A 1,064,456-nucleotide genomic window follows, 5' to 3' on the forward strand; every position below is an offset into this window, starting at 1 on the left:
GCGTGATGGTATGGGTTGCCATTGGTTACACGTCTCGGTCACCTCTTGTTCGCACTGACGGCACTTTGTACAGTGGACGTCACATTTCACATGTGTTACGACCCGTGGCTCTACCCTTCATTCGATCCCTGCGAAACCCTACATCAGAAAATGTTCGACTGCAGCCCTGGCCAGCACATTCTCCAGATCTCTCACCAATTGAAAACGTTTGGTCAATGGTGGCCGAGCAACTGGCTCGTCACAATACGCCAGTCACTACTCTTGATGGACTGTGGTATCGTATTAATGCTGCATGGCCAGCTGTACCTGTACGCGCCATCCAAGCTCTGTTTGACTCAATGCCCAGGCGTATCAAGGCCGTTATTACGGCCAGAGGTGGTTGTTCTGGGTATTGATTTCTCAGGATCCATTCACCCAAATTGCGTGAAAAATTAATCACATGTCAGTTCTAGTATAATATATTTGTCCAACGAATACCCTTTTATCATCTGCATTTCTTCTTGGTGTAGCAATTTTAATGGCCAGTAGTGTACTAGCGTGAGATGTACTCAAAGTTGCGAATATGGCAAGCATCAGCTGTATTATGAAAATCCGTGCCGAACTGGAACTCGAAAAAGTGAACTTTTCTCTTTCCAGGAACGTTGGAATTGTGTTTCTATCTTTTTTAGTTTGGAATCAATAAATATTTGAAATCTGTTCCTTCTTATTGAATAGCCCTGTACATGAAAGTGTTCCCAGCTGCTAATATGGACATCCATCGGCTGTATAATGGAATAACGACAGTGAAAATTTGTGCCGCTGTGCATTGTCATCATTCCTTTATACAGCTGCTTGCTGTCCATATTCGCAGCTGCGTATACATTTCATGTATTTCATAATGGTTGTAGTAACTGCTGTGCCTGTTCCTTCGGACGTGGATGCATTTCCGAAGGAACTTTGCATCGTGCCACTGAACAACACAGGCTCTGCAATATCGTAATATAGTAGCAGCAGAAATGATTACAGTTCAATATGGAAAAGCGAAGTTGATTCCAATACCTGTATAATTAATACAACTATGAAAAGGGACTAAAAATCATTTAGTGATACTCGTTCACAATTACATTTGGTGAATATAAAATTAAGATCTGAAACTTCCTGAGAGATCAAAACTGTGTGCGGGCCTTAGACTCGAAATCGGACGTTTGCCTTTCACGGACAAGTTCTCGCGACATGCAAAGGTCCCGAGTCTGAGTCTCGGTGTAGCATACAGTTTTAATCCGCCAGGAAGATTCATATCAGGGCACATTCCGCTTGCAGAGCGAACATTTCAGTCTGAAAATTAGGCTCTCTTAAACGGTTCAGAAAACAGCCAGGTGACTAGCTTACCTAAATCATCCTGAAAATATGTATGTATTTCTCTTGTAAGAGTGATCAAGTAAGTTTTCTCAAGTGTCAGCACCAGTAGAAAACGTCTGATTTTTCTTGTTACAAACTAGAGGCTTCTTACAATGTGGTTTTACGTACTCTGTCGTCAGCGTGGTTCAAAATTAGTCGATATTAGATTTAACAGTGTGTGAAACACAAAGCATTTACCAAAACTCCGTTTGGCCGGGAGTGGCACCCGAGTTCCCACAAGAGCCTGCCGTGGGGAAAGTTAGCAGCAGCGGCGCAGATGCCACGGAAACGCCCGCAGCGGAGCGTCGCGGTTTGTACACACGTCGAATTGCTGCCGCTGCCACGCGCCGTGCCGTAGGTTCTAGCCGTCAATCACACAACCCACTGGGCATGACGTCAGGTGTGGCCCTCTCGGTGAAGCGCTAGAGTGGACATGCTCACTACTACGAAAAACATATCATCCTGTTGTAAGAAAACTACACTCTACAACAAAAAATAATGACACACCAGGAAGGAATTATCCGAATGGGAGTCAGATCGGTAAATGAGATCTACATGTACGGACAAACAAATTTCAATGTCAAAAAATTGGATGATTTATTCAGAGCAAGTCAAAAACACGTTGGTCCACCGCTGGTCAGAATGAGATTTTCGCTCTGCAGTGGAGTGTGCGCCGATATTAAACTTCCTGGTAGATTAAAACCGTGTGCCATAGCGAGACTCGAACTCGGGACCTTTGCCTTTCGCGGGCAAGTGATCTACCAACTGAGCTACCCAAGCACGACACACGATCCGTCCTTGCCCGTCCTCACTTTCCAAACTTTGGAAAGTAGGAGACGATGTACTGGAAGAATTAAAGCTGTGAGGACGAATTCGTGAGTCGTGCTTGGGTAGCTCAGTTGGTAGAGCACTTGCCCGCGAAAGGCAAAGGTCCCGAGTTCGAGTCTCGGTCCGGCACACAATTTTGATCTTCCAGGAAGTTTCCACCGTTGGTCGTTTTACAAGCCGCTACTCGGCTTGGCGTTGATTAGTAAATATAGATGTCTTCCTGAGGGATTTTGTGCCAAATTCTGTCCAACTGGCGCGTTAGATCCCGAATTGCTCCAAACGTTCTCAATTGGGGAGAGATCCGGCGACCTTGTTGGCCAAGCAAGCACGAAGACAACCAGTAGAAACACTCTTCGTGTGCAGGCGCCCAGTATCTTGCTGAAATGTAAGCCCACGATTGCTTGCCATGAACGAAACAGGGCGTAGAATATCCTTCACATAACGCTGTGCTGTAAGGGTGCAGCGGAGGACAGCTAAAGGGGTCCTATTACGAAGAGAAGTGGCACCCCAGACCATCATTCCCGGCTGTTGGGCCGTACGGCAGGTGACAGTCGGGATGCTAACCCACCCCGGTCCGAGGCATCTCCAGACACGTCTTCAGCCTGGAATCTAATTGAGTGGAGTATAATCGTCTTCGGTGATGAGTCCCGCTTCGAACTGGGTTCCGATGACCACCGGAGACGCATCTGGAGACAGCCTGGACAGCATTGAGGTACCAACCTGGCTGTCGCTTGCCATACAGCCCAACAACCAGGAGTCATGGTCTGGGATGGCATTTCATCTCTTGGCAGGACCCTTTCGGTTGTCATCATTGACACCTTTACAGGACAGCAGTATGTAGACGATATTCTATGCCCCAGATGTTGCCCTTCGTAGCAAACCATCTTCGGCTTACATTTCAGCATGATAATGCCCACTCAAATATGGAGAGAGTTTCTGCTGTTTGTCTTAGTGCTTGCCAAACGCTACCTTAGCCACAAAGGTCGCTGGATCTCTCCCCAATTGAAAACGTTTGGAGCATTATGGGCAGGACCCTCCAACCATCTGGGTATTTTGACGCTCTAAAGTGTCAATTAGACAGAATTTGGCACGATATCTCTCAGGAAGACATCCAACATATCTGTCAATCAGTGCCAATCCGAATAACTGCTTGCATAAGGGCCAGAGGTGGACCAACGCGTTATTGACTTGATCAATTCGTCAAGCAGTTTCCCTTAGATAAATAATCAAATTCTAACCATTTCTTTGTCTCTACGTGTACAGGGTGATTATAATTAAAGTTAAACTTTCAAACCGCTGTAGAAATAACACCACTGGTCAGAACGATGTCAGATTGCAACGGAATATTATCGGAGAATCGGGAAAACGTATGCCAGAAGAAAATGTAGCAATAGATGGCGCTGTAAGCGTCATAATTTAATAGTGGTCGACTACAAGTGACAAATGAATCATACCACAATGCCTAAGGTGTGCGTTTGAAAAGTGGCTCTGAGCACTATGGGACTTAACATCTATGGTCATCAGTCACCTAGAACTTAGAAATACTTAAACCTAACTAACCTAAGGACATCACACAACACCCAGTCATCACGAGGCAGAGAAAATCCCTGACCCCACCAGGAGTCGAACCCGGGAACCCGGGCGCGGGAAGCGAGAACGCTACCGCACGACCACGAGCTGAGGACTGTACGTTTGACGTTAAACAAACTGTACTACTCAGTGTGCATGGGTGTACATGTGTCATACTGTTAGTTACGTAAGCCGATTCACCATGGCAAGGTCATATCACATCGGATGGAAAAAACTGGTATTTAATTGCCCTGAGGCCAAAATACGTATGCAAAGCATAAATCAGAATCAAATAGGATTATTAATTTCCGTGTGACTGTGACTGACTGGCGCAAAACATGTTCAATATGCTGTCCACCGTTTTCTGCAACAATCTGAAATCGAGAAACAGCATGTTCCATAACTGAACGATGTGTTTCCGGTGTCACGTTCAGAATGGTTTGCGCAATTCATGCCTTCAATGCAAACGGAACACTAAACACAACATCTTTGAGATAAACCCACAGCCAGAAGTCACACGGTGTAAGATCAGGCGATCGGGACGGCCAGGCTGTAGGGAAATGGCGGCTGATAATTCTAGCATTTCCGAAATGGCGCTTCAGCAGCTGCTTAACTGGATTTATAATGTGCGAAGGTGCGCCATCTTGCATAAAAATGATCCCATCCACACATCCACGCTGTTTAAGATCTGGAATGAGGTGGTTGCGCAAAAGACACTCATAGCTCATACCAGTGACGGTACAGGTAACAGGACCGGAAGCAGCTGTCTCTTCGAAAAAATATGGCCCTAAGATAAATGATGCCGTAAACCCGCACCACGCAGGATGACGTGGTACTGGTTGATTTGTGTATGGATTTTCCGTTGCCCATATTCGACAGTACTGTGTACTGACATATCCTGTCAGATGGAAATGGGCTTCGTCTGTCCATAAAATCTTCCACGGCTTATGATTATCCACTTCCATGCGAGCAAGAAATTCTAAATCAAAGGTCCCTCTTTCTGACAGGTCAACAGGAAGCAACTCGTGGACATGGGTAATTTTGAATGGATAGCAAAGAAGGATGTATCGTAGGATTTTACGTACCGTGCTCACGGGTATGTCCACTGTTCCGGCAATTTTCCGTTTACTACACGTTTGCACAACTCCCCTCGTCTCCTCCTGCATTACTGTGGCCACTGCCCCCACTGATGTCGAACCAATTTGTTTCCTCCCTCTACCAGATTGCACACCAAAAGAACCCGTCTTTTCGAATTTCCGAATCATTTTCTCCAGACCCACTGCAGTTATCGGACCAACGCCTTTTCTCAAACAGTCATTATTCTTGTAATAAAGCTTTACAAGCAGAGCGCGATCCTGCATTGACACAGTCATGGCGAACATCGCAGACGCGAAAGGAGGAAAAGCTGCGTACCCGGCGTTTTTACACCGACTTCAATGGGTCGTGCGCGTGACAGGTATTTTCATTTACTTATTCTGACATACAGCGCCATCTATTGCTACATTTTGTAACTATTTATTTTTCTTCTGCCATACGTTTTCCCCTTTCTCCGATAACATTCCGCTGCAATTTTACATCATTCTGACCAGTGGTGTTATTTCAACATCGTTTTGAAAGATTAATTACACTGCTGACCACTAAAATTGCTACACCAAGAAGAAATGCAGATGATAAACGGTTATTCATTGGACAAATATATTATACTAGAACTGACGTGTGATTACATTTTTACGCATTTTGGGTGCATAGATCATGAGAAATCAGTACCCAGAACAACCACCTCTGGCTGTAATAACGGCCTTGATACGCCTGGGCATTGAGTCCAACAGAGCTTGGATGGCGTGTACAGGTACAGCTGCCCATGCAGCTTCAACACGAAACCACAGTTCATCAAGAGTAGTGACTGGCGTATTGTGACGAGCCAGTTGCTCGGCCACCATTGACAAGGCATTTTCAATTGGTGAGAGATCTGGAGAATGTGCTGGCCAGAGCTGCAGTCGAACATTTTCTGTATCCAGAAAGGCCCGTACAGGACCTGCAACATGCGGTCGTGCATTATCCTGTTGAAAAGTAGAGTTTCGCAGCGATCGAATGAAGGCTAGAGCGACGGGTCGTAACACATATGAAATGTAACGTCAACTGTTCAAAGTGCAGTCATTGCGAACAAAAGGTGACTGAGACGTGTAACCAATGGCACGCCATACCATCACGCCGGTTGATACGCCAGTATGGCTATGACGAATACGCGCTTCCAATGTGCGTTCACTGCGATGTTGCCAAACATGTATGCAACCACCATGATGATGACGGCCGGTGTGGCCGTGCGGTTCTAGGCGCTTCAGTTTGGAACCGCGTGACCGCTACGGTCGCAGGTTCGAATCCTGCCTCGGGCATGGATGTGTGTGATGTCCTTAGGTTAGTTAGGTTTAAGTAGTTCTAAGTTCTAGGGGACTGATGACCTCAGATGTTGAGTCCCATAGTGCTCAGAGCCATTTGAACCACCATGATGCTGTAAACAGAACCTGGATTCATCCGAACAAATGACGTTTTGCCATTCGTGAACCAAGGTTCGTCGTTGAGCACACCATCGCAGGCGCTCCTGTCTGTGATGCAGTGTCAAGGGTAACTGCAACCATGGTCTCTGAGCTTATAGTCCATGCTGCTGCAAACGTCGTCGAACTGTTCGTGCAGATGGTTGTTGTCTTGCAAACGTCCCCATCTGTTGACTCAGGGATCGAGACGTGGCTGCACGATCCGTTACAGCCATGCGGATAAGATGCCTGTCATCTCGACTGCTAGTGATACGAGGCCGTTGGGATCCAGCATGGCGTTCCGTATTATGCTCCTGAACCCATCGACTCCATATTCTGCCAACAGTCATTGTATCTCGACCAACGCGAGCAGCATTGTCGCGATACGATAAACCGCAGTCGCGATAGGCTACAATCCGACCTTTATCAAAGTCGGAAACGTGATGGTACGCATTTCTCCTCCTTACACGAGGCATCATAACAACGTTTCACCAGGCAACGCCGGTCAACTGCTGTTTGTGTATGAGAAATCGGTTGGAAACTTTCCTCATGTCAGCACGTCGTAGGTGTCGCCACCGGCGCCAACCTTGTGTGAATGCTCTGAAAAGCTAATCATTTGCATATCACAGCTTCTTCTTCCAGTCGGTTAAATTTCGCGTCTTTAGCACGTCATCTTCATGGTGTAGCAATGGCCATTAGTGTATAATCAGCCTGTACATCACAACTACCGATTTCCGTCCTATTCAAGTAAGTCCCAACCTTTCGATTCACGATGACAAAAAAATAGACTTGAAATTCTACTGAGTGCATACGTTTTTGATACAAAAATTAGAAGGAATCGTAGAGAAGAAAGCGATAAATTTGCCACATTCTGGGAATTTTGAAATTTCTTCAATCAAAATGATTCGGAATACTACAGCCCTACAGAACACGTCACTGCTGATGAGGCCCTTTTGAGCTTTAGTGGCATATGTCCTTTTCGTGTATATATATATATATATATATATATATATATATATATATATATATATATATATACCGCCAAAGCCAGATAAATACGGTCTCAAGATGATTGCGATGTGTGATACGACAACATTTTACTTTGTGGTGAGATTCCTTATGTTGTCAGAGAGAATAGTCCCGAAACTACCATACTCCTGCCAACACAGTATGTTCCGAACCTTACTGAGCTACTGAAACGAACCAACGGAAGTGTGACGTCTGACAAGTAGTTTTCCTCTTGGGAATCAGTTGTATTGTATTGTATTAAGCTGGGGACCTAGAAACGATGGAGAGGCTTCGTCCCGCCATTGCCCTCAGTGGTTCACAACCCCACAACAAGCCACAGCAGTCCACCTACCCCACCGCCCCACACCGAACCCAGGGTAATTGTGCGGTTCAGCCCCCGTGGACGCAACCCCCCCCCCCCCCTCCCGGGAACGTCTCACACTAGACGAGTGTAACCCCAAATGTTTGCGTGGTAGAATAATTATGGTGTACACGTACGTGGAAACGGTGTTTGCGCAGCTATCGCCGACGAAGTGTAACTGAGGCGGAATAAAGGGAACCAGCCCGCATTCACCGAAGCAGATGGAAAACCGCCTTAAAAACCATCCACAGGCTGGCCGGTACACCGGACCTCGACACGAATCCGCCGGGTGGATTCGTACCGGGGACTGGCACGCCTTCCCGCTAGGGCAGCAGCGCACTAGACCGCGCTGCTATGCGGGCGGGCTTTGGGAATTAGTAGAATTAAATAAAAGGAAACTCACTTTAGTCAATCCGCTCCGGAAGACCAGAAAAGCTCTTTTTCATTCATGGTAAATCCCAAAGATCATAATAAAAATTCTTAAAAAATCCTATATTATGATGTGAAGATCATTGTTTCTTTTTGTCGAAAGAAAAATAAAAGTGTAGTCCTGATGTCATCCATGCATTCCACCGGCGAAATTGACCAAATCAGTCAAAAACCTACCGTAGTAGAAATCTATAATTTGATTAAATGGGGCTTAGATGATTTTGATAAGTTATTTCATGCCAAATCCGTCGAAAAAATGATATCGTGGGCCATGCGATATTTGTATGGCATTCTACATTCAGCGGCGGTAAATGTTACGTAAACTTCAAGCTAAATACACTCCTGGAAATTGAAATAAGAACACCGTGAATTCATTGTCCCAGGAAGGGGAAACTTTATTGACACATTCCTGGGGTCAGATACATCACATGATCACACTGACAGAACCACAGGCACATAGACACAGGCAACAGAGCATGCACAATGTCGGCACTAGTACAGTGTATATCCACCTTTCGCAGCAATGCAGGCTGCTATTCTCCCATGGAGACGATCGTACAGATGCTGGATGTAGTCCTGTGGAACGGCTTGCCATGCCATTTCCACCTGGCGCCTCAGTTGGACCAGCGTTCGTGCTGGACATGCAGACCGCGTGGGACGACGCTTCATCCAGTCCCAAACATGCTCAATGGGGGACAGATCCGGAGATCTTGCTGGCCAGGGTAGTTGACTTACACCTTCTAGAGCACGTTGGGTGGCACGGGATACATGCGGACGTGCATTGTCCTGTTGGAACAGCAAGTTCCCTTGCCGGTCTAGGAATGGTAGAACGATGGGTTCGATGACGGTTTGGATGTACCGTGCACTATTCAGTGTCCCCTCGACGATCACCAGTGGTGTACGGCCAGTGTAGGAGATCGCTCCCCACACCATGATGCCGGGTGTTGGCCCTGTGTGCCTCGGTCGTATGCAGTCCTGATTGTGGCGCTCACCTGCACGGAACCAAACACGCATACGACCATCATTGGCACCAAGGCAGAAGCGACTCTCATCGCTGAAGACGACACGTCTCCATTCGTCCCTCCATTCACGCCTGTCGCGACACCACTGGAGGCGGGCTGCACGATGTTGGGGCGTGAGCGGAAGACGGCCTAACGGTGTGCGGGACCGTAGCCCAGCTTCATGGAGACGGTTGCGAATGGTCCTCGCCGATACCCCAGGAGCAACAGTGTCCCTAATTTGCTAGGAAGTGGCGGTGCGGTCCCCTACGGCACTGCGCAGGATCCTACGGTCTTGGCGTGCATCCGTGCGTCGCTGCGGTCCGGTCCCAGGTCGACGGGCACGTGCACCTTCCGCCGACCACTGGCGACAACATCGATGTACTGTGGAGACCTCACGCCCCACGTGTTGAGCAATTCGGCGGTACGTCCACCCGGCCTCCCGCATGCCCACTATACGCCCTCGCTCAAAGTCCGTCAACTGCACATACGGTTCACGTCCACGCTGTCGCGGCATGCTACCAGTGTTAAAGACTGCGATGGAGCTCCGTATGCCACGGCAAACTGGCTGACACTGACGGCGGCGGTGCACAAATGCTGTGCAGCTAGCGCCATTCGACGGCCAACACCGCGGTTCCTGGTGTGTCCGCTGTGCCGTGCGTGTGATCATTGCTTGTACAGCCCTCTCGCAGTGTCCGGAGCAAGTATGGTGGGTCTGACAGACCGGTGTCAATGTGTTCTTTTTTCCATTTCCAGGAGTGTATACCACAAGAACATAAAAGCAACCCATGTTTGACCGAGTTTTTGAAGAAACATTCTTTTGCACTGGTTACGCCACACATGAAGAACTGGATGACAAATCCCCACATTAGCAAAACATTGAGAGAAGAAATAGGCAACATCCTAGGAATGGAAATGCTCGAAAATGCCTCCTTCAAAATTGACAAACCCAGGAAAATGTTTATTTTTCTATCCACAAAATGTATCTAAGAGGGAGTCAGCTATGTACCAAGTGCAAGAAAAGTATTTGAGGGGAACACGGGATAGTGATTTGTCCGTCATGTATATGATTCTTTATAGTCATCTGTCTTCTGACTGGTTTGATGCAGTCCACCACGATTTCCTCTCCTGTGCCAACCTTTCTTTCTCAGAGTAGCACTTCTAACTTAACTCCTCCATTATTTGTTGGATGTATTTCAAAATCAGTCTTCCTCTATAGTTCTTACCCTCTACATTTCCCTCTAATACCACGGAAGATATTTCCTGATGTCTTAACAGATGTCCTATCATCCTGACCCTTTTTCTTGTCAGTATTTCCCATACACTCCTTTCCTCGCCGATTTTGCGGAGAACATCCTCATTCCTCACCTTATCAGTCCACCTAATTTGTAACATTCTTCTGTAGCACAACATCTCAAATGCTTCGATTCTCTTCCGTTCCGGTTTACCCAAAGTCTGTGTTTCACTACAACACAATGCTGTGCTCCAGACGTACGTTCTCAGAAATTTATTCCGCAAATTAAGGCCTGGTTGGGTTGGGTTAGGTTAGGTTTGATACTAGTAGCCTTCTCTTGGCCAGGAATGCCCTTTTGGTCTGTGCTAGTTTGCTTTTTATGTCATCTTTGCTCCGTCCATCATGGGTTATTTTGCTGTCTGGGTAACAGAATTCTTTAACTTCATTTACTTCATGATCACCAATTTTGATAAGTTTCTCGCTGTTCTCATTTCTACTACTTCTCATTACTTTACTGTCAGTCCATATTCTGTCTCATCAGACTGTTCATTCCATTCGACAGATCCTGTAATTCATCTTCACTTTCGCCTTCACCGAGGACAGCAATGGCATCAACTACTCTTATCATTGATATCCTTTCGGCCTGAATCTTAATCCCACTCCTGAACCTTTATTTTATTTCCATCGTTGCTTATTGGTTGTAAAGTTTGAACAGTAGGGGAGAAAGACTACATCCCTGTCTTATACCCTTTGTAATGCGAGCACTTCGTTCTCGGTCTTCCACTCCTATTGTTCCTTCTCGGTTCTTGCACATGTCGTATATCACCCGTCTTTCCCTACAGCTTACTCATATTTCTCTCAGAATTTCGAACATCCACCACAATTTTACATATGATTAAATAATCAAATAAAAACAGAAATTTTGTCCCGAATAAAAAAATGTAATTTTGTAAATAAAATAGTTTCTTCCTAACTAAACAAAATTTTGTACCTTTCGTAAACATAAATATTTTATTTGACGTTGATTTATTTACTTGCGTGAACCAAATGACTTTGCTTTATAAGGGGAAAAACAGTTCTTTAGCCAAGTGTCGAATACGCACGGCCTTGTGACGTGTGTCCTGATATTCCACCTTGTGCCAGGAACCTTAATTACATGTGCCGCGCGTTGCAGTGGTTCCCCATCCCTTCCTCAGTGCCGGTCCGTCACTGGCTAGCGCTGGCGTCTGCCGCTTAGTTCCGCAAGCCGCCGCATAACCTCTGAAAACGGCTGCAGCTGCCGCCGCCGCCGCCGCCGCCGCTTCCGCCCCCGCCTCCGCCACCGCGCTTTCGCTGTCTAGTGGCATCGGGGCTCTAAGCGGATGTTCCGAGCCCCGCATACCGTGCCCGCTTGGCGAACCCTCGTCGATGCTTTACAGAGTCGGGCGGGTGTGCAGAGCCCTGTGCAGTCGAGCGAATGCAGAGTTCTGTGCTCTAGCACATCGTGCCGTTTCGTAACAAATATAGCAAATGGATGAGCTCTCTCCAGTTAAGTCACTTCAGAGTATCTGATATACAAAAAGAAAAATTCCACACAAGACAGAATATTTCAGGAGGAGCAAAGATTTCCGAAAAGATTGTTCGTCACATTGTATTCCAAACTGCGTAACGACACAGAGAAGATTTTATAATTATTTTCGTATGTCTCTTCGTTCTTTTGACGAGCTTGTCGGTAAAATACGGGACAATCTGACGCTTCAAAATCTCAAAAGGATACCTGCTACTCTGACAGAACGAGTAGCACTAACCTTACGGTAAGAATATGAATAAATTTACGAAACACGATTAATTTCAATAATATTTTTAATCTTCCAAGGCTTTCTTAGGAATTTATATTTAATTGTTTGGCTATTAGACAATTTTACGTTCATTTGTATTATGAGTATAACATCTTAATTCCTGTAATTATTGCAACGTCTGAAAAGACGATATCGACAATGATTGGGCTGGGGAGGTGTGGGGAGTAGTAATTTGCGTTTGAAATGGCAGATCTTCGTGAAATATTTTGTTGGTCTAGGAATATGTCCTAGCCGAAGTCAAAATTCACTGAACATAGGCCAACTCTCTCAAAGACAGAAACTTTTAGTTGCTTGAAGTAGTTATGCATATTTATTCATTTTCCTGTGTAGAAACGGAACTTCTAAATTTCTGTAATTTTAATGTTGTATTTCTTATGCAGGAGGTCGTAGGAGGAATGGTCAGTATTCTGTGATATGACGGGGACGGTCTTTCGAACTAAAGTCAAGTAATCGTGAGCTGTGAAATGTAGACCTTCCGAGCTGTGAGCACTTGTTCATCTTCAATACTGAGAAACACGTCTTTTCTACAAAAAAAGTGCTCACAGCTCTTACGGTATACGCTTCAGAGCCCATGTTTACTAGATAGTTTTGTTTCGAATGATCGTTCCTATCATACCACTGAGTATTGACCATTCCTCCTAGGACATGCTGTATAAAGAAAATAAAAATACAAAGAACATACGAGTTTAATTAACACATTTGTTCTGATATGCCTCGTTCAAACCTTCAAATCTGTGTATTATATCTGATCTGATCTCTTGCGGTGCCTTCAAAGGTATTTTTCGGTTCTTATGATCTTAATACGATGTGTCCTATATGTGTGTGTGCGCTTTCTTCTCTTAACTTTACTAATTAAAACGTCAGTGTAGAACCGCGGCAGCGCGATACGAAACGCGTGTGGGAGCCGGCAGATCGTCGGCGGCGGCCACAGAGACCACGACCGTCGACCAGCAGGGGGATCTTCCAGTATGATGACCACAGTTACGGACACGGTTTTCGAGCGGCCGCGACAGACAGACAAGGTGATGTTGGAAACCGTGGCTAGGTTGACCTCGGACCAAATCGAAGAGACATTCCACCAAATAAAGGAACGACAGACGCCCAGTGCAGAGCGATGACGAGTCAGAAGCAATTACATCGGCTGGGCAATATCTTGAACCATCAACACTGAAGGAGAAGACCTTACCTCTAATTCCAAATAAAGTGGAAACATACGTCAACAAAGAGGATGACGAATTCGCAGCGGAAACCCCACAAGGTTACACCGACGCCGTGGACTCCAGGAAGATTCCGAAGACAACACTGCACAAGACGACAGTTTCATTCTTGTTCCTCAGAAATGTCAACAAGAATGCAGCCAAACTATGGAAGAACACCTTCCTAAACGTAGAGACGGTGGAAAAATGTGTTTGAAATCTTATGGGACTTAACTGCTAAGGTCATCAGTCCCTAAGCTTACACGCTACTTACCCTAAACTATCCTAAGGACAAACACACACACACACACACACACACACACACACACACACACACACACACACACACACGAGGGAGGACCCGAACCTCCACCGTGACCAACCGCACAGTCCATGACTGCAGCGCCTGAGACCGCTCGGCTAATCCCGCGCGGCGACGGTGGAAAAAAAGAAACCGTTTCACTCTGCTCACACCTCCGACCATTCACAGGCACTGTCGGTCCAACAACATTAAGTCGCTCAACCAATCGTGGCTAAGCATCAGAAAGTGAAGTCAGTCACAGTTAATAGTACGGATAAATACAGAGAGCTTAACAGGGCTGCGGAACAACAAATCAGCGGAAATTTGAAAGCCCTTATCCATTGAGATAGGATTAAATATCACTTCGACACCTTTTAAGACCAGCATATTGCTATAAAATTCTTCGAAACGTATCAACTTCTCTCACCGGCCACTGAAACAAAAAGACCTACAATCTAACATTAAATTACTTCCTGCGTCGGTTCCAGAACAACAACGCACGCATTGACTGAGAGAAAAACGTTTTGCAAAATCAAAAGTATATCAATACAAGAGTTAAACCAACACCGAAAAATCTAAGACGTTTACCATTTTATGGTGTCACTATGCCGCATTTTATGGTGTCACTATGCCGCCTACGAAGGACGACGACACAATCTGGGCCGGCCGGTGTGGCCGTGCGGTTCTAGGCGCTTCAGTCTGGAACCGCGTGACCGCTATGGTCGCAGGTTCGAATCCTGCCTCGGGCATGGATGTGTGTGATGTCTTAGGTTAGTTAGGTTTAAGTAGTTCTAAGTTCTAGGGGACTGATGACCACAGATGTTAAGTCCCATAGTGCTCAGAGCCATTTGACACAATCTGGGATGTAAAATACTTACTTCACACCAGAGTCCGAATCGAGCTGTATGAACCGAAATATTGGCCAAACCAATGCCGCAAATGCCAGTGTTTCGAACATACTGTTGACTACTGTCACATGCCGGCACGCTGTGTTAAATACAATGGCAAGCACCTTTCCAATGATTGCCCCCAGTCCAACACGTCGAAGCCAGATTGCCCCAACTGTGTCGGTGAACATGTCCCCGTCTTCCGTGAGTGCAAAGTGTACCAATCACTACTGCACAAGTACAGAGTCAAAACAGCGCTCAACCATCTACAGGGAGAAAGATTTCGAATTCAAGACAGGAATCACCGCCACCTCTACCGTGACAAAAGTAATGGGATATGCCGTAATATCGTGCGGACCACCTCCTGCCGGCGCAGTGCAGCAACTCGACGTGGCATGGACTCAACAAATCGTTGGAAGTCCATTGCAGAAATACTGAGCTAGGTTGCCTCTATAGCCGTACATAATTGAGTTTTGCCGGTGCAGGATTTTTTGCACGAACTGACCTCTCGATTATCTCCCATAAATGTTCGATGGGATTCATGTCTGACGATTTGTGTGGCCAGATCATTCGCTCTAGAATGTTCAACAAAGCAACTGTTCCCCCTTGATTTGAAACATGAAGTGCATGAATGGCTGCAAATGGTCTCCACGTAGCCGAACATTACCATTTCAAGTCAATTATCAGTTCAGTTGGACCAGAGAACCCAGTCCATTAGCTGTAAACACAGCTCACACCATTATGGAGCCACACCACCTTGCACAGTGCCCGGTTGACAGCTTGGGCCCATGGCTCCATGCTGTCTGCGTCACACTCGAACCCCACCGTCACCTCTTACCAGCTGAAATCGGGACTCATCTGACCATGCCGCGGTTTTCCAGTCGTCTAGGGTCCAACCAAAATGATCAAGACCCCAGAAAAGGCGCTGCAGACAGATGCATGATCCGCGAGTACTTTCCTCGAGGGTGGAAGACTGACTAGACTATATTCGTATTTAAGAGGGGAAGAGACTCGATACTGCCCACAAATTGTAGGCCGATTAGCCTATTTCCGACGATTTGGCAAAACTGCGGAAAGAGTGTTGCTGAAGAGGTTAAAATTACAACTGGTGGACCGTAACTAAATACGCCCCTAGCAGTTTGGGTTTCAGTCCAAACTGTCTGAGGAAGTTCAGTTGCTAAAGACGACTGCACACATTCAGGTCAGTCTCAACCACAACTACCCACCATTGGAGTTTTCCTAAATGTTGGAAAAGCCTATGACAAGGAGTGGATGCATAACCTAATAATCGAACTATGGGACCAAACATCAACACAAGACTGCTACGTGAAACTCATCGACATCTTTCTGCAAAGCAGAAGATTTTACGTTCAAACAGGCGACAAAAATTAGATCTGAGAATCACGACAGCTGGAATATCTCGGGATCAGTGATCTCCCCGTTGCTTTTTAACATTTATATTAACCATGTACCAATAGTCCAACTCGCCAGTGCCAGCTTAGACGCTGATGACAGTACATTGCTCTCTCCTGGCCTCGATAACCCTCAGTAGGATGAAAGTCCAACTCGACGTGACAGAAAACTGGGTCAAACATAATAAAATCACAATGAATGCGATGATTATCGCAGAGGTCCTTATCACGAAGCAAACGCCGATTTTACGCACTCACTTGTCGGTTTTAAATCAGCCGAAATGAAATGCCTGGAAATTACTCTGGAGAAAGGACTCCCCTTAACAAGGCACGATATAGAACACAGGGTCCACAACAAAAATGATACGAGCGCTCATTCCTTTTTTCACTAGCAGGAATTTAAGAAGGTTCAAATGGCTCTGAGCACTATGGGACTTAACATCTATGGTCATCAGTCCCCTAGAACTTAGAACTACTTAAACCTAACTAACCTAAGGACATCACACAGCAGGAATTTAAACCGAGCCACAAAGTTAAGAATGTACAAAGCGATAATTCAACCTACAATATTATATGGTGCAGTATTACTGGGAACAACATGGGCATCCAATACCCAAAACCTCAACCGCTGTAGAATAAGTACCTGGTGGCCGAGCGGTTCTGGCGCTACAGTCTGGAACCGCGCGACCGCTACGGTCGCAGGTTCGAATCCTGCCTCGGGCATGGATGTGTGTGCTGTCCTTAAGTTAGTTAGGTTTAAGTAGTTCTAAGTTCTAGGGGACTTATGACCTCAGCAGTTGAGTCCCATAGTGCTCAGAGCCATTTGAACCATTTTTGAATAAGTACCTGAAGAGGACAGTTGGCGCTAATACATGGTCGCGGACCAGAGAGATCCACGAAGAATGACGAGAAACACTCCTTGCAGAGAAAATGAAGGAACGTGTGAACGACTCTTCGCCAGGATCGAGGCGAACAGATGACTCGTCCAACAACTGAGCAACGTCCGCAGGGCCGAAACCTAGCGATGGTAGCGACACCGGATACCGAGCTCCGTAATAGAAGAACCTAACAATTAGACGTTCTTCACATCCAAAGAGATCTCCTTAAAATATAAAAGAAATTAGCAAAATAATACTATCACCAATACATCGGTCTGAAGGGTCCACTGTTCGAATAAAAGTGAATAATAAAGTGAAAACACAGCCCTATAGCCATTACACCACAAAAGCAACACAAAAAAGTATCGAACTCTCTAGACACTAGAAAATTTACAAAATACTCTGCTGAACAATCTTATTACCAAGCTAGTGAAATTCTTCTGCTGAAATCAAGTTTTTTCGTCTTCGTCTACGCGCTATGCGGCTGACTGTGCACGAACTTGTTTCTGTGTATTTAGCTGACGTGGGCGATCGGCGGCGTAGTGGGGCCTACGCGGTCGCCTTCACTGCGTGGCCAGACGCTTAGAGACTCAAACAGCATCACGAGAATCCTCAACCTTTTCTGAACTCTCACAATCAAAAATCGTGTACAGTTCCCTATTTATAATTGGTGTAGAGCCAAGTACGTAATAAGTGGCATGAAATGAATTCACTTCCATTTATCCCTCTTGGTACGGTAATTTCTCACTAGCTTTAGTGTAGTGTAGGTATTGAATCGTTCTGTGTAGAAAGAGGAAATTACTCGTAAATTTTATACGCAGATCCAGAATGAAAATTGTCTTAGAGATGCCAAAATGTCTATGGGTTGTAGTTAAAATACATTCATAAGTAAACACGTTCGTTTTTTTGTAATTAAGATCTTACCACGATGAGCTTATTATAAATACTTTTTGTATATGCTACTCTTAGTTTTTGTCAATAAAAAATCTAAAATTTCTGTATGATTGATAGTTACCTTTCTTCAGTATCGTTCAGTAACACACATCACCACCGTAACACATTTATTACATATTTTAACATTCGTCACAATCTTATAGTAACTGTATGAAGACAGCATATGTAGAACCAGACCTATGTCCTTACGGGAAAAACTGCACCTGTTCCTACTGCTAACTTGTTGTAAATTACATTTGGAGTTCTTTGGATAATGGTTATTTTTGCATCCAAAATGACTGTTGCTCATCACATGCTCTGAGGTGTAGATGAGAAAACATCTTTAAATACTAAATCATATTCCAAAATTTCCGAATACATAGATTCGACACGTGCCTGTAAATGGGCACCATATGTCAGATTAATTATGCTATCCCAATGACACAAGAGTTGTTTGGGAGAGATAGGTAAGTATTACAACTTACTCTTGTGCGTGGTTTAAAAAGCCAAGGAGAGACGAGATCACGAATTTGAAACAGTTTAAAAAGATAAGTCGATTTACATAAAATGTTGCTATAGACGAATACGTAGTACATTCAGAATCATATAAATCGAGCTCGAATTTATAGAACACAAAATTCCATAGAGAATGATACCTAAAATGACCGCCCAAACCCAAACCAATGTACAATACTGTCGTGAATATGGGCAACATATAAGTGCGCTCGGACAATTTAGGGGGCCGCTTAACAATCTCTTTCAGTTATGGATGTGCATTTAGTTGCTCTTGCCAAAGGCCTTGTCAAAGGATGTGGCTACCACTTGGATGGGTGACCGTCCGATCTGACGACCGCTGTTGGTAAGCGGAGTGCACTCAGCCCTCGGCAGGCAAATTGAGGAGCTACTTGACTGAGAAGAAGCGGATCCGCTTACGAAAACTGACAACGGTCGTGGGAGCGACGTGCTGACCACATGCCCCTCCATATTCCCTCCCAGTGACGCCTATGGGCCGAGGACGACGGCAGCGGTCGGTCGGTACCGTTGGGCCTTCCGACGGAGTTTAGTTCTTATTTAGTTGCTCTTGAAATCTAGAGTTCAATCGAAATGAAACCATACCCATCGAACTCAACGAGACGCCAAATTGGACTTGCAATGCGGCCGAAACTACTACTACTACTACTACTTCATTTCATTGTACTTGGCTGTATTATATGTGCGACTGATGATTTTACGAAAATAGTATCTACCACTACGTACAATTATTTTTTAACGATTGAGCGCTATACTCTTTTTAATCTGTGTTTTCCGTTGCATATTGACGTTTCTTCTTAACCGAGCGAGATGGCGCCGTGGTCAGAAGACTTGATTCGCATTCGGGCGGATGATGGTTCAAATCCGCGTCCGACCGTACCGATTTAGGTTTTCTGTGATTTCCCTAAATTGCTTAAGGCAAATGCCGGTATGGTTCCTTTCAAACGGAATAGCCGATTTCCTTCCCCCTCCTTAACCAATCCGAGCTTGTGCTCCGTCTCTAATGACCTCGTTGCCGAAAGGAGTTTAAACCTCAATCTTCATTTCCTTCCTTTTGTTGAATTTTATTCTGAAAAATGCGAACTGTAATTTTGAACTACCACCACAGTATTCCCAACTGCGATTTGATTAAGTAGTTAGTTATTAACAAAAACTGTATGTGTAAGCAGATAGCGTCATGACTTTAACAGTTAAGAAACAGTATCGCACTTTTAAGTATCGTTCTCAGTTAAGATGTTTAAAACAATAAATAAAAGATATATCACTGCTCAAGAAATCTTTGTATATTGGATATGCAATCACAATCTTAATGTTTGTTACCCTTCTGACATACAGCGTTATACACTTCTCCGTGGTGCCTATGACGCACATAGTATATCAACTGAGTGCGTTTTACATTCTAACAAGTGGACAGCAGTAAATTTAAGCAAGTCTCAGACTTCTAGCTTAGCTGATAAGTCGACGGCGTGGTGCATACTTAAAAATTTTACTTTTTTGTTAACTATAGCGGAAGTTATCAGTTGAATATCCTATATGACCATAGCAACACATTGTTTAATTGTTATTTCAGTTTATTGATAGGTTTGTATTGCCTTAATGGAACACAGTGAACATGGCTTGTTAAAAATGGAAAACTTCCCTCATGCAGCTTACGGTGTATGGAACCCTCCGAACATAAAACTTCCTTGTTCGTTCGCTTGGATAAAACAGATGTGTAGAATTGCTTTTTAGACCATTCGGTAGTAGACTTACATCTTGAAAAAGGCATTTAGAGGAGCAATGTACGCTATGAAAGGAATATATTCTAACCGGCGGCTAGCTCGGGAGACCAGAAAGTAGAAAAAATGCTTGCAGCTTGGGATGTTTTCTCTTCTGTAAATCTGTGTGAATATTGAAAACTTGTATCGCTTCTCTTTATTTCAAAGTTAATTTGTTCAATGGGTCGATGAGAATAAGCTCTCAGTTCGTAAATTTGCATGATTCCGTTACTGTTTTGTGTTCTTTGTTTATTATGTTGAAAAAGGGATTCATGTAGACTTGGTGTGCCTCTACCAGTTATTCTTCAAAACTGTCAGTGCCATATTTCATTTGCAAACTCCAGTGCTTCTAGTCTCTCATTCATATACCACGCAACTCACGATTTATAGAGGTAATTACTGTACCTGCTACATCGCAGTAGTGCCACACAACATTAGGAACACCATTTCTTGTCGTCCGTAGTGTAGTAGACGACGGGAATGCTTTCAGGCATACACCGTGGAAACTTTTTAACTAGCGCTGGCTGGTATTTATGGGAAATTTCCTTTATCCTCCGTCGGTCGCTTAGGGTGCGGAACGTAGGCAAAATGCGCTGTAAGTGCGGGACGGTGACAGCAAAGCGGCTTTTAGGGCAGAGGCGACGAGCGAAAGCGCTTGCTGTGTGCGCGTGTCAGCGAGCACTCCGCACGCCCAGAGGAATATCGGCCGTTGCAGCGCACCAGGCTTCCCGTGGCAATAAGCCAGTCGTCTCTAAACCAGTGTCACGGCAAAGGTCTCTCTCAGCCTCTGCGAAGGCAGGAGAACAAGGAAAAAAAGACAAGCAGTAGCACTACGCATGCATCTATCGGAAAGTTTTTGCGAGATAGATGGAGCAGTGGTCCAGGCTGCCGAACAGCGACGTTGAGATCCATTTCCGGCCAACCTGACGTAGGGTTTCCGTCCATTATCTAAATAAATTCAGACGAATGACAGGGCTTCTTCAGAGCTATAGGTAATTTCCTCTGCTGTCGTTGTAGAAATGACATGTTGCTCTGCTTCTAATGGAGAGACGTGAAATGCACCATTAAACTTGCAACACCGTGAAGATAGCAACCAACAGACGGAAAATTTGCATGAAGTTTGGTACATATTTGGATAAGTAAAAGATTAGCATTTCAGAACAACAGCACATACTAATTGGAAATTCGTGGTGAGGTCTTATGGGACCAAACTATTGAGATCATCGGTCCCTAAGCCTACACCCTACTTAATCTAACTTAAACTAACTTACGCTAAGGACGACACACACCCATGCCCGAGGGAGGACTCGAACCTCCGACGGGGAGAGAGCACATAGTAGGTGCGAGTAATACCACCTGTGTTTTGTACATAAATTAGGATTACACAGCGGATTTACTCAATCATAAATTGCATTTGGACGTTGGTTGATTGTGGGATCGAAGTGTTATATTTCGTATATAGAGAGGAGGAGGAGGAGGAGGAGGAGGAGGAGGAGGAGGAGGAGAAGAAGAAGGAGTCGAAGTCGCTTTCTGACGACGTTATGCCCTCAGTCTGCTGAACGCTGAATGCTTTATTGAGAGCGAAGCCACCACCTTCATTTATCAGGCCGTCGGCCACTCCTATTTCGACAGCTTCCTTTAGAACACAATGCCAAAACGACGAGGTCATCCTTCTGTTCGTACTTTTTACGCATGGTTCCATGATGGTTCCTCTCGAATGTCTGAACTGACTCAACCATGTCATAAGAGGACCACCAGTTTACCGCGGAATCCAGACCATTGCGTAACAACACGGAAGCGCCAAAGAAACTGGTATAGGCATGCGTATTCGTATTCAGAGATACGTAAACAGGCAGAATACGGCGCTGCGGTCGGCAGCTCGTATATAAGTCAACAAGTGTCTGGCGCAGTTGTTAAATCTTGATAATCTGCCATTGTATGAGCAGTAACCGATCTAAGTCAGTTTGAACGTGGTGTTATAGTCGGCGCACGAGCCATGGGACACAGCATCTCCGAGGTAGCGATGAAGTGGGTATTTTCCCGTACGACTATTTCACGAGTTTGCCGTGAGTATCAGGAATCCGGTAAAACATCAAATCTCCGACATCGCTGCGACCGGGAAAAGATCCTGCAAGAAAGGGACCAACGACGACTGAAGAGAATCGTTCAACATGGCAGAAGTGCAACCCTTCCCCAAACTGCTGCAGATTTCAATGCTGGGCCGTCAACAAGTGTCAGCATGAGAAACATTCAACGAAACATCATCCATATGGCCGTTCGGAGCTGAAGGCCCACTGGTGTACCCTCGATGACTGCACGACGCAAAGCTTTACACGTCGACTGGGCCTGTCAACGACGACATTGGACTGTTGATGACTAGAAACATGCTGCCTGGTCGGATGAGTCTCGTTTCAAATTGTATCGAGCAGATGGACGTTTACGGGTGTGGAGACCACCTCATGAATCCATGGACCCTGCGTGTCAACAGGGGACTGTTCAAGCTGGTGGAGGGTCTGTAATGGTATGGGGCGTGTGTAGTTGAAGTCATATTATGGGACCCCTGACACGTCCAGATACGACTGTGGCAGATGGCACATACGGAAGCACCCTGTCTGGTCATCTGCATCCATGTATAATGGATCAACGAAGATTGCATCCATTCATCTCCACTTTGCATTCCGACGGACTAGGGCAATTTCAGCAGGACGATGCGACACCACACACGTCCAGAATTGCTACAGAGTGGCTCCAACTATATTCTTCCGAGTTTAAACACTTCCTCGCCGGCCGCTGGTGGCCGAGCGGTTCTGGCGCTACAGTCTGGAACCGCGCGACCGCTACGGTCGCAGGTTCGAATCCTGCCTCGGGCATGGATGTGTGTGTTGTCCTTAGGTTAGTTAGGTTTAAGTAGTTCTAAGTTCTAGGGGACTTATGACCTCAGCAGTTGAGTCCCATAGTGCTCAGAGCCTTTTGAACCATTTTAAACACTTCCTCTGGCCACCAAACGCCCTAGACATGAACACTATTGAGCATATCTGGAATGCCTTGCAACGTGATGTTCATAAGAGATCTCGACCCCCGTCGTATCCTTACGGATTTATGGACAGCCCTGCAGGATTCATGGTGTCATTTCTCTCCAGCACTTCATCAGAAATTAGTCGAGTCCATGCCGCGTCGTGTTGCGGCACTTCTGCGTGCTGGCGGGGGCACTACACGATATTAATCAGTTGTACCAGTTTCTTTGGCTTTTCAGTGTATATTCTCCTTCGTACTCACAACGAACTGCGGGGCATGAACGTTACTTTAACTGCCTTAACTGCCAGAAAACAGCCTAGTAACAGCTGGGAACTGAATTATGAGTCCTTTGTTCATATTTCGTTGAGTAGCTATGCTGTGTTCGGCAACAACAGATTGCTCGAGTTAAGTGTGTCGTCTGTGCTCCTGGCAACTTTCTGCGATTGTCAGCACTCTCTGCCCGAAGCGTCCTTACCGCATTTGCATGTAATACGGTAGACACCCGGTTTTGGAGCCCCAAGTCATCTTTCTCCGTACCAAGACCAGTACAAACAGTTGATTCACCGGAAAATCTGAAGATCACACGAATAGAACTGCCGAACATCAGCACATCCTACCATTGCATGAGAGACTATGGAGATCTAAGGGTTCACTAACGACATCTGGATAGATTGATGATCATGAACAGTTCATGACTATCTCTCCTATCCTTGCCGGCCGCGGTGGTCTTGCGGTTCTAGGCGCTGCAGTCCGGAACCGTGGGACTGCTACGGTCGCAGGTTCGAATCCTGCCTCGGGCATGGATGTGTGTGATGTCCTTAGGTTAGTTAGGTTTAAGTAGTTCTAAGTTCTAGGGGACTGATGACCTAAGATGTTAAGTCCCATAGTGCTCAGAGCCATTTTTTTCTCCTATCCTTCCAGTCAAGTACTGGTGACGAGATTTTCAGTACCCCATGAATACATGATCTCTTCAAGAATATGAAAAGAGTCCCTATTTTTTACGGAGACTGGGATGTTGTGGCATATGAAAGTACTACTTTGTCTGTCAGTCGTTTGACGGTCTCGTCTCCTAGTACACGCCGAGAAGTACCATTGGTTCCGCATGACTGCAAACGAAGGTTGCAACGGACCACTTACAGCTACGATTTCCGAAGTCACCGTTGCGCCGTAGACGGGTGTAGATATGACAACATTTTTTACACGTACATGTGTCGAAAGGTAGATAAGTGACTGACCGTATTCGTGTCTGCTGTCAATCGAAAGGCCCAGACTTCAATTCTCAATTATTCTTAGACTGTTTCTGGCATTAAACGTAACAGTCGTGGCCCACAGTGCCTTGTGAGTGCAAAGGAAAAGATAACCTTGGCATTGGTCTGGGTTCGGCGCTAAATTTTAGGATTCCTCATGACTTGGTTGAGTCACTTAGGAGGTTCGAGAGGAACAACCACGGAACCATGTGTAGTAAAGCACTGTAGTGATCATAACGATGTTTGGGATTATGACTGCTTTGCTTTACGCGTTTTTGATAAGACGACTCCACGTTAATACACGTTGTAGTAGATAAGTGTTTGAAGACGAATACTCGCTCCAATGCTCAGGGAAATAATTTGCCATCGATTTTCAAAATCAGCGTAATGATAACTCTAGACGAAAAGTGTTAACATGACGTCAATGACTAGTTGGTTTCAGTAAACGATCCATTGTGTAATCTACCCTTAATAATAGTAAAAAGACGCTTTTTCGATCTGGAGAGAGGGACAGATATCCCACAGAATAGTCTCTATTTGTAACTGAGAAAACAATTTTACTTGAATTATCTACGAGAGAGATCCTGCAGTGTGGATGCACACTTCGGATTTTCGTTTGGTCTACAGCAAACACACACCTTCCTGTAATTATGGCAGAGTTTAAATACAAGTGAATTTGGTTACTAATTTCTTACAATGAGTGAGACGTGGATCCTTCGCTTCCTGCTAGGAAGGAAATAGAATTCAAGGAGGTGAATGAAAGTCTTTGTCCCTGCACAAAAGCGCACACAAAAAAACGAAGTCTATTTTATCTTCCGGCAAGATTGTGGCCAGTAGTTTATTGGGTATAAAAGGAATTTTTCTTATCGATAACCTTACATGAAGATTCAAACATTAATTGAAGAACACTGCGCGAGTCTTCTCGACCAACTGTCGATAACTTACGTAGCGGGAGACCTGAATGCCAAAAGAGGAATATCTTTTTAGAATACATTTCACCATAGCACATACGAGGAGTGATCATATAGTTATCATTATCACCATGCATAAAATTAAGCGTGAATAATTTTTTCTTTCCTTGCAGATGCTTGTTGCAATCCTACTAAACATTGAAATCCTGACGCCACAGTACCGTAACACCCTGCTAAAGGATCCACAACAAACACGCACAGCGCAGTAATTCATTTTCCGTATTTGAAGGGGAACAATGCTGCAACAGTTCTCGCCGAGTTAGTGCAAGAATAAGGCAACAATTCTCCGTCGTATAACTCAACGTAGGTGGCGCAGAAGGTTCCAATGTGCTTAAACAAGTCTGAATGGCGAAAAACTAAGGGGCCGACTATCTATCTGTGAATAACCGAGAATCCCGAAAGAAGCGGTGATCTTGATGCTCGAAGACCGAAACCCTAATATTGGGCGGTGTGATGCTGGATTTTTTTGGGATATCAGTAGTGTGGTGCTGATAGATTACTAAGGGACAGGTCCTCACAGGATGCAGCTTCTTTGTACTATTCAGTTTTGCCTCCCCTCCATCCGATTCTCTCTCCCTCTTCCTACCCTTCCCTCCCTACTTCCCACCATTTTTCATTAAATGACAATGCCGTCTTCCTCTTTCCTCGGATGAAGAAACAATTTTCCTGGTAGACGTTTCCGGAATGACGACAGTGTATTCTTCGAGGTGGAACATTTTCTGAACATTCACTTAAAACTTCCGGGCTGATGGACCGTGCTCGATGTATAAAAATCTCCCCTGACGTTTCGTCTCCGACTGCGGGAGACACCCTCCGAGGTAAGCAGTTCGCCGCTTAACCTCGGAGTATGTCTCCGCAGTCGCCGACGAAACGTCAGGGGAGAGAGTTTTATACATCGACTACGGTCTATCAGCCCGGAAGTTTTAAGTGAAGACAATATCGGCCATGAAAGCCTACATTGTATGATTTTCTGAACAGCTCAAGTTCAGACCTCCATAACCGAGGCCTCCAGTAAGGCAGCTATTTTATACTTGTAAAGCTATTATACATCATACTGGAAGATGGAAATTATAAAAAAAAAAACAAAGGATTTAAGAAGAGCGATAAAAGAGGATAGGATGTATTGAGTAGTAGGGGTCACTTCACGTGCGCTGCCCAGGGAAGAGGTCTCGGAATGTGACCTGTAGTGCGACATCCCTATGCAGTGCCAACCAAGATTACTTACTATGGTGTGTTGATACGCTAGTCTACTTCCTTCTAGATTAGTGTTTTACAGGTTTACCGTGGCAACTCGTACAGTAACCGGCCACACTCCACTGAGGTTGCAAAAGTCGTGGCGTGACGACATGCCCATATACTTGTAGTGGTAGCACTACCAACACAAGGTATAAACGGGCAGTGCGTTGGCGGAGCTGTCATTTGTAGTGAGATGATTCGTGCAGAAAGCTGTCCGACGTGATCATGGCCGCACGACGGGAATTAACAGACTCTGAACGCGGAATGGTAGCTGGAGCTAGACGCATGGCACATTCCATTTCGGAAATTGTTAGGAAATTTAATATTCAATCCACGATGTCAAGAATATTCTGAGAATATCAAATTTGAGGCATTATCTCTCACCATAGACAACGCAGTGGCCGAAGGCCTACAATTACCAACTAAGAATAGTGCCTTTTCCATAGATTTGTCAGTGCTAACTGAAAAGCAACATTGTGTGAAATAACCGCAGAAAATTTGTCGTTAATGGGCTGTGGCAGCAGACGAGCGACGCCAGTGCCTTTGCTGACAGCACGACATCGCCTACGGCGCATCGGCTAGGCTCGTGGCCATATCGGTTGCCGCGCGGTGCAGCGTCTTACCACGGTCCGCGCGGCTTCCCCTGTCGGAGGTTCGAATCCTCCCTCGGGCATGGGTGTGTGCGTCGTCCTTAGCGTAATTTAGTTTAAGTAAGCTTAAGTAGTGTGTAAGCTTAGGGACCGATGACCGCAGCAGTTTGGTCCCGTAAGACCTTACCACAAATTAAAAAAAAAAAATCTACCACATCGGTTGGACCCTAGACGATTTGAAAACAGTGACCTGGTCAGATCCCTCCTGATTTCTCCATCTACATAGATACTTCGCAACACATGGCACAGTGCATGACGGAGACTACCGTGTACCATTACTTGTCATTCCCTCCCCTGTTCCACTCTCAAATACAACGAGAAGAAAACGAATGTCTATATGCCTCAGTATGAGCCCTAATTTATCGTATCTTTTCTTCGCGATCCCTACGCGCAATGTACAGGGTGTTTCAAAATTGATCGGTATATTTGAAACGGCAATAAAAACTAAACGAGCAGTGAAAGAAATACACCGTTTGTTGCAATATGCTTGGGACAACAGTACATTTTCAGGCGGACAAACTTTCGAAATTACAGTAGTTACAATTTTCAACAACAGATGGCGCTGCAAGTGATGTGAAAGATATAGAAGACAACGCAGTCTGTGGGTGCGCCATTCTGTACGTCGTCTTTCTGCTGTAAGCGTGTGCTGTTCACAACGTGCAAGTGTGCTGTGGACAACATGGTTTATTCCTTAGAACAGAGGATTTTTCTGGTGTTGGAATTCCACCGCCTAGAACACAGTGTTGTTGCAACAAGACGAAGTTTTCAACGGAGGTTTAATGTAACCAAAGGACCGAAAAGCGATACAATAAAGGATCTGTTTGAAAAATTTCAACGGACTGGGAACGTGACGGATGAACGTGCTGGAAAGGTAGGGCGACCGCGTACGGCAACCACAGAGGGCAACGCGCAGGTGATCCAACAGCGGCCTCGGGTTTCCGTTCGCCGTGTTGCAGCTGCGGTCCAAATGACGCCAACGTCCACGTATCGTCTCATGCGCCAGAGTTTACACCTCTATCCATACAAAATTCAAACGCGGCAACCCCTCAGCGCCGCTACCATTGCTGCTCGAGAGACATTCGCTAACGATATAGTGCACAGGATTGGCTCAAATGGCTCTGAGCACTATGGGATTCAACTGCTGAGGTCATTAGTCCCCTAGAACTTAGAACTAGTTAAACCTAACTAACCTAAGGACATCACAAACATCCATGCCCGAGGCAGGATTCGAACCTGCGACCGTAGCGGTCTTGCGGTTCCAGACTGCAGCGCCTTTAACCGCACGGCCACTTCGGCCGGCAGTGCACAGGATTGATGACGGCGATATGCATGTGGGCAGCATTTGGTTTACTGACGAAGCTTATTTTTACCTGGACGGCTTCGTCAATAAACAGAACTGGCGCATATGGGGAACCGAAAAGCCCCATGTTGCAGTCCCATCGTCCCTGCATCCTCAAAAAGTACTGGTCTGGGCCGCCATTTCTTCCAAAGCAATCATTGGCCCATTTTTCAGATCCGAAACGATTACTGCATCACGCTATCTGGACATTCTTCGTGAATTTGTGGCGGTACAAACTGCCTTAGACGACACTGCGAACACCTCGTGGTTTATGCAAGATGGTGCCCGGCCACATCGCACGGCCGACGTCTTTAATTTCCTGAATGAATATTTCGATGATCGTGTGATTGCTTTGGGCTATCCGAAACATACAGGAGGCGGCGTGGATTGGCCTCCCTATTCGCCAGACATGAACCCCTGTGACTTCTTTCTGTGGGGACACTTGAAAGACCAGGTGTACCGCCAGAATCCAGAAACAATTGAACAGCTGAAGCAGTACATCTCATCTGCATGTGAAGCCATTCCGCCAGACACGTTGTCAAAGGTTTCGGGTAATTTCATTGAGAGACTACGCCATATTATTGCTACGCATGGTGGATATGTGGAAAATATCGTACTATAGAGTTTCCCAGACCGCAGCGCCATCTGTTGTTGACATTTGTAACTACTGTAATTTCGAAAGTTTGTCTGCCTGAAAATGTACTGTTGTCCCAAGCATATTGCAACAAACTGTGTATTTCTATCGCTGCTCGTTTAGTTTTTATTACCGTTTCAAATATACCGGTCATTTTTGAAACACCCTGTATGTTGGCGACAGTAGAATCGTTCGGTAGTCATCTCCAAATGCCGGTTCTCTAAATTTTCTCAGTAGTGTTTCTCGAATAGAAAGTCGCCTTGCCTCCAGGGATTCCCATTTGAATTTCTGAAGCATTTTCGCAACACTTACGTGCTGTTCAAATCTACCGGTCATATATCTAGGAGCCCATCTTTGAATTTCTTCGTTGTCCTCCTTCAATCCGACCTGGTAAGGATCTCAAACACTCGAGCAGTACTGAAGAATACGTCGCACCAGCGTCGTATATTCGGTCTCTTTTGTACGTGAACTACACTTTCCTAAAATGCTCCCAATAAACCGAAGTCGACCATTCGCCTTTCCTACCACAATTTTCGCATGTTCATTCCATTTCACATAACTTTGGAACGCTACGCCCAGATATTTAAAGGACTTGACTGTGTCAAGCAGGACACTACTAATACTGCATCCGGACATTACAAGTTTGATCTTCCTACACATCTGTATTACCTTACAGTTTTTCACCAATCATCAAACCAGCTATAAATTTTATGTAAGTCGCCTTGTGTCTTCCTACAGTTACTCAACTTGAAACGTCCCCTTTTGAACAATATACACGACTGTCCTTAACCTGACACACAATATTTATAGCGCAACGCAATCTGACTTTCCACACACAATATTTTGTTAACGCAACGCAATCTGACTTTCAAAATTCTCTACAAGAGAATGGCCCTGACTAACATTAACCTGTACTTTTCAGAAATCACTTACCTCACAAAAATCTTGGTTACTCCCACTACTGCAATACAGCAAGCGCCACTACTGCCAGCTAAATAAAAGATTCAAACTATGGAAGGCACTAACTACTGATAGGGATAGTTAGCAAATGAAAGATATTAATAGAGAACAAACAATGTATTTACCTTGATATCATGACAAATTACAAAACTCCGCCATCTCTCTCCCCACATCCACCACTGCTGGCGGCTCACCTCCAACTGCCCAGCGCTACGCGCTGTTCACAGCCAGCTGCCTAACACTACAATGGTTGAGTATTACAACAATGCAAAGCAGCCACAGACTGCACACGGCACAGCCGGTGATTTTCATACTGAGGTGGCGTTATCAATAAAAAAAACTTAAACAGCCTTCTTACATAGTGGTTACTCCCACTACTGCAATACAGCAAGCGCCACTACTGCCAGCTAAATAAAAGATTCAAACTATGGAAGGCACTAACTACTGATAGGGATAGTTAGCAAATGAAAGATATTAATAGAGAACAAACAATGTATTTACCTTGATATCATGACAAATTACAAAACTCCGCCATCTCTCTCCCCACATCCACCACTGCTGGCGGCTCACCTCCAACTGCCCAGCGCTACGCGCTGTTCACAGCCAGCTGCCTAACACTACAATGGTTGAGTATTACAACAATGCAAAGCAGCCACAGACTGCACACGGCACAGCCGGTGATTTTCATACTGAGGTGGCGTTATCAAAAAAAAAAACTTAAACAGCCTACTTATATAGCCCCCATGCTCCCCACAAAAAATTTTACAAATTTTGTTGGGCACTGGCCAATGCATATTTGTTAAAATTTTTCATAATCGTAATTACAATAACAAAGAAATCAAATGCACACACTTATTGATACAATGTTGGTCAAAAGCTAAAATTTTCTCACAGTCCATAAAGACAGTCCTGATCATTCATCACATTGCAGTGTTTTTCTCAAAGTCTGAGCAGTAAAAGAAAATGCACACGGAAGTAGTGGATTTCCATGCAGTCTTGAAGAAGTATCGTTGTCCTTCCAACGGAAAGACAGTGCTGACTCTTGACATGCAGGCAGGTAATGGGCCACAACAGAGCAAACCCACAGCGGAGTCAATCGAAGTTTTGAAGAGTATTGGTGGGTAGGTCATCACAGAGCAGACCCACTGTAGTCCTGGTAGAAATGACGGTACTGGTGGGCCACCAGAGGTGCAGACCCACTGTAGTCCTTGTAGAGATGGCCAGCAGCCATCTGTTGTGACTGTGCAGGTGCACAATCACCATTGAAGAGTCTTGCGGATAATTTAGCAAGTCCATAACCACCACCTGTGCACTCACAAAGTTTTTGGAATAGTCCTCAGAACCAGCAATGCTGTTATCCAGTCCCTTGCTGAATCATTAAAACATGTGCAAACACTATCACTCCCTACTTCTCACATATTGTGCATATGCTATGACCAACAGAAACGAGTGCAGTCAAAATATACTTAATTTGAAGACCTGGTGTCAATTACAATATTATAACATGAGAATACAATTACAAAGGTACAAAATACATTAGTAAAGAACATAACAATACAGATAACATTTGTAGTAAAACAGGCTTTACAAAAGAATAGAAATAAACATATACATTAGTGTTACAAAAATAATGACATAAGTACATACATAAAAGATCAGAATAGCTTTTGAAACATCAACTTTACACATGAGCATTAAAATAGAACAGAATTACTAATGACTAACATTTTTACAAAGTAAATAACATATTATCAATGCAAATTATATTTGAGGATAACAGTATTCCTCATCATAGTGAATGTAGCTTAGTATTAGAAAAATTATACAACATAAGTCTTATCAGATATACATATAAATACAGGAAAAACATAAATACACAAGGGAACACAAACACATAGGGGGATAACACAATGGAAAGGACAGGGTTCGTTTTCAGTGTAACTTTTGGTACTGCAGTATTTTGCGAACAAAACCTTTTGTTTGTTCTTGGAGATCTCCCTTCGTTCGTCATTATTCCCAAAAAGTCCTATCTGTACCTCTTTTCTGTATTTTTTTCGTATAACTTCTAAATGCATTTCTTCCAATTCATCACAACGCAGTCTCTTATATAGTCTACCCCCTCTTAAGCTAACTTAAATCTACTGAGCTCAGATATATATACCAAGGGACGAGGCAATGCAGCATCACATAAAACAATAAACATCAATGACAAATATTTCAAACTGGCAAAGCAAGCTACAGTAAATCTAAATTACCAAGCAATTCAACATTACAACTAATATGAGGCAATGCGCAGCAAACAATAAAATAATCATTAGTAAAACTGGCTTAACAGCGTAATACAAAATCAAATTCAGTAACATTATGCCTGGCAAACAGCAGAAGCAAAAGCAATAAATTATATCTAAACATGACAACGCTCAAGCAGAAAAATATTACAGTAAAGACAACAATGCAGATAAGGGAAATGTATAATCACATCTTAATGTCTATGTAATTAAAGTGGTGCACCACAAAAACTAATTCTACAAAAGATTACTAAGTACTAGAAAAGAAAATTATGTATGCAGTTCCTGTGAAGGTAAATGATTTTTTTTTCTCCCTCATTTTTTTTTAAATTATTATTTACTCGATCTGTAGACAGAAAATATTTATATTAGTACATCTATAAAATTTTATTTGAACCAATGCTGCAGTGCAGCTAGAAACTAGATATCAAATGAAATAAGCAACTATGTACAAAGCAAAGTATAAAAATATCATCCAGTAGTCATGAGGTATTTCATAAGTTAGTAGAAAAATCTCTCAACTAGAGAGACAGTAGTCATAATCAGGTGTATAGACATAAAAATATTTCTCGTCATTTCATTAGGCATCCAGTGTAATCATATGTTTTCAAGTTCGACCGTGTCGTTTTTGCGATGCTTTCTACAAAAGAATGTCAATAGCGATTATAATGGCCTCCCCCTTTTTTTTTTTTTTTTTCTTCTACCTGTGCCGCTGGAAGGCTAATGGCTTTTTTTTTTTTGTTCGGGCGGCTGTCGCCCAGGTGGGTGCCCGCACGCATTACGTGCAGGTGGTCTCTTAACTTTCGTACGGAAATATTTACGACAGCAGTTTCCACTACAATGGCAGTCTTATATAAAAATGTTTCACAGGTCAAGAATTAGCGTTGCAAATCTGTAAAAACAAAATCCTATGAATATAACAGTGTCCAAAAAATTTTCGTCGGCATTGTGATACATTCACGCATTTACACACATTTCATAATTCTAAAATACGATTCTTAGTTTCCAACATCCTTTTCCACAAAGCAGAGTTCCTATCCACTATTCATTACTCCTTACCTTATTATACATATACATATTCGTCGACACTTCAATATTTCATCGTAACATATGTATCATAATCAGATTCCTCATATAGCATCATCTCATTGATAATAAACATACCTCAACAACATAATACACATCGTCGCCGTAAAAATATCATAACACCTCAGTCAACTCTCAAAATCGTCGTAGCTTTCTAATTTCAAAACCTAAAAAAATTCTCTGCTCATGTCAAAAGTGTCATCTGCCTCAAACGTACTTTAAAAATCATAATCCCATACCAAACACATCATTCAAAGCTCTCATAGTATCACAATGGTTCCGAAAAAATATGAACAGTTCACAAAGTACAGACAAAATACAATTTCATAAGTGTGAAGGTATCCAACTGTGAAATTACGTAAACGTCTGTCACTAATGTAGTAAAAAAAATGTTTGTATCTCTCAGGTAAATAATCAGATAGCTGTGTAATTTATGTGTTGGAGAAATATGGTACCGATGTGTAAAGTTGTATAAGCAAATACCATATTAGCTAGGGCTCCTTGTGCGTGCCAAACACATGGTACACAAAGTAAGCGTGTACCCCCCTGAGGATAAATGTAATTATACCCTCAGCTGTTACAGATTACAGCAATGGAATGAAATGTATCACGGAAAATCTTTGTATCATTGTACTTCAAATATTTTTAAAAAATAAATGATTTAAGTACAAAATTAATCATTCAAATACGTGTACTGTAGCGCTAAATGTTCGTCTTGCTGTAAGATAATCTCTGTGGAAGTGTCGTAGTTATTTTCCTCCGAAAGCTAAGTTCTGCAAAAGCCAATGTACTTACCTCATGATAAACAAAAGTGAAATGCTTTGCGTATAGATATCGTAGTTATTACGCTTATTGTTGTGATGAAGAAAGTACTGTACTGTAACGTATCGTTGTGCCACGAAAAAGGCTGTCTCATTGTTGCCATACCACAAAAGTTACTACTAAAACATGTTTTAATTTCTTGAATAATGCCGAAAAACTGTGCAGATATAAAACAGATACACCGCAAAAGCAACATTGTAAATTGTCACTCATTAGTAACGTCGTGATAAAATCCTGTAGCTGTCACATAAACTAACCACTGTGTCATCTAGTATCTCTCAGAAAGCACTTTAAATCCAGAATGTATTTTCAAATAAACCAAAATGTTGCATTAAAATCTCAAGTTAAAAAAGCACATTATCTCTCAATAAACGGTGTTACATGTGAAATGTGGTGTAAACCTTTGCTCTTCCTAGTACGCAGAGTTTCAACTTTAACGCAATTATCAAGTGGTATACGTCGGTAAAGAATACTGGAATTTTTCTCAAGGTTAGCGTCTGTGTTATTTTTCTCGGAGCCAGCGGGCGCACGCGGCTGCCTGCTGTGCGAGTCATTGTCTGTTTCTTTGCTGGCGCGCGTCGTTATTCGGATTAGGAGACCGAACTTCTACAAATTCGCCTTGCCGAGAGGGCCCAGCTCTGTTTGAATCCCGCCAGTTCTGATGCAATTCAGGTCTGTCGTTACGAATATATCGTCTGTCGTCATGTCGGTAGATGCCATAGTTTCTTTCTTGTCGGTCATGTGGTGGAGAATTTCTCCCTGAATCGTAACTGCGCGCTGAACTGTTGCGTCTAAAGTTATTCTGTCTCTCGTAATAATAATTGTTTTGGTTCCCATATTGCCTGTTTCTCTGATTGTCTCTGTGATAGTCATTACCACGGAGAGGTGATCTTTCCCTGTAATTACTACTACTCTGCCAACGGTTGTTATACGGGTGGTGTCTGTTTTGGCCACGATTTACGTTGAAAGAATAGCCTTGTCGCGTCCAGTTATTGTTTCTGTCGTCACGGAATTGTGACGTATGTGACCTGTAGCGATTGTTTTCCTGTTTTCGCACCCGGCGACTGTCTGTGTCAATTTCTAATTCTTGTAGGAGTCCCTGAAAAGCTTCAATGTCGTCTTTGCAACGTCCTGCTAAAATAATATGTCTTAAATGTTCAGGCAGTTTGATTAAGCAAATTCGGATGAGTTCTGAGGGGCTGTATGGGTTTGACAGGTACTGATTCTTGTGCAACATGTCTTCAAAATATTTCACAAGACTGGAGAATTCAGATTGTTCGAAATGTTTCATCATTATGATGCCATGTTTTACTCGGTCTTGTGTGGCTTGAGACCAATATGCTGAGAGGAAGGCATGGTAAAATTCTCCTTCACTATGACAATCGTGAATGACCGAACGCATTCTTACAGCTGGTTCATTCTCCAAGTAGCCACACATAAATTCTAATCTGTGTTCTAATGACCAGTTGGGGGGAAAACAATGAGAGAATTGATGGAGCCACGCTTGTGGATGAATGTCGTTGCCAGAATTCTTAAACGTTTTGAATTTACGTGTAGTAATGAACAGCTTATAGTCAAAGTCATCATGTCGGCGAGTCGCATATCGGTCATTGTTACGTCGTGTCGGCGGTTCCATCTCAAAATTCGGTGTGCCTTGCCAATTTCTTTCATAATTTCCGAAGTGTCCTGTGTTATTATTTTGTGGTTGTTCCGTATTTCTATGTCCCTCTTCCCGTACTGGAGCGCGACCGTCCTCTGAAATATGTAATTCTTGTATTACTTGTGTCAGCTGATCTTGTACTTCGCGGATTTCTCTTTGGTGTTGCGTATTAATTTGATTTTGATTTTGTTTGAATTTTCTAATTTGTTCATACTCTTCTGTGTCAGTGAAGGCTACAGGTCTTGTGTCATTCAGATCATCATCTACCTTTGTAGATAAGTTAGTGACCTGATCCGAAAGTTCGCCTACTTTCTCCGATAGTGAACACATTTCCTCAGTGTGTTTTTCTGAACCAAGTTTCAGAGTGTCCATTTGTGTTGAAATCAAATCTACTGTGTCCTTCAAGTTTTCCTGAGCTTTTGCAAGTTGCATAACCGAATCGGTAGATGCAACTGAGTCAAATTTAACTTGCAAGGTCTCATGATTTTCATAAACAATAGTTTGCAGTTCTTTTATGGCTGCTTCGTGATTCTGTAGTGCATTTTCATGACGCGAAAAAATAGGTTGGAAATGCTCACAAATTTGTGTTTTTACGTCGTTACAGACTTTTTGACATTTCGATTCAATGTGATGTAACTCATTAGTTAAATCCTCACGTGTTTGTTCAAGAGTTTGCTCCAATGAGTCTAACTTTTGAAGCTGTTGCTGTGTTTGACTCTGATTTTGTTCCATTTGTTTCTGATTTTGTTCCATTTGTTTCTGATTTTGTTCGATTGTGTCTAATTTTTGAAGATTTTGTCCCATTTGTTTCTGATTTTGTTCGAGCGTTGTGTCTAACTTTTGAAGCTTTTGTTGTGTTTGTCCCATTTGTTGTATTAATTGTAATAACAATGCACTGGTGTCTGGAACATGTTCCTCAGTGCTTTTCGGCAGTGAATTTGCACCGGAAACATTCACATTTTGACAAGCAGAAAATGTGTCTTGACTCATTTGAGAAAACGGTGAGGACCCAAATCCTGAATTCACAGCATTTGCGAGATTGTTTCCTGTCGTTTCGGATTCCTGAGGCGAGCTGTCGCCGACCGATCGATCGATAATGCTTCCCTGTTCTCTAATTGTTTCGCTGTCTACACCATTGTTTGCAACCCGCTCCATTTCCCTATGCACAATTACCAAATTACTACTTTGAACGTCTGTTAATTCATTACACAGTGGTGCTGGCAAACTACGCTCGTCGTCACTATTATTTCTCAGTTTGCTTTGGAGCCTAGTGTTACGTTTTTCACACGCCATTATTGTCACAGTATTTCACACGACAACACAGAAAAACACAATTTCAAGAGCAAAAATAAGAGAACACATTAACATAACACTGAAAATAATATCTAGTTAATTGCAAGCGCAGCTGCGAAATACTTGCTGCAAATCTACATGCATGCCACAACTGTTTTACTGTACAACAATGAAAAACTACAACTACAAAGGAAATTCTCTCTATAATTACGCGCTAGCAATAAACAAAATCTACACTAATTACACAAACTACAAGGAAAAAATCAGAAGATTCCAGTGAGGTATCCTCGGCTAAGGGTCGACATATGAAACGTCCCCTTTTGAACAATATACACGACTGTCCTTAACCTGACACACAATATTTATAGCGCAACGCAATCTGACTTTCCACACACAATATTTTGTTAACGCAACGCAATCTGACTTTCAAAATTCTCTACAAGAGAATGGCCCTGACTAACATTAACCTGTACTTTTCAGAAATCACTTACCTCACAAAAATCTTGGTTACTCCCACTACTGCAATACAGCCAGCGCCACTACTGCCAGCTAAATAAAAGATTCAAACTATGGAAGGCACTAACTACTGATAGGGATAGTTAGCAAATGAAAGATATTAATAGAGAACAAACAATGTATTTACCTTGATATCATGACAAATTACAAAACTCCGCCATCTCTCTCCCCACATCCACCACTGCTGGCGGCTCACCTCCAACTGCCCAGCGCTACGCGCTGTTCACAGCCAGCTGCCTAACACTACAATGGTTGAGTATTACAACAATGCAAAGTAGCCACAGACTGCACACGGCACAGCCGGTGATTTTCATACTGAGGTGGCGTTATCAATAAAAAAAACTTAAACAGCCTACTTACATATACCTTGATATAAAATGGTGATTGTGTACCTGCACAGTCATAACAGATGGCTGCTAGCCATCTCTACAAGGACTACAGTGGGTCTGCACCTCTGGTGGCCCACCAATACCGTAATCTCTACCAGGACTACAGTGGGTCTGCTCTGTGATGACCTACACACCAATACTCTTCAAAACTTCGACTGACTCTGTTGTGGGTTTGCTCTGTTGTGGCCCATTACCTGTCAGCATGTCAAGAGTCAGCACTGTCTTTCCGTTGGAAGGACAACACTACTTCTTCAAGACTGCATGGAAATCCACTACGTCTGTGTGCATTGTCTTTTACTGCTCAGACTTTGAGAAAAACACTGCAATGTGATGAATGATCAGGACTGTCTTTAGGGACTGTGAGAAAATTTTAGCTTTTGACCAACATTGTATCAATAAGTGTGTGCATTTGATTTATTTGTTATTGTAATTACGATTATGGAAAATTTTAACAAATATGTATTGCCCACTGCCCAACCCAATTTGTAAAATTTTTTGTGGGGAGCATGGGGGCTATGTAAGTAGGCTGTTTAGGTTTTTTTATTGGTAACGCCACCTCAGTATGAAAATCACCGGCTGTGCCGTGTGCAGTCTGTGGCTGCTTTGCATTGTTGTAATACTCAACCATTGTAGTGTTAGGCAGCTGGCTGTGAACAGCGCGTAGCGCTGGGCAGTTGGAGGTGAGCCGCCAGCAGTGATGGATGTGGGGAGAGAGATGGCGGAGTTTTGTAATTTGTCATGATATCAAGGTAAATACATTGTTTGTTCTCTATTAATATCTTTCATTTGCTAACTATCCCTATCAGTAGTTAGTGCCTTCCATAGTTTGAATCTTTTATTTAGCTGGCAGTAGTGGCGCTTGCTGTATTGCAGTAGTGGGAGTAACCAAGATTTTTGTGAGGTAAGTGATTTCTGAAAAGTACAGGTTAATGTTAGTCAGGGCCATTCTCTTGTAGAGAATTTTGAAAGTCAGATTGCGTTGCGTTAACAAAATATTGTGTGTGGAAAGTCAGATTGCGTTGCGCTATAAATATTGTGTGTCAGGTTAAGGACAGTCGTGTATATTGTTCAAAAGGGGACGTTTCAAACTTCGGCGCCTTACCGTGTACCACAGCATCAGTGAATAACCGCAGATTGCTGCCCAACCTGTCCACCAAATCATTTATGTATATAGAGAACAACATTGGTCCTATCACACTTCACTGGGGCACTTCTGACGATACCCTTGTCTGTAATGAACACTCGCCGTCGAGGACAACATACTGGGCCCTATCATTTAAGAAGTCTTCGAGCCACTCACATATCTGTGAACTTACTCCGTATGCTTAACAGCCTGCAATGGAGCGCTGTCTCAAATGCTTTCCGGAAATCTAGAAATAAATAGCCTGTTGCCCTTCATCCATAGTTTGCAGCACATCATGTGAGAAAAGAGCTGATGTGTCGGCAGCTGGGCCAACACCTTGTAGATAGAGGTGGCTTAGAAAGCACGCTAGACTAACGCAGACGGGCGTGAAGTACTGGAAGAGGATACGTAATTAATGCTATGAAGAAAAGAACGGAGTTTCTCATATACTTATCTTTAATTTCTTCTTGTACATCTCTATGGTGAACACAAGTGAGACTCTAATTACAATCACTGTAAGGCTAATGGCGCCTTGCTAGTTCGTAGCCATTAGCTTAGCTGAAGGCTATTCTGTCTCTCGGCTAATGAGAGGGAAAGGCTTAGTACGTCTAGTCGCTAGCTCTGTCGTCCTTACAACTGGGGTGAGTTCGAGTCAGTCTCTCGAGACCCGCCTTGTGGTGGCGCTAGGTTTGCGATCACACAGTGGCGACACGCGGGACCGACATGTACTACAGGACCGCGGCCGATTTAAGCTACCATCTAGCACGTGTGGTGTCTGGCTGTGACACCACAAGAGCAATCTGAGTTTCGCACGAGAGATGCTTTCGAAAACCGTGCTGATTCGTGGACATTAGCTTCTCAGTTTCTGGTAAGTTTATTATATTCGAACTGGGAATATACCGGATCATCAAAAAGTCAGTATAAATTTGAAAACTCAATAAACCACGGAATAATATAAATAGAGAGGTAAAAATTGACACACCTGCTTGGAATGACATGGGGTTTTATTTGAACCAAAAAGAAACACCGCATATTGCTAGACGCATGAAAGATCTCTTGTGCGCGTCGTTTGGTGGAGATCGTGTGCTCAGCCGCCACTTTCGTCATGCTTTGCCTCCCAGGTCCCCAGACCTCTGTCCGTGCGATTATTGGCTTTGGGGTTTACCTGAAGTCGCAAGTGTATCGTGACCGACCGACATCTCTAGGGATGCTGAAAGACAACATCCGACGCCAATGCCTCACCATAACTCCGGACATTATTCCTCGACTACAGCTATTGTTGAGGAATGATGGTGGACATATTGAGCATTTCCTGTAAAGAATATCATCTTTGCTTTGTCTTACTTTGTTATGCTAATTATTGCTATTCTGATCAGATGAAGCGCCAGCTGTCGGACATTTTTGAACGTTTGTATTTTTTTGGTTCTAATAAAACCCCATGTCATTCCAAGCATGTGTGTCAATTTGTACATCTCTATCTACATTATTCCGTGATTTATTCAGTTTTCAAATTTATTCTGACTTTTTGATCACACGGTATTCAAAGATTCTGCAGCAAACCGAAGTTAGGGATATTGGTCTGTAATTTTGGGGGTCCTTTCTTTACCCTTTTTATACAAAGGAGTGACCTCCTCCTTTTTCCAGTCAGTTGATAAGAGCTGACGGTAGGGTTCGAGTGTGGTGCAGACCGCACGAAGCCGTTCAACTGAACCGATTATTGACCATTTGCAGCCATTCGTGGACTTCACGTTCTCAAAAAACGATGGTATTTTTATGGATGACAAATGATCCACGTCACCGGCTCGAACATTCTGGAGAGTTCGAGCGAATGATTTTGCCACCCAGATAGCCCGACACGAATCCTATCGAACATTTATGGGAGATAACTAACTGAGAGGTCAGTTCGTGCACAATGTCCTGCACCGGAAAGACTCGCGCAGTTACGGACGGCTATAGAGGCAGCACCGATATATATTTCTGCAGAGGACTTTGACTCGTTGGAGTCCACGCAATGTCGAGTTGCTGGGCAGGAGGTGGTCCTACACAATATCCCACAATTTTTGTCTCCTCGGTATAGGTTCTAAGTACTACATCGTGTCCGTATACAAGTTACGAAGGATTGCTCTTGATATGGTTAGGGATGCTATGCATTACGTCTTTCGTCAATGGGGAAAAAAAGAACTCGGAGATGTTGATCTAAAAGGTGACTACTTAGTAAAACACGTTTGTGAGGCGCGGGCCGAGATATTGGGAGTTCGCCCTCGTACTAGCTGTCTACTCTGACTCCGGAAGTGTCCCGTACCTCGGCTCCGGAGCAGAGGCGCAGGAGATCGACGATTCCCGCGGGAGCGCCTCCATTGCCCTCGCATTAGGGGGTCAGCTTATCGATCGGGGGGCCATTCGGAGCATTGGCTATCCTGTGGGATCCCGGTAGGATCCGTGTGGCGGGTGGCGAGCGTGTCGATATAGGAGGCCGGCGGCCGCGGAGGAGCAGCGGCAGCGGCGGCCTGGCGGACCCGGTGCCGCACCACGCGCCTCCCGTCTGCGCGGCCGGCGGCTGCGCGCGCACGGTGGGTGTGGCCGTCCGCCGGCCGGCGACCGGCGCGCTCCGCCACCGCCGAAGAACACCAGTCATGCACGAACATGAGACGAGGTAGTAGCGGACTTGTGCTACCGCCATGGACGCCGCCTTCCATTCCCCAGGTGAGTCCTCCGGCCTCTGCCGGCACGCTCCCCGCTGCCCCGCTGCCTGCGCGCCCCTTCCGACGGCGCCGACTGGAGGGTAGGAAGGTGTCCCGCGCGCACCCGCCGCTCGGGCGCTGCGCCGGCGTGACCTGCGCGCCGCTACCCGCTGGCCGTTGCTGTCGGGTCGCTGTCTTCCCGCCACCGCCGTCGACCACCGGCTCCGAGAAAAGCCACACTTCCGTTCTCTATCGAAGAAGCGGAACGAAATTCTAGATCCGATTCAAATTTCGTGAAATGAACGTTCGATTTAGCCGTAAGTAATTTCGAGCCCAAGTCCATTGTCAGATAGGACCGTAAATTTCTCATCCAACTCTTACGCTCTTTTTTCCTGTGCTGTGAAATTTACCCATACAAAATACGAAACACGAGGGAGACTTGGATGCTTTAATAGGCATGCAACTCCTTTTTCCTCATATTTTAATTGCAACGGGGCGCCCAACGCAAATAATTTTTTTGAATTATCGTATTTTTTTTTTAATATGCTAATCCAATCTACGATAGTCAGTGCGAAAATTGTCATTCAAGAAGCTCACTCTTCCGTCGCCCCATACGTCAATGGAATAGGCAGGGCGACTAATATTGAAGCAAAGTATATATTCTCTTATGTTAATATGGACCTAGGCCCGCAAATAATTACAACAAAACGAGTCATTCGTACGAGGAAATTTAACAGATTGCTATGTTTCTTTTGCTAAGTTTTTATTTTCTTTGTTACGATTCGATGCGGACACCTAGTTCTTCAGCCAATATGAATAAAATTCTCGTGTTCGCTGCCTCTCTGTAACGAGAATCTGTTAATTCGTCGCAGCACCTGTAAAACTTCGCTATGCGTCTTGGAAAAGCATTGTATTAGTTTTCTTTTGAGTCTTCCAACATACATAATAACCAGCATGCCACCTGAGATTGCTTTCCCGCTTATTTACATCTTTTTATATGACTCGTGCTTGACGTCGCTTAAAATTATTGTGCTCGCATAAACTCCGATTAGAGACGTCTTTGGAATACAATGTTCGATTTCAAAGGGATATATTGCTGTAACTAATCCTGCTATTCGTACTTGGCGCGTTTTAGTTTGAGAATACAATTCAAATTTTCGTTAAAAGTAGGAACTTTTTTTATATATTACTAACTCTTCAGCAACTAAGGCTCTTGTATTGCGAAACGTGGAAGAACTCGCCACATATTGCACATTTACAAACTGTGCTTTGGTACGAAGTTAGTAATATTACAAGACATGTCAAAGAAACACGTGATATACGATGCACACTCGCCAAAGACTAGCAAAATGAAAAACTTACGCCGTTTCCAATAATGCCATGTTTTTGGGAGTGATTATTAGCTCTTTCTGGACATCCTGTTTCGTAATGCAGTTTCACGCAAAACATACGTACATGGAATATTGCTATAATAGCTTAAGAATGTAGAGTCGGGTTAACATCTGTAAGTTGTCGTGCATCAACGTAATGGAAAATATATTATGAGTAACATTTTAAATATATGAGCCTCGATTTTTTGGCGTTCGTCAATCCTTGTTATGGAACCGCATGATGTAAAAGTTCGCAGTTGTAGCCACGTTATAATAACGGTACAGGAAAACGTTTTCTTTATTTCACATTCGTTATTTTTACGCATCTGAGATTCTGTTGGTGATAGTTATTTACTTTCTAATCGCTCGAACGCACATTAGGGGCAGTCTTGGTTACATCAAAGCAGGTTTGTTTGCCGTTACAGTTAGAATTCCCCAATAAATTAAAATACCATTGAAGTGAGTGGCGTTGTGAAGTCTGGCTGCTCATATTCTTGGCTGGGAGAGCACCGGATACACTTGCCTGAAAACTTCAGTACTTATCATGTTTCCCAACGCTCACCTGTGTGAATGCAGTCCTTACTTTCAAGTTACTTTGCATCTGATCCGTCATATACTACACAACAAACATGTGTAAACGTTGCTGAAATACTCTTCGCCGAATACTGTTCACTCTCACTGAATCCAAACGTTTTGGCTCTCCATTAGCGACCTCAGTTCAACCGGAAATACAGCTTTGAGGGAAAAACTGACATTAACCAGGATGCTGACCAAACAATAAGAAACGCAGCTGGGCAACTGGAGCAGTCGCACCGACACTTCAGTCCAGCCACAGTTCTGTGCCATCAGAATGTTGTAGGCTGCAATCCAAGCAGGTTTCAGGTCATAGATGTGGGTAATGCTGGTAAGACTTTCGTTAGAAATTTTATGTAAACGCAAACAATTGCGCGTATCGCGTGTTAATGAAAGTAGCTAAAAAGTTGTTAATTGCAAATTTGATGCATGACACCGATATGCTGAACTCTGAAAGAGTAAGCGGGATTTAGTCTCATTTTATCTGCATCTTACGTTTTCTAACTGCGCAAATATAAGGTGGTAAATCCACAGTTAGGTAACTCCCGCACCTCTCGTCGCTTTCAAACCAAGAACTAGAATTCATTCCCGTGTACACATATCAGTTAATATTTTGGGAAGTGTATTCCTCCCTTATGAGCCAACGTCATGAAAGTAACGCGAATCGTTCAGCAATTTTGTGACGCTGGCGAAAATAAATTTTACGACTGGCGGTGACTACTACGAAATTCTCGTAATATTGAGACTGGTAAGTAATCGTTTAGGTTAAGTTGATGGACAGGTGTATTTAATTTGTACTGCCGCACGTCATCCCACCCAGAAAAAGATTTTTCACAAGTTGTATTCCACATGTTTCTTCTCAGGCTCTTGCAAGTTGTGTTGTTCAAAATATTAAGGATCGATAGCATTAACGTTATCCAGTCACAACCGTTTCCTGTCGCAATATGGTTGGCGACACACAGTGTTCCCTAATCCTTCCCAGATACTTAACAGGACAAGGGAAGCACGAATTATTCGAATGATACTTATAGATAATCAAGAAGTATTTAAAGCATTTAATATGCGTAAGCAATAACCATTATGACATGCAAATAAAGTGCTAAAGCTATCTTGTGTAAAAAAGAATTCTTGGAAAGATACTGACAGACATCTTCGATGTTAAACAAACTACCACTCCCTGTATTGATTTAAAAAACTGATTTTTTTCTTTGTAGTGGAGTTTTGTACTTTTGGGGGAAATTTCTCGATGTTTATTGTGTCGTACACCGCACTCAGATCAACAAAGGCAGCACCTATGACGAGACCTTTCTCGAAGCCTTCCTCAGTATGCTGCGTGAGATTCAAAACGCTCTACGCAAGATAGCCCAGGTCAGGAACGGCTTACTCTCTAATGGGCTTATCTTCGGTGAGTTGAGTAGGCTGGCTCACTAGAGCAGCTTCAAGAAAGGGCAGAGCAAAAATATTGGCTGAAAATTTTTCGGATCGTCTGGTGACTTTCCGGGCTTTATTATAAAGCTTATATAAGCTAGTCTGGAGAGCTTCGGAGTGTTAAACGTTTCTAGGTAATTGTTGAACGTTTGGCGCAGCCAGTCGATGTCTCTTTCACCAAGCCCCTTTAGCAGTTCTACACGTGCGTCGTCTACCCCGACAGCTTTGCTGTCTTTCAGACCTCCGGTTCCGCGATTTCTTCAGTTGTGATAGGATGGCTGATGCTGCCAGTTTGTGTGTCTTGTTCTATCTTATCAACAACCTTCAGTCGTTTCTCGCTGCACTCCCAATGAGCAGAAATTAATGGGCGATTTTATTTTCAGTGACGTTACTAAATAATGCACTATCGCATAGGTCGTTATGGATTACTGTTGAGCTATTCAGGTTTTTCAAGGAAGAAACTCAAATTATAACAAGGTTTTAATACGCGATTATTGTTTGCGTGGACTTTCAACAAAGGCTAGAGAAAGAGGTGCAGTCTCCATCCTTCATCGCGCGCGAAGCAACTCGTAAAATTCCAAGAACCTGTCTTATCAGACACATTATATCCACACTTAGAGCTTTATTATATCTTCCACGTAAGTTATGTGACGTTGTGGTAAGAAGAAATAATGAACAAGTAGAGGCATACAGAGTGTCATGTTATAATTCCAAATGAAAGTGTTAGGGGCTCGCAGTTTCTTCACGTGGTAGGTCCTGCGTCTTCTTAACGTGGTCGGAGGTGCAAATTACTGCTTAAAATTTCATGTGCTGCTGTGATAGACTTCAGTCAGTCTGCAGGATAATGTGCAGAGACTGTCAGACTCCTAACCCATGTAACAACAACAAAAATAACAATAACAACAACAATAATAATAATAATAATAGAACCATGTTTAAATACAACGGCTCATCTACTCAGGATATAACCGAATGAAAATATTTGGTTATAGTACTCCAACGTGTACTCTAAACACAACTCTTGCGCAGAATAGTACGAGAAGTAGGAGAAAGTCGTGCTACTTTGTATCATTTACAGACAGTGTCGATCTATCGTAACAGCTAACTTGTATATATAACATTAGTTTCTGGCAACAAAAGTGGTTGTGCTTGCAGCTGTCAGATCGATACAAGTTTGTCTATAGCTTTTTCTAGTAACATCTTACAACCACCAAGAAATTTTCTTCTTTGCGTAAATGAAAAAATCTCTGTAATCATCGAACTTTATAACTGTAAGTAGGCTGTTTAGCTTTTCTTACTGGTAACGCCACGTAGCGCTCTGTATGAAAATCACTGGCTGTGCTGTGTGCAGTCTGTGGCTAGTTTGCATTGTTGTCTGCCATTGTACTGTTGGGCAGCTGGATGTTAACAGCGCGTAGCGTTGCGCAGTTGGAAGTGAGCCGCCAGCAGTGGTGGATGTGGGGAAGTGAGATGCGTATTTTTGAGAGCGGATGATCTGATTGAAAGAAAGATTGCGTTGCGCTAAAAAAAATATTGTGTGGCAGTTTAGTGTTGATCAGAATAAGTAACGAGAGTAATGTCTGAGTACGTTCAGTTTTGCTCAGCTGTTTGAAAATCAAATAATGTAAGAGGTTTATCAGCACAGTAATTCATTAATTTTTCTAAGGGGACGTTTCATAACAAAGCAACAATATTCTTACAGTATTCTAACCGCAGAACAGGACAACATTTATTTAGAGAAACAGTAGAAGGCTTCAATCCTGCATAATTTGCTTGTTTTATCATCCATCCGTAAGTTTACTTGCCAGCGGCTGTATATATTAGTTTTACAACATTGCGTTTACAACCCCTAATGTCCTTGAACGAAACTTTAATTTCCTAGATTAATAATAATTCCAACGAGAACAGCTTTCCAGCGGCCCACATAATGAATCGATTCCAGCAAGCTCTCCTCTCTTTCCACTTTCACTACAGTGGTTAGCATACTGGACTCGCATTCGGGAGGACGGCGGTTCAGATCCCTGTCCGACCATGCTAATTTTGGTTTCCCGTGATTACACTAAATTTCTCCAAGCACATGCGGGGATGGTTCCCTTGAAAGGGCACGGCCGATTTCATTCTCCATCCGTGAAACATTCAGTAGTCGGTGTGTAAATGAAGAATTACCATCGTTCTGAAGGGGAAGAGTAATGACTATTTTAACAGAATACCTAACATCATTTCGTATTTTTACTGTCCGTACCGTACATGCTAAAATCTATAGAGCAGTTTCTTTTTTATGAAATCAGTCTTTGTGGCTAATTCAAACACTTGAATATTATCCTCATGATTCTTTAATTATGTTCTAAGCATCCTCAATGACCCGTAACACGTTTAGCCTCTTTGAGTGCAATACAAATATAAGCAGAATATAATGTCAAAGAGAAGATAACTTTCTTCATATGTATTGTCTGCATTATTTCTAGTCATATATTATAACCCACATAGAAGGATACGAAAACAAACGAAACGAAATCCGTGTGGACGACAAACTGTATTGAAGCAGTAGCATCTAGTCTTTGTGTTGTGTTAACTTTATTTCTTTAAGCCATAACTCGTTTCAGTGTGTCTTTTGGTAGTTTAAATCCTATGAGAATGTTTCATGTGAATGATGTACACTTGGACTCCAAAATAGTGTTAATTAGCGTGGTTAGCTACTAGTTTCGACTAAAAATGGCCAAGTGACGTTCTGTATAAATCACATTGGTGTAAGAATTCCTACTATTCATTATACTGTAGTGATGAACAAGTGGCACAAAGTTTTGTTCCTTCTGAGGTAAAAATTATTCGTCGATCAGCGTTGTAGGCTATACTGCAACATTTACAAAGTAGTACGTTGTACAGCTCATTTATAAAATTATAAAACTCTCCATCAGTCTAGTATACTGTAGCTCCTGCACTTCTATAGAAATGTGGAGCTTGTGTTTAAATGCGCCACCTATAACTAAGTCTAACAGCTTACCAAGACAAACGAGCGTGTACAGTAATCAAATTGTGCATTATTCAAATGAAACTTTCACGCAGAATATAAATTATCAAAATTTGAAGGGAAAGTGCCCAAATATTGTCACGATTTAAACAAATGAAGTTAATTAAAAAAATTTTGTTGCTTGTAGTGATTTGGCCAGCCGAAGTGGCCGAGCGATTCTCCGCGCTTCAGTCAGGAACCACGTGACCGCTACGGTCGCAGGTTCGAGTCCTGCCTCGGGCATGGATGTGTGTGATGTCCTTAGGTTAGTTAGGTTTAAGTAGTTCTAAGTTCTAGGGGACTGATGACCACAGATGTTAAGTCCCTAGTGCTCAGAGCCATTGGAACCATTTGTGGTGATTTCAGTACAACCTACATTCCTATACAGTCACCCAATCCTTTCGTTTACAATGGACAAAACTCGGTTATTCGTGTGACAAATGTTTGCTCTCTACTTGGCTGCAAATATACAGTATATCATCTACAGGGCGAGTCCGAAACCCACTAATAAAATTTAGGAGTGTGTCAGGGAAATTTTCTCATTGAGAATAAGTGTCTATTACCTGAATTACCCTTCTCTCTATAAGAATTCCGTCACAAGAGTGGTTCAAATGGTTCAAATGGCTCTGAGCACTATGGGACTCAACATCTTAGGTCATAAGTCCCCTAGAACTTAGAACTACTTAAACCTAACTAACCTAAGGACATCACACACACCCATGTCCGAGGCAGGATTCGAACCTGCGACCGTAGCAGTCCCGCGGTTCCGGACTGCAGCGCCAGAACCGCACGGCCACCGCGGCCGGCCACAAGAGTGAAGAAGCCTGTAATGTGCAATCACCAAAACGCACAACATAAAACTCTTTGTCACAGGCGCCTATCTGACGCCGCAAAGATACTGTAATGTAGTTTCTGTCGCCGCCGGAACAGCAAAATCGCTTTTCCACGGCATTGAATGTATTCGCAATTGCGAATATGGACAGCCATCAGCTGTATAATGGAATGACACCAGTGGAAACTCGTGCCGGCCCGGGACTCCAACTCGAATTTTCGGCTTATCGCGAGCGGTCTTTCTACCATTGGGCTATCCGTGAACGACACACAGTCAGACATGTCGTCAACCATCCGTCTACATCCTGTACTCGTACATCCATTATGTATACTCCCGTACAGGTCAGGCATTATACTTACTCCATTCGACACACACGCATGTCCAAAGGAATTTTGCATCGTAATTCACAATAACACAGCCAACGGCCTTGCCGCAGTGGCAACACCGATTCCCGTCAGATCACCGAAGTTAAACTCTTGGGCTAGCACTGGGATGGGTGACCATCCGGGCTGCCGAGCGCTGTGGGCAAGCTGGGTGCACTCAGCCTTTGTGAAGCAAACTGAGGAGCTACTCGATTGAGAAGTAGCGGCTCCGGTCTCGGAAACTGACCTACGGCCGGGAGAGCGGTGTGCTGACCACATCCGCATCCAGTGATGCTTGTGGGCTGAGAATGACACGGCGGCCAGTCGGTACCTTTGGGCCTTCATGGCATGTGCGGGAGGAGTTTTTAATTCACAATAACACAGGCACTGCATTATCGTACTTTTCCACTGCCCTTCGTGAACTCGAGATATTCACATCGGCCGACGCTTCATCAAATGAACCTATTGATACTGTTGCGTATTACTGTTAACGTTGAACTAACACTACCGGAAAAACGAATACGAAACGGAACCAAGTCGTACCGAAGGCAAGCAATATGTCGAAGAGTAAAAAGTGGGCATGACAGTTCAAGTGGTTCAAATGGCTCTGAGCACTATGGAACTTAACATCTGTGGTCATCAGTCCCCTAGAACTTAGAACTACTTAAACCTAACTAACCTAAGGACATCACACACATCCATGCCCGAGGCAGGATTCGAACCTGCGACCGGAGCGGTCACGCGGTTCCAGACTGAAGCGCCTAGACCGCACGGCCACACCGGCCGGCGGCATGACAGTTGTCGACAGTAAATATTAGTCGACCACAATATTATTGCACCTGGGAGGAAACGGCTCTTCAGGCGGCTTATCGTGATCACTTCACGAAGACACGCTGAACCACCTGCTGGTATTAGCACAGCTGTCTTGCAATCATTCACAATGCGTTATGTTTTACTTAGTAGCCGCTATACTTCATTGCTGTAACGTGCCCACGTGTTAACGACAACGGGCACGGGAGGCCAAGTACAATAACATTCTGGTCGGGTGATACTGCGAGTGAAACGAACAAGTTTGTTTCCAAACAAGACGCCCAACACATACCGTCGATATCTGCACTATTGTACAGATATTTTCATTGTACTACAGATTCAAAGATAAAATAGGGGTAATAAAACGAATTAACAGCACAATATTTAGCAGACTTCCATCGATATAACATCATCTCTAAGGTAATTCGTCTGACGCAGTTATCACATTCGTTTTCAGCCCGTCATAAAACTATACCCTATCTTATTAAGGATTTCCTACCCTTACGATAATTATTTAAAAAAAAAGAGAAAAGAAAATGTCTAGCACGAAACTCAAAAATGCTTTATACGAACTTTCACATAATTACATCACTTTTAAAAGTCTAAGCTAACGAATTTGTCTACAGTACAGAGTCCAGGCTCGGACGGGGTTCGAGCAGAATGACATAAGGGGAAATAATAATCACGAAGTGGTGGAGATTTGTTCCCGCAATAAAATCTAATGAACACGCTGTTACTTTTATGGAATGGACATTAAGCTTCATTACATTTGCGAATTGGGGAGCACTTTGTATATAGTTCGTTGTTGTTGATATAACCGGGTCATGAATAACCTAAAATTACGGCAATTTACACTCGAATTCCAGAAAAGTAAACAAAAACGTGAGTATTTATTAATGGTGCCGGTAATAATGTCAAGGCTTTAAAGCATTCAGTAATCGTAACGAGCCACCAGAGACCAAGAGGCATTTATCCCAAAATACTCTGAAAATATCACTAAATGCAGCCGTGGTACGCACGGCTCTTGTAGTCATGGAGGGGGAGGAGATTAGCGTTATCGTCCGTCTGCAATGGGTCATTAGAGACGGAGCACAAGCTCGGATTAGGAAAGGATGGGGAAGGAAATCGGCAGTGCCCTTTCACAGGAACCATCCCGGCATTTGCCTGAAACGATTGAGGAAAATCACGGAAAACCTAAATCAGGATGGTCGGACGTGGGTTTGAACCGTCGTCCTCCCGAATGCGAGTCCAGTATGCTAACCACTGCGCCACCTCGCTCGGTTTGATTCTTATTAACGTTTAAAAAGTCCCGAAATGAGGTAGATGATGCTGAGACAAGTGATTTTATATGACACATGAGGCCGCAAATGTCGGGAAATACCTATAAAGTGCATGACAAATGTCGAACGTGTGACGTCACCAGCTGACGTACATCGCCATACGTGCAGCGGTTGGGCTTGTCGGTGCTACCCTCGCCGATAGGGGGCAGGACTGCGCATCGCTCCCCTAGGCTTCTTTATTGTAAACGTGTTCTGCCGTCGATATATCAGTTACAATATGATTGTCCTCGGTGTAACCGAGCAAAACCTATTCTAATTTTGTTTCTTTTCTTTTGTCCCTTCATTTTTTGTTTGCAGACTTTATTCAGTAAAAAAGCGTAGGTCATGTACAGGTAGCGACACAGGTCGGAAGTGTATACTTATTAGTTACTTACGACGCAATACCCAAGGTTTTCGGTGTACTGTACTTCGCAATAAAAAAGTGGAGGCAGCGAGATCGGTAAATAGTAAATCTTACCTCAGTGTCAATACACTGCAAAAAAATACTGCCTGCCACATGTAAGACTCGAATCCAAAGCACAATGTGCTTAATTCGCGCGCGTAGGGACGTGCGGCGAGGTAAATAACCTGGAGACATCACATGTTCAACAATTGTCATCCACCTTTGGGGTATTTCCCGACATTCGCGGCCCCGTAATTCTTATACAGAATTTCTGTTGATTTCGTCCGTCTGCTTAGCTGGATGGTAAAGTGCTTGCCTCCCATGCAGCGGGCCCGGGTTCGATTCCCGGCCGCGTTGGAGATTTTCTCCGCTCGTGGAGTGGATGTTGTGTTGTCCTCATCCTCATCACCGGCCAGTCGCCCAGTGTTGCGTTGACTGCAATAAGACTCGCACTCGGCGGCCGAACTTCACCGGATGGGGCCTCCTGGACAGCAATGCCATACGATCATTTCATTTCATTCTGTTGATTTCGTTTATCAGGATACTCGAGAATGGTACAAGACTGAAACTGTACAATAATACGTCAGATAAAGAAAAACCGGACAATGCGAGAGGGTTTCTCGCTGTGAGGGTTCCGTACAAAGGTAATTACGTAAATAGATAATAACAGTTTGGTGTGGCACAATGGCCTAGAGCGCGTCTTTCACCTCGTCGACCGCGGTCACAATTATGCAGATGGGGGAAAAAACGTATTGTTTGATGTGGAATCCGGAACCACATGTTGTTTCTGGCGACTCCTCATATCGTCGAGAGAAGAAGGCTAGGTTAAAAATAAGACTGAAAGATGCATGCTGTAATGAACGCTTAAACAAATTAAAATATACTGACTCGCTGAAATGCTGATACAATTGATTGAGAGTTCAGTGTGCCTCGTTAGCTGTTCCTTAGTAGTAGCTCAGAGACTGGCCCAACCGGTTTCGTACTATTCACGTACATTCTCAAGTGTATTTAAGGTCTAATTCCCATTTTATCTAAATGGGTTAATGCGTATTCTAAAGTGCCATGAGGAGCACTAACTGATGGAACTACCAACGGTATTCAAACTGGCTTTATTAATTTTAAATAGCGTTGGTGGCTGCAGCAGTTGGTCCTCCTCATTCCACCTTGGAACATGCATTAAGCCGTTTAGATAAAATGAGACATTAGATCTTAAATCGCTTAGATAAAATGGGACATTAGACCTGAAATATACCTGAGGATGTACATGCAAGGTACGAAACTTTACCAGTCTATGAGAGACTACGTAAAAGAGTTAACACGGCAAATTGGACTCTGTCAGCTGTACCAGTATTTCAGCGCATCAATACGTTTTAACTTGTTCGCGTGTTCCTTTCATTATGTCTAATTGTTTTAGCTGTGGATGCCCTGCCTATAAAATTGTTCGCGAAGACTGAAAAATTTGTCGTCCGACTGAGATTCGATCCTAAGACATCTCGGCTTCCAAGCACGCGCTTCAAAGCCAAACCACCAAGCCGAACGTGTATATTGATTGTTTATTTGTAGGTTTTGATGAGTTTCCGATTATCAAAATGTGTGACAGATGTGGTCATATCTTCCGATCGCATTGACTATGAAGCTTAAATTATTTACACCGCCAAGGGACAGTAGACCTTACAAGGGAACCTCCCCATCGCACCCCCCTCAGATTTAGTTATAAGTTGGCACAGTGGATAGGCCTTGAAAAACTGAACACAGATCAATCGAGAAAACAGGAATAAGTTGTGTGGAACCGTGTAAAAAATTAGTAAAATATACAAACAGAGTAGTCCATACGTAAGATAAGCAACATCAAGGAGGAGGGGCAGCTCAGCAGCGCCGTGGTCCCGTGGTTAGCGTGAGTAGCTGCGGAACGAGAGGTCCTTGGTTCAAGTCTTCCCTCTTCTGAAAATTTTACTTTCTTAATTTTCGCAAAGTTATGATCTGTCCGTTCGTTCACTGACGTTTCTTTTCACTGCAATAAGTTTAGTGTCTGTGTTTTGCGACCGCACCGCAAAAACCGTGCGATTAGTAGACGAAAGGACGTGCCTCTCCAATGGGAACCGAAAACATTTGATCGCAAGGTCATAAGTCAACCGATTCCTCCACAGGAAAGCACGTCTGATATATTCTATACGACACTGGTAACGGCATGTGCGTCACATGACAGGAGTATGTTGTCGACCCACCTAACTTGTACACTTAGCGAATGGGTAAAAAGATTCTTCTACCTTGCCCGATTTAGGTTTTCTTGTAGATGTGATAATCACTCCCATAATAGTGATGAAAACATAAGAGTTTGTCACATAAACTGAAAATAAAAAAATTAAACATTTCACTCGAAGGAAGACTTGAACGGACCTCTCGTTCCGTAGCTGCTCTCGCTAACCACGGGACCACGGCGCACCTTGACTCCCAGTGTCCTTGATGTTGCCTATCTTCGCTTGGACTACTCAGTTTGTATATTTTACTAATTTTTTTCATAGTTCCACACAACTTCTTCCTGTTTTCTCGATTGATCTGTGTTCAGTTTTTCAAGGTCTATCCACTGTGCCAACTTATAACTAAATCTGAGGGGGGTGCGACGGGGAGGTTCCCTTGTTAGTAGGATACAGCAGGCATATTCCGTTTTCGGGGCTAATCCGCCTGGAATAAGTATGTTGCAACAGAGCGCTAGTTACTCACAGAGTCGAGATCGTTTCAGTGCGAGCCAGTTTCTCTGGGTCGCCGCATGTCGTTGTAGTAAGTGTGTTTCCTGTTACATTATTAACAGGACAGAAGAACAAACACTAGAGGTAAGCGAATTGTGATGGATTATTGCCATAGTTAAGGAATACAACCTAACAAATTAAGGTGTACCGTGCACAATGGCGTGAGATTTTAAACTCTTATTGTTACTTGTATAAGAACAGAGGTTGTGCAGTGCTTGTACAAACAAATATTGCTGGCTTTTTCCACAAAGGTCTGATCTGCCGAGTCTTTCGAAATGCCTGCACATGGCGCTATTTCTCACCGTACACATGGGGCTCAGTCAGATTATTAGTTTAACAGTTTCACTGAGAAATTCTACAGAACGCGTTTTCCTGGTCTCTTCTGAAACGATCTGTACTTACAAAAGGAAAAATCCAAGTGCTTCGTGGTCCGAGGAAGATATGAAACAAGCAGTAACAAGTGTTACAGGCAGCTGCTCTCGATCATGCGTGAACAATGTGCTACATAGTTTCACGAAGCGTGTGTGGCTCAAAAGGACGCGAAATGTTTACTAGAGGTAAATGCTTGTGATTTTGACACTGAAATACACTGGATGGAATGGCCTCTTGACTGAGCGGAACAGCCCCACCATTTTTATTAATTATCATTTCTACCTTCTTCAGATGTTTGTTTTTATCCATTGGCTTGTACAGACGGCTCACGACCGGCCGCAGGTTTCAAGCCCTTCGTTACATTGCCGGCTGTGAGACAGGCCGAGCAGCTGTAGCTTCTTCTTAGTGTTTCTTCTTCTCCGTTAATAGGTGGCATGACATGTTACATACCATTGGTGAACTGAGAAATAGAGATATTGTGGATAACAAACTAGATTTCTTTCGAAATTTTTCGAGTTACAAGCAATCCTTCTGAGGTTCTGTTGGGTTTAGCCCCCCGTAGTCCCATCAAAGGCCATCTATTAAGACATAAAGGACACCTGAACACAATCATAGAGGGCTATGTCGAGGGAAAAAGACCAAGAGGAAGACCACGACTGAGGTACATGGATCAAATCGTGAAAGATGTGGGATGTAACACCTACAAAGAAATGAAGAGAAAAGCTGAAAGACGCACAGAACGGAAACAAGCTGCCATTGTAGCTGTTGCAAACAAATCCTTGGATTGACCACCACAGAAGAAGAAGAAGAAGAAGAAGAAGAAGAAGTCCCATCAAGAAAATACCCTACATAAATTGTGTAGTGTGCAAAATAAGGAAGAATAAAATTGGCGTTGCACATGTCTGTATTTTTTCGGATACAGTACAGCAATAAAGACTTTTAAAACAGTATTACCTTCATTCGTCATCACTTCAAAAAATAGTGCGATAGGTTTTTAAAGAATTCGTATCAGAAAAATTATGTAATATTCACAAAAGTGTGTAACACAAAATATGCCGACTTTGGTAAATTTAAATAATAAGTATAGGGTCGATTATGGAGAAAAATACTAGTAAGTCAGTAAGTTAATACTTCGTTCATGTAAACGAATTTCGACATTTTATACACTCAAATGCATTCACAATTAACGTACCGTAACTGTATCACATTAACAATTTTTTTTGAAGTTTCGTGTCATATTTTATAGGGCTTACAGTTGAAACGAGTGGAATAGTATCGCTGTACCTTATGTGACACAAATTTGAACTCGATACCTCTACCCGTTCCCGAGAAAAAGGGGTTAGACGAACGACAAAATTATCCTATAACGTTGACGTGTTAATCGGTAGAGATACAGAACGTTAAAATAGCGTGTGCAGATTCGAGAGGTATTGGCATTCGCGCCGCGACGAGAAGCTACAGTCCGGCGTCGAGTTGCGCGAACGCGAGAGCGCGTGAACCATCCGCCTGTGGGCGCTCTCTTTGAAGGCCGGAGAGCGGCGGGCACGCTCGTAGCAAAGGGCGCGCGCGTCGTGCGTGGGGTCAGGAACGCGCGACGGCGCACTGCCGGCCCAGATCATTACGGTGTTGCGCTGACCGACTTCCCGCGGAGACGCGGCGGCCACGGCGCGCTGATCGTTATCGTCGGCGCCGGTTCGAGTCTCGGTCCGTAAAACGAGGTCGTTAACCCTGCGCACGTGGTGGTGTTTATAGCGCCCTCTGGCTGCATCCCCGGCCGCTTCGATTTTGCGCGGTGGCGGCGGTGCTGCCGGCGGAGGCTGCGGCTGCGGCGGCAGCGCAGCGGGCGCGGGCCGCCGGTTAGGTGTGGCCATGTAATTTTAGTGCTCCTCTCGGCCGTCGTCGTCGCTGCTATTTCCGGACCGTTTTGATGGGACAGACAAGTCGTCCGACGGCGTCACTCTCCTGACTATTCCGAGCCGGCGTCACTCACCCCTGATGGATCCTGGCTGGCTCTTGACGTTGCCCACGGTTTCGGCGCAGTTCACCAAGACGCTCCCGGGTAAGTGGAGTAGGCCTACCTGTTCTGAGGCCACCTACTTCGCTAGTACCCGTCGCCCTCCACCAGTAGACTGGCAGCCACTTCAGCTTCGAAAGAATACATAGTGGTCACTATCGAACCAATAGCTCGTATATTTTTCGTATACTATAATAAGCCAAATCTATTCAGTTTCCGCCTGCCTCCGTATAAATCGTCCCCTTTTATATCTGACTGCAACTGCCGATGCTTCGTATCGCTACAGTTACTGATCGAAGAATTGTAAGTTCTGTGCCGGTTTCAGTTTTTAGTGCATCGCTCCTGGCGTTTACATTTCTTGTGCACTACGTACCAGACAGATAATGATTCTAATTTTTAAATTAGCTTTTGCTCGGAACCTATTAGTAACGAGTTCAGTAACAATTGCACACTCCTGGTAAAAAGATAAGAAACTTTCGGTGGCAGTTTGCTTAGACGAAGTATTGCGGTCCTTCATTTTCAGCATTTTGTTGATAGGGGACCAGCAACATTTTTAAATTCCTTAAAGCGTTTATTAATATTTCTGTCAACAGTTGCAGTATTTATGTAAGGCGACTAGCTTCGAACCTTACAGGTTCATTGCCGGCCGCTGTGCCCGAGCGGTTCTAGGCGCTTCAGTCCGGAACCGCGCTGCTGCTACGGTCGCAGGTTCGAATCCTGCCTCGAGCATGGCTGTGTGTGATGTCCTTAGATTAGTCAGGTTTAAATAGTTTTAGGTTTAGGGAGCTGATAACCTCAGTGCTTAGAACCATTTGAACCATTTTACAGGTTCATTTACAAGCCTGGCCTACTGAGGCTGCACTCACAATGGCTCGATAAGAGGCATGTGTGGATAGTAGTAATCGTTCTGCAAACATTTATTAAGCATGTGTTGCCAATTTGATGTTTATTATTAAGAACGGGTACTGTCTGTACAGCCTCAGTAGGCCAGGCTTGAAAATGAACCTATAAGGTTTGAAACTAGTCTCCTAAGGTAAATACTGCAACTGTTGATAGAATCATAAATAAACGCTTTAAGGAAGTATTGCAGTATTTTAACAGTGTTTCGCAAAATTATACTTAATACTGTTGACCACTGTGACGTTTCGTAATTGTACCGAAAGGATGAAATCTTCCAGCTAATGTCACAAATTTCGTGTTTCGTAAATACACTTATTTAGTCAATAGTAGTCCCAGACAATGTTTCCATTCACAGATGGCTGTGATTGCTTACGGATTCATTTCCTTCAATGTCACCTACAAGTGGTATGATGGTGAGGTGTAAATCATTCTGTTTGCCGCCTATAAATGAAAACCGTTAACAAACACTAACTATATCACTTGTCCGTTCCGTGCGGTACTAACACATGATAAGAATGTCGTGCTGTCGACGAAACTCTCCCTTTGTAAGAGCTAAGTGTACTAAGTATCTATTCTAAATTTAAAACGCGTTTTTGGAAAACACCTTCACGTTAAAAGGAATACCTTTAATATGAAGATTTTGCTCAACTAATAAAATGACAGGAAGTTCTATGTGTTTACTGTTAAGGTGGCTTCGGGATGCGATCAAGATTGTCGGTTAATGCTGGGCATTTCAGTCACTGACAAGCCGATAAGTATCTTCAGAAAACTTCAGTTACATCTGTGATATGCTGCATATTCGCAGTGGATTATGTGCTTCACGGAAAACCGAGGTGGAACTGCATGTGTAGCAAACGGGATATGACATTGCAGCTTCTAGCTATAAATCATATCTGTTACCATGTTTTGCCTAAAGAATTGCAGAATAATCATTAATTTTTTATCTTGTAGCACACGATATAAAAATATCTCTATTTCGTTTTAAGTCTCTCATAAAAGCATAACCTTCATTTTAAAAAAATGTTACCGTTAACACAGCTCAAGAATGAACCGTTTACAGCAGGGTGGACAATAGTTCTGGCTCGGATGCCACTTCGTGAAAGCAGAGGTTAGCGGAGCGCAGCACCTTTTAAAATGACTGCACGCATTAGTTAACTTTTCATTACAGAAAAGCTATAAACTGTTACAAAAAAAAATTTATCTGAGCGGGCTGCACAAAACCATTAGCGGGCCGTATGCCCATCCATGGTTTACAAGTACAGATTCTTGTCATGGACTGGAATCAGACCAGAATAACGCAAGCAGAAATAACATTCGTAAACTGAAGAAAACATGTTCCAGATTTGTGAAATAAAGATTTTCCCCCGGGAGTTAGTGTCACTGCAAAGCAACAGCGTTTATTAATACCAACATTAACTACAAACAAGCAGTACAACGAGTTGAATAAGGGGTATTGGCATTTATAAGCATTATAAAATCAGGCTTTTCAACTCTCGTCAGTTGCGATGGTATCCGAATATCAGCGTTTTGTTATTACGTGGAAGCTTCTTTTCTGGATCAACAGTAAATTAAATACAATTAGAACTAACTACTCTAAACGTACTTACTTAATACAGAAATAATCATTCGTTCAGTTACTTATAAGATAAAGATTGCACTCGTAAATACTAACATTTCTGTTCTTCGTCTTTTTTCCTTTCTTTTATTTATTTATTGATCTCTGGCTTCAGGCATCAAAGGCCATACAGCTAATAGTAGTTAATAAAGTGCCATGTTAACATAATTGCTGTTCCCACAGTATAACAGTGAAAAGAGTTAAAGATACATACGTAAGTTCTAAATGTAAAATAAAAACACTAAGAGACGAACACCGTGAGGTCACCAGAAGTTACAACAGTGCGAAGTTAAAATCAATGCAATTTTCATAACAGAAGAATGGTAAGACTGTGAATTACAAAGATAAGTTCGTTATATAAATTTTTAAAAAAACACACAAAATTACGACCCACAGTTCCACCCGGGCTGGTTCCAGAAGCAACTTATAACTGAAAGCTCGACAACGTCAACGAAGAGGAGTTCTTAATGCAAAGTAAAAACACAAACGGAAGTTATACTTTTCGAAACGGGCTGGTTCTATGGAAGGACAAGATCCACACAACGTATCTGTCAGAGCTGGATACCAGCGTCTTTTAAGCAGTTCGCAAGCAAATAATACTTATTTACGGAGTTTCTCAAACTTTTCGGGCCAAATTGAAACGGGTGATAGTGGGCCCCCAATCTATCATGTTGAGATAGGAAACCGTGTTGTGACTCACAAAGCGTACACGTCATAACAACGACGTTGCTCATAGTAACTGTTCAAACCGAAACGGCCATTCTCAGTTGATGTATTGCAGCGGCGCATGCAGTTGTGCCGCTCTGTCGCCAAGATCCCGGACATCTGTTGTACACTGGAGAAGGCAGCAGGAGATAAACAGCGTTCACTGTTGACTACCAGACAGACATACTGTACACAACGTAACTAACAGCACATTTGTCATGTGACCGCGCATTAACCTGTGCCACACGTTCACCACATCACTGGTGTCAGTTGTCCGTGACATCAGACAGCTCGTGAGGCGCCCACGGTCAAATGTGTTACAGTGTACAGTGCATGCCACGCAGTCAAACATGGAACTTCACTCGGCACGAGAATTGGCAGATACGCATTTAATGTACGGTGCGGCAGGATGTAGTGCCCATAAAGCAGCATGAATGCGAGAGAGAACGCTTTCCCCAACAGGCGTCATCCTAATTGGAAGAAGTTTATCTTCACGGATACCAACTTACGAGAGACGGGGTGGTTCACACCACATAGAGCCATCCAAGATTCCCACCAAAGACACGTCCGAACACCAGACTTTGAGGCGATGGCGTTCGATCGTGTGGCCGACCACCCAGCAATAAGCACTCGTCAATTTGCCCGTGAAACGCACACTTCCAAGTATACAGTGTGCAGAGTACTGGTGGAACAAGTATTACACCCCTATCAGAAATTACGTGTGCAAGCACTGCTACCAACGGATTTTGACCCACGTATTCACTTCTGTCAGTGGATTATCCACCATAGTGCTGTTGTGCTGAACTTCATACAGTTTGTATTCTTCACGAATGAGGCCTAATTCACACGCGATGGTGTTTTATACAGCCATGGCTGGAGAGGGGACAGTGATCACGCCACTCACATCCGTGACCACAAGCAACGATTTTCTGTCAACGTATGGGCGGGCATTGTCCAAGATCACCTAATGGGTCCTCTCTTTGCTGCCTCCCTGTTCGATTGGTCTGCGTTTGCTGGTCTTCCTGCGAGATGTGCTGCCACAGTTCAAATGGTTCAAATGGCTCTGAGCACTACGGGACTTAAATGCTGAGGTCATCAGTCCCCTAGAACTTAGAACCACTTAAACCTAACTAACCTAAGGACATCACACATATCCATGCCCGAGGCAGGATTCGAACCTGCGACCGTAGCGGTCGCGCGGTTCCAGACTGAAGCGTCTAGAACCGCTCGGCCACTCCGGCCGGCTGCTGCCACAGTTATTGTCGGCAAAGGGATATGGTTGCGACACAACATTGCACCAGCCCACTTCGCGTTAATGTCCGAGAGCAGCTAAACAACACGTACCTTCGTCGTCGGATTCGAAGAGGAGTTCCTGTCCCGTGGCCAGCGCGATTTACCGATCTCACACCTCTTGCCTTTTTGTTCAGCGATTACGTCAAAATGTTGGTGTATGAAAGCGGAACTGTCCTTCCACAATGCTTAGCGAGGCGGTTGACAGTTTCATTACGGGGAATCCCTCGATGCACTTTTATCCAGACTAAGCGAACGTCAGTGACCAATGGCCGCGAGTCTACTATGGTCTCAGAGAGATATCTGTTAGTCTGTTTATCAAACAGTTTCTGCAACACACTTTGGGAGCCAGTGACGATCAATGCGAGCCGAAAGGTCTGCGTGTCATAATAAATAGCCTCCCTGATGGCCAGTGGTTCCGCCGTGTAGAAAGACGATTCTGGAGGCAGTGCAGACATTTGGTATGTATCACTAGAGCGACTGAAGACGTATCCCAAACCCGCCTCACTTTTGTAGCCATCCGTATAGGTTCAAGCATACTGTGGCCAATGTCGGGTAAGGAAGTGCTCCAGGTCGTGATTAATGATCGTTCGCGCTCTGAAATCGAATGGCACCGGGGCTGGGGTGACAGAAGTACCAAACAGAGAGCGAAAACAAAGGAGCTTCGAGTCTTGTAGGACCAACGGTAAAAGATTTCGCCATTTCTCACAGCTTCGAATTATCGAGGGAGTTTGGTTCGTCCTTCATCTTTGAGGTGCCTGCGTGAGCCCCCAGTACTGAACCACCGCCTTGAGGCAGGCGCAATCAAATACGGAAGACCGAATAAAGAGAAAATTATCGAACAGCATCTGCCGATGTATGGTGAGCGCCAATTGCAGAAGATCCCACTAACAGTGCGCTGGTGAGCGTTGATTTCGTGGCTCTAAGAAAAAGATGAAGCGCCCAGTAATGGAGAACTTAGAATTTACGCAAAGTCGATTTCGTCGCGTTGCCATGCATTGTGCTGCCGTAATTGAAGACAAAGCGGATCAAGACCTTATACAGAGTTAAGAGGACTGTCGCTTCCGCTTCCCACCAATATCTGAATATATATTCAGTTTATTTCACGTTGTCTACGAAAAATGCAGCACGATGTGTCCACGTCACTTTGCAATCAAAGAGACATGAAGCAGCTTAGCAGCAAGTTTGTGCGGGCCAAGCTGACGTTCAGACCAGATGTAATTATGTCGTTTTCTGGTGAAAATCAATCATCACTGCAGATTTTTCGGACGACACAGTGAGTCCGTACTTGAACTTTCACGTTAGGGCAAACTAGAGTCTCCAGGTCGGCGACATAAAGAGTGTATAGTAAGAGACGCAGTAGCGTCCCCCGTGGAAAGCCACGGGACACTATGCGAGTCCAGTATAGCTCGTTATCCTGGTCACTGTCACATACTGTACGGGAGCCGAGCAAACCATAGATAATTCATAAAAGCGATACCGGGAGATGTAGCAGTTTCCCTGTACTCCTTTGAGTACTGACTATGATCAGGAGTATTGGTCATGGAGAGGTCAGTGGGTGCTGACAGTGCAGAGGGTGGTGCCATAATATCGGGATCTCGTCTGTCCAACTCTGCAACCACTTCGGAGGCACCGGTCTCCGTTTGAGCGAGGAAACCATTGCGCAGATCCACCCAACGGAGGTTTTCGTCGAGAGACATTCACAAAATTTCCTCCAATGTTCTTTTTTGTAGGCCCTGATAAGGTGCTTATTAGCTGCATCCGTCCGTTTGTAAGCAAAATAGTTTTCCCACGTGCTATGCTGTTTGAGTAGACTGCAAACTACTCCTTTGAGCCACCCGACGATAACATTCTTTGTACCACCAGGGAACCGACTGTATGCTGGTGCTCCCCTTCTGTGGGACAGAAAGTGATGCTGCTAGATTGTGATTATTTATAAAAATAAGGTACCTTGTTTTCGGGTTGGGACCGTTGAAAGTCGTTTATCCATTGTTGCGCCATACTGGGACCAAGCCGCCTTCATGAAGTTCCGTTTGTGAGGTGGCATACAGGAGTCTGAGTGAACGTTGATATAAGAAGAGGGTAGTGATTAGACCCCATACGATAACGAACAGTAGTCCTTGCAAGGATCACGGAAATAGACGCCCAGACAATGGCAAGTCGTTGGCTGACGATCGCTGACCCAGTAACGGAAGTAATTTAGGGGAACGGTCCTTCACGACGATGACATTGTACTCTTCGAGAATCTCCAGAATCCGCCGGCCGAAGTGACCGAGCGGTTCTAGGCGCTTCAGTCTAGAATCGCGTGACCACTACGGTCGCAGGTTCGAATCCTGCCTCGGGCATGGATGTGTCCGATGTCCTTAGGTTAGTTAGGTTTAAGTAGTTCTAAGTTCTAGGGGACTGAGATGTTAAGTCCCATAGTGCTCAGAGCCATTTGAACCAATCTACAGAATCCCGGCACACAATATATATTTAAATGCGCAGCCCCATAGTCTGTTGAGCGCGTTAAAATCAAATCCCCACAGAATAAGAAGGGAGATACCAACTGCTGTACCAAAGCATACCACTCTTCGAGGTAAATATACGAACGTGGCCGGCAGTAGATGGCCACAATGGTCATTCGACCGACTGGGGACGAGAGCTGTAGTAGCGCAATATACGTGCGTCTTTTGGGGCTGGGAGGCTGTCGTAGGGCAGCTGAGCAGTGTGCTGGAGCTATCAGTTACCCTTCCCGACGTGGCGTAGGACCTTGCACGTTGTAGCTCTTCTTGATGGAGAAACCGTGCATGACCTAACTGTAACTGGGTGCTGGCCACAGTAGTTTAATCAAGTTGAAACCGTCGCTGTACATGAATTCCTTGGTGTAGACCCCAGCACCTGCTGCAACGAGTGTGGCTTCTACACTGTTTGGGCCACTGTTGAAACCGCCAGCAGTTTCTGCATTGGATGACTGGAGCGACGCACAGTTCCACAAGATAGCAACATGTGAAGGTAAAGTTTGTGAATGAAAAACTACCGTGCAGACAGAAATTGACACCGTTAGTTCGGGGTCTGAAATATTTTTCCTGGAATAGCGTTTGATACTTGCGACAGGGTACGTTCTCTCCTTGTCGTGGACTATCTCCATATCTTTCAGACTAACGTCAACATCGCGAATAATGCCATACGTATGGAGCACGAAGTTGGGGATATACACATCCAACTTATGGTCTTTGATAACGGAGCCACTATTAAACTGTTGGCAACCGCAGCAGACCTCAGTTCTATCTTAACATAAGAAACCTTAATGAGTGTGGTGAAGGTCAGAATACGAACAAGTACCTTTTCCAAGTCTGTCTGTTCCATTCGCGGATAGCAGGCAGTGCGCGAGAAGAGCGACCCTGTCAACACCACAATTCCTCTAACTTTACGCAAATGGTTATTACGTCAGCCAGAAGTAAATTTTTTCCTGACTTATTTTTCTCTTTAGCTTCTCGCAGTCGACTCTCTGGAGTATTCTGTCACGTAAGTTATCTCATGTTGGCTAAACAAACACCTTACAAATGGCATATTTTTTTCTTTTGCCTTCTCTATCTTTCTCATTGATCAAGTTTGTAAGGGCTCCAGACTAACGAACAGAACTGAAAAATCGGTCAGACAAGTCGCGTTAAGGATGTCTGTCGTACATGAATTACATTTCCTTGGAATTATGCCAACAAATCTGTTTGATACCTAACATCCTCTCAGCTAATATATGTAATATTTCTCTATGATAATACACTCTAAGACAAAGAAAGGCCCACCACGAAGGAATTATCCAAATGGGGAGAAAATCTCTAGATGTGTTGTACATGTACAGATAAACAAATGATTACAGTTTCAGAAAAACTAGATGATGTATCAAATGGCTCAAATGGCTCTGAGCACTATGGGACTCAACATCTTAGGTCATAAGTCCCCTAGAACTTAGAACTACTTAAACCTAACTAACCTAAGGACATCACACACACCCATGCCCGAGGCAGGATTCGAACCTGCGACCGTAGCAGTCCCGCGGTTCCGGACTGCAGCGCCAGAACCGCTAGACCACCGCGGCCGGCTAGATGATGTATCCAAGAGAAAGATCTTCACAAATTGAGCAAGTCAATAACGCGTTGGTCCCCCTATGGCCCTTATGCACGCAGTTATTCGGCTTGGCATTGGTTGATGGAGTTGTTGGATGTCATTCTGATGGTTTCGTGCCAAACACTGTCCAATTGGTGTGTTAGATCGTCAAAATCACGACCTGGTTGGATGTCCTTGCCATAATACATTCTCAGTTGGGGAGAGATCCTGAGATCCTGCGACCTTGCTGGCCAAGGGAGGGTTCGGCAAACAGGAAGACAAACACTAGTAACTTTCGCCGTATGTGGACAGGCATTATCTCGCTGCATTGTGAGCTCAGGATGGCTTTCCATGAAGGGCAACAAAACGGGACGTAGAATATCGTCGACGTAGCGCTGTGCTGTAAATGTGCCGCGGATCATCTCCGCTGGTCACCAGTCACCAGATTTAAATATTACTGAGCGTTTGTGGTTCCCTTGAAAACCATACAGGATCTGTACTTATCCATTCCGAGACGACTGTAAGCTGTTTTGAATGTCAATGGATTTGCAACACCGTATTAGGCATGGTAATGTGTTGTGTGTCTGGTGTGCAGCCTCTAATGTCCACCCTCAGACTAATACCACCCGTTCTGGTGTCTCTGTTCTCCCAAACTAGCCTGAGACCAGGGGAGTCAATGAAAGCTTCCTTGCAACAGCGTGCCCTGTATACAGAGTGACAGACGAGCAAGCTCATTTCTCAGTTAAGTCTCGTGATCGTCGACTCAGTACGTGTTGCCACGTAGCAGAATATTAGTTTCCATTTACCGCATTCTTTGCCTGGAACGGCTGTCTCCCAATAAACCAATAGCATGTTTGAGATCGGGCAGATCTCTGCATAGGGAGAGTTATGCAAAACCATTACTACCAATTTGGGCTTCCCAGAATTGGACGTTTGCGACCTGAAATTGACAATGAGGGAGTAAAGAGCTGAACAGCTCCTTGGGGGGACAGCGCAAACAGATGCAGGACGTGTACTACTTTCCGCTGACTGATCTACTGACATACAGTTCTTATTCTGCGATACAACTCAACGTGAGCTTTTTATCTCTCACTTTGGCCTGTGTCGACCAAATGTTAGTAATGTTTACCATTTTATTTAAATAAAATGTGTGTTCTGTATACATCCACGTGGTCTTCTAATTCGCTCTTACCCATGTTAACAAATGGAAATTCGGATCCTGGGCGCAGTGGCTACAGTATACTTTTCCTGACTGGGACAAGTAAACAGTCTAAGGAGGACTTTGGTTACCTACATACTTTCCATACAAGCTTTGGGGGCTCGTTTGGTTATCGTAATACAATTATGTTTGTTCGTAGAATATTTTGTATCAGCTGACATGATTTATTATTAAAAAAACGGTTCCAATAGCATTTATCTAATGGTAATGTTGTTAGCCTTTTCGATCCGTAGGCGATCATCAGAAAACCTTTAAAAATAAAAAGAGGTCATAAGACATTAAATAACAGCATAACAATGGCATATTACAATAAGAAATGAAAAAGGAAGTTGAATACATCTTACATTCGAGGCAGCGGCGATGTGGCCTTCGAAGTAATCATTCATATGCCAAACAGAGGCCTACTGGGTAAACGCAAAGGTCTGACAGTTATAAAGGCTAACACACCCACTCCTTCGCCCTTTTGCCTCAGGTGGTACGTAATTTAATTTAGTGATACGTATCCTCTACAAATCAGAGTAAAGAAGCATCCAAAAATGTTTTACGATTTTAAAAGTTAAAAATAAGTGACCTTGAGGTGTTACTGTTGTAACATCCAAAAAAAATATGAAAACGTCACCAACATTGCTTACATGGCGTGCATCATATGTGCTTAGCCACAAATACACGTGGTGTCCCGAGAGGAATGGTCAGCATTCAGGAATTTGACAGGAAGGGTCATTTAAAGCAAAAAAACGTCATATGGTTCTTATGAACATATGCCCAATTCTGAACAGTTTACGAGATTGAACACATTTAATGCTCATTTGTTTTTGGGCTAGTGGCGTGTTCGTATGTCTTATACCACCAACCTCTATGACGTTTTATTCTAGCTCAACCCTCTTCGTTGCTTTCAACTTCTTTGCTCGGGATGTCTTTCTGACATTAAACTAGACCGCTGAATGCACAGTTGGTCCTTGGTGCGTTGTGAGTGAAGTAGTGCAACGGACTGTAAGCAAATAAGACAAATCATCGATTAACTGTGTTTGTGTGTAGCTAAACTACACACCAATAAAAACTACGCAGATACGGTGTATGTTTACGGCTTCTGCGATGTTAGTGTTCGGATTGCTGTCGAACAATACCGTCAGCGCTTTCCAGCCCACCGAATTCTGACCTTGGACTGTCTACAAGAGATTTCAGTACATTGCGTGAAACAGATATTCTTCCCAGTTCCTATTTTTCTTCTGAACTTGTATCTCAGCAATCCTTGCAGGAACAGTAACGCACCTGTTGAAATGGTGCAGTGCAGTCCTGATACCAGCACACGGCGACTTTTCACACGTATCAATGTCCACGAACACGTTCTGGCAAACGTTACATGTGTATAACTTGTACCCATTTCACATACAGCGTGTCTACAGTCTTCGCATTGGCAACAATCCACGCAACCTGAGGTGTGTCACTGGTTAAATGACAATAGTCATTTGCTTCCACGCCGGCCGTGGTGGACGAGCGGTTCTAGGCGCTACAGTCTGGAACCGCGCGACCGCTACGGTCGCAGGTTCGAATCCTGCGTCGGGCATGGATGTGTGTGATGTCCTTAGGTTACTTAGGTTTAAGTAGTTCTAAGTTCTAGGGGACTGATGACCGTAGAAGTTAAGTCCCATAGTGCTCAGAGCCATTTGAACCATTTGCTTCCAATAGTACTATTCACATATGAAGCCACATTTACAGGGAGTGGAATCAACACACGTGATAATGACGAAATTGAAATTCCAGCCTTAGCCGCAATCTGGCAATGAAATAAATTCAGCAGCGACAAGTGAATATTTGTGCCGGACGGGGACTGGAACACTGATTTTTTACTTTACGTGAGTGTTCGTCTTAACCGTTCGGCTGTTCGAGCACACCTAACGTCCAACGCAGATTCTGACCTTGTCGCACCCTATTGGCGTAGCGTCCCCTGTCCGTTACCCTCTTTGCTTGCACCCTCACGCTTATTCCCGCACGAGGTCGGACGAATTGTTCATTTGCACTGAATGATCATTGACTGCTGCACCGTGCTTATATTTTATATGTGTAGTATCCGTTCTTTCGTCCACGTCCGACCACACATATAAAACAAGTGATAATCATCGATGGTCGCAGAAAAATCCACACTCCATAGTGGAAACCATTTTCCAAGCGCGTTTTTAGATCAGAGTTTGGTGAGGCGGTAACATGTTGATACGCCCAATCATTTTAGAAGAGAGACTGACTGGACAGAATTACCTGCCTCTTTTGAAGTTCGTTTGTTGAATACCTTGAGGCCGTTCCTATCGGCAGGCGGACTGTACTGTAGTTCCAGCATGACGGAGCCCTTTCACATTTTACCAAATGTGCATGGGAACATTTGTGACGCACTTACCCCAACCGCTGGATTTGTCGTGGTAGTACAGTTAACTAGCTCCCGAGGTCATCAGGTGTTAGGCCATTAGATTTTAGTTTGTGGAGTTGGATGAAGTCTGAGTTGTACAAACGAAAACAGAATACGCGAGGTAAACTGCTTGGTCGCATCACGGATCCTGCTGCCATCGTTAGAGAACTTGCAGAGGCAATCCCCCCTGACAAGCAGCACAACATGTTCTCCCAAGAATGCACAAATACAGTGAAGTTGAAGGTAGAAAATTCGAACATTTGTAGAGAACTTTACAACAGCTGTAATATGACGTGTATGATAACTGTCAGAAGTGATTGTGATAAAAATACGTGAATTCCTCTTGATACTTTGTGAAAAGCATGTTCTAATGTTTACCAACTGTTATACATGTGTAAATCTGACAATGTGTTGAAAAACACAGAAAATAGATAACAATGTACATTAAATGTGTTATGTCTCGGAAACCACACGAAACAGAGCATATGTCCATATGAGGTTTTTTGCTTCAAATGATCGTTCTTGTCATCTCCCTGAATATTGACCAATCCACCTGGGACAGCCTGTATAAAATGTTGTCTTAGTGGCCGTCATGGCGTAGCCAGTGGGTACTGGCAAGAGCAAAAGACCTTTGTTTTATTGGCTATGATGAGGATGGACGCCACGGTCTCCACGGCGATGCACATTGATTATGTTTTTATTTTATGTATTATGACCCCTTTTTATCTATGAGGGTAATCTGATGATAGTCCACTCGTTAAAATCACTAACAACAGTAAATAAATGCAAGTTAGTGTTTTTTTATAATAAAGTCATAGCAGTCGCTCTAGTTCCATAGGAGGTCAGAAAACTCACGGAATGCGTCTAACATCATGTCGGACCTGCTTTTGCCCAGCGTAGTGCAGCAATTCGACGTAGGATGGACTCAAAATGTTGTTGAATTTACCCTACAGAAATACTGAACCATGCTGGCTCTGTAGCCATCCATAATTTCGAAACCGTTGCCGGTGCAGGATTTTGTGCAAGAACTGTCCCCTCGATTATGTCCCATACATATGAGATGGGATTCGTGTCTGGCGATCAGGGTGGCCAGCTCATTCAGTCGAATTGTGCGGAAAGTTCTCAAACCAATCGCGAACAACTGTGGCCCAGCGAATTGACCCATTGTCATCAATAAAATTTCCATCTTTTTTTGGGAACGCGAAGTCAATGAATGGTTGCAAATATTCTCCAAGTAGGCGAACATAACAGTTTCCAATCATTGATCACGTAAGCATGACCCACACCGTTTTGGAGCCACCACCAGCGTGCATAGTGACTTGTTGACAGCTTGGCTCGTGGATTCTTAGGCTCTGCACCCCACTCGAATCCCACCATCAGCTCTTACCTACTGAAATCGAGACGCACCTGACCTGGCCGCTGTTTACCAGTCGCATAGGGGTCCGACCGATACGGTCACGAGCTCAGCAGAGGAGCTACAGGCGATGTCGTGCTGTTAGCAAAGGCATTCGCATCGGTCGTCTGCTGCCATAGCCCATTAACGCCAAATTTCGCTGTACTGTCCTAACGGATACGTTCTTCGTCCGTACCACATCGACTTCTGTGATTATTTCACACAGTGTTGCTTGTTCGTTAGCACTGTCAACTCTACACAGACGCCAATACTCTCGATGCCTTCGGCCACTGCGTAGTCCGTAATGAGAGGTAATGCCTGAAATTTAGTATTCTCGGCAAACTCTTTACACTGTGGATCTCGGAATGCTCAATTTCCTAACGATTTCAGAAATATCCAACTACCATTCCGCGTTCAAAGTCTGTTAACGTGCATATCGCTATCCCATAACGTTTGTCGGCGCAGTGTATGTCTAAAATTATTAACGTGATTTACGTCTTAGGCAATTCATTCTGTATGTGGAAATAGGCGAAGCTGGACCATGATTCGCATTCGACGTTCACCAAAATTATCTCCACCTTTCCGGTAATAAGCTATGCTACTAAATTCAAATCTGAGGAGAACAACGGCACAGTGTCTCCTCGAAGATGGTGTATTCACACAGTTTGTCGTAGAAACGTAGGTTAGCGCTTTCAGTTATTTAGTTCTCAATAAGTACAGCTCGAATATATGAGAACTGCACGACCCTGTACGATTTTGCGTGAGGTTTAGAAAAGAGTTTGCAGGCGGCCAGCGTTGCTGGGTCTGCCGCGGCCGGCCGCTGCTGGGTTATCGGAGCAGCTGGCGAGCGTCTGGACCACTGCGCAGCAGATGTAATCACTGCATTATAAATGGAACCAAACCACTTACAGGGCAGGAATTCAGAGCAGTACAAAATACTGGAGCTTAGCAGCTGGTACCACGAAGTGTCATCTGTGATGGACACGTTGCGAGCGCGTTGGCGGATAATGTCGCAGCGAAAAGTGAACAGCATCTCTGCGCGCGGCAAACGACACGAGTAAAGTGAATCAAGTATATCTTAAGCGCAATTAAATCCATACGTACTTTAGAAATTTGAAAAATTCTGAAAAGATTTCGCCCATCCTAATAAAGCAACACGGTTGCCAGCATTTTATCAAATTAAATCCGTTACGATTTCCGAGGCTGAGAAACCAACACGATACCTTTTTTAATCCATTAATATTTATTTTGAACCGGTTTTCGGCTTATTGGACCATCGTCAACAAACAAGATACTAGCGTTCACACTAGTGTGCAGGAAACCTAGCATTAGAAAGAAAGATACTATTAACACACACAGAATGTTTGGTCGTGGGATTAGGTGAAGAATATCGAATCGAGCGTCATCACTCTTGTCATGCACCAAAATCTGAAATTATTATGTTAAATTACAAGATATATAGTATCCAACACAGTACATAAGGAAGACACACAATATTAAAATATATAGGTTTGATGAATGTAATGCTAAAGGCTGTGGGGGGAAAAGCAGTGTGATTACATGAAAATTCTTTCGTGGCGCAAGTTTCTGGAGATGGATGCGATCACTGCGATTGAGGTCTGTGACTGTGTGATAGCTGGTTGCTTGGATGATGAGAAGCTTTTAAAAATAAGTAATATATAAAAATTACGGATCCGTACGTTGATAGTTTGAGTGGACCGAATTCTACATTGTCAAATAACAATTTTCTTCAGGTACGTTCATTTATGGATTTCAGTTCTTGTAAAAAAACATGCTGCGGAGATTTTGTGTCGAAAAGTGACATGCTGTGAACATGGCTGAGTGGAAATGAGGTTCTATTCTTACAATAAAGAAAGAGTGGCAACCAACCCTTTTCTAATAATGAGGATGGTTATTTCGAACAAATAGTGCCGTTACAGGTTTATAACAGTCAGTTTCACTGTCAAACGGCTGTTCACATTTCCTGAAGAATCAGGTTTCCCAAGATCGCTAGTAATTTTTTTTATTATTGCTATCGGTTTAAACAGATATACGCTGCCATCATCGGATCTTGTAACATTGTTAGCTGTACATGCTTTTTTCGTCACTGAAGCCAAATAGTGATGCTGTGTCAAATCGTAATAAAAAGTGACAGGGAACACCAGCGCGTCACAAAATACCGCACACTTAAAACATACAACATTTTGAGCTGATGTCCCAGCACAACATGACGTTTCTTTTAGTTGCGTGGTATTTTATTTCTGACATGTTGATGTTCCCCACCACTTTTTATTACAATTTGACGCAACATCACTATGTGACTTCAGAGTTGTAAAAAACATGTACATCTAATAATGTTACAAGACCCGATGATAACAACGTAGATCTGTCGTTGACGCAAAATCAAACATATATTTTATCTTCGGAAAATTTTGAAATTTATTGTTAGGTCCAAGCAGAATAAAATAGTTTTCTTTTTTATCCACGGCACCACCGCCCCAAGAAAGTTTCGTCATAACGAACATGAGCGGACAACACTCGTACAGCATAAGGTTTATAGAATCTTAAATATGAATAGCAATCTGTTTGTGAACCTGTCGCTTCTAAATTGGTAACGCCGCTATTTGTTGCAAATAAACAGTATTATTAGCAGGGTTTGTTGGCTGGTTTTATTTTAGCTGAAGACTGCGGAGCTATTGGCATAAAATCGCAGATAAGTTCAGTCTTGGATATCTCATTATCATTCACAATTGTTTAGAAAACGAGGAGATTTTACATCATCACGCCACGGTATGCGCTTCTTACTTCTAGTGATGTGGCTGAACAGTGAAAACCTTTTTTTTAAAAATCTCGTATTAAGAGAGATGGTGCTCTGGTTAAGGCACTACACACGCTTTTTGAAGTATTGTGGTTCAGTAAGGTACTAGTCCTGTAATCCTGATTTAGGTTTTCCGTAGTTTAGCGGTAATCACATCAGGTAAATGCTAGGGTAGTCACTCTGATGAGGCCAGGGTCGGATTTTTCGCCCAACCTTCTCCAACTGAGTTCGTCCTCCCCTCGTCTCTGCTGGTCATCGGGGTTCAGTCCGAAGCGGAACTCATCACTGAAAACAGTGTCACTCCAGTCAATAAGATTGAGGACCGACAGCGGTGGGACAGCAACGTGACGTCGCCCCCCACACAGCTGACAGCTAGGAATTTCTTTTCATAGCAGGATCGCTTTAGTTGTCATCAGGGGCACCCTTACAGCACGGCGGTGCCTCGACAATGTTCTACGCTCCATTATGTTACCATTCGTGGCAAGCCATCCTGGGCCTACATTTCAGCAAGATAATGCCCGCCCGCACACGACGGGAGTTTCTACTGCTTGTCTCTGTGCTTGCCAAACCTTATCTTGGCCAGCAAGGTCACCTGATATCTCTCCAACTGGTAACGTTCAGAGCATTATGGGCAGGGCCTTTCAACGTGCTCAGGGATTTTGACGATCTGAGGCGTCAGTTGGTCAGAATTCGGCACTATATCCCTCAGGAGGACATCCAGCAAGTCTGTCAATCAGCGCCAAGCCGAATAACCGCTTGTATACGGGCCAGAGATGGACCAACGCATTACTCACTTGCTCTATTTGTAAATCCCTTTCTGCTGAAAAAAACATCCAATATTCTTATTTTTTATTTTATTTTTCCTTAACTTCAGTGATTTGTCTGTCTGTACATGTACATAACAGCTACAGATTTCCGACCCATTCGGATAATTCCTTCGTGGTGCGTTTTTTCTTTTTTACTGTAGCTTCGAACACATTGAATTATTTTACATAGGTATACGCTAAAAATTAGTTACGTGCTATCAGAAGTATTAACATCCCTCTGACGCAGATGTATGTCGCGTTTACTCTTGTTTCACAACAGTGCAGCTCGCTAAATGTAGTCGACCTAATCAATCTTGACGAATATCGATACTGCGTAATGCCATAGATGGCTCGGTTGTCCGATTCTAAACGAGTTTGAACATAACGAGATAGCACAGCGGGAAGACACTTGACCAGTACTCCAGAAGACTGCTCTTAAAATCGTAATCCGGCCATCCAGCTTTAGGTTTTCCGTCGCTTATCAAACTCACTTGAGATTGAAATTCCGAGGTCGTTCCTATAAAAAAGAACATGGCCCATTTCCTTAGCCTGACGTTGCGCTTCGTCTTTAATGACCTCGTCGCCGAAAGAAGGTTAAATCTGAAATTTCCTCTCAAATATTTTTGCACCCCCCCCCTCTCTCTCTCTCTCTCTCTCTCTCTCTCTCTCTCTCTCTCTCTCTCTCTCTCTTTCATCAGCCCATGAAAGGGGGAACTGAGGCTAGAGATTGCTACCTAATATGAATGTCTAAAGCTGATTAAACGAAATATTTGGCCTTCAAGGTAAGGGAGAAATTGGGACAGTTGCTAAAATGTTGACTAAAGTTTGTTTGCCTCACTCAGTTATCTTCTCCACACCATAAATTTAGAAGAAAATTTATCTCTTTTTCGAAAGTCTATTTGCTAACAGAAAACAGACTAGCTGTTTCGCATAGGAAAGACTGCCGATAGATAAGGAACCCAGTGCAACTACGTCAAACGTAGTTTTGCACTAAAACAAGCTAGTAGAAAGAGTGACAAACACAAAGTATTTCTTGCTGTTGGCACCGCTGGGCCTAAAACGTTGCGCATGCCAGTGACCCACAAACGCACACGTAAGTAGTCGTGCCAGACGAGCAGTTGCAGTTGATCCCAGTGCGACTGTAGCGTGTGGTATCTGTTAGGACCATTAACAACCTTCGGCTAGAAACTAGCTGCAAATCAAGAAACTGCTCGCCTGGCTTCCTGTCTCACCTTATCAGTGTATAACCTGCCTTAGATCGTCTAACGAAAAGCACAACTGAGGTATGACTAGTCTAAAGTCATGTTTAGTGATGAGAGGATGTTTTGAATGACCTCACTGATAGCCACTTTTGAATGCGGGGTCGAACAGGAAGCCGAAAAATACTGCAGTATCTCGGACGTACGACGCTAACTTACCAGATTCATAGTGTGGGTTGGCACATAGCCCAATGATGGTGTACCGCTGGTAAGAGTTGCGGCAGTCTGTTTTTCATCAGAGTTCACGAAGTCAGTAAGGTTTTTAATATATCCAGTAGTGTGATGAAAATTAACACAATTTTCACTCTACCAAACGAGCTCTCTAAAATTTGCATGTACACTTGGCCAGTATGATCGCAAGACGCATAACCCAGCAAAGCATGTGGGTACGTGTTGAGCCGACGTATGGTCTGGTCCGCATTAGCGACATTACTTGACAAGCTGTAGCAACATGTTTCAAAATTTCTAAAATGACATGTGAGATATTTTTTAGACTGTACTGTACTTGGAATTGGTTGCACAAGACTGTTATGAAAGACTCTCAGTTCAAGTGTAATCATAAAAATCTGTTATGACGATAAGCAGTGATCAATCCGTAATACTATTCCTGCGGAATAATTGCTTAAGGCTATCAGTTTCTCACTTTCCAGTAATGTATTATACCCAATAGGGTTACAGACGTGTAGCTTGTTCACCTTGACGTAAAACTACAGTTTGCGAGACGGAGAATCGAATTAAACTCGGGAAGGATTCACGTGTCCGATCTAGGCCATTGATTTATAGGATCGATCTGGTTGTGCTTTGTTATTTGGCTATTTACATCAGTTTCAGTAAACGGGAAGCAGATTGGCTAGAGTCCCATCTCCACCTCAGAATCGCAGGACACAGACAATTAACTACTAAGAAATACACCATGCAGTTAACGATAATCGCAGTTCCCACACTTGACATTCTTCCCCCTTGATTAAGGTTACCTTGTCACAATCAAGGTGGTCATCAGACCACTGAAATAAGTGCCAGATCACGATAAGAAAAGACTTAACATCTGTAGTTGCAACACGTGCAAATTAAAGCCTGCTTAAATTATCGTACACTTGGGCAGTTGTCAGACGTTGTGAAAACCAGAAATTAAGTATTCTGGTAACTAACAGCTTGGCATTGATGCTGTTAACTACGGTGACGGAAGAAAATGGCAACAACAAAAAATAGCTAATATAGAGTAATGGAATTTCTGGAAAACGTTTGTCTAGGTAACATATTCAAGGGATTAACATGGCAAGATTACAGGTTAATGTAAGCGCGAGATAATCCATAGCAAATGTGAACGTTTAATGCGTTACTAACCGGTGTGACAGCCAGAATGTTGAATGCAAGCATGCAAACGTGCATGCATTGTGTTGTACAGGTGCCGGTTGCCAGTTTATGGGATGGAGTTCTATGCGTAGTGCACTTGGGCGGTCAATACAGGAACGGTTAATGCTGTTTATGGGTGAAGCGGAGAAAACATTATTTCTCAGCCGCATATTATTTGAAATTTTTGTGGACAATTTTGAGTAAGTAATGGCAAATAAATTATCACTCGGTAGAGTAACTGAATGCGTGTGGGATTGTACAACTATAAAATAACGTTCATTCAACATTTCAACTTCTAATGTAATGAAATGAAATCCACAATGGATCTGGGATGCTCTACTACAATTTTTTGTGCATTAATCGCACACGTACACACCACACGACACCACACTCTGCGAGTTCCTAATGGTGAGTTTGAATGAACCGTGTTTTATAGCAGTATTCGGCGGCAATAGCGTTGCCGTCGACAAGTGTTGCTACGATAAACAGCAGTTTTTCGGTACGGCTGGGCAATATTGCTTAGGTTGCAGTCTGATGTAGTTAGCTGTAGGTTGCTTGTCGGCGCTGTCTACCGAACAGGAGAATATTTCGTATTTCAGGGCAGTATCTATCCCTGTCCTTGTCTGTCTTCGCTACATCTATGTTTCCTAGTTCTCTCAACGTGCCTGAACGACTACATTAGCGCCCTGCTCTTGTGCGATAGTTGGGTGCAGATATAGGAAGCAGATGAACGCACGACGGAACAGCCTACGTACGTGGGCAGCCGAGGCAGCTGCCTCGTAAGCTTGCCACGCCGGCGGCCGTATCACCTGTTCTACGGGAGACGAACTTGGCAACGGCAGAAGGCGTTTCGAATACGACGACTCGGTGCAACATCTCGGACTTCGAGAACGACTGCTACTCAGATGCAGCTGAAGAAACCGAGGAATTAGAGGTTTGTGCTACGACCTCCAGACGGAGACGGAGTGACGCATTTACCACCAGCCACACACTTCAGACTTCAACAGCAAGCGGCGGAGCATTTACGAAACAGCTGCTGAAGAAGCAAGCAAAACCGAAAAGAATTGAGCGAACATCGTCGATAGAGACGAAAAGCAACTTCATCGCCTCGCAAGACGGCAACTCTGGAGGAGCTAGCGACGTAGCAGCAGCAGCAAGAACAACAGTACCATCAGGAGATACCGCGCATAGTTCTCCAGTACTCAGAAAATTACGGAACTTTTACGATTGGCTTAATCGGAATCTTCGACAACCTTTAACTGCCAAAGAAGCAGGTGGTGATAGACTGAACTTGCTCTTCACTAGTACCAGCGACTGTGTAGCAGTGAGGAACATGGTGGAAACGAAAGGCATCCCGTGTTACACATTACCTGCCACGAAACCGAAGATCATTAAAGCTGTTATAAGGGGCTTTCCAAATGCAGTGCCTCGGGTCGAGGCATGAAGATACTGGCTTTGCCACGTCATCTGTCGACTATCGTATGATTCCCTGACACTGAAGACCACAAGAAAATCTTGGACGTGACGCGCCTCTGCACACTCACCGTCGGCGCTGAGAAGTTACGAGCACGCAGAGGACAACCGCAATGCTTCAGGTGCCAGGGGCTGTGTCGTGTCGCCATGCCACCGGGGTGTGTGAAATGTAGCGGCGACCACGGCGGTCGGGAATGGACGTAGTCAAAGAAAACTGCCCAGAACCCAGCTAGCTACGACGGCTGCATCGGGCGTAGAAACGCACCGCGCCACCAGAGGGGCCTTCCACCTCTCGATCCGATGACCGTGCAGCCCCACAAACAGGCGCGCCAGGCAGCGACTTCATAGCGGGAAGTACAGCAGGATCGTCCACTTCTCGCGGGACGTCGTTCGGCTAGAATTCGGTAGGGTGACGTCGCCACAGGCCTCAGCGAGGACCTGCACCCGAAAGTACGGTCGCAAACTTACAGCCTCGGGCTGTGGAACAGATTATTACGGACACTAAAAAATGGCTCTGAGCACTATGGGACTTAACTTCTGAGGTCATCGTTTCCCTAAAACTTACAACTACTTAAACCTAACTAACCTAAGGACATCTCACACATCCATGCCCGAGGCAGGATTCGAACCTGCGACCGTAGAGGTGACGCGGTTCCGGACTGTAGCGCCTACAACCGCTCGGCCACCCCGGCCGGCTATTACGGACACTACCGTGGATCTCTCCGACAGTGGAGCTAATACGCTCTTCGACACTCTCCTCCATCCCTACTCTCGTGATTTAGCAGTCATCGCAGCAATCAGAAGCATCGTGCCAGCTGTTGCTATTGCAACGTGGAATTTCGTTAATTCCTACATGATGAGAGTGTTGACATTCGACTTGTGTTTGAAATACATCTTAAGCTTGGTTTGCGGGCCAGTGTCGCTAACTACCCTTTTTATCGGAATGATTGCCTCAGCGCTGGGAAAGCTACAGCTATTTACCTCCGGAACATTCTGCACCACTACCAATCGCCGTTTCCGCCTCTCACTAACAAATAAACGACGTCAGTCACTGTGGAGACCCCACAAAGACCTTTAATATTCTTCGCCGTCTACAGGCTACCTCGTAAACATCTCACACACGAAGATTCTGAACGCCTGCTTAAACCGAGAGGCGAATGCTTTATCGCTGGTGACGTAAACGTGAAACATGCGATGTGGAACTCTAGGAGGACCACGCGCAGTGGCACCGTCCTCCTAGGAGCTGTCGTAAGAGCCAATGCTCAAGTGTGTGGTCTACTTGAACCCATAACCTACCAGCAGATGTCCTGGACAATGGCATCTTGAAAGTGATCCCAGGATTCATCTCGGCAGGGATTATTCATGCGCTCTCATCGGATCACGTGCCAGTGGTCCTTTCAGCCACATTTCAGCCCAACGCCACCACACGCAAATTCAACATTGTCATGACCAGCTCGGCAGATACCGACAGCACGTTCGCAGTAAATTTCAATTACGTTAACACGAACGTCAGTAAAGCACTAACTCGCGTTACCGACAGTCAGGGAATCAGTTCACAACGCCACTCCACCGCAGCAACACGGGTCAGGGAAAAGACAGCAAACACTCCCTCCAGAAATTTTACAAATCATCCGACGGAAAAAGCAGCTACTCAAGCAATGGCGCTTCGACGGACAGCGAGAGACGAACTTTCGCTTTAATCTCCTCCAGCGCCAGATTAAAGTGGTCCTAACCAACCACCACCACAACAGCTGCTGCTCCGATAAACTTGCGACACTTAGAGGGACGCCGCTCGCATCTTCAACACGAGAATGCCACGATTGCCAATGACAGCTGGTCGGGTTGTCTCATTTGGGAGTCATCGGTCCCATCGTATTAGGGAAAGAAGTCAGCCGTGCTCTTCCAAAGGAATCATCCAAGCATTTGCTGAAGCGATTTAGGGAAATCACGGAAAACCTAAATGAGGATAGCCGCACGCGGGATTGAAATGTCGTCCTCCCAGTGTGCTAACCACTGCGCCACCTCGCTCGATCAGCTGGTCAGATGTAGACACCTAGAGACAAGGCGAATGCCCTGGCTGTCGCATTTGAGGCGAACTTCCGACCTATGCAGGACCCGATCAACCACCCTCGCGTCCAAATGGTCGAAGAACGAGTTTTTCTTTCTGCCGTTGGAGAAGACGCACAACAAGAAGCAGCCATCACAGTCCCCGAAGTACAGCAATGCATGAAAGCTCTACCCGTCGAGAAATCGACACTAAGATGCTTAAAGAATTTCCCCCCGGAAGTCATCGATTGTTTCGCCAACACCTTCTGTAACAAACTGCGGCAAAGTGTCTATCCCACGGCGTGGAAGCGAGCTGTCCTTGTCGCAGTTCCCAAACCCGTCAAAAATAGGGCAGACCAGAACATCTATCGGCCAGTAAGCTTACTGCCAACAGTAGGCAAGGCCTTCGAGCGCATTGTCCTTAACCGACTGAATCGGTACCTTAACCAAGAAGGTGTCCTATCTGCAGAACAATTTCGTTTGAGGCCTGGACATTCTACATAGCAGCAGCTTCTTTGGATTGTAAAAGAAGGTTCAAATGGTTCTGAGCACTATGCGACTTAACGTCTGAGGTCATCAGTCGCCTAGAACTTAGAACTAATTAAACCTAACTAACCTAAGGACATCACACACATCCCTGCCCGAGGCAGAATTCGAACCTGCGACCGTAGCGGTCACGCGGTTCCAGACTGAAGCGCCTTTAACCGCACGGCCACACCGGCCGTATGTAAAAGAAGCCGCACAAACTTTTAATAACAAGGAATACTGTGGCATGATATTCTTAGATGTCATGTTCGCTTTTGACAGTGTCCGGAATCGTGGACTATTATACGAAGTGTACACACAAGGAATGAAATGCTCACTGGTAAAGTTACTCCTTGATAGCTCGAAGGCAGGACCTTCCTCGTCAGGACACATCACAGTGACTCAAAGGCTCGAGAAGTATGTGGAGGTGTACCACAGGGGTCGGTAATAGGCCCTGTCTTGTATAATGCCTATGTCGCCGACCTCCCTATCTCGCCACGTGTCACCAGACATGTCTGCGCAGAGGACACCGCTCTCATCTGCCTTAGCCTGTGGCCGGTAGTCATTCAGAGAAGACTACAAACTGCCTGCACTGACATCGAACGATGAACAACAAACTGACGCATGGATTTTAATTCTGCAAAAAGTTAAGACCTACAACTGACTAGGAAGCGTCCACCGAACATCCCACACATTGCGCTCTTCAACTTGCCGATCCCATGGAGAGCAACTGTAAAGCATCTCTGTTTGACTTTGGACCACCAACTCTAATGGAAGCAATGTTTCGATGAAGTCCACAAGAAGACAACCAACAACCTGGGCGCCATTCATACTGTCTCAATGAGCGTTCAGCTCTCTCCACTACATGTGGCCTCCATATTTATGGGTCTACATCCGGCCGACAGTGGACTGCACCAAAACAGTACCCCAAAAAACAGGGCAGGGCCGACCACATGTGACATCGGAAAGAGAAGACCGTTATTCGGACGTAAGCCCACGATGGTACCGCCTTAGGACTGCACGGCAACTGGCATCTGACCTCGCAACATTCACTGGGCGTTTTGTATTGAGACAAACGTTATCCAAAGGCTTCGACAGAGTGGCCTTTATTGTTGGAGACCTGCTGTGTGCGTGCCTCTGATGTATCTTCACAGAAGAGAACGTCTAGAGTGGAGTAGTCAACATGCCACCTGCGCTCATGTGCGGTTGTTAAGAGGTGGTCGGGCCCAGACTTCGTATTGATGGACGATAATGCTCGAACTCTTAGAGCACAGGTTGTCGATGTTGTCTTGGAAACGGAAAATACTGCACGCACGGCGTGGTTTGCTCGCTCTCCCGATTAGATTCCCATAGAGCATGTCTAGGGTGCACTACGGAGACAGGTTCCATCACGTCAGCTTCCACCAACCGCTCTCCAAGACTTGCGAGCAACTCTGCAGGAAGAATGGACGTTATTTCCTCAAAATAAGATTGATGCTATTAAAAATGGTTCAAATGGCTCTGAGCACTATGGCACTTAACATCTGAGGTCATCAGTACCCTAGAACTTAGAACTACTTAAACCTAACTAACCTAAGGACATCACACACATCAATGCCCGAGGCAGGATTCGAACCTGCGACCGTAGCGGTCGCGCGGTTCCAGACTGAAGCGCCTAGAGCCGCTCGGCCACACCGGCCGGCATTGATGCTATCGTTCAGAGCATGCCCCGTCGTTGCCAGGCCTGTATTGTTGTGTCAGCCGTTTATCACGTTATAGTGGCAGCGCTCTGTGAGCAGCATGTGTACTTTGTTGGGATGGTCCTAAGAAACTACAGCTATTTTTATTTGTGGAGAGGAATAAATGTCTGTTTTGTCGTCACCCCATACAGGGCACATTAAAAAGGGGTCGGAATATGTGTGCAAACCCGTTAAGTTAGAAAAAACGAGGAATATTTTTGTCTACAGTTATGCATATTGCAGTTGTTTACGTTGTGTGTTCTTTATATTATTTACACTTTACTAGCACTTAATTGTACTATTTTGTGGCAAAATAAGTACAACCTTGCAAAATTTCCGTTTGTTGCTTTAATTTTGGACACCAGTGTATTTGCATTCTCCGTGCGACTGAAATCTCCACTGAAGCTATTGCGATAATGTGACATAACCATTACAAATGTCTTACGTCAGCTATATCTTTTCTGAATAATTCAAAGTTCCTGACACGTATTCAGTGCGAAACTTTTCATCACGTTATACCGGCAGCGCTCTGTGAGCAGCACGTGTACTTTGTTGGGGTGGTCCCAAGAAACTACAGCTATTTTTATTTGTGGAGAGGAACAAATGTCTGTTTTTGTCGTCACTCGTAGAGTTCACCAGTGTGTGAAAATGGAATTACGCGACACAGCCGTATTCGGTTTCATTTATGACGAGAAAGTGTATGTACATATGACGTCCAATGCGCTGCTGATAACTCACCCTGCAGGCTGTTGAATTAAGGTAATGGACTGACATTGACATAAAAGACTGCAGGAAGCATTAGTGAAATTATTCCCCGAAACAAATGAAACAACCCGGTTGTCATCCCCCACTCACGCACTGATATTTTCTGTGAATCCAGAGGAACATTAATATCTTGCTACCTGTCACGTTGTTGACATCTACGGTTGCCCCAGAGAACTCCCGAAAGAACGGGAAAGGCAACTATGCATGGATTCTTGCGTCAAGGAACAGGCGACGCGAAAACCGCTTCTGCAGATGGGCATCTCCGAAATTGACATGCGTTCTGTCTTACGCCGCAGAGTTTTCAGGCTTTGTTAGCCGGTATGGCATAACAGTACGCACAACAAGCTGCGTATCATTAAGGAGCGGTCATCTCGCCTCTGCGGTCATCTCGCCTCTGCCGGATCCGCATTGGCCGTACATGGCTACCGCATGGTCACCTACTCCGTCGCGAGGACCCACCTCAGTGTCGCTGTATCTCCCAAATGACAGTCGTCCACCTCTTGCTGGACTGCCCACTTTTTGCCGCTCTTCGGCGGACTTTTAACTTTCCCAGCACCCTATCTTCGGTGTTGGGCAACGATGCCACAGCAACAGCTTTAGCTTTAAGTTTTATCCGTGAGAGTGGGTTTTATACTTCTATTTAGATTTTAGCGCATGTGCTTCGTCCCTATGCGTCCTCCATCCTTATGCTTTTAGGGTGGAAGTTTTAATACGTTACTGAGTGGCTGGTTTCTCTTTTTTATTCTCGTGGTCGGCGAGCCACTGTAATCTGCTTTCTTGTTTGACTCATTTCTAGCGACTCTGTTGTTTTCTGGTCCTCTTTTGTTCCTTTTAGTGTTCGTTGCGTTTCCTTCGTTCTTGTGGTTTTTCCTTTCTTCCCGTTTTCAAAAAATGGTACAAATGGCTCGGTGCACCGTGGGACTTAACATCTGAGGTCAACAGTCCGCTAGAACTTAGAACTACTTAAACCTAACTAACCTAAGGACATCATACACATCCATGCCCGAGGCAGGATTCGAACCTGCGACCGTAGCGGTCGCGCGGTTCCAGACTGTAGCGGCTAGAACCGCTCGGCCACTCCGGCCGGCTCTTCCCATTTTGTGTTATATGTCCCGTCCGTTTTATTCTCACACTTGTGGTATTGTTTTATTAGGAACAAGTGACCGATGACCTCGTAATTTGGTCCCTTCCACCCACTTTTAAACCAACCAACCAACCAACCAACCAACCAACCTACCTACCTTGCGTCAAGAGAAACTTACGTTGTAATCGGCGCAGATTTTAACAGTGGTTTATTATGTTGTTGAGAACATAGTCGACTCGAGAGTCAGGGTTTTGTGTGTGTGTGTGTGTGTGTGTGTGTGTGTGTGTGTGTGTGTGTGTGTGTGTGTGTGTGTGTGTGTGTATAACACATCTGCAATCAACTATTGATTGCAGAATGAGATTTTCACTGTGCAGCGGAGTGTGCGCTGATATGAAACTTCCTGGCAGATAAAAAGTGTGTGCCCGACCGAGACTCGAAGTCGGGACCTTTGCTTTTCGCGGGCAAATGCTCTACCATCTGAGCTACCGACGCACGACTCACGCCCGGTACTCACAGCTTTACTTCTGCCAGAGCACTTGCCCGCGAAAGGCAAAAGTCCCGAGTTCGAGTCTCGGTCGGGCACACAGTTTTAATCTGCCAGGAAGTTTCATAACTATTGATTGCATGGAATGTCCACAAAGCAATTAAAGCACTTGTATGCTGCATTCACTACTGTTACTTAGTCTCTTTGCTGATATAAGTAGTTGTTCCTTCGTGTAACCACTACGTTTCTTGCTTGCCCTATTATGACATTTCGTTTCACTGTTACTTATGATTACAGCTGCTTCTCAGTCTACGTTGCTGTGTAGGATCTATATGCGTAACACACACGGCTAATTCCGTAACGTTTAGAAGATATCTTCATCTAGAATGCTTCCTGTGTCAAACGAATGTTCAAGTTCATAAATACCTGTACTTTACTAAGGAAACGCCACTGAAATACAAGTGCTATATTATCATTTGTCCAAAGGAATGTTATCAAACATCATGTCGTGTAGTGTAATTTAGTAATGTTATTAGTGAGCTGCTTCGGTCCATAAGAGCGATGAATAATGCTAAGTTCAAGCAGCGCTGTTGTGAATCACTTCACTTAATCGTTCACTGCACCATAACTTTAGGATCAATAATCCCCTGCAGCCAGTCAAATGGTAAATCAGGATTTACCACATCACGTGCCGTAGTAAATAGCAGCAAAATGTTGGTTGTGTAATGTTCTTGTCCGGACAGCAGCTGGCGGGTGACGCCAGTGCCCGATATAGAATCCCTCGAGGAATGTTTCGGCGCTTATCGGCGTTCTCGACTGTAAACAACCCACAGCCACAAGACCCACCTGTTACCTGGCCACACTCTGCCCGAGCGTAACCAGTAGGCTGCAGTTCCAGCAGCTGCAGTTAGGAACAGCACTTCAAACAAAGACTGCGTTTGTCATACAGTCGCCGGCCGGTGTGACCGAGCGGTTCTAGGCGCTTCAGTCTGGAACCGCGCGACCGCGACGGTCGCAGGTTCGAAGCCTGCCTCGGGCATGTATGTGTGTGATGACCTTAGGTTAGTTAGGTTTAAGTAGTTCTAAGTTCTAGGGGACTGATGACCTCAGAAGTTAAGTCCCATAGTGCTCAGAGCCATTTGTCATATAGTCGCAGATTGTTGCACATGGAGATCATTTCGTCGCTATAAAGTGAACCCTCCACCTGCGTAAAGTAGACAGTTAAAACTATAGTCTGTCATTGGCAAACATAACAATTGCAGTTACAAGATGTAAACTCGAGTATCCGTGGGTGCTTATGATTCCCCGCCTAGCTCGAGTATCGACAGAGAGGAAACGCGGCTCGAGGTGACGGCCGCGGGTTGCGCCCACGCAAGGCACGTGAGGTGACGCCCCCCTCTGACTGCTTAAATCCGTAGCCCGGCTGTTGCTAGCATGTCTCCCGCTAGTCACTGAATAGTACTGTTTTGACCTTCCCTGATTTACGTCAGTCATCTGGATTGCTGTGTACGCTTAAGATGACTTCACTACTGTCTAGACTTATGCTTAGTCGTTCACGACGCGACCTCTGCCGTTATTTACCTCCCGCAGGTCTCTGCGTTACCATCAGTGCGAGTTATAAACTGTGTTCTACTCACGCGGAGCAGAGAAGACAAACGGTGTTAGTACTACACTCCTGGCCATTAAAATTGCTACACCAAGAAGAAATGCAGATACTAAACGGGTATTCATTGGGCAAATATATTATACTAGAACTGACATGTGATTACATTTACACGCAATTTGGGTGCATAGATCCTGATAAATCAGTACCCAGAACAACCACCTCTGGCCGTAATAACGGCCTTGATACGCCTGGGCATTTAGTCAAACAGAGCTTGGATAGTGTGTACAGGTACAGCTGCCCATGCAGATTCAACACGATACCACAGTTCATCAAGAGTAGTGACTGGAGTATTGTGACGAGCCAGTTGCTCGGCCACCATTGACCAGACGTTTCCAGTTGGTGAGAGACTTGGAAAATGTGTTGGCCAGGGCAACAGTCGAACATTTTCTGTATCCAGTAAGGCCCGTACAGGACCTGCAGCATGCGGTCGTGTATTATCCTGCTGAAATGTACGGCTTCGCAGGGATCGAATGAGGGGTAGACCCACGGGTCGTAACACATCTGAAATGTAACGTCCACTGTTCAAAGTGCCGTCAATGCGAAAAAAAGGTGACAGAGAAGTGTAATCTATGGCACCCCATACCATCACGCCGGGTGATACGCCAGTATGGCGATGACGAATACACCCTTCCAATGTGCGTTCAACGCGATGTCGCCAAAGACGGATGCGACCATAATGATGCCGGCCAGTGTGGCCGAGCGGTTCTAGGCGCTTCAGTGGCAGCTTCGAATCCTGCCTCGGGCATGGATGTGTGTGATGTCCTTAGGTTAGTTAGATTGAAGTAGTTCTAAGTTCTAGGGGACTGATGACCTCAGAACTTAAATCCCATAGCGCTCAGAGCCATTTGAACCATTTTACTATAGCATATGAAACCTCGTGTGAAGCGACGTGGCCATCCTACCACTGTAAAAAGTCTTTTTGGACACCTTCCATTTTGTTAATAATTAACAGGACCAAATATGTATGACAGAAACCTACCACCGATTTAAAGAAATAGTAACTGTTATAACCAACCAACAGCAATGACTGATGTACATAAAAACTAGGAAATTCGAAAGAAATGTTATTTTTGTTTGTTTGTTTATTCTCGTATCTGTAACATACATGTTATACACAATTGTGAGTACATTACTTTTGCCAAAAACTTGGCCACTTCCAAAGCATTTCCTGTTCGTTGATGTTCAGCTTCTGCGTAGGAGGGTGGACACAGTCGGGATTGAAAGCATATGATGAACAGTCTGGTCTTCTCGACGATCACAGTGAATATCATTTTGATCAGTGTAGCCCCATCTTGCCAAAGTAACCTTTGATCCACCAATTCTAGATCTCAGTCTATTCAGGGACTTCCAAGTCATCCATTCCTCATCACCATCATAGCCAGGAGGGGGAGTTTCCAAAACTCTCTTCCCACTAGCGCGAAGGTAGGTCGTTGCCCTCCGTACTTGTAACCTAGCTTTTTCAGCAGGGGCTCTTAAGTGCTGTTGACTTTCTAAGGAAATTCCTCTTTGACTTAACTCGTTACGCGTGCTGTTCATGCCCACACATAGAAAGTGTTCTCTCCTGCTCCACTTTCCTTCTGTCCTCATTCACAGCTATTTCTCTTCGAACAGTAGGTGGTGCTATTCTTGCGATGTGGTAAAGCCACACCTGGAGTGGTTTCCAAGCAATGTGTTATGATTCTGCAGGTTATGGAAAAGGTGTATAGTATGATTAATGTTAACTAATAACACACAACATGCATCCCTTATGGAACGCAAAGTATATGAGTGTAGTATGCCTCGCTGTAACTATGAATTTCCTAGTTACAGTAACTGGAAGCCATCAGTGTCAGGACCAAGCCAATTTTCAAAAGTCTTCTTCACTTACACGATTAACACACAGTGTTTGTTTTAACCGTTATGGACCCTATCCATTAGAACATGTCCTTTCTGGGTGCTGTTGGCTTTCTGTAACTCTTAGGCACATGCAGACAAATGGTCGACACCGCACTAATTCTATCCAGATGCGCCGAGGTACGCAAGATATTTCACTCATTACATACCTTAATCCATGGACAATGGTCTACTAGACATATGCTGCGGCCCTTCAACTGCCTTTGAATCATTGAACTCCCGGTATCATATTAGTGCAGAGTTAGAGCAGTCGGTACTATGCGAAAATGATTACAGAATGTTACGACACCCAGTGAGGTTTCAAAAACCAAGAAAGACATGTTACGACACCCAGTGAGTTTTCAAAAACCAAGAAAGGCATGAACACCGAAACCGGAGATATCATCAGTTTTACTTTCTTTTATAAATTTCCTGACCTTCAGCTTGGACATTACGCGAAACAGGATTTCTCTTTTATCTTGGCCACCCCAAATAACTTCTTCTCGAGAAGCAAAACAAAAGAAATTTATCAAGAAAATGTTGTTTATCTATCAGGTGGACATTAATCAGCATGACTGCAAATCTCGTAACGTCGTTACGAAGATATGAGCAGTGATACGTCTTTCTAAAATAGTGCACCATACTTTATATATGGTAACCCACTTCCTTTCGTTAAGACCGGATCGAAAACGTATCACAGCTGTAGAAGCACACATGGTTATGGGAAAGACATATAAATATGTAAAGCAATAAATAAGCTATTATGTACACTGATCATCCAAAACATTATGACCATCTACCTAATAGCCGGTATATCAATCTTAGGCACAGATAACAGCGGCCACGCGTCGTGGCATGGAGGAAATGAGGCCTTGATGGGTCGCCGGAGGGGATTGTGAACACATCTGCACACTCAAATCACGTAATTCCCGTGAATTCCAGGCAGGAGGCAATGAAATCTGGCGCCACGTTCAATCACATCCCAGATGTGTTCGATCGCGTTCAGATCTGGTGAGCTAGAGGGGGGGGGGGGGGGCGGTAGCACATCAACTGGAACTTGCCACAGTGTTCCTCGAACCACTCCATCATGGAGTGGCCCTTTGAGACGGTGCATTATGTTGCTGAAAAATGCCACTTCCGTCGGGAAACATGATTCTCACGAAGGGCGTATGTGGTCTGCAACCAGCGTACGTTACTGGATCCATGGATGCCCACGCGAATGTTCCCCACAGCATAATGGCGCCGCCGCGAGCTTGCCTCCGTTCCGCAGAACAGGTGTGAAGGAGCTATTCCCATGTAAGACGACGGATTCACGCACTCCCATCGCTATGATGGAAAAGGTAGCGGGAGTCAATAGACCATGCGCGCTCTGACACTGAGCCAAGCTCAGTGCCGATGATGCACGTGGTTTCACCTTGGATTCACCACAGCACTGCTCGAAAACCCGACAAGTTGTGCAGTTTCCGAAATGCTTGTGCCGATCCTCCGGATTATCACAAGCTGCCCTCGGACAAACTGAGAGAGATCACGCGCCTTCCCCATTCTACGCACGGACAGCGCGCTCACTGATGCTACGCCGGCCGCGGTGGTCTCGCGGTTCTAGGCGCGCAGTCCGGAACCGTGCGACTGCTACGGTCGCAGGTTCGAATCCTGCCTCGGGCATGGATGTGTGTGATGTCCTTGACCACAGCAGTTGAGTCCCAAAGTGCTCAGAGCCATTTGAACCATTTTTGAACTGATGCTACATTCACCGTGCATGTGTCTGACTAGCAGTCATTCCTAGCCAGATGAAGCTGCTATCGCCTGGGGTCGGTTTATATCGATAGTAGGTCGCTGGTCATAACGTTCTGGCTGATCAGTGTAAACAAACAAATACAACTGCCGTATAAAATTAAGCCCAATCAGGAACAGAGGAAAATTTAGGAATAACTGCAACTGACTGTCAAGTTTTCGACACGAAGTGGAATTGTGCTGCTCGTATAGGGAAGAAATTTTAGGTGTTTATAATAAGCACGTAATTCAGAGGCAGTGCATCAGAACCGTTAATTCTCAGCTATATTTGCTTTTTTGGGTATGAGCAGAGTCTAGTCTCTTTGTGAAGTTTAGAACTTACTTAACGCTAAAAATCTACAGTCGCGCCCTGTGAACTAAGTCCACGCCTTGTAACAAATGAGACACGAATCACAGACTCAGTGTCACTGCATATGCCAGAACGTATCATTGAAAGGTTCTGCAGACAGTAGCCAGACGTAAGTCAAACTCTTAGTACATTTTATTCCACTGTCATCAAAGTAACACTTATATTTAAAAGTGACAGAAAAGTGCAGTGTTAGGTGTTAACATACACGACCTTCATGTGTTCCTAGTCATTCGAAACTATAGCCTCCATTTAACTATTCATGCGGGAATCAAATAGAGAAACGGCGATATTTATGGACACGAAGGGGTAACATACACGTTTCAAATAATTTATTATTTCAGGGATAACCACATAAGCTTTACCATATGCAATGAATTATTCTTCCAGCTATCCTGATCTACGGTAATCAAACGAGTACACTGAATCTAGTAGATTAACTTGGAGCGTTACTGCTGGTTTCACAAAATATCGTGTAACTTCTGCCACTTTTTTGAGGATCTCAGTTACTCATTTTTTTTCCTTCAGCAACGGCTCTTTAATCACTGAGTCGCATCATTTAGTTAGATGTTCCTTCTGAGCTTAAACAATAGTCGTGTGAGGAAATGTATCCGCGAACGAGCTATGCGTGTGGCTGGCGTCAAGCGTGTTTGCAGCTCACGGAGATGGGCTCGAAAGTTAAGCGCCATGAAAGGCACATACAGCTGCAGCCCCACAACTTTTATGTCAGACTTCCCGCCACTTGACGCAGCAGGTTTTCGGCAGCGTGGGAAACACTAGCCACTGGGAAACTCTACATAATACTTCCAGACTGCTTTGATGGTAGGGAAATTTATAACTTTACAGCTATCTGACGTCCCTAAACGAAACGAATAAAACAGAATAAAGTAAGTCTAAAGTAGGGTGTCCCATTTAGCTTGACCTCCAAAAGAACTTTTTGTACAGAAACAGAACGTAAATTTATCAGTCAAATCTTACTTAGCTACAAGGGGCACCTGAACAAGCATGACTGCCATTCTTGTAACTTCGTGAAGAAGCTTCGAACGGCAGCACACCTTCTTTAAGTAGCCCCCCGGTGTTTTTCGTTCCACAACCCATCGTTCTCTCCTGAAGATATTTTCAGAAACCTATCACAGAATATCATTCACGTTAACATTGATGTTATTAAAAACGTAACACAAAATTTACTTTGACACTCTGTAGTAGCACATAGTTCAAGTACTATAGGTAGACATAACGCGTCCACTTGCAGGAGTTGACTATGAAGAAATGAAAATATAAGGAAAAGGCACACTGATGTAGTTGCTGTGTACCAAAACTAACGTTCGGTAGTTTTGGTACACTACGTAAATGACATAGTAAATGGTAGGATATCGGTAGTATTGGAAGAATTGGTAAGGAAAGAAACATAAGTGCATGTGTAAGAGAGAAAATGGGAGGCGGCGGCTTCGCTTTGTTTTTTGTTTGTTTGGTTCTTTGTTATGCACATAATGAGAACCGCACATCACTCAGTGTCAATACACTGTGTGTTTTATATCCTTACAGAGTATAAATCTTGTTTTATGATCAATAATAATTAGTTGATCTCGTAACTTCTGCACTTTCCTGTAACGAAAGCAAGTACTTTAGATGCACGTGCAGTTTACATGCACAAACATAAAAAATGTACAATTATTGTTGTTATTTTGAACTCAATAGAATGTTCATCAACATGATAAAAGGCAAGAGTTTTCTGTTTTTATTGATTGTGAAAGATCTTTGTGAATAACAGAAACTTGTTTTATACATATTCGATGAACTATTGAAGCAATGTTTGACACATTTTTGTTTTGTATTTTTTATATTTTACCTTTTCGTTGTAGAAATTGCGTTTTCCAGCGCTACGTGATATATCTGTATTATTTTTCTTTATTTTTATTACAACATCCCTTTGTTTCGCATTAAAAATCAACAATTTTTGAATAAAACTTGAATTAATCATTGACAGTTTAAGTTTTGCTATAAATACTGTTTATTTTTAAGTAACAGACAGGGGGATAACTATGTAGAACGAGAATGTTCCGTAGGTTACCCTCCTCTTTATATATCCTCACTCACTTTCTAGTGGGGGAACGTAGTAAGGCACTGATCGCATATGCAAAGAAATCGATCGTCACGAGGTAACACCTGATAGGCACGCAGTACACCAAACATACAGGTAATACCACTACGACCTTAACTGACGAAAGCCACTAGGAAAATTACCATAATCTACGCTTATTTATGGAACTCTACTGTAGTTTCCGTAGTTTTACAACTCTACACTCCGTTTATTCAGTCAAACGTCTTCATCTGACTGTGTGAGTACAATGTACACCAACGAAGAGAAGCTAGACATGCAGTTCAACTATACAGAATGTAAGTTACTAGGACAGTAATTGCAATAATGTTTTCTTATTCACATATCCATCTATTTACTGTAAACTCCAGCAAGTGGACACGTTAGGTTATCCCAGGCACCTGCACCATGTCCTAGAACAGGAGAATGAATCATTTCTGAGTTACGTTTTTAATGACATCATGTTTACGTCAGTGGTACACTGTGATAATTTTGTGAACAAGTCTTGAGGAGTTGAACTGGATTACCCCTTTAAAAATGTAGGGTCCTATTTAAAAAAGACCTACTACTGTTCATATCTTCGTAACTAACAAAATTTCATGAATGATAATCACGCTAGTTAATTTCTCCTTGGTAGCTGAATAAAATTTGATTTATACCTACTTTATTTTGCCTCTGGACAAAAATTATTCGAACGTGACATTAGCTTGAGTTTTACGATGATATGTCTGCTGTTTCTCTGCAGCCTAAGGAAATATTGCGGTATTTACCCGGACTTCAGGGAAAACACAGAAGTATAACATAAAAAAAACACCAGCTTTTGAATGTTGCTCTTAGAGAAGTGTCTATTCTAGTTTATTTAAACTACACCTCTTCAGCGCGAGTATAAAATAGCGATGTGATAAGTTTAGTTTGTCTGTGGCTGCTGTCGGATTTCACAACCAGTTTTGTGCTAAGCGGTAATTGTCGAAAGGCGTATAAAAAAATCACGAAAAGCATCAGACAGAGTGGTGCACAAATTTTCGGAACTGACTGTACCGGACGAGTGTCGGCGCGACCGCGTAGCCCTCGCACTCACCCTCTCCTCGCCTCTCCCTCCCTAACCCCCCACCCCCTCTCCCCACCCTCAGCCGTCTTTCCTCTCACCGACCTCGGCGGGCTTTAATCTCCAACCTCTGCGCCAATTACTCACTCCGTATTTCCATACGCAGTCTGCTCTTCTTCGGCCTAGAATCACTGGAAAGCTTCGGATGTAATTTTATTAAAAAAATTCACCCAGAAGGGTCGTATGAGAAAATTGTTTTCAACATAACGACTGAGTGTTCTCTGCTAGCTAACTGCTTAATAACGAGTCGGATAAGAAAAGGATAACGATTAGTTAACTGGACGCAGCATGCGAGACTTACGCTAGGGTCCTGAACTGCGAATTAAAAGTATTTCAGAGGGCTACTAGGTGAAGAACAAATAAGCTTAAATCGGCAACAAAATTTGCGGTGGAACGGATCACTGAAAAATGTGTACTATTTAATCCAGAGATCCACTTCGCATTTCTTGATTTGGAAAATGCTTTCGATAAAGTTAAGAGAGAGAACCTGTGGAGCATAACGGAGAAAAGAGGACACTCACTACATGTAATAAACAAGTTAAGAAGTTTATACGAAAGCACAAAAATCACATTACATGTGATGGAGAACTGGTGGCACAGTTCATCACTAAAAAGGAGACTTTGACAAGTCCGGAGACGGTAGTCTTACATCGTCGGCGTGTTTTTCGTGGTTAGGGTGTGGTCGTCTTATTGCGCTTAGGAAAATGCTAAATGTGGAAGGACACGAATATATTTTAGAGCATTGTATACTGCGTGAAATAGGTGAACATTTCGGAGACGATGATTGTTTCTGTCTGCACAACAATGGACCCTGTCATAAAGCAGCATGTGTGCGTGTGAGCACGCACGCCCCCACCCTAACCGCGAAAAACACCCCAATGATGTAAATCCACCGTCTCCGAACTTCACCGTCGGCGCTACACATGATGGCAGGTAACGTTCCCCAAACCCAGATCCTATCATAGGATTACCACTGACTATAAGTTGATTCGTCACCGCAAATCGTTCGTTTCCAGTCATCCACTGCCCAGTGATGTCGCTCTTTACACCACCTCAAGCTGCTCGACCGCTGCACCCCATTCTTTTTAATCCCTACGAACAGTTATTACGCTGGATGGATTGCTAGCAGCACTTCGGAACTCGTGAGTCATTCCTTCATCCGATTTCAAACAGTTAATCACCCTCCAAAATTCTCGACGGTCCTGTAAGTATGTGAAGTCAGCCTGGTTTGTGTTTATCTGTGATTGTTTCTTCGCGTTTCCACAGTACAGTCACATAACCAACAGTCGACTCGGACAACATTAAAAGGGCTGAAATGTGCCCGATGCATTTGTTACTCAAGTGAAAGCCAATGTCTAATCCACATTCCAAGCCCGACAGAAGCATTCTGCTGTTACTACTTGTCTTCTTGCAATAAAATAATCAACGCCTCCTTTTTTGTTCGTGGGTGTGCCTCTCGTGATTAGGTACGGGGTGGTCAGAAACAGTCTGTAAAGCTCGTAAGTGTGTTCACAGGTAGACTGTGCTGAGAAATAATTGTTACGAAAAAAATTTGATACGGTGCGCCATTTGCAAGTTAATTAGCGTCGAAGTTAGCCAGTCACTCCGTTGCGAGCGTAATTAGAGCGGCCCGTCAGATACAATTAGTGTCAGTTGTTGTCATAGTGTAGATGACAGCGCACGAGTCTGTTCAGCCTTTGGTTCGGGTTCAAACCTTACCACCCTCTCACGTACAATTTTTGCATCGCTCTCTTGTTCGGTTTTAGAAAACCAAATGAATAACACGTTTGGCGGCACCGTGTCTGGCGGACCTCTCGAATTTTCGCGCGCAACGGCCTGATTGACCAATTTTAGTGCTTATTAACTTGGAAACGGCGTAATCCACAGAATTATTTTCTGAACAGTTACTTCTCAGCACAACGTACCCTGTAACACACCTACAAGCTTTTCGTGTAGTTTCCACCCATCCCGTATAAACGCATTCTATCTCTAAACTGCGCCTCCCTGAGAAACATTACAGCTTGTGCCTGACCACCCTGAAGGCACCTGAATACTCCTCGATGTGGTAACCTCGTTTGCGACACACCACGAGCCGTCATCCCGCGGGACAAGACTGTGGGAATGCTTGCTGGACACGGGTACGTGAACGTCAGTGCACTTCAGAGGGAAGTTAACACACTGTAACGAGGAATCACGAGGAGGCGAACTGCCCACGAGGAATCACCTATAGGCCGGCACTTTTTTTCTTTTAGGAAGAGTGAGACTTCATGATGATTCAATGGAATTTCGAGATGAAGTCTCTCGAAACGAAGACTAGGTAGTCTGGACTTGGTCTGCATATACCCTCGGTGCTGATTCGATCCTGTGATGACTTTGTTCTACTGCATGTTGCTCTGAAGATGTCGGTCGTGGGTCATTTACAAATGACAAAAAAGTAACGCCTTGGCAGCTGAAACGATATTTATTATGGTTTTGAAAGGCTGTGCGAGAGTAGAGAAATTTATTCCTTCCTAATTTCGCTCCTTCTTAAACATATTCGACGTAAGAAACATAAATGAAAACGACGCAAGGAAATGAAGCGAGCATCTCGACAGAATGAACAATGGCAAACTACTTTACAAAGTCAGAAATTATAATCTGATAGGCCGAAGAAATCTGAAAAGGCCAAGAAAAATATAGGTACCGTAACAGGCAATGACCTGATACTTTAAGTACAGAAGGAAAAAGAATATTCACAGGATATGTACATTAGTACGTTCTGCAGAAATGATTAGCGTTTGAATCATGTCGGCCCGCAGGTTAAAGGCTAACATCGATATTGCGGCGCAACATCACCTACCGGTAAAACGTGACATGTCTCTCGTTGTCACTATAAACCGACGGTAATGGATCAGTGCAACTTGAGCACGCGTGTAGCATACCTCGCAGACGTACGTGCGAACCGTACCGTCATACCGGTGAGTTTGAAAGAGGGCCCATTATTGGCATGAGAGAATATGATGCATCCATTCAGGAAATTGCTGCTCGTGTGGGACGAAGTGTTTAGACAGTGCAGAATGGTTCACGGAAGGCCGTAGAACATGAAGAGATAGATCAGGTCGCACCACCCGGACCACCTCCTGAGAAGACTGACACCTCGGCCGAATGGCATTGCAGGACACATCCGGCGTCCTCCTCGGCCCTGACGCAACAGTTTAACACACAGTACACTATCGGGGGTGACAGTCCGTCGTCGTTTATTACGGCATGGGTTACGTTCGCGTCGTCTACGTCTCCGCCTAGCTTTGACGAATGTGCAGAAACTCGTTAGACGGCAATGGTGTGTGGAACACGTCACTGAGGACAGGAATGGCATCAGACAGTGTTTTCGGACGAATCCAGGTTCTGTTTGTTTGAAAACTAAGAACGATTTTGGTTCGCCGCAGGTAGGGGTAATCGCATCACTGTGACTATGACATACAGCACCAACTCGAGGCCTTACGGTGTGGGGTGCTATTGGGTACACCAATAAATCACAGCTGATGCGTGTCCAGGGCCCGTGTGACCTGCGTGAATGACATCCTGTGATCCGTAGCCGCACCTTTTCTGCAAGACAATACACGACCACATATTGCTGCAAGAACCCGTGCGTTATTGGTGACACAGGATGTCAGCCTTGTTCCCTGGCCCACCAGATCACCAGACTTGCGCCAATGGAAAAAGTGTGAGATATGGTGAAACGACGGGTTCAGCACTGCGACCCACAGTGAAAAAATACTGCAGCATTACGAGTAAAATAAATAAATGAACGTAGTGAAGAAAACTGTGAACGAAAAACTTTTAACGGCGTATTTTGGGCTCTAAGCGGAAGTTAAATCTCTTTTATTCGCATTTGACACGAGCCTATACTGCAGAACAACGCGTTGATTTGAAACGCTGCAAGGCTGTACTCTCATTCGGGACGACGGGGGCTCGCATTCCGGCCTTCGAGGTTTCGATGGTATGCTGTTCCTCTACATCGCTTAAGCGACTGCTTCCTTTAAAAATGATACGGCCCATTTCTTTCCTGTACGTCCCCCATCGGTGACTGTGCTCCGTTTCTAATGGCCTCATCGTCAACACTGCGGTAAAGCCAAATCTAAGATTCTTTCCTAAGTTAAAAAGCACGGAATGAAAGCAGCCAGTAGATGACTTTGAGTTGACATGCATCCTGCGAGAAAATTATCAATGCACGAGCATTCTCTTTTTATTTCTTTATTTTGGCTTTGGGTTATAAGGACCACACATTCAACAACGGTTATAAAGTGACATAGACACATAATCACAAGAAGCAGAATAACACAAAATTACGAAGTTTGCATTCAAACACAGTTTTACAGTAACGCAAAAGCGCAATTAGACAAACACTACACAGTTGGCGGCAGTGATGACAATGACGTTAGAGCATAATTACAAACAGCACTACACAGCAACATTATCACAAAAGTGGATATGCTCTCATAGTAAAAGACAAAACATGAAAAGGCAAACACCATAGATCATACAATAAGTACAACAATAGCCGAAAAACAAAATTGCAAATAACATCTTATAACAGCGTGAGAAGTGTAACAGACAGAAAAACGTACTTAAAAGAAAAACACAAAATATCAAACACAAACCAACCAACGGCATGTACAACAGTGCCAGTAGAACAGTCACACAAAATGCACAAGAGAGCAATAATGAAAATTTAAAGTACGAATAGAGGTTTGTACACAAATTAAAACACAAATTTACGTACCCGATTACGGACCGGGCTAATGCCATGTGGAAATTAGGAACTCGGCAGCTGATCAATTAAATTTGGATGCTGTTGGCTTTCAAATAGTTTGTGAGCAAGTTAAATTTATCAAAACGGTGGAGTAAAACAGGAACACTGGTGAGGAGGGGCTAGCCTCTCGCAACCAATTTCGTATACTGATTGTGCAGTCGTGTACTTGGAACATGCCAGTATGATACGGTTAAGATCCGTTACTGCCGTTGTGTCCTTATACACTCCTGGAAATGGAAAAAAGAACACATTGACACCGGTGTGTCAGACCCACCATACTTGCTCCGGACACTGCGAGAGGGCTGTACAAGCAATGATCACACGCACGGCACAGCGGACACACCAGGAACCGCGGTGTTGGCCGTCGAATGGCGCTAGCTGCGCAGCATTTGTGCACCGCCGCCGTCAGTGTCAGCCAGTTTGCCGTGGCATACGGAGCTCCATCGCAGTCTTTAACACTGGTAGCATGCCGCGACAGCGTGGACGTGAACCGTATGTGCAGTTGACGGACTTTGAGCGAGGGCGTATAGTGGGCATGCGGGAGGCCGGGTGGACGTACCGCCGAATTGCTCAACACGTGGGGCGTGAGGTCTCCACAGTACATCGATGTTGTCGCCAGTGGTCGGCGGAAGGTGCACGTGCCCGTCGACCTGGGACCGGACCGCAGCGACGCACGGATGCACGCCAAGACCGTAGGATCCTACGCAGTGCCGTAGGGGACCGCACCGCCACTTCCCAGCAAATTAGGGACACTGTTGCTCCTGGGGTATCGGCGAGGACCATTCGCAACCGTCTCCATGAAGCTGGGCTACGGTCCCGCACACCGTTAGGCCGTCTTCCGCTCACGCCCCAACATCGTGCAGCCTGCCTCCAGTGGTGTCGCGACAGGCGTGAATGGAGAGATGAATGGAGACGTGTCGTCTTCAGCGATGAGAGTCGCTTCTGCCTTGGTGCCAATGATGGTCGTATGCCTGTTTGGCGCCGTGCAGGTGAGCGCCACAATCAGGACTGCATACGACCGAGGCACACAGGGCCAACACCCGGCATCATGGTGTGGGGAGCGATCTCCTACACTGGCCGTACACCACTGGTGATCGTCGAGGGGACACTGAATAGTGCACGGTACATCCAAACCGTCATCGAACCCATCGTTCGACCATTCCTAGACCGGCAAGGGAACTTGCTGTTCCAACAGGACAATGCACGTCCGCATGTATCCCGTGCCGCCCAACGTGCTCTAGAAGGTGTAAGTCAACTACCCTGGCCAGCAAGATCTCCGGATCTGTCCCCCATTGGGCATGTTTGGGACTGGATGAAGTGTCGTCTCACGCGGTCTGCACGTCCAGCACGAACGCTGGTCCAACTGAGGCGCCAGGTGGAAATGGCATGGCAAGCCGTTCCACAGGACTACATCCAGCATCTCTACGATCGTCTCCATGGGAGAATAGCAGCCTGCATTGCTGCGAAAGGTGGATATACACTGTACTAGTGCCGACATTGTGCATGCTCTGTTGCCTGTGTCTATGTGCCTGTGGTTCTGTCAGTGTGATCATGTGATGTATCTGACCCCAGGAATGTGTCAATAAAGTTTCCCCTTCCTGAGACAATGAATTCACGGTGTTCTTATTTCAATTTCCAGGAGTGTAGCTGTGTCCGGACGTGATAATCTTCAACCGATATAGGTGCGCCGGGTAACACCCCTGTCCCAGCCTTGTGCAAATGACAGAAGTTACATGACGTCTACGAAGCTGCACCGACGCGAACCATGGTAGAGAAGAGATGTTCGGTTGTATGGCTGCCCAGTGGCCTCCCTTACAGCTCTGAGAGAGATGCCATTCACAGCTCCAAGCGTGATAAGCAGCCTTCCGTATTGTCGATGTGAGATCCGTATAAGAGATGGGCGTTGGGCGTAACTGGCCTTCTGTAGTACTCCTCTTGCCAAGGCGGTCAACAGTTTCATTATGTAGAATGCCATGATGTCCTTTAATCCAGAGTAATTGAACAATACCCAAGGTCTGCGTGTCCCTTAGGGCCGGACCGAGAATCAATAGTATCTGCATCATTCATCCGTCGTTCCTTCTGAACTAAAACAAAAAAGATGTTCCAATGGAGGAGGTATCCCGATAACAAGTGTGTGCACTATCTCATAAAAGTATCCGGACGCCTTCTGGTGGATATTAATACTGCGCCATCTACGCTTCGACTTAATGTGGACGGCCAAAGTGAGGTGTCGAATGTGTGTGGATTAATGGCAGCCATTCGTCCTCAAGAGCAGCAGGCAGAGAAGATAGTGGTGTAGGGGGGAGAGGGAAAGAGTGATGGACAGAGTAGGGGGAGGAGGGAGGAGGTGAGCAGAGACGGGAGGAAGGAGAAGATGGAATAAATACATACGTGGGAAACGGCGGGTGCCCAGCTAGTAATGAAATTATGCTGAATGCTGAAAAAATTGACCCTTACTGGATGGGACAAACTCCAGGGAAAAGGAGTAATAAATATATAGTCTGGGAACACGTTTCGAACATCAGTTAAATTACTTGCTATTCATTTTGTTGATGTGAAAAATGCCGAACAGCTGGGCCGTTCGGAATCCACGTTAATCTTTAAGTCCCCCCCCCCCCCCCCCCCCGTAACTGGTTGGGGAAGTTAGCTTAAAGGTCGGCATACCACTTCCAACAAGATAAGCCTAGTAACGCAGTGTAGTCTTCAAGACAATGTTCCGACTCAAGACAGCTCCTCTTTTACATGTTATTTTATGTGCACGAGCAGTTCCGTAAGGCTTTCGACAGTCACAATTTACTTTTAAGGGAGCTTAGGGCGCTTACAGAGGAACCTAGTCATTTCCGCTCTCCTCAGTACACAAATGGAATAGTACGGAAAACCGATAATGTTGCCAAGAAACACACTGTACAGTGGCTTGCTGAGTACGAGAGCGTGCTAAAAAGTAATAAGTGTGACTTTTGTAAGTGAAAACTCTTAAAGCTTTTAAAATAAAACAAGCGTTATCAACATTCGACATCTTTATTCTTCATGTCTACATATTTATTTATCAATATAGTCACCCGACGAGAGAGCAGTTTTTGCTACCATCACTATAGAATGTTCGAATTTCTTGACGGAGCCACAACCTCACCTCTAATTCCACCTCTTCATTACCTCCAAAGTGAAGTCTTGGAATGTGTTCTTTAAGTTTTGGAAACAGATGATAATCGGATGGCGCCAGGTCGGGGGTTGAATGGATCCCGACCGTGACAGCGAACCCGAGGCGTCGGTTTGTTGAAGGTGTCGTGTGTGGTGCTATGTCTGTGTTACCTGATGATTTTCTCTGATGATTGCATCTGGCCGATTCTGATGATTCTCGTCGGTTGCTGTATGTGGTCGTCCACTCCGAGCTCTGCCACACACGTTGAGGTTAGCACCACGTTCCCTCATTACGAGCACGAACAACCCAATGTCGCACATTACTGACGTCAATATAATCATCGTACACCGTTTTAATTATTCTTTGGATTTCAATTGGAGACACGTTTACTATGGTTGGAAACTCAATTACAGCACGCTGTTTCTCATGCGCCGACATAGTTACGTCACACACCGCCATGTTACACGCTAAAATTCTGAGCCCTCTAGCGGCAGAAGAATGCAACTTGCGTAATGAAAGCGGGAAATTCGAACGAGTAATATGCGTGCCGCGTAATACCTCAATCGATGCTAAATACAGAATTAAAAAATCGAAGGCATTACTATTCTGCACGCCCTCACGTGTGTGTAGTACTTATGCTGGCGTACAAATATCTCTTGACTCTCGGATTACGTCAGTGTGTAATCCCTACAAACGATGTTACTGTCAGAGCAAAGGTATCGCACGAAATTGTGTTGAAACCCTCAGAAATTCAGTAATGCCACCTAAATACTTTTTATCTCTACGGCCGTTTTATAATAATGAAGTTCCCATTTCTCGTCTAGTCGACAAGTGTACGAGGCGACACGGCATAACATGTAGTCTGTTCAAAATTTCTTTGCCATTGATAGCTACGATAGAAGCAGTGGGGGTAGGAGCCCTCGCGCGAGGCGCTACCGCTACCGCATTCCGCCATTCCCACGATACCTGCGGCCTCACGCAGCAAATACCCGAAGTGCCAAACCTTCACTCCGACACCGCAGCAATTCCCGCTTGCACAGGGTTTGAGTTCGAGACAGCTTGTTGTCCTGTGCGATCGTTCTCCTTATCGTTCTGCTTGTTACTGCTTTTACTGCTGCAGCAGTTATTATTTAATTTATTGTTACTGTTACTTGCTGTACGATACGAAACAATGCCGGCCGCGGTGGTCTAGCGGTTCTAGGCGCTCAATCCGGAACCGCGCGACTGCTACGGTCGTAGGTTCAAATCCTGCCTCGGGCATGGATGTGTGTGTTGTCCTTAGGTTAGTTAGGTTTAAGTAGTTCTACGTTCTAGGGGACTGATGACCACAGATGTTAAGTCCCATAGTGCTCAGAGCCACGAAACAATGTCAGAAGTACAGCGAAAGTTAAGAGTGGAAAAGTACCGCGTCATTCTCTTGGTCAGGGAATTGCCGTATGAGGTCAATAGAGAGAAATGGTTTGTGCGTTACGTGAATACTTTGAGACCGAAAAACTTAATGGTGGCCCTCTGCTCTCCATTAACAATGAAATCGATAGACCTCCTGTGGCTCTGAACATAAACAAAAACACTGTTCTGAAGACTGGCAAGGAAATGTTCGAGAAATAAAAGGAGGCTGGAAAAAAACAGCTGGACACATTTGAGGAAGAAAGTTGTACGAATAAGCAGATTACCAATATATATTCATTTTCCGAGGACGCGATTCGTCGTCATCTTTGTGATTATTATTGCAGAAAAGAAAATCCGGCACTCGGAAAGCTAAAGGTCACCCTTAAGGAATCAGGTCCTTAAGACAGTTGCAAAGATTCTTTTTTTCTTTTTTTCTTTTCATTAAATAACAACAGTGACAGTTCCAGCGATACTTCAAGCATCTGTGATAGCAACGAGAGCGATATCAGTGAAGTGAAGTTTTTCCGTTATCACCACAGAAATGAAGTATTGGCTTTTTCGTATGTTTTGACGTTCTAATGAGAAGGCCTTCAGGAACTAACTCTAAATGAATCTCGTCTCAGAAATTCATTGTAAACCAGACAAAATAAGTATTACTGTTTCCAATATAAGTGAAGTAAGGTTTTCTGTATCGCTTTTGTTCATTCTCCCAGTACTATCCGGCCTATTTAAGAAACGTTTTTTCACCGCTGTAAACACGCAAAAATTGGATATTTTGTAACATTAGGATTAAATAGGTGGATGAGAAAAATTAATTGCAGGTTATTTATAAACCTAGCGCTAAGTTTCTCGTAAAAAAAATTTAAAAAAAGTAATGCGGGTGACCGATAAGCGCTTAACGGGCGAGCGGACCGCAGTGCGTCATATTTAGTCGAAATTATCTCGTGTGAGAAAACGCTAACAGAGTTCCAGTTTGGAGTAGATGAAAACTTAGTGTATTCTTGAGATTTCATTCCTGAATGTATTCACCTAACTTCAATAGCAAATAAGCGTCCCGCGTGTCGAAAATGCGGTAACGTCGTCAGAAAAAACATTTTCGTAAATTGTCGGTATATCTTCTTAATAATTTGTTCCCGCAAATAAAACTAAAATTAAAATACAGTGTAGCTCCTCCAGAACACATTGATGCAAGTTGCATGTTTAAAAAGTGAGTAGTTTGCAAGTTAGAGCGAGCGGAATGAACTGAATGATATGTAATGTAAGATTACGCGTGTGCTGCAAACGGGTCTTGGCAACTCTTGTTGGCCGCCTTCGCGCGGTCCTGTGCGATCCTGAAGTAATTTTGAACAGACTACAGTTTATCTTACTGGAAAGAGAGCAGCCGAAACCTCCTAGAATATGGAAACATGGTCGCTAGCTGTTAAACCGCTTTACGCCCGAACCGGTTTATTAAACGAATTATTTCGGACAAAAACTTAGTTACCCACAGAATACATGACGCTAATGCTCTTTAACGCCGTCCTAAGCGTCGATAATGGCATCAATTGAGCAACGAAGAGTGTTCGTCGGCCGCTGTGGCCGAGCGGTTCTAGGCGCTTCAGTCCGGAACCGCGCTACGGCTACGGTCGCAGCTTCGAATCCTGCCTCGGGCATGGATGTGTGGGATGTCCTTAGCTTAGTTAGGTTTAAGTAGTTTTAAGTTATAGGGGACTGATGACCTCAGATGTTAAGTCCCATAGTGCTCAGAGCCATTTGAACCATTTTTTAAGAGTCTTCACAAGTTTCTTAAAGTACGCCACATGCATCTGAAGCCATTTATTTACGATTAGATCCCGTAGGGCTGCCAAACTGTGGAATGTTAATTACTACGTTTCATCCGCTGTTCCAGAAAGTCACACACATTTTCTATGAGACTGACGCACGGCGATCCGGCGGGCCAGTCGAGGCGGGATAGGATGCCTAAGAGTTAGTCAAATCACGAATATAAAGTAAGGTGTGAGAAGTCATGGGATACCTCTTAATGTCGTGTTGGATCACCATATTTTCCAGGCGTAGTGCAGCAGTTCGACGTGGCGTCGACTCGACAAGTCGTTGGAAGTCCCCTGAAGAAATATTGAGCCATGCTGCCTATGTAGCTGTCCATAATTGCAGAAGTGTTGCCGGTGCAGAGTTTTGTGCACTAACTGACCTCCAGATTATGTCCCATAAATATTCGGTGGGATTTGGGTGGCCAAATCATTGGCTCGAATTGTCCAGAATGTTCTTCAAACCAGTTGCAAACGATTGTGGGCCGCTGAAATGCCGTATTGTCATAGGAACATGAAGTCCATATGGCTACAAAGGGTCTCCAGAGGACCCAGTCCATTCCATGTAAACACAGCCCACACCATTATCGAACCACCACGATCTTGCACAGAGCCTTGTTGACAACTTGCGTGCATGGCTTCTTGGTGTCAGCACTACACTCGAGCCCTACCATCAGCTCTTACCAACTGAAATTGGGACTCATCCGACCAGGCCACGGTTTCCCAGTCGTCGAGGATCCAACCGATATGGTCACGAGCCCAGGAGAGGCGCTGCAGAAGATGTCGTGCTGTTAGCAAAGGCACTCTCGTCGGTCCCTTCCGCCATAGCCCATTAACGCCAAATTTCGCTGTACTCTCCTGAGGGATACGTTCGTCGTACGTCCCACTTTGATTTCTGCCGTTATTTCTAGCAGTGTTGCTTGTCTGTTAGCACTGACAACTCTACGCAAACGCGGCTCTCCTCGATCGTTAAGTGAAGCCGGTCGGCCACTGCGTTGCCCGTGGTGAGAGGTAATGCCTGAAATTTAGTATTCTCGGCACACTCTTGACACTGTGGATCTCGGAATACTGAATTCCCCATCGATTACCAAAACGGAATGTCCCATGCTTCTAGCTCCAACTCCAATTCCGCGTTCAAAGTCTGTTAATTCCGGCCATAATCACATAGGAAACCTTTTTTACTGGAATCGCTTGAGACCAAATGCCAGCTCCGCCAATACACTGCCCTTATATGCCTTGTGTACGCGACACTACCGACACCTGTATACGTGCTTATCGCTATACCATGATTTTTGTCATCTTAGTGTATGCCTACAACACTGTGAACTCGGCTGTCGCCATCTTGGAAGATGGGAGTGTCCACGGCCCTACCACAATAATGGAGAAGAAATGATAAGATTTGTTCACCGACAATGCTGAAACAGCACCCTGGTTCACGTTAATCGTAATATGAAGGAGTGGGCCCAAAGCATGGTACGAGAAACGCCCCCAAAACGCAGATGCGCCTCCAGTGTAAACTGCACACTGCACATTACACACGCAGCCTGTTAAAAATGCCATTGGATCGTCAGTGCACTGGACGCCTCGAATCATTGGTAAAGAGGAAATTGAGGATCATCGTTCCTTAGTGCATGCCTCAGTCGACTATGCCAGTAGAGATAAGAAACGGAACGAGTATGAGTCTAATTTGAGTGCTGCGTACCTTATAAATGAAGGCGACGCTCGTATGTCAGTGCTATATTGGCTTCCTCCCTTCTATCTGCAGTTCCGCGAGTATGAGGAGTCTGAGAATGTTGGCGTTCCGATGGCTTCCTATTCGCGGACTCGTTCTCTCTTACTGAAGCAGGCAGGAGTGTAAGGCAAATCCTGAATTAGTACGGAAGTTGAGTGCACAATCTTGCTGTTGTAAGGTAGCACGAAAAGGGTGAAATGACAAATTGTAAGCATCAGATTGCCTCCGACAAATCTGTTTTACCTGAGGCCGTGGAGGGTGCAAGATGAAACGTAAATGATATAATGTTTATAATTGCAAATGCACTCCATAATAGGAAGAGTGATGCATGGAAAACGTTCTATGCTGTAGTCCACCCTTCACACGAACAACATACAAAGTTCGTCCGATGCAAACAATGTGACTGTAGTCTTATATATTCTATCTCCATCATAAGTAATCATACGTGCTCTGTCAGACGAAAAGAGGATACGAAGCAACGTCACTGTTACGTCCCACTGAACAAACAGCGCTTTATTTCTGTATTCTTTTAGTCACGGCAAATTGGGCTTATTGGCCAACAACGAGTTGCATAGCTTATCATTCATTTCGGTAACTCTTTCGAAGACTGCCATAAATTTATTTTAATGATTAATCACCATTTGGAGAACATAATTCATCCTCGTGTCCTGATTTCTTTTACAGTCGTCACAGACTCGTTAACGTGTTGGAACTGTATGTAGGTCAGTGTAATTTTCAGATGAACTCTGAATAGAGATTTAACATTAAAATAAACCCACAGAATCATTTTTCAAAAAAGTTTCATGCGTGTATTTACCGGTGTACATATATACTGAAGCGCCGAAGAAACTGGTATAGGCATGAGTATTCAAATACAGAGACATGTGAACAGGCAGAATACGGCGCATATGCCGGCAACGCCTATATAAGACATCAAGTGTCTGCCGCAATTGTTAGATCGGTTACTGCTGCTACAATGGCAACTTATCAAGATTGAAGTGAGCTTGAACGTGGTTTTATAGTTGGCGCACGAGCGATGGGACAGAGCATCTCCGAGATAGCGATGAAGTGGGGATTTTCCCGTACGACCATATCACGAGTGTGCCGTGAATACCAGGAATCCGATAAAACGTCAAATCTCCGACATCGCTGCGGTCGGAAAAATATCGTGCAAGAACGGAACCAGCGACGAATGAAGAGAATCGTTCAACGTGACAGAAGTGCAATCCTTCTGCAAATTGCTGCAGATTTCAATGCCGGGCCATCAACAAGTATCAGCGTGCAACCATTCAACGAAACATCATCGATACGGGCATTCGGAGCCGAAGACCCATTCCTGTACCCTTGATGACTCCACGACAGAAATATTTACGTCTCACCTGGTCCCGTCAACACCGACATTGGACTATTGGTGACTAGAAACATGTCACCTGGTCGGACGAGTCTCGTTTCAAATTTTTTCGAGTGGATGGATGTGTAAGAGTATGGCGACAACCTCATGAATCCATGTCCCCTCCATGTCAGCAGGGGACTGTACAATCTGGTGGAGGCTCTGTAATGGTGTGGGGCGTGTGCAGTTGGAGTGATATGGAACACCTAATACGTCTAAGTACGACTCTCACAGGCGGCAGTTACGTAAGCATCCTGTCTGCGGCCTGCTTCCATTCATATCCATTGCGCATTCCGACGGACTTAGGCAATTCCGGCAGTACAATGCGACACCCCACACGTCCAGAATTGCTACAGAGTGGCTCCAGAAACACACTTCTGAGTTTAAACGCTTCCGCTGGACACCAGACTCCCCAGACATGAACATTATTCAGCATATCTGGGACGCCTTGCAACGTGCTGTTCAGAAGAGATCTACACCCCTTCGTACTCTTATACACAGCCCTGCAGGATTCGTGGTGTAAATTCCCTCCCGCACTACTTCAGACATTAGTCGAGTCCATGCAGCGTCGTCTGCTCTTTTAAGAGGGTTGATTAATTTTTTGTCAGATGGAAGTAGCTTTCTCTCGGTCTGTATACTTCAGTCACAGTTGAACTTTCTTCGCCCTGACATATTTTGCTATACTACGATATCTTACGTACCATTAATTTCATAATGATAGTCATCATTGCACTTACTTCTTCCAGACGTTATAGAATTAGTACGAAAACGACAAATGAAAGGAAATTTCACTGCTACAGTTCGTGACACTGTATTAAACTGCTCCAACACTTTATTTACAATCTCATTGGCAAATTGTTCACTGTCTCCGAAACATCCGTAATAGCATTACGCGTTGTGAAATGTCTGTCAACGATACTTTCCTGCTGGTATCCGTTGCATGTAGTAGCAAATACCTTCAGTTCGTGCCAGTTAATTGTGCTCTTACAGCCACGGCAGTCTAACTTTTCGATGAGTGAAATCCTTGAAATGTAGACTCTAATTTTGCTATAAATTGTTTATTACAAACATGTCGGAGCAATAAGAAATAGTGCAGTATTACAAACGCACCATGTCGGTCTCATAGCGAAAAGACAGTTGGAATTCTGTTTGGTAATTATTATAAGATTCCTGTCAGGAGGTACTCTGAACTTGACGGAGGCTACATCCATCCATATACACTGTTGACTGCGAAATGAATTTTTATTACTTTGTTCTTTGTGATCAAGCTACACTACGTCTAGAAAAGTCTCAAAATGACCCGAGAAGACATATCTGTATATGGAAATTAATATCGGAAAATATTTACTGTTCATCTACTTCTCACACTATCCTGTGATTATTTCATTAAATGATCTCTCCACTTTTCTGGAATTGTCCTGAATTATTCAAATCAAAAGTTTCATAAATAAGTCTGTGAGCATTTCTGCGTATCACCCGTCGTTGAACGTAAGTTCTCAGCTCTAATGACTTTAATGTTACCACTGAGAATAATACATGAAGACACTCGTGAACATAAGAGAAAGGAAACAAATCACATCTTGAGAATGTGTTTACTAACAAGTACCGTGATCCGTAAGTACGAGCAACGAATACAATAAGACGCACAAGATGCCGTAGTGTCGTTCAGGCAGTAGACGGAAGACTTTATCCTCGGAGCTCTTAGGCTTATACATTGCTCATATATAGTTAAACGTAAGTGTTTATGATGCTAATGTTATTCTTTTCTTTCTAGGTAAGTGCTTCTGGTCTAAAGTAAAGACGTAGCGCACAGAGAAAAAGGGTAAGTCTCTTTACCAAATTAGCTAATGAATATAGTACCGATATATTACGTAATACGTTGCTACTCCATTTCTATGTAGTAAGTGATTCGGTTTGCCTAGCAGAGTCTATATTTTTATATCGTTGAGTGACCTAAACTAATATCAACATTCTCTCCATCTCCCTCAATCATCTGAATCCTTTTGTGTTAGTTCATCTACATCCATGCTCCGCAAGCCACCTGACGGTGTGTACAGTACTAACGTTTAACTTCTTAGAATTAATTTATATTTTAATTTTCATACACTAGTTTTGAAAAAAAATTTCCCTCGAATATACGTCGAAATCTTGTTGTAAAATGACGCAAATTTATTTCAACAAATGATTTCAAGTGACTTACTATGCGTATTAAACAGGACGGTCAGAAACAGTCTGAAGTGACTGTAAGGGTGCTGGAGGGTAGGTTGTGCTGAGAAATAATTGTTAATAAATAATTCGATACGTTGCGCCGTATCTGAGTTAATGAACACTGAAGACAGCTAATCAGGCCGTTGCGGACCCAAATTGAAGCTGCCCGCCAGATACAATTAATGTCGGTTGTTCTCATAGCGTAGACGATGACATGCGAGACTGCTCAGGCTTTGGCTCGGGTTAGAGACCTACTACCGTCCCATGTCCAATTTTTGTATCGCGCTCTTCTTCGGTTTTAGGACAACAAATGAAAAACACGTTTGGCGAGACCATCTATGGTTGGCCACTTGAATTTGCGCGTCCAACAGCCTGAATGCTAATCAACTCGGAAACGGTGCAACGTATCGAATTTGTTTTTAATAATCATTTCTCAGCACAACCTACCCTGCAGTACCCTTACTTCTGACCACACTGTATGTGGTGTTGCAGAACCAAATTGTATGCAAAGATAACCTAATTGTAGGTATATTTCCCGCTCCTACCCTCAGTTATAACATTTGAAGCATCATATGTAAATCTAATGCCACTAGATGATATTAGTTTCAGATATCCTCAATTTTCGTGGACAACTTTCGTATCTCACGTATGAATATTAGTTTTCCCTTAAGAGAGGAAATTAAATCTCCGTCAAAGGCCAGTCCGATTTCGCCTTTCTGCAGTTGTCTTACGACTTAACGGGAATGGCGGGACGTTCGGTTAGAAAATTCCACTAGGCCGTTTTCTTTTCCCAATCCTTATACTAACAAGGGAACCTCCCCATTGCATCCCCCTCAGATTTAGTTATAAGTTGGCACAGTGGATAGGCCTTGAAAAACTGAACACAGATCAATCGAGGAAACAGGAAGAGGTTGTGTGGAACTATGAAAAAAATAACCAAAATATACAAACTGAGTAGTCCATGTGGAAGATAGGCAACATCAAGGATAGTATGAGCTCAGGAGCGCCGTGGTCCCGTGGTTAGCGTGAGCAGCTGCAGAAGGAGAGGTCCTTGGTTCAAGGCTTCCCCTCGAGTGAAAAGTTTATTATTTTATACAGCCCATAGAGGACAGAAGGATCACGCATTATACAATTTTAGTGTGGGATTAGACGTGATTACCATTCCTCCAGGTTGTACACCTCTTGTGCAACCGTTAGATGCGTTTGGTATTCGGCAAGTGAAATACTTTGTGAAAAGATTCTATGATTTTGCGAAGCTGCACAGGTACACAGAGCAGTATTGTTTACGTGATCGTGTGTCAATTATCGAAGTTCAGGCACTCACACATAATCAACTTCGCTCTCCAAAATTGCAGGACATGTTCAGATTTGCTTGGACATATGCAGGATTTGACGGTCTACACACGGAAAAATTTGAAAACGTTAAAAACATATGTTTTGACAGAGCACAGGGAAAACTGTGCGACTGTGAAACTGTTGCATTCATTTGTTGCAGTTTATGTGACAAACTCTTATGTTTTCATCACTTTTTTGGGAGTGATTATCACATCCACAAGAAAACTCAAATCGGGCAAGGTAGAAGAATCTTTTTACCCATTCGCCATGTGTACAAGTTAGGTGGGTCGACAACATATTCCTGTTATGTGACGCACATGCCGTCACCAGTGTCGTATAGAATATATCAGACGTGTTTTCCTGTGGAGGAATCGGTTGACCTATGACCTTGCCTCAAATGTTTTCGGTTCCCATTGGAGAGGCGCGTCCTTTAGTCTACTAATCGCACGGTTTTGCGGTGCGGTCGCAAAACACAGACACTAAACTTATTACAGTGAACAGAGACGTCAATGAACGAACAGACAGATCATAACTTTGCAAGAATAAAGAAAGTGAACTTTCCACTCGAGGGAAGACTTGAACCAACGCCCTCTCGTTCCGCAGCTGCTCACGCTAAACCACGGGACCACGGCGCTCCTGAGCTCCACTATCCTTGATGTTGCCTATCTTGCGCATGGACTACTCAGTTTGTATATTTTGCTTATTTTTTTCATAGCTCCACAGAACTTCTTCCTGTTTTCTCGATTGATCTGTGTTCAGTTTTTCAAGGCTTATCCACTGTGCCAGCTTATAACTAAATCTGAAGGTGGTGCGATGGGGAGGTTCCCTTGTAAGCTAGTACTTCGTCACCATCGAACTCGACACTGTAAAGTTTGATAATCCTAACTTTTATCCAATTTTCAACACCATCTTTAACTATTTCAAATTTCAAATAAGATGCCATTGAAGAAGGCACGTCGGCCGTTGTGGCCAAGCGGTTCTAGGCCCTTCAGTCCGGAACCGCGTGACTGCTACGGTCGCAGGTTCGAATCCTGCCTCGGGCATGGATGTGTGTGATGTCCTTGGGTTAGTTAGTTTTAAGTAGTTCTAAGTCTAGGGGACTGATGACCTCAGATGTTAAGGCCCATAGTGCTCAGAGCCATTTGAATCATTTTTTGAAGAAGGCACTACTATTTACATTTTACGATGGAAAGAGGAATGGAATAATGCACCACTATCTCCCGAAAGTAACTAACTCGTCGATGGGCCGAATGTTACGGCTAAATACAAGCACAGTCGAAAAGTTGGTGATTCAAACCACTGCTCATTCCAAGAAGAGTCCTGTGCACCTCCATTCAGCTGTCTTACCCGTCTGTCAATTCCGCACCCACACCGCGGTACCCTTCGAGTATCAGCGAAAGTAGATTAGATAACGCGTTTTCCGATGACACGCTGTGTGCAAATTCTGCTACGGCCACAGTCCCACGTATCGTACAAAAGGCACACGGTGGAAGCGACGAACTTCAGAAAGAAGTGGTATGAAACGTCAGGAAAATTATAAGGAATGCCAAAATGCTTATTGTTCTCCCTTTCAGATGGTAACGAACTGCATAGCGGCTGATACCTAAATTAGTGTATTCGCAGACCGAATCGCTTTTTAGTGATGGCTGTCTATACTACTAAGCTGCTATACCGGAACCCACTACCAAGTATAGGTTGTCTATGTAACAGCGTCCAGGGGCAACAAAAATTGATTTTAAGTATTTCGCGTAATTAGTGACCACAATTAAAAATTTGAAATTCTGTACTAACCTCCTCATTAAGGGGTGTAATCTAAAGTCAAACTGCCGGCGCGAAATCCTGTGATTATATTCATCAAGTATTTGAGAACGAGAGAGCACTTAGTGACTGCCAGCTGACCGAGGTGGCGCACTGCATTGCACTCGTATTCGGGAGGACCACGGTTCAAACCCGCGTCCGGACATCCAGATTTAGGTTTTTCACGTGATTTTCATAATCTGCTCCAGACAAATGCCGGGGTAGTTCCTTTGAAAGGGCGCGGTCGATTTCCTCCCCATCCTTGGCACAATTCGAGCTTGTGCTCCGTCTGTAATGACCTCGATGTTGTCGGTACTTTAAACCCAGTCTTCCTTCCTTCCTTGCGACTTCCAGCAACCTTTACAATTAATTTCAAACCTTCCACGAAACGAAACTTTTCCTCTCCGCCAACAAACTTTAGGTTTAATTTTAAACCTTCCCCGAACTCTTTCTCACTTACATGCTTAAAGTCAAATATTTAACACACTAACTCATTTGTAAAGCGATCAGACATTTGTAAGTGCTTTTATACATAGTAGATGCATTCTTCAAAGAATCGGAGGTTTCACTGCTTGCTTACTATTTTGAAACCGTTATTGCCGCCGACAGGCGTAGTATGCCAATTGGAATGCTTCTTCTTGCGTAATCGCTGACTAGAGCCTACTTTTGCAAGAGAGCGCTCGAACGTACACCAGTGTGGTGCAAATGACGATATAGAACCCGACTTCGACTCTCCTCTACTAGGAAATAGAGCAGGTATTACCCAGCCACTGTATGACTGCACTTGGCCTCCAGCGTCCGTTATCGGTGACGGGCGATGTCGTTGCAGTAAGCATGTACATTGGTGACTAAGAAAGAGCATCGCACTGTGAATGATTTCAAGACAGATACGCGTATAGCGTGTCCTCGTGAAGTACCACGATAAAAACTCATGATAAGCCGACTGAAGTGCCCTCGCTCCCACGGGCAGTAATGTTGTGGTCGACTAATACCCGGTGCAACTTGCTGGAGCTGACACTTTCAGGTTGACAGTAAACAAATGGAAACACGAGAAAAATACACACCGGTCATTCAGTCAGCTGTCTTCTCCACAGTGAGTAGCATTTCTGCCTTCGCTTCGTTGGGGTATATATTACTCAACTGAAGACTGACTGGCCGGTTTGTATTTTGCGTGCTTTTACACCTGGTTACTGTTAACTGCAGAAAGTAGACGAGTTACGTTGGCCGGGTATTATACGGACATTATATCTTGGCAGCCTTAGGCGGGGAGTGTTTTGAACTATGGTTGCGTAAGATACCGGTAGAGGTCGGGCCTGAACTACCACTGCCAGCCGCTGCAGACAACTGCGCTGCAGCCAATACCAAATGCTTTGTTACACTGATTGCCTTGTGTTGCAGATTGATTTTCTTCTTATTTTGAAATGAGTGAAGAGACTAATGTAGGTGCACAAAGGGAGTCGATTGTGACTCTCACCACAACAAAAGGAACACGGTGATCCCTATGACCGTTATGTCACTTCTGCTTTCGTGGAAGCACAGATCGCGGACGTAGTGTGGCAGCCCTTCGAGAGGGAGGCGGGGCTTATTTGCCCTACTGTTCTCTCCCCTCGGGCAGTATAGTTCTCGTTTGCTTACCGTCGCGGCCGACTGCCTAGGTATGCTGTCCGCATAATACCTGCACTGTGTGCTGGGAGGCAACATCAGGTTTCTTTTACGTTTCCTGTACGTGATAGGTATGCTGTGACGCGATTTTTGAACAGGTCTTTGGAGGGGAAGTTGATTACCGAATAAAAAATATAGGGTGTTATTTGAAAAGGCACACTGCTGTTCACATCTTCGAAACGAACAAAGTTGCAACAATGCAGTTATGCTGGTTAATGTCCCCTGATAGCCAAACAATATTTACTTTATACATTTTAATTTTTCTTCTGGGCAACAAGTTATTTTGGGTGGTCAAGACAAATGGGACATCCTGCATAAAAAAAAAGAAAAAACGATGCGCCATTGGCAGGAATCGAACACAGATTTTAGTTGCTTCAACACTGCACGAATCATTCACATTAGGCAGTGTCTAACCCTTTCAGAACATCTGAATCTTATACACTACCTTATTTTATTTCGTTTCAAGCCAACTAAGGACCACTTCAAGATTACTATTTATTTATCTGTTCCTTCATCCATCTTCAAAACTCTCTTATTTTATCACAATGAGTTCTTTCCCTCTAATCTATCTGATAGCAGTTATTTTTTCTGTTTGTTTTATATGCCTGGAAACATTCGAATTTCTTGACTTCGAGTCTGAATTTGTCTGTTGAGTAAGGTCTATTTTTTTTTTTTCATTTCTTCTAGGTCCTTTTTTTTGTTTTGTCCCCACCCATTTCTTTCGTTTGTTTTCCTGTTCTCTTCTTTGTTAATCTGTCTTCCATTATGCTCTCTGATGGCCATAGACTGTAACACGTCTCTTCGTGATCTCATCTGTTATTTTATGGCAGAATGAGTGTATTTACTTATCTGGTCTCAAAAGCTAACTGCCACCTTTATTCTTGTTTTGAACTAAAATTTTTCACAATATTCCTTTTCCAAATTTGCTAATGCCAGTTTACATGCAGATAAGAATTAGGGTGTTTCAAAAAGTACTTTGCAACTTTAAAAATTCATATCAATTTATAGAGAGAAGACATAGTGCTGGATTTAGTGTTATTTTGTAGGGAAACACGTCACGGTTTTTTGTATGTGACTTCCGTTGGTTATCCTGCACACATCCCATCGGAGGTCAATTTCTTCCCAAACCCCCTGTAACATTGCAGGAGTAACTTGCTCAGTGGTGGCGTTAATTCTTGCTCTTAGCTTAGGCAGAGAAGCTGGTTCAAATGGCTCTGAGCACTATGGGACTTAACTGCTGAGGTCATCAGTCCCCTAGAACTTTGAACTACCTAAACCTAACTAAGCTAAGGACATCACACACATCCATGCCCGAGGCAGGATTCGCACCAGCAACCGTAGCGGTCGCGCGGTTCCAGAGTGTAGCTCCTAGAACCGCTCGGCCACCCCAGCCGGCAGAGAAGATGGCACAGGAGGCACAAACACGATATCCTTGGTGAATCCCCATTAAAAAAAATCGAGTGGTGTCAGGTCTGGTGAACGTGGGGGCCATGCAATTGGCGTATCACGGCCAATCCATTGACCTGGAAAGCGGTCACTTAGAAAATCCCTGACGTCAAGACAGATATTGAGGTGATGCACCATCTTGCATGAAGTAAACATTTCGTTCTTGGACATCCTCAACGATGTGGTATCAAAAATTGTTGTAATATATCTAGGTACACTATCCCGTTGATGGTTCTCTCACGGAAAGAATAGGGGCCGTACACTTTGTTCTAGGTCAGTGCATGAAAACCGTTGAGTTTAGGGCTATCACGAACTTGTTGCAATGATTGATGTGGATACTGACCCAAAGCCTACAGTTACATGTGTTAACCTTGCCGCTAAAGTAAAAAGTCGACTCTTCAGAAAAGATGATTTTGTCCAAGAAATGTTCATCCTCATGTAATCGATTTAACATATTCACACAGAAGTTCTTGCGATAGGCCTACTAGGACGATCTGTAGCGTACTTGATACGGAAATTACGGTGAACAGTTGTCGCCGATTTCGATTCTTCAAACCGAAAACGCACAGCTAGCACGCTCGGGTCCAGTGAAGGAAGCCATCTTCAACGCAACTGCCGCTAGCGCTCCTTACGGTGCGATTCGGCACTAGCGAACTACACGAGACAAAATTTTATCTGTTTCCCTACAAGTTGACACTACAATCACCCCTGTAGGTGCTTTGAATTAATTTATATGAATTTCTGAAACACCTGTAGTTATTCTGACCCATAGGGGGCTTATGGCTTTACAACTATACTATAATTATGCTTAATTTAACACGATCAGAAAAATATTTTTTATTGTACAGATTTCTCACTTTCATGTTGTGTGCTATACATGTTTTTCTGTTTGGATTTTAATTGCTTCTTTTCCATTTTTTTGTGCTTATATTTTCACCCAGGTAATTAAAGTAACCTGTTTTCTCATTTTTTGTTAATTTTTGAGTTACTTTCGTTGGTACTGTACTTTATCTTTCCAAATGAGATTTGTAGACCTGCCTTTTCGGCAGTTTCGTTCAGCAGTACTTGTTTTTCACTTCCATTCTTTTAGGTCCCTCTATTATTAGGAGGTCGTTTCTGCAAGGGCCAAATAATTTATTGCTTCTATCTACCCATCTTCACCTAGTTCTTATCCTCCTGTTTTTATTCCTCTATTTTTCATCCTCTTAAAACTTTTTCCATCACACAGTTGAATAATAGTAGTCACAAACCGACACAGACTACTTTTGATGTGTTTAAGACTGTGAAATTTCATATATTACGATACTATGTAGTAAAATTATTGGCCAGGCTATTTATGACCTCAGGAGCGTTTTTCGTAGATTTAAAATTTTTAAATCTTAACGGCGTTGGGACAGACGCGTAAGACGAGCGGGCAGACTTGCACCCGTCGGAAATGGGCAGGACGGTAGGCTCTTACTGTGTGCAGGCTCAACGATCTCACACGGAACCTGCAAGTGTTCCCACTAGGTGATAGCCCTCTCGCGACCGCTACGGTAGCAGGTGCGAATCCTGCCTCGGGCATGGATGTGTGTGATGTCCTTAGCTTAGTTAGGTTTAGGTAGTTCTAAGTTCTAGGGGACTGATGACCTCAGCAGTTAAGTCCCATAGTGCTGAGAGCCATTTGAACCAGCTTCTCTGCCTAAGCTAAGAGCAAGAATTAACGCCACCATTGAGCAAGTTACACCTGCAAAGCTACAGGGCGTTTGGGAAGAAATGGTCAAGTTAGAACAGGCGATTAAGGCGCAAGTGCGCAACACGGAGCTGTGGCAGTTGTGGGAGAAGTTCACACCACGAAACTTAACGTATAAGTTGGGTCACGTGAAGAGAGACTGAAATAAACGTGAAATTTACACATGTTTCTGTTGTAAACTCATCAAAATATTTTAAATCGTTGGAAAAATTTCACACGCACAAGACAAAAAGCAGAAAATAATTATTTAAGTAAATATGAATTTTTATTATATTACGTTTTCAAATCGAACTAAAAAGTATAAAACAATTTCACATAGCCCCACAGAGATTCCTAATCTTACGCAGACAGTCCTCAAAATATGTGATTGTAACTTTTTAATAGCTGCGAAAATTCTTTTAAGATGGAAATGGAAAAAGTAGGGTACGTGCAGTACGCAATTGATGCAGCAATAGTTGACCTCCGCACTATTATCTGTTGCATTCGTCCCAAGTTTTTCATTTTAAATATTAAAAATATTTTCGTAATTATTAAATTCCCAATCACAAATTTTCAGGACTAGCTGTATAGGGGTTATGAATATGTATGGGGCTAGGATAAATTATTTTATACTTTTCAGTCCGATTCAAGAAAGTGGTATACGATTTTTTTAAAAAAAGATAATTATTTATTTTGTATTTTTTTTCTGTGGATAAAGCCTTAGAGCTTCGAAATCGATCACAAATACGAAAAAAACACAACTGAGTAAAGACAAAATTATAACGTAATGAACAGGCTTAATTCTCGATAGTAAAAAGCCGACAAACTCTCCTTGCATAAATTGTTCTTATCTAGCCACGTGTCTAATTCCACGTGGGACCGCCATTTGCTATTATTACAGTGTTTAATCTTCAATTAAACCTACGTTCTGGTACACCTGCGTGTAGTGGAAGTGAGGGTACCTTTAAGTTCGTCTCCGTCACACCAATATATCACCGTCAACAGCGCTTCCATATATTCTCTCCACGGTTCGCCGTACGTCACGCAAGTTTTATGTCTGTCTCATCCTGCAATCCGACTACATTCCTTCAAGAGAATATATAAAAAAATATTTTGGAACCTTCCACTCTCAACGGACGTCTCTGGCAGCACACGTGCGCAGACCTCACGGGCAAGCAGAGATGTATTCATATTGCAGGAGTTGGTGGAAGTATATGATTCACTGTCTCGTTGACGAGGCGGAGCTTAATCTCGTATTGCGAAAAGATCAACTATGTCTTTCCCCCATGCTGTTTGCGAGGGGCTTTCAATAAGTAATGCAACACTTTTTTTTCTAAAAGCAGGTTGGTTTTATTCAACATTCCAATACAATACATTGTTCCCCAATCTTTTGGCAACAAAACTCTATTTTTCAACACAATCTCCGTTCAGTACGACAGCCTTACGGCACCTTACTGGGACGGCCCATATGCCTGCGTGGTACCCCTCTACACTTGACCTAGGAGCCAACGTCTCGCTGCATCAATAATCTCCCTGTAACCCGTAATCCACGTAATGCTTCCCGCGGATTGCATCCTTCATTGGGCCAACCAGCTGGAAGTCGTAAGATGCGAGATCCAGGCTGTACGGTGGATGAGGAAGTACACTCGAATGAAGCTGATCTCGGGTGCACAACCTTGTGTGAGGCCTCGTGTTGTCATGTAGAAGTTGGTTTGCATTTTTTGACGACGAATGCACTGAAGTGTTCCAACACTGTAGCTGTGTGCGGTCGGCCGGCACGTGGGAGATAACAAACGCCTCGCTCAAAGACTCACCGTGCTTTTGTTCACTGCCAGGTCTTCGAAGACATTCTGCAAGCGCTTATGAACGTCTGCGATACTCTTGTTTTCCGTCAAAAGAAACTCAATGACAGCTCTCTGCTTGGAACGTATCTGCGTTACAGACGTCATTTTGAAAGCTACGTACAGCACCGCAGCCCATCGGAACTTCATCAAACTATAGGCGCTGAAGCCAGAATATTTCACAATGTCCACTACAAATTCAGCATTTTTGCAACCGAAACTGAGCTAGAAAAAATGTCTTGCGCTACTTATTAAACTCCTGTCGTAGTAATATCACGAAAAACGAAAATCTGATTGGCTAAAAGGACAGAAGAACCCTAGTGCTTCAGAATTTGACCCAAGTGCCGTAACCACTGCTCCACGTCGATCGGTCAGTGAAACTGTTTGAAGCCTGTGACTTTTTATAAAATCAATAAAACTTCACAAGTTCCCTGTTTCAGTTTTTTTTCCGAACGTAGTACGATGCGACTATTTTCGCAGCCCCATCCATTGACGGGTACGAAAATGTAGCTGATAACGCAGTGATACATTATTCAGTTTGAAATGAAATGTATTTGCAGTTGCGAATATGGACAACCACCAGCTGTCTGATGGAATGACGACAGTGAAAATTAGTGCCGGACCGGCACTCGAACCGATTTCCTGCTAATCCGGCTTACCATTAGGCAATCCGAGCACGCTCTACAGCCACATACTGTCAACCATGCGCCTACAGCCTGCACTCTTACATTTCTTATGTATATTCGAGTACAAGGGTGGCATTTTTACTTTAAAGTTTCTTGACCGGTGTCGAATAAATAAGATATTGCGGTGCTTGTGTTATTCAGAATTACGATACAACGTTCCTTCGGACATGTATGCATGTCGGAAATAATATTGCATCGTGATTCTCAACAATACGGGCATTGCAATATCGTAATTATCCTGTGTCACACTTTTTTTGCAGTGCGACATTTTTGCTGGGGTGCCTATTACGTTGTGTGGCGAAAAACTGAAAAGCATTTAGTGAGGATACGTAATCTATTTCCGGCACAATTAGCACAAATATAAGTCCGCAGCTCGTGGTCTCGCGGTAGCGTTCTCGCTTCCCGAGCACGGGGTCCCGGGTTCGATTCCCGGCGGGGTCAGGGATTTTCTCTGCCTCGTGATGAGTGGGTGTTGTGTGATGTCCTTAGGTTAGTTAGGTTTAAGTAGTTCTAAGTTCTAGGGGACTGATGACCATAGATGTTAAGTCCCATAGTGCTCAGAGCCATTTGAACCATTTAGCACAAATATAAACACATAGCTTCATATTTCTTTCTCACAGAGATGTTTATATTGATGCGGCAAAATATTCCAAGGATCCCATGCTGCCATGCGCAAGAAGTAAACAACGGTCGTTATGTTTTTTTTTTCTCCTGCACTTATTGTTTCCATAACAAAGAAAAAAAGTGGCTGACGAATCTCAGCATCTGGTCATTTATTCTCTCAAAAATAAATCACATGACATGCCAAAACCAGTGTGGCCGAGCGGTTCTAGGCGCTTCAGTCTGGAACCGCGAGACCGCTACGGTCGCAGGTTCGAATCCTGCCTCGGGCATGGATGTATGTGTTGTTCTTAGGTTAGTTAGGTGTAAGTAGTTCTAAGTTCTAGGGGACTGATGACCTCAGATGTTAAGTCCCATAGTGCTCAGAGCCATTTGAACCAAAACCAGTTTTGTATCAATATTAGGTTAGGGGAAAAAACTCGTCTCGTTGTAGAGTACGACCAGTCGTGTACAGAAATGTAAACCACAAGTTTCTAACAGTGAGAAAGTTTACAATCCACCGGAACCTCAAAATCAGCTGCAAACTGATAGAGCGCCGTATGGTTCAAAGCAGAACGCTGGCCGCAACAACATTGAGCTGTCAGTTCTCGGTGACGCGGACAGTGCCAACAATTACTAACGGACACATCACAGTGTTCTGCAATGGAAACTTTCACTAAAGAAAAAGACGATGACATGCACTACATCTATAGGCTCACAGGTGTAAGAGCAGAAGATAAAGGATAACTGTACCAATAAAAATTTCCCAACAGGCGCATCCCATAAAAAAAAAAAAAAAACCATGCTACTCGGTGGGCACACGCTTGACGAACGGAACATTTGCGGCATCTCCTTGGATTTACTGGCAAGTGGTCGAACGTCGACGTAAAGCGCGAATGAGGAACAGAATTCGATGCAAACTGTTCCGCAGAGCCGAAGAAGCAGCACCAGACCTCTCACTTCCGCTTTAGGAATGTCACAAAGAGACCCTTGTTAGTGTACTGTACAGAATGCATTTCTATCCTTGCCGCATACAATTGTCGCTAGACTACCAGCAAAGTCCGAACGACATCATCATCATAATAATCATCATCATCATAAGTCGCCAGAGAGGAGACCAGCTTATCTCAAGAATAATCCCATTCATCAATCAAATCCGTTTCTAACGAATTTTCATAATACGCACGAGTGTGTAAAGGAAAATCCTGTCAGCACGCTAGTCCGAGGTTGATAAGTATAGTACGGTGTCAGTATGTGATGTGATTTGATGTTATCATGTCATGGGACTCTTAAGTCCTTCGACCAAGATAAGAGAGCGATATTTATGGTTCCTTGGATTCCTTGGCAAGTATTATTGGTAGAAGTAAATCACACCTATTGTAAGAGAACATAGTTCATGCATGATGGAGCTTCCGCTGCCGGCCGCTGGTGGCCGAGCGGTTCTGGCGCTACAGTCTGGAACCGCGCTACCGCTACGGTCGCAGGTTCGAATCCTGCCTCGGGCATGGATGTGTGTGTTGTCCTTAGGTTCGTTAGGTTTAAGTAGTTCTACGGTCTAGGGGACTTATGACCTCAGCAGTTGAGTCCCATAGTGCTCAGAGCCATTTTTTTGAGCTTCCGCTCACTTCCGCGCCACATAGCGACGCAACCAAAATAATTGCTTTCCTTCAGAATAGATTCAGCGTGGAGGCTCTGTAGCATGGCCAATTAAATTGCCTCGTCTTGATCCAGATGATTTATTTTATGCACTCACCTGAAACCCGTAATTTGTGACGGTGAAATTCCTGAAATCATCAATCTGCGACGGAAAATACGACACGAAGAGAGATAGATATGATGGATAGTGTTCGACAACCATTGTGCAACGAGTCGAAAGCTGCTGTCATTTCGAACAATAATTATGAAACGCCAAGCAGCTTAAAGTCTTCTATGCTATTTCCGATTTTTGCTGTTGTGTTACATTCGTCTGCCTTAAACGAGACACAACTGAATAGTCATGTGTAGTATTGTATACATTGGTTCCGTTTTCCTGTATTTTAAAACTAACGCTAGCAGAATGGAAATATTTAAAAAAGCTTACAAACTGATACAGTTCCTTCTTTATTTCTTTATTTTCTTTCCATATGCCGACTAGCTATGAGAGAGAGAGAGAGAGAGAGAGAGAGAGAGAGAGAGAGAGAGAGAGAGACTGAACGTTGTCTTTGTTTGCGTGGTTGTGTGGACGGTCACAACCACCATACCTTATGTAGACAGATGAAGCGCGCGAAAGTTGTTCAGTCCCGTTCGCCGCTCTTTCTTCCTGGCTTATGTAGGCGCACAAGAACACTAGAAAGCACTTGAAATTTCTTGTTTTAATGAAACTCAGTGGCACGGTCATATCTTGAGATGAACAGGGGAAATTCAGTGTGTGACACGATGCACGAAATATTTTTCGTCATGTATGACTCACTCTGAAAACCAATTCCTTAACACGTATTTTCTTCGGATTATCCTACACTCAGGCCATGACAATTAAATTACGAAACTTTTCAATTTGTTGTTATCATAATGCATCCACTCAATGTAGATACTCGCAGACAAACTATGAGTTTAACGATTTAAGAATCATTATTTCTCCCTACGAGAAATGTTCGTAACGTAACACGAAAGAAACGTCCCCACTTTGTTCTTCAAAAGAACTGTCTCTTTGACTAAGCTTGCCTCCTAACATTTTGGGTATGTCTCTTCGAAATAGAATGAAGCAGTGTGATTCTGGTCGAAGTATTGGTTGAAATCTAGACAAGCGCGAAGTCTCCCGGTATTCGCTGTGTCAAATTGCCAAGTGAAGTTTTCCGAGAATACCCCGCTGATATTTCTGGAGCGTTTCACGCGACGCGACTCCGCAAGTGTTTTTAACCCGATGAATCATATTAACTGGAGGTTTTGGGCAGAGGTGCTTGGAAAAGCTGTGGCGATCCGCACACAGATTGTTTCAGTCACGTAATTATTTCACGATACTTACGTTCTGTCAGTTCAGGGAATTATTTTTCCAGTCAGCATATGGGTTCTTACTTGCGATGATACACAGAGGACAAATTAAACAGGCCTGCAAATTGCATGCCAAATACCAGTCTTAACATTTGCAGCGGCTTTTCAGCGTGCTAATGAAGATTTTATTGTGCGTTATAGCGCACGTTCTGTGACTCATACATTCGGACATACTGATCCAGTGTTCATCTGAAGATATGGAAAACTGAGACTTCAGGCGCCCCGATTCTACTTCATTCAGAAATTAACACTCGAAAGTTGGTTTCAAAGCTTTAACCTGTGCCAACAGAAAGTTTTTAAGGCTAAAGATACAGGCATCTTACAATGATTTGACGCGAAGATCTCTTAATTCTCACTTATACAGATCAGTGAGATTACCATTTTGTCAGATTTTCCTGCAGGTCATCTTTCATTTGAGCAAGGTTTTGTGATGACGAAACTTGTTCCGGAAAGTTCTCTATCGATTTCCCTCTCGTTTAGATTAGGTTAATGCCTAAAATGCGAGGACGTGCGGAAGAGTAAAGCCTCCGAATTTTTTATGTGAAAAGTCTTAAAGCCTATTAAAGAAATCAAAACATTATTAACATTCTACATCTTTAGTCTTCTTATTTACATCTTTATTTCTCAGCACAGTCACCGTGGTGACCAACACATTTCTCTCAATGAGAGACCAGTTGGTTGATACTGCCACTGTAGAATGTTTTACTTCGTTGACGGAGCCATAGCCTCACCTCTGCTTGCACCGTTTCAGCACTAACAAAGTGAAGTCCTCGGAGGTGTTATTTAAGTTTCGAAAACAGATGAAAATCGTTTGGGTCGAATCGTAGCTGTATGATCGATGACGTGTGGTTGTTGCGGATGTCGCAACACACTCAAGTGCTCTCGCATTTGTCATGCTGAATTAGAGGGTGCTCGATGTGTTGATCAACTCTTTGAATTCGTGCTTTCAGTTTTCTAAGGCTCTCGCAGTACCATGCAGAGTTTGTGGTGGTGCTTTTAGGCACGAATTCCAAATACACCACTCTTTGAACATCCCAGGACACTGTGAACATGACTTTGACTGCTAACGGCATAGTCTTGAACCTTTTTGGCGTCGGTGATCCTTTGTGGTGGAGCTCCGTTGGTGCTCTCTTGTTTTCAGGGTCAAAATGGTCGATCCAGCTTTCGCCACCTGTCACAATGTTGTAAGGGAACCCGTCATCCTCAAACTCAAAACGCAAAAGTAACTGTTGGTGGATGTCCATTCTCCTGTGTTTCACATCAGATGTGAGTATTCGAGGCACCCACCGTGCACACAGTTTTCTGTACCACAGTTCTGCAGTGGTGGCCTGTACACACTCTCTATAAATGCCTCACTTACCTGAAAGTCTGCAGCTCCTTGTCTAGTGGCTAGGGTTGCTACCTATGGATCACGGGGTCCTGGGTTCGATTCCTGGCCGGGCTGGGGAATTTTCTCTGCCCTGGAACTGGGTGTTTGTGTTGTCCTCATCATTTCATCATCATCGTCATTCGTGACATTGGCTAGACTGTACTGCGAAAATATTGGAGTGTGTAAAAATTGGGACTTTTTACGGGCACTGATGACCGGCTAGTTGAGCGTCCTACAAATCAAATATCATCATCATCATCAGCCGGCCGGGGTGGCAGAGCGGTTCTAGGCGCTACTGCCTGGAACCGCGCGACCGCTACGGTCACAGGTTCGAATCCTGCCTCGGGCATGGATGTGTGTGATTGCTTTAGGTTAGTTAGGTGTAAGTAGTTCTAAGTTCTAGGGGACTGATGACCTCAGCAGTTAAGTCCCATAGTGCTCAGAGCCATTTGAACCATCATCATCACTTACCTGAAGACTGTGTCTCTGTTACCCGGTGATTTTTCATCTGATGAGTTCATCAACTCGATTCCGATGAGTTTCGTCGATTGCCGATCGCTGTCGTCCACTCCGAGCTCTGTCACGCACGTCAAGATTAGCACTATCGTTTTTTTTTTTTTCATCATTACGAGCTTGAACAATCCACGTCATACATTTCTGACGGCGATACAATTATCATTCTTCTATGGATTTAATTTTTTCTGCCGTTAGAAACTCTATTTTAGCACGCTGTTTCTCACGCACTGGGACAGTGACGTTACATACTGTCGCGTTACACTCCTCAATTCGGAGCCCTCTACCGGCGGAGGGTTGCAGCTTGCATCAGCGAAGTGAGAAAATCGAGCGAGTAATATGCGTGACGTGCAATTTCTCAACCGATATTGAGAACAGAATAAAAAATTCGGAGGCAATACTTTTCAGCACGCCCTCGTACTTTTCGGCCTCTTTTTTTTATTGTGGATATTCTGCACACTTGCCTCACAAACCAGTACATATGTATTCACAGACTAATATATCAGTTTTTATATAGTTGCTGTTAAAAACCTGAGGAGACCTGTGCACTTTCTACATTTATTCTACCAAATTCGCTTACCGAACGAGGTGATGTAATTGTCTGTTAAAGGGAGAGGAACTGCACGAAAATATCCCTCAGAAAGGAGTGAAACAGGTGTTACGGAATATAGCCGGAAATACGATCCAAGACAGGTAACCCACATGCAGATAGAGATAAAAGATTTTTGACAGTGTACGTCCTAGTGAATGAAAGCGCACATGCCAACACTCGAGACAAGTGGGAACCTTCTGTCTGAACAAGAGTTTTAGCTCTACACTGAAGACAGCGGTGTTCCGGAGCACCGCCAGATAGTAGTCACATTACCCTTCTCACCCAACACAGGAGGCAGGGTCACCCAGTCGAAATAGAGATATGCCTCGCCTGGGAGGCATTGTGAAACCATTTATCGAAAGTGGACGTGATTGTTACAGGGAGTTATCCGCGATCCTTAGTTATACAAAATTTTCTGGCTGTCGATCTCTCTCTCTTTGTTTCAAAATGACCGGTTTCACGTATTGTCGCCCATCTTCAGATGATGTCTCTTTTTTATAGAGTAGTCAGTCTTACCAGTTTACTGTCATATACTCAGAGGAAGGAAGACAGGTTCCACGAGGCATGATTCTCCGCCACACACTGAGGCTGTCTCCACACAATGGTGGGTCACCGCAGTCCGCAGGTGACTGTTCTGAAGGTTGGCGGTACCATCTCTCGTAAAGGTAACCTCGTCTGTGAATAAGACAGACGGCAGGAATCAAATCATAGTGGTGGCCTGTACGACGAACCAGCGACAAAACCATTACCGCAGAGGTTACTTCGTAGGTAATAGGGCTTGCGCACGTTGTAAATGATACCGACAGTGTTAGTTGTGGGGAATGTCCTACACGGTCGTCTGGTAGCTGACACCGGGGTCACGATCAAGTGTTCAGCGCTTTTTATCTCCACCTTCAAATGTGTGTAACTCCCTTGTACCGCATTTCCGGCCATATTTCCATACCAGATTTTTTGCTCCTTATCCTCTTAGGGATTGTCTCCTGTAGATTGTCTTGATTTAGCAAAATCACCCTGTATACGAATACATTAGGACAGTTAAGATAGCCGGCTGAAGTGGCCGTGCGGCTAAAGGCGCTGCAGTCTGGAACCGCAAGACCGCTACGGTCGCAGGTTCGAATCCTGCCTCGGGCATGGATGTTTGTGATGTCCTTACGTTAGTTAGGTTTAACTAGTTCTAAGTTCTAGGGGACTAATGACCTCAGCAGTTGAGTCCCATAGTGCTCAGAGCCATTTGAACCAGCCACAGTTAAGATAGACGAATGATGGGATGGCTCGTTCAGTAAGACAACGTTTAAATTCCTTCCATTATGCTTCTTTTATTCGTTTCCGTGTTACATCGTCGAGTTGTTATTTTATAGCCTCTCAGCAAGGAACGGATAATCTGCAAATACCATATGTCTCCTTATTGTTAAACGCTTGTTGAAGATGTCGCTAATAGTCCCCGTCTCCAGATTCAGTATTTCCATGAGTTTACTAAATAGCTTAACGCGATACCGTGACGAGGAATCCAGAACCCAAACTAATTTCTTTTTGTATTCTTTGAGTCCGTGATGGATTTCCTTTTCAGTGAGTCGTCGTTACTGACAACATACTCAATAAGGTAGTCCCTTGGACTAGAATTCTGAGACACGTGGTACTTGAAATACCGATCATATGAACTTAGACACTGGCAATCACACCATAAAGAAAAATAAAGATGGCAAATTGATACTGCCGATTGCCGTAGCAAACTTTTTACGTGAGAGAGTACTCTGTGAATGCTTATAGTTCTTCTAGAGCGACACACAGTAGAGTGAAACAGAGTGAATGTAAGAAAACTAAAGAGATTGAAACTGGAAAGCTTGTTATAATGTCACAACTGTTTGATAGGGCACTCAACCTAGAAGCAGATAGTCTAATAACAAGTTCTGAATAATTCAGGAAAATTTAATTTAAAAGGGACAATAATCAAATTTAGCTACATATCGCCGAGAAAACACGTGAACTGGAAAGAAAATCACGTGACGTCAGAGGACAACTCTTCAGTTAACTAGGATAACTGGTCTGCCAGAGCCTTGAAAGGAAGTTTGATCTAATCAACTGAGTTTATTTGTGGAACTGGAAATAAAGGGATGATGATTGTTAAATAATATATTCGAATGAACAAAAAATTAACACGAACTTAATGTCAAGGTCTATGCCTCCATAGGTGAGTGATCAGCATAGATGGCTGCCATGCAGATGTCCTGGAGTAGATTCCTGGTTCTCCCAAGGATTTTTCCTTTGTGGGACGACTGATACGGAGATCGCTCAACCTCGTGATGCCAATTGAGGAGCTACTTGACCAACCAGTAGAAGATCCACGGTCTAGGAAGTCTGCAAAACGGCAGGGACAGCAGTGTGCTAGACCATATGGCCCTCCATACCACATACGTATGACGCCGCGAGGTAGAGGATGACACGGCGGCCGGCAGAAATCGCTTCCACCTTCACAGACTGGAAGGGGAGCTCGTTTAATGTCAAAATGCACCCTGAAACTGCAAAATGACAACAACGGCAACAAAAGGAAATCACAAAAACTTTCTTAAAATTCTATTTATGTCCTCACGTGTTCGAAATGCCTGCCATCACTGCAATAAACGTTGCAGTCGCTGGTGCAAGGGCTTCTGTGCAGACTGGAGAGATTCCTTCGATTTCGTTGCACATGCTGCTACAAAGTGATGTTTTAAACCCTGTTGGGTCTTCGGAGCTTGAGCATTGACTTCGTTTCAGCTTACCTTAGAGAGAAAGTTCAGTTCAAAAATTGTTCAAATGGCTCTGAGCACTATGGGACATAACATCTGAGGTCATTAGTCCCCTAGAACTTAGAATTACTTAAACCTAACTAAGGACACCACACACATCCATGCCCGAGGCAGGATTCGAACCTGCGACCGTAGCGGTCGCGCGGTTCCAGACTGACGCGCCTAGAACCGCTCGGCTACTCCGGCCGGCGAAAGTTCAGTACCGTTGAACCAGTATTGACTAACTTATAAATAACTGATATTCTGTTCTGTGACCAGGAAACCTGAGTGAGGGCTTTCATACCGCATTCACATACATTTACATATTTCAATTGTTACTTTCTGTAGATGAGCCAGCAGCACTACGACAAGAAAGCGTGTGAATCTATTACCATTTAAGAGTTCTTAAAAAATAGTAAGGACCAATCACATGGTCTCCAATGATCCCACACTGTGTGTGGTGTTCAATCTGACTCCGCTAGTGTTGATTCTCAGCTGTTCAGTAACGCATATGTGTTCAGCAATCCATGATTTGTAAAGGTTGTCGCATCAGAACCGGTAGACAGGATTCCATTCCTGCTCTGCAATCCCCGTCGCGTCTGCTGTTGAAATGACACAGGATGCAGATGGAAGTTGTCTGCTCGCAAAACGCGTACTACGCTGGTCTTAATTATTCGAAAGGCACTCGCAATTTCGTTGGAGCTAAATTATGTGCTTTCAAAATATCTATTTCCTTCGTTCGTTGCAGGCTTCTCCATACCCCCGTGTAGCATTCGATTACTCTTTAAGTAACAATTTTTGGCCGTTGGCTAGATTGTCATTTTTGTTTGACGCCGTCTATTGGGATGCCTTTGAGCGTGCAACTCATCTAGTCTCTCCATATTCGTTCAGCATCCTCTGCAAAGCAGTAGAGTTTATCATTTCTCTTGATTTATTAGAGACCATTTTCTTTTCCTTTCAAAATCCGGCTGTCGATACACGTGAACTACATGTGCACAAACAGAATAAAAGAGCTACATATCCTCGTTGCCTCTTTTACACCAATATCGCCGGGGTGCAGCAATGCTTCTTCCTTATGCGACGTACTTTCTTACTTGGGCATGAAATTCCGAACGTCCCTGTAAGTCATGAATCGGTTTCACATTAGAAACACACATATCTCAAACTTTCAATATTATCAATTTTCTAAACTACTAATCGGATTTCAAAGAGTGAAACTTGGTGAATTTGTCCAATCTTAACAATACTCCAACCAGCAGCTCTGAGTACATGATGATTTAATTGTATATTATTAAGTGTTCTATCGGTGTCTGATTGTCTAATCTATGTAAGCAACAAAAAGTAATCTATCCACAACACAGAATGTTATGTGTCTGTTTTATTTCGTTTCAATACTGCGTTCTGGTTATGGCTCAACTCTTTATTCTTAGTTGTCTTGAAAGTGCTCTGTAAGTAACCAAATAACATGCAACCGCGAGATTCTTCGTCTTAATCTCTAAAAACGGTACCCGTGGTTCACCTCGTTATATTAAATATTTGTGCATATAGTCGCTTTGCTGGAGTAATTTCAAATGAACGCTGCAGGAGTACTTCACCCACAGAAAATATTTTCCAGATGCCTTGTAAACATGTTAGATATAGAAGGAATAAAATGACGCTTTTAATCAAAGGTCGTGCAAAGCTATCAAAGGTCTGACTTACAGAGAGTTGTTATTGTAAAGAGGTATTATCGTGCCCGCCGAACTTACATCTCGGCGGAAAGTAAGCAAACAAACAAGCTAGGAAGAAAAAGTAATATCCTCTTGACTGAAGTGGAGCGTAAAGGAATTAGGGATAAATCGTGCAAACATTTCCTTTCGTTTATAGAAAGTACGAAATATAAAGCTATTTTCTATTTTCAACATGCAAAAAAAATGGAGTACTGCTGGGATATGATAGAGAGGAATATGACAGAGTGATATGTGCTCCCTCGCTGTTGGTTGTACTGTATAAAACTCGTGATTCAGCTACGCTCTTCTCGAATATTTCCGGAACGGTAAATTTGTTATCACTAAGATGAACAGTATGAAAGTTTTCAATGTATGGCGTAGGACCTTCTGTCATAGGCACATTAATTATCGAGATATCGGTATCAACTTCGTTTTTCAAAATAGAACTATAGTAATTTTTGCTCTTGGTATCGTAGAGATTAAAAATACGACAAAAAACTGACTCCTATTCCCTGTTTGTCAGTGTGCAGAGTATGACTCATTTGTCTGATATCTTTAGCAAAGAGATCGAGTCAACATGTACAAAGGATCAAAAGGTGATGTCCTTGGCTGAGCACATCTTCATTGAGTTTTTGTGATACGCCTGCATTATGACTAAACAAAATCCCACATCAGGAGGGTAAGGTAATGCATTAACACGTCGTCATGTAAGTCACAAAGTACGGAGGACATACTACGGATGGATAAATTGCCGGCCGGAGTGGCCGTGCGGTTCTAGGCGCTACAGTCTGGAGCCGAGCGACCGCTACGGTCGCAGGTTCGAATCCTGCCTCGGGCATGTATGTGTGTGATGTCCTTAGGTTAGTTAGGTTTAATTAGTTCTAAGTTCTAGGGGACTGATGACCTCAGAAGTCGCATAGTGCTCAGAGCCATTTGATGGACAAATTTCTAAAAATATCGAGATGTGTCGTATCGATATTCACAAACGATATGCATACCGCGACACAAAAATATCGATATTTAATATATATCTCTCGATATTTTCTATATTTACAGGAATTTAAAAAAAAATTGATCAAGTCACAGAAATGATTGACAGACATATAAAAATTGACAAATACTCTATTGTATCAAACATTAGCCAATAAAAGACACACCGTGTACTATAAAATTACTGATTTACAAAAAACTAACTAATGAAACCAATAATCATCACCGACGGACACTAATAAACTGTTTAATGTGTTACCCTGTCAGTCAGCTTCTGCTATCTAGCACAACCAAGTTTGCTAAAGAAGCTACTCTTTTGCACGAAACAGAAGGGGCTTGGCATATAAAGTATTTCTGGCAAAACAGGTGTGAAAAGATGACTGAACGTTTTAGACAACAAATTCCGTTTTCCATTAAATACGAATGCAGTAATGTGTGTGATTTTTGTCCCAGTCTACGTTACTTTTACAGTGCGTTTATCTTTTCTTGATACAGGCAATCAGGGGTAAGAAAAGTGCACATTCTGCATCACAGTTGGGAGTAGAGAGTAGAGAGTAATAATTTCCACCATTCTCATACAGTGCTGGCACCAAATGTGTGCATTTTGCACCTGATCATATGCAACAGTAGAAATAACATATAGAATTAACAAACTTTCGTGAATACGCGGTATAGATGCAGTCATGTTCATATCTGGTGCTTATTTATAGTACTGAATATGCAACACAAATTAACTCATTGTAAGACATTTACTGTCAGATTGCAAGTATTGGTAGCAATTGGAATGGGCAAGAAATCTGCTGATAAGAACTATACTGGCTATGAATCAGAAGACAAAATAAAAATATCGCTTCCGATATTTAGTATCAAATACACTCCTGGAAATGGAAAAAAGAACACATTGACACCGGTGTGTCAGACCCACCATACTTGCTCCGGACACTGCGAGAGGGCTGTATAAGCAATGATCACACGCACGGCACAGCGGACACACCAGGAACCGCGGTGTTGGCCGTCGAATGGCGCTAGCTGCGCAGCATTTGTGCACCGCCGCCGTCAGTGTCAGCCAGTTTGCCGTGGCATACGGAGCTCCATCGCAGTCTTTAACACTGGTAGCATGCCGCGACAGCGTGGACGTGAACCGTATGTGCAGTTGACGGACTTTGAGCGAGGGCGTATAGTGGGCATGCGGGAGGCCGGGTGGACGTACCGCCGAATTGCTCAACACGTGGGGCGTGAGGTCTCCACAGTACATCGATGTTGTCGCCAGTGGTCGGCGGAAGGTGCACGTGCCCGTCGACCTGGGACCGGACCGCAGCGACGCACGGATGCACGCCAAGACCGTAGGATCCTACGCAGTGCCGTAGGGGACCGCACCGCCACTTCCCAGCAAATTAGGGACACTGTTGCTCCTGGGGTATCGGCGAGGACCATTCGCAACCGTCTCCATGAAGCTGGGCTACGGTCCCGCACACCGTTAGGCCGTCTTCCGCTCACGCCCCAACATCGTGCAGCCCGCCTCCAGTGGTGTCGCGACAGGCGTGAATGGAGGGACGAATGGAGACGTGTCGTCTTCAGCGATGAGAGTCGCTTCTGCCTTGGTGCCAATGATGGTCGTATGCGTGTTTGGCGCCGTGCAGGTGAGCGCCACAATCAGGACTGCATACGACCGAGGCACACAGGGCCAACACCCGGCATCATGGTGTGGGGAGCGATCTCCTACACTGGCCGTACACCACTGGTGATCGTCGAGGGGACACTGAATAGTGCACGGTACATCCAAACCGTCATCGAACCCATCGTTCTACCATTCCTAGACCGGCAGGGGAACTTGCTGTTCCAACAGGACAATGCACGTCCGCATGTATCCCGTGCCACCCAACGTGCTCTAGAAGGTGTAAGTCAACTACCCTGGCCAGCAAGATCTCCGGATCTGTCCCCCCATTGAGCATGTTTGGGACTGGATGAAGCGTCGCCTCACGCGGTCTGCACGTCCAGCACGAACGCTGGTCCAACTGAGGCGCCAGGTGGAAATGGCATGGCAAGCCGTTCCACAGGACTACATCCAGCATCTCTACGATCGTCTCCATGGGAGAATAGCAGCCTGCATTGCTGCGAAAGGTGGATATACACTGTACTAGTGCCGACATTGTGCATGCTCTGTTGCCTGTGTCTATGTGCCTGTGGTTCTGTCAGTGTGATCTTGTGATGTATCTGACCCCAGGAATGTGTCAATAAAGTTTCCCCTTCCTGGGACAATGAATTCACGGTGTTCTGATTTCAATTTCCAGGAGTGTATATGGGGGTTGGAACTTAAATAGTAGCAACTATTTATTCACACCCGATACAAAAGAGTTACATGTTTGCACCTGTTACTGTCCTTCAAGGTAGTCACCAGCGTTGTGTAGAACCCGTTGCTAGCGATGTGGAAGGCGTAGTACACTGTTAGCAGAGCCTGTTCTGTTGATGGTGCGAATGGAGCGGTCTACTACCTGTCGAATCTCTGGAGCAGCTCTGAAGCGAATGCCACGAAGTGGTTCCTTCATATTCGGAATCAAATCAAAGTCACTTAAGTCCGGAGAGTATGGTGGATGGTACAGTACTTCCCAGTCCCATCGACCGAACAGAGCAGCCACAGCTTGCGCTGTATGCGCCCGCCCATTGTCGTGCAAAATGATGGGTGGGTTGCGCAGAAAGTGTCGCCGCTTCTTTCGCAAAGCTGGTCGCAGGTGATGCTCCAAAAACGAACAGTAATACTGTGCATTGACGGTCTGCCGTGGAGGAACGTAATGCGTTAGGATAACACCATCACAGTCGTACACGAGAATCACCATAGCTTTACACCTCTCAATTCGCACCATCAACAGGACAGGCTCTGCTACCGGCATACTACGCCTTCCATATCGCTGGAAACGGGTTCTACACAACGCTAGTGACTACTTTGAAGGACAGTAACAGGTACAAACATGTAACTCTTTTGTATCGGTTGGCCGGCCGGGGTGGCAGAGCGGTTCTAGGCGCTACACTCTGGAACCGCGTCCGAGGAGTGGAGTATCTAAACTGAAACCGCGACCATGCCTCGGGCATGGATGTGTGTGTTGTCCTTAGGTTAGTTAGGTTTAAGTAGTTCTAAGTTCTAGGGGACTGATGACCTCAGAAGTTAAGTCCCATAGTGCTCAGAGCCATTTTTTTTTCTATCGGTTGTGAATAAATAATTGCCACTATTTAAATTACAACCAACGTAGATTAATCGATGTAACGATATTTTAAATTTCGCCTATGTAAATCGATATTATTTTGAAGAAATATCGATATTTTGATACATCGATATCGTTTTTCCCATCCTCAGGGACAAGGAGGGAAGAGGAAACCACCCATGTCCTTTAGTGGAAGACCATTCGCTTTTCAATTTACGTTTGTGCTCCGAAAGTCAGCATACGAGTTTGGACAAAGAAGTACAACTGCGAGGCTTTGGTTGAGAGCTATCTGAATAACGTACAGTATCTTAACTGCTGTACCATCTAATTTCGTCCAATAATAGGCACAGGGAAAAATGACTCAGGTACGCCGCAAACTCAGTTCCAAACGAAGTTAAATGAATTACAGAGCAAGTCTGAGGGTAGCGGGCGCTTTCCAATGTACGTTCCCCAAAATTTCGTCGTAACGGCGATTCACTCTCGTCGATATAGATTACCGCACAGATTTTGGTCTAATTTTTAGAAACAAAAAGTCGTCGGAAGTACTTTGTGATCGCTAACAGAAACAACCGATCTTTGAAGTATCCGCATTTTACGCCAGATGCAAAAGCCAATGAAGCTGTTCCTGGAGAGCTGGAACGCGGCCAGGCCTGGACTGCCGCCAGCAACACGCTGGGAAGCCCTCTGCAGCCACGCACAACTCCATAGTTTTCGGCACTCAGCAAGGAAAAGATCTTATAGCCTATCCTCTCCCTCGTAGAAATAAACTAGACCAAAATGATGATGCTTTGTTGTTGTTGTTGTTGTGTTTGTCGTGGTGGTGGTAGGTTTGGGTAAACGCATTTGTTTACGTTATTTTTAACTGTGGCATAAAGACAGTTCCAGTCAGTATACGATACGGGACTGCACCGCACTACGGCCCTGACTGATTATACGAGACGCGTCGGTTCTTTGCGTCCGTGGAGTGGAGTATCTAAACTGAAACGTCTCATAAAACTCCAGTAAAATGAGGGGCTACGATGATACGAAATTCGTTGCTGTATCGAACAACATATGTCCAAGAAAATCTCTCATCATAAACACAAATTTGATCCCTGCTTAGTAGCGTGATATTTATCCAACACCGCAGCTCACTGTGTGTACTTCCGCGCCGCTTTGTCCCTGATTGCACGCTGCTGTGCCGCCGTGTTATAGTCCAACCGTGAGAGCGTGCGACTGCGTCAGGCTGCAGTCAACGCGTGCACACGATCGATCTCTACAGCAACTCAGAAATTTTGCATGCACTTGCCGCAGCCGCAAGTGAAACGTTGCTGCTTCCAAAGCAGACAGTAAGACTCAGAGCACGCAATGCTGCGTATCTCTTCGTAATGCACCACCTGATACCTGACAAGTGAAAGAAACTCTCCGTGTTCACTCGCTATCCACGTACACTCTACATTTCATAAGTTACGTAGGAATAAAAAAACGTCAAATTGGGTAAAATATACTGCTGTTGATATGAAAAATGGGTATGTTTTTGTCACAGCAGTGCTGCAAATACAGTAGACAGACAGTGGATGCTGTAAGATGAAACATCTCCGGGAGCCGTCCTTGTGTTAGGCGTAGACATCCCCTACTATTTATAACCGCAGGTCCTGCAAAGGTTCTGTGTGCGTACAGCTGGATGCAACTAGACGGAGCACGTGCACAATTTTATATGCAAGTGCGTGAGGTACTCAGTGCAACATATCCCAGGCGCTGGATCCGAAGAAAGGTCCAACTGCATGTCCACCTCGCTCCCCTGATTTGATGCCTCTTGATCTTTTTCTTAATTTGATTATGGAGTCATACCAATAGCATCGTGTACGTGGCGCCAGCTCCCGACGAAGAAACAATTCTCGCAATGGTACCTGCAGGGTCTGATGAGGTGTGTGCGATGTCTGGTGGTGTTGGTCGAGTGCGCCACAGTTTGCTATGAAGGTTGTATTCTATTGAATGTGGTGATCGCTATTTTGAATATCCCTGCAATGTAAAACATTGTTGAATCAAAAGTACGTTATCTTTGCTTAGTCTGATCGTCCCTTGATCCTGGTATTCCAAAACTTTCACTCGCTTAGATTACTTCCAACACCATATATTCATATCCTAAAATTCTTGTACTTCGACTCCTCTATCAGTTCCCTCATTTTGTGCATATCGTTTTGAATTAAGGTGTAAATTCTTTGCTCGAAAGCCCTTTCCATATTTCATTTCATTTGCCATGTGTTCTGTGTTAAGTACAAGTTTAATCACATTCGACACAATTTTTGTGTTACATTTATTTTTGTAATGTAGTGGAAATTAGGATCTGTATTTTCCATTTATTCAATTATTACCCCCAGTGGGTGGTGTATATCTCTTTTAGACGCTAGTTGTAATTAACGTAAGTCCGTAAATAGTTTATCTAATTATTTTTTGAGCATTCTTACAACATGCCTTTCTTCACGTAGGAAATATTGGAATTTTCGATACTTGCGACGATAGAGCCTGGCATAGATGCAGATGAGAATGAACCAGGCATTGATGGTTATTCTCTACATTTTCATAGTCACACAATCACGGACTTTCTCGAACTATTCCAAGATGGATACTATAGTTAACACTTTGTATTGTAAATATACAAAAGTATAAAAAAGTGTAATTTCGTTAATACTGCGTACCAACTCCTACAGAACACTCTAAATACGGTCTCGGGTCCTCTTGGATGAGGATCCACCGGTTTCTCGGCCTCTATAATTCTTCAGCGTCTTACCTTGCAGTCGAAGTTTTTAATACGACTTAAGCTTGTAGACATCAGAAATCGAAGCCGAACGTGAACATCTTTTACGCTCCAACAGGCTATTTTACTTAGCTGTTGATCCAAAAGCAGCTCAAGCGGATGAAATTGCATCTAATGGCCTGATCCCCCGATAGTGCGTAGTTCGTAGATACCGAAACGACCACATCCAACACTGTACGTCGGAATCCGCTAACAGCCACCCCTGCCAAGTCAAAGCTCTGCTCATATCGAGTTTCGTCATTGTTGAGTCACCAAAATAGAAGAGTAACACAAATAGAAGAAAATGTATGAAACGAACAGTACTAAGACGTAGCAAATGTGACACATGGCCAAGAACAGAGTAAGGCTTATAACTGTCATCAAAGGCAAATGAACTGCATATTATACGCTCAGGTGACAAAAGTCATGAGATGCCTCCCAGTATCCTGTCGGACCACCTTTTGCCCGGCCGGCTTACTGCAGCAGCTAGATGTGTCATGGATTCAACAAGTCGTTAGAAGTCCCCTGCAGAAATACTGAGCCACGCTTCCTCTACAGCCGTCCATAATTGCGAAACTGTTGCCGGTGCAGGATTTTGTGCACGAAATGACTTCTAGATTATGTCCCATAAATAATGGATGGGATTCATGTCGGGTGAAGTGGGTGGCCAAATTATTCGCTCGAACTGTCCAGAATGTTCTTCAGACCAATTGCGAACAACTGTGGCCCAGTGACATGGCGCATCATCATCCATAAAAATCCCATATTTGTTTGAAACATCAGGTCCATGAATGGCTGCAAGTGGTCTCAAAATTGCCGAACAGAGCTATTTCGAGTCGATGGCTCAGTCCATTCCATGCAAATACAGCCCACACCATTATGGAGGCACCACCAGCTTGCACTGTGCCTTGTTGACAACTTGGGTCCATGGCCGTGTGGGGTCTGAGCCACACTCGAACCCTGCCATCAGCTCTTACCAGCTGAAATCTGAGCTCATTTGACCAGGCCAAGGCTGAGCCACACTCGAACCCTGCCATCAGCTCTTACCAGCTGAAATCTGAGCTCATTTGACCAGGTCAAGGCTGAGCCACACTCGAACCTTGCCATCAGCTCTTACCAGCTGAAATCTGAGCTCATTTGACCAGGCCAAGGCTGAGCCACACTCGAACCCTGCCATCAGCTCTTACCAGCTGAAATCTGAGCTCATTTGACCAGGCCAAGGCTGAGCCACACTCGAACCCTGCCATCAGCTCTTACCAGCTGAAATCTGAGCTCATTTGACCAGGCCAAGGTTTTCGAGTCTAAGATCGAACCGATATGGTCACAAGCCCAGGGGAGGCACTGTAGGCATTGCCATACTGTTAGTAAAGGCACTCGTGTCTGTCTTCTGATGCCATAGCCCATTAACGCCAAACAGATCCAAACAGATACGTTCGTCGTACGTCCCACATTGATTTTTACGGTTATTTCACGCAGCGTTGCTTGTCTGTTAGCACTGACAACTCTACGCAAACACAGCTGCTCTTCCGCGCGGGATTAGCCGAGCGGTTTAAGGCGCTGTAGTCACGGACTGTGCGGCTGGTCCCGGCGGAGGTTCGAGTCCTCCCTCGGGCATGGGCATGGGTGTGCGTGTTTGTCCTTAGGATAATTTAGGTTAAGTAGTGTGTAAGCTTAGGGACTGATGACCTTAGCCCGCATCTCGTGGTCGTGCGGTAGCGTTCTCGCTTCCCACGCCCGGGTTCCCGGGTTCGATTCCCGGCGGGGTCAGGGATTTTCTCTGCCTCGTGATGGCTGGGTGTTGTGTGATGTCCTTAGGTTAGTTAGGTTTAAGTAGTTCTAAGTTCTAGGGGACTGATGACCATAGATGTTAAGTCCCATAGTGCTCAGAGCCATTTGAACCATTTTTTTGATGACCTTAGCAGTTAGGTCCCATAAGATTTCACACACATTTTATTTCAACAGCTGCTCTAGGTCGTTAAGTGAAGGGCGTCAGTGACTGTGTTGTCAGTGATCAGAGGTAATGCCTGAAATTTGGTATTCTCGGCATACTATTGACACTGTGGACCTCGGAATATTGAATTCCCTAACGATTTCCGAAATGGAATGGGCCATGCCTCTAGCCCCAACTACTACTCCGCCTTCAGAGTCTGTTAATTCCCGTCGTTTGACCATAATCACGTCGGACACCTTTCCACACGAATTATCTGAGTAAAAATGATAGCTCCTCCATGCACTACCATCTTATACCTTGTGTAGTCGGCACTGCCACCATCTGTACATGTACATATCACATCGTCACCTCATTGCATAGGCCAACGACAGTTGAATATAAACATTCTTAACCAGGCAATATATGTTGCATTTGCATAACGCAGGTAGATACATTTTTAATATCACGTCAATAACGCGGACCGAGCGAGATGTCACAGTCGAAAGATTCTCGATTTTTATTCGAGAGGACGACAGTTCAAATCTTCGTCCGATCGCACAGATACATGGTTTTTGTGGTTCCCCTAAGTCACGCCTGGATGGTTCCCTTGAGAAGAACACGGGCCACTTCCTGCATTATCCTTCCCCCAATCCGAGCTTGTGCTCTGTATCTCATCACCTTGACGTCGACAGGATGTAATACCCTAAACTTTCTTTCAGCAGCACGGGCCGCAGTGTAGTGTTGAAAAGGACAGCACAACTATTGCACCGTTTCCATCGCACATCGCCTTTAGTGAGAATGAAAATAAGGTGATGGGGGTGAGGGTAGGCACGGAGACATTACATTGTTTTTTTTTTGAAGTCCAAGCAGTGAACACATCCATGATTAATGTTCATAGCATAGTTCGCGAGAGAATGGAATGAAAGTCCAACTAATCGCTCTGAAATGAACCTGCTACCAGTTACGCCGGGGAAATCGAAAAATTACTTTACTCCTCTAAACGAAGAATTTCAGTTTTTCAAGATCATCCTATCATCATTATTGCGATATTTTACCAATGACACGCATTCCGTTTGTCGTCTTAAGAACAGGGAAGAAGCTACGTTTTAAACTGATTTGGTTTATCGGTAACGTAAGTGAACCGAATGAGAAATTCCATCAAATATATTTAATTTGCCGTTGTTATTATCTATTTCCAGAATGAGATTTTCACTCTGCAGCGGAGTGTGCGCTGATATGAAACTTCCTGGCAGATTAAAACTGTGTGCCCGACCGAGACTCGAACTCGGGACCTTTGCCTTTCGCGGGCAAGGTAGGAGACGAGATACTGGCAGAAGTAAAGCTGCGAGTACCGGGCGTGAGTCGTGCTTCGGTAGCTCAGTTGGCCAACGAGCCTCACTGCTCTCCTCCTGTCGGCTTACTCGCCGGTCTCACTGTCAGCCCCAGTGATGATCTCGGATGTTCCGGCCCAGTTCCATTATATACAGTACTTCTTTCTGGAACTCAGTTATCTACGCCTCACCTTACCAAGACAGCTTTTACTCAAGACAAAGGCAGTATACAATGTCCTCCAATTAGGTCGTCCACCTAACCCGATTGAACAAAAATTCCCCCAGGTTGACTGGCGTCATGTATGGCGCGCGGTGTTCGCCTGTTACCTTGACACGAATGTTCAATCTGTCTGGTACCTAACTGTCAGTGGTAAGCAAATCAACCAATTTCGCCTTCATCGTATCCACCTCGCCCAATCACCTCTATGCTCCACGTGTGGAGTGCCAGACAATGATGAACATCGGTTTGTTTGCGGACCGGCGGCGGAGGCTTGGCACTTGGTTCGACGTATTGTGGCTTTTCTAACGCGGGACATTCCGGATCGGATTACTCCCCTTTCATTATTATTTCCGGAACGTGACTATTTTCCTCGGACAAAGACCAATGCTGTGAATTGGATTCGCGGACATGCCATTCACTACTTATTTGGACAAACTGTAGACTCTGTACTCGATTTTTGGACATACCTCAATGACCGTCATTATGTCGTTGTCCGTCAACCTAAATACAGACAATTTTTCTCTAACTTCCTTGGGAGTGCTTTCCACGAGCCGCCTCGCAGCTGGAATGTGTTAAGCCAAGAGAGAAGAAGGTTTCCTGTTTGAACCAATGAACATTTCTGAACAATTGAACGGAACACATCAATTTCGAGAAGACGTGACTCAACATGTTACCAGCGGGGCGCAGAAGGCCTCTGATCAATTACACAAAAAAAAAGTTGGTAGTGCGCTTGCCCGCGAAAGGCAAAGGTCCCGAGTTCGAGTCTCGGTCGGGCACACAGTTTTAATCTGCCAGGAAGTTTTATTATCTATTTAGTGTACATTTCGAAACAGAATCTTCACGGCTTCAGCTTGTTACCGAAGGGACTAAATTTTGATGTCAAAGCAAGATGCATTTCTGTGAGGTTAAAGTTAGTTTACATTGCTTGACCGACAGAAGTGAAACACTCAGAAGTGGAGGAGGAAACAAAATGAAACATCACGGACTGAGAGGGAGTGTGATGTTATTTCAGTGATTACAAAATTTAGTCAATTAGGCAAAGAACTAGACAGTATAAGCCCAGTTTGACGATGCACCCATCTGACCTGGATGCACACACCTATTCGGATGAGAAGGGTGTCGTAAAGCCGTTATATCCTCTCCTGAGGAAAGATGGGCCACAATCGTTGTAACTGGGCGTTGACCTTACGAATGCTGACACTGGGCCAGAGATGACGTCTCAGTTGGTCTCACACATGTTCCGTTGGGGACAAATCTGGGGCTCTAGAAGGCCACGGGAGTAACTCAACATCTAGCAGTCAGTTCGTAGACAGACGTGCCGTCTGTTGGCGGGCATTATCCTGTTGAAAAATGATAACACGATACTGTCACATGATAGGAAACACATGAGGACGCAGGATGTCGGTGACGTACAATTGTGCCATCAGTGTTCCACTAATCACTACCAGATTGTTACCTAGTCATACCTGATGGTTCCCCACAAAATGACGCCAGGAGTAACTCCGCTATGCCTCCTCAAAACATAGGACATACTCGCCTACGATGGTCATCTGGGGTCGTGAGAACTGAAATTCATCACCGTCCACAATACGATGCCATTCTTCAACAGTTCATGCTTCCCAGTCATGGGACCCCTCGAAACACACACAGTGTTGTGCTATTAAATGCAGCCTACGCATGGGACGGTAATTCCCTAGCCCAAATGCTGCTTGTCTCCAACCAGTGACAAACAGTGTTGCAGGGAGTCCATTACTTGTTCTCGGATGACAGGTCGCTTGGTGTACAGTACAGCTATTCTCCCTTGTGGTAGTCACATCTGGTTGACCGGAACCTTGATGAGGAGCAAGCCTGTCCTCATGTTGCCACGCAGTCCAATATCGGGGCACTGCCACATTTGAATACTTCAAAAAACTGCATATTGCACGATTATACTGGCCAGCCGAATGGAGTCCCACAATGGAGCCATTTCTGTGTCAGGTGGTGATAACGCTGTCTCTCAGCAGCACCCGGTATTTCCGTGTCGTCCAGTGATCACTCGATATCTGACGCTGTTCACGCCCCGTGTATACCCTACCACGCCTGGTAACAACACTAAACGTGAACAACGTTAATGCATTCTTATATGGATATGGTGTCTGTTCTTTCGGACATGTCCGAAAGAACAGACACCATATCCATATAAGTATATAGTTCTGGCAATACCGGCCATGACCTTCTTCTTCTGTGCGGATGCACACATATTACCCGAACGGGACTTGGTAAGAATGACTTCCACGAGTAATGAGTGTGTTGGGTAGGGACACTATGAATGTAGAGTGTAGACATATAAGGTGAGAATGTGGGTCTCGGTGGAGGCGTGCGCGAGATAGTCCCTGGAGTCGCACTATCCTCTGTGCCCTTGGTGGCACGCCGGCACGGTAGCTCAGCGTTTTCGGTCAGAGGGTTAGCTGCCCTCTGTAATAAAAAAACTGAGTTAATCGATCAACAACGAAATTAAACGGGTCTTTTACGACGTCCGCCCCGAGCAGATCAACGAACGAAAACGAACAAAATGAGATTAAAAAAAAAAAAAAAAGAGGGGTAAAGCGTCTGCCATGTAAGCAGGAGATACCGGGTTCGAGTCCCGGTCGGGGCACACATTTTCACCTGTCCCCGTTGATATATATCAACGCCCGTCAGCAGCTGAAGGTATTAATATATAATTCTAATTTCGTTAATGCATACTAGTCTAGAAAACTGCAATTCTAACCATTTATATACCCGCCGATGGTGCTTACATGTGGGAAGTTAGATTCGCATCTGACAAAGTATTCTGTGTGCTTCAAGTTCTTTGTCAGGAAGTGTATTTTGAAGAAATCATCGACAAAGGTAGTGAACGTGTACGAATACGCTAAATTTCAGTTTACGTGCGAATAGTGGGATGTTTTGGTGCAAGCATAATTACAATCCTTTTTCGCTCATATAGTGAAAAGTACAGTGTGGCCAATATATGTTATTATTTATTTGCATTTTCCGCTACCATTCACTTTTTGCCAAAAATACAAATAAATAATTATTCCACAGAGTCAACGGTTCCCAAACGTAGCCGGTATGGCCATAATTAATAAATATAATTAATTTTAGAATGAGTCGTTAATACTTGTAGTTGACGAAATTTCCTGCGAGGTTAAAACTGTCTGCTGGACCAGGTCTCGAATCCCTTCAAACGCACGCAGATTAGATAAGCAGCTGAACTAGATTCAATCGAGCACGGTTATATATCGCCAGTACACAATATGTTGGTGCACGTGTGCATAATGTTTGGTTGTTATCGTAATCACTATCACGTTGGACCTACGAGGCTGTGCGCCACGCAGACGGCGTTGTCCTCGCGAGGCTGCTGCTCCAGTTAGCCGCGGACCTAAGTCCAGTGTCAACCCTTTCCCTTCTCTGCTCCCCTCCGCCGCGCTCTTATTGATCGTCCCACGCAAGCGGGCTAAAGGAATGCGGCAGGATCTTGGCAGAAGGCTTTCCGCGTCCTCCGTCGCGCTGTCCCGACACTGCGCGCGGGCCCTGCCGCCACCCCACACCCTCGCCAAACAATCCAGCGCCGGGCTTCCCCTTTCTGCTCAGAAATGCGCGGCGCAATTACCCGACGGGTCTAAAACTGCAGTAAAGGGTTAAGAGACAACGCTGGAACCCACTGGGGCAAGCTGCTGATGGTGTTTCTCCACTCACGAAAGCTATACTTACGGAGAAACAATCTACAACTGCGGACACACAAACTGCATTCCCCTTACTACCATCACGCCGCTTTTCCAATTTAACTTGGGTGTGCCATGGTGCAGTTTATACACTTAGGCAACAAAAAAATCGTGGGGTATCCTCCACTTTGGTGTCGGACCTCCTTTCGCCAGGCGCAGCGCAACAACTGGACGTGGCCTGGACTCAAGTCGTCGGAAGTCCTCTGCACAAATATTGAGCCGTGCTGCCTCTGTAGCAGTCCAAAGTACTACCGCTGCAGAATTTTGTGCAAGAACTTACTTCTCGATTGTATGCCGTAAATGTTCTGTAGGATTCGTGTAGGGCGATCTCGGTGGCCAAATAATTCGCTCGAATTGTCCAGAATGTTCTTGAAAGCGAGATAGCGTCAAAAATACCATCGTTGTTTGCGACTGTGAAGTCCGTGAACGGCTGCAACTGGTCTCCAATTAGCCGAACATGACCGTATACAGTCAGTGATCGGTTCAATTGGACCACAGGACCCAGTCCATTCCACGTAAACACAGCCCACGCCATTATGGAGGCACCACCAGCTTGGACAGTGCCTTGTTGACAACTTGGGTCAATAGCTTCGTGGGGCCTGCGTCACACTAGAATTCTACCGTCAGATTTTAACTGAAATCGGTTTCTCAGTCGTCTAGGGTCCAACCGATATGGTCACGAGCCCAGGAGAGGTGCTGCAGGCGATGCTGTGCTGTCATCACAAGCACTCGTGTCGGCCGTCTGCTGCCATAGCCTATTGGCGCCATGTTTCGTCACAAGGACACATCAGTTGTACGTCCCACATTGAATTCTGCGGTTGTTTCACGAAGTGTTGCTGGTCTGTTAGCACTGACGACTCTACTTAAACGCCACTGGTCTCGGTCGTTAAGTGAAGGCCGTCGGTCACTGCATTGTCCACGGTAAGAGGTAATGCCTCAAATTTAGTATTCTCCGCACATTCTTGACACTATAGGTCTCGGAACATTGAATTCCATAACGATTTCCCAAACGGAACGTCCCATGCGTCTATCTCCAACTACCATTCCGCGTTGAAAATCTGTTAGTTCCCGCCGTGCGGCCATAATCGCATCGGAAACCTTTTCATATGAATCACCTGAGTACAAACCGAGCGAGGTGGCGCAGTGGTAGCACTGGACTCGCATTCGGGAGGACGACGGTTCAAATCCGCGTCCGGCCATCCAGATTTAGGTTTTCCGTGACTTCCCTAAATCGCTTCAGGCAGATTCCGGGATGGTTCCTTTCAAAGGGCACGGCCGATTTCCTTCTCCATCGTTCCCTAACCCGAGCTTGTGCTCCGTCTCTGATAACCTCGTTGTCGACGGGACGTTAAACACTAATCTCCTCCTCCTCCACCTGAATACAAATGACAGCTCCACCAATGCACTACCCCTTTTATACCTTCTGTACGCGACACTACCGCCATCTGTTTATGTGCATATCTCTATGCCATGACTCTCATCACCTCAGTGTACTAGCTTTCCGCCGTTATACCATCAGTTGTTTAACTATGCTGGTGAATCTAAAACGTGGGATAATGGAACAGTGTCATAGGGTAGTAACATGTGACAAAAAATGTATGCATGCATATAGACATATCAAGAAGCATCGAAATGCGACGAATTCGCTAAACTAAAACTAATTTTTTGCTGTGTCAGCCTCATCTAGTACAATGTTTAAACATCAGGTCACTTTATAAATTGCCAGTAACGACAATGGACAGTCGCTCGGTGTCGGTGAAAGTGCTCAGAAAGAAGCCGTCCGCAGAAAATCTGTTTACTAAGTATCCAGATGATTTTGGAAGGAAAGAAAACTTTCCATGTATTACGTTGTTAACAGGCAATGCGATAAATACCAGTAATAACTGCAACAGGCGACTGTCTCCAAGAATAATATTGGAGCAAATGCATGTCATCAAGGAGACTGTTAATGCAATCACCAATAGAAATACACACACGAATGAAACAAGTATATGCTTCTGTTTAATGACACAACTAGTGCTTGACGAGTGGAGGCCAGTCTGGTTGAAAACAACTGGACGCTGCATTGACTAAGGTAAACGTGATCAAGCTGTGGTGCCACCACATGATAACTGATGCAAGTAGTTTGTTTTGGACATGTACATTTATATTCCGCTAGCCGGCATAGAGTGTGTGGCGCAGGGTCCCTCTGGCACCACGATCATTTTCGCCTTCCCTATTCCATTCGCGAATGGTTTGTGGGAATAACGAATGTATTTAAACCTCTATATCAGCTCTGATTTTCTGGTAGTGGTCATTTAGAGATACATATGTGAGAAGAAGTAATTTGTTGTCATACTTTCCTTCAAACGTACGCTCTCGGAATTTCTACAGTAACTTTCTACATAATACACAATGCTTTTCTTGTAGCGTCTGCAACTGGAAGTTGTTGAGTATCTCCGTAACGCTCACGCGCCCGTGACGAAATATGCCATCCGGATCTTCTCTACCTCTTCTGCTTATCCTACTTGGTAAGGATTCTATTCTGATAAACACCACTCAAGAAAATATTATAGCTGCGGCCATCACTACTACATTGCAAAGCTGTCTGCATCACATTCATAGGCATCCAAATACGTGTAATGTAAATCTTTTGCTTGATTCCAACAAACTCTTGGCCCCCTTCAGTTGTTAATGCAGTGAACTACACTCCCTGCTGAACAGATGCTGTGTATTCACTGCAGAACTGGTGGCCATCGCTCGAGCCCACAGTCTCGTTCGTTCTTGCATCGGCGAGGGTTCTTAATCGGCAGTCATTCCCTGAGTAGTCTTCGGGCTATTGACCAGTGTACCCTCGACACCCATTGGTTGTGAATGGCCAGGATCTCATTTATGACCTCCATCAAGCTGGACGACCAGTCGTCTTTGTCTGGACCCTAAGTCTCGCTGGGATCCCAGGTAACGAACTCGCTGCCTCGTTGGTTAAGTTGCCTACCAGGATGGCGAATTTGGAACCGGACCTATGGCCGGCTCTGCGCTGTCAATTGTTGGAGACTTGGAACGAGGGTTGGTGCGGCCCGGTTTCTCCGACCAAACTGTGAGCAGTGAAGGGGACCACGACCATGTGGCAGACTTTTCTTCGTGCTTCTCCCACGGAAGCTTCGAACTGTTCGGCGTGGTGCCCGCCTGACAGTGGCCCACATTCTACTGGACTGCCCAGTTTGGTCATCTTAAGGCGAAACATTAAACTTGCTGACACGCTGGATTTGGTGACAGCGGACGACGCCATAGTGGCTGATGTGGTTTTAGGTTTCACCCATGAAGGTGATTTCTACTCCACTCTTAAGGTAGGACACATTGACGTCGTGGGGCGCTTGAGGAATTCAAAGGGAGTCCATGGCTGCCCGTGCTTGGTGGTGTGGTCTGACTTCTACCCTTCCCACCTTTTTAATTCTTCTTATACTTTTACAACTGTCGTTGGTTTACTGTTTCATCGTCGTCGTTCTCCTTCCTGAAATTTTATAAACTTGTCCACGTTGTTAGTTTTCTGTTGATAATAGAGAGTAAAGAAACACCAGTCGGATGCCAAGTGTGCATCCATACGTACTCTTCAAGCCACCGTACGGTGCGTGGCGAAGGGTACTCTGCACCACTAGTAGTCATATCATTCCCTGTTTCACTCGCAGATAGAACGAGGGAACAATAACTGCCTGTATGCCTACGCAAGAGCGCTAATTTCTCGTACCTCATTTTCTTGGTCCTTCCGCGCAACGTATGTCGACGGTAGTAGAAGACAGTTTCAAATGCCGGTTCTCTAAATTTTCTCAATATTTCTCGAAAGGAACGTCGCCTTCCCTATGGGGAATTCCCATTTGAGTCTCCGAAGCATATCCATAACACTTGCATGTTGTTTGAACCTACTGGTAACAAATCTAGCAGCACTCGAGCAGTACACAAGAATAGGTCGCACCAGCGCCCTAAATGCGTTCTCCTTTACATGTGAAGCACACTTTGCTAAAGTTCTCCCAATAAACTGAAGCCGACTATTCGCCTTCCCTACCACAGCTCCACATGCTCATTCCATTTCATATCGCTCTGCGATATTACGGCCAGGTATTTAAACGACGTGGCTGTGCCAAGGAGAACACTAGTAATACTGTATCCGAATATTACAGGTTTGCTCTTCCTACTAATCGGCATCAATTTACGTTTTTTCTCATTTAGGACTAGCTGCCATTCATCACACCAACCAGAAATTCTATGTAAGTCATCTTGTAGCCTCCTGCCGTCACTCATTTATGTATACAGAGAACAACAGCGGTCCCGTCACACGTCCCTCGTCAATGATGAACACTCGCCGTCGAAGACAACATACTGGGTTCTATTATTTAAAAAGTCTTGGAACCACTCACATATTATCAACTTCTTCCATATGGTCTTACCTTAGTTAACATCATGCAGGGGGGCACCATGTCATATGCTTTCCGGCAGTCTAGAAATATGAAATCTGCCTTTTGCCCTTCATCCATAGTTCGCAGTATGTCGTGTGAGAAAAGGGTAAGCTGAGTTTCGTGCGAGCAATGCTTGCTGAAACCACTCTGATTCGTGCACATAAGCTTCTCAGCGTCAAGAAAGTTTAATATATTCGAACTGAGAATATGTTCAAGGATACTGCAGCAAGCCGAAGTTATGGATATTGGTCTTTTATCCTCCTCGTATACAGGAGGCACGTGCGCTTTTTTTCCAGTCATTTGGGACTTTGTGCTGGGCGAGGGATTCATGATAAATGCAGACTAGGAAAGGGGACGATGCCGTAGAGTACTCCTTGTAAAGCCGAAATGGGATTCCATCCGGACCTGGTGATTTGTTTTCTTTCTCTCTGAGGGCTCTTCGTCGTAGTTTGGTCCCTTTAACCCTATCAATGCAATCCAGTCAATTAATAAGAGGACAAATGATGATATTTTACTTACATCGTTTATCTTCTTTTCCGTATGATTCCAAACACCGAATCTTTCGAAGCAATTTCTGGTATGAAAATGGTACATTTCTTGCGAAGAATTCTTATCCGAAGCCACTTTAGCCATTTGCAGACGTGATTTTTTTCTGCGCCATTGAAAGGAAATTAGCAACTACTCTGTCAATTTCTTAGACGTTGATGAAAGGAGTAACATTTTTTGAAAATTCACGCTAGACTGCCACTGCTTCTCTACCTTATGACATTCTACGGCTATCCTAGTATCAGTTCACTCTTGTAAGAAATGCAGATGCTAATACTGGGTCTGAATTTTGCTTTGAATCTCTTCCTATATCATCTAAATCTAATGGAATTTGTGTGTGTGTGTGTGTTGGGAGGGGGTGGGGTGGATGTGTTTATGAGACAAATATGGGAAATCAACGTGACATTCGCCAACTGCCTGTGCGTAGGTTGAGAGAGAGAGAGAAAGAGAGAGAGAGAGAGAGAGAGAGAGAAAGCTTACTACGTCGTCAGTGAACTATGGGAGTCTAGCGCTTGAACTTTGCTCTCATTGTTGTTTAGGGTTGGTACGCCGTTTGTATATTTTTTATAATTATTTGCCTTACATTAGACCTGGCCTTTAAACGGTTGCATGATGTTTCGTTGCCCATTATTCTTTCAAAATACTGATGTGAATATATCAAGACAGAAAGTTAACATCGTTTCCCACCTGTTAAGGTCAACAGGAAAACAATTACCCGTTGCTCATCTTCGTCCCATACCCTCTATGTTCATAAACCCTTAAGACTGCAGGTAATTTTACACAAATTTACAAACGTCAAAGCCTTAAAGCCTCTGTATTGCTCACCAAGATTCGTTATTTTGTTCCCTTTAAGAAGATGGACTAAATGTACAGCATAATGTACCAAATTCTCAGATTCAGGTCAAGCATATCATAAAATTGGTTCACTCCTGTAGCGCTTTCTGAGGATTGGCAAAAATTCCTCTGTGTCTGAAATCAGATGATACTCCTGTGGCTAGCAGGGAAGAGCTATACGTGGAAGTGGTACGTGTTGTTTCCAGCTGGTCATCGTAACTTCAATAGAAAAAAGGGAAACCGTGACTACTGTTTGTATAATGAAAATAACACCATCTGCGTGATTCGTAACATTTTTATCACCGGTTTCGATCTGTTGTATAAATCATGTTTAGATCCAATACTTACGCTGCATAGCGCATTCTGCCTAAAAGGTTGAGTAAACTCACGTTTTCTTGACTGTTACATCCTCACCCTTTCGGGCAAATTGCGCTCTGCAGCACTAGATTCTAACCTGAAGATATTCTGTGCAGAATATGGAAACCGTTAATAAAAATAAGAAAAATGCAGTAAATGATCCAGGCGGTGTTTTTTTCATTGGATCGGAGATCGAGTTTGATTTTCTTGCCCTATTTTAAGTAATTAGTATTAAATTTATAATTAGAACTATTACACTTCAGATGTGTCACACTCTTTTGTTCATCAGAAAACTCCAATGAAGAGACTTATTTTTCCACTCATGCACAAAGAGTATAATGAATGTGAAACTTTATAGGATCAGGAACCTATGATATCTTTCATTCTGCGTGCCACCAATGCACTCCCCTTGCTAATTACACGTGTCTAGAAAACAGCTAAAAAGGTGTTATTTTTCTCTCTTTCTTAGATCGTACCAACAGTGAAAGCGGTGTGAGAGGTAAAGGGGAGCTCAGCTGATCAAATTCTAAAACAAGTACTTCAGCACATGACCTGTGACAATGTGTAACCCGAGATTTTTTAATAACTGAACACAAACCGAAAAGATTAAATAACCCGCAAAGAGGCTGGGTTAAAGCCGAAATGCCCAACTGCAGACCAAATGATACACGTTGACAACGTTGTGCGTCGGAAACACTTGGTAGACCTTCAGAAATCTTCGTGGCGTAGGTTCAGAGTAAAAGTTGCTTGTTGCGGAAAGTTACCGTCAGAAGCCTGCGCCACTCGTAAAGGAGAACAAATGGCCAGGAGGTAGCGAAGCTGTTACGCATAAAAAGGAGTTGCTCCAGTACTACGCTTCCTACAAACATCCGGGCTTGTCGTGACATTTTCTTACGGGGGTCAAAGCGGTGAGGGAATTTATTGCAACTATACTGACGCTCTGACTACGAAAGTCTGTATCATTCTTAATGGCATTAAGCTGCAATCTGATTGTTATTTACGAAAAGTCAGGTAAGTTCATTTACATTTCGGTTATTCGTCGTAAAACGTGGTCCTAAATACACTACTTTTCTCCTAATAGACGTTTGTTTCGAAAGGCGTGGTGGTTTTTGCTAGGTTCGAAAAATTATGATGTACAAGTAACTAACCAACGATTCCGATTTAGTATTTCTGCGCCTTCCATACCTCACTTCAGTCGCTTTCTGGAAGCGTACCATCAGGCAAGTAGGATCTCGTTGTCAATAACTTCAGTGGCTACGAGTTGTTACAACGTAGTCTGCTTTTACGTTACGGGAAGGTCAGATGAAAACGAATTCTCTCTTTTCCCGGAAAATAGTTGATTTGCTTCCCCGTTGCTCCACAATTCTCAGCGATACTTTCCGATTGTACTGAAGAATTCCTGTGCGAAAAATTCTTCTGGACAGAATACACAAAAATTAATTCTTCAAGATTCGTTAAATAACTTCCATCGGAATTTGGTTGGAGTTAAATGCACGTTGCACCTAATCCCCGAAGAATTGATGTAAAGGGCTTTTATTGGAAGCCGTGTCGAGGTAACAGGGACATCGCGTGAGTAACATGATTCGGGTGATCATCAACTTGTGGATGAGAGACGTTGCTATCTAACTCTTTCTACAATAGCGGACAGGTAAAACAGGTTTCATCAACAATCCAGATTTATGCGTATTCTGGAAAACTTGTGAGTAGCTTACCATCCAGACCATGTTCTCGCTATGTAACATAGATGCCATAATACAACACGAGTAGCTCTATTAAACCTAACCTCACATTTCATGGCACTGCAATTAAACGAGCACTGAAACTTCCCGTTGGTCAGTCTAAGCATGTAAAATTTTCGTCTCGACTAACACTTGCTGGGAATCACCGATGTCAGTATACAGATTCGTCAAAATTGCGCTAAGGTTCAGGTCTGCGGTTGTAACCCCCAATGGAGTATGACGCCAGGCTTCCAGTAATTCTACCATCGTCCCCCAAAGTCAAACAGTTTATGGACGCACTGTCTGATTTGTAAGCCTTCGGTGGCACTGTAGATATGCGCACATTCTGCAAGACAGTGTACTACTTAATCACTCCAGAATCGACTGGAGTATGTCAATGATCACTCCAGCACGATGGTGTAGCATGGCGCCTGTATCACGAGACCTCAGTCTTCTCGAGAATTTTTGGGATCCTATCTAGAACGAATGTGCTTTGGGTACTTCCTAAACCTCTTAGCTTATGAACTTCTGTTGAGTAGGCTTTGATACATATAGCTCAGCAATGCTACTGGCGTCATGTGAAGTCCAGTCCAGAAGTAGTCGATCGTGTAACAGAAAAATTATCTGTAATGGAAAGCTTCGGTGGAAATGGAGACAGGAAAGTGTTAGACATGTCCTAGACTCTGAGGAGTGGATTGAACTTGCGGACCAACCCTAATTTAATGAAGCGTCTGAGAGATTCTGATGGAAAGATGTCTGGTTATTTGTAGTTATTAGTGTTGTGGCGGTAGACGATGTGACAATTAAGTACAAGGTGACATCTACAAAATTGTAACACATTAATAAGTTCATTTACACTATGTACACTTAATAACATATATGAGTTTGAATGCTGTAGGTTCTTCTGTGGTGCATGAGATATACACAGATGATGATGATGATGATAATTGTGTGATAGGAGTCACATATCGCTATGCGACGTTTAATTGTTTTCTGATTTTGGTTATATTTGAGGAAATCACAGGGCTGGCTAGCTCTGGAGAAAGGTTTCAGTTTGTTCTGATGAGAAGCGAGCGGGCCGAGAGGCTGCGTATCAGTTTTGGCGTGGCCACGGTCCGCCCGTCACAGAGCTTCTAGTTGAAGGTAGTAGGTCTCGTAGGCACTACTTTTCACACAAGCGTTTGCTTTAAGCCCTAAGCCCTTGGCCGTCCGTTTCGGCTGCGAATGCGATTTACTCCTTTCAAAGGATCTGCCGAAAAGCCCGCTGAGGATAGCTGTACGTGACGATTCACCCGCCTGTACGCAGATCACAGAAGAGATCGACATGGTGTTATTAGCCCAGCGTGGGAAATTTGTTGCTTTTGTTCCAAAATCCTGTTATACAATGATATGAAACTGGTCAGACTCCTTGCTTTGGCTCGAAAAGCTCGACCAATGAGAGGAACTCGGCTAGGAGCTAATTGCTCCGGCGTGGCGACAAGCGCCAGCACGAAGATCAAGAAGGATGCAGCAGAGAGGGCCGTGAGACGTTGACTAGGAAGATACCGCGACTGGAGCGGCACCCACACGAAGAGCACAAAAGCAACACGCCGCCTATCCGCGGCCGCACTGGAAGAGCGGGCTAGAAGACGAGCACCAAAAGAGTCGTGATTTGTGATCCATATCACTTACTTGCATCTAAATTATATATTTCGAAGGACACTGATTATTTGCATGTCGCCAATTTCTTGCGACACCACCTCGTTCATACGAAACTTACGTATTGTCAATTCAATTACTGAATTAATATGATTTGCTCGTATGTTGTCTAGCTATCCGAGATAACAGCTTCCTAGGCACCCTATATTACACGAGTGGGCAGGATTCCACATTATTACCAGCCTTCTGCGTGTTAAAATGCGCTGAGTCAGCCAAGAGTGGGGAATTTGTACAGAATTCCACTGTATTCTGGAAATCTGATGTGACGCTATCATATAACTGTTTTTCAAGCAATATTGAGGGTATTCAACCCAGGTATCAATCGTGGGATTATTCTGGAAAATAAATCGAAATCCTCGCTGGTCACCGTGGTAGTGGGTGAAGGTCTTTCCTTCCATGTTGAATTTTTCCGAGAAATAGTGAGTTAGGTGCAGAGAGAATTCTGTTGCTAGATTTCATGCGGGAAAGCCGTCTGGATTTCTGCCGATCCAGGAGAAGACGGTGGCTGCCTTTCTGCCGTTTTCATTCGATGCCGACTTGCGTGTTGTAACGCTCGTACGATGAGTTCTAAGTAAGTTTCACATTTCGCTATTAGCGCTGTCCATTAGCTGAATAGCTCACAGTCTTCAGGATCTTCTGCACAACTTGGGTCGCTGGATTAATTGTCTTAATTTATGATTCTTGCACCCGTTTACTTTGCATTTGCAAGCTGCACAGATTATGAAAGCTTGTACCGCTTCCCAGGCAGTCTTCCAGTTGAAATAGAGATATCCTCCAATGTATTAGCGATACTTTCCGGTGCAGTTAAGCTTCTAGTGAGCCACTGCTTACTGTTAATGTCCAGACAACTGATGTTTCCACGATAGTAACTGATTAAGTCATTTTCATCGATTCATGCAGAATTTTGATCGAAATAAATCGATATGATCCAGTGCACACTTGCTTTGCTATTCAAATCTCGGTTTTCCTATAGCCGGCCGGAGTGGTCTTGCGGTTCTAGGCGCTACAGTCTGGAACCGCGAGACCGCTACGGTCGCAGGTTCGAATCCTGCCTCGGGCATGGATGTGTGTGATGTCCTCAGGTTAGTTAGGTTTAAGTAATTCTAAGTTCTAGGGGACTGATGACCTCAGAAGTTGAGTCCCATAGTGCTCAGAGCCATTTCGCTTTTCCTATAGCTAATCCTAACTAGGCGATCCTTATATAATAAATATAGTCAGTAATTTGCGTATCTAATATGCTATCGCCAGGTGCCTACACTTCGGAGATTAATGTTAATTTGTTTAATTGATGTATAACGAGCATTACACTCGCTGGTATTGCAATCTGATGTTGAAGTCGCAAGCCGAAAGACAGCACACACACATTTGCCGAGCCCCAGCACGGCATTGAGAGGTTGATCTCAACCACAATAACAGCGGTCAATTTCATAATTCGCTTGATTGTAATAAATATACTTGAATGCAGATAATTTTATATCTGACACTGAACATTAACAACACTTATGAGCAGAATAAGGCAAATACCGTAACCCGGTTTCCCAGATACTTCTCTCAGTGGAAGAGAGGTCAAAATAAGAGCACACGTGTCTGGACTTACCCGTAGATACTCGACCGTTTCTCAGGAAACGACAGTTAAATTTTACGACGTGATTTAGACGCCTTTCGGCGGGCGATGAATTCAGTCCATCTGGTGGTTACGTGGCTAGCGCCGTGGCCTCTCACTATTGCGTCCCGTCTTCAAAACCCGGTTATTGTTTTTATTTTACTTTTTCATTTATCTACTGATGTCCGCAGAAGGTTACGACACGAATTTTTCTTATCAAGGGCCCTATATTAACAGTAAAATTATAACTGCGTTTCACAATAAGTGTCACACATTTATTATACAGCGTGTAGGGAAATTCCCATTACAGACTTCTAGGGCCCCCCAGGGGGTCCACAACTCTTTTGTGGATACGTGCGTAGCGAGCACAGGACCCCGAGCTAATGTGGCCCTCCTTCCCTTCTGGGCTGCATACCTTCCTTTTCCGCATCCTTCCTTCTCCCCCATCTTCGCCCCTCCTCCTCTCACCTCTGGCTCTTTCCTTCCCTTTCTCCCCCTCTGGGAGTATGGTTTGTGCCTACGTCCGGAGACGGACGCTCGTAAATGTACCGCATTCTTCGCCTTCTCTGCTTGTATGTCTTCATCCTTCCTTTGTCCTTCTCTTTTCCTTACCTCTTCTCTTTACCCTTTTCTCCGCTGCGGCGTTTGAGACCTCTCCTCTTTCCTTTCCCCTTCTTTGTTTTTCCCTTTCTCTTTCTTCCTCCCTGTGCGTGTCTGAAGGCCGACCCACGCATTTTTGTGCGTAGCCGGTGACGGGGTAACACGTAATTCCCGGCCCCGGGTAGACAGGTAGGACACGTACGTACCCCCTGGTAACGGCCAGGCCCAGGAAGGGGTGATTACCCAAGCTGATACCTTCCGAAAGTGCCGATTGGTCCCTCCGTCCGTTTGTCGGGAGGTGTGACCTGAGGTGTGAACAATCACCTAAGGTGGGAGTGCCCTCAGAGAGGGCCCCCACAAGGGAGGAGCGCGCCATCGGAGACGCCGGTATTCATGGGGGATTCTTCCGCAATGATTTCCTCACCTTCCACTATGTCTGCTCACAAGCGTAAGTTCACTGAGTCTCAACCACAGACACCCCCCTGCGGGTCCGGGGATTAGAATAGGCCCGAGGTATTCCTGCCTGTCGTAAGAGGCGACTAAAAGGAGTCCATCCCCCTCACAGGGGTAGTTAGCGCCTGCGTCCGGAGACGGACGGTTTCACGACCTCTAATCGTGGTCTTTTTGGTTTTTCACTTCTCGTTTCTTCCTTCCTTTTGTTGGTTCCTTTCTTTGCTCTTCTCCACTTCACTGTCTTCCTTACTCTTTCCCTTGACTCCTCCTTGCCTTCTCATTGCCTTTTTCTCCTTGCCTTCCCATTGCCTTCTTCTCCTTGCCTTCTCCTTGCCTCCTTCTCCTTGCTTTCTCATTGCCTTCTTCTCCTTGCCTTCTCTGGTCTCCGCCTCGGCGTTTGAGACAGTCTGTCCTCTTTCTCCCTCTCTCTTCTTTTTCCTCCTCTTCCTTCCTCCCTGTGCGTGTCTGAAGGCCGACCCACGCGTTCGCACGCGTAGCCGGTGACGGGGTAACGCGTAAGTCCCCGCCCTGGGTAGACATGTAAGGCACGCGCGTACCCCCTGGTAAAGGCCAGGCCCGGGGAGGGGTGATTGCCTGAGCTGATACCTTCTGACCATGCCGATTGGTCCCTCCGTCTGTTTCTCGGGAGGTGTGACCTGAGGTGTAAACATTCACCTAAGGCGGGAGTGCCCTCTGAGAGGGTCCCCACAAGGAAGGAGCGCGCCATCGGAGACGCTGGCAATCATGGGGGATTCCTCCGCAATGGATTCTACTCCATCGCTTTCGACTTCGACCCATAAACGGAAACGTGACCAGCCAACAGTGACAAAAATACTACCGCCTGCCCCACAGTTCCTCGTAGTTTCTCGATCTGAGGACGGAAAGGATTTTTCCTCTGTCAACCGTTATCCAGAAGGGCGTAGATGCCATAGCCGGATCTGTCAAATCTTGTACCAGGTTGCGTAACGGTACCTTATTACTAGAAACTGAGAGCGCCTTTCAGGCACAAAAACTGCTTCGGGCCACACTCCTGTACACATTCCCTGTCCGGGTGGAGGCTCACCGAACTTTGAATTCGTCTCGTGGTGTGGTCTACACTAGATCCCTCGACGGTTTGACTGACGAGGAGATTCAATCTTTCCTCGCTGAGCAGGGCGTGACGGCTGTCCATCGGGTCATGAAAAAGGTCAACAATGACCTTGTACCGACCCGGACACTTTTCTTAACCTTCGATAGTGTTAAGCTGCCATCGCGCATCAAGGCGGGCTACGAGGTTATTTCTGTTCGCCCCTATGTCCCGACACCTACGCGCTGCTACCAGTGTCAGCGTTTCAATCACACTCGACAGTCTTGTTCCAATGCGGCTAAATGTGTCACTTGTGGCAGGGATGCCCATGAGGGTGACTGTCCACCTCCGTCTCCTCGTTGTGTGAACTGTCAGGGTGACCATGCCGCATCCTCCCGCGACTGTCCTGTCTATAAGGAAGAACGCTGTATCCAGGAAATTAGAGTCAAAGAGAAAGTGTCCACCTCGGCTGCTCGCAAGCTATTGGCTAGTAGGAAGCCCACGCTGCTCCCAGCGGGGAAATACAGCACTGTCCTCGCCTCTCCTCGGACTACCCGGGAGGTCGCAACCCAGACATGCGATCTGACCTTCAGCACCACGGTCGTCCGTTCGGCCAGTGCTAAGATCGCGCGGTCGACGTCTCCTCTTCGTCCCATCACCCCACAGACACCGGCCCCTTCATCAGCTTCTGCTAAGACGAAGACCCAGAAGTCAGATGCACGGGCCTTCAAGAAGGAACCGTCCCGTGCAGACTTCCTACGTACCTCGACCTCCCAGCCTTCGTCCGGTACTTCCACCAAACGACCATCCAAGAAGGCTAATAGGAAGCACAGTTCTCCTTCTCCGCCACGGCGCATTTCTTCTCCTGCGCCACCCAGCGGTTGCCGCCCCAGGCCGTCATCCCTTTCGCCTGGCCGCACCGCTGGTAGCCGAGTATCTGGCCGTTCACCGGCGGAGGAAGCTCCCCCTCCCGGCCATCTTCCCAAGATGGCCGATGAACCTATAGAACCAATGGACGATGACTGTCCGCCTACTGATAGCGGCGGCAGTGCTCGCTCGAAGCCAGGCCCTCAGCGGCCTTCGAGGTGACCCCTTCTCTCATCTTCCTTTTCTTCCGATGGCACTTATTAACTGGAATATTCGCAGCGTTCGCTCCAACCGAGAGGACTTGAAGTTGCTGCTCCGCTCGCATCGTCCGCTCGTCGTAGCCCTCCAGGAAACGAAGCTACGCCCATGCGATCAAATTGCCTTGGCACACTACACCTCTGTGCGTTTTGACCTACCCCCTGTGGTAGGTATCCCAGCTCATGGAGGGGTTATGTTGCTGGTCCGGGATGATATTTACTACGATCCCATCACGTTGCACACCGGCCTGCAGGCAGTTGCCATCCGCATTACTCTTCCCACTTTTACGTTTTCCTTTTGTACCGTTTACGCTCCATCGTCATCTACCGTTACCAGGGCAGACATGACGCAACTTGTTGCTCAGCTACCTGCACCGTTTTTGTTAACTGGAGACTTCAATGCCCACCATCCTCTTTGGGGCTCTCCAGCATCCTGCCCGAGGGGCTCCTTGTTAGCAGACCTTTTCAACCTGCTCAATCTTGTCTGCCTCAATACTGGCGCCCCTACTTTTCTTTCGGACACATCTCATACCTATTCCCATTTAGACCTCTCTATATGTACTCCCCAACTTGCACGCCGGTTTGAGTGGTATGCCCTTGCTGATACATATTCGAGCGACCACTTCCCGTGTATTATCCATCTCTTGCAGCATACTCCCTCTCCGTGCTCCTCTCGTTGGACCATCTCCAAGGCCGACTGGGGGCTCTTCTCTTCCAGGGCGACCTTTCAGGATCAAACCTTCACAAGCTGCGATCGTCAGGTCGCACACCTCACGGAAGTCATTCTCGCTGCTGCTGAATATTCCATCCCTCACCCTACCTCTTCTCCACGTCGCGTACCGGTCCCCTGGTGGACCGCAGCATGTAGGGACGCTATACGTGCTCGTCGACGTGCTTTACGCACCTTTCAACGCCACCCTACAGTGGCGAATTGTATTAATTATAAACGATTACGTGCTCAGTGTCGTCGTATTATTAAAGAAAGCAAGAAAGCCAGCTGGGCTGCTTTCACCAGCACCTTCAACAGTTCTACTCCTTCTTCTGTTGTCTGGGGTAGCCTGCGCCGGCTATCTGGCACTAAGGTCCACTCCCCAATTTCTGGCTTGAAGGTCGCGAATGAAGTCCTTGTGGCCCCTGAGGCTGTCTCCAATGCCTTCGGCCGCTTTTTCGCCGAGGTTTCGAGCTCCGCTCCTTACCACCCTGCCTTCCTCCCCCGCAAACAGGCCGAGGAGGCTAGGCCACGTGACTTCCGCTCCTCGAATTGTGAAAGTTATAATGCCCCATTCACCATGCGGGAACTCGAAACCGCACTTGGCCGATCACGGTCCTCCGCTCCAGGGCCTGATTCTATTCATATTCAGATGCTGAAGAACCTTTCTCCTGCGGGTAAAGGTTTTCTTCTTCGTACATACAATCGCATCTGGATTGAGGGACATGTTCCCGCATGCTGGCGCGAGTCTATTGTTGTCCCGATTCCTAAGCCGGGGAAGGACAGGCACTTGCCTTCCAGTTATCGACCTATCTCGCTTACCAGCTGTGTCTGTAAAGTGATGGAGCGAATGGTTAACTCTCGATTGGTTTGGCTGCTCGAGTCTCGCCGCCTACTTACCAATGTACAATGTGGATTTCGAAGGCGCCGCTCTGCTGTCGACCATCTGGTTACCTTGTCGACCTTCATCATGAATAACTTCTTGCGGAAGCGCCCGACCGCGGCTGTGTTCTTTGATTTGGAGAAGGCTTACGACACCTGTTGGAGGGCGGGCATTCTCCGCACCATGCATACGTGGGGCTTTCGCGGTCGCCTCCCTCTTTTTATTCGTTCCTTTTTAATGGATCGACAGTTTCGGGTACGTGTGGGTTCTGTCCTGTCCGACACCTTTCGCCAGGAGAATGGGGTGCCACAGGGCTCAGTTTTGAGCGTCGCTCTCTTCGCCATCGCGATCAATCCAATAATGGATTGCCTCCCAGCTGATGTATCAGGCTCCCTTTTCGTGGACGATTTTACCATCTATTGCAGCGCGCAGTGTCCACGTGTCTTGGAGCGCTGTCTTCAGCGTTCTCTTGACCGTCTTTACTCCTGGAGTGTCGCCAATGGCTTCCGTTTTTCTGCCGAGAAGACGGTCTGTATTAACTTCTGGCGCTACAAAGAGTTTCTCCCACCGTCCTTACGACTCGGTCCCGTTGCTCTCCCACTCGTGGAGACAATCAAATTTTTAGGCCTTACCTTTGACAGGAAACTTAGCTGGTCTCCACATGTGTCATATTTGGCCGCCCGTTGTACCCGTTCTTTAGATGTCCTCCGTGTTCTCAGTGGTATGTCGTGGGGAGCGGATCGAACCGTCCTACTTCGTCTATATCGGTCGATCGTCCGCTCCAAGCTGGATTATGGGAGCTTCGTATACTCCTCTGCACGGCCATCCATCTTACGCCGCCTCAACTCCATACAACATCGGGGTTTACGACTTGCGATCGGAGCATTTTATACCAGTCCCGTAGAGAGTCTTCATGCTGACGCTGGCGAATTGCCACTCACCTACCGGCGCGATATACTGCTTTGTCGGTATGCCTGTCGGCTACTGTCAATGCCCGACCATCCTTCTTATCGTTCCTTTTTTGACGACTCTCTTGACCTTCAATACGGGTTGTATGTCTCTGCCTTGCTACCCCCTGGAGTTCGCTTTCGTCGCCTCCTTCAACACCTTCATTTTTCACTTCCTGCAACCTTTCGAGTGGGCGAGAGCCGCACGCCACCTTGGCTCCAGGCTCAGGTCCGCGTTCACCTCGACCTCAGCTCGCTCCCAAAAGAGGACACCCCCGGTTCGGTCTACCACTCCCGTTTTTTGGAACTTCGTTCGAAGTTCAACAACATGACTTTCATTTATACGGATGGCTCTAAGACCAATGACGGGGTCGGGTGTTCCTTTATTGTCGGGGCACAAAGTTTCCAATACCGGCTCCATGGCCATTGTTCGGTCTTCACAGCTGAGCTCTTTGCCCTCTACCAGGCTGTTCTGTACATCTGCCGCCACCGACATTCTGCTTATGTCATCTGCTCAGATTCCCTGAGCGCCATCCAGAGCCTCAGTGATCCGTACCCGGTTCACCCTTTCGTACACCGGATCCAACGCTCTCTTCAGCAGCTGGTGGACGTCGGTACGCCGGTTAGCTTTATGTGGGTTCCTGGCCATGTCGGTATCCCTGGGAACGAAGCTGCAGATGCCGCGGCCAAGGCTGCGGTCCTCCAGCCTCGGACAGCTTCTTGTTGTGTCCCTTCGTCCGATTTTAGCAGGGTCATTTGTCGGCGCGTTGTGTCGCTGTGGCATGTCGATTGGGCTGCACTTACCGACAACAAGCTTCGGGCCTTAAAACCTCTTCCCGTGGCTTGGACGTCCTCCTCACGCCTTTCTCGGCGGGAGGAGGTCGTTTTAGCAAGGTTAAGAATTGGACACTGCCGGTTCAGCCATCGCCATCTGCTGACGGCTGCGCCGGCGCCGTTCTGCCCATGTGGGCACTTGCTGACGGTTCGTCACATTTTAATGTCCTGTCCCGATCTTAAAACACTGCGCCTCGATCTTAACCTGCCTACTACTTTAGATGCCATTTTAGCGGATGACCCACGAGCAGCTGCTCGTGTTCTTTGTTTTATCAATTTGACAAACCTCGCTAAGGACATTTGATGATGTTTTTTAATCCTATGCCTGTCAGTCTGTCTTTTATTGTGTTTTCCCTTTTAGTTGTTGTTGTCAACTTGTGCCTCGCGGTGCATTCTTAGAGTAGTCAGGGCGCTAATGACCATTGAAGTTGTGCGCCCGAAAACCACAAAAAAAAAAAAAAAAAAAAAAAAACCACAGACAGTTCTTCCATCGTTGCCACAGTTCCTTGTTGTTTCTCGGTCTGACGAAGGTCACGACTTCTCCACGGTCAACCCTTTCATTATTCAGAAAGGTGTCGACGCAATTGCAGGTCCTGTAAAGTCTTGTTCCAGATTACGGAATGGCACCCTGTTGTTAGAAACAGTCAGTGCCATCCAGGCACAAAAATTGCTGCGTACTTCACTGCTCAACACCTTCCGTGTCCGGGTTGAAGCGCACTGCACTTTAAATTCCTCGCGTGGAGTCGTTTATACACGCTCCCTCGATGGATTGTCTGACGAAGAAATTCAGCACTACCTGTCTGACCTGGGTGTAACGGCTGTTCATAGTCATGAAAAGGGTTGACACGAATATCATTCCAACCCACACTGTCTTCTTAACATTTGACAGAGTTCAACTCCCATCGAAAATCAAAGCAGGCTATGAGATTATTTCCGTTCGCCCTTACGTCCCAAACCCTACGCGTTGCTATCGGTGTCAGCGGTTCAATCACACCAGCCTGTCCTTTTCCAATCCGGCCAAATGTGTTAAGTGTGGCAAGGATGCCCATGAGGGTGCTTGTCCACCTCCATCCCCTCGCTGCATCAACTGTATGGGTGACCACGCTGCTTCCTCTCGAGATTGCCCCGTTTTTAAGGACGAAAAGCTCATCCGGGAAATCAGAGTGAAGGAAAAGGTGTCTACCTTTGCTGCTCGAAAATTATTCGCCAGTCGACAGCCCACCGTGCCTCAGACAGGAAAATGCAGCACTGTCCTTGCTTCTCCTCGGCCAACAAAGGAGGCGGCCACGCAGACTTGCGACCTCACCTTTAGTGCCACAGTCATCAGATCGGCCAGCGCAAAGATCGCCCGTTCAACCTCAGCACTTTCGCCTGCCCACTCTCTGGCTCACCCTTCGTCGGGTTCTGCTACATCTCGAGCCCAAAAGTCAGACACTAAAACTTTGAAAAAAGGGCATACTCGTGAAGATTTTTTACGTACCCCAACTTCACAACCATCGGTTCCTCCTTCATCTAAAGATCATACTTCCAGGAAGGCTACAAAGAAACCCAGTTCATCTCCTTCTCCGCCAAGGCGTGGCTCAAATGGTTCAAATGTCTCTGAGCACTATGCGACTCAACTGCTGAGGTCATCAGTCGCCTAGAACTTAGAACTAATTAAACCTAACTAACCTAAGGACATCACACACATCCATGCCCGAGGCAGGATTCGAACCTGCGACCGTAGCGGTCACGCGGTTCCAGACTGAAGCGCCTTTAACCGCACGGCCACACCGGCTGGCGCCAAGGCGTGTCCCATCTACAGCACCACCTGGCGGAAATCGCCCTCGGCCATCTTCTGTGTCGCCGAGGCGCACTGCTGGCGGCCGATCAACCGGCCGATCGCTGGTGGCAGGAGCTGCTCCTGAACAACCTATGGATCAGGATCTTCTGCCTTCGGCTGAATGCCATTCCATGCTGTCGGTCGCAAGCTCTGAGCAGTCGTTGAGTTGACAGCAACCGTGGTCACATTCCTCCATTTTCTGTTCACCCTATGTCCATTATCCACTGGAATATCCGCGGCATTCGAGCCAATCGGGATGAATTGTCGATCCTCTTACGATCCTACTCGCCGGTCATCTTCTGTCTTCAGGAAACAAAGCTGCGTCCCCATGACCGCTTTGTTCTCCCTCATTTTCAGTCCGTCCGATATGATCTCCCCCTGTTGAAGGCACTCCAGCCCATGGAGGACTCCTGATTCTTCTCCATGATACTCTCCATTATCACCCAATCCACTTAAACACTTCCTTCCAAGCTGTCGCCGTCCGTCTTTCCCTTTCTGGATACATGTTCTCTCTTTGTACTGTATACATTCCATCGTCCACACCAATGGCAAGAGCTGATCTCCTTCATCTTCTTGGTCAGCTTCCACCCCCATATTTGCTGGTTGGGGACTTCAATGCCCACCACCCGCTTTGGGGATCTCCACATTCTTGTCCACATGGCTCACTATTGCTAGACGTCTTCCACCAAGCGGATCTAGTTTGCCTCAACACTGGGGTCCCTACATTTTTGTCTGCCTCCACGACAAATTTATCTCATTTGGACCTTGCGGTCGGTACTGTTCCGCTAGCTCGGCGCTTCGAATGGTTCGCCCTTGATGATACACACTCGAGTGACCACTTTACATGTGTCCTTAGACTGCAGCCTCAACTGCCATATATGCGCCCGCGACGCTGGAAGTTTGCCCAAGCCGATTGGACACTTTTTTCGTCTCTAGCGACATTCGATGAGCGTCACTTTCCCAGCGTCGACGATGAGGTCACACATATTACCGACGTTATTCTTACAGCTGCGGAACGTTCAATACCACGCACCTCCGAATTGCCCCGGCGCCCCCCAGTTCCTTGGCGGAACGAGGCATGCCGTGATGCAATACGTGAGCGGCGACGTGCTCTCCACGTTTTCCGCCACCATCCTACTTTGGCCAACTGTATCCGCTATAAGCAGTTCCGTGCGCGATGCCGTCGTGTCATCCGCGATAGCAGGAAGGCAAGCTGAAAATCTTTATTAGCTCATTTAACACCTTCACTCCCTCCTCGGAAGTTTGGAGTCGGCTTCGACGGTTCTCAGGCGCGCCTAGTTTCTCCCCGGTCTCTGGGCTCACTGTCGCGCATGATACATTAGTGGACCCCGCCGCAATTTCTAACTCATTGGGTCAGCACTTTGCTGAGATTTCGAGCTCTTCAAATTACCCGCCAGCGTTTCTCCCGAAGAAACGTGCAGCGGAAGTGCGACCTCTTGCTTTCTCCTCTCAAAATCGCGAAAGCTACAATACTGTTTTCTCCATGCGGCGACTCCAACATGCACGCTCTTCTTCTCGCTCCTCCGCCCCAAGACCGGATGGTATCCACGTCCAAATGTTGCTGCATTTATCAACCCATAGTCTGCGTTACCTCCTTCGCCTTTATAATCGAATTTGGACCGACAGTACTTTTCCCAGACGATGGCGGGAAGCTATCGTCGTTCCTGTTCCGAAACCTGGAAAGGACAAACATCTCCCCTCTGGCTATCACCCCATTTCTCTCACGAGTAGCGTCTGTAAGGTTTTGGAGCGTATGGTGAATTACCGTTTAGCTTGGTGGCTGGAATCCCGCAGTCTTTTAACACCTGCCCAATGCGGATTCCGAAAGCATCGTTCTGCAGTTGACCATCTTGTTGCTCTCTCCACTTATATCATGAACAACGTTCTCCGGAAACGCCAAACAGTAGCAATATTTTTTCATCTGGAGAGAGCATACGATACCTGTTGGAGGACAGGCATCCTCCGCACACTGTTCTCTTGGGGCTTTCGAGGTCGGCTGCCCCTTTTTCTTCGCGAATTTATGGCAGAGCGCACATTTATGGTGCGGGTGAACACTACTCTCTCCCGTACTTTCTCCCAAGAAAACGGGGTACCCCAGGGCTCCGTGCTGAGTGTTGTACTGTTTGCCATTGCCTTAAATCCAATTATGGATTGTCTCCTTCCTGATGTCTCGGGCTCCCTCTTTGTGGACGATTTTGCGATCTACTACAGCTCTCAACGGACCAGCCTTCTTGAACGACGTCTTCAAGGATGTCTCGATGGCCTCCACTCTTGGAGCATCGAAACCGGCTTCCATTTTTCTCCCAGTAAGACCGTTTGTGTTAATTTTTGGCGACGTAAGAAGTTTCTTCCGCCCTCCTTACATCTAGGTCCTGTCAACCTTCCGTTTTCAGACGTCGCTAAATTCTTGGGTCTTATGTTTGACAGAAAACTGTGCTGGTCCTCCCACGTTTCCTATCTTCCGGCTCGCTGTCTGCGATCCCTCAGCACCCTCCGTGTCCTGAATGGTACCTCCTGGGGAGCGGACCGAGTGGTCCTTCTCCGCCTCTATCGCGCCTTAGTGCGCTCGAAATTGGACTATGGAAGCATAGTCTACTCCTCTGCTCGGCCGTCTATTCTTCGGCGTCTCGACTCTATCCAGCACCGTTGATTACGTTTAGTGTCTGGAGCTTTTTACACCAGCGCTGTGGAAAGCCTTTATGCTGAGACTGCTGAACCTCCGCTGTCCAATCGGCGAGCAGTCCTTCTGAGCCGTTATGCTAGCCATCTGTCTTCCATGCCTGCTAATCCAGCCCATGACAGTTTTTTCGACGCCTCCTTTGATGCAGGGTATGCAGGCCGCCCCTCCTCCCTACTACCACCGGGAGTCCGCTTCCGTCAACTGCTCAATTCTCTTTCCTTCCGCTTTCCTAAAACCTTCTTGACAACTTGGGGTACAGCACCGCCTTGGCTCCGTCCTCGGATCTGCCTGCTCCGTGACCTTTGTCGATTTCCCAAGGATGGTACCCCTTCACTTGTTTATCATCGGGCATTTGCTGCTCTATGTGCACAAATGACGGACGCCACATTTATTTACACCGACGGCTCGAAAACATCGTTAGGTGTAGGGAGTGCCTATATTGTTGGCGATACCCCAAATCACTTTCGGCTTCCCGACCAGTGTTCGGTTTATACTGCGGAGCTTTACGCTGTTCTCCAGGCTGTCCACTACATCCGCCGCCATCAGCGGATACTGTACGTTATCTGTTCAGATTCTCTCAGCTCTCTCCTCAGTCTCCAAGCTCTTTACCCTGTCCACCCTCTGGTCCACCGGATTCAGGACTGTCTGCGCTTGCTCCACCTGGGGGGCGTCTCGGTGGCGTTCCTCTGGCTCCCGGGACACGTTGGTATCTGTGGAAATGAGGCGGACGATATTGCAGCCCGCCGGCCGCGGTGGTCTCGCGGTTCTAGGCGCGCAGTCCGGAACCGTGCGACTGCTACGGTCGCAGGTTCGAAACCTGCCTCGGGCATGGATGTGTGTGATGTCCTTAGGTTAGTTAGGTTTAAGTAGTTCTAAGTTCTATGGGACTGATGACCACAGCAGTTGAGTCCCATAGTGCTCAGAGCCATTTTTATGATATTGCAGCCAAGGCTGCAGTCTCTCTTCTTCGGCCAGCTATTCAATCGATTCCCTTCGCCGATCTATGGAGCGTTTTATGTCGTCGTGTTGTTCATTTATGGCACGCACATTGGTCGACACTTCCCCATAATAAATTGCGGGACGTGAAAGCTCTTCCTTGTGCTTGGACCTCTTCCTCCCGAACGTGTCGTCGGGAGGATGTAATTTTAACTAGACTCCGGATAGGGCACTGTCTTTTTAGCCATCGACATCTTTTAAGCGGCGATCCTCCCCCACTCTGTCCTCACTGCTCTCAGCTGTGGACGGTAAGACACCTTTTAATTGAGTGCCCCTATTTTAATCCGTTACGCTCCCGTGTACAGCTGTCGCCTGATATATCGTCGATTTTAGCAGATGACACGCGCTCAGCCGATCGCGTTCTCGAGTTTCTTAGTGCCAGTGAAATGACGTCAGTCATTTGAAGCCTTTTTTGGGGACAACCAAGCCCTTTCTGTAGTGGATTTTTAAGCCTTCCTTCTGCTTTTAGTTTTTCCAATTTTATGACTTTCGTTCCCATTGCTGCTGGTTTCCATTTTCGGTGTTTTACTCTTTCCTAAGTCACGAACCGGGCGCTAATGACCATAGCAGTTTTGCGCCCTAAAACCAAAAAAAAAAAAAAAAAAAAAAAGACTTCTAGGGATGTGAGGTCATAATATTCTGAATGGGAACCCATGTCCGGAAACGTACAGTTTCTGTTCTACGACGGTTTCAATTCAGCTGTTTAACTCGTCCACTTCTGCTTGAGGAATTGAATTAGGTGTGACGCAGTAGGATTATTAGTTAACAATTCGAAAGGAAACATAAGGGAACATCCATTTGTCACTTGAACACATTTATGTGTATTAATACTTAAACATTAAATGTTTACATTATTCCAAAATAAAGAAGATCCCAACGTACTGTGCGTACAGAACATAATGTTTAAGTGTTAATACAAACAAATGTGCTTAAGTGAGAAATGGCCGTTTCCTTATGTTTCCTTTCTGTTTGTTATCTGATAATTCCACTGCGTCACGCCTGATTCAAGGCCTGAAGAAGAAGTGGATGAGTTAAACATCTGAATTGAAACCGTCGGAGAACGGAAACGCCCCGTATAATATATGTGTGTGATATCTCCAGGAGTTACAATCTTTTCAAATCCTCACATCCTTAGATTTTAGTTTTATATCAATGCTTAATTCTTATATTTTATTCTTACATTTATTTTTCAGGAAATTTTGGTGCATTTTCTTGTATGATACCGATTGTAGAAACATTCGAAACACAGAAATCCTGAACACCACGAGCATCGAATGAAGGATTTTCTCCGTATGAATCTCAGTCGAGATAGAAACGTCGTTAACATTGCTGAACATTACACGCGTTGGCAGTAATTTAGAGGCAAAACACGCATAACGGATCACTTCTCGGAAAACCGGGGCTTGCAGTTGATTATGAATCAAGATACACTAAAGGAAGTTCACCGAAAACAATTTCAAATAATTTTTTCAGTGATGGTTTCTTCTTATTTTAAATTCATTCACAAGACAGACAAGTGGCAGACGAATAAGTAAAACGTTACACCTGTACTAGAAAACTTTCATGTATTAATCTTCTACGGACATGAGTAGATAAATGAAAAGCGAAAATAAAAAAAAATCGGGTTTCGAAAACGAGGCGCTGAAGTGTGAAGCCGCAACACTAGCCACTGTGCCACCGCTTCGATTGTACTATTTACTCGCTAAAAGGCACGTAAAGTACCTCGAAAACTTTGACCATCGTTTTCTCAGAAACGGTCCACTACCTACATATAAGCTGACACACATGTTCTCTTATTTTGGCCCTTCTTCCACTGGGCGTAGTTTCTGGGAAATCAGTTTATAGCACTTGCTGTGTTCTTCTTGTTAGTAGCGTCGTGTTACTTCGATATCTTGTTCCTCGTTGCATTCGTCCACTCTATACTTGGTTCATTATAAGAATAAACCTGATGTAAACAAACACAAACGCGATGACTAGTCAGCAGTCGTGGCACACGTACACTGGTGTGGTTACGTTCTTGGAAGTAGGTCATACTTATGTATTAGATATCTTTCGACTACATTGTGGTAAATGGAACTTGAAGATATTTTAATGTGTTAGCAGCCATCAACGTTTTCCATAATCATACTTTAGCTGTTAAGTTTTTATTTCAAAAATAGTGTACAGTCACATCTCTGTACTGTTGTAATCTGATTGTCGCGCTGTTAATACGTAGTGTGAAAATGGCTGACGCTGCTTCCTGCTCTGTAGTGAAAAACACGCTCGGAACACTTAAAAAGTGACGAGATTTTTCTCAATGTTTTTCGCAATTTTACGGAAAAAATCTACTTTGAAGTTCCCGAGAAGAATCATATTCTAACGTCCGTGGATCGCTGGTTCAAATCTCACTAGGGTCTTCTTTTTCCTTTCGTTCAATTTGGAATACATATGTCTTTTAAATATAAAACTCATCAAATATATGCTAATTAACACATATATAATCACAATTTTTTATGAATAATGCACTTCCTGTTTCTAATCAAGCACTGCACACAATATTGCAGTTATCATTGCAAATATAAATTCTTAACTATCGATATTTTATTAAAGACTGTTAATAAAGGTTGATTAAATTAATAAATAATGTCAATTACATATTTAGGACAAAAATAAAAGATCAAATAGTCTTTGACTGCGTCCATTGTTTTATAGTACAGATGCGGTCTCACACGAGCCAGAGTGACAAGTGTCGTAGAAGCACGGAAAACAATAATATTCACAACATAGAGACCCTGCATCTTTACAGCTACCGCCGTACCACTACAATATGAACTGATCTGGAGGGATTTATCGTGAGGAATAACAAGACATTTAAGCTGGAACTAATGCACGAAGCTTTGTCACACGTCCCTGCCTCGCAGGATACAGACTGGCACGTCACAAGAGAAGAGGAGCATATGTGGCGCTTGGACGGCTTCGTGGATTCGCTTGTTTTATTTATTTTTTATTTACAAGTAAAGTTCCGTAGGACCAAATTGAGGAGCAAATCTCCAAGGTCATGGAACGTGTCAGTACATGATATTACAACATAAAAGTTATAACAGATAAAAATACAATGTTTATAACCCGAAAAAAGTCAGTCCATAAGTTTAAATAAACATAATCAACAATACAATAAGAAACAGCTTAATTTTTCAAGGAACTCCTCGACAGAATAGAAGGAGTGAACCATGAGGAAACTCTTCAGTTTCGATTTGAAAGCGCGTGGATTACTGCTAAGATTTTTGAATTCGAGTGTTAGCTTATTGAGAATGGATGATCGCCTCGTTATCAACACAGCAGATGACAGTTCCAGAACGGAAATATTTTCCTGGAATTCGGATATAAAAGACTTCAGAGATTACCAGACAACTTACTAATTAATACCTTCAGTGGCTTCAACATTTAACTATAGGGTGAAATCCATGCGATACGCTTTTAATTCATTCACACCTCAGGCAGAAAAAATTACCCTGTGTTTAAGATAGGAATTTTCATCACTATTGTTTTTAGTTACGACACTACATCAGCTAGGAACGGGAGCATGTTATGTTTCCCGTCTGGTTTCCTAAGAAGCGTGCGTTTTGCCGAATTCAGTTAAAAATTAAATGACATTCCAAGCTATATTGTTTCTCTATCCGTCCCGTTTTACGTCTTAACCGCAATTGCAGACATCACTGCATGGTAGTTAGACCAGCTGGCAGGCATTTGTCGTCGAAATTAAATGCGCCGGTTGTCCCGTATCTCTCGGACGGTGTGCGCGTAACACTCAGCATAAAACGTATTCCTATTTTTCGTACTTGATTACTCAAGACAGCTTGGCTTCAGCTCCACGCGAAACGATATCCAATTACATTCCGGCAAACCCGGAAAAATACGTGGTGAAACGTTTACATCGGGTTTATTCTTACGAGGGACGCAGTATAATGCTGGTAAGTGTATAGACTCACCTGATATGGCGCCGAGCTGGAGCTGTGAACTGCGGCTACTTAAAAGGCTGCGGGGGCGAATAACAGCTGCTTGCAGTGAGGTCGTGTGACTTCAGTTTCCTTTGGTGGCGTGTATGCTTGGCGCCACCCGATGGAGAACGTCGAGCGAAGTAAAGCAATGTTGCCTGGAGGCGCGCTGGAGGGAGGTTCCGTTTCTAGCGCAGCGCGCATGCTGCCATCGACAGAGAGGCTGTCTATGCTGAACTATAATCATATTTATAGTTTCTTGGCTTTAACAGGTACATTAAAACTAATCGAAACTTTGCCTCCGTGTTAGCTGGTGTAGTATTAAACCGGAATTTCGATACAGATGGTGCTGGCCGTCAGTGTAGGGCCCGTGAGACCGCGTCCGCAGCGCCATCTGCTTCCTGCAACGGCTGACGATGAATGTCAACACACAGTAACCCAAGTTCCGTACATCGGTATCTGTTTCAAACACGTAAACATGTCGAGTTTTGTGCCTACGAACTACAATTTGCGTACAGCATTGGTTTTCTGTTATCGTTTGAAAAAAAACTGCTGCAGAATCGCATCGAATGTTTGTCGAAGCTTCCGTCGAATATGCTCTCGGGCTGCGAGGGGTAGCCGTGTGGTCTTGGGCACCTTGCCACAGTTCGCGCGGCTCCTCCCGGCGGAGGTTAGAGTCCTCCTCTCGGGCATGGGTGTGTGTGTTGTCCTTAGCGTAAGTTAGTTTAAGAAAGACTAGGGACCGATGACCTCAGCAGTTTGGGCCCATAGGAACTTACCACAAATTTCCATTTCCAGCTCTTGGGAAAACAGTGTTTGGAGTAATTGAAAAAATGCGTGAGTGGTGATTCTGACGTGAGAAACGACGAGCGCGGGAAACCATCGAAAAAGTTCGAAGGCAACGAATTGCAGGCCTTATCGGATGAAGATGATACTCAGACTCAACAGGAACTCGCAGAACAATTGAATGTGTCTCAGAAAGCCGTTTCTCCTCGGTTGAAAGCTATGGGAAAGGTACAGAAAGTGGGAAAATGGGTTCCTCATGAACTGAATGAAAGACAGCGAGCTGCTCGCCAGGTTCAAAAGAAGGTCGTTTGTCCATAGAATAGTGATAGGTGATGAGAAAAGGATATATTTCGAGAATCCTAAGCGTCGTGAATGATGGGTGAATGCAAGCAAACCATCGATACCCACTGTAAGAGCAAATGGCTTTGGAAAGAAGACAATGCTCCGTGTTTGTTGGGATCAGAAGAGTGTCATCTATCATGAGCAGCTAAAACCTGGTGAAACCATCAACAGTGATCGGAACCATCAGCAAATGATAGATTTGAATCGAGCATTACGTGAACAACGACTGTAATATGGAAAAAGGCAACACAGTCATATTTCTCCATGATAACGCCCCCTCGCACACCGCAAAACGGATCAGGAAAACGACGGAGGCCTTCAGTAGGGAAATACTAGGGCATGCGGCTTATTCTCCAGAATTGCTTCCGTCTGATTACTATGTATTTGCATCACTGGGACACGCTTTCGCTTAACGCCGCTTCAATTTGTAAGAAAATTTGCGAAAATGGCTCGCTGACTGTTCGCTTCAAAAGACGAACCGTTTCTTTGGCGTAACATTCATGGTCTGCCAGAGACTTGGGAGAAATTTATAAACAGCAATGGAGATTAAATTGAATAAAATATTGTTTATCAGTTTCAAACAACAGACGTGTAATTATTGCAACCAAATTCCGGTTCAAATGGCTCTAAGCACTTTGGGACTTAACAGCTGAGGTCATCAATCCCCTAGAACTTAGAACTACTTAAACCTAACTAACCTAAGGACGTCACACACATCCATGCCCGAGGCAGTATTCGAATCTGCGACCGTAGCAGCAGCGCGGTTCCAGACTGAAGCGCGTAGAACCGCTCCGTCCCAGCGGCCGGCCCAAATTCCGGTTTCATACTTCTGCACCTGGTAGTCCCGATTACCAATCTTTAATAAATGTCATTTATGTCCACAAGTGAGCACGGACTTAGAAATCATGGCTAGTGCGAAACTCAGCTTACCCTTTCCGAACACGATATCCTGCGTACCACGGATGAAGACAACAGACAGATTCCATATTCCTAGACTGTAGACAGTTAACGAAGGTCGTTGAATACGGAATAGGTTCTTAGATGTGTGAGTGAGTCTAAGACTTTTTGACTCAAGAGAGACGAACGTACGTCTAGAAGCGTCCCAGGAAAGTGTGATAGGGGCGTCCTTGTTATCTGTGTCTGATGAACAGCGGTCTGCGGCTGTTTACATCTACATCTACATCTATACTCCGCGAGCCACCTTACGGTGTGTGGCGGAGGGTACTTATTGTACCACTATCTGATCCCCCCTTCCCTGTTCCATTCACGAATTGTGCGTGGGAAGAACGACTGCTTGTAAGTCTCCGTATTTGCTCTAATTTCTCGGATCTTTTCGTTGTGATCATTACGCGAGATATATGTGGGCGGCAGTAATATGTTGCCCATCTCTTCCCGGAATGTGCTCTCTCGTAATTTCGATAATAAACCTCTCCGTATTGCGTAACGCCTTTCTTGAAGTGTCCGTCACTGGAGCTTGTTCAGCATCTCCGTAACGCTCTCGCGCTGACTAAATGTCCCCATGACGAATCGCGCTGCTTTTCGCTGGATCATGTCTATCTCTTCTATTAATCCAACCTGGTAAGGGTCCCATACTGATGAGCAATACTCAAGAATCGGACGAACAAGCGTTTTGTAAGCTACTTCTTTCGTCGATGAGTCACATTTTCTTAGAATTCTTCCTATGAATCTCAACCTGGCGCCTGCTTTTCCCACTATTTGTTTTATGTGATCATTCCACTTCAGATCGCTCCGGATAGTAACTCCTAAGTATTTTACGGTCGTTACCGCTTCCAATGATTTACCACCTATGGCATAATCGTACTGGAATGGATTTCTGCCCCTATGTATGCGCATTATATTACATTTATCTACGTTTAGGGAAAGCTGCCAGCTGTCGCACCATTCATTAATCCTCTGCAGGTCTTCCTGGAGTACGTACGAGTCTTCTGATGTTGCTACTTTCTTGTAGACAACCGTGTCATCTGCAAATAGCCTCACGGAGCTACCGATGTTGTCAACTAAGTCATTTATGTATATTGTAAACAATAAAGGTCCTATCACGCTTCCTTGCGGTACTCCCGAAATTACCTCTACATCTGCAGATTTTGAACCGTTAAGAATGACATGTTGTGTTCTTTCTTCTAGGAAATCCTGAATCCAATCACAAACCTGGTCCGATATTCCGTAAGCTCGTATTTTTTTCACTAAACGTAAGTGCGGAACCGTATCAAATGCCTTCCTGAAGTCCAGGAATACGGCATCAATCTGCTCGCCAGTGTCTACGGCACTGTGAATTTCTTGGACAAATAGGGCGAGCTGAGTTTCACATGATCTCTGTTTGCGGAATCCATGTTGGTTATGATGAAGGAGATTTGTATTATCTAAGAACGTCATAATACGAGAACATAAAACATGTTCCATTATTCTACAACAGATTGACGTAAGCGAAATAGGCCTATAATTATTCGCATCTGATTTATGAACCTTCTTGAAAATGGGAACGACCTGCGCTTTCTTCCAGTCGCTAGGTACTTTACGTTCTTCCAGAGATCTACGATAAATTGCTGATAGAAAGGGGGCAAGTTCTTTAGCATAATCACTGTAGAATCTTACGGGTATCTCGTCTGGTCCGGATGCTTTTCCGCTACTAAGTGATAGCAGTTGTATTTCAATTCCGATATCGTTTATTTCAATATTTTCCATTTTGGCGTCCGTGCGACGGCTGAAGTCAGGGACCGTGTTACGATTTTCCGCAGTGAAACAGTTTCGGAACACTGAATTCAGTATTTCTGCCTTTCTTCGGTCGTCCTCTGTTTCGGTGCCATCGTGGTCAACGAGTGACTGAATAGGGGATTTAGATCCGCTTACCGATTTTACATATGACCAAAACTTTTTAGGGTTCTTGTTTAGATTGTTTGCCAATGTTTTATGTTCGAATTCGTTGAATGCTTCAGTCATTGCTCTCTTTACGCTCTTTTTCGCTTCGTTCAGCTTTTCCTTATCAGCTATGATTCGACTACTCTTAAACCTATGATGAAGCTTTCTTTGTTTCCGTAGTACCTTTCGTACATGATTGTTATACCACGGTGGATCTTTCCCCTCGCTTTGGACCTTTACTGATGATGCTCTAGTGTACAGGAAACTGCCGTCGTTGAGTGACTATACGAAGATGCAGAATGACTTGGACAGAATTTCTATTTGGTGTGATCAATGGTAGCTTACTCTAAATGTGGAAAAATGTAAGTTAATGCAGATAAGTATGAAAAGTAATCCTGTAATGTTCCAATTCAGTATTGTTGGTGTGCTACTTGGCACAGTAACGTCGATTAAATATCTAAGCGTAACGACGTGAAATCAAACCAGCAGGCAAAGTCGGCAGTAGGGAAGCAGAATAGTAGAATTCTAGAAAAATGTATCTTAACTATAAGAGATATTGCGTATAGAACACTAGTTGACACATTGTTGAGTACTGCTCGAGTATTTGGGATTCCCACCGGGTGGGATTAAAGGAAGATATCGAACACATTCAGAGGCGTGCTGCTAGATTTGTTACCGTTAGGTTCGAAGAATACACGAGTGTTACGGAAATGCTCCATGGACTGAAATGGCAATACCTAGAGGAAAGACGATGTTCTTTTGTCGAAGCACTATTGAGAAAATTTAGAGAACCGGAAAATGTGGATGACTGAAGAATGGTTTTACTGGCGGCAGTGAACATTTCGAGTAAGGACCGCGAAGTCAAATAAGAGAAACCAGAGGTCGTGCGGAAGAATGTAGACAGATGTGTTTTTTTTTTTTTTCCCTCGCTCTATCTGTGAATCGAACAGGAAAGGGAACGAATAGTGGTGCTACAAGTTACCCTTCGCCATGCACCGTATAGTGCCTTGCTGAGTAAAAATGTAGATGTGCAGTAGTTTCTAGATCATACACGGTCCAGTCACATTCACGTAACCACCGTCTATGTTTGACGTCAATGTTCAATAAGTACTCGTAGACGCCAGGTGGCAACACTGGCGATGGAGGGTATATAAAGCGTGTGGCAATGCGGAAACGGACCGGTTTATCCGACGTCCAGAAGAGCATGACAGCACTGGCTTTTGGGCCAAGGGCGGAATCATTTCCGAATAGGCTAAGTGTGTAAACTGTTTGCGTGCCGCGGTGGTTAAAGTATACAGTGCATGGAAAAATGGCGCTATCCAATACCGGCGCTGATGCATCTGTGGTGCTCCGTGAGCCACAGATGACAGGAGCGAACGGTGGCTGCGGAGAAGTGTGCGACGGATAATCGTGCAGCTGTTGAGCAAGTGACCACCCAGGTGAATCGAGGGGCTACCATCAGTGTCTCCTCAACCGTCGCTCAGCGAACAGTGCAGCGTATGGGCAACCGCAGCAGCCGCCTGTTTCGTGGACCCGTACTGACTGCTGTTGGTGGGCGACGGAGGCTGGGATTTGCTCCCCAATACCGCAGCTGGACGTGCTGAATCACGATAGGTGGCCTTTTCAGTTGGCAGATGGCCGTTGGGGTGTATAGCGTGAAACGTCTGAAAGTAAACATCCTGCATCAATGTCCAGAAGGGTCGAGGCCGGAGAAGGGGGCGTTATGGTCTGGGAATGTTTCCACGGCGTTTCCTGGGTTATCTCGTCATTCGGGAAGGCACACTGGATCAATGCATGCATCCTTCTTTGAGGACTATGTCCACCCCTACATTCAATTCGTTTTTTGTCTTCGCAGTGGCATCTACCAGCAGGACAATGCAACGTGTCACACAGCTAGTGCACAGCTGTATGTGAGCACCAGGATGAGTTTGCTGTACTCCCACAGCCACCAAACTCGCCAGATTTAAACACAATCCAGAATCTCTGGGCCACCTCGATCGGGCTGTTCGCGCCACCGAGATATCTAGCGCAGCAGTGAAGTTGGCATGGCTCCACATCCCTGCTGGTACCTTCCAGGACCTCACTAACACTCCTCCTGCACGTTTCGCAGTGGTCCGCGCTGTAAAAGGTGGTTATTCAGACTTTGACAAGTAGTCACAATAGTGTGACTGAATAGTGTAGCTTCATTGTGCGCTGGCTGAATTATTTACTAAAAAATTCATTTAATAGCTGATTAATCGAAATAGCTGGATGTATAATTAAGTTCATACGGTAGTAACATTCTGCAATAGGACAAAATGTACCAATTAGATACATTCAGTTACAGAAATAGGGGTGGTTTATTGCTTTTGTGCGACGCGTTTTAGGGAGTGCATGTCAGTCTAGATGGTGGCAGTGGCCTGGCATCGAGCCTAGCGCGTGGATAGCACTTAGCGCCCACGCACACAGTGAGAACTGCAGCCGCAGTGGTATTTGAGGCTCTCCGGACTGACCTTTAACGAAGGTGTCACGTCAGTGGTTAACATGTACGTTACGGGTGAATGCTCTATTCGTTGTGCATGGCATGTCAGTAAGTAAATGTCCTGCATTGCCTCCTCCTGTGAAGTTCCTCACAAAAAATTCTGCCATTCCTTCACGCATTAATACAAACGACAAATTCAGTTTTGCTTTTCTTATAAATTTTGACGTCAAGAAAACAACCTCTCGTGACGCTCCAGCTTCAGTAGAGGAAATATACTTTAATCACTGTAACAACTGCAGAAAACTTGCTTTCGTGCAGAGTACATGGAATAAAACTGTCTCCAACGGTAAAACAGAGAATACATTCCTCTGCACTTGTGATGGTGCTACGTGAACGCAAACGGAACACCTCAGTTACGACAACCGATTTGCTTATTTGGACGAATGGAGAGACAGAATATCTGAATATCGTGTAATGTTTAAGAAAAATTCTGATAAACCTAGTGCAGTTCTATTGATTAACCTCAGATGTGTTATCCGTGTGATATGAAATGTACTCAGTCTTATTTTTAAAGCTGTAATACCACTGTTGTTTGAGTCATTACTGCCTATGCGTCCTTATGCTGCAGGCGCAAATCATACTGTAAATAATTAAACACTGTAGAATTGCTCTATCTAGTTCATACTGTGTGCACAAAATTCCGGGGATAAGGATTGTGAGCTGAAAGTCTACCACGTCCATCCAGTTAACTACAGCATGTAACGTGGTCCCATTCGAGGAGCTTTCAGTCTCAGATCGGTAACGCACCGGTTTTCTACTCTACGCCTTGGTGAGGAATCTGCACCTTTGTGACGTGCTCACAGCAAGATAGAGGACCATATTTGTCTCCAATCGTACTACTCAGTGTACTCGAAATTTCATCTTTAGCGACTTGTTCTGCGTTCGTGTTGTTTGACCAATTAAGTAATTATGGACACAGTAGCAAAATCATAGGTCGTAGTTTCAAAACACATTTCTGTTCAAAATGGTTCAAATGGCTCTGAGCACTATGGGACTTAGCATCCATGGTCATCAGTCCCCCAGAACTTAGAACTACTTAAACCTAACTAACCTAAGGACATCACACAACACCCAGTCATCACAAGGCAGAGAAAATCCCTGACCCCGCCGGGAATCGAACCCGGGAACCCGGGCGTGGGAAGCGAGAACGCTACCGCACGACCACGAGCTGCGGACCACATTTCTGTAACATGCTTTTTTTTCCCCTACTTACATTACACCAAGATAGCTTTCTAGCAAAGTCTGTGCGATTAAACGCCTTTCAACAATGTGGTTCCATAAGGCTTTCTAAGGAGGTAGACCGTCTAATATTATCCACCGTGTCTGACATTTCGGGGCAACACGAGAGTTGTTGCGCACTGCATCTCGCTGTGGACGTTAAGGACTACCGCGTGAAATAATCAAATATACCCCATATAGTTCCAGAAAACGTAAATCTGTTTTATATATCATTGGAAATGTCCAGCTACGAGGTAGCGTAGTCGTAAGCACACTGGACTTGCATTGGGAGGCTGACAGTTTAGTAATCCAAATTTGGGTTACCGTGGTATTCCTATATTCCTTTGAAAGGACACGCCGCTTTCCATCCCCTCCATAGCTCAATTCGACATCGTGCTCCGCCTCCAGTGGTCTTGTCCTCAACCGCACATCAAACTTTTATATCAAAAGCTTTTATATATAAAGATTTTATATCTAAATCATCGATTCTGTTTTCCAACGGTCATGAGAGACTTCGTTTGTTCAAAATCTTTCTACACTGTCATACTGCTTTCGTATTTTTCACACCATTTTTTTCTCTTCCAGTAAGACGTGTACAGTGCAAATGACTATTTTTAGAATGATGCAGTTGTGAGAAAGTACTGTAAAGACACAATTTCAGTACGATGTGTATTTTAAAGGGATGGAATCTGTGTAGATTTTACGCTTTTTCTGTGTACTGTCTTGTTTTCGTATCTCTTTAAATTTTTAAATGTTGAAAATATTGATAGCTTTTGGATTTGCCCTTTCTCTGTCATAAGTTGGATCACTTTCAGCGTTATCCTTGAAGGCTTAGTCACCGGACACCAGATACGCCTTCTTCTCTAACGAAATAGCTGTGGCTCTTTCTCAATATTCCTTTGGGCACAGGAAATTTCTACGTGCAGACTCGTGCGTAATGGGGTTAAAAATAAATCTGTATTCTCAGGGCGGTTCAGTGGAGCGCTGTCTCTCCAGGCGTAAACACGCCCTGTGTACGCGGCTCAGTCTGTCGACATGCCTCGGAGGGTCATTCTAGCTTAGATCGCGCCCACATTACTGATTTACGACAGAAAGAAGAAGCTGCCCTCCTAATAGGCGTACACCGCAGTGGCTTTATTAGAACATTCGATAGCTGTTATGAGTCATACAACACTGAAGTTTTGCATCTCAACTGCCTGCGGCAAAAACACCAGTTGTTGATTGCTACCTACAGATTGTGGCTCGTAGATAACCCAAAACCACCTCTACAGTCGAATGGTGAAGGTGGCTGCCTTCGCCGTGTCAGGACGCGCATCTTATTCCCGGTTACTCCGGTTTTTTCCCTGAGGTAGGGAGGTCTAGAACGGGGTCAACTCTGCCTAATGTGGTCAAATAAGGAATTGCTCGAATAAAGAAGCATAGGTGTCATCAGTGTTCATCTACTGGCACTTAAGACTGGAGAGACTGGCCCATTCTGATAGTTCCTCTTACCACCATTTAACACCAGTCGGCCAGTTGGAACAGGCCTAAGGCCTAACCCTAGAGCGGTGTTTACATTTTACGTGTATATGCCTTCTGTCCTTTTGGAGGCAACAGGAAGGTCTCTGTCCATTCAGTCTCTGTGCCCGTCTCTACACGATCGTTTCGGCCTCTAGGAATCCATTACGAACAACAGCATTATACATGAAATGTATTCGCAGTTGCGAATATGGACAACCGTGAGCCGTATAATGGAATGACGACAGTGAAAATTTGTAGCAGACCTAGAGAAGAACAAGGATTTCCCGCTTATCGCGAACAATCGCCATACGATTAGGCTATCCGAGCACGACTCATGGACAGACAAACACATCTCTGTGTCGTCAACCATGTGTCTACAACCTGCACTCATACGTTCATTATATTTATTACCGTACAATTTTAATTGAAAGTAGCTTGCCTGCTATTGGCGGAGGAATACGATATTGCAGTGCCTGTGTTGTTCAGAAGTACGATGCAATGTTCCTTCGGGCATGCGTGCATGCATATGAAGGACGATCAGCTAGTTAATGGAATGACGACAGTGAAAATTCGTGCCAGACCGAACAACACACAGGCAATGCAGTATCGTATTTATCCGCCAACAACGGGCCAGCGACTTTCAATTAAAATGTACGGTAATATTCATAATGAATGTGTGTGTGTGTGTGTGTGTGTGTGTGTGTGTGTGTGTGTGTAGGTTGCAGACTCATAGTTGACGACATGTGGAAGTTTTGGCCTGACGTGAGTCGTGCTCGGATAGCCTATTTGTAAGTCGACAGCTCGCGATAAGCGGGAAATACGAATTCGTGTGCCGGTCCAGCCCAAAGTTTCACTGTCGTCGTTCAGTTATAAAGCTGATGGTTTTCCATATTTGCAACTACGAATACGTTTCATGTATTTCATAACAGCTATAGTCCCCGCCGTGCCCGTTCCTTTGGATGTGCATACATGTCCGAAGGAACATTACATCGTACTTCTGTACAACATAGGTACTGCAATATCGTAATCCAGCATTATGGAGCTCAAAGGATGCAAGAAAGGGAACACCGGTTGGCTCGTCTTCAGCGGCGAGTCTAGGATTTGTCTGACGTCTGATGATCACCGTAGAAGAGCGTACCGATGCACGCCACAAACATGCGGTCCCACGATTTCAGCAGGCACTTGGATCGGTGAGGTTTTGGGCCAGTATCCCTTACGGATGCTGGACGTCTCTCACGGCTATAGAGAGCAATTTGAGGTCAATACAGTAACATCACGTGATTCTCCTATCTATCGTCCAGCTCTACAGTCCCCGTTTCGGTGATGGGTTTCATCTTTCTAGACACTAACGCACAAGCACACGGTGCACACCCTCCTTCAGGGTCAACTGGAAGAAATGGCCTGAAGCATCTGTTGTCACGAACTCGACTTAGCACGATTGGGACCAGTTGAAAGTTGCAGTAAGTCTCCTAACTAATCGGATAACCTCAGCAAGGCCGACGTCAAGAGTGGAACAGGCTTAGCAGTAACGTCTCGGTCACCTTACCCACGGAATACCCAGACGGATCGAAGTATTTTACAGCAACATGTTACTTAATACGACCCAGTAGCAGATTTTTTTTTCGCGTTTGTGCACTTTCGAACAGTCAGCCTTTATTTTGGTTATCGTTTGTTTCTGTATCACATTAAAGTTACTTTTTTATTTTTATAAGGCTTACGCTTTTATTTCCTTCCTCCCCTTGAATCTAAGCGCACGCGTGTTCTCTGATGCGCAGATGGTGCAAGAAAACCTTCCTCGAATAATTTATTTATTTGCAGTACACTAGTCACGTCTGGACGAGCAAAGCATAAGAATGTAATGACATGGGAGCGTTTTGGAATTGTGTGAGGTGCACTGTGTCTAGACGCCTTCGTTCGTAATTAAATAATATTATTCTCTGGAGACGGGGAAAAGCTTATAATTAGTGTTCCGTTTCTAATTTTCTCAGATTACACAACATATTCGGGAGGGCTGGGACTCAAACTCTTGTACAACTATCCAATTTTCGCTTACATCGAGTCACTCGACGGGGTTCCGCAAAATACACGGTCTCGCATGGACGGACGCTCGCAAGCGACTGCCACTTGGCGAGGATTGAAGGTCACAGCCCCCACCACCGGCCGTGCGCCACCGCGCCTGCTCCATGTTTGCGGGGGTGTGACCTTCATCGCGTACAGTCACGCCGTCAAAACAGTTGCTCCCTATACTTTTTACACAGACTGTGTATTTTTAAGGATGCACTTCAAAAATCCTTCTTTAGTATTCCAGATGAAATAAACTGTCCAAACTGTGATTCTGTAATGCGGCTGTTGGCTGTTCGCTATAGGACTTAGTTCACAATAATTAAAACAATTTTCTATTCTAGTTACATCAGGTTAGCGTCACAGTATAAGTACTGAAAAATTTGATTAAAGCTTACGTCTACTTTATCTAAGTTCTGTCCAACTGCAATATCCAACTAATCGTCCTATGTCCAATCAATAATTTGCAATGCGATGGAAACAACTGTTACTCGTTCCCAATAGCCAAATATATACAGTGTCGAAGTTATCTGTCCTTCGTGCAGAAATACGTATGTGCGCATAAAATTTTCAGTTTGGTTACTCTTCTGCGTTAAATAACAAATTTGTACTGGGTTTAAATAATTTAGAGGAATGCAGTCGGGAAATTTCCTCGGCCGTGGAGTTCGCTACCCGACTGCATTCCCGTTAGGTATCTGAACATTCGATACGCCGACAATAGCTCAAGTTTCGCATTGTATTGGTTTTTTCCTCGCATTCACAATTACAGAATATTTTCACAAGAGCTGGTATTTTTAAGTAATATTCCTCTTTTTCTATTACGTACAATCACAGACCAGTTACACTATTCTCTTTACAGATGTCCGTCGGCGAAATATTTCGTTGCAAACGAAAAAGTTATTCCATCTGTTTCCCAACACGGCCTTTGAAATATTTATAGATACACCGACTCGGAGGTGGTGTTTTCTCTAGTTCAGACGATAGTTCTATTCATCTCGTTGATGTCGGTTACATTGAAATGTAATTTTTCAGAGGCTCTCAGTCATATATTGTTATATAAGCAAAAAAATCTGTTTCTTTTTAAACACTTTCTTCTACTTATTTTAAATAAAATTACACTGTTTTCGCTATATAATTTCATTTGTAATGTTTCAGTTGTACATTCATAGCTTATTCGCAAAATGCAATCGAAAATTAACATTACAACTACTGAAAATAAGAACTGTAAGATTTCAGGACAAAATGGTCTCTGGCAGTTAGTCACAGGCTTCGTGCATAACTCCTTTTAATCAGCTAACCTAACGCGGTTTTGTTCCTCTGATTTCTCTCAAGCTCATCGGGTATAACAAAATTAAGCTCACCACAATCTTTATTTAAGCATTCAGTGCCCGACCGCCGTTTCTCAGCCACGATTCCGATGGCCAGTTAAGTAAACCTGTGCTTGAGGCTGTCACAAAAAAAATGGTTCAAATGGCTCTGAGCACTATGGGACTAAACATCTGAGGTCATCAGTCCCCTAGGGTATCACAATGAGTACAGTTTAAGAGCCAGCCGAGTTAGTAAGGATCATATGTCGATGAACAGCACACCGTCCATGGTGAAACGTAATGTTGTGACTCCTTCTGATGACAGATTTTTCATATAAAATTCACGGACAAGATAAGCCGTTTCTACCAGGCTTACTGCATTCACAATTCCTTATCTGTGACCAGCCAAATAGTACACTGTGTGTCGCTACCTACTTCTGTGTTGCGCCTTTGGAATGATCCTCGATCAGAATATTGCTGTTCAATCCTGCACGTAGAATCGAGCCAATTCCCTTGATTCAGAGCACAACTACAAGTAACGTATTGATTAACGTCAGTGCTACACTTGCTGAGGAGGACGCGTCGAGTAGCATTAACCTTACTTTCTGTCTCATATTTATTTTAGTGAGCTACACGGACGCAGTAGGTCGAATTTTTAATGAGGAAAATACAGATCTTCAGCCGAAACCGACAGAAGGGTGTTAACATTACAGCCTTTTGTAACCATACAGCATGTTAAAATCAAAAGGTGATACACTCGCGCAGGATTTTTTTGGCGGTTTATCTATACCATATAGCATGGGCATGTCACACGTACAGTATTTGCTGCAGGAAATGTTTTGTGCTTTATTAGTAATGGGACCTGCATTTTTTGCGCTCTAGGTAGGTCTTTGGAAAGCTTCCGGAATTTCCTAATATAATTTTTAATTTGTTGGCTTTCTGGACGTGCCCATACAGTCATCTCAATAGTATAATGTCATTTATGACGATAGACAGTAAGGACAACACATCACCCGAGCGGAGAAAATCTCCGACCCGACCGGGCACCGAACCCGATCCCTTCGGTTAGCAATCCGCCGCACTGAGTGTGCAGCTACCAAGGCGGGTGTTCGCGTAAGTTACTGAGTGGGTTTAATCAACTTAAATTCGTTGGCGATCAGGTTTTTGTGTTGTACAAAGTTTGTTATTCGTCTGGACAGATTGTGACGTTTGCGTTTGTGTCTAAATTGCAACGATCGACTTGAAAATCAGTCGCAGGCATATTGGGTAGGAAATTATGCAGTCATTACAGAAACGTACTGCCTCCGCGCACGTTCACGTAAAGGACTCCGAATAACTCTCTGTAGTTAGTCTTGAGCGATAATGACGTATTCTTCAGCGCATTGGTTGATACTGCTGACACGTTCTTCTTAATAAAACGTGGCATCTAACACAAAGTAATCAGTAACAGACTCGAGGGGCATGAAAGGGAGACAGGGTTGTAGCGTATCCCCGATGTTATTCAATCTGTACGTTGAGCAAGCAATCAAGCAAACCAAAGAAAATTTGGAGAAGAAATTGAAGTTTAGGCAGAGTAAACATAAACTTTGAGGTTTGCCGATGACATTGTAATTCTGTAAGAGGTATTGAAGTTGGGAATGCCTACCGTCTAGTAGGCCGTCGCCGGGTGCAAGTCTTTCGATTTGACGCCACTTCGGCGACTTGCGCGTCGATGGGGATGAAATGATGATGATTAGGACAACACAACACCCAGTCTCTGAGCGGAGAAAATCTCCGACCCAGCCAGGAATCGAACCCGGACCCTTAAGATTGACATTCTGTCGCGCTAACCATTTTTCCATTTTTGTTCGTCGTTGATCGTTGGGTTTGGTCGTTGCGGACGTCACATGACATCCGTTAAAGTTCGTTTGTTGATCCTTCCACTCCGTTTTTATTACAGAATTGCAGTGACACCCACCCAACTGCTGCCTACTACCTCTGCGTCTGAGGATAAGGTTCTGGTGTCTGCTGAGGACCTAGATCTCCCCAGACCCACGGACACAATGGATATAGCCTGTTCAGGAAATAAGTCTGTGGCAGCAGGTGACCCTGAGGCATAGGCTACATCATTGAGTGTGCCTTCCCAGTCTCACGATTACGTCATTCTCCAGTGGAATTGCAGCGGCTTTTTTCACCACCTGGCTGAGTTACGGCAACTGTTAAGCTTTACATCTGCTTTCTGCATTGCCCTCAAGGAAACCTGGTTCCCGGAAATGCGGACCGCTGCCCTTCGCCGCTACAGGACATATTACAAGAATCGTAGAGAGTATAATAGTGTGTCAGGTGGAGTTTGCGTTTATGTCCTGAACTCGGTATGTGGTGGACCTGTGCCCCTTCAAATTCCTCTTGAAACTGTGGCTCTCAGGATACGGAAATAACTGTCTGCAACGTACGTCTCCCTGCAGGTGGTGCGGTACCCCTGAATGTATTGGCTGCACTAATTGATCAACTCCCTAAACCTTTCCTACTTTTGGGAGATTTTAACGCCCATAACCCCTTGTGGGGTAGCACTATGCTTACTGGCTGTGGCAGAGATGCTAAACATTTACTTTCCCTACTCGACCTCTGCCTCTTAAATACTGGGGACACCATACATTTCATTGTGGCTCGTGGTAGCTACTCGGCCATTGATTTATCAATTTGCAGCCCAGGACTTCTCCCATCTACCCACTGGAGAGCACATGACGGTCTGTGTGGTAGTGACCACTTCCCACATCTTCCTGTCACTCCCCCAGCGTCATGACCATGGACGCCTACTTAGATGGGCTTTAAACACGGCAGACTGGGTAGCCTTCACCTCTGCTGTCACCGCTGAATCTCCCTCACGTGGTGCCATCGATGTTGTGATTGAGCAGGTCACTAGAACGGTAATTTCTGTGGCTGAGAACAGATACCTCGTTCTCTAGTGTGCCCCCAGCGAAATACAGTCCCTTGGTGGTCGCCGGAAGTCGCTGAGGCAATTAAAGAGCGTCGGCGAACTCTACAGTGACATAAGCGGCACACTTCCCTAGAGCACCTAATAGCCTTTAAGCGGTTCCGTGCCCGCGTTCGCCTGCTTATAAAACGACGGAGACAGGAGTGTTGGCAGAGGTATGTGTCGACCATTGGGTGCCATACGTCACCTTCCCAAGTCTGGACGAAGATCAGACGCCTTTTTCGGTACCAGACCTCAACAGATGTCCCTGGCGTTAACATTAGTGGCTTATTACCTACCGACGCAAACGCGATTTCTGAGCATTTTGCTGGAGCACCTGCATTGGAGAACTACCCACAGCCTTTTGCACCCTCAAACAGCGGATGGAAAGGAAAGTCCTCTCGTTCCCTACACACCACAGTGAACCCTATCCGCTGGCTGCACTGTATTCACTGCAGAGCTTGTGGCAATATCTCATGCACTTCTAACATGCGTTCCTGTTCTGGTGAGTTGTTCCCTCTCTGTCTGATTCCCTGAGCAGCTTACAAGCTATCGACCAGTGCTACCCTTGCCATCCTTTGGTAGCGAACATCCAGGAGTCTATATCTGCTCTGGAACAGTTGAGTCGTTCAGTGGTGTTTCTGTGTACCCCAGGACACGTCGGAATTCCAGGCAACGAACTTGCTGACAGGCTGGCCAAACAGGTTACGAGGAAACTGCTCTTGGACATGGGCATCTCTGAAACTGACCTGCGTTCTGTCTTACGCCGCAAGGTTTTTCGGCTTTGGGAGACGGAGTGGCATAGTAGTATGCACAACACACTGTGTGTCATTAAGGAGGCTGCGAATGTGTGGAAGTCTTGCCTGCAGGCTTCTGGCAGGGAATCAGTTGTGCTTTGTCGGCTCCGCATTGTCCATACGTGGCTCACACATAGTTACCTTCTCCGTCACGAGGACCCACCTCTTTGTCGCTGTGGCTCCCAAATGACAGTCGTCCACCTCTTGCTGGACTGCCCACTTTTAGTCGCTCTGTGGCGGACTTTTAACTTTCCCAGCACCCTACCTTCGGTGTTGGCCGACAATGCGTCAGCAAGAGCTTTAGTTTTATATTTTATTGGTGATGGTGGGTTTCATCATTTGATCCGAGTTTTAGCGCGTGTGCTTTGTCCCTCTGTGTCCTTCACCCAAGGGCTTTTAGGGTGGAGGTTTTAATGTGTTCCAGAGTGGCTTTTCCTTCTTTATTCTCATGGTCAGTCAGCTATGGTAATCTGCTTTCGTGTTTTTAATCTCCTCTCCGTGTTTCTTGCATCTCTTTGTGGTTTTCTAGTCCTGTTTTGTCCATTGTAGTGTTTGTTATCCTTGTGTCGTTCTTCCTTTCTCCTGTTATTATGCCGTACGTCTTCTTTGTTTTCTTCTTTCCCTCGGGTAATTGTTTTACTGGGAACAAGGGACCGATGACCTCGCAGTTTGGTCCCTTCCCCCCCCCCCTCCCCCTTTTAAATGAACCAACCATCTTCTCGGCCTCAAACGTGGCAGCTCGGTTTGCTGATGTGTCGACCATGTGACATTTGGCTCGACAACTTTCGTGCATCAATAACATGAGTAAAAAGAACGCAAAAAAGGGAAAAAATGTCGACGTAAACCGCTATGTCTCAAGCTTCTTTTCATTCGCAGCGTATTTCCTATTACACCACAGTTTTTAACATCAATAATCATTGCCAGGAGTCGCGCCCTCATACGTCTCTGGATTTGTTAACTTTTTAAAATGAAGTAGCATGAGTAGACCAGAGTATACTTGTAAAATCATAACAGACTGCTACGTGGTCTGTTCTTTCAGTCATTGACTTTTTGATACTGATTTCTTTGACGCACTCTCAACAGAAAGGCCGGTAAAGTGAGCACACTCTGGTAAATGAGGATGATTCTGTGATTCGACCACGGTTCCGCTGAGAGAAACATTCAACAACTGGGGAGAATTTTTAAAGTAAGATGCTGAAACTCCATAAGAATGCAAAGAGTTTTTGAATCCGAGTTGTCTGCATTGCGTGTCCTGCGTTTCGCCACTCTACTTTGTTATATCCGGGGTTCTTTTGTCGTTTCTTTTCATAGATCTGGGAGTTGATTCTTTACATTCCAAACTTCTCGCGCAACTACGTCTGGCGCACATACTGGATAGATCAAAGTTCTGTAGAGAAAGAGAGAGAGAGAGAGAGAGAGAGAGAGAGAGAGAGAGAATATGCATCTATCCTGGCAGGAACAAGGCAGATCGAAACACCCTGCGAAGCCAAAGCGCTTATCAAGGCCGCTTGCACCACACGACTACTCAAGTGAGATACAGATCCATCGACGCTCTCATTGCGGCAACGATAACCAGTAATCGTTTGGATTGGAAAATGCTAATTTAGTTTCCGTATAAGTTTATCTAGAAGAGCAAATGAGAATTTCACGCTCATACAGCCTCAGATCGTGGACTTACCTATGGACGACCTATGTATTTCAAATAGAAAAATAGAAGTATTTCCACTTCTCATCTAGAAGGGTTCAAATCCCTGTGCATATACTAGGGTGGGAACTGTAATAGCGGCAACTATTTATTTGCAACTTATACAATGTAGACACATCTTTTTAGTCTCCCTTAAACATCCCAACAACCACCACCACCACCACCACCAGACACATCTTTCTAAGTTTTACTGTCCTTCAGAGTAGTCACCAGAATTGTGTACAGCACGTTGCCAGCGATGTGGAAGTCTTAGAATACCATTAGCAATGCCAGTTGTGTTGCCCGACAAATCTCTGAAGCGAATGCCATGAAGTGCTTCCTTCAATTTAGGAATCAAGCTGAAGTCACAAGGTCTTAAGTCTAAGGCGTTTTGTGGGCGAAAAAATCAGTCACAACTTGCATCCGAGCATTGTCCTGGAAACTGAGGAGAGGGTTTTGCGGAAAGGTTCGTCGCTTCTTTCTCTAAACTAGTCACAGGTTGTGAACAGCTTAGAGAAGGTAGCGGTGACAGCTTCTGCAAGACCCTGTCGTCATTTTGCACAACAATGCTCTGTGCAACCCTTGTACGATGGTATGTCTCTAGTTTACCGAAATACCCTCGGGCGAATATTTTCTGCCTTTGCTATCAGACCCCCTCCCCCATGCCTCTACCCCAACCCAACCCTTATTTTGTAAGGGATTGTGCTCCGTCTGTAATAACACCAACGTCGATAAGACAAACTCAGATCGCAGTGGCTTTATAATCAAAATAGATAGCAGCATAAGGAAATTAAATTCGGATAACGTATGCAAATTACACTGCATTGATGGGAAATATCGAAAATAAGGATAAGTCAAACAGAAATTCGTTAATTGTACCGAAAGGTAGCCAAAGTGAAGATCTTGACACGATAGAAACAAAAAAAATTAATTCTAGACAGTAGTGCAAATAATTTTGACATGGAATGCCATTATGGTGCGCTTATTTAAGAAACACTGTAAAATGAACTTCTTCGGACTAATTGTAAGCTAACTATTAATGGGACGAGAGCACGGTCTACCGCATGACTAGAAAGAAAGGCATCCTGTCGACGACTGCCGACTACGGAGCACAATCTCTAACTTGAGCGTACAATTGGTAAAGTTTGTGTAAGATCATTCATCTTCGGTTATGCCAAAATTATTCATTTGTTTATTAATGTCAATGTTTCGTGGCACTGTAAAATTACTGAACGATAGTATATATAATCCGTAGAGTACTCCTAACGTCTGAGTGGCAAAAGGCAACTTTTGTTAGCAAATATTTATTAATAACAATTATTTGAATCGCACTAGAATAAATGTACTTTCCCTGCGTATCTCTTTGCTGACGTCTCGAGCGATATCCTCATTGGCATCTTATCGCTCTGGCTCTGAAAGCGCCAGATGGCCAACCGCCTGTGGCAGCCAGCGTAGAAACCTACCGCTCGCTCCTTACTCCTTACGTACTGCAGCGCTCATACACTCACTTCACGTATCTTAAATAGCAAAACTGCAAATAAAGTAAAATGCACTATTATATGCAAATAAGGTGTGCCTTACAACGTATAACGGTTCTCGCATAGTTCTGCAATTCAGACGTTGTAATTCTAAATTTTCAGAGTAATTTTCATAACACTTGATGCCTCGTCTAATTCTTCATACTGATTCGTAGGGCATTTGCCTACTAGTGTCTCCTGGTAGGTGGACACATTCGCTCTGCTACGCCTGCCGTCCGGCCAGCTAAATTTTCAGTTCACATCTGCGCAAATCTAAATGAGGTAAGGCCATAGCTATAGGGACTGTTCTCGAGAACAATTATTCCTGCTGTAAATAAAAAAAATATTCGGGAAAAAATATTTCAAATAGTGGTTGAAGGCTTATAATGACGATATAACGAACAGTCAGATCTCGATCGTAGATTGCAGAAGCACTTACAAATATCTGAGACAGACGTCGTTTCTATAACTCTTTTCTGAGCATCGTACCTCACAAGTAGTAACGCAAGTCTTACAGCGAAGAGAATTCCCGTTATTCTCCGCTCGACAGACCTAAAAAGTGTTTGACGTCCACGCCTCATCACAGAATATGGAACGTTGGAGGTTTGCCTGCTCTACAAAGCAGAAAAGGGGCGTTCTGTAAGAGTACAGATCTTCTGCAAGCACAAATGTTTCAGAGCACACCTTCCGTTGCATGTTTCTGAAATACACTGCAGCAGACGACCCCAACGTGTTGACAAGCTGATCCGACGACGTCAGCAGTTACGACTGCAGTGGCCGCAGGATCGTAGAGAGTGGACCGTGCCGCCTGGTCCAATCACTCAGGTTTCTTGTTGCACCAGGCCGATGGTCGTGTTCGTAGGAACAGTCAACCAGCCGAACGGCTGCTCCAAACATGCACCCTGGGCCGGGCAGGGACACTGTTTTGTACTGAACAACAATCCCTTGGGCCTGTGATAGTAATCGAAGGTACCGAGGCACCTGTAGCCTACGTGAACGTCATTACAGACTGTCTGTATCGCTTCATGCTTTGTCTTCCTCGACCGCAGTGGCATTTCCTTGTAAACCCGACGGAACACTTGTTACCGGGAAATAGCTACGCACCCACCAACCACAAGCCAGTAATTTACGTGAATTCCACCATCAGCACGCGGACATCTGGTGCCGTATACGTCCAGAAACGTATCGAGGGTTTGTCAAATTCATATCACCCGATTTCACTGCTGTATTGCGTTCCACCTTAAGCAGATGGTCATAACGTTTGGGCTCATCAATGTACTCTGGCTATTCGTCAGTGGTGACAATGTCAGCTGAAGCTCCTTCGAGCCTGAAATGAACCGTCTGCATCTCTGCAGAACACCAGAATCAAATTGAGCGATGTGAAAAGTCTTCTTACTCAAACCATAACCCGTTGCACTGCCAAATTAATTAACAGTCTGCTATCATCTGCTATTAAGCCTCTTCTTTGCTACCTGATGAACAAATATAACAACATTAATAGTGTCAACTCGACCCCGTATTCTATCTTATGCATGGAAAGATCTAAAAATTTAAAGCAAAGGACTCAAACGAAGTCTCCTGGAGCCCTCCTACTATTGTTCGTATCTGTGAATATTGGAACTGCTTCAATTGACTACTGGATTACAGAGAGAGCTGGTCATGGATTAGTATCAGTCGTTTATTTCCTTTAATAACGTATCAGACCGAAACAGCCTCCCTCTTGAAAATCAACTTCTTGCAGTACCGTGAAGTGCGGGAAGTACTAATAGATAACATAGTATCGAATGGAAGAAGCTTCAGTTAATGTTCTTGAGACAGCAACTGCCAGACTACTGCTGTTAGTATTCACAGACAGAAGGAACTGATGTACTGAATAACTATAGCGTCGCATACATTCTAGCCTGCAGTTTTGGTAAGCGGACAAGCAAGAGAGAGGCGTTATTTTACCGGAGTACTATGCTAGGTTTTGCTAAAGAAAAGCTGAACTTGAATTCTAAAACTTTATTTGCCATATCGTCTACAGTTGATAATATCAGCAGCTTAGCCCACCATTGGTACCTACATGTGTTTTTCTCTGTTGAATACACTCATCTTTTGGATACACAGATCTTGTATTTTTTTCCATGTTTGCAGTTAAAATTATTACGTATAAGTTACACCTTTCACGCAAAACCTTTTTTTTACCTTTTTTTGCCAAGATCAATGTGTTTTTTTTGTGTGTTAAGGAAGGGATTCATCATTTATGATAATATACAGTTGGTCATTTGTCTGTATATTATCACAAATCAAGAATCCCTTTCTTATAAAAAAAATTGATCTCGGCAAAGCCGAGAAGCGGTTCTGCCTGGTGCTGTAGTTATCAGAGGCGCTCGGGTATGCTCTCTGTGTGAGGCACCTCAGGGCACTTCTGTGAGCATGACTCGATTGCGTGATTGAACAATACTCATGAATCAGTTGAAGAAGGCACCTCTGTGTCATCATCAGTGGGTTTTGTTTATTGAAAAATATGTTCACTTTTTACAGTTTTTCAATTAAAAACCCAGTGATGATGGCACAAGTGCCGAAACATGTTTGGGTAACAAGAAAAAACGGTATTTTGCATAAAAGGCGGAACCCATATGCAATAATTTCTGTTGTGTCGTTTAATAAAACTCCTCCATTCCTTGTTCCAGACATGAATGCCGCATGGGAACAATGATCGTCGGTAAACTTCCGTATTAGCTCTAAGTTATCCGATTTTCTCGTTGTGGGCATTTCGCGAGACGTACGTATGTGGGAGGAAGTAATACCTGGCCCAACGCTTCCCGGAACGTAAACCCTCTGAATTTCGATAGTAAACCTCTCCGTGATGCACAACGCTTGTCTTGTAGCGTCTTCCACTACAGTTTGTTGAACAAGTCCGTAATGATCTCGCGCCGACTATTCGATCCCTTGGCGAAACGTGCACCTCTTCGTTTGCAGCTCCTCTATCTCCATCTACATCTACATGGATACTCTGCAAGACACACTCAAGTGCCTGGCAGTGTGTTCATCGAACCGCATTCGCAGTAATTCTCTATTGTTCCACTCTCGAACAGCGTGCGGGAAAAACTAAAACCTATATCTTTTCGCGCGAGCTCTGATTTTCCTTACTTTATTATGCTAATCTTTTCTCACTATGTACAGTCGAGGACAAAACGAGCGAGACCCCTCACCTTTTCGTTATGCTGATCCGCACAGCTTTAAAGTCTGCAACACAGCATAACAGGCAAGGCGACGAAGTGTTACCAACATACTATGCACAGGCGTGAAATTGACAAACTATCCAAAATCTGTCAGACTGTTTTCAATCATGTGTAAGACTATATTAATGCTGATTATTGTGTTAAACGCAACACGTAAATATTAGATATAAATGAAAGAAGAAACACGTGATAATTCACATCCCAGTATTAATGCCACCGCGATTTAGTAGTGCGAGCATTCCCATTGCTAACTAGCTTAAGAAACACTTCGGCTAATGAACATTTTCTGGCTGTGGCGAGTCTAATGGAGAATTCGAAATATTGTAGAATACGTTTGGCAGCTATGTAGCCATTTATTTTCTGGGATAATGCAAATTATCATACTAAATTTAATCGCCAATAACAGTATTTTGTTATTTCGATAAACATCCTGAATGATTGTCACATAAGCGGTGACATAAAGGTAGAAAATTCATGTTTTTGAGTCCATGAAGCTCTATGCAACAGAAACTGCAGATCATTTTGCCATTTTCATTGGGAAATTGCCGGCTTATTCATGTCATGGGTAATAATAGAGGTAATACTAGCGTAGTGAGAGGTGTTTGCTACTGCAAGGGAGTTCCGGTTTGTTTTCCGTTCTAATCTCGATGGAGGCACATAGACTATCAATAAAGCAATTTTAAGAAATCCTCGCGCCCTCAATACGGTTTCTTGCTATCTTTATTCTGTACCGGCGCCCTGTTAATGTCAATATGAAACTCTTGTAGAATTTCATACTTGTTACTGCCTACTTTTTCCGCTTCTGTCAATAACTGAATTGGCTGAAGTGTGTCACTGAATGATTTTTAACTGAATTTCGTTATGAATCACAAACCGTTTAGCGACCGAATCCGCATAATATTTTGCTAATTTGTAACGATCAGGGGTACTTTGTCTTACTAAAACAGTTATGTTACCTCGATAAGCTGAAATTCATTTTTATTGGTACAGTTCATACTAATTAGCGTTTCTTCTTTCATTTATTTCTTATATTTACATGTTGCGTTTAACACACTAATAAGCATTAATGTAGTCTTACACATTACTGAAAACAGTCTGACAAAGTTAGGATAGTTTGTCAATTTCACGCCTGTACACAGTACGTTCGTAGCACTTCGTCGCCTTACGTGTTATACTGTATAGCAGACTTTAAAGCTGTGCGGATCAGCATAACAAAAAGGCGAGGGGTCTCGCTCGTTTTGTCCACGACTGTACGTCGGCATCAACAAAATATTTTCGCATTCGAAGGAGAAACTTCGTGATTTAAAAATCGTGAGAAGTGTCCGCCGTAACGGAAAACGCCTTTGTTTTAATGGTTTCCACCCCAAATCCTGTATCATGTCAGTGACACTCCCTCTCCCTACTTCGCGATAATCTCTTCTATTAATGCAACCTGGTACGGGCTCGCGGGAAAGGCGCCTGTATGTTGCGCGCTCACGCAACCGGCCAGTGCGCTCGCAGCGATGCCCTGAGGTGTCCACCATACCCGAGTGCCTCTGAGAACTACAACACCAAGAACAATCGCAAGATCAATGTGTCTTCTTGTGTTAAGGGAGGATTCATCATTTGATAATATACAGTTGGTCATTTGACTGTATATTATCACAAATCAAGAATCCCTTCCTTATAAAAAAAATTGATCTCGGCAAATTCGAGAAGCGATTCTTCCTGGTGATGTAGTTCTCAGAGGCACTCGGGTATGCTCTCTGTATGCATGAGTCGATTGCGTGATTGAATAATACTCATGAATCAGTTGAAGGGTTTTGTTAGCTAACGTCTTTCGTGGATGAATTGTTTCTCATTAACATTCTTGTAGTATACACTGTTCAGCCAGAAAATTATGACCACCTACCTAATATCCGGCATGTCCAGCTTTGGCACGGATAAGAGTGGCGACGCTTCGTGGCTTGCCATCGGGAAACGTGATGGTCACGAATTGAAGTACGTGGTCTGCGACCAGTGTACGATACTGCTTGGCCATCCAGGTTCCTTGCACGAGCTCCACAAGACCCACGGATGACTATGTGAATGTTCCCCAGATCATAATGGATCCGCCACCAGCTTGTCCCCGTCCCGCAGTAGAGGTGTCAAGGAACTCTTCCCCTGGAAGACGACGGATTCGCGTCCTCCCATCGGTATGAAGAAAACGGGTATCGGAGTACATCAGACCGTGCCACGCTCTGCCACTGCACTAACGTCCGGTGCCGATGGTCACGTGCCCATTTCAGCTGTAGTTGCTGATGTCACGGTGTTAAAATTTTTTTGGCCCATGCGTTGGTCGTCGGCTGCGGAGGCCCATCTTAGGAGTGTTCGGTCAACTGTGTGTTCAGACACATTTGTACTCGGTCCAAAATAAAGTCTGATGTTAGTTCCGGCACAGTGCGCCACCTGTCCTGTTGTACCAGTCTGCCCAGCCTACGGCGTCCGACATCTGTGATGAAGAGTGGTCGCCCAACTCCACGACGTCTGGACGTGGTTTCACCTTGGTGTCGCCACGTTTTGAGGAGACACTCACCACAGCACTCTTCTAACACCTGACAAGTCGTGCAGTTCCCGAAATTCTTGTGCCGAGATTCAGGGCCATCGCAATCTGCGCTCGGTCAAACTTAGATTGCGCATCTTCCCCTTTCTATGCACGGACAGCATGCTCACTGATAGATACTACATTCATCGTCCGTGTGTCTGGCTAGCTGGAGTTCCTCGCCAGATGACGCTGCTATCGCCTGGACAGGTTTATAGCGATAGGTCGGTGGTCGTAATGGTTTGGCTCATCAGTGTTTATCAGCCTGGCATTTGCCTTTTCTACAATTTGTGTTATGTGGTAATTTTACTTTAGGTCGACATGGATGGCTACTCCTAAGTACAGGGTGGCGCATGAAATGTGTTACCAACTGTTTCTTTCACAATTTAAGACGCACATTAGATATCCCGCTAGGATCTCTACAGCAGTACCAGCAGAGCTTGGAAAAACAAATGAGTTACGAAATGACGTGTAATTCACGATACTGCCGCTACGAGACTAGTAAGCAGCAATGGCTGACAATGGAAGACTGACGACACAGCAACGATCGGCGATTGTGTTACTTTTTCATGAAACGAAAAGCCTTGTTGTGACTCAGAGGCGTTTTCGACACAGTTTAACTCACGATGGGTTCCTTGCAAGAAGACCATCCACAGGTTGACCGATAAATTTGTACAGGATGGAGCAGTATTGGAAGCGAAGCGACCTCGGCCTAAACCTGTTTGTTCGCCGGAGAATATTGAAGCTGTACGAGTTGTTGTACAGAGAAGTCCCGGGACATCGTGTAGAAAGGCAGCAGTGCAACTGGGAATATCCAGACGCTCCGTTCAACGCATTCTTAAAAGTGACTTCCGTATTTACCCACACAAGATGACCTGTGCACAGAAGCTCACTGAAGAACACAAGCAGCAGTGGGCGGAGGATAGGGAAGAAATTCTCAACGTTTGGTTTTAAGATGATGCGAATTTTCATTTAGACGGTGTGCCTAACAAACAAAATATACGCTTTTGGGGCACTGAAAACAAACAAGTGCTTCATGAACGACAACATTATGCTCCGAGGATTACAGCGTGGGCAGCAGTTTCCAGTCACGGACTTACTGGACACATTTTCTTTGAAGAAACTGTGAACAGCGAGCGTTATTTGAGCACGCTTCGCAATAGCTTCATTCCACAGCTTCTTGCTACTGCCTAGCCCTTCAACACCCAGTGGTTCATGCAAGATGGAGCAAGGCCACATACTGCAAACATTGAGTTGGAATTTATACACGAGCATTTCGACATGCGGATCATTTCACTCGGGTTTCCATATCTCTGTCATCTTCCGGTTCGTTGTCCGTAATTTTACCGATCGACTGGCTGGATGACTTGGAGCACTTGACTGTTGTGTTAGCACTCCAGGCTAGACTTACTATAGAATCTAATTCCCATGAGTATAGATATACATTCCTGTGGCGTTATCTATAAGAAGTGTTCAAATAAAAAGGTACGAAATGTCGTAACCACCAGACGGCTGGAAATATCATATGCCGCTGTGGGCTAACGTAGTGAGACATCTATACAATGGAAGAATGCGTCGTCACCTTCCCCTAAAACATTCAAAGCTATGCCCTCAGCAGGCAAGTTCATACTTCCCGTCTTTTTCGACGTCCGAGATCCGATACTCAACGATTCCTAGAGCACGGAAAAATCATCAACAGTGACGCGTACTATGAGATATTCTGTAGCCTACGCAAATCCACCAAGTGCAAACGGTCTGAACTGTTCACGGATGGAGTGATTCTGCCCCACGCTAATGCACGTCTCCAAGGTCACACAAAGTGTAATGACCAAGTTCAAGCGGGAGCACCTTGTCCCGTGCGTTTGGTCCGCTATATATATATATATATATATATAACTCTCAAAGGGAAAAGGTAGGAAAGACACAACTACTACCGGTGCAGAAAGAAGTTACTGAAAGAAATGGATTGTAAATGCAAGTACACAAATAAGGTGTTTACGACTCAGGGGCGGCTAGTGTATCCTGTGAATTGTCATTATAATGTTCCTGACTTGACAATGTATCTTTCGAGATCTTGAGGAAACTATCGAGTGGTTATGGGCTGTAATTATTGTATGACAGCGAAACTCTGCAGCTATACCAATGCGTTAATGCAGAACCGATTGACGGCAAAAAAGTTAGTTCCAATTTTGGCCATTAGGTGAAAATCTGGCATTGTGAATGCAAGGGAGGCGTATAAAAATGTTACCATATGTAAAGGTTTAGGAACTGGACGTGGGCAGAAGAGGTCAAGCAAGTAAGAAAGGCATAATGTTGATGTTATTATTTTATTTATTTGTATGGCTTACATGGTCATTTTACAGTCTTGGGTAAGGACTTCATACATAAAAGTTTAAATATACACAAAAATATACGTAATACAAACAAGCAAACAAAAATCCATAGGAAATATTATAACTGAATATCTCGGTCTCTTAACCACTCTGCAGCTGTTTGTGTCAGCAAATGCAGCTCGCTGAGTCCGCCAGAAAATTTTCGTAGTATACATTCTTCAATCAGGTGCTGCACAGTTTGCACAGGTCCACCACAGTCACACGCCGGGGCACCTTTGAACCCCCTTTCATACAAACAGATACCACATCTTCCAAGCCCTGTACGGAATCGATAGGGGTGCTTAGTTTTTCGGGAAGACCAAATTCATTCATACGTTTGTAGGGTCTGTTATAAGATGAGAATTAATCAGAGAAAACTTCTACCAAACCTCTTTCCCGTCTTGACAAACACCATGTACAAGAGGGCGCATCTTGCATTGCCCAGGGTGATTTTCTAGATTTGAGTCTGTTGGTATGTATATATTTTATTACTAACCACCAATTATACAATTCATTCCACATGGCCACCGGAGATGTCGACGAGATGCTGTAGAGCGCTAGGTCTGCACTTATTGGCCAAATTTGGAACAATTTTTTTCCCATCGTAGAGGATTCCTGTGGTTCCTCCATGTAGAATATTTTCTACAGCCATTGAGTACAACTGTAGCGGTTCAGTAGTTGCAATGCCTTTTACTGGTTCGTCCTTTAAATAGTCCAAGTCCTTATAGCGAACACCCCACCCCTTTTTTACTTCACATATGATCATGGTATTGTTTTACATATGATTTGTCGGTTCCTCTTACCCGTCTTTCACATTTTGACAACCAAGCGTTGTCACGTATAGTCATACGTTTTGAAGACAGTAGATATGCTGGACTGAGGGTTACGTTACTATAACACTTCTGTTTTATTAATACGTCTATGACGATACTGAAGATTTTACAATATGTGTGAATAACTAATTAAATCTGATGGTGTATATTGCGGTGTATTACGGAGTTTTATTAAGACTAAGTTCTTGAAATTAAGTAAATTTACATGCAACACTTGCAGCTTTTAAGCAATACTCTCTGTATTTTAATGTGATCTATTGCTCTGATATAACATTCACTGTATAATTCTCATTACGTAAAGTAATATGCAACACTTGGTTCTTTTAGTCAATATGCTCTGTATTTCAATACGTAATTATTGCTGTGTTATATCCTCCACAGTTTTGGCCTGAAGATGACGTAGGGTAACGTCGAAACTGCTTGCCTAGATATAAACCTATATAACGGCTATTGGTATTGTTATTTTTTAAAGATTACAACACTGTCTCCGTATTTTTCTGTATACGAAGTTGGTTAACGTCAATCTATTGCTGGTCATCTGACATAAAACGACAATGAAGCTGTCCATACGAAATTCCAACTGCATACGCACCGAATTATGGTGGTAAAGGTTTCCTTCTCTAATGCCATCCTTCTTTAATGACAAATGCGTGCACACCGAACTGTTATCGTACAGGTTTCCTGTATACGGGTGACTGGTGACAGCGGATGTTTGACTCTTCTGTGAAAGACAAAACTTGTCAAACACGTAATTACCAAAATCCAGAGACTGCTATGAATGGTAAGCTGAGATATTAGCTGTGTTGAAAAGCAGGTACTGCTGTCGCTCCATTGGGTCACTGGCATATTACAGATGCTATTTCACTGATGAATAATTCTCATACTAATGTGTCCGATATCGATATGTTCATATGATTACCTGGAGATCACACGCTATGGGTTATACCTGTCATACATACTCCAAAGTAGAGTAATTCGATGGAAGACTCGTCAAGTGCCTCTAAATAATTAACAATGAATCTTGTCAACAACACACAGTTTGCAATATCAGAAGACAGTGACAGGCATTATCTATGAAACACCTAATTAGAGAAGGTCTCGCGCAACATAGTAACCTTTCTGCCATTCATTAACCTCGATACAAATTCATTTCCAGCATAAAAACCAGGTTCAACGAAGAGAACGTAGGAGAGGGAAAAGACCATCATGCAATTCGTGATCAGATAGAAGTGCAACAAAATGCAAGAAGCTCAAGTAAAGTGTATAATTTATCTAATAATGAGTTTCGTATGTATTTCTATAAATAACCTTTTCAAATAAATTCACACACGCGACTGTGGTGGACTGACTGTATCTCCGAAGAGAAAGTAGAACCGTCTTTGTAACCAGAGGAGAGCTTTTGATGTTGACAGAAAATATAGTAATCTAGTATGTCTTCAGAGCGGAGAGTAATGCAGTTCTAATGGGTCTCAGCGCACTAACCTTTGGGTCTCTGTGCATTAGTATAAACTGTGAGCACGAGTGATTTGCGCAGAAACTCGAAGCACCGCAGGTTCTTCGACATATTGTGAGTATTCATTGTCTATGCTCTGTAGAATCCATGCAAAAGGTTAGTGCCGTTGTGTTGCTATTTATAATAATTATTTTTTCGTTGAATCTACAAAAATATGTATACAAATGTTAAGGATCATTATTATTCTGGTTACTTGCACGTCATTCCTTTCACGTCATAAGATGAGAGTTGTAAGATTGTACACAGGTAATATGAAGGAACCTGCTCACCTCCTAGCAACAGTCTTATCATAGGTCACTGGAACATAGCGACCGTTTCAAGAACGGTCGTCGAACATCACTATAGATGTACATCGCTGAAGTCATTTCATTGTAGAATTATAGAACACGTTTTGTGCTCGAGCACTATGACCTTTTCGAAGAACGAAAATTTCCCTCATAACAATCAACAAGATTCCACAAAAAGGGATCTTGGGGAAACTCGGTTCAAATGATAATTAAATCAGGACCCTAAGCCGCCGACAGCCGTTGATATACATTAACGGGGACAGTAGAAAATGTGTGCCCCGACCGGGACTCGAACCTGGGATCTCCTGCTTACATGGCATACGCTCTATCCGCACTTTTTTCTTTTTATTCATTTTGTTCGGTATTGTTCGTTGCGTTTGGACTGGGCGGACGTCACAAGACATCCCTTCAAGATGATTGTTGATACCTTTACTCAGTTTTTTTATTACAGAGGGCGAGCAGCCCTCTCACCGAACACCCTGAGCTACCGTGCCGGCGCATATGGTTATATAAGAATCATCTCTGCAAGCCAATTAACCATGAGTCGCTAAAACGCGGGCGTACAAATGACATTCGGCTGAAATCGGTTAATTTGGTTATGGTAACATCTGAGCCACCGCGGGCGCACAGGATAGTGCAACTGCAGGGATTCATCCCTTGCACACTCGCCGTGATGTATATCAACGCCTATCGGCAGCTTAGGGTCCTGATTTAATTATCATTTCATTCCATAGAGCTGCACGGTCACCGATGGTATCTGTTCTTTCGGACATGTCCGAAAGAACAAATACCATCTTCATAAACTCGGTTCACTTTATTCGTTCATGAGATCCAGATAGCAGTAAACAATACTGCACAGCTTTATAATACCGCCTCTTAAAACTACCTAAAACGAGTCGTGTGCTGTTATTTCAGTTGATCTGACTTTATTGCGTTAATAATAGTTTGTTTAGGCAAGAGAACTCAATGTTTTTAACTCGCGTCCGAAAGAGTATTGATCACGCTAAGGTGGTGTTACGGATTGTAACAAGGTAAGATTACAGTCGCCAGTCCAGATACATTTTAGTGAGCGAGGAAATATATTAATGAAACTCAAAATTTCAATAAGTAAGTAATATTCTTCATTGACTGTTTCGTGAAAAAATTATAGAATCAATTTTTTAACTACAGTGTTGATTAAGCACTTTACTGTGAGACACCCAATAAACCAAAAAGTCATGCCTTCTCATTAACGGGTACGAAAAGAAGACACGAATAGATTCTTCCGAGTAAAGCAACATCATAAGTAATCACGTAATTTGATGGGCTGTCTTACTTTCTTCATGGAGATGTCCCATAATCACAAAAATGACCTTAGACTTAGAACTACTTAAACCTAACTAACTTAAGGACAGCATACACATCCATGCCCGAGGCAGGATTCGAATCTGCGACCGTAGCAGCAGCGCGGTTCCGGACTGAAGCACCTAGAACCGCTCGGTCACAGAGGCCGGCCCCATAATCACAAATACACGTAAAGAAAGGTACACCATCACACTCAGCAAACGACGAGATACTAAACACAATTTAATCATTCATCATGACTGTTTGCTGACTATTACAGTCAGAATAAAGTTATTTCTAGATTAATGACTAACTTGTTAAGAGACTCAAATTCTATTCGAACTTTGTGGAACAGATAAATCTGAAACCTTTTTAATTAGAATCAACTGATAAATTGTTTTTCAAGGTAATACACAATTCTGACAGTCTGTTTCAAGAAAACATGGCAGTTTGCTTTATAATTGCTACGTTAAGGTACATTTTAGGAATTGGAACACCATCATGTCACAGGTAACATGATTTGCGTCACTGTCTGGATGTACACGTAAATTAAACTTTTCTTGACAAAAGAACATACAATAAAAACTGGCCGATGCGTTTTTACAAAATTAAAGAAAACAGTACCTTGTGTGGAAGCGACATTGCGAAGCGATGCGCATCGTCGTCAATTATTTCACAGATTCAGCATTAGCATTTACGTAGCTAACACTTTACGTAGCACTAACAAATACCGTGGAGCACTGTATAGTATCTCCATATTTCTTTTTCCACTGGCGCACTTTTACCTCCTAAATACAGAAAGACTTTCCTCCAGATTTTCCTAACCTATTGTTACAATTTTAACTATTGACTTTATACACGGTCCAGTCACATTAATGTGACCACCTATCGAAAGCCTGCCTTTGCAGTTGGGTCGTGCATGAAGAGTGTCAGTGAGTTTCTGGAAGGTACCGTGTGGAATGTAGAGCCATGTCGTGGCCAGCTGCGCTAGGTTCCGCATTGAGGCTCCATGATGGAACAGCCTAAGTAATGAGGTCCCACAAAATCTCTATTGGGATCTAATCCGGAGGCTCTGGTGCTTCACGAAGCACGCACGTACACTGCGAGTAACGTGATAAGTCGCATTGTCCTGCTGGTAGATGTCATCGTGCCGAGCAATGACAAACTGCATCTAGGGGTGGACACGGTCCCCAAGGATAGATGCATACTTGAATTGATCCATTGTGGCTACCAGAACGATGAGGTAACCCAGGGAACGCCACGAAAACGTTCTGCATACCCTAACGCTCCCTCCAGCCTCGATCATTCCGACGATTTTGTAGGGCCGTAAACACCAAAGAGCCATCTGTCCGATGGAACATAAAACGTAATTCATCTGAAAAGGGCCACCTGGCGCCACTCAGTGGCAAATTCCAACCTTCGTCGCCGACGAGCAGCAGTCAGCATGGGTGCATGAACCAGGCGTGTGCTGCAGAGGCCCCCTTATGCCGCAGCATTCGGTGAACGGTCACTGAGGAGACATCGTAGGCAGCCCCTTGATTGATCTGGGTAGTCACTCTGTCAGCAACTACTCGTCTGTTAGCCTGTATACATTCCCGAAGCCTTCGTTCGCCCTCCCCCCGTGTCACCTATGACCCAAGTAACAACACGGTTGCCTCGGCGCAGGTTGGCCACTTTGCCAATCAAAGTATACTTTAACCACAGCGGAACGCGGACAGGTCACAGACTTAGCCGCTTCAAAAATGCTTCCATCCTTGGCCCGAAAGCCAGTGATGATGGCCGGCCGGAGTGTCCGAGCGGTTCTAGGCGCTACAGTCTGTAACCGCGTGACCGCAACGGTCACAGGTTCGAATCCTGCCTCAGGCATGGATGTGTGTGATGTCCTTAGGTTAGTTAGGTTTAAGTAGTTCTAAGTTCTAGGGGACTGGTGACTTCAGCAGTTACGTCCCATAGTGCTCAGAGCCATTTGAACCAGTGATCATGCTCTTTTGGACGTCAGATACATCGTTCCGTTTCCGCGTTACGACGACTGCACTGTGTTTTCCTCGTCCACTCTTTCTCCCCCCCCCCCCCCCGGCCCCTCCCCCCACGCCACACGCTTTACTCGTATATACACTCCACTGATAGGTGCTCCTCCCTTCTGTCTGTGAGTGGTTATTGCACGTTGACGTCGAACAAAGGTGGTAGTCACATTAAAGTCACTGGACTGTGTACATGGCCCAGTGAACAACATAATATTTTTACAGATTATATCCGTTTACAGAAATTGTTCAGCCGGGGCCTGTGTGGCAGTGCGGTTCTAGGCGCTACAGTCTGGAACCGCGCTACCGTTATGGTCGGAGTTTCGAATCCTGCCTCGGGCATGGACGTGTGTGATGTCCTTAGGTTAGTTAGGTTTAAGTAGTTCTAAGTTCTAGGGGACTGATGACCTCAGAAGTCCCATAGTGCTCAGAGCCATTTGAACCATTTTTGAAATTGTTCACATTCAGTAAAAATTATAAACAAACATAGTGGCAAAGTATAAACAAAATACGGTAAATCTTTTTTAATTTATAAACAATTATAAATTACGAATGATGTGGAGTGTTGGTGTTAGTGGTTGATGCGTTCATTAACTTCAGGAAGGCATTGTGTACGCTTTCGCACTGTCGTTTAAGGAACAAGACACTAGCTCCTGGAGCCCGTTGTGTCGCTTGACTTAGTAGCAGATACGACTCAGTACGTAATTTTCAACGGTGGCTTGAGAAACAAGGTTGTGGCGCTTGCCCTGTTCTCGTCGTTAGGATGTTGCAGCTCGAGTGCTTAGCTGCGAGCATCCGGACGGCCAAGGGCACACTTGGACAGGGGTAGGCCAACAGCTGAGATGGGATCAGTTTCGCAGCTGGGTCGCAGCGCACGGCGATCCTACTGCTCTGGCCGAGCACACGAGAGCACGGATGGCCGAACAGGTAGCGCATACGCAGAACGCGTGCAGTATGGCTGTCTAACATGTAGCGAACAATACCTGCGACTGTCTGGCAGTGCAATGAGGTGCGCCGAAAGGAACTTACCCTGATGGGGCAGCGTTGCAACCACGGAACATGGAAGTACTTACGTCGCCGGTCATCTGGGCTCAGTTGAAGCAGGACTCATCACTAAAGACAATTTTACTCCAGTCAATGAGATTCCAAGCTGGAGATGTCTCCAAACGCCTCGGACAGTGGTGGGATACCAACCTGACTGTCGCCCGCCAGTCGGGAGTGATTATCTGGGGTGCTGCTTCGTTTTATAGCACGCCTCTTCGCTTGTCATCCGAGGCACCCTTATTGCACAGCGGTACGTCCTGGGCTTAGAGTTCAGCAAGAAATGGCCGCCCGCATATGGCCAATTCACAACGTGTGGAGCATTATGTGCAGGGACCTCCAGCAACATCGGTATTTTGACGATCTAACGCGCCAGTTGGACAGAATTCGGCACGACATCCCTCAGGAGGAAATCCAACAAGTTATCAGTCCACAAAAAACCGAATAACTGCCTGCGTAAGGGCCAGAGGTGGATCAACATATTACTGACTTTCTCAAATTGTAAACCTCCTTGTCTTGAATAAATTATCAATTTTTCTGAAATTGCAATCGTTTGCTTGTCTGTACATGACCAAAACAATACAGATTTCCACCCCAATCGGGTAATTCCTTCGTGGTGCGCTTCTTTTTTGTCTTAGAAGGTATTTCTGTGATTTATCATCAATACAGCAGTCGAACAGAATGGGATTGCTTCGCCTATTTGTGAGCAACAAATTTCAATTACTTATGTTCGGGGTGAACACATCGTCGGTCCTGTACAGGTCTTCCGCATTTCGCCTTCCAACCTTTCGTCATTCTCAGTGGAGGAAGAATCAAAATACGCAAACATGTGTCTCGGCTAATCCGCAGATTCTCGGCCGTCTGTAAGAAAACGACGGTCAAAGTTTTCGACGTACTTTAGACACCTTTTAGCGCGCGGTAACTTCAACCGAAATGCTGGCATATTGGCTAGCATCGCAACCTCTCATTTTGCGCCCCGTGTTCGAAACCCGATTATTATTGATTTTTTTATTCGTTTGTCTAACCACGTCCTTAGGAGGTTACTACACAAATGTTTCTAATCAAGGGCGTTATGTTAATTGTATAATTACAACTGGGTTTCATAATAAGTGCCAATTATATATATATATATATATATATATATGGTATTTTCAAGAGTAAGAATCTGCTTAAATTTTCGTATTCTTATATTTCATTCTTACACCAATTCTCATATTTTACTCTTTTGTTAGTTCATCAGGTAGATTTGGTGCATTCCCTTCTATGGTGCCAATCGTAGAATCACTTGAAACATTGAAATTCAGAACACGACGACCATTGCGTGAATGGGGGTTTGCGACAGTTACATTTCTTCGTATGAATCTCTCTCGGGAAAGAAACTTATCATTGTTGAAGATTTCCCGCGTGGGCAATAATTCTGCAGGAAACCACTTTACCAAAAACTGGCTTTTGTAATTGATCATAATTTTCTCATTCATTTAATTTCTTTAATTTCATTCACTAGATATACAGTTATTAAACTAATAAGGAAAACGTTATTTTAATGCGCATTGGAAAAATTCGGACATGGGTAGATACATGGAAAAACAAGTAAAAATAATAATCAGGTTTCGAACACGGGGCGCTAGCCACTGTGCCGCCGCTTCGGTACAACTATTCACTCACTAAAAGGCACGTAGAGTACCTCTAAAACATTGCTCGTCGTTTTCTGAGAAACGTCGAGTATCCACATTTAAACCGAGAGACGTGTTCGATTATTTTGACCCCACCGCAACTGAGCGAAGTTTCTGGGAAATGGAGTTGTGGCATTTGCCGTGTTCTCCTTGTAGGTTAGGCAGTGGCAGTGCTGCTATTGTTACACTATTTCACGACTCCCAATAATTTTACACCTTATCTGTCCCTTTTTCTTATATTTTTTTTAGTATAGGGAGGCTAATACATAGCATCAAATACGTTACAAGCAACTACCTTTGTCGTTCAACGTCATATTGCCTCCTAACGGACACAGAAAATCTGACGGGCTCAAAGGAAACTCGTTGGGTTGCACTCTTATGGCAACTCCTTGGCGGACAGCACGGTCCATTTTACTTTTAGCAGGGACGAGTCGAGTGCCTGTCCGTAGCATCATCTAGCATGAAGGTAGCATATTGCAGTCCGCTAGAAATAGTTCCAAATGCCCCGTTAGGTAGCATTACTCTACGGTGGACAAAAAAATTCAAATGGCTCTGAGCACTATGGGACTTAACTTCTGAGGTCATCCGTCCCATAGAACTTAGAACTACTTAAACCTAACTAACCTAAGGACATCACACACAGCCATGCCCGAGGCAGGATTCGAACCTGCGACCGTAGCGGTCGCGCGGTTCGGGACTGTAGCGCCCAGAACCGCTCGGCCACTCCTGCCGGCCTACGGTGTACACTTCTCACAGCTTTTTTTCCTCTCGCAACGTTAATTTGACATGATCGAGGGTCCCTTCGTGGAGTGATCGTCCACAGCTGCCGAATTTTAGTTCCGCCATGCAATGGATAATATATACTGAAGTGTCAAAGGAAATAGTATAGGCATGCGCACTCAAATACAGAGGTATGTAAACAGGTAGAATACGACGCTTCGGTCGGCAACGCCTATATAAATCAACAAGTGTTTGGAACAGTTGTTAGATCGGTTACTGCTACTACAATGGCAGGTTATCAAGATTTAAGTGTTTCAACGTTGTGTTACAGTCGGCACATGAGCAATGGGACACTGTATCTCCGAGGTAGCGATGAAGTGGGAATTTCCCCATACGACCATTTCACGAGTGTACGGTAAATATTAGGAATTCGGTAAAACATCAAATCTCCGACATCGCTGCGGCCGGAAAAAGATCCTGCCAGAACGGGACCAACGACGACTGAAGAGAATATTTCAACGTGACGGAAGTGCAACCCTTCCGCAAATTGCTGCAAATTTTAATGATGGGCCATAAACAAGTGTCAGCGTGCGAACCATTCAACGAAACATCACCGATATGGGCTTTCTGAGCCGAAGGCCCAATCGTGTACCCTTGATGACTGCACGACACAAAGCTTTACGCCTCTGCTGGGCCCGTCAACACCGACTAGATGACTGGAAACATATTGCTTGGTCGGACGAGTCCCGTTTCAAATTGTATCGAGCGAATGGACGTGTACGGGTATGGAAAAAACCTCATGAATGAGGAACCCCTGATACGTCTAGATACGACTCTGACAGGTGGCACATACATAAGCATCCTGTCTGATCACCGGCACCCATTCATGTCCATTTTGCGTTCCGACGGACTTGAGAAATTCCAGCAGGACAATTGCTACAGAGTGGCTCCAGGAACACTATTCTGAGTTTAAACTCTTCCTCTGGCCACTAAACTCCCCAGGGATAAACGTTATTCAGCATATCTGGGATGCCTTCAACGTGCTGTTCAGAAGAGATCTCCACCCCCTCGTACCCTTACGAGTTTATGGACAGCCCTGCAGGATTCACGATGTCAGTTCCCTCCAGCACTACTTCAGACATTAGTCGAGTCCATGCCACGTCGTGTTGCGGAACTTCTGCGTGCTCGCGGGAGCCCTACACGACATTTGGCAGGTGTACCAGTTTCTTTGGCTCTTCAGTGTAGCTCATTTCGCTGTGGTAATAGTTTTTCAAGGTAGTCAATAAATCGTAGTTTTTTGCCACGGATATTTTTGCTGTCATAGACATAACTGTAAATTTATGCACAATCGTAAATTGCATTTAAGAAATCGAATTTTGTGACGTTCGTACACAGTGAATTCTAGGTGTGTTCACATCATGTCGAATGACTGGAAGCCTCCCGCCTCTGGTAGCTGAGTGGTCAGCGCGACGGAATGTCATACCTTAACAGCCGGGGTTCCATTTCCGGCTGGGTCGGAGATTTTCCCCGCTCAAGGACTGGGTATTTTGTTGTCCTTATCATCATCACTTCATCCCCATCGACACGCAAGTCACCGAAGTGGTGTCAACTCGAAAGGCTTGCACCAAGCGAACGGTCTACCCGACGGGAGGCCCTAGCCACACGGAATTTCCATTTCCACTGGAAGCCAGGCCAGGAGGTAACGAATTTTTTTCACCTGTAAGTGTCTCTGATAAAAACTCAACATTGAAACTTCAGTGCTACATACCAAATTCAGATTCTACCGGCCGCCACAGCGCGCTGGTAGCTCCGGTGTGTGGGTGGGTGCTAGTATGTCGAGAATCGTACGAGACGATACAGCCCGCTTGCCACCAGGCATCGTTCACGCAGGTGGTGCAAGTATTCTGGTTTAATGGATTTTTGTATGTGATATACAATATGGGGCCCCAATATACATGCGCCATTATCTCTCAACGGCGATGATAAAAGATCTGTCTGTTCACCTACATCACCCTGAACGTCGTCTCTGCCTACAGCAAGACAATGCACCTCATCATTGTTCATAAATAAGGTCTGAATGATTTTAGGGACACTCCACGAATATGAGGGTGCTTCTCTTGTCCCTAATCACCTGACGTCAATCCTGTTGACTGTATCTGGGACGCCACTGAGTGGCACACGTGCGCCTTAGACTCGCCTCCGTCGAATGTCCACGAGCTGTAGGCATCGGATAAACTGACTTAGACCAGGATACCCCCGCAATGAATTTGTTGTCTCGAGATATCACGTGACGACGCGTCGCCGTCGCCATATTGTCGACAATGGGGCTGGTCCACCAGTGTATCAGCTGACTGCACTTTGCATGCTGCTCACGGTGTTCCACCCGAAACAAGTACTGCTCACGACGTCTTTCGTGCAACGCCCAGCACTGTGAAAAGAAAGCGTCGGTTTGTTTCCCAATATAAACAAAATTATTTTTGAAGCGGAATTTTACGTGCTCCTTCTCAGAGCGGTCCGAAATTACTGTAGTCCGATATCTGATTTATCGATGTGTGTTAACACGAAGAATATCCAGTACTGCAGCAGCGACTGAGCAGTGCCCTGGTCGCGCCGACTGCTGCCGCCATGTAGCAGAGCTGCTCAGTCGCGGCTGGAGTACTCGTTTTCTTCACGTTTTAATGTCCTTGTTAATACATACCGAAAATCAGGTATCTCACTAGACCGATTTGGGACCATTCTATCGAGCAGGCATGTAAAATTCCCATTTAAAATTGTTTTGTTTGTAACGGGAAACAAACCGATGCTCTTCGCAGACACTGGGCTGTCACATGAATTACGTGATTTCAGGTAGTTGTGTAGGGTGACTCTAGTTCGTGGTGGTGGTGATGGTGGTGATGGTAGTGATGGTGCAAGGGACCAGATGAAACCTTACGTCAGTACTGATGCCACGCCTCTCGAATAACTGAAGGAAGTCCTTCCAAGTTAACGTCACCATCCAACGGACAGATCGCTATCAATAGTGTCATATGACGTTAATCCTTGGAAAACTGCAGTGAGCACAATGGCTGGTGACCAGGATTTTCTCGCCACCATCTATCCTGTTGCCTGCCATCTACTGGCGTTGTGAGTTTTTTCAACCAGCAGGATTCGGCCTGGCCATTGCCAAGTGGAGCACACCGTATCTGCCTATGTCAGCGTCATTGGCTGCGGGGACAGCGATTTTGTGGTACGCGCACAGCCAAAATGTGCGATATTTGTATAGGTGCTGCTTAGAAGTATTGGTCTCGGTCGACTGTCGGCTCTCTCGCATTTCCTTCACACAAGTATCATAGACAAAATGAATAAACACCCGGACATGGATGTTGGAAAATACTTCCAGCCCGGAACGAAATGAATTATACGTTTCCTTATATGTAAAAAAAAATATTAAAAAAAGGCTCTGTATTTGCCATCTTGGAGTAGTACAGCTATTGAGGCCAGAGGCTGGGAAACCTTATTGGTTGACGAATCACCTAGTACTGTATGTATAATCCGCTGTAGATGAAGGCAGTGTTCTTATTATTTTTCTGTCAGAGTAACCTTTTTTTTCTCCGCGAGGCATCGGTGATTGAGTGTAATAGTAGGCTCTTCTCTATGGGAATGAAAACAATGATATACGAGTAATCAAAAGTGATCCATTCGCATTTCCCAATGGGCCAATTGCCATTTTAAAATGATGCTGGAAACATTATCTAACTTTCTGAGTGAGCAATGTAAAGTTTGCCTATACAATACAAGATTATTCGTAAGTAACTACGGGGCTTCAGAGGGCGTCTGCGCAAAAACAGCAAGGCACATCGAAAACAGAGACATGTCGGTGGATAGGGCATCTCTTGACGTTTTTAACTCGTATTACTGGTGTTCAGTACGGACATCGCTTGTAACGTGGCAAACGTCAATACATGTATGCAATTCACGGAAATCGCTGCCACGAATTGCCTGGGGAACCACGATAGCAGTCCGCTTTGCAAATCTGTTGATTGTGTTGCCTATCTGCAGCAGCGAACTAATTCATTGTGACAATACAGAGTGGGTAGTTTGTCCACAAGTTCTGACACCCCTCCTCCATAGTGCAACTATGCACGTATTACGATTCGAAACTTAGAGAGGTCCCCTGTCCACTGAAATGTATCCAATTCCTGTATGTCCTGTAGTTTTCGTGCGGTTGTTTTTTGAAACCCTGGAGGTACTTACTATTCACCGTGTTCACGGGAAAGATGGATGAACAGCTTTAGATACTGAACTGCTCTTAGTGTTCTTAAAAGCAAGCCTTACTATTACTTCTTCAAAACCCATTCTGATGGTAAACAAGTTACAATAGTAACCTATCTCGCTTGAAACGGTGGTGCACGGTCAGTCCCGTAAAAAAGTACATCCTAAGACACCGTTGCGAGACGTTTCCGCGATTCATATCAATATAAGCGTGTCCGACCACTCTGGAGATAATGGAACTGATGTCCGAATGTCCTGGATTACTAGACAATCACTTAGCTTTTTATTTCTTTTTTTTTCAGTAATCTCGTAATGCTGATTCTGTAAGCTCACTCCCTGAATGACGGAAACACCCCTGCGTAGTTAACTGAGATGACCTGTGCGGGTTTACTGGAATCAAGCGTCCATAGGGGCAAGCAGCTCAATAGTGTATAATAAACCTTCATTATGTCCTGTGTTCTGTGATTCGCCGGCGACGCTCTAGTAATTTGGACTTGATACGTTGGCGGTGCAGTTGCAGTTGCAGTAATTAAGAATAATATGCCTTAACGAGCTTCGTGCCCTACGTGCTTAGAACAGGCAGAGGGGATAATTCCCTGCTTTCTACACCGCAGCCGGTCGAAGTGGCCGTGCGGTTCTAGGCGCTGCAGTCTGGAACCGTGAGACCGCTACGGTCGCAGGTTCGACTCCTGCCTCGGGCATGAATGTGTGTGTTGTCCTTAGGTTAGTTACGTTTAACTAGTTCTAAGTTCTAGGGGACTAATGACCTCAGAAGTTGAGTCCCATAGTGCTCAGAGCCATTTGAACCATTTTCTACACCGCATGAAAAATCTGCACACAACAGTAGCAACACTGATTACAATATCGTTGACGTTTTTACCTTATACAAAAAAAGACAAAACTATAACCTCACGAATCAGCTCGAAGGAGCTCCTAGACCTCTGCCTACGTAATGCATTAGAGCAGTTGCACATATGTGAATGTTAACAAGGCTATAAAATATCATAACGTTAATAGCTCTTGGAGGTACACTGCGCATTCTACGACGCTGAATGACAGCTACCTCAGTCTATGTGTTATCAAGACATACTCGCTAAAGTGCGGGAATAGTTTGACTGACGTCTGAATGTTTGACACGTGGCCTGTGGAGGTACAGTAAACATTTGTAAGAAGAACCCCAAGGTCGTATTTGCATTTATGTAAAGATAAATTCTCGTAAAATTCAATGGCTGTTTGTAAATGTAAAGTTCGTTGTCTTGTGGAATCAGAAGATTCTTTTTGAAACTCCCCATATAATGGAATGAAAACCACAGTTGTAATGTGTCTTGGACATGGACAACGTTAGGGAAACGATGCTTTCTCAGCCGGGTCAGAATTAGTAAGAATATCTGCCTTGATTTTGATAAAGCAGATGTCTCGACCTTCTCTGTTAGCTATTTATAGAAGCAATCTACAGGGTGGTCCATTCATCGTGACCGAGCCAAATATCTCACGAAATAAGTGTCAAACGAAAAAAGTACAAAGAACGAAACTCGTCTAGCTTGAAGGGGGAAACCAGATATAGACCTTTTCCGCAATTGGTAAACGGTCCATTTTAACACGGGTGATGTATCACGAAGCAAATACCGTCCGCACTGGTGGAATGTTACGTGATACCCCGTACTTATACGTTTGTGACTATTACAGCGCCATCTATCACAAAGCGAAAAAAGTGGTCCAACTAAAACATTCATATTTCTTTACGTACCCCACGAGTATGTAATAAAAAATGGGGGTTCCTATTTAAAAAAAACGCAGTTGATATCCGTTTGACCTATGGCAACGCCAACAAGCAGACCAACCATAGCGCCATCTGGTCTCCCCCTTCAAGCTAGACAAGTTTCATTCTTTGTAGTTTTTTCGTTTAATGCTTATTTCGTGAGATATTTGGCCCGGACACTGTCAATAGACCACCCTGTATACTCTAATCTGGACGTCTAGTTAGGAGTTGATTTCATTAAATAAATCGCTATTTCAGTCACAGGCATTAGCCTTTGCCGAAATTTTTATTAGATTGTACATCGGTTACGATGCGGAATTAGCAATTTTCCTAGCTCATATTTATCGAGAGTATCTCGCTCAGGGACAAGTTACAAGTGACCAGAAAATTGTGGAGATCACTACTATTTATAAAAAGGGTAAAAGGCTCAGTAGCTGCGACGTCAGCGCGGCGGATTGCTAAACGAAGGGCCCCGGGTTCGATTGCCGTCCGGATCGGAGATTTTATCCGCTCAGGTACTGGTTGATGAGTCGTCCTTACGTTTGTATCGCCGTTATTGACATACCACTATTGAGATGACTGTATGGGCACATCCCGAAGGCCAATTAATTAAAACAAAAAAGGGTTCAATAACAAATGCGCACAAATGCAAATCTAAACCACGGAAGTCAGCCTTTTACATAACAGAGCCTCCACCAGCTTGAACGGTCCCCTGCTGACATGCAGGGTCCATGGATTCATGAGGTTGTCTCCATACCTGTACACGTCCATCCGCTCCATACAATTTGAAACAAGGTTCGTCAGACCAGGCAACATGCTTCCAGTCATCAACAGTCCAACGTCGCTATTGACGAGTCCAGGCGACGCGTAAAGCTTTGTGTCGTGCAGCCATCAAGGGTACACGATTGGGCCTTTGGCTCAAAAAGCCCATATCGATGATGTTTCGTTGAATGGTTCGCACGCTGACACTAGTTGGTGGCCCAGCATTGAAATCTGCAGCAATTCTCTTCAGTCGTCGTTGGTTCCGTTCTTGCAGGATCTTTTCCCGGCCGCAGCGATGTCGGAGATTTGATGTTTTACCGAATTCCTGATATTTACGGTACACTCTTGAAATGGTCGTACGGGGAAATTTCCACTTCATCGTTACCTCGGAGATTGTGTCCCATCGCTCGTGCGCCGACTATAACATAACGTTCGAACTCAGTTAAATCTTGATAACCTGCCATTGTAGCAGCAGTAACCGATCTAACAACTGTTCCAGACACGTGTTGTCTCATATAAGCGTTGCCGACCGCAGCGCCGTATTCTGCCTGTTTACACATCTCTGTATTTGAATACGCATGCCTATACCAGTTTCTTTGGCGCTTCATTGTATATCCAGATGAACAAATGAATTGCGTCTTCATAGATTTCCGAAAGGCGTTACACACTTTACAGAATTGTCAGCTGGCCTCAAAGATGTGATCATGACAATCAGAAAAATGTGACTGACTCGAAGAATGTTCGACTAATAGAACGCAGTACATTACATTTTACGGGGAATCTTCAGTAGAATTTAATAGATTCCAGAATGCTCGATGGCACAGGTACAGCCTTTGGACGTATACGGCTTTAGACGTTGGAAGAACGTTGTGAGAAAATTTTCAGAACTAGTCCTGTTGGATGATTATGATGTCAATCTCCACTTGGGAAACAATACAATTAATCTTCAGGAACGCAAGAAAATTTATTATATTTAAATTCAGAATATGTTCAGGAATTCTGCAGCTAATCGATGTTAAGGATATTGGTCCTTAATCATACGCGTCCGTTCTTTCATCCTTCTTACATGAAGAATTCACCTGGGCTTTTTTCCAGTCGCTTGCGACTTTGTGCTGGGCGAGAGATTCGCGATGAATGCAAGCTAAGTAACAGATCAAAGCCGCAGAGTACTCTCCGAAATAGGATTCCATCTGGAATTGGCCACTTATTTCTTTCAGTTGCATCTCTACGCCAAGGATGTATATTTCTGTATTCTCCATGTTGGAATCTCCGACAGACAAATGGCGGTATGTCTTGTACGATCCTTCTGCGTGAATGATTCCTTAAAAGCGAAATTTGAGATTCAACTTTCCTTTCGCCGTCTTCTGTTGCCACACCAGAATGGTCGACGCGTAACTGGATAGAAGCCTTCGACACGCACAGTGAGTTTACGTAGGAACAGATTTCCTCGGGTTCTCGGCAAGATGTTTGGCCAAAGTTGGAGGTGGATTTTGTTGCATGCTTTGCACATCGATCTCTCTACATACGCACGAATTTATGCTAATATTTGCCTGTAGACATTTCCGCGTTCTTTTTTGAACCGAGAGTGCGACATTCTCTGCTTCATCAGCATTTTCGGAAGTTTGTTATTAAACCACTGTGGGTCTTTTCCGTCAATCCCTTCGTTTGAAATTGTCCCCAAACATGCTCGTACATTTCGAATTTAGCTCTTCCCCAGGATGTGGTTGTCGACCGACGTTAAGGTTTAAGCTTCCTTGCTTCCCTGTGTCCATAACAGAGGTCACGAACATAATGTAGTGTAATGGTGCCCCACCCGAAACTAGTCCGCTCTGAATCTGATGGTAGAAACATGGATCACCAATATTTGGCCTGCAAGGTTAGACGTGATGTCGCGACTGTCTTACTCACGTGAATGTCAATGTACCTTCCCCCCACGTAGTGATTTCTGAGCCTTATAGGCAATAGTTCACGTCCTGGATCAATGCTCCTCCTTCTGGCTCTCCATGCTAAGCACTATCTCATTCTTTGCCTCTGATATTGGCAGACGACTCGAGGACAGTTGAGCTCGTTGTCCACTTCTCAGATATAACGTTTCAAACTACTACAGGGGCGGTGTGGTTGGGGTTGGGGCATTTACTGCCGCATGCTGGACAGGGGGAACCTCGACCCTGCCTACGTTGCCAGCGACCCCGGTCACCCCCCTCTTTTATTCTGTTTTAATTGTTTTTCGATGCGGTGAGCGACTGTTTCTTGCCGCACCCTATTTTCCGTTTTAGGGGTGGCACCCCGATGAATAGTGGATGCTGTTCCCCTCTTTAACACTTTGTCTGTAACGGACAGGGGAGAGACGGCAGTGGGAGGGATGCCTCACGTCGCGTGCAGAGCTCTGGGGGACACACTCCTGGCCGCATCCGCCTACTGACCTCGCAAGTCTTCTGGTCCACACTATATACCAGTTGGGTTCCTTTCAGAGTATGCTGATGCATTAGCATCATATACAACCGTTCGCTCGACGAAAGACCCGTACCCAAAGACTGCAAAGCTGCACAGGTCACAGCAATATTCAAGAAAGGTAGTAGGAGTAATCCACTTAATTACAGGCCCATATCATTAACGTCGGTATGCAGCAGGATTTTGAAAAAATATTGTGTTCGAAAATTATGCATTATGTTGAAGAAAATGGTATATTGACACGCAGTCAACATGGGTTTAGAAAACATCGTTCCTGTGAAACACAACTAGCTCTTTATTCGCATGAAGTGATGAGTGGGTGCAATTGACAAGGGATTTCAGATCGAGTACGTATTTCTGGATTTCCAGAAGGCTTTTGACACTGTACCATACAAGCGGCTTATAGTGAAATTGCGTGCTTATGGAATATCGTCTCAGTTGTGTGCCTGGATTTGTGACTTCCTGCCACAGAGGTCACAGTTCGTAGTAATTGATGGAAAGTCATCGAGTAAAACAAAAGTGATTTCTGGCGTTCCCCAAGGTAGTGTTACAGGCCCTTTGCTGTTCCTTATCTATATCAACGATTTGGGAGACAATCTGAGCAGCCGTCTTAGGTTGTTTGCAGATGACGCTGTCGTTTATCGACTAATAAAGACATCAGAAGATCAAAACAAACTGCAAAGCGATTTAGAAAATATATCTGAATGGTGCGAAAATTGGCAATCGACCCTAAATAACAAAACGTGTGAGGTCATCCACATGAGTGCTAAAAGGAATCCGTTAAACTTCGGTTACACGATAAATTAGTCAAATATAAAGGCCGTAAATACAGTTAAATACCTAAGAATTACAATTACGAACAACTTAAATCGAAAATGTTATGGGGAAGACTAACCAAAGACAGCGTTTTTTGGCAGGACACTTGGAAAATGTAACAGACCTACTAAGGAGACTGCCTACACCACGCTTGTCCGTCCTATTTTAGAATACTGCTGCGCGGTGTGGGATCCTTACCAACAGGATTGACGGAGTACATCGAAAAAGTTCAAAGAAGGGCAGCACGTTTTGTGTTATCGTGAAATATGGGAGAGAATGTCACTGAAATTATCCAGGATTTGGGCTGGACATCATTAAAACAAAGGCGTTTTTCGTTGCAGAGGAATCTTCTCACAAAATTTCAATCACCAACTTTCTCCTCCGAATTTTTGTTGACACCGACGTACATAGGTAGAAACGATCACCACGATAAAATAAGGGAAATCTGAGCTCGTACGGAAAGATATAGGTGTTCGTTATTTCTGTGCGCTATACAACATTGGAATAATAGAGAACTGTGAAGATGGTTTGATGAACCCTCTGCCAGGCACTTAAATGTGATTTGCAGAGTATCTATGTAGATGTAGAATTTCTCTCATATTCTTTTGTTTTTGTCGGCCCAGCTGATGTTCGTTACGCTTTTAGCCTTCTCAGTTTTACTGCTACGAATCTCTTGGCTAGAAGGCATTCTTTACTCTGCAGCTGTCTTCGCACTTAATCGGCTTGGTGGGGGTTGGATGTGGGTGAGGTTTTTCTCGCCACAGATGAACCCTTCATCTGCTCAGACCTAGGTATTGGCCTGACCCACATACTTTTACTTTTACTTTCATTATTTCTCAGCTCTGCCATCAATACCAATTTCAAGTCCTCAATTTTGTCACTCCCAAACACTTCCATAATTCGATCAAATTTCTGCCAGGCTTCAGTAACTCCACATGAACTACCTTTTGACCGAGGGACGGATGACCTCACTGTGCAGTCCCTTAACCTCCAGCCAGCCAGCCAGCCAGCCAGCCAGCCAGCCAGCCAGCCAGCCAACCAACCAACCAACCAACCAACCAACGAGTATGTGTGCTATTTACACACACATCACTACACTGCAGTTCACACTTAGGTGTTTGGTAAAGGTTTCATAGAACGACTTCGAATATTTCTCGACCGTACCACGCTCGAACAACATCCGGTAAAAATGAACACCTAACGCTGTCCGTGTGAACTTTGATTTGTTTAACCTTATTATGATGGCCATTTCTCCCAACGTAGGTGGGAGTCAGTAAAATACGAGGATCGTGCAATAAGTAATACCCCACACTTTTTCTCAGAACATATTTATTGTTAAGAGTGAGAATTTGGTGACAATATACATCAACATGTCTTGTCCACTTCCTATTTTTCTACGTAGTCTTCATCACGTTCTATGAACGTACGCCAACGTTGTGGGAGAGCATGTATTCCCTGCTGGTACAGGCCGCGGTGGTCTCGCGGTTCTAGGCGCTCAGTCCGGAACCACGCGCCTGCTACGGTCGCAGGTTCGAATTCTGCCTCGGGCATGGATGTGTGTGATGTCCTTAGGTTAGTTAGGTTTAATTAGTTCTAAGTTCTAGGGGACTGATGACCACAGCAGTTGAGTCCCATAGTGCTCAGAGCCATTTTTGAACCTGGTGGTAAAAGCGCTTGTCCTGTAGGCGTAGCCTTGTTCTCACTGCATGACTGACACTGTCATCATGTTCAAAGTATGTTCTCCGTAGAGGATCTTTAAGCGGTCCAAAGAGTTGGAAGTCAGAGGGTATCATGTCTGGACTGTAGGGTGGATGAGGCAATGATGATAAACCCAATTTGGTGATTTCTTTCAGGGTTCTCAGATCTGTGTGTGGTCATGCATTATCGTGTTGGAGTAAGATTTGAATCAATGGTTGACCCTCTTGGCATCACATGACGCCATCACAATCCTAGAAGACTGTCACCATGACTTTTCTGGCAGAGGGCGTTGTGTCGAATTTCTTATTTTGTGGTGAATGGGGATGATGCCACTCCATGGACTGCCTTTTCGTTTCCGACGCAAAGTTGTGCACCCAGCTTTCGTCTCCCGTAACGAACCGTGACAGAAAGGACTCTCCGTCGGTCTCGAAACGCTCCAACAATTCAGATGTAATTGCCTTTCGTTGAATCTTGTGGTCCGCTGTGAGCATTCGTGGAACCTATCGTGAGCACCTCTTTGAATATCCGAGTCTCGATCATTGCAAACGCACTTCCGATGCTGAGCGACAGCTGTAGAGCCAATTGCAGAGTTGTGATGCGCCGGTCGGCACGAATAATGGCATCCGCACGATTCAGCATATCTGGAGCAGTGGCTGTGACAGGACGTCCCGAGCATGGCTGATCATGGAGCTCTGTTTCTGCATTTCCTGTGGCTGTAGCTTCCTTTACGTATCGCCCAACTGTTCTCCTATCAACTGCAGCATCGCCATACATTGCACACAAACGTCTATGGCTGTTCACCACGGTTTCTTTTTCTTCACACAAGAATTCAGTAACATCACGTTGCTTGTAACGTGAGTCGTGTGTAGAGGCCATTTTGACGCTGTACTATGGTACTGCCATCGGCCAGAACGCTACGAAACTGCACCGGCGCACAGAACAAACATCAAATGCGAAGCACCAACAATATGTATAATAATAGTTTTTTTTTAATGTGGGGCAGTACTTATTGAACGATTTTCGTATTCCGACGAGAAAGGTTGTGATTGAAATTTCGTAAAATTATCGCCGCAACGAAAAATGCTTTGTATTAAGGACTTCCACCTCAGCGTGTATCATATCCGTCATACTCTCCCTCTCCTATTTCGCAATAATATAAAACGAGATAACCTTCTTTGAATTTTTTCTATGTCCCACAATCCAACGCGTAAGGACCCATTACAGCGGAGCAATACTCTAGAAGAGGACAGACGTGCATAGTGTAGACATTATTCTGCTATGGTTTGGGGGGGGGGGGGGGGAGAGAGAGAGGGAGAGGGAGAGGGAGAGGGAGAGGGAGAGGGAGAGGGAGAGGGAGAGGGAGAGGGAGAGGGAGAGGGAGAGGGAGGGGGGAGGGGGGAGGGGGGAGGATTTTCACCTTCCCACAACATTATGTGACATCCATAGACATGTAGATGAACCAATTGTCTTAAATTTCGATTACACAATACAACACACAAACTTAAACGGTTGCGTTTAGTATTTCAGGGAGGAAGATTAGGGTTTAACATGCCGTCGACGACTACACCATTAGAGACAGAGCAGGAGCTCAGCTAGAAGAAGGATGGGGACCAAGTCTGGAAGTATTACTGCCACAATGTACAGAAACTAAGGAAAAACTATATATGGATGGCCGATTTGAAATCTGAAACCCCTCCCCCCCTCTTTCTTAAAGTGTGAGTCCATTGTCTCAACCAGTGCGACATTTCTGTGGTATTTCAGGCTCATCAAACCTAGCTACGCGTACATTTTTATAGAAATAATATAATATCATATACTGAAGTAGGTATTCCAATACATGCTACCTAGTGTCTGTATTTTAGTAACTTAGATGAAATACAGTCTACTTATCTGTGTTCTCGTTGGTATCTGACGCAGGCAGCGCGTTTTGTGTGTGTGTGTGTGTGTGTGTGTGTGTGTTAGGGGGGGGGGAGGGTGTTCTTCTAAGCCTCTCTCTTGTAGATTATCGTCCTTATTAATTTTCTAGTGTCAGTCCCTGTATTTGTGTGCAAACGCTAGGTTTAACCTCGTGCTCTTTAAAATATAAATTGGATTTTTTACCAAGATTAAGACTTAATGTGAATATTTATCTTCTTTGGACATCTCTAATGAATGAATGAGAATAGGCTAAGGAAACAAATGTTCTTGTATTTCTCGAAAAAGAAATCGACAATAACATACGTTACAGACATAAGGAAACAACTAGAAAAAAACAATATCAGATACTGTGAAATGAAGAAAGAAATCATTTTATCAATAAAATACTTAATTTAGAACGCTTTCAAGGTAGAGGAAATAAGAGATCAGGAACAACACTAACAGAAGAAAGAAAAAGACAACTCAACGAGAAAAATGGAGAAGTACTGGAAACAACAAAGAACAGGAATTTAAGTTGTTACGCAGTCCTGATTGGTCAATGCAAACGTAAAAAAGAGTTGTGCAGTTCAGATAACACTGTAATAAATCAGCTTGATAAAATATCACGACAATCTGTGGATTAAGTGTATTCAGGAAATACGGAAATTGTGGCAGTGTGAATTGGTGATCAGCCCACGGATTGAATTCGTAATAAATATTTGTCCACTTAATGTAAAAATTTGATGGAGTGATGCAGACAATGTCGTCAAAATACCCAGTGAAGAAAACTATTCGAGTTAAAATAATACCTCTTGCGTATCGTGCATGTAGAATACGAAATAAGAAATCTTCAAAATCAAGTCTTTTGTCGGAATCTCAGTAGCTTCTCGCTCAAAATCCTAACAAAATTTCGAAGTTCAGTTTTTGTAAGACATCTTGCCACCGAATTTCGCTGAGCCCAGTTTATCACTGTTGTATTTGCAGAGACGCGTGGGTGTTGACTGACTGCGGTCAGTGGGTCGATAGAGATTAAGCTGTCCAACGACCTAATTAGCTGTGATTGGAAACCGTGGCCGGAATGGTTGCTACGACAACGCTTCGTGGCTGCACTGACGGAAGCAGTTCACACTGATGGCCGATATCGGTTCTGCTGCGTGTTTAATTATAGACAGCGTGAGAAAGTAGTGCTCCAGCTTCCAGCTAAGCCCACGCAGCTGAAATGTCACGTTTTAATTTGAGGTTATAATAACTTTTATGAAGATTGCATTGCCCCATTTATGGAATAGTGTACAATATGTACGTATGTGGTCTCAACAGTATGACCGGTATAGTCAGTGTTATGTCAACTTCGGAGAAGGCTCAGGAAACGAAATGGAAACGTGAGATCAAGAGCCCTCATGCACTTCAAATGGCGCAGTATGAGCGTGTGCAACTTCAAATGCAGCAGAGAAATGTGTTTGTCATGCGGTGACATTTGGGCAAACAGAGCTGCCTACGTCAATGTTGTTTATTTCGAATAAGTGAATAGAAGGGTCTTAAGGTGTAGTTCCTATGACGCAGCTGGCGACTGCAGTCATCGCAGTGGGAGTGATGTTCGTGACAGACTCAACAAAAGTTAAGTAATCCATCGCATAAAATTTGAAGAGTTTGCAGTGAAAAGTTTGGTAGCTGACTAATTTACGTTTGATCCACTTTAGGTAGTACATTTCTGCGTACGAAATGTAGCTGTTTTTAAAGCCGGATCGAGACCTGCGTCTCTCAACAGTATGGGAAAAATAGAAGTTGAAATGTTTCATTTGAGGGCACTGACTGCCTTAACGTACCATGCACAAATAGCCGGCAGCTCACTGTTTTTCTTAGCTTCAGTCGTGAACCGTTTGTGGAAGTAGACGCATGTTTTTCAAAATGAGTGAGCGCTATTTATTGTTGTACTTACTGCTGGATGATGGTGGTGGTGGTGGTGATGATGACATTCTTCACCAACAGTTACATAGTGGGAAGCCTGACACACATACCATCTTTAGAACAAGGCTTACCTCAATCATCATTTATTAAGGGACGACAAAAATTTTGCCAAGCTTTTCAAGTTGATCATCCCAGTTTGATGACGTCCGAGATCTGATCAAAGAAGAGCTTTCAAAGGGTTCAACATGTAGATATCTCTGTTCAGTAACACCTGAAGAAAAATTAGCCGTAACAGATAAGAACACTCAAAATGCGCCAACGTAAAAAAATATTGCAACACCAAGAAGGAGCGACATAAACGAAAGTTGGTAGCCGTGTTTCCACATCCGAAAAATGATGCCTATTCAAATTTCGTGCCAGTCGCATAAGAATGGTGCTAGTTGGACCACTATGAGGATGCAAATCTGTTTTGCTTTAAATACACGCTGTAACGGTCGTGGGCTTTAGTTACCATTTAGATTACCCGTGGTGAGTTGATGTTAGTCAAGAATGCCTTTCAGGCGAGAAAGACGTCATTAGTCTGCAGCTCGTGATCTAGTGTTTAGCGTTGCTGCCTCTGGATCACAGGGTCCCGGGTTTGATTCCTGGCCGGGTTGGGGATTTTCTCCGTTCGGGGACTGGGTATGTTGGCCTCATCATTTCATTATCATTTAAGAGCGTGACTAGATTAGATTGTAAAAAGAAAATTGACTGTGTAAAAATTGTAACTTTGTACAGGCGTTGATGACCATGCAGTTGAGCGCCCCACAAACCAAACATTATCATCATCACCATCATCATATTCTTTCGTGACAGTGGCTAGATTGGATTGTGTAAAAAATTGGACTCTGTACAAATTGGGACTTTGTACGGGCGCTGATGACCGTGCAGTTGAGCGCCCCACAAACCAAACATCAAGACGCCATTATCCACAGTGACCGAGTTTGAAAGAGGTCGTGTTATAGGGCTACAGGAAGCTGGAAGTTCCTTCTGCGCTACTGCAGAAAGAATTGGCAGAAATGAAGCCACTGTACATTATTACTGGCAGCGGTGGTCACGAGAATGTACAGTCGCAAGAACACCTGGCTCCGGACGGCCACGTGGCACAACCGAAATGGAAGACTATCGTGTCCACCGTGTGGCTTTGGCGCATCGTACTGCATCTGTAGCAGCAATTTGAGCAGCAGTTGGCACACAACTAACTGTTACAAGTCGATTACTTCAAGGACAGCTCAGAGCCAGGCCCCCTGTAGCGTGCATTCCACTGACCCTAAACCATCGCCGTTTGCGACTTCAGTGGTGTCAAGCGAGAGCTCATTGGAGGGAAGAGTGGAGGTCTGTTGTATTTTCTGAAGAAAGCTGGTTGTGCCTCGGTGCCATTGGGTAGGAGGCGGCCAGTTCAGACCCTGCAACCAACCTGTCTGCTTGGTCGACGCACTGGACCTACAGGTGGAGTTACGGTTCAAATGGCTCTGAGCACTATGGGACTCAACTGCTGTGGTCATAAGTCCCCTAGAACTTAGAACTACTTAAACCTAACTAACCTAAGGACAGCACACAACACCCAGCCATCACGAGGCAGAGAAAATCCCTGACCCCGCCGGGAATCGAACCCGGGAACCCGGGCGTGGGAAACGAGAACGCTACCGCACGACCACGAGATGCGGGCAGTTACGGTCTGGGGTGCGATTTCGTATGGTACTAGGAGCACTCGTATCCTAACTGTAAATTTGTACCTCAGTTTGGCGATTTGCTTGTTGTGCTGCCATTCGCGAGCAGCTTTACGGTGAAGGTTTCCAACAGGATAAAGCACACATACATACCGCTGTTGTAGCTCAATGTGATATGCTCTACAGAGTGTCGACATGTTGCCTCGGCCTGCTCGATCACCAGATCTGTCTCCGGCGAGCCCATATAGGATACCATCGTACTCCAACCCCAACTTCATCCGTAAACAGCGTTAACCGTCTCTTTATTGACCGACCAAATGCATCAGGCATTCAACTCCATCCCACCGATTGACGTCTGGCACCTGTAGAACACAATGCATGCGCGTTTGCGTTCAACTTTCTGGCGGTTACAGTGGCTATTAATGTACCAACATTTCACGTTTTCAGTGGCTTATCTCGCGTTTACATTAACCTGTGACCTTGCAGTGTTAATCACTCCAATATGTTACCTAGATAACTGTATTCGCGATATTTCATTATTATATATTAATTATTTTTTGATGATACGATGTTTTTCCGTCAGTGTACTTCACAGACTGCAGTGGTTTACTTAACATTTGTTTCCTGAAAACCTAGAATCAACTAAAATTTGATACCCTGTCAGGTCATACACAATCAGATACATTCAGTTGCAACGCTATATGTAAAATTCACATTTGGTCGTGATAAAGATATGTCGGTGTTAATACATGGGAATGCTGAACATGCAGATCGAAAATTCTGAAGAAGTTCCTTACGATTTTCCAGATAGAAAACAATCTGCCGCGGCATAATTTTCACCTATTGATCGAGTCTGGCATCAGTTGTTTAAACAGAGTGAACACAACAGCATTATTAATCTCTTGACAAATTCTCCAGTCTCCTTCCAAGCACGGTCTTTCACATTTTGGTTTTTATACACATTCGACTCGAGGCAGCCGCACGATACACACAGCCATGCCGTACAGGAGGAGGATTTATAGAAGAAGGAGCAGAATGCCCTTGTACAAGAGTGTTGATAGCTTTTCAATAACTCCTAATGAAACGGGACAACAAGAGTTACTTGAAGGACCTATTACCTTTGTAAACGTGATCAAAGAAGATCTTTCAAAGGGTTCAACATATAGATATCTCTGTTCAGTAAATTGAACGCCATTAGAACTAGTCTCTCGTCATCTGCCGCTGTATGTAAACGACAGGTTTGCAGCAGACATTGTCAGTAACTGGTGCTATACTGCAAGCTGCTGCTGCAGCCGCGGTGCTCTCTGGGCACGGCTGATGCCGCCCACCTGAGACTACTGGAGATGGGCAGAATCATTCTTTCCAGCTTCTCAGAGGGCTCACAACTCTTTCTTGAGTACGTTCGTGACGAGCATGAGGGACTAAGCTATTACGGCACTTACTTCCTTCCTTGCGCTGCCATCTTCCATCTACAACTATCCTTACTTCTCTTACTTTCTCATGTTGGCAGCCTTTGATGTTGACCTGGCTATTCCCAAGGTTCTGCCCAGCTGACGTGGTGGGGTCGTTATGTATCCTTTCGGGTGAGCCACCCGATAAAACAGGGATCATATTGCTGATGCCTGAGCTGCTAGCTCCCCAAGCGTTCAAGGAGTAGATGCCCTTCTTCCTGGGGCATCAGGACTCCTGCCAACTGCCCCTGTGCCTAATGGCCTTTCTGCAGCAGGGTGACACCTGTGGAAACAGCCCTTGATCAGGACAGGCGTTTCGCACATGAAAAAGAACAAATTACACACAAACAATGGTCATTCTGATCTGGCCACATCATCAGATAGGTCTAGACATTTCGGTGCTTTCCCTACCCTGGCTATACATTGATAGGAGGGTAAGCCAGATGCCTAAAAGCGGAAAAATTTATCCAGTTCTTAGTGCATACTTGAACTGACGGGGAGACTTTTGCTGTGGTAAAGCTGCAATTTTTTTTCGGAACATATTGAAGGTGTGGTGTCACCGCCAGACACCACACTTGCTAGGTGGTAGCCTTTAAATCGGCCGCGGTCCGGTACTATACGTCGGACCCGCGTGTCGCCACAGTCAGTGATCGCAGACCGAGCGCCACCACACGGCAGGTCTACAGAGACGTACTGGCACTCGCCCCAGTTGTACAGCCGACTTTGCAAGGAAAGGTTCACTGACAAATACGCTCTCATTTGCCGAGACGATAGTTAGCATAGCCTTCAGCTACATTTGCTACGACCTAGCAAGGCGCCGTATTCAATTGATATTGAGATTCTATTAATGTATCATCAAGAGCGATGTTCTAAAAATGTGGATTAAAGTTAAGTATTCCAGAAGCTACGTACTTTTCTTTATAGCATTCATTACGTATCCTGTTTCAGACCTCACGCCAGCCTGCGTGAGTTTAAGCGCGTGCCTTTCGGCTTCCTCTCATTGTGTCTAGGCTGTCTTGTCTAGACACAACAGAAGGTAAATTTGAAAAAGTTTGAGTCTTTGGGGAAAATGAACAGTGTATCATTATTGATTAAAGCCTTTTTTGCAGCACAGTCTACTGTTCTTCAGGTATGTGATAGACTGGGTGACATATCAGTGACCATTACCCAAGACAAAACTTTGAATTTCGTCCAAGCAATCCTCTTCCACAGAGACCTTATGCTCCAAACAGATAACCTATGGGCCAACCGCAACCAGCGACGCATACGTTTTCTCAGACGCGTCCAAAAGGGGCAAGGATAATCAGACAGACACAGGTAGCCTTTGAAGAGACTGTCCTCCAGGAACAAATTAAAATCACGGTCTACAGGTGTGAAGTAAGCCCTTAAATCCAATCACACATGAGCTGTTTCCAATGCTTACGCTTAGGTCAAACACTGAAGAGCCAAAGAAACTGGTACACCTGCTTAAACCGTGTAGGGCCCCCACGAGCACGCAGAAGAGCGGCAACACGACGTGACCTAAACTCGACCAATGTCTGAATTGGTGCTGGCGGGAATAGACACCATCAATCCTGCATAAATCCATAAGAGTACGAGGGGGTGGAGATCTCTTCTGAATAGCACCTTGCAAGGCATCCCAGATATGCTCTATAATGTTCATGTCCTGGGAGTTTGGCGGCCAGCGGAACTGTTTAAATTCAGAAGAGCGTTAATGCAGCCACTCTGTAGCAATTCTGAACGTGTGGAGTGTCGCATTGTCCTGCAAGAATTGCCCAAGTCCGTCGGAATGCACAATGGACATGAATGGATGCAGGTGATCAAACAGGATGCTTACGTACATTTCACCTGTCAGAGTCATGTCTAGCCGTATCAGGCATCCCATATCACTCCGACTGCTCACGCTCCATACAATTACAGAGCCTCCACCAGCTTGAATAGTTCCCTGCTGACATGCAGGGTCCATGTCTCTATGCCCGTACACGTCTATCCACTCGATACAGTTTGAAACGAGACTCGTCCAACCGCGCAACACGTTTCTAGTCATCAACAGTCCAATGTCGGTGTCGACGGGCCCAAGCGAGGCATAAAGCTTTGTGTCGTGAGTCATCAAAGGTACGCGACTGGGCCTTCGGCTTCGAAAGCCCATATCGATGATATTTCGTTGAATGGTTCGCACGCTCACACTTGTTGATGGCCCAGTATTGAAATCTGCAGCAATTTGCGAAAGGGTCGCACTTCTATCACGTTGAACAATTATCTTCAGTCGCCGTTGGTCCCGTTCTTGTAGGATCTTTCTCCGGCTGCAGCGATGTCGGAGATCTGATGTTTTACCGGATTCCTGATATTCACGGTACACTCGTGAAATGGTCGTACGAGAAAATCCCCATTTCCTCGCTACCTCGGAGATGGTGTGTCCCATAGCTCGTGCACCGAATATAATATCACGTTCAAACTAACTTAAATGTTGATAACCTGCCATTGTAGTAGCAGTAACCGATCTAACAACTGCGCAGACCATTTGTTGACTTACATAGGCGTTGCCGACTGCTGAACACCGTATTCTGCCTCTTCACATATTTCTGTATTTGAATACGCATGCCTATACCAGTTTCTTTGCCGCTTCACTGTACATCATCCACTGCATGGCGGGCCCAAAACGCGGCAGCTGTGAACGATCACTCCACGAAGGTAATCCTTGTGAACAACCACCGTTGTATGTCAATTTCACTGAACACGATCCTCCGTTGTCAGCAGTTTCCCCAGGCTTCAAGAGAGAAAGGAAAATATAGGAGTATAATGCTGTTGACCACCTCTTGTATACGGAGACACCAATAAAATATGAACGTCTATATCCTATTGATATTGTGACCAATTACGCGGAAGTCCCAGGCATCACTCGCACAACCTCAGGTTTTTTTTTCAAACCGGTATTCCTCCACACTCCTCTCTTGTGGTTCCCGCAGCACCATATCTGGAAACCACTTCCCCACTATACTGGAGGAGCAGCTACCTCTCGGAATCCCTCTCCCAGAAATCTGCAGATCATGGGCCCAACGCCACCTAATGGCTGAAGGAACCTGTAGATCCCAGGGTGACACACTCCTCATCCATCCCTCCGCTCACTGCAGCTAGGCACTCTCAACAATGCTGGCCACCAAAGGGTCTAAAGAAAGAGGAGGGGGACGAGGAGGAGGATAATCCAGACAAGGCTATTCGGGTTACCCCGGAGACTGCAGATCCCCCCCCCCCCCGCCCTCCATGTGATCGGTATCCTTGACCCCTTCACACTTAACATGCATATTCATAACACAATCATTTAGTTGTACTGTAATATACACTACTAGCCATTAAAATTGCTACACCAAGAAGAAATGCAGATGATAAACGGGTATTCATTGGACAAATATATTATACTAGAACTGACATATGATTACATTTTCACGCAGTTTGGGTGCATAGATCCTGAGAAATAGGTACCCAGAACAACCACCTCTGGCCGTAATAACGGCCTTGATACGCCAGGGCATTGAGTCAAACAGAGCTTGGATGACGTGTACAGGTACAGCTGCCCATACAGTTACAACACGATACCACATTTCATCAAGAGTAGTGACTGGCGTATTGTGACGAGCCAGTTGCTCGGCCACCATTGACCAGACGTTTTCAATTGGCGAGAGATCTGGAGAATGTGCTGGCCAGGGCAGCAGTCGAACATTTTCTGTATCCAGAAAGGCCCGTACAGGACCTGAAACATGCGGTCGTGCATTATCCTGCTGAAATGTAGGGTTTCGCAGGGACGGAATGAAGGGTAGAGCCACGGGTCCTAACACATCTGAAATGTAACGTCCACTGTTCAAAGTACTGCCAATGCGATCAAGAGGTGACCGAGACGTGTAACCAATGGCACCCCATACCATCACGCCGGGTGATACGCCAGTATGGCGATGACGAATACACGCTTCCAATGTGCGTTGACCGCGATGTCGCTAAACACGGATGCGACCATCAAGATGCTGTAAACAGAACCTGGAGTCATCCGAAAAAATGACGTTTTGCCTTTCGTGCACCCAGGTTCGTCGTTGAGTACACCATCGCAGGCGCTCTTGTTTATAATGCAGTGTCAAGGGTAACCGCAGCCATGGTCTCCGAACTGATAGTCCATGCTGCTGCAAACGTCGTCAAACTGTTCATGCAGATGGTTGTTGTCTTGCAAACGACTGCATCTGTTGACTCAGGGATCGAGACGTGGCTGCACGATCCGTTACAGCCATGCGGCTAAGATGCCGGTCATCTCGACTGCTAGTGATACGAGACCGTTGGGATCCAGCACGGTGTTCAGTATTACCCTCCTGAACCCACCGATTCCATATTCTGCTAACAGTCATTGGATCTCGACCAACGCTAGCAGCAATGTCGCGATACGATAAACCGCGATGGGCTACAATCCGACCTTTATCAAAGTCGGAACCGTGATGGTACGTATTTCTCCTCCTTACACGAGGCATCACAACAACGTTTCACCAGGCAACGCCGGTCAACTGCTGTTTGTGTATGAGAAATCGGTTGGAAACTTTCCTCATGTCAGCACGTTGTAGGTGTCGCCACCGGCGCCAACCGTTTGTGAATGCTCTGAAAATGGCTCTGAGCACTATGGGACTCAACTGCAGTGGTCATCAGTCCCCTAGAACTTAGAACTACTTAAACCTAACTAACCTAAGGACATCACACACATCCATGCCCGAGGCAGGATTCGAACCTGCGACCGTAGCGGTCGCTCGGTTCCAGACAGTAGCGCCTAGAACCGCTCGGCCACCACGGCCGGCGAATGCTCTGAAAAGTTAATCATTTTCATATCACAGTATCTTCTTCCTGTCGGTTTAATTTCGCGTTTGTAGCATGTCATCTTCGTGGTGTAGCAATTTTAATGGCCAGTAAGTGTATGTTAGTGTGATCTGCCGGATCTAAACTTAACCATTACAGGTACGGCATTTTTGTAGTAAGAAGGCCAGACAAACGAAGCAATTTAATTGTTAATTTTTTGTAGATCTAATTCACTAAACTAGGGGGTAAAATTTGTGCGGACACCACAGACAGTAAACATTTTTAAGAAACCGCTCTCCATACTTACCAGTTAGGCAGTAAGCTGTATTGATTGCTGCAGCCCGTGATAGTCTAAATGTAGTGTGTACTGACTAGTTACGCTTCAGCTTGTTGCACACTAATGGCTGCAAACGTGTGAAGAATACTGAATATTTCGCTTCCTGTTGTGACGAGTAGCTTCTTGTCTACCTCAGAAATTATTGTGCAAGATGTTTTTCCTTATGATTTTGATCCTCTATATCAACAATACAACGACAAATTTAAAGAAGCGATGAATACTTAGATTTTGCTATTTGGTTGCTACAGAACGACTTATAAATAAATGCAAAAAAATGTATTTGGAAATGGATATATTTTTTTGATGTTTCAGCCTACTGTTTTGCTCGTTGTTCATACCACACGTTATCTAAGAGATGCTCTATATGAGCATAAAACAATAACAAACACACACTCCTGAAAATTCTATGGCTCAACTTGACGTGTCAGCTCTTTTATCATTTTCAGACACTTTGGCGTCTGAACACACACACACACACACACACACACACACACACACACACACACACACCAGTACGTGCTGTTGTAGCAGCAATCTTGCTGTGAAACACAATTTTGGAAAAATTCAATGCCGGCTGATGTGGCCGAGCGGTTCTAGGCGCTTCTACGGACGCAGGTTCGAATCCTGCTTCGGGCATGGATGTGTGTGATGTCCTTAGGTTAGTTAGGTTTAAGTAGTCCTAAGTTCTAGGGGACTGATGACCTCAGAAGTCCCATAGTGCTCAGAGCCATTTGAACCATTTGAAAAATTTAATTTCTGAAAGTGAAATCGTTTTGCGGAACAATAAATGAGGGCTTCAGTTTCGTGAGACGATAATAAAGATTGGAACTTCAGAAAGAAAGGTAATCCCTAGCAACCAATAATAATGAGTAACAAGTATTTGAGTAAACATTGACTTTCACCAAAATAGTCGTACGGATAGAATGTTTTTGTGTCGATTTTATGAAACCCCGACGCTCCTTCGCATTACTTGTCTTTGGACTTTATATCCAAAGTTGTTTTCTGCCAATGTTGTTTCTAATTTGAGAATATTTTTTTCTGAGAAACGCCGCGAGCAGCTCCTAATTGCTAATTTGAAGATTGAGAAAAATATTTGTTTCTTTTAAGAAGTGCTCATAGTTCTTCAGTTACCTCCACGTTACACACACAGTATGTAACATTCACATACAGAGAGACGAACAGCCGTCCGTGAAAATTTCAGCAACGTGAAGGAAGGAAGCAAATGATGTGAAATTTACGGGACATAAAAAGCAATTTATGGAATTTAAGCAGAATATCTGAGAATTAATGAATGCGTGGAGTGAGTGTGGTTCGTGTACAAAGAGCCGTAGACGTACATTCAGCATCATGTGTAGCATACCAATGGTTCCCTTTAGAGAACAGTATGTCTCATTGAGTTCATATTCTTCAATAATGTAATTTCACCGCCTTCATAAATGTGGTTCGTCGTACCGTGGAAGCGCAGTCCGCATACAGCGTCAAACTACTACAGTGATGCGTTTACGGAAGAGATGAACGAAATCAATCTGCAAATATTACAGGGGTAGAGATTTTGATGCGTGCACTGCACGAGAGACATCTCACCCTCGTAGTTGTGTTCGACTTTGGGAATTTTAACGAGTTACGGTATCAAATTGGACCATAATGACAAGAGTACAATTTTCTGTACGTCACCCTCGCTTACGGCTACTGTCTTCGGGCGTCACTGGGTTTCACTAAGCGTGATGGCCCAGGGCTTATTGTACTTGACTGATATTCGGCATAAGCGAGGTTCAAAGCCGCGTCCAATCATTCTGTTTCAGGTTTTCTTTGATTTACCTAAATCGTTTACCGGGCGAGGTGGCGCAGTGGATAGCACACTGGACTCGGACTCGGGAGGGCGACGGTTCAATCCCGCGTCCGGCCATCCTGATTTTGGTTTTCCGTGATTTACCTAAATCGCTCCAGGCCTTTGAAAGGGCACGGCCCACTACCATCCCCGTCCTTCCCTAATCCGATGATACCGATGACCTCGCTGTCTGGTCTCCTCCCCCAAAACAACCCCACCCCCTAAATCTTTCAAGGCAAATGCGTTGCTATGTTGCAGTGCTTGTGTTTTTACGATGTACTCTGCAGTATCCTTCTGAAATGCATGCATCTATGAAATACAAGAAATGTATTCGCAATTGAGAATACAGCTGAACAATGTATTGGTGATAATGAAAATTTGTGCCGGGCCTGGATTCGAACCCGGATTTCCCGCTTCAGCGACCCATACTTGTTTAGGTCACCTTATGTCTACGTCCTGTGATCGCACAACTGCTGTGATCACTGCTCAGGGAGAGAGACTTGCGAATATTGTCGTGGCCTTGTCTTGCCATGAAATTGTATCTTGCAGTGTCTGTGTTTTTACCATATACTCTGCAATGTCCTTCAGGCATGCATGTGTGAAATAGACTGTCCTCATTGATTCCCACTACTTCCGTGGAGAAGGTCTCTTAGATAAGTTCCAGACAGTAGAAGCTTCTCCTCCTGAAATGTGCTGTCCGAATTAATCCTGTGTAGGATTATAGATCTTTACGTGGGCATCCAGGGTGGTTACGTTACTGAGTAAGAAACACAGACATAACTCGTTGATGTTTATTAAATCTTAAAGGAAATCAGATGGCGCACCTAGGGAGCCGCCATCAGTTTGGAGGGGGCCGTTACGGGCAAGTCCCGAATGGAGCACAGCAGAGCAGGAGAGGGACGTGTGAGCGGATCGGAGCCCAAGCACCCGGCTACAGGCGTCCGAGACCGCACGTCATCTTTTCCTACATTTCTGTTGGTGAAGGACTGCGACGGCGTTCGTCCCTCAGCGAGCCATGCTGAGCCCAGCATCCAGTGCTGGGAATTATCTTCACAGTAGCAGACTCCAAGCACACAAGTTAATCCTTGAACAACAAATTTTAAGTTTTTCATACCCTCCCCTCCAATAGGGTGGCCCTTGCACAACACTCTAGTTCTGAAGCGTCGAATTATGAGCCTGTAAGCTGTATACACGCTCTGATCTTGTTGCCAGTATTGCAGAACTCAGTAATATCAGCGTGTCTTTTGGCCTCTCGTTACATGCTAGACTGGCTTCTCTGAATGCAAGCACTTATTATTCCTTGTAAAACATAATACTTGCTTCCTATTAAGTTTAAAATAAATATAATGATATTTCGGTACCAATTATTTTTTTAATTTTATTTATTTTATGTTTTTGTGTTATTGCCGTCACAGAGGCATCAAACTTTTAATGGGAAAAAGAGTCTAGTACAGAAAGATGTTTATTTAGCGTGACCTGTAATCCTAATTAATAGTACATGCGCCAAAATACTTACAAATTGTACCGAGACTGTGAACTATATATTAAAGAGGATTGTACTGTCATTAAAACTGTTTCACAGAATATAAAATTTAAAGAACGACATCACGAAACCTTCAGCAGCTACTATAGGATGTGTTTATTTTTCGTGAACCACTTGCGGTCTTAAAGACCCCTACATATACATAATGTTTAAGAAACAGTACGTATCAAAGTAACTAAGGTGAACTATTGTGTATAGCAGATACTTACGAATACCATTACAACGTGTCGAAGGAAGAGGCCTTGGCGTCAAGTGCATAATTACTACCAATTACAGCATCAAATGTAGTTAAAAAAATTAAATGCGTGTAGACATTAAAAGTGTTAAACATTATACATACAAATGTAAAATTAGTACCTGTCATATATATATGCGTCCATTGTCTTATACATTTTTCTGTTAGTCATTAAGCGCATAAATTGACAATCCTTTGCCGTGTTCTGCGTGTTGTCTCATCAAAGTTGTAACATAAAGTGACGACAGTTTCAACGGATGTTTGTTCTCATACGAGTACAGCGTTATTGCTTACAAGTTAGGATAATCGATTGTAGCGTCATCAAAGATTCGTACTTCACAAAAGTTATGTCATTAGCGGTGGACGATGTATAGGACAGAGGAAGAATGTATAAGTGAAGTGCCAAGTACTGCAGTTAAATCTGTGTATCTACACTGAAGAACGAAAGAAACTGGTACACCTGCTAATATCGTGTAGAACCCCCACGATATCGCAGAAGTGCCACAACACAACGTGACATGGATTCGACCAATGTCTGAAGTAGCACTGGAGGGAACTGACACCATGAACCCCGCAGGGCTATCCGTGAATCTGTAAGAATAAGAGGGGGTGGACATCCCTTCTGAACAGCACGTTGAAAGGCATACCAGGTATGCTCAATAATGTTCATGTCTGGGGAGTATGGTGGCCAGCGGAAGTGTTTAAACTCAGAAGAGTATTCATGTAGCCACTTTGTAGCAGTTCAGGAACTGTGGGGTGTCGCATTGTCCTGCTGGAATTGCCCAAGTCCGTCGGAATGCACAATGGACATGAATGGATGCAGGTGATCAGACATACTTATGTACGTGCCATCTGTCAGAGTCGTATCTAGACGTATCAGGGGTCCCATATCACTCCAACTGTACACTCCCCACACCATTACAGTGCCTCCACCAGCTTCACCAGTCCCCTGCTGACATGAAGGGTCCATCGATTCATGAGGTTGTCTCAATGCCCGTACACGTCCATCCGCTCGATACAATTTGGAACGAGACTCGCCCAAACATGTAGCATGTTTCCAGTTATCAACAGCCCAATGCCGGTGTTGACGGGCCCAGGCGAGGTGTATAGCTTTGTGCCACGCAGTCGTCAAGGGTACACGACTAGCCTTCGGCTCCTAAAGCCCATATCGATGTTGGTTCGTTGAATGGTTCGCACGCTGACACCTGTTGATGGCCTAGCATTGAAATCTGCAGCAATCTGCGGAACGGTTGCACTGTTATTACGTTGAACAATTCTCTTCACTTGTCGTTGGTCCCTTTCTTGCAGGTTTTCTCCTGGCCGCAGCGATGTCGGAGACTTGATGTTTTACCGGAATGACTATATTCACGGTACACTCGTGAAATGGTCATACGGAAAATCCTCTCTTCATCGCTACCTCGGAGATGCTGTGCGCCGACTATAACACGACTTTCAGACTCACTTAAATGTTGATCGCCTGCCATTGTAGCAGCAGTAACCGATGTAACAAGTGTGCCGGACACTTGTGTTATATAGGCGTTGCCGATCGCAGCGCCGTATTCTGTTTACATTTGAATACGGATGCTTATACCAGTTGGCGCTTCAGTATATACACACATCAAAAAAAGTTTTGCATCACCTCGGTTCCGAGAGTTCCGGGACCTGTAGGGAAAATTGGAATAGAGATCAACATAAACATCAATAAAACTGAACCGTGAATTTACTTTCAAAACCTTTTCTTAAGAATTTATTTACTAGCGATTCATCAAGACCATTAACACAGTTAATCACACTATGTGAGCGTGGAAGTAGTTGCCAATGGTAACTGAAGAAACAAATTAAAATTTTTTTTCAATAAATGGAAATTTTATTCCTAAAAGCCTTTTCTTTTTTTCTTTCTCTTTTTCTTTTTTTGAAACATTTAAAATTATAATCAGAAAGCACCTTATAAATATCAAGTTACATTTTATTCAGAGGCAGAAATAACAATTTTTTTTAATAATATGAGCTTTCGAGCTGAGAACCTTGCCACTCCCTTTTAACACGGCCGTAGTCACGACCGCTCACAACCACCTCTGAAAGACAATACTGGTACAAATCTGCACCAGATTACTTTAAACTAAAAATTTTAACAACTCGCACAACACATAAACTATGCACCCCGTAAGAGGGATGGAAATGGTACAAAACACTCACATTAAAAATTATTTGCCACAGAAAGTGCAACTTGTTCTTAAAAGAACTCTTACGGTGGAAGGGTGGCAACTTTATGTACTACAATGACCATATAAATAAAATCCATGAAATGCAGTTTTACATAAAATGTACCAACATGCTCTACATTACACATAAACCACCTCGCAAGATGACAGGCAAGATAAAAACATATTTCAGGAATTCGGCCTTTACACCTTAAGCAATAAATTCGTTCACGCCGAATCCGACAAAGATGACAGAGGCAGCTATTAACGTATGGCAGATTAACAGGGGGATTACTGAACAACCCGAACCGCAGATTACTTTAACCCGCCCCAATTCCACAAGGGAAAACAGACCACCCAATTCACAAACAACCACCTTACCGCGGGTGGGCAAACGGAGAAGAATGGTGGGACGACCCCAAAACAAAGCGGCTTGTGACCTCACCAAGAAAACAAGTAGAATTTAACAAGTAAATGAAACAACATATCTCCAATGACTTAACTTCTAATAAACTACGATTTCTGGCTAAGACCTGGCGCAGCACCCCCAACGCTCTCCCGAACCATCCGCTGCCAGCCGCTTCAACGGACGCAGGAAGGCGCGCCGATCTCCCGTCTCACGGCGTCGCAGCTCGCCCCGGCCAGCCCGATGTCGAGGTTTGATTCCTGTTGCTCTCGTGTTGACCGCGAAGCCACTATCCCTTTCTGCACGGTGCGGCCCACTGGACTCACGTGGGGACCTCACATGCGCCGACGCTCAAGGCGGACCAGTCAATTTGTGTCTCAGTACGCGACCGACCAACCGACCGATCCAACAGCCAATGACCGTTGCCCAAGCAACTCGAGCAGACTGGCGGCCTAACGCGCAGACTCAGATGCAGGAACGCAGCCCCGACCGGGCGACCGCTAGCTGAGTTCTGTTACTGATGGAGAGGGAAGACTCTCATTTTATGTCTTTAAAGTTTGATCCAAACGACAGCCATACTAGCACTCCGATGGCAGATAGACACTCACTGCCGCATAAATGCGAACGAGAGAAAGACCAGCGACTGGTGACGTGAGACTGACCCAGCCTCACTCGGACTGACCAACTGCCGAGTTTTTTTTCCTTTATTGTGATTTTATTCCCTCTCCCATACGGGCAGGGGAGGACTGTCAGCGGCATAATACGCCGCTCTTCAGCCGAGTGACATGACAACTAAAATAAGAATAAAACGGTACATACATAAGGCGATAAAAAAGGGGAACATAAAACAGAGTAATGGGAGAAAATGGTGGTAAAAATAGACTGACATGGAGACGTTCATGGGGGACAGTAAAAAAAGTCTGTTGGCGATGTTGGCGATTCTTAAAACACAGAGAAGACACTGAATGGACATGCACAGGTTAAAAGTCGGCCACAGTATTAAAAACACTCCAGAACAACACACTTAAAACCCACTTTTAGCACACACGACGAAGAATAAAACTGCTAGGTGGGACCTGCCGAGGAAAAGGTCAGAGAGGATGGAAAAGGAGGGGAGAGCAAGGCCAAACTGCTGAGCTCATAGCGCCCCTTAAATGCACGTGAACAGGCAACCTTTCCCCTTTCCCAGCAGAGGGAGACACCAAAGCTGCTATTGCCACAGCGGCGCCACCGCCAGAAACGGAGGGCGACTGCTTCACAGAACGCGCTGCGGCGCGCTGTTCATTACAGCAATTTTTACCACGGCTCAAAAACGGTTCTCCGTTTTCCAGCCGCGTCCATTCGAATAAAATCCTCGAGCTTTCGATGGCCATCTCCGCCATCGTCGTCAGGAGTTCACTGACTGCCGGTACTGTTACGGTCTCTCACTTATTTAGGCATGATGACATCATCAGCAGCCAATCAGAATCTTATGTATAGTGTTATAAAACAAAGGGAGCTTGACAAGTCAGCCATAGCGGAGCATTGCCTAGAAAACGGACATAAAATACAGTTCGAAAATACAAAAGTGTTGGCTCATGCGTCTACTTATTGGGACTCCGTTATAAAGGAAGCGGCCGAGATTCGCTTAAACAACAATAATTTCAACAGAGACCAGGGATACACACTGAGCAGGGAATGGAGACGGCCGTTGGACATCGAAAGCAGAGACAGATTAGCGACGCGGGAGCGGGAGTTTCCAACGTGGCGCCTGCCCCTGGCGCCACCTGACGTCATCGGTGCTGCCACGGGCAATAGCTCCGGTAGCTTCCCGGGTCGACTTACCCGCGCGCGCCACATTGGATCGATCTGATTCGCTGCTGATGATGTCATCATGCCTCTACAAGCGAGAGACCGTAACAGCCCCGGCAGTCAGTGAACTCCTGACGACGATGGCGGAGATGGCCATCGAAGGCTCGAGGACTTTATTCGAATTGACGCGGCTGGAAAACCGAGAATGTTTTACTCGTGTATGCCGTCGCGAAAGACTCAGAGGACAACATAAACATCACTTCGACCCTTTTTTATTGCTCATGAAAACCACACATTGCATGTTGTACCACCATACAGCGAGACCATCAGAGGTGGTGGTCCAGATTGCTGTACACACTATTAACTCTAATACCCAGTATCACGCCCTCTTGGATTGATGAATTACTGTATTCGTCGTGGCATACTATCCACAAGTTCATCAAGGCACTGTTGGTCCAGATTGTTCCACCCCTCAACTGCGAATCGGCGTAGATCCCTCAGAGTGGTTGATGGATCACGTCGTCCATAGGCAGCCCTCTTCAATCTATCCCAGGCATGTTCGGTAGGGTTCATGTTTGGAGAACATACTGACCACCCTAGTCGAGCGATGTCGCTATCCTGAAGGAAGCCATTCACAAGATGTGCACGATGGGGGCGCTAATTGTCGTCCATGAAGACGAATGTCTCGCCAATATGCTGCCGATATTGTTGCACTATGGGTCTGAGAATGGCATTCACGTATCACACAACTGTTACTGCGCCTTCCGTGACCACCAGCGGCGTACGTCGGCCCCACATAATGCCACCCCAAAACAGCAGGGAACGTCCACCTTGCTACACTCGCTGGACAGTGTGTCTAAGGCGTTCAGTCTGACCGGGTTGCCTCCAAACACGTCTCCGACGATTGTCTAGTTGAAGGCATATGTGATACTCATCGGTGAAGAGTTCGTGATGTCAATCTTGAGCGGTCCTTTCGGCATGTTGTTGGGCCCATGTGTACCGCGCTACAAGGTGTCGTGGTTGCAAAGATGGACCTCGCCATGGACGTCGGGAGTGAAGTTACGCATCATGCAGCCTATTGTGCACAGTTTGAGTCGAGACACGTCGTCCTGTGGCAGCATGAAAAGCATTATTCAACATGGTGGCATTGCCGTCAGGGTTCCTCCGAGCCACAAGCGGTAGGTAGCGGGTATCCACTGCAGTAGTAGCCCTTGGGCGGCCTGAGCGAGGCATGTCATCGACAGCTCCTGTCTCTCTGTATCTCCTCCATGTCTGAACAACATCGCTTTGGTTCACTCAGAGACGCCTGGACACTTCCCTTGTTGAGAGCCCTTCCTGGCACAAAGTAACAATGCGGACACGATCAAACCGCAGTATTGACCATCTAGGCATGGTTTAACTACAGACAACACGAGCCGTGTACCTCATTCCCAGTGGAATGACTGGAACTGATCGGCTGTCGGACCCCCTCCGTCTAATAGGCGCTGCTCATGCATGGTTGTTTACATCTTTGGGCGGGTTTTGTGACATCTCTGAACAGTCAAAGGGACTGTATCTGTGATACAATATCCACAGTCAACGTCTATCTTCAGGAGTTCTGGGAACCGGGGTGGTGCAAAACTTTTTTTGATGTGTGTATATCTCGATTGCAGTTTTAATGGATTTACGCATACCATTTAATTTAATTGCTGCATCTGATAATTTATTATGTACTAGACGCCAAGGAACCTTCCTTTAACCTGATGTAATGGTATCTTCTATAAATAATATCGTGGTAAGGTACACACGCTATGCTATGGAGCGATGTCTTGATGAAAATCCAGTTGATAAAATGCACACAGTTGATAAAATCCTCGTATAGTCCATGCGTGTTAGTGGCGAACATGATTTTCACAGGTGTGATATGAGGATTTTATCAACGGTGTGTATTTTATCGTTTGTGTGTTTTTCAAGACAAGAATACGTAGGGAGTGCCTTTTATGCTTTGGCTTCATGTACTGTAACATGGCAGTTGCATAACAAGTTCCATAAGATCAGATGATGGCAACATAAGACTGTTGGAACCGCTCATCGTGGAACAATAAAAGTGTCTACACTGCGATCGCAGCCTACGAAGTGTTTCCATTTTCAAACAATAGTTTACGTTAATTGTTTTGATATGTACTGTTTCTTGTACGTTTCGATTACTATGTAGGTGACTTGAAGACGGCCGGCGGGTGTGGCCGAGCGGTTCTAGGCGCTTCAGTCTGGAACCGCGCGACCTGCTTCGGGCATGGATGTGTGTGACGTCCTTAGGTTAGTTAGGTTTAAGTAGTTCTCAGTTCTAGGGGACTGATGACCTCAGATGTTAAGTTCCATAGTGCTCAGAGCCATTTGAACCATTTGACTTGAAGACGGTCTTTTGATAGAAACTGATTATCGATTAATAAATACACATTACAGTAGCTTCTGGTGGTTTTGTAATGCTGTTATTTAAAAACATTAAAGCTGCACAGCACTGTTCACAGAAAATTTAAAACTTATTTTAGTTCTAAATATTTTAAAGAATGAGGCAGAACAGTTTTGTTGAAAGGATCAAAAGTGAACCACAAAAATGAGAGGGAAAAATAGAGATAAAAACAAAGCAGCTACTAAAATTTGTCAGGTCCGGTCCAGACGTTTTACTAGAAGTTGGTTCCGATAGTGTACAGGGTGTTTCCATAAAAGCGTGCAAATATTTAACAGGGCATAGAGCGTGGTCCAATGAACAATTTGAGTTAGGGAACCTGGGGTCAGAGAAACCAGTTTAAGGAGATGATAAGAATAAAATCACATTAGTGTGTACTTGTTCATTACATTAGTTACACTTAACTGCAGATACCATTACTGACACAATGAAAGTGTCATTTGTACTGTATCATAGAAAAATTGCTGTAACTGACGGCTATCGACCTCAATGCAAGCATGACATCCACGAACAAGACTCTGACGAACCCTGACAAATATCCGTGGCGTGTTTCGAATAACATCACAAGCAGTTACAATTCTGGCAACTAATTCCATCTCCATGTCCACTGGGGTCTCATACTCAAGTCAGTTTAGACAACCCCATAGGAAATAATCGAGGGGATTCAGGTCAGGTGACCTCGCAGGCTGTGGAATAGGACCTCCCCGTCCAATCCAGAGACCAGAGCATTGAGATGGTTGCGGACATCCCCACAGAAGTGAGGCGGTGCACCACCATGCTGTATACATATCCTCTCACGAGCGCCCAAGGGTACGTTCTCCAACAATTCAGGTAGAACTCTTTGCGCGAACCTCAAGTACAGGTGACCATTCAGATGATCAGGTTGACTTCCTAGTAATCAGGCTCGTCCTCCTCGTCGTCCTCGTTTCCTCGCAGGAAATAAAGAATATACATTAAATAAATAGCACAGTACTTGTAAATTTGTACTCATGTTAGTTGTAAATAAGCTGGAAAACAGTAAACTAGACAAAGCAGTAGACGAGTTTACTTCCAATCTCCTTAAGCTGGCTTCTCCGACCGAAGGTCCGCTATCTCAAACTGTTTAGTGGAGCATTCTCTGTGTCCTGTTCCATTTTTGCACGTTCGTACGGAAAGACCCTGTAGATGCGGCCAACACTGTTCCAAGTTCCGTAGACAGAGGGCTTTTGGCCGACTGTGGCTGCGGTACCACGCGACAGCTATCGACCCACGCTGCACGCAGCAACGCTACACCGCTCCTGCTGACACTTGGGCCTGCATATGGAGGGACGCTAGTTCAAAGCCTGCCACGCGTTCCTTTCGGCGCCTATTTCTCAATTTCTGTGCACTGATTAGCGTTGTCTTCATTCAATATTATGTCTTAGAGGTTGTGGTGCCAATGTTATTAAACGAAGCAAAAGTTGTAAAATTTAATTAAACATTCCTTCGGGTGGCGCATGGAATTTACCGACCTCCTGTAGATGCTTCATCAGTCTCAGAGATCTTTATCATTATTATTCTCCTTCTGATGGTCATTAGGTGCTTTAAAAAGTACAACAGAAAGTGGTTCAACACAACACTATCGAATATACACTGGTGTCTTAAATTAAAATGACAAAAGGAAATTTTACAAGGTTGCGTTTATTTTGCCACAAGACAGTATACACAGTTGATAGTAAAGAAGAAACAATGTGAAGAATACAGAACGTAAACCACTGCAACATACATTAAGGTAGACAAAAATGTTATTCGTTTTTCCAACTTAAAGGATTTGCACACACATTCCGACAATTGGTAAATGTGATCAGTGCGGATTGTGACCACCTCTGGCAGCAGTACAGGGCTGACAACGACGGGACATGCCGTGAATGATGTTATCAGTGTCATGTTGAGGCAATAACGCCAATTCTTCCCGTAAACCCGCTCGCAGGTGGAGAGTGGTGCCATGCGTATAATATGTTCCGTTTGCAAGAAAACATCGACCACCCGCGCTCTATGAGGTCGAGCATTATCGTCTATCAGTACGAAGTCGGGCTCACAGCAGATCGCAACGACCACACTGATGTCCCAAGATCACTGCACTGGCAGCAGTTAAACCGTACCGACTCACACGTACAGTTTCATGAAGGTGTTAGTGTTCACCATAATTCCTCCCCACCCCATTAGGGATCCTCCTCGATGTCTGTCTCTTTCCACAATGTTTGGGCCGCCAAATCATGTTCCACGTTCGCTCCAGAGTCGAATCCGTCGAGAATCACTCTCCAGACCAAATCGGGACTCATTTGTGAAAGAACATTTGTCCACTGTTTGACCGTCGTGGTGGCATGTTGACGACTCCACTCTAGACGTTTCCTTCTGTGAAGACGCATCAGATGTACACATACAGCAGATCTTCGTCATTAAAGGCCATTCTGCCGAAGCCTTCTGTAAACCGTTTGCCTCTATACAACATGTCCAGTGGATCCTACCAGGTCAGATTCCAGCTGCCGTGCAGTACTAAGGCGGTACCGTCGTGCCCTTACAGCCAAATAACAACGATCCTCTTTCTGATGTCACACGTGGCAGGCCCTGCTCTGGTCTTTGGGATACAGTTTCTGTCCCTACAAACTGTCGCCACATCCGAGAAACAACAGAAAGATTCGCATTGAGCCATCGGGCCACATCAGTTTGCGACTGTGCTGCTTCCATTCTTCCTATAGCCCACACCGCAGAGAGTCCGGTAGGCGTCTGCTCTGTGCCATACTGCACCGTCTGTCACTGTGTACACAGCGATTGAGAATATAAGACTACCCGGCAAACACTAACCCCTTTGATAGGTGACCTGACGTCATCTGTGGCATTGTTTTCCGTTGACCGGATGCCAACTTCCGTGCAGAACACGATAGTACGAACATCTGTTGACAGTTTGTATCATTATATCGTGAATCAGACACAGGTCGGGGGAACTGTGGTTTGTTGATTTAGTTTTGGACAACAGTGTATTGCAGTTCATTTACATATATGGCTTTGATAATCAGCTTTCATGTAGTGATCACGCCAGCAGTTCATAGGCTCTAAGTAGCCTGGCAAGATTTGGCAAATGTTCGTTCGTAAATAAACAAGTGACTGAATAGTATACTTTCGACTGTAATTGTCATTGTAACTAAACATTTCGGAGGATTACACAGTGGCCATTGGAAACAGACTGACAGAATAACATACTGTTAGGGGGTGTCCTATTTGAGCGAACTGTTGCGAAAGCGGCGAGGTGACCGCGAGAAAACATCAAACAATGGTGAGCGGTTTAATTGTCCTACGTAAGCACACACACGATGGGCATCAAGGGACGCGCGATACGGCGAAGCGGACGCGACCAGTTGCTCTGATATTTGCATGCCAAATGGACGCCGTTTGCGGTTTGACTTACAGCGTCTGAAATTTTGATCAGTGCTGTTCAAGACTTTCATGTATTCTGGGATAAGAGAAACAAAAATTATAATAACCGTTTAATATCGTACCGTGAATGGGAGGAAGTTGTGAAATTAATTGGTACTACAAATGAATACATACAACACAGTTACTAAGCAGCATATGTTACGTTCTTTGTATAGGATTTTGTTCAAAATAAAATTTAAAATTTTCCGTCTTTTGCACAGCTGCTCGCAATGAATTAATAAATTGACATGTACGGTTTTTGGTATATTTCGGTACTCATCCTGGAAAAATGCAACTTCCACATCATTCATTCATTTGACGCTGGAGATGACGGTGTGCAATAAAGTTACAACTTATTAAATGTATATAACATTTTGTACACTGGTTTCGATAAGTTTAGGCATAATTTTAAACTTTGATGTTATACACTGAAGCACCAAAGAAAGTGGTATAGACATGTGTATTCAAATACAGAGATATATAAACAGGCAGAATACGGCACTTCGGTCGGCAACGCCTTTGTAAGCCAACAAGTTTCTCGCGCAGTTGTTAGATCGGTTACTGCTGCTTCAATGACAGGTTGTTAAGATTTAAATGAGTTAACGTGGTGTTGTAGTCGGCGCAGAGTGATGGGACACACCATCTCCGAGGTAGCGATGAAGTGGGGATTTTCCCGTACAACCATTTCACGAGTGTACCGTGAATATCAGGAATCCAGTAAAACATCAGATCTCCGACAACGCTGCTGCTGGAAAAGATACTGCAAGAACGGGACCAACGACAACTGAAGAGAATCGTTCAGCGTGACAGAAGTGCAGCCCTTCCGCTTTTGCTGCAAATTTCAGCGCTGGAACAACAGCAAGTGTCAGCGTGCGAACCATTCAACGAAATGTCATCGATATGGGCTTTCGGAGCCGAAGGCCCACTCGTGTACTCTTGATGACTGCACGACACAAAGCTTTACGCCTCGTTTTGGGCCCGTCAACACCGACATTGGATGTTGATGACTGAAAACATGTTTCGTGGTGGGACAAGTTCAAATGGCTCTGAGCACTATGGGACTCAACTGCTGTGGTCATAAGTCCCCTAGAACTTAGAACTACTTAAACCTAACTAACCTAAGGACAGCACACAACACCCAGCCATCACGAGGCAGAGAAAATTCCTGACCCCGCCGGGAATCGAACCCGGGAACCCGGGCATGAGAAGCGAGAACGCTACCGCACGACCACGAGATGCGGGCAGGTGGGACAAGTCTCGTTTGAAACCGTATCGAGCGGATGGACGTGTACAGGTATGGAGACAACCTCATGAATCAATGGACCCTCCATCTCAGAAGAGGAATGTTCAGGCTGGTAGGGACACTGTAATGGTGTGGGGCGTGTACAATTGGAGTGATATGGGATCCCTGATACGTCTCGATACGACTTTGACAGGCAACATGTACGTAAGCATCTCGTCTGACAATCTGCATCCATTCATGTCCATTATGCATTCCGACGGACTTGGGCAATTCCAGCACGACAATGAGACACCCCACACGTCCAGAACTGCTACAGAGTGGCTCCAGGAACACTCTTCTGAGTCTAACTTCCGCTGGCCACCAAACTTCCCAGACAAGAATATTATTGAGCATATCTGGTATGCCTTTCAACGTGCTGTTCAGAAGAGATCTCCACCCACTCTTACTGATTTATGGACTGACCTGTGGGACTCATGGTGTCAGTTCCCTCCGACACTACTTCCGACATTAGTTGAGTCCATGCTACGTCGTGTTGTGACAATTCTGCGTGCTCCCGGATGCCTTACACGATATTAGGCAGGTGAACCAGTTTCTTTGGGTCTTCGGTGTAGAACCAAACTAACATTCTATGAACACTCTTGCCCAAGATAACCGATAGTTTTATCCATGTTTAGCGTCACCTTCAGTTCTTATTCTTTTCTAGAAAAGGCCACATTAAAAATTCCTATTCTGAATCCCATAGGAAAACATATTGATACTTCATAGCGGAACTTCTAGTCTTCCCATTTGTATTGTATGTCAAAAACATCTGCATCGTTCTCTTTGCTGTAGAAGCGTACTTTCACCATAACAAACCTAATATTTGCATCAGTGACAGCTAAAATCAAAACGAGAAGAAGGATGTGTAGCAATAATACGTGGAACGGGATTTACAGGTTTTTTTTTAATGTGAATGTTTTATCCGTCAATACTTTCAAGACAGTTTGGGAACTGCCATCAGTCCTTCAAACACTGTGCTGGTTTTTTTTTTTTAAGTAGGTTTCTGTTTCGAATATGTGCTTTGTCAACATTGTTGTCCATCTGCCGTAACAAACTTCCACAAAGACCGTGAAATTAATCGTTTTGGAATTCTGAAAGAAAAAGTGAGTTGGCGGCACTGTATTAATTTCGTTCAATTGCAGAATAGGTTTTACAGCGTCCACGATACGATGAAACGTTGTACTTTACATTCGACCAAACTCATTGAACGGCAAAGGCTGACATTTCAAATCTTAATACAAATTGTGTAATTCTCCGTGAATAGGTCTTTCCAGATACATACTATTAATTTCACTCGTTTGTTGTAGACTGTTTCTAGACGTGCTGAAGTTGGAAGAACAGTTTTTTTTCCATGAACTGTTCACCACTGATTGTGAGCTGCAGGGAGGGGTGCCCAGGCCTTTTTATTGTCAAATTTAGATACAATTTCGATATGTTAGCTACACATAATACGCAATAATGTAGAACCCAAAATAAACCAAATGTAAAATAGCCAGCGACCACAGTTTTCACCGTAAACCCATCAAATTTTACGCGACAGACTACTTAGAAAATAAGTATACAATAAATGTGACCAATATGGAAAAAATCAAGCTCTGATGTCAAACTATAAGATACGCAAAAAAAACATTTTTTGTGCCAGTTAGATTACACAGAATTGAATGTGAAGTATTTCATAGTGAAGGACGTGCAAAAAACCAAAATAAGTTATATCTAATTTTTTAGAAGGAAGGAGAATACCCATCGAAAAAAAAACTCCAGTAGTTGATGTATCATTGCTTCATTAATACAAAATATACAGGGTGATTTTTCCACCGTGTGCAAACTGTAGGGATTGATCGATGAGAGGATACGGGACAAAAAAGGTCTAATGATCTTACATCTGGAGCCGGCCGCGGTGGCCGAGCGGTTCTAAGCGCTTCAGTCCGGAACCACGCGACTGCTACGGTCGCAGATTCGAATCTGTATTGGCGGGCCAACTGCCTAGTACTGACTCGGCGGTCGCCTTACACTGTGTTAATCACATTTTCCTCCAAGTCTGGTGTCCCAACATTACGGGTACTTCATTCATGATTTCCTGCTTCCTGAAAGGCCCCTGTCTCAGACAAACGGCGAAACACTATTGCAAACATTGAATGCTGCGGTTGCTGTCGGCGGGGATAGGTCTCCTGATTGTCCTGTTGTCATTTGTCAAACCATAAGTAAACGCCATGTCGCCAAGCTCTCGATTCGAATAGGGAACCATTGTATACAACGCTGTATCACATCCTCTACAATGTGAGTCGGCAAGAGAATGAATGGGCCACAATATTACCAATGACTATGGCAGGAAAGGGCGCTAGGGCATGACGTATGAGAAACTGTACCACCCTCTAGGAGGAAACCATGCATACTGTAACTGTGGCTGCGTGGTACAGCGAGTATTAGACCGCAGCCTCTGTAACGAAGTGTGATAGAATAAATAGTGTCTAGCATGGAACCATCCATTTCCGGACATAAGTTCTTTGGACCTTTTTTGTTCCTTATCCTCTCATCGATCAACCCCTAGAGTGGAGAACTTCACCCTGTATTTTACACAGAGAAAATCAGAAAACTAATTTTTCTCATGTGCTGTTATCTGCCGCCCCGCCGTTGGGCTACGCATGTAGGACAGAGTAGTCGCGTCACCTTGGATCGTTAGCCTATCCGCGCGGTCCTGCGTCGCGCCGCTTTCGTATCAGACTGCTCACTTAGGACGAGGTGTTAGTACTGGTTGACCCCGGCTTTGTGGGCGACTTCTGTTTTAAGATACGTGTAGGACATACACTGACGATCTAAAACATTTTGACCACCTGCTTAACAGCGTATTGGGCAATCTTTGCAACGCAATATATCACTGATTCTATGTATCATCGATTCTACAGTTCGCTGGTAGATTTGTGGAGCTATGTGGCACCAGGTGTCTACACAAAGGCGATGTAATTCCCGTAAATAGCTGGCCCCTGATTTGTGTAGGCGGAGATGGCGCTCGATAGCGACCCCGATCGGAACTATCGGAATCACGTCAGGGGAATTTGGTGGCCAATATTTCACTATCGTGCTTCTCGAACCACTGTAGCACGATTCTGGCTTCGAGATACGGACAGTTACACTGCTGGAAGATGACATCGTGGTTAGGGAAGACCTCGAGCGTGAAGGGATGCAGGTGGTCCGCAGCTGACCTGGTGTCTTCGATTACACTGTTCTACAAAAAAAACCTTTTTTTCTATTTCTGATAAAAAATATTGTGATCCTAGTTGTATTTTGAATGCTGAATTGAAAACTGTTTTTGGTTTCTTTCTGTCAGGGATAGTTTACGAGTAATCGCAATTTTATTTCTCTTTTCAGTTTCTGATGTAGGGCAGCAAACGTGAGGTGAAATTCGATAAACAAATGCACATCTTTATGATGTTATAAGTTCATCACATTAATGGAGGGTGGGATCTAACATATAACACAGTAACCTTTGTGTATACACTTTGAAGCATTTATTTGACATGAGAAATTACAGAAAATTGACAAACAATGAGCCACTGCCTTGTAATGCACATCAATTTTTCTCTTGTATTGTGAATCTTTCTTCTCTCGAATGATAGTCCAGCAATAATCTGCTAACATAGAAGGTACCTACTTCCCTTCATAGCGCCTTTCTATGGTAGAAATATCTTTATGGAATCTTTCCCCATGTTCATCTGATACGTCACTACAACTATCTGTGAAGTAGTCCAGATGAGAGTCCATCATATGTACCTTCAAAGATATATTGCACCCCAAATCCTGATATGATTTGATCATATCCTTCACCATTGCTTTGTAGTTAGTAGCTCTTCTTCTTCCGAGGAAGTTTTCCGACACCATCTTGAAACAGTCCCATGCGGTTTTTACTTTATCAGTTAAACATGCTTCGAAATTTGCACCTTTCTGCAGCTCCCTGATTTGTGGGCCCACAAATACATCTTCCTTTATTTTTGCAGCTGAAAGACGGGGGAATTTGGTAGCTAGATATGCAAACCTACAGCCTGTTGGATCCATGGCCTTCACGAATTGTTTCATCAGGCCAAGTTTGATGTGAAGCGGCGGAAGTAGTATATATTCAGGAGCTACCAGACTTTCACGTTGTACATTTTTTTCGCCAACTTTCCGTCTTCGCCTAGACCATTTCTTTTTCATGTAGTGTGAATTTCGGTCTCGACTATCCCACTCGCAAAGAAAACAGACGTACTTTGTGTAGTCTTGTTGCATTCCAAGTGCCATAGCAATTACCTTGAAATCTGCACATATTTTCCATTTGTGTTCATTGTATTTTAATGAATTTAGCATCCTTTGTACGAATTCGTAATTCTCTTTTGTCAAACTAGCGTAAGCTACTGGAACAGAGGGTATTTTATTTCTGTTATGGAGCAAAACACCCTTCAGACTTGTTTTCGATGCATCTATGAAAAGTCTCCACTCCTGTGAAATATAAGTGAAGTTCAGCACTTTCATCAGGCCAGCAATGTCATTGCAAAATTTCAGTGCTTCATCAGTTGAAAAATAAGAAATAAAGGAATGTTCTCTGTGCCTGAACACACTGATTTTAGTACTTTGGTGCAGTAGATTATACTCTTGTAATCTTGAACCAAGCAGCTGTGCCTTTTGTTTACTTAGTCCTAGATCACATACTAAATCATTTAAATCTGCCTGTGTTAATAAATGTGGTGATGACTCACTTGTGCAGTGATATAAAGAATCATCTGTGATTTCTTCAGTACTACTTATTTTACTGTCACTCGGAATTTGACCTCGAGCTCTTGAAGGTACTGGAAGGTTGTCGGAATGCTGCACTGGCATTATCGCTGAAGGCACATCTGGGTAAACAATGTGCCTCTTCGACTTTTTGTTTGTAAAACCCTGAATTTTTGTTAGACAGAAATAATCAGTAACATGGTCCTTAGGCTCCCTCCACACCATGGGAACAGCAAACAATGCCACATTCTCTTTACCTTTCCACCACTGAATTAGTTTGCAGTAACATGTAGCACAACAGAAATGTGGTGCCCATTCTTTATCTTTGTCTCCTACCGCTACTCCAAAGTAATGTTTGTCTGCTTTCTTTATGACTGAAGAAATTTTCTTTCTATTTCTGGCAAAAGTGAACTTCCCACAGATGTAGCAGAAGTTGTCTGGCTCATATCGACATCCACGACGATGTGGCATTTCTACAAATTTAAAAATACCACTTTGGTAATACACCTGTATTAAATTAATAGTAGGGAACTAGAGGAACGCTGCTGTGTAAAAACAAGCAGTCGTTTTACCTTCAGCACCAGGCTCAATCAGTTTACACACAGGAACTAAGAAATTCAACCGTGCTCAGAAATATGACAGACAGTTACTTGTCAGCCAAAACACCCACTCGTTAAGACTGACACAAATTGCGGCTAACACCACTGTTGTAAACTCGATGCACCTGCCCCTAGGAGGCGTGAAGCTTTACTGCCGAGGCAGCGACCGGCTGTCGCCGTTCGAGTTAATGAGATGTTTCAGGTGGTCTTAATGACATAGGTGTGGCGGGGGATAACCTAATGATGTCTGATTCTTCCCACCTGCTGCTGCACAAGAAATTATCACGTCCTATCACTACTGGATGCGGCAACATACCCGTATTTCTCTATAACGTCTCTGTGTTTGCCATGAATTGTGAATATACATATATATATATATATATATATATATATACATATTACATAAAAAGTATCCCTGACAACGATATTTTCTTTACATATTTGAATTTCCCACGGTAATATGGTCTAGAAGCACATACTTTAATATCAGAGATAGAACCCATGTCGAACAGTGTTATTACCACAGGTCCCATGCAAGCGTAGAATGCCTATCATAGCATAATACAGCTCCCACCAGCTTGCGTACGTGGCGCGGCACACGCTTCTAGCAGCCGTTCGCCTGGATGACGGAGTTTGTGGAGACGACCATCGACCTGGTGCAGCAAAAACGTGATTCATCCGACGAGCCGACCCGGTTCCAGTGATACACGGTCCAATCTCGACGATCCCGAGCTCACTACAATCGTAACTGACGACGTCGTTGGACCAACATGTGAACACGCAGGGGTCGGCTGCTGCGAAGTCCCTTGTTCAACAATGCGCGCTGAATGGTGTGCACCGAAACACATGTGCGGCCACCGACCGCCAGAGGTGCCACAGATCGCCATCTGTCCTGCTCTATAGACCAGACGAGCCTCGAAACCCCACGTTCTGTGAAGAGTCGCGGACGTCCAACTACTTAGTGCCTAGTGTAGTTTTACTGCCCTTCTACTACTTTCCGTAGATGCTCACTATAGTAGGACGTGAACATTCGACCAGCTTCTCCTTTTACGAGATACTCGTTCACAGAACCTGTGTAACTGTAATCTGGCCCTTGGCAAAGTCACTTATCTCAGTGGATTTCGCAACTTGTAGCGCTAATCTGCCCTAGGGTAATCCCCCATCCGTGTCGGCACGGCTTACATACTTTTCTTACTGAATCACGTGCCCGTAACGCCACCAGGAGGCATCCAACGTCGCTGTGGGCAGTGCTCGTAATGCTTTGGCTTATCGGTGTAAATTACAAAAGATCGAAATATTACGTTTTCAATAAAACACAAGGTATGAAAAGTCAATAATACATACCGGTATACAAATTAGGTAGTAAAGTACAGTTTTAACCATAATCTGCATCCTTTTAAACTGGTGCAAATAATGGCTCTATTTTATGAGGCAGAAGCTTTGGCGCGCACCTGGATCTACGAAAGCCCGACAAGGATTTTCTGAAAGTTAAATGTTCTAATTCCAATATTTCTTTAACTAAGACGCTATTTTTGTTAACGTACTCATTTTTCGGAACTTACAATATGGGGCTACAAAACTATAACACTGGATCTGGGAAAGTATTACACTTCAAGTAACTATCATTCTGGAATACAGTTCTGTTAAATATAAGAAACTTTTGAAATAATGACTTGTCGTAAAAGATAACCTGTTCATTAGAAAGACTCGGTTATTACTTTCAAATAACGTATCCCAACACTGAATTAGTCAGTTTTAGTGGGCTCGAACTTTGAAGTGCGTGTGGCATACATGACTCTGAAACTGTGAATATATCTTTAAATAAAATGTTTTATCTCAAAAAATAATTATGGTGTTATCACCAGCGGTCTGAAAATTATGCATTCAATACAAGGCTTAACAAAATGCAGCGTGAATAAGAATTTAACCGTTCTGTGTAATCTTGGTATGCGCCTTACGGTTAGAAAAAGATACCACAAAAGGGAAAAAAATAGGAATTGAGATTATAGAAGTTGCAGCTATTCCACCTTCATACGTTTCCACTTATCTTGTAAAAAGCCTGCATGTGTCGTTTTCAGATAATGTATTCTTACAAGGCCTTCAATGTTGCCTTAATTACCGAAGTGGCCGCGCGGTTCTGGCGCTGCAGTCTGGAGCCGCGAGACCGCTACGGTCGCAGGTTCGAATCCTGCCTCGGGCATGGATGTGTGTGATGTCCTTAGGTTAGTTAGGTTTAACTAGTTCTAAGTTCTAGGGGACTAATGATCTCAGCAGTTGAGTCCCATAGTGCTCAGAGCCATTTTTTTGTTGCCTTAATTAAGGTCATTTTTGGTTCTAAGAATATAGGCCAATGCATTTTAGTGAAATAAAGCGCGTCGTTACTGAAAATATTTCCAAGCATTTTGGCATCAACGTGTGCTATAATAAATACATTCGTCACGGGTTACCCCCCAAGACAGAGACAACCTTAGCGCACTAGAGAAAAATCAGAATGGAGTTTACAAAACAAAAGGAAAGAGAAATCAGATCACCCCATTTGTTTCCCGTTCAAAAATGGATGAAAGGGCAGAAGGTTAGGTTAGTGTTGTTTAACGTCCCGTCGACAACGAGGTCATTAGAGACGGAGCGCAAGCTCGGGTTAGGGAAGGATGGGGAAGGAAATCGGCCGTGCCCTTTCAAAGGAACCATCCCGGCATTTGCCTGATACGATTTAGGGAAATCACGGAAAACCTAAATCAGGATGGCTGGAGACGGGATTGAACCGTCGTCCTCCAGAATGCGAGTCCAGTGTGCTAACCACTGCGCCACCTCGCTCGAAAGGGCAGAAGGTATTGCGTCATATCCAGCTAGATGCAATGCAGAAGGAAAAATTGATAAACCGCAGTGTGGCGAGTTTTTCCAAGATATTTACACGTACAATCTAGTGAAAGAACGGCGTCGGTAAGTAATCAATGACAGTTTATTTATTGAAATAGGATTCAGATAAGTTGTACCTTATTAAGGACCAGTCCAGGAGTACAGATTACTGCGCACAGAGTGCATGAGGTGAGCGCAACTAGTCCATAGTACTCTGGTGCTACTGCGTAGCCATGTCTCGCTGAAGCTTATCCTGACTCTTTACTAGAGGAAATTTATGACCGAGAGACTCGGGAATAGTTTCATACATTTACTGCTTATTTACAGAATATTTTATTTATTTATTTCATAAACCGTAGGTCAGTTAAGTCGGCAAGTAATAACGAACACCAATCACGAGGCAGATAGGTGCGCCGCGGTAGTTCTTTGGCCTACAGTCGAAGAATTGGAACTGTACCTTAATAGGCCTAAAATACTCTGTCAGTTATAGTTATGACTTCAGTAACAGTACCCAGTAGATTTTTGAGGCCTACAACGTTAACTTACTGTTATCTGGCATTAAAATTTCTCTTGTTCAGTCAGCCCTATGTGATCTATCCACGTAAATACATTTTGTGACACCATCTTCTTCCAGACTACATTTTCTCCACAATATCCTTCTTTCTTCAGGCGAAGAAAGCACCACAACCACGCACTAAACATTGTTCCACTTACAGGCTTTTAACTTCTTCCAACTTGTTGGCTAATTATTTCATTCCAGTTCACCGCACACCTAAAACGTGTGTTGTCAGCCAGCTAAGACTCAGAATTCGCTGTACGTTTTTAGACATTCAATACACTTAGTATTATGTACAGCTAAAACTACAGAGTGAGTTTCAAGAACTGGATAAATGCAGGGTGGTTATAATTAAACCTTCGCCACTTGAGATGGTCGTAGGACAATGAAATTTAGTGTTAACATTTGTAAGGACATGCAGAAGTGAAATAACGAATAAACCATTGAAATAAGCGCATTTTAGTTTCCACACGAGAGGGTAACATTTGTTAACTGCGTACCGTTTTTACGTTCCATGTTACAAACGTTCCTCAGTGTGACGACCATCTGCACCCACGACAGCCTGAAACCGCTCTGGAGATACCATTTCTCAGTTTTTCAGCACTTCTTGAACGGTGGACCGTGGAATGCTCAGCCATCATGACACCACAGCTCGTGTACGGTTTGAAGATCATACATTGCGTCCAGCATTCTCAGACATGGCAACATCAACTTCTTCAATTTCTGACGCAGTTGGCTGTCGGCCTTCTCCAGGATCAATTCCCAAATCGCCGGTTAATTCGAACTTTTGAATCATGTTCCTCAAAGCTCAGCCCCAGTGTGGAAAGAGGACCCCTCCGTACTCTCTCCCTATTCTTTTAATGCATCGATACTCGTACTAAAGAACGAGACAGAACGTTAAACAGTCCTTCCTTCCTTCCAATTCTTTTTTTATGGGGAATAGTAACGGAGTGAGAGGTTTTATTTCGTATATATGTATCTTACAGATCTGACGGACAGATTCATTAAAATTTTGGTACTGAAAGGCGACATGGTTCTTTCCTACTGCACCTCTAGCTTTCATATCGCTACGTTATCTGTAATAAGTGTTATTGAACTGTTCAAATTAGCCGATTTTCCTCGGTTACGACCGTACGAGTGAACCCTCGATTCTTAAAAGAAACGAACTCCCATTTATGAAACGATTTCAAACGTCTGCTTACTCTACAAAGTAGTTAATGTGATAAATATCTGACTTTATGCATGTAAGTGAGAAAAGGGTTAGAAAAGGTTTCAAATTATGTGTAGAGGTTTTCGGAAGTCGTTAAATGCTCTCATTATGAAATACTGGATAAATGAAGTCTGGCTATTTGTGTGCCGTCAGTTAATCTGCCCGAACGACTAACACACAGTTTCTGACTGTAATACTTGGCTTATTGTGTTCATATTTTAACATACACTGCTGGCCACCGTAAATGCAACACCAAGAAAGACAAGAGGTAGCACAACAAAATTTATTGTGTAGATAACATGTTGACCAAGTATCAAATGATTACATTTACAGACGTCTGTGACATGTGGTTCCTGCCAGAATCAGTAGCCAGAGTAGCCGCCATTGTTGGAGATCACCGCCGCCACACGTCTCGGCATTGAGTCAAAGAGACGTTGGATGTGTTCCTGGGGAACAGCAGCCCAAGCAGCTTCCACACGTTGCCAAAGATCATCTGGTGTGGCAGCTGGGGATGTAATCTGGGTCACTCGTTGAGCAACCATGGACTCCATGTTTTCTATCGGCGAAAGATCCGGAGAGCGAGCCGGCCAGGGAAGCAATTCAATCTGGTTATTGACGAAGAACCTTCGGACAATGCGTGCCACGTGTGGTCGCGCATTATCCTGTTGAAATATGGCTGTGGCCGAGCCCTGAAGGTAAGGAAGGACAACTGGCTCCAGCACCTCGGATATGTAGCGTCGGCTATTTAAAGTACCGGCAATGCGTACTAGAGGCGTGCGAGAGTAATATCCAATACCGCCCCATACCATAATACCCGGTGCAAGACCAGTGTGGCGGTGCATAATGCAGCTGTCCAGCATCCTCTCTCCACGGTGTCTCCACACTCGAATCCGACCATCGTGGTGCTGCAGACAGAAGCGTGCCTCGTCAGTAAAGACAACGTCATTCCATTCTGCCGTCCACATCCGTCTGTCATCACACCATTGGCGACGGAGACGTCTGTGGTTCTGCGTCAATGGTAGACGAAGCAATGGACGTCTTACGGACAGACCACTGCTGTAAACGGCGTCGAATGGTACGCGCAGACACTGGATGATGCGTTACAGACGCAATGTGCTGTGCTACGGTTCGGGATGTCACTGAACGATCCGTCACTGCCATGCGCACAATTTGCCTATCAGCACGTGCAGTGGTGCACCGAGGTGAATGCGATCGACCACGTCGGTCCGTCGTACCCTCCTGCATCCAACGGTCACATATCCGCATTACAGTTGTTTGGTTTCGTCCAACACGACTAGCGATTTCTCTGTATGATAATCCACAATCTCGGTAAGCCACTATCCTTCCTCTGTCGAACTCGGATACTTGATCAAACGATGTTCGCTGTTGTCTACGAGGCATAACTGATCGTCTTGTGAAACAACCACAAGGTAAACACACGTGCCGAACGTACACTCGTCGAAATCGCCAAGCCTTAAATGGCGCTATGAGGTGGCGCCACAGGCGCGCGTGATATACGTCTGCGCTGAAATTCTAATCAGTTGCATATCTCATCGCTGCAAACCCATGGTGTAAATTTCACTTGATTCGGATGTTTCCTTTAGGGTGTTGCATTTACGGTGGCCAGCAGTGTAGTATCATACCTATTTATGATTAGATTATCACATCATTTTAAATTTTTAAATTTGGGGAATAATTATGCGAAATACAGAAAATTAAGTTTTTGTTGCCCCTGTAAGCAGTTAATTAGGCAACCTGCAACTCGTTCCGGGTTCCCGATTAGTTGCTTCGTAATATACTGTAGATACAGAAACTTATTCCCAGTTGCAAATATGGACAACAGTCAGCTGTATAATGGAATGACGACAATGACAATTTGTGTTGGACCGAGACTCAAAGCCGATTTTTTCGCTTCTCACGTGCCCAGGTGCCTACGTCGTTAAGGCGGCCGCTCGCGGCAAGCGGAAAATGCTGGGTCGAGTCACGGTCCGGCACAGATTTTCGTTTGTTCTGAAATATTCTGCAGCTGATGCAGAACCGTAGTAACCATAATAATTTGCGAGTTCATTCTTAGAAAAAAAAAGGTTGTAATTTTAATGAAGTTTATTAAAAAATTTACTATAATGATAGGATTTCGATTTGCACGTATTACAAAAGGCAACCACCTGTTAAGTTAATTTGCTAGTTGCATTGCGCCCGAAAGTTTTTGTCCGCAGCTCGTGGTCGTGCGGTAGCGTTCTCGCTTCCCACGCCCGGGTTCCCGGGTTCGATTCCCGGCGGGGTCAGGGATTTTCTCTGCCTCGTGATGACTGGGTGTTGTGTTATGTCCTTAGGTTAGTTAGGTTTAAGTAGTTCAAAGTTCTAGGGGACTGATGACCATAGATGCTAAGTCCCATAGTGCTCAGAGCCATTTGAACCATTTGAACCGAAAGTTTTTGCGTGTGCCCGTAACATTCAAAACGATGTAGACGCACTTTACGCAACTTTCCTTCCTTTGTGTCCAGCCAGTGTTTGCTTCTTCATATATCGGTACTGACTGCAGTCCCTTCATGTGAATACCCTGTGAACGCATCTGCCAACAGTTTCCGAAATATTATGATTGACACTTTGTGTCCCGTCATGTCTTGGAATACATACACTGATCAGTCACAACATTACCCTGTCTGTTCATCTTTGCCACCGATAACAGCAGCGTGAATGAGGTCTTGGTAGGTCTCTGGAGGGAGTTGACACCCCATCTGCACACACACACAAATCAGCTAATTCGCATGAATTCTGGGGAGATGGGCGATAAACTCTGACACCACGTTCAATCAAATCCCAAGTGTGTTGGGTCAGGTTCAGATCTGGCGAGTTGGGGGACCAGCACATCAACTGGAACTTGCCACACTCCTGGCCTTATGACATGGCGCATTATCTTGCTGAAAAGTGTCACTGCCGTGTACGTGGTCTGCAACCAGTTTGCGATACTCCTTGGCCGTCATGGTGCTTCGCACTAGCTTCACTTGACACACGGATGCCCACGTGTATGTTCCTTGCAGGATAATGGCATCCCCGCCAGCTTGTCTCAGCCAAGCCGTACACGTGTCAAGGAGCTGTTCCCCTGGAAGACGACGGATTCGCGCCCTCCTATCGGGACTCATCAGAACTTGCAACGCTCTGCCACTGCGTCCAACGTCCAGTGCCGATGATCGCGTGCCCATTTCAGTGTTAGTTGCCGATGTCGTGGAGTTAACATTGGCGCGTGCATAGGCCATCGGCTGCGGAGGCCCATCGTTAGGAGTGTTCGGTGCACTGTGTGTTCAGACACACTTGTACTCTATACAGCAATAAAGTGTGATGTTACCTCCGTCACAGTCCGCCACCTGTCCTGTTTTACCAGTCTGCCCATCCTACGACGTCCGACATCTGTAATGAGGGTGGCTGCCCAAGGCCACGACATCTGGACGTGGTTTCACCTCGTGTTGAAGGCAACGACCACAGCACTCCTCCAATACCCTGACAAGTCGTGAAGTTTCCGAAATGCTCGCTCTGAGTCTCCGGGCCACCACACTCTGCCCTCAGTCAAACTCACAAAGGGAGGCCACAACGTTGGGATCACCGATTTACTTCAAATTTTGTACGCCTTTAGTAGGCCATTAAAACAATGCAGTGTGCAAATAGTAAGGAGCACTACTCTAGCAATTCCGAGCAAATCGCAAGAGAAGTTTTACGCGTCTATTATATGGCTTATGCATCTGTGCGTAGGTGCTGGGCGTTAGTTCGTGGTGGCTGAGTGATTAGCGTTCGAGCTTCGTAAGACGATCTTGTATTAAGCGACAGTTCGACTCCTGCTCAGATTTAACTATTTATCCATTTTTTCATCACTGATCATATTATTTACTTTATATGTCATTTTAGAGGCAACATAATGAATAAAACACATGTATTTGCATGAAGTCACAATTTATGTTTTCAATGTCAGTATGACAAATACCATCCTGCAACGTGTGATGTCGAGAGCACATCCGACGAGTAGTTGTGCATTACTCTTCTGTTCTGACACGCTGTGACTTAATATATTACTTGTTTGTGAATAACGTCATTCGCGTCATTAGTTGTCGAGGTTTGAGTTGGGCTTTCCAAGCCTGTCCCTCGTCCTTGAAAATTTAATTACAAATACTAAATAGTCAAGTAATATAGCCGGCCGTTGTAGCCGGGTGGTTCTTGGCGCGCCGGCCGATGTGGCCGAGCGGTTCTAGGCGCTTCAGTCTGGAACCGCGCGACCGCTACGGTCGCAGGTTCGAATCCTACCTCGGGCATGGATGTGTGTGATGTCCTTAGTTTAGTTAGGTTTAAGTAGTTCTAAGTTCTAGGGGGCGGATGACCACAGATGTTAAGTCCCATAGTGCTCAGAACCATTTTTCAAGTAACATATGAAATTCACTACAATTTCATGAAAATTTACGTGTTTTTTTCCATTATATTACCCCTCAAATGTCATATAAATTAAATATTGTGACCAGTGATGAAAATAATGTAGATTAAAAAGTGAGTGGTAACGGGATACGAACCGTTGCCTCGTCCACGATCCACTTGCTAAGCGCAAACGATACTTACGCACAGATACATCACTCACATAATAGACGCGTAAGACAACTCTTGCGATTTTCTCTGAATTGCCAGAGTAGGTCACCTTAGTACATGCACATTATGTTGTTTTAATGGCCCCGTAAAGGTGTACAACGTTTGAAGTAAACCCGTAATGCCGGCCGCGGTGGTCTAGCGGTTCTAGGCGCTCAGTCCGGAACCGCGCGACCGCTACGGCCGCAGGTTCGAATCCTGCCTCGGGCATGGATGTGTGTGATGTCCTTAGTTTAGTTAGGTTTAAGTAGTTCTAAGTTCTAGGGGGCGGATGACCACAGATGTTAAGTCCCATAGTGCTCAGAGCCATTTGAACCATTTAAACCCGTAATCACAACGTCGTGGCCTCCCCTTGTCAGATAGATCGTGCGTCTTCCCAATTCTGCACACGGACAGCACGCTCGCTAATACTGCATGCACCGTGCGTGTGTCTGCCTATCACCTGGACGGGTTTATGTCGACAGGAGGTCGGTGGTCATAATGTTCTGGCTGAAAGTGTATAACGCATTTCCAACAGCTTTTTAATCAGGCAAGAATCCGGCCTTAGATACTTGGTGCTACCCGTGCGAAGCCTGGACAGGACACTAGTTGAATAAACAGGGAACGTGTCGTGGTTGTAAAACAAAGGAGTCGTATTCAGAGAGCAGAGCGGTTAGGGTGCAATGCTCAAATTCCTTACCAGCAATATTTGCTTAAATTAAACACCACCAGTTGAAAACCAGACACTTTCCTGGTAAATTTCTACCCGACCTAGGTCTAGGTGACATGTCTTGTGAGCTCGCTGTCCATGGGACTTCAAAATAAAAAAGAGCAGCAATATAACCATAAAAATTGTATTTTGCAACTTTTTTAAATACGAAGGCGGTTGTAAATAAAACTTCTTCCGAAGTGTTTGTTAGAATACATATTCATGGTGGGCTCTCAGAAAATCGTTGAAAGACTGTTTCAGTTATCCAATACAGGCCAAGAGACGTAGTTCCAGAGGCACTGATAACCACAAATATCTATGCTCCCCGTATTGTCGATATGTAATACTGGCTTCGCTAGAAAACCAGTGCGGTCTTAAATAATAGCGGTTCAGTGGGTACGCTCGCTGACTTCCGCAACTTGAAACAAATATGAGAGGGCTTACTTGACTTACGGGTAATGAAGATTGAAGATTACGAGAACACTTGACGGAAAAAGGGGACCGGTGCTGAAATTAGAAATACACGCAATTTTATGGAGTCGTCAGTCATATCACTTGGCGTTAAAATGTCCAGTAAAGTCTGCATCGTTTGGTTTTTGGGATTATGGACTTTCTCCGCAAGCCACCTGACGGTGTGTGGCGGAGGGTATTCTTGTACCACTAAATGATTCCCCCCCCCTCCCCCCCCCTCTTTTCCTGACCCAGTCCCGAATGGCGCGTGAGAAGAATGATTGTCGGTAAGCCTCTGTATTAGCTCTAATTTTTCTAATTTTCTCGTCGTGGTCATTCTGGGTGGAAGTAAAATGTTTCCGACTCTTCCCGGAGACCACTTTCTCGAAATTTCAATGATAAACCTCTCCGTGATGCACAACTCCTCTCTTGTGGCGTCTGCCACCTCTGTTTTAGCGCTGGCTAAACGATCACACTGCGAAAGGTGCCGCTCTTAGTTGGATCTAGCCTCTCCCTGCTATCAGTCCTACTTGGTAAGGGTCCTACACTGATGGACAATACACAAGATTCTGTCGAACAGGCGCCTTGTAAGCCACTTCTTTAGTGGATAAATTACCTTTCCTTAAGATTCTTCCAAGGAATCTGTCTCGCATTTGCTTTTCCTACTATATGTTTTATGTGGTCATTCAATTTAAGGTCGCTCCGGGTACATGCTCCTAGATATTTTACGGTGGTTACGGTTTCCAGCAATTTGTCATCAACAGTGTAGTTGTACAATAGTCGATTTCTTGTTCTATGTATCTGCAGTATATTATATTTCTCTATGTTCAGGTTCAACTGGCTGTTCTTGAACAATTCATCAATCCTCTGTTGGTCCTTCAGCAGAACATTGCTGTCTCATGGTGTTGCTACCGTCTTATAAAAAACCGCATCACCTACGAACAACCTTAAAGAGGTTCCGACGCATTCCATTAGATAATTTCTAAAGGGTGTCCCAAAAAACACCGACAACGCTCAGTATGTTGTGCAGGAAGGCACCCTGATCGGTTTACAAAATGGAATATTCGAAAACGCACGACTTGGGCGCTGGGAGCTTCGTAGTCTGAGATGGGTGTGCGTTCCCCATTACGTCAGTAAATACACACGAGTAGCACATCGCACAATTTTCGTTACAAACGGGCTTCGAACAGCGTACCTCCTTCGTGAGTGTGGAGCCTACATCTGCGGCGCTGAGGTTCACGCACATGAACCAATACGAGCGGTTGTCTTTGAAGTATTTTAGTCGCTCCGTGAACTCGAGCAATAAGGTCCTCAGCTGATGTCACATGTGTGCCATGCACCATACTCCTTATAGCTACTCCACAGAAAATAGTAGAGAGGTGTCAGATCTGGTGACCGTGCTGGCCATGGAACTGGTCCACCCCTAACAATCCATCGATTGGGATACGCAAAGTTGAGATGATTCCGCACATCGACATCAAAGTATACTGGAACCCCGTCGTGTTGCAGCCGGATGTGCAACCGAATATTTAGTGGCACATTATCCAATAGGATAGGCAAAACCTCTTTAATAAATGTAAGATATATCGGTACTGTTAGTCTGTTTGGCAGTAGAGGTGGCTCAATGATATGGCCACCTATTAACCTGGCCAAATGTTCACTTGCGCACACGGATTTTCATCCGCCCAAACGTGCATGTTGTGTAGGTTTAACGTGTCGTCTCTAGTAAACATCCACGAATAGCACCAGGCTCAGGAATTTTGGCTGGAGTACGCATTTTTGTAAATACCACTGCGCAAACTGTACCTGTCGTGGGTAGTCCTTCTCCCGTGATGCCTGGGCTTTCTGTAGATGTTTTGGATGGAGTTGGAGTTCATGGAAACACGCAACACGTTACTTTTACCCGTGTGTAGCGCCTGTGCCGCCGTAACGAGTGCTGGTGGCTGGGTCCTCCTCGAACGTTGTGAGAACATCCTCCTAGTGCCCGAGCCGAAAGTGGACGACCCGTATCACGTTTCGGCACCTACCATAGAACGAACTGTAGACTGGGGATGGTGTTGATAAGTACCAAGAACAAAGCGCTACTACTTTACAGTATAATGGACACACTTCAGGCAGAAGATACCTCCGTGCTACTTTCCAGCTTCTCCGAGGCGCCTATCGATGTCTGCGAACGTGGAATGATGCGTGGTACGTCTGTTTGGAATGACTTACAGCGGCTCTCCCCTTGTAATCCGCTTTGCTGTACGCAAGCACCATGTTGGTCATTTCTGGAACTGTACATGTTCCACAGCTGTCAACAACATTACTGCACTGGCAGACCATCCAAGGTCCGCACAAAGGCTGTGGAGGAACGTAGCGCATGCGCAGGAATTTTACTAGGATCGGGTCGTTCATCCCTAGTACCAACACAAGGGATACACTTAGATTTCGATCGGCTATGAATATGGCGTACAGCAAAATAAGACACATACATTTTCCATGTGTGCCCATACGGCTGTCAACGGGGTAAAAAACACCATTGCAAAAAACTGAGTTTAATATTTCTGAATGAATATCGTTGAAACGGTAACAGATATATATATATATATATATATATATATATATATATATATATATATATATATGGTTTACATTAGAACGATGCACCCAGATTTGTCGACAGTCATATTTTTTCGAGATCCCCTCCCACCGTTATTTTGGTTTTCATTTCGACATTCGACTAACAGCTAAACGTATAGCATTGCTAGTACCAAATTCAATCATATACGATGAAGTGGTTTTCAAAAGACGCATTTGTCAGAAATAAGCTAGAAATATCTCTGTATAGGTTTACGTGCGTCTGTTGTGTGTCAGCTTCAATGCTAATTGTTTTTTTTTTTTTTTTTTTTTTTTTTTTTTTTGTCATCAGTCTACTGACTGGTTTCATGCGGCTCGCCACGAATTCCTTTCCTGTGCTAACCACTTCATCTCAGAGTAGCACTTGCAACCTATGTCCTCTATTATTTGCTTGACGTATTCCAATCTCTGTCTTCCTCTACAGTTTTTGCCCTCTACAGCTCCCTCTAGTACCATGGAAGTCATTCCCTCATGTCTTAGCAGATGTCCTATCATCCTGTCCCTTCTCCTTATCAGTGTTTTCCACATATTCCTTTCCTCTCCGATTCTGCGTAGAACCTCCTCATTCCTTACCTTATCAGTCCACCTACTTTTCAACATTCGTCTATAGCACCACATCTCAAATGCTTCGATTCTCTTCTGTTCCGGTTTTCCCACAGTCCATGTTTCACTACCATACAATGCTGTACTCCAGACGTACATCCTCAGAAATTTCTTCCTCAAATTAAGGTCGGTATTTGATATTAGTAGACTTCTCTTGGCCAGAAATGCCTTTTTTGCCATAGCGAGTCTGCTTTTGATGTCCTCCTTGCTCCGTCCGTCATTGGTTATTTTACTGCCTAGGTAGCAGAATTCCTTAACTTCATTGACTTCGTGACCATCAATCCTGATGTTAAGTTTCTCGCTGTTCTCATTTCTACTACTTCTCATTACCTTCGTCTTTCTCCGATTTACTCTCAAACCATACTGTGTACTCATTAGACTGTTCATTCCGTTCAGCAGATCATTTAATTCTTCTTCACTTTCACTCAGGATAGCAATATCATCAGCGAATCGTATCATTGATATCCTTTCACCTTGTATTTTAATTCCACTCCTGAACCTTTCTTTTATTTCCATCATTGCTTCCTCGATGTACAGATTAAAGAGTAGGGGGCGAAAGGCTACAGCCTTGTCTTACACCCTTCTTAATACGAGCACTTCGTTCTTGATCGTCCACTCTTATTATTCCCTCTTGGTTGTTGTACATATTGTATATGACCCGTCTCTCCCTATAGCTTACCCCTACTTTTTTCAGAATCTCGAACAGCTTGCACCATTTTATACTGTCGAACGCTTTTTCCAGGTCGACAAATCCTATGAAAGTGTATTGATTTTTCTTTAGCCTTGCTTCCATTATTAGCCGTAACGTCAGAATTGCCTCTCTCGTCCCTTTACTTTTCCTAAAGCCAAACAGATCGTCACCTAGCGCATTCTCAATTTTCTTTTCCATTCTTCTGTATATTATTCTTGTAAGCAGCTTCGATGCATGAGCTGTGAAGCTGATTGTGCGATAATTCTCGCACTTGTCAGCTCTTGCCGTCTTCGGAATTGTGTGGATGATGCTTTTCCGAAAGTCAGATGGTATGTCGCCAGACTCATATATTCTACACACCATTTTGTTGCCACTTCCCCCAATGATTTTAGAAATTCTGATGGAATATTATCTATCCCTTCTGCCTTATTTGACCGTAAGTCCTCCAAAGCTCTTTTAAATTCCGATTCTAAACTGGATCCCCTATCTCTTCTAAATCGACTCCTGTTTCTTCTTCTATCACATCAGACAAATCTTCACCCTCATAGAGGCTTTCAATGTATTCTTTCCACCTATCTGCTCTCTCCTCTGCATTTAACAGTGGAATTCCCGTTGCACTCTTAATGTTACCACCGTTGCTTTTAATGTCACCAAAGGTTGTTTTGACTTTCCTGTATGCTGAGTCTGTCCTTCCGACTATCATATCTTTTTCGATGTCTTCACATTTTTCCTGCAGCCATTTCGTCTTAGCTTCCCTGCACTTCCTGTTTATTTCATTCCTCAGCGACTTGTATTTCTGTATTCCTGATCTTCCCGGAAAATGTTTGTACTTCCTCCTTTCATCAATCAACTGAAGTATTTCTTCTGTTACCCATGGTTTCTTCGCAGCTACCTTCTTTGTACCTATGTTTTCCTTCCCAACTTCTGTGATGGCCCTTTTTAGAGATGTCCATTCCTCTTCAACTATACTGCCTACTGCGCTATTCCTTATTGCTGTATCTATAGCGTTAGAGAACTGCCGGCCGCGGTGGTCTAGCGGTTCTGGCGCTGCAGTCCGGAACCGCGGGACTGCTACGGTCGCAGGTTCGAATCCTGCGTCGGGCATGGGTGTGTGTGATGTCCTTAGGTTAGTTAGGTTTAAGTAGTTCTAAGTTCTAGGGGACTTATGACCTAAGATGTTGAGTCCGATAGTGCTCAGAGCCATTTGAACCGTTAGAGAACTTCAAACGTATCTCATCATTCCTTAGTACTTTTGTATCCCACTTCTTTGCGTATTGATTCTTCCTGACTAATGTCTTGAACTTCAGCCTACTCTTCATCACTACTATATTGTGATCTGAGTCTATATCTGCTCCTGGGTACGCCTTACAATCCAGTATCTGATTTCGGAATCTCTGTCTGACCATGATGTAATCTAATTGAAATCTTCCCGTATCTCCCGGCCTTTTCCAAGTATACCTCCTCCTCTTGTGATTCTTGAACAGGGTATTCGCTATTACTAGCTGAAACTTATTACAGAACTCAGCTAATTGTTATGTTGGTTTGTTAAATAAGTCTTTCCAATTGGCATTGTAGCGGACACACATCGGACGCGCGTGCAGCGATGTACAGATATTTCTAGCTTATAAATGATATTTAGAATATTTTATCGTATATGATTGAATCTAGTATTAACGATGCTATAGTATTGCTGTTATTCAAATGTCAAATGAAACATAAAATAACGGGGAGGACGGGATCAGGAAAAAATCGACTTCGTCAACAAATCTGAGTGCACAATTGTAATATACATTAAAAACCATAGAATTATTATTTGAAGCTATTTTGTATCTGTTGCGGTTTCAACGTTATTCATTCAGAAATATTAAACTCAGGTTTTTCTTTCAAGGGGGTGTTTCAACCCCTTAACCGCCGAATGGGCACCTATAAAAAATGCGTGTCACTTATTTTGCTGTCCCCTACAACATATTCAAAGCCAGTCAAAATCGAAATGAAGGTTTACTTGTCAGACACACTGCAATTCGTATCCTGTTACTCTTCCTAAGCAAAAATATTATCCTACCTTTCTTGACATTCCTTGTATTACCTGTAGTCACAGATGATATCACAGCCTAATGATCACTAATACGATCCTCCACGTTAACTGATTCGGTAAGCCCATGTCAGTTTGTTGCTAGGTGGTCTAAGACGTTACCTTCGTCAGTTGGTACTCTGTCTGCTCGAAATCACACGGATCACTGTCTATGGTACAACTTTTGATGACATGGCTCTCGCAATCTATACCTGGTAAGTTGAGGTCACTCGGTATTACGACAGCATAATCAGAAAATTTATTAACGATACTCTGCAAGTTCTCTCTGAAGCTCCTGATGCAGGTAGTCTATGAAAGCATCCGATCATCATTTCTGACCCATCCTCGATGCTTAACTTCACCCATATTAATTCACATTCTTATTACAATAAATACGCTGCCATCATCGGCGACTAATCTATGCTTACGACAAAACCTATCTTAATTGAGTATTTCGTTGCTATTCACTTCCGGTTTCAACCAGCTTTCTGTTCCTAATACTATCTCGGCATTAAAATCTTCAGTAGTCGATACTAATTCTGGGACCTTAACAAGGACGCTCCTGCAATTTACTGGTATCTTATTAACTGTTCTATCGTACTCTGCATAGGCAGAAACATGGTTTATAACAACTCACACTTGCCGTAACGAGGAGACCACAGGAACGATTAAGCTGTTCCGATGATGACTGACAGCGGAGATCAAAAGATGCATTAATAACCAACAAAGTCCAGAGCATAGCCGAGTCGTCTAAGCAAATACCCCACTCAAGGAAAAAAGTTAAAATCACAAAACGTTAATCAGGCAGGGTCAATACTGTGCTATCCAAAAGCGCCTACGCCAGGGTTCAGTGAGTAGCCGCGAGACTGCCCGCAATCACCGGGATACGGAATGTGCTTGCAGCGCGGGATTTGCCTCGAGCCCGACTATCTCTGACGATACTCGGACAAGGCCGGGAATCTGAATCACCTTCGGATACTAAATTAACCTTTTCTGTCTCCAATCTGCGGGGAGGAGCATTCTCAGGGAATACTGTGGGTGATGTGCCTACGATTTCGGCAAGCAATTCATCTTACTCCGCTACCCTAGTAGCCGGTTCTTAGGTGTACTGCACGCCTCACCTTCTCAGGGGAACCCTTCAGCTCTGCAGCCGACAGCAGAGGTCGAGGAATTCGCATCCGATAGCGTCCCGAACTCGTCTGAGCCTCTGCTTAGTCCTTCCATTCTGCTCCAAACCAGAGGACCGCGATCTACCCCGTATTGTTGTTGTTGTTGTTGTTGTTGTTGTTGTTGTTGTTTTCAGTCAAGAGACTGGTTTGATGCAGCTCTCCATGCTACTCTATCCTGTGCAAGATTTTTCATCTCCGAGTAACTACTGCAACCGACATCCTTCTGAATCCGTATAGTATATTCATGCCTTGGCCTCCCTCTACGATTTTTTCCCCTCTGCGCTTCCCTCCAATACTAAACTGATGATCCCTTGTTGCCTCAGAACGTGCCCTATCAACCGATCCCTTCTTCTAGCCAAGTACTCACAAATTCCTCTTTTCCCCAATTCTATTCAATGCCTCCTCATTAGTTACGTGATCTACCCATCTAATATTCAGCATTCTTCTGTAGCGCCACATTTCGTAAGTTTCTGTTCTCTTCCTGTCTAAACTACACTCCTGGAAATGGAAAAAAGAACACATTGACACCGGTGTGTCAGACCCACCATACTTGCTCCGGACACTGCGAGAGGGCTGCACAAGCAGTGATCACACGCACGGCACAGCGGACACACCAGGAACCGCGGTGTTGGCCGTCGAATGGCGCTAGCTGCGCAGCATTTGTGCACCGCCGCCGTCAGTGTCAGCCAGTTTGCCGTGGCATACGGAGCTCCATCGCAGTCTTTAACACTGGTAGCATGCCGCGACAGCGTGGACGTGAACCGTATGTGCAGTTGACGGACTTTGAGCGAGGGCGTATAGTGGGCATGCGGGAGGCCGGGTGGACGTACCGCCGAATTGCTCAACACGTGGGGCGTGAGGTCTCCACAGTACATCGATGTTGTCGCCAGTGGTCGGCGGAAGGTGCACGTGCCCGTCGACCTGGGACCGGACCGCAGCGACGCACGGATGCACGCCAAGACCGTAGGATCCTACGCAGTGCCGTAGGGGACCGCACCGCCACTTCCCAGCAAATTAGGGACACTGTTGCTCCTGGGGTATCGGCGAGGACCATTCGCAACCGTCTCCATGAAGCTGGGCTACGGTCCCGCACACCGTTAGGCCGTCTTCCGCTCACGCCCCAACATCGTGCAGCCCGCCTCCAGTGGTGTCGCGACAGGCGTGAATGGAGGGACGATGGTGGTGGTGGTTAGTGTTTAACGTCCCGTCGACAACGAGGTCATTAGAGACGGAGCGTAAGCTCGGGTTAACGAGGGATTGGGAAGGAAATCGGCCGTGCCCTTTCAAAGGAACCATCCCGGCATTTGCCTGAAACGATTTAGGGAAATCACGGAAAACCTAAATCAGGAAGGCCGGAGACGGGATTGAACCGTCGTCCTCCCGAATGCGAGTCCAGTGTGCTAACCACTGCGCTGGAGGGACGAATGGAGACGTGTCGTCTTCAGCGATGAGAGTCGCTTCTGCCTTGGTGCCAATGATGGTCGTTTGCGTGTTTGGCGCCGTGCAGGTGAGCGCCACAATCAGGACTGCATACGACCGAGGCACACAGGGCCAACACCCGGCATCATGGTGTGGGGAGCGATCTCCTACACTGGCCGTACACCACTGGTGATCGTCGAGGGGACACTGAATAGTGCACGGTACATCCAAACCGTCATCGAACCCATCGTTCTACCATTCCTAGACCGGCAAGGGAACTTGCTGTTCCAACAGGACAATGCACGTCCGCATGTATCCCGTGCCACCCAACGTGCTCTAGAAGGTGTAAGTCAACTACCCTGGCCAGCAAGATCTCCGGATCTGTCCCCATTGAGCATGTTTGGGACTGGATGAAGCGTCGTCTCACGCGGTCTGCACGTCCAGCACGAACGCTGGTCCAACTGAGGCGCCAGGTGGAAATGGCATTGGAAGCCGTTCCACAGGACTACATCCAGCATCTCTACGATCGTCTCCATGGGAGAATAGCAGCCTGCATTGCTGCGAAAGGTGGATATACACTGTACTAGTGCCGACATTGTGCATGCTCTGTTGCCTGTGTCTATGTGCCTGTGGTTCTGTCAGTGTGATCATGTGATGTATCTGACCCCAGGAATGTGTCAATAAAGTTTCCCCTTCCTGGGACAATTAATTCACGGTGTTCTTATTTCAATTTCCAGGAGTGTATTTATTGTTCATGTTTTATTTCCATACATGGCTACACTTCATACAAATAGTTTCAGAAAAGACTTCCTGACATTTAAATCTGTGCTCGATGTTAACAAATTTCTCTTGTACAGAAACGCTTTCCATGCCAATAGCAAAACTCATCTACTACTTTAAGTATCTCATCAGCATCACCTGATTTAATTCGACTACATTCCATTATCCTCGTTTTGCTTTTGTTAATGTTCCTCTTATATCATCCTTTCAACACACTGTCCATTCCGTTCAACTGCTCTTCCAGGTTCAAATGGCTGTGAGCACTATGGGACTTAACTTCTGAGGTCATCAGCCCCTTAGAACTACTTAAACCTAACTAACCTAAGGACATCACACACATCCATGCCCGAGGTAGGATTCGAACCTGCGAGCGTAGCGGTCGCGCGGGACCAGACTGTAGCGCCTAGAACCGCTCGGCCACCCCGGTCGGCGCTCTTCCAGGTCCTTTGCTGTCTCTGACAGAATTAAAATATCGTCAGCATGGATTTTAATTCCTACTCCAAATTTTTCTTTTGTTTTCGTTACTGCTTGCTCATTATACAGATTGCGTAACACCGAAGATAGGCTACCACCCTGTCTCACACCCTTCTCAACCACTGCTTCCCTTTCGTGCCCCCCTACTCTTATAACTGTCATCTGGTTTCTGTACAAATTGTAAATAGCCTTTCGCTCCCGGTATTTGACCTCTGCCACCTTCAGAATTTGAAAGAGAGTATTCCAGCCAACATCGTCAAAAGCTTTATCTACAAACGCTAGAAACGCGGGTTTGGCTTTCCTTAACCAATCTTCTAAGAACAGTTGTAGGATCAGTATTGCCTCAGGTATTCCAACATTTCTACGGAGTCCAAACTGATCTTCACCGAGGCCGGCTTATGCCAAATTTTCCACTCGTCTGTAAAGAATTCGTGTTAGTATTTTGTAGCCGTGACATATTCAACTGTTAGGTCGGTAATTTTCACACCTATCAACACTTGCTTTCTTTGAGATTGGAATTAATATATTCTTCTTGAAGTCTGAGGATATTTTACCTGTCTCATACATATTGCTCACTAGATGGTAAAGTTTTGTCGTGACTGGCTCTCCCAAGGCTATCGGTAATTCTAATGGAATGTTGTCTACTCCCATGGCCTTGTTTCGTCTTCGGTCTTTCAGTACTCTATCAAATTCTTCACGCAGTATCGTATCTCCCATCTCATCTTCATCTACGTTCTCTTCCCTTTAAATAATATTGCCCTCAAGCTCATCGCCCTTGTATAGACTCACTATATACTCCTCCTACTTTTCTGCCTTCCCTTCTTTGCTTACAACTAGTTTTCAGTCTGAGCTCTTGATATTCATACAAGTAGTTCTCTTTTCTCCATAGGTCTCTTTAATTTTCCTGTAGGCAGTATCTATCTTACCCCTAGTGATATATGCCTCTATATCCCTACATTTGTCCTCTAGCCATACCTGCTTAGCCATTTTGCGCTTCCTGTCGATCTCCTTTTTGCCTGCTTCATTTACTGCATTTTTATATTTTGTCCTTTCATCAGTTAAATACAATATCTCTTCTGTTACCCAAGGATTTCCACTAGCCCTCGTCTATTTACCTCCTCCAACCTCTCAAAGCTATCCGTTCTTGTCAGTTGTTCCCTAATGCACTCTCTGAAACTCTCTACAACCTCTGTTTCTTTCAGTTTATCCAGGTCCCATAACCTTAAATTTCCACCTTCCTTGCAGTTGCTTCAGTTTTAATCTGCAGTTCATAACAAATAAATTGTGATCAGAGTCCACATCTGCCCCTCGAGTGTCTTACAATTTAAAAACTGGTTCCTAAATCTCTGTATTACCATTATATTACCTACCTGAAATCTTACAATGTCTCCAGGCCTCTTCCACGTATACAACCTTCTTTCATGATTCATAAACCAAGTGTTAACTGATAACGACATCCTCCTGAGTAGGTCTCGCCCTGAGGTCAATGGGGGATTATTTTACCTCCGTAATATTTTATCCGAGAGGAGGCCATCATCATTTAACCACACAGTAAAGCTGCATGCCCTCGGGAAAAATCCTCGCTGTAGTTTCCCCTTGCTCTCAGCCGTTCGCAGTACGAGCACAGTAAGGCCCTTTTGGTTAATGTTACAAGGCCAGATCAGTCAATTATCCAGACTGTTGCCCCTGCAACTACTGAAAAGGCTGCTGCCCTCTTCAGGTACCACACGTTTGTCTGGCCTCTCAACAGACACCCCTCCGTTGTGGTTGCACCTAAAGTACAGCTATCTCTATCGCTGAGGCACGCAAGCCTCCCAACCAACGGCAAGGCTCGACCCCCTGCACGAGCTTCCTGCACCCCACGTGCGATGCTAGTTGCCTTCACCAAATCAACCATCCACCGAAAGGAACCAAGAATGGCCCCATAACCCAATCGTCAGACAGCTGGTTGCAACCAGCGTGCACGTTAGCCGCTGGCAGGACCTTCTCCAAGTCTCGGACGGGACCTCCCAGCAAACACACCGAGTGCGATTTGGCATTTTTTCACGTCTATTTTCTTAAGTGGCCCAATTACCCGCCCAACGGTGGAACTCCCAGTGACTAGCTTACCAGCCTTCTGCACTCGTCCGGACTGAGCAGGAAAACTGGGCACTGGCCCAACAAGAGAGGCATCTGGTGCTGGCTCAGAAGTGTTATCAACACCGGGCAGCACCTCTCGTACCTGTTGCGAAGTGTAAGGAGTCATCCGTGCAGCCAATTCCGCCTTCCGCTCAGAGACGCGCAAACTCACCATTGTGCGCCACACATCTTGAATGAAGGCTGACAGGTTATATGTTGCTTATCGGAGATCGCAACAACAGCCGCGTTACCAGGGGTTTCCAACAGGTTTCACAGGTCTCGTTTTTGGTGCCCTGATGTCACAGCATCTTTGAGCAGTAGCCTGAAGCCTGTTGACCGTGGCTAACGCAGCTTCCATCTGTTTACGGACAGCGAAAAAATCCCCTTGCGTCCGCATATAACAAGCACAGTCCCTATCCATACCGGTAATGAGTATAAAAACTGTATGAGATCTGAAAAAACACAACAAAGCAATCTGGACAAACTGAGAAGAAAAGCCACACCACCGCAGAAGAGAAAATGATCAGCCTATGGGGCTACTGAAGTTATGTATGCAACATGTGAACCAGAAGAATAAACAACCACCAAAATCTGCTTTGAAGAAATTTATGAATCTAAATTAAAATGTCTCCAGTAAACGAGAATAAGTCGCTCTTTGTCAAAAACTCGTTGCAACTCACAAATTAGACGCTCTACTGTCATGTCCTGCTGCAGAGACAGGAACTACCTCCAGACTGTCAAGTTGTACGACTAACTGCTTGTACACACGAAAACAAACGGCTGTCACGATACAAACGGCGAAAATGTGCGGTACATGCTAATTAAAACGGTGCGCGGGATTAGCCGAGCGGTCTTAGGCGCTGCAGTCATGAACTGTGCGGCTGGTCCCGGCGGAGGTTCGAGTCCTCCATCGGGCATGGGTGTGTGTGTGTGTGTGTGTGTGTTTGTCCTTACAAGGGAACCTCCCCATCGCACCCCCCTCAGATTTAGTTATAAGTTGGCACAGTCGATAGGCCTCGAAAATCTGAACACAGATCAATCTAGAAAACAGGAAGAAATTGTGTGGAACTATGAAAAAATAAGCAAAATATACAAACTAAGCAGTCCATAGGAAACATAGGCAACATCAAGGACGATGTGAGCACAAGAGCGCCGTGGTCCCGTGGTTAGCGTCAGCATCTGCGGAACGAGAGGTCCTCGGTTCAAGTCTTCCCTCAGGTGAAAATTTTTTATTTTCAGACAATTATCAGAGTTCAGGCACTCACACATAATTAACTTCGCTGAGCAAAATTCCAGGACATGTTCAGATTTGCTTGGACATATGCAGGATTTGACGGTCTACACACGGAAAAATTTGAAAACCTTAAAAACATATGTTTTGACAGAGCACAGAGAAAACTGTGTGTCTGTGAAACTGTTGCATTCATTTGTTGCAGTTTATGCGACAAACTCTTATGTTTTCATCACTTTTTTGGGAGTGATTATCACATCCACAAGAAAACCTAAATCGGGCAAGGTAGAAGAATCTTTTTACCCATTCGCCAAGTGTGGAAGTTAGGTGTGTCGACAACATATTCCTGTCATGTGACGCACATGCCGTCACCAGTGTCGTGTAGAATATATCAGACACGTTTTCCTGTGGAGGAATCGGTTGACCTATGACCTTGCGATCAAATGTTTTCGGTTCCGATTGGAGAGGCACGTCCTTTCGTCTGCTAATCGCACGGTTTTGCGGTGCGGTCGCAAAACACAGACACTAAACTTATTACAGTGAACAGAGACGTCAATGAACGAACGGACAGATCATAACTTTGCGAAAGTAAGGAAAGTAAAATATTCAGTCGAGGGAAGACTTGAACCAAGGACCTCTCGTTTCGCAGCCGTTCACGCTAACCACGGGACCAGGGCGCCTGTGCTCATATCATCCTTGATGTTGCATATATTACCCATGGACTACTCAGTATATTTTGCTTATTTTTTCATAGTTCCCCACAACTTCTTCCTGTTTTCTCGATTGATCTGTGTTCAGTTTTTCAAGGTCTATCCACTGTGCCAAATTATAACTAAATCTGAGGGGGGTGCGATGGGGAGGTTCCCTTGTTAGGATAATTTACGTTAAGTAGTGTGTAAGCTTAGGGACTGATGACCTTAGCAGTTACGTCCCATAAGATTTCACACATATTTGAACATTTAATTAAAACTCGGAACGGTAGGTACTACATACACAAACACCAAGAAAGTTAAGACTTTGAACTCAAGTGCACACAGTAAGTGAAAATGTAGATACTGTACGTGTGGTGTTTTTTTCCAGACATGTCCGCAAGGGCAGAGACCGCACAAATATAAATAGACTGAGATGACGTAAGTCATGGGATAGCAATATACACGGATAAATATGTCGGTAGTATCGTGGACGGAAGGTATAAAAGGGTAGTGCATTGGCGGAACTGTCATTTGTATTCAGGTGATTCGCGTGAAAAGATTTGCGACGTGACACTGGCCGCACAACTGGAATTAGCAAACTTCGAATGCGAAATAGTGATTGGAGCTAGACGCGTGGGAGATTCCATTACGGAAATCGTTAGGGATTTCAGTATTCTGAGATCCACAGTGTCAAGAGTGTGCCAAGAATACCGAATCTCAGGCATTGCCTCTCACCAAGGACAAATGCAGTGGCCGATGGCCTTCACTCGACGACCGAGAGCAGCCGCATTTGCGTAGAGTTATCTGTGCTAACAGACAAGCAACACTGCGTGAAATAACCACAGTAATCAATGTGGGACGTAAGATGAGTGCATCCGTTTGCACAGTGCGACGGATCGTGGCAGCAGACAATCGACGCGAGAGCCTTTGCCAACAGCACGCCATCGCCTGCAGCACCTCTTCTGGGCTAGTGACCATATTGGTTGGACCCTACACGACTGGAAAGCCATGACCTGATCAGAAGAGCCCCGATTTCGGTTGGTAAGAACTGTTTGTAGGGTTTGAACATGAGGCACACCCACGAAGCCATGGATCAAAGTTGTCAACAAGGCACTGTGCGAGTTGGTGGTGGCTCCATAATAGTGTGGGCTGAGTCTACATGGCATAGACTGGGTCCTCTGGTCGAACTGAACCGATCATTGACTGGAAGTGGTGGTGTTCGGCTACGTGTTCCCAAACAACCATGGGATTGTTATGGCTGACAAGCGTCATGTTACGGGGCCAAAATTGTTCGCGATTGATTCGAACAACATTATGGACAATTCTAGAGAATGATTTGGCCACGCATCGAACATTTATGGGACATAATAGAGAGGTTAGTTGGTGCACAACATCGTGCACCAGCAACGCTGTATGGCTCAGTATTTCTGCACGGCACTTCCAACGACTTGTTGAGGCCATGCCACGTCGAGTTGCTCCACTACGCAGATAAAAAAGGATGCCCGACATGATATTAGGTCGTTTCCCGTAAATTTTGTCATCTAAGTGTATATTCGGCTTGACAGCCATTCAGGTCATTTCAGTGCGGATGCACTCTCTCCTGCACTCTTCCGGGAATGCTGCGAGCAATGAGCGTGGTGGATACGGGGTGCAACGTAAATGGTGTGCTGCGATAGCATGGGAATTTGGATCGAACGGTAAGGGTGCTAGGTTAGCGGAAGCTGTTAGTGTAGCTGTCAGATGGAGACGTTAAGCTCAGCGGCGTCCTTGGAGCTAGTCGAGAGGAGTAAGTCGTGTACTGGTACCAACTTTTACCTTCTCTTCTCTCTTTAGCCTCATCCAACACAAACATCACATCGTATTACGCACATTCATTACAGTCACCTTCACTTATCAGGAACACTTAAAAATGGTTCAAATGGCTCTGAGCACTATGGGACTGAACTGCTGAGGTCATCAGTCCCCTAGAACTTAGAACTACTTAAACTTAACCAACCTAAGGACATAACACACATCCATGCCCGAGGCAGGATTCGAACCTGCGACCGTAGCGGTTGCGCGGTTCCAGACTGTGGCGCCTAGAACCGCTCGGCCACCCCGACCGGTGGAACACTTAAATACCCAACTGTGAGGCTGGTCGCGGTGGAGGTTCGAGTCCTCCCTCGGGCATGGGTTTGTGTGTTTGTAGTTAGGATAATTTAGGTTAAGTAGTGTGTAAGCTTAGGGACTGATGACCTCAGCAGTTAAGTCCCATAAGATTTCACACATATTTGAACATTTTTTAAATACCCAACTCCGACACTTTGCGAAGGAAAGGTGCCGTTGTGCGCAACAGACAGAAAAACCTTCTCTATTAGGCGGGTAAACCTACCTTTGGCAGTCTCCCAGCCAGCAATGCCATACGATTTCACTTTTTTACTGTCATTTTTCGTAGCAGAACAGTGCCACCATGTGTGGTATAACGTCTGACTTAGCTTATACTATTAGAAAAGTAAACCAATATAACACGATGGCCCAATTCGCACTTGATAGTGCTTTTTGAGTAAGAAGTTATTTCATGTTCTATTAGGTCACTAACCTGATTGTAATACATAATCTTTTTTTACATGTGGAAACGTATTGTACATATCTGCATGGAAAACCTGTGGATCAAATAAACAAATAATTATCCTTCCCCTACCTCTCATAAGTCAGCAGTTTTGGACCACTCACGTCCAGCATCGTTGGACTAGGACGTAATTTCAGTTTTTAATGTCACTTTTTCAGGGTTGCTGTAATTAAATAGTATCTGCCAGTAGAAGCGACTATCTGCGAGAGACGTTCAATAAGGAATGCAACACTTTTTTGTCTGGGCCAGTTTCGGTTGAAAAATGCGGATTTTTTTGTGGGACATCGTGGAATATTCCCACTTCAGCCACTATAGTTTCACGAACTTCCGATTGGTGGTGGCGCTATACGTAGCCTTCAAAATGTCGTCTGTAACGGAGGTGTGTTCTAAACAGAGAGCTGTGACTGAGTTTCTTTTGACGGAAAACCAGAGCATCGCCGATGTTCGTTGGCGCTTGCGGAATGTCTACGGTGATCTAGCAGTGCATAAAAACACGGTGATTTGTTGGACGAGGCGTCTGTTACGGCAACAAGGTCGTCAAACCTGTCCGATCTCCCGCTGCGCCTCCTGCAATGTTGGAACGTGCGGACATTCCCATTCGAGGTAAACGACAGATCACAGTCAAACACCTCGCTGCTCAACGGGACGTCTCTGTTGGTAGTGCTGACACACTTCGCAACCAGTTGGGGTTCTCAAAGCTGTGTGCTCAGTGGCCCCGCACAGATGACCCTAAACAGCAACGAAGGACCATCTGCGCTGATTTGATTGTGCGTGACGAGGCTGATTGCGAAAGTTTTTTGTCAAACAACGTCACTTGTAATGAAATATGGGTTCATCACTTCGAACCGGAAGCAAAACGGCAATCCGTCGAATGCCACCATACCACCTCTCACCCGAAGAAAAAGTTCGAAGTCCCACCTTCAGCCGGTAAAGTCATGGCGACGCTCTTCAGGAACTCTGAAGGGCTATTCTGTTTGATGTCCTCCCTCACGGTGCAACGATCAATTTTGCAATGTATTGTGTTACCCTCAGGAAATTGAAGAAACGACTTCAACGTGTTCATCACCACAAAAATGCAATGGAACTTATCCTCCTCGGTGACAACGTAAAGCCTGAAACAAGTCTGCGCATGCCAGAGGGGCTCTCAAAAGTCGATTGGACTGTTTTCGTTATGCATCTTACAGCCCGGTGTCGCACCTGCCGACTTCCGTCTGCAGTATGTGATGATGGGGAGGTTGTTGACGTGGCTCCTACGTCGAACAGTGCACCTCCTAGTAACGTGACGTAAGGCCGTCGCATTGAAAGCAGGTTATGTTGAATGACACGGTTTTGATTGCAAAATAGTGGGGCGTATTGGAATCCTGAATAAAATCGACCTGCTTTCAGAAAAAGGAGTGTTGCATTACTTACTGAACGCTGCTCGTAGTACAAAGATCGCCGCATCTACTTCGGAAATTAGCTGCGCACTGCCATAATTGAGGGGTGGGTTTAGTTCCGTTTAGTGCACGAATGTCTGTAAGGAGAGGAAAAAAAGGAAGATCTGAACTCGGCATCGACTGCACATTAAGAGAACACCGTTATAAGGAAGGGACATGACTAACACCCCGCTGACCTCATCATCAGTGGTTAAGCACAGGCTCGGTTTCGGGGAGAATAAAGAAGGAAATATGCCGTGTCTTTTCAAGGAAACCGTCCTGGTAGTCACCATCACCGATTTAGGGAAACCACGGAAAACCTAAATTCTGCTGACAGGACGGGTATTTAAACCGCCGTCCTGCTACTGTGTTACCACTGCGCTAGACTGTTCGCTGAAAGGCAACCAGTGAAAGTTCACATCATTCCGTTTCAACTTTCTTAATAACTAACGTTCGAGATCATGTCGATTACCGGCCATTAAGTTTGGGTTGTAGCATTAGGTGTATAACACTGAAAGGACCATTTTCTCGTACAATATTTGGGAAGATTGGTACAGCTGAAGAGGATCTCCCTAAATTATTTATCATTTGCTCGTAAATTTGAACTATTAATTCTTTTTCCGTGTGCCTTCAACATAAACTGAAAAACTAACAAGTTACTGTCTCTTCTGTGATGTACACTCCTGGACATTGAAATAAGAACACCGTGAATTCATTGTCCCAGGAAGGGGAAACTTTATTGACACATTCCTGGGGTCAGATACATCACATGATCACACTGACAGAACCACAGGCACATAGACACAGGCAACAGAGCATGCACAATGTCGGCACTAGTACAGTGTATATCCACCTTTCGCAGCAATGCAGGCTGCTATTCTCCCATGGAGACGATCGTAGAGATGCTGGATGTAGTCCTGTGGAACGGCTTGCCATGCCATTTCCACCTGGCGCCTCAGTTGGACCAGCGTTCGTGCTGGACGTGCAGACCGCGTGAGACGACGCTTCATCCAGTCCCAAACATGCTCAATGGGGGACGGATCCGGAGATCTTGCTGGCCAGGGTAGTTGACTTACACCTTCTAGAGCACGTTGGATGGCACGGGATACATGCGGACGTGCATTGTCCTGTTGGAACAGCAAGTTCCCTTGCCAGTCTAGGAATGGTAGAACGATGGGTTCGATGACGGTTTGGATGTACCGTGCACTATTCAGTGTCCCCTCGACGATCACCAGTGGTGTACGGCCAGTGTAGGAGATCGCTCCCCACACCATGATGCCGGGTGTTGGCCCTGTGTGCCTCGGTCGTATGCAGTCCTGATTGTGGCGCTCACCTGCACGGCGCCAAACACGCATACGACCATCATTGGCACCAAGGCAGAAGCGACTCTCATCGCTGAAGACGACACGTCTCCATTCGTCCCTCCATTCACGCCCGTCGCGACACCACTGGAGGCGGGCTGCACGATGTTGGGGCGTGAGCGGAAGACGGCCTAACGGTGTGCGGGACCGTAGCCCAGCTTCATGGAGACGGTTGCGAATGGTCCTCGCCGATACCCCAGGAGCAACAGTGTGCCTAATTTGCTGGGAAGTGGCGGTGCGGTCCCCTACGGCACTGCGTAGGATCCTACGGTCTTGGCGTGCATCCGTGCGTCGCTGCGGTCCGGTCCCAGGTCGACGGGCACGTGCACCTTCCGCCGACCACTGGCGACAACATCGATGTACTGTGGAGACCTCACGCCCCACGTGTTGAGCAATTCGGCGGTACGTCCACCCGGCCTCCCGCATGCCCACTATACGCCCTCGCTCAAAGTCCGTCAACTGCACATACGGTTCACGTCCACGCTGTCGCGGCATGCTACCAGTGTTAAAGACTGCGATGGAGCTCCGTATGCCACGGCAAACTGGCTGACACTGACGGCGGCGGTGCACAAATGCTGCGCAGCTAGCGCCATTCGACGGCCAACACCGCGGGTCCTGGTGTGTCCGCTGTGCCGTGCGTGTGATCATTGCTTGTACAGCCCTCTCGCAGTGTCCGGAGCAAGTATGGTTGGTCTGACACACCGGTGTCAATGTGTTCTTTTTTCCATTTCCAGGAGTGTATTTCAGTTACATTAAATGGTTTAGGCAGCCAATTAGGCCAGACGTGGGCAAATAGAGGCCCGCGGGCCTCATGGCGGCCGCCGATGGTGTTTGTTCGGTCCGCCAAGACTTCCAGAAAAAATCCACCTCGAACCGAAATTTCCTTCCCGTGCGCGGCCGAGGATTCCCTCTAGGGCGGCCACGTCAATACGCACATGCATTGCTTTTCCCGTCGATCTGGTTTATTTACATTTTGCCTATGCAAAAGTAAATGTATAAATTTCCAACATCACAGGAACTATGAATTCCTTGAAAAATTTAAAACTTTCGATGAATATTCTGTGTTTATGGAAGAATGGGCGAACACACATTTCTTTGTTGATACACGTAATAAAGCAATGTGTGTATTCTCTCATGAACCGATAACGTTGTTTCAGGAGTACAATCTGAAACGATATTAGGAAACAAAACATAGCGAATTTGGCTTCAAATTTTCCAAGTGAGAACGTAAAATAAAAGTTGCAGAATGTATTAAAAGGCTGAAGAAGCAAAAAACATTATTTGCAAAGCAATCGACACTTCAAAATAACGGTACAGACTGAAGTTTCAGGGTAGCGCATAATCTCGGTAAGCGCAACAAACCTTTTACGAATGGCGAGTTTATTAAGCAGTGTACGGTAGTGTCTGCAAGCATAGTGTTCCAATGTTACGAGAAAATTTGAAAGAGTATCGTTATCAAGAAAGCCTATTATGCTGCGCACTGACTTAGTGACGAACTCGCAGAACAGCTGAAGACTGCGAGCAAAGATTTTGTTTGGTTTTTCTTGGCAATGGATGAGAGCACAGCTAACGAAGACAGTGCGCAACTACTAATTCTTATCCGTGGAATCAATGAAAATTTCGCCATCACAGAGGAATTACTTGGCCTAGAATCAATTAAAGAGAGAACCACTGGTCAAAACTTGCTTGAGTGTACTATGAACTATGTGGAGAAAAGTGACTTTTCCTCGGACAGAATAATAATCATTACATCAAATGTGGCTAGAGCTTTCAGTGAGAAAAATGTAGGTATGGTAAAGCTTTTAAAAAAGAAGTTACAAGTACAAGACATGTATAGTGACGCCTTTTCATTTCATTTTCTATCGGGAGAGGCTTTGTAAACCTGCACGGTACTTAAAGCATGTGGTAGATCTTGTTGTTGGTGGTGTGAACACAATCAGAGCAGAGGCACTACACCAACGACAGATCAAATCTCTTCTACACGATGTGGTGGCGGAGTATGAAAACGTAATTTACGAAAACTTTGTGACATGGTTGAGTCTAGGCGAAGTGTTAAAAATAGTCTGGGCATTGCAGGATGAAATTTTCTTATTTCTGGACACGAAGGAGATATCTGATGATTTTGTTACAAAAACAGGATTTGAGGTGTGGAGGTATGGGATGATGTTTGCGCCTGATGTATTTGAAAAATTGAATGAACTGACTGTGATACTGCAGGGAAAGAGGTTGTTTGGACATGAAATCTGGAGTCATGTCAAATCATTCAAAGCAAAACCAGGTGTGTTTGTAAGGCAAGAAAATGAAGATAATTTCTGTCATTTCCCTTTATTAGGTAAATCAAGTGTCTGAAAGTGTTTCTGCGAAGATTAGGGATCATCCGAATGGTTTAGAGAACAAGTTCGCAAGATGATTTCAGGATTTGTAAGAAAATCAAGACTCACTTCAATTTGCTATATTATCTCATCACCGCTGGTATTGACACAGCACGTGAGGAGCTTCAGCCTGAAGTTATTGACAAGCAGTCACATCACACTGTCGAAGGAATATTTAATGTTGTAGCATTACTTGACTTTTTCAAATCTTCGTCAGCTGAAAAATTTACATGGTTGAAGATATTTGCAGAGAAAATGTTGTCCATATTTGAGCCTGCATATATTTGTGAGTTCTTTATGAACTTGCAGCATGCTGCAGGTGAAAAATAGGTGCGCAACTTGTTTTATAATCTAAATAAATGGTTCCATCTCCGTCATAAGTTGCATTGAGAAGTATCTTTTTTTTATTTCTTGACGGTGACTAGTTTCGGATACCTGTGTCCATTTTCAAACCATCCTACATAGAAAATTACAGTTGACATGAGAATTTTATTCAAACGAGGCACTTATTTGCAATGCAACTATAGTAAACTAATATAAATGTAAGGTATACAAATTTGTCACGGTTTTAGGAGTTGCCTTATTAGTTACATACCGTATCGCAAGTGTGGCAATACAGGCGATAGACCATGTACAGAAACTGCCCCTGTAGCGATGATCAGAGACTCAAGAACAGTAAACAGACCACATAGGACGGACATCGCAGAAGTATGACCTCGATATCGATGGAACGTTAAATCCAATCTTCCTTCCTTCCTAGAGGGCGCTGATAGCGGCGCGCGTCGAAGATAAAGTGTCTACTGTATTCTTTATTCAATAAAAGTTTGAACTCCGATGCGCGTCGCTGTCAGCGGGCTCTAGGTCCTTACCTGGTAACAACTAGCGTCTCCGCATACCATTCTCTTAACACCTGTCCTATGTGATCTGTTTACCGTTATTGAGTCAGTCATAGTGCCGCTTTGATCATCACTGAAGGGGGCAGTTTTCGTACATACGGTGTCGCCTGTGTTGTCACACGATACGGTACGTAACTAGCAAGGCAACTCGTGAAACCAAATAACCGTGACAAATTTGTAATCCTTACATGTTTATTAGTGTTCTATAATTTTACTGCAAATATGTGCTGTGCCTCGTTTCTATAAAATTGGCACGTGAATTGTAATTTTCTTTGTAGGATGGTTTGAAAATGGACACAGGTATCCGAAATTAGTCTCCATTAAGAGACTTCCCAATGTAACTTACGACGGAGCTACAGCCTTTTATTTCAAAGTTTTTCTTGTTTGAAGATCAACTCGAATCTCTCTTTGACAGACATTATCTTGCAGACTGTGAGGAGAATGTCATCAAGAAATGATATTAAAAAAAACTGTAAAAGAATACATTTGACTAATTAAACTGGTTCCAAAAATTAAATGTTCTTGTAGACGTAGATGATGTTAAATTAGCAAAATTAATAAATGAATAATACTAAGACTATTTTATTGATATTTATTGATTTTTATGGAACAGCTTATACCATTTCTGAAAAGCAAAATTAACTAATGAATGTAGTAATTTTAAAGGTGAGAAACTCCGAGAAACTCCGCTTCCACAAAGGGGCACTCGAGCCGAAACAACTGGCCAGCGCTGAGCTAAGCTTTTGTTATACTACGCTGCGCCACTGATGACGCCGCTTGTACTTCACTAAGCATGCGAGCGGCGCAGCCAACTACGCAGCAGTCGCTCGTTGCTCGCGCTACGTAGTTTTTTTTTTTTTTATCGTTGTGTTTGGTCGTTGCGGACGTCACATGACATCCGTTCAAGTTCGTTGTTGATCGTTTCACTCACTTTTTTTTATTACAGAGGCCAACCGGCTCTCTGACCGAACACGCTGAGCTACCCTGCCGGCTGCATATACAGGGTGTGCGTGAATTCCCGTTAAAAACTTATAGAGCTTGTAGATGGAGTGAGTAAATAATATTCTAAATAGTAGCCCATATCCGGAAACGACATCCACCGACGCTACAGAGCGTCAAAGTTAAAGATGCCAGTGCCTGCAAATGAATTTTTAAACAGGGTGATTCAGTGATGATGTTACAAACTTTCAAGGATGATGGAGAAGGATAAATATATGAATTTGAGGTAAGGGACTGCACCATAAACGAACGAGTCTTGAAGTTATAAGCATAAATCAAGGTTCGCAGAAGAGCTTCTGTAAAGTTTGGAAGGTAGGAGACGAGATACTGGCAGAAGTAAAGCTGTGAGTACCGGACGTGAGTCGTGCTTCGGTAGCTCAGATGGTAGAGCACTTGCCCGCGAAAGGCAAAGGTCCCGAGTTCGAGTCTCGGTCGGGCACACAGTTTTAATCTGCCAGGAAGTTTCATATCAGCGCACACTCCGCTGCAGAGTGAAAATTTCATTCTGGAAACATCCCCCAGGCTGTGGCTAAGCCATGTCTCCGCAGTATCCTTTCTTTCAGGAGTGCTAGTTCTGCAAGGTTCGCAGAAGAGCTTCTGTAAAGTTTGGAAGGTAGGAGACGAGATACTGGCAGAAGTAAAGCTGTGAGTACCGGACGTGAGTCGTGCTTCGGTAGCTCAGATGGTAGAGCACTTGCCCGCGAAAGGCAAAGGTCCCGAGTTCGAGTCTCGGTCGGGCACACAGTTTTAATCTGCCAGGAAGTTTCATATCAGCGCACACTCCGCTGCAGAGTGAAAATTTCATTCTGGAAACATCCCCCAGGCTGTGGCTAAGCCATGTCTCCGCAGTATCCTTTCTTTCAGGAGTGCTAGTTCTGCAAGGTTCGCAGAAGAGCTTCTGTAAAGTTTGGAAGGTAGGAGACGAGATACTGGCAGAAGTAAAGCTGTGAGTACCGGACGTGAGTCGTGCTTCGGTAGCTCAGATGGTAGAGCACTTGCCCGCGAAAGGCAAAGGTCCCGAGTTCGAGTCTCGGTCGGGCACACAGTTTTAATCTGCCAGGAAGTTTCATATCAGCGCACACTCCGCTGCAGAGTGAAAATTTCATTCTGGAAACATCCCCCAGGCTGTGGCTAAGCCATGTCTCCGCAGTATCCTTTCTTTCAGGAGTGCTAGTTCTGCAAGGTTCGCAGAAGAGCTTCTGTAAAGTTTGGAAGGTAGGAGACGAGATACTGGCAGAAGTAAAGCTGTGAGTACCGGACGTGAGTCGTGCTTCGGTAGCTCAGATGGTAGAGCACTTGCCCGCGAAAGGCAAAGGTCCCGAGTTCGAGTCTCGGTCGGGCACACAGTTTTAATCTGCCAGGAAGTTTCATATCAGCGCACACTCCGCTGCAGAGTGAAAATTTCATTCTGGAAACATCCCCCAGGCTGTGGCTAAGCCATGTCTCCGCAGTATCCTTTCTTTCAGGAGTGCTAGTTCTGCAAGGTTCGCAGAAGAGCTTCTGTAAAGTTTGGAAGGTAGGAGACGAGATACTGGCAGAAGTAAAGCTGTGAGTACCGGACGTGAGTCGTGCTTCGGTAGCTCAGATGGTAGAGCACTTGCCCGCGAAAGGCAAAGGTCCCGAGTTCGAGTCTCGGTCGGGCACACAGTTTTAATCTGCCAGGAAGTTTCATATCAGCGCACACTCCGCTGCAGAGTGAAAATTTCATTCTGGAAACATCCCCCAGGCTGTGGCTAAGCCATGTCTCCGCAGTATCCTTTCTTTCAGGAGTGCTAGTTCTGCAAGGTTCGCAGAAGAGCTTCTGTAAAGTTTGGAAGGTAGGAGACGAGATACTGGCAGAAGTAAAGCTGTGAGTACCGGACGTGAGTCGTGCTTCGGTAGCTCAGATGGTAGAGCACTTGCCCGCGAAAGGCAAAGGTCCCGAGTTCGAGTCTCGGTCGGGCACACAGTTTTAATCTGCCAGGAAGTTTCATATCAGCACACACTCCGCTGCAGAGTGAAAATTTCATTCTGGACCCTATATGTATACTTGTTAAACGACGTGGTCCCTCATCACGAATGCACAGTAGACTGATTACGTGGTGGCCAAACCGAATGTTGATGGCGGAATTGGCTCAGAATTTTTCCTTTACTTCATTTCGTGTTGCTAATAAACGAAATCATCATCAGTATGCAGAGAAGCGCAGGCCGTTGTGGCCGATCGGTTCTAGGCGCTTCAGTCTGGAACCGCGAGACCGCTACGGTCGCAGGTTCGAAACCTGCATCGGGCATGGATGTGTGTGATGTCTTTAGGTTAGTTAGGTTTAAGTAGTTCTAAGTTCTAGGGGACTGATGACCTCAGAAGTTAAGTCCCATATTGCTCAGAGCCATTTTGCATAGAAGCGGCCGGCCGAAGTGGCCGCGCGGTTCTGGCGCTGCAGTCTGGAACCGCGAGACCGCTACGGTCGCAGGTTCGAATCCTGCTTCGGGCATGGATGTGTGTGATGTCCTTAGGTTAGTTAGGTTTAACTAGTTCTAAGTTCTAGGGGACTAATGACCTCAGCAGTTGAGTCCCATAGTGCTCAGAGCCATTTGAACCATTTTTTTTTGCATAGAAGCGTTAGATGTAGCCGCGGCAGCATCCCACACACGCATAATAAAAATGATTAAAAAAATCATACGAAGTAGGCTGATACTTTGTTGATACGTTTAGTATGTTGTAAGCAAACGGAAAAAAGTCGTCAGCTGACTTTGTTGTGAGGTATTACACGTTAGCTTCACGCGTAAACATGGAAAAAATAAGCAATGAGTATGGTGACACTAAGGAACCTGAAATTTGTCTAAGTGACAGTTAATTATAACAGTTTAAAGAAAAAAACAGTTCGCTGAGTTTTTCGAGGTTGTAAAGTGCTCAGCTCACGACTGTTTTAATATAATGAATGATATAATTTCGTCGGAGAGGGGAAACACCTGATGCAGTGACACCGATGCAACGCGTCCGCGCGCATAGACGCACGTCTCGTTAATCAAAATGAATAGATATCGGAAACCAAGAAAACTGAAACTTCGTACAAAACAGTAGTTATCTCTAACACTTTCGCGAAAAACTCAGCGAACGATTGTTTTCATTAAACTGTTGAAGGTAACAATCATTTAACCAAATTTCAGCTTTCTTAGTATAATTTTACTCGGTACATATTTTTCGTTATTCACGCTGGATACCCTGAAACAAAGTCAGCTGACTACTTTTTTCCGTTTATGTACAACGTAATAATCGTATCGACAAAATCTCAGCTCTCTTCATATCAGTTCTAATATCATTATTATGCGTGTGTGGGAGGCTTCCGCGGCTACACACACCGCATACGCGTAAACTGAGGTTCGCTTCCTTTACTAACAATACTAAATAAACTATAGCAAAGATTCTTAGCTTTCTTATTTTTATATGAATGTAAGATGAGTGTTCTCTCGCACCATGCATTCATATAATTGTTTCGCCTCGACGGGCAATGAATCGACCAGCTCCGATACGTACGCAGAATTACGCACGACATTCTGCGGGAATCGCAAAGTAGCGAGCACGAGAAACACGGACGGGGCCTGCGGAAAGGTGGAAACGTGAGTCGGCCAAGAGGCGCGCAATGCGACAGCACTGCGTACGGGTGGCCAGTAAGTAGGAGATCCCGGGCACGAATCTCGGTTCCGCACACATTGTCACTTGTCGCCGCTGACTCCGCGATCCAGCTGACATCAGTAGTCCCTTTCCCTTCTTTTTCTTTCTTCCCCCTCAACCTTCAATTTAAATAATATTTCTTAATGCAATTTTGTCAAATAGAGTCACGGTTGGAGACGGCGGCTGCTATATGAAACAAATTGTTGATGTTGTGTAGCATCCAGCAAGAAATTAGTTTTAGGTTACTTCATTTTAAAAGTTTCGTTGCCGGTTTCGAATGTTTCACAATTCATCATCAGACGGTTTTTTTATGCTTTCATCAAAACAAATTATACGTTGGTTTCCTGTGGGTTGCTCTAGGATAATCAATAATTCACAGCTACAAACGTGTAACAAAATGCTTACACGTTATTTGTTATAATATTTCTTACTTTTGGTCTTCAAAAATGGCAACGCGCGCGAACGCTAGCAGGCTCCATATGATTCAATGTCCCGGGGCGACTCTCCACTAGCAGCCGTTGCCAGTCCACAGCCAGCTTGTGGGCGCCACTGGCTGCCCTAATCTAATCCGCTCCTTAACAATCAATTCCCAATGACGCCGGGGGCGCAGCTTGCTTCGCCCGCTCGTGGCCTAGTGTAATAGAGGCTTTAACTGTACTATAAGCTTCGCCTCCCCTGACTCTCAGCGAGAACACCTACAGCTTCTGGTTGTGGGCAACTGTGTCACGCGACGATCTGCGAAGTACATTTTGTCTATTACGCAACTTTGTGCCTTACTTTCATCGACGAGAAAAATATTTTGCTCACATTTGTTGTTCGCCTGAGGAATTTTACGCAAAGAAGACTCTTCCACTGTTTATGTATCACTACACATTTTTACAGACTTACACTGCAGTAACCTATTATTTCCTCTCGCCCATTAAAATTGCTACACCACGAAGATGACGTGCTACAGACGCGAAATTTAACCAAAAGGAAAAAGATGCTGTGATATGCAAATGATTAGCTTTTCAGAGCATTCACACAAGGTTGGCGCCGTTGGCGACACCTACAACGTGCTGACATGAGGAAAGTTTCCAACCGATTTCTCATAAACAAACAGCAGTTGATTGGCGTTGCCTGGTGAAACGTTGTTGTGATGCCTCGTGCAAGGAGGAGAAATGCGTACCATCACGTTTCCGACTTTGATAAAGATCGTATTGTAGCGTATTGCGATTGTTGTTCATCGTATCGCGACATTGCTGCTCGCGTTGGTCGAGATCCAATGGCTGTTAGCAGAATATGGAATCTGTGGGTTCAGGAGGGTAATACGGAACGCCGTACTGGATCCCAAAGGCCTCGTATCACTAGCAGTCGAGATGACAGGCATCTTATCCGCATGGCTGTAACGGATCGTGCAGCCACATCTCAATCCCTGAGTCAACAGATGGGGACGTTTGCAAGACAACAACCATCTGCACGAACAGTTCGACGACGTTTGAAGTAGTAGGGACTATCAGCTCGGAGACCATGGCTGCGGTTACCCTCGACGCTGCATCAGACAGGAGCGCCTGCGATGGTGTACTCGACGACGAACCTGGGTGCACGAATGGCAAAACGTCATTTTTTCGGATGAATCCAGGTTCTGTTTACAGCATCATGATGGTCGCATCCGTTTTTAGAGACATCGCGGTCAATGCACATTGGAAGCGTGTATTCGTCATCGCCCTACTGGCGTATCACCCGGCGTGTTGGTATGGGTTGCCATTGGTTACACGTCTCGGTCACCTCTTGTTCGCATTGACGGCACTTTGAACAGTGGACGTTACATTTCAGACGTGTTACGACCCGTGACTCTACCCTTCATTCGATCCCTTCTAAACCTTAAATTTCAGCAGGATAATGCACGACCGCATGTTGCAGGTCCTGTACGGGCCTTTCTGGATACAGAAAGTTTTCGATTGTTGCCCTGGCCAGCACATTCTCCAGATCTCTCACCAATTGAAAATGTCTGGTCAATGGTGGCCGAGCAACTGGCTCGTCACAATACGCCAGTCACTACTCTTGATGAACTGTGGTATCGTGTTGAAGCTGCATGGGCAGCCATCCAAGCTCTGTTTGGCTCAATGCCCAGGCGTATCAAGACCGTTATTACGGCCAGAGGTGCTTGTTCTGGGTACTGATTTCTCAGGATTTATGCACCCAAATTTCGTGAAAATGTAATCACATGTCAGTTCTCGTATAGTATATTTGTCCAATGAATACCCGTTTATCATCTGCATTTCTTCTTGGTGTAGCAATTTTGCCGGCCGTGGTGGCCGTGCCGTTCTAGGCGCTTCAGTTTGGAACCGCGTGACCGCTACGGTCGCAGGTTCGAATCCTGCCTCGGGCATGGATGTGTGTGGTGTCCTTAGGTTAGTTAGGTTTAAGTACACTCCTGGAAATGGAAAAAAGAACACATTGACACCGGTGTGTCAGACCCACCATACTTGCTCCGGACACTGCGAGAGGGCTGTACAAGCAATGATCACACGCACGGCACAGCGGACACACCAGGAACCGCGGTGTTGGCCGTTGAATGGCGCTAGCTGCGCAGCATTTGTGCACCGCCGCCGTCAGTGTCAGCCAGTTTGCCGTGGCATACGGAGCTCCATCGCAGTCTTTAACACTGGTAGCATGCCGCGACAGCGTGGACGTGAACCGTATGTGCAGTTGACGGACTTTGAGCGAGGGCGTATAGTGGGCATGCGGGAGGCCGGGTGGACGTACCGCCGAATTGCTCAACACGTGGGGCGTGAGGTCTCCACAGTACATCGATGTTGTCGCCAGTGGTCGGCGGAAGGTGCACGTGCCCGTCGACCTGGGACCGGACCGCAGCGACGCACGGATGCACGCCAAGACCGTAGGATCCTACGCAGTGCCGTAGGGGACCGCACCGCCACTTCCCAGCAAATTAGGGACACTGTTGCTCCTGGGGTATCGGCGAGGACCATTCGCAACCGTCTCCATGAAGCTGGGCTACGGTCCCGCACACCGTTAGGCCGTCTTCCGCTCACGCCCCAACATCGTGCAGCCCGCCTCCAGTGGTGTCGCGACAGGCGTGAATGGAGGGACGAATGGAGACGTGTCGTCTTCAGCGATGAGAGTCGCTTCTGCCTTGGTGCCAATGATGGTCGTATGCGTGTTTGGCGCCGTGCAGGTGAGCGCCACAATCAGGACTGCATACGACCGAGGCACACAGGGCCAACACCCGGCATCATGGTGTGGGGAGCGATCTCCTACACTGGCCGTACACCACTGGTGATCGTCGAGGGGACACTGAATAGTGCACGGTACATCCAAACCGTCATCGAACCCATCGTTCTACCATTCCTAGACCGGCAAGGGAACTTGCTGTTCCAACAGGACAATGCACGTCCGCATGTATCCCGTGCCACCCAACGTGCTCTAGAAGGTGTAAGTCAACTACCCTGGCCAGCAAGATCTCCGGATCTGTCCCCCATTGAGCATGTTTGGGACTGGATGAAGCGTCGTCTCACGCGGTCTGCACGTCCAGCACGAACGCTGGTCCAACTGAGGCGCCAGGAGGAAATGGCATGGCAAGCCGTTCCACAGGACTACATCCAGAATCTCTACGATCGTCTCCATGGGAGAATAGCAGCCTGCATTGCTGCGAAAGGTGGATATACACTGTACTAGTGCCGACATTGTGCATGCTCTGTTGCCTGTGTCTATGTGCCTGTGGTTCTGTCAGTGTGATCATGTGATGTATCTGACCCCAGGAATGTGTCAATAAAGTTTCCCCTTCCCGGGACAATGAATTCACGGTGTTCTTATTTCAATTTCCAGGAGTGTAGTTCTAAGTTCTAGGGGACTGATGACCACAGCAGTTAAGTCCCATAGTGCTCCTCAGAGCCATTTGAACCATTTTTTGTAGCAATTTTAATGGCCAGTAGTGTACTACGGTGTACACGGAGGTGGCACATATACAGATGCCGGCATTATCGCATACACAAGGTATAAAAGGGCAGTGCATTGGCGGAGTTGTCATTTGCACTCAGGTGATTCATGTGAAAGGGTTTCCGACGTGATTACGGAAGCACGACTGGAATTAACAGACTGAACGCTGAATGTTACTTGGGACTAGAGGCAAGGGACATTTAATTTCGGGAATCGTTTGAGAATTCAATATTCCAACATCCACAGTGTCAAGACGGTGCCGAGAATACCAAATTTCAGGTATTACCTCTCATCACGGACAACGCAGTGGCCGACGGCCTTCACTTAACGATCGAGAGCAGCAACGTTTGCGAAGAGTTATCAGTGCTAATAGGCAAGCAGCACTGCGTGAAATAACCGCAGGAATCAATGTCGGAAGTATGACCAACGTATCGGTTAGGAAAGTGCGGCGAAATTTGGCGTTAATGGACTGTGGCAGCAGACGACCGACGCGAATGCCCTTGCTAACAGCACGACATCGCATACAGCGCCTCCCCTCGGCTCGTGACCACATCGGTTGGACTCTACACGACTGAAAACAGTGGTTTGGTCAGATGAGTCCCGATTTCAGTTGGTAAGAGCTGATAATAGCGTTCGAGTGTGGCACAGACCCTCCGAAGCCCTGGACCCAAGTTGTCAACAAGGCACTGTGCAAGCTGATGGTGGCTCCATAATTGTGTTTACATGGAACGGACTGGGTCGTCTGGTCCAACTGAAACGATCATTGCCTGGAAATGATTATGTTCGGCTACCTGAAGACCATTTAAGACCATTCGTGGAATTCATGTCCCCAAATAACGGTGGAATTTTTATGGATGAGAATGTGCCATGTCACTGGGCCACAATTTTTCGCGATTGGTTTGAAGAACATTGTGATCAATTCGAGCGAATGATCTGGCCACCCATCGAACATTTATGGGACATAATCGATTACTTATTGTTATACAAACTTGATTCTTCAGAATTCTCAAAGAATGGACATCCTCATCCTGGAGGAGACTGTGTCTGGGGTTTGTCAGTTTGCTGTGTGCCGATTAGCAGCGGTAGCGGGCAGCATGCTGGCTAGGCCTGTTACTAGACTTCGGGTCAAGTATCTTTACGTTTCTCCTCTCCAATACGCTGCTTCAGGCTCACACATATGGATCTACTGGCTTGGGTCTTGGTAATGTGGATTTATTCCTGATTTACCAGAAATACTATTCATATTGGAAATTCTGTTCGTGCTTGCTTTTTTACAGTGTTCGAGAAACGTTCGCTGATGACTGAACTGGATCAAAATTATTACGATTTATGTACTTAAAAAAAATCAAACAGATATATTGCTCCATAGGATGAAGGTACTGGCAATATTTTTGACCTGGAGAAGAAAAGCTGAAGTAACGCGGAACTGAAAGAAATATAGAATCACAAAAACACTTGTATTTGGTACGACGAGATGGCCTACACTACTGATCGAGAATTTAACTTATGGTTTTAAGTAGCAACAATTGTGGCATGGTACTAAGTGCTATTTCACCGAAAGACTAACAAGTGAATCAGCTGACGGTTCAGCTGTAGCTGCAGAGAAGAGAGACTTGTCATTAAAAAAAATTTAGTAACTAATTAAATGTAGAAAAATACTGACCTAGTGACAGTGCTCAGCATTATGTAAGCTGCGAACGCGTTCACATCACTTCAGTGTACTCCTCCCGAATAGGTAATGAAGGCCCAAAGATACCGACCTGCCGCCGTGTCATCCTCAGCCCACAGGCATCACTGGACGCGGATATGGAGGGGCATGTGGTCAGCACACCGCTCTCCCGGCCCTAAGTCAGTTTCCGAGACCGGACCCGCTACTTCTAAATCGAGAAGCTCCTCAGTTTGCCTCACAAGGGCTGAGTGCACCCCGCTCGCCAACAGCGCTCGGCAGACCGGATGGTCACCCATCCAAGTGCTAGTTCAGCCCCACAGCGCTTAACTTCGGTGATCTGACAGGAACCGGTGTTACCACTGTGGCAATGCCGTTGGCACTTCAGTAAACAATAATAACGATGATACCGAGCAGCATACATAGCACACGCCCGTTGGGCATTTTGATCACAATAGCCATACATCAACACGATATCAACCTTTTCCGCAATTGGTAAACGGTCCATTTTAACACTGGTAATTTATCACGAATCAAATACCGTCCGCACTGGCGGAATGTTACGTGATACCAAGTACTTACACGTTACAGACTATTACAGCGCCATCTATCACAAAGCGGAAAAGTGGTCCAACTAAAACATTCATATTTCTTTACGTACTACATGAATATGTAATAAAAAAATGGGGGGGGTTCTATTTTTAAAAAAACGTAGTTGATATCCGTTTGACCTATGGCAGCGCCATCTAGCGGGTCAACCATAGCGCCATCTGGTTTCCCCCTTCAAGCTAAATAAGTTTCGTTCCTTGTAGTTTTTTCGTTTGATGCTTATTTCGTGAGATATTTGGCCCGGTCGCGATGAAAAAAAAAAATGGTTCCAATGGCTCTGAGCACTATGGGACTTAACATCTGAGGTCATCAGTCCCCTAGAACTTAGAACTACATAAACCTAACTAACCTAAGGACATCACACACATCCATGCCCGAGGCAGGATTCGAACCTACGACCGTAGCGGTCACGCAGTTCCAAACTGAAGCGCCTAGAACCGCACGGCCACACTCGCCGGCGGTCACGATCAATGGACCACCCTGTATATATGGGGGTGATTCAATACGAAATGAATATATACATATAATCGTGATGAAGGGAAAAATCGGATGGGAATCTGTCTGAAAAATCGCGAGAAATTTAAAAGTCTACGCTTAAGAGTCTCTCTTAAAATTCCCTCTTCCAATCAATTCTTCAGTATAGTTCATCTGTCACAGACCCTTATCAGTTTCTATTAAGGCAAGGAATCGAAAATTCAGAGCAGAGCTCGTCCATACGAAACTTCGCTTAGTCTGCTTGATAACACCGCGAAATTTTTCATCTTACTTCTGAGTTGCTGCCTTTGGATCACGGGGTCCCAGGTTCGATTCCTGACCGGGTTGGGGATTTTCTCTGCCCGGGGACTGGCTGTTTGTGTTGTCCTCATCATTTCGTCATCATCATCATCATCATCATCATCATCATCATCATCATCCGTGACAGTGACTAGATTGGACTATGTAAAAAAAATGGACTGTGAAAAAATTGGGACTTTGTACGGGAGCTGATGACAGCGCAGTTGTGCACCCCACAAAGCAAACATCATCATCATCATCACCACCATCATACCTCCCTTATAAGCAGCACTCTGTCCGTAAGTGGAAAGAGAAGACAGTAAAATGATACTAGTTTATTGTTAACTATACAGCAATTTGCAAAGCACAGATGTAAATGTGGATATATTCAAGAAAGTAAAACTAGGGACAAAAAGGGACTGAACATCGTTAGAAACTTTTTGCTCGTTATTCAGTAATAGATGTCGAAAATTCGAAAACTAATGTTTATTTTATATTTTCTTCAGAGAGATGAAATAAGTAGTTACTATTTTCATAAACACCTTAGAAACCTATTTGCCAGCAGTAATAAAAAAAAGGCGGGAAAGCGGTATTATTGATGGCACCGAAGGTTTTTGTGTGAGAGCTGTAAGTGTAATAATCTGTGATCACTGGATTGCTCGCGGTCTCACATCGGCAGAAGTTCATCTAGTTGCTGTAAACTGACGAATTCTCAAATAATGTACTCAGTATAGCGTTTGATTGCTTTAGCTGCTTTGCACGTTTATTAACATTCGTAGCAACGCGATGACCGGTATCTGTTCCCACACTGGATGTTAATTATAGATAGGCAAATACGATAACTTACAAATCATCTGACTGCGGCTAACGGTTTACAGGGCACTTTCACATATGGATGCTGACAGACGAACATAACAAAGTTCGTGTCGAATTACACAGTCGATTGATTCATTAGGTTTTGCGATAGCTAATAACGTTGCACAGTAATGTTTGTAGCTGACACGGAGAAATTAACACCATAACATACGCAGACCTCGAAGTAATGAGCAGTTGACGAACAGGCACGAACTGAACTTTCACCAAAAAGTTTCACAGAGGTACAACTTAAGAGACTAAACGATGTTATCGAAGTGAATAACTCCCGCAAAAGTTCACGGTGATATTAACCATTAGCTTTCCGGTAGCAGACTTTGATACATCTTACAATATGACTGACCAGAACTTTTATCAAGATGCTACTCGCGTGCTATCTGGCTGCGGATTGTAGTTTGTAGGGGTAGGGGCGGTTGGCGTAATGGTATTTTAGGACTTTGGAAATTATTTACTTTTTTATAAAAATGTACTAGTGAACGTACACTAAACAAGAACTTGCTTTAACTAAAATATGGTTAGTCAAAAAAAAAAGAAAAAAAAAATTATGGAACTATTTTGTATACCTCCGCTGTGACTTACCGATTTACGAGAAAAGTTGCTATATTTAAAATTACATTAATTTATACAAGTTCTCAACTATTGACTTAATGGAGTAATGAAGGGTCTCATTTGTATGTATTAAACCGGGGACCTAGAAACGACGGAGAGGCTTCGTCCCGCCGTAGCCCTCAGTGGTTCACAACCCCACAACAGGCCACAGCAGTCCACCCACCCCACCGCCGCCCCACACAGAATCCAGGGCTATTGTGTGGTTCGACCCCAGTGCCCCCCCTCCCCTCCCCCAGTGAACGTCTCATACCAGGCGAGTGTAACCCCAAATGTTTGTAAATGTGTGTGTGTGTGTGTGTGTGGTAGAGTAAATATGGTGTACGCGTACATGGAAACGGTGTTTGCGCAGCACAGTGTAACTGAGGCGATATAAGGGGAACGAGCCCGTATCCGCTGAGGTACATGGAGAACAGCCTTAAAAACCATCCACAGGCAGCGCGTTGACTTAAACAAGTACCTTCGGTCACTTGGTAAAAGTAAATTTGGTGTGACTGAGCTATTTTCCTTTATCTTCAGGAATGTTTTAGACATCAGAAAGTGTTAGAATTGACGAGGTATTGCAAGAAAGAAACGTAATGAAGTTTTCATTGAAATTGTAAATTTGTGGTAAGTTACTATGGAACCAAACTGCTGAGGTCATCGGTTCCTAGGCTTACACGCTGCTTAATCTAACTTAAAATAACTTACGCTAAGGACAACACACACACACACACACACACACACACACACACACACACATGCCCGTGGGAGGACTCGAACCTCCGTCGGGGGGAGCCGCGCGAACCGTGGTAAGGCGCCCCATATCACGAGGCTACCCCACGCGGCGAAGTGGTTATTGACTTTAGATATCTCGTCAGACTATCACAGTGAATAGCGGAAGTTATCTCTCAGAGGTGACAACTGTAACAACTAATTTCACTAGACCATAAAACACGGAGAATTTTGAGAGTTAATTTTTGCAGCGACGCTAAGAACACGGTTAATAAAAACCACCTGCCTCATACTGAATCACTCGCGTTTTGCTATACAGCAGTACGCGTTTCGCTTTTATGACGATTGGAAAATTGACACATGTGGTGATGATGGTATAGTGACCGAGCAAACGGCACATAATTTTTCAACGCGCTCTGTAAACATAATCATATTTTGCTGGTAAATAGTACAAACCACTGGCGCCATAAGTGCAAAACGATAATTAAAATGACGAGTTCAGAGACGACATAAATGTGATAAATGTTTCTTATCTCTTTCAAGACATGACAAGTCCCGGATTATAGAGGAGCGGCGCAACACAGCAGACAGAGCAGCTGCATTTCCGCTGCTTCGCGTCGAGGTCTAATTGGGACACGCAGTGGCGCGGCAACAGGAAAGCGCGCTACACCGCCTGGACGCCAAACGCACGAGCCTGCAGAGCTGCAGTCTTTCTCAAACGATTTTATAGAAACTACTCTGTAGAAAAAAAAAAAAATTCTCTAGCATCTCGTAGCTTTATTCGTCAGCTTAAGAAAGAACTACTCTTAATTTCGTTAATTGTCACAGATATTATATTATTTCAAACTTAAGCAAGCTAATGCAAGAGAACCGAATAGTTTGCAATGAAAAATAGAGGACGCCATGAATTTGCGTTTGATGCACATTAGGTCATAATTTTGATGCTGCGTATCATATGTAGTTACCATATTGAACTACTTTTTAAACTTTTTATGCGACCTATACCTCACTCCATTCTCGAGAAAATGTATCGTATCGAACTCATTCCGTTCCGCTTGCGTGCCCATACGATAACACCTTTGTATATCATAAACGATTTGAGGTATGTAAACAAGATTTTGGCAAATGATAACACACAAAGAGGAGAAAAGGTTCCTATGTGGTTACTATGCGTAACTCCTTTATCTAGCTCTATATACAAATAACTACAGGTATTTTCAATCTAATAATGTAATTTTTTAAGCGTCGTCGTCAGATGGTGAACGAGAATTGTTACAGTTTCCTAGAAACCAGAAGTAGTTCTCGAGTAATGGCTCTGACATTCATAATACGATTCATAACCATTGTAAGAATTTTGAAGTCAACTATCAAAGCGTTTTGGGATTGCATCCAGCCACAACACACAAACGCCTTCTGAAGAAGATTTTCTAGCTACTGCAAATATTTATACAACATACAGAATTTTCTAAATGCAGTTGGTGATGCTGACAGGAAACACATTCGACTAAAACGCTCAGAAAATTCCGGTACAATGTTTATAACTATAAAACATTTTCATTCAATCATCTTACAAGCAGTTGCAGAACCTCTCAGAAAATTCATAACAACTGATGTTGGGTAATAGGGGAAGGAAAGAGAAGGTGTTAGATTTCATTCTGCTAGTGTATTCCATTTGATGCAGGAAGGGGAGCTTAATATATCGCCAGACTCTCTGCTACCAAAGACGTCATGTGTGTTGCATTTTGTGTTCATTCGTGATGAGGCATATCTATAGTTGAGGCATTTTGTCAACTCTTACAGTCGAGGGGATTTAGATCCAAGGAAAGAATATTTCGACAAACGCTTTGCCAGACCACGACGATTATATATGTGCTTGTGGAAAATCGGCATATTTTGGAAATTCACCAGGGTTTGCTGACGGTATTGTGAAATGTAATTGTTCTCCACAACAGTCATTTACCTAGGAGGATTCCTGAGTGTCGATGAGCTAAATACAGTAAAAAAGTCAGGCTTTCTATTACAAGGCATTTATGAGACAGGACGAAACTTCAACAGAGCTTCAGATGAAACTCACTCTCCAAAAGAGACGGTTCTGAAAACTTTTTTTTCACATAGTAAAACATGTGTGTATCAGCTATGCTGCTTCAACTTAATGATCGCCTGTCGTTTTAAGACAATGAAATAAATAAGAGAGTAAGGAAATGTACTCTGTGCTTGTAGTTTGTAATACTGGTGCCACCTCATCAGATAACTTGTCCAAAATGAAGCAGTTGTGATGAGACCTGTTTTGATAGTTCCATAAGGACGCCGAGTAAATAAAACTGCATTTTCTCAACTGTACGGCAAAAGAATGCTTTGGGCGTTCCACGAACGCAGCCGGAGTCACTCGAACGTTCTGGTCGCCGCTCTCAGGATCAAAAGTGTTTGATTCGCCTCTCAGCTGAGCGCCTCCCTGCTTGGAGCACGCGCATTGAGCAGCACTGGTTTGTTCCGCTTTGATCGTCCCACGCCGCTCCAGTATCACCGCAGACTTACAGTTCTACGTGCACAGTTTTACCTGCGTGGTATCTTCTAATGAAACTCGTTATAGTCAAGGACTTCGTTGAATACTTGCTGTCTCTCTATGCATGTAGAACGCAATTTGTTTCTACTAGGGTTTTTGTAAATGCTCAACATAAATTCTCCTGACAGACAGTAATTTGGCTGATTTTCCGGCGTAGTGGAACAATGCCATACCTCCTATGCTTTTCATTCGTATATGTGACAAATGCATTTCTGTACCTGTGCTAATGACATTCAAAGTCGAACTTAAATGTACGCACCGAATGAAAGATAATACTTTGTAGTCTTACTTGTGAGCAGGGGTTTATGATCCCTGTCCGGACATTCTGATTTAGGTATTTAGTGTTTCGTTAACTATTTTTATGCGTATGCCATGTGAGTCCTTCAACCCCAGGAGCCACATATCGTTACTTTTCCCACCTCACATGTGATCGCAGTCGACGAAACATTAGAATGTACCCTTCTTTGTTTCATAATAAGCAGCGAAGGTAATCTGAGCACTGTGCTTTAATTTCCTATAAGCTTTACACCTACAGGGTGTATACGACCCGGGACATCCGGGAGATCCGGGAAAAACCCGGGAATTTTTTCATCCGGGAGAAAACCGGGAAAAACCCGGGACATTTTTAGAATTCCGGGAATTTTTCATTGTTTTAGTTTTCAGTTAAATTTTTGTAATTTTGACTGGTAAGAACCGATACTCTAACAAAGGATATTACTGTATCCCGCTACTGCAGAATAGTACTTCAACAATAAAACATAAACGAGAGAAAAAAACGAAAATAACTTAAATTGCAAACGAAATGCGCCATATACAACGACACACAGTGATCATCCAAGCTTCTGCCAACTGAAAATGTGTCAAAGGCTTTAGGAAGGCTGGAGTGCTTCATAACAACAAATTGCCTCCAATGAGCGTGAAGTCGCAACTGTTTACATTCAATTTGTTTTAGCAGTTACACGCGGGCTCAAGCACATGCGCAGTTGAGTTACGTTTGAGTAGTAGATTCTCCCGCTTCTGGCTACAGGAATGTGGCTGTTGGCTGTGCAAGCAGTCGCAGCAAGCAGCTAGTTGCTACCGGGAAAAGGGGGCGCCAAATTCATATTCTTGAGGAAAAAAAACTTGTTTCACAAAGCGCCTAGCATCCAGCGCACGTTTGTCTAGCGATTATTCATATGATTTTGAAACGCTTCCCTGTCGGTTTTTGAACATTTTTAACACATTTTAAGTTGATTTCTGAATGAATCATAAGTTGACTTTTGAATGCATACATGGTGTACGTGATGTCTCTGTCAGGAGAATCCTCGTCGCATCTAGAAATAAACTTTCCGCAGACAAAAGGGGACGGGGCAATACGAGCTGAGGGAGTAAAGCCAAGCGGATGAATGCCAATCGCTATCTGATTATGTGGTTGATTGGGTTTGCGAATGATCAGCGTTGTTATAATTACTAGCGAAACCCATAAATTCAGACTACTAGAATGGAAATAAACGACTGACAGGAATAACAGGTGCGAAAGATTACGTATTATCTTCTCGGTGTATCCAAGAAAATGAAATTTTGACAGAACATTTTTGGCCAGAGCGCTGCTACACTAGTAAGGACCGGTAGTACAGCACCGGCTAGCAGCCGCGTAAATTCTATTCTGGAAGTAACGCGGAAAACGTGTTGTTCGAGCACGTAATACGCATAACCGGAAAATAATCGCGGGATAACTAAACCTGTGATTCTGGCAGGGTTAGTGAAGTTAATCGGCGAACAAATTTTGACAGTGGCAGCAATAGCTTGTGATGACAAGATTGTTTGTTAAAACGAGGAAAAATAAGAAACGGGGACATCACACAAATTATGGAAGAATAAGACGATTCCAAATTTATATAAAAATTTCGTAATACCACTTTTCGATCTCATGCTTGAGAAGCTGGTGCGTATGAATGAAATGTAAAACTATTTCCTAACATAAAGATTTTTGCTTGTAGTAGGCCTAATAGGCATTTGATATTCGTAATTCGTGGATTATATTCTGTCGTGTTATAAAAATGGCCATTTGTGCCAAAACAGTCTCGTTTATTTAGTGTGTTACAAAATTGCTGCAATATTAGAAAGGCCTATTTTGTTTTATCTAGAAGACAGTGACAAAATAGACGTAATCAGATCGAGAAACCACACCAGTCTTGGGTATTATTCGTATTAACAGCTTTTTCAGTATTAGATAACGACATTTCGATTTTTCATGTAGCAAAACGTTTCACGAACTTTGATGAAGTAATAGATTCTTTCGCAGAAAGGAAAGCACGCCATGTAAAGCTGTAGCAAGATTAGAGAGAAAAAAATGCTAAGAGCTAAGGTTTGAAGAAATGTGTAATTTCTTGCTTATCTCTTGACAGTATTGGTTTTATATATTCCATATTTAATTTTATGTCACACAAAACAGCATGTTATTAACTAATGAGCCATAAAGAGTTCAGATTTTCTGAAGAGTTGTTGTTCTCTCGATTACAAATAATCCCATCCGCTATTAATTGCGAGATGTTTTTAAAAGAGGGGCAGGCTGTCAAACCGGCCGACTGGGAGCAGGAGAGGCACCACAGGACATTTCAATTTCCACTCTCCTGAATATAGTTTGGACGTGCGGTAGAAAAATGCTTTATGAAGAGGCGTGGCACTGCACTTTGGCATACTTAAGACCAAATAATATGTCTTACGTTTCCTGTTTATGTTTGACTTTTCAGAAAGATGTGCGCTAAAAGATGAACATATTTTGAAAATTAGATTTTTTTAGTATTGACCCTGTTCGCAAATGTCGTAGATCCGGGGCTGATGCGCAGAGCAGTCTGAGCTATAGTGGGTAGTCTCCATGTGATCCGTGTTTACATTTAGTGATTTTGCTGTTTCCCCTTTTTACTTTCACGTTAAATGAAAACAAAACTGGTACCTGTGGCCGGGAGCCATCAGGTGAATTAAAACACATTCACATAATTACGGAAGGTTGAAATATGTCATTAGTTTCAGATTTTATTTTATTTCCACCTTTCTGACAGTCAAGCATTAATCGCCTTGCGGAACAATGAAGTTATTTTTGTCTGTTTGCTAAAGAAATTTGACTTTTGTTAACCCTTTCCGCAGAGGCAGTCAATGTATTTGAAACGAAATGTTTAATTCCACAGCAGTGGCTAGTTTCAACTGTTCGCTGCATTTCAAGTGCACGTTTTCATTTTCTAGCACGTATGGCATTATGCCACAATGAAGAACCAAACATTATATAATACATTACTGGTGCTCCAAGAAAATTTACATCTCGAAAACCACACTGAAAAGCTTAATATCAGGTCGAGGTCTACTTCATTGGGAATCTGGACATTCGAATATGCCCTTTAGGTATGCACTTTAAATGTGCACATTTTAATATGGTTCACGAAATTCCGATGCTCTTGCAGTATCCTCTGATGTCTTGTTTCTTTTATGATCTTTCAACGTTTTACACGTACGTACATACGGGCTTCCTACGTCATGATAGCTACCCAAGCGCGGTGTCGCCTGTTACCTGCGCTCTCTGGCAACTACTGAAACGAACCTATTTCTAAGAGGTCGCGGGAAAATATTGCGAATAGTGGTTTGAAAAGCGTTACTTTCAAAGTAAATATCCTTTTACGTAAGTTGAACTATGTATGAGAATGTACCACGAAATTCTTAAATCACAGAGCGTTTGACCCTCATTTAAAAATCAACTCTTTGATGACGAGCCATTTAGAAGAATTTCGAACCCTGAAGATCAGACATTTATGTCATTATTAAAAATTTTACTGGCACATTTGTGTGATATATCTTAAAGCGTAACACGCGCAAAAAAGGTCAACAGTATATGCGAAAGCTTAGCTTCTCTTGCAGCTTCAGACCACTATTATATGTGAAAGCTTTGCTTTTCTCATAGCAGCACTATGTATATTAATTTAAACTATTAACTTTCCCTGTTTGTGTGTTCGTGCTACTTAGCAGTGATGTTGCTGTTGGCTGACTACATCACGTGTCCTATGCTCTCAATATCCGCTGTCATCGGCTCGGAAGATCACGTGACATGAGCTACGAACGGCTTACAAAAGAGCATCGAAATCTCGATTTCAATGATTCAGAAAGTAACATGGGGTGTTTGGTGGAATTCCAATGTATACTTTCGTAATACGAAAATACGCAACGTACATGTTGCTGCACATCAAAGATATATCCAAAACGTGTCTTTTTCCCTGAGTTTCGTTTTCTAAAGTACCGGGAAATTGTACTCCCTGAAATTGTCACCCGGGAAAAAGTGTATTTTTAACCGGGAAATCCGGGAAAAATCCGGGACTTTTTTTTACTTGTCCACGTATACATCCTGACCTAACAGCACAACAAATGGCTACTGACTGTCGCAGCCAGTACAGGGTTGTTATAATTAAACTTTTACTACTTGAGCCAGCGTAAACCGAAAACTGTTTACCGTATGGATACGCAACATCATAGGAATGATGCTGGGACTTTGCACTGCAGGATAAGCGTTGTTAGTGGTGTTAGACTAGTCGCAAATTGAGGCGCGTGTGGCTCGGAGCAGCCGTCATGTAACTAACAGGTTCAAGGGTGAGCGCGCGAATTGAGACGCGATGCGATGGCAACGCGACACGTGGCTGCGCGGCATTGTGGTTGTGGCACAGTTTCTCGCGTCGAGCACGGAAAGCAGTCCTCCCAATCCTACCTTCGGCATCGCGCATTCAGTATGGACAGTGATAGTGTTGACCGTCCGAAAACTATTGCCTTACCACTGAACTTTGTCACGTAGTAGTGTTTCGTTTTTCGCCATTTAAGTTTTTCGTTGCTGCGTTATATTTTTCAGTTATTTGTATCTGTATTGTTTTGCTGTGCTGTTTCGTTATTGTTTTTGTTTTACCAAGAACAATGCACCATTAAATGACTGGTGAGCAGTTAGCCACTGGGGTCATACCTTCTGCCTCCACAATGTCTTCAGATCGCAAGAAGACGATTGATCGTTAAGGTAGTGAAAAAGGAAGTAATATTATAAAATCGGTTGATCGAAAAGCAAGACAGGAAATTTTAAACATTATACAGTGAAACAAGTTTGTCTACGTGCTGCCTATTATTCTGACGTATCTGTACGGTCTGTTACAAAAATTCGAAAATTGGGGATTTCCACAGATGTATCACCTATGTGTTCCTGCTTAAAAAGGTGCAAGAACTGAAGTATATAAATTCCACTGTGAGTACTGGAATATGCATGTAATAATAGACATTATACTACATGAATGTGAACATCGCATTTTCACTGTAAGCTAAAAACAGTCGAAAAACCCCCATAAATGACAATGTTTATCACTGATCCGCCAGAACAGTATGACCACTGACACACTGGACTCGCATTCGGGAGGACGACGGTTCAATCCCGTCTCCAGCCATCCTGATTTAGGTTTTCCGTGATTTCCCTAAATCGCTTCAGGCAAATGCCGGGATGGTTCCTTTGAAAGGGCACGGCCGATTTCCTTCCCAATCCTTCCCTAACCCGGGCATGAGCTCCGTCTCTAATGACCTCGTTGTCGACGGGACGTTAAACACTAACCACCACCACCACCACTGACCTACTATCGATATAAACCCGTCCAGACGAAAGCAGCATTAGCTGGAGAGGAATGGCCGCTAGTCACACACGCGCGGTGCACGTAGTACCAGTAAGCGTGCTGTCCGTGTCTAGAATAGGGAAGGCGTGCGATCTATCCGAGTTTGACGGAGGGCAGATAGTGATGGCCCAAAGGCATTCCGGAGGCATTTCAGAAAAGGCACGACTTGTCGCGTGGTCGAGAAGTGCTGTGGTGAGTGTCTTCATGAAGCGACGAAACCGAGGTGAAACCACATCCAGATGTCGTGGGGTTGGGCGGCCACCCCTCATTACAGATGTCGGACGTCGTAGGCTGGGCAGACTGGTAAAACAGGACAGGCAGCGAACTGTGGCGGAACTAACATTAGACTTTAATGCTAGGCAGAGTAAAAGTGTGTACTGCAGGACGGAGACAAGTTGGCGGAACATTCGCATGGGCATACATTGGTCCAGTGGAGCTCGTGCAAGGCACCACGACGACCATAGAATATCATAAACTTGTTACAGACTACATGCAACTCTTCATGACGTTCATGTTTCCCGACAGCACTGGCATTCTTCAACAAGACAATGCGCCACGTCACAAGGCCAGGATTGTGGTGGAATGGTTCAAGGTACACACGATTCCAGTTGATGTCCTGTCCCTCCCTCCCCCCAACACGCCAGATCTGAACCCGATCGAGTACATCTGGGAACATGGCGTCATATCTCATCGTCCCCCTCCCGGAATTTACGGGATGGTGACTTGTGTGTGCAGATGTGCCAATTCTCTCCAGCAACCCACCAGGGTCTCATTGCTCCCATGCCACGAAGCATCGCTGCTGTTATCTGTGCCAAATGTTCTGGATGATCAGTGTAATTGGCACGTAGTGACGAGAAAAAGCATTTCAGTGGTTGCGTTTAGGGTCTCAGCATCAATAAACTAATTACACAACATGCTATGCAAATGAAGAATGCGGTCGGTATTATTCCGAAACCATAAGAATCCTGAAGGAGTGGGGTGGTTTGACATATTTTATATGCTGAAATGTATTGCTGACAAAGGCAGGCCTACAATCGTGAAAATGTTTTTCGAACGACGTAAACTCTTTCCCTCACAACACACGCTGGCTATCTTCCGCATTCCTGTCACGCGCATTATTCTCATCTGCTGACCATCGTGTTGTGCGGTGGATCAATTGTTTACTTTATCTGTATAAAACCTCATTTAATTCTCGAATCACACATTGTCAGTGTGGCAAGCCGTGGGTGAGTAGCCAGCGTTTGGCATACGCTCGTCATTGTTTTCATATTGCTCGGATGAAAAACAGGAAGAAAATTCATTGGTAAGTTTCCATTCCACTCGATTACTATTAAAAAGACGATGGGGTACGGGGATTCCGCCAGAACTGCAACAGAATTTGTGATTTATTTTTATGTGAATTGTTAACTTTTTCTCATTCGAAGAACCGTCATAATTTATGAGCAACAGCTACATTTCTGTTGATGACAGATTTAATTGTGATTGTTTTACTAAAACATAGTATTATTTACACAAAGTCACCTTGCAGTAGCTATTGCGACAGAATTCTGAAATAGTGTGTCTCACTAAACAAGCAATTGTCGCCCAAAGAGGTCAATAGCTTACGGAAAACCCACTAATTCGGTCTGCAGCAACATAAGACAAAAAATTTCGTTTTTATTTTCGTACTAGGAAATTCTCTTTTCATTAGCCGTCGATGACTCTTAAAAATTACAGTACTGGATTGGAAAAGAAAACTATAACTTCCACTGTACCGCCGTTGTTAAAAAGTTTCGTGTGTTAAAGAATTAGCAAAATACTCTCCTCCTTGTGTGCTCTCAATCGCCAAAATCTCGTTTCGATATACCATTCGGTTTAGGAAATAAGAGGCATATTACGAATATTTGATTTGGGCGCCGGTATTGATACAGCGATGTATGTTGTAACAAAAACATCAATACGCACTACAGTTGCTGACAGTCAACATGGGTCTGGAAAATGATAACAGGGCTTTAGTAGTAAAGTTGTGTTATGCTGCTGCTCATCTCGAGTACCGAAATATAGAGGGGTCGTCTTTCCGGAGATCGTGATTCGGAAGTTCGAATTAACTGACGATTTGGCAATCGCTCCTGGGAGCGTTGTTGCCATACCTGAGAATGGTGGACACATTGCGCGATATTCGAACAGTGCTCGCGCTGTGTCACGATAGCTAAGCATTTCGCGGTCCGCCGTTCGAATAGTACTCCGAACAATTGTGAAATGGGATCTCTAGAGCGGTTCCAGGCTGTCGTGAACAAAGTTTGTAATCTGGAACGGAAGCATGGTACGCAGTCAAGAAATGTTACCATTCATCTGGAAATTGAAATGTGTTTCTTTCATTTGTGTATTTGTTATTTCTCTTCAGCGTGTCCTTACAATTGTTTCCAAAAGGTTTCATTGTCCTACGATCACTCGTTTGTCATGGGGACCCTCTCAAGTAACGAAATTTTAATTATAACCACCATACGCAGCACTGACGCGGATTAAATGCTTCACGACAGTTTTTCTGTTTACATTAAGAGCATGTGGAAGGGGGAATATGGATTTAAAAATTACTCGAAAATGGGCCTGTTTACATCCCAAACATGCTCCAAGACGACACCAACACTTCTCTGCAAACTGATATTGTTGTTACTATTTACAGCTATTCTGTAAAATAACAATAGAAAAGGTTCGCCGGCCGGGGTGGCCGAGCGGTTCTAGGCGCTACAGTCTGGAACCGCGCAACCGCTACGGTCGCAGGTTCGAATCCTGCCTCGGGCATGGATGTGTGTGATGTCCTTAGGTTAGTTAGGTTTAACTAGTTCTAAGTTCTAGGGGACTAATGACCTCAGCAGTTGAGTCCCATAGTGCTCAGAGCCATGCTGTTCGACAATAGGATATCTCTGACAAACATGCACTATATTACATGGAATTCATGTGCAGTCACTTTTCCATAGTAGATGCAACAGTGTTTTGGCTGTAAATCAGAGAGAGTCGCTTCTGGTGACAGCTACGAAAAAAACTGTCGCCAGCTTTTGGTCTTACTTCACCCATACGAGGTAGCTCCGACTACTGCAAAATAATAATAATAATAAATCCCGGACGTCTGGAAGATTGCTCTGATTCATCCACTACATAAAAAGGTAACAAATGAGATGTAACCAACTACAGAGGCATCTCTCTCCTACCAGTTACCTACAAAATTCTATCAGCTTGTCTCTTGAATAGAACACAACAGCAATTAGAACCCAAAGTAGCAGAATATCAAGCAGGATTCAGACCGAACAGATCATGTCCAGAGCAAAGTTTCAGCCTCAAAACCATACTCAAAATGCGAGCTCTCAGACAAAAACCTGTAGTCTGCACAATTGTAGATTTCAAAAAAGCGTACAGTTCAATAGACTGGCCCTCACCATTCCAAATTTTAGAAGAGAGGGGATTAGATACTAAAACACGAGAAATCATAAGACAAACACTAATTGGCATGAAATCTAAAGTAAAATTTATGGGGCAATCTCAGAATCCTTCAACATTCAAACAGATGTGAGACAAGGTGATGGACTCTCTCCTGTTCCCTTCAATGTAGTTCTAGACAAAGAATAGGAGAAAGAACTCAAGAAATGTAGGGTTTGGAAGACAATCCGACTGGGCGTTGCCAAAAACAACATCTACGTACGATATCTTGCATTCGCGGACGACCTGGCGATGCTAACAGAGGATGAGCAGAATGCAGTCAAACAGCTGGAAGTACTCACAGAATGTGCGAAAAAGTAGGTTTACTAATTTAATTTGAGAAAACTGAATTCTTTTGTTCAAAAACAGAAATTACAAGCTAGAAAAAATAGTATGGTAAAATCAACAGGGTCTCATACTTTAAATACCTCCGAGAATTCATCGAACCGACAAGTATTGAAAAAATCTCACAGCAACAACGCCTCCAAAAAATTAAGGAAGGATAAGGGTTAACACAAAACCTCTCAACCAAAGAAATCAGTGTCAAGAGGGGAAAAAATTCGACACTACAATACGGTCATAAAAACCAACAATCCTCTACGCAAGTGAAACACTAACCTTAACAGAAATTAACAACTTGAAGGAATCAAAGGAAAAGAGAGAAAGATCATCAGGAAAATTCTAGGAGGAAAACATATCCAAGACTGTTACAGGCTACAATCAAAATAACAAATGGTTCAAATGGCTCTGAGCAGTATGGGACTTAACATCTCAGGTCATCAGTCCCCTATAACTTAGAACTACTTAAACCTAACTAACCTATGGAAATCACACACATCCATGCCCGAGGCAGGTTCGAACCTGCGACCGTAGCGGTCGCGCGGTTCCAGACTGAAGCGCCTAGAACCGCTCTGCCACCTGCTGCCGGCTCAAAATAACAGAAAAGTTTTCAAACATCGAAACTGATATGAGGAAAAGGCGAATGAAAATCTTTGGTCATCTCAGCCGACTACCAGAAAATCGATTCACACCTTGGCCAGATGAAATTCGAAAGGACTTCAGTAATGGAAACATAAGACCAGCAGATAATTTAGACACAAAGTAGATAAATGGGAAGTTATATCAGAGCAACCAAAAGAAAAACAGTACAGACCAAAGTAGTCGGAAGAGCTTAAACAAGACTTTTCGGAAAGAATGAAAACCTATTATATCGTATGTTACCTTTCATCAACTTTAAATTATTTGCAAACGGCCAGAACGAAATTCAGTAATGTAAGCTTCTGAGCTGATATATAGCGCATCTTAAGCGTGACGTGACGATGGTGGTTGGTTTGTGCGGCACTCAACTGTGGGGTCATCAGCGCCCATACAAAGTCCCAATTTTTACACAGCCCAATTTTTGTACACAGTCCGGTCTACCCACAGTCACTAATGATGATGACGATGACGATGATGATGATGATGATAACACAAACACCCATTCCCCGTGCAGAGAAAATCACCAACCCGGCCAGAAATCGAACCCGGGACCCCGTGTTCCAGAGGCAGCAACACTAGCCACTATACCAGGAGCTGCGGACACGTGACGTGATGAAGGAGCCTAAACCACTGAAACACTGATGCCTGGAAAACTGTCTCATTCGTACAGTGCTGACTAAAGCATAACATTCACAAAATCTCCCTCGCGTGCGAGTTCGGGGGTAGAGTAGGCCCGCGGTATTCCTGCCTGTCGTAAGACGCGACTAAAAGGAGTCTCACACGTTTTGCTTTTATGTGATGGTCCCCTCTCGGATTTGACCTCCATCTTTCAAAATTCTTCAGAAGAGCGAGCCAACTGGGGAAGGGCGCCTTACATGGTGCATTGTGTCCATCGTGCATTGAGACCTTTAGCCAGCTTTCTCGTCGTCGCATTGCAGTCCCCCTCGTTCTCCATCTGTTGGGCGAGTATACATTCCTGGGTGCGATTTCCACCATGCACTGTGCAGTGTTGCTTTCTGCGGAGACGACGACCATGGACTTCCTTGCACCTAATATCTAGCATGGTAGCCAAGTCGGTTGTGGTGGGGCTGCCATGTACCCTGTTGATTGTAGTCCCCTGACAACACAGGGATCGCTCTGCTCATGCCTGCGCCGTTACCTCCCCACGTATGCCTAGAAGTAGATCCCTATCTCCCTGGGGCGTTGAAACTCCTAGCAATGGCCGTCCTACCTGGTGGCCCTTGCTGAGACTGGGTGGCGCCCGTGGTGACGGCCCTTGGTCAGAGTGGGTGGTATCAGTGCGGATGACCCGCAGTGAAGCTAGGTACATCATCTCTTGCTGGTGGCCAACCGCCAGCAGTCTCTAAGTGTTCTCGAGCTCAATTCAACGCTCAGAAATACGATCCCAAATCGTTCCCCTCCCTGGCCACACCACGGGAGGAGCAAAAGGCTCAGGATGGCAGCGACACTTATTTGCCCCGGTTCCTAGTTTGTACAAGAGCTGATGGGGAGTCTTTCATGTCAATGAAGCCTCCATTCTTTGTAGAGTATTTAGAGGATAAGTTTGGGGAGGTGGAGGGCTTGTCCAAAATGCGCTCTGGGTCAGTATTGATAAAAACTGCATCCTCTACCCGTCACAAAGGTTACTTGCTTGTGACAAGTTGGGGGATATTTCAGTTATCATCACACCCCATAAGAATTTAAATATGGTCCAGGGCATTATTTTCCTTAGGGACCTTCTTTTGCAGCCTGATGACGGGCTGCGCGCCAATTTGTGGCGTCGAGGTGTTCATTTCGTCCGGAGTGTTCATCAGGGTCCAAAGGATAATCATATTGCTACTGGTGCCTTCATCTTGGCCTTCAAGGGTGATACATTACCAGAGGAGGTCAAGGTGATGGTCTACCGCTGTGATGTCAAGTCCTATATCCCTCCCCTAATGCGGTGCTTTAAGTGCTGGAAGTTCGGCCATATGTCTTCTCCCAGTACTTCCAGTCTCACATGTTGAGGTTGCGGATGCCCATCACATCCCAATACTCCATGTGCCCCGCCTCCCATCTGTGTCAACTGCAGAGATCATCATTCACCTTGCTCGCTAGACTGCAGGATCTTACAAAAGAGCGGAAAATCATGGAATATAAGACCCTGGACCGACTAACCTATATTGAGGCTAAGAGGAAATATGAATGACTCCATCCTGTGTGAATTACTTCCTCATATTCTGCCGCTACAACAACCGTGATAGCCCCAACAGTTCAGCAAATTCCAGTCAGCTCCCCGAGCCGTATGACTCCACATGCACCCTTGACTGTGGGGGTGCACTACCCACCCTGTTGCTCCTGCGCCACCTACCTCGGGAGCAACACCCCCTCCCTCCCCCGTGATTGGGGACGTCCCTCCCTGCTTCTAAGCTGGAGAAGCGTCCAACTGCTTCGGCTCCTCTCGCTCGCAAGGGGTCCCATGTTTCCACAAGTGGGAAGGATGACACCCGGCAGTGGCACAAGTGCCCACAAGCAGCTGGTCGTAGGGCTTCGCGATCCTCCTCCGTCCTGGAGACTGAATCAGTGAAGCCCACCCACACAGTGAAACCCAACGAGCAGTGAGACAAGTCCAAGAAGACCTCTAAGACCAAGGAACTTGCAGTGGCACCCACCCCACTGCAACCTATAAGCTCTGCATCTGAAGATGAGGTAGATATTCTGGCGTCCGCTGAGGACCTAGATCTCGCCGGACCCTCACACACATTGGATGGCACTTGCACAGGTATTCAATTGGAGGCAGCAGGTGACCCAGCAGCGTAATCTGCCTCCTTGGACCCTTCACGCCTTTCTCGCACATGGACAATGTAATCTTCCAGTGGAACTGCAGCGGTTTTTTCCACCATCATGCCGAGCTCTGACAACTTCTCAGCCTTCACCCTTTCCTCTGAATTGCTCTTAAGGAAACTTGGTTTCCGGCAATGTGAACCCCCACCCTCCATCACTATCGAGGTTATTATAAGAACCGAGCGCTTATGAGAGGGTATCTGGTAGCATCTGCAACTACATCCTTCACTCTCTTTACAGCGAGTGTGTCCCTCTACAAACACCTTTAGAGGCTGTCGCCTGTCCTGGCTGCGCTGATAGCCCAATTTCCGCCACCTTTTCTGTTACTGCGCGACTTCAACGCCCGCAACCCTCTCCGGGATGGATCAGTGGCAACAGGACAAGGCAGTGTCATTGAGCAAGTGTTGGCACAGCTCGATCTTTCTCTTTTAAATAATGGGGCCTTCACACTTTTCAGTGTGGCGCATTGCATGTACTCAGCCATCGACCTTTCGATCTGCAGCCCTTGCCTATTACCGAATGTCCAATGGAGTGTGCATGACGACTTGTGCGGTAGTGACCACTTTCCAATCTTTCTGTCACTGCCATAGTGTCACTCTTCTAGGCGCCCCTCCAGATGGGCTATGAATAAGGCTGACTGGAACTTGCTCATCTCCATTGCCGCTATTGAGCCTCTTTGCAATGACGCCATTGATGTGGTGGTTCACTGGGTCACCACCGGCATCGTTACTGCCACAGAATCTGCCATTCCCTGTTCTTCTGGAATGTACCTTGGTGGTCGCCAGAGATCGCTGAGACGATTAAAGATCGCAGGTGGGCCCTCCAGCATCACAAGCGGCATCCCTCATTGGGACAGCTCCGTGCACAAGCCCGCCGCCTCATTCACCGATGCAAACAGGAGTGCTGGGAAAGGTATGTCTCCACCATCGGCCTCCGTACCTCTCCATCGCATGTTTGGTCCAAGACTAGGCGACTCTATGGATATCGGACCCCCATCAGCGTCCCTACACTTTCGCTGAATGGAGCAGTCTGTACTGACTCTGACACAATTGCAAACCACTTAGTCCACTAAGACTGCATTTTGCTCAGAGTTCCGCTTCTACAAATTACTCGCAGGCCTTCTGCTCCCTGAACGAGTGGTTGGAACATCGGAGGCTTTCATTTCCCACATGCCACCCTGACTCGTACAATGCTCCGTTCAGTGAGTGGGAATTCCGAAGTGTCCTAGCTGCTTGCCCTGATACAGCACCTGGGCCAGATCGCATCCACTGTCAGATGCTCAGACACCTCTTGGTTGACTGCCAGCAACGCCTCCTAGACCTTTTCAACCATATCTGGGTTGAGGGTGAGTTCCCGTCGCAATGGCGGGAAAGCATCGTAATCCCTGTGTTGAAACCTGGCAAGAACCCACTGGAGGTGGACAGCTACCACCCCATTAGCCTGACCAACGTCCTTTACAATTTGCTCGAACGCATAGTGAGCCAGAGGTTGAGTTGGCTGCTTGAGTCTCCGGGCCTTCTGACTCCGTCTCAGGGTGGGTTTCGTAAGGGCCACTCTGCCACCGATAATCTGGTGAGCCTGGAGTCTGTCATCCGTACGGCCTTTGCCTGACATCAGCATCTGGCTGCCATCATTTTTGACATGCGGAATGCATATTATATAACATGGCGACATCATATCCTCACCATGCTCCAGGGGTGGGGTCTTCGGGGTTCGATCCCAATTTTCATACAAAATTTTCTGTCATTTCATTCCTTCCACGTGGAAGTTGCGGCCTCCCATAGTTCCTGCTGAGCTCAGGATAATGGGGTCCCGCAAGGATCCGTCCTGAGAGTCTGCCTCTTTTTTGTTGCAATTAATTGGCTCGCTGTGGTGGTGGGAACGTCTGTTTCAGCTTCCTTGTACGCTGATGACTTCTGTCCATACTATAGCTCCACCAGCATTGCAGCTAATGAACGGCAGCTGCAGAGCGCTATCCGCAAGTCGCAGTCTTGGGCTGTAGTGCACGGCTTCCAGTTTTCAGCTGCCAAGACCTGCATTATGCATTTCTGCTGGCGTCGCACTGTTCACCCTGAGCCACGGATTTATCTTGACGGCGAACCTCTTTCAGTGGTGGAGACGCATCAGTTTTTGGGATTGGTTCTTAATACCCAGTTGACTTGGCTTCTTCATATTCGGCAGCTTAAACAAATGTGCTGGCGGCGTCTTAACGCTCTTCATTGCTTGGGTCACACCAGCTCGGGTGCTGATCGGTCTACCCTTTTATGGCAGTACCAGGCGTTAATCCAGTCCCGTCTAGATTATGGGAGCCTGGCTTAAAGTTCAGCATCCCCTTCCGCGTTGCAGTTTCTTGACCCCATCCTTCACAGTGGAATCCGACTCGCCACTGGAGCTTTCTGCACAAGCCCTGTCACTAGCATACTTGTGGAGGCTGGTGTCCCTCCATTGCGGATCCGGCGCCAACGATTACTGGCCGCTTAGGCTGCCCACGTTTGTAGCTCGCCCGGGCATCCCAATTACCATCTGCTGTTCCCCAACTCGGTCGTCCATCGGGCAGAGCGGTGGCCCTGATCAGGGTGTACGATCTCAGTTCGTGTCCTGGCTCTTCTCTCTGGATCTGAGTGTTTCCCTCTCCCACCTGTTTTCCGGACCCATATACGTCTACCCCCGTGGTGTGCGCCCCACCCATACCTTCGGCTCGATTTGGCACAGGGCCCAAAGGACTCAGTCGCTCCTGAGGCCGCTTTCTTTCAATCCTTGCCACGTTTCAATCCTTGCCACGTTTCAATCCTTGCCACGTTTCAATCCTTGCCACGTTTCAATCCTTGCCACGTTTCAAGACTCTGACGTTGTCTATACTGACGGTTCGATGGTTGCTGGTCGTGTCGGTTATGCTCTTACTCTTAGGGGATCATTATGAACAACACTCATTGCTGGCTGGCTCCAGTGTTTTCACTGCCGAGCTGGTCGCCGTCTCTCGCACCCTAGAGTATATCCTCACCTGCTCAGGTGAGTCCTTTGTAATCTGCAGTGACTCCGTATGCGTTTTACGAGCTGTCGCCCAGTGTTTCCCTCGCTCTCGTCTGGTGATGGCTATCCAGGAGGCCCTCCATACTCTTGCCCGTTGGGCACTGAGTGCTGGGTCTCAACCACCAGGTCCATGAACGACTGTGTGGCTTTCCAAGTAGGCTGTATACGCGGTGGATCGAAATCATCAATTATTTGACATCTCAGACACAGTTAGTGTGTACATTCAGATATAAACAATTTCTGACTTGAATATTCTGTTCACTTCTACTGCAAAAGTACTGACAAGCACTACTTTAAGGACACAGAGATATTTCACTAATAAAAAAAAGCTATGCATGATAAACAGCGAGGGGACTGTCAATGAACAAAAACTGGGTTCTATTCGTCATTTAGAAACCAAATAATGAGGTAATATTTATGCGAGCAATGAGCGCACGGGTAGGTATCATATCTCGTTGATAGATATGCAGATAAAAAATCTTGAACGTGCAATATTAGACAACTGCTTGTGGGCCTGTCTGTATCGGTCTAACAGGTTATCTGTTGGTTTTTGTGAACGTACAATTTGACTCTTTACTGCACAACATCAAGTGATTTGTCAGTTGCGTTTCTTTGTACATCTGCTCTCATTACCCAATTTCCAAATTTTCGCAACAGTCTGTAAATTGTACTTCTATGCGGGTGGTCTTTCTTATTATTTTTATTTATTTTATTTTTAGGTCAAAGGTGTATAACATATACCTGCTATGAGACCTTTTCGACAAGCAAATTTAGCAATTACTTTTCTATTGATAAAATAATAATTTGTCATAAGCTGTTGTGGATAAGGGTGTAATTCATCTTTTATGTAAATAGGGTATAATCACGATGGCGTATTATATACTTCAATATTTTTCGCTCCGTAACTGGCATGATAAATCGTGACATAGCTAAATTTTCTATATATGTGTAGGAATTTTCTGATTCCGATATTAGCAGCTATAAAGTTCTCACAACCATCTGCATTAGCTAGTTTCAGATATCAGGAAATCTGGATAAAATCTTATTAATTACCTATTATATCACATTCAGTCGACATAAGCTTTTGCTAGGCTTGACGAGTTACTCCAGAATATGATCCAATATGACATAATAGAATGAAAGTCATCCAGGTAAGCAAGTTTTTTATATTTATATCTCCTACATCTGACATCGTTCGTATTGCAGATACAGACCTGTTTAGGCGCTTGAGCAGTTCTGTGGCATTCCCTCCCCAACTGAATTTGTTATCGAGTTGTAATCCCAGAAATGTAACATTGTCAACTTCTTGTATCAGCATGTCTTCATATGTTGTATACATGCTGGGAGGAAATCCCTAATTATTAAAGATGCTCATTTACGCCTACAACTGCCAACAATTGTTAATTTGTTTTTTATTTATTGCGTTTGCAATTTCGAGTAACACCATTCAGGCAAAAATATGCACACAAACACAAATACAGGCCCTAGTCCGAGCACCACGTTAGCACGAACAATGTCAAAGTCATGGAGAATACAAATAAACACAAAACCATAGTAACTACTGTGGCATCGAGGTATTTCTTACCGTCCTAGATTCCAGCTCATATCAACTGCGTTTCCTAAGTCTGTATTACTACGTGGTACAGTTTCCTTGTGTGTTTATAGGGTACGTCTTCATGCCGATTCAACATGTTAATCCTCATATTACATTCAGAAATTACAAGCGTTTCTTTCCTTTTGCTGCACACACTCTAAGGCTAAGCACACATTGACACACGTATAGCTCCTGTGAAGAGGCACAACACTACAGCGCGATGCGCACCTTGCACACAGATCCTGCACATATTGAGGCACGATGACATTCTTTGATGCTGATTTTGTGTATGCAAAAACAAAAATGGTTTCTCGCGCCACTACATACCAATCAGAACATTGTCACTCACTGGCGTTTCTCGACTGTTTCTAGCTTGCAATAAAAATGTGATGTCCACGTTAGTGTAGTATAACGTCCCTTATTACATTCATATCCAAGTAATCACAGTGAAACTTACAAACTTCACATCTTTGACCCTTTTTAGCCGGAACACATCGGCGAAACGTCTGTGGAAATTTCAACTTTTCGAAGTTTTATAAGAGGTCGTACAGATACGCCAGAATAATAGGCAGCACGTAAACGACCTTGTTTCACTGTATAGTATTTAAAATTTCCCGTCTTGCTTCTTGATCAAACGATTTTATAATATTGCTTCCTTTTTCACTACCTTAACGATGAATCGTCTGTCCCTTCTTGCGATCTCAAGGCATTGTGGCGGCAGAAGATATTACCGCAGTGGCTAACGGCTAATCCGTCATTGAATTGTGCGTTGCTCTTGATAAAAGAAAAACAATAACGAAACGAAACAGCAAAACTATGCAGATAACGTATAATGTACTAATGAAAAAAGATCGAGAATTTAAATCACGAAAAACGAAACACTACTCATTGACAATAAAGTTCAGTGGTAAGGCAATATTTTTGGGATGGTCAACAGTACCACTGCCCATATACGCGGTGCCTAAGGGGACATATGGGGGAATAGCTTTCCCGCGCCCCGCCACACGCCTCCGATAATGCCAGCGAGACGCGCGGCGCCAGAAACTGTGCCCATCACAAAGCCGCACGACCTGGTGCAGCCAGTTAGAGAAATGCGCGCTACGCGCGATTCAATTTGCGCAGCGTTCACAGCGAGACCTGCTGGACCTGGCCGTGACGCGCCGGCTATTAAACGCGTTGTTCTGCACTATGGCGTTCACACTGACGGCTGTATTGAGAATGTTTAAGTCCAGATTCTCATTCAAATGAGCAAAAAATAGACAAAGTTTGGAAATTTTTCTGAGACCGTGAAAAGACGAACAAAGGATGTGTTTGGGGATTATGGTTAATCATACTATAAACTTCATTTTAAGATTTCAATACAAAAAATAAACAAAATGACGACCGTAATTATGGTTTGGAAAGGGGCCTGCTAGAAGTACCCAGACTACGTGCAGTTTAGCTGCTCAGGAGTTACCTGAAACTGAAAATGGATAACATCAGTCGATACTAAATTAAATTTATGGCAGCTTATACCTAAGCACAATGAAATAACATAAAATTTAACGATACGATGCTAACTCAAACTTTGAGTTCGATTTTAAGGGATTCTTGCAATCTTTACGCCTTTTCAAAAAATAGGTAATATTAACAAAATTCCTATACTGTAAGTATAAACTCCCAAGAAAAGTGTTTACTTCTCGAAGGTCAAAGGTAGGAGTTAATAGGATAAACTGCTTTTATTTTACTGTGTACGCAGTTTTGATAAATCGTTTCTAGAGAAAAACCTGTTTAAGGAAAACTTTTGTATTTATTATTACTTCAGTTTGCATAAAAACCTACATGTTGTTACATGTTTTTGATGTCGCTGAGTCCGCAGCTCGTGGTCGTGCGGTAGCGTTCTCGCTTCCCGTGCCCGAGTTCCCGGGTTCGATTCCCGGCGGGGTCAGGGATTTTCTCTGCCTCGTGATGACTGGGTGTTGTGTGATGTCCTTAGGTTAGTTAGGTTTAAGTAGTTCTAAGTTCTAGGGGACTGATGACCATAGATGTTAAGTCCCATAGTGCTCAGAGCCATTTGAACCATTTGATGTTACTGAACACGAATCTGAAGTTGGATGTTCAAAGTTCAAAATAGCTTATCCAATATGACGGAGCAAAAATTATGTTTTGACCAATATTGACCAAAATTTGTCCAAAAAAGAAGGGTTTTCGTTACTTTAAATTTAGTCTGTAATTCCAGGACCGTATATGAACCCGTCTTCTAACTCGAATTTGTCCTGGAGAGCTACTCCCTCGTTCTTCTTGGCGAGAAAAGCCGATCTGGCTGAGCTGGATACGCTGCACACGTTGTTCGGCACCTTTTTTTCGGCGAATATGTTTGAATATAAATCATTTTGTTAACGTGCGTCATGGCACGAAAAGTTTCCCACCTGAGCCAGGCGTCTGCGGCTGAGAGCGTCCCACTGCCTCCACCAATGGGCTGCAGAAACTTTGTAACGCGCGGATAAAAAAAAAAAAAAAAAAAAACACTTTTCGTCCCATCGTTCAACGAACATATACTTTTCAAAAAATGCAATAAAAAAATTGAATTTTCGATTATTTTGAATGATAATTTGGTCTTAATATTTCCGTTGTGAGCCGGTGGACGGCTCAAGCAGGTGGAGATAAGCTTCAGGCTCTGCATTAAACGTATCAGATGTCTCCTGTACGTTTTTATCAAAAGTGTCACTGCACATTCCTAAGACAGTATTTCACAATCAGTGAGGAAAAATTACAAGTATTGTAATGACACATGCAAAGTTAATTAGTTGATCTACAGTTACTTAGTCTATTTTAATACATCAGTAACAATGGGGAACTAAAGAGCCGTGTTTTCGTACAACCTTTTTATTATTCTTCGACTTAAAATGGTGAAATCGAAGTGGAACTCCTTAGAGACAGCTGCAGAGAAGAATTTAAGAAACTTGACAAAAATGAGGTGAGCTGATCCAGGGAAAAGTCCATCGAAATGCAGTTCCACTTGGTCTTGGTTTCTTCATATGAATTTTTAACAGATATTTTAATTCCAAGAGCTGTGCACAGTTCGTTATCTGTGGATGCAGAACAGTGAGCCAAATGGCATTATCTCAAGAATTTTCGCCTATGAATCCGTCTTTCTCAGAAGGTGATCTTTCTGAGAGGTCCAGTCGATGAACCTTCTCCACTGCGAAGCACCGCATCATTAAGGAAAGGGAAAAAGGAAACTTGGGGGAGAAATATTGAAGATTTTTTTTCTACTCGAAAATGTCGGAATACCGTTGATGAAGGCACAGCAAGACCTTAACAAAGATGATGCTAATTACTTCGTGGAGTGTCTCAGGAGTCCAATAAATTCCCTTCCTCTTCAGAGGCAAACGTTTGTAAAACTTAAAATATAAGAGCTTGACTCTAATGAATTGGAGTTGAGTTTTGTTCAAAGTTGTACTTCAAAACATTGATTGTGCAGCAATTTATCTTATCGTATACAAAGTTTGTTCTGCTGTTATACTCCTGCGAAAACCTCTATTCACTTTCGAAATTTTGTGTTAAACGTTCTGCAGCGAATACTGAAATTTATTACCATTCATTCTGCAATAAGAATAAAATTTTTCAAGGAATGTTTTAGTTCGTCAAGTAAAGAAAGAACTCTCCTACATGTTTGTCGCTATTTATGGGATGAGCCCATATCCTCCTACTTCTTTTGTGCTTCGGAGCTCGATGAGTCAGTACACTGCCAAAACAATACTAATAAAATAAGGAATACTATACGATAGGCCAAGACTGGTTGGCGGTAAACAACTTGATGGCTGCACCTGTGTTATCTATGTAGCTGTCGAAGAGTGGGGATCGCTTTGCAGGTGCAGTTCCGACAGCCAAGGAGAAAAAGTAAAAAGAAAAGAAAAAAGAAAATAAACAATGACACATATGCATCGATTGACAGTAATTCGTTTACATGCGGTGGAGTGTTTAAGGGTACGCTGAACCTGTTCACTATTATTTCGGTTTACCGTCTCTAATGACCTCGATGTCTATGGGACGTTGAACCCTAATCTTCATTAATTCTTTGTGTTAAAGTAGAAAAATCGAAATGGAAACTCGTTAGAGGCCGGGTTGACAATTTAAAAATTTAGCAAGTTAAGATGAAGCAATTCACGGAAAAGTCTATAGAAATGCAGCTCCACTTGCCCGTGGTTTCACCATATGAATTTCCTAAAAGAAATATTCTTAAGAGCTACCCACCGTTCTTTGAAAGTGGAGATATATTCGATCTAAAGCACGTAGTTATTTACAACCTGTGGTACTACACTCTCACAGAAATACGAAAGGGGAAATTTCAAAAAAGAGCGTCTTACATATAAGTCAACTTAGACTTTGAAGCATCTATAAATGCACTTCTGTTTCTTGCCATCTACTATTTTTTTATCCCCAATTAAGTAGTGTGTCGCAAACTTCATTATAGTCTATCCACAGCTAAAGTATCACCTTAGCTTAATTGACTCTTCTCGTGTAGTTCCAAACGCGAACTGTACGTTCTGATAATTGCAGGATTTGGACGACAAATAATTGTTTGCCTTTTATAATGTAAAGTGTGGCCCATTTTAAAGAGATAGCAGATGACTGTCCAGTGTAATCGGTCGTCGCCGACTGAGAGATTTGTATATATTTGTAGTTTACTGAACATGGATGATTAAAATCACACGAGGATCCAATTTTAGGCCTGCAGTGATCGCTAGTAATTCGTTTGTCTATCCTGCGGTGTTTGACACTATGCTGAACCCGTACAAACTCCGTACGTTTGTGATCATAGCACTGACGCAACTCAATAACTCGCGTTTACAGGGATATGCTGAAAAGAAATGCCTCCGAATTTTTTGTGTCAAACGTCTTAAAGCTTTTAAAATAGTACAACCGTTATTAAAATTCTACATCTGTATTCGTAGTGTCTACATATTTATTTCTCAACAATCATTCTGTTGACGAACACATTTCTACCAACGAAAGACCAATTTATTTATGTCGTCACTGTATAATGTTTGATTTTGTTGACGGAGCTACAACCTCACGTCTGCTTGCGCCGTTTAAGCACTATCAAAGTGAAGTCCTGGAAGGTGTTATTTAAGTTTTGGAAACAGACGAAAATCGGCTGGGGCCAAGTCGGGACTGTATTTAGGATGATCGATGAGAGTGAACCCAGGGCGTCGGATTGTTGCAGGTGTCGCAAATCTCGTTTGTGGTCTGGAAATGACATACTGAAGGACAGGATGCTTCGAACCTCGACTACAGCGCACAGCTTCTCCCACACTGACATAGTTACGTTTCAAGCAGCCATGTTATACGCAACATTTCAGAGTTGCAAACATGTAGACATGAAGAATAAAGGTGTAATTTATTACTAACGTTTGTTTTAATAGTTTTCACATAAAAAAATCCGATGCATTACTTTCCACCGCACTGTCATACTTTGAAAGAAGACAGCTATCAGCCTCACTGCCGTTTCAAAATTTCTTTTGTACGTTTAGCCACGTTTCACCCGCAATAATGTATATCCTAAAACGTATCGAACAGTAAGCTGCCCACTATCAGACTTAAATAAGCGATTTGTAAATCAAGTACGTGTGCTTAACAAATAGCGCCATTTCACAGTGACTGTTACGAATTATGAAAAGCTAAAGGATTTATTAAGAAGCTAAGAAGCTACACTACTACGTGAAAAAAAGAGATATTTTAAAGCATACTTTCTCCAAAATCGACTGAGAAACGTTACGGAACGAAAAAATTCATGGGAAATAAAAATGAGACTTTTTCTTTTTTCACAAGGAAAGTAAAACTTTTAAGGAAGAAAAATTCAAAAACCGATGTGGTGTAGTCTTATATACCGTCAAGAGTTTTTACGACTTTAAAATCTGTGAAGATGATTTCCCCCCTTTCCTCTACACCGGTCCGTCGCGCCGTGGGCGTACACTCTCCAGTACATCCCATCCCGGCACGCAGTGTGAAACCAGCCTAATGGAATTCGTTGCCGCGCTAACTCGGCAGCCTTGACCATTATTAGTAAAGTCAAGTGTAAACTTGTATCCTGCATCTTCTTGTGAGACACATGACAAAAGTTACGACGTATCAACTGTTCGTTGCATTTCGCTAATTTATGGAGCGATGGAATAGCTACAGCTTATGTGATTTCTATAACAGATACAGTGATCAAAGTTCTTTCAGGAGTGGTATGCAGATGGTTGGTTGTAATTTCTACATCTGCGGTTGAAAAAAGAATTTTTAAACTACATTTTTTCAGAAATAGACGCTCATGTTGGGTTCATCCGCAAGATTATAGTTTTAAAGCTACTTCACTTTACGTAAGACTGAATCTGTACAGGGTGGTCAGAAACAGTCCAAAAAGTTTGTAAGGGTGTTGCATGGTAGGTAGAGCTGAGAAATAATTGTTAAGAAAAAGTTCGATCGTGGCCCCGTTTCCGAGTTAATTAGCATTGAAGTTAGCCAATCAGGCCGTTACGCGCGCAAATTACAGATGGCTCTGAGCACTATGGGACTAAACATCTGTGGTCATCAGTCCCCTAGAACTTAGAACTACTTAAATCTAACTAACCTAAGGACATCACACACATCCATGCCCGAGGCAGGATTCGAACCTGCGACCGTAGCAGTCGCGCGGTTCCAGACTGAGCGCCTAGAATCGCTAGACCACCGCGGCCGGCCGCGCGCGCAAATTCAAGTGACCCTCCAGTGTGAGTTGCTCAGCCTTTGGCTCGGGTTCGATCGTTATTACCGTGTCATGTTCAATAATTGTATCACTCTCTTGTTAGGTTTTAGGAAATAAAACGAATAACACGTTTGGCGACACCGTATCTGACGGACCGCTTGAGTTTGGGCGAGCAACGGCCTGATCTTGAATGCTAATTAATTTGGAAACGGCGCAACGCATCGATTTTGATTCTTAACAGTTATTTCTCATTTCTCATTTCAACAAACCCTGCAACTCCCTTACAAGCTTTCCAGATCGTTTCTGACCACTCTGTACAACCTCATTCATTTTATTTCTCCTCTTGTTGTCACCCTCCGCCCGCCCCCTTCCCCCAAAACACACACACACACACACACACACACACACACACACACACACACACACACACACACACACACACACACACACGCGCACGCACACACTTACCTATTTCAACTGTGACTCATTAATCCAGAAGTCAATGACTGTTATATTATGAAGCTTCGTAAAGTGCGTAAATCTGCGTCTTCGTACATTTCTAACCTGTTGTCAGTATCTGCAGAAAACTAAAATCTTGCAGAGATATGTCAATAAGTTTGTAGTTTTCTTCTAAATCCACCTCATAGGTAACTGAGTGCTTTTGAAATTACATCTAATTTGATAATTCTAATATCTGTGTTGAACCAGAAAAAGCCTTTCAATCTGCTACGAACCGTGCGCGGTTTTGGAACTCCCTGGCAGATTCCAGCTCCCCCCCCCCCCCCCAGGGGATCCACAACTCTTTTGTGGATACGTGCGTAGCGAGCACGGGACCCCGAGCTGATGTGGCCTTCCTTCCTTTCCGGGCTGCATACCTTCCCTTTCCGCATCCTTCCCCATCCCCCACCTTCGCCCCCCCCCCTCACCTCTGGCTCTTTCCTTCCTTTTCTCCCCCTCTGGGGGAATGGTTTGTGCCTACGTCCGGAGACGGACGCTTGTAAATGTACCACATTCTTCGCCTTCCTTACTTGTAAGTCTTCGTTCTTCCTTTGTCCTTCTCTTTTCCTTACCTCTTCTCTCTACCCTTTTCTCCGCTGCGGCGTTTGAGACCTCTTTTTTCCTTTCCCTTTCCCTTTCTCTTTCTCTTTCTTCCTCCCTGTGCGTGTCTGAAGGCCGACCCACGCACTTCCATGCGTAGCCGGTGACGGGGTAACGCGTAATTCCCCGCCCCGGGTAGACAGGTAGGACACGTACGTACCCCCTGGTAACGGCCAGGCCCAGGGAGGGGTGATTACCCGAGCTGATACCTTCCGAAAGTGCCGATTGGTCCCTCCGTCCGTTTGTCGGGAGGTGTGACCTGAGGTGTGAACAATCACCTAAGGCGGGAGTGCCCTCAGAGAGGGCCCCCACAAGGGAGGAGCGCGCCATCGGAGACGCCGGTAATCATGGGGGATTCTTCCGCAATGGTTTCCTCACCTTCCACTATGTCTGCTCACAAACGTAAGTTCACTGAGTCTCAACCACAGTCAGTTCTTCCATCGTTGCCACAGTTCCTTGTTGTTTCTCGGTCTGACGAAGGTCACGACTTCTCCACAGTCAACCCTTTCATTATTCAGAAAGGTGTCGACGCAATTGCTGGTCCTGTAAAGTCTTGTTCCAGATTACGGAATGGCACCCTGTTGTTAGAAACACACAGTGCCCTCCAGGCACAAAAATTGCTGCGTACCTCACTACTACACACTTTCCCTGTCCGGGTGGAACCGCACCGTACCTTAAATTCCTCGCGTGGAGTTGTTTATACACGCTCCCTCGATGGACTGTCTGACGAAGACATTCAGCACTACCTGTCAGACCAGGGCGTAATGGCTGTTCATAGGGTTATGAAAAGGGTTGACACGAAGATCATTCCAACCCGCACTGTCTTTTTGACATTTGACAAAGTACAACTCCCATCGAAAATCAAAGCAGGCTATGAGATAATTTCCGTTCGTCCTTACGTCCCAAACCCTACGCGTTTCTATCGGTGCCAGCGATTCAATCACACCAGCCAGTCCTGTTCTAATCCGGACAAATGTGTTACGTGTGGCAGGGATGCCCATGAGGGTGCTTGTCCACCTCCATCCCCTCGCTGCATCAACTGTATGGGTGACCACGCTGCTTCCTCTAGAGATTGCCCAGTTTTTAAAGACGAAAAGCTCATCCAGGAAATAAGAGTGAAGGAAAAGGTGTCGACGTTTGCTGCTCGGAAATTATTCGCCAGTCGACAGCCCACCGTGCCTCAGACAGGCAAATACAGCACTGTCCTTGCTTCTCCTCGGCCAACAAAGGAGGCGGCCACGCAGACTTGCGACCTCACCTTTAGTGCCACGGTCGTCCGATCGGCCAGCGCAAAGATCGCCCGTTCAACTTCACCACTTTCGCCTGCCCACTCTTTGGCTCACCCTTCGTCGGGTTCTGCTAAATCTCGAGCCCAAAAGTCAGACACCAAGTCTTCGAAGAAAGAGCATACTCGTGAAGAGTTTTTACGTACGGCAACTTCACCACCATCGGTTCCTCCTTCCTCTAAACCTCATACTTCCAAGAAGGCTACAAAGAAACCCAGTTCCTCTCCTTCTCCGCCAAGGCGTGTCCCATCCACAGCGCCACCTGACGGAAATCGCCCGCGGCCGTCTTCTGTGTCGCCAAGGCGCACTGCTGGTGGCCGGTCAACCGGCCGATCGCTGGTGGCAGGAGCTGCTCCTGACCAACCTATGGATCAGGATCTTCTGCCTTCGGCTGAATGCCATTCCATGCTGTCGGTCGCAAGCTCTGAGCAGTCGTTGAGTTGACAGCACCCTTGGTCACATTCCTCCATTTTCTGTTCACCATATGTCCATTATCCACTGGAATATCCGCGGCATTCGAGCCAATCGGGATGAATTGTCGATCCTCTTACGATCCTACATGCCGGTCATCTTCTGTCTTCAGGAAACAAAGCTGCATCCTAATGACCGCTTTGTTCTCCCTCATTTTCAGTCCGTCCGATACGACCTCCCCTCTGTGGAAGGCACTCCAGCCCATGGAGGACTCATGATTCTTCTCCATGATACTCTCCATTATCATCCAATCCCCTTAGACAGTTCCTTCCAAGCTGTCGCCGTCCGTCTTTCCCTTTCTGGATACACGTTCTCTCTTTGTACTGTATACATTCCATCATCCACACCGATGGCACGAGCTGATCTCCTTCATCTTCTTGGTCAGCTTCCACCCCCCTATTTGCTGGTTGGGGACTTCAATGCCCACCACCCGCTTTGGGGATCTCCACATCCTTGTCCACGTGGCTCCCTATTGCTAGACGTCTTCCACCAAGCGGATCTAGTTTGCCTCAACACTGGGGTCCCCACGTTTTTGTCTGCCTCCACGACAAATTTATCTCATTTGGACCTTGCGATCGGTACTGTTCCGCTTGCTCGGCGCTTCGAATGGTTCGCCCTTGATGATACACACTCGAGTGACCACTTTCCATGTGTCCTTAGGCTGAAGCCTCAACTGCCATATATGCGCCCGCGACGCTGGAAGTTTGCCCAAGCCGATTGGACACTTTTTTCGTCTCTAGCGACATTCGATGACTGTCGCTTTCCCAGCGTCGACGATGAGGTCACACATTTTACCGACGTTATTCTTACAGCTGCGGAACGTTCAATACCACGCACCTCCGAATTGCCCCGGCGCCCCCCAGTTCCTTGGTGGACCGAGGCATGCCGTGACGCAATCCGTGAGCGGCGACGTGCTCTTCGCATTTTCCGTCACCATCCTACTTTGGCAAACTGTATCCGCTATAAGCAACTCCGTGCGCGATGCCGTCGCGTCATCCGCGATAGCAAGAAGGCAAGCTGGCAATTCTTTATTAGCTCCTTTAACACCTTCACTCCCTCCTCGGAAGTTTGGAGTCGGCTTCGACGGTTATCAGGCGCGCCTAGTTTCTCCCCGGTCTCTGGGCTCACTGTCGCGCATGATACCTTAGTGGACCCCGTCGCAATTTCTAACTCATTGGGTCAGCACTTTGCTGAGATTTCGAGCTCTTCACATTACCCGCCAGCGTTTCTCCCGAAGAAACGTGCAGCGGAAGTGCGACCTCTTGCTTTCTCCTCTCAAAATCGCGAAAGCTACAATACTGTTTTCTCCATGCGGGAACTCCAACATGCCCTCTCTTCTTCTCGCTCCTCCGCCCCTGGATCGGATGGTATCCATGTCCAAATGTTGCTGCATTTATCAACCCATAGTCTGCGTTACCTCCTTCGCCTTTATAATCGAATTTGGACCGACAGTACCTTTCCCAGACGATGGCGGGAAGCTATCGTCGTTCCCATTCCGAAACCTGGAAAGGACAAACATCTCCCCTCTAGCTATCGCCCCATTTCTCTCACGAGTAGTGTCTGTAAGATTTTGGAGCGTATGGTGAATTACCGTTTAGCTTGGTGGCTGGAATCACGCAGTCTTTTAACACCTGCCCAATGCGGATTCCGAAAGCATCGCTCTGCAGTTGACCATCTTGTTGCTCTCTCCACTTATATCATGAACAATTTTCTCCGGAAACGCCAAACGGTAGCAATATTTTTTGATCTGGAGAGAGCATACGATACCTGTTGGAGGACAGGCATCCTCCGCACACTGTTCTCTTGGGGCTTTCGAGGCCGGCTGCCCCTTTTTCTTCGCGAATTTATGGCAGAGCGAACATTTAGGGTGCGGGTGAACACTACTCTCTCCCGTACTTTCTCTCAAGAAAACGGGGTACCCCAGGGCTCCGTGCTGAGTGTTGTACTGTTTGCCATCGCTATAAATCCAATTATGGATTGTCTCCTTCCTGACGTCTCGGGCTCCCTCTTTGTGGACGATTTTGCGATCTACTACAGCTCTCAACGGACCAGCCTTCTTGAACGCCGTCTTCAAGGATGTCTCGATCGCCTCCACTCTTGGAGCCTCGAAACCGGCTTCCGTTTTTCTCCCAGTAAGACCGTTTGTATTAATTTTTGGCGACGTAAGGAGTTTCTTCCGCCCTCCTTACATCTAGGTCCTGTCAACCTTCCGTTTTCAGACGTCACTAAATTCTTGGGTCTTATGTTTGACAGAAAACTGTGCTGGTCCTCCCACGTTTCCTATCTTTCGGCTCGCTGTCTGCGAACGCTCAACACCCTCCGTGTCCTGAATGGTACCTCCTGGGGAGCGGACCGAGTGGTCCTTCTCCGCCTCTATCGCGCCTTAGTGCGCTCGAAATTGGACTATGGAAGCATAGTCTACTCCTCTGCTTGGCCGTCTATTCTTCGGCGTCTCGACTCTATCCACCACCGTGGATTACGTTTAGCGTCTGGAGCTTTTTACACTAGCCCTGTGGAAAGCCTTTATGCTGAGACTGCTGAACCTCCGCTGTCCAATCGGCGAGCGGTCCTTCTGAGCCGTTATGCTAGCCATCTGTCTTCCATGCCTGCTAATCCAGCCCATGACCCTTTTTTCGACGCCTCCTTTGATGTAGGGTATGCAGGCCGCTCCTCCTCCCTACTACCCCCGGGAGTCCGCTTCCGTCAACTGCTCCATTCTCTTTCCTTCCACTTTCCTAAAACCTTCTTGACAACTTGGGGTACAGCACCGCCTTGGCTCCGTCCCCGGATCTGTCTGCTCCGTGATCTTTGTCAATTTCCCAAGGAAGGTACACCTTCACTTGTTTATCGTCGGGCATTTGCTGCTCTATGTGCACAAATGACGGACGCCACCTTTATTTACACCGACGGCTCGAAAACATCGTTGGGTGTAGGGAGTGCCTATATTGTTGGCGACGCCCCAAATCACTTTCGGCTTCCCGACCAGTGTTCGGTTTATACTGCGGAGCTTTTCGCTGTTCTCCAGGCTGTCCACTACATCCGCCGCCATCAGTGTATACAGTACGTAATCTGCTCGGATTCTCTCAGCTCTCTCCTCAGTCTCCAAGCTCTTTATCCTGTGCACCTTCTGGTCCACCGGATTCAGGACTGTCTGCGCTCGCTCCACCTGGGGGGCGTCTCGGTGGCGTTCCTCTGGCTCCCGGGACACGCTGGTATCTGTGGGAATGAGGCGGCCGATATAGCGGCCAAGGCTGCAGTCTCTCTTCCTCGGCCAGCTATTCAGTCGCTTCCCTTCACCGATCTACAGAGCGGTTTATGTCGCAAAGTTGCTCACTTATGGCTTGAAAATTGGTCAACACTTCCCCGAAATAAATTGCGGGAAGTGAAAGCCCTTCCTTGCGCTTGGACCTCTTCCTCCCGAACGCGTCGTCGGGAGGAGGTGATTTTAGCTAGACTCCGGATAGGGCACTGTCTTTTTAGCCATCGACATCTTTTAAGCGGCGATCCTCCCCCACTCTGTCCCCACTGCTCTCAGCTGTGGACGGTAAGACACCTTTTAATTGAATGCCCCTATTTTAATCCGTTACACTCCCGTCTCCAGCTATCGCCTGATCTATCGTCGATTTTAGCAGATGACACGCGCTCAGCCGACCGCATTCTCCAGTTTATTTTATTAGTGACAGTGAAATGACGTCAGTCATTTGAAGTTTTATCGGGGACCATCAACCCCTCTCTGTAGTGGACTTTTAAGCCTTGTTTCTGCTTTTAGTGTCTCCAATTATTTGAGTTTCGTTCCCATTTTTGCTGTTTTCCATTTTGAGTTTTTATTATTTCCTCAGTCACGGACCGGGCGCTAATGACCATAGCAGTTTTGCGCCCTAAAACCACAAAAAAAAAAAAAAAAGATTCCAGCTCCGTACCGGACCACAATCTTGTCTTTTGCGAAATGCTCTTAGAGAGTGAGATATCTAGGCACGATTCGTGACCCGCTCTCATACCTACCTTCGTCTTCAGATCCCCCGTCCACCACACAGGTTTGATCGTATAGAGTGTAGTACGTGATCCGATCTGGACACTCCTGTTTGGCAAACGATTCACTATATCGAAGCAAAGTTTGTATTGATTCATGAGACACTAATATGTTCTTTCGAGCCACTATTACTTTAAAATGGATCGATATACATTATTAACTGCAGTCGAAAGCAAAATGGTCAATACAGTGACATGACGCTTTTTAATTTCTGCAGTGAACCTAAAAATAAAAAGAAACTGTCACTATATAGCAACATTACATCCGTGTAAACTTAGCACGATGTATCATTTATCCGTAGGCACGAGTTTCACTTTAAACTCGGGGAAGCACATAGCTCTGTGTCCCCTCAATCCTGTTACTTGAGAATTCCGTTAAAACAAAAGTAAAAAAATTTTATTTGAAAATGAAAGCGTAGTCGTTTCACTTCCTCTGAACATAAAAGAATTTGTGATTATCGAAACAGGAAAGTATTTTCCCGGTAGTGTGATACGAAAACTGGCTTTCGAAATCCCGAATTTGTATTAATACTACGAGTAATAGCGTAATATGGCGATCGTAATCTCAGTGGAATGGACAATAACGAACATAATACGTCTCTTTGGGAAACTTACGAAATTTCCTCTGAATTTGTTGTTGAGACTCTTTTCAAGGGAAAATATTGCCTTTTACCTCTTGAAGGTTTCTCACTCTGCATTTTGTATCTAATCAAAAGTATCCGGGTAAACGGTAAATGCGGAATCACCTTTATGACGGCTTGAATTCTGCTATGGACTCTTTCAATGACGTGTGTGAATGTCTCTGGAGGAGCAGAAACCAAAGAAGTTAGTGATGCAGGACGCTGGGACTTGGATCGAGGTCGACGTTCTAAGTTATTCCAAAGGCGTTTCATTGGGTTGAGGTGAGGACTCAGGGCAAACCAGTCCTTTTCAGGAATATTACTGTCCACAAACCATTGCCTCACGGATGCTACATTATGACAGGGTCCGCTGTCAAGCTGATGGAAATGATAATCGTCTCCGCACTATTCCTCTACCGTAAACCGCTCGTAATGATGTAAAATGTGTTCTTATCCTTCCGCATTTACCGTTTTCCTAATCGCAGTAAGGGAATCACACCCTAATCACGAAAAACACCCCATAACATAACATCGCCTCCTCCGTATTACCCTGTTAGCACTACATATGATGGCAGGTAACGTTCTCCACCCATTCGCCAGAAAACCCAGACCCTTCCATAGGATTGCCGCAAAGTATAGCGTGATTCAGCATTCCAAATCATTTGTTTCCAGTCATCCTTTGTCCAGGGAATTCGCTGTTTGTACCGCCTCGAGCATCGCTTAACATTCACGACAGAATGTGGCTTATGAGGAGGGGCTCAACCACTGTAGCCCATTTTTTGTCTCCCTACTCAATGTCACTGCGCTACCTGGACTGCTGGTAGCATTCTGTAACTCACTAGTGATTCCTGCTACTGATTTTACAGCCACCCTCCGCAGTGTTGGACAGTCCCTGTCCATCACTACATGAAGTGTGCCAGCACTCGGTGTAGCTGTGCTTGTTCTTTCGCGTTTCCACTTCACAGCCACACCATCAGCAGTCGTCCTCGGCAGCTTTAGAAGGGTTTAAAAGTCACTGATGCATTTGTTGCTCACGTAACAGCCAATGATTAGTCCACGACTGACCCATTCTGCTGTTACTGGTTCTCTACTGACAACCTTGTTACATTGGGGTGTTCGGAAACTTCTGATGAAGTAATGTATGCCATATGAGGTTATTTTGTGTAGGTTGCGACGATGTCACATAGAATCGCATGTTTTCATAAACAGAAAAAAAGGAAACCTGTCTGGTTAGCTTGACTCAGGGTTTTAATATAAAAGATTTGAAGAGCGCCAGTTGGGTTTCACATGGTCAAATATTATGGTTTCCCCTAAATCACTTATGGCAAATGCCGGGACGGTTCCGTTGGATCCTTCACCCAATGCCAGATTCTGCTCCGTTTGTAATAACGTCATCGTCTACGGGACGTAAAACCCTAACCTTCGTTTCTTGAGAATTGCTAGTTACGAAGGACAAGAAAATCTATTTCTTTCGTCCGAGATGAATAATTTTGTTTAATATTCGACTAAATTAAAGAATTGTTCTGTAGATAGATTTAAATAGATTTCAGGGTCTTATTTTAGATCAGTAATTAATTGTGATTGTATCGACCGATTTCAGTTCCGCTGTTTTCCGTACAAAAACGGTGCGATTTGGCGCAGTGGCTAAGGGCACCTAGAACGAATTTTTCCGTCGTTTCCTTCCACCTTTTAAAGTAAATATTCGGTAGTTTCTTCAAAACGCCAAGACCGATTTTCCGTCCCGCCCTCAGGTAATCTGAGCTTGGGCTCCGTCTGTAATGTCCTAATATTGGTGTCCTTTTTTCGTTTATTTAGAAAGTTTTCGTATCGAATGTTCTTCTATGAATTCTGGTGGAACAGGCAGTTAATTAAGCTACCTAACAAAATGGACGCGCTTCCGGCGTAACGATTACGGATGTCTTTATCACACCTCTTTCTGTGAAAAACGATTAAACGGGATCGCTTTGTCTTTGCGTTATGAGAAAGATCTCCTGGCAGGCGGGCTACGTTACTCGTTAAAGCCATTATGTCGTCTAACATAAAACAGCTAATAAACACCTTCTTTGCTTCTTAGAACCTCGTAATTACCACTGCGTCTCGTTATTTCATTAAGAGATTTGTTAACTAATTAGTTGACGAAATTTTCAGAAAAGCATTTTTTTGGACTGTAAATTACCAGTTATTAGAGACCGACAGGGAAAACAGTCAAATATCTGAAATATGTAACATGACGTAACTCAAATACTAAATTAGCTATTACCTTTCCTAAATAATAATTTACGAAAAATAGGACATGTTTGATCGTACGGAAATTCTATGTTTCTGTGCCCATATTTTATTTTTCAAGAACATTCCGAACAAATAAATTTTGCATTGCATTTGAGTTATTAATAATCGTGTGATATATTTGAATAGACATCCAGAAAACACCACCACGTGAACAAGGACTCGTATATTACCTTTCTCAAAGTTATCTTTTCTAATTATTATCATACGTCGTAAAATTGTTCGGATAGGGAAGCAACGTTGAAGCTGGCAATGATTTGGAAAGACCGAGCCGTAACCATGCTTACTAAATTGAGAGTGATTAAATCTCTTTTATTTCCAGTTTTCCTTTATGGGGCTGGGCATGGACAGTAACTGAAGGGGACGGTAAAAGAACGAATGTTTTTGAGTTATGGACATACAGGAGGTTTTTGAGAACATCGTAAATCTGTTTCCACCGAATGTTGCAGTATGTTGGTCACATAGATCGACGACAGGAGGGTAAGTTGCAAAAGATGACCATCTGAGCCAAAGTTAAAGGGAAAAAGACTGCTGAGACGATAGATGGACCAGATAAAGAAGAAGACAAACCAAAGATGCTGGCCAGCTACTCCGAGATGTGGAAGACTGGGAAAAATGGAGACAGGCGTTTAAGAGGATCGTGTGACGAGTCACCAACTTTCAACTATGACAGACCGGGTGCTGATGATATCCTGTGCTGTTATTCAGTGGTCGAATGTGTTTACTTGATAAGCCCAAAGTTTCGCCCCTCCCCTCCCCCCCGATCTATGTTGACACAGAGCGAGCGGGGGTGGCGGCTGGGTGGGGGGGGGGGGGCTGCGTTGTCATGGGAGTCACAAGTTTTTGAAATTCGAGAGCAATTCGGCGTTGTCGGTTGCTGTCGCGCATTGCCGCCACCTTCACAGAAGATGGGAAATTTAACGTACTTTTTCTCTTCAGTGCCAAAAGCCAAATGTCACGAACCGTAGAGACTACTTGTTTCTGATGTTGCGTTTGACACTTTCTACCGCTTTTCTGTGCAGCCTGTTGTAGTACCTGCTAGCGTTTACCGGATATGGGTCTTATCAAATCGAATCCCGTCGTTTCCTGACTACAAAGTTTGTTTCGCTGCAGCCGATCTATCTGTTTTTCAACGAAAAATATCTTTCATGCTCCTCTGTTTCATTATTGTTCTCTTCACAATACTCACATACACCTGTCTGCAACTATACAGCATTTTGCACACTTCTATTTTTTGGCGGGAATCCTTGGCAGACAACATTTTTGTATTTGCTAGTAGGTATGTGTACTACAGTGATACGCCGCTTTTCCAAAATCTTATTCAGTTGTTCCTGGTCAAGTTTTTCGTGTACAAATATGCCTGAAAACAACATTGAAGCGAACGTGGTGAGGTTGACTGTCATTTAAAGAAGACACGCAGTTTCACTTACGAATTTGAACAGATACAGCAGTTGCATTATCTCTCGGAACGTTTACTATTCATAACTTCATGAATTACCTTCGATCAGAAAACTCTTCAAATAGGGAGCGTTAGCATTATAGCTGGCGCTGTGTTTAATGCGGTCCTTCATTTTCTCCTATTGATGGCAACCTCGTCATGTGTGCTGGTTACTGATGAATGGCGTTATCTTTAGTAACTGCTTTCCCAACGTTTCACTTTATCATTAAATTATCTCTTCCATTGTCTCATTAATTAACCACGAACGTAGTTATGGGCCCGATCTCCCTCTCCCCGCCCCCCCCCCCCCCCTCTCTCTCTCTCTCTCTCTCTCTCTCTCTCTCTCTCTCTCTGCAGCCGCAAATTTACGCTTTTAGCTTCTTTCCTGGTCATATAAAGGTCATTATTTCGCTTTTATGTTTTTGCTCGCAGTACAATCTCGCGCGATGGCATAAGGAAATATTACTGCTCGTTTGCGATACTTTATTTTTCGAGTCTCTTGCTTACAAAGTAACATTTCTTAGTACTTGTACATAATCTTTTAAATTTCTTCCTGTAGCGTGTTGTAATTCCCATTTTCCCGCATCTTTTTTTCACTTGCCTAAATGTCTCACTGCGTACACGCTCTGAGAGCGCCTATGAATAATATGTGCGATGCTCTGGTTTTCCACCATAAGAAACTCTGTGACAGATCTCTGCTTGGAATGCACTTCTGTTACAGACGCCATTTTGGTCACCTAAAGCGCCGCCACCTCCCAGAAATTCATGAAACAATAGTGGCTGAGGCGAGAATATTCCACGATGCCCCACAACAAAATCCGAATTTTTTAAACCGCAATTGGCCGAGAAAAAATGTGTTGTATTATTTACTGACAGCCCCTCGTAGAACGCTGTTCTCAAAGTTGAAAGACGACAGAGGCGCGACAAACAAAATTTTCCTATTAACCGTTACTGTAATAATCGCTGAAGAGATAGGTAACTCACGTGGAGTACGTGGATAGGGAACATTCTTTAAAATCACATGATGTCATGAATCTCGTAGAAAATTTCCTTTGGGTAATGTTGTTAAATCTCTATCTACACTGAAGAACCAAATTAACTGGTACACCTGCCTAATATCATGTAGGGCCGCAACACGACGTGGCATGGACTCGACAATGTCTGAAGTAGTGCTGGAGGTAACTGACACCATGATTCCTGCAGGGATGTCCATAAATCTGTAAGAGTAAGAGGGGGCGGAGATCTCTTCTCAATAGCACGTTGAAATTCAACCTAGACATATTCTAAATAATGTTCATATTTGGGGAGTTTGGTGGCCGGGGAAGTGTTTAAACTCAGAAGAGTATACCTGGAACCACTCCGTAGCTATTCGGGACGTGTGGGCTGTCGCATTGCCCTGCTGGAATTGTCGAGGTCCGTCGAAATGCACAATGGACATGAATGGAAGCAGGTGAGCAGACAGGATGCTTACGTACGTGTCACCTCCCAGAGCAGTATCTAGACGTATCAGGGGTCCCATATCACTCCAATTTCACACGCCCCGCACCATTACAGAGCCTCCAACAGCTTGAACAGTGCCGTGCTGACATGCAGGGTTCATGGATTCAGGAGGTTGTCTCCATACCTGTACACGTCCATCCACTCGATACAATTTGAAACGAGACTCGTCCGACCAGGCAACATGTTTCCAGTCATCAACAGTCCAATGCCGGTATTAACGGGCCCAGGCGAGGCGTGAAGCTTAGCGTCATCCAGACATCAAGGGTATAAGAGTAGGGCTTTCGCTCCGAAAGCCCATATCGATGATGTTTCGTTGAATGGTTCGCAGGCTGACACTTGCTGATGGCCCAGCATTGAAATCTGCAGCAATTTGCGGAAGAATTGCACTTCTGTAACTGAACGATTCTCTTCAGTCGTCGTCCGTCCCGTTCTTGCAGGATCTTTTTTCGGACGCAGTGATGTTGGAGATTTGGTGTTTTACCGGATTGCTGATAGTTACCGTACACTAGTAAAATGATCGTACGGGAAAATTCCCACTTCATCGCTACCTCGAATATGCCGTGTCCCATTGCTCGTGCGCCGACTATAACACCACGTTCAAACTCACATAAATCTTGATAACCTGCCATTGCAGCAGTAGTAACCGATCTGACAACTGCGCCAGACACTTGTCGTCTTATATAGGCTTTGCCGACGACAGTGCTGTATTCTGTCTGTTTACGTATCTCTAAATGCGCACGCCTATACCAGCTCCTTTGGCGCTTCAGTGTATGAACTACGTTATAATTTCTATTCTACACGCAGAGGAATGCAACTAATTATCCATCGCGAAACAAGTCCTCGTAGGTACGAATGGCTCTGAGCACTATGGGACTTAACATCTATGGTCATCAGTCCCCTAGAACTTAGAACTACTTGAACCTAAGTAACCTAAGGACATCACACAACACCCAGTCATCACGAGGTAGAGAAAATTCCTGACCCCGCCGGGAATCGAACCCGGGAATCCGGGCGCGGGAAGCGAGAACGCTACCGCACGACCACGAGCTGCGGACCTCGTAGGTACTAGTTGTAGGTTGAGTGATTCGGAAGAATAAAGGTTGTCAAATGAGAGAATAATTTCTAGCTACTGATAATATTTTCGTGTTTTAACGAGGTGAACTGCTCATTGGTGATCGTGTATGCACTATACAGAACTGATATTATATGTGGTTGAGAGATGGTATCACACAGATGACAATGTCTTTACTGTCACACATGCATAACAAACGTTTTGTGTTACACAACGGTATTTCAGTAATGAAACTCAAAGGTAATTAGGAATGAGTTTTTTCATAATTTCTTCATGCGTGAAGAACTGTAATATGCTATCTTGCACTCGGTAAAAATAATGATTCAGCGTACATAAATTTGAAACAGGTGCAGCTTACTGCATTGCCCAGTCACACTTATGACTACCTGTTAAAAACCTGAATAACAACCTTTTGCAGCACGGACAGTGTCAGTGAGGTTCTGGAAGGGATCTGGAGGCATGCCGACGTGGCCAGTTGCGCTAGGCTTCTCGGTTGAGGATCCATTGGGCGTACAGCACGACTGAGGAGGTCCCACAGATTCTTGATTGGGTTTTAATTCGGGGAGTCTGGTGGCCAGGTAAACACATCCTGTTTCCCTTCTAACCACACACGTACATTGCGAACTGTGCGGCACGTTCCGAGGAAAAGCAAACTGGATATAGGGGTGGACACGGTTCCCAAGGGCAGATGCGTACCTGCGTTGGTCCGTTGTGTCTTCCAGAATGACGAGATACCCAGGGAACGCCACGTAAACATTCCCGGACGGTAACGCTCCCTCCTCCTGCCTGGACCCTTCCGACGATCGCTGCAGCGTGTTTGTTTCCAGACGTTTCATGCCGACTGGGTAAAAAACGTAATCCATCAGAGAAGGCCAGCTTCGCCACTCAGTGGACGTCCAGTTGCGGTACTGACGTACAAATTCCAGCCTTCGTCGCCGATGAAGGGCAGTCAGCACGAGTGCACTAAACAGGGGCCTGCTGCAAGGGCCCATAGGCAGCAACGTTCGGTGAACGGTCATTGAGGAGACACTGTCGGTAGCCCCATTGTTCATCTGGGCGGTCAATCGTCGTTCACCCCCTCCCCCTCTCTCTCATCTATGGTCCGTGGTGCACTACAGTTGTCTCGGCGCCGGTTTTGGATAGCACTATTTTGCGATGGTCTGTATACTTTAACCACGGCGGCAAGCAAACAGTTGACAGACTTAGCTGTTTCGGAAATACTTACACACTTGTCCCGAAAGCCAATGATAATGGCCTTTTGTACATCATCTAAATCGCTCCGTTTCTACATTACGACAACGACTGCATTGTTTCCCGCGTCCTCCCGCCCCCCCCCCCCCCCACCCTCAGAGACGTATCATATACCATCCACTAATCCTTTACTAGTGCTGCCACCTGCTGTCTGTGAGTGGTTATTACATGTTGAAAAAGCAGAACATAAATATTTCTCACACCATCCCAAATACACGAACAAAATTTCGCTAACACAGATCTATCAGATATCAATTTGGATGCGTAAAAAGCATATAAAAACCTATCTTGAAAGACAGGCAAACTGATTATGAACCAACGAATTAATCTGGATAGCATCCGCCCTATTTTACAAATACTGTGCTCTACTGCAATGTGGCACGGTTTTGAATTCGTGTAATGAAATTATTTACCTGTTGGAAAAAGTAAACGTACGCGGTAGACAAAGAGATAATCAGAATATCATCAGACACACCGAAAAAATGTCGAATGGAAAAAAGGAATGTCTAAAAATCGAACACGGATCAGCGGACTTGGGGTCTAAGGCCTCGACCGCCGACCGCGCTCTACTAGACGCGTAGAACGACGGGTACCCAAACTACAGTATGGGAACAAAAAACCGTTAACAGCGCGAACATTATTAACTTTAGGCCCTATATTATATGAACAAAAATGTATGTTTTTAGACGATCTTTCGATGTAAACTGAAGTAGATGTACACTAATCAATGTTCATTGAGGTGACAAAGCTCGTGGAATCGCGATATGTATTTGGCGGTAGTATCGCGCACACAAGGCATTGGAGGGGGGAGACTGTTATTTGTACATTTGTACTCAGGTGGTTCATGTGAAAAGGCTTCCGACGCACGACGGGAATTGCACGACGGGAATTGCCAGATTTTGAACGCGGAATGGTGGTTGGAGCTAGACCCATGGGACATTCCATTTCGGAGATAGATTAAGAAAATTGTTTGGTTTTTTATTTCCGATAAGATTTGCAGACTGCAGGAATTCCGTCCTCATTTTGGACAGAGCAACTTCAACTCCTAGGATTGTGGCTTAATGTTGACTGAATTTATTTAAAAAATCGGAAAAAATTTGTCTAAGAATCAAAAAATAATGTGCAAAACGATTTACGTTGATTGCTTCATAGTTTTTCAAAAAAAAAGAAAAAATCGTGAGAAACGTTTATATTATAGGAAACTGGGGAGAATACACACCTAACTAATCGTCATGTTAGATGTTGCGAAGTGCATTTCCTACTACTGTTACATGTACCCAATAGGCCAATTGTACATGGTGGAGGGTACATCGTAACAAAATGTCACAGATTTTTTATCGTATTCAACTCGTACAAATGGGGAGGTAGGGGGAGGGGGGAGAATAACAGTCCATATGGCCCTGTACGTGCCGTAATCTCTCTTTTCTTTATCTCATGATCCCTACGCGAGATATTCGATGGTGCAGCATAATGACGGTACAGGAAAAAAGGCAACGCCGCGTTCTGGCCCTGAAGACCACCCGAAAGTCGACCGACCGCCGAGCTTCCTCAATCATTTATCATCGGCTGTGGTATGGAGCGGCATGGGGTTAACACATCTTACTCCTGGCTGTTGTCTACGTTTCGACGTTGGAACTGCTACCTCCTAATCGCGTAGCTCTTCGGTTGGTATCACGAGGCTGAGTGCACCCTGGCCCAGTCCTCCCACTAAGGAAAAATCCCTGACAAAACCACAAATCGCATTCGGGTCCACCGAATGAATGTCCGTCGTGTTGACCACTCGGCTGATGCGGACAACGACCGTGCAATCTCCTTCGAATACCGGCTCTCTGACTTTACCCAGCAGGGTCTCACGATAATTGTGGCGCCTTTCTTCTAATTATTCGCATTTAACTTCCTCGAGCATTTCCATTAGTTACACTTTCGTATGGATCATACCTTCTTGTCACGAGCCTCTGCATTCGTTCAATATCTGTTGCCTGACCTACTTCATAAGGACTCCGAACAGTGGAACAATACTCTAGATCTGGTGGCACTAGCGTCTTGGCTTTGCCTTACAGATACATTACACTTTCCCAGGGCTCTTCCAACAAATCTAACTCTTCCATTTACTTTCCTGTTGGTTACCATCCGACTACAGGCGCATTTTCAATCTAGCAGCAGTATCTAAGGCTTTAGAATACATGATTCACGGGCAGCTTACTAATTACTAAGTCTCAAATAACCTTTTAGATGAACATAAGTCAGATTTCCGCAAAAATCACAGAGAGACGACTATTCTGTAACCTTCCCGTATAGATAAAAAAAATGTAAAATAATGACGTGTAACCTTCCGGAACAAAAAATAATTAAATTTGGATGATTAAATTCTGGCGTATGAAGACTGATAAATATTAACTCACGAAAAACTGATAAATTTTGACGTAAGCAGCGTTACTCCATGGCCCTGTGAAATCAATTCGAATCTCTCCGTGAGTAACTGAAAAATTCTTACCTCGTGATGGTGTCGCCGGATAACGCTGTCTATATGTCTGCTCGTAAATGGCACAGCTTAGTGCAATACTGGCCTATCTACTAATACTGGATAACATTTTTCTGTGATCTGAATTACGAGAAAAACTGACATTACTTAGTGACACAGCTGCACAGCTGGTCGTCTGGTTGCTAAAGAGCACATGACTATGATCTGACAAAAATTCTGGAATATTTTAATTTAGATAAATGACTGGATCGGGACTGGCAATGACTTAAGGGGAAATTATAATTTTATAGCTGACTAGTAAAAACAATATATTCTAAATATTTTTTACGTTATTGATAAAGATCTACAATCCATTACACAGGAACACTGAATATATTACAAATCTGGGTCAACTGGTGCTGACGAATCAAAAAAGGAAAGATTGAAACTAATTCATATTAACATCTCAGACAAGTGACTTAACTACGCGCATACCAATAAAAATAATAAAATTTATCTTACGATAGATGTTTGACTTAATTACACTGTTGATTTTTCGTTATATTAACAATTATTCATTTGTTCATCATCATCGTCTCATTCCATGGTATCATTTAGCTCCACGGCTAATCACAATTATTATTCAGTTCCATACAACAAAATTTTACAATTTGTTCTGCACTGTGACTTTAACAACTACTAACTATAAACTGCGCTGTACCGGCGACAGACTACAACTACACTGTAGCAGCGAGCGACTGCAACTGCGGCAGACGCTGCTCTGACCTGCGACTCTATTGCAGCTCTCTTTTAGCAGGGGCAAAGATATTTTATGTCTCAGGCAGCGCCTGTGAATTGTGGTTCTAGCAAGTGAAGAATACATCGAGACTACATCTGCTCCAGCAGGGTGGTGAACCCCTTACAATTCATATAAGAGCAACTGACGAACTGAAACACGCCATGAACAAATAAGAGGCGACCATTCTGCGCGTTTTGGACTTCAGCAAAGCTTTCGACATTGTCAATTTTGACATTCCACTTGCTTACCCCACAAGTCAAAATTTTTCTTCAGGTACTGTATAGTGGTCCCTTGCAGACCGCAAACAGTGTGTGACAATAGTAACAAAAATGTCGCAGTAAAGGGATGTAGTACCAGGGCTCGCACACTTTTCTCATTATTCGGCATGTTAGTGATGTGCCGACTTGTCTCCCCTACTGCAAATACCACTTATACGCTAACAACCTACAGTTACACCTAACCGCATACAATATACCGGTGCACGACCATTTAGCATGTAAATTCAGACTTACTGGCCTTATCAGAGAGGGCGCAGCACATAGGTTTGAAACTTAATGGATCTAAAACCATTTGCTCATAAAAGACTTCTTTCCGTCAGTTCAAAGAATCTCTTCTTCCCAGAAAGAACTTTTTCTTCCCCTGCATAGAACTTCGGTATAATTCTGGACAATCACTCAGAGTGAAGTGAATACACAACTGGAATCTGTAAGAAGGTGTTGACGTTACATCATTCACTACAGAAATATAAAACGGTATTTCCTCTCGAGCTTAAGAAGAAACTCGTAGAATCACAAATATTCTCCGTACTTGATTTTGGTGGTACTGTTCTCCAAGGACTTTCTCATGGGAGCTCACTCTGGCTGGAACTGTCGATGAATGCTTGTGTGCGATACATTTGTGGCGTTCGCCGTTTCCACCATATGACTCCTGCCTGCGTGCATTTATCACTGGTACATGCCGATAAGCGTAGACACAATCTTACCCTGTGTCCAGCTTTGGAACTATGTTCCTCAAAATATCAACGTACTTAAATACCTTTCAAACTGCAAAAGACATAACGGCCCACCTTCTATCAAAATAGATTTCTTCCATATGATTGGCTGTTAACTTATTCTTATCAACCTCCTTCGGCACCACATTTCTCTTCCCCTTGTCTACAGAGTCCTGTATTGGAAGTCTGTTCTTTCTTTGCAGCTGTAATCACTATCGTTTCATTCTGCTCCTCTTTCACTATCCCTTTCATTTCTGATGACACAAATGCGCTAAACTAATAAATATTATTCATGAATCATATTATAATTATTCTAGGTTTCAAAATTTATTTGCATTTTCTGGTAACCTAAGATTATACATCAGATTTAATTTTCGTTCTCCGTTTGTGCCTAGCTGTACATAAATGTGCTTCAGTAATTCCTCTTCTAATTAATGTTGGCATTCCTTGTATCCATGTCGCCGGTGGTCTCCCTCTTGTCTCCCTTCCTGGTGGTTCGCATTCGGTGATCCGCCGTGGAAATCTCTCATCTGACATCAATTATGTACCCTCATACCATATGAGTTGTTTTCCTTCCATAAAATCAATTACTGAATTTTCGATACCCTTTCTCGCCTGGATATCGTTGCAGACCGTCTTCAAAAGTCCATCTCAGCTAGTATCAGTGTTTTCATGAAGGCTTTTCTTTAGTTTCCTTTGTAATCTGACGATCCCATGAAACACCATCTGTGAACTCTCCAGCATATATTCTTGAATTAATTTTATTTTGTTTATCGTTGTGTGACGTTTTTACTCGTATATACACTCGTGGAAATTGAAATAAGAACACCGTGAATTCATTGTCCCAGGAAGGGGAAACTTTATTGACACATTCCTGGGGTCAGATACATCACATGATCACACTGACAGAACCACAGGCACATAGACACAGGCAACAGAGCATGCACAATGTCGGCACTAGTACAGTGTATATCCACCTTTCGCAGCAATGCAGGCTGCTGTTCTCCCATGGAGACGATCGTAGAGATGCTGGATGTAGTCCTGTGGAACGGCTTGCCATGCCATTTCCACCTGGCGCCTCAGTTGGACCAGCGTTCGTGCTGGACGTGCAGACCGCGTGAGACGACGCTTCATACAGTCCCAAACATGCTCAATGGGGGACAGATCCGGAGATCTTGCTGGCCAGGGTAGTTGACTTACACCTTCTAGAGCACGTTGGGTGGCATGGGATACATGCGGACGTGCATTGTCCTGTTGGAACAGCAAGTTCCCTTGCCGGTCTAGGAATGGTAGAACGATGGGTTCGATGACGGTTTGGATGTACCGTGCACTATTCAGTGTCCCCTCGACGATCACCAGTGGTGTACGGCCAGTGTAGGAGATCGCTCCCCACACCATGATGCCGGGTGTTGGCCCTGTGTGCCTCGGTCGTATGCAGTCCTGATTGTGGCGCTCACCTGCACGGCGCCAAACACGCATACGACCATCATTGGCACCAAGGCAGAAGCGACTCTCATCGCTGAAGACGACACGTCTCCATTCGTCCCTCCATTCACGCCTGTCGCGACACCACTGGAGGCGGGCTGCACGATGTTGGGGCGTGAGCGGAAGACGGCCTAACGGTATGCGGGACCGTAGCCCAGCTTCATGGAGACGGTTGCGAATGGTCCTCGCCGATACCCCAGGAGCAACAGTGTCCACAATTTGCTGGGAAGTGGCGGTGCGGTCCCCTACGGCACTGCGTAGGATCCTACGGTCTTGGCGTGCATCCGTGCGTCGCTGCGGTCCGGTCCCAGGTCGACGGGCACGTGCACCTTCCGCCGACCACTGGCGACAACATCGATGTACTGTGGAGACCTCACGCCCCACGTGTTGAGCAATTCGGCGGTACGTCCACCCGGCCTCTCGCATGCCCACTATACGCCCTCGCTCAAAGTCCGTCAACTGCACATACGGTTCACGTCCACGCTGTCGCGGCATGCTACCAGTGTTAAAGACTGCGATGGAGCTCCGTATGCCACGGCAAACTGGCTGACACTGACGGCGGCGGTGCACAAATGCTGCGCAGCTAGCGCCATTCGACGGCCAACACCGCGGGTCCTGGTGTGTCCGCTGTGCCGTGCGTGTTATCATTGCTTGTACAGCCCTCTCGCAGTGTCTGGAGCAAGTATGGTGGGTCTGACACACCGGTGTCAATGTGTTCTTTTTTCCATTTCCAGGAGTGTATTTCCACCCTTCAGTAGGTGCAATCGTTCCCTTCCCTTCTTAAAGCGGCACATCTTGATTTGTTCCTGCTACTACCTTGCATTTTGTTTCATTCATGTTGACCTGAGGGCCTCATTTTTATACTTACTTTACTTTACATGTGGCAAGGGCCTTATTGACCATACGCCTGCTCTATGAGCCTCTTCCACTTCTGCCTGTCCAATTCGCTGTTTGCCCAGTTGCTGTTCATCCTAGTTGTGTCCTCCCGAATGTTATCCCGCCATCTGATTCTGGGTCTCCCTCTTCTTCTCGTTCCTTCTATTGCTCTGCTGAATGCCATTCTAGATAGTCTATTCTCTGTCATTCTTGCTATATGGCCTGCCCAATTCAACCTTCTCCTCTTGAGCACTTCGACGATGTTACGGTGTTTGTACAGCCCTCTTAATTCTTCACTTGTTCTTATTCCCCATTCAATGTTATTTTCGTCGTACGCGGTACCAAAAATTTTCCTTAGTACTTTTCTTTCGAATATTAAAAGTTTTTCAAATCTTTCTTTCTAAATATTTATGTTTCACATCCATATAACATCACAGGTATAATGGTCGATTGATATAAGCGGACTTTTTCTTAGAATTTTGATGAAACTAAAAAGTGTCTTGTTTGCTGTTGATAAACGGGCATCTATTTCTATATCTGTTCTGTTCTTATTACTAAAAATACTTCCTAGGTACTTGAAGTGGTCAACAGTCTTGAAATTGAATCCATCTAGAGTCAGAGGTGCATCTTTTATGCTTTTCTTACTTATGGGCAGGTACTCCTCTATTAATTTCCCGGTGATACACTCATTGCCTTCATCTTGTGCCAAAATTAGCTGGTCAGCAGCAAATTTTAGTAGAATGTATTGGGATTCCTATGTTCTTACATTTTTCTTCCATTTTTTCCAAATGTGTTTTGTATTTATTTTGTAAAGTGTCGATGACAGACTGCATCTCTGTTGCAGTTCCATTGCAGCTTTAAATCCAGGAATGAGAACGTTTTGGATGTATATTCATGCTGTAGAGTTTCATGTAGGTTCTGAATTGCTTCAGCTATGATAGGATTAATCGGTATGCATGCAACAGCATTCTTACCAATATATCCCAGCACGAAAATGGTTCAAATGGCTCTGAGCACTATGGAACTTAACATCTGAGGTCAGCAGTCCCCTAAACTTAGAAGTACTTAAACCTAACTGACCTAAGGACATCACACACATCCATGCTCGAGGCAGGATTCGAACCTGCGACCGTAGTAGCAGCGCGGTTCCGGACTGAAGCACCTAGAACCGGTCGGCCACAACGTATCCCAGTACGCCGCGCATAAAAATGTGATTTTCCGATACTCATACTTCGAGTTCTGTTGGTGGTAGAAATGTAGGTTTAAGCGTTTTGGATATCGCTTGGTCTAGGGGCCTTATGTGTGCCCAGAAGAAGAATCGTCTTAGTGTCAATACCCTACAGTATAGGGTCATAATGTGAATATTACACACTTCCTCGTGCTTAGGCAAATAGAGCAAATTGGTTGGTTCTTTTTGCATTTGATGTGGCCTATGGAGGGATTGATGGGACTTTTGGAGGCACCATTATTTCGGGGGCAGTTCCTCGGAAAACGGCAATTTTTTTTACCGTATTTTCGTCATTAGCAGACGAAACCCCACCCGAGTCACTAGATGGCTATTCACAGCAAGTGACTGAAACATTTACGGTATATTCCTAAGATCCCGATCTCGAACAGACTTAAAAATTTTCATGATAACTTTATCCCTTTCCCAGATACAGAGGTTCAAAGTTACCCTACTCGTACACGTGAAATATGCAAGTGAAAATTAGATAGCTCGATTGATGACGAGTATGCCCGTGAATGAATGAATGATTAATACATTTGCGTAAATTCATGGACGGTTCCTGAGAAAACCCCAAAAAAGCGTTTTTCACCATTTTTTCGCTGTCAGCAACGGACCAAACCCCAGCGGCGGATTCCAAGAAGGCTATGCACAGCAAATGATTGAAATTTTGACGATATATACCCAAGATCCCGGTCTCAAACTGCTTTGTAAATTTTCTAATTACCCTGCTTGTGCACCTAAAGTGTGGTGTGAGGAGAAAACGTAGGTTATTAAGTGATTTAGCAGCGAGAAATATGATGTAAAGTGTCTGAATTACCATCAGAAGGGTTCTGGAAACTCCACGTTGTAGTTTTTTGTGCACGTAAAATCCGATTTGAGGTGTAAAATTAGTTTCGCATCATTTCAGTTTCACATAAATAAACTGTCTAAATTTTACTACCCACCAAACAACGGAAAAGAAGGAAAGCTGCTAATCACCATATAGCGGAGATGCTGAGTTGCACATAGGCACAACAAAAGGACTCTCACAATTATAGCTTTCGGCCATCAAGGCCTTCGTCAACACACACACACACACACACACACACACACACACACACACACACACACACACGACTGCAGTCTAAGTTATAATTGTGAGAGTCTTTTTGTTGTGCCTATCTGCGACTCAGCATCTCCGCTATATGATGAGTAGCAACTTTCCTTCTCATAATATTGTTACTACCCATCAAGTTCTTTTCATATGAGTGACATGGCCTGCTGTGGCAGGGAACAGAAGGGAATCAGAGGGAAAATGCTCCTATCAGAGCACAAATAAGGCAAATATGCTCCTGTTTATTGAAATACTCTGACTGACGAATGGGGTACAAGCTTCCTCGTTCTACCTTCCTCGACACCTTTAAAATTTTTGCAAAAATATTGGCGTACGATCATATTCGCCCTTTTTATGCTGAGAGAGGCGGAGATAATGGCAGCGGAAAAGAGATGGAGAAATGGAGAAGTAATAAATGCTGGAAGATAGTAGATAGTGGTTGTGGTGCAGAAAGAGCGAGAGAGACAGAGGCAGTGTGAGAGATAGAAAAGGACACAGAGGCAGTGGAGCATAGTAGATAGTCAGAGAACAGTGCTAGGAAAAGGGCAAAAGAGACAAAGCCAGGAGGACAGAAATAAAGAGGAGAAGGAGTGGAAGTGGCTGAGAGACAGTGTTAATGAGAGACAGTCCATGACAATGACAATGAGGAAGAGAGAGAGAGAGAGAGAGAGAGAGAGAGAGAGGGGGGGGGGAGGGGGGGGGGCAGGGGGCAAGAATGAATGAGATAGTAGCAGCAAGAAAGAACAAGAGAGAAACAGTGACAACAAGAGTCGACAGTAGTAGTAGGACAGAACGAAGGCGACTGTGGCTGAGACAGAAAACAGTGACAGCTAGTGAGGCACAAAGACATAATGACAATGAGTTGGGCAGAGTGAGTGAGTGAGATTGGGCAATTGCGAGTGGATGGGTGTGGGAGGCTTAAAGCAATGGATGAGTGGGTGTCAGTGATGAACAGTTACGGCAGCTTTAGAGAGTGAAAGGAGAGTTTTATCTTAAAAAGAGCGCGAATATATTCACATGCCAATATTTTTAAAGGTGCTGGGGAAGGTAGAACGAAGTAACTGGTATCTCAACTTTCAGGCAGAGCCTTATTAAAGAGGAGCATATTCGCCTTTTTTGTGCTCTAGTAGGAGCATTTTTCCACTGGTATTCGATGATTCTAAGGCTTTCCACAAACTGCATAAAACTATATTGGCATAGGCTTTTTCTATGTCTACAGATATTAACTGAAGGGGCTGATTTTCAAGATCTTTCTTTTCACGTATTTGTTGCAAACAAAATATACAGTCCGTAATTCTTTTCCTCTTCTGGAGTCAGTTTGCTCTTGGGCTCAATTTCTTTGCATTTTGTCTCTAAAAATGTTTAACGACTATTTGTCACAGTTAATCCTTTATAATACTTATATTAATTTTTCCCCTTCGTATGAATTGTTGATATAACTTCTACTTACCAAACTTTGGGGATGCTTTCGCTATTTAAACATTTTTCAAACGGGTTTCTCAATAGCTCACGTAATTTTATCATATCCTATTTCAAAACTTCAGTTGGGGATTCGTCCAATTCCTGTAGTTCTTCCATTCTTTAAAATTTTGATTGAATTTTTTATCGTTTCTATGTTCAAAGAAAAGTCTGCATTGTCCTCTATTATCTCTCTTTTGTTATTAATCTATCCAAAAAAAATTCCCTAATTCTGTCAGCAATTGTTCAAATCATTCTTCTCAAGTCTGGACATTAATACTTATAATTTATTGTGTTTCTTTAGAAATTGCCTCCATATTTTCAGTGGCGTCCATGCTCCCAAGCTTCTTTTTCCTCCAATAAAATTATCATCAGCTTTATTATTTATCTTTCCCCAATTTTCATTTTTTAAGTCTGTTGGAATTTCTCTAATTTTTACTTCTTGCAGTCTTCATAGTGCCTTGTACCGAATATTTTGCGTATTTAACCATTTTAAATATTACTGTTTATTTGTAACTCTTTCTGTATGTCTGAATAAAAATAAAACAATGGTTTTTTCCTTGCACAATTTATTACTCCGACTAGAGCTTCTTTTGCTGCCTCATGTAAAGTATTAATGATGTATTTATACTTTATTTTTGTATTATCATATTTGATCAATTATGTTTCATCTAACTTATTTCTGTATAGATACACTATACTTCCATTTTCTAGCCTATTTACGTCATACTTTGGTACCCTAAGCTAAGTTTTGAAGTCACTCCTTTTTATGCTCTGATGTCTTGTGCTTTTAATGCTGTTTTCGCCTAATTATTATGTAATCAATTATTGATTTTTATTAAAGTTTATACTGATGCCATGCATATCTATGAATTTCTTTAGGCAGATGAAAACCATTTAGAATTTGTACTGAATTTTGTTCACATACATTAATTACTCTCGTGCTATTATTATTCACTACATTTTCTCCATGTGCTCCTACTATTTTATTTCTTACTTATCTCCCGGTTCTGCTATCGAAAATTCGGCTAATGAATTCCTTTCTATTTCCTACCGCTTCATCTATGTCGTTCAATTCGTCGAAGAAGGTAACTTCGATACGATCTCGTACAGCTTCGCTTATTACATAGGCTCCTATTACGATAGTTTTGCGTCTGTATAAAGTTATATTTACTTTAATCAAAATTTCATTAATATGTTCCCAATTTGTAACATGCTTCTGTAACTCTTCGTTATTTATACTCCTCAATTTGCTCTTAGATGTTCCTGCACCCCACTACGTTAATGTACATACTATTCTTTAGTTTTTGTGCTGTTCCCCTTCTTTTCTCATTTCTTAAAACAAAATGATGTCTGGTTTTTTGTTTTCTAGTTATCTAATGACTTTCCAGAATGAAATTTTCACTCTTCAGGGGAGTGTGCGCTGATATGAAACTTCCTGGCAGATTAAAACTCTGTGCCAGACCGAGATTCGAACTCGGGAGCTTTGCCTTTCGCGGGCAAGTGTTCTACCAACTTTTTTTTTTTTTTTTTTCGTTCGTTCTATTTGTTCGGGGCGGACGTCCCATAACACCTGTTCCTAGTTCATCGTTGATCCATTAACTCAGTTTTTTTTATTATTATTACAGAGGGCAGCTAACCCTCTGACCGAACACGCTTAGCTACCGTGCCGGCGAAACACAGTTTTAATCTGCCAGGAAGTTTCATCTAATGACTTTATTCCTCAATCTTTCAAAAATGGTTCAAATGGCTCTGAGCACTATGGGACTCAACATCTTAGGTCATAAGTCACCTAGAACTTAGAACTACTTAAACCTAACTAACCTAAGGACATCACACACACCCATGCCCGAGGCAGGATTCGAACCTGCGACCGTAGCAGTCCCGCGGTTCCGGACTGCAGCGCCAGAACCGCTAGACCACCGCGGCCGGCTCCCTCAATCTTTGACTATCCAATGTTTGAATTGTGATACCCTGTTTGACAGCTTTTTACGTTGACCATTTAATCTGTCCAGCAGGGCCTGTGGCAGGCGTGCAGCATGATCTGGGGCGAGCGACCAGTACTGCAGGCAGCAGCGTCGCAGCGGACCGGCCGTTGTCCACGGCGTGGCAGACGGCACTCAACGCCACAGCCATGAGCGCAACCAAGAAGAGGCAAGTGCGCCGCGGGGGCAAGCCACCGCCCGACAGGCCCCAGAGAGCACTCTTCTGCCTCACCCTCACCAACCCCATTCGGAAACTGTGTATAGACGTCGTCGAATGGAAGTATCCTTTCAAATAAATATCTCTACCGCCAACCTCACGGCCTGGAGCCGATACGTGTGGTTGCACTTCTCGATACGCTGCCTTTGTTAACCTGTGGGCAGTTTCATTGTGTGTTTTCCTCTCTCGCTTACAGCAGCACGTGTGAACTTACTGTGACAGCCACGCAACTATCGTCTCAGTTAACTGTAAATTCAGAATTAGTTCTTATCGATTATAACATTGAGACTAAAACATTTCATAAAGTAATTCATTTTCGTAAATTTTAACTTGAAATGTAACATACTCTGTATAAAATTATGCCAAAATTTTCAAAAAAGCAGCTGAGAGAATATTGAGCTGTCCAAAATTCGAAAAATAACACTGGTGTCCACAATTACTGTTGAGGAAAAGCAATGCTTGTGAAGGATGTACCGTTACAGGACCCATGTCCGGAAAAGTGATCCGACGGCGCTACAGAGCGCCAAAGTTATAGGCGCCGGCGCTTGTAAATGAACGTATATACAGGGTGATACCGTAATGATATTACAAACTTTCTAGGATGATGCAGAAGGATAAACGTACCAATGTGAAGTAACGGTACCTTTATCGGAAACGAACGAGTCGAAAGTTATAAGAGAAAACCGTTCTGACAGTGGAATACGTCTACTGATACCGTTGTTGATAAGGTTGTAGTGTGGGCAATTTTCAGGGGTGGTAGGATGGACCAAAACAAGGAAAAAATGTGCAGTAAACATGAACTCTAAAATGTATACCTTCAGAGCTATGAGCACTTGTTCATCCTCACTACAGTGAAACATATTTCCTCTTGTGAACAAGTGCTCATAGCTCTGAAGGTATGCATTTTAGATCCCATGTTTACTACACATTTTTTCCTTGTTTTGGTTAATATTACCACCTCTAAAAGTGGCCTAACCTACAATCTTAGCAGCAGCAGTACCAGTACTTGTACTCCACTGTCAGAGGTATCAGAAAGGCTTTCGCTTATAATTTTCGACTCGTTCGTTTCCGGTACAGAGACCCTTACTTCAGATTGATGCATTTATCCTTCTCCATCGTCCTAGGAAGTTTGTAAGATCGTCACGGAATCACCATGTATAAACATACATTTACAGGCTCCGGCGCCTTTAACTTTGACGGTCTGTAGCGTCCTTGGATGACGTTTCCGGACGTGTTCCTGCGTACGACTCGATCTACTAAGTCCCCTCCACAGCCTCTAGAAGTGTGTAACAATAATTTGAGACACCCTGTATATCCATTTTGGGTCATTGTAGGCCAAATAATGGTGGATTTTATTTGTCTTTATTTCCTTTTTGGCGTATTTCGGGCTTGCTTATTTATTTAGATATGACTGTTTTCTCTGCAACTTCACCCTCTTTCTATACTCAAGTCAAACCATCATCGGGTCACACGTTTTCTGTAGTAAGCACAATCATGTCTGAAGGTAGACGTCCTTTGCACCTGAGAACCGGAAGATGTCCATTATACTGCAACGCTAATTAAAGTTAGATTTTGGAAGTCTAGTTCGGGTTAACTGAAATCATTCTAAGTGGCAAAAATAGTTCAATCAAATTTCATGAAATGCATTTTTAACAAACACGAAGTTCGCTAGCCACATTATGTTAATCTAAAAATTGCATGGCTGAATGGTGAAACTTTTCTTTCATTCTAAGCTTTCTTCACATAACGTTGCGTACCACCGGAACGGGGTTTTTAATATCCACTGAGCAAAATTTTTTTTACTACTTCAATGTTTTCCCTACATTTAGAACCCCTCTACACGGCTAAATGGCCTCAAGTCCTTAGCATACATTTCCACGCACTTGTCAGCCGGTTTGTCCTCTTTCAGAATATTTATGTGGTGAGGAAACTGCTGGTCAATTTTACAAACATGTCGTAAGATACTCAAAGTTCCCAAATGAGTGCATAATAAGTTCTTACTAAATTTGCATTGCAAGACACCTACTGATTTATTTGAAGCTGCTTCATAAACACAGGACAACTTTTCTCCAGCTGCACATGGGCTCTGTTTCGTGACTGGTATATATTCGCCAATTCTTAATTTCTCCTCAGTTTCCTTTAACTTAATTCGTTCATTTTGCTGCTCCCGCCGTTATGTTAAATGAGCTGCAGTGAAACAAGCAACCCAAACATATTCTGGCTAATCACGTCGGATTGGTAGCGCAACCTGTTGTGTGGTGCAGCAGGCTGAAGAGGTCCTGTGAAGCTTTCCGGGCTTGCGGAAACCCAAGTTAGCCTGCTTTAACAACTGGGCTTAATTACACATGCACTCTTTATGTCACCGTTGCGACAGCTTGGGCTGCTTCAATGGTTGCGGCAGACATGGGCAGGCAGGCCGGAAGAAGAATTTGTATACCTCTGGTTAACAGTGATGTGGACGCCTGTAAAGACAATGATCCGAACTTGAACGTATTGGACATGGTGAATCTCAAGTAGTCCATTTTTTTCTTCTTAATGTTTTGTACTCCTTCATCGAAGAGGAGAATAATGCCAACTGGAAAAGTTTGTAGTCTTTGTTACATTTTTGATTATCTACGGGTACATCTGCTTGCTTCCGCGACACATTGCGGCCCACATCATGGAGCACACACACGGCTTGTTTAAGCTACCCATATAGTACTGTTTGCAAGTATTCAGATTGTTACTAAAAATGTTTTTGTATTTCTTACTTAATTCTTTGTTTCTAAAATACCTTTTATGTGTAATACGCTGAGCTAACTGTGTGTTTTAAACATAACTTCTTTAGACAATAAAGTCGAAGCTATAGTGACGTGTGTCTTGTTTCACACGAATGTATAACTGCTCCTACAAAAATTGTTTGGGGTATTCGAAACGTATGTGCCGCAGTTGCGCATACCGTTTGCCGACAGCAAGTAAAAATAAGAAAAACTGGCTTTTATTCTCGGTTACTCTAATTTACCTCACATCAGAAATCAGTTCATTCCTACTTAGACAAAATACCTGTTTTATTCTCAAAATATAATACATGCTTTATACGAGCATTTAGACATTATCCTAGCTTTGGATGAGAGCAGGTATGTTCTGTGTAATAAGTCAAATGAATGGAAGCATTATATTAAAATGACTGTCACCTACAGCTGAATTTGGACTAAAATCTCGTCAAACATTCCATGAAAAATGAAGAACATGATGCGAATTTAATGAAGATGAATCTTTCAGAAAAACTGAGGTTCAAATAGGATAGTGGAAACTAAAAATGTTGCCGTATGAAACACTTCTTTACAGATAATCAAGCATCACATAAATGTAATGTAACAAGGTTTGTAAACATTTTCACAAACGTTATGAGCGTTCATGATTTACAAGAAGCAAGTCATACAGGCTTAAGTTTGTTAAAGAAACGTTGTTGTTCATTGGCCTAAACTGCGTTCATTTGGCATTGTGATTAGGACGTAATGATAGAACTGCTCATTTCCTGTGCAGTGTCTGTCTAAGTGTTCACTACAGATTACTCTCTTTTTAATGTCTAAAGATTTCATTCTTTATTTGCGCCTAACTGTGATTAAAAATAATTACATAAATATTCAAAAATCTGTACTGTATTTGGAAATTATGACATGTGTAGGTCCTATAAATGGATCAATGTGGTGTAGACAGTAAAGTACTAGTCAATGGGAGAGTGAGCGATCTATAATACTGGACTGTGTGCTTATTTATAATTTTCATAGTTCGTTAAAATGCACAACACGCACAACCTTGAGCGGATAAACTGCATAATATCATGAAAGCTGGATTTCTTACTACTGCACTCTCTCTTGCTGGTGAATATTTTCTGTTGGTCTCCAGTAAGAAAGCCTCATGGACATAAATAAATGTGGCCTGTAAGGCAAAAAAGAGGAGTAAATTATTTAATACTCGGCAAACCAAATCACTGAATCATAAAGAAATTTCTATATCTTTAAAACAACTTTTCTCACTTTGAACTTCCATAAACACACTGTTTCAGATACAGGTAGTGCTCCATAATTGTTTCACATCTATAGTGATACAGTTTGCTTAAATAAGAGTATTATATTATTAATTCTTCTAGTGTTCCTACGTTACTAATTCCTATTTAGTCTCTGCAATTATTCTTAATCTAGTGAAGCTATGCTTTGAATTTCCTAACAAGAAATTTAATCTGAATTTCTTACTGGTAATAGACACCTAGTAATGGAGCAACATACACAGCTTAGAATTATTATTAACCATCTTGTATCAAGAAATTGTTTATCTGAATTAATCAATAGTAAATGTGTTCACAATGTCTAAGTTCATTTGAATGTTGTCATCAAGTAAAAATGTTTAGACTCAAGAAATTTCTATCTAGAATTACTTGTCTTGTCTGCAGTAAGTTACTTTCTTTAACTTCGTACACAGACCTTTTGAGTACCTGATATTACTGACCATCTTTGCAAACTGTGTTGCCTTGGCTGTGTACACTCCTTATCCCAATGGTGATTCCAATAATACAAACCTTTATTTGGTAAGTACATTAATATATTACATTATTACTGCTATTTTAAAGAGCACTTTATTTATGTAAACAAAGTACACGACTTTTTTCGATAAATGGTTGTCATAGGATCCTAAATGAAATTGGATAAACTGTTTAGCAATATTTCATATAAGTTGGAAGTATACAGTCTCGTATGCACCGTCCATTTAATGATGACAGACGAGTTTTGACTGACACTTGCTATGTTGACATTTAATAGTGTCCACTAAATTATTTTTACGCTCTTTATTCCTCCTCCTTTTGAGTATATGGATTATCAAAAGAGCAGCTACGTAACATATTACTCAGTGTGATATTTGTAGTGAAATATTGGTGTTTCTGAATGCAGTTTGCTGAACATCTACATCGATATGCATAATCTGTAAATCACATTCGAGTGCCTGGCAGAGGGTTCATCGAACCACCTTCACAATTCTGTATTATTCCAGTCTCGTACAGCTTGCGGAAAGAATGAACACCTATATATTTCCGTACGAGCTCAGAATTCACTTATTTTCGCATGGTGATCGTTTCTCCCTATGTAGGTCGGTGTCAACAAAATATTTTCGCATTCGGAGGAGAAAGTTGGTGATCGTAATTTCGTGAGAACATTGCTCTGCAACGAAAAACGCCTTTGTTTTAATTATGTCTATCCCAAATCCTGTATCATTTCAGACACACTCTCCCCTATTTCGCGATAATACATAACGTGCTGCCCTTCTTTGAACTTTTTCGATGTACTCTGTCAATCCTATCCGATAAGGATCCCACACGGCGCAGCAGTATTCTGAAAGAGGGCGGACAAGCGTGGTGTAGACAGTCCCCTTAGTTGATCTGTTAGGTTTTGTAAGTGTTCTACCAATGAAACGCAATCTTTGGTTAGCCTTCCCCACAACGTTTTTTATTTGTTTCTTCCCATTTAAGTTGTTCGTAATTGTAATTTCTACGTATTTAGTTGAATTTATGGCCTTTAGATTTGACTGATTTATCGTGTAACTCAAGTTTAACGGATTCCTTTTAGCACTCATATGGATCTCACACTTTCCGTTATTTAGGGTCAATTGCCAATTTTCACACCTAATAGATATCTTTTCTAAATCTTTTTGCGATTTGTTTTGATTTTCTGATGAATTTACAAGTTGATAAATGACAGTGTAATTTGCAGACAACCTGAAACGGCTACTCAGATTGTCTTCCTAATCGTTTGTATAGATAAGGAACAGCAAAGAACCTATAACACTACCTTGGGGAACACCAGAAATCACTTCTATTTTACTCGATGTTTTTCCGAGAGTTACTACGAACTGTGACCTCTCTGACAGGAAATCACGAATCCAGTCACATAACTGAGGCGTTATTCCATAAGCATGTAGTTTCGTTACAAACCGTTTGTGTGGTACCGTGTCAAAAGCCTTCCAGAAATACGGAATCAATTTGAAATCCCTTGTCAATAGCAATCAACACTTCTTGAGAGTAAAGAGCTAGTTGCATTTCACAAGAACGATGTTTTTAAAAACCGTGTTGACTGTGTGTCAGTAGACAGTTTTCTTCGAGGTAATTGGTTCAAATGGCTCTGAGCACTATGTGACTCAACTGCTGAGGTCATTAGTCCCCTAGAACTTAGAACTAGTTAAACCTAACTAACCTAAGTACATCACAAACATCCATGCCCGAGGCAGGATTCGAACCTGCGACCGTAGCGGTCTTGCGGTTCCAGACTGCAGCGCCTTTAACCGCACGGCCACTTCGGCCGGCTTCGAGGTAATTCATAATGTTCGAACACAATATATATTCCAAAATGCTTATGCATACTGACGTTAATGATAAGGGCCTATAATTCAGTGGATTACTCCTTCTACCTTTCCTGAATACTAGTGTGACCTGTGCAACTTCCCAGTCTTTGGGTACGGATCTTTCATCGAGCGAACGGTTGTATATAAGTGTAAAGTATACAGCTACTGCATCAGCATACTCTGAAAGGAACGTAACTGGTATTAATTAAATTTTCTGTATCTTACCTGTTGTATAGGGAAACATAGAGGGAAGTTTCGTATCAGCCCACACACCGCTGCAGAGTGAAAATCTCATTCTGAAAACATCCCCCAGTCTGTGGCTAAGCCATGTCTCCGCAGTATACTTTCTCCCAGGAGTGCTAGTTCTGCACGGTTCGCAGGAGAGCTTCTGTGAAGTTTGGAAGGTAGGAGACTAGGTTAGGTAGTGGTAGAAGTATAGCTGCGAGGACGGCGCGTGAGTCGTGCTTGGGTAGCTCAGTCGGTTTAGCCGGCACGGTAGCTCAGCGTGTTCGGTCAGAGGGTTAACTACCCTCTGCAAAAAAAAAAAAACTGAGCGAATGAGCGAATGGATCAAGGAGAAACCAAAACGGATGTCGTCGGATGACCGCTTCAAATACAACTAACAATACAGAACAAAATCAGAAAAAAGACGGTAGAGTTTTGTGTATGTGAACAAGGCGCGTTTTCAGTAAGTAATGCAACACATTTTTCCTCGGCCAATTTCGGTTGAAGAAATGCGGAATTTATGGTGGGACATCGTAGAATAACCACGCTTCAGACCCCATAGCTTCATGAAGTTCCGACAGATGGCGGCGCTATACGCGGCCTTCAAAATGGAGTCTGTAACTGAGATGTGTTCGAACCAAAGAGCTGCCACTGAGTTTCTTTCGGCGGAAAACCAGAACGTCACAGATACTCATAGGCGTTTGCAGAATGTCTACGGAGACCTGGTGGCGAACAAAAGCACGGTAAGTCGTTGGGCGAGACACGTGTCTTCGTCATTGCGTAAACCTGTCAGATCGGCGTGCATGCCAGCCGCATACAGCTGTGAAATCGAAGAAATTACTTCAGCATTTTCGTCGCCACAAAAACGAACGTCTCCTCCTCCATGACAACATAAGACCTCACACAAGTTTGCGCATCCGAGAAGAGCTCACAAAACTTCATTTGACTGTTCTTCCTCATCCACCGTACGGCCTGGATCTCGTACCTTCCTACTTCCATCTGTTTGGCCCAATAAAGGACGCACTCCGCGGGGAGCAGTACGTGGATGGCGGGGAGTTTATTGACGCAGCGAGACGTTGGCTCCGTCGTCGACCAGTAGATTGGTGCCATGCAGGCGTTCAGGCCCTCTATCTGATTTGTCCGAACACTTCACGTCGACTTCCCTGTTTTTAAATTTCTGCCAACGTCAGTGACGTAGCAGTTGTAGTGCCAAAATTGCGTGGTGAAGCTAAACGTTACAGTTTGTGTTGGTAGCGCGGAGCGCCGATTACGTCAATATTTACCCTCACACGTCTCCGCCCAACGCAAAAACCAAACCAAACCAAACCAATGTTCTCTTTTAGATTTCTTTCCATCATTTTCAACAAATATTTTTGAAGTATACTGATACGGAAGAATAGCACACTAATTTCTTTAAATATGGCTTTTTAACGCAACTGTTGTGTATTTCTTCACATCGGGAGTCTTGTTATTCCATTCACACCGCCATCCCCCACCACATACACTTGCTTCACACAGTCAGAGAGGAGGACTGGACGTGATGAAAGCTCATAAAGCAATAAGACTGCTTCACATAGTGAAAGTAAAATTATGTTCTTCAACAATTGCAAAAGAACAACTCAAAATATTTACCGAAAATTGAGAAGAAAATGTAATATAAAATAAAAATATCGGCACTCGATATTGCCATTCTTTAATCGATATATCTGGTGAAAAATATCGACTAAATATGTCTATATACTTGGAAAAACTATTGATACGTCGATATATCGATATTTTAACAACTGTCCTCGCGCACACACTCGTGGCGACAGAGCGAGTAGGTGGACTCGTCGACCGTTTACTGCACTCAGTAGTGCTGAAAACAGAGAAATGTAGGCTCCATAAGAGGAGCATAGGCGTGAAGTGCGTTTCTTCGCAGCGAAAGGAGTAATGAAAATTCGTCAAAGAATGACACAAGTGTAAGGAGAGCACTGCATGTCGATTGCAGGGGTCAAAGTGTTGACCGATGGCCGACGATCTGGAGCGCCACAGCACATTACCAAACCATTGTCTACATGTAGATGCCCTCATTATTCAAGATCGGCCAGTTACGGTAGCGGCCATTGCTGCAGAGGTAGGGTTGAGCGCCGGCCGGTATGGCCGAGCGGTTCTAGGCGCGTCAGTCTGGACCCGCGTGACCGCTACGGTCGCAGGTTCGAATCCTGCCTCGGGCATGGATGTGTGTGATGTCCTTAGGTTAGTTAGGTTTAAGTATTTCTAAGTTCTAGGGGACTGATGACCTCAGAAGTTAAGTCCCATAGTGCTCAGAGCCATTTCAGCCAAACGCTAAAAAAAAAAAAAAAAAAAGGTATCTTCCGCTTATCCAGAACTTAGTGTATATTGCAGCGGTCTTAATGAAATTCACAACGTCCTCCACAGCCCAGTTGTGCCAGCGCTCTTCCTGTGAATGTAGGGCTGTTGTCCTAAGTATACCGGGCAGTTCAGAAAGTGTTTCATGAGTAGTATAGTAAGGACAGTTTAATAACAGCGAGTGTCGTCGATGACGACATCAATGAGTCATGGGGTATCACCACTCCTCATCCTTCTGGCCGAGGCCAATTGTCCCATGCATAAAATGTCGGGAGATTCAAATTATGGCGGGAAATTCAAAATTTGGCAGGGAACTCAAAAATAGCCCAATTGTGTTCTTCCTGTGGATGTAGCGCTGTTGTCCTAAGTATAAATTGGCGAGAAATTTAAAAGCGCAAGATGGCGACCAGGGAATAATGGGACAAGCTGTATGACGTCAGAATCCGAGACATCGAATACTGAGACAGGCTATGCGGCGTCACAATAAAGCTTAGACCCATTGGGCTGTTTATAACCCTGTAGAATTCTGGTATGCTGCCCCAGAGCTGGGATACTGTCACTGGCTCTATGATGCCAGAATCCAGCTCAGATCTGTCGGCCAATTTATAACGTTGCGGGATTCTAGGACAGGTTCTACAACGACAGGATCAAAGTTCTGGAATACGGGCACTTTGACGTCAGAGACAAAGAACGTTTGTGCGTTTCCAGGCCTGACTGCTGGCCTATTTGACATTTTTTCCCTCCAAGCTACTATTCACTGTGCTTCTCGTAACCCTACACTCAATAACTTTCCATTATTGTTCCTGTTATTAATCCAACAAGAAAAGTTTGAAGAATAATGAAAAGTATTATTGATATTGGATGTCTTAATTTAATCAAATTAATATTTATTACATTTGATAGTGATGTAATTATTATTTTGATCATTTCAGGGGTTAGTTTATTAAAGTTTGCATGCGTCTTTATTCAATCAAACACTGGGGAGGGTACTCCGCCCCCGCCACCTGTGCCGCAGGGAGCACGGCTGCTGCGTGTGCGTGCATCGCGCCGGCCGCCGCTATCGCCTCAGCGCACCGGGGCAGCCGAAATCTCACTAAGAGCTGTCGGCTAGTCCACTACTCTCTACCTGTCTGCCGTTTAGCGATAGGTGCTCATATCTTAACAGTTTTCGTACGTCCTTCTTTATAGACAGGACGTATGCAGTGCAGACGTCCCTTCAAATTTTAACAAAAAAAAATGGTGCAAATGGCTCTGAGCACTATGGGACTTAACTGCTAAGGTCATCAGTCCCCTAGAACATAGAACTACTTAAACCTAACCCGACCGTAGCGGTCGCGCGGTTCCAGACTGTAGCGCCTAGAACCGCCCGGCCACTCCGGCTGGCCGTAACAAAATTTGAACACTTTATGCAGTTGTCTCTTCTTGAACTGAAGGCTGCGTGGGGTAGCCGCGCGGTCTAGGCGCCTTGCCGCGGTTCGCGCAGCTCCCCCCGTCGGAGGTTCGAGTCCTCCCTCTGGCATGGCTGTGTGTGTTGTCCTTAGCGTAAGTTAGCTTCAGTTAGATTACGTAGTGTGTAAGGCAAGAGACCGATGACTCCAGCAATGTGATCCCATAGGAACTTATCACAAATTTCCCAAATTAAATTGAAGTGTAAATTGCACCCATTGTTATAGAAAGGACACGTGCAGTGCATATTTAACGGCACGTTACAAACAATTATATACACATATGACAGGGTAGAATGACTGAAAAAGATTGACTACAGTTTAACAAAACATTTATTTACTCGTCAAAACCAGATGGCAGATAAGATTTTTTCTTACAAAAAAAGGCCCACATGTTGGACTATTTCATTTGTTTCACATAATAATACACATGCACAGATGACAGACTTACACATTTTAGTCACACTTGGTAAGGACTATTTATTTACGCCTCCCGTCCTAGTGAACAGCAAAATAAATGCAATGTGTTTTGATATGGCCAGTAACCTACTTCACAGATAATAGACGCACGGTGAGCAGGAAACAAGATATCTCGCACAGTTGGTGTGCAGAAAACAATATATTTCTCACAAATGGCGTGCAGAAACACACACACACGTCAGCACAAATAACTCGCGTGTTTTCATGCCGAGACAGACCGATTGTCAGTTGCGATACTGTGTGTGCGCCTAATGTCTTCGCAGTTGGATACTGAAGTGCCGTACCATGTGCGCACCAGGGGGCAGAGCACCGTCAACACCGCCGCGAAGGCACTTCAAGTAGTCATCAACCGAGAGGACTACTGAAGCAGCCCGCCACACACACGTAGCGCGTCTAACGGTTGTACAGTATGCGTGGGAGACTACAAGCTACACAGTCGGTGACCCATTCGCCTCGTCTTTCATGAGACAGATAATTACTGTTTGCAGGTTTACGCCGTAAGGATTGTCGGGCTCATAACCAGATGCGTTGAATGCGTCGGAGTGGCACCTTGTTATTTCATACAGATTCCAAACCTTCACCCAATAGATGAAGCTGTCGGTATCCATATAAAGCAACTTTGGATTTGCGAAGTGCGTTTTCGCAACCTCATCATGGAACGTGTACATGTGGAATTTAGATTGGTCCAACACACTCATCTCAACATAAACAGGTTTCGTAAAATCTACCGAAACCTCAGCCACCTCCAGAGCAACGAAATCTTTGTTGTAGATTGTGAACCGTTTAACATTTGCCCTGTCGACATAATTTGCTGCGGCAAAGCGCCCCTTCCAACAGGTACCTAAGTGAATTCCGCGATGGTCTCTGACACAGTTTGTACCTTGTTTTTTTCCTCCAGCATTGTCATCTGCTTGGGGTTGCAATTGGATAGACACATCCGCTATGTTCCCTTCAAGCAGCTTCGCTGTTGGAAGGACTAAATTTGTTTAAACACCGAAAAAGGGTTCTCGCATCTTGTACATTTGATAAAGATTTTTACAAACTTATGAATAAAGCAGTTTTTGGCAAAACTATGCAAACCGTCAGAGAACATAGCAAAATTCACTTTAGTTGCCCGTTGGAAGGGGAGTTTTGGCGCACAGATTATATGGCCAGACCAAATTTTGAACGGGACACAATCTTCAACAAAGATTTCGTCGTTATTGAGCTGGGTAAGGTTTTCGTAGAGTTTACAAAACCTGTTTATGTCGGTATGTGTATACTTAACCTATCCAAACTCCTCATGTACCAGTTCCATTATGACATTGCGAAAACCCACTTTGCTAATCCAAAGTTAGTTTATATGGATACCGACAGCTTCATCTACTGTTTGAACGGTTGTGATCCCTATGAAGTAATAAGGTGTCGACCCAACGTATTCGACGTGTCTGGTTATCTACCCGATAATGCTTAAGGCGTAACACCTATCAACAACAAAGTAATCGAACTCATGAAAGACAAGGCAGATGTGTTGTGCGTAAGTTAATCGTTTTTTTTTTTTTGTACGCCATTTGTGCGAAGTATATTGTTTTCTGCATACTACGTGTGTATCACTTTTCCTTTAGATTTATGTTTCTAAGGAGGGGGTGGGGGGAGAGGAGGAGAGCTGTAAATAAATATTTCTTACCAATTGTATCTAAAAGTCTGTCAGTGGACCACGAGTATTCCAATTCTATCAAATGTGATTCAAATGTCGAGTCTGTCAACTGTGCCATGTGTATTCCAAACTGTCGGAACAATTTAAAAAGTCCATCAGCTATTTGTAAACTGTGAAAGCTGTTTGAAAACGTAACGTGTGACATAAATATTTTTTGTTTATATGTTCCTGGAAATCGTGAAGTTACTTTTTTGAAATACTGTGTACATGTTTTGTACCATGTTTTCAGTGTATTATGTAAAAATGTGCGGCATGTCGTTTATCTATGTTGAAAAGTTATGTGATAAATTGCCATACTTTTATAACTATCTGCAATTTATTTTCATTGTATTGTTTTGTTTTTCTGTGTTAGAACAAACCTATTACGTATTACGTGAAACAAATGAAATAGCCCAATATGTGAGACACCTTTTTTTGTAGGAAAAATATTACTTGCTATCTATTTTGACGATCAAATAATCTATTTGTTAAACACTAGTCATTCGTTTTCAGTCGACCTACCCTGTCATATGTATATACAGGGTGTTACAAAAAGGTACGGCCAAACTTTGAGGAAACATTCCTCACACACAAATGTGTGTGCTGCGGCAAAGCGCCCCTTCCAACAGGTAACTAAGTGAATTTCGCGATGGTCTCTGACATAGTTTGTACCTTGTTTTTTCCTCCAGCATTGTCATCTGCTTGGGGTTGCAATTGAATAGACATATCGGCTCTGTTCCCTTCAAGCAGCTTCGCTGTTGGAAGGACTATATTTGTTTAAACACCGAAAAAGGGTTCTCGCATCATGTACATTTGATAAAGATTTTTACAAACTTATGAATAAAGCAGTTTATGGCAAAACTACGTAAAACGTCAGAGAACATAGCGAAATTCACTTTAGTTGCCCGTTGGAAGGGGAGGCATTGTTGGTGATGTCTTGATTGGGCAGGCGTTGTTGGTGATGTCTTGATTGGGCCCCATGTTCTTCCACCTACGCTCAATGGAGCACGTTATCATGATTTCATACGGGACACTCTACCTGTGCTGCTACAACATGTGCCTTTACAAGTACGTCACATGTGGTTCATGCACGATGGAGCTCCTGCACATTTCAGTCGAAGTGTTCGTACGCTTCTCAACAACAGATTCGGTGACCGATGGATTGGTAGAGGCGGACCAATTCCATGGGCTCCACGCTCTCCTGACCTCAACCCTCTTGACTTTCATTTATGGGGGCATTTGAAAGCTCTTGTCTACACAAACCCGGTACCAAATGTAGAGCCCGCATCTCGTGGTCGTGCGGTAGCGTTCTCGCTTCCCACGCCCGGGTTCCCGGGTTCGATTCCCGGCGGGGTCAGGGATTTTCTCTGCCTCGTGATGGCTGGGTGTTGTGTGCTGTCCTTAGGTTAGTTAGGTTTAAGTAGTTCTAAGTTCTAGGGGACTGATGACCATTGCTGTTAAGTCCCATAGTGCTCAGAGCCATTTGAACCAAATGTAGAGACTCTTCGTGCTCGTATTGTGGACGGCTGTGATACCATACGCCTTTCTACAGGGCTGCATCAGCGCATCAGGGATTCCATGCGACGGTGGGTGGATGCATGTATCCTCGCTAACGGAGGACATTTTGAACATTTCCTGTAACAAAGTGTTTGAAGTCACGCTGGTACGTTCTGTTGCTGTGTAATTGTTTACAACGTGTAGTTACATCTGTGTTACACGTATCCTTTCTATAAGAATGGATGCGTTTACACTTCAGTTTAAGCAGAGACAGCTGCATAAAGTGTTCAAATTTTGTTTCAATGGGCAGAGACGGCTGCATCGCACGCGTCCTTTCTATGAAGAGAGATGCGTTACAACGGTTGAAATATGACACCTATACAAAATTTTGGTTCTTTCGGGCCCGCAATGGAATATTTGTATTCTAATGACACGATTATTACAAATATCAGCCAACTAGACTGTTCTTTTAGTATTTTCATTTTATAAAAACCGTGAGTAATTTATAAAATAAAGTGCAGTGTAGCTGGCTGCTATTCGTAATAACTATATATGAACTTAACGATAACGCTGCGGAGCGAGTCACAGGTGAGATGTCGGCGCTAGTGGCCCGGTGGCCGACGCGATACCCGCACGTTACACAGAGGTGCGGGTGGCGGGGGTGGAGGACCCTCTCCCAGTGTCCGATTAAATAGAGACGCACGCAAATTTACAGTTACGAAGAAATAATCGTACACCTCTGAGTGAATAGTAACCTGGAGGCAAAACCGTGTCAAGTAGACCAACAGACTGACCTCGACCTGACGTCATAGTGCCAGTGGATGCTGTCGTCATAGAACCTGTTCCAGAATTCCATACTGTTATAAACTGCCCGACAGGTCTGAACTGAATTGTGACGCGAAAGAGCCAGTTCCAGCATTCAAAAAGTCTCATATTAGGACGTCATAGAGCTTGTTCCAGTATCCCCTGATTGCCATCTTGCATTTTTTAATTTCTCGCCAACTTTTACTTCGGACAGCAGCCTCTATTTCCACAGGAAACACAGCAGCGCGTTTGGGCTATTTTTAAATTCCCACCAAAAATTTTGAATTTCCTGCCAAAATTTGAATATCTCGCCATTTTATACACAGGGTATACTAAAAATCAAATAGGAAACACCTGCACGTTACTTTGTAATGTGCGTTGAAGAGTACTTCCACCATGTAACACACATCCACGTTCCATTTGTGTGGAAAGAATGGTTGGCAGTAAAAGTCCATAGTCCATAGCAGCTGTAATTCCTCACTGTGGTCATTCCGCGTACGCAACACCTCTGTTGCAGCGACCGCCGCTGGTGTCGGTTTACATCAAGTGTCGACTATACGTCTCTCTCTCTCTCTCTCTCTCTCTCTCTCTCTCTGTCTGTCTGTCTGTCTGTCTGTCTGTGTGTGTGTGTGTGTGTGTGTGTGTGTGTGTGTGTGTGTGTGTGAGAGAGAGAGAGAGAGAGAGAGAGAGAGAGAGAGAGAGAGAGAGAGAGATATTATATGGTAATTACTGTTTCCATCAATAGCGTAATCATACAGTACCGGATTTCTTCACCAATTTATGTGCAGTGGCTACAGTTACATATGTCCACCCTGTGTACCAGTCGTCGATCCTCTGCAGCTCTCCGTTTGCGTAGTATAATTGATTTTTTCTCCTATTCTAGGCACGCACTGATCGAGTAAAACAATGTCTATATGTCTTTGTACGTGCCTCAATTTCTTTGCTCTTATTTTTTATTATAGTTACATCAGGATTACAATAGGGGTGCCATAATGGTATCACAATCTTCGCTGAGTTCAGTTTCTCGAAATTTGCCCAATAGCATTGCGCGAGAAGTATTTCGTCTTTTTCCGAGATTTTCTGTTACATTTTCTGAATGGGTTATACCAACGCAAAGAAATACGAATGTTTTAGTTGGACCACTTTTTTCGCTTTGTGACAGACGGCGCTGTAATAGTCACAAACATATGGCTCACAATTTTAGACGAACAGTTGGTACAGGCAGGTTTTTAAATTACAGTACAGTACGTAGGTACGTTTGAACATTTTATTTCGGTTGTTCCAATGTGATACACGTACCTTTCTGAACTTATCATTTCTAAGAACGCATGCTGTTACAGCGTGATTACCTGTAAATAACACACAATGCAATAAATGCTCAAAATGATGATGTCCGTCAACCTCAATGCATTTGGCAATACGTGTAACGACATTCCTCTCTCGTGGTCGTGCGGTAGCGTTCTCGCTTCCCGCGCCCGGGTTCCCGGGTTCGATTCCCGGCGGGGTCAGGGATTTTCTCTGCCTCGTGATGGCTGGGTGTTGTGTGATGTCCTTAGGTTAGTTAGGTTTAAGTAGTTCTAAGTTCTAGGGGACTGATGACCATAGATGTTAAGTCCCATAGTGCTCAGAGCCATTTGAACCATTTGACATTCCTCTCAACAGCGAGTAGTTCGCATTCCGTTACGTTCGCACATGCATTGACAATGTGCTGACGCATGTTGTCAGGCGTTGTCGGTGGATCACGATAGCAAATATCTTTCAACTTGTCCCCGAATTTCTTTCTGTGGGGAGTCAGATCCGGTGAACGTGCGGGCCATGGTATGGTGCTTCGACGACCAGTCCACCTGTCATGAAATACGCTATTCAATAGCGCTTCAACCACACGCGAGCTACGTGCCGGACATTCATCATGTTGGAAGTACATCGCCAATCTGTCATGCAGTGAAACATCTTGTAGTACCATCGTAGAACATTACGTAGGAAATCAGCATACATTGCACCATTTAGATTACCATCGATAAAATGGGGGCCAATTTATCCTTCCTCCCATAATGCCGCACCATACATTAACCCGCCAAGGTCGCTAATGTTCCACTTCTGGCAGCCAACGTGGATTTTCCGTTGCCGAGTAGTGCATATTATGCCGGTTTACGTTACCGCTGTTGGTGAATGACGCCTCGTCGCTAAATAGAACGCGTGCAAAAATCTGTCATCTGCCCGTAATTGCTCTTGTGCCCAGTGGCAGAACTGTACACGACGTTCAAAGTCGTCGCCATGCAATTCCTGGTGCATAGAAATATGGTACGGGTGCAATCGATGTAGATGTAGGATTCTCAACACCGACGTTATTGAGATTCCCGATCCTCGCGCAATTTGTCTGCTACTGATGTGCGCATTAGCCGCGACAGCAGCTAAAACACCTACTTGGGCATCATCATTTGTTGCAGGTCGTGGTTGACGTTTCACATGTGTCTGAACACTTCCTGTTTCCTTAAATAACGTAACTATCCTGCGAACGGTGCGGACACTTGGATGATGTCGTCCAGGGTACCGAGCAGCATACATAGCACACGCCCGTTGGGCATTTTGATCACAATAGCCATACATCAACACGATATCGACCTTTTCCGCAATTGGTAAACGGTCCATTTTAACACGGGTAATGTATCACGAAGCAAATACAGTCCGCACTGGCGGAATGTTACGTGATACCACGTACTTACCCGTTTGTAACTATTACAGCGCCATCTATCACAAAACGAAAAAAATTGGTCCAACTAAAACATTCATATTTCTTTACGTACTACACGAATATGTAATAAAAAATGGGGGTTCCTATTTTAAAAACGCAGTTGATATCCGTTTGATCTATGGCAGCGCCATCTAGCGGGCCAACCATAGCGCCATCTGGTTTGCCCCTTCAAGCTAGACGAGTTTCGCACTTCGTAGTTTTTTCGTTTGATGCTTATTTCGTGAGATATTTGGCCCGGTCACTATCACTGTATACAGGATGTTGCAAAAAGGTACGGCCAAACTTTCAGGAAACATTCCTCACACACAAAGAAAGAAAATATGTTATGTGGACATGTGTCGGGAAACGCTTACTTTCCATGTTAGAGCTCATTTTATTACTTCTCTTCAAATCACATTAATCATGGAATGGAAACACACAGCAACAGAACGTACCAGCGTGACTTCAAACACTTTGTTACAGGAAATGTTCAAAAATGTCCTCCGTTAGTGAGGATACATGCACCCACCCTCCGTCGCATGGAATCCCTGATGCGCTGATGCAGCCCTGTAGAAAGGCGTATTGTATCACAGCCGTCCACAATACGAGCACGAAGAGCCTCTACATTTGGTACCGGGTTTGTGTAGACAAGAGCTTTCAAATGCCCCCATAAATGAAAGTCAAGAGGGTTGAGGTCAGGAGAGCGTGGAGCCCATGGAATTGGTCCGCCTCTACCAATCCATCGGTCACCGAATCTGTTGTTGAGAAGCGTACGAACACTTCGACTGAAATGTGCAGGAGCTCCATCGTGCATGAACCACATGTTGTGTCGTACTTGTAAAGGCTCATGTTCTAGCAGCACAGCATTCTGTCCCGTATGAAACCGTGCTCCATTGAGCGTAGGTGGAAGAACAAACTAAAATGAGCTCTAACATGGAAATTAAGCGTTTCCGGACACAAGTCCATGTAACATCTTTTTTTATTTGTGTGTGAGGAATGTTTCCTGAAATATTGGCCGTACCTTTTTGTAACACCCTGTATATAGTTGTTGCAGTTCGGCAACGACGAACGGTTGGGGCGTGACGTTGAGCACTCTGATTGCAGGAAACCAGCTACAATGCGTGAAGTGTCAACTATCAAGTAATTTTAATCGAACGATAGGTACAATGACATAAAAACAATATGGCATCGACAAGCACAAAACAGTATTGACACACTTCACAACAAAAAATACACTCCTGGAAATGGAAAAAAGAACACATTGACACCGGTGTGTCAGACCCACCATACTTGCTCCGGACACTGCGAGAGGGCTGTACAAGCAATGATAACACGCACGGCACAGCGGACACACCAGGAACCGCGGTGTTGGCCGTCGAATGGCGCTAGCTGCGCAGCATTTGTGCACCGCCGCCGTCAGTGTCAGCCAGTTTGCCGTGGCATACGGAGCTCCATCGCAGTCTTTAACACTGGTAGCATGCCGAGACAGCGTGGACGTGAACCGTATGTGCAGTTGACGGACTTTGAGCGAGGGCGTATAGTGGGCATGCGGGAGGCCGGGTGGACGTACCGCCGAATTGCTCAACACGTGGGGCGTGAGGTCTCCACAGTACATCGATGTTGTCGCCAGTGGTCGGCGGAAGGTGCACGTGCCCGTCGACCTGGGACCGGACCGCAGCGACGCACGGATGCACGCCAAGACCGTAGGATCCTACGCAGTGCCGTAGGGGACCGCACCGCCACTTCCCAGCAAATTGTGGACACTGTTGCTCCTGGGGTATCGGCGAGGACCATTCGCAACCGTCTCCATGAAGCTGGGCTACGGTCCCGCATACCGTTAGGCCGTCTTCCGCTCACGCCCCAACATCGTGCAGCCCGCCTCCAGTGGTGTCGCGACAGGCGTGAATGGAGGGACGAATGGAGACGTGTCGTCTTCAGCGATGAGAGTCGCTTCTGCCTTGGTGCCAATGATGGTCGTATGCGTGTTTGGCGCCGTGCAGGTGAGCGCCACAATCAGGACTGCATACGACCGAGGCACACAGGGCCAACACCCGGCATCATGGTGTGGGGAGCGATCTCCTACACTGGCCGTACACCACTGGTGATCGTCGAGGGGACACTGAATAGTGCACGGTACATCCAAACCGTCATCGAACCCATCGTTCTACCATTCCTAGACCGGCAAGGGAACTTGCTGTTCCAACAGGACAATGCACGTCCGCATGTATACCGTGCCACCCAACGTGCTCTAGAAGGTGTAAGTCAACTACCCTGGCCAGCAAGATCTCCGGATCTGTCCCCCATTGAGCATGTTTGGGACTGGATGAAGCGTCGTTTCACGCGGTCTGCACGTCCAGCACGAACGCTGGTCCAACTGAGGCGCCAGGTGGAAATGGCATGGCAAGCCGTTCCACAGGACTACATCCAGCATCTCTACGATCGTCTCCATGGGAGAATAGCAGCCTGCATTGCTGCGAAAGGTGGATATACACTGTACTAGTGCCGACATTGTGCATGCTCTGTTGCCTGTGTCTATGTGCCTGTGGTTCTGTCAGTGTGATCATGTGATGTGTCTGACCCCAGGAATGTGTCAATAAAGTTTCCCCTTCCTGGGACAATGAATTCACGGTGTTCTTATTTCAATTTCCAGGAGTGTATATAGGAACACAAAAGTAAGTTTACAGGCAAGCAGAGCAGAAAGCAAGGAATAAATGGTCAAGGGATGGTCTCCACAGGTACACTTAACGGTTAAGATAAGGGGTGACATAATAATGAATTGAAATGATAAACATAGCACAAGGAAGCTAAACAAGTGGTAGAGCTCGGCATTCTGCCCTTTAAGACGCGCCGAAGAAACTGAATACTCCCTTACATACGTAACCTAAACACAGTTATTTGATTGCACAATCACTTCACTTATAGGTGTGATGAAAGATGAGACGAGGGAAACTGAAGCAGGTCTCGTACCTGGGAATGAACGTAAGCGCGATCCACGTAGTACATCCCAGTTTTAAGTTGGACTTGAATCTCGAAGTTCCTCCTTAGATGCTACCTCGCATAGTTCGCCCACAGCACCCCTTAACAGTGCGGTCTCTTGCCCACTGGCCTCGTGTAGTGTTCCTACGGGATGCTGCGTTCTCGGAATGCTATACAACAATTCAAGGTTTATTTCTATAAAGCAGATTGACAATACTTAACTTTGAATTTAGAACAAGTGTCGCAAGCGATGGCCGACAGGCAATATAAATCAGAGTCCTGTGATATACGCATTGGCCAGGCAAGTTGTGGATCACCACTAACTGTTCTTGTAGCACTCTCTGCGAGGCCGTGCTAATACTCCGCGAATACTTTCCACTGATGTCCGCTCTGAGCCACTAAAGCCTGCTCGAGGCTGGCAGGAGCGGCGCTTGTATCCACTTCTTGCAGAGATCTCTACTGCCGTGGCGCGGGATGTTGGCTGACGCCGCCTCACCGCCTTCTCTGGTCTTGCGTTCTTCCTCTTCGTTCCGGCGCTTGTGGTTAAGCCAGAACGAATGGCACATCCACTAAGCATCACCCTCTGTTCACAACCCACAAATCCCTTGCCTTATGGCGGTGTCACTCATATGTATTGTCATATTTCTTACTGCCGTACATAGTGTGACTCATCTGTACCAATCGCAAACACCAAAATCGCCAGTCGTCTCCGATAGTAGGCCTTAATGGTAAGCATAAGTGTACTCATGCCAACGCTGCAGCAAGTGATTGCTACTTCTACACGGCAAAAATGTCGTTGCTCTACGCGGAAACAGCAAAATTTCTAGAGACTGACTTATTCATTCTTGTAAATCGTCCATAAACTTGATTCAGAATCACCTGATAGCATAACACAAATTCAGAGACAGACTTTTTGCATTGTTCAGAAGACGTAAGTCACTAATGGTCTTCAGCTGTCTCAGTACATACCACAAATGGTGTAAAGATCTACTTACGAGGAGAACACGGCAAGTGCCATAACCCGACTTTCCAGAAACTTCGCTCTGTTCAAGGGAACCAAAATAAGCGGACACGTGTATCGGCTTATCCGTAGATACTTGACCGTTACTGAGAAAACGACCGTCAAAATTTTCGACGTCATTTAGATGCCTTTTTGCGCACGATAAGCTCAGTCAAACTGGTCACATACTGGGTAACGTTATGGTCTCTCACTTTTGCGTCCCATGTTCAAAATCAATTTTTTTTCTTTTTTTGCTTAATTTACTTTTCTTTGTTTTTCATTTATCTAGCCATGAGAGTAGAAGGTTGCTACAGAAATGTTTCTTACGAAATTAGAGGATACAAGGGCGTTATATTAATTGTGAAATTATAACTGTATTTCACAATAAGTGTAATACACTTATTATATATGTGTGTATGATATTTTTGGGTACCAATTTTTCTGAATTCTCGTATTATTATATTTCATTTTTATGTCAGTACTTAACTGTTATATTTTATTCTTACGCTTATTCTTCAGGAAGATTTGTTGCATTCCCTCGGATGATACCGATCCTAGAAATATTCGAAACACAGACATTCCTAACACCAAAAGCATCGCGCGAAGGTGAAATGACCAATCGTGGCAGTTTGGCAACGGCCAACGGTTCGGGCGTGACTTTGGGCGCTCCGACTGGAGGGAAAGAGCACCAAGGCGTGAAGTGTGAACTGTCAAGTAATTTTATTCAAACTGTAGTCAGATCTACATCTAAATCTACATCGATATTGTGCAAATCACATTTAAGTGCCTGGCAGAGGGTTCATCGAACCACCTTCACAATTCTCTGTTATTCCAATCTCGTATTGCGCGCGGAAAGAGCGAACACCTATATCTTTCCGTACGTGCTCTGATTTCCCTCATTTTATCGTGGTGATCGTTTCTCCCTAAGTAGATCCGTATCAACAAAATATTTTTGCATTCTGAGAAGAAAGTTGGTGATTGGAATTTCGTGAGAAGATTCCGCCACAACAAAAAACGCCTTTGTTTTAATGATGTCCATCCCAAATCTTGTATCATTTCTATGACACTCTCTACCCTATTTCCCAATAATACAAAACGTGCTGCAATTCTTCGAACTTTTCAGATGTACTCCGTCAATCCTATCTGGTAAGGATCCCACACGGCGCAGCCGTATTCTGAAAGATGACGGACAGGCGTAGTGCAGGCAGTTTCCTTAGTATATCGTTTCGCATTTGACCCTCGTTCACGGGGCACATTGCGTTGTGGACTTAAATTAGCCCACAGCCCCTTAGATCATGAGGACGATTGCATCGATCAGCCGTGCGCTCACTACGTGGCCAGTGATTACGACGGTCCAGCCGGTTCCAACCGTTGCTATCGTCTCAACTGGAACGCCTTTGTCGCCATGCGATTCCGTCGCTGCTATTACGCACCGGCGAGTTCGGTTGTCAACGTCGTTACTGCGTCCTGCGGTCCACTTTCGTAGGAAAGTTTCCGTAAAGCAATAGGAAAGAACGGCTGTCCGCCTCTCTATGACGATGTTACGCTGCAGTCTTTGCGGCAGTTTGGTTAAGCACACCCCGTTTCGTCTCCGGTTGGTCGTATGGGGCATCAAGGACTTGGTTCCTCTGCTCTAAATCTTTGAAGAACTCAGAAGGACTCTCAAACGACGTTTCATGGAAGGGCTTCGTAACGAGTATCACTAACTTTACCCTGTCTCGCGTCCGCCTAGACAAACATTCCTCTATGAGAAGCCGTCTAAATTCAGTGTATGTTTTGCACTGACGCATGTCTATTTGCATTATTACGGCCATTTCTTTTCGGCGGTACCCATATACAAAAGCACAGGACGACAAGAGAAGGAAAAAGCACCTTCACACTGATTTAGCCACTGTACTTGATGTACCTGCAGCGAGAGGTGGGTATAGATGCCTTAGCTTTCCACAGAGAGAAAATATTTCCTGTTCTCGTCCTCCCGTACATCGACCACGGCTCTATCACTACTCACCTGTCCTTCTTAATTCTACAGACTCTTTCCTGCAGATATCTCAGCTCTTCTTCCTCCTCTCTCCTATTCCTGCGTCTGTCACTAACGTCCGGTTCACTAGCACGCGACAAAGTTCTCGGAGCATTATCCGAGTTGAGCACTGTCGTTAAGCAGTGCGTAAGCGCACGGTTGTGCCTCTTATTAATTTCTGATTGGTTCTACAGAAAGCGCAGTAGGGCCGGAAACTCTTCGTTCTCCTCTACATTAACCGGCTGTGTACGGTCGAACCTCGCGCACTGTTTCGCAGACAGCTGGTCGACAGTCGAGGTCATTGCACCTCTGTCGAGCAGCCTCGCAAAATTCGGTCTCTTGCCGTGTGACTCTGCTGGCAGACCTTTGTACGATCTCTGCCTGTTCGTTATTGTCCTCCAATACGACCACCTCCATCCTCTCCAGATCAGCATTCGCAGCAATCGTGCAGAGACGCGTACCTCAAAGTCTCAATTCACCGTAATTTGTGCTTCTATGTGTTCGTTAATCTGTGTGCAGACGCCTACCTTCCACATCTATACCTCCCTAGATCAGTTTTTACTGTCTCGAGGTCGCACCAGACTTCGACCGCGGCGCCCCTTGTTTCTAAGATAAAAGTACGAGGATCGTTCGATAGGTAATGCCCCACATTTTTTAAGAAGCCAATAATATACGAGGCTAATGCCAAAAGTAAGGTCTCCTATTTTTTTATAAGTACATAGACCTGTTTATTTCTACAATGGCTTACATTAGTTTACAGCTTGAACATTTAGCTACTTTTCGACATAATCACCATTTCTGAAGATGCATTTTTATAGACGCTGTGGCAGTTTTTGTATGCCCATGTCATACCAGCTCGCCGCCATGCTGTTCAGAAAGTAATGAACCTCTTCTTTCACCTCGTCGTCGGAGCCGAATCGCTCTCTGGCCAAATGTTCTTTTAACCTATGGAACAGGTGATAGTCACTGCGCGCCAAGTCAGGACTATAGGTTGGGTGGGTGATTGTGTTCCACTGAAATTTTTGCAGGAGAGCAACGATTTGCCGAGCGATGTGTGGGCGAGCGTTGTCATGGAAAATGTGTACGCCCTTGCTCAACATTCCTCTTCTCCGGTACTGAATTGCCCGTTTGAGTTTTTTCAGAGTCTCACAGTACCTGTGGGCCCAGTGGGCATAAAGTAGACCAACAATACCCCTTTCCGATCCCAAAAATTGGTTGTCATGACTTTACCGGCAGACTGTTTGTTTCAATTTCCGCGGCTTTGGCGAAGAAGGGTGCCGTCACTGGCGTGATTGTCGCTTGGTCTCAGGTGTAAAGTGGTATGTCCAGGTTTCGTCAACCGTGACAATTGAGTCCAGAAAGTTGTCCTGTTCGGTTGCAAGGCGGTGAAGAAATGCGCGGGGACCATCAACTCGTTGCCGCATGTGGCCCTCAGTCAGCATGCGTGGCACCCATCTTGCTCACACCTTCCGGTAGTTCAATGTTTCCGTTAAAATTCTATGAGCGGGAAACCTCAGGAACCAACGTGCAGAGATCATCCAGGGTGATTCGCCGATCTTCACGCATGCTTTGCTCAGCCTTTAACAGCTCAGAAGTTGACGGTCTCCCACTCCTTTTTTCGTCGTGAATCTCGGTCCGACTCTCTTCACCATTTACGAACATTTTTAACATCCATGCACGACTCACCATACACTTCCGTCAATTGGCGATGGATTTCAATCGGCGCAGGACCCTTTGCGCTCAGAAACCCAATAACGGTGCGCAATTCGCACTTGGCGGTAACATCCATCGGGAGCTCCATTCTCAACGGCTACCAAGCCAACACTGAGCGCCTCAGCGCGGCGTGCGCATGTTTACACACAGCGCGTGAAGCACTCTTCATGACAATGTGACCAACTGCCACACAAACAGAGTTCTGTACTTGTAAAAAAATGGGAGACCTTACTTTTGGGATTACCCTCGTACATAGACAAACGTCGTAGTTGGTGCTTCATATCTGATGATTGTTCTGTGTGCCGGTGAAGTTTCTAACCGTTCCGGCAGATGGCAGAGACGTAGTACAGCGTCAAAATGGCCTCTCCATACGACTCACGTTACAAGTAGCGTGCTGTTATTTAATTCTTGTGTGCAGAAAAAAAACCGTGGTGAACATCCATAAACGTTTGTGTGCAGTGTATGGCGATGCTGCAATTGATGGGAGTAAAGTTGAGTGATGGGTAAAGAAAGTTACAGCCACAGGAAATGCAGAAACACAGTTCTATGATCAGCCACGCTCGGGACGTCCTGTCACAGCCACTGCTCCAGAATGCTGAATGGTGCGGATGCCAGCCATTATTCGCGCCGACCGGCGCATCACAACTCTACAATTGGCTCTTCAGCTGTAGCTCAGCACTGGAAGTGCGTCTGTAGCCTCACGGTCTAAGGCGCAATTCCACGGTTCTCACGGCTGCCCCCGTCCCCCCGTCGGAGGTTCTAGTCCTCCCTCGGGCATGGGTGTGTGTGTGTGTGTGTGTGTGTGTTATCCATAACGTAAGTTAGTTTAAGTTAGTGTAAGCCTAGCGACCGAAGACTTCAACAGTTTGGTCCCATAGGAACTTACCACCTCCTTCTGCAATGATCGAACCTCTCGGATATTTTACGTGGTGCTCACGATGGGTTCCATGAATGCTTATAGCGGACCACAAGATTCACAGAAACGCCATTTCATCTGAATTGTTGGACCGTTTTGAGACCGACGGAGAGGCCCATCCGTCACAGATCGTTACGGGGGACGAAAGCTGGGTGAACCATTTTGCGCCGGAAACAAAAAGGCAGTCCATGGAGTGGCATCATCCTCATTCACCACAAAAGAAGAAATTCGAGGCAACCCCTCTGCCAGAAAGTCGTGGTGACAGTCTTCTGCGATTCTGATGCCGACATTCTCTGGGGGTGACCTTTGGCTCGCTGCTAGAAACGACAGGTCACAGAGGGAGGAAGTGGTTTGCGGGGAGGGAGGCAGCGACACAACCCTGGCGGCTTTCGCGAAATCGTTGGGGCCGGATGTGTGGTCGCGGGTGGCGGGCGTTCTGTGACGGCCCACTCTAAAACTGGTAAAAAATAAAAGTCGCTAAGTTACTTTAAAATCCTTTCAAACGTATTAATCTTCAACGTTTATAACCTGCCCGACATTCAGCAGGCACTCACGCCATCTGTTGCATAGTCAGTCGCAAACTAGACATATTGGGAGATGTTCTCGTCAATACGCCCTTGTTAGTGACATTTGCTTCTCTCGCTTTTCTGCTTAACTTGAGATAATAACACGCATTGAATATCGAATGAAAAGTGAGTACTTCATCTTACATCATACCTTAATTGTTTTATTGTTTCAACTGTATGTTTACGCAATGAAGCGCCGAAGAAACTGGTATAGGCATGCGTATTAAAGTACAGAAACGTTCAAATGTATGTTAATTCCTAAGGGACCAAACTGCGGAGGTCATCGGTCCCTAGACTTACACACTACTTAAACTAACTCTAACTTATGCTAAGAACAACACACACACACACACACACACACACACACACACACACACACACACACACACACACACATATTCCTGAGGGAGGACTCTACCTCCTTCGGGAGGGGTCGGGTAATCCGTGACATGGGGCCTCAAACCGCGCGTCAGATACAGACATACGTAAACAGGCAGAATTAGGTGCTGCAGTCGGCAACGCCTATATAAGACAACAAGTGTCTGGCACAGATGTTAGATCGGTTACTGCTGCTACAATGACAGGTTAGCAAGATTAAAGCGAGTTTGAACGTGATATTATAGTCGGTGGACGAGCGATGGGACACAGAATCTCCGAATTAGCGATGAAGTGGGGATTTTCCCGTACCACCATTTCACGAATGCACCGTGAATATCGGGAATCCAGTAAAACATCAAATCTTTGACGTCACTGCGGCTGGAAATAGATCCTGCAAAAACGGGACTAATGACAACTGAAGAGAATTGTTCACTGTGACAGAAGTGCAACCCTTTGCAAATTGCTGCAGATATCCGTGCTGGGCCATCAGCAAGTGTCAGCGTGCGAACCATTCAACGAAACATCATCGATATGGGCTTTCGGAGCCAAAGACCCACTCGTGTACCCTTGATGACTGCACGATACAAAGCTTTACGCCTCGACTGGGCCCGTCAACACAGACATTGGACTGTTGATGCTTGCAAACGTGTTTCCTGCTCGGACTAGTCTCATTTCAAATTGTATCGAACTAATGGACGAGTACGGGAATGGAGACAACCTCATGAATCCATGAACCCTGCATGTCAGCAGGGGACTTTTCACGTTGGTGGAGGCTCTGTAATGATGTGGAGCGTGTGCAGTTGAAGTGATATGGGACCCCTGATACGTCTGGATACGGCTCTAAGAGGTGACACGTACTTAAGCATCCTGTGTGATCACCTGCATCCATTCATGTCCACTTGGGAAATTCCAGCACGAGAATGCGACACCCCACACCTCCAGAGTTGCTACAGACTGGTTCTAGGAACACTCTTCTGAGTTTAAACACTTCCGCTGGCCACCAGACTCCCCAGACATGAACATTATTGAGCATATCTGAGATGCCTTGCAACATGCTGTTCAGAAGAGATCTCCACCTTCTCGTACTCTCACGGATTTATGGACAGCCCTGCAGGATTCATGGTGTCATTTCCCTCCAGCACTACTTCAGACATGAGTCGAGTCCACGCCACGTCGTGCTGCGGCACTTTCGCGTACACGCGGGGGCTCTATACGATATTAGGCAGGTGTGTAAGTTTCTTTGGTATTTCAGTGTATATAGTATTTCTATGGGTGCTTTTGTTACCTCAAAATCTAGAGATTTCAATTTTATTTTTTAGTTACCTTTTTTGGTCTTGTAGAATCATATTTCTTTTAGAGGCACGAAATTTAGAAAGGTGACAATTGTTTCACACAATAACATTGTCTGCCCTCATCCACCATATTGCTTTTTATTGATTCAAAATTAAATGTTAAATTAGTTAAACTATTGCAGCATAGAAATTCTTTGATTATTCTGTTGCAGATCCTTTGCGAACGGTAAAGATATTTATCAGAAGAACTTCGTGCGATATTTTGAAGCAGTTTAAAGCATATAAAATGGAGGAGATGTTTTCGTTTATAGAAAACAAACTTGCAGAAATGTTAAAATGTCCAGCTGATCAAACAGGTGTTTTAAGTCGTGCTTTGAGATAGTTCTGAAGTGACTTCGTGTATGTGTGAATATAAATGACGGCAGCACATCTAGAAGATTGTGACTCAGAATTCCCTTCTCAAGTCACTGGCCTCAATGTGGATTTGATGAAAAGATTCAGAGTAATTCTGGAAATGATTTCGAGTGGGAACAGCACTCATACCTAGAAATTTTGATGCCATTGTACCTAGAAATTTTGATGCCATTGCTCGTCAAATTGCAAAAATGTACACAGACTCGTTTGTCTGGTATCTTAAGTCACCAATCCTTCACAAAGTTTTTATGGAGACACAAAGGAATTAATGATATTTGGCTGCTAGTGGACACTGATTTACATCAATGGGGAAAGCTCAAAATGTTTGCCGGACTGGGAATCGAACCCTGGTCTCTTGCCTATTAGGCAGATACCCCTGACCGCTTTTTTTTTTATCTCGTTTTGTTCGTTTCATCTGCTCAGGGCGGACGTCGCAAGACACCCGTTTCAGTTCGTCGTTGATCCATTAACTCAGTTTTTAATTACAGAGGGCAGCTAAGCCTCTGACCTAACACGCTGGGCTACCGTGCCGGCTACCGCTAATCCATCAGGATACAGCAGTCCTCGCAACTGCACGGACTACCAGCACACCTCCCGTCAGACCTAAATTCTCAACTTATCCAAATATTACTGCCCTATTAACCCTGCCCTTTATCCTCAGTACTCGCGGCGTTTCGCCGATTCCACTAAGAGTTCTAGTGTGGTGTGCACCTGCACTGAAGAGATCACTGGCCAGTCTCGCCTTAATTATGTATGTCCGAAAGAACAGACGCCACATATATAATTAAGGCCAAAATAGGCAATGATCTGTTCAGTACAGATGCACTCCACGCTCGAATCTTTGGGGAATTAGAGGTACGCTGCGAGTTATGAAGATAATAGGCAAGGACGTAGTCCAGTAGCGTGTGGATAAGCTGAGAATTTGGGTCTGACAGGTAGCTTGCTAAGATAATCTGTGCAGTTGCGATAACCACCGTGTTGGGATGACTTAGTTGTCAGGGTGTCTGATTAGTGAGCAGGGGCCCCGGGTTCGAATCCCGGTCCTGCACAAATTTTCAGCTTTCTCCCTTGGGTGTTTTTTCATAATTGCTGCAGGATCAAAATGGTGTCTGCTGTTTCGGACATGTCCGAAAGAATGAACACCACAGATATAAAGCTTTAATGCAAGCTGCTAAAGTCATTTAACGTAAAAGGGGAGTCGAAACAAGACACAAAAAAATCCAACGACACAACTGTGATTTCATGCAGCAATGACTTGATTGCATACAGAATTGCAACCCCTGTCAAAATAAAGTACAGGTTAGTTAGTACATAATAAAGTAACTTAGACTGCCGGTTCGCGTAGAGTCAGAAGAAGCCACTGAAACCCTTACGGGGTCTGATCATTTTGTGTGTGAGGTATTATCGGCAACCTGACTACTGGGGTATCAGAAGACTACGCAGGGAAGAAACCTGCACCGCGGGCCGCCATTATTATAGAGAGGTGCACTTGTCTCCGGGAATTTGATTGGGACACATGACATCTGTCGTAGCCGCTATCCTCCGCGTAATTGATTAAACGGAATCAGGTTCGCGTGACGTGTGATAGATGCGCCCGCACTCCACACATGGGGAAGGAAAGATAAAGTATGAGTCATTCTCTCGCACGTGCAATGGACAATGGAGAATCGGACCCTATTCGAGACTAAATTTTCATTCACAAAACTTGCACGAAGGAAACGCGTCTCCGTTTGCCCCACCGAGGAGTTTATTCAAGTAAGGGAAATTATCTTGTGGGGCTTCACCAGCGTCAGACGTTCAAAAATGGTTCAAATGGCTCTGAGCACTATGGGACTTAACTTCTGAGGTCACCAGTCCCCTAGAACTTAGAACTACTTAAACCTAACTAACCTAAGGACATCACACACATCCATGCCCGAGGCAGGATTCGAACCTGCGACCGTAGCAGTCGCGCGGTTCCAGACTGAAGCGCCTAGAACCGCTCGGCCACACCGGCCGGCCGAGTGTTTTACATCAGCGTAATAAATAAATTAGGTGAAATCCGTAGCTAAATAAATTGTTCAAAGAAATTAATAAAGTATACTCTCTCCTCTCTCCTTTCTCCAGCAGCTCAGAACTGGCTGATTCCTTTCTTCACACCAATTTTACTCCCTCCAGACCGCAGGCAGAGTGAGTGTTCTGTATCAGCGCAATAAATAAACTAGTTAGCATACGTCCCTCTATGTATGTAGGAAATGTGGACGTGAGTGGTCGGATGACCTTGAAATTGTTGAAACTAGGTAGCTGAAAGCGTAGCGAACACCTTTTCTCACCTATATAAAGCTTTGTGGGACTTTAGCCACGCGTAGTGCTGGCATAGGCGGTTCTGAGTGAGTGTTCTCAGAGATAAGAGGATGTTTGTGTGTCCGGCAGACGTCGGCGGGTCTGAAAGTAGGTTAGTCGGATGTCGTTCGTATTATGAATGCGCGACACACACATGCAGCCGGACGACAACATGACATATCGCGAAGCGTTGTAGTAGCGGTGAAGTAGGTCAGCTCTTCGGACGGATGCATTTTGCCTCTTGTGTAAGGCATTTATTTCCAGGACTGCCTTCTTCCTCTTCAAATGTTGGGGCATAAATGCTCGGTTGAATGAGTGTACGTAATAGAGGTATCGATATCTCAGTCTCTTGTGACCGTGACTCGAAACTAATGATGTATATAGTAAGTTTAAACAAATTATATTTCAATTGAATGAGCAGCGTCTAGTGGGAGCAACACCATACTAACACCCGTCAGCTGCAGGCGTAAACTCTTAGAGTAAAATTAGTGAACGTTTTTCCCAGATGATGGTGAACACACTTGATGGTGGTAAAGCCTCTAATTGTTTAAATGAAGACTTATGTCCAGAGCTGAATGAGAACATGTAATACAGCTCAGCGTCTTGTGGCGTTAACACGACACTTACGCTGTAGGTAGATAATAAATTTAAACAAATTTAATCAAATTTAAAGAAATTTAAGCGAATTAACAAACTTATAAAAATTATATTCGAACTGAACGACAGTACAATACTAAGTCGCCTCAGCTGCAGGAATAGAGCAAAAGTAACATCCATTTTGCAAGAGGATGGCGAACACACTTGATGGTGGTACTGCCTGTAATTGTTTAAATAAAGACTTATGTCCAGTTCCTAGGATGAGATAAGTTAGGTCAGTGGAGGTAGCCCTTTTCTTTCCCGCCATTTTCTTAGCCCTCACAGCTTTACTTCCGCCAGTACCTCGTCTCCTACCTTACAAACTTCACAGAAGCTCTCCTGCGAAGCTTGCTGAACTGCAAACAATCCTCTTGGAAGAACATCCGCAACTGAGCATTATAGCAGAGGTTGAAAATACTGCTTCAGTTGTAAATTACTTTATTTTCACACGACCTGTTTCGGATTGTTATAAGCCCATCCTCATGTGTCGTAGCTGTGCTGTGGTCCCCGAGCGCCTGGTACACGCGGGGCTCGGAGACGACAGCACAGCTACGACACCTGATGACGGGCTTGTAACAGTCCGAAACCGGTCCTGTGAAAATAAAGTAATTTACATATGAAGCGGTATTTTCAATCTCTACTTGCAGAACTGGTTTGGGGGGTTTGCAATATGTATCACATTCCTGTGTAAAGATGTAAATATCTGTCAGACTATTATATAAGCGTCACTTTAATACATAAACATCGCTAAATTTCCTCCTTTTATTAATATTTTATAAATATTGTGGGATGGAGAGTAAAGCATGTGTATGTTTTTATCACAAGAAGCAAGTACCAGGTGGTTATAATTAAAGTGCAGCTACTCACGGAGGCTGTAGTTATCATGTAGCAGTGAAACTTGGCAGATTAGCTGATGAGTTAATGTGGAACCAATTTCTGCTAGAAAAAAAAATCATTTCCAACTTTGGCCAATAGGTGCAAATGTGGCGCTGTGCATCATCTCGTCGTCGTCTCCTGTGCTCATATTGAACAAATTTTGTAAGCGGAGGTTTATGATAAAATCAACATTGTACATTCTCACTTGTTTGACCTTACCTGTCCACGTCCCGTTTCTAATCCATTAGATATGGAAACATTTCTATACGTCTTTCTTGCATTCACAACTCCACATTAGTACCTGGTTGCCAAAACTGGAATTTTTGTTTTCATTGTAAATCGGTTCTGCATTAAGAGATTACCCCGTAATAAGCGAGTGGATCAGTTTCACAAGTAAGAACTTCTGACCCGCCGGCCGCAGTGGTCGAGCGGTTCTAGGCGCTACAGTCTGGAGCTGTGCGACCGCTATGGCCGCAGGTTCGAATCCTGCCTCGGGCATGGATGTGTGTGATGTCCTTAGGTTAGTTAGGTTTAAGTAGTTCTAAGTTCTAGGGGACTGATGACCTCAGAAGTTAAGTCCCATAGTGCTCAGAGCCATTTGAATCAAAACACTCACCCTAACGTGCTTAGAGTCACAATATACAGTTTACAGAACTCGAAACTACTCCTAAATAATAATAATAATAATAATAATAATACGTTACACTGACATACGAAGACGCAGACAACTTGTAAATTACGAAGTCGCGCAGTGGCTAGCACACTGGACTCACATTCGGGAGAACGACTGTTCAATCCCGCGTTCGACCCCATCATGATTTAGGTTTTCCGTGATTTCCCTAAATCGCTCCAGGCAAATGCCGGGATGGTTCCTTTGAAAGGGCACCGGTGACTTCCTTCCCCAACCGTCTCTAATCCGATGAGAGCGATGACCTCTCTGTCTGTTCTCCTCCCTCAAATAACCCAACTCCTAAATTACCGAAATAATCCACTACATACCATGAAGACGTGCAAATTACTCGTAGATCACCGAAGTAATTCATTCAAACACACTCACAGCGCTTAATCACCCGAAAATAATTCAATGCAACCGGCCGGAGTGGCCGAGCGGTTCTAGCCGTTACAGTCTGGATCCGCGCGACCGCTACGGTCGCAGGTTCGAATCCTGCCTCGGGCATGGATATGTGTGATGTCCTTAGGTTAGTTAGGTTTAAGTAGTTCTAAGTTCTAGAGGACTGATGACCTCAGAAGTTAAGTCCCATAGTGCTCAGAGCCATTTGAACCATTTTTACTTCATAACAACATTGCCATTTATTTTCTGGGATATTTGTAAAATATTCAGTCTCATGATTTATTCTTGTTCGCAATCAGTATACAACTAAAGTATTATGTTCAAGATTAATAAATGTCCATTTGGCGTAACTTCAGCTCCTTGGATTTCAGTTTCACGAAGATGGGTTCCCCTTACTCCAGTAATTCCGATAGCATAAAAATTTGAGCTTAGCAGCAACCGATCCGGAGACTTTCGACGTGCCTCCAGTAGCGTTCTACGTTTTTCTGCTGCAGGTGAAATAATCCGTGGCCAACACAGCTGACGAAAACGGCCGCAACGTGTCCCAGTCGAGGTGCTCAAACAATAATACCACTAAAGAGTTAATGAAATAATATCGCGAATGATTTATGATAAGTAATGTACGTGTACGCATGTAGATTTCCTTTTAACTGGGACCGATGATGGTGGTGGTGGTTAGTGTTTAACGTCCCGTCGACAACGAGGTCATTAGAGACGGAGCGCAAGCTCGGGTTAGGGAAGGATTGGGAAGGAAATCGGCCGTGCCCTTTCAAAGGAACCATCCCGGCATTTGCCTGAAACGATTTAGGGAAATTACGGAAAACCTAAATCAGGATGGCCGGAGACGGGATTGAACCGTCGTCCTCCCGAATGCGAGTCCAGTGTGCTAACCACTGCGCCACCTCGCTCGGTGGGACCTATGACCTAGCAGTTTGGTCCCTCCCCCCTCCCCCCTTTTGAACCAACCAACCTTTTAACTAATTCAGCGTTACTACTGAAGTTATTGAATATGCTCAAATTATTACTTGTATGGCCAAGCATAAAGGGGAAGGCCTCAAGTTTTCACACATTGAGAGAGAGAAATCGAAGTGCCCTTTAAACGCACCATGTCAGCTGTTAAATCGCAAGTGAAGCCTAATCGAAGTCATACTCGACTGTCACAATCCCCATCGCCAGAACCAGCTACGAGTATATCAACTTCATTGCAAAGTTCAAACATCAACATTATGTATCCTAATATCGTACAAATTTCAAACCACAAAATCGAAATAAGTATCCAAGCTCGCCAAAATTTGACAGAGTCCCGGCGTGTGTTCTGTGTCACATACTCCATGTTTTGATTATGGTAAACTGACCACCAGGAACTGCTTACAAGTTATTCGACTGAACACTGCTTTGAAAATTTCAAATTCGACCGAATTCGCCGCACATACTGACACAAGGTCACATCGCCATACAGCTACACACTCTTACCGTCGCACGTCGGGCTCCTTAAATATTATCACACGCTTCCCATCTTAATTTTCTCTTTAGTGATCATTCAGCTAGTTGCAGTACTGTATTAATTTGTAACAATTCGACCATAGCATTGGTGAAGATGATTATTTATACACCATTCTATGCATCGAAAAAAAAAACAAAGAAAAACAACAAAAAATCTAATCGACCTCAGAATTAATATATTATTCCTAGCGAGTAAACCGTTGTTATTACAGGGCGCATATAGATTTCATTTGATTCAGCTCCTCAGTGGCTGATAACTAGTGTACTGGACTCCTTTCTAACTTATTGCATTTGGGAGTAATGAATTTTCCAGTTATATCTCTACGCCGAGGTGACGAAAGTCTCGGGATGCTTCCTAATATCGTGTCGTACCTCCTTTTGCCATGCGTAATTCAGCAACTCGACATGACATGGACTCAACAAGTCGTTGGAACCCCCAGTAGAAATATTAAGCCATGGTGTCTCTATAGCCATCCATAATTGTGAAAGTGTTACCGGTCCAGGATTTTGTGCACGAAGTGACCGCTCGATTATGTCCATAAATGTTCGATGGGATTCGTGTCGGGCGATCTGGCTGACCAAAAAAATGATTCAAATGGCTCTGAGGACTATGGGCCTTAACTTCTGAGGTCATCAGTCCCCTAGAACTTAGAACTACTTAAACCTAGCTAGCCTAAGGCCATCACACACATCCATGCCCGAGGCAGGATTCGAACCTGCGACCGTAGCGGTCGCGCGGTGCCAGACTGTAGCGCCTAGAGCCGCTCGGCCACCTCGGCCGGCTGGCTGACCAAACCATATGCTCGAATTATCCAGAATGTTCTTAAAACCAATCGTGAAGAAATGTGGCCCGGTGACATGACACATTCTATCGTTGTTTGGGAACATGACGTCCATGAATGCCTGTAAATGGTCACCAAGTAGCGGAACGTCGAGAGGACCCAGTCGATTCTATGTAAATACAACTCCACACCATTATGGAGCCACCACCAGCTTGCACAGTGCCTTGTTGACAACTTGGATCCGTGGCTTCGTGGGGTCTGTGCCACACTCGAACCCTTCTATCAGCTCTTACCAACTGAAGTCGGGACTAATTTGATCAGGCAACGGTTTCCCAGTCGTCTAGACTCCTGCCGATATAGTCACGGCCTCGGGAAAGGTGCTGCAGGCGATGTGCTGTTAACAAAAGCACTCGCATCGGTGGTCTGACGCCATAGCCCATTAACGCCAAATTTCGCCGCACTGTCCTAACCCATACGTTGGTCATACGTTCCACATTGATTTCTGCTGTGCTGCTTGTCTGTTAGCACTGGCAACTCCACACAAACGCTGCTGCTACCGATCGTTGAGTGAAGGCTGTCGGCCACTGCATTGTCCGTGGTGAGGGGTAATGTCTGAAATCTGGTGTTCTCTCCGCACTCTTGACACTGCGCAACTCGGAATATTGAATTCTCTAACGATTTTCGAAACTGAATTTCCCATGTTTATAGCTCCAACTACGATTCTGCGTGCAAAGTCTGTTAATTGACTCCGTGCGGCCATAAGCACGTCGGAAACCTTTCCACATGAATCCCATCACAGCTCCGCCAATGCACTGCCCTTTTATACCTCGTGTACGCGATATTACCGGCATCTGCATATAAGCGTATTGCTATCCCATGACTTTCGTCACCTAAGTCTGTTTGTTGCCCTTCGCTTGTGAAATAAATGAAGGAGAAAGTACGCTTTATTTGCGTCACACTGGCCAAGAATTTAACTTCAAACGATGATCTAATTCTATTGTAGCGTTTCTCTATCCGTCTGAAACATCGCGGTGCGACACATACGTATTCATAATTCACTATTTGACCGTCCATTCTGGTAGAAATTCAGCCTCCTCTAGTTCGTCTTCTGCGCTAGAATATCCGCCACTTGTCCATCTTACACCAGTTTTTTCCACCGGCAGTTTCAGGTGGTTCAAATGGGTCTGAGCACTATGGGACTCAACTGCTGTGGTCATCAGTCCCCTAGAACTTAGAACTACTTAATCCTAACTAACCTAAGGACATCACACACACTCACGCCCGAGGCAGGATTCGAACCTGCGACCGTAGCAGCAGTTTCAGGTAGTTCCGTCGCTTTGATCCGCTACGGAAATTACTGCTCTCGACATGCCCCCTTCTGCGCGGCTAACGCCCGACACCAAATTTGGCGCTCAGAATAACGGCTACAGAGCACTTGTTCCGCTGCCAGACTTGTAATCAGGCTACCGAGCGAGACATTGGACCCGTATTAAGTAGAACGGCGGTCTCAATCACGCAGACTTGAGTTTCCGTGCTGTCTTTAAATCGCTGAAGACGAATTCCCAAACAAATCTTTTGGAACGACGCGGCCGATTTGCTTCGACGTTCTAAGCTTGTTCCCGGTCTCTAATGACCTCGTCGTCGACGGATGTCAAACCCTAATCTTTCTTCAATATTATGAAAAAGATACGTTGCTGCTAACTCTAATGATGAGATTTTTAGTTGAAGACAGGCACAACGAAAATACTGATACAAATTGAACTTTCGGCCAAAGCCCTTTTCAAAAAGAAAACACACACATACACACAAGAAATCACACCTGACGCACACATGACCGCCATCTCCGACAGAATACATTCTTGCCGGAGCGGCCGGTAATGTGGGTGTGAGGTTTGCTTGTGTGTGTGTGTGTGTGTGTGTGTGTGTGTGTGGGAAGAAGACTTTGGCTGAAAGCTCAATGTGTAACAGTCTTTTCTTTTGTGCCTATCTGCAATTCAACGTGTCATCTTTAAGGTGAGCAGCAGTCTATGCTTCTCATAATGCAGACAACCTGGTTGCCGTAATATACGCATATGATGATCCTCTTTTACGTCATTACGCGCTCAAGGTTTAGCATACTTACGGGTGTTACTGATATATCAACTGACGCTATCATATTCTACAGATTGTTTTTCAAAAAAGGTTTTGTACTTTTTGTCCCAATATTCCTTGTTCTTATTCACCATTCGTGTATCCCTCATCATTCGATCGGGCCCAAGAATTGTCAGCGCATGCGCGAGCAGTCTGTTTACTTTCTCGCCGCCAGTATGACACACGCCGCCGCGTCCCCTGTTCGCGATTGCGTACAGAAAGGCGGGAAGTTCGGTTTCCAGGTGCTACTTTTCCGTCAATTGCTGTTTGCTTGACGGGTTTGATCCCGGTAGAAAATTCCTCCGTTTTGTGGTAACCACTTCTTGGTTTTTCATTCTGGCCCAGAATTAGGTCTTAATAGTTTTTCATTTATTTTCACTTTACAAATGAATCACTATATGGTATGATTTGTTTAGGACCCATTCACCATTGTGGACTCCGGCTGTTTTATTTTATGACATATCATCTTTTAGTGGTGTTTCGTGCAGACGAAAAACAAATGTTGGGTACGAAGTTTCGAGCTTTTCAGCTTTAATGTTTTAGTTATGTGAGTACTAATATTTTAATATTCTCATGTAAAGGCTTTAGTTTTTAAATGTTATAGAATCAATGTAATTTACCTTATCAGTGTATAGCGCAGGGTTGTTATTCCTTCTGGATCTATTTTTATGTAGATGTTCACCTGAAAATATAGCTTTTAGTGCCACAAAACCGGAAGTGATCCAATAATAAAGGACTAACTACAACTCAAGCGGTTTATTAATACCCAAGATGCCCTCTGATAATATTGATGGTACTCCAGCCTGGACTTCCGAATCTTTCTTCAATTTTTAGTGATACAGCACAAAACAAAACAAAAAAAATCTCGTAATATATTTAATGTGTTGCAGCTGTTGTACCAATTTCATCGCATCGTGTGCACTGCAAACAAGGCAGACGTTCGTTTCTAACGTCTCGGCAATCTGGCAATAGGCTAAGCATCTTGTCGCTCTGTCTGCCTTATAACCATGATCTAAGAAGTGCTGTTATACTGTCTAAATATTCAAGGTGCATTTGTTATGAGTAAAGCATCGAGCAGTTCTCGCTCTCATTTAATTTGCTTAATTTGTTTACCCTTCTTCTTAGTCCACTTAGAAATGCTGCGTGATTACACAACGAGCTACAGGCATGTTTGTTTACTAATCTCTCTAGTTTTATCGCTGTTGTCCTTACACTGTATTCATTTATCGAGGAGTATAAAGTTTCCAGATTCCTAAGACCCAAGTTCTCAGGATATGCCTATCTTCTAAAATTGTCAACTACATTTTGTTGAGCATCTTTGCAGCATTATTGTACCGACTAAGGAGACAAATTTCCTAGCTGTTCATTCAAACTTGTATTTTTTTAAGTAACTCAGACTTCACATAGATACCACAAATACTTACGGGCAGGTGAGACGTAAGTATTATAACACGCTTCTTCTTAAAAAAATTTCACCTCCCTAGAATTTTCCAGGCTGCCCTATCTGGCATTTTACCTCCCACTAGATTAAGCACCTGGTGGCATGAATGATTAAACAGTGTAAGACGGCGGTCGCAGGTTCGAATCCTGCCTCGGGCATGGGTGTGTGTGCTGTCCTTAGGTTAGTTAGGTTTAAGTAGTTCTAAGTTCTAGGAGACTGATGACCTCAGGAGTTAAGTCCCATAGTGCCATTTGAACCATTTTGAACGAACCCGTCATTTCTTCCAGTTGGTGAGGTTAGCACAGTACACTTCAGGGTTCAAAAATGTTCAAATGTATGTGAATTCCTAAGTGACCAAACTGCTGAGGTCATAGGTCCCTAGAATTACTAACTAATGCTAAGAACAACACACACATAAACATGCCCGACCGAGAACTCGAACCTCCGGCGGGCCACCCGCTCCGTGACATGGCGCCCTAAACCGAGCGGCCACTCCGCACGCGCTTCAGAGTTGATCGTTGCACCGTGTGGGAGGACATCACACAGAACAACCCCTTCATTTTCCCACAAGACCATCACAATTACTTCACCGGCTGAGAGCGTGGCTTTGAACTTTTTCTTCGGAGGACAGGTGGCGTGGCGCCATTTCACGGATTACCGATTTGTTTCCGATTCGAAGTGCTGAATTCAAATTTCAGCTTCTGTGACGATGTTCGACGAGAATTTGTCACCTTCAGCCTCGTAACGCACAAGCAGTTCAGTGCAAATGGTCCGTCGTTGCTGTTTACGGTCTCCTGCTAGGCGGCGAGAAACCCAGCGGGTACGTGGACGAGTGTGTCAGCACTAGCAAGAGAGACGTCCAGTTGAGCAGCGAGGTGTTCGACTGGTATCCTTCGATCACCTCGAATGAGAGTGTCCGCACGTTCCAACATTAAGAGGAGTCGCAGCTGCGGCCGGTCGGGCGGCACGCTTGAGATCGACAAGGTTTGCGCAACCTTGTTGCCTCGACCAGCAACTTGCTGTGCTTTCGTTCATTGCCAGTTCTCCGGAGACATTCTGCAAGCGCCTGTGAATATCTGCGATGCTCTAGTTTTCCGCCAAAAGAAGCTCTCTGCTCGAAAGGCACCTCCGTTACAGACTCCATTTTGAAGGCTACGAGTAGCGCCGCCACCAACCGGAACTTCAACAAACTATAGGGGTTTACGTGGGAATATTCCACGATGTCCCACAGCAAATGCTGCATTTTTTCAATCGAAACTGTTCGAGAAAAAAATGTTTTGTATCACTTATTGAACGCCCCTCTAATATACTGAGACACATTGCGTGCAAATGCCTCTACCAGTACCTTCATACAGGAACTGAGCAAAAAAAAAGTAAAAATCTCGTTATAAAATAGTTCAAAGTGTTTCAAACTGCTTCCATTAGTACGCTCGTGATCCTGGCCCCGTTGTATACCACTTGATAGCAATTCTATCGATTTTGTGTGCTCGTATCACACAGGGCCATTGCTTTATGGAAGTAGTTTTCTCGTTCTACTGTTCGATAACATAGTTTATCGTAGAGAAACCAGCCTGAAATATATTTCTTACATTGCAATATTAACAGTACTACATTCCATATGAGTGATAGGGCACAGACTTGAGCGATCTAACATTATAGCCCATTTTAAGTGCGGAACATTGTAGCCTTAGGAGTGCGTGTTTTTATGTTCTCTCTTACCAATACCTTCCAGGTACTGATCCCAGACTCTGGTATAATTCTTTAAAATTGATAGCTTGGTTGATTTACGTAAAAATGCTTCGAACTCCATCCGTCTGGAGCTCCATCGCACATAAAAATCACCCGTTTCTTGTTCTTCTTCAACGTCTGCTATTACATCATAATTCTTTCAAATCTGTTACTATACATCGATAAGGAGTGATAACCTCCTCGACATCGGCGCATCTCGAGAAATCTTGTTCACTTGGATGGGGCAGGACTCCCCCCCCCCCCCCCCCCCCATTTCCCATATTGTCTTTTATACTACATCGTGATGCAGAAGCAGGCTTCATTTTCGTCGAATGGTCATCTGTCGCAGTAACTAAGTTTCGCCTGTTTCTACATGGGTTGCAGAAGGTGGTAGATACAGTTTTCCTCCAACCCCTACTCAGTTCCGACCTACATTGGAATGATTACGTTCGTAAAGCTCCAGGGATGGTAGCGCAGAGTCTGAGGGGGCAGTTGCAGAAATTTAACTGTAGCAGATATGTTCGAGAAAGGTGACTCGTTTCGAGGTATGAGAGTGCTTGAAATATGATTCACTTGTGGCTGTAATCATTAAAAGACTTCTCCATAGGATCCATCACATGTATGTGGTTGAATGGAGAGACTTGATTCCAAATCATAGACATCATTTCTAGCAGATACCGTAGCAGTAGAGGTCTGAAAAGCTAGTGTACATTTCTTACGGCCTCAATCAGCACACCATCTACTACTGTTTGTGATCCTTCTCAATCGCCTGTAACTCAGTGGCCATATCCCAGAGCCTCTGACGTGGTATCGAGACAGAATACGTTACAAATACTGGAGAAATATCTAGTGGCGGCGGCATGAGGTGGTTGCAAATAGCGTTCGTCAGCCGAATCACTTTCAAAATTCAGCGATTTTATGACGAGGTTGCATCGTGGGCTGCGTGTAACTGGATTGCTGGTCTGATAATGTACACTCCGGCAATCGTCGTCTGGGTATTTGTCTGTAAGAACCACGTGATTCATAGGTAATATACAATACGTGGATTTATAAAGCCGATATAGCTTTTAACATGGATACTTGTGTGCACATGTAGAACCAAGACCGCTTATGACAGTAACATGTAGTAGTTGTTGGGATTGGGTTTTAAGCATCTGGCGGTTTTTAAGACGATTAAACCCCTCTTTCTAAGACATGGTGGTAGCACTCGCAAGAAAAACTTACGAGACATGTCCACCCATCGTTGATTTTCGGTCAGTATTATTTTGTATCGCCTGCGATCAGTTATTGACGAAGTATTATACTTACTAGTACGGGGTGTGTGATAGGTTCGCCTTGAGCATCAGGCTTATAAAGTATGTGTTTGTGTTCTGACATGTGCAAAGGAAATGACTACGTCAATTCGTAAGGAAGTTATGGATTTGACGTCGAGTACTGTGATAGCAAAGGAAAGAGTATGTCAAGTCATAAGGATGGTACTGATATTTCTATTTCCAGAGCCTCAGCCGTCAACAGGGTGTATTTCTGATATTTCGCTCATTGTCGAATGTCGTTCAACTGAGACAGCAATCGTAACATTTAGTTGTAAGTACGGGGATAAAATATGTATGTGACAGATTTCTTAGGACAATGATTCTACCTGTGCGTGCTTGGCGTGCAGCGTCGATGACCTGTGCGGGGATGATTCACGTTTCCCATTAACAGTAGGAGCTGTCCGAATGAAGAGGCCTGTTGGAGTGTAGGAATGTAGATGACGTAACCTCTAGACGACCGAATAGCGAACTAGTACTTACTAGGTGTTGGATAGCTTTCGTGATCACGTGGAAATCTGAAAAGATTGAATATGGTGGTGCGTTTGCGCTGGTCCGTTATTCCCTCCCATGTAAATTGTTTGGTTGACTGCTTATGCACATTTCGCGCTTTTATTTAGTTGAGAGAAGATCGATTGTGGTGTGTGCATCTAGCATGTGGAAGACGCGTTTGCTGGTTCTCTAGACATCAGAAACACCTTAGTTGGCCGGCCGCTGGTGGCCGAGCGGTTCTGGTGCTACAGTCTGGAACCGCGCGACCGCTACGGTCGCAGGTTCGAATCCTGCCTCGGGCATGGATGTGTGTGTTGTCCTTAGGTTAGTTAGGTTTAAGTAGTTCTAAGTTCTAGGGGACTGGTGACCTCAGAAATTAAGTCCCATAGTGCTCAGAGCCATTTGAACACCTTAGTTGACCTTGTAAATTATGAGGATGATTTGGAATCTGCTTCGTCACAGACATCAGTATTCACGAGTGGGAATATCAGTTATCTCTATTATTTTCGAGTCTTTGCATAAACGTCTTCGCAGAAATGACAAGTTTCTAGTTAGTCAGTGGTTTACAGCACGCCCCACCTAGCTAAAGTTTCGGGTTTGTAGAGAAATAGTTTCCAGTCTATATCTTTGGAATTATGTTGTGTTATCCATCAGTAGGATACTGCTGTGTGCTTGATATAGAGAGGTACCGAGAAAATGGTATAATATTATGGCAAACCATGCGAAAATACATGTGTTCTTGTAATCCCAGAGTCTGGAGATGGGTGTAGTAAGGAAGCAGGTCCGGAGCAGAAACAGTAACGCTTTTGTTCCGGGTGTGGAGGGGGAGGTGGGGGGGGGGACGAGTCTGAATCTAAAGAACAGTTCTGAGAGTGACTTTGATCCGCTGAGGGCACTCTGGTCACCCTTCGGGGGAGGATGACTGCCAACCTCGCAGGGAAATATGTACTGCTGCGAGTAGTGTGTACGGTGCTGTCTGTCTTTGCGGTATATGTACAAATGATGTAAATGGGCTGATTTTGTATGGCGCAGGTTACGAATTGTATGTTTACTACATCGACACGGTACGCGATAATATATTGCTGGGTTGCAGATCTGTTTTGTGCTCTAATATTCGAGCTCCTGTCCTCAGTGGGAGAGCAGTATAATAGAGTGAGAGTCTTTCTGTATTTAACTATCTGTAGGCCACTTTTCAGGGTTTAATTGTCAGTGCAATATGATCATCTGTACAAAATACAATCATAATGCTCTATTCATTCACAAGACATCCTTTGTGCCAGGACATAGGAGTGTCTACAAACTGATTCGAACAAGATGGAGGCAAGGTATGTATGGAAAGTTCTGAGAAAGCACGTGTTCAAAGACAAGTTGAAGCAGACCAGCTATCTCTGGCAGGGAGGCCGTCACTCATCCGCCACTGTGACCTGTATCTGTAGGATACCAAAAATTCCGGCCATTTTTTTCTCTTCTGTAAGACAGTGCTTCGAATTCTGATTGTGTAATTGTTCTAATTCCTCTCCCCCCCCTCCCTAACAAAAAGAACGCTGTTATGATTAAGGGTGTTTTTGTGAGCATGCACAGGCTTTTAGTGATGAACGTTTAACGATTCTGAGATGAGATGTATATTGATAGCAGGACAAACATTTTGCCTGCTGTTTCAGCCATGCTGGATATGCGTGCACAGCTTTATGCAGCTCGCATGTCCCGTAAGGATCGCTAGGAACAATGCACCCTGTGCTATTCTGTGACGTCAGTATCTGCAGGTATTGCGTCAGCAATGGTAAACACATGTGCTGCCCAGAGGCATCTTGCGTATGGGACGGGCGTGAGGGCACCTTTGAGTTCTGTGATGTCAGTATAACACTCAAAGAACTCTAACTGTATACCCGAAAATAGACCCAACTTTCACCTGCTCGCTGTAGGCAGCAGCGGTGTGAGAGCGATAGCTCGCACTGACCTGCGTCCAGCGGTGGCTCGCGGCATCTTCGACATGTGTGCGACCTAGGAGCGTCTGTGCTCTCCAAATAGATCTACATTCCAATCTGGTCTCATCAGCAATGATGCCTTGGTGATAGCGTATTTTGAGAGAAATTTCTCAGGCATCAAGTATGAAAGGGATGCCGCCGTCTCATGCTTGAGGGACCAAAACTGGCACCTGTGCATGGTTTGGCAGCTGCCAGTGCATCCCGTCTTCTGGGAGTGTGTGTGGTAGCCTCCTGTGCGGTCCAGTGGACAGGGGGCAGCGGGCGGTGCCTGCACACGTTGTTTGTATGTCTGGTACATTATTTTGCGAGCAGGTCTGTAGGCTGTGCTATGCATTATTTGGACAGTTTACAAGTTGATTTTGTGTCTGCACATAAGTGTAGTGCATTATTTAGGAGGAGTTTGCATGTCTGTAGTGCATTATTTCGGTAATTTAGGGACTGTTTGCGTGTCTGCAGAGGGTTATTTCAGTAATTTACGAGTAGTTTCCAGGTCTGTAGGCTGTGTAATGTGACCCCAAGCACGTCAGGGCGAGTGTTTTGTATCAGTGTGATAAATATAGTATCTAAAATCTGTCCCTAAATAAACTGTACCAAAATTAATAAATAAAGTACACTCCTTCCTCTCTCCAGCTGCCCAGTGCAGGCTGAGTCATTTTCCCCTCCAGACAGCCATCTTGGGTTACACCAAAAAACGGACGACAGTGCTCTCTGGTGGTGGTACTGTGTACTAGGTCAGGTGCACCCTGGACCCCATGGCGACCACACTGTTTCCCTCCATTTCCCCCCGCCATCTTGGATTATGTCACGGAATGGAAGACAGTGGCCTCTGGTGGCAGTACTGTATACTAGGACAGTTGGACTCCGGACCCCATGGTGACCACACTTGATGGTGGTACTACCTCTAATTGTTTAAATAAAGACTGGATTCAAAATAAAGACTTATGTCCAGCACAGGCCGAGTCCTTTTCCTTCCAATTCCTAGTAAGAGGTGGTGCCCAGATGACTTAAGTTAGTGAAGGTTGCCCAAGTGACCTATTTTCACATCATTTTCTTAGGTTAGAAGTGGTAACCATGGTGTGTAGCGTTCTCCTGATGGGATTTGAACTTCCTGCCATTTTCTGGGGAGGAGAGCTGAGGGGGGGGGGGAGGGCAGGGGGTTTACCAGTGGGTGAGAGCTTAATTAATTGATCAGTTTAATGAAGTAGTCAATCAAATTGATAAGAGTGATAGGAGCTATTAAAATAACTCAGACCTGTTAAAGTGTACCTGTAGCAGTGAGGGGGAGGGGGGGTTGGGGTAAGGGGGAGGGGGTGGGGGAACAGTAGGTTAAGTGCCTGTCAATCAAAAGGAGGGGTCCTTTTAGCAGAACAAAAGGTTAAGGGACTGTCAATCAAAGGAGAACAATAGGTTTGCCCCTGATGTAGGCAACCCGCACTAACATAATCCTCTGATGCCCCTGTAGCCCCCCTGCATATGTTAACTCCTGTCATGTGGCCATAATCATGTCGGAAACCTTTTTGTATGAATCATATGACTTTTGTCACCTCAATATACTCTAAAGAGACAAAGAAACTGGTACACTAACCTATTATCATGTAGGGCCCTCACGAGCATGCAGAAGTGCCACAACACAATGTGACATGGAACCAATTAATGTCTGAAGTAGTGCTGGAGGGAACTGACACCATAAATCCTCCAGGCCTGTCCATAAATCCGTAAGAGTAGGAGGGAGTGGAGATCTCTTTTGAACAGCAAGTTGCAAGGCATCCCAGATATGCTCAGTAATGTTCATGTCTGGGGAGTCTGGTGGCCAGTGGAAGTGTTTAAACTCAGAAGAGTTTTCCTGGAGTCACTCTGTAGCAATTCTGGATGTGTGGGGTGTCGCATTGTTCTGTCCGAGTTGCCCAAGTCCGTCGGAATGCACAATGGACATGAATAGATGAATGTGATCAGACAGGATGCTTACGTACATGTCACCACCTGTCAGAGTCATACCTAGACATATCAGGGGTCCCATATCACTCCAACTGCACATGCCCCACACCATTAAAGAGCCTCCACCAGCTTGAACAGTACCCTACTTACATGCAGGGTCCATGGATTCATGAGGTTGTCTCCATACCCTTACACATCCATCCACTCAATACAATTAGAAACGAAACCCTTCCGAACAGGCAACACGGTTCCAATCACGAACAGTCCAATTCAGTGTTGACGGGCCCAGTCGAGGCATAAAGCTTTGTATCGTGCAGTCATCGAGGGTATATGAGTGGGCCTTCGGATCTGAAAGCCCATATCTTTGATGTTTCACTGAATGGTTCGCACGCTGACACCTGTTGAAGGCCCAGCATTGAAATCTGCAGCAATTTGTGGAAGGGTTGCACTTCTGTCACATTGAACGATTCTCTTCAGTTGTCGTTGGTCCCGTTTTTGCAGGATATTTTTCAAGCCGCAGCGATGTCACAGATTTGATGTTTTACCGGATTCCTTATATTCACGGCACACTCGTGAAATGGTCGTACGGGAAAATCCCCATTTCGTTGCTGCCTCGGAGATTCTGTGTCCCATCGCTCGTGCGTTGACTATAAAGACACGTTCAAACTCAGTTAAATCTTGATAACCCGTCATTGTAGCAGCAGTAACCGATCTAACAACTGCGCCAGACACTTTTTGTCTTATATAGGCGTTGCCGACTGCAGCACCTTATTCTGCCTGTTTACGTGTGTCTGTATTTGAATATGCATGCCTTTACCAATTTCTTTGACGCTTCAGTGTACATAGATTAGTGTAAAACTACCCAGCGGCGGGACACATCATCATCATTTGTGTGAGTAGGATCGTTTGTTATACAACCCAATGGAACACTGATGTAAATTATCCGAGAATATGTTATGCACACTGACAGAATCAGTCAGTTTACATACGTGGACACGGCAGTGAAACGCCACATCACGTTGTTCTAAAGTAACGTCAGAAGCGGTGACTGTTATGAACTCTGTAGAACGAGATGCCTGTTGCTTACTAGAAACTAGGATTATGTAACCTCCAATGTGAATACAAGAATAGGTGGAGAAGGAAGTGCCTGTGGTGCGGTAGGCAGACGTCTCTGGCGCCCCAAGCGGCTGCTACCAAAAGCTGGCCACACATGAGCGGCGGGCCACGGATGTTTCCAACGGATTAGCTGGCCACACACGAGCTGATTTCCGCGACGAGCCAGAACGACAGGTCGACTGTGCTTTTCTCTCTGAGGCCTGGTCCACACCGGAAAAATGTTGCTGGTCTATATAACGAGGCTGCCCCGATTCAATGCCTCGCATATGTTGAGGCAAAGCCCCGCAACAAAGAACCTTGTCCACATTACAGGGGACAGTTCAGCTCGAAAAGTCTCAGGAACTATCCTGTACACGTCTGTAGGTCCATCTGTCTTCGCTTTTACTATAGATTTAAAAAATAAAAATATAAATTGTGCCTCCAGAACACAGTGGAAGCATTTTTTTTTCTTAATTGTAAGGAATTCTTCAGCCTTATTCTGCTTGCTGTAGCTGACAGAAACTACAACTTCATATGTTTGGATGTGGGGTGTCAATGAAGAATTTCTGACGATTGAGTGTTTAAATATCCAAGCTTCTTGAGAAAATAAATAATGGTACATCGGGTTTGCCTCAGCCCATCCCATTGCCAGGGTGAGGAAACAGCGTCCCATTCTTGTCTGTAGCAGATGACATGTTTCTTCTGTTACGAGATACGCTGAAGTTATACCCAAGCTACAACAGCCGATCATTATATTCAGTTATGGTCTAAGTCGTGCACGCTGTATTATTGAAAACGTTTTTGGGATATATGCCGCGAAATTTCCGGCTTTACTGAAGCCTAAGGTCTACATCCTAGTGAAGTGGAAACAGTGGTTCTTGAAAGTGTGTATCTTGCATAATTTTTTATGATGACATGCAAAAACAAGTTACATTCCACCTGACATTTTTGCCAAGGAAGAGTATGATAGGAACTTAGAACTACAAGAATCAGAACTTCAGGAGCTACAAACTCTACTGAGGAGGTCCCCAAATCAAGTTCAGGAAATCAGAAATAAATTTAGTGATTAATTTGTCATCTGGTGGCTCAGTACCTTGGCGGGATTAAATGATTTGAAAAGATATACATATAAGCTAGCTTTTCCTAATCCTTGTTCTGTATTTCTAAAAAAATGAATGTTATTTGAAGTTCATAACAGTTATTAATTTTGTATTATTTACCTTATATTCTTCTACATCAGTACTACGACTTCCTCTAACTGATTGGCAGGCATGAGAAACATGAGAGATACATATCCAAACCATGAAAATTTTTAAGAGAAATCCCACTCGTCCTACTTTCCTCTAATTTCTTGTGTTCCCACCGAAACTGGCTTTCCAAAGCGTGATTTTTTTTCCAATTTCTTCTATGAAGACGCCGAACTTTTCTAACTCTCTTAGGAGTTAGATTGAATGTATCAACATTCTTGTAAACAGGTAATCTGCTTCTTCTTGCATATCTTCTCCTCCGGAACGGCATGGCTGTCTGTACTGTGCGGCTGCCTCGAATGGAATGAGCGTACAGCTGCCTCAGTAGCAGTGACGTAATCACTGATAAGACGGCGCGGCAGGAAGTGGCGCGCTGATAAACCGCAATGGCGGCGCCGGAAGTCAAGCAATTCTGCGGATCGCGCTTAGAACTATAGCGCGATCCCGCTGGCGGCTCGTGCAGCGGCTAAGTCCCGTTCAAGGTCACCCGCCTTACGTAGCTGCAGCAGCTAATAAAACACAGCCATGCATGAATAATGTGCGACCTCATTTGTCGCGGTTTCTGCATTCGATATGTGTGACGTCCCACAAGCAGTTGTTCATTTGAAGATCAGCAATTAGTTACAAAGTAGTTTCAGTCGTCCACATATTGGAAAATATAAAATACAACCAAGCTAGACGACAACGATAACACTGACGACTACGTGACTGACTGAGCCAACTTCCCCTGAACATGTTGCGCAATATCGTTCCATAGATTCCCGTTTAGACGGGAGTCCAATCCTGTATCACTTTAGACCGGTAGTACACTCCGTGGACATGGTAACATTTTGAGAGTCTGAATCGTAGCAGTACTGATTCAGACTGGATGCAGCCGCGTAACAAACATCTCCAGCATCGAGTCACGGCGTAGACTAGGCTGCGGCCGCCGATCTGAGGACCATCGCTTCCCACTAGCGCACAGGCTCGGTCCGTTCGTAGGTAAGTCGCCGGATTTTCGTGATTTATCCGCGGATACAGGACTGCGGTGCATACTCGTCAGGCCAGAGGTTACGGGCGACGGATCTATATCTATATCCGCATCTGCACTCTGGAAACCATGGCAGAGTGTACATCCCGTTGTACCAGTGATTAAGGTTTCTTCCTGTTCCAGTCATGTATGGAGCTCGGGAAGAATGATTAATTGAATGCCTCTCTGTGTACAGTAATTATTCTAATCTTATCCTCACGATCCCTATGTGAGCGATACGTGGGGAGTTGTACTACACTCCTGGAAATGGAAAAAAGAACACATTGACACCGGTGTGTCAGACCCACCATACTTGCTCCGGACACTGCGAGAGGGCTGTACAAGCAATGATCACACGCACGACACAGCGGACACACCAGGAACCGCGGTGTTGGCCGTCGAATGGCGCTAGCTGCGCAGCATTTGTGCACCGCCGCCGTCAGTGTCAGCCAGTTTGCCGTGGCATACGGAGCTCCATCGCAGTCTTTAACACTGGTAGCATGCCGCGACAGCGTGGACGTGAACCGTATGTGCAGTTGACGGACTTTGAGCGAGGGCGTATAGTGGGCATGCGGGAGGCCGGGTGGACGTACCGCCGAATTGCTCAACACGTGGGGCGTGAGGTCTCCACAGGACATCGATGTTGTCGCCAGTGGTCGGCGGAAGGTGCACGTGCCCGTCGACCTGGGAACGGACCGCAGCGACGCACGGATGCACGCCAAGACCGTAGGATCCTACGCAGTGCCGTAGGGGACCGCACCGCCACTTCCCAGCAAATTAGGGACACTGTTGCTCCTGGGGTATCGGCGAGGACCATTCGCAACCGTCTCCATGAAGCTGGGCTACGGTCCCGCACACCGTTAGGCCGTCTTCCGCTCACGCCCCAACATCGTGCAGCCCGCCTCCAGTGGTGTCGCGACAGGCGTGAATGGAGGGACGAATGGAGACGTGTCGTCTTCAGCGATGAGAGTCGCTTCTGCCTTGGTGCCAATGATGGTCGTATGCGTGTTTGGCGCCGTGCAGGTGTGCGCCACAATCAGGACTGCATACGACCGAGGCACAAAGGGCCAACACCCGGCATCATGGTGTGGGGAGCGATCTCCTACACTGGCCGTACACCACTGGTGATCGTCGAGGGGACACTGAATAGTGCACGGTACATCCAAACCGTCATCGAACCCATCGTTCTACCATTCCTAGACCGGCAAGGGAACTTGCTGTTCCAACAGGACAATGCACGTCCGCATGTATCCCGTGCCACCCAACGTGCTCTAGAAGGTGTAAGTCAACTACCCTGGCCAGCAAGATCTCCGGATCTGTCCCCCATTGAGCATGTTTGGGACTGGATGAAGCGTCGTCTCACGCGGTCTGCACGTCCAGCACGAACGCTGGTCCAACTGAGGCGCCAGGTGGAAATGGCATGGCAAGCCGTTCCACAGGACTACATCCAGCATCTCTACGATCGTCTCCATGGGCGAATAGCAGCCTGCATTGCTGCGAAAGGTGGATATACACTGTACTAGTGCCGACATTGTGCATGCTCTGTTGCCTGTGTCTATGTGCCTGTGGTTCTGTCAGTGTGATCATGTGATGTATCTGACCCCAGGAATGTGTCAATAAAGTTTCCCCTTCCTTGGACAATGAATTCACGGTGTTCTTATTTCAATTTCCAGGAGTGTATATCCCTAGAGTAATCATTTGAAGCCCGTTCTTGAAACTTTGTTACTAGACTTTCTCGGAATAATTTATGTTTTTCTTCAAGAGTCTGCCTGGTCTGTTCCTTCAGTATCTCTGTGACATTCTCCCACACATTAAACAAACATGTGACCATTCGTGCTACCCTTCTCTGTATACGTTCAATATCCCCTGTAGTCCTATATGGTGTGGGTCCCAGAGACTTAAGCACTATTCTAGGACCGGTTGCACGAGTGATTTGTAAGCAATCTCTTTTGTAGACTGATTGCACTTCCCCAGTATTTTACCAATAAACCGAAGTCTTCCACATGCTTTATCCACGACTTGAACCTATATGAGCATTCCATTTCATACCCCTACAAAGTGTAACACCCAAGTATTTGTATGAGTAGGCCGATTCCAACAATGACTCATCGATATTACAGCCATACAATACTACGTTTTTTCGTTTTATGAAGTTCAGAACGGAAGAATTACCACTGTGTCTCGCCACAAGTATGTTGTAAACTTTGTCTTATTTATTGTAGTACTTTTCGCAGTTTGAAAGTAGTTCATGTCTTCGAGAGAAAATATGGTCGATGTACGCTATGTACTAATATATTTCTCTAAAGAAAACTGGCACAAAATTTGTCAAAAATATGTGGCCAGAAAGCAACATTCTATGTACATAGAATCGCGGCCATTCTTCTGAGAATCATGAAGATTCAGTACGCCAGGAAGACGACGTTCTTGACTCATTGAAAAGTACAGTAATTCGTAATAGCTGGGGTTCCGCGAGGTAGTGTTATAGGCCCTGTGCTGTTCCTTATCAACATAAACTATTTAGGAGACAATCTGAGCAGCCGTCTTAAGTTTTTTGCAGATAATGCTATCGTTTATCTTCTACTAGTCATCAGAAGATCAAAACAAATTACAAAACGATTTAGGAAAGATATCTGTACGGTGCGAAAATTGGCAACTGATTATAAGTAATGAAAAGTGTGAGGTCATCCTCATGAGTGCTAAAACGAATCCATTAAACTTCGGTTACACGATAAATCAGTCAAATCTAAAGGCTGTAAATTCAACTAAATACCTAGGTATTACAATTAAGAACAACCTAAATTGGAAAGAACACAGAGAAAATGCTGTAGGGAAGGCAAACCAAAAACAGCGTTTTAGTGACACGTAGACGATGCAACAGATCTACTAAAAAGACTGGGTCCATTATGATCGTCCATCCTCTTTTTGGAGTACTGCTGCGCGGTGTGGTGGGATCCTTACCAGATACGATTAGCGGAGTATATCGAGAAAGTTCAAAGAAGGTAGCACATTTTGTATTATCAAGGAATAGGGGAGAGTGTGTCATGGACATGATACAGGATTTGGGGTGGACATCATTAAAAAAAAAAAAAAAAAAAAGGCGTTTCTCGATGTGACGGGACCTTCTCACGAAATTTCAATCACCAATTTTCTGCTCCGAATGGGAAAATATCTTTTTGACGCCGATCTACATACGGAGAAACAATCGTCATAATACAATAAGGGAAATCAGAGCCCACAAGGAAAAATATAGATGTTCGTTTTTCTTCCGCGCACTGTCCGAGAGTGGAACAACAGAGAATTTTTGTTAAGGTGGTACGATTAACCATCTGCCATGCACTTAAGTGCGATTTGCAGAGTAGCGGTGTAGATGTAGACATAACACAGTTGTGGGTAATAGCTTGCAATAGCACTAGCAACATTTTATTGGCGATCACAATACAAATTTTACGCTTCTTTCAAGAGACCTACATCTTTCTGAGCTCTTTTCTGGAATTACTGAAGGTATTTTAAATCTGTCTTTACAACTATAAGAAAATGCGTATTTTTGTCACCAAATGCGTTTAGTTTTATTGAAATAAAACATCAGTGGTCTGTAATGAAACACATTTACAATCTGGCTTGCATTCTAGCTCTAAAAACAGTTCGTTGGGAAAGATGTTAATTTGACTTACGATATTTTATGTCCGATTTCTATCCCATCAGGAAACGACGTTTGCTTACACGCTTTTGAGGTGTTACTCGTTTGGCACTTTTGTTTGTTGCCCCGGTTGCAAAAACGGATTTAAAATACGTTTAGTAATTACAAAACATCTACGGCCAGTATTACCCACACAAATGATGCATTTCTTTTCTGAAACTTTAGTTCAAATTTTGTAGCTTAGATTTTATAACACTTTGACCCACTAGTGGAATTCGGTATACAAATGTCAGCCATCTCTTTGTACACACTAATTATTACGCTTTTGCTTGTGTGAGATTCATGTGTCAACTTTCACAAGCAAGGTATTTCACGGTACAGTTGTGTAAGTTTCTCGATGTGGCTATTGGTCCACCCCTTTACTATACTTGCAGCAATTAAAATATATTGTCCCCCGAGAACCACAGGAAAACACTTGTACTTCCTAAGGAGGCCCATCGCAGAAATCCACACGAGTGTGGACAACTAATGAGGCTGGATCGCCGCTTCCGAGAGTTGCGTGTCTGAATGTCGTCTACTCTCTAAGGCACAGGCGGTGACTGCACGTGTTTCAAGGCTCAGTCGGAAATATTCGTGGCCCGTCGCTAGCTCGTTTGTGATACGTACTGTAAAGAATGTGCCAACTATGGCGCCCCAATCGGCGGCTGTGAGTCGCTAGTGCCTTAAACCGGCCATAAAACCCCCCCTCCTGATTCATCACCGCCTACTGTTTTAAAATTATCAAACAGATCGACTGATATCTTAAAAAAAAAGAAACCGTACCATTGGATCTTAATTCCTTTTTAACGATGTTCCTTCTAGTACTGCGAAGTACCATTGATGACTTCATCCCACTTGACGGCATTCAGCAATTCTGGGCTCCCTTTGTGTTCAGTAGCGATGAGAATCAATACAGTCATAATTGGGATCCGATCTTAAGTGGGGTGCGGCTACAAATCGGGGTTTTCGAACTGCGCGTCGCGACCATATAGTGCTTTCATAAAAATAATAATTTGGTTTATTTGCGTTTTGAGCAAAGAAACAATGTATGCGCTAGTTCAGACAGCCAGCAGGCCGGCAAGTAAGTGGTGTTACTATAACGGCGTGGTAGATGGCAGTCGAATCGTACTATGTAGCTCATTTGTCTTTATTCAGTAACAATCCGTTCGAAGGTTGGTTTGTAAGATGCAGATCGTCTGTGATTGTGGTCTGCCAGCATGGACAAATTTTTAAATGTGAGTACAAAACGTAGTATTTCAAATGTATCATGCTGTTCTAAAGACATGAATAGACGAAAATGCAGGATATGACGACAGTAAATTTACGTGGATTGCTGTTGGAAATGAACTACCACAATGTGTCCTTTGTTTCAAAGGCCTAGCTAAGCGTGATTACTTTCTGAAGTACTTTACAGAACAACTTGATGAGCACAATTGGATCAAAGATAATTTCAGTACAGAACTTCCATCAACACTTACCACTGAACCACGGGGGAAATTTATTGATATTTGCTTCAGACTTCACATTGAAATCGAAGTTTGTTTCCTTATCACGGCTTGAGTTTTGGAGCTTGGTGAAAGATGAGTCTCTGCAATAGGTACTGGCCCTTAAGAGTTTTGATTCCTCTTGCAGCATCCTACTTATTATCAACCCAAAATACATCGCGAATTAATGTGGGAAAGAGATGAGAGTCGCAATTTTCAGTTTTGTGCCGAGATGTGAAGAACTGATGATGAAGCATACAATCTCATTCTTCCGATTGATTTCGTTGAAAGAATAAGGTGGAATTTCGATTAAAATGAGTTATGTCAACAGTTAACAAAGAAATAACCACTGTTATTAATGTTTCTTTCAAAACATGAATTCAATGACCCAACATTTTGAGTCGGATGCCATGTGTGGAAGTACACACAGGTGTTCATGTTCAGTTTTAGGGAACTATGGGCCCAAAAAACACTGATCCTATGCGTTACTCAAATTCGTATCAGCGTTCTACCTTTTTTTTCGTTTGTGTACAACATTGTGACAAAATAGGCACACTCTTGAAGCCTTAGTTCCCATTTTGCAAGTTGTGCTAATGGGCCTTTCAGGATTGGCAAACAAAATAGAGAATGACAGTTTGGTGCAGTAGTGAATGGCATGCCAAACAGCTTTTAAGACACTGGTTATAGGTAGGCCCTACTCGGGGAGCAGAAGCCCACATTTTCAGCAGCTTCCTCGATTTTACATGAAATTATACTGCCAATGTTACTGTGCTATTCCTACACTACACATACATTGCACAATGCTACCATGGAAGATATCAGCGCATGCTCAAGTATAGAGGCAGATATGTATTGCTCAATCGCTCCGAGAAAATTTCGTGTCTCACTACAACTGTATTCCTCAAGACAACTGAAGGTGTGTGAAAGAGGGCACTTTTTGTACCTCTGTCACTTCCCACTTCTCCTGTTCTGGTCATGAATGGTCAATGCAAAGAGGAGGATTGTTGGGAAGCCTACGTGTGTGATCTATATGTCTGATTTTACCTCCATGGTCGTGATCGGTGGAAGTCGGATGACTTCGTGCCACTCTGGAATGTTTACGGTTGCTGCCAATATTAGCTACTTAACAGTATTGTGCGCTGTAACAATAAGGTGCCGTTGGGAATCTAGTGTTAATTTGTATGCTGTGTTGTGTGTGGTCACTGCTAATATTGTGAACAAATGTGAGCGAAGAGCCCATACAATAATGGGTCATTCTGCCAATTTATGCACAATACATTACACCTGTTTATATTGCGGGCTCAACTGGCAGTCCACGCAGCAAGTTCGATCCTCTGCAGGTCTTTCTGCAGTTTGGTAACATTTTTTGGTGTCGTGACTTCTCCCTATACCGTACATCATTATGATTCGCGAAAAGCGTCATGGGACTTTCTACATAATCCGTAATCTACCTATATTGTGAAAAGTAATGCCCCTATAACACTCCCTTGTGGTATTCCCAAAGTGACTTTATGTCTGAAAATCTCTCTCCATTGAGAATCCCATGCTATATTGTATTTCCTAACAACTGCTCTGGCGAATCACACAGCTGGTTTAATATTCCGTGTTGTCTTACATTGTTCATGAGGCAGCTGTGTGAAACTGTTTCGCGTACTTTGTGGCCGTTAAGGTACAACGGCATCAACCTAGGCTCCAGTATCTACTGCTGCCAGGGTCTCGTAGGCTAACGGAGTGAGCCGTGTTTCACAAAATCGTTGTTTGCGAAACACAGTTCTCTCTCTCTCTCTCTCTCTCTCTCTCTCTCTCTCTCTCTCCTCTTTTTATTGAGGAATTGATGACAATGAAGTGCCCTTGTGGCACCTGTAAGTAAATCGCTTGGGGATGAGATGTGGCTGTTCACAGTATCTCTTGGATTGTTTGTGATGCGTCTTATTTTCGCTGGCATGTAACTTTCCTTACAAGCTTGATTACAGCCCACCGCTTCCAGACTGACTGAGCTTCTTTGTTCGAATGAGAGTCTGGATCGTTGACTGGAACTCGTCCGATCTGTCATGATACAACATCATCTGCAGTGGTTCACAACCAGCAGAGTAATTGTTATGGGAACTGTTTGAAGCAGTAGAGTCAATCTACTGTTCCTAAATTTCCCAGCCTGTGATCACCTTTGATATTTGCAAGAAGTTTCATCTGAGGATAACACTATGGCTGCGTTCTGGAAGTATGTCAAACACAAATCGTTGTTACACTACTGGCCATTAAAATTGCTACACCAAGAAGAAATGCAGATGATAAACGGGTATTCATTGGACAAATATATTATACTAGAACTGACATGTGATTACATTTTCACGCAATTTGGATGCATAGATCCTGAGAAATCATTACCCAGAATAACCACCTCTGGTCGTAATAACGGCCTTCATACGCCTGGGCATTGACTCAATCAGAGTTTGGATGGCGTGCACAGGTACAGCTGCCCATGCATCTTGCTCGGCCACCATTGACCAGACGTTTTCAGTTGGTGAGAGATCTGGAGAATGTGGTGGCCAGGGCAGCAGTCGAACATTTTCTGTATCCAGAGAGGCCCGTACAGGACCTGCAACATGTGGGGTCGTGCATTATCTAGCTGAAATGTAGGGTTTCGCAGGGATCGAATGAAGGGTAGAGCCACATCTGAAATGTAGTGTCCACTGTTCAAAGTATCATCAATGCGAACAAGAGGTGACCGAGACGTGTGACCATTGGCGCCCCATACCATCACGCCGGATCATACGCCAGTATGGCGATGACGAATACATGCTTCCAATGTGTGTTCACTGCGATGTCGCCAAACACGGATACGACCATCATGATGCTGTACACAGAATCTGGATTCATCCGGAAAAATGACGTTTTGTCATTCGTGCACCCAGATCTTTTGTTGAGTACACCATCGCAGGCCCTCCTGTCTATGATGCAGCGTCAAGGGTAACCGCAGCCATGGTCTCTGAGCTGATAGTCCATGCTGCTGCAAACGTCGTCGAACTGTTCGTGCAGATGGTTGTTGTCTTGCAAACGACTGCATCCAGCACGGTGTTCAGTATTACCCTCCTGAACCCACCGATTCCATATTCAGCTAACAGTCATTGGATCACGACCAACGCAAGCAGCAATGTCGCGATACGATAAACTGCAATCGCGATAGGCTACAAAGTGACCTTTATCAAATTTGGAAACATGATGGTATGCGCTTCTCCTCCTTACATGAGGCATCACAACAACGTTTCACCAGCCAATGCCGGTCAACTGCTGTTTGTGTATGAGAAATCGGTTGGAAACGTTCCCCATATCAGCACACTGTAGGTGTGCCACCGGCGCCAGCTTTGTGTGAATGCTCTGAAAAGCTAATCATTTGCATGTCACAGCATCTTCTTCCTGTCGGTTAAATTTCGCATCTGTAGCACATGATCTTCGTGATGTAGCAATTTTAATGGCCAGTAGTGTATTTGTTAGGTGAGTGTTACCTTCTCAACACTGGTTTTAAGAGGTTGGGCATGTTTTTGATTCATAATATTCAGCACAATGCCCCAAATACCACAAAACATAATTATCTTTGGCTAACAGTAAGACATCTGATATGATGTAAATGGAAGATTCAGTCAACGAGGACCAACAAATTTACACAAAAATGAAATCATATAATTTCATGACATATTGGCAACTTCCCCCCACAAACTCCTAACCGTGGCTGCCTCATCTGCACATGGTGCTAGAGAATCACTGTAATGTATTGGAGAGTGAATTTGACCAGGATACAGCAGTTCATTTCATCCTGCAATTCAGCTGTAATTTTAGCAGTTCCTAGGGTGGAGGGGGACTGCTGTATATTATTGTAGAATACTCATTGAACACTCCTCATCTTGACAGTAGTGAATGATTTACACAAGGTGTACTCATTGGAGCCGTTCTAGTGTGTTGTCCCCTATATGTCAGATATTGCAGCATATAACTTGGCAACATGGCCATTCACACATTGTTTTCTGGGAAGCATCACTGTTTGTGTTGCATACTGAGGCAGTCATTAAAGATGTGAAGCTACAAACATTGTGGGATTCACCAGTGTCAAAGAGTGCTTTCAGGCCATGATTTGATAATAATAATAATAATAATAATAATAATAATAATAATAATACATCACATACATTCAGCAACAGAAAGATTCACATTAAGCAGAAAGGAAGGAGGAAGGGGATTTATCGACATAAAAAACCTACATTATGGACAGGTAGACAATTTAAGAAAATTCTTTCTAGAACGAGCAGAAACTAGCAAAATACACAAGGCAATAACTCATATAAATACATCGGCTGCACCACTGCAATTTCATAACCACTTCTACAACCCTTTAGATCACATAACATCAACAGATACGAAGAAAGTAAATTGGAAAAAGAAAACACTTCATGGCAAGCACCCGTATCATCTAACACAGCCACACATCGATCAAGACGCATCCAACACATGGCTAAGAAAAGGCAATATATACAGTGAGACAGAAGGATTCATGATTGCAATACAGGATCAAACAATAAACACCAGGTATTACAACAAGCATATTATTAAAGATCCCAATACCACAACAGATAAATGCAGACTTTGTAAACAACAAATAGAAACAGTAGATCACATCACAAGTGGGTGTACAATACTAGCAAATACAGAATACCCCAGAAGACATGACAATGTCGCAAAAATAATACATCAACAGCTTGCCTTACAACATAAACTTTTAAAACAACAAGTTCCTACATACAAGTATGCACCACAAAATGTACTGGAGAATGATGAATACAAATTATACTGGAACAGAACCATTATAACAGATAAAACAACGCCACATAACAAACCTGACATCATACTCACCAATAAAAAGAAGAAATTAACTCAACTAATCGAATTATCCATACCCAATACGACAAATATACAAAAGAAAACAGGAGAAAAAATTGAAAAATACATCCAACTGGCTGAGGAAGTCAAAGACATGTGGCATCAGGATAAAGTTGACATCATACCAATTATACTATCAACTACAGGAGTCATACCACACAATACCCACCAGTACATCAATGCAATACAGCTACATCCAACCATATATATACAACTACAGAAATCCGTAATTATTGATACATGTTCAATTACCCGAAAGTTCCTAAATGCAATATAACACATACCGTACAGTTAATAGGAAGTGACGCTTGATCAAGGTCCGCGTCACTTTCCATTCTTAACCAGACTTAACGTCTGAGAAAGTAAAGAAATAATAATAATAATAATAATAATGATAATGATAATGATAATGATGATGATTACATGTGATTCAACAGCCTGATGCAAGTCTTTCAGTTGGATGCCACTTTGGGGACTTGCATGTCCCTAACGTACTACAGTAATTCTGATGGGGAAAGCTGATGTAATAGTTTAGCATGGAGTCTGAACCACATGTCATTTCGGGTGATTCTTCACATCCTTGAGAGGTGAGATTAAAAGCAGACTGAAATATTCCATTCTGAAACCAGGATTTAGTTCTGTGACCATTTGGTTTTCAGGCGTGCGCTTTACCACCAATCCGCCATACCTGACTGGACAGTGATGAAATCCCTGAGTGGATCACACATTGTTCACCCATAAAACTATCTTTTGAATAAAATATCCTACATGTGTCTGGAATGGGCATTCAGTTATGGCAGATATGTGTGGCAGTGGTAATGTGCAAATGTTTTTAGCAGTGATTCATCAGATTTGGAGAGGATAGTCTTGCCAATATGATGATAAGTCTCTGAGTAAATGACGGGGTAGTTGTTTGAGGTGACAGCATTTGCTAGTATCTGCGGCCCCAGTCTGACTATGGTGAAATCCCTGAGCAGACTACACAGAATTTATGGTGAGAATTGTCTGTTGATTACCAAATACACTGTACGAGACTTATGCAGGCAGATTGGTAGCATAGAGGTGTTGTAGAGTTGCCAGTAGTGCATCAGCATTCTTGGCAGGGAATTGTCAAACAAAGAAGGACTAATTTTAGCAACATGATTACTCTAATACAACTAGATTCCTGGATTTGATGGTATTTTATAATTTCAATCTACACTTAGCTGGCGTATTGCCTCAGCGTGATGGCACGACTTGGCAGATGTGCGCTGCTGTGTAGTCGTCATTCAGACTGTTTTAAACTGATTTACTCCTGCAGCTTTCAATATAATCACAATAATATCAATGAGTCACAGTTGGAATCAGCTAACTCAAACAAATCCCTGAGTGTATCAATTTGTAGTGATATGAAATGGAACAATTACATAGTCTCAGTTGTAGGTAAAGCAGTCTAGTGGTAGAATATGAGGAAACACAATATGTCTACAAAGGAGACTGCGTACAAAACACTTGTGCAACCCATCCTAGAATATTGCTCAGGGGTGTGGGATCTGTACCAAATAGGACTAAAGGGGGACATTGAATGGATATAAAGAAGGGCAGCACGAATGTTCACAGGTTTGTCCAACTCATGGGAGTGTGTCATGAGGATACTGAAAGAACTGAATTAGCAGACATTTAAAGATAGATGTGAATTATCCCATGAAAACCTGTTTACAAAGTTTCTGGAACCAACTCTAAGTGACAAATCTGGGAATATATTGCAGCCCCCTACGTATTACTCCTGTAGGGATATGAAGACACGATTAGACCTAGTACAGCACATTCGGAAGCATTTAAGCAGTTGTGCTTCCTGCAATTTGTACATGAATGAAATGGGGGATAGCCCTAATAACTGCACCTCACATTGATATGCAGATTATAGTTGTATGTGTAGATTTTATGTAAAGCTTTATTGGCTTAGTCTCATTTGGATTCATTGTGTGGAACAGTGCCAGTACACTGTATGTAATTATGTTATTGCATATTCTTCCATTGCTTAGACTCTAGTCCATTGCCTGTACTAGAGTCCATGCTTCATTTTGTTCTCCTAGCAAGTGAAGTTACTGCTGGTTCTTGTCAAGGTGTACAGGACATCGACGCAGCTTTTGAACCTGTCGTCTTTGTTGTTCTTGAACTAGTGCTGGGCTGTACTGTACAAGTGAAAATAGATTGTAGTGATGCGCACAGTATCACACTACCTTTCGTATTGGGTGTCTGTCAATTCCCTTTAGTAATTTAGCCAAATCTTGCTGGTGTCTCCCAAAGTCACTGGTGGAGGCTTGATGTATAAATGGCTCACTGGCATTTGTGTATCCATCAGTCTCTTCCTAGGTTGATATAAGTAACAATGTACAGCGCGTATGTGGGTGATTTAGGCTATGGCTATTTTATAGCCCCACTGGAGTGATAATGGCATCAGTGTACCAAATTACCAGGTGCCTCGTGTCACGTTTTTCCCAGAAATCTGTACCAAATGCACCATGAAGTTATCAGTTGACACTGATTTATCATAATTCTGAAAATTCTCAGTTGACAAAATAAGTGGAGTGTATATTATTTGCTGATTTACTCATCACCTACAAATATACTACACTTTAAATTCATTATATAAACAGTTTTAGCAGAAATTTGTCTCCAATTTTCAGTGGGTTCAGAGATGTTGACATATGTTCTGTTGAGTATATATGACTGACATAGATGACAAACACTCATAAGTATGATGTTTGAATCAAATAAGATTGTATGCCAAGCTGGATGACTGTTATTAGCAAGTGTTTAAAATGGTGCTATTAATGTCTATATGTGTTACAAATTTATGCATGTTGTAATTTAATTTTACGTGTATTTTTGAAGAAAAACATAGATTTCTACTTAAAAACAGAGTACTGCAATAGAATCCAAACTTCAATAATATCTAATGCTTGGAATAATTCCAACAGTCACCTTTGTTATAGAAATTTGGCTATAATACTAACAGAAATATGTAACACAAAAGATAAATAATTTAAGGAGTTACCAATAACAACTATCCAAATAGTAAATACCAGACAGACACATATGGAAATATAACAAAATGCATAGATTGGAATCACCAGTTCATGAAAACAAAAGAGGAGGTACTGATTCTTGAATTTTAACACTATATGTAACTCATTAGCTCTATTCCAACTTCAAAATTTAGTTTGTATTGCATTCAGCATAGCAACCCATATCTGTAGCACAAAGTTCAAGATGTTGCGGAAGTATGATACTCTGAAGTTGAGCCTTTTCATTTTATAAAAGAATTCAGTGATTGCATTTGTTCACAGTTAGCCATAGCACTGAAATTTTCTCAACACCTCTTTATAAAATAGACTTCTTCGACTTCTTATGTATGTAACTATTGACACTGTAACATTGTATCATTTCTTATGTTTTGTCAGTTATTCCAACTTGTCTGTCATGGATGGACACTGTAATTCCCTAGTACTCAGATATTATACAGTGGTATTTATGACCTACTAACCTGAAATAGTACTGTAGTGGAAATATCACAATTCTAATTTACTTTTCTTAACACAGTATTTCCATGTTAAGTTACCTACATTTCTGTTAACATGTGTTACCATTATTGTTTTTAATACTGTATGTTTTTCCATTTCAGGAAAAAATTGAAAATGTCTTTTTAGGTATATTTACAGTTGAATGTGTGATGAAGGTTGTAGCGTATGGTTTAGTGGCACACCCTGGAGCATACTTGCGGAATGGCTGGAATTTATTAGATTTTACTATTGTTGTTATAGGGTGAGTTGTAATATTAAAAATATTCCATTTTAAAAATGTTCATTTTGTGACTTTTTGGTACACATTTGACAAGGTGTTTATACCAACAGCATGTTTTGTTGGACAATTATCTCTAATTAGCACTAGCTATAAAACAATTTTTTACACATTCAAGACTGGCCTCATTCCCATGGATGGGTGCTGTTTTTAACACATTTTTCAAAAATTGCAACTTCTTGACTGTAAGGTAAAGGTAAGATAAGTTTTGCACTCTGGCTCTATACAGTCCAGTCAGGCCTGACCAACCATTGTGTCATCCTCTACCACTCATGTTATTGGATGTAGTATGGAGGGACAATGGTCAGCACGAGTTTTTTTGACCTTGTAAACGCTACCAATCAGTTAAATAGCTCCTTTGTTAGCCTCACGAGGCTGAGTGCTCCCTATACCAGTCCTCCAACAAAGCAAAAATCCCTCGCAGAAATGAGAATCAAACCTTGGCATGGCAGTTAGCTGCACTGACCACTCAGCTACAGAGGCAGACTTTGCAACTGTGAATACAATAAATTTGTATGATGTTTCATTTGAAAAGGTGAAACCTGGTTTATCTATTCTTAAATATCTTACTATGAAATGCTAAAATTAGCAGATATACGACATGTTTTACTAAATCATGTTTTTCTTCTGGAAAAGAAAGATCTACAGATCATTTTTATAAATAATTTTTCTGGGTATAGTATGTCATGAATAAACAGTCATAAAAAAATCTACATTGCAATTATGATGCCACAAAAACATTTCTTTCTGGCACATTTTTACCTTCTGGCTCTTACTGACATTAGAATACACTTTGCAGACACATGTTTGAGGCAGATTTTTTTTGGTAGGCAGAATCATTTTGGCAAAATGTCGCTGACTAAGTCTGCTCTGCCCAAAAGACTTAGGTGCCGTCCACTTGAGTAACTTTCACTACCCGAGTCCTAAGCAGGTGCCATCCACAATGTGTTAAATTAAAGCAATGAAACTCACATTTCAAGAGCCTCAATGAACCCTCTGTGATGCATGACAGATTATGGCACAGATGCTATTTTAGTGTTTATTTCAGTGGTTTATCACAGGAAAGTCATGGTAGAATATCTGTTTATATTTTTATGTTTGTGTAATGCAGTTTTGTTGTGTGCACTGTCCATCACTAGTAATCAGTATCATAAGTGTTCATATCTATCATTATTGTGCATGTTCATAAGGAATTGAAAAAAAAAAAAAAATTCAAGATCCTTTTGATGGTAAAAGCTTGTGGAATTTACAGGGAATATAACATTTATTTTGTTGCCCTACTGTGCTTGATTTGTTGTTCTGTCTTACATGCATATCACCCCTTGTTCTGTTAGTTAATTTCTAATTAGTTTTCATTGTCTCATCAACTAATACATTTTTGTTACTGATTTTATAGACTGCTGGCATGGGAAGAGTGTTAATAATGAATGTACTAATGTATAGCATATTGCAGAAAATGAAGAGTGTGATGTATCAATAAAGTTGTGGAAAGTGCATGGCCTCACTGGGCAATTCCAATAAGAAAGAGAAATTAAGAGAAGACACTGAAATTTTAAAATGATATTTCAGCTTGATCTGTAACGATAGTTCTAAACTTACTTCATACTCATGACTAAAATTAACAGCAGGACACATCAGGTATGATTATAAAAAGTATATCTGAATCAACTAAATTCACAGCTGCTTCTTCTTGTCCACTGGGAATGTCAAAGTGAGAACTAAATAATGGCAGCTCATTTAACAGTGTTTGCCTGTGAAATAAAAACTGAAAGCAATAAATCATTGAAACACATCAGCCACTCCCTTCACCCCCTTCCCATTCTTGCCCCCTAATACTTTTTCCTTTCTTCCCATGTCCTGTTACTCATGTATCACACACATTCAAAGAAATTCTTTTCAAATGAATGCTGCAGGAATAATAAAATAGTCTTGTTCCTCAGAAAGAACCATATTAAATGAACCACATGAACAACAACTATCAAACACCTCATTAATCACATAAATCAAAAAATAGAAGTGATTGAGAAACAGATTATTGAAGAAAAGCTAATTTAACATGTTTACAGTCTTACAAAATTAGACCCATTGGGGTAGCGTAGAGTGCTAATGCACTGCTTCCTGGACTCTGGTAGGCGCACCAGCCCCGGATCATATCCACCTGGCAGATTAACGACAAGGGCCGGTATGCCGGCCAGCCTAGATGTGGTTTTTAGGCAGTTTTCCTCATCTCGCCAGGTGAATACTGGACTGGTCCCCATGTTCTGCCAGTTACATGATTCACAGACATTTGCAGATGTTCGCACTATTTCATGGCTTACACTAGACGCAGACAGCTGGGGTACATTACTTACGTCCCAGGGGGTTCGGAGTGGTGGCAAGAAGGGCATCCAGCCATCCTCTGCAACTAACATTGCCAAATTCGATAACAAGGCCAGCCCCATGTTGAAGCGGGAGAAAGGCCTAAAGAAAGAAAGAAAGAAAGAAAGAAAGAAAGAAAGAAAGTCTCACAAAATTTGCTATCGTATATGTTGTGTTACGATTATGAAAACAGCAGTCACTACTTGAGTACAACACACGTTACATTTACAAACTCCTTTCTAATATGTAATGTGTGTTTATTATTAAGAAATATTATATATGTAAGTTACATAACTGAGACCAGATATTCTGATAAATTGTGGAAGGAATGCCTAATAAGATATTCTTTTACTTAGTTTTTGAGTGTCAAGGTATTTTCAGTACTACATTTGATGTCACCTAGTGACATGTTAGCTAATTTATGTAGCATAGCGCTTTACTACTCATTGTCCTATTGGACATAGTATTCACTTGTTTCCCTTCTCCATTTGAAATGACTCATTATACTTGAACCTATGGTTTAATGTCAATTCCAAAGCACAGTGTCACTATCAAGGTTATCCAGAGCATGCATAAACTTCTTTCTTATTTATTTACTTCAATGATGACCATACTGCATGCATTGAAGACAAACAATGAGATCATTCCAATGACAGAAAACTTTAGTCCCACGACTGTTTGTATTTTGTAGCTTCATTTAATCCAGTAATAATAATAATAAATAGATAATTACAGACATCTAGTACATTAGTTACATTCATATATGCAAAAGTAAAGTGGACCAGTCACTGAAATTACATTATATTACAATTCATCGATTCCTTCATATAATTTAATTTAATACAGGGCATCTAACCAGTAATGTATTGGTTGTTTAATTGCATGTTCAGGAGAATCTTGTAAAACTAGCTGAAGTGTATTAAATAATGTTTATCCTCTGAGTTCGCAGCTGTTAATTGATCTTGACAATCTATGGTACAATGTATAAACTTAACGCCCAGAATCATGTAATTAACTCTGCACAAAAATACATTTAGCACTAAGGAAGAAACTATATTATACAGCTTAATGAAACAAAATATTTCTCATTTGCCATTGTTTGAATTGTCCACCTCCACAGTTGAGTGGTCAGCACAGCTGACTGGTGTGTGTGTGTGTGTGTGTGTGTGTGTGTGTGTGTGTGTGTGTGTGTGTGTGTGTGTGGAGGACCCGGGTTCTTTTCCCAGTTCTGCCAGGGATTTTTCCTCAGTAGAAGGACTGGAATGAGGTTCATTCAGCCTCATCATGCTAATTGAGGAGCTTCTTGACCAAGTAGTATAGGCTCCAGGTCAGGGTACCTAACGTTGGCTGGGAGAGTGGCATGCTGACCTCGTGCCGCTCATGTTGAATCCAGTTACAGAATTGACGAAGGATGACACAGTGGTCAGTTGGTACTGAGGGACTACCAGGGCATGTAGACAGAGTTTAGTCTTTAATTGTTTGCACTGGTGTTCAAATAAAACTAATACTTTCAAATAATTTATAAAGTTACTGTTAAAATCTGTCCTTGGATGAAGAACAGTTTCAGTTGCAGCCTATTGTTAGTGAACTCGGAATCAGTTCCCTATTGTTGTTTCACTTCTGTATGTATATAAAAAAAATTGGCACACACGATCAATAAAGACTTATTATAAATGTGCAAGGGTCCTATTTGGGTATATATAGCTTTTAGCACATTAGCTCATATACACAGTATTTATTTATTGCTGATATTATTCTGCATGTAAATTTCAAGCTGTCTGGTCAGAACAAATATTTATTATAATAATTCAGCGCTACAACCATGTCAACATTTTTTTTAAAACACACACACACACACACACACACACACACACACACACACACACACACACAGTGGTATGTGGTGTGCAAAACTTAGGGACAAAAGTAAGTTTCATATGATGTGTCACTGCCCAATAATGTAAATTGATGAAACTTGGACCATACATAGAAATAACTGCTACACTGTAGTGCAGAAGGTTACTGAAAGAAATTCTATGAGATGAACAGCAATGGCATTTTTATTCAAAGACAATACTTACACTGAAATTGCACCAATACCTGATGGTTCCCTGGACCTTACAAAAGGTGGTACACCGTTCTCGATAGGGTATGGTCATCATGAATGGCACTGCATGCTCTTAAAGTGCCAGTTTCATTCTGCCAGTATCTACCAGTATCTACATTACCACTAGTATGAGATTACATAAACTGTTTTCTGATTACTTAGAGTAAGACAGAAAAATTGCTATGTGTTGACAAGCACCAGCAATGATCTGGCAGTTGTCTACCTTGCTGGTGGAGGAATGAATCACCCTACCATAAGAAGTCCCTACCAACCTTTTGGTCAGCATGGAAACATGTTGCAGAGACTGCACTGCGTCCATGGTAATCACACACCCAATTAAGAACCATGTCCTGTCTTTTGTAATGTCCAGGGGACAATCATGAATCGCAGTGATTTTATTGTAATTATTATTGTGGAATAAAAGTATAATTTCTATTCATCTGAGTGTGTATTTCTTTCACTGCCTTCTTTGTGTGATCGGGGTTTAACTTTTATGATGCTGTGTTACTAAGCAGGGACACATCATGTGAAAAATGCTTTATTCTTACATTTTGCACATCAATGTACAGTGCAACATTTGCACGTACATCAGGTGGAAGAAATTGTAAGTGACAGAAAAATCTTAGGACTGACTGAGAATTCAACCAAAGAACCACAAATCAAAGATGTAGTACAGGATGAGAGCTGTGTTCAGAGTATGATGATGTACCCAGTTGTTGTAATTCTGAACATCACTCCACAGATCAAATTACAACCTGTTACTTATTGTTGCTCTAATTTCCCAACTTTGTATAATGATTTAAATTTTCAAGGGACTACATTGTGGGAGCAACATCCCCCCCTCCCACCAACCCCCTCTCCCCCACACACGCAGAGGCACAAAAAATTGTGCCTAAATTGTAGGAAAAAGTGTTTATTTTATACGAACAATAATAATTTCACCATCACCACGAAGTACTACTAAAGAAAGAAATAATTAAAGTTTTAATTCTCTGTAATCTTGTCTATATGATTCAAGGCTGAAAACAGTAATTTTCGTTTAAGTGTAATATCCTGGAAAAAGATAAGGAAATCATAAATTCTGTCCCCAACCTTGTTATATGGTCACTTAAATGTCCAGTACTGCTTTGTACCTGCATGTATGGATTTCGTGAGATTAGTAATTAGTCTCTGATGGGTATTTTGCTACTCTTCAAGAGGAGTACTTTTCTGCTTTGGAATAATCACAAAAATAGGCTTGCCTACTTCAAATACATATTTCAAGAAAAATTGTGACAATCATGAATCATCAAAGAATTGTGTCAGATGAAGTTGAGGTCAATACAACTGCAGTGTGAGTGCATCTTTGTGATATTGTAACACAGAGCTGTAAGATGGTTTGATATTTCCCACTGTCATGGAATGCAAATTATTTCTTTGTCAAGCAAAATTTGCTTTCGTTTGGTGTGCTTTTGTCTAGCGAAGTTTTCTGTGCAGTGTCACTAAGTGCTTTGGTGTCATGTTAATGGAACATACACCAGAAGCATACATGCATAGGTGACATTTTCAGGATAGTTGACAAGAGTATCTGGGTTGATCGGACAAAAAAAACCTGGTCATCCCCAGTGGGGATATTGCACTCCACCTCTGGCCTCGATTATAGCCTCAATTTAGCAAGAAGAGTGTCCACAAATTTCTTCAGGTACACTATGTCCCACAGAGATCCCAACTTGCAGGGATGTTGACTGTTATGTTTCACTTTTTGTTCCAAATACCACAGCCCTAGACATTTTATGTGGAATTTAGGTGATTTAGTGGTCCAGTCAAGGTGCTATAGGGTACTTAAGTGTTTGTCTAGTATAAAGGGAGGGGGGGGATTGTGTGTGTGTGTGTGTGTGTGTGTGTGTGTGTGTGTGTGTGTGTGTGTGTGTGTGTGTGTGTGTGTGTTTGTTTTGAAATAAACATTCTGGTTAACATTCCAGTCAACTACTGCTTAGTTGCCATGTTGTCTGTCTCATTCAGGGCGTGTGTGTGCAGCCTTCTGTGCTGAAACAAGGAATAGCCTTTTTGAAGGTACCTGAGTGGCAACTATTCTTGTTTGTATTGAAACCAATAGTCACTGATGAAGCACTACACTTGCAGCCAACCCCTGTTAGTTATCATATTTTTATTACTACTGTTCTTACACCATGTTACATGGCTGCTAGTAGCCCACCATTCCTTATGGACATGTCAGACGATCCTCATTGATGCACTAATAAATCAGACAGTTTCGTGCACTGTGTGGTCGTGGCTATAGCCAAGCATAATAGCTCATTTCTGCTGTTAATTTACAACTCCACATTGATGTCTCCTAATGTTCTCATTCCATACAGCTGGCGGGCATACACAAACAACTTAAATGGTATGACTTACATCAAAGGTGGAGGATGACATGATCCCCTGGAACCGGTTTTTCACCATCTACAGTACTCCAAAGTGATGTGTGTAATCTGTAATAGGAGTGACTAATATTTTGTCCAGTGAGCACATTACCCATGATGTGGCTGTTGGCAAGACTTGTTGCTGATGCAGTCTTCTGGGTGTTCTCAAGAACTTTTGTAAGCGATAAATGTTAACTATATTTTCTTGCTCCAGTAGTGCTGAGACATGAGGTCATCAGTACTGCTTCTCAATTCTGTTATATGTTTATTTTTCATTTAATTTTTGTAGTGAATTAATGTGGAAGGAGCTGATGTGTATCTTCATGCCTATGGTACATTTTCGTAGGTAGGCACTCACAAGATGGAGAAATCTCAACTTCCTGAACAGCAGTGTACATTACCTTAACGTGTTTCCCACCTCTCACCAAGGCCAGATTAATTTACAATTGCTGTCTTCAATTAATAAACTATTGCTGTATTGAAACTTCCTGGCAGATGAAAACTGTGTGCCCGACCGAGACTCGAACTGCATTGAGATCTCATTCTGGTATTGCTGTATTGTTGACTAGATTACATTAGTAAAAGGTTTAGTCACAACTTAAGTGCTATTTTTAGCATGAATATGACATTCTTCAATGGAGTATACAATATAATACAGTTCTCTGACAAGTTTACTGAGTGTTTCATCATGACTCTAACTCAGACTTTCCATTTCTCAAGTATCACGATTCTTTGTCTCGATCATTTGTGCATACCTTCAGCTCACTCAAGGCCTCCAGTCTTTCGGTATCTCTCACATTCTCTTCTACATTTCACAGAATCCCCCCTGTGGGTGCGGGGGTTAGAATAGGTTCGAGGTATTCCCACCTGTCATAAGAGGCAACTAAAAGGAGTCTCTCACATTTTGGCCTTTATGTGATGGTCCCCTGCAGGGTTTGACCTCCATTTTTCAAAATTTTCCCAAAGAGCGAGCCAATTGGGGAAGGGCGCCTTACAAGGTGCATCATGTCCATCGTGCATTCAGATCTTTAGCCCACTTTCTCGTCGTTGCATTGCAGTCATGCCCAGTCTCCATCTCTTGGGTGGGGGCACCTTCCTGGGTGTGTTTTCCATCATGCACTATGCAGTGTCACTATCTGCATCGACCATGACTGTAGTAACACGGTTCACATTTTCCGTCGCACTTCAGAGTAGACCGAAAACTGTCTCATAGGCATGCCCGTTGTGAACTGACTGGGCACGGCCCGTGCTGCCTGAGTTGTTGTTGTTGTTGTTGTTGTTGTTGTTGTTGTTGTTGTTGTTCTGCTGGCAGAGGTCGCGGCCGAATTCTCGCGTGCCCTCTGGTGGATGGGACTCTATTTGCGGCAACTACCGTCCGTGATGCGCCGTGCCGATGTGCGCCTCCCGCGATCTTTCTGGTAGCTACTGCACTCCTCCTCCTTTGGGGGGTGAAGCCACTGTGATCCACTGCGTCGTAAGGTGGAGCGTCGTGCAGGAGTGACGACCTCCACGTCCATCGGAAGGCTGGAGTCGAGGGGATCCGCCAACCCTCGAGCCGGAACCTTCGAATACGGCTGGAAGTGACCCACACGAAGAGGCTCCTGTCGTTCCACCACCAGAACCCGGGACAGAACGGGAGACAGGCCGTTGCACTCTGGATCCTGGTCCACCCCGGGAGTGGCAAGACCCAGTGGCGGGGACAATGGGGAAGGGATGACCACAGGTGAACCAGCCTGCTGAGAAACCGGGCCAGTACACATGTCTGCGAGCCAAGGTTTTAGTACGGGAAACACCCCAGTGCCCCTCATGTAATAACGTGAGGACTTCCCTTCGCAAACTTGCAGGAACAACCACGCGAGGAGCTGTATCATCGGTAGCCAGAAGGAGAACTCCTTCCAAGATGTAGAGGCGGTCTCGTAGAACAAAATAATTACGAAGAGGGTCCGAGGCCCGGCCTGGAGGTCGGGATGACCACCCTTGCCGAATGAGGCAAACCACTTGCCGGAGAACCGGGTCAGCTGCCGTTTCCCTGGCGACTCTAGAACTAGTGATTGGGAAGCCATCAACTGCTTCGCGGGACGCCACATCCAAATGAAAACACATAATCTCCCCTCGATTGAACTTAGGATCCGCGCCCACCGGAAGACGGGAAAGAGTGTCTGCATTGGCATGCTGTCCGGTAGGGCGAAAATGAATGTCATAATGGTACTTAGAGAGGAACAAGGCCCAGCGCTGTAGTCTGTGGGCCGCCATATCCAGAATCTGAGAGGCGGGGCCAAATAACGATATTAATGGCTTATGGTCAGTGATTAACTGAAACTTCGTGCCATACAAGAAAGGGTGAAACTTGGTAACAGCGTAGACAATGGCCAAAGCCTCTTTTTCAACCTGGGAGTAATGGGCCTGTGCGGGACTAAGAGTTTTAGACGCAAACGCCAGTGGCTGCTCGGAACCATCTGAGTTGCGATGGGCCAGGACCGCCCCCACCCCATACTGTGAAGCATCTGTAGCCAGGACCAACGGCTTATGGGGGTCAAAAGTAGCCAAACAAGGCGCTGACGTGAGGAGGCCCTTCAACGAGTTGAACGCTCGCTCGCATGGAGGCGACCAATCAAAAGGAACACCCTTGCGCAGAAGGCAGTACAGGGGGCGGGCGATGGTGGAAGCCCTGGGAATTAACCGGTGGTAATAGGCAATCTTGCCTAAAAAAGCTTGTAACTCCTCCAGCGAAGCGGGCCGCGGAAGGTCGACGATACCTTGGACCAAACTTCCTAGCGGCTGGACGCCATGTCGAGAGATTGTGTAGCCCACATACTCAATGGACGGTTGGAAGAAGTTTGACTTACGCAGGTTGCAATGCAAGCCCACGGACCTGAATTTGAGAAAGAGGGTGTGAAGGTTGTGCAAGTGTTCCTTCGTGCTGCGGCCTGTGACAATTATGTCGTCCAGGTAATTAATACAATGAGGGATTGTCGACGTGACGTGCTCAAGATAACGCTGGAATATCGCCGGGGCACTGGATATTCCGAAGGCCAACTGCTGGTATTGGTAAAGGCCAAACGGGGTGTTGACAACCGCCAGCCGTTTGGAGTCCTCATCAAGAGGTATCTGATGATAAGCCTCCGAAAGATCGATTTTCGAAAAATACTGGCCTCCCGCTACGGCGGAGAACAATTCATCAGCACGAGGCAAAGGATAGGTGTCCACCACCAATTGGGAATTAATGGTGGCCTTGAAATCGCCACAAAGACGTGATTTTCCCGAGGGTTTCCTGACAATAACGAGGGGCGAAGCCCACTCACTAGAAGAAATGGGAAGAACGACCCCTAGGGCTGTCAGCCGGTCTAGCTCTTCTTTTACCTGAGGGCGGAGAGCCAAGGGGATCTGCCTCGCGCGTAGAAAACGCGGGCGAGCCGACGCCTTCAACGTTAAGTGAGCTTCAAAGTCTGAAACACGCCCCAGGCCCTCCTCAAAGATATCCGGAAAGTCAGAGATCAAAGATTCTAATGATTGATAGGGAACGTCTTCGGAGACCAACTGTACGGTGATAGAAAACCCGAAAGCTTGAAAGGCATCCAAGCCAAAAAGGTTAGCGGAGCTCGCATCACTGACAACAATAAAAGTAATAGGCCGAGTGACTGATTTGTAAGTCACGTCGGTAGTGAATTGACCCAGTAGGGGAATGAACTGTTTATCATAACCGCGTAGACGCCGGTAAACTGGCGCCAACGGGGGCGACCCAAGGTCGGAGTAAGTTTCTGCATTCAACAAAGAAACCGCCGCGCCCGTATCTACTTGCAGTTGTAATCGGCGCGACCGGACCGACACCTCGATAAAGAGTTTGTGGGCCGATGCGTCGGGAGCCTGGCCCGATGAAACTTCCTGAATGTCAACGTCCATGTCCTCTGTAACTGCTTCCTTCGAGTCTTTCGAGGCTGAGCGGCAAACTTTAGCAATGTATCCTTTTTTATTACATTTGCGACAAACGGCCCAACGCTGGGGGCACTCTGACCGATCGTGATTTATATAGCACGACGCACAAGACGGTAACAGGGGCCGGCGGCCGGAACTCTGTTTACGCGCCGTGCGGGAGCGGCCGTAACGGCCAGATTGTACCGCTCGCACGTCGTCCACCCCGGACGCAGTGGACGCGGCCGCGCCGCCCTGAACCGCCGCGACGTCGCACCACGCTTCCAGCTGTTGACCGGCAGCGTGAGAGACTTCATACGATTGAGCAATGGACAGGACTTCCTCGAGGGAAGGGTCTTCTAACTGCAGGGCCCGTTGCCGGACCTCCCTATCAGGGGCCGAACGAACAATGACGTCGCGCACCATAACGTGGGCATACGACTCTCGCGACTGCTCCGCGACAAAATGACACTTGCGACTAAGACCGTGCAGGGTAGCGGCCCACGCCCGGTAAGACTGATGGGGCTGTTTCTTGCATTGATAGAACTCGACCCTAGCCGCCACAACATGCGTGCGGCGGTGATAATATGAAGACAGTAAGGAGCACAATGCGTCAAAAGACAAGGACGAGGGTTCCTGCAACGGCGCTAGCTGCCGCAAAACTTGATACAGCGAGGGAGATATCCAAGGCAAGAAAAGAGCACGACATATCTCCGCATCGGCATCATGAAACGCCTGGAAATGCTGCCGAAGGCGATGTTCATACGCGTCCCAATCCTCCGCCGTCTCGTCATACGGGGGAAAGGGAGGAGGGAACTGCGCCGGAGCAGACGGCGTGGAGAGCAACGCCGGAAGCACTTGTTTCATGGTGGCCATGAGCTCCGTCTGCTGCTCAACCAAAACCCGCACTAAATCCTCCATGCCGCGGATAAGCCGCGAAACCGGAACAACGACGCAACACGCGAAAGAACGACCCTACTCGTCGCCAATTGTGTAGTAACACGGTTCACGTTTTCCGTCGCACTTCAGAGTAGACCGAGAACTGTCTCATAGGGTGGCCGGTGTGAACTGAATGGGCACGGCCCGTGCTGCCTGAGTTGTTGTTGTCGTTGTTGTTCCGCTGGCAGAGGTCGCGGCCGAATTCTCGCGTGCCCTCTGGTGGACGGGACTCTACTTGCGGCAACTACCGCCCGTGACGCGCCGTGCCGATGTGCGCCTCCCGCGATCTTTCTGGTGGCTACTACAATGACCATGGACTTCTTTGCACCTGATATCCGCCGGCCGCGGTGGTCTAGCGGTTCTAGGCGCGCTGTCCGGAACCGCGCGACTGCTACGGTCGCAGGTTCGAATCCCGCCTCGGGCATGGGTGTGTGTGATGTCCGTAGATTAGTCAGGTTTAAGTAGTTCTAAGTTCTAGGGGACTGATGACCAAAGATGTTAAGTCCCATAGTGCTCAGAGCCCTTTGAACCTGATATCCACCACAGTAGCCAGTCCGTTGTGGTGGGGCTGCCATGTACCCTATTGGTTGTAGCCCCCTGACCACACAGGAATCCCTCTGCTGATGCCTGCGCCGTTAACTCCCCACGTATGCCAAGGGGTAGATGCCCATCCCCCTTGGGCATCGGGACTCCTGGCAATGGCCATCTAGCAGGGTGGCCTTTGCTGCGGCTGGGTGGTGCCCATGAGGAGGGCCCCTGGTTGGAGTGTGTGGCATCATGGCAGTTGACACGTGATGAAGCATGGTCTATTATCTCTTGCTGGTGGTGAAGCACCAGCAGTCTCTAAGCGTTCATGAGCTCAATTCAGTGCACAGAAGTATGTCCCAAAATTGTTCCCCTCCCTGGCCGCACCATGGGAGGAACGTCAGGCTAAGGATGGCAGCAGATCTTATTCGCCCCCGTACCTTATATGTTCGAGAGCTGATGGGGAATCTTTCATGACAATGAAGCCTCAGTTTTTTGTTGAACATTTAGAGGACAAGTTTTGGGAGGTGGAGAGATTGTCCAAAATGAGATCTGGTTTGGTCTTGATCAAAACAGCATCCTCTGCCCTGTTACGGATGTTACTCCCTTGTGACAAGCTGGAGGATGTTTCTGTAATCATCACACCCCATAAGAGCTTAAATATGGTCCTGGGTATCATATTTCATAGGGACCTTCTTTTTCAGTCTGACGATTAACTGCCTGCCAGTTTAGAGCGGCGCGGTGTACATTTCATCCCGCGTGTCCATTGGGGTCCAAGGGATAATCAGGTTGCCACCGGTGCTCTTATCTTGGCCTTCAAGGGTGATACAGTGCCAGAGAAGGTCAAGGTGATGGTCTGCTGCTGTGATGTAAAGCCCTATATCCTTCCCCTGTTGCGGTGCTTTAAGTGCTGGAGGTTCCGCCATATGTCTTCCACTGTACTTCCAGTGTCACATGTCTTGGTCGCGGATGCCCATCACATCCCCATACTCCATGTGCCCCACCTCCCATCTGTGTCAACTGCAAAGAGCACCATTCACCTTGCTTGCCAGACTGCAGGATTCTCCAGAAAGAAAGGAAAATCATGGAGTACAAGACTCTGGACCGACTGACCTACACTGAGGCTAAGAGAAAATTTGAACGCCTTCATCCTGTACATATGATATGGTCTTACGCCACCGCGACAACAGTTCTGGCAGTATCACCTCTGTCAGCCCCAGTCACCTCTCAGAGCCGGAAGACTACTTTTGCCCCCTTGTTGGTAGGGGGCACTTCCGTCCCTGTTGCTCCTGCACCACCTACTTTGGGAACAACACCCTCAACCATCGAGCATGTCCGTCCCCACTTCTAAGGCAGAGAAGCGTAAGTCTTCTTCAGTGTCTCTCTCTAGGAAGGGTCACTCCCTTCCCAGCTTTCTGCTAGTGGGAAAGATGACACCCAACAGTGGCTGAAGAGCTCAAAAGCAGCTGGTCATAGGGCTTCACACTCAACCTCGGTCCCGGAGACAGAGCCAGTGAAGTCCTCCCAGCCACGGAAACCCAAGGAGCAGCGAGAGAAATCCAAAAAGAAGACCCCTAAGACCAAGGAAATTGAGGTGGCACCCACACCACCGCTACCTACAAACTCTGCGTCTGAAAATGGGGTGGAGATTCTGGCATCCACTGAGGACCTAGATCTCACCAGACCTTCAGACACAATGGATATAAACTGCTTGGGCAATAAGTCAGTGGCAGCAGGTGACTCTGAGGCGTTAACTGCCTCATTGAATGTTCCATGCCTTCCTAGTCTCGTGATGACTTCATCCTCCAGTGGAATTGCAGCGATGTTTTACACTGCCTGGCTGAGCTACAGCAACTGTTAAGCTTTACACCTGCCATCTGCATTGCCCTCCAGGAAACATAGTTCCTGGCAATGCAGACCCCTGCCCTCTGCAGCTATAAGGGATATTACAGGAACCATAGTGACTATAATCGAGTGTCAGGTGGGGTTTGCATTTATGTCCTAAACTCAGTCTGTAGTGACACTGTGCCCCTTCAAACCCCTCTTGAAGCTGTGGCTGTCAGAATAAGGACGACGCAGGAAATAACTGTCTCCAATGTATTTCTTCCTCCAGATGGTGCAGTACCCCTGAATGTATTAGCTGCACTGATTGATTAACTCCCTAAACCTTTCCTACATTTTGGATATTTTAACACCCATAACACCTTGTGGGGTGGCACCGTGCTTACTGGCCGAGGCAGAGATGTCGAAACTTTGCTGTTTGAGTTCGACCTCTGCCTCTTAAATACTGGGGCCGCCACACATTTCGGTGTGGCTTGAGGTAGTTACTCGGCCATTGATTTATCAATCTGCAGCCCAGAACTTCTCCCACTGGAGAGCACATGACGACCTGTGTGGAAGTGACCACTTCCCATCTTCTGCCCCGGCGTCAAGCCCACAGACGCCTTCCCATATGGGCTTTAAACAAGGTGGACAGGGAGACTTTCACCTCTACTGTCACCGTTGAACCTCCCACACACGGTAACATCGATGTGATGGTTGAGCAGGGGACTGCAACAATTGTTTCTGCTGCAGAAAGCTCAATCCCTCGCTCTTTAGGATGCTCCTGGCATAAGGCAGTCCCTTGGTGGTCGCCAGAAGTCGCTGAAGCAATAAATGAGTGTCGTCGAGCTCTACAGGGGCATAAGCGGCACCCTTCCCTGGAGCACCTCATAGCCTTTAAATTGCTCCGTGTCTGCGTTCGCCAACTTTTCGAACGATGGAAGCAGGAGTGTTGGGAGAGATGCGTCTCCGGGGCCTGCTCCTGATTTTTATCCAAGACTTCCTGTCACTCCATACTTTCAGTGTCCAACTTGGTGCCTCCCATAGTTCCATCCATATCCAGGAGAATGGAGTCCCACAGGGCTCTGTATTGAGTGTCTCTCTATTTTTAGTGTCTGGCAGCAGCTGCCAGGCCCTCTGTCTCACCTGCTCTGTATGCAGACGACTTCTGCATTTTGTACTGCTCCACCAGTACGGGTTTTGCTGAGCGTCACCTACAGGGAGCCATCCACAAGGCGCAGTCATGGGCTCTAACCCATTGCTTCCAGTTTTCTGCCATGAAGACGTGTGTTGTGCATTTCTGTCGGCATCGTAATGTTCATCCGGAACCAGCACTTCACCTTAATGATGATCCACTCACTGTAGTGGAGACATATCGATTCTTAGGTCTGGTTTTCGACACTCGTTTGACTTGGACGAAAGTGTTGGCAGCAGGTCAGAGCCTTCCGCTTCCTGAGCAACACCAACTGGGGTGCAGATCGCTCCTCTCTGTTGCAGCTCTAGAGAGCCCTTGTTCAATACCGCCTTGACTATGGGAGTGTGATTTATGATTCAGTGGCGCCCTCAGCATTGCGTTTGCTCTACCCATTGCACCACTGCAGAGTTCGACTAACAACCGAGCTTTTAGGACAAGTCCAGTGACAAGTGTACTGGTGGAGGCTGGAGTTCCTCCATTGAAGATCAGACGTGCACAACTGCTCGCCAGTTAAGTTGCACACATTCATAGCTCTCTTGAACATCCTAATTACCGTCTTCTTTTCCCAACCACATTGGTTCACCTCCCATATAGGCGGCCCAGGTCAGGGCTAATGATTGCAGTTCACGTTCGATCACTTCTGTCTGAACTGGAGTCCTTCTCTTCACCACCTCTCCTCGAGGCCCATTCATGTACACCTCTGTGGTGTAGCTGCAGGCCAAAGCTTCGCCTGGGTCATTCACATGGCCCTAAGGACTCCGTTAACCCAGCAGCTCTCTGCTGTCTGTTCCTCTGGATTCTTGAAGTGTTCCAGGGCTCTGCAGAGCTGGTGGCCATGTCTCGTGCACTTCAGTATATCCGTTCATGCCCCGAGTAATCATTTCTTCCGTTTGACTCCTTGAACAGCCGACAAGCTATCGACCAGTGCTACCCTTGCCATCCTTTGGTAGCATCCATCCAGGAGTCCATCTATGCCCTGGACTGGTCCTGCCATTCTGTGGTGTTTGTGTGCACCCCAGGACTCGTTGGCATCCCAGCCAACAAACTTGCTGACACACAGGCTAAGCGGAAACCACTTCTGGAGATGGGCATCTCTGAACCTGACCTGTGTTCTGACTTATGCCGCAGGGTTTTTCGGCTTTGGGAGACAGAATAGTGTAACAGTACGCACAACAAGCTGTGTGTCATTAAGGAAACTACGAATGTGTGGAACTCTTCCATGCGGGCCACTCACGGGGTATCAGTTGTCCTCTGCTGGCTCCACATTGGCCACGCTTTGGTGACCCACGGTTACCTCTTGCGCCATGAAGACCCGCCTCAGTGTTGGTGCGGCGCCAGATTGATGGTGGCCCATATCCTGCTGCACTGCCCCACTTTGACTGCCCAGTGACGAAATCATGGGTTGCTGGACTCATTGCCACTCATTTTATCTGACAACACCTCATTGGCTGATTTAGTTTTACGTTATATTCATTTGGGTGGGATTTATCATTTGATCTAAGTTTTAGCGCATGTCCTTTGTCCCTCTGTGTCCTCCACCCTAGTGCTTTCAGGGTGGAGGTATGATTCCATTATGATTCTTAGCAAACTCTTGATATGGAGGAGAAAGAGGAGGAGGAGGAGGAGGAGGAGGAGCATGAGGATGTGGTGTAGGTTTTGTTATTTTACTACAAAGTAATAAGTGGTCAGATGTTACTACACACAAATTATTAGGAGGCTTAAAATGATTAGAACACTTTGTAATGAGTGAAGACGCATTTTTAGCTCTCTGTGTAGAATTACCAAATATTTTATACCAGAGCCTTTGCCTGTAAAACTAAGAGTGCATAGAGCAATTTAAAAATTAGCCTACTATGCAAGATATGACATGGTTGACAAGTAGTTCTGTTACTCTAGTTCAATAAACATATCAGCATAGCTGTGTGTCTTTCCATTTCAAAGAGATAAAAGTGTGTTACACTAGATATAGGAAATTAATAGCTTCCAGGTCAGCACAGCATTTACTTCCCTTCACTCCACTCAAAAGCGGTTCATACACATTATCAAAACTTCTTAAAAGCAAGTAAGTACCTGACAATCCAGTCATGTTTCAGATGTTTACATGGAACCAAAAACTAATCTGACAGTTTGAACTACATTTACAATTGATATTGCATTATATACAGGACCAAACAGAAGTCAAGCAAAATTGGGAAATCAGTTAACAGAAAATCAGATTGTGTAGATCATATAAATGTAGTTAATGATTTGTTCTGCAGGTCATGAACTTTTCCTTCCTCCAGCTTTTTTCTCAAACTGAGTTACTGCTAAATCTCGAATGATTTTAATGTTAAAAAGATGTTAAACTTTTCTTTTCTCCTTCCTTCTGTCAACAAATATGAACAATTTACAGTATAAAAATGAGATATAATTTTCATAGAATGACAGTTTTTTGTTTTACTTGTGAAACCACATATTATAACCGTTTTATTTTTTTTCCATCTTAGTTCCTTCATGCTGTATTTTAAAATATTTGTAATAATTTTTAATGTTAGTAAAACTCTTGCAAGAGAAAATGCAACATTGTAATTTCAATCTGAGCAATACGAATGTTGTCTAACTTATAGTATTACATTAACTCTTGACTTTTATTCAGTTATTTAACTATTATTGGTATATGAAATAATTTTAGACATGCTTTTTTATTTTACAGTTTAATAAGCACTGCATTGTCAAACTTAATGAAGGAAGGGTTTGATGTGAAAGCATTGCGTGCATTCCGTGTTCTACGACCACTGCGTTTAGTATCAGGAGTACCAAGTGAGTAAGAAATGACAGGAGTAAGTGTCTCTGAGGTAGAAATAAGACAGTGAGATGATGCATATGTGACGTGGTCTCATTATGACTAAGAAAGGTTTTTATTATGTTGTATGCCAAAACCGCTATTAACTTATAGGTCCTTTCATATAACAGAACTATTTAAGTAAGTTCAGGCACATGTGTGTTGGGATGCATGTGAAGGTCTTTGGATCTTAGCTAATACGAAAATTTTGCTTAGAGTGCAAATTTTCAACTTCTAATTATAAAATTAGTCATGTTTTACAACACTATTTTGTCTAAAAATTACTGTAGTATTCGTAGTTTAACCACTACCTTCAAATATTTATTGTGTATTGCTTATAACAGAAAATTCTTGAGAAATTTTTTGTTGTAACTAGACTCCATGGTATTATGGGAATCGTGAAACTCAAGTTGTGTCCTGAGCGTTACAGAGAAAATATAGCCAGCCACCTCTCACATGTTTATTCCAAATGTATACGAATCAGATCCATGATTTCTTTCCCATTTTAGTGTACTGTGATGCCTGAATTTCTTTCTATTTGTATGCCTATGTTGCGGTTACTCATTTGCAATTACATATTCAAAAGTTCACTTACAACTGACATACTTTAAGCTGAATCCATAAATATTTCCAACTGCTTAAAATATAGTATAGTTCATGAAAGTAATAATTAAGCTTAAATTCAGTGTAAGTTATTTGTTCTTCAATAAAAATGACTATTTTAGAACATTTGCAGTGTCTTTTGGACTTTTTTGGCAAAAATATTGGCATTTTCATTTCAGGAAATATATCTTTCAACAAAGTGTTGATATTTAACAGTGTTACAGTTATAAACAACTATCTGAAACATTTTTTTCTGTTTTTTCACTTTTTCTAGGAAATGAAAATTTGCCATGTCTTACATTTAACAACACAGCAATGTTAAACTACTTTTATTCCATTATGCTGCCTAACATAAAACATTTGTTTTATTTTTTGACATAGCAGTTTTTGCTTTCAAGGGCACAGTCTTAAGAAATAAAATTAGGATATTTCAGCATTGTCTAAAATAGTAAGAGTTTTAAAAGTTAAATAAAATAAATTGAAACTACAGTAAAACAATTACATATTCTCTCATAATCAACAATAAGATACATGAATAGTATCTATAAGAGACCTTAGTGTACATTTTAATACACTCATGCACAGTTCAAGTACACACATCCATGTAGCAGTGCGTAAGCACATCGTTTCACCCTGATAACAGTGGCAATGCCTCATGTCACTGCGGGAATTGTGTTTCTCACTGAACACAACAGGTTGATACCATGGGTTTGCTAGGTGTGGAGGGTAAAATGAATGGGTAAAGCATGGGAACAAAGTGTGAAAAGAATTCTGATTAGCAAACAGTTCATATATTGGAATGGTAACAGGTACATTTAATTCCCGAATGCATTTACAAAGGAAAGTTACTAGAAAAATTAACAAAAGCTCTCAATCAAGTCAGTCTAGTAATCCCACCACTCATGAAGACATCATGAATACACGTGAGGGGTGCCCACTGTACATGTGTGGGGAATCAGTTTACACAGGTTTTGTTTAAGACAACAAGAGAAACAATCATTAATGTACTTCAAGTACAGTAAGTGGCACTGTGTGCCCTGTGTTAAAACACAGTGATCAAGGAAATAGACAAATTGAAATAAATGAACTTGAATGTAACATAAGTGTATGTAATCTAACACAGTGATGGAAGCAAAATACAATACACAAAGAAATGAAATTTAGGTACCTTACGTGAAGCTAATCTAATACAGTTGGGGATTTCAGTTTTTAATGGCTGCAGTGGTTTGCATATAGATAACAAGAAGTGGTCCGATCTTGCTACACTCACTGTAATTTAAGGGGCTCTGGGAAGTGGATACTCGGTGCTCAGAACATGAGACTGTGAGGCAAATGCCAAATGTTTCTCTGAATTATGGTATCAGTTTTGTGTACTAGTTCTCCGTTGTTGCCGTGCGAGCCTACAACGCTTCGTAGACATACAAAACCAACTCACCATCAACACAGTCATGAGTTGCGCGCCTATCTGCTAACACTATGACTAGCTGTTATGTTCTGAAAATGAGGTAACTTAAACATAAACTTAACATCAGAAGAACATTAAATTGCTGCACTTGTGTCTAAATTGCTGTACTCATGTCAACAGCTTAGCTTTGGCATGGGGAGAGTGCTGGGAGTTGGAATGCTCCCTCTAGCATGCTTTAGGGAAGTACCCCACATGCTGCAGCAAATGGCACATGGCAGAGAAAATTCTTGTCCTTGGATGCATATATTTCCTGATGTGGTTTTTTGCCAGGCAACACATCATAAGTGTGAGATCTTCTGCTAGAGCAAATTGGTGTTGGGCACAAATGTGTAGTAGTGCATTGCCACACAGTTTCCCCCCTCCCCCCTCCCCTTTCCCCTGTGAGGAGGAGAGGGCAGGTTGCACGATGCAGTAGCCACTCTCAGCATTCATCAGAGGACTGCCGTGGATGGTGGCACGGTGTCGACGGAGTCAGGGCCACTGATGATGGTGAAGTCGGTGGCCTCTGGGGTGTCGTGTTGCAAGCTCAGCATGTGGGTAACACCCTGCCACACTGCCAGCTGGTGTCAGGAGTGACGATCCTCTCTTGTTGACAATTGTATTCTGATGCACTGCAGTGCAAGGGCGGGACATGGCAGAGGATGCTGTGGTGTGGTGGTGCTGGGGCACATTGAACGGTGTACCCCACGTGGGTGGCATAACGACCAGTCATCTGTCGGCAATGCGACAGAGCATGTCTTGGCACAATGGCAGAGGTGTCTCTGCTTAGTGGCAGAGGTGTCTCGGCATAGTGACAGAGGGGTGTGGCAGTGTTTTGGTGAAGGCATGTGCCTGTGTTGTGAGGCTGATGACAGGTGCCTCATTGTTGAACAAGTGGTGTTGGTACCTCGCAATTTAGGTTAGGTACCAAAGGATGGGTCCTCATGAGCAGCTCTGCTGGGCCAGGTAGTGGAGTGAATGGCAAGGTGGGCTCTGCTCTTGTGTTCCAAGAACTGCCCGCCAATTGGCAATGTTGGAATGGGTATCATTTTTGTTGATTGGTGCCAGCTCAGTTTCAATGATTGGCGGTGCACAAGGGCTGGAGAGGTTGAGCATATATCAATTGTTGGATAGTGTGGTGGCAGCACTGCGGAGATGTACAGAAAAAATTTTCTCCCGTTGCGTGGAATGTTGGGTAGCTGGTTTCCAGCCAGAGCATGACGTGTGTGCTAGCAGCAGGATGGCAGACCATGTTTTGAATTGACAGGTAATAGCAGCTTTTAGGGTCCTATGGAATGCACACGAAGGCCTGCTTTGGAACACTGACATGGGAAGGAGGCATGGGCCCAGCTGTTATAGTCCTGCTGGACACCGTGCCAGCCAAAACACTCTTGCATAAGGACTGTGGATGCACGCACGCCAGTTTGGGACAGGCCGTCGAGGGGTTCAAATGTCACTTCATGGAAGCTTGGGAGAAGGTAGGGGTGGATACACTCCACGGAGTCACTTGGGTGGTTGGAAATCGTGCGAAAGTCACACCAGGCATGTCGGTCCATACCAGGAAATGCGTGTGGTTTGAGATTGAACCTGGTGTTTGGGTTGCTGTGCAGTCTTAGCATCTCAGGATCAGCTGCCTGGGTGGTGTCCCGGATGGTGTAATTTAGGGGGAGTAGTGAGGGTGCAGGAGCAGCTGAGTCAGTTGGCGATAATATTGTCAATACCTGTCAGGTGCCATATGTCAATTGTGAACTACACTATGTATTCCTGCGTACAGAACTGCCTACAGAAAATCTGTGTTCCTCCCTTTCAACAAAACTCTGTCATAAGTGGGCGGTGGTCAGTGAAGGCTGTGGAGTGGTGTCCTTCCACCAAGGGATGGAAGTAGTTCCAAGCCTCTTACACAGTGAGGAGCTCACGGTCATATGCAGCCCAGCTCCACTGTGGCCCTAAGGAACTTCATGGAAAAAGGCACCAGCAGCTGCCAGGAAGCTTCAACACATTGTTGAAGGATGACACTTTTGGTGCTGTCAAAGAAATGTACCCACTATCTTTAGTGTGGTCACCCTGGAGTGCAGCAGTGAGCGGTTCTTGCAGCATTCTTCAAATGGTGCCAGAAAAAATATACCATCCTGAGAAACCTGCAGACTTATTTGAAATTTGTGGGGAGTGGGAGTTTGGCAATTGCCTGGTCCTTTTCATTTAGTGGGCAGAAGCCTGCAGATGATATCCTATGTCCAAGGAAGTAGAACTCCAGAACACCAAAGACACACTTTGCCAGGTTGATGATAACTCCTGCCTCTTGGAGGGGGAAAATACCTCCTGGAGGCACTGGTGGTGCTCCATGGGGTCATATGAATGTACAAAGGTATCATCCAGGTAAACAAAACAACCCAAGATTCCACACAGGACATTTTTGAGAAATCTTTGCCAGTTCTCTGTGGCACTGCAGAGCCTGAGGGGCATAACTATTCTTTGAAAAGACAGAAGGGGCTGATTATTGCCATCTTCTTGACACACTTTACCAGTCTGGGTACTGGTCAGGTATCTTCCTGGCATTGATGGCCTGGAAGTTGCTGCATGGATGCCAAGTGCCATCTTATTTTTGATAAGGTGTAGGGCTGAGGTCCATTGTCTCATCGAGGGATGGAGAACACTTGCAGCAGTTGCTGCCTCCATTTCAGTCAACATGGCTCTTCGTTTATGCAGCAGAAAGTGGTGAGGGCAGCCAGGGTCACCAATATGGGAATTGTGTTCCTCACTCAACATGACAGGTAGATACAGTGGGGTATACTGCACATGGAGGGTAAAACGGATGGGTAAAGCATGGGAACAGTGTAACAAAAGACATTCCTATATTGGAACATTAACATGTGCAATTAATTGCAGGAAGCATTTACGAAGTTAAGTTGCCACAATGTGTACACACAAGTAGTGCCCACTGCCCACATGTTGGAAATCAGTTTGCATTTTTCTCATTTTTTTAAAGACAACATGAGAATGTCATTAATTGTCCTGAAGTGTGGTAAATGGAGATAATCTAACACAGTATTCAATGGAATGTGAAATGAATGAAGTTGGAGGTACTGTAAGTGTATTTAAACTCATACAGCAATTACAAATAAACAAACTTCAGGTACTGTGAGTGAAGGTAATCTAACACAGTTGAGGATTTCAGTCTTTAATGCTCTTTGATGGCCACACATGATACACTGCAGTGGTTTGCGAATAGTTCTCAAAAAGAGGTCTGATCTTGTCACACTTGCTATAATTTAATGTGCTCCGTTAAATGGATATGCCACGCTTAGGATATGAGATTACAAGACAGGTGCTGAATAATGTTTTCTAGAAGTATGGTATCAATTTGGCCAGCCAGTTGTCCATAGGTGTCATGGGAGCCTGAAACACTGTCTGCTTTATAGACACACAAAACCGACTCACCATTGATGTCTACAAGGGTCGTGTGCCTATCTGGTAGCGCCACAGCAAGCCATTAAGTTCTGATAATGAAATAAATTTAACATAAATTTAACACTAAAGGAATCAGTTTACTTTAGGGAGAAACCCCATGAGCTTCAGCAAAGATGCACATGGCAGAGAAAACTCTTGTCATCTGCTATAGTGCAAGATCGTCTGCTAGAGCAGACAGATGGCAGGCAGGAATGTTAATAGTGTATCACCAAAATTTAAGTAGTCATATTTCAAAATCTTCACTCTTCCCATTGTGAAAACACCTTCATGAGCAGGTGGATTGCCCTGATGAAAGATGCTGTTTTCCCCTTTTGCAATCAAGGTCTCTTCTTGTTTATTGTATAATTGACATGACTCAGAAGACTTGTATAATATTTTCCTTTTATTGTTTTATCCATTACAAGGTAGTCAACAGAAGGATTTATTTCTGCATTCCAGAAAACATTAGTCATATCCCAGAAAATTAAGTAATTCCATATTTTTTGAAGTAAAGCCATTGGCTTATACTTATTGCTTTGATTGTTGTGTGAAACAATCTGAACTTTGTTGAGAAGTTATTTTGTATATTCTCTTTAGGTCAGTATTCAACAAATGCAGCACGTATCTTCTCACAGTTAATTCTACATTAAAAAATTACAGTGCTCCGTCTCAGATATACATATAGTACTGCCTACTTCATAGAGTTGTGATTGCCATCTGTCCAATGCCACAGTATATACTCATATATTATTTTCATCTGTGGGTGCAGTTTTCATCAAATAAAATTGGACACCCTTCATTTGGATCACCTTTAAGAGTAGTAAGGCCACATTTTAATTCAGTGTCCCATTTCTTGACTATAGGAAATGAAGGAGAGCACTTGTTCCAAATATTTTACCAACTTTATGTGAATATACATTGGTGATAAATTACCAGAACAAAGATTTTCATGACATTATAGTATTCCTGGTAATCTATCTGAACAAACCACTCATATCATGAATACTTGTAAGAGCAATAAAAATCTGTTCCACAATTGAAGTTGATACTTAGCTTATATAATTGTTTAATATGTGCTAACACAACAAAAATAAAATTTTATTGATATCAATGCTGTTTCCATGCCAGGTTGAGAATTTCACTTTGCACTCATACACTGCCCTCTGTTCCTATGTTTTAACCAAATGATATGGTATAATATCGTAGAGTGATTGACAAGATGTTAAACCACAATATTTCTTATTTTCCACATCCTTGAGCCATCTTCATTAGTCACATAGATATTCTGTACAGAAGTATCTGATCAGTAGGACTTAAAATGTCAGAAAGTGTTGCCAAAATACATAAAAAAGATGATATACCACAAAGGAATTATCTGAATGTGACAGAAATCGGTAGATGTGATGTACATGTACAGACAAACAAACGGTTGCAGTTTCAGAGAAGATTGAATGATTTATTCAAGAGAAAGAGCTTTACAAATTGAGCAAGTTAGCAATGTGTTGGTCCACCTCTGGCCTTATTTGGCATCGCATTGATTGATAACATTATTGGATGTTCTCCTTAGAGAATGGTGCTAAACTCTGTCCACTTGACACATTAGATCATCAAAATCCTGAGCTGGTTGGGAGGATCTGCCCATAATGCTCCAAGCATTCTTAATTGGGGAGTGATGTGGCAACCTTACTGGCCAAGGTAGGGTTTGACAAGCATTAGAAGCTCTTGCAATTTGCAGAAGGGTATTATCTTGCTGAAATGTAAGCGCAGGATGGCTTTCCATGAAGGGTAACAAAATGGGGCATAGAATATTGTTGACATACCACTGTGTTGTAAGGATGCCACAAATGACAACCAAAGGGGTCCTACTATGAAATAAAATGGCACTCCAGACCTTCACTCCTGGTTGTCATGCCATATAGTGGGTGACAGTCAGGTTAGTATGTTACTGCTGTCTGGAATGTCTACAGGTAAGTCTTTACTGGTCATTGGGTTTCAATTCAAAACAGGACTCATAACAGAAGACAGTTCTACTCCAGTCAATGAGATTCCAGGCCCTGATAACTAGTGAAGATGTGTCTCGTGACACCCTAGGTAGCGATGGGAGACAAACCTGACTGCCACCCACTATACGGGGCAAAAACAAGGACTGATGGTCTGTGGTGCAATTTCATTTCACAGCAGGACCCATTTGGTTGTCATCCATGGTGCCCTTACAGCACAGTGGTACATCGGTGGTATTCTACAACCTGTCTTGTTCCCTTAATGTGACAGTTGGACATAATTTGACACAGTACCCCTCAGGAGGACATCCAGCAATTATTTCAATCAGTGCCAAGCCAAGTAAATGCTTGCATAAGGGGCAATGGTGGAACAACATGTTCTTGATTTGCTCAGACTTGTGAAGCTCTTTCTCTTGAATAAATCATCCAATTTTTGTGAAATAGTAATCATTTGATAATCTGTATGTGTACATCACAGCTACTGATTTCTGTCCAATTCAGATAATTCCTTTGTGCTTATCTTAGCGTGTATTTCAACAGATACACACAGTTTTTGCATAAACATAAGAATCTACAGCTACAAATAAAGTGTTAAATTTGGCAGTAACAAACATCGCTATAAGATGAGACTGAAACGCAAAATTGAGGGTCACATATCTTCTGTATGATAGCACATTGTTGAACTCATTTCCCAGTAAACACGGTTTCTAACTTTGTTGTTCAGTTACCCTTATGTGTAGGTTTTACATGGTTATAAATCCCAAATTTTGTATGAAACTTGCAGCTACAAACAAACACTACAGTCAACATTGGGAAGCGTATGCGAGTTTGCCAGATCTATGTTTTTCATTTGCCATCTTCGCTTATGCGATATTACTCTTTGTATAAACAAATAGCAGCATCGACAGTGTGATGCTAGCAACAGTACTATTTGAAAATTTCTTCTATTTATCTGGAATGATACCAATCAACTTTATTACATGTTTAGGAAAAATCAGGTGACTAACACAGAAATATAGTCTCTATTCCAAATTTTGCCTACAGATTTAATTAAAAATTGTGAAGTACAATATGAAAAATGTGACTTAACTGCACCTGTTTTACATACATTTCCAGTGTAACATGTTTTAAAAATGACAGACTATATGCACAGTCAAAAAGAATTAGAAGTACATCAATGTCTCTCACACGTAACAAAACAGAAAAAATCTGTAGTTTCCAAATTGACTACAGGAATACTCAGTTGACTAGTTAAATAGTTAAATTAATAATAATAATAATAATAATAATAATAATAATAATAATAATAATAATAATAATAATAAATCATTGTTGTACAGTTCCAATTTCCTGGGTACTGTTAATGAGCCTCTTCCATTTTCTTCTGTCTGTGTGTCAGTCGCAGAGAACGTCTTCCATTGTCCTTCCTCTGTCAGTGTGATCTTCCTTGATCATGTCCAACAGTGGGTTCTAAGTCTCCCTACTGACCATTTTCATGCCACCTCTCTTTCCAAATTTACTCATGCTGTTCCTGTAGTCAACAGCCTCATTACGGTCCCATTCCACTGTAGTCTGGATGTGCTGATTCTGTTTAAAAGGGATGCCATGATTCCAGATTTCTTCTCACCTCCTCATTCCTTATCTTATCCACCTCAGTCTTCTGGATGGTGGATCCAAGGAATTTCATTTCTGATGCCTTTAACTTTGAGGACCCTCCATTTGTGAGGACGCACACTTAGATACTGTACATCAATGTTGGTATGAGGTAGCTGTTGAACATCACTAATTTTGCTTTTCTGGCACCTTTGCATCCCATAAAAGGGTCCTAAATCATTGATAGTATACAGCTCATCTTACACACTGTTGGTAATCTCCTGTCTAATCAAATTATTCCTGGAGGTTATACTGTACAGAAAACTGTCTACACACTGGTCTCATAGTTTCACACTTGTGGGATGCCCGTCTCCATTGACTGCCATCATAGTGCCTTGGTCTCACTGATGTGAAGGTTGTGCTCCTGGAACTTGGCTTTCCATATGTCTAATCTGATATGAACTTCCTCCTCTATTTCACCCCAGATAATGAAGTAACAAGGAAAAGCAACTGCATGAAGTTCACCAAAACTTTTTTTGGTGTTCTTTGTTACATCTTCCATAACAGTGATGACCAGTAGTGGGGACAGTGCACTGCTGTGCTGAACTCTACTCTCGGTCTGAAATAGTGAAGATCATCCCTGTCCAACTTGCACACAGCTAGTATAGTACTGTTATAGGATCTGAATTTTCCTTATCAGTCCTTCAAGTACATTATTCTTCTTCATGCACGCCCAGATCTGCTCCCTTGCAGCACTATTGTATGCCATTTTTACATCTAAGAACACAGTTAACAGGTTCTTGCATTTCTCCCAGTATTTTTCCATCTGTATGCAGGGACTGAAAGTTAGATCCACTGTTGATCTGTTCTTTCTGAATCCATACTGCTCCTCTTCCAGGTGCAGTTCTATGATCTCTCTCAATCTTTTCTAGAATTTTTAGCTCATGCAGCAGCAGAGTTATTCTTCTGTAATTAGTAGGCTTCCATCTACTGCCTTTCTTAAGCAGTCTGCTGGCATCCTTTTGTATTTCCACAATTTCCACACTGCAGTGGGTGTTCTCAGTGTAGCCATTGTAGGCCCTGGGCACCTACTGCCTTATGTCCACATTCATTTCATCTGCACATAGAGATTTTCTTTAGCTGTCTCTGTTCCATTCAGTTGTTGGTGAGAATGGTCCTTCAGGTCTTCTCTGATGCCATTTTCTTTTCTAACGAGAATTCCATTATCATCTTTGAGTGCCTTTATGACATTCAATGATTTACTTGTACCTCTGTTAATGCTAAACAGAAGTTTCTTATTGCCTCTGCTACCCTTTTTGAGTTTCTGGGTAATACCTGTCATATCTCGGTCTTCTCTTCAGCAACTGTTCTTTTAAATTCTAGTTTTTTGTTTCAGTGTATTTGTTCCAGATCTCTGATATTTTCTTCAGTTATAGCAACTTATGATTAAATTAACAAACTGTGAGTAATTGTCGTCAGTACTTAAGTTCGGGATTCTAATGTTGAGCACTGCCAGTATACACACTTTTATGCATGTGTAGTGGTAGTACTAAACTTCTGGATTCTGGAAAGTAAGTACTGACCATAATTATGTCTCATAATTTATTACTTGTCTCAACAGCAGTTCGTGAACAGTTGAAGGTGTTTTTCACTATGGTCAGTTTCCTTCAGTGTGTGTGTTGTGGTGGCGGAGAATCTGGTGCATCGCATGAGACACCTCAGGTGTCACTTGTTTTGCCCACAGGCTCTGCTTCTGAGGCATCTCCCAGTGTATCCGATGTGGTGGACCTGCCCTCACAGCAGGATGAGTGGCAGGTGGTAACACATTCACGTTACTCAAGGCGGAGGGCCAATATAGAGACTGGTCACCTGGTTTCACCCATTCACCATGTGAGTGGAGGTGGCCGCTTCTTCGACAGGGTCTGAGCAGGCACACAGTGGGAGGGGTTTACTAGTTATTGGGAGCTCCAATGTTAGGCATGTTATGGAGCCCCTTAGGTAGATAGCATTCATGGTGGGAAAGAAAGCCAGTGTGCACATGATATGCCTGCCGGGGGAACCTTGCCTGAGATGTGGAGGTAGCCTCACCTGTGGCTATCAAATATGCAGGGTGCAGTTGTCTGCATGTTGTGGCTCACGTTGGCACCAAAGATGCCTGTTGCACGGGTCCAGAGGTGATGCTCAGTGCGTACAGGCAACTGGTGCAGGTGGTCAGGACTGCTGGCCTCGTGGGCAGGGTGCAAGTGAAGTTTACAATTTGGAACATCATTCCCAGAGTTGATCAGGGTCCTTTGGTATGGAACCAAGTGGAGGGTCTCAACCAAAGGCTTGGCTACAGGATTCTAGACCTGCGTTATTGTGTGGGGATTTGCAGTGCTACCCTTAATAGGTCAGCGGTGCACTATACAAAAGAAGCAGCTACTCTCGTAGCAGAGTACTTGTGGAATGCACGTGATGGTTTTTTAGACTAGGCAGTAGCTTGAGGTGTTGTGATGAATGCTCATCAGTCAATATGCAACAAGGAAAGTCAAACAGTATTCAGAATAAAGAAACTTCAACTGTCACAATTTTATCAGTAAACTGTCAAAGTATTCATAATAAAGTTCCCAAATTTATTGCCCTCCAGGAAAGTTCTTGTGCTCAAATCATGCTTGGGACTGAGAGCTGGCAGAAACCCAAAGTGGAAAGCTCTGAGATATTTAACAATTAAGGAAATGTATATCTGAAAGGCAGATTAGCGCCCATAGGAGGAGGAGTGTTTATTGCAGTTGACAAAAATATTGTCTCTATTGAGGTTGAAGTTGAGTGTGATAGTGATGCCATCTAGTTGTGTATAACAGGTGTTGGTGAAACCAAGTTAATTGTAGGATGTTTTTAGTGGCCACCTGATTCTGCTGTGACTGTTCTAGAGTCATTCAAAGGAAGTCTACAGTCAATAGTATGTAGATACTGAGACCATGCAGTACTGGTTGGAGGTGACTTCAATCTGCTGAGTATAGACTAGGGTATGTATGGATTCATTGCGGGGGTACAGACAGACAGTCATGCAAAATACTTTGAACATGTTTTCTGAAAATTGTCTTGAGCAGCAAGCTTGGGAGCCCACACACACTATCTTAGACCTTGTAGCTACAAACAGAGTGGACCTTATCGACAGTGTTAGTACAGAAACTGGGATTAGCAATCATGATGATTTCATTCTAGAAACTGTGATAATGAAAGTTAATAAATCAGTCAAGAAGGCTAGGAGAGTGTTTCTGCTAGACAGAGCAGATAAGCAGTGAACTGACATCACTTAGTTCCAGTGAGGTGGATGTAGAGAAATTATGGACAAAGTTTAAGCAGATTGTAAAATGTGGTGTGGAGAGTTACATGCCTAGTAAGTGGATAAAGATGGAAAAGACCCACCATCATTTAATAACGAAATTCAGAGGATGCTGAGGAAGCAGAAGCTGTTGCACTCTCGGTTCAAAAGGGAAACATAAATGACAACAAGCAAAGGTTAGTAGAGATTCGTGCATCTGTGAAAAGATCTTTGCACAAACAACAACTACCACCATCACATTTTAGCTAAAGATCTGGCAGGGAACCTGAGAAATTTCTGCTTGTACGCAAAATAGCTAAGTGTGTCAAAGGCTTCCATTCAGTCCCTTGTTGCCCAGTTTGGTGTGGCAATTGAAGATAGCAAAACATAAGATGAAATTTTAAATTTCACGTTCAAGAAATAGTTCCTACAGGAGAATTGTAGAAACATACTGTCATTTGACCATTAGACTGACTCCCGTATGGTTGACATAGTAATAAACATACCTGGTGCATAGACACAACTGAAGAATTTGAAAGCAAATAAATCACCAGATCTGGATGGAATCCCAGTTCGATTTTACAAAGAGTACTCTAGAGCATTGGCCCCTTACCTAGCTTGCATTTATCATGACTTTCTTACCCAGTACAAAGTCACAAGTGACTGGAAAAAAGCACTGGTGATTCCAGTATATAAGAGGGGTAAAAGAACAAACCCACAAAATTACAGACCCATATCCCTGCTTCAGTTTGCTGCAGAACCCTTGAACATATTCTCAGTTCGAATATAATAAACTTTCTTGAGAGTGAGAAGCTTATGTGCATGGACCAGCATGATTTTAGAAAGCATCACTCATGCGAAACTCAGCTTGTCCTTTTCTCATATGATATAATGAGAAATATGGACGAAGGGCAACAGACAGATTCCATATTTCTAGATTTCTGGAAAGCATTTGACAAGGTGCCCCATTGCAGGCTGTTAATGAAGATACAAGCATATAGAATAAGTTCACAGATATGCGAGTGACTCAAAGACTTCTTAAATAATGGTACCCAGTATGCTGTCCTTGATGTGTGTGTGTTCATAAGAGGAGTGCCCCAGGGAAGTGTGATAGGACTGCTGCTGTTCTCTATATACATAAATGATTTGGCAGACAGGGAGAACAGCAATCAGCAGTTGTTTGCTGATGATGCCATGGTGTATGGTAAGGTGTCGAAGTTGAGTGACTGTAGGAAGATACAAGAGGTCTTAGACAAAATTTCCTGTTGGTGTGATGAATGGCAGCTAGCCCTGAATGTGGAAGAATGTAAGTTAATGCAAATGGGTAGGAAGAACAAACCTGTAATGTTTGGATATTGTATTACTAGTGTTCTGCTTGATATAGTCAAGTTGTTTAAATATCTGGGCATAACGTTGCAAAGCGATATGAGATGGCACAAGCATGTGATAACTGTAGTAGGGAAGGCAAATGGTTGACTTCAGTTTATTGGGAGAATTTTAGGAAAGAGTGGTTCACGTGTAAAGGAGACCGCATTTAGGACACTGGTGTGACCTGTTCTTGTGTACTACTCGAGTGTTTGGGATCTATACCAGGTTGGATTGAAGGAAGACGTTGAAGCAGTTCAGAGGCAGGTTGCTATCTTTATTACTGGTAGGTTCAGACAATATGTAAGTGTTGCAGAGATGTTTTGGGAACTTAAATGGGAATCCCTGGAGGGAAGGCAAAGCTCTTTTTGAGAAACACTATTGAGAAAATTTAGAGAACTGGCATTTGAAGCTGATTGCCGAACGATTCTACTGCCTCCAACACATTGTGTGTAAGGACCATGAAGATAAGATACGAGAAATTAGGGTTCATATGGATGCATACAGACAGTAGTTTTTCCCTCACTCAATTTGCGAGTGTAACAGGAAAGGAAATGACAAGTAGTGGTACAAGCTACCCTCCACCATGCACCATATGGTGGCTTTCAGAGTATCTATATACAGGGTGCGTCAAAAAAGTGTCATAGAAAATCTATTTCCCTTTCTACAACGTTAAATTTCTGGAAATGGAAAGCTTAAAGTTCAATTGGAAAAATAAATGTACTTTGCAAATGTGATTAATGTTCAAACTGGTGGCCTTCAGCATCAATACATTTCTGAGTATGAGTCACCACTGATTTCTGTGCACACTGCCTGAAACTCATTCCAAAATGTGTCCAGGTTACGTGGTTTACATTTGTAAACCTCATCTTTTACTGTGCCCCATAAGAAGAAATCTAGCGACGTGAGGTCTGGAGAGCATGCAAGAAACTCGATTGGTCCCCTGCTTCCTATCCACTGGTGTGGCACATTGTGATCCAGGTATGCTCGTACATCCCTATGATAGTGCGGTGGGGCGCCATCTTGTTGGAAATAAAACTCATCAGTACCGTATAATGCACAAATGGCAAGGTTAGGTATGTTTCTCCAGTAACATTACCTTCAAAGTGGAAAGGCCCAATGAGTCCCCTTGCAGACAAACCACACCACACATTTACACCAGGCGAATTCACAGCCTTTTCAACTGTAATGTGAGGATTATCTTCAGCCCCATATACACAATTGTGCCTATTGAAAGTTCCATTGAATTTGAATTGGGCTTCATCCGAGCAAATTATGCCACCCATAAATCCCGGTTCACGTCCCACCATCTCGTGAACCCATTCACAAAATTCTAACCTCCAATCTGGATCGTTGTCACTTAGCTGTTGCACCAGCCTTGGAATGTACACATGAAACTTGCTTTTCTTTAGAATGCATAGCACACTACTAGCACTTACATTACTCTCACGTGCCACTTGCCTTGAAGATTTTTGAGGCGAACAATGAAACAGTTACAAGACTGCAGGTGTGGAATCATCACTTGTAGCTGTGCGAGATCACCCTGATCGACCTTTATGCACATCACACACTGTTCCATGAATTTCGAATTTGTCTCACAGACATGTAATTGTTAACCTTGAAGGTGGTTCTGTATCATACTCACTTCTCCACTGTCTTCAAACTGCAGCTACATTCTCAAACTTCCAGTACCACTTAATTATCTGATTCCGCACTTCAAAGCTCAAATGCACGTCCGCCATGTTGCAGTTACTTCCTTGCCACTGCTGGCACCTGTTGAAGAAACATAACATTACTTTCTCACAGATATTTAACCTTGTAGAACGGGAAATAAATTGTCTATGACAGTTCAAAGTGTGTGTACATTTTTTTGACGCACCCTGTAGATGCAGATGTAGACTGACTTTTCCTTTCATACAACTGATAGATAGTAACATACTTGTCACATACAGCACTAGAATGTTTGAAAGATTGCATATGTCTACAGCTACATGATTACTCTGCAGTTTAAACTTACATGCCTGCAAAGGATGCAAGACAATTTGAAACTACTTCTCTTCCATTTTACTCTCTGACAGAATGTGGAAAAATGAACACTTTTTTGTGAACTCTGATTTAGCTTCTTTTATCATGATGGTCATTTCTCTCTATGTAAGTCAGAAGCAACAAAATATTTTGTTATTATTGGGTACCCGGAATGTGTCGCAGTAATTCTCAAACAAAGGAAGAGTTTGTATTTAAAATCTGTTTATTAGAGTGCTTTTGGAGAGAACAATTGTTTTTTAGTCTGATGCATACACAAATAAATAAGAAGGTTTTCCAATGTGTGAGCAGGCCACATGCAGTTGTCCATATGAGAAGCACAGATTTGCTAAATTTAGTACACACACTTGTATGAGTTCTCCCTGTGCTTTGTTGATGGCCACTGAAAATGCGAGTCGCACCAGAGACTGCAAATATTTGAATTTGAATGGCATATCTGTCAAAATTGTTGGAATGTGTGGCAATATTCTCATGCAAAATTTCCATTCAAACTGTAGCTTTGATGATACTGTTCATCGTTTCCACTGAAATAGTGGTACTGCTGCAGACTTGCAGTATATTTGTGCTTTGGAGAAGAATGATAGACATGCCAATTTTCAATGTTGAAACATGCAGTGGCCTACCTGACATATCAAATGAATTCAAGAATTCAGTTGGATAATTTTATTGACACCTTCATTTAGATTCATTACAGTATTGATCGACTGATAAGTTGTTGCTCTGTCTCCTATTTTGTTTTGAATGCTGAAACTGATGGCACTGACATCATTGTTTTTGGCTGCTAATATAGCACATGCAATGAGCCATTGACAGCTTTTATAATTCTGTGCAATATTTAGGAAAACTTTGTGAATCAATTCATCTATGGTTGCTGTGATTGTATAGAAGTTGGCAGTGTGCTACAGTTTGTAGGTTCAACAATTACCATTTTCCCATTCTCAGTATCCAACAATTGTATAGCGAAACATTTGGCGGATGCTTTGTGTTGTAGTTAAACATGCATATTGATCAACAAAGTGAGCATCTGTACATGTCGCCATTATACTGAGTAGTTGAGACATGCGCTAAGTTCATCAGTGGCTACTGAGCGTAGTATAATTTGTAGAGTTTGTTGAAAATCACAAAACAGTACAGTGAGTGAAGAGCTGTTCCTTTCCTCTCAAATCTTTGACTGTATGATGAACCACTTCTGATGCTTTTTGTGTGCCTTAGTAAATTTGTCTCATATTATTAGTTGACATGACTGGAGCACTTTACCCATTCCTGAATTTTTGTTGATATTTCAAGTTGGTATCTGAGTGATTTGTATTACCAGTGGCAGTTTCAGTGGTGAATGTGCTGTTTGGCCACCATCCAAAAGAGTTGGCACAGTTCCAGATGATGCAATTGCCAGTGCAATATTTTGTAATGATTGTATGGTTACCAAAATAAGTAAGGTGAGAAAACTTTTTCCCATGCCTCCGGGTGCATCTAAGAAACAAAATCCACTGCTTTTGCTTGTAATTACATGCAGAATTGTTATACAGTATGTGTTGTTCTGGAACCAATTTCAAAAGATTCACTTGAATGAATATACCCAATTCATTGACATCAAAATGTCTTTTTCATTGCAAATCATGATCAAAGATGTCATTTGCAGATCAATATGGATTTAGCCATTCCCAACCAACCAGTGCCTGTTTGAAATTGCCAAATGTATGTTGTCAGTTTAAAATCAGTGTCTCATTATACGTGTCTGGCGTGAAATGAATGTTTCAATTTTGATTTTTAGTAGTCAAGTGATTCAGGGTATCTTCACTCATGTAGTCTTCGTATTTTTCTCAAAGATCTTTTGGATTGTATGGGAAGCACATTATCAGTATGATTGCAAATAACATCAACATTTGCTGTGGTTGACCAGTATTCAATGCATCAGTGAGTGTAATGTCCCAGTGTGCATAATTATGGAGATTTAATTCTTGGCCAGCTTCATGGTAGGTGGCACATACTTGACCAGTCACTGTTCTCAGTTCTTGGTAGGATGTTGGTCCACATATGTTGTTAAGAATAACTGTAAGTAAAAGTATTCTGCATTGTTTGGGTGAGTCAAGTACAGACAGCCCAAGGTATTGGTTGAATATAAATTGGGATATCCTGCAACTACTTTTCATTGTTTACAACATCGATATTTGTTAGCTGATGCAGTCCACGTGCAGTATGTTGGCACTTTAGAGTAAAATAGCACCTTATCATGCATATCACCACACAGTGATAAACATGCAGTTAATGTTGTTGGTGTCAGTGTCAGTGCTCTTGTATATACATTTTCAGTCGTCAAGTACAGGTGCTATCCATTTTCAAGTTGCACTGCCAAATGAAAAACTGCTGGATTTCATTCACGGATCAAAAGTGATAAAATGCACCATACTGCTTCATCCTACTAATATAGGGTCCTAGTTGATATTGACGGATTTCATTTATAGATGTTGTCACATTCCCAACCACAAAAACTGCCATATCACTTCCTGTGTTGACGTATTTGCAAATGTACTTGAACGATTTCATGAAATTGCAGCATTCAAAATTGGTGTGTGCTTTGTACATTTCCAATAGTAACATTGAATATGGTGCAACCTAACAATTATCAACTTGAATATCATTGTTTTAAAGTGATGGATTTACTGCCATCTCCAGTTGAACATCAACAATATAGCATATATCCATCATTGCCATTGATAGTCTCAGCAAGTATCGTTTCATGCATTTCCCTTCAGATATGCATGGTGAATTGTTGTTGAGAAAACCATATGGACCATAAATCATGTTAGGTGACAGCTTCAAATAAGTATGAATAGTACTGACATCAGGTATTTCTCCTTAGATGACTTGATCAATTTGATATGGTGTGACTTTTTTGTTCAAAGAAATCAAAATGTCCGCATGTGGCAATCTTCTCTCTTGCCATTCAATAGGATACATCCATCTGTGTGTTTATCTATAAACATGATGCTTAACAGTGAAACCCATCAAACATTTCAATTCTTTTTAAGACCAGCACTAAAATATGACAGTCCGATGATGATTGTTTAGTTAACAAATGTTCTTTTATTTCATCCCATTTAGGATTGTATGTGAATGTATAAAAAATCTAAGTGGCTATATGCACAAATGTATTTCATTGCATCATGTGGATATTCATGCATATCCCACTGACTCCCTGTCAACGTGGCCGATATTGTGACCATTTTCTCCTAATTCACTCATATTCACATTACTGCCATTAACAACTGCATCACATATGTGAATGTACTCTTCAGAACACAACTTCATCTGATTTAATTACATGTAGAAGAGTCATTTGTTTTTCATTTTCACATACATATTGATGATTTATTGATGGAACAATTGTCAAAATTTTCATGATAGGATTACCAGCATTTTCAGAAATTATCAATCAATGTATAGTAATTCATGACACTGACTTTATTATTTGTTTCCTCATTTGTTTATGAATTTCTCAATTTGTTGTTACTGAGATTCATCTTTTCCGTGCCAAAATAAAATCTGATATTGAAATCCATCATATGTGTGGTGAGCTTCTGAGACTCGCTGAACATCATGATTGATGCAATGAAGAACTGTATTACATAAGTTAAATTCTTTATGAACTATAACGATCAAACTTCATCAGTTGTCAGTGCATTTTATTGTCTTTTGTGTTGGTCACCAAGTGTTTTGTCTACTCAAACTACAACTTTGTACTCATATCCTGGCCTTTATTAAAAGACAGTTCTGAACAATAGAATTAATTTGTTGTGATGACTGAATAAAGTTTGTAATTCAGTGACAATTTCTCATTGAGTGCCCATATTGACTCAACAATGTTGATCATCTTGTTCATCAGTGTTTCCCATGGAATAAATTTGAAAAATTCCATGATGTTTATTGGCAGTGACAGTAATGATCCTGCGTGGTGATAAATTTGCCTATGAACTTTGAATGTTAGCATGTAATTCTCAAACACAATATTTGTTGCACCAAATGATGTCATTTGAAACCAAATTGTATATGTTTGCCAAGAAATGTTTAGATTGGCTAGTCACACCTAATACCAGTGTTGATAATGATGTTAATGGTGAATGTAATTCTGGCAGTGTCACATTCCTGGTGTTTCATTCTTAAATTTTTGGGTGCATAATTTAACAATTTCTTCGGTAACCACAATTGGATGAAGACTATTCATAATTAGCATTTTAATGGAATGCACTAAGATAGAAGACAGCATGCAGTGTTTGTCTGGATCAAGCAGTATTAATCTTGCATCACTTTGCTCAGTTGTTTCAGACAAACAGGCATGAGCATGGAATACTTGTGCCATTTTCAGTCTTGCTTCCCATTGCTTGCCTTTAAATCATTTGTGCTACAGACTGTATATCTTGATCAAACTTTTGTTGTTTGGGTGGCGTAATTTACTTGCCAATGAAAGTAAAGATTTTTGACAACTATTACAAATTTGCTTGGAAAAACAAAAGAGAATGACTGTGATCCATATCTAATGTCAACAGGCAACTGGAGTTTCTCAGTAAACACCACTGTTCATACCACATGTGAACTGAAAAGTCACTGCTTGTATTTCATTCAGTTGGTTGTGCAAATTCAGAAACCTTCACAGTTGTGCACACAACAACTCATACCAATTTCATTGCCCTCAGGTGAATGATATAGGAATACACATGGGACAAACAAAGAAATATGCATTTTATGCATATAAATTATTATATGTATTTGGAGGAGAAAAGTTGCATTTCAGTTCTTCCAATTGTAATAGATGTAGTAGTTCTAAATAATAATTCCCTAAAGTGCAGTTAGTTGTGCATGATAAAAAATATTTCATGTAGTGAAAATGCACACAAATTGATTGGACATAATTTTATTGCACATTTTTCTTACCTGAAACCACTTTCCAAAGAATTGAAAGCTAAAGGTATCAGAAAATCTTCTGAAACTCCGATAACTCAGCTGCATTAAAAACAACTGAAACATGCTTACAGATTCGTAAGTAGTACAAACTTGTAAAAGGTAAAGCTGTAATTAACCAGAAGGTTGGCTCGAACACCACTGTGCTGTACTAGCATGGTTTTATTGGAGATGGCATGCTGTTGCCTCGCTCCAACTGTAGAACTGACTTACACGGCCAGTTGTAACCTGCCCAGATAACTACATATGAGTGTGACTTCCAGGTTGTGGGGAGGTGCACCAGCCACAGATTTAATGTACTTGGCAGATAAACAATGAGGGTCAGTGTGCTGGCCAGCCTAGGTGTTGTTTTTAGGCAATTTCCCATGACCGTCTAGGTGAATACCAGGCTGGTACCCCCTCCCACTTCAGCTATGTGATTTTCAAACATTCAAAACATATTTGCACACTTTCACAAGGGATTGCGCTAGACACGGATGGAAAGGGTACCAAAATTCAGTCCTGGCAAGGAAGGGGTGGTGACAGGAAAGGTATTTGGCTCCCTCTACAGCTAACATTCCCAAATCCAAAAAATTAACGTGTCGATCCCATGAAGATATAGGATAAAGGCCGTGAGAAACAAGACAACCCAGCCAGTTGTAAGGGGACCTTCAAGTTAATGTAGATTCTTAACCATGATGTAGCTCAGCATTTTTTACATCAACAAACTTTGCCAAAGATCAAAGAAGTAATAAATGATAGATAAAAATGCTGGGAATAACCAGGGATCAAACTTGAGACCTTGGGATCCATAGTCTGGCACTGAAGCACTTAGCCAAACAGTCACTTCATGAAACTCTTTAAACATGATAGTGCTTGATGCAAGGAAGTTCCAAAATACAGAAATTACAAAATAAAGGCAAAGGAAGTGCACTGTTCTTATCCACGAGGACATAACCAGATTGCAAAGTAGACAAACATGAAGGAAAGAAATACGTTTCTTAATATATATTCCAAAAACGCTGCAGAATAGATTGCAAAGTAAACAAACATGAAGGAAAGAAATGCGTTTATGAATATATGTTCCAAAAACACTGCAGACTATTAGTGTGTCCATAGTAGCACTAGAATGCAACAACTCTCTCCAAAGTACATAGCATAAAAGCACAGAACTATATTCAAAACCCAATGCTATTGCTGCCTGGTCTGATCAGGAGATCAGTAGTAAGGTGAACAAAGAAAGAGTAAAAACACTGTAGACCTTTACAAGGTAGCAGTGTGTTTGCTAATATAAGGCTAATATAAGCATTATAAATGGGTCATTGATGCCTGGTGACATCCTTGAGAAGGAAGATCATGGTCCTTCCACAATGGTGCATAGACTTACCTTAATTTTAAGAATATAATCTGTTTTTCTTTTTTATGTCACTCATTATGGACTTTTCTTTAATTTGCAGGTCTACAGGTTGTGCTAAACTCAATTCTTCGTGCCATGGTGCCTTTATTACATATTGCTCTCCTGGTATTGTTTGTTATTATAATCTATGCAATAATAGGCCTGGAACTATTCTCAGGAAAGATGCATAACACGTGTTATGATAATACAACAGGTAGGTAATGCTACAAAATGTATGTTAACCATAAAACTGATACATGCAACAATGCAAATATACTGAAGAATAAATTTCCTTGAGACTGAGAACCGTATGTCCACAAATCAGCACGGTTTTAAAAAGCATCACTTGTCCAGAACTCAGTTTTCCCCTTTCTCACATGATATGCTGCAAGCTATGGATGAAGGGTACAGGCAGATCCCATATTTACAGAACAGCAATTGACACGGTGCCCCACTGCAGACTGTTAACAAAGGTATGAGCATACGGTATATGTTCCAGGATACGTAAGCGGCTTAAAGGTATCTTAAGTAATAGAACCCAGAGTGTTGTCTTCAATGGCTAGTCTTCATCAGAGACAAGGGTATCATAAGGAGTGCCCCTGGGAAGTGTGATAGGACTACTATTATTTTTTATATACGTAAATGATCTGGCAGGTAGGGTGGGCAGCAATGTGTGGTTGTTTGCTGATGATGCTGTGGTGTGTGGGAAAGTGTTTGAAGTTGAACAACTGTAGAAGGATGCAAGATAATGAGTTAGACAAAATTTCTAATTGGTGTGATGAATAGCAGTTAGCTTTAAATATACAAAAATGTAACTTAATGTGGATGAGTGTGTGAAACAAACTCATAATTTGTGGATACAGCATTAGTGGCGTCCTGCTTGACACAGTCAAGTTGTTTAAATATCTGGGTGTTACATTTGAAAGTGACTCAATATGGGATGAGCATGTGACTATTGTGAAAGGGAAGGTGAATAGTCATCTTTGATTTAGTGGTAGAATCGTAGAAAAATGTGATTCATCTGTAAAGGAGACCACATGTAGGATGCTAGTGTGATCTATTCTTGTGTGCTGCTCGTGTGTTTGGGATCCATACCAGGTCGGATTAAAGGAAGACAATGAAGAAATTCAGAGGCAGGCTGCTAGATTTGTTACCGGTAGGTTCAAATAACATCCAAGTGTTATGGAGGTGCTTTGGAAACTCAAATGGGAATCTATGGAGGGAAGGTGATTTTCTTTTCAAGAAACACTTGTAACACTTACGGTTCTGGTCTCATAGGTCACTACCATTGCCTTTGGCTTGGTTAAAATATCTTTTTTAAGCTATAAGTTGAGTGTACAAATATGTAGTTAGAACTTCAAAACATTTTCAGCTTTAACAGACATACCCCTTTGCAGACACATATTCTGGAATTGCTAGTGTTATACCTTGAATACGCATACGAAGCTTCAATTTAACGTAATTATTACAGAAAAAAATGGTGAAGGAATTCTGCTATTCAGATATGTAAGCAAACATGTTATCTTTCTGTTTATATTGCTTTGACAGCTAGGTTACATCTAAACAAACACACAAAATGTAAGATCAAAACAAAATTTTGCATACAGACACATGTCCAACATGAAATTCAGTGGACTCTAATTCTTGCATTCATTTTCTGATGTACCAGAAGGAGAATCTGCAATAACAACACAATCTGTGAAAATAACACTATAAGCATATGCAGCAACCCATGTTCAAAAAAGCTTAAAGTTACTACAATTTTCAGATGATATGTAATCTGAATCACCATCACAAACTTCATTTTCATCATCTACAGACTCATCAAGGGCTTCGTAAATCATTTATCATTTTCTCCAAACATTTCTCTTCTTCACTGCATGTTTTGAGCACAAAATCAATGTAGAAGCAAAAAAAAAAAAAAAAAAAAAAAAAAAAAATGCACAAAACAGAGTACTTGAATGTCACCTAAAGCCTACCACACAAGAGACAATAATTGTTCAAGTCATACAGCTACTCGTCTATGAAGCCTCCCGATCTCACAGATAATTCTGGGAGCCATAAAAATATGTTTGACACCATGGAAAATCATCGTAATTGATATGATGTAATATTACGTCCACCGCACAATTTGATTTCCTGTAAGCGCCGTAATACTATGTCGACCGCACGCTAAGTGTTAAGAAAATTTAGAGAACCAGCATTTGAAGCTTGTTGCAGAAAGATTCTACTGCTGCCAAAATACATTTCGCATAAGGACCACAAAGACAAGGTTAGAGAAATTAGGGCTTGTACAGAAGCATTTAGACAGTAATTTTCCCTTCACTCTGTTTGTAAATGGAACAGAAAAGGAAATGATTAGGAGTGGTACAAGGTACCCTCCATCACTGCCCATATGGTGTCTTGCAGAGTGTGAATGTGGATTTGGATGTAGATGTAGATGTAGAAGAGCAGTTTGTACAGTTATTTGAACTTCATCAACAACAAGGAAGTACAGAGTTTCTGATCCTTGGTGATATCTGTAGAAAAATTACAGCCGGTCTTGGATCAGACATGAGTGGAGGCAATATATAAATCAGAATGTTCAAGCTGTCTGAGGGTTCACATTGATAAGAACTGTAATTTTTACAGCTCATCTTGGACACTTTTGTCAAAAAAATTCTCCAGAGTATCTGATTATGCCTGCAGGAGTGCAAAGAATGCTGTTTTCCTTGTGTTAGATGTGTCATTATCAGGTATAATGGTAGCCTTCAGTGATGGATAGAATTAGTTTGAGCCAAGTAATTGCACACATAAAGAAATCTATGAATGATTAGAGGACACATTATTTATGAATCTGCATACTATATTTCTCCTTTGTTAGACAGACATAGCTGACTGCCAAAATAATGCTAACAAAATTATTCTTCTTGGGAAATAAGTTGAGTATCATCTTCATTTTGGAGTGACATTTTTACAAGCTTCTCCTCTGGCAAAGTGTGTGGGTCCTGTTGGATGCTGCTGTTCATCCGATTCAAGTCTAATCAAAGAACACTCCTGGCAAAGTTTTTGCGATATATCATCCCAAGCAAGCTGAGATAGAAGCTACTGTCTCTCTTCATTAGATTTTCGTGTCTTTTCCATTATTTCCTTGATTATAGAATCCTAGAAATGCCTAGTGCAATAGAGCATCTTTGTTTCTTTGAAGTTCAATGCGTTATCTTCGATGATCCTATGCTCCAGTACTGCTGACTTGTTTTTGTAGCCAACTTGGACATGCTTATCATGCTCTACACATTTCTGTGAGATGCAGTATTGCATTTGGCTGATGTATTGGTAATCTAACTCACACATGATGCTGTCTGTGTCAGTTGTCCTTTGTTGTAATGGATTTCTTGAGGTGCCTAGCATTTCCCTAATTTTGCATGCAGACAGAAAACTTTTGTTCATATTATGCTTTTCCAGGACCCAGCCAGTCTCACTGGTGTGGAGTCCAGCATGTGGTTGGAATGTCAGGCCCTAGCTGTTATCTTCTGTCTTTTCCTTTTCCTTGTGGTAATCTGTCCTTAGAGAACATTTTATGTGTGGCCCTGAGTCGCCACTCCTTCGGAATGTTTCACGTAGCTGTGCACTAGTGTTAGTGTGAACATATGAGTCTTTGTGTGTCTTCTTGGAGTATACCATGTGCCTGAGTGTAGTATACAGTTTCTTCTGTATTACGGTGTTCAAGAAAAGTAGAAAATTACTATTCTCTACTTCCATGGTGAACTCATGCTTTTGTGTATGCTGTTTTCTTTCACGTGACTACACCGCAGAAGTTCTATCCATGTATTATGGAAGGACTTCGGCTTGAATGAAGAAGTTTCAAGTGCTGTTTCCTTGCAGTGCTTCACGTATGAGTTGGCAGTGAGTGGAGCCAGTGAAGAGCCTATTCTTACCCTCTCTTCGGATTCATGTAACTTATCCCCCCATTGAAAATAAGTGGTAGTGAGTGTGTTTTGCGGCAGTTGTAGTGTGTCCATGTCACAGTGCTTCTCTATCACTTGTAGGGAGTCTTGGTTTGGCACCCATGTGAAGAGTGATGTGATGTCAAAGTTGAGCAACAGATCACCAATGTCCAGGTACATGTCTCAGAGCATTGACACAAACGGTCTTGAATTCTTGATGTGGAGACATTGTCCTGCCAATGGCTGCAGCAGTTGTGGTAAATGTTTTGCCAAACTGTAATTTAGAGAATTTGTCATAGCCGCTATTGATTGTAGAGGGATTCCCTCTTTTTTATTTTTGGAAGACCACAGAGACAAGATTGTGCTGGTAGTCTGGGATACAGTGCATTACCAATCGTGTCATATAACCCCAAATATTCTCAAGTACTGGGTGTGTGTTTTACTAAAACCATGCCAAGAAGTTGTAAAACTTCATTTGTTGTTGAAATAATACAAAAGAAACACCATGTAGTATTATCAGCTATGTAAGAAAAGGTAGATTGCTATTTACCGTAAATAAGACACATTAAGTTGCAGAAAGGCACAACTAAAAGAGAGAGAGAGAGAGAGAGAGAGAGAGAGAGAGAGCGGGATGTGTGTGTGTGTGTGTGGGGGGGGGGGGGGGCAGTAGCAGCTTCAAACTTTGTGTAGTCTATTCCCTATAGAGGTGAACTATGTGTAAATTAAGGCTTTCTTAGCAAACTACACTGGTGAATGATTTTCAGGAAATAAGCTAAGTGATGACTTTGTTTTGGAGTAACATTTCAACAAGTTTCTTTCTTGTTATCTTGTGGCAGAATGTTTGGATTCTATCAGATTCTGCTATTACCAATATGCTTGGCTCTGTAAGATTCCTTAGGACTAATGAGAATTGACATGTACAGCATCACATTAGTGTTTGGCCACCAATACATCAACCATACAAAGTGCTGCATCACACAGAGATGTCTGTAACATATGAAGTAAGTCAACCTGTGCCACAGCAAGTTGGTAATAGTGAAGCATAGTATCTTTGAGAGGTACACATTCTGCTGTGAAGAAACCAATGTGCTGTGTCATGCCATGGGTTTTGGGATTCTATGATAAGAGAAATCATAGAATACAGATGGCATGAAAATCTCTGTGACATAGGCAGTGCCTTCCATCTCAGGTCCACCAGGGACAACAGATTAGCAAAAATTCACAAGGACTGTTCCCTGATTGGGTTTAATGCCCCATCAACATTGAGGTTATTAGAGCTTTTCCTGATTAGAACACTAGCAATGTGCAGGACAGATAGGTGGTCTCAGGACATTATGTGTGGCCAGTACCTCACCACCTGAGACTCCCATGTCCAAAAGCTTGCTACTGGCCTGACTGATCTGAGTCCAAGAGATGAAAGAAATGACCTGAAATGAATAAACATCAGTGTCCAGAAAGACCCAGACACTTCAACAGCAAATTACAAGTTAGAAATTTGTTAAAATGTCACTCTTAAATGAAGGTATTACACAGCTGATTTATTGAGAAGAATTAATCCTTACAATTTGCTGAGAAATCCTGTATTTGCATAATAAAATTTATGTCACAAATAGATAAAACGTTTTTCTATTGCCTTTAATACCTTATTCAGTAGAGATAACTAGGTCTGAAGGAGGGTTGTGCTGTTGTTTTACAAATTCCCTGTTTTATCTTTTAGAGTTTCGTTAAAAAGAATTATGCAGAGCTCAACATCAGTTAAATTAATGTTGTCATTTGAACATCAAATTGTTATTGCACTAACTGCTTGTAATGACACTTAAGTACCGCTGTGACATTTTTTATTGCTATCTTAAGTTTTTTGCTAACTTAGAAATTTATTTCCTGTTGGGGCTTGTTGGCACTACTAGTCTGAATTTTATCTTCAGCTCCACTATCACAGTACAGTATTCAAAATCATTCCCATTCCCTTTTTGTCTCCATTAAACAGTCTTGATTCTATTTTTGTACATATAACTATTCACACTTATTTTACAAATCTATTCAAAGTGTGTCCATTAAATTTTTAAAATGTTAAAGTGATGCTCAGAAAACTGTAACACAGTGCTGATACTATATTTAACATTTAATTTTCTTGTGTAGATATTCATTTATTAAAATGTCATAAATTTGGATGGCATGTGTCCTTGAGTATGGTTGTGTGAATAAAACTACAACAGCTAAACTGATTTTTGCTGGCAACTGGAGCATTTGATTTCAGTGAACTTGTAGTCAACAATTATGTAAGAACTCCAGCACTTTGAGTTGTGGTAACTCAACCACTGCCTCATGAGCAAGTACATTACTCAAATTTCTTCATAATCAAAATACACTTTTCAGTATTTGTTTGGGTGATAATAGGAGCTTCTCATTGTGGTTGTTGCTGATTTTTATGATGATGACTGAGTATTTTGGCGGGGGAATCAAAAGATGGGAGTGATATTTGTTAGTTTTCAATAGTTTTTTACAATATTATTTTTTATTATTTTTAAAATATCCACAAGCAAGCAAAGATACACAAAATTCCCTTGCCACATAGCAAGAGACACTGAACAGAATTTGTTTTCCTCCATACTATTTATATCTTTTCAAATGAAAGAACCTTATATTATGAAAGACAACATTTATCACGTTTTTATACATATCTATGTCTGCTGTTGCCTGGCAGGTTGGAGTTTTTTCTATCTACATTTGAGTCTACTTTAACTTTGAAAACCTTTGTCAAATTAATTTAGTGATTCTTCGAAAAGACATGGCTGGCTTAAAAATAGACAATACTTTTACAGATAAAATGATGCGTGATCCACATCCATGTGGGAAAAATGGAGAAGGTGGTTTCCAGTGTTCTGAACTAGGTCCAAATATGACATGCAAAGAAGACAGCTGGGATGGTCCAAATTTTGGAATAACTAATTTTGATAATTTTGGCCTTGCTATGCTAACAGTTTTTCAATGTATAACTCTGGAGGGTTGGACTGATGTTTTGTATGATGTAAGTAAATCATTATTAAGGTAACTGTAGATATTGAATATATTTTAAAATTTTTTCAAGAGACTAGCCACTTAATCTGTCTATAAAGAATGCTATTGACTTGGGAATTTCTATTTATCCCTATCATAACAGAATGATTTAGTTACAGCTGTCAGTTTTGTTTTAGTATTATTAAGTGTATGACTCTGATATGAAGCAGTCCTCTGACTGTTTGTCTTTATCCATGTAAAAAACCAGGATGGCTTATGGGATACATTACAAACTTCTTGCATATTTAGTTACAGACATGAAAACTTTTTTTTAACACAGATTGAAGATGCGATGGGAAATACGTGGCAGTGGATATACTTCATCTCAATGGTTATTCTCGGAGCATTTTTTGTCATGAACCTAATCCTTGGTGTCCTCAGTGGGTAAGTCTGTTGCAGAAGTAGTAAGGTATGCTGACATCTGCAGATATTGTGATCAATCACTAAAATTATGATTCCATTGCCGTAGATGTGTAGGTATGAGAACATTGAACTTTTGCAATAGTATGCAGTTAAAAGATTAGATTTCACGTAAAATTTAGTGCATATTATTTCTTGTGATTTTGTTTAGCTGTTTCCTTTTCTCTTTTTCATTTCATGAGAGGTCACTTAAATTAGGCCAAACAGCATTACATGAAAAACTAAATAGAGAATCAATTCTGCTGGAGACTGGATATTCTTTGACAAAGATTACAGCAATTAATGTGAATGTATAAGTGTTAGTTACAACCAGAGCCCTTAAGTGCATCATATTGCTCACTGCATTTACATACCTAAATATGTAATGACATTAATGAGATGATATATTATCAAAATGTAAAGTATAAATGCAAACAGAAAAGAACCAGTAACATAAGACTGTACTGAGTGCCAAAATCATGGCCGATTTCATCATATATTAGTACTATACCCAAAATAAATCTCAGAGGTTAGTTGAAAAGCCTCATAGAATTACTTGGACAAGAGCAGAACAGTTCATAGTGGTCTGAATTGTGCATTTGGTGTAACAGACATGCAACTGAAGCTGAATACATTTTGTTAAGGAGCAGAGGAGGCTTTAAAATGGAATGTTCTTTGTTTAAAGTGTTTAAAAACCCAAAATCTAGGTGGGAAGCAGGAACCACATTATTCACTTCTCTCTCTCTCTCTCTCTCTCTCTCTCTCTCTCTCTCTCTATGACGTTACTAAAATAGGAAAAACTGAACATGACTAAGAGTAAAAATTACTTTATGTTTAAAAAAGATAAGAAATTTACATAAAGTGAAATTTATGTAGAACGGTTGTTAGAAATATGTTCATATTTCACTGCATTGAAAACAATTGTTTTTGAAAATACAATTCCATTATATATATGTATCCTTACGGATTTGTGTATAGGCATCAGCAGATCTCTGCTTGAGTCATTGAACTGTCCCTGGTATCTACCCAAGAGCTGGGAGAAAATCCAGGGAATATTTACCAGTGGTGGAGCAAGTTACTGAGCCTAGCCACAGCATACAATCCATTGTTGATGGACATTCATGTCCAACAAATTTGCACTGTGGCAATGTGTTTGTGGTGTCACCGCCAGACACCACACTTGCTAGGTGGTAGCTTAAATCGGCCGCGGTCCATTAGTACATGTCGGACCCGCGTGTCGCCACTGTCAGGATCGCAAACAGAGCGCCACCACAAGGCAGGTCTCGAGAGACTGACTAGCACTCGCCCCAGTTGTACGGACAACATTGCTAGCGACTACACGTACGAAGCCTTTCTCTCATTTGCCGAGAGACCGTTAGAATAGCCTTCAGCTAAGTCCATGGCTACGACCTAGCAAGGTGCCATTAACCATATCTGAAGAGAGTCTCACTTGTATCATCAAGAATGCTGTATACCAAAGGACGATATAAAAGTTAAGTGTTCTAGTAGCTACGTTCTTTTCTTTATCACATTCATTACGAATCCTGTTCCAGACTTCGCGCCAGTCGGCGTGTGTGTACGTGTGCCCTTTCGGCTACCCATCACTGTGGACTGGCTGCCTTTGTCAGTCCACCACAGTGTTGGTGTCATATCTTCCTGGTAGAACATTTCACTAATATTCAGGCACTTAAACACAGTTGTTGAAAGCAAATTGTTCACCATAGACCAAAAAATTGTGTCACTGAAAAACCAGACATGTACAACAGTCACTATACTTGTCACAAGAAATGATGGTGATAACTGATAATCATGTCTTTCAGAATATCAAAGTCAGTACAGGTATATAAATTGTAATTTTCCAGTTGACATGCTGTTTTTAATATACTTTCCACATGAGAATTGCTATTGGCTAGTTACTCATAAATGTTCATCAAATGTACGGCATTATGTTGAACTATAAAACGACACTGGAAAATTGTGTTAAATACACTGCTGGCCACCGTAAATGCAACACCCTGAAGGAAGCATCCGAATCAAGTGAAATTTACACCATGGGTTTGCAGCGATGAGATATGCAACTGATTAGAATTTCAGCATAGACGCACATCACGCACGCCTGTGGCGCCACCTCGTAGCACCATTAAAGGCTTGGTGATTTCGATGAGTGTACGTTCGGCACGTGTGTTTACCTTGTGGTTGTTTCACAAGACGATCAGTTATGCCTCATAGACAACAGCAAACATCGTTTGATCAAGTATCCGAGTTCGACAGAGGAAGGATAGTGGCTTACATAGATTGTGGATTATCATACAGAGAAATCGCTAGTCGTGTTGGACGAAACCAAACAACTGTAATGTGGATATGTGACCGTTGGATGCAGGAGGGTACGACGGACCGACGTGGTCGATCGCATTCACCTCGGTGCACCACTGCACGTGCTGATAGGCACGAACCATAGCACAGCACATTGCATCTGTAACGCATCATCCAGTGTCTGCGCGTACCATTCGACGCCGTTTACAGCAGAGTGGTCTGTCCGCAAGACGTCCATTGCTTCGTCTACCATTGACGCAGAACCACAGACGTCTCTGTCGCCAATGGTGTGATGACAGACGGATGTGGACGGCAGAATGGAATGACGTTGTCTTTACTGACGAGGCACGCTTCTGTCTGCAGCACCACAATGGTCGGATTCGAGTGTGGAGACACCATGGAGATAGGATGTTGGACAGCTGCATTATGCACCGCCACACTGGTCTTGCACCAGGTATTATGGTATGGGGCGGTATTGGATATTACTCTCGCACGCCTCTAGTACGCATTGCTGGTACTTTAAATAGCCGGCGCTACATATCCGAGGTGCTGGAGCCAGTTGTCCTTCCTTACCTTCAGGGCTCGGCCACAGCCATATTTCAACAGGATAATGCGCGACCACACGTGGCACGCATTGTCCAAAGGTTCTTCGTCAATAACCAGATTGAATTGCTTCCCTGGCCGGCTCGCTCTCCGGATCTTTCGCCGATAGAAAACATGTGGTCCATGGTTGCTCAACGAGTGACCCAGATTACATCCCCAGCTGCCACACCAGATGATCTTTGGCAACGTGTGGAAGCTGCTTGGGCTGCTGTACCCCAGGAACACATCCAACGTCTCTCTGACTCAATGCCGAGACGTGTGGCAGCGGTGATCTCCAACAATGGCGGCTACTCTGGCTACTGATTCTGGCAGGAACCACATGTCACAGACGTCTGTAAACATAATCATTTGATACTTGGTCAACATGTTATCTACAAAACAAATTTTGTTGTGCTACCTCTTGTCTTTCTTGGTGTTGCATTTACGGTGGCCAGCAGTGTATGTAAATGTAAACTAGACTTTGGATCATCTTTACTTGTTAATTATGAATCTAAATAATATAAATAAATTGATTCCCCCATTACATGTTTAAAAAAATCACTTTCCTGGACCTGTCTGTGACCCCTGTTGTCTTTAAAATTTATTAAAAGATGACATATCTCTATTTTTCCTTGAAATCATTCACATAAAACTATATATTTCTAGCTAACCCATTCATAAATTGTGTAATTTACCAATAAATAGTATACAAACAAATAGTTTTGAGAAAGACTTTTACTAAATTCTACTTTATCGTAGACACACAAGTTTTACGGTTTATTTTCATCTTTGAAATCTCTCACTCATGAATCTCTCACCCACAAATGGACAAATATTATGTCACAAGAACATTTATTGACTGAAAATTCTTTCTTTTGATTGAAGTTCTTTAATTTTACCACACATATAACATACCTGAAATAAAATATTAATAATGAAAATTACAAAATGTGTGTCTTTTAAACATCAGTTTCTAGGTCTGTGTCACAGTCAAAATGCTTAACAAGAACCTAAACAAAACTGAAAGCTTCACTAGCTTTACGACAAATTGTTTTTAATTCTTTTTTGAGCTAAGAGTACACATACTGACACCCCCCTCCCCCCACCCCCACCCTCCAGACCCACACACACACACACACACAAAATATATATTATCCACAACCTGTATAGATAAACTGACATTGTGCCAGCTGAGTAAACAGTGTTGGGGCTGCAGTTCTGCAGATTTATGAGGGTTGTGTCAGAGGGAGTAGGCAAGGGGAGAAAGGAGGCATGAGGTGGGAGGGATGTTTGGGGAAGGGTAGCTGAAAACTCCAAGGGAGCCAGTAGGAGTATGAGACAGGGATGGCAGCATGTGCAGGGGATAGGAATGTGACACATGGGCAACAGCAATGACGAGTTTGTGCAGTGTGTGATGATGTAGGAGGGGTGACAGAAGATAGGAAGGGGATATGGTGGGGAAGTGTGTGTGGGTACACAGTGAAGTGGATGTGGGCAGGTATTAGTGGAGATTGAGGCCTGGAGAATTATGGGATGAAAGAGGTATTGCAAGGGCATCTCCCATCTGTATAATCCAAAAAAGCTGGTGCTGGGATGGGGGTTTCCAGATGGCTCAGGTCATGAAGCAGCAATTGAAATTGAGCGTGTTGTGCTCAGCAACATGTTCCACCACGTGAATGTGTATTTGTACCCCTCTTGAGCTATTTGTGATTTGCATATTTTATTTTTATTTTTTAAGTTGTGTTGATATAATCCATAAGTAACCTCTGCCCTCTTATGCTCCAAGTATATTTATAGATATCTTTTCACTGGAACAATATATTAATTAGTATTAATTTATTGCATACTCTCTGAGTTCTTCACCACAGTCATTCATTCATTTTTGCCAAGGGTATAGGCATATTTCTAATACGGGTACTCAAATCTCCACAAATTAATGCTACTTGGTCTGTTATTATTAACTTTAGTAATTGTTTCATGCAATTTGTCAAAGATGTCTTTCTTATCTCTTCTGGTTCATATACATCTATGGTATTTATATGATCCTTGTCAGTTTGAAATATTCTTTAATGTATGCATAGCTCATTATTTTGTTTTTTCATTTTTTGTTTATTAGTACAGTGACTATACAATATTGTCTTCTATTTTGTTGAACTCCACTGTCAATAATTGTATAGTAGCCTAGATCTTCAGTCACTTTTAACTTTTTCTTTGTTTCAGTTATGACCTCGACATCTGTCTTTCATTTCATCAAAGTCCTATTGAGATCTAATGCCGTATTTCTTAAGCCTCTTACATTCCATTTAAATCTACATAATTACTCTGTAGTTCACACTTAAGTGCTTGGCAGATGCTTCATCGAACCACATCAGACTATTCTGATACCATTCCATTCTTGAATAACATATTGGAGAAATGAACATCTAAATCTTTCCATGATGCTCTGATTTGTTTCATTTTATTACAGTGGTCATTTCACCTTTTGTAAGGAGGAGCCACAAAATGCTTTTGCATTCAGAGGAGAAAGTCTACTACAGAAATTTCATGGGAAAACCTTGCCACAGTGAAAAATGTCTTTAGTTTAATGATTTCCATCCAACTCTTGTATCATGACTCTCTCTCTCTTCTATTTCATAATAATATAAAATGAAGTGCATTCTTTGAACTTTTTCAAATCCTCTGTGTATCATATGGTGTAAAGATCCTGTACCGTGCAGCAGTACCCCAGAAGAGGATGGACAAGCATAGTGTAGGGAGTTGCATCTTGTAAGTGTTCTGCCAATAAAACACAATCTTTGGTTCACCTTCCCCACAACATTTTCTGTGTGATGCTTTGAGTTTGTTTGTTTGTAATTGTAATCTCTGGATATTTAGTAGAAGTGATAATCTTTAAATTTTGTCATTTATTGTGCAACGAAAATTTAACAGATTCATTTAGATATTCATGTGGAGGACCTCACATTTTATATTTTTTAGAGTCATTTGTCACTTTACACCCCACAGACATCTTGACTAAATCATTCTGCTATTGGTTTTGATCTTCTAATGCCTTCACTAGATGTTAAACAACAGCACCATCTGCAGACAATCAAAAAGGGCTATTCAGATTGTTTCGTAAAAAATTTATGTAGATCAGTAACAGTAGAGGGCTTGTAGCACTTACTTGGGGAATGCCAGATATCACTTATGTTTCACTTGATAACTTTCTCTCAATTACTACAAACTGTGACCTTTCTGACAGGAAATCAAATATCTAGTTGAACGACTGTGATGGTACTCCATAGGCACACAGTTTGATTAGACAGCACTTCTGGAAATCTAGAAATATGGAATCAATGTGAGATCCCCTATCAATAGCACTCATTACTTCATGTGAATAGAGAACTATTTGTGTTTCACAAGAATGATATTTTATGAATTTATGCTGACTGTATGTCGGTAGATCATTTTCTTGTAGGTATTTCATAATGTTAGAATACAGTACGTGTTTGATAAACCTACTGTAAATTGATGTCAGTGATACGGGTCTAAAGGGTCTAAAATTCAGCAGATTACTTCTGTTTCCTTCCTTTAATATTGATGTGACCTTTGCAACTTTTCAGTCATTAGGTATAGATCTTTCATTGAACAAGTTTTTGTAAATGATTACAAAATATGGAGCTATTACAGATGCATACTCTGAAAGGAACTTAACTGATATACAGTCTGTACCAGAAGACATGCCTTTATTGAGTGACTTAAGTTGCTTCACTAGAATGAGTGAAGCTATCTGCTTCTACATTACTCCTGTTGGCAGCTGTTCTTTTTGTTTAATTGTGGAATATTTAGTGCACCTTCTTTGATTAAGAAAGTTTGCCAAACCACGTTCAGTAACCCTGCTTTAGTGGTGCTGTCATTAGTAACATTACCATAGCTATTGCACAATGATGGTATTGATTGTGTCTTACTGCTGGTGTACTTCAGATATATCCAGAATCTCCTTGGGTTTTCTGCCAGATTTTGAGAGAGTTTGGTTGAGGAAGTTATTAAAGCATCTCACGTTGAAGTCCACACAAAATTTTGAGCTTGTGTTAAACATTGCCAATATTGGATATTTTGCACTATTTTAAATCTAGCATGTTTCTTTTTGTTGCTTCTGCTACAGTTTACTGGACTGTTTTGTGTACTGTCCTGTCAGCATCTATTACAAATCCACAAGTATTTTCAACAGTATCAATGCAGTCTGTTCTGTCTCTTATTAATTTACTTGGTATGAATCTCTCTGCTACCATCAATACTGTTTCTTTGAATTTAAACCTCATCTGGTCTATGCTTGCATAGTTAGTGTGCTTTTTAAGATAAATATATGTAGGTACTTTAATTTAATCTCTTATACCAAGTCATTTTTCCTTGTCACATCTAGTTTGTCTTTGTATACATCCATCCATTGCTCCCTCCCTCCAGTTATGACATAGCTGGAGTTGTTAATTAGTGGGGATTGTATGTACCCTAGCACAGCTCCTCAAATCTTCAAAAATTCGTCTTGTACAATGGTCGCTTTACGATATCTGTCACTTTTGGGGGGGGGGGGGGGGGTTGGGTTGTTTGGGGGAAGAGACCAAACAGCGAGGTCATCGGTCTCATGGAGTTAGGGAAGGATGGGGAAGGAAGTCGGCCGTGCCCTTTCAAAGGAACCATCCCGGCATTTGCCTGGAGCGATTTAGGGAAATTTGTACAATGGTAGCTCAATTACTGTCTACTTTTTATTTTGATTAACAACACACAGATCTCTGTAAATTATTAATTGTTAGTGTTTAGCACCTTCAAGAATCAAGGATAAGGTATGGCTTTTAATAGACACTAATTCATCTCCTTTTGAAGCAGAAGGCTGTGGCCACATAAATCATTGCACTGATACTGTTGAAAGTGCTTGTAGATCTGCAATAGATGCTGATAGAAAATAAATTACAAGTGAGTTGTGAATATGGCATGCTGTAAATCCATAATTATAACTGAGGTGTCACAGTCAAATTCTTGCTGAAGGAGAAAATTTTTCATAGTAGTTTATGCTTTTTGCAGATGTAATTTATATTTCATTACTTGTAGTTCAATATATTGTGCTAAGTCGCAAACTTTACAAGTGTACTATGTTGATGGCAATGTCAGTCCAGTACTGTCCTCTGTACAGTATTAAATTTGTTTCAAACAATATATTTTGTGAAGAACAACTATGTTCCTTCACAGGATTCACAACTTCAGCCATACACTTACGTATATGTAATTCGTACATCTCTGCCAGTGAGTGAACATTAGTTGTGTAAAATATATTTGGATTAGCTCTTCTGTTGTAATCTGACATAGTCTGGGAAACCATTCATTTATTTCCCCTTACAAGTTGTTTTCACTTATTGGTCAAGTCTATAACTCATGTCCCATATGTTATCTAAAATTATGTGAAGACCTAAAATATTTTTTACAACTAACTCATTATAATGTTAACTGTTGTAAAGAATATTGTAAAATACAAATTTTAGTAGAACATAACTCACCTGTGAGAGATGTCAAGTGTTTTTTAACAATATTGTGATCTGAAAAAAATCACTCCTGTAAGGAATGTGAAGTTAAGATCAGGCTAACTCCAGCACACAGTTACATTTAAGCAGTCATTCTTCCTGTGCTCCACATGCGATTGGAAGAAGAGAGAATCTAACATGTTCCTGGTACAGATAGCCACATCAAATATCTCTTTGCCCAAAAGTGGAATGACATCTGGTGTGCTATTGCTCTCAGTAATAAACCCCGCACAGTCAAGGAGACTACTGAAGTTTGGCACTCTTCCTTCAGCTCCTCTCAGAACGAGTCCACTGTCTTTTGCTGTCTACACATTGGTCATACCAGGCTCTCCTGTTGTTTTCTCTTTGTAAGAAACCACCCCTCAATGAGACTGTGGAGCCAGACTGACGGCATCCTATGTATTAGTGGAATGTCCCTATCTTTTCACCCTTTGCCTCCCAGATTCTTTGTCTTTAATATTAGCAGATGATTCTCGGATGGTTGAACTGGTCCTCGTTTTGCTCTGTGAAAGTGGTTTTTATGTTCAGTTCTAGGGTTTTGATTTTCTCCTGGAGCAGGGGCAGGGTGGTTGTGGTTGGGGCCTGTCTTCATGTTTTCTCAGTCTGGGACCCATGATCATTCCCACGTGGTAGAGACCGCTCTTTTATCCCTCTGTTTTTATGGTTTTTATATTAGATCTACCTTTCTATGCTTTCTACTGTGTGTGTTTTAACTTCTTTGTTTTATACTTTGAGCCCTCTGACTGGATCCATCTACTTTTAGCAGACCCTCTCTCTTCTATAAGTAACTTTGGAATTGCGGTACTGATGGCTTCACTGTTTAGTCCCATAACCCCATTCAATCAATCAATCAATCAAGAATCTAACATGTAGTTCCATGCTAAGTACCCTCTGCCATGCAGTTCATACTCGTTTGCAGAGTATGTATCTATGAGTGGGCTTCAAAAAGTGAATTACACATGATTATGATACATCAAGAAACTTTGATTGAATGCTACACTGCACTTCAAAGTGCTACAGATACATGACATTAGATGACATTAGTTTTTGGCATAGTTACTTTGTCTGTGTAAACAAAGGTCATCATGTTCTACTGGTCACTCAGTTCCTTGACAATAGAGCTTCATTCCTTGATCATGGAGCCATTCAAGAACTGCTGTGTGAATATCCTTATTATCAGAAAATATCTTTCCTTCTCAGATGTTCTTACTCAATTGCCCTGGACACTGTCATATGTGGTCAATGTTGACAGCCTTCCTTCCCAATCAGCATCATCAGATCGGCATCCATTTTACTATGGTTGGATACATCATTGCATTTGGTCCATATGCCACCAAAATTTTACAGTGAATCTGTCTGCAATTTAGACCTTTCGCCCACAAGAATCATACTGTCTCACATACTCCAACTTTGGAGTATATTTACAGTTGCCCCATCATTTCACTTACACACTGTGAAACTCAGAATATGTACTCCATTTATGGATAGTATGCCATGCTTTTAATGGTCTCAGCATGAGGTGACATCTGTAACTTACTTTGTAGTGCCTACATAGATGTAGAAAAGAAGTCTGCAGCTTCTTTCTAGCTCCTTAATTATATAATGTGTAGCTTCAAGCTAGACTGTATATTTCTTGCATGCATTTTTACATCTATAGCACTTAGCAACACAATGTATGTATATATTGTGAACATAATTTGTAAATTTCTTGAAAAATAGTTGCCTTTGTCTCTATCTGTTATTTTCAATAAATTCATCTTACAACATTGAACAATGCAACTAAGCTGCTTCACAAGGGGCAGAAATATATTCTTTTCCACTGTTGTCCAAAACTTTATTCTTAAGTTTGTTCAGCTCATAAACACAGCAATTTATTTCCACTCCTAACATCACCAATTACAATAAAATCTTCTCAGTTCACAAGCTGTATCACTTCAAATGAAACAAGTGAGCTTTCAGTATCTGCCCCAACCATCATCATCAGGAGTTAAAATCACTGACTACTGGGGCTGGCAAGGTGTTCCACTTATACACTGAAGAGCCAAAGAATCTGGTACACCTGTGTGTAATATCATTTAGGGCTTCTGCGAGCACATAGAAGTGCTACAACATGACATGGCATGGGCTCGACTAATGTCTGAAGTAGTGCTGGAGGGGACTGACATAAAGAATCCTGCAGAGCTGTCCATAAATCTGTAAGAGTATGAGGGGGTGGAGATTTCTTCTGAACAGCATGTTGCAAGGCATCCCAGATATGCTCAATAATGTTCGTGTCTGGGGAGCTTGGTGGCCATTGAAAGTATTTAAACTCAGAAGAGTGTTCCTGAGCCACTCTTTAGCAATTCTGGACATGTGGGTGTTGCATTGTCCTGCTGTTATTGCCCAAGTCTGTCAGAATGCACAGTGGACATGAATGGATGTAGGTGATCAGACAGGGTGCTTACAAATTTGTCACCTGTCAGAGTCGTATCTAGATGTGTCAGGGGTCCTATATCAATCCAACTGCACATGCCCCACACCATTATAGAGTCTCCACCAGTTTGAACAGTCCCCTGCTGACACGCAGGGTCCACGGATTCATGAGGTTGTCTCCATACCCGTACACATCCATCTGCTCAATACAATTTGAAACGAGACTTGTTCGACCAGGCAATATGTTTCCAGTCATCAACAGTCCAATGTCAGTTTTAATGGGCCCAGGTGAGGTGTAAAACTTTGTGTCGTGCAGTCATCAAGGGTACATTAGTGGGTCTTAGGCTCTGAAAGCCCATATTGATGACATTTTGTTTAATGGTTTTCACGCTGACACTTGCTGATGGCCTAACACAGAAATCTGCAGCAGTTTTTGGAATGGTTGCACTTCTGTCATATTGTACAATTCTCTTCAGTTGTCATTGGTCCTGTTCATGCAGGATCTTTTTCCGGCTGCAGCAATGTTGGAGATTAGATGCTTTGCTGGATTACTGATATTCACGGTACACACGTGAAATGGTCGCACGGGAAAATCACCACTTCATTGCTACCTCAGAGATGATGTATCCCATTGCTCATGTGCCAACTATAACTCCATGTTGAAACTCATTTAAATCTTGATAATCTGCCATTGTAGCAACCGTAACCGATCTAACAACTGCACCAGACACTTGTTGTCTTATATAGCTGTTGCTGACTTTAGTGCCTTATTCTCTGTACTTGAATATGCATTCCTATACCAGTTTCTTTGCCACTTCAGTATGTCAGTATGATAGCAGCATCTGGATCATTTCAGAGAGGGCTAAAGTGATACGTGCAAAGAAGGTGAGTTGGGCAGCTCTGGCCTGCTGTGAGACCAGGTGATGTCAGTTGGTATGATGGACCAGGGCCACATTTGAAACTCTCATTCTCATCTTGCCACAAGCATCAGGCACCCATCTTTGCTTATGCTCAATATCCAAGGCCCACCCCCATGTCCTACTAAGCATGTACCCTTTGGATATCGAGCAGAAACAGAAATTGATGCTTGATGCTTGATGCTTGTAGCGAGGTGGGAGTAACAGTTTTAAGTGTGGCACCAGCCCCTCATGCCATCTGGCCTCACTTGGTCCCACAGTGGGCCCAAGCTGCCATGAGGTGACCAACTTCCCTTCCATGTGTGCATTACTTTGTCCCTCCTTGGAAGGTTCCAGACATTGTTATTCCACTTATATAAGCAGCACACCTTGACAGCCCCACCAGTCAGTGATTTTAACGCTTGATGATGACAGAGACAGCTGCTGAAGACTTAAGTGTTTTATTTGAAGTGACATGGCTTGTAAACAGATAATGAAGCCTGCCACTGTGAAAGACTGTGAGGGCATCACCAGTTACATTACATCAGACGCTTCATAAACTGGCCATACTGCATCCACTACCAAACGGTTACAGGCTGCCTTTCACTGCTGCAACAATGTGGATGTGTGATCTGAATTAGAATGGGTTCTTCTTCCATTTAATCACATGTTGTTGTTGTTGTTGTTGTGGTCTTCAGTCCTGAGACTGGTTTGATGCAGCTCTCCATGCTACTCTATCCTGTGCAAGCTTCTTCATCTCCCATTACCTACTGCAACCTACATCCTTCTGAATCTGCTTAGTGTATTCATCTCTTGGTCTCCCCCTACGATTTTTACCCTCCATGCTGCCCTCCAATACTAAATTGGTGATCCCTTGATGCCTCAGAACATGTCCTACCAACCGATCCCTTCTTCTCGTCAAGTTGTGCCACAAACTCCTCTTCTCCCCAATCCTATTCAGTACCTCCTCATTAGTTAGTGATCTACCCATCTAATCTTCAGCATTCTTCTGTAGCACCACATTTCGAAAGCTTCTATTCTCTTCTTGTCCAAACTATTTACCGTCCATGTTTCACTTCCATACATGGCTACACTCCATACAAATACTTTCAGAAATGACTTCCTGACACTTAAATCTATACTCGATGTTAACAAATTTCTCTTCTTCAGAAACGCTTTCCTAGCCATTGCCAGTCTACATTTTATATCCTCTCTACTTCAACCATCATCAGTTATTTTGCTCCCCAAATAGCAAAACTCCTTTACTACTTTAAGTGTCTCATTTCCTAATCTAATACCCTCAACATCACCTGAATTAATTCGACTACATTCCATTATCCTCGTTTTGCTTTTGTTGACGCTCATCTTATATCCTCCCTTCAAGACACCATCCATTCCGTTCAACTGCTCTTCCAAGTCCTTTGCTGTCTCTGACAGAATTACAATGTCATCGGTGAACCTCAGAGTTTTTATTTCTTCTCCATGGATTTTAATACCTACTCCGAATTTTTCTTTTGTTTCCTTTACTGCTTGCTCAATATACAGATTGAATAACATCGGGGAGAGACTACAACCCTGTCACACTCCCTTCCCAACCACTGCTCCCCTTTCATGTCCCTTGACTCTTATAACTGCCATCTGGTTTCTGTACAAATTGTAAATAGCCTTTCGCTCCCTGTATTTTAGCCCTGCCACCTTTAGAATTTGAAAGAGAGTATTCCAGTCAACATTGTCAAAAGCTTTCTCTAAGTCTACAAATGCTAGAAATGTAGGTTTGCCTTTCCTTAATCTTTCTTCTAAGATAAGTCGTAAGGTCAGTATTGCCTCACGTGTTCCAGTATTTCTACGGAATCCAAACTGATCTTCCCCGAGGTCAGCTTCTACTAGTTTTTCCATTCGTCTGTAAAGAATTCATGTTAGTATTTTGCAGCTGTGGCTTATTAAACTGATTGTTCGGTAATTCTCACATCTGTCAACACCTGCTTTCTTTGGGATTGGAATTATTATATTCTTCTTGAAGTCTGAGGGTACTTCGCCTGTTTCATATATCTTGCTCACCAGATGGTAGAGTTTTGTCAGGACTGGCTCTCCCAAGGCCGTCAGTAGTTCCAATGGAATGTTGCCTACTCCGGGGGCCTTGTTTCGACTCAGGTCTTTCAGTGCTCTGTCAAACTCTTCACGCAGTATCGTATCTCCCATTTCATCTTCATCTACATCCTCTTCCATTTCCATAATATTGTCCTCAAGTACATCGCCCTTGTATAGACCCTCTATATACTCCTTCCACCTTTCTGCTTTCCCTTCTTTGCTTAGAACTGGGTTTCCATCTGAGCTCTTGATGTTCATACAAGTGGTTCTCTTATCTCCAAAGGTCTCTTTAATTTTCCTGTAGGCAGTATCTATCTTACCCCTAGTGAGATAAGCCTCTACATCCTTACATTTGTCCTCTAGCCATCCCTGCTTAGCCATTTTGCACTTCCTGTCGATCTCATTTTTGAGATGTTTGTATTCATTTTTGCCTGCTTCATTTACTGCATTTTTATATTTTCTCCTTTCATCAATTAAATTCAATATTTCTTCTGTTACCCAAGGATTTCTATTAGCCCTCGTCTTTTTACCTACTTGATCCTCTGCTGCCTTCACTACTTCATCCCTCAGAGCCACCCATTCTTCTTCTACTGTATTTCTTTCCCTCATTCCTGTCAATTGTTCCCTTATGCTCTCCCTGAAACTCTGTACAACCTCTGGTTCTTTCAGTTTATCCAGGTCCCATCTCCTTAAATTCCCACCTTTTTGCAGTTTCTTCAGTTTTAATCTACAGGTCATAACCAATAGATTGTGGTCAGAGTCCACATCTGCCCCTGTAAATGTCTTACAATTTAAAACCTGGTTCCTAAATCTCTGTCTTACCATTATGTAATCTATCTGATACCTTTTAGTATCTCCAGGGTTCTTCCATGTATACAACCTTCTATCATGATTCTTAAACCAAGTGTTAGCTATGATTAAATTGTGCTCTGTGCAAAATTCTACCAGGCGGCTTCCTGTTTCATTTCTTAGCCCCAATCCATATTCACCAACTACGTTTCCTTCTCTCCCTTTTCCTACACTCGAATTCCAGTCACCCATGACTATTAAATTTTCGTCTCCCTTCACTATCTGAATAATTTCTTTTATTTCATCATACATTTCTTCAATTTCTTCATCATCTGCAGAGCTAGTTGGCATATAAACTTGTACTACTGTAGTAGGTGTGGGCTTCGTATCTATCTTGGCGACAATAATGCGTTCACTAAGCTGTTTGTAGTAGCTTACCCGCGTTCCTATTTTCCTATTCATTATTAAACCTACTCCTGCATTACCCCTATTTGACTTTGTGTTTATAACCCTGTAGTCACCTGACCAGAAGTCTTGTTCCTCCCGCCACCAAACTTCACTAATTCCCACTATATCTAACTTTAACCTATCCATTTCCCTTTTCATATTTTCTAACCTACCTGCCCGATTAAGGGACCTGACATTCCACGCTCCGATCCGTAGAACGCCAGTTTTCTTTCTCCTGATAACGACATCCTCTTGAGTAGTCCCTGCCCAGAGATCCGAATGGGGGACTATTTTACCTCCGGAATATTTTACCCAAGAGGACGCCATCATCATTTAATCATACAGTAAAGCTGCATACCCTCGGGAAAAATTACGGCCGTAGTTTCCCCTTGCTTTCAGCCGTTCGCAGTACCAGCACAGCAAGGCCGTTTTGGTTATTGTTACAAGGCCAGATCAGTCAATCATCCAGACTGTTGCCTTTGCAACTACTGAAAAGGCTGCTGCCCCTCTTCAGGAACCACACGTTTGTCTGGCCTCTCAACAGATACCCCTCCGTTGTGGTTGTACCTACGGTACGGCTATCTGTATCGCTGAGGCACGCAAACCTCCCCACCAACAGCAAGGTCCATGGTTCATGGGGCGGATTTAATCACATAGACATTGTAATTATTCATTTCTAAGCTTACTTCAGTTGCAACCCAGTAGGGAAAGAGATAAGTGTGGTATTCTATAAATTGATCACAGATGGAGCTGGGTGCACACTGTTTGCACACTAATTTTTGTTCATCTGTTGAAATGGGACCCTTCTACAGTGAGCAACTCGGTTGTGAAAAGTAGTATCTTAATCTTCCTACATCTATAGTCATCTCATGTACAGGATGAAGCAGTTTAGTTGATATGATGAGCATGTAAACTTAAAGCTACGCAAGTTTTTGCTCATTGCAGCTGGATTCTCAAAATTCTCTCTTAACTGATGCAAGTTATTGTTTGAAGATGAAGAGAAACTTATTAAATTTGTGTGATGATGGCAAATTACAGCATGTGTTATGTCAGATGATATCAAAATTTGATAATCATTGCGATCAATGAAACAGAAGTAGATGGATAAAAACAATCTACCTGAAGAGACAGTGATCACTCAACATGGAAGTTATGAAATGACAGCTTAGGATGCATGCTTGTAGCATACGAGAAAGTAAAATTTTAAGTTTTTTTTTTTTTTTTTTAGTGTTAGTTTTAATTTACAACTTTGTAGTTTCTGTGTAGGATTTTGCTCGTGTAAGATCAGAATTGTTTATGAAACGACATCTTCACCTGATTTTCAAGTTTTGGCCCATCCCCTTCACATAGGTTGTAATTATATACAAGTAAGTAATTTACACAATTTGTCTAGTTCCATTAGCCACCATAAAAATATCAAGTTATTAATCTCAGAGGAGAAATAAATTTTTGTAGAGTAATCTCTTCAGAAGTAAATATGATAACAGGGAGCCATCAGTGGAATATAAATAATGGAAGGAGTGAAAGTATCAATTTGCCACATAGTTGAGGTTTTGAGTGGCCATTACATAATTCAGAGAGGAAGGAGGGGCAGTGGGAGAAAAATCGGGTGACATTGGTTGTGAAGCAGCTGAAATTGTTCCATTCTGATTTGATACTGAATAATTGGGAATGGTGCTCCTTTCCAACTGGTTCAGGGACTCGTTTGGAGGATTGTGGGCATGTGTGGATATGATGTGGGGGATATGTTTTTCTACAGATGATTTAATTTTTTCTGCAGCAGACTGCCATATCATTGTAGATGTGATAAATAAGAGTATCAGAACATCATATAATCATGCACCCTTACTGCACCTCCCACATCCACACTGTAGATTTGCTTGTGTGATGGTATAAAATTTCAAGTGTTGATTGTATTGTACTTGTGTGTGTGGACTCTGCAAGAAGTGGAAACCAGAGAACCAAGATCTGTTTTGTGCCATTTAGACACTATTGACCCTCTTGTATACTGCCACCTCTGAGCCCTGCTGCCCCACATACAGCATGTGAAATATGTGTTTTTGCTATGTTGACAACAATGTTAGGCCTAGGTGTGATGATTTTTGTGTGCTGTTGGAAATGGAGCACCATTTTATCCTCTCTTGCAAGATAAATATAAGCAGTTTTAGTAAGACAGCAAGTGGCAGAAGTAATGGGATGAGATTAAAATGCAGGGTGTTCATAAAAGAATGTACTTATTGGAATGATATAACTGTTTAATTTAGATTATTTACAGAAAATCATACATCAAATAGAAGGTAAGCTAAACTAGTTTTTCTTACAAATGTTCAGTATGTGCACCTTTAGTTATATGGAACCCATGCAACCTAAAATCCAATTCTTTCAACACTTTGGTTAACAAGTCTGGAATAATGGAAGCAATAGCCTCTTCAATTCAGTGCGTCAACTGTGGCAAATCATTAGGTACAGGTGGAACCTAGACACAGCCTTATATAAAATCTTAAAGGAAAAAATCGCATAGTATGAAGTCAGGTGAACTTGGAGGCCCGTGGAAAAGAACTCTTGTCATATTGACCATTATAACCAGTGCAATGGTAAATGTTCAACTACTCTCATACAGAGAGATACCAATGGGGAGGGGCTCCAACTTGTTGCCAAATAAAGTTTTCAGGTTTACCATCTAACTGTGGAATGAGCCAGTCTTGCAAAATATTTAGGTAAGCCACCCTTTTATGGTAGCTTAAGCAGAAAAAAATTGTCTGTACACTTCATGTTGGGACACAGTGCAGAAAACAACTAATTTTGAGGTATCTCTTCGATAATGTAGAGGTTCATGAGGTTGTTCTGACCCACAGATATGAACATTATGGGTATTTACATTCCCACTTTAAGATAAAGTCATCTCATCACTACACTCCACATGATAAAGGAAGTAATCTTCCCACTACAAAACTTCACTTGCAAAGTTATAATGTGCACCATAATCATCTGGCTTTAAAGTAAGTACCAATTGTAACTGGTATGGACGCATGTGAAAACTTTTCTTAAAACCTTCCACACTTTGTCTGTGGCAAGTAAAGCTCAAGACTTGCTTACTGAACAGACTTCTTAGGATGTGAAGGTAAGATGCTCTACTTGAGACACTTTTGGTCATTCCATGCCTTTTCCTTCACACACACAACTGGTCATTAATAAATTGACTGTACCATTGGTGGATGTTTTTGCACATGGGTGATCATCACAATTAAACTATAAATGAAATTCACATTGAACTGAAATTACAGATTCAGTCTTGATAAACTGCTGGACACAAAACACTTTATGCTCAGGAGTCACCATTTTGTGTATGTGGTGCTGCAAGTGGAAGAACAACAAAGCAGTACTTGCACATGCACTTGTCTAAAACTGTTTGAATTGCTGTTTAATTGTGACCTTGAACCAACACACTATAATGCTTACAGTTGATGCTATTGAAATTTGTGGCTGGGATATCCTTTTATGGATACCATAGTAAAATATTTATGTAATCAATTTACACAGACCTTCACTTATAGACAAAATTTATAGCTGTATTATTATTGTTATTATTATTATTATTATTATTATTATTACTGTTATTACTATTATTATAATCAAATTAATGACAATTTGCCATGTACTTCACCCTCTCAGCGACATAAGAGGCAGTACTTATCCATAAAGACAGGCAGTAGAAGACTACTGAAAGTGAGCAAACGGTAGCAGAAGAGAAGTATGCATTGGTGGTCTATGTAAAATATAGCCATGAATTTGCTCTGATTGAAGTCAACAACAGAAATTTTCTCAGAGCACAGCAAACCAAGAATAACTATTGGAAACTTGCAGTCCAGTGCCAGAGTGACAGCTTGCATAATAAAGCATTGCATGGGCAGTTTTTGAAGAAGATCAAAGGTAGAACGGATAAGGGAAAGACATGGTCATGGGCGACAATGAAACTGAAAGACTGATTTTAGCTGTGCAGAAAAAACTCTTCATAACTGTTACCATCAAAGCTGGAATCAAGAGATCAGAAGACCCAAAGTGCAGACTCAGAAGAATCTCAGGAAACAGTTGGCTACAGCTTGAGCTGTTGCAAAAATATTGCTTACCCTGATTATAAGCAGAGGCACAATTTTATGGCACAGGTGAACCACAGGTACTTATGCCAAAATCATCATCTGCCAATGCTGTATAACTGGTGAAACCACAAGCCAGAAGAAAATTTTTTAAGACAGGCATGCCAAATTACTGTGGATTTCATACTTCAGGCACATAGAATCCTGGGATACAATACATCATACATCACAGTTGTGAAAAAAAGGAAAGTGTGGATCATTGACACTGCTATCCAAGATGCTAGAAAAACTTACCAGACACAGGAACTTGAAAATTAGACTACTGCGACTTCTGGTGCAAACTAATGAAAGTGATTCCAGAAGCAATGACAAAAGAGTTTAGTGGGCACTTGTAAACCATTGACATTGATAAAATATCCATTTGCAACTACAAAAAGCCAATTTACTGTGATCTGCACAAATTACCCATGATATGTCACATAGTCCTAGATGCTTGGAAGGTGTCAGACTAGTGATAAAATAAGAAATACAGTTTAGTAATCTGATTTTTTCTGTGATTATTGTGGTGATGATGATGATGATGATGATACAGATAGCCAAGAATCTGTATTGGTGGCATACTAGATTTTCTAGTGTTAATATATAGTACTTCAGAAAAAAAATCTCATGCTGTAATTTAAAATTCACAGCCTTCCTCACTAAGTCCAAGCATTAGCTGTTGCATCACACACCTAATAGGAATATGGAATAAATATAGTTGAGTTTAACATCCTATGTACATGTATTATAAACTGTCTCTGTGGACAACATGACTGGTTGCTGCTTGTAATTAATGTTCTCAAGTCTTAGAGAATATATGACTTGTGGAATGAAATAACAAAACCTCTAGCCAGGCTATCAAGGAATGTTGATGCCTGCATGATTTTTGTGAAGTATGTTTTTCTCCTTTGCTATCATATAGTAAAATAAATCCTCAATTTGTTAAATTACAGACTGAAGATGTGGTTATTTTGGAATCATATTTGCCACAGCTTGATGAAAGGGAAGAACTGTGTTTGGAAAGATTATTTTCTCACTGAAGCTCTGCTAAGCCTGTGACATGTTACTTAGCTGTAAGCAGACTGTTGTACTCTCTTTTCCAATTTACTTACAAGGGAACCTCCCCATCGCACCCCCCTCAGATTTAGTTATAAGTTGGCACAGTGCATAGGCCTTGAGAAACTGAACACTGATCAATTGAGAAAACAGGAAGAAGATGTGTGGAACTATGAAAAAAATAATCAAAATATACAAACTGAGTAGTCCATGTGCAAGATAAGCAAGAACAAGGATAATGCCAGCTCAGGAGCGCGGTGGTCCCGTGGTTAGCGTGAGAAGCTACGGAAGAAGAGGTCCTTGGTTCAAGTCTACCCCTGAGTGAAAAAGTTTAATTTTTTTATTTTCAGACAATTATTATCTGTCCGTCCGTCCGTCCGTCCGTCCGTCCGTCCGTCCGTCAGTCCGATGCGAGATAACTGCGCCGTAGTATGGGGACGATACACCTAAACAAACATCGAAACACATGACGTCAGTCGACTACAGTGCACGGAAGAGAGAGTATTCCTGCTAATGAGGCTCCCTGGCTGGCAGGTGACTGTTCGCTACTTTGGACGAGAGTGCATTAAATACGTGAGATGTATTTTGTGGGCAATATGTTTTCGGTTCCCATTGGAGAGGCATGTCCTTTCATCTACTAATCATACGGTTTTGCATTGTGGTCACAAAACACAGACACTAAACTTATTACAGTGAACAGAGACATCAATGAACGAACGGACAGATCATAACTTTGCGAAAATAAAGAAAGTAAACTTTTCGCTCGCGGGAAGACTTGAACCAAGGCCCTCTTGTTCTGCAGCTGCTCACGCTAACCATGGGACCACAGCGCTCCTGACATGAGGTTGTCCTTGATGTTACCTATCTTGCGCATGGACTACTCAGTTTGTATATTTTGCTTATTTTTTTCATAGTTCCACACAACTTCTTCCTGTTTTCTCGATTGATGTGTGTTCAGTTTTTCAAGGCCTATCCACTGTGCCAACTTATAACTAAATCTGATGGGGGTGCGATGGGGAGGTTCCCTTGTTAGTAACTGTGTTTCGTTGGAAAACAGTGTTAATTCTTTTCAGTTATGATATCAAAGAAGCTAGAGCACATTCAGCCTGTGTTTAAAGATAATGGATAGTCTCCATGTAAGATTAACACAGCTTTAGCACGTAAGAAACATGACCATTTACAAGACCAAGAAGAACAGTTGTTAAAGTTCAGGGCATTCCTCCCATATGTGGGCAATAATTCAACCAAAATTAGGCAGAATCCTATAGAAACATCACATTAAAGTAAGTTTGTGGCCACCTACTGAGCTGTTTGCCCTTCCCAGTTTGGTAAAGGATGATCTAGGTTTTGCGGAAGACTAGTCTACAGAATACAATGTCAGTGTGAGAGATCCTATATTGGTCAGAACACATGCACAATACATGGAAACGGTATGGAACATGGAACCATTCTGGGCTTCAGTTATGAAGATACCTGTGGAAATGAGATTGGCTAAAGATCTTACTAATAATGCTGACAGCTTTCAGTTTGGAGAGGCATGGGACCAAAGGATTTCTTTAACATCTTGAGAAAGAAAAATATTTATGCTTAATTACATGTCTAGTGACAGTTTTAATATTTTGTCCACAGAATGTTAACCACGTTGGCCTGCAATTTGACAGAGGGCATGCAGACAATATCACTGTTCCACAAGCACTTGCACATCTCAGATGAAGCAATATTCAACACAGGGCAAAATATTTAATAATCATTTTTTGTCAATAGTCGGCAAGTCAAATCAAAATTTCATTCATTTAGGTAAATATGTAGAACTCTTGAAAACTGATGTTCTGAGACAACTAAATCACATGCAGGTATAGAAAGCAAGCAAATATGTAGTTGAGTCAATTATTACATCATGTAAGAGTAAAGACTTCCAAGGGTATCATGAAATTTCAAGTAAGATTAAGAAGACCAGTGCTCCATACATTAGTTCTGTAAATAGTCACCTGTGCAGTACATCACCAGGTGTGATCAATTTCTTTACAGACTGAATTACTCATTTGTGAGATTACTGTATAAAACTGGTGAAAGAGATAATGTAGACAGTTACTAGTGAATTTCCTTGGTACCAATGTTTTAAAAATTTATTGAAAAATCTGTGTATAGGAGAATAGCGTCTCATCTCAGTACACGCAAAAAACTTTCTGAAAAAGGGCAAATGTTTTGTGAAATGATTTATCCAAAACTAAGAAACAGAGCAGATTAAAGAAACATTTGGTGTACAACTGATTGATGCTTCAAATCATGTATAGCAGCTAAGACACTCATATGTTAGTGATGTAAGGAGACCACTGAGTGAAATTCCACCAGAGAAATGTCCTCTAGTACTCTTTAACATCATAATATTGTAAGTCAAACAGTGAAATTTAAACGTTGAGCTAGCACTTCATTTACTGAACTTGATTTCAAGCATCAATCAAAGATGTATTAAATGTTTTTAATCTATTTTCTATGTCACTTTTAGACTTTTTTTCTCTTTTGAAGTTTTGCTCAGAAAACATGAAATACAATATATTTAAACGTTGATCAGTATTTTATTATTATCAGCAGTATATAGATCAAGAGAAAGCAGAGAAGTTTAAATTTATGCCATAATTGGATATTTTTTGACACTTCATTTACATTGCTAGGAGCAGCTGTTCATGAAATATTTCATTTTCCTCTCAAATAACTAATTGACTTGTTCTAAATTATCCTAATTACTTTCAAACAATTACACCTTTGTTGCAAAACTGTACCTCATGGTGGGTCAGCTTGGTACCATAATTCCACTCTTTGTTTGACAATGAAAATCTGGACAAAAATCCATAGTGTAATTTCAAGGGAGTCTTGTTTTCAGAGCACAGAAGATGCTGTTCACTCTTATGTGTGAGTGACACTTAATATACTAAAAATGGTTTGATGATAGTAGGTAATTTCTTTGATTTAACAAAAGCATTTGATTATCTGGATCATGCATAAGTTGGAACATTATGGGATTAAGGGAAAAGCTCAGCAGTTGTTCACTTCACATTTGGATAGTAGGAAGCAGAAAGTTGTCCTCTAGTGTCAGTGGCACATAAAGTGCCCTCCGCCACACACTGTTGGGTGGCTTGCGGAGTATAAATGTAGAATGTAGATGTAGAAACAGAGATGTTGAGTCCCACTGAGGTCATCTAAAAGGGGGGGGGGGAGGAGGACCACAGGGCTCTGTTCTGAGTACATTGCTTTTGCTGATTATCTCAATGATCTGCCACTAAACATGACAGATGGTGCAAATATTGTAGTCTTTGCAGGTGACACAGGTGTTATTATGAAAGACATGGAATGCATTATAAATGATGTAGCTAACAGGATATTCAGTAACATCACCACATGAATTTCAGAGAACAGATTTATGCTTGACTGTGACAAAATTTTATGCATACAGTTTCTGACACAGAACTCTGGTAAAAACAAAATTTTACTGTCCATATGTGGTCAGTCAGTCAGTCAATAAATGAGGTCAACCACTTTAAATTCTTAGGACTGAAAGTAGGTGGAAGACTTTCTTGGAAATATCATGTTCAAGATTTTGTGCAGAAGCTTAATACTGCTATCTTTACCAAAAGAATAATCTTCACTATCTTTGACACTGCAACCTGAAGGCATGCTTAATTTGAGTACTGTGACTTTGTTATCTCAGATGATGTTACACTTTAGGAGTAACTCTATGCACTAACCAAGAATATTCTTAGTCCAGAAATGATAGGTCAAACTGATTTGTGGTATCGGTTTGTGGACTTCATGTAGGTCATGGTTCAGGTTTCTCAGAATTATAGCTGCCATAGCAATACATACATTCCATCTTGTAATTTGTTATTGACAGCACTGACTCATTGAGAAGAAACTTCAACTTTGATTCAGGGAATACTAGATGGATAAACAATTTCGCTTGGAAAATATTTTCTTAAGCATAGTACAGAATGATGTGCACTGTTAAACAATTTCATTTTCTGTGGTTTATAGTAAAACTGAAAGAAATAGTTATAAATCCAAGCCTTCAAATATAATTTGAAATTTTTCCTTGTGGCACACTCTTCCCATTCTTTACAGAAACTCCTTGCATTTATTGAAAACATTTCTCTGTAATTTTTTTGTTATTTATACGCACTCTCTTCTTTGTGTTTTTATGTCTTAAATTTTTTAGAAAATCAGGATTCTGTAAAGTATGAGCTGACTTATTCCATGACCTAGTAGCTTTGTTTGCATGGTCCCATGGAAACTATAAATAAATAGAGCACTGAGGTCACAAGAGGATGTTCATGCATCAGTAACTTGTGTGCATGCACTTCCACACCAAATTTTGAAATAAATGTAGCTATACACATCCACAATCTCCAGTGTAAAAAAATGCACTTGAAGATGGTAGAATGGTTGTCAGCTGAGATGATATGGCAAGATGTTGATGTCATCTGGCTTTAATCCCAAAACCACAAGAAATACTCATCACACCAAGAAGACTTCAACAATACAATTTGAAAGGTTTCTTAATTCAGTTACTCATTTGTAGAGCCCAGATTTTATGTAATTACATATTCTTTTCCTTTATATATAGTTATTAGAAAAACTAAAACGTTAACAAATTACACTGAAGAGACCCTTATTTAAGAATATTAAATTACATATTTTGAGGCATAATACAGATTTCAACTATACTACACAATTTTACATGTTTTAGTATTAATGTGGAATTATTATACATTTTTGTAAGTCACAGACATTTTCATTGCAGGGCAAGAAAGGAAAAAGAAATTAAGTTTTGTTATTGTGTTTCTCATACTATCGTCGGTCCCGTTACACTCAAAGCCAATTTTCACAACTTTGTTGTGAACAACAATGACTCATTTTAAACACTTTCTTTTCTTATTTTCAAAGACTTCACAGTGTGTGACAGTCAGTTACATGTAAGTTAACTATGGCACTGGTTGCACCTCCATTGTCACCAATGGTGAAAATGGTGCAAATGGCTCTGAGCACTATGGGACTTAACTTCTGAGGTCATCAGTCCCCTAGAACTTAGAACTACTTAAAACCTAACGAACCTAAGGACATCACACACATCCATGCCCAATGAAGGATTCGAACCTGCGACCATAGCGGTCGCTCGGTTCCAGACTGTAGCGCCTAGAACCACTCTGCCACTCTGGCTGGCACCAATGGTGAAAACATGGATTTCTGTCGTCTGTTGGTAAAAGAATCCCCTGCCAAACTTGTGACAAACTTGTAGGATTTACGATGAACTCTCAAACTGAAGATCATTTACAAAGTAATTTGCATATTAGAAATAAACAATGGATTTCTTCAAAGAAACAGGTTCTAATTCCATAGTTATAGGGACACCCTGCATCATATAATTGTGAATTTTACAAATAATTGTGTTTTGCATTGGTTGCAGGGAACATACCCATGAACAAACTTCAGGTACCTGAATTTAAACATTTTTTACAAAAATACTGCAACTGCAACATTCACAACAAGTCCACTCTCAGGAAGAATTACTTGGATTCTTGCTATGTTGTTGTATTAGAAAAAAATCAGGGCCAATTTTGGCAAATCACGTATATGAATATCTCCTGATGAGATAACTGGTGCTGTAGACCTTTCCATCTCTAATCTAATTGTGGGCAAGTTGGACTGTGGGGCTACATGTAAACCCTATTTAATTTATTGTGAACCTTTGTAGGCAACAAATGCTTCAACTATTGCTGCATTAATTAATGATGGACTAAAGGTATTATGGCCAGATGGCATAAAAGAAGAGAGAGTCCTATTGATGTACACCAGTGTAGCTCCCTACATGTTAAAAGTCAGACATCACTTAATGTATTTTATCCAAACTTAGTGCATGTTAAATGTATGGATCATGCATTGCAACAAGAAGCAAAGACTGTTAGACTAAATTCCCAGAAGTAAATAAAGTGATATCAGCAACCAAAAAGGTTTTGTTCCAATGTCCTTATTGTGCACAATGCTGCAAGCAGCATCTGATGTACCTCTGCATCCAGAGCAAGTGATAACAAGTTGGGCAACATGGATTGAAGCTGTGATTTTCTATGTCAAGCTCTTTGAAGCTGTGAAGCCAGTGAGGGAGAACTTTTGATCCTGCAGTGTCTGTACATGAATCCTTGTCAGTATTCAACAGTTCTTAAGTGCTCAGTTAAGTTTCATACATTGTAAGTCACTTCAGCTCACTTCCTGAAAGTATCAAAAAACTGGAGATTTCAAGTGTGCCTCTTTGAGAGGTTAGGTTAGGTTAGTGTTGTTTAACGTCCCGTCGACAACGAGGTCATTAGAGACGGAGCGCAAGCTCGGGTTAGGGAAGGATGGGGAAGGAAATCGGCCGTGCCCTTTCAAAGGAACCATCCCGGCATTCGCCTGAAACGATTTAGGGAAATCACGGAAAACCTAAATCAGGATGGCTGGAGACGGGATTGAACCGTCGTCCTCCCGAATCCGAGTCCAGTGTGCTAACCACTGCGCCACCTCGCTCGGTTCTTTGAGAGACTGTGGGGGTAATGGAAGATGCAGGTCAAAATGTCAGCATTGCACCATGTGAACTAGATGGTGCTGTTTCCAGTTAACTGCGATCTGTGCTGAATAAGAATCCTGGATACTCAAATATTGTTATTGTGTCTCACTTATTTAATGGTGAAATTGTAGAACTCCCTGAGAATATTACTCCTAGCACACTCACTCTGCATAAATATGCACTGTTCACTTCTTGTGAAGCTGAACGATCTTTCTCTATTAGTAAAAACATATTGTCAGATATTGTCAGACAGAAGACTGGGCATGGCAGCAGAACATTTGGAAAAGTATATTATAATTAACTGTGCAGCCAAGTCCAGTGTGACTTAAATACTTGGAAAGGAGACACTTGTACCTCAGTACTTTTACAGTGGAAGTGAACTGATTAAAAATTAACAGTGATATTTGACTAGCCTACCTGTGAACTTATATTTTCTAGCAAAACAATAAAATTTTGGATTTTACATATAACTGCTCCATTACGTATTTAAGACGGCATGCTGAAAAGTAATGCATCTGAATTTTTTATTTGAAAGCATTTAAAGCTTTCTAAATAACACATATGTTGTTAACATTCTTTATCTTTATTTTATATGTCTACATGTTTAAATAAAACCAATGTTATTAACATTCTACCTCTTTATTCTACATGTCTACATATATACATCCCTCTGTAACTAGAGGGCTCCAAATTGTAGCGAGTAACTTGGTAGTGTATAACGTAGCTGTGTCAGCACATGAGGAACAGCGTGCTGTAATTGAGTTTCAAATTCAGAGAGTTCATTGGAGCACCTTCAGCACGATAATGCCAGACCACACATGAGTGTTGTGACATCTGCAACAATCTGACACCTTGGGTGTTCACTGTCGTCTATCTTCCCCCATACAGTAGCGGCTTGGCCCCATCATCTGGTCTTCCTCTCTTTCCAAAGCTCAAAGAACACCTTTGAGGACTTTGCTTTGGTAGTGATTAGGTGATGCAAGCAGAGGTGAGCTTGTGATTACATCAACAAAATCAAAATTTCTACAGTGATGGTATCAACAAACTGGTGTCTTATTGGGAGAAATGTGTTTGTCACCAGGGTCACTATGTTGAGAAATAAATATGTATACATAAATATAAAAGAGGTAGAAAGTTAATAAAGTTGATTTTATTTAAAAATCTTTGAGAGTTTTCACATAAAAAAATTTGGAGGCATTACTTTTCAGCATGCCTTCGTATTTACATATTTCAGAAATTTTGGTTACATATTTTGGTATATTTTTTCAGTCTGATATTACATAAAATATAGGCTCTAATCATTAGTGTATACGTAGTTCCCACACTGATATTGTTAATTATGAGATACAGTAGGAGAAAGCTGAAGTTGTAAATCACTGGACTTTGACCTGAACCAACCAAGTGAGTTCTTTTTGTCAATCTGCATAATCTGTACCACATAACTTCAGGACTAGCAACATCAGCACTTGTTTTATACCAGATTTCTCTAAGTCTGTCTTGTGTTTTCTTGGATGGTGTAAGGTATAATGCTGCAATCATTACTTTTCTTGGACCTCAACTGATCTCATTATTTTCTGACCTTGTTAGTAACAGAAAATAAAGATGCATCAAAATATGTTCTTTGAATGCATTCAGTGTTGATTGAACGTTATTTTTCTATTATTCTTGTGTACAGCTCTTCATTTATTCATTATTATCAGATAGGTAGCAATTTCTGTTCCTAAAACTGCCACTTCATTTGTTTTATTTGAACAAATGTTACTTTTAGCATATCAATATTTCCACCTATGGACAGTAAAATGCCTCACTCAGAACGTCGTCGTTAGTTTTCAGGATACTTTGTAAACAATATTCAAAATCCATATCTATTATAAAAATTGATGTATTTATGTTTGTATGTGTGTTTTCCATCTTGTCCTAAACAACTGGACCAATTTCAACCAAACTCGGTAGACATATCACTCACTGTCTGGAAAGAATTGCTGTTGGGGTAAGAACAATGTACCAATCAAAGCAGTGGGGCTGGGAGTTAGAAAATAGTGTAAATGACTGTTGTATCTGCCTGGTTTGGCAGACAAGAAATGTTTACATAGATTTGGTAGCACAAAGTCTGTTTAACAAGAGAGAATACACGTGTTACGATATGTGTTTCAGTACAGTATATTAATTAATCACTTGACAATGACAGTTACTTCTTGAATAAGGAATAAGCGCTTTTAAAAAGAAAGTATCTTCTCAATTAGTGAAATAACAGTAGTGTTAATTGGTAGGTCAAAGGCCTGATGAAAACAGATACTTCTTGGAAGAACAAATAAACATCAGTGTAGTGTGAAGGCTGAAGACCTTTAGAAAGAAAACAAACACTGCTAGAAAATATCACTAATTAATGAATACACAATGCACTATGCTAGCTGAAGTTAAAGCTCTGACGGGACAGTCTGAAGTTAGTTTTGTGCACTTGGACACAGTATGAGTTAAAGTTCCAGAACGACAGTTTAGTTTAAAAGTTCCAGTATGATGAAACAGTCAAGTTCAGGGTAGAAACAAAGATAAGAAATCTTACAACTCCACTACTGATCATTGCAGTGGTTCCAAAGAATGCAACTGCATTTAACACATGGCCCAGGAATCCCACCCAGAGTGAGCTGTTCATTGTGGCTCAAGCACAGATCTAAATACAGCCTGGGCACCAGTATGCAAAAGGAACTACTTCCAGTCCCATGGCCTGTGGTACCAGCGACCTCTCTCAGTGCCTGGTATGCCATCTGGTGACTGGGCAGATCATGGTCGAGTGGCACCTGTCTGCAGGAAGGCTGGGCACTATTAGTTACATGCCATTTCCCTCGGGTGCCTTATTGATTGTGGGCTGGATAGGTACAAGGCCTGCTCATAGCACCCATGAGATACAAATACCCAAAATTTATTTGTCCAGTGTTTGTGAACAAGAAGTGCTTAGTAACTTGCAACAGACTTTACACATAGATTCAAACATTTTTGAAACTTCTCAATGACAACCCCCCACAAAATCATGAAAGGAAAAAAGAACAAGGAAAAAATCACTTAATACATTTTGACTGTTCATGTAGTAAAACGGTCATTGTATTTTAATTTATTACTTCTTTACCACCAACTCACAGACAGTTTCTACATGTCCCACTGACTGTACCTACAAAATTATGTCATTGTACCACACACAGTTCAGCAGATACAACATCACAAACATTGAGTTGTATGAAAATAAAACTGCAGAGTGAAATTCATTAGAGATATAGGTGAACTGCATGTACAAATATGTGTGAAATATGATAAATATATTTCAAATATGTGTGACATATGCAACATGGTCAAAGCTGTGGGTAAAAAGCTTCTCATAAACTCCTGGATCAATTTCAGCCAAACAGGGTACACATATTACTTAAACCACTTATTACCTGAAAAGTAATACGAGGGTGGTTTGATAAATCTGGTAAATTTCTATGGAAGAGTGGAACATTTTTGTTGTGCCTTTAGGTTGGTAAGCTCGATTATTCCAATGCTTGTATAAAAAATTTCAACTATGTACAGAATACAGCGTCTCAACTGAGATTGAAAATGGAGAAAACTGAGCTTCATGCTGTTATTAATCATTTTTGTTTGAATGGTTGGACTGCCACACAAATGAAAACAGAGTTGGATGAAGTTCACATGGATTGTGCATGATCATTGAAGACCATTTACTTCTGAATTAATGAATTTAAATGTTGTCAGACAAGCACTGAAGATGAAATGGGTTTGAGCTGTCCAGTTGAGGTCATCATCAAGGAAACCATTCACAAAATCCATGACATGTTAGTTCAAGATTGCCGTATAAAAATTTGTGAGATTTCTGAGACTGTAGGCATCTCAGTGAACCGATGCATAGTATCTGGAATAAAGAACCGACTGTGAACAAGCCGTGTGGGAAGTGGGTGACACAATTGGTCACAGCCGACCAAAAGAGGCTTCCAGCACATTTCAACAAAATGTCTGGTGATGTGTAATTATAATCCACAAGACTTTTTGCACTGACTTATGACTGATGATGAAACCTGGATCCATTATTAAATACCAGAGTCAATGCAATGGACAAAGGCTGCTGAAAATGCACCAAAGAAGGGAGACTATTTTGTCAGCTGGTAAGGTGATGGCCACTGTTGTTTGAAATTCCCTAGAAATAACCCTCACAGATTGAAACTTGTGTCGGCTGAAAAATGATGAAGGTTGGCATGTAGAAATGTGCTCTTTCATCAGGATAATGCACCATCCAACACATCAGTGAAGATAATGGTGAAAATGCGTGAATTGTGCTTTGAATTGGTCTCGTCGAAATTGTTCGACAGACTTAGCCCCAAGTGACTTTTTCATGTTCCCTCACTTGAAACTTTGGCTTGCTGGGAAGACATTTTCATCAAATGAGGAATTGATAGTCACAGTCAACGAGTATTTTGCAGAGTTTGACAGAATGTATTTTTTCAGTGAGGTGAAAAAGTTATAGGATCACTGGACCAAGTGTATATCCCTCAAAAGAGACTTTGTCACTAAGTAAGCTGAGTTGTTTATGGAAACAACATTTTTCCTTGCTTTTTTTTAGCCAGATTTATCAAACCACCCTCATACTATGCAAATAATAACCAACAGCCTCCTATTGGGGTACGGTTGGTGATGTCAAGAGAGAGGGGTTAGAAGGAGATGGACACAGATTGGCCAGTAAGATATGGACAGAGGGAGGGGGAGGTGGAAGTGGATAGAGGAAGGAAGAAGGATGAGATGGACAGAGAGAAGAGGCTGGAGGAGATGAACAGTGAGATGGAGGAGAAGGAGGTGGACATAAGGGGTTGGTAGAAGGAGGTTGACTTGGAGGGAGTGAGGTGGAGATAGAGGGGAAGGAGGAGCATCACAGAAAGTAATTCTTTAATGAATTTTGTTTTTGCTCTTACTATCACTTTGACATCAACCTACCAAAGGGCAGTGATGGTGCTGTATCCCTTAGAACTTAAAACAGTAAATTATGAGAAATTGCAATACTTTATGATATTAATACAACTGCCAGAAACATTGTATTGCATAATTGTCAGACAAATGGCTACATGTAGAGTTTTCAATGTTATAAGAATGAAACATCTGGATCTCAGGAATACTGTAACTAATGTATATTTTATAATTAACTTTCTGAATGAATTAATATTTCACATTTATCATTCTTTCTCTTTCCAAATCAGTCCTCAGTTATGGATATAAAGCATGACTTCACACTGGCACTCGTATATATTCTTTAGATTATTGTAAATCAGGCCTCTTCAAATGACAGTTGAAATGCTACACACTATTGAATCATTCTTAATCGTTCATCCTCACCATGTGGCTTCAGTCACTTATACACTATACAGCACCTAAAATTCTACATCCATTGAGGTGCAGTGCTCATGACCATTAGAAATGCATTCTCTTATATTGTGCAGTGATAAGGCACCAGACTTACAGTTGATAAGACAAGAGATAAAATTTTTGCCTGGTCATTGAGATGTTGGCTTTATTGTTTCAGGTATATTCTGGATGATTCCTTTGAAAAGGTTTTCTTTTTTTGTTCTTCCTGAATAAGAGCTCATATTCAGCATGTAATGACCTCATTGATGGGGAACCAAATAAAAATAATTTTCCATTTTCTAAAATATAGTTGTAGTATCTACTTGTATAAAACACTGAGTTTTGTGTAAATACACAGTCTCACTGGTCAGTTATTTTTATTTTTTTCATTTTAGTGAACTGTAATGTTGTGGAATTATCTAGATCACTTATTGTTAGAATGGTCAAGTGTTGTTCCATTGCAGGAAATTGCAGGCCACCAGTTACTTGTTATAAATAGTTAAATATTAAGTGTTGTGAAACCACCTTCAATAGTATTGCCAAAGTGAGACATACAAATAATCAGTTATGTCACTATCAGAGTCTAAATCTCTCTACATATGTAATTCATTTATTTGAATACTTTTCTCATATTAACACTTCTTTTCAGGATTGGATTATGTGTTTTTCTATATCTTTTGCCCCCCCCCCTTTTTTTTTCGTACTTTCTCATTTCTCACACCTGGTATTTTTTAAATCTATATATTGCCTTTCATATAAACATTCATCTTTTGGACCTTTTGTTACACCCATCCCTTCTCATTTCTCACACCTGGTATTTTTTAAATATATATTGCCTTTCAGATAAACATTAAGTGTACTGGGAACTCTTTGCCTTAAATATTATTGCATATTCTAGAACAGATACCACTGAATCTGTCACTGATCTCTCTACAATACAATGAGTTCTGTCTTAGAAATGTGCTAGTTGTCTGTGCTATGTTCAGTAAAGATTTATGTTGTCTTCTTGAACATATTGCTGTATAATCCACAGCATTCAGAATTTACTACAAGAACTGTGGCAGTAATCTTTATTATGTGGCCAATTGCATGTCGTATTAATGACAAATGTGTTCAGTAAATGTGTAATTGTGTAAGTCATTCTAAAATAGGACTTTTTCAGTAAGGCTTCATTGACTTCGGTTTTTTTCTGTGCATCTGCTGAATGATAATTCACCTGTTAAAATTAACTTCTGGAATGTCTGCAAAATACCAAACTGCAGCTGTTACCTATGAACTCAAAAAATTTCACAGTCTAAAATTTATTGGGGTGTCCTCATTCATCCCTTTCATTTTAATTGAATATGATTGCAGTTGAAAATTTCCCAAAGCTGCAGCTAAACTGACCACTGTTACTGACCCAATAATGCGCTACACTAATTTATGTCCTGTATGGCTCACACCCTGTCCCATGAGCAAGTGATTAGTGCATTATGTTGTATGAGCAAGTGAGTGAGAACACTGTATATTACCTAACAATTTCATCAATATATTTATTCATTTTTCACCATGTTGTTCATGAATACCTTCAATCATTGTAGTGTGACTTTTTTAAATTTTGTAATCTTGTTTCGGACTGGTATTTACCTGCGAATATTCCTTTATTTTTATCCTCACTTATGATCATCACTACTGGAATTAGTTATAATGTCCTACACCACAAGAACATACAGGAATTACAGTTTAACCATTTTTAAAGTGTATGAAATGTAATTGAGCAAATCAGATTTCTTTTTGTGTATAAATCCATTAATTTCTAACAGAGAATATGCATATCCTTGAATTTACTCAACATACTTGATTCTGTCAACCTCTAAAAATGAGATTGAAGTTTCATTTGATTGTCTTAATTGAAAAATTGAAAGTTAATAAAGTTAGAGATTTTTTCATGATATTCAGTTTGTAATGATTACTGCAGTCAGTTTAATAAATTGGAGTTCTGTTTGTAAAGGATAATTGGTGTTCTGAAAATACAGACATATAGATACTGCTCAAAATTTAAGAGCAATAATTGCAAAAAGAATTTTTTAGCATTTCATATGCAATTCTGTGCACCTGTAATCAATTTTTATAGTAAGTGTAATTGTAATTTTAAAGATTTCCTTTATGTCACATGAAAGTCCACTAGTATTGGTGGTAGTAGTAGTAGTAGTAGTAGTAGTAGTAGTAGTAGTAGTAGTAGTAGTACTAGTAGTTTTTTTAATTGGGCTGCTTGGAACTGACTAATAAGGGCAGGCCACGATGTTGGGATCACAGATTTACTTCAAGCTTTGTACACCTTTAGCAGGCCATTAATAAATCATAATGTGCAAGTAGGAAGGTGCACTATCCTGGCAATACTGAGAAAATAACAAGAGAAGTTTTATGCATTTACATTAGTCCTTGATGATTTGAGCTGCAGACACAGAGGCAGGCTGCATTTGGCAGTTAACCTGCAGTGGTGAGATGTTGCTAATGTAGCAAGAATGAATAGTGTGGGTGCAAATTTTTTTAATATCACAGAATTTACTCTCGTACTACAAAAATAAAGATTCAAGTGGGAGGTGAACTGTTGCCTCATACACATTCATCTTATTAGGCTCAAATGCTAACCACTTAGACACCATGAACTCAAATGTCCAGCACTTACGCACAGGTACATCAGTTACGTAACAGACATGTGAAACTTCTCTTGTGATTTTCTTAGAATTGCCAGAGTAATGTACCTTACTACTTGCACATCATGTTGTTTTAATGGCCTACTAAAGGTGCACTAAGTTTGAAGTAAAACCGTGATACCAACATTGCTGCCTCCCCTTATAAGTAAAACATACAGTTTAATGACCGTCTTTCAGTGATTCCCTATCTTCTTTTTCAGTGCTGTAACAATGTTTCTAAAGTAGTACAGGTTGCAAAAATTAAAGGGAAGGGAGAATTAAATTATATATTACAGCTTTGATGTTAGTATCAGGGAAAAAACAATAAACTTAAATGTTGAAAGATATTACCAGTTTAAGAGTAGACAAAATCAAAATTTGATAATGATGCCTGTCACTGGATAGAAATTTTATCTGGTCTTTTTTTTTTAATGTTTTGTGAGTCATAATTGAGAAACTAATTTAACATCATTTTTAGTGTAGACTTCAGAGAAAGTGGAAAGCAAATGCGATGTTCCCATTAATAGTTACATGGAGGAGGAGGATATATAGGGTTATTCATATACTACATTCAGGGTTTAAGAAGATGACTGCATAAAAACTACAAGACATGCAGAAAATAGATGCTTATCTGTGTATGGAGCATCTATCAAAGCCTTTAACTCACATTATAGGTGCTCATTATGGGCCCTGTTTGTGACGCAGCAAACTTTAATAAATGTGTTTAACTCACTGAAGACACCACTGTCTCCTCACAAGGAGGAGATACGACAGCAGTCTGCTTTGGAAATCTGTTCATAGGGTTGCCTGTCTGCAGATGTGGACTAATTCAGTGCAAGAACACAGAACAGATTTTTTGTCATCGTGTTCTGACATGCCTGTCCCATAGTGGTGTGCTCTGCAACTATGCCACAGTGAGTGCACTACTGGCCATTAAAATTGCTACACCAAGAAGATATGCAGATGAAAAACGGGTATTCATTGGACAAATATATTATACTAGAACTGACATGTGATCACATTTTCATGCAATTTGGGTGCATAGATCCTGTGAAATCCGTACCACCTCGGGCCATAATAATGGCCTTGATACGCCTGGGCATTGAGTCAAACAGAGATTGGATGATGTGTACAGGTACAGCTGCCCATGCAGCTTCAACACGATACCACAGTTCATCAAGAGTAGTGACTGGTGTATTGTGACGAGCCAGTTGCTTGGCCACCATTGACCAGACATTTTCAATTGGTGAGATATCTGGAGAATGTGCTGGCCAGGGCAGCAGTTGAACATTTTCTGTATCCAGAAAGGCCCATAAAGGACCTGCAACATGCGGTTGTGCATTATCCTGCAGAAATGTAGAGTTTCGCAGGGATCGAATGAAGGGTAGAGCCGTGGGTCGTAACACATCTGAAATGTAATGTCCACTGTTCAAAGTGCCGTCAATGCGAACAAGAGGTGACCGAGACGTATAACCAGTTGCACCCCATACCATCACACTGGGTGATATGCCAGTATGGCGATGAAGAATACATGCTTCCAATGTGTGTTAACCGCGATGGCACCAAACACGGTTGCGACCATCTTGATGCTGTAAACAGAACCTGGATTCATCCGAAAAAATTACGTTTTGTCATTCGTGCACCCAGGTTCGTCGTTGAGTGCACCATCGCAGGCACTCCTGTCTGTGATGGAGCATCAGGGGTAACCGCAGCCATGGTCTCCGAGCTGATAGTCCCTGCTGCTGCAAACATCGTCGAACTGTTCGTGCAGATGGTTGTTGTCTTGCAAACATCCCCATCTGTTGACTTAGGGATCAAGACGATGCTGCACGATCCGTTACAGCCGTGTGGATAAGATGCCTGTCATCTCGACTGCTAGTGATAAGAGGCCATTGGGATCCAGCATGGCGTTCCATATTACCCTCCTCAACCCACTGATTCCCTATTCTGCTAACAGTCATTGGATCTCGACCAACGCGAGCAGCAATGTCGCAATACGATAAACCACAGTCATGATAGGCTACAATACGACCTTTATCAAAGTCAGAAATGTGATGGTACACATTTTTCCTCCTTACACAAGGCATCACAACAACGTTTCACCAGGAAACGCCGGTCAACTGCTGTTTGTGTATGAGAAATCGGTTTGAAACTTTCCTCATGTCAGCACGTTTTAGGTGTTGCCACTGGCACCAACCTTGTGTGAATGCTCTGAAAAGCTAATCATTTGCATATCACAGCATCTTCTTCCTGTCGGTCAAATTTCGCATCTGTAGCATGTCATCTTCATGGTGTAGCAATTTTTATGGCCAGTAGTGTTTTATGACTCAAAACTGGGAGACATGCTCTATCCATTGATACGAGTCATTTTCCTGTTCATCTTGTAGTTTTCATATAATTGTCTTCTCTAAACCCAGAAGCACTTGTGTATTAACCCTTTGGTAATGGTAGTGCAAGAGCAGTATGCTAAGTACCGCTGGTAGAACAAGATGTTTTGACCACTCAAGAATACATTCTGCAACAGAGTTCAGAACAGTTGAACCTTTTTGTGTCCATTCATTATTACTGATATATTTTTGTCAGTTTTGTTAATGCATAGCTTGTATAGTTTCATATGTTACCTGACAGAAAATACGCTAATACTACATATTGTACTTCCTAATAATGAATATTGTCTGGGATCAATTAGTCCGAGTTAAAATATCAGTTTTTTCTGGAACCTCTTTGTCATTCAGAAACACAAGGCTTAGTATTCCAACTTTATTATAGTGTCACATAAGAGAAATTATATAAGGTAGAGCAATTAAATGAAATGACTTAAGGTATACCATCGTGGTATGATGAAATAATTTCCAAATTATTTAACTGCATGAATGTTTTGAAATTTGAGCAAGGTGCATATTATTTAGCAAAGAAAATCAATTTAGAAACAAGATCATTTCTATTATAGAGGGAGTACAGCAGGACCTGAATATCATAGTTACCCCCCCCCCCCCCCTCCCACACACACACACAATCACTCAGCATTAGAAGTTAGAACATTAAAGAGGAAATCCCTAGCTTTGATGAATAGAATGTGTCTGATCATAGTTGATGCCATTTCCAGTTGTGCATTAACACTTGTTTCCATATTTGGTTAACCAGGTAAGCTTAATAACAATAACAGCCAATTTTTTAGGTGTTTTGAAACTGGTGAACACAAGCCTCAGGTTATTACTCATTTGCATCTTTAAAAATGTCACAATAAAAGCAAAATTTTAATAAAATTAAAGCAATAACAGCCCTCGGTCACAAAAAAGACTTCTTTCTTTTCTTTTTCTTCTTCTTTTTTGCGACCAAGGGCGGTTATTGCTTTAATTTTACTTCTTAAATGGTCACTGACCTGACAGACCTGTTCAGAACTCCAAAATTGAAATATTTTCAAAGGAGAGCATTTAAATAGAAAGGAACATAATGCATTCTCTAATTTATATTTGGGTTACCCAGACAACCACATATCTCCCATCAGAACAAGTGTGAAGTTTGCAAATGAAATACTTTATTTTACATAATATATTAATAGTTTTATTAATTCTTAGACAACTCAGTAATAATATAACAGATATAGTCATATATATCTTCAAAATATATCACTTTTTACTATATATCTGAGAGAGACCATGAGGATAAAATCAGAGATTAGAGCCCACACAGAGGCATACCGGCAATACTTCTTTTCACGAACAATACGAGACGGGAATAGAAGGGAGAACCAATAGAGGTACTCAAGGTGCCCTCCGCCACACACCATGAGGTGGCTTGTGGAGTATGGATGTAGATGTAGACGCAGATGTTGATGTAGATGTAAAGCACGTAATATTATATAGCTGCTCAATTTTGCTGCTCGTCATAGTGGATAGATAAACTTGGAATTATTATTTATTAAGAAGTCCACACACTTGTTGTAATGCAATGCTCACCACTTATTGGCTTCTTATATTTCTTGAAATTTTTTTTTTTTTTTTTTTTGATTGAGAATTGCATACAAAACAGTCATCAACATCTAGAAGCATTTCATTTTGGCTGAGACTCCACTTGTTCAGGAACCAGAATTAGAGGTCCTATCGTGCACACAATACCCGATTTCACAAAAAATTTTCTCAAGCGATTAGGATTCTATGATATAGAGAAAATGCAGCAGTCTGTGTCTAAGAGTTAAATTTTTTGCTTGAGGATTGTTTTCTGTGTAATGTATGTCGCTAAGCAAGCAATATCCAGAATGTAAAAATGCTAGCAGCCATCTCTGTGTCCTTTTTACACTGTAATGAGAACACAACATGTCCATATTATCAATGCTCCCATTTGTTTTGTTACAGTAACGTATAACTTCTGGCTTTGAAAGAGGGCCAGAAGTGGTTGCATCATAATGTGCTGTGGATAACATCAGAACTGCTTTCTTTTTCTTTGGAACATATGAACACACAGAAACATTATCTTCACTGAATGAAAATATAGATGATAGTTCTTGGTGTGAGGAGGAAGGTGGCATTTCTGGCGGTATATAGGGATCATCTCTTTTTCACAGTACCAGATATGGACAAATCCCATGTCATCAACAGCCTTGCTAATGGTAGAGTTTTGAAAAAATTGCCAGTGACTATATTTCTGCCTGTACCTTTGAAATGGTAACAAATCTTTTACTAACCTCTTCCCTTGATTAGTTTCTCTGCCCAAAGCAGAGTTGCCTGTATAAATTTCGTGTTACTGGATAAGAATTACGCAAAATTCAAGCCGTATTTGGAATTCCTTAAGGGCATGTGTTGAGTAAGTCTTGTCTTTCCTTCATAAGGAAAAATCTGCTCATCAACAGCGAGGCAATCAGAAGGCATATAGTTCTTACAGAAAATCGGATTTTAGCATTTAAAATTTGTATGATATTGCAGCAGCTTTGTCAGTTTTCAAATGCTCGACCCTAGTGTTCATACTGTCAGATCTTATAAATCTGATTGTCTGCCAAAACTTGTTGTGGGATAAGCTTGCATGGTACAATGGGAATGCATTTTTTTCCACATTTTCTTTGTGTGTTCAGTGTTAGAGAGTCTTACACAAGCTGTAATCAGTATACCAAGATATGCATCAAATTCTTCATTTGTCAATGGCTTCCACACTTTTGGTGCTCCTTCAGATTCGATGTTATAGTTTGTGAATACCTGATTTACCTTCCTGCTAGTTTCATGTACTATTATATCACATATTTCTTCTATAAATATACTCTTGAAGGTGTCTTTTATAGAAAGAAGTTTTATTGTTCATGTTAGACCAGCCCTTTCCCACAGAATATAGTGCTTCAGCAGCTTTCTTGTCCCAATAGGTTCCTTAATCCATTTGGTTCCATCTTTGCACATATAGAATTCCTGCAGAAGACACAGTCACTTTATGGTTTTCATCAGTTCTGTCATTTCATTAGTACTATTATCATTTGTGTCTCTCTTAACTTCTATATCAGTACAAGCACCAACAGCATCTTTAGTATCTAAAGTAGCAACATCTTCCTTACTCAGAATCCACTTGTCTATAGAATCTTAGTCACTGAAATTTGTAGCATCATTCTCTTCTGTATCAACAACAGACAATAAGTTCCTGATATACTCTTCTTTTGCTTCATAGCTTAATCTGCCATATTCAGATTTAGGGAGCCCCAGTTTATTATCCATGAGAATCCAGAGTTGAGGTTCATAGTAACAAAACTTACACAGTAATGAACAGTTTATAATGTTGTGCAACAGTAGCCAGCAACAATTATAATGCCTCAGTGCAACAATTTTGTATACAGGGTGACCAGGCCAAATATCTCACGAAATAAGCATCAAACAAAGAAACTGCAAAGAACAAAACTCGTCTAGCTTTAAGGGGGAACCAGATTGCGCTATGGTTGGCCCACTAGATGGCACTGCCATAGATCAAATGGGTATCAACTGTGTTTTTTTTAAATAGGAACCCCCATTTTTATTACATATTCGTGTAGTACGTAAAGAAATATGAATGTTTTAGTTGGACTACTTTTTTCGCTTTGTGATAGATGGTGTTTTAATAGTCGCAAACGTATAAGTACATGGTATCATGTAACATTCCACCAGTGCAGACGGTATTTGCTTCATAATACATTACCCGTGTTAAAATGGACCATTTACCAATTGCAGAAAAGGTCGATATCATGTTGATGTATGGCTATTGTGATCAAAATGCCCAACGGGCTTGTGCTATGTATGCTGCTCGGTATCCTGGACCACATCATCCAAGTGTCCGGACTGTTCGCCGGATAGTTATGTTATTTAAGGAAACAGGAAGTGTTCAGCCACATCTGAAAGGTCAACCACGACCTGCAACAAATGATGATGCCCAAGTGGGTGTTTATCTGCTGTCGCTGCTAATCCGCTCATCAGTAGCAGACAAATTGCGTGAGAATCGGGAGCCTCAAAAAGTCAGTGTTGAGAATCCTACATCAACATCGATTGCACACATACCATATTTCTATGCACCAGGAATTGCATGACGATGACTTTGAACATCGTATACAGTTCTGCCACTGGGCACAAGAGAAATTACGGGACAATGACAGATTTTTTGCACTCATTCTATTTAGCGAAGAAGCGTCATCCACCATCAGTCGTAACGTAAACCGGCATAATATGCACTATTGGGCACGAAAAATCCACGATGGCTGCGACGGGTGGAACATCCGCGACGCTGGCGGATTAATGTATGGTGCGGTATTATGGGAGTAAGGATAATTGGCCCCCATTTTATCGATGGCAATCTAAATAGTGCAATGTATGCTGATTTCCTACATAATGTTGTACTGATATTACTGCAAGATGTTTCACTGCATGGCAGAAGGGTGATGTACTTCCAACATGATCAATCTCCGGCACATAGCTCGCATGCGGTTGAAGCGGTATTGAATAGCACATTTCATGACAGGTGGATTGGTCGTCGAAGCACCATACCATGGCCCACAAGTTCACCGGATCTGACGTCCTCGGATTGCTTTCTGTGGGGAAAGTTGAAGGATATTTGCTATCGTCATCCACCAACAACGCCTAACAACATGCGTCAGCACATTATCAAAGCATGAACTACTCGCTGTTTAGAGGAATGTCGTTACACGTTTTGGCAAATGCATTGAGATTGACGGACATAATTTTAAGCATTTATTGCATTAATGTGGTATTTACAGGTAATCACGCTATAACAGCATGCGTTCTCAGAAATGATAAGTTCACAAAGGTACATGTATCACATTGGAACAACCGAAATAAAATGTTCAAATGTACCTACGTTCTGTATTTTAATTTATAAAACCTACCTGTTACCAACTGTTTGTCTAAAATTGTGAGCCGACTATTACAGTGCCATCTATCACAAAGTGAAAAAAGTGGTCCAACTAAAACATTCATATTTCTTTACGTACTCCACGAATATGTATTAAAAAATGGGGGTTCCTATTTTTAAAAAGTGCATTTGATATCCGTTTGACCTATGGCAGCGACATCTAGCGGGCCAACCATTGCACCATCTGGTTTCCCCCTTCAAGCTATACAATTTTTGTTTTTTGTAGTTTTTTTTGTTTGATGCTTATTTTGTGAGATATTTGGCCCAGTCACAATCAATGGACCACCATGTATACCCCGAGATAACTGTTGCCAACCATGATTGTACAGAAATGAATTGATTGTGTTACCCTGGTAACCTGGTTATAGAACAAAGTATAATTTGTTGAGTGTGGACAGAAAGGTTAGAATAGGAATTCTGCACAACTTCTCGTTCATAGTCAGTAACTGTGTAATATGAATATTCTCTGCACCAGTTAGTGGTTTTTCAGGGCATAATGTGTTCCTTGTATTAGGTCCTCTCCAGTTTGAAGTCAACTTATTAAATTTATGTACTGGAGATTTATAATTACTCTTTGAAATATTTATCAAAAGTTTTTCCATTCTCTGTTTCTTAATAAAAATGCAAGAATTTGATTTATTGTCTTTTAAAATTGTATAATTTTGATTAGGAGCAAGACAGCTGCATTAAATTATTGTTAATTGTTCTGATACTTTAAAATAATTACCTAAAAAATTGCCCATAAAAAGGGAGAATGTGTTGAACATTTTATTTCAATAGAAATATTTGAAGTCCTGTTTTTATGGGTCTGGTTTTCAGATGATAAGGCTTTTCCTATTTTAATCAGACAACGTTTAACACACATGTATCTGAAGAATTGTTTGAAGCCTATAATACATTAAAAATGAATATATAAATTTGAAAATGTTGTGAGAACCAGTTTTCACTATGTAGATTACAAACAGCTTTTAATGAAAAACTTTTCATTTCAGTGACCCAGTTGTGATTTGTTAAATAGATTTCTGACTGTAAATGATACACTTCACTGTGTGTAGTAGATACTACAAGGAAGACACGTGCAAAAAACAATTTACAAGTTAAATAGTAGCGAACAACATACACAAATTTTGAAAATTGCTTCTAATCATGTTGCAACCATCATTAACTGAAATGCTCTTTGTATTACAAGAAAGATGTCATTTTTGTCCTGACAGAGAGTTTTCCAAGGAAAGAGAGAAGGCCAAAGCTCGTGGTGATTTTCATAAGCTCAGAGAGAAACAGCAAATTGAGGAGGATTTGAGAGGTTATTTGGACTGGATAACACAGGCAGAAGATATTGAACCTGAAGGAGAGGATCACCCTCGGAATCAAGATGGTAAATGTGTGTTCATTTGCTTGAATGTGGGAGCCTTAACTTGAATTGCATAAATGGATGAACTGCTTTTTATGTCTATTGCATGAAAAGAATTAATTCATTGTGGAAAAAGGGACTATTTACTTTTTAACATATTAGGCTAAAGTTTTTTCATTATGTGCAGAATATTTTAAAACATGATGCTGCACACAAAGTAATTCAACATCCTATGCATCATGTGCTCTATACTTGTGTAGAGCTTTCTTTGTACATACCATCTGCCTCCATCTCAGCCATTAACTACAAGGCTTGCCACATCATGTAGATTAATTGGGTGGCCTACTGGTGATGCTTGAGCTCAGAAAATTATAGCTTTCAAGACATAATGCATGCTGTCATGTGTGCTTAATGTACAGAGCATAAAGACTAAGACACACATCCTCTACTAAATGCTGAAAAAACTTTTACCAATATTAGGTTGTTGAGGCTAAAGGTCACTGCTAAGCTAGGTTACTAGAGTTGTTACCAGTAGGTTCAAACAACACATAAGTGTTATGGAGATGTTTTGGGAAATCAAATGGGAATCCCTGGAGGGAAGGCGACATTCTTTTCGAGAAACACTATTGAAAAAAATTAAAGAACTGGCATTTGAAGCTGACTGCTGATTGATTCTACTGCTACCAACATATATTGCACTTAAGTACCACAAAGATAAGATACAAGAAATTGAGGCTCATATACACAGTCATTTTTCCCTCACTCTATTTGCGAGTGAAACAGGAAAGGAAATGACTAGTAGTGGCACAGGATACCCTTCGCCATGCACTTTACGGTGGCTTGTGGAGTATCTATGTAGATGTAGATGTAGATGTAGAAGCAGTGTACCTGTGTGGTAGCAGGCTCTCATGGTACTGCTGCACAATTCTTGGGTTATGTACACAGCATGTAATACATCCATGGAAATAGCTCACAAATTAATATTTACAGAGTTGTGTCTGTGTGTCATAACCATGAAGTAACTGTGGCTCTCTTTTCAAGAACACTATAAGCTTTTTCCTTTCAACTATAAAAAATAAATTATATACATTCACAGCAGATTTCACATAAATTAATGTAAGTATTGAATATATTTTTTGGTAGAACTGTAGAAATACTAAATTCATATTCAAGAAACATGAAGACAAAATATCAAATTTAGATTTCTATTATTTCCCTCTACATTGATAGGAAAATGCTGGGATCATTCACTTAACAAAGTTGCATCAGATTTCATACTCAGCCACCTGATGTAGTGGTCCATCTCTAACAAACTGCTTGTTGCGCAACATGCTACACAATTGATTGTACTTTGAAGAGTTTTCTGTTTGTAGTACACAAGAGATCATGGAATATGTAATCACCAAAGTGAATAAAGCTGTAGCAGAGGATGAAAGCTCTCTTCATTCGGTAGACTGCCATAGATTGCTTTGTCAGGTAATTCCCCCTTTGTGACTTAATTGCAGAGCACCCTTGCAAAAGGGTATATGTGCAGGAACTGAGGGAAAAATGGGAAGACATTGACATAACAGAAGTTGAAAGCATAATGGAGTGAGTAATTCACTGTAATACAAAAGACAAAATGTGTCACTCAGAACAATGTAAGTTGTGATATAAATTTGCAGACTTGTATCCTCACTTTTGACTCTCAAATGCTTCCAGAGTATGGGCATATTCATAACTGTGAAGTTACTCCACATGTACGAGCAGTGAAACAATGTTTCCATTGTTTATATTATGGGCATATAGCCAGACAATGTCGGAGTCACTATCGCTGCTGTCAGTGTGGTGGTCAGCATAATATAGAACAATGTCACAACACCAGTCTATCTTGTGTGAGAGGCATCAAGCTATAGACAAATAATGTAGGGTGTTCCTATTTAGAAAACAAGTTAATGAAATAGCAGTTCAAAATAACTGGAGTTTTAAAAGGCTGAGAATTACCTATGCAATGCAACATATACTCAGGCTATTCAGTCTTTCCATGTGTTTGCAAACATTAATGTACCTCAAACTCAGCTATATGTACTTGCAAAAACTACAAAAGAATTGGATTCTTCCTCCCCTTTCCTCCACAAAGAGCTGCACTGGAAAAAAATAGATTTGTAACGGCTCCCAGAGTTATACAGTATAACGTGTAGGACTTGGGTCAACAAACTGCTAATCTAAGCAGTGATAGAGCAGAATTACAGTCATGAAACACATGTATGTCCAGCAAACAAAGGAATCATGGAGGCTGTAATTATCCACACCACTTGTTAATAGACCCAAGAGGAAGTTAATGGAATTTGATCCAAAGTAACACACACTTTCTGACATTAGACCCACACAGTGATATTCTGGTTGGAAAAACTCTGCAACTTAGTACAGGGTGGAGCAAATAAAAGTGGTCTGAAGAACTGAGTTCCGGGATACAAAGAAACACAGCAGAGGAAAGGAAATATGGTACTAAGCTGACTATAGCAGATGTTGAAAGTGACCACCATTCATCTCTTGGCACTTTTGGGCCCTGGTCAGCAACTTGTAGTTTTTGAAGACTATGAAGGTTGTCATGATGCACTTTAGACCTAAGGGCTCCCTCCACAAACTAATTGCACACTGACAAATCAGGCGACTTGAGTGGTCAGCTACAGCCGCAGCCAGACTGAACTGTGCTAAGATCTCTGTCAGGTGTAAAGATTGTGTAAATGTGCTCCAAGGTTCAGCCAGCTGTTTGGGTAGTTGCTCCATCCTGTTGGAAGTAACTGTAGTTCTTTTACTTCTCTGTTAATGCTGCCACAAATGGTTTCAAAATGTTGGCAGTGAAACACACCAAAGTCAATGGTGAAAGAAGATGGGGGACCAATAGTGCAGAGTGCAGATGCTGCACACCACACCACACCCAACCCAACCCCAACCATCTGATCATTCAGTGATGTTTTACAGAAGTTATGTGGATTCTCTGCTGCCAAGAACCTGTGATTCTGTGAGTTGACATTACCACTCAGGTGAAACCAGGCTTCATCAGACATAAAGAACAGATCCAGGCCCTAGCCATTCATTGTTTTCTCTGTGAACAGCCACTCACAAAACTGGAGGCACTGAGGAGCATCTACTGCTTTTAATGCATGAGCAATAAACACTCAGTAGGGGTGCATATGCAGGCCGAGGTGAAGTATTCGTCCACATGATCGATGTGATTTCTGGTCTCTTGCCACTGGCACCAGATTGGTTTGGTAGGACTCTGAAGCATTTTCTGGTGTACTGGCACATTTCAGATTGTTTCTTGACTTGGTCAAAACAGATCCTGCCTGATGCCATTTTCAGACTAGGTGTTGCATGGCACCCTTTACTGGCAGTTTGTTTCCTTTAAACTTCTTGGCAAACAACTGACCATACTATTTCCATGACATTGTTGTCAGGTAACTTTCCACATCAAACACTGCTTCACTGTGAGTACCATCATCCCCTTTGCACTACTCCACTCACATTGACACTTCCCACACTATGCCCAGAACTGGTTGGATCATGTGGTGGGCGTATACATGGTGTGTGCATAACGGGGTGAGTGTAATATGCATACAGTCACATTCAGTCAAATCCACTCGTCCAGGCCGCTTTTATTTGCCCCACCCTGTACTTAATTGGATAGAACAAATACAAAATGAAGGAAAGTTACAGTCATCATTAGTAAAATCATTGATTGATAACCTGCTAATATCATGTTATGGGGTTTAACTTTTTGCAGTGGAACAGTTGCTCCTTTATTTCAAATAAAGAAAGTTTAGTCAGACAACTACAGCACAGCTGCATAGTGGCTGCAGTAATATTGGAAACATGGCTCCAGCTGAATAAACAGTTTTTAGTCAAAGGCTCTACTTCATATAGAGCTGACCAAGATTATGGAAGAGGAGGAAGAGTAGCAATTCTGATCAGAGACCGTAAACCCACTAACCAGTAGCCTTAAACCTGTATAATTTTCGATTCCAAGCTGGATCTAATAGGGCTGAATTAGGCAGTATGAAAATATCTTTTGAATTGTGCATTCCACCAAAAACTCTAGTAAATGAAGTTCAGTGGGAGGCTTTGTTTCAACAGATACAACCTCTGTATATTTTATGCACTAAGCTCCATAGTTACTGACAGTTGAAGTAATTGAAGCATGGGCTATAGGACAGAAATTTCTGATGGATATGATGCTCTGATAGATGTGTTGTGGAAGCAGACGTTAGTCGTGTATGAGTACCATCTGGAACTGATTGCTGAGAACTGTTAGGTGCCTGGCAAGCAGTGTGTCTATGTGGCAGTTGGGTCTGCATGTTTAATTATTGGAGGGGAAAGTCTATTCTGACATTGTTGGATAATAAATCACTGACTGTTATAAATGAAAGCTCTCCAATAATGATTTTGGCCCCTGAGAGAGGAAATTCTGCATTAGACCCATCACTGTGCTCCCCTTGCATTGCAATAATGTCTATGCAGCAAGTACTCCAGGATTCTCTAGGATCAGATCATTATTGTATGCTTACAAAGATCATTGTGAATGTAGTTGCTATCAGTATATAACCTCACTGCTATATGGAATATTAGAAAAACAAACTGGGAACATTATCAAGAAATTGTAATCCAAGAAATACAAGACAATTTCAATATTCGCAAGAGAGTTGGTGAGTATGGAAAGCTCGTCTCACTAACTAAATGAGCGGCTACTAGAAGTATCACCCCCCTAAGAAGCAGCAATAAAGACAAATGACTGGTAGTTGTTTGGTGGAACATACACTGCTGTAGGGCAGTAGCAAGGAGAAGATTATCTTTATCACAATACAAACTATGGAAAATCCAGGATGGAATGTACAATATTATGAAAAGGTTAGTTGCTGCTCACCATATAGTGGAGATGCTGACTCGCATATAGGTACAACAAAAAGACTGTTGGAAAGTGAGCTTTTGGCCAACAAGGCTTTTGTGAACAAAGGACTAATTGGCCAAAAGCTCACTTTCTGACGATCTTTTTGATATGCCTGTCTGCAACTCAGCATCTCCGTTGTGTGGTGAGTAGCAACTATCCTTTGTGTAACATTCCATCACAATACAGAAAGGCACAAATGTTGGATTCTTTTACATTAAAAGTGAATGAGAGCAACAACAAAAAACGTTTTTAAGGGGGCCAAAAAGAATTTTTGATTCAGTACTGTGAGTTGATATGAGTAGTTACTAGCATGACAGAAGTCTGGCAAAAGATCAGATGTTTTAGAAGTGGGAAATCAAATACTGAATTGTTTGAGAAACAAATGCTTTGGTAGAGCTGTTCTTGGGCAGAATTTTACCAGCTTCAACCCACAACAAAGATTTTTACGTGTGTGACGATGAAACAGAACATGAATTGTGTACCCCTTTGCAAGAACAAGGATTGATTAATGCTTTACAAAATTCACTCAGTGCAGCACCTGGTATCAATGAAATACATTATAGCATGATCCAAAACTTGCCATCTGAAGCACTTTTTCTATTATGAAGGTTATACAATGAAATAGGGTGTGTGGTCCATTTATTTCCCATTCTTAAACCAAACAAAGATAGTCTAAACCTGTTTTCTTACAGACCAATAGTACTATCTTCATGTTTATCAAAGACACTTGAAAGAATGGTTAAAAACAGCTTAGAATGATGGATGAAGAGGAATTATGTTTTTCCCAATACCCAATTTAGATTTCGGAAGGGAAAGAGTGCTCTTGACAACATAGGGTTTTTGACAACTGACATTCAGTGGGCCTCCATGAACAAATGTTTCTTGTTTATAATATTCTGTGATGTAACAGGGGCTTGTGACAATGTGAAAATCGTGATACTGGAAAGAAAACTTGTTTCAACCAGTTTACCTGTGAAACTAATCTCTGGCATTAAATCTTCACTCTCAGAAAAAAAATCTATGTTAAGTACTGTAGTAAAGACATCAGGCCTTGGATAGTCAACAATGATATCCCTCAGGGAGCCATACTGAGCCCTCTCCTGTACATAGTGTACACGCAAGACCTTGAAAAATGTTGCTCAACAAGAGTATCTGCATTATAGTTCACTGATGATCTTTGGCTGTATTTGACAGCATATTCCATACAAATGGCAAAAGAAATTATGGATCATGTTGTATCAAACCTTAGAATCAGATTGAAAGAGAATGCCCTTGTGATAATACAGGAAAAATCAGCAATAGCTATTTTTATGCAAAGAGAGTTCCAAATTGCCCAGACAGTTTGAGGGTTGGTGGAGTAAATATCCCATTCAGGGGTTAAGCTAAGTTTCTAGGCATGAGAATTGACTAAAGACTAGTGTGGAGACCTCACAAAAATGGTACCACTTCTAAGATGGAAACAAGGATGAATGCACTAAGATATGTGGCTGCCACATGGTGGGGATAATACTTGAAAATTCTGCTCAATTTTTATAGGGCTTGTGAGGTGCAAATCCTTAGGCTCACCTATCATTCACTTTAATTACTCAGAGCATGTGGACGTACATAAATAAGGCACTTATGTCAAGTTAGGATGACACTGTGACTGATATGGTGGGTGTTAAAGAGAGTTGACAATTGTTGGGTACTGAGTTAAAAAAAAATGTTCAAATGTGTGTGAAGTCTTATGGGACTTAACTGCTAAGGTCATCAGTCCCTAAGCTTACACACTACTTAACCTAAATTATCCTAAGGACAAACACACACACCCATGCCCGAGGGAGGACTCGAACCTCCACTGGGACCAGCCGCACAATCCATGACTGCAGCGCCTTAGACCGCTCGGCTAATCCCGTGTGGCACTGAGTTTGTTGGTACCTAATTGTATGGAGTAATTTTAGGTGACAGCACTAAGTTTATGTGTGGTAGAATATTTTGTACTGATCTCTCGTGCACAGTGCCAGCAAAATCGGGCTTTTGACTAACCAAGAGAAAACCGAATATATGGAAATAGGTAGAGTCATAAATCCAAATCCTTACTTTGAAATTGACCAACATTCTAAATTCAGAAATGTTCTCCAGTTTAAATACCTTGGACCACGTTTCAGCAGTAAAAATATCATAACAATGGATATAAATGAAAGAATAGCCTCAGGGTCAAGATGTCTGTACTCACTAAGCAACCCACTTAAAAGTAAAGCTTTGTCAATCACCACAAAGATGAAGATATACAACATTATTATCTGCCCCATAGTACTGTGCGGTTCAGAAAGCTGGACGCTTACAAAGTATGAAAGAGAAAAATTGAATGCTTTTGAAAGAAAAGTAATGGGAAAAACCTGGGTACCTGTGTTGGAGAATGGCGTATGGAGAATTCAAAAGAACAATGAAATTTATCAGTTAATGAAGCAACCCACTATCATCCAGAAATTAAAAAGTAGGAGACTGCAATGGGCTGGACATGTGGCCAGAATGGGAAACAATAGAATCACCAAGAAAGCATTTGAAGGAACTCTCCAGGCAACAAGACCATTGGGCTGACCTCGTACAAGGTGGAAAGATGACGTAGAGAAGGACATCACAGCATTAGGAATTTCCGTAGGCTGGAGAGAGGCTGCGAGAGGTAGAAGGGGGTGGAAGCAGATCGTTGATGCAGCACGTGGTCTACAGAGTCTGTGATTGCTTGCTGAGGAGGGAGAGAGAGAGAGAGAGAGAGAGAGAGAGAGAGAGAGAGAAAGAGAGAGAATATTTTGTTGGCCAGTTAGAGCTGCAGCTGGGTGAAGGGAAGCTCACTGGGCATAGATGGCGAAATAGTCACTTTATTGGTGTCAGGTCAGATAGCAAGGGAGGGACACAGGCACAGGTATTTCAGTGTGGCCTGGGAGACTTTGTCACTGCTTCCATGCAGAGGGAGGCATGCTGGTGAACATTGCCTGAACAGCAGGGGACCACTCCAGCCATGTTCAGAGGAAGTCTCTTGGTGGGTCACAGAACTTTGTCCCAAAGGTTTGCAGAGAGATATCCACCCAGTGTTTTTTATGGACCTTCCCATGCGAGCAGAGAAAAGGTGCTTTGATTGGAAATCTGACTGTTACATCAGATGGTGTACCGGAAAGTGTCTGTTCTCTGTCATAGCAAGTAATAATGAAAGGAATTTGCCCATCTTCTGGAGGAGGCTGTACTGAGAAAGGAGAATTATGTGATTGGCATAAAGAAGTGCTGCTGCATTTTGATTGGTAGGTAGTTTGTTTTCCATGAAGTGAGGGAGATGAAGATCTGGGCTCTGGCCAGGAGTCATGTTAGATTGTGGTTGTGGGTTTTGATCTGCAGAAAGCTTAATAGTCCTGGGTCAGGACGAGGAGGAGGAGGAGGAGGAGATCCACAGTTCAAGTCAATGTAGAAGCACACTGGTGGCTGCATTGCAGACTCTTCCAGGTGTAAGGTAAGCATATTGCAAGGCCGGCATATGATGAACCGTAGAGGTGAATTTTCACCATCCACATAATGCTTGTTTAAACAGTTGTAGTCACTGTTTAATGTGTGCATGTCACAGTAGCTTGCAGCTTTGTGGTTTACAATCACTGTCAACTGAAGTATATTCAGTCAGCTCATGTTATCCACATTTAAAGTCAGAGGTATAATTGATTTTCCATCTACTCCCCCACTTTTTCAACCATACATCGGTGCATACTTTATGCCATTAGACAGGTGCTGGAGTGTGATCAATGTTGTTTATTTTTGTTTATGTCTGATGTCATTCTTGTTCTTTTGTAATAGCTATATAGTTATCTTGAATATTGTGTCTTATTCCAGAAGATTCCATTCCTTGATCATTTATTAGTTTTGTTAATTAATGTGGGAGACAATAGTAGTATTTTGGGGTGTAATGCATTGTATCAGCTTCACTGCTCAGGGCCCAAAATCAGTCATTTAGATATAAATCTTCCATTGAATTTAATTTCACAGTGGTGTAGCTGAAGGAAGGGTCAGTGCCATAGAATACTCTGGAGCAGAAGTTCTGTTTAGGTATTACCAAATTGCATACCGATGCTGTACACCTCCACTCATGAGAGCAGACACTACTGCTGTGGGCTGTCTTCTGCAATAAGAATCTTGGTGGATTTCCATGCCAACTGGCTTATGCTGCCTTGAGCTGCAGAGCCATGCCAAAACGGTACATATCCTGCCATGGACTCAACCTGTCAGCATTCCTGCCCAGCTGCTGGCATGAAACAGGCTACTGGATGCTTGCTGCATCATCACAGCCATATTTGCATCACTACAAGAGTTGTAGTTAATTCTCCAATAAAATGTATGTCTAATAAAGATGTTTCCTTGAGAACCATTGTTTATCATCCTGATGACAACCCATCATCTTAACTCAACCCAGCCACCATAGAGGTCAACCACTCTGTGCCACTAAACCACAGTGTTGTAGCCACCACCATCTCCATTGAAAAATGAAGGCATTGTGATGATTTTGAGAATGACAAAAGACAGCCCAAAGCCATCAGACTGTGCTGCACTTGCCTTGTGTAGTGAGTCTGATGAATATGAAAGTACATTCCCAAGTCTTTACCACCCTGTAATACTAATCATTCAAAACTACTAGAGAATTTTCCAAGTTCAAAGGTCTCCTTATGAATATGAAGGTATCTTAACAGTCAGCCAGATTGTAGCACAGAAGTTGTTAAAATTGTACTAAGTCTTACCAAAAATTAAAATAATCCCCACACATTGCTGACTCATTACCCAGAATATTGCTTGAAAATCGTCACTGCCAACTGACACAGATTCCTTCTGAACTGGCATCCAAACATACAATAGAGGGTGTGCAGAATAATGTGGCCAATAGATACACAATTGACTGGACAAGTATGGAGAGAGCAGCAGTGATGGGGGATTGCTGGTGGGCTGCCAGTGCGCTATAGAAGAAATTCCGAGTTCTGGAGGGCGAGTGCCATTCTAAACCAAACCCTACACTCATATTTTTTTGTAAATATTAAGTACAGCACTTCCATGCCCATCATCCAAAAAAATCTACTGTCACCTTTGCTTTGCTTAGTATTAGAGTTGCACTGTACCAAAACTACAATTTAGTAGAGTGTGATGTAGTGAATGTTAGGATTACAAGCAGTATCGGTAGTGTAGGTAGGGAAAGGAACATAAATTAATGTGTTAGAAAGAAACTGAGAACCAACAACTTCTCTCTCTCTCTCTCTCTCTCTCTCTCTCTCTCTCTCTCTCACTCACTCACTCACTCACTCACTCACTTTTTCACATAATTAGAACCACAAATCATTCAACGTTAGTCCATAGTGTATATTATATCCGTATAATTGCATTTTATAAGTAATAGAAGTTAGGATTTTATGCAACCAAATCAATTACTTTTGATGCAAGTACAGTTTACGTGCACAAAAATAAAAAACTATGTATTATTGTTGTTGTTATTTTATACTCAATAGAACATTTTTCATTATGATCAAAGGTAAGAGTTCTCTGCTGATAAATGAAAAAGTTGTTCTGAATAACAGAAACGTGTTTTATATAAGTCTGACGAGGTACTGAAATTATGTTGATATATTTTTTATTATTATTTTACCTTTTTCTTTGGGAAACTGCATTTTATAGTGGTCTAAGATACGTTTCCATTGTTTTCTTACCGAGCAAGCTGGCGCAGTGGTTAGCACACTGGACTCGCATTCGGGAGGACGACGGTTCAATCCCGTCTCCGGCCATCCTGATTTAGGTTTTCCGTGATTTCCCTAAATCATTTCAGGCAAATGCCGGGATGGTTCCTTTGAAAGGGCACGGCCGATTTCCTTCCCAATCCTTCCCTAACCCGAGCTTGCGCTCCGTCTCTAATGACCTCGTTGTCGACGGGACGTTAAACACTAACCACCACCACCACCATTGTTTTCTTCATTTTTATAACAACATTCCTCTGTTTTACATGATGAATCAGCAATTTTTTGAATTAACCTGTATAAACATTCACAATTTGTTTTGCAATTCATACTGTTTACTTTTAAGTAACAGACAGGTGGATAGCTATGTAGGACAAAAATATTTTGTAGGTTACCCAGCCCTTTATATATATCCTCACTCAGTTTTTAGATGGTGCACTGCTTCCAGTTTTTAGGGAAGTCTAGTAAGACACTAATTGTATATGTAAAGAAAGCAATCCTTATGAGGTAACTCCTGGCACATATGCATCACACCTAATGTACAGGTAATGTGGGTACAGCCTAACTGACCAGAGCTATTAGGAAAATTACCAATGTGGGTACAGCCTAACTGACCGGAGCTATTAGGAAAATTACCGAAGTCCACACTTACGAAAATCTACAGCAGCTTATAGTAGTTTTTAATATCTAAAGAGAATTCCACTGATAATGCAACAAAAATAGAGATTTATTTTCACCTGACTTGTTAACCATTTGTAACTTTCATATAAACATCGAGTGGTGAATTTTGAAGAAAACCTACATTTCTTCTGTTGCCATGTTAAAATTTGGTTCTTTCGCCAAAACTCAGTGCAATTTACACAGTACCACCTCACCAATGAGTTGTGCAGGCAAAGTTGCAACAGAATCCTGAAACAGTGGTTTATTAAGTGAGGAACTGAAGTCAAGTAAGGTCAATAGCTTATGTAAAAGCACATCCTTAGCACAAAAATAAAGATGTTATGTCCTCATTTATATTGTTCCAAAACCCACAGCAGTTCTCGTTTCATCAGCAATTGATAACCTTTAAAAATTACATTGTTTCATCCAAAGTCTGTAGTTAGTGAAATAACACAGTAGGTAATGAAGTTTTGCATATTACCCATATGGCAAAATACTCTCCTCTTTGTGTGCTATCATTTGCCAAAATCTTTTTTGGTATCTTAAACCATTTATGAAATATGAGAAATGTTATGGATATTTCATTCTGGCTTTATCCCTTGTGAACATGATTGCAAATGAGTATGCTGCTTAAAATCAGTTTTCTCGAGATGGGTGACAATAGAGATCTCCACCCATGTCTAAAGAAAAATTCAATGTTTTAGCCACATTTCATATGCAGTAACATATGATGTAATATGCATCAAACACAAAATCATACCAACCCCTATTTTTGACTGCAAATTATTTCGAATTTTGCATAGTATCTTACTGAAATGCAAACATCACAATAACTAGACCATTAACAAATAACTTCAATATGAAGGTGGCATATAAACCTATAAGTAATGCAAAAATGAGATTTTTTTACCAGTAGTTTATGTAAAATCATTTGATAAAGATTGCAGGCCATGAACCTCGATTCTTTCAGTGAATTGTGTTGCCAGCTAGCCGAAAGTGAGAAAGCAATGGTGACTGTGCCTTCCAAACAACTGAATGTACTAGCACAGTGCTTTGGATGAAAATTCATTACTATTCACCGGTCACTGTATCCTGTGTGGACTCTGAAAAAAATTCGTCATTAGTGCTGTTCTCCCACATTTTCATTTAAAACACAAATTTAATAACATGGAACGCCATTCAAATTTAAACAAACTTGTAGCACACTTGCAGATGCTAAAAGGAGTACTTCTTTTGGCTGTACCTTTTGAGACCTGACTTGGTGATATATGTTAAACAATACATGAATAATTAATTAAATTAAGAAACACAGGCACATACACTCATTAATAAATATGCAGAAACACATTAAAATACATTCGACACATTAACACTGCTGTATTCATATAAAGCATTTTTCTGCACTCATTATTGTTGTGCTATCAGATTATACAGTAGAGGCACCAAGTTCTAATGACTTTGTGTCTTTATTAATTACCATTGTAACTGGTTACCCAAGTTACTACTGAATCAAACATAAGACTGTATATTTTACATAAGGAAAAGTGAAAGTTTCTAGTTTTCATGTACTGGTTCATATTCTGTGCAACAGTGGAAGGCTCAGAGTTCTGGCATGAGTTTGTATACTTAGTATTAACTGATGAGGCTCTAACTGTAGTGCTATAACTGTAGTTGTGTGATGGCCAACAGTGAAAGATTTTCAGTGGCGTTACTTGACCCCTTCAGCTATTGTTTGGTATACTATTTGTGTAGATATCTCATAGACTCAATAGTGGCAAGAACAAGATTTTGGCCAGGTTGATAAGTAGCCAGGCACAGGACCTTTTTCAGCATGGTCTTCAATTTCTGGAAAGCCGCATCGCATGGAGGAGGATATTGGTGTTTAACGTCCCGTCGACAACGAGGTCATTAGAGACGGAGCGCGTGTTTGGATTACGGAAGGATGGGGAAGGAATGCGGCCATGCCCTTTCAAAGGAACCACCCCGGCATTTGCCCGGAGTGATCTAGGAAAATCACGGAAAACCTAAATCAGGATGGCCGGACGCGGGATTGAACCGTCGTCCTCCCGAATGTGAGTCCAGTGTGCTAACCACTGCGCCACCTCGCTCGATCCGTATCACATGACGCGGACCAGTGAAGAGGCACGTTTTTATGCAACAGGTGATGCAACGGCTGAGCCACCGAAGCAGCAGATGGTAAAAACTTGTGATACAATGCTATTTTCCCCAAGAAGGCCTGCAGTTACTTAACAGATGTAGGGCGAGGAAGGGCATCGACCACAGCGACAGTTTGCTGAAGCGGACGAATACCATCCCGAGAGAGTTGAAACCCCAAGTACGTGATAGATGCCCAAAAAAATTTTGATTTCTGAAGATTACACTTAAGACCGGCAGTCTGTAAGACATGAAAAAGTGTGCAGAGATTTTTAAAATGGTCGTCAGTGGTGGAGCCAGTGACAACAATGTCGTCCTGGTAATTTATACACCCAGGGACAGTGAGCAATAATTGTTCCAAGAATCGCTGAAAGAGAGCAGGGGCGCTGGCAACCCTGAATGGCAATCGTTGGTATTGATAGAGGCCGAAAGGCATGTTAAGGACCAGAAACTGCCGGGAAGCAGCGTCATGAGTTAGTTGATGATAAGCTTCTGACAGGTCAAGTTTAGAAAAATACTGGCCTCCAGCAAGTTTAGTGAACAATTCTTCAGGTCGAGGCATAGGGTAAGTGTCGATAAGGCATTGAGCATTTACAGTGGCTTTGAAATCGCCACAGAGGTGAATATCACCATTTGGCTTAGTAACAACAACGACAGGAGAAGACCACTCACTGGAAGTGACAGGAAGCAAGACCCCTGAAGCAGTGAGATGATCCAGCTCCCATTTGACCTGATCACGAAGGGCCACAGGAATGGGCCAAGCCCAAAAATACTTAGGCCGAACAGTGGGTTTAAGCGTGATATGAGCTTCAAAGTCATTTGCATGGCCTAACCCAGGAGAAAAAAGGGACAAAAATGTTGTCAACAAAGAATCCAACTGAGCATAAGGAATAGCATCAGAGACGATATTGACAGAGTCATCTATGGAGAACCCAAAAACGCGAAAGGCATCGAAACCAAAATGATTCTCCGTGTTACTATGGTCGACCACAAATATGGTAACAGTGCGAATGACAGATTTGTAAGATACTTCACCATCAAATTGTCCAGAGAGAGAAATCTTCTGTTTATTGTAAGTCCGTAATTGCCTAGTGACAGGTGACAGGATTGGAGAACCCAACTGAAGATACGTCTGAGAATTGATTATAGTGGCAGCAGAACCAGTATCCACCTGCATGCGAACATCTCGACCAAGTACTTGGACAGTGAGGAATAACTTCTCTGAAAGGGAAGAAGTACAATTGACAGACAACACAGAATCAGAATCAGCGTCATGTTCAGGAACATCATGTATGTGGTCGGATTTGCAAATGGATGACACATGTCCCTTTTTTTTTTTTTTTTTTTTTTTTTTTTGCATTTGTGACACACGGCCCAATGTTGTGGACAATCTTCTTATGAATGTTTCATAAAACACCGCGGACATGAAGGAAGTTGCTGTGGGTTTTGCTGCAGTTTCTTAGAGGTTTGTTTACAGTTAGGCTGAGGCAGTGCTTGGGAGCGTACTGCAGCCATGTCGGCCGGCGGGGACACACCACACACTTTGTCAACATCGCACAGAGGTTGTATTTCCCTGACGTCACCCCATGCCTCTATTTGTGCTCCAGCGGCGCGAGAAATTTCAAAAGACTGAGCAATGGATAGGACTTCATCTAGAGTTGGATTTGCCTAACTTCTTTGTCACGCGCCGATCGGATAATAGCATCCCGTACCATGGAATTGGCCTAGGATTCTTTGTGAACTTCAGTAACAAATTGAAACTTTCTACTGAGGCCGTGAAGTTCAGCAGACCAAGCGTGATACGATTGATTCAGTTGTTTTTGACAATGATAAAAGGCAACACGAGAGGCTACCACATGCGTTTGCTTTTGAAAATAGACGGAAAGAAGTGAGCACATTTCAGCAAAGGACAAAGACGCAGGATCTTTCAAAGGAGCCAATTGTGACAACAACCGATACATTTGAGGTGAAATCCATGAAAGGAATAGAAACTTACATGTTTGTTCGTCCGCGACATGAAATGCCAAGAATTGCTGTCGAAGACTTTTTTCGTAATCAGACCAGTCTTCTGCCATCTCGTCGTAAGGAGGAAAAGTAGGTAGAGACGACAACAAGAGATGCCCCGCATTTGATGCCATGACGAAATCATGAATTTCATTTGTGAGAAGCGATTGCTGTTTTATGAGACCTTGCAATAGTTGCTCTAAAATAGCCATGGAAACATGTGGGTCAATGATGGAAAAGAAAAGTCCCATCCTCTTCGCCAGTTGTAATAACTTCAAGTTGAACAAATATGTTTCAAGGAAGATGCAATACATAAAAGTCAAAAATCAAGTAAACAGAGTAAGACGTGTGTACACTTCAACAGTCAAATCATAACTGAGTCCAAGTCTAGCGGCCGCTGGCTGGCTGGCCGCTTAGGTGGCGCTGCTGCTGCATGGCTGGCAGACAGCGTCGAATGTAGAGGACGCGCGTAACTGTGCGGCGGCACTTTGAAAGATTGGCGAGTCACAACACTACCATTACAGGCCATGTTCACAAAAGAAGCATTGTGCTAGAGTTTTCCCCTCTTTCCAGACTTGTGGACAACTGCAGTATGGGTCTTCTCCTAACTGTGGTATGTTCCTTCCTGCCTGGGTGTCTCATTTAGTCTGCTTTTGATATGTTTATGTTTACCTTGCATCTGCATTGTGCTACACCAGTCTTATGTCTACAGAGCCTGCCTTCACAGCTGCCAGACTTACAGCAGTGGGCGTAATCTTACAAACTTCATATGACAAAACAAAACAAAAATGGAATACAGGCAAATGTTCATGTGTTAATCAGAATTTGTACTCCGAAATTCCACATAACTTTAAAATTTAGGACCCATAGTAAGTTTTTTAAAAATCATTTTAGGAAAAAAAGGATCCAGAAAGCAATAAAAAAATCATATTTGTAGAAAGGACTAATCCTTATTGTATGTATGGGAATCATACTTGTGGGTGGAAAGCATACAGCTAGTTGCCTAAGAACTAAGTAGCCCATTCTACTGTTTTGAATATTGTGTAAACTGTTATACTGTGGTGATGTTATTCATCAATAGTAATAAAGCAACATTTGCTTTAACTGTTCTTATAGCTTGTGAAGACATTTCCTGTATATTGTTGCTAAACTGGCATCTGTCCAGTGCAAGTAATACCCTTTCGTCTCTTTGAGCCATTTCTTCCAGATTTGTTCCCTTAATGTAAATTTTTATTTGTGTTACTTCTGTATATCATCACGGAGATCATTACGTCAGAAAAATAGTAGGCCTGGGACACTTTTTTCTGTGTGAATTTCTAGGAAGTGTATATTGGACTTTGCAGCTGATATTTCTACTTTACAGTACCTTTTTGATAATTATAGGTTGGTTCAGAAAAATTGACCCAGTTTCAAATGTTTATAAATGTGTAACCATAAGTCACATTTCAGTGAACTATATATCATTTTAAAATAGTAAAATAAGTTTTCAAATGGGACCACAAGAGCATTCATAAAGCTGCAGCCACTAGAACAGTCTTAGCTTTCATTAACTTTAATTGGGAAGAAAGTGGTTATTATGAAGTATATAGTTTGACTTCAGTAAAACCAAACTTGTGTTCCTTTGGTCATGATTCCAGCATTTCCCTATCAAAAGAAAAAAAATGCTATTAGAATAAAACAGAGCTGATGTAAATGTTTCTTATTGGATGTGAACATCACACAAATTAGGGAGTATTTTGATTTCAAGTCATGGAAGTCAACAAACAGGGTGAACAGAAAACTTAGACTATTGCATGCATCACTCTGGTGTGATTTGAGAAGCAGTTTACTATTCAAATCATTTGCACAAACACTTCATAAAAAATGACAAAGTAAAGTAAGCAGAATTTTTTGAATGTATGCTATGAAAGCATGGAATGTGTTAATAACTCCCTACCATATGTTAAGGATGAAGCATGTTTTACAATGTCTGCATTTCAAGACACCAAAATTTTCACAAAACAATTGGACATGAAATGGGTTTCCCAAAATATAATGTGATTTGCAAAGTACCAGTACTGAAAGTTTATGGATATTTCTTTTTCAATGAATATGGCTTAATATATCTGTGACTGTTAATGACTGCTGATAAAGAAAATGGATGCAGTTCGCAGTGCAAATATAATCATGGCAATGCAGTTAGTAACTCCTTCAATGAACTCTGTAATTCTTCCACGAAACATACACTAAAGTGCTATGTGATTTTACTCACAAACAGCCATAGAAGAAAGCTAGGTGAAATCCTAAGTAACTCAAACAATCATCTTCAAGTGAGCAATGTTGTGAAACCCAGCATGAAAACAAAAAACATTGTACAAGGCGCTGACTTGAAAGGTAAAATGCTGCATAGCAATGATTTCTTACTTTGTGTAAGTGGTGCAAACGATGTGGGAAGCAATGAAGGTGGTGTCTCCATTGAAGCTCTGAAGAATTTCCTTGAAGAAAATAAGTAGAAAAACATGATTGTTGCTACTGTCCTGCATCGGTACGATCTGATCGACAACTCATGTGTGAACAAGGAAATAAAAAATAAAAACAAATGTTAGAATTAGGGCACTATGTTTAAACTATGGAAATTGTTCAATTCTATGGTGTCTAGTGTGAAAAAATTGATTGGGTAGATAAACTTGTATATGATTTTTGAAATAGCTGTAATAAGAATAAAGCTTAAAAATAGCAGTTGAATAATAGCAAGCATGTACAGATCCCCTAACAGTAACATGGAAGAATTTTTCTTTCATTTAAAGGAACTTGTTGACAAGCTCTCACCTCGTAAAAGACAGACTATAGTAGTAGGGTTGTGAACATAGATTCCTTAACTAATAGTATGAATTATCTTAGATATATTGATATTTTAGTCCTATAATTACACCCATGTGAATTCAACACCAACAAGAATTACATGTGACTCTCGGACATGTATTGACCATGTTATTATGAACTTAAGAAAGGAAGATCTTGTAGTTAGAACTGTTGAGAATCACATTTCAGATCATAGTGCATTAGTCCTGAGCTTCATAAGAAAAAGAAATAGTATCTGATGGAGACCTATTTACCTACAAAAGAAAACTTGAATATTGTATGTTAAAGGAAACTCTGGCACAGATAAATTGGTATCAGGTAGGTCTATATGAAACAGAAGATTTTAATGAAAAGTGACAAATTTTATACAACATTAACCCATTGTCTTAATCAAGTGTGCCCAGTGGTCAAAATACTAAAGAAAACTGACAATTCGAGGAATCATAAACTTCCCTCTAACATGATAAAATTAAAGGAAGATATGAAGGATTTATACATTCTTTTTAGAGACACCAAACTGCAGTACTCTCAATATAAATACAAAGCCTGTAGGAAAACCTACAGGGAAGCACTTAAGATATTAAAAGCACAGATGCATGCTGAACAGATGAGGCAATCTAGTAATGTTAACAAAATAGTGTGGAGTGTAGTAAATATGGAAAATGGAGGGAGTGACAATGTAGTGTGCAATAACATAATAAGTGAATGAAAAATTGCTGACTGACCCAAAGGAAGTATGTGAGAGATTCATAGACCAGTTTAGTAAGATGAGTAAGGAGGATGTGATAAACCCACCACAGGCGCTAAATCCCAATAATGCTAGCAATTCATTCTTCCTGGGGTGTGTTACAAAATTGGGAATTCTGAAAACCATTTCCAACTTAAAATTAAATACATCCAGTAGCTGGGATGACATCTCAGCGATATTTCTGAAAGAATGCTGTAATGAATTAATAAAGCTACTACAACATTTAATAAACAGTGCTTTCAGTCAGGGGTCATTTCCTGACCTGTTAAAAGTCACTGAAATAATACTGGTGCCTAAAAAGGGGATAACTACAGATATACAAAATTATAGACCTATTTCATTGACATCACTACTTAGTAAGCTGTTGGAAAGGCTACATCTAGATGAACTTGAATCATTTTTCTGTATGTACAATTGATTAAAAAACTGTCAGCATGTTTTAAGAAGGTCTGGCCCACAATAACAGCTATAGCTACATTTTTGCAAGTGGTATTGAATAAACTTGATGATGGAAACAAAGTTATTGGCACCTTTTTAGACCTATCCAAAGCTTCTGACTCTGTAAATCATTCTGTTCTTCTACATAAATTAGAAACTTATGGAGTCAGAGGAGTTGCTTTAGATTTTTTAAGATTGTACCTTGCTGACAGGAGACAATGTGTAAAGCTGTATAATGCAACTGGGAGACACACACAAACAGTAAAATCATCTTATAAAATTCTTAACTCTGGAGTCCCTCAGGGAAGCATTATCGGGCCTTTTTTGTTTATTGTGTACATCAATGATATAATAATTCCACAAAATTCAAACCTAGTAAATTATGCTGATGATACCTCCTTCATAAGTTGGGGCTCTGAAAACAGTTATCAGTGCAAAATAATGCAGAGAACATAGGCCTCACCTCAGAATATCTCACCAAAAACAAATTGGCACTAAATAAGGACAAGACAATTCTTATGGAGTTTCTGCTAAATTATAGGTCAAGGCAAGTGGATACAGAACAAGAACTATCAGATGAAACAATTGATAAACATAAATTCCTGGGTATTATAGTAGACAAACATCTTACATGTAAAACCTACCTGCTAAAATGTCTTTGTAGCGTCATAGCGCAACCTGCTTTAAGACAAATCTATTTTGGAATTATACACTCCCACCTGCAATATGGTATCAAGATTTGTGGTGGGACACCAACAGTATGTATGGATAGGGCTTTTAGAGCCCAGAAAAGAGCAATTAGAATAATGGCTAATATTAGTAAGTGTCAGTCCTGTAGAGAATATTTCATTTAGTATAACATCCTAACAGTGTTCATCATATGTTCTCAGAACTATACTGTTTGTAAAAGAAAATATGGAGCGTAGTGTGATCAGTTGTGAAATCCATAATTCTAATACAAGAAAAAAATTACTGCATAAAATTCAGTAATAAAAGAGCAACAGATCATAGTGCATTTTCTACTGGAACACATTTTTGTAACAGATTGCCAAATAATACAAAATTGTTAAAAGGAAACGTATTTAAGACAAAATTAAAGCAACTGTTAATTGATAAATGTTTGTAATCCACCAGGGATTTTTAATGTTTATTGTGTATAATTTATCTTTACTTCTAAACTTCTTTTAATGTTCTTGTGTTTGTAAACTGACTATACTCATGACTATTAAGTTATTATGCAAAAATAAACCATTTATTTATTTATCTAGTACTTTTACAGGACAGGCTTCTTTCTAAAACCGATAAATTTGTGAAGAATTTCATTTTCCAACTCCATGAGGCTTCAACCAGTTGTCTCAGAGATGCCTGCCACTTTCTAAGTGAATGTCTAGTTTAATGATGGATAGATTGCATAAGGAAAGCAAATTTTCTATTAATGTCTACTGATATCACACACACACACACACACACACACACACACACACACACACACACACACACACACACACACACACAGACCAAGATAAGTTTAAGGACATAAATGTTTATCCTGTTAAGAATGGTCTTTCAGATCATGGTGCACAGCTAGTTACTGTACATGACATAGCTCCATACAGTATATCAAATTAGACTTTCAAAGCAGTGCGTTGAATTAACAATATAAATATTGCAAACTTTAGGGAAAGCTTACAGCAGTTAGACTGGGATGAAGTGTATAAGGAACCCGATACAAACTTGAAATATAACTTATTTCACGATACATTTTTAAGGGTATTTGAAAATTGTTTTCCCAAGAAAATAGTGAAACACAATTCCAAGAAAACATATAAAAAACCTTGGCTAACTAAAGAAATAAGAATATCTTGCAACTGTAAAAGAGAACTGTATCTAACAGCAAGAGGGAGTACTGACCCAGAAATTGTTCAATATTACAAAAACTATTGTACGGTACTAAGAAAAGTTATTGAAAAGTCCAGAAGCATGTGTATCATGTCTGAGATCAGTAACTCTGATAATAAAATTAAAGCAATTTGGAATATTATTGAAAGGGAAACAGGGCAACCAAGAGCACAGGAAGACTTTAGTGCCATAAAACTGAATGACAAGTGTACTAACAAACAATCAGAAATTGAAAATATTTTCAGTAATCATTTTTTTAAGTGTTGTGGAGAAAAGAGGATCTAGATCTTCACTAGAAGAGGCAAGGCTACTAATAGAAGAGGCCATACCTGTGCAGTTTGAAACAACTGTAATTCCACCAACCTCTCCCTCTGAAATCAGTAAAATAATAAACTCACTGAAAAGTAAAAGCTCTTACGGAATTGATGGCATTCCCAGCAAGGTACTTAAAGCTTGTTCCCCACAGATAAATAGGATTCTCAGCCTCGTATGTAATAGCTCTTTGGAGCAGGGTGTTTTCCCCGATAGACTGAAATATGTCATTGTAAAACCATTGCATAAAAAGGGGGATACGTCAGATGTCAACAACTACCACCCAATCTCTCTTCTTACAGCTCTATCAAAAATCTTTGAGAAAGTAATGTATTCAAGAGTAGCCTCCCTTATTTGTAAAAATAAAGTACTAACAAAATGTCAGTTTGGTTTTCAGAAAGGCTTTTCAACAAAAAATGTTATATACGCTTTCACTGACCAAATATTAAATGCTCTGAATAACCGGACATCACCCATTGGTATTTTTTGTGATCTCTCAAAGGCCTTTGATTGTGTAAATCATGAAATTCCGTTAGATAAGCTAAATCATTATGGTTTGAGGGGGGCAGTGCACAAATGGTTTAATTCATACTTAAGTGGAAGAATGCAGAAAGTTGAAATAAGTGTTTCATGTAATGTTAAAACAACAGCTGATTCCTCAAACTGGGGGGCTATCAAGTACGGGGTCCCACAGGGTTCGGTCTTAGGTCCTTTACTGTTCTTGATATACATTAATGACTTACCATTCCACATGGATGAAGATGCAAAGTTAGTTCTTTTTGCTGATGATACAAGTATAGTAATAACATCCAAAAACCAAGAACTAAGTGATGTAATTGTAAATGATGTTTTTCACAAAATTATTAAGTGGTTCTCAGCAAACGAACATTCTTTAAATTTTGATAAAACACAGTATATACAGTTCCGTACAGTAAATGGCACAACTCCAGTAATAAATATAGACTTTGAACAGAAGTCTGTAGCTAAGGTAGAATTTTTCAAATTTTTAGGTGTGCCCATTGATGAGAGGTTAAACTGGAAGCAACACACTGATGGTCTGCTGAAACGTCTGAGTTCAGCTATGTATGCTATTAGGGTTATTGCAAAGTTTGGTGATAAGAATCTCAGTAAATTTGCTTACTATGCCTACTTTCATTCACTGCTTTCATATGGCATCATATTCTGGGGTAATTCATCGTTGAGTAGAAAAGTATTCATTGCTCAAAAATGTGTAATCAGAATAATTGGTGGAGCCCACCCACGGTCATCCTGCAGTCATCTATTTAAGGATATAGGTATCCTCACAGTATATATATTCACTTATGAAATTTGTTGTTAATAATCCAACCCAGTTCAAAAGTAATAGCTATAACACCAGGAGAAAGGATGATCTTCATTATGCAGGGTTAAATCTGACTTCGGCACAGAAAGGGGTAAATCATGCTGCATTATGCTGCCACAAAAGTCTTTGGTCACCTACCAAACAGCATCAAAAGCTTGACAGATAGCCAACTAACATTTAAAAATAAATGAAAAGGATTTCTAGATGACAACTCCTACTCATTGGCTGAATTTTTAGATATAAATTACTGGTGGGGGGGGGGAGGGGGGGGGGGGGCGGGAACAACTTAAACATTAGTGTCATGCAATATTTTGTGTAATGTAATATCTTGTACAGACATCTTTTATTAACCTGACACGTTCCACATCATTATGAAGTGTCGTCTAATCTAATCTAATCTGATCTAAAGAGACTCTGTGTGTGTGTGTGTGTGTGTGTGTGTGTGTGTGTGTGTGTGTGTGTGTGTTCAAATTACCATACATAGATATTTCAATGCCTTTAAGCAAATAAGTTATTTGCAATTTTCTCTTTATTGCTTTTAAATGCTGTGTCCTTCTATTTTAGTAAAAACACAGAATGAAATGGAAACCGCAGACAGAGCTGAAGGTGATGAACTGGAAGTAGAGCAAGAATCTTGGTGGAGAAAAAAGAAAAAGGACTTCGACAGGTGAGCTGTACATTATGTACTCACATTATTTGTATCTTTGAGCAAAGATAAATAATTTTATCAGTCCTTCCATTTTCATTGATTTTTTAATTTGTCATGTACTGTGATCCTTTAGAAAAGGGATGTAAAATTCCCATACAGCCAGCAGCATAGTCGATCATATTTTAACTTGTTTCTTAAGTTAAAAAAAAAAGAACATGTTAACTACCTCTAAAATACCTTATAAAGTTACAGTTGAAAAATGAGTCAAAACAGAACACACTATTTTCAATATATATGAATACTCGAGAATTTTATCAGTATTTCCAATACATATCCCCCTAGGGGGCTCGCCACTCTTTGGCGGGTTCGTGCTTCACTACCACAGGGCCCCAGCCTTTGTAGGACTTTTTCCCTTCCGTGCTGTATGTCTATCCTCTTGCTATTCTTTTTCCCCTCCCTTGGGGAACATGTCTGGGGTATTATTGGGAATGTTTTGCATTCTGTCACTGACCTGCAAACAGTCTCAACTTTCTTTTTGGCTCCCTTTTCCTTTCTTTGTTTTCCTTCTCCTCTTGTTCCTCCGCTTTGGTATTTGAGGATTCTCTTTTTTCTTCTTCCTCCCTGTGCGCCCCTGAAGGCCAGCCCATGTGTATGATGTGTAAAAGGTAAATGGGTAACGCATAATTCCCAGCCCCGGATCGACAGATAGGGTTCGCATGTACCCCCTGGTACAGGTCAGGGCCAGGGAGGGGGAACTGCCTGAGCTGTAACCTTCCCAGACTGCCCATTGGTCCCTCTGTCAGGTGTTTGGGAGGTGCGAACAATCACCTATGGCAGGTGCGCCGCCTTGTAAAAAGGGCCCCTAGTTGGAAGGAGTGTGCCATTGGAGATGCTGGCAATCATGGGGGATTTCCTCACAATGAGTCAATCATCCTCTCCATCGACTTTGATGAAACATAAACATAATGAGGCTACTGATTTGTAGACCCTTCCCGCTGCACACGGTTCCTTGTGGTATCTTGTACTGAAGACGGCCAGTCCTTCACCACAGTCGATCCATTTATTATTCAGAAATGTGTCGATGCCATTGTTGGTCCTGTGAAATCCTGTTCTTGTTTACGGAATGGCACTTTGCTTTTGGAGACAGCTTCTGATTCTCAAGCACAACAACTACTTGCTGCCTCACTTTTCCATGGCTACCCTGTTCGTGTCGAGTCACATAGAACTTTGAATTCTTCCTGTGGTGTAATTTACACCAGGCTTCTTGATGGTCAAACCGAGGCTGAAATACAATCTTACCTCCCTGATCAGGGTGTCATTGCTGTCCATTGTGTAATGAAAAAGGTTGATTCCTCCTTGGTGCCCACCCGCACTCTTTTCCTCACCTTTGATAGGGTGGTGCTGCTGTACAAGATTAAAGCAGGCTATGAAATCATCACAGTCCGGCAGTACATTCTGAATCCAATGTGCTGCTACCAGTGTCATCAGTTCAGTCACACTAGAACATCTTGTCGACACCCAGCGACCATGCCACCTCCTTCCAGGATTGTCCTGTGTGTCTAGATGAGCGGGCTGTTCAAGAGATTTGGGTAAAGGAAAAAGTGCCTTATTGAGCAGCTCGCAAGTTATTGGCGATTTGCAAACCCTGTGTTCTCCTGTTTGGCAGCTAATGCGACCTCTAATTTGGTTGTGAGGTTGTGAAATCACCAAGTGTCAAGGTAGCATTGCCATTCTCCATTCCCGCTGTGCAAACAACTGTCAAACTCTCGCCTAAAGGGGCTAAGCTACCCACTACACAACTGGCATTCAGTAAAGGAAAGAAGGAGTACTCCCGAGAAGACTTCCTCCATCCCTCCAGCCAAACAACACTCAAGTCTTCCTCTAACCAGAAGGGCTTGAAGAAGTCTGGTAAAGACAAACAGTCTTCTCCTTTACAGACTCAAAGATCCTGCTTGATGGCGTCACCACATGGTCACTTAGCCTGGCTGGCCTCTGTCTCACTGGTGTGCACCACCAACCGTTTTTCAGCATTGGACTCCACAAACCAACCGCACAGGCACGCCGATGCTCCTGTGGACCCCATGGAGCAGGATTCTCCTGCTTCTGTGCCCTGTAGTAGTGACTCTCCACCGGCTGTCCCTCGGCAGCCACCGAGTTGAAAGCCCTACATCTCTTCCTCCTCATGACTGTCCTCCAGTGGAACATTCACGGCCTTTGGTCCCACAAAGAGGATTTAGAAATGATTCTAGCATTGCATCATCCCCATGTACTCTGCCTTCAGGAAATGAAATTGCACCCTCAAGACCGCGTTGAGCTTTCACATTACTTACCAGTTCATTTTGACCTTCCCCCTGAGGTCGGCACTCCATCTCGTGGGGGCATTATGCTGCTCATGCAGGATGACCTTCATAGTCAACCCACCTCCCTGACTACCCATCTTCAAGCTGTTGCCGTTCGCCTTTTCCTTCGCCACCTGACTTTCTCCTTCTGTACCATTTATGTACCTCCATCTTTCGATGTCACCAGAGCAGACTTCCTTCAGCTTATTGGGCTGCTACCTCCCCCATTTTTGCTACTCAGTGACTTTAATGCGCATCATCCCCTTTGAAGTTCTCCCAGGACCTGTCAGAGAGGTGCCCTCTTGGCTGACCTTCTTAACCAACTCAACTTCCTCTGCCTCAACACTGGAGCACCCACTTTCCTTTCTGACTCCTTGCACCCCTATTCCCATTTGGACCTATTCTTTTGCTCTCCCCAGCTTGCCCATAGTCTTGAGTGGTTCGTTCTTTCTGATGTATACTCAAGCGACAATTTCCCTTGTGCTCTCCATCTGCTGACTCTTACCCCATCCACATGCATGCCCAAATGGCGGCTCACTAAGGCTGACTGGCAGCTTTAGTCCTCCTTGGCGACCTTCACAGAACAAGATTTCCTCAGTTGTGATGACCAGGTGGACTATCTCACCAACGTTATCCGTACTGCTGCAGAATGTTCCATTCCTTGCACTTCCTCTTTATCACATTGTGTCCAAGTCCCTTAGTGGACTGAGGCATGCTGCAATGCAGTTCGCACACAGAGACATGCTCTCCACATTTTTAACTGCCACCCTACACTTGAAAACTGCATTCATTATAAACAGATGCATGCAAAGTGTCGTCGAGCTCTTCGGGATAGCAAAAGAGCTATTTGGATTTCATTCACTAGTTCTTTTAACAATTTCACACCTTCCTCTGTTGTGTGGGCCAACCTCTGATGGCTCTCGGGAACTGAGATCCATTCTCCCATATCCGGCCTGACAGTAGGTGCCAATGTCATTGTGGATCCCGTTTCTATCTCCAACACCCTGGGCCCCCATTTTGTGGAAGTTTCAAGCTCTTCCCACTATCACCCTGCCTTCATCCACGGGAAACGAGTGGAGGAGGCTCGGGCGATAAACTTCTCTTCTCCGAATCACGAGTGCTACAATGCCACCTTCACTATGAGGGAGCTAGATCATGCTCTCAGTTCATCCCGGTCTTCTGCCCCAGGGCCAGACGCAATTCACATTCAGATATTGCAGCACCTCTCTCTTGCAGGCAAGCACTTTCTGCTTAACACACACAACTGCATCTGGGCTGAGGGCACATTTCCTGGACGCTGGCATGAAGGGACCATACCTAAGCCCAGTAAGGACAAAAACCTTCCTTCTAGCTACCACTCCATCTCTCTTACTAGTTGCATCTGCAAGGTGATGGAATGTGTGATTCATGCCCAGTTGGTGTGGTGGCTCGAGTCTCGCCATTTACTCACGAATGCACTGTGTGGATTTTGAGCGCGTTGTTCGGCAGTTGACCATCGCATTACTTTGTCCACCCATGTCGTGAATGGTTTTTGGTGGAAATCCCAGACTGTGGCCATGTTTTTTGATTTGGAGAAGGCCTACAACATCTGCTGGAGAACTGATATTCTTCGTACTCTTTACATGTGGGGTTTCCGTGGGTGCCTGCCCTGTTTTCTTTGGGCATTTTTACAAGACTAAGTTTTCAAGGTGTGTGTGGGTTCTGCCTCTTAGGGCACCTTTATTCAAGAAAATGGTGTGCCTCAGGGTTCCGTCCTGAACGTTATCCTCTTTGCTATTGCCATTAACCCTATAGTGGCCTGTCTCTCACCAGGCGTCTCCGGCCCCCTTTTTATCAATGATTTTGCCGTCTATTGCAGTTCTCCACAGACCAGTCTCTCTGAGTGGCGTCTTCAGTGCTGTCTTCATCATCTTCATTCCTGGAGCATCATCAATGGCTTTCGCTTTTCCAGTGACAAAACCATCTGTATGAATTTCTGGTGGCGCAAATGGTTTTTCCCACCATCTCTACATCTTGGGCCTGTTGCCCTTCTGTTCATTGACACTATGAAATTCCTGGGGTTCATGCTTAATAGGAAACACTCTTGGTCATCCCATGTCTCTTACCTGGCAGCCCACTGTATGCAGTCCCTCTGTGTCGTGTGTGTCCTCAATGGTACTTCTTTGGGTGCCAATCTAACCACCCTCCTCCGTTTGCACTGGTCCCTGTAATGGCCTGTCTCCTGCCGGGCATCTCCGGCTCCCTTTTTGTCGATGATTTTGCCATCTATTGCAACTCTCCATGGACCTGTCTCACTGAGCGGCATCTTCAGCAATGTCTCAACCATCTTTACTCATTGAGCATCAACAACAGCTTTCGCTTTTTCACTGACAAAACCGTTTATATGCATTTCTGGTGGTGCAACTGGTTTCTTCTACCATCTATACATCTTGGGCCTTTGCTCTTCTGTTCGTTGATATTATGAAATTCCTGGGGCTCATGCTAGATGGGAAACTTTCTTGGTCCTCCCACGTGTCTTACCTGGCTGCCTGCTGTATGCGGTCTCTCAATGTCCAGTGTGTCCTGAGTGATACTTCCTGGGGAGTGGATTGGACCACCTTCCTCCATTTGTACCAGTCCCTTGTCCGTTTGAAACTCGACTATGGGTGCCTTATTTATGCATCTGCACGCCCATCCCTTTTACACTGTCTCAACACTATCCATCATCGTGGCACCTGTTTGGCTATGGTCGCCTTTTACACCAGCCCAGTTGAGAGCCTGTATGCTGAATCTTCTGAACTACCAATGTCCTACTGCTGTTACTTTCACCTCAGCAGGTATGCATGCCCTTTGTCTGCCATGCATGGCCACCCCTCCTATGCCTCCTTCTTTGATGATTCCTTAGATCGTTAGTATAAGGCTCGTCCCTCTTCTCTGTTACCTCCTGGAGTCCACTTTCGCCACTTGCTACGGCAGCTTAACTTCACGCTACCTGCAACTTTCCCAGTGGGTGTGAGCCCTTCACTACCTTGGGTTCATGAAGTGGGACAATGTTGACGTTGGCCTTCATTCACTTTGTAAGGACACTGCTCCAGCCTCGGTCTATCGCCTTCAGTTTCATGACCTTCGCATGGAACTTATCGATAGTACCTTTGTATACACTGCTGGCTCTCGGACTGACCGTGGGGTCAAGTGTGCGTTCGTCATTGGCACCCGTGTCTTTTGATATCAGCTTCTGGCACACTCCTCAGTATTTGCAGCTGAGCTTTTTACCTTGTATCAGGCCACGGAGTACATCCAGCGACACAGCCTTCCCAATTGTGTCCTCTGCACAGACTCACTCAGTGCCCTCCAAAGTTTCTGTGCGCTGTACACTGCTCATCCCTTAGTGCAGCAGGTCCAGGAAAACTGTCACTTGCTCACTCTTGGTGGAGCCAATGTCATGTTTCTGTGGGTCCCCGGTCATGTTGGTATGCCAGGAAACGAGGCTGCTGACACTGCTGCCGAGGCTGCAGTCCTTGTACCTCAGCCCACGAGTACCTCTATTCCCTCCAATGATCTCCGCATTGCCGTCTGTCAGGAGGTGGTTTCCCTTTGGCATCACCAATGGTTCTCCCTTCATGGGAAAAAGCTTCAACTTATTAAGCCTCTCCCGGCATCTTGGATGATCTCCTCTCGATCCTCCCACCACGAGGCTGTATATTGGGCACTGCCTTTTTAGCCATCATCATTTGCTGATTTGCTTAGTGGCACTGCCCCACCACTTTGTAGACATTGCGCCCAAATTTTTACTGTTCACCACTTCCTGCTGGAATGCCTTTTTTTTACCAATTTATATTCAAGCTTGGGTTTGTCATCTGATTTATTAGCCATTTCAGCAAATGACACACGTTTTACTTTTTATCTGCCGGAGTGCCCTGAAACAAAACAAGGCAATACATATATTTTTTTCCAGTAGTGGAAGAATCAAAGTGTTGAACAGAAACTAGTTCACAGCAAGCAGCTTAACTGTTAATATTATAAAGTCTTATATTATGGAACTGCAAACAAATAGAAATGATTTAAGGATACCAAAAGTAGAGATCACTGTCCAAGAACTACATAAGGGTCATTGGTTGAAATTCCTAGGCATGTAGAGATGGGGCAAGTAAAGGAAAAACTATGACAATTGTTAGTACAGAAATGTTATTATTCCTTACAAGAATTTCTTAATGATAATATGACAGTCTGAACAAGAAAGTAAGTGGCCGAAATGTTTTGTTATTCAAGATTAGAAGTTTTATATCTAATAAATGACTGTAAAAATTATTCTCTCTGGACTGATGACCTCAGAAGTTAAGTCCCATAGTGATCAGAGCCATTTATTCTCTCTTTTTACAGTAATACTGTTGTTAGGCTACACACAGTCTCTGTAAGTTATAGGTTGATAATTATTGTTTGTGTAATCCACCATGAATGAGCCTCTGATCAATCAAAATGTTCACTGGAAGCTGTTCAGACATGTTTCCCATGTTCTGCATAATTTTTGCTAGTATTTTGCAAGGCAAGACGCTAAATCACAATGCATGAGAGGTCCATATGATCAGGCACCACCATGTTCGCTGTAAATGCAGAGTTATAACTGTTGCTTCCTGGTCATAATGATAGAGTAATATTTTTATGCCATTCCTAGCCTCATGCTTCCACACAATATTTGATGCAATATTATTGTGTCAATAATATTAAGCAGGTGAGGGATGCCTGGTGGTATTTGGGGTTGACTGAATGTAGAATGAACTGTACAGTTCACAGCCATAATATTACACTGTCCAGTTACATTAATGTGACCATCTGTCAGAAGCCTGAATAACTACCTTTTGCAGCACAGAGCACTGCAAGACATGGAGGAAGAGAGTCTGTGAAGTTATGGAAGGTACAGACAGGGATGTGGAGCCATGCCAACTCCTGTGCTTTGGCCAGCTATGTTACATTTCTCGACAGAGGATCCATGTTGCGAATAGTCCAATCAATGTTGTCCCAGAGATTTTCAATTGGTTTTGTGTCTTGGGAAGTTGGTGGCAAGGGGGGAGTATGGTAAACTCATCCTGGTGCTCTTCAAACCATGCCTATACACTGTGAGCTGTGTGATACGTTGCATTTTCCTGCTAGTAGATTCCATTGTGCCAAGAAGAAACAGACTGCATATAGGGCTTAACTTGGTCTCGAAGGACAGGTGAATATTTGCATTGATCCATTGTCTTTTTCAGAATGATGAGATCACTCAGGGAATGCCAAAAGAACACTTCCCAGACCATAGTGCTCCCTTCTCTGGTTTGAACCATTCTGACGATTGTTGCAGGACCATCACACCAGTGGTCATCTGTCCGATGGAGCATAAAACATGATTCATCTGAAAAGACCACCTCTTGCCACTCAGTAGGCATCCAATTGTGGTACTGGCATGCAAATTCAAGCATTCATCACTGATGGACAGCAGTCACCATGGGTGCGTGGACCAGGTGTAGAGGCCCATATGCAGCAACATTTGCAGAACGGTCATTGAGGAGACACTGTTGGTAGCTCCTATGTCCATCTGGGCAATCATTTGCTAAGCAGTGGCACATTTATTTTCCTGTACACGTCTCCACAGCTATTGTTGAGTCCTTTCATCTATGGACTATGGTGCAGGACAGTTGCCTCACTGCCAGTTTTGGAAACCACCATTTTGCCATACATTGTATACGTTAATCATGGTGGCATGCAAACAGTTTACAAACTTAGCAATTAAGGAATGCTTCCTTCTTTGGCCTAAAGCCAGTGATTGTTTTATTTTGGAGGTCTGCATTACAACAATGTATGCACCGTTTCCTGCATCCCCCAAACACACTACATATGCCCTCCACAGCTAGTGCTTACGCCTACCGTCTGTAAGTGGTTATTGCACTTTGATGTCAGACATAGGCAGTGGTCACATTAATGTGATTAGACAGTGTAGGTACAAAAATAATATACAAATTATGCATAACTCTCTTAGGATTAACATTGCTGTTTTATAAGCTGGTCCAGTAGTCTATAAGTTACATGCTGGTAGCAGACATCAGGAAGGAAATTGATAATCCACTGATATTCAAAAACTAAGTAAATAAGCAGCTAATTAGCCATTCCTTCCATATTTCATGAGAGTATCTTGTCTCAGATGTGTAAATTCTGCATCAATCTAATGTTGTTTGAAATACGAACAGCTGCTAGCATGAGTTTCTTAGAAGTAGATACCTTAGGGGTTGCAAAGCAACTCAAATCGCTTGATACGGGCAAGTCTTCAGGTCCAGATTGTATACTGATTATGTTCCTCTCAGATTACGCTCATACAATAGCTCCCTACATAGCAATCATATACAACCACTCACTCACCGATAGATCTGTACCTACAGATTGGAAAATTGCGCAGATCCCACCAGTGTTTAAGAAGAGTAGTAGGAGTAACCCATCGAACTACAGACCTATATCATTGACGTCGGTTTGCAGTAGGGTTTTGGAGCATATACTGTATTCAAATATTATGAATCACCTCAAAGGGAACGATCTATTGATACGCAATCAGCATGGTTTCACAAAACATCGTTCTTGTGCACTGCAGCTAGCTCTTTATCCACACGAAGTAATGGCCGCTATCGACAGGGGATCTCAAGTTGATTCCGTATTTCTGGATTTCCGGAAAGCTTTTGACACCGTTCCTCACAAGCAACTTCTAATCAAGCTGTGGGCCTATGGGGTATCATCTCAGTTGTGCGACTGGATTCGTGATTTCCTGTCAGGAAGGTCGCAGTTCGTAGTAATAGACAGCAAATCATCGAGTAAAACTGAATTGATATCAGATGTTCCCCAGGGAAGCATCCTGGGACCTCTGCTGTTCCTGATCTATATAAATGACCTGGGTGACAATCTGAACAGTTCTCTTAGGTTGTTCGCAGATGATGCTGTAATTTACCATCTAGTAAGGTCATCCAAAGACCAGTATCAGTTGCAAAGCAATTTAGAAAAGATTGCTGTATGGTGTGGCAGGTGGCAGTTGACGCTAAATAACGAAAAGTGTGAGGTGATCCACATGAGTTCCAAAAGAAATCCGTTGGAATTCGATTACTCGATAAATAGTACAATTCTCAAGGCTGTCAATTCAACTAAGTACCTGGGTGTTAAAATAACGAACAACTTCAGTTGGAAAGACCACATTGATAATATTGTGGGGAAGGCGAGCCAAAGATTGCATTTCATTGGCAGGACACTTAGAAGATGCAAGTCCACTAAAGAGACAGCTTACACTACACTCGTTTGTCCTCTGTTAGAATATTGCTGCGCGGCGTGGGATCCTTACCAGGTGGGATTGACGGAGGACATCGAAAGGGTGCAAAAAAGGGCAGCTCGTTTTGTATTATCACGTAAAAGGGGAGAGAGTGTGGCAGATATGATACGCGAGTTTCGCTGCGGCGAGATCTACTTACGAAATTTCAGTCACCAACTTTCTCTTCCAAATGCAAAAATATTTTGTTGAGCCCAACCTACATAGGTAGGAATGATCATCAAAATAAAATAAGAGAAATCAGAGCTCGAACAGAAAGGTTTTGGTGTTCTTTTTTCCCGTGCGCTGTTCGGCAGTGGAATGGTAGAGAGATAGTATGACTGTGGTTCAATGAACCCTCTGCCAAGCACTTAAATGTGAATTGCAGAGTAATCATGTAGATGTAGATGTAGACCTAAACTTTGCCATCATATAGGCAGCTGATAGTGTTCTATGTAAAGTGATGAAAATGCTTTGGTTAAAATGTTTGAGAATGCAATGGCTTCTCTTCTTCCACTATTCAGCTGTTATTTTTATCTGAGTAGCTATCTTTATGCTAATATACATATATAAAGCAATCTAGAAGTAATTCCCACAGTTGCAGGTTGGGGTGAATTAGCACAAGTCACAATTGATGTTTAGCACACTTTAGAGAAGTTGAGAAGTTGCCTTCAGTGGATGCTTCTGCCTCGTAGTTTATAGCTTAACTTGTTTCACACCCTGAAAAGCTCTCTTTCTTGCTGTAATTTACAGAACACAGTGTATGAATGTGTAAATGAATGAGTTAACACATTCACCACCACTGTCTGTCCTCTTCGAATGCATAGGTGAATTGTCAATTTTCTGGCAAATTTAAAGACTAATTACACAGTAGTCAAGCATCTTAGAGGTACACATGTAGCATCATTTTAAAAACCATACTTCATAGAGTAGGAAATATGCTTGCTTATAAATATGTATGCATCAATACTGATATATTAGTATTAAAAGAACATAAAAAATCTCTCCCCCAGAAAAAGTTTTGCATTTGCTCACAAAGATTTCAAGTGGAAATAAAAACAAAAAATCACAAGTGCATATGTATTTCATATTTTATGAAAAAATAATTATATCTAATTTATACATAATTTACTTCCAAATGGTAATCATGAAACATTGTAGTACCCAATGTCCAACATTGCAGTTTTTGCAACACAATCTGCTTTCTTTCTTTATATGCTTGTCAGTCTCTTTCTTTCTATTTCACAGCAAACTGTACAGTAGCATGTGGTGTTTACTTTGTTTTCAGTGGGTGGCACCTTTTCTAAAAACCTGTGACCAAAATTTCTATATAGGCTAGAGGCTGGTGTTAGTTCTGATGATTGAATGTCTCCTCCTGAAGCTACCAAATCTGTGCCAACTTTTCTTATAAATTTCCCTAGAGGTATCTAGCTGATATGTAGCTGAAGCTGTAGAAAGGGCACAACAATCTTTCAAGGACTTGAAAAAGGTAGGGAAATTTGTAAAGAAAAAGAAAGTTCTGTTGTTAGGTAGTTCCCATGGTAGAGGTGTTGGCCAACTACTGAAGAAAAATCTAGGTCCAGAGTACCAGGTCATAAACTTTTTCAAGCCTAGTGCAGATCTGGGTCAGGTAACAGAGGATGTAGGTTGCTTATGCAAGGATTTCACAAAGGAGGATGCCATGGTTATAGTGGGTGGTCCGGGAAATAGCAATGACAGAGACTCTGAATACTCCATAGAGAGTGACCTGGTGAAGATAGCATCAGCAATGAAGCATACAAGTGTGGGATTTGTGTCTGTGTTGAGGCGCCATTTGAACTCTTCCGTTGGGAGGGTGAACTTGGAGTTGGAGTGGCTGGTTTGATTCCTGTGGATGCTATCAATAGGTGGGACTACACTAGGCATGGCCTTCATCTCAATAGGAAAGGGAAGGGAAAACTGTCTGGGTTGATTGCAAAAAACGTAAGGGGGGACACTGTCACAAGTGGTAAAATACCAGTGGTCACAGGTGTCAGAGGGATGCCTTTTTTAGGATATGGAAGGGGGAAAGATAACGAGTTTTAAGAGAGATTGGCAGGCACACTCAGTTTGAGAAAACAGATGGACAGGAGTCAGATTTTAGCATACAGCCTCCATTTAAACAATGTTTAACAGAAAGTAAACAGAAACTGCCATTTCATCTTCGCCAAAGCAGTTATAATCCCATTAGTATTCAATATCAGTTATCCTTATTACACCAGAACATTCTGGGACTCAGAAATAGTTGATGAACTACTCATTTGTATTGATGAAATGAATTCATCCATCCAAATTGACATAATCTGCCTCTCTGAACATCAAGTGACCACTGGTATAGATATCTTAGACATTTCAGGATTTAAGCTAGCTTCCTACTTCTGCAGAGTAGATATGGATGGAGGAGGAGTTGCCCCATTTATTAAAAACTATCATAAATTCAAGAACATTGACATTAATAAATTCTGTTTAGAGCAGCATCTAAAAGCATGTGCAACAGAAGTAGAGTTTCATAACATATCCTATACAATAGTAACTATTTACCGAGCACCTGCAGGAAATTATAATCTATTCATAAATCATCTAGAAACTCTTTTGGGTTATTTAACAGAAAGAAACAAAGAAATTTTGATTGCTGGTGACTTTAATACAGATTTTCTAATTCAATCTTCCAGTAAACATTTACTGCAGGTAGTAATGTTGTCTTTGAATCTAACTCACACTGTAAACTTTCCAACTAGAATCACTAAATCCTCAAGGACAGCCATTGATAACATTTTTATAGATAAATCAAAGGAACAAAATCATATCATAAAACCTGTAATAAATGGACTATCAGATCATGACATGCAGCTCCTTGTTTTAGATGTAAATTCTAAGCAGATTATCAAGACTGCTAAATCTGAGTACAGGAGAGTAGTCAATCAACTAAAAATTGAGTGTTTTAGAAAACGGCTAAAAGATATGAACTGGAAAGATGTTTATAGTGCTCATGACAGAAATGAAAAATATAAGACATTCATGAACAATGTCAGTAACATGTTTGAAAACTGTTTTCCTCTAAAGGTTACTCAAATTAAACAGAAGTCTATAATAAAACCATGGATTACATAAGGAATAAAGATTTCCTGTAAGACAAAAAGGAAAATGTATCTGTCAACCAAGACTAGCTCCAATGCTGATGATTTAGCTAAATACAAGGACTACTGTAAAATATTTAAAAAAGTAATTCAGACATCTATACAAATGCACTACGAGAAGAAGATAGCAATGTCAGGGAACAAAATAAAAACAATATGGGATATAGTGAAAGAGGAGACTGGTAGAACCAGAAAGGAACAGGAGTAAATAGCATTAAGGGTAGATGACACATTAGTAACTGATGGGCATAGTGTGGCAAATCTATTTAACAAGTACATTATATCCGTTACTGATAGAATGGAATTGTCAGGATAGGTAAATAATGCCCTTGAATATCTGAAACTAGCCTTTACAAATAGCTTCAGGTACATGAATATGTCACTCACTTCACCAAAAGAAATAACTTCCATAATAAAATCTTTAAAAACAAAGCATTCTAGTGGTTACGATTAAATATCAACAAAGTTAATTATGACATGTTCTTGTGAGTTTAGTACAATTCTAAGTTACTTGTGTAACCAGTCAATTATAACTGGGACATTTCCTGACTGGCTAAAATATGCAGATGTTAAGCCTCTATTCAAGAAAGGGGATAAAGAGATACCATCAAACTACAGACTGATTTCACTTTTGCCAGCTTTCTCAAAAATTTTAGAAAAAGTAATGTACAGGCAGCTTCTCAACCATCTGACCACAAATAACGTATTATCCAGAACACAGTTTGGATTTCTGAAGGGTTCTGATATCGAGAAGGCTATTTACACCTACAGTGAAAATGTACTTAATTCATTAAATAACAAATTACAAGCAGCAGTTATTTTCTGTGATTTGTCAAAGGCATTTGATTGTGTGAACCACAACATCCTTTTAAATAAATTAGAATTCTATGGTGTCATGGACAGTGCTGCAAAATGGTTCAAGTCGTACCTCGCTAACAGGAAACAAATTAAGTCATCAGTCATCATCAGAATGGGAAGAATTTACATGTGGTGTCCCATATGGATCCATCTTAGGGCCATTGCTTTTTCTTGTGTACATTAATGATCTCTCATCAGTTACACTGCCAGAAGCAGAGTTCATTTTGTTTACAGATGATACAAGTATTGCAATAAATAGTATGCCGAGTGTAGTTCTAGAAAGATCTGCTAATGGTATTTTCTTGGATATTAATAAATGGTTTAAAGCCAACTCACTGATATTAATCTTCGAAAGGACTCACTATATGCAATTCAGAACCTGCAAGAGGTTTCCACCCAGCATATGCATAAAGTATGAAGAAGAGCAGATAGAAGAGGTTGACAGTCTTAAATTCCTGGGATTACAACTTGATACTGATTTCAGTTGAGAGGAGCACACCACAGAACTGCAGAAACACCTTAACAAATCTGTATTTGCAATTTGAGTGTTAGCAGACATAGGTGACATAAAGATGAAAAAGCTTGCATACTTTGCCTACTTTCATTCCATAATGTCATATGGTACAATATTTTGGGCTAACTGTTAAAGTCAAACAAAAGTTTTCAGAGTCCAAAAGCGTGTAATACGTATTATTTGTGGAGTAAATTCACGGACGTCCTGTAGAAACCTCTTCAAAGAACTGGGTATACTAACTAATGCCTCTCAGTATATTTACTCCTTAATGAAATTTGTCCTAAATAATATATCTTTTTTTCCAACAAACAGCTCAGTTCATACATACAATACCAGGAACAAAAATGATCTGCACAAGGACTTAAAAGCACTTACTTTAGTTCAAAAAGGGGTCCACTACTCAGGAACACTCATCTTCAATAATTTGCCAGCAAACATAAAAAATTTAGTTACAAATAAAGATCAGTTTAAAAGGAGCCTGAAAGACTTACTAGTGGCCAACTCCTTCAACTCCATTGACGATTTTTTTAATAGAAACAAATGATGTATTATATATATTCATACTATTAGTATTGTTATTTCAGCTTAAAAAAAAATGAAACCTTTCACAGTTGAAAGTAGAAATACGTGAAAGAAAAGTTTTTTCTACCACTTCATCATTTTGCTTGCTAATGGGTAGTAGCTGTAAGGCTGATGGACACAGTCTACACCAGTCTTTTTCATATTATAATCTGTGATAATGTTTGGTTTTATTGTTCTTGTAAAACCTTCTTTTGAATGTACAGAGATCTGTTTGGTGGTTGCCTGAAGTTTTGTGGATATGAAATATACATTAAAAAATTTAATTTTGCTTCAGCGTCCTTGTTTTGAAGCCTGTTGGTAGGCTCTTTCTGTCCTTTATGAGAGTTTCCATACCTAGTTTCTTATGTTTGTACACCATGTTCAGTAAATGCATACTTGTAAGTTGACTCCTGCTGCATCTAGTGGACATAATATGAACTACTGCAGCAGCGGGCAGTTGTATAACATGGGGGAAAACACATTTCAGTGAGTGGAAAAGCGGGGTCCTTATGGGATATGAGTGCCATCCACATGGATATTATGTGCGTGACTGTATATCATATGGGCATAGTGCTGAATGTGTTAAAGAATGAATGAATATATGAATATAATTATTGTACTTGGAACAAAATACACACATCACTGAGACAATAAGATAATCTGTGTCGTCGTCGTCACTAACAGGTATACAGGAGTGGCATAAAATTGGAACACTATTATGAGATCAATCGGTTGGTTGTCATTAGCAAATTCCAGCTCTCAAGAATAGCATATTAGAATATGCGACTGTTGCTGGTGAAGAATATCACAGTGCAGTTTATTTTTCCAAGCCACAAATTATATTTTATAGTGAATTTACATCTGGAGACCCCAGTGCTTGAACTTTCCTGCATTTCTGATAAGTTAATACTATATACTGCCCTATTCCTTGCAATTTGGTGTGTTAATAGCCTTTACAGTGAAAGCATGTAACAGAATATTTGCAGTGAATCTTAAGCTCAGATTATCTCTCCCTTTGTCATTATCAGAATTAAAATGGGCTCACAGCATTTATATGAGGCATGTGTCAATGATGATACAAATGCTGACCAGTTATGTTATGTGTAATTACTTTGTTATTGATGTTCCTTGTTGGACACAGGAAATAAATTACTATAAACTTTCATCAGATCCTTGCCTGCCTCCTCCATTTAAGTTTCCACTGGTTCCCCTAAATCGTGTTACGTGAATACCAGGAAGGTTGCTACAATGAAGTTATGGTCATTTTTACTAGTGATCCTAATATAACTGAGTTAGTACTGATACTCAAATAACTTTATTGGTGGAATGTTAAATACTGATCTTCCATTTCTTGCTTTCACCAACAACTTAGTGGCTGTTCTGAATGTTTCATTATTCAGTAAAAAGGGGATGTAGTAATAAAAATCACATTTCACTCTAGCATTCAATCTACAACCTTTTCAGTATATTGTCTGTGACCCTCCAGTCACTAAAATGCTGTTTTGTACTGGTATAATGTATTTACCTATGGCAACTGCTTGTTCGCTGCCAGGTCATTCCGCATACCAATATGAAAAGCATTTTTAACGTAAAATGCTCCCAATGATGGTGGAGAAGCTCACATGAATTGTGTGTTTCACAGTTTTCATTGCTTTCTGTCTTTGACAGACAGATCATGAAGGTAACTAAGAAAATTTGTATAACTACAAAACCTGAAAGTACTGTGTTTATTGCTTGCTGTCAAAATAGATTAATTGCATAACAATGGCATGGCTCTTAAAGTGTAAGTTTCACATCAGCAATTTATGAAGACGTTTTGGTAAAACAAACAACTAAGCTTGAAATTTAACATGCAATAAAATATGTTGACACAAAGTACTGGCAATTAATTTTAAGTAAACAATTTCATTTGTGGACTTGTCTTAAATCATGAATTTCATTGATAAGTTAACTGTAATTTTATAACAATGCCATAATAATGGGTGCCTCATTGTGACATACCTTATAAAATTAATTTCAGGCAGAATCGTCGTTTGAGACGAGCTTGCAGAAAAGCTGTGAAGTCACAAGCATTCTACTGGTTAATTATAATGCTGGTGTTCTTAAATACGGTTGTTCTTGCTACAGAACATTATCATCAACCTAAATGGCTTGATGATTTTCAAGGTAATACTTATAAATGTATTCTTACATAACCAAAGGTTTGGTATTGATAGCTGTTGTTTGTTGTTGTGTCGAATGTGTTGGTACTAGTATTTGTGGTAATAGTAATAATAATAATAATAATAATAATAATAATAATAATAATAATAATAATAAAACTTCCTGGCAGATTAAAACTGTGTGCCCGACCAAGACTCGAACTCGGGACCTTTGCCTTTCACGGGCATGTGCTTCGGTAGCTCAGTTGGTAGAGCACTTGCCCGCGAAAGGCAAAGGTCCCGAGTTCGAGTCTCGGTCGGGCACACAGTTTTAATCTGCCAGGAAGTTTCATATCAGCGCACACTCCGCTGCAGAGTGAAAATCTCATTCTGGAATAATAATAATAGTGTGACAACTCTGGTAAAGATAATAATATTTCTTGATAATAAAGATAGTTGCAATTGAAATAAGTGTACAACTTGTTCTCTTCAGTGCCACAATGAAGGAAATTTGTAATACATGGGATAACTGGTCAGTCAGGCTCATGTTTATAGCACTGCCTGGAGAATATATACTGATGTGCCAAAGAAACTGGTATAGACACGCGTATTCAAACACAGAGATGTGTAAAACAGGCAGAATACGGTGCTGCAGTTGGCAACACCTATATAAGATAACAAGTGTCTGGCCCAGTTGTTAGATCAGTTACTACTGCTACAATGGCTGGTTATCAAGATTTAAGTGATTTTGAACATGGTGTTATTGTCAGCGCATGAGCAATGGGACACAGTATTTCCGAGGTAGCAGTGAAGTGGGGATTTTATCATCTGACCATTTGATGAGTCTACCATGAATATCAGGATTCAAGTAAAACACCAAATCTCTGACATAACTGTGGCCGGAAAAAGATCCTGCAAGAATGGGACCAACAACAACTGAAGAGAATTGTTCAACAATGGCAGAAGTGCAACCCTTCCACAAATTGCTGCAGCTTTCAGTGCTGGGCCATTAACAAGTGTCAGCATGTGAACCATTCAACAAAACATCATTGATATGGGCTTTCAGAGTTGATGGCCCACTTGTGTACCATTGATGACTGCACAACACAAAGCTATTTGCCTCACCTGGGCCCTTCAACACCGACATTGGACTGTTGATGACTGGAACGTTTTGCCTGGCTGGACAAGTCTCATTTCAAATTGTATTGAGCGGATGGACATTTATGGGTACAACCTCATGAGTCCGTGGACCCTGCATGTCAGCAGGGGACTGTTCAAGCTGGTGGAGGCTCTGTAATGGTGTGAGGTGCATTCCGTTGGATTGATATTGTACCCCTGATACATTTAGATATGACTTTGGCAGTTGAAATGTACGTATGCATCCTGTCTGATCACCTGTATCCACTCATGTCCATTGTGCATTTCGACAGACTTAGGTAATTCCAGCGGGACAATGCGACACCCCTCACATCCAGAATTGCTAGAGAGTGGTTCCAGGAACACTCTTCTGAGTTTAAACACCTCTGCTAGCCACCAAACTCCCCAGAAATGAACATTATTGAGCATATCTGGAAGTTCTCGCAATCTGCTGTTCAGAAGAAATCTCCACCCCTCATACTCTTATGGATTTATGGACAGCCCTGCAGGATTCATGGTGTCAGTTCCCTCCAGCACTACTTCAGACATTAGACGACGGCATGCGACATCGTGTTGTGGCACTTCTGCGTGCATACGGGGGCCCTACACGATATTAGGCAGCTGTACCAGTTTCTTTGGCTCTTCAGTGTATGTTGAGGTGGCAAAAGTGATACAATAACGAAATGCAAATATACAGATGGTGGCAGTACCCAGTAAACACAACTGCAAAGTGAAACTAGACTGAGATACTGATTTAGAGAAAAAGTTCAGCAGTCATAGCTTTATTTGCTACACTTTAGAGACATCAGTTAATCATTAATAACAGCAAACAATTACAATTTGCATGGTAATATTATTTATGACTTTAAAATGTTCTATTCAAGTCTGACTGAAGTAATGATGTTATGTTTATATTATTTTAGCATGTAAAGTCAAAGAAAATAAAGATAAATATAACATAGTGCCATAAAAATGAAGGAAAAATGTATTTCACCCAAAAAAAAAAAAAAAAAAAAAAAAAAAAAAAAAAAAAAAAAAAACACATATTACTCTTTCACAAAATATGCTGTAGACAACAGTACCATATTGCTCCCTCAGTAATGCTACACATAATGTAATATGCCTCAGACAGTAGTATGTTAACCAATCAATTTGACAAAGTGTTACAGAAATTTGATTTTCTTTGGGAAATATGAGGCTTAAACTCTCATCTGCCCTTTCTATGCGGTACCTTTAAATCACAAAAGAAAAGTAACATTTGCTTTGTAACAACATGTGTAAAGTCCTGGTAACCTGTTAATAAAGGGAGAAACACACTGAAATTTTGTGATCATGGATAAATAAAATTATATAGTATTTTATATCTGATTCACACATGTACATATCTGATAATCAGATTATGGAGATGATATTTGGTTAGTATAACATTTTTCATTTGTTTTTCTTACCTTGAATAAAATCCTTTTGTTCAACCCCACATCTTTTGTGGTTTCAGAGCTAATATATCAATTTCAAACAATTCAACAGATCATTGACAGTGCATAATTGTAAAAGTTACAGATTGATTCTTACGAAACTTTGTGTTTCTTCCCTTTGCTATAGTGTCTCCTTCATATAAATTACAAAGCTTTCTGGATGAATAGGTTAGTAAGATTAATAAAGCTGTTAACTTTATAATAGCTTCCACCTCATCATTGTTGGCTGTATATGTTGTGGGAGGGTCTATTGTTGTATATCAATCCAGATATGTTAGTATTAATATTAAAATACCAATATTTTGGCATGGATGCTAGAATTTGGTAATATAATGTCAGTTAATTAAGGTATGTAGACTTGAGGAATTTGTGGATAAACAAAGAGAGGGAACTAACATGTCTTACTAATCACATGTAAATGTCTTCTCATAAAGACGACAGTTCAATCCCGTGTCCGGCCATACTCCAGAAAAAAGCCGGGATGGTTCCTTTGAAAGGACAAGGCCAATTTCCTACTCCGTCCTTCCCTAATCCGATGAGACCGATGACCTCGCTGTTTGGTCTCTTCCCCCAAACAATCCGATCCAATCTTCTCTTAAAACATGGGAGCTCCACCTTGGCCAGGCATGATACTTCTCACAAATACTTTTACTTGGTATCATTATGCTAAAAAAAATTCCTAAGGCTGTAATCATCTTTTAATCTCTACTTTTACTAACATTTGTCATTTTTTACTTTCAGACTGGACCAATCTCTTCTTTGTTGCTCTCTTCTCAATGGAAATGTTAGTCAAGATGTATAGCTTAGGATTTCAGGTAATATAAAGGGAAAGTGAAGGTAATATTAGAAATTTGACAGTGAATGTGTATTGGATGTAACTGAATGTGTCATCTTTTCATATGTTTATCATTTTACACAATATACCTTTTTACCACAAAACTTGTGGGAAGACTTACTTGCAAACCCTTATTCTGCCCTCAGAGCCTCATTGAAGAAAGTTTATTGACTTGCTGTAGGACTGTTGTTATGGAAAGTATCCTAATAATGTACACAACAAAAATTTTTAATTAATGTGGTTTTTCCCTTATTTATCATCACTATATGTGACACAATGACCAGTTCCAGTTTTCGGATATAGTCATTGTTTACAGGCAGGAATCTCCACAATCCTATGAAATAGTATGAAACTGACACATATAGTGAACTTTCATGCCTGAAGTCTGACATTATATCACCACAACAGTTCTAGTGTGCACAGTTTGTTAGCATTCAAGCTTCCAGATACGTAACACAAATGCACAGATGTTCATGATGATCACAAAATTATGTGACTAGAATAAACGTTATCTACAGAATGGCTGAAAGAAGTTACAGACACTACATGTTTCTACAAAGGTGTTTACTGTAAGAATGCAAGTGGCATATTCTCAAAGATATAATCATATACAAGCTCATCCAGGTCTTTTGACATAGATCCTACTTGCATGATTACCAGCTGTGGACTGAAAATTTTGGGGTGGGCTTAGCATTGTTAATGATAGCTTATGAACATTTTAGTATTTTCGACACTACATAATCATTTGGAAAACTGCTACATTGGATTTTTCTAATTTGCATGCACTGTGTGTTAAGACAGTAATTTGGTTGTGGTGGGTTAATAAAGTGTAATGTTCATGGAATCATTTTGTATGCCTATGTTTGGGATAATCCATTTATGAGCAGAGGCACCATCTTTAGACTTTTAATCATTTATGATAAGTATGCAAATTATTAATTAATAACTTTTTTAATTAATAAAGGGTGTCACTTAGTCCAGGAAAATGAAGACAACAAAAATATTATGGCAGAATCAGGTAGCTAACAAGCACACTGGCTAAATTGGCTGTGGAAATTTTGGATGGGTGTGAACTTTGACCACAATTATATCTTAATGAAATTGTTTTTAGGAGAATTAAAGTATGTTGCTATAAAGTCTGGATTCTTAGCTCTCTTTTGGTAGGTGTCAATATGTCTAATATGACTGATTAGCTCATTGAAAATCTTTCCATGCATGTCTTTATATGTTCAATTATTAATATTTTTTTAAAATTATTCCTCAAAATTAAATATATCATTGCAGTTAGTGTATCAACAATTATCATAGAAATATTGACTTAGCAGGAAATGTAATGTTAATGATGGTTGGACATATTTGGGCACATACTGCTCATTCTCAGGTATGTATAACTAACTTAAAAATAAAAAGAATAATAATTATTAGTAGAAGTGTAATAAGAGCAGAAGAAAGAATTCAATCATTTCTGCTATTTGAACATTATAAATGCATATATTATTGGAACTTTCACTGGTCATTGTTTTCACACACATATAAAAAATAATATGAACAAATGAGTCCTTTTTCCTAAACTTTATTTCATAACAGCAAAATGTTATCTCATTTTCTTTTCTTTTTAACTCAGTGTCTCAGTACAATGCTCTTCCTTTGAAATCCAGTACATACAGTCCACCCTCTCTCATAGTCCAAAAGGTGGTTCTGTCTCCCAGGCACTTTTGTCAGTGTTCATGGTTACACAAACACCCGGTGTTTGTAAACATGAGAAATATACAAAAATATCTGAAATTAATAACACAATAATGTTCATATTTAAACCTGAAAGAAAGTGAGTTACCCCCTATTCTGGAAGAAATACAGATTATATGCTGGCCAGTCACATTTATGTAGCCACCTGTCAAAAGCCTGAATAACCACATTTGCTGTGCAGACTGCTTTGAGACATGCAGAAAGAGTCAAAGGATTCTGGAGGGCACTGACAGGGCTGTGAAGTCATGCTGACTCCAGTTCCATAGCCAGCGGTGCTAGGTTTCTCAGTTGAGGATCTAGGGTGTGAACAGCCCGATCAAGGTGGTCCCACAGACTCTCAATTGGGTTTAAATCCAGTGAGTTAGGTGGCCAGGGGACTACAGTAGACTCATTCTGGTGCTCTTCAAACTGTGCATGTACACTATGTAATCAAAAGTATCTGGACACCTGGCTGAAAATGACTTACAAGTTCGTGGTGCCCTACATTGGTAATACTGGAATTTAATATGACGTTGGTCCACCCTTAGTCTTGATGACAATTTCCACTCTCAGAGGCATATTTTCAATCAGGTGCTGGAAAGTTTCTTGGGGAATGGCAGCCCATTCTTTATGGAGTGCTGCACTGAGGAGAGGTCTTGATGTCAGTCAGTGAGGCCTGGCACGAAGTTGACATTCCAAAACATCCCAAAGGTGTTCTATAGAATTCAGGTCAGGACTCTGTGCAGGCCAGTCCATTACAGGGATGCTATTATCATGTAACCACTCCACCACAGGCTGTGCATTATGAACAGGTGCTTGATTGTGTAGATGGATGCAGTTGCCATCCCCGAATTGCTCTTCTATAGTGGGAGACAAGAAGGTGCTTAACACATCAATGTAGGCCTGTGCTGTGATGCTGCCATGCAAAACTACAAGGGGCACAATCTGTCTCCATGAGCACCCCATAACACCACCGCCCCTAAATTTTACTGTTAGCACTACACATGGTGGCAGATGATGTTCATCGGGCATTCGCCATACGCACACTGTGTACTGTGATTCGTCACTTCACACAACATTTCTTCACTGTTCAGTTGTCCAATGCTCCTTACACCAAAGATGCATCATTTGGCATTTACCTGTGTGATGTGTGGCTTATGAGCAGCTGCTCGACCATGAAATCCAAGTTTTCTCACCTCCTGCCTACCTGTCATAGTACTTGCAGTGGATCCTGATGCAGAGTGGGATTCCTGTGTGATGGTCTGGATAGATGTCAGCCTGTACGGTTTTGTGCTGTATGTGTCCCTTCATGTTTCCACTTCACTATCACATTGGAAACAGTGGACCAAGGGATGTTTAGGAGTGTAGAAATCTCGCATACAGACGTATGACACAAGTGACGCCCAATCATCTGACCACATTCGAAGTCCATGAGTTCTGCAGAGCACCCCATTCTGATTTCTCATGGTGTCTAATGACTACTGAGGTCACTGATATGGAGTACCTGGCTGTAGGTGGCAGCACAACGCATGTAATATGAACAATGTATGTTTTTGGGGGTGTCTGGATACTTTTGATCAGATAGTGTATACTGGGAGCTATGTGGCTTGTTGCATTTTTCTGCTGGTGAGCGTCATTGTGCCTATGAAAAATAAACTCCATGTAGGGTTGGATATGGTCATTCTCCACACCATAATGTTCCCTCTTCCAGCCTGGACCTTTCTGACAATTGTCACAAGGTGTTTGCCATGTGTCTGATGAAGCATAAAACGTGATTCATCTGAAAGGGCCACCTTTCCCCTCTCAGTGTCCGTCCAGTTATGGTAATGGCATGCAAATTTCAGCCTTTGTTACCTATGAACAGCAGTCATTATGGGTGCATGAACCAGGTGCTTGCTGCAGAGGCCCATATACAGCAATGTTCGCAAAATTGTTATTGAGGAGACACTGTTGGTAAGGGTGGGTGAACATCATATTGAATTCCAGCATTACCTATGGTGGGTGCCATGAACTTGTAAGTCATTTTCAGCCAGGTGTCCAGATGATTTTGATCATATAGTGTATAGATGTAACATACTCTGTTAATGTTAGAAACTATCAAATTTTGTAAAAAGTAAGTCAACAGTGTTAATTAAAGTACAAACATAAGCACATCAATATGTCCAAAAACCAGATACAAAAATGTAGGAAGAAAATGACAAGAGGATACACTTGCGTATAAAGGCATAAATTTAAAAAAAAAACGACATACACAATGTTGTACACACATCAGGTCATATGAAATTTAATAAAACAAAAATTTCAATTAAAATATAAAACAGTGAGAGAAGAAAGGGCAGAGATGTGGAAAACATGGCCATCTATTGAGGGCTCAGGAAAATGACTATATGTGAAAAAGAATTTATTCTCAGAAATTAACAGACTGAACTTAGACAAACCACCATAAAAAATTAAAATATAAAACTTTACACAAAGCAGTTACAAGCAAAAATGTTTACAACTCCACCTTGACATAAATCTAATAAGAAAAACATGGTCATATAGAGCATATAAGAAATGCATTTCAACTGACATGCAAAAATGTTTATCATAAATTAGGGAGAATCTGCTCAAATATCACATATACTACAGATTGTGAGGCCCACTTACTCATTAAGCTGGTGAATGCCAGATGATCCGTGGTGGTAGAAAATCTCCATCTCGTATTGTGTGGATTGTGATGATTGCTACATTGGACAGTAAGGGTGAAAAGTGGCGGTCTGCTCCAGTGAACGTGTTGCCATTGATAGAAAGGATGTGGTAGAGAAGTCCAACATTGTCACTCCCCTGATTGTGAGTAGACATTGTGTTCCAGCTGTTGACTTGCATATGTGACTATTGCACCATGGTCAGAAGGGTAAGTTTATGGATCTCCTTAACTGTTCGGCCACATAGAAGGTGCTCTTCCTTTACGCAATCTGTTTATATGTGTGACTATGTATTCAAATTTGAAAGATGTATGTATTTAAGCACAAGTTATATGTAACCTCATAGGGTGATGTATAACACGTACTTTTTGTAGTGGACTGACAAGGCAGCCAGTCCACAGAGACGGGTAGCCGAAAGGGCACATGTACACACATGCCGACTGGCGCGAAGTCTGGAACAGGATACGTGATGAATGTGATAAAGAAAAGAACGTAGCTACTAGAACACTTAACTTTTATATCGTCGTTTGGTATACAGCATTCTTGATGATACAAGTGAGACTCTTTAGATTCATGAAGTAACTAATGGCGCCTTGCTAGGTCGTAGCCATGGACTTAGCTGAAGGCTATTCTAACTGTCTCTCGGCAAATGAGAGAAAGGCTTCGTCAGTGTAGTCGCAAGCAAAGTTGTCGTACAACTGGGGCGAGTGCTAGTCAGTCTCTCGAGACCTGCCGTGTGGTGGCGCTCGATCTGCGATCCTGACAGTGGCGACACACGGGTCCGACATGTACTAATGGACCGCGGTCGATTTAAGCTACCACCTAGCAAGTGTGGTGTCTGGCGGTGACACCACATTCCTCCCCCGCAAATCGGCGAACGGTCGTGTGATAAGGCTTCCGTCCGCCGTGGGGAGGACCCCGTGTTGACGTAGGCGATGAGGTGGGGAGCCTAACAACAGGCGAGGCTGTGCCACCCGCACCCTGCCATTCGGTCCAAGGGGAGCTAGGAAACGCCTGAAAACCTAGTCCAGGGTGCACGTCAACATGCGGTGTATGCGCCCGTAATGAGACAGGAGGGGCCGAAGGGTCGACCTCCATTGCGTCAGGGAATCTGACGCGCGATGACGACATCTGGTCCGGATCGGGCAAGAGTTCCGTGGCGGAGGACAGCTAGTCACGGGAAGCGAGCGGCGGCGCGTGACCCAGGGAGGCGCTGTGCGGCTGCAGCGAAGCGTCCACTGCGGGCGGCGCCGGCGGCGGCTGCGGTGGCGGCGCGACGCCACGCCATGAGGCAAAATGGAAGGCATTGTCGGTAACACCTGGGGATGAGGCGAGCCAGTAGATGGGTCCCCAGGGCGCTGACCGGACAGCACCGTCGCTGAAAGCAGACGGGGAGCGGCAGAACCCAGGCGACGACAGAGGCGCAGCTGATTGAGATGCCGTCGCACCTCACCAGAGGCCCCCAAAACCAAATACATCGCACGGCCGAGGGAGCGAAGAATGCGCCCTGCGAGCCAATGCCGGGAACCGCGATAGTTGCGATAATAGACAACGTCGCCTGAGCAAAAGCAGGCGTCTGCCGCTGCACAGGAACCGGATGCGGCGGATGCAGCAAAGACATCAAGGTTCGATGAGGACGACCATGGAGCAACTCAGCCGGCGAGTGACCATCGCGGGGCTGAGAGCGATACGAGGACAAAAAGAGCAACAACGCGTCCTCCCGAGAATGCGACTCGTTCAATGTCAACATCTGTGACTTGAAAGTCCGGACCAATCGTTCAGCGGCACCGTTTGACTGAGGCGAAAACGGCGCGGATGTCAGATGTTGAATACCATTGGCCTTGCAGAATGACTGAAATTCAGCGGACATGAATTGTGGGCCATTGTCGGAAACAATAGTCTGCGGAAGACCTTCAACGCAAAAAATAGCGGATAACGCTTGTATGGTGGCAGATGACGTCGTGGAAGACATCCGGACAACAAAAGGAAAATTACTGAAAGAATCGACCACAACCAACCATCGAGCATTCCAGAATGGACCAGCAAAATCGATGTGCAAGCGTTGCCATGGGGAAGTGGCGTTCGGCCATGCAAAGAATTTCTGCGGCGGTGCGGATTGTTGTTCGGCACACGCCATGCAAGAAGAGCACATATTCGTTATCGCAGCATCGATTCCGAACCAAGTACAGTGCTGACGAGCAAATTGTTTCGTACGCACGATACCCCAATGTCCTTGGTGGAGAAGCTTTAAGACAGAGGACTGTAACGATCGTGGGACCACGACCCTAGACTGATCATTATCAGAACGCAACAACAAAACACCATGTTGTACAAAAAGTCTCTCCTTGTGAGCAAAAAATCGGCGAACCAACGGATCCTCGATCCGTGACTTTGACAAGGGCCACTGCGTAGCAACAAAACGCAAAACAGTAGCAAGGACAGGGTCAGCAGCTGTGGCTGTAGCTACACGACGAAAATCAACCGGAAACGAGTCGACCACATCATCGGTTTCCGAATCAATGAACATGCAAGCAAGTTCGGAAGAATCGAATGCTTTATCCGCAGCAACAGGCAAACGGGACAACGCATCAGCATTTCTGTGCTGAGCAGTGGACCGATACAAGATATCGTAGCGGTTGGGGACCTCATCACGCAATGCGTGGGGAACATTGCGCGCTCTGAAAAATTTCGGTTGCGCGTTTACTTTCAGTTCCATATGTGCTTCATAGTTCTTAGCACAACCAAGACCCGGTGCAAAAATGTCTGAACATTCCACACATAGACGAGAAACATTGTCTGAAGGCACAGTCTCGTTTACTGATAGGACCTGATTTACGATAGACAAGTTAAACAACTGAAATAAATCCAAACCAAACAAGTTCACTGCCGAAGAAGAACGAAGAACATAAAAAGACACAAGTTTTGTTTGTCCCTTGTATGTGGCAAGAAGAGTGCACTGTCCTAATACAGGGATAGCTTGTCAGGAATAACTATTTAACTGAACATTTGTGGCACGCAACGGAGGTGCGCCCAGTTGTTTGCACGTGGCGTGATTGAGCAATGGAACTGCAGCTCCGGTATCGAGCCGGCACGGTAACTCAGCGTGTTTGGTCAGAGGGTTAGCTCCCCTCTGTAATAAAAAAAACTGAGTTAATGGATCAACGACGGAAGTCCCGTCACGTCGCACGTGACCCCATCCTCGTCGCCAATGTAGTGGACTGACAAGGCAGCCAGTCCACAGAGACAGGTAGCCGAAAGGGCACACGTACACACACGCCAACTGGCGCGAAGTCTGGAACAGGATACGTGATGAATGTGATAAAGAAAAGAACGTAGCTACTAGAACACTTAACTTTTATATCATCGTTTGGTATACAGTATTCTTGATGATACAAGTGAGACTCTTTAGATTCATGAAGTAACTAATGGCGCCTTGCTAGGTCGTAGCCATGGACTTAGCTGAAGGCTATTCTAACTGTCTCTCGGCAAATGAGAGAAAGGCTTCGTCAGTGTAGTCGCAAGCAAAGTCGTCGTACAACTGGGGCGAGTGCTAGTCAGTCTCTCGAGACCTGCCGTGTGGTGGCACTCGATCTGCGATCCTGACAGTGGCGACACGCGGGTCCAACATGTACTAATGGACCGCGGTCGATTTAAGCTACCACCTAGCAAGTGTGGTGTCTGGCGGTGACACCACATTTTTCTCATTTGTATTATTACTGCATTACGCTGTCTTGTATATGTTTGTATTGTACTTGTTTCTTTTAGCTCTGGCGATAGCTTTTCTATAGTCAGAATTGATCTACAATAAATTCAGATTATCCAGGACTAATTGCTGCATTTTTCCATTTGAGCTTTGGAATGAGTAAAGATAACCACTCACAGTGTACTGAAAGTTTCTGAACAGTAGGTACGCATGAGAGAGAGAGAGAGAGAGAGAGAGCGAGCGAGAGAGAGAGAGAGAGAGAGAGAGAGAGAGAGAGAGAGAGAGAGAGATGGGTGTTACAAGGACTGTTATGGAAGGTAGGAAAATACTTTAATACTTTTCTTAACAAGAGTGGCAGGATACAAATTACAGAGTATCTAAGCAGTCAACATTATGTATTCAATGCTGAGGATGAAAATTTGGTGCACAAATAGACAAAATTCAAAAGCATCATTCAGTATGCCATAGAATAGTATGTTCTATGCAATGTTTTAAGGAATGGGAAAGACCCAACATGGTTTTATAGTCATTTTAGAAAGTTGTCATATAAACAGAGATTCATGATTTAAGAGAAGTCAAAATATAGCTGAGAAACTAAAGCTGAACAAAGGAAAAATGAGCGCAAAAAAGTGTATCATACTGTAGAAAACAGACATCAGCATGGCCATAATGAACCAAAGTTTATTCTTTTTCAACATACAAGTGAACGACTGTTGAGAACACTCAGACAAACACAGAAACAATTGAGATACTGATACAAGCATTTCCTCACAGTAAGTATGAACACAACAGGCTGGTGAGTGCCTGCTGCACTACGCTAATAAAGAGGAGGACTCCAGTATACGGCATGGTGGCTGCCAAGCTGTGTGCACAGGTCATATGGCCCACTGTAAGTGGCCTCTGTTGGCCTGCTCGTGCAGATGCCATTGGAAGAATATTTGAAGTGTAGCCTGCCAACAACCTGGTGCTGCAGCATGTATCCGAGTGTTACGGACAGGGTTATAGTGTCCCTCTCCACTTGGAGAAGGGATGCACCAGCGATGCAAGCATCAGAGTGACTGTTGAAACATCTGTGGCCCCTGCAACTGACACAACAGGTGTGTCAATGATGGTGAAAGGAGATACTGGGCTGAAACCGTTGAAAAAGAGCAGGAGGGTGCGACCGTGGACACCTGCTTCAGCCTCTCTGCTGTAATGTACCTTAAGAGAAGACAATTTACAAGGGTGCTGGTAGGACCTCAATGTCTGATCCCTTGATGTAGTGAAGCTGCATTGACAATGAAGGCACCAACCACTTGATCAGGGACGCAAGGAATGCCAGTGTTGAAGGACCTGAAGGCTCCAACCTTGCTGGCTGTGAAATCGCTGGTGGCAGTAAAGCGTCGTGGAAAGGCCCAGCAGTAGGTGCCGTGGATCCTGGACTGTGGAGGAGAGCAGGAGCAGGTGACATCTACAAAGAGGGGTGGTCTGCACTGCAGGAGGGACACCCAACAAGGTTGGGACAGGTGCTGAGGGGGGTGGCAGAGACAGAGCCAGAGGCACTGGTGGTGGACCCACAGCCCTTGCCAAGGCACGAGGATGCAACTGGTCATAGTGGCGAACCACCAGCCCATCACTGGTGAGCACCGTACAGAGTCCATGGCCTCAGTAGCTGTGGACCTTGGCTGTAATCCACTTTGATCAGCAGAGCCAGGAGCAAACCACGATGGGGGCTGTGCCAGCATATGTTAGAGGCTAACATGAGCAGATGCAGTAGGATGTGTAGCTGACGGCCATGATCCATCTCAGCTGGAGTATGATCTCCCACCAGCATAAACCTGTAGAAACTCAAGATGCATGTCAAGGTGGCATCTGAGGAGGAGTGTGTGACACAGTTCTTAATTTCAATCTTTAACTTATAGATGAGATGTTCTGTCTCGCCATTATTTTGGGTGTGAAAAGGAGGAGCAGTCATGTGATGAAGGCATTGATGGGCATAGAAGTCACGGAAGGCCTGAGACACAAACTGTGGACCATTATCTGTCACAATCGTATAAGGCAATCCTTAAATAGAAAAACATTTGGAGATGGTGTGAATCAGAGCCATGGCGGCTGTTGAACCACCAGGAAGAATTTAGGAAGGGTCCCACAAAACCAACATGGATGTGTTCCCATGGACGCTGTGGTGCAGGCCACGGAGAGAGCACCCCCATCGTGCTGCCTGTTGTGTAGCACACACTTAGAGCAGACCATGAATAAATGTACAGTGTTGCTGTTGTTGCTGGGCCAGAACATGTGCTGACAGGTCAGTAACTTGGTATGCGAGACCCCCTCCCCCAATGTCCATTATATAGGAATTAGCACATCCTGCCATAGGGCGGTTGGGATAACAACCCTAGGTGATGGGCCATCTGTTGCTTAGAGAATGGTACTACCCAATACCAAAAGGTGATGACACAGGGCAAAAGATGTATGTGAAGGATCAGAAGCACTGCCTGGCGGCTTGTCCGGCCAACCATGCTGAATGCGATGAACAAATTGATGCAAAACCAGATCGGCAGTGACAGCAGCTGCAATCTTAAAGCCCATAATAGGCAACCTTTCCAGTGTATGTTGCACTTCAACATCTGAGTGAAAACAAAGGAATTCATCCTGATTAAAAGTAGGATCTGTCCTCATCGGAAGCCAGGACAGCACATCGGCATTGGCATGATGCGCAGTAGGCTGAAAGTGTATTTCACAGTTGTAGCAAGACAGAAACAGGGCCCAATGCTGGAGGCACTGTGCTGCTTTGTCAGGAATGAAGCAGATGGATTAAATTATGAAACCAAGAGCTTCTGGTCAGTAATGAGCTGGAATCCATACAACAATGTGTGAAACTTTTTGTGGGTATAGGCAATAGCAAGAACTTCCTTTTGAACTTGTGAGTTGTGCTGCTGAGCATTTCTGATGGAATGGCCAATATGGCTGAAATAAATTTGGGATAGTAAGCAACTTTACCTGAAAATGCTTGGAGTTCTTTGACATTTGTAGGGTGAGGTAGTGTTGTGACTGCAGCAACATGACCACCTAAGAGCGTAACCCTGTCCTGAGAAGCTTGAAACACCTAATAGACATAGATACTTCAAAAATGTGTGACTTGGTCAAGTTGCATTTCAACCCTGCAATATGTAAAACTGTGAACAAGGTGCACAAGTTATGTAAATGCATTTCCATGGATGCACCCATCACAACAATGTCATCAAGATAGTTGATGCATCCCAGAATGGATACAAGTCAGTTGTTCCAAAAGAATGCTGAAAAACTGCTGGGGCAGTATCCACATCTAATAGGAGGCACTGATATAGGTAAAACCCCAAGGACATGTTAACCACAAGGAGCTTTTTAGACTTCTCATTCAAGAGAACCCGTAAATAAGCTTCAGATAAATGAATTTTGGAGAAAATTGTCCCTCAGTGAGTTTAGCCAATAACTCATTTGGATGGGGCAAAGGGTAGGTATCAGTGATAGGCTGAGCATTGACTGAAACTTTTAAAGTCACCTCAGAGGTGACCAGTAGGTTTTTTTAACAGTCACAACTGGGGCAGAACACTCACTTGCTATAATAGGCTGTATGACCCACAAAGATGTGAGCCTGTTCAATCCTGTTCTCACTTGATCACACAAAGCCACTGGAATAGCGGACACATGGAAAAAGTGCATCCACCCTGTAGGTTTCAGGATTATATGGGCCACAACATTAGTGTTACAAAGTAACCCACCTGAGAAAAGAGACAAGAACTCATAACACAGAATCTAACTGCTGGTAAGGGACCAGGTCAGAAATGTTGTGGTGCACCATATCCAAAATGGAAAAACAAAAAGCACTGAGAGCATCCTGACTGAACAAATTTGCGGTTCCAACATCATCCACTACCAAAAGAGTCAAGGAATGAATCACAAATTTATACATGTTGGGAGCTGTAAACACCCCAAAAAAACTGGAATATGCTGCTTGTTGTAACTCGCCAATTGTTGATTAATGGGAGACAACACCAGAGATCCGAAATATGCATAAGTTTGTGAGTTCGGTCAAGTCACAGCTGTACCCATGTCCACTTTTAATCTGAGTACTTTGTCCATTACTCGCACTTCGATAAACAGTTTATTATGATTCATGAGCACTGGAGACACACAATTAACATCCACATCCATGTCTCGAGCAGGGAGCTGGAAACAATACAAAGATGTTATATGTGCTCCTTTTCAACAGTTGTTGCAAGTTTCTCAATGATTATGTTGCTGTCTTGTCATGGTGTGTGAAATAGTATGGGCAAGTTGAGAGTACAGAGTGCTGCTGTAGCTATGGTTCCTGTGGTTTATAACATTGGTGTCCAGTGCAGTGTAGAGGCCGTGTTTGCACGGCTGCCATATTGTCCCCTCCCCATCATCCCCCTGAACTGACTAATGCTCAACGACCAGGAATAGGAGCTCTCACAGGCATGTCACACCAAGCCTCAATCTGATCACCAGGTGTACGAGATACCTTGAAAGATTGATCAGTATTCAACACTTCACTCAAAAATGGGTTCTCACCCTGTAGTGTGTGTTGACATAACTCCTTGGCGGGAGCCAACTGACTAATGGTGTCACAGACCATAAAATCAGCATGGGAATCATGATGAGCATTGGTAACAAACTGACATTTGTGATTGAAGCCATGGAATTGGGCTGCCTAAGCCTGGCAGGACTGGTGAGACTGTTTATGATAGTCATAGAACTTCACACGGGCTGCTGTGACATGTATGTATTTATGGTGATAAATTGACAGCAACTTATACATTTCATCAAGCAAAAATGAAGCAGGTTCCTGGAGCAGAGGTAACTGGCACAATGACTGGTAGGTCCGAGGAGAAACCAAAGGCTTACACGTGTACGACAGTGACACCAAAAGTGAGGAAGTCTCATAAACCTCCCAGTCTTTGCCCAGATCACTGTAAGGGGGAAGGGTGGTTGGTATGCCAACAGCATAGAACCCTGCATAGTCAACGTGGCAGGTAAGCCCCCTCCTCAAGACATGGACATGGATGTTAATTGTGTGTCTCCAGTGCTCACTAATCTTTTTTTATTTTTTATTTATTTATTTATTTTTTTTATATATTTATTGTTCCGTGGGACCAAATTAAGGAGAAGTCTCCGTGGTCATGGAACGAGTCAATACATGAAATTATAACACGATATTAGAAACAGATAAAATGAAATATAAAAAAAACATTTTCAGGTGACAAGTCGTAAGTTTAAATAAAGAAAAGCAACAATGTAACACTGGAATTTGCTTAATTTTTTAGCTCTTCCAGGAGCTCCTCGACAGAATAGAAGGAGTGAGCCATGAGGAAACTCTTCAGTTTAGACTTAAAAGAGTTTGGGCTACTGCTAAGATTTTTGAGTTCTTGTGGTAGCTTATTGAAAATGGATGCAGCAGAATACTGCACTCCTTTCTGCACAAGAGTGAAGGAAGTGCATTCCACATGCAGATTGGATTTCTGCCTAGTATTAACTGAGTGAAAGCTGCTAACTCTTGGGAATAAGCTAATATTGCAAACAACAAATGACATTAAAGAAAATATATACTGTGAGGGCAATGTCAGAATTCCCAGACTATTGAATAGGGGTCAACAAGAGGTTCTCGAACTTACACCACATATAGCTCGAACAGCCCGTTTTTGAGCCAAAAATACCCTTTTTGAATCAGAAGAATTACCCCAAAAAATAACACCATACGACATAAGTGAATGAAAATATGCGAAGTAGACTACTTTTCGTGTTGAACTGTCACTTATTTCAGATACTGTTCTAATGGTAAATAAAGCAGCATTTAGTTTCTGAACAAGATCCTGGACATGGGCTTTCCACAACAGCTTACTATCTATCCGAACGCCTAGGAACTTGAACTGTTCCGTCTCGCTTATAATATGCCCATTCTGTCTGATCAAAATATCGGTTCTTGTTGAATTGTGAGTTAGAAACTGTAAAAACTGAGTCTTACTGTGATTTAGCATCAAATTATTTTCCACAAGCCATGAACTTATTTCATGAACTACATTATTTGATACTGTTTCAATATTACACAAAAGATCCTTCACTACCAAGCTGGTGTCATCAGCAAACAGAAATATTTTTGAATCACCTGTAATACTAGAAGGCATATCATTTATATAAATAAGAAACAGCAGTGGCCCCAGCACCGAACCTTGGGGAACGCCCCACTTAACGGTGCCTCATTGGGACTGAACATCACTACCACTCTCAATATTGCGGAGAATTACCTTCTGCTTTCTGTTCTTAAAGTAAGAGGCGAACCAATTGTAAGCTACTCCCCTTACTCCATAATGGTCCAACTTCTGCAGTAATATTTTGTGGTCAACACAGTCAAAAGCCTTCGTTAAATCAAAGAAAACACCTAGCGTTCACAATCTTTTATTTAATCCATCCAAAACCTCACTGAGAAAAGAGAATATAGCATTTTCAGTTGTTAAACCATTTCTAAAACCAAACTGAACATTTGACAGCAAATTATGTGAATTTAAGTGCTCCAGTAACCTTGTAGATACAGCCATCTCGATAACTTTAGCAAACACCGATGGCATAGAAATAGGTCTATAATTGTCAATATTATCCCTGTCTCCATTTTTATAAAGTGGCTTCACTACCGAGTACTTTAATCGGTCAGGAAACCGACCACTCCTAAAGGAAAAGTTACAGATATGGCTAAGTATTAGGCTAACATACACAGAACAATACTTCAGCATTCTGCTAGATACCCCATCGTATCCATGAGAGTTCTTGGTCTTTAGTGATTTAATTATTAACTCAATCTCCCTCTTGTCAGTATCATGGAGGAGCATTTCAGGTAACAGTCTCGGAACACTTTTTTCTAAGAGCGCTATATGATTCCCTGTTGGGACTAGGTTTCTTAATAAACTGTTTATTGAATTACGAGTGATGGACAAAGTACTCAGATTAAAGACATGGGTGCAGCTGTGACTTGACGGAACTCACAAACTTATGTGTATTTTGGATCTCTGGTGTTGTCTCCCATAAATCGACATTTGGTGAGTTACAACAAGCAGCATATTCCAGTTTTTTCAGGGCGTTTACAGCATGCTGCTGCTCCAGGAGAGATTGGAGCACTGCCTGTGCCTGGACAAAAGAACCACAGGAACAACTAGATAGACTGAGCATGTGAAAGTTAACACAACAATCATTGCCAGTTGTATGTTACTGTAAGACTTATAAACAACAGCATGGCCACAATGAACCAAAGTTTATTCTCCTTCTGCATACAAGTGAACATCAGTTGAGAACATAGATACAAACATACAATCCATGTTATGATACAAGGAGTTGCTGGCAATAAGTATGTTCACAATATGAGAGTGATTGCTTGCAGCATTGTGCTTATAAATAGGGGGGTTCCAGTAGACGGCACGGTGGATGCTATACACCAGTCATGTGGTCCACAACAGGCAGCCTCTGGTGGTCAGCCTGCACAGATGCCATTGGTAGAATATTCAAAATGTAGTGCGCCAGTGATCTGGTGCTGTGGTGTGTATTCAAGCATTATGTATAGGGCTATAGCAAGGAGAGCAATAAGAGAAACTTTTAGTGATCTTGAAAGTAAAATTTTGCCAAGTGACCTGACTAGCAACCCTAAGAAGTTCTGGATTTATGTAAAATCAGTAAGTGGATGAAAATCATCTATTCAGTCACTCAATTGCCATAGTGGCAGTGAAACAGAAGATGACAGAGGAAAGGGCAAAATACAGGATTTGGTCTTCCGAACCCGTTTCCAATGAAATATCACAATAGAGCACATCCTTTCAGTCATGGCATGAATGTCAAAATGGCAGATATTGAGATAAGTGATCATGAAATAGAAGAGCAAATACAATTGCTTTGTAGTAGAAAGACATCTGGACTGGATGATATAGCTGTAAGATTCCTCAGAGATTATTTGAAAGACATTGCTCCCCTTCTAGGAACTGTTTATCATAGGTTGCTGGAAAAGGCAGGGTTCCTATTGACTAGAAAAAACCACAGGTAATGCCCATTTCCAAGAAAAATTGTAGGACAGTTGCACATAATTGTAGTCCTTTATTGCTAATGTTGATCTGTTGTAGAATTAAGGAGAATGTTTTCGCTCACATATTATACGGATATCTTGGGAAATGCGGCTCACTCTGGTCCTCCATTAGATCCCCAGTGCTATAGACATTGGTGCCAGGTTGATGCCCTGTTCCTTGACTTCAGGAAGTCATTTAATACAGTCCCACACTGTCATTTAGTAAAAAAAAAATTGAGCTTACCAAGTATTGAACCAGATTTGTGGCTGGATTCAAGACTTCCTTGCAGATAGAACTTAACACTGCTCTTAATGGAACAAAATCAACAGATTTAAAGGTAATGTCAGCAATATTCTAAGGCAGTCTGATAGAACTGTTGTTGTTTATAAATATAAATGATATAATGGATAATGTTGCAGGCTCTGTGAGGCTGTTTGGAGGCGATGCAGTTGTCTATAAGAAGGTAGCAAGATAGGACTGTAGTGAGCTACAGGAAGACCTGCAGAACACTGAAAAATGGTATAGGGACTATCAGATGATCCTGAACTTAAAGAAATGTAACATATTGTGCATACATAAGCAGAAGAAATCCACTACCGTACAATTTACACTGTTGGTGATAAATTGTTGGAAACAGTAACTACCAGAAAATATCTAAGAGTAACTATGAAATAACCAGATAAAACAAATAGTAGGAAAAGCAAATGCTAGATTGAGTTTCATTGGAAGACTCTCAAGGAAACATAATTCATCCACTAAAGAACTGGCTTACAAAACACTTGTTTCACTGATTCTTAATTATTGCTCATTAGTTGGGGACCGTCACCAGCATGGATTAATAGAAGAGAGAGACAGGATCCAACAGTGTGTGTTATGTTTCTTCATTGGATCACTTAGCCAGAGTGAGTTACAGGGATGCTTTACTAACTCTTGTGGAAGGCACTACAAGAGAGGTGTTGTGCATCACAGAAAGGTTTACTATTGAAATTCTGAGATAGTACATTCTGGGAAGAGTCAGAGAAAATATTACTTCCCCCTCACATATGTCTGACGAAATGATCATGAGAAAATTTGAGATATTGAAGCTAATATGCAGGTCTACCAACAGTCATTACTCCCACACACCATTTGTGAATGGAACAGGAGAGGTGGGAGGGGGGGGGGGAAGCAGATAGTGGTACCAGAAGTACCCTTCACCACCCAGTATCAAGTGGCTTGTGGAGTACAGATGTAGCTGCAGTGGAGTCATAAAGTCAAGGGAGGGAGCAAAGCCTGAGAGAAAGAGTAACAGAAAGGAGAAAGGAAAGCAGGATGTAACCTGAGAGAAGACATCCTAGCTCAGGCAAGATAGTGGCATGAACAAAATATAGACAGAGGGAGACCAGTGAGAGAAGAATGTGGATAAACATTAAAGGTATATCTCCAAAGTGAAGAAGGGAGGGATAAGTACCTTGAAAGGAGGATGGAGTATTTGGAATAGGAGGTAGTGAAGGACAGAGACTATTGAAGTACACAACATTGTGTTCAGCAGCATGTTCTGAAACCTATCATTTAACAATGGCATCGGCCATAGTTTCACAATGTCTACGCATCCAGATACACTGCTGCTTGGTGATCAGTCTCACACAAAATCCTATGAAATTTGCCTAAATTTCATCAAGTCATGATATCATATGGTGCTCTCATGAGTGGCCCACTCTCTAAAAAGGGTGCAATATGCCTGTGATAATACTGGAACACAAAGTACTAGCTTATTGCCTGCGACAGTTCTTGTATTGAAGTCTTTCATGGATATGACCCATGCAGTAAACAATTGAATATACACATGACATAAGGTTGGATCAAAGAACAAATGTTTGTAAGCTAAGTTACCATGCTCCTTTTCTTGTTTACGTGCATGTCTCCTGCTCATTGCCTCCACTATATGGTGTGTCGCTATATTCACTAATTCAGATGTCCATATTCCGTGGAGAATTTTCCAGTGTAGTATTATTGTAAACAAAATTGTACATTTTCTTATATTTCAGCATAAATAATGTAATATTCTTACTTCAATAAATAATGGGTTAGTGGTTATCATCTATTCTTGTAAAACCAAGTAAAAGTCATTTAGAGTTTATAATACTTTTTTCTCCAAATCAGGCCCATCAGTTCATAATATAAAGTATCTTCCATAGTACTTATAATAAGACAAAAATCTAAGTCCTTTGCAATGCATTTCTAACTTTATTTAAACTTGTATTTGAAAACTAAGATCTGATTTGTGACATTCAAAATCTGTTGCAACCTTTTCATGTTACATTATAGCACAGTTCAGTTTTAAAATACAATAACATTAGCCTGCAACAACATTAGTGTGTAACTTAGTAAACAAGATTTATCAATGTAAACATAGTGTGACAAAGCTTTTTATGTTTTTCAGGGCTACTTTGTGTCACTGTTCAACCGCTTTGACTGTTTTGTCGTCATAGGTAGTATAGGTGAAATTGTTTTAACGCACACAAAAGTTATGCCACCTCTGGGAGTATCTGTCTTGCGGTGTGTTCGTCTGTTACGAGTGTTCAAGGTGACCAAGTGAGTTTACACTAAATTTCTCTTCTTTCTTTCCATTACTGAATTTTTTCACTACTTAATTTTAGCTTGCGGTCGTCCTTGAATCATCAGATAAATTATAAGTCAACTGCTGCATTATAACAGAGACCGTGATCTTTACATTAGTCTTGATTAACTTCACATTTTTTACTTAACTTCTTTATAAATGTAAGTGTTTATTGTAGGCCATAGTCTGTGTCATGTTGTTCATATTCTTGCAGATATTGGAGATCTCTGTCAAATTTGGTTGCCTCTCTGCTTAATTCCATACAATCAATTGCATCTTTGTTGCTGCTGTTATTTCTGTTTATTGTTATATTTGCCTTACTTGGAATGCAAGTATTTGGTGGAAAGTTTGATTTTGAAGACACGCAAGACAAAGATCGAAGTAATTTTGATAGCTTTTGGCAGAGTTTACTGACTGTCTTCCAGGTAAAGTAACTGTTAAATACTAAGATTACCTTTTGTTTTCCATTGGCACTAAAACCTAATTTTTAAGCATTAAAAAAGTAGTTCAGTAGAGACAAGGATAAGCTTTACCAAATAGTTATGCATCTAACTTTAGAAATTATGTTTTCTACCAATATGAATGATTAATATGTCTTTGTTTATTGTTTTCAAAATTTCGAAAAATAGTGAGACATATCAGTTGTAGACATTATCTTTTGTCCAGATATTGTACAAGATTCAGTCAACTACAGAACATTCCAAATCCTCTTATCTTTTTTTATGGGCACTTAATGTCCGTCATGTGACATAAGTAAACTGACACAAAATACCACAACTGTAATGTTTCTTTCTCCTTTTTTTCTGCATGAAAGTAAAACAAAACAGTAAGAAATATGCTATATTTTAAGTGGATGACAACTACTTAAGATAAAAGAGCAGTGTAATATTGCTCAAATGAGATGGTTGTTTAAATGAAGTATCTTCAACAACTGTACTGTTCACTATTTAGCACTTTGTATTACTGTTGCATTTTTTGGAAAGACAGCATTATTTATCCTGTATGATTTAGTATACAGGGTGTCCCATCATTTATCTTGACCATGCTAAATAACTGTTTGTCCAGATGCAAGTTACAAATGTTCATAGTCGTCAGGGGGACATCAATCAGCATGATTGCCTTTGTTGTAGCTTTGTTTTTTACAAAAATATGAACAGCGGTATGACTTTTTTAAATGGCACCCTGTATTTTTTATTCAGTAATTCATTTCCTCTCCTAAAGTCCTATTCAAAAATGTGTCACAGTGTACCATTCACTCAAACACAACATTATTAATTACATTACATAACACAACACTGACGTTGACTCTCTGAGCACTTAGGGCAGGTACTCAGGGTAATGGAACACATCCACATGCTGCCGTTGACAGAGGACAAATGTAAACATAAACAGAATGCACACCAGTCATTCCATCAACCATCGTCAGTTGAAGAGTTGTGTGAGTAGAATGTACACCAACAAAGAGAAGGTAGAAATGCTACTCATTTATGGGAAATGTAAGTTAGCAGAACAGTAATTGCAAAACTGTTTCTTTATGTACAGGTACATTTAGTACAGTAATCTAGTCCTTTTAAATACTGCTGTGTAGAATATCCATACAGTAAAGGCTGTCCTTCCTACAAACTGCATCGACATAACATTTCTTTAATTGTTGATGTTGAAGGTAAGTGAAATGCTACACAGGCAGAGTAACTGTACAGAGAGTGATATCCGGACAAGAACACACCTTCCCAATGAGTGTTTTCTCATCTTGTTGCGATGTTTCAGAAACGGCAAGTTTCAACCCACAACAATGCAGTTGTTGTAGCACTCACACAGACAAAGCTACCGAAGTTACTGTTCTCGTTTCCGTTGCTATAAATCCACATGTGAGCACACAACAGCTTGAACATGAGGTTGGAATTCCTAAAACAAGTGTACATTGTATTCTTACATGTTACCGGTTCCATCCTTACCATGTACATCTTCATCAAGAATTGCATGGGAATGATTTCCACAATCGTGTACAGTTCTGTCAGTGGGCACAGCAGCAAATCCTTGACAACCCGAACTTCTCTTCCAATGATCTATTTACTGATGAATGTTCCTTCTCAAACAAAGGACAGGTAAATACAAGAAACATGCATTATTGGTCCAGCAACAACCTACAATGGCTTAGACAGGTAGAACATCAGTGTCAATGGAGGGTTAACATCTGTTGTGGGATGCTTAATACTACAATTATTGGCCCTTATTTCATCAATAGTAGTCTAAACGACACAGCATATGCCAAATTCCTCAGACGAATTCTTTGTCCTCTTCTGGATGAAGTGCCACTAAGAACCAGAAAGCTTATGTGGTACCAACACCATGGATGTCCAGCACATAATGCCTTGCGTGCATGTTGTGTTCCGAACCGAAGCTATCTTGCCAGATGGATTGGTTGAGGAGGAACAGTTACCTGGCCAGCCAGGTCTCCTGATTTAAATCCAATGGATTTTTTTCTTTGGGAATGCATTAAAGACATTGTCTATCACATATTCCAACAACTCCAGAGGACATGCAGGTACGCTGTGCTTGCTTGTAATTCTCTTCAACAGGCAACACTGGAAGCAGTAAATAATTCTTTCATTCAATGAGTGCACCAGTGTATTTGTGTCAATGGTCACCACTTTGAATGTTCTACTCCTGGGCAATGGTTCAGGAGAGTCAAAGTCAATTTTGTGTTATGTTTTTATTCAGTTTTCATTTGTGTTGTGACAACTACAGCAAGTGAACGAGTTTGTGATCCTGGTCTCAAAGTCAGTGTTGTGTTATATAATTTGTTTATTGTGTTTCAGTGAATGGTACACTGTGATACATTTTTGAATAGGTCTTCAGGAGAGGAAATGAATTACTGAATAAAAAATACAGGGTGCCATTTAAAAAAGTCATACTGCTGTTCATATCTTTGTAAAAAACAAAGCTACAATGAAGGCAATCATGCTGATTGATGTCCCGCTGACAGCTAAAGAACATGTGATTGAAACATTTTGTAATTTGCATCTGGACTAACTGCTCTTTAGGGTGGTCAAGGTAAATGGGACACCCTGGGTATGCATACTCATAAAAGGCTGTGCAACTAATGTCTAAATAAAAGCTTTGAAAATCTCAGGCACCCTGTGCTGGTGGCTACCTGTTGCCACCAGTCAACAAAGATTTACCTAGTGATATAAAATATCTGACACACAGCAAAGCAAAATCTGAAAACAAACTGAAAAAGTTTCTCATTGACAACTCCTTCTATTCCATAGAATAATTCCTATTGTAATATGTGAAAGATACTGGGTAAGAATTACAAACTCACATCTGTATATTAAAAAAAATAACCTTATAAATGTTCAGCATGTAGCCATGTTTACAAATTATTTTGTGATGTGAATGTACAATGATTCAATCCACATCATTGTGATATATCACACAAAATGATCCAAGGAACACGAAACTAAGTAACTAACTTTACATTGTATTCATGCTTGAATGATCATTCTTGGGCACATTTTTGGAATTTGGCAAATAATAGGGAACAAGAAGCTTGCATTTACAGACTGCATAATGAGTAAGGTACATCTTTTTGTCAAAATTCCTTAGTTTAAGATTATCACTGAATAGTATAGATGAATGACTGTTGTGACAAAAGATACATTAAAGTATTTGTCACATCCAAGTTATGTTACCCTTGGCTTAACCATGAAAAACATCTTACAACATAGGCTCTTACAGTGCTGTCACATTGGGCACAGCACTGCTGAGTGCCCTTCAGCTTAGTTGCTGTCAGGTGCCAGTTGGGTAGACTATTGGCCCTTTGTATGCATTCTGCACATGCACTAGCAAACTGGCCACCCCTGGTTATGGGCTCCCATCCAGTGTAGTATGATCACATATGCTACTGCCTGGCTGCCTGACTGTCCACATGTCAGCTGTTTACTCAGCTGTCTGCTAGTGAGCATGTGAACTGGAAGACTCTATTATACCTTTCCATGGATCATTAAATTACTTGACTCTGTTCATTATCAGCAACACTGACTTATTTCTCAATAAGATCTCAGCCTTGTGAGACCTTAGTTTCTCCCGGTGTATACAATGTTCAAATAACTTATGGGAATGCAGCTGGGCAATGTCGTTGACAACCTCTGATATTTTGACAGGAGCACACCCTGCCATTTTCAAGGCAAAACTGCATCACGTATGCACTGTGCAATGGAAACTCCCTGTTGCAGATAAGTATCTGATTCCATGTTAAATAAAGCATTTAGTTAGACTCATTACGTCTAATTTTAATATCATTTATTATATGACAACTGCTACAAATTATTGCCATTTAATAAACAACACAAAATGTATTTTGCGATCATGAATCCTCCATTTTTATGGTTATGCCATTCTTTACTATATGTCTATTGTGTTTGTACTTCTGAGGTGAGAAATGTGCAGTCTTTAATGATATTTCCCGCGTAATGCCAAACAGGCATTATTGGACCTCTGTTTTACGAGATATAATTCTTAGACACATGGAAACAGGTCAGACACATACCATAATCTCAGCACTGTTATTAAACCTTCCACAAGGTGTGGTTCCAATGCTCTGACAATACTTCTGAGAACATGAACTGTTTGTTAAACACCAGTAAAATGTTGACCTTGAGTAAGGAATACACAATAGTGTCAAAATCTGACAGCTTGACAAAGAACTCCAACAAGTTCAGTAAGTCTTTAGAGTTTACAATTACTTCAAGACTTTTGGTTCTCACGTAGTGTGTGCCCCATTCAGGGCAGTATAGAGACTGGCTAATTGAGTATGGTATCGGCAGCACCAGAATAGAATGATTCATGAGTTTTGAAGTGCTTTTAATGAAAAAATCTATTTTCAGTTTTCAAAATGATTTGTGTTTCCCACATTTTGGCCAGAAATCGAGAAAATTTCTGCAAGTGGGGTTTGTAGGTTATGATGCTAATAGTTTAGCCAACTGGCCAGTATAATATAAAATTATTTTTTCAGCATTATGCAAGCTCAAGCCCGTTGCAGCCCAAAGAAGTGGCCTACAAGTATATTTCCATTAGAACATCAAAAATGCCTTGCAGACATTAAAAGTGTTATGTACGTCCTATTTCTGATGAGAAGTCATGATTTCCTTCAAGCTTAATTTTTAATCATGTGATCATTGTTGTTATTATTGTTGTTATTATTGCCACTGCTAATGGATGAGTGGTTAGTATTTTGCAGGCCAGTAAAAATTTCTCATTGACATTCACAGGTTCAGATGTGGATGTTAAAACCCCTTTTCATGCAAAATTTGTCACTAAATTGGTCCTGGAGTATCTTTATTTCACTATTAATAAAATTTAAACCTCAGGTTTCACTCAAATTTCATGACATGTGGAAAAAAAAAAAAAATCGAGAAACTGACTACTGTACTTCCACACAGAGTCAGCAACTGAAAGTGTAAGATCACTAGTGCACTGCTAATACCAATTGAGCACTATTTGACCAGTCCACTTAAGTCTGCCAATGCTTCTACAATCATTACACTCTGAGGATGTAGCATAGCAGCAGTAGCAGCAGCTGGGTTCTCAGTTGCAGTCAAAATGTGAAGTTGTACCAAATTTCAAAGCAAAAATCCAGTGATTTGCACTGTGGTGTAGGCATTGAGAGAAGATTTTAATTACAAATGCGTGAGTGGCATTTTTAACCTGTGTTCACCTTAGCGGATTAATCAACGTGACTGACTGCCATGCAGCAGGCCTGGGTTTCATTCCCAGACAGGTCAGAGTTTTCTCTGCTCAGAAACTGGGTGTCGTGTTGTCCTCACCATCATTTCATCATCATCAATATGCAATTTTCCCAGCATGGTGTCAGCTGAAAGGACTTGCAAATTGGCAGCCAAATTTCCTCAGGTAGGGTCCCCCACTCACCTGCGGCATATAATCGTTTCATTTTATAACTTGTGTCGATCCCCTTTAGTATCGCTGTAGCCAGCAGCACACCCCACTGTCATGTGGTGTTAATCGAGCGAGATGGAGCAGACCACATGAATTTCAATAGGTTCACTAGCAATACTAAACACTGTGGCACGTCATCTGTTGCATCATTTGAGCCAGATCTCACAGGCAGATATACCAAATATATTTCATGCCTTGATCTCAAAGTACTTAGAGCTGGAACTGCCTAAGTATCATGAATTATGACAGTCTGATGAAACTATAAGAACATGCAGGCTCACCCCCAGCCAAAGATATGTATTTGTGTTAGACAAAACTGAGATAACATAATAAGTGGACAAATTGAATACTTTAAAACTTCGATAGGCAATTACTTCAAGAAAATAACTGAAACTTCACACACAAAGTTGATTGATACCTGGACAGGCAGTCAACTCAAATGATAAAAGTGTATTGATCAATTTCTCAAAAACAAAACTGCATTTAGCATCATCTATTTTAAGAGCTGTTTTCTATTATGTACATAAAATTCTCAAAGTTGAAATATTTACCATGTTCACTGCCAAATGAAAGAATGATGAAGTTTTTATTCCGCAGAAGTGATCAGTTAGTTTTCGTTGGTGTTAATAACTGTATCTGGCACTGAGGCATCTTGAAAGCATTTTCTTCACAGTACATAGCACGGCATGAAATTTATTAAATTTGTTGAATGAAGATGGCATTTTACCACCTCTGCTGTATTTATTTTATTGGTTCATGACTAGTTCCTTCCCATTTAGGCCAAAAGTCCTTAATTTTATGTTTTTTGTTTGTTTTGGTTATATATGCAAACCAAAGAAAAAGACCATGTAAAATTGAAGATGCTGCCATTTTAATGTTTATGGCATATTTTTCTGCTACAGAATATCAATTGAAAAGGGCATAGATGGCAGAAAGTAGTCATGAATGAATAAATACAGCTGGAATGGAAATGTTTCACATTCTTTTAATCTTGAAAGCACTCAAGACATTCTTGAACAAATCTACATCAGTGACACAACACTCAAACATGATTGTTAGTTTCATTCTATGTCAATCACGAGAGGGATAAATGAAGGATATACATTCAACAGTGGAAACTTTTAGCAGTGTGTATTCTAAAGCAGTAGAGAAAAAGATGATGATAACTTCTAAGCACCAAGAATATATTGAAAATATGGATCAATTCAATGCCTTCTGTAAGTTAATTAATACTAATTAATTGGAGCAGAAAGAATTCGCCTCAGTTCAAGCATAAATTAATGATTGTCTCACTGGATTCTTTCAGAACAACATGCCTGAGTGAAAACCCATGCTATATGACTACACCATGCCAATTTAAAAGAAAAAAAATCAATCAATTTGATGTGGATTTAAAATCGAGGGGATTTTATTCAAAACTCAGACCTAATGTAACAACAATGAAAATCAAAGATAATCTATTGAGAACTATACAAGGAATGTGGATATTATACACATGTGCTTGTCTATGCATATGTATTGCACCAAAAATATCTGCACAAGAATACAAATGTTATCAGTGTGTGTTGGGTCATGATCCATCCCACGGTATTTGAGGTTGATGACAGTAATGATCATTTAACACTTATCTCTCTTGTCTGCATTCAGTGCTGTTAAGTTCTGTCCAAGGTTTGTTTTTCTGACAGTGTTAGTTGTATGTTAACAGCTGCTGTATACTCCTCTGTGATCATGGTTGCTGACATTTTGAACAATAACTGTAAGAGAACAATTGTGCGCATTCTTCTGTACTATACTGCGCACTGGCAGTGTAGTTCAAATACGCTGTGATAAAAGTATGTGGCTTGGTCTTAAGGTGGTTGCGTTACTCTGTGTTTTGTGTTTTACAATGGAATGATGGCATACTGCAACCTTTTTTGGAGATGTGAAAATATTTTCACAAAATCAAATATAATTGGGGTAAAAAACTAAATAAATGATAATTACGTTAGTGATGTGTAATGAGCTGCCAGAGACGATGGATCACTTATACTAAAATACTCAGAGAACATTCATGAACAACCTCCGAAATTTCATCTCTGGAATTTGGATTCATACAATGAAGGCTTTCACGACTGGATGGTACTGTTGTTGGATCATTCTTCCGGGTTATATGGTCGTGGTCCATGGAATTCTTCTATTCCTAACATTTCGTCCAATACTATGTTGGACATCCTCAGAGGTATGGCGGTCCTGCTGAGTCTTGCCGACTGTCGGCAAGACTCAGCAGGACCAGCCATACCTCTGAGGATGTCCAATGTAGTATTGGACGAAACGTTAGGAATAGAAGAATTCCATTACCACGGCCATATAACCCGGAAGAATTATCAACAACAATTGGGATTCACCCTGAAGACATCTAATGTGCAGGTAAAAATGACAGGTTGTATAATAGTAAAATCTTTGATTGCAAAAAAAAAAAAAAAATAATCTTTAGGGAATGTGAAAAAATGTTTTGCCACTTATTAAGAGACTAAACAAATATGCATGCTGTGGGTGCACCAGTGTATTATAGTACGATACATTGCAGTGGCATGCGCATTTCAGTGTGCTGTGTCAGTAGTGGAGGTGGCCAATAAACACAATCGGACTTCTACAAAAGGTAACACATTAATAATTTTATTTACACCACATACGCTTAATAACTGAGTTACACATAACTTTGAATGCTGTAGGTTCTTCTGTAATGCTGATATATGAATATATGAATGTCCCAATGTGCCACCGAAAAAATTTCCATATTTTTCAGACAGGTGATGAATACTGGCCTATGCAAGTTGTGTATCAGTAGCGTACACAGTGACCTGTATATCCAAGCAAAATAAATTGAATGCATCCATGCCAAAAATATTGGGACTAGAACATAACCAAACTACTGTGAAAGGCATTGATGTTATCATCTGTCTATATTTTGTTTGTAAAGTGGACATTCCAAGAATAGAAATACTTTCACCATTTTAGGCCATGAGGTGCAGATATAATTTTCATAGTTGAGGGTGTCACAATTGCTCATAAGTATTTCAATTAACTGCAGCACCAGTCTCTAACTGAAATGGTACAGATCGATTGCAAATCTGCAGAGAGATGAACAGTTTGCACTTAGTCATCAGAGTGTGACTATCTGTTGTGTGTGAGCATTTAGCTGTGCATTTATTAGGGTAGAGCTGGTTAGAATGAAGCAAGTGTTACAATGTGTGATGCTGTCACTTTTGTCTATTGTTCCTGTGTTTACTAGAGGAGACCTGGTTAGAATGAGGCAAGTGTTACACTATGTAATACTGTCACTTTGGTTCATGGGTCCTGTGTGGATTGCAAGGAGGAGTGTGTACAAGGAAGGAAGGAAGACAGGGTTTAATATCTCATTGACATCAAGGTCATTAGAGATGGAGCACAAGCTCAGATTGTGTCAAGCATGGTGAAAGAAATTGGCCATGCCCTTTCAAAGGAACCATCCTGTTGCCTCGAGTGATTTAGGAAAATCACAGAAAACCTAAATCTGGAGGGCCAGATGTTGATTTAAGATGTCATCCTCCCAAATGTGAATCCAGTATGCTAACTATTTTGCCACATTACTCAGTAGGAGTGGGTATAGATTTAGAATGAGAGATCATATGTGTTTCCAGATTCTCAAGTCAAGATTTATGTTGCTTTTGCATGCACACTTTCTGTGTGCATCATGATTTATAGTAGTGCTGGAATTTTGCATGACAGAGAAAGCAGTTTTTGCAGTCATGAATTACAAAACATTTTGCACAGGACTTCAGAAGGTGTGAACAAGCCAAGGAAGCAGCTGAGTGTGCCATGCTTTGTTTTTGTTGTTGTCTACATTGGCAGGTTCTCTGGGAAACTAGGACCACTTTGTGCTATATGGAGTCAGTGTTGCAACAACAGGCACATTACAGTCTGGTTCCACAAAGTACAGAACTTTCTGGGCTTTTATTACTTTAATCATATCATTGAGACCAAGGTTTAAATGCTTCAGAATCTCAACCCTATCCTGTTACCAGTAATGTTTTTAATAATGGCATTGTGAAGCATTGCATCTTGAAATGAGGCTCCACAAGAGCAGTTAAATTTACAGCTCCTACTTATGCACTTGGGCTCAGCAATCCATTTCTTGTAAGACTAATTATAATGATTATGCATGCAAAAGAATTTGAATCAAGCAGCGGCTACATGAATCTGTGCTTCAATGAAGTTGTGTAATGCTCAAATAATGTCTTCATAGGGTAGGGTTTGGGCCTCTGAGGGAATAACATGCTGCACAGTTGGAAAATATGCACTCTTACTCATGAAAAATGGAAGAGCATTGCTATTCATGTGATATGTCATATTCAGTGAAGTGTTGCCCTATCTGCAAACAGTACTCAGTCCATTCCTCTTGTTGTGCATCGAAAGAGTGGAAGGGTGGAGGAGGTGGCACCTGGCCACTGACATTCTGTGCTTCAGTCACTGTTGTTTTCTGGGTTTGCTGTGCATCCATCAACCTGCCAATAGCAGTTAACAACAATGTGATTTGTTAGTTCTGAAACTGAATAAGTGCAGTGGGGGATTGCTCTCCAGAAGGTGCCATTGCTTGCACAAATTAAAGACACATGAAACAGAGAAAAGTTCCACATACAAAAAAATTTGGAAAAAAATTTTAAGATTAGCCAACCACTGCCTTCTCTAGCATCAGACACCTTGCCAATAGGCAAAAAATATCAGACTTGTCACCAGTTGACATCTGTTGTGCAACTAGTGGAGTTGGTAAACAAACACAGTAAGACATCTACAAATGGGTAACATATTAATAAGTTTATTTACACTATGCACACTTAATAACTGAGTTATACATAAGATATGCTGTGGGTGCTTCTGTGATGCTGAGATTTATACAAAGAAGATAAAGTTTCCTGATTGTAGCAGATAGTCTTGAATGCTGATATGCTTGTATAAGTCACTGAATATTAGAAATGTTCAGTAGCGCTGTGCTACATTGATGGAATGTCCTCACTGCAGTCTTCTTTACTTGTGTCGGTAACACTATCGATGCACTGAATCTTGGCCTGAAACTCTGAGTGAGGCCACTTAAACAGATGCAACAGCCAATCAGAGTCACAACAGTGAGGCCATGCCATTTCTGCATCCTCTGGTGGTGTGTATGCATGGTGCCTCTCATTGGAGTTTGCAAGCAATAGAGGAGCAAAGTTGCCCAGACCAGTCTTTGTGTGACATGCGGCCACCAGGTGTGATCAATGAAGATACTGTCGATACTGCACACTGAATCAAAAAAATCTTGTGTATCAGATATTTCATTATTTAAGATGGCAAATGTTAAATTTGACTGCTCTTTTAAAATTGCAAAAAATACTATAAATGTTGAAAACATTAGACAAACAGAAAAACTCCATTTAATACTTTATTTGATATATTAACTTAGGAAGTTCACATCAGTTAACAAGTGATGAAATGATGATAAAGGATATATGTAAGAAACAAAAACATAAGAATACCTACAAGAGCCATAAATATATCATGAAAGTGCTATCCACATACTGTGTTAAATATCTAATACAAACAATTTGTCAACAGTCTCCTGTGATGGTCTTACATACTTGGTAACCACATCAGCCACAGATTTTCATTACACTTTTCATCATTGATGTATTGAAGTATAAATCATGGTCTGGAGAACTGTGTGTCTTGTAAGTGGGTTAAAGATGGAAAAGGCCCACCATGGTTTAACAATGAAATTCAGAAAATACTGAGGAAACAAATTCTGTTGCACTCCCTGTTCAAGAGGGAATGTGCAAATTACTCTTGAAGTAGAACTACATTCATTATCAACAGACTGAAAATGTGTGGTCTGTCACTGTCTCATTTGATGAAAAAACATTAGCATTTTCCTGAACACACAACTATTTTGATTTTATGATGAGGTTCAAGAATTCATAACACATCTAGCTGTTTGTGAGAAAGGTACTGGTTAACCATGTAAAACTCAGTATTGAAAGCTTCCTCCTGAAGAACTGTAGGATTTGGTGGGTAATAATTTTGACTGGTCTTCTGAATAATGATTTATGTATTTGAGGTCTATCGAAAAAAATAATTTTTAAGAGCAGTTACCCATTCTTGATTCTGTAATCATGTATTTCTTATTCAGCTGTATTTTGATCAAATTTTTTAAAAAATCTTCATCATGTAATAACATCAACTCATTAAGCCTCTGTTAAAATCCACAGGTACTGACTGGTGAAGACTGGAATATGGTGATGTACAATGGAATACAGGCTTATAATGGAGTTGGCTCATTTGGTGTACTGGCCTGTGTTTATTTCATTATTCTTTTCATTTGTGGTAACTGTATCCTTTAAATCCAAATTTTCATTTTTTATTTTGTTAAAATAGGAAAATCTAAATATAATACTTTTAGATTATGCGGCCTGGTAAATGTACTTGAAATGTTATGTTACTGATACTGTTGATAAACTGCAGCTAGGCCTCTTCCATGTATTAAAAATACATGTAATCAATGGTCGCTGAGTCAGTGATGTACAGTTCTTTATGTTAAATGTAAATGCTGATTAGGGCACAAAATCTACTAATTTTAAGTTCAGAAGGGAAGCCAGTAGGTCAAACTGGAGTAATGTATTTAGTGTGCAAGACAGCAAACAAAAAACTTTATTAATATTTCCTTACATTCTTTAGAATCTGTTTTCCCCAAAAATTAATCCAGATTAGAGCAAGATGGGCGCAGATGGAATTATGGGCAAAGTTTAAACAGGCTATAAATCATGGTCTGGAGAACTATGTGTCTTGTAAGTGGGTTAAGGGTGGAAAAGGCCCACCATGGTTTAACAATGAAATTCAGAAAATACCGAGGAAACAAATTCTGTTGCGTACTCTGTTCAAAAGGGAATGCGCAAATTACAACAGGCAAAGGTTAGCAGAGATTAAGACATGTGTGAAAAGATTTATGTGTGAAGCTTACAACTATTACCACCATGATATCTTAACAAAAGATCTGTGTGACAGCCCAAGAACACCCTGCTCCTATGTAAAATCACTGAGCTGGTCTAAGACTTCCATCCAGTCATTTGTTGACCGGTCTGGTGGGGCAGTGGAGCAAAACAAAAGCCAAAATTTTAAATTTTGTACATAAGAAATTATTCATGCAGGAATCATACAAATATACCGTCATTTGACCATTAAACAGACTCCTGTATGGACAACATAGTAATAAGCATCCCTGGCATAGAGAAACAACTGAAAGAGTTAAAAACAAATAAGTCACCAGTTCCAAATGTAATTCCAATTCAGTTTTACAAAGAGTATTCTACAGCATTAGCTCCTTACTTAGTTTGTATTTATTGTGACTCTCTCTCACCCATTGCAAAGTCCTAAGTGACTAGGAAAAACACAGGTGACTCCTGTACAGAGGTAGGGTAAAAGGACGGACCTGCAAAATTGCAGACTTTACCTAACATCGGGTTGCTGCAGAACATATACTCAGTTTCAATACAATAAATTTTCTTGAAACTGAGAAGCTTATGTCCTCAAATCAGCACGGTTTTAGAAAATGGTGCTCATGTGTGAAACTCAGCTTGCCACCTTCATATGTGGTATACTGTGAACTATGGATCAAGGGCAAGAGGCCAATTCCATATTTCTAGATTTCCAGAAGGCATTTGACATTGTGCCCCACTGCAGACTGTTAATGAATGTGCAAGCATACAGAATATATTCCCAGATATGTGAGTGGCTCAAAGACTTCTTAAGTAATAGAACCCAGTATGTTGTACTTGGTCAAGTATTAATCAGAGACTAGGGTATTGTCAGGGATGCCCCAGCGAAGCGTGATTAGGAGCATTATATTTTTTATATTTACTAGTGATCTGGTGGACAGGGTGGGCAGCATTGTGTGGTTGTTTGCTGATGATGGTGTTTTGTATGGGAAGGTGTCAATTTTGAGTGACTGTAGGAAGATAAAAGATGACTTAGATAAAATTTCTAGTTTGTGAGATGAATGGCAGCTAACTGTAAATGCAGAAAAATGTAAATTAATGTGGATGCTCCAGAAAAACAAACCTATAATGTTCAGATACAGCATTAATAGTATGCTGCTTGACATAGCCATGTTGTTTAAATATCTAGGCGTAATGTTACAGAGCAATATGAAGTGGAAAAAGCACGTGGAGTTGAGGTAGGAAAGATGAATTGTCAACTTTGGTTTATTGGGGGAATTTTGGGAAACTGTGGTTCATCTGTAAAGGAGACCACATATAGATGACACTAGTGTGACCTATTCGTGAGTACTGCTAAAGTATTAGGGATTTGTACCAGGCCAGATTAAAGGAACACATCAAAGCAATGCAGAGATGGACAACTAGAATTGTTTCCAGTATGTCCGAACAATGAAAATGTGTTACAGAGGTGCTTCCGGAAGTCAAATGGAAATCCGTGGAGGGAAGCCAACATTCTTTTTGAGGAGAACTATTGTGAAAGTTTAAAGAACTGCATTTGAAGCTGACTGCACAATGATTCTACTGCCACCAACATAAAATTTGCATAAGGACCATGAAGGGATATAGATTGTTGTTTTTCCCTTGCTCTGTTTGAGTGGAACAGGAAAGGAAATGATTGGTAGTGGTACAGGGTACCCTCCACCATACACTATATGGTGGCTAGTGGAGTATGTTTCTAGAAAGACCAAAAAAGCTATGGATTACTCAAAGGGAAGATGTCTTTTGAAACAGGGCGAAAACTCTACATAAAATAAGGGAACGGCAGCCACTCACCTATAGCATATGACTGCATGGAGCACAGTAACACATAACAGAAAACAGCATTCGTTTTGAGCATTCGCTCATTTTCCAGAAATAGTACACACATTCACACACATAACAACAAAGTGTAACATTCTGTACAACAAAAGAGAATTGTAGAAAAAGTAACATACAAGCAGTTTCTTAAGCACATGACTACAAATAATACATTGTCATTGAAACAGTTTGGATTTATTAACAGTTTCAATACTGAGAAGACTATTTACGCTTACAGTTAATACATAAGACAATAAAGTACTGGCTACTGGTATAGTGTGTGATCTGGCAAAGGTAACTGACAGTGTAAAGCACAATCTCCTCTTAAATAAATTAAAATATTATGTGGTAAACGGAAATGTAGCACAGTGGTTCAGATCATGTCTTTCTGATGAAACAAAAGGTGTCAATAGGAAAAAGTCCTGAATTAAGCTATCACACATCATCATACTAGTAATCATGTGATGTGTTCCTTAAGATTTTCTTGTGTATATTAATGACCTTTCATCAGTAACATTTCCAGATGTCAAGTTTGTTTTCATTGCAGACAGTAAAACATGGCAGTAAATAGCAAATTGTGTATAGTTTTAGAAAAAACAGTTAATGCAGTTTTCAAGGATTGTAATAAATGGTTCTACCCAATTCTCTCTCATTAAACTTCAAAAAGTCACACTATGTGCTGTCCAGAACATGGAAGAAGTTTCTTCGTAGTATTTATCTAAAATTTGCCAACAAGCAGATAGAAGAGGTCAACAGTATTAGATTCTTGGGATTACAACCTGTTAATAAATTCAGTTGGGAGGGGCGCACCACAGAGGAAAAAAATCTAGCATACTTAGCTCGCTTTCATTCCTTAATGTCATACAGGATCATTTTAGGGTTACGTAACTCCTCAAGCCAAGCTAAGTTTTCTGAGTCAAAAAGCTTGTATTATGAATTATGTGTGAGATGAGTTTCAGAATATCATGCATAGAACTGAAGATGTTAACTGCTAATTCACAATGTATTTATTACTTAATGAGATATGTCATAAATAGTACACCTCTTTCTCAAACTGTCTGCTCAGTTCATGAAAACAGTTCTAGAAATAAGAATAATCTGCATAAAGATATAAAGTCATTTCCTTTGGTGTACAAAAGTGTCTGTTATTGAGGAAGACACATTTTCAATAACTTACCAGAAGCCATCAAAAGTTGAACTACTAATACAGTTCAGTTTAGGAGGAGCCTAAGGGACTTGTTGGTGACCAGTTCCTCACACACCACTGACAAATTCTTAATCAAAACAACTGATGTAAAATTATTCACCATATAAAATAACATTAGTTGTATATAAAATCTGACTTGTGGACTTCTTCAGTGCAGTAATGTCATCACTATAAATAAGTGTTGTAAATTGGTTATCTGATGATGCAAGGCCACAGTATTCTAGGAATTATCTCACAATTCTCAGTGTATTGTACATTTACACATATAGTGACAGATTTACAATGAGTGACAAAAGTTATGAGATACCTCCTAATATTGTGTTGGACCTCCTTTTGCCTGGCGTAGTGCAGCAACCCAAATTTGCATGAACTGAACAAGTTGTTGAAAGTCCCTTGCAAAAATATTGAGCCAATTGATTTTAGCAGTTATTTCACATGTTGTCAATTGTCTGTTAGCACTGACAACTCTTTGCAAATTCCACTGCTCTCGGTCATTAAGTGAAGGTTGTCCGTCACTGCATTGTCTGTGGTAAGAGGTTATGCATGAAATTTGATATTCTGGGCACACTCTGGACACTGTGGATCTCAGAATATTGAATTCTCTAATGATTTCCAAAATAGTGTGTGCCATGCATCTAGCTCTAACTACTAGTCCACGTTCAAAGTCTGTTAATTTCCATCGTGCAGCAATAATCGCATCAGAAACCTTTTCACACGAATCACCTGAGTACAAATGACAGTTTCACCTATGCACTGCTCTTTTATACCTTGTGTACATGATACTACCACCTTCTGTGTATCCGTGCATATCGCTGTTCCATTACTTCTGTCGCCTCAGTCTATTATTGCCTCTTAAATGGAAATATACACTACTGGCCATTAAAATTGCTACACCACGAAGATGTCATGCTACAGATATGAAATTTAACCGACAGGAAGAAGATGCTGTGATATGCAAATGATATGCTTTTCAGAGCATTCACACAAGGTTGGCTCCGGTGGTGACACCTACAACGTGCTGACATGAGGAAAGTTTCCAACCAATTTCTCATACACAAACAGCAGTTGACCGGCGTTGCCTGGTGAAATGTTGTTGTGATGCCTCGTGTAAGGAGAAGAAATGCGTACCATCACGTTTCCATCTTTTATGAAGGTCGGATTGTATCCTATAGCGATTGCGGTTTATCGTATCGCGACATTGCTGCTCGTGTTGGTCGAGATCCAATGACTGTTAGCAGAATATGGAAACGGTGGTTTCCGGAGGGTAATACGGAACACCGCGCTGGATCCCAACGGCCTCGTATCATTAGCAGTCGAGATGACAGGCATCTTATCCGTATGGCTGTAACGGATCGTGCAGCATCGTCTTGATCCCTAAGTCAACAGATGGGGATGTTTGCAAGACAACAACCATCTGCACGAACAGTTCGACGACGTTTGCAGCAGCAGGGACTATCAGCTTGGAGACCATGGCTGCGGTTAGCCTTGATGCTCCATCACAGACAGGAGTGCCTGCGATGGTGTACTCAACGACGAACCTGGGTGCACGAATGGCAAAACATCATTTTTTCGGATGAATCCAGGTTCTGTTTACAGCATCATGATGGTTGCAACCGTGTTTGGTGACATCACAGTGAACACACATTGGAAGCATGTATTCTTCATCGCCATACTGGCATATCACCCAGTGTGATGGTATGGGGTGCCACTGGTTATACGTCTCAGTCACCTCTTGTTCACATTGACGGCACTTTGAACAGTGGACATTACATTTCAGATGTGTTACGACCCATGGCTCTACCCTTCATTCAATCCCTGCGAAACTCTACATTTCTGCAGGATAATGCACAACCGCATGTTGCAGGTCCTTTATGGGCCTTTCTGGATACAGAAAATGTTCAACTGCTGCCCTGGCCAGCACATTCTCCAGATATCTCACCAATTGAAAACGTCTGGTCAATGATGGCCGAGCAACTGGCTCGTCACAATACGCCAGTCACTACTCTTGATGAACTGTGGTATCATGTTGCAGCTGCATGGGCAGCTGTACCTGTACACGCCATCCAAGCTCTGTTTGACTCAATGCCCAGGCGTATCAAGGCCGTTATTACGGCCAGAGGTGGTTGTTCTGGTTCCTGATTTCTCAGAATCTATGCACCCAAATTGCGTGAAAATGTAATCACACGTCAGTTCTAGTATAATATATTTGTCCAATGAATACTCATTTATCATATGCTTTTCTTCTTGGTGTAGCAATTTTAATGGCCAGTAGTGTATTTTAGATTTTTTGTGTTATTGCACATTCGTCAGGACCATTTCTAGTTCTTTTTTCAAAATATTGCCTTCAAATTTGTTTCCTTTCTATAGTCCTTTCTAACATTCCCACCACTTGTAAGACTTCCCTTCTTTGTTTAGTACAGGCTTGTCATCCGAGCTGTTTTTTCTTTTCTTTTTCATCAATCAAATTGAAGGTCTCATTTGTTAACCAGGAATTTCTACTGGGCTGCATCTGTTTGCTTATTTGATACTCTGCTAACATCACTATTTCATCTCTTAATGCTGTCTATCCACCTACAATTTTATTTATTTCCTCTGTTTGTGTAAACCATTGTGTAATATTCCATATAAATCTCTCTACAACCTCCGGTTCTTTCACTTTATCAAGGTCCCATATCCTTAATTTCCTACCTTTCTGCAGTTTCTTTAGTTTTAATCTACTGTTAATAACTAATAACTTATGATTAGAGTTTGTATTTGTCCCTAGAAATGTTTTTTTCGGTTTAAAATCTAGTTTTCAAATCTGTGTGTCAAGGTTACGTAATCTATCTGAATCTTTCCAGTGTCTCCATGTATAAAATTTTCTTTTGTAATCCTTAAACAGTCTGCAATGATTAAATTATACTCTCTTCTAAATTCTACCCTGTGAATTATAGTTTCATTTCTTTCATCCAGTCCATGTTCTCCAACCATTTTTAATTCTCTTCCTGCTATCGAATTCCTGTCTTCCATCACAATTAAATTTTCATCTCCTTTAACTATCTGAAATAATTTCTTTTGTCTCATCATACATGGTTTCAGTCTCTTCATCATCAGCTGAATTGTTTAATGTGCTTTTTAATACTGTTGTTATTAATATTGTAGTAGTCAGTTTTATTTATTTTGCGTGTTGTACTAGGTAAAACCGGCTTTAGGTGAAAATTTGTGTAGTACACTATGTCATGTTCCTGTTCGTCTTCTTAAAACATCAATACTTTTGTCCTGCTCAGTTGTTCAGTATGTCTCTGTATTGCATTATTGCTTTTATGTCATATTAAAAAGTAGTGTCATTAGTGAAAAATGTGTGTTTTACTGTACGAGGTCTGTTCAAAAAATTCCATAACATTCATAATTTCGTGTCAGTGATGTTTTGGAGCGAAATGCAGTTGGCATCCCTGCACATGCCTGTGTTTAATGTGTAGCTGCCAGAAGTTTCATTGTTGTGTGTCTGTTAGTTACTGTTCAGTGCTCTATTGAGTAGAACATTGTGTCACACAGTTTACGAATTTCGAGATGGAAGAGTCAGAGGAGCAATGCATCTGCATTAAATACATCTGCATTAAATTTTTCTGAAACTCAAGAGTCACCAAATGACGCAGGAAGCCTACTTGAGCCATACTTGGTGTTACAAATGGTTCACTTGATTTAAAAATGGCTGGACGGAAGTTAAAGACAACCCTCATTCAGGATGCCATTCAACGTCTGCCAATGACACTTATGTCAGGAATGACAATGAAACTGTACATGCCACTTGAAGACTGACTATCCCAGAGATTGCAGAATAATGTAACATTTCAGTCTGATCATGTCATGAAATCTTGACACGGCTTCTTGGAAAGCATTGTGTTGTCATCAAGTTCATCCCACGGCTCATGAGTAAAGACCAGAAATACCATCGCCTCACAGTCTGTGAAGATCTTGTGGATCATGCAAATGAGAACAAGATGTTCCTTAACAGAATAATAACTAGCTCAAAGATGTGGGCTACAGTTATGATATTGAGACCAAGGTTCAGTTTTCACAATGGGTCAGGAGAGGTTCTCCAAGACTGGATAACAAAGCCATGCTGATACTTTTCTTTGAAGGACTAGTTCATCATGAATTCATGCCACAGGGACAAACTGTTGATCGATGGTACAATCAGGACATGTTGCGATGCCCGTGAGAAAATGTGAGAAGGAAATGGCTTGAAATGTGGCGAGATAATTCATGGCTCTTGCATCATGATAACACAACCACGAATTCATCCCTGTTGGTGCGTGACTATTGCACAAAAAACAAAATCTCTGTGCTGCCTCATCCTCCATACTTGGCCCGTGTGGACTTTTTTTTTTTTATCTCAGAAGTTGGAAATCCCATTGAAAGGATGAAGATTTGCAATGATAGATGAGATAAAAGAAATTCGCAGATGGTGCTTCATGCAATTCAGCAAGAGTTGTACCAAGGCTGCTTCCAGAAGGGGAAACAGTGTTGGAAACAGTGCATCAGTTGTGGAGGAGAGTAATACAGAGGAGACCATACACAGTGAGTAAAAGGTAAGCGTAGAAAAATTTTGAGGACAAAGTTCGACAATTTTTTGAACAGACCTCGTAGATTAGCCACTCATAGTGTAATAAGTGAGGTTTATGGCCTGGACTTTTGCTGGTGTTACTGTAGTGAGGACATTTAATAAAATGCTTTGTAAGGTTTTCCCATAAAGTCATTGTAGGCAAGGTAACATAATAGTGATTCCGGGAAGAATGATTTGTGTGTGTCCTTCAGGCAGAGGTGAAAGTAGTTTATGTTGCACTGGATGGAATGAAGTGGGAAATGAACTATGAGAACTGGGAAATGGTAACAAGCAAAATTAAAAAGAGACAAAAAAACAACAATTTGGAGTTGCAACTAGTAAATAGTTTAAGTTGCAACCCGATACGATGGTGAAGAGAAATAGGGAGGACGTACTATACAAAGGATGACTGTTGCACTCTATATGGAGCAATGCTAGATGGTAAAAAAGAGGTGTTTGTGTTTATGCTTTACCAAAACATCATCTATGGCAGAATGCAAATTGGAAGTGGGCAACAAATTGCATTCAGTGAGACATCTGTCATTATGGAGATTAACAGTTTCTAGAATAGCATAAGAAAATAAACTATTCATTTAACATTTTGAACATGGCTGCATGGTCAGTGACTGTATACAAATTAAAGTTAAAACAATTACAGCCCTTGGTTGCAAAAATGAAGACTATTGACCTGGTTTCAACACTTCTATGAGTGCCTTCATCAGAAGTTAAATATTGAAATTTGCCTATAACGTAAGTACAAAATTATGGGATACATTTTTTATATAAAAGTGTAGGTACTGACTAACAGTACAAGAAAGAAACAATACTTACATGTCACATATAAAATAAATATCAAGTGATAAAACTTTAGTCACAAATTTAAAAAAAAAGAGAATATATGGAAGGCGAGCCACTATGGGCTGCTCATACGTGTCAAGTCACAGGTAGCAACAGACTGAGGTGCCCACATTAGCAACTGCGGGCAGTTGAACATTGCACCAAGAGTGCCATCCAGTAACCACAAATATAAGTAGGCTACTTAACATTTAAAATATAGAGAGATGAATGTTAAGATGAACATTACGTAGTACATGAACTAACAGGCAGTGTTTTATTTGACAGCAGCAGACATGGTAACTTTTGGTCTATGTAAAAGCTTATAAGTACAGTTTTAAGACTGAAAACTGATTAACAGTACAAGAAAGAAACAGTACTTACATGTCACATATAAAATAAATATCAAGCGATAAAGCTAAAGTCAGAAAATTTTTAAAGTCGAATGAGTGGAAAGCAAGCCACTACGGGCTGCTCACATATATGCTCACAGGATATGCTAGCAGCCCATAGTGGCCTACTTTTCACTCATTCTACTTTAAAAATTTTCTGACTTTAGCTTTATCGTGTGATATTTATTTTATATGTGACATGTAAGTACTGTTTCTTTCTTGTACTGATAGTCAGTACTTACACTTTTATATAAAAAAAATTATCCCACAATTTTGTACTTATGCTATAGGCCAATTTGAATATTTAATTTCTGATGAAGGCACTCATGTGTTGAAACCAGGTTAAAAGACTTAATTTTTGCAACTGAGGGCTGTAGTTGCTTGAACTTTAGTTTATTTAACTATGGACTGAGCAGCAGTGACATCATAGGTGGTAGTGCTACTACATAAGGATGAAGTCATTGCAGACACAGACATCAGTTACCTTTTGACAATGGCCAAGGAGAACTGTGCTGGAAGTTCATAGTGTTTTAACCACTTAGTGGCTGGAAACCTGAGAATATTTTGTTATAAAAATCTGTGTCCATAAGCTTAAGCTTAAAAAGACTTTGGCATGATTCATAAGTATATTATCATGCACTCTGTGATCTCATTATCATCTGCAAATTTCAGGTCTCGTAATGTTCTGTGAAAGAGCCAAACAAGTAAACGTCTGATGGTGCCAATCCTAGTCTGTTTGGTGGGATTTTCAACAATACAAATTTCAGATTATGAACTCTTCTTTTTCCTAGCTTTAGCTTTAATCTTTACGGGGACAGTTAGTCTGGATTTGGCAATGTTAGTGGTAGAAGGTGGCCTTGTGACATCATTAGGGTAATATTTGAAGAAGAAAAAATGTTTATCTTCAGATATTCTGTTTTTCTTACTGCTTATGTAATGAAAAATTAAATGACTAACATTGAAATTATTAACTGTTGCATCCATCAAAGTTTAACACGTAAGCCCCCATGTGCTTCAACACAAACAAAAAATTAAATAAAGCAAGAAAAGCACAATTCATAGGGCTTACCATTGTGTGGCTAGATTTCAAAATATTGCCTTAATTAATGTCCAGGAGCCAACCAATGTATGCACTGTATTTAACCATTAATGAAGACAGTCACAAGCTTATTGAAGTTGCATGCAGGAATTTGCAGTGAAACAGGGTTCACTTCTTGCTTTTCACAGACTGAATTTATTCCAGAAAAAACAAATGAAATATCCTTTCACACTATTCACAACAGATGATTATTAAAATAATATTTACAGTATTGCAGTTCCTGTGTTAGTCTGAATTACAGTGCTATGTTCCTTCGGACCTCCATACATGCATGTCCAAAGGAACAGGCACTGTGGTGACTACAGCTATTATGAAATACGTGAAATGTATCTGCAGTTGTGAATATGGACAAATGTCCCGCTCTGACACAAATTTTCATAGTTGTCATTCCATTTTACAGCTGATGGTTATCCATATTCGCATTTGCAAATACAGTGCATGCTTTCAAATAATATTTGTTAGTGTCGGAACCTAAGTGGGTCAACCAGCACAATGTGATCACTCATCCTTTAACAAAGTCACGAAAATGATTCAAAGTGCTTCAGCACACTTCTAAGTTGAAGCAATGTAACTGCAAACTAACGATATTTTTAATAGTTCATAAGTGTTTACACACAGTCACCTGACACAAAATTATTCATAGTCCAAATACAGAACAATGTTTTAAACTCTTTTTTGATCAACAATCTTGAAATATTTATAAGCCCCGCCCCATCCATTCAGGCAGCCTGAATTTCTTCTAAGTATGGAAAAGCTAAAATTATTTCAGAGTTGGAACCTCCTGGCAGATTAAAACTGTGTGACAGATCAAGACTTGTACTTGGGACCTTTACCTTTTGCAGGTGAGTGCTTAACCAACTGAGCTACCCAAGCATGACTCACAACCCATCCTCACAGCTTCAATTCCGCCAGTACCTTTTCTCCTACCTTCCAAACTTTTAATCTGCCATGAAGTTTCATATCAGTGCACACTCCACTGCAGAGTGAAAAATCTCATTCTATTTCAGGGTTCCTCATGATGGTCACAGGTGAAATTCTTGTAAGGCCCAACCAACTACTTAGAAAATATTTTGTCTACCCACAAGATGACTTCAAGGTGCACATATGTGAGCTCCACTCCAACTGAGTACCAAAATCTGAGTGTAGTCATGCAAAAATGGTAGCTGATACTTAAAGCTTCATCCTGAAAATGAGTCAGTGTTTCCCACTCTCAAAAGTATTTCAATGCCACTCATAGTTTTTGTGTATCGTTAATGGTTTTCACACAAATAGTGTTTTTGTTTATATGGGTACTAGTTTGCGTCATTATATCACTTGCAGCGAGTTGGGTTTTGTGACACTAGATATTGAGCATCAGTGATATACAGGAACAAAGGTCATTATATTGTCATGGATGGCAGGAGGGAAAGCGACACTTTGGGTTCTTCCCTTGCCCCAGTGAATGAAACATTGATTGTTCCACTATCAGTCATTTATTGACACATAAGACCCTTTAAACAAACAGACTAATGTGTTTTAACTCACTCAGTTCCTCGTGGCAGTGATGCAACTCGGAGTTGTAGCATGCAGATTCCAGTGACCACTCATGCAGGGACAGCTTATGTTGCAGTGGAGCACCAGGCAGCATATTCTTCTATCCAGTACTGTACCTGTGACCCACTGCATCAGCAGTGTGGTCTTCTCCTTGCAAATTCACTCATTGTGTTGTTAACAAACAGCTACAGCATGGCATGGAGTGGTCAGTCCTGGAATCGAACCAATGACCCTGAGGTTTGGTGTCTTCTGCTGGAGTTCATCAACCTCTAAGTTCACAAGTGACCCATTTGGTGATGTTGTAGTCTCTTCATCCTCACCAGTCACCTGGGTAAGTACCACATGAACTTCTTTCCGGTAACATCTGGGATGACATCTTATGCTTTGACCTATTGGGGTGGTACTGACATCTTCTTCTGTCAAGCAGCATAGCAGCTAAGTAATTGCAGCGAAGTATAATGCCCTCTGACTAACCATCTGTTCGTCCATCCAGGCAGCATTTCTTCATCTCTTCCTTCCCCCCCTCTCAAAGGACCACCTCATGCCCGTTTGTCGCAGGTGTTTATAAGGTGTTTTCACTAATGTCGCCAAGTTTATAGGGTGGTGACTGACTCCTTGGTCATTGATCAGTACTTGTCATGTTGGGCAGAAATGTGACCATTATGATGGCATTGTCGGGCATTACCCTGTCATCCTCTGCTGCATCACCAGATATGTCACGCATGTGAATTCTGTACCCTGACAGTTCCTGTGGCGTTGACCACTGACATGCAAACTTCACTGGTTGTTGTTCTCATTTGGAGCATTGCCCATCTGCTCAGTTGTTGATCTGTCAAAGTGTTGACTGCTGCTGCACAAACTCCGCTGGTTATTGGCCTCTGCCACTTCCAAACATTGTGGTTTAACATGTCAAAGTCTCTGAAATGTCCAGTTGACCTATAATAAGTTTTTACATATTTCTCTGCACACAAACATAAATAACACATAATTATTGTACATCCTACATTCCTCCTCCACCCAGAAAAATTCATTCTTTAATTTTCTCATATGTTCATCTAGAAATGACTAACAAACAAGAAACAAAAACAAAGTGTGTCTTTAGTCTGTCAGGAAAATTACATAATACATTCATTCTGTTATAGTTTGAAATACATCATCACTATGAAAACTTCTGAAAATAATGTTAGAAGTGTTGTATAATGATGATCAGTAACAATAAAATGAAGTAGCAAGCAACAATTATCTCTACACACATTTTAGCAGAACATGTGTATGCTTAGCATTATTGTAGCCATTCAACTGGAATTTGATGCAGTCGTATGTTATTGTTTGTCTTCAGTTTTCATCTGATACTGAGGAAAGCAGTAAAACACATAATTATGAACAAGAAGATTCCAAAAATACCTGTGCCCAGTATCATAATGCACGTTTCATGTTCGTCATTCAACTGTACAGTATGTTGCTTCATAGCATTGGCATCAATCTTGCCTTGTTGTATTGTGATAAGAACATCTAATGACTGCAGGATGGAGGAATCAAAGGAGCTGTTTAGGTAAGACAGATTTTAAGGAGCCAATAGTTGCATAGGATTTTCTGGCCAGTAAATTAGTGGGTACGATGAGGTGACAATGGTCGAACCAGCTTTGCTTGTGCGCAAGTGAAATTTCACACCTGAGGGAGAATATAATGTACCATTAACTATCAGTCCACTGCCATGGAGTTTAACATGTTTGGTTGTAGTAGTGGCACCATGGTTGAAATAATGGCCAAAGATATCAGTCGGTTGGTTAACTGCGTAAAGCCATTCAGTGTTCTCCTATGTGCTCGAAAAAATATGGTGTATCAGTTAGTATGTATCATGGGGTATTTGAGGCTTTGTTTTGCTCAAAAAATATCTGGGGTTCACAATTATTGGTGTTCACGTCAGTGGCACGTGATAGACATATCATAAACCGCTCAGGCATCAGTTACGTAATTCAGCAGCTGTCATTACTGCAGTAGCATTCAATGTTTTGGAGATTAGGAATACCTAACTTGTTCGAAATTATACAAATCTGTTAAGCTGGCCCCATTTCACTCGGAAGTAGTGCACTGTACAACAGTCATAATATCTGATTTTCCGGTCACCGGGAAATGAATTCGTAACTTTATGCCATTTGTGTCCACTAGTATCTTAGCTAAGTGGTGGTAGTGCAGCAAGTGTTCATTATCTGGAGGGAAACTTCCTGGCAGATTAAAACTGTGTGCTGGACCAAGACTCGAACTTGGGACCTTTGCCTTTCGTGGGCAAGTGCTCTACCAACTGAGCTACCCAAGCACGACTCAGTTGGTAGAGCACTTGCCGCAAAAGGCAAAGGTCCCGAGTTTGAGTCTCGGTCCGGCACACAGTTTTAGTCTGCCAGGAAGTTTCATATCAGCGCACACTCTGCTTTAGAGTGAAAAAGTTTCAATCTGGAGGGAAGATTAATTGTAGTGACTCTGGTAACTGTTTATGGATTTGAATCAATGCAAATATAAAGTTTGTTTGTGATAGTAAAATTGACGATAAATAAACCTGGCAATAGTGGTCTTGTTGAGACCTGCTGTAACTGTAACACCCTGTAATGTATTATTGAACTGCATGATATCATGTCGCCTGCCATGCCAAAAATAGTTCTTAATAATTTATCACCTGCCTTCATCCTTCCTTGTTTAAACCATTTGACTGTGTGGGGCACTAATCCTTCTATTTGATGCAGTTGGCCTCATAACTGGTCAAATGAGTACTGCAGAGTTTTATATTCGCTTGCTGTTTCATCAGATGTCTCCACTTTCCTTGCTGCTGAGTTTAAGGTACTAAATTCTAGCTCTAACCACCCAAGTTCATTATGTATCTGCCACAGATTATATTCCAATACTATTGTCCACTGATGATTAGTTAGTACCATCATGTCTTGTCCAACAAAAATGGTGCCACTCCTGAACTGGTGCACCTGAAATCCATTGTTGTTGTTGTGGTCTTCTGTCCTGAGTCTGGTTTGATGCAGCTCTCCAGGCTACTCTATCCTGTGCAAGCTTCTTCATCTCCCAGTACCTACTGCAGCCTACATCCTTCTGAATCTGCTTAGTATATTCATCTCTTGGTCTCCCTCTACGATTTTTACCCTCCACACTGCCTTCCAGTAGCCTTGGTGATCCTTTGATGCCTCAGAACATGTCTTACCAACCAATCCCTTCTTCTAGTCAAGTTGTGCCACAAACTTCTCTTCTCCCCAATCCTATTCAATACCTCCTCAATAGTTATGTGATCTACCCATCTAATCTTCAGCATTCTTCTGTAGCACCACATTTCGAAAGCTTCTATTCTATTCTTGTCTAAACTATTTATCGTCCATGTTTCACTTCCATACATGGCTACACTCCACACAAATACTTTCAGAAATGACTTCCTGACACTTAAATCTATACTCGATGTTAACAAAGTTCTCTTCTTCAGAAACGATTTCCTTGCCATTGCCAGTCTACATTTTATATCCTCTCTACTTCGACCATCATCAGTTATTTTGCTCCCTAAATAGCAAAGCTCCTTTACTACTTTAAGTGTCTCATTTCCTAATCTAATACCCTCAACATCACCCGACTTAATTCGACTACATTCCATTATCCTCGTTTTGCTTTTGTTGATGCTCATCTTATATCCTCCCTTCAAGACACCATCCATTCCGTTCAACTGCTCTTCCAAGTCCTTTGCTGTCTCTGACAGAATTACAATGTCATCGGCGAACCTCAGAGTTTTTATTTCTTCTCAATGGATTTTAATACCTACTCCGAACTTTTCTTTTGTTTCCTTTACTGCATGCTCAATATACAGATTGAATAGAATTGGGGAGAGGCTACAACCCTGTCTCACTCCCTTCCCAACCACTGCCTCCCTTTCATGTACCTCGACTCTTATAACTGGTTTCTGTACAAATTGTAAATAGCCTTTCACTCCCTGTATTTGCCCCTGCCACCTAAAGAATTTGAAAGAGAGTATTCCAGTCAACATTGTCAAAAGCTTTCTCTAAGTCTACAAATACTAGAAATGTAGGTTTGCCTTTCCTTAATCTTTCTTCTAAGATAAGTCGTAGGGTTAGTATTGCCTCAGGTGTTCCAACATTTCTACAGCTGGAATCCATAGCTTATGTTATTCATACCCGCAAACAAGAAAAGTAGTTCTGCCATGATGTAGGACCCCGTTGTGGTAAGGTGATACCTGTAATATGGAAAGTAGTATTGCTAAGCGCATCTTTCATAATTGTGATTTTATGGCAAAAGAAAAATTATTGTGAACTTTGTATGACCTAGATACCCTTATCTATACATTATAATGAATGACTTACACTTATTTAAGCACATGGTACCTAATTACATGTCAGTACTTCCTATTACTTAGAACCAGAATTCCCCTTTGTGTATTTTCCTAATTCCCTTTTCTGTGCCGGCCGAAGTGGCCGTGCGGTTAAAGGCGCTGCAGTCTGTAACCGCAAGACCGCTACGGTCGCAGGTTCGAATCCTGCCTCGGGCATGGATGTTTGTGATGTCCTTAGGTTACTTAGGTTTAACTAGTTCTAAGTTCTAGGGGACTAATGACCTCAGCAGTTGAGTCCCACAGTGCTCAGAGCCAGCCAACCCTTTTCTGTACCTTATTTCCTGTTAGTACATTATTGCTAGAATCTGCAGCATACAAAGCTTATTTGTATTTGCATTAGAATGGTAGATTTTGTATTGTAGATGTGTAATTGACTGCACGCAGCCCAAGGTTATATGTGGCTGAGTGTGTGTTCTATGTTGGTGGATCAGTGGTCTTCTGTATTTGCTATTGTTGGTGCCATTACATCTGTTACTCCCTTAAAAGGTTTCAACCAGCTTGCATGAACAATAGTTGCCTTTGTGTATAACTGTAACTTGACATTAATTGATGATGTGATTTTGACAAGTTGGCAGGGACCCTGGTAATTTGTCACAATTTTTTTTTGTCTTTCTTAATTCATTTCTTCTGCTTCAATCATTATTGTAGATTTTTGTCTGTCCTTCAGCAAAATAGGGAGCGGATAGAAAAACCCATTGTCAAATTTTGAAATCTGGATACTTAGCGTGTACATTGACTAATTTCTCTTGTCATTCTAATGCTCTGCTATTCTGTACTTTTTTTCACATGTTCTTAATGATTAGAGCAAATTTCCTAACTGCTTTTCCATTTTTCCCTTCTTTGGGCTTAAAATTTCTTAAGGTGACATAACCGTTCCTTCATATGTTTTGGCGTTTTAAGTGCTTACATGGTATTGAATGATGATATACCAATTGTTGTGTTGGTTGTTGATAAAATAACTAAGCATCTGCCCAGTAGTGTGGGGAACCCTTTCTGTTCGTTCGTTTGACTGTAGATGAAATGGGGTTCTGCATAATTTATGTACTTTCAGCAAACGGCAAAGTTGTTTCATGAGGTCAGACATGAAGTAACTACCTTGGTCAGCTATAAGTGCTCTGGTGCACCGAATTTTAAAATCCAATTGTTGACCATAGCCTGTGCAATGGTGTTTGCCTGTTGATCAGGGAGACTTACCACAGTTAGATATCTTGAGAAATGATCTGAAATTTTTTGTACACACCTATTCCTGGCTGGTGTTTTACTAAAGGGACTATAAATGTCCATTCCTACTATTTGAAATAGGTGTGATTTTTGCAGGAGTCTTTGTAACAGTATACGTTGATGGCAGTAGTCTGCTTGCTAGGTGCATGGTATGCAATTGTGCACTTATTGTGCTACATCGTGCTTTCTTGCCTCCCACCATAAACGTTTAGCTCAAAATGGTTCAAATGGCTCTGAGCACTATGGGACTTAACATCTATGGTCATCAGTCCCCTCCCAAACATTTAGCAATGTGTCTATCAGTAGTTACTAGTCTGAATGTGTAGGCTACTGGATGTTCTGCACCATGAATGTTTTGACCCAAAACTGCTCCGATAGCACATCCAGATACATCACAGGACAGGATGAAGTCTTTGCTGAAATCTGGATAGATTAATACAGGACTATGTGTTAATTTTTATTTCAGTTTTTCAAATGCTGTGTCACATTCCATTGTCCAGTGAAATGTAGTACCTTTTTTCAATAACTTCATGAGAGGTCATACAACTTCTGCATAGTCTTTAAAAAAATGTCGATAATAATTTGAGAGGCCTAGACCTTGATAGATGGTGGTGTTGGAAAATCTTTAACTGTGGTTATTAGCCATGGATCAGTTTTGATTCCATGTTTGCTGATAATATGGCCTAAATATTTTATTCCTGTTAATGCGAAGTGACACTTTTCCAAATTTAATTAGCATCCCTGAGATGTTGGAAAACTTCATGTAAGCAAATCACATGCTGCTTGATATCTTTTGAAAATATGATTGTCATCAAGGTATATCATGCATTGTTGAGGTGTTAACGCACATAACACACCATCTGGCAATCTTTGGAATGTTGCAGGGGCATTTTTTTAGTCCAGAAAGCACCCTTAAGAATTGCCAATGACATGAAAAGGTAGAGACAGCAGTATTATGTCTGTACTCTGGTGCAACTTCTATTTGATGGTACCTGTTCCTCAAGTCAAATGTAGTGAAATATTTACTGTTGCTGAGATGATCAATGATATCTACAATATTTGGTAATGGATGCATGTCCAGAATTGTATTGCTATTTAAATGCCTGTAATCACTACAGAATCTACAATGTTTTTCACTGTCAGCAGATTTCTTTGGCACAATTACTGCATTTGCGCTGTGTGGCAAATCTGAATACTCTGTTATACCATCATCTAATTGCTGATCTATGAATTCATCAAGTAATGGTTGTAACTGGTGAGGAACTCTGTATGGTCTCCTATAAATTGGAGTGTTATCTCTTGTTGGAATCCTGTGTTGTGTGATGTTCATTACTGGTAGTGGTCCCTGTGGACTAAACAGATCCTGAAACTCCTCCAACACTGCTATTGTATCCCGTTTGTTTGCTTTTAAGTGTGATATCTTCTGGCACAATGCAGTTTTCTATGTGACTAGTTTGTCCCTATTGTCTAGGTCTGACCAACCAAAATCATCTTCCTCTAAGGCACTTATGTTAGGTATTAACATTTCCTTTCAGCTATCTAAATGCAGCGGTACCTTCTGTACTCCATCAGTTGCTATGGCACGAACTATGCTCCTGCACACAAAACAATGTGCTGTGTTTAATTCACCATTTTCCTCTAACAGCTCCACTATGCATTTTGTGTTTATGTGCTGCATTAATGTGCACTCAAAGTAGCTTTCCTGTACTGAATGGTATTTTATCCCGCAAATCTACCTTCAAGGACAGTGCTCGCAGTTTAGTTGAGTCCTCTTTCCAGGGAGAGGGATCTTGTAGCTGAGCGTCCTTGGCAGCTGGATCACCTAATCGAAACAATGTACCTCTCAGCTCCACTGTTTGCTGTTGGTTTATTCAGGAAATCTTACCCTTGATATGACTTACACAACCTCCTGGAATTGTACACCCTCAATGTGAAAGGTCAGTGATGTGCAGCTTACTGAACATATGTCACCTCCACCTATAACACTTAAATTATTTCTTGGAGGGTCATATCTCCTGACCCCAGTGCACTGTTTACTTATGACTGACCCATGAGCCCCAGTATCAACTAATAGTCCAAGTGTTTTGCCCTTGATAGTGCCTGCTAACCAGCACTCCACCTTTGCATGCGCTCTAATAGCATAGAAATTTAATGGGAATATATTGCGGTAGAGTGGGGTTCCCATTCCTGTTTAACAGACCACTGTTTGCAAATTTCCCTCTACGGCTACAGTCATGATATGTATGGTCCACCCTTTGACAATTTGTACACCTCATCATGCCATCTATTTCCTCTAATGCTGTAGCATTGTTGACTGCATCAGTTAAATTCTTCAGAAATTCTGCCCTAACAGCATGCTGTTTCGGGTGGCAATCCTCACAAAAAGTATCTAAGGCCCTGTTCTCCTCTTCTTGTATAATATACTTATCGGCTTCATCAATGGCTGACAATTGGGAAATATTACTATTAACTTTTCATATTCTGTCCACAAAGCTTTCTATTGTTTCATTGTGTATATGGGACATGTTGTTCAATTGCTCCCTATAAAAATGGCAACTGTTATGCTTTTTAAAACTTTTGAGCAAACCTTGTTTCAATTCTTCAAAAGTTAATGCATTTCATAACTTCTTGTGATATATTACATGCGACTTAGCTTCCCTGGTTATTTGTAATCTTGTCATTTGCAGCACCTGCTCATCCGACCAGCAGTCCAGTTTAGCAGCTGCTAAAAAATCAGCAAAAAAATGCTTCCATGTCCTTGCTTGGCTTGCCAGAGAAGGGAGTCACAGTAGTGGCTGCCAATGAATCGAGTATGGGAGGAGTTGCACTAGATATTGAGGTGTACTCAGATAATTGATTCAACAATTCATTATTGTCAGACCTCAATTGGGCTACCTGATTAAGTAGGCTCTGTATAGCCTCATGGGTGGAATCTCCTTGTGTCCTACTGTCTGTCATTATAATGCTTTCCTGTTTAACAAATGGTTATTCCCACAAATATATTTCCTATCACCACAAGAACATAGACTCAGATATATAACAAGAAACATTAGAAACCCAATTAGAGTTCCGATCAAAATAACAAGAACATCTAACACCGTTCGAAAAAAAAATTTTGTAGTGTCAAATTTATCTGAAAGAAAGAGAGCTTTACATTGTTAGTTTTTTACTCCGTGGAAGTGTTACTTTAAAAGGAAAAACACCTGGCACCAATTTGCACTCACCAATGTACTGAAATACTATCCATTGGCTGCAGGTTGTCATCTGCTGTCTGTGTGTGCATTACTTTGTCCCTCCTTGGAAGTCTTGCTGCCCTCCAATACTAAATTGGTGATCCCTTGATGCCTCAGAACATGTCCTACCAACCGATCCCTTCTTCTCGTCAAGTTTTGCCACAAACTTCTCTTCTCCCCAATCCTATTCAGTACCTCCTCATTAGTTATGTGATCTACCCATCTAATCTTCAGCATTCTTCTGTAGCACCACATTTCGAAAGCTTCTATTCTATTCTTGTCTAAACTATTTATCGTCCATGTTTCACTTCCATACATGGCTACACTCCACACAAATACTTTCAGAAATGACTTCCTGACACTTAAATCTATACTCGATGTTAACAAATTTCTCTTCTTCAGAAAAGATTTCCTTGCCATTGCCAGTCTACATTTTATATCCTCTCTACTTCGACCATCAGTTATTTTACTCCCTAAATAGCAAAACTCCTTTACTACTTTAAGTGTCTCATTTCCTAATCTAATTCCCTCAGCATCCCCCGATTTAATTTGACTACATTCCATTATCCTCATTTTGCTTTTGTTGATGTTCACCTTATATCCTCCTTTCAAGACGCTGTCCATTCCGTTCAACTGCTCTTCCAAGTCCTTTGCTGTCTCTGACAGAATTACAATGTCATCGGCGAACCTCAAAGTTTTTCTTTCTTCTCCATGGATTTTAATTCCTACTCCAAATTTTTCTTTTGTTTCCTTTACTGCTTGCTCAATATACAGATTGAATAACATTGGGGAGAGGCTACAACCCTGTCTCACTCCTTTCCCAACCACTGCTTCCCTTTCATGCCCCTCGACTCTTATAACTGCCATCTGCTTTCTGTACAAATTGTAAATAGCCTTTCGCTCCTTATATTTTACCCCTGCCACCTTCAGAATTTGAAAGAGAGTATTCCAGTTAACGTTGTCAAAAGCTTTCTCTAAGTCTACAAATGCTAGAAACATAGGTTTGCCTTTTCTTAATCTTTCTTCTAAGATAAGTCGTAAGGTTAGTATTGCCTCACGTGTTCCAACATTTCTACGGAATCCAAACTGATCTTCCCCGAGGTCCGCTTCTACCAGTTTTTCCATTCGTCTGTAAAGAATTCGCGTTAGTATTTTGCAGCTGTGACTTATTAAACTGATAGTTCGGTAATTTTCACATCTGTCAAAACCTGCTTTCTTTTGGATTGGAATTATTATATTCTTCTTGAAGTCTGTGGGTATTTCGCCTGTCTCATACATCTTGCTCACCAGATGGTAGAGTTTTGTCATGACTGGCTCTCCCAAGGCCATCAGTAGTTCTAATGGAATGTTGTCTACTCCCGGGGCCTTGTTTCGACTCAGGTCTTTCAGTGCTCTGTCAAACTCTTCACACAGTATCTTATCTCCCATTTCATCTTCATCTACATCCTCTTCCATTTGCATAATATTGTCCTCAAGTACATCGCCCTTGTATAAACCCTCTATATACTCCTTCCACCTTTCTGCCTTCCCTTCTTTGCTTAGAACTGGGTTGCCATCTGAGCTCTTGATATTCATACATGTGGTTCTCTTCTCTCCAAAGGTCTCTTTAATTTTCCTGTAGGCAGTATCTATCTTACCCCTAGTGAGACAAGCCTCTACATCCTTACATTTGTCCTCTAGCCATCCCTGCTTAGCCATTTTGCACTTCCTGTCAATCTCATTTTTGAGACATTTGTATTCCTTTTTGCCTGCTTCATTTACTGCATTTTTATATTTTCTCCTTTCATCAATTAAATTCAATATTTCTTCTGTTACCCAAGGATTTCTATTAGCCCTCGTCTTTTTACCTACTTGATCCTCTGCTGCCTTCACTACTTCATCCCTCAGAGCCACCCATTCTTCTTCTACTGTATTTCTTTCCCCCATTCCTGTCAATTGTTCCCTTATGCTCTCCCTGAAACACTCTACAACATCTGGTTCTTTCAGTTTATCCAGGTCCCATCTCCTTAAATTCCCACCTTTTTGCAGTCTCTTCAGTTTCAATCTACAGGTCATAACCAATAGATTGTGGTCAGAATCCACATCTGCCCCCTGGAAATGTCTTACAATTTAAAACCTGGTTCCTAAATCTCTGTCTTACCATTATATAATCTATCTGATACCTTTTAGTATCTCCAGGATTCTTCCAGGTATACAACCTTCTTTTATGATTCTTGAACCAAGTGTTAGCTATGATTAAGTTATGCTCTGTGCAAAATTCTACAAGGCGGCTTCCTCTTTCATTTCTTCCCCCCAATCCATATTCACCTACTATGTTTCCTTCTCTCCCTTTTCCTACTGACAAATTCCAGTCACCCATGACTATTAAATTTTCGTCTCCCTTCACTACCTGAATAATTTCTTTTATCTCGTCATACATTTCATCAATTTCTTCATCATCTGCAGAGCTAGTTGGCATATAAACTTGTACTACTGTAGTAGGCATGGGCTTTGTGTCTATCTTGGCCACAATAATGCGTTCACTATGCTGTTTGTAGTAGCTAACCTGCACTCCTATTTTTTTATTCATTATTAAACCTACTCCTGCATTACCCCTATTTGATATTGTATTTATAAATCTGTAATCACCTGACCAAAAGTCTTGTTCCTCCTGCCACCGAACTTCACTAATTCCCACTATATCTAACTTTAACCTATCCATTTCCCTTTTTAAATTTTCTAACCTACCTGCCCGATTAAGGGATCTGACATTCCACGCTCCGATCCGTAGAATGCCAGTTTTCTTTCTCCTGATAACGACGTCCTCTTGAGTAGTCCCTGCCCGGAGATCCGAATGGGGGACTATTTTACCTCCGGAATATTTTACCCAAGAGGACGCCATCATCATTTAATCATACAGTAAAGCTGCATGTCCTCGGGAAAAATTACGGCTGTAGTTTCCCCTTGCTTTCAGCCGTTCGCAGTACCAGCACAGCAAGGCCGTTTTGGTTAATGTTACAAGGCCAGATCAGTCAATCATCCAGACTGTTGCCCCTGCAACTACTGAAAAGGCTGCTGCCCCTCTTCAGGAACCACATGTTTGTCTGGTCTCTCAACAGATACCCCTCCATTGTGGTTGCACCTACGGTACGGCCATCTGTATCGCTGAGGCACGCAAGCCTCCCCACCAACGGCAAGGTCCATGGTTCATGCGGGAAGAGACAGGAGTAAAGGTCATTGTTTTGTCAGTGATGGTGGGAGGGGAAGCAACTCTTTGTGGGCAGTGGAATGAGTTCTTCCCTTGACTCAGTGAGTGAAACATTGGTGGTTCCAATATCAGCCATTTACTGACACATAAGACCTTTTAAACAAACAGAGTAATACATTGTGTTTAAACTCACTCAATTCCTCATGGCATCAGTGCGGTGCGGAGTTGTAGCGTGCAGATTCCAGTGACCGTTCATGTGGTAGCAGCTTGTGTTGAAGCGGAGCGTCAGATAGCGTACTCTTCCATTCAGTACTGTACCCTTGACCCACTGTGGAAGTGGCACAGTCTTCCCTTGTGAATTTGCTCATTGCATTATTAACAAGCAGTTATGGTATGGCATAGAGTTCATCCTGGAATCGAACCAGCGACTCTCAGGTTTGGTGTCTTCTGGTGGAGTTCATCAACCTCTATGTTCATAAGTGACCCATCTGGTGAGGATGCAGTCCCTTCATCCTCCCCAGCCACCTGGATAAGTACCACATTAATTTGTTTCTGGTAACATCTGGGATGGCATCTTCTGCGTTGACCTATTGGTGCGGCACCGACGTCATCTTCTGTCAAGTAGCATCACAGCTAAGTCATTGCAGCAAAGTATGATGTCCACTGCCTAACCATCGGTCCATCCATCCAGGCAACATTTCTTCGTCTCTTCTTTCTCTCCTCAAAGGACCGTCTCGTGCCCACATGTCGGAGGTATTTATTTGGTGTTTTCACTAGTGTCATGAAGTTTATAGGACAGTGACTGACTGTTCGGTCATTGATCTATGCTTCTCACATTGGGCAGAAACATGACCAATATTGACACATGTGCCGGCTTTCCTTGTTTTACCTCTATGCTGGCATTTTCAGGCATTGCCCTGTCATTCTCCTCTGCATCACCAGATACATCTCACATGTGAATTCAGTATGCTGACTGTTCCTGGCACATTGACCGCTGATTTGTGAACTGCGCTAGTTGTTTTTCTCCTTGGGAGCATTGTCCATCTGCTAGATCATTGATCAGTCGAATCTGCTGCACAAACACCTCTGGTCATCGGTCTCCTTGTTCAACTGCAGCCACTTCCAAATATTGTGGCTTAATGTGTCAAATTCTCTAATATATCCACTTAACCTGTAATAAGTCTTTACATATTTTTCTGCCTGATGTCTGCTTTGAACAACCATAAATAACACTTAATTATTATACGCAACTATAAATAACACATAATTTTATACATAATTTTTATACGTGCTACACATTAATAAATATTAAATAATTGAACTAATTAATAATCATACATTTCTAACTGCCTCTATTAATTGCCAGTCCTTTCGCTGTTGCATGTTTTATTTTTCAGAAAATTCACTCTGCCATTCATAGAGTATACATTCTGGTCTGTAATTCAAAATACAAAATACTCAAAGGAAGTCTATCGGAACTGTTTGATAGTGCTCAGGAGCCCTATCTATTGAAACTATGTTTATGTGAACCACTTAAGGTATTAGTGAGTTACTAATTTTAAAGATCATTCTATATGCAAAACATTTAACTATTAATAACGTTTAAAGGCTTTTAAATAAAATCTTGTAGAGAAGGTGTATCTTCAGTTGTGTCATTGCCTAATTTTTGTTTTTAAAAGCATGTGACTGGTTTCTCTGTTACTGACTTGGTTTACTTTTTATTTAACATTTCCCTTATTTATCTATTCAATTTGTTCATTCATGGTAGTGCCCCTGTGTAGTTTGTTCAGATGGTCAGGATCTGCCCACCATGTGTTCAGTGTGTCTGACTAGCCGACCTGCAGGTCAGGATTTCACATACTTCGAGCTTTACCAGTCAGCTCACTGACCATGCCATGAAGCTCATCCAGCCTAGCATGGCCCCACAACTGTCAAAACATGCTCACCTGGCTGTCACAATGCACATGCATGGCTGCGTCTTTTGTTAAACGTTTTCATAGACATTTTTGACATCTGCTGCGTCAGCTTGTTTCCTGCCCTTCACTCTCTGGATGGAATTATGTGTAACCCATCTGTCTATCCTAATTGAAAGTGTGAGAACATGTTTTGAAATATTTTTTAGTCATGTAACTGAGGTGGGACTTGGGTAGAAGCCAAGTGTTCATCTAGTTAGATGTGGGTACCAACTAAAAACCATGTCCCGGCTCATTGTCACACAAGCCCTTGTAATTAACTCGCCAAGCAGATCATCAGCTGTTGGCATGCCTTATTGCCAATGTACACCTGTCCGGGTACCAAGTTATGTTGTAACCATAATGGTGGACATCTTGAGGGCTTTCAGTCACTTATGGTGGGCAGCACTTTTTGCCCATCTGAGGTACCTGGACTGCCCATCAGCTCTATCAAACTGTTTAAAGAAGAAACTTCCTGGCAGATTAAAACTGTGTGCCCAACTGAGACTCGAACTCGGGACCTTTGCCTTTTGTGGGCAAGTGCTCTACCATCTGAGCTACCAAAACACGACTCATGCCCGGTCCTCACAACTTTACTTCTGCCAGTATCTCGTCTCCTAACTTCCAAACTTTACAGAAGCTCTCATGCGAACCTTGCAGAACTAGCACTCCTGAAAGAAAGGATACTGTGGAGACATGGCTTAGCCACAGCCTGGGGGATGTTTCCAGAATGAGATTTTCACTCTGCAGCAGAGTGTGTGCTGATATGAAACTTCCTGGCAGATTAAAAGGAAGGTAGGAGACGAGATACTGGCAGAAGTAAAGCTGTGAGGACCAGGCATGAGTTGTGCTTTGGTAGCTCAGATGGTAGAGCACTTGCCCGCGAAAGGCAAAGGTCCCGAGTTCAAGTCTCGGTTGGGCACACAGTTTTAATCTGCCAGGAAGTTTCATATCAGTGCACACTCTGCTGCAGAGTGAAAATCTTATTCTGTTTAAAGAAGTATTGTCAAATCAGAGAAGGAATGCTATCATGACCAGGTGAGATCTGAGCAAAATTAATTTAATAGGCTGCCCACAGGGGTCAATAAGTGGCCCTGTCTCTGGGATATGGTGCTTGACCCTTTGTTATGAAAGCAGCATGATAGTGATGCAGTCGAGAGAGCTGTGGCACATTCTGATAACCTGATAATCCTTGTGAAGGGGAGCTTCAGAAATAACCTTGAAGAAGGAAGTGACATAGTCCTTCCACAATTACATCAGTGGTGCCAAGGAGTTAAACTGTCTACTGTGCCTGAAAAGACTTCATACTTGTTGGTAAAAGGGAACATTTTAAGATACCTAATCATAAAATTAATCAACAGTACCACAAAGGGAAATTCGGTCAAAAGATATCTATGCATCTTCTTAGACAATCAAATAATTATAGTGCACATATTGAAGAAATGAGGAACAGATGCAGGAGCATAATGAACAGAATTATTAGTCTAGCCAGTAGTGATTATAAACTACCATTTAAAGAATAACACCTTCTTATAATCCCATTTTGATTCTAGTTACAGGATACTTTGAGAGTGATTGAGTGCATGGACTTTAGCTTATAACACAAGCATGGGTAGTTAACAGGGTGTAACTTCTTTGGTTGGCAGAAGCTTTCAGTACTGTGTCAGCTGAGGCATTGGAGTACTCCAGATACAGAAAAAATGGTGATGTATTGGCTGAAGAAAGCATATCATCATGAAGTGCTGGTTCAATAGGAATATTCATCGTGAGCAAGTAGCAAATTCAGAATTTGGTCCTTCACTTGTAGCAGAGACAATGCAATGATGCCCAAATACAGAGGTGCACATATGGGTTTCCCCAAAATATAAAACAGAGACTGGGAATGAGGCATTTCAATTCCTCAAGAGGATTGACACACTTCTTCATAGACATGGCCCTTATGCCACCTACTGGCACTCGATTGGTCAAAGACAGACCTCTGAATGTGCCTGTGCTGTTGAAGTCTCTATCGAGGGATGTGGGCTATATGCTGATGTTGTTGACAGTGGTTGGCAGCAACTGAATCAGCATGGAAGATTTGATGTTAAGGAGATACTGCATTTGGAGGTAGTGCAACAGAACTTTGACAATATTTCAAGAAAGGATTGGGTAACACATTTCATTAAAAATCAATCCCTGTCCACTGCACTACAGAAGCTTGTGACAGAAGATCGAGAAGCAATGCATTGTAGACTATCACTGCTCATACACTATGTGATCAAAAGTATCCAGACACCCCCAAAAAACATACATTTTTCATATTAGATGCATTGTGCTGCCACCTACAGCCAGGTACTCCATATCAACAACCTCAGTAGTAGACTTGAGAGAGCAGAATGGGGTGCTCCGCGGAACTCATGGACTTCGAACGTTGTCAGATGATTAGGTGTCACTTGTGTCACACGTCTGTATGTGACATTTCCACACTCCTCAACATCCCTTGGTCCACTGTTTCCAATGTGATAGTGAAGTGGAAACATGAAGGGACACATACAGTGCAAAACCGTACAGGCTGACCTCGTTTGATGACTGAAAAGAGACTGCCAACAGTTGAAGAGGGTCGTAATGTGTAATAGGCAGACACCTATCCAGACCATCATACAGGAATTCCAAACTGCATCACCATCCACTGCAAGTACTGTGACAGGCAGGAGGTGGGCAAACTTGGATTTCATTGGCGAGTGGCTGCTCATAATCCACACATCACACCACTAAATGCCAAGCGATGCCTCGTTTGGTGTAAGGAGCATAAACATCAGACGATTGAACAGTGTAAAAACGTTGTGTGGAGTGATGTATCATGGTTCGCAATGTGGCAATCCGATGGCAGTGTGTGGGTATGGCGAATGCCAGTGACCGTCATTTGCCAGTGTGTGTAGTGCCAACAGTAAAATTCGGAGGCAGTGGTCTTCGGGTGTGGTCACCTTTTTCATGTAGGGGGCTTGCTTCCCACTATTGAAGAACAATTCGGGGTTGGCGATTGCATCTTTCATCATGATTGAACACCTGTTCATAATGCACGGCCTGTGGCAGAGTGGTTTCACAACAATAACATCCGTGTAATGGACTGGCCTGCACAGAGTCCTGACCTGCATCCAATAGAACACCTTTGGGATGTTTTGGGATGCCGACTTCATGTCAGGCCTCACTGACCGACATCAATACCTCTCCTCAGTGCAGCACTTCGTGAACAATGGGTTGCCTTTCCCCAAGAAACCTTCCAGCTCCTGATTGAACATATGCCTGCGAGAGTGGAAGCCATCACCAAGGCTAAGGGTGGGCCAGCACCATACTGAATTCAAGCATTACTGAAGGAGGGCACCACGAACTTGTAATTAATTTTCAGCCAGGTGTCCAAATACTTTTGATCACATTGTGTAGTTAAATCAAACTCCTGCTCAGAATCATTCACCAACAGATCAGTGACTTCTCTAGGCTCTGATACAACCAGACCATCGCAGATTTGAATAGCTAGAATGGTCAGGAATCCACTCCTGCCAACAATGTGTCCAACAACGCCACCAGGTTGGAAGTAAAGCCATGTTTTGCCACCCAAGGAACTTGAATTGGGGTGATGTGACCTGGTATGCTGCTGCATTTCTCAGTGTAAGCAACAATGCATCCTTGGAAGCTGTCCGGCCAGTGTGGCTGAGCGTTTCTAGGCGCTTCAGTCTGGAACCATGCGACCGCTACAGTCGCAGGTTCGAATCCTGCATTGGGCATGGATGTGTGTGATGTCCTTAGGTTAGTTAGGTTTAAGTATTCCTTAGTTATAGGGGACTGATGACCTCAGATGTTAAGAAGTCCCATACTGGTCAGAGCCATTTGAATCTTGGAAGCTGACAGTCTTTGGAAGAGGCAGATGTGACCACAGTGCCATCCACAGCACCCAAGGAACTGGCAGCGTGTACCTACGAGGAGTGGTGGTGTGCATTCTGAAATATGGCAGACAAGAACTGGGGTTATTACTGTTTGTAACTTGTTTCAATTATTTATGGTGTATACTAGTGACAGATAGGAGGTAAACAAGGTTTAGAGCAGTAATAATGGTAGACATAGCTAAAATTGGAAGTAGGCATAGTTTTATTAATATTGGGAATAGTTAAGGTGATGGGAAGTAGTGTCGTGTAGGGAGAGGGTAAGGAGTCATTCCAACCCCGGGAGCGGAAAGACTTACCTTGGGGGAAAAAAGGACAGGTATACACTCTCTCTCTCGCGCGCGCGCGCGCGCACACACACACACACACACACACACACACACACACACACACACACACACACACACACACACACGAGCAGACATTTGTAAAGGCAGATGTGACCACAGTGCCATCCACAGCACCCAAGGAACTGGCAGCGTGTACCTACGAGGAGTGGTGGTGTGCATTCTGAAAGATAACTTCATTACTATTCATTACAGTGTCCTGTAGCAAAGGTTATCATGCATGATTTGTCTCCCATATGTATCAATGATTTCAAAAACAGTGACACATTTTCGCATGAATCCATTGGTTGACATGCTGTTTCAGTCTTAGTTCAAATTCATTTTGGCCTTCAACTTCCTTGTTCATTGCAAAGGTTGTTTTGTGCTTATGAGTCGTTCTTTCCATCTTCTTCTTCTTCTTCTTCTGCTTTTACGGCCTCATTGGACCACTTCAGTCAATCATTTCTGGTCCTCTTCTTTGGTATTTTCCCCTTCCGAGTGGCCCAGTATCTCTTCATTCGTTCCGATGCTTTTCGTCGTTCCTTATCTGTAAATACCCTTTTCATTGTATGTCGTTTGTCAATTTTTGGTTTAAATCTTATTTCTGTGTCCCTCAACTTCTTTAAATTTGGCGTTTTGTTCTGCAAATCATCCAGAGTTATTTCCAGTTCTTCCATATCCTCTCTTATTTCCTTAAGCCATCCTCCTTGTTGTTTCAATTTCCAGAGTTTCTCAATAATTTTTCTTGATAATCTGGTTTCTGGTGTCCTCAGAATGTGACCACAAAAAGAGATCCTTTTCTTTCGTATAGTATCAGTGATGGGCTCCAGTTCTCTGTATACCACTTCATTTGGAACTATCCGCCATTCCCCAGCTTTTTGATATTTCTTATTTATGCATGTTCTAGCAATTCTTCTCTGTACTTTTAAAATTTTGTCAATTCTGTTTTTCTGGGTGACTTTAAAAAGAGTTTCACTTCCGTATGTAACCTCTGGTTGAACCACCGTCTTGTAATGTTTTAATTTTGTTTTAATTGATAGACATTTTTATTGTACATAGACCATGTTAGTTTTTGTGCTTTTATCATTTTATTAGTTCTTGCTCGCCATGCAGGTTTCTCGTCCAATTTATGTGTTATAATTTCACCCAGGTATTTAAATTGTTTCACTATTTTAATTTCCCTATTATTCACTGTGATGTGATCTATTACAAGTGGATCCGTTACCATTATTTCAGTCTTTTCAAATGATATCTGGAGTCTTAATTTTTGTGCTATATTTTGTAAGCTTGTTATTTGTTTCGTGGCTTCCTGAATATTATTAGCTAGTAATGCTAGGTCATCAGCAAATCCCAAGCAATTTAGGTTTATTTTATCTTTCTTAGTTCCAATTTTAATATTCATAGGATTTTCCTTGTACCATTCTCTCATTACATATTCAAGAGCACAATTGAATAGCAATGGTGATAAACAATCTCCCTGTCTCAATCCTGTTTTAATCGTAAATGGTTCAGATATTTCTCCTCTAAATTTTACTTTGGATTTGGTGTTTGTTAAGGTTAACTGTATCATTTTTATTAATTTAGGATGAAGTCCAAAATTCCTTAATATTTTCATCATTGAAGATCTATGGATGCAATCATATGCCTTTTTGAAATCTACAAAGGTTATGACTAGTTGTTTTTGCCTTCTTTTGTAGACATCCATAACTAACTTCAAGGTGATTATCTGTTCTGGGCAGCTTCTCCAGGATCTAAATCCTCCTTGGTATTCTCCCAGTTCCAGTTCTAGTTGATCTTTACAGCGGTTGTATAGTATTCTTGACATGATCTTATACGTGCAGTCCAAAAGGGAAATTCCTCTATAGTTGTCTGGATTTGATTTTTCCCCTTTCTTATGTAATGGATGTATTATAGCAGTAGTCCAATTTTCTGGTAATTTCTCTTCATTCCAGATTTTTAATATGCATTGGTGTAATGCTATCTTTACTGGTTCTGCTGCATATTTCCAAAGTTCAGCAAATGTTTGATCTTCTCCACTTGCTTTGTAGTTTTTGAGTTATTTCAAAGCTCTGTAGACCTCATTAATTGTAGGTGGATTTATATTTTCTGCTGGTGTTTTAATTGGGGTTTCTGTGTTTATCTGAAGAAGTTCTGGGGGATCTTCACAATTTAGTAACTTGTTAAATGTTTCTGCTAGAATTTCTGTATTTTTACTATTGCTATGGGCTAGGTTATTATCTTTATCTTTTAACATTAATGTTGGAGGATCATATCTTTGTAAATGTCTGCCAAATATTTTGTAATAGTCTCTTGAGTTTGTTTTTTCACTATTTGTTTCTATCATTAGAAGTATATCTTTTTGGTACTGACGTTTAACTCTCCTTATTATTTTTTGTGTTGTCTTCCTTTGCTTTGTGAGTTCCAAATATGATTTTTCTGTTTTTTCATTTTGATGCCTTAACCAGGCTTGGTGTCGATCCAACACTGCTTCATCACATTCATCGTTCCACCACTGGTGTTTTTTCCTTGGATTTATAGGGGCAACTTGTTCAGCTATTTGTTTCAATTTGGGAATTATTTCTTCCAGATCATCTGTTATTTTTATATCCATGGTTTGTGCTTCATAATCCTCATTTTGTATCAGTTTATGAGGGTCATAGGTTCTCTTCTTCTTCTGGTGGGATTTTTTCTTTGCTAATGGGGTTAATTTAATTTTAATTTTTATCATGTAATGATCTGATCCGGTATCTGTCCCTCTCAGTACTTTCACATTGTAAATTTCCTTGTGGTAATTCTTATCCATGCAGACATGGTCCAGTTGCCATTCTCCTTTTTTCCAGTCTGGATGTTTCCAAGTTTTTAGTTTACTTGGTCTTCTCTTAAAATACGTCGACTTTGAGATCATGTCATGGTTTCTGCAAAATTCCACTAGTCTTATGCCATTTTTGTTTGTTCTTCTTTGTGCTGTCCATTTCCCTATTATGTCTCTATATCTCTTTTCCCTTCCTAACTGGGCATTGAAGTCTCCAATTAAAATTTTGATGTGATTTTTATTAATGTTATTCGTCGTTTGATCTAAGAGCTCCCAAAATTTTTCTACCTCTTCTCTGTGTTCTTTTTTATTATTTTTCTCATTTGTCGGGGCATGGGCATTTATTATTGTGTACATTTTATTTGCAGCTTTTAGAGTTAATGTTGAGAGCCTGGGAGATTGTGCTTTAAATTCTATTATGGACTCTATTATTTTCAGACTCACCACGAATCCTGTTCCAAATTGTGGACACTGTTTCATGACTCTTTTCCCTGGTATTCCCTTATAAATCCTATATCCTTGTGATTTTATCGGCTCCTGATCAGTATTTCTCATTTCTTTCCATCTATAAATTCTTCCTTTATTTAAACATTTGCCACCTTCATTAATGTTCATTGCGATGTTGATTTAAGACAGTTTCACTCATTATGACCACAAAAAGTATTACATTGTTAATCCTCCATGACGACAGTGGCATGGCCATGTTGTGTGTGCTAATGTGAAAGTGAATGTTGCTTCGTGACTATGAGAAATCTATGATGTAATGTTAAGGGAGTAAGTTTAGTTCCATTAAACAATATTTTATTGTACTTATATGTGGACAAAAGTTGTAATAAAACACATTCACTTAATAACTGTCCTTTGTGTGTAATAGTGTTCTCCATAGTGTGCATTACGTAGAGATAGGTGAACTCATGAGCACATTTCTTGAGAGAATTACAAAGATTTTGTTGATTGGCATTCTATTCTATGTCTGTTTCTTATATATGGCTCTTCAGGATTGGTGTGTTATTACATGAGTCTTCCTTAATACAAACAACAAGATATTTTGTTAAATGTATTCTTGGCTATCGCTGTTGACAACCTGGCAGATGCAGAATCGCTGACAGCCATAGAAAAGGAAGCAGAAGAAGAAGTAAGTAAGGTTTTGTGTGTGTGTGTGTGTGTGTGTGTGTGTGTGTGTGTGTGTGTGTGTGTGTTGGGGTGGGGTGGGGGGGAGACCAGTCTCTTTCATACAGACTGTTAATGTAACATGATGTTCATATCAATAGTTCTTAACTGCAGCAATTTCTTAAAACTAACAATCTAAAGATGAAATGGTTTTAATACATATGGTCAATAGCATAACAACTTCAGAAACAGTGCAAACATGAACTGAAAGAACAAATGCTTATATCACCACATAATAAGTAATCCTTTCATGAGAGGTAATAAAACAAAGAAAAAATTAAGGTATTGGAAGCTGGCAGAGATGGTAGATAATTCTGAATGATTCTCATGAGAAACAACCAGAAACCACATAATAAAAACTAGCTAAGGTGAATCAATATTTGTGCAGTGAAATATCTACTGGAAAGAGGTGCTAAATAATAATCAAGACCCAGGTACGGTATAAAAATACCTTTGCTTTGCAATGGTACAAATGCCCATGAGCCCAAAATTTGATGCTATTTATTTTAATGGATGAAAGATCAAATCATACAAGAGTGGAAAGTCTTGTGAAACCATGTAAGTGTTTCTTAATTATCATATTCTCTGAAGTTTCATGGCTTGGGAAGCTGATATATTATTATAACACCCTTATGTGATCACAGCTAGCTTGCGGATAGGTCATGGATGCGCTACTGTTGCTAATAACTGAAGCACAGTTAATGATATTTGCTAATGATATAAAACTTAACCCCAATATTCATAACTTTATATGATGTGTTAGTTGCTAGAACTACAGTGAAATAGCTTGAGAGTCTAGTTAGCAGTGCCTTATGAGCATCAGTAATAAATCTATATACAGGGAATATTTGAAATGCATCTGTTGTTAACAAGGTCACCACCTTGTGCCTCTGCAAGTTCCAAGCTCTGGTTGCTAGACCAAGTTTAAGTACAAAACCTTTAGTTAATTTTTGAGGAAGAACATCCCATGCGTATCTTGAGTCACTAAACACAGACAAACAACTATCCCCACTCCTTAATGATGTAAGCTGTAAGAAACTATTCGCTTTAGGTACTTGAAAATTCTCTTCACTCCTTTCCAATGTGTGTCTCCAGGTTTTTTGAGTTGCTGACTAGTATTTTCCACTGCAAAATTGATGTCAGTTCTGGTTGCCCCTGATAGATAGTGCAGGCTTCCAACAGCTTGATGGAATAGAGCACTGATAATTTTTTAACTGAGTCCCAACTCAGATTGATGTGTTGGCAGAAGAGCCAACACCGTGTTGCTAGAGAAGGCCGAAATGCACGCGTTTAAGCTCACGCAGACTGGCATGAGGTCTGGAACAAGGTAAAGTAGTTATAGTAGCCAAAAATAGTACATAGCTTCTGGAATACTTAACTTTAATCCATTATTGGAGAACATCGCTCTTGATGATACATAATTACAATGTCAATATAAACTGGTAATGGCGCCTTGCTAGGTCGTAGCAAATGACGTAGCTGAAGGCTATGCTAACTGTTGTCTCGGCAATTGAGAGCGTAGTTTGTCAGTATAGCATCGCTAGCAAAGTCTGCTGTACAACTGGGGCGAGTGCTAGGACGTCTCTCTAGACCTGCCGTGTGGCGGCGCTCGGTCTGCAATCACTGACAGTGGCGACACGCGGGTCCGACGTATACTAACGGACCGCGGCCGATTTAAAGGCTACCACCTACCACGTGTGGTGTCTGGCGGTGACACCACAAATACATTGTTTGTTCTGTATACTCTGGTACAACCAGACCATCATTGATGGGAATAGCTAGGATGGTGAAGAGTCCACTCCTCTCATTTACAGAAACACAGGGATCTGCATCGGTTGCTGTCAGGATGGATTTGTTTCGCATGCTGTTGAATTGTTGACTCCATAGTAAAGATGCTTGTTTCAGTCTATAGATATTTTTCTTCTCTTTTGGTGCCATCCTCAAAGCCCTCTGGTTGTTGCATATGTATCTTGGTATGGGTTTCACTCTATACAAATTTAGTGTTAACATCAGACTGACTCAGGCCCATCTCTTTGGATGCTGCAGTAAATAATATTATTCTTATGCAGATAAATCTTACAACTTGACTAAAGGTTTCAGTACAGTCCATGCAATGCCTTTGTTGGAATCCTCTTGCAACAAGTCAGCCCTTAAATCAATGCGTATTTCCCTCTGTTTTCCTCTTCACTTTGAGTACCCACCTGTTGTTGAGAATGTCTTGGTTTTCTGGTGGTTCAGTGATGGTTCAAGTGTAATTAAGATTAAGTGCATGCATTTCTTCTTGCATGGCCTCTTTGGAATTTTCTGAGCTGTGACATTGTATAGCATCTTGCTATGAGATGTGTTCATAAAACTTGGCACATATGCAGATTTTACATTAAGGTTGGCATATCTAATAAGCTTTTTGATTTTTGCCATGTCTTATAGGCTGCTTCTTATTTGATTCACTGATTCTGTGCAATCTCCATTGACTTTATGTTTAGCACAGTTGATTTCAGAGTATGGTTCTTCTTCAGATGATTTAATTTCCCCTTCTTCTGCTTGATATGCTTCCTTTGGAGTAGGCAGATCACCCTTAATGATGTTTTACTCTTCTTCAACAGACAGTTCTTCCTTAAAAAAAGCTTTTATTTTCTTCCTCAAATAGAATTTGTCTGTCCTTCAAATACTTTTCTGCCTGGAGAAAGTTTTGATATGCAAGTCTTTTGGGCTACATTTTAAGGTCTACCTTAGTACCCAAGTTTGCCCAAAAATGTCATTTTCACTCAATGAAATCTTAAACTTCATGTTATACAACTTTTCTTCATGAAATCCTACTGCAATAATGTTTTCCCTCTTGAAGATTCTGCATGTTTTCTTACCAGGTTTAAATTTTATTCACTTGTCTAGAGCTGCTCCAAGTGAGAATAAACTGAACTGAATACATGGCACACACAAAACATTTTATAGATGTTTCTTAATCCATCTTTCTCCATCATAGGCTAAAATGTTTGTCACCTTTTCCTTCTGAAGAGTGAAGAGACCATCCCCAATACAGACTGGGCATTACTCTCAGATGAACCACACATCTGTAAATGTTCAGTTTTGTTACATATGTGATCAGTAGCACCTGAATCTAAAAACCACACATTTTCATCTGTATGCTTGTCTGTTACTGAAGAAAAAAAATTGTTATCATGGCACCCTCTCTCAATTTCTGATCTTTATCCTTTGATGTAGAGTTTCAACACACTTTTGTTATTCTTAGAGTGTTTGTTTCTCTGTTTGCGACCTGCAAGAAAAACCTCCCCCTCCATATAGTTCTGGAGACTTGGACAGTTTTCTTCTCTCAACTATCTTGAGGTCAAATCTGCTAGTGTTTGTTGATCAGGATCTGTCAATTCCCACACACTCAGAAAATGATTATTTCCCACAGCCTCAGAAAATGGTATTACTCATTGATAACATCATTAACAGTTTTGTAATTACCATAGAATTTGAAATACTTTCACCTTCATTCCTCTAGTGATGTACCATGTCTTCTAACTGTGAAATATATGTAGCCATATTGCTTGAAATATACTTTCTGAAGTTGTACCATTCCTGCTTCAATTAATGAATGCTTACATTGTTTTTCTGTTTGTAAACTCAGAGTAGTTTGGTCCACATGGCAGTTGAATAATATGTAGAAGGTTGTCTCCTGAATTGAAGTTCTGTTCTGATGATAATTTTTTGATCTGCATTGGCTGTTTTTTCCCACACTGTAAGATCTTTTTCATATGTCTGTATTGCTGCAGTGTTCGTCATCTTTACACACTGTTTTAAGTGTCTGATCTGTGACAATATCCCAAGCTCCCCTGACACTTCAAACTTGTAGGCCAGCCAGCTGTCAATGCATTAGAGCTTTTTAATTCTTGTAATGTGGCTTTCTATTATTTTACAGTTACATTTTCATTTGTACTTGGCAGAATAACCTCAAAATGTCTTTCTCACACGCATTTTTGGTACAGTACCTGGTATATTATGTTATTTATGTCACTCCTCACTTGGTGATTGCTGGGCCCATAAACTGATAGAGGAGTCACAGTAAAACAGCACTGGTTGTCACTGTCGGATAATGACAATGTTTTATTTCCTAAACTGGTACAAAAATGTGATACATAATGCACACACATACATTACAAAAAAATTGGTCTTGTACCACTGAGACTACTGTATAATTCCCATATGACAGCACAGATTAATCATTGGGAAAGTGTGCCAAACATGAATGTGAAATTATAACATTGTGTTTATGAACATCAGAGAAACAAACAAAATAAAATAAAACATCTTTAATTGATTGTCATAAGAGTTTGGATGGCTTTAATTAAAACTAAAGCATGTTTTGCTGTGGCGAGATCTTTCATGAAATTTCAATTACTAACTTTCTCCTCCAAATATGATAATATTTTGTTGACTGCCCCCTACATAGTGAGAAATAACCATCATAATAAAATAAGAGAAATCAAAGCTCGCATGGAAAAACTTGTGTATTCATTTTTCCTATACACTATTCAATGAGGTGTACAGTTGAGAAATAGTCTGAAAGCAGTTCTGTGAACTCACTACAAGGCATTTGGTTCTGTGAACTCACTACATGGCACTTAATTGTGAATTGCAGAGCTATCCTGTAGATGTATGTTTAGATGTAGGAAATAAGGACAAATTCTGTATAAACATTTGTCAAGTACTTTTCATTCTTGAGCTATTAATGAAAGTTTATATTCAACATGTTTTGATGTAAAATCCAACAACAGGAATTTGTCACCAATAAATATATAATTTTTTTAGATAATTTCATAAATTTCCTGATGCCTTTGCGAGAAATATTTATGTTTGACACTTGTGTGCATTTGAAGTTAGACTGTCTCGAATATTTCATACGTATAGTAATAGTTACCACTTCACTGTTCCATTTAACAGTGGCAGAATATTCATTTCATGGGCAGGCTGATAGGATCTATTTGTATAGCCATGTGAAACAATGGACACAAGGGTGCACCTTTTACAACTCATTAATGTTGTATGGATTTAAAAGAATAAAATTCACAAATGGGGGATACATAATGCACACACACACATTACAAAAAAATTGGTCTTGTACCACTGAGACTACTGTATAATTCCCATATGACAGCACAGATTAATCATTGGGAAAGTGTGCCAAACATGAATGTGAAATTATAACATTGTGTTTATGAACATCAGAGAAACAAACAAAATAAAATAAAACATCTTTAATTGATTGTCATAAGAGTTTGGATGGCTTTAATTAAAACTAAAGCATGTTTTGCTGTGGCGAGATCTTTCATGAAATTTCAATTACTAACTTTCTCCTCCAAATATGATAATATTTTGTTGACTGCCCCCTACATAGTGAGAAATAAGCAGGCCATAGCAAGTTTTCAATAGTGAGTGTTCAAAAGTTCAAAGAATGGAACCAGTCAAAACTGCACACAAGCCACCAGAATTATCAACAACACCCATAATATGCCGAGAGAGAGAGAGAGAGAGAGAGAGAGAGAGAGAGAGAGAGAGAGAGAGACTAGAAGCGTACGGTTCCATTGGGATGTTAGCATCCAGAGGTGTGGCCACCAGCGCCAAGGGCAACGCAAAATATGACAACTCTTCTTCACTGTGTTCAGTGAGCAGCTGAGCTGGTGTCTAATGGAGTGGCTCAACCTCCATTGGTTGCTGTCCCCACACTGTAGTAGAGGAATGCTGTTGTGACCTTAAGTAACAGTCTTGGTGAATCCCATTACCTTATATGCTGGGGGAAATACTGCCATCGTACTTACAGGTATATGCCCTGGCATTGGCTCCTTAAGTGGCAGCTGGCTTTGCTCATGTTGTGGTCATAACTGTGGTTTCTGTGTCTCCTACCACAACCTCAAAAAGTTGTCGACCATTGTGTTGGACTATCGTCGTATCTGTTGACACCCAGATGTGTGCGCCCAAACCAACACACTGTTGCAGAAATGGGGTGTAAAATGAGACTGCTGGAGGCCCTGCCAGGCTACTGAGGGGGGGAATGTTCATAGCTAAGAAATGTGAAACAGCATCTTCTGTCAGCAGGGTTTGCCTCCCCACTCCCCCCCTTCTCTCCTCCTTACTCTTATGGGTTTTAAATGCGCTGGCCATCTGCTCTACATCTAAGTTGGATGGAAACAAGAGGTCATCAGCTACTGGATACCATTGTGGCAACATAACACATGAAATTCTGATGCTTTATTGCAGATATGGTTGTGAGCCCCCTGACTGTGGATCTTGCTCTTGTGATGGACATCATTGCTGTAAAGTAGAAGTTGAACATGGTGTCCACCAATGTTGACCACATTTCCCCAAGAAAGGGACCTGCAAAATGCACATGTATCCTATCCCATAGCAGAGTCAGTTGAGGCCACAATGAGGGGCCACTTGGTTCTAGGAACAGGCCTGACTCTGCTGCACTGCATTTTCGATATGTGTGCTTAGCACAGGCCAATGTACATGCAAACAAGCTAATGCTTTTTATGGGAGACACCCCCCCCCCCTTTCTGCAATGAGAAGAATGCAGCAACTGGAGTATGTGTAGACAGAGTTAAGGTGGAAATAAAATACAGTACTTGTTATCCTACATTTCAAGCAACAGCATTCCCTGACTTACAGTGAGACACTCTTATGAGGACAAAAATTGGGATGCGCATCCTTAGGAAGGTGCATGGACCATCCTGTTTGAACCACTGCATCAACACTGCACAACACCGGGTTGTGACTTGTGGCCAATGCGTCTTCTTTGATGGTAATGGGAAATTCTTGCAGTGTTGTTTGTAAAGGATCATCAATCGCTAAACAAACTGTTTCTTTCCAATCACACTCCATATTGAGACCCATAGGCAACCTGGACAACACATCAACATTAGCATGCTGTGCAGTGGGCCAAAAATGGATATCATAAAAATAATTTCTGAGAAATAATATCCAATGCTGTATTCTGTAAGGTGTCTCATCAGGGAGTCTGGCCATAGGATTAAACACCACCACCAATGGTTTATTGTCTGTGACCAAGTGAAATTTGGGGCCACACAGGAAAATGTGAAGCTTTTTAACACCATAGATGATTGCCAGCACTTCTTGCTCTATTTGGGAGTAACTATTTTGAGAGAGTCTTAGACCAAAAACAGTAAGTTGTTCTAATATGTCTGGATTTCTGTGGGGATGTATGGTACCAGTCCCATACCACAATGCATCAGTGGCCAATATTAAGCTTTTCTTTGGATCAGAGGTAGCAAGACAAGGGGAAGAGCATAAGTGATGTTTTAGCCACAAAAAAGCTTGCTAACAAGTGCCTCATAAAACAAATTTCATAACTTTCTTATCAAGTTGATTTAGAGGGGGGCGAGACCTCCAGTGCATTTGGTATGAATTTATTATAGTAGTTCACACTGCCAAGGGACAACTGCACCTCTTTCAAGTTCAGAGGGATGGGAAACTTGTCAATTTCTGTGACATGGTCATTGTGTGGTTTATTGCCCTCCTTATTTAGGTTGTGTCCTAAATACTTGACACTGGGTGCTAAAAATGTAGACTGTTCTTACTTACAATGCAGACCACTGTCCTCCACTGCCTGTAAAACTGCCTGTAAGGTTTGCAAATGTTCTTCCCTGGTGGTGCTTGTCACAATTAAATCATCCATATAAGTTGCACACTTTAGGATATGGTGGACTTTCTGCTCTGTAAAACTATGAAAAATTCCTGGGGCTGATGCAACAGCAAAAGGCGATATGGTTAACTTCTAGAGCTCAAATGGTATAATAATACTGAGCAACTGATGCCACTCAGCACTGAGGAGAAACTGCAGATAAGTGTCTCTCAAAGCAATCTTTGAAAAATAGTGTCAACCTGCCAACCTTGCCAAGAGCTCCGTGGGGTGAAGGATCGGATAAACTTTTACCTCACTCTAGGCATTAACTGTGGCTTTAAAATTGCCACACAACTGAATTGTCCCATTGTGTTTTTTAACCATAACTAACAGTGTTGCCTACCAACTCAGTGCAGCATGTGGCATGATCTCTAATTCCTGTAGTCTGTCTAATTCAGCTACAATTACATCTCTCATATCAAATGGCAAAGGGCAAGCATGACAAAACTTATGTGTTCCAGACAGCTTCAGCTCAATGTGGCCCAAAAAATCCGTTGCTTTATTGGCTCAAATAACTGTTTATGGGACTGCAAAAGGGAGTCTAGGTCATGAAAAGGAGTGGCTGGTGACACCTAATCAAAATGATCATCAATTTTGAAATCAAATGTAAAAGCGTCCAACCCAAAAATATTTGACACTGGTGGGGAATCAACCATTAATAATGTTACTTGGTGCTCCAAATTCTTATATTGTGTCAGTAAGTCACTGGCGAGAGTGGGAACCACTGCCTTGTTAACTATTTGTGACAGTGGGCTACTCAGTTCATGATACGTAGCCAAATTGATCAACAAGGTCGCAGCTCCATTATCAAGCTGAAATTCAACTGAGTGTCCAAAAATAGATGATCCAGTGCAAGCTTATGAGCCATTTGCCATGTTGTGAGCTTGGCATGGGAAGTGCCTTAATAGACTACTTATCATATTGCAAACCATATGCTGAATAGCAGACACACCGGTGGTGTGGCCCTTTGGTTGCACTTGAAACAAACGTTATTTAAATGTGGAAATTTGCACCACTTATGATGGGATGCTCCTTGGATTAGAAGGTTTTCGCTGACTGCCACACCCAATGCAGGGCAAAGATGACTGCTGTGTGCCATACTGGACCAGAAATTTGACCACCACTGCCCAATTGTGTGAAGGCTAGTCCAAAAGCAGGAAAGTTTATTCTTAGTATCTACCTTATTAAGTTGCTCAACAGAGCCATGATGAGACCACTTTTTGACAACCACGTTTGACCTGGACACATGTGTCCTTAGTAAATGAGACCCTGCTGTGTTGTCTGATGACATACTATGGGAAGAACTGCTATGTGGCACTCATCGACAAAGGCTTCCTGGGCCATTGCAAACAACCCATGTGACTGTGCTAACTGTGCCATGTCAGCTAGAGATGGGTCAGATAACTCTAAAGCCTTCGCTTGGAACAACTCGTCTGGGGCTAATTGAATAATTACATTGCAAATAATGGAATCCACATAAGATACACCACACTGGCTACAGTCTAACTTGCAATCACTCAATAAACCATGTGGCTCAACCATCCGTTCCACATATGACTTGTTAACCTGCTTTTGTTGCTGATTTAACTTAAGGCACACTGCTGTGGCATGCAATTTATGCTCAGGATGTGCAGTTGACAATGTAGACAACTCATCAGATTTCAACAAAGTGAGCTCCACGTGTGGACAAAGCTTTTGCACCAAACTGTAAGAAAGAAACTGGGAGGAAGGAGGAGTGAGTACTCATGTCTACATGGTCACTAACTTTTCTTACACTGCAGTAGAGCAAGAAACATTTCAGGTAGATGTCCAACCTCTCTGTCTATGTCAGAAAACCCTAAAGCTGGAGGAGGAGGGGGGGGGGGGTTGCTGTTTGCTGCTGCTGTTATATATGCAGCTGCTGCTGCCATAATTCCATAATTTGGTCCTCCATGATGATGCTACAAGACTGATGCACGTGTGAGTCAGACTCATCACCACCTGTACGACTCGTTCCCTGTGTACAGGTTTAACATGCATAAACACACAGACAGGTGGAATACACAACACCCTGCCTGGGCTGTACCAACTTGTCAACAGTGAGTGTTCTAACACCTGAAGAACTAAACCAATTAAAACTTTGCAAAAGCCAGGAATGTTAACAGCACACATAATATGTCAAGAGAGCAAACAGAGAGAGCGAGAGAGAGAGAGAGAGAGAGAGAGAGAGAGAGAGAGAGAGAGAGAGAGAGAGAGAGATCCCTAAACAACCAACTGTCTATGTATCACAGAATATTAGCAGGTCTGGCTCCTAAACTAGCAAACACACAAGTGAACTGACTTGGTGGCCACGTTATTTTCTCTCCTTGGTCATCAGAGGCTCTTTCAGACATGCTCTGTCAGCAGCTGTTGTGACCAGTTTGCTGGCTGCCCGCATCGTTGGTTCTGCACCCTTTATTGCCATGGCATTATCAGCAGGTGCATATACCAAAGCATCAACATGTTTTACCAGATAGAATACAGTTCATTCATCAAATCTTTTCTACTATTTATCATCTCATTTCTAAGATGGGATCCATAACACCACAAATGGTTGTTGAGGTAGATTGAGATTCATGCAAAAATCTGCTATAGAAAAGGTGTTTTTGACTGTGCTACTGAAATTTGTCAGAACTAAGCAGTGAAAGTGAGATTTAACATTAATGTTATTAGTACAGCTGCAGTAATACCCCCATAACATAAAACAGACAATTATATGAATAGACTTTACTGGAATAAAAGAAAGTTTAGAATAGTGGTTCATTGAATTTGGCATTTCTCTAAGTTCTGTTCTTGGCTTTCACATGTTTTTCACTGATATCTACAGCTACATCTATGTATATACTCTGCAGTACACCATGAAATGCATGGCAAAGGGTATGTCCCATTCTACCAATTATTAGGGTTTCTTCCCATTTCATTCACTTATGGGGTGTTGGAAGAATGATTGTTTAAATGCCTCTCTGTATGCTGTAATAAATCTAATCCCTTTGTGAGCAGTAAGTATGTAGTTGAAGTGCATTCCTAGAGTCATCATGTACAGGTGGTTCTTGAAACTTTTTAAGTAGGCTTTCTCGGGATAGTTTACAACTGTCTTCAAGAGTCTCCCAATTCAGTTTCTTCAGCAACTCTGGGACACTCTCCCACAGGTCAAACAAACCTATGATCATTTGTGCTGCCCTTCTGTGTGTACATTCAATATCCCCTGTCAGTCCTATGTGATACAGGACCCACACACTTAAGAAATATTCCAGAATAGGTCGCATGAGTGATCTGCAAGCCATCTCCTTTTTATACTGATCCCAGTATTCTATCAATAAATCGAAGCCTGCCATCTGCTTTATCCATGACTGAGCCTGTGCCAACATTCCACTTAATATCGCTACAAAGTGTTACATCCAGGTATTTGTAGAAGTTGGCATATTCTAGCTGTGAGTCATTGACATTATAGTCATAGGATAATTTTTTTTTTTTTTTCACTTTGAGAAGCATACAGTTTTACATTTTTGACCATTTGAAGCAAGTTGCCAATCTTTGCACCAGTTGGAAATCTTATCATGATCTAACTGAATACTTATGCAACTTCTTTCAGATGGTGCTGCACTATAGATAACTGCTTCATCTGCAAACATTCTGAGATTACTATTAATGTTGTCTGCAAGGCCATTATATAAAATGTAAACAGCAAGAGTCTTTATGCACTGTCCTGCGATCCATCCGAAGTTACTTCTCCATCTGACAATGACTCTCCAACCAAGATATATTTCATCCTCTGTACCAAAGAATCCTCAATCCAGTCAAAAATTTCACTTGATACCCCATATGATCATACTCCTGACAATAAATGTAGATGTGGTACTGAATCAAATGCTTTTTGGGGATCAAGAAGTATTGCATCTACCTGCCTGCCTTGATCCAAAGCATTCAGTATGTCATTTGAGGAAAGTGCAAGTTGGGTTTCACATGATCATTGTTTCTGAAATCCATGCTGATTGGCATGGAGGAAGTCATTCTGTTTGAGATACCTCATTATGTGTGAACTCAGAATATGTTCTAAGATTCTACAGCAAGTTAGGGATATTTGACAGTAGTTTTATGGAACATTTTGACTACCCATCTTGTAAACGTATGTGACATGTGCTTCTTCCAAATACTGGGCATGGTTTTTTGTTTGAGGGATCCGCAATAGATTACAGTTAGAAGAGGAGCTAACTCAGCCTCAAATTCAGTGTCGAATCTGAGAGGGATTCTGTCAGGCCTTGGAGCTTTGCTCAGTTTGATTTTAGCTGTTTCTCAACACAACTGACACAAACACTTTTTTCACTCATCTTTTCAGTGGTACGAGGAATAAATATGGGCAAGTCTCCTGAGTTTTCCTTTGTAAAGGAACATTTGAAAATGGAGTTAAGCATTTCAGCTTTTGATTTGCTACCCTCGGTTTAAATTCCTGTCTCATTTGTGACTGGACACTAATCTTGGTGCCAGTAACAACCTTTACATATGACCAGAATTTCTTTGGGTTTTGTAAAAGATCATTTGACAGTGTTCTGCTATGGTAGTCACTGAAGGCTTCATGCACTGCTCTTTTGACAGCCAAACATGTTTCATATGGCATATTGGTATCTGGAGCCCTGTGCTTTGTTTTGCACCTATTATGCAGTAGTCTCTGTTTCTTCATAAGTTTCTTCATAGTGACTGTACACCAAGGAAAGCTCTTCCGTTATGAACTGTTCTACTGGGTATATATCTATCAAGTGATGGTCAACTATTCTTTTAAACTTGAGCGATAGTTTGTCTATGAGGGTTGGAACTTAAATAGTGGCAACTATTTATTCAGAACTGATACAAAAGAGTTACATGTTTACACCTGTTACTGTCCTTCAAGGTAGTCACCAGCATTGTGTAGAACCCATTGCCAGTGATATGGAAGGTGTAGTATACAGTTAGCAGAGCCTGTTCTGTTGATGGTGCGAATGGAGCGGTCTAAAGTTATGGTGACTCTCGTGTACAACTGTGATGGTGTTATTCTAATGCATTATGTTCCTCCATGGCAGACCGTCAAAGCACAGTATTACTGTTTGTTTTTGGAGCATCATCTGTGACCTGCTTTGCGAAAGAAGTGGCGACACTTTCTGCACAACCCATCCATTATTTTGCACAACAATGCGCGGGTGCATGCAACGCAAGCTATGGCTGCTCTGTTCGGTTGATGGGGCTGGGAAGTACTGTACCATCCACCATACTCCACGGACTTAAGTCATTGTGACTTGTATTTGATTTCGAAGATGAAGGAACCACTTCATGGCGTTCACTTCACAACTGTTCCAGAGATTCAACAGGCAGTAGACTGCTCCTTTCGTACCATCAACAGAACAGGCTCTGCTAATGGTATACTACACCTTCCACATCGCTGGCAACAGGTTCTACTCAATGCTAGTGACTACTTTGAAGGACAGTAACAGCTGCAAGCAAGTAACTCTTTTGTATTGGTTGTGAATAAATAGTTGCCACTATTTAAGTTCCAACCCTCATACATGCTTCTGTTCATTGCTGTAAGTGTCAAATTTCTCACTGAGATAGAATATTACTGATTTTTTTAATCCAGTTTGCTGAACACATATATCTTTCTACTTGCTTTAGTTGTCCTTTATACTTTGGTAATCATTGTTGGCAAAACCGTGTCATGGTCACTGATACCAGTTTTGGTGTGGGCATCCTCAAATAGGTCAGGTTCATTTGTTGCCCTTAGATTCAATGTATTTCCGTCATGAGTGGGGTTCCAGGCTTTCTTTTCAAAATTGTTTTCAGAGAAGTTATTCAATAATGTCTTATCATGCCCACCACTAACAAAACTGTAATTTTCCCAATTCACTGTCAGATGATTAAAGCCTCCACCAGTGATTATAATATGATTGGGGAATTTACGTACAAGCAGCCTGAGGTTTTCACTAAAGTTTTCTGTTATATCAGGAGGTGAGTCTAGCTGGCAATAGAAGAATCCAATTACCTTTTTATGCCCACCCTCATACTGAGTCTTACCCAGACAGTCTCGCATGCAGCTTCAATTTCTCTCTTGGTGGACTCAAGTTTCTTGTCTACTGCAACAAAGACACCGTCTCCATTTCCATTAGCCTGTCCTTTTGATAAACCCTTAAATTTTCCCCCAAAATTTCACTGCTATCAATTTCAGGTTTCAACCAGCTTTCTGTACCTAGCAGTATGTGAGATTCACTGCATTTCTGGACCACTTCAAACTCTTGAACTTTGTTGTGAATGTTTCAGCAGTTAAGTACTAGGATTTTAATATTCTCACCTGTAGGGGACATTATTTTTATTTTATAGTTATACTTCTTAGTCTCCTGCAGCTGTCATTATCTGGACTGGATGGATAGTTGCTTCATCTTAAAATAAAATTAAAAAAAAAAAAAAGATCTTGTATGCACCCCATGAACAGTGAGCTACCTGGGTAGCAGCCTCTAATCTGTAGCACACATGTGACCCACTTAGGGTGATTCTACAGTTCTCAACCTTATGGTGCAAGTCCAGGAAGTCACAGCCTAGCTTGTCACAGGACCTCTAAAGTCTTTGGTTCAGCATTTTGCACTTGACTCAGAATCAGAGGACCTTGATCAGTTCTGGTGACAATGCTGCAAATTGTGTCACTGGAGCTTTATGAGCAAGGCTGGTCTTCTCAGTGTGGAATGATTGAAGTATGTCCTCAGAGCCCAGACAACAGGCACCGTTTGCTCCAACATGCACCACAATCTGCAGTTGGTTCAACCATGTTCCATCAATAGCTGCTGGAATAGCCTCTTCATCATGTTGAATGAGGCTTCCAGACATGCACAATAAGTTTAATAAGGGACAAAGATGGTTTCCCCAAAACAGCCAGAGTGATTCCCATTGGCTCAGTTTCAGTGAAGACAGTGTCTTGAACTTGTTGGTTAGGGGTGTTGGTATAACATACTGAGTCCTCCCTGATCCCTGACTAACATGTACAGGATGCCTAGATCTACCATTGACATGCCACTCATAGTCAAGTGGATGAGTAATGACAGATCCCACATTTGCAGAGGAGACAGGACCCACAGGAGATGTTAGTACTGTATGTACCTCTGGTACCACAGGTGTATGACTGTTGCGAGCTCTTCCAACCCACTGATTCACAGTAGCTGCCAATCATTTGACAATAGTCAGGCGATTTCCAGCTATTTATGAACATCAACTAACTCATCTTGCATTTGAGACCAGCAGTCACCATAAGGGTGCATATTGGTTGGTGCAATGTTTTACAGGACAATGAACAACTAACTTTAAACTAAGGCTGCTGATTATCTTTTAGCCTGCTGATTATCTTTTAGCCTGCTGATTATCTTTTAGCCTGCTGATTATCTTTTAGCCTGCTGATTATCTTTTAGCCTGCTGATTATCTTTTAGCCTGCAGATTATCTTTTAGCCTGCAGATTATCTTTTAATCTGTTGAACTAAATTTTTTAACTAATGCCCTATAAGAGTTGAAGCAAATACACAAAACAAGATTTCTATTAAGGCAACAGAAAATCTGTGGTAAAATTGCTATTTTTCTTTAAAAAATTGAGGCTAATAATAGTCTGACAAACTTGAAAATAGATCTAATTCACAATAAATGTAGGTAATATATACTCCTCTAGAAATGGAAAATTAAAAGTAATGCAATTTGTTAGTTACAATATCCACTAGAGTAACTAAATCACAAATACTGATTTAATACAGTGAATTAGTTTATGCACAGGACAATGGTAACTTCTGAAAATTCTCAAAAATGTACTTTTATTTGCACTTATCTACAATGAAATTCATGGTGATGTATTCATTGGCAGTTATTGTGTATCATAAGTGCTGACTTGTGATGAAATAAGTTAGCGTCGACTCTTGTAACTTACAAATTTTCAGAAATATAGTTTTGTAATCGTCCAAAGATTCTAAAAAATAACCTATTTTTCTCATAATTTTTACAGTGGGATTAGAGAACAGTTGTTTTGAACAAGGATACACCTACTGGTCTCAAGAAGTTTAATAAATCACAGAAACGTTTAAGCCTACTATTGACAATAACCGTATGAGTTGAATGCGGTACTTGCAAATGTTGAAAATTTCACAATATAGAACAACACAAATGAGTATTGATACAATCAATGAAAGATTATGTAAGAGTGATTCAAACAGTAAAATTGTGAAATTCTAGAATTTCAAATCAGCACACAAATCTGACACATGTGGTCTGGCACTGATATACATGATCTCTCAAAATCAGTGAAAGACTTTTCAGATACTGTAATTTTTACTGGTGGTGATAAAGGGATCTAACTTGGTCAAACTACAAGCAGACAGTATAATAGCTGAATTGACTTACCATTAGCTCACTGAAAATAATGTAAGTCCTAAGTTTAAGAAAATCCATAATACCCACCTTTAAAGAAATAACATAGCACTTGAAATAGGTGTTAATTGTCACATGCTAGATATATATCTGTGTGAAAATTTCATTTATGTACAACTCAATACTGTAATACAATGATATAATAAAACTGAATAACAAAATTATGGAAAGGATAGATTGCTTCTCACCACATAGAGGAGGCATTGAGTCGCAGACAGGCACAATGAAAAAGACTACTAAAATATTAAGTGTTCTGATGAACTCCTCTTTCTGAATTATAAATATAGTTTACATGTTAGCATCAAAAAAATGAGTCAAAATTTCCCAACAAGTTTTACATTCTTATTCATGTTATTAATAACATGCTCAATAACAGACACTAGGGAATTCAAATTCTCCATAAATTTAAAAATAAATAACAACCAAGTGTACTTGAGTTTGATACTAAAAATTGCTTTAAATATTATATGCAGTAACTTTCTGAGTTAAATAAAAATCCATTTGTAGAATATGTAGATAATTCTTTTCCTTTAATGGTATTAATGCACACTGCAGCATGTAGAGAAAGCTTCAGTTCTGCAATTGGCAATAATGATGTATCATACAAAAGTGTGTTGCAACTGTTCTTTCTATTTACTAATGTATTCCTGGAATTTTTACAGTTCCTTGAAGACTTTGCTTTGTGTTATGATAAACAGATCATGGAGTCTAAATGGTAATTTGCATTTGTGCTTTGTGTAGGCAATAAATTCATTTGTAAATCTTCGTGCATATAGAGTGGTTATTTTTAAGATAGTGTAGTACCAGGAGATCATTATGAAATGTTGTTAGAGCGGTAGCTTATCTTTTCCACTGTTTAAATGTCCTGTTGTATCCTGCATGATGTGTCAACCATTAATCCAGGTGCCATCATCATTATCCCTTAACTCTCTGCTCTCTGTCTCATATTTTCCCATTCTTATCAAATATATTGATGGTACTTCTTTTGCTGCTGTAGAAAGTTGTCATTTTTGTTGTTCATATTGTTCCTGTGCATTGAAAATGTGTTCTGGCAAGAAATTATCACAAATGTATATTTATTTGGAAATAAAAGTAGATAATGACTGTCAGTGTTGTGAGAATCTAGTGATTTTCAAATTTGGGTATTTTCAATATATTTCAGGCTGAGAAACAGCAGAAATCTCACAGTGGATCCCCTTCTCGAGGAGATGAAAATGTAGACAGCAGAACAAGTGAAGAGGATCAGGATAGAGACAGAGATGGTACAGAAATGTAAGATAATCTAATGCTTATGCGAGAATAGCGTAGAGTATTTTGCAAGACGTAGCTGTTCAGGTCTGTGAATACAGCTGAACAGTGTTTAGTGGTCATAAATCTTTTTATGCAGAAATAACTATTTGTGACAGTTTTGTCTGTTATGTCTGCTACTTATTAATAATTAGTTGTGTGTTTCACTTTAATTTTCTTATTGTCACATAGTAGTTTAACTTAAAAATTTTCAAGTTCGTGGGAGTCTGTTCATTGTCCAATTGTAATCCATTTGACATTCATTGTGGTGTAAAGGTGAATGCCTCATAAGCCTACTTGAGAAGTTATTGTCACACAAGTTTAAACTGAGATGTTTCCTAATCTAAATAAGATCAAGGTACAGTAACCGCTTGGGTAGTTACATGTTCCATGGTTTTGTTATTACTTAATAAATTTGCTGAAATGAGATTTAAGTGAACTATTTTTGTTTACTATACCTTTTAATAATAGTTCACTTAATATGATACTTCATAAATGTTCATGTACGAAAAATAACTTTAAAATTAATTAACATGGTGGTTATTGATTATCTTGGATAAGCCAATGGTGATTATCCATACTCAATGTGCAGTATGATTTTTGTGGCTACAAAGTGCAAACATTTATTTTTGAAAAATGAAATAGTTGTAACTATTTTATTATTTGTGAGTGGCATGTGACATAATGAGAAATAAGTACAGTAGAGTCCCGTTAATCCGAAATAATTGGGAGCAGGCCTTGTTTGGAGTACCGATTTGTTTGGATTAGCTGGAATTACGGTGACAAGTTTCTAGAATAAAGTATACCAAGCAGATAAGTAGCTACACCATGGTAACAAATGGGAACAAGCGGGGGAACAATGGCTTACTCTCACTCCCTGCCCTTGTTGTTGTGCATTGTTGAGACCTTTGTAGTGTCTGAGGTCAGTGCACTGCCAGTTGGCTGGCAAAGTGCTTGATTATGTTAGTTATCGATCGCTGGCATGCGTAACAGTTTTATTGTATTCGTTCAGGTGCAGTGGTGTACTTTTTTTTCATCATGAGTAAACGGAAACATACAATGTTAACTCTCAAAGAAAAACTGAATGCTTTGAAGTGAATAGACAATGATGAGAATGTATCTAAACAAGCAACAGAACAGGGTGTTGGTAAAGCAATCATTTGCCATTGCAAGAAGAACCGAGTGAAGTGTGAACAGTTCTGTGCAATGTCTTCAGGAAAAACACTAAATTCGGCAGCCATTGAAACAGTCTAAGTGCAATAAAGTAGATGAAGCTGTTTTCCTTTGGTTTACACAGGAAAGAGAAAGGGGAACTCACTCCTTTGAGTGGAGCAATGGTTCAGGAGAAGGCTGTTTACCTGAACAAGTTAATGAATGGTGATGAGTCTTTTAGTGCGAGTACGGGTTGGTTGGGCAGATTCAAAAAAAGTGAAGGAACCCGTCAGCTAACAATTACTGGAGAGAAGCTTTCTTCTGACTGTGATACAACAAAGGAATACTTGGGTGAGTTTGAAAAAATGATAAGAGAGGGAAACTTTTCTCCCCAACAAATTTATAACGTTGACGAGACTGGCCTTAATTTTAGAGCATTGCCAACATAAAGCCTAACATCAAAAGCAGAAGACCACGTTCTAGACCTTAAAATATGCAAAGATCATGTGACTTTATTAGCATGCAACAACACTGCTGGTAATCACAAGCTGCCTTTAATTCTGATCGGCTAATTTGTTAGGCCCAGAGCTTTTAAAAACTGCAACATGAAGTCTCTGCCTGTTTATTATCACAACCAGAAAAAAGCATGGAGGGATGGCAAGATGTTCAAAGAATGGTTTCATATCCAGGTTGTTCCCTATGTTTGATAGTTTTCTAAGGAAACTCATTTGTCTCCCCATGCAATCCTTTTGATTGATAACATGCCGCCAGCCAGTGAGGCCGAGCGGTTCTAGGTGCTTCAGTCTGGAACCGCGTGGCCACTACGGTCCCAGGTTTGAATCTTGCCTCAGGCATGGATGTGTGTGATGTCCTTAGGTTAGTTAGGTTTAAGTAGTTCTAAGTTCTAGGGGACTGATGACCTCAGATGTTAAGTCCCATAGTGCTCAGAGCTATTTGAACCGTTTTATAATGCACCATCTCACCCCAGCACTGAGGAATTATGTGATGGTGAAATTGTGGCAAAGTTATTGCTGCCAAATGTTACACCACTTCTACAGCCAGTGGACCAGGGCATACTGCAAACATTAGAACTGATTTACAGAAAATATTTTTAAGATTGCTGATCCAAGATGATAACATTCCTTTACTGGACAAAATAAAAAAGACCAATGTGAATGATGTTGTTTATTGAGCCACTGAGGCATGGCAGAACATTTCAGAAAATACGCTGAGAAAATCATGGAGAAAACTGTGGACATCTCTTGAATTTCAAGACAACCTAGTTGAAAATGAAGAGGAAAATGTACTGCCAGACAATCCCTGTATGTGAAGAAGCTAGTGAAGAAGATGGGGCATGTGTTGAGAACCTTACTGACACTGAATTAGTTGCTGCTGTGACTCAACACCAGGAAGAAGTGGACTGCTATGACGGAAGTGATAATGAGCCTAAAAGCGGCAAAGGAGAGCTGGTGCCACACAATGATGTAGCAAAAGCCCTTCACCTCATGGTATGTTATTTGGAACAACAGTCCACTGCTACACCTGCTGATTTGATATTTATGAGGTGATGGCGCAACTATGTGTCATATAACAGACTGTCTTCATTACACCAAAAAACAATGATTGAGTTTTTGTCATCCAAAAAGGAGAGATAAAATGTCCACTGTATTTTAGCAAGTTTGACAGCTTTTCTTTGATTTTTATGCATTACTTAAACCTAATGTTTTCATGCCAATTTTTCTAATACATGTTTGCTGAACTGTGTAAATTAAAATAGTGTCTATGTACAGCAGTTTACCACACAGTTTTCCATACTTAGACTAACATTTCTGATGTTCAGATTAACCGAATGTTCAGATTACCACAGTTCAGATTAGCGGGACTGTGCTGTACTTGCAAGTTACAGACTTCAGGACAGCACATACAGTGTTTAAATATTTCACAAGTGACTGAGTTAATCATAAGAAAATCATCTCTTCTCAGACTTTCAGTTTTAATTTTATATAATAATATTTCGAAGAAAATTAAACTTTTGTTTCTTCTAAAAATATTTGTATTAGAACAGATGAAGAAATGCTCTTCTTAGGAATAATTTATATGATAAAAAATAGCTTTACACTACGCCTTTCCATCTCTCTGTACTATCACTGCACATGCATGGACACCGCTGGTGGCTCCATGTCCATGAATGTGCTGCTATGCCTCGTATACATCCTTCAGTGGTTTGAAAAACTGACTTCAGGTCCATAAACATATTACTATGTCTCATTCATTTCCCCCTCTCATACATTCAGTATAGTGCCATTTGTATACTGGTGCATGTTTTAATGCTGCCAACGATATTTTGCATTAGTCTTCACCACATCTATACAATTATGATGACAATGGAGGACTATACAAAGATGCAGCTCATGTGCAGGAAGGCCATTTGGAGCTCCGTTTTTATGCACTGAAAGTGAAACTGTAATTTTACAACTATGAGAGGTAAAATGTGTATTCATGTTTCTTTTTGTTATTAAATATGGTGACATTCTGATCTAGTTCGATATGCACTTTATGATAACTTCATAGTTTCTTAATCTATACCTATATTGCTACACTAACATGATAAAAGTGATGGGATACCTGCTAATATTACGTCAGACCTCGTTTGGCCCGGCATGGTGCAGCAAGTCAACATGGCATGGACCCAACAAGTCGTTGGAAGTCCACTACAGTAATATTTGGCCATGCTGCCTCTGTAGCCATCCATAATTGTGAAAGTGTTGTCGGTGCAGAATTTTGTGCATGAATTGATCTCTCAACCTGGGTGGCCAAATCGATATCTCAAATTGTCCAGAATGCTCTTTAAACCAATTGTGGCCCAGTGGCATGGTGCATTGTCAGCCATAAAAATTCCGTCATTGTTTGGGAACATTGCATCCATGAATGGCTGCAAATGGTCTCCAAGTAGCCAAACATTACCAATGATTTGTTTGGTAGGACCAGAGGACCCAGTCTATTATATGTAAACACAGCCCACACCATTTTGGAGCTACCACCAGCTTGCATAGTGCCTTGTTGACAACTTGGGTGCATGGCTTCATGGGGTCTGTGCCACACTGAAACCCTGCCATCAGCTCTTACCAACTGAAATCAGGACTCATCTTACCAGGCCACATTTTCCAGTCATCTAGGATCCAACCAATACGGCCACAAGCCCAGGAGAGGTGCTGCAGGCCATATAATGCTATTAGAAAAGGCACTCACATTGGTCATCTGCTACCATTGCCCATTAATGCCAAATTTCACCACACTCATGTAACAGATACATTTGTGGTACATCCCACATGGATTTCTGTAGTTATTTAACACAGTGTTGATTGCCTGTTAGCACTGAAAACTCTGCACATGTGCTGCTGCTCTTGGTTGTTAAGTGAAGGTCGTCAGCCACTTCATTGTCTGTGATGAGAGGTATTGCCTGAAATTTGGTATTCTTAACACACTCGTGATACTGTGGATCTCAGAACATTGAACTCCCTAACAATTTCTGAAATGGAATGTCCTATGCGTCTAGCTCCAACTACTGTTCCATGTTCAAAGTCTGGTAATTCATGGTGTTTGGCCTTAATATTGTTGAAAACCTGTTCACATGCATCACATTTGGATATACATATTTAGCATCAGCAAAGCATCGCTGGGTTTGCTAGTAGTCTTATATCTACAGATTCTTAATTTATGTATAGTCCTTTGTGCACAAAGTCTTAATTTACCTATACTTTAATTAATATCACCTGTTCTGATTTTTGTTCATATTCACTATTTAATTTATATATTAGTTACTGTTGATTTTCCCCCTTCTTTGTCTTCCTCTTCTTCTACCACTACAACTTCCGCTGTTGCTTCTGCTGCTGCCATTGTTTTCTTATTCTAGAAAGAATGTTTGTATAATCACAGAAATGCCATGCTAAACATTTAGTTTCAATCTGCTAAATACACACTCAGTAAGAATATCTGATTATTTGCATCTGTAAACCTGAACATCACATCTGTTTGAAGCACATCATAAATAAAAAAATAACCTGTGTTAGGAAATTGCTGTATCTGTTGATTCCTTGCAGTGTATGGAGAGAGACCTGGCACTGGTAGATTCCTGCAGTATGTACACACCGTATCCCCAAGTATCTCGCTACTTCAGGAATACATTCAGTAAAACTGCAGAAATTTTCTGCAGGCACACAGAGGTCCCACAAGTGAATTTGACTAGAATTCAGAAGATCAGTTTCCAGTGCCCACGCCATGCTTCTAGTGGACAACCATCATTCCTTTTTGTTCCCCAGTACCCCCCCCCCCCCCCATCCTCTTCACACCCCTCACCCTCTTTGCACCCCCCATCTTCCTCTTCGTAGCCCGCCTTTGTCTTCCTCTTTGCGGCCCCACCTATGCCTTCCTCTTTGCAGCCCTACTTTTGTGGCTCTGTTTTTGTTTTGTTTATCTCATGTGCTCCTAGACCCCACATATCTCCTCATTATCCGTCTATTATAGGGTAAACAGCGTACATGTTCTAATATAAAACATGTACTAATTTGTCCTCTTTGTTTGAAAGAACACGTATGCCATGTTAGATTAAAATATATAGGGCTCAGTTCTAAAGAAGAAATGGAAATTTTATGGCAAAATCTGTTGTACCTTTTTATTTTCATAATAGTGACCTTCATTTGTGTATTGTAGAGATCAGAAATACAGCAATTATGAGCCTAATTGTTGAGGTTTGCAGACATTAGAAACATTACTGTTATGTCAGTCTTATACTGATTACCTTCCTTTTCACTACAATTCTGCAAGTTTGATGAGTCTGGAATGGCAGCACTGCAGTTGCTTCTTACTTGTTGAATCATTCCTCCTTCCTGAAGCATGTAGGGAAGTCAAGGCTAATCATGACTTAATACTGATGTTTAATGTATGATCTTTCTGTTATTGAGCAGCACTGACAGGGTGAAAATGACTGACTGTCAGATTCAGATGGTCTCTAATAGTGAGAGTTTTGTGGGACTTGGGGAGGGTCTAAAACAAAATTGTGCTGCATTGTGTACAATTCCAACATGTTCCATGAGGGAAAGAGTGATGTATGGAAAGAGTTCCTTGCTATAGTCCGTGCCACAGATGAAAAATGTACAAAGTTCATCCCGTGCAAACAAAGTGGTTGCATTCTTGTTTATTCCACCTCCACTATCAGAAAACATATGTGCTCCAGCGAACAAAAATGGGATACAGAGCGACTTCACTCGTATGTTACTGCAACTAAAATGTATGCAGCTTTATTTTAGTAATTAACCACAATTTGGAGAATACCCTTCATCATCATGTCCTGTTCTCTTGTACTGCCATCACAGACTTAATAATGTGTTTAAAGTGTGTGTTTGTGTAATCATAATTATTGGACATTCTTTGCATAGAGATTAAAAATTAAAATGAATTTACAGCAGTCTTCAAAATGGTTTTATCCATAGACATACATAAAGAGAGTGCAAAATGTAATAGGACATAGAGAATGCTTCACTGAACAATTTTGAGGTAGAGTACCTGGGGTCAAACAAGCCAGCTTAAGGAGATATGGAAGTAAACTTGTGTACCGCTTTGTCTAGCATTACTATTTTTCACCTTATTTACAACTAACATGCATACAAGTTTATGCATAGTGTGCTGTTTATTTATATATACATTCTTTATTTCCTGCAAGGAAATAAGGACAATGAGTCTGATTACTAGGAAGTCATGATGCAATTTTGTTTACTTTACTTGTCCATAAGGTGGCTCTGTTGCATTGTATTTACATTGACTCATGGCAGAATGTGCTATGAATCAACGACTGACCCATTTATTACTCAATGTTATTCAGACATGTACACTAAAATATGATGGGGAAGTACCAGTATAGCTTTGCAGAAATCACTGACATGCACTTTGTGTATGGGGAAATATGTTGAATGCTCTCTCTGCTGAGAGGCTATACAGGGAACAATTTACTAACAGGCATCATCTGTCATGACAAGTGTTTATTTCTCTTGATTGATGAATGCAGGAGACTGGTTCATTGGAAATAAGAAACAGGTACCTGGTAACATGAGGACCACTCGCCCACCTGATTTTGAAGAGGTGGTGCTGGAATGTGTTGCAGTGGACCCCACTACAAGTACTAAAAATGGGCACTGTACGCACTAGTATGTGGCGAGTACTTGACAAACAACAATTGCAACCACATCACCCCCAACAATTCCGTGCAATACGTGTGACACTTTGAACCAAGGATCACATTGTGTCAGTGGTTGCTACAATGATCAATTGATCAACCAGATTTTATCCAAATCATGCTATTTACTGATGGGGCCTCATCTGATCCTGATGTATTTCACATAGAAGGAATAGCTATGCGTAGGATGAGGAAAAGTCTCATGCTGTAGTTGAGTCACACCATCAAGTACATTTTGCTGTGAATATCTGGGCTGACACTGTAGGTAACATTTTCATTGTGCCATACCTTTCTACCTGGTCATCTAAATGGTGATGTGTACTTGACGTTCATGCAAAGGTTCATGTTGTTGGAGAATGTACACTTGGCTGTTAGTGAGAGGATATGGATTCAACATGATGGTTCACTGCTTCACTTTAGTGTGGATGTTGGCAATTTTTTCAGTGCTGTATTTCCTGGTTGCTGGATTGGAAGGGGAGGTAGTACTCCATGGCCTGCAAGGTCACCTGACCTGAATGCCCTTGATTATTTACTATGGGCATGTCTAAAGTCACTTGTGAATGGGATCCCAGTGGATACGCAGATGGAGTTAGTTGGCAGAATTTTAGCTGCCTGTGATGTGACTCAAAACACACCAGGGATATTTGTCAGAGTGCATCAGAATCTTGTTCACTGATGTCATGCTCGCATTGAGGTTGATAGCCATCAGTTCAGCACATTTTGTAATATATAGTTCAAATGGTATGTTCACTGTGTCAGTAATGGTCTTTGCAGTTAGCTGTAAGTAATGTAAATAAAAAATATACAGTTATGTGATTTTATTCCCATTATCTCATTAAGCTGGCTTCTCTGTCCCCAGGTTCCCTACCTGAAATCGTTCAGTGGAGTGTCCTCTATGTCCTGTTAAATTTTTGCATGCTCTTACAGAAAAATCCTTTATACGACACAAGCGCATGCATGCACGTGTGCGCCACCCCCCCCCCCCCCCCCCCCCCCACACACACACACGCTTGTGTGCATACATATACACATATGTACATAAATGTACCTGTCACTGCTGACTGGTCAGTCATTGTATCGGTATATAGGGTGTTCATTTTAATTGAACACATTGAAATATTTTGAAAATTACACATCAGATCAAAGAAAGTTATAATTCCAATTTGTTTGTCTTAGAGGGGGACATCCAGTGATTACCACACTCGACACCCTACCCCATCCCATGCATAGGCAGTGGGGGGCAGCTTTGAAATCTTCAATGGCAACCCTCATTTTTTTGTTGCAGACTATGATTCTATGCCAGAATCTAGATACATTTTATGTGAAGCATTTTCTTTGTTTTACCACAGGTTGCACTGTAATCGGAGGAATAGAAATGGGTACACAATCATAATTTATGACAGGCTGCTCAGTGGCCCTTGAATATCCAATGGTTTGTGGGATTGCACCTCCATGCTGCAAGGGTAGGACAGGCTAGTACTTCATAATTTCTAATTGGAAACCCCATTCACAATGTTGTATTTCTCTGACATATTGAACAGGGATCTACCGGATGCACCACAGTGGCAGTGGCTCGAGACAAATGCTACTCTACTCTCCCAATTAGAGTAAGTGTTCAAACATCATACGGCCAACTTCAGTACACTTAGTAATCAAGTTTTCAAATGACTGTACAGAGGACAGAAGAATATCTGTGGGAATGTCAGCACAGGCATTTCTGATGTGATCAACCATATCTTCATAGCCTGTTGGCACTTGCTGGTACACCTTATCTTTTAAATATCCCCACAGAAAGAAATCTGGTGATATCAAACTTGGTGACCTTGTGAGCCAATTAATAGTGCCACATCTGCCAATCCACCAACCAGTGTAAACACATTTCAATACCTCACGTGCTTCAATTGTACACACGTCAAAAAAACGTTTTGCATCATCCCGGTTCCTGGAACTCCTGAAGATATACGTTGACTGTGGATATTGTATCACAGACACAGTCCCTTTGACTGTTCAGAGATGTCACTAAACCCGCCCAAAGATGTAAACTACCATGTATGAGCAGGGTGTATTAGACAAGAGGGGATCCGACAGCCGATCAGTTCCAGTCATTCCACCAGGAAGGAGGTACACAGCTCGTATTGTCTGTAATTCAACCATGCCTAGATGGTCAATGCTGCGGTTTGATCATGTCTGCAGCAAGGGCTCTCAACAAGGGAAGTGTCCAGGCGTCTTGAAGTGAACCAAAGCATTGTTGTTCAGACATGGAGGAGATACACAGAGACAAGAACTGTTGTGCCATGCCTCACTCAGGCCGCCCAAGGGCTACTAATGCAGTGGATGACCACTACCGGACAACAATGCCATCATGTTGAATAACGCTTTTCGTGCAGCTGCAGGACATCGTGTTACAACTCAAACTGTGCACAATAGGCTGCATGATGCGCAACTTCACTCCTGATATCCATGGCGATGTCCATCTTTACAACCACATCATGCAGCACAGTACAGATGGATCCAACAACATGTTGATGGACCTCTCAGGATTGGCATCATGTTCTCTTCACCAATGAGTGTCGCATATGCCTTCAACCAAAAAATTGTGGGAGACGTGTGGAGGCAGTCCAGTCTGGCTGAGTGACTTGACACATTGTCCAGCAAGTGCAGCAAGGTGGAGGTTCTCCACTGTTTTGGGGTGGCATTATGTGGGCCCGACGTATGCCGCTGGTGGTCATGGAAGGTGCTGTAACGGCTGTAAGATATGTGAATGTCATCCTCCAACTGATAGTGCAACCATATTGTCAGCATATTCACGAGGCATTATTCTTCATGGATGTCAATTTGTACCCCCATCATGCACATCTTGTGAATGACTTTCTTCAGGATAACAACATCACTCGACTAGAGTGGCCAGCATGTTCTCCAGACATGAACCCTGTCGAACATGCCTGGGATAGATTGAATAGGGCTGTTTATGGATGCCTAACCCACCAATCACTCTGAGTGATCTATGCTGAATTGCCGTTGAGGAGTGGGACAATCTGGACCAACAGTGGCATGATGAGCTTGTGGATAGTATACCATGATGAATATAGGCTTGCATCAATGCAAGAGGACATACTACTGGGTATTAGAGGTATCGGCGTGTACAGCAATCTGGACCACCACTTCTGATGGTCTCGCTGTATGGTGGTTTTCATGAGCAATAAAAAGGGCGGAAATGATGATGATGTTGATCTCTATTCCAATTTTCTGTACAGGTTCCAGTACTCTCGGAACTGAGGTGATGCAAAACTTTCTTTGACGTGTGTATAATGCACAGGGCAGCCATCATGCTGAAACCATATATGTTGTTGAATGTCCAGGGCAACATCCTGCACTAATACCAATAGTTCCTGTTCCAAAAATGTTTAATATTTGCATCCATTCAATGTGCTGTTGATAAAATGAGGACGGATGAGTTTGTTCCTCATGATGCCACACCATACATTAACCGACCAAGGACATTGATGGTTAGTTAGCCATAACCAGTGGGGATTGACTGCACTCCAGTAATGCATGTTATGCTGATTAATGCTACTATGGTTTGTGAATGTAAACTTATTGGAAAATAGTACCTTGGCAAATAATGTGAGGGTCATTTGCATTTGTTGACATGCCCATTCACAAAACACTATCTGGCTGTAGAGATCAGGGCCATGAAGTTGGTGATGCAGTGACACATGGTATGGATGATACTTATGATGTCACAGTTATTGTGACAGTACTACCCACAGACGTGACAGAATCATGGTGTAACTGCCAGGTACTTTTTCATGAGGTGTGGTGCACTGCTGCTAGTACAGCAATTCCATTAGCTTCTCCTGTGGCATGTTTGCTTCATTTCCTTTTCCCAGTCTGCACACTGCCATAAGACATAAAGACATTCACAACCTTGTAAAATAACAAATGTGAGTGAGCGTTCTCTCAAAAATGATCAGTATAGAAGGCAACAGCAGCCTCAACATTTCTGCTACAGTCTCTGTAAATCAGGATCATTTCAGATTTTGCTTCTGTGGTTGCAATATTCTTCATCCACTTGCACATCTTTTCTCCAAATGATAGGTAGATGTGCAGGCAATAAATACTGTGCAAATATGCTAATGTTTAGAGCTGATATCTGTTCTATATCCGCTTGATACATGAGCTCTGGTTGCATTGTACTGCCTGTCATGATACATCGTAGTTCAATACATGGCCATAGTGGTGCATTGAATAGTCCTCTGTTCGATATGTTGGAGGAATACAACATTGTGAATGGGGTTTCCAATTAGAAGCTATGAAATACTGGCCAGTCCTACCCTACAGCATGAAGGTGGATTCCCATGTAGCATTGGCTATTCAAGGTCCATTGAGTGGCATGTCGTAAATTACCCATTTCTATTCCTCTGATTTCAGCACCATCTGTGACAAAATGAAGAAAATGCTTCAGACAAAACATTCATAGATTTTTCCATAGAATTATAATCTGCAATAAAAAGTATGTGTTCCCATTGAAGATTTCAAAGTTGTCCCTCGCCACCCATGCACGAGTGGGGTGGCGAGTTGAGTGTGGTAATGGAGGATGTCCCCCTTTGAGACAAACAAATTGAAATAATGAATTTTTTGATCTGGTGTGTAGTTTTTGAAATATTTCAATGTCTTCAGGTAAAACGAACACTTTGTGTAATAATCGTCATGCCTAAGATTTGCTTATATAGTGGCAATACTGTGAGTGCTCGGTTTGACTTATGTACTGGTGTACTTGTTTTCCTTTCTACAGTGGCTCAATACACTTGTACTGGACAACAAATTCAAGTGATGAGTTTTCATTTGAATGGGTAATGTCATAGACTGGGGAACTGAGTCTGTGATTATATGTAGACAATGAGTTGAGAGGCACCATAATAGGACCTATTATCAAGTTTGAAGCGACTTTATGGAGCTTATTTCTGATCTCTAGTATACTCCTATGTATTACTTCCTGTTATGATTTTTTAAATTACTGTAGTGCATTGTAAAGCTATGTATTTATTAAGATTTTAAAAAATCTTCGGTTTCAGATCAGAAAAAGATGAAGAATTAGGAAGTCATAGTAGAGTTCAGTTAGAAATAGGTGATACAGAAGATTATGGTTATGACGGGCAGAATGACAATCAAGGTAAGGATACCTTCAATAGAAACTGCTTTGTAATTAGAATATATGATATTGAAATAGTTGGAAGTATTATGATATTCGTAACTTGTAGGTCAGAAATTTTGTACTATCTCTGGCACACATTGTAGATGGAACAGCAGACGTTTTACAAGTAACACAGAACAGATTTAATGACTGTAACTTCCAATTTTCCTCCATCTTCACTTTGATGCCTGTGAATTAATACACAAGAGCAACAAATTCTTCATTCTGCGTTACAATTAAGCCATAGTAAAACTGTATCGATACCACACACTTTAGTTGACTTGTACTATTTAAATCAGTATTTTGCTGATGGTGTTCATGTCAATGAAATTTTATTTTTGGGCATGCCAGTACGTAGTGTAATAACATAACTCAAGAGGTAACTTAAAGTGGAGAATAGATTTGTTTATTCATTTATTAAAGTAATGGAGCTGTATGTTTCACTCAAATGGTTAAAAAAATCCATGTTTTGAATGACATTTTCTCATGAAAATTCATCCAAAGTAGGCGATGAAAATGAAGGAACTAGCTCCTTAAAAACCAGAAGTTGAGAATGGGTGGTTGACATTAGAGAGGGTCATAATTCACTTTAAGGTGATGCATGTGTCAGATGATCCAAAACTGCAACCACCAAAGAAACTAACATGAAGTACACAAAGAGGTGTTGGCTGATTGGAGATTAAATTATTTAACATGGATAACTGACTGACATACCAATTATTGTCAAATGTGTTCTGCATTTTTGAGATTCTGAGCAATAACAAATACAATAAATTTTTAATTTGTTAGATGTAATTGTACTAGAAATGAAAGAGCATCAAAATGTGATGGAAGATACTAGGCCCACACCAACAAAGATGAAGCCAATTTCAGCCACAGGAAGGTTATAGCCAATGTTTCTAGGTGCAAAAGGAATTGTTATTACTGATTACTATGGAAAATGTACAAGTGCAGGAATTGATATTGGACAGTCAGTGATTGAAAGGGTTTGAAATATCTGATGCTCTAGTCATAACATAATGAAGGGAATGGTACACTATACATGCATATTTGACTGAGAAATGTTTGCACAAAATAAGTGCTAAATTTGTAAAAAGTTTGACCAAAATCAAATTTAGCAGCAACTTTTGGCTCTTTTTCTTAAATAATTTAATTAATGTTGTAAGGTGATTTGTTATGGTGAATGAGATATGAGTCCTGTACCTCGTACCATAAATAAAATAACTCTCTAAACAGTGGATGGAAGCTGACAGCCCTGCACTAAAAAAATTTATAGTGCTGAAAATGTTATATTTTTTTTTTTAATTTCAAAAGGGATTATTTACATTGATTGCCTCAGAAGGGGTAAAATAATATTTGGTGCATATTACAGAGTAAATTTGAATCATATTCTTGACAAATATGTAATATGGGGCCTAGGTGTCGATTAAAAAATCATGCATGATCAGGAAAATGCACACGAAGCTACTTTGACAAACTGATGGCTGTATTAAATGTTGGAACATCACATCATCACCATTCACCAATTTTATCTTAAATTTGTAGAACCACCATTTAATTTATGTATATATGAGAGAGAGAGAGAGAGAGAGAGAGAGAGAGAGAGAGAGAGAGGAGGAGGGGGGGGGGGGGGGAGGAGCCAGATATAATGTAATTTCATATGACTTCGATTGTATTACCATTAAAGTAATTTAAAATTTGTTTCCATTATATACAGATTGATTTGTGTTAATATTTTTAAAAACCCCAAAGCCATGTACATGCAAAAAATGGTTCAAATGGCTCTGAGCACTATGGGACTTAACTTCTGAGGTCATCAGTCCCCTAGAACTTAGAACTACTTAAACCTAACTAACCTAAGGACATCACACACATCCATGCCTGAGGCAGGATTCGAACCTGCGACCGTAGCGGTCGCGCGGTTCCAAACTGAAGCGCCGAGAAATGCATGGCTACACCGGCCGGCTCATGTACATGCAACTGAGACAAATAATTAATACACATTTTATGCCTATAGCTCATTTACTGGTCATGGCACAGTGTAGATGCTTATACTTATTTACTTGTGAAGCAATATGGTAGGTTTTCGTTGTACTGTACTTTGCAATTAACCAGCGGAGACCACAAGACAGGTAAATATCGCCACAATTGTCTAATGAAATGCAAAAAAACACTACCTGCCAGACACAAGACTCAAACCCTAAGTCTGACACGCTAAAGTGATGCACATAAGCCTTTAGCCATATCAATGTGACTACCTGACTCAGGTTTCAATGATCAGGTACAACCAACCAGTAGGCTCCACCATTGCATGTGCTGTGAGGTACATCATCTGGTGATGTTCCATGTTCAACATTTGCCATACACTTTTGGGGTTTTTCCAGACATTTATGACCATGTGTGTCATATATTAAATTACTTGTCTCAGCATCATCTACATCACTTCAAGAGGTTTTAAAATATTAGTAAGTATCACCCTGTATAATATGAACTACTCAGTTGTAATTTTTTGTTGTTGGGATATCCCGTAGAGAATGACAGAGCTGCTGTTACAGGCTGTTGACAATGGTCAATGAGGAAAGGGTCAGGCTGATAACACAATTGATTGTATTTCAGTTGACAACTGAAGCGTTACACCTGCTACCTTCATTTGAGTTGCCTCCTAGTTCTCTAAAATATTTGAGGAGATAGTCATTCCATTGTTACTTATCCAAATAACGGTGAGATATGTAGGCAGTTACAGTTTTCATTTCAGATGTTCACATAACAATATCTTGCTCATTTGTTTTTTCTTTGCTGTTGTATTTGTTTTTTACATAATACTCTTTCAGTGAGGTTGCATTTTTATGACATAATGGCATAATTTATGCACTATTTATTCAAGGTAACTGTAGCTTATTACTTCATCTTAAAGCTTATCACTGATCTGTCCTCCATTAAGAAATCAAACTGAACAACTAAAAAAACTATAATAAAAATTGTGCCAGAACAAAATACAGTATATGCTAGACATTAAAAGTACTTTTTAATCAAATTAATGTAGTTTCTACTATGCATATTCTCCCACAACATATTAATTTGATTATTTGTTAATGATGTCATAATATACCTTATAAGATAGTATATTTTCTTGCCAGTGGATGTGATGTCAGGTAGAAATTCTCATTGCTCGTCTACATTCAATCACTTGAGCATATTGTCCTCTCTGAAAACATCATTGCTCAGAACACCTTACATTTCGCTCTGTCAGTCTATATTAATAAGCAACTATCCTGGAACCTAGTCCAAGGTTGCATATCTAATGGCTCCCAGAGGCAACACAAATTTGATTCTCAGTATTTTGTGTAATTGTTGACTGATAAAATGCTCTCATAATCTACTCATTAAGAGGTTGCATATCTAATGGCTCCCAGAGGCAACAAAAATTTGATTTTCAGTATTTTGTGTAATTGTTGACTGATAAAATGCTCTCATAATCTACTCATTAAGAGGTATAGTATTATGTTAAAGGTTTGACACAGTGAGACAAATATTACTGTTAGAAACTGTGTGTTTATCTTGAGGAAGTGTAACTGACAGTGTGCAAATACACAGACTTTATTTATCCAGTATTTGAGAATGAGAACACTCAGTGACTTCCAACAACCGTTACACATAATTTCAAACCCCTACAAAACTTTTTGTCACTGACAGCCCACACCCCCACAGAATGAGGAATGGAAAAATGTTTTACTACTTACTACATTTTTGCTTTGCAGTACAACTTCAGCATCTGATGTGACATCTTAATTTATTACTTCTTTACTACCAATTCTATTCACGACACAGTTTGCAAACAGTATCGACATGTACCATTGTATGTACCTGCAAAATTATTTCATTTTATATCACGTAGCCGGCCTGGGTGGCAGAGTGGTTCTAGGCACTACAGTCTGGAAACGCGCAACCACTACGGTTGCAGGTTTGAATCCTGCCTCAGGCATGGATGTGTGTGATCTCCTTAGGTTAGTTAGGTTTATGTAGTTCTAAGTTCTAGGGGACTGATGACTTCAGAAGTTAAGTCCCATAGTGCTCAGAGCCATTTGAACCATTTTATATCACGTAGTTCAGGAGATAAGATCACATAGAAATTTAGATGCGTGAGAAACAAGGTTTTGCTTAATATGGTATAGTAAAACTTCAGAATTAGGCATGATGTTTTAATGTACTACTACTTTACTACCAACTCCATCTGCAACACACTTTGCAGACGGTGTCTGCATACGTCACTGAACCTACCAGCAATTGTTATATCCTTGTACACACACAGTTCAGAAGATATGATGCCATAAACATTGAGATGCTTGAAAATCTAGCTTCTAATTAAAATGGAGTGCAAGTTACCCACCTTATATACTGTGTTTCATAATGAGAGCACTTAGCAGCTTCCAACAAATTTTAAGCAAAATTTCAAACTTTTTCTCACTTTCATGATTAATGTCAAATATTTAACACATTAACTCATTTGTACACTAATCAGATGTTTGGGACTGTTTTATGCATGGCTGTTTGATTCTTTAAAGTATCGTGGTTTACTGGTAAGTTGAAAAAAAATCTTAGATTCTTCTTAAGAATGAACACTCGTTCTACTGGTAAACTATTTCTATCAATACTGAAATGGATCTGCAGTACCAGAATCCATGAAGGGAGGCAGAATGATCAGAGTTTAGTATAATGTCACTGATGTGACCACTATAAAGGGATGACCAACTCAGATGGGGCAGGGGTGGGGAAGAAAATTAAATCTGTCCTTTTCAAAGACCCATCCAACATGAGCCTTAATTAACTACAGGAAATTACACAGTTGTAGCATTCATTGAGCAGTAACTTGCAGTGTACCTATTCACCAGACTACAGATCTCCATTCCAAAGTACAGATAAGAAGGCAAATATTTTGTGGGACATTAATATTTGTTGATCTGCTTCTATGCAATATCAATCACATTCCCATTATGTGGCATAAATATTCCAAAAAGACAAATATACAATGTTTAGGTATTGGCTATAATCAAAAATTCTCATGGTTAGCTTTTGTTGAATCAGTATTTTGCTTCTCTTTCTTTCATCACTTTTGTATATTATCCTGAAAGAAACAGGGAGTCTTAATGGGAAATATAAGGCAGTATATCAGATAGGTCTAAATAGAAAGATGGCTGGACTCAATTTCATATTGATCTTATCAATGTGCTGATTTCATTATACTTGTAACCCAGGTGGATGCCAAAGATTATTATGTTTGTAGATTCCTGTATTGTATGACCATTAATCTCATATTACTATATTTCTTTGTAATGACAGGAAATATTCATTGTTATGATTATTAATGTATATTTTTGCAGTGAATCAGATATAAATAAGTTCAGCTATTAGCTTATGGTATTTCCAAGCTGGACTCTCTCTGTGACAAAAAAAATTAAATAAATAAATAAATGGAGGAAAAGCCTCTTATTGCTATTGGCACATCACTTATACAGAGTGCAGAGTGGGTTGTGCTGAGAAATAATTGTTAAGAAAAAAATTTGATACATTGCACAGCTTCTGAGTTAATTAGCATTGACTCAGATTATTGTGCACCCAAATTCAAGTGGCCCACCAGATACAATTAGTGTCAGCTATTCTCGTACTGTAGATGATAGTAAACAAGACTGGCTCAGTCTTTGGCTGAGGTTCAATCCCTACTATCATCCCACATACAATTTTTGTATCACTCTCTTGTTCAATTCTAGGAAACCAAATAAAGAACATGTTTGGTGACCATCTCTTGTAGGTTGTTTGAATTTTTGCTCAAAACAGCCTTATTGGCTAATGTCAGCACTAATTTTCTTATGAATGGTGCAACATTTTGAATGTTTTTCTTAACAATTGTTTCTCAGCGCAAACCTACCATCTGACATCCTTATTAGCTTTTCAGACTCATTCTGATCATCCTGTATAGATCATGAAAAGAAGGGAACCAAGAATGAAAAATTGAGGATGCCATATAGTATGCCACAGAGACATACTGTTGTGCAAGGGACAGTATTGGGATTCTCCATCATTATAATTTACATTTCGTAATGTAAGTTGGTTATGTCAACATTGTGATGTCATTGTGGAAAAAGTTTTGAACAATAGTTAACATTTAGGTGAAATTTGAATTGCATCTCATAACCTTTGAATCTTGATTAACATCATCTTATTTCTGATTTAATTATACTCTGGGTGTTGATTTCCAACATACAAACTATTGGATCTACATTAAAATGAAAACCGCACAGTGTAGTTCAAAACTTGCCTATATATAATAATGCCCCAACAATGAGAATGCTATGGTATTACTGGCAGTTCTGCAATATGGTTCAAATCACATCTCACAAAAAGGAAACAAAATGAGGAACAAAGGGTGTCAGTATCAGAGGTCAGTGAGTTAAACTGTCAGTCATCTACAGATTGGGAAGTAATTACATGGGGGTCCAATAAGTCTTCATCTTAGGGTTATTGTTTTCGTTGTGTACATTAATAATAAATTCTTATGTTAGTAATACCAGGATGAGTAGGATGTGTCCATGCTGTGAGCACACTGAAGGAACTTGCTGCAGTTAGTGAACAGGTGAATGTGCTTTTGGCTATGGTCAGTTATCTTCTGACTGCTGCTGCAAAATGTGAAAGAGAATCTGGTGTGTCGTATGGGACACATCAGGTATCACTTGTTTTGCCCACTGCTGTTGAGACACCTCCTAGTGTACTCAAATGGTGGATCTGTGCTCACAGCAGGATTACTGGCTGATGTTAACACACTCACATTGCTTGACACAGGGAGCCAATGTGTGCAGGGTGCAGTCATCTGCAAGTCGTGGCTCACTGTCAGCACCAACAATGCCTGTCACTTGGGTTCTAAGGCCATCCTCAGTTCATATAGGTGGCTCGCAAAAGTGGTGAAGGCTTTTGGCCTTATGCAAGGGGTGTAAGCAGAGTTTGCAATTTGCAGCATTGTTCCCAGAGTTGATCTAGGTCCGTTGGTTTGGAGCCTAGTGGAGGGTCTTGACCAAAGGCCTCATCAACTCTGTGACAGTCTTGGCTGCAGATTTCTGGAGCTGCGTTATTGGTTGGGGAATTCTGGGACTGGTCAGGTATTCATTATACAAAGAAAGCAGCTACTCAGTTAGCAGAGTTAGGCAGCAGTTTGAGGTCCTCTGATGGACACTCACCAGATGACATACAGCTGGCAGAATCGGACTGCATTCAAATTAATGATTCTTCAGCCATCAATATTTTACTTGTTGATATCATTAAACTTTTTTTGATTAATAATGCACATTTTACACCCTTTACACTACTCAAGATTCTTTCCTACATTAATCTATTTTGTAGTATGTGGACAATAACTGCTCTACCACAGCTGTTTTGTTTATGTAATTCCTATCTCAGGGGTATAACTGACACTATGTTTTGTAACTGTATATTAAGCTTTGCAGTCAATTTTATAGCACCAATCTTTTCAGCAGTACTGTACTCTCTCTAAGCAATATTGTGCTCAGAGGAAATGTGTCATGAAATCTACATGTCGTCATGACACTAGATGCCCAGAGCTGAATTGACAGTTTTAATTTTTGCAGTTACTAAATAGTTGCCAAAAATTTTATCCAGTTGGGCAACTGTAAATTTTGAAGTGATAGTAGATAAAGAAGACATCTCAATTATAATGTACACTATTAGTTCAAAACACTTACTGACGTATTATAGGACAAGAGATACACAAAATAAATGTCACTGCTTTACACATATATAGGAAACAAGATTCGTAAATGAGATATTTACATTAATCAAACAATCAAAAATCCAGGATGGAATGTAACAATATTGTGAAAAGGAAAGTTGCAACTGACTATATAGCGGAGATGCTGAGTCACAGATACACGCAACAAAAAGACTGTAACAATATTGTGAAAAGGAAAGTTGCAACTGACTATATAGCGGAGATGCTGAGTCACAGATACACGCAACAAAAAGACTGTCAGAAGTAAAGCTTTCGGCCAGTAAGGCCTTCATCAACAATTTCGTCAACAATAGACCACACACACACACACACACACACACACACACACACACACACACACGACTGCAGTCTCAGGCAACTGCCATGGCAGTGTGGTTCAGTTGCCTGAGAGTGGAGTGTGAGAGTTGCATTTAGGCATGTCGTATGTGTGTGGCCACCCCAAAGAAAGCCACCCACAATACAAGAAACAGGTTCTTAAAGAATTACAAATAAGACAAAAATTTATTTCATGGAATTACAAAGATGAATGTGAAATGAACACCTTGTAACAATGGTTGCAATAATTAAAACATTTCACAGTTATTTTGCTCTGAAGTGTGTAGTTAAGGCAAACTTGTAGTATTATTCAGTCAAATGAAAGTGAATTGCCTATGAAGTTACTGTTAGGAAAAAACATTAACATCATTTGACAATGGAAATGGAAATGCCGTGTGGCTAGGGCCTCCCGGTGGGTAGACCATTCGCCCGGTGCAAGTCTTTTGAGCTGATGCCACTTCAGCAACTTGTGTGTCGATGGGGATGAAATTATTATGATAAGGACAACACAACACACAGTTCCTGAGTGGAGAAAATCTCCAACCCAGCCGGGAATCAAACCCGGGCCATTAGGTATGACATTCCATTGCGCTGACCACTCAGCTACCAGGGGCAGACATCGTTTGACAATGAATGAAATACTGAATGCCATTTCTTGAATATGTCTTCTCTTATAGACAACTTTTTTCTATTTTATTACAGTTAGTACTTTTAAAGACTCTCTACAATTAATATAATCTATGAAGGATATAAACAAACACAGTATTCTTCAAATATGAAACTGGGACAGGGAAACCAAAAAAGTATGGCAATTAATGTCATTAAGTGTATTTAGTCCACTGGAAAAATTTTAAAGGAACTTGACAAAATATTAAGGTGCATTCAAAAAGAAAAGAGCTGGAGGCTGCAAAAGGAAAACTGCTAAAAGGTTTGTAATTTCATTGCCTGTGGAAGAAGGTGTGGTCCCTATAAGAGCACCGAGGTCACTAACTTGCCACTACAGGCACATGGGTGCATACCCACATGATGACAGAATGTGCATGCAAATGCTTTGACTGTTAACTGTTTTTAGTAATGCTGAATACTGAGAAATGGAGGTTTCAAAGGAAGAGGAAAGTGGGGTAGTACATTTTTTCCTACAGCGACCCTGCATGCTATCACTGAAGACTGTCATTTTGACTTGGCTTCAAAGTGATGTCAACATGTTCAGTAGAGTCCCATTCAGTGTGCTTCCTTTGCTGGTTGAAGACTCAACCCTTCATCTGCAGCAATGGCTGCTACTATGACTCACCAGTCTCAAATAATGCGGACATCCACCTGCTGTACAATGATATCACTAATGCACTGTGGCATTCTAGACCATGCATCATCAGCCAACATTTGCCCTTCCCTCAATCACTTGTTCATGCTTTGACTTTTACAAAAGACATATAGTGCTTCCTGTAACTTGTGCCATTCTTTGATGAATTTCCATTCCCCGCACACCTTCTGTTGCCAGGAAACACACTACACACTTTGTTCTTCTTTTGAAGCCCCCATTTCATGGTTTCCAGCACAACTGAGTGCAGTAGACAGTGCTTGCATGTGGCACACTCTGTCATTACACAGATGTGCCAACATGTCCCTCTGGAAGCAAGTTTGGGAGCTCAGTGCTCATACAGGCACTGTGCCATATTCTGCAGGCAGTGAAATTATCATCCTTTTATGGTTTCCATTTTACAGTCTCCAACTTGCTTCTCTTTTAATGCACTTTATACAAGGAAGCACCTCAAATTATTTTTACTATTTGAGAATCATGGGTTGGGGAAGCATTCATTTGTGAAGAAAGAGTGCTCTGGGAGAAGTTTTAATGCTACTGTATAGAAGTAACATCCAAATTTGCCTTGTGTAGATACTTACAGGATTAAGTGAGTATCTGGACTGAACTATAAATGATGAGTCATAGATATCAAATATATTTAATAATAATTTCTTAAATACAGTAGGAATTTTAGGGACAAACAGTTCAAGTGAAAAATCACAGCCACTTGTTGAAAAAGTAACTCACATAAAATTCAGTCATATGGGTGAATCACCAATGTCTTCTTCTGAAATTAAGAAAATTATATATTCCCTCAAAATAGTAGCTCATGTGCTTTTGACAGTGTTTATAACAGAGCAATGAAGATTTGTTACCATACATTAAGCCAAGTCTTATCTGAAATATGTAATGCATCACTAACTTAACATAGTTTTCCAGAGAGACTGAAATATGCCATTGTTAAACCCCTCTTTAAGAATGGTGATAATGAGATGTCAATAACTACTAAGCTGTTTCACTGTTGACATCACTTTCAAAAATTTTTTAGAAGGTGATTTGTTCTAGAACATTATCTCACCTTAGCAACTACAATATCCTCAGTGTCTGTGTTTCAGAAGAGTTGCCTTACTGAGAATGCCATTTAGATGTTCACTCACCAAATTTTACAAGCATTAAGTAAAAAAAATAGCGTCAGTTGGTATATTTTGTGACCTGCCTAAGACATTTAACTGTATGAATTACAGTATTCTCCTAGATAAATTGAAGTTTCATGGGATTGATGGTATATCCAACCAATGGATAATATCATATCTAACCAAGAGAATGCAGAAAGTTGTACTTGGTACTTCAGCAAACGTAGCCCAGGGAGTGATTCTGAATGGAGAGAGATTGTGTTTGGGGTTCCCCAAGGCTCAATCTTAAGTCCACTATCGTTCTTCAGATATGAAAACAATCTTCCATCTAATATACAACAAGCAGAACTAGTTCTTTTTGCAGATGACATGAGTGCTCTAATCATTCCAAGCATATACACAGAGACAGACGAAATGGTAAATAATGCTCTTAAAAGAATCATTGACTGGTTTTCTACTGATGATGTTGCCCTTTTTTTAAAAAGACACAACACAACATATTCAGTTCTGCATGTCTGGGGGTACTACACCAATCATAAGTGTAACACATGCTGAGGAAATAATAAATAGGGTGAAAACTTCATAAGTCTTAGGTGTTCATATCACTGAGAACTTTAACTGGAAAAAGCTCATTTTGGAGCTCCTAAAACAATTTAGTTCAGCCACAGTTGCACTTAGAATCATTGCAAATCATGGGGAGAGACAAATCAGTAAGTTTACATATGTTTCATATCTTCTTTCATTAATGTCATATGGGATAATGTTCAGGGTAACTCATCTTTAAAAAAATAAAGTCTTCATTGCTCAAAAATGTGCTGTAAGAATAATATGTGTGGCTCACCCATGATAATCTTATAGACTATCTTTAAGGAGTTGGGCATTCTGGTTACTGCTTCACAGTATATTTATTCCCTCATTGTTGTAAATACTCCACAGCAGTTAAAAAGGAATAATGATGCATATAATTACTTTGCCAGAAGAAAAAATGATATTCATTACACCTCATTAAGGTTGGCTTTAGCACAGAAAGGGCTGCACAATGCTACAACAAAAATTTTTGATCACATCACCCAGTGATATAAAGTGTCTGACAGACAGAAGAGTAAAATTAGAAAACAAGGTGCAAAAGTTTCTCCTTAACAATGCCTTCTATTCTGTAGAAGTTTTTGTGTTATTGTAAAGTGTAAAAGATGGTGGGTAGGAATTGCTAGTTCACATCCATATATTTAAAAAAATAACTTAGAAATGTTCAGCATGTAACCATATTTACAAATTAGTGATGTGAATGTAAATTAACTCAATTCACATCATTATGATTTATTGTGTAAACATGGATCATAAAAGTAACTAACATAACTGAGTATGATGATTTAGGTTAATAATAGTTTAACAGGTATGACATACAAAAATTACACTCATGCAAATTTAAAGATAATACTATCATCTTAAACACATTTATAGGTAAATTTGTGAAATTCTGTTGGTTACAGTACAATGTATATGGATCACATATTGTGCTTATCTAATTTTAAAATAGCAACATTCAGAGGAAAATAATTACATTTGCGTCAGTTGTTTAATATCCTACTAATTTGTACTAATTTTAGGTAGTTAGTTTCTCCTCCATACTAAATAACACTTGTACAGCAGCAGTTAAATCCAGTTAAATTAGAAATAATTCTATATTTTCTAAAACTATCAAACTACAACAAATGAATAAATTAATAGATAAATGACATATTCTTAGGAAATACATTTCCCACACATATTTAACACATACTTTCATGAAATACCGTTCAATACCTTTCTACAGCATACGTATAGTAATCGAGATTAGTATGTACACTGCAAATGCAAAGAAAGAATTAACTATGAGTCCTATGCAACTGAGCTGTATACATAGAGGGGACCAGTTTATAATGAAAAGAAATCTGTGCAATTTCCTGTTATCTTCTTCATATACAATTATTTATTCATGATGTTGTGAAAACATTAAATACTTCATAGAACTTGAAAGCAGAATTTGAATGACATTGAAGGTGATAGCCAACTGGTGTATTAAGAAAACAAAATAAATTTGCTAACTTAATGATCTGAAGTCCTAATTTGTGAAGAACCAATATGCCTTGCAAATTCCACGGTATAATGTTACCGAGAAACCTCTGTTTCTGTCGTCATCATATACTCATTATATAAAAATAAAAAAATAGAGTAAAACGGCCTGAAAATGCAATTAAAACTATTTTCTTCAAGCATTAACTACCATTCTGTTGACCATAGGTGTATGTGTGACTCAGGATTTTTTAAATATTCTCATAACAGTACTGTTGCTTTCCATTCACATCTGATTCAAAATCTGAATTAAAAGCTGTAGGAACTTCAGTTAACATGGGATCAAACTCCACTCTGCTGTGATGTTTAGTTCTGAAATAGCCCTACCTTACTACAGGGGAAGATATTCATTTTCATACCTTCATACTGTAGGTCCCATAGTGAGGACAACTAGTGACAGTTACTCTATTACTTACTACTGATTATCAAGTTTTTTGTAACATGCCTACAATTTCAGTCTGAAGTGTCATGTTAAATCCATCAAGTTTTATAATATAATTTCAGATCAAAAAACAATCTGGGTAGTCATATCTGTGTGATCACTAAACAGACCTGTTGTGCCATGCTCAGCTGATACCGCATTTATACTGATGTAAGGGTGGTCTTATTCTGTGCTGCTGTAGTGAACTTTGCTGGTGTGATTAAGGTCCACCTATCACTCTGTATGCCATCTGTGAGGGATGAATTTTATATCCAGTTACAATCTGATTATGCTCCAAAATGGTGAAATGCATTATTGAAATAAATAACTTTTCAACCCAGAATGTTTTTCAATCCAAACTAATTCCAAATGGTTGCTGTACCAGCCTGCTAGAATGGAATGGAATAAATTCTTGACAATATAATCTTCATTGGTGTTTATACAGCATACTTGAATGTAATTTTCCATTGCCTACAATCTTTCGTTATTGTTCTTGTGGCATAACTGAATATGAATGACAAGTTTCATTGTGTTTTGCTCACATTTAAGTTACAAAATATGTGACTCAACTGTGTATATCCTTCCATTGCCTGACGACTGTCATCCCCAACACTGGTGACCATGTCTTTGATATGATCATATATCTCATATATCTGGACAGTTGATAAAGTTGTGTCATGGACCATGTTTGAGATAAACTGACTGCACAAATAATATGAATTTATTCTATCTCAAGAAATTAGAATTGCACCTCACTTATAGGCAGCAGAATATCTAAGAATTTTTTTTTTTCAATCCAGCTCCTGTTCACTTGAAACAAATACCTCATTCTGCTTTGGATGTTTTGTCATTCTATGTCTTTGACAGAGTTGATGTATATGTCAGTTTGCTTAATGAGTAAACATTTTTATTTGGTCAATGTTTTCCTATTTTTTTTTTCTTTGCTACATAATTTGAAAATTTAGTATAAGTGTCAAAAGCAAACTATTTTGAATGGCAGTTTTTAAAATTTACCATTTCAGATTTAATTTTATAAAATCATTGCCTTCACACAAAAGACAAGGAAATAAGAACCATATTACTAATTTACTGCACAGTTACATAAAAGCAAAAACAGACACATAAATATCAATATCAGAGCATTTTGTCATTAGTCTGTGCCAAGGAGTGCGCTTTGCAATCAAAATTTTCAGATGAAGTAGATGGAGATGGTATGCCAACCGTATCTGCAAGGCCCCGAAGAATGTCAGAGATCAGCATCAAAACAACCATTCGACCACTCCCCACAGGAAGTGCCTTCTTTATACTTTCCCACACTAACAGGTAAGACTAAGACATTGAGCACGACCGCTATGCCACAGTGGAACCCCATTTCTTTCCTGTATTCCATTTTGTATAAAAAAATTCATCTTCCTTTGTAACAGGTGCAATGATACTTGCTTATACAATTTTTTGGTATCACAAGGTGAGTGTAAACCGTTTCTGCAATGTATTCTCATTCATAGTTTTTATTCTATGACATGTAGGAATTGTGGTTTTTGGTTGCACTACTTTTCAGTACTTCATTATGGTTTTAAATAGTAGCACATCATCCAAATTTCTCATTAAACCAATGTGCCCTTATCCTGTTGACTTATTTCAGAAGCAGAAAGGATATTTATTTGTTCGATGCAATATGATATAAGTTTTAAGGAAAATAAAAGTGTGTCTTTCATGGTGTTATCCGTTTTTGTATCCCATCTACCTTTATCAAGGGAACATGCCCTGTTTGCAGTCTCTGTTTAAGTGTTGAAAACAGTGAAGCCACAGAATACAGGTTATCACATGTGCTGCCAGTCTTCTGAGAAACTCAGCATTTGAAAGAACAGTATTGGTGCTGAATTCAGTTTTTGTGCCATGGCTGTTTGGTAAATAATTTAACTGTAACACATTCACTTTCTACATTGTACAGTTCTTATTTTTGATACATTTTCGGTCTTAGAAAAAAATTTCAGGAGTCCTTACCTGCCAAGTGGTAGCGGTCGTGCCTTAACTTTGATCAAGTGTCTGATACGTTTATCTTGTGTTATGTGACGCAGACATGGAAATGGAAGACGGTGTGTCAGCTCGGCCACGTCGTCTCTCAGAGTTCAACATCGCCACAAAGAAGCAGCCTATTCCTCAAGCATCGTCCTTCTTCATTTTCTCTGAGTCCAACAGGTGATAGATAGACTCATCTGTTAGTTCCAGACAAACCATCATTGCAACTTTAGTAATCAAGAGCTTTCTCCCCACAGCCGTTCACTCTGCATTTAATGACAGCTTCTGCAACTGAACTCCAAGCTTATTGTACAGTAGTTATAATCATTGTTAAACCTGTATTTTTTCTATGGAATGGAATTGCATCTAGTGAGCGTTTTCATAGGTACAATTAGTAGTAACAGCACAGCTTTGCAGGATGGAATATACATCACATATTCAAACTGTGTTAATATTTAGTACAAAAATGGCCTTAGTAATGTGTTGTATCTTGTAGTTTATATTATAACAAAATATAGTTCAGTGTCAAAAGCAAAGTGAAAAATACGCTTGAAGCATAGTCTAATAAAATCCATTTTTTAGATTTGGCATTCTAGCATGATGAAGAGATTTACTGCATGTCATTGTTTATTGAATAAAGATGTTACTGAGTAGTGGTGATGGGAATAAAACCATTGCTGCTTTGTGTGTCATTAATGTTCAGAGCTAGTATATTTGAGTTTTTCCTCATTATAGAATCATTAAAGTAATCACATTTATCGTTCCATCACTAAAACTTCCTAATAATGTTGTACCAATGTATGAAATGATGTGTCTTAGATCTTGTTCAATCTGTTTCAAAGGTGTTTATGGTTGATATGTCTTATATAACCTTTGTCTGGTCTAATAAATTTAATAACTGTTACTGTAAAAAATATGAAGTGTTAAAATAAGTTGCCTTTCAATTCCAAAGAGTTTTCAAGGGAATTTATTTACAAGAATATCTCATCTTTCTCTACTTTTACAGGTTCAGAGTATTCTGTCACTGGTTTTGTAACCACAGTTACTTTGGAAATGTTATACTTGCATGCATCATGATTTCCTCTGCCATGCTTGCTGCTGAAGAACCTCTACAGCAGAAGACTCCAAGAAATGATGTAAGAATAAAATCATAATATCAAAAACTGATGTTTTATTCGTTGTATTGCTCAAACATTTTACATTTAAAAAATATGTTGGTATTTAGGGAAAAGTAATTCAAATTTATATGAACACTGTGGTGTATATGAATAAAATATTACACACATACTCACACACAAAACGGGCATATGTAATTTTTTTTTAAATTACAGATTCTTGGACATTTTGACATATTCTTCACAACAGTTTTCACTGTTGAGATATGTTTAAAAATGGTTTCCTATGGTTTTATACTCCACGATGGTGCCTTTTGCAGATCAGCATTTAATCTTCTCGACCTTTTAGTAGTCTGTGTCTCACTTGTGGCCATGTTTGTCAAGTAAGTATAGGTTACTAATATTATGTTATTTTAGTAACTAGTAAATGTTAAACATTCTTAAATTTCATAAAAACCATAGAGCAGATGACACCCAATTCATTGTGTATTTGTTCTGCATATGTTCATTGTGTTGCCTTGAATGTATTAAGAAAATTAATCTGGCAGTAGCACGAGGCTATGATTTTGAATTTAAATCTGAGGCAGAATCGTTGCCCATGTTTTACCTTCAGGAGGTAAACCGCATAGTATTGCCAATACACACATATAAAATTAAAAACAACACACTGCATAGCTTTCAGAATTAATAGTAACCTCCTCAAGAAGGTGAGAGGGGCTGGAGGAAAAGGATAAGTAGGTCACTCAGACCCCAGAAGGAGAGGGACCCAGCTGTAGTGAAGACGTGATTAGACAATGGTGTCAAGATCTAAAGGAAGTTAGACATTCTGTGAATGTTGTTTATTGATACCATGTGGTTATAATTAAACAGATGGTGTTCAGAGTGCTGCAGTGGGGACTGTATGCATGACATGATGCTGAAACATCATAGGTATGTTCAGTAATTGGTGCACTCGCGGAGTATGTGGAAAAATAATAGTTCCACTTTGTGCCACCAGGTGAAAATATGGTGCTGTCAGCAGTTATAAAATGGGAGGAATGACCAAACACATGATAACAGTGGTTCTGGCATGTTTATTAGGTTGTGGTCACAGGTTACATGTGTTCACTATGATCTCCCAACTTGGCAACATGCTGCACCTGTAACACATGGCATGGTCAACTGTTGGTCCCAGCATATCCGTAGCAATCTGAGTTGTATGTCATCATATGCTATCCTTCATATCAGGAAGAGCTTGGATACATCACTGATAGACACGATCTTTCAGATCTCCCCACAACCACAAGTCACATGAATTTAGGCCAGGTGTATGGAAGGCCACCCATCTTGAGATTGCCTAAAGATAATGCAGTCATTACTGAAGGTTTCTCAAAGCAAATCTTTCAAGTGACATGTGGTGTTGTTGCCCCATCTTTCATGAAAATAGTAATATGTACACAGTTGTATTCTTGCAAAGCTGGAATCAAGTGTTGCAAAAGGAGGTCCTTATAATGTGCAGATGTCACTGTACACCTAACGGGCCCACCAGGTGTCACTACTCAAAGATAAATGGCTTGAGAATTAAGAAGCTTGTGAAACCAAACCACTGAGTCACATAAGCTGATTGCAGTGGATGTTCATGCCCAACGTGCAATAGAGTAGAACCACATACATGACAGTTCTGTGCATTCATTTCACTGTGCAGAGTAAAATGTGCCTCATCCATTCAAAGAATATTCCTCGGCCAAATGTCACCCTTTTCTATGCATGCCAGAAATTGGAGGGCAAAGCCACTCCATTGTAGCCTATCTTGGGGCTTAATGTGGTGCACATTCTGAATCTTGTGGGGATACGAGTGTAGAATGCACTGCAAAATCATGTTAACTGTTGACCAGGTGGAGACAATTCCCATGACACAGCTCAAGCACTGGCTGCAGAATTTGAGATTTGAGCAGTGGTGCTATCACTGCCATTCTGATTAAACAACATTATCAGCAGTGCACAGACTTTCTTCTTAGCAGCCATCGTGTTTCATGCAGAAAACGTCAACTATCTTAACCATTCACACTAACAGTCACTTCACAGTATAAATCAACATGTGTCGTCAAGTGACAAAAAGTGTACTGACATCAAAACAGGAAACATTTTGCATTCTGAATGCTTATAGCACGATATTTTCACCTGGTGGCAAAAAGTGGAACTATTAACTTTTCCCCATAGTCTGTGAACAAACCAGTTAATGAACATATCTACAATGTTTCAGTGTCCTGCGATATATACAGCCTTCAATGCAGCATGTGGAACACCATCAGTTCAATTATAACCACCTGGTACATTAGTTTTACACCTACCATCATGATGGGGGAATTCTGGTGGTAGGACACCACGTCAGAGACATGCTGCCTGTGATCTATCTGCCTCATGAAGATGTACTCTAATGGCCAGCAGAAACTTTTTTTTTTTTTTTGTAGCCAACAGAATATCAGTGATATTAGCTGGAAATCATACCCAACTTGGTGTCATTTCAAAGCATACTGAGTACCATCGAGTCAGGCTGTAGGTATTCTGTGTTGAGAGGGAATAAATATTTTAATTACTTGATGCCAGACAGCATCGGTATGTATCTGAGTGACTGAAACATTCTATTAAAAGGGATGAAGTGTGACTAATGTTCTGTCAGGTCCCACTGTCCATTAGATGTGATAGCAAAATTCTTTATGTATGTTACAAAACATATCATTGAGTATTATTTCACTTCTATGACCCTTTTTATGTTCTCAACATTTTTCTTAGTTGATTTTCTAGCAGATATAATTCAGCGTGTAATTTTTATGAGAAAACGCTAAGCCACTTCACACATTTTCTTTCTATAATGGATGCATAATAATATTTTGGGGAAATTTTACTTTTTTAAGTGAGATAATCATTACAACAAATGTTAAAAAGTCAAAATTATATCCATAAACACCTCATAAACAACATTTCAACAATTTACATGCTCAAGGTATAGTCTATGACACAAAACCTGGCCACTGGCCAGCTGCTACCATATAGACTATGTCAGAGTTGTTCACTTAAGGTGCTAAAATAACTTACAGCACCTCAGAGTTCTAAGTCAATCCATGGTGATCTGGTGACATAGTAGGATGTGAAAGCTTCTGAAGGCAGTGTTATCTTCCACTTGAGATGCTATGCTTTAGCTGCCCATGTTGTAGTGGTAATCATTGCACACTGTACATGCAAAGTTCAAGTCCACTCGAATTTTTTAATCTTTATTTCTTTGTGTGCTTAAAGTACCAGTCCAATGCAAAAGATTATTTGTTGGTGGAATGATGAGTGCCATTCTTCATTTGGGGCCAGGAGGGTGATTGGTTGGTTGGTTTTGGGGAAGGAGACCAGACAGCGTGGTCATCGGTCTCATCGGATTAGGGAAGGATGGGGAAGGAAGTCGGCCGTGCCCTTTCAGAGGAACCATCCCGGCATTTGCCTGGAGTGATTTAGGGAAATCACGGAAAACCTAAATCAGGATGGCCGGACGCGGGATTGAACCGTCGTCCTCCCGAATGCGAGTCCAGTGTCTAACCACTGCGCCACCTCGCTCGGTCCAGGAGGGTGACTGTGTGGTGGTTCAGTTGGTGCCGTGTGGGTGAGAATCTTGCAACATTTTTGGTGGTTGGGGCAATGGTGAAGAGGATGATTGGAGCAAGTAAGAAGAAGTCTAAATAAGGGTTCCTGGACTCCATTAATACATCTACACTCACAAATAAAGTACGGGAAGCCATTTGGTGGATTTTCAAGTGGAACTCAAAACCACAAATAACAGCTGTATGAGACAGGGATACCTCCTAATATCGCCAGGATACATAGCTCAGACAAAGGTGGACTCTTGTAAGAACTTTGTGGCTGAGTATAGCCAGGGTCCAACTTTCTGTCACTATCAGGTAATACAGGAGAGGGTTTATTGGATTTCCGTTATACCAACATGGAGTATTACAATCATCCTCTCTCTCCTTGGGAGTTGGATTCAGTGTTCCAGTAGCTCATGATTCTGTGTGTACCCACAACCTGATAACATTCAGCGTGGACAATCAATTGACTAGCATTCAAAGGACATCCTCCTGCAGGTTCTTAATGAAATTTGAGTGACAGGAGTATTTTCAGACTAGTTGAAAGAAGCCTTTTAATCCCAAATTTATGACCAGTAAAGGATCATACATACCCCAGTAGATATCATAGCATCAATATCACTAGATGCATAGGAAATACACTGGAGCATATGGTCAGGGAGGTGCCTAGTGTGAGTTCTGAAAACAAATTCATTACTAAGTCACTCCCAATGTGGCTTCAGGAGGTATCACTCCACACTCAAAGACCTGACCATGTTAGGAGCAGCATTTAACCAGGTTTCCTACATAAGCACCACCTGGTCAGTGTATTCTTCAATTTGGAAAAGGCCTACAATACTACCTGCAGGCATAACAATTTGCTGCAGCTGTACAAGTGGACATCTCCCCACTTTCATATAGTCCTCCCTCTCAGAAAAGTACTTTAGATACAGGGTCACATGGTTATTAATGTCCTGTTTGACTATTTTAAGCAGGGGAATGGCATCCCTCAAAGGAGTGTTTTGAGTGTAACAGCATTCACCTTTGCAATAAACAGTATTACGTTCATGGTGCGAAGTCCTGTACAGTGCTCCTTGTTTGCCCATTAATAAGTGGCTTTTTCTTACAGTGCAAGAGGCCACCAGTTTGTTAAAGATGTGGAATTTAGCTGTTGATATGACATTTTTATTTGAGTGTGTTTTGTGTGATGACCTGACACCTGATTTCCCACAGATCTCCCCTCTATTTTAACTGATAAAGAGGTGTGTGTGATTTGTGTTTTAAAATTTTGTGTAATGGCAGAACTACTTTCCAAAATATTAGGTGTATGAGTTAAGTATATTGCAGAGTTACTTGGCCACCCATTATTTCTAATTAAGTCACTCTGTCCCCTTTTAAATGTGTCTGTACTATTATTTTAATACTTGATTTTGTCTAATTATTCTGCTGTGTTCTATCTGAATTTTATGAATGGTCTTGTATGAATCTCTTGATGCCAGTTTAGTATTTTAAATACCTATTTGTTGATATGACACACACACACACACACACACACACACACACACACACACACACACACACACACACACACACACACGGGAATTATGGTAGTGGATATGTTAGGTTCAGAACCATAGCTTCTCTTATAGTTACTGGAAGCCGAAAAGTTGGCTCCAAAATGTCACATGTCATACAATTTATTAATACTCCACTGCCCTGCAGCTCAAAGCACTCCCTCAGATAATCCTTGCTTGTAGCAGTTTGCAAAAACTACCACTGGATTATATGCTGAGTATACATACCCTCTACCTACTTTCTGGAAATAAGCTTGCAGTACAAGGATGCCCCATGGGCATCCTTCCACTACCTCCCTTCTAAAAACAATTCTACTTCACACATCCTGGTGGCTGTCAGGATCATCCTAGATCAATATTAAACAAAAACCATTTGCCGTGTGTTACTTCCTCTCTCATTATTCTATGCCCTTCCTAAGCCTACACACAAATAATTACAACAAAATTTCCTTCCATTTCATTCACTTCTCCATAAACTTTATAAGGAATTCTCTTTCCCCTGCTTATTCTACTTTCAGAAATAAAAATACTGTGTGCCACAGCTGTGATCACAGTGATGCAACCTGAAAATACTAATTAATATACTTCCTGCAGACTATATACACACAGACAAACAACAGTCTCTGTCATCTGACATTCATTGATAAACATAATAAAATAAATACCTGAAAGCACTCAACTAAGAAGATACATGACTTTGTGCGTGATGCCTTGACTGCAGTAGATCGTAAGGAACATATGTTGGAAATATTTCTGGACCTCACAAAAGCCTTTGATGTAAAGCCATGCATCTCACCAGCTTTACCCACACAAGCCGATTTGCAGATGAACACTCCATCCTGTTGACCGTAGTGTGGTTAGTCCAGCTCAAGTGCACCGGTGATGAAGTATGTGAGCCATGATGCACTGTCAGTGGCTGCAGCTCGTTTGAGTACCTGGCCAAGCGCATGTAACAACAGGGCTCGGTTCAACAGGGAAAGGGACAGCACTGGGGAGGGGGGGATTGACTGATCACATGCTAGTCGAGTTGCTTTCTGAATCATCTGCACTCCCATGAGAATCATGAAGGTTTGATATGCTTTCTTTTACAAAGAAAAATAATGCATAATGTCAAAAAAGTACGTACAGTAACATAGAAGTAATTGAATTCAAAGAAAATAGTTTAATAGTCCTAATGTTTCTACAACAATTTACATTTCACCAGTATGATATCAAAAGGACTGATGAAGCTTTTGCACAATGAGTAGTATGCAATATTAAAGTATTTTACACTTTTCTATTAATCTATAAGTTTTAATTATAGAATTAACTGGCTCAGCCTTCCTTGGAATTCATTGAGTGGGATTCACTTGCTTTGCATATAACACAACTTTGAAATCAGGAACCACAGAAGGTAAAGACAGACTCAAATTACTTTCGCTGTGAAGTTTGTTTCTGGATTTATTTTTTATATATGTGTAAGAAGGAAAAGCCTTTTCACACAGATATGTGGATGAGATAGGCAATAAACTTGTTACCATTTTATTTGATAGCTCTGGAAACTGCATCTAAGCTTAACCAGAAACCTATCGGGGGCAAAGACTTATTTTCTGTAACTTAGTCACTGGAAGTTTTGAGTAGCTGTTGTTTCCATTTACCCTTCATGTTGATTTCCAAGTGACTGCGAATCCTGTTGTTATTACTGGATATAGGAGGAAAATAGTCCTTGAAATTTTTCCAAATCCCATCAAATGTTCCTTAATTTTATTCTTGACATTTTCGTGTGAAGCAAGATCAATTTGTACTAGGAAATCGTAAAGGGTATTGAAGTACATAGTTTGATTGGTATTTGGACAGATTTCCCAAACTGCAAGGCTTTTAATGAAAAATTTGATATGATCTTGTACATTACACAGATTTCTGTTTGGCCCATGAAGTAATAAATTTAAACTGTAGATTTTTAATGAAATGTTTGTCTAGTAAGCCACAGTGGGAAGCCAGACTTTGCCTAGGGAAAAGTGTACCTCTTGAGAGAAAGATGAACTTCATACAACATGGGAATGATTCTGCTGTGGTATAAGCATCTTACATCTGTATGAGTCAATCAAAATTGTTAAATACTTTGGTTAGTATTACAAAAAGTCACTAATTAGTAAGGTACAGAGATTTTTCACACGTACATTAACCGTAACTTGCCTTAACAATTGCGGGCAATGATGGATATTTAAGTAAACATATTGTTTCTGATGTTACAGCCGTAAGTTATTTTAATGTGAGACCAGAGGTGAAGTACTGTGTCAGTAAATACTGTGTGAATTAAGGAATTGCATGTTAACGGGCCACAGATATTTTGTTTCATGCTCACAAATTTTTAGCGTCCGGCAGATGCGACTTGTTGAACAGCCGAGTCACACGTGTGTCCAAGCAGACTCAGGTTCCGGCAGGGCACCTCTTGGCCCGGCAGACCTCCCATACAGCTTGACCAGCTGACCATGCAGTGCGATTTGAGGCTCACCCAGCAGTCAAGACTACGGTCCTGCACAGGCCACTAGGCTTGGTACATGCCTCCGCTTAAATTTGATAGACCACAAGTTACGGCTTAAAAAATTGGAGTACATAGGAATTACTGGACTGACTTATGAATGGGCAGTACCATACTGTAGAAGCAGAGAGAAGATAGCAGAAAACACTCTTCAAGAAGAGAACATTATGTATACCCACTGTGGTGTGTGTACTGTATGACCTTCGGTACACACACCATCAGATTATTTGACTTGTCGCTCTAGCGAAGTAGGCGAGTGTCAGCAATATGTCTCGTGGTCTTATCGTGGCACGTTTATCTTCTGCCATTAGATCAGGTGATAGAAATGCCACTTGCACGCTTAGAGTAGCAGATTGACGGTGACCAGCTTTAAACAGAACTTGATTAATTTTCACACACATTTATTAAAATAATAATAATAATAATCATCATAAACCTTCCTTAACTTGATTCTGGATGCTATTTACAATTGACAATCTGAAGTTCCTTTGGTCTTGGTACGTTAATCTTATTCTCACATATCTCATACTTGACAAAGTGTCTATACATTTCTCTTCATGGGTATGTACAGGAATATGATAATCTTATTAGGCGCAGACTGAAACTTGACTATAGACTGGTACAGACAAATGCAGACTGACTAATCGGAGGTCTGTACACTCGTTGTAATACCTCGTGTGTTCAGGTATCATTGTGCGAGTGTGATCCGCGAGGAGAAAAGGTTCTATGTTAGCAGCAATCTCATTGGCTGCGTTACATATTAATACGCGGATCGGCAGAAGCAGAATTTGGTCCGTCTCTAAGACAGCGCCATCTCGTAGTGTAGAGATGGATGTGCTCTGCGCCTGCGCTGTTGTGCTTAGCGGGGCGTGCTCTAGTGGGAAAGTTGTGTACGCACTGACTACGTGGAACTATGTACACAACACCTACCATTCTAAAAGAAAATAAACTATGTACACTGTGCCCCAAGGTTCTCTTTTGGACCCAGTGGTTCTCTTGATATTTATCATTAACCTAAAGTCATCCAGCAACTCTCTGAAATATATAAAATTTTTGGATGACACAAATGTACTGATAAAAGGCAAAATTGTTGCAGAACTGCCATATGAAACACAAAATTTTGCCTCACACACTGCTGAATGCTTCATCACTAACAGTCTTGTTGTTAACAGAGAGAAAACTGTTGCATGCACCTTCATAACGTACACAGTAAACATCCCTTAACGTCCACTATATGCCATGGCAACAAAAAGGCTTGCTAGGTGCACAACAAAAGAAACATTAAAAATCTGTATTATGCCCAAACAGAATCACTGTTTTGTTATGGAATAATTTTTTGGAGCATGTCACCAATAAGCAAAAGCTGTTCCATAGCACAAAAGGGGGTCACAAGGGTGACTGAAAATGCAGCACTCAGACATGTTTGTACATTTTTGAGGTGTTTACTTACATAAAGAAAATTTCAGAAGCTAAAAACATCATAGTATGTACAAGTCACACAGTCCAGACAAAAACTGGATCTTCACAGTGTGCAAGAAAACACAACTCTCAGACAAAATGGACCACTGCAAACTGGAAAAAAGCTTCACAGAAAATTTCAAGACAGTAAAAGAAATACAAAAATTAAAAATTGCTCTAAAAACACATTGTCATAAATTAAAATTATTTCCCTCTCTCTTATGTATCTAAAATTGTTTTGGTGTCTACTGTATAAGGTGACATCAAATGAAAATGAGAGAGATGGCAACAAGTAAGTATACTGTTTATTTTAAAATGTAATTTCCATAAATGTTAATACATTTATCTCACGGTGAGACAAGACTGTCAATGCCTTCATGGAAAAATATTTGCAGTCATCTAAGAACCTCGATAGTGGCGGCCCACATATTGCTGCGATTATTTTGAGTATGTTGCAGTAATTTCACTGGGAAGTCCTGAAATATCCACCATCCAGTCCTGATCTCTCCCCATGTGACTTCCATATTTTTGGAGTCTTGAAGAAAGACATTTGTGGCCATAAATTTGTTTCGGATGAAGAGGTGCACATCAGGCTACAATCATGGTTCTGTAGGTGACTGCAATCATTTTTCTGTGAGGGTGTTGACCATCTTGTCTCACAAGGAAATAAATGTATTAGCAGTTATGGTGAGTACTTTTGAAGTAGTAAACAGACTTACTTTTTTCCATCTGTCACTTTTTCATTTGACTGCCTCTTCTATGATAATTACATCAAACTATTATTTTCCTGTATTATACTTATCTGTTTTATTGTAACATATTACATGCTAAAAATTACTTATCAACCTTGTAGGGAAAGATAGAATGCTACTTACCATAAAGATAACACCCTAAGTTGCAGAAAAGCACAATTAAAAGACACATACACATAAGCTTTCGGTCACAGCCTTTGCCAGAAAAAGAGAAACACACACCATTCATTCATTCATACATACAAGCAAGCACACCTCACCCACACAAGACTGCCAACTCTGGCATCTTGGGCCAGGATACATTTGGTATTGCAGCCCGAGCTGCCAGAGTTGGCAGTCATTTGTGTGAGAGGTATGCTTGCTTGTGTGGATGTATGGTGTGTGTTTCTCTTTTTTTGACAAATGTTGTGGCAAAATGCTTATGTGTAAGTGTCTTTTAATTGTCCGTGTCTGCAACTTAGCATATTATCTTTATGGTAAGTAGCAATCAATCTTTCCCTACATTGTCAATATTTCTACCTGGAGTTTTCATTGTTTAAAATTGTTTATGGTATTGAATAAATTTTACTGTAATATACCATGTGTTTGAAACTGCGTATTAATGTACAAAATAGGTTGTATCCTATGTAAAAGATTTGATGCAATTTGATGCTTACTAGATAGATAGACAGACAGATATATAGATACCCCCAAAACTGTTAACTTACCAGAACAAAACTCATTCTCACATTGTAACACCTAATTAAACATTGTACTTATCAAACCACACTTTTCTGTCCATCTGTAAACACACAGGGGTGTAACCACTCCCACTCTAAGAGACTCCTGTAGTTTCTCAAGCAAAATACATGCACATACATAAAAACAAAACTTCTTACAGAAGAATACAATTAAATACTCAAAAACCATTCATCATTTGTACATTGTCTCCTTCACATGCTCTCATTACCATGGTGTGTGGAATGGGATACAAAAAAAAAAAAAAAAAAAAAAAAAAAAAAAAAATGCGCATAATAACTCCGAAATTCTAATACACTATAACTTTTACAGCCGTAAACTATAGGGCAATTTGCACATAGCTTGTGCAGGTGCTATCTGCTCTACTTTCCTCATACTGTCTCCTCCCCACTTTTTCAAGGGTGGCACAGGTAATGATAAAAGTAATGTAGAGCAACCTGAAAAGTGTGGATACATCCAGCGTGTATAACCATTGTACACATCAGAACAGCTATAGTTCAACATTCACCAGTGAGATCATTTTAATTAATTGATGCAGACTTTTATTCTGGATGATGAATGTCTTTGTTTTATCCTTTGGGGTGTACAGGCTTGTTAACATCACCCACTGCTCTAGACTATACTTGGGTAGCTTTGCATTGTGCAGTCCCATTTGCTCTTGACATTCAAGGACCTTCCTATTGCCTTTCTTTACCTGATTCCACTTTCCTCATAACATCCTAGAGAAATTTTTCACTGGGTCACCTTCCTTTCCTACCCTAGGTTTAAAAATCTTAAACAGTGACCATATTTTTTGCCATACATAACTTCATACAGTGATAGGCCTCTAGTTTCACAGATAGAGTGACAAGCAGCGACAGCATATGGCATTACAGTATCCCAATCATGTGATGGCTATTTTCATGGTGCCTTAGTATTTTCACTATTGTCTGATGCACCCTCTCTGTTCTTACATTCTCCAGCAGATGTAATCCACTTGTCTTAAATTATGAAATAGTCATTGTTGTAACCTTTAAGCACTAATAATTTGCATGGATATGCAAAAGTAGAAACACTAGCGGGTTACATACTACTGACTCCGCATCTGTCATTCGACTGCCGTGCCGTGACATGCGGCCGGCGCCGTTCATAGCCAGGTGGCGCTCCCGCGTTCGGCCGAGCTGCGGAGCGCCTCTATCGCCGTGTTCGCGTACTAACGTAGCGGCACTTTTGAATGTCGTGGCACTGTCACAACACTCATAAATGACACAACTGTTTCATTAGTTCTGACATAAAATTGGTTCCTTGATCTGTAATTATCATTTCTAGAAAACCAAACTTTAGCAATGAGTTATTCACCATTGCCTGCACCACTTTCTTGGCTTCCTGATTCAGGATAGCTACCATCCCACATATTGCAAAAAAGGGACTTTTATCATGAGAATATAGTAGTACTCTGTAGGTGTTTGTAGAAAAGCCACCAGGATATCCATCCCAACCATTTCAAAAGGCTTACTAGCTTCCAGTGAGCTTGTTTTGTACATGAAACACAGTTTTTCACATACTGTTGTTAGTTGTCACGCCAATCATGGTGGACGATCACACTCTCCAAGCATTCTGACATTAGCACCAGCAGCTGTGGAATGCTACATGTCATTTTGAATACAACCTAGTGATAATTTGCGGATAGTGTATGATTAATATTGCTGTTAAAAATAACATGGTTCCTTAATTTCATTTGTGTTGTGTAATCTGTGATTTAAAACTTAGGTTCATTGAGTCTCTGTGGATGTTTATGTTCTGGTGTTAACATCCAAAAGCTGTACAGTTGTTATTTGAGTACAGTACAGTACAGTACTTTTCATAGTTTTCTGGTAGTGCCAGTTTAAGATTGTTGTTAAAAATACTGTGCTTTTTAGTTATCATTCATTTTGTCTCTTCTGCTACCTAAAACTCACGTTCAACAAATATCTGTGTAGTGTTTACATTCTCATGTTTTACGTCCACATGCCACATACAAGCTAGCTGTGCAGCTCATCAAAAGATAAGTTTTCTCTAATTATTACTGTATTACAGTTTAAAGCTGTTGTGCTTTTTTAGCCTACTGTAAAACCAGCATCATATGTTAAAAATTTGAACGTTGCTGTAGGTTGGTTAGTATGTGAGAAACATGTCAGCACTGTAGGTTGATGTTTGATGGGGTGAATGTAGCGAGCCATAGGGGCACATATTTTTAGGTTAGAGTCAGGATGTAGATGGACAGTCTTGAAAGAAATTCGAACAGAACAGGACAATAATACATGTACCATTTTCCAGAAAAATAAAATTAATTTGTTTCATCAGCAAATTAGGGAGCTAAAAACAAGATAGATGGGCTTCTATATCTCTAGAAGGTCTGGAAAATTTGGAAGTGATAGATTTCTGTGTCACTGTGAGCACCATGTACCCACAGGATTGGAGAAGTTAAATGTCAGGATTATAGACTAGCATAATTTTCATGTGGACTTAGATAGGACCTAATGTAAATCAGAAACTAGAAGCAAGTGCTTGTGAGTTGTTGATGCAGAATACCTCTCTGGTAATTGTAACAGTCTAAAAATCCCATCTAGAAAACTTTCAACTATTTATGAGAAATCTAGATGTGTTACTGACCTGCCAGTCAAACAAGAAGACACATTTAGTAGTTTGTGGAGATTTTGATGTAGATTTCTTGAAAGATATAGATAGAAAAAAATGAACTAGGATCATCATTTGGGTGTTTCAACCTAATTTCAGTAAAATAATAATATCAGAACTGAGTCCACCTTGATGCGAAACACCTTGTTATTTGTTTACTTATTAATTTCCCAAATTAGTTTCTGTGACAGATATCACCATCATCAGTGGGTTTTTAAAAATCTAGAACATGCAGAAAATAGCACAGTTATACCAACACAGCAACACATTATTTCATTTTTACTGTTTTTTTTTTTTAAATATAGTTTTCTAATGAAACTTTCATACTACCTTATTTATTGTATGTTACAGTATGTTTTTAAGAATTATGGTCACTGTTTGCAGCATATTTTCTGTGCTCTCTTTTGTTGCTGTTTTTTCTTGGTATACATCATGTCATCTGCAACTGTGTGAGCAGCTGTTAGTAAACAAATACTAAAAGGTGAACTTAGTATGTCAGCATTATAATACACTTAGGGTTGCGGTAGTGTTTTGGAATATAGTTTTGGTGTGTACTGGGCTGTTACTTAGTTATTCATGTACTCACATCCATTGGACATCATGTAGCTGATTCTATACACAGAAAAACAAAACTTTCACACTTTCTTTATGATCAAGAACGTTACACCATCTTGCTGTTCCCGCATGTCACGAGAGGTGTATCGCGTGTTGCAAGAAGGCTGTGAAAACTTAAGCGGAAGTTACAACTACCTCTGTTCCTTATTTATGTCTCTGTGTGTAATTGGGAATTGGTTCTTTTGCATGTGTGTGCTTTCTGTTCTGTGCCCTTGGTCAGTTCTCTCAGAGCGGTAAAGAGTGTGTTGTTGCAAAGTGTTGTGTTTTCATTTATTACATTTTTCCCTTCCATTATAGCCTTTTGCATGTAGTAATTTTCTTCTATTGTTAGTTGTCAGTATAGACTGTTGCTGTGTTTCAGAATGTGTAGATCGTTTTCCATATTAGTGGGGTTATGGATTTTGTTCATTAGGTGTTCTTTGAAAGTTGAATGTGTGTAGTCACTCTTTGGAGCTCTCATGTGCTCTGTGTACCTCATTCGGAAGTTTCTGCTTGTTTATCCTATGTATTGGGCCTGACAGGAGTTGCATGTGAGTTCATATATTCCAGTGTTGCTGAATTTGTTTGACATTTTTGTCTGGTCTTAGCCTTTTCCGAACAGTGTTGTTTGTTCCGAATGTTATTGGGACCCCTTGCTTTTTTAAGATGTTTACTATTCTATGTCATATTTAGTTATTGTATGTTAGTGTGTACCATCTGTCTCTCTTTTCCTGATGTGTTGTGGTCTCCTGTGTTGTCTGTGTGTACTGCCTCTGGGTTTTCAGATCCTTTGGTTGTGCTCTTGCGTGGCTGGCCACTATTTTTATGTTTTGTTTTTACCTTGTTGTTGAGTTTCTTTATGATATCTGTTTTGTAGTCAATTTCAACAGCAATTTGTTTGATTATATTCAGTTCCTGTGTGTTTGTGTAACTATGCTATTTTCTGCATGTTATAGATTTTAAAAAAGCCACTGATGATGGTAATATTTTTCACCGAAACTGGTTTTGGAAATAAATAAATAAACAAATAACAAGGTGTTTTGCATCAAAGGGGACTCAATTCCAATATTGTTGTTTTTCAATGCAAACATGGTCCAAATGGAAGAGTTACAACATAAAGTTATTACTAATTTCAGTAGATAATATTCCAACTTATAGTAGGCTTCCGCAGCTGGTGTCATAGTGATTAAAATTCTTCTGAGTATTTTGCCGTGTCATTGCTAAACACTAACAACAATAATAAACTAAAACCGACGTTTTGGCCAAAGTTCAGCAGCCTTCCTCAGGGCACAACTGGTTTTGCATGGGGATAGGTGCTTCTATTTATTACTGACTATCGATGTCTGATGTCACTGTTGCAAAACTTATAATTGGCCCTCTAATATGACTGGCTAGTCATGACGTAAGGGAAGATGGAAAGAAAGAGGCTATTCGTGGATGTCCATGTCGTCAATGATTCGTAACTGTCCGCCAATCAGTGTTTAGCTTCTGGTTGGCAAGTTTTCCTCCTGGTGTGCTCGGAAGTGAACTGACAGTTGCTCTACAGCTGTTTGTGCAGATACGTCCGTGTCCCGTGTAGCTGCTGCCCCACGACCACTCGTGGACCATTGGACTGGCATGGCTGGCAGCCAGGATGCTGGGAGTTTGTAGCCATCTTCTCTGTTGATGTTGTCAGGCTGCTTAATAATTTCGATCGCCTCCCGTATTTTGCGTTCTCGCATTCACGATTCTTTTGCCAGTACTTGGGTTTTCTGGAACCTGATAGGTTGTCCACAGTCATGGCAGTGTTCCACTATCACTGATTTATGTTGTTGTTGTAATCATACATAGCGTTCATGTTCTCATACTCGTAAGCTGACAGGGCTCCCTGTTTGTCCTATGTAGGCAGCTCTGCACTCACACCATAGTTCGTAAACACCTGCAGTGTTAAGATTGTTGACTACATCCTTTGTGGAACCTATCATTTCATGGATCCTGTGACTGCTTCAAAAAATCGGTTTGAAACCTCGTCGGCCGAGGACATTGCCTAGCCATTCACTGACGCCTTTTACATATGGTTAGTGTACCAGTGGAAGCTTCTCTTCTTTGCCTTCTTCTCGTGTTCTGCTCCCTTTGGTTTTAGCTACCTTTCTTATGATGTTGTCATCATAGCTGTTGGCATGAGACGTGTGTTGTAGCTCCTTTAATTCTTCTTTGATGCTATTTTCATCACTTATTCAGTAGGTTCGGGCAGTTAACATATGCAGAACAGAATACTTTTGAGCTGGGTGGTGGTGGCTCTCCCTGTGCAGGTACAAATTAGTGTGCATTGGTTTCAGGTACACTTTGTGTCCCAGTTTACCTTTGGCAACTCTGTATACTTCCACATTCAGAAATGGCAAGATACCAATTGTGGACAACATAGACGTCCACAAATAGCCTCTTTCTTTCCATCTTCCCTTATGTCATGACTAGCCAATCATATTAGAGGGCCAATTAAAAGTTTTACAACAGTGACATCAGACATCAATAATCTGTAATAAATAGAAGCACCTATCCCCATGCAAAACCAGTTGTGCCGTGAGGAAGGCAGTTGCAATATGGCTGAAACATCGGTTTTAGTTTATTATTGTTGTTAGTTTTTAGCAATGATGCAGCATAATACACAGAAGAATTTTAATCAACATTCCAACTTGTTTGCAGCAAGACACCAGGACTCTTGGTGATAATACACACACCTCAAGAAAAGTTTTGCATCACCTCAATTCCGAGAGTTCCAGAACCTGTACAGAAAATTGAAATAGAGATCAACATAAACATCATTTCTGCCCTTTTTATTGCTCATAAAAACCACACACTGCATGTTGTACCACCATACAGTGAGGCCTTCAGAATTGGTTGACCAGATTGCTGTTCACACTAATACCTCTAATACCCAGTAGCACATACTCTTGCATTGATGCATGCCTGTATGCATCGTGGCATACTATCCACAAGTTCATCACGGCACTGTTGGTCCAGATTGTCCCATGCCTCAATGGCGATTCGACATAGAACCTTCAGAGTGGTTGATAGGTCACATCGTTTATAAACAGCCCTTTTCAATCTATCCCAGGCATGTTCAATAGGGATCATGTGTTGAGAACATGCTGGTCACTCTAGTCGAGCAATGTCATTATCCTGAAGGAAGTCATTCACAACATGTGAATGATGGGGTTGCGAATTGTCATCCATGAAGATGAATGCCTTGCCAATATGCTGCCGATATGGTTGCACTATTGGTCAGAGGATGGCAGTCATGTATTATACAACCATTATGGTGCTTTCCATGACCACCAGTGGTGTACATTGGCCCCACATAATGCCACCCCAAAACAGCAGGGAATCTCCACCTTGCTGCACTCGCTGGACACCATGTCTAAGGTGTTCAGCCTGACCGGGTTGCCCACAAACATGTCTCCGATGATTGCCTGGTTGAAGGCATATGCGACACTCATCAGTGAAGATAACGTTATGCCAATTCTGAGTGGTCCATTCGCCATCTTGTTGGGCCCATCTGTTCCACACTGCATGGTGTAGTGGTTGTAAAGATGGACACTTCCCTTGTTGAGAGCCCTTCCTGCCACAGAGTAACAATGCAGACACGATCGAACCACGGTATTGACCGTCTAGGCATGGTTGAACTACAGACAACACGAGCTGTGTAACTCCTTCCTGGTGGAATGACTGGAACTGATTGGCCGTTGGATCCCCTCTGTCTAATTGGCGTTGCTCATGCGTGGTTTCTTACATCTTTCGGCAGGTTTAGTGACATCTCTGAACAGTCAAAGGGACTGTGTCTGTGATACAATATCCACAGTCAACATCTGTCTTCAGGAGTCCTGGGAACCGGGGTGATGCAAAACTTCTTTCTATGTGTGTAATTGTTGGCAGTTCTCAGGACAATTAATGGAAATAAACAATATAGCACCTTACAGCACTGAGGCAGGCTCAAACAAAGCAAGTTAATGAGAACAGGATACAATGTTTTAAGAGTAAGTTAAAAGAAGTGGTATGGGATGAGGTATATATAGATAGAGATGCTAATGTCAGATATAATTTATTCTACAGTAAATCTGTGTCCATATTTTAAAGTTATTTCCTAAAAAAGTTATTCAGGAAATTCATCAAAAAAAGAAGTAAGTCATGGATAACTAAGGAAAAGTCAAGATCCAACATTACTTGCGTGCTACAAAAAATATTGTAATATTTTAAGGAAAGACATTAAAATCTCAAGAAGTATGCACATCCTGACAGAAATTAATAATGCAGAAAATAACATTACAACTGAATGGGGTACTGTCAAACAGGAAACAAGACACCCAATCAGTGTACATGATACCATAAAAATTAACTAAATGGCCATGTTGTGACTAATAATTCACAAGTTGTGAGAACTTTCAGTAATCACATTCTATATGTAGCAGCAAAAATAGTATTAAATGGTTCAGTTGAAGAAGTAAGAGGACATACTAAAAATGTTGCTCCCCAACATTTAAAGCAACTTGAAGTAGCACCAACATTCTTACTGAAATTAATACAATCATAAAAATTCTAAAAAAACAAGCAGCTCATATAGTGTTGATGGAATTTCAAACAGAATTATGAAAAGTTGTTTTAAATAAATAAGTAATGCACTTGGTGATGTATGTAATGCATCACTGGCATGTTCCACACAGTTTAAAATAAGCAATTGTTCATCCTCCTCAAAAGGAAGGTGACAAGAAAGACTTAAATAATTATTGTACAATTTCCTTAATTTTTCCAAAATATTCATGAAATAATGTACTCGATAGTAATCTTACATTTAAGTAGAAACAATTTGCATAGTACATCACAATTTGGATTCCAGAAGTGTTGCTTGACTGAGAATGATATTTATGCCTTCACTTTTCAAGTATTACAACCCTTAAATTATAAAGTACCCCTAGCTGGAATTTTGTGAGATCTATCTAAGTCCTTTGAGGGTGCAGATCATGTTACATGCTTACAAAAACTCAAGTTTTATGGAACTGATGGCTTTAGATGCAAGTGGCTTGAATCATACTTAAGCAGAATGCAAAAAGTTGTGCTGAATAATTCAAACACTGATGAAAGGGTAGACAATTTTACTGACTGGGAAGAAATTGCAAAAGAGTCCCACAGGGTTCAATTTTGGGTCCTCTCCTATTCCTTATGTATGTGATTGGCCTTCCATGTAACATTCATAAAGAAGAATTGGTACTGCTTGGAGATGATACTAGCATTATATTAAATCCCAGTATTTTAGTATTTGATTTGTTGTTAACCAACATATGTTGATATAGACAGTATTACATTTCAAGTTCTACATCATATTTAATAGCTTACCACCTTATTGCTAGAAATTTGCTGTATAACTGTGAAATTGATGTGGTTCACTTGGAACTGGTAAGTAACCTTGTTCACACTCTGTGTTATACGAATCTGAATCTTTTGCATACAGTTTAACAGTTTGAGGAATACACAATATTGAATTTTTATTTCCTTCAAATAGCGTAATTTTTACAGGAAGTGATGGGTTTGGACAATACATGGGGATGAGGAGATTTACTATATTCATTGAAATTCCTTAACACTATAAACACACTTATCAACTAACAATTTATGAAGGTGCTTCTCAAAAATGCCATTAGGTAAGTCTCTCATTGATGTTGGTAGCTTGTTTTATAGCTTGATTCCTGTGTGTTAAAAACTACTTTGGATCTTGCACAGCCTTGTAACTTCTGTGTCTAGGTTATTTCTGTTTCTAGTTTCCTGGGTTTGTATGGTTTTCTGCAATGTAATGTATTATTATTACTTTTTTTTATTTATTTCTGTTCTTATTTTATGGAAAAATATATGTTTTAATAAAGGGATGGTACTCTCAAGTTGTTTCAATCTTTTGAGTGCTTTCGACATGGTTCTCAGCTTGTAATTCCTGTAATTGCTCTTATAGTATTCTTCTGCTACATGAACACTGTTTAAGCACCAGGAGAGTTGCCCCAAAGTTTTATTGCATATTGCAGATGGAACTGAAAGAAGTTGTTGTTTGCTAACAAATGTTTTTACTTTGCTTACCAGAAAGACTACTCTAGACAGTTCGGTACATAACTGTTTGATGTGGCTGTTCCAGGTCAGTTTGGGATCCAGGTATAACAGAGCTAGAATCATTACTTTTTCATTTAGCTTTTGCAGGAAGAAATTGATAGTTTCAGTTCTGCTATGCAGCATATATTCCGCTTAGTGTGGTAAGAAAGTAGTCCAGTCATTCTTGTACACCAGGAAAAGGCAGAGTCTAAGTACTGAGCCTTGTGGTGCACCTCTAACAACTGGTAGGGCATTTGATTGACAGGTATTTACCATACCTACCTGTGTTATCCTAGCGAAAAAGTGGCAAAAGAGATAGTTAATAATTCTTTGAAAAAAAACAAAAAAATCTTTAAGTGGTTGTCTGAACGTAGATTAGCTAAATTTTTAGAAAACACACTATATTCAGTTGTGTACAACAGATGGTCATATGAACAATTGATGTAGCACATGAAAAGGAGTCAGTAAATATGGTAGAATGTTCCAAATTTTTGGGTTGTGTGTTGATGAAAACTTTAACTGGGAGAACCATATTACTGAGCTTCTGAAACAGTTAAGTTCAGCTACTTTTCCATAATTCCTAGGCAGGCCGTTGTGGCTGAGCAGTTCTAGGCGCTACAGTCTGGAACCGCGTGACCGCTATGGTCGCAGGTTCAAATTCTGCCTCGGGCATGGATGTTTGTGATGTCCTTAGGTTAGTTAGGTTTAAGTAGTTCTAAGTTCTAGGAGACTGATGACCTCAGAAGTTAAGTCCCATAGTGCTCAGAGCCATTTGAACCATAATTCCTAGTCTTGTAAACAAATCAACCAACATCCAGATTTATTTTGCATATTTCCACCCAATCCTGTCTTGAACAATTTTCTGGGGTTATTTGCCACTTAGAAAGAAAATATTGATCGCACAAAAGTTAGCATTAAGGGTAATATGTGGTGCTCACCTAAGGGTGTTGTGTACGTACCTCTTCAAGGAGTTACACACTTTAACTGCACCTTCACAGTAGATATATTCAGTAATGAAATTTGCCATAACTATTCCCCCACAATTTGAGAACAACAACTGAGCTTCAATACTCATTATCAAAACTGTTAGTAGCTCAGAATGGAGTTCAATTTGCAGCAACAGAAATTTTTGATGAGTTGCCCATTAACATAAAACGTATGTCAGGTAGCAAAGCAAGTTTTAAATCTAAGCTAAAATAATTTCTTCAGGACAACTGCTTCTATTCAATGGATGAATTTTTGTTTAAAAATGGAGGCCTGAATAAAACCTTGTTTTTAAGTGTAGTTACATGAGTAGCGCTAAAAATAAATGTGTTCACTGATATTAACACAAAACATGTACATATAGCGTGCAAACTGACTTGTCCACATCACTGCAATAAAAGAATCATTTGAATGATCTGTAGAACATGTAACTAACTATACTAACTAACAAATATCATTTCTGTTCAGCACTAATATCCTCAGCTACATGCCATTCTATATGTTCCAGTCTCCATGACCGGACAACATATGATCATGTGCCTGTTTTAAAACTTCCTCCCGCAACATGACTGGAAGTATAATATATGAATCAAGATTTGTTGACTTGACTAACACATTGTCATGCGTAATGGTCTGTGGCTGTGATGTGAATCATTTGTAGTCATCATCAGAAGTTTGCATTTTTTACCACTCAACATGGGAACACACTATTCTCTGTAATATACATCCCTTCCCACAAAGGCATTCTGAATTCTTGTCTTTTGCCAGGTTAATAGATTACTTCAAAATCAAATTCACTTAGGTTAAGTGCCCATTAAGTTAATCTATTAGATGGATCCATTAACTGTAAAACCATTTCAACACCATGCGATCTATTACTACCTTAACCTCCCCACCATACAGCAGAACTATTTCACTCCATAAAAGAGGCTACGCATTTCCTTGTCCATGGTACAACTTTACTTCCACCATATTTTCCCAAACAATTGAGGCTTTAATGAAACAAAGTAGTTGCACATGTATCATTCAAAGTATTTTCCAAAATTGGCCACTACTTTCTCCCATCTTTTGCTCAGTGTACAAATCCCGCGTGGAAAAAATTGCTCATCTTTTGAAGCAATCCATGAATTGATCCAATTTGTGACTTTTTCATGAGATTGGAAGTGTTAGTCAGCCAGGTGATGCACCATTGATCTAAACAGGTGATATCTGGAGAATACGGCAGGTTGGGTAGAACTTACCATTTTAATGTTTCCAAGTATGTTTTGATCTCTTTTGCAATTTGGGATCGAACATTGTCATGCTGCAAAATCACTTTTTTGTGCCTCTCGCTGTATTGCAGCCATTTGTCTTTTAATGCACTGCTCAAACGCATTAATTGTGTCCGATAATGAGCACCTGTGATTGTTTCACTTGGTTTTAACACCTCATTGTACATGAGGCCAAGCTGGTCCCACCAAATGCAGAGCATGATGTTTAAGCCGTGAATATTTGGTTTGGATGTCGCCGTGGAAACATGTCTGGGATATCCCCATGATTTTTTGTGTTTAGGGTCATCGTAATGAACAGATTATTCATCCCCGGTCACAATGCGGTGCAGAAATCCCTTTTTGCCTATGAAGCAAACTGTTCACAAACACACAAATGCCATTCAACGTCTCCTGGTTTCAGCTCACACGGCACTCAAGTTCCTTCTTTCTGAATCATGCCCATAGCCTTTAGACATTTGCTATGTCACTACAACTAATTGTTCCAATTCTTCTCGAGTTTGATGCGAGTCTTCTGCATCTTCGAAAACATTCTCTCCTCCACCACTATGTTGGTCTATAATATTAAAATCACTTTTCTTGAAGTGTTGAAATCACTCACGACTCATTCTTTCACCAATAGCATCCTTACCATATGTACTTGAGAGCATCTGATGAGACTCAGCCACTGTTTTCTTCATATTGAAACAAAACAGTAACACCTCCCGCAAATGATGAGAATTAGGCTCGTAAACTGACATTTTCAATCAAGGACAACTTTATGATGCAGACACAAATCAACTAATGTTTGAATGAGGTTATGTTGACCAAGGTCCAAGCTAACTTCCTGATGTCTTCAATCTGTTTCTTTCGACCACTACTTACCGTTGTCACCACCTATCAGCAAACGACAAAAGCAAAGTTGTACACCTTGCAGAATAGTTCCTCTCAACTTTATTTTATTTAACGGATGTGATGCACAGAGCCCAATATTCCGGAACTTAACATACAACCCAGCAGCATGATTAGTTGGATCAGAAGATAGTGTGAATACCTTTTTGTAATTTGGAAAGACTACTGGTAATATGATGAAATTAGTTGTCAAGAAATCTTTCAGTTTTTCAAATGCACCTTCACATTCTGATGTCCAATGGAATTTTACAAAAAATGGTTCAAATGGCTCTGAGCACTATGGGGCTTAACATCTGAGGTCATCAGTCCCCTAGAACTTAGAACTACTTAAACCTAACTAACCTAAGGACATCACACACCTGCGACCGTAGCGGTCTCGCGGTTCCAGACTGACGCGCCTAGAACCGCTTGGCCACAACGGCCGGCATGGAATTTTACACCTCTTTCAATAAATGCATCAGTTGTTATCCTATTTCTGCAAATGCTGGGACAAATTTCCCATAATAATTATCTCTAAAAAATGACTGTCATTCTTTTCCGGTCTGGAGTATTGGGAAACTTTACCAGTGCAGGATCTGTGTGTACCCCTTCTTGATTAATTATATGTCCTAAATATTTTACCTCCTGTAACATGGAGTGGCACTGAGAGTAAGGGCTACTGCAAATAACTTCATAAAAACATCCCTTAATCTTTTGCAAACACAACTATATTGTCTGAATACACTATAGATTGTTTTGGGTATAGTTGCCTCAGTATTCCATATAACAAATACTGAAAAGTGGCTGGCACATTCTTAAAACCAAGCAATATATGTCAATATTGGTAGTTTCCTCAAGGAACAATAAATTCGGGGGACTGTTGACCATAGCTGTTAAGTCCCATAGTGCTCAGAGCCATTTGAACAATAAATTCCATTGTGGGTTGGTCCTTCAGTGCTACTTCTGGCTGGTGACAACTGATTCATAGATCTATGGTGCAAAAATATCTACACTGCCCCAAAATGTCTGAAGTTTCTGTTATATTTGAGACTGAATATGTGTCTGGAATTACGCGGTTATTGAGATACCTGCAGTCACAGTAAAACTGATATGCCTTTGTTCCCTCTTCTTCACTAGATCACCAATGGTTAATAATGCCATCCCATAATTGCAGATGATTAAGAAACTCATCTCCAGCTGAAAGTTCCTGGCAGATTAAAACTCTGTGCTACACCAGGACTCAGGCAAGTGCTCTACCCATTGAGCTATGCAAGCACAACTCACAGCCCATCCTCACAGCTTTACTTCTGCTAGTACCTCATCCCCTACTTTCCAAATGTAACAGAACTTCTGCAGAAGAACTTCTGTAAAGTTTGGAAGGTAGGAGATGAGGTACTTATTAAGTCCCTACTGATGATTGAGAAAGTTCTTGTGGTATTGCATTTCAGCAAAATATCACGTATGTTGCTTATGTCAAAGGTTCACACTCATCCTGTCTAGATCGTCTTCATCTAAGATATCCAAATTCTGACCATCAACGCTTTAGATAAATCCATGTTTCCAGTCCCAAAATTATGTATTCCAACCGGCAGTATCTGCTGACTGTCTGTTTCCTGTATACATACAATATTCCTGTGCATAAAACACCATGCATTATGTAATTCATTTTCTCTCAGTGGCTCAACCTCACACAAGACATTTACTGGCAGATCCAATCCCATGCTCACCCAAAATAATTTCCCTGTGCATTGTGGTGCTTTCATTGTGCAAAATTGATCCTTACTGCTGCTGTGCACAGTTCATCCTTGTGGAAAGATTAACCCTGTGGCAGTGTGTCACTATGAACAGATTCCTGCAGTTGAAATGATGTTCCACTGAGTTCTTCTGTACGTTGCCCAAGGTCAATTTTAGCATGATGGTTATTAGGAAATCTAATCTTACTGTCATGCAGGAACCACTGTCTATAAGAAGCTGGGAAATGCTTTACCCCCACCTGAAAAATTAAGATTGCCAAGCCTAGCGAATGCATATTATTACTCCCTATGTTGCCTAAGTTACACTGTGGAAGGCTTTAACTGCCTCTTTCTCATGAGACCCAAATGTGCCACAGGCACCTTTGCACTTGTGTCTAATGGAAACTTGTGGTCCCTTCAGTGCACTATGCCACATTTTTCATACTGTGGCTCATGGCAGTCTCACCGTATTTGATCTAACACACAAAACAGTAACATTTAATGTCAGTGGAAAAATATGTCTCTTATGTCCTAGACTTGGGATACTGTGTCTATTTTTTCTAAAGCCATTGCTGTGACTGTGGCTCCACCTAAGAGCTTAGAAAAATCTGAACATAACTTTCTTGATACATCAGGTGGTAATACCCGTAAAAATGCATCTTGTCCTTTGCACTGCTTCCTTTGGAGGGACTCTACTCACATTATCTTTCTCTGTTAACTTGTGAATTCTAAAACTGATTTTTCTTCTCTTCTCCAAGAAAGTATAGATGGATTTGCCCTGTCTTTCTGACACACTGACTAAGTGATCCCAATAATACTGACAACTATTTTGCCTTATACACCTCAGTGCCTCTATACTGCTATATGCCTTCCTCAGAATGTAAAATGTTTGAGCATTTCTCAGGTCTGCATGGAACATCACTTACTTTTCAACATCAACTATTAAACTTCGTTTGGTCATTTGTAGCAGTTGCTCATCTGCTCTGCAACCCGGCTTTGTTGCTGTTAACAAATGATCTACAAATGTTAAAACATCCTCCTGTGACTTACCCAAAAAAGGAGAAACCCAGGTAATGCTGGATATGTACCAATAAACTGGATGTCTGACTAACTATGCATGTCTGTATTATCTTCCCTCCTTTGAGCTACTTGATATAATAAAGACTGAAATGCTTCTAGAGTGGTAACCATCTGTTCCCCTGATTTACTCATCATAAATATTGTATCTAACAACAGGATGAAATGGGTTAGAATGAACACCAGAAAAAACATTAGCAAAACTGTAACTATTTTCACAACATTTAATCTTCATGTCAAAGTGCTAATCACGTGCAATTGTTGCATTCTGTGCTGTAATGCCCATATCTTCTACATGTAATAAAAACTACAGGTGACAACTGGGGGAGGTACTAGGCCCCAGAAAATTATGTTGTGTACATCTGTCGGGGCACATATCTATGTATCTCTCTTTAGTGTACCCTCCAAACTACCTCAAATCTGTACCAGACCCTGTTTTCACAAGCTGTGCTTTGACCACATTGGCCAGTGAAACATCTTGACCAACTTGAATGGGAAACAGTCAAAACAATTTGTCGACACTCACCGTGATAATATGATGATGCCATATGCTGACCCATGTGACTGCTCAACATCATTGGCTCTACTGACAACAGTTGTTACGGGTGTGGAACAGTGAAGTCACTTCTGTCAACAGTTGTTACCAGCAGACAACCCCATTAAGCATTAGGATGGTCCAATAGTCACTGACACTATAAACTGCCAGGGTGAAAAACAACTCAGGATGGTGAGCAGAGTGATGGGTGTGAAGCACCCCTTTCCAGCAAACTGTAGACTCAGAAATGCAGTGATATAAAAATCATGCTTTGTTTAGCTAGAGCTCACACAGTAGTGTATGGCAGCATCACAGTGGCAGAGCCTGTGTCACCATAACACAAGGCTGTGTGTTAGCACCACGTGGTCACTAGCAAGTAGCAGGGCAGCCATGGCGGAATCACTGTGTCAACAGCTTTGTGAACATGTTGTTGTGTTAGGCATTCCACTGATGGTGAGGTGAGGAAGTGCTGAGAAGTTAGCAGCACCTACTGATGGTATGTTAGGTGCAGGTTGCTCCAAGGCACAGGTTGGTCAGTGATGGCCAGGAGGAGACTCCAGCCAGATGGCATATATAGAAGCATGAACCACTTCAGGCCTAGGAGAGGTCCATAGATCAACATCTGGTGGAGACAAGATAGATGACCCACATCTGGTTGCAAGCTGGGATGGAGTACTCCTCAATGTAGGCAGCAGACAAGGACAGATACTGCTAGGGCAGAATGGGCAGAATTTATACTCTCTCAGCCTTGTTCTGTTATGATGAGGTGCCACTCCTGGCACATTAATGTAAATGTCATGTGACTAGGGCCTCCCGTCAGGTAGACCGTTCGCCGGGTGCCAGTCTTTCGATCTGATGCTACTTTGGTGACTTGTGCATTAATGGGGATGAAATGATGATGATTAGAACAACACAACACCTAGTCCCTGTTCTGTCGCACTGACCACTCAGCTACTGGGAGGGAGGGGGGGGGGGACTCCTGGCACATTGAAGGGCCTGAGACAGCACAGCATGAGATAACTCAGTGCTCCACTGCACCAGGCTGAAGGCTTGCATCTTTCTGTTTGCCACACTTCAGAATTTCACACGCAGCAAGCTGACCTGTCTGGCCACAGATTGTGGAGTTCACAAGGAAGGGTGGTGGTGCAACATTGTATTCAGTCTGTTGGAGTCAATGAAGACATGTTTCAGTTCAGCAGAAACAAAAAGTGTAAAATAATATGTAAAGTTATATGTGAGGGTAGATCTCAAAGCTTAACAATTTTGTGTTCATTTTACATTACAGCCCTGTACTCAGCAACACTTCTATTTGTGGAGTGTTGATCCCTCCTCTTAAATATTGTTATACAGCATCTTGATTTTCTTTCATTGGTACATTTACTTCAGGAAGGTTTAGATGAATGCAAATGTGGCAAGAGAAAGCTGTTTCTGTACAACTCAGGAATGTTGTAAGTCCACTGTCTTGACTGAAAGGGTGTCTCATAAGTCGTCATCTGCTCTCATTGTCCAGTTAATGATAAATTTGATATAGCTTTTTACTGCCCTTTATGACAATAGCAGCATTTATATTCTAAGCTTCACATTTGCAATGATACAAATCAACAAACTCACATGTGGCAGTAATGCACTGTCAACATTTAATAACTGGTCATTCCAAGTGTCTGTATACTATGGTAGCTCCTAGCAGACTGACTTTACACTAATGACTGTACACAGTACTGAGTTTAACTTCATGTGATTCAAGTTTAGCTGTGACTCACTATGTTAACATTACTGTATGAAAGCACAGTCGGGACCATAAGTGACTATGTTTACATAGTTCTGACTGATTTTGGACACACACTGACTACATAAGCACAGTTCGATAATTGATTAGCAGAGACAGTAAACACTACTTAATGAAAGCTATATGCAGACTGACTGCGGCTGTATTCATAGCATCTGTTTAAACATATGTGTAGGACTGTTTTTAAAAAATGATAAAAATGGTTACTACATTTTTAATAGTAGTAAAAAAGACAGGAAAAGTAGAGAAAACATATTACATTCAGCAGTGAACCTATTTTGTCTAACAATAGATTAAATAATCTCAAAATAGCACAATTAGTGGAATCTATTTTTATTAATGGGATTTTTACATACACTTTTATGTCTTTTTGCATACGTTTTTATGCTTTCTAGCAAAGCCAATTAAGAAAATTCTGGAAACTCAAATTTTCTGATTGAAATATTTCATTAACTAAATTGTTATTTTAAGTTGGTCAGAGGATTCCAACTTCCTCTGTTCAATCACATTGCATTTTAACCTGGCCACCCCAGTATCCAAAAGATCAGTTGTGCCAGTAATACTGGTGGTGGATTGACCACCTGGAGTAATATTGTGATTATCAGAATGCCCCATGGTGATTGTACCTGGAAGCAGGTGGGGTTGAGTAGATTCATTGAGTGAACTCAGAGTGTTAAGACTGGAAGGATTAGTTCCAGAATATAAATTTCAGCCGCATCACTGGTGAACGGACGCTGACCACTTCGCCGCTTGCTACAAGACAGATGCAAAGTTGATTTGGTTTTGTTTTGCTACCTGGGGGAAATAATACAAGAAAATAGTCTGGGAAAAGCTGCAAATGAAGCTCGCTGTCAAAAAAATGGCAACTGCATTCAGATTAACACAAAATTTTATAGCAAAAAATCACTTTCTAAATTCAGTAAACTTAGGCATTACAACACTGTAATCACTGTCTTTATGGAGCAGAAACTTGAATTTGAAATAGAATGAAGGATATTGTGGAAATTCAAAAGAAATAAAGAAAAAGTATTACGAAAATATTAGGCCCCAAAAGTACTGATGCAGAAACTTACGGATTGAGAAGTAATAAGGAAATAGAAGAATACACAGACATACATGCTGACATAAGAAAATGAAAGCTTAAGTTTTATGGGTACATTAAACGAATGGCACCCAGTAGGTTGACAAAACAAACAGTAGAATTCTACAGAAGCAGAAGTAAGGCCAGAAATGAGCAATTAAATGGATCACTGTGATTAAGGAGGATCTTAAAGTAGGTGGTGTAACTTGGGCAGAAGTTACAGATAGAAAATCATTCAGACAGAAGATACATGATTGGAAAGTTGGAAGATACGTGATTGAAAAGTTGGTCAGAGGGAAATCAGAAAGCAGACTGGAACACTGTGGTCTGGTGAAAGAAGGAGATCTCATTCTGAAAGAATAAAACAAATTTGGACACAATGGAAGGCCAACCATAAAAAATGACATTGATTGATTGTGCCTTGCATGGTCCTATTGGTCCTATATATGAATAATAATAATAATAATAATAATAATAATAATAATAATAAGTAAATTGGAAAAAGAAAACACTACATGGCAAGCACCCGTATCATCTAACACAGCCGCACATCAGTCAAGACGCATCCAACACATGGCTAAGAAAAGGCAATATATACAGTGAGACAGAAGGATTCATGATTGCAATACAGGATCAAACAATAAACACCAGGTATTACAGCAAGCATATTATTAAAGATCCCAATACCACAACAGATAAATGCAGACTTTGTAAACAACAAATAGAAACAGTAGATCACATCACAAGCGGATGTACAATACTAGCAAATACAGAATACCCCAGAAGACATGACAATGTCGCAAAAATAATACATCAACAGCTTGCCTTACAACATAAACTTATAAAACAACACGTTCCTACATACAAGTATGCACCACAAAATGTACTGGAGAATGATGAATACAAATTATACTGGAACAGAACCATTATAACAGATAAAACAACGCCACATAACAAACCTGACATCATACTCACCAATAAAAAGAAGAAATTAACACAATTAATCGAAATATCCATACCCAATACAACAAATATACAAAAGAAAACAGGAGAAAAAATTGAAAAATACATCCAACTGGCTGAGGAAGTCAAAGACATGTGGCATCAGGATAAAGTTGACATCATACCAATTATACTATCAACTACAGGAGTCATACCACACAATATCCACCAATACATCAATGCAATACAGCTACATCCAAACATATATATACAATTACAGAAATCCGTAATTATTGATACATGTTCAATTACCCGAAAGTTCCTAAATGCAATATAACATGTACCGTACAGCAAAAAGGAAGTGACGCTTGATAAAGGTCCGCGTCACTCCATTCTTAACCAGACTTCTAAAAAGTCTGAGAAAGTAATCAAATAATAATAATAATAGTAATTAATTTTTATTTTTGAAAAAATTACATTTCAAGGTTCAAACATTCACAAATACAGTAATTTAGAGTAGTGATAAATTTTTAAATACAAAATATCAAGAGAGATAAGATGTTCTTTAAAAAGAAAAGAATGGGTGCTTTAAAATAAGGCATGGCAATTGTGTAACAAAGAATTATTATCAGGATAAAATTGTTTTAAAGTGCAAGAGGTTTTCACAAATTGCAAATTTGGAATGTTTCCTTACGTAAAAATACCTTGCATGTACCATTTACACCCTTGTTATCTAATACAGATTGTTTATGTACTGGATAATGAGGATTCAAAATATGTAACTCTGATAAGAAAGTGGAGATTTTGTATTTGCATAGTACGAGTATATGTGTAGCATGTGCACAAGAGAGCAGACAAGAAAAATAATAATTCTGTTAGGAATGGAGTTATACCAAATGGAACTATTCCTCATTGCTACCTTTTTGAAGTCTTCATTAATACTCAATAAAAATAACAAATAAGCAATCTTAGTTATGTTATTTATTTTATTTTTACAATCTGGATCTCTTACTAGAAGTGAACAGTCCACAAGATGAAAGCTGTACTCCAAGTCGGAGGTAAAACTCATTTTAGATTTTGTTCACAGAAATATTGTGCAGTGTGGGTATATATTAGCACCACAGGAATACCTGTAGCACAGATGGAAGCTGTGATAAATCTGTTGATAGTATTATATCTGAGCTTTAAATTCAGACTCCTTCTGCAACCACTGCCACTACCTTTTTCACTAACACTACTGCAAAAATATCTTATAAGTGTAATATTTAATGATCTAATCATGAAACATCTCAACAAATGCAGCAAGTAATTCATTCTTATATCTGCTGTGTTTCTTGAGTTATACACACCTGCATTATGTGAAATAATGTACTGTGCACTGAGTGAAACACAAAATAATCTCATCCAGGGTCTGTAGCAGAGCACTTCAGTCTTTAGATCTAATGTAACTTGTCTCAGGAAAAAAAAAGTTAATCTTTTGCAAAAGGTAGCATTACCCAGATGAAAGGAGTTCCCCTTAGGTAGATGTTCTCAACAAATATTTTCAGACACTTATAATATATATTTGGAATCAAATTATTAATTTCAGTAGACTCCTGACAATTACAAGTAAATACTGAACCAAGACATATCAGGAGGTAAAATTCACAAAATATGCAGCTAACTCTAACTGTACTGCATCATCTCGAAAATCTTTTTCTTCAGTTATCGAAATGGAAGGGAGGAATGGGAAGTTGTTGCTTTAGACATCCAGAACACCTAAGAGCCCTTATAAGACACAGAAATCTATGAAAGGCTTGTTTGAGTGACTCTCTCCTCAACAGTATGAAATAGGATATATTGCTACACACCACAATGATGAGATGTTGAATGACAGATGGTCTGTACTGTTACATGTTGTTATTTGACATGGGATTTTCTATTGTTTGACATTCTTCAGAAGTTGATTACAACACTGTTGTATCTTCTAATTGTGGTAGAACTGCAAAGCATCTTTAACATTAGAAAAAAAACATTACAACATAACAGAATAGAGCACACAATTTCCTTGTCAAGTTGCTAAGAGAGAGGTCTCAATACTAAGGAATATCACGCTAAGAACGATGGATACTGTGTGGCTACAACAGCTGCATCATACTGTAATTACAGTTGTGACATGAATTAAATTAAATTAGAACACTTTTTGATATCTTTTCATCCAGACTAAGTAAAGATTATAATTTAAATCAATGTTATTTGCTTTTTAATGGGGATGGAGTCTCAGTGATAATTTTATTGCATTTGTAGGGGCTGCCCACTCATGTGTAGGAACTCTACTAATTTGTCAGGATATGTGGCCTGCGGACATGTGGGCTGTTGTTAGATGCCAAAAAAACTAGATTAATTAATACTGCATTTGCTGATCAATATACATCTCATAGCTGTGGCCTGAGTGATGGCCGATTGCTATGTAGGTCATTGTGGAATCTGCTGTCAGCAGTGGCTGCCACAGGTCACTGCATCAGCGAAAGTATCAGCTGGTGACTCATGGTCTGGCAGGTTGTCCACATGCCAATCCATAGATGCTTCCCATGCAGTAGATCACCTTGAAGAAGGCATGACCCTGGCATGTGTGTAATTGTTTCATACACTGCCCTGAGAGAGCTTGGATCCCCTCTCATCACTGCCCGTGTTGTCCCATCAGGTGGACTGCAGTGTCAGATGCTGTGAACTCGGATGTCATGATGTACGCTGATCCTGGTCCACTGGTTAGGTAGGCCCCTTTGTCTGTTTGAAATTATCACAGCAGCTCATGCCCTGAACTGTAGTGGAGGTGGTGAACCCATGGATGACCCGTCAGTGGCAGCTGCACTCCCGGACTGTTGCATCAGTTATCCATGGTTACGGAACTTCTGTCATTATGCCAGGCTGCAAGTGTAAGACTGGCACATTGTGGCAACAATGGAACTATCTTACACAAGAGTTACAGTATAATAATCAGAGAATCAAGTTTGAACAGTCCTATTGATCAACTGCCTCAAAGCTAGCTGGTCAGGGTATTTATATTGAACTGAGGAGAACTTTGCTGTGAGATGCCATTTGTAATGACTGAATCAGTCCCATTTATTTTGAGTGTTCAGCAGTCTCTGGGTTTGCTTAATGGGTTTTTTTCAGCACTGCAAGTGCTCCATGTGGTCCCTGATAGTGTTATTGTTTACTGTTTAGTGCATCTTACTCAATGTTATGAGGACAATGAAGGCAGTTTGATGTGCACTTGTCTTACTTTTACACTGAGCTCACTTGCACTTGCCCACAGGAGTGCTGATGTTGCACTCTTGGTGACTGACTAACCTTGTCGAAATGTTTACACCTTGTGGCAGGTTTCTGTTGACACATCCCTGTGCTGAAGCAATCTTGAGCTGTGGGACTAAAAAAATTTCTACTCTTCCATTTACCTACTATCTTAGTACATAAGACCTCGAAAGACCTACTGATGTTCTCTTATCTGCTATTTTGATGTTTTCATTTGGACATTTTTGACAAAAAACAAAGGAGGATTATTATAGTGTTATGTCCTATGTTCATCTTGGTAATTATAAAGGATACACTGCCTTAGTTGACAAAAATATGTTGGGGGAACTGGCCATTGTCTTTCTGAAAGAAGCACAATGCCATTTGCTTAATACCGGACAACCTAAATTGGAATGCTCAGATGGTGATTCAGTTCCAGTTTTTCCATAAGTGCTAGTCAAATTTTTTTAACCACTGGGACAGCTCATTTTGTGATAGCAAAAAACTGAAAAGCATAATAATCTCCAGTGATTAATAACATGTCATATGAACAGTAATTTTAAATATCGTATTTCATTTTGGTTTGAATTGCAGGTCAGTTAGTGGATAAGTTGAATATTTCTATGAAGATGACCTTATCACAATATGAACTAACAGTTTACCTAGCAATCTAAGGTCATTACATTTCTTTTTTGGTGACAGTTAACAACAACAATAATATTCCTAAGGTAACTTTTCCGTCCGCAAAATGATGCAAAATTCCTCATTTAAATTTAAAATAATCAAAAATACTTTGATTTTACTTTCCTTATTTTCTTTACTTGAACATCCTAGGTTGATTCATGGGACTCACTGTACCATCTCACATACTGATGACAGTAACACTGTTGATAGTAAACTGTATGGTGGATGTGTATATGAGTTTAGTTTATTCTGTTTATTTAAAAATAGCATTTTGCAAGTTACATATACAATATTAGACCACCGTAGTTCTGTATTCTTGCTCTGTAAGACAATTAAGTACTTGAAGGTAAACATCTTCACTCACTTCACTTCAGCAGTTGTTGCTTTTCCAGCCTCACCTCAGCTAGTGGTTATTTACCTAATTGTATAGAAACAATCAAAACATAAAACAACTTCATGACAGTTACAGTGATATGGTTTCTAAAGAAGGGATTAAAATTTGTCAGATCAGAGGCTTGAAACCGATATCAGTTTAATTCATGATGACCTACATAATATGGACATCCTTTTGAAAATAAAGGACCATTACTTCAATTAATTTGTTCTTCCTAGAACCATTTTGAATATCACTAAGCCTTAAACTTAATCCAGTATTTCTCACTTGCTGTTAGAGAGGTGTGAACTGTGTAACAGCACTGTGCAGTGTCCCTTTCTGCTTTCCATTCATCATAAACATACAGACAATAAAAGTACACACTAGATACTCTATAACTGGCCACAAGGGTCAGTGACAGAACATTATCATTGGATCCTAGGATATGACTGCAATATATGTCAAGGAGTCCTACTCTGCATCATTTATCCAGAAAGTGATCACCAGTTTTAGTCACATAACGATTGGCTTGAATTTTAAGTGGCAGTAATTTTCAGATATAGAATAACAAAAACCAAACTTAGCAATTATACGACTTAAAAACTAGTTTTGTTTAGGTGACCAAAATAATAATACATTTTATCAATTACAACATTCTGCAAAGCAACAATTACGTTATATTGTATAAAATATTCTTAGCGTGTAGAAATCATTACCTGGTAGACCCTAAGTGACAACAATTATTAAGCCAAACCACAATTCAGTTTTGAAACGGAGTAATGAAAAGTGGATGTGCTCATGATAGGCAATTACAGCTTGGCTAGTATGTTAGTATTTTAACAACATGTTATATAGATCATTTGAACAATTATTTTATCAAAATAATCTGAAACTATTCAGTTTACAGGATATGTATACATGATTAGTGTTATCATTAATGAAAACACTACTTTTTTTAGTCCTGCTCATGCAACTACACTTCAAAACAAGGCTTTTTTCAGGCTACCATTTTTTAAATACGAGGGCGGTTCAGAAAGTAACCTCCGATTGGTCACAGTGCGGGTTGTGGGGGGAGTAGCGACGCCATCTGTGCGTTCACGCACTCAACAGGTCAGTCGGCATCAAGCCGTGGTCGAGTGAACGTCGTAACTGCGCTAGTTTAGTTTTTGTGGCAGTTTGAAATGTGTGCTGCAATAGAAAACCCCGCCAAATGTGAAGTACGTGCTGTCATAAGGTTTTTTACAGCCAAAGGATATTCTGCAGCAGCTATTCATTGTGAGCTTTGTGCCGTGTACGGACCAAGAGTTATGAGTGAAGGAGTTGTCCGTGAATGGGTACGTTTATTTAAATGTGGACGAGAAAACGTTCATGATGAAGAGAGGAGTGGTAGACCATCATTGGTGACTGACGAACTCGTTCAGACAGTTGATGCAAAAGTTCGTGAAAATCGACGTTTCTCAATGTCGGAGTTGTCTAGTGGTTTTCCACAGATTTCTAAGACTCTCTTTTACGAGATAGTGACAGCAAGATTGGGTTACCGTAAGTTCTGTGCACGATGGGTGCCCAAAATTCTTACCGACCACCACAAAACTCAAAGAATGGCCTCTGCATTAGACTTTCTGTCACGTTATGAGGACGAAGGAGAACCATTGATAAACAGAATCGTGACCGGTGACGAAACCTGGATTAAGTACGTGAACCCTGAGACAAAAGAACAATCAAAGATGTGGGCACATTCAAATTCGCCTACCAAACCAAGAAAAGCCTCGCAAGATTTTTCTGCCAGAAAACTGATGGCAACGGTGTTTTGGGATGCCAAAGGGGTGTTGTTGGTTGAATTCATGGAACGTGGTACGACCATTAATCAAGACGTGTACTGTGAAACAATAAAAAAGTTACGACGGGCTATACAGAACAAACGCCGTGGTATGCTGACTTCCGGTATCGTTTTTTTGCACGATAACGCCCGTCCTCACTCTGCTCGCAGAACAACGGCCCTTCTTGAGTCCTTCAAGTGGGACGTTATCAACCATCCACCTTACAGCCCAGACCTGGCGCCAAGTTATTATCACCTCTTCATGCATTTGAAGAAATGGCTCGGGTCACAGCGGTTTGATGACGACGAAGAGCTCAAAGATGCGGTCACAGGCTGGCTCCAGGCACAAGCGGGTGATTTTTATGCAGAAGGAATTTCAAAGCTTGTGAAGAGATACGATAAGTGCCTCAATCGCTATGGAGACTATGTAGAAAAATAGTGCAAAGATGTAGTTGTAAGATGTATATATTAAAATATTTTTATTTAACTTGGTGTATTTTTTTAAATCAACCGGAGGTTACTTTCTGAACGGCCCTCGTAGAAAGTCATCCATGGAATCGAAGGAGTTGTCCAGGAGTAATTACTTTAGGTTACATTTAAAACTTGCTTTGTTACCTGTCATGTTATTAGACAAATAATTAAAAACTTTGGTTGCTGCAAATTGAACTCCTTTCCAAGCCACTAACAGATTTAATAATAGGCGGTAAAGGTCAGTGTTTCCACTAGTGTTTGCAGGTATGGGCACCACTGTTCTTAAACTGTGATGATATAGTTATGCTGAATTTCTTTAGTGGATGTACTTATTGTGGCAGTGTAGTTCAAACGCCTAATTTCTTGAAGAGGTACCTGTATGTTGACCATGGGAGAATACCACATATTCTTACTGCTCACCTTTGTGCAATCAATACTTTCTTTCTAAGTGTTGAGTTACCCCAGAAAAATTATTCAGTAAGGCATTATTGAGTGAAAATATGTAAAATAAGTCTGAAGCTTGTTTCCAAGATGAGCAATTATATAAGGAGCAACAGTAGCTAAACTTAACTGTTTGAGAATCTCAGTAACGTGCATCTTCCAGTTCAAATTTTCATCAATATGTACACTGAAAAAATTGGAGCATTCTACCCTACATAGTGACTCCTGTTCATTGCCTGAGTTTTTCATATAACTATTTGTTGTACAGAACTGAATGTAGTGTGTTTTCTCGAAATTTACAGAGAGTTCATTTTCAGAGAACCACTTAATAATTCTTTGAAAAACCAATAACAATCTCTTCTGTGGCTTTCTCTTTAATGGGATTTGTTATAACACTAGTACTGTCTGCAAAAAGATCAGTTCCACTTATTGAATGTTAAGTGGAAGGTTATACATATATATAAGGAATATAAGTGGACCGAAAATTGAACCCTGTGGGACTCTTTTGTGGTTTCTCCACAGTCACTAAATTTGTCTACGCTTACATCTTTGTTTAAATTATTTGGCACAACATTTTCCATTCTGTTTAAGTATATTGAAACCACTTGTGTGTAAAAACATTAGTTCCATAAAACCTGTGTTTTTCTAAGAGTTCTATATGATCTACACACTCAAATGCCTTGAAAATATTACCAAAAATTCCAGCTGCGGATATTATTATTTAAGGCTGGTAATCTTTGAAGAGTGAATGTATAAATATCATTCTCAGTTGAGCAAACTTTCTGGAATCCAAACTTTGATCTGCAAAGTAAATTGTTTCAAATGTTTATAACTGTATTAATTTCAGTGAAGGGCATTGGTGCTACTTCAGGTTGCTTAAAATGTTGGGTAATGACATTTTTAATATATTCTCTTGCTGCTTCAACTATTTTTGCTGCTACATTTAGAATGTGATTAATAAAAGTGCTCACAACTTCTGAATTATGTCACAACATGACCACTTAGTTTACTTGTTATGCTATCTTGTGCACTGGTGGGGTGTCCTGTCTCATGTTTGACAGTATTTCATATAGTTGTAATCTTATTTTCTGCATTATTAATTTCTGTCAGGACCTACTTCTTGACATTTTAATGACTTTTCTTAAAATATCACAATATTTTTTGTGGCACAGAAGTAATATTTGATCCTGACTTATTCTGGCCTTTACATGTTAGAGGACAGATCAGGAACAGGATGTCAGGGTAACAAATCAAGCACTAGCCTTAGCCAGGTAACAGAGGACATAAGGCACTTCCGCAGAAATTTTGGCAAAGAGGATCTGGTTATTGAAGTAAAGGGGGATGGAAACAGACTGATTAAGGACAAATATTACAGCTTTAGGGGTGACCTGTATGAAATAGGAGTAGCAATTACACAACAGATATGAGTTTATGGACATCCTGCAGTGTCATGACCAGTTCTGGGTTAACATTGCTGTGAGCCATCTGAATGCTGAGTTGAGTAGGCTGCTGCTGACTGAAATGAAATCTCATATGACTGCAGTACCTGTTGCTGTGATAGGGAGATGGGGATATACTAGAAGTGGACTACACCTGAATAGTAGAGAGGAAAGATAGGTTGGCTGAGCTTCTTGCAGAAAATGCTTGTGGGGGCTACCATCATACAAAGCAAGATCCTTGTGGTTACTGGTGTCAGAGATGTAAGTTTTTTAGGTGAGAATTGAAGTTCAGGTAGAAAAGAAGTCAAAATAAAAGAACAGCCCCACAGAACTATTAAGAATGTGCAGGAAGTAAGGGTAGCTTATTTTATGAAAATATTAGAGAATTGAGTAATAATGTAGAAGAGCTCCTTGTATATTTTGAAAATTTAGAGAGCTCTGTAAAGATAGACATCATGTGACTGCCTGAGAACTACATAGCTACAGGATTAGAGAATTACATGTAAAAGATTACACTCTATTTGCTTATTTATGCAAAGCTAATACAGGAAAAGGAGGAGTTGTTGCATATATTGAGACAGAAAACAAGTTCAAAAAAATTGAGACACGTAGATTTGTAGCAATCACCACTTAGAAGTGTATGCTTGTGAATTAATACTGAAAAATAGTTCACTTTAATTGTAACTGTATATAGATCCCAACTGGGAAATTTTGAATTTTTTATGGTGAACCTGAATTCCTTGTTACGCTATTTGTTAGGCAGCATCAAACAGTTAATAGTCTGTAGTGATTTAAAAGTAGATTTTCTGAAGGATTCTGATAGGAAAAATGACCTGGAAACCTTATTTGGATCCTACAATTTGGTCTCAGTAGTTAATTCTCCAACACCGGTGGATAACACAGTAAGACCCTTATTAATAATGTTTTCTTTGGTGAAGCTTTAAGAAAGAAAATAATTGTTTACCCCTGACAAATGCTCTATCTGATCATGATGCATAGTTAGTTAGGCTATTCCTCAGTGGAAATCAGTTATAATAATTAATGACTCCAGAACAAACATTTTTAAGAATAGTTTACGAAAGGTGACATGGGATGAAATTTATAATGAACCAAATGCTAACATAGGACTTAATCTGTTCCATGATAAATACATATCATTAGTCGAAAATGGCTTTCTGCAAAAGCTAATCAGAACGGACATTAAACAGCCATGTAAGAAAGACATGGATCACTAAAGGGATTAAAGTATCTTGTGATAGGAAAAGAGAAATGTATCTGTTGACAAGAACAAGTAGAGATCCCGCAGTAGTTGTACAGGACAAAAACCAGTCAAAGTTATTAAAAAAATTAAGGAACATGCACATTTGAAGGATCAGCAATTCCAACAGTGGACTTAAGGCTTTAAGGAATGTAGTGAAACAAGAGACAAGACAACTAGCCACAGAACAGGATAACATCAGTACTGAACTGAATGGAAGGGCTATAAATCACAGGGCACAGGTACCAAATATAGTGTACAATTATTTCTTAACTTAGTAGAAAGTATAAGGAAAAACAGCTCAAGAGAAAAGTCATAACCATGTGTGTTGAAAGAGTAACTCATGTAAAATTCAATCATGTGGATGTATCAACAACTTATCCTTCTTAAATTAAGACAATTGTACATTATCTCAAAACTAATAGCTTATCTGGTTTATTTACAATAGAGTACTAAAGATTTGTTCTCATATAATAAGCCCAGTCTTATCTGAGATGTGTAATGCATTACTAACACAAAGAATTTTTCCAAAGAGACTGAAATATGCCATTGATAAACCCCTCTTTAAGAAAGGCGATAAGAGACTTTCGGTAACTACCTACCTGTTGCACTGCTGACACCATTTTCCAAAATTTTTGAGAAGGTGCTGTATTCTACAATAGTATCTCACCATAGCAACAATATCACCCTCAGCAAATCACATTTTGAGTTTTAGAAGATTATCTCTACTGAGGAAGCCATTCACATGTTCACTCGCCAAATTTACAAGCATTTAATAATAAAATAGCACCAGTTAGTATTTGCTGTGAGCTATCTAAGACATTTTACAGTTATCCTAGATAAATTGAGGTTTCATGGGAGTGAAGGTATATCCAACCAAAGGATAATGTCATATCTACTCAAGAGAAGGTAGAAAGTTGTATTTAGTAATCTAACCAAAATAATGTGGGAATGTAATTCCGACTGGGAAGAAATCATGAAAGAATGTCTTGCTCATAAATGTGCTGAAAGAATAACATGTGATGCTCAGGCATGATTATGTTATAGACATCTGTTTAAGGAACTGGGCATTTTGACTACCACTTCACAGTATATTTATTCCCTCCTGAAGTTTGTTGTAAATAATCCTCAGCAGTTACAGAGGAACAATGGTGTATATAATTACACTGCCAGAAGAAAAATGGCATTCATTACACCACATTAATGTTGTCTTTAGCACAAAAAGGGGTCCCCATAGTGCTTCAAACAAAAAGTTTTGATCACGTAACCAGTGATATAAAATGGCTGACAGACAGTGAGGGAAAATTTGAAAACAAACTGAAAAAGTTTCTCCTTGATAACTAGCTCTATTCTGTATAAGATTTCTGTTACTGTAAAGTGTAAAATGTTGGGGGTAGGAATTACTAACTCACATCCATATATTTAATAATAATAATAATAATAATAATAATAATAATAATAACACAAAAAGCTTTTAAATGTTCAGCATGTAGCCATATTTACAAATTAATTTGCAATGTGAATGTAGAAGGACTATTTCCCACATCATTATGATTTATCATGCAAATGATCCATGGAACATGAAACTAAGTTTTATCTCTCACACTTAACTTCTCCATCCCTGTGGTTACAGGATGATCAGAGAGACACAGAACGTCTTTCACTTCAGAAGTTTCCACACATTATAGACATAGAAGAAGCTCATTTTTCTTGTTTTTTAGTCCTTTAATGTTCTGGTATATCAAATTAATTTTACTCAAACAGTCCACAGTTGTACTGCCAGTCCATAGTGTGCAACGTTCACAATATTTTGGCAATCAGACATGTCGCCATCATCAGGTGCGCTGACGAACTGAGCTCCTGAGGTCAGGCTGCCGTCTGAAATCCCCTCACATCACGATGCGTTCTCTCCATGGTCTGCGCCTGCGCATTAGTGGTCAGTGAGATGCTGGTGTCGGTGTCTGTGGTGGCGTTGGTGTAATTGCCTCATCTGCCCTAGTCACCCATTCATTTCCTTTGCTGAGCGTCTTTTTAATTAGACTCAATGTTGGTTCCCATGCCCTGCTGAGGTTGTAGCAGCAATCTCGGTTGATGAGTCCACCCGTGGTACGAATTTCGATAGCCTCTCTAAAGACACTGTCCAAGTATTTAGATTTCAGAGCCAGGACCCTGGTATGTTGGTAGTCCATTTCGTGATTTTCAGACAAACAGTGCTCTGCGACCGCCGACTTTTTGGGGTACCCAAGTCGAGTGTGCCTCTGATGTTCTCGGCAACAATCTTTGATGGTGCAAACTGTCTGATTAATATAAGTCTTCCCACATTGACATGGAATCTGGTATATGTCGGCCTTCGCCAAACTGAGTTCATCTTTGACACTTCCCAATAATGCTAGCATTTTATTTGGTAGGCAAAAGACAGTTCCTACTTGGTGTTTCCTCAATATTCATCCGATTTTCCCCAATAATGTGCCAGTATACGATATATAGGCAGTGGCTATCTCTTTTTCTATGGCTTCTTCCATCTCCACATGCTGTACTGTAGAGGTGGGGCGGAGCGCACATCTGATCTGCCATTACAAGTACCCGTTTTTCTGGGATACAGTTTTGAGGTGTTCCAGTCCTTGGGGCAGACTCTTGTGTGTCAATGATGGTGCGCACCCTGTGCACCAGTGTTTTTAGCACCCCATTCCTCTGCACAGGGTGGTGGCAGCTATCTGCTTGCAAATACAGGTCAGTGTGTGTTTTCTTCCTGTATACCCCTTGGCCCAAGGTGTCATTCATTCTTCTTTTGACCATGACATCCAGGAATGGTAATCTTCCTTCTGCTTTGGTCTCCATAGTGAATTTGATGTTCGGATGTATGGAGTTCAGGTGTGTAAGGAAGTCTAGGATCTTGTTCCTTCCATGGGGCCAGATCACGATCATGTCATCCACATAACGTAGAAAAAAAGTAGGTTTCCTTTTGGATGACGCCAAAGTTTCCTCCTCGAAGTACTCCATATATAAATTCACGACCACAGGCAAGAGTGGGCTCCCCATTTCGGCTCCTTCTGTTTGTTCATAGTATTCTCCATTAAAGAGAAAATACATGGAGGTCAGAATGTGCTTGAAAAGGTTGGTCATCTTCTTGTCAAATTTCTGTGCAATAAGCTCAACTGATTCTTGAAGAGGCACCCTGGTGAATAATGAAACAATGTCAAAACTGACCAGGATATCTGAGTCTTTCAGCTTGAAGATGTCGAGACGTTTTACAAAATCCACAGAATTACAAATGTGATGAGGCATTTACCCACTTAAGGGCTTAGTAATTCTGCCAGGTATTTGGCCAGCAAATATGTAGGTGGCCTAATATTGCTGACAGTTGGGGGTAATGGCGCCCCTTTTTTGTGGACTTTAGGGAGTCCATAAAGTTTTGGCAGTACAGGTCCTTGAGGTGTCAATTTCTTGTCGACACCCTCTGCTAAATCTGCATCCTTGAGAAGAGCTGCTCTGGTCTTGTTCTCCACCTTCATTGTGGGGTCAGCATTGATCTTCCTGTAAGATTTGTCATTTAGCATGCTCTTTATCTTCACAGTATAGTTGTTAAGGGAAGGAACAAACATAGCATTGCCTTTGTCAGCCGGTAAGACAACAGTCTCAGTGCTCTGCCTCAGGTCTTGAAAGGTCTTGAATGGCTGCCCTCTCCCTGCTGGTAATATTCGACTTGATCGGTTTAGTTCTCGTCAGAGCACAGCAGGCATCCAGGCATACTTCCTCAGCTGCTTCAGGTGGTAGTCATGCAGCAGCCTGTTCAACTGCACTGACAATGTCTGCTACCGGCGTGAACCTAGGTGTGGGAGCAAAATTAAGTCCCTTCTCCAGAACAGAAACTGCATCCCCAGTCAGATCAATGTCCGTGAGATTGATAACCATCTTGCGTGGAGCCTTCTGCGATGGTTTGTCAGAGGGAGAAGAAAATTTATATAATTGACATCCCAAGGTCTTCTTATGTGCAGAATTGGCAGTCACCCAGGTAACATCATCAACCCAGTCCCAGGTCCCAGAATTAAAATGATTGGCTAGTTGTAGGTATAGTTTAAGTTGTCCCTGGTAGTTGTACTGAAGGCTGCGTCTGGTAAAGTGTACCCTCTCATGAACCAAGGCAAGGCTAGCACGCTTCATAATTCTTTTAGCTGCTGCAGAATTGATGTGATGCATGACCTTAGCAAAGTTTGGCACAACGAAACGACATCTCTTCAGAAAAGCAAGAGCACTCAGCAAACGGATCCTTCAGTGGCGCAGTTTGTGAAATTGCTTCATGCTGCGATACATCTCCTCCACGTAGAGGTAAATGATGTAATTCTTCAGAATACTATGAACAAACAAAAGGAGTTGCAATGGGGAGCCCACTCTTGCCTGTGGTCGCGAATTTCTATATGGAGTACTTCGAGGAGGAAACTTTGATATCATCCAAATCCAAACTTACTTGTTTTCTACGTTATGTGGATGACACGTTCGTGATCTGGCCCCATGGAAGGGACAAGCTCCTAGACTTCCTTAAAAACCTGAACTCCATACATCCAAACATCAAATTCACTATGGAAGTGAAAGCAGAAGTAAGATTACCATTCGTGGACATCGTGGTCGAAAGAAGAGCAGGTGGAACCCTGGTCCACAGGATATACAGAAAGAAAACACACACTGACCTGTATTTGCAAGCAGATAGCTGCCACCATCCTGCACAGAGGAATGGGGTGCTAAAAACACTGGTGCACAGGATGTGCATCATCTCTAATGCAGAGAGTCTGCCCGAAGAGCTGGAACACCTCAAAACTGTATTCCGGAAAAACGCTGTACTCGGAATGGCAGATCAGACACGCTCTCTGCCCCACCTCTACAGTACAGCGTGTGGTATGGGGGAAAATAGGATGAATATTGAGGAAACACCAAGTAGAAACTGTCTTTTGCTCACCAAATAAAATGCGAACATTATTGCGAAGTGTCAAAGATGAACTCAGTTTGCCGAAGGCTGGCATTTACCAGATTCTGTGTCAATGTGGTAAGACTTGTATTGGACAGACAGTGCGCACCATCGAAGATCGTTGCCGAGAACATCAGAGGCACACTTGACTTGGGCACCCCTACAATGTGGTGGATGCAGAGCACTTTTCATCATAAAATCACGAAATAGACTACCAGCATACCAGGGTCCTGGCACAGACATCTAAATACTGGGACAGTGTCTTTAGAGAGGCTATCAAAATTCATACCACAGACGGACTCATGATCCGAGATTGTGGCTACAATCTTAGCAGGGCATGGGAACCAACATTGAGTCTAATTAAAAAGATACTCAGCAAAGGATCGAATAGGTGACTAGGGCGGACAAGGCAATTACACCGATGCCACCACAGTTGGCGACACAAGCATCTCACCGACTGCTGACATGCAGACACGGACCGTGGAGAGGACTCCTCGTGAGGGGAGGGGATTTAAGATGGCAGCCCGCCCTCAGGAGCTCAGTTCGTAAGCGCACCTGACGATGGCGACATGTATAATCGCCGACATATTGTCCCCATTGGGCACTAAGGACCAGCATCACACCCGTGGACTGTTTGAGCAAGAAATACGCTGGAAGAAACTGGAGAATCAAAAATTAATTTTACTTTTCTGGAAACTGTTACATATAATATTGTTCTGTTCAGTTCGAATTTCTTTCAAGACTGTCCCGCTATAGCCTGACTCTAATCCAAAAAAATGTGTCCCCTCTGGTTTCATTAATCACAGAAATATTATCTCGTATGTCTGTGGCCCTCTTATACTTTCCCCAAGCTCCTCAGCTAACCTGTCCTTCCCGTTCTTATTCAGGTGCAGGCCTCGATTTGTATATCCCCATCTCCCAATTGCAGCAACAAGTATGCACAGATATGAGATCTTATTTTTACGTGGCTGACAGCTGTGTTAACCCAAGTCTGGTCATGGCACTGTCAAACTTTCACATGTGTGGTGTTGTTGCTCCTATTTTCTCCAAGTGACATATGAATGTACAGTCTAAGCTACTATCTAAGCCTTTTCCAGTCATGCCTTCTATAAATACCTGATGATTTTCATCAAAATTTCTGCACAAGGACTGGCCGTGGTGGCCGTGCGGTTCTAGGCGCTGCAGACCGGAGCCGCACTGTTGCTACGGTCGCAGGTTCGAATCCTGCCTCGGGCATGGGTGTGTGTGATGTCCTTAGGTTAGTTAGGTTTAAGTAGTTCTAAGTTCTAGGGGATTGATGACCACAGCAGTTGAGTCCCATAGTGCTCAGAGCCATTTGAACCATTTTTTTCTGCACAAGGGCCCTATGTTCTCTGTCACTAGGCTAAACTTAACAATATGTTTTATGATCCTTGTGATATGATGTCCTAGGCTTTGCTGTCCCTGTATCATTTATCACACATCCCTCCCACAACTCTCTTCTTTTTACTTGACTTTTCTACTGACCTAGCCTTAAAGTTGTTCCTACAAGTCTACTGCACTCTACTTTGCTCAGAAAGTACTTCAGGCTCTTCTCCTATTTCTGGTAGCAAGTGAAACTGATTCCTAACTGCAATTTGAAATGTGATTTCTGAGGTTCTCTCTTTTTGTCTATTACTTGTCACATTTCCACAGCTCCCATTGTCTCTGCCCCCCCCCTCCCCCCAAACCTATCTAATTCAAAATATGCCATTTCTTATTATGCCTGAATGACACAAATCTTTCATTATTGTTTCACAACTCTCCTGCCTCAACTACATAATCTAGAACTTTACAGGAGAGCCTGATCTGACACTTAACTGTCTTTCCCATTACAGTCACCGCAGTGAAACATCAACCATCAATCCTGACACATTTCTTCCATACTAACCAAACTATGGCAACATCCACATTTTTCACACATGATGCTAGTATTACAGTAAACTAAAAAAGCACTAAGACACCTTAAACTGTACTAAAGTGACAATTAGTTAAAAAAGTATCTTCGGATGAATTATGCAGCTAAATTCTAGGCAACAGGCAGACAGAAAAACACAAGAATGTTAACAATGCACAGATGCTCTCTGTACGTAAGCTTTAAATCATGCAAGACATGCAACGAATTAAAAATTATGAAAAACATGGCAGTGTATTCAAACAACACTTTGCACTCCTCAGCTGCTGATGTTTTACATTTCTCAACCTGTTTTACATTTTTTGACCTGTTTTGGAAACAGACTTTCACTGCTTTTCCTGTGCCTAAATTTCACTTAGTGCCTTGAGTGCCTTTCATTTCATTTTCATTAAAAATTTAAAATGTTTTGAATTATTAATGATGGTTTTAACAATTTTTCTTCTAAAAAATCATGAATCACATTTTAAATGTGTGCTCCATTTAAAAAATGTGTGTCAGTGTCCAGATAGTAAAGGATTGTATACAGCTTTGATCCAAGAAAGCAAATGGTATGCTCCATAGTGTTTGAAATGAAATAATTTTATCATTCTCACCTTTTGCTTTGAGTGCACATAACCAGTCTGATGAGAGGCTTCTCATATTATAAATAATGTGGGTTACATAAAATAATTCATATAGGATTCCAATTCATAAATTTAATAAATTATACAATTGTTTACAAAGTGCATTATCAGCCACCAGTTAATTGTCAGCTGTGCCTGTGCCTGGTAGCACATTTAATGAACAATCATGAAATATACACTCTGCAGCAACTATTTATGTATTTAGTCAGTATGCCTGACCACTGAAGTATTTGTTGTTGCAATTTCACAAGTAATCTGAAGATATTTTGGAAAATAATTATTATGTGCACATACACCAGAGATATATCAGACAAAGAAATAACACTGTAACACATTTATGATTCAGAAACTGGAAATGTGTGTAAGAATGATTAAATAATGTGTAAAGTGTACAATTAAAAAATTCATTCCATTGTGAAATACAGCTCAGTGAAATTCAGGCTTAGAATATTGTAATGTTACATAAAAGCAATTGAGAAACAAAAGATTTTTGTAAAGGTTGTTTTAAATTACCACTACCAGTCACAAACTTTGTCAACTATTGTATTACTTATTTATTAACAATATGTTTTGAGGGCATACCTCATCTTCAGGCTAAATGGCATTACAAAAACAACTTTACAATAAGGTCATGCTGATTGTAAAGTTGTTTTTGTAATGCCATTTAGTCTGAAGATGAGGTATTGCCTCAAAACATGTCACTAATAAATAAGTAATACAATAGTTGACAAAGTTTGTGACTGGTAGCAGTAATTTAAAAAAACCTTTACATATTTCTTGAGACAGTCACGGTCGAAAAATAATCAAAATGCCTTCAAACAAAAGATTTTGTTATCACTTTTCACAAAATTATCATTTCTCCCTTTAAAAATTACTCAAGTCCATTGAAGAGATAATAGGAATATCGCTCTGTAGAGTTGGGCATGCTACTCTTCAGTTGTTGAAGGACTAATTAACCTCCATTAATCCTGCAGCTCTACATCCTGTAGGTAAATTTGAGATTGGTAACCCATTTCTGTTTCATATCACAAATATCATAAACCACTAATACATGGAAGCATCCAGACATGGATCATGCAATCCAGATTACTCTTTCCTTACAATATTAGTCAGCTGTCAGACAACATCTGGCTGCTTAAACCAATCATTGTCTCTGTGATGAAATAAGTAATCACCACCTCACAAAAGATGATAGTACACAGAGTAGGAAGTGAGTCAGTTCTTGTTAACTACTTTAAATCTATCGTAATGCTAGGAAAGGCTAGATAACTACACACCATATAGTGGAAATGTTGACTTGCAGACAGGCACAACAAATCAATTCTGGATTTTCCATTATTTGATATAGGGAAAAGAATTTCCACAGCAGCTACTATCATTAACAAAATATTGATGTGAATATTTAACTGCTTTTGAAAAGACATATTATTTATTGCAGATCCTATGTATAAAATATCGCCAGTGGCAAGGAATACTTTCATTCTTTAAGTCCTATATTTTTCTAATCCCTCTACTCCAGTGGTTCTCAAACTTTCTATCTTTGCTCCCCTTCATAAGGGAAAGTAATATCAACCCCAACCTTTTTTATTAATAAAAAATAGTCACTTTTTATATTTTCTTTGCCTTATTCTCAGGTTTAGCAAATCCAGTTTAGAAGGATTTTACACAACAGAAACCAAAACTGCTATAAGTGTTGTAACAAAAATATGGGAACAAATTCTTTATCTTTATCATATTTTCAATTATTCAAAAACTGTGAAATAAAAAAAAATATTTACAATTTCAGCAAAGAGGGATTACAAGAGCATCAAAATTTTAAATTACAAAGTTCATAGCTGCCAAAGCTGAAAAGCCAGTCTTCTACAAGTGTGTTGTTGCAAACTGAGTCAGGATCTTCATTGCATTATGGCTCAGTGTTGGGATTTCCTTGCTAATATGTATGTAAAACTCCAACAAAGACACTACATTAAATTTACAGCTCAGTGAAGTATCACAATTGAGATAAATAAGTTGTTACTGCTCTTTTTTGTGATATGATGCTCCAGGAGTACTGTTGAGTGAATTTTTGACCCAATTATATTTATCAAAATTATTGCTGAAATACTTGTTGAAATGTGCTTTTAGTGTTACTAGGTGGTGGAAGCAGGCTTTTATCTCAGTTGGAAGCATTGTATTATTTGTGTCCTCTAACAATGACTCCAGTGTAAGGAACATATCTAGCATGCCACATTGCATTCAAGTTTGCCACAGCTCTGATTTCTGTATGAACACCTTCACTTTTTCATTCCGAGAATTGTACAGTTGTCTGATAACTTTGAAGTGATGTGTTAAGAATATTTAGTTCCTCAAAAGTGTCAGTGAGCTAAGCCATATTCAATAGAAAATCTACATTGCTGAAACAGTGTGCCAGAGAGTGACTTTTCTGCTTTAAGAAACGGAAAACATCATTCTTCAGTTCAGACATTCTTTTTACTACTTTACGCTTGAAAACCATTAAGGATTACTAAAAAAAAAAAAAAAAAAAAAAGAGCAGTTGAGTGTGTTCAGCACCCATCTCCTCACATAGCACTTTAAAAAGCCATGAATTTATACAGTATGCCTTAATAGTAACTGCCCCTATAACCGTTTCCTGCACTTAATGAAGGGGTGGGCTATGTTTTTGAGTCGCCAGAGCCTCCCGTGTATCATGCAGTGAGTCTATACTGCATCAACTTTAACTTTTGCATGGAATCCACCATAAATTGCAGACTTTGAGTGAGCTCCATCTGCGCATACTCCAGTGCAACTGTGCCATGGTATCCCATTTTGATTAAAAAAAAGTATTTATCAATAAAAAGACTTTGAGCTGTAGCTGTTTCCAGTATTCACTTATGGAAAAGCAGTTCCTCTTGAATATTAAACTTGTCAACAAAATGAACATCAGTATCAAATGAATATCTTTATGACTATCGGTTGCTTCATCTACTTGAAGTGCGGATTAGTTGTTACGCAGCTCATTAATTAACTGCTCAAATAAATCATCAAAAAACTGTGACTGATGCCCGAACAACAGGGAACTGACATGCATCAAGATAAGAAAATAGTGCATTGATAGTGGCTAGGCAGTAATGGAAATCTGGATTTGGGTAATAAAACCTGCAAAACAAAACAAAACAAAAAAACAAAAAACAAAAAAAAGACTGATTGCTGCACTCTATAAATTATAAATCTTACACATATAAGGATAATCACAAGCAATACATTCTGTAACATTTGTGAACTGTCATCCAGTTCCATAACATGAAGGAGTAGAAAAAGATCTGTTAAATGCTACTTGGATACTAATCACTTACTCTTTCTAAGATATTTTTCTTATTTTAAACTTTACCTGTAATTGTTTGTTCATCATTCTTAGGTCAAACGCAATTTCTGTGGTGAAAATACTAAGAGTTTTGAGAGTACTTCGTCCATTGAGAGCAATAAATCGAGCCAAAGGATTAAAGGTAATTATTTTAAATTGCATTTGTAGTGTGTAAAAATAATTTCTTCATAAACTGTGCCTTGTAGTGAAAATGGGAGGTATTTTAATGCACTGAATTGATGATTATGATAAGGGTGATAAATTGTGTTATTAACTGGAGGAGTTCCATATCATTGACATGAGATTATATAAAAATAGTTAGAGAGATCTGTTATGATATGGAATGAAAAATAAGTGTAAGTAACTAGTGCTGCTGAAAGTATCAGTTTCTCCTTCTCAGAGAAAGCTTACATTAGAAATTAGGCTTACGATACATGCTACTACCTAGCTTCATATCACATTCACCACACACACACACACACACACACACACACACACACACACATACACACACACACACACACACCCCTAAGCACCTGCAGCTACCTGTGTTGTTTATCGTACCTGAATGTCCACTGGCCACTGTTCGTAAGGACTTCGTGAAGCAGTTTACCGGACCCTGAAAATGAATAGCTCACATCTTATCATCTTAACAAACTGTGTATATGAACCCTATCAAACTGTGTCTTACATTCTTACTGATGCACCGCTTAGTCTTTGTGTATTAATCTCTTTGTTGAATTTGATACAGTTACATTTAAGAAGTTGTTTGAGCCACTATGCTCTTGGATTGTAGTGTCAATAGATATTGTACAGATGTTATTTCACATGACATTTATTGTGTTTGTCAAAACTAATTTTTCAGTGTGACTTCTGTACTGTGCAGTGATTGAAACAATGTGTGCAATCTACCTGCCAAACATCAAGTTCTCAGCCAAATTCTGCAATCTTCCAAAGTCATCTTTTCAGTGTTTCAGATATTCGGTGTATTAATCTCTTTGTTGAATTTGATACAGTTACATTTAAGAAGTTGTTTGAGCCACTATGCTCTTGGATTGTAGTGTCAATAGATATTGTACAGATGTTATTTCACATGACATTTATTGTGTTTGTCAAAACTAATTTTTCAGTGTGACTTCTGTACTGTGCAGTGATTGAAACAATGTGTGCAATCTACCTGCCAAACATCAAGTTCTCAGCCAAATTCTGCAATCTTCCAAAGTCATCTTTTCAGTGTTTCAGATATTCGGTGGTATAGTCACACTCAACAGTCATGTGTACCACTTGAAGTTATTTTTGTGTTCCATGCCACCTCTCTCATATACCCTGACCAAGTGACATTGCACAGTTGTTAATTCTCTACATTTGCATTCAAGTGACTGGAACTCATATCACTGTCTGGTTACCTATATTCATACTTCCATTGTTTCCTTAAATCTCTTAAATAACTGCCAGAATTGTTCATTTGAAAAGGCATGGACTGTTTCCTGTATCTATCCTTCTTTATGCCAATATTACAATGCATGTTTGATCACATCATAATAAATATTACTTCAAACTCTCATCTAACTTCCTTCTTTCCAATTTGACACCAGATATTTAGGAAACTTGTCTACTACCTCACAGCTTCCTAGGCCATTTTTATCTGCCTTTATGTATTTACATTACCTTGAATTAAGTATCACTGGTGTGGTGGTTGTTTTCAGCCCAAAGACTTGTTTGATGCAGTTGTCCATGCTACACTACAATGTGCAAGCCTCTCTATCATCAAATAAACACTGCAACATACATCCTTTGGAACCAGCTTACTGTATTCATCAATGTTTTCCCTCTACAACTTTTACCCCCTACACTTCCCTCCAATTATAAATTGGTGATCTGTTGATGTCTGAGAATGTGTCCTGTCCTTAATCATAGCTAACACTTGGTTCAAGAATCATAAAAGAAGGTTGTATACCTGGAAGAATCCTGGAGATACTAAAAGGTATCAGATAGATTATATAATGGTAAGACAGAGATTTAGGAACCAGGTTTTAAATTGTAAGACATTTCCAGGGACAGATGTGGATTCTAACTACAATATATTGGTTATGAACTGCAGATTGAAACTGAAGAAACTGCAAAAAGGTGGGAATTTAAGGAGATGGGACCTGGATAAACTGAAAGAACCAGAGGTTGTAGAGTGTTTCAGGGAGAGCATAAGGGAACAATTGACAGGAATGGGGGAAATAAATACAGTAGAAGAAGAATGGGTAGCTCTGAGGGATGAAGTAGTGAAGGCAGCAGACGATCAAGTAGGTAAAAAGACGAGGGCTAATAGAAATCCTTGGGTAACAGAAGAAATATTGAATTTAATTGATGAAAGGAGAAAATATAAAAATGCAGTAAATGAAGCAGGCAAAAAGGAATACAAACGTCTCAAAAATGAGATCGACAGGAAGTGCAAAATGGCTAAGCAGGGATGGCTAGATGACAAATGCAAGGATGTAGAGGCTTGTCTCACTAGGGGTAAGATAGATACTGCCTACAGGAAAATTAAAGAGATCTTTGGAGAGAAGAGAACCACTTGTATGAATATCAAGAGCTCAGATGGCAACCCAGTTCTAAGCAAAGAAGGGAAGGCAGAAAGATGGAAGGAGTATATAGAGGGTTTATACAAGGGCGATGTACTTGAGGACAATATTATGGAAATGGAAGAGGAGGTAGATGAAGATGAAATGGGAGATAAGATACTGCGTGAAGAGTTTGACAGAGCACTGAAAGACCTGAGTCAAAACAAGGCCCCGGGAGTAGACAACATTCCATTAGAACTACTGATGGTCTTGGGAGAGCCAGTCATGACAAAACTCTACCATCTGGTGAGCAAGATGTATGAGACAGGCGAAATACCCACACGCTTCAAGAAGAATATAATAATTCCAATCCCAAAGAAAGCAGGTGTTGACAGATGTGAAAATTACCAAACTATCAGTTTAATAAGTCACAGCTGCAAAATACTATTGCGAATTCTTTACAGACGAATGGAAAAACTAGTAGAAGCGGACCTCGGGGAATATCAGTTTGCATTCCGTAGAAATGTTGGAACACATGAGGCAATACTAACCTTATGACTTACCTCAGAAGAAAGATTAAGAAAAGGCAAACCTATGTTTCTAGCATTTGTAGACTTAGAGGAAGCTTTTGACAACGTTAACTGGAATACTCTCTTTCAAATTCTGAACATTGCAGGGGTAAAATACAGGGAGCGAAAGGCTATTTACAATTTGTACAGAAACCAGATGGCAGTTATAAGAGTCGAGGGACATGAAAGGGAAGCAGTGGTTGGGAAAGGAGTGAGACAGTGTTGTAGCCTCTCCCCGATGTTATTCAATCTGTATATTGAGCAAGCAGTAAAGGAAACAAAAGAAAAATTTGGAGTAGGTATTAAAATTCATGGAGAAGAAATAAAAACTTTGAGGTTCGCCGATGACATTGTAATTCTGTCAGAGACAGCAAAGGACTTGGAAGAGCAGTTGAACGGAATGGACAGTGTCTTGAAAGGGTAATATAAGAAGAACATCAACAAAATCAAAATGAGGATATTGGAATGTAGTCAAATTAAATCGGGTGATGCTGAGGGGATTAGATTAGGAAATGAGACACTTAAAGTAGTAAAGGAGTTTTGCTATTTAGGGAGTAAAATAACTGATGATGGTCGAAGTAGAGAGGATATAAAATGTAGACTGGCAATGGCAAGGAAATTGTTTCTGAAGAAGAGAAATTTGTTAACATCGAGTATAGATTTAAGTGTCAGGAAGTCGTTTCTGAAAGTATTTGTATGGAGTGGAGCCATGTATGGAAGTGAAACATGGACGATAACTAGTATGGACAAGAATAGAATAGAAGCTTTCGAAATGTGGTACTACAGAAGAATGCTGAAGATAAGGTGGGTAGATCACGTAACTAATGAGGAGGTATTGAATAGGATTGGGGAGAAGAGAAGTTTGTGGCACAACTTGACTAGAAGAAGGGATCGGTTGGTAGGACATGTTTTGAGGCATCAAGGGATCACAAATTTAGCATTGGAGGGCAGCGTGGAGGGTAAAAATCGTAGAGGGAAACCAAGAGATCAATACACTAAGCAGATTCAGAAGGATGTAGGTTGCAGTAGGTACTGGGAGATGAAGAAGCTTGCACAGGATAGAGTAGCATGGAGAGCTGCATCAAACCAGTCTCAGGACTGAAGACCCCAACAACAACAACAACAACAACAACAACAACAACAACAATATCCTCCTTTCAGACCATTGTCGATTCCATTCAACTGCAATTCCAACTCCTTTATTGTCTCTTACAGAATTATAATGTTATCAGCAAACCTCCAAGTTTTTATTTCTTCTACCTGTATTTTAAGTTGTCCTCCAAATTTTTCTTTGGTTCCCATTAATTCTTGCTGTATGTACAGATTGAATATCATTAGTGATAGTCTACAACCCTGTCTCACTTCCTTGACAACCACTGCTTCCTTTTCATGCACCTTGACTCTTATAACAGCCATCTGGTTTCTGTGGATGTTAGAAATAATCTGTTGCTCCCTGCATATTTTCCCTGCTACCTTCAGAATCTCAAACAGTGTATTCCAGTAAAAATTATCAAAAGCTGTCTGTAATTACAGAAATGCAATAAATGTAGGTTTTCCTTCCTTTAACCTATCCTTCTAAGATAAGTCATAGGGTCAGTATTGCCTTGCGTGTTCCTAAATGTCTCGGGAATCCAAACTGATCTTCCCAGAAATTGGCTTCCACCAGTTTTTCCATGTTTCTGTAGAGAATTTGTGTTAGTATTTTGCAACCATGAGTTATTCAACTCGTAGTTCAGTAGTATTCACACGTGTCAGCAACTACTCTCTTTGGAAATGGAATTATTACATTCTTCTTGAAGTCTGGAGTGTACTCCCCTGTCTCACATATCTTGCACACCAGGTGGAATAGTTCTCTCATGGCTGGCTATCTCAAGGATATCAGCAATTTTGAGAGATCATTATCTACTCCAAGGGCCATATTTCAACTTAGATCTTTCAGTGGTCTGTCAAATTCTTCTAACAATATCATATCTCCCATCTCATCTTCATCTACATCCTATTCCCTTTCTAAAATACTGCCTTCAAGTTCATTTCCATGTCATTTCCCTAGCCAACATATGCTTCTACATTCTCGCATTTGTCCTCTAGCTGTTCCGATCAGTCTTGTTTTTTAGACGTTTGTATTCCCTTTCACCTGCTTCATTTGCTGCATTTTTATATTTTTTCCTTTTCATTGATTAAATTCAATATCTCTCATGTTATCCAGGGATTTCTACTAGGCTTTGTCTTTTTACCTATTTGATCCTCTGCTGCCTTCACTATTCATGTCTCAAAGCTACTCATTCATCTCTATTGTATTCCTTTCCTCCAGTTCAGTCAGTTGTTGCCTAATTCTTCCTCTGAAACTCTCAACAACCTCTGGTTCTTTCAATGTATCCAGGTCCCATCACCTTCATTTCCAACCATTTTGCAATTTCTTCAGTTTTAATCGATATTTCATAACCAGTAAATTGTGGCCAGAGTCCATATCTGCCCCAGGAAATGTCTTAAAGTTTAAAATCTTATTCCGCAATTTTTGTCTTACCATTATATAATCAATCTGAAACATTCTGTTGTCTCATGGTCTCTTTCACATATACAACTTTCTTTCATGATTCTTAAATCTAGTGTTAGTGGTGATTAAATTATGCTCTTTGCAAAATTCTACCAGGTAGCTTCCTCTTTCAATGCTTTCCCTCAGTCAATATTAACCTACACATTTTCCTTTTCTTCCATTTCCTACTATCAAAGTCCGTTCCACCATTGCAATTAAATGTTTATCTCCCTTAATTATCTGAATAATTTATTGTATCTCATTATAAATTTCATCAACCTCTTCATCATCTGTGGAGTTAGTTGGCATGTGAACTTGTATTACTGTGGTGGGTCTTGGCTTCATGCCTATCTTGGCTGTGACAATGCGTTCACTGTGCTGATCATCATAACTTACCCACATTCCTATTTTCTAATTCATTATTAGATCTGTTCTTACATTACTCATATTTGATTTTGTTTTTAAAACCCAGTATTCACCTGACCAGAAGTCCTGTTCCTCCTGCCTCTGAACTTTGCTAATTCCCATTATATTGAACTTCATACTATTCATTTTCCCTTTTTAAATTTTGTAACTTACCTTGTCAATTTTGGCAAGCAAGCCACTGCATCATGGCAGGGTCTGTGGTTCATTGATGTTGGTAATATATCACCAGTAACTGAATTCACAGTGAGCAAGACATAACTTTTTCTTTGGGTTACTCCTATTTATTATAGTAGATGTATTCACCTTTATTCTCTTCTCTTCTTCAGTCTGTATTTTTATTTGAATTCATACTGAAATGCAGCCTCTACTTATTTAGCTCTACAAAATACACTAACTGACCAAAAGTAACAATACACCTGCTAGTGGACATTAATATGGGGATCTGTCCATCCTTCATCTTCATGATAACTTGCAATCTACTGGGGATACTTTCAACAATCTCTCTGAATATTTGTGGATTAATGGCAGTCTATTCTTCCTCAAGATTCAAAACCAGAGAAAGCAGTGATGTTGGTAACAGGGGTTGGGAGGGATGCTAACTCATCCCAAAGGTATTCCAATGGGTTCAGGATGGGACTCTGGTCAGGATAGTCCATTTCAGGACATAGCAAAGTGCATTGTCATACTGATGCAGTCAGTCATCATCTGTGAACTGTTCCTCTACTGTACACTATACACAAAGCTGTAAAATGTGTTCACATCCTTCTGTATTTAGTGTTTTCTTAAGCACAATAAGGAGACTGCAACATAACAACAAAAAAACGGCTCTTACCTTAACACCACCTCCTCTGTTCTTCACTGTTGGCACTGTGTGTGATGGCAGGTAATGTTATTCTGGTATTTATCATGTCCAAACCCTTCCATTGGTTTTCCATGGGGTATAGCATGATTCATCACTCCAAATCACTTATTTCCAGTCACCCACTGTTCATTGGTGCTGCTTATTACATCACCTCAAATGTCACTTAGCACTGTCTGCAAAAATGTTTGGTTTATGAAGAGCTGCTTGACCAATCTACCCCATTCTTTTTAACTCAATATGCACAGCCATTATTCTAGACAGACTGCTGGTAGCATTTTGGAATTCACAAGTCACACCTTTCACTGATTTCATCTGATTTATTTTTTACAACCACTGTCCACAATGCTCAACGGTCCCTGTTTGTCAGTACGTGAGGTCTGCCTGGCCTTGATTTATCTATGGTTGTTCCTTCATGATTCCACTTCATAACAACATCATCAGAAGCTGTGTGCAGCCTAAGAAGGATTGAAATGTACCTGCTGGATTTGTTACTCAGATGACATCCAGTGACTAGTCAAAGTTCAAAATACTGAGTTCATGTGACTGACCCATTCTGCTGTTACTGCTTCTCTACTGACACCGTAATAATCGCCACCTCATTTTATACTGGTGGGTCCACCTCTCGTGACATCCAGTGGTCAATTCTGCAATACGTGGGGGTGTCCAGATACTTTTGATTAGATAGTGTATACAAGGGCGATGTACTTGAGGACAATATTATGGAAATGGAAGAGGATGTAGATGAAGATGAAATGGGAGATAAGATACTACGTGAAGAGTTTGACAGAGCACTGAAAGACCTGAGTCGAAACAAGGCCCCGGGAGTAGACAACATTCCATTAGAACTACTGATGGCCTTGGGAGAACCAGTCATGACAAAACTCTACCATCTGGTGAGCAAGATGTATGAGACAGGCGAAATACCCACACACTTCAAGAAGAATATAATAATTCCAATCCCAAAGAAAGCAGGTGTTGACAGATGTGAAAATTACCGAACTATCGGTTTAATAAGTCACAGCTGCAAAATACTATTGCGAATTCTTTACAGACGAATGGAAAAACTGGTAGAAGCAGACCTATGGAAAGATCAGTTTGCATTCCGTAGAAATGTTGGAACACGTGAGGCAATACTAACCTTACAACTTATCTTAGAAGAAAGATTAAGAAAGGGCAAACCTACGTTTCTAGCATTTGTAGACTTAGAGAAAGCTTTTGACAACGTTAACTGGAATACTCTCTTTCAAATTCTGAAGGTGGCAGGGGTAAAATACAAGGGGCGAAAGGCTATTTACAATTTGTACAGAAACCAGATGGCAGTTATAAGAGTCGAGGGGCATGAAAGGGAAGCAGTGGTTGGGAAAGGAGTGAGACAGGGTTGTAGCCTCTCCCCGATGTTATTCAATCTGTATATTGAGCAAACAGTAAAGGAAACAAAAGAAAAATTCAGAGTAGGTATTAAAATTCATGGAGAAGAAGTAAAAACTTTGAGGTTCGCCGATGACATTGTAATTCTGTCAGAGACAGCAAAGGACTTGGAAGAGCAGTTGAACGGAATGGACAGTGTCTTGAAAGGAGGATATAAGATGAACATCAACAAAAGCAAAACGAGGATAATGGAATGTAGTCAAATTAAATCGGGTGATGCTGAGGGGATTAGATTAGGAAATGAGACACTTAAAGTAGTAAAGGAGTTTTGCTATTTAGGGAGTAAAATAACTGATGATGGTCGAAGTAGAGAGGATATAAAATGTAGACTGGCAATGGCATGGAAATTGTTTCTGAAGAAGAGAAATTTGTTAACATCGAGTATAGATTTAAGTGTCAGGAAGTCGTTTCTGAAAGTATTTGTATGGAGTGGAGCCATGCATGGAAGTGAAACATGGACGATAACCAGATTGGACAAGAAGAGAATAGAAGCTTTCGAAACATGGTGCTACAGAAGAATGCTGAAGATAAGGTGGGTAGATCACGTAACTAATGAGGAGGTATTGAATAGGATTGGGGAGAAGAGAAGTTTGTGGCACAACTTGACTAGAAGAAGGGATCGGTTGGTAGGACATGTTTTGAGGCATCAAGGGATCACAAATTTAGCATTGGAGGGCAGCGTGGAGGGTAAAATTCGTAGAGGGAGACCAAGAGATGAATACACTAAGCAGATTCAGAAGGATGTAGGTTGCAGTAGGTACTGGGAGATGAAGAAGCTTGCACAGGATAGAGTACCATGGAGAGCTGCATCAAACCAGTCTCAGGACTGAAGACCACAACAACAACAACAACAACAACAACAACAACAACGTGGGTAGAGCAATTGGAACCTTAGCTGCACATTGCTGAAACCTCTCAGTCAGGTGGTGGAGTTGTAAGGTACTAAACTCCGATTTGAGTGTAAGTCAGATAAAATCCCAATAAGGGCCTCCAGATATAGGTATTCCATAGTTTCCCTGAATTTCTTAAGGGAAATGCTGTGATGATTCCTTTGAAAACAATGTGGCCAATTTCCTTGCCCATACTTCTCCAGCCTGAGTTTCAGCTCAGCCCCTAATAATCTCATAATCAATAGAATGTTAAGTTCTAATCTCTCTTCATTTTCCTTCATTGTTAAAACATGAGACCATCTGCATCAGCCATTTTGCATGGTTATTTTTAATACCACATTAAACTGCTCAAAAAAAACTTTCACACTGCTATCACATCTGCTAACTTTTGTGGTGTTAGTTTCAAGGGCAGCAGATAATGAAAGAATGAACTTTATGAAACTAAAAAACTAACTTTCAAATTGCACGTCTGTGAAACTTAAGTCCTCTACTGGTTAACATTCAGTACTGTTGTTCCACCCTATTCATTGTACATGCTAGTCTTCTACTAGTGTGTTGTCTACAGTGCTATTCAGGCGTGTCCCGCTGTTTAACGGTGACACTCCTGAGGTCACCCAGTGTGGATGGAGGGCTGCTGAATGTTGAACAGCAGGTTTCAATTGGTCCCAAGCATGCTCAACTTGTTTCACATTAGCATGTAGTGGAGGCCATTCCATTCAGTTGATTACTGTGTCGCAGAGAAAGATTTTGATGAGATGGTTGTGCGTTGATATAATGAAAGATAGACCTGTCACGAAAATGTTGATTGTATGACTGAACAGTAGGCTAGAGGATGCTGTAAGTGGTACTACACAACCCTCACATAACCATCAATAGCAATGAAAGACATCCAACACGATACCAAATCAAATCGTACTGACCCGCCTCCCTGTTGAATCAGTTACAAGACATGCTTAAAAAATTCATTAATACCAAGCCTCCTCCTTATTCTTGTATGATGATCATTGAGTGTCAGACAAATCCAGCACTAGTCAATGAAGAGAATCTGAAGTCATTGATCTAGGTGCCACTTTAGGTATTCCCTTGCCCACATCTTTTGCACACCCTGCTGCTGTGGAGTTCCTTATGTTGTTTCTGATGAGTTTTTAGGGGTCAAATTGATCAAATGGAGATAATTTCATATTACCTGTGTCAAGACAGATGTCCGTAGTTGCCAAAAAAATCACAGCATTCAGTTTTGTCAGATTCTCCCAATCTGTAATTTGTAAGTAGTGGTCATCTGCTAGTGGTGGTGATTGTGAAAAACCACTATGAGGCATATCTTCAGTGTTTTGTCTCTCATTAGTTGGCATTCAAATTATCTTGCTGTCATGTATGCTAATTCAGCTGGCATCTTCACATTCTGACACTCGTTGCCTCAACGTAAAAATGTGCATATGATATAAAATTGAAAGCATTTTTAAAGACTGCTCAGTGTTCATAAGACACAAATTCCCATTAATGATTGGAGGCATATATTCTACTGAACTTCATTGTGTGCTCAGGGTTACTTTTAAGTCAAGTACACATAGTTATTTCCTGTGGTCAGAAGAGTAGTATTAAAGGGGTGTCTGTTGAAAAGAAAAACACAAACTTTGAAAGTTACAATGGTGTTGCCAAATGTTTCTTTAGCAGTATAGAATTTATTAGGTACCAGAGAAGGTATTTCTCTAAGTCACATCAGAAAGAACTGCAATGTACTGTGCAATATTTTATTTACTATACTAGAAAAAATAATAAAAATATATTTAGAAGAAAACAATGTTCTTAACTTTATTATTGTAAATACATTAAGCAAGTTTTTTGCTGTTCCCACTTTTGTGCTAACATCTTTGTACATGTCAGGGGTGGTGTCATGATGATGAATATACTGGATTTTCATTTGGGAAGAGTGTGTTTCTGATACCCATCTGATTAAGGCTTTTTGTTGCAACAGGAAAATGCTAGACTGATTCCTTCAATGAATCAATGGTCCATTACATCTCTCTATTTTCATAAATTTGTACTGTTCATTCCATAATGACCTGCTGTTGATGCAAGTTAATAATTAACCTCCCAAGTCTTTTCCTGTCAGTGTCCTTCCTTACAACTTCTCACTCCTTGGGGGTTACACTTACTGTATCTATATCATCCATAAGCTACATCTACCTCCTGAGTGCCCCTACATTCTGACCACGTTGGGAAGCCCAGTCAGCAGTGACATTGTTAAAGCTTGGCAAATCCCTGTTTATGAAGCTGAGGGCTGCTCCGTGCCAGTAGTTCTCTATAAATACACTATGTGATCAAAAGTATCCGGACACCTGGCTGAAAATGACTTACAAGTTCATGGCACCCTCCATCAGTAATGCTGGAATTCAATATGGTGTTGGCCCACCCACAGCCTTGTTGTCAGCTTCCACTCTCACAGGCATACATTTAATGACGTGCTGGAAAGTTTCTTGGGGAATGGCAAGCCCATTCTGCATGGAGTCCTACGCTGAGGACAGGTATCGATGTTGGTTGGTGAGGCCTGGCATGAAGTCAGCGTTCCAAAACACTCCAAAGGTGTTCTATAGGATTCAGGTTGGGATTCTGTGCAGGTCAGTCCATTACAGGGATGTTATTGTCATGTAACCACTCCACCAGAGGCAGTGCATTATGAACAGGTGCTCAATCATGTTCAAAGATTGAATTGCCATTCCCAAATTGCTCTTCAACACTGGGAAGCAAGGAGGTGCTTAAAACATGAATGTAGGCCTGTGCTGTGATAGTGCCACATGAAACAACAAGGAGTGCAAGCCCCCTCCATGAAAAACACAATCACACCATAACACCAGAACCTCCGAATTTTATTGTTTTCACTACACACCCTGGCAGATGACATTCACTGGGCATTCGCCATACCCACACCCTGCCATCAGATTGCCACATCGTGTACCGTGATTCGCCACTCCACACGTTTTTCCACTGTTCAAGTACCCAATGTTTATGCTCCTTACACCAAGTGAGGCATCGTTTGGCATTTACCAGTGTTATGTGGGGCTTATGAGCAGCTGTTCGTCCATGAAATTCAAGTTTTTCTCACCTCCCACTGAACTGTCATAGTACTTGCAGTTGATCCTGATATAGTTTGGAATTACTGTCTGATGGTCTGAATAAATGTCTGCCTATTACACGTTACGACCCTCTTCAACTGTTGGCAGTATGTCTCACTCAACAGACAAGGTCGGCCCGTATGCTTTTGTGCTGTATGTATTCTTTCATGTTTCCACTTCACCATCACATTGGAAGCAGTGGATTTAGCGATGTTTAGGAGTGTGGAAATCTTGCGTACAGACGTATGACCCAAGTGAAACCCAATCACCTTACCACGTCCAAAGTCCGTAAGTTCTGCGGATTGACCCATTCTGCTCTCTCACAATGTCTAATGACTACTGAGGCCGCTGGTATGGAGTACCTGGCAGTAGGTGGCAGCACAATGCACCTAATATGAAAAAGATATGTTTTTGGGGGTGTCTGGTTACTTTTGATCACATAGTGTATGTTACCTGTAAATGCTTCACTGTCCACTGTTGGATACTCAGATGAAATATCTTGCATTATGAAGTGGGGACTTTGGCTCAAAGACTGGGTAGCAATGAAGGTGTATGTAAATACATTTCAACTTCAGTGTGTACTGTGCACAGATAGATTGGGTGGCTACTTAAGCAAAGAATTCAGTAGGGGCACTCACTTTTTTATCTGCCATGTCTGAGTTATATTAGGCTTGCTTGGGTATGTGAGGGTCTGCCTAGAATGACTAAATTCCATAGTAACTAATGGGAACAAAATAGTTCCATATTCTGCCTCATAGTATTATTTCCAAAATGAAGAGTTTGATGTTGGTAGCAAGTATACTCAAACAACAAAGAGTGCAAGCCACCTGAGTTCTGTGTCTTTCATAGCCTGTGAATTGTAAAACACTGTGGGAGTGGAAGATAGCTCTTTCAAAAACTATCACTAAGCATATCATGCCAATATAACTGCACATTCTAAGTAGAACTGCCATGTGAGATTTCTATGGACACCTCACAGTGTGTTAAAAAGGATTGTGTGTGACATGCTGACACATATCCTTTGATGACTCTTCGTCATGGGAGTTTTAATGCACATAATGTGCTTACTGTGCCACAAGGCTCAGCAACCACCTGCCCCATGGATCAAGCTGTAGTGAGCTCCTTATTATAATCATGATATCCACATCTCCTGAAAACTGTCCAGAGGGTTCACTTCAGCACTGCTATTTGGTCACTAGTGACCAATTTTTCTCTATGCTTTCCAGTTCTCATATACAGTTCTCAGTGGGAAGTGGTAAATGACCTGCAGTGTAGTAACCATTTTCCTATTTGAATTCACTGACTAGAGAGAGCAGTTCCTCCCAAAATAAGAGTTACTAGGTGTATGTTCAGTTAGGCAAACTGTTTGGTCAACAGGCAGCTTGCCATATTGTGGTAGTGTCCAGGACTGGATGGGTCACATTACTGACATGATCAGTGCTGTAAGGAAATCATTAGAAGTGGCAGTGCTCAGTTGCTGCTGTAATGTAAAACTGAAGCCTCCACAGCAACTGGGCAATGTAGATCACACAATTTTGAAACCTTTCACCATGCTGAGGTCGTAAGAGACAGAGCACAAGCTTGGAACAAAAACGGATGTCAAGAGAAATCAAGTGTGTGTGATTTTCAAAGAAACCATCCTGACATTTAGCTTAATCAGTTTAATGTAACAAGAAACTTAATTAAGAAGGGCTAAATGAGGATTTGAACATGTTCCTTTAAAACTGAGAGTCCAATCTGCTAACAGTTGTATTATTTCACTCACTCCAAAACCTACTGCTATTGCTACTGCTTTCTGACATCACAGAATGTTAACTGAGAGCAGACAGCCAGGACTTCAGTTCCACTAACAATTGTGGCTTACAGTCTCTCCTCCTTCAGATGGCAGTTGTGACATGTATTATCTACAGCTTGTAATTAAACATGATTATGAAAGGTTCTCTTCCATAATTTTGTAGCTTCTCATAGAAAGGGTCAGTTAAATTTGCCTTGCACTCTTAAATTTTATTTTATTATGAGGCATTTTTCTGTTTTTTGGTGAGATGTGAAAGATTTGTACATGTTCAATTAAAAATCGTAGTGTTTCTGTGACTAGCTGTTTATGAAAGTCAGATTGAATGATCAGTCACCACATTGTTTGCATATTTACACTCCAAACAGCTTAATAGTTGCTTTTAATATGGGTTTGGAGATTTCACTCCACCACATATAACCTGACCCTGCAGTAAGCAAAAATACAGCAGGCTTTCCCAAATAAGCATCATGTAGTATGTGCATCTTCCAAACTTCACAAGGATTAAGATACTATTTGGATGCATTAAATAAGGATATTATCCTGCCTCAAATACGCTTGTATGGTGTATGTGTCTGTGATATGGTCATATTTGAAGCATGCAGTTAACCATCAGTGTACTAAGAGTATTTAGGATCGTATTTGCATTCAGCTGTATTTTATATCATCGCTCAAAGATCTTTAAAACAACTGTAATAACTGTTAATGAGCAGTTAAGTGTTATGAGATTCATTCTAAGAGTTGTTTCTTCTTTTTTAATTAATCTGCAAATATTGATGTTTTACATCATTGTTAGCTAAAAGTCTTTCTTTGTTTCTTATTAAGATGCCAAACATTGTATTAGCCTTGATTATGCCAAAGAAAAATGGTACTTAAAATGATTTTTTTTTAGTTTGTATTTCACAACATTAGGTAATCACCACGATTTTATCATAGTGTCTAATGCAAATGGCTCCCCTTCTTTGCTCAGCAGTGTTTCTGAACCGTCTGCAGGTTTTGACTTTCAGTCAAATTTACAAATTTTTTGTGTTACCCTGAGGCAGGTGCAGAAATAGGATTTAGCTCCGGGAGTGGGAAGTCACAGTTTCTTACAATCTCCTTCCTTCCTTCTTCCTTCCTCCCCCCATCCCCCATCCCCATCAACCACCCCCACCCCCCTTTCCTAAGGAGGCTCACGACTTTCATGAGTACATCCATGGTGAGCATGGGGCCCCAAGCTATTACAGCACCTGCTTCCTTTCTTGTGCTGCTGTCTCCCACTGTCAATTATCCTTACTTCTCTTACTTACTGTGTTGTGATGGCAGCCTTTGAGTGTGACCTGGCTATCCACAATGTTCTGCCTTCCTTTGTCAACATATTCATTCATTTACTTTACATCACCTTTTGGCTGATGTAAATTTTTGGTCCCATTTAGGTTTGATCTTCTTTTCTGTAGTGTGAACCAAATGGGGAAGAATGCCTTAAATAGTACCTACTGCATGCAGTGTTCAAGATAACTTTCACACAATACCTGCATAGTCTCACAAATGCACTTAAAAGCCAATGTGGTACCCAGTCTGATGTGGCAGGATAATTATGTACGCTTTCTGTAGAGCCCCCTGACAACACAAGGATCACATGTCTGATGCTTGAGCTGCTTGCTCTTTTTGTCCCATGCATACAAAAAGGTCCCTAGGATAATTTAACAAATATAGGAAACTTTATCTTAGCCTTTGAAGGGAATGTCCTCCCAGAAAGATTTAGTCATGGAGCACACGTGGGGCGTGAAACCTTACATCCCACCACCCATGAAATGCTTACGATGCATCCACTTTGGTCAGATATCATCCCACTGTACAGGTACTCAAATTGTGGTATCTGTGGGTAATCACTAAATGAAGGTAGTCCTTGTGTGCAACCACCTTTGTGTGTTAATTGCACAGAACACTGTCCTCCATATTCTCCAGTTTGCCCAGTCTTCAAGAAAGAAAATAAAACACAGAAATATAACTCTGTTGACCACCTTTTGTATACTAAGGCAAGAAAAACATATGAACAACTGGGTGTTGTCAACATGGTGACCAGTTACGCAATAGTCACTGCCCCTTTCCCTCTCCCCCTCCCCCACCCCCACCACAGTATTTTCCAAACCAGATCTATCACCATCCTCCACTCTCATGGTTCATGTGACACCATCTTCAGGAACTCTTTCCCACACCCTGCCAGAAATGCAGCCTCTTCCTTTGGCATCTACCAATGATAAGGGGTCCCTCTCGGAACCCCTCTCCCTGGAGTCGGAATCCCTGAGATCGGATTTGACCTTAGCCAGTGGCTGAATGAACTGTGGCATGTGGGTCCCAAGTCTGACCACTCTTCATCCATCCCTACGTCTACTGCAGAGAAGCACTTGCAAGAATCTTAACCAACAAAAATTGTGAAAGACAAGATGAGGGTGAGGGTGAGGGTGAGGGTGGGGGTGGGGGTGGGGGTGGGGGTGGGGGTGGGGGTGGGGGTGGGGGTGGGGGTTCACACATGCTATCAGTTTCTGAGCCAACATTCATTAGTGTTCTCCTGCCATGCCAGTGACAGTCATTCATCCTGGGATGTCTCCTCACCCTTTCAGGCCTAACCAGAATGCCCTTACCGTGATGATCCAATGGATGGTCAGATGCTACTGTCACCTGGTGGAACTGCAACAACTAATTTTCTCTTACTCTACAATCCTGTATCACCTTCCAAGAAACTCATTTCATTGATGACAATTCCCCAGCACTTCAATGATACCGTGCGTTCTGTTTGAATCATATTGTCTCCAGAATGGCAACTTCAGGGGTCTGAATGTAGGTTCACATAGAAATTATCAGTGAGTGGATTTCTTTCCATACAAGGTTAGAAGCAGTAGCAGTGTGAGTGTAAAGTATCCCAGCAGGGCTCTTACTTCCCTTGAGATAACTTCAATAATCCAACAGCTCTCCCCCTTTTCTCCTATAGATATTATCAGTGAGTGGATTTCTTTCCATACAAGGTTAGAAGCAGTAGCAGTGTGAGTGTAAAGAATCCCAGCAGGGCTCTTACTTCCCTTCAGATAACTTCAATAATCCAACAGCTCTCTCCCCTTTTCTCCTATTTGGGGATCTCTGTGTGCATCAACCCCTGTGTGGAAGTAACATTTCATCTGGTAGGGAACTTCTGATTGACGAGCTTCTGTGCCATTCGTGGCACCTTTTTGGTTATTGATCTTATAATCTCATCACCCAATGTTGTGACTTCACCTCAGTGGTCACTTTACAATGGTCCTTGCAACAGTGACCACTTCCCGGTGATCCCATCACTTTCTTGTCACTGCCCAATGGACCACTTACCACAATGGACTTGCCAACTTGCAGTTATATACTTCTGCTATCTCCTTCACCTCTTTTCTATCAGACTGCATTGGTGAGGTTATGGGAGATGTCCTCGACACAATCACTCGTACTGCTGGATCTGTTATTCCTGTTTATACATGTATGCTTCACCACTGGTCAGTCCTGTGGTGGACCAGAGACATTGCAACAGCTTTTCAAGATTGTTGTATGGCCCTGCAACATCTCAAGTGGTATCCTTCACATGTCACCCTTCTCACTTTTGAGTGACTGTGCACTAAATCCCTCTATCTAATTAAGCACAGTAAGAAGAAATGTGGTGAACACTGTGTCTCCTACATGAGAAGATATGCCTCTTGCTCCCAGGTGTACACCAAGCTCCATAGTGTTCTGGGTTTCATCCTTCTTGGTGACCTACATACTGATGATGTTTCAGTTCAGGCTGAACACTGTGCAACAACTTCAGCTCACCCTTCTTCCCCAGCTACCTTTCCAAACTCAGAAACAGCTAGTTGAAGATATCTCCCTATGTTTCAATCCCCTGCCAACTTGAATTATATAATGAACCTTTCACTGACTGGGAAATGCTTCATCTCCCATTATGCTGCAGACCGTGGTTCAGTTCATGATCAGATGATCTAACATCTGAATGTTACTCAAAGGCTGCATCTACTTCAACCATATTTGGTTTGAAGGTATAAACCCAATATCTTTCAACAGCTACAGGTCAGTTAGCATCACCAGTGTGATCTGAAAACTATGTGAAAGGATGGTTGCCTGTATATTATGCTGGGGTCTGGAATCTGAGGGTCTTTTGTTCCCCTATTGATGTGGTTTCCAGGAGGTGCAATCCACAACCCATCTGATAATGTTCAAAATGTCAATCTGACTGTCTTTTTGCTAAATGCCAACATCCCATCACAATTCTTTTTACCTGCATAAGGTGTATGAGACTGCTTGGTGCCATTACATTTTACTTGCCCTTCATGACTGGGTCTTTCAAGGTTCCCCAACGATTTTTATTTGTTAGTTTTTATCCCATGGGTTGTTCCAGGTTAGAGTTGATGCTTCACTCAACTCTCCGAAGGTCTGAGACAACAGCATCCCTCAGGGCTCCATGCTAATTGTCACCCTTTTCGCCAATGGCATCAATGGGATAGAGGCCATTTTTTGGTCTACTGGTCATCCCTTTACTTTTGTATCTGGTACAACTCCTACTCCATAGCCTTGGCCTAATGCCTGCTCCAAGGCACCTTGCAAATGTATTTCTGTCATCGTACCAAGGTCCATCCTGACCCAGAACTCTACTTGGGTACCCAGCACTTAAACATTGTTGCACAGTCCCATTTTTGGGCATCCTCTTAGATAAACAGCTGACTGCCCCCCACTCCCCCCTCCATATTCATGAACTAAAGACTAGCAGCATGCGGAAGCTTCAAGCTCTCTGCTTCCTTGCCCTCTCTTGCGGTGCTGATCGTACTACTCTTCTCCATTTTTACCAAGCCCTGGTCTCATCCTGACTGGTCTATAGTTACCAGGTTTATGGTTCAGTGGGTTTGCAAATGTTAGAACCATCCCCTCGTTGTACCATTCAACTGGACACTTGTCACCTTCCAAATTAGTCCCATAGACAATCTCCTTGATGAAGCATGAACCCTCCCCATTCAGCTCTGACAGTATCAACTCTTTCTCACTTATGCAATCGGCATCCAACAATTTCATCATTGTCCAACTTATTTATTGCATTCTTTTTGCCTGTGAGGGGCATCAACCCCCTGAGACCACCATTAGGTGGGATAACCGGCTGGAAGCACCTCGTACCCTTCTGCTGAGACATCCGCATTACCTCCTTGGAATGTACTCCTTGGGTTTTACCACACCCCCAGTCCCCCTCCTTGGTCAGTACACAGGTCACAAATTAGCAATGATCTTTCCCATGGTCCTAAAGTTTCATTCACCTTTGCAATCTTGGATATGCTTTTACATGCCCCACTGGTGTAAAGCACCATTCATTTTATGGCAAAGCTGATAGCCATTGACAGAACTCTACATTTTCTAAACAACACTCCCTTGACCATGTTTCAATCTCCAGTGACTCAATGAACAATGTCCAGGCCATTGATCACTGGTACTCTTGTCACCCTGTGATATATGATATTCATGACCTTCTTTCTGACCTGATGCATTTTGCCTGCTCTGTTGTCTTTCTCTGGGTCCTCGGTCATGTGGGTATCACAGGGAATGAACTAGATGCAAATAAGACGTCCACTCACTCAGAGATTGAACAACATCTGATGGGTTACTGCCCCCTTCATAAACTGCACACTGCTGAGGCTACTGCTGTGTGGTGCTTTTCCTTCCATTCCTCCCAGAAGGAATTCGCCTTCCTATGTCACTTCCATGTCAGCCATACCACACTAAATCCATAGTTTTATTCTTTGTAATGAGGCACATCAAATTGTGGTTGTGGAGCCTTACAAGCAGTAACTCATATCCTGGTGGAATGTCCCGTAATCATAGACATCTTTGCTAAGCATGATCTTTTGGATTCTTTGCCTCTGATTGGTGGACTATTCATGAACAGTTGAAATGGTACTCCATTTTCTCCATGAAAGAAGTTTTTATTGTGAGATATAAAGTTTTAAACTACTGGACCAGAGTGTGTGGTGTTTGGGGTTGAGGCACTTCCCACTATATTTTGCCAGATGCCTCTTTCATCCCTCTTTTACTCTTGTGTAATTTTTTAAAATGTGGTTTATGTCTTTTTCTGCTGCACTCTATCTTCCATTTTAGGGGTGTGTTGACTACAGTTGATCAGAGGTGAGACTGCTGTCAGTGGGATGGCTTCTATCACATGCAAAGCCCTGGGGACACCTACAGGCTACTGTACCTATTTCTCTCACCTTATTGTTGCTGTTTACAGTCCATTATGTTTCTAACTTTCTCAGTTGTTCTGAATCTCCCGACTACAAGGCATCCTTTGCTCTGTTCCTGTCTTCACCCTTAATTGGGATGGCAGGAGTCGGATATGGAGGGATTTCTCTCACCACAGATGAACCCTGGTAGATCCCTCATCTGTTGCGACTTACATACTGGCCCAGTCCATATATTTCTCTGTAAATTATTTCTCCGCTCTGACATCAGTATTGCCTACAGTGTATTGATTTTATGGCTGCTACATACTTTCATCGTCAGCATGAATTCCTGGTGGATGACACTAACTACAAATGAACTACCTCTGGAATGAAGGAGTGATGACATCACTGTTTGGTCACTTAATGCTCAACTGACCAACCATCCCTCCCCCATCTTGCACCCAAATTCTAACTTGCCATCACCTGCAGTTTTAATGTACTACATATGTCTTTGATAATAATAATAATAAATATAAAATATATAAAACATTGTAATAAAATAATAATTTGGTTACAGCTGTGCTTAGTACATTGCTTTAACATAACTTTGCCAGCCAGTGTAGCCAAGTGCTTCTAGAAGCTTCAGTCTGGAACCGCGCGACTGCTATGGTCGCAGGTCCAAATCCTCCCTCGGACATGTGTGTGTGTGACATCCCTAGGTTAGTTAGGTTTAAGTAGTTCTAAGTTCTAATGGACTGATGACCTCAGATGTTAAGTCCCATAGTGCTCAGAGCCATTTGAACCATTTTTAACATAGCTTCAAAGAAATTTCAGTTCATAGAAATACACTATTTGAAAGGCGTTTATCCTAAAATTTGAGGTGTACATGTCTCATGCAATTGATGTAAAAATTATAATAGCAACAAACTCTCTATTCACTTGGCACTCAACTGCATGCACAGGTCTTCGAAATATGACAATTCGAGTGAGTAAGTGAGAAGAATGCTGTTTCTTTTACTCATTTCTGCCTGTTCTGAAAATCAGATGTTCTTAGTGTTCAGCATGGAGAGGGTGTCTTACACTTCCTGTTCTGGGTTACCCAGTTTCCCGTGGTTTACTGGTCCTATCTGTGGACTCTTGGACTGTGATGGATAAGTTTTTAGCTGCACGTAAGGGCAACCTGTGACTAGAACCCATGTTCTCCACAGGCATTCAGGTTGCAAGGCCATCCATGTGCGCAAGAAGCTTTAATTCCTTGCCATTTTTTGAGACTTCTAGTTTTCGTTTGTAACCTCATATATCAAAAAATGTAAATGCTTTTACTAAGATTGCCTGCCCTGGGAGCAATGGAGCAGATAAGGTGCCACTGAGGGAATAAATTTTTTCCGTGATGTGGTAATTACAGGGTGTGGGCAAAAGTATGGAAACACCAAAAACACAACACATTACCATGCCTGGTATGGTGGAGGAAAATGTTTGGTACTCAAAACAGCTCCCAGTCATCTCAGAATGGATAATTACTGAACCCATATGATTTTCAATGGGTTCTTACACCATTCTTCCTGCAAAATTGTGACAAGTTCAGCTAAAGATGATGGAGGTTGATAGTGATCACACAGTGTTCTGTCCAAAATAGACCACGAAGGCTCAGTATATTGAGATAAACCAGTTGTGGAAGATGTGAGCTGTGTGGGCAGTTTCTGTCATCTTGGAACACATGTCACCACTTGGAAACAAATATTATACCATGGGATGGACCTGATCAGCCAGAATGGTAGCTTTGGCATCATGTATTCCTGTTACAGGCACGTTGGTGATAGGGTGCATGAGTGCAATATTCATCTCAGCAGTGACTCTTGCAGATGTTGTCTTCTTATTTTTCGTCACACTCCTCTTCAGTGACCAGTTGCCATGATCACTCAACACACACTGTGATCCATGTTGTGACCTGGCAGATGATATTTTTCCATTTTCCCTATATGTGGTGTAAATCCTTGATTGGTGCCTCTTAAAACACCGAACATGTTGACACCATATGAGCACCAACAATTTGTCCATGCCTGAATTCACTTAGCTCCAATATAATGCACTCACAACTACATAGAACACTGTTCTGGTCATCAGCATACTGAGGACATTTGACAGGTGCCGTTTGTGGTCACATACAACAAGAACACTGTTCTGACCATCAGCATACTGAGGACATTTGACAGGTGCCGTTTGTGGTCACATACAACAGTGCCACATGCAGACTTGCATTTATGTTGTCATGTTTTTCTTGTGATGTTTTCACATTTTTCTCCAGCCCCTGTATATGGCCTTTGACTATGAAGTTATGTTAGCAATGAAAGGCAGCAGAATTTTCTGTTCATGGTATTTATTTACTGTTGAAGCTTTCATGTATAAATAACACTAAGAAAACTAACAGATGTATAAGAAAAAAGACATAAAAACTATAAATCTTCAGAGACTGTGTATAAATTACATGTAGATTGCTTTGTATGTGCAGTGTTCTGACTCCTCATTTATATAATCTCTCTCTCTCTCTCTCTCTCTCTCTCTCTCTCTCTCTCTCTCACACACACACACATACACACACACACACACACACACACACACACACACACACATTTTCATTTTTGTTGTTGCTGTAATTTTTTTTTTTTGTACATTTAGTAAAGTATTTCTTTTGTTGATACATTTTCTGTAATTATATAATAATGATTTTATAGAATTGAAAATAAGTTTTATTTAATTTAAGATAAAACTTAATTATGAGAAATACATCAAAGAAATGGTTACACTTGAAGATTAATAATTGTAGTAGATCAACTTGTTGGCAAATATACAGTGATAACTGCAGGAATGTGTGGTATGTTGGGCAGTTGGGTATCATATAATATTTCTGTCACTTGTTCACAGGGTAGTTTAAGGCATTAGGCCTTACATGGCAGGATGAGTACGAGAATTGAGTGGGTGAATGAGTGATTGTGTGTGAGTTGGTGGCAGAGTATTTAAAGATGTAATTATGCACATATATGGAACAGGGAGCATATGCAGATCAGTGAAGTGTGGAACAGGTGTATTCTCATAAAACAATTTCTGGTACATTTTCATAATATATCTATTCCATAGCATGTAGTCCAGTGCGTGATAGTTGCTGTAAAGACTATCGGCAACATTGTGCTGGTCACCTGCCTTCTACAGTTCATGTTTGCAGTTATTGGAGTCCAATTGTTTAAGGTAGGCAGCAGTTAAAAGAATGTTTTATTGACAAATGCACCTTTGGGAAAGGATTAATCTTAATGAGTTAACTTTTGTGATAATTTGTAAAAAAATATCAATATTAATTTCAGCACTTCAATTTGTGGTGTATCTCAGATCAGTTTGATTCTTAATTATCATTATGACACCATGCTCCACATGAGTCAGGGAGTCAGCCAGCAAGTTTTTCTGTGACACTGTCTCAGAAAGCTTCCCATACTCATTTATGCATGTGTGTGTGAATTAGACATTGTGGCCACACCTTTCCCTTTATTTTTGATACGGATTTCATTTAGGAAGCTCATTAACTATGGAGTAGCTTGTTAACATATTAGTGTCTTAATAACTAGATCAGAATTCCCAGTGTCACCCTTGTATGAGACATTAGTCATACCTACTCCTTATGTGTGTACATGTCCATTAGCAGGGAAATAGGCTGATTTCAAACCAAAAGAAAAATTTGTTTCATGAAAGTATGTATGAGCTCACACACACACACACACACACATATAGGATGAGGAAGAGCTAATGAGTAAAGTTACAGCTGCACAGAGGGAGCCATCAGGCATGCAGCTATCTAACAAGTTAGTCAGTATACCATCACATATAACTGCTTACTTCTATCAATTATATGCTTCATAAAGGTTATTTGCTGCACCTTGAATGACTGAATTTACATAAGATACTGCCAGAATGAAGGACTTATGTGTGAGCTCCATCAAACACAGCAGTATTTAGTTATGGGGCAGCATATATTTCAGTGGAGAAATGGAAAAACCAAGTGCATTTAATAACTTGGAGAAGCTCTTTCTCTTCTGTATTTCAATAAATACCATCAACATGTGTTCAAAAAACAGCTTATTAATTGTGTGATATAATGTTATTTGTATACATTGCTTGCTGGCTCCCTACACTCTGAAGTAATTTTCAGCTTGCGAGTGTTATTTATTCATTTATACTCCTTATTCCCAATAAAAAAAGTCATCATGGCCAATTGTCTTTTCCCTGTTTCTTATACCCTCCCCCTTTAAGGGAGAAATTTTTTTATTACCAGAGTGAAGAAAAAAAGCTAGGCCTATCAAAGATTCTGCTGAGCATTTGTAGCAACACAGAAACAGCAGTGAATTTTTTGTCTGTAGAGGTTTCTCTTACTTTGAAAAGAGTTAGCATACAGATTGGTGTTCAGTTTCTCACAGTTGTTACTGCAATAAAATACTTTCACTTTTCGTGGATTAAAATCTTTGATGATCAAAAATTTTGAATTCTAGTTTTATTTCCATCACTCTGTCAGTTCTGGCACGGAGTTGTCATTCCAGCTCTCCTGCCCATCTCCCCTTAGGTGCATTTGACTGTATTCCTGCCTGCCTACCTGCCTAGCTTTGGGCTAGAATAACCATCACATCAATGCCCATACTGACACTTGCCTCTCTCTCTCTCCTCCCCTAGTACGTAGTGAAATGCGTGATAGTAGCCATTAAGACGATCGGCAATATCATGCTGGTAACCTACCTTCTGCAGTTCATGTTCGCTGTCATTGGAGTGCAGCTATTCAAGGTAACTCCCTCCAGAGCCTCTGTATATGTAGCACCTTGACGCTTCAGTATTGTTTTTACAGTTTTCTTGCATTTTGTATCCACTGGTATAGAATGTTTGAAAATTAACTTCATGCTTGCGAAGACTTTCACCATTAGTGTCTCTTGTGTGCAGATTCATGTTAAATGCACGAATGACTCATATCCAAAAAACTGCACTGCATGTTTGCTGCCCATGCACAGCTTAGCTCTGTTATATCCATAGAATAAGTTCTTTTAGTAAAATTTGATATATGTTTGAGATACATGTCCATCTTTAACTACTGTTTCATATCATGCCAGTTATTCACTTAGCCTGGAAGACAAAGAAACTACAGAGAAAATTAAAAAAACCTAATATATTTCTTGTGCCATACAAAACTTGCTTTTTGTGCTTAATGTGAATTTGAAAGAATGGAATTAGAACTTAAGTAGTGTCTTGTTTGTTCTTTTTCTGTATGTCATTGTCATATATGTGGTGCATACTTTAAATAAATAAAGAATTAATTCTTTTTTTTAATTGATGTAATATGAATTATTTTAATAGATTTTTCATAAAGTTTCCTGTTGCATTTGTATATATAATCCTTAATGGTTACCAGTTTTGTACAAGTCTCTTCATTTTCCAACCATTGACTGCGTCTTTATCATGTGACTGTAAAATAATTCCAGTATACTCTATAAAAGTTTTGTTCTCATCTTAGAGTATTCATTTGAACTGTCTGTCCTTGAGACAACTGAGTTCCATACAGTAGGTCAACATAGCAAAAGTGATTGAATGTTGCTAAGTGGACCTAGTGTATGGAAGACAATTGCCCCAAGAGAAGATAATTCAGAAGTACTCGGTAAGAACAGAACAAAACTTTCATATATTGCACTGAAATTATTGTACAGTCACATAATAAATATGCCACCAGTGGCTGGAAAATAAACAGGCTCTTTTATAACTAACCACTATTAAAGAATATGCAGCTATGACAGGAAACTAAATAAATAATAAAATATAGTTGATAGTCCTTTGTGCCAACGCAATGTTGGACTTACACAAATTAATTTTTTATTTGTATGTTGCTGTTCATTAAATTGAATTTTTCCTTAAATATTTTTTGAGGCATTTCAACTGTATTGCATTTCAGGATTGTAACTTATTTCACTTTTTTTATTAGTTAAATAATATTTTTATGTTTGTTAATACCAGAATATAGTATATGAACAATGCACATGTTATTTAATAAGTCTTGCTACTTTGTTTATGCTATTGGACATAACACTTTTCTGTCTTTGGTATTCATTTTAATACTGTGCACATTAGCATAGAATTTGTGATTGATAGATGGAATTGTACAATAAATCTTTATTAAGTGCTATAAACTGCCATTTTATGGTCCATATAATGCGTTCTCCATTAAAATGGCAAAAAAGTGTAACTCATAAAGCCAATCCACCACAGTCATGATTTCCAATTTAATTGTATGGTGTCAACGAGGGAAGTAAGGGCTTTTTTCTTGTTACAATGTTTAAGGATAAAATTTTAAATGCCTGCAGCTGTAACTTATCTGTAAGCAGTGTGTGCAGCATGAAGTGTAAAGTATCTAAATAAACTAGCTCTCCTGTGCTGAAATGCATGTCTATAGTATCATCAGGACATGCAACACATGTCAGAGTTAGCCAACAGCTCACTGCTAAAAGCATGAAGGTTCTTCACTGCAGACGCAAGCATAGTATATATAGATGGCATGCAAGTTGAATGTTCAGACATAGTATTTTATCTGGGCATAAAAACAAATTATTTGATTATCATATTCATGCTTAATATTTCAGATGGTAATGTCCAAAATATTTTTATTTTTAACTGCTACAGAAGTGTAAATGACAGTTACTTAAAATGTACCAAATGATAGGGGTTCCCATTACTAAGTGTTAAAGGACATATGAACTGCATTTACTCATATCATTAATTGAGGAGAGGACATGCAATTTTGAAAGATATTCCCCATTCCAGTAACATATTCCCTATGTTTTGTACTACAGTCCCTCTAGCTCTCTGTCTGTATTTTCCAGTTTGGGTAGTTCTGATTGCTCATAGATTGTATGTACTTGAACAGCAAGCAAAAGCCTTAATATTATTATTAAGTGGATCTTTGGTATAATTTTAAGGACTACCACAGAAAGAAGGATCTAATTTTATAATAAAATTGCCGCTCTCTTCCAAACGCCTATACATACATCTCTGTAGTACTGGTCATCACTAAAAGAAATATCATTTTGAGTCTCACCTTACATTTCATGTTAGTTCAGCAATATTTGAATATGTGAATTATTATCTTGTGACCTTATAATTTATGTGCATAAATAATTGCACATACTTTTGGGGTGTACAGAAGGTACTTTCATTTCTAAAAGTAGAAAATATAATGACATTAGACTGAAGCAAACTTAAACTCCAAAGTGTGATATATATATGCTGGTTGCTGCAATGAAGGAAAATTTGTACCAAACCAGGATTCAAACATGGATCTACTGCTTGCTAGTAAGATGCACTAACTACTACACCACCCTGGAACAGTGGCTTTGCACAACTGCACCGACAACTCTAGCATTCCTCCGTCCTGTATCCAAATTGTCATTCACACCTCAACTCACTTGGTATTCCCCCATAACTCAAACAGCATCGAAGAGATTCTCCAGCTGTATTGAAACAGCACCTCAGCATTAAATGAAATGGGGGATCTTGAGTGAAACCCAGGTATATGTGGTTTCATCAATGAAACTAAATGGTTGCAGAGACCTTTTAATGTCTCAAACATCTATGATGTATATATGTAGACTGAATCAATGAATGGAGGGAGAGAGGTATGCTAGAGTAGTCCATGCTGTTGTGCACAGCCACTGTGCCAGGGTGGCATAATGGTTAGTGGATCTGCCTAGCGAGCAGGAGATCCAGGTTCAAATCCCATCCTTCATACAAATTTTCATTCATTGCTTCCATCTGCATATATATATATATATATATATATATATATATATATATATATATATATATATATATATATATATTATAGACCTATGAGATTTGAAAAGGTCTCTGGAACAATTTAGTTTCATTTGATTAAATTTTAAAGCATCAAAACTTTTATAACACGGCAAAGATAACAACACCAAAACTTGTTGGAGTGTTCATCTGTACCACCTGCTACTCTTATGATGCGCAAGTACACAAAAACGTACCATTGCCACAATATTAAGTGTCAAATTTAAAATTTAATAAGGCTGTGGCAGCTATATAACTTCACCTATTCGTTAACTTATTTGCAGAAGGTAATGACAGGAATGCAACATACTTTGATTAGTCTGTTCCTAATTGTGCAGGCTGGCCTGACCCAGCGTATATAATTATAATATGAAGGGACAAATCAGTGATATTAGCCAGCTTGTGTGTAACTTCTGTTATGTGAATTAAAAATGGACGTTTCACTGTTGTTGTGCAATGCATATGCACCACATCAGATATGGTGAACTGAAATAGGAAAGAGGATTGGGGAGGATTTTTCATTGTTACATCAAATACTTGTGAATTAACAGTTACGTATTCATAAGGCATACCGTACTTCAGACATTTGATTAATTTCATTGTGAGTGAAACAGTATTAAGCCATTGCTTTGATCTGAAATTTTGTCATCAGGACGCATACTTGCACACATAATTTTTTTTTTCCTTTTCCTTTAATATATTAAAACTGGCCTCTGTTTCTTATGAAAAAATCTAAACTTCAGTGCAGTACTACTTTTGGGAAAAAAAAAACCAGGTGCAACATAAGTGTAAAAGATTTTAATCACAAAGATATCAGTGCCAATTGGGATACCACTCTTTTTTTAATGTTTGCACATACTCTGAGTTTTAATGTTTGTACTACCCAGACAGTGAAACACTCCCATCCATTGATGCAGAGATGCTAAAGTGTCTGTGCAGTTACCTGTGTCAATGTATCATGTGTAAATCAGCTGCATTTGAGTTGATGCTTTTCCTCATTTTTATTTGCGGTTTCCAGTCTGGAAGTTCTGTAATTGTGACCAGTTGCTATACAGGAGTGTTTTTCAACCTGGGGGTCATAACCCCAAGGGGGTTGAAAAGTTGTTTTGGGGGGGGGGGGGTTGCAATCACGAAAGGAACTAGTTGCAACATGGCCAGTAACAAATGTTTTGTGACAATCATCTGTTATGCTAGAAATGTCACATGGAAGTGACGAGGTTTTGTGAGAGAACTTTATACAGTTGCTCACTTTCAGTTGTGAACCTTATTTTTAGTAATGAATATGAATTTAATTTAAATCTGTTGAACACTTGAAATGTGCAATGACTTGCAGCAATGAGAAGTGACACAGTGTCTGTTGAAATCCTCCGTCATCTGCAGAATAGAACTAAGGCAATGAGTGTCACTAAGTCCTGTATAGATTGTATTCATGAATTCACCTCAGAGATATTTGTGTAGAAATGGTGGTGCAGAGCAGCATCTTGTAAAGTACTGACAACTTAGTTTTCATGCTTAAACTCTTCACCGTGTGGTTAGAGGTGCCACGTCACTGACTGCATGGCTCCTCCCACCCCTCCCACCGGAGGTTTGAGACCTCCCTCGTGTGTGTGTGTGTGTGTGTGTGTGTGTGTGTGTGTGTGTGTTGTTCTTAGCATAGGATAGTTTATGTAGTGTGTAAGCCTAGGGACTGATGACCTCTGTAGTTTGGTCCCTTAAGAACTCACACATATTTCAACATTTGAAATCTGCTGTGGTAAAATTCCATTGAACTAGAACTCTAGAACAGTTCATGAAAGCACATTTAAAACATACATTGAAATGTGATACAAAATGGCAGCAACCCCCCCCCCCCCCACACACACACACACACACAGCTCACATGCAAGACTTCACGACATGGTTACTAGAATGTAGCGTCCTTTGAACCAAACAATAGATGACCAGGAAGAGAAGGCATGAAGTACAGTATTTTCTACTGAATGAATCAAGGACACTTGAGCTCATCTCAGATTTTAATTGACACAGTGTGCTTACACTGTTTCTATTTTTGTAGATCTGTGGCTTGGTTGGAATTCCCACAAATGGTTCAATTCTCACTTCTTTTGTGTTGTTAATTGTGTGTTTGCTGTGAAGTGAGACATTTTTAATTTTGATAGACCAATGGTCGGCAGCTGGTGGATGGCGGTCCAGATCTGGACGGTGGAAGGTCAAAAACTGGACCGCCAGCAAGAAAGTATATTCAAGAAAATTATTTTAAAAATGGTTTTGTTTGTAGGTAACAATATGTTTGACTGGCACCCTTATCACTTTTAATAGTATTTTACAGGTAATTGCATGACCCATTTGTTTTGAGTTCTTAATGGTTAGTAGGTAGATTAAAAACACAGTTGCTATGCTGTGTAGCTCAGAAGGGTGCACTGCAGAGCAGAGGCAGAGGGGAGAGCAAGCTGTCTGGCTGGCACAGCATGTTGTGTTGATCCACATGAAAGCTCTGCACATTTGAAGGCAACACAAGAATTTTATTTAATGAAATAGGAAATTTTATAAATCAACCTCTGACTCTGGAAACTTGTGAAGCCTCTTTTAATCAGAGCAGGCATATTCATTTTAACACAACTCTAACAAAAGTTTAACGCTGCTTTATGAAACTTTGATGTGAAATGACAGTTTTATCTTTCGGGCAAGTGAACACAGTGACCTGTGACATGGAAGCAGCTCATTTATGGTGCCTTGGCACATGATTTGTGCCCAGCAGTATCTTTTAAAGGATGAATAGAAATAAAATAGACAAATTTTAACTGTCACTTTGTCAAGAGTAGTTGCGACCTCATACAGAGCTGTCATTCATTGGTCTTGTAGTAACAAGAAGCTTATAATGTTTGTTTGCATCAATATGGAACCTAAAATTCACAAAGATAATTCTGAAAACAGGAAGTATTTAACTGACTGGACTGAAGAACAATTGTTTTTCTTTTTTTTACACTGCATTATAGGCCTGGAGCTGTTTCAGTTTGCCTCATATGTAACAAAACTGTTACTTATGTGAGACATATCAATTTAAAGTGACACTAGTAAACAGCTCATCAACATTCCATAAAAATTTTCCTCTGGATAGTGAAGCTCATAAAAAAGTCTGTAGGCATATCTACCTTCTTTCAAAAAATGCATGCCCTTACAAAATCACTCTATGAGCAGGCAAGTAAAAATCTCCAGAAAAAGTGTTGTGCATATGTTGGGTGCTTAATAAACTGTAGAAGCCATTTTTGGACACTGAGATAGAAAAAAAAAATGTTGGAAGTGTCCACCGCACTTTCTGAAGAAAGAAAAGATGTTGTTGCCACAGTTCATGGTATTCATTGTCAGCAACAAGTAATACAAGAAGAACCAAAATTTTGGCTGGTGACAGTAAAACTAATTTGCATGAACTACTGCAGAAGACACCTTGCCATGCCACAGCACTTGATGAATCATGAAGAACAAATCTCCACTTTCATGTGATTTTTGGATACTGAAAATAAATCATGTAGGAAAGCCTTACTATCATATGTTGCTTGACAAGACTCACGGAGAAGATTTATTGAAGATTTCTGATGATTATATGAGAAAAACAACCATTCGGATGATAAAGTTATGTTTCTATGGTGCCCTGGCAATGATCGGCAAAGAAAAGGGACTAGTAAAGAGAATCAAGGACAAGAATGCTGGGCTACTATCTTCCCAGTGCATAATTCACCAGGCAGCCCTTTGTGGAAAACTTAGTACCACTCTGAAATACGTAATGGATAGCTTTATCAAGTTGATTAATTTTATGAGGTCTCATTCTGTTCTTCAGCACAGACAGCACAAAGAGTTTCTATCTGAGTGTGATTCATCGCACTGTGACTCAATGCAGCACAAGGGTGTACATTGGTTAAGCAAAGATCAAGTGATTAAATGATTTTGGCAAACAAAAGACCAATTAACCTCTTTTGTAGGCAAGAAGCTATGAGTTCCTAGCAATTGAATGCAGTATTCTGTCTGTGGATTTCCTGAAAGACATTCTAAAACATTCAAATGCACTCAAGTACCAAGCTCCATGGAAATGGGAAATTAATATGCGATCTGACACAAAGTATGTCTTCTTTCTGTCACAAGCTGAATGTCTTTGAAAACGAAATGTAATTCAAGAATATATTCACTTCCCAACAATTCTTGAAAATAAAAGTAATTCTGAAACAGGCATTTCAGTATTTTCATATTTTACATCTGATCTTAGGAAGAAATTTACAGCAAGATTCCAAGACTTTGCAGAGATACAGAAGTTGCTGTGATTTTTAAAATCGTCTTTTGAAGTTTCTCCAGTGACAGAACTAACTGATGTGGCCGTGAAGTTGTTCCGCAATTCAAAGCCTTTTCTCCAAATATAGATAATGGGCTTGAATGGAGACATCACCTTGCAAATGTAGAAAACTCTGGCTAGCAAAATAAGGAAATTGAAAAAAAATGGCCATTTACCTGCTATTATGTTTGACTTCACATGTTTGTGAAACTTATGCTCTCTAGTGTCTGGAATATGTAGTATATCTACTGTTGAAACATCCATAGTGCTGCTTCAATCATCACTGCAGTGGCAGTTTTTGTACAAAGGCTTTTGCTTGTATGGTCATACTTATGATATGGATGGTTTGAAAGTGGACATGGGTGTCTGAAACAGTCAAGAGCTAAGAAATATACTTCCTAATGCAACTTATGATGGAGCTACAACAATTTATTCAATTTATTTTTTAAATGATTGTTTTTGAAGGATCAGTATCTCTCAGGACTAACAGTCATCCACCTTGAAGATGCTCTTCACATGTCATGCATCCCGTGTGAACCTGACTTAAAAAAAAACTACGTCAAGACCACAAATGTCATTTTTGAATGGAGTTATGTCTACCTATGGTTGTTCATATTATTCTCTGTAGTAAAATGTACCAAACATTCTCACAATTAATTAAAAAGAAATATCTTCTTCTGAAACTGGATGAAAGTAAATGAAAAAACCTGTCCAGTGCATGTCTATACACTATGGGTTCTGTAATACAAACCCAAGGAATGGGAAATTTATTTTTCATTGAAATTACATAATTACTTGTTTAACAGTAATTTAATGTGATGTCACTTAAGGAGGATAATTTACTTCTGAGTCTTACCTGCAATAGGAAACATCTGTTATGTGAAACATATTTTCCTGTAGGTGCTCACGTAAAAATATGGTAATGCATTCCATTACGAAATAAATACTAAACATGTTCATAAAACAGTAATATAGTCTATAATATTATACATCCTTTTTTATGTAAGAAAGTTGTCTAAAGACATTTGTTTTTGCTTGCTCTTCAAAATGAGTGCTAAACACAGAAGACAGCTAGTTAAATGAAACATCTTTCCACATATTGGTTAATGCACAGTTTTATTGGATTCATGTTGGTTAATGATGACAGATCTAAAATAGAATTTATAAATGGCTATTTGAAGACCGTGAATTAATATGAGTCTTTGAAGTCAGGAGAACTTGCAACATTATTACAGAGAATTTGTAATATCATCATAGAGTCCTGAGTGGACATACTGTAGAGAACAGTTTCGAAATGAGTAATGTGGCTAAGATACAGCTGAATACTGCATTCTCAGCAGCACTGTCATTTATTGGAGCTTCTACTATACAAGAAGGAAGGTCATAGAACATCAAGTGACTTAATGTGCAACTGTAGCAGATGAAGACAGAAGGTTATTTTTCAATAGTTACCAGAGGCTAAAAAGAGGCACTGGACAGACCTATTATGTGAAACAGTGCTCATTAAGTGATTCAAGCTTTTACAAAATTATATTGTGTATTACTCATTATATGAATCACTCTTTATAGAAGGCGTTCATTAGGTGAGGTTTGACTGTACTTTATTCATCGTAATAATAATACTGATGTAAACATTAAACTGTTTATTCTTCCATATTTTCTGTTATTCCATTGTTATTTCTTTCCTCCAGAATATAAGCCATAGCATCAAGAGTAAAATCAATAACAATAATGGTATTATCCAGTGATTATATACAAATGCACAGTGCTTTATTGACACAACTGCAATTTTATGCTTGATGACTAATGTCTTTCATTTATATTATTTAAAATCATACTTGACATTTATCAGGATAAAAAAATTCAAAAATTCCAATGAGAAGACTTTGTCTGTTTATTTGTTAATAATTTGTCAAATATTGGCTCTATTTTTGACCACAAATAAACAACTAATTTTCTAAATGAAGCCTATTACTCTACCTACAATGTTCACCACTGAAGAGAATGTCTAATTCACATAGATAGGAAGTGGTGAATGTCACTAATAAAAAGCTCTCCTTGCCAGCTGTGGATATTCATCTTTTCTCCTCATCCAGAAGATGTCAAACTTTTGCAAATTTAATTCCATTTCAAGCATGTCGTAAGCAGCAAAATCTATAAGTGTTTCTTTCATCGTCATGTTCACATCAGCCAGTTGTACTGATGTATCCAAAAATGGGTTTAGTATCCATCTATGCCCATTAACAGCTTCAGAGTTCAGTTCTGGAAAGAAACTTAAATAGTTTCCCTTCTAAATTATGCAAGCTCTGTATAATGCAAGGAATGTGAGAACTTACTACCCCCAACTGGTCTATTGCAATTCCTTTGCCAATCTTCTGAAGACTAGGGAAAGACTCAAATGTCATCTTTTGTAAAGACGTTGACCACAAATGAAGTTTCCTCTGATTTTATCCTTGGTTGTAATGTTTGTTTTTTCCCCCTCCCTTGGAGGCTCTTGTTTAAAATATTTAGTTGGTTAAAAAGATCAGTGAGCAGTGAGAAATGCTATTTTTGATAGCTAAACACAACTACAAAAATAATTCACTTATCCAGCTTTAGAATCTTGTAAGAACATTAACACTTAAGCTTTTAGTTCCCAAACTTGTGTCAATACGTTTTCTTTGGAAAGCCACCCGACTTTTGTGTGATAAAGGAGATTTTGATCAAGCAAACCTATGTCTTCACAAATGAATCAAAACAGTCGAGTTTTCAGTGCTTTACCTTCAATAGAGTTCACAGTTTTGATCACCTCTTTAAGCACATCATTTAAATCAGAAGGTAAAACAGGAAACAGAAAGCAGTGTGTCTCAAACAATTTTGCATTATTGATTTTAATTTGGCAACGAGCCCGTTTTTATTGGCAGGCAGAGTTTTAGTACCATCACTGTCATGAGTGATACATTTTGTCCAATCAGCCTCATAGTGCAAGTGCTTTCTAAAAACATGTCATACAAACATTGGCCAACAGTGCAGGAAGCGTTTGAAAAATAAAATTTCTTCTGTCATACTTTCAACTGTCTCAAATTGCACAGATACTGTACATTGGACATGCTCTGAAATATCAGTAGAGTTATCAAACTGAAAAGTGGACACCTCTTTAATTTTGGAGTAATTGTTGTTGAATGTCACCGGCCATATCATTTGTTCTGCATTGAGTTGTATTATCAAAATGTGATATGTTTTTTAGCTTTTTTGCTTCTTGCTTAGCTAACATAATTACAACCATATCCAGAGCTGCTGGCAAAATAACATTCTCAGCATCTGTATGTGGCTAGCCTGCTTTAGCAACTCAGTAGCTAGCAAATAATGCTTTCTTGTTGACACTTGATACCTAAAATCAGATAAAAATATTGTTAAATAAGAAAAACAAATAAACAATCAATGGCATAACATTGCTTTTAAACAACAAATAACAATATTGTTTTGTTATCTGAATCATAGTAATTAGCTATTAGTTAAGGGTTTTCATTTTTTTTTTTTTCAAAGAAATTCAATGGTTCATCAGCTTCCTTGGAATGTTTAGTTGAAAGGCGATGCATAAGCTTTGATGGTTTCAAACTTGCACCTGAAAATACTTCAGATATTTTACATTTGTGTTTATTATTCATGATAATAAAACATTACTTCAAATAATTTTTTTTAGAAACTCTTTGCTTCACAATCTTGATTTGCATCAGCGACTGCCACCTTCACCAGGCAAGACGGCTGCACAGACCTTTTGGGAAACTACTCCATTTCTTGCTTGGTCGGAGGGAAGCACAAATTCACTATAATCACATTGATACTTACTGATGTACTCAGACAACTGATTAAACCAAGTGAAAATGTGCACCTAGGAAAACAGCTTGACTCTTTCTCGGCCTCACGTACTCGCCATGGTGCTGCCCGCATAGCACTGGGACTACCTTGCTCAGTGCACTTGATTTCCTGATCAGTATAGTATCAATAGAAATAAAATTAAATATATTGCCTTTGAAATCACTGATATAGTTTTATTATGGTTCTGGAGGGCTGCCAGAATTTTTTTCGGATTTCATTTAAAGGACACTCCCCCCCCCCTCCCCCTCCTCACACACACACACACACACACACACACACACACACACACACACACACACACACACAAAATCAGTGCTGTAACAACATATATGCATAATTTAATGGCAAAACTACAAGCAAATTTTCAGAATAAAGTGACACGTATATTCATAAAGAAATATATGTGGGGTTTTGGCCTTCCACAAACAGTATGTTCTGGAAAAGCACTCCACAGAAAAAAATGTGACAGCTTTATGACTAGGAACAAAATTTTGCAGTATAAACTGAGAAAATATCTAAGTTTTAAATGAAAAAAGTTGTTTGCAGAAAGCCATCAACAAAATGGAAACAGTGTTCTAATAAAAATTGTTTCAGTATACTTCTTATTTTTCTTGGAGATCTGGTTCCCTTGATGGCTATTGGATGGTTGTATATTTGTGTGCTTATAAATATAACACAACTTGCATTTAGTATTGGGATATGTGGTGTAATTTGTAATTGAGTTTTGTTTCAGTGTCATTGGGATAGTAATCTAGATGCTGTACTGTAAACCAAGTTAAATTCATTATATTAACAAGATGGATATGGTAGGGTTGAGTAATTTGAACATCAGTTTTAAACTGCTCCTCTTTCTCCTTAGATGATATTACCATCATTGCTTGTTTGTACAAGTTAAAAATTATGAGAGATTCAGAGCTGTTTCACTGGAAAATCAGGCATAAATGTTGCTTAATTCAAATGTAGTTTGGTACTCAAGCTTCAAAATATATATAACGAAAACAATCAGTTTTTGAAAATATAATATAGTTGGACAGATAAAAGAATCTACTCACCAAGTACTGTTAGGAGAAAACGCACAAAAGTTGAGGAGTCAAGGGAGACTTACTGGATAGGCCAAGTAGGAAAGACTGTCTGAAGTTCTGGATGACTTTCCCCTAATTGTCCCCATTTCCTAAACATTTTCAGTCCATTTCCTTCATCCCTCTTCTTCCCCTTCCACCCTTCTGTCAGAAAAAGGAGCAACTGGCTCTGAAAGCTTGCACACTGCCTTAACTTTTATGTGTGTTTTCTTCCGCCACCACTTGGTGAGTAGATTTTTTATGTGTCCAATTAAAATATATATATATGTGCATTGCATCTCTTATTCACTGCTGTAGGAAAGACTTTTATTGAGTTGTTTTGGTTATATCTTTATATGAAGTTATTGGTTTAGTGTATTACTGATGAACACTCCAAAGAAATGCTATTTCTATCAATATACAGAATGAATCACCTAAAACTTAAATCCCTTTTACTTTGTAGATCATTCAAAATATCAGAATAAGGGTTTTGGGAAATGGTAGTAGATAGATCGTGTAATTTTGTTGGAGGTGTAATACTTTTAACTCTTGTATCATATGACATATTGGAGTAAATATTTTTTTTTTAAAAAATGGAATTGTATACACTGAAGAGCCAAAGAAATTGCTACACCTGCCTAATATCATGTAGGGCCCCCACGAGCACACACAAGTGCCACAACACGGTATGTCATGGACTCAACTAGTGTCTGAAGTAGTGCTGGAGGGAACTGACACCATGAATCCTATAGGTCTGTCCATAAATCCATAAGAGTACAAAGGGGTGGAGATCTCTTCTGAACAGCATGTTGCAAGGCATCCTAGATATGCTTAATAATGTTCATGTCTGGGGAGTCTGGTGGCCAGGGGAAGTGTTTAAACTCAGAAGAGAGTTCCTGGAGCCACCCTTTAGCCCTTCTGGACATGTGGGATGTCACATTGTCCTGGTGGAATTGCCAAAATCTGTCAGAATGCACAGCAGACATGAATGGATGCAGGTGATCAGACAGGATGCTTACTGCCAGAGTCGTGGCTAGACTTACCAGGGGTCCCATATCACTCCAACACCGTTATGGACCCTCCACCAGCTCAAGCAGTCCTCTGCTGACATGCAGGGTCCATGGATTCATGAGGTTGTCTCCATACCCGTACACATCATTCCGCACGATACAATTTGAAATGAGACTCGCCCAACCATGCAACATGTTTCCCGTAATCAACAGTCCAAAGTCAGTGTTGACGGACCCAGGCGAGGTGTAAAGCTTTGTGTCGTGCAGTCATCAAGGGTACACAAGTGGCCTTCGACTCCAAAAGCCCATATTGATGATGTTTCGTTGAATGGCTTACACGCTGACACTTTTTGATGGTCCAGCATTGAAATCTGCAGCAATTTGTGGAAGGGTTGCACTTCTGTCATGATGAACAATACTCTTCAATCATCATTGATCCCGTTATTGCAGGATCTTTTTCCGGCTGCAGTGATGTCGGGGATTTGATGTTTTACCTGATTTTTGATATTCACGGTACACTTGTGAAATGATCATATGGGAAAATTCCCACTTCATCACTACCTTGGAGATTCTGTGTCCCATCACTCATGTGCCAACTAGAACACCATGCTCGAACTCATTTAAATCTTGATAACCTCCCATTGTAGCAGTAGTAACTGATCTAACAACTGCACCAGACACTTGTTGTTTTATATAGGTGCTGCCAATGGCAGCACCATATTCTGTCTGGTTACATATCTCTGTATTTGAATATGCATGCCTATACCAGTTTCTTTGGCTTTTCAGTGTATTTTTTTAATAGCATTCAAAAGCTCTTGAAAAGACTAGTAAGGTGATGTAACAGTCAATGATGTTCAAAATGAAACTTCCACAAAAGTGAATGAGAATATCCAAGTACTGAAAGGCAAGGTATACAGAATCGCCTATTGCAGTGCAAACCGCCAAGTGGGGCTCTCGTGCTAGGCCCCACCATTACATGCAGCGAGGAGATAGACCCATGGTAATAAGATAAAACTAAATTCTTTTTGGCCACTCTGTCCAGAATGTCTTGTGCCACATTGAGCAGAAGCAGCAATTACAGAATTACGTGACCCTCAGCCTACTGTCTTTTCCCAAAAATCTCATTACAAAATCTTGAACCATTCATGAAAGAAAAGAGGTGTAAATTTTAGGTGATTTACCCCGTATAGGAAGGGGTAATATTATGTATTGTATGGAGGTTCATATGTACAGTTTTCTATACGTTTGTTAGTGACCTGGTTGCTTCAGACTGAGGTTTTATATGAGGATGATTTTCATTGGCTGCATCGTGTAGTATATTGGTTGTCAGTACACTTGTGTCAACTGAATAGAATGTTAACTAGCCTTATTTATGTTATCAGGGAGGACATTAATGTACAATGTGAGAATAACTGGAGCAAGCGGCACACTGTCCAGTCATCCAGATTTTGGCTTTTTGTGATTTTCCTTCACCACTCCTGGCAAATGCTGGGATGGTCCCTTTGAAAGGGCATGGCTGATTTCGTTCTCTGTCCCTGCTACAGTCTGAGCTTGTGCTCCATCTCTAATGACCTCAGAGTTGCTGGGATGTTGAACCTTAAACTTCTTTCCTTTTCTTTTCGGCATGAAGGTTGATTTGAACATTGCAGTGCTTTACTAGACATGTTCATATTGGAAGTGGTAAACCCTTGCCTTCATCTGAGATTTGAGTTGACCTACTCACCCAGTTACAATAGGACATACAGTTTAACGTGGGCCCCAAGTGACAATGCACCTCACCATTTTTCACTTACACAAATTATTGCCAGTGGTGAGTGAAGTGATAAGTAACAGAAAAATAGCAGAAGACTTATCCACTGAACCACATTCTCTTATTATTACAGAATTATTCCTAATATTGATTTATAAAATGTCTTACATATTGTGTAGTAATATGTCAGAAGTTTTGAAGCCTTAAATAAAATAATTAATATAAGCATTCATACTAACAACTTGTTTTCTTCAATTTTTACTGTGATTTATGAATGCTTTAACAAAAGAGACAGGTGCCCCAAACAATACATTTGCCATAAACCAAAAACTAAAGTTAAATTGCCAATTTGTTTTATCAGCAATATTGTATATATTATCCAGAGTTACACATAGGACAGCATCACAGTTATTATCAAGCAAAACAAGATTCAGGTTCACTCAGTTCATGCCAAACAAACCTAATAAATGTGGTCTCAAATTTTGGATTGCTGCTGATGTATCAACAAATTATTTAAGTAATACTTTGCCATACATTGGAAAAGAGGTCACATTAGAGAGTGTTAACCATTCAGAGAGTACAACGTTCTACATCCCATGTAGCTATTTCAAAATCGAGGAAGAAACATAATGACAAACAATGTCTTCATGTCTCCTCAACTTGCTAATAAGCTCAAAGAAAAGAAAATTTCATTAGATGATGCAATGAATGAAATACATCATGAAATACCTGATGAGGTAAAGAAACCAAATGCTGAAATACACTCCACACCCATCCTGTGTCAGACTGGCAACACAGACTGCACCATGACTGAATACCAAGGGAGAATAAAAACTTTATTCTTCTAGTGAAGTAGCAGTACACAAAGAAGGAAAGAAAAAACCTGAAACCATGAAATTCTACAAGGCAACAAAGTATACATATAAAAGAAAAGTTTTGCATCACCTCGCTTCTGAGAGTTCTGGAACCTGTACAAAAAATTGGAACAGAGATCAACATAAACATCATTTCTGCCCTTGTTATTGCTCATGAAAACCACATATTGCATGTTGTACCACCATGCAGTGAGACCTTCAGAGGTGATGGTCCACATTTCTGTACACATCGGTACCTCTAATACCCAGTAACATGTCCTCTTGCATTCATACATGCCTGTATTAGTCATGGCATACTATCCACAAGTTCATCAAGGCACTGTTGGTCCATATTGTCCCGCTCCTCTATGGTGATTCGGCATGGTTGATTGGTCACGTCACAGCACTTTTCAATCTATCCCAGGCATGTTCCAAAGGGTTCATGTCTGGAGAACATGCTGGCCACTCTAGTTGAGGAATGTCATTATCCTGAAGTAAGTCATTCACAAGATGTGCATGATGGGGGCACAAATTATTGACCATGAAGATGAATACCTCGCCTATATGCTGCCGATGTGATTGCACTATCGATTGAAGGATGGCATTTATATATCTTACAGCCTTTACGGCACCTTCCGTGACCACCAGCAGTGTACGTCGGCCCCACATAATGCCACCCCAAAACATCAGGGAACTTCCATCTTGCTGCACTTTCTGGAGTGTGTGTCAGGCGTTCAGTCTGAGCAGGTTGGCTCCAAACATGTCTGTGACAATTGTCTGGTTGAAGGCATATGTGACACTCATCAGTGAAGAGAACATGTTGCCAATCCTGGGCAGTCCATTTGGCATGTTGTTGGGCCCATCTCTACTGCACTGCATGGTGTCATGGTTGCAAAGATGGACCTTTCCATGAACGTCGGAAGTGAAGTTGCGCATTGTGCAGCCTGTTATGCACAGTTTGAGTTGTAACACGATGTCCTGTGGGTACACAAAAAGCATTATTCAACATGGTGGTGTTGCTGTCTGGGTTCCTCCAAGCTATAATCCATAGGTAGCAGTTATTCACTGCAGTAGTAGTCCCTGTGTAGCCTGAACAAGGCATTTCATAGACATTTCCTGTCTCTCTGTGTCTCCTCCATGTCTGAACAACTCTGAGATGCCTGGACACTTCCCTCGTTGAGAGCCCTTCCTGGCACAAAGTGACAATCCAGACCCAATCAAACCATGGTATTGACCATCTAGACAGGATTGAACTACAGACAACACAAGCCATGTTCCTCCTTCCTGGTGGAATGACTAGAACTGATCGACTGTTGGACCCCCTCCATCTAATAAGCTCTGCTCATGCATGGTTGTTTACATCTTTGGGTGGGTTTAGTGACATCTCTAAACAGTCAAGGTGACTGTGTCTGTGATACAATTTCCACAGTCAATGTCTATCTTCAGGAGTTCTGGGAACCGGGGTGATGCAGAACTTTTTTGATGTGTATATGATTTGGGTATGGTTGATGAAATTACTGATAAATGTACTACAAATGTTGGGTATAGGAGATGGCCACTGCATGTCTTCTACAACATATTGGACATGGTGGCAATAAATGTATTGGTCATCTACAAAATTGTACAGGAGAAGAAAATGGAAGGAAGAAGTTCATACTCCAGCTGGCGAATTAACTTAAGGGAAGAAAAGAGCAGTAAGAAACAGAGAAAAAGAGGAAAGGGGACCAAAATCATGTAGAAAGTGGGAGGAGTGCCAAATCAGGCTCTGCAAAGGCAACAAGACCAGTGACAACTGTGTAAAGTGCTACAAAGCTGTGTGTAGAAAGTGTGCACATTAAGCAGAAATAATGTGTGCTAACTGAATGTAGCAGATTCCACTGACGAGTAAAAGTTGCAACAAAGCAAATGCAGAATACATGTGAGTGTAATATGGACCATATATACTTAATGTATCTAGAAGATTGTAATGTATGAAAGTCTAATGTTTATGAAACTTGTTAGCAACGATAAATTGGTTGTAATGAGTAAGTAATATATTAATTAGCATGTTAAATAATTATTGTTATAATTCACAAAAAGGTATGGATTAGCATACACTGAAGTAAAATTCTTGATAAAGTCAAATATGAAGATATTGTATGCAGGGTCTAACTGACCCCTTTTTACCATTTTAGGAATGTCTGAAACTCTGCTGTTCTTGTGTTAAGTAATATACAGTTGTTGAAGCTAACCATTACTCGTGTGCAACTTTGGGTGTGCCTCTTGTACTTTATTTCTATTAGGTTTACTCAGCATTCTGGATTTTATTTTAGTGGTCTTTAAAATTCACTAACATTTCATAGGATTCAAATGAACCCCAAAAACCTTACAATACAAAACTTGAAGTAGTAATATATGAATGGGCAGTTAGTGAGAACAGATGCCCTCACAGTGAAAGGAGTCTGGTAATAAATCGTTCTTGAACAGTTCTATTTCAAATTGTGAAAGAAATTAAAAAAATATTTAGGGTATACCAGAATAGGTTTTTGATTATGATAACAAATTTCTATGATAAAAAAGACCTTTAAGGATTAGATGATAGGCTGCTATCAGAAAAGAACTTGTAACTGTGTTCATTTTGTCATGCTTACACCCAAGAAACTTGCCTGAACTACACAATACTCTTCATTCTTACAAGGTTGTTGGCAATGTGCAATGAACTGATGGTTATTGCATTTAAGTAATATGAATGCAAGACAGAAATTAATGATATAAAAGGTCAGCTAGAGAAAAAGTTAAGTTTATCAGTATCTTCTATGATTTGCTAATGTTTGAACTTATTAAAGCAGAAGTCATTCCCATTAACATCTAACCTGAATTTTCACTTTCATTATCAGAACTATCACCATATGGTCTCAGCATCACAAGGGAAAAACTAAATTGCTGTAATCATGAAGGACCTGCTTGTCAAGAGTAAATAGTGTATTGGTTGACCATATGTTTGTGTAAATCACTTGGACATCCATTCTGTTTGGAATTCTGTGTATGGGTTGAGAGCACAAAAATGTAAGAAACAAAGGTCAGTAGATGAATATCATATTATAACCCTACTGTCACTAAAAAGGAAACTCATTATTCCAAAATTCCTATTATGGTTCATAGACTTCACTCAAATAATTTGTTAATCTCTGTCTTTTCGTACACACAAGGTATGGCGAAGAAAAGGAAAAAAAAAACTTAATAGAAAAAACACATTAAAAAGTTAGAAACCAAGGAAAAATTGTTACTTCCAGTACTTTCAACACTAGTGTGAGCTTCAGGCTTTTATTGAGGAGAGAGAATCTAATGTGGAAAAGCGTCACGGGTTTACAGACATTTACTTCTGTACTGATGATTGCTGGAATACTATCAGTTCCCATAGATAAAGAGATGAGATACAGAAAGCACATTCTTAACTTTTCATTGGTACATTTGGTCTACACTTCCTCTTCAGAAATGATAATGACACTTGCCATGAAGAAGTCTTGCAAACCTTTCCTCACATCTTCACCGGAAGTGAGATAGACAGCCAATTGAGTTCTTGAATCACTTTATAGTTGGGAAATTTATTTCTGTCTTGTATGTGTGGCAGGAAGGCTAATCATATCCTACATTATATCTTTTGTTGATGAGATTTTCCTGTTTTGTTGCTTCTTCTGAAATGTGTATCATCAGGTTCTGAGGTTTGCAGATTAAATCACTTGCACACTACTTAATGTCAGCTGTATTGTGATTGAGCATTATGCGGTCTAGTAATCCATTTGGTACTGCATTAAGCAAATATGCTCACAGTCTTTGATTTTTCTTAGCTATTTGGACATTATTGTGTCAATCATCACCAGTGATTATCTTGTACGTTGTAGGTGGTTTCTTGTTTAAATATTTTGTTACCTAGAAACACTGTTCATTTCTTAACTCCTTCTATACATCAGTGAGATGAGGATTTTTTTTCTTGGTTTCAGAAGATTACTGAAGAACACCTAAAGCCATGTATACCTTCTTATACATTACCTAAGAGACCACTTCTCACTGTACTGTCCATCATATGGATATGATCATTCAAATAAATGCTGCGCCAATGAAATGGATACAGTGCACAAATCGTTATGTAAGCTGGAGAAGTCTTGAGAAATATTTCATGATTTTTTTTAAAGAACTATTTGTGGCTCAGCCCTATTTAAAATTATAGTAGATCATTTTTTTAAAAAAATGCTCTCAAGCATCCTTTACTATGACCCGCACAAGAAGGAGGCACCAACGGAGATTTAAGTGTTCCTTGGTAGTGTACATTTTATACGTGCATTATAAAAGATGATTTGACCTTATATGATCATAAGGTTAAAACTACCGTATGCCCTGGAAACTCTGATATTATCCAAATACAATAAACAAGGGCACAGGCACTAAAAAAATTTCAAGCTAACCTATGTACTGGGGTCTCAGTTTTTTGAGTACCAAGAGCATAATTTCAATGTAATATCATCGACAGTGAAGAGGAGATTATGGAAGACATTTTAAATTCATTACTCATGCTGCACAATCAAATATAAAAGAAAGGTTACTGAAGATATTTTATGGAAAAGGAAGCCCATGTGCCACAATGTCTATATTACAGTGGTATATTCTTCAGAACTGATCTGAAATGGGTGTCCCCATAATAACAAATGCTTCCACAGAATAATGTCTAAAAACAGCCTTGATCGCACTCTGTGATTTATGGTGGCTGTGAAGTCACCACTGAAGCATAAGAGTAACAAATAGCTTATTTTCCAAATGATGTGCTGATGAGGAAAATTTTTCCAACTTGTTTCCATGTGCTTGGCATCATACTGACACCATGTTGCCTCATTAAAATAAATAAAAGTAAAATATTACCAAAGTAAGTGTACTCAATAGTAGTGAAGTAATGAATGAAAACTGTAGCTTCTAGAAAACCATATATTTTCCACCTAGTTAGAATTCTTACACACAAAGAGCCACTTGGTGCACAAGTGGCATTCTGACAATGCCAACATGCTTTTATCAAGGAAATTTGAACCCTCAGTAAACCTTAGTCTATATTTATGGAAGTATTAAGTTTGGATCATCATCAAGAGATCTTCCATGTGCAGTCATTCAAATGTAGCACCCCTCAATGCAGCCATGGTAGGAAATGGATAGAGAACATATGAAATGATTGTGTTTGCATTTCTGGACCAAAATGCTGTTCATAACTGAGAAATGGAATGGTTACATTGAACATTTTTAGGAGCTCTTTAATAAAAAAATACAACACCCATTAATTAATTAATATTCAATAAACAACTGTGAAAGGCAAAACCTACTTTCAGGCCAATTTAACTTCCACGCCCTATCCAAGTGAATTAAATTTGTCAATCTTTGTTTGACCATTCAGTATAACTATACCCAAATATAAATAATAGAATACCAAATGATAAATGGCTTTACACACAAATAGAGACTGTTCTGCTGTGAAATTTCATTTCAGATACCTCTTATTACTTGCTGAGCGCAACAGGCTTAGTTTTTCTTTCATTCATTGATTTATTAAAATCTTGGAAGCTACAGAAATTTTCATCTGTTTACTAACATTGTTTTGTATATAGCTTTTTATATTTATTCCTGTCTGTAAGACATTTTCTGCTATGCATCAATACAGACATGGTTTATTCTATCTTTCTTCCATTTGTTGTTTGTAAATCAATATTTAAGTAGTGACATGTATGAGTAGGTTACAAATTTCATTTTGTAAGATACGAAAATTTATTTTAGTTTTCTGAATTTAAAATGAAATACAGATTAAAATTCAGAGTAAACTCGACACTACCTTTCAGTTCTTTGTTTTGATGTTTCATTGGTGATTCTATATGAGTCGATTAGCACACACAACAGCTCATTACACACATTGAATATTACTTATATTGGTAAATGTTTCAACTGCTTCTTATGAGAGATTACATAATGTATCACCTTTCTCTGCATGAGAAAGAGAATAATGAATGATTCATTGGACTTCCTTTCATTTATAAATTGCAAAGTGTAATTTAGGTAGCATTTGTTAAGTCTTATTCACATGTTATTACTGCAAAAAAAGTCCTCATAATTAATCAGCACAATTTTGCAATTTATTCATCCATCACGAAGCAAAATTCATGCTGTCAATGCTGTCGTAATTTGTACAAAGTAAATTATACATCATAATATGGAAAACAAAATAATATGGTAACACTGAACACAATAATAAGGCAACACTCAACATATTCTAGGTAACTGTTAAACACAATAGTAACAATAGCAATAAAAGTGTGCTGTACTAGTTAACATACAAATTTACAAACAACAAGAGTCAAAATGTAAGGTCTTCCTTTGTACAGTCCAGAAATTCCTCAACTGCATAAAATGTATCATTTTTCAGCCAGTTTTGTATGACATTCCTGCAATCATTTAAGGGGGCAGTATTTGCTTGAGAAGGTACTTCATTGGTAAGTTTAATGCCTGACTACATTGTGCTGGCACTGCAACTCAGCTGGAGTGAGGGGTTGTGTTGGATGGTCTGTGTGAGTGGTGAAAGGCGATGGAAAGTTTGGAGGGACAGTTGGCGGTGGGTGGCTAATGAATGGGAGGGAGAGGTAGCATGTGCAAGTAATAGGAATGTGGGACTGTAGCAGCCAGAGGGAGCTGTGGGAAGTGCACAATGATGTGAGGGAGGCAGATAGAACAGAGCAACAGGGATGCTGTGAAGAAGAGGGTGTGAGTGCAGGATGTGTGGAGTTAAGGTGTTGGAGTGGGGATATAGGTGGATGTGAGGGAGGACCTAGTTGAAATTGAGGCCAGGAGGATTATAGGATTGAAGGACAACTCCAATCTACATAATTCAGAGAATCTGGTGTTTGAACGAAGGATCCAAATTGCGCAGGTTATGAAGTAGCCATCGAAATCAAGCATGCTGAGCTCACCAACATGTTCTGGCACAGGGTGGTGAACTCTGTTCTAAACCCCAATTTGGCAGTGGCAAATTATTCAGGTGGACATCTGGTTGGTGGTGATGCCCACATAAAATTCTGTGCAGGAATTGTAGCAGGCCCTTTCTCTGATACGGCAGGATAAGCCTGTAACACAGCTGGAGTAGGATGTGCTGTGTGAGTGTATTAGCACAGGTCTTGCACCTGGCCTTCCATATACATGTGATCCATGTGGCAAATGGTTGTGAAAAGATGTGACGTGAAGGTGGACTAGGTTATTGTGTATGTAAGGGGATGGCGGTGTATTGCTTTGCGAATTGTGCCAAGGATTGTGGATAGGATGTTTCTCATTTCTGGGAATGATAAGTAGTCAAATCTTGACTAAGGATATGATTCAGTTGTTCCAGTCTGGAATGGTATTGAATGATGATGGAGGTGCTTCATACTGTGACATGGATAAAAGTTTGGGTGTAGCCTTCAGAGAGATGGAGGTCAACATCCATGGAGGAGACTCATTTGGCTGAGGAGGATCAGGGGAGACATGAGAGAAGTATAGAGACTATGGGGCAATGATTTGCCACCTCAGGACTGATTAAAAACACCAAAGAAGTGACATTAACAGCTGTCCACTGCAGTCAACAGCTGCAACACAGGGATAAACAAGTTGGTATAGAAAAGTGTCCAGTTACAATACTTATGTGCAACTTCTAGGTTCATTGCTTTTCTTGGCAAGTAGGTCAGTGGGAATCTACAGCTCATAACATAAAGAGAACTGATTGTCACTGCAACAAAATACAGTGTATACAGTTTCCAACACAGAACATGGAAAACACATTAATTTAACTTAAGAAAAAGAAAGAAAGAAAGAAAGAAAAATATATATGAACAGATATGTGTTCAGTATTGCCACAAGTTGTGCTGTATGCTGCATGGGTAGCAGTTAATGTCACTGTAGTGTGTGTTATGGGTTGTCAGCTCAAATGTGAATCATACTATTATATGTTGTTTAGTGTTTTTCTGTTCCAGAAGGTTCTTGAAATTTCAAATTTTTGTAATGTTTGCTCATTTTGGAATATTCAATATTTGTATGAATAGCTACACTCTGCATCCAGGACTTCAGTTCTGTTCTGTTGTACATTGGTGTTTACAATAAAACATGCTTTCAGTGCTGAGTGTTGTACTTCATTGATGACCCTGCTTTCACATTTGGACTTTATTCTGGTTAAAATATGACACTATTTCTGACAACTTTAAATATTATCACACCCATGACCTGTCAATTGGAGAACTGATCTGAGGCATTCAGTCATTCATTTATTTGTATTACCAGCAATGGTTTGATTTATTTTAATCACAGGCCATAATTGTATACAGCGTAGCAGTGGTGTAGGCAGGAGGAATAAGTAAAAGGTATTGTTGTGATACAGGGAGTTCTGGCAGAATGTAATTCATTTTGGAGAAAAAATTTAGAGATGTTGAATCTTCCACTCAGAGCCTCTATTGTTGTTACTATTTTTCATAAATTAATTAAAAAGAAACTGGCACACATTTACACAAATTATTTCATGTCATTCTAATTGTGTGCAAAACTCCCATAAAATAAACTAGATTAAATTTTTATGAAAGGTTAACAAAATAACCAAGATTTCATACAGTCTGACTATATTCATTCATTGCCTGTATCAGACAGCTTAAGTATGTTGAAGATAAGAAGTGTAGTTGACTGGTTGGTTAATCTGGCGGAGGGGACAAAACAGCGAGATCATTGGTCCCATCGTATTAGGGAAGGATGGGGAAGGAAATTGTCCATGCCCTTTCAAAGGAACCATCCCAGCATTTGCCTGAAAAAATTCAGGGAAAACCTAAATCAGGATGGCCAGATGCGGGTTTGAACCGTCGTCGTCCTGAATGCGAGTTCAGTGTGGTAACCACCACAGCACGTGGCTCAGTGAGAAGTGTAGTATGATCACCCTTATTTACAAGGTGATTCATTTAAATTTTTCACCTCAAATATTTCCTAATCCATTTAAGATTCTATAATTCCATTTCAAAAGTCCTTACTAAAATGATGTTGCCTGTTTTTGTAGCTATATTAATTTCAGAGATATCTTTGCTTTTTCTAATGGAACTATAGTAATTTATGCTATTTATATCATTGTTCTAAGAGAGATGAATTAAATGGTGTTTCACTCTTCAAAATCTGATCACTAGTTTCGGAGTAATAACAATGGTTACAACTGAGGATTTATCTATTTTGAACAACTGCTGTCTTATGCAGAAATCCATATTTTTATACAGAACTGCCATGTCAGGCTAATACTGGTGCTCCAGCTTTACACAGCTAAGGGAGTCTTACAAAAATGGAAATGGGCTGGTATACCAACTGGTAAGCATAGGACATGGCATCTAAGGATGACTCATCAGTCAACTATTGTAACACTTCTGTCTTCTTTTGTGCCAGAAGCATGACAGAAAGGTGCTCATCAAAAACTGAATGGATTTGTACAATATGGAATTGAAATATAAAGATCGTTAAATAAGAACTGTGCATCATGAGTTTGATGTCATGATACACACTTACACAGCCAAATTATATCAGCAACAGCAACAAAATGACAAGAGAATGTTGTCATAAACAGTTTCATAAAATTCCATGCATGTCATCAAGTGTTCAAAATGGCCATGATCTGCTGCAATATACATTTGCATTTGTTGGTGCCTGAAGAGATTCCATTGATATCATTGCACATGTTACAACATGGCAATGTTTTAAATCCTCTAGAGTCTATACTTCATTTTTGAGTTTACTCCAGAGAAAAAAAGTGCAGTAGTGTCAAGTCAGGTGAATGTGCAGGCTAACTGATTATGATTTCACATGTTCTTCTCTAGTAACCATGAAGCACCTTGTGAACCCTTTTCTAACTACAAGTGAGTACTGAGCCAGCACCCACTGTGCTGTTCTCACATATATCTTCACGTTTCAAGTGGTATGTGGATTTCTTCAATGAAGTAAGAACCAATCCCATATAGTCCAACAATTATGCACCAAACAGTCTCACACTGCTGCATCTGTTGCTCAGACTGCTTCAACCAGTGGAGGTTATCTGCAGCCCAATAACATATATTATATACATTCAGCTCTCCGTGATGTGTAAAGATGGCTTCATCAGCGAGGAGAATTCTTTGAAGAAAGAATCTTTTACCCTGATGTTGCATCAAATCCTGAGCAGCAGAAGTCCATGCATATTCTGCAATCCCAGTGGTTAAACTGATGATGAGTGTCACATGACACTGATGGAACCTTTTTGCATGTAAAATGTGAACAATATTGGGATGACTTATTCCAGAGACACTCACAATTTCCCTGGAACTAATAAGTGGACTAGCCGGCCGAAGTGGCCGTGCGATTAAAGGCACTGCAGTCTGGAACCGCAAGACCGCTACGGTCGCAGGTTCGAATCCTGCAGGTTCGAATCCTGCCTTGGGCATGGATGTTTGTGATGTCCTTAGGTTAGTTAGGTTTAACTAGTTCTAAGTTCTAGGGGACTAATGACCTCAGCAGTTGAGTCCCATAGTGCTCAGAGCCATTTGAACCATTTTTAATAAGTGGACTATGTGCATCAGCTGCCAAAACATCTATTTCATTTGCTCTGCTTGTACCAGTCTTGTTCCTTACCCTCTTCACAGTATTCCAATGCCCTTTCAGTAACAATTTTTTGTACATTTGATGAATTGACCTTCTTGTTGGGCACAGTGTCAGAATATCTTTGTGGATACGACTCAGCTGTTCTCTTCATGTTCCTTGTCAATTCTCTAGGAAGGAATAGAATATCTCATTTCTCGTACTTTGCAAGATACATTTATTTTTTCAACCTAACCAGCACTTGACACAGATGAACAACACAGACAGAATGAAGGCTACATTTTCTTTGTGATCTATGTATACAGTTATCACGGTGGTGAAACTCTCTGTTTCTTCCTTATCTGACCTGACTTATTTTCTTATTGGGTATGAAATTTTGAATGTCTGCAAGAAACAACAATCAGTTTCATGTTCAGAACAGAAAAATACTCAATTAACTAATTATCGGATTCTGAAGAGTTTAATACCTTTCAATTCATCTCTTTTAGAACTGCAATACTAGCAGCAAAAATTACTATAGATCCATTTGAAAAAAAAAATGATATGATTATGTCTGTAATTAATATAGTTATGAAAAAAGACTCTCTGTTGTTTGATGAGGATTTTCTTGCAATTCATCTGGGAGAAAACAGAATTAAGATAGCTGAAGGTCCTAGAAATATTTGAGGTGAACAACTTAAGTGAGCCTTTCTGTACATTATCTCCTGGGATTAACTACCTCAAATTTGTGTTTACTTACCCTTTTTTTATATTTCTCATCTTGTGTACTGATTGTACCATCCCTGCCAGCAGACACTGTGACAGAGGCAGATAAACTGGCAGGAGTATTGCAGCCAGATAATTTCAACTACCTGCCACAATATTTCAGTTGACAACCATTTAGCCATCTTCAGGTGAGTGTTTTTCAATGGAGATCGCTAGTTCATGTCACTACCTTTATACAAAAAGTTGGTGCAAAGACGCAAGCCCAAAGGCAGTCGCTAAATGAGTGACCTTTGTAAACTTACACACTGTCTTCAGATACTGATCCATCTATGACATCCAGGTGCATACATAATGTTATATTACATGAGCACTCTCTGTCTGAATGTGCATTCACTGAGTTAAAATTCAGATGTTAAAATTAATGAAATTAAATGTCGCTAGGTGTGTCATTGGTTATAAAGTGTTCTCTTTTTGAAGAAATTAAAGAAATCACTGGGTCCCACACATTATCCAGTTGAAAACCACCATCAAAAGTAATAAGACCTTGTGCTAAATGCATTTCTACTGATTCATTAATAACTGAATCCAAGAAGAATCTTGTTGAGGTGAAGATTTCTGTGGCAGGGTAATCCATGGAATGTCCTGGGGAGATAGATGCTCCACTATAGCTGACTTACTGGAATGTGAAAGGTGCTTGTGGTAATCATGTTCAATGCATCTTTCTCACGCTGTGTTGTCTGACCAATGTTGTCTTTGCCACACTGACAAGGTATTCTGTAGATTCCAGCATTCCACAATCCAAGATTGTTTTGCTGATCCGAGATGAGCAAAAATCTTTGTAAGTTGGTGAAAGATTACTTTGACATGATGTTTCCTTAAGATTCTGCCTAATTTTGATGAAATATTGCACATTTTTGGGAGGAACAACCTGGATTTAAATTGCACCTTCTCCTGTTGCTCTTGTGGTTGTTCATGTTTCTTATTCCTTAAAGCTGTGCTGATCTGATGTGGAGAATGTCAGTTATCTTTGAACATTGATTGTAGGTGTTCCAGCTCCTTTGCAAGGCTGTCTCCATCAGACACAACATGTGCCAAGTGCGCCAGTGTTCGAAGTTTGTGATGGGCGGTGGCAGCTAGATGCCTGGAAATACTGTTTTTGTGTGTGTGTGTGTGTGTGTGTGTGTGTGTGTGTGTGAGAGAGAGAGAGAGAGAGAGAGAGAGAGAGAGAGAGAGAGAGAGAGAGCAAGCTCATGGTAAACAGAATGCCTCAATGGTCCATCCACTTCCATCTGACCCAAATGTCCAGAAATAGCAGACAACTGCCCTTCTCCACTTCCATTGATCTTATAATTCGTGATGGCTGTTTTCAACTCGATAAGGCATGGGACCCAGTGATTTATTTAATGCTTTCAAAAAGAAAACATTTTATGATCAATGACACATCTTATGACATTTAATTTTTACATCTGAATTTTAATTCAGTGAGCACGAATTCTGACAGAGCACACTCACGTAGTATCACATTACGCATGTGCCTACATGTGGAGTAGTATTCAAAGAGAGATCGTAGCTCGACAGAGGCTGCTCGTGTAGCAGCTGCCTTTGCACAGGCGTCTTCATACCTATTTTTGGTATTAAGGTAGTGACATGAAGTAGCTACCTCCAGTGAAAATCACTCACCTGAAGATGACTGAATGGTTGTCATCTGAAATATTGTGAGAGGAAGTCAACACTATCCGCTTTGAATTCCAAAGCTTCATGGAATACTCTTTACACTGGGAAAATTTTAAGAATCACAGCAGTGGAGTGGTGGAAATGTGTCACAGAGGGCACATGCATCTTGTAGTATGGGCAGACATACTGATGAAAGTGTTTATTTGCGGGCAGCAGTAATGGGAGCAGGCAGTGCTCACACTGGCTCAGCCACCACAGACCTCATGCTGAGTATTGCTGTCTTGTTCTTAATTGTTAGATGACTGTGTCATCCGCATGCCAAGTTTATTGCCTTGCACTTCACTGCGTGGGTTCAGATGGGCTGCTTCCCGTAGATTGACTCACACGGTGAGTTCATTTCTGCTGCCTGGTTTGTTATTGAGCCACTGTCAGCCTGTGAAACACTCTTGCTGACAATGTAAAGAGGCACCATTGTCACACCTGTGCAGATACTAAACTCATCTTCTGAGATAATGAAGTGTAGTATGTTGTTAGGTGACTGTTTCTCAGTTTTGTTATGTATCTACACAAAATTATTTCCAGAGTTATAAATTGGGGGAGAATGTTTCTTGGATTTTACAAAATGTCTCTTACTGTTAGTAAAGCACTTACACAGTATAATGCACAGCTTCATTGGTTGTAGCAGTTATTGACTGTCTTGTTCTACAGTGCTATGATTAGCATGAATGCATACTAATGTACCTTTGGTGTATACTATAATGCTTAATCCAGTTTTCCTTAGTAGTGTTTCTCAAACAATTAATAAGAATTATAGGCTATAAACCTCAACGAAAATCCAGTAATAAATTAGCAGCAGGGTGAACAGGCTAGTAAACACATATGAAAACACTGATTGTTGGATTAATCCAATTTTTTTCAGAAAGTCTGTGAGTGTATGTCAGAAATTCTGTTTCTGCTCTTCCATCACAATGGAAGGAAAGTTGTGATGTACGTTTTTATGTAATACCTTGGAGTGGGAAATGTGAGGTCGAAAACGTGCAGTATCAGGTTCTATGGCATGTAAGAGTTCAGGCATTAATTGAGAAGGTGTTATATGAAAAATATTGAAATGCATTGAAAAGTTTAAATGAAGCAGCTCTTCTACTCCACCCAGTAGAAAAGGGAAAACGGTGTACCATTAGGAGGAGGAAAAAAGAAAGGAAAGATATGTCAAACAGTACAGAAGCAAAGGAGTCCTCTGAAAGTATACAGCAAATATGTGAACTTTTTTGGGGAGGGGGGTTAAGAAAAGTGTTTTTTATATATACTGATATGACAGGTCCTGTGAATGGTGCTACATTTGACATTTGATGGTGAATAAGAAGCATGTGTAGTTATAGAGTAAGAAGTTATTGTGGTCAGTGGTATGGGAATGTGTTCCTTGTGTTGATGATTTTTATCCCTACTGGAGAACATATGCTGTGGGTGAACCTCCTGTGATTTGTGGTTAGATATGTCCTATGCATCCACTCCATTAGAGAGAGTGAATATGATTTCAGGTAAGTGGTTTGATAGCAGTTGCTAAAGCAAAATAAAGAGAAAGTGAAAATAAATACCGATTGCGTAAATCAATTTTTAAAGTGATCCAGTGTGTAGATATTGCAGTTTCACTATATTTGTAATGCAATATGATTTTATGACAGTGGAGAGAAAGAAAGTCACTCTTTACAGAATCCTTAAATTATTAGTATATGTTGCTATCATACAGATACCTCTGTGTGACAAGATCTACTCTTTAAAAAGGTTTGACATATTAGGTGAAAATATAGTCAGTAATAAGGAAGTAGGTAGTCTCTTCAGAGAGACTGAGAAATGAAGTGAATGAGGGTCAGCTACAGCAAAACCATGAACAGGGAAATCGTTATATAAAAGGGCATAATGTGAATTGTCACAGACCAAGTGCCATGTGGTGGTGATAGATTGCTGAGATGGTCAACTAAATGGATAATGGTGAATAAGATGATATTTAAGGACAGTTTTTGTTTTGCATTATAACTAGAATATTGTGATTCTCCAGGAAGGGAGCAATTTCTGTGGGGACACTGTAGTTGGTGGCAGTTGTATATTCAGAGACTCTGGGTTTCTGAATTTTAACTTTAGTTAGATAGTAGGGGTACTGGTAGTGAACAAGAGCTAATAACCTCTATAAAAAGAACAAATATCCACATTGAATCAGGGATTGTGTGAATGTGTGGGAAGTCCTTTTGTACGTTCAGAACTGGTTTGCTTCACAACTAGAAACATCTTGTTTGTACTCCTATCCAAATTCCTACTTTCCCCTTCCTTGAGTTAACCTCTATTTACATTTCATACTGTACACTTTCACTTTGCAGTTTGTATTCTCCCACATCTTTATACCAGTATGTTCCAGTATTCTTTCATGTAACACTGGCTGCATCCCTCATAACCACCCCCCACCCCCTTTTTCCTATACCTTCATATAAGAGTTTCTTGCAATTCTTCCACAGTTATTTCACTCGAGTCATTTTAAACTTCCTCTTTCATTTTTCCCAGTCTTTCTAATTCAGTTTTCCTACACCTGGAATTTCCTCATCCCCCTCATTCAGTCTACATATCATGCGTCACAAAAAATCAGTTATTTTGGACCTGAAAACACTCTATTACTGTTTTTAAAGAACAAAAATAAACATGTAAAAACTAAATTAACTGAGTTATATTAATCATCTGCAACTTCAAGTGTAGGGTAAATAGCAGGTGTTGCGCCTTTTCTTGAATACTTATTACTCTGGATTTTTGAAAGTTCTTATTACTTCATGCAAATTACTAATCATGCACTGATAATATGTTATCGTGATAAGTGGATTATTTTTCTGTTAAAAGAGTCAAAATTTACATTTTCTTTTTCCTTTTTATTAAATATGGCATTTCATCCATTCTTATGATATATAATGAATGATCATTGTGTACTTAGAAAATTGGCATTGTTGCCACAGCAACCATAATCACCACCACTGCTAGCACAACAGATTACTCTTATTGTAATAACAGGCAAAGATGTATGCAAAAGACAACCACAAAGGATAAAGACTTAAATCTTAGTGCTATGGTACTGATTCTTTTAATGTGGTGGAAGGTGTCATTTGTTAACTGCCCACTTCTGTTCTGCTCTAGTGTTTTAACATGATCCCCAATTATGCACATGCAAAATATTATCTGACCTTATTCACTGGTTTGGTAGAGTTTACATCCCTCGCTGACACCATCTTACTGCAATGTGAACAAGTTAGCAAATAGAATTCAGGGAACATATTTTTTTTTAAAAAGTGCACCATTTTCATAATTTTGTGTGTGATGTTTATATGCCCCCTTGTTTTTGTTATCCTTCAAATTATGAAATATTTGTAAGTTCAAAGCCAGTTCCAATGACAGAAATAACAAAAGTACTATAGTTTCATTTTTTTTATGCATAATTTTAAATAGGTGTAGTCTCTAAAAGTTTGTTACACATTTTAACTTCATGAATTACCTTTCTTTTTACAATATCTGAAAAAGAAATGTATCATACATGCATCACATAATTACTGTCAATAAGTAACCTGACATCATACTGATTCTGAATTCCAGGGTAAATTCTTTTCATGCACAGATGGCTCAAAGATGACCAAGGATGAATGTCAGTGAGTATTTTCACCACAGAATACATTACAGATCATCATAAATGTGGCATTATATTCTGATTTTAAATGTATTTAAGGTGTTAATTGGTTTAGTTCTTTCATTTTGTTTGTAAATATGGCAATTAAATTTTATATTTCTTCTGTTTTTTTTTCCTTGTGACTTTTTTTCATGTGACTCTTTATTTTTCTTTTCTGCATACAGAGGCACATTCTTAGTTTTTGAAGATGGTGACATTAATCAACCAAAAGTGGAAACCAGAGTGTGGGAAAGAAATCGGTTTCATTTTGATGATGTTGCTAAAGCCATGCTCACACTTTTTACTGTATCTACATTTGAAGGTTGGCCTGGGTAAGTACTGAAATAATTTGTTAATCTAGAAATTAGTTTATTTGTCCTGATGTTGGAAAATAATAGGACCAAATGTGTATTTCTATATGTCACCATTTATCGTAACAGTTGATGTTAAATTACCCACTAAGACAATGAACAACCAACACCAGTGAATTTATTCCATCATAAATGTTGATAAAATGTAATTATTATTTTTTATTTATTAATAACAGGAATTATTAATGCCATGTTTTTGTACACTTTTATTTATTCACTGGTGTCAAATTCTCAAACATTTTTTGAAATGTTTGCAGACCATTTGAAGAATTTATGAGAAATGCAGGAGAGTATTTATATTTAGTTGCTATGTTTAGGACTAGAAACATGGCAGAATTCAACAGGGATACTTACAGAATTTCAGACTATTTCTAGCATTTTATCTGTTTGTAGTATAGACCACATTTTCCATGAACTTATAGTGTAAGTATGTTGTTCAGATGCTGAATGAGTCAATACAGCATTCAAAAGAACACAGTAATAATCACAACATTAAATAAAAAAAACAACACTTCATGTTTTGTATTAATGCAATAACAGCTAAAAATACAATATACATGGTTTATATAAGGGTGCTACAAGTTTATATGCCAACTAGCTTTGCAAATGATGAAAAGATTGAAAAAATGTATGATGCGACAAAAGAAACCATTCAGATAGTTAAGGGAGACAAAAATGTAATTGTGCTAGGTGACTAGAATCTGGTAGTAGTAGGATGAGGAAAAATAGTAGGAGAATATGCACTGGGGGAAAGGAATGAAAGAGGAAGGCCTATAAAAGCAGGTATAACAAGGGGGAAGACAGATACTGCCTATAGGAAAATTAGAGTCCTTTGGAGAAAAGAGAAGCAGCTGTATTAGCATCAAGAGCTCAGATGGGAAACCAGTACTAAGTAAAGAAGGGAAAACTGAAAGGTGAAAGTAATATATGGAGGGGCTATACAAGGAAAATGAACTTAAAGGCAGTATTATAGAAAGAGAAAAGGAGATTGATTAAGATATGATACTGCAAGAATAATTTTACATGGCCCTGGAAGATGTAAGCTCAAAGGCCCCTAGAGTAGATGACATTCTCTCAAAAATTCTGAAATCCTTGAGAGTGTCAGCCATGACAGGGCTATTCCACCTGGTGTGCAAGATATATGAGAATGTAAGAATTCCAATTCCAAAGAATGCAGGTTCTGACATATGTGAATATTACCAACCTATCAGTTTACTAAGTCATCATTGCAAAATGCTGACATGAATTATTTCCAGAAGAATGGAAAAATTGGTAGAAGCTGACCTTGAGGAAGATCAGTTTCGGTTCTGGGGAAATGTTGGAACATGCGAGGCAGTACTGACTCTATGATGTAGCTTAAAAGGATAGGTTAAAGAAAGGCAAAAATACATTTATAGTTTTGTAGACATAGATAAACATTTGACAATTTTGAATGGTATGTACTCTTTGAAATTCTGAAGATAGCAGCAGTAAAATATAGGGAGTGAAAGGTCATATACAACTTGTGCAGAAACCAGACAGTAGTTATAAAAGTTGAAGGTCATGAAAGGAAAACAATGGTTGAGAAGGGAGTGAGACAGGACAATAGACTATCCCTGTTGTTATTCAATTTGTACATTCAGCAAGTAGTGAAGAAAGCAAAAGAAAAATTTGGTGAAATAGTTAAACTCCAGGGAAAGAAATAAAAACTTGGGGGTTTGCTGATGACATAATTCTGTAAGAGACAGCAACGTACTTTGAAGTGCAGTTGAATGAAGTGGACAGTGGCCTCAAAGGAGGATATAAGATGAACATTAATAAAATCAAAGCAATGGTAATGGAATGTAGTTAAATTCAAGCAGGTAAAGTTGCTGCAGATATGAAGCTGACCATTTGGTTTTTTAACAATCAGAAATGGCATAGACAGCTTACTGGACATAATAGGTTATATGACCCCCTATGACATCAGTCTGTCCAATTCTGATTTCACTTGATTGTGCAAAGCCACTGGAATGTGGTAAGCCCAGAAAAAGTGCAGCTAGACCATAAGTTCCAAGGTAATGTGGACTGTAAAATTAGTGGCACAACGAAACCCATCTAAAAAAAAGAGAAGTACTCAAAACACAGAGAATCTACTGGTGGTAAGGTATCTGGTCAGAAATGAGGTGCACCACATCTGAAATGGAAAAACCATTGAAAGCATCCAGATCAAACAAATTGTTAGCACCAGCTTCATCCACTACCAGAAAATTCAAGGGATGAACCACAGATTTATACACAGTGGGGCCATAAATTGCCCCAAAAATGGGATGTGCTGCTTGTTTTAACTCGCCAAACATTGAGTAACCAGAGACACTGCTGAAGCTCTCCAGTCCACATAAGCATCTCAGTTCAGCAATGTCACAGCTGCAACCATGTCCACTTCTAGTTGGAGGACTTTGTCCATCACTCAAACTTCAATAAACAGTTTGTTATTATTCATAAGTGCTGGAGACACATAATTAACATCCATGTCCATATCTGCAGGAGAGGGCTGGGAATGACACACAGATTCTATATGTCCTTTTTTCCTACAGTCATCGCAAGTCACCCAGCACTTACATCAAATGGCCCCGTCATGTTGCACAAAACAGTATGAGCAAGATGGATCCACTGAATCCTGCCACTGCTGTGGTCGTTGTTGTTGACTGGCATGTCAATGTCAAGTGAGGTGCTGAGGCCACATTTGTATGGCTGCCATATTGTCCTTCCCTGAGAACTGACCAATGCCCGATGGCCAGGAACAGTAGCCATCACAGTGATGTCACACCAAGCCCCAATCTGATTACCAGCAGGATGAGGTACCTTGAAAGACTGAGCAGTATTCAGTGCTTCATCCAAAGATGGTTCCTCACACTGTAGTCCATATTGTCACACCTCCTTGTCAGGAGCCAACCAAATGATGGCATTGTGGACCACAGAATCAGCGTAGGAATCATGATGAACATTGGTAACAAACTGACATTTGTGACTGAAGTTGTGGTGTTCATCCACCCGAGCCCAGTAAGACTGGTGGGGCAGTTTATGACAATGATAGGACTTGAGATGTGCAATGACTTGTGTGCTTACAGTAATAATTGGACAACAATTTACACATTACAATGAACAAAAGTGGTACATGTTTCTGGAGCAGGGCTAACTGGCTCAACAACTGATATCTGTGGGACGGGGGAATCCAAGAAGGAACAAAGCCCTACACATGTTAGTATCATTGACACCAGAAGTGAGAAAGTGTTGCTGAAGCTGCTTCTCGTAAGCTTCCCCATTCTTTGACTGCATCATCGTAATGCAGAAAAGATGGCAAGTACACCAGCAGCTGCAAGAGCATGTTGCTGCATGAGGAGAGATGTGAGCACTACCTCCATGGACAAGAGAACTGGTAGAACAAACAAACAGACTGAGCACACAGAAGTGATCGCCACTCTCACTGCAAAATGTGTCATGATGTTAGACACAACCGATAGTGTGGCCACTAAGAACAAAAGTTTATTTATCCATATTGAAGTAAACAACAAACATAGAAACAGTACAATTTGCAGTAGAAAACAGAGTGAGGGGGAGCACTGGGTGTGCCCTCTTCATATAGATGAGGACTCCAGCAGGCAGCATGACAGATGTCATTCCATACACACCAGTCTTGTGACCCACTACAGGTGGCCTCTGGTGGCCAGCAAGTGCAGCTGCCATTGGCGGACTATTTGAAGCGTAGTGCACCAGTGGCCTGGTGCTGTTGCAAGTATCCAGGTGTTGCATACAGTGCTACAGTAGAATGGACAACATTTCTTGAATTTTGAGGAAATGAAAGAAAACGCAATGCACATCTGAAAAGATTGATTTACTTAAATCATTCCAGGCAAATTCTGGGATGGTTCCTGTCCTCAAAAAATCTAAGCTTGTCCTCCATCTATAATTAATGTCAATGGGTCATTAAAACTAACCTTCCTTTGTTCCTTTTGAAGAGATTGACTGATAAAGGATTTTGAGACTATGCAATCTGAGGCTTTCCCAGCATATATGATGCTTCCAAAGTTTTGGGGTGTACCACCAGATGCAATCATAGAAGGTCCACCATATTTCCGTGAACAACTGTTCCGCCATCATCAGGTCTTACTGATGGGATGAAGGGTCTGTGGTGACTCCCGGTATATATACCTGCAGGCCAGAGTTCTGGACTTGAAGGCTTCATGCTGTGCTTTGTGGTGGTGGTGGGGGAGTGGGGGGGGGGGGGGGGGCGGCACGCGGCTGTTGTCAGTTGTGTGCCGGCCTCTCCATCCCCATTGTATCTTGCATGTAGATGTTATGGTTTCCTTTGATTGAGCTAAGTACTGGCTCTCATGCCTTACTTAATTGCGAAACCTGTGTTCATGTTTATTAAGTTATGTGTCTCATGTATTTCAATAGCTTCTTGAAAAATAGAGTCCCAAAAGTTGTTTGTGTTGGCCAAGATTTTTGTCTGCTGATAATTCAGTTAATGTCTGTTCTCAATGTAGTATTCTGCTATTGCCGACCTGACAGGCTGCAGTAAGTGGGTGTGGTGCTCATGTTCTTTGCAGTGATCTTCATACTGCAGATTGTTTGAGAAATATAGGTTTTCCCACATTCACATGTGGCTTGCTACATCCCAGTTTTTTTTGAGAGCAGTCTCATGCTGTTTGCTGGCAGTGTATCCCCCAAAATTGGCAGACTACTGTTTAAACACAAAATAGCGCCAGTGTTATGCTCTACAGCCAAAATATGAGGCCTATTACGGTCAGTCAAAAAATGACATGCATCTCTAAAATGCAGGGATATACCACATCCCATGTGAATATGGGAAAACCTATATTGGTCAAACAACCCACACAATTGAAGACTGGTGCAAAGAACACGAGCACCACATCTTCTTACTGCAGCCCAGCAAGTCCGCAATAGCAGAACACTACATTGAGAATGGACATTCAATGAATTATCAGCAAACAAAAGTCTTGGCCAACACAAACAAATTTTGAGATTCAGTTTTTAAAGAAGGTATTGAAATGCATGTGAAAGATAAGTTAATAAACAGGGACACATGTTTCCAACTAAGAAAGGCATGAGAGTCAGTACTTATCTCAATCAAAGAATATCTTAACATCGGCATGTGAGATGTGACATGGCTGGCAGCTGGCAGACAACTGAAGCTCTGCCTCCCACCACTGCAGCCACACGTCCCTCAAACACTGAGCAAGGTGCGGAATCTGTGAGGGCGGAACTCTGGACCTGCAGATATACAGGGTGTTACAAAAAGGTACGGCCAAACTTACAGGAAACATTCCTCACACACAAAGAAAGAAAATGTGTTATGTGGACATGTGTCCGGAAACACTTACTTTCCATGTTAGAGCTCATTTCATTACTTCTCTTCAAATCACATTTATCATGGAATGGAAACACACAGCAACAGAATGTACCAGCGTGACTTCAAACACTTTGTTACAGGAAATGTTCAAAATGTCCTCCGTTAGCATAGGTGGAAGAACATGGGGCCCAATCAAGACATCACCAACAATGTCTGCCCAAACATTCACAGAAAATCTGTGTTGATGACATGATAGCACAATTGCGTGCGGATTCTCGTCAGCCCATAAATGTTGATTGTGAAAATTTACAATTTGATCACGTTGGAATGAAGCCTCATCCGCAAAGAGAACATTTGCACTGAAATGAGGATTTACACATTGTTGGATGAACCATTCGCAGAAGTGTACCCGTGGAGGCCAGTCAGCTGCTGATAGTGCCTTCACACGCTGTACATGGTACGGAAACAACTGGTTATCCCGTAGCACTCTCCATACAGTGACGTGGTCAACGTTACCTTGTACAGCAGCAACTTCTCTGACGCTGACATTAGGGTTATCGTCAACTGCACGAAGAATTGCCTCGTCCATTGCACGTGTCCTCATCATCCTAGGTCTTCCCCAGTCGCGAGTCGTGGGCTGGAATGTTCCGTGCTCCCTAAGACGCCGATCAATTGCTTTGAATGTCTTCCTGTCGGGACACCTTCATTCTGGAAATCTGTCTCGATACAAATGTACCGCGCCACGGCTATTGCCCCGTGCTAATCCATACATCAAATGGACATCTGTCAACTCCGCATTTGTAAACATTGCACTGACTGCAAAACCACGTTCGTGATGAACACTAACCTGTTGATGCTATGTACTGATGTGCTTGATGCTAGTACTGTAGAGCAATGAGGCACGTGTCAACACAAGCACCGAAGTCAACATTACCTCCCTTCAATTGGGCCAACTGGCGGTGAATCGAGGAAGTACAGTACATACTGACGAAACTAAAATGAGCTCTAACATGGAAATTAAGCATTTCCGGACACATGTCCACTTACCATCTTTTCTTTATTTGTGTGTGAGGAATGTTTCCTGAAAGTTTGGCCGTACCTTTTTGTAACACCCTGTATATACCAGGAGCACACTGCAGACCCATCATTCCACCAGTACCACCTGATAATGGCTGCACAGTTGTACACTGAAATATCATGGACCTGTGATGATTGCATCTGGCAGAACAGCCAAGAACCTTGGTAGTGATTTTGAGACTGTTTTAAGCAGTTTTATTCATGTTGGGTAAATGTCTGATTGCAGGAGTGAAGTACTGTACTTCAATAAACTGTAACATATAAGGTTTTGGGGTCAGAACAACAGCTGTGTAAGCTGTAAATATTTTTGGCTTAATGTTGCAATATTATCACAGAAATACATGCATTTACACAGTTTGCAATGTGACAATGTTATGACAGTTGTCAAACGAATGCATCTCATCCTCAGAAAGTGAAATAATCCTAAACACAACAATAGTAAGTTTTAACTAGAAGTTTGTTTACAAAATTATTCTTACAACTATGTCACAATGTTGGCCAGTGCTACAATAAATCTTCTGATTCCAGGTCAAAGTTTGGTACTATTTAGGATGACAGTCAAGTCTGCAGAGGATGGTTAGTTTTGTGACAAGTTGAGCAAACGTTTACCCAAGGTTGCTCGAGATTACAGTGGACACAAGCTGGTGAACCAACAAGTTTCTGCCTCTGCTTGTGGTATTTACCTTAGCTGTGGTGAGCTGTCATCTGCATGGCTGCTCTCATCCTCTGAAATTCTTATAAAAACTAATTAAGCCTTTGCTGATTTTTCCAGCAGAAACTCTCCCTATGTTTCTCGTTATGTGAGAAAACATGTGATCATCCCTAGTCTTGGAATATGGCGATACGCACGTACACGGCTGGAGCAGTGTTCATATTAAAATGCCCTCTCAGTCCTCGCAAGGACAATTAACTAACTGGGCGGTTCGTTTCCCCACAGTTGGAGCTGATTGATGCTGCAGCTAATATCTAGCTGAATGTCAGCCACAGTGAATGCATTGTTCACTCAAATTTCTTCTCCGCATCATACAGAGCATTATGCACCCCATTCTGTGCTTGACACCAGTTCAGAGAAGAGTCCCTGAAAATTTTGCTCATCTTTCTCGTAGCCGAACTGTCTCTCCACCTGGATTCTTTCATTCTCCAGGTCACAGCTTTTTTCGACCAATGGGAGTATTCTTCTTATTTTGTGGAAACCCTCTCTGCCAATCACAAGAGCCCTACCATTGAACTGCATCAAAATCTTGGCACTTTACTCCTTCCTAGTTTGTTTCCACCAACCGGATGTTTTGTGCCCGCTCCAGATGTCTAAAAGTTATGGTAATGTGTCAAGTTTGGCGACGAAGGGAAAGCAGTAGGGACCCATTGAGGTGAAGGAGTTACTCATTTTTATAAGAGCATTGTTGTTTAATGTAGTAAAGAAAGGCAGGCCAAAACTAAATGGGTTGCCACCCAAGAGAGCAGGAGAGGAGAGTGTCTGTTCAGATCAGAAGCTGCCAGCAGAAGAGAGCAGACGGCGTGTCCGCTTCCAGCAGCTGGCTACAATTCAACCCACATGTGACAGCCTCCTACCCTCCCTATTGGACAGCCAAGGTGTAGACTCGCAGTTTGGTAGCATTACCTCATCAGCAACATGTGAGTTTAGCTGCTGATGGTTCAACACGTGAGTTTCAAAGCGCTTCTGTCCGGTTTTTTGCAACGTGACTGATACGCTGCAACTAGCCGCCAGGCAGAAGGCACTGACAAACATCGAGCAAAAAATAAAAATCAAATTTTTATTCTATCAAATCCATTCAGTAATGGCCCACACTGTACACCCTTCCACCCTTCTCCCTTCCACAGGAGCGAAGCATTGGGTGGGGGGGGGGGGGGTGAAGGGGGGACAAATTGACAGTTACTATGGGGTTCCTGCAAAGGACAGTGTTACATAAATTTAACAATACATTTTGATTTTTTTATTTGTGTTGAAAAAATGACAATAATATGGTAATGAAATCTTGCATGACAAAATTTGGACAATGACAGATGGTGCGGCGGTGGTGTGTGGCACTGCAAGTGGCAGCGCGAGGTGCGGCGATCAGCTGTTGGCACTGGCAGCGGCGAAGGTTGCTGACTGCAGTGGTCAGTGGGGAAGGGGTTAATACTTTTGAATCACTTCACACGCATATTTTGTTGCTTACATCTAAAGGAGGGCCATGTCTTTCCTTTTGGGGGTATTTTACTTATTTACTATTCCTTTCTACTCACTACTATTTTCTACTGGACTACTACAGCATGGGGCAACAAGGAACATTCTTGCCCCCATTTCAAAACTTAAGCATGATATTCCCCAGGGGGTTGCTGTTCAGGGACAGCAGGAGGGGGGAATGAAGTCGTGCAAAAGTCATTTTCTAAAAGCTACCCATAGCGATAAACCAATAAGTATAATTATTAAAGTGGTGCATACAGAACTGGGAATAAGTATATGACTGAGATACTGGTGGTGGTGCCAATCCATGATATGCACAGTGGCACGGTCCAGCGTAATCTGCCCTGACTCTTTGTTCACCAGGTCGGTTAAAGATTGGACCAGCTGTGAATGTGAGTGATTGGGAAGAGATGGCCAATTGTCAGGTAACGGTATTACCATCCGTTGCTCTTCTAAATACCACATGAGAGGAGGGAGTCACACATTTTGGGCATAAGATAAGTGTGCAAACACCTCCTCGGTGGGGAAGCTATTAAATAGTAAACCACTACTGTTGAGTAGCACATGGTAGGTCTCGGTTGCTCGAAAGTATTCGTACATACGACAGTGGCTGTTACTGGATGGGGTAGGGTGTATAAAATATTGTTGCCTATAGCAACGAACTAATCTTGTTAGCTCTAGCTGGTAGATTGTTATGAAAGGGAAGTACTACAGTGGGTGAAAAAGTAGTAATTAATTACCTGAGGTTGTAGTGGTGGGTGAAAAGTTGATGGTTAACAGACTCGTGGGCACTATGCCACTGGGCAATGTAAACTGATGATTCCAGAGAACTGCAGGGGTATGAGTTAGTAGTGACAGGATAGTGAGGGAAGGAGGGGGCTATGGTCGTGCTGAAAAGAGGCTTATTAATCATCCTGATCAGCATGAGTGCAAAAATGTGGGGTAGCATTAATCAATGCCTGCAATTGATGCATAGGTGGAATTTGCATTATATAGTGGTTTCGTAAGTGATTTGCTGAATTGGAAGCTTTAGTAAGGGATGTTGTGGTTTAAGAGGAAAATGGGTTTGACCAATGGGAAAATTATGTTGCAGTTAACACAGCGTTTTTTCTGGGTATATTTTTGGACATCCGTCTGCGGTCACAATGCCAGGATAGCCCAACATATTGGCGATTTATGCTGAGCAGCCCACACGCGGTGAACCGGGAGGGTGCTCACGCTAAAGTATAAGGAATTGAGTATAATTGGGAACAAGTTCAGGTAATGGGTTTCAGAATAAGATTGATTCAGCAGTGACATATCCACTAGTCACAGGGTTTTTTCTTCCCCCTCGATCTGGGGGGAGGCAATATGTCTGAGTAGCATTGGCTACCGACCAGGGTGCAGATGAAGGTGAGCCTTGTCATGATGAGTCAATGGCACATAGATGAAACAGATAGGTAGGTGATCAATTTATGGAAGTGAAAACCGAAAGAATAAACTGATCAGCTGGGCACTCTGCGGGTGCTAACCGCAGCGTGTAAGTTACATGGCCTTGGAGAAGGAAGGTACAAAGTAATGATTGAGGTTGGAATGAATAGAGGAGCAATTCAGAGCAATGGTAATAACCCAGTGCAGTACATGGGTGAGGAAGGCGCTGTGCTCTGTCTCCATAGGGTGATTACATTTCGTGGGGTTAACTACTACAAAATTCCCTAAAATCTCTGAAGTAACAGGGTGAGCTACGAAAAATGGGATGTGAACTACTGCAACATTGTACAATAAAAACTTTCATTCATTTGGGTGGAAGTCTTTTGCTGACTATATTTCCTACAAGCTAACGCATTACTGCACTTGGGTGATGACGTCACATCATGGGTGCTAATCAACAACAACCTAGTGCTTATTTCAGCAGGTGCTCCAATCTTATTACATCATGAGTGTGATTGTTTGAATAAACAACTGGGTGTCTCTCACTTCCTAAACATATGGCAGGGCACTGTACACAAATGGTAGCAGTGCCAATTTCCGTGCTCGCTTGTAATATCTTTACTTCATCAGCAAAGTACTTTGTAAGAAGTAGGGTGAACAAGAACAAAACTTGTGTCTGTCTGCGAGAATTCTTAAATGTGCAAAACACACAGGGGGTGCAAAATACTATTCTTCACTTACTTGGGTGAAACTTTATTACTTTTATCCTATCACAAAATCTATTTCACTTACCACTCTTCAGCGAGAGGGTAGCGCACTTCTTCTCAACTTCAGGGGTGTAGTCAACTCTTCTCTGTTGAGAATCTTAGATAACTCGAGCGCTTCAGTTTCTTCTAAATATACCAGTCCGGCTCTGGGCATGGACATGGCGCATAGTAGGATTCCGGAATCGCTAACTCATAAAGTTGTGCATCACAACTGAAGTGGGATCTTATGTAATGGGAGCGTTGCTGTAGTGCAACATATCTAAAATCTAGGGATGTGGTAGGCCTTTACATACTGTGATCATAAATATAAAATACCAGTGCATATTACACAAAACAAATGGGATAAATTATAAAAATACATGCATGAAATAATGTATAGGGTATGGCAAGGGCTTTGCTGCATAGCAAAATGATTATGAAATGCTTAAACCTAACATAAAACCATAAGGGGAGAAAAAATACAAGTTATGGGGTATAAATCATTAATCAGCTGGCAATTGGCACGCATAGTGGGTCGGACATTGCTCAACACCTCTAATCATACAAAGTGTGCCTAATACTGAGTGTTACAACAATTTATCAAACTCAGTACTTGGTGAAGCAGGTAGCATTATAAAACTAGCGAGAGACACAGGCAGATGTGCTGCAATGGAGGCAGGTTTCAAGTTAACGCTGAGATTGTGGAGCAGCGGCGCGGCGCGGCGCGTGTAGTGCTGATATAGCGGAACAGCTCCAGCATGTTCTGAGTGAACAACTCCTTGGGGCATTTGAATTGCCATTTACAGAATACAGTTAACGTAAATTAGTAATATTAGAATGGATTTAGTGATTGTTGCAAATAGTATTCTAACTCCTTTCTTGAATGAATCTATATATATGGGTTGAATAGGCTGTGATAGGCACATAATGGCGAAGCAATTTACAAATTTTGGAAAAAGAGCAGGTAGTCCATTCTTATGATGCGTCAGACTAGATGGAAGGTGGTAAGATAGTACTATAATTTGGAGGAGCTCGGAAATGCGAAGTGCCACAAAACTAAATGGTGGTGCATGCGAAGACATCCCATAACGGCGCGCTTCGTTTTTGCAATGTTTTTCCGCTTCACATTCCATCAGCTGGAGGTCGCTTGCTTCTAAACTCCCCTCAGAGTTATAGTCTTGTCAGCAGTTATGTTAAGGGCTTTAGGTGTGCAAATAAATTTACGGGTGGGTTTTCAACTGGTTGAAGTTACCCGGGTATTGATGCGGGAGGATGGAAGAAATCACGTTTGAAAGAGGTGTTACATAGAAAGACGGTACCTTTATGTGTCATGTTGCTATTCATTGGTTGATAGTGAAGATAGTACATCCTACTTTGCATAAAGTCCCTTTAAAAGCAGCAGGCAGGCACACAGACGGCGCATGGAGAGAGGGGAAGGGGGGGAAATGGGGTCTCGGGCAGCAACAGCTGGCACGACTTGAGGGATGACGCAGGTTGGAGAGGGAGGGGAGGTAACAGCAGCATCAGGTGATTGAAGTGTCTCCGCCGTGCACATTATGCCCGCTACACGTGCGACTCCTGGTTGACAGGACCACCCGATTCTGACAGGCGGAGCACTTGCGTTTACAACTTCACAGTACCAGTGCTATTTCTGGGGGAAAAAAATCTTTAGATTAAAAAGGTAGAGAAGTAATGCAATCACTTCTTCACACAATATTCTTATTTAGAATTAACTGTATTGGTACTGAAAATAGAGCTGCTGTCTGACCACTAGGTGTGTCATAACACATAAATAACATAATAGAAATAACCTAAATAAAATACTGGTTAAACTAGGGATTAATTAGACTAGGCCAGCATTGATGAACAGGTTGGGCAGGTAAAGCTCCAATAATCTCTTCAGAGAGGGATGCTAGGGCGACATTTTAGTTATCATAGCAAGGGAGCGTAAAATACGTATTGTATGGGTAGGATGTTCATTTGCAAAGGAAAGTAATAACGTGGTTGCTTAAGCCTTGTTACCTTTTCTTTTGGTTGATATGACTGGGAATCTCTTAAGTACGAAGCAGCAACTTAGTGTTTAGTCCCTGGATCTAAGGGCATATGGGTGTTTAGATCCCAGAGCTTATCTAGGGTGAGCTGGGGGTGGTGGGACTTTCCGTTTTCTCTGCTTCACAGGGGGAGCAGAACCTGCTGAAGGTCTGGTGCTTGTCTCAGAAGGTGGTAGAGAGGCATAGTTCCTGAATAGGGTTTTGCCTAACAAAATGGATGATCACTTTGGGGGGGGGGGGGGGGGGCATTTTTATTACTTCTTTCCTTCTGTTTTCTGGTTGCTTTGTGGTTGTTCCCTTGTACCTTCTTCTAAGTGGCCTTAAGGCAGCAGGCTAACCCCTTAACAGCTGTGTGATCAATTCATGGAGGTAATTTATTGAACTCAAAGAGAGATTCTATAGGGTGGCCGAACACTATCTCATAAGGGATATGTTCAGTGGCTTTGTGGAAACAGCTATTGTATGCACTTGCCACATACAGAACGTATCTTTGCCAGTCACTGTGGGCTGAGTTGATGTAATAAGAAATTATTCTTTTCACAGTGCAGTGGGCATGCCTGGGGGTAAAAAGGGGTGGTTCTCCGTTTTTTAATTCTCAGCAATTTGCAAACTTGGAGAAATAAGGCGGACATAAAATTGGTTACTTGATCGGTTATGATGGCTTCAGGGCTTCCAAAAGGAAGGACAAGATGGTCTACAAAAGCTCATGCTACTGTTTCAGCTGACATGTCAGTGATGGGCACCAAAATAAGGTATCGGGAAAAGTGACCAATAATGGATAGAATATATTTACTTCCTTGTGTACTTATGGGAAGTGGCCCAATTACATCCAAAACTACAAACTGAAAGGGTTTTGATGCCTCAGGAAGATATTGTAAGGGAATTTTGATTTGTGGATGTGGTGCTCTTTGGGCACATGGTAGCAATTTTTTATATACTTGGCAACATCTTGCCATCTTTTGTCTCGCCAACACTTCATGGCAATGTGGGCATATGTGGCTCTTCATCCACTATGGCAAGCTTGGATGCTGTTATGGCAGTGGGCAATAATTCTGGATTGTACGTCTTTAGGTATTACTATACATTTACCCATGGGGTTCTTGCGGTATAGAATTCCATCCTCTGTAACAAAATCCGGGTGGGAGCGATACTGGTGACGTTTTGAGTCCTTCTCCTATGAGTCTTTTAATTCGTCAATTAAGACATCGTTGTTTTGAGCTACTCTCACTTTTCTACTAAGGGCGTCAGCATTCTGGTGCAATTTTCCAGATTTGTATTGTACTTGGTAATCATACTCACTCAACTTCAGGGCCCAGTGGGTGAGACAGCTGCTAGGGTCTTTTAAACTTAGTAGCAACTGAAGTGCTGCATGATCTGCTACTATAGTAAACTTTCTCCTGTAAAGATAGCATCAAAAATAGTTGACTCCAAACATTTCTCTATAGTACTGTAATTAATTTCCACTTGGTTCAGCTGACGGGATGCGTGACCAATTGGTCTTTCCTCACCATCAATAATTTGAGTCAGAATAGCCCTTACTGCAAAGTCAGATGCATCACAGGAGAGAATGAATGGTTTTTCAAAATTGGGATGGATCAATAAGGGGGGACTAGTCAAAGCATGTCTGGTATGCTGCACAACAGCTTCACACTCGGGGGGTCTATTGATAGGGTACATCTTTTTTCAGCAGGTGGGTAAGGGGTTTAGTTATTGTGGTGTAGTCCTTTACAAAACGCCTATAATAATTGCTGAGTCCCAGGAAGCTTTGCAATTCCTTTATATTCTTAGGGGAAGGGGATGTTCTAACTGCTTCAATTAGACGGGGGCTTTACTCAATCAGCACTAATAATATGCCCCAGATACTGTACTTGACTCTCAGTAAAGGAACATTTTTCTATTTTCAAATTTAAATTGGCACTTCTTAGTCTAGACAAGACATTTCTTAACCTAGTAACATGCTCATCTATGATTCTGGAAAAGACAATGATATCATCTAGATCAACTAAACACATTGTGGGTTTCAGTCCTCGTAGCAGTAAGTAGGCAAAGCATTGGAAAGTGGCTGACACGTTGTGCAGCATGACATTCTCAGAAATATACATATACCTATTCTCTGTTTCACATGATATCATTATCTATTTTGTTCTAACCCTTACTCCCTTAAATTACACTACAACTTTACAAACATTAAAATTTTCTTACTAAACTGTACACAAGTTATCATTTACTCTATAAAAATGTTTTTCTTATCACTGTCTTTATTTATTTTCTTTCCTCCCCATTCTACTTGATTTTAATAATATATACATCATGGTTTTCTCACCTTCATTATGATGGATAGTAAGAGTGAAATTGATGGTGATGACAGTTAGTAAGTTAATGAATTCCTTCTACCACCTCATTTTATTATTCTGACTACAAGAATTTCATATAATTTTTGAAAACTTTGCACTTGGACTCCAACTCCCACGTCTTTTTCTCTGCAATCTCTTCTTTTTGGCATTAGCTGTAACAGAACTTATAATTATACAATACATCTCTTCTCTACTGTTCTATTGCATTGTATGAAAGCTTAAAAAATTTTTTCTCTGTTGTACTTATCCCTTTCACCTTTTTCTCAATAGTAAACTTTTATGTTCCTTCCTTTCCCCATCATACTCTTCCTTATTGAAATCTTTTCTGGGTTAATCTTACTTCCTACTGTTTACCTCCTTCCACGAAATAACATGTTTCTTGCTTGGCTTAATAATTCAATTCTCTTTCCTCTTATTACCTCCTAACAAATTCTTATATTTATTTCCCTCATATCTTTATTTCAATATCAGTTTGTAGTACCTTCCACAAATCATATATGCTTCACATATTCCCCCAAAATATCTCAATTACTTGTTCACCGTCCTCAATGGAACAAATTAGAAATGACAATCTCCTTCTTACATAACTCTTTATTTCCTTCCTACTTCTTTACTTCCTTTCGTCCACAAAAATCAACTTCATTCTCCTTTACATTATGTCTTTAAGAGAGAATCTACTACTATTTCGTGAAACTATCCACATGCTGATCTCTACCTTCCTCCTTACTTTCTACTCTTTCCCCAGAACATATTTCGTTTGCAGAAGAGTTACTTAAGTTGTGACTTTCCTGTCTTTTCTTCATAATATACTTTTACCTTCCTATGAAACTTGTTTTATTCATCTAACTGAGATAAGTACAAGTTAAAAGTTTTATCTGTGTGCATTTTGTTATCTTTCATACTCTGTGATTTCTGGACATTTAATACAACTAAATTCTCGTGTGGAGTTACTCTTTTTTTTCTTTTTTTTCTTCTTTTGTTTACCCTTTATACAATTTCAAATGACTCACATGGTACAAACCCAGTGATTTTCCTGTTTTTGGATTAATTAATTCAAATGCATTATCATGGACCACTTTACTCATTTCCATGTGGCCTTTGTAGATAGAAAAGAACTTGTTTTCAACACCATAACCTTCCTATTGCTTGGTGCTATTTTTACTTCTACATCTACATCTACATCTACATCTACATCTACATACATACTCCGCAATCCACCATACGGTGCGTGGCGGAGGGTACCTCATACCACAACTAGCATCTTCTCTCCCTGTTCCACTCCCAAACAGAACGAGGGAAAAACGAAAAATAACTGCCTATATGCCTCTGTACGAGCCCTAATCTCGCTTATCTTATCTTTGTGGTCTTTCCCCGAAATGTAAGTTGGTGGCAGTAAAATTGTACTGCAGTCAGCCTCAAATGCTGGTTCTCTAAATTTCCTCAGTAGCAATTCACAAAAAGAACGCGTCCTTTACTCTAGAGACTCCCACCCGAGTTCCGGAAGCATTTCCGTAACACTCGTGTGATGATCAAACCTACCAGTAACAAATCTAGTGGCACACCTCTGAATTGCTTCTATGTCCTCCCTTAATCCAACCTGATAGGGATCCCAAACACTCGAGCAGTACTCAAGAATAGGTCACACCAGCGTTCTATAAGTGGTCTCCTTTGCAGATGAACCACATCTTCCCAAAATTCTACCAATGAACCGAAGATGATCATCTGCCTTCCCCACAACTGCCATTACATGCTTGTCCCACTTCGTATCGCTCTATCGCTCTATCGCTCTGCAATGTTACGCCCAAATATTTAATTGACGTGACTGTGTCAAGCACTACACTACTAATGAAGTATTAAAACATTACAGGATTCTTTTTCCTATTCGTCTGCATTAATTTACATTTATCTATATTTAGAGTTAGCTGCCATTCTTTACACCAATCACAAATCCTGTCCAAGTCATCTTGTATCCTCCTACAGTCACTCTACGACGACACCTTCCCGTACACCACAGCATCATCAGCAAACAGCCGCACATTGCTATCCACACTATCCAAAAGATCATTTATGTAGATAGAAAACAACAGCAGACCTACCACACACACTCCAAGTGATACCCTCACCTCCGATGAACACTCACTATCGAGGACAACGTACTGGGTTCTGTTACTTAAGAAGTCTTCGAGTCACTCACATACTTGGGAACCAATCCCATATGCTCATACCTTAGTTAGGAGTTTGCAGTGTGGCACGGAGTCAAACGCTTTCCGGAAGTCAAGGAATATGGCATCCGTCTGATACCCTTCATCCATAGTTCTCAAGATATCATGTGAAAAAAGGGCGAGTTGCGTTTTGCAGGAGCAATGCTTTCTAAAGCCGTGCTCATGCATGGACAGAAACTTCTCTGTCTCAAGGAAATTCATTATATTTGAACTGAGAATATGCTCTAGAATCCTGCAACAAACCGATGTTAAGGATATTGGTCTGTAATTTTGAGGATCCGTCCTTCTACCCTTCTTATATACAGGCATCACCTGCGCTTTTTTCCAATTGCTCGGGACTTTACGTTGGGCAAGAGATTTGCGATGAATGCAAGCTAAGTAAGGAGCCAATGCAGTAAAGTACTCTCTGTAAAACTGAATTGGAATCCCATCAGGACCTGGCGATTTATTTATTTTCAACCCATTCAGCTGCTTCACAAGCCCAGGGATGTCAATCACTATGTCCTCCATACGGGAATCTGTACGGGACTCAAATGGTGGTGTGTTTGTATGATCCTCCTGCGTGAAAGATTTCTCAAATGCTAAATTTAAAATTTCAGTTTTCGTTTTGCTGTCTTCCGTTGCCAGGCCAGACTGATCAGTGAGTGACTGGATGGAAGCCTTCAACCCACTTACAGAATTTACGTAAGACCAGAATTTTCTTGGGTTTTCAGCAAGATCTTTTGCTAAGGTATGATGGTGGTAGTGGTTGAATGCTTCACGCATTGCTCTTTTTACAGCAGCACAAATCTCTACTAACTTTTGCCTGTCCTCATTCTCCCGATCTTTCTTGTACAGCGAGTGCGACTGCCTTTGCTTCCCACTTTTTCGGCACATACTTGTCCAATGCGTGATTTACAATGTGTTTAAAATTTGCCCATAATTCTTCCATGTCCATCGTACCAGAAGTAAATGAAGTCGATTCATTTACTAAATGGGATGCTAACAACTGCTTATCTGCTCTTTCTAGTAAGAATGCTCTCCTAGCCTTCTTGACCGACTTTTTAACTTTCATAACCATAGTCATAATGACAACATCATGATCACTAATCGCTGTCTCAACACTGACACCGTTGATGAGGTCTGGTCTGTTCATGGCTACCAGATCTAAAATATTTCCATTACGCGTTGGCCATCGATTCAGCTGCTCAAGACAGTTTTTGGATAATGTGTTCAAAAGTAATTCACACGACGGCTTGTCAGTACCACCTGTAATGAATCCATAGACATCCCAGTTTAAACTAGGTAGGTTGAAGTTGCCTCCGACTAATATAGCGTGATCCGGGTACTTCTGTGATACAGAATGTAGACTCCCTTTGAATGATTCTAGAACTGTCATGGTGAAACCTGGTGGCCGATAATAATATCCCACAATTAACTTTATTTCCCCTAACCCTGTTAAACGTGTTCAGATAACTTCACAATCACACTCTACTTCGATCTCAGTAGACACAATATTTTTGTCAACTGCAATGAAGACACCACCTCCTACTGTGTCTAATCTGTCTTTCCAATACACGTTCCAACCCTCACTAAGTATTTCAGAACTTCCTATCTCAGGGTTCAGCCAGGTCTCAGTCCCAAGAATAATTTGCATGCCACACGCTTCCTGGAGGACAGTAAATTCAGGAACTTTATTCCGAACACTCTGACAATTTACTGCTAATATCTTGATAGCTGAAGTGTCAATGTTTTACTTTGGGTACTGGTGGGACTTAACTTCTAACTTGGGTATCACTATTGATATTGTCAGTGGTGCTTTATCCTCATGGCATACTATTTCTCTCTCTGTTTTGTATAAATTTGGTCATCATTAGTTTTTGTACTACTGTCTATATTGACCATTAATAACTCCTGTTCCTCATCATCAGTCGATTCCCAGTCAATTGAATCACAGCATGCTGGTGTTTGTATCCTATTACCCCTTAAACCTACTTCAGACTCTTTCTGCTTAAAACTAAGTTTATTTACGTGTTTAATTATATAATTAACTTCATTTTGCAGTTGAATCAATTGTGACTGGTCTTTGTACTGTTCATCTCATCAATTCTGTCTTTTACCTGGGTTTGGTGGCCACAACACGATTTCCTGAACCAGTTGATTTCGCATGTTTTGACCTGCTGAAGCTTCATTTTCCCAACATTTGTGCATTCTGTCCATTCCATTTCCACCTGAGTAACTTGGATTTTTATGCTGAAAACCTCTAAACCTTCCTGCCTCGTTTGCACTGAGATTATATCACAGGTCATAGTTACCACTGTAGTTTCTAGGACCAAATCTGCTATTGTAATTCTGTGGCCCACCAAAACTATAATTATTATTTGACCTCTGTGAATTTCCAAAACCGTACTTATTATTATTATTATCCCATGGATAATTACCATTCTTTCCAAAATTATTACCTCTTCCTACATTATTATTGCCATTGTAATTATTATGAAAGCCTGTTCAGTTGCTATTATTCCCTCTAGCATTGTTTTCTCTCGCTGCACATCGTTTCTTTGCATCATCTTCACTGCAGATGAATTCAAGTTATCTTCAATGCAATTTCTGTGTATCATCATCAATGTGAAGGTCCAAGGGATACAGTAAACCTGCAGTGGTGCATCGGAATATAATACTGTTTCCCCAGGAAAGGCTCAAAGCAAAGACTCTTAGAAGAGTCACTCCCCTTGTACTTAACATCCCTTCAAATGCTTATATATTATCTCCTGCCCTACCAACCAATGATTGCTGATTGTGTAATGATAACTTCATTGTGCACATATGTATCAGTTCCCTATCACTGTATGGATTATCTAAACACCGATTCTTTTTTGTCATTTCTTCAAAAAAACTAACTGGTTTCTTTTCTCCTGAATTTTCAAATAACTCTTTCTGTAACAATTCATACTTTATTCTATTTTGGGTTTCCATGGACCAGTATCCCTCCAAGAACACAGATATTCTATTTTGGGTTTCCATGGACCAGTATCGTTCTAAGAATGTGGATTTAAATTGATCTTACGATTGACAGTTTGCAGCTACTCTTTGCATGGTTTCTGCTATTGCGCTGTCCATATGCCCACAAATGAAATCAAGCTTATGTCTAAGTGGCCAATGCTCTGCTAAACCAATCTTGAACTGTTTTTATAAATGTTTTTGGGTGTAAGCCGTTTCTGCTTTCTTTGTAATGTTGGAATTTTCTGACTGTCAAAAAGTGATCTTTGTCAAATTTTTCTATTCCACCATACAGTGTTTGCGTTTTCTCAACATTATCCATTTCCTTCAACTGTGTCATGCTTTCTTGTATTGATTCTACCATATTTGGGCTCTGAGATGATAGATTTATGTCCCATCTGGTATCGTATCTACGCAGTGGTGTGCAGTTATCTAACCGTACCGTTCTTCGTGTATCAGGCTGAAAGATTCAGTTAAATTTCCCATTACTGGATCAGTGTTTTGTCTTCCTATTTGATTCATATTGACTTGCAGTCTATAACCTGTTGTACCATAACTTGGAAATTGAGAAATTGGTACATGTGTCGTCACAACTTGCTCTGTTCTCACATCACTCGCATATGTTCGGAGGGTCAGCTGTCCCTCTGTTGGAATGCCACGCGTTTACCATTTCTCGCTCCATTGTCTGTTGTATCTGCACATTACCTGCTTTGCGCACCTGAGATAACTGTTCTCTTCCCATTTGCTTCTGTTTCATTTCGGTAATTATTGACGCAACCTCTTGTTGATATACGACTGGAATCTCATGGCTTTTTTGTGTTTCCGCTGCTGCTATGGAAGATTGCACAACTGACTTGTTTACTTCTGGCTTTCTGTCCATCACTATGTTGGATGATACTACCAATTCCGTTGCCTAACTACTGGTTTCTGTACGGCTCTTGATACACTGTTTCAGTTCTGTATGAAGCTGTTGATACTGTTTCTGATTTTTCTAGATGATGTTTTCAATGCGTGTATCGAATCTTTTTAATGCAGCTCGTATGACACATTTTCTGACATTGAGCTCTTCCATTGTTTGTTGCACCTTACCAGGTGTCTTACGTGCTAAAACTCTTTGATTAACATTAGACACTGCATCCTGCACCTGGTCAGCATCAGAATGCATCTTTTTTTGGTCAGCCATTAACAATTGTATAAGCTCACGTGATTCTCTCACCTCTCTCCGGATTTTAGTAAACTGTTCATTAACTTGCATACATATTTTTTGCTAATCTTTGTGGACTTCTTCAGATCCAGCATAGGTTTCCAATTTGAGACTATTTAAGCCAGCAATCGTCTCTGTTTTTTAATTCACCACTTGGGTCTTTAGATTCGCTGTTTCATTTTGTTAACCCTGCATTTGTTTCAAGTTTTATATCTGATAACCCTGCATTTGTCTGCTTTACTACCATAGTGAGTTGCTTCAATATTGCAAACACACTATCTGACTCTTCACCAACATCAACTGTCACTATTTGATGTAAATTTTGCCATTCGTGTCTTTCACATGGCATCTCATCTACTTCTGTACATAGTGCGAATGCACTTACACACATTCTTTCTGTTGGAAACTGTCCCGTATGATGTAGAATCACTATATTTGGTTCAACATACTGAAGTTGCTTGTCCTCTGATTCTACTTCTGACCCACTAGACCCATCATTTGTTTGTTTTTGTCCATTCTCAGACTGTGATAACAATCGTGAAACTACCAGCATTCCCTCTGTATTATCACTATGTACCATTCCGTGACTTGGACTCGATACTTTTTGTTGTACATCAATCGCTATCCTGTCAAGATCCTCAGTTTGCCCTATCTGTGATGATCTTCATTCTTCTGCCATCTCCGATTGTCTAGCTAACCTCTGTCTTTCTTCAATTGTGTGAGCCTGAGCTCTTGTCAGCATCAAGTTATATGATCTTACACATTTCCAAAATATCATAGAAAGTTTCTTAGACTATTTAGACATCATTAGCAACAACATTCACTCTTTGTAGAATTTCAAACCAACTCCACAGCATCGTGAATAACTTTGCGCACACCACCAAGGTCGTGCACAAGCTACTTTTACGCAAACATAATCATCATCTTATTTATTAATGCAACTTTTCTACACCTTGAATCACACATTTACTGTATTCTGACCACTATAAATACACAAACATTGGGTAACCTCATCATAAAAAAAACAACAAATTTTTTTTTTTTCAAAAAATTTTAATTTCCCTTTCTAATTTGAGTAATTGCTATCCAGACAGACCAATTGCCATCCTGGCAGGGTCACCATTCTGTAAGAGTTTGAGGTCAGAACAACAACTGTGCAAACTGTAAGTATTTTTGGTTTAATGTTGCAATCTTATCACAGAAATACATGCATTTACACAGTTTACAATGTGACAATGTTATGACAGTTGTCAAACGAACACATCTCATCCTCAGAAAGTGAAATAATCCTAAACACAACAATTGTAAATTTTAACTAGAAGTTTCTTTACAAAGTTTTTCTTATGACTATGTCATGATGTTGGCCAGTACTACAATAAATCGTCCGATTCCGGTTTAAAGTTCGGTACTATTTAGGATGACAATCAAGTCTACGGAGGATGGTTAGTTTTGTGACAAGTTGAGCAAAAGATTACCCAAGGTCACTCAAGTTTACAGAGGACGCAAGCTGGTGGAGCAACACGTTTACGCCTCTGCTTGAGGTATTTACCTTACCTGCGATGAGCTGTCATCTGCATGGCTGTTCTCATCCTCTGAAATTCCTATAAAAACTAATTACGCCTTTGCTGATTTTTCCAGCAGAAACTCTCCCTATGTTTCTCATTATGCAAGAAAATATGTACTCATTCCTAGTCTTGGAATATGGCGATATGCACGCACATGGCTGGAGCAGTGTTCATATTAAAATGCCCTCTCAGTCCTTGCAAGGGCAATTAACTAACTGGCTGGTTCGTTTTTCCACAGTTGGAGCTGAACGACACTACAGCTAATATCTAGCTGAATGTCAGCCGCAGTGAACACAGTGTTCACCCTAATTTCTCCTCCGTGTCATACAGAGCATTATTTATTTATTTGAGATACATATTCCATAGATCCAGGATGGCATGATTACGCATGGATGTGGAACGAGTCAAAGCAGATGCCGTATAGATATCATACAATAGAATACATACTGGTAGATTACACATGGTAGATGAATAATTCAAAACTGGTACAATACAATGATATAATCAAGATAATAAACAATACAATACAAAAATACAATAGTGATAAAAAACAATACAGATAACAATGACAAAGGAAATAATATGAATTACTACTCAAATTAGTTATCTCTGTTGGAGAATTCATCTAAAGAGCAGAAACATTTTTCCAGTAGGAATTCCTTTAGCTTTTTTTGAATAGCTTTTTATTTCCTTTTAGACACTTTATATTACTCAGGATTACGTTAGAGATTTTGGTACTTGTGTACTTCACCCCTTTTTGTACCAGAGAGAGATTTTTCCATTCACAATGCATATCACCTTTCTGTCTTGTGTTATAATGATGGTATGCCTCATTTGTTTCATATTCAGAGGAACTGAGAAGAGTGAAAGCCATGAGTGAGAGGAGATATTGTGAGGTAGTGCTTAATATACCTAACTGTTTAAAAAGATTTCGACATGAGGTTCTTGGAGGGACACTACATATAATTCTGACTACTTTTTTCTTGCTTATAAAAAATTTTTGAAAGTGGTGAGTTGCCCCAAAAGATTATTCCATAGCACGTCCCTGAATGAAAGTATCCAAAATATGCAGACTTTGATACATTGATGTCTCCAATTTTGGAGATCATTCGGATGGCAAATGTTGCTGAGCTAAGCTTTTTTAGTGTTTGCTGTATGTGGAATTCCCAGTTGAGCCGGTTATCTATGTGAACGCCTAGGAACTTTGTGCACTGAATGCTCTGTAACTGTTGGCTCTTGTGTGCAATGTTAATCTCTTCTGGGCTTGTGTAACTGGATTGAAACTACATGTAATTTGTTTACTGAGGTTTATTGCTAGAGAATTTGCTGTGAACCAGTTCAGAGCATTTTCAGGTGCTTGGTTGGCATTTAACTCTACGTCAGTGGAGGTTTTGCTGGCTGTCACTATACTTATGTCATCTGCAAAAATTGTGATATTGCTAGCACTATTTGAGGACAGGGGTTGGTCATTAATATAATAATAAATAGGAGAGGACCAAGGACTGGCCCTTGTGGAACTCCATGGTGTACTGTTCCCCAGTCAGACTCTACCTCTCCTACTTGTAGATTTTTAACACCTAATTCTAAACGTTATTTGTAAGTGCGTAAATTGCTTCGATTGTAGATATACCTGATCTGAAACTAAATTGTTGTATACTAATTAGTGCAAATTTTTCAAGGTGATTGACAATCCTGACACATATTAATTTTTCAAAGACTTTAGAAAATGCTGTTACAAGAGAGATAGGACGATAGTTGGAAGCATCTGTGGGATCACCTTTTTTTGTAAAGGGGCTTCACAGTAACATACTTCATTCTGTCAGGGAAGATACCTTGGTTTAGAGCTAGAACTTTAGAGAGTTGATTACAGCTGGCTTTTAGCAGTTTGCTGGAAATATTGTCTACACCCAATGAATTTTTACTTTTTAGAGACACTATGGTTTTTCTTACTTCTTGTACAGTTACGAGGGCCATACCTATCATGTCTGTAGAGTTAGGGAAAAGTTCATTCAGAGTTTTTATTGCCTTTTTGAAGAGCCTTTGCATGCTGTTTTCTCAGCAACAGTTAAAAAGTGCTCATTAAAGATTTTAGCTACAATATCTTGAATTTGAACTAACTTACCTTCATTGTTAAGAGCAATATTTTGGGTCTTGTTGGGGTAATTTGCACCAGTCTCATTTCGTATCACTGCCCATATAGTTTTGATTTTATTAGTGGAGTTAATTTTTGAGCACAGATACATACTTTTTGATTTCTGAATGCACCCCATTCTGCACTTGCCGCCAGTTCAGAGAAGAGCCCCGAAAACTTCACTCTTGTCTTTCTCGTAGCCGAACTGTCTCCCCACCTGGCTTCTTTCGTTCTCCAGGTCACAACTTTTTCTATCAATAGGAATATTCTTCTTATTTTCTGGAAACACTCTCTGCCAATCACCAAGGCCCTACCATTGAACTGCATCAAAATCTCAGCACTTTACTCCTTCCTTGTTCGTTTCCACCAATCGAACGTTTTGTGCCTGCTCCAGATGCCTAAAAGTTACATGCTTACATCACATATGTACCATTCCCTGTTCACATGATCAACTGCATCACTGGTTTTCCAAAATGCAGTTTTCTAAAGCTTCTTTCTGTCCTACTTCTGTTGGCTTCTTACTTGCTCTCCAGTATGCGTCACCTGTCTGGTCGCTGACTCCCACTGCGGGGCACCCCCTAAGAGCTTTTCGTGGTGCCTCCCGTAGTGCAGCCTTTGCTTCTGCCTGCACCCGTTTCCACACAAAACGTTTCCTCTCGCTGCTTCTTTCACCTTCTGCTCATTGATATGCATTATATAGGAGCGGTGTGTTAATACTGTCGATTGAGTGTCATCCCTTTTGCATTACATACTTATAGGCAAATCTGCTCATTACTGCCGAAGTAAGTCTGGTGTCATATTCACCTTCCCGTTATGATGTATTAAACTTTTATGTAAGGTGCAAAATTGACTTTAATTTATTTTGCCACCTTACAAACTTAAAATTTATCTAAGATAATAAATAAATGGTTTTAATCAATTTTGGGAGCATATCAACTCTGTTATATGGAATTATGAATGATACCTTTTTCTGGTGGCTCTTAACAACTATTGTGACAGTGCCCTGCACATTGTAGAATCAGCTTGGAGGCAGATCTGTGAGGCATATCATGCCGAGTTGCTGTACTTGTATCATGAGTTAGTGCGTGAAAGATATTTACTTGGTAACAACTGTTCAATGAAGGCTGTGGCTAGCTGAATTTTAACTGTGCTAATACTAGTAGGCAATACCATGTAGCTCAGTATCCATCCTTCAGTCATGGAAAAATGTCCCTTTTTGGAAACTCACATATCACAATCACATCCATATCCTAAAAACTGGGTCAAATGAGTTTGAAAGCAGTGTTTTGTTATGTCAGTGGATTATGTTATAATGCATACATGTTAACTGTCAGTTGCCATTTTGATCAGTTGTTACAAGGTTTAGTTTTTCCTGTAAGGCATAAATTGTTTGTTGTAAAAAAGAAAAAAAGAAAAACTATTTATTTCCAACTATTGGTTCCAGTTCCTACCTCCAAGTTCTCAGCTTAGGAAACACAGTCATGTATTTTATTTTCACTCTAAAGATTTGGGATATCCTGTACCTGTACTTCAAAATATGCCACACCAGTGTGAAATATATAATATTGCAGAGCCCGTGTTATTCTGATGACGATGCAAAATTCTCATTGTTGTCATTCCATTCCACAGTGGGTGGTTGCCCATATTCACAATTTTGAATATATTTAATGTACTAGTGTGAGGTATATTCTTATGTGCAAGTGTCGTGAATGTTAACCTGAATGCATTTTTGAAAATATGGATAAGATACCTCAGACCAAACTTTACGCATAATTTATACCCACTCTGCAGCATTTCTCTACTCATAAATTGTGAAAATGTGAAACAGACTAATATTAAAAACAGAATACTACCTGGAGGAAAAAATAACAGTGTTCTCCTCACGAACAATATTATGAAAAAAATGCAGGAAAACAGTGCTTGGCAAAATGGAGGAAGATGATTGGAATATGTAAATGTTCACTCGACCAGAAAACTGGCTGCACCCTGTAATCTGCTCATTGTGATGTAACATGTGCTGAACATAATGAGAGTGTAAACCTAATTTGCAGAATAGATGTTTCTTACTGAATTGTGCAAATAGTTTGGTTCAGTTAATTGTCATACTAAACTAGGATCTACGTATACATACATACATACATACATACACATACCCCACAAGGCACTGTATGCTGCATGGTAAAGAGTACCTTGTACAACTGCTACTCATTTCTTTTCCTGTTCCACTACCAAATGGATTGAAAGAAAAAGAATGTGTATATGTTCCCTACAGTCCTGATTTCTCATCTTGTATTCACTGTCCTTACACAAGATGTATGTTAGTGGCAGTTGGATCAATCCAGTCTGTAGCAAATGCTAGTTCTCTAAAGTTTCTCTTAGAGTTTTGTGAAAAGAGCATCTTCTTCAGTACAGGAATTTCCCTTTCTGTTCATGGACCATTTCCATAACACTCATGTGCATCTAGTAGCACATGTCCTTATTGCCCCATTTGGATCACTGGTGCATGAAGAAAGTTGTTTTTTAAAAAAGATAATGACGTAGTCATTGTGGCCATTAATTTTTGAAAAAAGCATTTCTTGGCGGTGCAGGAGAGCTTCTGTAAAGTTTGGAAGGTAGGAGACGAGGTACTGGCAGAAGTAAAGCTGTGAGTACCGGTCGTGAGTCGTGCTTCGGTAGCTCAGTTGGTAGAGCACTTGCCCGCGAAAGGCAAAGGTCCCGAGTTCGAGCCTCGGTCGGGCACACAGTTTTAATCTGCCAGGAAGTTTCAAAAATAACTGTATTTACACGTTAGAGAAAGACATTCAGTGTGGTGAAAATACATTCACAGGTTTTATTTTTCATTTGCTATAGTGCCGACTGCAGGTGCTATAAATTGACATTTGGCAACAAGTGTAAACAAACTAGAAGTATGACTGCCAGAGGCAACAGGATGGGTGCAAGGGAACAGGCCCCAGCACCCAGACTACACCTATGTTCCGTGTTTTTGTGAAAGCAGAACTGAACCACTTGTTCAGTAGTGAATGTGAAAAAATGCTTATAGCTCTTAAGGTATGCATGGTAGATCCTGTGTTTACTGGACATTTTTTCTTCTTTCGGTCCATTCTGTCTCCTCCCAAAGTATGGAAAGCAAAGAGCATGCAATAGAAGAGATGTGTTTCACAGTATCAAAGATGAACAAGTAATCATAGGTCCTAAGGTATGCATTTTAGAGCCCATGTGTTTGGACATGTTTTTGTAGTTACTACCACCTCTCAAAATATTCAACACTTTTTTGACACTGTGTGTGTGTGTGTGTGTGTGTGTGTGTGTGTGTGTGTCGCGCGCGCTCATTGAGCAGCCACTGAATGCTTGAATGATTAACATTTAACTATTTTAAACTTAAAATATAGAAATGAAACACATCATCTTCAACCAGATACAGTCATGATATCATAGCAGGAAACAGCTATTCATAACAGAGCATTCTGCTCCACTTAAATAAAAACAGATATGACCACAAACACCACTGTTAACTAACAATTCATGTACTTAATGTGCCATTAAATTTATATCAAAAGTAACTCTCTGCGAATATCATTTCCAATTGGGAGACTGTTTTTTGTTTCATTGCCAAATGTAGTGAAAGTAATCTAGGTACTTTTTCATAACAAATTCACCCATCGGTTACACTACCTTAGTTGCACTGTTACAGTTGCTGATATGCTTACCATTTGATTTTAGGACACTGACCATGCCATGTATATCTTTATTTTAGTAGTTACACTGTTAGATTTAATGTGTTGTATGCTGGAACAGTGACAAAACCGCATAAGGATTGCACCTTCTAGATTTTACATATGGTTTATACATCTGGGATAATAGCATCATGTTTTACTTCCCCCACACTGATGGGTGGAATATATCATGGTATATACATAAAATTTTTTACTGTAATGTATCTTGATTTTTATTAAATGTGGTTCCAAGTAAAAGAACAGCCTATACAGACAAATTCACAATGGTTGTGGACCTGTACATATGAAAAAACTATTGATACAAAAGGCTACCTTAGAAATTATTTTTGATTTCTTATATCATTACTATCAGATTTAATTTGAGTGCAACTCATTAATGTTTCAACTCAGTGTTCTTTTTTTACCATCATAATATATATCCTTCTTGGGTGTCATATTCCTATCTCTTGTAACCGACAAACATTGTTTAGTGCTACAAGCATTCTGAGCAACACCAGCATGTGAATTATTAACTGGGTATAATTTTCAGATTTTGTGTCTGCATATCTTCCTGTATCTTGGCATATGTAGTTACCTGCTAGCTAAATACTTTGTTCTGCACTAACTTCTCTCTCTGTTTATTTTTCAGATTGCTTTACGTCTCCATCGATTCAAATAAGGAAGATCATGGTCCAATTTATAATTTCAGGCCAATTGTTGCTGCATATTACATCATATACATCATCATTATTGCATTTTTTATGGTGAACATATTTGTAGGTTTTGTTATTGTTACATTTCAAAATGAAGGTGAACAAGAATACAAAAACTGTGAGCTGGATAAAAACCAGGTAACTTTTGATTAAAAAAATAATCACTTTAGTACCCTTGCATTACTGAAGTTGAATGTTTAGACCAAAATTACTGTGAAATATGCTACATGTGCCAAAATGATTAACAAGAAGTCAAATTATATATATATAAAAAGAAAGATGATGAGACTTACCAAACAAAAGCGCTGGCAGGTCGATAGACACACAAACAAACACAAATATACACACAAAATTCAAGCTTTCGCAACAAACTGTCTCATCAGGAAAGAGGGAAGGAGAGGGAAAGACGAAAGGATGTGGGTTTTAAGGGAGGGGGTAAGGAGTCATTCCAATCCCGGGAGCGGAAAGACTTACCTTGGGGGAAGAAAGGACAGGTATACACTCGCACACACACACATATCCATCCACACATACAGACACAAGGTAAGTCTTTCCGCTCCCAGGATTGGAATGACTCCTTACCCTCTCCCTTAAAACCCACATCCTTTCGTCTTTCCCTCTCCTTCCCTCTTTCCTGATGAGGCAACAGTTTGTTGCGAAAGCTTGAATTTTGTGTGTATATTTGTGTTTGTTTGTGTGTCTATCGACCTGCCAGCGCTTTTGTTTGGTAAGTCTCATCATCTTTCTTTTTAGATATATATTTTTTCCACGTGGAATGTTTCCCTCTTATATATATATATATATATATATATATATATATATATATATATATATATATATATATATATATATATATATAAAAAGAAAGATGATGAGACTTACCAAACAAAAGCGCTGGCAGGTCGATAGACACACAAACAAACACAAATATACACACAAAATTCAAGCTTTCGCAACAAACTGTTGCCTCATCAGGAAAGAGGGAAGGAGAGGGAAAGACGAAAGGATGTGGGTTTTAAGGGAGAGGGTAAGGAGTCATTCCAATCCCGGGAGCGGAAAGACTTACCTTAGGGGGAAAAAAGGACAGGTATACACTCGCGCACACACACACATATCCATCCACACATACAGACACAAGCAGACATATTTAAAGACAAACTCTTTGTCTTTAAATTTGTCTTTAAATATGTCTGCTTGTGTCTGTATGTGTGGATGGATATGTGTGTGTGTGTGCGCGAGTGTATACCTGTCCTTTTTTCCCCCTAAGGTAAGTCTTTCCGCTCCCGGGATTGGAATGACTCCTTACCCTCTCCCTTAAAACCCACATCCTTTCGTCTTTCCCTCTCCTTCCCTCTTTCCTGATGAGGCAACAGTTTGTTGCGAAAGCTTGAATTTTGTGTGTATATTTGTGTTTGTTTGTGTGTCTATCGACCTGCCAGCGCTTTTGTTTGGTAAGTCTCATCATCTTTCTTTTTAGATATATTTTTTCCACGTGGAATGTTTCCCTCTGTTATATATATATATATATATATATATATATATATATATATATATATATATATATATATATATATATATATATATAAAAAATCACAAGTAAGAGTTGACTGTTATTTTCCTGTCTCCTTCCACCATAAACAGATTCTGTTAAGAGTGACACTAATGACCTCAAACAATTGCAGTTGTAGTTCATTGATTACAGATTCTGAAAGAATGTATCAGTGATACATGGTGAATTGATTAAGATCACTGTACCAAATGAAGACACACAATTTATATTGGATTTGGGTTCTTTCCTTTCAAGCAGACACTACTTATGTAAAATGAAATGGTAAATTTTATTTTATTTGTATTCTCTAGAAGAGGAGGAGTTGTTGAAATTTTATAACAAATATAGAAAACAGTAAATCAATGGCAGTAAACTTGAATAGTAAACAGGATTCATCTGAGTAAAATGATAGCACACAGTGAGTGATCTGTACAATGGTACTTGATGACACCATTGATGTGCGTATAGAAAGATAATAAACTAGAAGAGAGAGGTAAAATATGATAATTTTACTCTACAGTAGAGCTGCTGTATGGAAACAAAATGGCAGGAAACCAGAATGTAGCAAATATTCGGAATTCCAACACATGCATCTGTTTCTGTGCTGTTAGTTTCACTTAAAGACAACAGCCATCTGAGAACTTTTTGTAAAAGAACCCAGCATCCTATGTGTTAAAAATATGATAGATAAATGCAAATGCAATAAGAGATGGTCAGTTTGATAACTAAATAAAAATAGAGAGAGAGAGAGAGAGAGAGAGAAGTCAGCAAGTACTGTAATTTAAAAACCAACCTAAGACTAGGTCAAATGAATCTTTTCTTCTCCCAAGGGAGCACACATTTCATTATACCTGAGGACTGGGTGTTTGTATTGCCCTCATCATTTCAACATCATCATCATCATCATCATCATCATCATCAGCCGTCACAGTGGCTAGATTGGACTGTGTAAAAATTGGGACTTTGTATGAGTGCTAATCACTGCACAATTGAGCACCCCACAAACCAAACATCATTTCATTATATGTTCTAAACACATACTGTTGTGACACACAACATAAGTAAATGTGCAGCATGTCATCAACAGGTATATTTCACAGCACAAATACAGTACAAACTTTCATATGCATAACAAACAGTTCCAGAGTCAAAACCAACAGAGTAATCCAGAATGATGGTGTGATTTAGTTTCATATGCAAAGGCATAGGTAGATGGTACACTGTGAGCAAAGAAGTGCTTGAGCAGCTGGTGACATCAGTATAAATAGATGGCAACCTAGTGATGGTGGGACTAGGTGGGTACTGGTGTGAGCATGATGGTTGGCAGGTTCATGTCATGTGAAGCAGTGCCGGTTCTCTGGCAGCTGGGTGCCGCAAGAGCACTGGCAAGCTTTTGGGGCATGCCATGCAGAGTCCCTTGGGCACTGGAGTGGAGGTGTGATCCAGGGCATCCCATGGTTGTAGATTCAGATAACAGACTGGTTGTAAATAATGTGACTGGCAAGAAGACGCTGGCACTGACGAGGTGCCAGGCCCACCGAAAGGTGTGGTAGTCCAGTTGGTTACCACAGGCCTACCCCTCGATGTGGGTGATGAGCAGCTTTACATGGTGTCATGCTGCACTCAGCTGGATGCTGAGAGGGATGCCGGCCAAGAGAAACATCAAAAGATGCACCAAAAGGGTATTCAGGCTTAAACAGCTCCCGGTTGGTCCACATGAGGGAGTATGGCTGGCAGGATTTTGTGTTTCAGTGGCTGCTGGGTTGTGATAGTGAGTAGGATGATGCCAGAGGCACTGCAGGACATGCCGTGTCCACATCTGGTTCAAGTGGGTGAAGGCATCCCTGGTGGAGGTGCTGCTCAGGAAGGTCTGGTGGCCAGTTTCTGTGGGTGGCCTAGAAAATGAGAGTGATGGAGGTGTCATGTAGGGTTGTAGGGAAGGAGGAAAGGAGGAAAGGAGGACTCCTAATCAAGAGTGGAAAAAAATTGGTGAGAGGAGTGCAGAAGAATCTTATGTAGCATTGCTGTGAAGAGCTTCTGTAAATGTGAACTGGAACAGTGGTGGCTGGTCACCTGCCACTGGTGAAGTTGGTTTCAATGTCAGGTCATCATCCTGGCTCCCACGTCTTAAGGCGTGTGTACATCAGCCCCCTTGCTACCAGAGTACTGCATCAACCAACTTGTCCTGGCACTCAAAACCTCATATGCACACTTCCTTGTCCAGACTGAAGTGTGGGGCAGGCAACATTATGGGAGCTGACAGCAGGAGGTTCAGGAGGCATATGTGGCTGGTGGTCTTGATGCAGCTCTGCCATACTCTTCTCCCTCATACATGTAGCTCTGTATGTTAGAAAAAGGGCTAAACATTGTCTGTGGGTGATTCATTTATATATTTTTTTTCATTTGGGTTTTGAAAGCTTGGGTATGTCTCTTGCTTCTCTGTTGGTTGGAGGCTGCAGAAGTGGTGACTTGATCTGTTGAATCTCATTCTGCTGGCAGAAATTCTCAAAAAAACTGCACACAGAATTGCAGCCCGTTATCTGGTATAATCATTCAGGAAAGACATTCTATGGCAAAAACTTTGTTACATGCCTGAATAGTGGTATCTGCACTGGAGGAACAGCTGTTAATAATGCAAGGGAACATGGAGTAATCATTGATGACTATCAGCTGGGCTGTACACAGAAAATGGTTGGCAAAATCAAGTGTAGTTCTCTTCCAAAGCCATGAGGGCATCAGCCAGAAGAGAGTGACTGGTGAGGTACTGCTTGCTTGCTGTACATTTGTGGCAATTCTGTATAAGGTGCTTGATCTGCCTGTCAGAGCCAGACCAGTAGACTTAACGCCTGGTGAGCAGCTTGGTACGAAGTGCACCCAGAAGTCCATTGTGTTGTAGGTGCAGGATATTAGAATAAAGGCATACTATATTGATGACTAGTAGAAATTTTGGTCCGTTATTGACAAAATAATGCTATCCACTAGGATGAGCCTGTGATGGAGGTGAAAATAGTGCTGTATTGGGCTAGATTTCTGGCAAGGGATGCAGTCTGGCCATCCCCACAGGATGTATTGATGTACTTGTTGTAATGTTGTGTCTGTGCATGTGGTGCCTTCAATATGGGATCGAGTGATGGGAAAATGATCCACAGCTTGCTGGGCCTCATCACTGAAACAGAAAAAAAGGACCTCTTCTTGATTGAACATCAGACTGGGGTCCATCAAGAGGTGTGACAGGGCTTCAGCATTTGCATGCTGAGTAGCACTTCAGAAATGTATTTCTTAGTTATACATACAGTGAAAAGTAGCTCAGTGCTGGAGCTGGTGGGCCTTTCAATTGGGTAGCTTAGTACCAGGGCCAAAGAGTGATACCAGAGCCTTATGGTCAGTGATTAAGTCTAACTTTGCTCTGTAGAGAAAAATATTCATTTCTTTAGTGCAAGAATGAACGTGTCTGCTTGCTTCTCAATCTAGGAATACTTCTTCTGGGCTGTTCTGAGAGTCTTTGAAATGAAAGCAGTTGGTTGTTTAGAGCCATCAGCATTTTGGTGCACTAATACAGTGCCCAATCCCTGTTCAGAGCCATTGGCAACCACCCCACTTACTGAGCTGAAGAGAAGACAGGCATGGCGCAGAGGATAAGGCCTGTTTGAAGGTCTGAAACATCCATTCAGAATGTGTTGACCAGGGAAATGGGATGCCTTTCTGCCTAAGATTGTTCAGCGGGTATGCAAACTCTGGAGTGCCAGGAATAAATTTACTAGAGTAAGTGATTTTTTTTAAAGGAAAGATTGTAGATCCTTCAAATTTGAGGCACGTGGGAGTGGTGCGATTACTGCCACACACTTCTTCATAGACGGAATTCTGTCATGAGATATGATCTAGCCATGCCATTCCACTGGTGGTTGAAAGAATTTGGGTTTGTCAAGACTATGTTTTAGGCCGGAGGCTGTTGAATGTGACGTAGTTGCCATAGGTTCTGTAAATACTCCTCCATTATAGCCCCAGCGATGACAGTATCATCAAAATTATTGATACATCCAAACATACTGTTAATTATTCAAGGAGCCATTAAAAAAAGAGCTGGGGCATGGCCATGCCAAAAATGACATGCTTAAATGTATAAAGACCATGCAGCATGTTGATGACTAGTATCTTTCTGTGGTTCTTCATTGAAAGGAAGTTGCAAATAAGCCTCAGCCAGGTTAGTTTTTGAAAAATATTGCCCACTAGATATCATGGTGAAGAGTTTGTCTGGCTTTGGAATCAGATAAGGGTTGAATTCAGACTGTGAGTTTATTGTGAGGATATAGGTTCAATTCCACTGAGGTTTGTCAATCTGTTCAGCTCATCTTTTACTGTATGATGCAGTGCTAAAGATACGGGCCATGCATGAAATAAACGAGAGCATGGTGATTTTGTTAATGCGATGTACACTATGGAGTTTCTTGCTTTTCTAAGGCCTTCTGAAAAAATATCAGGCACTCATTACAAATGTCTTCTAGCTTCTTAAAAGGTGCTTGTTCACAGACAAGGTTCACAAAATCATCAGTGGTGAAATCAAAAGCAGAAACTGAATCTAAGAAAAATATTTTCTGTGTTTGTGCAATTAACCACTAAAAAGACGAGTTGCTGTACTACATTCGTGTAAGCTGCCTCAACAGTAAAATGACCTTTGACCAGAATCTGCTGCTTGTTTTAACTCACTGTGTGGTGAGCAGTTGGTTTTTGTGTCAGTGCATCTAGCTGTAGATAAGTATGAAAGTTCAGAAAGGAAGCTGATTTTACTGTATTGACCTGTAATTGGATCCCTCTATTGCAAATTGCAAACAGGATGAACAATTTATTTGAGCCTACCATTTCATGTTGAGAATCAGTTGTGATCACATTAATATCCACTGGATCCACTGATGGAATCACCAAAATAAGGTGGTTCTACGTATGGAAGCAAGATGTCCATCTTTATTGAATTTGTTGCACTGTACCTATCTGTCTGGGCAGTCATTCTGGGAATGCTTTTGGAAACAGTCTGGACAAGATGGGCGTGTGCACTGGTCAAGCGGCCACAACTTTGTCCACTGTTTGCCGACAGTGTTGACATTTGATTGCAGTTACTTCTGCCTTGTCGGCCTAGCTGTATGATTTTTTTGTGTCTGGCAATGATTTTTATAGGTCAAAAATGTCAAGATGCAATGTGGTCTGGGGTCTACAGTAAGCTGTACGTCCCGTTATGAATGGCTGTCAGTCATTTCAAAGGTCAGAAAAAGACAAGAGTGTACCACCTCCAATCTGTCCATACATAATAAAGCAAGACAGTATTCAATCCAATATTTGGACAGAGGACAGCTTCTCCTTTATAGAATTTCCATTGTATATGGCTGTTTGATGATGATTTGTTACATTTTCAGGTGTTTGGTACGCAGGAATGGCTAAATATGTGAGATAAGGCTATAAAATTCAATATGTTAGTATAGTATTATTTCTTAACCTCAATAAGTCCTACTGTTAAATGTGAAAATCTGGCATTAAATATAATTCTTCAATTCAGAATATACACTGACAGAAAAAAATGCAACATCAAAAATAATCAATGTAGACTAAGGAAATTTTGGGAATATGTTTGTCTAAATAACATATTTAAGTGATTAATATAACAAGATCACAGGGTGATGTAGGTGTGAGATAAGCCATTACAAATGAGGAATTCTGGTATAATAATAACAGGTATAACCATCAGAATGTTGAATTCAAGCATGCAAATGTGCATGCATTGTATGGCACAGGTGCCAGATGTCAGTTTGTGAGGTGGAGGTCCATGTCTGTAACACTTGGTCACTCAATAGAGGGATGGTTAATGTTGTTTTTCCATGACAGTGGAGTTATCATCTGATCGTGTCCAGTATGTGCTTCATTTGAGACTGATATGGTCATCAAGCAGTACAAGGCACATGTGAACACACCGTAGAGCATGTTGGGTTGCAACAGCGGTGTGTGGGAAAGCATAATCCTGTTGGAAAACACCCCATAGAAAGCTGTTCATGAATGACAGCACAATAGGTCAAATCACCAGATTGACAGATAAATTGGTAGCCAGGCAGCCTGGGAGAACCACGAGAGTGTTCCTGCTGTTGTACAAAATCGCTCCCCTGACCATAACTCCAGGTGTAGATCCAGTGTATCTAGCACGCAGACAGGTTGCTTGCAGGCCCTCAACTGGTCTCCTTGTAAACAACACACAGCTGTCACTGGCACCAAGGCAGAAACCACTTTCATCAGAAAGTGCAACAGGCCTCCACCCTGCCCTCCAATGAAATCTCATGTGACACCACTGAAGTCACAAATGGTGGCGGTTTGGTGTCCGTGGAATGCCTGACTCGGAGCTGTCCTGGAAGTAACCAATTTGTAACAGTTTGCTATGTCACTGTGGTGCCAACTGTTGCTCAAATTGCTGCTGCAGATGAGTATGGTGCACCAGAGCCGTAAAATGAATATGGTTGCCGTCCAACTTGGTAGTGCCACATGATCATCCAGAGCCTGGTCTTCTTACGACCATACATTTTCGTGACGACAACTGCCAACAATCATGTACAGCGGCTACATTACTGCCAAATCTTCCTGCAGTATCACAGAAGGAACATCCAGCTTCTTGTAGCCCTATTACATGACCTTCTTTAAACTCACTGAGGTGTTGATAATGGCTTCTTTCTCACCTTAAAGGCATTCTTGACTACCATCAACTCATGATGTCCAATCTCAAAGGTAACTAATGCTCATGACCACTACAGCATGTATTTAAAGCAAACCTGATTATTCTTATGCCACTGGCACAAAATTTCAGATGTAGAAATGTGCCAACCAACTTTCATTTATGTCTTACATGTCCTCCTCAGTGTTGCATTTTTTTTTTTTTTTTCTGACAGTGTATTTTTCAGTATAAATGCAAAATCTTAATTTCTTTTTTTGTTACTTGGCAGACATCTTATTCTTTCTTAATTTTTTTTCAGCGTAATTGTATTGAATTTGCTCTAAAGGCAAAACCAGTTCGAAGGTACATTCCTAAACACAGGCTTCAGTATAAAGTCTGGTGGTTTGTCACATCACAGCCTTTTGAGTATGCAATTTTTATACTTATTCTGATGAACACAGTTACATTGGCAATGAAGTTCCATAATCAACCAGAACCATATACAAATGCTCTGAATATATTAAACATGCTTTTCACGTCTGTTTTTGCAATGGAATTTGTGTTCAAACTAGCTGCCTTCAGATTCAAGGTAAGCTTTAAAATGTATTGTTAATACTCAACACTGGCTTGCAACAGAAACTAGAAGTTGTAAAATATTTTGTAATGTAGCTGTAATACACTTCAGATGAGTAAATGATCTGTATTCACAATTTTCAGAATTACTTTGGAGATGCATGGAATGTATTCGACTTCATCATTGTACTAGGCAGCTTTATTGACATCGTCTATGATGAGGTGAATGTGAGTAAAAGTTATAGCGAATGCTGAGTTTTTGGTTTTTATGGAAGTAACTTTTAACACTAACACTCATTTTGTACAAATACTGGTATTAGTTATTGAAATTTTTATTGAAGATGTTGGAAAAGAAATATATTTTCAATTTTCAATACATGTTCTTGAACTGAGAGATTGTCACCATTAGTCTCCTAAGTACTCCTCAAACAAAATGTTAGTCATCTCTATTTTTGATATGGTTTGTAAAATATGATACCACTGGGGTGTTGACCAAGGATACATTACACCCGAGTTGACACTAGTTTTCCATAGTTTCCTCTACATCATTTATGACAAGAGACACCTCCTGCAGCAAAATCATAGCCTGCTCCCCCCCCCCCCCCCCCCCACACACACACACAATGCTGGTCCAAATGAGCAGGTACTCTTATGATCTTCATATAGGTCAAACCCTGGAAAAGAAGAAATGTTACCTGCAGCTATTATAAGCTCATGATTCTAATAGCTTTGTAATCTTTTTTAATATTGGATGGGAAGAGAAGAACTATTGGTGTTTCATTTCGGGAATTTGAACATGTTCTATACACTTTGTAGCTGTTTTCTACCACTGTTGTAAAGTTGATTTGAGGTTTCTAGAAATTTATATTAGGAGTCCTGTGGATTTAAATACACATACAGATCGGTGTACTCCTTCTCCATGGAAATAAGCGGTGTCCTTTTTACTGCTCTGTAAACTGTCAGCAGAAGTCATATAATAGAAATAATGTGCCTGATATCTTCAAACAATTCTACAAGGCATGTATCAGAAACCTATTGTTACCTGTTAACATGCTACCTCTTGGCAGCAATCAAAATGAAATAGTAGTTGAAACAGTGGAGTCAAATCTGGGAGGAGCAAGGTTCAAACCCTCTTCCAGGCATCAATATTTACCTTCTCCATGGTTCCACTAGGGCTTAAGGCAAATCGTGGAATGATTTCTTTGTAAAGGTTACAAGCAATTTCTTTCATTACATTGGCCCCATCAGAGGGCGTGCTCCATCTCTGATGATGTGTTGCAGACAGGATGTTAATACCTAACCTTCATATCTAGTTATTTGGTCTGAAAACTTGCTGTATCAGTCACGAAGGATAACTGATATTTTGTCTGTGGAGCTTGCTTAAGCAGTGAGACTTGAATATACAAAGATAGGAAATGGGAGAAATTTAAAGAAAAACTTGAGAAAACATAAATGACTTGAAGAGTTAATATAGAGGTGCCTTTCAAATTTTCTGAAAAGTTTAATTAAGAGACCATAATTTAGTAGAGCTGTATTTACAATTATAAAATTGTATTTTCTCATTTACAGTCTTCATTCTATCAAAGAACTGGATGTTACAGGACTTTGTCTGAAGAATTGCACTTGATTAGTGATGTAGTGTTTCTCCAAAAGTATCTGACATTATTGAGGTGTTACCAAAACTATATTTTGCTTTGAATGCATGGAAATATTTGGTCACTGTCCATTTCACATTCAAATCTGTCCATCTTTGTGTTACATTAATTCAACAAGTGAGTTGATGTGTGTCAATAATTTCTTTTAAATGGGATTAATCTAAAATCCTGCTTTAATCATGGGTGAGAGATACTGTAGGTGTTATGTTAAATAAACAAAATATTATGTGATACCAGTGATTTAACTATGATTACAGTGAGCAGTAAAAAGACTTGGAGGTTTCTTAAAGTTTCAGTCAAAGGCAGAAGGGAGACATGAGGAACTTCAGATGGTCTAACAATTATTAAAGGAGAAGGCCAAAGTAGTAATTATTTAAATGTGAAATGTGCTGCATCTGGAATCTGGAATTGCCTTTTAAACTGCTTTAGAAGAGAGAGAGAGAGAGAGAGAGAGAGAGAGAGAGAGAGAGAGAGAGAGAGAGACTGTGTATGTTTGTTACCCGTATGTGACCCTTTTTTACAAAATAAAACTTCCTTTTGGACTAATGTTATTGACAGTGTGGTAACTATCTAGTGGTATTTGCAGTTTGTAGATTATTAGCATGTTGTGGAGTGGTATGAGAAAGAGTAACGGAGTGCATATTTTGGTGACCAAGTTCATTCCTTTTCAGTAAAGTTCTTCTGAGGGTGTGACCATGTCATGATGTGATGCAACTATTTATGTTTTGACTACTGCTGCAGGTATCCTTCTTTGTGATGCAGTTACACACTCAGAACAATTTTATTGAAATAGTCTCCAGCTGTGAAAGCCCATACTCATGTTAATTCCTCTTAGAAATAGGAGATATTTGCTTTTGTTGGGAAATGAGCATGACCAAAATATCTTGAGTCGATGAAATGTTTATCTTTAGGTGAATGAGTACATTCTTTAAAATCTGTGTTTACTGGACTTTAATACATACAGTCAGGAACAGGTGAAGATCCTAACCATTCATCACTCTGGAATCTGGTAATCATGTTGGTATAATTTTGAACATTGCATACAGAAAAGTCATTCTTTGATTTAGCTAAAGCTTTTGATTGTGTTCATCACAAAATATTGTTGCAGAAGTGGGACCATTAAGTAATAGGACTAGCTCACAGTTGGTGCCTTTCGCACTTTAAGAATAGACAGCAAAACATCATTCTCTAGAGTAATGAGGTGGTGCCTTATAGGGGTGTGATCAAGTGGGGGGAGGGGCTGCCTCAGGAGTCAGTGCTGGGACCACTACTGGTTTTTTTGTGTGTGTGTGTGTGTGTGTGTGTGTGTGTGTGTGTGTGTGTGTGTGTGTGTGTGTGTGTGTGTGTGTGTGTGTCATAAATGATATGCTTTCTAATGTGACAAACAATTCTGAAATATTTCTGCTTGCTGATGGTACTAGCTGGGTAGTGAAGGATGTTGAATGCAATGTAAGCAAACCGAATGCGGATATATTTACCATTAGAACAGTACCTGCAACAAGTTGTAGTCCAACATGAAAGTTACTCTGCATTGCTTATTTTCATTAGTTTATGACATATGGCATTTTATTCTGGGGTAACATTTCCCATTCACAGAGTGTATTTGGCTCAGAAACAGGCAGGTGGAGCAATATGTGGTGTACGTTTGTGAACGTCATGTCTTAATTTCATCCATTAACAATTACTTGTTCTAAGTAATTGACTTCTCCTAGTAGATAATGACATTTCTCAGTGCTTAGCATCAAATGAGCTGCCCATAATCTCTTAAATATTTCCCTCAGTTGTTGCCTATCATCCTGCATATTCCTGAAAAGGATGATTATGTTGTTGAGATACGACAGACTCTGTCAGTTACAGTACTTTTAATACTCTGTCCAATAAATTATGGAGTGTTGCTGGTGCATTATTTAACCCGAATGGCATCTTCGTATACTGATAGTGTCCCCAAGGTTCTGAAAATGCAGTTTTTGCTCGGTCCTCTGGAGACCTTCTAACTGATGGTATACACTCTTCAATCCTATTGTCAAGAAGTACCGGCATTGCCCAAGATTATCAATCATTTCTTTGATGTTTGAAACTGGGTAAGCATCCATTGTAGTCTTGTTATTTAAATGGCGGTAGTCACAACAAAATTGATTTTTCTTTGAGTCATCCATATACTTCTTCGGTAAAATTACATTTTCCTCCCCCAGAGGCTACTTCTCTCTTCTGTTACACCATCAGGCAATTGTTGATTATAAATTCTTCCAAAATTGGTAGCAGAGATCACAGTATTCTGTACAGTCTCCTATATACCAGTGCTTCATTCCCTGTCGGAATCCTGTGTTGTGTTACTTGAGTAGTAACGAACAGCCGTCAGAAAAAGTAGGTCTTGAAAGACTAGCAAAAGTTTCTCAATCTATTTCCTTTCTTTCCCTCTTCAAATGCTTCAGTTTTTCCAAAAATGCAGTCCTAGTAGCATCCAGTGTGCTGTTATAGGCTACAACCTCTGAGCAACAATCTTCCTCATCCAGACTCTCCAATGAGGGCAACAGTGTTCCCTTGAAGAACCAAACCTCCTTGGTGTCAAAATTATCCACAATTATTGGTACTACTTTGCTTCTGTCCCTCTCTTGTATGTGTAGAGTACCATGTCCCACAAAAACAACTTGCTGGATCCAATACCTCACTATCATCCAGCAGTTCCACTGTACATAACATATCACTTGGTAAAGCAGGCTCCACATTCTACCATAGTGACTTTCTGGTGCCAGCCGACACACAATCGTACAATTTAGGCCTTAATGTCATTGTTCACAGTTCACAGTCTGATTGGATGGTCCTGTACACCAGACATTCCTCACAACAGATCAGTATTGACAACAGCTCCCCTAGCTGGAATATCTTCTCACTAAACTCCACTATACATTGTTGAAGGGCCCCAATGGACATACGTAACTATCCCCTACTCGATGCAAGTTGTAACATGGTGGGTTCCAATGCATCCTACCTGCTATCTCTCTTGAGGCTTGTGTCCAACAGAACTTTATATTCCCTACCATCTGTCACACCCACTATGGCACATTCTGGTTCTGCATTTCTTTTTACTACATTAATTTTTCTGGGCACTACTTTGGCACCTCTGGGGTTCCCTCTTAAGTTTAACAGGTACTTCTTATTCCCCAGACTCTCTCTCCCATTACCCCAATAGCTTTGCCATTGGTCCGTACCACCCTTACTACTATTTCCATTAAATCATTGGAAGCCCACACTATCCCTGTTGCCACTCGGTGTGCTGATCAAAAGTCCATGCATTTTGCAGCACCTCTGAGCACTGCACAAACAACTGTGCATCTCCATTTAAATGTAGCCATGCTGTCTGCAGTAATACCTTAGCTGATCAATCCTGTATGTCAGCCAATGACCTAAGATTCTCCATAAATGCTAACACATCATCAGACAACCTGCCAAGAAAAGGAAGAAACAAGGTTAGCAACAGCTGGATCCTCTCCTGGCGGCTGTGACTTCAACACCTTTATTTCCTCATTTTTCTCCATTATTTTACCATCTGAACCCACTTTATCTACCCTTAATCGAGCTAACTGATTCACCAATGACTTGATAGCTTCTTCACTGGTGACACCTTGTGTCTCTAATTTTGCTATTGCATTATCATTACTCACTTTTGTGACTCATAATTAATAATCCAGAACAACACAGTAATAATAATCCACCAGTAACCCAGACTGAACACTCTGTGACTCCCTATACTACCAAACTACTTCTTTTGCCTAATCACGAGCCACCTGGATTCAGCTGCACTGTCTGTCCATGAGCCCAAATAGATTACATGTAAAGCAAACAACTGCTACAGATTCAGCACAAGGGACAGAACACCCAAGCAAATTGCACTGTGTACAAAGCACAAGTACTAACCACTCATCTCTTGAATTCCCCATAAACTGAGATAAGTATACGGACTCTCCTGGTTTTACAAAAGTAACCCTAATATTATCGTGCCCCTTAATTCTTGACCCCACGATTGTCAGCATAAAAGAAGAAGATAGTCTCACTCACCCCACACAAAGAAATGGTGAGCTGTGGATCAGACATCACACTTTGGATGTGGTACACCCTCCGCTGTTTACTGTGGTGATGTTTACTTCCTGACACCACCCTGAATTGAGCGGTTACACTTGGACAGGTGAGTGGTGGTGGTGACAGGCTGGAGGACTCAGTGGAAATGCTACGGACAATAAAGAAGGCTTTTATTCAGTCCCAGTACGTGCTTCATCATGGCTAGCAAGGCAGATTGTGCCTCATTCTATTGTCCCTGGCTTGCGTCACTATAAAGGTGGTGGCTTCGGCCCTGGCGAAAGGTTGCATAGCTACTCCACAGTGCTCTCTCTGCAGGCCATGGCCGCAGCACCAGTGGTGAGCTACTGTTCCATTGGTGACGGCACCTGGGACGGACAGACCCTCGTCTCCACACATGACCACAGCTGTAGTGTGCGGTCACGTGTGGAGACTGCTGTGCATGGCATTCAACCAACTATTCCCTGGCAGGAGCCACACGGTGGATGGCGCTGTGTTACTACATCCAGGAAACTAAGTGCGGGCAGCAGCAGGTGCAGACAGATAGTTGTCGATGCTGTGGCACGGAGTCCTGTGAGGAACCTAGTCTTGGCAGCAGCAGGCATAGCCTTGTCTTAACCTCGTGGCTGCTGCTGGTGATGCCCAGTCGTCTCACTGTCCAGTATGGCCCTGGCATCACGGTAGTGCTGTCGGACTTCAGTGATGACAAGTGCGTGACGCTGCCTCAGAATTCAGGCGTATTTATATCACTTCAAGATGCATTTCTTTCAGGAAAACCTGGCAACAAGTCACCTTACCCCTAACAAGAGACTTGCCCTGGTGTCATGACATCTACACACTACTGTCATTACCACTGTTCAGTACTGTTTTCTGCTAAGTGCGGTTCGCCTCATCTTGCAATCCATTATGTATGTGTTATTCTGACCCACATGTCACCACAATGCAGCTACCAGCCTGCGGCTGCTAATGCAGTACTTCATGGTGTCTTACTTGCTACTTATTATTTTTCATAAAATACTGTGTAGTGACACTGCAACCCACATAATAGACTGCACTTGTTTCACACATCCAATCTGGTGTAACCTTCTGACTTAAATTACTGACATAATTTATTTGGCAAATAATTCCTATTTACACTTTTTTTCTTGATTATTGTTACACAGTTCATTTCTACTGTGGTTTTACTGTGTAACCTTGTTCTAACATAAGCACATGGTTTTTCATCTCTATGTACGTATATGAATGGATGATAGGTTAGATCACCATTCAGTCAAAGTTCATGTTGGTGAATACGTACATAAGAATTGGAGATACTTGCCAAGCTATTTTATAAGCTTTGTTGGAACTATTGCTCCAGAGATGAAAATGCCCCCTGCCCCCTTTTCCATGCACGTGGATGCTTGTATGTGCGCGCGCACACACACACACACACACACACACACACACACACACACACACACACACACACACACACACAAACTTGGCTCTTCGTACTATAAAAAACAATGGAAGGTCGACAGCATAGAAATCCATCCTCTCTACAATTTCTTTTTTTTTTTTTTTTATCCACTAGTCAGCATTTTACCTTAAATTTGGATTGTATTTTTCACTTTACCATTGTTTATGTATCATCCGTGAGTGTTATATGAACAGCTAGACACATTCCAAAACTTTTTGAAACGAATACAGAAAGTGAGGTATATACTATAAGTATTGTAATCTTTGTAAAATAGTAAGACTGAGAATTCATCCATACCTCTTCCAAATGGATTACAAATAATTAGATGGAGCATCCTTTATTCATATATAAATTCTGCTTGGAGCTTAATAACTTTTGGAATTTATTTTTGTTCCTCCAGCTTTTAAAACTTAGCCGGCCGAAGTGGCCGTGCGGTTAAAGGCGCTACAGTCTGGAACCGCAAGACCGCTACGGTTGCAGGTTCGAATCCTGCCTCGGGCATGGATGTTTGTGATGTCCTTAGGTTAGTTAGGTTTAACTAGTTCTAAGTTCTAGGGGACTAATGACCTCAGCAGTTGAGTCCCATAGTGCTCAGAGCCCATTTTTAAAACTTAACTTTACTCTGCAATGATATCCATCTTGCAAAACCACTTCATGACCTAAGAAGTCCTGTTTTACTTCAAACTTGGAAAACACTCACAAACAACCTTCACTTAGTGGTATATTTTCATCCCTCAAGCTTTTGGTCAGAGAGAGAGAGAGAGAGAGAGAGAGAGAGAGAGAGAGAGAGAGAGAGAGAGTGAGAGAGAGTGAGAGAGTGAGAGAACGAGAATGTACTCTTTTTTTCCTATCAGTCAGCTGCATGTAGTATGGAAATGGTTTGCCATTTGAGTAGCTAGTGTACAAATAACAAATTTTTTGTGGTTTCAGAAACAACCCGTGTGAATTTCTAAAGAGTTTGCATTATTACTTTACTAACAATTTTAATTTTTCTTTGTTTGTGATTCAACAAAATGGAATCAACACTTGTCAGTATTCTCATATGATTTCTTTAAAAGCCTGTGTTGATCTTTTTAAACTGACTTTATGGTTTCGATGCAGCCTGGTTCTGGAATGATATCCATTAATTTCTTCCGTCTCTTCCGAGTAATGAGATTGGTGAAACTTCTGAGCAGGGGAGAAGGAATACGCACTTTGCTATGGACATTTATAAAATCATTCCAAGCATTACCATATGTTGCATTGCTCATAGTGATGCTGTTCTTCATCTATGCAGTGATTGGTATGCAGGTTAGTATATTTTTAACTTTATCAGTGTTTCTTTCAATAGTGTAAATTAGATTGTTATATTACACACAATGGAGAAAATTTATTTTTTAGGAGTTTTGTTAAAAAATTGATTGAGTTAATTTAATTACAGTAATTGATTATATTTAGTTATCATGTTTTGTATATAAAAATAACTATAATGACAGAAAAAATCCCAACATCAAAGAATAATTAATGTAGAGTAGTGACATTTTGGGAATACATTTATTTAGGTAACATATTTAAGTGATTAACATTGCAAGAGCACAGGGTAATGTAAATGTGTGATGAGCCATTCCAAATGTGGAATGCTGATACATTAATAAGCAATGTAAACACTAGAGTGTTGAATGCAAGCATGCATACATTGTATTGCGCAAGTACCGGATGTCAGTTTGTGGGGTGGAGTTTCATGCCTGTTTCACTTGGTCGGTCAATACAGGGACAGTTAATGCTGTTTGTGGATGATGCTGGAGTTGACATCCAATCATGTCCCATATGTGCTCGATTGGAGACAGATCTGATGATAAAGCATGCCAAGGAAACATGTGACACTGTGTAGAGCATGTTGGGTTACAACAGCGGTAGGTTTGTGAGCGTTATCCTGTTGCAAAACAGCCCTTCATATGCTGTTAATGAATGGCAGCACAACAGGTTGAATCACCAGATTGTCATATAAATTTTCAGTCAGGATGTGTAGGATAACCATGAGAGTGCTCGTGCTGTCATACGGAAATTGCACTCCAGACCAGAATTTCAGATATAGCTTGAATGTACCTAACATGCAGGCAGGTTGGTTGTAACTGGCCTTCTCCTAACCAACACAAGACCATCACTGACATCAAGGAAGAATGAGCTTTCATCAGAAAGCACAACAGACTTCCACCCTGCCCTCCAATGACCTCTCGCTTTACACCACATAAGTCGCAGACGACAGTGGTTTGCTGGCAGTGGAATGCACACTACAGGGCATCTGGCTTGGAGCTGACCTCGAAGTAACAAATTTGTAACATTTCATTGTGTCACTGTGATGCCAATTGCTGTTCAAACTGCTGTTGCAGATACAGTACAAAGCGCCAGAGCCATACGCTGAACACGATGAACTTCCCTATTGATAGTGACACGTGGCTGTCCAGAGCCCAGTCTTCATGTGACTGTATGTTCTCATAACCATCACTGCCAGTAATCATGTACAATGGTTACATTCCTGCCAAGTCCTCCAGCAGTATTGTAGAAGAAATATCCAGCTTCTTGTTGCCCTATTATGTGACTTCATTCAAACTCAGTGAGATGTTGACAATGGCGTCTTTCTCACCTTAAAGGCATTCTTGACTAACATCAACTCACCACATCCAGTCACAAAGGTAACTAATGCTCACAACTTTTACAGCGTGTATTTAAGGCAAAATTGATTTGCAGCCTCGTAGGGGCACTACTAGTGTCACTCTTATGCAACTGGTGTGAAATTTGAATGGACATCATCTTTATGGTGTAGAAACACGCCTACCAGCTTCCATTTATGTCACACAACTCCTTCTTGGTGTTGCAATTTTTTCCCACTAGTGTATATTTTCTGCTAATTATGGGAAAGTAATTACATTTAATATTCTTCAAATCAAATATCTTGGCACACATGGAGATGTGAATTAGACATGCAGTTTAGCAATATGAACAATGTTAATGTTTTCTCTAAACTATTTTGGGATGCTAGTTCTCCTTTGCCAGAGTTTTTACATCACTCTTTCCTGGAAAGTATTTATATTCTTAGTATAGGCATATTCTGGCTGTTTGTAAGAGAAATTTTATGTATCTAAATGCTTGTAGTAGTCAAAAAACTTTTATTAGTCAAACCTTGTTGTTTCGACATTAATTTCATAATTGATCTGGCATATTTCTTGCACATCACTAGAGAGATTACAGGTGACTGTGTTGGGAGAGTAAGCACTGAATAAAATGAAAATTGATTCCACATTCATATCCAGAGGGATGTGTGCTGACCCACCGTTCTGCATCAATATCTACATCTACATCCACACTCTACAATTCACTATGAAGTGCTTGACAGATGGTACTTCCTGTTGTACCAATTATTAGGGCATCTACCTGTTCCATTCACATATGGAGTGTAGGATGAATGTCTGTGTAAAAGCCTCTGTGTGTGCTGTAATTAATCTAATCTTGTCCTCATAATCCTTATGGGAATGATACATAGGGAGTTGTAGCATATTGCTAGTTTTATCATCTAAAGCTGGTTCCTGAAACTTTGTAAGTAGGCCTTTTTTTGGATAATTTGTGCCTGTGTTCAAGTGTCTGCCAATTCAGTTTTTCAGCATCTCCAACACTCTCTCCCAAGAGTCAAACAAACCTGTGATGATTCTTGCTGCCCTTCTATGTTTACATTCAATATTCCTTGTTAGTCCAAATAAGAACAACTAAAGCGCTAGTAGAGGAGGCACAAAAAGTGGATCTAAGGCTCAATCAAGATAAAACATATTATGTGATTGTAACTAGAAACCATGAAGAGGAAACTGAGTGATCACTAGTAATACCAGATATAGAATTTATGAAGACTAGATCCTTCAGATATGTAGGAAGTAATATCAATGTGAACAACATCAAAGAGGAGATGATGAACTGGATAAAATCTGCAGAGAAGTGTCTCTTCTCAGTGGGCAAATTACTCAGTACTAAACTATTAACCAGACAACAAACTCAACATGTACAAGACAACTGTGTCACCAGTATTAATTTATGGGGCCAAAACCTGGAAATTGAGCAAGAAGATGGAGATAAAAATTATGTATTACAAAAACAATGTGTTAAGAAAAATATTCAGACCTGTATCAGAAAACAGAATTTTTAGAAGTAGGAAATTCACATTTTGTTTAATGAACCAGATGTGGCCACTGTAATAAAGAGCAGAAGAATTGAATGGATGGGACAATGACTGACAAGTGAAGACATGATGTTGAAGACAGTGCTGGAAGGGAAGCCACAGAGGATGAGACCCCTTGGTAGACCAAAATTGAGGTGGATGGCTGGATTCAAGGAAGACATGGAGACCCACGGAACCCACTAGAACCTGGCCAGCAGCAGAGAAAAATGGAAGTGGCTGAAGATTGAGGCAATGAAGGACCTTAAGTTCATGTGGCCAACTTAGTAGTAGTAGTAGTAGTAGTAGTAGTAGTAGTATTTCATATGGGCCCCACACACTTGATTAATATTCTATGATGTATTTAACAAGTGACTTGACAACAATCTCCTTTGTAGACTCATTGCATTGCCCTAGTATTCTACCAATGAACCAAAGTATGATAACCCCTTTACCTATGACTGAGCCTGAATGATCATTCCATTTCATATCTGTACAAAGTATTACACCCCTCTATTTGTATGAGTTGACCAATTCCAGTTGCCTCAATGATAGTGTAGTCACAGCATTATATGATTATTTTTCTTTTTTTTCAGTTTATTAAGTACACAGATTTACGTTTCTGAACTTTTAAAGCAATTTTCCAATCTTTGCACCATTTTGAAATCTTATCAAGATTTGATTGAATACTTGTGCAGCATTTTTTTAGCGCCATTACACTAAACCTATATCACTCACCTTTGCAGGGTGCAAGTATTAAATTGGGGCAATACCACTGTATCTTCATTTGTAAAGGCACATTTCAAAATGGAGTTCTGTGTTCCTGCTTTTGCCTTGCTACACTCAATTTCAGTCTCTATCATGCCCATGAGTGTCCGGACACTAATTTTGATACCATTAAAAGACTTTACACATGTCCAGAATTTCTTTGGTTTTTGTGAGAGATTTTTTGGTAATATTCTGCTACAGTAGACATAGAAGACTTCATGCATTGCCATTTTGACCATCAAACATGTTTCATTCAGCATTTCCCTCCCTATAGCCCTATGTTTTGTTTTGCACTTATTGTGCAGTAATCTCTGTTTCTTTAGACATTTACTTACAGAGACTGTAAACCATGGAGGGTCCATCACATCATGAACTGTTGTACTAGGTACATATCTGTCAAGTGCATGGTCAACTATTCTTCTGAACCTAAGCCATAGTTCTTCTACAAACTTCTCTCCAGAGTTAAATATTTTGAGTTTCTTATTGAGATACATCACTGCAGCTTCTTTATTGAGTTTGCTGAACATATAATCTTCTACTTGTTTTTGTGGCCATTTGTACTCTGATAATCATTTTTGCTGCAACTGCCTCATAGTCACTGATACTAGTTTCTATGTGGACATCCTCAAAGAGCTCAGGTTTATTTGTTGCTATTAGATACAATATATTTCCATCATGAGTGGGCTTCCATATTTGAGTAGTTTTCAAATGTATCATTTAGTAACAGTTTGCAGGACATCTTGTTACATCCACCACTCACAAAACAGTAATTGAATGTTGGATGATTAAAATCTTCTCCAGTGATGACAGTATGACTGGTTTCTCTCTGAAGTTTCCATTTACATCTGGAGGTGAGTCTGGTGATTGTTATAAGTATCCAATCATAAGTTTATGCTCATCCTTGATACTGACACTCACCCAAACAGTCTTACCTGCAGTTTCAATTTCTCTCCTGATGGATTTGAGTTTCTTGTCTATTGTGACAAATGGATAAGATTCACTTACCATTAGCCTGGTACTGTCTCTGGCTGAGCCAGATGCAGCTGCCTGCCCTGTTTCAGAGGATGATTCTCAGCCTTCAAGGTCCAGGCAATCACAGAAGGTGGGCTTATTGGTAGTTGGGAGCTCCAATGTTAGGTGCGTAATGGGGCCCCTTAGGGATATGGCGGCTAAGGAAGGGAAGAAATCCAGTGTGCACTCTGTGTGCATTCTGGGTGGAGTCATTCCTTCCTTCCGGATGCCATGAAGAGCACAGGGAGCAGCCAGCTGCAGGTGGTGGCACATGTCGGCACTAATGACGTGTGTCGCTTTGGATCTGAGGAAATTCTCTCTGGATTCCAGCGGCTATCTGATTTGGTGAAGGCTGCCAGTCTTGCTTACAAGATGAAGGCAGAGCTCACCATCTGCAGCATCGTTGACAGAACCGACTGTGGACCTTTGGTGCAGAGCCGGGTGGAGGGTCTGAATCAGAGGCTCAGATGGTTTTGCGACCGTGTTGGCTGCAGATTCCTTGACTTGCGCCATAGGGTGGTGGGGTTTTGGGTTCCGCTGAATAGGTCAGGTGTTCACTACACTCATCTGGCAGCTACATGGGTAGCGGAGGCTGTGTGGCGTGGAATGGGTGGTTTTTTAGGTTAGAAGGCCTCGGGAAAGTACGGGGTGGGCTGGAATCTCAAAGGGTGCATGGCAAATACAGGACGTGCTTGGATCAAGGAACAGTTGGAATTGTAGTTGTAAATTGTTGTAGTTGTACTGGGAAAGTCCCTGAACTTCAAGTGCTAATAGAAAGCACAGATGCTGAAATCGTTATAGGTACAGAAAGCTGGCAAAGCCTGAAATAAGTTTTGCACAAATTTTTACGAAGTCTCAGACGGTGTTCAGGAAAGATAGATTAGGCAGAATTGGTGGTGGAGTGTTTTTGTCTGTCAGTAGTGGTTTATCTTGTAGTGAAGTAGAAGTAGATACTCTGTGCGTATTGGTATGGGTAGAGGTTATACTTAACAGCCGAACTAAGTTAATAATTGACTCCTTCTACTGACCTCCAGACTCCGATGAATTAGTTGCTGAACAGTTCAGAGAAAATTTAAGTCTCGCAACAAATAAGTACCCCACTCATACGGTTATAGTTGGTGTGGACTTCAACCTTCCCTCGATATGTTGGCAAAAATACTTGACGTGTGAAGTACACCTGACTCATTTAAGGAAACCCTACAGTTCTCAACCTTGTGGTGCAAGTGCAGAAAGGCACAGCTTAGCTTGTCATAGAACAAAGTTTGTGGTGCAGTCCTTCCACTCAACATAGAGTCAGGGGGCTTTGATCAACTTTTGGACAATGCTGTGAATTGTGAGCTTTGTTGAAACTCCAAGAGCAAGGTTGGTCTTCTCAGCCTGCTCTGTCAGTTGCTGGAATGATCCAGATATGATGTTGGAACCCAGACAACAGCCATTGCATGTTCCAATATGCACCACAATGTGCAGTTCTTTGCACACTGTTTCCTCAGTGGCTGTAGGAACAGTCTCTTCAACATGTTGAATGTGGTCCCAGGTTGGTTGGTTGGTTTGGGGAAGGAGACCAGACAGCGTGGTCATCGGTCTCATCAGATTAGGGAAGGATTGGGAAGGAAGTCGGCCGTGCCCTTTCAGAGGAACCATCCCGGCATTTGCCTGGAGTGATTTAGGGAAATCACGGAAAACCTAAATCAGGATGGCCGGACGCGGGATTGAACCGTCGTCCTCCCGAATGCGAGTCCAGTGTCTAACCACTGCGCCACCCCGCTCGGTGTGTGGTCCCAAGCATACACACTAAGTGCAGCTGGTTTTGGTTCCAATTCCTTGCTGTCATTTCCCTAAGAGGTACCAGTCTTCACCATATGTTTGAGCTGCTAATGATTAATATACCCTACACTTTTGCATTTGCCTTTTTTTGACACGGACACAGCACATTCCTCAACAGGTAAACTGAGTCTGATTGGATCAGTTTTGGTTTCTATGGAAGCCAGCACCTAGAATCCATTGAATAGGGGATGGATATAACATCTTGAGTTCTCCATGGTCCTGCCTCTCCTGTACAAGGCACCTAGCCCTACCACTGCCACACGATTCACAATCAAGTCATCCCCCTTGCCTATGGTTTTTTCAGATATCATCATAGACCTGCAGGTGATTATCTCATTATTCTCCCAATTATTAATGCAGCTGTTATATCATAATCCCAAATTCCACCTTCAATCATCTCAATTACCCTCACAAAATTTAATGTGCCCCACTGCAGTCACACCAAAGAGAAAAAACATTGACAATACAAAGAATTAAACCAAACTGGCCACCTTAATGCTAAATTGTTACCTGTATAGAAAGAATTAAACCAAATTGGCCACCATTCATGCAAAATTTTTAGTTGTGGAAGCATACAGATGCTATTTTGTGAACAGTAAATTTATTTAAACAGACATTTGAGATGCTGATTATAACCTAGCTAGCCAACAAACAGTATGAGACATTCCATTCACTCATTTGTTCACCCTTATCATTACACTGAAGACCCATGTATTTAGCAAGACTATTCACAACTCCATAATTCCTGTATGCAGTTTTGTGGAGAAGAATGAGTGTATACGGTTTGTGCTGAAGTAAGTCACAGTGAGCTGAGTTGTGGATTACAGTAGGCTGATCATGATCTGGCATATTGTCATGAACCACTGCTGCAGTCATCAGGATGCAGTGGGGTACCATATGCTACTAAGAAGGATTGTGTGAATCATTTGATCATAAATATGTCAATTATGCAGTGCCACATTCTCACAGTGACCTGTGAAAGATGGATCCAGATTCACATTATATATTTCATAACTTAACTTTTGTTATCTTGCTTGTGGAAGGTTGTGAATGTATAGTTGAGCTGTATTATTACAGAGAGTGAAATAACAGTACAGGATTAACTAGTAAAATTAAAGTAGTTCTTGATTCATAACCTGAAAAAATATTCCAGTGATCTCTCTCCATCCTGCTGCACACTGCTCTCCACGCAACCTCTCTCTCTCTCTCTCTCTCTCTCTCTCTCTCTCTCTCTCTCTCTCTCTCTCTCTCTGCAGATTATGATTAAGTAGTGCACATCTTTATATTTAAGCAAACAGTAGTATATGGTTTTAACACGATCACACCAGTGGAGAAACATACATGATCTAAGGGGTGTCATTTGACATTAGAGCACTCCCAGATACAGAGGATGTGGTATCTCCACTGTATGAAAGGCCCACATGATAGGTTGTAATGAACTAAGAATGTGTATTTGATCTTCATCAGTTAATGACAGTCTGCCATACCACAATGTTCGCATACCCTGACATAGCTTCATACTTAGCACATTAGCAACAGTTTGGCACATTTAAACAGAGTTTCAGTGCAGACATACATGAAGCCATGTGGTCGGTTTCTCATAAAACTTTTCATATGGGTTGTCACCATAACAGCTGTATATGTCATGGGTAGAACAGGAGCATAGTTTATCATGTAGAATTTGTTTTGGTTTGTACAGATGCCATTTTGAGTGATGATTGTCAAAGTCACCAATGTGCAGTGGTAGACAGTGGCATCTCTTTGCCCCACAGACCAGGGGACTTGTAGCATATTTGTTAATTTCTGCATGAAATATTTATCACCATTTACACATGTCTGGCCTCATCATGTAATGTCTTTTGAACTGCTTATTCTTGAGTGACTGTAGCATGTCACAGCCCATGCATACAACAACAGAGCTGAAAGAAGGAGTAACAACTCAGTTTGTTCTCTTTATTCTTGGTGCAGATCATTGACACAACAGAGTTTGAAACTTTAGTAAATAGGGTAACAATCCTTCTTTGATGTGTGAAGATATTATTTTTGTCATCACTAATTATGACCTCTCAAAACTGTTGTGAGCACAGAAATATTTTAGAAATTATCTACTACCTCCTGAGAACATTTTCACGTGGGCCCTGTAATAGAATGATAAAATGTGATAAAGCTTGTGGATATATAGTTGTCACAACTAGATGACTCTAGTATCACCACCTGATGCCTTTGAAAACCCTGTGGAATTGGGTCTTAGCCACAAGGTGGAGCTGTTAAAACCATGAGCACTAGTGTTGCATTGCCATGGCACCACACATCACTCCACTGCCCTACAATCTCTGCCACACCATGAAACAGGACTCAGTGATGTTATTGCTTTGTCGTCATCTCATTCTCATTACACACCATTGGTTTTTGGTCTCTGCTTTCACTATGTCTCAAGTCTCTCTCTCTCTCTCTCTCTCTCTCTCTCGATTTCTCATTGGACCTCGTTTTTCCACTTCTCCATTTCTTCATGGTTGACTTTACTGTTCCCACTCAGTAATCTGCTGTTCATGGCTCCAGATCAGTCAATCTAGCCTACTCAGATTTCTCTCAAACTGTTGCTGACATACAGTTGAATCTCACTCACAAAATTGGTGGTGATGCAAAAGGTTAGCAGAGTACCGTGGAAGCAAAGTTTGTGAAACTCTTGCAACAGTAACAGCTAAAATTACAGCAGAAGTTCTAGCAATAAAAACAACAAATCAGCAGCAAAATGAACTCTTCCACAATGAAATTCAACTTCTGAGGGACCAACTGCATATACAGGATACCCACACAATGCAGACAGTGATCACTTCCCAGGTGGAGAACTGACCACTTGCACATCTGCCATTTAACTATGGCAAAGAGGGTTGGGATACACGTTTACTGTGGCTAAAACAGCACTTCTCTGGCTTTCAGGTCGCTGATGACAGTCTACTATGGTTGAACGTCTGTCTTGGGCTTCTCCGGAGAAGCTTTTCTTAAACTTACGAAGTTGGCTCAGCACTCGAATCTGTTGTCCTCTAATTCGAGGAAATGTTCATGTTCCTTTCAAATTGTGATTCACAACAATTGCACATAGTCACAGTTCAACTCAAATTTCATCAATACCACAAACAACTTTGTCAGTAATATCACTTCTGGATAACTGATTTACAAGTGTTAATATACCATTGCAATTTCATTTGTGGGAAACCACCATGCAAAACCTTGTATGCAGACTCATTAATTACAGATTTAGTTGTCCACTTGGTTCCTGACCTGGAAGTATGCACATCAGCCCTCATACTAGACAGTCCATCATTGGAAAATATTTTGAAATTTGCTCATTGTTTCAAAATCACATAGGCAGAGAATGAATGCCTCATAGCCTGACTATAAGCAGAATTGGTCTGGGCACCACACTGTGCCCATGGACTGTAAAATACCCATAAACCATTTTCAAGATGCCAGCATTGTGATTGATCAATATTGTCACATATTGTCATCAAATCCAAAACTGAAAGCAGGGTCATCGGTGAAATACAACTCTTAGCATTGAAAGCACTTTTATTATTGTCACAAATGTAGAGATAGAACAGAACTTCCTCCTGTACAGAGATTTCTGCTATTTATGCAAACAATATTTTATCCAAATCTGTCTATTCAAGATCAACATCATTGAGAGCACATCTTTCAATGTCTTAGTAAAGCTTTCTGTGAGACCATTCATCTTTGAATGGTAGGCAGTTGTCAGCCTGGGTGATGGTGCAGCCTTAAATTACCTGTGACACTAGTCTCAACCAGAAAACTTTTCCATGGTCAGTGACCATTACAGGGGTGCTCCATGCTTCAAAATGATCTCTCCTTAATTACTGAAGCTTCAGCATTCGGCACAACTTTGGTGACAGCGCACTGAGTCTTTCAGTCAGTGCAGATTATTATCCATCAATTCTTGTTAATCGACTCTTGGAACTTCCCCAAGAGAGGTTTTGTTCCAGTCTGGTACAATTGCACTGCTATGGGCAGAATTGGTATTGATGGCCAGGAGATAACTGTGTTATGTGCTGCCATCACTGAGATTCCTTTCAGTGGCTCACGTGCTGTCTGATGGATCAGTAGATATCTGGCCAGTAAGACAGTCATATGATTCTCCCTGGGGTTTAAACGAATCCCAGGTGACCAGATGATGGAGTGCTATGGAAATACTTCAGGATAGCTGGCCTTAGATGAGCTGGAATGACAAGCACCCATTCTACCCTACTGGATCATAGTTCCTCTTATACTATGTTCCATTAATTTATTGGAATTCTCCTCTGGTCAGTTTCTCTTCTTCCAATGATTCCATGGTTTTCAGTAGTGCTGGGTCTTTTCTCTTTTCAGTTACAATGTCATTTAATGCAATGATGAATGAGATTTTAGCCACAATGGTGTGTTCTGGAAAAGGATTCACTGAAAAGCCTTGAAGTCAGTCAGTCAGTCAGTCAGTCTGTCTCCAGCCATCACCTATTTCACATCTCCATATTGGCAAGTTACATATTTAGCTTTTCCTGTGTTTTCCTGGTAGTATATTTCTTAAATTTCATGCATTTCTCCCCATTTAAGAGTTTAATATCACATTTTGTTAATTCCTAGAAAGCTAGTGAGTAGGCCCCCAACAGTTGCCTGTTACAGAGCTCCAGAGTAGCAGTGGTGTATTTATCTTTTCCTGTATTTTCCTAGTAGTATATTTCTTAAATTTCATGGATGTTTTTCTATTGAAGTTTTTTTGGTCAGGAAGTCTGTGGAACAGCTTTTGTTTCTTCTGAACAGCCAGTTACACAGCTCATTAAGGCATCAGTGTCCATTGGTGACACATCAGGAGGATAGCAAGCTGCATGACACAGGAGGAGCTGGCCACTATTCATGAACAGCTGAATGCACTTATGGCTGTAGTCAGTCACCTTCAGGCTGCTGTCTCTGGGTGTAGAGGTGGCGAAATATCCAGTGCAATGAACAGGACGTCACAGGTGATGCTTGTTTTGCCCAAGGCTGAGGCACCTCCTAGTGAATCCACCCTCATAGCAGGATGAGTGGTGGCTCGTAAAGCATTCGCATCACTCTAGGCAGAGGGCCAACGTAGAAGCTGGCCATGTGGCCTCACCTATTTGCCTGTGAGTGGACAGGTCACACTGTCCCTTCAGCAGGGTCTGAGAACACACACGTGGACAAGGGTTGGCTAGTTATTGTAAGCTTCAACATGAGGCACATTATGGAGCCCCTTATGGAGATAGCAATCAGGGCTGGAAAGAAAGCCAGTGTGCATTGGTATGTGTACCATGGGGCCTCATCTGAGATGTGTAGGAGGCATTACCTTCAGCTATTCAGCATGCAGGATGGGTCACCTGCAAGTTGTGGCTCATGTTGGCACCAACGATGCCTGTTGCATGGGTTCTGAGGCCATCCTGAGTTCATACAGGTGTTGGCAGAAGTGGTGAATGTTGCTGGCCTTTCACTTAGGGTGCAAGTAAAGTTTGCAATTTGCAGCATTATTCCCAGGGTTGATCAAGGTCCTTTAATTTGTAGCTTGATCAAATTCTACATCAACTCTGTGACAGACTTGGCTGCAGATTTCTGGACCTGCAGTATTGACTCCAGAATTGCAGGATTCACTTTGATAGATCAAGGGTGCTCTACACAAAAGAAGCAGCTACTTGGGTAGCAGAATACTTTTGGAGTACACATGTTTTCTTTTTTAGGCTAGGGGTTAGTTTGAGGTACTCTGATAAACACTCACCAGATGATGTGCAGCTGGCAAAATCGGAATGCGCTCAGAGTAAAGCCACGTCAACTACCAAAGTTTTAATCATAAATTGTCACAGTTTTCTTAATAAAGTTACCAAATTTACTGCTCTTCAGGAAAGTTCTGATGCTCAAATTATTTTTGAGACCAAGAGCTGGCTGAAACACAAAGTAGAAAGCGCTGAGATATTTAAGCAAGTTATGGAATGTATATCAGAAAGACAGGTTGTACACCATAGGAACGGTAGTGTTCATAGCGGTTGACAAAAATATTGTCTCTATTGAGGTCTTAATTGAGTGTGACGATGAAGTTATCTGGTTGCATATAACAGATATAGGTGAAATTGAGTTAATTGTTTGATATTTTTACTAGCCACCCAAGCCCACTGTGACAGTTATAACGTTCAAAGAAAATCTACTGTCAGTATCATGTAAATAGCCAGGTCATGTAACATTAGTTGGAGGTGTCTTTAACTTACTGAGTATAGACTGAGATGTCTATGGATTCATTGCTGTGGATAAAGACAGACAGTCTTGCAAAGTATTTTTGAACACTTATTTCCTAAAACTGTCTTGAGTATCTAATTCGACAGTCCACACACAGAGGAAATAATTTAGACTTTGCAGCTACAAACAGGTCAGACCTTATCAATCATAGTGGCTGTTCTTACTAAAATTAGTAATCATCCAAGAAGGCTAGGAGAGTTTTTCTGCTAGAAAGAACAAATAAGCAGTTGTTAGCATCTCACATAAACAGTGAATAATTGACATCATTTAGTTCCAGTATGATGGATGTAGGAGAAGTATGGGCAAAGTTTAAATGGATTGTAAATCATTTTCTGGAGAAGTGTGTGCCTAATAAGTGGATTAAGGAGAGAAAACACCCACTGTGGCCTAACAATGAAATTCAGAAACTGCTGAGGAAGCAAAGGCTGTAGCACTCACGGTCCAAAAGAGAATGTGCAAAGGACAATAATAATAATAATAATAATAATAATAATAATAATAATAATAATTTTATTGTCTTTAAGCCATTACAGCAATAGACAAAGTCATACATATAATACAATACAGTACAGTACATGCTATAAAAGGACAGAATTGTTAAGAACTTTACAGTTTAATATCACAGGTCATGAAATCCTTTACATTGTAGAATGGGTTTACAACTAACCAGTCATAAAGTGTTTGTTTGTATTGTTGCTCTGGTAAATTTTGTATACCTTGTGGAAGTTTGTTAAATAATTTGTGGCCCATAAGTTCATAACTGTTAACTGATTTTGACAGTCTGTGGTAGGGCGTATAGATAGAGCTGTTTGTCCTAGTGCTGTAACAATGTATATTTGCCCTGCGTTTTACTTTAGGTAAGTTCTTTTTTGTGTAGATTAAAACATAATAAATATATAGGTTTATTACTGTCATGATTTTTTGTTGAGTAAACAAAGGTTTACAATGAGCCTTGTATGGTGAGCCTGTAATTATCCTAATAGCTTTCTTTTGCAGCAATAGTATATCATGCACACAAGTGGAGTTTCCCCATAAAATAATGCCATAGGATATGATGCTTTGGAAAAATGAGTAGTAAGATACTCTAACATAATTTTTAGGTACACAGTGCATTAATCGCCTTAACAAATAGATTACCCTAGACAATTTACCGCTAACATACTTAATATGTGGATTCCAAGAAAGTTTATCATCCAAATATACCCCCAAAAATTTAACACAACTAGGATCATCTGATGGAAACTTGTCTTTTAAACTAAATACCATCTGCTGGGTTTTGCTTTCATTAAGCAAGAACCCATTTGCTTTAAACCAGAGTGAAGCTTGCTCAATTGTCTCTGTAACACATGTTTTAAGGCTATTAAGATCATTACTGCTGTTCAGAAATGTTGTATCATCAGCATAGAGTACTGTTCTGGATTTGATAAATGATGGCAGGTCATTTATCATTATTAGGAAAAGGAAAGGGCCCAGCATGGATCCCTGCGGAACACCTACCTCAACTTGTTCTATACTGGACATTTCTTTCCCAACACAGACGGCTTGCTTACGGTTTTGTAAATATGATCTTAATAGCTTAAGGCTGTTACCTTTAACACCGTAAAAGTCCATTTTTTCGAGTAGTGGTGTATGTTCCACACAGTCAAAGGCTTTGCTTAGGTCACAAAAAGTCACTTGGGCAAAGCATTTATCTTCAAATACTTGATGGATGTATTTAACAACATTGTCTATGGCATCAATGGTTGACAGGTTTTTCCTAAAGCCATACTGTGATCCACTTATTAATCCTATGTTATCAAAGTAAACAGATAATTGTTGGTAAATTATGCATTCTAGAACTTTTGAGAAAACTGGGACTATGGATATTGGCCTGTAACTTGAGACAGAATTTTTATCTCCTTTTTTATGTACTGGAACTACCCTAGACAGTTTAAGCTCATCAGGGAAAAAACCCTCCAGTATACACTTGTTTATACAATATGTTAGGGGGTACACTATACAGTCTATTACTTTCTTAAGCATGTTACAAGACAGGTCATATATGTCTACACTGTCTGATGATTTTAACTGCTTCACTATTCTTAACACAAAACCAGGTGAGACCTCAAAAAAATTGAAGGTACTTGTGTTTGTTGATGACCTAGCAATATTTCTTGACAGTAACTGTGATGAGCTGATTTCAGGTTTAATTATAGCACTTCCTACTTCCTCAACTGATTTAATAAAAAAGTCATTAAATTCCTGAGGAGAGATACTAATTTAGTCACTTCTTTTATCTTTGGCGACACTATTTATTAGATTCCATGCTGCTTTGCACTTATTGGTGGATTTCTCAATACTTCTGAGATTGTGTGCTTGTTTGGCTTCCACAATTGCTTTTTTGTACTCATTCCTAGATCTAACATAGGCTAGTTTAGCATGGTTGGTTTTCAGATTTTTATAAATATTGTACAACAACATAACTTGATTTTTCATAGTAGACAGCTGTTTTGTGTACCATGTATTTTGTCTATTTGGAACTTTTGCTTTTAGGACTCTGTCAGTTACTTTGCATTTCTTTATTGGTATGCAGTCATTAAAGTGTCCCAGAAATGCTTTGAGAAACCTATCAAATAGTACCTTTGCTGGCAGATAATTGCTTAGAGTATAATGTGTCTCATCATAACACAGGCCAAACCAATCTCTGTTAGACAGGGACGTACGAAACCTGTCAATTTTCTCATCTGTGACTGGTCTAGTGACCACAACTTCTGGGACAACAGGTGAAGTTTAGTAGAGATTTATGCATCTGTGAAGAGATCAATGTGCGAAGATTAGATTAGATTAGATTAATACTTGTTCCATAGATCATGAATACGACACTTTGTAATGATGTGGAACGTGTCAGGTTAATAAAAGATGTCTGTACAAGATATTACATTACACAAAATATTGCATGATACTAATGTGTAAGTTGTTTCTCCCCCCCCCCCCCCCCCTTAATTTATATCTAAAAATTCAGCCAATGAGTAGGATTTGTCATCTAGAAATCCTTTTAATTTATTTTTAAATGTTAGTTGGCTATATGTCAGGCTTTTGATGCTGTTTGGTAGGTGACCAAAGACTTTTGTGGCAGCATAATTTACCCCTTTCTGTGCCAAAGTCAGATTTAACCCAGCATAGTGAAGATCGTCGTTTCTCCTGGTGTTATAGCTATTACTTTTGAACTGGGTTGGATTATTAACAACAAATTTCATAAGTGAATATATATACTGCGAGGATTCCTAGATCCTTAAATAGATGTCTGCAGGATGACCGTGGGTGGGCTCCAGCAATTATTCTGATTACACATTTTTGAGCAATGAATACTTTTCTAGTCAACGATGAATTACCCCAGAGTATGATACCATATGAAAGCAGTGAATGAAAGTAGGCATAGTAAGCTAATTTACTGAGATTCTTATCACAAAAATTTGCAATAACCCTAATAGCATACGTAGCTGAACTCAGACGTTTCAGCAGACCATCAGTGTGTTGCTTCCAGTTTAACCCCTCATCAATGGACACACCTAAAAATTTGGAAAATTCTACCTCAGTTACAGACTTCTGTTCAAAGTCTATATTTATTACTGGAGTTGTGCCATTTACTGTACGGAACTGTATATACTGTGTTTTATCAAAATTTAAAGAGAGTCCGTTTGCTGAGAACCACTTAATAATTTTGTGAAAAACATCATTTACAGTTACATCACTTAGTTCTTGGTTTTTGGATGTTATTTCTATACTTGTATCATCAGCAAAAAGAACTAACTTTGCATCTTCATCAATGTGGAATGGTATGTCATTAATGTATATCAAGAACAGTAAAGGACCTAAGACCGAACCCTGTGGGACCCCGTACTTGATAGCCCACCAGTTTGAGGAATCAGCTGTTGTTTTAACATTACATCAACCGCTTATTTCAACTTTCTGCATTCTTCCAGTTAAGTATGAATTAAACCATTTGTGCACTGCTCCCCTCAAACCATAATGATTTAGCTTTTCTAAAAGAATTCTATGATTTACACAATCAAAGGCCTTTGAGAGATCACAAAAAATACCAATGGGTGATGTCCGGTTATTCAGAGCATTTAATATTTGATCAGTGAAAGTGTATATAGCATTTTTGGTTGAAAAGCCTTTCTGAAAACCAAACTGACATTTTGTTAGTACTTTATTTTTACAAATATGGGAGGCTACTCTTGAATACATTACTTTCTCAAAAATTTTTGATAGAGCTGTCAGAAGAGAGATTGGGTGGTAGTTGTTGACATCCGATGTATCCCCCTTTTTATGCAATGGTTTTACAAAGGCATATTTCAGTCTATTGGGGAAAACACACTGCTACAAAGAGCTATTACATATGTGGCTGAGAATCCTACTTATCTGTGGGGAACAAGCTTTAAGTACCTTGCTGGAAATGCCATCAATTTCATAAGAGCTTTTACTTTTCAGTGAGTTTATTATTTTACTGATTTCAGAGGGAGAGGTTGGTGGAATTACACTTGTTTCAAACTGCACAGGTATGGCCTCTTCTATTAGTAGCCTTGCCTCTTCTAGTGAAGATCTAGATCCTATTTTCTCCACAACATTTAAAAAATGATTATTGAAAATATTTTCAATTTCTGATTGTTTGTTAGTACACTTGTCATTCAGTTTTATGGCACTAAAGTCTTCCTGTGCTCTTGGTTGCCCTGTTTCCCTTTCAATAGTATTCCAAATTGCTTTAATTTTATTATCAGAGTTACTGATCTCAGACATGATACACATGCTTCTGGACTTTTTAATAACTTTTCTTAGTACCGTACAATAGTTTTTATAATATTGAACAATTTCGGGGTCAGTACTCCCTCTTGCTGTTAGATACAGTTCTCTTTTACAGTTGCAAGATATTCTTATTTCTTTAGTTAGCCAAGGTTTTTTATATGTTTTCTTGGAATTGTGTTTAACTATTTTCTTGGGAAAACAATTTTCAAATACCCTTAAAAATGTATCGTGAAATAAGTTATATTTCAAGTTTGCATCGGGTTCCTTATACACTTCATCCCAGTCGAACTGCTGTAGGCTTTCCCTAAAGTTTGCAATATTTATATTGTTAATTGAATGCACTGCTTTGAAGGTCTGATTTGATATACTGCACGGAGCTATGTCATGTACTGTAACTAGCTGTGCACCATGATCTGAAAGACCATTCTCAACAGGATAAGCATTTATGTCCTTAAACTTATCTTGGTCTATAAAAAAGTTATCTATCAATGTACTGCTGTTCTTTGTTATCAGAGTAGGAAAATCAATGACGGAGCTCAAATTGAAAGAACTGAGTAATACTACAAGGTCATTCTTCCAATTACACTCTTTCAGGGAATCAACATTGAAAACCCCACAATAACTACCATCATCATATCTCAGCAAAAGATCCAGTTGAGAACCAAAGAAAATTCTGGTCCTATAACAAAATCACTAAGCAGGTCTAAGGTTTCCATTCATTCACTCATTGACTAGTCTTGAAGACAGCAAAATGAAAGCTGAAGTTTTAAATTTCGTTGTTAAGGAATTTTTCACACAGGAGAATCATACAAATATATTGTCTCTGTGGCGCTGGCCTCTTACCAAGGTTGCATTTATCATGAATCTCTCACTCAGTGCAAAGTCCCCCAAGTGACAGTAAAAAAGCACAAGTGACCCTTGTATATAAAAAGGGTAAAAGAAGAGGCACACAGAGCTACAGGCCTATATCCTTAACATTGATTCACTGCAGAATTCTTGAACATATTCTCACTTCGAATATAATAAATTTCCTTGAGACTGGGAAGCTTCTGTCCACAAATCAGCATGGTTTTATGGTTTGAGAAAGCATCGCTCTTACAAAACTCAGCTTGCCCTTCTCTCACACTAATTCTGCAAACTACAGATGAAGGGCAACAGACAGATTCCATATTTCTAGATTTCTGAGAAGCATTTGATATGATGCAGACTGTTAATGAAGGTATGAGAGTATGGAATATGTTCCCAGATATGTGAGCAGCTTAAAGACTTTTTACATAATAGAACCCAGTATGTTGTCATGGGTGGCGAATGCTCATCAGAGACAATGGTATTGTTAGGAGTTGCCCCATGGCATATAATAGGACTGCTGTTATTCTCTGTATACATAAATGATCTGACAGACAGTGTGGGCAGAAATCTATGTCTGTTTGCTGATGATGCGGTGGTGTATGGGAAGGTGTCATCGTTGAGTGACTTTTAGAGAATACAAGACAACTTTGATAATGTTTCTAGTTGGTATGATGAATGGCAGCTATCTCTAAATATAGATAAATGCAAGTTAATTCAGATGAGTGGGAAAAACAAACCCACCATGTTTGAATACAGTGTTAGTAGTGTCCTCCTTGATACAGTCACATCATGTAAATGTGTACGCATAAAAATGCAAAATGATATAAAATGGAACATGAGGATCATGGTAGGGAAGACGAATTGTTGACTTTGGTTCATTGGGAGAAATTTGGGAAAGTATGGTTCATTTGTAAAGGAGACTGCATATAGAATGCTAAGGTGACCTATTGTTGAGTACTGCTCAAGTGTTTGGGCTCCACATTAGGTCAGATTAAAGGAAGACATTGAAGAAATTCAGAAGTGGGCTGCTAGAACTGTGACACTGGACTTGTGCCCATTATGCCAGCTGACCCAGTGGACCCTTCAGGCTAATCAGTCAGCATAGAGAATGGTGGTCTGTCACAAATGTGAATTGTTTGCCAAATAAATATTTCCCGAACTTGTTGACGTTCCTTCTTGGTTGTAGAGTACTTCATCTTGGACTTGCAGAATACTCTGGAAGCACCAGCTATCACCTTTCCAACACATTCATGAATTTGCACTAAAACTGCATCTACCCCATAATTTCTAGTGTCAGTGTGAAGTTCTGTCTTGGAATTTTGTAACACAGTGCTAGAACTGGAGGTTTCAGCACCTCCTAAAGAACAACAAAAGATCTGTCTTGTGCTTCATTCCAGGAAAATTTGGCGCCTCCCTGCAGTAGTTCTTGCAAGGAATGTGTCTCAGTATAGAAATCCTTTTTGAATCCCTGGTAGCACGAGTACATGCGAGAAAACGTCTCACATCACAAATGTGCCAAGGAGTCAGAAAATCTGTGCCTGCTCTTATTTTTTCGACATTGTGATGGACACCATGGCCAAGATTTTTATTTCTTGTACAACAAGAGAGACTTTTTTCAGATTCAGGCAGAGATCTGCAGTATGAATACAGTTAAACACAGTTATCACATGAATTGGATGATCTGCAAATCTGTCTGAAGAAATGACAGTGTCATCTATATAACAGTGACACATCATCCATGTAAGCTGTGACGTAAGTCCAACTTTACCAACCACTGTTCATGGTGCATTCAAGTTATGGTAGAGATTGGTGCTCAAGATCAATACACCTCTTTTTTATCATTCTATATTACTATGTGATGTATGGGACTGGCTATATCTTTTGTATTTGATCAGATATTTGTGGCTGCTACGAACCGCTCTTCTGCCACTACCTGACATTTAGAACTGGTGGGGTTTTTGCAGTATTCCGCAACTGCCATAGTGACCACATTCAGGGGTTGGTCATACTTATTTCATCTGATTGTTTTGTGTTGCATTTCCTCAATGACTTGCCACCACTTGGTGAATTCCTTTGTTGTTCTGATATCCTTTACCAGAGAAACTTCTCTGTGAAGAACTCTTCTGTGGCTCCTATCATCAAACTGTGGGAAATAGTCAGCTTCTGGTTTATTCAGATTGACAATGTGGCATGTGGCCAAAACATTCTGTATGTAAGACTGTGTCATTTCCCTATGACACTGGGTCATGTTCTTCAATTGTTCTTTGACTCTGCAGACTTGCTGCTGATTAAAACCAAATGTTTTCATCATTTCAGCTTGGAATTTGTCCCAGCTGTCAAACTCCACTTCATTATTCACAAAACACTGCTGAGCTGTGCCATGAAAGTAAAAGTACACATTGTGAAACACATTATGTGATTCCACGTTTTGTATTTGGCAAGTCGCATCCTGACCAGTGTCTCTGGAAAACACTAATGGATGTGTGATGTGTAGCTGACTTACTGCTGATGTGGAATCCATTGGTCTCCTGAATACACAGACCTTAGGAATGATGTACTGCTTGTATTCTGGTGCCTGTCTATGTAGGCAGTGTCTTTTATGTTGCCTAATTGGCATCATGGATATGTAAATGTTTTGAAGTACCTGGCACCTTCACCAATCAGTCTCACATCTTAAGCACAACCAAGTCCCTATACAAAAGTAGGGTCATCAATGAAGTACAACATTTAGCACTGTAACCACATTTATTAGGGAAACCAGTGTAAAGACAGGGCAGAACTGTCAACTAGACGGAGTGTGCTGCCATTTATACAAACATCAAATATTCCAGGTGCTGAAGCAGATTGTCCATCATACACGCAAAGGTATCTATAGTGTTACATAGTGTAAAAATTATAACTTTGAACTCATAGATGCAACCTTTTCCTGGTGAGCCTCATCAACCTCAGTTTGCTAGTAGCATGTCTGCATGTCCACAGTTGAGAAATACCATGTACATTTCAAGCAGTCTAGGGTGTCATCAATGCACAGAATTGGGTAGACATCTTTTTTGTAATTTTGTTTACTCATCAGTAGTCACTGCAGAAAAGCCATGTGGCACCTGTCTTCTTCACAAAGACCAGAGAATACGGCCAAGCACTCACTGAAGTGTTGTCATATTGCAACATCATCTCCTCTTCCTCCTTTTCCACTTCTTGTTATTCAGTCAGCAATGTTCTATACAAGTGCTGTGAAAATTTTGAATGATTCCCAGTGTTGATTTGGCGTTTTACTTTGGGCTGCTTGCCCTGTCTTTTCTCCATTCCAGTTTTAAAAGCATCCAAAAATTGCTACAGAATGGCTAACATTCACCAATACCTCTGGGGATGAGCTGTGGCTGCATGTCAAAATTATTGATGAAAGTTCTCCTTGACCACCTGCAGTGCTTATGACCACTGCCGATATGTAGATTTATTTTGTAAGTGTGAGTAGTTTTTTGCATCTGACAAAAGTTTCACAGTGTAAATGAGCATCTAGATTGATGACTGAAACTCATCTCATTGATGATGGTGGGATAAAAATGTCTTCAACAGCAGACAACTGCTCAAAGCAATCTTGCTTATGTGTGCTTTTGGAATAGCTTTATGAGTCTGGTGCACTGATCTTGCACAGTCCATGACTGCTTGTGGTGCCTTCAAGAAGTCCCATCTGAGAATAACATTATGACTACATTGTGTTAAAATGATAGGTTCTAAAGGCTGTGTTCTTTCATTGATAATTATTCTTGTTATACATCTTCCCATCATCTGGCCATATTTCCCATTTGTTATCTTCAGTGCTATTACTTTTTTATCATGGCAAATAGTCTTCTTTGACTGGTGGCGGTAAGAATTCGACGTTACATAAAAAGAAGCCTCCGAGTCACATAGCAGTCAGACTGATTGGCTGTCGATAATGACATTGATAAGATACCTGCTAACTGTCATCAATGGGGGATTTTCATCTATAGCAGCCTCATCTCCACTGATGGTTACCTCACTTAGTTTTCTTGAATTTAGCAGCTAGGTGAGTAGCTGGTAATACCATATGCCAATGGAGAACAGTTACAGTGAGTTGGGGAGTGAGCTCATCTGTGTACAATGATGGGCTTTGTCCCACAGGTTGACTATAGTCATGTGCAGTTGACTGGTGTGAGTATAAATATTGTGTTAATTTATATCTGGAGGTGCAGTAGTTCTCAAACATTAGTCTTCCTCTCTTGTAGGTTACAACACGTTGAGGGCACCCACAGTAGAAAATACTGGCTTGTTGTTCTCCAACTTCCAAATGGCAGTCCTTCTCTGGAGTGTTATACATGAGGTTGAGGAGTTGTTTGTACCTGTGTTGGTAGGATGCTGTGCTTTCTGTTGATGGCTGTGACGTAAGTCTGAGTTGGCCAAGTCCATTCTTCACGGTGCATTCAACTGGTGGTGTGTTACCCCATGATGTATGGGACTGGCTATCTCTTGTGTACTTGGTCATATATTTCTGGCTGCTATAAGCTTCTGTATCTCTTCTCTCGCTACATGGCATTTAATACAGGTGAGGTCCTGCTGGTCTTCCATAACTGCCATAGGGACGCTATTCGGTGGTTGTTCATACTTCTTTCATCTGACTCTCTTCTGTCATGTTTCCTCAATGAGTTGGCACCGCTTGATGAATTCCTCTGTTGTTCTGGCATCCTTTACCAGAAGAACTTGGTCCATGTCTTCTGCCATTCCTGTCATCAAAAGTGAGACTTTGTCAACTTCTGTTACATTCAGATTGACAATGTGCCATTGGGCCAAAGCATTCTGCATGTAAGTGTGTGTCATTTCCCTATGACAATGGGCCCTGCTCTTCAGTTGTTCCTTGACTATGTAGACTTGCTGCTGATGAACAGTTTTTTTTTTTAAATTTCAGCTTGGAATTTGCCCCACTATTGAACCTCTCTTCATTATACTCAAACTATTGCTGAGCTGTGCCATCCAAGGAAAACTACATATTGCCAAACACATCATATGATCCAACCTGTTGTATTTGGTGACTTGGTTGAATTCTTTCAGCCATTTTGTTGGGCCTGACCATTGTCTCCAGAAAACACTGATGGATGTGTGTGATGTGTAGCTTACTTACTGATGATTTGGAATCCATTGGTCCCCTCAATATATGGACATTGTAAGTGATGTACTGCTTGTATTGTGGTGCCTATCCATGAAGACAATGGCTTTTACATTGCCTAATTGGCACCATGCTAATGTAAATGTTTTGAAGTACATGACATTACCATGAATCAGCCTCACGTCTGAAAGACGATGAAGTCCATATCAAAAAGTAGGGTCATCAGTGAAGTACAACCCTTAGCACTGAAAGCACATTTATAATGGACACCAGTGTACAGACAGGGCAGAACTGTATCCTAGACGGTGAGTGCTGCTATTTATACAAACATCAAATTTTCCAGGCTATGCGAACATTACAAACATATAAAGTTTTGAGAAATTTCTAAAAATAATGAGTACTAAACAACATATGTTTCCTAGTGATTTTATTTAAACTGGTGCCCCATTGTATGCCAGCCAGCATCACTAACTGCAACTAAACACTGCATGCAACACAGCTCGTGTCAATATCAGATGTATCAGTGGTGTCATAACTGCCAGTCGTACTTCTCTGGCATGTGCAGCAGGAACTTCCAGTGTCCCCAGACTGCTTCATAGCACAGCAACACAGTGTGTTCACATCACTGGGCACACAGCATCCATTTTAAGAAAGATGGACATCGCTGAACAATTTGCCACAAACTATCAAGATGACCAGATTCAGTTCCCTGCACGCATCACAGGACGGTGCATGAACTTAGACAGTAGTTCCTCCAGGCAATAATTTCACTAACAAGCTACTACTGAGTGTCACAACTAACATAAAAGATGTCTGTTTCCAGGTATTCACAGGGGCTACAGTTTCTTTGTTAAATCTCCAGATGTATGCTCATCTTCATTTGCCAGACTTAGCCCCACCTTCCTGTACATCAGCAATGTAAGGTGGCAGTTCACCTCCCCTGTGGCATCAGTTCACAGTCGCTGCAGTCATTGATAGTTAAAGTTGCCAGTAGCATCAGTTTTCAATCACCACAGCCTAGAAGGTGGTCACATGGCTGATAACACTATTTGTTTTCAATAGTCACTTAGCCAGAAACATTTTCAGTTTGGATGCCTTCACGTTGTTTGGATTCTCCATCAGTGATGGAGCTCAGATCAGCTCTGACAGAATTCCCTTCCAGGAACCAGATGGCCCCTGTGCCACGTTCAGACCTACATTTTAACTTGGCCTGGGGTGCATCACAGATTTCCAGGCTCATATCTGATTGCAACCAGATGCAATGCCTCCTTCCTGCAGAGCACAACCCATTTCAGTATCCTTATGAACAAGAGTTGAGTAGGAACTTGATCAAATCTATGCGACTGGGGTGAATGAACCAGTTAAAACAAGTGCTTGGATCATGCCTGTGGTAGTGATCAAGAATCCCAGAGCCTCTGTAGGATTATGCAGGGACTTTAAATAAACAACCAATCCACAAGCACAAGTAGAAACCTGTTTTATACCACATACAGAAGACCACCTCACAAAGCTTGTTGGAGGAGAATATTTTTCTAGGATGCACCTTGCCACCACTTATTTACAAACACTGCTGGGTGAGGTGTCGCAAAACGTCATAGTTACCAGCACACCCTTCGGCTTGTACAAAGACAAGATCTGTTAGAAAAGTATCTGACCTTTCGAAATTGGCTTTCTTGGGGTGTTGGACACCTAATCACTCACAAAGTAGTTCCCTTGGGATTCCATGCATTTTTCACTGCAGTGCCACCATTGTTGCAAGCATGCCAAAAAAGCCTGTTTCAGAATAGAATTTAGCTCAGCAATCATTGCTGCAATAGTGTCCTCTCTTGTCAGAAATCACGTTTTTTCAATGACCTCTTGTGTTTGGGGAACAGCTAGAAGTCATAAGGGGCTACATCAAGAGAGTAAGGAGCCTGTTGTAGCACAGAAATGTGGTTTTTTACCAAGAAAGTCTGAACCTAGTACAAGGAATGTGCTGGAACATTGTCATGATGGAGGCACCAGTTTCCTGTTGACTGCAAGTCCGGTCTCTTGCACCCCACAGCATCATGTAGATAACGGAAGACATCACAGTAGTACTCTTTGATGATTGTTTGACCCTGTGGTGCATACTCATGATGTACAACACCACAGTAGTCAAAGAAAGCAGTCAGCATCAGTTTGACATTGCTGTGCACATGACGGGGCTTCTTTGGTCTTGATGACGAGGATTGCTTCTACTGTGATGACTGGGATTTGGTTTCTGGGTCAAACCTGTACATCCAGGACTCGTCACCAGTGATTATGGTGCTCATGAAGTTGGAGTCACTGTTTGTGGAGTCCAGCTTGTCCTTTGAGACTTCAACACAAAGTTGCTTTTGCTTGTACATCAGAAACTTTGGCACGAATTTCACCAACACTCTTCATGGCCGAATCTTTGGTCATAATGTAATGTGCCAAAAAGTGCTGGTGCTGACCTCTTCTGCAGTTTCTCCGACTGTCACAAGATGGTCCCACATCACCACAACATTCACTTTGCCAACGACCTGATCATATTGGCATGTTGATGGCCAACTGGAGCATGGCTTGCTCTCCACCAATGTGCAGCCATCATTAAATCAGTTGTACCACTACTTAATCTACGTGATGTCCATAGCATTTTCACCAAAAGCCATCTGAATCTTCTGAATGGTTTCCACCTGACTGTCACCCAGTTTCTGGCAAAATTTGATGCAGTAGCACTGCTCCAGTTGTTCCATCATTTCCCTTGCAATAAAAAACCAATGCAAGCATTACACATTACCTCACTCATCTGCTGCTTACCTGCAACTGACGCTATCAACAGGCAGGAAAAAATTCATGCATGTGCACAAAGGTTCAAGGTTGGCTCATGCAGGTGCACTAGATTCAAGCCCATTAGGTGTTTGGAAAAAAAGAAAAAAAAATGGATACTTTTCTAACAAACCTCAAAGAAGCATGTGCCTTTTGGGGTCTCTTGTGTTTCTGCAGTCTTCCAGAAACCCCCTGGGACAGTTAACCATCTCCATTCCCAGCAGTACTAACTATGTAGACAGCTGGGCACTATGCATCAGAAACATCTGTGGAACCATTGTGCCCTGTTAACTACATTATGTGGCACAGGGCTAAAATACTGTTTGGACAAATGTGGTTTTTTGAGGCACAACTAGAGTACCTTGGGCACTTGTTAAACAATGAAAGGATCCAGCACACTGATTGCAGCATAGCAGCTGTCGACTCCCAAGCCCACCACCAAAACTTACAAGATCTGCAAACTTTTTTGGGAAAGGTGAATCATTGTTCAAAGTTTCTGCAACAAGTGGCCCATATCATGCAATGACTAAGCCAGCTGTAAATTTCACAACCATGTCCATTGGTTCTGCCTGTGGGTGACACTCCACATGGCAATGCTGCAGTGCTGGCACATGGGAATGATGATGGTACTAAACAACCAATCACCTATGCTTCAAGGATGCTGGCTCCTGGACAAAAGATCTACTCACAGATTGAAAAGGTGTTAGCAATTGTATTTGCAATTAAGGAATTCCAAGATCATGTATTCAAGGAAAAGTTCACTTTCATCATGGAGCAAAAACTGCTGGAAATGTTATTCAGTCCACATTCCAGTTTTCCAGAAAAAATAACACTCTGCTTCTGGCTTTAGGGACTTTTCCTTAGCTCCTACAACTGTACAATTAAGCACAACACAAAAATGTGGCACACTATCTTGTCTTCTCACAGAACCAGACTTGACCTTTAACCTACAGGAAATGTCATGTGTCCACATAGATGCATAAAGGAGAGACACCTTGGAAAGATTTCTCTTAACAATTGCACAAATCATTTCAGACATGTCCCATGATCTAATCTTATGACAAGACATGCACTATGCGCTCTGTGAGTGGCCCACATAGATTTAAAAAAATATAAATTAAGAACTTCAGACCTGGTCCCCATATCTACTCCTGTTATCAGTCAAAATTATGTCTTCATAATAGAGCTGAGACACATACACATCATGTCATCATCCTGGCCATCCTGTGGCCACAGATTTTATGAATACATCATTTTGGGCTCTGGGGAATGTTATGGATGAAAGTTACAGTGAAATGACTTACTAGCCAGACTTGAACATGGAAACCATTCTGTGCAGCTGTTCAGCTAGTGCCTCACATTTCCTCTTGACCCACCCCCACTTCAACATTGGGAAAGCATTTGAACTTTGTAGGCCCATTACTGGACTACATGGGGCTGATAGTTGTGGACACCTACTCCAAATATCCATACATTATAAACATGGCAACAACCACAACAAAGTCCATAATAAATGTGCTGGTTCAGATTCTAGCCAATGAAAGGGTTCCCTGAACTGTAGTGCCAGACTGTGGGCCCCAATTCACAGCAGCAGCTTTCAGCCAATTTTACACATCAGGCAGTGTAAAATATCTTCTTCGTTCATCATTTCACTTATCCTCCAATGGCAAAGCTGAGTGTATGGTGTAGACATTTAAGCAGCAAATGTTGAAAGCAGTGGGAACTCCCTCTGCCATAGGCAGTGCTCATACTGTTCCTGAGCATGTACAGGACCATGTACATCTGAGATCATAGCCAGGCAGGGCTGCTCCATGGTAGTCAACCACAGACACTCCTCCTTCTGCTGGCCCCGTACACCAGGAATCCTGGATTAAGCACTCAAGATGATACCCACCAGAAACAGCAGTAGGTCATGTACATTAGGAGCAAAAGACATGTGGACACCAGCAACAGTGGTTAACAGCTGTGGGTGGCACATCACATCAACCGACACACTGAAGGATTTGGAGTGCTGTCATACAAACCAACTCCGCCCACACATATCAACTGCACACCACCAGTAGTATACTGTGAAATAGGAAGCCCATCATTGCCAGAACCACAATCTCCCAATAATAACTTGCTTCCACAAAAACAAGCACAAATGTCTTTGGACACAGACATGGAGATGGAGCTCAGCCAACAATGTGTACATTGCCAGCATAGTGCCAGAAATTCCCAGTTCCTCACACCAGCTGGTGGGCCTAAATGCTGTGATATCCACCATACCACTGGTCCACCTTCTGAAACAACATCCGAGATGCTTCCAAACATACATATCCATTTTTGTGGAGTGGGGGAGGGGGATGTAGTATCCCAACAATGTTACTTTGAAAGCCTGCTAGGCAGAGCTGTCAAAACCACAATCACTTGCATTGCTCTCTTATAGCACCACATGCTATTCTGCCAGCCAATTGGAGCTCACAGCTGTTGTATGAGCTGTGCCACACAGTGACACAGGACTCCATGGTGAATTCAGTTTGCTATTATGTTGTTCTTTTTCTTAGTGCTGCAACTGTGAATTTCAGGCCTCATAAGAAAGATTTTCAGGTTTTCCTTTTCATAATTAAGGCATGTGAAAGCAATTAACTGAAGACTGTCATTACCCCTAACTAGATGAAGATATGCCTGCAGTAATCAAGTTTCTTCCTTTATATTATAACTTCCTTTTCCTATAGTGAAATTTGCTGAGTGGCCTCACAACACCAATGTATAGCTGATGAGGCTGTGAAGAGTACATGGTATACTACTAAGATATACTGTATTAGAACTATTAAAAAGCTTCTTTCTTCAGTTGCTATCAAATAGTGAATATTTCTAGTAATTTGATATTATTTATAAAGAAGATGTTAAAACGTATGTTCAACCAATGGCAATGGGCCATGTGATGGTGATGGTGGTGGTGGTGGTGGTGGTGGTGGTGATGGTGATGACATGTGTACTTTTTTGATATTTTAAATTTTGACATGACTGAAATTTCATTAGTGGAGTTTAAAAATAAAAATTTTAACACTAGAAAGTTAGAAGACATATTTTCCCTCTTTGAGGGTGGGAGGAAGACATTAAATAAGCAAGTAAAATACTGTAAAACCACCCTATTATATTGATTCACTAGGCTGCTAATTATTTATTTCTTTTGTATCCTCAGTTATTTGGAAAGATAGCACTTGACTCAGACACGGAAATCCATCGCAATAACAATTTCCAGACCTTCCCTCAAGCCGTATTAGTTTTATTTCGATCTGCAACAGGTAATTACAACATTAAATTGTATGAAATTGTTTGATTACACTATTGAAATAAATAATGAAAAAGTTATTCATCATGAGTCATCATGCAGATCTATTCTGTTGGTTTTGTAGGTGAAGCTTGGCAAGAAGTTATGTTAGCATGTTCAGCAAATGTGAAGTGTGATATTAAATCAGATGAGAAAGGAAACACATGTGGATCTGATATGGCATTTCCATATTTTATATCATTTTATGTTCTCTGTTCATTTCTGGTAAGTATTAATCTAGTACTGCATGTATGAAAATTAAAACTTTGAAAACTTTTGTGTAAACTTTGCTGTAAAATTGTTTTCAGATAATAAACTTGTTTGTTGCTGTTATTATGGACAATTTTGACTATTTGACAAGAGACTGGTCCATTCTGGGACCTCATCATCTGGATGAATTTATACGCTTGTGGAGTGAATATGATCCAGATGCAAAGGGTCGAATCAAGCATTTGGATGTTGTTACATTACTTAGAAAAATATCACCACCCTTGGGGTTTGGAAAACTGTGTCCACATAGAGTAGCCTGCAAGGTAGTAAATTTATGCACATGCATAGAAGCTTGTTAATTTTGTATGAATCAGTTTTTAATACTTTGTCATTTATCATGCTATTACTACACCACTTTTTAATTTGTTTGTGCCATTGCTCTCCAGAGATTGGTTTCCATGAACATGCCACTAAATAGTGATGGCACTGTTCTGTTTAATGCTACATTGTTTGCTGTTGTCCGAACATCACTGAGAATAAAAACGGAAGGAAATATAGATGATGCCAACGCTGAGCTTAGAGCAGTGATAAAGAAAATTTGGAAAAGAACAAGCCCCAAACTATTAGATCAAGTAGTGCCACCACCAGGAGGTAAGTGCTTAGTAAGTTAATCATGAAAATAAAATACAAATGTTTTATTACAATATTAATAGAATCGATTTCATATTTGCAGTGGAAGATGAAGTAACTGTGGGAAAATTCTATGCAACATTCCTCATTCAAGATTATTTCCGACGTTTTAAGAAAAGGAAAGAACAAGAACTGAAAGATGGTGATAAGGAATCTCATAACACAGTTACTTTGCAGGTAAACATTTTATTTTTCTCTGTGGTAGAATTTATACTTCGAGTTCCTGCTTTGCTAGATGAAACAGTGACTGGCCTGTACAGTTAATTGTTCATTTTCTTTGTACAGTACCACCATATAATAGCTAGACTGTGAAACCCTGAAAGGCATCTTAATTGAAATGCTTTCAAAAATCAGGAGATAATGTATCAATATAATGAAGAGGAAGAATACTTTCAAGTAAATGTACAGAAGATCAGTTTACATAAATGTAGAATTTGATTGTAGGATTCTATTAAACATAAAAGCAAAGAAAATAGCTTAGAATTTTCTGATTTCCTTGTGAAGGTCTTAAAACAAAACTTTGAGTCATTGGTGCTCCATTAGAGCTGATTATAATAATTTCAAGGTGTGAAATAATTCACTAATGCTTTCAGGCAGGTCTTCGGACACTGCACGATGCTGGTCCTGAGTTGAAACGTGCCATATCTGGAAATTTGGAAGAACTTATAGATGACAATCCGGAACCCATGCACAGGGTATGTATCAAACAGTTTTTTCATCAGAAGCATTTTGTCATTAATCATTTCAAGAACATTCATCTATATACACTCCTGGAAATTGAAATAAGAACACCGTGAATTCATTGTCCCAGGAAGGGGAAACTTTATTGACACATTCCTGTGGTCAGATACATCACATGATCACACTGACAGAACCACAGGCACATAGACACAGGCAACAGAGCATGCACAATGTCGGCACTAGTACAGTGTATATCCACCTTTCGCAGCAATGCAGGCTGCTATTCTCCCATGGAGACGATCGTAGAGATGCTGGATGTAGTCCTGTGGAACGGCTTGCCATGCCATTTCCACCTGGCGCCTCAGTTGGACCAGCGTTCGTGCTGGACGTGCAGACCGCGTGCGACGACGCTTCATCCAGTCCCAAACATGCTCAATGGGGGACAGATCCGGAGATCTTGCTGGCCAGGGTAGTTGACTTACACCTTCTAGAGCACGTTGGGTGGCACGGGATACATGCGGACGTGCATTGTCCTGTTGGAACAGCAAGTTCCCTTGCCGGTCTAGGAATGGTAGAACGATGGGTTCGATGACGGTTTGGATGTACCGTGCACTATTCAGTGTCCCCTCGACGATCACCAGTGGTGTACGGCCAGTGTAGGAGATCGCTCCCCACACCATGATGCCGGGTGTTGGCCCTGTGTGCCTCGGTCGTATGCAGTCCTGATTGTGGCGCTCACCTGCACGGCGCCAAACACGCATACGACCATCATTGGCACCAAGGCAGAAGCGACTCTCATCGCTGAAGACGACACGTCTCCATTCGTCCCTCCATTCACGCCTGTCGCGACACCACTGGAGGCGGGCTGCACGATGTTGGGGCGTGAGCAGAAGACGGCCTAACGGTGTGCGGGACCGTAGCCCAGCTTCATGGAGATGGTTGCGAATGGTCCTCGCCGATACCCCAGGAGCAACAGTGTCCCTAATTTGCTGGGAAGTGGCGGTGCGGTCCCCTACGGCACTGCGTAGGATCCTATGGTCTTGGCGTGCATCCGTGCGTCGCTGCGGTCCGGTCCCAGGTCGACGGGCACGTGCACCTTCCGCCGACCACTGGCGACAACATCGATGTACTGTGGAGACCTCACGCCCCACATGTTGAGCAATTTGGCGGTACGTCCACCCGGCCTCCCGCATGCCCACTATACGCCCTCGCTCAAAGACCGTCAACTGCACATACGGTTCACGTCCACGCTGTCGCGGCATGCTACCAGTGTTAAAGACTGCGATGGAGCTCCGTATGCCACGGCAAACTGGCTGACACTGACGGCGGCGGTGCACAAATGCTGCGCAGCTAGCGCCATTCGACGGCCAACACCGCGGTTCCTGGTGTGTCCGCTGTGCCGTGCGTGTGATCATTGCTTGTACAGCCCTCTCGCAGTGTCCGGAGCAAGTATGGTGGGTCTGACACACCGGTGTCAATGTGTTCTTTTTTCCATTTCCAGGAGTGTATACTGATAATAAAACTGTAAAATCATTGTTTTTTTTTTTTTTTTTTTTTTACCATCCTTATCTCCAAAACTACTAGATGAATACTAATCGGGTTTCCACAGGTAACTTAAGTACAGTTTGGGGCAATGTATAGGCTTTATTTCATCAAAATTGGATCATGGGAAAAAATGTATCATGATTGAAAGTTCCATCTAAAATCATCTGCTCATCTTAGTAGGGATAGTTTGATTATTCTTAGAAAATTAACTTCTCCATGCAGTAAAATACAACTTTCATGATATTTTCAGGATTTTTCTGTCTTATGCAGTGTGTAACAATTACTTGGATGTGAAATGTATTTTTTGCCTCCTTGCCATTATTTTTCACATTGCCACCAAAGTTCCAGTAGTGGCGGTGGTGGTGGTTTTACTTATCCATAGACCTCTTTTAAAAGGATATTTTTGTCTTTTTTAATTACAATTTAAGAAGAACAATAAGAAATTAAGTAATGGTGATAACATACATGTTTAACAGATTTATTTATTCCAAATGAAAGTATTAATAATATACTTATAGCAGATTCACTGAAAGGTTTAAACTGTATCAATGTAAAGTAAATGTGAATTTGACAGAAAGTTAGTGATTAACAAATACTCATAAAAGGATAGCTTAAATAATAAATATTTTAACCAACACAAGGTCATACATCATTATACAGATATCATGTTCATAGTTTCCTCTGGGAAATAGCCTTACCTCAATGTCACTGTAAATAATTAAATATATAACAGTTACTGATCATCTGAGTAGATATACTTGACTGTTTATTTTGTTAGTGACAATTTCTAACAACCTAAAAAAGTTTCTTAATTGCTCTGAAGCTAGACTATTCCATGGGGAGCATGTAGTGAGTATTTCAGCATGATATGGATTTGTAACAACACTGTAAGACAAAAAAAAATGTAGCTTGAATGAGTTATGCAAATTGGTCACAAACTGATATTCATACAGAAAAATACAAAATTTTAAACTTTGGTGGCCAGTAGATAAATGTGTGACACTACAGCCAAATTTCACCCTGCAGCCAGCAAGGATGGTAAATAGAAGGTACACTGAAACCAGGGCATAAAGTCTTTGCAAATTTCATTCTGTGTACTCAGTTCAGTTGGACTGTAACTATACCTTGCAGACAGACATGTGAACAATGTATACAGATGTCAGAATTTGAAAGAGGATGTGCAGTTGGACTCAAAGAAGCCAATCGAGTAATTGGTGAATCACTCAACATTTGAATAGGAGCTGTGCCACTATTCGATGACATTAGCAGGAATAATGGCCAAACACAGCGTCAAGAAGGAAACAGTCAACCATGAGTGATGACAGAATGTGGGGACTGAGCAACTATCAGAGAGGCATTTGGAACCCGAGAGCCATTATTCTCATTGATTCAATATGCAAGTGGTGCTTGAGTGACCACAAGGACCATTAATAGGTGGCTCACAAAATGGAGGCTGACTGTCATTGACCTCTATAGACCAACAAGCCTGTATGCAGTGGTGTCAGGTACATTTTGCCTGGAATCTCATTGACTAGGGTAGAACTGTCCTCAATGATGATTCCCACTTTGAACTGAGCCCCAGTGACCTGCAAAATCATGTCTGGAGCTACCATAGACAGCAATGCAATACCAACCTGACTTTTTCCTGCCATATGGCCTGACAACCAGAAGTCATTATCTGGGGTGCCATTTCATTGTGCCCTTTGATTGTCATCTGTGGAACCCTTACAGCACAGCAGTATGCCAGTGATATTCTATGCCCATTTTGTTGCCCTTCATTTCAACCCATTCTGAGCTTACATTCCAGCAAGATAATGCCCTTCTGCATTTGATGATCTAACATGCCAGTTGGACAGAATTTGGCATTATATCACCTAGGAAGACATCCAACAACTCTATCAATCATTGCCAAGCAGAACAACTGCTTGCAAAAATTCCAGAGATAGACCAATGTGTTATTGAAGTTCTCAATTTGTGAAGCTCTTTCTCTTGAATAAATTGTTCAGTTTTCGTTCCATTTGGGTAACTCCTGTGTGTGTTGTCTTTCCTCCATCTCCTCCCCCCCCCCCCCCCCCCAATGTGCCAGCCCTTAGAAAGTATTTATTGTCAGCTACACATGAATGAAGTATATGAATGTTGGGGCTCAATAGATTAATACCCAATGTATCCCCCTAGCTGTGTGGACCAAGACATGTATTATGACATAATTTTATGAGGGGTAGTCATAAAGTTTCAGTTATCACATCTACAAGGGAAAGTTATATAATTATTGTTTTGTTTGTTTGCAGGTACATGTTGCAGTCCTGGTACACATTGAAATTCTCCTGCCTCAATACTGTAGCATGTCACCATTGGAGCAAAACAAAATAGTACAGCCATTCGATAAAGTGGAGTTGGGCTGCATCATTTCAGTGTGTGCCAGAACTGCAGACATGCACCTGCACACAAACAGAATATTAACTGCATAACTTTATATTTCTTCTGGTAATGATAAACCACATTATGACTACCCTTTGTAAGATTGTCACAAGATCTGCCTTGGTCCTACAAGCAAATAAGGAAGTCTCTCATGTGTCACCAACTTTCATTCACCTCATTGGTGTATTGCTGACACCTTTAGTGATGTGCTATAGTACTGTGGCATGAGAATTTCTCAAAGCATATTTTTGTGCATAAAACAGGCATAGGGAATGCTTAAAAATTTTTACATAATCTATCTCATAAAGTGCACAGCTTGTCATCTCGCCGTAGCATTCTCACTTTCTGAGCACGGGGTCCTGCCTTCGATTCCCGGTGGGTTCAGGGATTTTCACCTGCCCCGAGATGACTGGATGTTGCTGTGTCATCTTCATCATCATCATCATTCATCCACATTAAAGTCAGAGTAAGGCAATGCAAACCACCTCCATTAGGAGCATGCCTAACACAGTGGTGCGTGTCTCCCGCATTGTTCCCCTACACTCTGTCAAGAAACATGGGACTTCATTTCAATTCATTTTCATACTCATTAAGTCTCATGTTATATACATTACAAAAATGAGGTGTGTGTGTGTGTGTGTGTGTGTGTGTGTGTGTGTGTGTTTCTTACTATGTTTCTTAGTCCTCCACACTGAAACAGCTGGACACGTTTATTGGTTTGGATGAAATTTGGAATGGAGATAGCTTATACCCTGAATTAACATATAGGCTTCCCTGTATATACCCACCAATCAAAGGGATGGGTGTTGGGGTGAAAAATAAGTGTAACCCATGACGCAAATACCTGTACTTTATTTGTTAATTTGAGAATGAGAGCATTTAGTAACCTGTAACAAACATTACATAGAGTATGAGATATTTCCAAATCATCTTCTCACTGGCAACACCAGCAAAGTGGTGAGAAGAAAAAAGTTTATCACTTACTACATTTTTGCTGTTCACGCAGTAGAATTGCTGCATGGAGCACGATGGTTTAATTTATTACTTCTTCACTACTAACTGCACACACAACATATTTTGCAGACAGTATTCACATATACCACTGAATGTATATGCAAAATTACATCATTGAGCTTCAATATTACATCATCGTAAGGAGCATAGTTCAGGAGATACAATCTTATAAACACTGAGCAGCATGGGTGAAATTTGATAGAGATAAAAGTGAAATATGTGCACAAATATATGTGAAATATGTTAAATACATATGAAATGTGTTTGACATGTGTATGCAGGCAAAGACAAGGGTAAAAAGCTCATCCCAAACCCCTAAAATGGTTTCAACCAAATTTGGTACATCCACACATCAAAAAACATTTGCATCACCTCGGTTCCAAGAGTTCCGGAACCTGTACAGAAAACTGGAATAGAGATTAACATAAACATCATTTCTGCCCTTTTCATTGCTCATGAAAACCACACATTGCATGTTGTACCACCATACAGCCAGACCTTCAGAGCCGGTGGTCCAGATTGCTGTACACACCGGTACCTCTAATACCCTGTAGTACGTCCTCTTGCATTGCTGCATGCCTGTATTCGTCATGGCATACTGTACACAAGTTCATCAAGCCACTGTTGGTCCACATTGTCCCACTCCTCAACGGTGATTCAGCGTGGGTCATGTTGTCCATAAACAGCTCTTTTACCTATCCCGGGCATGTTCAAAAGAGTTAATGTGTGGAGAACATGCTGGCCACTCTAGTCAAGTGATATCATTATCCTGAAGGAAGTCATTCACAAGACGTGCATGATGGGGGAACGAATTGTCATCCAAGAAGATGAATACCTCGCCAATATGCTGCTGATATGTTTGTACTATCGGTTAGCCTTGCTGCACTTGCTGAATAATGTGTCTAAGGCAGTCAGCTGGAGAGGGTTGCCTCCAAACACGTCTCCGATGATTGTCTGGTTTAACACATATGCAACACACATCAGTGAAAAGAACATGATGCCAATCCTGACCAGTCCATTCTTCATGTTGTTGGGCCCATCCCTACCATGCTGCATGGTGTCAGGGCTGCAAATAAGGACCTCACCATGGACGTCGGGAGTGAAGTTGCACATCATGCAGCCTATTGGGCACAGTTTGAGTCATAACATGATGTCCTGTGGCTGCACGAAAGCATTATTCAACATGGTGGTGTTGCTGTCAGGGTTCCTCCGAGTAGCCGTCTGTCATTTGTTTATTTCTTTCAAATAGTCTTTGTACGTTACTGACAGTACAGTTAGCCTTCTGCCGCTGAGCAGCGTGTCATCAATGTGCAAGTAGCAGCATTACTGCATTTACTAGGCAGTCTTGTATTTTAATAACTATTTAAATTTTGTGTCAAATTGTTTGTGCTCTCTGTAGATTAGTCCAGACATTCTTTGCACATCAGTATTTAGCATGGCTAGGGACTACGACTGCTGTGTTTGGATGTGGGCTGAGTTGGCATCCCTTCGCTCCCAGCTTCAGGCAGTGTTGGCTTCAATCACACAGCTTGAGGCTGTTGCCAATGAGCATCACTGTGGGGGTCCAGACGGGTTTGTCAGGGACAGCCAACTCGTCCCATACATCCCCCAATCGGACTATGGCTGTGGCTGCCCAGGATACTGCCCACATTGAGGCTGACCCCTCACCCGTGGTAGAGTGGGAGGTCATCTCGAGGTGTGGCAGGGGGTGAAAGACATTCCGGAGGGCTGGACGGAAGACCTCTCCAGTTTTTCTGACGAATCGGTTTCAGGCACTGTCTCCGGCTGATACTGATCTTCAGCTGGACATGGCTGCTTGCCCTGTTCCAGAGGTTGCCCCTAGTCTGCAAGATCTGGGCAGTTGCAGAGGGTGGGCTTACTGGTCGCTCATGCCGGCACCAATGATGTGTGTCCCTATGGATTGGACGTAATCCTCTCTGGCTTTCGGCGGCTATCTGATTTGGTGAAGACTGCCAGTCTCACTAGCAGGATGAAAGCAGAGTTCACCATCTGCAGCATCGTCAACAGGACTGACTGCGGACCTTTGGTACAGAGCCGAGTGGAGGGTCTGAATCAGAGGCTGAGACAGTTCTGCAACTGTGTGGGCTGCAGATTCCTCGACTTTCGCCATAGGGTGGTGCGGTTTCAGGTTCCACTGGATAGGTCAGGAGTACACTACACACAGAAGGCGGTTACATGCGTAGCAGGAGTTGTGTGGCATGGACTGGACAGTTTTTTAGGTTATATGGCCTCGGGCAAGTACAGAACGGGCAACAGCCTCAAAGGGTGCAGGGCAAACTCAGGACATGCAAGGACCAAGCAGCAATCGTTATTGTAATTGTAAACTGTCAAAGCTGCATTGGTAAAGTACTGGAACTTCAAGTGCTGATAGAAAGCACCGAAGGTTAAATCATTATAGGTAAGGAAAGCGGGCTGAAGCCAGAGATAAATTATGCCGAAATTTTTACAAAGGCACAGACGGTGTTTATAAAGGATAGATTGCATGCAACGGGTGGTGGTGTGTTCGTCGCTGTTAGTAGTAGTTTATCCTGTAGTGAAATAGAAGTGGATAGTTCCTGTGAATTATTACGGGTGGAGGTTATACTCAACAACCAAGCTAGGTTAATAATTGGTTCCTTTTACTGACCTCCCGACTCAGCAGCATTAGTGGCAGAACAACTGAGAGAAAACCTGGAATACATTTCACGTAAATTTCCTCAGCATGTTATAGTCTTAGGTGGAGATTTCAATTTACCAAATATAGACTGGGACATTCAGATCTTTAGGATGGGTGGTAGCGACAGAGTGCCAAGTGACATTATATTGAGTGCACTATCTGAAAATTACCTCGAGCAATTAAACAGAGAACCAACTCATGGAGATAACATGTTGGACCTACTGATAACAAACAGACCCAATCTTTTCGACTCTGTAAGTGCAGTCCAGGGAATCGGTGATCATAAGGCCGATTTAGCATCCCTGAATATGGAAGTAAATAGGAATAAAAAAAACTGAGGAAGGTTTATCTGTTTAGCAAGAGTAATAAGAGGCAGATTTCAGACTACCTAACAGATCAAAACGAAAATTTCCGTTCTGACACTGACAATGTTGAGTGTTCATGGAAAAAGTTCAAGGCTATCGTAAAATGCGTTTTAGACAGGTATGTGCCGAGTAAAATCGTGAGTGATTGGAAAAAACCCACCGTAGTTCAACAACAAAGCTAGGAAACTACTGCTAAAGCAAAGAGAGCTTCACTGCAAATTTAAACGCAGCCAAAACCTCTCAGACAACCAGAAGCTGAACGATGTCAAAGTTAGCATAAGGAGGGCTATGCGTGAAGCATTCAGTGAATTTGAAAGTAAAATTCTATGTACTGACTTGACAGAAAATCCTAGGAAGTTCTGGTCTTACATTAAATCAGTAAGTGGATCGAAACAGCATATCCAGACACTCTTGTATGATAATGGCATTGAAACAGAGGATGACACGTGTTAAGCTGAAATACTAAACAATTTTTTCCAAATCTGTTTCACAGAGAAAGACCGCACTGCAGTTCTTCTCTAAATCCTTGCACGAACGAAAAAATGGCTGACATCGAAATAAGTGTCCAAGGAATAAAAAAGCAACTGAAATCATTCAACAGAGGAAAGTCCACTGGACCTGACAGGTTACCAATTCGATTCTACACAGAGTATGCGAAAGAACTTGCCCCCATTCTAACAGCCATGTAACGCAAGCCTCTAGAGGAATGGAAGGTTCCAAATGATTGGAAAAGAGCACAGGTAATTCCAGTTTTCAAGAAGGGTCGTCGAGCAGATGCGCAAAACTATAGGCCTATATTTCTGACATTGATCTGTTGTAGAATTTTAGAACATGATTTTTGCTCGCGTATCATGTCATTTCTGGAAACCCAGAATCTACCCTGTAGGAATCAACATGGATTCCAGAAACAGCGATTGTGTGAGACCCAACTCGCATTATTTGTCCATGAGACCCAGAAAATATTAGATACAGGCTCCCAGGTAAATGCCATTTTCCTTGACTTCCAGAAGGCGTTCGATACAGCTCTGCATGTCGACTGATGAACAAAGTAAGAGCCTATGGAATATCAGACCAGCTGTGTAGCTAGATTGAAGAGTTTTTAGCAAACAGAACACAGCATGTTGCTCTCAATGGAGAGACGTCTACTGATGTTAACGTAACCTCTGGCGTGCCACAGGGGAGTGTTATGGGACCATTGCTTTTCACAATACATATAAATGACCTAGTAGATAGTGTCAAAAGTTGCATGCAGCTTTTCACGGATGATGCTGTAGTATAAAGAGAAGTTGCAGCATTAGAAAATTGCAGCAAAATGCAGGAAGATCTGCAGCAGATAGTCACTTGGTGCAGGGTGTGGCAACTGACCCTTAACATAGACAAATGTAATGTATTGTGAATACATAGAAAGAAGGATCCTTTATTGTATGATTATATGATTGTGGAACAAACACTGGTAGCAGTTACTTTGGTAGCCGTTACTTCTGTAAAATATCTGGGAGTATGCGTACGGAATGATTTGAAGTGGAATGATCATATAGAATTAATTGTTGGTAAGGTGGGTGCCAGGTTAAGATTCATTGGGAGAGTCCTTAGAAAATGTAGTCCATCAACAAAGGAGGTGGCTTACAAAACACTCGTTCGACCTGTACTTGAGTATTGCTCATCAGTGTGGGATCCATAGCAGGTCGGATTGACAGAGGAGCTAGAGAAGATCCAAAAAAGCACAGCGAGTTTCGTCACAGGGTTATTTGGTAATGGTGACAGCATTACGGAGATGTTTAGCAAACTCAAGTGGCAGACTCTGCAAGAGAGGCGCTCTGCATCGCGGTGTAGCTTTCTGTCCAGGTTTTGAGAGGGTGTGTTTCTGGGTGAGCTATCAAATATATTGCTTCCCCCTATTTATACCTACTGAGGAGATCATGAATGTAAAGTTAGAGAGATTCAAGCGCACACGGAGGCTTTCTGGCAGTCATTCTTCCCGCGACCCATACGCGACTGGAACAGAAAGGGAGGTAATGACAGTGGCACGTAAAGTGCCCTCTGCCACACACCGTTGGGTGGCTTGCGGAGTATAAATGTAGATGTAGATGTAGAATCCATAGGTAGCAGTCATCCATTGCAGTAGTAGCCCTTGGGCGGTCTGAGCGGGGCCTGTCATCAATGGTTCCTGTCTCTCTGTATCTCCTCCATGTCCGAACAACATCGCTTTGGTTCACTGTGAAACACGAGGACACTTCCTTTGTTGAGAGCCCTTCCTGACACAAAGTAACAATGCAGACATGATTGAACCATGGTATTGACTGTCTGGACATGGCTGACCTACCGATAACACACGCCATGTACCTCCTTCCTGGTGGAATGACTGGAACTGATCGGCTGTCGGACACCCTCTGTCTAATAGGCGCTGCTCATGCATGGTTGTTTATATCTTTGGGCCAGTTTAGTGACACCTCTGAACAGTCAAACGGAGTGTGTCTGTGATACAGTACCCACAGTGAACATTTATCTTCAGGAGTTATGGGAACTGGGGTGATAACGTTTTTTGATGTGTGTATATTAGTTACAATCTGAAAACAAGTACTGTGAGGGTAAGAACCACCATCCTCCTAGTGGGATGGTGGTGATAATGTGTGGTGGGGAGAGAGAGAGAGAGAGAGAGAGAGAGAGAGAGAGAGAGAGAGAGAGACAGACAGACAGACAGACAGAAAGTGGGAAGGAGCAGATGGTCACAGACAGGTGGGGGGGGGGGGGCATGGGGGATGGGGGATGGAGGAGCCCACATCTCGTGGTCATGCGGTAGCGTTCTTGCTTCCCACGCTCAGGTTCCTGGGTTCAATTCCCGGCGGGGTCAGGGATTTTCTCTGCCTCGTGATGGCTGGGTGTTGTGTGATGTCCTTAGGTTAGTTAGGTTTAAGTAGTTCTAAGTTCTAGGGGACTGATGACCATAGATGTTTAGTCCCATAGTGCTCAGAGCCATTTGAACCATTTTTTTGGGATGGAGGAGATGAACAGAGGGGAGGGGGAGGACATGTTGGATAGAGAGAGGGGGTCGGAGGAGATGGGCAGAAATAGGGGGGAGAAGAAGATTAACAGAGAGGGGAGGAGATGGATGGGGAGAGGCGGAAAGAGGAGATGGATTAATAGAAGATTTGAATAAACACATACCTAGGCATTTTGTTTAACTGTGGGTAACACCACAGGGTGCAGCTAGTGAATTACTATTAAGCTTCTTAAATTTGTTAAATGGGTATGTTATACTTTGCTTGTGGAAACAATGGCACTGAGAACTGATTCATAACGGGTTCAGAAACAATATCACACGACATCAAGCCTCCAAGATGTATGTAATGCATTGCAAATTGTTCCAGTATAGAAAGATAATCATAATTGCATCATAAAGTTCTCAAATTAAGTAACAAGGCAATATGTCTGAAGTTAAGGATGGATTGACAGCATTCCAGTGCAAGTGCAATGATGTGCAAAGAATTTTGCACACTTTATTAAAGAAGCCTGACAACACTCACAGAAAAGTTATTGAATTCCATGAAAGTATGCACTACAGTTGTAACAGTAAGGCATTGAATTATAAGCACGAATCGTTGTTAACAGAGTTGCTTTAAAAATTTGCCCCACAAGTATCACATGAAATGGAAACTTATTTTTATCACATTTGTGGTTTTATTGTTCTTTTCAAGTATTATTGTCTCATTCCATTAGTTAAAACTTAAAATTGTGGGATAAAAAGACAAAGAAAAAAGAAACGGTTTCACAGTTTTCTTCATATAATAAGAGAAATAAACAGTGCTTTCTATACTAGAAATCGACTAATATGTTATCGTAATGGCTTTGGTTGACCTCATCTGACCACTGCAAGGAATGATTGCTGTATTTTACACCCCTTCACAGATGCACCTGCCATCTCAGAACAAGAAGTGTCTTCCCTGCAACATTCTGTGCCACCTGCCATCTGAGAACAAGAAGTGTGTTCCCTGCAACATTCTGTGCCATCCTGTAACACTGATTACAATCTTGCAGCAACTGAACTGGAGAATTTTGGTCACTTGCACAGAATTCCATTAACACCATGTTGGGAATGTTGTAACTGAGTGTGTCAGTTCTGCCCAAACATCCACTGTAGTAAAAGACTTAATTCTTACTATGGTACAATAGAATGTAGCAGAACTGCACACTAGAACTACCAACAGAATAGAAATGTCACAACACAGTATGAAATACCCAATAATATTTATTAAGGGTTATGATAGAATATGATACTTAACTTTGTTACAGTTAGATGCACAGTGCCGGATGTCCTGTACCTGATACAATGGAATCTAAGTAACTTTACTGTCTCATGGCTGTCTATGATATTGTCACTATGACTGAATGTAGTTATAGAGACACTCTTGATCATCTCATTACTCCATAAATAGCAACTGCTAAGTCAGAATGTTGTCTTCTCAATGGAACTTGTAGGGCTGTGCTATGTAGTGTAATTGAAGGAGCTATGCTGAGCTGGCTGCAGACACAAAATTGAACTGTGTGACTGCTGGATCAGAACAGTCTGAATGTCTGTGGTGCTCATGCTTTGTGCCTACCAGCAGAAGGATTTCCTCTCTGCCAGCAAGACAGTAGCAATGTAGTTCACAGTTGACAGCACTCTCTTTGGCAACTGGCAACACTAATGACAGATGAGTATGATTCACATATTGACGTGGTGTGGAAGCTGAATGTGAGCCAAATTTGTCAACATCATCTGGGGCGGGTGCTCAGAACTGAGTGGTGCCAGGTGACTGGTTGTGCCCCTGCGGTGGTGGCCTCTCATGGTATTTGTTGTGCACCCTTAAGTCTACTACACAACACACCAAAACACAAATGGCCACAATCAGAGTGGTGCCCTGACTGGGAAGCATGGACCATTAATGAATGGTATCACACTGTGTTCAGCAATGAACCGTAGTTCTGCACTATCGTGGATGACCATAGTCTGTGATTATGGTGGTGACGTGTGGCGAGGTCCCATTTTTCCAATAATTTGGAAAGGCATTGAGGTGGTACCCCTGGTGTTATGGTGTGGGAAGCCATCGAGTATGACTGCATGTCACAGCTGGTAGTGATTGAGCGAACTCTGACAGCACAGTAGTACCTAATAGGCATCCTCATCTGTTACCTCTCATGCAACACTATCATAGTGCCATTTTCCCCTTCTGTGTGCTCCACCTTTTTGTCAGGCAGTGTATTATAATCCAGAAACTTGTGGCATAACAATGGCCTCATCATGTCATGCCAATAGAAACATCCTATAGAAAATTATAAATAATTAAGTTTATACATTAATATTACACCACACAGTCTACATCAAACACTAATATACATGTTACATCTTTTCCCAGAGTCATGCCTCACAGTTAATAACTGTATCAGGAATTCAGACTCGAGACAAACACCACGCTCTCATGAACTCCTATTCCAGTTACATTTTGTACCTACTTAAACATGATTGATATACTAAATTATGTACAATTATTGTTGAGACTGAATCTTTCACCCTGCAATTCATATGTTCACTGTATTCAAACTTAGTGGTAAATTAAAATTGTGTGCTGGACTGAGACTCAAATTTATCGCCTTTTATAGGCATTACTATAACTAAATGAGTAGTGATGACTTTTCCTTTTTCCTCCATTGTTCCCAAATTCTCTTCATCGATTCGCTGTGTTCTCTCTCAGGTTCTTATGACCCAGTGATTTCCTGTTCTCATTTTTGTGTGTTTTGTTTGAGTATATATTTTTATGTGAGGTTTCTGGACTGTTCTCTATTCTTTATGTTATCTGATGTGGTCCCCATTTCTTTGATACCTTCTTCTATTTCAATGATTGATTGTATCTTCTTTTTGCTAGTGTTTTCTATCTCAAAGATTTGCCTTGTAACCCATTTCTTACTCATCCTAGGGATATGTTCATAAATTTTCATCCTTCTTTCTCCTAATATGTTCATTATTGTCTCAGTCTGTTTGTAGATCTCTCTCAACTCTGTTTATCCAAATTCCTTCACAGAAAACTGGTCTGAATATTTTCCTGGGAATTTTCCTTTCCTGCTTTCCAATCTTTCTTATTTTTGTTTGACCATGAATCACCATATTTCTGCAGTGTAAAGTGCTTCTGGTAGAATTACTGTGTTGTAATGTATAAGTTTTGCATTAACAGAGACTTATTTTTAATTATAATAACACTGTTTGAGCTTATATGCTTTTCCATAATTTTCAGCGTCTTTCTTATTTGGCTATTGTGTTCAGCCCTGGTGACCGGAAAGTCTCTCATAGATATTTAAAGTGTATCATTTCTTACACTTCCCTGTACCAAGTTATTATGGAGCAAGTATTTGCAGGCTTCCTTCCCATATACTGACTTTTTTCATAGGACATTTATAGGCCAGTTTTACATGAGATTTCATGAAGATTCTCCACACCAAGCTTGGCTTCTCCTCTATTGTTTGTTAAAGTATCAAGATCATCTGTGAAATCCAGACACTTCACATTGATTCTCTGCTCTATTTTAATCTTGAGTTGGATTCTTTTTATTTCCTTTTGGCATGCCTTTACACTGTTTTGCAGAATTATGTTAAATAAGATGGGGGAGGGTCCAGCTCCTTGGTGTGTGGATTTGAAGTGCTTATGAAATTTCTCACATGAATTTAAGTTTGGGGAATATACCTGTTAACATCTGTTGGATAATTGCCCTTGTTTTCTTGTCCATTTTGCCTGTCTATCAAAACAAAAGCCTTTTTTAAGTTGACAAAAGTTACCACAGTATTTCTACAGCTATTTATTTGCAAAATTGTCATTAAGTCCCACATCTGTTATATAAAAGATCACCCTTTGTAAAATTTTGTCTGATACTGTCCTATTAAAGAATATTCTTCCAGTTGACTTAACAGTGCTTTTGATAGACTTTTGCACACAAAAAGGAGAAGTAAAATTCCACTGTAATTATTCAGATTGGTTTTAATTTCTGCTTTTTGAGAGGACCAATTAATGCACATTTCCACTCTGCAGGTATTTGTTCAGTTTCCCAGATGTTTGACATAATTCCACGAGTTACTTGTGTGAAATTACTGCCATATATTTTCCATATTTCTGCCATGATATCATCTTCTCTGAGAGACTTACTATTGTTCAAAGATTTTGTTATTTCCTTCAGATCCTCAAGAGATGGTACTGTAGTTTTGAATTGGGATTGGATAGGGATTTTTTTCAAAATCTAGTTTTTCTACTGGAGGTTGGCAGTTGAGAAGTGAGTGAAAGTATTTGGCTAAAATTTGACAATTATTTTTCCTGTTGGCTTCCAGTGATCCATTGAGCCAACAGAAGCACAGAATCAGTGGCTCATACTCTATTAATTTTTATATAGAAATTTTGTGAAAGTGTCTTTTGGTGGTTTTGATAATGTCTTTTCCAACTTCTGTAACCCAGTTCATACCACACCTCCATTTTCTCTTTATATCATGTTGGTCAAACTATTCTGGGTCTTTCAAAAATTCCTGCCATTTTTCTGAGGTTTCATTTCTACTGGAGGTTTTCTCTGCATGCATTCTCTCTTCTATTGCCTGATGAAATGTAGTGTTCCGCCGGCCGAAGTGGCCGTGTGGTTAAAGGCGCTGCAGTCTGGAACCGCAAGATCGCTACGGTCGCAGGTTCGAATCCTGCCTCAGGCATGGATGTTTGTGATGTCCTTAGGTTAGTTAGGTTTAACTAGTTCTAAGTTCTAGGGGACTAATGACCTCAGAAGTTGAGTCCCATAATGCTCAGAGCCATTTGAACCATTTTTTGTAGTGTTCCACCAGCTGTGTTTGCTCTAGTGATTTCAGTATGTCTGCAAGTTTCTTCCACTTCATGGTGATTGATTGCCTACTTTTCTGAAGAATTTCTTCATTATTGAATTGCAAATATTCTGGATTAATTCTGAATGTTTTGTTTATTTATACTTTTTCTGTTAGATTGAAATCTAATCTTTATTTGTGGGAGATTATGGTCTCACTCAAAAACTTTCTTGTTCATACATTGAGTACTTCTTTGGTATTCTTATTGGATATAGCAATCTGGTCTATTTGAAACTTGCGTAAATTGGAGTATTTAAGTTTGTTTGCTGGTTTAAGGAATTGCATGACATGATTTTAAGAAAAAAATTTTTGCAGAAGTTTACTAGTCTATCACCATTTTTGTTTGTTCTCTTGTCAGCTGTTTGAACTCTTGTTTTTTTTCTGAATTTTTTCTCTTTGCCGTGCTGTCCATTGAAACATTATGTTTAGGGATTTTATTTATGGTTTCTTCCAGTACTTCCCAGAAGTCACCTGGTGCCTGTGGATATTTTCTGTTGTAGTCATTTGTGGGAACATGTGCCTTTATCAGTGTGTATGGCTTGTTTCCAGATATTACAGAAATTGTGGAGATTCTTTCTGATGTTGAGTTGAACATTATTACCAAATCTATGATGGATTTGTGCACAGCAAAAGCTGTGCTAAATTGTTTGGGTCCCTTGTTCAACATCACTGCTCATTTTCCTTTCTAGTTATGAGAATCAAAATAATTTTTGTCAGTAAGTTGTATTTCTTAAATTGCAAGGATTTTTATGTGGAATTTTTCCATTGTGTTTGTGATTTGTTTGAGGTTACCTACCTCGGAGAGAATGATCAGCTGTAGTTTCTCTGTTTCAGTCATAGAGATTTTGAGAAGCTCTGACTCTTCTGCACATGATGATGTTCCTGGTACCCCAGTATCCCATGATCAGGAAAATGCACTCTGTAGATTGGTGCCTGGGGCAGTGGAATTATTTACTGTTGATCCGTCATTCTTATTCAAGTTGATATTAGTTTTGTGGTGATCTTCTGTCCAAGAGTGCATGTTTATGACTCAATTGTCGAGATCAAGAAGTAACTGTAGCAGCTGCACCAACTAGGTTCACAGATGCTTACCACTAACTGCTGAATTCCAGGACATGTCTTTCATATGATCCATGAAAGCCAGGCTGCCTCATCTCCCAGTTCCACTGCACTGATGATCATCTCTGTGCTCAGTTTCATATACAGGGTGTTACAAAAAGGTACGGCCAAACTTTCAGGAAACATTCCTCACACACAAATAAAGAAAAGATGTTATGTGGACTTGTGCCCGGAAATGCTTAATTTCCATGTTAGAGCTCATTTTAGTTTCGTCAGTATGTACTGTACTTCCTCGATTCACTGCCAGTTGGCCCAATTGAAGGGAGGTAATGTTGACTTCGGTGCTTGTGTTGACATGCAACTCATTGCTGTACAGTACTAGCGTCAAGCACATCAGTACGTAGCATCAACAGGTTAGTGTTCATCACGAATGTGGTTTTGCAGTCAGTGCAATGTTCACAAATGCGGAGTTGGCAGATGCCCATTTGATGTATGGATTAGCACGGGGCAATAGCCGTGGCACGGTACGTTTGTATCGATACAGATTTCCAGAATGAAGGTGTCCTGACAGGAAGATGTTCGAAGCAATTGATCGGCATCTTAGGGAGCACAGAACATTCCAGCCTATGACTCGCAACTGGGGAAGACCTAGAACGACGAGGACACCTGCAATGGACGAGGCAATTCTTCATGCAGTTGACGATAACTCTAATGTCAGTGTCAGAGAAGTTGCTGCTGTACAAGGAAACGTTGACCACGTCACTGTATGGAGAGTGCTACGGGAGAACCAGTTGTTTCCGTATCATGTACAGCATGTGCAGGCACTATCAGCAGCTGATTGGCCTCCACGGGTACACTTCTGTGAATGGTTCATCCAACAATGTGTCAATCCTCATTTCAGTGCAAATGTTCTCTTTACGGATGAGGCTTCATTCCAACATGATCAAATTGTAAATTTTCACAATCAACATGTGTGGGCTGACGAGAATCCACACGCAATTGTGCAATCATGTCATCAACACAGATTTTCTGTGAACGTTCGGTCAGGCATTGTTGGTGGTGTCTTGACTGGGCCCCATGTTCTTCCACCTACGGTCAATGGAGCACGTTATCATGATTTCATACGGGATACTCTACCTGTGCTGCTAGAACATGTGCCTTTACAAGTACGACACAACATGTGGTTCATGCACAATGGAGCTCCTGCACATTTCAGTCAAAGTGTTCGTACACTTCTCAACAACAGATTCGGTGACCGATGAATTGGTAGAGGTGGACCAATTCCATGGCCTCCACATTCTCCTGACCTCAACCCTCTTGACTTTCATTTATGGGGGCATTTGAAAGCTCTTGTCTGCGCAACCCCGGTACCAAATGTAGAGACTCTTTGTGCTCGTATTGTGGATGGCTGTGATACAATCAGCTATTCTCCAGGGCTGCATCAGTGCATCAGGGATTCCATGCGACAGAGGGTGGATGCATGTATCCTCGCTAACGGAGGACATTTTGAACATTTCCTGTAACAAAGTGTTTGAAGTCATGCTGGTATGTTCTGTTGCTGTGTGTTTCCATCCCATGATTAATGTGATTTGAAGAGAAGTAATAAAATGAGCTCTAACATGGAAAGTAAGCGTTTTTGTGGACACATGTTCACATAACATATTTTCTTTCTTTGTGTGTGAGGAATGTTTCCTGAAAGTTTGGCCGTACCTTTTTGTAACACCCTGTATATAGGCGCACACACATTTCTTCTATCCTAATTCTTAATTGCACTATTCATCTTTATAGTTACTTCTCAATATGTCCTTGTCTCTGACACAGTACTTATCAATGTACCATCTCTGACACTTTCCTCTTTGTCTTCAAGTACCCTCATCCTCACCACAAGTGGGTGTCTCCCATCCTGGTGTCTTCATAAGCTTCCCTAGCTCATCCTTCTGTCCTCTCTGATTTAGAAAATATTAACTCCAGAAGCTAGGTTGTATGTCCATTTTGTTTTGTGTGTGTCTGTCGGTGATGCTATATGGGATGTTTATTTTAACTAGGAATAAATAATATCTCCAAAAACACACATCTCATATAAAAAAAGTTCCAGGTGAAAAGTTAATGTTTTGGAAGGGGGCATCCGCCAAACCCCTTCCACCTCCCCACCCCCTCCACCCCCTGTCACCGCTCCCATTGGGGAGGGGTTAACATTTTATTTTCAAATGGTGACACCCCCCCTCCCCCGTCATTCTTATTAAAGATTCATATTCTATGTCAAAATATACAAGGGGGCTGCCTGAAACAATTTGTTTTCCATTGGTGGTGGATGGTGCTGTAATTGACAAAATTAGATTAGTCCAGTTATCGCAATTAAGGACCAGCATATTTAATTCTACATTACATTACGACAAAACTGTAAACTTTTTTTGTCCTGAACAGTTGATATTTTTGTTAAAAATTTAATTTTGTTTTACATATTTGATTGTACAGTAAAACTTTGACAGTTAGACAGTTAAATGCCCAGTTAATAAACCACTTTTAGTGTGAGTCAGGAACAAAAATGACGACATAAAAATTTTCTGCTCCCATTGAGTTGCTCAAGCTTGGCAGGTCCCCTTGCCTCCCACCATTATCGCAACTCATAACATATACTCAAATTGATGACATTTCAATGTGATACATTTATTAATTTGTGCTTTGAATTCATGTACACAACTTATAAGCACATCTGGTGTTCTGTTTGTGCAAGCATTTCTGATACTTTATGTGATGTTCTGTTGAGTAGCTGGCACTTCTGTGTACACCTTGTCCTTAAGATAACTCAACAAGAAAAAATCCAGCAGTTTAAGGCCAGGTGATCTGCAAGCTACTTTACTGGCCCACCTCTGCTGATCCAGCAACCATTTAAATTGTCACTACCTTTTGTCACAGTGCAACAAGTGTCTCAACAGCCAGGGTCAATACTTATAACATACAGGTACTGGTTTCTGTAATTATGCCTCTGTCTTGCTTCTTTTTGAATGCCCCTTATATATTCTAAACTATATAACTGCCAGTTCATTAATAACAAACGAACAGCTGCATCATTAATTTAAATGAATGCAGGTAATAAAAACTCCCTCTTAGCCTCTCTCTTGTTAATTCATGGCAAGTTCAAAAATGTAATAATAGTCATGGATATTTTGGCCAATATAACAGACAATATAGCCTTAGCCAATTTCATAATTTTCTAGTCTTATAGTGGTATACGTGACTCTAGTGAGGTTCCATAATGGACTAGCCATCTCAATACTCCTGTTCACTGACTTGTGTCCATCACTGTCCATTTGAACTTGTACCCAAGACAACAGTGCATGTTCACCTTGCTAATAGGTGAGGAGAAATAAATGCCAAAATGTCTGTTGTGAAGACTCACTTGAAACAGAAGCTTCAGTATAATACTCCAGATATTCATCCTGTGGCCCATCTCCAGAGCTTTATGATGAAAAGTAGTTGCACAGTCTGAGGTATCATTCCAATTGGACTCATTTGTGTAAATAATACAATACTTTTACAATAATCTCACTCATAATTGTAGGCATTAACTGTGTATTTCTGATAATTGGTATCTTTCATTATTTCAGTTGTATTATTGGCCTCTCCCAGTACCATGGAGGTCATGTTGTACTCCCTCCCAGAGTGAGAACCAGCGTTGGCCTCTACAGCTCTTTCCTTTCTTCTGAAAATATTCATACTACAACATATTAAACTGATAGTTCTCTAATATTCACATCTGTCAACACATACATTCCTAGGATATTTCATCAGCCTCATATATCTTGCATACCACATGGAATAATTATTCATGAGTGGCTCTTTCTAAAGGCTCTTGGTAATTTGAGCTAATGTCATCTACTCCAGGGGTCTTGTTTTGACTTAGTTCTTTCAGTGCTTTGACATATTTTTCTCACATTATTGCATATTCCATCTCACTGTCAACTAGTTCCTCTTCCTTTCCATAGTTTTGTTGAGTTTGTTTCCTTTTTATAGCCCTTCTATAAGTGGCAATCAAATGAAAATGATACAGATGGAAAGAAAGTGTATGAACTGTTTATTATTTCAAAATCCTCATAAGTGTTAATACATTTATCCCCATTGTGAGACCAGATGGTCAATGCCTTCATGGAAAAATGTTTGTGGTTGCCTACAGAAACATGATTGTACTGAGGCATACACCTGTTCATCCAAAGCAAATCAACAGCCACAAATATCTTTCTTCAATTCTCCAAAAATACAGAAATCACATGGGGAGAAATCGGGTCTGTATGGAGGATGTGTAAGGACTCACAGCAAAACTTCTGCAGTGTAGTTGAAACAATCTTGGCAGTATGTGGGTCCACAAGTTGTCAAGGTTGTTTCAGTTATGCTGCATAAGTTTGCTGAAAAACCTTTGCACATCCTCCATCCAGTCCCAATCTCTCCCCTTGCAATTTCCATATTTTTGGAGATCTGAAGGAAGACATTTATGGTCGTCAACTTGCTTCAGCCAAAAACATGCATGCCCATGTACAATCATGGTTCTGTAGGCAACTGCAAATATTTTTCTGTGAAGGCATTGACCATCATGTCTCACAGTGGGATAAAAGTATTGACAGTTATGGCACTTTCTTTCGAAATGATAAACAGTTTACTCACTTTTACCTGTTTCACCTGTTGTGTTTTTATCTTTTCCCCTTTCATCGATCAAATTCATTTTCATGGGTGTTATCCAGAGATTTTTTTCTGTGCATAGTCTATCTTTAAGTTTTTTCTCTCCTTCTTTCACTATTTTATATCTCAAAGCTACCGAGTTGTCATCTATTGTATTCCTTTCTCCTGTTTCTTCCAATAGTTGTCTAATGTTTGCTTTCAAAAATCTCGACTGCCTCTGGTTCTCTCAACTTATTTGCCTCCCATCTCCCTAATTTCTTGCCTTTGTCCAATTTCTTCTGTCTTAGTGTGCAGTTCATAATAAATAAATTAATTATTACCAAGAGTCCACATTTGCTGCTGTAAATGTTTTTCAGCTTAAAATATTGTTTTGAAATCTGTCTTACCATTACATAATATATCTCGAACTTTCATATGTTGCCTGGTCCCTTCCATGTACACAAGCATCTTTGAAATGTTAGTAACGATTAAACAGTGCTCTGTGAAAAACTTGATGTGACAGTTTTCCTTTAATTTATTTTTCCTAGTCCATGTACTCTTACTATTTTTCCTACTATCGAATTCCAGTCCCCCATCACAAATTAATTTTTGCCTTGCCTAATGAACTGAATAATTTCTTTCACTTCACCATACAGTTTTCAATCTCTTCACCATCTACAAAGCTAGTGGGCAATTACATTTGAACTAAAATGGTGCATGCTGACTGAGTGCTTGTCTTGGCTACAATAACCTTGCAGCAAGCTGTGTTGGATGCAGTGTGGTTTAGGGGTTAGCATCAGGGACCGGCATGCTGCAGGTTGCCAGTTCAAACCTGTCCACAGTTATTTGTTATTTTGTATGTGCCATTTGTGGAAGATTCTCAAAATCTCTTATGTTTGTATAGTCTGGAATGTTCTATGTTTGGACCAACAGCAACACTCTTCAACCAGGATTTCAATTCTTTTCCTGCTGTACATTGATGTCAGTAATTAGTGTGCCTTCAGTGCTAAGTATTGCACTCCATTGATGTCCCTGCCCTCAGATTTGAACTCGATTGTTGTTACAACATGACACTGTTTGGTGTAGGTTCCGAGCACTTCAGAACATCTGACTTACTGCTGTTTTAGAATTCATTGTCTGTGAAGGTTCAACTACACTGCAGAAGTTTTGCTATGAGTCCTTACACATCCTCCATACAGTCCTGATTTCTTCCCACGTGATTTCCATATTTTTGGAGAATTGAAGAAAGATATTTGAAGCTGTTGATTTGCTTTGGATGAACTGGTATATGCCCTAGTACAATCATGTTTCTGTAGGCAACCGCAAACATTTTTCCATGAAGGCATTGACCATCTGGTCTCACAATGGGGATAAATGTATTAACACTTATGAGGATTTTGAAATATGACGTTAGCCTCCAATTAGGCAACATAAAAGCCATCACCTTCACAGACAATGAATTCTAAAGCAGCAATAAGTCAGATGCACATCAGGCATCCACCAGTGTTTTCCAGAGGAACTGCTCAGAACCTGACAAAATAGCTGAAAGAATTTGACCAAGTCACCAAATGCAACAGGTGGGATGACATGATGTGTTTGACAAATGTGTACTTTCAGTTCGATGGCACAGCCCATCAGTGGTAGAACAAGGAAAAGAGAAGTTTGATAGCTGGGACTGATTCCAAGCTGTACTGAAGAAAATATTTGGTAACAATGATGATATTGAACAGAAAGTCTGCTTAGTGGAAGAACAATTGAATAATGGAGCCTAACATTGTTGGGAAATGACACAATCCTACATGCAGAATGTTTTGTCTGTATGCCACATTGTGAATCTGACTATGACAGTAGCTGACAAAATCTCACACTAAATGAAAGTGGTCACTGAAGACATGTACCAAGCTCTTTTAGTAAAGAATGTCACAACAACAGAGGAATTCATTAAGTGGTGCCAGCACATCAAGGAAATGCAACTGAAACAAGTTGGATGAAAGAAGTATGAGCAACTGTCAAGTACAGTCCCAATGGCACTTGTGGAAGACTACCATGAGCTCATATCTCCTATACACCAAGTAATGAGAGAAATGATACAGCATTTTATAGCAACCATAACTGTTGGTCCTAGTAAGCAGGATATAGCATCTATTAATGTCAGCTCCATATGTCAAGAGGTAATAAAGAATGTTGAAGAAAGGTGTGTTGATCCTTGTCGCCAATCTCCACCAGCAGTTGAATGCACAAAGAAGAATGCACTCGGCCAACTCAGCTCGTGCAGGTTCAGCCAACTCCTGTGCCAAGTATAATGACCCACAAAACAACAGACATTTGGAGGACAGAGGACAATACACAGTTTAGTCAGTTTAGTCAGCCGCCTTTAGTGAATTAGCAGTCTAGTTAAAAGTTGATTAACTCTCTACAGTAAATTGATTTCTTAGGATGGATAGGATGTGTGACTGCTGTGTACAGACGCAGGAGGAGCTGGCCACTGTTCACGAACAGCTGAACGTGTTGATGGCTGCAGTCAGCCGTCTTCAGGCTGCTGCCTCTGAGTGTAGCGGCAGTGGGGAGTCTGGTGCGTCGCATGGTACACCCCAAGTGTTACATGCTTCACCCACTGTCCCTGCTGTCGAGACATCTTCGCGGGTACCGGGCGCCGTTGGGCCACCCTCTCCCCGAGGGGAGTGGCGGGTTCAGCGGCGTTCACGGAGCACGAGGCGGAGGGTCAATGTGGAGGATGGCCGTGTGGCATCACCCGCTTTGCCTGTGAGTGGACATGTGGCCACTCTTTCAGCAAGGTCCGAGCATGCACACGGGAGGGGGGGGGGGGGGGGGGTTTATAAGTTATTGGGATCTCCAACATTAGGTGAGTGATGGAGCCCCTTAGGGAAATAGCGGAAAGGTCGGGGAAGAAGGCCAGTGTTCACTCTGTCTGCTTGCCGGGGGGTCTCATCCGAGATGTGGAGGAGGACCTGCCAGCGGCAATAGAGAGCAATGGGTGCACCCGACTGCAAATTGTTGCTCATGTCGGCACCAATGACTCCTGCCGTCTGGGTTCAGAGGCCATCCTCAGTTCGTACAGGCAGTTGGCAGAATTGGTAAAGGCGGAAAGCCTCGCTTGCGGGATGGAATCAGAACTAACTATTTGTAGTATCGTTCCCAGAACCGATCACGGTCCTCTCGTTTGGAGCCGAGTGGAAGGCTTAAACCAGAGGCTCAAACGATTCTGTGGAGATCTGGGGTGCAAATTTCGCTATTGGGTGGAGAAATGTAGGGTCCCCCTGAATAGGTCAGGCATGCTTTACATGCCGGAAGCGGCTACAAGGGTAGCGGAGTACGTGTGGAGTGCACATATGGGTTTTTTAGGTTAGAGAATTCCCTCCCTAGGCCCGACAAGACGCCTCCTGAGACGTAGCAAGGTAGGAGTAGACAAAATGCAACTGGGAATAACGATATTAATGTGCTAATAGTAAACTGCAGGAGCGTCTATAGAAAGGTCCCAGAACTGCTCTCATTAATAAACGGTCACAACGCCCGTATAGTACTAGGGACAGAAAGTTGGCTGAAACCAGACGTAAACAGTAATGAAATCCTAAACTCAGATTGGAATGTATACCGCAGAGACAGGCTGGACAGTGAAGGGGGAGGCGTGTTTATAGTGATAAGAAGTGCAATAGTATCGAAGGAAATTGTCGGAGATCCGAAATGTGAAATAATTTGGGTGAAGGTCATGGTTAAAGCAGGCTCTGACATGGTAGTTGGATGTCTCTATAGGCCCCCTGGCTCTTCAGCTGTTGTGGCTGAGCAACTGAAGGATAATTTGGATAATATTTCGACTTGATTTCCCCACCATGTTATAATTCTGGGTGGAGATTTTAATTTGCTGGATATAGACTGGGAGACTCAGACGTTCATAACGGGTGGCAGGGACAAAGAATCCAGTGAAATTTTTTTAAGTGCTTTATCTGAAAACTACCTTGAGCAGTTAAACAGAGAACCGACTCATGGCAATAACATATTAGACCTTCTGGTGACAAACAGACCCGAACTATTTGAAACAGTTAACGCAGAACAGGGAATCAGCGATCATAAAGCGGTTACTGCATCGATGATTTCAGCCGTAAATAGAAATATTAAAAAAGGTAGGAAGATTTTTCTGTTTAGCAAAAGTGACAAAAGGCAGATTACAGAGTACCTGATGGCTCAACACAAAAGTTTTGTCTCAAGTACAGATAGTGTTGAGGATCAGTGGACAAAGTTCAAAACCATCGTACAATATGCGTTAGATGAGTATGTGCCAAGCAAAATCATAAGAGATGGAAAAGAGCCACCGTGGTACAACAACTGAGTTAGAAAACTGCTGCGGAAGCAAAGGGAACTTCACAGCAAACATAAACATAGCCAAAGCCTTGCAGACAAACAAAAATTAAGCGAAGCGAAATGTAGTGTGAGGAGGGCTATGCGAGAGGCGTTCAATGAATTCGAAAGTAAAGTTCTATGTACTGACTTGGCAGAAAATCCTAAGAAATTTTGGTCTTATGTCAAAGTGGTAGGTGGCTCAAAACAAAATGTCCAGACACTCTGTGACCAAAATGGTACTGAAACAGAGGATGACAGACTAAAGGCCGAAATACTAAATGTCTTTTTCCAAAGCTGTTTCACAGAGGAAGAGTGCACTGTAGTTCCTTCTCTAGATTGTTGCACAGATGACAAAATGGTAGATATCGAAATAGATGACAGAGGGATAGAGAAACAATTAAAATCACTCAAAAGAGGAAAGGCCGCTGGACCTGATGGGATAGAAGTTCGATTTTACACAGAGTACGTGAAGGAACTTGCCCCTCTTCTTGCAGCGGTGTACCGCAGGTCTCTAGAAGAGCGTAGCATTCCAAAGGATTGGAAAAGTGCACAGGTCATCCCTGTTTTCAAGAAGGGACGTCGAACAGATGTGCAGAACTATAGACCTATATCTCCAACGTTGATCAGTTGTAGAATTTGGGAACACGTATTATGTTCGAGTATAATGACTTTTCTGGAGACTAGAAATCTACTCTGTAGGAATCGGCATGGGTTTCGAAAAAGACGGTCATGTGAAACCCAGCTCGCGCTATTCGTCCATGAGACTCAGAGAGCCATAGACATGGGTTCACAGGTAGATGCCGTGTTTCTTGACTTCCGCAAGGCGTTCGATACAGTTCCCCACAGTCGTTTAATGAACAAAGTAAGAGCATATAGACTATCAGACCAATTGTGTGATTGGATTGAAGAGTTCATAGATAACAGAATGCAGCATGTGATTCTCAATGGAGAGAAGTCTTCCGAAGTAAGAGTGATTTCAGGTGTGCCGCAGGGGAGTGTCATAGGACTGTTGCTATTCACAATACACATAAATGACCGTGTAGATGACATTGGAAGTTCACAGGCTTTTTTCAGATGATGCTGTGGTGTATCGAGAGGTTGTAACAATGGAAAATTGTACTGAAATGCATGAGGATCTGCAGCGAATAAACGCATAATGCAGGGAATGGCAATTGAATCTCAATAAAGACAAGTGTAATGTCCTGCAAATACATAGAAAGATAGATCCCTTATCATTTAGCTACAAAATAGCAGGTCAGCAACTGGAAGCAGTTAATTCCATAAATTATCTGGGAGTACGCATTAGGAGTGATTTAAAATGAAATGATCATATAAAGTTGATCGTCAGTAAAGCAGATGCCAGACTGAGATTCATTGGAAGAATCCTAAGGAAATGCAATCCGAAAACAAAGGAAGTAGGTTACAGTACGCTTGTTCGCCCACTGCTTGAATACTGCTCAGCGGTGCGGGATCCGTACCAGATAGGGTTGATAGAAGAGATAGAGAAGATCCAACAGAGAGCAGCGCACTTCGTTGCAGGATCATTTAGTAATCACGAAAGTGTTACGGAGATGGAAGACTCTGCAGGAGAGACGCTCAGTAGCTCGGTACGGGCTTTTGTTAAAGTTTCGAGAACATATCTTCAGTGAAGAGTCAAGCAGTATATTGCTCCCTCCTACATATATCTCGCGAAGAGACCATGAGGATAAAATCAGAGAGATTAGAGCCCACACAGAAGCATACTGACAATCCTTCTTTCCATGAACAATACGAGACTGGAATAGAAGGGAGAACCGATAGAGGTACTCGGGGTACCCTCCGCCACACACCGTCAGGTGACTTGCGGAGTATGGATGTAGATGTAGATGTAGAGGTGTGTTTCCACTGTGGGCATGCTAGACATGTTGCATGCTACTGCAGAGTAAGAAAATGACACCACCAGATGGCAAGTATCACAACAGTTACACACACTCTAGTCAGCTGCAGATGATTGTAGTTGACATGCAGTGTGAAGCCCATGGCCACACTGTGGATGAGCTCACTCCCCAGCATGCTGTAGCCAGTCCCTGTCATCATACAAAGCATAACCACCAAATTAAGGAAAATCATCAAGACTTCAAGAAATCACATTGACATCATCATATAAGGTCAACCTATCTTGGGAGCTAGTCGATTTATGGCCTTCTTTTTCTTTAATTTTAATGGATATCATACTCTTTTAAAGATGACTATGTTGTGCGACACAAAAGTGATTGTGCTGAAAGTTGCAAATGGGAAATACATCCACCCAACAGGAACATGTATTGCAAGAATAACTATTAATAGCAGAACACAGCCCCTAAAATTTGTCATTTTGGCAGAATTTAGACATGTTATTCTTTGACGGGCCTCTTGCATGAATTATAAGCAATCATAGACTGAGGAAGATCAGAGATCCGTATTGACAAAGCTGTTCCAACAAACACACGTAACAAAGATTGCTTTGGGTGGATGTTTGCTGTTGAAATGCCTCTGTTATCTCTGGGACACTTAGTACCAATTTTACATGCAGCAGCACAATCCTATCGAATGGGAATTGATCTTCTGGGGAAGTTCCCAGAGTTGACAAACAGTTATCGATGGATAATAGTCTGCAATGGCTACCTCACTACACTATCACCAAAACTGTACTGACTGCCAAAGCTCCAGAAATGGCATTGTTCCTTGTATAAGACTCACAGGATGACAACAACCTAGTACACACAGATGAATGGCCTCTCATAACGCTGTAACAAGATGTTGGCAGAAATGCTCTCAGTGTACATTGATGCCAGAGATTGGGATACAATAGTGTCCTTTGTGAAATTCTCATATAACACAGTAAATCAAGACCATACAGCCTTCACACCATGCTTTTTACTCCACATTTGTGAGGCAAAAATGACTCTTTTTCCCCACTTTAACTGGGCAATACAAAGGTTGATATTGTGAGGTACATTACCACCAGTACAAAGAGGTAAGCCAGATGGCTTGCATACAGAACCTGGATGCCCAGGAGAAAGAGTGAGAGCCCTATAACACCAAGAGAGTGAAATCCAGCCCAGGAGACTTGGTATGGATATTTACACCTGCATGGGAGTGAGATTATTGTAAAATTTCCTGAAGCCGTGTAGTATCTCTCATTGCTTATATGACATCACGTACAGGTCAAGGATTTTGATCCTTCATCAAGAAGACAAAACTAAGAGACATCATCCCTGGGCTCCTTATGAAACCCTACAACAGAGCAGTGATGGGGGCCTTCTCATTCAAGGAAACAGAATATTCACTCAACAATCACGAATCCTCAATGGGAAGGGCCACCTTTGATGCTCATAATACTAAAGTGGATGTGACCACCCAACTAGAATCCACCAGCACTGACATACAGAGGACTCTTTCCTACATTTAGAGCCAGGATTCTGTAATTGGCTCCAATAAGAAATTCTGAAGCAACAGATCTCTGTTTCTCCAGAAGAGTGAGCAATGCCACAACCTGTGCTAGATGCAGTGTGGTGGAAGTGTTAGTGTTGTTGGCTGGCATGCTGCAGATCATGAGTTTAAACGTGACTACCAGCAATTATTTGTTATAATGTACTTTTTTATTTTTGACTCAATCACCTTTTTTATCATAATCATTAAATGCCATCTTCAGATGCTATGGATGACATTTGATGAACAGGTTTTAATTTTTTTTTTTTCAAAGGAGCACCAGCTATGATTATATCATAAAAAGTGATTAAGTCAAAAATAAAAAACAAATAATACCTTGCAGTAAGTCAGTCATCATCTCGGCTAACAAAATGTCATTTTTTTCAGAAATTAATTGTTATCTAGTATGTGTCATTTCTGGAAGGTTCTTGAAATCTCTTATGTTTGTAATTACTGTATATTCTTGGATATTCAGTGTTTGTATAAATAGCAAGACTTTCCGTCCAGTAGTTCAGTGGCATCAATAATAAATGTGGTTTCATTGCTAAGTGTTGTACTTCACAGATGACCCTGCCTTTAGATTTGAACTCATTTGTGGTTGCTACATTACATTCACTGTGTTGTTCATATCAGCTCACCTACATTTGTATTTTCTTATTTGATTTCGTCTTGATAACCCTGCAGACAACTGGTCTTCCTGCTACTACACTTCACTAATGCCCGTTGTATCTAACTCCAACCTATCCATTTCAGTTTTTAAACTCTACCTGGCCTCAGGAAATATAACAGATTCAGTTGCCTCATGTTTTCAGCTTTTTACAGTATAGCAAGATCATGTTAGGTAATGTTACGAGGCCGTATTAATGAATCATTCAGACTGGTGTCCCTGAAACTGTTGAAATGCTGCTGCCCGTCTTCAGGAACTATATGTTAGTCTGTCCTCTCTGTGGATACCCAATGAATGTGATTGTACTTACTGTATGGATATTTTCAACACTTAGGCAAGTAAGTGATGTCATCGCAGCAAGGTCCATGGACCATGGGGGAAAATTTGTTATACATGATTTTTGTATTTTGTGTGTAACAGTATTATCAATCAATATAGCTGACTATTTTTCAATCTTGAATGTAAGGTAGGGAATGGAATGCAACACTGATTTCTTATCCTTCATTACAAGTTTCAAAACATAATTTAGAGTGTATGAGCAATGGAATAATATTTTGTTCTGTAATCAGAGACAAACTGATATTTTCAATTGACACATAATTGCATGAAACACATGGTGAGCAGTATTCGTTTGAAACTTCCTGGAAGATTAAAACTGTGTGTTGGACCATAACTCAATTCTGGGACCGATGTTGAAGTCCTGGTCTGGCACACAGTTTTAATTTGCCAGGAAGTTACATATCGGTGCACAGTAGTGCAATTGCAATAGGTTTCTTCATGCTATTGTCCATAGTAACTTCTCTCAATGACATAAATGAGTTTTAAATTCCAAAAATGTACTGCAGGAAAATAATCCCTATAAACACTGTGCTGTACAATGTGCTTTGCATGAGAGACAGCCACAATTGTTGTCACCTGTGCTCTCTGGCCTATCAAGCATGCACCACTGTCCTAGATCTACAGATAAATCACAAAAATCCCCAGATTTACTCCACTTACAAAGGGACACAACCTCTGGGCAGAGAGAGTAGATATGATGGGCGGTACCTGGATGTTAGTGGGAAATGATGGTGTTGAGATTATCAGGCTGAATCCATCAAAAATATCAATAGAACTGGCATATGGCTCTGGCTCATTGCAGAAATCAGCTCATGTGTGGTCAGCTATTCATCCTGAATCCCAAGGCTGCAAAACCAGTAAGTTATGTCTGCTAATAGCAAATTTTGATGACAAATTTCTTTTAATCAAACTTTGCTGTATGGAAAGAGGCAGAGTGTGTTCAGACATTAAAGGAGTTTGATGTTCTAGTCTTATTATACTTTTTTAATCTGTAAAAATCATTGATTATATTATATCTTGTCTTTCCAACAAATTATATCATTTAAATATACCTTTGTCCTTTCAGCGGAACCATTCTCTGTTTGGAAGTGTATGGTCTTCGATGCGAAGAGGACATGGAGGATTTCACAGAGCTCGTTCTCTTAAAGTAAATGCTACACAGATAAAAGTAAGTAAAATGAAAAAAATTGATTTATTACAGATTATCTGTAAATTAAAAATGGATCATTAAGATCTCACTCTTCAAGTCTTTGGTACAAGATATAATACAGATGCATTCTTCCTAGAATGAAAATCTCAGGGGGGTGTAAGTTTATTGACCTGTAAAATGGATGCCTCTGAAGACTTCTTCTTCTTCCATTGTCTTTTTGAACATTGCTAGGTGTTCTCAACAAGCATTAACATTACCCAACATCCTCTAAGTAAATTTTCAAGTTTGTGCTATTTTTTTATCACTGTCCAAACAAATGATGAATTTTTACATAATAAAATATATACTTGTAAAAATATGTCTCTGTAAACTATGTAGACTTCAATGAGTGAGTGTCTTGATGTATCTTTACTGACCGTGGGATAGATGTTACAGAACTGACAATGTGAACATTACACAGTGATTGCTTAGTGTCTACGTTCCACATGCTAATAACGTTCATTGACCTTTACTTAATGAACATTAAACATGGGCTTTGTACAATACAGACATCATGTACAACTGATTATGAATATTACTTAGTGAAAGCTGTATGCAGACTGACTATAGGTGCCCCGACTGGGACTCGAACCCAGGATCTCCTGCTTACATGGCAGACACTCTATCCATCTGAGCCACCGAGGGCACAGAGGATAGGGCACCTGCAGGGACTTATCCTTTGCATGGTCCCCATGACACCCACATTCCCAACATGTCCACACCACTACATTCGTAATGCTCACTATCCTCTGTGCCCTCAGTGGCTCAGATGGACAGAGCGTCTGCCATGTAAACAGGAGATCCCGGGTTCGAGTCCCGGTCAGGCCACACATTTTCAACATGTCCCCAATGAAGTATATCAATGCCTCTTTGCAGCTAGGGTGCCCATTTAATTATCATTTCATTTTAGCAAAAGCTGCATGGTCATCAATGGTAACTGTTATTTCGGGAAGATATACTACCGTCATATATATTTCTTAGTTGATTTTCATATAGGAGCAAAACTAAACAGGATTGGGATGAAATAGAATGTATTAATCACGATAAAGGATGACAGCCAAAAACAGTTGCAGGATAAAAATTTATTAAAATTTCTTGACCAAGGTTTTGGTACATATAAATATACCTTCATCAGAAGTAAAAAATCCTAAACAGGAACACACTTTCATTAGAAAAGCCATAGCATCGGAAGTGAGAAACAAAAGCTTAAGTAACAGTGAAATTACCAGAGTAATACAGGCACAAAATCTTTAGTTACTTACTGAAATTACATCATGTAATGGAGATTAATAAAACAATTGTGCCAAAGGCGTCATCAATAATTGAGACATCTTCTCCATTAGTACAACATGACTATGGGCACAGGGTCAAAGCGAACAGTTTAGCACCATTACTTCGCCTGTGAAATATCAAGACAAGAGTGTGAAAGCACTAGGGCAGATGGTTTCGCCGAGAGAGGGCACTTGTATGTGCCAGACACTCGCGCATATTAAAATCCATGAATACATACATAAGCGCATCAAAAATTATTAAAAGTTGTGTTAATTCAAACTTTCTGTCATAATAAATAAAACATATCAGGCTATTTAAAAACATTTATGTAAAATAGAAAATATAGAACCAATTTACCTGTGTCCTAGTGTCAAATAGATAAAGCTTGCGCTATGGAACATCTAACGAGAGAGGGCACTAGTGTAATGCGCGAGAATCTCGCGTAACGTAGGTGGTGAAATACATACTAGTGAAAACAACCAAAATGTTATAATAAAACGAAACCATCTGTCGTTGTGAATAAAAACATACTAGTCAATTAACCACACATACACATCGAAAATCACAACCAACAAACATCAAACATCAAAAATACGTAAAATCCCAACAAGACAGGAAAAGTGCATTTCACCGGCATCAACAAGCAAGAAAATTAACTTCTAGTCAGCCAGACCATATTACATTAAGGCAAGGAGGGGTTTGAAACTGTCTAAAAAATTTTTGTTTCGAAGCTGCACCTGTTCATTAAGAACAAAACCATCTTTTAGCGACAGATGCTTGAAAATCTCTAATTCTTCGAGCAAGTCTAGTTTGTAACCTTTATTCGCTTCATGAAGCAGCTCTACGTCGTCCAGTTCACGTGGCGTATGCTGTAAGAGCCATAGATGTTCGGCAAACGTGGAACTATGTACGTTTTCCCCATTTTTACCTAACATGTGTTCTTTATACCTAACTTTAATGGGTCTACCTGTCTGTCCAATGTAATAGTTTGGGCAGTCGTTACAAGTAATTTTGTATACACTGGACTGAGTGCCGAGTTCTTCTCGTGCTCCAATATTATGAATTACTCCGTTTCAGGCTATTATTTACGGAAAAGGCAACACTGTAACCGTATTGTTTCTGTAAAAGTCTTCTTATCTTATATGAAACATTCCCCAAAAATGGAATAGAAATAAAGTTATGACCCTCATACTTTTTCACCCTGTTATCTCCTAAAGTTGAACATTTTACAGCTGTTTTTTTCTTAACAATTTGGTCAATTAATTTAGGGTCGTATCCATTGTTAGTAGCCATTGATTTTAATAAAGATATTTCATTTTCTAAACAATTCTGTGCTAAAGGTGTGCTCACAGCACGATGAACTGCAGAATGAAAGAAGGCAATCTTGTGAGTTTGAGGATGACAGGAATCTGCTGGAATAATATTATCGGAAAAAGTTTCTTTACGAAAAATGTCGAAGCTAATAGTGTTACCCGATAACTTAAGTTTCAAATCAAGAAAATGGAGTTCTCTCTCATTGTTTTGTATCTCTTTTGTGAATTTCATTTTCTCGTGAAAACTGTTGAAAACATAAAACAGTTGTTGTAAATCTTGGTCACTCCCTTGAAATATTATGAGTATATCATCAACATAACGAGCATAGAAGGGAATCATATTACCCAACGCAGGATTGTTTTTGAAGAAATTTTCTTCTAACGCATTCACAAAGATGTCAGCTAAGATACCAGCTAACGGGCAACCCATGGCTAAGCCGAATGGTTGCTCATACATTTTGCCATTAAACTGAAAGTAATTGTAATCTAGTACAACCTGCAGTAGTGACATAAGTTCTGACAACTGTAGCTCACTTAGAGTTCTATGTTGTCGAATGTTATCTTCAATAATCTTAAGAGTGATATCTACTGGAACATTAGTGTATAAACTTACGACATCAAAAGAAACCAAACGAGAGGAAGAAGTGATCTCTATCGATTTTAGCTTGTTTATTACCTCAGCACTATTTTTAACAGAATAATTGTTTCCAAAAACAAAGGCTTCTTTAATTTTAGTGTGTAAGAATCTTGCTAATTTATGATGTGGATTCTTTATTCCGTTAACAATGGGACGAACTGGGTGTTGACTTTTGTGTACCTTAAACTGACTTCTAAGCATAGGTGCTCTAGGGTTCATATTAATTAAAGTTTTCTTTTGAAACTCTTTCATAAGATGTTTAGTTTTTCTTAATATATCCCTAATTTGCTTTTGTAATGTAGGGGTAGGATCCTGCTCAATTTCAAATATCCCATTTTCCTCGAAAAAAGCCAAAGTTTTAGCAATATATTCCCTTTTATAGGCTACAACAAGCGAATTTCCTTTATCGGATTTAGTGATAAGAGCCTCATTATTTTTTAATTTATGGTTAATACTAGTAATAATGCTACCCCCTCTCTGTTTTAAGTCACTGTTTTTTACTGAATTGACCTCTCTTTCTAAAATTGCGCTACATTCATGAGCAATCCTAGTTTGTTGGGATTTTTCTGTTTTTACGGAGTCAAGAACAACTTTAAGGTCAACAATAAAATTATCTACCACTTTAGGATCGTTAATACTAGGCATGTAATTGTATTTAAAACCTCTCGCTAGCATGGCGCTTTCTTGAGGAGTAAAGCTTATGGAAGTTTTATTTAGTACTCTGTCAAAAAATTTGTGTTCGCAATTGACAGTTCTTTGTGCATGAACAACATTAGATTTTGGGATAATATTTTCTAGCATCTAAAGTTTAAAATCGTGCCTACACTGAATTTCAACCCTACGATTGTGTAACCACTCACTAACACTATGCCAAATACTGTCTACGTGAAAGTTAAAATAATCTGTTTAAAATCTTGAAATATGTACCTGCACAGGTTTCAAAGGCTGTTTCGAAATACATGGACATCTCATTTAAAATCCTGAAAACAGGTATGGCTATTGACTTCACTAAACAGTGTGAGAGACGCCATTTGACACCGAATTACGTGAAGGCTTTTATCAATGTGAAACAGTGTAAGAAGGTTCCGTCTACTAAAGCTAAACTGGTGAAACAAATTATGAGTGACAGAATCAGTGACCTTTATAAGAAGAAAGATAAACTAAATGAAGAAGCTTACTCTTTGTATCTCTTTATTACTAGAACTTTTAAAGATTATTTTAACTTTCACGTAGACAGTATTTGGCATAGTGTTAACGAGTGGTTACACACTAATAGCTTTCTAAAGACATGTCAATCGACAAAATTGGATGAACCATTTAGATTTTGGAAACTTGTTGCTGGGTGTTACCTGTATAATTTACTGTCAGATACTAAACTTTAAACTAATAAAGATATTGAAAATTTGATTACACCATCAGAATTGTCGTGCAAATAACTGTAACATACATGTTACTTTTTAAGGTTTCATGATTCCTCTGGCTATTATTAATTTCTACATGAACTGTGAAATGTCTGCTATTATGTTTTCACAAAGTCCACCATCTTTGGCACTCCCAACATACAAATCTCCTTCATTGACACAAAGCATGGTCTTCGACACAGTGTCAACATGGAATTTCCAGCCACGCCGTCTGCCTGGACCATGCGTTGGGGCTACCCCTCTTGCTCTGGCTACTGTTTGACACCACACGGTTGCTGACAGGCCCTGGCTTCCGGAGCAGCCCGTGTGGCCATGCCAACTCTAAACTTAGAATTTTTTCATGGCGCCACAACTCGCCCGTTACCTCACACAAGTTATTTTTGCTTCGGGAGAGGTGGTCAAAATATGTGTTCTTACCAGCATAAAAAATAAAAAATGTTGTAACTGATTGAGATTACATTATTTTGACTGAAAAGGGGTACTATCTAGTGGAGGAAACATTATAACACCTGCCAGTCTGAAACTCATTACTCTCATTATCTACAAGCCACAGAATGCTGCGGACAGATATATCTATTACTCCCTCTGAGAATAAGCAGATCATGGACAGATAAACCATCATGCCCACTTGTGGGATTTAAGATATGTATAAGAAGATTTTTATGAATTGTTTAAATACAGAGTAATAACACTATCAATTTTAGCCTAAAAGACATGAAAAATAGAGATTAAAGACACACATTAGTCCATTATTTTGTTTAAGGATAAGCTGTATTTTCAGTGGTATAAATTATTGGTTCCATTTTATTTAGTGGAATTTTTGACATGCACTTTTATCTATAGCATTTCTAATCTACCAAGAATTTTCTGGAAACTCAAATGTTCTGACTGAAGTAACTGGTCAACTAACACATCATTCTATTAAAAGTATATACACTCCTGGAAATGGAAAAAAGAACACATTGACACCGGTGTGTCAGACCCACCATACTTGCTCCGGACACTGCGAGAGGGCTGTACAAGCAATGATCACACGCACGGCACAGCGAACACACCAGGAACCGCGGTGTTGGCCGTCGAATGGCGCTAGCTGCGCAGCATTTGTGCACCGCCGCCGTCAGTTTCAGCCAGTTTGCCGTGGCATACGGAGCTCCATCGCAGTGTTTAACACTGGTAGCATGCCGCGACAGTGTGGACGTGAACCGTATGTGCAGTTGACGGACTTTGAGCGAGGGCGTATAGTGGGCACGCGGGAGGCCGGGTGGACGTACCGCCGAATTGCTCAACACGTGGGGCGTGAGGTCTCCACAGTACATCGATGTTGTCGCCAGTGGTCGGCGGAAGGTGCACGTGCCCGTCAACCTGGGACCGGACCGCAGCGACGCACGGATGCACGCCAAGACCGTAGGATCCTACGCAGTGCCATAGGGGACCGCACCGCCACTTCCCAGCAAATTAGGGACACTGTTGCTCCTGGGGTATCGGCGAGGACCATTCGCAACCGTCTCCATGAAGCTGGGCTACGGTCCCGCACACCGTTAGGCCGTCTTCCGCTCACGCCCCAACATCGTGCAGCCCACCTCCAGTGGTGTCGCGACAGGCGTGAATGGAGGGACGAATGGAGACGTGTCGTCTTCAGCGATGAGAGTCGCTTCTGCCTTGGTGCCAATGATGGTCGTATGCGTGTTTGGCGCCGTGCAGGTGGGCGCCACAATCAGGACTGCATACGACCGAGGCACACAGGGCCAACACCCGGCATCATGGTGTGGGGAGCGATCTCCTACACTGGCCGTACACCACTGGTGATCGTCGAGGGGACACTGAATAGTGTACGGTACATCCAAACCGTCATCGAACCCATCGTTCTACCATTCCTAGACCGGCAAGGGAACTTGCTGTTCCAACAGGACAATGCACGTCCGCATGTATCCCGTGCCACCCAACGTGCTCTAGAAGGTGTAAGTCAACTACCCTGGCCAGCAAGATCTCCGGATCTGTCCCCCATTGAGCATGTTTGGGACTGGATGAAGCGTCGTCTCACGCGGTCTGCACGTCCAGCACGAACGCTGGTCCAACTGAGGCGCCAGGTGGAAATGGCATGGCAAGCCGTTCCACAGGACTACATCCAGCATCTCTACGATCGTCTCCATGGGAGAATAGCAGCCTGCATTGCTGCGAAAGGTGGATATACACTGAACTAGTGCCGACATTGATCATGCTCTGTTGCCTGTGTCTATGTGCCTGTGGTTCTGTCAGTGTGATCATGTGATGTATCTGACCCCAGGAATGTGTCAATAAAGTTTCCCCTTCCTGGGACAATGAATTCACGGTGTTCTTATTTCAATTTCCAGGAGTGTATTTCTGGAAACAGACAAAAGTGGGGTGCAAGATAATAATCCTGGATTTTTGAAAGGATGACATTTCAAGATTCAAACATTATAGAATTATTACAATAGCAACAATTTTTAATAAGAATATTTTCTTAACTACACATATTTCTGTAAAGATGAAATATTCATTAGAGAGGAGGAAAGAGACTTTTCAAATAAGGTGTGTCAACCCTAAAACGAACAGTTATCAGTGGATTACAATTTTCAAGTGTGTGTGGTTTCATGACTCATAAATTCTGAATATTTCTTTAAATGAAGTGTTTCTGCACCAATTACTTACACTCATTATCAACAGCCCAATTACTTACACTCATTATCAACAGTCTGTAAACCACCCACCAAATAATAAAGCTTAGAAAATTACAGACCGAATTAGAATTTGGAGATTTCATGCCTAAATGCTGTATGTAGTAAGTATGTAAAGTTAGAAGAAAAGGAACAAAGATAGTATTTATGTTACGAGTGGTATTATAGCATAGTAATTATGTTATTAGTGGTATTATAGCAAGTGGCGCTATTCCATGTTCATCTGAGGTGTGGCATCTGCTCACTAATAAACTCCAGAATGAAGTTGCAAATTGCATTAGATCTCAGCATGCTGGAAAAGAGCTCCTTTAATAGCATACTTTACAATATGGTATAGTATATCATAGCTTTCATCTAACTGATGTGTTCAACATGTTATTTAGATTTCAAAATACCTTATGATAATCGCTCACTTTGATGTACCTAATTGGAGGTAATTTTCTGTTGTGGTAACTGTAGGTGCTGGTGGTATCTGAATAATTTTTATATTAAGCAATAGGAAAAATATATTTTGTGCAAATCATAAACATATAATATGAACAGTAAAATTCCTTTTAGATGATGTAAGTAGACACCTTGTATCTACTACGCCAGTATGAAACATTACTTCCTATAAATTTTCTTTGGTGTGTGTGTGTGTGTGTGTGTGTGTGTGTGTGTGTGTGTGTGTGTGTGTACAACAGAAAATAGTTTCAGCTTAACTATGTGTGTCCAGGTCAAATAACAGAGCTTGAGTACATTCTTGTTCTGTTTTCCAGATGAACCATTTGGATGTGCCTGGCAGAAACCTGAGAAAGGTATTATCTACATTATCATTCCTTTGATATGAAACTCATTTTGTGTTTCTGTTGTAGAAGTTTAAGATGTTTTAAAAGCAATTTTTAATAGTATTGCCATGCCATTGTACCTATTAAAGTATACATGATATCAGTGACAAATACTATGGAGTGTTGTGATCACTTTAATCATTATTGTGAAAACTCTGCATTTACACTGAACCCAAAACAGTTGTGATTTAGAAGATATAGTTACTTGTACCTATAGAGAAAGAATGATATTGGTATTTTATTCATCAAAAAGTATGCAGAATTGATTTGTGAATGCAAGTGAAAAGTTTTAGATATTTTCACTTAATCACATTTGCAAAATATTTCTGCAGCCATTCACTTGGCATAATAATTGATTTTGCTTAAGTATTTCTATTGCTTCTCATAATACCAGTGAATAGCAATTCCACTGTGGTCCTTTGTTTCATTTGAGTCCTACTATTTGTTTTCTTTGTTGTGAATTTTTCACCCCCCCCCCCTCCCACCACACACACACACACACACACACACACACACACACACACACAGTCCTCTAGATTTAATAAAACTCTAAAAGTTAGGATGTGTTAACCAGTGTTCTGTTGCAGTCAAATTGTCAGTTTCCATTATGATGCAGACTTAACAATTACAGAAAGCAATGCATCTCTTTCATCCAGCAAAGTTGCAATTGTTGCATACTGATAATCACACCTTCATGATTCACACTATAACCATGAGCAAGAAAATAATTTCACAGTTTCCATGTTTTAGAGATTTCTCATCAGTTACAGAATTTTCATAATTAATTTCAAGGGATTTTGCCCATCACAAAGTCATGCATTTTTGTAACTTCCAATTACTTGACTATGTGAATTTCATTCACTCAGGAATATTCCGTCTCACAGCTTTTTACAAATTCCAACATTAATTCACTGTTCAGTGCACAGGTCTTCACCTGCAGGGCTATTTTGAAATGGTGGGGGAAAAGTTCGTAGGCAGAGACACAAAAGCAATAAAATAATATTGTAGCACTATATCTTGCTCTGATTTCTAAAATGACTAGTCATTTATTTATTTATTATTGATTATTTCACACATTCCACAGATCGATAAGCACGTGTAGATGCAAAGATGTGAAATGAATCAAAACTTGTATTTTTATTACTGCATGTCATTTACAAGGCATTAATTTACCCACTACTCATTTGCCATAATTTACATGCAGATTGTTGCCATTTCCAGCAAATAACATAATTATCTAAATCTCCATCTGTTTAGATACTCCTCAAGTCACTGAATAATGCATGGTGGCAGGTACCTTGTACCACTATTAGTTATCTCTCTCCTGTTCCACTCACAAATGGATTGATGGAAAGACAATTGTCTATATGCCTCCATATGAACTCTAATTTTTCTCTTATTTTGTCCTCACAATACTTAAGTGAAATGTACATTGTTGATAGTAGAACCATTCTGCAGTCAGTCATAAATACTGGTCCTCTAAATTATCTCAATAGTGTTTCATGAAAAGAATGTCATCCTCCCTCTATTTTATTCTCATTTGTTTCCTTGAATCCCCATCCAGCTTCTTAAACATTTTCTTGACACTGCTCTTTTTATATCCACTGGCCCTCACTAATAGTTGCTGTAATTTCCAAAAAAGCTAACACTTACATTAGCTTTTGTGCTGTAGGAATCTTCAGAGCAAGACTACCATAAAATAAGCGAGATAGATAACAAATTTGTGTGTTCATATCATGGAAAGTCTTAGATAGATTAACAATGATATGGAAAGGATATGTTTCTACTCACCAGAAGAGGCACTGAGTTACTGACAGGCACAATGAAAAAGGCTTTTAAAATATTAAGCTTTCGGACAACATCCTCCTTCTGAAATAGAAAACACACACACACACACACACACACACACACACACACACACACACACACACACACACGTCCATTGTGTCTGGGTGCTGGATCCTGGCTGCAATAGCATGTGTGTGTGAGATGTGCTTGTGTGAATCTGTGCATGTTTTCTATTTCAGAAGAAGGACTTTGTCGGCAAGCTTAATATTTTAGCAGACTTTTTATAGTGCCTGTTTGTTAATCAAATTTGTGTGTTCATTATTGACAAGTCACAGTGCCTTTGGCCACAACTCCAATGTCACTGCTGCTAGTGAACACCGTGACTGTGAGACGGCAATGATATCATGGTTTTCCATTCCAAATAAATTTTATATTTTAAGACAGTTATTATATTTTATAATAATAACCCCTTTTATATATCTTATAGTTGCTTTTGGTAAATGTTGCAACATTGTTATTACTTTCTTTTACAATGAAAGGAAAGAAAAAAATATTTCAAATGTTATGCTTTCTGTCTTATACAACATAATGGGCATGTGTTAAATTGGTTCCACAGTTCACATTAATTCCTAGTACATTTTATTATATTTATAGATTTTATTTATGATTGTATGCCTCATACAGAGCTTTTTTTTCTAAATGTTATATTTGAACTTTAACATGAAAATGGTGTCACACTGGAGTCTCACATCAACCATAATTTGTCTTATATAAAGTAGGCTGCCCTATCAAAGGGCTAGCACTAGACCATGGTATTTTCTCATTCACAGGAATCTGAGAGATGTCCTTTTAATGATCACAGGAATCTGAGAGATGTCCTTTTAATGATTATTTTTTTAATTTATTTATATGTGTGTGAAAATATGTGCTGTGTGTAAAATTGTCTCACTTCTTTCTTTCTTAAGTTGAGTGCCCTTCCCAACCTTATTTGAAGGTTTAAGCCAGAATGTATAAAAACTGAATAATATATGAAAATAAAAATTGATTAGGGTGGAACATTGTATTAAATGGATAATATTTTTGCTTAGAACTTATATTCCATAGATGAATTTCTAAGTACTCCTAGTGAATGAATTTAAATGCAGACTACCTTATCAAAAGTGTCTGAACACACCAATGTAATGTGGAATAAACTACTAAATGTCATGAGAGGTAGTCCTGCCAGTATGGAAGAAGGTGGGGAGTATTCTGTTGTCAGCAGAGAAGCAATGACAGCAGAATGGTTTGCTCAGGAGGGCTCAGTCACTTTGAACATATCTATCAGGGACATTTCAATCATTATAAAGCTGCACAAGTTGCTGTTAGTGATGTGATTGTGAAATGGAAATGTGAAGGAAAAACTCCAGCTAAACAGAGAGCAAACAAACATCGTATACTGACAAACGGGGACTGTCGAGCCTTGCAGAGTGTGGTTGTAAAATATTTCATTGAAATCAGTGAAAGGACTCACCCTTGAGTACCAAAGTGGTACCAGAAACCCATATAGTACAATGAATGTGTGTATGAAGTTAAAAAGAATGGGGTACACTGGTTGAGTAGCTCCTCGTAAACACACATTTCAAAAGTCAGTGCTAAGTGAAGCTTGAGGTGTTGGAAAGAGCATTGCCACTAGACAGTGGATGACTAGAAATGACTGATTTAGAGTGATGACTAATGCTATACCCTGTGACAATCCAATGGAAGGATTTGGGTTTGGTGAATGCCTGGAGACCTGCCATTATGTGTAGTGACAACAGTAAAATACAGAGATGATGCTGGTACAGTATGGGGGTGTTTTCATGGTCAGAGTGTTGTGGCATTCTTGTGCTTAAGAAAACTCTAAATGTGGAAGGCTATGAACACAGCACTGTGTACTGTGTGCAGAAGAGTAACATACCAGAGATGATGATTGTTTATATGAGTATGACAGTGTACCCTGTCATGAAACAGAATTTGTGAGGCAATGGTTTGTGGAAAATAACGTTACTGAAATGGAGTAGCTTGCCCAGAGTTCCTACATGAACCCAGTGAAACACCCTTAGCATGTGTTGGGAATGTTGTCTTCACTCCGGGCCTCAGTATCCATCACTACCTTCTGTGGTTTTGGCTGTGAGAAAGAATTGGATGCCATTACTCTGCAGACATTCAGACACCTCATTGAATGTGTCCCCAGCAGAGTTCAGATTGTCATAAAGGCAACAGGTGGACACTCCCCTTTTTAATATACACTAATTGGTGTCAGGATTCTTTTGGTCAGATAGTGTAGACTGTGGTTAATGTTAAAGAAAATGCTGCATGTGATAATCATGTATGTGTGTTTTCACTGGGAAAATATCATATTTGTATATCAGTCACCATGTTACACATCTTAGCATGATATCGCAAATATGACCTGAGCTATGTACAAATAATGAAACTGAGCCAAATTGGAGCAGGATCTGAAACTTGCAAATTCCTCTCAGCAGCTAGCAGATACACCAAACAGGATTGATATTAGATGTTAAATGACACAAATATATTCGTGTCTGTGTAATGTTCATCAAACTACAAATTATTAAAATTTTTATTTCAATATCCACACCTTGTAAACAACAAGAAGTGATGCGACTGTGATTAAAAAACAGAAGAACCATCAATTTATTCTTAGTGTGTATGAATACATTCTTCAGAAATAGTGTAACATTTTTTCTAGAGGCACATACTTTGTTCATTCTTTAAAACAGTAAAATGTTGTGCCATAAATGAATATAAAACACAAAAAGGTAAAAGTGAAAAAGTATTAAAAATGGAATCATCCCTGAAAAATTATATTGAGTACAGTACCTATATGATGAAAAATGCAAAATTTAATTTACATTTCTATAGTCAAAATATTCAGGATTTTAGTACTTGTGAAAAATGCTTAGCTTATAATAAAAAAATATTACATTTCAACAAACTCTGGGCATGACTAACAAGCTGTAATAAAATGAATTGAAGCTGCCAATTGACTGAGTTACAAAGCTAGTGCATATGTACATCATCTACATCTACAATTAAATCTACATGCAGTCCACAAGCCACCATATGGTAAATAGCAGAGGGTACTTTGTTACTTTGTACCATTATTAGTCACCCTTTCCTGTCCCACTCACAAGTGGAGCAAGGGAGAAATTACATATGAGATCTAATTTTTCTAACCTTTTCCCAATTTCATTACACAAAAAATTCATTGGCTGCTATATAATCATTTTGCAGTCAGCTGGAAATGACAGTCGTGTTTTACAGAATGAATCTTGTGTCCCCTTCAGTGATTCCCATTCAAGTTCACGAAGTTAAACCCAAGCTTTCTTCCTGCACAAAGTATATTTGTAATACTAGTGTGTTAATCAAACACACAATTCAAAAATCTAGTAGCACTCCTCTGAAACACTTTGATTCCTTAATCTGACCTGGTGGGGGTCCCAGACACTTGAGCAGCACTCAAAAATAGATTGTACTACTGTTCTACATGCAGCCTCCTTAACAGTTTCACTTTCCTAGAATTCTGCCAATAAACCAAACTTGACCATTCACCTTCCCTGCTATCGGCCTTATGTAATTGTTACATTTCATGTCACTTTGCAATTTTATGCCTAGATATTTACTCTACATGACTATTAAGCAGTTTTTCCTATTCATCTGCATTACCTTACATTTTTCCACATTTAGAACAAGTTGCCTTTCATAACACTAAACACGAGTTGTCTTAAGTTATCTGTTTCTTCCTACACTCCTTCAATGGTAACACTATCCCTTACACTACAGTGTCATCAGCAGTTGCAGATTGCTGCCCGACCTATCCAACAGATCATTTATGTACAGCATACAGAGAACAATGGCAGTCCTATCACACTTTCCTGAGAGCACTCGCTTCTATACTCGTACCTCTGATGAACACTCACCATTGAGGACAACACACTGAATTCTATTACTTACAAAGTCTTTGAGCCACGTACAGTCTGTAGTGGAGCACTGTGTCAAATGGAAATCTAGGAACATAGAATCAGCCTGTTCCCCTTCGTCCATGGTTCATTGGATGTGAGGAAAATGTGATGCTTTCTAAATCCAGTCTGATCTGTGGACAGAAGCTCTTCTATCTCAAGGAAATCTATTATTTCAGAATGTAGAAAATGCTCAAGAATTCTGCAGAAAAGTGATGTTAATGATTTTTGTCTGTAATTTGGTGAGTCTGTTCTTTTATGCTACTTATATATATGAGGAGATACAAAAAAAATAATAATAATAATAAATAAAAAAGAATAAAAAAATAAAAAATAAAATAAAAGACAGAATTATTTTGAAAAGCTGTATGTTTTCAAATTGTTTACAAAATGACCTTATCCCCAACAAAACAACAAAATACTGTCCACTACAACTAATACATTAGTACCATGGTGCTTCCACTGTTTGAAACAGTTGTTGTAGTCATCTTTAGATATGGTCCACAGCTCTTCCCTCATTTTTTTCCTTTACTTCTTCAGTGTTGTGAAATCAATGTCCTTTCATGCCCCTTTTCATGTGTGGAAATAAGAAAAAGTTGCAGAGAGCCAGATCAGGCAAGTAAGATATGTGAGGCAGCAGAACCATGCCATTTTTAGCCAAAAACTGTCTAACAGAGATGGCTGTGTGTGCAGGTGTGTTGTCATGGTGAAAGAACCAATCTCTGTCTGCCACAAATTGAGTATTATTGACAAACACTGAGCTCCAAGATAACTCACTAATCTCTGACAGTTGATCAATTGTCTGTCGATGGTCTGGGAGCACAAGCTGTTGTCGAATTTTTTCAATATTTTCATCGATTCGGGCAGTTGATTACATCCAGAATGAGGTTTGTCACCAATTGACATGTCACCATTTTTAGACTGAACAGGCTACTCGTCCACTTGGGTTTTTCCTGTAGCGTCATCTTGGTAAGCTGTTTTCAACATTAATACAGTTTCAGCAGCATTTTTACCAAGTAGAAAACAAAATTTCACAGCTGCACGTTGTTCACTTTACTTTCAATCATAAAAAACAAAACAAGAACAAAACAGTGCTAGCAAAAACAATCATTGCAGATGAACAGAACAAGCCAGGTTGAGAACACAGGTGGCACTGAACTGATAATGAGTTGCACTGTACACACCTAGCACTATACACACCTAGCAGCAGTAGTGTGTACTACACAAGTTCTGCCCATGGCAATGTTTTTTCAGCTTTCTTTGGGTACCCCCTCAAGAGAGTTGCCTACACTTTTGTGCAATTGTTTGGGACTTGGTACTGGGTGAGAGATTTGCAGTAAATGCAAGCTTAGTAAGGGGCCAATGCCAAAGAGTCGCAGAGACTGGGGCATGTTTATGAATGGGGGCATGTTTACATATGGGGCAGGTTTATGCAGAGGACTTTTCTCAGGAATCATTCTTGCTAGAATGCTACTGGTAATGAAAGATTAGTGCTGCCATCTACTGAGAGCTCTCACAAACTTCACACCAACAGCTGACTGAATGTCTTAGCTCAGAGGACACATTTGTGTTTTTGTGCAAACTGAGTAAATTTTGTTACTCAAATATCATAGGTGCTAGGAAGCATACCTTTTAGAACTGAAAATAGATAAATATATGTTGGAATCAAACAATGAAAAATCCAGGATGGAATGTAACAATATTATGAAAAGCAAAGTAGCTATTCACCACATGGCGGAGATGCTGAGTCGCAGATAGGCACAACAAAAAGATTTTCACACTTAAAGCTTTCAGGAAATAGCCTTTGTCATCAATAGACACACACACACACACACACACACACACACACACACACACACACACACACACACACACACACACACAGACTACAGTCTCAGGCAACTGAAACCACACTGTGAGCTGCAGCACCAGTGCAATTTGCAACTGGGTGGGAGTGAGGAGGAGGCTGGGGTGGGGAGAGGAAGAATAGTATGGTGAGGATGGCAGACAGTGAAATGGTACAGGTTAGGCGGAGGGCACTGGAGAGGTGGTGAGGAGGCGTGGTGGTGGTGGGGGGGGGGGGGGAGGGGAAAAAGCGGAAAAGGATAGAAATAACCATCCCCACCAACCTATCCATCCCCCTCCCTGCCCCAGCCTCCTCTTTACCCCCACCCAGTCGCCACTCCCATCATGCGTATGTGTGTCTATTGTAAATATATGTTCATTTGCATGAGAATATTCTACATTACAAGGTATGTTTGTATAATTTGAAAGCCTGAAAGTTATGACAGTAGTTTTGAAACTAATTCAGTTATGCCAACGGGGCAGATTTACACATTATTTTGCATTGCCATCATAACTGATACCCCAGTCAAGGAAGCTTTAATGCATCATAACTGATACCCCAGTCAAGGAAGCTTTAAGACAACAGCAGTTGGAAAAACAGTTAAAAAATGAAGGCAAAATGGAATAAAAGATAGAAACTGCTAAAAACGTTATTTGAACCTAATGAATCTCATGCAGAAAGAATTAAATGTATGAGGGAAAAGACTGATAAAGGCAAGAATTACTCAAAACAAGAACAAGAAAAAATGAGGACTGACCTACTTATGATATCATTAGTGTTCTATACAAAGGGTGGTTTTCACACTAACTCTCCACACTCTCCTGTTTTCTGCCATCCTCTTCAGGTCCATGTAATTTCTGCTTCCCTTTATGTCATCTATTGTGTGGTATGTCTTCCTTCCTCTCTATCTCCTCACATAAATTCGTCCTTCCAAAGTACCTGTTAGCAAGCACTTCCATCTCAATGAATGTTCCATTCTGTTCTTATAAATAAAAATGTGTGTGAAATCTTATGGGACTTAACTGCTAAGGTCATCAGTCCCTACATCCTGTTCTTCTTCCTTTATCTTATAACCTGCAGCAGTCTGATGGAGAGGATAAAACTGTCTTCGTATTGACTGCCTGAGGTGATACAACCAATCGCAAAGAAATCAGGAATAGCTCCAGTTGCTTACATGCACAAAGTAGTTGAGGATGACTGTGCCATAGGAAACACTTCAATTTTTGTGTGCATAAATTTCAACTAAGACAGTGATGATGAATAGGCATTTACTTAACATTCAAACTTCTATGTCACCTATATTATGCTAACAGGTGGAAGTCTGCCAAAAAATTTGTTTTCTGGCAGTAAAATTGTTGCATTGTGCCACGTTAATTGGTGTAAGCTAGCCTGGACTTTTGTTTACTGCCAATAAAACATATTTTGAAAATTTTAGTAGTGTTTTTTGTCTACTCATCACTGTGTTCTATGATACGTGTAAACGTGCTCTCATAGGTGCATCAGACTGCCCCATACCCAGGGCAAGTTTTGTGCACTCGACTTGAGCCTGTGTCAAATTATTTTGCACTCAGTAGTATTGAGTTAGAAATATGTACACCAAGTTATACTTTAATAATCATATTGTAAGACTAAGCAATATGAAACACTAAATCTAACCAAAAAATTTTAAGAAATCCAAAAAGAAATCCATGAAAATGTACCCCAGTCTCCCCTACAATGTGTAAAACTGAATTGGGATTCCATCTGAACCTGGTGACTTATTTACTTTCAGCTCTTTCAGTTGCTTATCAATGCCAGGAATGCCTATTTTTACCTATGTGTATGTTCTTCATACAGGAATCTATGTGACAGACAAACATGGCTTACCTTTTTCTGCCTTCTGTTAGCATACCAGACTGGTCAACAAGTGACTGGATAGAAGCCTTTGACATGATAATAATTTTACACAGGACCAGAATTTTCTCTGATTCTCGACAAGATCTTCCACTAACAATGTATACATGAGTGGTGGTGGAAGTAATTGCATGCTTTGTGTATTGATCTTACTATAGACAATGGACAAAGTTACAGTAACTTTCATCTGGCAACATTTGTGAGCTCTTTTTTGAATCAAGAATGTAACAATCTCTGTTTCCTCAGCATTTTCTGAATTTTACTACTAAACTATGGTGGATCTTTTCCTTCCTGAATCCAGTTTTCCGGCACATACTTCTTCCATTAAGGATACAATGATCAGAGTCCTATCTTGGAAATGTTGCCTTCCTAGGGAATGAAAACATTACCATCCCAGTTCCCACATCACTAGGTGTGGATGTCTTCATAAACCTCAAATGCCTATCAGTGTAACAAAACAGTGGCATAACAAAACACACTTGGCATGAGCTTACTCCTTCCGAATTCAGGTGCTAATTTGAAGTATCATATTTTGTTATATATCTTTTCATTTCCTGAATGGGTGCTCATTTGTAATCTGTGGCCACTGATTGGTACTTACTCGTAGAAGAAGGAAGTCATTGCGTCTTGCGTATTGTTTTGTGCATCACTTGACTTGCGTTTAAAAGGAAAAACCAATTAAAATGCTGTTTTTGATGGTTTATTACAGTTAAGAGTTGATCCATGTGACGAAACACAGTGGAAACATTTTGAAAGCACACAAAAAATGCCACAATTTTTTTTCTGAACCCAAAATGATTTAGAGTGTTAAAAAAACTGTACAGTTTTATGTTGTGCATTATTCTACAAGTTATGCATGAGCAGGAACACGCCATAAATCAATATGCTTGTGCTCCATCAATTGGAATAACTGCAGTAGTTATCATTGCTGGTCTCTGTATATGTGCTGAAGGAAGGTGATAATGCCTTCTTCTGTGTATTTGAGTGGACAGTCTGGCATATGGTTTTCTAATGTCTAAACCATATGTTGTGCTTTGCTATTCAATTATTGGTTAAATGCATCTGTAGATAAATGAGTAATACTGTTCTGAGTACAAAATAGATTGAAATTGGTGGCATAAATTGTTAGTATTTGTCTGTCACTAGCAATTGTTGAAGTCCTACAATGTTAAAACTAGCTGTGCAGCAGTGTTTGGGGTATAAATTGTGGGTATCACTTGCACAAACCAAAAAAAAAAAAAGATTGTTCATCGGGATGACAGAAGTTGGATAGCAAAATTAAAATATATTCCATCCCAAGGCTCTGACAGAATGATTTTGCAAATTTTGTATTTCATTGTGATTACAGAAGTTGCATAGCAAAATTAATAAATTCCCTCCCATGACTCTGTCAGATAGGATGTAGTTATGCCTGGGTGATGCACATGCTTTTTGCAGATTTTGTGTGTGTGGTAAGGCAGTTCAATACAAATAATAACAATAACTATCAAATCTCATCACCAAATTTATTCATCCATGTTTTGTTAGTTATTTTGTTTATAAATTGTCTTGTCAGCATTGTGTAAACTGTGTACTGACTCGTTCCATGACCAAGTAGGCTTGGCTCACATGGCCCCACACATGTAATAAATAAATAAAATAAAATAAATATACCACAGCGACCTCAGTGTAACAGACTGACAACTATTCTTGCTAACTGGCTGGGGATGACTTGACTGAATATAATTCCTTACTGTCAATCAGACAATGTTGCACATGAGAATATATTGTAATGGCTGGATCAGTCTCTGTCATGTTGAAGCTGGTCACCAAAACTTGTACGCTTTTGAACAATTGACAGCACTAGATTCATTGCCAGTTTCTCAGAGAATGTGCATTGCATCCCCAGATGATGTGCAATCTGTTGGAGCTGGTCATGTATAACAAATACACACACATCTTCCCATCTTCCTCAGCTGTGAAGGTTGCAACAGGTCCAAGTTTTATTGTGGTGCACAGTGTATTTCTTAATTATAGCCTGTCTTTTTATTTCATCTTGATTTCTTTGTCGAGCTGTACCATGGGAAGCTAGGAGAGGATGTTGTTTGGTGGCCAGTATCCTCTTTCTATAACACAGACTACATGCAGATATTAACTGGGATGTTTATTCCTAAGGATAAGAAATCTACTTAAGCTGGTTGTTGTGTGTTACCAGCTGTCTGTAATAGTCCATGTTAGCCTCACTGCTGGTGAAGTACGAGTCCGCTATGTACACTCTTTTGGTAGCAATGTGCTGCCTGTCTCTCAGCTAGTGGCAGAGCTAACTGCTACTGTGACTCCCACTGGACTCGACCGATGACAGACCCAAACGCACTCGGTGCAATAGACTGTGACAGACTGGACCTCCAGTCCACAGCGGCACTCTAAATACTGGCGGCCAAGAGGGCATTGGTGGTGCATTTCCTGCGAGTCTGTCGTTGGCCTCTATCAATACTCTCGCAACCTCTTTGCTGCCTAGTGTGCTGGCACCAGCTTACACCAGCACATTCCTCCCCCCTCCACCCCCCTCCACCCCCTCCACCCCTCCACCCCTCCACCCCTCCACCCCTCCACCCCTCCACCCCTCCACCCCTCCACCCCCCCATCGCCCACTCTGAAATGCTGCACCATTGTCGTGTAGTAAGGCTGTGAACAACAATGGGGAGGGAAGCAGGATACTGGATGTAGATGTGGGCCAAGAGCCATGACTGTGCAGGATGGCATACCCCTGACCATACCCTGCCATCTGGCTTGCGAGGCAACAGAAACATCCTCCGTAAAACTGCTGCCAGGGCCCACATCCAGGCCTGAGGGTGTGTGCTGGGCTGATGATGAATGTGGCGATGGTGATGGTGATGGCGATGGCGATGGCAATGGCAATGGAAATGGTGGGTCCAGGTACATCGGGTTGGCAAGCGGGGATGGCAGGAGCGAGAGCGCATCGTCTATCCACACTTCCTGGAGTGCCCTGGTGGCAACAGCATATGGCTGCGAAGGCTATGGTCCCATGAGGCCGTGAATATGGGGGAAGAAAAGCAGCAGAATCACAGAACAAATGACATGTGCGAATTTGGGTCTTGTGATGGCGCTGCCAACCATCAGGACCTGAAATCAAATAAATAGAAGAGCCAATGTGTTCCTGAATCACGCCTCTTTCCCAGTGCCCACGGTTGCCATACACCCTGAAAAGAACAAGATTGCATGGTGCAAAGTGATACTTGCAGACCATTGATGATGCTAGATGCTGCGGTGGGTGTAGCAAGTGTAGCAATGTCCGGTGCAGTGGCCATGCAGAAGCTCTGCAGGTGATGGTACATCTCATGGGTGGGAGTGATAGAAGGCAAGAAAGAGTTGCAGTGCCTGTTCCCATGTGTGACTGGTGCGAAGCTTGGCTATCTGTTGCTTTGAAAGTACGTTCAAAGCTTTCTGCTTCTCTGTTGGCAGGGTGTAACGGACCACTTGTTAGATGACGAATGCCATTGCGTTCACAAAACTGTTCAAAATCACATGAAGTGAACTGTGGTCCATTGTTCGACACAAGTACTTCTGGCAAACCTTGTATGCAAAATATGGAGGACAATGCTTCAATGGTGCTATGTGATGTAGCAGAATTCATAGGCACCGCAAATAGGAACTTCCTAAAAGAGTCTACCACTATGAGCCAACGAGTGTTCCAAAGTGGTCCTGCAAAGTCAATGTGCACTCATTGCCATGGCAATTGAGTCTTATGCCAAGCTGAGAGCTGATAATTTCTGTGGTGGAGCTGATAGATTCTCCACGCATGCGCAGCACTGTGGCATCATCTGTTCAATGTCGGCATCCATGCCTTGCCAAGTACAGTGCCGACACGCTAACTATTTAGTGCAAACCATACCCCAATTTCTTTGGTGGAGCCACTGCAACACATTCTTTTGCAACACTTTTGGAACTAAGCATACGGGATTGTCCATTGTCATTTTGAACTACAATCACACCCTTTTGAACTAAAAGGCTATGCTGAAGTGCAGAATACTGGTGCACAACTGAGTTCTGGATATTGTTCAATGAACAAGGCTAAGGCATGTGAATGTAATGCAACAAAATCTTGAGGTCTGGGTCTGCTCCCATGGCCTGTGCAATTTTCATGTAGTACAAGGGAAAATTCAGAGTCTTGTGTATTGATTTGGCAACAAGATGCCGCATATGCATCAAAATCACAGTCTGGGCCAATTAGAAGGTGAGATAGTGTGTCTGCATTGCCATGCTTTGCCATAGGCCTGTACACAATTTCATACTGATACTGCAAAAGCAACAAAACCCAGTGTTGCAATTTTCGAGCAGTGCACGTAGGAACTGGCTTTGGCAGATGAAACAAGAACTGCAAAGACTTGTTATCTGTCACCAAATAGAACTTGTGACCGACCGAGCGAGGTGGCGCAGTGGTAGCACACTGGACTCGCATTCGGGAGGACGACGGTTCAATCCAATGTCCGGCCATCCTGATTTAGGTTTTCCGTGATTTCCCTAAATCGCTCCAGGCAAATGCTGGGATGGTTCCTTTGAAAGGGCACGGCCGACTTCCTTCCCCATCCTTCCCTTATCCGATGAGACCGATGACCTCGCTGTTTGGTCTCTTCCCCCAAACAAACCAACCAAGAACTTGTGACCATACAAATAGTGATGGAATTTTGTCACACCATACACAGTAGCAAGAGCTTCTTTTTCAATTTTAGAGTAATTTGACTGAGTTTGAGTGAGCAACTTTGAGGTAAAAGCAATAGGTCTGTCTTGTGCACCAATTTTGTAGGAAGAAGTGTCAACTTGAAAACTACTGGCTTAGCAGGGTCAAAATGCACCAAATACCTGTCACTAAGCAAAGCATTTTCGAATTTCTGAAATGTTCTTGACAGTCTCTAGTCCAAACAAGAGGAACATTTTTGTGATGCAAGCAATGCAGTGAAGCTGAGATCTGAGCATCATTTGGTATGAACCGAATGTAGTCTGTCATCTTGCCTAGTAGTGACTGCAGTTCAGGTACATTACAAGGAGTGGGCAGGTCACAGACTGCAAGCAAATGTGATTGGAGGGGGTACACACCCTGACTGTTCATCACATGACCTAAGTACTGTAGATCAGTTTGAAAAAAGTCACACTTTTCGAGATGTCACTTCAGTCCTGCATCTGCCAACACTCAAAAACGAGTACGCAGATTGGCAGTGTGTTCTTCTGGAGTACAACTTGAGACAACAATATCATCAAGGTAGTTTGAAAAAAATGTCACTTTTGCAGTCAGCTGTTCTAAGTAGTGTTGAAAAATAGCAGGTGAGGAATCACTGCTGAAAGGCATACACAAATACTTGAACAGTCCTAAGTGTGTATTTACAACAAACACTTTCTGTGATTATTCTTCCTTTGGAATTTGCAAGTAGGCATTACACAAATCTATCTTAGAAGGGTAACATCCTGCACCAACCCTGTCCATGAGTTCCTCAGGGTGAGGTAATGGATAAGTGTCAACTATTGTCTGTGGGTTGACTGTAGACTTGGAGTCAACACAAATGCAAATGCAACCAGAAGGCTACAATAGTGGACTTGCCCACTGACTAGCTTGAATGGGAGCAATTACACCATTATCTAGCAATTATTTCAATTCACAGGCTACTTTGTCTCATAAAGCAATTGGAATGGGTCAGGCTCAGAAAACCTTAGGCTATGCATTGTCTTGCAATGTAACTTGTGCTATGAAGTTATTAGCTTTTCCATATCCTTCTGAAAATAGTTCAGGAAATTCTTTAAGCAAGCTAGCGACAGTGTCTGTTGGATCACAAGTCAATATGGAAAGTACATTGCCTTGGATACTAAGGCCAAACAAATCAAAGGCATCTAAACCAAACATTTTCTCACTGTCTCATGATTTCGACACAGTAAAATTCACTGTCCTAGTGTGAGATTTGTAAGTGGCAGGCAAACTACATTGTCCAAGCACTGGAATTTCCAGTCTGTTGTAAGCAGTGAGGTGCTTGCTAGATTTAGAAAGGCATTTTGAGCATAAATGTTTGTACATGGCATGATTAAGCAAAGTTATTGAGGCACCTGTGTCTAACTGAAAGTTCGCATGACAGCCAGCAATGTGTAATGAGACAAATAGTTTGTTAGAACATTGTTGCATAGCACTAGGGCTAGTATGAGGCACAACCTTAATATTACTTTTGTCAGACCCCATTGTAGGTTTGGAAAACACAATGTTCATTGCACATGCATCAGCCCGTTTTTTCTAGGAGCAGTCAAAATTGGCATTTTTGTAACATCGCAAACAAACTGCTTGGACATGGCCCTTTTTCTACACATGTAACACACTGCATTACATGATGTGCAATCCTGTCTTTTATGGTGAGCAAAACATTGAAGGCAAGACTTCAGTAAGTTCACTGGCTTGTTTACCTGTCTACGTGGTTGTCCACGTGGATGTGTACACTCTCATTGTTGTTGCTGCTTGAGGTGAGGTGGTCACAAGCAAGGGGCGACTCAGCCCAACTAATCGGGGTCTGGTCAAACTTATCAGCTGCTATGGCATTGGAATCATATTGCTCTAAGATTTGCAACATGTGAAGAAGTGATGGATCAGAGTGCTTCAAGATCTGTTCCCATATTCTACTATCTGGGACATTGAATATTATAGCATTCCTAATCATTAAGTCACTGTAAAAGTTGTCACAACTACACTTAAATTTACACTTCCTAGCCATGTCCGTTAATTCTGTATACCACTGACGGTACGTCTGTTCTGGCTTTTTCTGCAAATGAAAGAACTCATATGTGGCTGCAGCTACTTGGACATGCTGGTCATAGTACAGGGTTATTACAAATGATTGAAGCGATTTCACAGCTCTACAATAACTTTGTTATTTGAGATATTTTCACAATGCTTTGCACACACATACAAAAACTCAAAAAGTTTTTTTAGGCATTCACAAATGTTCGATATGTGCCCCTTTAGCGATTCGGCAGACATCAAGCCGATAATCAAGTTCCTCCCACACTCGGCACAGCATGTCCCCATCAATGAGTTCGAAAGCATCGTTGATGCGAGCTCGCAGTTCTGGCACGTTTCTTGGTAGAGGAGGTTTAAACACTGAATCTTTCACATAACTCCACAGAAAGAAATCGCATGGGGTTAAGTCGGGAGAGCATGGAGGCCATGATATGAATTGCTGATCATGATCTCCACCACGACCGATCCATCGGTTTTCAAATCTCCTGTTTAAGAAATGCCGAACATCGTGATGGAAGTGCGGTGGAGCACCATCCTGTTGAAAGATGAAGTCAGCGCTGTCGGTCTCCAGTTGTGGCATGAGCCAATTTTCCAGCATGTCAAGATACATGTGTCCTGTAACGTTTTTTTCGCAGAAGAAAAAGGGACCGTAAACTTTAAACCGTGAGATTGCACAAAACACAAAACACTTCTGGTGAATTGCGAATTTGCTGCATGAATGCGTGAGGATTCTCTACCGCCCAGATTCGCACATTGTGTCTGTTCACTTCACCATTAAGAAAAAATGTTGCTTCATCACTGAAAACAAGATTCGCACTGAACGCATCCTCTTCCATGAGCTGTTGCAACTGCGCCGAAAATTCAAAGCGTTTGACTTTGTCATCGGGCGTCAGGGCTTGTAGCAATTGTAAACAGTAAGGCTTCTGCTTTAGCCTTTCACGTAAGATTTTCCAAACCGTCGGCTGTGGTACGTTTAGCTCCCTGCTTGCTTTATTCGTCGAATTTCGCGGGCTATGCGTGAAACTTGCCCGCACGCGTTCAACCGTTTCTTCGCTCACTGCAGGCCGACCCATTGATTTCCCCTTACAGAGGCATCCAGAAGCTTTAAACTGCGCATACCATCGCCGAATGGAGTTAGCAGTTGGTGGATCTTTGTTGAACTTTGTCCTGAAGTGTCATTGCACTGTTATGACTGACTGATGTGAGTGCATTTCAAGCACAACATATGCTTTCTCGGCTCCTGTAGCCATTTTCTCACTGCGCTCTAGAGCGCTCTGGTGGCAGAAACCTGAAGTGCGGCTTCAGCCGAACAAAACTTTATGAGTTTTTCTACGTATCTGTAGTGTGTCGTGACCATACGTCAATGAATGGAGCTACAGTGAATTTATGAAATCGCTTCAATCATTTGTAATAGCCCTGTACTTGGTTAATGCAGCAATTCCTCCATCATAACTGAGTTCGTTGGGAGACGCATTTGGGAATAGGTTTCGTATTAACCTGAACACTGGGACCCTGCAATCAAAAGAAAGTATTGTAGCTTCACAGTACCTTGAACTCTATGAACTTCACAATGTGCTTGGAACTTTGTCAGGTCATTCCTCTTCAGTGTCCTTAAATTGCCAGAATGTTGGTATGCTGGTTGGCGACACTTGTTGGGCTTGTCGGTCTGTGTGTTGTTGTGCAACTGCCACTGCTTGTGCAACCAGAAGTTGTTGTACCGTCATCAGCAAGGCAACAATTTGTCAACTCTGAAACTGAAAAGCTTGTGTTAGATCCAGCGCATTGGCCGTCTGCAGCTGAGGCGCATGAGAAGGGAAGGGGGTGGGGTAGCCATGGTTTACACAATTACATTATAGCAAAGCATCAAGCAAAGCCTCTGAAAAGAGAAATTTGATTAGTTCTGCTGCTCCGCTCCTGGAATACATGCAATAACACAAGAAGAAATTATGAATGACCAGTCCTGCAACTTAAAACACAAGATAAACAAGCAAAATCTTCTTCTGAATTATACATCTTGCCATCTGTTATGTCATTTCTTTGTCTCTGTAGAGCTGTACCATGGCAAGCAAGGAGAGGATGTTGTTTGGTGGCTGGTAGCCTCTTTCTATAACACAAACTGCACACATATATTAACTGGGTTCTTTATTCCTGGGAATAAGAAATCTACTTAACTTAAGCTAGTTGTTGTGTGGTGCAAGCTCTCTGTAACAGTATATCTACATCTACATCTATATCTACATCCATACTCCACATGCCACCTGACGGTGTGTGGCAGAGGGTACCTTGAGTACCTCTATTGGTTCTCCCTTCTATTCCAGTCTTGTATTGCTCATGGAAAGAAGGATTGTCGGTATGCTTCTGTGTGGGCTCTAATCTCTCTGATTTTATCTTCATGGTCTCTTCGCAAGATATACGTAGGAGGGAGGAATATACTGCTTGACTCTTCGGTGAAGGTATGTTCTCAAAACTTTAACAAAAGCCCGTACCGAGCTACTGAGCGTCTCTCCTGCAGAGTCTTCCACTGGAGTTTATCTATCATCTCCTTAACGCTTTCGCGATTACTAAATGATCCTGTAACAAAGCGCGCTGCTCTCCGTTGGATCTTCTCTATCTCTTCTATAAAAGCAGTATTCAAGCAGTGGGCGAACAAGTACATGTTAGCTTCACTGCTGGTGAAGTACAGGTCTGCTATGTACACTCTTCTTGTTGGTATGTGCTGCCTGTCTCTGAGCTAGCGGCAGAGCTAACTACTACTGCGGCTGCCACTGGGCTCGACTGATGACAGACTCGAACTCACTTGGTGCAATAGACTGCAACAGACTGGCCCTCCTGTCCACGGCGGCACTGTAAATACTGGCGGCCGAGAGGGCATTGGCAGTCCATTTCCTGTGAGTCTGTCATTGGCCTCTGTCGATACTCTCACAACCTCTTTGCCACCTGGTGTGCTGGCGCCAGCTTAAGCTAGCACACTGTCAACATGAGTATCCACCACAACAGACACTGACTTTTGTGAACCAGTATATTTTATGGAAGGTTCAAAAGGATGAGTGATATCTTGTGATTTGGAATTCATTGGAACATTTTGTCAGAATGCTAGGTATGAAATTTCACTAATTTAAACACACAGACCAAGCCACTTCCTCAGTCTGGCAACAACAGCATTGCACTCTGGACTATGTTATGAACAAAAATGTAATAAAGTGCTCTATCCCATCTCCCTGGCAATGGGAGAAAACTATTCTAATGCTGTTGCTCCATTTAATTTTTAATGATAACCTAGTTTCTTGAATTGATTAGCATCTGTAATATATGTTAGTTCTTGTATCAGTATAATTCTGCCTTCTCGGTGTCCCATAGTGCAAAAACAGTAGGCATTGTGGAAAATTATTTTGTATTTACATCAGACTTTACAGTAATGTGAGGCTGTAGAAGCGTTGCACAGTCCATGCCATCTATAAAAATGACCACACATATGTTACATACAGGGGCTGGACAAAAATACGGAAACACTGCAAGAAATGCATGCTTGGACATATATGCAGATTCTTGGCAAGCTGTTGTATTTTATCATGAACTGCACATGTGCAATGCCCTCAATGCATCGCAAGTGCTGAACAGTGTACTGTGTTGTCGCGAGTGAATTATGCCAGAGCTAAGTAAATTTGAATGTGGGCAAATTGTTCATGTTTGTATGGTGGGTTCTTTCATAGCAAAGGTGGCCAAAGTGTTTGGTGTCTTAAGAGGCACCATACTAAAGACTTATATTGTGTACAGGGAAAGCAGAAAAACACCATTCATCAAGTCACAATGTGGACAAAAGTGTGTGTTGAGCAATTGTCCCATGTGGTCACTGAAAGGGATTATAATAAAAAATAAGAGGACTGCTGCAAAAGTCACTGTAGCACTGAAAGTTGCACTTATGAACCCTGCCAGTAGCAAAACAACATCAAGGGAGCTCCATAAGCTGGGAACTTCAGGGTGAGCCAGAATGCCAAAACCACATATCAGTGATACAAATGCCCATAACAGGAATTCGTGGTGTTGAAGCCATAAAACCTCGACTATGGAGCAATGAAAGAAAGTCACTTGGTCAGATGAGTCTTATTGCAAACTGTTTCCAACTTCTGACTGAGTTTATGTCTGTCATATGCCATTTCAAGCCTATGATTGAGACAGCTTGCTGCCAAGAGTGAAACATGATGATGGTTCAGTGACGATTTGGGCAGCCATATCATGGTAATCCATGGGCCCCATGTCAAGGATTATGTGACCATTTCGGCTAATGAGGTCCATCCCATGGTACAATATTTGTTCCCCAATGCTGTTGCTGTGTTCCAAGATGACAGGGGCCCTATTCACACAGGACTGACTTGTGAGCACGAGGAGGAATTGTTACACTCCCAATGGCAACCACCGTCACCAGATCTCAATATTATTGAGCCTCTGTATTTACACTACTGGCCATTAAATTTGCTACACCATGAAGATGACGTGCTACAGACACGAAATTTAACTGACAGGAAGAAGATCCTGTGATATGCAAATGATTAGCTTTTCAGAGCATTCACACGAGGTTGGCACTGGTGGCGACACCTACAACATCCTGACATGAGAAAAGTTTCCAACCCAACCGATTTCTCATACACAAAACAGCAGTTGACTGGCGTTGCCTGGTGAAACGTTGTTGTGATGCCTCGTGTAAGGAGGAGAAATGTGTACCATCACGTTTCAGACTTTGATAGAGTTCCGGTTGTAGCCTATTGTGATTGTAGTTTATTGTATCGTGACATTGCTGCTCGCATTGGTCGAGATCCCATGACTGTTAGCAGAATATGGAATCAATGGGTTCAGGAACGTAATATGGAACGTCGGCCTCGTATCACTAGCAGTCAAGATGACAGGCATCTTATCCACATGGCTGTAACGGCTCGTGGAGCCACATCTCGATCCATGAGTCAACAGATGGGGTCGTTTGCAAGACAACAACCATTTGCTCGAACAGTTCGACGATGTTTGCAGCATCATGGACTGTCAGCTCGGAGACTATGGCTGCAGTTACCCTTGATGCTGCATCACAGACAGGAGCGCCTGTGATGGCGTACTCAATGACGAACCTGGGTGCACAAATGGCAAAACGTAATTTTTTCGGATGAATCCAGGTTCTGTTTACAGCATCATGATGGTCGCATCCGTGTTTGGCGACATCGCAGTGAACGAACATTGGAAGCGTGTATTCATCATTGCCATACTGGCTTATCACCGGGCATGATGGTATGGGGTGCCATTGGTTACACATCTGGGTCACCTCTTGTTTGCACTGACAGCACTTTGAACAGTGGACATTACATTTCAAATGTGTTACGACCTGTGGCTCTACCCTTCATTCGATGGCTGCAAAACCAAACATTTCAGCAAGATAATGCACAACCGCATGTTGCAGGTCCTGTACGGGCCTTTCTGGATACATAAAATTTTCGACTGCTGCCCTGTCCAGCACATTCTCCAGATATCTCACCAATTGAAAACGTTTGGTCAGTGGTGGCCGAGCAACTGGCTCCGCACAATACACCAGACACTACTCTTGATGAACTGTGGTATCGTGTTGAAGCTACATGGGCAGCTGTACCTGTACATGCCATCCAAGCTCTGTTTGACTCAATGCCCAGGTGTATCAAAGCTGTTAGTACGGCCAGAGGTGGTTGTTCTGGGTACTGATTCCTCAGGATCTATGCATCCAAATTGCGTGAAAATGTAATCACATGTCAGTTCTAGTATAATATATTTGTCCAATGAATACCCGTTTATCATCTGCATTTCTTCTTGGTGTAGCAATTTTAATGGCCAGTAGTGTATCATTTCTGAGATGACTTGAAGCTGTTTTGAAAAAAATGCCAATGGTTTTTCTAAGCATTGGTAATGTGTTGTGCTTTTTGTGTTTCCCTATTTTTGCCCACCCTCTGTAACTTCTCTGAATCTTGTGGTGGTATGATTTGGGATACCAAATATACAGTATCATTTAACATGGACCAGAAGCCATATATGCAGGATGTATTTTGCCAGATCATATTTGTTGATAACTTTTGACCACAGGTTTCATTTATAGAAATTAATACTTGGCTTAAATCATGGGTCATTACCCAAATGTTAGTATTTTGGTTACCATAACCCATAAGGAAACTTAATATGAATAAGTACATTTGTATTAAAAGCCATGTTCATTGCCACTGGTTTGTGAAAATGTGTGTGAAGTTGTCTGCAGTGCTTCAGTGAGCTGCGCTTTCTAATAAAGTTACAAGAAGCTTTTTGATGTTGTCGGCTATGCTAATTGCATAGAAAAAAGTATTTGCCACATTATTTGGCACTTTCTTTGTATGGAACCCCCATGCAATTTGTTAATTTGTTTTCTAGACTGTGCTATCTCCTGAGAGCTCCCTGGTCAGAGAACTGTGGATGCTTTATTTATATTGTGGCTCCTTCAGGTTCCCATTGTATTTCCATGTCATTGAATATACTTGTTACATTTAACAGTTCCTCCAGTGCCAGGTTGGAAAGACTTAGTACTTTCTGCAGCTGGCTTCATATAGAGAATGTTGGATCAACACAATACCTTTGTATGAAGTTCTGCAATTTGCTTTTCTGCATTTGAAGTGAAATAACTTTATGGGAACCTGCAGTTCTCAAACTCAATGTTTTAAGGCTGATATGCCCATTTGGAGGCTCAAATAAACACTAAACTGCCCAGAATGGCATGGATATTCTTTGAAAGATATCAAGACATATTATGCCAAAATACAGTAAATAGCATGGCTGTTACATCTCTTTCATGACAGATGTCCTGCACAACAGATGCAAGGCAAGCTACTGAGGCTCTGATATTTGTAAGTTACATTGTGAGGTTGAAAGCTCTGGAGTCAGGCATTTTAACACGAGTCCCATTTGTCCTTCACTGTACAGAATCTTGGAAACAGTGATGACACATGATTTGGTCAGTCAACTGTCATCTTGCTATGGTGAATTCAAAGAGATCTGTAGCTGCTGGTGGGCCGCTAGGTGTTGCAGTATCTGTTGTTGCTGTTACTAATAGTATTGCATCTTCTTCTTCTTTTCTGCTAGTTGTTGTGATATCCATTATTGCTCTTGGAACATTTCAATGATACTTGGATCCATATTGTCTGATTGGACAATACAGTATGTGAACATGTAAGAGCACCCACTTCTAGTTTACACTGTTGTGTCTCTGGATACAAAGAATAAAATAAGACTGCAGTTCAAGCACACTAGGCTGTGTGAATGAATACCTGAGTAGCTAATGAGTGGCTGTCTTCTACTTAGGCCATCAGGTGACTGGTTCCAGCAGCTGGTCAGTGCCCGGGTTTCAGAGATCCAGAGAGATAAATACTTGGTGACAGTTGCATGAAAAATTGTCTGCCCTCAGTGAGATACACTAGTGGCTGGTAAACCATAACTTTGCACAGATTTTATATACTAGTTGTGATGTTGCAGAACTCTTAATAAACTTTAGTAGTCCTTGAATGTCGAAACACAATTATTGTCTACATGTGAGGTGCCAGTAATGAGATGATTCCAGTTTCCTATTGCTACCCTGTTGGTCACAGTATGTTCCTCCACTGGTGAGGATGTCATCTGAGTGTAGTGACAGTCTTAGATAATAGCAGTGTGTACAAATTGTATCTCATTATTATGATAATACCAAAGAATATACATGAGTATTTTTTATTTTGATTCAGTAAAATTCTGGCATCTTCAGATGAAGGCTCTCCATCCTTTAAGTGAAGGATGAAATAATATTACAAACAATGTAGTGAGAAAGACATTGTTAACTGGCAAACTAATAAAATCTCAGATTTCCTACATATTACATAAATATTTTAGAGTTTGTGAACACTAATAGGTATCACCTTGTAGGTCAACAAAGAGAGAAATTAGTAACTAAAATGTTGCACTATAGTACAATGGTTAGTAAATGCTAAAGCAAGTTATAACAAGAATGCTACAAGGGACTGTCTTTGCTAGATCAGATAGCAGTCACTAAAATCATAAAGCATAATTTATGATTCTCAAATTCAGTCAACACAGATCATGTGTGGTCCAAGTTCAGAACTGTTATCTGTTACACTCAGAACTTATACCTCCAAGTTCTGTGATAAACATTAGAAATAACCAATCATGGTTTATCAGTAACAAATGCACTGCAAAAATAAGCTATTGTGATGTTGATTCAAAAATGTTGTGGGGTCACCAAACAAAAGTTAAGAGCAACTTTTGTATCTATGTGAAATTCAATTTTTAAATCCTGTAACAATTTCCATAGTTAGAAATTAATAAAAGATAGTTCGCAGCATATAATAATAAAAAAATGGTGCTAAGTAGAATTGCTCAGCACACTGAAAGCTTCTAGCCACACAATTGTGAAGCACCATGATATCAAAACTGAAGACAACAAAAGGAAAATCTTATATTTCATATTTTAAAAAAGCATTCACACGATAAAAATGTACTATGTTATCAGAATCTGAGTACTACACAAACTCTTCTCAATGATAATGGAAGTATGTGCCCACCATCTTCAAACAATTAAAAATTTTGAAAATGTATAAGATGCCAGTCCTTCATGTAGTCCTGTTATGTTTGAAATATTGGCTTACCTTTATTGCAAATCTCTGATGTATTGTACAGTCACAAGTGATTTACAAAGATCCTAATTGCTCCCATATATTATGAAGTTATATCCAAGGAGAACAGGTAAATAGACTGAGGGGAGGATTAAGAAATTTCTTTCAAAAGATGAGCACTCATGTAGGAAGCAAATGAGATATGAAACACAAATTGTTCTCTTCACATAGGATATTTTGCACATAATGAAGAGAACAGAGAGATATATTTTGTAATCCTAAGTTTCATTTTATTTATTTCTCCAAGGATAATATCACAATTACATCAGAATTGTCATGGTAACACAATGCAAATCAACAGTTCAAAATATACAGCACACAGGATATGTAATAGACCTTATGAGGTTAGAACAGGTGGTTGGCCATGGCCTTGATTAAGGAATCATCCCACAATTTTCCTAGGTCATTTAGGAAAACCAGGGAAAACCCAGATCAGGATGGCTAGACAGAGCAACACTATCTTCCTGAATATGAGATCAGAGTCTTAACAGCTGCACTGCATAATTTAGTTGGTCCCTGTATTACAGATTTTCAAACAATCTTTGGTACATGGAATACGTTCCCAAATTTGTGGTGGATTTTCTAAGAAAAAATTGCATTATAGAATCCAATGCCTTGTCTTCAAAAACTACATGTATACTTTCCAAACCATTGTGAAGTGCATGACAGGGGATAATCACCTTGTAAAAGAATATTAGGGTTTCTTCTCATTCTATCTGCATATGAAACATGGGAAGAATGAGGACTTAAATGACTGTGTGCATCTATTTTCAAGCATCTACCAGTTCAAGTTTTTCAATACCTCAGCAATACTCTCCCATGGATCAGTCACACCTGTGATCATTAATACTGCTCATCTTAGTATATGTTCAATATCTCCTGTTAGTCCTATTTGGTATGGTCCATCACATGTAAGTACTATTATAGGATGGGTCACACAAGGGTTTTTTAATTAATCTCCTTTGTAGATTGATCGCATTTTCTCAGTATCCTACCCATGAACCAATGTACGCCACATGCTATACCCATCACTGAGCCTATGTAATCGTTCCACTTCATATCCATACAAATTGCCACCCACAGATACTTGTATGGATAGACTGATTCCAGTTGTGACTCTTTGATACTGTAGTCATAAAATACTATGCTTCTCTGTTTTAAAAAGTACAAAATTTTACATTTCTGAACATTTGAAGCAAGTTGCCCATCTTTGCCCCACTGTGAAACCATGTCAAGCTCTGACTTCTTCAAATTTACTTCATTATAAATAACAGCATCACCTGAAAAAATCCTGAGGTTATTGTAATTATCATCACTCAGGCCATTGATATACAACTTTAATTACAAGGATGCCAATGCACTTCCTTGAGACACACAAGACGTTATTCCATTCTCTATCCAAGATAACATGCTGCATCCACTCTACCAATAAATCATGAGTCCAGTCACCAGTTTCATTTAATAACCTATGAGACCATACTTTTATTAATAATTGTTGATGTGCTACTGAGTCAAATACTTTTTGTAAGTCAACAAAATTACATCTGACTGACTGTCTTGAACCATGGCTTTCAAAATGTCATGTGAGAAAAGTGAGAGTTGGGTTTTACATGATCAAAGTTTCAGGAATCTGTTCTGGTTGGCATGGAGGAGGTCATTCTGTCCTGCATACCTCATTATGCTTGGGACACTTATGATCTCACTGTATATCACCCTAAAACACTAATTACATCACATCATTATCTTTCAGCACATAATATATTCTGAGATTCTACAACAAATGGATGACAAGGCTACTGGATGGTAGTCCTGTGGATCACTTCTTCTACCCACCTTGTAGAGAAGTGTGAGCGGTGGTTTCTTGCAAGAAATGTGCGCAGTATTCTTTTAAGGGATATGTGGTATATTATGATTAAAAGAGGTATGAGCGAAGTTTTCTTGCAAGCAGTGTGCACAATTTTTGTTTAAGGGATCTGTGATATATTATGGTTAAAAGAGGGATACCTCAGCCACAAATTCTGTATAGAATCTGATAGGTATTCAATCACAGATTGAAGCTTTGTTCGGCTGTAGCAGTTTCAGTTGTTTATCAATACCACTGACTGTAAGATCCATAGCATTCATCTTTGAGTGTTCATAAAAACAGACACAATCTCCTGAGCTCCCCTAGAATTTCATTATGGTTACCATCTGCACCATCCACATTGCTGCTACATGTTTTTAATGTCATCTACTCACTTTCATATAGTTATCTTTCCTTATCTTTTCTTATCACTTGGAATCCAGCATGAGCTTCCTTAGTACACCAGTTTGCCTGTTTACGTGTTCTATCCACCAGTATTTCATTTTCAGTATGGTCACAGTTGTGTCTTCCTCTGCAGTCTGTTCACTGATTGATTTATTTGTTATCCTATTCCTTCTCATTGTTCCCAATATACACCACACCATTATCCGTTGGGCAGTGCTGGGTTTTTTAATTGTTTTGCATTAAAAATCCATGTGTCAATATCATAAACCACAATTCATGGAACACACTGGGTAATTGGAGTCATGGTAAGCTTTCCTTTTCAGGCACATCAGACACTTAATTTTTAAAAGCTTATTTAGTTTACTGAAAGCACTTGAGACCGCTTTGACTCTTCTATTTCAATATTTTGCTGATCATCCACTCAGCAATCATAAATACAAAAATTCATCAACTTGTTGTATGATTTTGTTGACAATGTGTACTATTTTACTTATATACTTACTTACATATGTTTACTGTTTATCATTTTAGTCTTATTGTAATTATTTCCAAGCCTACTTTCAAATTTCTCAAGGTCAGTCAAAATAAATACTGTTGAGACTGAGTCAAATGCTTTCTCAAAATTCATGAACCCCAAACACAGCGGTAATTCCTACTAATTGCTCTGTTCTGTAATTTCATTCATGACATGCAAATAGTCCATTGTGCTGTAATGCCTTCATTTGAAGAGTTTCTGTAAACAATTTTGCAATTGCAATGTTTACTGAATAGCCTTCAGCTTTTATCATTTTGCCAATGGCATTGCCCCAGTGGTAACACCAGTTCACATTAGACCACCAAAGTTAAGTGCTGTTGGGCTTGGCTAGTTCTTTAATAGGTGACAGTCTGGGTCTTCTGAGTGCTGTTGGCAAGTGAGGTACATTCTGCCCTTGTGAGGTCAATTGAGTAGCTATTTGATTGTGAAGTAGCAGCTCCAATCACAAAAACTGACAGCAAATGGAAGAGTGGTGTGCTGACCATATGCCCCTTTATACCAGCATCCAGTGCCACCTATTCACTGAGGGTAACATGTTAGTTGGTCAGTATTGTTGCGGCTTCTGAGGCCTGTTCAAACGGAGTTTAGTTTATTTTTCATCATTTTTATTGAAAACCATCCTGTCTAGGTGCCTTTTTCTTTTTTATATAGGATATGGGTTTATACACTTTACCTGGCATTATTGATGGAACATTAATATTTTTGTTATTCACTATCTGCATTTCCAACATACCTCTTGATCTACATCTAAATTTAAAGAAGTGTTGGAATTGTTGTTCGAGTTTGTCTCTGTTTTTAGTTATTGTGCAATCTGCTATTTTAACTTGTAAGATGTAGCTTCTACCCAGCTGAGTTTTCTGTTTTGTTTCTCCAGATTTTTATTATTTTCAAATGCTTCCCTTTTTATTATATCTCCTCACAATTCTCTTGGTACATTACTAAATAGTTTTATGAAATCCAACATATTCTACCATGTTCCTATTATCGTTAACTTAAAAATATAACTCACTTAGGTTTACATATGCTGACTGGCTAGTAACATAATGACTGTATTGTTCGACTGTTGCACATTAATTGACTAAGGCTTTGTGCACGAAATGTATTTATATCCATGCATATTCCAGAAAATAATAAGTTGAGAAAATAATAAGATATTCCATTTTAGATATTTAATAAAAAACAGTAGAGTTAAAAGGGATGAAGATACAATGGACAATGAAGTAAATTTGTTTAATTACTAGCTTTAAAATTAGAAAATGATAATATTACTGCTACTATTTCATGAGAGCAGTTCAGCATGCACAGGAATTCCCAAAGTTCATCAAAATGTGCATACAAAGTGAAATCTTCTAGTTTGAATAATTGCCAAACTAACAGTTTATTATAGTGAAAGTATACAGTTTTCGAAACAGGAAAATCAAGTCTACAAGACAATGGTCCTGTGTTTTGGAAAGCATTGTATTTTAAGATTCAGACATTCTGCAACACAAAAATTTTGACTCCAGATGACTATTGAAATATTACCAGGTTCAATTCTGTAGAGAATGTGTGTGCTCAGCAGCTAAGTTTATTAAAATTGAGAAATGTACAATAATCAATTGCTAACAATCTGTTTATTGCAGATGTAGATAGATTTCAACCACTGTGTGGCTATCATCAATGCAATAAGATGCAAGTCAAATCATCATTATCACTCACCTGTACAAATAGCCCCTACAAAATTATCCATGTCAGTACTTCAGTTCACTGATCATGGATAATCTAGTAGGAGCTATTTGTAAAGGCAAGTAAGTGATGATGATTTGATTTGCATCTTGCAGCACTGATGATAGCCATGCAGTGGTTGAAATCTAGCTAGATCTACAATAAACAATTTATCAGTGACTGGTTGCTACACATTTCTCAATTTTAATTGAAATATTACTTTTTCGGAAAAACTTCACAGTCTGTTGAAAAGAGGAGAATGGGGAGATGAGGAGTCTTAAGTGAACTGTCCATGTCAGTCTTAAAAGAAACAATTTTTAGCATTGTTGAATTTTTATCGTCATATGGTTTGCAATTATTGTAAATAATAAGTATTTCTTTAAATAAAATATTTCCCATAAGAACCAAGTATACTGTTGTCATCAGCAATCATTAAATTATATAGTGAACAATAAAGTTTGATGAAATGTTTCATGGATAAAAAATTAGTTATTTTATGTTAATTATCATATACGTACTGCTAACAAAAAAAACTGAAATGGAAAAAAATAATAAGATTGGCATTATGTGTGATATAAGAACAAGTCTGATAGTCCCAGCTTGCTCTGTTACTGCTGTTCAATTTAATCTGATCTACCTCCTTGTTCTTATGAGAGAGATATCCCCAGCTCAATTGTTTGAAACTGGTTTTAAAGATTTTAAACAATGGAGATTTGTGTGTTCTACGATCCATCAGTCTTTTATGTGTAAGACTCTACATTTGTGTACAATCAATGATTGAAGGTTAATGAATGTAATTACTACAGAAGCTCATATCTCTAAAACACAATACCACACAACAAATAATTATAGGGGGTGGATAGAAATATGGAAACACCAAAAACAAAACACATTGTCATGCCTAATATGAGGTAGGAAAACTGCTGGCATTCAAAATAGTTTCCAGTCATCTCAGAATGGATAAATACAGGCCCCATATGGTGAAAGTAAATCTTATACCACTCTGCCTGCAAAATAGTGGCAAGCTCAGGTAATGATGAAGGAGGTAGATAGTGACCACACACACTTCTCTCAAAAGTAGACCACAAAGGCTCAATAATATTGAGATCTGATGACTGTGGTTGCCAGGATAAGTGTGACAATTCAGCCTTGTGCTCACAAAACCAGTCATGAATGGTGCAAACTGTATGAACACAGGCCCTGTCATCTTGGAACACAGCAACAGCATCGTCAGGAAAGAGGGAAGGAGAGGGAAAGACGAAAGGATGTGGGTTTTAAGGGAGAGAGTAAGGAGTCATTCCAATCCCGGGAGCGGAAAGACTTACCTTAGGGGGAAAAAAGGACAGGTATACACTCGCGCACACACACACATATCCATCCGCACATACACAGACACAAGCAGCCATTGTGTCTGTGTCTGTGTATGTGCGGATGGATATGTGTGTGTGTGCGAGTGTATACCTGTCCTGTTTTCCCCCTAAGGTAAGTCTTTCCACTCCCGGGATTAGAATGACTCCTTACCCTCTCCCTTAAAACCCACATCCTTTCATCTTTCCCTCTCCTTCCCTCTTTCCTGATGAAGCAACCGTTTGTTGCGAAAGCTTGAATTTCGCGTGTATGTTTGTGTTTGTTTGTGTGTCTATCGACCTGCCAGCACTTTCATTCAGTAAGTCACATCGTCTTTGTTTTTAGATACATCTTTGTTTTTAGATATATATATATATGAAAACACAAGCTCACTGCTAGATAAAGTATATTTTCATATCACAGGTACCAAATTTAACAATGAGAACGGTGTTCAGGGTGCCACATGGCAAGCTAGACACCAACAGTTCAGTCACGAAATGAATTGCACTATTGACCAATTGTGAAATGGCTGAGTGAGTCTACAGCCTTTTTGCCTTACATAGGGAGCATTTCAAACAGGATTGGTTGTATTTTGCAGAAATATGTTGTGCAAGGTTCTATAAAGGATTATCTTGGTTTGTGTAGGGGAAATTTCTACCGTAGTCCTTGCAATTGTGACATGTCATACATTAATCACACTATCAGGAATGTAGAGGATTTGTGTACTGAGCATAAGCAGCACACATGCTTACAATAGCTCAGCAACTCTACCATTGCAGAGATTGTCCTGGCACCAGTCATCCTATGGAATATAATGACACAGATATAACAGTGTTATTAAGGAAGCTGCTGAGCTCAAATTAACAAGTTAAATTTTAAATGGAGATAGTGGTTTTTGTGTAAATTGTGCATGAGATCCTGCTATCTCCCTTGTAAAAAATGGAGAGGCAGAGTTTATGCTACCTCAATCATTGATTATTGATTTCACTATAGATAACTTCTGACATCAGTCACCTTTGGTTTGTGATGGTACTAATGTTTACAGTGTGTGTTAATGTTATCTTGCTGGAGTTTCCCTGAAAACTGAGATTTTGAATTCCCTTGTACAGTGCTTACTTGCTTTAATTTTGCCTTGAAAATGGTAGGTGTACTCCTACCAAAATTTCAGCAGTTGTTGATGATGTCACCCAGCTGCATTTCTGTAAGTTATTTGAATATTGTATATGCCGGAAGAAACTCAGGTCTCCATGTGTCACATGTGTATCAGCAAGGGGAACAAATACTTAAAACACTGTGAAGATGGCTGTAACTCTTTAACCAACAATACGTCAACAGGCATTATCTTGCTGGAATGAAAAGTTGGTTCAGGTGTGTGGGGGTGAAAGCTAAAGGAAAGACTGGTGTTGATACCAGTTGCATCTGAATGAGCCTGCTAATGATGCTGAATCATCCCCATTTCATTTGCAGCTTTACATTGTCTTAATTAACTATTGTTATATTCAAAAACACCTCTCAGTTTCATTTTTTGTTAATTTTATCAAGGAGAGGGGAGGTGTTTTATATCAGATGCATGTGTTTACCCTTAATCCAGTGGTCCATTCACTTGAAACCTAGCTAGAATAACATTTACAAACATCATGTAATATGAATTTGAATTTTTTAAATTAATTGTTGATATGTAGAAAAGACATTTTATAATGCTTTTTCTTCTCCATAGGTCTCACCCACAAATTCTATAGATTACTTGCCCTACAATTCAATTCATAGGGCTATAACTGAGAGTATGAATCATGTAACAAGCATGACAAAAGCAGCTGTAGCCCCTCAGATAATGAGGTATGTATAAATATTGTTCCTCCACTCATATACTAAATGTACACAAAGGCTTACTGTTTAGATATTCAGCAGGACAGATCTATGCATTGTAGCATCATTTCACAATATATTGTAGCTGCAGTCTTCTCTTGATTAAACAGTATTTAATACTGACCTTGATTATATTCCAGATCTTCACTCTATGGAGGGCACTATTTTAGATACTGAATAATTTACATGATATTAAATGGTTTTTGATTTTGAGACAGCTGCATTGTGAAAAATTAACATTGAGACTAAATGATAACTTTTGAGCAACACATTGAGGCTGTCAAAATTTATTTCAGGCAATCAGTCCATTCCATATTTAGGAAATTAGCTTTTGGGAAAATGTGAGTGAGAATCCTACATTTTTGTCCTGAGCAAACTCCTAGTTTAGGTAGTTTGCTGTTTTCTCCTTGTAACGTGTTATAAAGTGTTTAAGAGTGTATCTGTGTCATGGGGATGTGTTTAATGTTACGATGGATGAAGGGAAGGGAGAGAGCTAAAGCCTTTGCTGACACATAGACTACTACTCTCAAACAGCACCATGACAAGGGTACCCATACCTGGGGGCAAGGGCACCCCGCCCACCTCCGCCAAGCTCTCAGTGAAAGGAAAAGGTGTATAGTATAGTCAGGTGTTTTTCTTTTGGGTAAATGATTCAAAAGTCAGTGTTACAGAGGTTTTTAACAGGGTAGAAACTGCAACTTTTTTGGGCTACTTACAAGTCACTATTCATCTCCCAAAGTATTAAAAATACTCCATACCTGCAGGTCTGTGACCTCCCCCCCCCCCCCTTGCATCCTAGAAACTATTGTATGGGTACCCTTGCACCAAGAGGGCCACCAAGTTTAGCATCCCCATCTGACAGATGGATCACCATCCATATTATCCCATGCCTTCACCCTATGAGACACTGTGAAGAGGTCTAGAAGTTAACCATGACAGAGGTGCAAGGTGTGGTCATCAGGAACTGTATGCCTGTTGGTGATATGGACAATGTTTAAGGGTACCAGCTTGCCTTTCTCACACTGCTGTAGATGTGGCTTATTCACCTTACCTGGTTGACCTTTTGATTGCCATGGATCTGTTCATATACAGTGCCACTTAAGTGGCATATATACTGAGGATGTGTTAACATGGGTAATCACATTTACAGTCCAAAGACTCATCATCTGTTTGTAGTTTGAAGTTTGGGGCTGCTTATTTGGAGTATTTTTTTTTCTATTGTTGTCTCCTGTCATTATTTTATACTTGATTTTGCATCTAACTGTTTGTAATGATTGCCATAAGTGCTATTCTCACTATTCTTTTTCTTCTTTGATGAAAATAACCAGTCATCATAACTGCCTAGAGTGGGAAAGATAAAGGTTTAATGCTCCAATGACACTGAAGTCATTAGAGACTTATCACAAGCTCTGATTGGACAATGGGGCTGGCAGCAATTCACTGCACTGGGTGCACCTGGCTGCAAATCGTTGTTCATCCCTGGGTTCAGAGCCCTTCCTCAGTTCCTACTGGCACTGGCTGATGTGGTGAAGACACCTAGCTATAATTATGGGGTAGATGCAGAGCTGTTGTTGTGCAGAATCATTCCCAGAACCGATTGTGGTCTTCTGGTTTGCAGCAGGCTGGAAGATCTAAATGATTCTGTGATGGGTTCCCTTAATAGGTCAGGCATGCACTACCTGCAGGAAGCAGCCACTAGGGTAGCCGAGTATGTGTGGCATGCACACATGGGTTTTTTAGGATGGATAAAACCCTCCACAGGCCCAATAAGATGCCTTCTGAGTCTAGTTACTATATGTTAATATAGTATTGGGCAAAATCAGGAGTATCTAAGGAAATCTCTCAGGACTAATCTCATTTATAAATGGTAACAGTGCCCACATAGTACCAGGGGTAGCAAACTGGTTGAAACCAGATGCAAATACCAATGAAATTCTAAATTCGGATTGGAATATATACCACAAAGATAGGTTGAATGATGGTGGTGGAGGTGTGTTTATAGCCATAAAAAATATGATAATGTTCGTGAGGTTAGTACAGATTCCGAATGCAAAATAATTTGGGTGAAGACAAGTGTTAAAGGTGGATCAAACTCTGTCATCGGTTGCTTTATAGACTCCTGCCTCAGCAGCAGTAGTTGGAAAACAGTTTAGAGGAAACTTGGACAATATTTCATACAAATTTCATAGTCATTTTCTAGTTTTAGGTAGAGATTTTAAGTTGCCAGCTATAGACTGGGAGACACGTGTAATTAGGATCGGCCATAGGGACAGAGAATCATGTGAAATTGTCCTAAGCACTTTACCTGACAATTAATTTGGTCAATTAATCAGAGCACCAACTCAGAGAGATAATGTCCGAGACCTGCTGGTGACAAACAGACCTGAAATTTTCAACCCAGTTAACGTAGAATAGGAAGTCGGTGATCATGAGGCTGTTACAGCATCACTAAATATGGCTGTAAATTGATATAAAAAGAAAGGCAGGAAAATCTTTCTGCTTAGGAAGAGTGACGATAAACAAATTTCAGATCACCTGAGTAGTCAGCATAAAAATTTCATCTCCAGCATTAACAACATTCAGTGTCAATGGACAAAGTTCAAGAGCATTGTATGATATGATTTAGGCAGGTATGTGGTGGTTGTGAGTGATCATAAAGGCCTGCTGTGGTTCAACAGTCACATTAAAAAATGGCTACGAAAACAGGGGGAGTTTCACTGCAAATTTAAATGCAACCAAACCCTCAGAGAGAAAGAAAAACTAAATGAAGCTAAAATTAGCACAAGGAGAGCCATGCATGGATCATTCAACGAATTCAAAAGTAAAATTCTGTCTACCAATTTGACAAAAAATTCTAAGACATTTTGGCCTTATGTTAACCATAATGGCATTGAAATGGAAGGTGACACAGGAAAGGCCAAAATACTAAACCCTTTTTTCCAAAACTGTTTCACAGAGGAAGCTCACACTGAAGTGCCTACTTTAAGTCATTGCATGAATGACAAAATGGCTGATATCAAAATAAGTGGCCACACTATAGAAAAGCAGCTGAAATCCCTCAATAGATGGAAGACCACTGGACCTAACAGGATACCAATACAATTCTACATAGAATATGTGAAAGAACTTGACCCTCTTCTAGCAGCTGTGTACTGTTGGTCTTTGGAGGAATTAAATGTTCCTGATGATAGACAAAAAGTGCAGGTCATTCCCATTTTACAGAAGGCTCATCAGACAGACCCAACTATAGGTCTATATGACCGATTTCAGTCAGTTGCAGAATTTTGGATCATGTTTTATGCTTGCCTGTTATGTCATTTGTGAGACCAAAAGTCTCTGTAGGAACCAACACAAGTTCTGAAAACGTTGATCACATGAAATCCAGCTTGCTCTGTTCGTCCACAAGACCCAGGTGCTGAGGTAGATGCTGTGTTCCTTGACTTATAGAAGGCATTCAGTACATTTCTGCACTGTTGCCTAGTAAACAAAACATGAGTGCATAGAATATCAGACCAACTGTGTGATCACAGCATGTCATTCTAAATGGAGAGAAGTTTTCAGACATAAAAGTAATTTTGAGTGTGCCCCAGAGGAGTTTTATTGGACCATTACTTTTCACAGTACATATATAAATGACCTAATAGACAATGTCAGAAGTTCCATGGGGTGTTTCATAGATGATGATGTTGTACACAGGGAAGTCCTGATGCTATAAAATGCAGGAAGACCTGCAGAAAATCGATATTTGGTGGAGGGGGTGGAAATTGACCCTCAATATAAACAAATGTAACATATTTTGAATACATAGAAAGTAAGACCCATTATTGTATGATTACGTGGTTGGAAAACAATCACTGGAAGCAGTTATTTCCATAAAATATCTAGGGCTATGAATACAGGGTGATTTGAATAGAAATGATCACATAAAATTAATTGTTGGTAAGACAGATGCCATAGTGCGTGTTATTGAAAGAATCCTTAGGAAATGTAATCCATCAACAAAGCCAGTAGCTTACAAAAGCACTTGTTTGACAAATACTGGAATATTGCTCTCCACAATGGGATCCATACTAAATAGGACTGATACAGGAAATAGGAAAGATCCAAAGAAGAGCAGTGTGTTTTATGACATGCTCATCTAGTAATCACGAAAATGTCGCAGAGCTAATCAGAGAACTCCAGCGGCACACGCTGCAAGAGAGGCGCTCTGCATCACATTGTGGTTTATTGTTACAGTTCCAAGAGTGTACATTCCTAGAAGAGTCAACATATATATTGCTTTCTCCTTTGTATGTCTCACAAAGTACTATGAAGATAAAATTAGAGAATGCTTACTGGCAGTCGTCCTTCCTATGAACTATTCGCGACTCGAACAGAGAGGGAGGGAAGTGACGGTGGTACACAAAGTATGCTCCACCACATACCATATGGTGGCTTGTGAAATATAGAGGTAGATGTAGAAGGAAGTTGATTGTCTTTCACGAAGGAATTGTCCTAGTGTTTGCTTTAAGCATTTAAGAGAAACCTCAAAAAACTTGACTCTTGGATACTCAGATGAGAAATACAATACTCGTAGATACATATCAATGCCTTAACCACTGCACCAACCTGATCGCTGATAGAGGAAGAGTTTATGAAGATGCTCATAAGCAGTAACAGTGAGGATGATTTCTTTGATGCCTAGAATAGGTAAATTATGACAAATGAAATCAATTGACTGCATTTACACTCCAGAATTTTAGTGTACAAAAAAAAATTCTGTTGCACAATTTGGAGAATAGTGGCAACAGTCTTGAAGCTGTATGTAGAATGGGGATATAATGTTTGTCTCAACAACTGAGATTTAACCTGAGACATTTATGTATTTCCCTGGCTTCACATTGTGCCACATGTGATATTGGTCATATGAACTTGTGCACCATACCAAAACTAGAGACACAGAAATGAGGATAAAGCCAGCCTTTATCAACACCTAAAATGCTTGCCATAAAGTGCTGCAACAACAGGGAAGTGTGTCAGTTGACTAGATGAGAGGGTGGGGGGTGGGGGGGGGGGTGGAGGGAAACAACTATGAAGCTATGTCACCAATGGGGCTAATGTACATATCAAACAGACAGAGAATTAGATGGAAAAACAAAGGGTATCTTTTATTTGAGAATATCTTTATTCATTCTTGAGTTACTTCATATTTTGTACAGAACAAGGCAACACTGCTTATAGAGTATGTTCTCTGGTATGTAGGAAGGTGCTTGTTAGTCAGTTCACCGATTCCTCATGGACTCTGCTGTCTGACGTATGCAAGAGTTGTGTTTTTCTTCACACAAACAACTGCCTTCACATGTCTCTGCAAATACAAACCTAATGAACTTAAATCCAGAGAGTGTGGTGGCACTCCACCAGATCTCTCTGATCTATCTGTGTGTTGCCCAAATTCTCATCACTGGTATATAGCTAACCCCAGTTTCCTGCAAGATGCAGTGAGTACTGCACTCTGAACTCTTACTGAATGATTCCAGAGCAGTGGTTGATGTTGCTTCACCTGTAGTCATTTTGATCCTGGCTGTGACAGAGCCAGTTTAAGAGACTTGTGTTAGAAGTTCCAGCACCAGACACTACCAGTAATTAATGGGTGATCTGTATTGTTTTAAATTTTCTGCAATAACATGGATGCTGCTCTCTCCAGATATCAGGCTAATCTTAGTGTGTTTGTCTTGTGTTGACGCCATCAACTTTCATACCAACTGTAAAAATGTAACATCAGTCATAACTTGAGAATGGATAAAGCTATGCTTAAATAAGAGATACCAAATTCAGTGTGGAATCACTTGACTATCTTCACATGCCAACGTAAAATCATTGCATGAAACAATGAAATGATGTAGTTCATTCTTCATATTCTGCCCCTGTGATGGTCAAATTCTCATCCTCTCCACAGGTTCATACTACGTCAGAAAGTGTTAATATCAGTGGTCTGTCTGCTTCTGGCAAAAGAACTTTAAAGAAACATATGCAAGAGAACGACAGATAACTGGCAGAAAATGGCATGCTGTTGATGAGAATCCTCTGTGATTTAGGAGGAACCAGTTTCCAAATGTTATTGTAACTAATCACTGGAAGAAACAGATACAAATTTTTATGTGTACAGTTAACTCAGAACATAAAGTATGGCATGAAGTCAGATTAATTGCAAAACATGCAATGAACCATTATGTGTGAGAGTTATGACAAAAAAATCAGTAATTTGAATCTAGAAAAGAAAAAAAAAATTAAACAACTTGAGAGGGATGTTGAGACTTTTGCCATTGTCACATTGTGTACTTAGGCTATAGAGAAGAATAAATTGACTATCTATAATTTATATACTGAGTGCTTGGTTTACAGTAGTTTAATGAGTGAACAACAGATCTCTTGAAAAAGATTCAACAAAAGTGAAGGGAAAACTTAATTGTTTGTGATCCACAGTCAATGATGTATCATATCGATATCACAGACATTTAGTGTACACTCCTGTGATATACATCCCATCAGTCAGAAAAGCTTTGAGACTGGATTAATAAAACATAAAGCTAAGATGATGGATTTAAAGCTTGAGGAGCTCTACTCCCCCCGCCCCTCTTCCTCCACCACTTGAGTACATACAACCATGTGAAACTCTCAGAAAAGACCTTCTTTGGGATGTTGTTCAACTCATGTGTCACATTGGCTTCAATGTCAGAAGTAGTTTAATAATAATAATAATAATAATAATAATAATAAACCTCGTGAAGGCCCGGGAAAAGAATAGGCCTCCGCTATGTTCTGCCACTCGTAAAAGGCGACGAAAAGAACAAACCACTAATAGGGCTAACCCCCCTTTTAGTGTGATTAGTTGGTTCTGGACAGAACTAAAGAAGCCTCGGACAAGCTCCGTCATGGTCGGGGACGACGCTTGAACCCTATGCCCGCCCACAATGGTAACGACACTGCTAGCCAACTGGAAAATGATTTAAATCCAAATAGAGGTGTTTTTCAGGATATGCTTCCTGCAACCACCCTAGAAGGAAAACAAAGACAGAGGATGAGATGGTCAGATGCAGTTAATCGACACCTCATGTTCTGTTATTACCAAGGAACAAACCTAGGAACCAACACAACTGGATACAGATCACAACTATACACAACATTTATTACCAGATACCCAGAATTAAAAATTTTAACAGAACAATGACTAGCTGATCAGATCCATGTAATAATAAAAAATAACAGGGTACCCCAGTCAGAATTAGAAAACATTAAACTACAAGTACAACAAATACTGGAACAAAATAATGTGCAATCAGAAGAAGAAGAAAATACAGTAATGGACTCAAACATCCCAGAGCAAACAAACAAAGAACAACACTCATCAATTAAACAATCAGAGGAAAACAAAATCTTAAGACAGCCACCAGAACAAGCACAAATAGAACATGAAGTGACACACATGTTAGATATAGAAGAAAAATGTCAGCTGACATATTCAGAATACAAAGACACAAATACAGACATTAGACCATTCTTGCGTAGACCACCTAATAATCCACAAGTTGAAACAACAATAACAACTATCAACACAATCATACACAACAAAATAAATAAAAATACAACTATGGAAGAGTTACAACTACTGGTTTATATAGGAGCACTCACTACACTAAATATACACACTAGGCAGAGATCAGAACCAACCAACACACAGAAGAAACCCACAAAACCAGCATGGCAACACAGGCTACAGATCAGAATAGAAAAACTGAGAAAAGACATCAGACAGCTAACACAATTTATAAGAAATGAAATGTCAGAAAAAAAAACGAAAAAGGTTAGGTAAAATCTCACAACAAGAAGCGATACAGCAATTAGATGAAAAGAAGCAGAAATTACAAGCATTGGCCAAACGACTTAGAAGATACAAAAAAAAAAAGTGAAAATAGAAGGAAACAAAACCAAACATTCAACACAAACCAAAAGAAGTTTTACCAGACAATAGATAACACACACATTCAAATAGACAATCCACCAAACATAACAGACATGGAACGCTTCTGGAGCAACATATGGTCAAACCCGGTACAGCATAACAGGCATGACGGTGGATACAAGCAGAAACAGACACATACAAGATGATACCACAAATGCCTGAAGTGATAATTTTGCAACATGAAGTCACCCAAGCAATTAATTCTACTTGCAATTGGAAAGCCCCTGGAAAAGATAAAATAGCAAATTTCTGGCTAAAGAAATTCACCTCAATCACATCTAACTAAATTATTTAACAGTTACATTGCAGACCCACACACATTCCCTGATACACTTACACATGGAATAACTTATCTGAAACATAAAGATCAAGCAGAGACAGCAAACCCAGCTAAATATCGCCCCATAACATGCCTGCCAACATTATACAAAATATTAACTTCAGTCATTACACAGAAATTAATGACACAGACAACACAGAACAAAATTATAAATGAAGAACAAAAAGGCTACTGCAAAGGAGCACGAGGATGTAAAGAGCAACTGATAATTTATGCAGAGGTGACATATCAAGCTAAAACTAAACAAAGGTCACTACACTACGCATACATTGATTACCAAAAAGCTTTTGATAGTGTACCCCATTCATGGTTACTACAGATATTGGAAATACACAAAGTAGATCCTAAATTGATACAGTTGCTAAACATAGTAATGAAAAATTGGAAAACCACACTTAATATCCAAACAAATTCAAATAATATCACATCACAGCCAATACAGATTAAGCGTGGAATATACCAAGGAGACTCATTAAGTCCTTTCTGGTTCTGCATTGCTCTGAACCCACTATCCAACATGCAAAATAATACAAATTATGGACACAATATTACTGGAACATACCCACACAAAATCACACATTTGCTATACATGGATGATCTAAAACTACTGGCAGCAACAAATCAACAACTCAACCAATTACTAAATATAACAGAAGTATTCAGCAATGATATAAATATGGCTTTTGGAACAGACAAATGTAAGAAAAATAGCATAGTCAAGGGAAAACACACTAAACAAGAAGATTAGATATTGGATAATCACAGCGACTGCATAGAAGCGATGGAAAAAACAGATGCCTATAAATATCTAGGATACAGACAAAAAATAGGAATAGATAATACAAAGATTAAAGAAGAACTAAAAGAAAAATATAGACAAAGACTGACAAAAATACTGAAAACATAATTGACAGCAAGAAACAAGACAAAAGCTATAAATACTTATGCTATACCAATATTGACCTACTCATTTGGAGTAGTGAAATGGAGTAACACAGACCTAGAAGCACTCAATACACTTACATGATCACAATCCAACAAATATAGAATACATCACATACATTCAGCAACAGAAAGATTCACATTAAGCAGAAAGGAAGGAGGATGGGGATTTATCGATATAAAAAACCTACATTATGGACAGGTAGACAATTTAAGAAAATTCTTTCTAGAACGAGCAGAAACTAGCAAAATACACAAAGCAATGACTCATATAAATACATCGGCTACACCACTGCAATTTCATAACCACTTCTACAACCCTTTAGATCACATAACATCAACAGATACGAAGAAAGTAAATTGGAAAAAGAAAACACAACATGGCAAGCACCCATATCATCTAACACAGCCACACATCGATCAAGACGGATCCAACACATGGTTAAGAAAAGGCAATATATTCAGTGAGACGGAATGATTCATGATTGCAATACAGGATCAAACAATAAACACCAGATATTACAGCAAACATATTATTAAAGATCCCAATACCACAACAGATAAATGCAGACTTTTCAGACAACAAATAGAAACAGTAGACCACATCACAAGCGGATGTACAATACCAGCAAATACAGAATACCCCAGAAGACATGACTATGTAGCAAAAATAATTCATCAACAACTTGCCATACAACATAAACTAATAAAACAACACGTTCCCACGTACAAGTATGCACCACAAAATGTATTGGAGAGTGATGAATACAAATTATACTGGAACAGAACCATTATAACAGATAAAACAACACCACATAACCAACCTGACATCATACTCACCAATAAAAAGAAGAAATTAACACAACTAATTGAAATATCCATACCCAATACAACAAATACACAGAAGAAAACAGGAGAAAAAATTGAAAAATACATCCAACTGGCTGAGGAAGTCAAGGACATGTGGCATCAGGATAAAGTTGATATTATACCAATTATACTATCAACTACAGGAGTCATACCACATAATATCCACCAGTACATCAACACAATACATCTACATCCAAACTTATATATACAACTACAGAAATCTGTAATTATTGATACATGTTCAATTACCCTAAAATTCCTAAATGCAATGTAACATATGCCGTACAGTTAAAAGGAAGTCACGCTTGATCAAGGTCCGCGTCACTTTCCATTTTTAACCAGACATAACGTCTGAGAAAGGAAAGAATAATAAGAATAATAATTTATTGTCATTTGGCTGATTACAGCAATAGACAAAGTCAAGAGCATATATTTCTACATAAACTACTGTATCGATGTAAATTGCTTTACGTAAAATAGGTACACATTAGAATACAGTATTTTCATCTTCAAAAAATTCATCAATAACATAAAACGGATTGTTCACTAGTAGGTTGTATAATTTAGCTTTAAAAATATTTACAGACAGTTCTTTAAAGTCAGCACTTAGTGTATTAAACATCCTTAGTCCAAGAAATAGGTAGGAGTTCTGCGATTTTGATAATCTATGATATGGCATGTCTACAGATGTTCTGTTCCTAGTATTATAGCTATGAATATCACTTGTCAACACAAAATAAGAGACATTGTTTCTAATGTACAATTTGTAGATGAATAAGTTTACTATTGTAAGACACTGCAATTTAATAAACAGCGGTTTACAATGTTCTGTTTTATCAGAATCCATTATTATTCTTATTACTTTCTTCTGTAAAAGTAAAATGTCATTTACATGACAGCTACTACCCCACAGTAAGAGTTCATAAGAGATTATGCTTTGGAAAAAGGCAAAATATGCTGATCTCACATAGTCATTGGGAACATGTCTTTTTAAATTTCTAATTAGATAAATAACTCTTGAAAGCCTAGCCAATATATTTTTAATTTGTGGTTCCCCTGTCAATTTATTGTCAATACTAACACCTAAAAATTTAACAGTTTCTAATTCTTGCTGGTTAAGAATCTCTTTGAGGCTAAAGTAAAGTGTCTGGATTTTTTTTCATTTAGTAAGAAGCCATTAGCTTTGAACCATAATGAGGACTGAGCAAGGGTATTTTTGGTCAGTGTTTTCAGTGTACCTAGATCAGAGCTTTTATGTAGAGAAGTTGTGTCATCAGCATACAATATTGTGTGAGAATTGATGAATAAGGGCAGGTCATTAATCATTAGTATAAACAGTAAAGGTCCAAGCACCAACCCTTGAGGCACTCTGTATCTAACATTAACCAAATTTGATTTCTCCCAGCCAATGCATGCAACTTGTTGATGGTTCTCTAGAAAAGACCTGAACATATTTATACTTTTGTCATCAAAACCATAGTAAACTAGCTTATTCAGCACAGTGCCATGCTCTACACAGTCAAAGGCTCTGCTCAGGTCACAAAATGTAGCCTGGACATAATCCCTAGCATCGAACACATCTAGGACTAATTTTACAAGGAGTCCACTGCATCTGCTGTGGATTTACCTTAATTATATTTAGTTTACCCAAGTAGACACTAACTTGCTCATACATAATTGTTTCTAAAATTTTTGAAAAAACTGGGGTTATGGATATAGGTCTGTAACTAGCGGGACAGTTCTTTTCCCCTTTTTTATATATGGGCACAACTCTACAAATTTTTAGTATGTCGGGGAACTTACTTTCAACTAGGCATTTGTTAACACAAAGAGTTAAAGCACAAATCACACAATCAATAATCTTTCAACAAATTACCTAACATATCATAGTAATCAACACTAACTGAAGGTTTGAAATTTTTCACTATTTTTAGGATATTATTTGGGTTCACTTCTATGAAAGTGAAGGTGCTTGGGGGAAGCTTTTCAAAGCAGCTGTCCATAATACTAAGTGCATTTCCAGGGAATTTGTTTATTGAACTACTAATTTCTTCAATGGACGGAATGCAATATTTATTAAATTCTTCTGGGGTAATGGCGATTTACTCTTTGTGTTTAGTGTGTGCAATGGAGTTTATTACACTCCAGGCCTTTTGGCATTTATTGTTAGACTTTTCAATGTTTACTATGTTATGCAGTGTCTTTGCTTCATGTATTGCCTTCCTATACTTGTATTTAGCTTGAGCATACAGTTCTTTATACAGTTCTGATTTACTGGTTTTGTACAGACTAGAATACAGCATAGCAGTATTTTGCAGTTGCCCTAACTGTGGAGTATACCATTCCTTCATTTTCCTTTTCCTCCAAATACTACTAATATTCACTGTACATTTTTTCAGAGGGATGTTATTTTCAAATATATTTAAAAATACGGAGAAAAACTTGGTGAAAACAATATCAGCTGAACAGTGTTGAAGCCTAATAAAACATGTGTCCCAACTGAAATAAGTGAGGGCATGTCTAAACCTATCCATCCACTCTCTGCTCACTGGTCTAGTAATCACAATTTTAGATTCTGGTTTGGTGCAGTCTGAAGTTACATTATTAAGACTAAGTTATACTGCATCATGGTCTGAGAAAGGGAAACTAATTACATCAGTGGACATGCAGGTTCTCTTGATATTTTTAAATATATTGTCTAGACAGGATGAGCCTCTGGTAGGTTTGGAGTTAACATAGTACAGGTTAAATTGTTGAAACAAATTTTGAGCTCTGTCACAGTTTTTCTGTCCTGCATGACATCAAAACTTTAATTGATATCCCCTCCAATGGCAATATTGTATTTTTTCCGTTTTAGTATACATATATACATTAAGAGTTCCTCAAGTTTCTCCAAAAAAATATGGGGGTCACCACTAGGTGGCCTGTACACTACTACTACTACTACTACTACTACTACTACCATTAGCTTAAGGCTTGCAATTACTAGACCTGATATTTTAAAATGCGTTTCATCACAAAGGGTATTGAGATCTATCCTGCCACAGTTTGGTGTAGGAGGTGTTTTTGCATATATTGTTCCCCCACCACGTAAGTGCTGTTTTCTGCAATAGCAACTAAGTAGTGTGTAATCATCCAATACTTTGTACCCAAGCTCATCCTCTTTATACCAATGTTCACTTAAACATAGAATATCTACTATGGTTTCATTTGAAAATTCGTTGACTCTTAAGTTTTTATCTGCCATACCCTGAACATTGAGGTAGCATATTTTAAACTCTACTTGACATGACCTAATGTTACCACATGGAAGTTGACCAGGTTGTGTCCTTATGTTACTAGAACACCCAGCCTGGTCTATGCATACAAGTTTTTTGTCATCTCAGTTGAAACATAATCCAAACATATTACTGGTCTTTTTTCCTTCTCTAGCTTATCCAATACTATTCCACGAATTGTATCACTTAAAACATGTACCTAGATTATTGAAATGTTGACCATACTTGGTATGCCATTCTCTGTTACAAATACTGGTGTTAATTAAGGAAACATTCTTAAAGTGCTCACAGATAGTTTTTTACTCCTTGTAGGTCTGCTCCACTTCCTTATTCACACATGACCACTGCGGCAAATCATGTCAATGAGGCACATTAATGAGATCACATTGGTGTGGGTTAACCCTCCGAGAGTCTTCTTCAGTGTCAAAGTAGCTATCTTCCTTTCATTTCTGCTGACATTGTTTGCTCCGGCCATGACCACTACAAAGTCTCTGTCCACAAGGGCTGTGCTTTCTTTCTTGATTGATCTTGAAACGTCTCATAAACCAGCTCCTGATTTAATGGTACCTTCTATCTCAAACTTGTTAATCACACGAGATCCGCTTTCCACTAACATAGCTGCTAATCCTCTGGCGTAACTGTCTGAATAAATCTTGATTTTACATTTTTTCTTATACCTTACTTGGCTGTTCACTAAGTTTTGAGTGTCCTGCACCACTGTATCAGATGAGTATGCTGATACAGTTTCTATGTCATCTGTGTTTTGAAGTGAATTATATTTGTTATTTAATGGTAACACAAAGTCCTCCCTATGTTTATTGTTAATATGTTTGTAAGAGCTCCCCTTCGATTTTACCTTTACCCATTTACTGCTAGGCCTGTTGTGAGCCATTTTAGTCATAGCTTCACTTTCTGACAATCCTTCCATGGGTTTGGAGATATTAAAACATACTTGATGATCACTCTCTTCCAATTTAAGCTTGAGTCTTCTGTTTTCATCACTCAGAATTTTTGTGTCCTCTCATAGCTCAGCAATAATTAACAACAGATCATTTTTGGAGGATGAAGCACTCATTTTCACATCTTTGGTCATTGTTTTACTACACCATTGCTCTGACTTGTGTGGATTTAATTCATATTTCTCGTACAGTTTTTTTAATTTGTCGTGCAAGAGTCCAATAATTGTAATATATGATAGGTTTTCATTTTTGATACTGTCGCATTAACCCCTCATGTGAATTTTTGCACTTTGTCTTTTTGTGGTAGGCTTTTATTGGTAGCACCAAGTATCATCACCCATGACAATTTTTTCCAGAAAAGAATTGTTCACATATTGCATTTCTATTAAGTCATGGCAAGCAACCACACCGTGTTGTTTTTGTTCAGGAGTTAAGGTGTGCAGGACAAAACTATCCACACTCTTTCCTCTTTTTCAAAATATTCTGGAGAATGTCTTGCACTCTTGATTTAGATATGTAATTCCATTGTGATTTGTGACACCATAACGTTGACACAATATGGCCCCGTGCCCACTACTTAACACTGCCTGCATAGAACTGACCAGATGAAAACACATCTGTTGTTTTACAGTCATTACTTCCAACTGCCACAGTAGTTATTACACTGATGTCACTTTTGCACTAGGAATAAACTCAATCAGGAACTGTGCGGATGGATGGTGTATACCATATCATAATACTTTTAGACTACAACAGGATATTAAAATATTCCGCATTACAGATGATCAGTATTCCTCTTAGGCAGTGAAATGATACGATCTGCATCCCATCAAATAGTACGTCATAATTAGTAATTAAAAATATTCACATAACTACTAACAGATTTCATGACTTACAACATGGAGCGCATACACACACACACACACACACACACACACACACACACACACACACACACACATAAATGCGCGTGCCCACCCGCCCACCTACACCCCCCCCCCCACGCACACACAGAGAGAGAGGGAGGGGGAGAGAGAGAGAGAGAGAGAGGGAGGGGGAGAGAGAGAGAGAGAGAGAGAGAGAGAGAGACCAAAACTTATCACAGACAACCAACAAGAACAAACACTGAACTACCGAAGTGTATAAGATGTTTTTGTTGTGTTTTACTAAAATTAAATCTAAAACTTGTGGAAAGCTGATGTTCCACAAAAGGACACATTTTGTCTTGCTTGCACAGGCAGCAGCACATTTCAGCTGTGACCTGTATGCCTCTTTATTTTGGTTACTATTGTTACACTATTGCTTTATGGCTACTGCTTAGCAGCAACAAGACTTTACTACCAGTTCTACTTCAAACCCATAGTCTCCAAAATACTGTGAAGTGAATGGCAGGGTTTACATCTCATTGTACCAGTTATTAGTGGTTTTTGCTGCTCCATTCACAAATTGAGCACAAAAAGAATGAATGTTTAAATGACTCTGTGTATGCAGTAATTAATCTGATGTCCTCACACTCCCTATGGGAGTGAAATGTAGAGGCTTGTAGCATATTCCTAGAGTCTTCATTCAAATATGGTACTTGAAACATTGTAAGTAGGCTTTATCAGGATGGTTTATGTCTACCTTCAAGAGTTCTTTCAGCACCTCTGTGCCACTCTACGTGGATCAAACAAACCTGTGACCATTCGTACTGCCCTTCTCTCTATATATTGAATGTCTCCCATCAGTCCTATCCTGTACAGGTCCCACACACTTCAGCAATATTCTGGGATGTGTCATGTGAGTGATTTGTAAGCAATTTCCTTTGTAGACTGATTGTATTTCTTTAGGATTCTACCAATAAACTGACATCTGCTACCTGCTCTACACACTGCTGAGCATATGTGATTGTTCCATTTCATGTTCCTGCAAAGTACACCCAGGTATTTGTATGATTCTGTTGATCCCACTTGTGAGTAGTGATATAGTCATAAGATTCTATTTTTTCTCATTTTGTGGAGTGTACAATTTTACATTTCTGAACATTTAAAGCAAACTGCCACTCTTTGCACAACTTTGAAATCTTATCAAGGTCTGACTGAGTATTTGTCGAGTTGCTTTCAGACTGAACTTCATTGTTGATAATTGCATCATCTCCAAAATGTCTGAGATTAATATTGTCCACAATGTCTTCCCTGTGGTACACCTGAAATTACCCCTATATCTGATGATGACTTTCTGTCCTAGATAACTTGCAGTGTTCTCCCTACCAAGATATCCTCAATCCACTAACAAATGCTTGACACCCTGTATGATTGTACTTCTGATAATAAGTTGGGTGTGGTACTGAGTCAGGTGTTTTCATATCTAATATCACTCCCATTTCATCCAGGGTGTCCATTATTAAAGTTCCAGTTTCAAAATGCTGTACAAAGCAAACAACTGCTAAGAATGATGTCAAATTTGAATAGCACACATTGATGCAGGGGGAAATATCATGGAACAAAAAAAATTCGATGAAAATTTTACCGGTAAATAGTTCTGTAAGCATATTAATGTAAATGGGGTCAGCTACAAATGACAGGTGAATTACAATATGACACCTATGGTTTCAATTACATATTACACCATCTGTACTGTTCAGTGTGCATGACTGTACAAGATAGACAGTCAACAGTTGTGACATTGCTAGTTTGGTAAGCCCATCCACAAGGTCATACCACATCAGATGCTATAAATTGGTTTTTGATTGTCCTGAGGCCAAAAACCTCATAACAAGCAAAATGAAATCAATTGTCCTGTGACCAAAAACTGCACAAAAAGAAAAATGACATCAGTTTGTTACTGCCGTGAGACTGGCACGAGACGTATATTTTTCTGCAACAAGTTAAAAATCAAGAAACAGCATGTTGCGCAATAGATCAGTGTGTTTCGGGGGTCACATTCAGAATGTGTGTGCCATCAATTCAGCTACACTCATAACTGGTACAGTGAACACAGTATCTTTCAGATAACCCCACAGCCAGAAGTTACACAGATTAAGATCAGGTGATATGAATGACCAGGCTGTAAGGAAACTATGGCTGATGATACTAGCATTTCCAGAATCCCTCTGTAGCAACCACTTCACTGGCTGTGCAGTGTGCATGGGGGTGCCATTTTGCTGAAAAATGATACTACCACACATCCACACTATTGAAGGGTTGGAATGACCTTGGTGCACAAGATTCTCATAGCATTTACCATTAACAGTACAAGTAACAGGATCCACAGGACTCATCACCTCAAAAAAAAAAAAAAAAAAAAAAAAGGGGGGGGGGGGCAGAGGGTGGCGACCCTACAATAAATTATGCTGTCATCTTTGCAGAATGATGTGGTACTAGTTGATGTGTGTGTGGGTTTCCTGTTGCCAACATTCTACAATTTTGCATATTGACATCTCATTGGAGATGAAAATGAGCTTTATCTGTTCCACTTCCATATGGGCGAGAAATTTTTGACTGAACATTTGTCTTTCTCGCAGGTCAGCAGGAAGCAGCTCCTAAACACAGGTGGTTTTGTGTGGATAGCAATGCAAGATGTTTTGTAGGATTTTATGCACCATCCTTCTAAACATGTTTGACATTTGGGCAATTCCCAATGCACTGTATGTTTGCACACACTATTTGAACCCTTCTCTAACACTGTGACTACATCTTTGACAGACATGAGATCAACTACTTTCCTCCCTCTGCCACACTGAACTTCAATAGAACATATCTCTATGAATTTTGTAATCATTTTCTCGAGCCCCTTTAGCAGACATCGGACAAATGCCTTTTTTCACACCCTTCCATGCCTAAAACGTCTGTAGGGCTACTGGTGCACAGTCAGTATTCCATCTCCTTAGCAGAGACAGTCATGTTGGGTGTCTCAGAAGCAAACTGAGAAACAGACATGTTCTGTGCATCTGTTGGTGTGCATATACTAAAGCTATTGGTCAATTTTTTTCCCCATGACATTTCCCCCCTTGTTCAAATCTGATATTCTTCTGAGCTGTGGTTCTCTTTCTACAGCATTTTGAAACTGGAACTTTAATCACGGACATCCTGTACTTTGAGAGTTGATAGTACTTATAGTAGTTGAATCTTTGAAAGCCACAGTTCCTCAGAGGTATGACTATAGTGAAGTACCATATTATCTCCATGTCAGTCTCTCAGTCTTTTCTTCTTCTTCTTCTTCTTCTTCTTCTTCTTCTTCTTCCCCCCTCCCCCCCTCCCCATATTGGCATGCTTTCAGTTTTTACTCGGCAATGGCATTTCACCATTGTTGTAGTACTGTAAGACATTTTTCATCTATAACACTATCTTGATAAATGTAAAAAGTGCATCTACAGGTACTGCTAAGATACTGTAGTTCCTCAGTGCACAGAATCTTAGGCACTACTTGTGATCATGTGATCAAAAACACTCCATCCAACAGTAATATAAATGGCTGATGTGAACCATATATCAATTGGGGTGGAGAGAGGAAAGGGGGGGGGGGGGGTTAATCATAGCTCACTGTGGCATGTGTTGGTAGCTTAAATGTATCGGACCTATTTATCTATTCATCCATAGAAAATAAGCACTGAATGGATATCTCGTGAATGTGTACTGTTTTTAAATATACACAACAATGAAATTTCAGTTGGCATAATGTACAGGAATGTTATTTTGACATCTTTACAACTTACAACATTATATTTAGCCAACAGTGGTAGACAGTTTCCTGAATTCACTATCATAAGGTGACAGATAGTGGGATGCTTATAAATTTTTAAGTATTTTTCCTTAAAAAGGATAATGCCTGTTGTAATCTCTTCTGCCAGCTATCTACTGCAGTGATATTTTGCACTTTTGTTTAGCAATGCTATCTTATAACTTTTAGTTTTGCCCTTTGGTCCCGTGCTTTGTCCCCAGTCTTAAAAAGTTCAACTACATTCAGCTAGATAGGAAAGGAATATAATTTGGTTACTGTCAAACAGATACCTCCCATTTATTTATTTATAGTTCACTTACAAATGATTTAAAAACTTTATGCTTCATATAGTCTGAAAACATGTATGACGGGCTCAGTCCTGTCAATATGTGTAGTATGATGGCCATGCAGTTCTTACTAATTATAACTGATGCTTGAACACACAACTTTTGTTGTTACATTAAATACGGCTATCATTAGATGTCTTCACATTTACAAAGTTTCCATTATGTTTAGAACTAAGGGAAAGAAACTCTGGAAAGAATTGAAAGCTTAAAAGAAAAAATGTTCATAGTTCTTATGTACTTGTTTGGCTCATATGCAGTAAACTGGGGAGGATGGACATGTGAACATCTGTTTAATTCTTTTATCTTCTTCTTTTCCTTGTGCTTTTGTTCAATATGAGCACAAGGTTGGCATGGTTATTAATAGAGTTGGTATGGTTAATTTAAGGGGTGGTCAGACTCCTTTCATGTCACCAAACTGTTACCCTCTACTGCAGGGCCGGCCAGAAATTCTGCACGCGTGCAGTGCTCCTGCACATGTGCAACTTCTGGGTCACAGCGTGCATGCTGCAGCCGTCAGCATTCATGTAGTGCATGTTTCTACGCACAGATGTCGCTTCTCTGTTACACAAAGTGCGTTATCAACACCTTGTATGTATATCACAACCTGGGCTGTATCTGTAAGATCTGTTGCTTCATCAAGCGCAACAGAGAAACAACAAAGTATTTAGCCTTATTTATTAGCTGCCTGTGCAGATCGCCAGCCATAGCACTGATACGTCTTGTCACTGTTTGTTTGGATAGATTGATTTCTTGAAACCTGCTAACGTTCGTGGGACACCCAAGTTCTGCAGCATCAATCAGACACCCTTTCACAAACTCCCCTTCGGAAAAGGGTTTCCCAGATTGTGCAATTCTTAATGCGATTTTAAAAATTGCTCGCAGTGAAGATTTAGTGTGGTTGTCATTCTGGAAAATTGAAAACAGTACATTGTACAGCGTACAGTAAAACAGACATAAATGTAACACAAGAAACTAAGCGTTCAAGAAGTATCAGTTAGTTCAAGAAGTATCAGTTACTTTGACGTACAGTAAAATCGAGTTGATGTGTCTCATCCATTTTCTGAAGGTCATTTAATTTTGCTTGCCGTTCTTCACTGTTGAGTACACTACCATCGTCTTTGTGATATGTATTGTAATGTCTTTCAATTGGAAACTTACGCTGGATGCCTATTATTTGGTGGCACAGCAAACGCTGTGAGTTTTCACCAATGGCTACAAAAAAGAATTGCAGTTCCCAGCCATTTTTAAACGACTGAGAACATAGATCTCCCGTCCTTTGCTTTTTCACAGTACTTGCCATTTCTCAGTACTTCTCTGTTAAGGTTACCAGGGGTAAACAAGACTGGATATGTTGCTCTCTTGCTTGAACCACAGGGAAGTGGAGCCGCTGCCGTTCATTTAGGACTCATGTCTAATAACAGATGTCGCTGTTGCTCGCTGTCGCACATGTGCAGCACTTCCGCACGTCTGCACACTGTGCAGCATTTGGCCGGCCCTGCTCTACTGTCTGCATGTAGTGTTATTCATGTGAAAGTGAGCAAAACTTTTCTAAATGTTTGCAAATCATGCAATTGAAGTGGATCTTGAGCACCTAATGGGATGTGGGGAAACTGCCTAAAAACCACATCCAGGCCTCCCGGCACACCGACCTCCATTGGTAACCTGCTGGGTTGGGTTCAGTCTGGGGCCAGTACACTCCTCCCTCCCCTACCACAAGTGGAGCTTTAACACGCATAGCTATCCATTTTAGAATTCAAAATAATAACTAGACAGGCAGACGGCTAGACGAATTCAGCTTTTTAAATTGTCTTTGATGCACAAGCATCTCCAACCATTTTTAACAAAAATTTTTATCAGCAATGGTATGTTCCTGTGCTAGAATTACACATTCTATCTCTATAGTCACACATTTTGATTCTGTGTCCCCAGTACAAGCTTGTGAAGACATGACATAAAACCACTGCATTTTGATGCATGATAAATTTTTGAAACTTAGATATTGCAGGATACGAAGATTGTAATCATGTAATACTTGTCACCTAGAGAAAATAATTGCAAGTGCTAAGTCACTCATGTGTCATATATATACTGAATCAAGTTTCATTCAGTTGTAATCTTACTCTAATAATAAACAGCAGTACCAGCATTTCAATTGTTATCTTCTCAGTCTGACAGATTGTATTATTTTCACAGTATGTACATGTTACATGGTACAGAATTTCTTAAAAAATATGTCAATCACCACAACAGCCCCTTCATAATTAGTAATTATACTTTGCATTTTACATATGAGTCTGCTTCCAAGAATGCCTTGCCTTTTCTTCCTAAAAATAAAAAAAAAAAAAATACTGCATCTCACTGTGATATGCCACACTTTTGTCACATTGCACTGTTCCAGACTAAAACACATGGCTTTCATTTCATCCAGAAATGATGTTATCCATACTCAAAATTTTTTGCAAGGTTAGCGTTATTGTTCGATCACTTACTCAGTCATTACAACATCAGTATTGCATATCACCATTATCTCTTTCTAGTTACTACCCATGTAACTACCACTGGTGCAAAACCTTTCCAATTGTTCAGCATTACCACCAACACCATTCCCATGAACATCATTAATATTACAACCAATATACTTGCACTTGCTGCCTTTTCTCACATTCTTAGCCATTTTCTATTGAGCTTATGTGTTTTTCCTCACTTCATATCATATTTCAACTAATTCTGTGTTCAAAAGCTACAACATTTTTCCTCCTCTCATGTGTTTTCATTTATCCCAAATTAAGGCAAGCTGTTATTCATGACTGATAAACGTTCTGTGTCTCTGTTCACACTGCATTGTTGCCTTCAGTGCAGAAGGACTCGGGTGCAATTCCTAGCACCACAACAGATTTTTTCTGAGGTAGGGTGGTCTGGTGCAGAGTCTACTCAGACCTTGTGAGACCAAATAAGGATCTGCTTGAATAAAGAAGCAGCAGCTTCATCAGGATTCATCTACTGGCGATAACAACTTGAGGGATCTGTGATATGCTGATCACATGTGCCATAATCATCGATCTCTCCTCGTACCGCCATACAGGCAGCAGGCCACAGGTTGTAACAGGCCTAAGGTCTACTCCATGAGTGGTGTTTATGTTTACACTTATTATATAGCTCTGCATGTAGACTGTGTACCAGTAAGAATAAAAATAAATTAATTTAAAACAAATGTAAACTTTTTTAAACTTTATACAAGTGGTTGTTCTTCACTTGCTGCTTTAGAATCATGTATATGACAATCAGCATTATTACAGTGATCATTATTGTACCAACTTGTTATGATATCTACAAATAGTGTTAAGAAAAATCATATATTAATCTATATTGTCATAAACAATACATAATTAAAGCTCTTCTCTGTTGCTTGAAAAAAGCTCATCCTTTACAAACACAACTTTAAGACATGTTTTGCTTTCTTGCTGTTCAGTTCAACAGGAACACAAGATGCAGTTGTACCAAAGGGTGAAGAGTCAATTCCTCTACATTCTTTGACTGTGTCAAATGGTGATCCAACAGACCAATCTTATAGCCCGTATCGGGTCATTGGGTAAGTTCAGCAGCACCTTGTTTCAAAACATGTTTTGTTTCATTACATAATAGTTGTAAAAATCAACATCAGATGTATTAAATTAGAATTTTATTTTGCTTCCTTAATCTTTTTTTAAGTAAACAAATGAGTTTGACATTTGTAAATTATATTTGTAAAATTTCAGCAAACCTGGCTATGGCCAGTTTATACAACCCAACAGCTATGGTAAGCAGATTCCTATTTATCTTTTCAGCTGCAGCTGTAACACCACCACAGTGTGTGAGCATGTATCTGCATGAAAAAGCAGCAGAGAGAGAGGGAAGAGGAGGAGATATTCTGGATGATAAAAAGGGACACACACACACACACACACACACACACACACACAGAGAGAGAGAGAGAGAGAGAGAGAGAGAGAGAGAGAGAGATTTGGGGGTGGGGGGGGATTGATAATGGTTTTTTACCAGCTGCCTTCTGACTGTTAACAAATGGAATTCCAGTTACTTAACTTAACTACTAACACATATCCTGATCCCTTGCAGCTTACGCGATGAATACAGCACTGAGATCACTCCCCCAACGCCACCTCCCCGGCGTGTTCGTCTGGGATGCATGGGACGGGACACATCATCCAGCTTTTCACGCATTGCAAGTGGTCTTAAACTGGCTCAAGCACAGGCTATGGCAGTAGCTGTAGCAGGCTTCATGCCTAACACAGTGATGTTTGCTGTAAACCATGGAAGGCACTCTCCTCCCACACATAGAGCATCTTTCCATGGCCGAGGTTAGCCCCAATGAACAACTTCCTTTTTGTTCCTGTGACATCTTTAATTTTCATTTTAGAATAAGCTTAATGAACAGTTCATGAACGTTATTAATATATAAAATTTTCTTTTGATATTTGCATGACTAAATAACTACTTCACCGTTCAGTAGATACTGCAAATATTTAATATGTGTGGGCACACTTTCGTGCATGCTGTTTTCAGTTTGTGACGCATGATAAGTTAACATGGCAATGTTATGATGTGGTAACATTATTCATCTTGTATGTTTTCAGTGAAGATTTCATTGTCAGTAAACACTTTTCTGTTTAGTAATTCTGTTCTTTTCTATAGTGTCAAGGGTGGGAGATTCAAATGGGAGTCTTGGTACAGAAAGACTGTCGCATTCCCTTCCTGGTAGTCCAGCTGATCGCAGGCCAAACTTTCCTGAAGTTGTTGGGTCAGCTGAGAGTCTTGTTGGCAGGGTAAGTTAAAGCTTCATAACATTGGTGTCAGTCACAACCTTTTTGATAACCATACAGTTTGAAACACAATACAGAGTTCTTTCTGTGAATGCCTGTACTTTATTTAAATGTAACCTATTTAATACTAGTACCACAGCTGTTAAACCACAAATTAACTTCATAGTTTGTAGCAAGTTTTGTGGCTAAAAAATGACATTAAAAATATTTCTTATTATCACCTTGAGCTACTGGTAAAATACCATATTTACACACGCAGTTTTAATTGCCCAATCATCAGGTTCATAAAAGTATTCACAGCACTAAGTTAAGTGAAACATAAAATTGTTTTCGTCAGGTGATAAAACCGTGAATTATTCACTGGATATAAATTGCATCATCAGACATTGATCATCCATTCAGTAACCTCTGCGTAGCAGGAATCTTTTCAGAACATTAATTCAGATTATAGTTTTAATGTGAATGAGTACACTACCAAACACACTTTTTATACATTGGTGGTGTAATTTATATTATGATATGACAACAGTGTATAACTGAAGCATGTGCACAAATAATGCTGTATGGCACATTCTGCAGTTTTTAGGACATCAACAAAAACTGTTAATTCCAGAGAATTATTGCAAAATAATAATGTAATGGCAGACTGTATTGTTTGTCCATACAGACTGTTGAAAGTAGTTGGCTGTGTTTTTAAAAATTGTGCTAAGCATAGTTTTCTTTTTTAAAAAAATAAGTAAGTATTAAAATGATAAAACATTGTACAACAATGGATATACAGCATTATTCCAGATCACTCTGTATTCTGCTGTAATGATAAGGTTGTTTAGAATCCAAAAGTTGCAAGAAAGAAAATTATAACAAGATACAATATAATATTTGTTGTGAACTGATTACTTTCATCTTAAAAAGGAAACAGAACATGAATTTTTATTAAGTTGAGACACAAATCTCGCACATTAACCTCAGATGTCCCACTGCAGGTTTTTGTAAAAATGCCTGTATTTTGCCTCCCTATATTTCATGTCCAATAGATCCCTTTTTTTCTCCATATGAAGTTTCAGCACCCCATTGTTAAGCAACTGAAAACCAGAAAGCAACAGAAAATTTTTTTAATTGATGTTTGCAACCATGTTTTAGAATACAGTGTCTTTCCCATGGGCGAAGCACATTACAACTACGACACACGCTTATGCTTTAAGGATTGAAACTACACAGCTTCAGTCAGAGTTTATCAGTAATTTTCAAAGCAGATGGCTTTTTCAAAACCAACTCAGTAGGTCCTATGTCCTTGAAGACTTCATCATCATATCCTGAATTGTCAGTTCTGAAGGATCAACGAAGACCTCAGCAATGACATGCTTCCATTCTGATTGAGCCATACCTTTTGACACTTTCTTGATCATTGTGAAGTCCTTGTCACAAGTTAGGAAACTGTGACCTGAACATAAAACCTTCTGATGTATTTCTGCAAAGTTATTGACTCGGACCAGATAGAAATAAAACACTAAAACTCTCCAGTTATTGTTCTGTCTGACACAGTGGTCAGAGCGTAAAATCAGTTTGCATTTCATACCTTCTTCAAGCATATTGTAATTGTTTGTCACAAATTTAAGCAGACGGGAAACTATTTTAGCTGAATCTCTCCTTGTAGTGGAGCCAGCCCACTAATGTAGTGTTTCTAGTACCAACATCATGAACCATGAAATTATATGATGGCAGTTGTCTCTGGTAGAATACTATGGAATGTGTCAGTGAAAGACAAAGTACAACCTGTTGTAGGTCTACTCACATAACATGGGTATTGTTGTTCCTTTTAGCCATTTTCATATCATTTTTTAGAACTGGTCTCCTTTTGCATGATGCAACTGACTAACAAGTTCAAGGTTGTGCAGTTCTGTTTTGTCTGAAGCTTCAAACATTTTGTTGAACAACAGATTGCACTGTCTGCAAGTATCTAACTCTCGTGTTCTGAAATGCAAATTAAATTCTGTCTGAAACACACTGTGATAGGATGACCTGCTTGTTGATTTACCAGGTAACTTTTGGGTAAACAGTCAATACATTCTGCAGAGGTTGATGTTGAGGTGCAGATATTCTTTTGAGGATTTATTCCAGCAGTAATGGCTCATCAACTTTGGGAAACTCAAAATGTGTTCATGACTTGGAGTTGTGTCATCACTTGATGTGGCATGTAACTTATTGAAATATTTTCCTTGGCTGTCTGTAGAAATGGTCATTCCATCTTTTATGTTGAAGGTTTATGTTGATGAGTCTATATTCATCATTGGCTGATGCAGAATATGTTGAGCAATGTTTTTTAACACACTTCTTTTGATCAGACTTTGCATTTAAAAGTAGCTTATTTCCGCAGAATGTATTGACTGTTTCCTGGTAAGTCAATAAGCAGGTCATCCTAGCACAGTGTGTTTCAGACAGACTTTAATTTGCATTTCAGAACACAAGGGTTAGATATTTGCAGACAGTGCAATCTGTCGTACCTTTCTTTTGTCTGGCTGGCACACCTATTTCCATGTGTTCTATCAAGTAAATGGACTGCTTATCTTACATCAGTCCTTGATGTTCTTCATATACAGCTTACTAAATTTCCAGTTTTGTGTCTTTTCATCCATCTTTTGAGCACACTTCTGCATTGCATACATGATCCTGAAGCATGCAAACAATCAATATTACTACCCAATATTCAACTGGATTATCATACACTCCTGGAAATTGAAATAAGAACACCGTGAATTCATTGTCCCAGGAAGGGGAAACTTTATTGACACATTCCTGGGGTCAGATACATCACATGATCACACTGACAGAACCACAGGCACATAGACACAGGCAACAGAGCATGCACAATGTCAGCACTAGTACAGTGTATATCCACCTTTCGCAGCAATGCAGGCTGCTATTCTCCCATGGAGACGATCGTAGAGATGCTGGATGTAATCCTGTGGAACGGCTTGCCATGCCATTTCCACCTGGTGCCTCAGTTGGACCAGCGTTCGTGCTGGACGTGCAGACCGCGTGAGACGGCGCTTCATCCAGTCCCAAACATGCTCAATGGGGGACAGATTCGGAGATCTTGCTGGCCAGGGTAGTTGACTTACACCTTCTAGAGCACGTTGGGTGGCACGGGATACATGCGGATGTGCATTGTCCTGTTGGAACAGCAAGTTCCCTTGCCGGTCTAGGAATGGTAGAACGATGGGTTCGATGACGGTTTGGATGTACCGTGCTCTATTCAGTGTCCCCTCGACGATCACCAGTGGTGTACGGCCAGTGTAGGAGATCGCTCCCCACACCATGATGCCGGGTGTTGGCCCTGTGTGCCTCGGTCGTATGCAGTCCTGATTGTGGCGCTCACCTGCACGGCGCCAAACACGCATACGACCATCATTGGCACCAAGGCAGAAGCGACTCTCATCGCTGAAGACGACACGTCTCCATTCGTCCCTCCATTCACGCCTGTCGCGACACCACTGGAGGCGGGCTGCACGATGTTGGGGCGTGAGCGGAAGACGGCCTAACGGTGTGTGGGACCGTATCCCAGCTTCATGGAGACGGTTGCGAATGGTCCTCGCCGATACCCCAGGAGCAACAGTGTCCCTAATTTGCTGGGAAGTGGCGGTGCGGTCCCCTACGGCACTGCGTAGGATCCTACGGTCTTGGCGTGCATCCGTGCGTCGCTGCGGTCCGGTCCCAGGTCGACGGGCACGTGCACCTTCCGCCGACCACTGGCGACAACATCGATGTACTGTGGAGACCTCACGCCCCACGTGTTGAGCAATTCGGCGATACGTCCACCCGGCCTCCCGCATGCCCACTATACGCCCTCGCTCAAAGTCCATCAACTGCACATACGGTTCACGTCCACGCTGTCGCGGCATGCTACCAGTGTTAAAGACTGCGATGGAGCTCCATATGCTACGGCAAACTGGCTGACACTGACGGCGGCGGTGCACAAATGCTGCGCAGCTAGCGCCATTCGACGGCCAACACCGCGGTTCCTGGTGTGTCTGCTGTGCCGTGCGTGTGATCATTGCTTGTACAGCCCTCTCGCAGTGTCCGGAGCAAGTATGGTGGGTCTGACACACCGGTGTCAATGTGTTCTTTTTTCCATTTCCAGGAGTGTATTTCACAGTTCCAGATTTATTCTTCCTGGACCCATGCTGAGCATCGGAGACAATTTATTGATTGGCGACTCCATGGAGTGCTGTGTGCACATTGACCATATAAGTTAAATTAAAAGGAGGGTCAGTGTTGCTCGTAATATTGATGTTTTATTGATAGCAGAATCAATTTTCGATCACATAGTGATCATCTTCGGTGCTGTACACATTAAACTCAGACACTGGTATCAAGTTATCAATAACCAAAACTGAAAAGTGATTACAACAACTCTTGTGATCGCTTCTCAGTTTTGGTTGTTGATAACTTGATACCAGTGTCTGAGATTAATGTGTACAGCACCGAAGATGATCACTATGTGATTGAAAATCGATTATGCTATCAATAAAACATCAATATTATGACCAACACTGACCTTCCTTTTAATGTTAATTTTAAGAGACAATTTAGTTCCTTGCCAGAGGTCTTTTTAAATTTTCTTCACCTTCAGACAGTTGGAAATGTAACACTCATCAGAGATAAATTTAAATTTTCGATAGCTATTTTATTTATGCAGTTCTTTGTGATAAAATTAGACATGCCATAAATTCCACTTGATGATTTTGTTTTTTAGACTCTTTGTATTTAATATGATTTTATCCCCATTGGTTTCACAAAAGAGTTTGGAGATTAAGAAACATTTTATTTTACTTTCTATATTGTGTGCTTGTTGATGCCTTATAGAAATTCTTTACAATATTCTTACAATAATTATTGAATATATCTGGAATATCTCATGGCTTATTCCGTATGTAGCTATTTTGAATCAGAGTTGTGTTATGTTCAAGAGTCAGTTGATTTGTTACATTTCTTATAACCATCTTGCCTTTGCTTTGTTTATGGATGTTACCACATAATAGCCATCATCCACTCATTTGTGTTACAACTTTCTTGTGGGTTTGACTCTTCTGTGATGAGGTAGAATGGTTATTTTCTCCAAATTATTATTTTTATTTAAATAATATAACTGCTCAAAACTATTATATTCTGTTCAATTTTTTTTTATGAATATGGCAATGCCTTCATGTTGTTTGTGACTTTATCTTCAAAATGAGTTTCTAATACACACACCAAAAAATGTTTTGCATCACCTTGGTTCCAAGAGTTCTAGAGCCTGTACAGAAAATTGGAATAGAGATCAACATAAACATCAATTCCACCCTTTTTATTGCTCATGAAAACCACACATTACATGTTGTACCACCATGCAGTGAGACCTTCAGAGGTGGTGGTCCAGATTGCTGTACACACTGGTACCTCTAATACCCAGTAGCACATCCTCTTGCATTGATGCATGCCTGTATTTGTCATGGCATACTATCCACAAGTTCATCAAGGCACTGTTGGTCCAGATTGTCCCACTCCTCAACGGTAATTTGGCATAGCTTCCTCAGAGTGGTTGGTGGGTCACATTGTCCATCAACAGCCCTTTTCAATCTATCCCAGGCAAATTCAGTAGGGTTCATATCTGGAGAACATGCTGACCACTCTAGTCAAGTGATGTCATTATCCTGAAGGAAGTCATTCACAAGATGTGAACAATCGGGTTGTGAAGTGTCATCAATGAAGACAAATGCCTCGCCAATATGCTGCTGATATTGTTGCACTATCGGTCAGAGGATGGCATTCACATATCGCACAGCCATTACACGCCTTTCATGACCAATAGCGGCATATGCTGGCCCCACATAATGCCACACCAAAACAGCAGGGAACCTCCAGCTTGCTGCACTCACTGGACAATGTGTCTAAGGCACTCAGCCTGACCGGGTTTCCTCCAAACACGTCTCCGACAGTTGTCTGGTTGAAGGCATATGCGACACTCATTAGTGAAGTGAACATGATTAGAATCCTGAGCAGTCCATTTGGCATGTTGTTGGGCCCATCTGTATCATGCTGCATGGTGTCGTGGTTGCAAAAATGGACCTCACCATGGACGTTGGGAGTGAAGTTGTGCATCATGCAGCCTATTGCACACAGTTTGAGTCGTAATGTGATGTCCTATGGCTGCATGAAAATCATTATTCAACACGGTGGTGTTGCTATCAGAGTTCCTCCAAGCCATAATCAATAGGTAACAGTCATCCACTGCAGTAGTAGCCCTTGGGTGGCCTGAGCGAGGCATGTCATCGACAGTTCCTGTTTCTCTGTATCTCCTCCATGTCCGAACAACATCACTTTGGTTCTCCCCGAGATGCCTGGACACTTCCCTTGTTGGGAGCCCTTACTAGCACAAAGTAACAATGTGGATGTGATCGAACCACTGTATTGATTGTCTAGGTATGGTTGAAGTACAGACAACATGAGCCGTGTACCTTCTTCCCGGTGGAATGACTGGAACTGTTTGGCTATCTGACCCCTTCCGTCTAATAGGCGCTGCTCATGCATGGTTGTTTACATCTTTGGGCAGGTTTAGTGACATCTCTGAACAGTAAAAGGGACTGTGTCTGTGATAAAATATCCACAGTCAACATCTGTCTTCAAGAGTTCTGGGAACCGGGGTGATGCAAAACTTTGTTTGATGTGTCTACAAAGCCAGTTATGCTAATGGAGCAAATTTGGTTTGATATCAGCCATTGTTCTATAACACAGAGAGCATGTCTATAACTCTAGTCAGCTGTAAATAGCAATTTAATATATACAATAGTGATTGACTATTGGTGAGTGATGTGTAAAATATTCGAGTCACTGGGGAAAAATTTCGTCCAAAATCTCTGCAATATTTTATCATTATGAGTGTGGCTGGTATTAAATCAGCTATATTTTTCTGTACAGAAACACAAAAATTCCACTGTGCCCTTGTGTGATGTTGAATATACCCTTTTTAATTATTTTTGGTACTCTTTGGTGAATTGCTATATTGTTACAGTAGCATAACAATTAAATGCAATCAGTGTTCATTTTGATCTGACAAAAATTTGAAATGGGATTTATTCATCTCTTAATATAGAGTTATAGTATTATTTATTTCCTTATACACAGGGAATGTCAAGTTTATAATTAGGCCTAAACATAAGTACTTCTGAAAAAAGTGCTCAGCTTGTAAAGATTTTAATGTTGTTTCACCAGGTAATAGTGTGATACAACTACCAAAACAACATTTATACATTTTATATCAACATATAAATACACAAATTTAATATTCAAAGTTTTAACATTGCTCTCTGTAAATGCCCTTGATAAAAGAATAACAGTTCTCCATTACACGACTGTAGAGCAATCAAGCTCAATGTTAAAAACACATTCCTATCTCTGCTCAGTACACTGCAACATCTGCGAATTGTTTTTAATGGTGCATGGGAACTCATATTTTTTCGCTGCAGCAATCCTTTCTTTCTTTGATTTTCTTTTCCTACAATACTGTTTTGATGCTAGTTAAATGGCATCTGGGAATTATGTGATAAAAATAAATAAAACCCTCAAACACACATTGCAAACATTATGTTATTGAATGTAATTTTTTAGTTATCCATTTCTGCCTTTTGAATAAAAATTTTGTTTTGATTTAGGTGTAAAAATTTTCAGTTACTTCATCTGTCTCCTGATCATTGCAAATTATTTTTGTGTCACTCATTTCTAATGATACAGCTCTGAATTGCATCATCTGGGACTTCATGATGATGATTTTTTCCCATTTAGTTTTAACCAGGATGTGAGCTTTTCTAAATTAATTTTGTGCTGTCCAGAATTTTTTTTCTGGAGCATAGATATCAGTTGGAATTAAGGAATCATCTAAAAATAACCAAGACCGAACATCATTATTTAATGGTACATTTTCTCCATGGAACAGAACAGATGCAGACACAAATGTTGTGAAAGTCTTCAAAAAATTCTTTCCTAGTCAGAGAAATAATTGTTTTCATTTGATTATGGTATGCTGATAATTTTTACTTTTGGACTGCATAATTACAACTGAATGAAACACAATTTTTGTGACATACATGTTTCACCTTTATTCTGTGGAAAGCATCTTTAAAAAAATTGTCAACATACTGTAATAGTACATACAACTGAGAATAACATGACTACAAAAGTTGAAGATGTTTTCATTTGATATTACAATTTCTCTATAATTGCTTTCTGTCAAATATGAGTTGACCCCCTTAGTGTACTTTCCTTATCCAGACATCTGTAGTTTGTAAAGAAGTAGAAGTGATTATCTGAATATAAAGCTTTTGTCAGATAACAGACCATTTTTGTGACTTCTTACTTTTATCTAATGGTCAGGTCCTCTCTCCTGTAAATTTGTGTCTGGCATTTACAGAGCTTACTTCCATTTTGGAAAGAAATAGTTATAAACAGAATGTACTATTTTTGCTTCAATTTTCCTATTCTTATATTCCAGTTCCTCAGGCTACTTGATATTAATTTAGATAACAACCAATATAAGAACACCAAATGGTGATATTATAGGCCTAAAAATTTCATGAAATATAGACAGGATTGGGTCATCATGTTCTCCCAATTAATGTTACATGCATAGATGAACTGTGGGGACCTGAGTCCTGCATTGAAGCAATCTTATTCCCAGTTAGAGCTTCAGAATTTTGAGTTTGTGAGAAAACAAGAATGCCAAGCAAATTGATATAATGTCTTTTGCTATGGTGCTCAGTGAAGGAAAAGGTCCCAAATAAGCAACTGAAATTTTTGGTATTTCTAGCATAAGACTGCTGTTTGTGTTTTGATATTTTTTTAAATTTTATTATCCCCATGCCCCCCTCTCTGTACTAGAAGTGCTTCTTCAGCTTGGGGATGTTCCTTCTGATATGTTTCTGGTTTCCTTTTTTTATCATCAATTGATCTAAAGATTTTCTTCTGGGTATAAATTCATCAAATTTCGTTTTCAATGAACCTTTTATCCCTATTACTATTATCACTGTCAGTATACTATTAACACCAAATCAGGGCCAGTTTAAGACCAAAGTAAGACAAACGGCCAGTTGGAGCACCAAGCTGAAAGAGATGCCAGAGAATCCCAAGTGTGAAATATGTATACATCATAAACCAGAAATAGTAGCAAAAATTGAGATGAGTGAAAGTATTCAGTAGTAGAAGCAGAAATGTTGTAGTTGACATGGGTCCACAAATGAGCTGTTTGCAAGATAATTACAAATGTGTAGTTATGAGCAGTCTCTGATTTCAATATCAGATATTGACTTTGTTGATATAAATGTAATTGAAATGTAAACTTCTCAGTTAGATCCTCATCTAATTAAATTTTGTCACTCATTGGTCCGAGTGAAAGAAGTTTTTCAAAACTGAAGTTGACAAAACAATGGAAACTCCAGGTTGGAATATCAACAATATAAGGGAAAAGATGATTACTACTCACTGTAGAGATGGCACATTGAGTTGCAGATAGGCACAGTGAAAAGACTGTTACACATTTAGCTTGAAGAAAGCTTTGGTCGATAGCTAAAGTGTCATCATTATGGTGGGTAGCAATCTATCAACTTCAACAATACAGGGAAAAGTATAAAGATATAATTCCCTCAAGAATAATTGTGCAGAATGTTAACTTTTAGCCATTGAAAATGATACTATGAAGCCAATCAATTCATATTCTGTTCCAAAAGCTTTTTTGAGCTGGAAGGCTAGAAAATTTCCAATACAATGTTTTTACACAAGGGAAATACTACACCATGTACACTGAATAACTGTAGAAATTATACATGACTTTATTAATAGAACATTTCTCTTTCATGTCACACAAATGTGTATTATCTTCTTCAGTTGCATACCTAAAAACTTTGATCATGTTTATCAGTTTTCAACTACTTTCATTTATAATTTTATACAATTTAACTACTTATTAGTGAGTCCTCTTCACATATAATGTACAGTTTATGCAGTTAAACAGTGTCTTATGTTTAACACATCAGTATAAATTTAAATGATATTTTTTGTATTTTTGCCTACATTTTATGATGGAAAGGGAAATAATTTGTAAAAAGATAATTATCAAACAAAATGAATAACAGAAATTTTATATTCGCATTCAATCTATTCAGGTTAATAGTTAATTCATTGTTATCAAAGCTAGAAAAATACAATAGGTCTAGTTCTTTCTGCTTTCATCAAAAGAAAAGATTTCAAAGATCTCAGACATTATCAGTGCAGGTTTAAGACCCAAGAAACACAAACTGCCATTGGGGTGCTAAGCTGAGAGGGGTGCCAGAGGTGCCACAACTGTTAGATTTCTATACAGGATGTGTCACAGTTAGCAATGGTCATGTGGGACGCCAAATGTGCCAAAGCTGAAGCTTTCTATTCACTATGTATCAATTAGTAGCAGCTGATTGGGACATCAAGCTGGGAGGAACACCCAAGCTCATGATCTGTATAAAGGTGATACCACAATTAGCAAAAGCTGATATGTATGAAAGCAAAAGAGGGAAAAGATCTGGAAGGGGGTTGTGCCGGTGAGGGAGGGGAGGGGGGCAAATGAGAAGTGTGTGGAAAAATGTTGTTGACCCAGCCCCAGATCTTACCTTTAATGTAAATGAATGGCTTCTTCTTTCAATATTTAGCACTAGCATAAAATTTTGAAATGTATATCTTTTTCTAAGGAATGTATATGTATTGCTTATTCTAATTTAAAACATTTCCAAGATCACTAATTTAGTTTTATTTTCATGTGTTTCACAAAGAGCCAGAGGAAAGGCAACTAATGTCTTAGGATGGGGGTAGGCACCAAATGCCTGAGGGACAATGGGCACCAAATACTATGTTGCTTGTGTGGAAAAATGTTCTTGAACTGACCCTGGGTCAAATCTTTGACAGTATCCATTCCTATAACTACTGGTTACCATATGCTTCAGTTAGTTGTTTTATTATTCCATGTGTCATGTTCATGATATCTTGCTTTGAAGTGGACCATTTCATCTGCTCTACAAAAATAATATATTTCTTTTGTGAATACGTATCTGCAGATCAACCACTTAAGTGATTCCTGTTCATATTTTAATTGCACTTGGCCATTGTTTATGTCTTTGTGCTTATTTACACATGAAACAAGGTACATTTGTCATGAACTGAAGAGGATGAGTGATACTGCTCTACACTTGCAGTTTTAATTCTCTTCTATTTTGTTAAATAATTTAATGTATGAAAATTAGAAGATGCAGTATTTGATGTGATCCTTATTTGTGATTTGTAATAGGTGCTGGTTGAGCAAGGACTTGGAAAGTACTGTGATCCTGACTTTGTGCGTTACACATCACGAGAAATGCAAGAAGCACTCAATATGACGCAAGAAGAAATGGATCGTGCAGCTCATAGGCTGCTGTTACAAGAGCATCAAGGGAGACCCCTTTCATTCCAGAACTCCACTGTTCCTGGAGAACTTGTACAAGGAAGTGCCAATCCTCATTTATAGCAGTGGGCCCCTACTCTTTTCAGCCAAAAAGTATTGGCTTGTCTTATAAAGTGCCTCATTTACTTTTCCTGAAAATGGAAAGATAAATCAACCTTGACACAAAGTGTCATTTCCTCCTTATGTGAACTGCCCAAATTCAACAATAGTTGATTGTTTTTCCTGATATACATATACAAGAGGAATGACATAGAGAAACATGACTCATTCACCTGGTATGGCCTTTATGTTGTGTTAATTGAAAATTTGTCATGAAATGTGTGTGATACATATCCAGTGACAGTGCTTTTTAAGTCAAATATGTATCCTGGCAGGACCAGGAAGCTGTAAAACACTTGTGGTGAGCATAGTCACATATTTTTATTATTCCAGTGAAGGAATTGTTTTTGGATAATGCATGAAGAAACTGGGTCAGCTTTATTTGCAGCATAATTACCTGCACTATGTGAGCCTCAAGAAATTAATTTTTCGGTATATGTTTGAAACATTTTTTCTTCTCATTTGTCAAAACTAGAGCTTATATTTAAAACTGACTTGGGTGATACATTTCAAGGCAAAGCTAATTTTGTTTACTGAATAAGGGAGAAAGTACCATATTATAGTAAACTTTGAGCACATTTCCAATATTAATTCTTTCAACAATTACTGGAGAGCTATTTTATTTTTTGTTCTTTTCCATTATGACAATCTTCATTCACATATGCTGATAAAGTCAGGTCTGGAACATATTGGTTTTGTGTGTTCAGGGAATTTACAAATTCCTCCATTAGGTATTATCCCCATTTTTCAGCCCCTTTCCTTTGCCTTTACAGTTATACCAGAAAGATATAGTAAATATTTTTCCATTCAAGATTGGTGCACAAAATTTTTACAAACTGAACAAAAATTGTGTAAGATTAGTCAGTCAGTTTTTTTACAAGGAATTTATCTTACTTTTTCATGATAAGTTTGGACTATTACTTGAATACTAATTTTGTTCTGAGGAAGGGTTTTTTCTGACAACATTGCTAATATGAATACATGCAAAGAAAAAGGAGTTGTAATAACTAATTAATAATAACTTTTTAATTATTTCTCTTTCGGATAAAGTATGAAGGGCTTTACTGTTATTCAGTTAGTCTTTTACCTTTTTTGTAAATAATTTGCCCCTTTAGAAGAAGAGAGACACAAAATTACACTTACATAAGTTATTCATTTTGTAGAGTACTGAGCAAATAATTCCTGTTGCAAAATTTCATTTAACTTTTTCATTATCATTGTATTTTGTGTTTAAAATATTTGTTTTTACCAATTTCATTTGTCACTGTAATCATCCTTTGGTTATTACAGCCCCATTCATCATGATTACTCCTGTTCATTCATTAAGAAAACATTACAGCTCCTTGCAGAATCCTAAGATAAACGGAGTACTTTTCTTCTCCTATTTCCATGTGTTTCTTCATGAATGCCAGTTAAAAGATAAAATGTTACAGAATTGTTACTTTTATGCAATGCGAATTTTGTATGACTGTAAGAAATTGTACATGATACTGGATGTCCATTTGTAATGTTATAAGCCTTCTACAGTGAATGTAAGGAAGCCAGTACATTTCCTGATCTCCAAAGCCATTGCTGTTCTTTTCCATATATTTGTGTGTGTGTGTGTGTGTGTGTGTGTGTGTGTGTGTGTGTGTGTGTGTGTTTAAAAATAAAAATTGTACATTTTGTATACCTGAGAAGTTTAAAGGCATTGTACTGAGAAGTTTTTAATCCCACACAAATGTGTGCCTTGTCAAACCATAAGTAAAACTATTTTTTAATGTTAAAACATTTATGTATAAAGAATATTAAAACTATTCAGACAAAAAATTGTTTTGTCCATTTATCCTCACTTTAAAAGTTTCAGTCCCCATTTTATTTTTTGGCCAAAAACTTTTGAAGCTAGTAAGCTCTACTTGCAACATTATTTATGTGCACAGTAACAAAAATTTATAAAAACAATCTGTAAGTGATATACATTTAACATCTGAATTTTTTTTATTTTAAAATTACACTTGTATCACTAATAACTATGTTATAACATCAATAGCGCTGGCCAGTGTGGCCGAGCGGTTCTAGGCGCTTCAGTCTGGAACTGCGCGACCGCTACGGTCGCAGGTTTGAATCCTGCCTTGGGCATGGATGTGTGTGATGTCCTTAGAACTACTTATACCTAACTAACCTAAGTTCTAGGGGACTGATGACCTCAGCAGTTGAGTCCCATAGTGCTCAGAGGCATTTGAACATCAATAGCATTCATCTCAATAACATCAATTATGGATGTGTCTTACAGCCTAGCCACAGTGGTTACACCAGTTCCCATCAGATCACCGAAGTTAAGAGCTGTCGGGCTGTGTTAGCACTTGGACGGGTCTGCTGAGCACTGTTGGCACGTAGGGTGCACTCAGCCATTGTGGGCAAACTGAGGAGCTACTTGATTGAGAAGAAGTGGCTCCAGTCTCGTAAACTGACATACGGCTGGGAGAGCGGTGTGCTGACTACATGCCCCTCCATATCTGCAGCCAGTGATGCCTGTGGGCTGAGGATAACGCAGCGGCCGGTCAGTACTGTCAGGCCTTCCAAGTCCTGGTCAGACAAAGATGGATGTGTCATAAAATATCTAAAGCAGAAACAAAATTATTCTGCTAAACTGTAGTACAATGTAGGAAATGCTTTGTCATTTGGATCATGCATGAAGAGCTCTGCTGTTATTTAGTCAGAAGTTCCATTAGACTGTTTGCAGTCAAAGTCATTGTATATAAGGATTCACAACACCACAAAACTGTAACAAGGTGTGGAAAGACCTACAGAGAATCTATATTTTGGGTAAGGGCTGGCAGGTGACCCTAATCATAAACAAATGGATTTTTCTTCCTGTTGTGTACAATAAATTAAATTATCTTTCACTTATACAATCGGTGGTTAAACACTGAAAACAGAAATAAGCACAATATATAGAGGTATGGGCATTTGGCTCACTCTCAAGTGGAACTATCATAAGAAAATGTAATTCACTCATGAAACAGGTTGCTTACAAAACCACAGTTTGATTTTTGACTCCGTTCATCAGTCTGAGACCTTTATTTGGTAGGATTAATAGGGGAGACAAGGAAGACCCAATAAAGAGGAGAATGCTTTATCACGAGATTGTTTAGTAGGTACAGGGGCATTATAGAACTGTTCATCGAACTCCAGTGGAAGATTCTATGGACACATCATAAGTCTTGCAACAGTGTACTGCAAAAATCCAGATACTCTACAGTCAAAGAGGAAAAGGTAACTTATTACTTCTCCCACATGTATCTCACAAAATACCATGATGTTAAAACCCCACATGAGCTTGAGTTCATCTGATTTTAACAACGGTCATACTTCGAAGGAAGATTAGGGTCAACCGCAAGATAATTAGAGATGGAACTGAAGCCCAGAACGGCGAAGAAAAACAGTCGTGCCCTTTCAAAGAAGTAATCCCAGCATTCACCTCACATTATTTAAGGAAATCGTGGACCACTAAAATATGAATAAAAAGTTCTCAGGTTTCCAACTGCATCAAGTACTATAAATTGCACAAGCTTTTGGCCGTGTACTCCTTGGGCATTGTTAACTGATATGACTGCAAGTAGGCTGCTGGTACATCCCTCATATACACTAGCTGTTGGCTGTGATGTCACTGGTGCCTGTGGCATTGCCATATACGAGCATATGTTGAGTCGGCGTTCGATGAACCTATTTTAACCACGTGACTGGCCTGCAGCTCCGTGCAACGTGGGATCCGTCAATGTCTCTATTTACGGTGTTACTGGTGATTTTTATTTTAATGGCTTCTTTAGTTACACAATCCCAGAAGCCATTTTTGCAATCCATGATGGATGCATTGTTAAATTTTATCCAGTGTCCATTTTCTAATGCATGCTCCTTCCTGCATTGTTCCACAGTACGTGCTGTTTGTCTGACATTAGACTGGGCACAGTCGCAAGGTATCTTATAGACCCCAGGTGTTCTGAGACCTGATGCATCTTTAACTGGTCTCAGTAATTGATGGATTTACATCAGAGGCCTGAAGATTGATTGTGTCGAGCAAGATAAACCACCAGCTGAAATGACACAAGATCCAGAACCACAGAAAGGTAAGAAAGCAAGTTTCTTTTTCTGCTCTTTGTCAGTGGTCTTGTTGTGAGTCTTGCATGAAATCACTTCATTTATTTGATGGACATTATAGCCATTGTTCCTGAAAACCGTGCATAAGTGGCTCAGCTCATGGGGCAGGTTATCAGCATTTGATATGATTCTTGCGTGATGCACCAATGTTTGTAACACAGTATGCTTCTGTGCTGGGTGATGATGGCTGATGGCATGCAAGTGCAGGTTGATGTGGGTGGGTTTTCTATAGACACAGTGGCCAAGGTAAGAGATGGTGGCCTGCAGCTCAGCATGACATGGGATCTAGCGATCCGGTGGTGGAAGCGGGTGCATCAAAAGCTGAGTCGACATATGCCTGTATAAGGTGATGCCCAGGCACCAGTAATGTCACAGCTGGCATCTAGTGTATATAAGGGGATGTACCAGAAGCCCACTGGTAGTCATATCACTTGACAATGGCCAAGGAGTATTTGGCTGAAAGCTCTTGCAATTTTAATTAATTGTTATCATTGGAAACCCAAGAGATTTTTATTCAATGCTACTGCCACGAGACTCTGCATTCTTATACCTAAATATGGATGGCTGGATGAAAATTTGAACTGAATAAGAGTCCAATGTCTTGTTACTGTTATTCATCTCTTGCACCAGTCATAAATGGGACAATAGAGGAGGAAAATGATTGTTGTAAAAAAGTACCTTCCACCACACACTGAAAAGAGGCTGAGGAGCATAGATCCATATGTAGATATTAGATCGTCATCTACTTCTCTCTCCATTTGCGTGTATCATTCCATGAGAAGTAGTAAACTGCAACAATTATCTTTTTAATTTTATCCATATTTTCCAGCTGTGAACATGCTATACTCTATACACAGGAAGTTACAAAAAAAATTGTGACTTATGTAATTTAATAAAACTAAATAAAAATTACTCCATACATTTCAGGGCCTGTGGGTCCATCTTCAGGTACAAATCATTTAACACATAATTAACATTTGCTCTTGAATGAGGTGAAATGCATTTCTATTATGAGACAGTTAGATGCTAGATTTTGTATTTTGCAAATCGAGTGAGAAAAATATTTGAGAAACAGTGGAAAAACAGTTGAAAACTTTCTGAATGAACAAGGAAGAACATTTTAACCTTCTTTGAGTCAGCATACAGTGGTTTATTCATTCTGCTGTCATAAATCATGTCACTCAAGGCGCACACTTGTTAAGAATAAGAATAAAAATCTTTATTTGCCGTTCAGTATTTTCTTATACAGTGGGCTTCGTCAATAAGTTCAATTACAGTATAAAGATGGTTATATTCTCATAACAATGTATATATAAACCATATGAATGTTAGTGTAGTACAATAGCACACATTTGGAATTTTATATATTGTTAATTTTACAATAAAGAGGAAAACATTATACAGATTTATATTAAGCAGGGAGTATTCATGTTGATGGCACTATGTCATTATCATATACATGTTGATAACACTATGTCATTATCCTAAGCTATTGATACAAATTTAGGTCCTACTACAGGCAGAGGTACCTTTCTCTATGTTAAAACAGCAAATCTGCCATATTATAATCTTTAAATTCATCAACTGAGTAAAATGCTTTAAATTTAAGACAACATTGAGTCAATGGCTCAAAGGTACTTTTAGATACTGTTTGTACAATTTTAGGGAGTATATTAAACAGTTTGAGGCCTACATATTTATAACTAGTATGTATCTTAGACAGTCTAGAGTATGGCAGATCAATTGTGTGGTTTCGTCTTGTATTGTGGGTGTGGACAGATGACCTAAGGGGATATTGAGCTATGTTTTCTTTTACGTGTGCAGCAGTAAGTTTTGGCTGACATTACTCCTAAGCTTATAAAGTAGGAACATAGCATGTGCAAGTTTAGAGCAGACGTATGTGATATGTTTATCCCAGCTAAGTTTCTGGTCAATCATTGTTCCTAGAAGTTTAACGGACTTATTTTCTTTGTTTGATATCTTCAAATTAAAGAATATTTCCTCAGTTTTTGTTTCATTTATGAAGAGGGAGTTTGCACTAAACCAGTGAACCGATTTTTCAAATATTATATTATTTTTTTCTCGTACAGATTCAAGAGTATGTCCTGAATTAATTATAGTTGTATCGTCTGCATAGAGGACTGTTTTACAGGGTAAATACTGTGGCATATCATTAACATACACTACAAACAGGAAGGGCCCAACTATGGAGCCCTGTGGCACACCTCTTTTTATTGTTTGTGGGTTTGACTGCTCTCCATTTACACTAACAAATGGTACTCTGTTGCTTAAGTAGGATTCTAATAATTTTAGATATTATTGGGATTAATGAGATAGGGTGATAGTTACTTGGATTTGATTTGTCTCCTTTCTTAAATATGGGAATAGTTACTGCTATTTTCAAACAGTCAGGGAAAATCCCTTGCTGTAATATACGGTTAATGAGAGTGGTTAGAGGGGGCAGAAGATTATTTGATATCTTTTTTATGACAAAGTTTGACAGACCATAGGAGTCCTCTGCTCTGGAACTACTTAGTTTGCCTATTGCTTTGCTAACATCATTTTCAGTTACTGTTGCCCAGCAGAATTTATGGACTACATACTTATCTGAACCTAAGAGAGTTTTAGCATCAAGCATGGTGTTGAGGGGAGACACACTTTGTTAAACTCAAATCTTGTTGTAAACTGAAGTTAAGATATCTGGGGCTATGGGTATAGCTAGTTGAGTTGTTGGTCTATTTATTTCACTTTTAATTACTTCCCAGGCAGCTTTACAGCTGTTTCTGGATTTAAGAATATAGTTTTCATTCGCCCTACATTTTGCCAAACTTATTTGATCTCAAAAGGGTTAAAAATGTTAGTGGAAAAAACAGTGAAAACCTTACCAAACAAATATGGACTGTTTCTCACATATTTTCCACACTAACATCTAACATTTTCATATTTTGTGAATTTAATTTTATAACTTGCAAATGCATTTTGCCTCACTCAAAAGCAAATGTAAAAGATGTATTACACAATTTGCACATAAAATGCATCATATAATTTAATAAAACTGAATAAAAATGCTTTCAGCAACAATTTTTTCATAACTTCCTGTGTACAACAATTATCATTTTATCTTAAAACTAACATGAAATTATATAATATCTCTGTGCAACAAACAACACAAAAAAGGGCTCTACAAAATGAAACTACATTCATACAAGTAATTTCCAATTACCAGGTGGCAGCAGAAAAATATGTGAACAAAATTAATGAAATTGCAGCATTCACAAACGACATTTTAATGAAGTAGCAAAATAAAGGGAATTGGGCTACTTTATGCATATTTATTTTTCTCTTTCTTGCCATGCAAAGTAGACTCAGATAAAAGTTGACAAAAACAGCAGAATTTGGAACAGGAGTTTACTAACCAGACAGCAGTTGACATAGACACTTCTATTGCTGCAGCTTTCACACCAGATGGAGAGATTTTTTTCTTTGTAGATTTTTTTGTTGTAATGCTTTTTAATTAATCTTTTATGGTTCCACTGTTCATAGTCTTTATTTCCTAGCATCATACCAGTCTCAGGACTGAAGACCACAATAACAACAACAAAAACAACATCATTTCCAAATGCGTTTTTCAGATATTGTCTTTTCTATCTTTCTTCACAGTTTACTATTTTTGTATATGACGTGCTTTTCTTGTTATATACTTCTGGCTTATTGTCCTGACCCTCCAATCAGATGCAGCATTACTATCTACTTTTTTATTTTTATTTTGCTTACAGTCTCTCTCTCTCTCTCTCTCTCTCTCTCTCTCTCTCTCCTCCTCCTCCTCCTCCTCCTCCTCCTCCTCCTCCTCACTACTTCCATGTCCATCAAATTAGATTTTACTTTTAGTCTGCCTCCTAAATAGTGTTGTGAGTTATGGTGTATCCAATGTGGCATAGTGATAAGCATCACTGGCTTGTGTGCTGTGGGTTGCCAGTTCAAACCCGAAGACCTGCGATTATTTGTTATTTAATATTTATCATGTCTGGAAGATTCTTGATATTTATTATGTTTGAATATTTGGGAATATTCAATGTTTGTATAAACACCAGCAGTCTTGAATATTTGATGTTTGTGTAAGTAGCCGCACTTTCCATCCAGGAATTCCATTCTGTTCTGACTGTACACTGGTGTTCGTAATAAAATAGCTTTGAGTGCTAAGTGTTGTACTTCACTGACTACCCCACTTTCATTTTTGGGCTTGATTAAGGTTACAGCATGACTTTTTTGGTGGAGATGCCGAGTAGTCCAAAACACCTACATCACCATGGTTCCAACTAGGCAGCGTAAAAGCCATTGCATACATATAAGTAGTACCTCATTCCCATGGTTCATATATTTTGGAGACCAATGATGTGCAGCTGACTTACTGTTGATTCAGAATTCAGTCACTCAGCAGTGTTGTTCAGATATGCTAGTCAGGACCCAATGAAATGACTAAAACCAAATACAACTTGTAGGATGATAGGATGTGTTTGGCAAATGTGTACTTTTACTTCGTTGGCACAGCCAAGTAGTGGTTCGAGTATGATGAAGTAGTGGATGAACAACTGAAGAACAGGGCCCAACATCTGGGTGAGATGTCACAATCATATAACAGAATGCTTTGGTCCTATGCACACTGTGAATCCAAATATGACAGAAGCTGACAAAATCTCACACCTGATGAAAGGGATCATCTGGTAACTGAGGAATTTATCAAGAAGTACCAGTGCATTGATAAATGCAACAGTGAAGAATTGGGCTAAAGAAGTATGTCCAGTTCCTGAATGGGGCCACAATGGCAGCTGTGGAAGACCACCATGACTTCACCTTTCTCATACACCAGGTAGTGAGAGAAGAGGTACAGCATTTTATGGCAGCCAGAACTACAGGACTGAGTACACAAGAGACAGTGCCTTGTACAGTGACCCAATATGTTAGGAGGAAATAGAGAATGATGAAGGAGAGGTGTATTGACCTGTGGCATCGATCTATCAATCTCTGCCACAAGTCGAATGCACCACAAAGAATGGACTCTGCCATCTCAGACTAAAGCTGCTATTATCAAACGACAGCCCAACATCCAACCAGTGCAGGTACAACTGTCTCCTCCACCAAGTAAAATGCCCCATAGAACAACATACATTTGGAGGACATAGACACATTGTGCACTTCTGCACACATACTGGTATGTTGCTCTATGGCATCCAGAGAATGAAGATGAATGGCATTAATAAGACTGTTGTGATGGTTGTTTGACATATTTTACACCACATGACATCAATCAACAGCTGGTGATTGGTCCACAGCTTGAGTATAAAGCTCATTGCTGTACCCTGGATGAAGTTGCTCCCCAATATACCACAGCTGTTGCCAGTCACTAAACAGAGGTACCAACTGCTTGCCTATCCACCAACTTTGAGAAAACTAAGCAAGGTGACCATCTTTGGAAGTGAGGCTGGCACAGGTCAAAATCCTCCTTGGATGACAGCTACCAAGATTTCGGATAATCTCATTGACATGATCTTAAGTGGCCAACCTGTCTGGGCACCAGTCAATTTAGGCTTGCTCTCCTGTAATTTCAGATGCTTATAGTCATTAACTAAGGAAGACTATGTTCCATAATATGAAATCAGTTGTGCTGGAAGTAACAAATGGGAACTATATCCAGCTGAAAGGAACATGTATTGCAAGAATAATTAACTGTCAATTACAGGACACATCCCTTCATATTTGTCATTTTAACAGAATGTAGTTATAATGTTATTTGCATGTCAAAAATTTAACAGGCACCACAAACAGTCACAGATAGTACAAGATCAGAGTTTCAGAGATTGTCCTCAACACCAAACAAGTGCCCTGAGAACATACAGTAGTTATCACACCATCATCAATGAGACAAGTCCCAGTCATCAGTTGAGAAGCTCAATTAAACTATGAAGCTTTTGTTGACTGCTAAATGCTTCTCAGGTTCACAAAAAGTCTACATTCTCGCAATGATCATAAACATTGTAGATGATCAGGAAGAACTTTGAATCACTAATTGTAACAGGCAGCCACAACTTGTCTGTAATAGAATGTGCATTGGGACAGCTGAACCAGTCCAGGAAGGGCAGCTTAATGTCATATATGAAGAATCATGCCCTACCACCACTACAGACAAAGCATGGCAAAAAGCTACTATCAGACTGCCAATAGGATCTGGCCTGCCCAAAGAACAGTGTCAGCATGTGATAGCCATTGTGTGTCAATTTTCAGAAGCTTTCAAATCTGGAGTGGAGAAAAGACTTACCATGGGCTGGTTGGTCTAACCGTGTATCAACACCACTGATCACCCACCATTTAACCAATGCTCATATAGAGTGTTGCCAGATGGACGATAGATAATCCAGCAACAAGTGGAGAGGATGTCATAGTTGCACCTTCAGAGATCCCTTGGTCCTCTTCTGTGGTCTTTGTTAAGAAAAAGCATGACACATGGTTCTTCTGTGTCAACTACTATGGCTGAACAAAATTGTTGCATTGCTGCACTTGGATGACACCCTATATTGCTTGAAAGGGCAATGTATCTCTCAACTATGGACATGCAGACTGGCTACTGGCAAACTTAGGAGTTACAAAGGCAGTCTTTTCACACTCAGTCTTGTCAACCTGATTGCACTTATGAATTTAAAGTTATTCTGTTTGAATTTTGTAATAATCCAGCCACCTTCGTACATATAATGGACACCCTGCATTGACATCTTAAATGTATAATAAGTTTTTGCTATCTGAATGACACTGTCATTTTCTGAAGACATTTTAAGAATTGTGGAGGTATGTTCTGTCTATGCTATTAATTGAAGGCTGTTTGTTTTTTGCCATATGCATATCGCTTCTTTTATTTGTGAAGCATCTTCAGTGACCCGTAATACACGTTTCTTTTTATACATATATTAAACATGTTAAGTGGTAGTTACAATATGTTAATATGTTACATTTTGTCATGTTTTTCTCTTGTGTTTTAGGTTAGCATCAACTTTGATATCTCAGATTTCATGATTGGTAACTATTGGTTGGTGTTACATTTTAAGAACATGTGATGTTGTACTCAAGGGGTTCCTTGTTACAAGTTCAATCTTTAGTAAGGTTCATCTGAAAGCATTGTGTTAACAATTATGACAGGAAAAACAAATTAGCTGCTAATGACTCACCATGTGCTTCAGGAGGATTGGATTGGATTGTTTGGGGGGAAGAGACCAAACAGATAGGTCCTCGGTCTCATCGGATTACGGAAGGAAGTCGGCCGCGCCCTGTCAAAGGAACCATCCCGGCATTTGTTTGGAGCGATTTAGGGAAATCACAGAAAACCTAAATCAGGATGGCCAGACGCGGGATTGAGCCATCGTCCTCCTGAATGCGAGTCCAGTGTGCTAACCACTGCGCCACCTTGCTCGGGCTTCATGAGGGCAACAGAAAATGAGTATCCAGGAGGTGCAGAGATCAGCCTTCTATGGGATGTATGTATTACTCTTCACAAAAAGGACATTGTATTGAATATTTCTTGAATATCGACAAACTGTTCACTTGCACCATGAACACCGAATGAAAAATGGCATGCCATAGTGGTCACAAAGGTTTGCACCATCAAGATCAAAGGAAAACTACTTGGGAGCTACAAACAATGCTGGATGTTTAGCCAGGTATCCACTCTTAAAGAAGGCATTTAAAATCATATTGGTGTAATGATGATGAGAACTGATAGACTGTTTCGCATATCATGGCACGCCATCACAGTCTGTTATGGAGCTTATTGTGAAACTGGCTATCCTTTAAGGTGTAGCTGCAGGTAGTGTGATAATACATTTTATAGGCATGGAAAAAAAATCATCCAGAGGCTGAATTTGTCCAGTGGTTCTGGATGGTATGAATTGCAATATTACATACTTTTCAGGAGGGGTAGTTTGCATATAAAAATCATACTCCTTTACAGCAGACTGGTAAACAAGCAAAAGCAAGTTATTTTGACCATATTTGTAATTCTCTTACACCCATTTTCTGACTATTGCTCACTGTGATGTAGATATTGCCCACTGCCCTTGCTAGATCATGCACACGAGAAAGAATTATGGGGGGTACAGCACTTCCAACTTCTTGTAGCTCAATAAATAGCTTTACAGGCAATTTACACCCAGACCAACAGTTGGCATAATTGTATATGAATGCGTTAAGACATTGATGTTAGCTGTATCAAAATCAACTATCTTGGTAACTCTTACTTCCAGTTTCTTACATCTTACCAATCTGTAGCACTGTTTGAAGTTATACAGCCATCCACTGCTTCCCTTGAAATCCCTATAATCTATGTTGCATGCAATTTGATGTCATAACGTAATAGGTCACTATCATGCACATTCTGTAAATTGCATCGAACATCCTTGAAATGTGCAAACACCAATTTTTGTAACAAGTGCACCTTGTCCTCCCTTGAATGTCCGTAGTTTTTTGTTTGCATTACATGGTCATTTTGCTGTGGACTTAGTAAAAATACAATTATGAACAGATTTTAAATATGCTACAAAAAATGGTTCAAATGGCTCTGAGCACTATGGGACTTAACATCTATGGTCATCAGTCCCCTAGAACTTAGAACTACTTAAACCTAACTAACCCAAGGACATCACACAACACCCAGTCATCACGAGGCAGAGAAAATCCCTGACCCCGCCGGGAATCGAACCCGGGAACCCGGGCACAGGAAGCGAGAACACTACTGCACGACCACGAGCTGCGGACTTACTATGATACAGATCACTTTCCATATATCTAATTATGTTTAGTACGAGCTCCTTGGACCATGATTGTCCTTTGCTACGTTTCACTGGAGACGAGATTTGTGGCTCCCAGTCTGACAAGGATGGTGAACTACATGGCTTGATACTTACTTCCATGACATTTTCACTTGTTAAGCATGTGTTGTTGTCATTGTACTCCTCATATACGTCACCTGCACAGTCGAGGTTATACAACACCACACACTCCACTGAGCCAACTTACAGAAAAACTAATATTTCACCTGGCACTTCCTTCTCACTCTGCAAAATTCCCTGTGTTTCTTTGTGGCAAAATGTCAACTTCAGCTTGTTGTAGATATAATGCAATGTTTACTTTGTTTATCATTGCCATTGCTCTGCTTTGTATCAACACCACTAGCACTGTTGTTAGTTACTCATCAACTAAGCGGTTCAGCTACACTCCATAGCCTTGTGCTGTGCTCACCATCGGATGCCTCCACTCCCACCCCTTCTTGCCATTAGCAGCCAGTATTATGGTTGCATGGTAGACAATATGTGGGGTGTCGACTTTCATAAACATCTGCACTCAAGGGGTTCCTTGTAAGCCACTTGACAACCATATTAAAGAGTGTTCAGACTGCAAATTGCTGCCTGAATCTGAAAACGTTCCTCTTCACTGCCAAGAAATAAAAATCTTGGGACATCTAGTGAATGTCGATGAAGTTGGCCCTGATCCAGAGACAGAACTTCATCCTTGTGCAAGCAGTTATGGTGTAGGTGCATTTCCAGAGTAAATTCAGGAAGGTACTGAAAAAGTGATAGCTTATGCTTCCAGAGTACTCTCTTTCTGGGTTGTAGAGTAGTACATCTCGGACTTTGAGTGTCTTGCAGTTGTTTGGGCCATCAGAAAGGTCCAGCTGTATTTATTTGTCAAACAAATCACCAATATGATGGATATCCATTCCCTGTGGTGGTTGACTAATCTGAAGGATCCACTGGGTCAACTGGAAAGATGGGCACTGGGGCTTTAGAAGTAGGGCATCACAGTGGTATATGAAAGCAGAAGCAAATACGAGATGCTGACTGCTGTGTTCTACGTAAGGATTCCTTGAAAGGCAGTGTGGATGGAATGTTATTTGTCACTGCACTAAATGATGTTGCTCCTGGACAGAGGGACAATCCAGCAGTGGTGAAAACCATAGGAGACTTTAAGGAGGAGGAACAGGCCAAAGGAGAATTCCAGTTAATAAAAGGAGTCTTATGTGAGAGGAACTATGATCCAATAGGGTGGAAATGTTTTCTTCTCATCCCAGCTCATCTACTGGCAGCTATTCTGAAGTACTTCCATGATGCTCCAACATCTGGTCACCTGAGATTTATAATGGTTCTAGACAGAATAATGAATTGTTAAGAGACCTGGCCAATGGTACATGCATCTTAGACACTATGTGAGCCATGGTAAGGAATACCAATGGGTGGAAGCATAAGACACAATTGCATCCAGGGCATCTGGTACCAATCCCATCTGCAGCAGCACCATTCCATCAAACTGGAACCTATCTCTTGAGATCCTAAAGTCAACAAATGGGAATTAATGGATAACAGATTCCAACTGCTATGTTGTCATCAAAGTTTGCCATATACAGAGCTCTGGCAGTACGGAAATTTTCCATGTGGGAGACATCAGTTTGAATCATAGAGCACCCTGACTGATGATCTCTGGTCTCAAATGAAAAATGTGAAATTATTTCTGACACTGATCGTATAAACAATGTGGCATCACCCACAGAATGACAAGTGACTACCATCTTAAAACAAATGGCTTCACAGAATGCTTTAATAAGATAGGGATAGAAAGAGAAGTACCTGTCTTAATAAGACCTGGGGAGAAATCCTCTCAATGTATGTTGATGTCAAGCAGAGAGATTGTGATACAATACTGCCCATCATCAGATTCATGTACAACACAGCAAAGTAATACTGTATAGGCTTCCCACTGTTCTTCCAGCTCCATGGTCTTGAGGCCTAAACAATGATGGATACATTTTTCCTGTTTCAACTGGGTGATACTCAGTGATGAGGTGTTTCATGTAGTCATCCTAAGACCAAAGGAGCAAGTCAGCTGGCTTACATACAGAATCTGGATACCTAGGAGAAAGAGCAAGAGCCCTGTATCACAAAGCTCCAGCCAGTGAGATACACCCTGGGAGACTTGGTACAGATTTGCATGCCTGTGTGGAAAGTGGGACTATTGGAAAATTTATTAAAATGTTACTTTCACCTGTCTCATATCCATCATTGCGTGCTGGATGTCACATTCAACATTGGTCTTCGCCCTTCAAGAAGAAGAAAAAAGTATGAAGATATCCTCCATATGTAGCACTGTGACATTCCTGAGGTGCAGATCAATGACAGGAGGTTAAAGGAAACTGAAAACCCACATAGTAATCGTGAAGCTTTAAGGGGGTTAAGGCGCTCAGTCCGGAACCGTGGGACTGCTACGGTTGCAGGTTCGAATCCTGCCTCGGGCATGGATGTGTGTGATGTCCTTAGGTTAGTTAGGTTTAAGTAGTTCTAAGTTCTAGGGGACTGATGACCATAGATGTTAAGTCCGTTAGTGCTCAGAGCCATTTGAACCATTTGAACCTTTAAGGGGATGGACAGCCTTTAATGCCCCTCATAGTAAAGTAGATGTGACAACCCACCCAGAATGGAAGTATCCACTAGTGCTGCCATACAGAGAATCATCACAAGATCTAGAGACAGGGTGCTGTAGATGCGTCCAGTGACTACGTTTGAGAGTGTGAGTCACTGTTTCTCCAGGAGAGGGAACAATGCCATGAGCTGTGATGTGTGCAATGTGATGCAGTGGTTATCATCACTTGCTGGGATGCAGTGGGTTATCAGTTCAAACCTAGCCACATGCAATTATTTGTTATTTAACATTTGTTATTTCTGGAAGTTACCTGAAATATGTTACATTTCGGTACAGGCTGGCATTCTGGAATATTCAATGTTTGTACAGCCAGAACAGAACTGAATTTCTGAATGGGGAGTATTGCAATTTATACAATGGTGTATGTAATATTGTGCTTTCAAGTGCTAAGTCTTGTACTATATTGACAACCTTGCTTTCATATTTGGACTTCATTCTGGTTACAATGTGACAATACTTTTCGAATTTCTTTTATGTATTATGTACCAGTGTAATGCATTATACCTTGTGGACCTATCTGTCTTTTTTTCTTCTTCTTCTTGTATTGTAGGCCAACTAAGAACCATGTTTAAGTAACTAAGTAAGATTACCACTTTCTTCAATATTCCTTTATCTCTTCACACTTTTTTCTTTTCTGCCTCCTGTTGATTTTCTTCCTTGTCTTTTTAGAACTGTTTTGTCTTGGATGCGTTTCTACTTCCTAATTTTGTTTCTATATTTTGTTCTGTCTTCAATTTCTTATCTATTTATGACAATATTCATGCATTTCCCTAAGCTGGTCTAATTTGCCTTATAAATTTTCAAAATGCTGGACAACTTTTCTTGTTCGTTTACTAGTTCCCATTCTTTGGATGTGCCCATAGACCAGCAGTCTCCTTTCCCTATTTTCTCCGTATTTTTTTCTTCGTGATCATATACTTTTTTTTGTTATTTCTTAATGTAAATGTTTTTTGCTATTGTTATATTTCCTAATATCTTCCTCACAATCTTTCTTTCCTTTCCCTGATTTTTTCATCCCCTTTTATTACTCTTAAAATTAGTGTTTCTGAGATATAAGTGCTGTGTAGGCAAATTAATGTCTTGTAATGATGAATTTCTGCATTTCTAGAAAATGATTTTTTATTGTATATGTACACTCTCTGACATCAAAGTGAAGCACCCAGAAGACATGGTCGAATGTCAACATAACTTCATACATGTACACTCAATCAGCAAAGTATGAAAATGATTAGTGGCCATTCTACCAGTCACAGAGAATTACAACTCTAGAGTGCATTAGTGTTGTTCATGTTTAGTGCTGTTGCCAAGCATGGTAGGGTATATAACAGGTGAGAGCCATGTCAGGTGTTGAGTAATCACTATGCAGGACATAGAAATGCCACATTTGTGTGTGAGACAGTGTCATCAGCACCTGACTGATTCTGGAACGGACCTTATTATACATCTTTATTTGGCTGGCTGGTCAGATAACGCAATATCAACATTTTTGAGGCATTCAGATGTGACAGTGGCCCAATATAGGACTGCAGGGGAATGTCAGGGCAGACATGCCCATTGCCAAGGCTACAGTTGAACCATGTCTGACCACCACAAGAGAGGATCACTGTATTCTGTCTCAAGTTCATCATAAATCCTTCGTGTCTACACCTGCTATCCCAGAACAAGTAATGGACTCCCTAAAACTCCTGTATTGTCATGCACCACTGGTCATAGACAAGCAGTAGCCAAACTAGGAAACTTCCATCACATGTGTTGGCTGCCATTAACACCACAACCCTAACAGCTGCATTTGAAGCAGTGCCATGAGTGGATCTGTGGACTGCTCATGAATGGTATTGCATTGTTTTCAGCAATGAATTGCAGTTCTGCACTACCATGAATGGTGATCGTCAGTGTGTGTGATGGTGGTTTCGGGAGAGGTCTCATTCTTCCAATGTTTTGGAGAGGCTAGTCATGGCATCACTGTGCGTGGAGCCATTCTGTATGACTTTATGTTAGGGCTGGTAGTGTTTGAGGGAACTCCAACAGAATAGTGATGTGCCAGGCACATCCTGTGTCCTCGAGTGTTACCTCTCATGTGACAGTCTCATGGCGCAATTTTTCAACAGTACAATGCTCATCCACAAATGGTACGTGTCCCAATGAACGGTATGATGTTGAGGTACTCCTATCACAGACAGATCTGAGAATCTTGCTGGCCAAAGAACGTCGCTGGCCGGTGTGGCTGAGTGGTTCTAGGCACTTCAGTCGGGAGCCGCGTTACCACTGCGGTCGCAGGTTCAAATCCTGCCTCAGGCATGGGTGTGTGTGATGTCCTTAGGTTAGTCAGGTTTAAGTAGTTCTAAGTTATAGGGGGATGATGACCTCAGATGTTACGTTCTATCAAAATGGCTCTGAGCACTATGGGACTTATGTGGGATTGGCTTGAACATTGGCACTGGAAAAGAGCTAGTGTGTAGGGTATTAAGGACCAGCTACAGTCAATGATTGCAAGCTTACCACAGGAGATGATGAAATGGCTTTATAACACCCTTCTCAACTGAGTTAGTGCATTCATTCAGGGCAGAAGGGGTGCAACATCCTACTGATAAGCCGGCTCTTACTGCCAAGTTCTTTATAAATTTGACTCAGTTTTGTTATCACTGCAACAAAATTGCATACCCTCTCAACTTGTGAAGTGTCATTTCATTTCCTCCTCTTCTTCTTGTTGCTTCACTTTTTTTTTCAGGTAGTTTGGAGTTGACATTTTGCTTCACAAAACATTTTTGGATTCTTTTTCCCATCCATTATGCTGGATGAGTTCTCCTAGATACTTAAATTGTGGAAATATCAGAAGAACAGACAAATTTGTGCTTAATTTTGATGGTGCAGTCTTTTTTTCAGGAATTACTTCTGCATTTTTGAAGGAGAGTTGTAGCTCTGCCGTTTAAATAGTAAACACAGTCCAAAGGTAGCACAGAAAGAGACAGAAATACTTAAAGATGATTGAAATTGTTGCACATTCAGTTTTGAGATTATCAATTTTGCAGTAGTTTTGTATTCCATTGTTAATGTCAGATTCTGCCACTTCCTTCATACATTCCCTGATAAGTTTTTAAGTACACAGTCAGATAACATTGGAGATAGTCCATCACTTTGTCTTCAGCTACAATGAGGAAATATACTGAAATACTGTTTACAGAATTTAATGAAGTGTTGTGACCTCTCTTATTGCCATGAGCATAAATATTGCTGCTTTTGTGACATTTAAAACTGAGTACCTTCAAACATTTTGTTTGCTATTTGTTTATCTATCGATTTAAGTACATGATTAACTGTTTAATCAAAAAATCCAAAATCAATAAACATTTTAAAATACTTCTTGCAGTTGTAATGCACCTCTTTCTCCAGGGGACAAATATTAATTATTGTCAGTAGTGATATTAAGCTACAAATTATCATTTTAAACCTGTGTGGTCTCCCTGGTGTGCCTAGACGACCACAAGTCCCCGTCACGCTGTTCACTCTAACAACAGAGTACATACAGGGTTGAAGACATGGAGAAAGAAAGGTATCATCACAATTTGAATTTAGAGTAATATAACTTTCTTACCTTAATTGGTCGTTGTTGCACGCTCGTGTTCCAGTGATGAATCTCGCCATCCGCTGTTTGATAAATCAATTTGAGGTCCAGGGTGTGTATTATGCTGCTTAAGAACTGACACATATTTAAACTTCCAACTTTTATTTTATAAATGCTGATCATGATATTCTATAATTTTCAATTTAACAGCTTTTCCAATACATCATTTCGTTCCCTCTATCCTTGACCTTCTCAAAACAAAGCGTATTACAAGACGTCTCAACACCAACTGCCCATTGTCTCTACACCCGCCAATAACCGGTTCCTGTTCACAGAGCTTACAAACTGTGTAGTACTGCCAACCTTGGTTGTATATCAATATTTTACACATTGTTTTTCATATATGTATACGTGCATAGTATGAAAAATGAAAAGTGTTTATAATATAGTTCTGCGGCAATATACCTCATGATTGTCCTCATATTAACAGTTTTGTAACAAAATAATAATATTTCAGATTATGTTTACGTAGTTAAAGTTCACTTGCTCCTTCAAGTTGATTGACGGCACCGCACACCTCACCAGCCGGTGGTATCGGTAGCTTCAGTAGTCCATTATATTACACAGTGAAACTGAACAACTTGACTTAGATTTGTTCCTAGATTAAGTTCCTTATATCTCTTCCTCGCACAGTGTGTTCAGATGGGCCACGTTTTATAAAAAGAAATACTTTGCTCTTTAGGGTCTAGCAACTTTTGCAGTATGTGCAGTAGCTGATTTATAAAGATAGCAAATAAGTCTATTCTGTGTTAACCTTCTGCTTGGACAGAAAATATATAGTATAAAGGACATTGCCAGTGGTGTAGCGTGGTTGTAATCTGCTTTCAAACACAATGTAAAGGTTGGGGATTCTCTGCAGTTATTATAGGCAGACAATATAGTACAATAAACAATAATTTAAACAAATGAAATAAAATGCATAAAAGAAAACAACAACAACAGCTACTGCTACTACTACTACTACTACTACTACTACTACTACTACTACTACTACCATTACCACCACCACTAATAATAATAATAATAACTAACTTGTTCCAGAAATGATGACGAATTTGTAGAACTGCAGCAGCAAGAGCAGAAGCACTTGTATTTTCTTGTACACAAGTGCAATGCGCCTGTCTTTTTCTTTCCACGAATAAGTCTATAACTCGGTCTACAAAGATCTGATCACTAGATAGCTCTCCAAGTAGTGTCTTTTCTATTGCTAACGTGCTCAAACATGACAGCTGGATGTTGGACATTGAATTCCTTAAATAATTCTTCACTTATTTAAGAGCACTCATGCTTCATTCACTACTTGCTATAGTTGAGGGTAGGGTCAAAACCAAATGCAGGAACTTCATTGTTTCTTCATAAACGGAGTCTAATCATTGTTGACAATGTACTTTAAGAGGATTCTTGGAGATAAGTGTTTTTTCTCATCAGTGTTTATATTACACAGTTCATTTTCAAGTTGTTCTTGTTTGAAAAAGGGTACTGTTCTAATAATTGAAGTAGTTTCAACTTTGTTGAGCCTTTGAATGAAAAGTGTTTCCTGTACTATCAAAAAGAATTCCCAAACTGAATTTGGGGAAAGTCTTGAAACCTTCTTTCCATCTAAACAATTTGCAAATCCAATATCTCATAAGTTCGTGCCCTGAGAGATATCATTCTGTGACAGTCAAAAGACAAGTTGCCATTCAAACACAAGCTGCATTTAATGCATTCATCAATGAATGTATCCGTTCTTAACTGTCATAAGTGTCTCAAAACAGTTCTTATTTCATCGTGGCAAGCAATTATACTGGCATATTTTGACTGAAGAACATTAAAGAGATGATCAGCATAAACAAAGCACCCTCAGTAGAAGCATAGCAAGTAGACAAACGTAGGATCATCCATCCATCCATCGTTTCATTCCCACAGCACAGCTCAAATATTCTTGATCCCACTGAGAATCTGTATCATCAAACATATAATTAGTCATTTCTCAGGGCTATATAGTGTTTTTATATGTTCTTGAAACTGCCCTGGAACGAAAGTTCCAGTGAGTGCTGCTTGCATGTGGCAGTTTAAATCCTTTCTCAGTTAGCAATACATTTCGTTTTGATGATTTGCTGAAAAATGAATGGAATGCAGTAAGATCACTTACAAACATGCGTACTTGTCATATAATTTTGGAGGCATGTAACAGTACCAAATTCAGTTGGTGTGCATAACAATGAATAAACAGTGGATAGGGACAGAACTGCTTCACCAATTGTTGTAGTCCTCTTTCTCTGCCCGCCATTACTGAAGCACCATCATCTGTTTGACTAACCACTTTTCCTTCCACATTCCATTCTTTCAATACTGCATGAATAATTTTTGACAAACCTTCAGCAGTTTTATCTCCAGAAATATCGTAAAATCTAATGAATCTTTGCTCAATTTTGTCTGCAATGCAGTACCTAAATATTATACTCATTTGACTCTTGCATGGCATGTCTAATGTTTCACCAGCCTGAATCAAAATGAAATTGGCAGTTAATGGGAAAATAGAAATGAGAACTCTGCAGTTTGAATTTCAGATTTTATTACATCAACCTTTAAAGGAACTTTTCCAGATATACAGATTGAAGATGATGACAGATGCTCTCAGATTAACTGCTCTCCTTGAGCTAGTAAATCCAACAATTCCCGATAGTTACCTTTGTTGCTGCAGGATTCATCTTCTCGATGGCCATGAAAGGCTAGTTCTTGTCTACAAAGAAATACACTTGCCTGAATAAGACTAGCCAATGCTCTCCTGTTGGATGCAACTTGTTCATTGTATTTTATTGCTGTCAGACAAGCAGCTTCAGAAAGGGCATGCTCAATTCTACTTTTGCCCCAAAACTGAAATGATTATTTGTTCTGCAGGTGACGTTTTGATATCTGATGCTTTTGTGATTTCCTGTCAAAGTTCTTTACTGCACAAATGCCCTCATTGCATCATTCCTTTTCACCACCAGACAGAAGACATATATAACAATATAATCTGTTATTAACTACATTCGCAGTCAGCCAATCATACTTTTCATACCAGGCTGGCTGAAAAGTGTGTTTTTGTTTGGCTTCACTTAAAACTACACTGAGTATAGAAGAAGGTCATTTGTCCTTCAATTCACACTTTTTTGTAGGTTACTGTAGAAAAAGGCATTTTTAACAAAAATTCTATAAGGTGTTCAGTTGCTGGCTTCTCATGTTGGCAGCACAACGAAAATATGCACTAAAATCACACAAGAATGACTATGAACACAAACCGCGCCGACTGTTCACTTCCTTGTTAAAAGCCATCATAGAAGCGGCAGAGACTAGTCTCGATACCTGCTAGCAAGTGCAGTGCACCGACCTTCGTGGAAGAGGGGGTGTGGAGGAGAGCTGAGAATGCCACTAACCATCAGGCACACACAGCCAGGTAAGGCAAGGGAGGCAGAGACTGAGAGCAGTCGAGTCTCAAGCAGGTAGATACACTGATACTCAGGGTGCGGCGGCACGGGCTACAAAACTGATGTATTTGCACATTTAGCGATCTTAGTAGAAAGTTGTTTATATTTTTGTTTTGAATTACTATTGCATCTTTTTTAAGCATGAATACAGGGGAGACTAAGTCTCAAAGTCTCCCCCACACACTATGCCACTGGTGTTTACACTCAAATTGCTTGCAGACAATTGTTTAAGAAAGTGGGTAGTGTGTTAGTTAATTACATTATCCTTGCATGATTTCTATTGCAGTGATGCAGAAAAAGTCAGATTTCAAGTGACAGCCAGCTGTTGTCATGTAAACAAACAAATCATGTGTATATTTTTGGATTATTAAATAGGACAGTGGTTTAAATTGGATAACAAAAAACAGTTTCGTCTTTCATACTACACTCATTGTTAGTGAAACAACATAAATTTAAGTGCAAAATAAAAATATTTGTTCCTTAGTTATATGCCATTAGTTTTTAATAAAAAATTCATGTGCACAACAAGAGCTGTACATAAAATAGATTTCACATTAGATTTCAAATTTATATTGCTACATGTTAGACATTTTGTGTTAGTTGATAGCCACACACTTATAACTAAAGTTGTCAATGACTCAAAAGGCACTTAAGTACTTAAAACATTTTTAGTCTTCTAGTGTTGTAGTTGTGGTGATTATTAGCTTTTAAAATTGCACTGGATTATTTATGGCTAGAGCTAAGATTTTTATGACCTAAAGTCACCATAATATACAAATAAATAATAAGTAATGACCAAAAATATGCACAATGACATCCTAAAAATATAAACTAATTTAATTCACAGTAGAAATTGTACAATATTTTAATACTGTTAGTGAGTCAGATTATGATAATGAACTATTTATTTAAGAATAAAATGCACATGACAAGTAGGCTAGACTATGGAATTTGATGTATGTAGTATAGTTTTCATTAACACTGTCAAAACACATCATAAGTTAACTATGTTCTATTTTTATTTTTTCTGTATCCTCATTCTTACTTTAGGTTATGACCTCAGAGTTGCAATATATAATAAATGCCTTGTGCAAATTTTGAAATAAAAAATACTTCCTATTGTCGGCTTGTATTTCAAAAACTTCTTTCTACTCCAACTGACCCATGTGAAGAGCATATTTAAAATGGATAATTTGATTTGAAAACCAAATGATTAGTCCCAGATTAGAGTGGAGCAGTGCAACAGAGCAAAGTGGAGCTGTGCATAGGGCAACCACTGCAGTGCTGCTTTGTGCCCAGGTATAGTGGGGCCAAGGAGCAGCAAGGCAGCAAGCAGGCTCACTTGACTGTGTGGATGCCAATCTGCAGTCTTTCTCAAATGATTTTTTAAAGAAACTACTTGGTAAAAAATTAAGCAATCTTCTGCAAGATAATTGAATAGTTTAAAATGACCTCTATTTTTCATTGCAAACTGTGCACATTAGGTCATATGTTGCTGCATATCAAATGTAGTTTAAAGAATAGTTCAATATTTTAACTTGGGATGGAGTCTATATACAATACATTTTCTCCGGAATGTGGTGAGTTATAGCCATTCCATTTTACTCATGTGGCCACACAATAAAGTGAGAATGAAATATTTTCATAACACCCTTGTATTGAGATCTTAAAACAAGACTTTAGCAACTGATAACCTGCAAAGAGGAGGGTATGTTGCCATATGGGTACTGTGCATGATATACAAGTAACTACACTATTTTTAATGGAATAATGTAATTTTTAAGGATCATCGACAGCTGGTGAAACAAGAATTGTCACAGGTTCCTAGAAACCACAAGATGTTTTCAAGACATAGGTCTGAGATTCACAATAGTATTCATAACCATTGTAATAGTTGTGGAGTCAGTCATCTATGTGTTATGGGATTGCCTCCAACCACAACACAGGTGCCTTTTGAAGATCATTTACAGTATTTAGAAAATCATTTGTACAATGTACGAAACTTCCCAAATGCAGTCAGCGATATTGACAGAAAATTCTGCCACAATGTTTATGAGTATTTTAGACAAATATCTTTTCTATCTGTAAAACATTTTCATTCAATCATTATAATGAATTCCCTGTGAGGTTCTGCAGCTCCTTGTATAACTGATGTTGGGTAATATGAGAATGAAAGAGAAGGTGTTAGATTTCATTCTTCTAGTGTATTTCACTTGCTGCAAGAATGGGGAGCTTAATATACCACCAGACTCTCTATTACCAAAGACATCAAGTGTGTTGCCTTTTGTGTTCATTGGAGATGAGGCATATCTGTTGAAACATTCTTTCCCTGGACCTAAAACTCATTGACTGTTTATTGTTGAGGCATTGTATCAACTCTTACACTTTTCCAGACCATAGCAATTAAATTAGTGCCGATTTTTCCAAAAGCAAATTCAATTGAGTATATTTTGGAAGCAAATGCAAAAATCAACAGAATTTGCTGACAATGTTGTGAAATTAACATGTTCCCCATGACACTTTCATTGACTTAGTGTGTACTATAAGGCATTTATCAGACAGTAGGATCCATGAGTGTTGAAGTTTTGTCCTATTTCCATTGTATGATGCTCATTTACAGAGTTCAAATGAAGCTGTCCAAATGAGACAACTTTGAAAACTTTTTCTCGCACAGTAAAACATGATTTTCATGTGTTTGTCAGCTGTGTTACTTCAACTTTATTATCCCCTATTGATTTAAGACAATGAAAGACATAAGAAATTTTGGAAGTGTAGTTTGTAATACTGTTGCCACTTCAAGTACAGAATACATCAGGCAACTTGTCCAAAATGAATTGGCCAAGATGATACTTGTTTCACTATTTCCATAAAAGATACTAAGTAAAATCATCTGCTATCAAGGTTTCTCTGATGATGCCATTTTCTCAACAACACAATAAAAGACACATAAGTGCAAGCAATAGTACTGATTCTGTGAGTTGCAACAACAGCCAAATGCTGCCAGAGACACTCAACCCTCTGTTTTTCAGCACAGTGACCAAACAGGTTTGGCATGGAGCAGGGTGGCTCTGACTGGATCACTCTGCTTGCAGGGCCACTATAATTACACATATTGAGCAGTACTAGTATTGGAGCGGTGTGGCACGATTAGAGCAACACTGATGAAACAAACAAGTGTAGCCTTAACAGACAAAAAAAATCATTGAAATGGAACAGGAATAAAATGAAATGAAGAGTATCATACACACTAACACCTTTTCCATTTATTTGACACTTCTTTTCCAAGTTTACCAAACTGCTTCTGATTAATTTGCAATTTTTTCACTTATTCAATCTGCTTCACTATTGGCACTTATAACTGCTTTGGAGCAAGTGTGACAGCAGGAATACATCCAAAATTTGATTTTAATGTATGAAAGTTTGCCTGACATATCAGCATTAGGCATTAATTCTTGGGTAGGTACAATTGAAGAGTCTTCACTGGTATTGAATGAATCAATGATGCTTTTCTCAATGTTAAAGTTTTGGTATCAATCCAGGACCCCATCTTGTCAAAATGGGAGATGATGGTAAAGAAATGTCTGGAGTTAACAATATAAATGCCACAACACATGAAGGGGTGTTGTTGAAAAATTTATTGTGTGTATCGAAAAGGTATTTTTTATCACTGAATTCACTACAAACCTGTTCTGCAACTCTGTGTAGGGTGTGAGCTAAAGAAGCCACGTGTTCCATTTTACTATATAATGCTTTTAGTGAATTGGCAGCTTTCATAATATAAGGCACAGAATGCGTTATGAAATGAAACTTCCTGGCAGATTAAAACTGTGTGCCGGACCGAGACTCAAACTCGGGACCTTTGGTTTTCGTGGGCAAGTGCTCTACCAACTGAGCTACCCAAGCACGACTCACGCCCTGTCCTCACAGCTTTACTTCTGCCAGTACCTCACCTCCTACCTTCCAAACTTTACAGAAGCTCTCCTGCGAACCTTGCAGAACTAGCACTCCTGAAAGAAAGGATACTGCGGAGACATGGCTTAGCCACAGCCTGGGGGATGTTTCCAGAATTCTGGAAACTTTCTGGAAACATCCCCCAGGTTGTGGCTAAGCCATGCCTCTGCAATATCCTTTCTTTCAGGAGTGCTAGTTCTGCAAGGTTCGCAGGAGAGCTTCTGTAAGGTTTGGAAGGTAGGAGGCGAGGTACTGGCAGAAGTAAAGCTGTGAGGACAGGGCGTGAGTCGTGCTTGGGTAGCTCAGTTGGTAGAGCACTTGCCCACGAAAGGCAAAGGTCCTGAGTTTGAGTCTTGGCCCGTCACACAGTTTTAATCTGCCAGGAAGTTTCATATCAGCGCACACTCCACTGCAGAGTGAAAATCTCATTCTGCATTATGAAATGTTTTACATCATTATGCATAATGTCTTTGGCTGATATGGCATTATGGTACCCATAGATCTATAAAACAATTTACTAATCGAGAAAACATTTACTTTTTGTAACAGACAAACAGTTCATTAGAAACTGTGAACAGTGTCTGTGTGTGTGTGTGTGTGTGTGTGTGTGTGTGTGTGTGTGTGTGTGTGTGTTTACTCTAGAATATATCTTCCCATACACAAAGTGTGCAATTCCATCAATTTATACCCATATTTTTTTGTATTTGCAACCCCCTATCTGATATGTTGTATTAAATTCATGTATATTCATATGTCTTTATAGATTACCTGCATTTTAGGTGACAGGACCTATATTATTGAAAAATGATCCTTGGATGAATAAATTATTAAGACTAATTGGTCTGACTGTTGTGCAGGTTGCAGTCTTCTAGTGCAAAGTGTATATATGGAATTAGCAAAAGATGGAGAAAATAGTGGTGGTGACATTACATCATGAAAGATTAGAGGAACTTGCCAGCTCTTAGAAGTTTCTATTTTTTCTCAAAATTAACTGAAACTGTAGTAGTGTGTTGCAGTGGCCAAGACTTTGTCTTCATCTTTATACTTTCTTACTTGTAACTAAATGATATTGCAAAGACACATTGTCATTATATGACATGTTGAGATGAGAAAATGGTCAAAGAAATAATCTTTTCACATCACTATATCTGCCACATGAAATTCCTGTAATGCTTAAAGATCTCAAACATTACTTCCAACCTTGTCATGAGTTTTATCTGTCGATGAAAAGAATGGAAGTAACACTGAAAATCTTTTTTACGTGGTTTGACGTATGCTGCTTCTATATTGAAGATATTTTATTGAATTTCAGTTTCAGTTATGTTTAAATGAAATAATGTGATATATTTTCCATGACTCAGCTGATAGAAAATCTGTTTTATGCTGAGGGAAATTGCTTAATAACGCACAAAGATAATGGTTTTCACCTACAGTTGTATTTAAACTGGTGCTCATTTTTAAACAGTGCAAAGTCCAGGATAGAATAACAACAATATTATGAAAAGAGCACATTGCTACTTGCCATACAGAGGAGACAATGAGTCACAGACAGGCACAATGAAAAGGCTGCTATTCATTTAAACTTTCAGCCAAAAGATCCTCTGAAATAGAAAACAAACACACACACACACACACACACACACACACACACACACACACACACACACACACACACACACACACAACTCTCACATGTGACCACTGTCTCTAGCTGCTGTGACCTGACTGTGGACACCATCTGTGCTTGATGGAAGCATCAATCTATTGTAGGTGGTGGGTACAAGGAGGAGTCATGAGATGGGGAGTGGTAGGGAAATCAGGGTAGGGGTGGAGGAAGGTGTAGTATTACTGTGGGACCATTCAGGGATGTAGTGGGTGACAAGGTAGAGCAGCTGGGTACAGTGATGGGGTTTGGGAGGGGGAAAAAGACTAGTGGATGCATTGGAAGAATAGAAGGCTGTGTAATGCAGGGATGGGAATGGGTAGGTGGAGGACAGAGACTAGTGAAGGTTGAGGCCAGGGGATTACAGGAAAATAGGATATTTTGCAGGAAGAGTTCCTACCTATGGTAGCTTTTCTGAATTGCTTGGGTGGGAAGGATCCAGATGGTTCATGCTGTGAAACAGCCACTGAAGTGAAGCACATTGTGTTGGCCAGCATTCAGCAATTGGGTGTCCTGCTGTCTCTTGGCCACAGTTTGTCTGCATGAATGGCCACTGACAGACAGCTTGTTAATTGTCATTCCCATGTAGAATGCAGCACAGTAGTTTCAGCTTCATGTGTAGAGCACATCTCTGCTTACACAGGCAGCCCTGCCTTTGATGGGATAGGACATGCATGTTACTGGACTGTGATGGGTGGTAGTGGGAGGATGTATGAGAGAGGTCTTGCATCTAGGTCTGGTGCAGGCAAGGGGTTGAGAGCAGGGGTGGAGTAAGGATGGACAAGGATACTCCATAGGTTTGGTGGTCAGTAGAATACCACTGTGGGAGGGTGGGAAGAGTGGTGAGTTGGGTATTCTTCATTTCAGGGCACAACAACTGAGAGTCAAAATCCTGGTGGAGAATGTGATTCAGTGCCACCCAGGACCACAGCAACTGAGTCATGAAAGGAGTGGTCCTTTGTGGCAGGATGGTTGGTATGTGGGAGGTGAGTAGAGAGAAAAGGTATTGGAGGTCTGTTTTCATACAAGGATGAAGGGTAATTTTAGTCTGCGAAGGTCTAGTGAGATACTTGGTGTATTTGGACAGAGACTGCTCATCACTACAGATGTGACAGCCATACAGCTAGGCTGTATGGAAGGGTCTTCTTGGTATGAAATGGGTGGCAGCTGTGAAAGTGCTGGTGGTTGGCAGGTCTGATATGGACAGAAGTATCCTGCAATAGAGCTAGATGGAAGATCTGTCCCATACATCCTTCCACTACCACCTCCTACAGTCCACCCATGTATACATATTTCACACTTGGAGCACCAAGCTGAAAGAGATGCCAGAGAATCCCAACTGGCCGTTTGGACTCAGAGACCTCTGTCTTACTTTGGTCTTAAACTATTTCTGAAATTCATATGATACAGCTCCATGTATATATAACACACAATTTTTTTTTTTTTTTTTTTTTTTTTTGTATTCCGCCTAGTTCATACTTTATTTTATGTATATAGACTGAAGTGAAACCCAGAGATTGAGAGTTGGCCCTGAATACTTTCACTCATCTCAATTTTTGCTACTATTTCTGGTTTATGATGTATACATATTTCACACTTGGGATGAGCTGAGGTCAAGGTGAACGCGAACCTGAGCCTGGAGCCAAGTTGGCGTGTGGCTATCGCCCACTCTAAAGGTTGCAGGGAGTGAAAAATCAAGGTGTTGAAGGAGGCGACGAAAGCGAACTCCAGGGGGTAGCAGGGCAGAGACATACAACCCGTATTGTCAAAAAAGGAACGATAAGACGGGTGGTCAGGCATTGACAGTAGCCAACAGGCATACTGACAAAGCAGTATATTGCGCTGGTAGGTGAGTGGCAATTCACCGGCTTCAGCATGATGAATTTATACCCAGAAGAAAATCTTTAGATCAATTGATGATAAAAAGGAAACCAGAAACATATCAGAAGGAACATCCCCACGCTGAAGAAGCACTTCAAGTACAGAGAGGGGGGCATGCTGCAACCAGTTATCCCTGCCTTTGATGGGATAGGAAATGCCTGTAACTGGACTGCATGAATTGAAATCAGAGACTGCAAGATAATTACAAATTTGTAGTTATGAGCAAACAGCTCATTTGTGGACCCATGTATACATCATAAACCAGAAATAGTAGCAAAAATTGAGATGAGTGAAAGTATTCAGTAGTAGAAGCAGAAATGTTGTAGTTGACATGGGTCCATGCAAACAAACTGTGGCCAAGAGATAGTTTGGCCACCCAGTTGCAGTAAAAATTTATACCAAGGCCAGGAATCAATTCCGGGTTTCCAACATCACCTCATTTCAGGCTGGATCGCCCATTTACATTTGATGTCGAGATGCTATTCCAGAACACGGGTTTCCTGCTTACTAGGCAGGTGCATTAGTCACTAAGTCACCTTGACACAGGAGTTCACAAAATTCCATGGACTACCCTAGCATGCCTGTGCATGTGAAAGAGGGGGGGTGGAGAGGGTGAGTAGTGAAGGGGGCAAAAGACTAGTAAATACATTGGCAGAGTATTAGAGTGGGAGCAGGGAAGGGAATAGGTAGGTGGAGGACAGGAACTAGTGAAGGTGTGCTTCACTTCATTGATGTGCACCATCTGGATTGTTCTTACCAACAACAGCTTTTCTGAATTGCACAGGTGGGAACTCTCCTTGCTATATATCCTATGTTCCCATACTCCTCAATCCAAATTCTTACTGCTGCTCCAGTCTGCTTTAAATTCCTCCTTATACATGAACAGAATTTCCAAGGCTCTCCATGTTCAGGAATAGCACCTCAACATCAAACATCTCAGCAATTTAAAGCAGGGGATGGCAGTGAGAAACTGGATCAAAGAGGGAGGCATGCCAGGGTAATCTGTGCAGCTGTGTGAACTGCTGTGCCAAGATGGCTTAATGGCTAACACACTTGCCTAGCAAGCGGGAGACTCAGGTTTGATTCCTGGCCTCAGTTTAAATTTTCACTCGATGTTTCAGTTTGTGAACTTAAAATCGTATTTGTATCAGAGAAGTAAAGTCTTTGAAATTGTGTCATTTATTTCATATTTTATGTTTTTATATGCTTAAGACATATGGATGAGAGTGTTATGTCCCAATGAAAGCATAACTCAGGAACTGCCTCATCACCTTACAGAATTTGAGTCTCTTTCTCTCTGTCTCTTTGAGATTTATTGCATTCAGGCTTTATTGATTCTATAATTGTGTTCATCATAATCAGACAATGAAAAATCTGGGATGGAATAGCAACAATAGGAAAAGAATTGGTTGCTACTCACCACATAAAGGAGGCACTGAGTGGCAAACGCACACATGTAGAAGACTGCTATATATTCTTGGCTCTCAGATTAAGTCCGTCATAAGACACGGGTAAAACAACACACATGCACATTCAGCCCACACGGTCAGTGTCAACTCCAGATGCTTAGACCTGTCTGACAGATGATATGAAGCCCTTTCTTCTTAATTATAACAATGGCACAGCCTATTATTGATCCAGTAAGATTCTAGCAACAATTTTTCCTGTTACAGACGCTAAGAATATAGCACACTAGAGCTGCCACAGATGTGATCACTATCATTCAATATAGTGCCTGTAAGTGCACGTTTGATGGGGGACTGATGACCTCGGATGTTAAGTCCCATAGTGCTTAGAGCCATTTGAACCATTTTGCATGTTTCATGTCAACAAGTACTTTTTAGGTCTCCCACATTAAAAAAATAAGAGAGAGAATTCTGGTCTTGGGGGTAACTCTCCACTTTGCAAGAATTCTAGAGGAATATTGTTTGTCACTGGAATCTTTCTTGGTTTCATACTTTGCATCACCATTGTTAACATAATTTAACAAAATTCTCCAGCCATGCACAATTGTGGATGACTTTGTGGTACTTTCTGAAGAAACTGTTTTATAGCTGAAGAGCAACAGTCCAGAAGAGTTGAAGTTTTTCTTTCCAGTGCCTTAGTATTTACTGTGTCTGTGAATAAAGCCACAGTTTCTTCAGCCATTGGTCTTCCTATTGAGGAGTGAATGGATTCACATCTCTCTTTTAAATGAATTCCATTATCAAGATCATAAAGTCACATGAAATGTGTTTGGAAATATCTTCCATTTTGCAGCATCATTTACCAGTGTTTGAAACCACATAGTTGCCAGCTGTCTGTAGCAAGTTTGCCATCCAGACACAAGTATTTTAGTCTTCATCAACTTTTATCATTGTTCGAACACTCCTAGGATGTCTGCTATCTGTGTGGCATTGTGCACATCTTGTACTTCCTTTATTCATTTAAATGACATTTTTACCATCTATACAGTTCAATTTCTATATGGATATAATTTTATGTACTTGTTGAAATAATGTTTTTCTATTTGTTAGTTATTCTGCATGAACTTTTTGTGTTGTCACAATGTCTCTCATTATTTAATACACTACTGACCATTAAAATTGCTACACCAAGAAGAAATGCAGATGATAAATTGTTATTCATTGGACAAATATATTATACTAGAACTGACATGTGATTACATTTTCACGCAATTTGGGTGTGTAGATCCTGAGAAATCAGTACCCGGGACAACCACCTCTGGCTGTAATAATGACCTTGATACACCTGGGCATTGAGTCAAACAGAGCTTGGATGGCGTGTATAGGTACAGCTGCCCATGCAGCTTCAACACAATACCACAGATTATCAAGAGTTGTGACCGGCGTATTGTGACGAGCCAGTTGCTTGGCACCATTGACCAGACATTTTCAATTTGTGAGAGATCTGGAGAATGTGCTGGCCAGGGCAGCAGTCGAACATTTTCTGCATCCAGAAAGGCCCGTACAGGACCTGCAATATGCAGTTGTGCATTATCCTGCTGAAACATAGGGTTTTGCAGGGATCGAATGAAGGGTAGAGCCACGGGTTGTAACACATCTGAAATGTAACGTCCACTGTTCAAACTGCCATCAATGTGAACAAGATGTGACCGAGACGTGTAACCAATGGCACCCCATACCATCACGCCGGGTGATATGCCAGTATGGCGATGACGAATACACACTTCCAATGTGTGTTCACCGTGATGTCGCCAAACACGGATGCGACCATCATGATGCTGTAAACAGAGCCTGGATTCATCTGAAAAAATGACGTTTTGCCATTCTTGCACCCAGGTTCATTGTTGAGTACCCCATCGCAGGCCCTCCTGTCTGTGATGCAGCATCAATGTTAACCACAGCCATGGTCTCTGAGCTGATAGTCCATGCTGCTGCAAATGTCATTGAACTGTTCGTGCAGATGGTTGTGATCTTGCAAACGTCCCCATCTGTTGACTAAGGGATCGAGACGTGGCTGCACGATCCATTACAGCCATGCGGATAAGATGCCTGTCATCTCGACTGCTAGTGATACAAGGCCATTGGGATCCAGCACGGCATTCTGTATTAACCTCCTGAACCCACTGATTCCATATTCTACTAACAGTCATTGGATCTCGACCAACGTAAGCAGCAATGTCAGGCTACAATCCGACCTTTATCAATTGCTGTTTATCGTATCATATCGCAAAGTCGGAAATGTGATGGTACACATTTGTCCTCCTTACACGAGGCAGCACAACAACATTTCACCAGGCAATGCCTTTCAACTGCCTGTTTGCTGACATGAGGAAAGTTTCCAACAGATTTCTCATACACACATTGTAGGTATTGCCACCGGTGCCAACCTTGTGTGAATGCTCTGAAAAGCTAATTATTTGTATATCACAGCATCTTCTTCCTGTCGGTTAAATTTCGTGTCTGTAGCATGTCATCTTTGTGGTGTAGCAATTTTAATGGCCAGTAGTGTACTTTAAGGCTACGTTTTATCAACTCAAGTACATTTTGTATAGTGATGAAGATTTACTGACAACACGAAAATAATGGGTTAGAATGGTCGAGCAATTGCTCATAAGCCACACATTCAACTCCCGACACACAGTCATTGTGTTAGCTGGACTGCTAGTAGCACTTTGGAGCTCGTGATTCTTCCACTGATTTCATGTGATTTTTACAAACCCTATGTTGTACCTGTCTGCAGTTCAATGTGTCCTGTGTGTGTTAAGCAGCAATTCATCCTTCGCATATTGTTGTCAAATGTAGTCTTGTATTTATTTATTAGACTGTGCTTGGCTATCAATCATCATTCAGAATTGCTGATTATTGTGTTGAACTTCAATGTCACCTAAAATACAGAAATAGTCCAAATGGCTGTTAATCTCTGCCTGGGTGTACCAGGGATTTATAATATTCCATGTGAGTGTATCTTTAACAGGTCACAACATTTGTTTAATTTTTAATAACGGAACTGGTTTCTGGCACTGGATGTATTTTGTGCAGATTGTCATGTTATAATGATTTCAGTTTGCAAGGAGTTGCCTTGATCATCCAAAAAAGTTCACCAATATTTGCTTCTTATGTGGAACTTGTTATTCAGGGTCACTTGAGCGGCTAAGGTGGTGGGCGGAAATAAATCATTTGGACAATTTTTGTGTGATGAGACCATTTATTGCCCATTTGAATGCATTTTCTGCCAACATGAGTCAGGCCTATGGAGGCGAGGGTGAGCCAGAGCATAGTGGTAGGCAATGCATAGTTCGCATCAAACCTGGGCGAAGTTAATGAATAGTGGCATTTATCTCTGTAGCTGCCACACCATTCAGACTTGTCCAAATGGCAAAGTCCATTGTGCCACAGCACTGGGAGAGGCAGGTGGTGTTCACAGCTACAAGGCGCACGGCAAAGAGAGCATCTCGCCAACGGGCGGCGGGGTACATCCAGCACGGCCACGCGGCTTCCTCCACCCTGATTGATCAGAAGCCGAGAAACCCATGGGGGCATCATGGAAAGTTCCAAACCGTGGCCTGGTCAGCGTAGCCTAGGCAGCGTTACCTCGTCAGCACATGAGGGAGTCACGTGATTGCCCACCCCGGAGTTGACCTGCTGTTGCCAATTTCAGACCATGGGACGAGAAAATTACAGGCAGCCGAAGCTGCTGGCTAATGCTTGACTGTAACAAGAGAATGAAATTAACCTTTTGAAATAAATTAACAATAGAGTCCCCTACTATCTGGCTCAACCTTACAATCCTCCCCCTTCCGTGGGAGTGGAGAACGTATGTGGATTCACTCAATGTAATCGTTATTTAAATGTAGACAATTTTAGTTTGCAAATCAAAGTAGATATGATTTGACTGTTAAACGTTCCCACAGAAGATGGCAGGAGCCTTAAACTAGGGGTGGGTTTAGAGACTTTGAATACCTCCTAGGTGTCACAAAGGGGTTTACACACTTCAACAATGTTATGTTTACACAAGAGCAAGGAATAAATAGTATAAAACATCAAAACAAAATTATATGAGTTAACAAGTGTGAATAAAACGTCTTAGAAAGTAGTAATTTGAAGTTACAAAGACACTTAGGCATGTATGCCTGATTCAGTGGTGATATGTATACTCATTTAAAAAACACACAGGACTGAGTGTTGAGGACAACACAATGCGCCTCATCGCGCCAGACAGCGCGCAAGCTGCCGGCTGGTAGGGGGAGTGGCGTTGGCCAGGTCTGTTCACTGGAATTCAGCGCAGTGGAATATGAGGGGAAGTTCACACATTTCACACACATTTTAAAAAAAGGGGGTTAACACTAGGGAAGCACTTCACTATGCTGCACAAGTTTTCACATGGGTAGATAACACAGTTGAACTCTTAAAACTAAAGGAGGGCACATGGAACCATGAATGAATTTTCAGGTAGAAAAAACATAGACGAATACTAACAGAGTCATGCCAATGTGGCTTAAAGGTTATAAGTGGCATGAAAACATCACAATAGCAACTGTTTGCTAAAAGTTCACTGTTCGAGATTTCTATCTTGCATGTCTGTGACTCAAAATTATGGTTGCAGCAACGATGTGCTAATTTCGTGGTAGCACTAGTAATGCCAGTGGGGGTCAGTGTAGCAGCTACGTCAGAGCAATGCATGACAGATGACATTAGGGCTGCTTCTCGCGCTACATCACTGCACTACACATGAAGTAAGTGGCGGGTCTAAGAACGAGAGGGCAATAATGCATACTGATGCTGTTTACTGGGCTGACTGAACTTTGCCCTCTCGAATACTTGAGGAACAGAAACTCCACATGTTTTGGGGCTCCTGCACCCGATGAATGTATTTATGTGGTTCAGAGCGAGAAATGACTAATATTATACCCCCTTCTGTGACATTTATATTCCTGAATGAGAAAGATGAACGCAATCGAAATGGTTTTTTCAATCTATGACGACCAACAAAACAATAATTATTAGGCATATAATTATGGATTCACGCACCCATTGAATGGATAAGTTCATCTGCTAGGTTCTGGTTCCTGTTCTTGGACACAACATTCAATGGCACAATTTTTAACATCATTGAGAGTGAGAAGAGGAAAACAAAACTTGGTGAGAACCTAGAAACTTCCACAGTGGAAACAGAAACTGTAAGGCATTCACTTTAAAAGACTAAGTGGAGCGTAATTTCTGTTGGCTTTTCAAAAGCAGTTCAAATGGCTCTGAGCACTATGGGACTTTACATTGTGTGTATGACATGAATGAACAGAAGGTTTTTTTTTTTTTTTTTTTTGTTTGGTTTTAGGGCGCAAAACTGCTATGGTCATTAGCGCCCAGCCTGTGACTTAGGAAACAGTAAAAAAACCGAAACTGAAAATCAGCAGCAATGGGAACAAAGTCATAAAATTGGAGAAACTAAAAGCAGAAGGAAGGCTTAAAAATCCACTACAGAAAGGGGGTGGTTGTCCCCAAAAAAAGCTTCAAATGACTGACGTCATTTCACTAGCACTAATAAACTGGAGAACGCGGTCGGCTGAGCGCGTGTCACCTGCTAAAATCGACGATAGATCAGGCGATAGCTGTAGACGGGCGCGTAACGGATTAAAATAGGGGCATTCAATTAAAAGGTGTCTTACCGTCCACAGCTGACAGCAGTGGGGACAGAGTGGGGGAGGATCACCGCTTAAAAGATGTCGATGGCTAAAAAGACAGTGCCCTATCCGGAGTCTAGTTAAAATTACCTCCTCCCGGCGACGCGTTCGGGAGGAAGAAGTCCAAGCGCAAGGAAGAGCTTTCACTTCCCGCAATTTATTATTGGGAAGTGTTAACCAATGCGCATGCCATAAATGAGCAACTTTGCGACATAAACTGCTCTGTAGATCGGTGAAGGGAAGTGATTGAATAGCTGGCCGAAGAAGAGAGACTGCAGCCTTGGCCGCTATATCGTCCGCCTCATTCCCACAGATACCAGCGTGTCCCGGGAGCCAGAGGAACGCCACCGAGACGCCCCCCAGATGGAGCAAGCGCAGACAGTCCTGAATCCGGTGGACCAGAGGGTGCACAGGGTAAAGAGCTTGGAGACTGAGGAGAGAGCTGAGAGAATCTGAGCAGATAACGTACTGTATCCGCCGATGGCGGCGGATGTAGTGGACAGCCTGGAGAACAGCGTAAAGCTCCGCAGTATACACCGAACACTGGTCGGGAAGCCGAAATTGATTTGGGGTGTCGTCAACAATATAGGCACTCCCTACACCTAACGATGTTTTCGAGCCGTCGGTATAAATAAATGTGGCGTCCGTCATTTGTGCACATAGAGCAGCAAATGCCCGACGATAAACAAGTGTAGGGGTACCATCCTTGGGAAATCGACAAAGGTCACGGAGCAGGCAGATCCGGGGACGGAGCCAAGGCGGTGCTGTACCCGAAGTTGTCAAAAAGGTTTTAGGAAAGCGGAAGGAAAGAGAATGGAGCAGTTGACGGAAGCGGACTCCCGGGGGTAGTAGGGAGGAGGAGCGGCCTGCATACCCTACATCAAAGGAGGCGTCGAAAAAAGGGTCATGGGCTGGATTAGCAGGCATGGAAGACAGATGGCTAGCATAACGACTTAGAAGGACCGCTCGCCGATTGGACAACGGAGGTTCAGCAGTCTCAGCATAAAGGCTTTCCACAGGGCTAGTGTAAAAAGCTCCAGACACTATCCACCACCGTGGATTACGTTTAGAGTCGAGACGCCGAAGAATAGACGGCCGAGCAGAGGAGTGGACTATGCTTCCATAATCCAATTTCGAGCGCACTAAGGCGCGATAGAGGCGGAGAAGGACCACTCTGTCCGCTCCCCAGGAGGTATCGTTCTGGACACGGAGGGTGTTAAACGATCGCAGACAGCGAGCCGAAAGATAGAAAACTGTGCTGGTCCTCCCACGTTTCCTGTCAAACGTAAGACCCAAGAATTTAGCGACGTCTGAAAACGGAAGGTTGACAGGTCCTAGATGTAAGGAGGGCGGAAGAAACTCCTTACGTCGCCAAAAATTAACACAAACGGTCTTACTGGGAGAGAAACGGAAGCCTGTTTCGATGCTCCAAGAGTGGAGGCGATCGAGACATCCTTGAAGACGTCGTTCAAGAAGGCTGGTCCGTTGAGAGCTGTAGTAGATCGCAAAATCATCCACAAAGAGGGAGCCCCAGACATCGGGAAGGAGACAATCCATAATTGGATTTATAGCGATGGCAAACAGTACAACACTCAGCACGGAGCCCTGGGGTACCCCGTTTTCTTGGGAGAAAGTGCGGGAGAGACTAGTGTTCACCCGCACCCTAAATGTGCGCTCTGCCATAAATTCGCGAAGAAAAAGGGGCAGCCGGCCTCGAAAGCCCCAAGAGAACAGTGTGCGGAGGATGCCTGTCCTCCAACAGGTATCGTATGCTCGCTCCAGATCAAAAAATATTGCTACCGTTTGGCGTTTCCGGAGAAAATTGTTCATGATATAAGTGGAGAGAGCAACAAGATGGTCAACTGCAGAACGATGCTTTCGGAATTCGCATTGGGCAGGTGTAAAAAGACTGCGGGATTCCAGCCACCACGCTAAACGGTAATTCACCATACGCTCCAAAACCTTACAGACACTACTCGTGAGAGAAATGGGGCGATAGCTAGAGGGGAGGTGATTGTCCTTTCCAGGTTTCGGAACAGGAACGACGATAGCTTCCCGCCATCGTCTGGGAAAAGTACTGTCGGTCCAAATTCGATTATAAAGGCGAAGGAGGTAACGCAGACTATGGGTTGATAAATGCAGCAACATTTGGACGTGGATACCATCTGGCCCTGGGGCGGAGGAGCGAGAAGAAGAGAGTGCATGTTGGAGTTCCCGCAAGGAGAAAACAGTATTGTAGCTTTCGCGATTTTGAGAGGAGAAAGCAAGAGGTCGCACTTCCGCTGCACGTTTCTTCGGGAGAAACGCTGGCGGGTAATTTGAAGAGCTCGAAATCTCGGCAAAGTGCTGACCCAACGAGTTAGAAATTGCGACGGGGTCCACTAATGTGTCATGCGCGACAGTGAGCCCAGAGACCGGGGAGAAACTAGGCGCGCCTGAGAACCGTCGAATCAGACTCCAAACTTCCGAGGCGGGAGTGAAGGTGTTAAATGAGCTAATAAAGAATTTCCAGCTTGCCTTCTTACTATCGCGGATGACACGACGGCATCGCGCTCGTAGCTGCTTATAGCGGATACAGTTGGCCAAAGTAGGATGGTGGCGGAAAACGCGGAGAGCACGTCGCCGCTCACGTAGTGCATCACGGCATGCCTCGTTCCACCAAGGAACTGGGGGGCGCCGGGGCAATTCGGAGGTGCGTGGTATTGAACGTTCCGCAGCTGTAAGAATAACGTCGGTAATGTGTGTGACCTCATCGTCGACGCTGGGAAAGTGACGGTCATCGAATGTCGCTAGAGACGAAAAAAGTGTCCAATCGGCTTGAGCAAACTTCCAGCGTCGCAGGTGCATATATGGCCGTTGAGGCTGCAGTCTAAGGACACATGGAAAGTGGTCACTGGAGTGTGTATCATCAAGGGCGAACCATTCGAAGCGCCGAGCTAGCGGAGTAGTACCGACCGCAAGGTCCAAATGAGATAAATTTGCCGTGGAGGCAGACAAAAACGTAGGGACCCCAGTGTTGAGGCAAACTAGATCTGCTTGGTGGAAGACGTCTAGCAATAGTGAGCCACGTGGACAAGGATGTGGAGATCCCCAAAGCGGGTGGTGGGCATTGAAGTCCCCAACCAGCAAATATGGAGGTGGAAGCTGACCAAGAAGATGAAGGAGATCAGCTCGTGCCATTGGTGTGGACGATGGAATGTATACAGTACAAAGAGAGAACGTGTATCCGGAAAGGGAAAGACGGACGGCGACAGCTTGGAAGGAAGTGTTTAAATGGATTGGGTGATAATGGACAGTTTCATGGAGAAGAAGCATGAGTCCTCCATGGGCTGGAGTGCCTTCAACAGAGGGGAGATCATATCGGACGGACTGAAAATGAGGGAGAACAAAGCGGTCATGGGGACGCAGCTTTGTTTCCTGAAGACAGAAGATGACCGGCGAGTAGGATTGGAAGAGGATCGACAATTCATCCCGATTGGCTCGAATACCGCGGATATTCCAGTGGATAATGGACATAGGGTGAACAGAAAATGGAGGAATGTGACCAAGGTCGCTGTCAACTCAACGACTGCTCAGAGCTTGCGACCGACAGCATGGAATGGCAGTCAGCCGAAGGCAGAACATCCTGATCCATAGGTTGGTCAGGAGCAGCTCCTGCCACCAGCGACCGGCCGGTTGATCGGCCGCCAGCAGTGCGCCTCGGCGACACAGAAGACGGCCGAGGGCGACTTCCGCCAGGTGGTGCTGTAGATGGGACACGCCTTGGCGGAGAAGGAGATGAACTGGGTTTCTTATTAGCCTTCTTGGAAACATGATGTTTAGAGGAAGGAGGAACCGATGGTTGGGAAGTTGCCGTACGTAAAAACTCTTCACGAGTATGCTCTTTTTTCGAAATCTTGGTGTCTGACTTTTGGGCTCGAGATTTAGCAGAACTCGACGAAGGGTGAGCCATAGAGTGGGCAGGCGAAAGTGGTGAGGTTGAACGGGCGATCTTTGCGCTGGCCGATCTGACGACCGTGGCACTAAAGGCGAGGTCGCAAGTCTGCGTGGCCGCCTCCTTTGTTGGCCGAGGAGAAGCAAGGACAGTGCTGTAGTTTCCTTTCTGAGGCACGGTGGGCTGTCGACTGGCGAATAATTTTCGAGCAGCAAAGGTCGACACCTTTTCCTTTACTCTGATTTCCTGGATGAGCTTTTCGTCCTTAAAAACGGGACAATTTCGAGAGGAAGCGGCGTGGTCACCCATACAGTTCATGCAGCGAGGGGATGGAGGTGGACAAGCACCCTCATGGGCATCCTTGCCACACGTAACACATTTGGCCGGATTGGAACAGGACTGGCTGGTGTGATTGAACCGCTGGCACCGATAGCAATGCGTAGGGTTCGGGACGTAAGGGCGAACGGAAATTATTTCATAGCCGGCTTTGATTTTCGATGGGAGTTGAACTTTGTCAAATGTCAAGAAGACAGTGCGGGTTGGAATGATGTTCGTGTCAACCCTTTTCATAACCCTATGAACAGCCGTTACGCCCTGGTCAGACAGGTAGTGCTGAATTTCTTCGTCAGACAGTCCATCGAGGGAGCGTGTATAAACGACTCCACGCGAGGAATTTAAGGTACGGTGCGGTTCCACCCGGACAGGGAAAGTGTGTAGTAGTAAGGTACGCAGCAATTTTTGTGCCTGGAGGGCACTGACTGTTTCTAACAACAAGGTGCCATTCCGTAATCTGGAACAAGACTTTACAGGACCTGCAATTGCGTCGACACCTTTCTGAATAATGAAAGGGTTGACCGTGGAGAAGTCGTGACCTTCGTCAGACCGAGAAACAACAAGGAACTGTGCTCACAAACGTAAGTTCACTGAGTCTCAGCCACAGACAGTTCTTCCATCGTTGCCAGACATAGTGGAATGTGAGGAAACCATTGCGGAAGAATCCCCCATGATTACCGGCGTCTCCGATGGCGTGCTCCTCCCTTGTGGGGGCCCTCTCTGAGGGCACTCCCGCCTTAGGTGATTGTTCACACCTCAGGTCACACCTCCCGACAAACGGACGGAGGGACCAATCGGCACTTTCGGAAGGTATCAGCTCGGGTAATCACCCCTCCCTGGGCCTGGCCGTTACCAGGGGGTTACGTACGTGTCCTACCTGTCTACCCGGGGCAGGGAATTACGCGTTACCCCGTCACCGGCTACGCATGGAAGTGCGTGGGTTGGCCTTCAGACACGCACAGGGAGGAAGAAAGAGAAAGGGGAAAGGGAAAGGAAAGAAGAGAGGTCTCAAACGCCGCAGCGGAGGAGGTAGAGAGAAGAGGTAAGGAAAAGAGAAGGACAAAGGAAGGATGAAGACTTACAAGCAAGGAAGGAAGGCGAAGAATGTAGTATATGTACAAGCGTCCGTCTCCGGACGTAGGCACAAACCATAACCCCAGAGAAAGGGAAAGGAAGAGCCAGAGGTGAAGGGGGGGGGGGGGGGGGTGGCGAAGATGGGGGATGGGGAAGGATGCGGAAAGGGAAGGTATGCAGCCCGGAAAGGAAGGAAGGCCACATCAGCTCAGGGTCCTGTGCTCGCTACGCACGTATCCACAAAAGAGTTGTGGATCCCCTGGGGGGCCCTGCACAAAGGTGTCCAGTCCCTCTATTACATCAGCCACACTGGGATATTGTGAATTGATTTCGTACCTGCAGCAATGTGGAGCTCACATGTTTCCATTACACAAGAAGTACTCTGAGCCATAATGATTCATATACTGCAGAAAATACCACAACACACTGTCAGAGAAAGTTTTGTAATCTGCTTCAGTACTTTCCAGCACTCACCAGACCTGCCAGTGCCATCAGGAATTTCACACACACTACTTAACATAATACTGCATTTCGATTGTGTCCGTATTGTTACTTTGTGCCAGGAAGGGCACTCAAGAAGAGAAGTGTCCAGGCATCTCAGAGTGAACCAAACTAATGTTGTTTGTGTATCTCCTCCATGTCCAGAGACAGGAACTGTCAAAGACATCCACTGCAGTAGTAGCCCTTGGGTGGCCTGAGCGAGACATAACTGCTACCTATGGATTATGGCTTGGAGAAATCCTGACAGCAACACCACTATGTTGAATAATGCTTTTTGTGCAGCCACAGGACGTCGTGTTATGACTTGAGCTGTGCACAATGGGCTGCATGATGTGTAACTTCAATCCCGACGTCCATGGCGTGGTCCATCTTTGCAACCATGACACCATGCATTGCAGCACAGATGGGCCCAACAACATGCCGAATGGACTGCTCAGGATTGGTATCATGTTCTCTTCACCAGTAAGTGTCACATATGCCTTCAATTAGACACAAATACGTCTCCGATGATTGTCCAAGGCATTCAGCCCGACTGGGTTGTCTCCACTGTCCAGTGAGTGCAACAAGGTGGAGGTTCCCAGATGTTTTGAGGTGGCATTATGTGCACCTGACGTATGCCACTGGTGGTCATGGAAGGTGCCATAATGGCTGTACAATATTTCAGTGCTATCTTCTAACCGATAGTGCAACCATATCAGCAGCATATTAGTGAGGCATTCATCTTCACGGACAACAATTTGCACCCCCATCATGCACATCTTGTGAATGAAATCCTTCAGGATAACGACATCACTCAACTAGAGTGCCCAGCATGTTCTCCAGACATGAATCCTATTGAATATGCCTGGGTTAGATTGAAAAGGACTGTTTATAGACGACATGACCTACCAACCACTCTGAGGGATGTATGCCAAATCGCCACTGAGGAGTGGGACAATCTGGACCAACAGTGCCTTGATGAACTTGTGGATAGTATGCCACGAGCAATACAGGCATGCATCAATGCAAGAGGACGTACTACTGGGTATTAGAGGTACCGGTGTGTACAGCAATCTGAACCACCTCCTCTGCATTTTGTACCACCATACAGTGAGACCTTCAATGTGTGGTTTTCATGAGCAATAAAAAGGGCAGAAATTATGTTTATGTTGATCTCTATTCCAATTTTCTCTACAGGTTCCAGAACTCTCGGAAACGAGGTGTTGCAAAACTTTTTTCGGTGTCTGTATTTGCTTAGCTATCAAGCATTTCCAGCCATCTGACAAAGGTTGCAGATTGCCAACCTTGGGACTGTACCACTTCGCACAGTGAATTAAGTTTAGAGTTGGCATCTAAACATCAGGAAGAGCTACTCTTACACCATTTCACACAGGAACACTGAACAGAATTGCATCTAGTGTGTGTGTGTGTGTGTGTGTGTGTGTGTGTGTGTGTGTGTGTGTGTGTGTGTGTGTGTGTGTGTGTGAGCTCTGAATGTACAGATGGAATTTGCTGTGAACAGCAAAGGGGATGCAGCAAACCTACATACAAGAACAATACTGCCATAAGGTTTTTGATGCACTGCATAATCTGGCCAACCAGGAATCTGAGCCATAGCCAAGTTAGTATCTAACAAACTTGTGTGGCCTGATGTGCAAAAAGACTGTTGTGCATGGGGACATGTATGCCTGTTACATCAGCGTAATGAGATCAGTGAGCATGTCTTCACGCAGATCACCCATTTTCCAACACCATCAGCAAGATTTTTGCTTACACATGCAAACATTGTCCCAAAGAGTTTGGCAGTGGGCTCACAATGTTTTTTGCTCATGATCCTCAATTATTTCACCAGGTGGCCAGAAGTCACCACAGTCCAGGAGATATCTGCTGAGGCACTGTGAGGTGATGGCCTCTTCCAGGCCTTACCTCATATTATCCCGCTCTGATGTGCTAATCATGTTTGCAGACTTTCATTCCTCATGTTGCTTTCTGAATTTTTCTGTGTTTCCTGTGCATTACTCAATTTTTTTTTTGGATGTAATTCATGAATGGTTAGAACATAGTTGCTAGTAATGTAGATAGGTGATCATACTGGATTTTGGTATCATGCTCATTTCTGGTGACTTTCAGATTTCTCTGTTCACATGTTGGCTCTAATATTGGAATAGCAAACTTCCCATGCTCTACAAGAGTGACATGTAATTCAAGCCTTGTTTTTCTAGTGCCTGGGCTCCTGAGACGACAGCTCTGTTGTGAACAGCAGCATCATCCACTAGCTAATGGTTAGACCATTTGGACATAAGTAGTTATTACAGTATGCTACACACTAAAGTAAAGAATTGAATCAGCTAACATTTTATTTTAATTCAAGAAGAAATTAGTTAAATCAGAAAACTTCCTGAATAGATAGGAAATACAAAAACTACTGAAATATGGGTTTCTTTAACAAGATGTATATTGAGTAATACATTACAAAGGGTCATCACCTGCACTACACTGTACAAGTCAATAGAAATGGTGACCACAAAACAATTTATGGAGAGACTGATTCCTTTTCTACCACAGTTGAAATAATTATCTAATTATCATGAGGTTTTTTGAAAGGGGGGGGGGGGGTTACTTGGGGGAAGAGGCCAAACAGTGAGGTCATCGGTCTCATTGGATTAGGGAAGGATGGGGAAGGAAGTTGGCCATGCCCTTGCGAAGGATCCATACCTTCATTTGCCTGGGGCGATTTTGGGAAGTCACGGAAAACCTAACTCAGGATGGCTGGACATGGGATAGAGCCATCGTCCTTCCAAATGCGAGCCCAGTGTGCTAATCACCGTGCCACCTTGTTTGATTCCAAATTACATTCCAGTTGTGTCATTATTCTTATGATTTTAAAACTCTTTGGTAATTATAGTCACAAGATCTACAGCTGATAACGGCATCAATTAATTGATTCATGAGGGGTTAGTGACTAAAAAATCCCCAAGAAAAGAAATGTTGCCTTCTAGAACAAACATGCATGACTTTGCACATTGAAACTGTAAATTTGCAATTTCAGGTGGGCACTGCTTGAGTTGCACAGTCTTACTGCCGTCACAGTGACTGTAGCCAAAGGTAGTGGTGCCGAAAGCTGAGGTGCGAGAACTGCTAATTGAGTATGCCACAAGTTGTAGTGGGCTGACAGTGTGATGCCGAAAACGTTATCTTCATTACCTACATGATTGAATAGTCTCTAAATCATGAAAAAGTTAAAGTACAGCCCTGAAATCTTGAGAGAAGGCCGAAGTCAATCACTTCATCACTTAACTAGCCACCTGCTTGACTAATCTACCTCTTTCTAACACCCACTCTGAGATGCAAGACCTTCCTCCTGACCTTGCCCAAAAAATTCATGATCACTTAGTAAAAAGGCCTACATGAACCACCAATCCCAGACCTCAAAACTGGTTCCATATCTCCCACCATATAACTGTCACTTAGAAGAAGGTTTAATTAGATGAATGATGAACACTAACTTCACTTAATGAAGTTTTATTCAGCACTTGCACATACAAGAGCGTGGAGCAAACTGCCTCTGGCCAGAACACAGTTACAGAACATTCCAGTACAATGATTCTTGACGTTTGCAAATATTTCTGGAATGTACATGAACCGAACATAGAAATTAAAATTTTACACTTCAGATGAGTTTTGAACTCATGACCCTCCATGCAACAGTCTAGTATCATAACCACTACACCATGGTGACTGTGCTACTCAGCTTCTTCTGTGACATTGCCCCCTCCTTAAGAGAACAGCATCTCGGTGTTACGTCCTCCTAGACCGGGAATGAGTTATCATTTTTACATACTCCGACTCCCAATCACTGATGTTCACCCTGGTGGTGACCTTCTTAGAACTTCCTTTGCTGCTACGCTCTTCATCACCTTTTCACTTGTTGACTGTCGCTGGAGCTTTGAATTTACCCTGGGTTGCATGAACCTTATAGGGCTTCATTCAAAGGACGTGGACTGTATCTCTGATCTACCTTATAAGGTCCAAAGTAGCACCTAAGGAGCTTCTCAGAGAGAACAACCGTCTGAACAGTATTGAAGATCCAGGCGAGGTCACCAGGCTGGTAGACAACAGGGCGGTAGCTCGCATCATACCTTCAGCGATCATTTTCTTGAGCCTGCAGCGTGCGAAGTTGAGCTAACTGCTGAGATTCCTCAGCTCTGGTTAACACCTGGCCGATGTAGTCGTCATCCACATCATCAGGATGTAACGGAAACACAGTGTCCATCATTGTAGACATTTCATGCCCATGCACCAGGAAAAACGCTGTAAATCCTGTGGTGTCTTGTTTGTCAGTGTTGTAGGTAAACGTCACAAAAGGTAGCACTGCATCCCAGTTGTTCTACTCACACTGAAGAACATTGATAGCATGTCAGTTAAGATCTTATTAAGGCATTCAGGAAGCCCGTAGTTTGTGGATGGTAGGCAGTCGTCGTGTGATGAGTAATGTTGCATGGGCGGTTTATCTCTGTCACAAGATTCGATTGAGAAACTTTCCCTCGATCCATAATTAATGACCTTGGGGCACCATGTTTTAATATAATGTCTTCCACGATGAATTTGGCTACTTCGAATGCTTCAGCTGTTTTCATGGTTTTTGTAATGACATAGCATGTCAGATAATCTGTACAAACGATAATCCATCTATTGCTACTAGCAGACTTTGGAAATTGTACGAGGAGGTCACTCCCAATACGCTGGAAAGGTGTTTCAGCTGGTGGAAATGGTATGAGCCGGCCAGGTGGTTTCTGGGTAACTGCCTTTCTCCTCTGGCACTCTGAACAGTGTGACACACAGCCACGGACACACTTCAAAAAACCTGGCCAGAAAAATCTCTTGTGGATCCTATAATATGTTTTAATAAATCCTAAATATCCTGCCTCAGGTGTGTCATGGAATTTCTGTAGAACATCTAAACACATGTGTTGAGGAATCACTGGTAGCCACCTCTTTTCCAATAGATAAAAGTTTTTCTTGCAAAGTAATCCATTAACTACCTTAAATTGTCCTTTCACATCCTCTGACCAATTTAAGGCAAGCATAATTTGAGATATTTTGGCTCCCTTCTTCTGCTCAGCAGAGAGATCCTGGAGTGCAGCAAGGCAGTCACTACCTTCATCAAAGTCTTGATGGTCTTGCACAGGGTTTCTTGAGAGACAGTCAGCATTTTGGTGTTTCCTTCCACTTTTGCACACTATGGTAATGTCATACTCTTGAAGACGTAGGGCCCACCTGGGGAGTTGTCCTGTTGGATCCTTAAGACCCGTCAACCAACAAAGTGAATGATTGTCTGTAACTACTGTAAATGGCCTTCCATCAAGATACTGTCGAAATTTGCACATGGCCCAGATCACACCAAGACATTCTCTTTCTGTAGTTGAGTAGTTTTTCTCGGCTTTTGTAAGTGTCCTAGAACCATAGGCTAGAACCTTCTCTTTTCTATCCAAAATTTGCTCCAGAACAGCACCGATCCCATACCCACTGGCATCTGTGTGTAGTTCTGTAGGTGCTCGCTCATCATAAAGACCAAGTACAGGGTCAGTTGTCAGAGCTTTTCGCAGCACATCGAAAGAATCTTGTTGAGCACCACCCCAGATAAATTTTGCATTGGCTTTTAACAACTCTTGCCTGGCTTTGATATAAAACTCTTTGATAAAACGACAGTAATAAGAACATAATCCAAAGAAGCTTCTCAATTTCTAATACTTTTAGGAATAGGGAATTCCATTATAGATCTCACCTTTTCTGGGTCTGGCCACACACCATCATTTGAAACAAGATGTCCAAGTATGGCATGACACACAAGTTACCTTTCTAGCACTGACTGCAGGAATGATCACTTCATCCAGCACACATAGTCTCCACACACTCAGATGCGTATCTTCCTGTCAACAGTATCTCATTTTGTCTAGCATAATCTTTGAGCAACCACAATCTGCAATTGCCTGAGAAGCTTTCAAAAAGTCCCATCCGAGAATGACGTCCTGACTACACTCTTGTAAGATGACGAATTCTAAGGGCTGTGTATGGCCACTTATACCCACACGAATGGTACATCTTCCTGTAGATTTTACGTATTTCCCATTAGCCACCTTCAGCAGAGATTATTTTCAGCCACAATGGGTATGTTTGTGAACCGTGACAGTGTGGGATAATTATTTATTTCAAGTTATGCTTAATCTAACATAATGCAATGTGTTTCGAACATGTTCTGGTCATCTTCAAGCATTTATACATACAAAGAGAAATGTTACTTAAAAATAAACAGTCTTAAACTAGATTAATCTAGAACACTTTGTCCATTGTTTTTTTACTGTAGCTGCTTGTGTGGCATTTGGGATGAAGGAGGGGGCCAGTGTATATCTAGAAATCAAAATCAGTGATGTCTTCTACTAGTTTTCTTCTTTGTTGTTGACTATGCATATCACAGCCTGTATTGGATGCAGATAAATTTGTATAAGTTATAAAAGCCTTTCACACTGTTTTCATATAACACATGACAGTTGATCATTTGCAGTTTCATCATCTTGCTGCTTCACTTGCATCACTGGTGTAATGGCAGAGCTGTTGGTCGACATTACACTATGCACAATCAATTGCACATTATATTTTGTCAGTGAATTACGTTGGCAAATTCCTTCGATGTTATACACACAACACAAGATGGCGGACTGTAGCATGTGAGTCTGTATTGATTATTGAGGTTTTGTATCGATATTCTTGCTTCTAGTCAATTATTTACATTGACATTTCTTGAATCTATTGAATTAGAACTGGCTTAAGACTGTTGAAGAATTTTGAGTTTTTGAATTTGGTTATTTCATTAAGAATGTTATCTCCATGCTTTGTGTTATGTATGAAAATTTCCTTTTCTTCCATGATATTCATTCTTTTACTTTTTCCTATTTTGTGTAAAAAAAAAAATGGGTAAAAAAAATAAATGTACTCCCGTCAATCAATAAGAAACTACAAAACCATAATGCCCCAGCAGTAAAATCTGATAAACATAATAACTGTTGTGGAACCTTTAAGGATGATTATATACACAAAACACTCGAATTCTTTGAAAACAACCACATACTGGAAGTCCAAATTGACCCCACACGAAATAAGAAAATAATGTGAGTCTGCAGAACATGCACTACTGGTCCATGCAAAATCCCCACTGAATTCACCAAGTTGCTCACCAGCAACAGTGGAGTGTCAATGTTTGGTGCGGTATCATTGCTAACTATATTGTAGGTCCCTATTTTTACCATGGAACATTGAATGGACAGCAATATGCGTAATTTCTTCAAAACACACCAGCACTCCTCATGGAAGGTCTAGGACTGGAAACTCATCTGTCAATGTGGTTTCAAGTTGATGGATGTCCTAAACACAATGAAGAAGTTGCTAGAGACGTTCTAGATGTGACATTTCCAAATAGGTGGATGGGGTGGGGAGGCACTATGCAATGGGCAGCTCAGTCCTCCGACTTGACGCCATTAGACTTCTTTCTCTAGGGCGCAGTGAGAGACAGAGTGTATCAAGAACCCCCAACAACAGTAGAGGGTATGTAACATCATATTACTGCTGTGTGTGTGGAAATATCTTTAGAAACTCTACAATCTATGCAACACTCTTTTGTTACCCATCTGAAGTGCCCTCCATTTGCGTCAATACACATTTGCAAACATATGTTGATGTGAGACAGATTCATTGGTCAAGATGTATGTATATTTTCTATGCTGGATGTAATGCACAACAATACAGTTTCTGTGGGCAACAGGGCACTAGTAAATGTGTTTAGCAAAGTGAATTCAAGTGTGTTATCTCTATTCTAGCGAAATGACAACTAGAGCTTCAATTAAACATACATTTGCAATTTGAAAAACGTAACTTCACGTTGGATGTGTTACTTGTTTATTTTTGTGAATTGTGCATACCTTCCCATTGTGTAAGCCACTGACACAGGCAGCGTGAGGTGCATGCTTGAGTCTCAGGACGTGCGCTAGCTGTGTGCTACATTTGTTTCAGCATCAACTTCAGCAATTTCTCAGGATGTAATTGACGTATTGTGATGCAACCAATGCCATTATTTTTGTGATTTTTCATACTATTGATTGCATACAAAATAATAGGGGGTGCCCATTTTAAAATTCACAAGTTAGTATTTGTTCACGTTTTAAAATTTTGCGTAGTATTTCGTTTCCTATTTTCAATACAAAGCCCCTGCCGTACGTTCATTTTTGTAGTGAGATACCCTGTATATACAGTTACAGAACATTCCAGTACAATGATTCTTGACATTTGTGGATACTTCTAAAATGTACTTGAACCAAATATACAATTTAAAATTCTACAGTTCAGGCGAGTTTTCAGCTCACGACCCTCCAGGCAATAGTCTAGTATCATAACCACTACACCACAGTGACTGTGCTACTCAGCTTCTTCTGTGACAAAATGCATCAGCCAATGAAAACCATATAGTTACTATAAACAGAGACCAGGTGAAGATTCCCCATGGCCGTTTCTTCAGGATGGGAAATTCAGAAAATTTTAGAAAGGCTAGCAGCCACTTTCATGCACAAAGAGTGCTGGGAAGGTTTTATACACACATGTGTGACAATATTTCTGGCTTAGCAAGAGATCACCACAAAAGCAAACATAGCACACAGTTACACTACATATGGCCAAAACCACTCTTTGATGACTTTTAAGATGGTCCAGGTCTCACCCTGACCACCATGAGGTACTGGATGCTATTGCTCACAAAGCTCACATGAGCACCTTCGGGCTCATCTCCTATTGATCAGACATAGTTGGCAGGTAATCTCCAGGCCACCACTCACAAGAGAGTTGTCCTCTCGGGCACCCAGATGCTAGAATATTGAGGCTTACTGACGTGTCACTCTGGAACAGCAACCTTGCTACACTGTATCAATGTTCGAGGAAATCCTGCATATTGAGCCAACATGTGAACAGAGAAATCTGAATGTCATCAGAACTGAGCTCGATACCAAAATCCTGTACGATCACACATCTACATTACTAGCAACTATGTCCTGACTGCTCATGAAATACATAAAAAAATTGCAAGTAATGAACATTAAACACAGAACAATTTGGAAAGCAAAATGAAGAATGGAAGTATGATACACTAAATGCATATGCAAAGCAGTATAACATGTGAAGTAAGGCCTGAAACAGGCCTTCACTTCACATCATACCTGTGTTGCATTTAAAATTGTTGGCAGGAGAGGTTTCACTGAGGAATATGGTGGGTCATTTCCCAAACAATGTCACAACCCACCAGATACCTAAAAAGTGAAACTAAAGGTACAAAAACCAAAAGAGAAGAAGAGTGGAGATGTAGAATCAATTATGCCTCTGTGATATTCCCATTCATTCTTACATGGTATCTGCAAACACAATGAAATTGAAGAGGTTACAGAAATTAATCTAATGTACAAATGTGTGGCAAACTGGCCATTAACTTATACAAAAAATTAATTCAACCTAAATCATGATTGTATACCAGTAAGAAAAATGTTTCAGCTTTTCAGATAAAAGCTAGACATAAAATGTGTGGCACAATACCAATAATGAGAGTAGAAAATAATTATATACACAAATCTCAAATTAATTGAAAATGACAAATGTGCACCAATGTCTTATGTTAGAGGTCTGTGTCATAAGTGTAATTTGTAATAAGTAAACATGTGTACTGTGTGTTAAATAAACATAAAAGATGAAAATTTGCATTGCACTGATGCACTTGACAACTCTTTGTGATGTACAAGAACCATCATGTATACATGTGTTGTGAAGAGATGACAGATACAAATAAACATCAAAAATAATAGTAGCATGTGTCATTGTGAATGAATGACCATTTACCATGGGTGTTTATTTGGCCATGGACACAGTTAAGAAACTATAAACAGCATAGACTGATACAGTGACAAAACATGCTGAGTAAAAGAAACTTTCAAATGTCCTCAGAAAAATACAACACAGACAAGAAGGAAAACTGAAACGTTTTGCTCCTCTCTCTGAAGTCCAAAGAAACATGATATTGTATTAGCAACAGAACACAATACAATGACTTTATTTGCATTACACATGTACATTATACACAGACTGTTGCTAACATTCCATCAAATTTTTTGGCAGATAGTGATCTGAAATGGTAGCCGAGTTGTTGCATCTGGTAATGTGGCATATGGGATGACCATACATCATTTCTTGATTATCAACTCTGGTGTTGCAACTTGGGCAAGAGGGCAGGTTAATGGTAAGGTAGAAAATCAGTTTGCTTGCAGGATGTTATATCTAATCAGATGACTGACTGTGCATCACTGTGCACGATTATGGGCATTGTAACTCACTAGGAGACAAAAATAGTGGTGTTGACAAATGGCAGTATTAGGCATGCCAGGAATTGATATGTTGCCAGTAATTGAGATGGTGTCCTCTTCTCAGAACAAATAGTTGCAAGCTTCGTCATGACAAGTGACATGATGTTGGTGCTTTACAAGTGGGAGAAATATTCAACAAACAGGTGTCACACAATATTTCCGATGGATCAACTGAGGTTGTCCCAAACCAACAGACTGTAGAAATATATGATGGGAGGGTCTGTCACAAGCAGTTGATTGCCCTTTGCCAACTGCTCTCTTTGGCAGTTGCCCCTTTTCATTCATCCTGTGCAGCCGGGTTGACCCGATGCCAAATGAGCTGCCATGGTGTTGTAATCCACAGGCTCTCACTATGTTGGCCACATGCTGCTGCCCTTTGAGCTGCATACCTGGCCTCAGTGTTTGAAGATCAGCGGTGTTGTCATGCAGCAGTATATGACCTGTCTGCATGAAGCGGGGCACCTGATATGGCCAAAGGGATGCAACTGTGTTCCAGACACTGGATTTGCATGCATATGTGCCTTTTTGTTTCCATCTGCTCTCTCTGTACACTGACAATAACTGCATACAAAAGATGCCACTAATGGCGTACAGTCAATAAGCAACACAATTTCCTGCATCTTACAGTCAACTAAGTAGTAACAAGGTACTCAAACTTTTCATCACAAAATTACATGTTATCGAGCATCTATCTTTCCAAAATTAATAATTAATATTAATTAGTTTTCTAAATGTTTGACTATTAATTCTTAGTTGATTTTAACCCAAGTATAGAACGCTGAAGACAATTTTATCGGCCAGTATCTTTACTTTCTCGAAGCTTTTTGAAAATGCTGTAAGCAATGTACTCAAGAGTGGTTAGCCATCTCAACAGTAATGGGGTACTTAATGTGGTGTCACCGCCAGACACCACACTTGCTAGGTGGTAGCCTTTAAATTGGCCGCGGACCGTTAGTATACGTTGGACCCGCGTGTCGCCACTATCAGTGATTCCAGACAGAGCGCCGCCACACGGCAGGTCTAGAGAGACTTCCTAGCACTCGCCCCAGTTGTACAGCCGACTTTGCTAGCGATGGTTCACTGACAAATTACGCTCTCATTTGCCGAGACGATAGTTAGCATAGCTAACGACCTAGCAAGGCGCCATTATCAGTTGCTATTGATATTGTAAAGAATGTACAGACAAGAGCTACATTCAACATTAATGGATTAAAGTTAAGTATTCCACCAGCTACATCCTTTTTTTCTAGTCTAACTTCCTTGTCCTGTTCCAGACCTGATGCCAGCCTGCGTGAGCTAAAACGCGTGCCTTTCGGCTTCCTCCAAACTCCGTGGGTTGGCTCCTGCCAATCCACAACACTTAATAAATCACAGTTCGGATTTCAAAAATGCTGTTCCACTGAGACATCAATATACAATTTCACTGTCCACATAATAGTCTTGGAATAATAAAATGTCACCAATAGGAATTTTCAGTGACTTGCCCAAAGCATTTGATTGTGTGAACCATGACTAACTGACAACCTCAGTTGCGACAGGTGTTGTTGTTACACCTCGATGTGAACAGCTGAAAATGTGTGCCCCGACCGGGACTCGAACCCGGGATCTCCTGCTTACATGGCAGACACTCTATCCATCTGAGCCACCGACGACACAGTCATCATTGTCAGTTAGTCATCATTTATTCCAGGGAAAAGCTGCACGGTCATCAGCAGTAACTGTTCTTTCAAGAACAGGTTACTGTCTTCATATCCATGACGTTATTTTGCAGAAATTACAATTCTGTGATATAAATGGAATGCCATATGAGTGGTTTAAGTCATACCTTCAGAACAGGAAGCAAAATGTTTCCTTAAATGGGTCAAGTGATTTAAATAAGTTTGCCACTTCATATAACTGGGGTGAAATTACATTAGGTGTTCCACAGGGTTCAATCATGGGTCCCCTTCTGTTCTTGATATATGTGAACGACCTCCCTTCCTATCTGAAACAGGAAGCTGAACGGACACTTTTTGCTTATGATACAGGTATCATTATTAATCCAGTAAAAGAAACTCCAATTGAAAATTATACAAATAAGGTCTTTGGAAAGTCATTAACTGGTTTTCTGCAAATGGGCTTGCTCTAAACTTTGAAAAAACACAGTACATAAAATTTTCTGCTGCAAAAAGTACAGTTCCTTCAATAAATATAACACATCAACAGAAGTCAGTAGACAGGGTAGAGCATACCAAGATTTTGGGTGTACATATAGATGAGAATCTTAACTGGGAAATTCATATTTTGGATCTTCTAAAGCGACTAGGTTCAGTAACTTTTCCAATCAAAATAACTGCCAATTTGAGAATATAGAAATTAGTAAGCCAACATACTTTGCATACTTTCACTCTCTGATGTTACCCCAAAATATTATTCTGTATGACAACATTTAGACAAAAAGTATTCAAAGCTCAAAAGAAAGTGATTAGAATAATGTGTGGGGTTCATAGTTGCACATCTTGTAGGCATCTTTTAAAAGATTGGGAATTCTTACAACAGCCTCACAGTACATTTACGCACTACAGAAATTTGTTGTTAACAACATGGACCAGTTTAAAAACAACGGTGACATTCATGATTATAGTACCAGAAAAAAGAAAGACTTACACTATCCTTTACTCAACCTAGCTTTGGCACAGAAAGGGGGCAAAATATGCTGCTGTAAAAATTTTCAACAAATTACCAGATGAAATAAAATGTCTGACCGACAGCAGTAATAACTTCAAAAATAAATTGAAATCATATTTCCTGGACAATTCCTTCTATACCATAGATGAATTCTGGAATAGGAATAAATAAATCTATAAATATAGTATACGCATTTTGTGCCATTTAAGGGAACGAGGTAAATAATAGAAATATTAATCTTTCACTCTGTGTTGTAATATATATATAAAAAAAATCATGTTTCATATATGCATTTCTTGTGCACTTGACACGTTCCACATCATAATGGCTACCGTACTATACAATTGATCAATATAACATGCAACCAACTAACTAACTAGTTTACAGGACCTTCCTTACTCAACAATGTTGTTCAACTGTCATGTCACTTTTGATCCCTCCCGTACAAACTAACTTGCAAATAGTCGTATAGTCCATAGATTTTTCCTTATTGTACAGAATCTATAAAGAGATTAAAAGAAATTGCATCTTTTATTGTACATGCATTTGTCCATATCCATCATTAGACAACTTATCCCAGGTTACTGGTTAATCACATGCTTTAACTGTGCCTACAGTACATGTTGCCTAATCTAGACTGGTATCTTAACACCCAACTATGTAAAGTGTGCACAACCAGTCATTATGAATATACTGTAAACAATCACTACATCATGCAAGCATACATGAGGTGATATCCATACTCCATGCTTTGTGGCTATTTTCTTATCACTACTCATATCATTCTATCTCTTCTATTGGTGCCTGCTACATTGCCAATATAAAAGATTGCATTTTAAAACTCCCTTAACATCACTGTCTGTCTCATCCATTCTTCCATCACCTCCATATTTATATGTCCTTCTGGCTACTGCTTCTGTATATCTTTTATAGGTGTGTAATGTGCATATCCTCATTATCAATTCAATGGCAGAATCCCCATGGCAGACACAATATCTCTTGCCAAAACACTAATCCCTCACTTTTGAAACATTCAAAATATCTCCTGAAAAAGAACAGTATCTGTTAGTCATACTCAACCCTATGTGCATGCTGTTGTAGATACTTGATCCAATCCATCACGTCCTTGTCTTATGGATGACTGGCATTGGAATCTTCAGAATTAAGTTGTGGCTGTGCCGGGGTCATCCTTTCATACTTTGTGACTTTGTGACTTTGATGTATATTTTAGGCTGGTTTAGATTCCTTGAATCCAAAAGTTCTCAAACAGAACTTAGGAACAGGCAATTGCAAAATGCATATGGTATGCTATAGCACCAATTTAATAATTCTTTCAGCAAAATCATTAAGCTAAATATCTGACATGATGAAAGGCAGTAGTGAGTGCCCATCTTCTGACACTGTGCAGTAGTATCAGTTAGCTTTAGTACAGAGACAGAAATTTATCCCTTATAATAGGTCCCTAAAACTTCATCTATACAAACTTAGCAGTTCTGATGTTCCGCAGTGTGAATGGCACTTAAACACAAAAATTTGTCCTGTACAGTTTGATGTGGACCTACCTACTATCTTTAATTTGCTAGGGTGGCCAGTGCCTCTTTCAGCACGGACACACAAATGATTCACCTCAAAACTTTGGTGAATGCCATGACCAACTTTGAGCTCTATATCTTCCAATTTGCAGAACTTGAATTATCTTCATCTTATGGTACGTCTCATTGTAGTGCAGGATGAAACTCCTTTGTGATGCTCATCCTGCAATATGTGGGTGTCTGTCACTTACCAACAAACTTCATGTCACGTGATTTGCACATCAGATACTATCTCATGTTCACCTGACTGTACCACAGAAAGTCCATGATTCTGCAGCAGCAGGACAGCCTCCTTACTTTTCATGTAGCCTAAATATTGATTATACCTCCCTGTATGAATCTAATTGTAACACACCCAAATTATATCAATAAGATCTATATGAAGATCCTACCACAACTACCAAAAACTTATACTAATGCAATGGCAAGATGAAAAGAATGATACAAGAAAATACTCAGACAACAAACAAGAGCATAAGAACGTAGGCTTCCGCAGCTGGTGTCATAGTGATTGAAATTCTTTTGGGTATTATGCTGCATCATTGCTAAAAACTAACAACAATAATAAACTAAAACCAACGTTTCGGCCGAATTGCAACGGCCTTCAAGTCGTGCACTGTGGAAGCCCGTTGCAATTCGGCCAAAGCGTCGATTTTAGTTTATAATTGTTGTTAGTTTTTAGCAATGATGCGGCATAATACGCAGAAAAATTTTAATTACTAAAACAAGAGCATCTTACACACCAAGAAGAAAATCTCCAAACTATTCACCCTTCTAAAAATCTTAATAATCACATATGAAAAACACAAGACATAAAAAAAATCTTAATAAAAAACCCCAAAATATTTACCCTTCACAAACAACAGTTGAATTACGTGACAAATCCATGGTCATCTTTCACAGGTTCGTCTATGGGGACCAGTTCCATGGACAACTCTTTTCATTGTGCATTTCCAGTTATCTGGGTCTCATTACGCAGCGAGTGAGGTGATCTCACCTCAACTTATGTGGGCATCCTGTCTCTCATTGTTGTTGCCCTCAAAACTATCCCCCACCCTCCCCCTCCCCCCTGTCCCCATGATTTTAGTTTTCACTGCTGTTTCTGCTGTCATTCTTCCAGATGCATAAGTCAGAATAGTTCCCATGGTAGGGCAGCCTCTGCAACTTGAGCTTATCATCTCCACTCTCAGTGTACTGGCGTTGTGGCACAACAACCAGCTGTTCATTAGTGTGGACTGGGTTGTTGTTTACAGAGTCACAATTATTGTACTCAGTGCTCTGTAGTAAGGTTTTGAGATGCACTCTGCTATCAGCCTTCTCTTTAGTCTTGTGTGCCACCAGCTTGATTTCATTTATTGCTTGCTTCACAACTTCCTGGTGCTGTAACTTCAGTTGCAGCAGGAAATTATCACTTCTTTGAGTCTGCACCCCAACACATTGCCTCTGGATAATATCAAATTATTCTCCTGAAATACTTCTGAAATACTTCTGAAATTTATTGAGCTTTAAGAAATAATTGTGGTCAAAAGGCTGCTCCTCCACTGACCTCAGTGCTTCATTGAATACAGGATGTAGTTTAACGTTTATGCCACATGCTGGTCATGACTGCTTGTTCCTGTTCCTATCCTGTGACAGATTCTGATCAGTACCTAATGTTGCACATAGGCTAGACTGTATATGTCACAGTCAGCTGTGCCAGTGGTTTCCATCATACCTACCACTTACGTCACTTTGTGCCACAGATTAATGAGCTCTGACATGATTGCTTCCTCTCTCTGTTTCTGGGATGTGTTTATGTTCTCTTGCATTTCTTTGAATTATAACAAATCATGAACGTCTGTGGAGTCAGAAACAGGGACAGGGATTATTCTGTAGGATCCTAGCTCCAAATTTCATACTGCTGCGGCAACCTGGCACTGAATTTGAGTCAGAATACTGCTCACTGCTGTTTCTGCCACCTCATTCTCTTAACCACTTCTGGTATCTTCTTTACTTCTTCAAAAATTTGCATAATACACTGTTTATGATCACTTAAAGTATCCATGACTATTTTATTCTACTCTTGCTGCTTCTCTAACATATTGTCAACAATCTTGTTATGTGCCTCTTGAACTCTTACTTTAACAGAGTGAGGAGATGGAGAAGTGTACCAAAGCAGTTTTCAATAAATTCAGAGTTGCAAAACTATACTCTGAAAGTCATCTTTTGCATGTACATATATTGTACTATAGATGTATCTGGCACTGTTGATTGGCTCAGTTGAGCTTCTGTGGCCTGAGTACATTCTTCTCCAATGTCTTCCCCCTCCTATCAGATGCCTGTACTAATACTCAATCATCTGCACCATCAAACACGTCATCAGTATCATTTTCTTCTGTGGCTGAATGATCCTCTGATTGACCCAAAGGTGTATTAAATACAACACCACTGCATTCCCTCTGATCCTACATGTTATTTAACTCCAAGGCTACTTCTTCAACTGCCAGTTCTACATCTATGTGAAGTAACACCATTACATTTTCCATGGTGCTTGGTTGCCTAGTCTTCATTCGCTATGACTACAATAAATCTGCCTAACTTGTGATGTATGCTATCAAGACAAAAATTTATGCCCTAATACTAACAATGCTGGACGGCATACAATATTGTGGGAAGAACCACTCACTGAAAAAGAACACACAAGATTAGCAAATCACATGACACTAAAATTTAGACAAGAAGAATCCATCAACATTTTAAAAGGTCAGTAGCATGTGTGTTCTCTGTTGTAGATACTCGTTTTGAATATTCGATTCATGCAAAAATTTAAACTCGGACTTCTTCTTTTAATTAATTAATAGTCAGTCACTGAATCCTCCAAACTGAGAACTGGCACTGATGCTAATTTCGCATCACGAAGTCCCAAAATGGCAGGGACACCAATTATTTGTCAATGAGTCCTCAAAATTGAAGGAATAACAAGGTTGCCAATTAATAAGCAGGGTTGCCAATTATGCCAGAAGTCAGAGTTCGGTGACTAAATGCACTGCATCAACAAGTTCACTATGGGTATGCAATTGACCAAAACTTTCTAATTTATCATACCTGACCCTGAGAGATTATAAAATACCTCCATGAAGTGCATGGGTTGCGTAGATATATTGACTGCTGAAATTTAACACTTGAAACTATCACAGGACACATCTGGCGAGATGGTGGCAAGATCACTGGTGAACACAAGGTTCTCCAGGTGTGGGATTCCAGGTTTGGGATTCAGCAAACATAAACACAGGCCATGAGAGGCAATGGTAAAGCCAATTTTTCCACAAACTTTTTCTACAGTGCAGCTGCATCTACCTCCACACAACAAGTTATCATCCTACCAGTAACAGGATGGTGGGGCAGATCCACCACATGTTTCAAAACTCCCTAATGTGTAACCTCTCATAGTGGTCTGAAGCATTGCCTCTGGTCATGCTCAGACTGAGAACAACAGTGAAAGAAGACAAAGTGCTCCCCTGCACAATTAGTATACAGCGAACAACTGCGGGTTCCAGTAGAATTAATCATGCCAGTTTTTCTGGAGACACGTAAACAGTTTGTGCAACAACTCAATGTCCCATGTGTTGCTTAGGGATGATCTGGTCAGCCCACTGCATGTTTTTCCATATTCTGGAACCTACAGGGTAGTCTCAAAAGACAGCCAGAATTTCAAAATTGACAAGGACAGCAAACAGGAGCCAGTTACTACAGAGTGGCTCAAACTTGTGTATGCCCATGTGGGTGCACACCTTATTCAGCCTGCGTGCTCTAATGTAGAGGACACATAAATAAAACATGCAGAGCAAGAGCAGCCCATAGCTGCATAACAGGAGCAGCCCATAGCTGCACCAGCTGTCATCACAAGAAATGGCAGGGGCACCCAGGTTTTAAGAAAAAAGGGGGGGAGGCTGATTTGGCAGCATCGTGGATATACTATGCCACAATGAGTGGGCGAAGTTGTTGCTGAATATAAAAGTAATCATTGCTCAAGTTGGCACAGTTACATTACTATTTATTTTTACCATTGTGTCTCATGGAAATGTTAGTAAATGTTATCAGTTACTAACAAAGCATTTCTTTATGAGGAAATTGTCTATCATACTAAGTTCCCCATAAGATCAAATGGAGTCTTGATCACACATTTTTCAGTTCAATTGTCCTTTGAGTTTTACATATCTCAAACCTCCAAGTGAGAAAAGTGATACTGTGAATCAATGAAGATAAAATAAGAACCAAAAATACAGTACCAGTTCAAAAATATAAAACTGCATAAATTTTTTTCATAACCTAAAAACCACCAAACACTTCTACCAGCATGGTAGTAAAGAAAACATACCAGCTGAAATAACATGAATCAGAATCATAAATAACATGATGAATACAAAGCAAAATAACATGATGAATACAAAGCAAAATAACACATACCTGAGTAATACTTTTCAGAAGCACTATACAGAGTGGTCCATTGATTGTGACTGTAGTTTTTTCATTTGATGCTTATTTTGTGAGATATTTGGCCCAAAGAACAAAACTTGTTTAGCTTGAAGGGGGAAACAAGATGGCGCCATGGTTGGCCTTTTAGATGGCGCTGCCATAGGTCAAACGGATATCAACTGCGTTTTTTAAAATAAGAACCCCCATTTTTTATTACATTTCATGTAGTACGTAAAGAAATATGTTTTAGTTGGACCACTTTTTTCGACAACCATAGCAACATCTGGTTTCCCCCTTCAAGTTAGACGAGTTTCGTTCTTTGTAGTTTTTTAGTTTGATGCTTTTTTTGTGAGATATTTGGCCTGGTCACTATCAATGGACTACCTTGTATAGTGGACAAACTCACTATATAACATATTACCATTCAAAAACACCACCAGATAACAGGCAAATTATCTCCAACAGCTGGAAGACTGCCTCCTCAACTCTGCAAACATAACATGTCATTACCCCATGGTAGGAGACAGTTGCCCATCAACGTATACCACCAAATTGCTTCCTGAAAAAATTGTGGAAAGGTAGTATGATTTTCATGTCATCATGCTTTAAAGAGCTAATGCTCCATCAGCAACTGTGTCATTAGAGACACAGCACAAGCTGGTATTGTAGAAGGATGAAGGACGAAATTGGCAGTGACCTTAGGAAACGAACCATCTTGTCATTTACCTTGGTTGATTCAGGAAAACTGCAGAAAAGCTAAATCTACATGGCTTAAAGGTAATTTCAACCCCACACCTCCAAAATAAAAATACATTGTCTTAACCACTGCACCATCTGGCTAAGTACTTTCAGTTCAAATTCCCCAAAATAATTTATTTATTTGATGAGGCCACTTGCACTAATAAGTTGGCACAAACGCATCGTCCTCTACCTAAACTTACATTGGACAAAATGTGGTTAACACCTTGCTCTTATATCCCTGTCGTCATCGTCAATGTGATGGCCCAAGGGATCCAGTAAACATGCAGTGGTGCATCGGAATGTAATACTGTTCTCCCAGGAAAGGCTCAAATCACAGACTGTTTGAAGCATCTCTCCCCGTGTACAGAAGTCGGCATTGTGCCTTTTGTATTCAACACCTTGCAATTTCTGTGTTTCGTCCTCAAAGTGACCGTCCATGGGAAACAAATTCCGATGCACCAATGCAGGTTTATAATACTGTTCTCCTAAGAAAGGCTTAAAGAATCTGACTGTTTGAAGCGTTACTCCCCGTGTACAGAATCGCAATTGTGAATTTTGTATTCAATTCCATGTAAATTCTTTGTTTCATCGTCTATGTGAATGTCCAAGGGATACAGAAATCCTCCAGTGGTGCATCGGTATCTATTACTGTTCTCCCAGGAATGGCTCAAAGCACACACTGTTTGAAGCGTCACTATAGTTGTACAGAAGTCGTAATTGTGCCTTTTGTATTCAATCCCGATGCAATTTCTGTGTTCCATTGTCAATGTGAAGGTCCAAGGGATATAGGTAACTTGCAGTGGTGCACCGCAATCTAACACTGTGTTCCGAGGAAAGGCTCAAAGTACAGACTGTTTGAAACGTCTGTCCCAGGGTACAGAAGTCGGCATTGTGTCTTTGTTGTTCAATCCTGTTGCAATTTCTGTGTTTCATCTACAATAAGAAGGTCCAAGGGATACAGTAAGCCTGCAGTCCCCCCAGGGGGTCCACAACTCTTTTGTGGATACGTAAGTAGCGAGCACGGGATTCCGAGCTAATGTGGCCCTCCTTCCTTTCAGAGCTGCATACCTTCCTTTTCCGCATCCTTCCCTATCCCTCGTCTTCGCCCCCCCTCTCTCACCACTGGCTCTTTCCTTCCCTTTCTCCCCCTCTGGGAGTATGGTTTGTGCCTACATCCAGAGACGGACGCTCGTAAATGTAACGCATTCTTCGACGTCTCTGCTTGTATGTCTTCATCCTTCCTTTGTCCTTCTCTTTTGCTTACCTCTTCTCTTTACCCTTTTCTCCGCTGCGGCGTTTGAGACCTCTCCTCTTTCCTTTCCCCTTCTTTGTTTTTTCCTTTCTCTTTCTTCCTCCCTGTGCGTGTCTGAAGGCCGACCCACGCATTTTTGTGCGTAGCCGGTGACGGGGTAACACGTAATTCCCGGCCCCGGGTAGACAGGTAGGACACGTACATACCCCCTGGTAACGGCCAGGCCCAGGGAGGGGTGATTACCCAAGCTGATACCTTCCGAAAGTGCCGATTGGTCCCTCCGTCCGTTTGTCGGGAGGTGTGACCTGAGGTGTGAACAATCACCTAAGGCGGGAATGCCCTCGGAGAGGGCCACAGACAGTTCTTCCATCGTTGCCACAGTTCCTTGTTGTTTCTCGGTCTGACGAAGGTCACGACTTCTCCACGGTCAACCCTTTCATTATTCAGAAAGGTGTCCACGCAATTGCAGGTCCTGTAAAGTCTTATTCCAGATTATGAAACGGCACTTTGTTGTTAGAAACAGTCAGTGCCATCCAGGCACAAAAATTGCTGCGTACTTCACTGCTACATACCTTCCCTGTCCGGGTGGAACCACACCGTACTTCAAATTCATCACGTGGGGTCGTTTATACACGCTCCCTCGATGGATTGTCCGACGAGCAAATTCAACATTACCTGTCTGACCAGGGCTGTTCATAGTCATGAAAAGGGTTGACACGAACATCATTCCAACCCGTACTGTCATCTTGACATTTGACAAAATTCAACTCCATCGAAAATCAAAGCAGGCTAAGAGATAATTTCCATTTGCCCTTACGTCCCAAACCCTACGCGTTGCTATCGGTGTCAGCGGTTCAATCACACCAGCCAGTCCTGTTCCAATCTGGCCAAATGTGTTACGTGTGGCAAGGATGCCCATGAGGGTGCTTGTCCACCTACATCCCCTCGTTGCATCAACTGTATGGGTGACCACGCTGCTTCCTCTCGAGATTTCCTGAATGAGCTTATTGTCTTTAAAAATGGGGCAATCAGAGTGAAGGAAAAGGTGTCGACCTTAGCTGTTCGAAAATTATTCGCCAGTCGACAGCGCACCGTGCCTCAGACAGGAAAATACAGCACTGTCCTTGCTTCTCCTCGGCCAACAAAGGAGGCGGCCACGCAGACTTGCGACCTCACCTTTGCGCTGGCCGATCTGACGACCGTGGCACTAAGGATCGCCCGTTCAACCTCACCACTTTCGCCTGCCCACTCTCTGGCTCACACTTCGTCGGGTTCTGCTAAATCTCTAGCCCAAAAGTCAGACACCAAGACTTCGAAAAGAGAGCATACTCTTGAAGATTTTTTACGTACCCCAACTTCAAAACAATCAGTTCCTCCTTCATCTAAACATCATATTTCCAAGAAGGCTAATAAGAAACCCAGTTCATATCCTTCTCCGCCAAGGCATGTCTCATCTACAGCACCACCTGGTGGTAACCGCCCTCGGCCGTCTTCTGTGTCGCCGAAGCGCACTGCTGGCGGCCGATCGACCGGCTGATCCCTGGTGGCAGGAGCTGCTCCTGAACAACCTATGAATCCGATCTTCTGCCCTCGGCTGAATGTCATTCCATGCTGTTGGTCGCAAGCTCTGATCAGTCGTTGAGTTGACGGCAACCTTGGTCACATTCCTCCATTTTCTGTTCACCCTATGTCCATTATCCACTGGAATATCTGCGGCCTTCGAGCCAATCTGGATGAATTGTCGATACTCTTACGATCCTACTCGCCGGTCATCTTCTGTCTTCAGGAAACAAAGCTGCGTCCTCATGACTGCTTTGTTCTCCCCCATTTTCTGTCCGTCCGATTTGATCTCCCCTCTGTTGAAGGCACTCCAGCCCATGTTGGACTCATGATTCTTCTCCATAATACTCTCCATTATCACCCAATCCCCTTAAACACTTCACCGAGCGAGGTGGCGCAGTGGTTAGCACACTGGATTCGCATTCGGGAGGACAACGGTTCAATCCCGCCTCCAGCCTTTCTGATATAGGTCTTCCGTGATTTCCCTAAATTGTTTCAGGCAAATGCCGGGATGGTTCCTTTGAAAGGGCATGGCCAATTTCCTTCCCCATCCTTCCGTAACCCGAGCTTGTGCTCCGTCTCTAATGACCTCATTGTCGATGGGACGTTAAAAAAACCTAAAACCAAACCTAAAACCAAACCTAAAACCAAACCTAAAACCAAACCTAAAACCAAACCTAAAACCAAACCTAAAACCAAACCTAAAACCAAACCTAAAACCAAACCTAAAACCAAACCTAAAACCAAACCTAAAACCAAACCTAAAACCAAACCTAACCTAACCTAAAACACTTCCTTCCAAGCTGTCTTTTTTTTTTTTTTTTTTTTGTGGTTTTCGGGCGCACAACTTCAATGGTCATTAGCGCCCTGACTACTCTAAGAATGCACCGCGAGGCACAAGTTGACAACAACAACTAAAAGGGAAAACACAATAAAAGACAGACTGACAGGCAGATGATTAAAAAACATCATCAAATGTCCTTAGCGAGGTTTGTCAAATTGATAAAACAAAGAACACGAGCAGCTGCTCGTGGGTCATCCGCTAAAATGGCATCTAAAGTAGTAGGCAGGTTAAGATCGAGGCGCAGTGTTTTAAGATCGGGACAGGACATTAAAATGTGACGAACCGTCAGCAAGTGCCCACATGGGCAGAACGGCGCCGGCGCAGCCGTCAGCAGATGGCGATGGCTGAACCGGCAGTGGCCAATTCTTAACCTTGCTAAAACGACCTCCTCCCGCCGAGAAGGGCGTGAGGAGGACGTCCAAGCCACGGGAAGAGGTTTTAAGGCCCGAAGCTTGTTGTCGGTAAGTGCAGCCCAATCGGCATGCCACAGCGACACAACGCGCCGACAAATGACCCTGCTAAAATCGGACGAAGGGACACAACAAGAAGCTGTCCGAGGCTGGAGGACCGCAGCCTTGGCCGCGGCATCTGCAGCTTCGTTCCCAGGGATACCGACATGGCCAGGAACCCACATAAAGCTAACCGGCGTACCGACGTCCACCAGCTGCTGAAGAGAGCGTTGGATCCGGTGTAAGAAAGGGTGAACCGGGTACGGATCACTGAGGCTCTGGATGGCGCTCAGGGAATCTGAGCAGATGACATAAGCAGAATGTCGGTGGCGGCAGATGTACAGAACAGCCTGGTAGAGGGCAAAGAGCTCAGCTGTGAAGACCGAACAATGGCCATGGAGCCGGTATTGGAAACTTTGTGCCCCGACAATAAAGGAACACCCGACACCGTCATTGGTCTTAGAGCCATCTGTATAAATGAAAGTCATGTTGTTGAACTTCGAACGAAGTTCCAAAAAACGGGAGTGGTAGACCGAACCGGGGGTGACCTCTTTTGGGAGCGAGCTGAGGTCGAGGTGAACGCGGACCTGAGCCTGGAGCCAAGGTGGCGTGCGGCTCTCGCCCACTCGAAAGGTTGCAGGGAGTGAAAAATGAAGGTGTTGAAGGAGGCGACGAAAGCGAACTCCAGGGGGTAGCAAGGCCGAGACATACAACCCGTATTGAAGGTCAAGAGAGTCGTCAAAAAAGGAACGATAAGAAGGATGGTCGGGCATTGACAGTAGCCGACAGGCATACCGACAAAGCAGTATATCGCGCCGGTAGGTGAGTGGCAATTCGCCAGCGTCAGCATGAAGACTCTCTACGGGACTGGTATAAAATGCTCCGATCGCAAGTCGTAAACCCCGATGTTGTATGGAGTTAAGGCGGCGTAAGATGGATGGCCGTGCAGAGGAGTATACGAAGCTCCCATAATCCAGCTTGGAGCGGACGATCGACCGATATAGACGAAGTAGGACGGTTCGATCCGCTCCCCACGACATACCACTGAGAACACGGAGGACATTTAAAGAACGGGTACAACGGGCGGCCAAATATGACACATGTGGAGACCAGCTAAGTTTCCTGTCAAAGGTAAGGCCTAAAAATTTGATTGTCTCCACGAGTGGGAGAAACTCTTTGTAGCGCCAGAAGTTAATACAGACCGTCTTCTCGGCAGAAAAACGGAAGCCATTGGCGACACTCCAGGAGTAAAGACGGTCAAGAGAACGCTGAAGACAGCGCTCCAAGACACGTGGACACTGCGCGCTGCAATAGATGGTAAAATCGTCCACGAAAAGGGAGCCTGATACATCAGCTGGGAGGCAATCCATTATTGGATTGATCGCGATGGCGAAGAGAGCTACGCTCAAAACTGAGCCCTGTGGCACCCCATTCTCCTGGCGAAAGGTGTCGGACAGGACAGAACCCACACGTACCCGAAACTGTCGATCCATTAAAAAGGAACGAATAAAAAGAGGGAGGCGACCGCGAAAGCCCCACGTATGCATGGTGCGGAGAATGCCCGCCCTCCAACAGGTGTCGTAAGCCTTCTCCAAATCAAAGAACACAGCCGCGGTCGGGCGCTTCCGCAAGAAGTTATTCATGATGAAGGTCGACAAGGTAACCAGATGGTCGACAGCAGAGCGGCGCCTTCGAAATCCACATTGTACATTGGTAAGTAGGCGTCGAGACTCGAGCAGCCAAACCAATCGAGAGTTAACCATTCGCTCCATCACTTTACAGACACAGCTGGTAAGCGAGATAGGTCGATAACTGGAAGGCAAGTGCTTGTCCTTCCCCGGCTTAGGAATCGGGACAACAATAGACTCGCGCCAGCATGCGGGAACATGTCCCTCAATCCAGATGCGATTGTATGTACGAAGAAGAAAACCTTTACCCGCAGGAGAAAGGTTCGTCAGCATCTGAATATGAATAGAATCAGGCCCTGGAGCGGAGGACCGTGATCGGCCAAGTGCGGTTTCGAGTTCCCGCATGGTGAATGGGGCATTATAACTTTCACAATTCGAGGAGCGGAAGTCACGTGGCCTAGCCTCCTCGGCCTGTTTGCGAGGGAGGAAGGCAGGGTGGTAATGAGCGGAGCTCGAAACCTCGGCGAAAAAGCGGCCGAAGGCATTGGAGACAGCCTCAGGGGCCACAAGGACTTCATTCGCGACCTTCAAGCCAGAAATTGGGGAGTGGACCTTAGTGCCAGATAGCCGGCGCAGGCTACCCCAGACAACAGAAGAAGGAGTAGAACTGTTGAAGGTGCTGGTGAAAGCAGCCCAGCTGGCTTTCTTGCTTTCTTTAATAATACGACGACACTGAGCACGTAATCGTTTATAATTAATACAATTCGCCACTGTAGGGTGGCGTTGAAAGGTGCGTAAAGCACGTCGACGAGCACGTATAGCGTCCCTACATGCTGCGGTCCACCAGGGGACCGGTACGCGACGTGGAGAAGAGGTAGGGTGAGGGATGGAATATTCAGCAGCAGCGAGAATGACTTCCGTGAGGTGTGCGACCTGACGATCGCAGCTTGTGAAGGTTTGATCCTGAAAGGTCGCCCTGGAAGAGAAGAGCCCCCAGTCTGCCTTGGAGATGGTCCAACGAGAGGAGCACGGAGAGGGAGTATGCTGCAGGAGATGGATAATACACGGGAAGTGGTCGCTCGAATATGTATCAGCAAGGGCATACCACTCAAACCGGCGTGCAAGTTGGGGAGTACATATAGAGAGGTCTAAATGGGAATAGGTATGAGATGTGTCCGAAAGAAAAGTAGGGGCGCCAGTATTGAGGCAGACAAGATTGAGCTGGTTGAAAAGGTCTGCTAACAAGGAGCCCCTCGGGCAGGATGCTGGAGAGCCCCAAAGAGGATGGTGGGCATTGAAGTCTCCAGTTAACAAAAATGGTGCAGGTAGCTGAGCAACAAGTTGCGTCATGTCTGCCCTGGTAACGGCAGATGACGATGGTGCGTAAACGGTACAAAAGGAAAACGTAAAAGTGGGGAGAGTAATGCGGATGGCAACTGCCTGCAGGCCGGTGTGCAACGTGATGGGATCGTAGTAAATATCATCCCGGACCAGCAACATAACCCCTCCATGAGCTGGGATACCTACCACAGGGGGTAGGTCAAAACGCACAGAGGTGTAGTGTGCCAAGGCAATTTGATCGCATGGGCGTAGCTTCGTTTCCTGGAGGGCTACGACGAGCGGACGATGCGAGCGGAGCAGCAACTTCAAGTCCTCTCGGTTGGAGCGAACGCTGCGAATATTCCAGTTAATAAGTGCCATCGGAAGAAAAGGAAGATGAGAGAAGGGGTCACCTCGAAGGCCGCTGAGGGCCTGGCTTCGAGCGAGCACTGCCGCCGCTATCAGTAGGCGGACAGTCATCGTCCATTTGTTCTATAGGTTCATCGGCCATCTTGGGAAGATGGCCGGGAGGGGGAGCATCCTCCGCCGGTGAACGGCCAGATGTTCGGCTACCAGCGGTGCGGCCAGGCGAAAGGGATGACGGCCTGGGGCGGCAACCGCTGGGTGGCGCAGGAGAAGAAATGCGCCGTGGCGGAGAAGGAGAACTGTGCTTCCTATTAGCCTTCTTGGATGGTCGTTTGGTGGAAGTACCGGACGAAGACTGGGAGGTCGAGGTACGTAGGAAGTCTGCACGGGACGGTTCCTTCTTGAAGGCCCGTGCATCTGACTTCTGGGTCTTCGTCTTAGCAGAAGCTGATGAAGGGGCTGGTGTCTGTGGGGTGATGGGACGAAGAGGAGACGTCGACCGCGTGATCTTAGCACTGGCCGAACGGACGACCGTGGTGCTGAAGGTCAGATCGCATGTCTGGGTTGCTACCTCCCGGGTAGTCCGAGGAGAGGCGAGGACAGTGCTGTATTTCCCCGCTGGGAGCAGCGTGGGCTTCCTACTAGCCAATAGCTTGCGAGCAGCCGAGGTGGACACTTTCTCTTTGACTCGAATTTCCTGGATACAGCGTTCTTCCTTATAGACAGGACAGTCGCGGGAGGATGCGGCATGGTCACCCTGACAGTTCACACAACGAGGAGACGGAGGTGGACAGTCACCCTCATGGGCATCCCTGCCACAAGTGACACATTTAGCCGCATTGGAACAAGACTGTCGAGTGTGATTGAAACGCTGACACTGGTAGCAGCGCGTAGGTGTCGGGACATAGGGGCGAACAGAAATAACCTCGTAGCCCGCCTTGATGCGCGATGGCAGCTTAACACTATCGAAGGTTAAGAAAAGTGTCCGGGTCGGTACAAGGTCATTGTTGACCTTTTTCATGACCCGATGGACAGCCGTCACGCCCTGCTCAGCGAGGAAAGATTGAAGCTCCTCGTCAGTCAATCCGTCGAGAGAGCTACTATAGACTACACCACGAGACGAATTCAAAGTGCGGTGGGCCTCCACCCGGACAGGGAACGTGTACAAGAGTGTGGCCCGAAGCAGTTTTTGTGCCTGAAAGGCACTCTCAGTTTCTAGTAATAAGGTACCGTTACGCAACCTGGTACAAGATTTGACAGATCCGGCTATGGCATCTACGCCCTTCTGGATAACGAAAGGGTTGACAGAGGAAAAATCCTTTCCGTCCTCAGATCGAGAGACTACGAGGAACTGTGGGGCAGGCGGTAGTATTTTTGTCACTGTTGGCTGGTCACGTTTCCGTTTGTGGGTCGAAGTCGAAAGCGATGGAGTAGAATCCATTGCGGAGGAATCCCCCATGATTGCCAGCGTCTCCGATGGCGCGCTCCTTCCTTGTGGGGACCCTCTCAGAGGGCACTCCCGCCTTAGGTGAATGTTTACACCTCAGGTCACACCTCCCGAGAAACAGACGGAGGGACCAATCGGCATGGTCAGAAGGTATCAGCTCAGGCAATCACCCCTCCCCGGGCCTGGCCTTTACCAGGGGGTACGCGCGTGCCTTACATGTCTACCCAGGGCGGGGACTTACGCGTTACCCCGTCACCGGCTACGCGTGCGAACGCGTGGGTCGGCCTTCAGACACGCACAGGGAGGAAGGAAGAAGAGGAAAAAGGGGAGGGAGGGAGAGAGAGAGAGAGAGAGAGAGAGAGAGAGAGAGAGAGAGAGAGAGAGAGAGAGAGAGAGAGAGAGAGAGAGAGAGAGAGAGGACAGTGTCTCAAACGCCGAGGCGGAGACCAGAGAAGGCAATGAGAAGGCAATGAGAAAGCAAGGAGAAGGAGGCAAGGAGAAGGCAAGGAGAAGAAGGCAATGAGAAGGCAAGGAGGAGTCAAGGGAAAGAGTAAGGAAGACAGTGAAGTGGAGAAGAGCAAAGAAAGGAACCAACAAAAGGAAGGAAGAAACGAGAAGTGAAAAACCAAAAAGACCACGATTATAGGTCGTGAAACCGTCCGTCTCCGGACGCAGGCGCTAACTACCCCCGTGAGGGGGATGGACTCCTTTTAGTCGCCTCTTACGACAGGCAGGAATACCTCGGGCCTATTCTAATCCCCGGACCCGCAGGGGGGAAGCTGTCGCTGTCCGACTTTCCCTTTCTGGATATACCTTTTCTCTTTGTACTGTATACATTTCATCATCCACACCAATGGCATGAGCTGATCATCTTCTTGGTCAGCTTCCACAACCATATTTGCTGGTTGGGGACTTCAATGCCCACCACCTGCTTTGGGGATCTCCACATCCTTGCCCGCGTGGCTCACTATTGCTAGAAGTTTTCCACCAAGCGGATCTAGTTTGCCTCAACACTGGAGACCCTCCACGACAAATTTCCCTCATTAGCACCTTTCGGTCGGTACTGTTCCGCTAGCTCAGCCCTTTCAATGGTTCGCCCTTGATGATACACACTCGAGTGACCACTTTCCGTGTGTCCTTAGACTGGAGCCTCAACTGCCATATATGCGCCCGCGACGCTGGAAGTTTGCCCAAACCGACTGGACACATTTTTCGTCTCTAGTGACATTCGATGACCATCACTTTCTTAGCGTCGACGATGAGGTCACATATTACAGACGTTATTCTTACAGCTGCGGAACGTTCAATACCACGCACCTCCGCATTGCCCCGGCGCCCCCCAGTTCCTTGGTGGAACACGGCATGGCGTGGCGTGGCGTGGCGCAATACGTGAGCCGCGACGTGCTCTTCGCGTTTTCCGCCACCATCCTACTTTAAAAAACTGTATACGCTATAAGCAATTCCGAGCGCGATGCCGTCGCGTCATCCGCGATAGCAAGAAGGCAAGCTGGAAATTCTTTATTAGCTCATTTAGCACCTTCACTCCCTCCTTGGAAGTTCGGAGTCGGATTCGACGGTTATCAATCGCGCCTAGTTTCTCCCCAGTCTCTGGGGCTCACTGTCGCGCATGATACATTAGTGGACCCCGTCGCAATTTCTAACTCATTGGGTCAACACTTTGCTGGGATTTCGAGCTCTTCAAATTACCCGCCAGCGTTTCTCCCGAAGAAACGTGCAGCGGAAGTGCAACCTCTTGCTTTTTTCTCTTTCAAAATCGCGAAAGCTATAATACTGTTTTCTCTATGTGGGAACTCCAACACGCACTCTATTTTTCTCGCTCCTCTGCCCCAGGACCGGATGGTATCCACATCCAAATGTTGCTGCATTTATCAACCCGTAGTCTGCGTTACCTCCTTCGCCTTTATAATCGAATTTGGACCGACAGTACTTTTCCCAGACGATGGCGGGAAGCTATCGTCGTTCCTGTTCAGAAACCTGGAAAGGACAAACATCTCCCCTCTAGCTATCGCCCAATTTCTCTCACGAGTAGTGTATGTAATGTTTTGGAGCGTATGGTGAATTGCCGTTTAGCGTGGTGGCTGGAGTCCCGAAGTCTTTTGACACCTGCCCAATGCGGTTTCCGAAAGCATCGTTCTGCAGTTGACCATCTAGTTGCTCTCTCCACTTGTATCATGAACGATTTTCTCCGGAAACGCCAAACCGTAGCAATATTTTTTGATCTGGAGAGAGCATACGATACCGGTTGGAGGACAGGCATCCTCTGCACACTGTTCTCCTGGGGCTTTCGAGGTCGGCTGCCCCCTTTTTCTTCGCGAATTTATGGCAGAGCGCACATTTAGGGTGCAGGTGAACACTACTCTCTCCCGTACTTTCTCCCAAGAAAACGGGGTACCCCAGGGATCCGTGCTAAGTGTTCTACTGTTTGCCATAGCCATAAATCCAATTATGGATTTCCTGATGTCTCGGGCTCCCTCTTTGGTCCGTTGAGAGCTGTAGTAGATCGCAAAATCGTCCAGAGCCTTCTTGAACGACGTCTTCAAGGATGTCTCGATCGCCTCCACTCTTGGAGCATCGAAACCAGCTTCCGTTTTTCTCCCAGTAAGATCGTTTGTGTTAACGTTTGGCGACGTAAAGAGTTTCTACCACCCTCCTTACATCTAGGACCTGTCAACCTTCCGTTTTCGGACGTCGCTAAATTCTTGGGTCTTATGTTTGACAGAAAACTGTGCTGGTCCTCCCACGTTTCTTATCTTTCGGCTCGATGTCTGCGATCCCTCAACACCCTCCGTGTCCTGAATGGTACCTCCTGGGGAGCGGACCGAGTGGTCCTTCTCCGCCTCTATCGCGCCTTAGTGCGCTCGAAATTGGACTATGGAAGCATAGTCTACACCTCTGCTCGGTCGTCTAAACGTAATCCACAGTGGTGGATAGTCGAGACGCCGAAGAACAGTGTCTGGAGCTTTTTAGACCAGCCCTATGGAAAGCCTTTATGCTGAGACTGCTGAACCTCCGCTGTCCAATCGGCGAGCAGTCCTTCTGGATCGTTATGCTAGACATCTGTCTTCCATGCCTGCTAATCCAGCCCATGACATTATTTTCGACGCCTCCTTGGATGTAGGGTATGCAGGCCGCCCTTCCTCCCTACTACCACTGGGAGTCCGCTTCCGTCAACTGCTCCATACTCTTTCCTTCCGCTTTCCTAAAACCTTCTTGACAACTTGTGGTACAGCACCACCATGGCTCCGTCCTCTGATCTGCCTGCTCCGTGACCTTTGTCAATTTCCTAAGGATGGTACCCCTTCACTTGTTTATCGTCAGGCATTTGCTGCTCTATGTGCACAAATGAAGGAAGCCACATTTATTTACACTGATGGTTCGAAAACATCTTTAGGTGTAGGGAGTGCCTATATTGTTGGCGACACCCCAAATCGATTTCGGCTTCCCGACCAGTGTTCGGTTTATACTGTGGAGCTTTACGCTGTTCTTTAGGTTGTCCACTACATCCGCCGCCATCAGCGGATACAGTATGTTATCTGCTCAGATTCTCTCAGCTCTCTCCTCAGTCTCCAAGCTCTTTACCCTGTCCACCCTCTGGTCTACCGGATTCAGGACTGTCTGCGCTTGCTCCACCTGGGGGGGGGGGGGGGGGGGGGCGTCTCGGTGGCGTTCCTCTGGCTCCCGGGACACGTTGGTATCTGTGGAAATGAGGCGGCCGATATAGCGGCCAAGGCTGCAGTCTCTCTTCTTCGGCCAGCTATTCAGCGTTTTATGTCTACGTGTTGTTCTTTTATGGTACGCACATTGGTCGACACTTCCCCATAATAAATTGCGAGACGTGAATGCTCTTCCTTGTGCTTGGACCTCTTCCTCCCAAATGCGTCGTCGGGAGGAGGTAATTTTAACTAGACTCCGGATAGGGCACTGTCTTTTTAGCCATCGACATCTTTTAAGCGGCGATCCTCCCCCACTCTTACCGTCCACAGCTGAGAGCAGTGGGGACAGACACCTTTTAATTGAGTGCCCCTATTTTACGCCGTTACGCGCCCGTCTACAGCTGTCGCCTGATATATCGTCCATTTTAGCAGATGACACACGCTCGGCCGATCGGATTGTCGAGTTTATTAGTGCCAACCCCTTTCAGTAGTGGATTTTAAAGCTTTCCTACTGCTTTTAGTTTCTCCAATTTTTTGAGTTTCGTTCCCATTGCTGCTGGTTTCCATTTTCGTTTTTTACTGTTTCCTAGGTCACGGACCGGGCCCTAATGACAATAGCAGTTTTGCGCCCTAAAACCAAAACGAAAAAAAAAAAAAGCCTGCAGTGGCGCATTGGAATCTAATACTGTTCTCCCAGGAATGGCGCTAAACACAGAGTGTTAGAAGCGTCACTCCCCGTGTACAGAAGGTGGCACTGTGCCCTTTGTATTCTATACCGATGCAATTACCGTGTTTAATTTTCAATGTGAAGGTCCAAGGGATACAGTAAACTTGCAGTGGTGCAACGAAATATCTATACTGTCCATAATGGCAGTCCTGATCATTGGAAGGAGAAGAAGAAGAAGAAGAAGAAGAAGAAGAAAGAAAAAAAGAAAAAAAAAAGTAATTTTACTGTGATGAAAGTCTGAGCAGTAAAAGAAAAAGCATGGAAATCCACTACTTCAGTGTGCAGTCTTGAAGAAGTAGTGTTGTCCTTCCAACGGAAAGACCGTGCTGACTCTTTAAGAATATTGGTAGGTAGGGCATCACAGAGCAGAGCCACTGTAGTCCTGGTAGAGATTACGGTATTGGTGGGTCACCAGAGGTGCAGACCCACTGCAGTCCTTGTAGAAATTGGTGGGCCATCAAAGATTCAGACCCACTGTAGTCCTGGTAGAGACGGCCAGCAGCCATCTGTTGCGACTGTGCAGTTGCACAATCACCATCGAAGAGTCTTGTGGACAATATAGCAAGTCCATCAACCACCACATGTGCACTCACAAATTTTTTGGCATGTCCTTAGAACCAGCAATGCTGTTAACCAGTCCCTTGCTGAATTATCAACACACGTGCAAACACTAACAGTCCCCTTTTTTTCCCTCACATATTCCGCATGTACTATGACCAACAAAAACGTGTGCAGTGAAATGGAACTTACAAGTTAATAATATGATGAACTGGTGTCAATTACAATTTTATAACATAAGAATACAATTACAAAGGTACAAAATACATCATTAAAGAACATAACAATACAGATAACATTTATAGTACAAGCTTTACAAAAGAATCGAAATAACATATACATCAGTGTTACAGGAATTATGACATGAGTACATACATAAAAGATCAGAATAACTTTCGAAACATCAACTTCACACATGAGCATTAAAACAGAACAGAATAAATAATGTCTAAACATCTTTACAAAGAAAATAACATATCAGAAAAATTCTACAACATAACTTATTAGCGAAACACACTAAGACAGGAAAAACACAAATTCACATAGTGTAGTAACACAAAAATACAGGACAGGGTTTGTTTTCAGTGTGACATTTGGTACTGCAGTCCACCCCAAAACTTCATTCCATATATATTTCCTCTATTTCAACATTTGTTTCCACCAAAAAAATTCTATCCAAGCATGCTTTCTGTATTTATATGTTCACACATTTATTACGTCATTTATTTTCCATTATCTTACCTCATCATTTGTTTCCAAGAAGATCCTACCTAAACCTGTTGTCCCTAAACCCTACTTTTTTGGTTCATATCCTCTTTCAAAATGCATTGAGAAGCTGTAAGAAAATGGTTTGGCCAAAAACGTATTTCTTCCAATTCATCAAAACTTGTTCTCTTATATTGCCTACCCCATCTTTAGCATCTGAGCTCAGTAGATTTAAGTTAGCTTAACTAAGGGATGAGGCAATGCAGCAGCACAAAACAATTAACACAAACAGCAATGACAAAAAAAAAAAAAAAATGGAAATTGGTTTACTCTGTTAAGCCGGTTTTACTACTGATTTATTCTTCTTGTTGCTGCACATTGGCTCATATTAGTTGTAATGTTGCATTGCTTTGGTAATTTAGATTTACTGTAGCTTGCTTTGCCAAAGTGAAATTTAGTAGCACTATGCCTGGCAAACAGCAGCAGCAAATGCAATAACTTATATACCAAAGCATGACAAAGCTCCAGCAGAAAAAATAAACATGGCTATTTTTACTGTAATAATACCTATGTCACATCTTAACACTAGAGTGATGCATCACGAGAACTTACACTAGCAGATAAGTTACCAAATCGTAAAAAAATTGTTTATGCAATTCCTGTGAAAGGAAATGTCTATTTATGTGCCCTCGTTTTCTTGGAAGTAGAGCATAAATTTCTTATTGATTGGATCTGTAGGCATAGAATAACTATATTAGTACATCTATTAAATTTTATTTTAACCAATGCTGCAGTGCAGCTAGAAACTAGATATAAAATAAAAATGAGTAAATAAATACTTAAAGCAAGCCATATGGCACTTCTGTCAACTAGCAAGACAATAGCTGTGAAATTTTTCTCATCGTTTCATTAGGCATTTTAGTAAATATCATAAATTAAGATCTCCACAGTATAATCATATGTTTTCAAGTTTGAGCGTGTCGTATTTGGATGCTTTCTACAAAGGAATGTCAATAGCAAGGATAATGGCCTTTTTTTTATTTTCACTTGTGCCTCTGAAAGGCACACACAAATGGCTTTTTTCCAGGTGGTTGTCACGCAGCTGGGTGCCCACGACGCATTACGTGCAGGTGGTCACTTAACTTTCTTAATGAAAAATTTACGACAGCAGTTTCCGCTATAGTGGCAGTCCCATATAAAAAATTTCGCAGGTCGAGAATTTGCGTTACAAATGTGTAGAAACAAAATCCTATAAATATAACAGCGTCCAAAAACTTTTTGCCGGCATTGTGATACATTAAGAGTTATGAAATGTATGTAAATGCGTAAAGTACGATTCTTGGTTTCCAACATCCTTTTTCACAAGTCAGAGTCCCTAACCCCTACTCATTATTCCTTACCTTATTACACATACACATATTCATCAACACGTCTTCAATATTTCATCATAATAAATACATAGCATAATCGGATTCCTCATATAGCATCATCTCATTGATAATACACATCATCGTCGTAATAATGTTTTTATGTTGTTGATGTATAACATCAAAAACCTCTGTCAAATCTAAAAACGTCGCAGCTTTCTGCAATAATGTCAAAACCTAAAAAAAAAAAATTCTCTGATCATTTAAACAGTGTCATCTACCTCAAACGTACTTTAAAAATCATGATTCCATACCAAATACATCATTCAAAGCTCTCATAGTACCACAATGGTTCCAAAAAAATATGAAGTTCACAAAGTACAGACAAAATACAATTTCGTAAGTGTGAAGTTATCCAACAGTGTAATTATGTAAACATCTGTCACTGCCGTAGTAAAAAAAAGTTTGTCTCTCTCAGATAAATGATCAGATAGCTGTGTAATTATGTGTTAGAGAAATATGGTACCAATGTGTAAAGGTGTGTAAGCAAATACCATATTAGCTAGGGCTCCCTGTGCTTGCCAAACACATGATACACAAAGTAAGCGTGTACCCCCCTGAGGATTAATGTAATTATACCCTCAGGTGTTACAAAGGTTTTCCGTGATACAGATTACAGCAATGGAATGAAATGTATCATTGTACTTCAAATATCTTTAATTTTGTACTTAAAACATTTATTTTTAATCACTCAAATACGTGTACTGTAGCGCTAAACTGTGCATCTTCTTGTAAGATAATCTCTGTGGAAGTGTCATAGTTATCGTCCTCCGAAAGCTAAGTTCTGCAGAAGTCAATGTACAGGGTGTTTCAAAAATGACCGGTATATTTGAAACGGCAGTAAAAACTAAATGAGCAGCGATAGAAATACACTGTTTGTTGCAATATGCTTGGGACAACAGTACATTTTCAGGCGGACAAACTTTCGAAATTACAGTAGTTACAATTTTCAACAACAGATGGCGCTGCAAGTGATGTGAACGATATAGAAGACAACGCAGTCTGTGGGTGCGCCATTCTGTACGTCGTCTTTCTGCTGTAAGCGTGTGCTGTTCACAACGTGCAAGTGTGCTGTGGACAACATGGTTTATTCCTTAGAACAGAGGATTTTTCTGGTGTTGGAATTCCACCGCCTAGAACACAGTGTTGTTACAACAAGACGAAGTTTTCAACGGAGGTTTAATGTAACCAAAGGACCGAAAAGCGATACAATAAAGGATCTGTTTGCAAAATTTCAACGGACTGGGAACGTGACAGATCACCTGCTGCACTAGCTGCGCGTTGCCCTCTGTGGTTGCCGTACGCGGTCGCCCTACCTTTCCAGCACGTTCATCAAACAGCGGCCTCGGGTTTCCGTTCGCCGTGTTGCAGCTGCGGTCCAAATGACGCCAACATCCACGTATCGTCTCATGCGCCAGAGTTTACACCTCTATCCATACAAAATTCAAACGCGGCAACCCCTCAGCGCCGCTACCATTGCTGCACGAGAGACATTCGCTAACGATATAGTGCACAGGATTGATGACGGCGATATGCATGTGGGCAGCATTTGGTTTACTGACGAAGCTTATTTTTACCTGGACGGCTTCGTCAATACACAGAACTGGCGCATATGGGGAACCGAAAAGCCCCATGTTGCAGTCCCATCGTCCCTACATCCTCAAAAAGTACTGGTCTGGGCCGCCATTTCTTCCAAAGAAATCATTGGCCCATTTTTCAGATCCGAAACGATTACTGCATCACGCTATCTGGACATTCTTCGTGAATTTGTGGCGGTACAAACTGCCTTAGACGACACTGCGAACACCTCGTGGTTTATGCAAGATGGTGCCCGGCCACATCGCACGGCCGACGTCTTTCATTTCCTGAATGAATATTTCGATGATCGTGTGATTGCTTTGGGCTATCCGAAACATACAGGAGGCGGCGTGGATTGGCCTCCCTATTCGCCAGACATGAACCCCTGTGACTTCTTTCTGTGGGGACACTTGAAAGACCAGGTGTACCGCCAGAATCCAGAAACAATTGAACAATTGAACAGCTGAAGCAGTACATCTCATCTGCATGTGAAGCCATTCCGCCAGACACGTTGTCAAAGGTTTCGGGTAATTTCATTCAGAGGCTACGCCATATTATTGCTACGCATGGTGGATATGTGGAAAATATCGTACTATAGAGTTTCCCAGACCGCAGCGCCATCTGTTGTTGACAATTGTAACTACTGTAATTTCGAAAGTTTGTCTGCCTGAAAATGTACTGTTGTCCCTAGCATATTGCAACAAATTGTGTATTTCTATCGCTGCTCGTTTAGTTTGTATTGCCGTTTCAAATATACCGGTCATTTTTGAAACACCCTGTACTTACCTCATGATACACAAAAGTGAAATGCTTTGCGTATAGATATCTTAGTTATTACGCTTATTGCCGTGATGAAGAAAATACTGTGCTGTAACGTATTGTCGTCCTACGGAAAAGGCTGTCTCCTTGTAGCTATACCACAAAAATTACTACTAAAACATGTTTTACTTTACAGAAGAATTCAGAAAAACTGTGCAGATATAGAAGAGATACACCGCAAAAGCAACATTGTAAATTGTCACTCATTAGTATCGTCGTGATAAAAGCGTGTAGCTGTCACATAAACCAACCACTGTGTCATCTGGTATCTTACAGAAAGTACTTAAAATCCAGAATGTATTTTGAAGTAAACCAAAATGTTGCATTAAAATCTCATTAGCAGCACTGGTAAATGTTCCAAGTATGTGAGCCTTATAGTCGTTACGTAATCGTGCAATTAACAAGCAAGATTGAACACACACAATAACAGTGTCGTCTGTTCGCAATAACATTGCATTCGTAATTTGTTTAAATAAGTTCTCTTGGTTCTTAACTGGATATTTAACTTCAAACATTGTCTTTTCCATATAACTTTTCACTTTACATTGCTAATATGCTTTGTCAGACTTATAATCTGCTTTTTAACTTTATTGAAAGAGAATCTGTTAACATGCAACAAACGGTTTTACATGTGAAATGTGGTGTAAACCTTTACTCTTCCTAGTACGCAGAGTTTCAACTTCAACGCAATTATGTGATATATGTCAGATTCTGTAAGGTCCTTTGTAAACTAGAAAGAATTTGTGACTCAAGTGTTTCTTCTTATGTGACAATGAATGAGCTTTAATGAGAACTTTCTGACCAATATATAATTTCTTTGCATTTGCTTTACCGTGTAGTTTTCTCCTTTTGTCTGCTGCAGATTTTATATTTATAATAGCCAAATCAATTATGTCTTCGTGTCGAAGTTTACGTGTATTCGGGAAAGGTACAAGCTCTCTGATTCTGTTCGGTGGTTCTTCATTCTTCAGTGCAAGTGTAGGTGGTAAAGCAGTGGAGTCATGAGGCATTTCATTCAGCACGTTTTGAAATAAGTGTCACAGAAAGCATCAGCATTGGGACAGATATTTACAAAGTCTGCAAAGCTTATTGATTTCTTTCATAATCCGTTCGGAGGGGTTAAAATGTGGTGAGTACAATGAAATAAAAACAGGTTTGATTTTATGATTCCAAAGCATGCGTGACCAAACAGCAGATCTGAATTGCGGTCCGTTATCTGAAATGACTTTACTAACGTGTCCAACTTCACGTAAGAAATTTTTAACAAAGGCGTTGGATACAGACCGTCCAGTGACTTTACGTAACGGTGTGAAAGAAATTTTGAAGTAAGTTCAACAGCGACTAGAACGTACGAAAATCCATTAGATGTTCTGACAAGCGGTCCCAAGAGATCAACAGCAGCAAATTCTTTTAATTTAGAAGGAATGATTGTCAAAAGGCGAAACCATCTACTATCTCCCATCGTGCTCCGCTGTTTCCTAAGTTTACAAATAGACAAGACTCTTCGAATTCTCTTTTCCATATTGTTAAAATAACAAGTCGTTCGAAGAATATGATAACATTTTCGTGGACCAAAATGTGCGTAGCTGAAATGAATGTACCAAATGAGCTTATTAACAAAATCGTCTGGAATGCAAAGTACCCATAGCTTGTCATCGACAGTGCAGCGTTTGAACAGTATGTTGTTTCTAACCAGATAATAATGCCGAACCTGTGTGTGTGTCTTTTCATGCCATTTGCTCTTGATGCCTTCCAAAATCGGTTTTTTATCTTGTTCATGAGCAATGTCCTTTAAAGATGTGGTGATGAAGTTTTCAAAGGCGACTTTCTGAATGTAAAGAATACTGAAATTTTTCTCGAAGTTGCCTTCTGTGTTACTTTTCTCAAGCCCAGCCGGTGCGCGTCACAGTGCGTCCGCAACAATGTTCTCCTTGCCGGGAATGTAGACTATTGTGAAGTGGAATTCTTGCAGAAACAATGCCCTCCGTTTTAACCTGTCATGATTTAATTTTGAAGACATAAGAAATTGTAATGCACGATGATCACTGTATACTTTTACGCTTACCAGAAAGAAAGAAACGGAATTTGTTAAATGCACAAACGATAGCTAAAGCTTCTAATTCAGTAACGGTGCCCATTTATTTCAAGAAGCCATAGCAAATGACACTACTGTTCAGAAAACCATTGCTTTTGCTAGCCGAGTGCTAACGAAATCTGAAAAAAAAAAAAAAAAAATATTCCAAGACCGACTTTAGAAGAATCCGTGCTAAGGCAGAAATCTTGTGACAGATCTGGATGAGCTAGTATTGGCGCGTTAAGTAACGCTTCTTTCAAAGAATTGAATTCCAAATGTGCTTGTTCGTCCCAGTTCCAAATAGTATTTTTTCCAGTGAGAGAACAAAGTTTTGGTGTAACTAGAATTTGCATATTCAGAAAACTACGGTAAAAATTTACGAGACCTAGAAAACTGCGGACTTGTTTTTTTGTGGATGGAACTGGAATGGCTCTGATTGCTTCTAACTTTTCAGGATCCGGCTGAATGCCTTCAGAAGAAATATGTCCCAAAAACCTCACCTTTGTTACGTATTTTTGCAGAATCTGGAATTACAGTTAACTTGGAAAAGTCTGAATTCGGTAGGTCAAACTGTTGAGGATGCGATTATGTTGTTCCCATGAAGCTTCTGCTATTAGAATATCGTCCACATATAAGGTGATGTGACGTTTTAAGAACTCGGGTAATATGGAATTTAGCCCGCGAATGAATGCTGCCGAAGAAATGTTCAAACCAAAAGAAAGTTTCCGAAACTGGTATCAAACGCCGAAACAAAGGAAAGCTGTGTATTTTCTACATTCTGTATGTTCGATCTGATAAAAGCTGGATCTGAGATCAATGGAAGACAACACTTTTACACCATTAAAATTTTGAAGAAGTTCTTCCAACGTTTGCGGCCTGTCTGTTTCAGGAATAATGATACATTCGAGACAAATCAATACTAAGACAATCCTGATCGATCCATTTTTCTTCTCAACAACATGTAATGGATTGTTGTATGAGCCTACTGCAGGCTCAATAATGCCCTCCTCAAGCATAGATTGTATTTCTGTTCTAACACGGTCCCTATAATGTGCTGGAATTACGTATGGTCTCTCACAAAATTTAGTATGCTCACAAACACGAAATTGGTATTGAAATCCCTTGATTGTTCCTGTTTTGTGAGTAAAAACTGTGGGATGTGCTTCTAAAATCTCAAACAATTGAGAATTGTAATGACACTGATAGGCAGGACCTTTTTGAATTTTATTCTGAATTAACTCATTAGTTTCAAATATGCCGTCGATATCATCCCTGTCAGTACTTGCAGAATGATAGTGTCTACCTTCTGTTAGACATCAAACTGTTCTGAATTTTCTACGGAACTAAAGCCGATTAATTTCCTCGTCATTGTTTGAGAGCCAATCTTCAAATTTCAAAGCTATTGACTTACCTTCTTTCTCTAAACTTATTTCAGCATCGTGAAAGTTTAAGATTGCTTTGTATTCATTCAAAAAGTCTACTCCCAGTATAATTTCCGTCGACAATAATGGAACAATAAGAAAGTTCATAGAGAAGCTGTGGCTTTGACAAAAGAATTCTAAGTTGGGTTGTTGGCGTACATCTACACTTTTTCCAATGATTGCCCCCAAACTTCCGTTACGTAAGATTAAATTACAAGGTACAATCGTTCGATTTGCTGCATTTGCTAAAAGCTGTTTCACTAATTACTGAAATGGGACTGCCAGAGTCAAGTACTGCCGTAAATTTTACGTTATTTACAGTAATGTGAATCACAGGATATGCAATGTTATGTTTTACGTCGTGTTCCTAGAGTAAGATGTCCCTAATGTCTTCCATTTTTACGTAATTACTAGCTACGGCAGCTGAGTCGTCAGTTTCATAAGTACGTTTTGTAGCTGCCAGCGGTATGAGTCATTGCCTAAGGTGTCGAAATCCCAATAACGACGCGCGCCAACAAAGACACAAAACTTCTACAAATTCACCTTGTCGAGAGGGCGGGCCCTGCTCTGTTTGAATCCCGCCAGTTCTGATGCAATTCAGGTCTGTCGTTACGATTATATCGTCTGCCGTCATGTCGGTAGATTCCATAGTTTCTTTCTTGTCGGTCACGTGGTGGAGAATTTCTCCCTGAATCGTAACTGTCTCTGTGGTAATTATTATCAAGGGAGACAGAATAACTTTAGACGCAACGGTCCAGCGCGCAATCAGAAAAACAGACAATATGGGAACCAAAATAGTCACTACCGCGGAGAGGTGATCTTTCCCTGTAATTATTACTACTCTGCCAACGGTTGTCATACGGGCGGTCTCTGTTTTGGTCACGATTTGTGTTGTGAGAATAGCTTTGTCGTGTCCAGTTACTATTTCTTTCATCGCGGAATTGCGATGAATGTGACCTGCAATTGTTGTGTTCCTGTTTTCGCGTTCCGAGATTGTCAGTGTCAATTTCTAATTCTTGTAACAGTCCCTGAAAAGCTTCAGTGTCGCCCTTGCAACGTTCTGCTAAAATAATGTCGTAAATGTTCAGGCAGTTTGATTAAGCAAATGCGGATGAGTTCTGAGGGGCTGTATGGGTTTGAAAGATACTGATTCTTATCCAACATGTCTTCAAAATATTTCATAAGACTGGAAAATTCAGATTGTTCGAAACGTTTCATCATTATGATGCTATGTTTTACTCGGTCTTGTGTAGCTTGAGACCAATACGCTGAGAGGAAGACATGATAAAATTCTCCTTCACTGTGACAATCGTGAATGACCGATCGCATTCTTACAGCTGGTTCATTCTCTAAATAGCCACACATAAAATCTAACCTGTGCTCCAATGACCAGTTGGGAGGAAAACAATGAGAGAATTGATGAAGCCATGCTTGTGGATGAATGTCGTCAGAATTCTTAAATGTTTTGAATTTACGTGTAGTAATGAACAGCTTATAGTCCAAATCATCGTGTCGGCGAGTCGCACATCACTCATTGTTACTTCGTTTCGGCGGTTCCATCTCAAAATCCAATGCGCCTTGCCAATTTCTTTCATAATTTCCGAAGGGTCCTGTGTTATTATTTTGTGGTTGTTCCGTATTTCTATGTCCCTCTTCCCATACTGGAGCGCGAGTGTCCTCTGAAATATGTAACTCTTGTACTTCCCGGATTTCTCTTTTGTACTGTGTATTGATTTGATTTTGATTTTGTTTACATTTTCTAATTTGTTCATACTCTTCTGTGTCAGTGAAGGCTACGGGTCTTGTGTCATTCAGAACATCATCTACCTTTGTAGATAAGTTAGTGAACTGATCCGAAAGTTCGGCTACTTTCTTCGATGGTGAACACATTTCCTCAGTGTGTTTTGCTGAACCAAGTTTCAGAGTGTCCATTTGTGTTGAAATCGAATCTACTGTGTCCTTTAAGTTTTCCTGAGTTTTTGCAAGTTGTGTAACCGAATCGGTAGATGCAACTGAGTCCATTTTAGCCCACAAGGTCTCATGATTTTCATGAACAATGGTTTGCAGTTTTTTTATGGCTGCTTCGTGATTCTGTAATGCATTTTCATGCCGCGAAAAAATGGGTTGAAAATGCTCACAAATTTGTGTTTTTACGTCATTACAGACTTTTTGACATTTCGGTTCAATGTTATGTAACTCAGTAGTTAAATCTTCACGTGTTTGTTCAAGTGTGGTTTCTAACTTCCGAAGATTTTGTTCCATTGTGTCTAACTTTTGAAGATTTTGTCCCATTTGTTTCTGATTTTGTTCCATTGTGTCTAACTTTTTAGCCTTTGTCCCATTTGTTGCATTAACTGTAATAACAGTGCACTGGTGTTTGAAACAGGTTCCTCAGTGCTATTCGGCAGTGCATTTGAACCGGCAATATTCGCATTTTGAAAAGCAGAAAATGTGTCTTTATTTATTTGAGAAAACGGTGAGGACGCAAAACCTGAATCTACAGCATTTGCAAGATTGTGTCCTGTCATTTCGGAATCCTGAGGCGAGCTGTTGCCGACCGATCGATCGATAATGCTTCCCTGTTCACTAATTGTTTCACTGCCTACACCATTATTTGCAGCCCGCTCCATTTCCCTATGCACGATTACCAAATTACTACTTTGAAGATTAAAGCAGTGTGTTAGCGGCACCATGTAATGAATTAACTAACGTTCACTGTCATTTCTCAGTTTACTTTGGAGCCTAGTATTACGTTTTTCACACGCCATTACTGTCACAATATTTGACACGACAACACAGAAAAACACAATTTGAAGAGCAAAAATAAGAGAACACATTAACATAGCACTGAAAATAATATCTAGTTAATTGCAAGTGCAGCTGCGAAATACTTGGTGCAAATTTACATGCATGCCACACCTGTTTTACTGTACAACAATGAAAGACTGCAACTACAAAGGAGATTCTCTCTACAATTACGCGCTAGCAATAAACAAAAGCTACACTAATTACACAAACTACAAGAAAAAAAATCAGAAGATTCCAGTGAGGTATCCTCGGCTAAGGGTCGACATATGAAACGCCCCCTTTTGAACAATTATACATGACTGCGTTGCGCTAAAAAAATATTGTGTGTCAGTTTAAGCACAATCTGACTTTCAATAATCCCTACTAAAGAATGGCCCTGACTAACATTAACCTGTACCTTTCACAAATCACTTACCTCACAAAAATCTTCGTTGCTCGAACTACTGCAATACAGCGAGCGCCACTACTGCCAGCTAAATAAAAGATTCAAACTACGGAAGGCACTAACTACTAATAGGCATAGTCAGCAAATGAAAGATTTTGATAGAGAAGAAACAATGTATTTACCTTAATAGTGTTGAAAAATCATAATATACATAGCAGTTCATGACATCCAGTCTTACAAATTTCAAAACTCCGCCATTTCACTCCCCACATCCACCACTGCTGGCGGCTCACCTCCAACTGCGCAACGCTACGCGCTGTTCACATCCAGCTGCCGCTGCCCAACACTACAATGGCAGACAACAATGCAAACTAGCCACAGACTGCACACAGCACAGCCAGTGATTTTCATACAGAGCACTACGTAACGTTGCCAATAAGAAAACATAAACAGCCTACTTACAGAAATCGCATCGGCATTAAACATAAATAGGCACTATGCCGACTTCTGTACAGGGTGTATCTAATCGTAAATGGGAAGGTCCAAGGGATACAGTAAACCTTCAGTGGTGGATCGGTAACTAATAGTGATCTCCCAGGAAAGGCTGACAACACAGACTGTTTGAAGCGTCACTCCCCGTGTGCAGAAGTCGGCATTGTGCCCTTCGTATTCAATCCCGATGCAATTTCTGTGTTTCATCGTCAATGCGAAGGTCCAAGGCATACAGCAAGCCTGCAGTCCCCCCAGGGGGTCCACAACTCTTTTGTGGATACGTTCGTAACTAGCATGGGACCCCGAGCTAATGTGGCCCTCCTTCCTTTGAGAGCTGCATACCTTCCTTTTCCGCATCCTTCCCTATCCCTCGTCTTCGCCCCCCATCCTCTCACCTCTGGCTCTTTCCTTCCCTTTCTCCCCCTCTGGGAATATGGTTTGTGCCTACATCCAGAGACGGACGCTCGTAAATGTAATGCATTCTTCGACATCTCTGCTTGTATGTCTTCATCCTTCCTTTGTCCTTCTCTTTTCCTTACCTCTTCTCTTTACCCTTTTCTCCGCTGCGGCGTTTTGAGACCTCTCCTCTTTCCTTTCTCTTTCTTTGTTTTTCCCTTTCTCTTTCTTCCTCCCTGTGCATGTCTGAAGGCCGACCCACGCATTTTCATGCATAGCCGGTGACAAGGTAACGCGTAATTCCCCACCCCAGGTAGACAGGTAGGACACTTACCTACCCTCTGGTAACGGCCAGGCCCAGGGAGGAGTGATTACCCAAGTCGTTAACTTACGAAAGTGCCGATTGGTCCCTCCATTTGTTCACACCTCAGGTCACACCTCCTGACAATCACCTAAGGCGGGAGTGCCCTCAGAGAGGGCCCCCACAAGGAAGGAGCGCGCCATCGGAGACGCCGGTAATCATGGGGGTTACTTTCGCAATGGTTTCCTCATCTTCTACTATGTCAGGTCACAAGCGTAAGTTAAATTAGTCTCAGGCACAGACAGTCCTTCCATCGTTGCCACAGTTCCTTGTTTCTCGGTCTGACGAAGGTCACGAATTCTCCACGGTCAACCCTTTCATTATTCAGAAAGGTGTCGACGCAATTGCAGGTCCTGTAGTCTTATTCCAGATTACGAAATGGCACCTTGTTGTTGGAAACAGTCAGTGCTCTCCAGGCACAAAAATTGCTGTGTACTTCACTGCTCCACACCTTCCCTGTCCGGGTGGAACCGCACCGTACTTCAAATTCATCACATGGGGTCGTTTATACTAGCTCCTCGACGGATTGTCCGACGAGGAAATTCAACACTACCTGTCTGACCAGGGCGTAACGGCAGTCCCTAGTCATGAAAAGGGTTGACACGAACATCATTCCAACCCGTACTGTCTTCTTGACATTTGACAAAGTTCAACTCCCATCGAAAATCAAAGCAGTCTATGAGATAATTTCCGTTCGCCCTTACATCCCAAACCCTACGCGTTGCTATCGGTGTCAGCGGTTCAATCACACCAGCCAGTCCTGTTCCAATCTGGCCAAATGTGTTATGTGTGGCAAGGATGCCCATGAGGGTGCTTGTCCACCTCCATCCCCTCGTTGCATCAACTGCATGGGTAACCACGCTGCTTCCTCTCGAGATTTCCTGAATGAGCTTTTTGTCTTTAAAAATGGGGCAATCAGAGTGAAGGAAAAGGTGTCGACCTTTGCTGCTCGAAAATCATTCGCCAGTCGACAGCCCACCGTGCCTCAGACAGGAAAATACAGCACTGTCCTTGCTTCCCCTCGGCCAACAAAGGAGGCGGCCACGCAGACTTGCGACCTCGCCTTTAGTGCCACGGTCGTCAGATCAGCCAACGCAAAGATCGCCCGTTCAACCTCCCCACTTTCGCCTGCCCACTCTATGGCTCACCCTTCATCGGGTTCTGCTAAATCTCGAGCCCAAAAGTCAGACACCAAGACTTCGAAAAAAGAGCATACTCGTGAAGATTTTTTACGTACCCCAACTTCACAACCATCGGTTCCTCCATCTATACATCATGTATCCCAGAAGGCTAATAAGAAACCCAATTCATCTCCTTCCCCGCCAAGGTGTGTCCCATCTACAGCACCACCTGGTGGTAATTGCCCTCGGCCATCTTCTGTGTCACCGAGGCGCACTGCTGGAGGCCGATCAACCGGCCGATTGCTGATGGCAGGAGCTGCTCCTGACCAACCTATGGATCAGGATCTTCTGCCTTCGGCTGAATGCCATTCCATGGAGTCAGTCGCAAGCCCTGCGCAGTCGCAAGCCCTGCGCAGTCGCAAGCCCTGCGCAGTCGCAAGCCCTGCGCAGTCGCAAGCCCTGCGCAGTCGCAAGCCCTGCGCAGTCGCAAGCCCTGCGCAGTCGCAAGCCCTGCGCAGTCGCAAGCCCTGCGCAGTCGCAAGCCCTGCGCAGTCGCAAGCCCTGCGCAGTCGCAAGCCCTGCGCAGTCGCAAGCCCTGCGCAGTCGCAAGCCCTGCGCAGTCGCAAGCCCTGCGCAGTCGCAAGCCCTGCGCAGTCGCAAGCCCTGCGCAGTCGCAAGCCCTGCGCAGTCGCAAGCCCTGCGCAGTCGCAAGCCCTGCGCAGTCGCAAGCCCTGCGCAGTCGCAAGCCCTGCGCAGTCGCAAGCCCTGCGCAGTCGCAAGCCCTGCGCAGTCGCAAGCCCTGCGCAGTCGCAAGCCCTGCGCAGTCGCAAGCCCTGCGCAGTCGCAAGCCCTGCGCAGTCGCAAGCCCAGTGGATAATGGACATAGGGTGAACAGAAAATAGAGGAATGTGACCAAGGGTGCTGTCAACTCTGCGACTGCGCAGGGCTGGCTTGCGACTGCGCAGGGCTGGCTTGCGACTGCGCAGGGCTGGCTTGCGACTGCGCAGGGCTGGCTTGCGACTGCGCAGGGCTGGCTTGCGACTGCGCAGGGCTGGCTTGCGACTGCGCAGGGCTGGCTTGCGACTGCGCAGGGCTGGCTTGCGACTGCGCAGGGCTGGCTTGCGACTGCGCAGGGCTGGCTTGCGACTGCGCAGGGCTGGCTTGCGACTGCGCAGGGCTGGCTTGCGACTGCGCAGGGCTGGCTTGCGACTGCGCAGGGCTGGCTTGCGACTGCGCAGGGCTGGCTTGCGACTGCGCAGGGCTGGCTTGCGACTGCGCAGGGCTGGCTTGCGACTGCGCAGGGCTGGCTTGCGACTGCGCAGGGCTGGCTTGCGACTGCGCAGGGCTGGCTTGCGACTGCGCAGGGCTGGCTTGCGACTGCGCAGGGCTGGCTTGCGACTGCGCAGGGCTGGCTTGCGACTGCGCAGGGCTGGCTTGCGACTGCGCAGGGCTGGCTTGCGACTGCGCAGGGCTGGCTTGCGACTGCGCAGGGCTGGCTTGCGACTGCGCAGGGCTGGCTTGCGACTGCGCAGGGCTGGCTTGCGACTGCGCAGGGCTGGCTTGCGACTGCGCAGGGCTGGCTTGCGACTGCGCAGGGCTGGCTTGCGACTGCGCAGGGCTGGCTTGCGACTGCGCAGGGCTGGCTTGCGACTGCGCAGGGCTGGCTTGCGACTGCGCAGGGCTGGCTTGCGACTGCGCAGGGCTGGCTTGCGACTGCGCAGGGCTGGCTTGCGACTGCGCAGGGCTGGCTTGCGACTGCGCAGGGCTGGCTTGCGACTGCGCAGGGCTGGCTTGCGACTGCGCAGGGCTGGCTTGCGACTGCGCAGGGCTGGCTTGCGACTGCGCAGGGCTGGCTTGCGACTGCGCAGGGCTGGCTTGCGACTGCGCAGGGCTGGCTTGCGACTGCGCAGGGCTGGCTTGCGACTGCGCAGGGCTGGCTTGCGACTGCGCAGGGCTGGCTTGCGACTGCGCAGGGCTGGCTTGCGACTGCGCAGGGCTGGCTTGCGACTGCGCAGGGCTGGCTTGCGACTGCGCAGGGCTGGCTTGCGACTGCGCAGGGCTGGCTTGCGACTGCGCAGGGCTGGCTTGCGACTGCGCAGGGCTGGCTTGCGACTGCGCAGGGCTGGCTTGCGACTGCGCAGGGCTGGCTTGCGACTGACTCCATGGAATGGCATTCAGCCGAAGGCAGAAGATCCTGATCCATAGGTTGGTCAGGAGCAGCTCCTGCCATCAGCAATCGGCCGGTTGATCGGCCTCCAGCAGTGCGCCTCGGCGACACAGAAGATGGCCGAGGGCAATTACCACCAGGTGGTGCTGTGAATGGGACACGCCTTGGCGGGGAAGGAGATGAATTGGGTTTCTTATTAGCCTTCTGGGATACATGATGTTTAGATGAAGGAGGAACCGATGGTTGTGAAGTTGGGGTACGTAAAAAATCTTCACGAGTATGCTCTTTTTTCGAAGTCTTGGTGTCTGACTTTTGGGCTCGAGATTTAGCAGAACCCGATGAAGGGTGAGCCATAGAGTGGGCAGGCGAAAGTGGGGAGGTTGAACGGGCGATCTTTGCGTTGGCTGATCTGACGACCGTGGCACTAAAGGCGAGGTCGCAAGTCTGCGTGGCCGCCTCCTTTGTTGGCCGAGGGGAAGCAAGGACAGTGCTGTATTTTCCTGTCTGAGGCACGGTGGGCTGTCGACTGGCGAATGATTTTTCGAGCAGCAAAGGTCGACACCTTTTCCTTCACTCTGATTGCCCCATTTTTAAAGACAAAAAGCTCATTCAGGAAATCTCGAGAGGAAGCAGCGTGGTTACCCATGCAGTTGATGCAACGAGGGGGATGGAGGTGGACAAGCACCCTCATGGGCATCCTTGCCACACGTAACACATTTGGCCAGATTGGAACAGGACTGGCTGGTGTGATTGAACCACTGACACCGATAGCAACGCGTAGGGTTTGGGATGTAAGGGCGAACGGAAATTATCTCATAGACTGCTTTGATTTTCGATGGGAGTTGAACTTTGTCAAATGTCAAGAAGACAGTGCGGGTTGGAATGATCTTCGTGTCAACCCTTTTCGTAACTCTATGAACAGCCGTTACGCCCTGGTCAGACAGGTAGTGCTGAATTTCTTCGTCAGACAATCCATCGAGGGAGCGTGTATAAACGACTCCACGCGAGGAATTTAAGGTACGGTGCGGTTCCACCCGGACAGGGAAGGTGTGGAGCAGAGAAGTACGCAGCAATTTTTGTGCCTGGAGGGCACTGTGTGTTTCTAACAACAGGGTGCCATTCCGTAATCTGGAACAAGACTTTACAGGACCTGCAATTGCGTCGACACCTTTCTGAATAATGAAAGGGTTGACCGTGGAGAATTCGTGACCTTCGTCAGACCGAGAAACAACAAGGAACTGTGGCAACGATGGAAGGACTGTCTGTGCCTGAGACTAATTTAACTTACGCTTGTGACCTGACATAGTAGAAGATGAGGAAACCATTGCGAAAGTAACTCCCATGATTACCGGCGTCTCCGATGGCGCGCTCCTTCCTTGTGGGGGGGCCCTCTCTGAGGGCACTCCCGCCTTAGGTGATTGGTCCCTCCATCCGTTTGTCAGGAGGTGTGACCTGAGGTGTGAACAATCGGCACTTTCGTAAGTTATCGGCTCGGGTAATCACTCCTCCCTGAGCCTGGCCGTTACCAGAGGGTACGTAAGTGTCCTACCTGTCTACCTGGGGTGGGGAATTACGCGTTACCTTGTCACCGGCTACGCACGAAAATGCGTGGGTCGGCCTACAGGGAGGGAGGGAGGGAGAGGGAGGGAGGGAGGGAGGGAGGGAGGGAGAGAGAGAGAGAGAGAGAGAGAGAGAGAGAAAACAAAGAAAGGGTAAGGAAAGAAGAGGTCTCAAACGCCGCAGTGGAGAAAAGGTAAAGAGAAGAGGTAAGGAAAAGAGAAGGACAAAGGAAAATGAAGACATACAAGCAGAGACGTCGAAGAATGCGTTACATGTACGAGCGTCCGTCTCTGGATGTAGGCACAAACCATACTCCCAGAGGGGGAGAAAGGGAAGGAAAGAGCCAGAGGTGTGAGGAGGGGGGGGGGAGCCGAAGACGAGGGATAGGGAAGGATGCGGAAAAGGAAGGTATGCAGCCCAGAAAGGAAGGAGGGCCACATTAGAACTACTCGCTGTTGAGAGGAATGTCGTTACATGTATTGCCAAATGCTTGAGGTTGACGAACATCTTTTGAGCATTTACCTGTAAATACTACATTAATGCAATTACCACACTGTAACAGCATGCATTCTCAGAAACATAAGTTCACAAAGGTTCATGTATGACATTGGAAGAACCGAAATATAATGTTCTAACATACCTATGCTCTATTTTAATTTAAAATCCTACCTATTACCAACTGTTTGTCTAAAATTGTGGGCCATATGTGTGACTACAGCGCCATCTACCTCGAAGCGAAAAAGTGGTCCAACTAAAACATTCATGTTTCTTTACATACTACATGAATATGTAATAAAATAATGGGGTTCCTATTCAATAAAAACGCAGTTGATAGCCATTTGACTTATGGCAGTGTCATCTAGCGGGCCAACCATTGCACCATCTGGTTTCCCCCTACAAGCTAGGCAAGTCTTGTTCTTTGTAGTTTTTTCGTTTGACGCTTATTTCGTGAGGTATTAGGCCTGGTCATGATCAATGGACCACCCTGTATAGTTGGCAGGTATTTCCCCAGCCATTCCTATCTTCACCTCACTCTGTGTGATTCTGGATATCTGAATGAGACCCAGTTTTGCCTGTTTTAAGTCTGGGTCAAGATGGAGGCAGTAGCTGGGGCACACGAAGATGTAGTGGAAGCATGTCCAGCATGACTTATTTCCAGCAGTTGGTGTGATGCTAATTCTGCCTGTTATGGCTAAGAAGGCCAACCTCTGGAACTTAGCCATCCCCTTAGCTGCAACCCACTGTTCTACCTTCTTCCACCACACTATGGCCCCACAGGAAATCCTACGTCAGTTCACTGTGGTATATATCCAGTGCATACCTATGGGGCTTAGGCCCCAGTTTCTTCCACAAGGCATTCTGGTGCTCACTAGCATACCTTTTGCCTTTGAGCAGATACCCTTAATGTGAGGGGTCCATGTTAGCGTATCATGTAATTTTACCTGTGAAGGGGATAGTGAAATATCTAGGGATAGAGTTTCATAGAAGATATTTAGAGTCCAACTTGAGTGTTGAGTATGTCTCTTTGTAAATGGCACCACAACAGTGTTCTTAGAATTAACCCTCAGATCCTGTGTAATGCATCAATTTTGCACAATGTCCAAACTTCCTTGTGCCATATTTCTGTCAGTAGATCTGCAAAGTATTACTATGACCATGTCATACACATATCCTTGGCAGAAGCATTGTCTTTAATTTATTTCAACCGAGTTAGTTCACCACTAGATTTCACTATACAGGAAACAAAACTACTGCTTGTGGGCAGCCTCTAGTGGTGTTAATTACTATCTTTTCATTCATCATGGTAGCCTCTACCTTCCTTCCACTAAGCATGGACCTGGCCTACCTGTATATAGTGGTCCCCATGTCATCCATCCCTGCTGCCCTTACCATGGCATCAAAGGTTGTGTTGCTGAAGGCCCCCCTCAATATCTAGGAAGATGCATAGGGCTTTTTCTTGGAAGTGATGTGCTTTCTCCACCTTCCCATTGAGTTTGTGGAGAGCTGACACCATTTACCTGGTTGATATGCCTGCCAGTTTGAATGTAGAAGGGGCCCTACTTAGCCTCCCCTCCCCAACACATACATTAAACAGTTTTTCCAATGTTTCGATAATGGAGGACAGTGATTCATCTCATATCCTTAGCCTTGGTATGATGACTCCTCCCTGGTTTTGGCATGAAGACAATCTTCACTGCCCTCAAAGCATTGGGAATGATTCCTACCGCTAGGCTAACCCTGAATAGCCCGCGTAGGACTCCTATGAGCTTCTCTCCCTCCTGTTGCAGGAGAGCTGTAAAAATTCCATTTGGGCCAGGTGACTTTAATGGCTGGAATGTTCCCACCGCCCATTGTGTTTTATTGAAGTTCACACACTCCTTGGCTGATTCCCAGTCCTCTCTTCAAGTGCCCGAGAACCAATGTCTCTCCGGGATCACATTCTGGACTGTGTCACCCGGCAGAGCACATTGAGGAAAGTGGGTTTTGAGGAGCAGTTCCAGCATCTCATGCACTGTCTTTGTATTTTCTGCATCCTCTGTCTTCAACGTACCTCCAGGATTTATTGGTACTCTAGTGAGAATCTCATGCAGCCGCACTCTACACTTTCTCACAGAATTCCTCCTTTGTTTGTTTGACTGAGATTGTAGTTGACAAGGGCCTCAATGAGTCTAGCCCATTGTCCTTTATGTCTCCCAATATTAAAGAATCTCCATACTTTTTTTTTTGCATTTCTAAGTCATTATTCCACCAAAGCACATTCTATTTGTGCCCATCTTGGCGTTTGTGCAGTTGGCCTGATGCAAGGTCACTATGGCAGAAGTAAAAGCCTCTACTACGTCCTCCAATTCTACTGGATCCCTTATCGAGGTTGTAATTTCCAATAAGCCTAAATCAAGTTCCCTCCTATGTGTCTCCCAGTCTGTTTTCCTGGGATTCCTATAGGTCATGTTCTGTCTGTCTTCCCACTTAAACCTTGAATTTAATGTACATGTGCTATAATGAGGATGGCTCCAGCACCACATGCCATTGTTTGACATAGCTTGCCATCATGATGGAACTGAAGGTTATTTGAATTACTTCTTTCCTTCTGCTGTTCCTGAATGTGGGTTCATTGCCCTATTCAGGACCTCTAAATTGTTAGCTAAAAGGAATTCAAGAAGGTACTCACGTCTCTGTTGGTGTCCTTGCTGCCCCACACTAGGTTTTGGGCACTGGCGTCACATCCCACCAGCAGTTGATCACTTTGACGATGCGAAGTCTCTACCAGTCTCTTCACCTACAAGGGAGGAGGAAAGCTGTCTTCGTGAGGAAGGTATGCCAAGGCGAAAATAATTGCCCTCATGATACCTTCCTCACATTGCTGCATTTTAATGGTCATTAAATCCCTAGAGCAGAAGTCCATCATTGGCATGAAAGAAATTCCATTTCTTATGTAGATGCATGTTCTGGAGTTTTAGTTTTCTAGCATACATCAGCTTACCTCCAATACTACCAGGCCCGACACACCCCCTTTAATAAATAGGGTTCTTGTATCGGGGCCACATTCACTTCCCTCCTCCCCAGGCAGTGACTCAGGGCAGCACAGGCACCTTCACTGTGCTGCAGATTAATCTGCAGCTCCTCCAGAGTTTATCTTGCTGCCATCTTTAGGGTTCTCGCAGGTCACCGTCAGGGTTATCAAACACAATTTCAGGTCCTGCTCCCCCATTGCCTTAAGGGAATTCTCTGACCTCCACTACCAGGGTTAGTCCTTCTGGTACAACCTTCTGGTTGATCACTTCCCAATCTTCTGTCGCTACTTTTGGGTTCTGGGCCCCTATTTTTCACCAACAGTGTCTTAGGAGAGACTTTCATAAGGACCTATGGTACCCATATTGACATCTTTGCTGTCTTAAGAAGCTCTACTGTCTTAAGCAGCAGCTTCCCATCTTCCCACGGGGATATCATGGGCACCTTGTCCTTAAGCCATCCACCATGTGCACCGCCCTCACAGCCAAAAATGAGAGCACCACAATCTAGGGAGACCATGCAGAAGTTGGGTCCTGGGCCAGCATCCCCTTAATCCTTTTGAAGAGGTCCATCTCTAGCAATTTCTCCTGCTGCGAGATCATGGCCACCAGTGGATAGCCTTCCTGGGTAACACCCTAAAAATGAGACTGCAGTGCTATAGGTCTGTTTCCCTATTTCTAGCATTGGTTTTTTCTGGACTCGCTTAGGTAGGGAGGAGGAAGTCTGATTCGTCCCTTATCCACTTGCTACCTGTCTTCGATGTAGTGGGGGCCTGCTTATCTACTTCAACCTGAGAGTGTTTCTTCTTGGTGGGGTCTTAGGTTCAAGTCTAATTTCCACACCTTGTCATTAGGAAGTCATTATTTCCCATCCTTTTTTCCTCTGTACCCTGAGAATTTTCCTCCTCTGCACCCCAGCAAGTCTTATTTTAATTTGGTCTTTTTTTTGTGGTTTTAGGGCGCACAACTTCAATGGTCATTAGCGCCCTGACTACGTTAAGAATGCACCGCGAGGTACAAGTTTAAAACAACAACTAAAAGGGAAAACACGATAAAAGACAGACTGACAGGCAAAGGATTAAAAAACATCATCAAATGTCCTTAGAGAGGTTTGTCAAATTGATAAAACGAAGAACGCGAGCAGCTGCTCGTGGGTCATCCGCTAAAATGGCATCTAGAGTACATGGCAGGTTAAGATCTAGACGCAGCGTGTTAAAATCCGGACAGGACATTAAAATGTGGCAGACCGTCATCAATTGCCCACATGGGCAGAACGGCGCCGGCGCAGCCGTCAGCAGATGGCGATGGCTGAACCGGCAGTGTCCAATGCGTAACCGGGCCAAAACGACCTCCCGCCGAGAAGGGCGGGAGGAGGACGTCCAAGTCGCGGGAAGAGGTTTCAAGGCCCGAAGCTTGTTGTCTGTTGTCCGTAAGTGCAGCCCAATCGGCATGCCACAGCGATAAAATGCGCCGACAAATTACCCTGCTACAATCCGACGAAGGGACACAACAAGAAGCTGTCCGAGGCCGGAGGACCGCAGCCTTGGCCGCGGCATCTGCAGCTTCGTTCCCAGGGATACCGACATGGCCAGGGACCCACATAAAGCTAACCGGAGAACCGACGTCCACCAGCTGCTGAAGAGAGCGTTGGATCCGGTGCACGAAAGGGTGAACCGGATACGGATCACTGAGGCTCTGGATGGAGCTCAGGGAATCGGAGCAGATGACATAAGCAGACTGTCGGTGGCAGCCTGTGAAGACCGAACAATGGCCATAGAGCCGGTATTTGAAACTTTGTGCCCCGACAATAAAGGAACACCCGACCCCGTCATTGGTCTTAGAGCCATCTGTATAAATGAAAGTCATGTTGTTGAACTGCGAACGAAGTTCCAAAAAACGGGAGTGGTAGACCGAACCGTGGGTGACCTCTTTTGGGAGCGAGCTGAGGTCGAGGTGAACGCGGACCTGAGCCTGGAGCCAAGGTGGCGTGCGGCTCTCGCCCACTCGGAAGGTTGCAGGGAGTGAAAAATCAAGGTGTTGAAGGAGGCGACGAAAGCGAACTCCAGGGGGTAGCAAGGCAGAGACATACAACCCGTATTGAAGGTCAAGAGAGTCGTCAAAAAAGGAACGATAAGAAGGATGGTCGGGCATTGACAGTAGCCGACAGGCATACCGACAAAGCAGTATATCGCGCCGGTAGGTGAGTGGCAATTCGCCAGCGTCAGCATGAAGACTCTCTACGGGACTGGTATAAAATGCTCCGATCGCAAGTCGTAAACCCCGATGTTGTATGGAGTTGAGGCGGCGTAAGATGGATGGCCGTGCAGAGGAGTATACGAAGCTCCCATAATCCAGGTTGGAGCGAACGATCGACCGACGCTCCCCACGACATACCACTGAGGACACGGAGGAAATTTAAAGAACGGGTACAACGGGCAGCCAAATAAGACATGTGGAGACCAGCTAAGTTCCTGTAAAATGTAGGACCTAAACATTTTGTTGTCTCCACGATTGGGAGAGCAACGGGACCGAGTCGTAAGGACGGTGGGAGAAACTCTTTGTAGCGCCAGAAGTTAATACAGACCTTCTCGGCAGAAAAACGGAAGCCATTGGCGACACAAGGAGTGAAGACGGTCAAGAGAACGCTGAAGACAGCGCTACAGGACACGTGTACACTGCGCGCTGCAATAGATGGTAAAATCGTCCACGAAAAGGGAGCATGATACATCAGCTGGGAGGCAATCCATTATTGAATTGATCGCGATGGCGAAGAGAGCGACGCTCAAAACTGGGCCCTGTGGCACCCCATTCTCCTGCCGAAAGGTGTCGGACAGGACAGAACCCACACGTACCCTGAACTGTCGATCCATTAAAAAGGAACGAATAAAAAGAGGGAGGCGACCGCGAAGGCCCCATGTATGCGTGGTGCGGAGAATGCCCGCCCCCCAACAGGTGTCTTAAACCTTCTCCAAATCAAAGAACACAGCCGCGGTCGGGCGCTTCCGCAAGAAGTTATTCATAATGAAGGTCGACAAGGTAACCAGATGGTCAACAGCAGAGCGGCGCCTACTAAATCCACATTGTACATTGGTAAGTAGGCGTCGAGATTCGAGCGGCCAAACCAAACGAGAGTTAACCATTCGCTCCATCACCTTACAGACACAGCTAGTAAGCGAGATTGGTCGATAACTGGAAGGCAAGTGCTTGTCCTTCCCCGGCTTAGGAATCGGGACAACAATAGACTCGCGCCAGCATGCGGGAACATGTCCCTCAATCCAGATGCGATTGTAAGTACGAAGAAGAAAACCTTTACCCGCAGGAGAAAGGTTCTGCAGCATCTGAATATGAATAGAATCAGGCCCTGGAGCGGAGGACCGTGATCGGCCAAGTGAGTTTTCGAGTTCCCGCATGGTGAATGGGGCATTATAACTTTCACGATTCGAGGAGCGGAAGTTAGGTGGCCTAGCCTCCTCTGCCTGTTTGCGGGGGAGGAAGGCAGGGTGGTAATGAGCGGAGCTCGAAACCTCTGCGAAAAAGTTGCCGAAGGCATTGGAGACAGCCTCAGGGGCCACAAGGACGTCATTCGCGACCGTCAAGCCAGAAACTGGTGAGTGGACCTTAGTGCCAGATAGCCGGCGCAGGCTACCCCAGACAACAGAAGAAGGAGTAAAACTGTTGAAGGTGCTTGTGAAAGCAGCCCAGCTGGCTTTCTTGCTTTCTTTAATAATACGACGACACTGTGCACGTAATCGTTTATAATTGATACAATTCGCCACTGTAGGGTGGCGTTTAAAGGTGCGTAAAGCACGTCGACGAGCACGTAAAGCGTCTCTACATGCTGCGGTCCACCAGGAGACCGGTACGCGACGTGGAGAAGAAGTAGGGTGAGGGATGGAATATTCAGCAGCAGTGAGAATGACTTCCGTGAGGTGTGCGACCTGACTATCGCAGCTTGTGAATGTTTGATCCTGAAAGGTCGCCCTGGAAGAGAAGAGCCCCCAGTCTGCTTTGGAGATGCTCCAACTAGCAGAGCACGGAGAGGGGGTATGCTGCAGGAGATGGATAACACACGGGAAGTGGTCGCTCGAATATGTATCAGAAAGTGCATACCACTCGAACCGGCGTGCAAGTTGGGGAGTACATATAGAGATGTCTAAATGGGATTAGGTGTGAGATGTGTCCGAAAGAAAAGTAGGGGCGCCAGTATTGAGGCAGACAAGAGTGAGCTGGTTGAAAAGGTCTGG

General features: G+C 41.6%; 1 protein-coding gene, 1 non-coding gene and 1 pseudogene across 2 annotated transcripts; 1 reads left to right on the forward strand and 2 right to left on the reverse strand.

The window, feature by feature from the left end:
* The first annotated feature begins 41,931 nt into the window (after positions 1-41,931).
* Positions 41,932-964,276, forward strand: LOC126248026 (muscle calcium channel subunit alpha-1). Its single transcript, XM_049948623.1, has 42 exons — positions 41,932-42,000; positions 355,517-355,766; positions 360,165-360,270; positions 419,876-420,015; positions 438,000-438,106; positions 460,320-460,472; positions 467,007-467,212; positions 467,522-467,625; positions 511,143-511,303; positions 534,898-535,000; positions 551,724-551,869; positions 555,198-555,271; positions 573,910-574,061; positions 574,301-574,511; positions 586,305-586,425; positions 620,616-620,707; positions 638,044-638,153; positions 650,625-650,722; positions 665,898-666,018; positions 666,845-666,974; positions 667,170-667,336; positions 717,873-717,960; positions 741,316-741,423; positions 775,521-775,573; positions 775,776-775,922; positions 805,583-805,784; positions 814,197-814,466; positions 814,595-814,678; positions 822,740-822,928; positions 852,461-852,563; positions 852,675-852,814; positions 852,898-853,122; positions 853,246-853,450; positions 853,533-853,666; positions 854,083-854,184; positions 885,658-885,759; positions 893,878-893,916; positions 926,488-926,606; positions 949,539-949,658; positions 949,825-949,865; positions 950,759-950,889; positions 962,228-964,276. Exons 1-42 carry the CDS (start codon positions 41,976-41,978, stop codon positions 962,441-962,443), a joined length of 5,595 nt encoding a protein of 1,864 aa, XP_049804580.1. The 5' UTR covers positions 41,932-41,975; the 3' UTR covers positions 962,444-964,276.
* Positions 297,934-298,051, reverse strand: LOC126249923 (5S ribosomal RNA; annotated as a pseudogene).
* Positions 886,352-886,426, reverse strand: Trnat-ugu (transfer RNA threonine (anticodon UGU)). Its single transcript has one exon. It is a non-coding gene; the product is annotated as a tRNA-Thr (tRNA).
* Positions 964,277-1,064,456: the final 100,180 nt, after the last annotated feature.

Source organism: Schistocerca nitens, chromosome 3 (assembly GCF_023898315.1).
Source record: "Schistocerca nitens isolate TAMUIC-IGC-003100 chromosome 3, iqSchNite1.1, whole genome shotgun sequence".
Classification (NCBI taxonomy): domain Eukaryota; kingdom Metazoa; phylum Arthropoda; class Insecta; order Orthoptera; family Acrididae; genus Schistocerca; species Schistocerca nitens.

Coding starts and splice junctions, on each gene's coding strand:
- LOC126248026 (XM_049948623.1), top strand. CDS start 41,976: ATGGACGCCGCCTTCCATTCCCCAG. Junction 555,272..573,909: donor TGTATAGCTTAGGATTTCAG/GTAATATAAAGG, acceptor TATGTTTTTCAG/GGCTACTTTGTGTCACTGTT. Junction 885,760..893,877: donor TAAATGCTACACAGATAAAA/GTAAGTAAAATG, acceptor TCTGTTTTCCAG/ATGAACCATTTGGATGTGCC.